Below are 1153433 nucleotides of genomic sequence, written 5' to 3' on the forward strand. Positions count from 1 at the left end.
TCTTGGCTAAACTCACAGAGAAAATTGTCTCTCGACAAATTTCAGACTTTGTTGAACAAACAAAAAACTAGATTGGATTCCGTCAACATCACTCCACCGAACTTTCACTTATCAGGTTGACCACTAAAATCCCGTGAAGTATTTTGTGCGACCCCGCTTGCCCCCTAAGGTGTTTACCATCTTGCCGGCTCCCTCCTCCATCTTGCTGCAGCGTTTGCTCAAAGCCGCAGGCAGCAGATCCTATGTGCTTCTTGCGGCTGACCTGGAAGTGTTCCCTCTGATATCGCAACATCAGAGGGAATGCTTCCAGATCAGCCGCAGGAGGCGAGTGGAAGCCCCTGCCCATGATGTTGAGCGAATGCTGCAGCGAGATGGAGGAGGGAGCAGGCAAGATGGTAAACACCCGTGGCACAGAAGGGAGGGAGGGAGAAGGGTGTGTTGGGACTTGAGGGAGGCACTGCCTGCGGCTTTCAACAAAAAAATGACTAGCAGTGAGGATGGAGCCGGCCTGAAGGTAAACACCAAGGGCACAGAAGGGAGGGAGGGAGAAGGGCATGAGACTTGAGAGAACTTGAGAGGGAGGGAGCACAAACTTAGAAAAAATGATGGAAGGAAGGATGGAGGGGCATGAACTTAGTACACAGAATGAAGGGAAAGATAGAGGGGAGCATGAGCCATAAGATGGAAGAATGGAGGGAGTGAGGGAAAAAGATGCAGCGGTGAGGGAGATAATAGAAAGGGAGAATTGGGTGTCTGAGAGAGGGAAAGAGATGGTGCAATTGGGGAGATAAAGAAAGAGGAGAACTGTTGGGCAGAGAGAGAAGGGATGGAGACAGAGAGAGAATTATTAGACATGGTGGTGGGAGAGGAGTGAGGCATGGGCACAGAGAGAAGGGGGAGAACATGCTGGGCCGAGGAAGCCTCCTGGACTTTTTTTTTGAGAGACGGAGGGTACTAAAAGAAGTGCCAGATTGGGCATGGGAGGGAGAGCTTATGGGACCAGAAACAGAGGACAGAGAGAGAGAGAGATAGTGGGTAATGGTCTGAAGGGAGAGAAGTTGTACCTGAGGTGGTGTGGAGGAAGAGGGAAAGAGATACTTGAAGGGAGAACTGTTGGGAAGAGAAAGAATGAAATGGTGGACTTGGGGAAGGGAGGCAAGCAGGCAGGGGGAGAGATGGGATGGGGGGCAATTCAGAAGAGAAAGGGAGAGAAGTTGGATCTGGGGATGGGAGAGAGGGAGAAATTTTAGGCCTGTGGATGGAAGGCAGAGAGATGCAGCATCTCTCTTTTTTTTCTCCATATCATTGTTCAGCATCAAGGGGGGGGGGAAGAAGAAAAACAGAAAAGAGAGGGAGCAAAATGTTGGACCATGGAGATAGAGAAGGAGAGATGGAACCATGGAAGGGCAGGAGGGAAGAGAGGATGCTAGGGGATGGAAAGAAAGGGGCAGGGAGTTATAGCCTGACCAGTGGAGAGAGGGAGGGGGATTCTGAAAGTGGTGAGCAATGTGAATGAGGTCAAAAGGGAGATGACAAGATGAGTGAGAGAGCAGTGAGTACAGTGGTAGAAATGGTAGATATATATATGAATATTTTAAAAATATACATGAGCATAAGTACATTAAGAATACATACAAACGATAAATCAACTGAAGAAAGATTAACTCAGCACACCTGTAAAATGGGATCCACAGAACAAAACAACTCCTTTACCAGTATATGAATCTATAATGTAGAAAATACAGACCATTTAAACTAGATGCATAAAAACCTAAAATCTAACACAATAACTTATGTTTGTAAATATGAATTTGAAAACCAAAAATGCAACTAGGCATATGGAATGATATATATTTTAAAAAATTAATAAACAAAATGATGAGTAGATAAGCAGCAAGTATTATTGTTAATAAAAGAGGTGCAATGTTAAGAACATGCCATATAAAAAACACAATCAATATGGAGAACGATTCAACAAACAAAACAAAAAATAAAGCCAAACCCAAGGGTCATGATAAACTATATCATATTACACAAAAACTGCAAATGTGGGGGGTAAAAAAAAGGGGATATAGATATATAAATAGAAAAGTGTGTGTGTGTGTATATATATATATATATATATATATATATATATATATATATGTGTGTGTGTGTGTATATATATATATATAAAACAGAATGCATAAAATATTGAAGTATAGCCTTATGATATACCAAGTAAATATAGCTATTAAAAAACTACTACTTACTATCTATAATAATAAAAAGCTAAGCGCGCATGCGCACTCGCGCTGCGTGTTCCCTGATCCCTTTTCTGTCGGGATGTGCCAGCATGAGTGCGCATGCGCACTTACTACCTACGTCACACATGGCAACTCAGCTGGGGCAGTCGGGGCCTCCCCCGCCGCACCCAACCCGCCCAGGCCCCGCTCCCTCTCGCGGCGCTGGCGGCGGCTGCCGGGAGGAGGGCTCCGAGTCGCTGAAGATTGTACCTGATCAGCTTACCTGTCACCGCAGCCTCCCTCCTCTTTACCGTTGTTTCCTCCGATTATCCAGCATCCAGCCCTCCCCCCACCACCACTTCCTGTTTCCGCCGAGGCGGGCCGCGTCAGAGGGGACGGGGTATCGAAGTGCGAGTGAGCTGCGGAAGTGGTGGTGGGCGGCCTCAGGTATGAGTTTGACATTAGGATGGTGGGGAGGCCTGAGAGCAAGCGTGTGCGCACAGGGAGGGGACGGGGAGAGACGCACTGGACTGAGAGGGAGTTGGGGAAGCGGAAGAGGAGAGACCGGTCTGTTGGACCTCTGTTTGATTTCTACGTTAGGTGTTTTATTCCCTGGCTCAGCTGGTGCTAGGGAAGCTGCAGAGAGTGCGCTCACAGCCCCACCGGGGAGGCAGTCAGTCATTGCATAATGATGACCCCCCAGTGATCAAACTTAGGGTGGCCAATTCAGTGATGAAACGGCCGTGCTAAATCTTCCTGAGAATGCTATTCTGGAGGGAATGGATTTCAATTTTCGATCTAAAAAACAAAATTTAGCTTCCAGAACTTCCCCTTCACCCTTTCCTCTGTTGTTGTTATTTTACATATACCAAGAGAGACACCTTTTCCACAACAATGTCCATTCTTGCCTAACTGATATAGTGTGAGAGAGAGTGCCTGTTTGGGTGAGTATGTTATTTTGTTATTTGGGGGAGGGGATGTGTGTCGGTGGTGGATTTGGTAGCCCTTTGTAGATATTCAGTGGTTTGGAGTTCCTCCTCCCTTTCTCCCCCTGCCGATGGACAGACATGCAGCTGACTGTGAATGAGTATGTGGAATGCTTGGTTGGGTGAAGTATGGATGGACTTTTTCATCTTGCGCCGGGGAGTGGTTTCATGGGGGGGACAGCGGGGGAGGGGAGCTGGGGGCCCTGCTCACATCATTAGTGACTCCGTCGCTCCGTTTCCCTAGGTGGGATGGGGCGGCAGTTGGTATTGGGGAGTAAGAGGGGGGTTGGGATGGCGATGGGTGGAGTGGGTTGGGTTTTGGGGAGCTGGTGGGTTTAGGGTAGGGGGTGGAGCTGTCATCCTTCAGTCATTTTGAGTGTTGTTTGCTGGGTTCTTCTACAGAGCAGACAGGCATAGCACAACAGGGGGTCAGGGAGAGAGGGAAAGGGGGCTGCTTTAGGAGGAGGGTTGTGCTAAAAAAAAGCGGCCAAGGAGAGAGAGAGAAAGAAAGACAGACATACACATCTATTCTAGCACCCGTTAATGTAACGGGCTTAAAGACTAGTTTAAAATAATTGTATTAGAAAAAATAGATAAGCCACACTAGGAAAAGTGATAGAGTGGACATTAATTGAGTTTAGGACCTTGGAATTAACTGGGTCAAAAGTGGAGGAGGAAAGATAAGCAAAATCCTAATATGAAGGATATTGGTAGTATAGAGAATGTTGAGGGTTGATCAATCATGAACTCACCATGATGTTTATTACCATTTCTTGGCAGAACCCTACAAAGGTTTGTCATTGCCTTCTGAAACTCATGTGATGCAGTTTTCCCTTGTCCTTTGAATGAAACAACAGAAGATTGTTTGCATTCAGACAAAGTGTTAAAACTTCTCTGTAGGAGGGAGTGTCGAGTGAAGATGTCTGCTGACAGAGTGGTGGCTCTTGCCTTAACATCCTGGTGATTTGTTTCCTTGTTTCATCAGCTTTCTCTTTGTTTTAAAGTGCAGTTGTTCTATCTGGCACTGAAAAGGACAATTAGTGACATCACTGGGGTCCTGACCATCATATTGAAAACGCCGACGCTCTTGAGCTGAAATTGGAGGGAGTGCCGACTGAAGGCATCTGGTGATGGAGAGTAGTGGCTCTTGCCTTAATATCCTAGCAATTTGTTTCCTTATGTCATTGGCATTCTCTTTGCTTTAAAGTGCCATTATTCTAATTGGCACTGAAAAGGACAATTAGTGACATCATCAGGGTCCTGACCATCATGTTGAGAATGCCAACATTCTTGTGGCTTATGGCCACAGGTGCATGGCCACAGGGTGTGGCCAAAGAGGCTCTCAAAGGGTACACCCCCTGGAGACACAAGGAGACTTGAGGAAATTTGAAGAGTGTTGAACAGAAATTATTCCCCTTGTTACTATATACTAAGGTATGTTATCTCTTTCAATATGGGGAAGCATAAAGTTAAGACTAGAGTGCCCACTCCAATTACATCAGATCCAATGGACCACCATTGAAACAGCATCCTCTCAAGTTATTAGACCAGAAATAGTTTCAGGAGCTTCACTTAGCTCTCCTAATCGTACTCCTCCTCTTCCTCTGGGTTTTTCCAGTGGACTAGGATCTGAAATTAACATTTTAAATATAAAGGGTGATCATCTGGCATCAAGTGATCACTGCATGATACGGTTTAATATTAAGATGGGTATAGAGAGGGTTCATTCAAAAGCAAAGATGCTAGACTTTTTAAAAACTAACTGTGTTTGGATGGGGGATTAAGTCATGGAATTGTTGTCTGGATGGGAACGTCTAGAATGAATGGAAATGCAGTAAGCAAAACTGAAGGGAGTAATTGTAAGAGAGACAAACCTTGAAAACCCTGGCCTACCTTTGCTAGAGTCGCAATCGGTGGCCGCTTTTAAGGCGGCTGCCAACAACAGCACCGTTTAGAGAATCCAGGCCTATTTAGGGCTCAGTTCTATACAGATTGCCAAAAAAATCAGTGTTGACTAGTGTGGTGCTAAACTGATTCTTTAAAACTTAGGCTCACTGAATAGAATCATGCTTAGCTCTGCCTAAGCAACGTTAGGCATTGCTAGGTGTCCTAACTTTAGGCTTTGAGCTAATTAATAGGAACTAATTAATTAAGCCTAACTTTAGGCTTACCATATTTATGCCAGGGTTTTATTTGCCTAAATGCCTACACCTAAGTTAGGCGCACATTGGTCCATATTCTATAATTTTGCACATAACTCAACACATAACTCCAGATCCACCCCTAACCATGCTCACTTTTAGATAGACCTTTTATAGAATTGTGCCTACCAGGTTGTGTGCTTAACATTCAATTAACTTTAATTAATGTCACTTATGAGGTGTTAGGTGCCAATTTAGCTTGTTAATTAAATTAGGCACCTAGGCACACCTAACTTTAGGTGCACTTTATAGAATTTGGGCATTAGAGCCTCCTACATATGAGCAGTAAGTGCTTCCATGTTATTTTTTTTCTACATAGTACATGCATTAACAAAATTAATTAGCATGGGACTTGCAAAAAAATAATGAAAATGTTTTAATATACTGCCAAGTACAAAATGGGGCTCATAATCGAAAGAGAAAAACGTCCAAAAACCAGCCTAAGTTGGCACTTGGACAAACATTGTCAAAATACATCCAAGTGCCAATAATAAAAATGGGTTTTGGACATATTTTTAAATGACCTAGGCCTTCATAGTGCCGCTGAATGACCAAAGCTAAATGGGGCATTTCAGGAGGAGTGTCGAGGGCGGGAGTTGGGCGGGACGTTGGCCGGCTTAGACTTAGTCGTACAGCATGTATAACCGAAAGTTATACAGCCCAGGATCGACGGAACCTGGACGTTGTGACTTAGACCAAGTAAAACATGTAAAACATGGTCTAGGTCACAAAAACCCACCTAAAGTGACCAGATAAGCACTGCACAGTGATCACCGACCCCCCCACCCCCATCCTCATAAAAATCGTAATCACAGCTTTAAAATTCAGCCTCCAGACCATCATCACTTGGCAGCCTGGCATAGGAAAACCTAGTCATCCAGCACAGAGGCGGCTTAAGCTGTCTTGGGGGTGGGTTAGGGACTCATGGAGAGGAGGACCCATGCCCATAAGTCCCTGTAATCACTGCATTGATACTTAAACATGTGCACTTCCCTAAACATCCCCAAAACCCTTTTTTACTGGCATATAAGTGGCTCCTGCAGCCATAAGGGCTATTAAGGTGGTAATAGGTGGATCTAGGGGATTCTGGAGGTCGTTTGGGGGGCTCACCATGACCTATAAGGGAGCTGTAGTACGGAGGAGACATGGCACCCTTTTTGTGAAGTTCACAACAGTGCCCTGTAAGGTACCCCACTATTTAGGTGCCATGTCTGGGTGTTCAGTCCATTATTTTGCAGACCCCTCCCAGGTCCAACAGGGCTTGTTCTAGGCATTTTTGACTTGGATGAAAAGTTGGACGAAAATGTGGTATAAAGATGGACGATTTAGCGACTTGGACGATCAGATCGGCAGGACATATAGTTAGACGATTTTTGAAACAAAAAAATTTTGGGATGTATTTTTCGAAAATGTGTCCTAGGCTGTTTTTTACTTTGGACGACTGGTGACTTAGACGAAAACGGACTTAGACGTTCCTTTCAATTATGCCCCTCTATGGGTTTAGCAAGCAGAAAAATCACACATTCGAACACGCTAAGCCCATATTGTAGTGCATTTTTGTAAAAGGCCTCTTAGATTGTGATCTTTTTAGGATTAGAAAAATACTGTACCTGAATGTACACTTTTTTGATAACTTTTAGGCTTACAGATGGTATGTATGAAAATAAAAGGTAACTACATGATAACAACACTGTAGCCCGCCGGAACTCTACTGAGTTTTAATTAATGCATCAGACACCAGATCAGAAACTAAATTCACACTAGAATTTATAACAGAGAGAGAGGGAAAGCTAACTAGTGAACCTAACTGCAGAAGAGAAACAAAGGTAGGCAGAGAGAGACAGAAAGTGAAAAAAAGCTTTCACAACTGGAAAAGAAACAGGAACCAGATTCTGCTTTTCATGCAAAAAACCCAAACACCTAAAGAGAGAGGGTTTGGTCTGGAAGGCTAATCAATGCAAAAAGAAGGTAGGGATAATAAAAACAGCCATGATAGCTAGTAGCAAAAGACAAAAGCAGTGAAAAATTATGGAGCTGTAGTAGATTTAAAGCTGCACAGAAAAATACTGTACATGAGCTGGTCGTGCATTGACTTGGGAGCAGCAAAATAGAGTTAGAAAGGATTTTTTACTGAAATTGACAGTAGCACAAAAGACAAAGGGCCTTTTTTTTACAAAAGTATACTAAGTAATTACCACATGAATTAGCACACAATAGCTCTCAGTGTATGGCCACAGTAATAGTTACTGGGTTGTCATGACGGTGCATGCTAATTCACGAACAAACTCTTTAGCCTGCTCTGGGGTGGGAAATGGCATGGACTATGCATTCCAGCTACCGCCTGGTCACCTACCATGTATTGTTACTGGTGCAGGTAGCATGAGCAGGGCAGGATTAATTCATCGAGGGCCCCTAGGCACACAAGTACACTGGGCCCCCTGCTCCGCCCCACCCCACCATGCGCCTAGGCAGAAACAGGAAGCTGTGTCAGAGGGAAGCTTTGGGCAAGCAGCACCGCTTGCACAATTACAGTTCCCGTTGCCTTTCTTACCCGCGTTGCATGCTTGTCTTACTGTCCGTCGATGGAGGGGGGCTGCGTTGCCGATCAGGGTGGAGCCCGCGTTACCAATCGATGCTGGAGGGGCCCATTACAGTTTGGAAAAAACAATGTTGATGCCCTCCCTCTTTCATCGGGCCCCCCTGACCATTTCGGGCCCTAGGCACGTGCCTACTTGGCCTATTGGTTAATCCTGCCCTGAGAATGAGTACCGTATTTTCGCGGATATAACGCGCGCGTTATACGCGTTTTTACCTACCGCGCATACCCCTCGCGCGTTATATGCCTGAGCGCGGTATACAAAAGTTTTTAAACATAGTTCCCACCCCGCCCGACGCCCGATTCACCCTCCAGCAGGACCGCTCGCACCCCCACCCCGAACGACCGCTCGCACGCGCTCCCACCCGCACCCGCATCCACGATCGGAGCAAGAGGGAGCCCAAGCCCTCTTGCCCGGCCGACTCCCCGACGTCCGATACATCCCCCCCCGGCAGGACCACTCGCACCCCCACCCCGAAGGACCGCCGACTTCCCGACAATATCGGGCCAGAAGGGAGCCCAAACCCTCCTGGCCACGGCGACCCCCTAACCCCACCCCGCACTACATTACGGGCAGGAGGGATCCCAGGCCCTCCTGCCCTCGACGCAAACCCCCCTCCCCCCCCAACGACCGCCCCCCCCAAGAACCTCCGACCGCCCCCCCAGCCGACCCGCGACCCCCCTGGCCGACCCCCACGACCCCCCCACCCCCCTTCCCCGTACCTTTGGTAGTTGGCCGGACAGACGGGAGCCAAACCCGCCTGTCCGGCAGGCAGCCAACGAAGGAATGAGGCCGGATTGGCCCATCCGTCCTAAAGCTCCGCCTACTGGTGGGGCCTAAGGCGCGTGGGCCAATCAGAATAGGCCCTGGAGCCTTAGGTCCCACCTGGGGGCGCGGCCTGAGACACATGGTCGGGTTGGGCCCATGTGCCTCAGGCCGCGCCCCCAGGTGGGACCTAAGGCTCCAGGGCCTATTCTGATTGGCCCACGCGCCTTAGGCCCCACCAGTAGGCGGAGCTTTAGGACGGATGGGCCAATCCGGCCTCATTCCTTCGTTGGCTGCCTGCCGGACAGGCGGGTTTGGCTCCCGTCTGTCCGGCCAACTACCAAAGGTACGGGGAAGGGGGGTGGGGGGGTCGGGGGGGTCGGCCAGGGGGGTCGCGGGTCGGCTGGGGGGGCGGTCGGAGGTTCTTGGGGGGGGCGGTCGTTGGGGGGGGGGGGGGTTTGCGTCGAGGGCAGGAGGGCCTGGGATCCCTCCTGCCCGTAATGTAGTGCGGGGTGGGGGTAGGGGGTCGCCGTGGCCAGGAGGGTTTGGGCTCCCTTCTGGCCCAACTACACAAAGGTACGGGGAAGGCGGGTGGGGGTGTCGTGGGGGTCGGCCAGGGGGGTCGCGGGTCGGCGGGGGGACGGGCGGAGGTTCTTGGGGGGGGGGCGGTCGTTGGGGGAGGGGGTTTGCGTCGAGGGCAGGAGGGCCTGGGATCCCTCCTGCCCGTAATGTAGTGCGGGGTGGGGTTAGGGGGTCGCCGTGGCCAGGAGGGTTTGGGCTCCCTCCTGGCCCGATATTGTTGGGGAGTCGGCGGTCCTTCGGGGTGAGGGTGCGAGTGGTCCTGCCGGGGGGGGGGATGTATCGGACGTCGGGGGGGGGGGGGCATCAGGCTTTCAGGATGGGGACAGACCTTCAAGGGGGGACAGGACTTCAAGGGGGGACAGTGCACGGAAAGTCAGGGGGGGTGAACGGAGAGTCGGGACAGCGCACGGAAAGTCAGGGCAGTGCACGGAAGTCAGGGGGGGTGAACGGAGAGTAGGGACAGCGCACGGAAAGTCAGGGCGGGCGAAAGGAGCGTCGGGCATCATGCGCGGTATACCCGTGAGCGCGGTATACAAAAGTTTTTGTACATATCATCGTGATTTCTGCGCGCTATACCCGTGTGCGCATTTTACACGGGTGCGCGTTATATCCGCGAAAATACGGTACATATACTGCCTGCTATAGTAAATAGTAGTACATTGATCACTCAGTAAAGAGTCTTCTGTGTGGTTACTGTATGGGAACATGTTGGGAATTCTCCCAACAGCATTTTCACTTAGGCCCGGATTTTGTAACAGCACTGTGGTCGGTGGCCGCCGATTGCATGTCAATCACATTGCGGAGCTGGGTACAGAATCACATCTCCAGCAAAGTTAGGTACTGGAAATGTAGGCCAGGGTTTCCCTATGATGTGAATCACACTTAAGGAGGCGCATTAGGCTGCCTAATGCCACTTCTGGCATTAGCCATGCCCACAGTGGCGTTCAGCAGACTAAGGCGCCTCTGTAGGTGCGATTCCAGCACTGATTTTTTTTTTAGGCGCCGTGTTTTTAACTGAGTTTGGGCACCAATTCAAGAACCCAGGCCTTAGGGATATGTTCTATACATGATGCCTAAAATATCGGCACTGAATAAAATGGTGCTTAGCATGATTCTATAAAACACATCTGTAGTTACAGTTCATAGAATCACAAATGAAGCCTGTCTGTATGACTAACATTTAGGTGTACCCATTTAAGCCAATAAAGACCAGGCTTAAATACCTGTACCTAGTTTGTGTGTGAATTGGGCATATTATATAACAGCATGCCTAACTTTTTAGGAATGCCTATGATCCTCCCCTGGCCATGATCCCTTTTGAGATCCACCTTAGAATTTACGTGCGCCAATTTATAGAATACTCGTAGAAAGTTCTGCGTCTAAATTCTAAATAATGACAATCGGTGCCAATTACTTGTTAGTTGCCAATTATTGGCATTGATTGGCTTTGTTAAACAATTATGTTGCGCATGCAAATCAGTACTACGCACAGATTTGCATAAGCAGCTTTAGTCACATTATACAGAATCAGGTCTTTACTGCATGGAAAGTGCAAACCTTTATTGCAATTTATTTTAAAAGCCCCAAAACTATCCTTGCAGACAGAAAAGGCATTGCTGAAGAGTGAACAGAACCAGGGAAGATGACCTGCATAACAACTAATAGAAACTAGTGCTGACCAATTCAGGGGAAACATTTTTGATTCAATTCGATATGGCCTATTGAAGGAGGACAAAGCTAATGCCAACAAACTGAACACATTTTTTGCGTCTGTATTTACCAAAAAGGATATATCCAATATACCGAAAGCCAACAGGCTATACACAGGAAATGAAGACGGGAAACTGACAGGTACAACGGTCAGTCTAGAAAAGGTATGCAGACAGATTGATAGGCTTAAAAACGATAAATCCCCATGACCGGACAGCATCCACCTGAGGGTAATCAAGGAACTGAAAGGGGTTATAGCTGAACTGCTCCAAATAATAGCCAATCTGTTGATCAAATCAGGAAAGATTCTGGTAGACTGGAAAATGGTAAATGTTACGCCAATCTTCAAGAAAGATTCGAAGAGAGATCCAGGAAACTACAGACCAGTGAGTCTGACTTTGGTACCGGGAAAGATGGTAGAGGCGCTGATTAAGAACCGCATCATTGATCACCTTGACAGACACAAACTGAGGACCATCCAGCACGGCTTCAGCAAAGAAAGATCTTGCTTGACAAACTTACTGCACTTCTTTGAAGGAGTAAATGGGCAGATAGACAAGGGTGATCCGGTCGACATCGTATATCTAGATTTTCAGAAGGCGTTCGACAAGGATCCGCATGAACGTCTACTTCAAAAAATTGCAAGCCATGGAATCGAGGGTGATATACTCATGTGGATTAAAAACTGGTTGGCAGATAGGAAACAGAAAGTGGGGTTGAATGGACAATATTCAGACAGGAAAAGTGTCACGAGTGGAGTGCCGCAGGGTTCGGTGCTCAGGCCTGTGCTCTTTAACATATTTATAAATGATGAGTGAGGTGATTAAATTTGCGGACGATACAAAGTTATTCAGAGTAGTAAGGCCACAGAAGGATTGCGAAGACCTACAAAGAAACATAAATACGCTTGAGGAATGGGCTGCGAAATGGCAAATGAGGTTCAACGTGGATAAGTGCAAGGTGATGCATGTCGGCAACAAAAATCACATGCACGAATACAAGATGTCCGGTGCTACACTCTGAGAGAGACCCCAGGAAAGATACTTGGGAGTACTTGTAGACAAGTCAATGAAACCATTCACGCAATGCGCAGCGGCAGCGAAAAGGGCAAACAGAATGCTAGGAATGATTAAGAAGGGGATCACAAACAGATTTCGCACAAGTTTAAACTTGTGCAAAAGTTTTTTGCCTATGATGCTTTGGTGGAAAAGTGTGGGTACACCTCTCCGTTTGTCTGAGGCTTTTCTTTCGCTTTAGTAATAAGCTAGCTTTCTTGGCTTGTGTGGTGCTTTTGTTTTGGAGTGATATTTTTGAATCTTTGTACTATACTTCCCTCCACTCCTCCCTGTTTTTTTGTGATAGTATAAAGCTTAACATAAGTCACCTGCATGTATTTGGAAACATAATTTGTTGACATAACTACATGTCTCAAACAAGTGCTCAGACCTGGAGAACAGAACCATAGATGATGTACTGATGGGATACAACAAAGTACAGTAATAATAATTTAAACATATTTTTATATATCATACCTCACCACTACTGATATTCAAAACATATGTGTTTACAGTGCTTAGAAACAACATAAAACAAATAACTCAATTACAAATCAACAAGAGAATTATGACAATCTTTAATCCCAGCATTGGGTTGTAGCCAGTTAAATCTTTGGCATCCAAATACCATGGTGGGGCCTAAGGCAAGAATACACTATGTCATGAAAATAGACTGGATAAATGGCAATAATTAGTGAACAACATTCTTCAGTAACAAATTATTAAAATATCAGCAATTCTCCCTGTCTTCCAGAGAGTGTCCCATTTTGGAATTAGTAAACAGGTGAAATATTAAGCAGAAGGGTTTGACCTCTTTTCTGTTTGACTTTAATGAGTGCATTGCCCTCAACTAGCAGCTATGTGGTTGCAGGAAGTCTTCCAAAACTAGACGTAATTTATTTAATTAATTACATCTCCTCTGAGTCAGCACCTCCTTTAATCTCATCTCAATTCTTTTTCATGGAAGCGATAAAGCAGAGCACCAGCCTGCTAAATTTCTCTGTTTGCCACAGAAGGGAATTGGAGAGAGATTTTGACCTTTTCCCCTTGGAGTTTTCTCTTAATGAATGTATCCAGGTTCTTTTTTTTTCCAAGGCCTTAGGTTGAGATTGTAAAGAGTCCTTAATTCTGATATACAAGCATTTTACAGTAAGTAAAATCAACTCTGCTGGATTGGCCAGAGAAAATAAGTAAGGAAAGAAGGGGGTTTTTTTCTCCACTAAATTCACCCATATCCAGTATTTATTTTTATTCCCCCACATATTAATGCTATGAACTCTGTTGCAAAAACTACTTAAGGGGCCTTTTTCTAAGCTGTGCTAGTAAATTACCTTAGTGTGTCCTAACATAGGACTGTCCCACAGACTAAGGCCATTTCTAGCATGACAGTAAAATTGGCATTTGTTATCATATAAAAAAAAAATTGCAGAGATGATGTACGTGATTCAGGAACTTTATTGAAGACACAAAACTATTCCTTTCCACGATGTGGCTCTCAATGTTAGAAATCGGGACCCGACACTGTATATGTTTCAATGAAACCTCTTCCTCAGGGTCCTAGATGTCATAAAACCACAATCGTGGAAAACCATAAGAAAACATACAGCTGAATTGTAACAGCATGGTTGCAGGACTAGAAAAGGTCCTGTAGCAATCCGTAACAGTACTTTCGTTTTCAGTACTTTAGACCAGTGTTCTTCAACCTTTTTACACCCATGGACCGGCAGAAATAAAAGAATTATTTTGTGGACCGGCAAACTAATAGGACTAAAATTTAAAAACCCCGTTTACGCTCCATCTCCGCAAGCTCGGTCCCTGCAAACCATCTGATCCCATCTGCACAAGCCGCAATTATGATTTTATATTGAACGTATTTTATTAAAGTATAAAAAGAAACAATATTCTGAACAATTGTGATTTTATAAATACAAATATACAGAGCACGGACCAACAAAACCCCTGTCTCCCCTCCCCTTCACATATATCCCTTCTACTATCAAGAAAACTGAACAAGCCAAGTTCATAGAAATATCATGCTAACAGAATACTGCAGTCCCCAGTTATGTCTCTAGCAGGATATATATTTCAAATCTGATATATTCTAATCACAAAATAGAAATAAAATTATTTGTTTCTACCTTTTGTTGTCTCTGGTTTCTGCTTTCATCTTCTTTTCACTCTCTTCCTTCCAGCGTTTGCCCTCTCTGTCTCTTCAATCCAGCATCTGCCCCTTCCATCTACTGTCTGACCTCTCCCCCTTCCATATGGTATTTGTCTTCTTTCTATGCCCCTCTCCCCTTTCCATCCAGCCTATGCCCCTCTCTCCTTTTTACACAATTCACTCCAGCTTCACTGCTCTCTTCATTTTTATCTCTCCTACACCAGATCTAGCATCTTTGTCCCTCTCAATTTCTCTGCTGACTCCCCTTCCCGTCTCATTCCTATCTCTCCCCTTCCCTTCCTCTAATCTCCCTGCAAGCTGTTTCCTTCCTTTTTTCTTCTCCCTTCCCTCCTCCCCCTGTCCAGCAGTAACTCTCTTCCTTTTCCTTACCCTCCTCCCCTCCCAGCAGCATCTCTCCTTCTCCCTCTCCAGGTCCAGTAGCAGCTGTCCCTTTTTCCCCCTTACCCAGCAGCTTCCCAGATTCCTTTCCCTCCTCCCCTCCCAGCAGCATCTCTCCTTCTCCCTCTCCAAGTCCAGTAGCAGCTGTCCCTTTTTCCCCCTTACCCAGCAGCTTCCCAGATTCCTTTCCCTCCTCCCCTCCCAGCAGCATCTCTCCTTCTCCCTCTGCAGGTCCAGTAGCAGCTGTCCCTTTTTCCCCCTTACCCAGCAGCTTCCCAGACTCCTTTCCCTCCTCCCCTCCCAGCAGCATCTCTCCTTCTCCCTCTCCATGTCCAGTAGCAGATGTCCCTTTTTCCCCCTTACCCAGCAGCTTCCCAGACTCCTTTCCCTCCCCCCTCCCAGCAGCATCTCTCCTTCTCTCTATCCAGGTCCAGTAGCAGCTGTCCCTTTTTCCCCTTGCCCAGCAGCTTCCCAGACTCCTTTCCCTCCTCCCCTCCCAGCAGCATCTCGCCTTCTCCCTCTCCATGTCCAGTAGCAGATGACCCTTTTTCCCTCTTACCCAGCAGCTTCCCAGACTCCTTTCCCTCCCCCCTCCCAGCAGCATCTCTCCTTCTCTCTATCCAGGTCCAGTAGCAGCTGTCCCTTTTTCCCCTTGCCCAGCAGCTTCCCAGACTCCTTTCCCTCCTCCCCTCCCAGCAGCATCTCTCCTTCTCCCTATCCAGGTCCAGTAGCAGCTGTCCCTTTTTCCCCTTGCCCAGCAGCTTCCCAGACTCCTTTCCCTCATCTCCTCCCAGCAGCATCTCTCCTTCTCCCTCTGCAGGTCCAGTAGCAGCTGTCCCTTTTTCCCCCTTACCCAGCAGCTTCCCAGACTCCTTTCCCTCCCCCCTCCCAGCAGCATCTCTCCTTCTCCCTCTCCATGTCCAGTAGCAGCTGTCCCTTTTTTTTTTTCACCATGCCCAGCAGCTTTCTCCCCTCCCAGCAACTCTCCTTACTTGCCAGCGCTGCGATTCAGTAAGGCAGCCTCGGGTCCTTTGTTGGGTCGCACCGCCTATGAGGAAAGCGGAAGTTGCATCATCAGAGGCGGCCCGACTCAGCAAAAGCTCCAAGGCTTCCTTCCTGAATCGCTGCGCTTGTAAGGAGAGCCGCTGGGAGGGAAGAAAGCACAGTCTGAGGCTCCCCATTATCTCTCCGGCCCTGTGCTCCTTGATCTTGCTGGTCCTGCGCAGGAAATTGAAGAAGTTGATCTCGCCGGTCCTGCGCGGACCGGCAGGAATTTTCTGCGGACCGGCGATTAAAGAACTGTGCTTTAGACGATGTATCAGACGGAAAGCTGCTTGAGTTTTCATGACTGCAACAAAAATTTGGTATTGCTAAATCTCAAAGTTATAGGTGGTTGCAGTTGAAGCAGGCCATTCAGAAGGGGTTCCCTGATTGGAAAAAATCTTAAATCAGTATAGTTTGCCGTTCCTGTGCTTCCAGGTGGATTTCCTGGGTCACCAGACCACTCAGTGGTATAAATTAATATCTGGATTTTTGAATAAGAAACCAAAAACTGGTCTTCGTGACATTTGGAGTATTGAGATAAAGCATCAGATTACTGTGTCTCAATAGCCACAAATCTGGACTTGAAGGATGAGATGTACGGTGTCTGCATCTATGAGACAAACTTGTTTTTTTTTGTTACATAGAGCAGTTTGGACCCCATTTCAATTACAGAAATTAGATAGTTCCAAGTCTAATAGGTGTTGTCACTGTCATCTTGAACCTGGGACATTAGATCATTTATTATTTTATTGTCTCTTTATACTTCAATTTTGGAGATCCATTTGGGATCAGAGAAACAAAGTAATGTAAAATCCACTGGCACTTACATATGACACTGCTATTTGGCACTTTGATGAGAGCTAAAAGCCAAATATCATCTCACAATAATAAACTTCTATTTATTATGACAGGGGTTGCCATTCAGCTTATTTTAAGGAATTGGAAAAACTGGGATACACTGATCTATACCTTTTGGTGGGAGTCTATATGTCATATTTTTAAGATGGAACGAAGTATGGCTATACATCAGGGACATTATAAGAAGTTTCTGAAGATTTGGGAGCCATTGACAAAATTTTGCAAAGAGTGATTAGTGAGTACGCCCTTTGGTCATACACGTCAAGGGAGGGTGGGTGGGAGGGCGGGTTGGAATATATTTTTAAATTTCTCAATTTGAGTTTAATTTTTGAATATAATTGGGGGGGGGGTGATATATCTATTTGTCATAAATTATAATTGTAAATGTATTTAAGTGCTTTTATAGAGTTATATGATTGTATTATATCCTGCACTTAATCATGGCTTTAAAATGAATAAAGAAAGAAAAAAAAAAAAAGGGTTCCAGGGAAGATCCGTGAAATTACAAACCAGTAAACTGACTTCAGTGTCGGGCAAAATAGTGGAAACTATTATAAAAAATAAAATTATGGAACACATAGACAAACATGCTTTAATAGGACAGAGTCAGCATGGGTTCAGCCAAAGAAAGTCTTGCCTCGCTAATTTGCTTGACTACTTTGAAGGTGTGAATAAAGATGTGGATAAAGGTGAGATAGTGTATCTAGATTTTTAGAAAGCTTCTGACAAAATTCCTCATGAGAGGCTCCTGAGAAAATTAAAGAGTCATGGGATAGGAGACAAAGTTCAATTGTGGATTAAGAATTGGTTATCAGCAGAAAACAGAGGATGTGATTAAATGGCCATTTTTCTCAATGGAGGAGGGTAAATAGTGGAATGCCGCAGGGATCTGTTCTGGGACCTGTGCTATTTAACTTATTGATAAATGATCTGGAAATTGGAACAGAGAGTGAGGTGATTAAATTTGTACCGTATTTCTTATGACTTGTACAAATTTGCTGATGATCAGCTTTCCCTTTGTTGTAAACCACCTAGAACCGCTAAGGTCTTTATAAGAATAAAGTTATTATTATTATTATTATTAAACTGTTCAAAGCTGTTAAAACTCATTCAGATTGTGAAAAATTGCAAGCAGGCCTTAGGAAATTGGAGGTCTGGGTGTCCAAATAGCAGAAGAAATTAAATGTGGACAAATGCAAAGTGATGCTCATTGGGAAGAATAACCCAAATCATAGTTACCAAATGCTAGGGTCCATCTTGGGGGTCAGCGTCCAAGAAAAAGATCTGGGTGTCATTGTAGACCAGTGTTTCTCAACTTCTTCAACCCAAGAACCCCCTAAGTCTAACAAATATCAACCGAGTACCCACACCCAAGCACCACCCCATACCCACCCAGGCTCTGCCTCAGACCCCCACTCCCATAATAATAGTACTAATTGTAATACAATTTTTTTCCATCAAGCCCAGCAGCCCGTTCTCACGGTGGCCAATCCAGCTCACTAGTACCTGGCCAAAACCCAAAGAGTAGCAATATTCCATGCTACCGATACAGGGCAAGCAGTGGCTTCCCCCATGTCATTCTCAATAACAGACTATGGACTTTTCTTCCAGGAACTTGTCCAAACCTTTCTTAAAACCAGCTACGCTATCCACTCTTACCATATCCTCTGGCAACGCGTTCCAGAGCTTAACTATTCTCTGAGTGGAAAAAAATTTCCTCCTATTAGTTTTAAAAGTATAACTGTAACTTCATCGAGTGTCCCCCTAGTCTTTGTAATTTTTGACAGAGTGAAAAATCAATCCACTTGTTCCTGTTCTACTCTACTCAGGATTTTGTAGACTTCATCATCCATCTCTTTTCCAAGCTGAAGAGCCCTAACCATTTTAGTCTTTCCTCATATGAGAGGAGTTCCATACCCTTTACCATCTTGGTCGCTCTTCTTTGAACCTTTTCAAGCACCACTATATCTTTCTTTAGAATCTTATTAATACATAACGGTAACCACAAAATTAAAAAAAAACCACAAAACACACGGTACACAGAGAAAATATTAATTATCATTTATATTCAGGGTTTTTTTCAAAGATGTCAAGGCAGGTGACTTTAAAATATGCAATGTCACCTCAGTAACAACTATAGAAAAATAGACAAATAGAGTGCAAAATATAGACAGCAGATATAAATTCTCAAAACGGACACATTTCGATCACTAAATTGAAAATAAAATCATTTTTCCTACCTTTGTTGTCTGGTGATTTCATGAGTCTCTGGTTGCACTTCATTCTGACTGTGCATCCAATATTTCTTTCTTTCTGCCTCTTTCATGCTTCCTCCCCAACCAACGTCTCTCTCTGTCCTCCATGAGTCCAACTTTTCTTCCTCTCTCCTCCATCCCTATTGGTAACATATCTTCCTCTCTCTCTCTCACTTTCCATCTGTCTTGAGAGATCCAGGCATCTCTCCCAACTCCTCTACTGCCACATCCAACATTTCTCTGTGTCTCATCTCCTGGAGCATGTGCAGCATTTTTTACCACTGCCCACCAGCCCCATGCCTACTTCTTCTATCACTCCTCTCCAGCACCATGCCACATCTCTCCCTCCATCACTATGCCCAATATTCCTCCACCTTGCAACCCCTTCAATTTGTCCCTCTGTTCCCTCTCCATCACCATACCCAACATTTCTCCCTCTCATCCTTCTCTCCACCATGCATCTCTCTCTCTCTCTCTCTCTCTCTCATCTCTCTATGCCCAATTTCCCTCTTTCTTCCTTTCCCCATGTATTTCCGTCTCACTCCACACCTATATCCAAAAATTATCTTTTCCTGTTTCCTCACTCACCGTCAGCATCTCTCTTTCTCTCCCTTCCTAACCCCCAGCCCGTGCAGCATCTGTCCTTCCTTTATTCCCAACTCCAGCCCCCACTCCTCTCAGCTGGATCCAACCTCTCCCCAGTTCCCGATTTCCCCACCTACCAGCTCCCCGCCACTGTATTTTAAAATCTTTGGGCAGACAGAGGTGCAACGAAGCCAGCCTCCCGCCATCTGTCCTCCTCCTCCCGCCGTCTGCCTGCCTGCTGCAGAAAGAACACTTCTGGGGCAGGCACATGGCAGGAGGCTGGCTTCATTGCACACTCTGGTGGTCACACACTCTTCCTATCACACCCTCCCTCACTGCACAATCTCTCACTCACTCACACTGTCTCTCCTGTCTGTCACCCTTACGGTCTCTCTCACTTTCTCTCACACTGCCACTCACACAATCTCTCAATGTCACACAGAAATCGTTTTATTCACTATCCTCCTACCACCTCCAAAACACCTCCAACTTCCACACTCCACTCTACTACACCCACAAAGATCGTCATGCCACGTGCAGGTTTATATATGGGCATGTAGGATGCTCTTGAGGACCGTGTGACAACGTTTTGACATCATTATGACATGTGCCAGGAGAACTAATGGATGACCAAGCATATACGACTAGGGGGTCGTATAATCAAACCAACTTCACAATTTTGCACATCGTTCAGGGTCGTGTTCAGATTTTTCGTTGCCTATGTATTCTGTCTATAATCGAATGAGTTAGACATCTTTTTGTTATCTTGCGTTCCTCGAGAACGTCTATCACCGGCGATGTACACATGCACATATAAGTTCTATTGATTATGCCCCTCCACACCTGAGAAAGGAACTATATAACAAATAAAATTAAAAGGAATAGCATAGTTTGAAAATTTGTAAGAAAAGCTGAGTCTGTTCAAGGATAGACATCAGAATTAGACCCTGTAGGAGGGCATTAAGTGCTCCTATGCTAATATGTTTGCAGGTTTTATAACTAATGGAGAAACTAGCATGGGGCCTACAATAAGAAAAAAAGGCCTTAGGGATGTGTTAAAAATAGGCATTAATGTACAGGAAAGTCCATGTTAAAATGTGTTAAGTCCATTTTTTTAGTACATCTTAGTAAAAGGGCCCCTAAACGCAATGTAGGAGGTGTTTCAAAATAGTTTTGGTTAAAATGTATTAAGTGTAATAAAATAACACTACAGAAATCAAAAATGCACTGGAAACATATTTCACAAAAAATGTTATAGGGGTATCACCTGGAGTTGTCATTGGACAGTACAGTTGCGGGACTTACAAATATTTATTTTTCTCATCTTACATTATACAAAGCATATCATTACAGAACTTCTCACTGGGATTTTTATATAAATTTCATCTAACATTAGGAGAAATAGTAAAGACACAAAATAACTGCAAATTCAAGGAAAATTACAATTATACTTGCATGTGATATTGGAACCAACAATGCACATGTAGTTAAACTTTACATCTTTTGGTAATTATCCTTGTGCACTCGTGACACTGTGCACACTTCCTTTGAGTGCAGCTTTCCCTTTCATGTCCATCCTCACTTCCTCCTAATCTCATTTCAGTGTGCACCCTCGATGAGACTGAACCACTGGCTGGACTTCTATATGGAAGGTTTCCCATAGAGACCACAGTACACTTGCACAACATTTTGTCAGAACTCATAGTATGTCCAGTTTTTTTCAGTTCCTACTTTTCTTTATAGTAACTGTGCATTGTGGCATGCTGCAACCAGGCCAAATGCAAAAAATGGATACCACCACTTCATTCTACGAAAGTTTACATGCAAAGAATGGACATTTTCATCAAACCCGTCAACCTCTCCCATGTATTTATTTAATTTGTTTTCTATCCTGTTTTCCAGAAAGAGCTCAGAATGGGTTACAGGTCTGTTGTACTTGATGATAAGGGAAGGGCAGTCCACCCGAATTTTGCTCTGTTTCCCTGCAATAACCCCAACTCGATCTACTTGATTTCCACATCAGATCTCACCATTCTTCCAAGAAGGTGATTGATATCATCACCATTTTCCTCATCCATGACCTGGAAATATACTAATATCATTTATAGGTACAGCATCATTACTTCTATCTTCCAAAATTTCAAGGACTTCATTGAGAGTCAAACTGAAAAATATTAAATAAAAGTACATAGAGTGGAGAAAGTAAAAATAGAAAAACTACTATTCAAACTGAAAGTATACAAAAAGGAAAACCTTTATGTGACCAGTGTAGGTGATACTGTATATTATCGTCGCAATAGCTTTTGCATCTCACTAAATATTATGCATGAGAAAATAACTTCATTATTGACCATTTTAGGAAAGATATACGTGTACAAAAAGAAAAAAAAAAAAGATTGCATTTTATTAGGCCTTTTCCATGCCATAATACCAAGCAGTCACAGTAGACACTTCTTCACTGTACTACTCCCTCTTGTTTCTATGTGAGTATTGATTAACCAATATAAGTTGCAAGCTCAACAATGGTCCAGTTCAAATTATTCGATCTATATTCAAGCATGTGCAAAGGAAAAATAAAATTAAACAATGTATTGGTCGTTATATGCCATTATTAATAGGTGTCATCTGTAGGTGACAATGGGCTTTGACAGGTTAGATTGCAGTGGAAGCATTTATAATGTCCTTCTCGACTATCATCAAAAGGTTAGATTAAGCAGACAACATATGTATGTTGCTGTTTCTGCTTGCTGCATCCTATGCTCTTATGCTCAGATGCTGATATTTTTACCTAGTGGCTTAGCAGGCAGTGAGGAACTCTCATTTGTTACTGACTGCACAGAAACCCATTTCCTGGGGCAGTGAATAAGAGTGTCATACACCACAGATTACAGGAACTATGTGGCTTCAGCATGTTGCAGTCAGCTGCCTCTGCTTCAGCTCTCAACAGTTCCTCTTCAGCTACTACTGCTGTTGGGCTTCTATCTGTCCTCGCAGACAGTGCTGTATATACTCATGGTAAACAGCGGTAGTTGCATAAAATATTCTTCTCCTACATTTCATTACCAGGTTTTGCATGTGCACAATCTAGCCTTTCAGTGTTTTTTGATTTCAATGTTTTATGCCCCACCATTGAACCCAGAAAATATCTGATTGCACTTCAATATAAAAAATGTTTGGTTTTTGACCAACTAATCAGTAATGACTAGGAGAGTCCCTGTCCAGAGGTCATTATGTTTTAATTATTTGTATCTACACTCTGCTTCATTTGAATAAATAGGCTGACAATACATTGCAATACCAGCAACTCTAACTTCATGAAGTGTTGTGACTTAGCTGTGCATATACAGCATTGAACAGTACAGTATTTGCTTACCAACTATAAGCCACATGAAGTGAAGACTTTTTACCATTTACTGCTAGCATATATGAACTTCCTCTGTTCTAGGGTTGTTTAAAGTTAGAGATTAATTGTGGCCTCAGTATTGCAAAGGAAAGGAAACTGTGCAGTTATCTGTAATCATATTTTATATTTCCGAGTCTGGAACATAAGATGTGCCATGATGGATCAGACCAAAGGTCCATTGAGCCCATAATCTTATGATAATGGCCACTGGCAAAGCCTGATCATAAGGACCTTGTAGGATGCCATAAAGTAGATCCATTCATTGTTGCTCATTCCCAGGAAAAGGCTTTTGGAATCCATTTATGCTAATTGCATTAAACTGAAAAACTCTGATAAACCAAAATACTGTATACTTTATGGAGTTCACTAAGATTTGAAAGAGTGGTATATCATGCAACCAGTTTTACTACTTGTTCAATGTGCAAGCAAAATTTGCATTGAGGGACCGAGTGTGGGGCCACGTTTGAAGGGCCTCTGAGCATGCGTGAATGCTCAGAGGTTTTCCAGACGCAGCCCTGAGCTTGGGGCCTTCCCAAACCCAGACAAACAGTTGGGTTTTGGAAATCTTCCCAGGCACCCGGACAGTCTTGTAAAAGAAGAACATGTCCAGGTTTTCCTGGACATCTCGTTATAAGTGGCCAGAATTCTTTAAGATCTGCAGCTTGGAGACACTGCCGCTAGCTGCAGAGCTTGGATATTTCTGACTGCCAAACAGGAGAAGGTGGCCTTCAACTGCAGAGCTGCAGGATCCCCACCAGCCACAGCAGGAGAGATGGCTAATTTTGGGGTGGCCTGGTACCAAAGCCCCAGTGTTTTCAGTACAAAAATAAGTGCATATCTATTTTTATTCTTCCAATGTTTTATTACTTGCTGAGATTAATTCCTTGGGGTTCCCAGTTCAATTTCTGGTCCCTTTTTCTGTATTTGGTAAAGGTCTGTCTGTGGTTTTATGTGTGAAGAAGACGTCATTTAAAGTAGTTTTATGTGTTGTAGTAATGGCTGGTGAAGAATCAAGGAAAATCGTTCCGGGGCCTGGATCAGGGGCCCCCTCCTTAATTTTTGCCCTGTGCCCCAGTATGTCTAAAATTGTCCCTGCAAAAAACCACTCACAGACACCCCAAAAAACCCACCCTATACGGTGATACGTAGGCCTTGCGTAGTCTGCCGCACTACAATTCCCAGAAAGCTCATGCAGCCACAGAATCCAGGGCCTGCGCAGAAGCGGAGCCTGGCGCGAGGCAGCCTGGTAGGCGTGAACGCGCGCCAGGAAGAGGAAGGGGGCGGGCCCTGGGTCGTGTCGGTTTTCGGCCTCTGTCGCCATTTAGCCAGGAGAAGCGAGAAAGAGCGCGCTGTGGACCGTCGGATACGGCTCTTCGCTGTTCAGCTCGGCGTTTTGCACGGCTCTGGATTATACTTCGGGTTCCTTCCGGACGAGCGTGGCAGCGGCGCCGCTGGGCGCGAAAGCGGCCCTCCTCGGCCGCATTCCCGAAGGCGAGCGCGAGGCCTGTAGCCGCCCCCCCCCCCCCTGGACCGGTGAAGCCCTCGTTCCGTGGAGTTGTTACAGTCGCGCGGAAGGCAGCGGCCACGGAGAGGTGTTGACCTCTTCCCCGGGATGTTTTGCTGGTTCCAGTTGGGTTGTTAACAAGTCTCCCTGCCTTGAACTGGGGCTCAAATAGATTCTGACAACACTTACAGCGGGCCCTCCCCTTCCCCCGGGTGACGGAAGGAGAGCGCGCGGGCTGCCCGCTCTTCTCCTCCTCTTTAGGCGGGCCTGGAGAGAGAGAGAGAGAGGGGCCTTTTCCAAACCACGGGAGCCCCATAGTGACACCGCCCGAACCTCCGGCGCCTGACAGCTACAGCGTTCCGACCTGGGAGACGGGACTCGCCCAGCCCACCGCGGGGAGGGGAAGCGTCCAGTCCCTGGCTTCTGCCACCCCGGCCTGGAGGCCTCGGCCCGGCCAGCGGATCCCTCCCCCCGACAGAACGCGGACCCTCGGCGCGGGTTCTTCCCTTCCTCGAAAGGCGCCTTCCATGACGGCGTTGTCGGCCAAGCATGGGCGGTGAGCGCAGGCCGTGTTTCGTGCCCACGCGGGGCGCCGACCCACTCTCGCCCCCTACGAACTCTTAAGCGGCGACCCGATCCTTCCGTCGCACTCGTCTTTCGCGCGAGATTCGAGGGCCGGGGCGCCTCCCGCTCCCGGCGCCATGTCGACCCCCTCCGGCCCTTTCCTGGCTCCTCCTAGACCCGTCAACGGCTCCAGTTCCGACACCTCGGTGGGGGAGAGGCTGGGGGCCGAGAGCCCGGGCCCGGCGGCTGGCAAGTCGGAGGATTTCCGGCGCAGACGGCACACGATGGACAAGGACAGCCGGACCGCCGAGCACCGTTTTTTCCGCCGCAGCGTTATCTGCGACTCCAACGCCACGGCGCTGGAGTTGCCCAGCAAGGAGTGCATCCTCGCCTCCCCTCCCGAATCGGAGACCGCTCTGGCTGTCCACCTTACCCCCGTCCCGTCCTCCCTTCTGCTTGGACAGGTTTCCGCGGAAGGGCAGCCGGGCGCCCTTAGCGAAGGGGAATCGCAGCGCGACGCCTCCCCGGTTGCCCTCCTAGAAGACAGCTTCGTTTATTCGGGACTGCTCGGCTCTTCCAGGGGTCAGGAGAGGACAGAACAGCCGGAGCAAAGTGGCCTGAAGCCGGACGCCGGGGGCGAGAGAGAAGAGTTGGTCTCCAAAACGGAAGAGCCCGAGGAGAGGAGCCAGCAGGAAAAGTTTTCGGACGATAACGAGGAACTGGAGACCAAGGCAGTGGGCTTCTCGCCTGAGGGCCGATTTCTTAAATTTGACATCGAGATCGGGAGAGGCTCTTTCAAAACGGTGTATAGAGGGCTGGATACCGAAACCACAGTAGAAGTGGCATGGTGTGAGCTACAGGTAAGCGGGGTTGTACATTTTGCTGCTGTCCTCAATCACTTCATATATATATATATGTGGCTTAGATTGTGGCATCAGTTTGGGGGAAATGCTGCATTCAAGAAGGTTTGTGGATTATTGGGTATTTTAGACTTGTTAATCCTATCATAATACTTCCAATATTTATTAACAGGGCTAGCTCAGTCTATGGACCAGGAAATAGGATTAGCTCAGGATGCCAGTGATAAAAGGTGCCAAAATTCTAGTCAAGTCTGTCTTCAGACTCCTAGAGGGATAGATGTCAGACTAGGATGTTGGCACTCTTTATCACCAGTATCTGAGCCAGTGCCTCACCTGGTCCAGTAGGAGAGTATGGATTTGAGAGAGAGGGATAGAGATAATTGGGAAGGTGGTAGAATGGAGGAAAAGATGCTAGATCATGGGTGAGGGCAGACGTCAACACAAAGTTGGTTCAACTTTGGAAGTATTGCTGTGAAAAATTGTCTGTATTGCAATGTGCACTTAACATTGCAGTACGCTTCTTTCTGCTGCATGATTTGGATGGAATAAATGAATACACTTTGAGCCCGAAGCCATGTTTTAAGAGGTGAGCATTGAAAACTTCTCTACAGCATTTTTTCATTATGTTTTGGTATTTACTTGACAGTATCAATTTAAATCATAGGTACAATTCATTTCATGTAAACCTGGCATTGGTAGTGTGGAAGTACCTGTGTTTCAACGCTCTCCTCTGGTCAACAACCTTTATCTTTCTGTGAATTACAGCACTTGTTCTGTACCTAGTATAATGATCTGATGTAGCATTAATTTTTTAAATCCTTGTGCTTTCAATTTTATAAAATTCTTTGTTTTACCTGTGAATGAACTCGGCAGTTTTTTATACCCCCATTCATCTGAGCACATGCTGGTTGGTATTGGGGGTTTCAACTGTTCTGATAGTTGCCCTTCAGGTGGAAAATAAGTAAAATTAGTTTTCATTTGGTTTAGTTTTGAACACTATTGAGTAGTAGCACTGGATTGGTTGTGCCCTCAACTTCGGGTACATATTAATTATTTTATGCTATTGAGCAGGATGTAGAACCTAAATTATTGTGCAGATTGGATGGACCATGTCAGTCCTATCTGCTGTCATTTACTATGTTACTATATTTAGCCATAGCAACCAAAATTGCTTTCCAATTGCTAGAAAGATATTATCTGAAACAAGTTTGAAGCATTTTGTGGTGGGAAGGGATATACAGATCAATTACTATATTGCTGCTCAATGAAGTACCTGTTTCTACTTGTACTGTAAGTAGCAAATTCATTTTTTGCAAAGTTGATAGGCAGATTTATTTATTTTTAATTGACTAACTTTTTGATTTATCACAAATATGATTGAGGAAGGATTCTGTTAATTCACAGTGATCTACATTCACTTAGGCAGCAAGAAGAAGTAGGACTACAAAAGCAAGGTTCAAGTAATGCTTAGAGACTGAATTATTTGAAAACAAGGCCCCTTTTATAAAGCTGTGTTAGGCACTAATGTGCACCTAACAGTGGATGTGTTAAAGTGTCACTAAAGTGTTCAATATTTATTTTTTGTATTCGGGTGGAGAATAGGAACAGAATGGGACGATTCATCACAGCCAGTTCATCCATTGTGGCTGTGCTGAAATGGCCTTGCTGAATCATCTGGGAGAGAACAGCTGTAATTTAGGGTGGTGTGTGTGTGGGGCATTGCCCTTCTCCCCCATGAGGTCCTGCAGCATTCCAGATGCAACTTCCTGTTTGGAAGGCAGGATGCCTGAGAGGGAGAGAAGCCATGACGCAAGGGATGGAATACTGGAGAAGGAAAGCTGCAGGAATTGTGATGGGCAACTTCAGGTAGAAGTTTGATGGGAAAAGAGGGTGAGACATGCTGGACCAGGGTGAGTGGAAGAGAAAGGCAGAGATGACAGGAACCACGGTGAGGGAGACTAGCCATCATAATTGTACTACGATTCATTGCGACTGATTCTGCACTGAAACAACCATGATGTATCTTCCTAGACCCAATGGGTATAGATGTGTTCATCAGCTAGTTCACTGATGTTAACCACTGCCGTGACTGGTCACCAATTTTGTTTAACATCTACGTGACCTCATTGAAAAACTTTTGTCTCTCATCTGCAGAGACTATATTTACTTATGCGAATGACATTTTAATTCTATTAGAAATCAATCCCAATAGTGATTTGGTTTTGGGCATAGACTGTTGCATCTCCAAATTACAGACGTAGGCAATGTCCATAAATAACATAACTTTATTCTTCTATACTGTGAAAATTGGACGACTTCTAGGCGGTTCACACCGAAGAGAGCTGGACAATCAGCGAATTACAATATGTAAATTATAAAAGCACAATATATTACTCAAGAATAGAAATAATAATAATAGAAATAATAATAATAAAAATTGTTAGATTTAGTGTAACGTCTGTTTAGGAAAGGGGTAGGCAATTCCGGTCCTCGAGAGCCGAAGCCAGGTCAGGTTTTCAGGATATCCACAATAAATATGCATGAGATAGATTTGCATCTCAACGAGGTAATGCATGTAAATCCATCTCATACATATTCATTGTGGATATCCTGAAAACTTGACCTGGCTCCGGCTCTCAAGGACTGGAATTGTCTACCCCTGGTTTAGGAGATAAATCTTTCAAACAATACAGTTTTAATTTCTTTCCTAAAGGCGCCGTAGGTCAGCCTAGCTCCATTAATGTAGTTACCTAACCAAGACTGCTGTTTACTTGCTTGATACATGGGAGTCCTATCCCAAAAGGATTTGTATTTACAGCCAGTAATGCTTGGGTATGCAAAAAGATTACAATTTCTGGTTATCTTTGTCACAAGGGGGCACCCGCTCAAACTCAGAGGAGGGAAATTTAATGGTGACACCAGGAAGTATTTTTTCACAGAAAGGGTGATAGATCACTGGAACAGACTTCCAGTGCAGGTGGTCGAGGCCACCAACGTGCTCGACTTTAAGAATAAATGGGACATCCACGTGGGATCCCTACGAGAGTTAAGGAACTAGGTCATCAGCATTCAGACTTAATGGGGTGGGTCAGTAGGGTGGGCAGACTTGATGGGCTGTGGCCCTTTTCTGCCGTCATCTTTCTATGTTTCTATGACTATATAACACAAAATGAGATAAAAGATAGGTAGGAGCTAGTTCCCAAACCAGCTTAAAACAAATACAAGAAAACTTAAACATTATTCGTGCCTCCATTGGTAACCAGTGCAGCAGTCTGTAGTAGGGACTAACAAGGTCGCTTTTTTTCAATCCAAATATCAAGCGGACAACCGTGTTCTGTATTCTTAATTTTCTCACTGTTTTTTTTAGGTATACCCAAATAAACGATATTGCAATAGTTTAATATGGATAAAACCAAAGACTGCACCAATAATCTAAATCAAGGGTGCCCAATACGTTGATCGCGATCGACTAGTAGATCGGGAAGGCAACGCGAGTCAATCCTTTTTGGTATAGCGGTATATAAGAATTAAATTATTATTATTACCAGGCTGATCAGCCTTCCTCTCCCCGATGTCCCCCATCACCCTCCCTGGAGAAGCGTCGGACCGACCAGCATTCCGCTCCCCGACGTCAATTCTGATGTTGGAGAGGAAGTTCTGGGCCAGCCAATCGCTGCCTGGCTGGCCTGGAACTCCTCTCCGATGTCAGAATTGATGTTGGGGAGCGGAATACTGGTCAGCGCAACGCTTCTACAGGGGTGGCGGTGGCTTGGGGGCCTGTTCCCCGATGGTGGCAGCAAACCAAGTGGCTTGAGGGCCTGTTCCCTGATGGCGGTGGCGGCGGCAAACCTAGTGGCTTGGGGGAGGACAGGGAGATAGAAAGAAGGGGGGCAAGGAGACAAAGAAAGAAGGGAAACAGAAAGAAAAGGGGAACAGGGAGTCAGAAAGGGGGCATGGAGAGAGAGAAAGAAAGAGAGGCAGGGAGAAAGAAAGAAAAAGTTGGGGGAGAGAATGAGATCTGGAGGAGAAGAAGCATACAGGAGGTTGAAAGAAGAGAAAAAATATTGGAAGCACAGTCAGAAGAAAGTGCAACCAGAGACTCATTAAATCACCAGACAACAAAGGTAGGAAAAATGATTTTATTTTCAATTTAGTGATCAAAATGTGTCCGTTTTGAGAATTTATTTCTGCTGTCTATATTTTGCACTATGGCTCCATTTTACTAAACCGCAATAGTGGTTTTTAGCGCATGAAGCCTATGAGCGTCGAGAGCAGCGCGGGGCATTCAGCGCAGCTCCCTGCGCTAAAACCTGCTATTGCGGTTTAGTAAAATGGGAGGGGGTATATTTGTCTATTTTTGTATGGTTGTTACTGAGATGACATTGCATAGAGTCATCTGCCTTGACCTCTTTGAAAACCCCCCGGGAATATAAATGATAATTAACATTTTCTCTGTGTGCTCTGTGTGTGTGTGTGTGGGGGGGGGGGGAGGTAAATTTTATTGTTGGTAGAGCATTTTGACTTGGTCATTTTAAAAGTCGCTCACAAGCCCAAAAAGTGAGGGCACCCTTGATCTAAATGATAACGGGTCAAAGTATTTTTTAATGCTCTTTAATTTCCATAGTGCAAAAAAACACTTCTTCACCACTATATTTGTGTGTTCAACCATAGTCAAATGTGTGTCTAGTGTGACTCCTAATATTTTTATAGTTTTAGAAATCGGATAATCATGATCTTTTAAATACAGCGATGTAATAGTAATTTTATCCTTTGGGCTTTCTAAGAAAACTTTTGTCTTTTTCTGTATTTAGTTTCAGTTTAAAGTTGATTGTCCAATGTTCTATTTCAGTCATAATATAAGAAATGTACAGTGGTGCCTCGCATAACGGACGCCTCGCACAGCGAACGCTGCGCACAACGAACTTTATGTCTTGATCCGTACAACGCTTAAATTGCCAACTTCCCTCCATCCCTTTTCAGTTAGCTTGGAGGTCACCCACATGTGAGAATTTCATGCCTGCTTGTCCTGGGATAAAGCACAGTTACTTACCGTAACAGGTGTTATCCAGGGACAGCAGGCATATATTCTCACAACCCGCCCACCTCCCCGAGGTTGGCTTCTTTGCTAGTTAAGTGAATTGGAGACCACGAGGGTATGCACCCCCTAGTGGAGCAGGAAGGCACGCATGCGTGGAGCAGCAGAGCAAACTTAAATCTTCAATCAAGTTTGCTTGAAAATGCTTCCGCATCGGGGCTCCGTAGATGACGTCACCCACATGTGAGAATATATGCCTGCTGTCCCTGGATAACACCTGTTACGGTAAGTAACTGTGCTTTATGGGCCTATAGTTGGTCTTCAGGGCTATTTGAGTTCTTCTGATCTTTAGGGATAGATATAATCAATATGTGTCCCATTTCCTCATTAAATATCCCTTTAGTAAGAGTAGTTGTTAACCAATTAAATAAATCCCTTTTGAAATCGAGCTTTCAAGATCTTGGAAGGACACTTGTCCAGCAAGCAGTTTGATTTAGTATATTTATTGAACAGAGTTAAAAATTGATGCCAGTCTGGAAGCTCAAAATGATCATAGAGCATGTCCACTGAATGCTTCAAAAACCAAACTGCTTTGGATTGGAGCTAGATTAGAAAATATCCTTGCTAATGTTATATTTCATTACATCTAGATTTTTCCTCCAGAATCTTGGGTATTATTCTGGACTCTTCACTTACATTTCACAATCAGGTAAATTCTCTGGCAAAGTGGTGTTTCTTTTAGCCTGCGTATGCTGAGGAAAGTTAGATCACTATTCCATCAAGCATATTATTTAGTACTGGTATTTAGCACTGTGCTTGCTCAGTTGGACTATTGCAATTCTGTTTACTTGGGCATTAAACAAGGTAGTCTAGATCGGCTGCAGTTGATAGAAAATCCATCAAGCATATTATTTAGTACTGGTATTTAGCACTGTGCTTGCTCAGTTGGACTATTGCAATTCTGTTTACTTGGGCATTAAACAAGGTAGTCTAGATCGGCTGCAGTTGATAGAAAATATGGCAGCTAAACTCATCTTTAGAAAGAGAAAGTACGATCATGTCTCCCCTTTATTGAGAAAGCTTCACTGGCTTCCAGTTTTAGGCATACAGTTTAAGTGCGTATATGTCATCTTTAAGTTCCTTTATGCAATATTTGACCCTTCATCCCTTTATGTTGGTATACTACTAGATCCTGTTATTCGATGATTATAACGACATACAAATCTGCTGAGAAGCTTAGCAAATCTATGGCGTTTAAACTGGTAGAAATTTGGAATAGACTTCCTGACTGTCAGATTGATAGGTCAGCTACAACAATTCCTGAAAGATCTAAAAACTTGGCTGTTCACACAATGTCTTAAAGGCTTACCTACTGAAGTGCCGTAGTAATAGTATATTTTATTCTTTTAGTTTTTATTCAGTGTTATACCTTAATCTTAACTATCAGTGTTTTTTCTTGAAATGATGCATTAATAACATTTTCTTTTTTTAGGCTTACATTTTATGTCACTCTGATCTTAATCATTTGTGAACAGAGTCGAGCTCCTTTGGGAGATGACCTGGTATATAAACTGAAGATTAGATTAGATTAGCATGTCTATAACATGGGAGCCTTGGTGCCTGCTAAATAGGAGGAGGTAAGTGCTCCCTTGTTTTTTTAAGTGGCCACACACTACAGGTAATGCTAAAATTAATGCATGGCTAGAAAAAGATATAATAGAAAAAGGCTGAATTTACAGCCAATCTAGAAATGGGCTTGAGCGTGTGGGAAAGACCTACACAAGGACTCACTAAGCCCGTTTCTTAGCGCAGCTTAGTAAAAGGGCTGCTAAGTATTGATTCATTGGATACATCTTTAAAGTTTCAGACAAGTAATAATAATAATAATAACAGCTTATATACCGCAATACTATGAAGTTCTAAGCGGTTTACAAAGATTAAGCAAAGGTACAAATTGATTGACTTTAAGAGGGGAGGAAGAAAGAGGGTTAATAGGACAGGAAATCCATTTTTGAGGAGAGAGTGATCAATAGAACAAGTTAATCGCTATAGAGGGGAGAGAGAAGAGAGGATCAGTTGTCTAGATACTTTAGGAACAGGTGTGTTTTCAGACGTTTCCTAAATTCCTCATAAGTAGTGGGCGAAAACAATTGTTCTAGGTCTTTACCCCATGATGCTGCTTGGTGCGAGAGAAGATGTTCATGGTGTTTTTTCAGTTTACAACCTCTCACTGGGGGGGAAACAAAGTTGGAATGTACAGTTGTGTTTGCATTTTAGAGGAGTTGGTAGATTACAGCAGTAGTTTTCAACTCAGTCCTGGAGTACCCCCTTGAAAGTCAGATTTCAAGATATCCACAATGAATATGCATGAAAGAAATTATGCATAGTCATTGTGGATATCCTGAAAACCTGACTGGCAGAGGGGTGCTTCAGGACTGAGTTGAGAAACACTGGATGCACTGACCCATTTAAGATACACAAGTATGAGAAGCAAATTAAAGCAGCTTAATACTAGTAATGATAAAGATTGAGGCCCCATTGTTCTAAACTTACCATGCCTTTAGTGATCGACGCTAAACTAGTTCTAACCGGTTTAGTGTTGAAGTATTTTAGCTTCTGATGCACATAATGGCATTGCATGGTCTTTTCCATGCTTTGTAGCATTCTCTGATAATACTATATAAATGTAGTAAGAACATAAGCAGTGCCTCCGCCGGGTCAGACCATAGGTCCATCCTGCCCGGCAGTCCGCTCCCGCGGCGGCCCAAACAGGTCACGACCTGCCTGAATCACCAGAAGGGGCTCCCTTGCCACCTTGGTTTCTCATTGAAGTCCTATCTTCCCATCAAAGTCCTAACCCTCCGGTCTTGCACATGCACGACCTGGTTGGGTTTCTATACTTATTACCTGGTTAGTTGTGTTACATCCCAGCTCCTCCCTCAGTATCCCACGATCCCTTTATCCCTCAGGAATCCGTCCAATCCCTGTTTGAATCCCTGTACCGTACTCTGCCTGATCACTTCCTCCAGTAGCGCATTCCAAGTGTCCACGACCCTTTGGGTGAAAAAAAACTTCCTTGCATTTGTTTTGAACCTATCTCCCTTCAGTTTCTCCGAATGCCCCCTCGTACTTGTTGTCCCCTTCAGTCTGAAGAATCTGTCCCTATCCACCCTCTCTATGCCCCTCATGATCTTGAAGGTCTCTATCATATCTCCCCTGAGCCTCCTTTTTTCCAGAGAGAAGAGCCCCAGCCTATCCAACCTCTCGGCGTATGGGCAGTGTTCCAGCCCTTTTACCAGTTTCGTTGCTCTCCTTTGGACTCTCTCAAGTACCGCCATGTCCTTCTTGAGGTGCGGCGACCAATACTGAACGCAGTATTCCAGATGTGGACGTACCATCGCTCGATACAATGGCATGATGACTTCCCGCGTCCTGGTTGTTATGCCCCTCTTTATGATGCCCAGCAGGTCCTCACACTCCTCCCTGGACCTAACTCTGCCGCACAGTTTGGTATCGTCTGCAAATTTTATAACCTCGCACTTTGCCTCCTTTTCCAGGTCATTGATAAATATGTTGAAGAGTAACGGCCCCAGCACCGATCCCTGTGGCACACCGCTTGTGACTCCCCACCAGTCAGAATATTGGCCCTTCACTCCGACCCTCTGCAGTCTACCCGACAACCAGTGCTTGATCCATTTGTGCACATTCCCTCCCACTCCCACCCCGTGGTTCCACAGCTTCCTAAGCAGCCTTTCATGTGGCACCTTGTCGAAAGCCTTTTGAAAATCGAGGTAAATGATGTCTATTGGTTCCCCATTGTCCACCCGACTGCTTATTCCCTCAAAGAAGTACAGAAGGTTCGTTAGGCACGACCTTCCCTTACAGAATCCGTGCTGGCTTGTTCTCAGTAGGCCATTCCTCTCGATGTGCTCGCAAATGCCGTCCTTGATCATAGCTTCCACCATCTTCCCTATAATTGAAGTCAGGCTCACCGGCCTGTAGTTCCCGGGGTCACCCCTCGATCCCTTCTTGAAGATAGGTGTGACATTCGCCAATTTCCAGTCCTCTGGTACCTCACCAGTTTTCAAGGATAGGTTGCAAACATGCTGGATTGTGCCCGCTATTTCTTGTCTTAGTTCCTTCAGAACCCTTGGGTGGATCCCGTCCGGGCCCGGTGATTTACCACATTTTAACCTGTCTATCTGTTTGAGGACATCCTCCTTACTTACCTCTATGTGCTCCAATTTTTCAGCCTGTTCCCCACTCATGAGCTCCTCTGAGTCCGGTATATTAGATGTGTCCTCGCTCGTGAAAACCGACGAGAAGAACGTGTTCAACCTCTCAGCTACCTCTTTATCCTCCTTATTCACTCCCTTCCTATCCCCATCGTCCAACGGCCCCACCTCCTCGCTCGCTGGTCGCTTCCCCTTTACGTAACTGAAGAATGCCTTGACGTTTTTCGTCTCCCTGGCCAGCCCCTCTTCGTATTCCCCTTTCGCTTTTCTAACCTCTCGGTGGCATTCCTTTTGGCATTTCCTGTGTGCCTGGTGATTTTCCTCCGTTGGGTCCTTTTTCCATCTCCGGAAGGATACTTTTTTGTCATTTATTGCCCTCTTTACTTCAGTTGAGGGCATTAATGAGGTCATTAATATTAAAATAAGCACAATGAGCGATACCCAGACATTGCCTGATGTACGAACTGAAGTGCTGATCTTTAACGCTCCAAAATTACCAGCAGGTCTGGAGGTGCTAGTAGTGTGTTAAAAGCTTGTCTCGGGTATGTGTGTTAAAGGTACATCTCATGTACATTTGTTAAAAGCATATGCTGACAGGTCTGGGGCTGCTAATTGCATAAGAGGTGGAAGTTCAAAAAAATATACGGAGGCAATATATATGTCCCTCAGAAGCACTGTAGAAAAAAAGCATTTGCATGGTTTGCTAGTAGTTCTCCGCCTCTCCCCTCTTCCCGTGGCATTGACGGACACATGTATATGACTTCATTAGCAGTTACTTGCTTTTATGGCAAGAAACCCCCAGAAAGCATGTGGGGATTGTTTTTGCACTGTAAAATGTTAAAAGCCTGTGAAAACACCTTTTCAAATTGCTTTTGCAACTAATGCAACACCAGCAAAAAGGGAAAATGCCGTTAAAGTGCTGAGCTTTTAAAATCGCTTTGGTGACACGAGCGCCTTATGGCTGTTGATGCATGTGATGTATGCTTATGACATGCCCCCATGATGTGCTGCAGTAAGGTACACTTGTGATTGATGCTTATGTTTGCCTACAATATAGCATTTCCTGGCATATGTGCATATTTATGCCTCTTTCTGTGGACTGTTCTGCACATGTGTCAAGTCGCTTTCTCCAGCATCTGATCTGATGGAATTTCCACGGACTTCCACAGAGCTCATTTGCATGCAAAGGTTTTGCAGCTTTGCTCGTCTTTTTGAAACTGGAAAACTTACTGGCACTACAATGACCTACAGGATTTTAATGGTAAGTTAGAACAGTGTTCTTCAACCATCGGTCCATGGACCAGTGCCGGTCCATAGAAATTTCCTGCCGGTCCACAGAGCCAGCACGTGCATGAGGCCCAAAACAGTGTTCTTCAACCGCCGGTCCACGGTGCGATCGATGCGGCGTTATCTTCGAGCCAGCTCCCTCTTCCTAATTGATTCAGTGCACAAAGCCACGGGCAGTGGCTCCTACGGGCATCCTGCGGCTGAACTGGAAGCCTTCCCTCTGACGTTGCAACGTCAGAGGGAAGGCTTCCAGATGAGGCACAGGACGTGCAAGGTGCAATTAGTACTATTCTGGGGGCGGGGTCTGGGGTGGAGATCGGGTAGAGATGGGCGGGGTCTGGCCTACGACTTAGCCCCGTGTTCTTCAACTGCCGGTCCACAGAATAATTCTTTTATTATCCCAGGACAAGCAGGCAGATATTCTCACATGTGGGTGACGTCATCTACGGAGCCCCAGCGCGGACAGCTTTTCAAGCAAACTTGATTGAAGTTTCAAGTTTGCTACACTGCACCACGCATGTGCATGCCTTCTTGCCCACTAGAGGGCGCATCCCACCTCGTGGTCCTCAGTTCAGTTTTTTCCGCGGAGCCAGAAGCCCTGTGGAAATTGAGCTCCTATTTTTCAGCCTTCTGACACCGCGTCTGGGTTGTTTAGCTCGGTCGCTGTGCTTTGTTTATTGTTTTTTCTTCATAGTTCGTCGTTTTTCGTCAAAAAAAAACAACAAAAAACCGAGGTTTGTTCCTCCGTTCGGCTCCGGGGGCTCCCGGGAGCCGCGGCCGCGGGACTTGGTTCGTTCCCGGCCCTTTTCTTTTTCATGTCCCGTCCCTCGACGGGCTTTAAGAAATGCACCCGGTGTGAGCGGTTACTTTCTATCACTGACCCACACCGGTGGTGCTTGTTCTGCCTGGGACCCGAGCATCCGACTAATTCCTGCGATTGGTGTTCCACTCTTCAGGCTAGAGCGCTCCGTCGACGCCGCGCCAGGATGGCGGAGCTTTTTACAGTTGACTCCGCGCCCGGGAAGGCCTCGACGTCGGCCCCGGCCTTGACCTCGGCCTCGGCGCCTTCGGCGTTGCCGCGTGCCTCGACCTCGACTTCAAAGCCGACGCCTGCGACCAAACCTGCCTCGGGTAAGTCCTCTTTTCTATCCCCGACTCCAGGGTCGTCGATGAAGCCATCCTCGAGTTACTCTGCGGCGGGTGGGTCGTCCTCGGCCCCGCCCAGGACTCCGGCCACTAATGCCCCGAGGGAATACTCGAGACCGAGGTCGCCCTCCAGGGAGCATCCCTCGGCCTCGGACCTGCCTACCATGGTTGGGATCCCGGCGTTCCAGGACCTGCTCCGAGCATTGATTTCCTCGGAGCTGTCTGGCGCCCTCGAACAACTGCAGCGAGCTGCGACCTCGACTGCTTTGGCCTCGGGGGCACCGACCTCGGCGACCTCGGCCTCGACTCCCTCGGTTTCGGCTACCGGGGCACCACCGACCTCGGCCTCGACCTTGCCCTCGACCTCGACCTCGGGGGCCCCGCCTGAGAGCAGCGTTCGGCCCCGGGACAAGGTGCGCAGAGTGAGACGGATTTCCTCCTCCTCGAGGTCCTCCCGGGGTTCCTCGCCCTCGGGCCGGCCTCGGGCGAGGCGTCGCCCGAGGAAGCCGAAGCGTTCGCGAGGCTCTCCTCGGCGACGTGGTCGCTCCTCGCCGCTCGGGGGCGAGGCCTTGCGGGTTTCGGAGCTTCGTCTCGACAACCCGAGGCTTCTCCGTTCCCCTGCGAGAGGGGGTTCTCGTGACTCCTTGCCGAGGAAAAGGGGGCGTACCTCGGTCCCTAGGACGCCTGGGACGTCTCCCAGGGGCTCTTCGGGGCGGAGACGTTCTCCGACCCCCCTCGAGACCATTAGATCTGGCCTCATGGGGCTCGGGTTCCGGTAGGGAGCCCCGTTATTCTCACGAGCCCTCCCCCTTTTGTTCGGCGGAGAGGTCGAGAACTCCCTCCCCGCCGGCCAGGCAGTCCTCCTTCTCTGGCTTCGTATAGGACATGGCGCGTGCCTTGGGCCTGGACCTCATGGCTGGGTCACAATATACTAAGGAGTTCCTCGAGGAGCAGGATCTTCCTGCTCCCCCAAGGGAATCCCCTCGGCTACCCCTGAACAAGGTCCTTCATCAGACCTTGCTTAAGAACTTGACTTCACCTCTTACAGTCGCAGCGGTGCCGTCTAAGATGGAGTCCAAGTACAGGACGATACCACCCAAGGGGTTTGAGAAGGCTCAACTTTCCCACCAGTCTCTACTGGTCGAGTCTGCGCTCAAAAAGACGCAACCCTCCCGGGTTTCTGTGGCGGTTCCGCCCGGCAGGGAGGGTCGGACCCTTGACAAGTTTGGTCGTCGCCTCTATGCCAATTCCTTTATGGCAACCAGGGCGTTAAATTATGCCTTTACCTTTTCCTCTTATCTACGTGGCATGGTAAAGGATCTGCCCCAATATCGTGAGGCCTTGCCGGACTCCCGCAAGGAAGGGTTCGACAGGTTTGTGTCCAACCTGTCTCAATTGCGGTTGTACCTTTTCTATGCGGTGTACGATACGTTTGAGCTGGTGTCGAGGGTGTCGGCCTTTGCGGTAGCTATGCGCCGGTTGGCGTGGTTACGCACCCTCGATATGGACCCAAACCTGCAGGAACGCCTTGCGGACTTGCCTTGCGTGGGGTCCGAATTATTCGATGAATCCCTGGAGGCGGCGACCAAACGGCTCTCGGAACAGGAGCGCTCGTTAGCCTCCTTGGTCCGTCCGAAACCTCGAGCCACGCCGCAGAAACCCTTCCGGCCTCCCCCGAGGAGGTACCCTCAAAAGTCGACCCCGGCTTTTTCAAGGCCGCCGCCTCGGCGCCCCCCTCGACAGGGCAGAGGGGGACAAACCAAAACTCCAGCACAGAGTCCTGCCAAGCCCGCGCCGTCCTTTTGACGGAATTGGCGGATGGGGTCGGCCCCCCTCCGCCATCGCGCCGGACCTCCTCCCCATAGGGGGTCGACTCCGGTCCTTTTACGCGGCCTGGACCGAGATAACATCCGACGCTTGGGTGCTCCGGACCGTCTCCGAGGGCTACTCTCTCAACTTTTGCTCTGCGCCGCCGGAACATTCCCCGGGGGCTTGCCCATACAACCGGACCCAGCTCCCCGTCCTCATGGCCGAGGCCAGGGCCTTGCTGAGGCTTCGAGCGGTGGAACCTGTTCCCTCCGACCAGCGGGGGCGGGGGTTCTACTTTTTGGTCCCAAAGAAGACCGGGGACTTACGCCCCATTCTAGACCTCAGGAAGCTCAACAAGTTCCTGGTCCGGGAGAAGTTCCGGATGTTGTCCCTTCCGGTTTTATATCCTCTCTTGGAGGGAGGGGACTGGATGTGCTCCCTAGACCTGAAGGAAGCATACACCCATGTTCCGGTGCATCCCGCTTTCCGCAAATTCTTACGGTTCCAGGTGGGCGAGCTGCACCTGCAGTACAGAGTCCTCCCCTTCGGCCTGGCCTCGTCCCCTCGAGTCTTCACGAAGTGTATGGTGGTAGTCGCTGCAGCCCTGAGGTCTCGGGGGTTTCAGGTCTTCCCTTACCTGGACGATTGGCTGATCAATGCCCCGACCAGGGAAGGTGTTATCTCAGCGACCCTACAGTCTATCGCCTTCCTTCAACGACTAGGGTTCGAAGTGAACTTTCCCAAGTCCCAATTATTCCCGACCCGATCACTTCAGTTTATAGGCGCAGTGCTGGACACTGTTCGCCTCCGTTCATTCCTTCCTCCTCCGCGGTTGGAGGCTTTGGTACGGTTGGGTCGGCTGATCCTTCAGCTGTCGCTGGTGTCGGCCCAGCGCATGATAATGCTTCTGGGCCACATGGCCTCCACGGTCCACGTCACGCCGTTCGCCAGGCTGCACATGAGAATTCCTCAGTGGACTCTGGCTTCTCAGTGGCGCCAGGAGTGCGATCCGGTCTCTTCTCGCATAACGGTGACTCCTTCTTTGAGACGCTCGCTCCGTTGGTGGACCGACTCTTCGAATCTTTCCGGGGGTTTGCTCTTTCTCGTCCCTCCACATCGCAAGGTTCTAACCACGGACTCCTCGGAGTACGCGTGGGGGGCCCACCTCGACGGTCTGCGGACCCAGGGCCTGTGGTCGGCGGAGGACCGCCGCTGTCACATCAATGTGTTGGAGCTTCGCGCCATCTTTCTGGCGGCTCGAGCATTTTGCCACCTGCTCCGCGATCAGGTAGTCCTCGTGCGAACGGACAACCAGGTGGCCATGTATTATGTGAACAAGCAAGGTGGGACGGGCTCTTGGCCTCTTTGCCGGGAAGCTCTGCGCCTTTGGGAATGGGCGATCTCCCAGAACGTCTTCCTGCGGGCGGTCTATATACAGGGGAACAGAACTGCTTGGCAGACAAACTCAGTCGGCTTCTTCAGCCGCACGAGTGGTCACTCAACTCCAGAGTCCTGCGCGAGGTCTTCGACCGCTGGGGGACTCCGCAAGTGGACCTGTTTGCCTCCCCGGACACTCGCAAACTACCCCTGTATTGTTCTCGGGTGTACTCCCCGGATCGTCTGGAAGCGGACACCTTCCTTCTCGACTGGGGAGGGAGGTTCCTTTATGCGTTTCCTCCTTTTCCCCTGATCTTGAGGACGTTGGTTCGTCTCAAATCATCCAGAGCCACTATGATTCTCATTGCGCCTCGGTGGCCTCGTCAACACTGGTTCTCCCTGCTTCTTCAACTCAGTATCAGGGAGCCTCTGCTTCTGCCTGTGTTTCCCTCTCTGCTATCTCAGAGTCGGGGTTCGCTGTTACATCCCAATCTTCAGTCGTTACACCTGACCGCTTGGTTCCTTTCCCCTTGACTTCGGTTCCGGTTTCTCAGTCGGTGCGGGAAGTTTTGGAAGCCTCGCGCAAGGTCTCGACCAGGCTTTGTTATTCCCAGAAATGGACCAGGTTTTCCTCCTGGTGTTCCTCGCGTCATCTGGATCCGGATTCGGTCCTGGTGTCTTCGGTACTGGACTATCTGTTACATCTGTCTAATTCCGGTCTGAAGACGACATCTGTCCGGATACATATCAGTGCCATTTCTGCTTTCCATCGGCACTTGGACGGACGTTCTCTTTCGCTTCATCCTCTGGTGACGCGTTTCATGAAGGGTCTAATCAATGTTTGTCCCCCTCTGAAGCCTCCTCCTGTCGTTTGGGATTTGAATGTTGTCTTAGCTCAACTGATGAAACCTCCCTTTGAGCCTATCGACAAGTCTCTCCTGAAATTTCTTACTTGGAAGGTGGTATTTCTCATTGCCCTCACATCGGCTCGGCGGATTAGTGAGTTGCAAGCTTTGGTTGCGGATCCGCCTTTCTCTGTGTTCCATCATGACAAGGTGGTTCTCCGCACCCATCCTAAATTTTTACCTAAGGTTGTGTCTGATTTCCACCTCAATCAGTCCATTGTCCTTCCTGTGTTCTTTCCTAAGCCCCACTCCCATCCTGGCGAGACGGCGCTCCACACGCTTGACTGTAAGAGGGCGTTGGCTTTTTATCTCCAACGTACCAGGTCTCATAGGAAGGTTCCTCAATTGTTTTTGTCCTTTGATCCTAATCGTTTAGGACATCCTGTTTCCAAGCGCACCTTGTCCAACTGGTTAGGTGCTTGTATTTCTTTTTGTTACACTCAGGCTGGTCTTACGCTCCCGGGTCGAGTCACGGGGCATAAGGTCCGGGCGATGGCAGCTTCGGTTGCTTTCCTCCGATCTACTCCTATGGAGGACATATGTAAAGCTGCCACTTGGTCTTCGGTTCATACGTTCACCTCCCACTATTGTCTGGACACTTTGTCCAGAAGCGACGGCCGGTTTGGCCAGTCGGTGTTACGTAATCTGTTTTCCTAAATGGCCATCCTCCCACCTGCCCTTTTTTGGTTGGCTTGGAGGTCACCCACATGTGAGAATATGCTGCCTGCTTGTCCTGGGATAAAGCACAGTTACTTACCGTAACAGGTGTTATCCAGGGACAGCAGGCAGATATTCTCACAACCCGCCCGCCTTCCCGGGGATGGCTTCTTTGCTAGTTATGGAACTGAGGACCACGAGGTGGGATGCGCCCTCTAGTGGGCAAGAAGGCATGCACATGCGTGGTGCAGTGTAGCAAACTTGAATCTTCAATCAAGTTTGCTTGAAAAGCTGTCCGCGCTGGGGCTCCGTAGATGACGTCACCCACATGTGAGAATATCTGCCTGCTGTCCCTGGATAACACCTGTTACGGTAAGTAACTGTGCTTTTCTGCCGGTCCATAGGTGTAAAAAGGTTGAAAACCACTGAGTTAGAACATCGGGGCCTAAATTATCATTCACTCTAGAAATGCTAATTTGAACTATAAATGATTTTCAAATGTACACATAAATTGGGTTTATCACTTTGTTTATAGTTTAATAAAATTTCTTGTATTAGATCCGCTGTATATTTGCACTTGAGACATAAGAACATAACATAAGAATTGCCGCTGCTGGTTCAGACCAGTGGTCCATCGTGCCCAGCAGTCCGCTCCGTTGCAAGGTTACAGTGAATTTGAGAAAACATGGAAAATGTACTGAGAATCCAAGGGATTAGAATAAGTAGTTGGTTTGTAAGGGCAGACCTGATTGGCCATATAGTTTGTAATATTCTCTGTGACTGAAAAATCCCAATAAATGAATTAATTAATTTGTATTCTTGGTGGACAAGCAGGATAAATTGGCCACATGCTGGTGATCCCATGTCACATGCTGGTCATCCCACGGTGCCATGAACAGATTAGTTCGATTATAGCTCAGAAAAGAGCATATGGAGGTTAATCCCCCCCCCATCTCCAATGCCCCACTTGTTCTATGCCCTTACCTTCAATTTCTTTCTTAATTCTTTATGGGTTACCCCCCTCCCCCCTTAAAAAATACTTCACATAAAGAAGTAGTTATAAAATATTGCATATTCAGCATGTATTTGCATGGGGACAAAAGAAACCATCCATTTACCTATCAAAGCCATGTTGAGAACCACATAAAGGCCAAATTTCCTTCTGTCTCATTTGTCAGATGTTGACCTCGGTGGGTTCCTAGGTTTTCTGCGTGTGGTTTATGGTTTTTATTTATATCCCGCTTTATACAAAGCGGGTTCCAAAAACATACACAGTAATAAAAAAAACAAACACAACCCCTCCCTCCCACTTTACAAAACACATACATGCAAGCACAGACTTGCCTTAACTGCCTTGTCCTACATAAAATACACAAAAACAATCCACCCCACCCTCGCATACAATACTCACCCACGTGCCACAAATACCCATCCCTGTCTCTTTGTATCATTTATACATTCAAGCTGTTAAATTATATTGTCTTCTCTCTATTCAAAGTGACCCCGCCTTCCATCCCCTCTTCACTCTCTCCCCAGATGATGGCAGAATTCTTTCACAACAAGATCCACCTTGAATTCTCAGTGTCGCCTCTCCAACCACCCCTTTCGACTGTCCACTCTGTCAGCCTCCCTTCGACACCCTTAAGTGCTGAGTCCCCCCCCCCCCCCTTTCTCAACCTCCCCAAGTTTATGTAGAGGTGCCTCAGCTGGCAGCCTGGCCACCGATACCGGTCAAGCCTCCAGCTTTGAGAGCCAGTGGAGTCTGTTCTGAAAAACAAACAAACAAAACAAATCCTAAGGCTGTGCCAGTCTAAAGGGCTCTTTCCCTTTTAAAATTTCTGTATTTTACTCGGAGTCGGAGGAAATTTCAGGTACCTGGAGTCGGAGTTGGAGTCAGAAGTACAAAAAACTGAGGAGTCGGAACATTTATCTACCGACTTCATTTTTGAACTTGGCATACCAATCACGAGCGATTCTTTCAGCTATAGCACCCACTATATACACAGCACAAATGTTGCGAGCAGCTTCTGCGGCCTTAGAACCTTGATTAAAAGCAAAAAGAAGGTGGTGTCGAAATTGCTCATTTCTCTCAACTTGACATTCCATTTTAACGATCTGAAAATTAACCAGTGCTGTGGAGTCGGAGAAGGAGGAAATTTCGGGTACCTGGAGTCGGAGTCTGAAGTACAAAAAAAACTGAGGAGTCGGAGTCGGAACATTTATCTACCGACTCCACAGCCCTGATTTTACTGCATTTTCATCTAACCGGCACTTACTTTTCAGCTAAGTCGCGTATTTCATAATGAGCACTTTGCAGGGGAAAAAGTGCTCATTGTGCTCCAGACGTGAGGCATTTGTGGCCAGTGTTGTGCAGGCTGGAGTGGTGGGGGATCCTCGTTGGCATTGGGTGCTGGCGGCCAGGGAACCCCACTGCAAGTACCTTGCAAGTCAGTAGCTGTTCGCGGGGAAGCCTGGGCTTCCCCCAGTGCCCACGTGGGAGGTTTCCCAGCCACCAACGGTAAGAGTAAAAAGAATTCCCTTACTGCTGCTGCTGGCTTGCCTGCTTTAGCAGCTGGGATGGTTCAGGCTTCCCAGATGCTACAGTCCTCTGGAGTAGAGAATGACACGGTGACAAAATTCATCACCGTCCCCGTGGATAACCGCAGGAAACCATCTTCATGTCATTATTTAAGGAGAGAGTGAAGAATCAGAGTATAATTGGGCACAACCACTGACCCACAAGCTTTGCTTTGAAGAATGCTGGTGTAGAAGGACTGAGGTTGAAATAGACACTAGAAAATGACATGGGATTATTTCCCGCGGTTATCCGCGGGGACAGGAACGATGATGAATTTTGTCACCGTGTCATTCTCTACTGTGGAGCGCCAATTTTGGCGTTTTTAGCTCTGTTTTGGGCAGGAAGAACCTCCCATTTTTTTCCTGTAGCCTTAGGTGACCTTGCCCCTGTGTTGGAGAGACAGGGGCAGGTTTCAGCTGGGTCCCCTGCTGTGGCAGGGAGTCCCTTGGGGCCGCTAGGGGTTTTTCCCCGGATTTTGTTTTAGCCCTATGTAAGGCTTATTTGCTTGTGGTCGGAGGTCCTGCTTCTGCCCCGGAGGTCTCAGGGGTGGGGTTGCCCTCAATGTTCTCTATGGTTCGACCCCACACAACACCCGTTTTGTCCCCCTCTACCCCCATCTTGTCCAAGTGGCCGTGGGGCTCTTGAGACTACGATTTTTATCAGGAGGACTTTTATTACGAGTTGGTTGATGAGAACTTGGACCTTTGGGGTGACCACCAGGATCCTCTTGGAGGAATGAATTCCATCAGCGGGTTTTCGCTCCTGTCTGCTGGCGAGGATGTGTCCGTGGTCCGCATTTTTCAGCGTGACAAGCTTCATGAGCTTATTCTTCAGGTCTCTGTGTTACGGTTTGAGGACACCATGTCGAAACCCCCGCTTGTGGTGGATGCCTTGCTTCAGGGGATCCGCTCTGTTTCCCACTCTTTCAATATGCATCAGGATATTCGGGATATTGTTCTCGCTTAGTGGTATATGCTGGAGGCTCCTATTCACTTTACGCATTCCATGGTCCCCCTATATCCCATCCCGAAGGGGGATTAGGACACCTTGAAGTCACTTGTGGAGGATGCGGTGGTCTCGGCTATCGTGAAGCGGCATACTCTGCCTGTGGAGGGTGGCTCTGCTTTGAGGGACCCTGAGGAGCATAAGCTGGAGTCCCTCCTTAAGCAGAGTTTTGATGTTTCTGCCCTAGTGGTCCAGGCGGTGATGTGTGGTGGGCTGGTTGCTCGGGCTTGTTTTCAGTGGGCTGAGCGTGTCCTTGACTGAGAGTCTGATAACTGGGACTTAGTGGAGCAAGAAGTAGCCAAAATTGAGATGGGTGCTTCTTATCTTTTGGATGCCATGTATGACCTGTTGCAGGTTTCGGCTATGGCCTTCGGGGTGGCTGCATGTTGTACCTTGTGGCTTCGGGCATGGTCGGTGGATGCGGCATCCAAGGCTAAGCTAACAAAATTCCACTTTAGGAGGTCTTTCTTGTTTGGAAAGAATTTGGACAAGTTGGTTCAGACCCTAATTGATTCTAAGGTGCCTCGCTTGCCTGAAGACAGAGGTAGACCACTGGCATGGGGTGGCATTGCTTGGGGGGGGGGTGCGGGCGTGATTTCCACCGGCTCCACCCTTGTCGATGGGCTACTTCCTGCCCAAGAAAAAGGGGACTTTTCAGCCCATCTTAGATTTGAAAGGGGTCAACAGGGTTCTCAGGGTTCCATCTTTTTGCATGGAGATGCTGCGGTCTGTTATTCTGACAGTTCAGCCAGGGTAGTATCTGACTTCTCTAGATCTGATGGAAGCCTACTTGCATATTCCAATCCGGGTCTCCCATCAGCGCTTCCTTCGCTTTGCGATCTTGGGTCAGCTCTATCAGTTTTGTGTTCTTCCATTTGGTCTGGCCACAGCCCCGAGGACGTTCACCAAGGTTATGGTGGTCGTGGTGGCTGCTTTGTGCAAGGAGAGCATTTTGGTTTATCCCTACTTGGATGACTAGTTGATTTGCGCAAAGGCTTTCCAGGACAGCACCCTGGTCATGGCTCAGGTGGTGGAGTTCCTGCAGTTGCTGGGCTGGGTTGTCAACCTTTCCAAGAGTCGGTTGGCCCCCTCCCAGTACCTGGAGTACCATGGGGTTCCGTTTGACACCTCCTTGGGGAAGTTCTTCCTCCAAGAGGCCCGGGTAAGCAAATTGCAGTCACAAATTCGACTTCTTTTGGTCCCGGTGTCCTCGGGCACAGGATTTCCTCCAAGTCTTGGGGTCAATGGCAGCTTCCCTAGACGTAGTGAGGTGGGCTTGAGCCCATATGTGTCCTCTTCAGTATGCTCTTCTTCGGAGGCGTTTCAAGTTTATTTAGGACTTGATATACCGCTTTTATAAGCAAAGTGGTTTCCAATTTATACAAAGTATTAAAAAGTGTTAAAAAATATATATATATAAAATAGTGGGGAACAAATTCACAGTTGCAGTACAGACATAATATGATACATAAGGGCAAATGGGGATACATTGCTTAAAATAAAAGAAAGGGGAGGCGAAATTCAAGAGGGTTAAAGGGAATCTTTAATGTAAGGCCTGATGTCTGAGATTTTTTTGAATAAGGAGAGCTAAGTATAGATTTCAAAAGCATCTCTGAAAAGAAATGTTTTGAGATTAGATTTAAAGTTGTTGAGATTCTTTTCTTGGCTCAGGTGACTGCCCCAGAGGCAGTCTGGACTACACTGTTCCTCTTCAGGGCTTGGCTCGCTTCAGTCTTCAGTGGTGGCTCCAGACCTCCCATCTAGTACAAGGGGTGAGCCTGGACCAGCCCCAGTGGATGGTGCTTCTCACGGACGCCAGTCTCCTCGGTTGGGGAGCTTAGTGTCTAGGTCGCTCAGCTCAGGGCTCTTGGTCTCCGGAGGAGGTGTCTTGGTCGATCAATGTTCTGGAGACCAGAGCCATCCATCTGGCGTTGTTAGCTTTCCAGTCCACTGCAGTGGCCTATGTCAATCATCAGTGGGGCACCAAGAATCCTCTGGTGGCGCAGGAGGTGGCTCTGCTCATGGTCTGGGCAGAGTCTCATCTTCTGGATATCTCGGCTCCCCACATAGCAGGAATAGACAATGTTCAGAGGGGTTGGATGCTCTGGTTCAGCCATGGCCAATGGAGGGTCTTCTGTACGTGTTTCCTTTGTGGCTGTTAATGGGCAGAATTCCTCTTCGCATTGTTCGGCATCCTTGCCTAGTGATCCTAGTGGCCCTGGACTGGCCCAGGTGTCCGTGGTTCGTAGATCCTCTCCCACTGCCTTTCTCGACCAACCTTCTGACTCAAGGCCCCATTCCAACAAGCCAGGACATACTCTGAGATCTGAAAGTCGAATGTTGTTAGATGTGGGAAGAGGCGAAGAAGTACATTATGCTAATACAGCAAAATCTTCCTTTTCAGTGACTGGACCAGTTAATTGGAATGATATGCCTGGAAATTTACGTTATGTGATAATGTTGTGAGGTCTAGGAAATTGTTTAAAACTTTATTTTTTTTGTCCAGACATTTAATTGAAAAGAACTACTACAAACTTGGTGAGCTTTCTGTATCATTATTACAGCTTATGGATGAGGTAAACAATGTGATATTTGTTTAATATTAATTTGTTCAATTGATTACAAATGTTTTATTGTAAACATCCTAGGTTTTAGGTGGAAAATAAATATTTTAAATAAAATTGACAGACTCTTGCGTACTATCGTACGTGTGAGGAGATTAATCTGCTCACTGAATCTGTCTTAAGTGCAGAGATTTAGCAGGCAGGCCTCTAATGTCATAGCAACAGTGAAGCTATCATGCACACTCTGTGGATTTCTCCCACTGCCACAAACAGAGAGCTACTATTGGCTCTTTTGAAAGATAATTTTTTCAGCTTGATAAACAATGTACAGAGAGCACAGAGGCAGTTGGAGTCAGAAGGGGAAGAGAGTAGGGAGAAACAGTTTGTCTCTCTCTGGTTAATAGTTTTGTGAGAGCTGGGAAATAATGTCTCTAAGCAGCTGGCTACTTCTGTGCATATAGCTGGATATACTGGTAAAGGGGGAATTTCTATTTGTACTATTTACTATCCTTTTACCTGATTGGTGTCTTTCTGGCCTGCCTCCTGTGCACATAACCAGACATAGCATTCCAATAGGAGGCCTGGGGCTGTCATCAGAGCGGGGCTTAGAAACATAGACATAGAAACATAGAAATAGACGGCAGATAAGGGCCACGGCCCATCTAGTCTGCCCACTCCAATGACCCTCCCCTACCTTGTTAGACTTTAGCTCCCAGCTCTAAGACTAGATCTGTGGTCTTGCACTCAAACCCTTTGCAGGGCCACATTTTGGATTTATAGGTACAGTGGTGCCTCACACAACGAACTTAATTCGTTCCAGGAGCAAGTTTGTTATGCGAAAAGTTCGTTATGTGAAACGCGTTTTCCCATAACAATACATGTTAAAAAAAATAATTCGTTCTGTAGCATAAAATATGCTAAGATGACATAAAAAAAGATAAATTTTTGGTTATTATTTTTATTTAGATACATCTAAAAACATAATTGTTTTTTAAAACAACACACATTTTTTAAATTTAAAGACAGACTAAGTAGAGTCTAATTTTACAGTGAGAGAGGGCAGAGTCCTCAGCGGCAAAAACTGGGACTTAACTGTTCATTTTTTTTTTTTTTTCTACCGTGTTTCCCCGATGATAAGGCAGGGCCATCAAATAAGACAGCCCCCCCTTTTTAGAAAAAAATGTAAAATAAGGCACCCCCTCGCAAATAAGCCACCCACCGATACCTGCGCTTACCCGAATCGGGTGGTACGGTGGGTGACTCCGTGTGGTCCCTGGCACCCCCGACACGATCGGGGCAAGAGGGAGCTCAAGCCCTCTTGCCCCCCCGACTCCCCGACACGATCGGGGCAAGAGGGAGCTCAAGCCCTCTTGCCCCCCCGACTCCCCGACACGATCGGGGCAAGAGGGAGCTCAAGCCCTCTTGCCCCCCCGACTCCCCGACACGATCGGGGCAAAAGGGAGCTCAAGCCCTCTTGCCCCCCCGACTCCCCGACACGATCGGGGCAAAAGGGAGCCCAAGCCCTCTTGCCCCGCCGATTCCCCAACTCCCCGACAATATCGGGCCAGGAGGGAGCCCAAGTCCTCCTGGCCACGGCGACCCCCTAACCCCACCCTGCACTACATTACGGGCAGGAGGGATCCCAGGCCCTCCTGCCCTCGACGCAAACCCCCCCTCCCCCCAACGACCGCCCCCCCCCAAGAACCTCCGACCGCCCCCCCAGCCGACCCGCGACCCCCCTGGCCGACCCCCACGACACCCCCAACCCCCTTCCCCGTACCTTTCTGTAGTTGGCCGGACAGACGGGAGCCAAACCCGCCTGTCCGGCAGGCAGCCATCGACGGAATGAGGCCGGATTGGCCCATCCGTCCCAAAGCTCCGCCTACTGGTGGGGCCTAAGGCGCCTGGGCCAATCAGAATAGGCCCGGGAGCCTTAGGTCCCTCCTGGGGGCAGGGCCTGAGGCACATGGTCGGGTTGGGCCCATGTGCCTCAGGCCCCGCCCCCAGGAGGGACCTAAGGCTCCCGGGCCTATTCTGATTGGCCCAGGCGCCTTAGGCCCCACCAGTAGGCGGAGCTTTGGGACGGATGGGCCAATCCGGCCTCATTCCGTCGTTGGCTGCCTGCCGGACAGGCGGGTTTGGCTCCCGTCTGTCCGGCCAACTACAGAAAGGTACGGGGAAGGGGGTTGGGGGTGTCGTGGGGGTCGGCCAGGGGGGTCGCGGGTCGGCTGGGGGGGCGGTCGGAGGTTCTTGGGGGGGGCGGTCGTTGGGGGGAGGGGGGTTTGCGTCGAGGGCAGGAGGGCCTGGGATCCCTCCTGCCCGTAATGTAGTGCAGGGTGGGGTTAGGGGGTCGCCGTGGCCAGGAGGACTTGGGCTCCCTCCTGGCCCGATATTTTGTGGGGAGTTGGGGAATCGGCGGGGCAAGAGGGCTTGGGCTCCTTTTTGCCCCGATCGTGTCGGGGAGTCGGGGGGGCAAGAGGGAGCCAGGCGGAGAGAGGGCAGTTAAGCGCAGTGCCTGCGCGGAAGGATGCAGCTCGGGCGACTTCGTTGTGTGAAACGAAGTTCGTTGTACGGATCAAGACATAAAGTTCGTTGTGCGCAGCGTTCGCTGTGCGAGGCGTCCGTTATGCGAGGCACCACTGTACTTGGAGGGCCTCAGAAAAAAAATAGTTAATGTCTTATTAAAGAAATGACAATGTTGCATGAAGTAAAACTCTATAGTTTATAAATCTTTCCTTTTGGCTACATCTTAATAATAATATTGTAATTTATAGCTAAAGAGACATATGATCAAGAAACTGTTTTATTTTACTTTTGTGAGTATGATAAACATACTGAGAGCCTCAAAATAGTACCTGGGGGGGCCGCAAGTTTGAGACCACTGGACTAGATGATTCACCGTCTTTTTATCAACTCTTCCTCCTGAAGAAGACAACAAAATGGGGCCTTGTCGAGTGGAGACATGGTGGTAACATGAATGCGAATCTATGAAATTGAAGATCCAGCAAAGTGCATTAATTGATTGATTGATGCAAGTTTGGAGTGTTTTTCATATTTTTGCTATTTACGCTTTATGAATTGAACGGAGATATAATGATGATATGAATTGAACTTTGAACCTTTTGAATCTATGAATTTATGAACTTTTGAAGCTACCATTTTATATATTTATGAAATTATTTCACTGACCTTTGATTTTTTTATATTGATTTTTGTGGGGTTTTTCAAATACTTCTTGCCCTCCTTTTATTTCCGTTTGGATGCACGTTTGCACTTTATATTTGGTGAATCCAGATATATACGGTGAATCCAGATTATTAATTAAACGTTCTAAATAAGGGTATTATGATGTACTGGGCAGGGTTTATTTAAATCTTCGGGTCTGGTGCTAGTCACCCATGAATTCCTGTCCGGGGCTTTTTGGTCATTCGCAGGGATAATTGAGCCTGTACTGAAACTCCTTTATTTAAACCTTGGAAATTGTTGTGCAGCTGTCATCCTTGGACTGGGTTTAAAGGGAGAGTTTTACCAATTTTTAATAGAAGTTCTTAGAGTATTGGCATTTATATTTTTCAGTTTTTTTGAAGCCTTTTTTTAAAGGAGCCACCCCCCCCCCCCCAAGTCTTCTGGAGCTAGATGCACTAAACAGGATCAGTAAGACTATGGGTCCGCTCCAGTCTGATTTTTGGTCAATTCTAAAAGAGCTATTAAAAAAAAAAAGGTTTGGCATATTATAATTATTTTTGTATTGGTGGGATAGGTAAAGCGATTGGTCTTGACCAGTGGCTTTTTTTTTGGATTGCTAAAAACGATCACTCTTTTTTGTGCATCAGGAAGCCAAGTTAGAGCATCAACCACTCTGTTAGTTTACATGGCATTTCAATATTAATGAGCTTATTTGCATGGACAGATCGGAGAATGAGCGATCCTACAGAAAATCATGCGATGAGCCATTTTTTTGCATCGGTTCGGCAAATCCGATCGTCGCTAAACCTGTCAAAACTGGTTTGTTTTGTGGCAGATGCCCAATATCTCTGTATCACTTGCATTTTGGAGGTATCCGGGACACTGGGACTGTGGCTTTTGGTAGCGGATGGGGGAAGGGTGGGCAATGAAAGGGGGGGTGGGGATTGCAGGTTATTGTTCTATAATTCCTGAACATTTCTTCTGTCTCTGGTTTTGTAATTTTATTCCACCTGTTCAATAAAAATTGTTTCACATAAAACTGGTTTAGTGGTGATCATATGAGGATCGCTGACTTTAATGCATCTAGGCCCTGGTAGGGTTGTTGACTTGAACTTACCAGTTATTCAGTGTCGTCACACTTGCTAGCAAGTCTATAACAGGATCTCTGCTTGTGGCAATTTAAATATCTCATCAGTGGAAAGAAGCTGATACTGCAGTTAAATTGTTAGTTTCCTCTGAGAAACTTTCAGCATCTTCCTTCTGTGGTTTCCCTGACTTGATGACATGCTATTTGCATGGTGCTAGTTTTAGTACTGAACTTCTGCAACCTGGCCTGGAAACTTCATATGTCCCAGACTGTTTGCACTTTATAGTCTTTTTAGAATTTCCTTGTGCATTATCTGTTGTGACAGACATCTGCAAAACTTGATTCAGGTACATTATAGTTCTTTAAATAACTGACCATGTGCATTATAAAGCATCTTTTTTTTCCACATTTAAAGGAGACGACTGGTTCTATAAGCTTTGTTTCTTTGGTTTTAATGGTGTGTTTGCTTATTTTAAATCCAATTTTATAGAATTTCCCTTTTATGACGGAGGTTCAGTCCTTCCGGAATCAATACAAAAGATGCTTCACCTCTACCTGTGAACTGGGGCTTGCAGAAGTCCACACATAATTTTCTCCATTGCTCCTCCCACTTAGCTGAGGAGTAGAGAGCCCCTTGTAGTTTTCATTTCTGTAAGTGAACTGTGCAGAAGTCTTTCTGATCTCTGCTTTTTTTTCTTCTTATTTTTCTTTGCTAAAAGCCGTCTTTTTCTGTGGCATCAGTGCCATGAGACTGGACTGCTGCTCTACAGGGCAAGCTTCAGAGCTTGGGTTCCATCCCCTGAGAGTGTGCTTACCTGCTGACCCAGTCAGAGGTTTAAGCGCAGGCTTTTTGCGCCCCGAGTAAGAGTCCTTGTGATATCAGGGCACAGGCTGTGTTTTCCCGCTCTCAGTCGAGTGAGGAGGTTTCGGTGGGGGTCTGTCTGACAGGCAGCTCGAAGATTCTGTCAGTTGGAGAAATTCTGAGAAATGTTTTTCTTTCATGTTAGCTACATAGAGCTGACAGGCAGGCACAGTGTAAGTTCAGCCCTATTACTTCTATGGGAGATTTTTTTGGGGGGTCTCTGAAAACAGACTTTCTAGCAGTTTATGGGGATAGGGATCAGTTCCCCCAACACCCAAAATCCCAGATTTATTTTTCCATCAGGTCTCCATGAGGCATTTCTAGGCGTGATGTTACTGGTGGTGGCCATCTTGGATTTTAGTTATCTTTTTTTCAACTTAAATTTCTGCCTCTCAACCCCTCGATTTTGTTAAAAATCATTAGGGATGGACTACTCTACCATTGTAGATGTGAATTCACGTGTGGATTGCTGGCGGAGGAGCATCTGTGTGCCACGGCACAGGAAGGGAAGGGGAGGGACCTTCAGGCTTTGCCTCCTTGGGGGTCCTCTAGGACAGTGTTTCTCAACTTCTTCAAGCCAAGTACCCTCTAAGTCTAACAAATATCAACCAAGTACCCCCACCCAAGCTCTGCCCCTGACCCAACCCCATAATAATAGTACTAATTGTAATGCAATTTCTTCCATTCATTTTTCATATTCATACAATATAATCTTATTAACAATACATAGTGGTAATCACAAAATTAAAAAAGAAAAAGCACACTACGCAGAGAATGTTAATTATCATTTATATTTGGTTTTCTTTTCAAAGAGTTCAAGGCAGATGACTTTAAAATATGCAATGTCACATCAGGAACAGCTACAAAAATAATAGACAAATATAGTGCAAAATACAGACAGCAGATATAAATTCTCAAAACTAACGCATTTCCATCACTAAAGTGAAAATAAAATCATTTTCCCTACCTTTCTTGTCTGTTGATTTTATTAGTTACACTTCCTTCTGGTTACACTTCCTTCTGACTGCATCCAACACTTCCTTCTTTCTGCCTCTTGCATGCTTCCTCTCCTCCGGACCTCATTCCCTTCCCCAACCAACATCTCTCTGTCCCTCCATAAGTCCAACTTTTCTTCTTCTCTCCTCTACCTCCATTAGCAACATGTCTCCCTCCCTCTCTCACTGTCCATCTGTCTTTCTCTCATTCCCTCCCTTGCTGCAAAGGGAGTGGGGAAAGACAGAGAGAGATTCATGGTGCATCTCCCCCCCTCTTCTTCTGCCACATCCAATATTTTTCCCTCTCTCATCTCCCCGGATCAGGTGCAGCATCTTTAACCACTGCCCATCAGCCTATGTCCAACATTTCTCCTCCATTCCTCCCCCTTGCATCCCTTTCAGTCTGTTTCATTGTTTCTTCTCCACGAGCATATCCAACAGTTCTACTTCTCATCCTTCTTTTCCCCAAGCATCTCTACCTCACTTTCTTTCTATGCCCCAAAATTTTCCTCTTTCTTTCCCCATGTGCACAATCTCTTTTCCTCTCGCTCACACACTAATGCCCAACAATTCTCCCTTTCCATTCCCTCCCTCCCTTCTGTGTCCCAAGTTCATGCCCCTCCCTTCCTCCATCTACATGCATCTTTTCCCTTCCAGCCATGTGCATCTCCTCTCTATTTCCTTCCATTCCACTTTATCCATGTGCACATTCTTCTCTCTTCTTTTTCTCTTCATCCATGGCCCCACAATCCGGGCAACACCAAGCTAACTCCAGTGATGAAGAGCCCGCCATCTTCTGCCACTCTCCCGCTGCCTGTCAGGGAGTCCGGAGTCTATACAAGACTCAGCAATGGCGCTAGCTTAACTGACGCAGAGCATTCAAGTCTAATTGCTCACAAGGCCCTGTTAGTACTGCCCCTGGAGGAAGGGGAGTGGGAGACCCATGCTGCATAAACCCCTCCCCCCCCAAACAAGCAGCTTACGTACACCTTGTGTTGAGAAACACTGCTCTAGGACTAGAGAGCCTGTTTGGGTCTGGGACATGGGCAGAATATCTCATCCAGTGCCATTTTCAGGTGGGGATGCGAAGCATAGGTATACAGAGTCCGGGGATCTTTCTCAGGCTCCCTGCAAGGCCAGAGAAGGACTATGTCAATTCTGACCTGTGACTTTTCCTCAGAATTTGTGCAGCTCATGTAGATTGTATTTTACAGACCCGACCCATGTGGCAAAGCCATTGGTTTCTGTGCAAGCCTTTCAAATGGGGCCTTTTTTTGCAGAAGTATCTGTTCAGTCCCCTGATACCCCTGTCTCCTTGGATCCAGACAGCTTTCCCTGGCGCACTGAGGCCATGGATACTGCATCCACCTTAGATGACCTGGATACTGTATACAGTATGATCAGCCAAGTGGTCTCCGAGAACCCTGATGTGGGTGGTGACTCCTCTGTCGTTCGGCTCTTTAAGTCAGCCTCCTGTTCACCATTTTATTGTGGAAACTATCAAGGAGCTGAAACTGGAAGCTCAGCCCTCCACATCTCATTGTACTGTCATGAGTCGTTCTAATACTCTGATTTATTTTTCTGTCGTATCCAGATTATAAAATGACACGGTGACAAAATTAATCGCCATCCCCGTTGATAACCGAGAAAAACCATCTCCCTGTCATTCTTTTAAGTAGAGCGGTATGAATCAGAGTATGAATGGACACAACCACAGATCCTCAAGCCTTGCATTGAAGAATGCTGGTGTAGAAGGGCTGAGGTTGAGATAGACACTAAAGAATGACATGGGATGGTTTTCCTGCAAACGACTTAATACTGCTAGCTCCTTCCCACTTCCCAATACCACTCCCTAATACCATCCCGATTCCCCAAAGCAACCTCATCTACTCTGTATCTCCCCTAGAAATTACCAGATATCTTCTTCATGTAATACCTTTTTTGTAATTCTTTTGTAATACACCTTGAACCTCAATGCAATGGCAGAATAGAAATCTCTAATGTAATGGTTTCCCATGGTTATCTGCAGGGATGGGAACGGTGACGAATTTTGTTACCATGTCATTCTCTAATTCAGATCTCGAGGCTCTGGTTATTGAGCAGTAGGGAAACTCCAAAGGATTCCTTTAGAGCAGTGGTCTCAAACTCGTGGCCAGGGGTACACATGCGGCCCGGCAGGTACTATTTTGAGGTCCTTGGTATTATAAAAAATGATTCTTTATGGAAAACTTGCTCCTTAAGTGTCCGGCGGTCACATCCGCAACTGCTTTCAGCTCTCACCTCCTCCAGCACCAGACACACTCACAAGCTGCATTGCCTCCAGTGGTTATCTTACATTCTGGAACGTTTCCCGCCTCACTGCTGTAACCTCACGCAAGCGCTTTACGTGATTGTGAGATGGAGTGGAGAGGACAATCGCGTACAGATGCAGGAATTTTTCACTTTCTGCATGTTGCACTGCTTTCAGCTGTGTACTATATAGCTGAAATTATCAGAAGCGATTAAGGAATGATTTATAAACTATAGTTTTATAAATATTTCCTTAATTGCTTCTGATAATTACAGATTTAAGATAATCCACATTTTGGATTTGTAGGTACTTAACTCATGCAAAGTTGTCATTTCTTTAGTAAGACAACTATTTTTTCTGTGACCCTCCAAGTACTTACAAATCCAAAATGTGGCCCTGCAAAGAGTTTGAGTTTGAGACCACTGCTTTAGAGTGACTAAGACCATAACTAAGCTTTATGCTATGACACTAGATTTCCAACAGCTATTTGAGCAGCTGAAGGTAGATTCGGCAGTGGTACAGGTGACCAAGCACACAACCTTCCCAAGTGAAGAAGGAGTGAGACTGAAGGATTTTCAAGACTGCAGGGTGGTCATGGTCTTTGAAGAAGCTTTTTGAAGTAGCTTCTTTGGGTATTAAGGCAGCAACAGCTGCCTCCTTTGCGGTGCGTGCTTGTCACACAAGGTTGTGCTGAGATCTTTCAACAGAATAACTTCAGCCCCCAGCTGGTACTTGAGGGGGTCAATTATGTGGCAGATGCCTTGTATGACCTTTTTTGGGTTCTGGGCAAGATTTTAGCTTATTCTGTTTCTACCCGCATAACACTTTGGATCCACCACTGGGCTGGGGATTCGTCCTCCAAGACAACTGTCTGCAGACTCCCCTTTAAGGGTTAAATGCTGTTTGGCATAGGATTGGATGATCTTATGGCTAGTGTGGTGGACCACCATCCTGAGGCCTTGCTGTACCCTGGGAGGAGGTCACAATAATCCCTCATGCAGGTTTCACCAAAATTCCTTTAGTCTTGTCTGGCCAGAGATATTCCCAGATGTCTAGACAATTCTATAACAATCCCAGATGCCAGCAGCCCTCCAGTTTTCGTAAAAGTACCGCTTCTTTTATTTCGAGATGCATTCTCTTCCACTTAATTTCTATTCTCTTAAATTCTTTGCAATTTAATTTTGCGCTTTCACAAACATTCAATATATCTTATCCCCATCCCACATGTTTTTTTCCCTAACCCCTCTTTCTTTTTTCCTACTTACAATGTAACTTTACCCATCCACTCCCTCTCTCCTCACTGTCAAGTCTGTCTTGTTATTGTTTTTAATGTTCACTATATATTATTTAAATTACTTAATACTTTTTGTTTTCAATTGCTTCTACTCTTAATTGTCAATTTTTTTAAATCCAATGTAAACCGTCCAGATATTTGCTTGATGGTCGGTATATTAAAATTTAATAAACTTGAAACTTGAAACTTCTAAGAAGACCCAATGACGCCAGGGACTCGGCTGCGCTTCCTTGCAATGGAGGCCGGTTGTCAGTGTTCCTGCAGGAATGGGAACAAATTTCTGACTAATGGGTGCTGGATATTATTCGGGAGGGTCACAAGATAGATTTCTTTCTCCTCACTCCAGAGTTATTTCTGGACTCTCCTGTGGGAAGACCAGAGAAAGCATGGAGGGTCAAGGAGATTATGTAGTGTCTCTTAAAACAGTGGTTCCCAACTCTGTCCTGGAGGACCACCAGGCCAATCGGGTTATCAGGCTAGCCCTAATGAATATGCATGGAGCAGATTTGCAAGCCTGTCACTTCCATTATATGCAAATCTTTCTCATGCATATTCATTAGGGCTAGCCTGAAAACCCGATTGGCCTGGTGGTCCTCCAGGATAGGGTTGGGAACCACTGTTTTAAAAATTCAAGCTGTAGAGCTCGTTCACATAAGCGAATTGGGCTCAGGCAGATACTCCTTGTACTTCATCATGTCAAAGAAAGGACCGAAGACTCATTCTAGACTTCAAGTCGGTCAGTGCCTTTCTGCGGGGTCTACATTTTCGCATGGCATTGGTGTGTACCGTTACCGCAACAGTAGGTATATATTGAAGGAACTAAGGCCAGTACTGGGCAGAGATGCACAGTCCCATATATGTACATTCAGTTAAGGACGGGCTGGGAATGGTTTAGATGGGCTGGAGTGAGCTTTGATGGAGACTTCAGTAGATAGAACCTAAGCACACTACTGGGCAGAGCTCTGGGTTTCTGGCTCAGAAATATCTAAGAAAAAGGACCATTTAAATTAAATGATTGACAGTGTTCTCACTAGGGCCGTTTAGCCGGGCGTTCCGCCTGGCTAATTTAGATGACCGCCCAGCTGTCATTCGATCCTGAATCCTGCTGCCGCTGCTCAACATTAAAAAACAAAACAACAACAAAAAAAAACCCCTCTCACCGGCTTGGAGATTTCCCACCTTAGCCCGTAGTAAACTCATGCTCCGGGGCTCTAAAGTGTGCGTGCCAGCTTCCCTTCTCTTCCCTCCGAAACCGGAAGTTATGTCACGTGGTGGGGGGAGAGGAGAGAAGGGAAGCCGGCATGCACACGTTAGAGCCCCGGAGCATGAGTTTGCTACAGGCTGAGGGAAGCTTACAACTTGCTGCTTTTACTTGCTTCAGGCCTTCCTCACTGCTGGGTCCTGCCTACTGTCTTATTTCCGCAAAGGCAGGACCCGGCAACGAGGAAGGCCCGAAGCAAGCAAGAGGGGGAGGGGGAAGGAAATATTGCTGTTGCTGCACCCAATTTTTTTTTGGGGGGGTGAAGGGGAAGAGAAAATCTGCACCCAATTGGGAGAGTGGGAATAGAAATGCTGCTGCACCCATTTGGGGAGGGGGAAGAGAAGTGCTGCTGCTGCTGCACCCAATTGGGGGGAGAGAGGAGAGAAGGAAGACCAGGGAAGGGAGAGGAGAGGAAAGAGATGCCAAAACCATGGGAGGGAGGGAAAGGAAAAGAGCTATCAGACCATGGAAGGGGAGGGAGAGATGTCAGGGCATATGGGGATTGGGGGGTGAAAGGAAGGAAGGAGAGAAAGGAAGGAGAAGAGATGCCAGATAATGGAATGGGAGGGGGAGATGGAAGGAGAGGAGAGAGATGCCAGGGCATGGGGGAAAGAAGGGAAACTAAAGGAGACAAAATGCCAGACCAGGAAAGAAAGGAGAGGAGGGGAGAGGGAGAGATAGGAGAGGAGAGATATGCCAGGGCATCGGGGGAGAGAAGGGAAGGAGATAGAGATGCCAGACCATAGGGTGGAATGGGAAGGAAGGAAGGAAAGGAGAAGAGAGAGATGCCAGAGCATAGGAGAGGGGGTGGAGACAAAAAAAATGGAGAGGGGTGAAACTGAAATTAATCATGTAAAAAGGAGAGAAAAGGAACAGGATATACAGTTTATTGAAGGGACAATGAAAGAGGGAAGATGCCATATGGAACAGAGAGAGGGTAGACAGTGGATGCAAGGGGCAGAGAGAGGGTGGACAGTAGATGGAAGGGGTAGAGAGAGAGAGGACAGATGTTGCATGAAAGGGAGCGAGGACAAATGCTGAGTAGAAAGAAGAGAGCGAAGAGAGGATGATTAAAGCTGTAACGACAAAAGGTAGAAAATTTTTTTTGTTGTTGCTTTATGTAGAATCAAATAGTATTGTAACTGTATTAAAGTTTATAAATAGGAAATGGAAATAGGGCATTTTGGGGGGGACTAAACCCCTTTCCTCAGGTTAGGACAGGATACTATAACAGCAGTATATGGTATCCTGTCCTGTCTTGAAGAAAGACAGGACAGGATATCATACAGTAGTATGGTGTCCTGTCCTATTTTGAAGAAAGATTTGGCCTCTAGTAGCTAATTGAAAAATGGATTAGTCCAATAAAATGGTAATTTCTTTTTCCTTAGCAACAGCAGCAGATGAATCCAGAGACCAATGGGATAGCCCACATCTACCAGCAGGCGGAGATAGAGAAACTGATTAACAGGTGGTCCTATTGGCTGGCACTCCTCCTGTATCCTCAGTATGCTCTATCTCCCAGCAGGGGAAAGTCGCTATTCAACTAGCTCCTGGATTCTGGCTGTGACTGGAAATTTATTTCCTCCTGTTGAGGTTTTCTCTTCAGTGAGACTGCCATTTTGTTTCTTCTGTTGAGATTTTCTCTTCAGTGAGCTGGCAGTGCTATTTTTCCTGTTGAGACAGGGGTGTCCGGCTGAACAGTGCCAGCTTTAGGGGTTACACCTGGGCCCCCCCAGGTCCCTGCCTCACCCTCCCTCCAGTGATAGAGGGTCTAACTGGGTCTCTAATTTTTTCTTCTTTCCCTTTCAAAAAAAAAAGTGAGACCGCATTTGCTATATATACTTGTGCCCTGTCTTTGAGCTCAGCCAGTGTCTACTGGCTCTACAAGCCCTGTCAACCAGGTTGTGAGTATTTCTTTTTATGTTACATCTCTGGGTTATATTTTCTGGTGGTGTTGCCGCTGTGTGTGTTAGTTTATGACATTGTCTTAGAGCTGCGGGTTTTGTTGTGGATCTTATGTTTGGTGATTCTGGGAAACTGCAGCGGTGTGGTAGCGTGCCTCAACTGTTGGATGATTTATTTCTCAAAGGCTAAGCTTTCTTAAATTTTGAAATAGGTGGACATGTTTGATGGAGGGCTCCAGATATGTCTTGAGCTCAGTTAAAAAACAAAACAAAAAAAACAGCCGGTGCCTTCCCGCGCGCGGGAGGCACAAACTTGTCATCTTGCATGGGCGGGAGAATCCTGGCTGTTACGGCCTGGTCGCTGAGGCTGCGTATCCTGCGGCTGTGTTTCATTTGCACTGCGGGTGACTGTTTGTGGAGCCAGTGCCTTTCGGTGGGCCGGACACTCGCGCTTGGGCTCAGACGCCGGCGGGAGCGCCGCGACATCTTTGGTGTCTGTTTCGGCATCTCTCCTCTCGCTGCGCTTTCTGCGATCTCCCGGTTGCTGGACATGGCTGCTTCTGCGGGTTGCAGGTCCCAGTAATGCGGCAGTGGACTCTCCCGAGGCTGTTGTTGGGCCTATCTGCTTTTTCTGGCATGGGAGCCGTCCTGACTGGCCTAAGGGCGATGGAGAGGGGGTGACATTGTGTGCCTGGCTCCTGGGTTGCAGCTTGTTCCTGCACTGTGGCGGCAGCGGTCAGTTTGTCACTGACGGGAGGTCAGCAACAGGGGGATGTCCGGATCTTGGTTCGGATCTATCCTCCTCTCTCCCGGGGTACCCGTATGGTGCTTATGCAGTTTGTCTATTTTCCTCTTCCTTGCGCCTTAGGGCCGTGCTGTGGGTGTCTGCTAGCGCTATAGAAATTATTTTTTGTCCTAGCGTGCTAGGTTTACTGGTGGGCGGCAGTCTAAGGATGGAGTGGGGTGGTGGTGCCTTGCCTTTTTCTACGGGCAGAGCTAGGTTTTCTTGTTTTCAGGAGTGATGCACGGTCCTGTGTTTTACAGGCTACTCTGCAGACTTATGAGGCTACCGTCTTCTCCTGCCGTATGGTGCTGTGCACGCTATTTTTCCCTGTTGTTCTAGGGTTCATTTCAGCTTTCAGCGACTCTCAGTAGGGGACACCAGGGCTATATGTCAGTTTGAATCTTCCCTGACGTTTTTCTTTTGGAATGGGTGTCTTATCTTTCAGACATCCGAGTCCGTATACTTTTCCTAGGGGCACTGTATTGTTTCTCCTTTTCCCTTACGGTGTCTCTACTTTCTGAGCCGTTAGTATTGGGAGGAGGCCTTTGTGGTGGTGTTTTTCCTCCTAGCCCTCCCGACTCTGTTTTTTGGAATTTTATTCTGTCTGGTCCAGGTTGCCTGTTATCTTATCCTTCTCTTCTGAATTGCACCGCAATACTGGAGTTTGCTCAGGACGATTCTTTTCTTTCCTGCAGTACTTGCGTATCTAGTCCAACCCATTCCCCGATCTCCCGTGTGTCATTTGCGTGGGGACTGTCAACACTTTGGGGTTCTTATGGGGGGAGAGACGAGAGAATGTATGATCAACTGTAAATACTCTTCTCCCTTTTCCTGATTCTTTCCGAGCCTCACTGTGTCTTGGGCTCATTGTATATTGAGCAGGCCTAAGGTGCTATGGGTGCAAGGTGACCTTCAAGGCTTCTAGGTACATGGGGTGGTAGTTCCTGTGCCGCTAGAACTAATGAGCAGGTGAATTTCTTCGGTTTTCTTCGTAGTGTTTTATTTCTGTTTGTTAATTTGTAAAGTGGTGATTGTTATGTAGCAGTTTTTTTCAAATTTACATCTACTGTCTTTATATTTTGCAAAGTATTAGGGGATGTGTCACTGTTTCTGTGGTGTTTCATTGTATGCAGAGTCTAGTTTCTTGACTCTGTTTAACTTTTGTCTACATGTTTCTATTTTTAGTTTGTGATTATTCCATATTGGGCGAGGGTGTATCTGTGTTCTCTGTGTATGAAAAGGACATGGCTTTCTGTTAGCATTGACTATACAGGATCTGGCTTATTTAGTTTTACAATGCGTGTGGTGGTGTTCTAGTGCTCACTGCAGTGTTTAAGATGCTGCCTTTTCCAAGGTGTACCCTTGTGCGACTCACGGATTATTACTAAAAATATCTTTTTTTTTATATAGAGGAGGGGGTTGTTAAAAAAAATGATCAGCATTGGCTGTCATAAATACTAGGTATGCTACTGGATTTAATGACCCTATTCTAACTTTACTGTTGACTTAGGTGGTGTTGTCCCCCCACACACATACACACTAAATAATTAAATTAAAGTTGTATTAACATCAAGCAGCTTTCAAATGACATAAGCAAATAAAAATAAAATATTTTTAATACATTGCTAATTATTGCCTGCATCTTAACCTAAACTGTTTTGCCCTAGCTCTCAATTTGATCTTTATCTGCTACTTTTTTATTTTGCTGTAGTACAATCAGACAAGTCTCCTTCAAGGCTCAGTAACACCTCTCCATAAATTATGTGGAAAAGGTCTGGAAGTGGGGATCACATCTATTTCATATCCTCAGTGAGACCTCAGGAAGGAACCTAGTGATCAAAACATTATTAGAGGTGCTGTAGAGCCATTTCTTGTATGACTGGATGAGCTATACTTATCTTTTTTATTTTTTATTTTTTTAAGTTGTTTAAATTCATGCAGAAATAAATGGCTAGATTGAACCTAATGACTTCATTAATGCATTTCCCTTTTTTAAACTTCTATACCATTTGAAAGAGGGCATATATCTAATTATTCACTTCTAGAATTACCGTATTTTCGCGGATATAACGCGCACCCGTGTAAAACGCGCACACGGGTATAGCGCGCAGAAACCACACTTGTATGTACGGAAACTTTTGTATACAGCGCTCATAGGTATACCGCGCATGCTGCCAGACTCTCCTCTGGCCACCCCAACTCTCCTTTCGCTCTCCCCGACTCTCCTCTGGCCACCCCGACTCTCCTTTCGCCCTCCCCGACTCTCCTCTGGTTGCCCCGACTCACCGTTCACCCGCCCTGACTTTCCGTGCACTGCCCCGCCTCTCCGTGCGCTGTCCCGACTCTCCGTTCACCTGCCATGACTTTCCGTGCACTGCCCCGCCTCTCCGTGCGCTGTCCCGACCCGGAGTTTTCTCAGCAGAATTTCCCAGACCACCTCTTCCTCTCAACACATTGACACGCTAGTGGGTTTATTTTATAGCTTTTTCACTCCCTTCGGTCTGCCTGTCCCCCTTGAAGTCCTGTCCCCCCTTGAAGGTCTGCCTGTCCCCCCTTGAAGGTCTGCCTGTCCCCCCTTGAAGGTCTGCCTGTCCCCCCTTGAAGGTCTGCCTGTCCCCCCTTGAAGGTCTGCCTGTCCCCCTTGAAGGTCTGCCTGTCCCCCTTGAAGTCCTGTCCCCCCTTGAAGGTCTGCCTGTCCCCCTTGAAGGTCTGCCTGTCCCCCCTTGAAGGTCTGTCCCCATCCTGAAAGCCTGATGCCCCCCCTCGACGTCCGATTCTTCTCCCCCCTCGGCAGGACCACTCGCACCCCCACCCCGAAGGACCGCCGACTCCCCGACAATATCGGGCCAGGAGGGAGCCCAAATCCTCCTGGCCACGGCGACCCCCTAACCCCACCCCGCACTACATTACGGGCAGGAGGGATCCCAGGCCCTCCTGCCCTCGACGCAAACCCCCCTCCCCCCCAACGACCGCCCCCCCCAAGAACCTCCGACCGCCCCCCCAGCCGACCCGCGATCCCCCTGGCGACCCCCACGACCCCCCCACCCCCCTTCCCCGTACCTTTGGTAGTTGGCCGGACAGACGGGAGCCAAACCCACCTGTCCGGCAGGCAGCCAACGAAGGAATGAGGCCGGATTGGCCCATCCATCCTAAAGCTCCGCCTACTGGTGGGGCCTAAGGCGCGTGGGCCAATCAGAATAGGCCCTGGAGCCTTAGGTCCCACCTGGGGGCGTGGCCTGAGGCACATGGTCGGGTTGGGCCCATGTGCCTCAGGCCGCGCCCCCAGGTGGGACCTAAGGCTCCAGGGCCTATTCTGATTGGCCCACGCGCCTTAGGCCCCACCAGTAGGCGGAGCTTTAGGATGGATGGGCCAATCCGGCCTCATTCCTTCGTTGGCTGCCTGCCGGACAGGCGGGTTTGGCTCCCGTCTGTCCGGCCAACTACCAAAGGTACGGGGAAGGGGGGTGGGGGGGTCGTGGGGGGCGCTAGGGGGATCGCGGGTCGGCTGGGGGGGCGGTCGGAGGTTCTTGGGGGGGGCGGTCGTTGGGGGGAGGGGGGTTTGCGTCGAGGGCAGGAGGGCCTAGGATCCCTCCTGCCCGTAATGTAGTGCGAGGTGGGGGTAGGGGGTCGCCGTGGCCAGGAGGGTTTGGGCTCCCTCCTGGCCCGATATTGTCGGGGAGTCGGCGGTCCTTCGGGGTGGGGGTGCGAGCGTCCTTCCGGATGATGAATCGGGCGTCGGGCGGGGTGTGAAATATGTAAAAAAAATTTTGTATACCGCGCTCAGGCATATAACGCGCGAAGGGTATGCGCGGTACGTAAAAACGCGTATAACGCGCACGTTATATCCGCGAAAATACGGTAGATACTTCTTAAATTTAGTAAAAATATTCTGGTACAAGTGTTGAACCTTAAAAAAGGAAGTCATATTGAGCATTGGAAAATAATTATTAACTAATAAAAATATTAATTAACATTTAATTTTCCCCACCACCAAATTTCCCTGTCCCGCCCCACCTGGCTACTTTTTATTCCACCTGGCTGGAAAAAATTTCTGGGGAGAACACTGGATTAATTTATAGAGCATGCATGGCTGGGCAGATTGGATGGATCCTTCGGGTCTTTATCTGCCGTCATTTTACTATATTACTATGGTATTTTCTAACAGCTTTATTGTTATGATTATTATTATACTTCGGAAAGAATAATAAAACTAATAGACTGGGAAGATTTAAATGAACTGATACCCACCTTCTTTCCTCCTTGTCAGACATTCATCCAGGGGTTCTATATGATCTCTCTCCTTATTTCAAAGAGCACAGAATTTGAAATGTACCATATTAAATTTTTTTTTTTAAGTGGTGTGGTTGGGCAGAAGACATTACAAGACCATATCATCATACCTTGTTTAATATGCTGTATGATCATCCTGTACACAGCGATAAAACACATCTAGTTAAGAGTCTTGACTTTAGCTGTTTGTCTAATCTGCAATAAACTAAAGCTGAATATTCAGTATGAAACAGATAAAATTGTACTTCATGTATAATATGATTTATTGTAAACAATTGTGGTTTGGGTTTTTTTTTCATATAATTTGTGGGGTGTTTTTTAAATAGTAACTCAAGCTGTAGCGCTTGGAAGTTGCCAACTAGATTGGTTGCTAATTATTTTTCATCATACGCAGTGGCTTATCTATCTCTTGTTTTTATTCCAATATTCATGTTGAACAATTGAAATTTCCTCCATATTTTAAATACCTTCCTGCATGTGTTTCCCTTCTACATAAGGTACTTTTTTGCTCTTAATTTTTTTAAGAATATTTCTGTGCTCTATTTTGCTTACATCTTAATCTTCTGATTATTTTGGGACATCTGAAGCCTTTTACCACAACTTGAAGATGGCAAACATCTACTGGAAATTAAAATATATTTTAGAATAATTTCATTAACACATTTTAAGAACATAAGAATAACCTTACTGGGTCAGACCAATGGTCCATCAAGCCCAGTAGCCCATTCTCATGGTGGCCAATCCAGGTCACTAGTATCTGGTTAAAACCCAAGGAGTAGCAATATTCCATACTACCGATATAGGGCAAGGAGTGGCTTCCCCCATGTCTTTCTCAATAACAGACTATGGACTTTTCCTCCCAGGAACCTGTCCAAACCTTTCATAAAACCAGCTACGCTGTCCGCTCTTAACACATCCTCTAGCAACGCATTCCACAGCTTAACTATTCTCTGAGTGAAAAAAAATTTCCTCCAATTGGTTTTTAAAGTATTTCCCCTAGTCTTTGTAATTTTTGACAGAGTGAAAAATCGATCCACTTGCACCCGTTCTACTTCATTCAGGATTTTGTAGACTTCAATCATATCTCCCCTCAATAGTCTCTTTTCAAGCTGAAGAGCCCTATTTTAGTCTTTCCTCATACGAGAGGAGTTGCATCCCCATTTACCATCTTGGTCACTCTTGGTCAACGCTTTCTGACAACACCTAACAGCCTCCATCCTAACAAATATAAAAAAAACAAACAAACAAAGTTTTGTAAATGGCAGGTAGAACTAGAAGCAGCAAGACTTCTATCAAGACAGGCAGTCTATTCACCGAAAGTACCCAGGGGATGGCTACGGTCTTCGTACAGATGGAAGGGAAGCCAGGACGGAGGGCAGAGGTCTCTGTACAGACCGAGGCCATCCCCTCAAAGATGTCTACAGTCTCCACACAGACGGAAGGAATGGATCAGCCAGATAAAAGCCTTTTGCTAGAGCTGAGGAGCCTGAGAGAGGAGGTTCAGCACTTAAGATGTATCCGAGACGAGAGCTTCATCGACGGAGTCATCCAGGAGCTGTCTCAGATCGCCGAACAGGAACCTGACAAGACCATCCTAGAGACACCCAAAGCATCCAAACCTGCAAACTTGAGACCAACCGTCGGAATACAGGAAGTGGCTGGGGACGCTGATTCCTGGAAGCTGGTGACTTCCTCTACAGGAAAACGCAGAAAACCTTATTCTGTCTCTTTCTCTCACATACAGGGCAGCTCTACATCGACACCACAAATCACCCTGAGGAACAGATACCAGCTGCTACAGGAAGGTCCTGACAACGAGGAACATAAGATGTTCAGCAGACGGTTCCAGTTCCGGAGTCAACAGATCGGCCCACCCCTAAGAAGCGCAGAGTGGTGGTCATCGGGGATTCGCTGCTGAGGGGCACCGAGGGTCCAATTTGTAGATCAGACCTGCAATCAAAAGAGGTCTGCTGTTTGCCAGGGGCCAGGATCCGGGATATAACCGCTTGCCCGGACAGACTCATCAAGCCTCGTGACCACTTCCCCATGATTCTCATCCACGTCAGATCCAACGACACCGCCAAGAGCACCCCGGAGAGCATACCTGAAGACTTCAGAGCCCTGGGTGAGAAGCTGAGGAGGATGGATACGCAGGTGATCTTCTCCTCGATCCTCCCAGTAAGGGGCAAGGGCAGTGCCAGGGAGGATCACATCCAGAGGGCAAACGACTGGCTGCAGGGATGGTGTAAGGAGATGAACTTTGGGTTCTTGCACCATGGAGAGGCATTGCAAGGACTACAGGGACCAGACGGGTTACACCTGACCAGAAGAGGGAAGAACGTCCTTGGACATCGTCTAGCCCACCTACTACACAGGGCTTTAAACTAGGTAAGTTGGGGGAGGGTATGGGCACAAACAACCTACCTGGCGAGCTAAGCTGCCAATACTTTTTTGAGACTAAGGTAAGTAAACACCGATCTGGGTCAGGGGAGAGTATACACACTTTTGAGTCTGGGGTTGGCTCACATTATAATTCTGGGTCACATTGTAATTCTGAGTCTAAGGGGAGTACACATTGTAATTCTGGGTCTAGGGGGAGTACACATTGTAATTCTGGGTCCAGCGAGAGAACACACATTGCAAATTGTACTAAAGGAGTTCAAGTAGCCCAAGCGGGAATACCCCACAGGGTACACACATTTCCGAATCTGGGATAGGAACACACTGTAGTTCTGGGTCTGGGGAGTCTGGGATAGGTGCACGTTGTAACTCTGGGTCTAGGGAAAGTACAAAACAAGCGAATAATGCTAAAGGTGTCCAAGTAGCTCAAGCGGGAACATCCCCACTGAGTCACAGTCTGGGAAACATGATCCTGGAATTAGAAACAGAAATGAGGAATGCTGACCTGGATGTGGTGGCGATATCTGAGACCTGGCTCACGGATTCCCACGGGTGGGACATGGTCATACCGGGTTACAACTTGCTTCGCCGGGACAGGGAGGTCAAAATGGGAGGAGGTGTAGCATTATATACTAAAGATGACATTAAGGTCACCAGAATCACAGATGTCCACTACACTGGGGAATCCCTTTGGGTAAATTTGGCCAGAGGGAAGGACAAATGCCTGTATCTTGGCGTAATATACAGACCCCCAAGACAACAGGATGACCTAGATATGGAATTAATCGGAGATATAGAGAATATCACCTTGCGTGGGGGCACAGTATTGTTAAGTGACATCAACATGCCTGATGTGGATTGGGACACGCTTTCCTCTGCTTCCGGCAGCAGCAGGAGGCTATTAAACTCTATGAAGGGAGCAAGACTCAGGCAACTGGTGTTGGAACCAACAAGGGATCAGGCAATACTGGACCTGATACTTACCAATGGAGAAAGTGTCACAGAGGTGTCTGTGGGCGACACATTGGCCTCCAGTGACCACAACATGGTATGGTTCAATCTCAGGAAAGGTTTCACTAAATCTACCACACTGACCAAGGTCCTCAAATTCAAGGACACAAACTTCAAAGAAATGGGAGATTTCGTTCACTAGGCGCTACAAAGCCAAACAGAAACCGATAACGTGGAAGAAATGTGGTCGACTTTGAAAGCCACCATACAAGAAGCAACAAACCGCTATGTTAAATCAGTAAGTAAACGGCGAAGGAACAATAAGCCACAGTGGTTCTCTGCAGATATTTCGGACCTCATCAAGGAGAAGAAAAAAGCATTCATCTCTTACAAACAATCAGGGAAACAGGACTCTAGGGAAGTCTATCTGGCCAAGTCAAAAGCTGTCAAAACAGCAGTTAGGGAGGCCAAATTCCGCATGGAGGAGTCTCAAGCGAAGAACATCCAGAAAGGAGATAAATCCTTCTTCAGGTATATCAGTGACAGAAATAAGAACTCAGGCGGGATAGTTCGTCTTAGGAAACCAGACGGAGACTATGTAGAAGCGGACTCGGAAAAAGCCCAACTGTTAAATGAATACTTCTGCTCAGTCTTCACCCGCGAGGCGCCAGGACTCGGCCCTCAGCTACAGACAAGGGTTGACGCAGATGACCAGTTTAGTAATTTCGAGTTTACACCCAACGGTGTCTACTTCGGGCTGTCAAAGCTTAAGGTTAACAAGGCAATGGGGCCTGACAACCTACACCCCAGGGTGCTCAGGGAGTTGTGTGATGTCTTGGTGGAACCGCTATCCACGCTCTTCAGTCTCTCCCTTAGTATGGGTAACGTTCCGTTGGACTGGAAGACGGCTAACGTCATTCTACTCCACAAGAAAGGCTCCAAGATGGAGACAGCAAACTACAGACCGGTGAGTCTCACATCAATAGTGTGCAAACTAATGGAAACTCTAATCAAACGCCAATTGGATACGATCCTGAACGAGGAGAATCTACGGGATCCCCTTCAACATGGATTTACTAAGGGGAGATCCTGCCAATCCAACCTGATCAGCTTCTTTGACTGGGTGACAAGGGAGCTGGATGTTGGGGAGTCCCTGGACATCGTATACCTGGACTTCAGTAAAGCATCCGATAGCGTACCACACGTTGCTGAGCAAGATGAGTTCTATAGGATTGGGCGACACATTGACGAAATGGGTTGGGAACTGGCTTGGAGGTAGGCTTCAGATGGTAGTGGTGAATGGCACCCCCTCCGAAATGACGGAGGTAATCAGTGGAGTGCCGCAGGGCTCGGTCCTGGGCCCGATCCTATTCAACATCTTTATAAGAGACTTGGCAGAAGGGCTGCGAGGTAAAATAACATTATTCGCCGATGACACCAAACTAAGCAATGTAATGGGCAAAAGCACAACAGACATAAATTCAATGTCCGACAACATGATGCATGACCTACTCCTACAGGAGCGCTGGTCTAGGTCCTGGCAACTCAGCTTCAATGCCAAAAAATGCAAAGTCATGCACCTGGGCAGCCATAATCCATGCAAGACTTACACCCTTAATGGCGAGATCCTAACAAGAACTGAAGCAGAACGAGACTTAGGGCTGATCGTCAGTGAGAACATGAAGACTGCCAATCAAGTGGAACAAGCTTCATCCAAGGCAAGGCAAATCATAGGTTGCATACGCAGGAGTTTTGTCAGCCGTAAGCCTGAAGTCATTATGCCATTGTATAGATCCATGGTGAGGCCCCACCTGGAATACTGTGTGCAATTCTGGAGGCCACATTACTGTAAGGATGTGCTGAGACTGGAGTCGGTCCAGAGAATGGCCACCCAGATGGTCTCGGGACTCGAGGATCTCCCGTACGAGGAACGGCTGGATAAATTGCAGCTGTACTCACTCGAGGAACGCAGAGAGAGGGGTGACATGATCGAGACATTCAAGTATCTCACGGGCTGCATCGAGATGGAAGAAGATATCTTCTTTTTCAAGGGTCCCGCGGCAACAAGGAGGCATCCGTGGAAAATCAGGGGCGAGAAACTGCACGGGGACACCAGGAAATTATTTTTCACTGAAAGGATGGTTGATCGCTGGATTCCACTTCAGATTATTGAAGGCAGTGTGCCTGATTTTAAGGCCAAAACTGATGCAATATCTTCAAAATTAAGGTTGGAAAAATTTGAACAGGAGTCAATATCATATAAAAATGTTCAGGAGACCCTAATTAAGGACAATTTAAACCTCAGGAGGAAAGTTGAAATATTAGAAAATCACTCTCACAATAATAATCTAAGACTGATTAATTTCCCCAGGGTTACTATGGTAACAGCTTGGGATATGATTAAAAGATATTTATTGGAAATATTAGAGGGCCCGGAAGAATCTTTGCCACCACTCTCGGAAGCTTGTTATTTGCCCGATAAAACTCAAGGTGAACAGCAATCTACTTCTCAAGAACATATAAATATTTCAGATTTATTGAAGACATCTGACAAAGAATTGGCGACACTGGCTACTTTAATAATAACATTGGCTCTTTCATTGGATAAAACTTGGATTCTCAGACTTTTCTTTAAAAATAGACAAAAAGAGTTCCTGGGTCATAAAATCCAAATGTACCCTAATTTATCGAGGGAAACCCAAAGGCACAGATGAGTTTCTTCTTCTAAAACCAGGAGTTGTTTCATTGGGAGCTACATTTTATTTAAGACATCTTTTAAATGCATTGTATACTATCGAACACTCAAATATGTTTTCTTTGAACTTTTCAGTTAACAACTTTCCTATTTTTGTCAAGGCTGGAGACAGAAAAAGCTTAAAGCTCTTTTAGTTTGATGCGGCACTCTTCCTCAGCCATCTAACCATTTTTAATTTATTATTTTCTTTATATTCTTGCTATAATTAATTCTTGGATCCTATATGAGGACTTGAGTTGAATTAAGCCTGTGTTTCTTTTTCTTTATTCTTTTTGAAAGTTTATAGCTTTTATTTAATTTTGGGTTTTTTTTTGTGACTTAATCCTTTCTGTACAAGTTTTATACTTGGTATGTATATATAAAATCAATCAAATAATAATAATATAAAAAGATTTTAAAAAACATAAAGCACACTGTACGCAGAGAAAATGTTAATTATAATTTTGTTTTTTTTTTCCAGAGGTCAAGGCAGATGATTTTAAAATATATAATGTCACCTCAGTAACAACTATACAAAAATAGACAAATATACCCCCTCCCCTTTTACTAAACCACGATAGCGATTTTTAGCGCAGGGAGCTGCGCTGAATGCCCCGCACTGCTCCCAATGCTCATAGGCTCCCTGCGCTAAAAAACGCTATTGCAGTTTAGTAAAATGGGGCCATAGTGCAAAATATAGACAGCAGATATAAATTCTCAAAACAGACACATTTTGATCACTAAATTGAAAATAAAATCATTTTTTCCTATCTTTTTTGTCTGGTGATTTCATGAGTCTGGTTGTTTCTTTGTATCTTTCTTTGGTTGTTGTTTCTTTGTTTTGATTGTTTGGTTCTTCCTTTGTTTCAAGTTTCAAGTTTATTAGCATTTGATGAATCTCTTATACAATATTTCTAAGTGATGTACAAGTTAAAAACCGCCAGGTGGTGGTCTCACATATATTATACAAATTAATCCTAAAACAAACAATTGACATTTAAACAATAGGGATAAAGACAAATATGAATACGTAGGAAAGGAGGGAAAAGTTACAATCTCTTTATCTGTTGAAATTAACATAAAAGGAAAAACACAATAGGGAATGAAGGGGATTGGAAAATGTGATAGTCTTTACTAAATGTAAAGGGATTGATATGAGACGTGCTATGTATCAAAGGTGTCTTGAAACAAAAAGGTTTTTAAAATTTTCTTAAAAGATAGGTCTTTTTCAATTCTGATATAGTTTGATATGGAGTTCCATAGTGTAGGGGCCATAAAGGAAAATATATCATTTCTTCTTGTGCCGATAATTTTCAATGAGGGAATTGATAAAAGGTTTGAAGAGGATGAACACAATGAAAGTGAGGTGTTGTATGGAATAATCATTTTTGATATGAATTGTGGTTCATTGAAAATTAATGTTTTATATACTAGAAATATAATTTTAAATATAATTCGATGGGAAATGGGAAGCCAGTGTGATTTAATCAGTAAAGGTGTGACATGGTCGTATTTTTTTGCTTTATGAATTAATTTTATTGCAGTATTTTGAATTATCTGAAGTCGTCTTTTTTCTTTCTGAGTTATATTGATTAAGAGTGAATTGCAGTACAATTTTGGAAATGATCAGAGAATGGACCAGAATATTAACTGACTTAGATTCTAAGAATGTGGAAATTGAACGGATAAGACGTAATCTGTAAAAGCATGATTTGACTATTTCACTGATATGATTGTGGAACGATAAGTCTACATCAACAATTACACCAAGGATTTTTAAATTAGATACTGATTCTAGAGGGGTATTGTCAAGGATGAATGGTGAAATTGGTGTTAGGTTTCATTTCCAGGTGAAAAACATGGTTTTTGATTTTTGAATGTTTAGTGCTAATTTATTAGTGTTTAACCAATTTTTTATTAATTCCAGTTTTTCATTGATAGCTTTTATTTCTTCAGCTTTTTCCTGGTTAAAGGGATGTAGAAGTTGAATATCGTCTGTTTTGGTTGTTTGGTTCTTTCTTTGTTTTCGTCGTTTGGTTTCTTTGTTTGGTTGTTTGGCTTCTTTGTTTCTTTGTTTCTTTTGCAAGGAGACCTGGGAGGGTGAAGGTTCAGTCCAACTGGCAGCCTGTGAATTGAGACAGAAAATCCCTCCATATCCAGCTACTCTCTCAAGGAGCTGATGCAGGCTGCAGTAGCTTTTCCCCTGCACATGGTCTGTGAATACCACATGCTATGGGAACTGTGGGCCTAGCCCCTACACAGGCATCTAGGACTGGAGAAAGTCAGATGGACCCGTCTGAGGGATTTAACCACCTTCCAGGGCCCTGGGACATTACCTCTATGCACCATTAGGGTGTAGAAACTTTGCAGCCCAAGAAAAGGCATTTTCTCCACCCTAAGGGACAGGGAGCCTTGCCCTCTCAAGCCTCTATCTCAGAGTTTATTCATCTCCTCTGGCAAGCTTATGCACAAGGCAGAAATCCACCTGTTCATTCCACAAGTGAGTGGACCAGCTTGCAGACCTCGCTGGAGCCTGAGTGCTTACTCCCTAAGAGCGGAGACAGTTCTAGACTGTGATGGTCCTTCAGTCAAATACTCAGAGGATAAGGGATCTGATCAGATTCCTTTACTGTCCCAAAGAGAGGCTTCCCTGAGAGATGACACAGCCTCCCTAAGAATTATTGGCTATAGATCAGGGAGAAGATCCCTTCGTCCACTTACTTTTTAGGTCTTCAGCCCTAATGGAGAGCATTACTGAGTTTCTCCGAGAACTGGATATAGACCCTCCACAAACCCCATCTTCACAGGGTTTTCTTCTCAGCTTTCTTCTGAGGTCTGGGCTCAGCCCACATCTTTCACGTGATATCTGGAGATGAAGGTCTTGATCACAAAGCCTTGGGAGACCCCTGAAGGCTGTGAGAGGCTACAACCATTGCTAAGTTGCATCCTCTGGATCTGGAATTCTAGCAAATGTTTGTTAATGCCAAAAGTGGATTCCCTAGTAGCCCAAGTGACCAAACACACTTCCCTACTCAGGGTTTTAAAAGATCCACAGGACTACAGAGTGGATATGGTCCTCAGGAGACACTTGAGGCTTTGATCTTAGGGTGTCAAGGTTGCAGCTATGGCCTCATTCGTGGCATGCACCTCAAACCAGAACCTGATGAACTCTGAGCCCCTGCTTGTGCTGGCAGGGATGGACTACACAGTGGATGCCCTCCTTTGATGTTATCAGAGTAATGGGGAAAGTCTCAGACGTTTCGATTGCCGCCCGTCATATGTTTTGGATCAGACTATGGGTGGGTGATACGACATCTAAAGTGACACAGAATACAGGACAAATACTGTTTGGCAAGGGCCTAGATGATATTGACCAGTATAAAAGATCGCCAGCTCAAATCTTTACCAGACAAGTACACTCTGAGTGCCTAGAGGCCAGAGCTCAGGGGTCCTTTCATGGCTTGTGGCAATCTCGTCAATATTCCTAAGAGCCTCCACTGAGAGCCTCTTCAGGATCCAGGCAGAGAATTTCTAGATTCAGGAAGAACCAAGTTTTGAGGTCCCACTCCACAGTGCCAACCAAAAGCCACAATGATGCCACCTCTCACGACACTCCACTGAAGATAGGAGATCTGCTCTCATATTTTCTGGAGGCTTGGGAATGCATAAAGTCCAACTGCTGAGCATTATCAAAAAGGATTACAAGATAGCAAGTTTTATTATTATTATTATTAAAAAGATTTTTTAGACCGCTTAATCAAATATCTAAGCGGTTTACAATGTAATGTTACATAAAAACATATATCATTATAAAGATAAATAAAAACAAGGGATACTGGAAGACAATCCAAGTGTTAGAAGCACAAGACGTACGGACCTACTGCAAACAATAGGAGAGTGGGGAAGAATTACAATTTTTATAGAAAAGGTGCAACATAAAAGGAAAGTATGATAGGCTAGGGTAAAAATTCACATACTCTCTTTCTGACTGGTTTGTGGGTTTGCTGGCAGGCTGGCCAGAAAACGCAAACAATCAGAGCAATGCTACACAGATTGCTAGATATCCAAGCCATATAACTGATTCCTCCAGATGATTTGGGCTTCGGCAGATACTCCATATACTTAGCTGTGCCCATTCTGGATCTTGAGCATGTCAATCAATGCAGCACTGAGAATTCCTTGGTTTCAGATGGAAACCATACATTCAGTCAATCCAATGGTGTAGCCAGGGGAATTTCTGGCCTCCTTAGATTTGAAGGACGGTTACCTTTCATATCTCCATCTTCTAGGAACACAGGAAATTGCTCAGATTCCATGTGCTGGAAAATCACTATCAATTCTCAGCACTTCCCTTCGCCCTTTCGGGCTAGCAACAACACCCTGAAAATTCACCAAGGTTATGGCGGTAGTGGCTGCTCATCTCCACAGAGCAGGTTGGCAGGGTGATTGGCTTATCAGAGTTCCTTCCTACCCCTGCCCCCCTCCCCCGGGGGAGAGAAGGTAGTTGCAGCAGTTGTCAAGATGCTGCACAGTTTGGGATGGCTAGTGAACTTCCGAAAGAGCCACCTGGTGCTGACACAGGCCCTAGAATATCTGGGGGTCTTATTCCACAAGGTGAAAGACCAAGTCTTTCTTCTAGAAGCACGCAAACAGAAGCTTCATGCTCAGATTACATCCTTAACCAAGCCAGAGTCTACTGCATGAAATTACTTACAAGTCCTGGGCTCCACAGCTGTTGCAATAGAGCTAGATTCTTGAACAAGGGCACATGTCTGACCTCTCCAGAATGTAGTGCTATCTCGCGTATTGCCTCAGACTCCCTTCCAATTCCACTCCCCTGGACAGCATCAGCACAGCTTGAGCAGGTGTCTTCGTCCACAGTCCATAGCAAAGGGGATCCCCTTTCAGATCTATTCCTTGGTCACCCTCATAACGGTTGTCAGCATGTTCGCTTGGGGGCTCATTGCAAAGGTCACCCAATCCAAGACCAATGGACCCCATCTCAATGGAAGTGGTCTATCAAAAGACTGGAACTCCAAGCAATTCGGATGGCACTCCAACTGAAATCCTACCTGGAGGGCAAGACAGAGTATTCTCCGACAGTGCCACAGCGGTGGCTTATGTCAGAAGACTGGTAGGCAACAGGACTCTGCTATAAGAGGAGATGCAAGCGTTGTTCTGTTGGGCAGAAACACACCAGCAGGCCATCTAGGTGGTGCACGTGTCCGGAGTGGACAATGTTCATGCAGATTACCTCAGCAAGCAGCCATTGGATCCAAGAGAGTGGACGTTGTTTCTGCAAGCCTTCCAGGCCATTATGAGCAGATAGGGTTGGCTGATGTTCGACCTCCACAGCAACTGTGAAAAACAAGAAGGAAGATCGGTTCTTCAGTTGAAGATACAAGCCCTGAAGTGAAGATCTAGATGTCCTGGTTCAATTATGGACAAACACCAAGCTGCTGTGCGTGTTTCCCCTTAGTCTTATGATAGTCCGGGTGATCCACTGCATCCATGGCACAGGACTAGTGGTTCTCGTAGCACCAGTTTGGCCTTGGAGCCCCTGGTATGCAGATCTTGTACGCTTACAATAGAAGCATAGTCTCAGAGTCCAGGTACATTCATAATTGCTCTGCAGGGGCCGATTGTCCTAGAAGATTCGGAACGTTTTGGTCTTATAGTATGGCTCGAGTGTGCAGCGCTAGTCCACAAAGGGTGCTTAGAAGTAGTCATTGCTACTCTATTTAAAGCCAAAAAGCCGACAATGTTTTAAGCTTATGATAAGGCATGGTAGATGTTTTAGCTCTGGTGCAGCAAACAGAAGCTAGAGCTCGGTGTTGCCCTCATCTTGGCATACCTGCAGGAAGGCCTTGACAAGGGATGGGTGGTGGCATCCCTTTGAGTTCAAGTAGTAGGACTCTTCTGCTTTCAGACCTGAGAGAAGAGAGCTTCACTAGCGGCTCTCCCAGACATAGATTCAAGAAAGTTGCACCAAGTTTCAAGTTTAATAGATTCTTTGATTTGTTCGCATAACCCAATTTCAATGCGATTTACATCAGTTAAAAATTGAGTAAAATAATAAAATCCACATACATGACATACACTACTAATTGACAATAGAACATTAGGGAGGAAGGTTGCTTAATTACAATAATAAAAAAATAAAACCAGAAATAAAATCGGGAATAGGTTTAGGACACATGGGTTAGGAAACAAATACCCACATTTTTCTAAGACCTCCTCATCCTGATCTAAAGTATAATAAGATTGGTCTATTAAAAAACGTCTTTAAATAGCCAACTCTTTAGGAGACTTTTAAATTTGTTCAATAGTTTTTTTTCTCTTAGGTTAAGTGGGAGTAAGTTCCAGATTTGGGGAGCTGAAACAGAAAAAATCATTTCTCTCCTAGAATATATAACTTTTAAAGAAGGGACTGTTAGTAGGACTTTGTCTTCTGATCTTAAAGATTTTAAGGGGGTGTATGGTATTAAATATCTTTCTAAGAATGCCGGGGCTTTATTTGTGAGTATTTTATGAGTAAGTAGAGCTATTTTATAGGTAATTCTATGGTTTACTGGTAGCTAGTGTTTTTCCTTTAAAGGTGGTGTTACGTCAGGAAATATATATACCCTTTCACCTAAAAAGGTGACTTGTTTCAACTTAAAGTATAATTTCAACAGCATTTCTTTATCTTGTAAGAATACAAGGGAAACTAGTAATGTTGCCCGACCCAGCAATTCAATTTCAGAGGATTGCAATATTGCTGATACATCTAATTGCTCAGTTCCACCTTCTAATACTTTTTCTTTTTGAGCATTCTTTAAATAATAAATTTTCTGTATAGGTGGAAGATTCAATTCTGATACTTTTAAAACTGTGGTCATAAAGTTCTCGAAATGGACACAATCCAGGAGGAAAGAATTTTTGCAATATCGTCCTAAAGTTATTTCATTGGGGGCAATTTTTCAGTTAAGATTTCCTTGTAAATGTTTTATTACCTATCAAGGGAATAAATATATATTTTTTGAGCCTGCCCAATTAGGTTTTTTCTTAGAGAGTAAAGGGACTCCATTGCAGCCAGAATGAATCAAGTGATTTAGAGCGGAATTTAGTTTAATAGTAGGTTAATATCTAAGTACTGCTATTTCCTTTATGTTTTTGGTATATCCCTTTTCCCCAGGGGGTTTTTCTTTGTCTTGCCTTCCTCCCCATTTGAGGACTATAATAATGAGTATATTGCCTGTATATTGTTTTTAGTCTGTATTGACTTAATATGTGTATTTCAGTATTTCTCTGTACCATTTTCATTGGTTGTACAAAAATCATAAATAAATAATAAAAAAAAAAAAAAAATAAAGGTGGTGTTACGTGATCAAATTTTTTCTTTTTCATAATTATTTTTATTGCGGTATTTTGAATGATCTGGATTCTGCGTATTTCTTTTAAAGAGGATCCTTTGTATAGAGCATTGCAATAGTCGATTTTTGATATTACCAGTGAGTATTAAAATATTTAAAGCTGATTCATCTAGAAAAGCTGATAAAGATCTGATCATTCTCAGCCTATAGAAACAGGCTCTTACTAATGCACTAATTTGTTCATGGTAGCTCAATTTTTGATCTAGTATAACTCCCAGAATTTTTACTTTTGTAACTGCTTTGAGACATCTGATTTGAGTACCATTTTCATCCTGAAATCTTAATGTGGTTTTACAGGGACTCAGCAGAGCCCCGTCTGAACCCCATATAGGAAGTTTCCCTCATGGATCTGACTGTTGAAGCAGTCTTCCTGGTGGCAGTTACTTCTGCTAGGAGAGTCTCAGAATGCCATACCCTATCGTGCAAAGGACCATTTTTCTGGATCATGGAAGCGGGAATGATTTTGAGGATGGATTCCTCCTTTCTGCTGAAGATCGTTTCGGCACATCATGTCACACAAGAAGTTAGACTGCAGACATTTCATCCCACAGAATTCAAGAAAAAGACGAGGCCTTTTAAGGTTTTGAATGTTAGAAGAGTGCTAGTGCATTACCTGGAGGTAACCAATGAGTTTGTGTCTCAGATAATCTTTGTGTTCACCACTCGGGCGACAAGAGGCAGGCCCGCTTCCAAGGCTACTATTTCTAGATAGATTTGTAGAGCTATATTCTCTTTGTACATCAGTTGCGGCAAACAACCGCCTGACTCCTTGAAGGCATACTTGACTATAGGAGTGACCTCCTGTTGGGCGATTCCACCTGATTTGTAGATCAGCAGCCAAGTCCTCCCTTCATACCTTCACCAAATTCTACAGGGTGGATGTAGCATCTTGAAAGGATGCTGCTTTTGGGTCTTCAGTATTACAAGCTGGCTTCTCTATCCCACCTGAGAGTTTGGGGAATGCTTAGGGACATCCTTAAGGTTCAGAACAAGAGATTACAGGGCATCCAAGCGAGATTTTGTGGAGGGCTTCCCACACGTCTTACATTTTACATGAGATAAGCAGAATATTTGATAAAAAATAGCACTAGCAATAATCACTATGAAAATAAGCAACTCATCAACAAGTTTGGTGAGCTCTGATCAATATAGCAATGCACAGTACTATGCAAACAAATGTTAATATTTTTGCCTTAATACTGAAGAAAGTGAGAAAGAATTAGAGAGATTAGGTTCTTACTTTGATATCTTTCCCAGTAGATTGGAATGGTATGCTGAACCGTAGGCTTGTCTATGACTGCTCAAGAGCATTCTGCAGAAGATGTCAAAATGACAGCTTTTCAGCTCCTCCTCCTTCTCTCTGGTCTCTGCTGTCCTCTTCAGTTCGTACCAAAGCCAGCGATAGCCCTATAGGAAGAGACAGGAGAAGATGGGGTACAGGGAACTCCCCAAAATCAAGTGTATGATCTACTCAGATAAATGTAAAACAATCAATGAATAAACAACAATGCAAATAAAAACATTAAGAAACCTCAGAGGAAACATGTTAAATAATAATATAACAGCCTGACCATTTAGTGATCGTTCTTCCCTTTGAAGTATATACAGAGATCCTTCTTAATACCATAGTCTGACCAACAGGAAAATCTTAACCGCTATTTTAAAGTCCTTAAGAGTTGAAGATATCCTACATACTCATAAAAACTGACTGACTGGGAGGTTGAATTTTAGATAAGGGTGGTAACTGGAGAAATTGTGGGCTACAGGTTTCCTGAATAACTGTGTGATTAGTTGAGACTCTTCCTTAATAATTTCCATATCTAAATTTCTATTTTCTTGATGTTATAAGTTGCAGTGAACTGCAAATGGGGATCCCTAGTATTGATCCACTGTAGGAACTTTGTTAGATATAAGAACATAAGAATTGCCGCTGCTGGATCAGACTAGCGGTCCATTGTGCCCAGCAGTCTGCTCATGCGGCGGCCCTTAGGTCAAAAACCAGTGCCCTATTTGAGTCTAGCCTTACCTGTGTATGTTCTGGTCCAGCAGGAAATTACCTGTAACGCAAGAAATTACCCTGTAAAGGGCTTGAGTTTGAGACCACTGATTTAGAAGCTGCACCTTTTTGAGCATTAATCAATTTAGATTGTAAAAGAATATCAGGTGTGGATTTCAGTTTAGTTGGATCTGGGTAGTTCACATGTATACTGTGTCGTAATTGAAGCCACATGTCACGTTGGTTATACAAGAGGCCATATGTATATTGTAGTTCCTCAAAAGTCAGCCACTATTGATTTTTAATCATTCACTCAGCATCCATATTCCACATTTTTGCCACTGTGCCCAATCTAAAGTAGCATCTTGTATTGTTATCTTTTTATTATGCCATATAGATACTCTAGAATAGGGGTGTCAGTCAGTCCTCGAGGGCCACAATCCATTCGGGTTTTCAGGATTTCCCCAATGAATATGCATGAGATCTATTTGCATGCACTGTTTTCATTGTATGCTAATAGATCTCATGCGTATTCATTGGGAAAATCCTGAAAACCCTACTGGATTGTGGCCCTCAAGGACCGACTTTGACACCTGTGCTCTAGAAGATCCAGATCATTTATTCTTCATCAAGTTATCAATGTTTGAGGGTATTTGCCGTGGATCTATGTATAGTGTCAGTATTTGGCTGTGCAGGGATTGATAGATTAAGGGCTAGGTTAGCAGAACCAAACTTACTTTCTTCTAGACTTAACTATGCCGAAAGGTCCTTTAATCTTGATTTAGCAACCAATGTGACCCTTGCCTCATTAAGAAAGCTTGATGATAATTAAAGAAATCCAGAAAATTAACTCCTCCTGATGATTTATCATTCTTCAGTTTTTTAATACAATTTGAGGTTGATGGTTATTCCAGAGAAATTTACTTAAAGCCTGTTCTATGATATGATAAGTTTTTTTTGTGTAGAAGAAAAGGAATCATACTTAGGATATAATTTATCTTTAGTAAAATCATCATTTTAATGGTTGCTAAACGATCCCACCTGGAGATCTTAAGAGGAGACTATCTGTGTGACAAATCCTTTATTTTAGATAAAATAAGTTTTGAGTTTAATTGTTTTGTTTCTTTTAAAGTCAGTCCAATGCAAATGCCCAAATACTTTAATTTACTGGAATTCCAGATGAAGCCATAGGCATCTGTCATGTTTATCACCAATACAATTTATGGGTAGAATTTCAGACTTAGTTGTATTTAATTTGTATCCTGATACTTTTGCATACCGGTTTATCACTTGCATAAGTTGTGATATAGAATTTGGAGTCTGTGCATTCACACTAAAGATGGCACTATTTAACTCTTGTTTCATTAATGGTTGGGAGTTATACAACACAAGTCTCCAATACTTCACCCAACCTCCACAGTATCCAACATTCCTCTCCACAAAATTACAAGTTGTTCCACATGCTCTCATATATTTCAGATCTGGTAAAATGTGGCCTGAGGTACACCTCCTCCACCCTTAGTAATGTTCAATAGCAGTAGGGATACCGGTGTTTTTATTCCTCATTGGCCCACATTCTTTTATTGAAGTTATTTAGATAAACTTTTTTTAAAACAACTTTTTATCCACCATAATCTTTTTAGAAGTTTTAGAAGTTTCCTTGAGATTATTCTATTTAAACATATTCAAATAAATTGTATACTTAGCTTAGTATGCTACTGGGTTACATGATCCGACATGTTTCGCAACAATTTGCTTTATCAAGGATCCCCCAGAGCCATTATGTCTACCATCTTACTCAGAGTTTTTTGCAAAACATACTAAGGGTGGAGGAGGTGTACCTTAGGCCACATTTTGCCAGATCTGAAATATATGAGAGCATGTGGAACAACTTGTAATTTTGTGGAGAGGGATGTTGGATACTGTGGAGGTTAGGTGAACTATTGGAGAATAGAATTTGGAGTGACATATAGTAGAATATCATCTGCTTATGCAGACAGCTTGATTTCTCCATCACCATATTTGAAACCTTGAATTTTAGGAGACTTTCTAAAAGACGCTAGTAATGGTTCTAGAGCTAGATTAAAAAGCAGTGGAGATAAAGGACATCCTTGTTGAGTGCCTCTGGTGGGTCTAAATAAATTCAAAAACTGACAATTGATGAAGGGTCTCTAGTTTGGGGATTAGAATATAGAACGGATATCATGCGTATAAATTGCTCAGGGATTGCAAATTTACGGAGAGTAGCAAATATGAAAGACATTCCACTCTATCAAATGCCTTTTCAGTATCGAGGCAAATTATGGCAATTTCTGAGATGACGCTTGAGTGGTCGCTATTATATTTAAAAACGTACGAGTATTGTTGTATGTCTGGTGCTAGCACTCCTTTAAATTTTTGACAAAATTCGCCATTATTCCATCAGGTCCCGGTGATTTATTTTTTGCCATATCTTGGATAACATCTATGATCTCATTAGATGTAATAGGATTAATCTGTTGATCATGATAACATAGGAAGAGATGGTAAATTTGTCCTAAGTAATAATAATAATAACTTTATTTTTGTATACCGCCATACCCAGTGAGTTCTAGGCGGTTCACATTAATTAAACATAGTTACATACAGTTAAGTATTAATTGAACAGAGTTGCAGGCAACGAAGTAGATGAAATTGGGGAGCAGGATAGAGTGGATCAGGGGGGTTGGGGGTGGGGCGTAATAAAGGGGGAGGGAGGAGGTTTAGGTTCTTCTTTGAGGAGGGGGCAATTAAGTGTCCTGTCCTTGGAAGAGGTGTGTTTTGAGTAATTTTCTAAAACTGAGGTAGGTGGGAGCCTCGAGGATTAATTGGGCTATCCATGGGTTTAAGTAGATATAAGTATCATTTTCATCACTGAGTTCGGAGGAGTACAGTTCTTTATAGTACGTATGAAACTCTCTCAAGATACCAGAAGTAAATGAGATCGTCAAGCCATCTGTGTTAATTAGAGTTTTGATGTTTTTCTTCTCACTCTTCTTCTTTAAATAAGAAGTAAGGTGGTGTCCTGGTTTATCAGAATAGTAATTGGCTTCAATAATAAAAACTGTGGGCAGCTTTTTTCCTCAATATTGTGTTATATTGGAATTGGAGCTTCTGAAGTTCCAATAATATCTGGACATTATTAATGTCAGATTGAGCAGCCTCCTTTGCTTTGATTTCTGTTTCTAATGCACTAATGTAATGTAATTTATTTCTTATATACCGCTACATCCGTTAGGTTCTAAGCGGTTTGAAGAAAATATACATTAAGATTATAAATGAGAAGTAAGAAGGTACTTAAAAAATTCCCTTACTGTCCCGAAGGCTCACAATCTAACTAAAGTACCTGGAAATTAATAAAGAAGAGAAAATAAAGATGGTTGAAAAAAGAAAAATTCTATGTGAATTTATAGGATGGAAATTAAACTGACAGTGAAGAACGGTATGAAAAATACATATGGAATTCAGTTAGAGAGGGTAGGTTACAATCTATTTATGGTATTTGTTTAATTGGAAGGTGTTAAGGTGGGTAATTTGGGAGAAGGTATGCAGTTTCTTTAGTTTGGCATTAAATGAAATGATCACTCCCCTTAGGTATGCCTTAAAAGCATCCCAAGTTGTATTCCAGGAGGTGTCTTCAGGTTTATTAAACTGAGAAAATTCAGTGATTGATGTGGTGATAAGGTCATCAAAGCCCTCTTCTTGTATAAGAGTGGAGTTAAATCTCTATTGTTTAGAGGGGAGTACTTGAGTTATATTGCTTAAAGATAATGTAATAGCTGCATGATCTGATATGGAGATTTCCTCAATGTTAGCTTCATTAATAAAAGGTGAGAGAGAGTTACTGATATACATATCTTTGAATAGGAAGAGTAAGGTGGCGAGTAGAAAGTGTACTTTTTACTATGTGGATGAATTATTTTCCATACATCTATTAAGTCCAAGTGTGTCATTATATCATTAAGTGTAATCCAGGCTTTCGGTTTCCTATGTGCTTTAGTTATTCTGTCAATCGTAGGATTTAATATCATATTGAAGTCCCCTGCAATAATATGATGGGTGACATTATTTGATAAAATTTGGTGGCTAATTCTGCTGCTTCTGCATTAGATTAGTTATGGCAACCATAGTATTACTGATGTTTAAAAAAACTTGCACCGAACGACCCTTGAAATAACATTTAGGTCTTGTCTTTTCCTAATTAGGATAATAACTCCATTCCTAATTCCCTCAGAGGGAAAGAAAAAGGGTTCCAGTGTCCAACTAAAGTGCATTTTAAGCGCCTCAGGTGTGGTGAGATTTGTCTCTTGTAGTGAAATTATATCAGGTTGTTTGGATTTTAAGTAGGACATTATTTTCTTTTGCTTTATATTGGTTTTTTAGCCCTTTACATTTAGAGAGAGAAATTTAACTGACATGTGTAAAGAAGAAAGTAAGAGACATAATTATCAATGTCATCAATCTTAAATACATGTGGCGCTCACTGGGATTAACATCTCTATACCAAAATACAGATAAAGAGATGTAAACATGGAAAAAAACGCTGGGAATGAATACATCCGGATAAGGATCCAGATGAAACCACATCATGGGTGATAGAGGAGAAGGGAATGGGTTAGCAATAAATAAGCATGCCCCCATATAGCTCTTATGGAAACTTTGTACCATTAAACACTATTTTGACTTCCTCTCTTTTCGACTGCTGGTTCAATCTCTTGCATCTTAGATTACTGCAATATTATATACTTGGGATCCTTTAAGAAAACCATCAAATGATTGAGAGTCATTCAGAATGCAGCCGTCCGTCTCATTTATGGTCTCAAAAAATCGGATCATGTAAGCCCGTATTACAAAAAATTACACTAGCTGCTGGTGGAAGCAAGGGCCATTTTCAAATTTGCCTACCTCTGCTTCAAACCATAACAGGTTCATCCTCAATCTACCTGTCGCACCATTTTGAATTTCCAGGCACCACTTGCATATGTAGTGCCTACCTGTTTGCTTTTCCATCCTTGAAGGGTTGTATCTACAAGAGATTCCTTGATAGATCATTAGTATTCCAAGCAGGCAAATGGAATAAATGTTTAACCAACTTAATTTCAAATGCACCCTCCTACCAGGCCTTCAGGAAATCAATTACTGTATTTTCACGCATATAACGCGCGCGTTACATACGATTTTACAAACTGTGCATAACCATGCGCGTTATAGGCGTCAGCGCGTTTTACAATTTTTTTTTTTTACATAGTTCCCCCCCCGACGTCCGATTCACCTCGCAGAACCGCTCGCACTCGCACCCCGAAGGACCGCTCGCACTCGCACCCCGAAGGACCGCTCGCACCCCCACAGCCTCCCCACCCCCCCATCATGGAGAAGCTCCTACCGTTGTCCTGTTTCCTCTGCTGGTGGTCCCGGCCCTTGCTTCCTCTTCCGGCGGTCCCGCCCTTTCTCTGACGGGTGGGACCGCCGGAAGAGGAAGCAGCGCAGGCGCAGGGCTCACAGAAGGGCCGGGACCGCCGGAAGAGGAAGCAGCAGACGCAGGGCTCACAGAAGGGCCGGGACCGCCGGCAGAGGAAGCAGCAGGACAACGGTAGGAGCTTCTCCATGATGGGGGGGGAGGCTGTGGGGGTGCGAGCGGTCCTGCGGGGAGGGTGAATCGGGGGGGGGGGTGGGACATCAGGCTTTCAGGGTGGGGAAAGGACTTCAAGGGGGAAAGGAGAGTCGGGGTGGCCAGAGGATAGTCGGGGCGGGCGAAAGGAGAGTCGGGCGGCGACGGGAGAGTCGGAGCGGCATGCGCGGTATACGGGTGTGTGCGGTATATAAAAATTTCTTTACATAAATTTGTGTTCCCCGCGCGCTATACCCATGTGCGCGTTTTACACGGGTGCGCGGTATATGAGTGAAAATACGGTAAAACCTTTATCTTTGATAAATTTCTCTGACTCCTTTCCTGTCTTGTTGTATCTTTGAAATGCTTCCGGATAAATCTTGACTACTCTTGGCATGCTAATGTAAACTGAAAGTCTTTTTTTGTAACATCGCTGTCTGTATACAGTCTCTTCCTCTGTAAACCGCTCTGAACTGCTTGTGGTATTGCGGTATACAAAAATAAAGTTGCTATTATTATTATTACTCTCCTGCAACAGCTGTCACCTATAAAAACAACCATTGCAACTTGTCCACTCCCGCAGATTACCTCCCCCTAGTTACCACAACCCCTCGCAAATTGCCCTCGCCCCCTCCCAACTGCTCAGCACCCTGAAAACTTTTTCTCAAAAGCTCAGTCGCTCCCTACAACTGCCCCATCCTCTTGTAGATTGTCCTATCCCCTAAAAGCTACCCCTTCCTGCATCTGCCATATTATCTTGGAAATTGCCCCATTCCCTTCCCACAACTGCCCCTGTAGAAATTGCCCCAAACCCCACAGGTGACTGCTGCAATTTTACTGCTATCCTGCATTCTCTCCCAGCTTTCCTTCATCCAAATAAAAATCCCATGTTAACACTTCCCACCTCCAAAAATTACCTTGCAGAAATGTCATAGCTCTGCAACTACTCCACAACTCTACTAACTGCCCCACTATCTCACAAACTGCTCCTCTTCCAAAAAAAAGCCATCACAACTTCTCTACTACTCTGCAAACTGCTCCAACTCCCAAAAATACCCTCTGCAATTTGTGCTACCACCCCCATCTTCCTCCACAGATACAACACATGCACTGCATGTACGCATGCAGAGAGGTTGGAAAGAATATTATGATCTATGCTCTGCATATTTTTCTGCTCGTTTCATATTTCTATGTGGTCTTTTGTTTTCTGTTCACCAGGATCGAAAGTTATCAAAGTCAGAACGCCAGAGGTTCAAAGAAGAGGCTGGAATGCTAAAAGGACTTCAGCACCCCAACATTGTTAGATTCTATGATTCATGGGAGTCCACATTGAAAGGAAAGAAATGTATTGTCCTGGTGACAGAGCTAATGACATCTGGAACACTGAAAACGTAAGTAAACTAGCATGTATAACACTACTATTGGGGTTGCTAAGTGAGCCTGCTATAGTGCTTTGTGCCCTGGTGGTAAACTCAGTGTTGAATACTGGTAGTGAATCTTTCTTATTGCATGAAAAGCACTTGAGGGAGGTTGGGGTAGATTCTATTAGGGCTATAAGCTATTTGTAAGCAAAGGAAGTCTCTTGGTTTTTCCTAGGTTTAAAGACAGAGAGTGCTTGATTTGGGAATCCAGTAAAGGCTTAGGATTCATTGTTCCTTATCAACAGCAGCAGATGAATCCAGAGACTAGTGGGGATAGCACACATCAACCAGCAGGTGGAGATAGAGAACTGATTAACAGGTGGTCATCTTGGATGGAACCTCTCCTTCAACTCCAGTACGCTCTATCTCCCAGCAGATCATGGTTGCTATCCTAATAGCTCCTGAATTCTGGCTGTTGATGGTTGTCTGATCTCCTGTTGAGAATCCTCTTCAGTGAGAAAGGGGTGTTCGGCTGAATGGTGCCGTCTTTAGAGGTTACATCTGGGCCCCTCCAGTTCCCTGCCTCACCCTCCCCTCAGAGCCAGTGAGGGGGATTCGCTCCCTGTATTTCTTCTTTCCCTTACAAAAAAAAAAAAAAAGGAGCTTTCAATTTATTGTGGCTATGTTTTACTTTGTATGCAGGCTACAACTACTCCTCTGCAAAACTTCCTGTGTGCAGCAGTTTTGTCAGGGTAAGCCTCTTGTTCCTTGGTGCTGTTCTTTGGTTTTTGGTGCTCGTTGGCTGGTGGTTCTGGTGTGTGGCGAATGAGCTGTTTTATTTTTCTTTTTGGTGGTGCATTATGGCAGCAGAAACTGTTAAACGGTGTTCCCACTGTGGGAAGCGGAGAACGCTGTCTGGTTTGTTTTCTATAGGGTGCGTGGACGCGGCGGGGGAGGAGATAAATATGGCACTGGTTCAGTCGGCACTTTCCCGCCTGAAAGACGCGAGTTTGTTTTCCCCGGCGCTGTCGGCGGATGCGGTCTCCTTGGCAGTTCTAAGGGGGCAGTTGCAGAGGGGGAACTTTCTCTTCCGTTGGCGGTTTCGCGCATCAGCGGGGGATCGGTTTTAGCGGCAGAGCAGGAGTCTGCTGTGACGGATGAGCAGCGGTCAGACACTTCTGCGGGGCGGAATCAGGCTCTCGCAGCTGGGCTCCAGCCGGCTGATGCGGCAAGGGCTTTTTCTGCTGTGAGTGCTTCGACTCAGCATTTGCCGTTTCCCCCGAATTTGTGATGCTTTTGCCTCAAGCCTTCCTGTTGCAGAGCGCCCAACCTGCACTTCAGGGGGCAGGTAATTTATCTGCTTTGCCTCAACTCCCATCGCAGCAGGGTTTGCTAGTTGCGAAACGTCGCAGAGTGGCCCCTATGGATGGAGGGGACGATTCTTTGGATTCCACTTTATCCCTGCCTCCTCCTGAATCTCTGGCTGATAGGGATACCGCATATTTTGAGGTTTGAGGAGGCACTAGGTAGGGAGGTGGATGATCCCACGGTGTTCCGTCTTTTCCATAAGGAGTAATTGTCACACTTTATTTCTAAGGCATTGCAAGGTTTGAATATATCTCCAGAGGATCCGCAGGCCTCTGGATCGGCTAACCCTCTTATGGTGGGCATGAAGAAACCGCATAAGGCGTTTCCGGTCCACGAAGCTATGACGGGACTTATTTCCGCCCAGTGGGACTCGCCTGAGACATTTCTCTGTGTGGCGAAGGCTATGCGACAGTTATATCCGGTCGCACAGGAGGAGCTGGAGAAATTTAAGCTCCCAAAGGTAGACGCGTTGGTGGCTGCAGTTACCAAGAAGACTACTTTGCCGGTTGAGGGAGGTGTTGCGCTCAAGGACTCCCAGGATAGGAAACTGGAGTCTACGCTGAAACTTTCCTTTGATGTAGCGACACTTACCTTGCAGGTTGCTGTGTAGTTCCTATGTGGTAAGGGCTTGTTTGCAATGGGCGCAGCGAATGGCGGATGCCATGTTGGAGTCCGGGCTGCATGTTCCCTCTGACTTTCCGGATATGGAATCCGGTTTAGCTTATTTAGCGGATGCGTTGTATGATATTATTCATGCTTCTGCGAAACAAATGTCTCTTTCGGTTGTTTCTCGCAGATCCTTGTGGCTACGTCATTGGCTGCGGATGCGGCCTCTAAACTTAGGCTCTTGAGGCTTCCTTTTAAGGGTCGCCTTTTGTTTGGTGAGGATTTAGAAAAGTTGGTCAAAGATTTCGGTAATTCCAAGACGCAGAGATTGCCAGAAGATAGGCCTAAGGGGCCTTTGAATCCTATGAATCCTAAGCCCCGCTTCAGGGATGTTAGAAGATACAGACCTGGGAAACCGTTCTTTCCGGCTTCTTATGGGCCCTCTTTTAATTCCAAGCTGAGGTTTCCACAAAAGAATTCCTTTTATCCTGCGAAACCCCCAACCGCTCAACCAGCCAGTACCCCAGCCTTGTATAATTCTCAATGACGGGAACTCGGCCCTCTCCCCTATTCCCATAGGGGGTTTGGCTGTCCTTTTTGGTGGAGTGGACGAAGGTCATGTCCGATCAATGGGTATTGGACATTATTCGAGACGGTTATAAATTAGAATTTTCTTCTCCCGTCACAGATTCTTTCTTGGTATCTCCGTGTTCGGGGCCGGCCAAGAGAGAGACTCGGTGCAAGTCACCCTTCAGATTCTTCTGGACCTAAGGGCGGTAATTCCAGCCCCTCCGGAGCAAAGGGGCCAGGGCAGATATTCCATTTACTTTGTAGTGCCCAAAAAGGGAGGTTCGGTCAGACAGTGCTCGATCTCAAGTGGGTCAATCGGTTTCTCAGTGTCAGACATTTCCGCATGGAAACCATAAGATCGGTTATTGCAGCAATTCAGCTGGAGAATTCCTTACAGCACTAGATCTCAAAGAGGCTTACACATTCCCATTTGGCCCCCGCATCGGCGATTTCTTCACTTTGCCGTTTTCGGCCAGCATTTCCAGTTTGGGGAAATGCCATTTGGCCTTGCCATGGCACCCAGGACATTTTCGAAGGTGATGGTAGTGGTGGCGGCGTTTCTTCGCAAGGAGGGCATTCGTGTTCTTCCTTACCTGGACGACTGGTTAATTCGGGCTTCTTCGCGGCAGAAGAGTCTGACAGTGACCCAAAGAGTGATTTCACTTCTTCAGTCTTTAGGATGGGTAGTCAACTTTCCGAAGAGCTCACTTGTCCCCTCCCAATCATTGGAACATTTGGGGGGTCTTGTTTGATATGAATGTGGGGAAAGTCTTTCTACCCAGAGTTCGGGGAGAGAAGTTGCGGTCTTGGGTGTGTCTCCTTCTGCAGTCACCCGCTCCGAGAGTATGGGATTATGTGCAAGTTCTTGGTTCGATGGTGGCAGCTCTGGAGGTAGTGCCTTGGGCTCGCTTTCACGAGACCACTACAACAATCGCTTCTCTCCCGGTGGTCCCCTGTGTCTCAGGATTACAGTCGTCGTCTTCGCTGGACTCCTCAAGCGTCTCTCAGCATGCATTGGTGGATCTGCGGGACCAATCTGTTCTAAGGTATGCCGCTGGATTCGCCAGACTGGGTCATAATTTCTACGGATGCCAGTCTGTGGGGTTGGAGGGCTCAGTGCCTTCAGTCCTCAGCGCAGGGGGTCTGGTCTCCGGACGAGGCTCTATGCTCCATCAACCTTCTGGAGTTGCGGGTGATCTGGCTGGCGCTGCTGGCGTTTCAGGCCTTGATTCAGAATCAGCCAACCAGGATCTTTTCAGAGAGTGTCACGGTAGTGGCATATATAAACAGACAGGGGGTACCCGCAGTCCTCAATTGGCAAGCGAGGCGCTAGTTCTACTTCATTGGGCAGAAGCTCATCTTCCTCTTCTCTCGGCATCTCACATTGCAGGACAGGAGAATGTTCAGGCGGACTTTCTCAGCAGAAATCTTCTAGATCGAGGAGAATGGGAACTCTCCATTCCACCTGCTGGTGCAGCGATGGGGCGTTCCGGAAATAGACTTCATGGCATCATCTCGAAATGCAAAGCTTCCTCGGTTCTTCAGCAGACACAGGGAGCGAGAGTTGGAGGGTGTGGACGCGTTGGCTCTGTCTTGGCCTCGCGGTCGTCTTCTTTATGTGTTTCCTCCTTGGCCCATGATAGGTCGTGTGCTCCATTGGGTGGCTCGCTTTCAGGGCTCGGTGATATTGGTAGCTCCAGATTGGCCGCGCCGACCGTGGGATGCGGATCTGATGAGCCTCTTAACGGGTGACCAGATATGGTTTCCGGTGACTCCAGATTTACTTCATCAGGGTCCGATCAACATGGAAAATCCGTCCCACTTTGGTCTTACGGCCTGGCTATTGAAAGGTTGTGCCTGAGACGTAAGGGATATTCTGAGCATGTTATTTCCACTCTTCTCCAAGCAAAAAAGAGATCTACTTCTGTGTCTTATGGTAGAGTCTGGAGAGTGTTTGAGTCTTGGTGCGATGCTCAGGGTATTTCTCCTTTCAATGCTTCTTTAGCTAACATTCTATCTTTTCTGCAAGATGGAGTTGCCAAGGGCTTGGCTTATAATTCTCTTAAAGTTCAAGTGGTGGCGATTGCTTGTTATAGAGGCCGCGTGTCTGGTTCTTCCCTTGTGGCTCAGCCTAATGTCGTTCGTTTTTTGAAAGAAGTGCAACATATTCGTCCGCCTGTTCATAAGCTCTGTCCGGAGTGGAGCCTTAGGGTAGTCCTCGGAGGTTTGCAGAAGACTCCGTTTGAGCCTATGTCCACTGCGACTCTAAAGGATATCACCTTTAGCAGTGACATCCTTTAGAAAGCAGTGTTTCTTGTAGCTATGGCTTCAGCCCGACGGGTTTCTGAGTTACAGGCGTTGTCATGCAGAGACCCTTTTTTTACGCATTTCGGATTCAAGGGTCTCGATTCGGACTGTTCCTTCGTTTCTTCCGAAGGTTGTCTCTTCCTTCCATGTCAACCAGTCTCTCTTCCTTCCTGCTTCTCTTTGCTTTGTTTCCTGGATGTACGTAGGGTACTTCTCCACTATTTGCAGATTACTAACGACTTTCGTCGTTCAGATCATCTCTTTGTGCTGTTTGCAGGACGCAGCAAGGGTATGGCGGCGTCTAAAGCTTCGATTGCTAGATGTATCAGGGAGACTATTGCTTCCACTTATTTGGTAGCGGGGAAGCGGTTACCGGAGGGCCTTCGTGCTCATTCCACTAGAGCGATGGCTATTTCCTGGGCTGAGTCTCGAGGGTTTTCTTTGGAGGAGATTTGTCGTGCAGCTACTTGGTCTTCTAAGAATACCTTTTCTAAACATTAAAGGTTGGATGTGGCAGCGCGTGCAGAGTCTGCTTTCAGTGCTTCAGTCCTCGCAGAGGCGGCTTTTGCTTCCCACCCGGTTTGAGGGTTGCTTTGCTACATCCCACTAGTCTCTGGATTCATATGCTGCCGTTGATAAGGAAGGATAAATTATGTCTTACCTGTTAATTTTCTTTCCTTTAGATGCAGCAGATGAATCCAGAGCCCCGCCCTTTCTGTGTATTTTCTGTTGGTTTTCTTTCGCATGTTTCGGAGGTTTTGTTGTGATTGGTAGTTGTGTTCTGCATTACTATCTCGGAAATTTGTTATGGGAAAGAAGTTTTTTATATTTTGAGACATTTTATGGTTCCGGATGCTTGGGCAGAGGCAATACTGGAGTTGAAGGAGAGGTTCCATCCAAGACGACCACCTGTTAATCAGTTCTCTATCTCCACCTGCTGGTTGATGTGTGCTATCCCCACTAGTCTCTGGATTTATCTGCTGCGTCTAAAGCAGTGGTCTCAAACTGCCCGCCAGGTTCTATTTTGAGGCCCTCGGTATGTTTATGATAATCACAAAAGTAAAATAAAATAGTTTCTTGATCACATGTCTCTTTAGCTATAAATTACAATATTATTATTAAGACTTAGCCAAAAGGAAAGATTTATAAAGTATAAAGAGTTTTACCTCATGCAAAATTGTAATTTCTTTAATAAGACATTAACTATTTTTTCTGTGGCCCTCCAAATTGAAAATGTGGCCCTAGACCCATTTTGAGTTCTGGAGAAGTGAGAATTCTGGAAAAGAATGGACGATCCATTGCACCTAGGCGCTGTGTTAATGCTGCACCTACACTATTCTCCCCAACAACAGGGTAAAGAAAAAATTTTGTGTGTGATCTGGATTGGCAAGGACAGGAGCTGAGGTTAAAATGTGCTTAAGCTTAGTGACAGCATCTGTATGCTCCTCTTCCCACACATAGTCTTTACTTTTCAGCAGGGAATAGGTTATAGGGACAGGATTAGAGGTAAATTATAAAATTAGTCAGAGACCACTGTTCAGGCAGTGGGCCTGATGGGCCGCCGCGGGAGCGGACCGCTGGGCGAGATGGACCTCTGGTCTGCCTCAGCGGAGGCAACTTCTTATGTTCTTATGAATAGAGTGGGGCTGCTACCTCAGCATAATTATGCATGAATTCACGGCAGAACCCTGTGAGCCCTAGAAATGACTGGAGTGATTTCTGATCTGTAGGAAGTGGCAAGTTCTGTATCAGTTCTACCCTCTGAGAATCCACAAACTTACCATCCTGGCCAATGGATACTCCCAGAAAGGAGACCTGTGATTTGCATAGCTGAGCCTTGGTAGGATTAACTTTAAGGCCAGCTTCTAAGAGAGCTGTTAGAATCTCCCTTACATGTGCCCAGTGTGCAGACTCCTTCTCAGACTGAATCAAAATGTCATCAACATATTGTATCACATTTTCTCGGCATGATATGCGTGCCAGGACATTGTACATATATTTATGAAAAATTGCTGGTGAATTTTTATATCCCTGGGGTAGAACTGTCCATGCATATTGTTTATTCAGCCATTGAAATGCTGTTTTGTACTGGCATTCAGTAGCCAAGGGCAGACTCCAAAAGCCATTAGAAATATCCAAGACAGAGAAAAATTTGCATTTGGGGTTCAATTTAGAAATAATTTCAGGGTAAGAGGCAACCACCGGTGCTACGGATTTGGAGACCTGATTTAGGGCCCGGAAGTCTATAGTAAGCCTGAATGAGCCTCCTAGTTTGACCACTGGCCATGTTGGAGAATTGCAGGTGGAAGAGATAGGTCTGATCAGACCCCTCTCCTCTAGTTCCTGTACAATCTGAGTTACTTGTTCTATGGCTTGATGAGGTACTGGATATTGCTTTTGTGGTGGGGGGTCCTCACCCTCTAACAGAATTTCAGTTTGCATTCTCCCACAATCTAGTTTGTCTTGTGCCCAAACTGGAATATCTGCCACCTCTGAGGGATTCCACTAAGGTCATGTAGCTGAGCTGCCTTAGTGCACTGAGTAGCTAATTGCATGGGAATGACCTCATGAACTAAAGTTTTAGAAGCATTTGGGCTTCCTGTACCTTGCCACAATGTAAGGTTAGCCATATCGACAACCAGGTCTAAATGGTTGAGGACATCAATTCCCAGTATTTCTTTGTCTGTACTCACTATAGTGGGGGCAGTAATATCTAAAATGTCCTGGCTCTGTTCATTTTGAACCGGGATGCCCCATTTCACAGGGATAGCAACACATTTTGAAGCTGTGTCATTTATACCCTGAATCTCATACATTTCTACATTTTTCTGATCTCCAGTAGGAGGCGCTCTGCTTATAAAACTGATTCCAGCCCCTGTATCAATCAAAGTTAATTTATCCTGATCCTCTATGGTAGTATTAACATTGGGGCGGCCGCAAGTGTCCAAAATCAAAGGTGAAAGTAAAAAACCCTAAATGGATAATAGCCATTATCCCAGGACAAGCAGGCAGATATTCTCACATGTGGGTGACGTCATCTACGGAGCCCCAGCGCGGACAGCTTTTCAAGCAAACTTGATTGAAGTTTCAAGTTTGCTACACTGCACCACGCATGTGCATGCCTTCTTGCCCACTAGAGGGCGCATCCCACCTCGTGGTCCTCAGTTCAGTTTTTTCCGCGGAGCCAGAAGCCCTGTGGAAATTGAGCTCTGCTCTTTTTTGCCTTCTGTCGCCGCGTCCGGTGAATTTTGATCGGTCGCTGTGCTGTACTTCGTTGGTTTTTGTTGTTTTGATTGTTCGTAAAAAAAAACAAAAAAAAAAACACGTTTATTTTCGTTCGGCTCCGGGGGCTCCCGTGAGCTGCGGCCGCGGCCGGCCTTGCTTTCGGCCGGGTCGGTTTTTCATGTCCCGTCCCTTGACGGGTTTCAAGAAGTGCACCCGGTGTGAGCGGTTACTTTCCATTACTGACCCACACCGGTGGTACTTGCTCTGCTTAGGACCCGAGCATCCGACTGACTCTTGCGATCGGTGCTCCACCTTTCAGGCCAGAGCGCTCCGCAGACGCCGTGCCAGGATGGCGGAGCTCTTCGCGGTCGACTCCTCGCCGGGGAAGGCCTCGACGTCGGCTTCGGCCCCGGCCTTGACCTCGGCCTCGGGATCGTCGGCTTCGCCACGTCCCTCGACATCGAAGCCTACGCCTCCGACGAAACCTGCCTCGGGTAAGTCCTCTCTTCCATCCCCGACTCCAGGGTCGACGAAGAAGCCATCTTCGGGCTCCTCGACGGCGGGTGGGTCGTCCTCGGCCCCGCCAAGAACTACGGCCACTAATGCCCCGAGGGAATACTCGAGACCGAGGTCGCCCTCCAGGGAGCATCCCCCGGCCTCGGACCTGCCTACCATGGTGGGGATCCCGGCGTTCCAAGACTTGCTCCGAGCATTGATTGCCTCGGAGCTGTCTGGGGCCCTCGAGCACTTGCAGCAGGCTTCGGCCTCGACAGCTTCGGCCTCGAGGGCCCCGACCTCGGCGGCCTCGGTCTCGACTCCCTCGGGTACCGGGGCGGCACCGACCTCGGCCCCGACCTTGCCCTCGACTTTGGCCTCGGGGGCCCCGCCTGAGAGTAGCGTTAGGCCCCGTGACAAGGTGCGCAGGGTGAGGCGGATCTCCTCCTCCTCTTCCTCGAGGTCCTCCCGGGACTCCTCGCCCTCGGGTCGGCCTCGGGCGAGGCGTTGTCCGAGGAAGCCTAAGCGTTCGCGAGGTTCTCCTCGACGACGTGGTCGCTCCTCGCCGCTCGGGGGCGAGGCATTGCGGGTCTCGGAGCTCCGCCTCAATAATCCGAGGCTGCTCCGTTCCCCAGCGAGAGGGGGTTCGTGTGACTCCTGGCCAAAGAGGAGGGGGCGTGCCTCGGTGCCTCGGACACCTGGGACCTCTCCCAGGGGTTCTTCGAGACGTAGACGTTCCCCGACCCCCCTCGAGGCCATTGGATCTGGCCTCTTGGGAATCCGGGTCCGGTAGAGAACCACGCTATTCCCACGAGGCTTCCCCCTTCTGTTCGGCGGGAAGTCGAGAACCCCCTCGCCGCCCGCCAGACCGTCCTCTTTTTCCACTTTTGTGCAGGACATGGCGCGTGCCTTGGGTCTAGACCTCATGGCTGGATCTCAATACACCAAGGAGTTCCTCGAGGAGCAGGACCTTCCCACTCCCCCGAGGGAAACTCCCCGACTCCCCTTGAATAAGGTCCTTCATCAGACCTTCCTTAAGAACCTGACTTCACCTCTTACGGTCACAGCGGTGCCATCTAAGATGGAGTCAAAGTACAGGACTATCCCACCCAAGGGATTCGATAAGGCTCAACTCTCCCACCAGTCTTTGCTGGTTGAGTCGGCGCTGAAAAAGTCACAACCCTCCAGAGTTTCTGCGGCGGTCCCGCCCGGCAGGGAGGGTCGGACCCTGGACAAGTTTGGTCGTCGCCTCTATTCGAATTCCCTTATGGCAACCAGGGTGCTCAATTATGCCTTTACATTCTCATCCTACTTACGTGGCATGGTGAAGGACCTCCCTCAGTATCACGACAATCTACCAGATTCCCGTTGGGAAGGATTCACCAGGTTTATGTCCAACCTGTCTCAATTGCGCCTGTACCTGTTTCACGCTGTGTACGACGCGTTTGAGCTGGTGTCGAGGGTGGCTGCATTTGCTGTAGCTATGCGCCGACTAGCGTGGCTACGCACCCTCGATATGGATCCAAACCTGCAGGAACGCCTAGCGGATTTACCTTGCGTGGGGTCCGAGTTATTTGATGAATCCCTAGAGGCGGCGACCAAACGGTTGTCGGAGCAGGAGCGCTCGTTGGCCTCGTTGGTCCGTCCGAAACCTCGGGCCACGCCGCAGAAACCCTTCCGGCCTCCTCCGAGGCGTTACCCTCAGAAGTCGACGCCGGCCTTTTCTAGGCCTCCGCCACGGCGTTCACCTCAACAGGGCAGAGGGGGACAAACGAAACCTCCGGCGCAGGGTCCCTCCAAACCTGCGCCGTCTTTTTGACGGGCGATGCGGATGGGGCCGGCCCTCCTCCGCGATCGCGCCGGACCCCCTTCCCATGGGGGGTCGACTCCGGTCCTTTTATGCGGCTTGGACCGAGATAACATCCGACGCTTGGGTGCTCTGGACTGTCTCCGAGGGCTACTCTCTCAACTTTTGGTCTGCGCCGCCAGAACAGTCACCGGGGGCTTGCCCATACAATCGGACCCAGCTCCCCATCCTCATGGCCGAGGCCAGGGCCTTGTTGAGGCTGCGGGCGGTGGAACCTGTACCCCCCGATCAGCGGGGGTGGGGGTTTTACTCCCGTTACTTTTTGGTCCCAAAAAAGACCGGGGACTTGCGCCCCATTCTAGACCTCAGGAAGCTCAACAAGTTCCTGGTCCGGGAGAAGTTCCGGATGTTGTCACTTCCGGTATTGTATCCTCTCTTGGAGGAAGGGGACTGGATGTGCTCCCTGGACCTGAAGGATGCGTATACCCATGTTCCGGTGCATCCCACCTTCCGCAAATTCTTACGGTTCCAGGTGGGCGAGTTACATCTACAGTACCGGGTCCTCCCCTTCGGCCTGGCTTCGTCCCCTCGAGTCTTCACGAAGTGTATGGTGGTAGTCGCTACAGCCCTGAGGTCTCGGGGGCTTCAGGTCTTCCCATACCTGGACGATTGGCTGATCAAAGCCCCAACCAGGGAGGGGGTTATCTCAGCGACCCTACAGTCTATCATCTTCCTTCAGCGACTGGGGTTCGAGGTAAACTTTCCCAAGTCACAGTTGTGCCCAACCCAATCACTTCAATTTATAGGCGCAGTACTGGACACTGTTCGCCTTCGTTCGTTCCTCCCTCCTCCTCGGTTGGAGGCTTTGGTTCGGTTGAGCCGTCTGATTTCTCGGCTACCTGTTGTGTCGGCTCAGCGCATGATGATGCTTCTGGACCACATGGCGTCTACGGTCCACGTCACTCCGTTCGCCAGATTGCACCTGAGAATTCCTCAGTGGACTCTGGCATCTCAGTGGCGCCAGGATTGCGATCCTGTCTCTTGTCTCATAGCGGTGACTCCTCCTTTGAGACGATCGCTCCGTTGGTGGACCGACTCTTCGAATCTTTCCGGGGGTTTGCTCTTTCTTGTCCCTCCACATCGCAAAGTTCTGACCACGGACTCCTCGGAGTACGCGTGGGGGGCCCACCTCGACGGTCTGCGGACCCAGGGTCTGTGGTCGGCGGAGGATCGACGCTGTCACATCAATGTGTTGGAGCTCCGTGCCATCTTTCTGGCGGCTCGCGCATTCTGCCACCTACTTCATGATCAGGTAGTCCTCGTGCGAACAGACAACCAGGTGGCCATGTATTATGTGAAGAAGCAAGGTGGGACAGGCTCTTGGTCCCTTTGCCGGGAAGCTCTGCGCCTTTGGGAATGGGCGATCTCCCAGAACATCTTCCTACAAGCGGTTTATATCCAGGGAGAACGGAACTGCTTGGCAGACAAACTCAGTCGGCTTCTCTAGCCGCACGAGTGGTCACTCAACTCCAGAGTCCTGCGCGAGGTCTTCGACCGCTGGGGGACTCCGCAGGTGGACCTGTTTGCCTCCCCGGAGACTCGCAAACTACCCCTGTATTGTTCTCGGATGTACTCCCTGGACCGTCTAGAAGCGGATGCCTTTCTTGTCGACTGGGGAGGGAGGTTCCTTTACGCGTTTCCTCCTTTTCCCCTGATCTTGAGGACGTTGGTTCGTCTCAAATCATCCAGAGCCACTATGATTCTCATTGCGCCTCGGTGGCCTCGTCAACACTGGTTCTCCCTGCTTCTTCAACTCAGTGTCAGGGAGCCTCTGCTTCTGCCTGTGTTTCCCTCTCTGCTATCTCAGAGTCGGGGTTCGCTGTTGCATCCCAATCTTCAGTCGTTACACTTGACCGCTTGGTTCCTTTCCCCTTGACTTCGGTCCCGGTTTCTCAGTCGGTGAGGGAAGTTTTGGAAGCCTCGCGCAAGGTCTCGACCAGGCTTTGTTATTCCCAGAAATGGACCAGGTTTTCCTCCTGGTGTTCCTCGCGTCATCTGGATCCGGATTCGGTCCCGGTGTCTTCGGTGCTGGACTACTTGTTGCATCTATCTAATTCAGGCCTGAAGACGACATCTGTTAGGGTGCATCTCAGTGCCATTTCCGCTTTCCATCGTCACTTGGAAGGATGTTCTCTTTCGCTTCATCCTCTGGTGAATCGTTTCATGAAGGGTCTAATCAATGTTTGTCCCCCTCTGAAGCCTCCTCCCGTCGTTTGGGATTTGAATGTTGTCTTAGCTCAACTGATGAAACCTCCCTTTGAGCCTATCGACAAGTCTCCCCTGAAATTTCTTACTTGGAAGGTGGTATTTCTGATTGCCCTCACATCTGCTCGACGGATTAGTGAGCTGCAAGCTTTGGTTGCGGACCCGCCTTTTACTGTGTTTCATCATGACAAGGTGGTTCTCCGCACCCATCCTAAATTTTTACCTAAAGTTGTGTCTGATTTCCACCTCAATCAGTCCATTGTCCTTCCTGTGTTCTTTCCTAAGCCCCACTCCCATCCTGGCGAGACGGCGCTCCGCACGCTTGACTGTAAGAGGGCGTTGGCATTTTATCTCCAACGTACCAGGTCTCATCGGAAGGTTCCTCAATTGTTTTTGTCCTTTGATCCTAATCGTTTAGGACACCCTGTTTCCAAGCACACCTTGTCCAACTGGTTGGCTGCTTGTATTTCTTTTTGCTACGCTCAGGCTGGTCTTACGCTCCCGGGTCGAGTCATGGGGCATAAGGTCCGGGCGATGGCAGCTTCGGTTGCTTTCCTCCGATCTACTCCTATGGAGGACATATCTAAAGCTGCCACTTGGTCTTCGGTTCATACGTTCACCTCCCACTATTGTCTGGCCACTTTGTCCAGAAACGACGGCCGGTTTCGCCAGTCGGTGTTACGTAATCTGTTTTCCTAAATTGCCATCCTCCCACCTGCCCTTTTTTGGTTGGCTTGGAGGTCACCCACATGTGAGAATATGCTGCCTGCTTGTCCTGGGATAAAGCACAGTTACTTACCGTAACAGGTGTTATCCAGAGACAGCAGGCAGATATTCTCACAACCCGCCCGCCTCCCCGGGGATGGCTTCTTTGCTAGTTATGGAACTGAGGACCACGAGGTGGGATGCGCCCTCTAGTGGGCAAGAAGGCATGCACATGCGTGGTGCAGTGTAGCAAACTTGAAACTTCAATCAAGTTTGCTTGAAAAGCTGTCCGCGCTGGGGCTCCGTAGATGACGTCACCCACATGTGAGAATATCTGCCTGCTGTCCCTGGATAACACCTGTTACGGTAAGTAACTGTGCTATAATATCCAAAAAGTAATAAGAATAATACAAAATTGACTAACACACCTGGTCCTTGGGGAGAAAAATTCTAAGGAGATGGGGTATATCAACAAATTAATAAATAATGGACATCAGTATGAGCCCTTCATAAATGAATGAACGTGGACCTCTGGCTCAGGCAATATCTCAAAAGGTGACCAGCACCAGACCGCAGTCTAAATGAGAATAGCCTCATACATCATATAGTCCATGTGTGCCTAAGAAAAATTCCACATTCTCCCAAAACCAAATAGACTTTTTTACACCAAGGAAAAGGGGTTAAATGGGCAACACATACATACTTTCCCTGAAAACACACCTTGTAGATAAGAAATTTTTTCAAAATACATACAACAATAAATATAATAGGTGTAATAAATACTATAAATATACATATAAAATATAACAGTGTCTGTGTGTAAAGTGCAGATGAGAGAAATAAATAAATAAATGCTTAATAAATAATCATAAAGAAAGTGCAAGGTGCTTCATAAAGTACCAAATGTGTGGCAAGAATAAGACATAAAGTGCAAATGCAGCCTATAGCACCATGAATGAATAAATACTTAATCAATAAATATGAAGAAAATACAAGGTGCAAAATGCTTCATGAAATACAAAATATATGGCAAGAATGAGACATAAAGTGCAAATGCAACCTGTAGCACCATGAAAAACACTATAAATATATAAATATAAGGTGCAAATGCAGGTCCCCCTTAAACATCCGTCATTAAGATCTTATCATTTAAAGTGCAAGTGCAATTTGTCACTAACCATAAGTTGTAAGCACCACAAACACACACATGTACGCACCCAGCAAAAATGATAAATAATAAATACATAGTTATCCCAGGACAAGCAGGCAGCATATTCTTAACGTATGGGTGACGTCACCGACGGAGCCCCGGTACGGACCTTTTTAACTAGAAAGTTCTAGTTGGCCGCACCGCGCATGCGCGGGTGCCTTCCCGCCCGACGGAGGAGTGCGTGGTCTCCAGTTTCTTCGTTTCCGCGGAGCGAAGAAGACGCATGTGCTTTCAACGGCTGTTGAAAACTCTATTTTTGCCTTCCCGCTCGCGATTTTTTGATTCCTTTTGATTTTATATTTTGTCTTTCGACTTTCTTTTCCTTTAAAAAAAAAAAAAAAAAAAAACCTCGTGTCTTTTCTTTTGTTTTTGCAGCCGGCCCCGGGTTTGATTTCGCGGAGGCCGTGTTTCCCTTCATGCCCCCCCAACCGGGCTTCAAGAAGTGCCAGCGGTGTGCACGCCCGATCTCTCTAACTGACCCACACAATTGGTGCCTTCAGTGTTTGGGTCCAGAGCATCGGGCTGACACCTGCACCCGCTGTGCAACTCTAAAGAAACGCACTCTTAAGAACCGGCAAATCCAACAGAATATCCTTTTCGGCACCGGTTCTGCCATGGATCAGGCCCCGACGTCGACGGCACCGCCTAAATCGGCACCGACCACATCGACACCGCCTGATCCTGCTTCGGGGTCGATAGCGCCAGGTAAGCCGTCTAAGAAGCCTTCCACTTCCCTAGAGTGCCCTCCAAGTACAGCGGCGACTCCGGTCCTTCCGGCGTCCCGCCGATCCCGCAAACGCTCCGCTCCGATCTCGGTGAGTGCCTCGTCATCGGCCTCCTCATCGCCGGAGCGTCGAGCAGCACCTATGGTACCGAAGAAAACTAAAACGGTACCGGTGCCCCCATTGGAAGACCGCATCTCGGCCATCCTCCAGGACAAATTACAGGAGCAGCTACAAAAGCAACTCCAACAGCTCCTTCCGACTATACTGGCACCGCTCCTTACGGTACCAGACCGGCCCGAGCCTCGCACCATTCCTTCGGTGTCCACCCCCTCGGTACCGATGAACACTTCCATGCCGGTCTTATCTGCACAACCTGAACTCCAGACTTGTTCTGCAGAGGACCCTTCCCGGGCCCAAGATCGACGCCGGTCGTCTCGGGACCGGGATCGGCACCATTCCTCCCGGGACAGGGATCGACGCCGGTCTTCATCCCCCGGCACCGTATCCATGCGATCTGGCAAGTCCCTTACAAAAACCCACCATACTGAACCGGCTATCAGGGACCCAGACTTATGGGAGCAATCCCCACTCGGTACCGAGGAAGATGCCTCTTCTACTGATGAGGAACCCTCCATGGCTGAAACCACTTCCAAGCCTGAGCAATCCTCCTTCACGAAATTCCTTCGGGAGATGTCTGCGGCTCTCTCAATACCACTTGAGTCCGACTCTAAGAAGTCCCAGGCCTTTTTAGATGCCTAGGACTTCGACCAACCTCCCAAGGAATTTCTCAAACTGCCCGTACATGATATCCTACGGGAAACGTTTTATAAAAATTTGGAAAATCCCCTTACTGTTCCGGGTGCCCCCAAAAAACTGGACAATTTATACCGGGTCATCCCTATTCCGGGATTTGATAAACCCCAATTGCCCCATGAGAGCCTCCTCGTAGAGTCCACTCTCAAAAAATCCCAGGGTTCCAGTGTCTACGCCTCCACCCCTCCTGGCAGAGAAGGGAAGACAATGGACAAATTTGGAAAGCGCCTGTACCAGAATGCCATGCTGGCTAACAGGGCGAACAATTACACCTTCCATTTTTCATTTTATATGAAACACCTAGTCCAACAACTTTCTGCTCTACAAAAATATGTTCCTGAGCGTAAGGTCCCACTCTTCCAACAACAGATTTCCAACCTCCTCCAGCTCAGGAAGTTCATGGTGCGCTCGATTTACGATTCCTTCGAGCTCACTTCTCGAGCTTCCGCACTGGCAGTGGCCATGCGACGCCTAGCCTGGCTGAGAGTGTCTGACCTTGATGTGAACCACCAAGACCGCCTCGCCAACGCACCCTGCCTTGGGGATGAACTTTTTGGGGAGTCTCTAGACTCCACAACACAAAAGCTTTCGGCTCATGAGACCAGATGGGACACTCTCATTAAGCCTAAAAAGAAGACTCCACCTGCGCGACCATACAGGCCTCAGTCCTCTTATCAACGTCGATTCTCTGCCAGACCGCTGAATCCTCCTCAGCAGCAATCTCGCCGTCTTCGCCAACAACAACACACTCAGGCTCGCTCTCAGTCTCACCAGGCGACCAAGCCTCTCCCTCAGACTAAACCTCCTCAGCCCTTTTGACTCCTTTCTCCAGGGCATAGCCAGTCTCCACCCTTCGTTGCCTCTTCCTCAACCTATCGGAGGCCGCCTCACCATCTTTCTCCAACGCTGGGAGGCCATCACATCAGACCTGTGGGTTCTCAACATCATCCGTCACGGATACTCACTAAGGTTCCAGACTCTTCCCATAGATCATCCTCCCGTAGAGTCTGCTTCTCACTCCTCCCAAACTCCACTCCTCCTCAGGGAGGTCCAATCCCTTCTCCTCAATGCCATCGAAGAAGTTCCACTGGACCAAAGAGGTCAGGGATTTTACTCCCGCTACTTCCTGGTACCCAAGAAAACGGGAGATCTTCGTCCTATCCTCGACCTCAGGAACCTCAACAAGTGTTTGGTCAAGGAGAAGTTCAGAATGCTCTCCCTTGCCACGCTTTATCCTCTTCTATCTCAGCACGACTGGCTATGTTCCCTGGACCTCAAAGAGGCCTACACTCACATTCCGATCCATCAGGCTTCACGTCGCTACCTCCGATTCCAGATACAGAATCACCACTATCAGTACAAGATGCTGCCCTTTGGTCTCGCATCATCACCCAGGGTTTTCACCAAGTGCCTGATTGTGGTGGCGGCCTTTCTCAGGTCCCACAACCTACAAGTGTTCCCCTACTTGGACGACTGGTTGGTGAAAGCAACTACGTCCCCACTTGTGCTGCAAGCCACTCATCACACCATCTCTTTCCTCCATCTCTTGGGGTTCGAGATCAATTATCCCAAGTCACATCTGCTTCCCACGCAGCGCCTTCAGTTCATCGGAGCAGTTCTTGATACCAATCAGATGAGGGCGTTCCTTCCTGCCGATCGGCACCGGACTCTGCTTCACCTCTGCCGGCAGGTGCTCCTCCATCCATCCATCCCTGCTCGTCAGATGATGGTCCTTCTGGGCCACATGGCCTCGACTGTCCATGTGATTCCTCTGGCACGACTCCACCTCAGGATACCTCAATGGACCCTTGCCAACCAATGGTCCCAGACCACGAATCTTCTTTCTCATCCCATCTCTGTGACATCGTCTCTTCAGCAATCTCTTCAATGGTGGTTGAACTCCTCAAATCTTTCCAAGGGCCTCCTCTTTCATCCGCCCCCTCATTCCATGATCATAACCACAGATGCCTCCCCCTATGCATGGGGGGCTCACATGGGGGATCTCCGCACCCAGGGACTCTGGACCCCTCAGGAGCGTCAACATCACATCAATTTCCTGGAGCTCAGAGCCATGTTTTATGCCCTGAAGGCCTTCCAGCACCTCCTCTACCCTCAGGTTCTTCTCCTGTGCACGGACAACCAAGTCACCATGTACTACATAAACAAACAAGGCGGCACCGGATCTCGTCTCCTTTGTCAGGAGGCCCTCCGTATCTGGACCTGGGCCACGGCCCGCAATCTTTACCTCAAGGCTGTCTATATCCAGGGTGAACAGAACTCCCTGGCCGACCAACTCAGCCGCATCCTTCAACCTCACGAGTGGATTCTGGACCCTCCCACACTCCACTCCATCTTTGCTCGCTGGGGCACTCCGCAGGTGGATCTTTTTGCAGCTCCTCACAACCATCAGCTACCCCAGTTCTGTTCCAGACTCTTCTCTCCGCATCGTCTGGCCCCGGATGCATTCCTGCTCGACTGGATGGATCGGTTCCTCTATGCCTTTCCTCCACTGCCTCTGATGTTGCGGACCTTATTCAAACTCCGCAAGTACAGGGCCACCATGATTCTCATCGCTCCCCGGTGGCCCCGACAACACTGGTTCTCCCTCCTGCTTCAGCTCAGCTCCAGGGAGCCCATTCCTCTTCCTGTGTTTCCTACTCTTCTTACACAGCAGCATCAGTCTCTACTACATCCCAATCTGTCTTCACTCCACCTGACAGCTTGGTTTCTCTCGGGCTGACCTCTCCAGGGAATCTGTCTCAGTCTGTCCGTCGCATTTTGGATGCCTCCAGGAAACCTGCCACTCTCCAATGTTACCATCAGAAGTGGACCCGGTTTTCCTCTTGGTGTCTCCTGCATCATCACAATCCCACCTCATTAGCGGTGGAGACCGTACTGGACTATTTGCTCTCTCTGTCCAATGCTGGCCTCAAATCTACCTCAATCAGAGTTCACCTCAGTGCCATCACTGCTTTTCATGAGCCTATCCTCGGAAAACCTCTCACGGCTCATCCTCTGGTTTCCCGGTTCATGAGAGGCCTCTTCAACATCAAACCACCTCTACAGCCTCTTCCTGTCGTCTGGGACCTAAATGTGGTTTTGTCAGCCCTCATGAAACCTCCCTTTGAGCCTCTAGCTACTACTTCGCTCAAATTTCTCACATGGAAGGTGCTTTTCCTCATTGCCATCACCTCTGCCAGGAGGGTCAGTGAACTGCATGCACTGGTCGCTGATCCACCGTTCACTGTTTTTCACCATGACAAGGTGGTTCTGCGTACCCATCCTAAATTCCTTCCCAAGGTGGTTTCGGCTTTTCACCTCAACCAATCTATTGTATTGCCTGTCTTCTTCCCGAAACCCCATTCTCATCCTGGAGAACAGGCGTTACACACCCTGGATTGTAAACGTGCCCTTGCTTACTACCTTGACCGTACCAGGGCTCACCGTTCCTCCCCTCAACTTTTTCTGACCTTCGATCCCAACCGTCTGGGTCGTCCTGTCTCTAAACGAACGCTGTCCAATTGGCTTGCTGCCTGTATTGCGTTCTGTTATGCTCGGGCCGGCCTGTCGCTGGAAGGAGCTGTCACGGCCCACAGGGTCAGAGCCATGGCTGATTCTGTGGCTTTCCTCCGTTCCACGCCTATTGAGGAAATCTGCAAGGCGGCCACTTGGTCTTCAGTTCACACGTTCACTACTCACTACTGCCTGGATACCTTTTCCAGACGGGATGGACACTTCGGCCAATCTGTGTTACAAAATTTATTTTCCTAATGGCCAACCATCCCCCCTCCCTCTCTGTTAGCTTGGAGGTCACCCATACGTTAAGAATATGCTGCCTGCTTGTCCTGGGATAAAGCACAGTTACTTACCGTAACAGGTGTTATCCAGGGACAGCAGGCAGATATTCTTACGACCCACCCACCTCCCCGGGTTGGCTTCTTAGCTGGCTTATCTTAACTGGAGACCACACACTCCTCCGTCGGGCGGGAAGGCACCCGCGCATGCGCGGTGCGGCCAACTAGAACTTTCTAGTTAAAAAGGTCCGTACCGGGGCTCCGTCGGTGACGTCACCCATACGTTAAGAATATCTGCCTGCTGTCCCTGGATAACACCTGTTACGGTAAGTAACTGTGCTTTGCCTAATGTTAAACTCTCACACAAATACACACACGCACGCAACGGCTCGGATAGAGCCCAATCAAAAGTATCCGAACATATCACAACTTAAAGAGTCACTAATGAATGTCACCACTCTACGAATCACCACTCGACAGAGCTCCGTTTCGCCACTTCGTCAGGAGCAGAGATTGATATGAAAGGTTATAAATAAGTTGGTGAAGAACCGACATAGACTGCTAAGTCTATCGGTAGGAAAAAATCCCCTGGTTCCCAAGCGTACTGCAATCAAAGACACTAGGACCGAAAAGTAAAACATGGCGGCTTCAAGCTTTAAAGACGCCCAGGAGACCCTGCATGGCCAACGCCCAAAGAAACCTGCCGACGTGAAAACGCCATGACGTGGCAACGACGAAAAAACAAAAAAGTGAAAGAATATAGGAATATAAAAAATGAAAACGAATGTTAAAAGAGATATATATAGGAAATAGTTACTGAAGCTTTCCAATCGGGTATCATCACTAAAGCAGAGAGTTGTTTTCTCCAGAACTCTCATCCTCGAACCCCAGTGTTTTATACAGTGCCTAAAATCCACAAATCCCTTATTAGTCCACCGGGGAGACCGATTGTCTCTTTGAAAAGTACGATATTGGAACCGTTATCTCAATTCCTGGACAATTTTCTCCAACCTTATGTATGTAAAGGTAGATCTTTTATTAAGGACACCACAGATTTTTTGTGTAAACTCCAATTTTTGGAACTTACGGCACCCCAGATTTATTTGGTTTCCCTGGACGTGGTAGCCCTTTACACTAGCATTCCTCAGGATCAGGCCTTGAATGTAGTTAAAAAGACTCTCGAGCAACGTCAAGTCCCCTGCAAAGTTTCCACATCTTTTCTCATGAGTATAGCCTCCCTGGTTCTCACCAGAAATAATTCAAGTTTGACAGTTCTTTTTATCAACAGATCCAGGGAGTCGCTATGGGCACTACGGCAGCCCCTAGCATCGCCAATCTTTTCATGAGTCAATTTGAAGAAGATTACCTTTATTCTAGTCCTCAATTCTCTAACATACAGGGGTGGATGCGTTTCATCGACGATATTTTTTTCGTCTGGACTAATTCTGATGATCAACTTCTGGGGTTTGTGGATTGGCTCAATTCCCTCACTCAATATTTGTGTTTTACATTGACTTATCATAAACAATCTATTAACTTTTTGGACACTGTGGTTTCTTTCGAAATGGCAGATTATGGACTAAGGTGCATCATAAACCAACTGAGAGAAACAACTTTTTGTCTTTTTCTAGCTGCCATCCTAAGCGTTTAAAGGCAGCCATTCCCATTGGGCAATTTCTACACATCAGACGCATCTGTACCACTGAGGAGGAATTTAGGAAAGAAGCGACTACCCTTAGAAAAAAGATTTTTAGCTAGGGGTTACCTCAATAATGTCATCCACAAAGCTTATTTAAGGGCCAAACATGCTAATCGGGATCTGATGCTGGAGGGAAGAAAGAAAGAAAGTTGTTCCAATCAAATCTGTATTCTATCTCATTCCACACAGTCAGCGGCTGTGGCTGCCAGCATCAGATCCCATTGGCATGTTTTGCAACTTCACAGGATTTTTCAAGAGAGCTCTTGCATAGCTTTTTCCAGGGGCAAAAATCTGGCTGAGCATCTCGTATCTTCAGATTTCCACCCTAGACCTCAATACAGCCGAGGTTTAGGGCATCATTCTCCCTGTGGTAAATGCTCTGTTTGTGATATGTCTATAAGTGGAAACCAGTGGGTGCACCCTCGGACTAACAAAGTTTATCATCTGATTTCATGCACTACCTGTGACTCCAAATTTGTGGTCTATGTGATCACTTGCCCCTGCGGTCTCACGTATGTGGGTTGCACTTCTCGTAGCATAAGGACCAGGCTCATTGAACACCGCAGTTGCTTAAAAACTGGTAAAATTTTGTTCAACTTCGTTGGTGTATTTTGGAAAAGATTTTTGGGAATTTTGATGGGGATAAACATTCTCATCTCTTGAAACGTGAAAACTTTTGGATTTTCCATCTCAAATCTTATCCTCCGATGGGACTAAATGAGAATGTGGACAGATGTTTCATGATGTGATGGTACTGGTGGCCAGAGCATACATGGTCGTTTTCATCCGTTTTCTCCCCTTTCATTTTTTTTTTTTATAGATACATTTTTTTGTATCATGATTTTCATTTTTTTGTATTTGTTATATATATATCTTTTTACATTCGTTTTCATTTTTTGTATTCCTATATTCTTTCACTTTTTTGTTTTTTCGTCGTTGCCACGTCATGGCGTTTTCACGTCATCATGTCGGCACGTTTCTTTGGGCGTTGGCCATGCAGGGTCTCCTGGGCGTCTTTAAAGCTTGAAGCCGCCATGTTTTACTTTTCGGTCCTAGTGTCTTTGATTGCAGTACGCTTGGGAACCAGGGGATTTTTTCCTACCGATAGACTTAGCAGTCTATGTCGGTTCTTCACCAACTTATTTATAACCTTTCATATCAATCTCTGCTCCTGACGAAGTGGCGAAACGGAGCTCTGTCGAGTGGTGATTCGTAGAGTGGTGACATTCATTAGTGACTCTTTAAGTTGTGATATGTTCGGATACTTTTGATTGGGCTCTATCCGAGCCGTTGCGTGCGTGTGTGTATTTGTGTGAGAGTTTAACATTAGGCAGCTACGTATTTATTATTTATCATTTTTGCTGGGTGCGTACATGTGTGTGTTTGTGGTGCTTACAACTTATGGTTAGTGACAAATTGCACTTGCACTTTAAATGATAAGACCTTAATGACGGATGTTTAAGCGGGATCTGCATTTGCACCTTATATTTATATATTTATAGTGTTTTTCATGGTGTTACAGGTTGCATTTGCACTTTATGTCTCATTCTTGCCATATATTTTGTATTTCATGAAGCATTTTGCACCTTGTATTTTCTTCATATTTATTGATTAAGTATTTATTTATTTATTTATTCATTCATGGTGCTATAGGCTGCATTTGCACTTTATGTCTTATTCTTGCCACACATTTGGTACTTTATGAAGCACCTTGCACTTTCTTTATGATTATTTATTAAGCATTTATTTATTTTATTTCTCTCATCTGCACTTTACACACAGACACTGTTATATTTTATATGTATATTTATAGTATTTATTACACCTATTATATTTATTGTTGTATGTATTTTGAAAAAAATTCTTATCTACAAGGTGTGTTTTCAGGGAAAGTATGTATGTGTTGCCCATTTAACCCCTTTTCCTTAGTGTAAAAAAGTCTATTTGATTTTGGGAGGATGTGGAATTTTTCTTAGGCACATATGGACTATATGATGTATGAGGCTATTCTCATTTAGACTGCGGTCTGGTGCTGGTCACCTTTTGAGATATTGCCTGAGCCAGAGGTCCACGTTCATTCATTTATGAAGAGCTCATACTGATGTCCATTATTTATTAATTTGTAGATTTGCCCCATCTCCTTAGACTTTTTCTCCCCAAGGAGATGTGTTAGTCAATTTTGTATTATTCTTTTTTTTTTTTTAATCTTTATTCCTTTTTATTTCTCTCAACAAGTGTACAATATTATTACAATTAATTCACATAACTCACTTGACATTCTTACACAATATTATTATACATGTTTTAATTCCCCCCCACCCACCTCCCATCCCTTCCCATATCAATAAAATAATCTATCCAAACATATACATACTTAGACATCCCTCTTCCATAATACAATTAATCATACTTTAACCTATCCCTCCCCCACCCTTTCTTCCTCAAACTCTTTTTTCATTTTATTATATACATCAATTTTGTATTATTCAAAATCAAAGGTACCATATACCTCAAGCCGAATTCTGAGTCTGACTTCTTTCCCTTATCCTGCATCTCCAAAAGTGAGTCCACAGGTAAGTGAATGGAGTTCGGCTGGGATGTGAAGGCTTGAGTCACCTTGGTATTTGGACACAGTCAGGACATCCCTATGCACTAACACTGTTTTTCCTGGCTGTCAAATCACTTTTTACTCTGTCCAATTCTATCTGCATTGTGTGACGATCCTGTTCCCATTTCATTTTCTCTTTTTCTAATTTTTCCTTTTGGTCTCTGAGTTCATGGAAGGGAATGTAAGTGGAGGAATTTCTGTAACTACCTCTGACATGACCTCTATTTCCTGTGTGTGGTGTTTTCTTGTATTGGGGTGCTCCCTCAGCACGCCACCTTCTAGCTTCTGATACTGAAATAATTTGAGCTGGCTGGGTCTTCCACACAGACCCAATCCTGAGCAGTAAAGTGTCAAAAGACGTAGTTTTAGGGTCCTCCGAGAACAACAGAAGGTGTTTAGTAATCTCGGGAGATAATAATTCTAATAGGAATTCTTTATGTTCTCTCTGACCATAATCTGAGGAAATGGGCCAATGTTCATGTTCGTTAAGTACTGCGTTGATTACCCACACTCTATTTGCTCTGGTGTATCGGTTGGCAGGGATGAAAGAGTTCTAAGTACTTGCAAAGAGGTGCAGCGAAATAGTTGTTCGATGCCCATCTTTACAAATTGGTATGGATGAACAAGAGATCCAGATTTATAATAATGTGGACCCAGGGCTAGGTGCATAAGCTTATCAAAATCTGCATTGTTCCTTTTGTATTTCCTAGACCCCAGTGAATCAGTATGTCAGTAGCCCATTTGCACCATTCATTTGTGTTAAAAGGCATAGGGCCCACTTTCTCCACTATTCTTTCAATGTCACTATCTTTCATATGTCCCTGCAGCATTACAGTTACTGGAGCTGTGTCACTTATAGGGGTACTATTGGTATTGCTCTGGCCTGGTAATGAATTTTCCTCACTTTCGTTTGTCGGTTCTTCTTCCTGTTCTACATCTGTAGCTAGTTTATCTTTTCGCTGGCCTGCTACAAAAACAGTGTTTTGTTTTTCAATAAACTGTCTACATGGATTGTAGGGTGAATTATAGGGTGAATGTTGCACTGATGCAGACGGCAGAATCTGTGAGGAGACAGCATTAACCTGTCAGTGTGAGGCACATTTTGACTTTAAATACTTTAATTCTGCCTTGGCCTCTTCTAATTGTTCATTTACAGTTAAAAAGGAATTTGTAGCTTGAACAATTTGGGTTCTTAGCATGGATATATTAATTTGTGCCTCATCTAAGTCTTTGGACAGCTGATGGCACTGAGTGTTCAAGTCAGTATTTTCTTGTCTTAGGCTAATAACTCCCCTTAATATTCCTTGAATGAAAAGGCATTTTCGTTTATTTGTTTTCTTTCTAAACTCCTGAGAATGAGAAACCATTTGTTTCTGAATATCGTGCCATGTGTGTTCTGGAAAATTACCCTCATATGGACCCCCTTTCTTGTCAAAATATTTGTGTACAATATCTGTGAGTTCTTGAAAATCAAAAGGGTTCATATTTGAGGCTGCAGAAGTCTGCCTTGGTTCGTGGGCCTTGCTCATATATTTATATGGCCTTCTAAATGTCCCTGTCTGTGTGTAGCCTTTGAGATTGAAATGCTCCCACTGATGAAGGAGGGAGACTTTAGTTAATAGGTAGAAAATCGAGGTAAAGCGTGTTAGGCAAGAGTCATTGGCATAAATAATACGCTTATGCCCACACTTGCCCACACTGGTTACTACCTGAAATTTACAGGCAGAAGTTTAGCAGGAAAAAATATAAGAAGTCTGTTAGAAGAGCAGAGGTGTCAGCTGCCAGTTCCAGTCCAGTGTGCACTGGGCCTTTCACCAGGGCAGAGACTGACAAGAAATAGAATTAAAAACACAAGGTAAAAAAGTAAAAGTTATTAGTACAGATGTGGCGTGTCTTAATTGAGTGACTGTTTTAATTTTGGACCATGCTTTTCTTCAGAGCAGCTGAAATATTCTTACATGCAACACACTCTAGCAAAGCATAAAATAGGAGGAAAAAAAAATATTGAATTCTACTTACCCAAATGAAATCATCAGGAAGCACCGAGGAGAGCCTCCAAAATGTAAGGATTGTTAGTGTGGCCCCCCACAATATATGGTTTGTGGGGTCACTTGAGAGGCGCCCTTACACATGCCAGGTCCCAGGTTCAGTTCCCTCACTGAAGATTCACCAGGAAGTAGAATCAAAGAGGCACAGCCAGAGGTGATTGCATAAAGAATATATTATAGAAATAGTCTTACAGAAAAGCAATATTCTGAAGAATTACAATGAAGCATTACAATTAAGTAGAGAGCAAAGCAGTTTCCCTGCCTTACAGAGTCCAGAAGGAAGCGTGAAGTTCCAGGGAAAGGCAGAGAGAGAGAGAAAAGGGGGATGGGGTGATAGTCTAAGCTTCGTGTTCCATAGATAAAGAGAAGGATAGACAGAGAGAGCTGCCGATGTGTTGCAGAAAGGATGCTTTTATAGCTTGGAATCTTATTCTGTGTATAGAAACTATTGTATGTCCCAGTATCTTTCTGTTTAGAATTTGTAAACTGTTTGAAACAATGGTTAATTTAATTGATAAGGAGGGTGTGATACTTGCAGGCATGGTAGATGGGATTAGTCTCTGGCTTCTTTGTCCCATTCAAGCAGCCTATCTTCTTGATAAACAATCCAGTCTGGCTGAATGATTAATGTATGTGAATTCTGTGCAGGAGCACAGAATTCTGCATCCAGAGTCGGATAATTTCCCATAGGCCTTTGCTGACATTAGTTATGCCAACTAAGAATGCTAGCAATAGCTATGCTGACAGAGACCATTGGTCTAAAGGAAAGAAAATTAACAGGTAAGACATTTTTCCTTCTTTGGAAGATAGTCTTTCCTAAGTGGTTTGTCAGTTCCCACCTAAAATCTGATCTTACAATGATAGACAGCTTACATAGCAACACTGAAAGTAATTGTACAACAGGTAGTCGCTCCCCTTGACTTCAGAATGTAACTTAGTAAATGGTGGTAGTTATAGACCAGCCTGGCTAATCCATTCTGTCCAGAAAAGTGTCTGGGATTGCACCTGCCACTCCATGCAGGTTGCATCCCTATGTTCTATCTCTGTGTTGCCTTTTTTCATTTGTGTGAGATTTATTTGTTTTACTTTGTGTGGAAATATTCTTAATTCCTTATCATCCCTTATAAGAGTCCTCTTTTTTATTTTATTTTTTTTAAGTGTCTCGTAGTACCATCTTTAACATGTTCTCTCTTCCAGCAGAGGGAGATAAAGAAGCTTATATTTTCTAATGTTGAATCTGCTAGTTCTCATAAGAAAGTTCAATATTTTTCTATTTCCAACAGAGGTTGTTCATACTGGTGCTCCTGGTCTCTGGCCAGCTCCTAGCAATGTAGGCCTTTGCCTCACAGTTTGGTTGAACAATGGCTAGCTGTCAGGTTTCCAGATCCACATATTGGACCTGGCTGAGTGTGGAGTTCCTCCCACCACCCCTAATTTTTTTTGCGGGCAACTACCTGATATGCTTACAATTCGGTCCGACTGTGGTTGACTAGAGGTGGTGCTGGTTCTGCAATTGGGTGGCAAATACAGCCTTTAAGAAGCTCTTAATCCAGTTGCCCTTTCAGGGACAGCAGTTCTCTGGGGAGTATTTTAAGAAGTTGGTTAAAGATGTGGGAGAGGTATGGCCTCTCCAGCTGCTTGATTTGCGCCAGAGCAGTCAGTGCCCAGTAACCCACAGCGACCAAGGGCTGCTCAAGGGGCAGAAGTCTCTTTGTTTTCTCTTTTTGTTTGTTTGATTTTGTCAGACACACATCTGGTGGCTTCAGCTTTAGGCCCTGTTTGAGCCTTCTTGCCTGGGTTGTTTTTGCAGTAAATTTCTCTCTCTCTTTTTTTTTTTTAATGTCGTTTTTATTAAGGAGTCAACAAAAGAATAGAGATAACACAATCAACAAATATTCAAACTTGAAAAGATACAAAGAACGTTAAACAAGCATTGTACCATGATAGTATGCCTGATCACAAGGACAGGAATCTCCGGTCTCCCAGCTTCCACATTTTGTACTTTTTGAGGGTTGTAGTAGACCTCAGCAACCCCTAGCCAAGGAAATCATCTGGTACACATACTAACCAATCAAACCACATACATAATCCTCATTCATTCCCCCTCCCTTCCCTCCGCTGTACGAGAGACCAGAGATAAACGGAGAAACACTTTCCATAGAGCCATATAGGCTAGTACTTCAGGGTTCAAAGAGTGTTCCTAATAACAAAGTTCAAAGCGTGCTACTAAAGTCATCAGATGTAGCCAGCTCTCTAAGGGAATAGCTTCGTCCTGTGTCCAATGCTGTAAAATTGTTTTCCGAACTGTTAACAAAGTCATATAAATAATTATCCCAGGACAAGCAGGCAGCATATTCTTGACTGATGGGTGACGGCACCGACGGAGCCCCGGTACGGACAATTTTAGAGTGATTGCACTCTAAGAACTTGGAAAGTTCTGGTAGGCTGCACCGCGCACGCGCGAGTGCCTTCCCGCCCGACAGAGGCGCGCGGTCCCCAGTTTCTTAGTTTCCGCGGAGCTAAGAAGACGCGTTTCTTTCAACGGCTGTTGAAAGTTATTTTTTCTACTTTATATCGTCTTCCCGCTCGCGTAAACCCTTTTGGAAATTTTATTTCCGTTATTTCTTTTCTTTTCTAAAAAAAAAAAAAAAAATTTTTTCTTCAGTTTTCGTTTAGCCCCGGCGGGGCCTATTGCCATCATCGAGGCCTCGGCCTTCGATTTGGCAGAAGCTGTATTTACTTTCATGCCCCCTCAACCCGGGTTTAAAAAGTGCCAGTGGTGCGCTCGACCAATTTCACTGACAGACCCACACAACTGGTGTCTGCAGTGTCTTGGTCCTGACCATCGAGCGTCTACTTGCTCCCGCTGTGTGACTTTAAAGAAGAGAACACTTAAAAACCGCCAGATACAGCAGCAGTTATTGTTCGGCACCGAGATGTCTGATTCCGCACCGCCGGCACCGACGTCGGCTCCATCTCAGTCGGCACCGACTTCGTCGACACCGCGCCGGCGTCGCACCCCGCAGGTAAGCCGGCTAAGAAGCCTTCCCCGTTGGAGCGTCCTCCGGTCTCAGTAGCAGCGAGTCCAATCCTGCCGACCACGAGGCGTCCACGGAAGCGCTCCGCCCCGATTGAGGTGAGCCCCTCGACATCGGGTTCCTCTTCGGAGTGTAGAGCGGCACCCAAGGTACCGCAGAAGAAAAAAGCGGTACCGGTGCCTTCATTGGACGAGCGCATTGCCGCAGTCCTGCAGGTCCAGCTAAAGGAACAACTCCAACAGCTACTCCCTGCTCTTTTGACTCCGAGCCTTCCAGTCCCGGTCCGGTCTGAGCCGCCGGTACCGACGGTGCAGCAGCCCCCTCTATCGGCATCCACTTTGTCGGTACCGGGGCACATCACTTCTTCGGTATCAATGCCAATCTTGGCACCGGAACCGAGACACCAGGCTGTTCAAACGTCGGCACCGGCACAACCCTTAACGTCTCCCGGTACCGGTTCACAGAGGTCTGGTAAGTCGACTCATAAAACTCGACACCTAGAACCCTCCACACCGGAGTCACGGGACCGCAGTTTTCAGGTGAGGGACCCTGATCTGTGGGGTGATTCAGAAGAGCCTTTCCTCTCTGAGGGAGAGTGTTCATTAGGGGATGAGGATCCTTCTGGTTTTGATCCATCTTCCAAACCTGATGCAACTTCTTTCACCTCTTTTCTTAAAGAGATGTGTGACTCTTTATCTATTCCCTTGGAGGCTGAATCCAAAAAATCCAAAGCATTTTTAGATGCTCTTGACTTTGACCAGCCTCCAAAGGAATTTCTCAAGCTGCCTCTCCATGACATTTTAAGAGAGACATTTTACAAAAATCTAGAGACACCATTGACCATTCCAGGAGCTCCCCGTAAACTGGACTCCTTATATAAGGTCATACCAATTCCAGGCTTTGACAAGCCTCAACTCCCCCATGAGTCTTTATTAGTAGAGTCTACTTTAAAGAAATCCACGGGGGCTAGTGTGTATGCCTCTGTTCCTCCTGGCAGGGAAGGTAAGGCCATGGATAAGTTTGGCAAAAGGATGTATCAAAATGCAATGCTAGCGAACAGGTCAGGAAACTATGCTTTCCATTTTTCCTTTTATCTTAAGCATCTTATTCAAAGTTTGTCATCTTTTGAGAAATATCTCCCTGACCGTAAGAAACCAGCCTTTCGCCAAGCTTCTTCATCGCTCTTGCAACTGCGCAAGTTCATGGTCAGATCAATTTATGACACTTTTGAGCTGACCTCTAGAGCCACGGCTATGTCAGTGGCTATGCGACGACTGGCCTGGCTCAGAGTGTCCGAACTCGATGTCAATCACCAAGATCGACTGGCCAATGCACCTTGCTTAGGAGATGAGCTGTTCGGAGAATCCATGGACTCTACTACTCGGAAACTCTCAGCTCATGAAACTCGATGGGATACTCTCCTTAAGACAAAGAAGACGACCCCACCTTCTAGGCCTTTTCGTCAACAATCGGCCTACCAACGAAGGTTTGTGGCTCGTCCCTTACCTCAAACACAGCAACAACCCAGGCGTCAGAGGCAGCAACAGAGGCAACCTGCTCGACCTGCCCAGCAGCAACAGCAAGTGAAACCTCCTCCTTCTCAAAAGTCAACTCAGCCCTTTTGACTTGGTTCTCCTGGACATAGCCAATCTTCCTCCTTCTACTCATCTTCCACAGCCCATAGGAGGACGCCTTATACATTTCATAAGCCGTTGGGAAATCATCACCTCGGACCTGTGGGTCCTCAACATCATCCGCCATGGCTACTCTCTCAACTTTCAGACACCTCCTGTCCAAAGTCTACCAAGAGAGTCTGCTTTCAACACTCCTCGGTCTTCCCTCCTTCAAGAAGTTCAATCCCTCCTCCTTCTGAACGCTATAGAGGAAGTTCCTCTAGATCAGAGAGGGCAGGGATTCTACTCCCGTTATTTCCTAGTCCCCAAAAAGACAGGAGATCTAAGACCCATTCTAGATCTTCGCGATCTAAACAAATGCTTGGTCAAAGAGAAATTCAAAATGCTTTCTCTGGCCACTCTTTACCCTCTTCTCAATCAAGGCGACTGGCTATGTTCCCTCGATCTCAAAGAAGCATACACTCATATACCGGTCAATCTGGCTTCCAGACAGTACCTATGCTTCATGATCAATCGTTGTCATTACCAATACAAGGTGCTGCCCTTCGGTCTTGCCTCCTCTCCAAGAGTGTTCACCAAATGTCTGATTGTGGTGGCTGCCTTTCTACGATCTCACCACCTTCAGGTCTTTCCTTACCTGGACGACTGGTTAATCAAGGCCAATTCATCTCAGACTGTTCTCCTGGCCACCAACCAAACCATCATGTTTCTTCAACTTCTGGGGTTCGAGATCAATCTACCCAAATCTCATCTCATCCCCACTCAGAGACTTCAATTCATCGGAGCTGTCTTGGACACAGTCCTCATGAGAGTGTTCCTGCCATCCAACCGTCTTCAAACGCTTCAATCTCTGTGTCAGCAGGTGCTTCTACAACTTTCCATCTCTGCCAAGCAAATGATGATACTCTTGGATCACATGGCTTCCAGAGTTCATGTCACACCCTTCGCACGTCTTCACCTGCGCACTCCTCAATGGACCCTAGCTACCCAGTGGTCCCAAGCGATGGATCCTTGCTCACGTCACATATCTGTCACATCATCTCTTCGTCAGTCTCTACAATGGTGGTTGATATCCTCAAATCTATTCAGAGGTCTTCTGCTCCATCCACCTCCTCATCAACTAGTCATCACCACCGACGCCTCCCCTTATGCCTGGGGAGCCGATTTGAACGAGTTCCAAACTCAAGGATTTTGGACAGCCCAGGAAAAGAAGCATCACATCAATTTCCTGGAACTCAGAGCGATGTTTTATGCCCTCAAGGCTTTTCCAACATTCTTCTCTTCCCTCAGTTCTCCTGCTGTGCACAGACAATCAAGTTGCGATGTACTACATCAACAAGCAGGGTGGAACGGGCTCTCGCCTCTTGTTGCCAGGAAGCCCAGAAGATCTGGACTTGGGCCATAAATCACCATCTATTCCTGAAAGTTATCTACATTCAGGGAGAAAAGAATTCCTTAGCGGACAAGCTCAGCAGAATTCTCCAGCCTCACGAGTGGACACTCGATCCTTTCACTCTACAGTCCATCTATCGCTCAATGGGGCACTCCTCAGATAGACCTCTTTTGCAGCTCCTCACAATCACCAGCTGCCCCCTATTCTGCTCCAGACTCTACTCTCCTCACCGTCTGGCAGCGGATGCATTTCTCCTCGACTGGTCCAATCTGTTCCTGTATGCTTTCCCTCCTCTGCCTCTCATGTTGAGAACCTTGTTCAAGCTCAAGAGGGAACGAGCCACCATGATTCTGATTGCTCCGAGGTGGCCCAGGCAACATTGGTTCTCCCTTCTACTTCAACTCAGTTCCAGGGAACCTTTTCTTCTTCCACTGTTTCCTTCTCTGCTTTACACAGCATCAGGAGACCCTTCTACATCCCAACCTCCAGTCTCTGCACCTGACAGCTTGTATCTCTCGGGCTGACTTCTCATGAATTACGCTTTTGTCTCAGCCTGTTCGTTCAATTCTGGATGCCTCCAGGAAACCGGCTACTCTGCAATGTTACCATCAGAAGTGGACACGTTTTTCTTCCTGGTGTCTTCTTCATCATCATGATCCCACTTCCCTTGCAGTGGAGACCTTGTTGGATTATCTTCTTTCTTTGTCAGACTCTGGCCTCAAGTCCACTTCAATTAGAATCCACCTCAGTGCTATTGCGGCTTTTCCATGAGCCAGTCCATGGAAAATCTCCTCTCAGCTCATCCCTTGGTGTCCAGGTTCATGCGGGGTCTTTTTAATGTGAAACCACCTCTTAAAGCCCCTCCTGTTATCTGGGATCTCAATGTAGTTCTTTCCGCTTTAATGAAGCCTCCATTTGAACCTTTGGCTACCGCTTCTTTCAAGTTCCTTACTTGGAAGGTACTTTTCCTTATTGCTCTTACCTCTGCCAGGAGGGTCAGTGAGCTACATGCACTAGTTGCGGATCCACCTTTTACAATCTTCCATCATGACAAGGTGGTTCTGCATACACATCCAAAGTTTCTCCCTAAGGTTGTCTCTGAATTCCATCTCAACCAATCCATTGTTCTGCCTGTCTTCTTTCCGAAACCTCACTCGCATTCTGGAGAACAGGCTCTGCATACTTTGGACTGTAAGCGGGCTCTGGCTTACTATTTAGACCGTACTAAGCCCCACAGATCATTCCCTCAACTCTTTCTGTCCTTTGATCCGAATAAATTGGGACGTCCTGTTTCTAAACGTATGTTGTCTAATTGGCTGGCAGCGTGCATTTCATTCTGTTATGCTCAGACCGGACTGACACTGGAAGGTTCTGTCACGGCCCATAGAGTCCGAGCTTTGGCAGCATCGGTAGCTTTCCTCCGTTCCACTCCTATTGAGGAAATCTGCAAGGCTGCTACTTGGTCCTCAGTTCATACTTTTTCATCTCATTATTGTCTGGATGCATTCTCCAGACGGGATGGACACTTCGGCCTAATCTGTTTTGCAAAATTTGTTTTCCTAAATGGCCAACCTTCCCTCCATCCCTCTTTTTGTTAGCTTGGAGGTCACCCATCAGTCAAGAATATGCTGCCTGCTTGTCCTGGGATAAAGCACAGTTACTTACCGTAACAGGTGTTATCCAGGGACAGCAGGCAGATATTCTTCGCTCCCTCCCACCGGACCTCCCGCGGTTGGCTTCTTAGCTGGCTTATCCTAACTGGGGACCGCGCGCCTCTGTCGGTGGCGGAAGGCACTCGCGGGCGTGCGCGGTGCGGCCTACCAGAACTTTCCAAGTTTCTTAGAGTGCAATTACTCTAAAATTGTCCGTACCGGGGCTCCGTCGGTGCCGTCACCCATCAGTCAAGAATATCTGCCTGCTGTCCCTGGATAACACCTGTTACGGTAAGTAACTGTGCTATCGCTGCTGTGGTAGTGTCAGGTCCTGGTCTACCAGCAAAGTTTGGTCTCCTAAGAGCAATGTTTTATAACCCCACTTGAAGCTGCGTAAATGAATAATTCCATAATGTTAATATGGGACATTCCAGGAAAGAAAGTAGGAATGTCTCTGGGGCCTGATTACACTTGCCACACTGTTTGTCTGCCTACAATCTCATTCAGGCTCTCCACACTTTGGTGATATACGCCCTGTGTAAAATTTTAAATTGAGTTTCCTGCCAAGCCACAGATTGTACAAAGTCATGCAGGGTTCGGAAAAGATTTGTAAAAGCCTCGGGGGTGTAATCAGCAGAGAGAGCTCTGTTCCATTTTTCCCTAAGCATAGTTAAAGTCCCGGTATGCCCTGCAGTGTGCACCACCCCATACCCAACATAAAGAGAGCTCACGGAGGCTGGTATCCTAAAAAGATAATCATCCAACAAACCACCCTGCCCTGTATTATTGTTGTATACTCAGGAAATAATGTCTTGCCTGCAAGTATGCATAGAATTGAGTGTTGGGGACCGCCTAATTTTCTTTGAATTGGGAAAATGTTAAGAAAGTGCCCTTGTCCACATCGAACATATCATAAAGAGTAACTGCCCCCTGAGATGCCCAATCCCCAAAAGGTCTGGAGCATAGACCTGGAAAAAAGTTGGGATTGCCCATCAGTTGTAGAAAAGGGGACACGGAGATTTCCCTTGTACTCTGCGCCACCACTGCCATGCCGTGCAAAGAGGTTTTAATAACCGTAGTTTAGATAAGGCACCTCCATCGCCCTGGGAGAATGCAAAAGGTTCAAAAAGGTGAAGGGAGTGCACCAAACCCCCCCCCCCAACCAAGCAATCGATCCACTCCCATGCCTCATGTGACCTAAAACACCAACTTTGCTTAAGCACTGCGGCAGAAGGAAACTACCTAGGAGTCTGAAATTGTGCAGTTTGGTACAACACCTTGGGGCAAGTTTCTGTGCCAAGTTTGAAGTCTTTTGCGAACGTGCTTCCATTTCTACAGATCACCAAAATAGGCAAAAAAATTCACGAACGAAAATTTTTGGCAAAGTTTGGCTCCATACTGCTGCTGGTAGGTAAGTCAGCTGAGGGTACAACTTTACCAGCAGACATGTACCATGAGGTACTTTCAAGATTTGCAATATGAGCCTTTACAGTGAAGTGAAGCTGAAGATATGACCATTCAAAAAATATGGCTGTATGCATTTATGCAAATTTTCACACTTTTTCAGATTCAAATATCTCTAATGCAGTGTTCTCCCCAGAAAATTTTTTCCAGCTGGTTGGGGCAGGATGGGGAAATTTGGTGGTGCAAATTTGGTGCTATGCAAATTTCCCTTCCCTGCTCACGGTGAAGGAATAGGGCAAGGGTGTCCAACCTTTTAGCTTCCCTGGGTCGTATTGGACGAAAAAAAAATTTTCTGGGGCCGCACACTAGCTGATGAGCAAAAAAAAAAAAAAAAAGGCCAAGCAGGTCCCAAATTTGCAATCACTAATATAGAAGATGTACGTATCTAATAATAAACCCTTTCAGAATCACTCAGCTCTGGAACAGTCTCCCTTCCCCTCTCCGCAATTTGAGCCCCCTTCTACCATTCCGTAAGCATCTGAAGACCTGGCTCTTCTCCAGAACGTAACCCCGTCCCGCTCCTGGCACTCTCACACCAACCTCTCTTCTCTCATACTTATATAATTCCACTGGAGTTCCGTTCCTTCCCTAACCATGTAAACCGTGTCGAGCTCCATCTGCGGAGATGATGCGGTATATAAACCCAAGATTTAGATTAGATTAGATTAGACACTGTGGAGAGGAACCCAAAAAAAGCAGTAATACTTTCCCTGACTGAGTGATCCCTCCACATACACTGCTAACAGTGGGAGCAGCCACAGGCTTCCGCATCCCCTCTCTGATGAGCAGTGATGCGCACTCCTGGTTTTCCCATTCACTTCTATTACAGCTACGGTGAGCCTCATCAGAACGGGGATGCTTCATCAGCTGTCATTTACGCACGTGGAGGATCGTTCAGTCAGGGTAAATATTACTGCTTTTTGGGCCTCCCACTTTGAGCTTAGGCTCCCTCAAAATGAACATCTCCCCTGCTGTAGCTAGTAGGGATCCTCAAACCTCACCAACTGAAGGCCACTTCCTCCCCCTCCAACTTCCCAAGTTCTGCAGCTGACAGCAATATTGCAGAGCTACTGCCTTCCCTCCTCCCTGTCCCCTCCACATTAGCTTTCATGCATGCTTGAAAGCAGTGACAGCTTGAGGATGTTGCCATGGCTGCAAAGCTTGGAGATTTTGGTTGGTCAGACTCGAGATGGCAGGACTTGGGATACCCCAATAGCTCTAGTATTTGTAAATTTGCACTCAGGCTGTGAGAAACTTTGGTGCCCATCCACTAATTTTTGGGCTCCAATTAAGCTGTACAGGTATATGACTACGCCACTGAATACAAAAATAATTGTGATGCACATATCCCAAAGCTAACATATTCCAGTTAAATTTCAAATAAAACAATTTTTTTCTACCTTGTTGTCTGGATATTTGTTTTTTCCATCATCTTGGTCCCAGTTTTACTCGTTCATGCTTTTTGTCTATCTTCAACTAATTCTCTTTCCAGTGTCTGCTGTCTTATTTTCTCCTCTTTCTCTGTTCCATTTCCTATGCCTGTCTCCGATGTATTGATTTTTCCCTTTCAGCTTTCTTAACTTTTTCTTTTCTGCCTCTGTCCACTCAAATCTTGCCTTCTTTCTCACCCTTCTTCATTTTAAATGTTCAGCTACCTCTCAATTCTCCATCTTCTCTCAGTCCCTAGCTCTCCCATTGCCCATCTCACTCCTTTCCCAGCCTCCTATTTCTTTCTATCTACTCCCCATTACCACATTTCTACCACTCACTGCTCTCTCTCATCTTGTCATCTCCGTTTTTGACCTCATCCACATGGCTCACCACTTTCAGAATCCCATCCCTTTCCCCACTGGTCAGGTTATAACTCCCTGTCCCTTTCTTATCCCAGATCTCATCCCTCCTGCCCTCCCATGGGTCCATCTCTCCTCCTCTATCCCCATGATCCAACATTTTGCTCCCTCTCTTTTCTGTTTTTCTTCTTCCCTCCCCCTTTGATGCTGAACAATGAGATGGAGGAGAAAAAAAGAGAGATGCTGCATCTCTCTGCCTTCCATCCACAGGCCTAAAATTTCTCCCTACCTCCCTTCCATCCCCAGATCCAACTTCTCTCCTTTCTCTTTCCAACTGCTCTCCACCCCATCTCTCCCCATGGGTGGCATGATAAAGTAGTCGGGTGGGGCGGGACAGGGAAATTTGGTGGTTAGAAATAGGGTCATTAAATCCAGTGGCGTATCTAGTATATATGACAGCCAGTGCTGATCATTTTAACAACCCCTCCTCTATATAAAAAAGTTATTTTAGTAATAATCCATGAGTCGCACAACAAGGGTGCACCTAGGAAAAGGCAGCATTTTAAACACTGCAGTGAGCACTAGAACACCAACACATGCATTGTAAAACTAAACAAGCCAGATCCTGCACAATCAATCCTGTACAGTCGATGCTAACAAAAAACCATGTCCTTTTCATACACACAGAACAGAGATGCACCCTTGCCCAATATGGAATAATCACAAACTAAAAATAGAAATATGTAGACAAATGTTAAACTAAACCGCCAAGAAACCAGACTCTGCAACACTACAGAAACAGTGACACATGTCCCCTTAATACTGTGCAAAATATAAAGATGTAAATTTTGAAAAAACTGATACATAACAATCACCACTTTACAAATGAACAAATAGAAGTAAAACAAATAACAAGAAATAAGAAAATACCATTTTATTGGACTAATCCATCTTTCAATTAGCTTTCAGAGGCCAAATCTTTCTTCAAGACAGTACAGTATACTGCTATTATGGTATCATGTCCTGACCTGAGGAAAGGGGGTTTAGTCCCCATTAAAATTGTCTTATTTCCATTTCCTATTTATAAACTTTAATCAATAGTAAAACAACAAAAAAAATTTCTACCTTTTGTCGTTTCTGCTTCATCTTCTCTTCACTCTTCTTTCTATACAGCATTTGTCCTTTATCACTTCCATGCAACATCTGCCCTCTCTCTTTGCCCCTTCCACCCAGCCTCTGCCCGCTCTCTACCCACCCCTTCCATCTATTGTCCACCCTCTCTCTCTTCCATACGACATGTTCCCTTTTTTATGTCCTTCAATAAACTATATTCTGTGCCCTTTCTCCTTTGTACATGATTCATTTCAGCTTCACCCCGTCTCCATTTTTCTGTCTCCACCCCCTCCCCTATGCTCTGGCATCTCTATCTCATTCCCTTCCCAACCCCCATGCCCTGGCATCTCTCTCTTTGCTCTGGCAGCTCCTTTCCTTCTTTTCCCTGTGGTCTGGCATTTGCCTCCTTAGTTTCCCTTCCCTCCCCCATGCCCTGACATCTCTCTCTCCTCTCCTTCCATCCTTTCCCCTGGTCTGGCATTTATCTCTTCCCCCCCCTTATATGCCCTGACATCTCTCCCTCCCCCCTCCATGGTCTGGTATCTGCTTTCCTATCCCTCCTATGGTCTTGGAATCTCTCTTTCCTCTCCTCTCCCTTCCCTGGTCTTCCTTCTCCATCCCTCTCTCCCCTCCAATTGGGTGCAGCAGCAACATTTCTCTTCCCTCCTCCACTTGGCCACACTGCAGCATTTCTTCCCCCTCCCCGCAGTGCCAACAGCAGCATTTCTTTCTTTCTCCTCCCTCCAATTGGCCACAGTGCACTAAGTGCAGCATTTCTCCCCCCCACCCCCTGCAGTGCAGCATAGCAGTCACAATTCGCTACAGGCTAAGGTGGGGAAGTGAGGAGGGAAGCTTACAATTAGCTGCTCTTGCTTGCTTCGGGCCTTCCTCGCTGCCGGGTCCTGCCTTCACGGAAACAGTAAGCAGGACCCGGCAGTGAGGAAGGCCAGAAGCAAGTAAAAGCAGCAAGTTGTAAGCTTCCCTCCTCACTTCACTATCTCCCACCATAGGTTCATGCCCTCGGGGCTCTGCACACTATGCTGGCTTAGCAGCGTGCTCATGCGATAATGGCGACCCACCAAGGCCAGAAACTCCAAGGCTCTATGTTCCTCATACCAGGTGGAGTTGTTCAGGATACTCAGACTGCCACGCGCCTTCCCCCCCCCCCAAAAGCTCCCCATTGGCGTGCACATGCTGCAAACTCTCACGCAGCCCGCGCACGTTCTGCACCAGTTGCCTCCCTCTGACGCAAAACATGTTAGAGGGATGGCTTCTGGGTCAGCTACCAGTAGAGTGGAGAGCGAAGGAATGCTGTTGTCGGCCTAAAAAGAGTGAGCGAGTGTGACTATGTAGGACCCAACACTGGAAGAAGGTACCATACCCATGGATCCCCAAACAAAGATGACCCTTCCGCATGGGATCCCTGCATGTGTGGAGGGGATTCCCGCAAGATTCCCATTGCCTCCGTTCATGTGCAGCTCTCTACTCCAGAGCCCCATTTGCAACAGGATTCACTGCAGTCGTTTTGGACACACATCTGGAAGCCCCCTGGTTTGTTTGGACGATGAGTTGCTCCATAGTAGCGTGCTGATCTGCCTGCACCAACCTGCGCAACTAACATTCACTTCTTGCATCGATAGGCTTGTGCTGGCCCACAGTTACCATGTTGAGTCATCGAAAAGGTTCCATTCATCCACTCATGGTACACTTTAATCACAGCAGCCCTTGAACAGTTCACAAACTCTTCCATTTCCAAAATGCTGCCACTCTTGGCCCAGTAGTTGATAATCATGCCTTTTACAGGGTCTGAGAAATCCAAGTTTATTTTACATTTTAAATCATGTGTTGTTTCCTGATGACAGCCATGGTTGCTATATTGGCATTTTGCTAACATCCCACCTTATATACCCACAAAGTCTATGCATGATATGTGCACTCATCCATTGGCTGTGGCCCTGATGTCAGAGGTAGGCAGTGGTCATAATAATGTAACTCGACCAAGTATGTTAAGCAAACACAATTATTTAGTTTGATCCAAAATGTAGAGGTATTGGATGTAAATTTAGTCTAATGAATGCTCATTGTCAATATTCTTACGATTTCCTTAAGGGTTAAGATTTGGTACACTTCTCCCTCCGTATTTGCGGTTTCAGCATTCGTGGTTTCGATTATTCACGGTTTTTAGCTTGGTGACTCCTCCTCCAAATTACAGCAGCTTGCATAGAGAAATCGCTGATTCCAAGCTTTTACAGAGAAAATTGCTGATTCCCAGCATTTTCTTCAGTGTTTTGCCTCTCCTTCAGGAACAGACCAGGTCTCCCACCATGTTATTCACGGTTTCACTATATTCACGATGTTTTTTAATAGAAAACAGCGAACAACATATGAAAAAGTCATTCATGGTTTTTCTATATTTGTGGTTCTGTTAATCCCCTATCACAGCAAATACGGAGGGAGAAGTGTATTTCTGATTTAAGGATTATATTCAGGAGCAGTATGAAAGCTAGAGGGATGATTCTGCTCATTAAAGTGGGAAAGAGGATGTTTCTGCTGTTTTTTGTTGGCATAAATTCACTACAGAGATGAAGAATTTGGCTCGCGATTCCAGGTTTTATTTGTATTTTTACATAGGGCTACTATGTATTTAATGTGTGAAAGGAAATGAACAACTTGGGTGCGCTCTAGTGGCTAATTCAAGGAAGGTCAGTTACATGGCTGAGTTAAATTCTTTTTTAGGACCTAAAGTTAAACTGGGAAGAAATGAGGTGTTAGGTTGGCATATTTTCCACAATAGAAATCTAAAGGCAATAAAGGTATGTTTTTAAATCAAAACATATGTGCAGGGACAAATACTTTGCTGTCTTACCTGCCCATTCAAAATCTTCGGCCATTTGTGTTCAAGAGCTTTAAAGTTTTTTACTTTGAAATTTGTATTGTCAGTACTGGGAGTTAGTTGTTTATGTTGAAATGCCCAAGAGAGTTCTCACTTGTATACATTAGCATCACTTTTAAGCGTTCTTTGTCAGAAAACTGGAAATAAACATTCAAGAAGTGGGTCCATACTGACTGTTATACTCTAGATCAGGGGTGTCCAACCCGGGGCCCTTGGGCTGCATGTGGCCCTGTGAAGTATTTTGTGCAGCCCAGCTCGCGCTCGAGAGCGATGAGGTGTTTTCCTCTGTCGCCCCCGGGTGTTTACCATCTTTCCTGCTCTCTCCTCCGTCTTGCTGAATCGTTCGCTCAAAGCCGCGAGCAGCGGATCCTATGTGCCTCTTGCAGCTGACGTCATGACATCAGAGGGAACGCTTCCAGATCAGCCGCAGGAGACGCGTTCAAGCCACTGCCCGCGGCTTTGAGCGAACGCTGCAACAAGATTGAGGAAGGAGCAGATAAGACGGTAAACACCCGCGGCACAGAAGGGCGGGAGGGAGGGAGAAGAGTGTTTTGGGACTTGAGAGGGAGGCGCTGCTCGTGGCTTTCAGCAAAAAATGACTAGCAATGAGGAGGGAGCAAGCCTGAAGGTAAACACCCATGGCACAGAAGGGAGGGAGAAGGGTGTGAGACTTGAGAGGACTTGAAAGGGAGGGAGCACAAACTTAGGAAAAATGATGGAGGGAAGGAGGGAAGGGCATGAACTTATACAGGAAACGCTGCATTTTTGACCTTCCCGGATCTTACCTGGTAGGCTAGCAGGCTTTCGGGGCAGGAGTGATCTTCCAACGCTCCTACCCCGTGCGGATCACTGAGACAAAATGGCTGCGGGGAGTTCCCATCGTAGTCTCGAGAGACTACGGGAACTCCCCGTAGCCATTTTGTCTCAGTGATCTGCACGGGCAGGAGCGTAGGAAGATTGCTCCTGCCCTGAAAGCCCGCTTGACCACCAGGTAAGGTCCGGGATGCTAGGGGGAAGGTGGGGAGAGAGCTAGGGGTGGGTCAGAGCCGGCCAAAAAGTTATTCGCGAATTTTCAACATTTGCGGACCGGCTCTGTCCCTAACCCCTGCAAATATTGAGGGTAAAATGTATAGGGAGAGACAAGAGATGAGAGAGATTGAGGAGCTGCGGAATGAATACACTTGTAGGTCTGTAAGAGGATCTTGAACTGTATTCGAAAACAAACAGGGAGCCAGTGAAGTGACATTTAATTTAAAAATAATAATAAACCTTTTAAACTGGTTGGTACATCTAATATAATAAAACCCTAAGCGCACATGCGCACTCTTACCTGCGTGTTCCGTTTTCCATGAGCTGTAGAGCCCCGCCGGCAAGAGTGCACATGCGCGCTTCTACTCACTCCCTGTAAGTTTGTCGCTGTCGTCACCCCCTCCCCCCTGTGCACCCTTTCCTGGCGCACACGAACCCCCATTGACCCTCCCACCGCGAGATGCACAAACCTCCCGGCTCCAGCAGCGGCCGCATCACACTAAAGACGCTGCTTCACAGTCTTCCCATGCTCTGATTTCCTCTGCCGCGTCTCTGATGACATCTGATGGTGGGAGGGTCAGTGGGGTCGGCTGCACGGCAGCGATAGTGGCGGGGGTGGGGGGGAAGGCACGCAGGTTGGCTTCGGAGGGTGCGGGAGGGACAAAGTATGGAAGGTAGTGAGGGGAGCAGGGAAGAGGTTCTGCTGGGCCAGGGGAGCAGGGAAGAGGTGCTGCTGGACGGGGGGAACAAGGAAAAGGAACAGGGGAGCAGGGAAGAGGTACTGCTGGACAGGGGGAGCAGGGAAGAGGGGCAGGGGGAGTACGGAAGAGGTGCTACTGGACAGGGGGAGCAGGGAAGAGGGTCCAGGGGAGCAGGGAAGAGATGCTGCTAAACCGGAGGAGTAGGGAAGAGGGGGCAGGGGGAGCACGGAAGAGGTGCTACTGCACAGAGAAGTGGGTTGGTGGAGGGAAATGCTGCTGCTGCTGCACAGGAAAATGGAGGGGGAGGGTATGCTTCTGCTGCTACTGCACAGGGAAGTGGAGTGGGAAGGGAAATGCTGCTGGTGAGAAAAGGGGGCTGGGGCTGAAAGGGAAAAGATGGGAGAATGGGTCTGGGGGGGGGGGGTAAAAATGGGTTTGGAGCTGGGGATGAAAATAGGGGACATGTAAGGGAAGGAGGCTTTACTAGTACCCATTAATGTAACGGGCTTAAACACTAGTACATATATAAATACCAAATATCTATACAGGTTGCTTTTTTTCATAATTTAAGCCTTAAGGGTCCATAATGCACTTTGCTTCTGAATGTCTGTCTGTCATCAGAAGGAAGTAGCGCTATTTGCTACTTTGTTTTAGGTCTTTTTTAAAACTCTCTTTTTTGTAGTAAATTTACCTTTTTCCACCTTTCCTGTAGATATCTGAAAAGGTTCAAAGTAATGAAGATCAAAGTGCTTCGTAGCTGGTGCCGCCAAATTTTAAAGGGACTACTTTTCCTGCACACGCGCCTGCCACCCATCATCCACAGGGACCTGAAATGCGACAACATTTTTATCACTGGCCCTACAGGATCTGTCAAAATTGGCGACTTGGGACTAGCTACTCTGAAGCGGGCCTCATTTGCTAAAAGTGTCATAGGTATGTTTCCAGTACTTTGTGGAGCTCGGTGCATCCTTACCCCATTATTGTTTTCTGGTTATTTACATTATAATAGTTACTTGTCTCTGAATTTGAAATCTGTAACTTGGAAAAAATGTGTACAGTTTTAGTTACAAGCTGCTTTTGTCTACTGTGAGATGTGGGTTCCATTTGCATTGCCATGAAATGGGGTATCCCTTTTTGAAATTCTGGCTGTGCTGTTGCCGTTACTGGTGCCTGAAAGAGATATTTAGCTTTTATTGAATTTTCGATGCCTTTAAAATTCAGCCAAGCAGTGCCGATAAAACCTTCCAGGACTAGATTTTTCTGTAGTACTAATTGTAATTCTAAATGAGTTGATGAGTATTTGGTGCAATAACAGCTGGTTAAATATTTAGTCCAGTTTTTGAGCCTTCATTGCAGCTTTAGAAGCTGAGAGCTAACTTTTACTAATATGCTGCTTTCTGTTGCGATAGGTGTTAAATCCAAACCCGTGAACCGAGTTTGCAGAAGTTGCACTCAAAGCTTTCTGCACCTCCTACATAGCAGTGTAGTATAGTGCCCGCTTCAGTTTTTTCTTTCTGCAGGCAAACCGTGCAGAGGTTTTTCTGATCTGCTCTGCTTTATTTTTCTTTTCTTTCGACGTAAGTTTGATTTAATTTTTTTTTTTTTGTGGCTTCGGTACCCTGAGACCCTCTAATTTAGGGGATCTCTGCCTGGGAAAGGAGGCAGATTCCATGGAACTGGACTGCAGCTTCACAGGACAAGCCTTTGAGTAGACCTGTGGGGCTAGCCTGCTGTATGCCACCCTGAAGCTCGGGGTCTATTTCCCTGGGAGCATGCTTGCCTTCTGATAATCTTAGAGGTTTAAGTGCAGGCTGTGGGCACCCTGAGTAAGAACCCTCGGTGTATCAGTGCCAGCTGTGTATTTTCTGCCCCATCACATGTCGAGGTTCTGAGGGGGGTGGAGGTCTCATTTGGAGTTTGTCCGACTCCCCAAAGATTGGATTGTTTGGAGAAGTTTCTGAGGCATAAAATCCTTTCCCTACACTTCAGCTGCAGAGAGTGAGAAAAAGAGCTGACAGACAGGCACTGTACAACACTATGAGTACAGCCCCATTATTTCCTATGGGAAAATCGGGGGAGGGGGGGGTTATAAGTAATAATAGCTTTATTGATATCCCGTCATACCTTTTGGTTCAAGATGGTTTACAACAAGAGAGACTGCATAGATGCAGCTAAGTTACATCATGAGTATGAAGTAGGAGAATACAGACAGGCATGTAACGTAGTTATATACAACAGGAGTATGCCGGAAGACATAGTGGAAAAACGATTAAGGAAGTTAAACAAATTTGTCAAATAAATGGGTCTTCAGTGATCTTCTGAATGATTGGTATGACAAATGGTTAAGGAGTAAGTTACTTAGAGCAGTGTTCTTCAACCTTTTGACACCTATGGACCGGCGGAAATAAAATAATTATTTTGTGGACCGACACCAGTCTGCGGACCGGCAGTTGAAGAACACTGGGCTAAATCGTGCCGCTCTCCACCCCAGACCCCGCCCCCGCCCCCATAATAGTACTAATTGTAATACCATTTTTCCATTCACACAGACACACACAGACACACACACAGCACGCTGTATGCTTTTTCAACATTCATTCCTACCAGAAAACAGATAACCCCATGCAAATGCAGGACCAAAAACTAAAACAAACCCTAAAATGCAAGACTCTGCAAGCAGTACAACCCCAGAGGAAAAGAAACAAATGCATTTCTTCCTGAAAAGACAGCAGATGTAAATCAATCACTAAATAAAAAAAATAAAAGCATTCCCCCTACCATTGTTGTCTCTCTCCCTCCATGCTGTGCCTTGCCTTCTGGCCTGCCCCCAGGTGTTATCTTCAGGCCAGTCCACAGTGCCATCAAAGCGGCATTTTCGGGCCGGCTCCCTGAGTGCTGCATTGCACAAAGCTTTGTGCAGCGGCTCCTCACGCGCATCCCGCACCTGATATGGAAGCCTTCCCTCTGACATTGCCTAGGCTGGATTGTCAACTTCAAGAAGAGCCATTCAGATTTTGGAATATCTGGGCATTCAATTTGACATGGCATGGGGAAATAGAAACTTCAAAAATCAGATCAGGGATCTCCTGGTACTTCTGTTCTCAACTGCCTGCCAACCTCCTACAGGAGTCTCTCCTGTTTGGGTGGTCCCCTCAGCGTCACTCCCTTCAGATACCACTCCCCTAGACAGGGCTTCAAGGAGGATCCCTGTTGAAGAACATGCCCTTTCGTATCACAGAGTGGGTGACTTTCATAACCGATGCCAGTCTTTTCAGCTAGGGAGCTCATTGCAAGGACCACCTCATCCAGGATCAGTGCCCCCCCACCTGTCTAAAGGTATGGTCCATAAATCACCTAGAGATTCAAGACTTATGGCTAATGTTAAGGGCTCTGGAAAATAACCTGGAAGGAAAAGTGGTAAGTCTTTTCTGAAAACGCCACCATAGTGGTACATGTGAACTGGGAGGGGGGAAGGGAGGGAGGGAGACCAGAAGTGTTCCATTGTGACTAGAAGCACAGAGATCATTCTGGTGGGCAGAAGTGCATCTTCAGGCTCTCTCCATGGCACTTGTAGCTAGAGTAACCTAGTAACATAGTAAATGAAAGCAGATAAAAGACCTGAACGGTCCATCTAGAGTATACATATTCAGGTCTTTCTATCTCCTTTAGTACATCTTTTGGCGCAAGCCCCATACCATTTTCGTTGCTTTTCTCTGGACCACTTCCTAGTCTTTTTACATCCTTAGCCAGATAGGCTTCCAAAACTGAACACAGTACTCCAGGTAGGGCCTCACAAATGACAAGTACAGGAGTATCAGCACCTCCTTTTTTTTCTGCTAGTTATGATTCTTTCTATGCAGCCCAGCATCCTTTTGGCTACAGCTACCACTTTGTCGCTCTGTTTTGTTGCTTTCAGATCCTCAGACACTATCACCCCAAGGTCCCTCTCTCCATCCGTGCATATTGGCCTCTGACCTCTCAGCACATCGACGGTTCCCTCGGAGAGGAAACTGTGATGGAATTCAAAAAAAGCTTGGGATGAACACAGAAGATTGCTAATTAGAATATAAATGAGCAAACTTTCACAGTCTGAATCCAGCAAAGGAGATGGTTTGGATAGGCATAGTGGAAAAACGATTAAGGAAATTAAACAAATTTGTCAAATAAATGGGTTTTCAGTGATCTTCTGAATGATTGGTATGACAAATGGTTAAGGAGTAAGTTACTTAGAGCAGTGTTCTTCAACCTTTTGACACCTATGGACCGGTGGAAATAAAATAATTATTTTGTGGACCGACACCGGTCTGCAGACCGGCAGTTGAAGAACACTGGGCTAAATCGTGCCCATCTCCACCCAATCTCCACCCCAGACCCCGCCCCCATAATAGTACTAATTGTAATACCATTTTTCCATTCATTTTTTATATATATATATATATATATATATATATATATATATTGATATTGGAGAGGATGACAACCTGTCCTTATCTACTGAGTCTATTCCCTTCATTATCTAATATGTTGCAGAGCAGAACAGAATTGTTATATTGATGGGGAAGTCCCCCGAGTCCCCTTCTTCTGTGTATGCTTTATTCCAGTGCTGATCAATTGCTTTGGGATTAACCTGAAGAGGGCGCTATACTCCATTGCTATGTGGAAGGTACAGAGAGATTTGAGTATAACTTCCGTAAGACATGGTTCGTGGATTCGGATTGAACACCTATCGTACAGAATCTGTAGTGGATTAACAAAAAATTACCAAAGGTAAGAACCTAATCTTCCATTATAAGAACTCTTAAGCTTCTGTTAACCATAGTAACTGGTTTTATCAGCCCTGTTTTTACTGATATTACATGAACTACTTGGCAAGTTTGTGTTGCAAATAAGAAGACAGCTCTTAATCCTTCTCTTTGTCAGAAAGGGGAAAGAACTACAAAAAGCACAGCTGGGATGGAATTTCAGTCTCCTGTATATGCTGTCTGTCATAAAAAGGGATATTCTCTTTCATAGCAGGCCAGAGGCTGCCAGTGTTCATACAGGGAGGAGAAAGCTATTATTTTTAAACAAAATAGAAACTCCCTGTTGTGTAGAAAGAAAGGTAGCTGCTTAAAATTAAATATAGTTAAACTCCCGATTGTTCATTTCAGGTATTGTTGTTTATGATCATGCAAGGTGAAAACTTTTTCTGGAGACATGGGAATTGATTTGGGCTATTTTCAGACCTTTTTTTTGTCTATCTAGCTCTAGCATCTTCTAGCCTCAGGTTTGCTGGCACTGCTAGGGAAATCACAAACTTTTTGTACACTTTTTTGTTTTTTTTTTGCTGTGAGGCATGCCATAATTGAAGCCTCTACAAGCTATATGCTGTTCTGATCTTTAAATGAATCGCGCTCTGTTCCTGTAACTCAATTCTCTGTATTTCTGAGTATTTTTGCCTGTAGGGTGTCGCTCACTCTATTTCCCGCAGCTGCAGTAGACCTTTAATATGTACTGCAGTTGAGATGGTAAGTATGAGACAAGAAGGGTTCTGGTGAGTGGCTCTTCCAGAAAATTATTTTTCCCTTTTTTTTTTGTACAATTTTTATTCTGGCTTAAGGTTTTTCATTGCAAGGCCTTTGAATTCAAAAACTATTCTAAGGTAAATGGAGTATTAGAAGTTGGAGACTAGCTGATGGCTTTTAATCATCACTTCTTTTTTTTTACAGTAGGTGGCGATCTGGTACACAGGTTTGTGAAACTTCAAACGCCTAAATCTTTTTTTTCTTGCAGGTGGAAAAGGTAGGTTTGGTTTTGGTTTGAGCCTCGCTAGTCTTTTTCTTTCTCTCTATTTGTCTTAGATTTAAATTTAATATCCTATAGTCTTGTAATTTTGGTTAGCACGTCATTGTGGTTCTTTTTTTTTCTATTTGTCCCTCCACAATAGCTATGATTTCTCCCTCCCCCTCTTTTACCTATGCACACCTGGACATATCCCTTATCAAAGGCTTTGCAATGAAATTCTCATAAGGTTTAATGATGCAACAGATTAACTAAGGAAACTTCCTCCTTTTTTGCCCCCACTTTCTCTCTTCTCTCACAGGTCATCCCATCAGCATCCTGCGGTGAGTAGCGCCACCAGCCTCTGCTCGCTTTGAGACATTTAGAGTCTGAATCGTTCTTTTAATTTAAGGTACCCCCGAGTTCATGGCCCCTGAGATGTATGAGGAGAAATACGATGAGTCGGTTGACGTGTATGCTTTTGGGATGTGCATGCTTGAGATGGCTACATCTGAATATCCTTACTCCGAGTGCCAAAATGCTGCGCAGATCTACCGTCGAGTGACCAGCGTAAGTCCTCCCCCCATTTCTTTTTTCACCTCTTTTTTTTTTTTTTTTCCCCCCTGCATAAATAGTATTTCTTCTCTTAACTTCAGACTTCCATGCTGCTTCACTGTGTATGCTGCTGTTTTCCAAATAGATACCAAGTCCAGGTATTCAATAATTCATATAAATAAATCCCTCAATGAATAGTATATAATGCATTCTGTTGGAAAATCACAACCAGAGTGTAAAGGTTCTCTTATGAATGAATGAATAAATAAATAAATAATGTGAGAAATCGAGAACCCTCAGTTCTCTGTGCTTTTTAAAAGAACATATACTCCACCAGCATATGCTTCCACTGTAGAACCTGGTCACTAGAAACATCAGTGGGCCTTTTGGCCCTGATTCTGCAAAATGCGTCCCAATTGTAGGCAGCTGTAGACGTCCTACAGCTGTTTAATCAACCAATCGGGAGGCACGTTTTCTAAAAAAAAATGCTCCCCAGGCAGGCCGCCTATATTGAAGGCGCCTCTGGAAGCCTAGGGAGGCCCGCAAGCCCGCCTAAGCTCGCCTAAGGGTAGACAGTAGCTTTAGGCGGCCCTACGCATCTCCATAGCAGAGCGGGAGACGCTTACAATGTAGGCTAGCAAAATGCTGGCCTACATGGTAAGTAGACGTGGCCGCTATACTTAATTGCGGCAAGGGATTTCCCTGCCGCGATTAGTATAGTGGCCGTGGCTACGGCCGCCAGTCTCCCCTCCCCAACCCCCCCCCCCGACGATTGCAGCAGGAGGGTGCCCAACCCCTCCTGCTGACAAAACCCGCGATCGCCAGCAGGAAGGTGTTTAACCCTTCCTGCCGGTAGGCCATCCCCACCCCCGATGATCGTAGCAGGAAGGTGCCCAACTCCTTCTGGCGCCAAAACCAGCGGTTTCCGGCAGGAGGGTGCCCAACCACTCCTGCTGACAAAACCCGTGATCGCCGGCAGAAAGGTGCTCAACCCTTCCTGCCGGTAGTCCCCCCCCACCCCACCCCTGACGATCGCGGCAGGAGGGTGCCCAACCCCTCCTGCCAACAAAACCCGTTATCACCGGCAGGAGGATGCACAACTCCTCCTGCCGGACCCCTCCCCCCAACGAAACCCCCCACTCCGGAACCCTCCTCGGGCTTACCTGCAAGTTGGTTGGACGGTTCCTCGCACTGTCCGGCCAGCAGGCCCACCTCCGTCCAAATGAGGCGGGCTTGCTCCTCCCTTGCCCAACCCACAGGATCCTACGGCCTAAGGGGGATCCTATAGCGGGAGGGGCCTTAGGCACCTGGGCCAATCAGGCCCTAGGATCCTGTAAGTTGGGCTGGGGAGGGCTGGGCCTGCCTTATTTGGACGGAGGCGGGCCTGCTGACTGGACGGTACGAGGAACCGTACAACCAACTTGCAGTTAAGTCTGCGTGGGGGGGGGGGAGTTTTGTTGGGGGGGTCCGGGAGGAAGGGTTGGGCACCCTCCTGCTGGCAATCTTCGATTGGGGGGGGCATTTTGTTTGGGGGGTCCAGCAGAAGGGGTTGGGTACCCTCCTGCCGCAATCGTCGGGGGGGGTGGGGTGGTTGGGGAGGGGAGACTGATGGCTATAGCCGTGGCCGCTATCCTAATCGTGGCAGGAAGATCCCTTGCCGCGATTAAGTATAGCAGCCGCGTCTAAACAAATCCAATTCTGTAACCAATGTCTGCAACATGGACGTCGGTTACAGAATCGGGTTTACTTTGGGCGGGCATCCTATACAGAATCTGGGTCTTTGTATGCACAAATGAAAATCATAAATGCCCTCAATTCTTAATATATGTACAAATAAACACACTTGGAGCAGTCACTGGCTTATCAAATTCTCAGTCCTGTGATCCTATATAATGTAGAGCACATGAATCATTTATTGTCCCAGATGTACAAACTCATAATAATCGCACACAAATGTATAATGTACAACTACAGAGACTGATTTTGTGTTCTTGTGAATGAGAGAGAACAGATAAAAGAAAGAATCCAAGAGAGACATTTAAGAGAAGCGTGAAGTTCCAGGTAGAGCAAGAAGGGAAGTTGATGTTGAGAGGGGGCTTTTATAACAAATAGAATCTATTGAACTTCAATAGAATCTATTGAAGTTAAGTATCCCCATCCTTAGTAAACTGTCTGAAACAATGGTTAGTTTCACTGATCAGGAAGGTGAGTGAGGTGTGCTAGACTGGAGAATAGACTGGAGTCAAATGTACTTTCCAGTATGCCTCTGACAATAGTTTCTGATTAATCTTAGTTATCTGTGCACCTGGACCCATTGAATATCCTAAGCTGTCCATCTTAAGCACCAGACATTAACACATCTTCTTAACATCTCTTAGCTGTCTTTAGCACCTTTTTACTGCCAGGTCCTCTAAGCACTGATTTAATTAATGCTGTTGCAATTACATTCCCTATGGTCAGACATGAATGATATGATCCCCCAAAGGCCTTTGCTGACATTGGTTAGGCTAACCGAAAATGCTGATTGCTAGCAATGCTAGGCTGACAATCCTCAGCTAAAGTATTTGGATAAGAAGTTGAAAAGTCAAAAGGAAAAGGTTAATTAACTTTCTAAAAGAGGATATGACTATTGTAAAAACTGAAATTCAGAAAAAGGATAAAGAGTTAACACTTAAAATCAAGATTTGCTTGTAGAGGACAACTTAGTTATATGGAGGAAATAGGAAGCTCTTGAGAACAATAACCGCATTAATAATTTGTGTTTAATATATTTTCTCAAGATCTATCTAATTCCTCCAAGGGATATGGTACAACGTTACTTTATGGAAAATTTAAAAATACCAGAAGATTCCCTACCTCCCTTGACAAGGGTTTATTATTTGCCTACTAAAGAAACACAAAAAGAAGAGAATGGAAACCTGCAGGAAGGTCCCTTAGACATCACTGCTATTTTGGAACAATCTGATAGAGGAAGTGGCTGTCCCAGCCACTCTCTTATTGACTGTAGCATTAGCTCTAGACAAGAATTGGATCCTTAAACTTTTCTTTAAAAATAGGCCTAAGGACTTCCTGGGGCTTCGTATTCAGATTTTTCCTGACGTCTCAAGAGAGACTCAGAAGAGAAGGCGGGAATTTCTAATGTTGAAGCCTGGGGTGACTCAACTAGGGGCTCTTTTTTTTCTTCTTTTTTTTTTTTTTTTTAAGTTCAATAATTTTTATTAAGTATTTTAAAGGATACAAGAATCATTTAAAGTACAGTGGTGCCTCGCACAGCGAACGCCTCGCACAGCGAACGCTGCGCACAACGAACTTTATGTCTTGATTCGTACAACGGACTTCGTTTCACACAACGAAGTCCGGGGTTCCTGCGGGGTTGGATCGCAGCGGGGTTGGTCGAGCCGCGAGGGTAGTCTCCTTCTCCTTACCTGCCCTGTCGCAGCACACAGCCGAACGGAAATCTTCCCGATGTCAGCGCTGACGTCGGAGGGAGGGCTTAAGCAAAGCCCTCCCTTCCTCCGACGTCAGCGCTGACATCAGGAAGACTTCCGTTCGGCTGTGTGCGGCTGCGGCAGGGCAGGTAGGAAGAAGGCAATGGCGAACGAAAGAGGGGGGAGGGGGCGGTCCGCCCCGAAGAATGTGCACAGCTGGTCAGGTCCCCCGATCGACCGACAACAGGCCCGGCCGACAAACCTCCCTGCCCTGTAGCCGCGAATCTAAATTACCTCTTACAGCAGCTTCAATAATCCAGCTGCTGTAAGAAGGTAATTTAGATTCGCGGCTACAGGACAGGGAGATTTGTCCGACCGGGCCTGTTCTGTTGTCGGTCGGGTGCAAAAGCGCCACAAAGGTGGAGGCAGGGAGGGAGGAAAGGTGGAGTGGAGAAGAAAAGACGCTTAAGGGGGGAGAAGGCCGCTGAAAGCACATGTTGGAGCAGGGGATGAGAGGGAGGGAGAGAAGGGGAAATATTGGACAAGGGCAGAAGGGATGCTAAATCATAGGGTGACAGGCAGAGAGAACAACAGGAAAAAGAGTGGAAGCAATCTTGAACCCTGAGGGTGAGGGCAGAGAGAGGTGGTGAGATGATTGATCATGGGGAGAGGGACAAAAGGGAATAGAGATGGGATAGGAAGATAGTGGAAGTAAAAGGACAGGGAGATGTATGTTTTTAGATGTATCTAAATAAAAATAATAACAAAAAATTTATCTTTTTTATGTCATCTTAGCATATTTTATGCTGCAGAACGAATTATTTTTTTTTACATGTATTCCTATGGGAAAACGCGTTTCACATAACGAACGTTTCACATAACAAACTTGCTCCTGGAACCAATTAAGTTCGTTGTGTGAGGCACCACTGTACATAGAAACAAAATAAAGCTTTCTGTATATAAAATATATAAATCTATTTTTTCTTCTAAGATTCCCCTGCAAGTGTGTTATTAGATACCGTTCCTTAAAATATGTGTTTGTAGACCCGTCTCATTTAACTAGTTTTATCTCCCTAAAGCACCTAGAGAATGAAGGAACATCTGTACCCCTGTTAAATAGTTAGCTCTCTGTCAGCAGCAGTTATACAATCTTTCTTTATAAGATTATGAAGTTAAATTACTCTTTCTAAAGTTTTGAATCCAAGTTTGTTTTTGACTTGAGTGAAATCAAGTTTAAAATAGCAATAATGCTTTTCTTTTGGTTTTTTTTTTAAATGTTTTATCTTTCAGAATTGAAAGTTAATTTAAATGAATATTATTTCTTGATGATACTTTCTGTACAAGATGTTATGCTTGGAAAATAATTTGAAATTGTATAAATAAATTTCAAAAAAACAAAACAAATGCAAATCCCTGTTAGAGATGTTGCCAAAAGTTTCCATATGACTTGAAAGTATCAGTGTTTCCAGTTTTCTATAAAAAGGGAGATTCCAGGGCTCTAAAGGGGAAATTTATCTTGAGTTTTCTAGATTCCCCTTTAAAAAAAAAAAAAAAAAATTTAGATAGAGCACATGGTGCTGGCCCATTCAGCAGGCCTTCAACCATAGTCTTGATGAATTTAGAAGGGTCTGGCATTACAGCAGTAAATATTGCAATTTTCCCTAAGACTACAATGGAACTTCCGGACATTGCAGTCCTTATCTTCCGTCTGTCTGGAAACCTGACTGTGTTTCTAGGTTTTTGATTGTCCTCAGACAAGATGATCTGTGATGCGATAATGTAAGATAAAGGGTGGGTCTGATGACTTGAGATTGAATGAAACATCAATGTCCTGCAGTACTGTAGCTGGCAGGAGAAGACTTTCTACCTAATTTGTTCAAAGATATTCTGGACAGATCACTGACTCTGAAATGAACAAAATCGGGAGGACCCAGTGTGGATTTGAGATTTTGGAATTTACACCTTGCTTTCCCCTCTTTCCTTAGCATAAAACAGCTAAACACTTTCTTAATAAAGAGGCCTTGATTTTCAGATGGGCTAAAGTCAAAGCTAGCTGAAGTCTGCCTTGTTGGATTGCCTCCCTGGTTCACTTTTAATAGCTTTACACTATCATGTGGATATAAACAATTATCCCAGGATAAGCAGGCAGCATATTCTCGCATGTGGGTGATGTTATCCATGGAGCTTTAAAAGTGCATCGCCACTTTAAGAACTTAAGAAAGTTTGCAAACTGCCTGCTCTGCACATGTGTGAGTGCATTCTCGCCCGACATAGGCTCTCGCGGTACCTCAGGTCTTAGTATTCCGTGGAGCCAAGAAGTCGTGTCTCTGAATGTTCAGTTTTTTGCCATTTGCCTTCCCACTCCCGCTTTGAGGAAATTTCTTTTCCTTTCTCTTCTCCTCGTGGGCTTCAGCTGGTGATGTCATTTAGTTTTCCTCAGCAATTGAGTTCAGTTTGACTGAGGTACTTTTTTCATTGATATCCTGGCTGTTATCTGGTTTTAAAAAGTGCTGTAGGTGCCAAAGGCCAATTTCCATCACTGACCTCCATAGTTGGTGTTTGCAGTGCCTTGGCCCAGAACACCATGTAGATTCTTGTGCTCGGTGTTCTACCCTGCAGAAACGTTCCATCAAGAGCCGGAGACTTCAGCAAGAAATATTGTTTGGTACCGGCATGGAAACTGAGAAGACATTGCTCCATCTGGTAAGCCAGCTGATAAGCTACCAGCTTCCCAACAGTTCTCGCAGGTCACTCTTGCGTTGAGTCCCTCGATGCTGACTAAGCAACGACGTCTTCTGCGTCTTGCCTCTCCTACATCGAGGTGTGTATCCTCTTCGAGGTCACCCTCTCCAAGGCAAGATGTGGCACTGATGGTACAGGCATAAAGGCCAATGACACTGGTGCTTTCATTCTGTGAAAAGCTCAATGTGCTTTTCCAAGTGAAGTGATATGGTTAAGCTCCTTACTCCGACATTGACTCCCTTGGTACTGGTCCAGTCTGAGCATAAGGCAACCAGGTCCTGCGGTACTGACACTGGCTCTCCAGAGCGGCATTGACATTCCACGCCTAAGCGTAGACCACATCATCGCAGGTCCAGTTCATCGAGGCATCGTCATTCTTCCTCCTCATCTCGATGCTCCAAATGAATAAGCATCGTTCCTCTTTAGGAGCTTCCAAAAGAAAACATCACTCTTCACGGTCTTCCAAACATAAGAGTGTCACATCAGACATCATCCTCATCATTGGATTGACACCGGGCAAGCATCGATCTGTTCTATGCACTCCTTCACCAAAGCCTTTTTATGACTCTGACTTAGTCTGATTCAGCTGAAGACTTACCTGAGTCTATAACGGAGGCTTATGATACTAACTCGGAAAAGTCTCCACCAAGGGCTAAATCTCCTACTGAGATACTTTTTTATATTTTTTTTTTTTACCAAATTTATTTGCCAGTTGGGCAGGGAGTTACCAGTCAAGCTGGAAGCTGTTTCTGTCTACAGTGCTGAATACTTGGAGGCCTTAAATTATTATGAGCCTCCTAAAGAACTTCTGAGACTACCTTTGCATGGTATAATCAAAGAGACTCTTCACAATAACTGGGAAACGCCCCTAACTATTACAGTGGCTCCCGGAAAATTGGACACTTTATATAAAATAATTGTTTTTTACCACAGCTTCAGCACCAGTCCTTAGTGGTAGAATCGACTTTGAAAAAATCTACTCCATTGAAAGTCTATGACCAGTGCCACCCAGGGCGTGAAGGATGCACTATGGACAAATTGGGTGTTGCTTGTACCAAAATTCCATGCTAGCAAATAGTTCTAAATTATAATTTCTATATTTCCAGCTATATAAAACACCTTGTTAAGAAATTGCCTTCTTTTAATAGATACATTCCTCTACAGCATTTGCAGGAATTTCATCATATCTCTCACACCCTTGCCCTAGCTAGAAGATACATGGCAAGATCTGCTTATGATATTTTTGAATTATCTTGAATTATCAGCTATGTCAGTAGCAATGAGATGTCTTGCATGGCTACAAGTCTCAAATATGGATATCAGTCTTCAGGACAGATTAGCGAACATTCCTTGTTTGGGAGATGAGCTGTTTGGTGGCTCTCTTAAAAATGTCACAAAAAAGCTTATTGATCATGAGAAACAGGTTGCTTTGGTTAAATCCAAGCCTAAACCTTCAGCTTCGAAATCTTTTAAGCCTTCTTCATATCAAAGGCGTTTTTCTTCAAAACCAGCTGCTTTTCCTAGACCGCAGCAGAAAAAGCAAAACCAGTGCCCTCAGAAATCTCAATTAGCAGCTCCTCAAAAGCCTGCTCAGTCTTTTTGACGGGCTTCTAGAGAGCATAGCCGCTGTTCCTATTTCTCAGACTCTTCCTCAACCAATTGGAGGTCGGCTCCAGCTCTATTATCCCCATTGGGAACTGATAACCACAGACCTCTGGATGCTAAAAGTCATTCAAGAGGGATACTCTCTTACTCCAGCAATATACCTACAGATCATCCACCAAGAGAGCCTTCTTTCAACCCTCAGCAGAACGTCCCTTTGAGAGATGAATCCCTCCTCTTCTCACTATGCTATAGAGGAGGTTCCATCTGCGCATAGAAATTGGGCGGTTTTGCTCCTGTATTTTTTCATCCCAAAGAAGACGGAGATCTGCATTCCAATCTTAGACCTCAGGGGCCTCAACAGGTTTCTAGTGAAGGAAAATTTTGGATTGTTATCCCTGGCAACTTTATATCTTAGATTGCAATGACTGGCTATGTTCTCTAGATCTTAAAGAGGCTTATTCTCACATTCCAGTGAATGCGACCTCCAGGAAATTCCTCAGATTTCAGGTGGCACAGCACCATTATCAATACAAGGTTCTGCCCTTTGGCCTTGCATCCTCTCCCAGAGTATTTACTAAGTGCCTGGTGGTAATGGCAGGGGCCTTGCAAACTCAGAGACTTCCTCTCTGACGTCAGAATTGATGTCAGGGGGTGGCTTGTGGGCCCGGCGCTTCTGCAGTGGCTGCATGCACCTGGCCTGTTGCTGCGTTAGCGTTGGGGAAAAATGGAGAACGCAAAGGCAATGCGAGTCTATCCGCGATCAACTCATGTTGCCTTTGCGATCTACTGGTAGATCATGATCGACCTTTTGGGCATCCCCTGCCCTATCTTTACGATTGACTGATCAGAGATCCAGCCTCTCAAAGGGTGTTTGCAGCGACTCGCTTAACAATTCTCTTCCTTCAGCAGTTGAGTTTCGAAATCAATTTTCCCAAATCCCAACTTCAGCCCTCTCAGAATTTGCAATTTATCGGAGCTCTGCTAGACACCATTCATCTCAAGTTCAAGTGTCAAGTTTATTTAAAATTTGTTTAATCACCCTATCATATTTTCAGGGCGATGTACAATTCTAAAAATATTTTATAACGGTACACAGGGGAACAAAAAGTTCATATAACAAATACATGACTTTCAAAACGGACGTTTCTCCCTCAGCAAAGATTAGAAAATTTGATTCAGCTTTGCACTTAGACTTCTCACCTGCCATCGCTCTCGGCCAGGAAAATGATGGTACTACTGGGTCACATGGCTTTCCACGGTGCATATTACTCCATTTGTGAAACTTCATCTCAAGACGCTTCAATGGACTCTCATGTCTCAGTGGTCACAAGCTCTGACCCACTGTCTCAACACATTACTGTCACTCCTTCACTTCAACAAATCTCTGCATTGGTTGATTGACACTCTTCCAATCTTTCCAGAGGGGGTTTGCTTCCACACACCCTCACATCAAAAGGTTCCTGACAACGGCTCATCCACTTATGCTTGGAGGGCTCATCTGGACGGTCTTTGTACTCAAGGTCACTGGTCTGCTCAGGACCCGCCCTTTGCCATATTAATCTGTTGGAATTCCGAACGATCCTACAATGTTCTCAAAGCTTTTCAGCACATTGTCACCAACTACGCTCCTTCTTATCCGCGTGGACAATCAGATTGTAGGCGGCACAGGCTCTCCTCCGTCTGTCAGGAGCCCAAATAGATTTTGGACCTGGACACTTGCTGAAAGCAATATACATTCAAGGTAGAAAATAATTTTCTTGCAGACAACTCAGCAGGTCTTCTTCAGAGTGGATGCTCAACTCTGCAATTCTGCATCACATCTTCTCTCACTGGGGGACTTGCTTGCATCCCCCCTCAACCACAAGCTGCCCCAGTTTTGCTCCAGGCAATACTCTCCCCAACGACTAGAAGCAGATGCTTTTCTACTGGATTGGACACACAGGTTTCTCTATGTGCTTCATCCAATCCCTCTCATCCTCAGGATGCTTGTCAAGCTCAAACAGGAGGAGGCCACCATGATTCTCATAGTTCCTTGGTGGCCCAGATAACCCTGGTTTTCCCTTCTATTTCAACTCAGTGAACTTCAGGACTGGTGGCGGATCTACCTTTCACAATATTTCATTATGACAAAGTGTTTGTTTATTTAAGATTTGATATACCGCTCTTGCATTTTACTGACCTAAGCATGGTGCTTTGCACTCATCCAAAGTTCCTTCCAAAGGTAGTCACTGAATTCCATCTCAGTCAATCCATTGTGCTTCCAGTGTTTTTTTCCTAAGCCTCATTCTCATCCTGGAGAAATGGCTCTTCATACTTTAGACTGTAAATGAGCTTTGGCCTACTACTTAAAGCATACTCGGTCACATAGAACATCTCCTCAACTCTTCGTCTCTGATCCTAATAATTTTGGACGTCCTGTACCCCAAAAAACTATTTCTACCTGGTTGGTGGCTTGTATCACCTTCTGTTATGCTCGTGCTGGGCTGCAACTGAGGAGTCATGTCATAGCCCACAAGGTCCAAGCTATGGCAGCTTCAGTTGCTTTTTTACATTCCACTCCTGTTGATGAAATCTGTAAAGCTGCTACTTGGTCCAGATGGGATGGTCACTTTGGCCAAGCAATATTACAAAATTGATTTTCTTAATGGCCAACACTTCCTCCATCCCATTGTAGTAAGTTAGGGAGTACCATGTGTGAGAATATGCTGCCTGCTTGTCCTGGGATAAAGCACAGTTACTTATTGTAACAGGTGTTATCCAGGGACAGCAGGTAGATATTCTCACAACCCACCAACCTCCCCTGGTTGGCTTCTTGGCTTGCTTACAGAACTGAGGTACCGTGAGCCTACGTCGGTACTCATGCATGTGTCCTGTGGGGGCAGTTCGCAAACTTTCTTGAGTTCTTAATGTGGTGATGCACTTTTAAAACTATCTGTACCGGGACTCCGTGGATGACGTCACCCACATGTGAGTATCTGCCTGCTGTCCCTGGATAACACCTGTTATGGTAAGTAACTGTGCTGTGTAGAGTGGTGGTGTGATATAGTGTGCCCTTAAGCTTGCATATTTTGTCACTTAAAAAAGATTCAAAATATGAAGAGATGCAGTTGGCATCCAGCACTGAAAATGTTTGTTTTAGACTCTAATTTTACAAACCTTACCCTCACCCCACTCTTAAATTAGATAAACAAGGCTTAGATAAAAACAAAAAATAAATCATCATATTTGTTCTTAGGTTAATACCAGTCAAATGTTGAAAAGTAGATACAAGTCTAGCCACTAAGGAAAAATATGTAATATTTGCTATGCTAACAAATTCCTTTGTATCCTGTATTACTTAGTAATAATATGCCCCAGCACTGCACATACATGTGGGAGGAATTGTAAGTATTGTGGCTTTGTGCTAGCTCAGCTCAGCCTTTGTGTGCTAGCTCAGCAAACAGCCTTCATTATTGTTACATCATCTTTTGTATGGAACCATTATAGATAATATTATTCACCAGAGACAAAGACTATTTTGTTCATCAGAACTGTTATTGTAGAAGAGCTACTAGCCAGCCTGTGCAATCTCTATCATTTTAACAATTGTGAATATGTAAGAATTCAGATTTGTGCACAAGAAATGGTTTATAAACTGCTACTGAAGATTCATTGTTAACACTATTCCTAAAGAGTATAAAAAGTTTTAAAAACAAAAGACTTTGTGCTTCTCGTCAGCCTGAGTCTCAACTCTAATGGACTGTTTTATTAGAATAATGATATGACACTCAAAATTCAAGATTTATGAAGTGAACCAAAAGGTAAAGTAGGTTATGTGAAAAGGCAGAAATTCTGAAAGTCCATGAAGCATTGTGCTTGAAGGCTATATTAGAGACAGTTATAATTTAGTATGCCACATTTTGATCCTAAGAGCTGCTTTGAGAACTCTGGATGTTTTAAGTATATTTTAGAGTATCCTTTAAGTCTTAAGTCATTTCTAGTAGTTAATGTTTATCCTAAGTGCAGGACACTTGAAACAACAGAGATTTGTTGTAGACTTGATATTTTACGGTGGTTAGTTTTATCAGGGCAGATTATTGCACATTATTAACATTGTTATCAAGGTTAGCAGTTTCCATTTGTGGAGGAAATGCTATGGAATTGGATTTTTAATGTCAACAAAGTAGACAAGCAGTTGTTTTTGTTTTTTTTCCTAGCAATTTTCTAATTACAATCAAGCAGAATACATACAGCTTGAATAGATCAATGTAACATAATAATAACTCATAAAATCAGGAAAAACAATTATTAGATATTTAGTCCACAATATTAGAGAAGATCAACAGGAAATAAACTCAAATAGGATAAAACAAAATACAGTGGTGCCTCACACAACGAACTTAATTCGTTCCAGGAGCAAGTTTGTTATGCGAAAAGTTCGTTATGTGAAACGCGTTTTCCCATAAGAATACATGTAAAAAAAAATAATTCGTTCTGCAGCATAAAATATGCTAAGATGACATAAAAAAGATAAATTTTTTGTTATTATTTTCATTTAGATACATCTAAAAACACACATTTTTTAAATTTAAAGACAGACTAAGTAGAGTCTCATAAAATCCCCATCAGTGCTCTCAAAGGCAGCGTTTTGATCAGCATCCCCACCTCATTTAAACGGGATTTCTATTGCCAAGTTTAGTTCAGTTACTTGGTGTATTTTTTTTTCCCCCTGTAAGAAATGGAACCGGAAACAATTCCTCCCTCCCCAGTCTAACATCCCTTGGCACACAGCGACGTCTGCATTGCTGGCCCCGCTCTTCAGTACGTCTAACCCTGATGGGCAGAAAGCACCCCCCTCATATCGTAGCCATTTCTGTACTCGCAGCGATCCCCCCCACCACTTACCTCGCCGCATGCACCCGACTACCGGGGATTAAGAGCCGTCTCTGCTGGAGCCGACGACTCCAGTGCTGTCCCTGCTACAAAAGCTTCAGCTTCCACAGGCGTTATTTCAGGAGATCAAGAGGGGGGAGGATGCTTCACCACATGAGGGGAACTGTTCTTTTTTTTTTTTTTTTAGCATCGGGGAAGTAAACAGACTGCTGCAGGAAACAGGCCTCTCTTTTCCCCGACCTGTGTCTCCCAGTGCTCTCCCCTCCACAGCACCGCATCAGCCTGTCAAGCACCAAACAGTAACCTGGCCCCGGAGATCTAGGCGGAAGCGCCTGCCTCTCCAACCCCATCAAGAACTGCACAAAAACGGCGAGGCCTAACGGCCTCGTACCCCCGAATGCGGTCATCACTTATTCTACCCACCCCCACCACTCCGGTCACTACTTACAGGAAAAGCCCGTATGCGCATCTTGGTGTCCCTCCTGCTGCCCGTGCTTTTGCTGAGGTTCGACATGTTCGTCGGCTTTTGGAAGGGGGGGTGGGGAACAGGGAGGAGGAGGAGGCCATGTACAACTCCGCGCGTCCTTTGTCGCGAGCAAAAGAGTAAACGTTGACTTAATTTACATAATAACTAAAAGAAAAAAAAAAGAAAAGGGGGGGAACCGAAACCTAGGGAAGAAGAGGCGACGAGCAGAGAACCGTCCTGGTTTGTTTTTTGTGGAGCAGAGAGGGGGGGAAGGAGGGCTTCGCGAGGCCCCGGCCCGACCTTCACTCTTCTGTCGCTTGGCCCTCCCCCCCTCTCGCACTCTGCCCGCCTCCTGGTGTTCCGTCTTCCCCCTCTCGCTCGCCTTTCTTCCGCCGGACAGCGCGTGCAGCACCCGGGCGCTGCGCGAAGCAAGCGCAGATCCGCCCCCCCCAACGCATCAGCAGTAGGCGCGGATGCAGCTCGGGCGACTTCGTTGTGTGAAACGAAGTTCGTTGTAGGGAGCAAGACATAAAGTTCGTTGTGTGAAGCGTTCGCTGTGCGAGGCGTTCGTTATGCGAGGCACCACTGTACTGAGAAAGCGGCATAACTGGTTACCTACAGCTGGTATAGCAAGCTAAACATTATCGGCTACAGGTGCTCCTCCTTCTCTCAATTCAATAAATTCTAACAGCTGTTTGGATTAAAAAAATAAGTAATTCTTCTTTTGATAGGTAATAAAACATTTTACTGGAAATTTTAACAAAAAAATTCCACCCAAAACCAGGATTCTTGGCCTTAATGCCAAGAACTCCTTCCTCTGCTTCTGGGATTTTTGAACCATATCAGGAAATATACGAATTTTGGCCCCCAAAAAACCGATCATTCAAATGACAAAAATACAAACACAAAATATAATCATGGTCATTTTCCAGTGCTAAAGTAAGTTCTTTCAGAGACTGTTGGAGAGCTGGAACGCTCTTCCGGAGTCTGTTGTAGGGGAAAACACCCTCCAGGGTTTTAAGACTAAGCTGGACAAGTTCCTGCTAAACTGGGATGTACACAGGTGAGGCTTGACTCATTTTAGAGCACTGGTCTTTGACCCAGGGGCCACCGCATGAGCGGACTGCTGGATACGATGGACCACTGGTCTGACCCAGCAGTGGCAATTCTTAGGTTCTTGTGTTACCACCTCCAGTAAACTCTCTAGGAAGGTTGTCAGATCTAAATCCCCCTTTTATCTCCTTGAATCTCTTTAGGAGTAGAAGCCTCCACAGAACCTTTTAACTGCAAGTAATTAACTAACTATCAGAGGTAAATTATCCGGTGGGATACACAATATTTCCCTAAAATATTTTTTAACCATCTCTATAGGAGAGATAACTGATTTAGGAAAATTCAAAAGTTTCAAATTATTCTTCCTCAACTGTTTTTCAAAACTCTCCATTTTTCTAGTCATATAAGTTCTTTATTTTAATAGTCCAAAGTTTGTTTGTTCCATTTCAGAGAGTTTTGTCTCCTATTTCCCTAAATTCTCTTTCATTTGAGCAATATCTACTCCTCCTTGCTCAACCTTGGAAAAGACTGTTCCATAAACAGTAGATAAAGTAGTAATAAATAGTTTAAGATTAGCATTTATAACCAATATAGCTTGCCATAGTGCCTCCAAGTCAATTTTTGGATCTCTCCAACACTCCAAACTGCAAGCTGACCCCGCCCAAAGCACCTCTCACCTCCGACCTGGTGTGAGGCAAATGATCTTCTCTATGCTCGCCCTCCTCCACCAGGGCCCGAGCTGGGCTCCCTCCCAAGCTGGAAAGTGAAGATTCCATCCTCAGGAACGATGCTTCCAACTCTCCCACCACTGGTGTACTCCCAGGTTGAAACAGCACCATCCGCTGCTCAGGGCTCAAGATGCCCCCTTCTGACTGCACTCGGTCGCCCGACCTTCTCCAGGCTCTTTCCGCAAATGTAGGAACCATAGACGCGCCTGAGTGGGATGAACGCCTCTGCTATAGTCGCCTGGACCATCCGCTGCTTGGTCGCCGGCACCACCGGAGGGGACTATGTGGATCGCTCCCTTTCTCTTCCCTTGTTCCAAAAGGTAGGGAAAGATTACTCGGCCAGACTCATCACGGCCTCACTAGCGGAGCCTCCTCTCGGGCCTCGGCTCCCGACGCCATCTTTAATTGATCTCCTCAGTTGCTTTTAATATTTCATTTAAAAGCACCCTTGACAGCAAATTTGGGAATATTAATTTGGAATATATAGAACAAACTTAGAAGATGATGACAAATGAAGGCCAGTTGGCAAAGCTATTCAGGTCTGCCTTGCTGGCTGTAGAAGTTTGCAGGTAGATTCACTCATTATTCAATCTATCTATTTAGAATTTTCTATACCATCTTTAGCTGCACAAGCAGAGCAAGATGCTGTACAGTATAAAAATTACATAAAAGAAAGGAAATACAATATTTTCAATAGAAGAGTCGGTCATGCTAGAGCCAATCATATCATTGACAGATAGACAGAGAGGAACAAGGGAAGGGAGAGATAAGAGTGGAAGTAACAGAGACCGGTTGAAACTGCAAGCCGAGCAGCTGTCTTCTCAACCTGAGAATGCTTAGCTAAAGAGCTATGTTTTAACTGCAGTTTTGAAGTTTTTGAGCAGAGATGCATAGTATTAGAAGTATAAAATAGTCTTACTGCTTAGTTCATTAATTGTTAGTTCGTTGTTAGGGAGTGAGTCCCTCTGTGGTTGGCATTTGTGTTTCCTCCTGGTTTACTGTATGTCTTTTATGTTGGTCTCCATATTGGAGCAGGCTGAATTGCTGTTGACTAGCTTAGCTAATACATGTGTGTTAGCACATACAAAGGGAAGGTAGGATCCTTGATAGAGCTGGCAAGTCTTGTTTAAATAAACCATTTAAATGGCTTTTATATTTATTATTTATTGAGATTTATTAACTGCCTCTTCATGAAGAGATTCGCCCAACAAGGGCAAACAGAATGCTAGGAATGATTAAGAAGGGGATCATGAACAGATCAGAGAAGGTTATCGTGCTGCTGTACTGGGCCATGGTACGCCCTCACCTGGAATACTGTGTCCAGCATTGGTCGCTGTACATGAAGAAGGACATGGTACTATTCGAAAGGGTCCAGAGAAGAGCGATTAAAATGGTTAAAGGCTGGAGGAGTTGCCGTACAGTGAGAGATTAGAGAAACTGGGCCTCTTCTCCCTTGAAAAGAGGAGACTGAGAGGGGACATGATCTAAACATTCAAGATACTGAAGGGAATAGACTTAGTAGATAAAGACGGGTTGTTCACTCTCTCCAAGGTAGAGAGAACGAGAGGGCACTCTCTAAAGTTAAAAGGGGATAGATTCTGTACAAATGTAAGGAAGTTCTTCTTCACCCAGAGAGAGGTGGAAAGCTGGAACGCTTTTCCTGAGGCTCTTATAGGATAAAACACCCTCCAAGGATTCAAGACAAAGTTAGACAAGTTCCTGCTAAACCAGAACATACGCAGGTAGGGCTAGTCTTAGGGCACTGGTCTTTGACCTAAGGGCTGCTGCGTGAGCGGACTGCAGGGCACGATGGACCACTGGTCTGACTCAGCAGCGGCAATTCTTATGTTCTTAGAATACATTAAATGGTAATTGGATACTCTTAAGTATTTTCTCTTTCTGTTCCGGCAAGCTCACAATCTAACTGTGGTACCTGGGGCAATGGAGGGTTAAGTGACTTGCCCAGAGTCACAGGGAGCAGGCTGGGATCGAGCTCTCACAACTTCAGGGTGCTGAAGCAGCAGCTCTAACCATTAGGCCACTCTTTTCCTCCATATTTTTAGTCATTTAGTCTTGCTGTCCTGGGTAGATGAGTACAAGGTTCCCAGGTTATCTCATTTTCCATATTTTAATCAGCAGGCTTTGTTAGTCTAAATCCTAGCAAATGAGGTTGTTGCTCAGTGAATTGGCAATGCTATCATTATTTCTTTTAATGCATCTTTGTGTTTGTAATTTTTAAATGCAGAATACATGGTCAAAAATGTTACATAGGGAATAGTGAACAAAATAACCTTGGATTAAAGCAAAAAAATAAAAGTTATCACATCTTTATTCATACTGTACATAGAAGGAGTAAAGATATACCAAAATTACTTTAAAGGGGATAAACATCAGTTAACTGTGTATAGAATCCAGGAAATCAAAATAGGCAATTTTAACAGTAATAATAATAATAATTTATTTCTTATATACCGCTATACCGTGAAGATCTTCAACCAAAGGAAACTCGACGCGGTTATAGGCCGGTTACATCAGTCCCTTTATTTGTAAAAATTATGGAGGATCTGGTCCAAATTCAGTTAACAAAATATCTCGAGCAATATTCTTTACTTCATGATTCTCAATTGGGTTTTAGAACCCATTTTAGTACAGAAACGGTGTTAGCTACAATGTTAGATTATCTAAACAAGTTACTGAGTAAGGGTAGCAGTGCGTTAGTTAATAATAATAATAATAATTTATTTCTTATATACCGCTATACCGTGAAGTTCGAAGCAGTTTACAATAAAGATACATTTGACAGTTCATGGGATAGAAACGGTTTACAATAAAGATACATTTGACAGTACATGGGATAGAAACGGTTTACAATAAAGATACGTTTAGTCAGTACATGGGATACAAGTGGGTTACAGTAAAGATATATGTCAGTACATGGGATGTGAGTGGGTTACAATACAGTGGTTTACTATCAAGGTTGCATTTTGTCAGTGTATGGGGTACAGGTGGGTTACAATAAGATACATTTAGTCAGTACATTGGGTTACAATAAAGATACGTTTTGTCAGTACATGGGGTGCAGGTGGGTTACAATAAAGATACATTATGTCAGTACTTGGGTTACAATAAGATACGTTTTGTCAGTACATGGGGTGCAGGTGGGTTACAATAAAGATACATTATGTCAGTACATGAGATTCAAGGTGGAAAGTATAATTAGTTTTGGGCCTTGGAATTAGGAGGCGAGGTGGAAGGGTCATGGCGAGGAAGAGTTGGGTATGGGAATTTAGAATTTGTTAAACAGTCGAGTTTTCAGGGATTTTCTAAAGTCTGCATATGTAGTGGCCTCAAGTATGGGCTTTCCAAGCCATGTGTTCAGCCTAGTTGCCTGGAATGATAACATTCTATCTAGAAACTTTTTGTATTGGTAAGATTTCAAGGAGGGGTAATTAAATAGGTTTGTTCTGCGAGTGCTCTTGTTGGACTCGTTGGGGAAGAACTAGGAGATTAGGTAAGCTGGAAGAATCCCAAAGACAGCTTTGTAGCAAAAACAAGCAAACTTGAAGAGGACTCTGGATTCTTCGGGTAACCAGTGGAGTTTCTGATAAGGGGAAATGTGTTCCCATTTTTTTAAACCGTGGATTAGTCAGATCGCGGTGTTCTGAATTAATCTCAGCTTGTTGAGGTTCTTTTTATAAGCTCCTAGGTATATGATGTTATCCCTGGACAAGGCAGGCAGCATTATTCTTGACCTGATGGGTGACGGCACTGACGGAGACCCGGTTACGGACAATTTTAGAGTGATTGCACTCTAAGAACTTGGAAAGTTCTCGTAGACCGCACCGCGCACGCGCGAGTGCCTTCACCGCCCCGACAGAGGCGCAGCGGTTCCCCAGTTTCTTAGTTTCCGCGGAGCTAAGATGATGCATTTTTCAACGGCCGTTGAAATTTTTTTCTCTATGCCTTCCCGCTCGCGTAAACCCTTTTGGTTCTATTGCCTTTTTTTCTTTTCTTTTCTTTTTGTTAATCTGACCTCCAGACAGTATCTCGCTTCATGATCAATCGCTGTCATTATCAATACAAGGTGCTTACCATTCGGTCTTGCCTCTCTCCAAGGGTGTTCACCAAATGTCTCATTGTGGTGGCTGCCTTTTCTACGCTCTCACCACCTTCAAGTCTTTCCTTATCTGGACGATGGTTAATCAAGGAAAATTCATCTCAAACAGTGCTCCTGGCCACCAACCAAACCATCCTGTTTCTACAGCTTCTGGGGTTCGAGATCAATCTACCCAAATCTCATCTCATCCCCACTCAGAGACTTCAATTCATTGGAGCGGTACTGGACACAGTCCTCATGAGAGCATTCCTGCTATCCAACCGTCTTCAAACTCTTCAATCTCTATGTCAGCAGGTGCTTCCACAACGTTCCATCTCTGCCAAGCAAATGATGATACTCTTGGGGTCACATGGCCTCCACAGTTCATGTCACACCCCTCGCACGTCTTCACCTGCGCACTCCTCAATTGGACCCTTGCTACCCAGTGGTCCCAAGCGACGGATCCTTGCTCACGACACATATCTGTGACATCATCTCTTCGTCAGTCTCTACAATGGTGGTTGATATCCTCAAATCTCTCTCAGAGGTCTTCTGTTTCATCTACCTCCTCATCAACTTGTCATTACCACCGACGCCTCCCCTTATGCCTGGGGAGCTCATTTGAACGAATTCCAAACTCAAAGGACTTTGGACATGCCCAGGAAATGAAACATCACATCAATTTCCTGGAACTCAGAGCGATGTTTTTATGCCCTCAAGCCTTCCAACATCTTCTCTTTCCTCAGGTCCCTCCTGCTGTGCACAGACAATCAAGTTGCGATGTACTACATCAACAAGCAGGGTGGGACAGGCTCTCGCCTCTTGTGCCAGGAAGCCCAGAAGATTTGGGCTTGGGCCACAGATCACCAACTATTCCTGAAAGCTATCTACATTCAGGGAGAACAGAATTCCTTAGCGGACAAGACTCAGCAGACTTCTCCAACCTCACGAGTGGACACTCGATCCTGTAACTCTCTACAGTCCCATCTTCGCTCAGTGGGGCACTCCTCAGATAGACCTCTTTGCAGCTCCTCACAATCACCAGCTGCCCCTATTCTGCTCCAGACTCTACTCTCCTCACCGTCTGGCAGCGGATGCTTTTCTTCTGGATTGGTCCAATCTGTTCCTGTATGCTTTTCCTCCTCTGCCGCTCATGTTATGAACCTTGTTCAAACTCAAAAGGGAACGAGCCACCATGATTCTGATTGCTCCACGGTGGCCCAGACAACATTGGTTCTCCCTTCTACTTCAAGTCAGTTCCAGAGAACCCTTTCTGCTTCCACTATGTCCTTCTCTGCTTACGCAGCATCAAGAGACCCTTCTGCATCCCAACCTCCAGTCTCTACACCTGACAGCTTGGTATCTCTCGGGCTGACTTCATATGATTCTCTTCTGTCTCAGCCCGTTCGTTCTATTCTGGATGCTTCCAGGAAACCAGCCACTCTGCAATGTTATCATCAGAAGTGGACACGGTTTTTCTTCTTGGTGTCTTCTTCATCATCATGATCCCACGTCCCTTGCAGTGGAGACATTGTTGGATTATCTACTTTCTCTGTCTGACTCTGGCCTCAAATCTACATCCATCAGAGTCCATCTCAGTGCTATTGCTGCTTTTCATGAGCCAGTCCATGGAAAACTCCTTTCAGCTCATCCCCTGGTCACCAGATTCATGCGAGGTCTTTTCAATGTAAAACCACCTCTTAAAGCACCTCCTGTGGTCTGGGATCTTAATGTGGTTCTCTCCGCTTTAATGAAGCCTCCATTTGAACCTTTGGCTACTGCCACTTTCAAGTTTCTCACTTGGAAGGTACTTTTCCTTATTGCTCTCACCTCTGCCAGGAGGGTCAGTTAGCTCCATGCACTAGTTTCTGACCCATCTTTCACAGTCTTTCATCATGATAAGGTAGTTCTACGTACACATCCAAAGTTTCTCCCTAAGGTTGTCTCTGAGTTCCATCTCAACCAATCTATTGTACTGCCTGTTTTCTTTCCGAAACCTCACTCTCATTCTGGAGAACAGGCTCTTCATACTTTGGACTGTAAGCGGGCTTTAGCTTACTATTTAGACCGTACTAAGCCCCACAGATCTTCACCCCAACTTTTTCTATCCTTTGATCCGAACAAATTAGGACGTCCTGTTTCTAAACGTACGTTGTCTAATTGGCTTGCAGCGTTCATTTCATTCTGTTATGCTCGGACCGGACTGACACTGGAAGGTTCCGTCACGGCCCATAGAGTTAGAGCTATGGCAGCATCTGTAGCTTTCCTCCGTTCCACTCCTATTGAGGAAATCTGCAAGGCTGCTACTTAGTCCTCAGTTCATACTTTTACATCTCATTATTGCCTAGATGCATTCTCCAGACGGGATGGACACTTCGGCCAATCTGTTTTGCAAAATTTGTTTTCTTAATGGCCAACCTTCCCTCCATCCCTCTTTTTGTGAGCTTGGAGGTCACCCATCAGTCAAGAATATGCTGCCTGCTTGTCCTAGGATAAAGCACAGTTACTTACCGTAACAGGTGTTATCCAGGGACAGCAGGCAGATATTCTTGCATCCCTCCCACCTCCCCGGGTTGGCTTCTTAGCTGGCTTATCCTAACTGGGGACCGCGCGCCTCTGTCGGGCGGGAAGGCACGTGCGCGGTGCGGTCTATGAGAACTTTCCAAGTTCTTAGAGTGCAATCACTCTAAAAATGCACGCTGCAAGCCAATTAGACAACGTACGTTTAGAAACAGGACGTCCCAATTTGTTCGGATCAAAGGATAGAAAAAGTTGGGGTGAAGATCTGTGGGGCTTAGTACGGTCTAAATAGTAAGCTAAAGCCCGCTTACAGTCCAAAGTATGAAGAGCCTGTTCTCCAGAATGAGAGTGAGGTTTCGGAAAGAAAACAGGCAGTACAATAGATTGGTTGAGATGGTGCTTAAGATGGATGATTGTACTAGTAAACGGAAGGACTTTTCATCAAATAATTTTTTAATAGTGCGAAGTTTCCAGAGGACCGAAATACATTTTTTAAACAGTAGGTTTGTGTGGTTTTCCAGGGTTAGGTGTTTGTCAAGTGTTAACCCCCAGAATCTTTATGGTTTGGTCAATTTTGTATTCTCGGCTCTGTAGGTGAATTAAATTTTTTTTAATCTTTTCGTTGGGTGATGCCAGGAAGAATTTGGTTTTTTCTATGTATTGCTTTCTGTATTCCATTGCTTGTCACTTGAAAACTCTTACAGTAACATCTGAGGTGTCTATTTTGACCTTATTCCTTGGAAACACATTCAGATGGGGTCAGAAATTTACAGATTCCCCTTAAATGTAATCAGAATTTTCAGGGAGGATTCAGGAAAATAATTGGTGCCAAAAGTTTAAAAAAGAAAGAAAAAAATCAGGCCATGAATAGTAATAAACCATCTTCTGTCAAGGAGCTTCTTCATTTTGTGATTATGAAAGAGATGGTCTTTATGGTAGGAAAAAAACCCATGAGTCAAGTGTTTGTTCATTTCAAGAAAATAAATTGTCAAAGTGGACCCACATCCTGAGATTGCTCTAAGATTCGGGTAAGGTCCAGACTATCCTCCATCTAGGAAGAGAGAGATGACATATTAGGCCTCTTTTAAGAGATTTAAAAACATTCTACAAATAATGCTTAGAAGAATTACTACCATGACTATATTCAATTTGAGGAAGATGATGTTTCAAAATTTTGATTGTCCTATGCAAAACAATTTCTCTTTTCAGGAAACATTCAGCTCTTGCAATGAGGATGCTTCTCCTTTGTCACAGATATACAGGGAACACAATTCTGAATATATTTTGTGGTCATTTGCCTCTGAATCAGTAGCTTTATGTTTAAATATCTATTGAAAGAACAATATCACAATTGGCTTAAAAAAAATCAGGGCTTTTCTATATGCCCTAAAATTCTAGACTGTATTAGAGACAACTGTACAGATTTCTGAGAGGAGGTTCTGGAGTACTTGGCATTTTTTTTTTTTTTTTTTGGGGGGGTTGGTTATTTTATCTAGTTAATAGATCACTTGTGCCAGCATCTGTTATTAAATCACATGTTGCTTCATGTTTCTAAAACAGACACATCAGCCATTTTTTTGGGGACAAGTTTCCACAGTCCCCAAGATTCTCTTCAGTGACATAGCTTCAGCGAGTGTAGAGCAGAGATTTCAAACTCAAGCCAGCAAGAAAATACCCTGTTCCTTTCCTCCCTCCATCTCATTGTCCACTATTTCTCTCCTGGCTTCCCATTCTCACCTTCAAAGCAGCCTGCAGAGGATTGCTGGTCAGCTGTAGTGATTCTAGCAGGTTGCAGTAGCCTCTGCAGGATGTTCCCTCTGGCGCAGTTGCATACATCAGAGGAGGGGATGGGACCGCGGCAGAGAGAATGTGCTATGGAGGCCGATAGCCTGCTAGGTCCGCTACAGCCGACTGGCGATCCTCTGCAGGCTGCTTTGAATGTGAGACCAGGAAGCTGGAGGACACTAGAAAGAAGGGGGAAAACATGCAGGCCTTCAGGGGAGCGGACCCTGGTGTAGAAGTACATGGAGGGAGGGGAGGGATACAAAGAGAGGTGCATATGCTGGACTGAGGGTAGGGGGAGGGGAAGAAATAATGGGTCTAAAAACAGAGGAGAGGGAGAGAGATGGTGGACAATGGGATGGAGGGAGGGAAGGAACAGAAAGAAGTTGGATACAAAGGAACAGAAGTTGGACACAAGGGATGGTGTTGAGGGGGGATATAGATACTGGATAGGAGGGTAGTTGGGAAGAGAAAGGGAGAGATGGTGGACCCTGGGGTGGTGGGGAAGGAGGGAGAGATGCTGGATGAAAGAGTAGTTTAAAAAGGAGAGATGGTGGATCTGGGGATGGTGGGGTCCATCGCTGCAGTTGTGGGGATGGAGACGAAAAAAAGGAAAGATGCCAGACCTTCGGGGGAGGGGAGGACAGAGATGGAAGATGGATGGTTAGCACGGAGAAAGAAGGAAATGACAAATGGGCAGGAGACCCTGGCAAGCGAGTTTTCAGAAGACAACCAGAGCCTGGGACCAACATGATTTGAATAATGACCAGACAACAAAAGGTAGAAAAAATAATTTTATTTTCTATTTTGTGATTACAATATGTCAGATTTGAAATGTATAATCCTGTCAGAGCTTTTGCTAGACAGTAAGCGTGAACTAGGACCTAAAAGAGAGAGGAAAAGTCTTTTTTAAAATTTATTTTGTTTGTATCACTGAGCTGGCGTGGGGTTGGAGAGGTTGTAACCCTATATTTCTACTAAAGACTTAAGGGGTCCTTTTATTAAGGTGCACATTTAGTGTGTGCTAATCTTTAGCGCGTGCTAAATTGGTTAACGTACCTTAATAAAAGAACCCCTAAGTATCTTAATAAAAATTTGGCCCGCGACGTAGCCTAAGTTTTAGATTTCGGCCCCTTATGTGATTGAGTTTGACACCCCTGGTGTAGAGTAAGACCATCACTGTTGTGGAGGATGCTGCTGTTCATGGCTGAGAAATGCTTCAAGGTTCAAGGATGAAATACTGCTCAGGAACACTCTGGATTCCGAGTATTGGGCCAGCAAAAACATGAATATATTGGCCAAGACACCAGCAAAGTGGATTCTAAAGGGTGAATCTTTATTTTGCCTTTCCTTTTCCTCTACTGATTATGAAATTGCTCATCTAGATATTAAAGGGGTACAACATTGTTAGAGCTCAGATTATTCTTTTGCTCGGAGCCCATGTGCTAGTTTTTCTAGCCAGGTACTCGCCAGATTTAAAAGTACCTAATCTCAGTGATCAAAAGAAGCATGCTCTGTTAAATTTAAAAAGCACAGTCCTCCCAGAAACACACATCCTTAACATAAATATTCCGTGATGCCAAATGTACTTTGGCATTAATGATCCATAAGAACATAAGCATAGCCTTACTGGGTCAGACCAATGGTCCATCAATTCCAGTAGCCCGTTCTCACCTTCTATCCTTAAGCAAGATTTGGTAGAAACTTTTTATATTCACATATTGGTCCTTGCTGCTCTGTTCTTTTGTATAATATATAAACAAAACATTTATCAACTTTTTTGATGGAAATAAGTTTGTAACAAACTTGTTTAATTTGGAAAGGAGTTAGAGGTAGGGAGTGAGGCTTAACTATTCTGTTTTGAATGGAATTCTGAAGTTGAATTCTTGGAAGGGGTTAGTTTGTACCAGCAAGGGTCTGGTTGAATCCAGATCTGTAGCAGCCTAAAGAGAAATAATGGAGACTTTTAATTACTTTATTTGTGTAATGTGACTTTGTTACTAATTCCATTAGCCTCTAGACCACAGGGTCATGCTCTTTTTTTTTTTTTTTGAAAGGGAAAGGATTAGGTAGCTGATGTAAAATTCCTGTTTGTATTACACAGCTGAGTTCACATCGCTTTCCCTGCTAGTTTTCAAAGTTTTTCTTTTTCTATTTGAAAAATAACTAGAATGAATGTTTGCTACTGGTATGTGCTCTCTTGTCCTCCATTTTTGCAAGAAAAATTTTGTTCACATTTTTTTGTTCAGAAGATGAGGACGGTTTGTAGTGTGCATCCTAAATAGCAATACAGCCATTTTTTAATTTGGTAATTATACAGAAATTAGTAAGTAAAAGCTTAATTTTAATTCAATTCTTGAGCAGCAGCAAACTAGTGAACTTGCTTAAAATTTCTTTATGTTATGGAGGAATAGATTATATTGGTTAGTGTAGTAAGCTAAGAACATAGAGAACTGGATTTGATTCCATTTAGAGCTCCTTTTCACTCTGCGCAAGTCCCTCCATTACCCCAGGTACAGCAACTAAGATTGTGAGTCCAATAGGCAGAGAAAGCACCTGCAATATAATTTTTAAAAAATGCCAGTCTGTCATCTGAAGGGGCTTCTCCTTGTGTAGGAATCTGTGTAGCGTACTCGGTGTTACTGTGAAATCCTTTTCTTGATTTTAAACCTGCAACCTCTGTTGCTTGTATGTGTCCTCTGTGTCTGCTGTGATTGCCTTCTGCTACTACTGTGTTTGTTTATTTACTGCTTATCTGTCCTGTTGCCCTTGTGGTACTTGCCTGTGTATGTGTCCTTCCTTAGTGTTTTTTCTTTGCTCGTCCCTTCTTAAGGCCCTTCACAAAGGCGCTGTTGCTAAGGCAAGCGCCTTTAACGCGCGCCGAACGATGGAGCACCGTTGGCCCTCCCGAGGAGCTCCGGTGGATGATGGGGGTGGGCGGAGCTACCTCTCGCCGATGCCCCTTGCTCTCTCCTGCCTTCTCTTGCTCCTTCTTCCCCTCTGCTTCTTCTCCTTTCCTGCCTCCTGTTTGCCTGCCCAAGCCTGTTTAATTGAGTGCCGTTGGCCCTCCCCTTTTAAGGAGGAGCTCCGATGGATGACGGGGGTGGGTGGAGCTACCTCGCGCCGATGCCCCTTGCTCTCTCCTGCCTTCTCTTGCTCCTTCTTCTCCTCTGCTTTTGTCTCCTTCTCCTTTCCTGCCTCCTGCTTGCCTGCCCAAGCCTTGAGCTATGACTGAAAAATGTGTGAGCCAAATATATTAAAAAAAAAAAAGTCTTTCTGATCCAAAAGAGATTAGAAAAGCTTGAGAAATTAATAAAACTAATTTGATTTGTATTTGCTTTTCCAGAACCTAAAAGCTGGGTACATCAAATGCATCCCTACCAGGCTGTGAACCAAGCCCCCTTCCCTGCCAGGTTCTGAATACTGTCCCTTCTCCCTGCCAGGCTCTGAATACTGTCCCCTCTCCCTGCCAGGCTCTGAACACTATCCCACCTGCCTTCCCTGTACCCTCTTCTCCTTCTTAACTGTGTTGCATATTAAGGATCCGTTAGATAACTATAAAGGTCGACTGTTCCTAATTATGACAGGTACTGCTGTACAGTTGATCATGCGTAATTGGAAAAATTGGGACCATCTTAACTTTACATTCTAGTGGGCAAATTTGTGCTTGATATACAAATATGAAAAAATGATTGCAGAATCGTTAGGAAATATAAAAATTTTCAAGTTAATATGGGGTCCATTGATGTCTTTTGATTTATTGTAGATTTGATTTTTATTGATATTATGTGCACATCCAGAGGGAGGGAGGGTGGATTTTCTAAGTAACTATTTTACTTATAATTTTAATGCACCCTATTGTCTATTTTTCTGTAAACCGCTTAGAATCCTAATGGAGTTTAGCGGTATATAAGAAATAAATTACATTACATTACATTACATTTATTTTTAAATGATTCTCTGAATTCTTGTAAAATTAATGTATGGGTTTCTTTATTAGTGCTTATTATCTCTTATGGATATGAAATGTATATCATAATGAGCTTTTTGAAGATTTGATTATTAAATTAAAAATTTATAATAGTTTTGGGATAGGGTGGGAGGAGGGATATAGATTGATTTGTTTCTTGAAAGAGTATTAAGTGATGTCTTAAATATAAAATGTATTTAATTTGTATTGCACTTATTGAAAATGTTGAAAATGAATAAAGAATTAAAAAAAAAAAGAGCCAACCTCATCAGTGATATCACAATGGCTTGATTGCCCCGTACTCCCCTCTGCCCTCTAACCCAGCCAGCAGATTACCGGTAACCATTCCCCTTAATTTAGACCACCTAGTGGTAGGCTGGGACAGGAGCGATCCCTCCTATCTCCTGCCCTGGCCGACACTAATAATTACCACCCTCCCTTCTTCCCTCCCTCGCGTACCTGTTCCCTGGTGGTCCAGCATGTATCCTGTGCTCAAATCCTTTGTAAAGGTAGTAGCAGCAGCACACCCGGGCCGGCACGCTTTTCGTGCTGCCGGCTGGCCCTGCACTACACGTCAGCCTATCAAGAGTGGTGCAGGGCCGGCTGGCAGCACGAAAAGCTCGCTCCTGCGTGCCGGCCCGGATGCGCTGCTGGCTATTACCTTCACAAAGGATTTCAGCACAGGATACATGCTGGACCACCAGGGAACAGGTATGTGAGGGAGGGTGGTAATTATTAGTGTCAGCCGGGGCAGAAGACAGGAGGGATCCCTCCTGTCTCGGTCTACCACTAGGTGGTTTAAATTAAGGGGAATGGTTACCGGTAATCTGCTGGGCTGAGTTAGAGGGCAGAGGGGAGTACGGGACAATCAAGCCATTGTGACATCACTGATGAGGTTGGCTCTTTTTAGGGAGAAGAGGATACAGGGAAGGAACGTGGGACAGTGTTCAGAGCCTGGCAGGAAGAGGGGACAGTATTCAGAGCCTGGCAGGGAAGGAGGCTTGGTTCACAGCCTGGTAGGGAATGGGACTAAGTGCAGGCCAGGGAGGGAAGGGAGCTGGGTGCAGAATTTGGCAGGGAGGGGGCCTGGATGCAAAACCTTGCAGGGGAGGGCGTGACGGAGGGGACACTGGGTACAGATCTTGGCAGGGCATGGCATTTGAATATTAAGCCCCCGACTTATATTCGAGTCAACCATTTTTCCGCCTTTTGGGGGATGAATGGGGGTCTCGACTTACATTTGGATCGACATATTCAAGTATATATGGTATCTCCCAGATTTTTTTTGCCAGGTCCAGGTTAGGAAAGACTTGAGGTTAGGTCTCTATGGCTTGAAGAAGATGGTAGGGGGAGAGAGGACTTTTAAAAGAATCCCTAGTGTAGTAGGCCTTGAAAATGTAAATCAATTGTTTACTCTTTGAAAAAAGTACAAGGACTAGGGAACATGCTATGAAGTTACATAGTGATACTTTCAAAACAAATGGAAACTATTTTTTTCACTCAATGAATAGTTAAGCTTAGGAACTCTTTGCTGTAGGTTGAGTTAAAAGTACCGTATTTTCACGCAGATAACGCACACCCGTGTAAAACGCGCACACGGGTATAGCGCGCAGAAACCACGATTTTATGTACAAAAACTTTTGTATACCGCGCTCACGGGTATACCGCGCATGCTGCCCGACTGTCCTTTCGCCCGCCCCGACTCTCCTCTGGCCACCCCGACTCTCCTTTCGCCCTCCCCGACTCTCCGTGCGCTGTCCCGACTATCCGTTCACCCTCCCTGACTTTCCGTGCACTGCCCCGCCTCTCCGTGCGCTGTCCCGACTCTCCGTTCACCCTCCCTGACTTTCCGTGCACTGCCCTGACCCTCCAACGACCGCCCCCCCCCCAAGAACCTCCGACCGCCCCCCCAGCCGACCCGCGACCCCCCTGGCCGACCCCCACGACACCCACACCCGCCTTCCCCATACCTTTGTGTAGTTGGGACAGACGGGAGCCAATCCCGCCTGTCCGGCAGGCAGCCAACGACGGAATGAGGCCGGATTGGCCCATCCGTCCCAAAGCTCCGCCTACTGGTGGGGCCTAAGGCGCGTGGGCCAATCAGAATAGGCCCTGGAGCCTTAGGTCCCACCTGGGGGCGCGGCCTGAGGCACATGGTCGGGTTGGGCCCATGTGCCTCAGGCCGCGCCCCCAGGTGGGACCTAAGGCTCCAGGGCCTATTCTGATTGGCCCACGCGCCTTAGGCCCCACCAGTAGGTGGAGCTTTGGGACGGATGGGCCAATCCGGCCTCATTCCGTCGTTGGCTGCCTGCCGGACAGGCGGGTTTGGCTCCCGTCTGTCCGGCCAACTACCAAAGGTACGGGGAAGGGGGGTGGGGGTGTCGTGGGGGTCGGCCAGGGGGGTCGCGGGTTGGCTGGGGGGGCGGTCGGAGGTTCTTGGGGGGGGGGGCGGTCATTGGAGGGAGGGGGGTTTGCGTCGAGGGCAGGAGGGCCTGGGATCCCTCCTGCCCGTAATGTAGTGCGGGGTGGGGGGTAGGGGGTCGCCGTGGCCAGGAGGGTTTGGGCTCCCTCCTGGCCCGATATTGTCGGGGAGTTGGGGAGTCGGCCGGGGCAAGAGGGCTTGGGCTCCCTCTTGCTCCGATCGTGGATGCGGGTGGGAGCGCGTTGCGAGCGGTCGTTCGGGGTGGGGGTGTGAGCGGTCCTGCTGGGGGGGGGTGAATCGGGCGTCGGGCGGGGTGGGAACTATGTAAAAAAAATTTTTGTATACCGCGCTCACGCGTATAACGCGCGAGGGGTATGCGCGGTAGGTAAAAACGCGTATAACGCGCGCGTTATATGCGTGAAAATACAGTAGTTAGTATAGCTGAGTTAAAAAAGGTTTGGAAAATTTCCTGAATGTAAAGGTAAACTGTAGACCCAGGGAAAATCACCAGTTATCCCTATAGGTTGGAAGCACAGAAATTTACTCATATCTGGAATTCTGCCATGTGCTTGTGACCTGGCTAGGCTACTGTTTGAAGCAGGATACTAGCCTAGATCAGGGGTAGGCAATTCCGGTCCTCGAGAACCGGAGCCAGATCAGGTTTTCAGGATATCCACAATGAATATGTATGAGATGGATTTGCATGCACTGCCTCCTTGAGATGCAAATCTATCTCATGCATATTTATTGTGGATATCCTGAAAACCTGACCTGGCTTCGGCTCTCGAGGACTGGAATTGCCTATCACTGGCCTAGATGGACCTTTGATCTGACTCAGTGTGGTAGTTCTTATAAGAATTGCCATACTGGGTTAGACCAAAGGTCCATCAGGCCTAACATTCAGTTTCCCAACAGTGTGAAATCCGGGTCACAGATGCCTAATGGTCACAAAAGGTAAATAATTCTATGCTGTTTACTTCAAATAAGCAGTGATGTCCCTAAAGCCTTCCCCAGGGACTGTGAAAGACTGCATGTGAAGAATTCCTGGCCAAACTACTACTATTTATCATTCCTGTAGCACTGAAAGGTGTATGCAGCACTGTACATTTAACAGTCCTTTATTAGAAGTGCTTTCAATCTAATTTGGACAGACAGGACATATAGGGGTTGGGGAGTTTCTAGCAGATTGTGACATCACTGATGAGATTGGCTCTTTTTAGGGGGAAGAGGGTACAGGGAAGGAAGGTGGGACAGTGTTCAGAGCCTAGCAGGAAGAGGGGCTTCGTTCACAGCCTGGTAGGGAATGGGACTGAGTGCAGGGAAGGGGGCTGGGTGCAGAACTTGGCAGGGAGGGGGGCTGAGTGCAGAACCTGGAATGGCAGGACACTTGAATATTAAGCTGCCCGACTTATATTCGAGTCAACCATTTTTTTTTTTATTATTTATTTATTTATTTTCATCCTTTTGGGGGGAAATTGGGGTCTCGACTTATATTCGAGTATAAACGGTAATAAATTCAAAATAAAACAGTTTTTTCTACCTTGTTGTCTGGATGTTTTGTTTTTCTATCATCTTTGTCCCAGTTTCTCTATCTTCAACTAATTCTCTTTCCAGTGTCTGCTGTCCATTTTTTTCTCCTCTTCTCTCATTCCATTTCCTTCTTATGCCTGTCTCCAACGTGTTGAATTTTCCCTTTCAGCTTTAACTTTTTCTTTTCTGCCTCTGTCCACTCAAATCTTGCCTTCTTTCTCACCCTTCTTCTTTTTAAATGATCAGCTACCTCTCAATTCTCCATCTTCTCTCAGTCCCTAGCTCTCCCATTCCCCCATCTCACTCCTTTCCCAGACTCCTATTCCCTTCTATCTACTCCCCATTATGACATTTCTACCAATGTACTCACTGTTCTCTCACTCATCTTGTCATCTCCATTTTGACCTCATCCACATTGCTTACCACTTTCAGAATCCCCCTCCCTCTCTCCACTGGTCAGGCTATATAACTCCCTGTCCCTTTCTTTCCATCCCCTAGCATCATCTTATCCCAGCTCTCTTCCCTCCTGCCCTTCCATGGTTCTATCTCTCCTCTATCTCCATGGTCCAACATTTTGCTTCCTCTCTTTTCTGTTTTTCTTCTTCCCTCCCCCCTTGATGCTGAACAAAGAAATGGAGAAAAAAAAGAGAGATGCTGCATCTCTCTGCCTTCCATCCACAGGCCTATCATTTCTCCCTCTCTCCCATCCCCAGATCCAACTTCTCTCCCTTTCTCTTCCCAACTGCCCCCATTCCATCTCTCCCCATGCCTGCCTGCCTCCCTTCCCCAGGTCCACCATTTCTTTCTTTCTCTTCCCAACAGTTCTCCCTTCAAGTATCTCTTTTCCTCTTCCTCCACACCACCTCAGGTCCAACTTCTCTTCCTTTAGACCATTTCCAACCATCTCTCTCGCTCTCTGTCCTCTGTTTCTGGTCCCATAAGCTCTCCCCCCACGCCCAATCTGGCACTTCTTTTAATACTCCCCCCCCCCCTAAAAAAAAAAAAAAAAAGTCCAGGAGGCTTCCTCGGCCCAGCATGTTCTCTCCCTTCTCTCTGCGCCCATACATCTCTATCTCACTCCTCTCCCACCACCATGTCCAATAATTCTCTCTGTCTCCGTCCCTGTTCTCTCTGCTCAACAGTTCTCCTCTTTCTTTATCTCTCCAATTGCACCATCTCTTTCCCTCTCTGACATCCAATTCTCCCTTTCTATTATCTCCCTCACCTCTGCATCTCTTTCCCTCACTCCCTCCATTCTTCCATCTTATTGCTCATGCTCCCCTCTATCTTTCCCTTCATTCTGTGTCCTAAGTTCATGCCCCTCCTTCCTTCCTTCCATCATTTTTCCTGTGCTCCCTCCCTCTCAAGTCTCACGCCCTTCTTCCTCCCGCCCTTTTTTGCCCTGGGTGTTTACCTTCAGGCTGGCTCCCTCCTCACTGCTAGTCATTTTTTTTTTTTTCTGAAAGCCGCAGACAGCGCCTCCCTCTCAAGTCCCAACATGCCCTTCTCCCTCCCTCCCTTCTGTGCCCCGGGTGTTTATCTTCAGGCCGGCTCCCTCTTCACTGCTAGTCATTTTTTGCTGAAAGCCGTGAGCAGCGTCTCCCTCTCAAGTACCAACACACCCATCTCCCTCCCTTCCTTCTGTGCCGCGGGTGTTTACAGTCTTGCCTTCTCCCTTCTCTATCTTGCTGCAGCGTTTGCTCAAAGCCACGGGCAGTGGCTTCCACGCATCTCCTGCGGCTGATCTGGAAGCGTTCCCTCTGACGTCGTGACGTCAGAGGGAACATTTCCGGGTCAGCTGCAAGAGGCACATAGGATTCGCTGCCTGTTGCTTTGAGCAAAAGCTGCAGCAAGACGGAGGAGGGAGCCAACAAGATGATAAACACCTGGCGGCGGCAGAGGAAAACACCACATCGCCCTTGAGCAGGGCTGCACAAAATACTTTAAGGGGCCGCATGCAGGCCGCGGGTTGGACACCCCTGCAATACACCCTCTTAAACCATAATCAATGCTCTTTCTTATTTCTGCCTATAATATATAATCAATCTACCTGCTTGTACATACCTATATAAAATATATTGCATTTATTCATATTATACTTTCTTATACACACATATACTACTCCTTTTTCAATTCATGCTTAGTGTTCTTCTTGGAAGTACTAACTTCTGGTTATTTTGTGCTATGATCATCTTATCCCTTGCCCCTATTGTGTTTATCCTATAGAGATGTTCCTAGTGGGGACTAGCCAACTATCTCCTTTTTGTTGCTTTATTGACTATAGTATTATGTGAAGAGTGATGGTCTTCATCATTTTCTTCAACTTTCCATTGTCCTTTTTCTAGTTTTAGCTCCTTAGGAAGGGCGTTGCACCACCTTTAAGCCATCACTAAGAACATTCTTTTCATGGTGCTTTTGTTTTTGATGTCTCTAAAGGAGGGTATTTCCAGCAGGAGGTTTTGGCTTGAGTGTAGTGCATGTGCTGGTGTGTAGTGGTGTAGTTTATCCACTAGATATTGAGAGATGAATGATTTTGTATGTTAGCAACAAGATCTTGAATTTCGCCCTGTTTTCAATAGGGAGCCAGTGTAGCACTTTTCAGCCTCGTTTTTCCCCAGCAGAAGTCTTGCTGCTGCGTTTTGTACCATTTGAATCTGCTTAATCATGTACTTTGTAATGCCTAGCAGGTTTACATTACAGTAGTCAAAGATTGAGAATACTAGGGTTGTTATTACATTGGACATTGCTTGATGGGTGAGGTAGGGTTTAAGTCCTCTGACCCAGTAGTTTATCATATGCATTTTTTTTATGATGCGCTGGATCTATATTGTCATGTCATATGCACGGACGGGGAGAGGGCCCTTGTGGTGATAGTGTCCAAAGATCTAAAGCCGAAAAAACAGTGTGACAAGGCAGTGGCTGCTGCAAGAAGGATGCTGGGCTGTATAAAGAGAGGCATAGTCAGTAGAAGGAAGAAGGTGTTGATGCTCCTGTACATGTCATTGGTAAGGCCCCACTTGGAGTATTGTATTCAGTTTTGAAGACCGTATCTGGCGAAAGACGTAAGAAGACTTGAGGCGGTCCAGAGGAGGGCGACGAAAATGATAGGAGGCTTGCGCCAGAAGACGTATGAGGAGAGACTGGAAGCCCTGAATATGTATACCCTAGAGGAAAGGAGAGACAGGGGAGATATGATTCAGACGTTCAAATACTTGAAGGGTATTAACGTAGAACAAAATCTTTTCCAGAGAAAGGAAGATGGTAAAACCAGAGGACATAATTTGAGGTTGAGGGGTGGTAGATTCAGGGCAATGTTAGGAAATTCTACTTTACAGAGAGGGTAGTGGATGCCTGGAAAGCGCTCCCGAGAGAGGTGGTGGAAAGTAAAACTGTGACATAGTTCAAAGAAGCGTGGGATGAACACAGAGGATTTAGAATCAGAAAATAATATTAAATATTGAACTAAGGCCAGTACTGGGCAGACTTGCACGGTCTGTGTCTGTATATGGCCGTTTGGTGGAGGATGGGCTGGGGAGGGCTTCAATGGCTGGGAGGGTGTAGATGGGCTGGAGTAAGTCTTAACAGAGATTTCGGCAGTTGGAACCCAAGCAGAGTACCGGGTAAAGCTTTGGATTCTTGCCCAGAAATAGCTAAGAAGAAAGAATTTAAAAATTTAAATTGAATCAGGTTGGGCAGACTGGATGGACCATTCGGGTCTTTATCTGCTGTCATCTACTATGTTACTATGTCTAGTTTTGGGTTTAATAAATATATGAAAAATATGTGTTTGTAAAATCCAGTTATTAGCAGGGAAACATACAGGCCATGTATACCAAAAACAAAGCTGACAGCACATAAACCAAAAATTGAAACGGAGAAAAAATAAACCTCAATTGAGGGAGGTTGGGACTTACCAAGTACCCAGCCCTCCACTCATCATCACGGGTTTATAAAAAAACTCCGTGAACATATATATGAGTCACTATTTCATTCGTTTTCATACGTACAAAATCATGTTTTGGTCACTTTTTTTCAAAATCTTTTTTATGTATAAGCGTCAGTATATAGCAATACAGGCCAGAATCCCAAACTTAACTCAATTAGTTAGCAAGGGCTACAGCTTGATTAAATTAGTGCAAGAGCTCTTGGAGATATGAAGCACACAGTCACAAACAATGTGAACAAAATACACTCATCTGGAAAAAGGAGATTTTCACCAAAGGCTTCCAACTCATAATCCCGACAGAAAAGACTTTCTGTTTCGCCCGGCAAGGGCTACTTCAGGGAAAAAGCCATCTTCTACTGTCTCCATATTTCTTGCAACTTGTTGGTAGTGAAGCCGACTCCTCTCAGGAAGGTACTGAGAGGAGTCGGCTTCACTACCAACAAGTTGCAAGAAATATGGAGACAGTAGAAGATGGCTTTTTCCCCTGAAGTAGCCCTTTCCGGGCGAAACAGAAAGTCTTTTCTGTCGGGATTATGAGTTGGAAGCCTTTGGTGAAAATCTCCTTTTTCCAGATGAGTGTATTTTGTTCACATTGTTTGTGACTGTGTGCTTCATATCTCCAAGAGCTCTTGCACTAATTTAATCAAGCTGTAGCCCTTGCTAACTAATTGAGTTAAGTTTGGGATTCTGGCCTGTATTGCTATATACTGACGCTTATACATAAAAAAGATTTTGAAAAAAAGTGACCAAAACATGATTTTGTACGTATGAAAACGAATGAAATAGTGACTCATATATATGTTCACGGAGTTTTTTTTATAAACCCGTGATGATGAGTGGAGGGCTGGGTACTTGTGTAGTCCCAACCTCCCTCAATTGAGGTTTATTTTTTCTCCGTTTCAATTTTTGGTTTATGTGCTGTCAGCTTTGTTTTTGGTATACATGGCCTGTATGTTTCCCTGCTAATAACTGGATTTTACAAACACGTATTTTTCATATATTTATTAATTATTTGGACGTTTTGACCTTAATAAATTGCTAGTTTTGGGTTTAGCCATACTCCTAGGTTTCTTACTCTTCCATGGAAGATTTTAAGGTGTTGCCATTCAAGGTTAGTTGGTATCTTGGGCTGTTTCCTCCTCATTTGTTAATTATCAGTAATTCTGTTTTCTCCTTGGCTATGAGTCCATTTGTTTGGAACTACATGAAGATTTTTTTCTAGGCCTTCTTCGATCCTCTTTTTAGTTTTCACATTTTGTTTCTTTAGTGGGATGATCAGTTGGACGTATGCGTAGATGTAACATTCCCATCCCAGTTTTCTGATGAAGTTCCCTAGCGGAGGAATATGTTGAAAAGCATGGATGACATAGCTGATTCCTGTGGGATTCCTTTGATACTCCTATGTCTGTTTCTTTCCAGTTGCTTGTATGTCCCTGCCATTCTCCCTCGTTAGCATAGATTGAATCCTTTTTTTACAAATAGACTATGACATTTCCTTTGAGGCTCAAGGTCATGCATCTGTTCCAGGCATATGGCACAACAAGATAGAAGGGGCAGAGTTAGCAGTCGAGGAGAAGGGTATAGATAGGAGGGACTTACCAGATGAATGGAGTTCTTGGAGCAGCCTAGGGAGAGATAAATGAGGAGAGATTGAATGATTGCAGAATGAATTGACTTATAGATCAGTAAGAGAAGTTTGAACTGTATATGGAAATGAATGAGGAACCAATGAAGTGACTTGAGGAGAGGGGTAATGCGAGTATGGCTCTTGCAGAATGAATCATGCAGCAGAAATTTGAACAAATTGAAGGAGAAGAGAGATGGTTGAGCGGAAGACCTGAAGGAAGCAAGTTGCTGTAATCTAAGCGAGAGATGATAAGAGTATGGATAAGGGTTTTGAATAATGTACTTGGAAAGGAGAGGTCGGATTTTGATAATGTTATAGAGGAAGATGTGACTGGCTTTAGTGGTTTGTTAGATCTGAGCAGAGGAGAGAGGGGAATTGAAGATGACCCCAAGGTTGGGAGCTGACAAGACAGGGAGGAGGAGAGTGTTCACAGAAATAGAGAAAGGTGGGAAAGGTGGATTTAGGCAGGAAGATAAGGAGCTCGGTTTTAGCCATATTCAGTTTTATTTGGCGGCGACACATCCAGGCAATGTCAGACAGGCAGGCTGAGACTCTGGCCTAGATTCGTGTAGAGATATCTGGTATAGAGAGGTAGATCTGGGAGTCGGCATAGAGGTGATACTGAAAACCATAGGAGGGATGGAAGCAGGTATAGATGGAGAAAAGGAGAGGTCCCAAGACAGAGCCTTAAGGTATACTGATTAATAGTGGGATAGCAGTAGAGGAGGGTCCACTATTGCATACACTGATAGTGCTATGGGAGGGATAGGAAGAAAATCAGGAGAGAACAGAGCCTTGGAATCCCAGTGAGGACAGTGTATCAAGGAGTAGATGGTGATCAATAGTGTCAAAAGCATCAGATAGATCAGAAGGATGTGGATAGAGTAGAGAGGCTGAATAGCCTTTTAACCTTAATGCTGTACTTTCTTCTGGCTCTACCCTGATAGCTCAAGACTTGGTTGACTACTTTCTCTAAAGTACCTTCCTTCTACATTCTTTTTCAACCTCACCACCACCGGTTTGCTCTCCTCAGAATAACCTTTCTCTAACGAGTGAGCTTCCTTGTAGCAGTTTCCTCCATCTGGTCAAAATTTATTTTACCTTCCCTAACTACTTTAGAAGAAACTCTTAGACTATGAAGAAATCTACTTGCCTTCTGGATCTAATACCATCATCTTGGATTCTTGAAAACAAACACGGTTTGTCTTAAGAACATAAGCAATGCCTTCTGGGTCAGACCTTAGGTCAGTCGTGCCCAGCAGTCCGCTCACACGGCGGCCCAACAGGTCCAGGACTTGTGCAGTAATCCTCTATCTATACCCCTCTATCCCCTTTTCCAGCAGGAAATTGTCCACTCCTTTCTTGAACCCCAGTACCGTACTCTGCTCTCTGGAAGCGCATTCCAGGTGTCTATCACACGTTGGGTAAAGAAGAACTTCCTAGCATTCGTTTTGAATCTGTCCCCTTTCAACTTTTCCGAATGCCCTCTTGTTCTTTTATTTTTCGAAAGTTTGAAGAATCTGTCCCTCTCTACTCTCTCTATGCCCTTCATGATCTTGTAAGTCTCTATCATATCCCCTCTAAGTCTCCTCTTCTCCAGGGAAAAGAGTCCCAGTTTTCCCAATCTCTCAGCGTATGAAAGGTTTTCCAAACCTTTTATCAGACGTGTCGCTCTCCTCTGAACCCTCTCGAGTATCGCCATATCCTTCTTAAGGTACGGCGACCAATATTGGATGCAGTACTCCAGATGCGGACGCACCATCGCCCGATACAACGGCAGGATAACTTCTTTCGTTCTTATTGTAATACCCTTCTTGATTATACCTAGCATTCTATTCGCTCTCTTAGCGGCTGCTGCGCACTGTGTCGTCGGCTTCATTATCGTGTCCACCATTACCCCCAAGTCCCTTTCTTGGGTACTCTTATTCAATAACATCCCTCCCATCGTATAGTTGTACCCCAGGTTTCTATTTCCCACATGTAATACTTTACATTTCTCAACGTTGAACTTCATCTGCCATCTCATCGCCCATTCCCTAGTTTGTTCAAGTCCCTTTGCAGTTCTTCGCAGTCCTCTATAGTCCGAGCTCCACTAAATAGTTTGGTGTCGTCCGCAAATTTTATTATCTCACACTTTGTCCCTGTTTCTAGATCATTTATGAATATATTAAATAGCAGCGGCCTGAGCTCCGAGCCCTGCGGGACTCCACTCGTGACCCTCCTCCAGTCTGAGTAGTGGCCCTTCACTCCTACCCTCTGTTTCCTACCCGCCAACCAGTTTCTGATCCATCTATGTACATCTCCTTCTACCCCATGGTTCTTCAGTTTCCAGAGTAGGCGTTCATGGGGCACCTTGTCAAAGGCTTTTTGGAAATCTAGATATATGATGTCTATGGGGTCTCCTTTGTCCATCCGTTTGTTAAGTCCTTCGAAGAAGTGCAATAGGTTCGTTAGGTACGATCTCCCCTTGCAGAAACCATGTTGGCTGGTTATCAGAAGTTCGTTTCTTTCAAAATGTTTATCAATGTTTTCTTTTATCAATGCTTCTACCATTTTCCCCGGAACCGAGGTCAGACTCACCGGTTTGTAGTTTCCCGGGTCTTCTTTAGCCATGAGCATGATTACTAATAGTCTGTCGTCTGGAGATATTCTTTAGACTGGAAAACTGCTATTGTTTATCCTATCGTTAAAAATCACTTCCTTGATTTGTCACAGACATCTAATTTCCATCCAGTCTCTAATCTTCTATTTATATCTAAAGTTTTGGAATGTTTAGTATTTCTACTGCTCTTTTTCCGTTCAGCCTTCCTACGTGCTTTATCCCTCACAATCTGGTTTTGGAAAGTTTCAATCCACTGAAATAATATTAGCTTTTCTACTAAATTATTGTTGCACAGCAGTGGATCAGGGAAAAGCTGTGTTGCTCGTATCTCTGGATTTTTCAGCTGCCTTTAATCTAGGAAATCACTTCCTTCTTATATCTCATCTCAAATCATTAGGAATTTCTGGTACTGCACTTAACTGGTTTGACTTTCCTGACAGGACATTTAAAGTATCATTTTTCTTCCACATCATCATCACTTTGTAAACTTGCCTTTGGAGCCCCTCAGGACTCGGGGCTAGTTTCTCAAAACTTCGTGTTAAAAACCGATGGGCAGCTGTTGCAGCCGTTATTGTAACGATTTTAAAAAAGCGAGACATTCTCCAAAAACACGCATGCAAATGAGGTTGGTGAAGAGTAGCAGTTCGTTAAATTTGTATGTACAAAAAAACCCAAAGATCAGCAGGAGAGATGCCCACTTCCTCCTGCCACCAAGCAACACCCTCCCCCTCCCTAGCAGCGGGAGTGATGCTCACTGCTCAGTGTCGTGGGAGGCGTTGCTTGGCGGCAGGAGGGAGTGGACATATTTCCTGCCGATCTTCCGTTTGGGGTTTTTATTTTTTTTTTTAATTTGAGGGGGGGAAGGTCTGAGCTGTCAAACCTTACTTTCCTGTCGGTGCCTGAGCCAATCAGCACTGATCAGAAAGTAAGGCAACAACAGCTCAGACCCGTTGGCACAATGAGGTTAGAGAATCACTCAGCGATTTATAGAGACTTGCTCGGAGTGATCATTTTAATATTAATGACCTCGTTGTACTACATTTGCATGGCAGTATTGGACACTGTTAGAAAACTTGGAAAAAATCCTCAGTAAGCCATTTTGATAATACACCACTAAAATACATGCACGCTAAACAGGCTGGAACCGGTTTAGCGAGCACATTAAAGGCAGATTTTAGTTTTGAGTCCTTTCTCCTCTGTTTAATATTTTTCTGAGCCCCCTTGCCTTAATGATTCAGGAACACTAAATTAAAAGTTATTTTTATTCTGACAATGTACTGTTAGTTTTTCTTCAAAGTCTAACCAGTCCTAATTTGGGCCCTTTGCAAATATGTTTAGATGTGGTTGATGAATGGGCCTTACAAAAAAACTACTAGAATGTGAGTTACTGGTACTTTTAACTCGCCATCTATTGCTCCTTTTCTGCGCTCCCAGCCCATTCAACTGTTGAATACTATGAAGTATCTTGGGGTTCAAATAGATTCAGTGCTGATATTTCATCCACAATTAGTCTCCGTGGTATAATCGTGTTTTTTTCTCATTACGTAAGATTTGTTCTGTTCATTTTCATATTGATATATCTTGTTATGAGTCTCTCTTTTATGCTCTGGTCACTTCTAAGATAGACTATTGTAGCATTGCTTATACTGGGCTTCCATTGGTAGTCCTAAAAAAATTACAAACTGTACAAAATACTGCTATCAGAATTCTTACTAAAGCTCATAGATATAACCATGTCTCTCCTCATTTTAAAGAGTTTCATTGACTTCCTGTGAAATTTTGTTTAATGTATAAGGCCCTAACCTTAGCGTTTAAGGCTTTACAGTGTTCCCCCATGAATTTGCGGTATGCTTCGACCGCCTCTTCCTGTACTACACCAATCAGGAACTGCATGTCAAACCAGTTCCTGATTGGTGTAGCCTGACCTTAGTAACGGAAAGAGGCAGTTGGAGCATACCGCAAATGATTTCTGCACCCGCCGGCGCCCCAACTGCCCTCTCCTGCCTTTTGACAGACGCAAAACCGCATTTGCAGTTTTTTAAAATTCGCAGGAGTTCCTGGAACGGAACCCCTGCGAATTTCGGGGGAGTACTGTACATTTGGGTCAACCTGATTACTTGGCAAAGCTTCCAGTACCATATAGACCAGTGGTCTCAAACTCAAACCCTTTGCAGGGCCACATTTTGGATTTGTAGGTGCTTGGAGGGCCTCAGAAAAAAAAATAGTTAATGTCTTATTAAAGAAATAACAATTTTGCATGAGGTCAAACTCATCAAATCTTTCCTTTTAGCTAAGTTTTAATAATAATATTGTAATTTATAGCTAGAGACATATGATCAAGAAACAGTTTTATTTTACTTTTGTGATTATGATAAACATACCAAGGGCCCCAAAATAGTACCTGGCGGGCCGCATGTGGCCCCCGGGCCGCGTGTTTGAGACCACTGATATAGACCAACTCGAAGCTTACACTTATCTACTGCCCATCAACTGACTTTACCTTCAGTTCACCTGGTTAAGTTAGCATCAACCTGCAATTCAACCTTATTTTGCTTCTGTCCCAGTGAACTACGGTATGAACTCTCTTTATCTTAGGTTTAGAACTCTGTTTGGCTTAGCATTCCCTTAGATATCCTAATACAGGGAGGATAATTTTGCAGCAATTATTAGATCTGTATCTCTTTTTTCCTGTTTTCTTTACCGTCTTTATGAGCAATTGGCATTCTTTTCCTAATTAACTTTTTGTAAACCACACTGATGTTAATGCGAAGAGCAATCTATAAATACTAATAAACATAAACAAACATAGAGGAGAGCATAGTGTTATAGAAGATAGCTACATTGACAGACTTGTGTGACATAGTAGTTGAGGGGAAGGATGAGACAGTGGTGGAGAAAATGCCAGGGGGGGGACTCTTAGATAATGGCTGTTTAGGTGTCTAAAACTCAGGCACCAGTACAATAGTGCCCAAAAGTCACAGGTGCAAAAACAGCAGCCTCAAACACCTGCATCTAAAGTCACGCTCCTATTTGTTATGAGGTACATAGTTGTTGATATGCGGCCATGCTGGCAGGTAACATCACCGGAAGTTAGGTAAACAGTAGTTGAATTAGTAGAAGCTTATGAGTAGAAATTCTACATCATAGCTTCAGCATTGGGACCAAGTGAGAGGTCTACATTATGTTTTGTTTTATATTTCTTTTGTTTCTTGTGTATTAATAGATATTTTGCTTTGTAACTCACTTTATTTTTGGTAGATGCATGAATAATAGGAATTAAGTAAATAAAAAAAGTAATTCAAAAAGTATGGAAATGGTAACACTAAATGATTACTGAAACTTTGTGAGCAGGGCTTTAATAATTTTAGTAGTCCTAATTGTTGAATGGGAGGGAGGGAGGGAGAAGGGGGACAGTACTGCAGCTGTCCAGCCTCTCCTGTAGGAAAAACTAGGGATCAAATGTTAGTGTAGCTAGAAATTTCAAACAAAATTCCATCCTTTGTTTCCTAGTAAAACTCCCTTGCTGTATATAAATATAAACTTTCAAGGCGTGTGGGAAGATTTTTGAGGGTGGTACATAGGCTAGCTCCCACTCTACATGCTGTCCCATGTGATGTCCAGTAGAGGAGTGGGTGTGGTAAAGTAGTATTACCTGAAACATAGTATTTAAGTTTACCAGGAGCTGCAGAGAAAAGCAGTGTTCTCTTTCTCTGTAAGACTTGAGAGCAAGAGCGAGTGTCCTCAAGAGTAAAGTATGCGCCCCTCTAATTTTGATATGAGTTTTTTCCATCTGCTGTTTGTTTACATGGCCCATATTTTAGAGCCAAACTTGGATTTCTGGTGAGATATTGCTACTCACTGCCATGTCGCTTCAGATGGATTATAGCATAAAGGACTCCTGCCCAGTGTTTGTTATTGTAAATTCTCATTGTTGCTGCTGTGCTCACAAGAAGAACTGCACTAAAGAGGTAGGTAACAAACAATAGGAAATTTGCTGTACTGTCAGACATGAGATGGATTTAAATTAATTAACTCTTCAGTAAAACAGGAAATTAATGAAAGGAAGATTTAGGGAGAAAGCAAGTAAAACTAATTTGTCTTTTAAAATGATTGTTTAATGTAGTAATTGTATAGTTAATAGTGTTTTTGATGCAGTTTTTCTGATTTACCATTTGTATTGCACTATCAAAGTGTGAAAATCAATAAAGACTTACAAAAAAAAAAATTACTTAGATATTCATAATAAGTTGAAAGATCATTTCTTGAAATGGCAACTCTTTTGTCAAGGACACAAAGCAGTAAGTTGTGACTTTTAATCAGGCAGTTTATACCGATTTCCTGTTGGGCAGAAGGCTCATAATTCAGAGTAACAATGTAGTGGAGTGGGAAATGTTTGTAATGAAAATCTAGTTTTACACAGCGTAACTTTTTAATTCTAATTAAACATGTTAAACTAGTATAATGACAGTACCCTTCATAGTGCCTCTTCTAGTGATAGGCTGCTTAATTTGTTACTATATATTTTCTGTTATGTACTGATTGTCAATTTTTTTACACACAGTGTACTTGGAAAATTGAACACTTGCTGTTTTTTTTCTGTAATAGATAAAATAGTCTAATGATATCTGCTAATATCTGACATCAGTTGCTTAAAGAAGAATCCTTGTTTATTATATATTTAATGTATAGTACTTAAATACAATTTTTAACATTTTATGTGAGTAAATTGTCAGAACAGAGGTGTAACTTTGGATTGGTAAAGTGATTTTTTTTTTTTTGGTCCAAGCAACTTCCTTCTCCTTTTGGGCTTACATTTCAGTCAGCACCTGCTTTATGGGAAACAGTGAATTGTCCTTCAAAACCTATATGGGTATCTTCCCCCTCCCTTCAACCTTTATTGCTTCTTTCATATCTTAGTTCAATCTTTACTACAAGCTATGCTTCCTAACCAGGGTTCATGCTCTAGGCTGCTCTCTGCAATCATGTACTCCAATCTGCCTACTAGATTTTGAAGTTGTGATGAATGGTGCCCCTCAGCCCACTACCCATTCAAGGTCTATGAGCTTTACCACAATACCTAACCCAAGGACTGAATCCAGTTCCTCTGTATTGCATGCTTACCTGTGTCAATTTGACACATTACCTTTTCCTTTCCTTTTTTGTTTTAAGCTCATTTTGCAAATTGTGGGTGTCCCAGATTGTAACACCTTTTTAAAGAACCAAATAAAAAGATGTAAATGAGCTTTGTGACCATATAGGTGCCCTTCAGATGCAAAGTTAAATGGGTAAACAGAAGGCACCACAAAACTTATTTTACTTATTTTGCACAGGTGGTGGTTTATATATGCTTATTAGTTATACTAAAATCAGAAGCTCTAATTATAATAAACTACTAGTTAATGCTTTATAAGATTATAGATTACATCGCTAAACATAATGGTAAAGTATTCCGACTCTCAAACTTCCACACACATGATGTTTTGCATAGTTATTATAGTTCCTTCCTCTTGTCTGAGCAGTAACTGTTTTTCTTTGGTAGTAGTTTTTGCCTCTTTCTGTTTGAAAACAGCTGGAGTAAAAAATAAAGTGTGGAACCTGTAGAATTTGTTGAAAAGTGAGACAGAATTGTGATAAAAATCAGAAAGACAAAGTAAAGTTGCTGTTTCTAAATTCTTAGACATAGCATGGCACTTTGAAAATGCGGTTAAGTTTTATATTGAAATCTCTTTTTTATAAACCAAATAGCAACAATACATAACAAACAAAAATCATTTACAGCATATAATCCTCCTCTCCCCTCCCCATGCCAAATGGTTTTTCACAGAATTCCAATTTAAGCGAGAAGTTTATTTTCTTATAACTTCCCATTGTCCTCTACCGAATCACCCCCCCAGTGCATAATTGAGAATTTTAGCTTCTTGTAGTTCTTGCAAAACATTATATAGCTCTGAAGCAAAAAAAAAAAAAAAAAAATAGGTTCTTAAATGTTTTAAATAACCAGTGGGGATAGATGATTTGCTTGCTTGTGACTTATTTTCTTTATTCTCTTTAGCTAATTTGCTCTTCCTGGTCATAACAAAACAGATTTTCTGATCATAATTCAGTTTTTCATAGCCTTCCTATAACTCTATGGTATCAAATGATAGTATTTGTTTTTCTTCTCCCCTTCCCTAGATGTATTAATATGTATAGGTCACCTGCCCAAAAAGCTCCAGGCAACTTACAAGTTCACATTTGTAATCACAACTTCATAATGAGCAAAACAGACCAAACTATAAAATGCATGTTGGACTAAACAGGTTTTACATGTTTTCCAGGAGGCCAAATGGTCACATCTTGAATAAAATACTCCTAAGCAGCCATATTCCAAGATTCTGTGGCATAATTAGAAAAAGCTCTCTTGATTGTCTCTGCATTTTTCAAGTCAGCCACCCCCGATTTTTGCAAAACAAAGTCTTGAGATGACTGGAGCATATATGTCAGTTAATCATTAGTTTCATCCACATTACTTATGGGTCATCCAGAAATAACACCTTAAAAACAATTGATAATACTTTAAATTGTATCTGGTAATTTACTGAAAGCCAGTGCAACATATGTAGTGCTGGCAGAACCAAGTGACAAATATAAGAACATAAGAATTGCCATACTGGGAGAGACCGAAGGTCCATCAAGCCCAACATCCTGTTTCCAACAGTGGCCAATCCGGTGTCGGGTCAAAAGCGCGCCGGGACAAAGGCGCGTGCTGACAATTGAGCGCAGCGCGGAGGTGCGCGCTGAAGAAAATTACTGTTTTTATGGCTCTGACGTGGGGGGGGGGGGCGCGTGGGGGGGGAATCCCCCCACTTTACTTAATAGAGATCGCGCCGCGTTGGGGGTTGTAACCCCCCACATTTTACTGAAAACTTCACTTTTTCCCTGTTTTTAGGGAAAAAGTTAAGTTTACAGTAAAATGTGGAGGGCTAAAACCCCCCACAACGCCGGCACGATCTCTATTAAGTAAACTGGTGGGGCTCCCCAATAAAAACCCCCGTTGGAGCCCCTAAAAACTGTAATTTTCTTTGGCGCACGCCTCCGTCTTGCGCTCAGTTGTCGGCGCGCGCCTTTGTCTTTCGCGGGGTTGTCTATGAACCGGCCAATCCAGTTCACAAGTACCTAGCTAGATCCCAAGTAGTAAAACAGATTTTATGCTGCTTATCCTAGGAATAACTAGTGGACTTCCCCAGGTCATCACAATAATGGCCTATGGACTTTTCTTTTAGGGAAATTATCTAAACCTTTTTTAAGCCTTTCTAAGCGAACTGATTTCACCACATTCTCTGGCAGCAAATTCCAGAGTTTAATTACACGTTGTGTGAAGAAATATTTTCTCCAGTCTGTAGCTTCATCGCATGCTCCCTAGTCCTAGTATTTTTGGAAAGAGTAAACAAGTGATTCACATCTACCCTTTCCATGCCACTCAGTATTACCCCTGAGCCATCTCTTCTCCAAGCTGAAGAGCCCTAGCCGTTTTAGCCTTTCCTCATAGGGAAGTCATCCCATCCCTTTTATCAATTTTGTCACCCTTCTCTGAACGTTTTCTAATTCCGCTACATCTTTTTTGAGATATGGTGACCAGAATTACCCACAGTATTCAAAGTGTGGATGTACCATATTGTGATACTAGGGCATTATAGTATTTTCATCTTTGTTTTCCATTACTTTCCTGATAATTCCTAACATTCTATTTGCTTTCTTAGCCATTGACGCACATTGAGATGAGGGTTTCAATGTTTCCTCAACGAAGACACTTAGATCTTTTTCCTGGTTAGTGATTCCTACCATGGAACCCTGCATCATGTAGCTATAGTTCAGGTTCTTCTTTTCCACATTCATCACTTTGCACTTGCTCACATTAAACATCTGCCATTTTGATGCCCAGTCTTCTAAGTTCACAAGGTCCTCTTGCAATTTAACAACTTTGAACAACTTTGTCATCAGCAAATGTAATTATCTCATTAGTTATTCCCATCCCTAGATCATTGATAAATATGTTAAAAAGCAGCAGTCCCAGCACCGATCCCTGGAGAACCCCACTATTTACCTTTCTCTATTGAGGATATTAACCATTTAAACCTAGTCTGTTTTTCAACCAGCTCTTAATCCATAATAGGATATTACCTATCCCATGATGCTCTTATTTTCTCAGAAGTCTTTCATGAGGTACTTTGTCAGTTTTTTGAAAATCCAAATACACATAAGAACATAAGAATAGCCTTACTGGGTCAGACCGATGGTCCATCAAGCCCAGTAGCCCGTTCTCATGGTGGCCAATCCAGGTCACAGTATCAACGGGCTCACCTTTATCCACATGTTCATTCACTCCTTCAAAGAAATGCAATGGATTAGTGAGACAAGATTTCCCTTGTTAACTTTTTCTCATTAATCCATGCTTATGTATATGTTCTATCATTTTGTTCTTTATAATAGTCTCTACCATTTTACCCGGCACAGGTGTCAGTCCAGTGTTCTCCCCAGAAATTTTTTCCAGCCGGGTGGCATGAGAAAGTAGCCAGGCGGGGCGGGATGGGGAAATTTGGTGGTGGAGAAAATGAAAAGGTCCTTTTACTAAGGCTTGCTAGCCATTTTAACATACGCTAAACGCTAACGTGTCCATTATAGTTTATGGATGCATTAGCGTTTAGTGTGCGCTAAAATAGCTAGCACGCCTTAGTAAAAAGATCACTAAATGTGCACTATTTTTATTAGTTAATTGTTAATTATTTTCCAATGCTCAATATGACTTTCTTTTTTAAAGTTTGACACTTAGGCAATATTCCAGTAGCATTTAAGCCACCCTTGAAAAAAAGTAATGCAGATCCTCTTATTCCGAATAACTAATGACCAGAATCAAACTTTCCATTTCTTTCAAAACTACCGTACTTCAAACTCAAGTTGAATCAGTTAATGCTTTGCATCCCCGGCAATCTGTGTTTTAAGACACAGCACAGAGACAGTAGTTCCTGCCTTAGGGCTCCTTCTACAAAGCTGCAACAGCAATTCTGCCACAGCAAATGCACTGAAGCCCATAGGAATTGAATGGACTTTGGTGCATTTGCCATGGGAGAATTGCTACTGTGGCTTTGTAAAAGGGACCCTTACTTAGTGAACTCCATACTAGTCACCTAGAGACTAATGTTTCTCAACTTCTTCAAGCCAAGTACCCCCCTAAGTCTAACAAATACTAACTGAGTATCTCAGTCCAAGCTCCATCCCTGACCTCACTCCCATTATAATAGTACTAATTGTAATGCAATTTCTTCCATTCATTTTTCATGTACACACAACCCTACTGTACAACCATTAAAATACTCCTCCCCAATGTCAAAATTATAAAAATCCTATTAATACAAAAATAATAATAATGCAAAATACATTTATAAGTCCAACTTTAAAAGCAAGGATAAGCCTCCCCCAAACAATAAGATGTATAATCTAGAAAAGTGTTTCTCTACAGCGCTGCAACTGCATCAATAACCCCAGGACTACCATACATTCTTCAAGCATCCAGTCCCTGCTCTATTAAATAACACCAGTTACGACCTCCACTACAGAATCATTTTTTTCGGGGGGGGGGGGGGGGGCAAGGTCGCAACGGTTCTTAGTCATTCACGCGCGGGACTTCAGTGCACCGACATTTCAGCGCAGACAAATCAACACGACTCCAGCAGGCCGCCTAAAAAGTTACTTTTAAAGAGCTCCGACGCGGGGTGTGAGTGGGGAACCCCCACCAGTTTACTTCATACTGTTCACGCTGCCATTGGGGGGAGTTGTGGGGTTGGAACCCTCCATTATAGAGCAAACTTAACTTTTTCCCAATATTTTAGGAAAAAGTTCAGTTTTCTCTATAATGACACCCCCCCAACGGCAGCGCAAAAATATGAAGTAAAGTGGGGAGGTTCCCCCCACACTCCCGTCAGAGCTCTTTAAAAGTAACTTTTTAGGCGGCGCGCTGGGGTCTTGCACCGATTTGTCTGTGCAGAAATGTAGGCGCGCCGAAGTCTCGCGCGCTTTTGTCCTATCACCGGTCGAAAGTAGCTTTCACTATGTTTTATGTTCCCAAATACCTGTAAACATAAATAAATAAATGTGCTTAGACTTCCAGACTTGTGTGTTTAAAGTCAAGGGTTGAATGGAAAGAGTTAATCCTAAATACCAGAAAGTCACAGGCAAATAATGAATTAGTTTAGTCACAGTGGCACTCGGTGTCTCACCCCCTGGGGCTCCGGCTGTAACGGCCTTGGAATAGTTGGGTCTGGTTAGCGGTTTGGGGCTTGTGGGCGCTGCCAGAGCCAAGCTGCAGTGGGCAACAGGAGCCAGGCAGCCAGAGCCATGGCTGCCATGGTTCCAGCCCTGGTGCCGGGCATCTTCCACCTTCTCTTCCCCCGGTAGCCACTTGACTTGACTTGCCCCAAACCGATGCTGAGCAGGAGCTGCTGAAAGCCTTGCACCATCAGCGAGCTGTTGTCGCCGTAGCGTGTGAAAAGCACATGCAACTGCCGCCGCTGAGCCAGCAACACCCGCTCCCGGTCCACGGCCAGCTCTAGCTCTACACTGTTTCCGCCACCGGCCGCGCAATGAGAACAAGGGTGGAGAGATGAGCCCCTTCCCTCCCAATTCACACATCTGTTGGCAAAGTCGCTAGGCAAATCATAAGCTTCCCTCCATAGCTCAGTGACGGAGGGAAACTTACAATTTGCTTCGGGCCTTCCTCGTTGCCGGGTCCTGACTTCGCGGAAACAGAAAGTAGGCAGGACCCGGCAGCGAGTTGTAAGCTTCCATCCGTCGTTGACCAGTCTCTTGCCTTAGCCCGTAGCGAACTCATGCTTCGGGGCTCTAAGGTGTGTGTGCCGGTTTCCCTTCTCTTCTCCCCCCCCCCCCGGACGTAACTTCCGGTTTCGGAGGGAAGTCGGCACACACACCTTAGAGCCCGAAAGCATGAGTTCGTGTCTCCAAGCCGGTGAGAGGTGGTTTTGGGGGGGGGATTTTTTTTTACATTGAGGGGTGGCAGCTGCAGGATTCCTGATAGATGACAGCTGGGCAGTCATCTAAATTAGGCGGGCGGAGCGCCCGGCTAAAAGGCCCTGGGGAGAACACTGCAGTCTATAATGTCCCAGATCTCCTCCCCCAAAGCTACTAATTCAGGTAAATCTTGTAATTTGTTTTTAACGTAAAATTTAATCAAGACCCAAAGCCAGAAACGCACAAGACAGGGATATCATACACATACATGCTCAAGAAGAAACATTGGCTTCTAACAAGCGTGTATGAAACATGCCTGTCTCTCCCAAAAACTCAAAAGAAGTGTGATTTTACTATCCTCCACTAAAAATATATAGATACACATTTTTTTCTCATTACTCACAGTCAAAACACTGGCACTAATGGCACCCCTGGCCCAGTCGCTGCTTTTTGTTGCCAAAAGCTGACGCTGCTCTTCGAAAATGCCTTGGCGATTTTTAAGAATCCTCCGGTGGACTCATATCGGTGTCAAAAAGCACATTTCCATGCCATTGTCGGAGACTGCTAGAAACCTCGCTAAAGACAGATAATCCATTTTGATAATCTGCCACTAAAATGCATGCAGGCTAAACCGCCGGAAAACAGTTTAGCTATGGCGTTAGTTTTGAGAATCTTGCCCTCTGTCCTTTCTACTTTGTTGCACCATAAACCTGGAACAAATTGCCTGATTTGGTACATCAAGCTCCGTCTCTGGCAGTATTCAAATCCATACTCAAAGTCCACTTCTTTGAAACTGCTTTCAATTCCAAACTCCAACCTACCTGCTAAGCACCAATATCTGTCTTACCATTCCCTCTGTAATTCCCCCATCTGAGCACTGTGTATAGATGCACCTTCTTGTCCAGTCTGTCTCTCTTGACTAGATTGTAAGGTCTTTTGAGCAGGGACTGTCTCTGTATGTTTTGATGTACAGAGTTGCATATGTCTAGTAGCATTATAGAAATAAGTAATAGTAATAAAGATCTCTCCTTTTTACCCACCCCCTCGTAAAATGCTTTCAATGTTAGGGTGAACCTGTTTAAATTCATTTGCAAATTGAAGATTCTGGCTTATTTCTTCACCAAACAGTACATAGTAATAAGTTACAGTCATACCACCACCATGCTCTGCCCTTATGCATGCTCATAGGAAGTTACATGCTAAACAAACTTGCACCCATGCTGCTTTTCTGTGCAATTTATGCGCAGTTATAAAATTTCCTTTCATGTATTTACTTTGAGTGATTTCCATTATCTCCATTTTGTGCTAAAAAAACAAACATTTTGTGCCAGAAACAAACATTTTTCTTTCCTTTCTTTAAAAGGAAATGATAGAGCCGATTACCATAGACAGTATTTTTAAAACTCCATCTAACATTTTCTTTTTTTAAAAAAAGACAATTATGAATCATGCATGCAATGTGGAGGACCCATATTTGACATTTGAGCTTGCATTCTGCTTTTCCAAGGTGGTTGAAGATGCTGCAGAGACGGTGAATGTAGTTTTGCATCTTGGTATTTATTGTTCAACAGCTGTTGGACTACAAGCACACACAAATTTTAGACTTAACAAGTTCTGGAGTTAGTCATGGTCTGTAGCTGACTGAAGACTGTCACAGCAATGACTGAGCTAAATATTGGAGGGGAGAGGGAGGGAAGTACCATGTTTCCCCAAAAATAAGACACTGTCTTATATTAATTTGGGGCCCAAAAAGCACACTAGGTTTTATTTTCAGGATAGTTCTTATTTTTTTCTTGTACATGATCATCTCTCCCTTCCTCTCCTCCACCCCAATTCTTCCTCTTGCCTTTCTCTCCCCCACAAGTGCAGCATCCTTCCTCCTCTCTCACCCATACCCTTGTGCCCTCCCTCTGCAGCATCTTTCTAACCTTCCCTCCCTCCCATTCCCCCCGTGCAGAAGAACCTTTGCACAGCATCTCTCCATCCCTCCCTCCCATCTCTTGTGCAGCTGAACCCTTCCACAGCTTCTATCCCTCCATCCCCATGTGCAGCATCTTTCTATCCCTCCCACACATCCCCCCCGAATCCCACGCAGCCGAATCCCCGTTGACCCTTCCATCTCTCCCTCCCTTCTGAACCCTGCCGACATACCTTCTTCCAAACGACAACGTCGGCAGCAATCTAAACAGCCTGCTTCGCGGCCTTCTCTCGCCGGGGCGTTCCATGTGGTGCGTTGCTGATGACATCATCAGTGATGTGACGGGAGAATGCCGCAAAGCAGCTTGTTTAGATTGCTGCCGACGTCGTTTGGAAGAAGGTATGTCGGTCTCACGGTCAGCGGGGTTCGGATGGGAGGGAGAGATGGAAGGATCAGTGGGGTTCAGCTGCACAGCGTGGGGGGGAGGGGAGAACGCTGCTTCCTGTGAATCCAGCGCTTCAATTAGGGCTTATTTTTGGGGTGGGGCTTATAGTAAGACCTACCCCAAAAATCATGCTAGTTGAGAATGAAAGCTTATGGTCCTTAACCCAATAGAAGCTGGTTCTAATTCAGCTACTATAATAGTCCTTAATTCATGAGAAAGCTGCTAAGTGTGAAAAAAAATTTGCATTGCATTTTTAGTAATGAAATTGGTGCATAGACTGGAGTGATAGTAAATATTTTTGCTGTGTATTGGTTAGAGCAGTGGTTCCCAACCCTGTCCTGGAGGACCACCAGGCCAATCGGGTTTTCAGGTTAGCTCTAATGAATATGCATGGAGCAGCTTTGCATGCCTATCACTCCCATTATATGCAAATCTCTATCATGCATATTCATTAGGGCTAGCCTGAAAACCCGATTGGCCTGGTGGTCCTCCAGGACAGGATTGAGAACTACTGGGTTAGAGCACAGAACTGCAAACCTGAGTGAAAGATTAGGTTTCTTACTTCTGCTAATATTCCTTCTTGTAAATCTCCTCTGGAGGCTGAACTCGTGGGTTCTTGTATGTCTGATAGCTTCTGTTGCAGGGTTACTAAAAGTTGTTCCTTCCCCTTTGAGCTACCTACCCGGGGGCTTCCTGTCATGCTCAGTTAGTAGAAAAGCCAGGTAGATCTATGACAACAGGAAAAGAAGAAAAAAAAGAGCACGGGAACTCCTGCCACCAGCCAATTCTGCTCAAGAAAACATCACATTAAAAACTAAGGCCAAAAAAGGCTAACTGTAATCAAAGACATAATGTAAACATTATAAAACTGCAAAACATAGGAAATTTATGGAACATAGACACAGCCTGAAGAGCAGAAGGGGACCCCACCAACCCCTAAGCCTTACCAAGAGGAATATGCTTGTAATTCTTAGTGAGGCTGGTCAAAGACAGAAATGTAGCTTACCAGTTACTGAAGAGGCGACCTGCGAATTGGACAAAACAGATGGGCGGGAGTTCAGCATCCAGAGGAGATTTATAAGAAGGAAGACTAGCAGAGGCAAGAAACCTAATCTTTCATTCTTGTATAATCCCTCTGGAGGCTGAACTCGTGAGACGTATCAAAGCAGTCCCAAATCTCAGGGGGGGGGGCCCGATGAGCCCGCCGCGAGAACAGAAGCACCAAAGGCCGTATCACCCTTAGCTGCCACATCAAGCCGGTAAAACCTGGAAAAGGTATGAAGGGAAGCCCATATGACCGCCCAACAAATCTCCTCAGGCAAGACCGCATGAGATTCAGCCCACGAGGAAGCCATTCCTCTGGTAGTGTGAGCCTTCACCCCAAGGGGAGTCTTCTTCCCCGCCGCCACATTGCCTGCAGAAATGGCTGCACTTATCCAATGCAAAATGGTAGCCTTGGAAGCAGGCTGACCCCGATGCGCGGGGCCCACCAGGACAAACAGATGGCCTGACAGACAGAAGGTGTTAGTGGCCTCCTGGTATCTCACAATGAGACACCGTACATACAGAGACCGCAAAACACGGTCCTGTGACATGGAATCCAAAGGAACAAAGGCTGGCAAATGAACTTCTTGGTTGATGTGGAAAGTGGAAGCCACTTTTGGAAGAGAAGAAGGTGCACAGTCCTCAAAATCACCGCAGACTCCGTGATGCGAAGAAAGGGACCTCTGCACAATAAAGCCTGAAGCTCTGACACTCGCCATGCCAATGTAACTGCCCACCAGGAAGATGGTCTTAATGGTAAGATTTTACAGAGAGATCCCATCCAGGGATTCATAGGGTGACAAGATAGGGAGCACAGGACCAAATTCAGGTTCCACGATGGGCAAGGCAGTCACAACGGAGGCCTCAGCCTCCCAGCTCCTCTCAAGATCTGGACAGCATCCGAGTGAGAAGCCAGAGAATCCCTGAATGAAGAGGAACCTAAACAGGAGAGTTCTGCAATCTGAACGCATAGAGAAGGCCAGCCTGCAGGAAGTCCACCACACACCAAGCCTGAAAACACCTCCAGGCTTTTGCGTAGGCCGATACAGTTCAGTGTTCTCCCCAGCGCTTTTCAGCCGGGCGCTCCGCCCAGCAAATTTAGATTACCGCCCGACTGTCATCTGCCGAATCCTGCTGCCGCCACTGCTTAACGCGCAGCCTGAAGAGCCGCCGAAAGACTCCCGCTGGACTTTAAAATAAACAAAACCCAGCAAGCGACTCGAACCCGGCTTCCCTCCGAAACCAGAAGTTACGTCGGGGGGGGGGGGGGGGGTAGAGAAGAGAAGCTGGCACGGACCATTAGAGCACCGGAGCGAAGGAAAGAAAGGAGAAGAGAGAGTTCCCAGAGCATAGGGGACGGGGTGTTGACAGAGAGAGAAAAATGGAGAGGTGGCAGAGCTGAAATCAATCATGTACAAAGGAGAAGAGAAGGGGCACAGGATAGACAGTTTATTGAAGGAGCATAAAAAGAGGGAAGATGCCATATGGAACGGGGAGAGGGTGGACAGTGGATGGAAGGGGCTGATGCTGCATGGAAGACAGAGCGGACAGATGCTGGCTAGAAAGAAGAGTGAAGACAAGATGATTAAAGCAGAAACGACAAAAGGTAGAAAAAATTTTTTTTGTTGCTTTACATAGAATCAAGTAGTATTGTATCTATTGATTAAAGTTTATAAATAGGAAATGGAAATAAGGCAGTTTTTTGGGGACTAAACCCCTGTCCTCAGGTCAGGACAGGATACCATACCATAACAGCAGGGGTGCCCAAATGGTCGAGCGCGATCGACCAGTAGATCACAAAGGCAATGTGAGTCAATTGCGTTGCCTTGGCAATCTTTTTCTTCCTGCGCCAGGCCAGGTGCGTACAAGCGCCGGACTCAGACTTCACCTCTGACGTCAATTCTGACGTCAGAGAGGAAGTTCTGGGCCAGCCAATTGCTGCCTGGCTCTTCCTCTCCGACGTAAGAATTGACATCAGAGGTGAAGTCTTGTGAGTCCAGCACTTGTACATTCCTGGTCTGGCTCGTGGAAGCAGGGAGAAATCGGCATGGTGGCTTAGGGGGTAGGGAAAGAATCGGGGAAGTGGAGAAATTGGCGCGATGGTTTTGGGGGGGCAGGGGGTGAGAGAAAGAAAGAGAGACAGAAAGAAAAAGGGGAGGGGCAGAAAGAAAAAATATTGGATTTATAGTCAGAAGAAGGAAGTTCAAACAGAGACTCATGAAATCACCAGACAAAAAGGTAGGAAAAATGATTTTATTTTCAGTTTAGTGATCAAAATATGTCTGTTTTAAGAATTTATATCTGCTGTCTATATTTTGCACTATGGCCCCCTTTTACTAAACCGCAATAGCGGTTTTTAGCGCAGGGAGCCTATGAGCATCGAGAGCAGCGCAGGGCATTCAGTGCATCTCCCTGCTCTAAAAACCAGTATTATAATTTAGTAAAAAGGGAGGGGGTATATTTGTCTATTTTTGTATAGTTGTTCCTGAGGTGACATTGCATAGAATCGTCTGCCTTGACCTCTTTGAAAACCCGCGGAATATAAATGATAATTAACATTTTCTCTGCGTACAGTGTGCTTTGTGGGTTTTTTAAAAATTTTATTTTTGGTAGATCATTTTGACTTGGTCATTTTAAAAGTAGCTCGCAAGCCCAAAAAGTGTGGCCACCCCTGCTGTACAGTCATTTCTTGTATGACTGGATGAGCTATATTTATCTTTTTTTTTTTAGTTGTTTAAATTCATGCAGAAATAAATGGCTAGATTGAACATAATGACTTCATTAATGCCTTTCCCTTTTTTAGACCTCTATACCATTTGAAAGAGGGCAAATACTTCTTAAATTTAGTAAAAATATTCTGGTAGAAGTGTCAAACCTTAAAAAAGGAAGTCATATTGAGCATTGGAAAATAATAATAATAATTATCTAATAAAAATAGTATACATTTAGGGCTCCTTTTACTAAGTTCCGATAGTGGTTTTAGTGTGCGCTTAGCGCGCGGAGGAATTGCCATGCGCGCTAGATGCTAACGCCAGCATTGAGTTGGCGCTGGTTTTCCCACGTAGTGCAGGGGTTTGCGCGCGCAAAAAATGCTAGCGCACCTTAGTAAAAGAGGGGGTTAATTTTCCCCACCACCAAATTTCCCCATCCCGCCCCACCCGGCTACTTTTTCATGCCACCCGGCTGGAAAAAATTTCTGGGGAGAACACTGCAGTTGATTTCTGCTTGCGCTGCAGTAGCGTGGCAATAACCACAGAGGAATACCACCAGGCTGCCCGCTCAAGAGCCAGGTCGTAAGACCAAAGCAGTCCGAATCTTGAAGTGCAATCAGCCCCTGCGTGAGCAACCTCCGATGGCAAGGAAGACGCAGACCTCTCTGTGAGGACAACCTCACAAGGTACCAGGTCCTGGGCCAGTCGAGCCACAAGGATCACTGGACCCCTGTGAGAGGATACCTGACGCAGCACTCACCCCATCATAGGCCACAGGGGAAAGACATACAGGAGTTCCTTTTCGGGCCAAGGTTGAACCAGAGTGTTGAGTCCTTCGCTGCCAACCTCCCGTCATAAGCTGAAAAATCTGCCTTCCTATTCTGAGAAGACACCATCAGATCGAAGGTAGGACGACCCCAGCGGCGCACTATAGTCTCGAACACTAACCCGGACAGGGACCATTCTCCCTGGTCCAGAGTCTGATGACTGAGAAAGTCTGCCTGAACGTTGTCTACACCGGCCACATAAGCCGTGGACAAGGCCAACAGATGTCGTTCCGCCGAAGCAAAGAGTAACCAATCCTCCAAGCCCAGCAGGGGATTCCTTGTACCCCCAGTTGACATAGGCAACAGCCGTCGCATTGTCCGAGAACATATAGACACCCTTGAAATCTCAGCAGAGACACCCTTGAAATCTCAGCAGAGCAAACTGGATCCCTCGCAGCTCCAGTCAATTGATGGACCATCTGCTCTCCCACGTTGTCCAATGGCAATGGACCGGGACCGACATGCAAACTGCACCCCAGCCAGGGAAGCTCATGTCTGTGGTCAGGATCACCCAGTAAAGACCTGCAGAGGAAGCCCTTTGTTCAGAGTGACCAAAGGCCAACCAAGGAAGCTTCACCCCCAGTGCATCTCTCTGGGGATTCCACTGTGTCAGAAGTGAAGACTGAAGAGGACATAGGCAAGCTCTTGCTCACGGAATCACATCTATGGTTGCCACCATGAGACCCAACACCTGTAGGTACTGCCGAGACCGCTAACATGTCCCAAATCGCACTCCTGAGTTTGAGTTTTCTGGATTCTGGAAGAAATACTCGATTTAGACCTGTGTGGAACCGGATTCCCAGGTACTCCAAGTCCTGGGTCGGCTTGAGGCGACTCTTCTTCAGATTGATCACCCATCCGAGATGTTCCAGCAAAGACACCACTTGGCGAACTACCAAGCGGCTCTGCTCCCACAAGGGAGCTTTGATCAGCCAGTCGTCGATATACAGATGCTCGAGCACAATCCAGAGATCGCGGATGGGCAACCACCACCATGATCTTGGCTGAACAGACTGCCGCACCGGAGTCTGAGAGGGAGACACAGGCTTTCATGAGAAATCGGGCTATGCCTGATACATCATATCCACAAATTCTGGCGGAAAATAGTCCCAGGCGGTCAGAGCCAATCTGTGGGACTCGGATTTGGAATGTTTTGAAGACTTATGAGACTTTTTCCTAGAACTGTGCTTGCGTTTCGCGAAAGCGCCTTCCTCGCCCAATTTTGGCACCTCTGATGCTGGAATCGCGTATCCAGCAGAATCGGATGAAAACAGTGCCTCTCCGGAGGAGGATAGTGCAGAATCCACAAACGGTTCACGCCCCTTGCGGGCTGCGGCGCATGGAATACACAGCTGCGAAACCGCAAGCCATCCGCTGCTTTTACAGTATGAATCCATGCCATCCTGGCCTGAGGTGGCCATCTGTGAAGTTTGGAGCAAAAACGAAGTTTCTAAGTCCAAAATATATAGTTTTAAAAACTTTAAAGAAAATCTAAGATGGCCACCGCGGGTGCTGATTTTGACTAAAAAAATGCAGGAAAATGTGAAAAACAGCGATTTTAGGATTTTACAGGTGGGGGTACCAGAGCATGCTGGGAAACCACCCAAAAACCGATTTGAGCACCCCGCAAAATCGGCAAACTCTGACTCACAGATACCACAGAGACATGTGCTGCAATGAAAGTCTATGGCAGCCTGCAATACACAGTACATGCAATGAGATCAGTACCTCAGGAGCTGATTAAACTGGAATTTTCAGGTCTTCTGACCACCTCACCTTCCCTGTCACCTCAGATACTGACCACCAGGACCCCTCAGGGAAATCAGGGAAGACACGCGGTGCAGTTCTGATCCTGGTGTACCTCCACGGAACCGCAGCAGCCTGCGCTCTACCCCTCTGTGAATGATCCCGGAGACCCGATCCAATCTGCAGGCTGTCCAGAGGGCTTACAGAGTACCCTCCAGAAGTAGACGAAATTTAAGATGTCTGCGATCTGCCGCCAAAGGATCACTCGCACAGAGTTGATCCGCAGCATGTGGGCAAACCTGCAAAATAAATTAAAAAAAGACTAGGAATTGAAAACAAATCATGAGCAGAATAGACTGATTTCAACCATGCAGAGAAGCTGCAGGATCAAAACTGAGCATGACAGGAAGCTCCCGGGCAGGTAACCCAAAGGGGAGGGAACAACTTTTAGTAACCCTGCAGCAGAAGCTATCAGACATACAAGAACCCACAAGTTCAGTCTCCAGAGAGATTGTACAAAAATTCCTATTCACTGCTTGCTCTATGTATAATATTGAAGAAAAAAAAATCACATAAGTACTGTATATTCCAAATTAGAATTTGATCTGTTTAGGACAGACATTTACAACTATGCAGTTTATTAAAAATAAATATATATAGAAAACACTTTCTGGTAAGCATATATTGGTTGTTTTTGGGTAAACTTATCAGTGCTATTTCCATTTCTTTTTTCTGTGTGATTTAGGGAGTTAAGCCAGCCAGCTTTGATAAAGTCGCTATTCCTGAGGTAAAAGAGATTATTGAAGGATGTATCCGACAAAACAAAGATGAAAGGTGAGTACTGTCTGGACTCAGTAACTTTTTACTCTCACCTAAAAAAAAAACAATCCAGTGTTCAAGGCAAGATGTATTTATTGGAAAGATTTATATCTCTCATTTCACAAATCTAAGTGGGTCACAGTATTAAATGATTCAAAAACCTATAATGAAGGTAAAAACAATGTAAATTTAGATTAAAATACCATGATAAAATAATACATAGAGAAAGTTCCATAAAAATGTTTGTCATAATATAAAATACAAGTAACCCTGCTTACAAACAAACTAGTGAATACAAAGGATAAAACCACTTTCCCCATCCCTACATTTCAGCAAAAGACATCTATTTAGTTAAGAACCTAAGAATTGCCGCCGCAGTTGACGGAAATGCCTTCTGTAACACAAGTTAAATTAGTTGTATGTTTTTTTTAGAAAAATAGTTTCCCAAGCTCCAATAGAAGCTTGTTCCAAAGAGCAGGAGCTTTGCATCATAAAAGTCATTTATCCCAGGACAAGCAGTCAGCATATTCTCACATGTGGGTGACATCACCGATGGAGCTCTGGTACGAACACTTTAAAATGCATCACCACTTTAAGGGCCTGTTTTACAAAGCTGCACAGCAACAGCCCTGAAGCCCTTTAATCTCTATGGGCTTTGGAGCTGTTGCCGCGTGGCTTTGTAAAACAAGCCCTAAGTCTTTCAGAAAGTTCACAATAGCCCGCACCGCGCATGTGCAAGTGTCTTCCTGCCCGACGTAGGCACACAGTCCCTCAGTTTCTTAGTTTCCACGGAGCAAAGAAGTCACGTTTCAACGGCCATTGATAGTTTTTTGCCTTCCCGCTCTCGCAGTTTTCTTTTACTCTTGTTATTTCTTCTTTCTTTATTTTATTTTTCGTTAATCAATAAAATTTTTTTTAAAAAGAAAAAGTTATTTGGTTTTTTTGCCGTCTGCGGGTTTTGGCCCAGCAGGACCTTGTTGACCACCTTAGCCATCGAGTTCAATTTGGCAGAGATGGTGTTCCCGTCCATGTCATGCCCGCTGACGGGGTTTAAAAAGTGCGGTTGGTGTGCACACAATATTTCGCTTATAGACCCTCACAGCTGGTGTCTCCAGTGTTTGGGTCCTGAACACCGCATTCAGATTTGTAAGCCCTACTCTTCTCTACAAAAGCGGATTAAAAACTGTATTTTACAGCAGGAGAAACTTTTCGGTGTCATCATGGAAGCAGAGATATTGCCGACACTGACTCCATCAAAGACATCGGCATCGAGGACTTCGACACCGCCAGCGCCGCCGCCATCGACACCTATGTCGCAGCACATCGTGCCCTCAGGTAAGCCGGCTAAGAAGCCATCCACTTCCCCATCAGGGACAGTGGTCACAAAGGCATGAAACCAATTCATTCTGACCAAGCGCAAGTCCCTGCAGCGACTGGTTCCGTTATCGAGAGTGCCTCAATATTGGCATCGTCCTCCCCTGACCGCGTCGCAGCACCTATAATACTGCCGATGAGGCCTCAAATACCGGTGCTTAGTCTGAGGCAAAAGCTTGATGCTTTGCTTTGGGAGGAGCTCTGGGACCAGTTTCATTTACTGCTCCTGACACTGACATCTCCAGTACAGGTCCAGTCTGAGTCTAACGTTGCCAGGATTCCCGGCACTGTCGATGCTCCACAGAATCGACTCAGCTCCAGCTCTACCGTTCTGGCACTGGAGTGCCACTCTTCCAAGCATCAATCTCCTCGACGTCATTTGTCTTCTTCCAGGCACTCTGACCGAAGTCCTGTTAAGTCAGGTAAAGTGTCTAGCAAGAGGAAGCATTCTGAGACCCCGACACCGGAACGCCACCGGTTGAAGCAAGACTCAGATTTGCTAGATGACTCCGACTCAGATCTCACTCCATCATCCACTAAGGCTGAAGAATCTCCTGCATCAAACTCTCCTAGACAATTTCCAGCTCGAGCTACTTCTCCTACCGAAAAATTGTCCTTCACCAAATTTATAAGACAGATGGGAAAGGACCTTTCGGTGCCATTGGAGGCTGTTTCTAAATACAGTAAAGAGTATCTCGAAACTCTGGATTATGACCAGACTCCATAAGAAATGCTGAAGCTCCCTTTACATGGCATTTTATGACTTACAAAAATCTTGAATCACCACTCTTGGTGCCGGTGGCTCCCAGAAAACTGGAATTACTCTACAAAGTAACTCTCTACCAGGATTTGTTAAGCCACAACTTCCCCATCAATCCCTGATGGTGGAATCTACTTTAAAGAAGTCAGCTTCAACGAATGTTTATGCGTCGGTTTCTCCAGGGAGGGAGGGCCGCACTATGGATAAGTTTGGCAGGAGACTTTATCAAAATTCCATGTTCGCCAACAGGGCTGTCAACTATAATCTCTACTTATGCATCTTCTCAAACAGTTTCCTGCTTATCAGAAGTATATTTGTGCCCACAAAGTAAAGGGATTTCAACAACTTGTCTCCACTGTACTTCAGCTGGTTGGCTTCTTAGCTGGCTTACTAAACTGAGGGACCGTGTGCCTACATCGGGTGGGAAGGCACTCGTGCATGCGCGGTGCGGGCTATCGCGTCCTTTCTGAAAGTCTTAAAGTGGCAATGCACTTTTAAAGTGGAATGTCTGACCATATGTTGGCTCAATCCAGGTTTTTCCTTTACCTAATGTTGATGCTGTTTTATTCCTGTTTGATTAGGAACACTGTCTTGGATAGTTTTTCTGCTGCTAAAATCAATCTAACTACAACAAAACCTCCCCAACCCCAAGGAAACAAACCGACAAGGGGGAGAGACAAGAGAACCCAAACCTCAACCTGAATTAACCAACAATATACATATAATGTGAAACAGGAGAACCCTCAGTAACACAGCCACCCGCTTGGGGAAGGCTGTCACCGGCTGACACTCAGAAAGAGTGTGAACTGTGAAACATCCCCGGGTTCTTCCTGTTCGTGAGAATAAATCAAGTGCACCCCCAAAAAGTGCTACGTGTGAAAAAAGATTTGAATAAATCAAAAAAACACACTAGAAACAGTTAAGGAAGCTCTTGTCTCTACTCCTTGTCAGGGGGGCCAAACAAGGAAGAAAAGTGTCCAAATCTGTCCGAATCTGAACCAAGCCAGTCAATGAGTGGAAGTACTTAGCTTCTCTGGACAATAGAACAGCCAGCCGATGTGTGACATCATCCGTCCAACGGGACTCCGTTTCGGGGGTGTACACCCCCTTCTTCAGGAACAACTGGACTGTGGTAAGACTGGTGATTCCTCCGACGTAGCTTGGAAAGTAGAAACATAGAAACATAGAAAGATGACGGCAGATAAGGGCCATAGCCCATCAAGTCTGCCCACACCATTTACCCACCCTCTTAAGTCTACTGACCCCTAAAGTACAATAATTGTACTGTCATTCTACTGACCCGCCAATTCAAGTCCTAGTGACCCTATCCCTTGGCATGACCTCGTAGGGATCCCACATAGGTATCCCATTTGTTCTTGAAGTCTGGGATGCTGCGTGCCTCGACCACCTGCACTGGAAGCTTGTTCCAATGCTCAATCACTCTCTCCGTGAAGAAGTACTTCCTGGCGTCTCCACGAAACTTCCCTCCCTTGAGTTTGAGCGGATGTCCTCTTGTGGTCGAGGGTCCCTTGAGAAGAAAGATATCCTCTTCCACCTCGACCCGTCCCGTGATGTACTTAAAAGTCTCAATCATGTCTCCCCTCTCCCTACGCTCTTCGAGAGTGTAGAGCTGCAATTTGCTCAATCTTTCTTCGTACGGGAGACCCTTTAGCCCCGAGACCAACCTGGTGGCCATCCGCTGAACCGATTCAATTCTGAGCACATCCTTACGGTAATGTGGCCTCCAGAATTGCACACAGTATTCCAGATGAGGTCTCACCATGGCTCTGTACAATGGCATCATGACTTCAGGTTTCCTGTTGACGAAGCTTCTCTTGATACAACCTATCATCTGCCGTGCTTTAGATGAAGCCTTCTCCACCTGAGTGGCTGCCTTCATGTCAGCACTGATGATCACTCCCAAGTCTCGTTCTTCTGTAGTCCTTGTTAAAGTTTCTCCATTCAGGGTGTAGGTTCTGCAAGGATTTCTGTTACCGAGATGCATGACCTTACATTTCTTGGCGTTGAAGCCAAGCTGCCAGATCAAGGACCATTTTTCTAAAGTACGCAGGTCTTGCTCCATAGCATCCTGTAGATTATAGCCGTTTACTATATTGCATAGTTTGGCGTCATCAGCGAATAAGGTTACCTTGCCTTGAAGCCCTTGAGTTAGATCCCCAATGAATATGTTGAAGAGGAGTGGGCCCAGGACTGAACCCTGTGGCACTCCGCTAGTCACCTCTGACATTTTAGAGAAGGTATCGTTAACCACCACCCTCTGAAGTCTGCCACTAAGCCAATCTTTAACCCATGCAGTTAGAGTCTCTCCTAATCCCATCGATTTCATCTTGTTCAGCAGCCTGTGGTGTGGGACGCTGTCAAACGCTTTGCTGAAGTCCAGGTACACGACGTCCAAGGACTCTCCTGAGTCCAGTCTTCTTGTTACCCAGTCAAAGAAGCTGATTAGATTGGACTGGCATGACCTACCCTTGGTGAATCCATGTTGGCTGGGATCCCGGAGATTTCCCTCGTTCAGGATAGTATCTAATTTATATTTAACTAGTGTTTCCATGAGTTTACACACTATTGAGGTGAGGCTTACCGGTCTATAGTTCGCAGCCTCAGCCTTGCAACCCTTTTTATGTAGAGGAACGACATTGGCTGTTTTCCAGTCCCAACGGAACTATCCCCGTACTTAGTGAGAGATTGAATAGCATTGTCAACGGTTCCGCCAGAACATCTCTCAATTCTCTGAGCACTCTTGGGTGTAAATTGTCCGGACCCATGGCCTTGTTTACCTTTAGCTTTGCCAGTTCGTTGTAGACGTCCCCAGGTGTGAATTCAAAATTCTGAAACGGGTCATCCATGTCTTGTTTTATCATCAACTGTGGTCCGTGTCCCGGTGCTTCGCGGGTGAAGACTGAGCAGAAATATTCATTTAGTAGTTCTGCTTTTTCTGAATCTGCCATCGCGTAGTTTCCGTCCGATTGTCTAAGGCGTACTATACCGTCTGTGTTCCTTTTCCTGTCACTGATATACCTAAAGAAGGATTTGTCCCCTTTTTTAATGTTTTTTGCCAGAGTTTCTTCCACTCGAAGTTTGGCCTCCCTAACTGCTCTTTTGACCGCCACAGATCTGGTCTTATATTCTACTTTAGTTTCTTTTCTCTGCGTACGTTTGTAGGAAAGAAATGCTTTTTTTTTCTCCTTAATGAGGTGCGAGATCTCTTCAGTGAACCATTGGGGTTTGTTGTTTCTTTGTCTTTTATCTACTGATTTTATGTAGCGATTAGTTGCTTCGTGTATAGATGATTTCAGGTACGACCACATAGTTTCCACATTGCCGGTCTCTGCTTGGTCCTGCAGCGTCTGATGAACGAAATCTCCCATGCGTGCGAAGTCGGTGTCCCGGAATTTGAGCACCTTTGTTTTTGTAATTGATTTAGGGGATCCTTTCCCAAGGTTGAACCATACCATGTTATGGTCGCTGGAGGCTAGCGTATCTCCTACCGCGACCTCTGAGACGCTTTCCCCGTTGGTGAGTACCAGGTCTAGGATCGCCTGGGCCCTAGTGGGCTCCGTTACCATTTGTCTGAGATGTACTCCTTTTATGGAGGTCAAAAGCCTCCTGCTGCTGCTGGTTGTTGCTGAAAATGTGTTCCAGTCTGCATCTGGCATGTTGAAGTCTCCTAGCAGTACAGTGTCGCCCCGTAGAGTTATATTCTCTATGTCTTCAATTAATTCTGCGTCCATGTCTTCCGGTTGTCTTGGAGGTCTGTATACGACACCAAGATACAGGCATTTTTTGCCACCTCTTGCCAGGTTTATCCAGAGGGACTCCCCGGTATACTTGACATCAGTGATCCTGGTGGTTTTGATGCCCTCTTTAATGTATAGTGCTACCCCTCCACCTAACCTGCCCTTCCTGTCCTGACGAAGTAGATTGTACCCCGGTATAGCCATATCCCACCCATGTGCGTCCATGAACCAAGTCTCGGATATTGCCACCACGTCCAGGTTGGCATCCCTAATTTCAGTTTCCAGTTCTAGAATTTTATTGCCTAAACTGTGTGCATTAACATACATGGCCCTCCACCCTTTGCGTTTGTTGAGTCCCTGTAAGGCTATTCCTGACTGAGTCTGTGTGGCTCCTAGAGAATTGTTTGCAAATTGTGTCCTTACCTCGGAAATAGAGTGTCGATTCGTCCCATCAGAATAGTTCCTTTCCACACCAGTATATGAGTGGGTCCCCTCCCCCAACTTACCTAGTTTAAAGCCCTGTGAAGCAGGCGGGCTAGTCGGTGTCCGACCTCTGCTGGTCAAATGAAGTCCGTCTGGTCCCTGTAGTCCCTGCAGTGCCTCTCTATGATCCAGGAATCCGAAGTTCATATCTCGACACCATCCTCGTAGCCATTCGTTCGTTCTCCGGATGCATTCATCTCTGGCTCTTCCCTTGCCTCTAACTGGTAGGATTGATGAGAAGACCACCTGCGCACTTGTCTGCTTCAGCCTCTCACCCAAGGCTCCGAAGTCTCTGGTGATGGTCTCCGGGGTGTTCCTGGCAGTGTCATTCGTACCTATATGGATAAGAAGCATAGGAAAATGGTCATGAGGTGTAAGTAGTTTACCCAGGCTGGAGGTGACATCCCGTATTTTGGCTCCAGGCAGACAGCAAACCTCTCTTGAGTGTGCATCCGGTCTGCAGATTGGTCCCTCGGTGCCCCTCAGCATGGAGTCCCCAATGACTATAACTCTGCGCTTCTTCCCGCTGTGGAGGGGGAAATCGGTCAGCAGATGGGGTTGCGTGTTGGGCCTGCTCCTGTTCTTCGAGTTCTTCGTGCTGGGCCTGCTCCTGTACCTTGTCGGCAGCTTCTTCCTGAAGAATCTGGAATCTATTCTTCAGGACGAGTTGAGGGGTTGATGTAGGGTTGGCCTGTTGGGAAGAAAAAGAAGAGGATGAAGAAAATGAAAGAGGGGGGGGGGGATCTTCTATGTTTACCTGTGGAAGAGGTTACCAACTGCCAGGTGTCATTGCCGCCAGCCATTTCCTGTATCCCAAATGTTGGTTTCAAAGCTGATGATTTGGGCGTCTCGAGAATGGACTTGTCGTGGGTCTGCTCTGTAATTTGGGACAACTCCTGAACGACTCCGTCGATGTAGGCTTCATCCTCTCGGATGCTTCTCAGGCGAACCACCTCCTCCCTGAGACTCCACAGTTCCTGCATGAGGGCTCCATCCAGCTGAGCAGCCTCCTCTGTCTGCGTGGAGACTGTAGTGTAGTGCCAGGGGGTGGATTCGGTCTGCACGGAGACCTCTGTCCACCGTCCTGAGTCCTCCTCCCTGGCACTTAACGGAGGAGAACGCCTCCAATTTAAACTGCAGCCGCTAATGTTCACGACAATACCTCAAACATCAATATATACCTAGAGGTCTACGGATACAGAAGGTTCCAGGAATGTTTACTGATAGGGAACCGTTTCTTTGCAAATGGGCATCTATTTTAAACAAATGTTCCGTAGATTTGATGATGCTCATAATAGATACGATCCAAGAAGTTACCCAGGAGGTCACCACTCAGGCAGACATAGTTCACGAAGAAATTCGTAAAGAACCAGATAAATTTCAGGCATTTCAAGATAGTTTACCTATTATTCATCAATCATTAGATCAGTTTAGGACAAAAACCCGTACATCCCAAATCAAAAAATTTCATCGAGACACCGATGATTATAAGAAAGGAAATATTTATTCATGGTTAACATTTAAAGACAAAGACACCGAGCACACTACTGCTCCGACCCATTCTTTTACTGATTTGGATTCGGGCTCCAGTAGTGGTACGGAAGACCTTAGACTTAGATCAAAGTCTCCGGTTTTTTTACCTCGGGGAGGAAGGGGCAGACAACGGAGGCAAAGGGGAAACCGCCTTACCAGCAGGGGACCCAACAGAGCACAACATTCCGACCTGAACCAGTCGTCTCGACCACAGACGAGGTCATTGGGTCCGGCCAATCAATGGCAGACATAGTTCACGAAGAAATTCGTAAAGAATCAGATACATTTCAGGCATTTCAAGATAGTTTACCTATTATTCATCAATCATTAGATCAGTTTAGGACAAAAACCCGTACATCCAAAATCAAAAAATTTCATCGAGACACCGATGATTATAAGAAAGGAAATATTTATTCATGGTTAACATTTAACAACATAGCACAACATTCTGACCTGAACCAGTCGTCTCGACCACAGACGAGGTCATTGGGTCCGGCCAATCAATAGTGTATAATTTGTCTGGGGTTTCCCTATCCCCTGACCAATTAGGGGTTTTAAATAAGGGACTTTCTTTTGTTCCATCATGTCGCTATGACCCCTTTACTACTCGCAGCAATATCGAACGTTTTATAAGATCTCTTCAGATTAGACTGTTTTTTTATAAACAGCCACACACCACGGATCAGTCTATCTTAAGAGCCCCTTCCAAGTGGGTCCCTCCAGGCCCATTAGACCCGGCCTTGCATACTTTTCGTGAATTAATTCTGAAAGACTTAGATAATCTGGAAAAATCTTTCAGCAACACACGCAGTTATTCTAATCTTACTAAACGTAAACGGGCTGCCCTCATGTCTCTTAGTCATGACGACCGGTGTGTGATCAAGTCTGCCGATAAAGGTGGTTCGATCGTCATTCTGAATGACCAACAATACGTCATAGAAGTTAACAAACATTTATCAGACACTCGATTTTATTCCATGCTTTCGGGTGACCCTACAGATTCTCTCATTTCTACTATCGCTCATATGGTAGATAAAGCATATGAAGAAGGCCAACTTACCAAGGCGGAAACTAAATTTCTTAAATCAACATCTCCCCGCCGCCCCACTTTTTATATCGTCCCTAAGGTCCATAAGAAGGTTTGTCCTCCACCAGGTAGACCCATCGTGTCCCTTCGGGGCACGGTTCTGGAGCCCCTATCCAAATTCATAGATTGGTTCCTTAAACCGTTAGTTGCTCGTGCACCATCTTATCTTAAAGATACTACACACTTTTTAACATGTATTTCTCATGTAACAGATATTTAAGATTCTCACATATTGGTTACCATGGATCTAGAGTCCCTTTATTCCAATATACCCCAGTCAGCTGCTCTAGAACTTATTTCTAGAATATTCATGCAGGACGTTCATCATGATAGGATTAGGGCAGATTTTCTCATTCAGCTAACACAATTAGTACTGAATCATAATTATTTTCAGTTTGACCAGCAATTTTTTCTTCAGACGCATGGGGTTGCAATGGGTACTGCAGCTGCCCCCAGTATTGCCAATTTATATGTTTCACGGTTTGAGGAACGGTACTTATATTCCTCAGCTTGGTATACATACATCAAAGTATGGTACAGGTTTATAGATGATGTTTTTTGTATCTGGACGGGACCTGCAGAATTATTACCTCACTTTGTAGACTGGTTGAATTCATTGGACTCCAATTTGAGATTCACTATGGAGTCCAATTTATCCCATATATCCTTTTTGGATGTACGGGTTTCAAAGTCAGAGCACATTTTAACCACTACAGTGTATAGAAAACCTGTTGAAGTTAACAACTATCTCAGCTACACTAGTTGTCATCCTACAAAATTAAAACAGTCTTTACCGGTTAGCCAGTTTCTCCGTGTCCGCAGGATATGTTCTGATATTAAAGAGTTCCGCTTCCAAGCGAGGAAACTTTACGCCAGGTTTAAGGAGAGAGGTTATCCTCATAATGTTCTTCAGAATGCTTATAATAGGGCCCTTTTTGCCAATAGGGAACTCCTTTTATCGGCGACTCCTACACAAGATGTGGATGGCACCACTTGTATTTTGACTTTCTCTAATCATGCTGCCTGTGTCGCTCAGAGCATCCGGAAACATTGGTCCATTCTACAGCTACACCCGGTTTTTCAGGACTTTCCCCGCATAGCGTATTCTCGGGCAAAAAATTTGGGAGACTACCTGGTCCATTCTAGATATAGTAAGAACAGGGGTCTTGTTATGCGGGAAGGCTGTCATTCCAGATGCAGCGACACTTGTGATATCTGTCATACTACTATTCAGGGTAATCAGTGGCAACATCCTAAAACTGGCAGATTATACACTTTGAAGTCAGATACCACTTGTAAATCCATGTGGGCTGTTTATGTCATCATATGCCCTTGCACCATGATCTATGTAGGTCGCACACAGAGAACTGTCAGAACCCGCTTAATAGAACATCGGTCACGGATCAACACCCAGTCATTGAGCTCTCCTATGGTTCCCCATTGTATTCATCATATTTATCAATGACCTGGAAAAGGAGGCAAAGTGCGAGGTTATAAAATTTGCAGACGATACCAAACTGTGCGGCAGAGTTAGCTCCAGGGAGGAGTGTGAGGACCTGCAAAGGGACCTAGACAAGCTGGAAGACTGGGCGAACAAATGGCAAATGCGCTTTAACGTGGAAAAATGCAAGGTCATGCATATAGGGAAAAAGAACCCGTTGTTCAACTACAAATTGGGGGGGCATTGTTGGGAGACAGCAGTCTTGAGAGAGACTTGGGTGTGATGGTGGATGCATCACTGAAGCCATCTGCACAGTGCGCAGCGGCCTCAAAAAAAGCCAACAGGATGCTGGGCATCATAAAAAGGGGCATAACAACCAGGACGAGGGAAGTCATCATGCCACTGTATCGAGCGATGGTGCGTCCGCATCTGGAATATTGCGTTCAATATTGGTCGCCGTACCTCAAGAAGGACATGGCGGTACTCGAGAGAGTCCAAAGGAGAGCAACGAAACTGGTAAGAGGGCTGGAACACTGCCCATATGCCGAGAGGTTGGATAGGCTGGGGCTCTTCTCTCTGGAAAAAAGGAGGCTCAGGGGTGATATGATAGAGACCTTCAAGATCATGAGGGGCATAGAGAGGGTGGATAGGGACAGATTCTTCAGGCTGAAGGGGACAACAGGTACGAGGGGGGCATTCGGAGAAACTGAAGGGAGATAGGTTCAAAACGAATGCAAGAAAGTTTTTTTTCACCCAGAGGGTCGTGGACACTTGGAATGCGCTACCGGAGGAAGTGATTAGGCAGAGTACGGTACAGGGATTCAAACAGAGACTGGACGGATTCCTGAAGGATAAAAGGATCGTGGGATACTGAGAAAGCTAACCAGAAAATAAATATAGAATCCCAACCAGGTCGTGCATGTGCAAGACCGGAGGGCTAGGACTTTGATGGGAAGATAGGACTCAATAGGAAACCAAGGTGGCATGGGGGCCCCTTCTGGTGATTTAGACAGGTCATGACCTGTTTGGGCCGCCGCGGGAGCGGGACTGCTGGGCAGGATGGACCTGTGGTCTGACCCAGCGGAGGCACTGCTTATGTTCTTATGTTCTTATTCAATACGGTCATACTTTTCGAGATCTACGCTGGTTCATCATTGAACACTTGTTTGCCGATTATCAGGGAAACAAAGTTAAGTGGTTACAAAGAAGAGAACAATATTGGATATTTGAACTTCAGACCCTAATCCCCAATGGACATAATGACTATATTGAATGGCAACTTACGTATTAGTTTTCCATTTTGTGAACTTAGCCTTGGATTAATTTTCTTTTTTGTAAATACAGTCCTAAATTGTATCTTTTTGGGGCTTGAATTTGCTGACATATCGCATCCATACTTTTTTATTTTACTTTTTTTTTTTTGTTTAGGGAATTACACTCATTCCCTTAAGAAGTTGGTCATCTGATTTTTCTATCCAATAACATTAGCGGCTGCAGTTTAAATCGGAGGCGTTCTCCTCCGTTAAGTGCCATTTTCTGCCTTACTTTCCAAGCTACGTCGGAGGAATCACCAGTCTTACCACAGTCCAGTTGTTCCTGAAGAAGGGGGTGTACACCCCCGAAACGGAGTCCCGTTGGACGGATGATGTCACACATCGGCTGGCTGTTCTATTGTCCAGAGAAGCTAAGTACTTCCACTCATTGACTGGCTTGGTTCAGATTCGGACAGATTTGGACACTTTTCTTCCTTGTTTGGCCCCCCTGACAAGGAGTAGAGACAAGAGCTTCCTTAACTGTTTCTAGTGTGTTTTTTTGATTTATTCAAATCTTTTTTCACACGTAGCACTTTTTGGGGGTGCACTTGATTTATTCTCACGAACAGAAAGAACCCGGGGATGTTTCACAGTTCACACTCTTTCTGAGTGTCAGCCGGTGACAGCCTTCCCCAAGCGGGTGGCTGTGTTACTGAGGGTTCTCCTGTTTCACATTATATGTATATTGTTGGTTAATTCAGGTTGAGGTTTGGGTTCTCTTGTCTCTCCCCCTTGTCGGTTTGTTTCCTTGGGGTTGGGGAGGTTTTGTTGTAGTTATATATTTTTCCTCCCTATATTTTTTGGGTTTCATTTTGCGTTCGCTAAAATCAATCTAACATAGGATATTTTGCTATTAGTAAAATCTTTAAAATATTAAAATCACCTAAAACAATACAGTTTAATTATAACAATTTTAAGATAAACTCAGCAATTTTACACCACAAATCAATAGTTATTGCTAGTTTGCAATATAATAAAAAATGCCAAGCCTTTGAAGATTGTGTCCTTAAATGATATACTGTCCAGCATAACACATCTCACCTGTACCAGCTCCAAATACTTGGCATGATAAAATCTACTCTCCCCCTCCTCCCCCATTTTTCCTTTTTGAGGTACAGACCAATATTGGTATCCTTTGGGGCACAAAAATGCATACCTCCCTCACCTAACCTGTTTCAGGTAATAACAGACCTTCAAGCTGCTTATCCTTTAATGCAAATGACCTTTTTTGTGCATTTACCATATCAGCAAGCCAGAATTATGTTCCTAGAAGGATTTAGAAGTCTTTGTTGTATTGTGCAGCTTGTTTGGAGTGGTTGTGTGATGCATTTGGCCTGCTATGTGCACTACTGAAAAAGTGTGCACTGGATGACACTGTGACATGTACTTAAGTATGCAGCTTAGGAGTGCTGCCCAACACTCTCCTGCCATAGTTGATGCACTCCCTAGCAAAAAGTATATGAGGTGCTGGTATGTGAAATAAAGTAACTGCAACCTTCTTGTAAAATCCCACTTTATTCTGAGACCAGTGGGTTATTTCCCTCTACTTGCTAGAAATTGATAGGAAGCCTTAGAATTTCAGAAACTTAAACCCCTCTCCCAACATACCTCATCACTGTGCCAGTATCCAGCTCCTCAGTCTTGCCTATCTTTTCTGCTTGTGTTTTATTTCGCTTTCTGGCTCGTCCGCCGTATGAGCCTCTGGAGCAGGCATCTCTGATAGATCTCTTGATCAAGGCGGTCTTCCTGGTGGCTATTACTTCAGCCTGCAGGGTCTCAGAACTCCAGGCCCTTTCCTGCAGGGATCTCTTTGTGCGTATTACAGTTTCTGTTGTGATGTTGCATACTGTCCCTTCTTTCCTCCCAAAAGTGGTTTCTGCTTTCCATGTGAATCAGGAAGTTTGGCTTCCTGCTTTTGCTTCCTTGGGTTGAGGGAGCAGGACCGGGTATTACAGTCCTTGGACGTGTGCACTTCTTTTGCGATATATGGAGGTCACCAACAAATTTTGCCTGACAACCTGTTTGTTCTGGCAAGTCCTGCCCGCAAATGTAGGCTGGCTTCAAAGTCTACCATTTCTAGGTGGATTCGCATGGCCGTTTTTGTGGCTTACATGGTGGCCGGAAAGAAGCCCCCCCCCCTTGCGGTGTGGGCTCACTCAACCAGAAGTGTTTCGTCTTCTTGGACAGAGTTGGCGGCTGTTTCTGTGGACGAGATTTGAAGGGTCACTACCTGGTCTTCTTTACATTCTTTCACCAAGTTCTACAGGATTGATGTGGCAGCCAAACAGGATGCTGCTTTTGGTGCCTTTTTTGGCAGTGGGCTCATCAGTCCCACCCTGAATTTTCAGGACTACTCAGTTACGTCCCACTGGCCCCTGAATAAAGTGGGATTGTACAAGAACGAAAGATTAGATTCTTAGTTCTTATCTTTGCTAATCTTCTTTTTTGTAAATTCATACTTTATTCTGGGAACTCGCCCCATTCTTTGGTGATTTACCGATTGTCTACTTTTACAAGTACTGGTAAGCTGGATTTCTGTTTTCTGACCAGCCTTTATAAGAGTGTCATCTGAATGGCTTTAGAACTTAGTTGGGGAGGGGGGTCCCTGGTTCAGGTGCCCCTTCTGATAATGCAGACTGTGTCTCCCTTTAGTACTGCTTTGTCATTCGGGTTTATACTGGAACGAGGATGCTGGCACACAACGTCCAGAACGGCATAGACATTGCTTTAAAATGAGGAGAAGGGGAAAGCCGATAGTCGATCTGACATCGACACATCGGACAAGAGTATAAAACAAGGATACTGAGTCGGGAACATGTAAAAGAGGGCTTGAGACTGAGTGGGAATTTTTGGAAAAGGACCCAAAGATGCAATACAAGGGCCCAAGGAACAAACGAAACTAAAAAGCAGGAAGAAGAGAGAACAGCAGGAGCCAGAGGGACATCCAAAAATGGGGAAGCAGGCTGAGGACGAGATAGACACGCCACAGGAGGAGGATGAGGACGAAACAGACATACCACAGGAGGAGGATGAACGAAACGAGGCTCGGGGACTGGCAGCCCATGAGGGGGTCGGCAGGAGCACCAAACCACGAGGAAAACCAACAGGGAAGGTAAACAACCGGGACTTAAATTGCCTATAGAAACATGGTGGTCCGAGGACAACAATTGGGATGTGGTCATACCAGGGTACAAGCTCTATAGGAGAGACAGGACATACAAGAAGGGTGGAGGAATAGTGCTATATATAAAGGACTCCATTCCTTCAACCAGGATGGAAACAACAGTAAGGGTGGACGGCTTGGAATCACTATGGGTTAAGCTACCAGGAGGAAATGGAGCAGACATAAAATTGGGACTGTACTATCGCCCGCCAGGACAATCAGAAGCAAATGACCAGGACCTGGAGGCTGAATTGAGGCAGGTATGCAAAAGCGGAAGTGTGGTGGTGATGGGGGATTTCAGCTACCCTGGAATAGACTGGAGTATTGGACACTCAAACTGCACGAGGGAAACAAAATTCCTGGAGGCTATGAGGGACTGTTTCATGGAACAACTGGTCATGGAACCAACACGAGGAGATACCACTCTCGACCTAATCCTCAACGGACTAGGGGGACCCGCAAAAGAGGTGGTAGTACTAGCGCCACTAGGAAACAGCGATCATAACATGATCCAGTGCAAGCTAGCAATAGGAACATCAAAGGTGAAAAGAACCACGACGACAGCACTCAATTTCAGAAAAGGGAATTACGAGGCCATGAAGAAAATGGTGGGAAAGAAACTCAGCAGCAGCTCAGAGAAGATGGAGACCGTAGAAAAAGCCTGGTCCCTACTCAAGGACACGGTACACAAAGCACAGAACCTGTACGTCCCCAGGTTTAGGAAAGGGTGCAAAAAGAATCGAACAAAAAACCCGGTGTGGATAACAAATGCAGTGAAAAAGGCGATAAGGGATAAGAAAACATTGTTCAGAAAATGGAAAAAGGATCAAACCAAGGACAACCAGAAGGAGCACAAAAGACACCAAAAGGAATGTCACCGAGTGATTAGGAAAGCAAAAAGAGAATATGAAGAGAGACTGGCGGGGGAAGCAAGAAACTTCAAACCATACTTCAGGTACGTGAAGGGGAAGCAATCGGCCAGGGAGGAAGTGGGACCATTGGAGTGGAGAAGGGAGTGGTAAAGGAGGAAAAAGAGATAGCTGACAGGTTAAACAAGTTCTTCTCGTCAGTCTTCACGAGAGAGGACACATCCAATATTCCAGAACCCGAGGAGATAATAAGTGGGGATCAGGATGAAAAGCTGGTCCAACTAGAGGTAAGCCAAGAGGATGGTCCTCCGACAGATAGACAGACTGAAGAGTGACAAATCACCAGGTCTGGACGGCATCCACCCAAGGATACTAAAAGAACTGAGAAACGAAATAGCGGATAAACTTCGCCAAATATGTAACCTATCCTTAAAAACTGGGGAGATCTCGGAGGACTGGAAAATAGCAAATGTCACGCCCATCTTTAAGAAGGGATCAAGGGGTAACCCGGGAAACTACAGGCCAGTGAGCTTGACCTCGGTTCCGGGAAAGATGATGGAAGCACTGGTTAAGGACAGCATCTGCGAACACATAGAAAACAATGGACAGCTGAAGGCGAGCCAGCACGGCTTCTGCAAGGGAAGGTCGTGCCTCACAAACTTACTGTACTTCTTTTGAGGGAATAAACAGCCAGATGGATAAAGGGGAATCCATAGACATCATTTACCTTGACTTCCAAAAAGCCTTCGACAAGGTACCCTTCGAATGGCTGCTTAAGAAGCTGTGGAACCATGGGGTGCAAGGGATGTCCACCGATGGATCAAATACTGGCTGGCAGGCAGGCAGGAAACAGAGGGTTGGAGTAAAGGGCCATTACTCAGACTGCAATGGATCATGAGCGGAGTTTCTACAGGGGTCGGTGCTGGGACCGCTCCTGTTCAATATATTTATTAACGACCTGGAGGCAGGAACTAAATGTGAGGTTATTAAATTAGCGGATGACACCAAACTCTGCAGCAGGTTAGAACCGCGGAAGACTGCGAAGAGACCTGCAAAGGGACCTAATGAAGCTGGAAGAGTGGGCAAAAAAGTGCAAATGAGCTTTAAACATAAGAGAAATGCAAGGTCATGCATGTAGGGAAAAAGAACATGATGTTCAGCTACAAAATGGGGGGGATCATTGCTAGGGGTAAGTAACCTTGACAGAGACCTGGGGGTGATGGTGGACACAATATTGAAAGCATCAGCATAGTGTGTGACAGCCTCAAAGAAAGCGAACAGAATGTTGGGTATCATTAAAAAGGGTATCACGACCAGGACGAAGGAAGACATCATGCTGCTGTATCATGCAATGGTGCGCCCACATCTAGAGTACTGTGTCCAGTACTGGTCGCCGTACCTCAAGAAGGACATGGCAGTACTTGAGGGAGTTCAGAGAAGAGCGACTAAACTGATAAAAGGTATGGAAAACTTTTCATACGCTGACAGGTTGGAAATACTGGGGCTATTCTCCCTGGAAAAGCGGAGACTTAGAGGAGACATGATAGAAACCTTCAAAATCCTGAAGGGCATAGAGAAGGTAGACAGGGACAGATTCTTCAGACTGTGGGGAACCACAAGTACAAGGGGGCACTCGGATAAATTGAAAGGGGACAGGTTTAGAACAAACGCTAGGAAGTTCTTTTTTACCCAGAGGGTGGTGGACACATGGAACGCGCTTCCAGAGGTTGTGATAGGCCAGAGCACGCTACAGGGGTTCAAGGAAGGTTTAGATAGGTTCCTAAAGGATAAGGGGATTGAGGGGTACAGATAGAAGTAGAGGTAGGTTATAGGAATAGTCAGGGACCACTTCCACAGGTCATAGGCCTGATGGGCCGCCGCGGGAGCGGACCGCTGGGCGCGATTCACCTCTGGTCTGACCCAGTGGAGGCAACTTCTTATGTTCTTATGTACTGTTTAATGACCTGTTTTTTTCCTTTTTCATTGTTGCTGTTTTACATTTGTTGATAATGAGCAGAATTGATTTACTTGTTGGGGAGTTCTCCCTGTTCTCCTCTTTTGTTGTTGTCCTCTACAGATGTTCCTAGCTGCTTTTATACTGATATACTGACTGAGGAGCTAGATACTGACACAGTGATGAGGTATGAGGGGGAGGAGTTTAAGTCTCTGAAATTCTGAGGCTTCCTACAAAGTCCTGGTAGGTAGAGAGAAATAACCCACTGGTTGCAGTGGAATGTCTGACCATATGTTGGCTCCATTCAGGTTTTTCCTATACCTTATGTTGATGCTTCTTTATTTTTGTTTAATTAAGAACACTGTCTTGAGTAGTTTATTTGCTTTTGTCTTGTAGACTCTTCAGACATAGTCCAACCACATTTACAGAAGGACACTATATATAACTACTAGTTCAATGTTGTTTCCTTCTTTATTGTTTCCTTCTTTATAGCAACCCTCTTTGTACCATAGAAAACCAGAGTTAACGTTTTGAAATCTTAAAAGAAGTTGCAACTAGTGTTTTTATTCACCCCCTCCTCCTAGGAGTTTCCCTTTGCATGTTGGAGCTTTCAATTTAGTTGGAAATATCTGTTGGCAGCAAAGTCAGGAGCCTTCATTTCAAGTTACCTGGGATTTTTGCCTTGTTTTTGATAGTTCAGCTAGATGGGGGTATTATAAATGATGGCCCTTAGCCAGGAGTGACAGTACGTACTAGGCACTTTATATATTCAGTCTAGAAGGTGGATATCACTTTGAAGATGACCGAGACTTTTTTCCTAGCAACTATGAATACTTGCTCCACAGTATCTTTATCTCTAGCCTGCCTAGGGAACAGAAGACCTAACCCAGAAGTTGAACACAGAACTACTATGGAACCACTGGTCTGGCTGTAGTTACTGGCATGTATATAGGATGTAGAGGGGCAGCCAAATTTGCACATTGGGAATTTTTACTTGCATTTTACAAGCTTGAGTGGTATCCCTCTGATTTGTCATTTTATTACCATTTGTTTATTTTATGCATGTAAAACACCTCAAGCTATTTTGATGTTTGTAGGAATGGGCCATATCCTCCAAGAAACATTTTCTGGTTTCATTTGTATGGTTTTAACTTTTGTTGTCTGTAACATTTGAACTTGTATATCTATGATTATTTCTTGCTTGTTTGCATTGGATAGGTATGCCATCAAGGATCTTTTGAATCATGCCTTTTTCCAGGAAGAGACAGGTGTGCGGGTGGAATTAGCAGAAGAAGATGATGGTGAGAAGATTGCCATCAAGCTTTGGTTACGCATTGAAGATATCAAGAAGCTAAAAGGCAAATATAAGGATAATGAAGCTATTGAGTTTTCCTTTGATCTGGAAAGGGATGTGCCAGAGGATGTAGCACAAGAAATGGTAGGTGATTTACTTTTCAATCTGGTTATAAATGAGTGGTTTTGCTGAAATGTTGGATTGTATTGGTCATTACTCGTAGATACAAGATAAATAGGCGAATAGAGGTGAGAACAAAGGAAGATAGTAGGAGGGAGGCAAGAATTTTCTGTGCAGTTATATGCTAGAAAAACTAATTTATGACTGTAGACTTGTTAAATGGAAACTTTTGAATTTTATTTATTTATTTTTGCTTGCATATTTATATACCTCATGATCCAAAGTTTTCTGTGGTTTCCAATAAAATATGCATAATAGAATAATCCCTAAAACAAAAATGTACATAACTCAGACAACATATCAACACGATTCATCTAAGCATGCTATTCTCCTCCACTTGTTATCAATGAACAGAATCCACCAGACGACATGGGAGTAGGACCTTGCGGAGGATCTGGACAGACAGAGGAGATAGTGACCCAACAGAACCCAGAGGAAAAATTAGCGAATCGCACCACTGACACGGACCTGAGACCAGAGAGACAGCTGAGGAAGGGGAAGTCTGCTATTGTAGTGGGAGACTCAATCCTGAGAGAAGTGGACAGTCACATAGCAGGAGGGAGAGAGGACCGACTAGTGACATGTCTCCCGGGGGCGAGAACGAAGGACATCATTGACAGAATAGAGAGAATCCTGGACGGAGCTGAGACAGAGGAGACAGCAGTGATAATCCACGTTGGAACCAACGACATCAGCAGGAGGAGCTACAACAGGACTACACTAACTGAGCAGTTCATGATCCTGGGGAGGAAGCTGAAGCTGAGGACAAGGAGGATAGCCTTCTCAGAGATCCTGCCAGTACCGAGGGCGGATACTAAGAGGCAGACAGAGCTGCAAGCAGTAAACGGTTGGCTGAGGAGATGGTGCGAAGAGGAGGGCTTCCACTTTGTACGGAACTGGACAACTTTTTGGGGGAAGAACAAGCTCTACAGGAGGGATGGACTGCACCTGAGCACAGCTGGGACGAGGTTGCTGGCACGCAACGTCCAGAGCGGCATAGACTTGGCTTTAAACTGAGGAGAAGGGGAAAGCCGACAGTCGATCTGACCTCGACACATCGGACCAAAGTATCGAACAAGGATACTGAACCAGAAATTTGTAAAAGAGGGCTTGGGACTGAGTGGGAACTTTTGGGAAAAGGACACAAGGACGCAATGCAGGGAGCCAATGCACAAACGAACCTAGCAAACAGGATTAAGAGAAAACAACAGGAGCCAGAGGGTCATCCAAACATGGGGAAGCAGGCTGAGGATGACACAGAAACACTGCAGGATGGGGACGAACACAAAAATGCTCGGGGGCGGGCAACCCATGAGGAGGTTGGCAGGGTCGCCAAACCACGAGGAGAACCAGCGGAAAAGGCAAACAACCGGGACTTAAATTGCCTATACACTAATGCTAGGAGCCTAAGAGCCAAAATGGGAGAACTAGAAGTCTTAGCCAGTACAAAGGACCTGGACATAATTGGAGTCACAGAAACATAGTGGACTGATGACAACAAATGGGATGTGGCCATACCAGGGTACAAACTCTACAGGAAGGACAGGACACACAAGAAGGGTGGAGGAATAGCACTTTATATAAAGGACTCCATACCTTCAACCAGGATGGAAACAACAGTAAGGGCGGACGACTTGGAATCACTATGGATTAAGCTACCTGGAGGAACTGGAGCAGACATAAAACTGGGTCTGTACTATCGCCCACCTGGACAACCGGAAGCACTCGACCAGGACCTGGAGGCTGAGCTGAGGCAGGTATGCAAAAGCGGAAGTGTGATGGTGATGGGGGATTTCAACTACTTTGGGATAGACTGGAGTATTGGACACTCAAACTGCATGAGGGAGACCAAATTCCTGGAAACTACGAGGGACTGTTTCATGGAACAGCTGGTCACAGAACCAACACGGGGGGATGCCACTCTTGACCTAATCCTCAACGGGCTAGGGGGACCTGCAAAGGAGGTGGCGGTGCTAGGACCCCTAAGGAAACAGCGATCACAACAATGATCCAGTTGCAAGCTGGAAATTGGATCATACAAAGGTGAAAAGAACCACAGCGACAGCACTCAACTCAAAAAAGGGAATTATGATGCATGAGGAAAATGGTGGGAAAGAAGACTCAACAGCAGCGCAAGGAAGATGTGAGACTGTAGAAAAAGAGCCTGGGTCCCTACTCAAGGGCACGGTGCAAGAGGCACAGAACCTGTACATCCCCAGATTCAGGAAGGGGTGCAAAAAAAAAAACCGAACAAAAAACCAACGTGGATAACAACTGCAGTGAAAAAAAGCGATAAGTGACAAGAAAGCATCGTTCAAAAATGGGAAAAAAGGACCAAACAAAGGACAACCAAAAGGAGCACAAAGAGACACCAAAGGGAGTGTCATCGTGTGGTTAGGAAAGCTAAAAAGAGAATATGAGGAGAGACTGGCAGGGGGAAGCAACAAACTCAAATCGTCTTCAGATATGTGAAGGGGAAGCAACCGGCAAGGGAAGAAGTGGGGCCATTGTGATGATTGGAGACAAAAAAAGGGAGTGTAAAGGAGGAAAAAGAGATAGCTGACAGGTTAAATAAGTTCTTCAAGTCAGTCTCACGAGGGAGGAGACACATCTAATATCCGGAACCGGAGGACATCGTAAATGGGGATCGGGATGAAAAGCTGGTCCAACTAGAGGTAAGCCAAGAGGATGTCCCCAGGCGATTAGACAGACTAAAGAGCGACAAATCGTCCAGGTCCAGACGGCATTCACCCAAGGGTACTCAAGGAACTAAGGAACGAAATAGCAGAGCCACTTCGCCAAATATGTAACCTATCCTTAAAAACTGAGAGATCCCGGAGGATTGGAAAATTGCAAATGTCACGCCCATCTTCAAAGAAAGGGTTCAAGGGGGGACCCGGGAAACTACAGGCCGGTGAGCTTGACCTCGGTCCCGGGAAAGGATGATGGAAGCACTGATTAAGGACAGTATCTGTGAACACATAGAAAGAACAATGGACAGCTAAAGTCGAGCCAGCACGGCTTCTGCAAGGGTAGGTCATGCCTCACAAACTTATTGTACTTCTTGAGGGGGTAAACAGCCAGGTGGAATAAAGGGGAATCCATTGACATCATTTACCTTGACTTTCAAAAAGCCTTCGACAAGGTACCGCACGAAAGACTGCTTAAAAAGCTGTGGAAACACGGGGTGCAAGGGGAGGGTCCACCGATGGATCAAAAACTAGGCTGGCAGACAGGAAACAGAGGGTTGGAGTAAAGGGCCATTACTCAGACTGGCATTGGTGTCACGAGCGGTAGTTCCGCAGGGGTCGGTGCTGGGACCCGGCTCCTGTATCAATATATTTATTAATGACCTGGAGGCGGGAACAAATTGCGAAGTTATTAAATTTGCGGATGACACCAAACTCTATTGCAGGATTGAAACCATGGAAGACTGTGAAGATCTGCAAAGGGACCTAACGACGCTAGAAGAATGGGCCAAGAAATGGCAAATGAACTTTAACGTAGGGAAATGCAAGGTCATGCATGTAGGGAAAAAGAACCCGATGTTCAGCTACAAAATGGGGGGATCACTGCTAGGGGTAAGTAACCTTGAAAGAGACCTGGGAGTGATGGTAGACACATATTTGAAGGCATTGGCACAGTGCGCCACAGCCTCAAGAAAAGCAAACAAAATGTTGGGTATCATTAAGAAGGGTATCACGACCAGGACAAAGGAGGTCATCCTGCCACTGTATCGGTGCAATGGTGCGACCGCATCTGGAGTACTGTGTCCAGTACTGGTCGCCGTACCGCAAGAAGGACATGGCGGTATTTGAGGGAGTCCAGAGAAGAGCAACTAAACTGATAAGGGGTATGGAAATCCTCTCATATACTGACAGACTGAAAAAGCTGGGGCTGTTCTCCCTAGAAAAGCGGAGACTTAGAGGAGACATGATAGAAACCTTCAAGATCCTGAAGGGTATAGAAAAGGTAGACAGGGACAGATTTTTCAGATTATGGGGAACCACAAGTACAAGGGGGGACACTCGGAGAAATTAAAAGGGGACAGATTTAGAACAAATGCCAGAAAGTTCTTTTTCACTTAGAGGGGTGGGTGGATACATGGAACGCGCTTCCGGAGCTGTGATAGGCCGGAGCACGTTACAAGGCTTCAAAGAAGGTTTGGATAGGTTCCTAGAGGATAAAGGAATTGAGGGGTACAGATAGGAGTAGCTGGTAGGTTATAGGGATAGTCTGAGACCATTGCTCAGGCAATGGGCCTGATGGGCCACCGCGGGAGCGGACTGCTGGCGAGATGGACCTCTGTCTGCCTCTAGCGGAGGCAACTTCTTATGTTCTTAACTACCTCATCCAACTGAGTTCAATACCATACACTCTCAAAAACAATGTATTTTAATTCCTAATTAAAATAAATGAAACGTTGTAATAGGCATAAGCATAAGGAGAAAGAACATTCCACAACCTAAAAACAGTTTTTCTATACCACTAATTTGATCTTATGAAAAGTGCTATAGGGATGGTATACTGAACCAAGGGTCTTCATCCACTCCCGTGTCCGTTGCCGGAGATATTGATCAGTTTTCAGACACCTCCTTCTTACTGCTCTCTGCTACCCCCAGTCATTTCTCTGCAAGCAAGCCTGTGAGAGCAACTTTGATCTGCTCAGTCTTCTTTGTTGCTTTTTGCGAGTTTGTGTTTTTTTGCATAGGACATCATGTTCCAGTAAAGCTCCAGTGACTGCCTAGCCTCCGTGAGAGGATCAGACTTCGATCTGTAGCTGACAGTGGATCCTGCAGGGACCTTTTCAGCCAGCCTGCTTATACTAGTGGAGCTCAGGGTTTCCCCCTACTGTTTGTTCTCTCCTTGACTCCTATCTTGATTTTAGAAAAAGTGTTGAAGACCCAATTATTTGATAAATTGTATCCTAATTGTATTCTGTCATCTTTTTAAAATTTTATGCATTTCTTATGTTTTATTATCTGATATATATTCTATTTTAAATTAGTATTCTTCGCTGTGTTGATCAGTTTTTATTGTTGTAAACCGCTTAGAGACCATTCCTGTTTAGCGTATATAAAAAATAAAATTATTATTATTATTTATCAGGAGCACTAGCACAGGCTGTATGGACACCAATTGCATTTCTTTGGAGTGCACATGGGTGTTCCATTGCACTTTCTTCCTCCCTCCTCACAATGTTTGGATTCTGGTCCTGGTGTTGAGGCTCAGTCCAGCAGTGGCCCATCTGGCTGCCGAAGATTCAGAAGAGGCAACTTTTCTGGTGGCAGAGGGTCCTCTCTTGTTTCCAACTACCCTTAGAGGAGCTGAGGCAGGCTGCAGCACTTCTTCCAGTGTCCGCTCTCATGAGTAGAGCTGTCACAGGCCACAGGGCAGTTTTTTTTTTTTGGAGGGGGTAGGTCTGAATTTGCTGGTTTTTGTGGCTATATTTTGATGTAGCTTTGTTCCCACCACCCCAAAAATCCTTAAAATCGCTGATTTTGCCTGTCCTTTGGTGGAATATACAGCCGTTTTTTCATTGGGAAATCTTGATGGTGGCCATCTTGGATTTTTCCCAATTTGAATTCAACGTTCTCAAACTTTCTTTAAAAGCCTCAATTTTGATTCTGGATGGAGTCTTCAAGCTTCAATATCATGAATTCATGTGAAGTTTACTCTGGTTGGGCATCAGAAGAGTGCCCTTGCACCGCATGTTCCACCACTCAAGATGGGGGAGGCAGGAACCTCGAGCTTAGCCTCTGACCATCTTATTAATCTGCCAAGAGATTGTTGGTACGGTTGGGGGACAATTTTAGCCTCCGAGTCCTGAAGTGCAGCACCAGTGCCTGATAAGGGCATTGATGGCACCAAATAGAAAAGAAAGCGTTCTTACCCTCCTCTTGAAAGGGGTTCTTGGTCCTCTTTGCCTGACTTTGTTCTGGCAAGCCTATGTCAGCAGCGCTAGAGCGTCTTCTGGGTCAACTGGAGAGCGACAGGTCGCGCAGCCTTCCTGCATCTGTTTCTCTAAGAAGACCTTTTCTCCCGGACTCTGACAATTGGTTGGATGGGGTCACTGAGGATGATTTGGACTCTTTTCCTCTTTCCTAGAGTGAAACTTCAGTCAAGGATGATGTGATTCTCTGTGAGGTAGATTAGGGTGTAAGTGCTGCTGCAGACCAGGGCGAGGACCCTTCTGTTCGCAGGCTGTTCAAGTCTGCTGCCCTGATGGACCACCTTATTGAGTCTCTGCAGGAGCTCAAAATTGATCCTCCTCAGCCTACTACCCAGTGTTCTCTTATTAGTGGGATCTGCTCTCAGCCTACCCGCCTTTCCGTGGTATCTGGATATGAAAGTTCTGATTTATGAGCACTGTGGTAATCCGGATGGCTCCCTTAAAGTGGCAGACGCAATGTCCAAGTTATATCCTATGAACCTGGAGTTCCAGCAGATGTTTGCTGTGCCTAAAGTAGGCTCCTTGATGTGGGTCAGGTGACAAAGCTCCTATCCCTGCCCAGCGAGGAAGGCATAGTGCTCAATGATTAACAGGATTGCATGTTGGACATGTTGCTCACAAGGCAGTTTGAGGCCTTGACTCTGGCAGTTAAGGCTGCTGCAGCAGCAGCCTCCTTTGTTGCTTGAGCACGCCATTCTAAGTTGCGTGATGGAGAAACGACACAGGGGGAGCAATGCCGAACACAGGGAGGGTAGTATACAGGGGGGAGATATTAGAAATGGGGAAAATAGGAACACAGAAGGGAGATGGTTTGTGTGGATGGGATCAGATGGTTTGTGGCTACGGGATGGGGACCGAGCTCACGGGACAGGACAGGGATGAGCTCATGGGGATAGGGCAGACACGGGGACAAATTTCCAAACTGCGGGTTGGGATTGGGATTGAACACTTAGGGGCAAATTCTGTAAAGGACGTCTAACTTTAGGCGTCCACAATGTGGATGTTCCATCGACTTAAGCGTCCACATAATGTGGATAATAAGTCCAATTAATGACTTTAACAAGCTTTAATTGGAACTTAGACGTCCAAATGCTGGACGTGATTCTCAAAATAGACGTCCACACTTTCGTGGATGCCCATCAGAAAAAGTCTCGCCTAACAGGATGGGCATGGCTTCGAAATAGACATCCATTTACAGAATTGTATGCTGGTCAACGTGCTAACACATCTACATAATGCCTAAAATGTAGTCGTTGCAAAACAGGTCTACTTTTGAGCGTGAGCTGGGCACTAAGTAGACATGAGTTAGGTGGGCGTGATTTAGGTATCAGGCATGCATATATAGGTGAACAGGGATTTATTTTTTATGCTAAAGAGGACTCCAGTTTGATATAAAGGTCAAAATATGTTTAATAATGCATTACTCAAGCAAAGCACATGAAAAAGAATATATATATTTCATACTAAACCTCATTTCCAAAAGGTTAAGAAAAGAAAAAGAGACACACTATTTACAATGGCTGTGCTTCAGAGCAAGTGGATGTGTCTGATACACTATCTTGAGCACCCCAACCTCACAGGCTGGCATCCATCATGAGAGTCATCCATTTAGATATCTGAAGAAGCCTGCCCTGACAGAGAAGGCCTCCCCCTGAAGCCAACAGCTTAGGCTGCTGCGAGCTGGCCTCCATCCATGAGAGTGGCATCTGAAGGGGATGTACTGCGGAGACCACCAGAGAGAAGGGACTCCAGTAATGAGGGCATGTACACTCTGGCCCAGGAAATCGCCTCCAAAGAGGCCGCGATGGACCCCAGAACCTGAAGATACAGCCAGGCCTTGGGAGCTGGGCAGTCCAGAAGAGCTCTGAACTGCTGTTGAAGTTTCTGTCTACGAGCCTCAGGAAAAAACACATGACCCTGCTTGATATCGAAGAAAAGTCCCAGATACTCCAAGGACTGGGAAGGTGTCAAAACCGAGCACTCAAGAGCCATGCTGTAAGACCAAAGCGCACAGGATCTTGAAGCGTGATCGGGCCTTCAGAGAAAAGTCCTTCAAGAGGCTGAAGCCCCAGAGGGAGACTGTCCTGGAGACATACCAGGATTTGCATACCACGGACAACGGGTATAGTCCAGAGCTACCAGGATGACATGTCCCAGGTGTCTGGCTACTCTTCTCAGGACTTTGCCTATCATGAGCCAGGGAGGAAATACGAACAGGAACTCAATCCAATAGCCAAGGCTGCACCAGGGCATTGATCCCTGCACTTCTGGACTCGTATCTGCGGCTGGAGAAGTGGAATGCTTTCTTGTTCTTGATGTTGCCATGAGGTTGAATGTTGGTCTGCTTCAGTGGTTGACAATGGACTGAAATGCTTGAGGAGAGAGAGAGACCACTCTACTGGGTCCAGAGTTTTGTCTGCTGAGGAAGTCCGCCTGTTAGTTTTGTACTCCGGCGTAGAGAATGACACAAGGACAAATTTTTCCCCGTCCTCGCAGGAAATCAATTTCAAGTTTCAAATTTATTAAGGCTTGATATACCGATTTTACAAACCAAAGCATTCTACATCTTTACAATGTTTTTAAAAATAATTAAAAATCAGGGGAATGACAAACAAAACTAAAAGTAACTATTGAGATAAAAATAAAACAAGGGGAGAAAAAGTTAACATAGAAACATGATGGCAGATAAAGGCTAAATGGCCCATCTAGTCTGCCCATCCACAGTAACCATTATCTCTTTCTCTCTCTGAGAGATCCCACATGCCTATCCCAAGCCCTCTTGAATTCAGACCGTCTCTGCTTCCACCACCTCTTCTGGGAGACTGGCGGGGAGTCACAAGCGGTGTGCCACAGGGATCGGTGCTGGGGCCGTTACTCTTCAACATATTTATCAATGACCTGGAAGCAAAGTGCGAGGTTATAAAATTTGCAGACGATACCAAACTGTGCGGCAGAGTTAGCTCCAGGGAGGAGTGTGAGGACCTGCAAAGGGACCTAGACAAGCTGGAAGACTGGGCAAACAAATGGCAAATGCGCTTTAACGTGGAAAAATGCAAGGTCATGCATATAGGGAAAAAGAACCCGTTATTCAACTACAAATTGGGAGGGGCATTGTTGGGAGAAAGCAATCTTGAGAGAGACTTGGGTGTGCTGGTGGATCCATCACTGAAGCCATCTGCACAGTGCGCAGCGGCCTCAAAAAAAGCCAACAGGATGCTGGGCATCATAAAGAGGGGCATAACAACTAGGACGCGGGAAGTCATCATGCCACTGTATCGAGCGATGGTGCGTCCGCATCTGGAATACTGCGTTCAATATTGGTCGCCGTACCTCAAGAAAGACATGGCGGTACTTGAGAGAGTCCAAAGGAGAGCAACGAAACTGGTAAGAGGGCTGGAACACTGCCGATATGCTGAGAGGTTGGATAGGCTGGGGCTCTTCTCTCTGGAAAAAAGGAGGCTCAGGGGTGATATGATAGAGACCTTCAAGATCATGAGGGGCATAGAGAGGGTGGATAGGGACAGATTCTTCAGGCTGAAGGGGACAACAGGTACGAGGGGGCATTCGGAGAAACTGAAGGGAGATAGGTTCAAAACGAATGCAAGAAAGTTTTTTTTCACCCAGAGGGTCGTGGACACTTGGAATGCGCTACCGGAGGAAGTGATTAGGCAGAGTACGGTACAGGGATTCAAACAGAGACTGGACGGATTCCTGAAGGATAAAAGGATCGTGGGATACTGAGAAAGCTAACCAGAAAATAAATATAGAATCCCAACCAGGTCGTGCATGTGCAAGACCGGAGGGCTAGGACTTTGATGGGAAGATAGGACTCAATAGGAAACCAAGGTGGCATGGGGGCCCCTTCTGGTGATTTAGACAGGTCATGACCTGTTTGGGCCGCCGCGGGAGCGGACTGCTGGGCAGGATGGACCTGTGGTCTGACCCAGCGGAGGCACTGCTTATGTTCTTATGTTCATTGTGACATCATCAATATGCACCTAGATGGCAGAATGCCATTAAAAAATAATAGGAATCCCTGCCTAAACAAAAGCTCTAGCTCAGTGGTTAAAGGTACTTCCATCGGTCATGGGTTCAAATCCCCACAACGCTCCCCCCTGTACCTTAACAGCTTTTTTTCTTCTTTTTTGTTTTATAAGAGCATATGGATTGTGGACTTTGTCATTTACATTTGCACTCTGCCCTTTCCAGGGTCCAGAGGGAAGCTTATTTTTACCCTGAGATAGTTATGATCTCCTAAGGTATCATCTCACATGGCAGGAACCCGTGCTTAAAAGAAAGCACCTGTGGCTCAGTGTTTAAAGGCAGTGCTTCCATCTTCCAAAGGTCATGGGTTCAAATCCCAAGTATGGTCTGATACCCCAGCACATATTCCTAAGTTTTAGTGACATTCTGCCATCTAGGTGCTTATTGATGATGTCACAATGATGTCAAGATTGTGCATCAGACACTTCCACTTGCTCTGAAGCACAGCCATTGTGTGTAGTGTATATCTTTTTCTTAACCTTTTGAAAATTAGGTTTAGTATGCAATACTACTGATTTTTTTTCATATGCTTTACTTGAGTAATGCATAATTAAATTATCTTTTTATATTAGTAACAAATAGGAGTCCTCTATAGCCCCCAAATTAGAAGGTTTAGTGTGCAATATTTATATTTTTTCATGTGCTTTGCTTAAGTAATGCATTATTAAACATTAAAAAATAGAAGCCCTGTTCACCTTTTTGCGGACGCCTCCAGTGCTCCTAAGTCACATCCACCTAAATCAAGCCTATCTAGCTTCCAACTCATGCTCAAAAGTAGACCTGCTTTATGTTATATATACCCCCCCATGTTCTTTGAGGAATAGAGAGGCCAAAAGAGGAATTGGACAAGTGTTGAAGATACATGTTTATTATTTATCCTAAAGAAATGACTGCTTGTAAATCAAGAAGATATTAGCTTGACTTTGGAATTGACATGTAGTTTACTATCTGTGAGTGTGTGTATGGTGCAATGGTTAGAGCTACAGCCTTAACACACTGACGTTTTCGGTTCAAATCCCCAACTGCTCCTTCTGACCCTGGGCAACCAGAACAGAAGAAAAATATGATAAAGGAGCCAAATGCAAATACCACATAGAATATAAGTAGTATATAAATAATTAAAAGATAAATAAATAAAATATAACAGTGGTGCCAGCATTTTACCGCATACAATTTTAATGTAAAAAAGCATAAAATCGCCATTCTAATGACATAACGCTAACACATAACCTTATAGACGTTTTTAGGACTTCTATGCAATGCCTAAAAGGTGATTCTATAAAGGACATCTAACAATATAGATGCGCTTAAATTCGCTCAGTGCCGCTGAGCGCAATTCTCTATAGTGTGTCCAAGCATTATAGAATCGTGCTCGACATTCTGCTACTGGACGTCTAAACAACGCCTAATTTTTAGATGTCCTTGACAGAATCTGGCCCTTAGCGTATGGAATCCTCCAGGGACTAACAGAAGATTATTGAAGGTATAAACCTAATCTTCCATTTAAAGACCGATCGATGGAAAAAATTGAGAGACTGGTAAGAACTAATAATGGATACCTGCAAACATAAATGCATTATAATTGTTTTAAAATCATTGTATATGGAAGAAAAAAAACTGCTTCTATTCAATTTTCAATGCTTATGCCACCAGAGGATTCTGAAAAGCAAATAAACATGGTTCACAGAAAAATAAAACAAAAAGCAACAAATGAAAAAGATTGTATACATTAACATAATATGACCAACAAAAAAATTATAAAAACTAGTTCTTCAGATTTTTGTACATTAAAGATGAGAAACCTAAAAAATATAAGGCAGGCAAAAGGAGTGGAAAACCCACAGATTTCTATAGTAAAGCTTGAATATAAGTCTTTAAACAAAAATTAAATCAATATATATGTATGTTTGATAGGATGTTTTGCAACAAAGCATAGTAAACACGTACTGATGATAGAAGAAAATAATGCATTTAAAGTGGTTACTGAATGAAATACGCTATAATTCAACTCTGTAGGATAAAGGGTTTTCAGATCATGGATAATGTGCTGTTTGATGTGTAAAAGTACAGCATCAATGTCGCCACTTCTTGGATTTAATTTAATCATCTTAAAGATGAAAAACTTCAGGTCATTTACTGCCTTACTGGCATCTAATCAATGTGATACTAGAGGAGCTGATGTGAGTCTTCACCAATCTAGTTTTCTCAACATAAAGTGCTCAGGCAAGTTAATTTATTATATAGATGACGCAGGTGGAATTGCAATCAGAAGAATGATGTAAGATTTAGTGAACTTCTGTTTTTGGATGTATAAATTGGTTGATCTCTAAGCAATGAGGGCATATAGGGCCTGATTCTGTACAGGGCACCAGTTTCAGTGGCTGCCTAAGAAATGGCGCTGATCGTATGTCAATCATGCAGTAGCGTCCTATTTAGAATCGGGCCAGCACTCCCAGTCAGATGCCTTAAATGTAAGCCAGCATTTAAGGCATCTTTTTCCCATCTATGGAGATGCTACTGACACTTAAGCCTGCCCAAGGCCACTTCTGGGCCCCACAGGCATGCTTAAGCATACCTGTGCATCTCCGTAGATGCACCACAGATGCGTTCCTCACAGGCGTCCTTCCTCCGCAGTATTTTTTCTAAAAACATGCGTCCTGATTGACTGCCGGCCAGCAGTAGAATGCCTACCGCCACCTAAAATCAGGATGCACGGTTCGAGAATCAGCCCCATAGTGCGTCTACCACAACTTTTGCAGTATTTTTGCTGAAAATGGCAAAGAAGTCGGTTGGTAGTTTTCAAGTGCAGGTGCATCTAACTCCACATTTTCAAGTGGCCATATAGCAGCTTTTTAAAAAAAAATATATATAGTAGGAGGGAGTGGATGTTTTTAAAACTTAGCTGCAATATAGTGGAAGTGTGTGCAAGATGGAGAAAGCATTAATTTGCAAATAGAACGGTTTAAAATTAGAATAACCATTTTTTGCTTTATGATGAGGAAGGGAGAGAATAGGATAAATTATACACAACTTCAAAAGCAGCAGGTAAGCAAAATTTAATTCAAAGGAGAAAAAGATTAGTAACACTAAAGATGGTGAACTTTGTCCTCATTTTTAGAAACTTCAAATATTAATCTATACTGTCCTTCTGTAGGTTGAGTCAGGCTATGTCTGTGAAGGGGACCATAAGACAATGGCCAAAGCTATACGGGATAGAGTGTCCTAATCAAACGGAAGAGAGAGGCAGCGACAGCAAGTGAGAGAAGAGCAAGAAAAGAGGAAACAGGAAGAGACCATCAAAAACAGCTTGAGCAACAACCCCAAGCCCCCCCCAAGCAGGAATGAACAAGCTCAGACTCTTCTGGCTACAGGCCCCTCCTCTGCATCCATGTGCACATCATCTACTACAATTTCTACACAGATGGAACCTGAAGAACCAGAAGCTGATCAACACCAACCAATTACAATATCATCAACCCTCTGTGTCTGTTATATGTAAGCCATCATTAATTTCACATCTTACATTATATTATTTGACCTTTCTCCTAAACTGAATTGGTTTGCTCTCTCCTTAGAATATCTTTTATTATTCGATTTGTATATTGCAGTGCATTGGACATGCTCAAAGTGATAGTTATGGTGAGGTTACCACTGGATTTTGTTTCGCTTTCACTTTCAAATGGACCAGTTTTCTATCACTGAATTCGCCCAAATTTTAGCTCTTAACAATCAACAGCTACTTTATAGAGTCTTGAATGTTTTCATTATTCCATTGGTTGATTTTCTTTCAGGGAGGGCACTATACCATCTACCTTTGTTTACTACATTTTCCTGTTCTGTGTAACCTGATAGTTTTTATATACCATATATACTCAGATATTTATTTATTTTAAAAACACTTCTATTCTGAATGGGATGTGGTGGGGGACGGTTTTTTTTAATATGCATTTGACCAATAATTATTGTGAATGTCAAGTGATTTGTACAAATTATCTGATTGAATTTTGTACACTTGTTGCAAGAGTTAAAACTGAATAAAGAATTAAAAAAAACAAAAAAACCCTTCTATTCCGCCTATCAACTAGGTGGATTTCAAAGTAAACTTACATAAAACATCAGACCTATAAAAAATACAAATTCAGATAAAAGCATACTAAAATACAAACTCAGTTAAAAATAAATTCAACAAGAGGAATGATCCTAGGAAAGAAGTACATCAAAGCAGTGATTCCTTATCAATAAGAAGACTTTTACAAATAAATGAGTTTAGTAGTTTTTTGAATGATCCAAAATTAGAACATAATCTTAATGGTCCATTCAGTGAATTCCACAATTTGGGGCCAGCTACAGAAATAGCTGACATCCATTTTTTATAGTGCACATCCCGGACGCATTCAAGTGGATATAAACCAGTGGTCTCAAACTCAACCCATTGCAGGGCCACATTTTGGATTTGTAGGTACTTGGAGGGCCTCATAAAAAATACTTAATGTCTTAATAAATAAATGACAATTTTGCATGAGGTAAAAACTCTTTATAGTTTATAAATCTTTCCTTTTGGCTAAGTCTTAATATTAATATTGTAATTTACAGCTAAAGAGACATATGATCAAGAAACTGTTTTATTTTACTTTTGTGATTATGATAAACATACTGAGGGTCTCAAAATTAGTACCTGGTGGGCCGCATGTGGGCCCTGGGCTGCGACCACTGATATAAACTGAGGTAAACCTTTTTCACCCCCAAAAGAAGGAGAAAAAAGTTGACTTGAATATTCTAATACAAATTAAGCAGGTGTGTGTGTGTTAATATTCAAGTGCAGTGCCTTGCCTTGCCTGCCAGGCTCTGAACCTTGTTCCCCCTCCCTAGCTACTTGCCAGGCTCTGCATCCAGCCCCTCACTCACTGCCTTCCCCTGTCCTGCAAGTCTCTATACCCAGCACCACTCCCTCCCTGGCCTAGTTCTGTACCCTGTTCCCCCTCCCTCCCTGATGGCTTGCAGACTTCCACTGGGCCTGCATGATACTTGGTGGTCAAAGCGGTGGCTGGAACAGGAGGGATCCCTCCTGTCCAAGCTGATTCTAAGAATTTTTGTCTCCCTTCTGCCTCCCGTGTGTACCTTTTAGTATCCCTGGTGGTCAAGAGGTGTACCGCAGCAGGAGTGACCTTCCTTTGCTCCTGCCGCACAGAGCCGCTAGCTGATTGGCTGCCATGAGTTCTCGCAGTAGCCAATCAGCTAGTGGCTCTGCGTGGGCAGGAGCGAAGGAAGGTCGCTCCTGCCTTGATTCACTGCTGGACTACCAGAGATAATAAAGGTATGTGGGGGAGGTGGGACTACAAGGTACGCTGGACCACTGCACTCCTCATTCCCTCCTCATATTGCAAAAAATAAAAGTTCTGCATGTTAAACCTTGAGGAAATGCAGTAGACGGTGGGCATGTAGAATGGAGCTGTGCAGCCAGCTGAGAGTATGCCTTCAATCACCTATAACCAGGGGTAGGCAATTCCGGTCCTCGAGAGCCAGAGCCAGGTCAGGTTTTCAAGATATCCACAATGAATATGTATGAGATGGATTTACGTGCACTGCCTCTTGAGATTGCAAATCTATCTCATGCATATTTATTGTGGATATCCTGAAAACCTGACCTGGCTCCGGCTCTCGAGGACCGGAATTTCCTACTACTTGACCTATAAGGACAGTGAGTATGTGGCTTTTGTTTTCCCCTACTGTTGGTTGCTTTTGGCTTCCTACACTGACTCCTGCACGGTGGGAGGGGGTTGTGGATTCCTCAGTCTACTATCCTCTTGGCTCAGTTTATTGGTTGAAAAGAAAAAAAAGGTGCAGCAGCAGTGCTTTGGGTCATTTTTGTGCTTTCCGGAGAACGGTGACTCTCGCGACTTCCGCTTGAGGCAACACAGCATGGTTTCGGCAGGAATGGACTCCAATATCTGGTTGTCAGGCTGTTGGACCCGCCTTCTGTGAGAGGCACATTGGTGTTGCCTGTTCTCAGCAACGGTGGAGGGGGAGAAGTCCCCTTGTTGAGTCTGCTTCCTATATTTGGGCTTGTGTTCGCGTCGTCTCTCCTGGCTGTACCCAGTTTACCTCAGGGACAGGGAGTGTGTGTGTGTGGGGTGTTTCTTCATCTTACTTAGGACTTGCTTCCTAGCAGTGATGCGTCTCACCACCACAATTGGGCAGTGATCCTGTCTCCTTTATGCAAAAATAAAAAAATGGTAATGTTGCCGTACTCCATTTTGATGGGCTGGCACAGAGCTGTTTTCCATTGAGAGAGACACTCGGGTTAGGCAGCCTCCGTGACTCTACTCTGATAGTTGGGGCCTGCTAGCTGATATGGCAGCCTCCTTTCCATTTGAAGCCACATTTCCAGCAATTGTGTAAGTGTAGGACATGTGGTCTCCGGTTCAAGGAGCCAGAGTGCAAATTTTTTCCAATTCAACTGTTTATTTCAGGAATCTGTTGCTCCCTACTCCAGTGAGCTACATACTCTTAGGCTGTGGTGTCTTTCAGGCTAACACTAGTGGCCTAGCCAGTGGAGTTCCAATTGGATACTGTTCTCTGGGATTTCTCCTGTCACCCCTGGTTTTTAATAACGGGTCATAGCCTGATCTCAATTATGGCTTAGGCATCCTTCAAGTAGGTCTGCCAGGTTTGGCAGTATACTGTATACCCACGGTCTCTGCATCATCTTTCTGGGTGTGGCATAGTCTCTTTGGAGGGCAACAGCAGTATATGTTGCCGGCACTCAGTCAAGTTCAGGAGGTAATTCGCCTTGTCTTGGCCAGTTCAGTTGGACTTCTGCCCCAGCTCTGCATTGGCTCTGGTTAGCAGCTTGGTTTGCTTGCCTAGGGCTTTAGCTCCGCCTACCTCTACCACGTGTCCCTATTTTAGGGTTAGGAGCCTTGCTTCCCACTGACTTCACCGCAGGTTATTCCAGGCACCATTCCTTTTCATCATACTACTGGGTTTCTCCTACCTCTCAGCAACCCTGTCCATGTAGGTAGTTCATCTTAGCCACTGGAAGGCAATGCCCCTGACTCTCCTTTTCTGTGACTTATCTTCAATCTTAGCTTTTTTGCTAATTGATTAATCCAAGACATGCCTTGTCTCCACAGATCATTGACTGACGGATTTTCACCCACCAGGCTTTACACATCCCTGCGATCAAGTCATTCCCTGCCAAAATACCCTCCTCCAGCTCAGTGGAGCAGTACCTTTAAAGGTTTCTGTAGCTCCATTCATTCACTTTCATTACAGTATAAGTTACCTCTAGGACAGGGGGTGCCCACACTTTTAGGGCTTGCGAGCTACTTTTAAAATGACCAAGTCAAAATGACTCTACCAACAATAAAATTTTTTTAAAAAACACAAGCACACTGTACGCAGGAGAAAATGTTAATTATTATATTTGGGGTTGTTTTTTTTTTTTTAAAGAGGTCAAGGCAGATGACTCTATGCACTGTTATCTCAGTAACAACCATACAAAAATAGACAAATATACCCCCCTCCTTTTTCTAAACCGCGATAGCAGTTTTTAGCGCAGGGAGCTGCGCTTAATGCCCCATGCTTTGCTCTCAACGCTCATAGGCTCCCTGCGCTAAAAACTGCTATTGCAGGTTTAGTAAAAGGGGGCCATAGTGCAAATATAGACAGCAGATATAAATTCTCAAAATGGACACATTTTTGATCACAAAAATTGAACATAAAACATTTTTCCTACCTGTTTTGTCTGGTGATTTCATAGAGTCATCTGGTTGCACTTCCTTCTTCTGTAAATCCAATATTTCTTTCTTTCTGCCCCCCTCCCTTTTTCTTTCTGTCTCCTCTTTCTCACCCCCCCTGCCCCCTCTTTATATTGTCTTTCTCTCTCCCCCTGCCTGCCTGTCTTTCTCTCTCTCTTGCACCCCCCCAAGCCATCGCGCCGATTTTCTCCACTTCCTCGATTCTTTCTCTTTCCCTGCCCCCCCCCCCCCACCAAGCCATCATGCCAATTTCTCCCTGCTTCACCAAGCCAGGCCTGGCGCGTACAAGTGCCAGGCTCACAAGCCTCCCCTCCTCATTCTGATGTTGGAGAGGAAGTTCCAGGCCAGCCAGGCAGCAGTTGTCTGGCCCAGATCTTCCTCTCCAACGTCAGAATTGATGTCGGAAGTGAAGGCTTTTGGGCCTGGCACTTCTGCGTGCCAGGCCTGGCTCGGGGAGGCAGGAAGAACAAGATTGCAAAGGCAATGCGATTGACTCGTGTTGCCTTTGCGATCTATTGGTCGATCGCGATCGATCATTTGGGCACCCTTGGTCTAGATACATTATGTCAACTGGCTATCCTTTATCCACACTTTTAAAGAAATGAAGCAAATTGGTGAGGCAAGACCTCCCTTGGCTGAACCCATGCTGACTCTGTCCCATTAAACCATGGTTATCTGTGTTCCATACATAGTGTTGTTTGTTTCTTAATAATAGTTTCTACTATTTTTCCTGGATCACCCCAGAACTCTTTTTAAAAATCAGTGTTACATTGGTCACCTTCCAATCTTCAGGTACTATGTGTAGGTAGGTAGCTTGTTTTATTCCAATTTATATTTTGTTAAATGTTTAATTAATGTGGTTTATGCATGGTCTTTTATTATGTTTATGCAGGTAATTATTACGTGGGGAGTTTCCCTTGTGTCACTCCTTTCTGAGTATTCTTTCTAGCATTTTAGATTGCTTTGGTACAAACTGAAAGGCTACAGCACAGCCCACTGGGGAAGGAGGTGAAACAAACAAACAAAAAAAATTGATATCTTCTACAAACAAACTCGCGGTTTGAGGGTGACTACCCATCAGTTCAGGACAAGCTGCTCCCAGGAAAGAAGATTACAGGTAAGAACCTAATCTTTCTTTAGGCAGGGAAATGTGTATTATATTTGTATACAACCTCCATTTTGGAAAACGGGGTAGAGGTAGAAGCGGAAATCCAATCTAAGATTCATATGCATAAAATCTAATTTCATGTGGAATAAATGTTTCCATGTAACATAATTTCTGTTGGTTAGCATCAAACTGGTTTTTATTTATTTATTTATTTTTTAAAAAATTTATTCCACTTAAAAACCTAAGGGGATTACTGCAATAATATACATATGCCAATACAACAATATAACATCATAACTGTCACATTCTACAGATCCAAATCAAAAAAGCATGCAAAATATATCAAGTCTACAAAATATGCCCTGACAAACAATTGAGTTTTTAAAAGTTCTTTAAAAGCTTTCAAATCTTGACAGTACCATCAAAGAACCATTTAGGTGAATTCCATAACCATGGACTAGCCACAGATTGCTGTCATCCATGGTTTTTTGTAGTGTACTCTCCCTGTACATCTTCAACTTCATTGTAACTCCAAATGCAGAGATCAAGATGGTAAATACTTCTCAGTATTTGTACTAAATATCATAGTGCATTCCCATAGTGTCAGAATTTTATATTTCTAGACGGAATATGACAGGCAATCAGTGCAGCAGTTTCTGGAGAAACTATGTTCAAAAACGAGAGACCCCCCACTAACATCTGACAGCTGTATCTGAATTATTTGTAAAGCATGTACTTTTAGTTTTAGTCATTCCCAGAAACAGTGCATTGCAAAAATCCAATTTAGAAATTATGAGGGACTGTACGGGCAACAAGAGGGCACCCGTTGAAAATCAGTGGGTGGGAGATTTCATAGCGACACCAGGAAGTATTTCTTCAACCGAAAGGGTGGTTTATCATTGGAATGATCTTCCACTGCAGATAATTGAGGTCAGCAGCGTGCTAGATTTTAAGAAAAAATGGGATAAGGCATGTGGAATCACTTCAAGGAAGAACTTAGGGGGGAAGGTCATTAGAGTGGGCAGACTTGATGAGCCGTGGCCCTTTTCTACCGTCATATTCTATGTTTCTATTATCTGAAAATCCATTACAGACAGCATCAGTTTTACTCTTGAAAGTATCCTCGTCTGCATAAAAGCTCCTCTAACTACATGCAAAATATGTTTTTGCATTATCAAACAATACTTCGATTTCTTTTCCTTTCGACTGCTGGTTCAGTCCCTGATCTTAAGTACCTTAGACTACTGCAACATTATATACTTAGGATCTCTCAAAAAAAAAAAAAAAAACCATCAAAGGACTGAGATTCCAAAATGCTGCAGTCTGTCTCATTTATGGCCTCAAGAAATCAGACCATAGAAACATAGAAAGATGACGGCAGAAAAGGGCCACAGCCCATCAAGTCTGCCCACTCTATTGACCCACCCCATTAAGTCTGAGTGCTAGTGACCTGGTTCCTTAACTCGACCCTTGAAGGGATCCCACGTGGGTGTCCCATTTATTCTTAAAGTCGAGTACGCTGGTGGCCTTGATCACCTGCACCGGAAGTTTGTTCTAGTGATCTATAGTTTGTTCCAGTGATCCATGTAAGCCCATATTACAGAAAACTACACTGGCTGCCTGTGGAAGCAAGGGTCTTTTTTAAGTTTGCTTGCCTTTGCTTCAAAACTATGACAGGCTCATCCTATCTGTCCCACCAATTTGAATTCCCAGGCACAACTAATACACGCAGTACCTACTTGTTCGCTTTTCCATCCCTTAAGAGCTGCACCTACAAGAGATACCTCGACAGAACATTATCTTTCCAAGCAGGCAAATGGAATAAATGTTTAACCAACTTCATCTCAAACGCACTCTCATACCAAACGTTCAGAAAGTCAATAAAAACCTCTCTGACAAATTTTTCTGACCGCACCTCAACCAGATGTACTCCCAGATAAACCTAACTAATCTTAACAGGCCAATGTAAATTCAAAAGTTCGCTGTAATGTCGCTGTCTGTATACAGTCTCTTCCCTTGTAAACTGCTTAGAACTGTTTGTGCTATGGCGGTATATAAAAATAAAATTATTATTATTATTATTATCATCATCATCATCATCCAGGTATACACCTAATGCTCTCATGCATTGGAGAACAGACAGTTGTACATCTTGCACTTTTATCTCCTTCAGCTGGAGTAATTCCTCATCATCACCAATAAATATCACTTCAGTTTTTTTCAGGTTCAACATCAACCTACTTTCATTCATCCAGTTTCCAATATTCTTCATACAATCTGCCAACTTTTGTATCCCATAATATCTCCCTGTTTCAGTTGAGAAGAAAAAACATGTCATCAATATATATTTGATAATGGGCATCCAGGTTTTCCAGTACTTGTCCTAAAGATGCAATATAAACATGAAATAACAACGCAGATAGTGCCGATCCCTGTGGCACTCCCCTTTTCTACATTTCAGAGGAGACTCCACCATCACTTTTGATTGCCGCTTGTGAGGAGTGGTCATACCACCTGGATTGCAATCCTTGGTTTAAAATGGCTCACTCCTTCTACAGCAGAACACGTGAACAAAATTGTATTGGATTTGAGGCAAAATCTGAGTGAGATTTATAATCTATGAAGCAAGCTATCTGATTTAGTTTTATGCTTACCCTTCTACATTTTCCTCTTCCTCAGCAGATGGAGCGGTTGATAGTGGTAAGGGATCATCTGCATATTTGGAATCTCGAAGGAACAGCCAGCAAGCACTGTCTGTGTCAAGTAGTTCTCAGCCAGAGCAAACCATTGTGACTGTTTCTGGCTATAACACACCAGGCAATCAGACACAGCAGCAACAACATGGAGGATGTCCACCACCCGAAGTGGTAAGTAAAGACCTTACATATTTTGAGATGCTCAGTATGATTCAAGACAACCTATCTTCATAGCAACTTGGTTCATTTTAGTTAGTGGCAGTTTTCTAACACATTGGCACACCATATTCCTTGAATACAAATATAGCTCCTTGGTTATTACAATAGGATTGAGAGTCTCAACCAATATGCAGAGCCCTACAGAGTATCTAAGTGCAAGTAAGAGACGAGATGTATTCCCTCCATCCCCCATTTTCTATTATCCTTTCTTATGAAGATAATTTTCAACCCTCAATTTTTTGTTAGCTAAGCCTTAAGAACAGACATACCCCTTATTTGAATCGGCATGGGTCACCCCCACTGCAACACTTTTCCTTCTTTCTAAGGCCTGAGCTCTGCTATGTGGTTGACAGTGCTGGGTAAGTTACTTTGTAAAAATAATATGTTAAAGTTTCTAGCTACCACAAGGAAAATATAATATATTAGTTACTAGTTACTTGTTTAATGAAAGTAACTGTGAAAGTAATGTTACTTTTAATTACTTTTAAATCTTGGATATAAACAGTTATTTTGACATTACAAAAAATTAATTCTTGAATTGGAAATCTATCCATTATCAAAGAAAACATCTAAACAGAAATGCTCAAATCCTCAATTAGAGAGATATTAAATCAAATAAGGGGAGGAGATGAAAATAGCTAGTATATGAGCAGTACAGAAACCAGTCAAACATTATCGATATTCAACAGTCCTCAGTGTGGCAGCACCAGGCAGAGCTGCCTTCTAGCGTTAGTGCCAGCAAAGAAACAAAAAACTTGCGCAATTGGAATTGTTGATCATAGGGTTCCAGGTTTGACTTGTCATTTAGAAATACAGTGTTCCCCCGGTCATTCGTGGTCGGTGGTTCGCAGTCCCGGTCATTCACGGTATTTTCTGACCGCAAACTGCTGACCAGGAGAGGACAGCTGGAGAGGCAGGAGAGAGCAGCCGGAGCTCCGGCTAGTGAAGGAAATCACTCGCTCTATGCTCTGACCGCCTCTTCCTGCACTAAAGTCGGGCCTTACCAATCGGGTGCAGTTTGTTCTGATGACAGCGGCTCTATCTTCATTGCTTCACAAAGAAGATCTTTATAGTTCATCTTCATTTTGTTGCCTTCAACCCTATGAAGACGAAACTGTAACAGCATAACTGCAGCCAGATTCAAATCTTTGCTGTCACGATAATGACCAAAAAACACTCATCAAGCCCACGTTTGAAGTGCACGAACTAAAGGTGAGGCTTATTTAAGGTCTGTTCCAACTTAAATCAGCTTCATTTTCATCATGACCAAAGTGGGCAGTGTGACTGGGAAAGGGATTGGGGCTTGTATACAGCTTTTTCGTAGTTTTAAAACCACACTCAAAGCGGTTTACATATAGGTACTTCAAGCATTTTCCCTATCTTTCCCGGTGGGCTCACAATCTATCTAATGTACCTGGGGCAGTGGAGGATTAAGTGACTTGCCCAGGGTCACAGGGAGCAGTGTGGGGTGTGAATCCACCACCTCAGGGTGTTGAGGTTGTAGCTCTAACCACTGTGCCACACTCTCCTCTCCTGGGATGCACTAGGGAGGGGCCTGAAGCTCTGATTGACCCAGGTTGTTTAAGGCTCCTCCTATGGGCAATTTGTGCCAAAAGCCCCTCCCCAAATGCACTGACGAGGAGCCTAAGGCTCTGATTGGCCCAGATACCTAAGGCCCCACTCATAGGAGGGGCCTTAAACAACCTGGGCCAATCAGAGTCTCAGGCCCTTCCTGATGCATCCCAGGATGCACCGGGGAGAGCCTGCTGGCTGGAGGGAGTAGGCATCCCTCTGGCCATCCATCTAAGTAAGGTAAGGGGGAGAAGACAGGGATCATCAGAGGCACGGGTAGGGGTGGGTTGCATGGCAGCAGGAGAGAGTGGGCATCTCTCCTGCTGCTGAGGGGATGTTGAGGGATTTGTTGCTTGGTGGTGGGAGAGCGTGGGCATCTCTCCTGCTGCCGGGAGGGTGGGTGTTTCTTGGTGGCGGGAGAGAGTGGACATCTCTCCCGCTGTCAGGTGGAGGGTTGCTTGACTTTGACGGCTTGATTCGTTGTGGTTTTTTTGTTTTTTGCATTTATTCTGCACATGTGCCCATTGCTGTCACCAGCAAATGGGCACATGCAAATTTAGTGACTCTTCGCTCCTCTCCACCAACTTAATTTGCATAAGCGCTTTTTAGAAAATAATTCGCGTTTTTTAAATCACTACTATAATGGCTGCAACAGCAGCCCGTTGATTTTTTTTTTTTTTTAATGCAAAGTTTTGAGAATCTAGGTCTGGGAGAGGAAAGCCTTGAGAAGTTTAGGGGTTTATTACAGCCTTTAAGACAGCGGCTGGGAAAAGAAAAATTTTGGGAAGCTATAAAAATTGTTGTGATCTGGAAAGAGAGCCTAAAAGAAGGTTTAGGCTGGTGAAGGAAGGCTGTGGTTTGTAGGGTTACCATATTTGCTAAGTCCAAAAAGAAGACACCTGACCCCGCCCCTGCCTCCCACTAGTCTTGCTCCTAAAACCTCCCCACCTCCCACCCGGGCCACTCCAAAATTAGGTGTGGCTTTTGTGAGTCTCCCCTGTACTCGGTACCTTCTCCAACGCTGCAGTTTAAAAGCTTTGGCAACCGGCAGCATTAACGATGTAATCCTTCTGTCATCGGCCTGCTCTGGAAGCATGCCACCTATATGGGAACAGGAAGTGCTGCAAAGTGAAGGCTTCCAGTGCAGGCCGATGGCAGAAGGATTATGTCGCTAATGCTGCCAGCTGCCTGAAGATTTTAAATTGCAGTTCTGTCAAAAGTACTGGGAACAGGGGAGACTCACAGAAGGCCATACCCGACTCTGGGGTGGAAGATGGACTGGAGAGAGTGAGTCCAAAACCCAGACAAACTCCTTCCAGTCTAGGAAACTGTCTAGACACCTGGACAGTCCTCTAAAAAGAGGTCATGTCTGGGTAAATCTGGACATCTGGTAACCCTAGTAGTTGGGGGACTAGAGATCCCTGTTGAGAGCATAGGAATGTAGTATGTGCAACTGAATTAGTTCACATGGTAAAAGATTACAGCCTTTCTAAGAATTAAGAGCACTTTATGCTGGATGAGGGTAGGGAGAAACCTCCTTGTGTAGTGCTTTGCAGCCTAAGGGAAGCAACACTATTAGGCTGAACCAAGGGTTTGAAAACATGGGTGCAACATGTGCTGTATACAGAGAAAGGGGGAAGGGCTAGATCTCCTTGTGCAGCACTGGCAGGCAGAGCCTGGAAGAGGGATGGAGTGCATGAGAGCAATTAGTGCTGTGGAACTAAAGAGGGGCATTATTAGAAGAAAATCTACATTGGTACAGTCGAACCTCGGTTTACGAGTGCACTAGTTGGTGAGTATTTGGCAAGACGAGCAAAACATTCGATTTACAAGGGCCCCCCGCGATACGGCATCCCCCCCTGCGATCTGCCATCCCCCACGCACCCACCCATCCAAACACATTATCTTACCCCCATCTGGCACCGTCACCAGCACCAACTCACAGGACATGCCGGTGCCCGAAGATCTGCTCTCTTTCTTGTGCTGGGCCTTGAGCATCTGTGCATGCTCAAGGCCTTCTAGTTCTCGCGGCGGGGGAAGGGGGGTGACACGGGGGGAGATGCCGGATTGCATGGGGGGTGGTGGTGGTGGTGGTAAGATGGAGCAGCGCCAGTGGCCTCGGGGGGGGGGGGGGAGGAGTAAGCTACAGCAGCGCACTGGCCACGGGGGGTGGGTTGAAACTTATCAAGCGAGTTTCCCTTGGTTCCTTTGGGGAAACTTGCTTTGATATACGAGTACTTTGGTTTACGAGCATGCTTCTGGAACGAATTAAGCTTGTAAACCAAGGTTCCACTGTGTATGTTTGTCCTACTGTTTGTAAAGAAAGGGAAAGTATTATTTTGTAACTTGGGTATTATGGAAGCTTATGAGCAGATGCCAAGAATAAAAGCTTGCATTTTCTGTTTGCTGTAACTACCATGTTTCCCCAAAAATTTGGGGTCCAAAAATAACACCAGGGCTTATTTTCGGGAGATTTCTTATTTTTTCCATGTACAATGATCCATCTCTCCTTTCCTCTCCTCCACCCCAATCCTCTTTCCTTTATCTCCCCCACATGTGCAGCATCTTTCGATCCCTCCCTCCCTCCCATACCCCCCCAGTGAAGCAAAACCCTTGAACAGCATCTTTCTATCTCTCCCATCCCCTTGTGCAGCATAACCCTTGCACAGCATCTTTCTATCCCTCCCTCCCATCCCTCTCATGCAGCAGAACCATGCCGACCCTCCAACCACAAAACAGACACCTCTCTCCAAACAGCAGCGTTGGCAACACTTTAAACAGGCTACTTCACGGTCTTCTCCTCTGGGGCCTTCCCTGTGCCGCATCGCTGATGACGTCATCAGTGATGTGGCAGAGGGTAGGACACGATGGGAGAAGACCGCGAAGCAGCCTGTTTAGAGTGCTGCCAACGCTGCTGTTTGGAGGGAGGTATGTCGGTCTCGTGGTGGGAGGGTTGGTTGGTTCGGATGGGAGGGAGAGAAGGAAAGATGCTGCGCAGGGGGATGGGAAGGAGTGCTGGGACATTCAGGAGGGGCTTTGGGGGTGATCTAACTGGGGCTTATTTTTGGGGTAGGGCTTATATTAAGACCTACCCCAAAAATCATACTAGGTCTTATTTTTGGGGTAGGTCTTATTTTCAGGGAAACATGGTATAATCAAAGATTGGCTTTTGGGGATGTACTGAGGATTGTGGTTTTTGTAGGAAACAGTTCCATGAGGTTAGGTTGGGCTTGTTCTGAGAGGTAGTAGGAATAGCAGGAAGATTACAGCTATCTCTCAGTACCAGCCATACCTTCTTCAAGGTCTGCTCGTTCAGCTTGACTCATTGCTGAGAATGGAACTTACACTCTAGGGCAGCAAAAAGCCCAAGCTATATGTAGCTTCCCTTTTAGGATGTCCAGAACAGCTGCTAGTGGACTCATGACATGGCACTACTCGCCCAGAAAAATGATTTCATGCTGTCTGGTTAAAATCAACAGTTGATTGAACAAGATTTGATTTCTTTGCTGGCACTGATGCCAGCTGCCACATCTCTCTCAAGTTTATAGCTTACCAGACACAACTTGCACCTAACATAAGTATTGTTATCTTTTTCACTTATTAAATCAAAATTTTGATATAAACAGAGCGCTTACATGTCCAGCCATTTTATCATTTTGTGCTGTATGCTAGACACAAGTTTCACTGAAAAGGAGGTTTTCCAGAAAGTGGAAGCAACCCATTAATGGGCCTAGTGACACTAACTGCCTCTTTTACAAAGCCACACAGCAACGGCCCCGAAACCCTTTAAATCTCTATGGGCTTCGGGGCCATTAGCGCAGCACAGCCGCTAGCGTGGCTTTATAAAAGAGGCCATAAGAAAACTGGTTGGGTGTCACTAAAAAGTTACAATATAAAGTAACTAGACAGTTATTAATTGCATTTGCATGAAAGTAATCTTGCTCATTACCTTTAAAAGTAAGTACTATATAATATAATACTATAAAATAGTAACATACTATGTTACTTAATAATACAGTATATTACTGTCCAGCACAGAAGTCTTGAATGCTTTTCTTCAGAAGTGCAGCATTGTGAGTTAGGAGTTACCTTGTGGTGTTTTCAATAGTAACATAGTAAATGACGGCAGATAAAGACCTAAACGGTCCATCTAGTCTGCCCAACCACATACATGCTCCATAAATTAATTATTTTAGTTTAAATGGTTCCTGCGCGAATATTGTGTTTAGGCTCCATCTACTGGAGTCTCCATCAAGACTCACTCCAGCCCATCTTAACCATTCCAGCCATTGTAACCCTTCCCAGCCCGTCCTCACTGAATGTTCATATACGGAACACAGGCTGTGCAAGCCTTGCCCAGTACTGGCCATGTGAGGGAATAGGTGAATGAAATATGTTTCTAGGGGGCTACTTCTGTGGTATTTGTATGTGTAATAATTCATGTGGACTTGACTGTGTATGTATTCTGTAACTTAACAGACTGAAAGTGTTCTTTATAGAATACTGCATGCATGAACTGCATATACTTTGCAGTTTTCTTCTTTCCTTTAAGTCAGGGGGTGTCAAGTTCAATCACATTAAGGGGCCGAAATCCAAACACAAGCTAAGTCGCTGGGCCAGACCCTGCCCAATCTCCGCCCCAGACCCCGCCCCCATAATAATACTAATTATAACACAATTTTTTCCATATATACACACATAATATAATCTTATTAACACACTAGTGTTTAAGACCGTTAAATTAACGGGTGCTAGAATAGATGTGTATCTGTCTTTCTTTCTCTCTTTCTCTCTCCTTGGCCACTGTCTGTCTTTCTGTCTCTTTCTCTCTGGCCGCTGTCTTTCTTTCTGTCTCGCTGTCTCTCTCTCCTTGACCACTGTCTGTGTGTCTATCTCTCTCCTTGGCTGCTGCCTGTCTTTCTGTCTCTCTCTCCTTGGCCGCTGTCTGTCTTTCTGTCTCTCTCTCTCCTTGGCCGCTGTCTGTCTTTCTGTCTCTCTCTCTCCTTGGCCGCTGTCTGTCTTTGTCTCTCTCTCTCTCTCTCTCTCCTTGGCCGCTGTCTGTCTTTCTGTCTCTCTCTCTGTCTCTCTCCTTGGCCACTGTCTGTCTTTCTGTCTCTCTCTCTCTCTCTCCTTGGCCACTGTCTGTCTCTCTCTCTCTCCCTGGCCACTGTCTGTCTTTCTGTCTCTCTCTCTCCCTGGCCGCTGTCTGTCTTTCTCTTTCTCTCTCCCCCCCCCTTGGCCGCTGTCTGTGTGTTTGTCTGCCTTTCTGTCTCTCTCTCTCTCGTTGGCTGCTGTCTGTCTTTCTGTCTGTCTCTCTCTCGGCCACTGTCTGTCTTCTGTCTCTCTCTCCTTGGACTCTGTGTGTGTCTTTCTGTCTCTTTCTCTCTCTCACATTGGCCGCTGTCTGTCTTTCTGTCTCTCTCTCCTTGGACTCTGTGTGTGTCTTTCTGTCTCTTTCTCTCTCTCTCCTTGGACTCTGTGTGTGTCTTTCTCTCTCTCTCTCTCTCTCTCCATGGCCGCTGTCTGTGTGTCTTTCTATCTCTTTCTCTCTCTCTCTCTCTGTCTCTCTCCTCTTAGCTGCTGTCTGTGTGTCTGTCTCTTTCTTCCTCTCTCCCTCCTTGGCCGCTGTCTGTGTGTCTGTCTTTCTGTCTCTTTCTTTCTCTCTCTCTCTCTCTCTCCTTGGCCGCTGTTTGTGTGTCTGTCTGTCTTTTTGTCTCTTTCCCTCCCTCTTGTTCCCCACCCCCTCTCTGCGGAAACGCCACCAGCCTCCAGCGCCATGGCAGCGAATAAACACTAGAAAAAGTGATTAGGTTCTCCATAGACAAACAGGGGAAATGCAGGCACATTTGCAGGTGAAGTCTGCAGACTGAGCCTATGTGCCGGAGCTCTCCCTTAACTAGTTAAACTTTAAAGAACTTTCTGGGCATGAGCAGGAACCCAGTACACTCACCGCCCCTCCCCTAGCCTGTCAGGTTTTTTTTTCTTACCGCTCCTGACAGGTCGTGAGCTCTCCCTTCTCTCCTCACAGAGATATTCTCTCTCAGGAAATTTTCTTTTTTCAAATTAAAAACAAAACAAAAAGAGTTAATATTTTTTTTTGAAGTTTTCATTTGTTCAGTTAGTTCACTAAAAATCCTACAAGAAAACCAACGAGTCTACAGGACCAACTACTAACAGCCGGTAGCGTCTTCTCCTGGCAGCCTTCTCTTTCTGGAGCACTGCTTTCTAATAAGGTAGGTGCTAAGATCGGGTGGGGGGAAGCCTTTTGTTTTGGCGCTGTCAAAACCGCGATGGATAGTGGTTCCTGCGTTGGCGCTCAGCCAACAGTGCTGAAAAAATTGCTGCCACTTGTTCCCTCCCCCAGGGCCCAGTTTCGGCACTGCAAGGGGAGGAAAGCCACCTGCCTCCGATGCCGCAAGTTCAGAAAAAAATGGCAGAATCGATAGGCCATCACAGGAAAGCCCCAGTGACTGAACAGTGCACTACTCCTTCGCCATTGTCTCTGACCACCATTCTAATGGGGCAAGAAGTGGATTTACATGCTAAACGGGCTTCAGAGATGGCTCCCGCAGGCTCAGTCTTGGCCTCGCAGTCCTCTCCTGGCCACAGACAGAAGACTTTTAAAAGTTCAGGTGTGTCTTCTGAACAGGAAAAATCTTCTTCAAAAGCCAAGCAGGGATCTTCTCCATCTTCCCCCCAGGACCCTATTCCTGCAAAGCCCCCATCTCCGCTAACTATTCAGATGGACCAAAACTCTAACTAGGTGCTTTCCAATGTTATCCTCCTGCTTCAGAGGCTGGTACAGGAAAGTTCATCTTTATTACAACAGGCTCTTCAGCCTTCTCCAATGTTGAAGACCCAGTGCTGTTCATCCTGCCCAGCTTATCTGTTCACAGACTCCAGATCTAGCCTGGGGGCCCTGTACCCCTCTCTGCTCATCTCCAGCTCAAGGGGCACCTTCGCTACCACACTGTCAGTTTCAGAAAACCTTCCTCTACTAGATCCGGGTCAGCCCATTCAGATGGACCAGTCTGTTTTTACAACTGAAGAACTCTCCTATCCTAAAATCCTGCAGAAGGTGTTTTCATTGCTCAGTCTCAATCAAGAAGTGATCCCTACAGGGAGTAAAGATTTTCAAGCCATTCATCAGTCCTGTAAAGCCCCAGTAAAAGGGCTGATTTCCTTGCCAATAACACCAAGTTTTACAAAATCTCCAGCTGTCTAACTGGCAAAAACCTTTAACGGTCTCTACAGCTTTCAAATGAATGAATTGAAGTATAAAGTCCAGAATGCACCTGGTCACGACCTTCATCATCACCTCATCACTCGATGAGTCGCCTCTTAAGAAGGCTGAGATGTCTAAATTACTGTTAAGTGCACCTCTGGGCAAAGATCTTCGCTTTCTGGACTCCATTTGGGCATAGGGTATACCAAGGGTCTATGCTTTCTTCTAGAATCATTGCACACCAACTCCAGATTCTCTATTTTCAACGTTCTATACTTCAACAGATTGAGTCTGCTTCCCCAGATACCATGCCTGCGTTGCTCTTCAAGAGTCTACTTACCATCTCATCAAGACTAACTATGATGCATATAATATGATGTCTCGCACAGCCGGAGTAGCAATAGCGACTAGGTACTCAGCTTGGCTCAGAGCATCAGATCTTAGGGAAGATTTACATGATAGGTTAGCTGATGCTCCCTGTTTGGGTGACAGCTTATTTAGAGAAAAGGTGCAAGTGACAGTCTTGCAACTTAAGGAGGACTCCTCAACCAGTAGAGAACTCTTAGCACATTCTTTGGAGCACTAATCAATGTTGACATCCTTCGGCTTCTTTTTTTTTTTTTTTTTTTTTAAGAGCTTACCATCAACAATTTTTTTCAGCAATATTATCCACGTTGCAGATTTACTTCTTATACTCGTCCTCCTGTACAGAGGTCACATCCCTCTCCTCCTGAGGCAGCGTACAAGAGACAAGAAGCAGTCAGCTACACCTCAGCTACCTGCGCTTTAACCTAGTCCCAGTTTTGACCATTTACCAGTGGGGTGAGGGGGAGGGGGGCTATCCCATTTCCTTCCTGCCCGACAGGCCATAACAACAGGCCAGTGGGTACTTCACATCATCACTCAGGGATACTTCCTCAATTTCCTTCCCGGTTCCATTCCTTTGCAACCTCCAATATACCCCATTCTCACATTCCGTAACTTGCAACAGAAGTCTCTCTTCTCAGCAACAATGCCATCTAGGAGGTGCCCCACATGGCTGCAACTCAAGGCTTCTACTCCAAGTTTTTCCTTATCCACAAGAAGACACATGGTCTCCATCCTATTCTAGATCTTTGTCCACTCAATGCCTGCCTCAAGAAGGAAAAATTCAGAATGATCTCGCTTCCTACAATTTTTACCTCTACTAAAGCAGCACAATTGGCTAGCCACCATAGACCTCAAGGATGCATATACTCACATTCCAATTCATCCTTCCCACTAGCATTTCCTACGTTTCATGTTGCTGAACCATCATTTGCAATACAAAGTACTACCCTTTGGCTTCTTGTCATCTCCAGGGGTTTTCACAAAGTGCCTAGCAGTGGTGGCTGCACACCTGAGAAAGCAACATCACATGGTACTTCCATATCTGGACAATTGGCTTCTTGTAGCTCACTCAAGAGACCAGCTACTTCTCACGATCAAGACTACGCTGCACCCTCTGGGTTTTCTCATCAATTACTAGAAGTCCAACCTTACTCCTACTCACTCCCTCACGTTCATCAGAGCGCTTCTGGATATGGTTGCAGCAAGAGCCTATCTTTTTCAAGAAAGACATCGGGCCATTATTGCTCTGGCAAATCACTTCAGGTAATCCTCAGCTCTGCCAGCCCGCACTGTTCTATGTCTCTTGGATCACATGGCAGCCTCCATCATTCTGGTGCCAAATGCGAGGCTTCACATGAAACCCTTGCAGTGGCACCTATGGTTACACTGGGATCAAAGGCATCAGTCTCTCAACAAGAAGATTCCTCTTCCAGCAAAGATTCAAGATTCCCTACTTTGGTGGATCTTCTCTCCATCCTTACAAGAGGGCTGCCTTTTTCCACCTCCACCACCTCTTCTCACCATCATGACAGATGCCTCCAATCAGGGATGGGGAGCACATCTCGACCAATTGCTGACTCAAGGATGATGGTTTATCACCGAACGCTCCCTCCACATCAACCATCTCGAGCTGCACACAGTATATTATGCGCTACAGCAGGCCTGCATAATTCCGGTTCTCGAGGGCCGAATCCAGTCGGGTTTTCGGGATTTCTTCAGTGAATTTGCATGAGATCTATTTGTCTGCACTGCTTCCATTGTATGCATATTGATCTCATGCATATTCATTTGGGAAATCCTGAAAACCTGGTCTGGTGATGGTCTCTCCATCCATCTGTCCTGAACCAAGTTTTTCAGCTTTGGGGAACTCCCACACTGGATCTTTTTGCTTCACAACACAATGCCAAATGCAGCAAGTTCTGTTCTCTTCGACCAGCTCCTCAGGCCAAGGCAAGAGATGCTTTCTCCATTCATTGGGGCCACAACCTACTCTATGCGTTTCATCTCCAAGGTACTGCAAAAGGTTTCCAGGGATGCAGCTCACATCATACTCATTGCTCCTTTCAGGCCCATGCAAATATGGTATACACTCCTGCTAGTCCTTCTAGACTCTCCCCTAATATCTCTGGGAGACCATCCAGCTCTTCTATTTCAACAGAATGGCTGGTTACTTCATTCCAGTCTCCACAGTCTCTTGACAGCCTGGAAATTGAAACCTCAAACTTAACAGGTTTACACTTACCTCAACCTGTGCAGACTGTCCTGCTTGCAGTTAGACGCCCGTCTACCAGAAAGTCCTATCAATCCAAGTGGAAACGTTTTTCTATCTAGTCACAGCACCACCAGCAGAATCCTTTTTCTTTCTCCTGTTGACTTTGTTTTATTTTATCTCCTAGATTTGTTGGACGCTGGACTCAAATCCAACTCAGTCCGTTTTCATCAGGTAGCAATCTCAGCTTTCCATGCTGTTATAGATGGTAAACCAAATTCACATCATCCACTGGTTTCTCGTTTTCTCAATAACCTTCGACCTCCTCTACGAGATCTTCTCCAGCATGGGATCTGAATTTAGTTCTGGATGTTTTGATGCATGACCCTTTTGAACCACTGGGATCTGCTTCACTTTCTTATCTTACTTGGAAAACTGCTTTTCTGACAGCTTTAACTTCAGCCTGGAGAGTTAGTGAACTTCAAGCACTGGTCACCTATTACCTGTATCTCCAGTTTTTTCCTACTAAAGTACATTTACGAACTTATCCAAAATTTCTTCCTAAGTCGTTATGGATTTTCATCTTAACCAAACTATTACTTTACCTTCGTTTTTTCCTCCTCCATACTCCTCTCCAGCGGAGCAGATGCTTCATACCTTGGACTGTAGAAGAGCATTATTTTTTTACCTTAAAGCAACTGCTCCTTCACGTCAGCCAAATCAGCTTTTTATTTCCTATAACCCAGCTACCCTAGGAAAACCAGCATCAGAAAGAGCACATTGGATCTTGGATAGCACATTGCATCAACTTTTGCTAGACAAAACAACAACTTCAATCGCCTGGTCAAATCTGAGTTCATAAAGTACGAGCTGCAGTGTCTTTAATTGCAACTCTGAAATCCATTCCTATTCAAGACATTTGCAAAGCTGCAACTTGGTCCTCTGTGCATACATTTACAACGCACAACTGCCTGGATCAGAGTTTTGCTTAAGATATGCGATTTGGACAATCAGTTTTATGGAATCTCTTTGCATTATAATTTCTTTTTCCACCACCCAGTTTTTTTTTTATATCAGCTTGGGACTCACCTACAAGTGTGCCTGCATTTCCCCTGTTTGTCTAAGGAGAACGCTAAGTTGCTAACCTGTAACATGTTCTCCGTAGACAGCAGGGGAAATGCAGCCACATTTGCCTGCCCGCCATCCCCTCTTCTTTTCTTTTCTTCCTTGCTTGTGACAAAACTGACAGGCTAGGGGAGGGGCGGTGAGGGTACTGGGCTCCTGCACATGCACAGAAAGTTCTTAAAAGCTTAACTAGCTAAGGGAGAGCTCTGGCACATAGGCTCAGTCTGCAGACTTCACCTGCAAGTGTGGCTGCATTCCCCTGCTGTCTACGGAGACCATCTGTTATAGGTAAGCAACTTTGCTTTCTTACCTTGCTAATATTTTTTCTAGTAGATAGGTGTGACATTCTTGACCCCAACCCTGTCATTTATTTCCTTTACCTGCTTACTATCTCACTCAGAATGTTCTTCTCCAAGCATGTAACTTCAATGCCAATCAGACCTTAAGGCTATTATTGGCATATGTTGGGGTACTAATTGAGCTCCTTTAATGCTTCTGTTAACATGTTTGTTTCCACGTTAAGTTGTTGGTTCATGCTCGTATATTTTATTTAGAGCTGAACGTATTTGTTATTATCCCAGGACAAGCAGGCATGATATTCTCACATGTGGGTGACGTCATCTACGGAGCCCCGATGTGGACAGCATTTCAAGCAAACTTGATTGAAGATCATCCAACAGAAACTTGCCCCCGGTGCGCAACCTTCCAACACCGGGCGCTCTGCTTCCGACGGGCCCGCATGGCGGACCTATTTGCTGCCGATCAACCTTTGGCCTCTAGATTGGCCCCGGCTTCGGCCCTGGCCTCGATCTCGGCCTCGAGATTGGCCCCGGCTTCGGCTCCGGCCTCGATCTCGGCCTCGGGTACCTCGGCCCCGCCTCGGGACTCGACCTCGAAGACCCCGAGCTCTTAGAAGTCTTCGGCTCCGGGTAAGTCCCCTCTTCCTTCCTCAGGTTCCATACTTCCAAAGAAGCCAACCTCGGGGACAATGGCCGGACAAGGGGGGAGTTCCTTGCCCACGGCCCCGGCTAAACCCCCGAAGACTTCGGGACGTGCCTCCACCACTCGGGAATGCTCTGAATCGAGATCGCCCCTGGTGGAGTGCACCACGGCCTCGGACATGCCGAAGATGCTGTCCGTGCCGGTATTCCAGGAGCTGCTCTGAGCAATGATCACAACGGAGCTCTCCGCTGCCATGGCTCACCTTCAACCTGCCTTGACCTCGACCTCGCGTGCGCCGAACCAGCCTGAGCAACGCGTCGAGACCCCTCGAGGCAAAGCACGCCGTTTTCGCCGCCTCTCTTCTTCCTCGGATTCCTCTCCGAGGCACTCGAGGCCCGCGTCCCCGGCGGAGCACCGCGGGGCGAAACGAAAATCAAAGGCCCGGAGTTCGCCTCTGGTTCGAGGCTGCTCCCCCTCGACCCGATCGGGGGGACCGCTACGGGTTACCGAGCTGTCTCTCACTAACCCACAGCTCCTACTGACTCCCCCTTGGACCGGGGCTCCGGTCCAAAGCTCCAGGCTTTCGCCGAGGGAGTCCGGGGAGGGGTCCCCGACCCAACATCGGTCGGTACCCCATACCCCGGCGGCGTCCCCGAGGGGCTCCTCAAGGCGACGCAGGTCCTGGACCCGGGAGCGTTTCCATAGCGCGTCCCCTGCGTCGGATCGAGGATCCGAGCGAGAACCTCGCTATTCGAGGGAGGCTTCTCCTTCCTTCTCGGCAAAACGGAGGTCTCGGTCACCATCCCTGCAAGGGGCCACGGGATCCCACCGACCTTCCTTCACGAGGTTTGTCCAGGACATGGGACGTGCCCTTGACTTGGACTTACAATCCGACTCGAGGTACTCCAAGGAGTACCTGGCGGAGCTGGATATGCCTTCCCCGCCCCGAGAGTCCCTCCGGCTACCGCTCAACCCGGTACTCCGGCAGACCCTCATAAGGAACCTCGAGACTCCCTACATGGTGACGGCGGTCCCATCTAAAATGGAGTCTAAGTACCGAACGGTGCCTTGCCCGGGGTTTGAGCAACCACAGTTGTCCCACCAATCCTTACTGGTGGAGTCTTCTCTGAAGAAAGCTCACCCCTCTAGAGTGTCCGTGGCGGTTCCTCCTGGACGCGAAGGCCGGACACTAGACAAATTCGGACGCCATTTGTATCAGAACTCTATGATGGCCTCTAGGGTCCTGAACTACACTTTCACCTTTTCCTCCTATCTGAAACACCTCATTGGGCTGCTGGCTTCCTTCTCGGGGGACCTACCTGCCCCTCGTCAGGCAGCGTTTGGCCTCCTCCTCGAGGATTTTTCCAACCTCTGACTGCACTTGTTCCATGCCGCTTACGATGGCTTTGAACTGTCTTCCAGGGTCGCAGCCTTCGCGGTGGCCATGCGCCGAATGGCGTGGCTAGGGCTCGTCGATATGGACCCTAACCTGCAAGATCGGTTAGCTAACCTCCCTTGCGTCGGGAAGGAACTGTTTGACGACACCATCGAGGCAGCTACGAAACGGTTGTCGGAACACGAACGTTCCTTCGCATCCCTTGTCCGGTAAAAACCTAAACCGCAAGCCTCTCGCCCCTTCCGGGGATTACCTCGCCGCTACTCCCAGAAGTCTACTCCGGCCTTTTCCAGACCGCCGCCGCGATGCCCCCAGGCTCACTCTAGGGCTCCATCAAAATCACAGCCCACTGCGCCTGCGAAGCCGTCTCCGTCCTTTTGACGGGATGAGCGGACGGGGGCGCCCCCTCCGCACCTCCACTTGGTCTCCTTCCCATCGGGGGCCGCCTACAAGCCTACTACCCTCGCTGGGAAGCCATAACGTCGGACTCATGGGTCCTTGGCGTGATCTCATCAGGGTACTCGTTCAACTTTCGGGAGGTTCCTCCCGACAGCCCACCGAGTGCATGTCCTCCCAATCGAGCGCAGCTGTCCCTCCTCCTCTCCGAGGCACAGGACCTCCTTCGCCTGCGGACGGTGGAACCGGTTCCCCAAAATCAAAGGGGCCAAGGGTTTTACTCCCGATACTTCCTGGTACCGAAGAAGATGGGAGACCTGCGCCCGATCCTGGACTTGAGGCGCCTGAACAAATTTGTGACGATGGAAAAGTTTCGGATGCTTTCCCTTCCGATTCTTTACCCCCTGATCGACGAGGGCGATTGGCTCTGCTCCCTCGATCTGAAGGAGGCCTACACCCATGTTCCGGTGCACCCCGCTTGTCGCAGATTCCTCCGCTTTCAGGTGTGGGACCTCCACCTACAATACCGGGTCCTCTCCTTCGGCCTGTCCTCGTCCCCCCGAGTCTTCACGAAGTGCCTCATAGTGGTCGCGGCTGCCTTGCGCTCCCATACCTGGACGATTGGCTGATCAAAGCCCCGACCAGGGAGGGGGTTATCTCAGTGACCCGACAGACTATTACTTCGCTTCAGTGTCTGGGGTTCGAGATAAACTTTCCAAAATCCCAGCTGTGCCCCTCTCAGTCCTTACAATTCATCGGGGCCGTGCTGGACACGGTCCGTCTTCGTTCCTTCCTCCTCCCTCAGCGGCGGGAGGCGTTGGTAAATCTGAGCCGACAAGTATCGAGATCGACCTCGGTCTCGGCACGACAGATGATGACGCTCCTCGGCCATATGGCCTCCACAGTCCACGTTACCCCGCTTGCTCGCCTTCACCTGCGGTTACCACAGTGGACTTTGGCATCACAATGGCGTCAGGATCGGGACCCGATCAACCGCCATGTGACAGTGACTCCTTCCTTGCAAAGATCGCTCCGTTGGTGGACCGACTCTTCGAATCTTTCCAAGGGTTTGCTCTTTCTCGCCCCTCCACACCACAAGGTCCTAACTACGGACTCGTCGGAGTACGCTTGGGGGGCTCATGTAGACGGTCTACACACTCAAGATCTGTGGACCACAGAGGACCGTCGCTGCCACATCAACGTGCTGGAGCTTCGGGCCATTTACCTCGCCGCGGTGGCCTTTCAGCATCTGCTTCACGACCGGGTGGTTCTCGTCCGCACAGACAACCAGGTGGCGATGTACTACGTAAACAAGCAAGGAGGGACGGGGTCTTGGCCCTTCTGCCAGGAGGCCTTACGGCTCTGGGAGTGGGCGGTCTCCCAAAACATCTCCCTTCGAGCGGTTTACATCCAAGGGGAACAAAACTGCCTGGCGGACAGGCTCAGCCGCCGTCTCCAGCCACACGAGTGGTCCCTGCATTCTCAGGTGCTGCGACAGGTGTTCGACACGTGGGGGACTCCCCAGATAGATCTGTTCGCCTCCCCCGACAATCAAAAACTGCCTCTCCTGTTCAAGGATATACTCCCCGGACCGTCTCGAGGCCGATGCCTTCCTCCTAGATTGGGAGGGAAAGTTCCTCTATGCGTTCCCGCCGTTTCCTCTGATTCTGAGGACGCTGGTCCATCTAAAATATCTGAGGGCCACTCTGATCTTGATCGCTCCTCGATGGCCCTGCCAGCCTTGGCTTTCCCTACTACTTCAACTCAGTGTCGGGGAACCTCTGCTTCTGCCTGTCTTTCCCTCTCTGCTATCTCAGAGTCGGGGTTCACTGTTACATCCCAATCTTCAGTCTCTTCATCTGACTGCTTGGTTTCTTTCCCCTTGACTTCCTTCCCTGTATCTCAGTCGGTCAGTCGGAAAGTCTCGACTAGACTCTGCTATTCTCAGAAGTGGACTAGATTCTCGTCCTGGTGCTCCTCTCACCGCCAGGACCCGGTGTCGGTCCCTGTGTCTTTGGTTCTGGAGTATTTGCTCCATTTATCTCACTCTGGCCTGAAGACCAATTCCATTCGAGTCCATCTCAGCACCATTGCTGCCTTCCATCAGCCCCAGGAAGGGAAGGCTCTTTCACTCCACCCCTTGGTTTCCCATTTCATGAAGGGGCTTTTGAATGTTCATCCTCCCCTCAAACCGCCCCCGTTGGTTTGGGATCTTAATGTGGTTCTAGCTCAACTGATGAAACCTCCATTTGAGCCTATGGATAAGTGTCATCTTAAGTTCCTCACTTGGAAAGTGATCTTCCTACTCGCTCTCACTTCTGCTCGGAAGGTTAGCGAGCTGCAGGCCTTGGTGGTGGACCCACCTTTCACGGTATTCCACCATGACAAGGTGGTCCTCCGCACTCACCCTAAGTTTTTGCCTAAGGTGATATCTGATTTTCATCTCAACCAGTCCATTGTTCTGCCTGTATTCTTTCCCAAGCCCCACTCTCATCCCGGAGAGGTGGCGCTCCACACTCTTGACTGCAAGAGGACGTTGGCTTTTTACCTTCAACGCACTCAGTCTCATCGGACAGTTTCACAATTGTTTTTGTCCTTTGACCCTAATAGGTTGGGACGCCCAGTTTCCAAGCGCACCTTGTCCAACTGGTTGGCTGCTTGCATTTCTTTCTGCTACGCTAAGGCTGGTCTCGCGCTGCATGGTCGAGTTACGGGGCATAAAGTCCAAGCGATGGCAGCTTCGGTAGCTTTCCTCAGGTCCATGCCTATTGAGGATATCTGCAAGGCTGCCACGTGGTCTTTGGTTCATACTTTCACCTCTCACTACTGCCTAGATACACTGTCCAGAAGCGATGGCCGGTTCGGCAAATCGGTATTACGTAATCTGTTTTCTTAAATTGCCAGCTTCCCTCCACCCCTTCGTTATTAGCTTGGAGGTCACCCACATGTGAGAATATCATGCCTGCTTGTCCTGGGATAAAGCACAGTTACTTACCGTAACAGGTGTTATCCAGGGACAGCAGGCATATATTCTCACAACCCGCCCACCTCCCCGGGGTTGGCTTCTTTGCTGGATATGTGAACTGGAGACCACGAGGAGGGGATGCGCCCTCTAGTGGAGCAGGAGGCACACATGCGTGGTGCAGCACAGCAAGCTTGAATCTTCAATCAAGTTTGCTTGAAATGCTGTCCGCATCAGGGCTCCGTAGATGACGTCACCCACATGTGAGAATATATGCCTGCTGTCCCTGGATAACACCTGTTACGGTAAGTAACTGTGCTTTTTGAGAAGTTTCTCCATACTCCTACTTTACCTATGTTTCAGAGGCACTTTTGCCTGCTTGGGAACTAACTGCAGGTAGCAGTAGAGCCCTCTGTGAAGTAGGAGGGACACAGAAAAAATTTGGAGTGGATTCCTTCTGCAAGGCTCATGACTGTGGGGAAATGACCCGTTTCTCCAGAATGTCAGACCTATCTACTAGAAAATATATTAGCAAGGTCCTAATCACTTTTTAAATATTAAGGACTGGATTCTCAAAACTTACTGTGTCCTTAACAATAGTTACTAAACCGGTTCCAGCATCTGAACAAGGGAGGGGCCTAAGGCTCTGATTGGCCCAGGCGCCTAAGACCTCTCCCATAGGGAGGAGCCTTAGGTCCCTTCCCGATGCATCCCAGGATACACTGAGGAAGGCCTGCCATTTTGAAGAGACAGGCCTGCCAGCTGGAGGGAGTTGACATACCTCCTGCCGGCCTTTGTCTTAAAGGTATGAGTGAGAGGAGGTTGCAGCAGGAGGGAGTGGGCATCTCTTCTGTCATCTTTCAATTTAAAGGTGTTAAGGGGTGTCGGAGGGCGGGGAATTCCAGTGGCAAGAGGGTGTGTGCAACGTTTCTGTTGATCTTGAACATGTTGGGGTGGGGGGAGAGGCAGGCAACAGCAGACATGGGAGGTGTTGGTGGGAGATGGGAATATTTCTCTCTGCTGGTCAATCAGCTGAGCTGGTAGGACTTGGGAAGACCTGTGGCTCAGTTGACTGGTGCAGGGAGAGCAGCCTTGACAGGAGGAAGGAGCTGTACCTAGCAATTACTCTTCCGAGTAAGTGCCAGGCACAGTTCGCCCCCTCCCTTTACCAGCGATTCTCCGCACAAATAGCGTTGCATATAATTTGCATGGTGTTATGCTGAAAATCATCCATAAAAGTCAAATTGTTTCCACTGAGGCCACTACATCGACTTGCTGGATTTTACTGGCGAATTTTGAGAATCTAACCCTAAATATCAACAGTTTGTGAAGACTGAATTCTAAGTACAATATTGTCTTCTGGGATAGAATTAAATTTGTATATTATGTTCCCTTTTCAATAAGCATCTGCTGTTTTGCTGAAGCAGAAAAAGCTGTGACTAATTTTTTAAAAAATGACCTGTACATGAATTGAGTAGGAAAGGGAAAGAAATACAAGGCTGAATCTGCATTAGAGCTTTTAATCCATATTTTAAGTGAAAAAATGTGCATCTAAGCTTATTACTTTAAAAAAAAAAAATGGATGGAACTCACTTTTGAATGAGAGAATTACACCCCACTTCATACCCAACTCACATTCATATAACCTACTCCACCTCACACACCACATCAATACCACATCTCACCTCACATGCATATAGACCACCACATGTCACACACAAACTGATCAAATAGTTTGCAATTGTTTTTCTATTTGTTTACCTGTGGACAAACATATTCTAGTTTGGGCTTCAGCCAAAGCTAGAACTAGTATGAAATGTTTAAATGTGAACAGACAAGGAAAACAGTGGGAATGGACAATGAGCAATCCGCAGGAGCCAGCAGGATAAAACAATGCTTGTTTATTTCAGTCCAGGTCTCCATTACTGTATATCCTGGACTGAAATAAGCATTATTTTATCCTGCTGGCTCCTGCGGATTGCTCATTGACCATTCCCACTGTTTTCCTTGTCTGCTTTGCTTTTGTGAGTTCGTGTCCTGTTGGACTTTTGGTATTGTTTTAAATGTGAACAGAGCCATAAAGAGATCGGATTTTCCCCAGCCTGAAAGTCTGAACTCTTTGTGCAGAATTCCCAATGACCAGTTAAATTTGCCGAGCCTTTGGAGTACAGTCATAAAACAGAATTTGATTGTATGTGAATCTGTCTGTTGTGTACTTCATGTATAAATAATACAGAGAAGTAGCAGTAAACAAACTCCTGTCGCAGTGTTTACTAATCCCATCTAAAACCAGCTTAATATTAGAAATGAACGAGAGCTGCCTCCCATACAATTTACACAGTAGGGGCCTGGTTTACCAAGACTTTTTTCCCCTTGTTATATCTTAGGGAGGAAAAATAGTTTAGTAAGAGGCCCTATGTCATTCACTGCTCTATCTCAGTTATTTGTAGCTGATAATATACATTCAGATCTGATTTTCCAAGGGTTCATACAATATGATTGTATTTTGAATTCATTACTTTTTTAATTTTATTTCTCTCCTCTAGCCTCGACGTGGTCGTAGCATGTCAGTTTGTGTATCCCATTTTTCTGCTGTTCCTTCTTTGCCCTACATTCCTCCCAGTTCTCCTTGCATCCCTTCACCAGCACAGTCAGCACCTCTTTCTCCTTCCCGCCTTTGGACTGCGCCTGAAGAAACCTTTACTGAAAAGCTTTCTAAGGCACTGGAAAGTGTTCTACCTATGCATTCAGTATCTCCTCGCAAGCACCGACGCTCCAGTCTTCCCGCTCTTTTTGCCAGCCCTGTATGTGTTGCTGTCGTGTGTCCTGTGGCATGTGCAGATAAGTTACCATTAAATAAATGCTAAAATGTGATGCTTTAAATGAAGAGCCAATGAGAGCATCATGAACTTTTTGGGGCATTGATTCCATTTTTGTGCATATTATAGTAAGTAAATATAATTGAAGATATGGAATAAAAACACCTGAAAAAGACATCTATTTTTCAATTTTTTTTATTTGCATCAAGTGATACCTATTCCCAAGAAGTAAAAATTTGCTACATTGATTAATCACAAACTGATTAATGTATTATATGTGGAGGAAATTAAGATTACCTGTAAACTCTTAAAATGTCTATAATATGGTTGCTAGATTTATGGCAAGTAAATTAGAGCTGAGGCGTACACTGCCTGTTGGTGTAGCAGCTGGAGAACCTGGGGTTCAATTCACTCTGCAGCTCCTTGTGAATCTGGGCAAGTCACTTAACTCTCCATTACCCAGGTCCAAAAGTACTTTGTAACTACAGAAAGGCAGTATATCAAATCCAAGTTTCCAAGTTTATTAGTTTTTAATATCCCGACCATCAAACAATTGTCTGGCCGGTTAACAATAAAATTAATAAAGAGTTTAAATGTAGTAGAATGTGCATAAAGATGTCTAAAATTAAACATAAATGACAAAGACTTGACGTACTGGAGTGTGAGGGCAATAGGGGAGGAGAGGGAAAAAGTTACATTGTATAGATGAAATGGAAAGGGTGGGGGGGGGATTGAACGAAGGGAAGGGGGAGCGTTAAAATGATGGATGCTTGCCTGATGAAAGAGAGAAAAAAAAAAATAAAAAAATTTAGGTTTGATTAAAAGCGTCCCGAAATAAGAAAGTCTTTAGATTGGTCTTGAATTTGGCTAATTGTTGTTCGTCGCAGAGGTATTGTGGAAGTGAGTTCCATAATGTAGGGGCGGTTATAGCGAAATTTGTTTCCATATGTAGTGGGATGGATTTGATAGAAATAGTTCCTAGTAATGATTCGGATTTTTTGATGGGAAGTAGGAGCCCACAGGATTTGTCAATGTTAAGTGAAAGTTTGTTTGTGTATAGCCAATCATTTATGTTATCCAATTTATTATTTATGTCTTTTATGTCAGAGATGTTAGTGGTGTTAATAGGGTGAAGAAGTTGAATATCGTCTGCATAGGCGAAAATTGTAAATCCTATGGATTGGGCTAATGTGAGGAGAGGAGAGAGGAATGCATTGAATAATAATGGAGATAGTATTGAACCTTGTGGGACTCCGAAAGTTTGAAATATAGTTGAGGAAGTTTTGTTTTTTACGCAGACTTTAGAGCTGCGTTCCTGAAAGTAAGATATGAACCAAGAGAGTGCAGAACCAGAAATGCGGCAGTCTTTTAATCTGGAGATAAGAAGAGAATGATCGATAGTGTCAAAAGCTGCGGAAAGGTCTAGAGAGATTAGAATAACAGATTTTTGGTGTTCATGGTAGTATTGTATGGTTGAAGTAAGGCCTAGTAGTGATAGTTCTGTAGAATGTGAAGAGCGAAAGCCTGTTTGACAAGGATGTAATGCGTGAGTTTTTTCAAGAAATTCTGTTAATTGGGAGTGAATGATTTTTTCCGTAATTTTGGAGAGTAAAGGAAGATTTGCAATGGGACGATAGTTTTTGGGGAGAGAAGGATCTGAGTTGTATTGTTTGAGTTTTGGGAAGACGAGTGCTGTTTTCCAAGTGTTGGGTACTAGGCTTTCTGAAAGAGATTTTGAAATCATTTCCCAGATGAATGGGCCAAAGAAAGAATAGAATTTTTTAAGTAAGAACGGGGGAATACTCTCTAAGAGATTATTAGGAGAGTTTAAAGATTGTATTATAAGAAAGAGGTGTGCTAGTGAAGGCATTTTGAAAGTAGTGCAAGAACTAAAAGAGAATTGGGTAGATGCATTGAAGGTTTGAGTGGGGGGGGGGGGTAGGTATAGATGGTCCGAGGTGGGATCTGATGTCTTTAATTTTTGTATCGAAAAACAGAGATAGTTCGTCTGCGGATGGTGAAGTTAAAATATGAGAGTTTTTTTTTTTTTTTTTTGGAATATTGTGAGAGAGTGAGCGATATTGAAGAGAGTAGAGGAATTACGAGTGGAGGAGATAAGTTTTGAATAGTATTCTTTTTTTGTTTGTTGAATAAATGTTTTGTAATGAATAGCTTTGTCTTTGAATAGAATAAGATGAATATTAAGGCGTGTTTTTCGCCATTTATTTTCAGATGAACGAAGTTGTCGGCGGAGAAGAATTAGTTTGTCATTATACCAAGGTTGTTGTCTCTTTGAGGATAGGGTAGAGGTAGGTTTTTTTATTTTTTGTTCTGATTTGGATGCCAGAGAATCTAATAATGATTTTGTGGATATTTCCCATAAGGATGTTTCTTCACCCTGAGTTAACCAGATTTCTGTGATACATATGATTTGGAGATTATGTTGAACGATGAGATCGTGAACTAAATGGTATTTGTTTTTTATGGAACGTACATTTAGTAGGCCTATGTTAAGTTTGAGAGGGGGGTTGGGTAGATTAAGAGAAGGGTTGAAAGGAGAATATATTGGTAAAGTGATGTAATATCTGGATTGTGTTGCATTTTGGGTAAAGATGGATGTGTGCTTGGGAGGTCGGCGACCCCAAATGGTGGGGATAGAAGACATTGTATTTGTACTGGTGAGTATGGGGGGAGAAAGACTAAGGATAAGAGTGGAAAGGATTAGAAGAGAGGAGATTAAGAAGCAATATATAAGAAGTAGGGGTCTGAGCGGAGAGAAAAAGTTGGAGAGTGTTATAGTGAAAGAAGTATTAGAAAGAAGAGAGGTAAAGAGGTGAAGTAGCTGCATGAAGGAGCGCATAAAGGAGCAGGACCTGCTCCTTAGGTGCGCTCCTTTGGTGCCCACCTTTCATTTACTTTCCTAGTTATGGGAACATGTATCCTTTTTTTCTTTAGAAACAGAATAAACAGCAGACCAACAAAAATATAACAAAAAGGTTTTAATTCAACAAAAACACATGCCTGATATGGCCACATCTTGCCTGAAGGCTATGTGAGAGGCAAGAACTAGAGGCCCTATAAAAAATGCTTCTCTCTAGGCCCTAGGGTAACAATGCAGTGGAGCAATTTCTGCAGCAAGTCTCCAAAAGTATCTCCAACAAATCAGATCATATGACTTCTGCATGTCTTTCACCTTTTCAACACCTTTTTTCACATTCTAATGTGATACAATTAAACATGAGCCCATGCATTTTAATATAGCAGGTGCCTTTGTGGAGAAAGATATTTGTAAAGTTCAATTTAAAATACATGTAATATATGTTCAAGGCGGAAAATTTGTTTTTACTGTAATTTCTTAGCAAAGGGGATCCCTTTGCAAGAGTTAATGTTTAAGGAAATGCAGGGATGTATGGAATCAGCCCCAAAACGTTACATAGTGCCACTTTGCTCATCAAAGGTGATAACTGCATTTATTTTTATTTTTTTGCTGAGATCTTTCTGTTGCTTTCAACTGAAAAATGTCTTCAGATGAGAAATCCCAAAGATATTGGGATAGGAGACTGTATTAAGAATTATTGTGTGTTGTTAGTAGTGATGAAGCTCCTTTCCATTATCCTGAATGTCTTGTTGCTTGGCTGATGAAAGGTGTAAGAGGGAAGCATTTACCTGAATAATACACACAGAACTTTCCCTCCTGATATAAGAAGGTTAGGTAATAGAATGTGACGGAAGCTGAACCTTTTCATGTTGTCATCCATAACAATAGGACTTTTTCATTTCTCTTTAAAACTGGCATGCAGTGTAAACCATCAAGAAGTTGTTCTAAAATTTGTGATACAGCATATACATTTTTCTAATATATTTCAACCCCAAAAATATTTTACACTAGTTGATCACCCGGCGTTGCCCGGATATAAATTCCCTTGAGGAACATTCACTCGAGGATTAACATCACACAAATTTTCAGTTTTCATTTTCTGTTAAGCTTCAACCACAACCACATCACACCACACCACAGCTGCACTTCCTTACTGTTGACTGTGACATCATTCCCCAACCTTCACACCATTGTTCTATCTATATGTTTAAATTCTGATGTATCTGTGTGGCGTGACCCCCCCCCCCCCCCCACAGTATTTTCCCCAGAACTTTCTAGATATGTATACCAAGATTGGTTGAAATCTGCCCATGCATTTCAGAGTTATGCAGGCAACACACACGCACACCACCTATTTTATACATATAGATAAATAAGTGCATAAAAAGTAATGTAGACTATTGCATAACAATGGCTAGGCAGCTTGGCATGAATTCCTTTACAAGGATAATGCTGTATCATCTATATTGGAGATAACGTGGGAATTCTGTTACATCCACTCAGGATTCCCTACGTATGGTGTTCAATCCGTTCCTATGAACTGGACTTGCAGAAGTTTGAGCACCTTCCACATAAGAGGCAGAGCGCAGTCTCCCCTCCCAGTTGTTGTCTCTGAAAGCGATCTGTGCAGAGGTGATCTGATCTGCTCTGCTTAGTTTATTTTTCTTTTTGGCCTTAACTTCGTTTTTCTGATGCTTTGGGGCCTGAGCCCCATTCTGGGGAATCCTCTAGCTGGGAAAAGACATAGGCTCCACTGAGCCAGACTGCAACTCTGCAAGACAAGTCTTTGGGTGAACCTGGGAAGCCAGCCTGCTGTGAGTCTTCAGTGCTTGGGGATCTGTTCCCCTGGGAGCCAGCTCACCTTCTGAGTTTCTCAGTGGCTTGTGCAGAGGCTGTGGGCACCCTGTGTAAGAACCCTCAGGGTACCAGTTGTGTAGTTTGCCCATCCCTGTCGTGCTTCGAGGTTCCATGGGGTGGAGGTCTCAGTTGGGGGTCAGTCCGACTGGCAGCCTGAAAATTTTTTAGTTTGGACTTGGATTTGGAATCATCTGAGGCAAAAAGTCCTGTCCTTCTCTCCAGCTGCACTGAAATAGCTGACAGCCAGGCACCTCCACAGAACTGTGAATACATCCCCATTATTTTCTGTGGGGAAAATCGGGATGAGGTTTGGGTTTAGGTCTCTGACCTCCAAAACCCTTTTTTCACTGATTTTAAATTTTCAGTTAAGTCTCCATGGATCATTTTTGACACGATTTTACTGGCGATGGCCATCTTGTATTTAAATTTATTTATTTTTTTCCCCCAAAAGCCTCTAGCTGCCTCAAAACCCCTCAATTTTGATTTTAATCAACTGGGATGGATTCCTGGGTGTGAAGACACCATTACTTGTAAAATTGTGCCAGTTGTTTAGCAGAGGAGTATCCATATATCATGTGCCACATAAGGATGGGAGCATCGAGCTTAGCCCCATCCATTCATTCCAGGGCTGGTGAACTGTTGTGGGTTTGAGAAATGGGTACGAAGTCCCATCCGGATCCCCTATCAATGATGCGAAGCAGAGGTCCGTGGAGTCTGCAGAACCCATGAGAGTACAGCCGGAGGTTCTGCAGGCTTCATTTGCTTCCCCTGCACAAGGCTTCTCCCTTGAATTTATGGGAATATGATGTGGAGAGCCTTTCTGATGAGACCAGGTCAGTTAGTGCAGCCTTCGTGCGCACAGCCGTCGACCTAAGGAGTGTCCTCTCCTATAGTGTCTGCTTCTCAGTGGAGCAGGCTGGGCCTTGGATCTAGTGACCTTTCGGAGCCAGACTGGCCAGATTGGAGATCAGACTCCATGCCGTTTTTGTGTCAGGACTCTGATTCAGTCCTGGATGACTCTGGCTCCCTGTTTGGGTCTAGCAGTCAAGAGAACTCCCTGGCTCCTTGCCAGGGGGATGACCCTTGGATCCACCACCTCTTCAAGTCAATGTCTGTTCACCACTTTATTGCCGATGCTATTAAAGACCTGAAGCTGGAGACTTCCCAGTGCACAGTCATGAGTGACTCTAATACACACTTTTTTTTCCTGCACATCCGGTTATTATTGTACTGGTTGCGAAACAGTAGGAGACCCCAGAGGGGTCCCTGAGGGTTGCTAAGGCCATGTCCAGGCTCTATCCCATGGCACCAGAGTTCCAGCAGCTAATTGACCAGCCAAAGGTGAATTTGGCAGTGTTTCAGGTCACCAAACCTATGACTCTCCCAAGTGAAGGTGATATGCCGGAAGATGATCAGGCCTGTAAGGTGGGCATGATTTTGAAAAAGCAGTTTGAAGCTCTTTCTCTGGGGATTAAGGCTCCTGCTGCTGCTTCATTTGCTGCTCAAGCCTGCCACACTAGATTGCGGTAGCAGCCCTCTGAACAAGAGGATGCCTGCCCCCAGCTTGTGCTGGAAAGGGTGGATTAAGTGGCATACTCCTTATATGACCTTATCAGAGTCATGAACAATGTGTTGGCTTACACTGTCTCAGCTCGCAGAATGCTCTGGATCAGGCAGTGGTCAGGCGACTTGGCGTCCAAGGCGACCTTAAACAGGCTGCCCTTTAAAGGTCAGATGCTTTTCAGTAAGGGCCTTGATGACTTTATGGCCAGTGTAGCAGATTGCTGCCCTAAGTCTCTGCCAGAAAGTAGACCATGCTGACCTCTGAGCAGGAGCAATTTTAAATCCCTCCCATCATTCTTGCATTTTAACCTAGGGCCTCTGTCCAGCGGTCCTTCCAAGGTTATAGACAGCGATTCAGCAGCAACAGGTGCCAGCAGTCCTCTGGGGCTCATGTCAACCCTCTCTCCAAGAAACCACAATGACGCCAGGTTGGTGGCCGCACCTCCGCATATTGGGGGGGTGGCTGTTGGTGTTTTGGGGAGAACGGGAAAAAATTTCCCAGACCTATAGGTGTTGGATATCATCCGAGTGGGTCACAAGATCGAGTTTAATTGCCCTCCTCTGGATTTGTATATCAACTCTCCAGCCGAGCGGCTAGATGAGGAGGCCAAGGTTAGGGCCACACTTCAAAGACTTCTGAACATTCAGTCCATAGAACCTGTACTTAATGTTGTCATGGGCTCAGGCAGATACTCCAGTTTTTTTCATTGTGTCCAAGAAAGGCATATCAAGATAGTGAATGCCCCCATTTCTACATGCAGCTATGGCTTCTAGAGAATTTCTGACCTCCCTGGACCTGCATATTACTATCTTTCTGGGGAGCTGATTGCAGGGACTGCTCGATTCAGGACCAGTGGATTCACCGTTAGAAGGGGTGGTTCATAAATCATCTAGAGCTCTGGGGCATCCAGCTGGCCTTGAAGGCACTGGAAAAAGTTGTCAAGGGAAAAGCTGTAATGGTGTTCAACAACAACAGACTGAGACATCAGAAGCACCCCGTTTTCCCTAGAGGCTATGATGCTTTTCTGGTGGGCGGAAGCATACCTTCAGGCTATTTCTGCGGCCCATGTGGCCTAGTGCAAAATGTTCAGGTCAACTTCCTAAGTTGACAATTCGTTGACCTGTGGGAATAGTTGCTCTCCCAAAAGGCGTTCGATCTCATGCACCGCTGGGACAGACCAGTGATGGAATTGATGACTTCTGCCAAAGCGAAAGTGAAGCGCTTTTTCAGTCGAAGATAGGAACCAGGAAGCTCGGGGTTGGATGTGTTGGTCCAGCCCTGGCCGCACAAAGGTCATCTTTGTCTTCCCTCCCCCCCCTTGGCCAATGGTGGGCCGGGTCATTGCAGGATCATGACTCATCTGGGTCTCATGATCCTAGTGGTCCTAGGCTGGCCTCGCCAACCATGGTGTTCGAACCTAGTAAGTCTTTAGTGAGACAGGAGCCTCAAGCTGTCTCTTCATTGCAAGCTTCTAAGTCAGGGGCCAGTCCCCATTGAGAATCCCACAGCACTTTGGTATTATAGCATGGATTTTGCGCTCCAGCCTCTAATCCGCCTCTAATTCTTGTTTCTGAGTTACAGAGTAGAACAGAATTGTGTAAAATATGCGGGAACATTCTCCATTCCCCTCCTTCTTTGTATTCTGTTCCAATGGGTTCAATTGCTTTGGGATGTAACTGGAAGGGAACACTGTGCTCCTCCTCTATGTGGAAGGTGCTCAAAACTGTAAGTCTTTACACTTCTGCAAGTCCAGCTCACGAGAATGGATTGATCACCATACGTAAGGACTGCTAAGAGGATAAACAGAAAGAAGGTTATAAAGATAAGAGCCCAATCTTTCATTAGAATATGACAGTGTAAATATGCTGATCTAATAGAGCTGTAGAAGAATGTGATCAGTTAGTTCCCAGTGTTCTTCCCTATCCTCTTAGTGAATGAGACTGTGTGAATGAGCAATGCAGAACTAAAGTAGATAACTTTAGAAAAGCAGCTTGTAGTGAAATGCAGACACCTTATCCATTCAAGCATTAATTTAATGGATATTTCAAAAATGTCTTTAATGTTGAACATTGTTCTTGTGTTCCTGACATTTCAACATCATTTTTAATCTAACTACATTTGGCCTGCTGACTTGGTTTTAGGAGCTATGCATGTTAATGTACTGTGTTTCTCTAAAAGTATTTGTCTCATTCATTAATGCAGCCTCAGTCCATGGTGCATCCATGTGGGGGAGCCCCAACATTCACAGACTCGCAGCTTTTATTATCAACCATTCATGAACGTCCTGTATCATTTTCACCACCACCTATCCACCCATCAAAAGTGGCCATTGCTCAGCGACGCAAGAGTACCTCTTTCCTGGAAGCCCAAACCTGCCATTTCCAACCCCTACTGAGGACTGTTGGTCAGAACCTACTGCAACCTGGTAGTGACCCTCCAAATTGGACTCCAGAGGCATTAGTCATGCTGGCCAGTGCCAAAAGCAGAGTCTCCAGTGATACTCTGCAAGTGTTTGAAGCAACTCCTGTTTTCAGTGAAAGCTTATCCAGCAGTACAGCTACAGAGGAATCTCATTCCAGAATGCCTCATGAAGCAGTCTGTGTAACTGGCATACGTTATCAACAGCATTTGCCAGAGCACTATGATACTCTGGCCTGCAAAAGTGGTCTTGTTGCTAAAGAGCAAATAAAACAGATGCCTGACACGAAGCACCTTATACAGCAATTTAGTTCAATTTATGATTATCAAACTGGGCGGACCTATTTAGCTCACCCTATTCAGTCCTTAGTGTTGGATCCTGGAATGAATCAGGCAATGCCTATGTCTAATGTTTCAGCACCAGTCAGTGCTGAGCCACACATGATTCACCAGTTTTTTGTCCCACATTCTGCACCACCTGTACTTGCTCAAGGTAGTGAGGGCTGCCCTAACTGTATGTTTGATTTCCATGTGCATACATCAAACTCTGCTCCACTAGAAGGAACTGGATTATTAGCTCAGCGTTCTTATCGAAACCATCGAAGCTCTATTGATTTTAACAAGGATGAATTTCAAAGTATTGGATTACACAATAGACTTCAGCCTGTGACTGAGGAGCAGTACAGCTTTTTAGGAATGGAATCTGTCAAAGCTGCAGGGCTTCACATAAGTCAAAGCCAACCAGAAGGCAGTCCTGAATTCTCAAGTGACTCACTGTTGACATCTTCGGATCTAGGAGATTTCCTGTCTCCACCTCTTGTAGGTTCTGCAGCTGCTCTTGGAACTGACTTTTTGTCTCATGCTCAGGTGTCTCAGGCAGTATTTCAGGATCCACAGCTCTTCTTCTGCTTCCCACAAGTTGTATCAGCTCCAGAAGTAATGCCCACATCCCTTTCCTCAGGAGCACCGTCAGCATCTTATCCTCAGGTTATAGAAGAAAATATTTCTGTATTTTCTTCCCTTTGTAGTTTGTATAGCTAAAACAAATCTCTAGGTACTGCTTTAAATGTTTTGGAATTCTCCTCATTCTCTGTATTGGAATTTACTAGTAGCGCACTTTTTTATTAGTTGACTACTTAATTAGTCTACAGATTCCCAGGATTTCCCCTATAATGGCATCTAAAATATAGGAAATAATCACTTTTGGAAGTGCTTCACTACTTTATTCTGTTCTGTTTTCCTCCCATTAGATTTTGTTTATGCCGATGTTCACATATATGATTACAAAAGATTTATTTAAGGATTTTTCTTTTTAACTTTAATAGTTTCAGAAAGGCAAAAGGATTTTTTAAAATACATGATCGCTATATACGTTCATATCAAAAGACATATAAGATATGGTTTTAAATATACTAATATGATATACCTAGGATAAGCTTGACTTTATGGGATGAATGCATTGAAGAGGTCTGAGTAATAGTACAGTGGCTTCTAACTTTTTGAATATCCCGTTATAGGCCATTAGAACATCCCACAAGCCATGCTGCTGTAAGACACAAAGATCTTGAATTTAATATTATGTTAAATCCCAGTTGGCTGAGGCAGGGTTTACAGCCACAAAAAGCACCCTTTTTGACCTGTGCTTTCATGCAAGTCAAACTAAACTAGTATCCATAATAAAGTAGGGGAGGACAAAGTCACTAGGAACTTGAAGTGTGACATTGACAGGTAGAGCAAACCTCCAAAGGCATAGGGAATTGACAGTTGTCCTCACCCTCTGCTTCTTACAGTGATCTTCCAAGTAATACTCTTCTCCCTGTAATGGAAGATTTGCATCAACTAAAAATAACAGAAGGATTGAAAAATGTCACAGCCATGGGATTGTTAGCAGGAGCACTACCTCCCAACAACTACTAAATCTAGACCACAAGACAATAATGTAGGTAGTAGATGGGGCTCCATATCCATAAGTTATCTATTCTATTCTAGGTTATACAATGAAACCTATGCTTATATCTATTGGTATGAAAGATTAGATGAGTCAAGATCACTATATATGGCGCTCTAAGATGATCCTAAACTGAATAAAACATTATTTAAATAAAATAAATAGTGAACAAAGAGCCAAAAACAATTACCAGCATAAATAAGCACTGAAGTAGTTGAGCTGTAAAAATTTACAAAATACAGGACACTAGTAGCAACCTCATAAACTGTCACTACTCACATATATACATGTATCTGTCATGCTGAAAACATAATGACAAAATACATGCACAAGCTAAAAGGACAGGCATCTCAGCAGTAGCTGTGCCTTGTATATGAAGCTGTGAACACTGTCAGGTATGCATACAAACAGTAAAATAATACCTTCATTCTTTCTTAATAGTCACATACAAGACAGTACCTGAAAGCAAGCATCAAGGCAGACAAACATTGCCACTCAAGCAAACAATATATATGCAAAGAAATCACTCCTGTGGCCATCCTGGATCAACCTATTCTCTCTCCTCCTGAACCTTAAGAACATAAGAATTGCCATACTGGGACAGACTAAAGGTCCATCAAGTCCAGTATCCTTTTTCTAACAGTGGCCAACCCAGGTCCCAAGTACCTAGCTAGATCCCAAGTAATAAAACAGATTTTACGCTGCTTATCCTAGGAATAAGCAGTGGATTTTCCCCAAGCCATCTCAATAATGGTCTATGGACTTCTCTTTTAGGAAATTAACCAAAACTTTATTAAACCTAAGCTAACTGATTTTATCACATTCTCATGCAACGAATTCAAGAGTTTAATTACCCGTTGTATGAAAAAATATTTTCTCCAGTTTGTTTTAAATCTACTACTTAGTAGCATCATCACATGTCCCCTAATCCTAATATATTTGGAAAGAGTAAACAAGTGATTCACATCTACCCTTTCCACTCAGTATTTTATAGATCTCTATCTTATCACCCCTGAGCTATCTCTTCTCCAGGATGAAGAACCATAGCCATTTCAGCCTTTCCTCATAGGGAAGTCGTCCCATCCCTTTTATCATTTTTGCCGCCCTTCTCTGTACCTTTTCTAATTTCTCTCTGTTTTCTGAGATATGTTAACCAGAATTACACACAGTATTTGAGGTGTGGATGTACCAAAGAGCAATACATTGTAACAATTTCATCTTTGCTTTCCATTCCTTTCCTGATAATTCCTAGCATTCTATTTGCTTTCTTAGCTGGTGTCGCCGCCGCGACACCAGTATCCTCAACAATGACACCTAGATCATTTTCTTGGGCAGTGACTCCTCTTTCGTACATGCATCACTTTGCACTTACATTAAATGTCATCTGGCATTTTGATGCCCAGTCTCACAAGGTCCTCATACAATTTTTCACAATCCTCTTGTAATTTAACAACTCTGAACAACTTTGTGTCATCAGCAAATTTAATTATCTTACTAGCTATTCCTATCTTTAGATCATTGATAAATAAGTTATAAAAAAAATAAAATAACTGATTCTAGCACAGATCCCTGGAGAACCCCTTCTCCATTGAGAAAATTGACCATTTAACCCTACTCTTTTTTTCTGTCTTTCAACCAGTTCTTAATCCATATAAGGACATTACCTCCTATCCCATGGCTTTCTAATTTCCTCAAGTTTTTTATGAGGTATTTTGTCAAATGCCTTTTGAAAATCTAAGGGCTCCTTTTACGAAGCCGCGTTAGCAGTTTTAACGCACGTACCGGATTAGCACGTGCTAGACGGAAATCTATCGCCTGCTCAAAAAGAAGAGGTAGCGGCTAGTGTGTGTGGCAATTTAGCGCGCGCTATTCCGCGCATTAAGGCCCTAGCGTGACTTTGTAAAAGGAGCCCTAAGTAAACAATATCAACCAACTCTCCTTTATCCGTATATTCATCCACCCCTTGAAAGAAATGCAGTAAATTTGTGAGGCAAGATTTCCCTTGACTAAATCCATGTTGGCTTTCTCTCTATCCAAGATTATGTATATGTTTGGTCGTTTTTTTCTTTATAATAGTCTCTGCCGTTTTGCCCGGCACCAACATCAGACTCACCAGTCTATAATTTCCCAGATCTCCTCTGAAACCCTTTCTAAAAATCAGTCTCATTGGCCACCCTCCAGGCTTCTGGTACTATGCTGGATTTTAAAGAAAAATTACAAATTACTAATAGCTCTGCAAGTTCATTTTTCAATTCTATCAGCACTCTGGGATGTGTACCATCTGGTCCAGGTGATTTGCTACTGTTCATTTTATCAAATTGACCTATTACATCTTCCAGTGTTAGAGATTTGTTTGTTTCTCTAATTCATCAGAATTAAATACCATTTCTGACACCAGTAACCCCCACATCTTCCTTGGTGAAGACCAAAGAATCCATTTAATCTCTGCCTTGTCTTCCCAGAGAGCCCCTTTTATCCCTTGGTTGTCTAGCGGTTCAAAATGTTTTGCTGTGGTTTTCCTTCCAGCTTAATCTACATTTCAGGGTCTCTCTTTGCCTTCCTTATTAGCACCTTGCATTTGACTTGCCATTCTTTGTGCTGTTTACATTTATTTTCATTTGGATCCTTCTTCCACTTTCTGAAGGATTCTCTAATAGCTTCCTTTACTTCACTCGTTAACTATGCAAGCTGCCTTTTTCTCTTCCTTCTTCCTCTTTTAATACATGGAATATATCTAGTCTGGACTTCTGGGTTAGTATTTTTGAATAATATCCATGTGTGATATAAATGTTTGACTTTTGCAGCTGCTCCTCTGTTTCTTTTTTACCATTTTCATCATTTTCATGTTATCATAGTCTACTTTTTTTAATTAAATGCTTTTGTATTGGATTTCCTGTGTGAATTTATTCCAGGGATTATATTAAATCTGCTCATGTTATGATCACAGTTATCAAGCAGCCCCAGCACCGTTAACTCCCATTCTAATTCCTGTGCTCCATTAAGAACTAGGTCTAGAATTGCTTCACCTCTTGTCAGTTCCTGAACCAGCTGCTCCATAAAGTAGTCCTTGATTTCATCAAGGAATTTTATCTCCCTAGAATGCCGTGATGTTACATTTACCCAGTCAATATCGGGGTAGTTGAAATCACCCATTATTATTATTGCGTTACCCAGCTTGTTAACCTCCCTACTTTCTGATAACATTTCAGCATCTGTCTTCTGTTAGTCCTCTATATTTGCATACTGTTTTCTCATTCTCTGAAAGCATCTTGCTTATTCCAAGATCTTATAGTGTACATGAGGACCAACAGAAACCCAGCTCATCATCTCAGCAATGTCTTCTCAGTCTTGCTGTTTCCACTTTTATAGATCAGTGAAAGTGGTGCTATAGATTCTTATATGTTTGCCAAGTGGCTTCATTTGCTATAACTAGGGTTTTTGATTTTGTGTTTAAGCACATAAACATTGATAAAACACCCCTGATCAATACTTCACAGAATTACAAACCCCCTCAGATAATTAACCATATGAATCTACTGAAGAAAGAATCCTCCGGTCTAATGGAATGCCCTAACAAAGAAATATGTTTTCAGTAATGCTTTGAAAGATTTCAGATTTTGACTTAACTTTAATGAGCTTGTTAAGGCATTCCATAGCTGAGGACCAGCCACTGAAATTGCTGCCACCCATGATTTCTTATAGTGTATCTCAGGTACTTGTTCAAGAGATAACCACATTGCTGATTGTGATCGCAAAGAGCGAGATGGTATTTCCTCAAGACTTGTGTCAGATTCCAAGGTGCCTTTCCATATACTACTTGATGTATAATTGCCAAGATTTAATGCTTGGTTTGAAATGTGACTGACAACCAGTGTACTTATTTTAACACTGGAGAAATATGCTGATATCGAGATACCCCAGTAATCATGCTCGCTGCTTAAATCTGCACTACTTGCAGAGCTCATATTTTAGATTTAGCAATACCTAAAAAACAAATTTTTGCAAAAATCTAATTGTGAATACATGCAGTCCATAACTGGTTTATAGAGGGACAATACTTTTATCAGGTTTTCATTTTTTTTAAATATGTTGCATATTACTACTATATATTTTATCAATATAGAATTCTGTTGTCTCCGTAGAATTAGGTGTGTGTTGGATAAACAGCACTTTTTCTAGCTTGCCCTGTATCCTCTACTCCATTTTGTGCCTTTCTATGCTGATGATTCCCACATGGCATGAATATACCTATTTGATTCTAATGAAAGATGTCCAGCAATAGTACCTGCAACATGAAAACATCATTAAACAGATTTCCTTATTCTGCTAGACCAGTGCAGAAAAGTGGTTTATGCTCCCCAACCAACAGATGGAGGCAGAAAACAGCTTTCAGTGATGTCACTAATCTAAGCAGTGGTGCAGTCCTGGAACTAGCCAATATTTCTCTGTCTCCAGCAGATGGATTGGTACAGCAGGATTTTTGAGGTAGATCTTATTCCTAGTAGAGGTCTGCATGGGAACGGGGATCGCGGGAATCCCCCCCTAACCCATGGGATTCCCACGGGGACCCCCCTCTGGCCCACAGGGACCCCCCTCTGGCCCACAGGGACCCCCCTCTAGCTAACGGGACTCCCATGGGGATGGAAGGCTTTGGAAGCAGGGTTCGTCTATATAATATAAGGACATGTCGGCCTTAGTAAAAGAGGGGGGTTTATAAGTTAATTACCTGAACAGAAAACAAAAAAAGGGTTCCACCAAAGAGATTCCACAAGGAAAACAGCAGCGCAAACAAAAAAACTGTGGAATTGATGATCCTATCAGAAGTAATTGCTGCTTTTTATGGGGACGGGTGGGGATGGAGGTAATTCCTTGCGGGGTTAGGTAGGGACGGAGAGGATCCTGGCGGGGACGGGTGGGATTTCTGTCCCCGTGCAACCCTCTAATTCCTAGGAGTGCAGTCTATGGCCTATATTCTGTGCCCAGTGTTGACTCCCAAGAATTGGTCTGGTGGAACCCAGAGGAGTATGAGCCCTCTGGAGCCATGAGCCTCAGCAATCATGCTCTGGTTTGGTGTGGCATGGTGGGGGAAGGTGATATCTTTCCCTTCCCTTTATCTTCCTTGTGGTTGGGAGGGGAGAGAACATCTCTGAGTGGGCTTGGGCTGTAACCATAGACTGTTGAACTAGTAGATGTTCATTCCAAGGTCCTCACAGAGTTCCTGCAGTGGAGAGGGGGTGTAATGTGGCTATCTTGTTATGTGTTCCTTTCCCTTGCATCCATGGTTGACTTGGGTCTTCTTCCCCTTGGCTCCTAAAAACAGTCAGCAGCTATCTAGCCATGCTGCTAGAACAGTCAGGAAGTACCTTATGGGGGCTGCCTTTGGGCCTGGAACGGAAGAGGAGAGGTTCCTTCAGCAGTAGAGCAGGAGGTATTGAAGCCAGTTGTAACAGCATGAGAACTAACAGGCTCTTTGGGCTGTGACTGGCTCACTGTTTTTCCCCTACCGCTCCATAGTTGATACCATTGCTCTCTGGCTGCAGGATGCATGCACATTTTCTTCCTTTCTAATGCCTGTTCTGAATTAACATGGGGTTCAAGTGTGTTGCATTTAGAGGGAGGGGACTGTTTGTTTCTGTCTGGAGAGCCACTAATGGATGAAGAAGTTGTAACAGTAGGGGATTTCCCATAACTGGGAAAGTCTGCCATCTTGGAACTATTCATGGAGCAGTGTACAGTAGGCTAGAGAAGCCTAGGTCAGATTCCAGCTGATCCTTGTGATCTTTATCAAGTCACTTAACCCTTTTACTATTCAAATGAAAAAATTAAAACATAAACCTCCTTTTTATGCTCCTCTTGAGCAGGCACGGAGTACATGCTAACCAGACAACAATGGTGTGGATTCCTTGCATTGTGTAGAGGTTAGTGGGGAGTGCATGGGTTACGGCCTGTTAAGCAATCCTGTCTTGGTAGGTTCAACAGCAGGCATTTTATTGCTGCCTGATGCCAAACTTCCAAAAGGCTGGTAGGCATATGGGGAGGCTAGTAACAGCTTGCTTTCAGACATGGAATGGCAGGCGTGGGCAATTCTACTTTTGTACTGCATTTGTTTTAGTAAGCAGCCTCCCCAGTATTTCATTCCCCCCTACTAAACTAAACTAAACCTTAGGCTTATATAACGCATCTTCTCTATAACGGTAGAGCTCGGCAGAGTTTTCAAGAAATTAGAAAAGAGAACAAATAATAATATGGATTTGGAATAGTATGGAGAGGAGCAGAATTTACAGCTTTGAAAATAGCCAAGTTTTCAGATGTTTTCGAAAAGGTTGGAAGGAGCCCAGATCACGCAGTTGAACAGGAAAATTATTCCACAACTCAGTAATTTTGAAAAGTAGAGACTTCCCTAATTTGCCAATGTAGATAACACCTTTTGACGCAGGAAAGGACAATTTAAATTTTTGAGTAGATCTGGTAGTGTCAGATCTTACAGAATTCTAAGACAGGGGAATTAAAGGAGGAAGGATGCCATGCAAGATCTTAAATGTTAAGCAAGCACATTTAAAATAAACCCTGGAAATTATTGGAAGCCAATGAAGTTTTTGCAGAAACGGAGAGATGTGATCAAATTTACTTTTTGCAAAGATCAGCCTAGCTGCAGTATTCTGGATCAGTTGAAGTCTTTGAAAGCTTTTCTTGGTCAAGCTTAAATAGTCCGAATTACAATAATCCAGCCTCGAAAGAATGATTGATTGAACAAGGACAGTAAAATGTTGTTGATCAAAACAGTATCTCACTTTCCTGGATGGAAACTAAAAAAACATTTTTTTTACCAGAGAATTAAAATGGTCGTTGAAAGAAAGTGTTGAATCTATAATGACACCCAAAACTTTACTTGAGAATTCAATCTGCAGTGAGGATCCTGAAGGCAACAGAATGGACGAAGGCAGATGCTCTTAATTTGGAGTCAAGCCAAAGTAATTTTGTTTTGGATTCGTTCAATTTCATTTGTACAGTGAGAGTCCAAGACTGAAGTTTCGTTATACATTCTATTATATTCCCAATATCCAATCTCTAATATCCCCTTTCTAGCTAAAATCACTGAAAAAATTGTTTTTCCCCCAACTTTCAGACTTGAAAGCACGAATGTCCTACACCCAAACCAAACCGGCTTCAGAAAATATCACTCCACAGAACTTTCATTAATAGGTCTCACTGCCAATATCTTATTCAACCTTGACCATTACAACTCTGTCATACTAATTTCCCTGGATTTATCATCAGCATTTGATACCATAGACCAGGGGTAGGGAACTTTGGTCCTTGAGAGCCGTATTCCAGTCGGGTTTTCAGGATTTCCCCCAATGACTATGCACTGAAAGCAGTGCATGAAAATAGATCTCCTGCATATTCATTGGGGAAATCCTGAAAACCCTTCTGGAATACGGCTCTCAAGGACCGGAGTTCCCTACCCCTGCCATAGACCATCAATTTCTTATTAATCGACTCCGAGAAATCGGCATATCAGATCAGGTCTTAGACTGGTTCATCCCTTACTTTAAAAATCGCACATCAAAAGTATCATTTAATAACCTCACTACAGACACATTTCTTAATAACTTTGGTAAACCTCAAGGCTCTATTCTGTCCCCTCTTCTTTCCAACATTTTCTTGACCCCTCTGATTACCTTTGGGCAGTCTGTTGGCTTCTCCGTCTTTGCGTATGCCAACAACATACAATTAACACACCCGATCGATCTCACTAACATTGAAGACTTTCTTACTATCAACAAAAAATTGGAAAAATAAGCGACTGGTTCTACTTTAATATGCTCTCTCTCAATGTAAACAACTTCAAATTCATGATCTTCCCAATTAGGCAAAGTCATCGCTACTCTCGCCCATGGAATTTAGGTCTATTCCAGTTCAGTCAGTAAAAACCATAAAGCTTTTGGGAATTATTCTAGACAAGAAACTCACATTTCATGATCACATCACTTCACAGTTGTAAGGGAATGCTTTCACTTTCTCTCTTGCAAAATTTCTAGATCAAGTTTCGCTTAACATTCTCACTCATTCTTTAGTAATCTCTTGCTTAGACTACGGCAACGCCCTATTTAAGGGAATTACTAAAAAGGAAATTCGACACCTTCAGATTATCCAGAACACTGCTGTCAAAATTATCTTTAATGCAAAAAAATTTCGACCATGTAACACCTCTGATGGTCAAAGCACACTGGTTGCCCATCCCCCATCATATCATAAGAACATAAGAATTGCCGTTGCTGAGTCAGACCAGTGGTCCATCGTGCCCAGCAGTCCGCTCTCGTGCGGCCCCCAGGTCAAAGATCAGTGCTCTAAATGAGTCCAGCCTCACCTGTGTACGTTCCAGTTTAGCAGGAACTTGTCCAACTTTGTCTTGAATCCCTGGATGGTGTTTTCTTCTCTAACAGACTCTGGAAGAGCGTTCCAGCTTTCTACCACTCTATGCTGTTAACCTTCAAAACTAGACAAACAGGGCAACCTAAATTCATTAATAGACTTCTAATTCCCCTCAGTTTGCAAAGTACTCTCTGGTCATCTAATCAAAATCTGCTAACAATTCCATCACTAAAAATTATCAATACTATGCGCAATAATATTTTCTCTGTTACTGCCCCCACGTTGTGGAATTCAACACCGGCTTACTTACAAGAGATTCACACGTTAGATAATTTCAAGACCAGCTTAAAAACAATTATTTTCAAAGACGCATTTGCTGTAAGACTGTCCTTTTAAGGACACCTTAATTGATCACTAGCCCAGGTTCCGTGGTAATTATAGCAGTTCAGATTAAGAATCTAGTACCCCGTACCTTTTGTTTTTTCCTTAATTGTTCTTTTCTCTCAACTTATTATAGTTCTACCCTTTATCTTTTGTGTTAGTTTCATTTGTGAGACTTTGTACTTGTCTTTACTGGATATTAATTAGCTATTAATTTTAATGTGTCTGTATTACCCTGTTTTTGCTTTTTGTCATTGTAAAGCCACTTTGTTATAAAGCCACTTTGTCATCCAGTTGCGCACAAAGTGGAATCCTTCTTCCTCACACCAGCACCGCATCCACACGTTGACTGCTTGCAGCTCCATCTGCCTCTTCTTATTAGCCCTGGGTACCGGCAGGATCTCAGAGAATGCTAATCTCTGCGTTCTTGTCTTCAGCTTCCTTCCCAGCATCCAGAACTGGTCCTTCAGTACTTCCCTGTTGTAGTTCCTGTTGCTCACGTTGTTCGTCCCCACATGGATCACCATTGCCATATCTTCTTCCACACTGTCGATGCAGCTCACTATGTCTTCTACCTTGGCTCCCTGTAGGCAGACCACCAGTCGATCCAATCTTCCTCCCGCTTTGTGGCTGTCGACTTGTCTGATGATGGAGTCCCCCACAGCGATTGCTGTCCTCTCTATCTTCTCTTGATTCTCCAGCCACAGTCCGTGTCGCTGGTGTATGTCCATCTCTCCTGCCGCAGGTCCGTATCCTTCGTTCTCGCTGCTGTCACCTATTTCTTTGTGGTGGTTGTCCGTCGGGTGGTTCACACTCTCTGTAGGTGTCTTTCAGCAGTTCCACTGTTGCTGGTGATTTTCCATGGCCTCCTCTATGAACTTCTCCAGCTCTCGGACTTCTTCCTCGATGGTGTCCTCTATCTTGTTCTTTGCTTCCTCTGTCTTAATGTTCTCTGCATCTCTGTCTCCCTCCTGCGCTGCTTGAAGTGCCTCCAGTTCCAGTACTCTACCCTTCAGGAGTCTGACTTGTCTCTTCAGGCTCTCCAGTTCTCTGCAACGAACGCATACGTAAGACTGCCTCCCAGAGGGGAGGTAGTCATACATATGGCAGATGGTGCAGAAAACTGGGTAACTCAACATCTTGCTTCCATCTGCTGTTTCCATTGCTGCCTGCTTGCCAGTCTGCTGTGGATGCTTTCTGTGTCTGCTGTGGTTGTCCTCTGCACCTGCTGTGTCCTCTGTGCCTGCCTGACTGTGGCTGTCAGCGCCTGCTGTTCTCTGTGTCTGCCTGGCTATGTGTCCTTTGCGCCTGCTGCGGTCTCCTCCTGCTCTCCTTTAGCGATGTGTGGTTGTGTGTCTGCTGTGTCTGCCTGGTTGTGTGCCCTCTGCGCCTGCTGTGGTCTCTTTCAGCTCTGCTTTAGCGATGGCTTATCCCTTCTCAAGGCCCTTCGCAAAGGCGCTCTCTCTAAGGCGAATGCCTTTAACGCTCAGCTGAGCGCCGTTGGCCCCTCCCCTTTTAAGGGGGAGCTTCGGTGGTTGACATCGGGGGTGGGCTGAGCTAACTCTCGCCAGTTCCTCTCTTGTTCTCCTGCCTCTGCTTCTCTTCTGCTCTTTTTCTGTTTTTTTCCCCCTTTGGCTTCTCTCTCCCTCTGCAACTGCTTTTCTCCTGTTCCGATCCTGGGCATTATAATATTCCTGGGCATTATAATATTCTCATCTCATCTTTGTTTTCCTTATCTTTCCTGATAATTCTTAATATTCTATTTACTTTCTTAGCTGCCACAACACAGTGAGTAGAGGATTTCATTGTATCCTCAACAATGACATCTAGATCCTTTTCCTGGGTTGTGACTCCTATCAAGGAACCCTGCATCACATAGCAATAGTTTGGATTTCTCTTTCCCACATGCATCACTTTGCACTTGCTCACATTAAACATCATCCACCATTCTGATAACCAATCTCTCGCAATCCTCTTGTGATCATTGATAAATATGTTGAAAAGCAGCAGTCCCAATACAGGCCCCTGGAGAAACCCACTATTTATCCTTCTCCACTGAAAATATTGACCATTTAACCCTGCTTTCTGTTTCTATCTTTAAACCAGTTCTGAATCCATAGAAGGACATTACTTCCTATCCCATGACTTTTAATTTCTTCAGTCTTTCATGAAGTACTCTGTCAAATGCCTTTAAAATCCAGATACACAATATTGACTGGCTTCCCTTTATCCACATGTTTAATCACCCCTTCAAAGAAATGTAGTAGATTGATGAAACAAGATTTCTCTTGGCTAAATCCATGTTGGCTTTGTCTCAATACATTCTTAAGTATATGCTCTGTCCTTTTGTTCTTTATAATAATCGCTACCATTTTCCTCAATATCAGACTCGCCGGTCTATAATTTACTAGATCACCTCTGGAACCCTTTTGGAAAATTGATGTTATATTGGCCATTCTCCAGTCTTCAGGTACCATGCTGAATTTTAAAGATAAATTGCAAATTGTACTAACAAGAGCTCTACAAGTTCATTTTTGAGTTCTGTGAATATTCTGGAATGTATACAATCTGGTCCAGGCAATTTACTGCTCTTCAGTTTGTCAAATTTCCCCTTTAGATCTTCCAGATCTGTTTCAGTTTCTCTGAGTCATCTGCATTGAATACCATTTCTGGCACCAGTATCTCCCCCACATCTTCCTCGGTGAAGACAGAAGCAAAGAGTTCATTTAATCTCTCCTCTTTGGCTTTATCATCCCTGAGCAATCCTTTTACCCCCTTGGTCATCTAGCGGTCCAACTGATTATTCCCCAGCTTCTTGCTTCTAATATACCTAAAAAGGGATTTTACTATGTGTTCTTACCTCCAACTGCAGTCTTCTTTTCATGGTCTCTCTTTGCTTGTCTTATCAGCGCCTTGCATATGACTTGCAATTCCTTATGCAGTTTCCTCCTTTTTTTCAATTGGATCCTTGCTCCTCTTTCTGAAGGATTTCCTTATAGTTGTAGTAGCTTTTTTTCACCTCACTTGTTAACCATACTGGCTGCTGTTTGGTCTTCCTTCCCTCTTTTTTAATACATGGAATATATATATGGTCTGGGCTTCCAGGATGATATTTTTTAATAACTTTCATGCATGATATACATTTTTGACCTCTGCAGCTGCTCCTCTAAGTTTGTTGTGTTTTTTTTTTTTTACCATTCTCTTTGTTGTCAGCGTCTCCTTTTTTAAAATTAAATGCTTTTGTATTGGATTTCCTGTGTGTACTTCTTCAGATACTATATAAAATCTGATCATGCTAAGGTCACTTTTATCAAGCGGCCCCAGCACCATCACCACCTGCACCAAATCATGCATTTCACTAAGAGCTAGGTCTAGAATTGCCTCGCCTCTTGTCAATTCCTGAACCAGTTGCTCCATAAAACAGTCCTTGGTTTCATCAAGGAATTTTATCTCCCTTACCTGTGCTGCTGGTTCTTGTATTTAGTCAATATCAGAATAATTGAAATCGCCCATTATTATTGTGTTACCCAATTTGTTAGCATCCCTAATTTCTGATAACATTTCAGCATCTGTCTGTTCATCCTGGTCAGGCAGATGGTAGTACACTCCTATCTCTATCTTTTCCCTTTTACACATGGATTTTCCACCCTTACGGATTCCAAGGTATGTTTTTGTCCCTGTAGAATTTATAGTCTTCACCCATTCAATCTACCCTATAACTGCGATATAATTTGTACCCTGGTATCACAGCCTCCCATTGGTTATCTTTCTTTCACCAGGTCTCACAGATGCCTATTATATCTATCTTTTCATTTAGTGCAATATATTCTAACTCTCCCATCTTATTTCTTAGGCTTCTGGCATTTGCATACAGACATTTCAATGTTTGTCATTCATATTTACAACTTGTTCAGCAATTGACATGGATAATTTGCAATCTTTAAAATCTCTATGCTCTGTATTTAAGGACACCTGGTGTAATATGGTCTCTATTGCAACCTTGCTAACGGGACACCCTTTCTTCCCTGTTTTAATTATATCTTTTAAGGATATTGTGTTCCAAACCATGCACTTTTGAGTGACTGTCTGCCTTTCCCTAGTTTATAGTTTAAAAGCTGTTCTATCTCCTTTTTTAAATGTTGATGCCAACAGCCTGGATCCATCCTGGATAAGATGGAGACAATCATAGAATAGGTTCACCTTTCTCCAGAATGTTGCCCAGTTCCTGACAGATCTAAAACCCTCTTCTCAGCACCATCCCTTCACCATGAATTAAGGTTCTGGAGCTCTGCCTGTCTCTTGGGTCCTTAGCTGGGACATTTGGAGTTATCCTGCATGAAGGACAGCAGCAGATTGAAGCAGTGCCAGTTGACCTAGATGGAAGTCATTAGGATGTGGCAAGATAGATTCTTTAGAGAGGTATAGTTTCTAGATTTCCCTTGATCACTGTGCATGAGACTGGGGCAGTATCTGCTATAGGTGTCACAATTCCCATGTTGGAGCATCACAATAAGATGGTCAGGGTGAGGGTGACATTGCCTAACACTGTCTGTGTAAGTGGGTCCTGGACTTCCTCTCCCTCTTTTCTTAAAACTTTGGTACATCCCACTTGTCTGGACTGGTCTAGCTGGATATAAGGAATGTGAAATTTGTTCTTGCCTACTAATTTAATTTGAGTTCTGCTAGACCAATCTAAGACCTACCTGGGAAGGCTAAGATTCAAGTTTTGTCTTTTCAGCTTCCTCCATCTATTGAGTTTTGCTAATCTAATCTAATCTAAATCTTGGGTTTATATACCGCATCATCTCCGCAGATGGAGCTCGACACGGTTTACATGGTTAGGGAAGGAACGGAACTCCAGTGGAATTATATAAGTATGCTCTCTGGGTTTCCTCAGGGAATGCCCAGGAACATTGTCTATCACTTAGATGGGTTTCAGTTTGGATTAATGACAGGTCAATATGTTCAAGTGTTATTCAGATCTGCTTTGGCAATAGTACTCGGGTGAGTTCCAGGGCTGCACCATTCCTTATACTAACAATGATCTTACTTGAAAGCTTGATGTTCACTGATGGTTGGGAAGCATAACCCATTTATCTGGACTGTGGTCTAGAAGGACTTAAGAAAAGGAAATTAGGGAGAGAAACACCAATTTTACCCTTGCTAGTCCCAAAGAATCCCTAATTGATAGAATATTTACAGCAACAAAGAATAGAAACCCTAACTATAACTGTAGTATTGACCTAGAAGGAAATCTCCAAATTTAAGCAAACAATAGTTTAGGGATTTCTTTGGGGGATGGAAGGCTGTTGGAATTTTTTACACATGAACTTTTCCCTCCCACTACTGTCTGATCATGTATTTACCCCAAAAAGTGAAAATCAAGGTTTAGCTTAAGTAAAGAAGCTAGAAAAAGAAACTGGAACCTCATGATTTAGTCTGTTGGCCAGTGTAGATGAATCTGTTGATCAAAGTCATGAAGAATACTAGAGGAAGTATCTATGGGTCCTATGGATTGACTAGAGTTTTTTGTTTGTTGCCTTTCATTTCACACTTTTGTATACTTATTTCCCCCAGACACAAATGCCAGGCCAGCCTGTCCCCACCAGCTTACCATTAGATGTTGTAACTCAGCCTACACAGCAGGTACAACAGGTAAGACCCCAACAGCAAGATACAAGCCATCTATAGGTGGAGAGAATACTGTTCTGCCATATGCTCTATTTTCTTAAATTCTTATGTACAATTCTAAAAACTATATTGATGCTGGAATAAACTGAAGTATTTTAGACTCTAATGAAAGTTAATGTGTTAACATGAATAACCGTGAATTGGAGTACAGATTGACATCTTGATCCTTCATTGATTGACCAGTGTTATATAATTATCATCCATTTTGTTTAGAGGCATTTCCTGAAATCTATATTTATTTTGTGTTTCATATAGGTGGAGATCTAGTTTGAACTTTTTCAATTTTATTTTCCTTCTTTTTTCACTCCTACAGAGTATTCCACAGCAGCAGCAAAATTCTCTTCAGCAAATAGGGCAATATCAGCATCAGCAACCATCTGTCCCGGTACAGCCTGCTACTCAAACTTCGCAGCCTTTGCCTACATCCCAGATAGTGACAGCATCTCAGGTAAACAAGCAGCATGCTGCAAGTTCAGCTGCGTATGCTTGTTCTGCAGTACATCAGGTTTTTGTAATAACATCAGACTAAGACAGATGCTTCTCTTAGTAGAACTTAATGATGATGGGTATGGCAGGGCTCCCCAATTCCGATGCTCGAGGTCTACTGGCAGGCCAGGTTTTCAGGATATCCACAATGAATATGCATATGAGAGATTTGCCTGCATTGCCTTCTTGGTATGCAAATCTCTGTCATGCATGTTCATTGTGGATATCCTGAAAATCTGGCCTGCCAGTAGATCTTGAGGACCGGAATTGGGCAACCCTGAAGTAAAGGATGAGGAAAAGCCAACAAGGGAGACTTCTTCCTATGGCTCTAGACACCTTATATTTGGGAAACAGGAAGTGAAATTTCACTTTTTCTGTCACTCAGGAAGGAATTTGATATTTATCTACTTATGCATAGATAGTTAATTATGATTTCTTTTCCTTCTCTGGAATTGTTGTTAAAGGTTGTCATTGTTGGAGGTACTGCTCGTTTTACTTATCTCTTCTGATTAGTTCTCTTTTTGAATGTGCCTTTTCTGTGAACAAAAGAGGCTTCTTGCTCCTCAACCCAGTTTTCTGCCATAAGATGTTTTTATTTTGCATATATTATGATGATATAGCAATGTTTTTGCACCCAAACAGTAGTGTTCAGTTCAAGCAGTGTGAATTTTTGAAGTGGCAGTTCATAATTCTACCTTTGATTACTACAGAGTAGCTTAGCAGTATTCCAACTCCCAGGAAATTACAGAAATTAGACTGGTAAGCCTGATGTGAGTACTGGACAAAATGATACAATAAAGAACAAATATGTAGATAAGCCTGGTTTAAGGGCTCATTTTCAAAGCACTTAGACACACAAACTACCATTCTTGCAAAGACAAGGGCCAGAAATATAGGCCTGGAAAACCTTGGCCTACATTTCTGGTACCTTTGTCTGGGTTCCCCTCCACCGCCTGCCATCAGCTGATTACAGCAGGGGAATCCCCCAATCAGCTGAGCTGGCAGGACTCCCCGAAACCACAGCTTTAGGGAGTTCCTTGGGCTCAGCTGATTAGGGCTTCCCCTCCTGCAATTGGCTGAACTAGCAGAGAGATCCCCCATTCTTGCACAATAAATTCTGGAAACTTCACCTCAGGGTTTGTGCATCTGTTCTAGCTTTGAGCTGCAGATACTCCAAAACAAACCTTAGACCCTCCCTAGGTGTACATATAGCAAAACTGCAGTAAGCCGCTCAGACAGCCTGCAGATCAGATCGGGTCTCCAGGATTGGGAGCCGTCTCGCCCTGGGTTCATCCATTGATGGGTAGAGTGCAGGCTGCTGCGGTTCTGTGGAAGTGCGCCGAGATTGGAACTGAACCGCGTGTCTTCCCTAAATTTCCTGTGAGGTCCTGAGAGTCGCTATCTGGGGTGACTGGGAAGGTGAGGTGGTCAGAAGATCTGAAATCAAATTTCATCAGCTGCTGAGGTAATGATCTCTCTGCTTGCTCTGTGTTAGCTGGCTGCCATTGATTTCTATTGCTACGATTTGGGGGGGGTCCTAAAAAGGAGATTTTGGGTGGTTTCCCTGCATGCCCTAGTCATCCCTCCCCCCATCTGTAAAATCTAAAAATTGCCATTTTTCTGGGTTCCCTGTGTTTTTTTTCTGGGCTGTTTTAGGGCAAAATAGGCACCCGCGACAGCCATCTTAGATTTTTATTAAAACTTTTAAGAGTATTTCTTTGGCCTTAAGCAGTGTCTCACTTCCGGTTCACCACACAATTGTTTCCCACGTACACACCTTTATAGGACCCCCAGGGACCCCTGAAGAAGACTTTTTGTCAAAACGCGGACCGTGTTGGGTCCTGTATCCCTAGCGGACTAGGTCCTTTAAGGCTCTTATGTGGATGATTTACTTTTATGTGGATGGAATTATTTTATGTGGATGATTTTAGTGTACCTTTGGAACTTTGATACTTTCAAATAAAGTCCATTTAGGAACATCGTCACTCCACAGAGTTTTTTTGGTTTTCTCTGGATTTTCTTCTTTGTGGATATTTTGGGGTCAATTCCTTTTGTTTTTTGTATGTTCCTTCGGAGACATCCGCTGATGCAGCCAAACTAGCGGATATTGATGACACCCAGGACAGTGGGTCCCAAGATCTTGGAGAGGATCCAACTGTCCGCAGGCTCTTTTAAGACTAACTGCTTGTCTGACCTGATTTCTGAGTCCCTTCGGACCTTGAATTTAAATGCAGACCATGCAGAACAGGCGGAATGTTCTGTAATGAATGATCAATGCCCGCTATCTGCTCTCTTTCCGGATAATCCGGATTTGGCTCGGACACTCTTAGAGGTTTGGGAGTCACCGGAGGTTCCCCTTAAGTGTGCCAGGGCCATGGTGCGATTGTATCCGATGGACCCGGGGTTCACCAAACGCCTGGCTCCGCCAAAAGTGGATTTGGCTGTGGTACAGGTTACTAAGTGTACTTTCTTGCCCTCAAATGGAAGGGTGGTCCTGAAAGATGTTCAGGACAGGCGGGTGGATTTTGTCCTCAAGCGCCTTTTTGATTCCGCAGCAGCGGGGGTGAGAGCAGCCACCTCCTTTGTTGCCCGTGCGTGTTACACTAAACTCCGCTAGGATCCAGAAAAAGGTGTCCTTATGGGTCGTGACTTCCTACTCTTGGGGGTGACTTATTTGGCAGATGCTCTCTATGACATGATAAAGGTTTTTGCTAAACTTTGAGCCTATTCAGTCTCAGCTCGGCGAATGCTGTGGATTCGCCAGTGGTCAGGTGATTCTTCTTGCAAAGCTACGCTGAGCCGGTTACCCTTCAAGGGTTTGCTCTTGTTTGGCCAAGGTTTGGATGACCTCATTGCCAGTGTGCATGACCTTAAGCCTAAAGTGCCTCCTGGGTTGAAACTTTGACCGGCGCCTGGATCGGGCTGGCAACAGCACCACAATCCTTCACGAAGATCATGTTGGTTGTGGATGCCCACCTGCGCTTACAGGGAGTGCTCCGCCCCTCTCCCAGACCAGCGGGGGACCCGAATTTAAAAAAATCTAAAGCGCCAACAGCGCACAGCCTTTACCGGACCCCCTCCAACCACCAGCAGGAGTTCTGGGGAGAGTTGCTCCGCCCCGAAGCCCAGAGACTCTCATCGCTCTCCTCAGAAGCAGCTCCCTGCCTTCGGGGCTGCTCCTCTCTTCGGCCCGGTGACTTCGGGTAGCGTGGGAGCCCTGCTCCGCCCCCGAATTCCCCTGCTGGACCAAGTTTTCTTTGAGAGTTGCACCTCTGCCATCGGGTGCTGCTCCTCACTCCAACCGCCACTTCGGGCCGCATGGGAGCCGTTGCTCCGCCCCCGAAGCCCAGAGACTCTCATCGCTCTCCTCAGAAGCAGCTCCCTGTCTTCGGGGCTGCTCCTCTCTTCGGCCCGGTGACTTCGGGCAGTGTGGGAGCCCTGCTCCGCCCCCGAATTCCCCTGCTCAACCGAGTTTTCTTCGAGAGCAGCACCTCTGCCATCGGGTGCTGCTCCTCACTCCAACCGCCACTTCGGGCCGCGTGGGAGCCGTTGCTCCGCCCCCGAAGTCCAGAGACTCTCATCGCTCTCCTCAGAAGCAGCTCCCTGCCTTCGGGGCTGCTCCTCTCTTCGGCCCGGTGACTTCGGGCAGCATGGGAGCCCTGCTCCGCCCCAAATTCCTTCACTCTGGCCTCTTATCCTCCTTCTCTGCTCCCTCAAACACTTCCCTCTCCCAAAAACTTCTTCCCAAACTCTCCCGATGCTACATTCCCCAACAACATCTGTCCTGGGCTCAGAATTCCCATGCTAGTATCCTCCAGACCCCATCATTTCAAAAAGCACCGAGGTGCAAACCTCTCCTCCCTAAAACCTGTTCCCCCAGCAAACCTGCCCATTCTTACCTCTGACTCTCTCACCCCAGTCCCTACTCTCTATTGTAATGCCAGGTCCGTCAGAAATAAGACCCAAATAGTAAAAGATTTACTTGAGGATTTTGATCCGGGTTTTTTGTGCATCACTGAATCATGGATCGAAAAAGATGACTTACTCACACAAAATGAACTCTGTCCCCCGGGCTACCACGGTCTTTTCTCTCCTAGATTAAATCAAAAAGGAGGAGGTCTAGCCCTTCTCTACAAATCATTCTTTAATGTTGAGCTCTTAGAAAAGGGTAGTCACCCCTCCCTGGAATTCATGCTAGCCTCAATAAACGACGAACTTCGCCCCCACCCATTAGGCATCCTGCTACTTTACCGCCCACCCAACCCCTGGAATAAATCCTCTGACTTTGTTCTTGAGACCATAACAAAGGCCTATCTAAAATTTCAAAGACTACTGATCATAGGTGACATAAACCTTCACCTAGACGACAACACCAACAATGACTCAACTGAGTTCAAAGACTTCCTCACCTCCTTAGGCTTCACTGCTTCCCCGCCCACCTCTACCCATGAAAAGGGGCACTCCATTGACATCATTAGCTTTCTTGACCTGACCGAGCATAAAACTTCCACAGATACGACCCATTGGGAACATGTCCCCTGGTCGGATCACCTCCTAGGCTCTTTCTGCTTCCCTGTCTTCATGTCAGCCCTTGATACCCCAACCCGTGCCACAAACTCCATCACCTACCGCAAAAAGATCTCAAATGAACTATTCTGGTCCCAGTTTCTCAACAAACTCCCTCCCCTTCCCACTCACACGAACCCTGACTCAATCTGGCACAACTGGGTGACTCTTTCCGAATCCACGTACCGTGCCCTTGCCCCTCTAACCACTAAACCCATCTCCTATTCTCACAAGGCTCCCTGGTACCTCCCTTACCACAGAGAATTAAAACAGAAATGTCGGGCCCTGGAACGGAGATGGAAAAAAACAAAATCCCCCCTAGATAAGCAATCCTGGAGAGAAAACATCAAATCCTACAACTCCGTACTAAAAAAAAGCTAGGAAGAATTACTATGGAGACAAAATCTCCAGGTCAAAAAACCAAATCAGTACACTGTTCCACATCTGGTGGAACCTAACTTCTAAAAATGACTCCGCCCCTCCCCCCCTCCCATCTCCAAATGACCTAGCCAAATTTTTCAACGAGAAGATCACTACCATAAAGAGCTCGTTTCCCTCAGCTATCTCCTACAACTCTCTCCCCCTGAAAGACTCCGACGCTATCCCTGCCGACAGATCATGGACTACATTCGAACTTGTATCCGAGACCCAGATCTCTAAACTTTGCCTCAAACTTAAATCCTGCAAGTGCATCCTAGATCCCTTCCCATCCTACCTTTACGAAAAAATCCCTACACAGGCCATCTCTTCCCTTACTAACCTCATAAACAAAGTCTTACTATCGGGCCTATTCTCCACCAAAATGGGACATATTGCCTTATCCCCTCTTCTGAAAAAACCCAATCTTGACCCTTCCTCACCATCGAACTATCGCCCCATAGCAAACATCGCTCTTTTAACAAAACTTCTAGAGACCATAGTCGCCACTCAGCTCTCCTCTTACCTAGAGAGATTCTCTATTCTCCAACACTACCAATACGGATTTAGGCCCAATTTCAGCACCGAGTCCCTCCTAGTTTCCCTAATCTCAAAGGTGCAACAATTACACGCCCGAAACAAATTTGCTGTTCTCCTACAGTTTGATCTCTCCGCGGCTTTCGACGTCGTGCATCACGACATACTAATCTACCAACTTTCCGAGATTGGGAAAGACTCTTCTGTCCTAAAGTGGTTCTCAAACTTCCTTCGCGATCGTTCCTACATTGTCAACGCAAACGGCTCCAAATCCGCTTCATGGACACCATCCTGTGGTGTTCCACAGGGCTCTCCCCTATCCCCTATTCTCTTCAACATATATATGACCTCCCTGAAGCTCCTTAAACTATCCCCCCTTGAAACAATTTACACATATGCAGACGATATCCTCATCCTCCTCGAAACAGATCCAAACCTTACAAACCTCCAAGAGAACATCACATCATGCATAATGAGACTTCACGCCTGGTCCCTCTCAGTACAGATGAAATTAAATGAATCAAAAACAAAATTACTCTGGCTCGGCCCAAAATTAGCTCACCTGCCCGCCCTCTTCACCCTACCCACAGGCCCTGCTCTACACCTTGAGTTCTCAAGCAAGGTCCTTGGCATCACTATCGACTCCTCCCTTTCCCTCAACGATCACCTGAATTCCCTGGCAAAATCTTGTTTTTTCAGCCTCCACATGCTGAGGAAAGTTAGATCCTATTTTCACCAAAAGCATTTCACCGTCCTTGTACAATCCATCATCTTATCCAAACTCGATTATTGTAACGCCATCTACTTAGGCCTAACGAAAAAAAGTCTTCACAGACTCCATCTTATCCAGAACACTGCGGCTAAGCTGATTTTTGCTAAACGCAAATATGACCACGTCTCCCCTCTAATTACCAATCTTCACTGGCTCCCAGTACTTTCCAGAATTCATTTCAAATGCTCCTGCCTGGCTTTCAAGATCATTCAGGGCATCCTTCCGCCCCTAATCCCTCTATCCTTCCTCGCCCCGACACCAACTACCACCAGATCTGCCCACAGACTTAAACTATCCTTCCCCTCTCTACACGGCATCCTCCACGCAGGTAAACTGGGTAGATCCCTCCTCTCCAAAATCACCGGCCTCTGGAACGACCTCACTGTCCCGCTGCGGAACCTGGACTCCCTCCAACTATTCCGAAAACAACTGAAAACCTGGCTTTTCTCTAGCATATAATAATCTCTTCTCCTGATTACATCCCCTCTTTTTATGCTTTGTAAACTCTTTCTCTTCTCTCTTCCCATATTTTTTAAACTCTGTAAACCGTGTCGAGCTCCACTTCAGTGGAGAAGATGCGGTATATAAACCTAAGGCTTAGTTTAGTTTAATTTAGTGCTAGTCCATCCATACCTAGATGACTGTCTGATCCAGGCCCCCTCCATGCGGAAAGGCCTTGTCTGCGGCCCACGTGGAAGGTGTAGACAACGTTCAAGCAGACTTTCTCAGTCAACAGATTCTGGACCCTGGAGAATGGTCCTTGGCCAGGATGGTGTTCGAGGCCATCGTTCGGCGGTGGGGCCACCCGGCTTTCAATCTGATGGCATCTGCCTGGAACCGGAAGGCGGACAGATTCTTCAGCCAACGCAGGGAGGTCGGCAGCGAGGCATTGGACACTGGTCCAACCTTGGCCTCAGGAAGAACTTCTGTATGTTTTTCCTCCGTGGCCCATGATAGGGCGCGTTCAGCACCGGAATCCGTGGTACATAGATCTGATGCGATTGAGCAGAGACGGGGCTGCGGCTGCCCTATCATCAGAGGTTGCTCACACAGGGCCCTATAGTGCTCCAAGATCTGGACCGCTTTGGTCTTACGGCTTGGCTCTTGAGCGTGCAGCATTGACAGCTAGGGGCTTCTTCTGCGGTCATTTCTACGCTACTTCAGAGTAAGCGGCAATCTACTGTGTCGGCCTATGCCAAGGCCTGGAGTGTTTCCAGGCTTGGTATGAGAGAGCTCGGGTGGATCCCTCAGCTCCCTCTGTGGCTAATGTCCTGGACTTCCTACAAGCTGGTCTCAGGAAAGATCTGGCATTGTCTTTGCTCCATGTCGAGATTGCGGGCCTTTCCTGTTTGGGTCCTGCTACTCTCAGGGGTTCTCTGGCATCTCAGCCAGACGTTGGCTAGTTTTTGCGGGGTGTGGGCAGGTTGAGGCCACCTTTGCGGCTGTCTTGCCCTACATGGAATTTGATCTTGGTTCTCCACTCACTGGTTAGTCCACTCTGTGATCCCCTGGATCAGATCTCTCTGAAGGATCTGACCATCAAGACTGTCTTCCTAGTAGCGGTCACTTCTGCAATCTCTTTCATGCAGAGACCCGTTTCTCTGTATCATGGATTCTGCGGTTTTCTTACAGATGGTGCTGCCTTTTCTCCCAAAAGGTACTAAAGAAAAACAGCATTCTAACACGGCAAAGTACTTAGAATCCAGTCCTTACACCTATAGCAGAAATGGCCCAAAAAAACCTTTTAGGAAGAGTCCTTAGGCCCATTCTTCATAACTATTATTATATGTAATAGCATGCTAATTCAGAATGAGTTGGGTACAAATTTGCTTTGCATTTAAATTTGCTTTGCATTTACAAATTTGCTTTGCAATTAAAATCCAGCTTTTCACAGTTTTGCTTCCTAAAATGGTCTTATTTTTTTTCTTTTTCCTTTTCTCTTATTTAACCTTCCCAGCCTCGTGCACCTCAAGCAGTACCTACCATCCAAGGTGATCTGCAAATTCCATTTTCAACAGTTGCTATCTCACAGCCTTCTGCTTCATCTATTCCTTCATTAGTTACCACACATTTCCTTCCTGTGAGACAACCTGTATCTTCCCCTCTGCCAATCTTTTATTCAGCTTCTCAGCTACATTCAGTAGTGCCACATACTTCAGTTCAGGTGGGTTTCTAGTATTTGCCCATTTCTATATTAGTCTATGTTAACCAGCCACTGCTTACTCTTTCTAATTCATGTGGTGCGGTTGCCTTTCCTCTAGGTCAGGCATTAGTGCTTCCTAGTTGTTTTTTAATTATTAGACATCTAGTGACTCGCTTGCCAAACCAGATTCTTGCAGTCTATTCTACCCATGAGATTACGAGTACATTATACTTGATAAAATACATCTTCACTTGGAAAGCTGATGCTTAGCAGTTTGTCTGACAATCCTAAATCAATTATTTGGGGTGGGGGGTGGAATTGGTATTTGTACTTCTGGATACAAAACAAACTTTGTAGCCGTCTGATTTATACAGTAAAACCTTGGTTTGTGAACATAATTCGTTCCAGAAGCATACCAAAGCACTCGTATATAAAAGTGAATTTCCTCATAGGAAATAATGGAAACTCAGACGATTCGTTCTACAACCCAAAAACTTTAATACAAAATACTATACGTACTTGTATTGCAAGACCTCGCTCATTTAAAACAGTCACTACCAATGTTCCCTCTAAGGATTGATGAGGTGTGTGCAAAAAAAGATATGCACGAGCGACAAGTTACATACTCCACAAATTTATGAGCAGGCACGGAGGATGCATTTTTAAACAAATGTAGTTTATCCTTGTACTCCTTATGTATTTTTAATCATCTATGGATATGTTTGTATGTTTATTGTTCAAATGGTTTTATTTATTTCCCCAAATTTATTTTTGTTATACGCATTGAAAATATTTGATATTGCGTTTAAATCTAAATCTCAATAAACTTGAAATTTGAAATGAGTGCCCGTGAGATTGTGGGAGGGTTAAATACTCAAAACTTAGAAGAATAACAATTTACTTAAAGTTTTTGCTTTGCCATCTTTCTGGTATCTTTATATACAGTGGCGTACCTAGCATATGTAACACCCAGGGCCCATCATTTTTTGGCACCCCCCACCATCTGTACGAAAAACATGATTTTTAGTAACAAGTCACACATGAGTACCTAGGAAAAGGCAGCATCTTACATATTGCAGTGAGCAGTACATCAATACACCCATTGTAAAACTAAACAAGCCAGACCAGCACAGATCAATCCTACACCGTCAATCCTAACAGAAAACCATGTCTTTCAAACACACAGAACACAGAAAACACCTTCGCCTAGTATGGAATATGTCATCACAAACTAACCCCTTCCCCTTTTACAAAACTGTAGTGTGGATTTTAGCCATGGTGGTAACAGCTCTGACGCTCATAGAATTCTGAGCATCAGAGCTGCTACCACCACGGCTGGCGCTAAAAAACGCTCCACAGTGTTGTAAAAGGGGGGATAAAATAGAAATACACGGCTTCAATGCTCTAGTTCAGGGGAGCCCAAACTTTTTGGGGTTGCGAGCTACTTTAAAATGACCAAGTCAAAATGATCTACCAACAATAAAATTAAAAAACACATAGCACACTATACGCTGAGAAAATGTTAATTATCATTCCTATTCTGGGTTTTTTTCAAAGAGGTCAAGGCAGATGACTCTATGCATTGTCACCTCAGTAACAACCATACAAAAATAGACAAATATACCCTTCTTCCTTTTTATTAAACCACAATAGCAGTTTTTAGCGCAGGGAACTGCGCTAAATGCCCTGCGCTGCTCTCGATGCTCATAGGCTCCCTGCGCTAAAAAACACTATTGCGGTTTAGTAAAAGGGGGCCATAGTGCAAAATATAGACAGCATATATAAATTCAGACACATTTTGATCACTAAATTTAAAATAAAATCATTTTTCCTACCTTGACTGGTGATTTCATGAGTCTCTGGTTGCACTTTCATCTTCTGACTGTGCATCCAGTCTTTCTTTCCTTCTTTCAGCCTGTATGCTTCCTCTCCTCCAGACCTCATTCCCTCCCCTAACTTTTTCTTCCTCTCTCCCTGCCCTTTCTTTCTTTTTTTCTCTTGATGCCCCCTTTCTTTTTTTCTGTTTCCCTTCTGTCTCCCTGCCTTCTTTCTGTCTCCCTGCCTTCTTTCTTTCTCTCTCTCTCTCTCTCTCTCTCTCTTTCTCTCTCTCTCTTTCTCTCTTTCTCTCTCTCTCTCTCTCTCTTTCTCTCTCTCTCTTTCTCTCTCTCTCTCTCTCTTTCTCTCTTTTTCTCTCTCTTTCTCTCTCTCTCTCTTTCTCTCTCCTCCACAAAGCCACTGCTGCCACCATCGTGGGAAACAGGCCCCAAAGCCACCGCCGCGGCTGCCCCAAGCTCTCTCTGCTTCCCCTGACGTCAATTCTGCCGTCGGAGAGGAAGTTCTGCCCAGCCAGACAGCGATTGGCTGGCCCGAACTTCCTCTCTGAGTGCAGCCTTAGGAGGGGTGCACAGCTGGGGTGGACCACCCCCCCCCTTGGTACACCACTGAAGACGTGGCAGCGGCTCCTTTCACGAATCCCCACCTGCGTCGCAAGTCCGATGCAGTCGGGGATTTTGAGAGGAGCCGCCGCTGCATCTTTCAACTTTAAAATACCCCTAAGGTCGCCGCCGCTTCCTCTCACCTCCGCCCGCCCTCGAGTGAGCGGCAGGAGACAACGTATGAGTGACGCCACTGAAAATAGTGAGCTCATGCGCTCAGCTTAGAGGGAACACTACACTCCTGCAGCGTCAGAGAAGAACCATCGGCTCAGTTGTGATGATGTGACGCAATAATACTGTATGTACTCGTATTGCAAGTCTTTGCTTGTATATCAAGTTAAAATTTAATAAAATGTTTTGCTTGTCTTGCAAAACACTTGCAAACCAAGTTACTTGCAATCCAAGGTTTTACACTATTTAAGTAAAGATTAGCAGTGTGTGTTTAAAGCAGGGGTGTCCAACCTTTTGTTTCCCTGGGCCGCATTGGCCGAAAATTTTTTTTCTGTGGCCACACAAGCACTAACACTAGCCGATGAACAAAAAAAAGGTTAAGCAGGTCCCAAATCTGCAATCACTAATATAGAAGATGTATATATCTAATAATAAACCTTCATTATCCCCATAATTAATGATATGTTTTCTTGATCGCACTTTTCTGTACAAGATTATATGCTTGTTAAATAACTTGAAAAAGTTATAAATAAATAAATAAAAAGAGAAAAAAAAATAAACCTTCATTATCTAATATCTAATAATAAACCTTCATTAAAGGGACACTGTGGAGAGGAACCCAAAAAAGCAGCAATACTTACCTTGACTGAGTGATCCTCCACGTACACCGCTGACAGTGGGAGCAGCCACAGGCTTCCGCATCCCCATTTTGATGAGCAAGAATGCGTGCTCCTGGTTCTCCCATTCACTTCTATTACAGCTACGGTGAGCCTCTTCAGAGGTGAGCCTCATCAGAGCGGGGATGCTGAATCAGCTGTCAGCAGCGCATGTGGAGGATCATTTAATCAGGGTAAATATTACTGCTTTTTTGGGTCTCCCACTTTGAGCTTAGGCTCCCTTAAAATGAGTATCTCCCCTGCTATAGCTAGTAAGGATCTCCAAGCGTCACCAACTGACGGCCACCTCCTCCCTCTCCAACTTCCCAAGTTCTGCAGCTGGTAACAATATTGCGGAGATGCTGCCTTCCCTCCTCCCTGCTCCCCCACTGACTTTCATGCATACATGAAAGGAAGGGCAGCTTAAGGATATTGCCATTGGCTGCAAAGCTTGGAGATTTTGAGTTGCCAGACTGGAGGAAGATGTCTTTGATTGGCAGGGCTTCGGAATCCCCCCTAACTCAAGTATTTATAAATTTTTTTTTTTTTTTTAATTTGAATTTAATACATTTACAATATCATAAAGATATCAAGAAAAAAAAGGGTTTCCATACAAATTTTTTAAATAACAAATCATACAACAAACAATCCTTTACAAGCCCACTAAAAGGGGAAAACGTGTTGCTCATTTATCAACTAAATTTGAAGGAAAAACAAAGAAATGGGTTGAATTCCAAAGAACCCAAATCATTCCCTACTATATTTAGGACATGGACATACCTACCCTATTTTCTCAGTAAAGAATGAATGAGAAAGAAAAAGAAAGAGAAATCTCACTTCTGTTCACGAACTAACAAAAATTGTTGCAATTGAATGGGATCCCCCCCCCAAAAAAAAAGTATTTATAAATTGCACTCAGGCAGGGAGAAACTTTGGTGCCCATCCACTAATTTTGGGATCCAGTCCCTCCCCCAAATCAGCTGTATATGACTACACCTAAATACAAAAATAATTGTGATGCACATATTCCAAAGCTAACATATTCTAGTTAATAAATTCAAAATAAAATAATTTTTTCTACCTTGTTGTCTGGATGTTTTGTTTTTCCATCATCTTGGTCCCAATTTCTCTTTCTGATTTTTGTCTATCTTCAACTAATTCTCTTTCCAGTGTCTGCTGTCTATTTTTTTCTCCTCTTCTCTCATTCCATTTCCTTCTTATGCCTGAGTTTTCTTTTTCAGCTTTCTTAACGTCCACTTAAATCTTGCCTTCTTTCTCACCCTTCTTCTTTTTCAATGTTCAGCTACCTCTTAATTCTCCATCTTCTCTCAGTCCCTAGCTCTCCCATTTCCCATCTCACTCGTTTCCCAGCCTCCTATTCCCTTATATCTACTCCCCATTACCACATTTCTACCACTGTACTAGCTGCTCTCTTAATTATCTTGTCATCTCCCTTTTGACCTCATCCACATGGCTCACCACTTTCAGAATCCCCCTCCCTCTCTCCACTGGTCAGGCTATATAACTCCCTGTCCCTTTCTTTCCATCCCCTAGCATCATCTTATCCCAGCTCTCTTCCCTCCTGCCCTTCCATGGTTCCATCTCTCCTCCTCTATCTCCATGGTCCAACATTTTGCTCCCTCTCTTTTCTGTTTTTCTTCTTCCCTCCTTGATGCTGAACAATGAAATGGAGAAAAAAAAAGAGAGATGCTGCATCTCTGCCTTCCATCCACAGGCCTAACATTTCTCCCTCTCTCCCATCCCCAGATCCAACTTCTCTCTCTTTCTCTTCCCAACTGTCCCCATCCCATCTCTCCCCCTGCCTACCTGCACCCCTTCCACAGGTCCACCATTTCTTTCTTTCTCTTCCCAACAGTTCTCCCTTCAAGTATCTCTTTCCCTCTTCCTCCACACCACCCCAAGTCCAACTTCAGACCATTGCCCACCATCTCTCTCTCTGTCCTCTGTTTCTGGTCCCATAAGCTCTCCCCCACGCCTAATCTGGCACTTCTTTTAATACCCTCCCCCGAAAAAAAAGTCCAGGAGGCTTCCTCGGCCCAGCATGTTCTCCCCCTTCTCTCTGTGCCCATGCATCTCTATCTCACTCCTCTCCCACCACCATGCCCAATAATTTTCTCTCTGTCTCCGTCCCTCCTCTCTCTGCTCCTCTTTCTGTATCTCCCCAATTGCACCATCTCTATCCCTTTCTCAGACGCTCAATTCTCCTTTTCTGTTATCTCACCTCTGCATCTCTTTCCTTCACTCCCTCCATTCTTCCATCTTTTGGCTCATGCTCCCCTCTATCTTTCCCTTCATTCTGTGTCCTAAGTTCATGCCCCTCCCTTCTTCCTTCCATCATTTTTCCTAAGTTTGTGCTCCCTCCCTCTCAAGTCTCATGCCCTTCTCCCTCTCTCCCTTCTATGCCCCAGAAGTTTTCGAAGGAGAAAAGGCCCAGTTTCTCTAATCTCTCGCTGTACGGCAACTCCTCCAGCCCCTTAACCATTTTAGTTGCTCTTCTCTGGACCCTTTCGAGTAGTACCGTGTCCTTCATGTACGACGACCAGTGCTGGACGCAGTACTCCAGGTGAGGGCGCACCATGGCCCTGTACAGCGGCATATAACCTTCTCCAATCTGTTCGTGATCCCCTTCTTTATCATTCCTAGCATTGTGTAGACGGCTTCATTGACTTGTCTATCAGAACTCTGAAGTCTCTTTCCTGGGAGGTGTCTCCAAGTACCGCTCCGGACATCCTGTATTTGTGCATTAGATTTTTGTTACCGACATGCATCACTTTACACTTATCCACGTTGAACCTCATCTGCCATGTCGATGCCCATTTCTAGAGCCTGATTATGTCACGCTGCAGATCTTCGCAGTCCCCCTGTGTCTTCACTACTCTGAATAACTTCATATCGTCCACAAATTTAATCACCTCACTCGTCATACCAATGTCTAGATCATTTATAAAGATGTTGAAGAGCACGGGTCCAAGCACCGAGCCCTGCGGCACCCCACTGGTGATGCTCTTCCAGTCCGAGTATTGTCCATTTTCTCCCACTGTGTTTCCTATGCTCCAGCCAGTTTTTAATCCACATGAGTATTTCACCCTCGATTCCATGGCTCGCAATTTTCTTAAGTAGTCGTTCATGTGGAACCTTGTCGAATGCCTTCTTAAAATCCAGATATACAATGTTGACTGGGTCGCCCTTGTCTATCTGCCTGTTTACTCCCTCAAAGAATTGCAGCAAGTTTGTCAAACAAGATCTGCCTTTGCTGAAACCATGCTGGCTGGTCCTCCTCAGCCCGTGTCTGTCAAGGTGATCAATGATGCGGTCCTTTATCAGCGCCTCTACCATCTTTCCCGGTACCGAGGTCAGACTCACCAGTTTGTAGTTTCCCGAGTCCCCCCTCGAACCTTTTTTGAAGATCGGCGTAGCATTCACCACCTTCCAGTCCTCCGGAATCTTTCCCGATTTGATCGACAGTCACGACATTGGAGAGAATACTTCCGGGTCAGCCGCAAGAGGCACATAGGATCCGCTGCCTGCGGCTTTGAGCAAACGCTGCAGCAAGACGGAGGAGGGAGCCGGCAAGATGGTAAACCCCCGTGGGTAGCAGAGAAAAACACTGCATCGCCCTCAATCCTCGAGCGGGGCCGCAAGTGGGCTGCGGGTTGGACACTCCTGTGGTAAAGTATCCATGGTATGGAGAGAGAGATGAGATGGAGTGGAGGAACAGGTACATCAGAAGGTAGGGGTTTGTGTAGAAGAGATGAGCTGGGGAAGAAATGAGTAAGGGTGCTTGTGGTGTGCAGTGAAGTAGAAATGAAGGAGGTAACAATGTGATACCCCTCACTACTTAGTCAAATTTCTAACCTCCCACTGTCCATCAGGAACTCTCAGATCCTTATTCAAAAATTCTCAGTTCATTCTGTGAAATAGTTCCAGAAATAATCTGTTCTACTTTTGCTGTTCAAGGACCAGAACTCTGGATTAATCTCCCAGCTCATCTTAGGCTCCAATCTTCTTTAACCACATTTAAGATAGACCTCAAAACTTTTCTTTTCCAAGATGCCTATGGCTGACTTTTCTTTCTTCTCCATGAAATGTAGTAGAGTGAACCCTCATGTTCTTGCCTCCCCCCTTTTCTTTTAAATATTGTAGTTTTAACCCTCCTCCCTCACTGTCCTGTCTCAATTTTACACACCCTTTCCCCATTTAGTTTTGCAAACCACTTAGACTTTTTTTGTTTTTGTTTTTGTTTAAAACATGTTTATTAAGAAGCAAACGAACAAACAAATCCAATACAGTCCCTAATAAACTTGGAAACTTGAAACATGGAAGATGATAAAATGTTGAAGGGGGATGGCTTGAGGTAGGAGTGTACTGGGGGAATAATCTGAAAGGGGACACAGAGTATTGAAGGAGAGGGAACAATGTGTATATATACATGGAGGGGGAGTTATGATCTGCAGCTTTATAATTAAGGGAGTTTTGGATCTCATGTATTTTCATTGCCTGGTCTGCTAGGCTCAAGACAAATTGCAGGAAGCACCAACTTTTTTCAGTTGTCTATATTTATACTAACAACTTTGAACACCGCCTGCATCTCCAGACTCCTCTTAGATTCAGTTGATTGTTGAATAAAAAATCATTGAAAGCCAGAAATTTTTTTTAAAAATTCTTTATTCATTTTCAATCAGTGCAATACAAATTAAATACAAACTAACTGTACTCCCAGGGAAAATCTGTACCCAAAATTTTTAAATGTTGCATTTTGAAATAAGATATTTTCAGTTTAGAAGTCTAATTACTGTTCAGAAACAGTAGTTATACAGTATTTAGATAATGTATAGAATTTTAAACTGCATGGAATTCAAATCTTTTCCGGAAGACTGGAAAATAGCAAATGTCACGCCCATCTTCAAGAAAGGCTCAAGGGGAGACCCAGGAAACTACAGGCCGGTGAGCTTGACTTCGGTCCCGGGAAAGATGATGGAAGCGCTGATTAAAGACAGCAACTGGGAACACATCGAAAACACTGGGCAGCTAAAGCCGAGCCAGCATGGCTTCTGCAAGAGCAGGTCATGCCTCACAAACTTATTATACTTCTTTGAGGGGGTAAACAGCCAGGTGGATAAAGGGGAATCTATAGACATCATTTACCTTGACTTCCAAAAAGCCTTCAACAAGGTACTACACGAAAGACTGCTAAGGAAGTTATGGAATCACGGGGTGCAAGGGGAGGTCCATCGATGGATCAAAAACTGGCTGGCGGACAGGAAACAGAGGGTTGGAGTAAAGGGCCATTACTCAGACTGGCAATGGGTCACGAGCGGAGTTCTGCAAGGGTCGGTGCTGGGACCGCTCCTTTTCAATATATTTATTAACGACCTGGAGGCAGGAACAAAATGTGAGGTTATCAAATTTGCGGACGACACCAAACTATACAGCAGGGTTGAAAACACGGAGGACTGCAAAGATCTCCAAAAAGATCTGACAGCGCTGGAAGAGTGGGCCAAAAAGTGGCAAATGAGCTTCAACATAGGGAAATGCAAGGTCATGCATGTAGGGAAAAAGAACCCGATGTTCACTTACAAAATGGGGGGATTACCGCTAGGGGTGAGTAACCTTGAAAGAGACCTGGGAGTGATGGCAGACATCATTGAAGGCGTCGGCGCAGTGCGCCACAGCCTCAAGGAAGGCAAACAAAATGTTGGGCATCATTAAGAAGGGTATCACGTCCAGGACGAAGGAAGTCATCCTGCAATGGTGCGCCCACACCTGGAGTACTGTGTCCAGTACTGGTCGCCGTACCTCAAGAAAGACATGGCGGTACTTGAGAGAGTCCAGAGAAGAGCAACTAAGCTAATAAAGGGTATGGAGGACCTCTCATACACTGACAGACTGAAAAAACTGGGGCTTTTCTCCCTGGAAAAGCAGAGACTTAGAGGGGACATGATAGAAACCTTCAAGATCATGAAGGGCATAGAAAGAGTAGACAGGGACAGATTTTTTAAATTATGGGGAACCACAAGTACAAGGGGGCACTCGGAGAAATTGAAAGGGGGAAGGTTTAGAACAAACGCCAGGAAGTTCTTTTTCACCCAGAGGGTGGTGGATACATGGAACACGCTACCGGAGGATGTGATAAGCAGGAGCACGCTACAGGGCTTCAAAGAAGGTTTGGATAGGTACCTGGAGGACAAAGGGATTGAGGGGTACAGATAGGAGTAGAGGTAGGTTATAGGGATAGGACTAGAGGATTAGAGGCAGTTACAAAATCAGTCAGGACACTGTTCAGGCAATTAGGCCTGATGGGCCACCGTGGGTGCGGACCGCTGGGCAAGATGGACCTCTGGTCTGCCTCAGCGGAGGCAACTTCTTATGTTCTTAATTCTTTCAGGAGTATTTAAAACCACTGACAAGATATTCAGTGTGTTGCAAATTGTATTCCGCATCTTCAGGATTTATACACTGTACAACATTTGCCAACTGTTTTCCTGCTGGCAATCATGACTTGTTTTGTTGACTTTATTTACTAGTATTGGGGATAATTTTAAGTCTAGCAGGATAGGTGTAAAATCCAGGGACAACACATGCATACTTAATTTTGGCAGTACAAATCATTTAGAAAGATATCTAAGGAAAAATATCTGTACAAATTTATACCAGCTAGTTATGCAGGTACTTTTTCAGAAGAAATTACATGCCTACCTTTGAAAATTAAATATTAATTTGAGTTTCAAGTTTATTGAAATTTTGATTTACACGCAATATCAAATATTTTCAATGCGTATAACAAAAATAAAATTGGGGAAATAAATGAATCATTTAGACAATAGACATAACAACAAAAGAACCAAAGGTCCAACTCCGTCTGCAGTGAAAAAACAGACCAGAGCAAACAAACCAAAACTGCAGACTTGTACACGGTGCAGGCAAATTTTATTTTGACAAATAAATCTTAACTAAAAACCTTTTACCAGACAGGGGACCCAACACGGTCCGTGTTTCGGACAACCTTCATCAGGGGTCCTAATAGGTACAAATACAATATTAAAACAACCATATAAAAATCCTATATAATAAAAGGCTAACTCGTGCATGCGCAGTCCTATTTGCGTGTTCCGTGCGCTGTAGGTCTGTGGCCGAAGGAGTGCGCATGCGCGCGAATACGTCACCACCCGATCGCCTCCACAAGCCGGACCGCAGCCAGACGACGTTCTCCGTTTCTCCTGTCGCCGCCGCCGATCTCCGTTTCGCCTTTGCCGCCCACCCCCTTCTCTTCCCGCGGGCCCGAATGGCGATTCCAGCAGCGTGTACATCAGTCTCCACACGCTGCTTCGGGCCCTTCTACTGCCCTGATTTGCTCTGCCGCGTCTCTGATGATGTCATCAGGGACGTGCCAGAGTAAATCAGGGCAGAAGGGCCCGAAGCAGCGTGTGGAGACTGATAAAAGCGCTGCTGGAATCACCACCTTTGTAGTCCGGCCCGCGGAAAGGGGAAGGGGAAGGGACAGGGGGGGGGGGGTAGAGGAAACGCTAATGCTGCTGCACAGGGAACTGGTGGGGGGGGGAGGGAAATGGAGGGGAAGGGAATGCTGCTTTGGACGGACAGACAGACAGAGAGAGGAAGGGAAACACAAAGAAAATAAGAAAGACACAGGGGCAGGTGCACAGGGAACTGGTGTGGGGGGAGGGGGATAGAATGCTGCTTTGGACAGACAGAGAGAGGAAGGGAAACACAAAGAAAATAAGAAAGACACAGGGGCAGGTGCACAGGGAACTGGTGTGGGGGGAGGGGGATGGAATGCTGCTTTGGACAGACAGACAGAGGGAGGAAGGGAGACAGAAAGGAAAGAAGAAAGACACAGGGTCAGGGAGATAAGGGGGCCAGGGACAGAGACAGACAGAAAGGACAGCGGGAGCCGCGTCAGGAGGGGTGCGGGATGCGGCAGTGGGAACTTTTCCAATGGGTGCAACTGGGCAGCTGTCGGGAACCTCTGATCAGGGGCAGAGCAAGGTAAGAGTATCATAGGGATAAGAAGGAGGAAGGAGGATAAAAAAGGAAGGGATGCCTACTGCTGGACAGGGGGAGAAGGAAAGAGATGCTGATGGACAGGGGAGGTGAAGAAAAAAGAACGGAGGACTAATGTTGGACAGGGGGAGAAGGAAAGAGGTGCTGCTGGACAGGGGGGAGGTAAAACAAAGGGAGAAGGGCTGCTGCTGCATAAGGAGAGCAGTGAAGGGGTGGTGGTGGACACAGTGGAGGTAAAAGGAAGGGAAAATGGACAGGGGGAACAGGCAAGGGGTGGTGATGGACAGCCAAGGAAAAAGAAAGGCAGAAAGAAAGAAAGCGGCTAAGGAGAGAGAGAGAAAAAAAGACAGACACACACACATATGTTCTAGCACCCGTTAATGTAACGGGCTTAAAGACTAGTTAAGATAATAAAAGTGCTATATATGAATATTGTATGTTTTGATGATCCTACTTATATTTAAGATAGGTGTTTGGGAAAAAGAATTATAGATGTGTGGAAAGAAAAAATGGGTAAAGAAAGAAAGGAAGAGAGAAAATTCATGCATAGTAAAAATGTATACATAAATATAAAAATATTTGAATTTAAAATGCATAAACATGTTGAATGTGAAAAGCAAATGAATATAGAGTGAGACCAAGATTAACCAAGTTTGAGAGAAAGGGTGAAATGTAGAACAATATAGGAGAAGGTAAATATCCTTGAAATGTGATAAAGATAGAGAACAAGAATTAGAAAAAGAGGAAAATAGAATTATATTATAAATAATCAATACATACCATGGTAATAAAGGTAAAAAGAAATATATCACAAAAAGAAGCCTGGAAAAATAGCTATCAAGGAACATAAAGAAGAGACATATAAACATGAAATAATCTTAAACATATATCATAAATAAGAGTAAATAAATGAATAAGAATAAACAAAACTAAACAAAATATAACATACAACTTGGTGATAAGCAAACAAACATCATGAATTTCTATATAAATTTTTCCAGTAATTTAGAAACCAACGATACATATCAAGTGATGTCTGTAATTTACAATAGAAAACAACACAGCCAATAGACAATTTGAAATGCCCACCATATTAAAAATGTAAATGGTGTAAGATATAAAAGGGCTCCCCAAAGGCTATTTGCAAAATAATACTTTAAATAATTGAATGCAGCAAAAAAGAAATACCAAACAAGGATGTAAATTTATAAATTTAGGGCTAGCTCCAAAGGATTCTTAACCCTGCAGTTGTAATCAAAGAAGGTTACCACATAAATCAAAAAACGCTAAGCATTATTACACCATTTACATTTTTAATATGGTGGGCATTTCAAATTGTCTATTGGCTGTGTTGTTTTCTATTGTAAATTACAGACATCACTTGATATGTATCGTTGGTTTCTAAATTACTGGAAAAATTTATATAGAAATTCATGATGTTTGTTTGCTTATCACCAAGTTGTATGTTATATTTTGTTTAGTTTTGTTTATTCTTATTCATTTATTTACTCTTATTTATGATATATGTTTAAGATTATTTCATGTTTATATGTCTCTTCTTTATGTTCCTTGATAGCTATTTTTCCAGGCTTCTTTTTGTGATATATTTCTTTTTACCTTTATTACCATGGTATGTATTGATTATTTATAATATAATTCTATTTTCCTCTTTTTCTAATTCTTGTTCTCTATCTTTATCACATTTCAAGGATATTTACCTTCTCCTATATTGTTCTACATTTCACCCTTTCTCTCAAACTTGGTTAATCTTGGTCTCACTCTATATTCATTTGCTTTTAACATTCAACATGTTTATGCATTTTAAATTCAAATATTTTTATATTTATGTATACATTTTTACTATGCATGAATTTTCTCTCTTCCTTTCTTTCTTTACCCATTTTTTCTTTCCACACATCTATAATTCTTTTTCCCAAACACCTATCTTAAATATAAGTAGGATCATCAAAACATACAATATTCATATATAGCACTTTTATTATCTTAATTTTTATATGGTTGTTTTAATATTGTATTTGTACCTATTAGGACCCCTGATGAAGGTTGTCCGAAACACGGACCGTGTTGGGTCCCCTGTCTGGTAAAAGGTTTTTAGTTAAGATTTATTTGTCAAAATAAAATTTGCCTGCACCGTGTACAAGTCTGCAGTTTTGGTTTGTTTGCTCTGGACAATAGACATAAAACATATCTATAGACGATAAAAAATACATTAGGAGTACCGTATTTTCGCGGATATAACGCGCGCGTTATACGCGTTTTTACGTACCGCGCATACCCCTCGCACGTTATATGCGTGAGCGCGGTATACAAAAGTTTTTAAACATAGTTCCCACCCCGCCCGACGCCCGATTCACCCCCCCAGCAGGACCGCTCGCACCCCCACCCCGAACGACCGCTCGCACGCGCTCCCACCCGCACCCGCATCCACGATCGGAGCAAGAGGGAGCCCAAGCCCTCTTGCCCGGCCCACTCCCCGACGTCCGATACATCCCCCCCCCCCCCCCCGGCAGGACCACTCGCACCCCCACCCCGAAGGACCGCCGACTTCCCGACAATATCGGGCCAGAAGGGAGCCCAAACCCTCCTGGCCACGGCGACCCCCTAACCCCACCCCGCACTACATTACGGGCAGGAGGGATCCCAGGCCCTCCTGCCCTCGACGCAAACCCCCCTCCCCCCCCAACGACCGTCCCCCCCAAGAACCTCCGACCGCCCCCCCAGCCGACCCGCGACCCCCCTGGCCGACCCCCACGACCCCCCCCGCCCCCCTTCCCCGTACCTTTGGTAGTTGGCCGGACAGACGGGAGCCAAACCCGCCTGTCCGGCAGGCAGCCAACGAAGGAATGAGGCCGGATTGGCCCATCCGTCCTAAAGCTCCGCCTACTGGTGGGGCCTAAGGCGCGTGGGCCAATCAGAATAGGCCTTGGAGCCTTAGGTCCCACCTGGGGGCGCGGCCTGAGGCACATGGGCCCAACCCGACCATGTGCCTCAGGCCGCGCCCCCAGGTGGGACCTAAGGCTCCAGGGCCTATTCTGATTGGCCCACGCGCCTTAGGCCCCACCAGTAGGCGGAGCTTTAGGACGGATGGGCCAATCCGGCCTCATTCCTTCGTTGGCTGCCTGCCGGACAGGCGGGTTTGGCTCCCGTCTGTCCGGCCAACTACCAAAGGTACGGGGAAGGGGGGTGGGGGGGTCAGGGGGGTCGCGGGTCGGCTGGGGGGGCGGTCGGAGGTTCTTGGGGGGGGCGGTCGTTGGGGGGGAGGGGGGTTTGCGTCGAGGGCAGGAGGGCCTGGGATCCCTCCTGCCCGTAATGTAGTGCGGGGTGGGGTTAGGGGGTCGCCGTGGCCAGGAGGGTTTGGGCTCCCTTCTGGCCCAACTACACAAAGGTACGGGGAAGGCGGGTGGGGGTGTCGTGGGGGTCGGCCAGGGGGGTCGCGGGTCGGCTGGGGGACGGGCGGAGGTTCTTGGGGGGGGGGGGGCGGTCGTTGGGGGGGGGGGGTTTGCGTCGAGGGCAGGAGGGCCTGGGATCCCTCCTCCCCGTAATGTAGTGCGGGGTGGGGTTAGGGGGTCGCCGTGGCCAGGAGGGTTTGGGCTCCCTCCTGGCCCGATATTGTTGGGGAGTCGGCGGTCCTTCGGGGTGGGGGTGCGAGTGGTCCTGCCGGGGGGGGGGGGATGTATCGGACGTCGGGGGGAGCATCAGGCTTTCAGGATGGGGACAGACCTTCAAGGGGGGACAGGACTTCAAGGGGGGACAGTGCACGGAAAGTCAGGGGGGGTGAACGGAGAGTCGGGACAGCGCACGGAAAGTCAGGGCAGTGCACGGAAGTCAGGGGGGGTGAACGGAGAGTCGGGACAGCGCACGGAAAGTCAGGGCAGTGCACGGAAGTCAGGGGGGGTGAACGGAGAGTCGGGACAGCGCACGGAAAGTCAGGGCAGTGCACGGAAGTCAGGGGGGGTGAACGGAGAGTCGGGACAGCGCACGGAAAGTCAGGGCGGGCGAAAGGAGCGTCGGGCATCATGCGCGGTATACCCGTGAGCGCGGTATACAAAAGTTTTTGTACATATCATTGTGATTTCTGCGCGCTATACCCGTGTGCGCGTTTTACACGGGTGCGCGTTATATCCGCGAAAATACGGTACAAGGATAAAATTACATTTGTTTAAAAAAAAAAAAGAAATAACATTTAGGGAGGAACAACATCAGGAAAGGTATAGGAAGGAAAAAAAAGAAATTATCTAATTTAAGGTTCAAATGCATCTTTATAAAAGATAGCTTTTAAAATTCCTTTTAAATTCTACTAGAGAGGTTTCGGCACGTAGGAAAATAGGAAGTTTGTTCCAGAGCTGAGGTCCAAAAATAGCATAAGGTTGTATTTCTTCTAGTGCCTATTACTTTCAGTGTTGGAATAGTTATTAAATATTGATCTGCTGATCTAAGAGATCTAGCAGGGGAATAAGGTATTAAGTACCGATATAAGAATATTGGAGTATTAGTTTTCTGAATTTTAAATATAAGTAACGCAATTTTGTATGTTATTCTATGTAAAATTGGTAGCCAATATGCATTTTGCAGAAGAGGTGTGACATGATCATATTTTTTAGAATGGGTAATAATTTTTATTGCAGTATTTTGTATAATTTGTAACCTTCGTATTTCTTTCTGTGTTATGCCTTGGTATAATGTATTGCAGTAGTCAAGCTTAGAAATTATTAGAGAGTGAATTAAGATATTTAGAGCTTTAGGTTCTAAAAGTTTAGCTAGAGATCTAATAAGACGAAGTTTGTAAAAACAGTTCTTAACTACAGAGCTAATCTGATCGTGGTAGGATAGCTTGTGGTCTATTAATATTCCCAATATTTTGGTTGTTGTTACTTTTTGTAATGGAAAACTGTCCAAAAGTATTTTTGCTTCAAATGTAATTTCTTTTTTCCATGGCAGGAACATTATTGAAGATTTAGATGGGTTGAGGGATAGCATATTGTCTTTTAACCATTGGGTGATTTGTGTTAACTTATTATTTATATTCATTATCTCATTGGAATCGCCGGTATTTAATGGATGAATAAGCTGGATGTTATCTGCATATGCGTAAGATGAAAAACCTATGGATTGATTTAACGTAAGAAGTGTAGCTAGGAAGATATTGAATAGGAGAGGAGACAAAATTGAACCTTGAGGGATACCATACGAGTTTATATAATTATTTGATGAAGTATCATTGAAAATAACTTTAGATGACCTGTCCTGAAAGTATGAGTTAAACCATTTAAGAACTTGTTCTGAGATACCAATGTCAGATAGTCTCTTAAGAAGTAGATGATGATCGATGGTATCAAAAGCTGCCGAGAGGTCAAGTGAAATTAGAAGCACTGATTTATGTTGATCTAAGTAGTATTGAATATTAGTTGTAAGACCTATCATTGAATATTCTGTGGAATAATTGGTTTTAAAGCCGGTCTGGTTGGGATGTAATATATGAGTTTTCTCAATGAAGTTGTTTACTTGATTGAAAACAACTTTTTCTATTAGCTTAGAGAGGAATGGCAAGTTAGCAATTGATCGATAATTTGATTCCGATGAGATTGGATCTTTATGATTTTTAATTATTGGCCGGATGATTGCCTCTTTCCATTCTTTTGGCATAATGCCGGTTGTTAAACTATTTTCAATCATGGACCTAATAAATGGTCCAAAGAAAGGAAAGAAACGTTTTTAAAAGGATGGAGAAACAGAATATGGATCCACGCCTTTGATGTTAATACTTTGTAATAGTTGTTTAAGGACCTCTAAAGATGGTATTTGAAAATTAGTGCATTTTGAAATGGGTAAAATGGAGATTTGTTCTATATCTATATTATGGTTACTTTTTGCTTTAATGCTATCTCTGATTTTATATATTTTGCTTACAAAGTAGTTTGCTAATGTTTGTGCTTTTGGTATATTTACTAATTCTGGGTTTTCTATACATTTTGGAACTAAGTTTTTTTAAAATGGCGAAGAGGGCAGAGGAGTTTTTAGCATTTTCAATTTTTTTAGAATAGAAGGATGTTTTTGCTAAATTTATTTTGGTTTTATAGTATGATAATTGTTCAAATTTTCTTGTGACTTATTTTTTCTCCATTTCCGTTCTAATGCCCTAAGTTGTTTTTTAATTAGATTAAGTTCTTCTGTATACCAAGGATTTCTTCTTTTCTTATGGTTAATAACTTTTGTACATAATGGGGCTAGTTTTCCCATTAAGTTTTCCGTGGCAGTACTTTAATTTGTTCGTCAATTGGTAAGAGACAAAAATCTTCTATTTTTAAGTTAAATGTTGTTATGGAGGAAAGTTCTATTTTGTTATAATCACGATAGGCGATTGATTTTGAGTAGTAGTTGTTCTTAACAAATTTAAAAAGAAGATTCAAGGTGATGGAGTGAGTGATTTGACCATGGGACAGGGGTAATTTTGAGATTAGAAATAGATTCGTTCAAGGTTGTGGAAGTTGGTGAGTGAGTGAGTTGGTGCATTAATCAGAGAAATAAGATTTAAGTTAGAAATTAATTCTTAGAATTCTTCTGTCAAAGGATTAGATATGTCATCTAAATGGATATTAAAGTCACCAAGTAGTATTGCATTATTTGATGATGAATTGAAATCAAATAATAGTGACTGTAAAGAGTCAAAGATATCCCGTCGCATTGGTGGTGGGATATATAAGAGCAAAAAATCAGTTGGTAGAAAAGTGTTGATTTTGAATTGTTGGAATTCAATAAATGTATCAGTTGAAGATTGGTCTTCAAACACTTCCTCCATGCTGCAAATGTAAGTATAAAGGACCTACACATTTACTTTTACCTCTTTAAAGAGAATAAAAGCCCGTTTCCCTGAGCATCTACAGAAATGGTTTAAATTGCCTTTATTATGTTGCATGTTGCAAATTTGTTAACGCTACTTTTTAATTTTTGTCTCAGGGCTTCTCTCCTCAAATCCCACCACAATATTTGGGAGATACTAATGTTGCTTCTTCTTTGGCATTGCCCCCCATCGGTGTCTCATCTACAGTCCTTTCACCTTCCATGTCCACAGACCTGGTGACTCAACAAGGCTACCAGTTAGAACCAAATATTTTGGTTCATGTGAGTTCTCTTGGGGGACAGGTTCAAGCTCCCCAGCCAACAGTTGGTGTTTCTGGGAGTGCTGTTGGAGGACAGGTTCAAGCTCCCCAGCCAGCAGTCTGTGTTCCTGGGAGTGCTGTTGGAGGACAAGTTCAAGCTCCCCAGCCAGCAGTCAGTGTTCCCGTGAATGCTGTTGGAGGACAGGTTCAAGCTCCCCAGCCAGCAGTCAGTGTTCCTGTGAATGCTGTTGGAGGACAGGTTCAAGCTTCCCAGCCAGCAGTTTGCGTTCCTATGAGTGCTGTTGGAGGACAGGTTCAAGTGCCCCAACCAGCAGTTGGTGTTCCTCTGAGTACTGTTGTAGGACAGGTTCTACATCACCAGCCAGTAGTTCAGCAGGTCTCATCTACATCTCATCCGCAGTCATCCATTGAAGTAAGTGTTGGAAGCATTTTGTGTATGCATTTACATTGCTAGAGAGAGAGGAAATCTTATGGACAAGTTATGAAGCTTGAAATGATTTTACTTTGAAAAGCATAAATAACCAATGTTATTAGAAGAAAGGTACTGTGGAATTCAATTTTGGAATAGATTTCCATTTTTTACCTGTGTTGTGGGTGGGATCATGGATTCTATTTACTACATTTTGGATTTCCTGACAGGATAATTGGTGAAATGAGGATGATAAATACTGTTTAAGAAACTTGGAGGGGAATACAAGACAGGGTGGTCTTAGTTTCTTATATTTTAAGAGTTATGGTGTGGATTTCAATTAATTGGGATGAAATCTAGTACAGAGATGATGCCTTCAGGCCCGGGATGGGAGAAAATAAGATCTATACTGATCCTGTGTTGGTCCCTGCCAGCAAAAGAAAAGTGCTGAGGGTGACATTTTAAGGAGGCATTTTCTTAGCCTCAAGCTGCAATGGTTCCCATAGTCCAGGATTTATTGTTTCTGGAATATTTAACTTAATTTAGCACATGTATATTCCACTCAACCTTAATTTCAGCAGGTCACAATAAATAAAAAGATTAAAAAGTTTACGCTAAAAACATGTTCTTTAGCACCTCTCCAGACTAATAGTTTCACTGATGGGTAATACCTCACCATGACCAGCAGGTGGAGACTGAGACAAAAACCTTTAGTTGCAATACAAATAGCTGTGCTTCCCCCTAATCTGACCAGTCTTCTCTGTCTCAGTAGGTGTGGTAAGCTGTTGCCAGGCTTCCCTTGGTTAGTGTAGGCCTGTTGGAATTTCTTGTCCCTGTGTGGTGCCGGACAGAGCTTGGGGGGCCCCTTTCGGGGGTCTGTCCGACCTCAGGGATGTCACACTTGGGTCACGAGTTGAGTCCATCCCCTTCCTTCCTCCATTTCCCCATATTTTTTTCCAGAGGTGCTTCAGCTATTAACTTTGCCACCAATACCGGCAAGGCATATGGCTTAGAGAGCCAGTGCAGTCTGTTCTGACAGAAAAAAAAAAATTCTGAGGCAGTGCCAGTCTGAAGCCTTCAGTGTATTGTATTGCTGTTTTATTTTCAACTGGCACTTTTTCCCTTAGCTAGATAGCATATTGAGCAATGAGCACTTTTAAAGGGAAAAAGTGCTCTTTGTGCTCCAGATGCGAGGTCGATTTGGGCGGTCAGTGCTTGCGGTGTGCTGGTCGCCGCGAAGGGGAATCCTCGTCAGCTTCAGATGCCGGCAACCAGGGATCCAGTTTGCGAGTGCCTCACATGCTGATAGCTGACGGTCAGGGAAATAAGGATTCCCTTAACACCGAAGCTGCTAGGGACTTCCTATTAGCCTTTGCCAGCTTGCCTGCTTTAGCGGCTGGGGTGGTTTGGGCCTCTCAGCTGCTGCAGGCCTTGGGTGTGTTTTTTTGGTGGGCTTTGCTCCGATTTTGGTTGGAAGCGCCTCCATTTTGTCTGCAGCCTCAGGTGACCTCCCCATCCCCCCAGTATTGGCAAAACAGTGGAAGGTTTCTTCTGTGACCTCTGCTTTGGCCGCTAGAGGGTTTTCCCCCCTGATTTTGTTTTAGCCTTGTGTAAGGTTTATCTTTAAGTGGCCGGGGGGGGGAGGGGCATCCCCTCTGCGTCCACTCCGGTTCGACCTCCCCCTTTACCACCAGTTTTGTCCCTGTCTCCCCCTCTCTCATCCAAGCGGCTGAGGGTCTCTTGGGATAATGAATTTTTTCTATGAGGAGCAGTTTTCTCTTGATGAGAACCTGGTCCTTTTGAGAGACCTCCAGGATCCTCTTGGGGGGACAGATGCTACTGCTGGAGGTTTTTTCGGTTCCGCCAGCTGGCGAGGATATGTTGGTGCTGCACATCTTTCAGCGGGAAGAGCTCCAGCAGCTTGTTCTTCAGGTCTCCTCTGTGTTGCGTTTCAAGGAAGACGAGAAGGAGCCCCCGCATGTGGTGGAGCATACCTATCTTTTCCTATGCATCAGGATATTCAGGATATTGTGCTTGCACAGTGGAAAGGGCCTGAGGTACCCGGTACCCTTTCGTTTTGTGCATTCTATGGCCCGCCTGTATTCCATCCTGGATACCTTGAAGTCACCGGTGGTGGACATGGCATACAAGTGCCTGTTGAGGATGGATCTGCTTTGAAGGACTATGAGGAGTGTAAGTCGTAGTCACTCCTTAACAGAATTTTGATGTCGCTGCCCTTGTGGCGGTCTGGTTGCTCAGGCTTGTTTTCGGCGGGCCAAGCATATCCTTGATCATGAGTCTGATTACAGGTCCTTGGTGGAGCAGGAAGTAGCCAAGATTGAGATGGCTGCTTCTTATCTCTCTGCCATGTATGATCTGTTGCGAGCGTCGGCCAAGTTTGTGGCCCTCAGGGTGACTGCTCGTCATACCCTGTGGCTCCGGGTTTGGTTGACGAATGCGGCTTCAAAGGCTAAGCTGACAAAATTTCCCTTTCGGGGGTCTTGTTTAGTGAGGATCTGGACAAGTTGGTTCAGACCTTAACGGACTCTAAGATGCCTCATCTTCCTGAGAACTGTGCCCGCCTGCCTGCGAGGTGGCGTTGCTCAGGGGCGTTTGCATGATTTCCACAGATACTGACATGGTCGAGGGGCCATTTCTTTCAACGCATTCAGTCCTTCCGTGGGGTCCATCGGGGGTGACATGATCCCTCCGCTGGTTCTCCCGCTGCACGTCCTGCCGAAAGACTCCTTGCCAGTGCCTCCCCTGGTTCCAGTGGGCGCTAGGTTGCGAGACTTATACCGGATGTGGGCAGCGATCACGACGGATCAGTGGTTCCTGGATGTGATTCTGGATGGTTATGCTCTGGAGTTTGTCCGCTCATTGCCAGATTATTTTCTTGCTTCTCCTTGGCATGGAAGAAGCTAGTTTTTCACCAGACACTTCAAAGATTTCTAGATCTCAAAGTTCCAGTGCCCCCTCAGGAGCGTTGCACTGGCTGGTATTCCATTTACTTTGTGGTGTTCAAAAAGGAGATGACTTTAGCCCATCTTGGATCTGAAGGGGGTCAAAAGGGATCTACGAGTTGGGTCCTTTCACATGGAGACCCTGAGATCTGTCATTCTGGCAATTCTGCCGGGGGAATTCCCAACCTCTCGATCTGACGGAGGCCTACTTGCATGTTCCAGTTCGCACCTCCCATCAGCGGTTCTTTTGCTTTGCGTTCTTGGGGCGGCACTATTAGTTTTGTGCACTTCTTTTAGGTCTGGCCATGACTCATGGACATTCACCAAGATTATGGTGGTCGTGGCGGCGGCCTTGCACAAGGAGGGCATTCTGGTTCACCCCTATCTGGATGACTGTTGATCTGAGCAAGGTCCTTTCAGGAAAGCTCCTGGGTTACGGCTTGGGTGGTGGAGTTCCTGCAGTTGCTGGGATGTGTAGTCAACCTTTCCAAGAGCCAGTTGTCTCTGTCTCGGGGCCTTGAGTACCTTGGGGTTTTCTTCGTTGCCTCCTTAGGGAAGGTATTCCTCCCAGAGGCCTGAGTGAACAAGTTGCAGATGCAGATTTGCCTTTTGAGGCTTCCCGGTGCCCTTGGGCGCAGGATTTTCTCCAGGTCTTGAGGTCAATGGTGGCTTCTTTGGATGTGGTGCGTTCGGCTCAGTCTCACATGTGTCCGCTTTAGCGGTGGTCACCCTTGGTGCACGCTTTGGACTTTCCTGTTCCTCTTCGGGGGTTAGTTCATAGAATTCTCCATTGGTCGCTACAGTCTTCCCATCTGGTGCAGAGAGTGAGTCTGGATCAGCCCCAGTGGACAGTGCTTCTCATGGATTCCAGTCTCCTCTGCTGGGGATCTCAGTGTCTCGGTTGCTCTGCTCAGGGCAGCTGGTCTCCAGAGGAGGCGTCTTGGTCAATCAATGTTCTGGAGAACGAGAACCGAGCCATTCGGCTGGCATTGCTAGCATTCCAGATGTTGTTGACGGGCAAGTCTGTTTGGGTTCTCTCGGACAGTGCCACGGCAGTGGCCTACGTCAATCGTTGGGAGAACCAGGAGCTGTCTGGTGGCGCAGGAAGCAGCTCTGCTCATGGTCTGGGCAGAGCCTTATCTTCTGGACATCTCAGCTTCCCACCTAGCAGGAGTGGAGAATGTCCAGGTGAACTTCCTCAGCCTTCCACAGCCTTCAAGTTTGTTGTATGGATTTGGGGTTGGCTGGTCATGGACCTGATGGCCACAAGTGTCAAAGTCAAAGTGCCCCGGTTCTTCAGTCGGCGCAGGCAGAGGGGCTGGATGCATTGGTATAGCCTTGGTTGATGGTTGGTCTCCATAATATGTAACCTCTGTGGACGATGGTGGGCAGAGTTCTTTGAATTGCTCGGCACCCTGACCATGCAATCCTGGTGGCCCCGGACTGGCCTAGGTGCCCATGATATGTGGATCTTGTTCGTCTTCTTGTAACAGATCCTCTTCCACTGCCCCTCTCACCCAACCTTCTGACTCAGGGTCCCATTCCAATGTTCTGTCCGGGTCACTTTTGTCTTACAGTTTGGCTCTTGAGCAGGAACACCTAGATGAGACAGGTTATTCAGATAAAGTGAGCTCCACTCTCTTGGGGTCCCGGAGACTTTCCACTTCTCGGGATTATGTGCATGTTTGGCGTATTTTTGAGGAGTGGTGTACTGCGCGTGTAGTGGTTTCCTTTTGCGCCTCTTTGCCTCACATCTTGGAGTTCTTGCAGGATGGCCTGAACAGGGGGCCTGGCCTGGTTTTCTCTTCGGGTTCAGCTTCGGCCTTGTCTGCTTTTCACGGGTTGCTGCAGAGTAGGCGCTTAACAGTTTTTTCCAGACATGGCTTGCTTTTTGAGGACGGCCAAATTGCTTCAGCCTCCGGCACGACCTTCTGTTCTGGTTTGGGAGCTCAGTCTGGTCCTGTCTGTGCTTGTGCGCCTCCTTTTGAGCCCCTGGGTTCCTGCTCGTTAAAGGACCTTACTCTTGAAACAGTCGGTTTGGTGGCTATTACTTCTGCAAGATGCATTTCTGAGCTGCAGGCTCTCTTGTAGGCCTCCCTTCTTGGAGTTTTCTAGGGTGTGTGTTGTGCTGCAGCCTGTTCTTCCGTTCTGCTGAAGGTGGTTTTGCCTTTTCATGTCAATCAGTCCGTGGTCCTCCTGGTCTTGGGTTTTCAGGAGGGCTCTTCGGAGCAGAGGCGGTTGCGCAAGGTGGATGTCTTTTGGGTCCTTTGCTCTTATGTTCAGCGGACCCAGAACTTCCGATAGTCGAATCATCTTTTTGTCCTCTTAGCAGGTCCTCATAAAGGGGGATAGTGCTTCCAAGTCACCATTGCGCAATGGATCAAAGAGACTATGGAAAAGTTTGCCTTTTTGTGGATGATGCCAAGGAGGGCGTGGAAAAAATGAAAAAGGATCTGCAAAAGTTAGAAGAATGGTCGAATATCTGGCAACTAAAATTCATTGCAAAGAAACGCAGAGTAATGTATTTGGGGATTACAAATCGGAAGGAGCCTTATGTCCTGGGAGGTGAGAGGCTGATATGCATAGATGGGGAAAGAGATCTTGGGGTGATAGTGTCCGAAGATCTAAAGGCGAAGAAACAGTGTGACAAGGCGATGGCTGTTGCCAGAAGGATGCTAGGCTGTATAGAGATGATTAACAGATATCCAAACATACATCCTATCAAAACCTTCGTTCACCACAACTTGCTGTAACTTGAGTTATTCATGCTCTAACAGGGAGCCAATGAAGATCGACAAGCTGAAGAGACACGTGATCAAATTTTGACTTCATTCTAGCAGCTATATTCTGGATCAACTGTAATCTATTAAGCTGTGTTTGAGTGATACCTACATATAGCTAATTACAGTAATCCAGTTGAGAGATGATCAGTAATTGCACCAGTCTCGTGACTGGGAATTGAATAGTTACATACTAACCACAACTCTTTCATTTTAATAAATGTTTGAGTGAGATGTTTAATCTAAGAGTTCATTGTTAGAATGGCATCTAACTTAACTTCTAGTACCCTGGAGGATCTTTAAATAGGAAATGGAGTTCCATCATAGCAAAAAAGCATAAGCTAGAAATTATCAGTATTTAAACTGAGCCAGAAAACCTGAGTCTTATCTGCGTAAATCTTCAGACAAAAAGATTTATACCAGGAACTAATTTTCATTATACAGCTCTTATTTTGTAGTGCTGCCATTCTCTTGGGCAAGGTCAGTTTCTAGAGAAAGGGGGGGGGGGGGGGTTATCCTTTAGGACAGGAAAATTAGAAGGATGGAAACTGGATTTTTATATGAGGTGATGTCGACAATCTATCTTTGTCTCCACCTTGTGCATTTGGACTGGTCTGACACTAAAAATTAGCTGGTAACAATAAATTTGTCCTTAGCCCCACCTATGTGCCAGATGATTAAAAATCAGAAAGAGAAAAAGTCAAAACCTTTAGGCTCCCAATGCAGTTTAGATTTGGATGTTTTGGCTTATGTTTGTGACTCATGAGAATGTAAAATTCTTGTAGAAATGAAATGTAGATGATTTAGTTGTGGCATCCTAAGTTGAAAATTCTGAAGAAATGTTGGACCAGGGCTTTCCAAACCTATGGACCTTATAAACAGTCAAGTTTTGAGAATACGAGTTATGTACAGTGAAAATGTATGATCTCCAGTGCATGCTTAGCGGTATGTGACAAGGCGAGCGGTCATTTTCCCATCACATTGCCAGGACCTGCAGTGCTCCAGTCCAGGTTTTCTAACAACCCTCTCTGTATTCATACACACATACACTTCTAGACACTCTTGAAAGTATAATGAACACGTTTATTGGTGTACAGGACTTGTTTGTTCCTTCACAAGCTCAGAGAAACCAAAACTCTATACTTTAAGTTCAGTCTCTTAGTCCAGTGTAACAATTTGTTCTATAGCTAGTATCAATTCCCATTCAGTGCTTAATCAGTTAATCAGCTCTTAGCAATTTCAAAACCTGCATGGCTTTACCTCAGCCACACCAGATATTAGCTGTTCCTTTCAAAGTATTGTTAGGCTGTTCAGCACATAGCCTCAACCAAATAATAATTGGCTTACCTTAGCCAGCACCTTTAGCAAGCTTCTCATCCAGCCAAGTACAATACCACTTACCATACAAGCTTTTCTAAGCAATTCTTTCCAATCTTCTCAGCTTCCCCCAGGGTTTTCCTTAACCCACAACTTCTGAGCCTTCTCTGCTCAGGAAAGATGTGGAGGCTCTTACCTTCCCACAGGTACCCTCTCCTAGGGACCTCTCAGAATGAACTCCAGACTGGGCATATGAAGCTCTTCCTGCCTGGGTTCTACCCCATGACTCAGCAGGGTAGCCTGTTCATGCAGTTCAGGCCTGTTGGATGAGGGTTGAGCTCTGAACTACAGAACTCAATGCATCCTGGACCCTGTAGTTTATCCACTAATTTTCCAGCACCCTCTACTGCCCACCGATATAACAACATCACTCGTGAGGGAGAGTCCCTGACTCCTTCACATGGTATATAAAGCTTTAAATAAGACATAAACATTATGGATATTGTGAAAAGCTGACAATGTGAGATCCTCAAGACCTGTTTGGGAAATCTTGTTGTTCATTTCAAAATTGATTATTACCTTCAGAAAATTGATCTTTGACCGAACCTTAAATTTTCTGTTTTTTTGTGATGACATGTCTGTCTATTCATTGCACATTGTAATACTTTTGGCTTCCAATTTGTGGTAGATGTTCTCAGTACTTGACACTAAGTTGACAATCTATATTAAGGCTTTATCTTACTGGTGTCTTGCTCTTCCAGCAGAATAACCTATTATTGTGGTGACCTTGTTGCCACTGGCTGTTCTGTTGGGAAGTGATTCTGCCTCACAGAGGCCACCCTTAGTAGCATTTCACTCTCAGCTAGTAGATATCCCTTATCCAACTTCACAAATTTGGTTACTACTAGAGAAACTAGAAGATCTAATGGCTTCTTTTATATAGGACAACTGATTTGGTAAAAACATATGCATATAAGTAGGATGATGGATTATTGGAATAACCATGCCCATATTAATAACCCCATAACATCACCACAGAGCTCTGTGTATTTCAATATAGAGCCCATGCATTGTAACATCTCCACAGAAGCTAATGTATCATAACACCTTTACAGAAGCTCATGTAGTGTAGCGCCTTTGCAGAGGTTCATGTAAACTGCTTTGAATTGACTCCCCAGTCATTAGTAGTGGTATGGAAGCTCTCAATAATCATAATAATTATGTTCGTGCCATTATTGAAAGATAGTTGCAGCATATGCTTCCCTGCATTATTGCACATTCTGCTAAGATGCTTTTGCTTGGCAAGCTACCGTAATAGTTCACAGTATCAGCTGGTGTGATGGCTGTATCGATAGCTGTTCTATTCAGGAGACTTGCTTTTGGAGACTATTCTTAATTTGTTTGTAAGTCTTGTCAGCTTGGAAGACTGAATGCGCGCATCCATGCTCATTGAAATGCTCAAGAGTGTCTCATTTTTGCAGAGTATTCAGCAGACAGTACCATTAGAGCCACAAGCAACAATACAAACAACCCAGGTGATCTCATCTGTGGACAGGTAAATTGTTATTGCTTTACATGCTGAACTTGGATTTTTTAAAAATAGAATGTCTCTTGTGTTCAGAGGAATAAATATGCATTAGAGAATGACACGGGGACAAATTTTTCCCTGTCCCATCCCCACGAGTTTTGTCCCTGCCCCATTCCTGTAATCTCTGCCTTAACTGCACAAGCCTCGGACTCTTATGATTTTGAAGTGTTTGAGGCTTGTGCAGATGAGGACAGAGCTTGCAGGAATAGGTCAGGGACAGGAAAAGAACTTGCCGGGACAGGAAAATGAGTTCCTGCAGGGACAGGGAAAAATTTGTCCCCGTGTCATTCTCTAATATGCATGTCTTTTACAGTTTGTTTTTTTTTTCTTTAGGTTAGATATGCCAACTAAGCACTCCTTGATATCTGCACTTACATGTATGTGTATAGTTTGTGCATATAAGGTTCATAAAATTCTATAATAGTGAAATCATTTGGTCTTCAAATAAGCTTATATACCAAATTTCTGTTTCTAGAACAAGCATCTACTTTTCAATAAAGGGAGCTGGTTGCCTTACTGACTGGACTTCACAGAATTAAAATGGGATGCACTGAATAGGTCCTACTTGTCTCTTCAGGGATACTTAAAAAAAAACTAAACTTCTCTCCACACCCTACTTTGGGTAATAGTTCTTCAGCTCTCCTCCCCTTGCTAGACAGTTTCTCTCAGGGTCCAAAAAACAGCATCCTTGCTTCTCTTTCTGAGAGTTCCTGAGCTCTTTCCTGACACCCCTGTACTGGAAACAATTTCAGCTCCAATTTGTGGAACCTTATGTAGTTCCCTCAAAATTCTGTAGAATACACCTGCTGTACAATGATAAATGTTTAGGCCTATTCTTCATTACATTATAGTACTTCAGAGAAGAAATTTGGAATAGACCCCCAGAGTCTTCCTCATAGGACATATACCAGTTCATGGACGTCTCTCTACATTTATAAAAAGGTACCTGTAAAAAAAAAAAAACAACAACAACAAAAAAAAAATCCCCAAATGTCTTTGCTTTTTAAGGCAACATAGATGCCTATATGCCTTTTAAAAATAGGCTGCTTATGCTGGGGCGGGATCCAAGATGGCGTCGGGCTGGACGTGCTGAGATGCCGCTCTGAGGATTTTCCTTCAACAATTTTCAAACAATTTGTAAGCGGTTCAATTACTTACCCGATGCCTAAACGGAGGGGCCGTAGCACCGCTGGTGCCTCGCGGCCCACGGCCACCCCCGCGGCTGGAGACATCGGGGAACTCATCAGGCGGATGCAGGGTATTTTTTCGGCGTCGGAGGGAGGCCCGCAGAGGAGTAGCGGCGTCAGTGAGGACGTGGAGATTCCTCCGGGATTGGAGACATCGTTGAGCCCCGACGTTAGGGCGCCGCCCCCGCAACCTCAGCTAAGCAGCTCTCCAAGGGGTAAGGTAACCCCGGAGGTCGGGGTCTTGTCTTCCCCTGAGGCAAGTAGTCCATCACAGAGCCTGCTGACAGGAGCTCGTATGGATATGAGCTCCTTTGAAGAAGCTGAGGGGGAATCATCTGAGAGGCGAGTTAACCTTCAGGGACAGCGTAAAGTTATTCAACTGGACGGTGAGCACTATGACATTTCTTTACCTGTATTTTCTTTGGAAAAAACCCTCAGAAGTAACTCTGGACTCACTATGGGATCTTATGGCCGGACTAGTGAAGACCATAAGTCCCAAACTTCAGTTAATTGAGGGGAAATTATCACAACATTCTACTGAACTTAAAGATTTGAAAAAGGATATGACTGCCTCTAATTTCTCGGTTCAAAAGCTTGAACAGGACATTAAATCATCCAAACAATTACAGGAATCTTTAATGAAAGATAATATCAATCTTAGAAGAAAAATGGAGAACTTAGAAAATAACTCTAGATACAATAACTTAAGAATCATTAATTTTCCTAAGCTTCCACTGACACCTCCTAGAGAAATGTTTAAAAGATATTTTCTTGAAGTTTTGGGGGCCTCAGAAGATTCATTACCTCCTTTATCACGAGTCTATTATTTACCTAATAAGACTAAATTACCAAAAAAGCCGTTGGATCAAGGACTATTGGATGTATCAGAGTTATTGGAAAAATCAGATAAAGAGGTTGTAGAACCGAGTACTTTGATTATAACAGTAGCTCTCTCTATTGATAAAGTATGGTTGTTAAAACTGTTCTTTAAAAATAGACAGAAAGAATTTATGGGTTGTAAAGTCCAGGTATTTCCTGATTTATCACGAGAGACGCAAAGGCGGCGTCGTGAATTTCTTTTGTTGAAGCCAGGTGTTATATCTTTGGGTGCTACTTTTTATTTGCGACACCCTTGTAAATGTATAGTCCATCACCGATCAGTTAAATATGTTTTCTTTGAGCCTAATCAGTTGACTTCTTTTTTAGCGCTCTCCCGATTGGAGGTAGAAAAATCATAAGCTCTATGACTATAGGTTAATCCCAGCAATCAGCCTTCCAGCTAACTTTATGAAAGAGTGTACATTAAGTTCAATTCTTTAATTTTGGCTTTATTTTATAAGAAATCTTGGATCCAATTTAGAGGACTTGAGCATTTTAGTTAATATATGATTTAATGTTATTGGAATGTTTCTTGCTTTATCTAGAATTGCTAATTTGCTTTCTGTACAAGGTATTCTTGATTATATGATTTGAAAATCAATAAATATATTTAAACATAAAAATAGGCTGCTTATAAAACAGATAAGGGTGGGTTATGGACATGACGAGTAAAGGTATGACCAGCTGTGACAGCTATGTGGGGTGTTCAATATTTTATCTACCTGAGTATGAAAGAAAATGGCACGTGTGTTCAAACAAGTCTGTGCATGTTGTGACACATCTCAGGGCTAATAAAAATACTCCACAAGATGGATAAAACCAATAAATAAAGTGCAAAAAGTGCCGTTGAAATGCAAATAAAGGCTAATAAATATTGTTAAAGTGCTCAGTCACCAACCGATATGTGCAAAAAGTACTAATAAAAGTACAAGCGCCAGTTGTAAATAGGGACCATCATAACACTAAGTCCCTTAACCTTCCATATACAAATTTTTATAATCAGTGAAATAGAGTTAAATAAATCACTTATCTTTTGATATGAAAAAGGCAGACAATAAAATGTGATGTCCTGCGCTTGTATGAAAACTCTCAAACTCCCTTAAAAGTATTTTTATTGATTATCGTCTAACACAAGTAGTATATTTAATATCTCCTTTATTCGTGAGTTTATATCTCAAGGTTACTCATGCACAGTTGCAGTCAATGCGAGACTAATATTCCAAGAGGCAGGATGTCAGAGTCCTCATTCAAATCAAGTAAGAAACTGCTAGATTTGGAGCACCGTCACTCAGTCCTCCATAGCCCCAGGTACGTTAGATATATTGTGAGCCCACCAGGACAGACAGGGAAAATGCTTGAGTACCTGATTGTAAAAAAACCCGCTTAGATAACCTTGATAGGCGGTATATAAAATCCTAATAAAACTTGAAACTTGAAACACAGAAGAAGGGAAAAAGCCAAAAGAGATCCATGAACGCATGACTGCAATTTATATTGAGTCTGCCCCATCATCCTACAAACTAAAATTTTGGAACAAGCAGTTTGTGGGGTAGAGAGTCCATTGAAGATGACCTCTCACACTGGACGGCCTATGGAAACAATTTTGTCAGACAGACGAATTAATGTTTCTCGAATAGCTGAAGAAATGGGCATCTCAACAGGTACAGTTTGGAAAATAATTCAAAAAAATGCTTGCACCATGTCAGAGAGCCACAGAGTCCAGTGCTCTCAGGAGAACTTGGAGATGCGCCGTGAAGACCAAGTGAATATTTTTGTTTAGTGACTGGAGATGAGACTTGGGTCTATCACAGAGATCCTGAGTCCAGAATAGAGTCAATGTAGTGGAAGCACAAGTTATCCCCCACCCCAAAAAAGTTCAAGACAAAAAAAAATATGCAAGTAAAGTCATGGCAACTGTCTTCTGGGATGATGAAGGACTTTTGCTTCTGGAGTTCATGCCACACAAGACAACCATAACCGGGGAGAGAGATGCCAACACAATAATTGCTTTGTGGGAGTCAATCAAGGAGAAAAGACGAGGAAAACTCACAGCAGGCATGCTTCTTCACAACAATGTGCCAGCGCACATGTCACGGCAATCACATGCTGCCATTCATGAATGTGGGTTTCAGCAGCTGAACCATCCACCCTACAGTTCTGACCTGACTCCCTCGGATTATTTTTTGTTCCAAGTTTTGAAGAAATCCCTCCATGGACAACGGTTTTCCAAGTGAAGAAGACATCAAGAAAGCTGTAACGTCCTGGTTTGAAGGGGTTAAAGTCATTGCAAGTAAAGTGGATGAAGTGTATGGAGCTATCAGGGGACTATATAAATTTTTTTTTTTCTCCTACTAAAGTAGATAAATTGTTGAACACCCCTCATAGAAAATAGGTCAATGCCACACACTAGCTGCCACAAGTACCAGTTAGCGTACTTACACTTAATGCCACCTCAGAAGATTAGCGCATCCATGTTGACAGCAGTCTAGTAGCATGACCAGTACACCAGTGACCTGAAGGCATAGCAACACACTTCCCCCCTCCCTAGCCTCAAACCCCTCCCAAAACACAGAGCCCAATCCAGCCCCCTCTCCCTCCCTGGGACTTATCTGGCAGTCTCCCTGGTAATCTAGTGGACCAGGGCAGGCATAGTCCCCCTCAGCTTCTGGTCCAGGACTGCCAGAGGTTTGAAATAGTACCATTGACTCTAAGTGATAGTCTTGCATTGCTATCACAGTGCATCCAGTAGCTGATAGCATGAGAGACCCTGCCTAAGTATGTAAGGTTGGGCTGGCCCAAAGGAAACATAACAAATGGCCTTGTCTCTCATGCTGATCTCACTCCCTCCCAATCCTCCATGCCCACCCATGGTAGTCTAATAAGCTCAGGGCAGGAGCTGTTCCCCTCTGCTCTCACCACAGACTGCAACAGGTTCAAAATGGCACCAGTGACCTCCAGCAGTGGTCTTTGGGTAAAGATTTACTGCCGAATTCTTTGTGCTCATTTGGCCTCTATACTCAGCTTTGTTTGCATTTTCTGTATTGAGACAAAGCTAGGTTATACATGTCAAAGAATCTGAGCCTTTTGTTACAGCTTATAAAATAAAATGATACCCGAGGTGTTTAATTCCTGTAATCTTAAATTTTTAGGCACACACAAGGTAGATGTTGGCTTATTTTTCACTATTCTATTTTCAAATACATCCTCCATTATATTATAGTCTAAGCAATTTTTGGGTATGTACCAGTATTGAATTTGTATACACTAACAGTTCAAAGTTTGGGAATTTAGGCCACTGAAAGTTTTATAAAGATTTTTTTTTTAATGTGTAATGTAGAAAATGTTTCAAAATAGGCCTGTTGTCCAAAATCCCATGTAAAAAGTCTTGTTGCATAAAACTTAACTTTGGTTATAGATTCTCTTACTCGCTCTTAATATAGTCTCACTCTTTCTGATCTTTTTTTCTTTTAATTAATTTTTTTATTAACATATACACTTTCTCAAACACCCTTTTTATTTTTTGCCATCAATATCCCAGGCCCAACCCCTATCTGTTTATGTTAGCTCTCTCCTCAGCCTGTCTTTCACTCTACTACTACAGTCTTTCTACATTCTGGTTTCAAAGCTTGATGCTATCCTTGTAGTATTCTTCCCTATGTGTGTCCCCCTTTATTTTGTCATTGAAGTAGCTGCTTCTTATAGTTAGATTATGAGGAAATACAGTAGTCTTAGTCCAATCCTTATTTCTATTGTGTGAAAAATGGTTTTCTGCTCCATAGTAGTTATAAACTGAAGTTGTGTATTTCAGTGCCCATTCTGATGTTGCTTCGGGCTTGAGTGATGGCAATGAATGTGTCCCAACTACAAGTGGTAGGCATGAAGGAAGGACTACAAAACGACATTATAGAAAATCTGTGCGAAGTCGCTCTCGACATGAGAAAACTACGCGTCCAAAACTTAGAATTCTTAATGTGAGCTGCTATGACTTTTTTATTCATGTGCATGTATGTTTCTGAATTTTAATGCAGTAAAGATTTTAGCTGTCCTTCATGATTTCTTTGTGAAAAAATGCATATCTCTGAGTTTGACTCCACACTGTTTCTGATCATTCAAGTAGCAGATTTTGGGCATACTTCATAGGTGGCATTCTTAGGACTCATTGTATAACATCAAATGTGAAAAAATGTGCTCATGTCAATACCACACCTCCAGTGTACATCTGTGGCTGTGGTCGGAAACATATCTTTTAATCATACCAGTGTTGCAAACCATTGGAAAACAATCTTGTACACATTTTCTTTTATCAGAACACAGATGGAGGCCTTGTATGCCTATCTAAAATCTGCTTTCTACTCTTCCATAGTCAACTGTTTTCACAGATCTGTCTCTCACAATGTCATAAACTTATCTTCTATTATGTCCCTTCTGGAATCAATACGAAAGGTGTTTTCACCTCAACCTGTGTACTGGAACTTGCATTCTTTTCTCCATTCTCTTCCCACTTAGCTGAGGAGTAGAGAGCCCCCTGTAGTTTTCATTTCTGAAAGCAAACCATGCAGATGTCTTTCTGTTCTACTCTGCTTCTTTTCTTGGTTTTTTTTAACCCTCGCTAAAGTCCATCTTTTTCTATGGCTTCAGTGCCTTGAGATTTCTTCGAAAGAGTGTTCTGCCTGGGAAAGGATGCAGTTCCGCAGAATCGGACTACTGCTTCACAGGACAAGTTTTGGGTGGGGTTGTGTTTTGCCTTCAGAGCTCGAGGTCTGTCCCTCTGGGAGCGAGCTTATTTGCTGACCCTGTCAGAGGTTTAAGTGCAGGCTGTTTGCGCCTTGAGTAAGAACCCTCTGGGTATCAGGGCACAGGTTGCATCCCCCCTTCCACCACCACCCCGCCCGGTCGAGTGAGCAGGTTCCGTGGGGGGCATGATCTCGGTCAGGGTTTATCTAACTGGCAGCCCAAAGTTCCTGAAGATTGTGTGAGTTGGTGAAATTCTGAGGCAGAAAATCCTTTCCCTTCACTTCAGCTACACAGACAGAGCTGACCGGCAGGCATGGTGGAGATTCTAAGTACAGCCCCATTACTTCCTATGGGAGGAGGGGTGGGGGGTGTCTAAAAGCAGGATTTTCAGCAATTTCTAGGGGTAGGGATCCTACATGGCGTCCTTCCTTCTGTTATCCCACTCTTTTGGAATTCCTCAAACCCACACTCCTCCAGATCCTCCCAAAAACTGAAACTATCATTCCCCTCTATAAAAGGTATATCCCGCACAGGAAAACTTGGAACATCCCTCCCCTTTAGAACCACAGAACTCTGGAACAACTGCTCATCCCCGCTCAGAAATTCAAGCTCCTTCCAATCCTTCCGCAAACACTTGAAAACTTGGCTCTTTTCAAAAATCTAATCACCTCCCCATTCTCTAATATCCTGTCCCTCTCTATCTTCTTAGTCCCTCTCCTATATTCTTTCATTGTAGTTCCTTTCCTCTTAACTCTGTAAACCGTGCCGAGCTCTGCGCTTGCGGAGATGGCGCGGTATACAAACCTAAGGTTTAGTTTAGTTTAGGGATCAGGTTCCCCACCCCCAAAACCCCAAAATTTATTTTTTTTGTGTTTTGGGTCTTCACAAGGCATTTTAGGTGTGAATTTACTGATGTTGGCCATCTTGGATTTTTAGTGATCTTTTTTAAACTTCGTTTTTCTGCCTCACAACCCTTAGATTTCATTCAAAATCGTTAGGGTTGAACTCCTCCACCTCTAAGGAGTTAATTTACCGCATGGATTGTGCTAGTTTACCAGCAGAGGAGCGTCCATGTACCATGACACATTGGGGGGGGGGGGGGGGAGCTAAACCTTCAGGCCTCACCTCCTCGAGGTCCTCTAGGGCTGGGGAAACTGTTTGAGTCCAGGAAATGGGCAGATAATCTCGCCTACTGCCAGCTTCAAGCGGGGACGCCAAGTTGCATAAGGAGTCCAGGGACAATTCACAGTCATTCTCCTGGACTTGCAGGGAGCTGATTTCGATCCCAAACTGTGGCTTTTCCCCAGAATTTGTGCAGCTCATGTGGAGAGCGTATGTTACGGACCTGACCCATGCGGCGCAGCTGTTGGGTGCTGCACCAGCTTTTCAGGACCTAACTTTGCATGCCCCTGTCCACTTGGACCCAGACAGCCTTTACTGGTGCACTAATACCATGGATACTGCATCCACCCTGGATGACCTGAATACTGTATACGATAGCCAGGTGGTCTCCAAGAGTCCTGATGTGGGTGATGACCCCTCTGTCCATCGGCTGTTTAAATTAGCCTTTGTTCACCATTTTATTGTGGATGCTATATAAAGGAGCTGAAACTGAAAGCTCAGTCTCCATATCTCAGGAGTTGCTGTACAGTGAGAGATTAGAGAAACTAGGCCTCTTCTCCCTTGAAAAGAGGAGACTGAGAGGGGACATGATTGAAATGTTCAAGATAATGAAGGAAATAGACTTAGTAGATAAAGACAGGTTGTTCACCCTTTCCAAGGTAGGGAGAACGAGAGGGCACTCTCTAAAGTTGAAAGGGGATAGATTCCGTACAAAAATAAGGAAGTTCTTCTTCACCCAGAGAGTGGTGGAAAACTGGAACGCTCTTCTGGAGGCTGTAATATCATGTTTATTGAGACACGAGGGAACCAAATATACAAAAGTGTGCTGATACATAAAGTGAAGAAATCGGTACTGGAACAGCAAAATAAACAGCATGAACATTGCCATAACTAACAACAACATACCCTCTCGGATGTTGCGGCCCCTAGCAGTGCAGCATGCAAACTGAGCAAGTAACAAGCGAAAGCACAAGGTTGGTCTCTCCGATCTATTTTATTGTGAAAACATGCCAGAGAATCCCCAAATGATTCAACATAGGCAGACACCCAGACAGTCCCCATATTTGTGCCATTCATTCCAGCACCCATCCGTCATACCACATACCCACACCAAGCACACAAAAGCAAAACGCAATACCCCCGGACACAATATTGTGGCAAAAAGGAATACAGCGAGGATCAAACCCCCAGCTACTCAGTACACAGTAGTTGGCCCCCAATGAGAAGACTGATGGGTCAGCTGTGTAAGAAAGCAGAAAGAATATGCAGAGTGGAACACAAACATAGTGAAATGCAAAGAATCAAAGCAACTGTCCTGAACACAACAGCAGCCCCTCAACCAGAGGAGTCATCCTTAGCACTCAAAAAAGTCTCCTGTAGAGCACAATAAGTCTTCCACAAAACTGTGGATCTGGAAGAGTAAGTGTCCAGTTCATAGCGGGCTTGAATCTTCATCTGTGCGAGCCACATAGCATAGGTAGGCACCTCCTCGATCGCCCAATGCTGCAGAATAAGTTTTTTCCCCAGAGAATGGCGTGCAGCAAAAACTTGATAGAAGCCTCATCCAAACTTTGTTGCATGAAGTCTTATACATCCCCCAGCAATAAAGCTGTACCATTCCAGCTTAAAACACATTGAAACAATCCAGGCAGACAGCGATGTATAGGAGCCCAGAAAATCAGAACAGGACAATCAAAGAATGAATGAAGAAAGGTGCCCCTCAGGGTTTTACATTTAACACATTTGCTATCCAGCCAGAGCCCCATAACATGACCCCTAGATCAAGTAAGATATGCCCTATGGAGAATTTTGAATTGAGTCTCCTGCAAAGAGATCGCTTTCACATAAGAATAAAGCGTGTGAAAGAACTGCTGGAGATCGTGTATGGAGACCCCCATTCCCAAGTCGTTGGTCCATTTCCGGGCAAATGAGGTCAAACACCCCTCCCCGGAAGAGTCACTGCCCGCTACATACCAGGTGACAATCTTAGAGGACATGGGTGTAGACAGAAAGATAAGTCCTGGCTCCCGTAAGTCCAGCTGTCCTCATACACCCTGACTAGGAAACGGTAGTAATGCTGAATTTGTAAATAAGTATAAGAATGAGCGGATGGCAAATTCCATAAGTCTTGCATCTGTGACAGAAAAGCAGGGCTGTGGAGTTGGTAGATAAATGTTCCGACTCCGACTCCTCAGTTTTTTGTACTTCAGACTTCGACTCCGACTCCAGGTACCCGAAATTTCCTCCGACTCCGACTCCACAGCACTGGTTAATTTTCAGATCGTTAAAATGGAATGTCAAGTTGAGAGAAATGAGCATTTTCGACACCACCTTCTTTTTGCTTTTAATCAAGGTTCTAAGGCCGCAGAAGCTGCTCGCAACATTTGTGCTGTGTATATAGTGGGTGCTATAGCTGAAAGAATCGCTCGTGATTGGTATGCCAAGTTCAAAAATGGAGTCGGTAGATAAATGTTCCGACTCAAGACTCCTCAGTTTTTTGTACTTCTGACTCCAACTCCAGGTACCCAAAATTTCCTCCGACTCCGACTCCTCGACTCCGACTCCACAGCCCTGCAGAAAAGGAAAGTGTCCCCCTCCCAATTGTAGTGCAGCCTCCAGATTCAGTTCCCTCTCCTCCCATCCCCTCAGCCCCGCCAAACCCCCCCCCCCCAACCGGGAACAAAAGTAGGATTCTTAAGAAGGAAGAGGTCACCGGGGATCTACCCTGCTGTAGCCTCCACAACCGCCATGCTTTGCGCAGAGGTTGGAGAAACAAGAATTTAGAAAGAGGGAATCCCATGGCGCCTCCCCCAGGACTATGGAGAAGATAAGAAAAGGCCCAGGGTGAGCAGAAAGCCCCAAATATACCCAGAGGAGAATAACGCCGGGAAGACACCAGGTGCTCATGAGTCCACCACAAAAGGGCAGTGACGTTATAAATGCGGATGTCAGGTAATCCAAGCCACCCCTATCCTTGCTTTGGTTCAGTTTGAGAATACTAATGCGGGCCGCTTTACCTCTCCAGATGAATGTCCGAATGATAGATTGGAAAAGACACTCGTCACTACGAGAAAGCCAGACTGGGAAGGTTTGAAGTGGATACAGTAACTTCGGGAACAGTACCATCTTTACAAGAGCTACTCTGCCCATCAGTGATAGAGGTAGTGAGCGCCATTTATGACAAGAGTTTTTATTTTTCCAATAGTGGTGGTGATATTATCTGCGTACAATATTTTTGGGTCGTGATGTAGCATGATACCCAGATATTTCAAGTTCCCTGGTGCAATACCGATACCTAACGTCCCACATCAGGGCTCTGAGGCAGGAGCCCCCAGCAATAAAGCCTCAGTTTTAGCAAAATTAATTTTAAGCCCAGAGAAACACCCATACAGATTGATAAGTCATAAGGTCCGGCATAGTCCTATTAGCATGTCTATCATGCAACAGCATATCATCAGCAAACATGCTAATGCGGAACTCATGGGTCCCCATTTTCACCCCCTTCAAATTAGGATTTTGACGGATATGGGCCGCTAAGGACTCCAAAGAGAGAAGAAAAAGAAGCGGCGGGAGAGGCAATGGAAAGGGATCAAACACTCCACCATTCACCTCTATTATCAGATGGATTTGCATGACATTTTCATCAATTTACATCACCTGAGGCAGGCAACCTCTGGTATCTCTCAAAGCTCATTTAACCAGAGGTGTCACCACCTCATGGGTGGAGTCTTGAGTGATTAATCCAGCTGAAATTTATAGAGTGGCCACTTAGTAATTTCTTCATACTTTTACCAGATTTTACAGAGTGGCTGTGATGGCTCAGTGTAATGCTGCATTTGGGGTCTCAGTGTTACAAATAGACTTTTATCCCAGGACAAGCAAGCAGCATATTTTCATATGTGGGTAATCCATGAAATCCCAGCATGGACAGCTGCTAAAGTGTTTGAGCACTTTAAGAACTTTAGAAAGTTTGTGACTGACCGCACTGCGCATGTGCGAGTGCCTTCCTGCCCAACGTAGGCACACAGCTCTTCAGTTCTTCACAGAGCTACGAAGTCATGTATGAAATGGTCTCAGTTTTCTTTTGCCTTCCCGCTCGCGTGTATTTGACTTTTATTCTTTTATTTTATTCATTTCCGAGCTGGTCTCATTTACTCGCTTTATCAGGCAAATGAGTAAAGGCATGACTGTTAAGTTGGAAACAGATTCCAAGTTCAAAGGAATTTATAGAGACTATGCACTATAAACATCCTCCTAAGGAACTTCTTAAACTTCCTTTACATGGCATCCTGAAGGAAACTCTCTGTAAGAATTGGGAGTCTCCTTTTTCTGTTCCAGCTACACCTAGGAAGCTTGATTCTCAATACAAAATGATACCCATTCCTGGTTTTGATAAACCTCAGGTTTCACATCAATCTCTCGTGGTTGAATCCACTCTCAAAAAATCTGCTCCTTCTAAAGTCTACGCCACAGTTCTTGCAAGGCGAGAAGGTCAAACGATGGACAGATTTGGTAAACGTCTCTACCAAAATTCCATGCTAGCCAACAGAGTCATCAACTATAATTTTTATTTTACCTGTTATCTTAAGTATTGGGTAAAACAAATGCCTAACTCCATCCCATCGGAAGTCAGAGTTTCAGCATATGTTTAGCACTCTCACTCAACTTGGACATCATATGGTACAATCTGCATACGATACTTTGAGCTGTCTTCTCGAGTTTCTGCAGTATCTGTGTCCATGAGAAGGCTACCATGGCTCAGGATAGCAGACATGTATGTTAATCTCCAAGATCGGTTAGCCAACATTCCCTGTCTGGGAGATGAGCTTTTTGGGGACACTATTGAGAACGCAACTCAAAAACTCTCAGCACATGAAAAGTCTTGGGATTCATTGCTTAAACCTAAGCCTAAGCCTTCTACGTCTAGACCTTTCAAGCCCTCTTTTTATCAGAGGCGTTATATAACGAAACCTCTTCCTCCTTCCAGGCCACAGCAGAAAAAACACCGACAGCAGCGTCCTCAAAAATATCAGATCTCTGCTACTCCCAAATCAAATCAGCCTTTTTGACCAATTACTCGAGAGCATAATTTCAATCAATGTAACTCTGCCTCTTTCTCTCCCCATTGGAGGTCGTCTACAACATTACCATCATTGTTGGCAGTTAATCACCTCCAACCTGTGTGTTCTCAATATCATTCAAGAAGGTTATTCTCTTCATTTTCTCAACATTCCTCCAGATCATCCTCCAAGAGAGTTTCCTTCCAACCCTCTACAGTCCTCTTTTCTTCTCCAGGAAGTTGAATCTCTGCTCATTCTCAATGCCATCAAGAAGGTTCCTTTGGACCAGCAGAACACGGGGTTTTATTCCCGATATTTCCTTGTTCCAAAGAAGATGGGGAGGTCTTCGACCAATATTGGACCTCAGAGCTCTCAATAAATTTCTTGTCACAGAAAAGTTTTGGATGCTGTCTCTAGCATCGCTGTATCCCCTGCTGGATAGCAACGTTTGGTTATGCTCTCAAGGAGGCTTACACTAAAATTCCCATTCACCCAGGAAGCACTCGCACATGCGCAGTACGGTCAGTCACAAACTTTCTAAAGTTCTTAAAGTGCACAAACACTTTAGCAGCTGTCCATGCTGGGGTTCCATGGATGACGTTACCCACATATGAAAATGTGCTGCATGCTTGTCCTGGGATAAAAGTCTGTTTTGTAATATCAAGGCCCCAAATGTGGCATCAGACTGAGCCACCACATCTACTCTGTAAAATCTGGTAAAAGTATGAAGAAACTACTAAGTGGCCACTTTATAAATTTTAGCCGAATTAATCACTCAAGACTCCACCCACTAGGTGGCGACACCTCTGGTCAAATGAGCTTTGAGAGATACCAGAGGTTGCTTGCCCCAGGTGATGTAAATCAATGAAAATGTCATGCAAATCCTTCTGATAATAGAGGCCTTAGATGCCACCTGGACTGACTAGTGAGGGCAAACAGATGGTCAGAAAGATGGAAGTCATTGGTCCTCTCCCTGTAGTGTAGCAAGACTGTGGACATCTAGTTTCCACAAGATTCCATCCTTGTCATCTGATCTAGTGGAATGAAATGCAGGCAGACGAACTTCCTGGTTGGCATGGAATTATGAAACCACTTTCTGAAGAAAAGAAATGATCTGGAGCAGGGGTGCCCAAAAGGTCAATCACAAAAGCAACATGAGTCAATCGCAGAGCCCATCCCGGGCTCTGTGATAGACTCGTTTTGCCTTCATGTTCTACCTGCTTCCTAACGCCGTAAAGCGGAAGCTGAAGCGCCGGGCCAACTAACCTTCCTCACCTGATGTTAATTCTGACGTCTGAGAGCAAGATCCTCAGATTTTAGGTGGCAAATCACCACTACCAATACAAGGTTCTGTCTTTCAATCTTGCATTATCTCCGAGTTTTCACCAAGTACCTGGTGGTGGTGACAGCTGCCTTGCGGACTCACGGTTTTTAAGTCTTTCCCTGTCTAAACGATTGGCTCATCAAGTATCCTTCATCTCAGGGTGTTCTCATAGGGACACAACAGACTATATTATTCCTGCAAAATTTGGGATTTGACATCAACTTCCCCAAATCTCAACTGCAGCCTTCTCAGACTCTTCAGTTCATCAGAGCCCTCTTAGATACTTTTCAACTCAGGGTGTTTCTTCCTCAATAGCATCAAGATGCTTTGATACACCTTTGCCATCAACTGACCCACCTTCACTCACTCTCAGCGAGGCACATGATGGTTCTTCTCAGTCACATGGCATCTACAGTTCACTTGACTCCTTTTGCCAGTCTTCACCTACGGATCCCTCAGTGGTTTGCTGGCTTCTCAGTCGTTGCAGGCTCTCAACCCGCTTTCCCAACATATTACAGTAACATCTTCTCTACAACAATCTCTTCAGTGGTGGATGCTCTCTTCCGGTCTTTCCAGAGGTTTGCTGTTTCAAACACCTCCTCATCAGAAGATTCTCACAACAGATTTGTCAACCTATGCATGGGGGGGGGGGGGGGGGCTCACCTAGATGGTCTCTGCACTCATGGTCTTTGGTCTGTCACAGATCGTCACCATCACATAAATCTATTGGAACTCAGAGTGATTTTCAATGCTCTCAAGGCTTTTCAGCATCGTCATCAAAATCAGATCCTTCTCATCCGTACAGACAATCAAGTAGCCATGTACAACGTGATCAAGCAGGGAGGAACAAGATCTCTTCTTTGCCAAGAAGCCCAAAAGACTTGGAATTGGGTAATTCTTCACAACATCTTCTTGAAAGCTGTCTACAAGGGGAGCTGAATTCATTAGCAGACAAATTAAGTCACATCCAGCTTGTTATTTCTCGGGCTGACTTCACCTGAACTTCAGTTTTCTCAATCTGTCAGAAACATATTGGATGTTTCCAGAAAATCAATCACAAGACAATGTTTTAATCAAAAATGGATTCTTCATCATTATCAAGAACCAAAATCCACCTCCTTATCTTCGGTTCTGGATTATCTTCTACATTTATCTCATTCTGGCCTCAAGTCCATTAGAGTCCATCTCAGTGCAATAGCTGCTTTTCTTCAACCATTGGATGGAAAACCTCTCTACTCACCCTGTGGTTTCTAAATTTATAAGGGACTCTAATGTCAAACCACCTCTCAAATGATCTCCAGTAGTTTGGGATCTTAATGCTGTACTTGCTAAACTGATGAACCCTCCATTTGAACCAATGTCTTTGGCTCATCTTAAATACCTCACTTGGAAAGTAGTTTTTCTTATTTCTCTAATGTCTGCTCGCAGAGTCAGTGAACTGCAAGCATTGGTAGCGGATCCACCATTTGAACTGCAAGCATTGGTAGTGGATCCACCATTTACAGTATTTCATCATGATAAAATGGTGCTCTGCACTCATCCAAAGTTCTTACCGAAAGTTGTCACTGAGTTTCATCTCAATCAATCCATTGTTCTTCCAGTATTTTTCCCAAGCCTCATTCTCATCCTGGAGAAACAGCTCTTCATACTCTTGACAACAACCATTGGCCTATTTGCAATGAACTAAATCGCATAGATCTTCTCCACAACTTTTTGTCTCCTTTGATACTAAAAAGTTGGGGCATACTGTTTCCAAAAGGACATTGTCCAACTGGTTGGCTGCTTGCATCTTGTTTTGTTCTGCTCAGGCTGGATTGCAACTGGAGGGTCATGTCACAGCCCACAAGGTTCGAGCTATGGCAGCTTCAGTAACTTTTCTCCGCTCTACTCTTATTGATGAAATCTGCAAAGTTGCCACTTGGTCCTCGGTTCATACTTTCACCTCTCATTACTGTCTGGAGTCTTCTTCCAGATGGGATGGCCATTTTGGCCAAGCAGTGTTACAAAATTAATTTTCTTAAAGACCAGCTCTCCCACCATCCCTTTTTGATTAGCTTGGAGGTCACCCACATGTGAGAATATGCTACCTGCTTGTCCTGGGATAACTCCAACTTAGATAGTATAATAGCGCTAGATAATATATCAATGCTTTATAAATTCTTTCTTAGTCCAGTTTCTTTATAGCAGTACATCTTAGGAATTCAGATATCCACCCTTATCAATAGATACAGGTGGTGGGGTTCTTCATGAAAGAACCCCACCACCTGTATCTATTGATAAGGGTGGTTATCTGAATTCCTAAGATGTACTGCTGTAAAGAAACTGGACTAAGAAATAATTTATGAAGTATTGATATATTGTCCTGGGATAAAGCACAGTTACTTACCGTAACAGGTGTTATCCAGGGACAGCGGGCAGCTATTCTCACAACCCACCCACCTCCCCTGATTGGCTTCTTAACTGACTATCTGAACTGAGGAGCCATGCACCTGTGTCGGGCGGGAAAGCACTCGAGCATTCACGATGCGGTCAGTCGCAAACTTTCTAAAGTTCTTAAAGTGCACAAACACTTTAGCAGCTGTCCGTACCGGGATGCCGTGGATGACGTCACCCATATCTGAGAATATCTACCTGCTGTCCCTGGATAACACTTGTTACGGTAAGTAACTGTGCTTTGTAGGGATGGAGATCTGATAAGTTCTGATCCAGGGCATCAGAACACAGGCAAGGTCAACACACAGGCGGTTCTGAACGCAGGCCAGGTCGGCACACCGACCTAGGCCCCGTGTGCGGATCTAGGCCTGTGTTTGGATCTGAGGCCCTGTTTCTCATTCCCTTTCCCTTCTTGCCATGCAGCCATTCTAAATAAAGGAAAAATACTAGCATCTTGTCACAAGACTTTTGTCAAATATTAACCTGACACACATTTACCCTTTTTCTCTTATCTTGTTTAAGCATCCCTTATATGGGCAACAATCAGACTTTGCCTACAGCTTAAGGTTAAGGAGCATGCATTATAACCTTTGGACTGCCACATGCTTATCTTATGTGAGCTGTCCTTATTTAGTAAGGACATTAGCTGACAGGCATTGCACAGGCATTGCATATGTGCATAGACTCAGGCCCTGTCCATGTGTTAATCAGGCCCTTGTCTAAGTGCTGAGTTGGAGGATGATCACGAGGTAAAAGCACAAGGTAATCACGAGGTAAAAAGCATGTACCTATCTTTGTATCCCCCAATGTAAAACCATGTACCTTTGTACCCACCAATCATGAGATGTGTAAACGAGGGAGTTACTACAATGTCAGCTTAGAAGCATAATAAATAGGGACTCGGAGCTAGTCCTTACTAGCGCCTCCTCCAGATTCTAAGATTGCATGTGTGTTTCTTTTGTGGAATTCCTACAGTGCTTTCTGTCCCGTCCTAGACGTTGCCATTGCTTTGATACGTCATCTTTCATATTTATTCAGTAGCGACACTCCGTTCATACGGTTTCCAAGTCTTCCCTTATTTGGATGACTATTTGATAAAAGTCTACACGCCACAGACAGCACAATATGTCCCATCCTTTGTCTATTCTGTCTTAGTATATTGCTTGCCTATTTCTGCCTTAGAAGTTTCTCCCTTTAGGCTTCAGTATCTTCCATCCAGCAAACAAGCCCTGTTGGGGATTCTTCTGTATGAACGAATATGTATCTCTCTCAAAGGCAGGTTTCTAGTTTGTGCTCGTGGCACACAACCGGTTGGTTCCATGTTTTGCCTGTTTATTACATTCTTTTATCTTGCAGAACAAAATGCTGTTGTATGGCAGTGTGCTTCCCCATGTCCCCCTTCTTTGTATGCTTTGTTCCGTGTTTTTCAGTGACTTTTGGACTTCACTACAAGGGGCTCTCTACTTAGCTAAGTGGAAGGAGCATGAAGAAAAAAAATGTGTGGATTTCTGTAAGTCCCGGTTTGCAGGTTGAGGTGAAACACTTTCCTTCAACTCCTCGTGCCCTGACTCCACCAGGACTGCCCATAAATTAAAACTATCCTTCCCCTCCCTACATGGTATTCTCCACGCAGGTAAACTGGGAAAATCACTCCTATTCAAAATCACAGGTCTCTGGAATGACCTTACTATCCTGCTGCGGAACATGAGCGCCCTCCATTTATTCCGCAAGCAACTAAAAACCTGGCTCTTCTCTAACATGTAATTTCTTTTTTACCTTACTTTTCCACTTGATTTATAAACTAATGTAAACCTTTTCATACCCTTTCTCATTTTTAAGTTATTGTAAACCGTGCCGAGCTCTACTTCCGTGGAGATGATGCGATATATAAACTTAAGGTTTAGCTTAGTTTAGTTTTTGTATTGATTCCGTAAGGGATTTACAGAAAGAAGATTAACAAAGGGTAAGATCCTAATTTTCCATTTTAAACTTTTTAATTGACAATTGTTTAAATTTCCCTAAAGCTAACCACAAATTTTCAAGATGTTTACTATTGTCCAGGTCATCCCTCAACCAGCCCTGGGGTGTCATATAGTGTTTAATCTGCAAATAAGGAAATAAATTATGTTATGGGTCTTAAATGTGTTTCTTTTTTAAATTTTGGGTTTTGGTTTGGTTTTTCCTTTCTCCTTTAGACTCTTCACAATGCTGGTAGCAACAATGACTCCTTCCATAGCAGTAGCAGCTCCTGTGGCCCATGTTCCACTGCAGTAGTAGTATCTGCTCTACCAACCTATGTCTGCCATAGCAGAGGCAGGTTCTCTTAGGCTATCGACAGAAGTGAACTTCCAGTTTTTAGGCTCCCAGTTAAGCAGACACCTGGGAATTTTCCTTTTTTCTCGAATCATCATCTCTTCCTCTCATTTGTCTGTTTTAATTAGATTGTAAGCTCTATTGAGCAGGGATTGTCTCTTACATGTTTAATGTATAAAGATGCTTATGTCTAGCAGTGCTATAGGAATGATAAGTAGTAATAGTATTTTGCACACTTAGAAAAGAGGATGGATATTAATTGAGAAGAATCGCTAGTTAAAGATACAGCACATGCCCATGGCCCCAGCCTCTGTCAGAACTAAAAGCATTAATGTGGGAAAACCAAACCCTTCAAAATTAATAATTTCCCTCATGTCCTACTATTCCAGACCATTGGGATAATTATGTCCATCAACCAGCATGTGGACATAGAAAACATCCAAAGAGTTGCATGATATAGGTCCTAACTGACCACCTAGCTCAGTATCCAAGCAGGTGGATGGTCATGCTGTCAGCTATAGGATCTGGATAGGCCACTCCTGATCCAGTTGGTCAACTGGTGCCCAATTGAGCTTGTTACGTTGTGGCCTATGGGAGTACACTCTTGGTGATACCAACCTCTGCCTCCTTGCTCATTCCCTCCTCTCTTCTAGGTCTCGGCAGCCTCTCCCCTCGGATTCTACCTTTGCAATGTATTTACATAGCCTGATTGGGGTGTGCATATGTCTGGTCTTTTAAAGAAAAAGAAAATAGCAGGAGTTTGAGGCATCGACTGAGACCAAGAGACAGGACTCCAACACAGTTGAGTTGTGTTAAGTAGGCCTGGAGATCCTGTGGTGCAGTAGAGTGCACTGAGATGCAACAAAAGATATTCCTGGTCAGGTTTGAGTAGTGGTTGCTTCAGGGAGGCAGCTGGACTTTGTGGTCTGATGATGTCAGTTCCCACAGAGTCTATAAAGAGGAGTCCTGCTTTGGGGCTTGCCGGGAGGCCTCGGTAGATGCAAGGCAGGAAAAGCTGGGGAAAACGCAGTTTCTGACCACATGCAGATGAAGCCAGCTGAGCGTCCCTCGAGTTTGAAGATGTTAGCCAAAGATGCAGAGTTGAGGGACGCTGGAATGGTGGCTGTTTTGGAGCCACATGGTGGTGTAGCTCCTCTGTTACCTCAGCTTCATGCATCCTTGGAGCCTGTGGAGATTCCAGACTCTGGGGCCTTTGGGGTTACTCGGTTGCAGGGACCCATGTTTTCCCCTGAATTCACCGAGGGACCAATTTGCAGACCGGATATGCAATCTAGGGAGGTCTGCTGTCTGCCTGGAGCCAGGATACGAGATGTCACCGCCAGTCTGGATAAACTACTCACGCCCCGAGACCACTTTCCTATGCTTCTTGTTTACATAGGAACCAACGACACTGCCAGGAACACACCGGAGACCATTACCAGAGACTTTGGAGAACTGGGTGAGAGGCTGAAGCGGACAGGAGCACAGGTGGTTTTCTCATCGATCCTCCCAGTTAGAGGCAAGGGAAGAGCCAGAGATGAATGTATCCTAAGGACAAACGAGTGGCTACAGGGATGGTGCCGGGATATGAACTTCGGATTCTTAAACCATGGGGAAGCGCTACAAGGACTTCAGGGACCAGACGGACTCCATCTGACCAGTAGGGGTAAGAACGTCTTCGGACACCGACTAGCCCGCCTGCTTCACAGGGCTTTAAACTAGGTAAGTCGGGGGAGGGTACCCATTCACATATTAGTGCAGAAAGGAATTATCCTGATGAGGTGAGTCGAAACTCCGCTTCCATGTCCAAGGCAAGTACCCACATTGCAAACATTTCTTTAGGAGTCACACCGACTCGGGTAGGATACGCCTCACAGGGACTTAGCAAGCACAAGATATGGAGGGCCATGTATGTCAATGCACACAGTTTAGGTAACAAAATTCTAGAATTGGAGGCTGAAATAAGGAATGCCAACCTAGATGTAGTGGCAATATCTGAAACTTGGTTCACGGACTCACATGTATGGGATATGGTTATACCGGGCTACAATCTACTTCGTCAGGACAGAGGGCAGGTTAGGAGGGGGGGTAGCTCTATACATTAAAGAGGACATCAAAACCACCAGGATCACAGATGTCAAGTACACCGGGGAGTCCCTCTGGGTAAACCTGGCAAAGGGCAGAGAAAAATGCCTGTATCTAGGTGTGATATACAGACCCCCAAGACAACTGGAAGACATGGACGCAGAATTAATTAAAGACATAGAGAATATCACTCTACGAGGAGAAGCTGTACTGCTAGGGGACTTCAATATGCCTGATGTAGACTGGAACTCATTTTCAGCGACAACCAGCAGTAGCAGGAGGCTCTTAACCTCCATAAAGGGAGCACGTCTCAAACAAATGGTAACGGAGCCCACTAGGGCCCAGGCGATCCTCGACCTGGTACTCACCAACGGGGAAAGCGTCTCGGAGGTCTCAGTAGGAGATATGCTAGCCTCCAGCGACCACAACATATGGTTCAACCTTAGGAAAGGCTTCCCTAGATCAAACACGAAAACAAAGGTACTCAATTTCCGGGGCACAGACTTCACACGCATGGGAGATTTCGTCCATCGGACGCTGCAGGACCAAGCGGAGACCGATGATGTAGAAGCTAAGTGGTTAACTCTGAAATCAACCATACATGAATCAACTAGCCGCTTCATAAAATCAGTAAATAAACGACAAAGAAACAATAAACCCCAATGGTTCACCGCGGAGATCTCGCACCTCATTAAGGAGAAGAAAAAAACGTTTCTCTCCTACAAGCGCACGGAGAAAAGAGAGGCAAAGGTAGAATATAGGACCAGGTCTACAGCGGTCAAAATGGCAGTTAGGGAGGCAAAACTTCGAGTGGAAGAAATTCTGGCAAAAAACATTAAAAAGGGGGACAAATCCTTCTTCAGGTATATTAGTGACAGAAAAAGGAACACAGGCGGGATAGTACACCTTAGAAGACCGGACGGAAGTTACGTGGAAGCAGATTCCGATAAAGCCGAACTACTGAATGAATACTTCTGCTCAGTCTTCACCTGTGAGGCACCGGGACACGGTCTGCAGTTGAAGGCAACACAAAGCACAGAAGACCCGTTTCAGAATTTTGAGTTCACACCAGGTGAAGTTTACAGTGAACTGGCAAGACTCAAGGTGAACAAAGCCATGGGACCAGAAAATTTGCACCCAAGAGTGCTCAGAGAATTGAGCGATGTCCTGGCGAAACCGTTGGCTGAGCTATTCAATCTTTCTCTAAGTAAGGGGAAAGTTCCCCTGGACTGAAAATTAGCTAATGTCGTTACTCTGCATAAAAAGGGTTGCAGGGCAGAGGCTGCGAATTATAGACCAGTGAGTCTCACATCAATAGTGTGCAAACTCATGGAAACACTAATTAAAAGCAAATTGGACACGATCTTGAATGAAGGGAATCTTCGAGATCCCAGTCAGCATGGATTCACCAAGGGTAGGTCCTGCCAATCCAATCTCATCAGCTTCTTTGACTGGGTAACAAGAAAGTTGGACTTGGGAGAGTCTTTGGACGTCGTGTACCTGGACTTCAGTAAAGCTTTTGACAGTGTCCCATACCGCAGGCTGCTAAGCAAGATGGAATCGATGGGGTTAGGAGAGACACTGACTGCATGGATCAATGATTGGTTGAGTGGCAGACTTCAGAGGGTGGTAGTTAATGGTACCCTCTCTAAAACATCGGAGGTGACCAGTGGAGTGCCGCAGGGCTCGGTCCTGGGTCCACTCCTTTTCAACATATTCATAGGGGATCTGACTCAAGGGCTTCAAGGTAAAATAACACTATTTGCCGATGACGCCAAACTATGTAATATAGTAAGTGAATGCAGTTTACAGAATTATATGGCGCAGGACCTGCTTACATTGGAAAGTTGGTCCTCAACCTGGCAGCTAGGCTTCAATGCTAAGAAATGTAAGGTCATGCACCTCGGAAGCGGAAATCCATGCAGGACGTACTTTTTGAACGGAGAAACTTTAACTAGGACTTCAGCAGAACGAGATTTAGGAGTAATCATCAGTGCAGACATGAAAACTGCCAATCAAGTGGAGAAGGCTTCATCTAAGGCAAGGGAGATATTGGGTTGTATCAATAGAAGTTTCGTCAGCCGAAAGCCTGAAGTCATAATACCGTTGTACAGGGCCATGGTGAGACCTCATCTGGAGTACTGTGTGCAATTCTGGAGGCCACATTACAGTAAAGATGTGCGCAGAATTGAATCGGTTCAGCGGACGGCCACCAGGATGATTTCGGGGCTCAAGGGTCTCTCGTATGAAGAGAGACTAAACAAATTGCAGCTCTACACTCTTGAGGAACGTAGGGAGAGGGGAGACATGATCGAAACATTTAAGTACCTCACGGGACGTGTCGAAGTGGAAGATGATATTTTCTTTCTCAAGGGACCCTCGGCCACAAGATGGCACCCGCTCAAACTCAGGGGTGGAAAATTTCATGGCGACACCAGAAAGTATTTTTTCACAGAGAGAGTGGTTGATCATTGGAACAAGCTTCCAGTGCAGGTGATCGAGGCAGACAGCGTGCCAGACTTTAAGAATAAATGGGATACCCATGTGGGATCCCTACGAAGGTTAAGATAAGAAAATTGGGTCATTAGGGCATAGACAGGGGGTGGGTAAGCAGAGTGGGCGGACTTGATGGGCTGTGGCCCTTTTCTGCCGTCATCTTTTATGTTTCTATGTTTAATAATAATAATAACAGTTTATATACCGTGAAGTTCTATGCGGTTTACAAAAGATTAAGAGAAGGTACAAAATGATTGAACATAGGAGAGAAGAGGGAGAGAGGGTAAAAGGTCTAGAAAACCGATACTGAGGAGAGGGAGAAGTACGGGGTCAGTTGTTTAGATACAACAGGAACAGATATGTCTTTAGGCGCTTCCTGAATTCCATGTAAGTGGTGGGGGAGAGCAATTGTTCTAGGTCTTTACCCCATAATGCTGCTTGGTGTGAGGAGATGTTCATGGTGTTTTTTTCAGTTTACAACCTCTAACTGGGGGGGAAACGAAGTTCGAATGTGAGCTTTTCTTGTGTCAGTTGGTGGAGAAGGAAAAAAGGTCCATTAAGTATTTGGGGGCTAGTCCATACAGTACTTTAAAGCAGAGGCAGGCGAACTTAAACTTTACGCGTGCTTCCGTCGGTAGCCAGTGCAACTGCCGGTAATAAGGTGTCATATGATCGAATTTCTTCAGCCCAAAGATAAGTCTGACCACTGCATTTTGCATTAGTTATAAGCGTTGCATATTCTTTTGGGGATAGCTAAGTAGGCGATGTTGCAGTAGTCAAGTTGACTTAGTATGAGGGATTGCACCAGGATTCTGAATGCTGACGTATCAAAATATGATTTAACGGATCTGAGTTTCCAGAGAGTGAAAAAACCTTTTCTGATTAAGGAGTCCACCTGTTTAGGCATTGATCCAGAGTTATACCCAATATCTTCATGGTGGACTGAATAGGGTAACTAAGTTCATTGATGCATAGTGGGGTTTTGGTGTCAAGTGGGTGAGGAGAGGCAACGAAGAATTTCGTTTTTTCTGGATTAAGTTTGAGCTTGAATTCTGTCATCCATTGCGCCATCACATTTATTGCTTCTGATGCCTTGGGAATGGTTTGTGAGATAGAGTTAGCAAATGGGATGATGATCGTATTGCACCAAGCCTATCTTCTTTGGCAGGCTCAGTCTGGGGGGATTCGGAGAAAATTTGTTTCCAGTCTTCAGGAACTGCTCTCCCCCCCCCCCCCCCCCCCAAAACCAGTTGGTCTGATAGCTCCTCTGAAGCGCTCGCAGTTGGTCATCCTAGATAATGGTCATCCCATAAGATGTCACCTCAGTTTTCCCAGAAGCAGCCTCAGTTTGGGAGCCTTTGTAGGATGGGAAGACCCCTCCAGAGGAGGGTGACGAACATAAGGTTTTCAGGCTTTTCCATAGGGAGGAATTGAGTTCCCTCGTTAGGGATACACTTGCAGCTGTCTCAATTGAGGGCCTTTTGGCATCAGCTACAAACTCTCAAAAGTGATGCGGGGCCACTGGGGCCCTTCTTTTTCCAAGCACCCAAATATTCAAGATTTTGATTTTAGTAGAGTGGCAGACTCCAGATATGAAATTCTAAGTGGGTCAAGCTATGGTTAAGTTTTACTGTTGGTTGAAAAAGAGAAGTTTCCAGGTACCTAAGGTGAATTATCTGGTGTCAGTAACAAACTACTCTTCCTGTGGAGAGAAGTATTGCCCTCAAGGACCTGCAGGATGGAAGGCATGAGCATGCTTTGAAGCAGACCTTTGAGGTGACAGCTCTGAGTCTTCAAGCCACAATTTGTTCTTTCTTTATGGTGAGGGCATACCTGGAGTGGCACCATTAGTCGTCCGGTCAGGATGATCTTCAGTCAAACCAGATGAAGGTCAGACGGGATCTATGACATGCTCCATACCTTTTCAGTGGGGATTTCCCCTGTGTTGGTGATCCACCAACAGTTCTGGTTGAGGAACTGGGCAACAGATGTGGCTTCTAAATCATAGCTTGTATAGCTCTTTTTACGGGGTTGTTCCCTTTTCAGCGAGGATCTCTCTACCTTGGTGAAGTTGCTGGGGAAGATAAAGCTGCAGTGTTTGCCAGAAGACAAGCCCAAGGGTTCCTTCCGGGTGATCTCCGGTTCTTCTCGTCTTTGCTCTTGGGACAGCAGTTGTTACCAGCCTGGTCATCAACAGTTGGGCCAGCAGAATCCTTGGTCCAACAAGCAGTTCTCCTTTTGGATGGACAGAAAGTCTGTACAATGAGATGAGGCCAGCCCACTCCTTGTTTCTCCTACATAGTAACATAGTAGATGACGGCAGATAAAGACCCGAATGGTCCATCCAGTCTGCCCAACCTGATTCAATTTAAATTTTTTTTTTTTTTCTTCTTAGCTATTTCTGGGCGAGAACCCAAAGCTTTACCCGGTACTGTGCTTGGGTTCCAACTGCCGAAATCTCTGTTAAGACTTACTCCAGCCCATCTACACCCTCCCAGCCATTGAAGCCCTCCCCTGCCCATCCTCCTCCAAATGGCCATACACAGACACAGACCGTACAAGTCTGCCCAGTAACTGGCCTAGTTCAATCTTTAATATTATTTTCTGATTCTAAATCTTCTGTGTTCATCCCACGCTTCTTTGAACTCAGTCACAGTTTTACTCTCCACCACCTCTCTTGGGAGCGCATTCCAGGCATCCACCACCCTCTCCGTAAAGTAGAATTTCCTAACATTGCCCCTGAATCTACCACCCCTCAACCTCAAATTATGTCCTCTGGTTTTACCATTTTCCTTTCTCTGGAAAAGATTTTGTTCTACGTTAATACCCTTTAAGCATTTGAACGTCTGAATCATATCTCCCCTGTCTCTCCTTTCCTCTAGGGTATACATATTCAGGGCTTCCAGTCTCTCCTCATACGTCTTCTGGCGCAAGCCTCCTATCATTTTCGTCGCCCTCCTCTGGACCGCCTCAAGTCTTCTTACATCTTTCGCCAGATACGGTCTCCAAAACTGAACACAATACTCCAAGTGGGGCCTCACCAATGACCTGTACAGGGGCATCAACACCTTCTTCTTTCTACTGACTACGCCTCTCTTTATACAGCCCAGAATCCTTCTGGCAGCAGCCACTGCCTTGTCACACTGTTTTTTCGCCTTTAGATCTTCGGACACTATCACCCCAAGGTCCCTCTCCCCGTCCGTGCATATCAGCTTCTCTCCTCCCAGCATATACGGTTCCTTCCTATTATTAATCCCCAAATGCATTACTCTGCATTTCTTTGCATTGAATTTTAGTTGCCAGGCATTAGACCATTCCTCTAACTTTTGCAGATCCTTTTTCATATTTTCCACTCCCTCTTCGGTGTCTACTCTGTTACAAATCTTGGTATCATCTGCAAAAAGGCACACTTTTCCTTCTAACCTTTCAGCAATGTCACTTACATACATATTGAACAGGATTGGCCCCAGCACCGAACCCTGAGGGACTCCACTAGTCACCTTTCCTTCCTTCGAGCGACTTCCATTAACCACCACTCTCTGGCGTCTGTCCGACAGCCAGTTTCTGACCCAGTTCACCACTTTGGGTCCTAACTTCAGCCCTTCAAGTTTGTTCAACAGCCTTCTATGAGGAACTGTATCAAAGGCTTTGCTGAAATCCAAGTAAATTACATCTAGCATATGTCCTCGATCCAGCTCTCTGGTCACCCAATCAAAAAATTCAATCAGGTTCGTTTGGCACGATTTACCTTTTGTAAAGCCATGTTGCCTCGGATCCTGTAACCCATTAGATTCAAGGAAATACACTATCCTTTCTTTCAGCAACACTTCCATTATTTTTCCAACAACTGAAGTGAGGCTCACCGGCCTGTAGTTTCCTGCTTCATCCCTGTGACCACTTTTATGAATAGGGACCACATCCGCTCTCCTCCAATCCCCAGGAATCACTCCCGTCTCCAGAGATTTGTTGAACAAGTCTTTAATAGGACTCGCCAGAACCTCTCTGAGCTCCCTTAGTATCCTGGGATGGATCCCGTCTGGTCCCATCGCTTTGTCCACCTTCAGTTTTTCAAGTTGCTCATAAACACCCTCCTCCGTGAACGGCGCAGAATCTACTCCATTTTCTCGTGTAACTTTGCCAGACAATCTCGGTCCTTCTCCAGGATTTTTTTCTGTGAACACAGAACAGAAGTATTTGTTTAGCACATTTGCTTTCTCCTCATCACTCTCCACATATTTGTTCCCAGCATCTTTTAGCCTAGCAATTCCATTTTTTATCTTCCTCCTTTCACTAATATATCTGAAAAAATTTTTATCTCCCTTTTTTACATTTTTAGCCATTTGTTCTTCCACCTGTGCCTTCGCCAAACGTATCTCTCTCTTGGCTTCTTTCAGTTTCACCCTGTAGTCCTCTCTGCTCTCCTCTTCTTGGGTTTTTTTATATTTCATGAACGCCAACTCTTTCGCCTTTATTTTCTCAGCCACTAGGTTGGAGAACCATATCGGCTTCCTTTTTCTCCTGGTTGGAGATTGTTTTTAGTTTGTAGGGAGTGGTCTTATGTCAGACCAATGGGTCTTAGAAATCATCTGGAACTGGTACAGGTTAGAGTTCTCACGTCTGGTTGCTGCTCTCTTGGAGTCTCCAGATCAGCAAAAGGTTAAGATCGCCATTATTGAAGAGACTGATTAGTCCCTCCTAGCTCTACAGGCTATCTCCCCAGTTCCTCAGGAGAAGCGGGGGCTGGGGCACTACTCAGTTTACTTTACGGTATAAAAGAGATAGTGAAAGATGTGTATCAACAATCTAATAACAAGTACCACCCCAAGTTGGTACTAAAAGATTAAAGCCTAAATGGAGGAAAAGATCTGTGATATTGGATATTTTTGAATTATACTGAATGTTTGAGTTTACCAATAAGGATTGTTGAATCGATGAACTTGAACATTGGCTGTTTTTACTTGGAAGTTTTTGGTTGGATTTTTTCATTTTTGTTTGGGAGCACTAAGCACTTTGGAATTTGCAGCTGAGCCCAGGATAATATGACTACTATAGAAGACAAGAACTTCAGAAGATAAGTACTCCTTCATTCTGATGAATTGATTGACTTTTAGTGTTATAAGTATGGAGTATTATTGGTGATCTTCTGGTATCCTGTGTCTATAAACTTTTATGGTACACTAATTGTTATGGTTTTAAAAAAAATGAATTAAAATTAAATAATTGGTTTGAAGATTAATAGTTCTTTTTCTTTGGAGAATGTTTAGCACACTTGGATACCAGATTTGATGCATGTGTTTTGTGGGCTGCAGCTCCAGAATCCCTCCCTCACTAGAGTCTGCTTTTGGACATCTCGCTGGTCTGGAATAGTGGGAAGGACGTGATGGAAAGAAAAATTAGTTCTTACCTGATAATTTTCTTTCCATTACTTCTTCAAACTATTCCAGGGTCATAGAAACATAGAAAATGACGGCAGAAAAGGGCTATAGCCCACCAAGTCTGCCCGTTCCAATTAGCCTCCCCCCAGAGTTCACTCCCATAGAGATCCCACATAAGTATCCCATTTCTTCTTAAAATCCATCACGCTGCTGGCCTCAATCACCTGCAGTGGGAGTCCATTCCAATGATCCACCACTCTCTCGGTCCTGCTCTATTCTGGGGATGTCATTTGGAGCTGTGAGATATATTCGCTGTTCGTGCCTCTTTCTCTAGACTGGTCCTCGGTATAAAAATAAAAGAAAGAGTAGATGATGCCTAGTTTGATCTTGATCCATTGCCAAAGTGTGCTGTTATGGGGAGAGGTTACTTGACTATTTTTCCAGTTCCTTTCTGCTTTTCTGCATTAATACTGATTTGCTGAGTGGTTCTGTATGATCTTTATCATGCAGCTCTTCAGGTGTTTTCTATCTCTACCTGCTAGTTGATGGACCAATGGAAAGAAAATTATCAGTTAACTAATTTTTCCTTTAAATTGATGATAGGATCATAATTTGTCCACAGATTACAGTTGTCGTTTAGTGGTATTTGGAGATAAACAACTAACTAATATGTATTAATATTTCTAGGTTTCAAATAAAGGAGACCGTGTGGTGGAATGTCAGTTGGAGACACACAATCGCAAAATGGTTACATTCAAATTTGACCTTGATGGAGATAATCCTGAGGAGATTGCATCTATAATGGTGAATTCCCATATTTATCTCTTAACATGTAAATTCTTACTTGGAGTTAACAGTTGATTTCTTATGGCATTCATTTCTGAATTTGTCCTAGCTATAAATAGGCAGTAAGATACCAGTTGAAGTCTTAAGTACATGAAGTTGCATACCTTTAATAGGTGTTCTCTGTGAATAACAGGATCGTACAGTACACAGTAAATGATGGCAGAAAAAGATCCTCAGTCTATACAGTCTACCCAACAAGATGACCAGAGCCTTGCCCACTACTCTATGTAGATCCATGTTTAAATGCTGGTTGTGAAATCACCACTATTCAAGCCATGATGGGGATGATATGTGGTATATTGTTGACAGTATTTAACTTACCAACCAAGATGCCTTCCCCTTCCTCCAAAGCTGCACATTTCCCCCACTCTCAGTATGTGACAATAAAATGATCAACATGCTGGAGTTGTCGAACTTACTTGTCTCTCACCATGTGCAGGACAAAGACCATACAAGTCTGTCCGGCATTAACTCCATTCCCCTAAGCTGGATTTTCTCTGTGTCTCGCCACAAGTGGGACTCAGACCGTGCAAGTCTGTCAATGCTGGACAGACTTGCATAGTCTGAGTCCCGCATGTGGTGAACTCAGCTCCCACTATTCTTGCTCAAGGTAATGCCTCAACAGCCTTGTTCATCTTTGTTCTAGTAAAGCATCCCCTGTGTCTATCCCACACATTTTTAAATTCTACCACCTCTCTCAGAAGGGCATTCCAAGCATCCACCATCCTCTCTATGAAAAAGTATTTCCTGACATTACTCCTGAGTCTTCCTCCATGCAACCTCCATTCATGTCCTGTAGTCAAGTCTGTGGAGATTTTGACATTATTGGAGATGGAGCAAAGTTGGTTTCTAGAACCCATCACTGGAAAAGTTTTCTGAGGCTGCCTGAGTATTTCCACACTTCTACCTGTAACAGTTGCCGTTGGTTTATTTCTGTAGCACACTTCATCTCAGGGCTAGGTTAAGAATGTCTGGCTGTCCATGGAGAACACCTTTGACAAGTATGTACCTTTGTTTTCTCCATGGACAACAGGGATCTTTACAGCCAACCTGATGGTGACACCACAGTTGAGGATTGAAGAGATCATCTGATGCTAGTTTCCTTCCTCTGAAACTCAGTCTCTTTACAATGATATGCTGTCCTCACTTGGATTCCGCGAATCTGTCCTCTCCTGGTTTGCCTCCCACCTCTCCCATTACACATTTAGTGTATGTGTTGGTGGGTCCTCTTCTCCTGCTACCTGCTATAGGTTGGTGTATCCCAGGGTTCTGTCTTAGGACACCTTCTTTTCTCTCTCTACATCTCTTCTCTCAGTGCCCTGATCTCCTCCTATGGCTTCCAGTATCACCTATATGCTGATGACTCTAAGATCTACCTCCCTACATCTGAAATTTCACCTAACACCCAAGAAAATGTCTCTGCCTGTTTGGCTGACATTGCTGCCTGGATGTCCTACCGTCATCTGAAATTAAACATGTCTAAGACCGAGCTGTTCCTCTTTCCTCCTCAACCCTCTGCTCCATTCTCCATCTCTGTAACAGACTGTCGTGTGTCTTTATCTCTTCATGTTTGGAAAGATTTCCCCTGGGATTTTACTCATCTCCAGAGTGAGGCTTGGCCTTCCATTGTGCCCGTCTTTCTTCAATGCAGCTGAAGTGATCTGCATAATGGGCTCTTTCATGATGGAGAGTTCTGTAGATATAAGATACTGCACCAGCCACACTGACACCAACTATCAAATAATAAATCATGTTCTCTTTGGAGGAGCCCGGTACACTGCTGGAGGACATTGGCCAAAGGGGGAGCATTTCTGAGCAGCGGAGCAGAGGCAGTCCTCGTCAGCGGCATGAGCTTCCGGCATGCGGCACTGCAAAGGTGCATGGCTTGGGGACATGATGGTGGGCCTTAAAATACTTTCTTACAATGTTCAGGGTCTTCACCCCTTAAGCGGAGGGCCTTCTTCAGGGAACTAGTATGGCTACAGGGATGAAGTTGGGTAAATCGCCTGCACTAGATGGGTACTCGGTAAAACTGTACAAGCAATATTAGGAGCTCCTTCTCTCCCTCTTGTTGGACTGCTTTAATTCGCTTGATTCACATAGTCGCCTGCCGCATTTTATGAGGTTGGTGGGTATTACAGTACTGCCAAAGGAGGGGAAGGACCCCCAGCTCTGCGCTTCATATCGACCCATATTTCTGCTAGTAGTGGATCCGAAGATTTTTGCCTGGTTACTGGTTGACAGGTTTATGTCTTGGGTTCCCCTCCTGGTGCATCCGGATGAATCAGGCTTTGTGGCGGGTTGCCAGGTGGGAGATAATATTAGGCGGGTATTGAACTTGAGGGATATTTCTCTTGATTGATGCTGAAAAGGCATTTGATCGGGTCTCCTGGTCCTTTATGTTTCAGGTATTTGAGCACTATGGGTTTGGGCCCTGATTGTTGGGATGGATTCGGGTACTCTATAACGAGCCAATGGGTTGTATCAAAGTCAGTGGTCTATACTCAGAATCTTTTTCATTATTGAGGGGAACTAGGCAAGGCTGCCCTCTTTCCCCAGTGCTTTTTGCATTAGTTATTGAACCGTTGGCTCAGCATTTTCGAACCAATGAGGGTATTTGAGGTATTAAGGTGGGGAGACTGGAGTTACAAATTGAGCTTGTTTACAGATGATTTATTGTTTACGCTGACTTCGCCACGTTCCTCTCTGCCACAGGTTCTGAGGGCAGACTTTGTCAAATGAATCAAAAAGGGGACTTCAAACTCAATATTCTGAGATGAGTGATTAAAGTAGGTATGGCAAATTTATTACAAAATCACTCTTTCTTCAAGTCAAGATTATTTATGTTAAATTATATCAACTTATATTGAAGCTTATGCTCAGAGACATGAAGGCAAAAAACCCAGGGCGAACCCCAAGACTATCGCCTCACCACCCAATCATTGCATGTTCAAAATAAATTTGTTGATATCAAAATACTTAATATACTGTGCTCACACAGTTTAGCACATTCTTATGCTCTTAAATGTTTGAAAAATACAAAATAACAAGTTGATTGGGTAGTGAAGCGATAGTCTTGGGGTTCGCCCCGGGTTTTTTGCCCTCATGTCTCTGAGCATAAGCTTCAATATAAGTTGATATAATTTTACATAAATAATCTTGACTTGAAGAAAGAGTGATTTTGTAATACATTTGATAGGGTCTGAGGGAGCTTGCAGCATATGGCGCTGTTTCCGGTTTTCGTGTTAATATAGTCTGAGCTGCTACCCTTAATGTTACTGGAAGACAGTGAACGGGAATTGCAACTAGCATTCCCCTTTAGGTGGGTTAGGGGTCTACATGGGGTGCACCATTTCGGACTTGTTCAGCTTGAATTGAGGTCAGGCTTACTGGTCTATAATTCCCCAGATCTCCCTTGGAACCCTTTTTTAAAATCAGCATAAATATTAGCCACCTTCCTTTCTTCAGGTACTACAGATGATTTTACAGATCAGCAATTTCATATTTGATTCTTTCAGTATCCAGGGATGTATACCATCCGGTCCAGGTGATTTATCACTCTTTAACATGTCAATTTGGCTTAGTATGTCTTCCAGGTTCACCGAAATCTCTTTCAGTTCCTCCGCTTCATCACCCTTGAAAACCATCCAATCTTCTATTTATGCATCACACATACCTATGCAGGCTCAAGGCAACTTACAGAGAGAAAAAAGGTAGAATATAAGTGCAGAGCAGAGTTAGGGAACCATTTCCAGTTCTGAAAGATTTCTTACATCTTCTTCCATAAAGATCGAAGCAAAGAATTAATTCAGTCTCTCAGTGGTTGGTTACAGCGGCATTAAGCTTTAGAAAGGAATATGGTGCCTTGATAAACCCCTTTGGGTGAAACATGTTGGCGGTATAAATCCCTGAAAGCATGATCACAAGTTTTAAGCTAAGTATTTAAACTATTTATACACTAAGGTGGAAAAAAGTATTTATAAATTTAATAGCAAAGTATGGAAGATCCAGTGAGGAAGTAGTACATAAAGCCTGACACAATGAATTTGTATGTGTGCTATGTGGTACTTCTGAGGATCTATAAACGTTGTACTATTTACTGTGAAGAGAGTTAGGAGGGGTAAGAGAATATACACCCTTCCAATCTGAAGTTTGGGCTATACTCTTACAGAAAATTTAACTTGAACTATTGTGCTGTTTGGTCACACAACCTTGGACTTTAAGTTACCTCCTCTGTCTACCTTGCACCACCACTCTTATAGTACTTGTTTATCTCTTTCTGTTTTATGCCATCTCTCAATAATATATCTTCTGTAGCATCCTTACACTGTACTAAATTATATCTCCTTAAATTGTATTGTAAGTTGCCTTGAACCTTCTTAAGCATAGTGTGACTCATAAATTCCAGATTAGATTAGAATTAACAGTTTGAGATTATCCTATCCAGCAGATGCATTACTTATGTTTGTCAGTTACTGACATTTTCTGTCACAACTTGAACAGTGTTGAATACCAGTTTTGTCTCCAGCTTTATGATCTTTTCTAGAAAATTAAACTCGCTTTTCCTAAAGTTTCTATTTCTCAATAAGAGACTGATGGGCAAAAGCTAATTCCCAATTTACCCTGACTTTCGATTAAAAAAAAAAAAAATACTGAGCGCAATTGTCAAAAGCAAAAATGTGAGAAGACCTGCACAAAACTTTTCCAGAGTTTTCTGAGCTTTGGGAGAGTAATCCTGACTCGACTCACTATCAGTGTGACTATAGAGATCCTTGCTGACAATGGAGAATCTTAGCTTGTTTTATTGTAAGTCTGTTAACTGTTTCTGATTACATTATAAAACTGCGTATTTTCTTCAGTTCATTATTCCATCTAAAAGAAATCTAGTCACCTTGTAGTCATTAATAAAATAAATGTCTCCCCTTATTTAATGCAGTTAGTCTCTTGACTTGTGCAGTATTTGAATGTCTTGCTTTTTTTTTTTTTTTTTTCACAATCTGTTGAGCATCAGAGATAGCTTGTTTTGGTGATTGTAATGGATTGGGCTAAAGTTGTGACAAAAGTCCCAAATTGACAGGGTGGTCCTTCTACATAAGGATTCCGTTAAGAATTTTGGTGTATCAATGGATGGCAATAGTACTCTGTATTCCAAATAATGAAAATTACACAATCTGCCTTTTGTATGTTGATGATGAAACTACTAAAACCTTACTGACTGAAGTACAGTATCATTTAAGTTACTCAGACTCATCAGTAGTGTGGTGTATTATTATAAGTTTTTTCTTGCACTACCAATTAAAACATTGCTGAGGATAGAGATCCATCAAAGTGTGGTGGTCAGACCTTTAGCAAGTATCTTTCAAAGAGAGTGCTTATGCAACCTTAAATAAACTTCATTGGTTACCAGTAAGAGAGTGCGTCCAATTTAAATTGATGGATTTTAAGGTGCTACATAACTAGCATCCCAAGTTTGTGGTGGATAGACTGGAATGGTATGTACCAGCTGGACATCTGCATTCAGCTGAAGATGAGTTGCTGTTTATAATTCTGTTAAAGGCATATAAAAAATTGCACTCGGAGGTAGACTTTTCAATAGTAATTCCAGAATAATGGTACTCGTTCCTTTGGAGATATGAATGGAAGATGGGTTACTTCAGTTTCAAAAGAAAGTTAAAACTCATTTATTTAGCAAAATAGGTTGTAATAAATATGGTGACTGGCTAGGACTGTTTGTTAGTGCTGGGGGAGGATATCAGCATCCATCAGCAATGAACATTTTGTGTGTTCTATTGTTTGTTTTTGTAACTCTATTGTTTGTTTTTGTAATTTTATTATAAATTGTGAGCAGCTTTGTATGATGGATCAGAAAGGCAATATGTAAGTGTTTTATAAATAGATTTCATTTGCATTCCTAGTCAAAGGTCTTTTCTGTTTGAGCTAGAAACCCAAAACTTGTTGAAAAAAAGAAAAAGAAATCTTGATGATAAGCTTTTTAAGATTCTTTATTCATTTTAAAACTTTCATCAAGTGTACAAAATTATAACAAATAAAATAAATTTAAGCACTTGTACATCTTATCATTATATCTTATAGTTATAAATATAACCCTCCCCCTCCCACCCTGAGATCCCTCTAGTTATTTTTACTTTCATATAATAGAACCCCCCACCCCACCCTAAATCTTACATAGTTAATAGAAAAATATTAGAAAAATGGCATCAATCATGACAAATTTTGTTGCTTGCATATTTTTCCAGGTACAAAATGAATTTATTTTGGCAACAGAAAGAGATTCCTTTGTAGAACAAGTCAGAGATATTATTGAGAAAGCAGATGAAATGTTGAGTGAGGATGTCAGCGTAGAGCCAGAAGGAGAACAAGGATTGGAAAGTATGCAATCCAAGGATGATGCTTTCTACATGGAGTCCCAGGTACTGTATGAGAAAAGTATATTACTAGCTTTACTCGCTTCTTTTCTCTGTTACTGCATAGAAGTGCATTTGTTGGCATTTTAGTCCTCACACTAATATTTAATTTACAGTGGTACCTTGGATTACGAGGATAATCCGTTCCGGGAGCATGCTCGTAATCCAAAATGCTCGTTTATCAAAGCGAGTTTCTCCATAGGAAATAATGGAAACTCGCTTTGATACGTTCCCCCCCCCCCCCGCTCGCAAAGGCCCCCTCGCTCCAACCGGCACCCCCCCACCGCGTGAACGCCCCCCCCCCCCCCAGTTCAACTTAAATTTACCCACCTCCCCGTCTGGCACCGGCACGCAGGCACAGCTCGTGTGCCTAGAAGATCTTTCGGCTTCGGTTCATAGACAAAGAGCGCCTTTGTCCCGGTGCGCTTTTGACCTGACACCTCCGGCTTCTGCCTGCCTGCCTTGAGCATGCATCTGCGCATGCTCAAGGACTTCTATTCTCCCTCTCGCCAAGAATCTCGGCGAGAGGGAGAATTAGAAGTCCTTGAGCATGCGCAGATGCATGCTCAAGGCAGGCAGGCAGAAGCCAGAGGTGTCAGGTCAAAAGCGCGCCGGGACAAAGGCACGCTTTGTCTATGAACCGAAGCCGGAAGATTTTCTAGGCACACGAGCTGTGCCTGCGTGCCGGTTCTGGTGCTAGACGGGGAGGTGGGTAAATTTAAGTTGTACTGGCGGGGGGACCGGTTCACGCGATGGGGGGGATGCCGGTTGGAGCGAGGGGGCCTTTGCGAGCGGCGGGAAGCGATGCCGGTTATCGGGGGGGGGGGGGGTGTGCTCGCAAATCGAGTCAACACTCGGTTTGCGAGTCAAAAGTTTGTTGAGTGTTTTGCTCGTCTTGCAAAACACTCGCAAACAGGGTTACTCTCAAACCGAGGTTTGACTGTATTTGTAAACAAAGTTACATTTTTGTAGTATATAGTATATAGTAACTTTTGTATTGTTTGTCAGAGGCTTTATTATCCTTAACACAACACATTATCTTATGACTTTACAGCAGATAGTCAATTGATTCAGTGAAATGCATTCTCTTTTAACTTTACAGTGAACACTGACTTTTTGCTCATTAGACTAAATTTCAATTGGGTCAGCACTATATATATAGTAACCTTTATGTAAGAAAAGATGCACCAAAATGTATCCATTTTCTGCAATGGAGGCTTAAAGCTTAGTTACTGGCAGAATGAATTTGACTGAGAGTGACCTGAACACAAACATATTAATGTATTCTGTCCACTATGACATTGATTAAACATTCTGTTTCTGATTTTTTTTTCCAGAAACTGGATGGTGAGTTCAGACATCCAGATCCTGTCTACTTGCATCAGCATATAGGTAAGCTTCTAATTACTTCTGCCTTGCATGTTTTGTCTCACTGCTATTAAGTCTAGTTTCTTATAATTGAGTAGAATGCTATCTTGCCTGAGATACAACTAAGGACAAGCAGGATCACTATTTCACATAAATGGATCATGTGATATCACTATGTGCCAAGTAGATGGATTCTTCTGGAGTTTTCTGGGAGGAACCTAAAAGCCTCATAGTTCCTTGTAACTCAAGACTATTGAATGTGAATTTTTCCCACCAGTGGTTCCTGCTTAACACTAAGTTTTTTCCATAAGGTTTTCACTTTGCGGCCTTGTCATGTTGAGGCGACACTTGCATACTTTGGCATTTCTGAGGATAGCACTGGGAGTTGAGACATCTCTCTCTCAGCTTGAACTAAGGCAAAAGTTATGAATGCTGAAGCATGGAGTTTGGAGGAGCCAGAGTTTAGAAGCTTTGACATATTGATGCATCATCTCACATTTCTTTGAAGGCAATGAGGTGAAAGTGGTTACACATCTATGTCTTGAGATTAGCTCTGCCTTTCAGGCAGAGATGCTACTGCCTGAAAGGCAGCTTCCCTCCAGACTATCCTAGACAGTTGGGCTATGTAGTGGTGACATCAGCTAGAAACTGAGAACTGCATACTTGTGATGGAGCCTATAAGGTAGCTTTGCAGTCCTTCCTAAGTCAGGGTGAGCTGATGTAGAGAACAGTGCTGGAAAACTCAAGTTGGAACAGCAAATCTAAATCAGTGACTTATGCTTAACAATAACAGCGTGCAGATTATATGCACACTGTTAGTGATGAGCATAGCACACTGTTAGTGATGAGTGATAGGCACAGCTCTTGTGAATGTGCCCAGTAAAGGGTATGTCTGTGTTCTCTAGAACTCCCAGATGGTTTAATGTGACATTGAAGATGTAAATAGGAAGAAGGTGCTTTGGAAATTGTCTATAGGGTTCAAAAACTCGGAAGTTGCTTTTATGTTATGGAAATTTTTATTGAGCATTGTAAAAGATAAAAAACCCAAATAGTAAACACACTTCAATATAGAAACATAATGGAAGATTAAAGCCAAATGGCCTATCCAGTCTGCCCATCTGCAGCATCCACTATCTTTCTCTCTCCCTAAGAGATCCCACATGTCTGTCCCATACTTTCTTGAATTCATACAGTCTTTGTCTCCACTACTTCTACTGGGAGAGTGTTCCACACATCTACTATCCTTTCTGTAAAAAAGTATTTCCTTAGATTACCCCTAATCCTATCACCTCTTAACTTCATCCTATACCCTCTCATTCCAGAGCTTCCTTTCAAATGAAAGAGACTCGCCTCATGACATGGCTTCATATCCATGCAGAGCACTGAGTCATTACTACTAGAATTGACCTCAGTAGCCAAAACATACCTGTGCAAGGGCACACAGTCGATTCTCCTGCAATTCAACATCTTGGTGGCTTTTGATGCTGTAGAGTCTAGACCAGGGGTCTCAAAATCCATCCTTGAGGGCCGCAATCCAGTCGGGTTTTCAGGATTTCCCCAATGAATGTGCATGAGATCTATGTGCATGCACTGCTTTCAATGCATATTCATTGGGGAAATCCTGAAAACCCGACTGGATTTGGCCCTCAAGGAGGGACTTTGAGATCCCTGGTCTAGACCATTCACTAGACATACGAAGTACAGTATTAAAATGGTTCATGAATTACCAGAATTTATGAAGTGAGAAAATTCAATGACGTATCTCGGTCCTGGAAGGCCTCCTGTGGAGTACCACAAGACTCATCTGTCCCCCCCCCCTGTTCAATGTATATATCAGTGCTCTAGGTAAGAAATTCTCAAACCCACAAGTTCACGTATTCTCCTTCGCAGATAACATCTTTCTGCTAAGTCCAGCTAAGGATGTCTTTAATGACACCACAGCACATATAAGCAGACTGATCCATGACCTCAGTGTATGGGCAACAACGAACTTGTTTAAACTCAATAAGCTAAGGACTAAGATTTTATGGTTCGGAAACTACAATACTCTACCTTATGTGGACCTGATGCTGTCAATCGGTGAAAAACTCTAAATATAGGGGTCTTTGAAGGTACTAGAGGTTATCCTAAATTTGGAACTCACCTGCACGGATCAAATTAACACTCTAATAAGGAAATTCTTCTTCTGACTCAGGCAATTGAAAGTGATAAGGTCAGTGCTAAGCCAGTTTAACTTCAGGACAATCACGCAAGCGGTTCTCCTCCTCTATCTGGATTACTGCAACTCCCTGTACAGTGGTATTGCTGAAAAAGATTGCAATTGCTTCAAAACACAGCTGCCCGACTAATTTTCTGACTGAGCAAATTTGAGAGCGTCTCCCCACACCTGAAAGACTTACATTGGCGCCCCATAAAAAAGAGGATTAATGATACAACATATCTTGCATGGTCCACAAGGCCATCTATGGCGGTAACTCTGCAAGACTAAACACAGACATCACCATTACACGCTCCTTTCTCACCACCAGACCTCATCAGCGGTTCAAACTAGCCTCCCCCCACCCTCTTTTGGGTATTCTTTGGAAGAAGCTGCATGAATCCACTTTTCCATTCCAGAGACCAAAGATATGGAACAAACCTCCCTCTTCACCTGCGACAAAAACACACACACTCTTTTTTTCAGAAAAAGGTTAAAGACTCACCTTTTCTCCTTGAGCCCATAACATAAACTCAGAATTATACCCACCTAGTGTTCATTCAGTGTTCATGTCCTCTGATCAATAATCTTATTGTAGACGCATTGAATCCTAGTGTGTGGTATGCATTTATACAACGAAGAAGTCGTGAGGACAAGATGTCAAGAGATCAGCCAAAGGTTGTATGGTTCAAAAAACTTTATTGATGGATATGCCACAATAACTCAAAGTATTTTGAACCATGCAACCCTTGACTGATCTCTTGACATCTTATCCTCATGACTTCGTTGCACATTTTCGTCCCATCAATGAGACCTGTCCCTGGCTTCCGATTCAGTGAAAAGCATTTATGCCATGTAGGTATTTAAACGTTTCTTATCATATATCCCCTCTCCCACCTTTCCTCCAAAGTATATATATTGAGATCTTTAAGTCTGTCCCCATACATCTTATGATGAAGACCACGCACCATTTTAGTAGCCGTCCTCTGAACCAACTCCATTCTGTTTATATCTTTTTGAAGGTGCGGTCTCCAGAATTGTACACAATATTCTAAATGAAGTCTTATCAGAATTTTATATGAAGGCATCAATGCCTACTTTTTCTTATTGGCCATACCTCTCCCTAAGCACCCTAGCATCCTTCTAGCTCCTTTTCAACCTGTTTGGCCACCTTAAGATTATCGCATACCCAAGTCTCGTTCCTTTTTTGTGCACAAAAGTTCTTCACCATCTAAACTGTACCGTTCCCTTGGGTTTTTGCAACCCAAATGCATGACCTTGCATTTCTTAGCATTAAATCTTAGCTGTCAAATTTCAGACTGTTGTTCAAGCTTCACTAGGTTCTTCCTCATGTTGTTCACACCATCAGGAGCATCTGTTGCAGGTTTTGGTAACATCCGCAAAGAGGCAAATCTAACCTGACAGCCCTACAGCAATATCACGAACAGGCCCGGAGAAGCGGTTTCTTGAATGCTTGATAATTTAAAATTGGGAGCCTCAACCCTGATGAAAGTAATCTGAAACATGGGCATGTTGGTGGAGGCGCTCCCTTAAAGCTATTTAAGCTAAGTACTCTTTTTAAATGAAATGCTAAAAATACATATGACTTTATTAGAAAAACCAAAAAAGAATTAATGAAGTAATGAAAAAAGAATTAATGAAGATTTGATCCAATGAAGATCGGGTTCAGTGATTTGTTTCATGAGAACCATAGGGGTAGTTTAACCCTCTGAGGATCTTTACCATTACCTTATTGACTTAAGGTTTGGTAAAAAAATTTTGTTATAAACAACGTTGGAAGTTTATGATTGTTGAAAATATACAACATTGCAATGACAGCATCAACACTGGTACACTCCACCTCCTATTCATTGGAGAAGCCTCATAAGAAAGCTAAGAAACATAAACATATCTCCCCCTCAAGACAGGTGTCAGCATCACCATCAATGCATTCCATGCCTCGATGCACCAATGCTAGATCACCATCTTTACAGTTAGTGTCTCCTCTGAGGTGTGCCTTGACATCGAGATCTCCAATGCCTCAACAACCAATGCCCAGTGTACCCATGTCAACATCCGTACTGGCACCGTCTCTGCAGGAGCAGCTTCACATACTGTTGTAGAAAGAGCTAGCAGGGCTGTTGCAGACGCACTCTGTGTCAATTCCTGCTTCTACACTCCCAACCAAAATTCAGTCTGAGCAATGCCCAAGAACTCCATCGAAGCATCGAGCTCAGATGCCGCGACATTGAGTGTCTACATCAAGTGAAATGAAGATCATCAAAGTTGACTATTCAGCTATATCTCTCTGCTATGGTCAAGTTGCACATTTGCATTCAGTTCCAGTACAGGGAATGGTAGAGGCACAATTTGGTCATCCATTCACAACTTAATCTTCCAAGACATGTTTGCCCAAATGAAGAGGTTATTTTTCCCAAGCAGTTCTAAAGGCTTATTTAAATGAAGTTACCCCTCTCATAGCTCTGGGCCTTGTAGGAGCCAGCACAAGCTGTATGAAGTTGCTTACCCTATTATGAGGGTTCTCTCCATAAACAGTCAGATAAATCCTACTCACCTTCTAGAGAGTTGACTTGATTTCTGTAATAGACTGAGGGACAGTAAGTGGTGGTTATGCAGGAACTCCTCAGCCTGCTTAGAAAACCCACCCTAGTTTTACTGAGTTCTGAGAATTGACTGTGCTTCCATCAGCTGACATTACTCCCTTGGGTAACCTTTTTTTCCTGCTTTATAAGGAGAGTCCCCATTAAAAGGAAATACCTTTACACACTTGACTTCGTGACTCAGCTTATGTTAAGGAGGCTGCTGCTGAAACAGGTATTCTGTGAAGACAACAATTCAAAGGGAAGGTGGAGTGGGTTTGTGACTTAGTTTTGATCTAAGAGAAAATTCATTTCATAGAACTGAGGAACTGTAACAGTCATGACAGAACAAAAGTAGTAATCATTGGTGATACTGTCTTGTTGTGTGCAGTAGTGTGTCCCCTTGTATGACTGAACTGCTGTCTTCAGAGAATTCCTGTTACAGGTAAGCAATTTTACTTTACTATTAAACAATAAGGGCAAGAGGATTAATATTCTTTCTCTTTTACTTAAGGTATTCCTACTCATTCCACTACTCAAGTAGTGCATTCTGCTGGAAGACGTTTTATTGTAAGTCCTGTTCCAGAGAGTAGATTGCGGGAACCAAAGTTTTTTTCTCACTCAGGCCCAGTGTCCAAGGAAATTCCAGTGATAGGTAAGTTACAGGATAAGACTCTTACCATTCCACAATGTCCATTTTCATGATATATTTACAAAGAAAGAGAGATATATTGTTAATTAAGGTAGAAAAAATAGGTACTTTTACCCTTGTCAAGATATTCCAAAACCCTTTTTCATTACACATTTATTTTTATCTATTAAAGACCTTGTAAATGTCCAGCTTAACTTTTTTTTTGTTTTCTACAGCTCCAGTCTCCCATGGCCTGGGAATAAACTTGTCTCATTCTGCATCTTCAGTAAGCCTGCAACAAGCTTTTAATGAGCTCAGACATGCCCAGATAACAGAAGGACCTAACACAGCTCCTCCAGTTTTTAACCAAACTATGCCACCTTTTCCACCTGTCATGCCTTTAGTGATGAGCACGCCTGGAATTCTGCCAGCTACTATAAGTGCTATACCTTCAACATCTTCACCTCTCTCAACTGGTATAGGAGTATCTCAACCCATAATGCAATCTGTTCTTACGCAGCCTACTGAAAAGGTTATCACTGGAGTTACTCCAAGTACTACTGCATCAAGTTTCATCTCTCCCTCACCAGTATCCATATGTAGCCAACCTTTAACTAGCAATGTCTCTTCTAGTATTAGTGACCCTGCAGTTAGTTCTTTACCTATTACATCAATGCCTACCCTTCCACTGATTGGAGGGGTTAGTCCTATTGATAGTACTATGACATCACCACCAACTCATCAGGTTGCTGGAGAAGTTGATCCTGTTGTTAGTGTAGCAGGGGCTACATCCCAGCTATCGACATCTCCATCTTCACAAACGATTACAGAAAGTGTAGCTGGGATAGTTCCTCAAACATCTGTCTCACCACCTCTTCTTCCTAGTGTCCAGCTCAGCAGCAGTATTTCTGCCCCCAGTCTAACAGAAACCGTTGCTGTAAGTACACTACTTCCCCAACTTGAAGGTGGACAAAGGTCACTGGATACTGTACAGATGAGCAGCACAGCAGGGCTGTCCCTGCCTATCTCTACACCACTGTCCTATGCAGCAGTGGCAGCAACAGGCATGTCAGTATCAGTAACTCAACCAGCTGTGGTACACTCCTTGCTCATACCTCCACCAGCAACAATAACTCCTGTTCAACCTCAAGCTGTATCCATCTCTACGCCTATATTACCACAGGCTCCTTTACCTGGTCCCCTGCCATTAGCTCATCCAGTTTCCAACCTGCCTGCTGTGCAGCAAACCTTGGTACACAGCCAACCCCAGCCAGCTTTGCTTACTAATCAACCTCACACCCACTGTCCGGAATTAGATGTGGACACTCAACTCAAAGCTCAAGGTATTGATGATATAAAAACCTTGGAAGAAAAATTGCGATCTCTCTTCAGTGAACATGGATCTGTTGGAGCTCCACATGTACCCTCCACTCTAGATGCATTGTTGCCATTGGATACAACAGTCCCGTCAAGTGTCCCATCCACAACTGCTGCAATAGCTAAACCAGTGGCATCCAGTACTAGCACATGTATACCACCAACCAATCTGCCGCTGGGATCCACAGGGGTGCCAGTAGTAACACCAATAGTAACTCCTGGGCAAGTTGTTACTCCAGTCAGTAATGCTTCAGCACCAAATATTGCAACAACTTGGAAAGCAGGAGCACCTTCAAAACCTCCACTCAGCCAAACACCGGTAAGAACAATAGAGTATTTCTAAACCATAAAAATGACTTTTTTGTGATTAGAGTTGGTGTGTGTAGAACTTTATAAGAATATCCCTCAGCCTTGACTTACCTTTAGATTTTTTAAATCTTTGCCATAAGCTTTCTGCATTCTCACAGCATTGGAATGAAAATTATGGAATGATGCATGTTCTCAGCAAAACTGAAGCTTTTCTAACATTTTATTTCTTGTGATAATTATGAGCATTTGGCAGGATAAGACAACCTAGTTGAGTGACTCAGTTGCTTTACTGATAAATGAGGATTCAGAAGTAGATTAGTATTGTTGCTTGTTGGATAGTATAGTGTCTGCTGAAACAATGCAGCCACTTAGATTATACTGAAAAACATTGAGCATTATTCTTGTTCTCCAGTGAGGAAGAAAAATGCATATTTTTGCAGTAAAACTCGTTAGCTAGGAGACATGTTATGAGGTTCCATTGAAGAAGCAGACTGAACCAATCTGGCTGTAAAAATAAAACTATTGAAGAAAAAACCAACTTCTTTTTGGGTGTATGATGCAGTTGTCCTACCATTTAGTTGTTATGATTGATGTTCATTAAGTTTCAGCAGTAAATACATGTGGCGGGGGCACAATCAAACATTGTTATTAGGACACATAGGCACATCTTAAAAGAGCCTTGCTATATAGTTCTAGCTCCTTTATAACAAAAAATAAAAATGTAATGTAAATGCAGTTATTTAAAATATACTCTTTAATATCTTTTGGAGAGAATATTTGCTTTAGAAGTGATATTGAAATGCTACATTTTTCTTGACCTGTTATGTTGAAAGAAAGCTATGTTCTAATAACTTCTACTTAATCCTTTGCCTTTGATAGCCTTGCCTTTACCATTCACTGTCTGTAGGTACTCCCAGTCAGTACAGAGCTTCCAACCAGTACCCCATCCGGAGAGCAACTTCCACCCTTTCCAGGACCTTCACTAACTCAGGTGCCGCATGAATTTCCTTTGCTTCTCCTTCTCTATTCATGTAGCATGATCAAAATAATAACTTCAATTGCATGTTCTTGGCTTTTTAACTTTCTGTACTGAATAACCCCATTGTATGAAAGAGATGCTCAGTTTATTTTAGGTTTAAAATATGCAGACTAAAGATATTTAGTATTCTTCCTGGACTGGTTTGGAGAGTGATCAAAATTTGCAAATCAACCAAATAGACACAAAATTGCATATAGGTAAATTTATCAGGATTATTTAAGCAAATATATCAGTCCCACACTCCAGGGATTGAGGGGAGTGTGAAAAGGTTGTTAAAAAAGCTGAGAACTAACTAAATTGTCAGTGGTAGAAGTGAAAGGTGGGAGAGAGAATGGGTACTTTAGTTCATATAATCAGTCTTAGGGCCTCTTTTATCATGCCATAGTAGCAAGTGCCACTGTTCATCATGCTTAGGGGGCTCAGCGGTGTTCCACAGCATACAGGCTGCGTTTTCTTGTCTCCGCTCGTCTCCGTGCGCAGTTGCTGGTCCACAGGGATGGAGGCATAGTCAGACAGTAGTCTGTCCGGCAGCCCAAACATCAGCTTCAAGACAGCTTTTCCAGCAGTGTGGCAGTGAATTTTCACTCTGGCTCTTAATCGGGGCTAGAAAGCAGCTGCAGTTTCTGTGACCAGCGTTTGTGAGTAAGAGGAGTTGACAGGCTCCAACAACAATTTCTAAAACTTAATTTTGAGGGGTTTTGAGTGTTTTCTAGTAATCCTCTGTGCTCTCCCACCTGAAAAAATATATTTTAGTAATTTTTTAATTTCTGGAAGTGCCGTTTTTAGTGCTCTTTTGTTGTGAATTTGGGTCCAGCAGCCATCTTGGATTTTCAGGGTTGGTTTTATTTTTTTTTTTTAATTTTTTTTTTTCTCTTCAACTTCTCCCTGCTTCTTTAAAATTCGGATTTTTGCCAGGAAAACTGGTATGGAGTCCTGAGGGTCTCCTAGTTTGAATTCATGCAAAATTTGAGCAAATTTGCCGCATTTTGAACATTTTTGCACCACGTGGCACAGTCTGGGAGGGTGGTAACTACTGGTTCATCCTTCCCTTCACAGAAGCAGGTGATTTCACACTCAGCTTGCCCATTGGGGTAGACGTTTATGATTTTGGGGCTTGATTCTGTGGCGGCGGTGGCCAACCGCGAGACAGACCCTCCACAGCCTTAAATGCACAAGTTTCAGGGCTCCTTTTACAAAGGCATGCTAGCGGTTTAACGTGCTTAATACCGCATGCTAAACCGCCGGCCGCGCTAGCCGCTACTGCCTCCTCTTGAGCAGGCGGTAGTTTTTAGGCCAGCGCGGGGGTTAGCACGTGATGAAAAGTTGTGCGCGTTAACCCCGCTAGCGCGGCTTAATAAAAGGAGCCCTTAGTCATCTAAGGGTGACTATGCCCCAGGGTCTAAATACCTTCTCAGGATGCGTGAGATTTTTGTGCTGCTGGTTTTCTGTTCCCTCTGCACAGTCTCTGCCTGTTTCCTCCTCAGGGAGTTCAGCGTTTGCGCCAACTCCATCTGTTCCTTCTTCGCAGCCAGTTCAGAGGATGCCAGTGGTGAATTCGGTCCTCGAGGAACATTCAAAAGCTTCAAATGTCTACCCAATGTTCTGATCAAATTGACTTTAATCATTGATTATAACAAGTACAAGAAAATAACTTTGAACCAAGTTAAAACCTTTTAGATGTTCTCTGAATTGTAATGTGTTTTTCTCTATTGGCAACCAGCATGGTCCCATGTTTGGTAAATACCTAAACTAAACTAAACTAAACCTTAAGTTTATATACCGCATCATCTTCACAGATGTGGAGCTCGGCACGGTTTACAAGAACTTAAAATATAGGAAGAGAAGGAAAAAAAGGTTTACATGAACTTATATATAGAAGAGAAGAGTAAGGGGAATAGAATTACATTTTAGTGAAAAGCCAGGTTTTCAGTTGCTTGCGGAATAATTGGAGGGAGCCCAGGTTCCGCAGCGGGTAGTAAGGTCGTTCCAAAGACCTGTGATTCTGAAGAGAAGGGATTTTCCCAGTTTGCCTGCATAGCGAATACCGGGTAGAGAGGGGAAGGATAATTTATACCTTTGGGTGGGTCTGGTAGAGTCAGGACTCGAGGAGTTATAAGATAGTGGGATTAAGGGAGGAAGGATGCCGTGAATGATCTTAAAAACCAGACAGGAGCATTTGAAATGGATTCTGGAAATCACTGGGAGCAGTGAAGTTTGGCTAGGAGTGGGGAGATATGGTCAGACTTGCATTTTGCAAAGATCAACCTGTATATGCAATTAGGTGGCAGGATTAAAACTACATGTAAACTAATTTGATAGCAAGTAAAATTGCTCCCTACAAGACCACAATCTTAATTTTTCCTTGGTCAGAAAAGTCCATATCTGAGGGGAAATTTCATCTGCTTATGATTTTTTACACTGATTTAATTTAGCTTGACAGTGTAATAGGTGGGAACACTCTGATAGCTCCCAGCTGACAAACTTAGAATAGTGAAGTAGGGCTGAGAAATTACATAATCCTGGTATCTGATTAACAGCTGTTTGTGAGTTTCAGAAATTAAATGTGGTTTTGCCTTTTCATAAAATCTTAATTGGCTAAGTTTAAGAAAACAAGAACTGCCATACTGGGTCAACCCAGTGGTCTATCTATCCCAGTCTCCTGTTTCCAACAGTAGCCAGTCCAGGTCACAGTAACTTGCAGAAACCCCAAATAGTAGCAGCATGCAATGCTAGCGATCCAGGGCAAGCAGTAGCTTCCATTATGTCTACCTCAATAGCAGACTAGACTTTTCCTCCAGGAACCTGTCTAAACCTTTCTTAAATCTAGCTGCACTAACCACTATAACCATCTCCTCTGGCATCGAGTTCCAGAGCTTAACTATTCTTTGAGTAAAAAAAATATTTCTCCATGTAATTTCATTGAGTGTCCCCTGATTTTTGTACTTTTGGAAAGGGTGAAATTTGCCTATTCAGGTGAATAAAATAAATCAGCTCTAATATGAGTTATAACACATAGATATTTAAGAACATTAAGGGCTCCTTTTACAAAGGTTCGCTAGCGTTTTTAACGCATGCACTGGATTAGTGCGCGCTAGCTGAAAATCTACTGCCTGCTCAAAAGGAGGCGGTAGCGCGCAGCAATTTAGCACGCGCTATTCCATGTGTTAAGGCCCTAAGTAAGAATTCAGAGATTTCATTGGAAGAAAATTCTCAAAATTATTTTGACTTGCTCTGTGGGAATATTATTAATATTAGAATCAGGTTATAAATAGTCAAGTTATTTTTTCCCAGATGTGATAGTTACTGGGACAGGTTATTAGGATCTTTCTTGAGATTATGAAGGAAACATAGATGTAAAGACAAATATTTTGGTTCTGAAAGCTAAAGTGGCTGTTATGGAGGCTGCTTATTCTTCTTAAATAAGCTTGTTAATTCAAAGTACTCTACCAGCAGAAAAGCTATTTCCTTAGCAAAGCAGCAGATGAATCCAGAGACAAGTGGGAATAGCTCACATCGACCAGCAGGTGGAGATAGAGAAACTGATTAACCGTTGGCCTTATAGCCTGGTATTCTCTCTGTCCATTCAGTTTGCTCTATCTCCCAGCAGGGATGTGAGCTAGCTCTCTAGCTCCTGGATTTTTGCTGTGCCGGGTGCATTTCTGTGCAACTTTAGTCTGCTGTTGAGACTAGCTCTCTTCAGATAGACAGGGGTGCCTGGCTGAGCGGTGCCGGCTTTAGGAGTAACACCTGGGCCCTCCCAGGTCCCTTCTCCACCCTACCCTCCGGTGGATTGAGGGATTCATTGGGCTCTGCAGTTCTGCAGTTCTTCTTTCCAGTATAAAAAAAAAAAAAATGGAGCCTGATATTGATGTGCTGTTCTTGTTTGGTCAGCTATAGTTACAACTGCGAGCCATAACTTAGCGTTGTAGGGATATCGCGAATTGGTGGTGAGTACATTTCTACTATTTGTTCCCCCCTCCGCGTTCCGGCCGTCCGATCCGTCGACCGAGAGCGGGTCTATTCTTTTTGGTAGAAATTCAGAGTCGCGAGTTTGGTGGGCTGGTTTCAAACGAGCAATACAGCAGAGAAAAAATAATGGCGGCAGAGGCTGCAAAGCGGTGTTCGTGCTGTGGAAAGCGCAGGACACTGCTAGGTCTGTGCTCAGCCGGGTGTTCAGATACACCGGCAGAGGCTTCTCAGGCAACAGAAGTGGCTATTTCCCGCGTTGGGGAGGCGCGATTGATTTCCCCTTCCCTCGCGGTTGAGTCGGCCGGACAACAAACTACTGTGGCGGAGGAGGGGAAGCCAGCGGAGGTAGTACCGTCGGGGACGCTGGGAGGAGCCGCGGTTCCGCTCCTCTGCTCCGATCAGACAGGGTTGGCTGGATTCGGGCTAACTTCGTTTTCGCCAGAGTTTGTTATGTTAATGCACCGGGCTTTTATGTTGCAGGGCTCTCAGCCTGCTCAGCCGGTGCCTTTGAGTTTTTCGGGGCTTCCGGTTCCATCTACTTCCACTACTGGTTTTGCTAGCAAACCTCCGGGTGCGGCTGCGGTTCTTGCGGTTTCTCCCGGGAACTCACAGGTAGCGAAGAAACGCAGACTCACAGCCGCGGACGAGGGAGATTCTATTCCAGTCTCCCCGTTATCTCTTCCTGACTCCCTTGAAGAGGGTGAGGTGTTAGACTTGGAAGATCCCCCGGGTAGGGAAGTAGATGATCCTTCCGCTCTACGTCTTTTTCATAGGGAAGAACTTTCTTCTTTAATTTCTAAGGCGTTGCAAGGGTTAAACATCTCGCAGGATGATGCTACTATTTCTGGGTCCGCCAATCCCCTTATGACAGGGACGCGAAAGCCACCTAGGTCCTTTCCAGTGCATGAGGCTATGCAGGAACTTATCACGGCGCAGTGGGACACGCCGGAGGCAAGTCTGAGGGTAGCAAAAGCCATGCGGCTCTTGTACCCTGTTGCTCAGAATGAACTTGAGAAATTTCAATTACCCAGGGTTGACGCGCTGGTGGCCGCAGTTACCAAAAAGACTACCTTACCGGTTGAAGGGGGAGTTGCTCTAAAGGATGCTCAGGACAGAAAGATTGAATCTTCTCTGAAGATGTCCTTTGAAGTGGCTGCGGTCACTTTACAGGCCGCGATTTGTAGTTCATATGCGGCACGGGCGTGTCTGCAGTGGTCTCAGTTAATGACTGATAATTTAATGGAGTCTGGAGGTTCGGTTCCAGTAGAACTGGCTGATTTGGAGTCAGGTCTGGCATATTTAGCAGATGCTTTATATGATATTATTCGGGCTTCCTCAAAACAGATGTCTCTTTCGGTGGTTTCTCGTAGGTCCTTATGGCTCCGTAATTGGGCGGCAGATGCAGCGTCCAAACTCCGGCTCATAAAACTCCCTTTTAAAGGCCGTTTGCTTTTTGGGGAAGATTTAGATAGATTGGTTAAGGATTTTGGGGATACCAAAATCCAACGGTTGCCGGAAGATAGGCCTAGACCCCCGTTGAAGTCCTCCACCTCGAGACAGCAATTCCGGGATGTTAGAAGATATCGGACAGGTAAACCGGGTTTTCGGTCCACGTATGGTTCCTTCCCTTCTTCAAGGCCTAGGTTTCCGCAGAAAAGTTCCTTTCGTGCAGCGAAACCTCCTTCAGCTCAGTCAGCCCGTGCCCCAGCAAATCGATCTACACAATGACGGGGTCTTGGCTCCCTCCGCTATTCCCTTAGGGGGAAGGCTGTCGGCTTTTGTAGCGGAGTGGGCCAAAATCACGTCGGATCAGTGGGTGTTAGAAATTATTCAAGACGGTTACAAGTTAGAGTTCTCCTTTCCCGTCGCCGATTCTTTCTTGGTGTCCCCATGCAATGGGGCAACCAAGAGAGACTCGGTTGGGATGACTCTTCGGGTGCTTCTGGATCTGGGGGCGGTGGTGCCGGTGCCACAGGAAGAAGTGGGCCTCGGCAGGTATTCCATTTACTTCATTGTGCCAAAGAAAGGGGGGTCGTTCAGACCGGTGCTGGATCTCAAAAGAGTCAACGAATTTCTCAGTGTCCGTCATTTTCGTATGGAGACAGTTCGGTCGGTTATTGCGGCAGTAAGGCCGGGGGAGTTCCTCACTTCCCTCGATCTCAAGGAGGCGTACCTCCACATTCCGATATGGCCCCCGCATCAGAGGTTTCTGCGGTTTGCGATCCTAGGCCAGCATTACCAATTTCGGGCGATGCCCTTTGGTCTGGCAACAGCTCCTCGCACTTTTTCAAAGGTGATGGTGGTAGTGGCAGCATGTCTCCGCAAGGAGGGGATTCGAGTACACCCTTACTTAGACGACTGGTTGATCCGCGCCTCTTCAAGGCAGGAAAGTTTGTTGGTAACTCAGAGAGTGATATCTCTCCTTCAGTCTTTGGGGTGGATCATCAACTTTCCCAAGAGTTCGCTGTCCCCGTCCCAGTCATTGGTGCATTTAGGGGTGATGTTCGATACTTGTCGGGGGAAGGTGTTTCTACCCCGAGAACGGGGAGAGAAGTTACAGTCTCAGGTTCGTCTACTTCTCGAGTCACCAAGACCTCGGGTTTGGGATTATGTACAGGTTCTAGGCTCGATGGTGGCGGCTCTAGAGGTGGTACCCTGGGCTCGGTTCTACATGAGGCCATTGCAGATGTCTCTTCTTTCACGGTGGTCCCCGGCGTCCCAGGATTACGATCGGTGTCTACAGTGGACTCCTCGAGCGGCTTCCAGCATGCAGTGGTGGCTCAACGAGTTCAATCTTTTCCGGGGCATGCCGTTACCGACGCCGGATTGGGTCGTGATTACGACAGATGCCAGTCTTCGGGGCTGGGGGGCTCAGTGCCTCCAAGCATCGGTACAGGGGGTTTGGTCCTCGGTAGAGGCCCAGTGGTCGATCAATATGCTGGAGTTGAGGGCTATCAGGCTTGCGCTTCTGGCATTTCAGTCCAGGATTCAGGACCGGCCAACCAGGATCTTTTCGGACAGCGTCACGGCGGTGGCGTATATCAATCGTCAGGGAGGTACCCGGAGTCCTCAGTTAGCCGAAGAGGCAATAGTGCTGTTTCAATGGGCAGAGATGCATGTTCCTCTCCTCTCGGCGGCATACATTGCGGGTCACGAAAATATTCAGGCAGACTTCCTCAGCAGAAATCGTCTCGATCCAGGAGAGTGGGAGCTGTCCGCTCAGGCGTTCGATATGCTAGTCCTAAAGTGGGGGCTCCCGGAAATAGATCTCATGGCCTCGTCTCACAATGCAAAGCTACCTCGGTTCTTCAGCAGACGCAAGGAACCGAACTCGGAGGGGGTAGACGCGTTAACTCTCCCTTGGCCTCCAAATTCCCTTCTATACATATTTCCTCCTTGGCCAATGATAAGTCGAGTGTTACAACGCATCGCTCTCTTTCAGGGACGGGTGATCCTGGTAGCTCCAGATTGGCCACGTCGACCGTGGTACACGGATCTGATGCAACTATATGCGGGCGATCGGTTGAAATTTCAAGTGACTCGGGACTTACTAACTCAGGGTCCAATCTCCATAGAAAATCCGTCCCACTTTGGTCTTATGGCCTGGCTATTGAACGGTCGCGGCTAAGGAATAGGGGTTATTCGGAGCAGGTTATTGCCACTCTTCTTCAAGCAAAGAAGATTTCCACGTCTACCTCCTATGCTAGAGTCTGGAAAGTTTTTGACTCGTGGTGTGGGAGGCACGGTATTTCGCCCTTCTGGGCGTCTTTATCGGCTATTCTTTCTTTTCTGCAAGAGGGCGTAGCTAAAGGGTTGGCCTATAATTCTCTGAAGGTTCAGGTGGCGGCCATTGCTTGTTACAGGGGCCGGATTTCTCATTTGGCGCTCGCATCACAGCCCGACGTAGTCCAATTTTTAAAAGGGGTTCACCATATCCGACCTCCTGTGAAGAGACCTTGTCCCTCGTGGAGTCTTAAGCTTGTCCTTGGGAGGTTGCGGGCGGTGCCTTTTGAGCCTTTATCTATGGCTACGCTGAAAGATGTCACTTTGAAAACAGTGTTTTTGATGGCTATGGCTTCTGCAAGACGGGTGTCCGAATTGCAGGCGCTATCTTGCAGGGATCCATTTTTGCGGATTTCGGATGCTGGGGTATCGGTTCGAACGGTACCGTCCTTCCTGCCGAAGGTGGTTTCTTCCTTTCATATGAACCAGTGTTTATTCCTCCCGGCCTTTCGGAAGGAAGATTGGGGGGAGCAGTACTCGTTGTTGCGTCTCCTGGATGTGCGCCGGATGATTCTACATTATTTGGAGGTGACTAACGACTTTCGTCGGTCGGATCACCTCTTTGTGTTGTTCGCGGGAAAAAACAAAGGAATGGCCGCGTCTAAAGCTTCCATTGCTCGTTGGGTCAAAGAGACGATTGCTTCGGCTTATTTGTTAACGGGGAAGCAAGTGCCAGAGCAACTTCGTGCTCATTCGACTCGAGCATTGGCTACGTCGTGGGTGGAGTCCGGAGGTCTTTCCTTGGAGGAAATTTGCAGGGCGGCTACTTGGTCGTCTGGAAATACCTTTTCAAAGCATTACCGGTTAGATGTGGCGGCCCGTGAGGAGGTTAGTTTTGGCGCTTCAGTGATTGCGGAGGCGGCATTAGCTTCCCACCCGATTTGAGTTTTGCTTTGCTACATCCCACTTGTCTCTGGATTCATCTGCTGCTTTGCTAAGGAAGGTAAAATTATGTTCTTACCTGTTAATTTTCTTTCCTTTAGAAGCAGCAGATGAATCCAGAGCCCCACCCTTTAAGTTAAATATCTGTATAGGTGTTCGGGGGCAATCTTTTTTTTATTTTTCAGTTAGGTTATTGTTGGTAGTTGTATTCAGTAATGTTTCATTGTTGCATTTGATACTGGAAAGAAGTTTTTTAGGATGCTCATTCTCCTATCTCGGGATGCTTGGGCAAGGAGCATAACTGAATGGACAGAGAGAATACCAGGCTATAAGGCCAACGGTTAATCAGTTTCTCTATCTCCACCTGCTGGTCGATGTGAGCTATTCCCACTTGTCTCTGGATTCATCTGCTGCTTCTAAAGGAAAGAAAATTAACAGGTAAGAACATAATTTTACCATATTTTTTCAATCGGAGCTACTTAAGATTTTTTGGTGAGTCCTTAACAGGATCTTCTTGTATGTGTCTCTCTCTCTTTTATTTTAAGATTGTTAACCAACTTTTTAAAGCGATTCACCCAAGGCAGTGTAGACATTATAGCTTTGCATTACATTATATTACAACATTTTGTGAGCCAACTAGAGACAGAGAAAGTACCTGCTTATATATAATAAATGTAAACCACTTTGGTTGTACCACAGAAAGGCAGGATATCAAATCTATGACCCTTTGCCCTTTATATCCTACGCTTGCCTCTTGAGTTCAGTATGGTTATTAACAACATAAGGAACTGGATATTCCCAGGATTATTACAAATTTAACTAAAATAAAGCAAAACAGAATTATGTATAATCTGTATGGTTTTCCCTTAGTTTGAAGATCAAGTTTCAAGTTTATTAGGCTTTTATATACCGCCTATCAAGGTTATCTAAGTGGTTTTACAATTAGGTACTCAAGCATTTTCCCTCTCTGTCCCGGTGGGCTCACAGTCTATCTAACGTACCTGGGGCTATGGAGGACTGAGTGACTTGCCCAGGGTCACAAGGAGCAGAACGGGGTTTGAACCCACAGCCCCAGGGTGCTGAGGCTGTAGCTCCAACCACTGCGCCACACACTGTATTTTAAACTATTGTACCACTTTTTTGAATTAATATTGTACTTTGGCCTAGAATTTTGATAGGCGCATAATCAAATTTTAAATAAACTATGAAACTATTTAATAGTAGCATACTTCCTAAATAAATAGGTCTTCAACTGTTTTACAAGTTTTACTATAATTTGTCAGATACCGTTCGTGGTAACTCATTCCTTGGTTTCGCCAAAAATATTATAAGCAATTTTCCTGCAGTTTGACTAGCACAAGGTTAAAACATTATGTTAAAAAAATCTATGGGCTCCTTTTACAAATCGACAGTAGAGGTTTCTACAGCAGGCCAGTGAGATAAATGCTCTGATGCTCATAGGAATTCTATGAACGTCAGAGCATTTACCTCACTGGCCCACAGTAGAAACCTCTATCACAGCTTTGTAAAAGCCAGCATGTATTTGGATAGATGTCTTTATATTATATTTTTCTGGTTCAGACTGCTCTGTTTTACTAATTTTTTTTGCAATTAATTTTAATGTAATCTGCTTTGTGATTCATTATTGAAGATGTAATATTAAATCTAAGAAAATATTTTTGCTATATTAGCCCCCTCCTTTGCTAACGCATAGCCCAAGGTTTTGTTTTTTGTTTTTTTTAAGTCAATGTTTATTTATTGAAATTTTTACAATACAAACATGTATTGAAAAACCGTAAGTTAACAAAAACAAAAACTGTGGATCAGATGTTCTGGAGATAATTTATTAAACACTGACATATAAAACCATGAAAATTCAATTAAAAAAGTACAATGATAAAAAAATACAGTGATAAAAATCCAACCGGACCCTACACGGTCCGTGTTTCGGCAAACACGCCTTCCTCAGGGGTCCAGTGGTTTGCAAACTCACACATAAAGAATTGGACTGAAAGCAGTCTATTGTCTTTAAACATATGAGCAAAGAACACCGCAGACAAGCTGAAGTAGCAAAAAATTGTTTACCTCACTGGCCCACGGTAGAAACCTCTACCACAGCTTTGTAAAAGCCAGCATATATTTGGATAGATGTCTTTATATTATATTTTTCTGGTTCAGACTGCTTTGTTTTACTAATTTTTTTTTTCCAATTAATTTTAATGTAATCTGCTTTGTGGTTCATTATTGAAGATGTAATATTAAATCTAAGAAAATATTTTTGCTATATAAGCCCCCTCCTTTGCTAATGCGTAGCCCAGGGTTTAAATTTTTATAATACAAACATGTATTGAAAAACCGTAAGTTATACATATAAAGTATATATCAAAACAATCATCAAGAAAATAGATAACATTCTTAACAGTCAACTGAAAATAGTAGTATAACTCACAATCAATGTAAATAGCCAAAAAAACTAATAAACAGTAGAAATCAGTGTAGTAAGAGGACAATGAAAGAAACCGAAGGGAAAAAAGAATTGGAGCTTTGTAAATATAACTTAAGGGAGTTCCATTTAGTTTGGAATTGGTGGGATCTATTAGTTAACTTAGCTAGATAAGCCTCAAATCTGTATGTTAGGCAAAGTAGATTCCACCATTGTAAGTGTGAAGTAAGGGATAAGTCCTTCCAAGAGCTGAGGAGAATCTTTAATGCCAAAACAATTAAGATGTCAAACAGTGATGCATCAGCCAGAGATAGATCACACGGAAGTGCAGAAGATTTCAATAATAGCATTTGGTATGATAACATTATATTGACATGAAATAACAAACAAATAGTATCCCATATGGATCTCCAATAAAACTGGATGGAAGGACAGTAAAAGAGTAATTGTTTTAAGGAGCCAGTTTCTGTGTGACAAGTCCAGCAAGTTTTAGGAAATGAGGGGTTAATTCTATGGGATTTAATAGGAGTCCATTGCACCCTGTGGAGAAGGAAGAACATACTTTGCATAAGAGAGGCTGATCTAGAAGTATGGTAAGTGGATTTTATAAGGTAAGTCCATGCAGAGTCAGAGATGGCGACACCAAGATCATCTTCCCATAGTCCTTTTAAGGAGTAGGGAGTACACAAGTGAACCTGTTTGAGCAATTTGTAGAACAAATGACCCAGAGCAAGTTATTGGTTGGATAGGATAAAAAGTGTGGGAGTATGAGTGGAGTCTGAAAGTGTAAAGGTAGACTTACTAATGGAGGATCGTAGTTGTAACCATTGATAAAATTGTGATTCTGGGAGGGATTCTATCAGCGTCAGAGCAGCTACTGCTGCTGCCGCTGCTAAAACCCGCGCTGCGCATTAGTAAAGGAGGGGGTAGGCTTTTTTGTTTAATGTTTCTTTTGTTTTTTTAGTTTACAGTTTTTGTTTTGATATACCATCAATTAGAATTTCTCTGTTTATTGAAATGCTCAATAATAATAAACAATCTCTCTTTAGTTACTGTATATTACACTGTTTAATATAAGGCTTTCTTCCTAAGAGTATATACTATATTTTGGTGCAGTGCTGAGTGCACATGCACACCTATCTGTTCCTTGCCAGCTACAGGAAACAAGTAAGACATAAGAACTGCCGCTACTGGGTCAGACCAGCGGTCCATCATACCCAGCAGTCCGCTCATGCTGCGGCCCTCTGGGCAAAGACCAGCGCCCTGACTAAGACTATCCCTATCAGCATACGTCCTTGTTCAGCAGGAACTTGTCTAACTTTGTCTTGAATCCCTGGAGAGTGTTTTCCCCTATGACAGACTCCGGAAGAGCGTTCCAGTTTTCCATCACTCTCTGGGTGAAGAAAAACTTCCTTACGTTTGTACGGAATCTATCCCCTTCCAACTTTAGAGAGTGCCCTCTCGTTCTCCCCACCTTGGAGAGGGTGAAAAACCTATCTTTATCTACTAAGTCTATCCCCTTCAGTACCTTGAATGTTTCAATCATGTCCCCTCTCAATCTCCTCTGTTGGAGGGAGAAGAGGCCCAGTTTCTCTAATCTTTCGCTGTATGGCAGCTTAACCATCTTAGTTGCTCTTCTCTGAACCCTTTCGAATAGTACCACGTCCTTTTTCATGTACGGCGACCAGTGCTGGATGCAGTACTCCACGTGAGGGTGCACCATTGCCCGGTACAGTGGGCAATAACCCTCTCTGTTCTGTCCGTGATCCTCTTTTTTATCATTCCTAGCATTCTGTTCGCCCTTTTCGCCGCCGCCACACATTGCGTGGACGGCTTCATCAATTTGTCGATCAGAACTCCTAAGTCCCTTTCTTGGGAGGTCCCTCCAAGTATCGCCCCGAACATCCTGTATTCGTGCATGAGATTTTTGTTACCGACATGCATCACTTTACACTTGTCCACATTGAACCTCATCTGCCATGTCGAAGCCCATTCCTCGAGCCTGATTATGTCACGTTGCAGATCTTCGCAATCCGCCTGTGTCTTCACTACTCTGAATAACTTCGTATCGTCTGCAAATTTAATCACCTCGCTCGTTGTACCTGTGTCCAGATCATTTATAAAGATGTTGAAGCACCGAGCCCTGTGGCACCCCACTGGTGACGCTTTTCCAGTCCGAGTAATGTCCATTTACCCCCCACTCTCTGTTTGCTATGCTCCAGCCAGTTTGTAATCCACATGAATATTTCACTCTCGATTCCATGGCTCGCAATTTTCCAAAGTAGTCGTTCATGCGGAACCTTGTCAAACGCCTTCTGAAAGTCCAGATATACAATGTCGACCGGGTCGCCCTTGTCTATCTGCTTTGTTCACTCCCTCGAAAAAGTACAGCAAGTTTGTCAAACAAGATCTGCTTTTGCTGAAACTATGCTGGCTGGTGCTCATCAGACTGTGTCCGTCAAGGTGATCAATGATGCGGTCCTTTTTCAGCGCTTCTACTATCTTTCCCAGTACCGAAGTCAGACTTACTGGTCTATAGTTTCCCGGGTCTCTCCTCGAACCTTTTTTGAAGATCGCCATAAGATTTGCCACCTTCCAGTCTTCCGGAATCTTTCCCGTTTTGATCGACAGATTGGCTATTAGTTGAAGCAGTCCAGCTATGGTCCCTTTCAATTCCTTGATAACCCTCGGATGGATGCCATCCGGTCCCGGGGATTTATCGCTCTTGAGCCTATCAATCTGCCTGCATACCTCTTCTAATCTGACCGTCAACCCTGTCAGTTTCCCATTTTCACTTCCAGCATATAGCCTGATGGATTCCGGTACGCTGTGTTTATCCTCTTCAGTAAATACAGATGAAAAAAAACGTGTTCAGTCTGTTGGCAATAGCCTTGTCCTTCCTTATTGCTCCTTTTATTCCTTGGTCATCCAATGGTCCCACTGTCTCCTTCGCGGGTCGTTTTCCTTTAATATATCGAAAGAACGGCTTGAAGTTTTTCACCGTGGCTATTTTTTCCTCATAGTCTCTTTTAGCCCCTTTCACTGCCTTATGGCACCTGCGTTGATGTTGTTTGTGCTTATTCCAGTTTTCGTCTGTTTTTGATCTTTTCCATTCCTTAAACGAGGTTTTTTTTGTCTCTGATCGCTTCCTTAACCTCTATAGTGAGCCACGCCGATTCTTTATTATTTTTCCTCTTTGATCCCTTGTTGATATGCGGTATATATAGATTTTGTGCCTTGGTGACTGTATCTTTAAAAAGAGACCAAGCTTGCTCTAGCGTCTTCACAGTGTTTATCTTCTTCTTAATCTTCTTCCCCACCATGCGCTTCATCCCTTCATAATTCCCTTTTCGGAAGTTTAGTGCCGTGGCTGTCGTCCTGGACCGATGTTTTGTCCCTGTTTCTAGGTTGAAGCGGATCATATTGTGATCGCTGTTTCCCAGCGTCCCTTCTACTTCTACATCCTGTGCCGGTCCTCATAGCCCATTTAGTATTAAGTCCAGAATTGCATTTCCTCTCGTGTTTTCCTTGACAAGTTGTTCCAGGAAGCAATCGCCTACAGTTTCCAGGAACTTGGTCTCTCTAGCACAGCTGGAGATGCGGAGGTTCCAGTCTATTCCTGGATAGTTGAAGTCGCCCATGATAACTGCGTTGCCTCCTTTGCAGTTGCGTTTAATCTCATCTGTCATTTCTTCATCAATTTCTTACGACTGCCCTGGGGGTTGGTAGTAGATGCCCGCCTGCTTACAGGGCTTTAAACTAGGTAAGTCAGGGGAGGGTACCATTAGTGCAGAAAGTAATTATCCTGATGAGGTGAGTCAACTCCGCTTCCATGTCCAAGGTAAGTACCCACATTGCAAACAGTTCTTTAGAGCCACATCAACTTGGGTAGGATACACCTCACAAGGACTTAGCAAACACAAGATATGGAGGGCCATGTATGTCAATGCACACAGTTTAGGTAACAAAATTCTAGAATTGGAGGCTGAAATAATGAATGCCGACCTAGATGTGGTAGCAATATCTGAAACTTGATTCACGGACTCACATGGGTGGGATATGGCTATACCGGGCTACAATCTATTTCGTCAGGACAGAGAGGGCAGGTTAGGAAGGGGGGTAGCTCTATACATTAAAGAGGACATCAAAACCACCAGGATCACAGATGTCAAGTACACCGGGGAGTCCCTCTGGGTAAACCTGGCAAGAGGCAGAGAAAAATGCCTGTATCTAGGTGTGGTATACAGACCCCCAAGACAACTGGAAGACATGGACGCAGAATTAATAGAAGACATAGAGAATATCACTCTACGAGGAGAAGCTGTACTGCTAGGGGACTTCAATATGCCTGATGCAGACTGGAACTCATTTTCAGCGACAACCAGCGGTAGCAGGAGGCTCTTAACCTCCATAAAGGGAGCACGTCTCAAACAAATGGTAACGGAGCCCACTAGGGCCCAGGCGATCCTCGACCTGGTACTCACCAACGGGGAAAGCGTCTCAGGGGTCTCAGTAGGAGATACGCTAGCCTCCAGCGACCACAACATAGTATGGTTCAACCTTAGGAAAGGCTTCCCTAGATCAAACACGAAAACAAAGGTACTCAATTTCCGGGGCACAGACTTCGCACTCATGGGAGATTTCGTCCATCGGACGCTGCAGGACCAAGCGGAGACCGATGATGTAGAAGCTAAGTGGTTAACACTGAAATCAACCATACATGAATCAACTAGCCGCTTCATAAAATCAGTAAATAAACGACAAAGAAACAATAAACCCCAATGGTTCACCGTGGAGATCTCGCACCTCATTAAGGAGAAGAAAAAAGTGTTTCTCTCCTACAAGCACACGGAGAAAAGAGAGGCAAAGGTAGAATATAGGACCAAGGCTACAGCGGTCAAAATGGCAGTTAGGGAGGCAAAACTTCGAGTGGAAGAAATTCTGGCAAAAAACATTAAAAAGGGGGACAAATCCTTCTTCAGGTATATTAGTGACAGAAAAAGGAACACAGGCGGGATAGTACACCTTAGAAGACCGGACGGAAGTTACGTGGAAGCAGATTCCGATAAAAGCCTAACTACTGAATGAATACTTCTGCTCAGTCTTCACCTGTGAGGCACTGGGACACGGTCCGCAGTTGAAGGCAACACAAAGCACAGAAGACCCATTTCAGAATTTTGAGTTCATACCAGGTGAAGTTTACAGTGAACTGGCAAGACTCAAGGTGAACAAAGCCATGGGACCAGACAATTTGCACCCAAGAGTGCTCAGAGAATTGAGCGATGTCCTGGCGAAACCGTTGGCTGAGCTATTCAATCTCTCCCTAAGTAAGGGGAAATTTCCCCTGGACTGGAAATTAGCTAATGTCGTTCCTCTGCATAAAAAGGGTTGCAGGGCAGAGGCTGCGAATTATAGACCAGTGAGTCTCACATCAATAGTGTGCAAACTCATGGAAACACTAATTAAAAGCAAATTGGACACGATCTTGAATGAAGGGAATCTTCGGGATCCCAGTCAGCATGGATTCACCAAGGGTAGGTCCTGCCAATCCAATCTCATCCAGTCAAATATGGGAAAGGGGACCAGTTACAAACAATGTAACAGGAGTGATAAAATGCAAGTGTTGAACTGAAAGAAAATCACTCCATGGACCTGTTCAAAGTTTAACAGCTTTGAAAGCTTTCAAAGCTGTTAAACTGCATGTTGTGCGCTTCTCTACGTGAGACAACAGTCCTCTGTTGGAATCTCCCATCACATGAGTGTTTCTCTTAAGATTTTTCCTGTGTGTTCCCTGAGGCAGGACCGAAACATGCATGTCAGAACTTGCAAGCTGCAAGCTAAGTTTGCCTAAGTTCTTTGACTATAAGCTATAATAAACTGTAGTTTTTTCACAACGTAAAAACATATATGAATTGATATAACCTCTGGTTTACTTGTCCATGCGATGATTGGGCTGTGAGGTGGTTTTTCCTCTGGGGTTCGCCCCAGTTTTCCCCTCCATGATTCTGAGCAAGCCTGTGAACTCTGTTATATCATCCATATATTACTTTGAACAGGTCCATGGAGTGATTTTCTTTCAGTTCAATCCAATCTCATCAGCTTCTTTGACTGGGTAACAAGAAAGTTGGACTTGGGAGAGTCTTTGGACGTTGTGTACCTGGACTTCAGTAAAGCTTTTGACAGTGTCCCACACCGCAGGCTGCTAAGCAAGATGGAATCGATGGGGTTAGAAGAGACACTAATTGCATGGGTCAATGATTGGCTGAGTGGCAGACTTCAGAGGGTGGTGGTTAATGGTACCCTCTCTAAAACATCGGAGGTGACCAGTGGAGTGCTGCAGGGCTCGGTCCTGGGTCCACTCCTTTTCAACATATTCAAAGGGGATCTGACTCAAGGGCTTCAAGGTAAAATAACACTATTCGTCGATGACGCCAAACTATGTAATAAAGTAAGTGAATGCAGTTTACAGAATTATATGGCGCAGGACCTGCTTACATTGGAAAGTTGGTCCTCAACCTGGCAGCTAGGCTTCAATGCTAAGAAATGTAAGGTCATGCACCTCAGAAGCGGAAATCCATGCAGGACGTACTTCTTGAACGGAGAAACTTTAACTAGTACTTCAGCAGAACGAGATTTAGGAGTAATCATCAGTGCAGACATGAAAACTGCCAATCAAGTGGAGAAGGCTTCATCTAAGGCAAGGCAGATATTGGGATGTATCAATAGAAGTTTCGTCAGCCGAAAGCCTGAAGTCATAATGCCGTTGTACAGGGCATTGGTGAGACCTCATCTGGAGTACTGTGTGCAATTCTGGAGGCCACATTACAGTAAAGATGTGCGCAGAATTGAATCGGTTCAGCGGATGGCCACCAGGATGATTTCGGGGCTCAAGGGTCTCTCGTATGAAGAGAGACTAAACAAATTGCAGCTCTACACTCTCGAGGAACGTAGGGAGAGGGGAGACATGATCGAAACATTTAAGTACCTCACGGACGTGTTGAAGTGGAAGATGATATTTTCTTTCTCAAGGGACCCTCGGCCACAAGAGGGCACCTGCTCAAACTCAGGGGTGGAAAATTTCATGGCAACACCAAAAAGTATTTCTTTACAGAGAGAGTGGTTGATCATTGGAACAAGCTTCCAGTGCAGGTGATCGAGGCAGACAGCGTGCCAGACTTTAAGAATAAATGGGATACCCATGTGGGATCCCTATGAGGGTCAAGATAAGAAAATTGGGTCATTAGGGCATAGATAGGAGGTGGGTAAGCAGAGTGGGCAGACTTGATGGGCTGTAGCCCTTTTCTGCCGTCATCTTCTATGTTTCTATATTTCTATCCTTGTTTCCGGTCCATTTGTTCCTGGAATTTTGACCCATAGAGACTCTAACCTATCCGTCTATTGTGGCATGTTCTCTCCAGTAGATTCAATTCCCTCTTTGACATATATGGCAATGCCTCCTCCTTTTTGGGTCACTCTGTTTCTGCGGTATAGTTTGTATCCCGGTAGCACCGTGTCCCAGACGTTTTCATCAGTCCACCATGTTTCTGTGATGCCGATGATGTCAATGTTATCCTTTTGTGCCACAGCTTCTAATTCATCCATCTTATTTCTAAGGCTCCTTGCATTCGTGTACATACACTTGAGTTTGCAGCCTGTTCCCTTCTTTCGTGCCCTTCCCTCTTGTGTCCCTTTTGGTCTGTCTGTGATCTGGCGAGTCTTCCCCTCCTTGTTCCTGCAAGGTATTCTCCAGGTATACCAGTTCCCGAATCATCGACTGTCGGCTTTCCCCTTCTTCGTAGTTTAAAAGCTTCTCAACTTCTCTCTTGATATTGCTTGCAAGTAGCCTCGTTCCATCTCTGCTGAGGTGGAGTCCATCCTTCCTGTACAGCTTGCTCTTCCCCCAGAACGTCATCCAAAATGGAAGCAGAGGTGAACAAGAAAATCAAACTGTCAGGAGTGTTAATGCACACAATATTTATTAAAATCCAACGTGTACATTAAATTTCAAAAGAAGACAGGATAAGACACTTGCCATGTTTCAGTGTATCTTTCTGTATCAGGGATTCGACATCAATCTCTTTTAATAACTTGCTCTGGTTTTTGAACTGATAACTATAGTCTTTTCTGTCGGGGAATAGATGGCTGCATTACCACTTCACCGGAATCCTTCTAAAGGAAATAACCATGGACGTGCATTATATATTCAAAAAACAGATACTTTTATTGTTAGTATAAAAAATTCTAGCAGCATACCAGAAGAAAACTTGTCTGGAAATACAATGGAAAGATTATGCAGACAGAGGCCAGCACATTTCTGAATGTGTTAAGCTCTCTGGCCCCACCCTAAAAAGCATGAAATTATTTACTGGGTTATTTTCTTTGTCTTATAAAAAATACCTCCAGCTCTGTTTGTGTACCGTCCCGACAGGTGCAAATATGCTGCCTGTCTATCCCACCCCCAGTCCACACCTCTATCCTCCACGGCGGTGCCCATAACACAAGTATTTCTCAAACTTCCTTCACATGAGTATGCCAGTCCCCCTGCTGAGGCAGATCGGCTCCTGGATTCTTGTTCACATATATGAAGTTCTCTGCTGAGTTGCACTTTCATAGCACGTAGGTGTCCTTGGAAATCTGTTTTTGCAGCAAAGAATCAAAACTTAAGCTCTCACAGGGGCTCTTTGTTAGCATCCTAAAGCGCCTTTGCGAAGCGAAGGAGAAGCAACACTCGGAACACTCCCAAGCTTGATCACAACAACTCCTATATTTGGATGCTATTAATATTGCTACTTTCAACTTACTGATTCTAACCGAGAGTGTTCTCTCCACTCATCTCTTATCCCACCCCCACTCTATTTACTCTTATCCCAGGCAACTGACCCCACTCCAAACTAATCATGAAAGCAATAAATATCCACCTTTTTACCTACACAACCCTCTACCTAACCTGCTATCAATGATCAATGCCCTCCCCTCAACCACTCCATCTACTCAGGGCCAGGACCTTTTCCTATCCAAATGCTCCACAAGCCCCACCGTTCATCAGAATTCACCTCAAATAGACAACGTCAGCTACAGTCCATAACCCTCACTGAACCCACTCAGACCCCAAAATCCTACACCCTCTCCAGCGCCTACCTGAATATAGGTTCCATTAGGAACAAAGCCCAACTAATGAAAGACTGGCTATCAGATCTCCAGCCCGACCTAGTCTTCCTAACTGAAACCTGGCTCATCTCGGATAGTAACATAATTATAAACGACATCCTATCAAAGGGTTACAAAATCATCCCCCTCTCCAGAAATTTGAAAAGACCACCTTAGCTTCCTGATTATTGGTTCAAAATCTAATGAAGACATAGAAATTCTCACCTGCAACCTCTCCAAACATGATCTTACTAACCATCTGAGTGCCACTCTGTTGTACATAGCACCTAACAAATGGATCGCGACTAGCCAAGACTTCTACGAATTTCTCCTATTAAATACTTCCAAGATCAAATACAACCTTCTGCTGGGCAACATAAACCTCCACCTAGAATGTCAGGACTCCCCTCAGGTGAAGGAAATTCTCCCCTTCCTAAATTCCCTGGGGTTCAACTCCCCCCCCCCAACAACTGCCACCCACCATAAAGGCCATCACTTAAATCTAATCTTCTTCTCTTCCAAAGACCCATCACCCTCACAAATGAAACTTGGACAGACACCATTTGGTCGGATCACCTACTCGCTAGCTTCCAAATACTATGGAGCAACCCACACCCTACTGGCCCAACCATTCACAGAAAGGACAACCCGATCACAACCCAATCACTACCTTCAGACATTCCCTGAGCCCCACAGAATTCCTGTCCCACTTCAAATTACTGCCCAACCTCGACGCCAAATTGAACTTCAATACATTCTGAAACAATGTCAGCAATCGAATCCTAGATAAAATTGCACCACTAATAAAAGGCAAAAAGAAACGACATACAATAGACGGATGGTACGACCTGGAACTAACATCTCTAAAACAAAAAGCACGTCAACTAGAAAGAATCTGGCACAAAACAAAGAAAGAAAAGGACAAAGCAATCAGGATAAAAGAATGTATAAAAGAATATCAAAAGAAAAACCGCGCACCTTCTACTCAAACAAAATAAGCTCCCCAACTACCAACAGTAAAGAACTCTTCAGACTAGTCAACACTCTCTTTGATATTAATCACCACAAAAGATCCCCCTCCACACAGCTACCAACTGCACAGGATTTTGCGTCTCTCTTCAAAACAAAAATCATCACTCTTAGATCATCCTTCCAGAACTCCCCACCCAACAACCCCCTCTATACCCCACCCCCCCTACACCGACTCATCCCCCTTCCCTCCCTACCCTGCAAGGTTCTGCACTCAGCCTCCTTCCCTCCCTGCCCCACCATGCTCTGAACTCAGCACCCTTACCTGCTGGGCTCTAAACCCAGTCCCCACTCACTCCTTGCCAGGCTCTGCACTCTGTCCCACCTTCCTTCCCTGTACACTGGTCCTCGATTGGAGTGGTCTGCTTCTTGTCCCTGAGAGAAGATGGTGATCTCCTAGAGAAAACTTCCCCCTCTAATTGTGTGGTAGGTTGGGACAGGAGGGATCCCTCCCGTCCCAGCCCATACTAACTTTTTTACCCCTCCCCTCCCCCGCATATCTTTTCCCTGGTGGTCCAGTGGTGTATCCCATGCTGAGCCCCTCCTGCTGATGTCAGCGGTCAGAAGCAAGTGGCGCACCGGGCCGGCACACGCAGGAGTGAGTTTTTGGAGCTCCCACCCCGCCCTGCTCCGCTCACTGAAACGCCGCCAGTTCTTTCGGGACTTGTGGCACCCATTGAGAGCCACGCAGGGCTGGGTGGGAGCTCCAAAAGCCTCACTCCTGCATGTACCGGCCTGGGTGCACTGCTGGCTTCTGACCACTGACATCGGCAGGAGGGGCTCAGTGCGGGAAACACCACTGGACTACCAGGAAAAAGGTATGCGGGGGAGGGGAGGGGTAAAAAAGTTAGTTTGGGCCGTGACGAGAGGGATCCCTGCTGTCCCAGCCTACCACACAATTAGAGGCAAGAGTACTGTTTAAGTTCGGTTGTATTTGTTTTAAGGCCTTGTTTGGTCTGGCTCCTATTTACCTGTCCTCATGTTTTGAATGACATAAACTTAATAGGTTTACTTGAGGACACTATTTGTTTATCCAACCATAAAATCTCGCCGATATAAGAGATTCTTTGACGAACTATTCGCATTCTAGGCAGGCAAAATGAATTCATGGTTATGTACCATTATTTCTCAGGCTTATCCTTATGTCTTTTAGGAAGCTGTTGAAAACTGATCTGTTTGATAAATTTGTAAATTGATGTTTCAATCTTGATTGGTAAATCGTAAACTGAAATTTAAAATTGTTTATTTTAGTTTGATTTTCATGTATTTTAAGTCAGTTGTATTTTACTTACTGATTGTATAAAAACAAAATTATTATTATTATTATTATTTTTCTACTCCTGTAAAATCTTATACTCTGTCCTATTGTGGAGTAGACCAAAGCTTTTCTGAGCTCTTCTTTCACATGTCACTTAGCAACAGTTACACCACCTTAGCAACCAGTGACATGTACAGTGTGGCATTGCTCCTGAGCAGACTTTTAACCTAGAGACCATCTGAAAGGTAATTTCTTTTTTTCCTTGTCCTGTATTAGTGTGCATCATCTGTTCATTTTAAAATCAAGTTAAATACTAGACAGGATTTCATTCAGAAACTGGTGCCAGTGTTGTATTTAAAAATTTATATGGGATCTTTTCCCCATTACTTACTCTTTCTTTTAATTCTCAACAATCCCTTTCTAGAGGAATACACAAATTTAAATTAGTATTCCCTTCTACTAGGGGTATTCAAACCTTAGGTAGGCTTTCTCATTCTATGGCATTTGCCTTGGTAAAAATCTGGAATGATCTTCCTTCGGAAATCAGACTCCTTTCTTCTTTGACACTTTTTAGAAAAACATTGAAGACGTATCTTTTTAAGAAATTCTTAACTGATAAATAAGGGACTGTTATAGATGAATTCTCTGTCCTACCATTGTTCTCTTTGCCTCTTTGGTTAGTTTTGTGAACCGGATCGAGTCCCTTTTTGGGAATGACCCAGTATATAAGACCAAGGATTGGATTGGAATGGTTCAACCCCGATTTGGCATGTAAGAATCTATGAAATAAATGTAGATTAAAAAGTTGGAATGTTCTATTGTGACACTTTTGTTTACAAAATAGCGCAAACCCCTGCTCATAGGTAGTTCATATGTAAAGAGTCTGCTCACTGACTTTATCAGTGGTTTTCAATAAGCTAACACTGGTAAATTGATGACCTGAAATCAAAATCTGTAGTAAGTTTATGAAAAACAAACCTTTCATCACTTTTGCTTCAGTGAAAATGTATATAAGCTTGGCTTTATAGAGAATCAGCTAAGTCAAAATGCAAACACAAGTATGTGCTTGTCACATAGTTAGACTTTTACCCATGTAGTTGAGATCTTCGTTTTGTCTAGTGTAGTTCCAAACAGTTATCTCATGCTTACTCCCCCCCCCCCCCTTTTTTTTAAATCTCTTCTTCCTTGTCCAAAAGCTGAAGTTGAGGGATCTTCGAATGGGTATTAGTAATTTAGTTTACATTAGAATGTTGTGTGTGTTGGGGGGGGGGGGGGGTCGTCCTGGCAAGGAAAGGCTAGAGAAGACCAGTACTCAGTCTGAAGGTATTATTTTTATACCCAGCTATGCCGTTATACCTTAAGCACTGAACTGGAACAGATACCAAATGGAAATAGTTGTACTGCTGTAAGACACATATATCTCTTTTTTACAATGAAGATATAGGCAGAGGACATGAGTTTTGTTTGATGCTTCACTTAATTCGGTAAACTGGGCAAGATCCTTAAGTCTACAGTTGGTGAATATGGTGCACTCAAAAAGATAGTCCCCTATTATGCTTTGAAAAATTAGAATTATATTTTCTCAGCAACAGGAGATGGTTATGCTGACATTTTGAGAGTTCATAAATCTAAAATCTCATAGGGGAAACCACAGGGAAATCCTTAGGGACTTGAAGTATAATTTCTACAGAGCTGTATTCAAAGAAGCAGATGGTTGCATCCTCAGATTTTAATATGTTAATAATTACATTGGAATAAGACTTGATGAGTGTGTGCCTTTGAATTTTGTTTAATTTTGTCTCAGAACAAATTGGGGCATGAACTGATGAATATAATTTTAAACAAAAGTTCTTATAGGTCAGGGGTGCCCACACTTTTTGGGCTTGCGAGCTACTTTTAAAATGGCCAAGTCAAAATGATCTACCAACAATAAAATTTAAAAAAAACCCACAAAGCACACTGAAAGGCAGAGAAAATGTTAATTATCATTCATATTCAGGTTTTTTTTCAAAGAGGTCAAGGCAGATGACTCTATGCAATGTCACCTCAGTAACAAGTATACAAAAACAGACAAATATACCCCCCTCCCTTTTTAATAAACCGCAATAGCAGTTTTTAGCGCAGGGAGCTGTGCTGAATGCCCCGTGCTGCTCTCGATGCTCATAGGCTCCCTGCGCTAAAAAACACTATTATGGTTTAGTAAAAGGGAGCCATAGTGCAAAATATAAACAGCAGATATAAATTCTCAAAACGGACACATATTGATCACTAAATTGAAAATAAAATCATTTTTCTTACCTTTGTTGTCTGGTGATTTCATGAGTCTCTGGTTGCACTTTCTTCTTCTGACTGTGCATCCAATATTTCTTCCCTTCTTTCAGCCTCCTGTATGCTTCCTTTCTTCCAGACCTCATTCTCTCCCCCAACTTTTTCTTTCTCCCTGCCCCCTTTTTTCTTTCTGTCTCCATGCCCCCTTTCTTTCTGTTTCCCTTTTTTCTTTACATGCCCCCTTTCTTTCTGTTTCCCTTTTTTCTTTGTCTCCATGCCTGCCTCCTTTCTTTCTTTCTTTCTCCCTGCCCTTCCCCAAGCCACTAGGTTTGCCGCCACCGCCATCGGGGAATAGGTCCCCAAGCCACCGCCGCCCTAAGCTCTCCCTGCAGAAGAGTCGTGCTGACCAGCATTCTGCTCCCTGACGTCAATTCCGACGTCAAAGAGGAAGTTCTGGGCCAGCCAGGCAGCAATTGGCTGGCCTAGAACTTCCTCTCTGTCGTCGGGGAGAGGAATGCTGGTTGGTCCGATGCTTCTGCAGGGAGAGCTTGAGGCAGCAGTGGGGGACGTCGGGGAGAGGAAGGCTGATAAATAAATAAATATATAATTTAGTCCCAGCAGTCACTTGAAGACTTGGACGCTCAGCTTAGAACAACACTTAGTCCAGAGACTGTCCCAGTGTACTCCGCTCCTGTCTGTGTAAGTGTGCACAATTAAGCTATTAACTTTGTGGGACCTCTTGCTATCCACTTTATATACAGTATATTCTGCCTACATATAGATGGGGGAGCATTACTATCTTTTCTAGTGCAATAGGCACATCATTCTGGAACACTTGGGTTGTGTATCTCTGGTTGTTGCAGAAGTATTTCTTTTTTGAATTGTTCCCCCAATAAACTGGATATAGAAACTTAGCCTCATTTACATTTTTCTGTTTCGCCCCCCATCCCTTTGGGCTGTCCTATAATACCTCAGTTTTACTCTCTACACTTAAGATGGTAGGAGCCTGTCTGTTCTGCTTGTGTGTATTTTAAATTGAATTGTGTTTTTTTTTTTGGGGGGGGTGTTATTCGGTCATGAGGCACCACTGCAGAGGATCCCAATTTAGAGACATCTCTGACTACAGAGAACACAAGACTCTGAGGGCAGTAGTTTGTAGCCAAGGGGTAGCCTGCTTGGCCAATCTGGGAGTTCAGGGGCTGTTCCCTTGGGAGCATGGCTCACTCCAGGTTTTGTCCACAGAGCGCTTGTGCAGGCTGTGTGGGCCTGTGGCGGTTTTACACCAGGATTGGGTGCTGACTGCATTTCCTCCCTCTGGCTTTGCGTGCGAGTTCCAGTGGGGATTTGAGTTCTCAGTCTGGCTGGTTGGACTGAGGGCAGTCTGAAAAAGCAAGCTATCCGGATGTCCTAACTGGCTGTAGTTTTAGCCCTTTTGCAGCTCCCAGCACCAGCTTGGCACAGTAAATAAGGCTGTGACAGCCTATGAGAGAAATCGGGAGGAGGAAGGGATCTTTAAAAGTCATTTTTAAAGGTTTCTGGAGCGAGGGACGTGTCATCTACCTCTAAAATCCTGTTCCCTGAATTTTTTGATCCCTTATTTAGCTCCCATGGACTGTTTTTAGTGCTAAAATTGCTAACACAGTGACCATTTTAGATTTCCTGATTTTAAAATAAAAGCAGTTATCTGCCTCAAAACACCTTGATTTGGACCACAATCAGTCTAGATGGACTCCTCAGGCCAAGGATACTAAGGATTCATGCCAAATTTGTGATGGATGGCCGACCAAGGAGTGTCCTGTTCCACAAATCGCTCAACATATGAGGGGATAGTGGGAGCCACTGGCTTAGCCTTCTCTAGTCCCTCTGGAGGTATGGGTTCCCTCTTGAATAGAGATTCAGTCAGAAATCCCAGCTTGAGTTGAGAATTGGCAAATGGGTGTCCCAGGCAAAGTGCAGCTGCATGTCTACTATGAATCTCCAGCGTGGATTGCAGGAGCCCATGCCAGAGCCTTCTGGGCATCCTGGTCCAGCTTTTGCTCCAGAATTTACAAGCACGATGTACAAAGATTATCTGAATTATTGTGGTTGCAGTGACCCTTCAGGGTCGCAACAGTGGTAGCATTAGGGCCAGTCTCGACGTTTCACAAAGCTTAAAGTGCCAGTACACTTTAGCACTTCCATACTGGGCTTCATGGATGACGTCGCCCACATGTGAGAATATCTGCCTGCTGTCCCCGGATAACACCTGTTACAGTAAGTAACTGTGCTTATCCTGACAAAATGTGATTATCAGTCCTTAACCATTTGCACATTTTTTGACCTGCATCATAAAATTGCATTCATGGGACCCTCCTCTACCCCTCCATCAGACAGAACATCTCTGCAATCCGCCTCGTACCAACCCCATCTCAATCATCCCAAATCAGCTGTGCACAGCCAAACCATCTGTCAACCCTTCCCCTCACCCTCACCCCACTTCTTCCTGACTCCAGTGTCACAGCTGCCAGACTTTCCCACAGTCAGATCCCCAACCACAATTTCCTGCCTGAGAGCTGAACACTCTAAAATCACAGTTTAAAATCATGTGGGTCGCATATTTTTCTTTTTTATTGAGTAGAACATTTATTTTTTATTTTTTCATTTGTAGTAGCGTTTTCCGCTCAAATAAGGTTGTTTTAAACTCATAATTGTTCATATACTCAATTATTTTTTTCTTATATATTTTCTCACTTTACACGTTGGTTTTTGTTTTAATACCCTAATGACATCCCCATAGAGGTGTAGCAAGAGGCTGATCACTTTCAGTCATCACTTTATTTATAGCATTTAATTTTACAGCTTTGCTTTCTGGTTCCCCAACTTATGTATTTTACACTGTTATTCACTATGGATCCTGGTTTTTATTTGATTGATTTTTCGATATGCACTCACATTTTATTTTAATCATCATATTACATCCACTTATTTTGTGATAATGTTTAGATTCACACTCAGGTCAGGTCACAGATTGGTTACCCCTTTTTATTTACAGTAGCGGTTTTTTGACAGGACGATGCCCATCCCCTAACCTGTCCGCAGCCAATCAACTTTTGACAAGTTCTTTGGCACCTTTTTTACGGGTTTAAACATCACAGCTTTACTGACGCTCGGTTCAATTCACTCCGGCTCTCAAGTATATCTCAACAGCGCAGAGATCCTTAGGTAAGTCCACCAGTCCTAGTTCTTAACGCTACTTTTAGTTGTTAGGCTTACTTTACAAGGTTTTTAAGAAATCTTAACAGTATTTTGGTTTCGGCTATGGCATTATATAACTGTTGTAATTCTTATCTGCTTGGTCCGGCTGCTTGAAGTATGCTTTTGCCAATTAACGGCTTACGCATTAAAAGCCCACATAGTGTAAATTCAGCTGATACTTACGTGTCCATTCACTTTTATTTTTCTTTTATCTTAGTTTTTATCCTTTTTTATCATGGCTAGCTTGTGTTGGTTTTTCCTAAGTTTAAACTCTTCCACTGTTTTTTTTAGCTCATAGTCCATCATAACCAACAGGATCTATATTTTTTGACATATTTTTATTAGATTTGTATTTTAGTTTATAATAAAGCAAATTTTCATTTAGTTTATCCTTTTTAACTTCTTATACTTTGCTTTTGTTAATCCACAAGCTTGCCCATAGGACCTACAGGGTATGTATCCCCCCCATACACTCCTTGTGAATTCCTTTATGCAACTCGGTTCATATTTTTGTGCTAAGACGTTTTAACAGATAGGTTTCTATGTACACTTGTTGCTTGCTTTACGCTTAATGGTCCCCCTTTTTTAGATATATTCTGCATGTCTACTATTAAATCTCTGTCCACTTCTTCCATCTGTGAAGGAGGCCTGTATAATCACACCAATGTAAATATATTTACCATTCTTTCTTTCCAAATTGATCCACAGTGCCTCTTCCTTGCCCTGCAGATCCTGCAATTGTATGGCTTTAATATGATCTTTAACATATAATGCTATTACCCTCCTTTTCTTCCCACCCTGTCTTTCCTGAACAGATTATAGTCCGGTATAACTACATCCCAGTTATGCTTTTCTGTTATTGCCACTATATCCAACTTAACTTCTCTGGGAGGCCAACCAAATTAATATTTTATTTGGTTCTGGGTCATTCCATGTCAAGTGATAAGATTCTTGGAAAGTGCCCTGCATGACCATCACGGATTTTGATGAAACTTCATATGCAGAGTCCACCATGTCTCAAACGAACTTTGGTAAAGTTTTAGTTTCGCCTGTGGAATATTTGTGGAGATATAGCCATTTGTTTGACCCCATACCACAATGAAATACAGTACGACAATGACATTCTGACAACTTTGAGACACAATATCTCCCGAGCTGTGTTTCCAAAAAAACTGAAATTTAGCTACCCTGCACAACTTTTTGATCTCTGTTCATTGCTACCAATAACAATTTTTGCTGAGCACTGATTGAATGGCTGAATTACAGTAAACTTGGCCGAAAAAATTAGTGCTCCAAAAAAAGTCAAAGTTTGACATTACTTAGCTCCCACAAATTGAGTAATAAATGCAAAATTTGGCGCATAATGTCTCAGTACAACGTTGTTTTCAAAAGTACAATTTCAACCTCCAAGCTTTTTCCATTAGTTTACAAATTAAGTGTAAAGTTGCTAATTTGTGTAAAAAGGCCAAAAATAGGGTATTTTCAGCCTGCTTTTACAGAAAAATACCTTTTAGAAATTCTTTCAAATCAGTCTCATTAGAAAGAGCATACAGTGGTGCCTCACACAACGAACTTAATTCGTTCCAGGAGCAAGTTTGTTATGCGAAAAGTTCATTATGTGAAACGCGTTTTCCCATAACAATACATGTTAAAAAAAATTATTTGTTCTGTAGCATAAAATATGCTAAGATGACATAAAAAAAGATAAATTTTTTGTTATTATTTTTATTTAGATACATCTAAAAACATAATTTTTTTAAAAAAAAACACACATTTTTTAAATTTTAAGACAGACTAAGTAGAGTCTACCGAATCTTGCACATCTTCATCCATTTTCTGCTTTTTGGCCGATGGTTTCATGAAAAACCTGTCAAAGTCGTTTGTTTTTCTCTTTTCTCCAACATCTGCCGGAAATAACGGACAAGAGTATCGGAGTAAAGATCGTTGATCCTGTTTGCTTCAGCTGAATCCGGATAGTGGGCATTGGTAAACTCCTGAACTGCTTTCCATTTGACCAGGATGTTCTTGATGTCAGCAGTTGGGATTGGTTGATTGTTTGATTGTTGCTCCTCATTATCAGCAGTAGGCGCCGGGCCCCTCCATAAAAGGAGGCGAGCCGACGGTCCGCCACTGCACAGGGAGCCAGGCGAAGGGCTGTGAGAGAGGGCAGTTAAGCGCAGTGACTAACGACTGCCTGCAGTGCCTGCGCGGAAGGATGCAATACATCGGCAGCTCGGGCGACTTCGTTGTGTGAAACGAAGTTCGTTGTATGAATCAAGACATGAAGTTCGTTGTGTGCAGCGTTCGCTGTGCGAGGCGTTCGTTGTGTGAGGCACCACTGTATTTCAAACCCCCTAGAAAAGTGGACTTCATTTTTCAACGCAGGTTAACAATGGCTGAAAAAGGGGGACAAAGTTGGGAGACGTTGCCACGGCAACAAACTCTATTTCAACATAGTTCTGTCATTTTTAAAGTTACAGTTTTGTATTGACGTAGTATTACTACTACTCTATTGCGTTGGTCCATGGTGACATTGTCACTACCAGTTCAAGAGTTTGAACTGGCAAGGTTCCCCATTGCCATAGGGGTCACGCCCGATAGCTGTGCAATACCAGCCACGGGTGGGCCACTTCGTCCAGGTTCCCAAGCCTCGCATTTGGTTTCTTTGTCAAGGTTCCAAAGCCTTTTGTTGGTATCTTTCTGGTTCCAAAGCCAATGATTAGGGTGTCTTATCCTAGGTTCCCAAGCCTAAATTGGGTATCTTATATGGTTCCCAAGCCGAAGTGAAGTCCACTTTGATTTTAACTGCAAGCAATCTTTATAACATTATGTTAAATTTTTGAGCCACTTTCTTCAATGCAGTTTCTGGAAATTGATATTGGCGGCCGGATGATGTAACTGAAGGGGCACAAAGCATGCAGATGAGGTGTTGCTCTGGAACCCAACAAACGTCTTGCCTTTCTGGCCAATAAAACGAATGAGCTAGACCGTGAGGATGCATAAATTTTATCAATGCATCATTTTGTTCAATTGAGACTTAAACAACATTGCCTATCCACCATTGATTATCGTAAGTACAGGCAACGTAGCAACCAGGAAAGATTTCGGACACTTTCAAATTTGGAATGGCAGTATCAGAAATTTTGGCAACAAAATTTATTGTGTCATTTGAAACTTTGCTGACACGAACCGAGTTTGAGTCGACTGGTACAAATTGGTGGTGCTCTCTGGTACCGGCTACTGTGCTGCTTTCATGCCATCTTTCTTCTTGAAACTTTTTGCTTTCTTCAATTTCTTCTTTTGGAACATAAATGTATTTAACTCCATGTATATTTTGGTCACAAAAGTTAAATAGATCCTTTGGCGTCAATATTTGATCCGTTGATGGTCTTTGGAGGCTAGCCCGGGCAGCCAGTCGTTTAGTTGTTCCACCAACTCCATCGCAGGGTGATTTTCCGTGGCTAGTTCCAAAAAAATTCCATTCAGCCTCAATGTTGAAATCATTTCTGTGATTGCACAAATTCACAAAGTTCTTGTAGTTTTTATATTGTGCAGCTGAGCCGTCACTGAAGTAGTATATTTTGGTAATGTTTGTTTGAGTTACCAAAAATTCGATCAACTTTTGAATAAACACGTGTACAGATATCGTATCATGTTGCATATGATCAGAAATAATGCAACAGCTTACAACTTGCAATGTGCCCACTTCATTGAGGTAATATGCAACAAAAGGATGTACCGTAGCTTGTGAATTTTCCCAGTGAAAGCCTTGGGCGGCATCCTGTACAACAAATGAATAATTTTCAGCGAAATCCATCAAAACGATCATTTCCGTTTCTTTTAAGCCTGTCTTCAACATCTTCAAATATTCACTTTGATGTTTTGAAATGAAATGGTGGCTTGTCAACTTCCAAATCTTGCTTGCAAGTCTTTCAATAAAGTTGTCCATGGTTAGTACGCTTGTTTCTAATGTTTCATGGTCAGCGTGAACCCATTGCTTAAATTCTATTGATTCTTCTGGATCTAAATCCTTGAATATTTCTTCCAGGTATGCTGTTAGTGCTTCTTCACCAGGGCAGTTTTGACATCGTTGTAGCATACAGTCCTTGACATTTAGGTCGCACACAGTTTTTTCCATAAGAACTTTGTAGTTCTCTTTGACATTGGCGCCTTGTAGCATGAGCTTTACATTTTGATGTATCATGCAGACACACACGGAGTGTGCACCTGATGCACCAACGGTTACACACCACTTTGGCCTGAGCTCACAGAATTTGGAAAAACCAATTTCAGTTCCGTATTTGTTACAGTACGCCACGTACAGCTCTTTTAACTTACACAAAAGCAGCCGCTTTTGCTTTTGTACTTTTAAACCATTGAGGCGGACTGAAATGCAATCTTTTTTGCCAGGACATATTCTGCTGAATTAATCGTCTTCGTAAAAATCTTGAACTCTATTTGCAATTTCTTTTGGAAGGGACTTGCCAATTTTTGCATCAGGTATAGAACAAATGCCTTTCTCTTTCTTTACTTTTTGGGCTGTTCTGACCATGCGCTCTGAAACGCCAAACTTCATTGCTGTTTCCTTTATTGACCAACTTCTTGGGGCCATCGTCAATAATTGAACTTTCATTGACCTGTTGGATATTGCAATTTTCGTTTTCATCTCTTCAATGAGGTCAGTGTAATCTTCACATAACTTGCATTCTACAGACTGACGAGACGGCCCAACTTCTTCAGCTGAAACTCCAGCAGCAGATGTAATCTTCTTGGCTATCACATTCTGCACACATTCAATTTTTCGTATCACATAGCCGGCTTTATCTCTACTAGCTAACCTTCGAATTTTCAATGGAGAGGTTCCTAAAGCAGTCAAGCTTTGATCAACTGCATCGGAGATGCTGATATCAAAATCGTCTGAAGATGAAGATGCTGCAGTAGCTTCACTCATTGAAACGTATTGGGCTTTACACCTACTGCAAAGTTTCTGACCTGGCTTGATATTTATTTTTGCCACTTTTCTAAAATCATTAGACATGGCAAGATCGACTTTTAACAATCCACTTTGAACAATGTGATTTTTCTTTTCAAATGGATTACAACACGATGTTTGCTTTAATTCGTATTTGTCGAGATACTTTGCTTTGTGGTGGAGGCAGATTTGGTCTTTATCCATCAGTTCAACTTCAGAGCGCCGAGTGATAAGCAATTTTTCATCGGTTGACAAATTATGTAAAAAAATGAGCCCACATTTTTTAGAATAAAATGTGCCGTCATGACACTTTGACAACAATTTTTGCCCAATGGCACAGTCTGGCAGAAAAGGATTATTATTAGTCGATTCGTTGGCATCCATTTTAAACTGAATTAATAATAATGTGGATCTGAAAAAGAAAACAAGTTGTAATTTGTGATCTGCATGCAACAAAATTATCACCTCAATTTCTAGTTAGGAATAATCATTAATTAAGAACACTATAATTGTACCCAAAGCTTGAGTAAAAATAAACAGGGAAAAACAGTGTGAAAAGTGACATAATTGTAAGTTGAAACGTAGGCCGTTGCCATGGTGACATCTCCCAACTTTGTCCCCCTTTTTCGGGCATTGTTAACCTGCGTTGAAAAATGAAGCCCACTTTTCTAGGGGGTTTGAAATATGCTCTTTCTAATGAGACTGATTTGAAAGAGTTTCTGAAAGGTATTTTTCTGTAAAAGCAGGCTGAAAATACCCTATTTTTGGCCTTTTTACACAAATTAGCAACTTTACACTTAATTTGTAAACTAATGGAAAGAGCTTGGAGGTTGAAATTGTACTTTTGAAAACAACGTTGTAATGAGACATGCGCCAAATTTCGCATTTATTACTCAATTATTGTGGGAGCTAAGTAATGTCAAACTTTGACTTTTTTTGGAGCACTAATTTTTTCGGCCAAGTTTACTGTAATTCAGCCATTCACTCAGTGCTCGACAAAAATTATTATTGGTAGCACTGAATAGAGCTCCAAAAGTTGTGCAAGGTAGCTAAGTTTCAGTTTTTTTGGAAACATAGCTCGTGAGATATTGTGTCTCAAAGTTGTCAGAATGTCACTGTCGTACTGTATGTCATTGCAGTATGGGGTCAAACAAATGGCTATATCTCCACGAATATTCCACAGGCGAAACTAAAACTTTACCAAAGTTCGTTTGATACATGTGGGACTTTGTGCATAAAGTTTTATCAAAATCCGTGATGGTCATGCAGGGAGCCCTTGATCACTTGACATGGAATAACCCTTCTATTTTCTTGGTCCTTGAGACAATTTAGTAAATTAGCATTATCAGCCCAAAATTTGCTCCTACTCTTTCCTCCACTCATGCTGAAGTATCCACCTGCATGAAGGTACTGCCATCTCCTCCAATCTTGGAGGCTAATAAATCAAACAGTTCTTGGATCTCCACCACTGAATGTAGTTGGCCTTCAAAAGCTACAAATATAGTGTTTGATACCTCCTGTGTGAGCTCTCCTGTCACTGTCTTCTGCTTGGCTACCATCATGTTCTTTCCTCAACACGTGGATACATACCCTAGGGAGTATGCTGGCTGGCCACCGCCCGGGATCTCTCCCTGCCTGCCCCCTCCCCCATTGAAGCCATTATCGCAGATTCCTCGCTACCTTCCGGCCCGCTGCACCCCCACCCCCAAAGCAGACCCTGTCATAAGACACACTCCATCCCATCCACTGCTGCTGCCGCCGCAGCAACTCCGAGCAAGGATGGGCCAGACACTTGTAGCAACTGCATGCGGCTGGCCCACAAGCCTTCTCTCCAATGTCAGTCTGGGCCAGCCAATTGCTGCCTGGCTGGCCCAGAACCTTCTCTTCAGTGTCAGAATTGATGTTGGGGGGGGGGGAAAGCTTATAGCCGGCCGCATGCAGTCATTTCTCACACCTGGCCCGTCCCTGCCCAGAGTTGCAGCGGGGGGAATGGAGCAAGTTGGGTGGCAGGGTCGGCTTCGGGGGGTGCAGCGGGTGGGGAAGCAGGAAGGAATCTGCAACGGTGGCTTCAGCTGGAAGGGGTGGGGGCAGGTAGGCTTTTGCACGGGTCGGCTTTGGGGGAGGAAGAAAGGGTGTGTGTGGGCTGTGCAACTTAATTTTGGGACAAAGGCTGAAAGTCGGGACTTAGAAGGATGGAGGTGGCATGACCTTGGGGACACAGAAAGTAGAGAGGAAGGGGGCACTAACTTGGGACATAGGAGGGAGGGAATAGAAAGGGAGAATTTTTAGGCATGAGTGAGTGAGAAGGAAAGAGACGGTGGTACATGGGGAAGGAAGAAAGAAGAAAATTAGGCATAAAAAAAGAGAGAAGAAAATTGGGCATAGAGAGAGATGAGAGAAGTAGAGAGATGCATGGGAATGAGAAGGAGAAATGTTGGATAATGGTGGTGGAGAGGGAACAGAGGGACAGAATGAAGGGGATGCAAGGGGGAGGAATATAGGACATAGTGATGGAGGGAGAGATGCGACTTGGTGCTGGAGAGGGGCGATAGAAGAAGAAATGGGCATGGGGCTGATGGGCAGGGGTGAAAAATGCTGCACATGATCCGGGGATGAGAGAGGGAGAAATGTTGGATGTGGCAGTAGAGGGTGTGGAGAGATGCCTGAATCTCTCATGACAGATGGACAATGAGAGGGAGGGAGACATGTTTCCAATAGGGATGGAGGAGAGAGAAAGAAAAGTTGGAGTCATGGAGAGACAGAGAGAGATGTTGGTTGGGGAATTGAATGAGGTCTGGAGGAGAGGAAGCATGCAGGAGGCAGAAAGAAAGAAAGAAAACATTGGACACACAGTCAGAAGGAAATGCAACCAGAGACTCATGAAATCACCAGACAACAAAGGTAGGAAAAATGATTTTATTTTCAAGTTAATGATCAAAATATGTCAGTTTTGAGAATTTATATCTGCTGTCTATATTTTATACTAAATTTGTCTATTTTGCTATAATTGTTATTGATTATATATTTTAAAGTCATCTGCCTTGACCTCTTTGGAAAAACCCCGGATATAAATTATAATTAACATTTTCTCTGCATACATTGTGCTTTGTGTTTTTTAATTTTGTGGTTACCATTATGCATTAATAAGATTATGTAATGTAATGTAATGTAATTTATTTCTTATATACCGCTACATCCGTTAGGTTCTAAGCGGTTTACAGAAAATATACATTAAGATTAGAAATAAGAAAGGTACTTGAAAAATTCCCTTACTGTCCCGAAGGCTCACAATCTAACTAAAGTACCTGGAGGGTAATAAAGAAGTGAAAAGTAGAGTTAGAGGAAAAATAAAAATAAAATAAACATTTTAACAAGACAGCATTGATCTAAATACTTTGGAATGTAGAAGAGAGGAGAGAAAGGAATAGAAGCAGAAGGGGGAGCCGTTGAACAGTAGAATTCTGGAGAAATTTAAATGATAGAAATAGAACAAAACAAAGACAAAAGGCAAAACAATAGATAAGATTAAAGATAAATCATAAGCTGGAAAGAAAAATAAAATAAAACTTTGTCTTCAATCCACGGTTTCAGCGTCAGTGATGAAGTGGAGCAAGTAAGTTTAGGAGGAGCGATTGACGTTTCCAGAAAGGGTTGTGTGTATATGAAAAATGGATGGAAGAAATTGCATTACAATTAGCACTATTATGATGTTGTGTAGTCAGGGGCAGAGCTTTGGCTGGATACTCTTAAGAACATAAAAACTGCCATCTCCAGATCAGACCTTAGGTCTATCAAGTCCGGCAATCCGCACACGCGGAGGCCCAGCCAGGTGTACCCTGGCGTAACCTTAGTCACTCGTTTTCTCGTATCCCTCTATGCGCCTTGCAAGGAGATGTGCATCTAGCTTGCCTTTAAATCCTAGAACGGTGGATTCCGCAATAACCTCATCTGGGAGAGCATTCCAGGTGTCCACCACTTGCTGCGTGAAGAACTTCCTGATATTTGTCCTGGACTTGTCCCCCCTCAGCTTCAGTCCATGACCTCTTGTCCGAGTCACATTGGACATCATAAATAACTTTTTTTCCTGCTCTATTTTGTTGATTCCTTTCAGTATTTTGAAAGTCTCGATCATATCCCCTCGGTTGGTATTTGTTGGGCTTAGGGGCTACTTGGCTTGAAGAAGTTGAGAAGCACTGGAATGCCCTCACCTAGAATACTGCGCCCAGCACTGGTCGCCATACATGAAGAAGGACACAGTACTACTCAAAAGGGTCCAGAGAAGAGCGACTAAAATGGTTAAAGGGCTGGAGGAGTTGCCGTACAGCAAGAGATTAGAGAAACTGGGCCTCTTCTCCCTCGAAAATAGGAGACTGCGAGGGGACATGATAGAAACATTCAAGATACTGAAGGGAATAGACTTAGTAGATAAAGACAGGTTGTTTACCCTCTCCAAGGTAGGAAGAACGAGAGGGCACTCTCTAAAGTTAAAAGGGGATAGATTCTGTACAAACATAAGGAAGTTCTTCTTCACCCAGAGAGTGGTGGAAAACTGGAACGCTCTTCTTGAGGTTGTTATAGGGGAAAACACACTCCAGGTATTCAAAACAAGGTTGGACAAGTTCCTGCTGAACCAGAACGTACGCAGGTAGTGTTGATCTCGGTTAGGGCTCTGGTCTTTGACCTGGGGGCTGCCACGGGAGCAGACTGCTGGTCTGACTCAGCAGCGACAATTCTTATGTTCATAATGAAAGTCTCCTTTTTTAGTTCTGTTTCCTTTTCTGTTATGATTTGTTGTCCTTTACTATCATAAATTTCTTTTTCAATGTTTCACTGTTTACTTTCTTGGTTTCTGTAAGAATCATGGAGCAACTAATCTTATCCTCTTACTCTTTGCAGCCTGTGACAATGGTAGCTCCTCCAAGTGTAACTGGACAAGTATTTACTGCAGCACAGCCCCAGAAGGATGGTAAGTTCTTACATTTCTCTTTTTTATTTTTTTGGGAATCACAGAATTGACATAAGGATAGTAAACACAAGCATTTAGGAACTTCAGATTTATGCACTCTTGTATTGGAGATTGAAATGATTATAAAATGCATTATTGCCATGCAGTAGTGATTTGAATTATTGAGCTGTGTATTCTGCTTTTAACTGTATCACAGCAGATTATATGCATGCTACACACTATAAAACCGGACAGTAAAATTAAGCAATTCCCTTAAACCTCATAAATTTGGAAAAAGTACCATGCTTTACGGTGTCCAGCACTGGTCGCCATACATGAAGAAGGACACAGTACTACTCGAAAAGGTCCAGAGAAGAGTGACTAAAATAGTTAAGGGGCTGGAGGAGTTGTCGTACAGTGAGAGATTAGAGAAACTGGGCCTCTTCTCCCTTGAAAAGAGGAAACTGAGAGGGGACATGATCGAAACATTCAAGATAATGAAGGGAATAGACTTAACCGTATTTTCGCGGATATAACGCGCACCCGTGTAAAACGCGCACACGGGTATAGCGCGCAGAAACCACACTTGTATGTACGGAAACTTTTGTATACAGCGCTCATGGGTATACCGCGCATGCTGCCCGACTCTCCTCTGGCCACCCCGACTCTCCTTTCGCTCTCCCCGACTCTCCTCTGGCCACCCCGACTCTCCTTTCGCCCTCCCCGACTCTCCTCTGGTTGCCCCGACTCTCCGTTCACCTGCCATGACTTTCCGTGCACTGCCCCGCCTCTCCGTGCGCTGTCCCGACCCGGAGTTTTCTCAGCAGAATTTCCCAGACCACCTCTTCCTCTCAACACATTGACACGCTAGTGGGTTTATTTTATAGCTTTTTCACTCCCTTCGGTCTGCCTGTCCCCCTTGAAGTCCTGTCCCCCCTTGAAGTCCTGTCCCCCCCTTGAAGGTCTGCCTATCCCCCTTGAAGGTCTGCCTATCCCCCTTGAAGGTCTGCCTGTCCCCCTTGAAGTCCTGTCCCCCCTTGAAGGTCTGCCTGTCCCCCCTTGAAGTCCTGTCCCCCCTTGAAGGTCTGTCCCCATCCTGAAAGCCTGATGCCACCCCTCGACGTCCGATTCTTCTCCCCCCTCGGCAGGACCACTCGCACCCCCACCCCGAAGGACCGCCCACTCCCCGACAATATCGGGCCAGGAGGGAGCCCAAATCCTCCTGGCCACGGCGACCCCCTAACCCCACCCCGCACTACATTACGGGCAGGAGGGATCCCAGGCCCTCCTGCCCTCGACGCAAACCCCCCCTCCCCCCCAACGACCGGGTGGGACCTAAGGCTCCAGGGCCTATTCTGATTGGCCCACGCGCCTTAGGCCCCACCAGTAGGCGGAGCTTTAGGATGGATGGGCCAATCCGGCCTCATTCCTTCGTTGGCTGCCTGCCGGACAGGCGGGTTTGGCTCCCGTCTGTCCGGCCAACTACCAAAGGTACGGGGAAGGGGGGTGGGGGGGTCATGGGGGTCGCTAGGGGGATTGCGGGTCGGCTGGGGGGGCGGTCGGAGGTTCTTAGGGGGGGCGGTCGTTGGGGGGAGGGGGGTTTGCGTCGAGGGCAGGAGGGCCTAGGATCCCTCCTGCCCGTAATGTAGTGCGAGGTGGGGGTAGGGGGTCGCCGTGGCCAGGAGGGTTTGGGCTCCCTCCTGGCCCGATATTGTCGGGGAGTCGGCGGTCCTTCGGGGTGGGGGTGCGAGCGTCCTTCCGGATGATGAATCGGGCGTCGGGCGGGGTGTGAAATATGTAAAAAAAAATTTTGTATACCGCGCTCAGGCATATAACGCGCGAAGGGTATGCGCGGTACGTAAAAACGCGTATAACGCGCGCGTTATATCCGCGAAAATACGGTAGTAGATAAAGACAGGTTGTTCACCCTCTCCAAGGTAGAAAGAACGAGAGGGCACTCTCTAATGTTAAAAGGGAAAGATTCCTTACAAACGTAAGGAAATTCTTCTGCACGCAGAGAGTGGTACAAAACTGGAACACTCTGCCGGAGTCTGTTATAGGGGAAAACACCCTCCAGGGATTCAAGACAAAGTTAAACAAGTTCCTGCTGAACCAGAACGTACGCAGGTAAGGCTAGTCTCATTTAGAGCACTGGTCTTTGACCTAAGGGCCGCCGTGTGAAGTACTATATTGGACCTTATTGTGCTGTAGCAGTGGCAAACTGGAGATTTCTAGAAGGCACTAGCCTATGTTCTGGTGATGTCACTAGATAAAACAGTTGTCCTAATATTCAAAGTTATTTAAAGCTGGCAGCAGAGGCTCCTGCCCACTTAAATCACTCCTGACCGCCCAACTACCAATATTCAGCAGCACTGCCTAGTTAATATTAGCTCTGATTGGCCATAAAAAAAATGGGCAGGTCAGGGGCAGTACAGGGCTTAGCATTGGGGAGTCATCTGGTCCTCAATGTATTTATTTAGTCATTTATTTTGCCCGTCCTCCCAAAAGGAGTCCAGAACGGGTTACATAGTAACATAATAAATGACGGCAGATAAAGACCTGTACGATCCATCCAGTCTGCCCAACCATACATGCTCCATAAATTAATTATTTAGTTTAAATGGTCCTTTTTCTTAGATATTTCTGGGCCAGAAACCAAGAATACATTCATAGTATGGTTAGGACAAACTTTAGTGAGAAATACAGCATTTACAGTATAGACAAAGGGGATTTAGATTACAATATAGACATAACATGCAGATTTAAAATACAGACTTAGTGGACATAGGGTGGATTAAATTACAGCATATTCAGTGTAGATGTTACAATGAGGTAAAATAGCTTTCTTAGCAAGTGGGTGCATATTTGTTGTTGGAGAATGTAGTAATAATTCAGGTTATATTTGCGGTGGCATGCAAGTATTAGTAAGATTCTTTATCCCAGGACAAGCAGGCAGCATATTCTTAACGCATGGGTGACGTCACCGACGGAGCCCCGGTACGGACACTTTTAACTAGAAAGTTCTAGTTGGCCGCACCGCGCATGCGCGAGTGCCTTCCCGCCCGACGGAGGAGTGCGTGGTCCCCAGTTTCTTCGTTTCCGCGGAGCGAAGAAGACGCATGTGTTTTCAACGGCCGTTGAAAAATCTGTTTTTGCCTTCCCGCTCGCGTATTTTTCGTTTTTATTTTCTCTTTTTCCCTTCGGGTTCCTTCTCTTTTTATTTCAAAAAAAAAAAAAAAAAAAACTCGTCGGTTTTTCTTTATTTTTTCAGGCCGGCCCCAGCGGGGCCTGTTGCCACCATACAGGCCTCCGTCTTCGATTTTGCGGAGGCCGTGTTTCCCTTCATGCCCCCTCAGCCGGGCTTTAAGAAGTGCCAGCGGTGTGCACGCCCAATCTCTCTCACTGACCCGCACAATTGGTGCCTGCAGTGCTTGGGTCCGGATCATCGGGCTGACACCTGCACCCGCTGTGCTACTTTTAAAAAACGCACATTGAAAAATAGGCAGATCCAGCAAAATATTCTCTTCGGTACCGGATCTGCCATGGAACCTGCCGCGACGTCGACAGCACCTCAAAAGTCGGCACCCACTACTTCGACGCCACCGGATCCTTTTTCGGGGTCGCTGGCCCCAGGTAAGCCGGCTAAGAAGCCTTCCACTTCCCTTGAGCGCCCTCCTGCCACGGCTGCGACTCCGGTCCTCACGGCACTGCGCCGACCCCACAAACGCTCCGCTCCGATATCGGTGAGTGTCTCGTCATCGGCCTCCTCATCGCCGGAGCATGGAGTGGCACCTATGGTACCGAAAAAGAAAAAAGCGGTACTGGTGCCTCCCCTGCAAGACCGCATCGCGGCCATACTCCAAGCCCAATTGCAACAGCAGCTGCAGCAGCAACTCCAGCACCTGTTGCCGGCGATGTTGGCCCCACACCTTCCGGTACCGGACCGGTCCGAGCCTCACACGATCCCATTGGTGTCGACCCCCTTGGTACCGCTTAACACTTCCATGCCAGTGCTCTCGGCTGAACCACACCGTTCCCATTCTACGGTGCAGGCCCGCTCTGATACCGACCCTTCCCGGCACCCGGAACGACGCCGGTCTTCCTCTCCCGGTACCGCCTCGGTACGCTCCGGCAAATCTCTCTCCAAGACCCGCCATGCCGAGCACGTCCCTGACATCAGGGTCCCGGACTTATGGGAAGAATCCCCGCCCAGTACCGAGGAAGACGCTTCATCGACAGACGAGGAACCTCGGTGGCTGATCCCGGTTCAAAACCCGAACAGTCCTCTTTCACCAAATTCCTCAGGGAGATGTCGGCTGCTCTTTCCATTCCCTTAGAGTCCGACTCTAAAAAGTCCCAGGCTTTTCTCGATGCCCTAGACTTTGAGCAACCTCCCAAGGAATTCCTTAAGTTACCCGTCCATGACATTCTACGGGAAACTTTTTACAAAATTGGGAGAACCCCCTCACTGTCCCCGGGGCCCCTCGCAAACTGGATAGCTTGTACCGGGTCATTCCGATCCCAGGGTTTGACAAGCCTCAATTGCCCCATGAATCTCTCCTGGTGGAGTCCACCTTAAAGAAAACTCAGGGCTCCAGTGTCTATGCCTCCACCCCTCCTGGCAGAGAGGGGAAAACTATGGATAAGTTTGGCAAGCGCCTTTTCCAGAATGCGATGCTGGCCAACAGGGCAAATAATTACACCTTTCACTTCTCCTTCTACATGAAGCATCTGGTGCAACAACTCTCCTCCTTACAAAAATACATCCCTGAACAATCCTAAGTTCCAACAGCAAATTTCCAGTTTGCTCCAACTCTGGAAATTCATGGTACGCTCCATTTATGACTCGTTTGAGCTGACCTCTCGAGCTTCTGCCACATGTTGCCATGCGGCGTCTGGCCTGGCTGAGAGTTTCTGACCTCGACATCAACCATCAAGACCGCCTGGCTAACGCACCTTGTCTTGGTGATGAACTCTTCGGGGAGTCCCTGGACTCAACAACCCAGAAACTCTCGGCACACGAGACCAGGTGGGATACTCTGGTGAAACCTAAAAAGAAGACTCCGCCTGCTCGCCCCTACAAACAGCAGTCCTCCTACCAGCGCAGGTTCTCGGCCAGACCTCTCAACCCGCCACAACAGCAGCCTCGCCGACCTCGTCACCAGCATCAAACTCAGGCTCGCTCCCAGTCTCACCAACCTGCCAAGCCTCTCCCTCCGTCAAAACCATCTCAACCCTTTTGACTCTTTTCTCCAGGGAATAGCCAGTCTCCCACCATCCTTGCCTCTTCCTCAGCCGATCGGAGGACGCCTCCAACTTTTCCTCAGCCGTTGGGAGGTCATCACATCAGACCAGTGGGTCCTCAACATCATTCGCCACGGCTACTCTCTCAACTTTCGGACTCTTCCACCAGACAGTCCTCCCATAGAGTCTGCTTTCCACTCCTCCCAATCCTCCCTCCTCCTGAGGGAGGTCCACTCCCTCCTTCTTCTCAACGCCATCGAAGAGGTACCCTCAGACCAAAGGGGTCATGGATTCTACTCCCGCTACTTCCTGGTCTCCAAGAAGACAGGAGACCTCCGTCCCATCCGGGACCTCAACAAGTGTCTGGTCAAGGAAAAGTTCAGAATGCTCTCCCTTGCCACGCTTTACCCTCTTCTCTCTCAACACGACTGGCTATGTTCCCTAGACCTCAAAGAGGCCTACACTCACATTCCAATCCATCTGACTTCACGTCGCTACCTCCGATTTCAGATACAGCACCGCCACTATCAGTACAAAGTGCTACCCTTTGGCCTCGCATCATCGCCCAGGGTGTTCACCATCGCATCATCGCCCAGGGTGTTCACCTCGCATCATCGCCCAGGGTGTCTTATTGTGGTGGCGGCCTTTCTCAGGTCTCACAACCTCCAGGTGTTCCCCTACTTGGACGATTGGTTGGTGAAAGCACCTACGTCTCCACTTGTGCTACAAGCCACTCAGCACACCATCTCCTTCCTCCATCTCCTGGGGTTCGAGATCAACTACCCCAAGTCGCATCTGCTTCCCACACAGCGACTTCAGTTCATTGGAGCCGTTCTCGACACCACTCTGATGAGGGCGTTTCTCCCCTCCGACCGCCAACGGACACTGTTCCACCTCTGCCGTCAGGTGCTCCTTCGTCACTCCATTCCAGCTCGGCAGATGATGGTCCTCCTGGGCCACATGGCCTCGACGGTCCATGTGCTTCCTCTGGCGCGACTCCACCTCAGGACACCTCAGTGGACTCTAGCCAACCAATGGTCACAGACCACGGATCCTCTTTCTCATCCCATCTCTGTGACATCTGAAGTTCCAAAGGCTGTTTAGTGATCTAATGGATGGGGGGAAGATGTGCCACGTTCTGGGTATGTAGTGAGAATATGAGCATCTTCGGGTTGTCTCAGACATGAGTGAGCAGCCAGGTGGCAGGACCAGCCATTTTTCTGTTTGGGATCTCAGTGATCGTTTGGGGACATAAATTTGTAGTTTTGATGCTATGTAGTTTGGTGTCATTGTGGAAAGTCTTGAAGGCTAACACCAAGGTTTTAAAGGCGCATTGTTTTTGGATAAGCAGCCAGTGCATGGATGATAGTGCAGGGGTGACATGGTCGCGGAAGCCTAAGTTTTTTAGGAGTCAGATAGCGGCGCTTTGCACACCTTGGAGATGGGACAGTGTTTTTGCGGGATAGTACAAACGCGTATAGTAGCTGGGTGAAATTGCTTTCTGAGAAATAAGCACGTATGCACTTTAGTTGGGGGAGGTAATAGGAGGATGAAGACACTATTTTTGATACATGATCTGAAAGTGACAGGTTTGAGTCGAGAATCACTCCTAGGTTGCAAACATTGTCTTTGGCTTTAAGGGTGTCATTACCCCAGGAGAGAGATGGGCGGAGGTATGCGCAGGTATCCAGAGAAGTTCAGTTTTTGATGTGTTGAGCTGTAGTTTATTTGCAGTCAACTAGTTTTTTATTTCTATTAGGCAACAGTGAAGTTTTTTTATTTGTGCATCTCGAAGTTGACCTAGGGGAAGGTAGACTGTATGTCATCTGTGTACGAATGTATTTTGATTTGGTATTTTTCTGCGATGTTGCATTTGGTTTGACATAAAGGTTGAAGAGGAGTGGGGATAATAATGCACCCTGGGGCACTCCGTAGTCGAGAGGTTTTGGTTCCAATAAGGAGGGTTCCAGTAGTACTTTTTGAGACCTTTCGTTTAAGAAGGAGGAGAACCATGCCAGTGCGACATCATGGATTCCGATAGAGTGTAGTCTAGATAGGAGGATTGAGTGATTGATAGTATGGAAGGCAGCGCTCAGGTCTAATAGGATCAGCAGTGCGTATTTCCCTTCATCAAGGATTTTCCAGCAGACATCTACGATGTCTAGAAGCACCGTTTCTGTGCTGTGGTGCTTCCTGAATCCTGATTGGAAGTTGGAGAGAGTGGTGTTTGTTTCCATGAAGTTTCGTAATTGTGTGAGTACTATCTTTTCTAGTATTTTTGAGATAAATGGGAGATTTGAGACTGGTCTATAGATGCTTGGATTGTCTGGGTCCAAGGTGGGTTTTTTAAGGAGTGGTCTTTACTACAGCAGATTTCCAGCTCTGTAGTATTATGTCTGATTGTAGGGACTCATTAATTAGAGGTAAGATGGAGTTCAGAAAAGATTCGCTGGTAGCTAAAAGTGTGGTGGATAGGCATGGGTCCAGGATTGATGCTGTGGGGTGTAAGGAGACTACTGTACTTTTTAGGTCAACAATGGAAACTGGTTTATAGTTGTTTACAATTTCTATCTTGTGTAAGTTGTTTTGTATAGTTTTTGGGATGCTTGACTGGCTTCTAGGTCTAAGGATTCTCGTATCTTTGATATCTTGTCATGGAAGAAATTTGAGAGGGATTTACTGTGTAAGTTTGATTTTTGGATGCGATGTGATCCTTGGGAGGAAGTGAAAAGGTTTTTTGACAGTGAGAAGATGGCCTTTTATCTGTTTGGGATTTTGGATATTAGGTTTGTGAAATATGCCTCTTGTTTCAGGTGTCGCTAATTTGTATTCTTTCAAGAGGCTTTTCCAGGTGGATTTTTCCTTGGCGTTTTGTCACATCTCACTATTGTTTGGAAAATCATTCCAGATGGGATTAATCGATTTGGCTAAGCAGTTCTACAAAACTTATTCTCCATTTAGATGCCAACTTCCCTCCAACCCTTTTTGTTTCTTCAGTCTCATGGTAGTTGTCTATAACCCTTTTCTTAGAAGCATGATCCTGGCAACTAAGGAGTCCCACATGAGAATATACTGCTTGCGTGTCCTCAGATCAGATAAACCATAGTTACTCACCTGTAGCAGATGTTATCCAAAGGCAGATATTCTCACAACCCTCCTAGTTGGCTTCTTTGCATTTTTATTGAACTGATGGTCCCATGAGCCAACATTGAGTGGAAAGGCACCAGCATCAATGTTCCCTCTAAGGACTGATGAGGTGTGTGCAATAAAAAATATGCATGAGCGACAAGTTACATACTCCACAAATTTATGAGCAGGCGCGGAGGACGAGTGCCCGTGAGATTGTGGGAGGGTTAAATACTCAAAACTTAGAAGAATAACAATTTACTTAAAGTTTTTGCTTCGCCAGCTTTCTGGTATCTTTACATACAGTGGCGTACTTAGCATATGTAACACCCAGGGCCCATCATTTTTTGGCACCCCCCCCATCTGTACGAAAAACATGATTTTTAGTAACAAGCCACACATCACACATCAGTACCTAGGAAAAGGCAGCATCTTACATATTGCAGTGAGCAGTACATCAATACACCCATTGTAAAACTAAACAAGCTAGACTAGCACAGATCAATCCTACACCGTCAATCCTAACAGAAAACCATGTCTTTTGAACACACAGAACACAGAAAACACCTTCGCCTAGTATGGAATATGTCATCACAAACTAACCCCTCCCCCTTTTACAAAACTGTAGTGTGGATTTTAGCCACGGTGGTAACAGCTCTGACGTTCATAGAATTCTGAGCATCAGAGCTGCTACCACCATGGCTGGCGCTAAAAAACGCTCCACAGTTTTGTAAAAGGGGGATAAAATAGAAATACACAGCTTCAATGCTCTAGCTCAGGGGTGCCCAAACTTTTTGGGCTTGCGAGCTACTTTAAAATGACCAAGTCAAAATGATCTACCAACAATAAAATTAAAAAACACAAAGCACACTATACGCTGAGAAAATGTTAATTATCATTCCTATTTTGGGTTTTTTTCAAAGAGGTCAAGGCAGATGACTCTATGCATTGTCACCTCAGAAACAACCATACAAAAATAGACAAATATACCCCCCTTCTTTTTTATTAAACCACAATAGCAGTTTTTAGCGCAGGGAACTGCGCTAAATGCCCAGCGCTGCTCTCGACGCTCATAGGCTCCCTGCACTAAAAAACACTATTGCGGTTCAGGAAAAGGGGGTCATAGTGCAAAATATAGACAGCATATATAAATTCAGACACATTTTGATCACTAAATTTAAAATAAAATCATTTTTCCTACCTTGTCTGGTGATTTCATGAGTTTCCGGTTGCACTTTCATCTTCTGACTGTGCATCCAATCTTTCTTCCCTTCTTTCAGCCTGTATGCTTCCCAGACCTTATTCCCTCCCCTAACTTTTTCTTCCTCTCTCCCTGCCCTTTCTTTCTTTTTTCTCTCTTGATGCCCCCTTTCTTTTTTTCAGTTTCCCTTCTGTCTCTCTGCCTGCCCACTTTCTTTCTTTCTCCCTACCCTCCACAAAGCCACTGCTGCCACCATTGGGGGAAACAGGCCCCAAAGCCACTGCCGCGGCTGCCCCAAACTCTCTCTGCTTCCCACCGTCGGGCCGACCAGCATTCCCCCGACGTCAATTCTGCCGTCAGAGAGGAAGTTCCGCCCAGCCAGGCAGCGATTGGCTGGCCCAAACTTCCTCTCCGATGGCAGCTTTAGTGGGGGTACACAGCCGGCCAGATCTGGACCTGGCCGGTTGTGCACTCCCCCCAAGGCTGCACCCGGGGCAGACCGCCCCTCCCCTTGGTACGCCACTGAAGATGTGGCAGCGGCTCCTCACGAATCCCCACCTGCGTCGGAAGTCCGATGCAGTCGGGGATCTTGAGAGGAGCCACCGCTGAATCTTTCAACTTAAAATACACTAAGGCGAGCAGGGCAGACCGCCGCCGCTGCCGCCGCTTCCTCTCACCTCCGCCCGCCCTCGATTGAGTGACACGAGAAAACGTATGAGCGACGCCACTGAAAATAGTGAGCGATCGCTCATGCACTCAGCTTAGAGGGAACATTGACCAGCATGCATGCAATCTTAAAGATTTAAAGTGACAGTACACTTTTTGACTGTCCGTGTTAGGGTTTCATGGATGTCGTCACCCTCATGTGAGAATATCTGCCTGCTGTTCCCAGATAACACCTGCTACAGGTTTGTAACTCTGCTAAATGAAAGTTACACATTATGAGTTACTTCTGTGAAAAAAAGTGCAAAGGAATTTCAAATAATAAAATATCATGTAAATATACTTGTTTAATCCAGTGTCGTAGTAAGGGGGCTGGGGACGGTCTACCCATCCTCTCCTCTCCCACCTCCCCATTACTGCACATGCCCCTTCTCTTCCTCCATACCTCTTTAATGTTCGGGCAAGAGCAGCAATGGCTCTTCCTCTTATGTCACTTCCTGAACTTGCACCTAGGAAGAGCAGATACTGGCACGAGCAGCAAGTTGGGGTTGCTACTCATGCCCCAAATGTTAGAGGTACAAGAAAAGGGAAGGGGTGCGCATAAAGCAGGTGGGGCGGGAAAGAACTGGATGGGGGTGGGGGGAAGAGAAGAGGGCGGGCACCACTGCCCCAGACACCTCTCACCCTCGCTACGCCACTGGTTGAATCTAACAGGCATGATAATTAAACGGAAAGAGCAAGGAAGAGAAAGGGGAGAATGATTTGTTAAAGAGCAAAGCAAATCACTCTGTTTCACACTATGTTAAGGGCTCCTTTTACTAAGGTGTGCTAGCATTTTTAGGGCGCGCTGTATTGCCACGCACGCTAACCCCACACTATGCGCCAAGAACTAACACCAGTGGCAATGCAGCGTGCGCTAAAACCGCTAGCGCAGCTTAGTAAAAGGAGCCCTAAGAATTCCAGTTTCCAAAAAAAGTGAATATATGAAGATTTTAATCATTTTAATCATTAGGTTCTCAAGATGTTGATGGTGCTACTGGAACATCAAACTCAGGAACTGGAGTTCTTAAGATGGGTCGGTTTCAGGTAGGACACAGTTGCCATCTGGTTTTCTTAGACATTAACACAAGTGTAATGATAAGAGTTCACGGAAAAATCAATTTAACAGTTATAACCACTGCATAATATATGAACATACCAAACCGTAGCAGTGAAAGTAAAATCCCAAGTTATAGTAAACAAAATTAAATAAATGAGGGAATAAACTAACTAGGGATGTTGTATTTTTTTTTCTTGGTCTGTTTGGATTTTTCTGCAGCTTTTGACTTATTAAATTATGATATTCTGTTAAAACCATCTTGTAGGGCTTTGGTATTTTAGGAGTGGTGTGAGAATGGTGAGATATCATTTTTGAGTAGTAGGAGACAGGAAATAAGATTGGGGGATCTTTATTTAAAATCTCTAGAAGGGCTTGTTTGGGTTTTTTTTAACATGATTTATTCTGATGATAATAGAAGAGAATAGGCTGATATTGAATGTTGCAGAAGCCACAGATGGTGGTGGTTTCTTGATCTTATGAGGGAGACTAGATATAATCCCTAGTAAAATTGAATTAAGTGGGCAGGAGGTTTTATCATACAGCAGATGTGTAATTTATGAGTTATACTTGATGCTAACTTTCCATTTATGTATTTAAAATTATTTGTAACCCGCCTATATACAAATCTAGGCGAGGAACAATACAAATATACAAAATCAGCAAATGACAAACAATAAAATACAATAACAGGAAAAACAACAAAAATGCAGTAAAAACATGATAAAAGCACCTAAGCATCTATACACAATCACAAAAAGAATTGTGTAAATATGTTCAAAACACATACAGGGGTACTTCCTGAGCTCCTTTGATGCTGTGGTTGGCTGTTGGGTTGTTTATTGTTCTAATTTTCCTATTGGTTCTTGGGAATGTCCCCATGGGTGACCCTATTTCATGTTCTGTGTTATAGCTCTTGGTGCCAGGGTATTAACTGCAGGTGGTTCTAGAGCTCCAAGTGAAGTAGATGAGAGTCGCAAAAAAAAAAAAAAATCAGGAGTGGATTCTTTCTGCATATAGCAAATGATCATTGGGATATAACTCACATGTCTAGAATGTCTCACTTATCTACTAGAAAGGATATTATCAAGGTAAGGACATAATCTGTTTATGTATTAAAAAAAACTACAGTTAGTTTCAAGCCATTTAAATTGCTAAATGACCTGATAATATCTGTAGAATTTTGGGGCTGGAAGAGGGCAGACTAAATATTATCCACACTCCATCCTGGACTGCTTTAAATGGTGCCAGTACCTGTCTGTGAGGACGTATGCTATTATCGTTGTAGAACACATGCTACTAGTAAGTAACTTAACAACTTAACTAGATGGACAGGGGCAAACCAGGCTGACAGCAGGTGAGGTTTAATAAGGTAAATGGAAACCACTAATCAAAGAAATCTTGAATTAGAAGTAAAAGACAAAAAAAAACAAACCACTCTGCGACATAGACCAGTGTTTCAACTTCTTCAAGCCAAGTACCCCCTAAGCCAGGGATCTCAAAGTCCCTCCTTGAGGGCCGCAATTCAGTCGGGTTTTCAAGATTTCCCCAATGAATGTGCATGCACATAGATCTCATGCATATTCATTGGGGAAATCCTGAAAACCCAACTGGATTGCGGCCCTCAAGGAGGGACTTTGAGATCCCTGCCCTAAGCCTCACAAATACCAACCGAGTACCCCCACCCAAGCTCCGCCCCTGACCACACCCCATAGTAATAGTACTAACTGTAACACAATTTCTTCCATCCATTTTTCATATACACATAATGGTAACCAGAAAATTTAAAAAACACAAAGCACACTATGCACAGAAAATGTTAATTATCATTTATAGTCGAAGTGGGGTTCAAAGAGGTCAAGGCAGTTGACTTTAAAATATGCAATCAGTAACAACTATAGAAAAATAGACAAATATAGAGCAAAATATAGACAGCAGATATAAATTCACAAAACTGACACATTTTGATCACTAAATTGAAAATTGTTTTTCCTACCTTTGTTGTCTAGTAATTTTATGAGTGTCTGGTTGCATTTCAATATTTATTTATTTATTTATTTATGCCTTCTCTGGACCCCATTCCCTTCTCCAACCAATATCTCTCTCCGTGAGCCCAACTTTTCTTCCTCTCTCCTCCACCCCTGTTGGCAATATGTCTTCCTCTCTTGTCCATCTGTCTTAAGAGATCCAGGCATCTCTCCCACCCCTTCTACTGCCACATCCAAAATTTCTCTCTTTCTCATTCCCCAGATTATATGCAGCATTTTTCACCACTGCACACCAGTCCCTTGCCCATTTCTCCTTCTATCATCCATCTCCAGCACAATGCCACATTTCTCCCTCCATCACTATGTCCAATATTCCTCCCCCTTGTATCCCCTTCAATCTGCCCTCTTCATCATCATATCCAATATTTCTCCCTCTCATCCTTCTATTCCCCATACATCTCTACCTATTTCTCCCTCTCATCCTTCTATTCCCCATGCATCTCTACGTGCAGGCACATACAGCGACTCGCACGCTGCATGCGGCCGGCTCACAAGTCTACCCCCTGACGTCAAGTCTGACTTCGGAGAGAAGGTTCTGGGCCAGCCAGGCAGCGATTGGCTGGCTCGGAACCTTCTCTCAGACATCAGAATTGACGTCGGGGGGAAGACTTGTGGGCTGACCGCATGCAACTTGTGAGTCACAGGTGCCGTGGCCCTTACCTGCGCGGAGTTGCTGGGGGAGGATGGAGTGTGTCGGCTCAGGTGAGGTAGCAGGATCAGCTTCGGATGTGGAGGCGGGCTGGGAGGCAGGGAGGGATCCCCGCCAGCGGCGGCTTCAATGGGGGGGCAGGCAGGGATCCTTGGCAGTGGCCAGGCTGCGTACCCCCAACAGGCAGCCCATATACTTCCAAGGGTACATATACCGTGTGTTGAGAAACACTGACATAGACCACAGACATACTGATATAGACAACAAAGTGGCCAGAAATAATTGTTTCACTTTGATGGTTGTCGCTTCTAGTTTTTAGACATTATTTTTAACTGACTTTTGGAAACGTAAGAAAGCTAGCTATATTAGACCTTTCTCCCAGAGAGTCATGCATCTTCTGTACATAGTGGAACACCTGACCTGGCCTGCCAGATTTTAGCTATATAATTTAAGTACATTTTCAGTTTTTTAATGTCTAAATTAGCCACTCAGCAGTAGCATGTTTTCTAAGATTAAGATAAACTAACCACTTCAATGTTATACTATCAGAAGGCCTTAAATAGCCCTCAAATGGGAAAAATCCTATACTACACGGGGACCCTGGTCAGTGGCATAGTAAAGCGCCATCTTGGTAAGGGCGCATGCACCCGTCGTGTGCTCCACCCTCCCACCCGCTCCTTCCCTGCCCCCCACCCACCGACTCCTTCTCCGTCTCCTCCTGCTGTGTACACGCCACTTCCCTTCCCTTTACCTTTGTAACATTCCTGGATCCGCAGCTTGGGGGTTGCTGCTCGTATCAGGAACGTTACAGAGGTATGGGGGAAGGGATGTGGTGTGCGTCTGGCAGGATGGGGCGGGGAAGGAACATGTGGAGGTAGGGGGGATGGAGAAGAGGTCGGGGGAGGAGCGCCACCATCCCAGGTGCCTATCACCCTCGCTATGCCACTGACCCTAGTGATTTGTTATGGGTGCTGAATTCCTATCAGGATTCTACTGAATTAATAGTCAAGCGTTCTTACCATTAGATCTATCCATTTGCAAAATATATTAATGTATATCTCTTATATTCAAAGGTATCTGTTGCAATTGATGATGCACTGAAATACAATGGAGACAAGACAACGTCTTCTGAAACCTCTTCTACAGCATCCTCATCGTTGTCTGGAAGCAGCCCAGAGAGTACACTGGTAAAACTTGAATCCACCAAAACAGCATCTGCTGCTTCAGATGTAGTGGATGGAATTCCTGCAACAAAATCACTAGTGGATGCTAGTCAGCTAACAAAAGTTGGACGTTTCCAGGTGACGACTACAATGACAACAGACAAAGTGGGCCGTTTTTCTGTGTCTCGGACTCAGGATGAAGAACCCTGTGTTAAAGAGGCTCCATGCCTGGACTCTGAACAGGTTTCTTCCATAGTTGCAATACCAGAATCAGAGATGTCTGAACTAGAGAAGCCTAGGCGACCAGTGCATCTGAATGGGCCAACATCTGAGCTAGAGGCTTCTATCCTGAGTGAATTGGCAAAGAAACAAGAAGCAGCAAACTTAGGCAGTCCAGACTCTCCCCAGCCCTTGGGTTCAAAGATTAGCATGGCTGTCCTTAGCCTTAGCAATTCATTCAACTCTTCATACATGAGCAGTGACAATGAGTCTGATATTGAAGATGAAGACTTGAAGGAGGAGCTGCGACGATTGAGAGACAAGTATGGCTGTTTTCTGCTTCCTTTAACATATTTAAGCTATGTTATAGATGGATAACAATTGTTTAGATTATAAAGCACTTAGGGATAAAGCACCTAAGGTTCTAGATTTTTTTATTCATCCCCTATGTGCTTGTAGCAGTTCATAAATTTAAAATCACCTTATATTTTGATAGATTATAGTGCTCAACTGCAATGAAATATTATTTAGTAATCCTCTCGGTTTAATAACACCTCTTATGAGAGCTTTTAAATCCGCTGAGATTCTGAAATAGTACCAGACCATGTGATATTCCTGTGTAACTATGTTTACTTTTTAGTAAGTTTATTCATATTTGTCACTCCATAACTTATTTTACATTTTTTAGTCTGTTAATACAAAGCGTAATGCTTAGTAAGTAAGGGAGCCAAAATTTTATTTTTCTTAACACTATTCCAATCTGTTTCAGGGCAAATTAACTGGAATCATGTTTTTGGATATAAAAGGGCTCTTTTACTAAGCTGCACTAGTAAATGGACTATCCCATCCACTAAGCCCATTTGTGTTACATTCCTTCCGGACTCCTTATGCTAGGTGTTCAATCCCTTCCTGCAATCCGGGAAATGCAGAAATCCAAACACTTTTCTGAGCACATGCTCCTCCCCCTTAGAGTGAGAGCTAGAGCCATCTACAGTTTCAATTTTTGCAAGCAATCCATGTCTTTTGGCTTGCTCTGCTGCTTTTTCTTCTTTTTCGATTAAAGTTCATCTTTTTTGGTGGCTTCGCCTTGAGACCCCTTTCCAGGGGTCCCTTATCAGAGGAAAGGATGCGATCCCGCGGAGCCAGACTTCTGCTTCCCAGAGAAACTTTGGTGGATCTGTGGAGCCAGCCTGTGGACTCAGGGTCCATTCTCCTGGGAGTTCGCTTGCCTGCTGATCTTTAACCCAGGCTGTATGCATCCTGAGTGAAACTTCCCCAGGTTTCAGGGCTCAGGCTGTGTTTCCCGCCCCCAGTTGCATGAAGAGGATCTGTGGGTGCAGAGGTTACTGTCAGTGTATGGCTGACTGGCAGTCTGAAGATCTTCAAGTCTGGTCATTTTGGAGCTATTCTGAGGTAGAAAATCATTTTCCTCCATTCAGCTGCTGTGTGAAAAATGCTTACGGTCTGGCAGTGCAGAGCTGTAAGTATATCTCCTTTATTTCCTGTAGGAACTTCGGAGGTGGTTTGTAAAATGTGTTAAAACTCGTTTTTCACAGTTTCTGAGGGTAGGATTCATGTCCCCCACCTCCCCAGAACTCAAATCACTATTTTTTTTATTTTCAGATTTTGTTTATTTTTGCTGTTTTTGGTGCAAATTCGCTGGCAGCGGCCAGCTTGGATTTTTATTGATCTTTTTTTCAAAAATTTATTTCTGCCTCAAAACCCCTCAATTTGATTTAAAAAAAAAAATCATTTGGAGTGGACTCCCCAGCCCCTAATCTGTTGAATGTGTGCATTGATTGCGCTAGATTGGTGCCAGTCAGCAACTGTGTACCATGTTGCACTGGGGGTGGGGGTAGGTGGGAGCTTCAGACTTTGCCTCCGGGTACTCTAGGGCTGGGGAGCCGGCCTGGGTCTGTGACTTCAAGAAAAAAATCTCACCCAGAGGCCGTTCTGTAGTCTGGCGCCAAACGCCTGCATTCCGAATGGATACAAGGTGTGACTTTTCAACTGACTTTATTCGGTTCCTATGGAAAGCGTATTATTTGGACCCAGCTTGTTTGACGCAGCCAGCAGGCACGTTGGGTCTTTCACAGCTGGTTGCGCAGGTGGCAGAGATTCCTGTTCGGAAGCCCTTTCGTCCTGCTGTGGAAGACCTCAATTGCTTTAGTCACTATACAGATATTATCCCAGGACAAGCAGGCAGGTATTCTCACTAGGGGGTGATGTCATCCGACAGAGCCCCGATACGGACGTCTCACAAGCATGTCTTGCTTGAAGAAACTCAGAAGTTTCGAGATGCCCGCACCACGCATGCGCCAGTGCCTTCCCCCCCGATGGTCCGGGCATGTCTCCTCAGTTCTTTTTCTTCCGCGGAGCTGAGAAGTTTACTTCAATTCTGCGCCCATTGAATCTGTTTTTTTGCCTTCTGCATTGCCGCGGGTTGAGTTCTTTTTACTCTTTCCGTGCGTTTATTCTTTTTTTCTTTGATTTCTTTAAAAAAAAAAAAAAATTTCTTCCGACACCCGGTCGGCCGCGTGGCTTGGGCCCCGCGCCTTCGACCTTGCGGCGGAGCTTTTCCGGCCTATGTCCCGGCCGATCACCGGTTTTAAAAAGTGTAGCAAGTGCCAGCGCGCGATTTCGCTCACGGACCCGCATCGACGCTGCCTTCAGTGTCTGGGTCCAGATCACTTTCCGAAATCATGCCAGCCTTGCTCCACTCTGACAGCGCGAGCGTTTAAGCGCCGCTGTCTTCTCTGGGAGTCCATGTTCAAGATGGAAGCTGCGTTAAATCCTTCAGCTTCGATGTCGACTGGTGCTTCGACTCCGTCTGCGAAGCCCTCTGCCTCCCAGCTGCTTCGGGCCTTCTGAAACCGGCATCGTTCACGCCGGTTTCGGCCTCGATCTCGGCGCCGGTGCCTTCCTCAGTGTCCTCGGAACAGGTACCGACCCCTTTAGTTCCTCCGGTGGTGCTCAAAGTGCCGAAGGCTGGAAAGCAAAAGCACTCAGCACCGAAGGAGTGCGGAGACCGTGCGGAAGGGCCCCCTTTTGGTGTGGATCCCTCCATATCGGCTTCGTTGCGGTCCCTCCTGGAGGCTCAGTTTGTGGAACTCATGAACACCATGGGGCCCCGGCTGATTGCCTCGATCCAGGGTGACCTCCCAGTTCCGATTCCAAGGGGCGGGCCGCCCCCTCCTCCTCCGCCGCGCCGCACGACCTCGTTGCTCGGCAAGGAGGAGCGGCGGTCGGCGTCCGGTTCCTCGAGGAAGGCCTCTGGTAGTGCCATGCCCCCCTTGGAGCCTATTTCCTCGAGGAAGGCCTCCCTTAGTGACATGCCTCCCTTGGAGCCTATTCCCTCGAGGAAGGCTTCCCTTAGTGACTTGCCTCCCTTGGAGCCTATTACCCCTCCCCATGACACAGTGTGGCGTCCACCTTCGAGGCCTCCCAGTCCTGGGCATAGCAGGAAGCAGGACGAGTTCTTCCGGACCCCCTATCAAGCCTGGGCGGCGTCTGGGGAGGCGCCAAATCTTCCGCCTCTACGTTCTACGGCCTCGAGTCCTATCTGCTCTTTGGAGGCTTCTGGGGATCAGTATTCTCACAGGTGGGCTCGATCCCCATCCAGACATCGAGAGGGGCATCGATCCAGACACTCTTCGAGGCATTCCTCTCGGCACTCGACCGTCTCTCCTCAGAAGAAATTGCCTCGTATGGGGTACTCTGCTTCGGCTGGGTCTCCTCCTCCGAGACTGGAGTTCGAGGACCCCGAAGTCTTTTACTCGCCCTGTTGTTCGCAGGCCTCGGTAGAGCCCGAGGCCTCGACTTCTTCCAGTCCTTCTCGAAGACCAGTGCTGGCGGACCAACTGTCTTTTTCCTCGTTTCTGAGACAGATGGCGGATGACCTGGACATTACTTTCGATTCTGGTTCTCGATACTCCAAGGAGTACCTCGATACCATGCACTTGCCTCGTCCCCCAGCTGAGTCCTTACGCCTGCCGCTGCACAAGCTCCTCGACCAGACCTTTATGAGGTGTTTTGAGTCTCCTTACTCTATTCCGGCGGTCCCTGGAAAATTGGATGCCCGGTACCGCACGGTGCATCATAAGGGCTTCGAGGGACCTCAGCTTTCACATCAGTCCCTCCTGGTCGAATCCTCGCTCACGCGGTCTCATCCGGCACAGGTGTATGCTTCGGTGCCTCCGGGCTGCAAGGGTAGAACCATGGATAAGTTTGGACGACGCATCTATCAGAATTCTATGATGGCGTCCCGAGTTCTAAATTATAATTTCCACTTTGCCACCTATTTGGAATTTTTTCTTCCTGTGCTTCGGAAGTTCACGCCCTACATCGAGTCCCAGGCTCGTTTTGAGTTTGAGGAGGTGGTTGCTTCGCTGTCCCAGCTTCGTCTTCAGTTGATGCAATCTTCCTATGATGCCTTCGAGCTCTCGGCCCGGGCGGCAGCCTGCTCGGTGGCGATGCGCTGTTTGGCCTGGTTGCGGACCATTGACATGGATCCGAATCTTCAGGACCGCCTGGCGAACGTCCCGTGTGCTGGGGCGGATCTATTTGACGAATCCATCGAGACAGTCACGAAGAAATTGTCTGATCATGAAAAATCCTTCCAGTCCATTCTTCGGCCGAAGCCTAAGCCTCAGCAGTCTCGACCCTCTCGACCACCATTAATCTATCAGCGGCGTTATCAGCCGAGGCAAGCTCCGCCTGCGAGGCAACCTGCGAAGCGGCAGCCTCCTCAGAAAGCTCAGCAAAAGCCTCAGCCGTCTACTGTCCCCAAGGCTCCTCAGCCTTTTTGACTATCTCTTCGAGGGCATAACCAGCCTCGTTCTGCCTCCCCCTGTTTTTCCTATCGGGGGGCGCCTCCATCTTTTTTATCATCGCTGGGTGGTGATAACCACCGACCTTTGGGTCCTTACTCTCATCAGGGAGGGGTACTCTCTTCAATTCCATCGGGTTCCTCCGGACCACCCTCCAAGAGAGTATCCTTCCAACTTGACTCAGACCGCCCTTCTTCTTCGGGAAGCTCATGCGTTGCTCCGGCTTCGGGCCGTCGAGCCGGTCCCGGGGGACCAACTAAACCGAGGGTTTTACTCCCGGTACTTCCTTGTTCCGAAAAAGACGGGCGACCTGCGACCCATTCTGGATCTCAGGGTCCTCAACAAATTCCTTGTCAAAGAGAAATTTCGCATGCTGACCCTTGCTTCTCTCTACCCCCTTATCGAGCAGAACGACTGGTTATGCTCTCTGGATCTCAAGGAGGCCTACACTCACATTCCCATTCATCCGGCCTCTCGCAAATTCCTCAGATTTCGGGTGGGACATCTGCATCTGCAGTATCGAGTGCTTCCATTCGGCCTGTCCTCGTCTCCCAGAGTCTTCACAAAGTATCTGGTAGTGGTGGCTGCTGCACTCCGGAACCAGGGTCTTCAGATATTTCCATACCTCGACGACTGGCTCATCAAGGCCCCCTCGGCCTCTGGGTCATCTCAGCAACCCTGTCCACGATTCTGTTCCTGCAAAGTTTGGGCTTCGAGATCAACTTTCCCAAATCTCATCTACAGCCTACCTAGTCGCTCCCCTTCATCGGGGCGGTCCTGGATACCATTCGTCTCAGAGCATTCCTTCCTCCTCAGCGCCTGGATGCTCTTCTTCATCTCTGCCAGTCTGTGTCTACTCGCCAGTCCATCTCAGCGAGACACATGATGGTCCTCCTGGGCCACATGGCCTCTACAGTTCATGTGACGCCGTTTGCCAGACTCCATCTCAGAATTCCTCAGTGGACCCTGGCGTCTCAATGGACTCAGGTGTCGGATCCGTTGACTCGACACATCATCGTCACTCCTGCTCTTCGGCAGTCTCTACTTTGGTGGATGACCTCTTCGAATCTATCCAGAGGTTTGCTGTTTCACACTCCTCCCCACCAGAAGGTTCTCACAACCGATTCCTCGACCTATGCCTGGGGAGCGCATCTGGATGGGCTTCGCACTCAGGGATTCTGGACCAGTGCGGACCGACTCCATCAAATCAATCTTCTGGAGCTCAGAGCCATCTTCAATGCTCTTCAAGCTTTTCAACATCTGCTTCGCGACATGGTGGTCCTCATTCGCACAGACAATCAGGTCGCCATGTATTATGTCAAGCAGGGGGGCACGGGCTCGGCCTCCCTCTGCCAGGAAGCTCTCAGAGTCTGGGATTGGGCGGTTCGCCACAACGCCTTCCTCAAAGCTGTCTACATTCAGGGGAAGGACAATGTCCTGGCGGACAACTTGAGTCGTCTACTCCAGCCTCACGAATGGACACTCCATTCCACACCCCTTCATCGGGTCTTTGCTCAGTGGGGAACGCCTCAGATAGACCTCTTTGCGGATCCCCACAACTTCAAGCTGCCTCAATTTTGCTCCAGGATCTACTCTCCTCATCGTCTCGAGGCCGGTGCTTTTCTGCTGGATTGGGGGAATCGCTTTTTGTATGCGTTTCCTCCATTTCCTCTCATTCAAAGGACTCTGGTCAAGCTGAGGTCCGACCATGCCACCATGATTCTGATAGTTCCTCGGTGGCCCCGACAGCCTTGGTTCTCCCTTAAGAACATAAGAACATAAGCAGTGCCTCCGCCGGGTCAGACCATAGGTCCATCCTGCCCAGCAGTCCGCTCCCGCGGCGGCCCAAACAGGTCACGACCTGTCTGAATCACCAGAAGGGGCTCCCTTGCCACCTTGGTTTCTCATTGAAGTCCTATCTTCCCATCGGAGTCCTAACCCTCCGGTCTTGCACATGCACGACCTGATTTGGTTTCTATACTTATTTCCTGGTTAGCTTTCTATACTTGTGTTACATCCCAGCACCTCTCTCAGTATCCCACGATCCCTTTATCCCTCAGAAATCCGTCCAATCCCTGTTTGAATCCCTGTACCGTACTCTGCCTGATCACTTCCTCCGGTAGCGCATTCCAAGTGTCCACGACCCTTTGTGTGAAAAAAAACTTCCTTGCATTTGTTTTGAACCTATCTCCCTTCAGTTTCTCCGAATGCCCCCTCGTACCTGTTGTCCCCTTCAGCCTGAAGAATCTGTCCCTATCCACCCTCTCTATGCCCCTCATGATCTTGAAGGTCTCTATCATATCTCCCCTGAGCCTCCTTTTTTCCAGAGAGAAGAGTCCCAGCCTATCCAACCTCTCAGCGTATGGGCAGTGTTCCAGTCCTCTTACCAGTTTCGTTGCTCTCCTTTGGACTCTCTCAAGTACTGCCATGTCCTTCTTGAGGTACGGCGACCAATATTGAACGCAGTATTCCAGATGTGGACGCACCATCGCTCGATACAATGGCATGATGACTTCCCACGTCCTGGTTGTTATGCCCCTCTTTATGATGCCCAGCATCCTGTTGGCTTTTTTCGAGGCTGCTGCGCACTGTGCAGATGGTTTCAGTGATGCATCCACCAGCACACCCAAGTCTCTCTCAAGACTGCTGTCTCCCAACAATGCCCCCCCCAATTTGTAGTTGAACAACGGGTTCTTTTTCCCTATATGCATGACCTTGCATTTTTCCACGTTAAAGCGCATTTGCCATTTGTTTGCCCAGTCTTCCAGTTTGTCCAGGTCCCTTTGTAGGTCCTCACACTCCTCCCTGGACCTAACTCTGCCGCACAGTTTGGTATCGTCTGCAAATTTTATAACCTCGCACTTTGCCTCCTTTTCCAGGTCATTGATAAATATGTTGAAGAGTAACGGCCCCAGCACCGATCCCTGTGGCACACCGCTCGTGACTCCCCGCCAGTCAGAGTATTGTCCCTTTACTCCGACCCTCTGCAGTCTACCCGACAACCAGTGCTCGATCCATCTGTGCACATCCCCTCCCACCCCGTGGTTCCACAGCTTCCTAAGCAGCCTTTCATGTGGCACCTTGTCGAAAGCCTTTTGAAAATCGAGGTAAATGATGTCTATGGGTTCCCCATTGTCCACCCGACTGCTTATTCCCTCAAAGAAGTACAAAAGGTTCGTTAAGCATGACTTTCCCTTACAGAATCCGTGCTGGCTTGTTCTCAGTAGGCCATTTCCCTCGATGTGCTCGCAAATACTGTCCTTGATCATAGCTTCCACCATCTTCCCTATAATTGAAGTCAGGCTCACCGGCCTGTAGTTCCCGGGGTCACCCCTCGATCCCTTCTTGAAGATGGGTGTGACATTCGCCAATTTCCAGTCCTCTGGTACCTCTCCAGTTTTCAAGGATAGGTTGCAAACATGCTGGATTGTGCCCGCTATTTCTTGTCTTAGTTCCTTTAGAACCCTTGGGTGGATCCCGTCCGGGCCCGGCGATTTGCCGCATTTTAACCTGTCTATCTGTTTGAGGACATCCTCCTTACTTACCTCTATGTGTTCCAATTTTTCAGCCTGTTCCCCACTCATGAGCTCCTCTGAGTCCGGTATATTAGATGTGTCTTCTCTCGTGAAAACCGACGAGAAGAACGTGTTCAACCTCTCAGCTACCTCTTTATCCTCCTTAATCACTCCCTTCCTGTCCCCATCGTCCAACGGCCCCACCTCCTCTCTCGCTGGTCGCTTCCCCTTTACGTAACTGAAGAATGCCTTGAAGTTTTTCGCCTCCCTGGCCAGCCCCTCTTCGTATTTCCCTTTTGCTTTTCTAACTTCTCGGTGGCATTCCTTTTGGCATTTCCTGTGCGCCTGGTGATTTTCCTCCGTTGGGTCCTTTTTCCATCTCCGGAAGGATACTTTTTTGTCATTTATTGCCCTCTTTACTTCTGCTGAGATCCAAATCGGGTCCTTTGACCACTTGTTCTTGCCGCCTTTCCTGAAACTGGGGACGTACATTCTTTGTGCTTCCTGCAGGGTGTCCCTGAATAGGGTCCAGGCGCTTCCTACAGTCTCCATCCTAAGGATGTTTCTGAGCTTCCTCCCCACCATTTCCCTCATAGCAACATAGTTCCCTTTCCTGAAGTTGAGCGCAGTTGTTGCGGTCCTCCTTACCGTGGGTGTCCCCCTTTCCAATGTGAATCTGATCGCGTTGTGGTCACTGTTGCCTAGTGGTCCTCCCACTTCTACCCCTCTTGCAGGCCTCCCTAATCCGTTTAGGATGAGGTCAAGAGTAGCACTCCCTCGCGTCGGTTCCCTGACTAGTTGCTCCATGAAGCAGTCCCTCACAGCTTCTACAAATCCTGTTTCCCTAGTGCAGTTGGAGTGACCCATACTCCAGTCAATCCCCGGGTAGTTGAAGTCCCCCATCACTGTTACACATCCAGTCCTGCATTCTTGTCTCAGTTCAGCTTCCAAGTCGTGTCCGACTCCTTCCGGCGTACCAGGTGGGCGATAGTACAGCCCCAGTTTTATGCCTGCACCCTTGTTTCCCGGCAATTTGACCCATAGCGATTCCAGCCCCTCTGCCTTCTTTGCCATATCCATCCTGACCGAGTAGATAGAGTCCTTTATATAAAGTGCTATGCCTCCCCCCTTCTTTTGGGTCCTGTCCCTCCTGTAGAGCTTGTACCCCGGCAGCGCCACATCCCATTGATTCTCCTCTGTCCACCATGTTTCTGTAATTCCAATTATATCCAGGTCTTCCCCCTTGGCCACGACCTCTAGTTCATCCATCTTGGCCATGAGGCTTCTTGCATTTGCGTACAAGCACCGCAGGTCCCGTCGTTTTTCCTCCACCTCTGTATTTACCTGGGCCGCCTCCCCTTGAACTTCGGGCAGTTCTCCTGTTCCCTGTGCTTCTGCTTTGCCCTCAGCCTTTACCCTCGTAGCTTTCGGTTTCCCCACATTTCCGCCACCCCACTTCCCCGCTTTTCCTCTGGGTTTTCTAGCCCTACCGGCCCCCTCCTGGGCTATCATCCCTTGAACCTCCGTTTAATCCCCCTCGCCTTGTGGCACCCCTATATTGCCCTCAGCTTTCGCCCTCGTGCCACCCAGTCCCCTTGTGTCTCCATGCCCCTTAGTCTCCTCCCAGCAATCTCCCTTTACCTGATGTTTCCCTCGCTGTCTGATCATAAGATCCACCGGTCTCTCTACTTCCTCCTTGCAGTCAGCCCGTTCAGCATCTGTTCTGGATGCTGTTGTCCGAAGCGTCAACATCAGATCAGCTGTCGGCTTTCCCCCTCTCCTCAGTTTAAAGCCCTCTCAATCTCCTTCCTCACATTGGCTGCCAGTAGTCTAGTTCCCGCTGTGCTCAGGTGCAGGCCGTCCCGCCGGTAGAGCTTACTCTTTCCCCAGAAGGACGTCTAGTTCCTCACAAAGTGGAAGCCCTCCTCCTGGCACCATCTCCTCAACCATGCATTCACAGCCTGGAGGTCTGCCTGCCTCTTTGCATCTGCTCTCGGTACAGGCAGGATCTCTGAGAATGCTATCCTCCGGGTACTCCGCTTCAGCTTTCGTCCCAGGACCCTGAACTGGTCAGTCAGTGTGGCCATGCTGAAGTTCCTCCGGCTCACATCATTTGTTCCGACGTGGATTATCACCGCAGTCTCCTCTGTCTCTGCTCCGTCCAGGATCCTCTCGATCCTATCAATGACGTCTCGTGTCTTGGCCCCTGGGAGACAAGTCACCAGCCGGTCCTCCCTTCCTCCAGCTACGTGACTATCAACCTCTCTCAAGATCGAGTCTCCCACCACAATAGCAGACTTCCCTTTCCTCAGCGACCTCCTCTGTCTCAGGTCCGTGTCCTCGGTGTAGTGCAGTGTCTCTCCCTCGGGGTCCCGGTGAGTCACGGTCTCCTCCTCTTGCGTGGTTCCTCCGCTAGGTCCTTTCCCGGTGTCGCCTTGTGGATCCTTGGTCTCGTCTGCCGACATCCGTCTGTGCAGCTGCTGGTCCTGTTCCTCCACCTTCCTCCTATAGGCCTCCTCGATGAATCTCTCGAGGTCCCTCACCTGGTCCACAATGGGGCCTGCTCCGTCTGTGTCCTTGGTTGACCAGCTCATCTCCTCTGCTTTGCGCAGTCCCTCCAGTTCCTGGACCCTGACCCTCAATCTGCCGACCTCCATCCTCAGGCTTTCCAGTTCCTGACACCGACTGCATATGTACTCCTGCCTTCCCAAGGGGAGGTAGTCGTACATATTACACTCTGTGCAGTATACCGGAAAGTACCTCTGGGATCCTGGGTCCTCCATCACTCTCGTGAAGTGCTGGTATGCTCCTGCTGTGGGTAAGAGAGAGAGAAAAGAGAAAAGAAAGTGTATTACTTGGTGTTTCTGGTTCCCTCGCAAGGCTCCTTCGCAAAGGCGCTCTCGCTAAGGCGAGCGCCTTTGCCGCTCGCCTTCGCCGCGCGCCGAACGGCTGGGCGCCGTTGGCTCCCTTCTTCTTTAAGGGGAGCCTGGGCGCCGATGCGACCTATGACGCGGTGAGGGGGCGGAGCTAACTCTCGCTGGTCCTCCTGCCTGCTCTGGCTTCCTTCCTCTCGCCTCTCCTGCCCTCTCCGGCCCTGCAACGGACAAAGAAAAAAAGCAAAAAAAAAAACAAAGGCAGAAACCGCCGAGGTCTGCCTCGTGCCCTGGCTTCCCTTCTTCTTAAAAGGGAGCCTGGGCGCCGATGCGACCTATGACGCGGTGAGGGGGCGGAGCTAACTCTCGCCGGTCCTCCTGCCTGCTCTGGCTTCCTTCCTCTCGCCTCTCCTGCCCTCTCCGGCCCTGCAACGGACAAAGAAAAAAACAAAAAAAAAACAAAGGCAGAAACCGCCGAGGTCTGCCTCGTGCCCTGGCTTCCCTTCTTCTTAAAGGGGAGCCTGGGTGCCGATGCGACCTATGACGCGGTGAGGGGGCGGAGCTAACTCTCGCCGGTCCTCCTGCCTGCTCTGGCTTCCTTCCTCTCGCCTCTCCTGCCCTCTCCGGCCCTGCAACGGACAAAGAAAAAAAGCAAAAAAAACAAAGGCAGAAACCGCCGAGGTCTGCCCTTCTACTTCAACTCAGCAGCAGGGAGCCGTTCCTTCTTCCAGTATTTCCTTCACTGCTTACTCAGCATCAGGGGTCTCTACTTCATCCCAACCTGCAGTCTCTCCACCTGACAGCTTGGTTCCTCTCAACGTAGCGCCTCACCAGTTTTCCCAGGCGGTGAGGGATGTCTTTTAGGCTTCCAGGAAACCTGCTACTCGTCAATGCTACTCCCAAAAATGGACTAGATTTTCTTCATGGTGTATTTCCAATTCTAAGGAGCCTCAGCGAGCCTCCCTATCGTCTGTGTTGGACTATCTTCTACACCTGTCTCAGTCTGGTCTCAAGTCGACATCTATACGAGTCCACCTGAGTGCTATTGCGGCTTTCCATCAGCCTCTCCAAGGAAAACCTCTCTCTGCTCATCCTGTGGTTTCCAGATTTATGAAGGGACTTTTTCATGTCAATCCTCCTCTCAAACCGCCTCCGGTGGTTTGGGATCTCAATGTTGTTCTTTCTCAGTTTATGAAACCTCCTTTTGAACCTCTGAGAAAGGCTCCTCTAAAGTTTCTCACTTGGAAAGTGGTTTTTCTGGTGGCCCTCACATCTGCTCGCAGGGTCAGTGAGCTTCAGGCCTTGGTGGCGGACCCACCTTTCACAGTATTCCATCATGATAAGGTGGTCCTCTGCACTCATCCAAAATTCCTACCTAAAGTGGTCTCTGAATTTCATCTCAACCAATCCATTGTGCTTCCAGTGTTTTTTCCAAAACCTCATTCTCATCCTGGAGAATCAGCTCTTCACACGCTGGACTGTAAACGTGCTTTGGCTTTCTACTTGGATCGTACCAAACCACACAGAACTGCTACTCAACTATTCGTCTCCTTTGATCCGAACAAGTTGGGACGACCTGTATCAAAGCGCACCATCTCCAACTGAATGGCAGCTTGTATCTCTTTCTGCTATGCCCAGGCTGGATTACCCCTTCCCTGTAGGGTCACAGCCCATAGGGTCAGAGCAATGGCAGCCTCTGTAGCCTTCCTCAGATCGACACCGATTGAGGAGATTTGTAAGGCTGCCACTTGGTCCTCGGTTCATACATTCACCTCTCATTATTGTCTGGATACTTTCTCCAGAAGGGATGGACAGTTTGGCCAAACCGTGTTACAAAATTTATTCTCCTAAGTTGCCAACTCTCCCACCATCCCATTGAGGTTAGCTTGGAGGTCACCCACTAGTGAGAATACCTGCCTGCTTGTCCTGGGATAAAGCAGTGTTACTTACCTTAACAGTTGTTATCTAGGGACAGCAGGCAGCTATTCTCACGTCCCACCCACCTCCCCTGGGTTGGCTTCTCTGCTAGCTACCTGAACTGAGGAGACACGCCCGGACCATTGGGCGGGAAGGCACTGGCGCATGCGCGGTGCGGGCATCTCGAAACTTCTGAGTTTCTTCAAGCAAGACATGCTTGTGAGACGTCCGTATCGGGGCTCTGTCGGATGACATCACCCCCTAGTGAGAACAGCTGCCTGCTGTCCCTGGATAACAACTGTTACGGTAAGTAACATTGCTTTATGTCTCTTCAGTCTCCTGACACTGCTACTTTATTTGATCCAACTGATACCCTTGTTGGGACTAGTCACCTCAGGTCCTGAGGGTCCAGATTTGGGTGATGACCCTACAGTCTGCAGACTCTTTAAGCATGGCTGTGTCCATCATTGTATTGCTGATGTTCTGAAAGAATTCAAATTGGCTTCTCCACCTTCCTCATCTCAGAGTTTGATCATGGACCATTCTAATGTGCTATCTTCATTTTTTTCCATCCCATCCACAGCTTCTTGGTCTGGTTACAGAACAATGGGATACCCAGAAAGTTCTTTCCGGCTCTCTAAAGCTATGACTAAGCTTTATCCACGGTGGCACCGATTTTCAGCAGTTTTTTTGTGCAACCTAAGGTGGATTCCGCCATGGTGTAGGTTATCCGGCACACAGCCCTCCCTAGTGAAGGAGTGATGCTTAAGGATTTTCAGGATCGCATAGTGGACATTATGTTGAAAAAGCATTTTAAAGTGGCTTCTTAAGGTATCAAAGCAGCAGCGGCCGCCTCTTTTGCGGCATATGCCTGTCACATGAGATTGTGCAGTGTGTCCTCTATGGATATACATCCCACTGGTGATGGATGGTCCTGGACTCTTTGGATCTGCCATTGGGCTGTGGGCGCTGCCTCCAAGGTCATTTTAAGCAGACTTCCTTTCAAGGGCCAGCTTTTTTTTTTCCCCGAAAAGGTCTGGATGACTTCATGACCAGTGTTGCCGAGCGCCATCCTAAGTATCTCCTGACTTTGGGAGGGGAGCGTAGTAATTTTTATCCCAGCTTTGTCAGGGATCCATGGGCTTTTCCTCCCAGAGAAATTCCCCTCATTACAACAATTCCAATTCCAGGTATCCTCAGATCCCTAGCAGCTACTGCTCCTAAAAAGCCCCAATAATGCCAGAGGTCAGGCGGAACTTCCTCATATTAGAGGCTGAGTTTCTCAGTTTTACCAGGAGTTGCCTCGCATTTCCTCAGATTAATGGGGGCTGGATATCATTTAGGAAGGGCACAAGATAGACTTCTTTTGCCTGCCACCGGATTTGTTTCTGGACTCTCTAGCAGGTCAGCCAGAGAAGGAGTCCAGAGCGATAGAACCAGTTCCAGAACATGAATCTGGCTTTGGCAGATACTCCTTATACTTCATCATACCAAAGAAAGGCTCAGAGGCCTGGAGACCCATTCTGAATCTCAAGTCGGTCAATTGCTTCTTGTGGATTTCTCATTTCCGCATGGAAACAGTGCACACAATCATAGCTGCTGTCTCTCCAGGAGAGTTTCTGGTGTCCTTGGATCTCACGGAGGCTTACCTCCCGTATTCCAAACTACCCGGACCATTGAAGGTTTCTGCATTTCCATGTTCTTCAACAGCATTTCCAGTTCACAGCTCTGCCCTTTGAGCTCACGACAGCAGTCCTGCACTTTCACCAAGGTGATGGTAGCTGTGATGGCTTTTCTCTGCTGATAGGGTGTCCAGGTCCATCTTTACTTGTCACTTTAGACTCCCATTTAACTTTGATAGAACACACAAATTTGGTGGTGAAAAAGTGCTTTCTTACATTATGGAAATTAAAGACCATCAAAAATTATTTTGATTTTTTTATCCTTTAGACTGTTGGTGCAGGCATTGGTATTATCCATATTGGACTACTGTAATATTGTCTACTTGGGCGCACTAAAGAAAGTTGTGAGAAGATTAAGAATAGTGCAGAATACGGCTGTTCGCCTGATATTTTGACTGAAGAAAAGCGATCATATCAGTCCTTACTTACCGATCATTGCACTGGTTACCAGTGGAGGCAAGAGTAATGTTTAAATTTTCATGCCTCTGTTTAAAGTCAGTTTGGGGATTGGCACCTACATACCTGCTATCTCATTTCGTGCTATATAACCCCGTGAGGATAACCAGGAATTGTAATCTATTTGCTTACCCGAAGATTTTAGGCTGCAAACTTAGGATGCTTGCTTTTAGAAAAGAAATTAAGACAGTATTATTTGACAAATTTATCTCTTAATCTGTGCTTTTATCTTTAACATAATTAATTTTACTCCATTAATTTTAAATTTGTAACATCTTTTTAATATAACAGGCTGTATTCCTTTTCTTATTATTTTGTATTTCACTGATTGTCCAGTTTTTCTCTTGTGGAAACCGCCTAGAATTTTTTTGATTAAGGTGGTATAGAAAAATAAAGTAATGTTATGTTATGATTAATCCGTGCTTCGTCTCATCAGGAGTGTAAAAGTGCGTTGGAGACAGTGGTATCTCCGCTACAGGTTTCGGTTGGCTTGTCAACTTCAGGAAAAGCCAGTTGACACCGTCCCAGTCCTTGGAATATCTGGGCATCCAGACAGAAACTTCAACAGCAGATCAGAGATCTCCTGGACTGTCCAACTTCCAATGCCTGGCATTATCTACAGGTGCTGGGGTCCATGGCAGCCTCCTTGATCCTCTTTTCATACCTTTACCTGGTGCTACCAAGTGGATGTAGCAGCTCACTTTAATGCTTCTTTTGGGGCCTCGGTGTTGAGGGTAGGTTCTCTTGTCCCTCCCTAGCTGCTACCATTACTTTGGTACTTCACCTAGCGTATGGAATCCAGAAGGGATGTAACAGAATGGAAGATTAGGTTTTACCTTTGATAATCTTCTTTGTGTTAGTCCCTGTAAGATTCCATACGACCCGCTCTCTCTGTGTACACTCGGTTGTTTGGAATAGCCTGCTTCTTTCTGCCTTGGTTATTCTCCTTACAGGCTTGAAGATTTTCCAGCCAGTTGATGGATCCTGTGGGGAGTTTTTTGTGAGTATGCGCATTGCCAAAGGCTGTTTCTTGGGGTGCTTGTTGCACACAGCAGGTTCTGCATTGTTTCTTAATGTTTTTCTTGGTTGCCTTTGTGCCTGTTTATTACTTGTTCATGTTTTGCAGAGCAGACTAGTTCAAACCTAGTTTATGTTTCTGGGGATCTTCCCCCTTACCCTCCTTGTCATGAATTTGTTCAGGTATGTTGCTTGGCTTTGGTAATCAACTGTAGATGGCTCTAGCTTTCACTAAGGGGGAAGGAGCATGTTCTCAGGAAAGTGTTTGGATTTCTGCAACTACCGGATTGCGGGAAGGGATTAAACACCTAGCGTATGGAATCCTACAGGGACTAACAGAAAGATTATTGACGGTAAAAACCTAATCTACCATTCTGGTGCAAAGGGTACAGGAGTCTTGACAAGTGGGTTATGTATCCCCACCCACAAGTTTGTGTAGAAGGAGTTAAATTGTCTTTGGCTCCACCTCCTGTTCTGGGCTGCACTCCTGCTCCTCAGTTGTTCCTTCTACACACAAAATGGAAGGTAGTTTTCCGAACCTCCCTTAGATCATTTTTATTATTTTTGAGTTTTTTTATCTGGATTGTGAGGCTGTCAGTGCTGCAAAGATTCCCAGTGCTGCTGGGACAGCTTTGACTGCAAGAAGATAGACTTTCTGGATTGAATCTGTAGCTAGCAGGGCAACCCTTGGGGAAACCTGCCTAGCCAGCCTAAACTAACAATTTGGGGGCTTTGGGAACCATTCCCTTATAATGGAGCTCTCTCATGGTTAGCCAGAGCTTGAGCGCAGGCTGTGTGGTCCTATGCCAGTCCTAAAGGCTTTATCGGTTGTCTGCTGCATTTCTCTCCCCCTATCAACGTTCGTGGAGCCTAGAGGGTTTGAGGTCTCAGTCACATTTATTGATTTGACTGGCAACCTGAAGATACAAGCTTTTGGAGCCATTCACACACTTGTCTGAGGAAGAAGTCTTCTTTGTACTTCAGCTGGAGTCCCAGCTAAATCAGTTCCAGCACCTATTGTGAGTACAGGCTATTGTAGCCTATGGGAGACATTGGAGGTGGTTTTAATTTGCATTTTTGAGAGTTGCTGGTGCTTCCTTTAGGGTCCCCTTCATCTAAAAACCTCTTCCCTGAATTTTTTGAACTATAATTTTGCTCTCCCAGGCTGTTTGTGATTCTAGATTAGAGAGCTGCACAGGAACAGGGAACCCACAGGGGTTCCCCCCTGGGTCTGTGGGGATGGAGGCACCTCAAGGGGTTCCCACGTGTTAACCTCAGAAATGCCTCCTTCCTGCCCTCCAGCCGCACTCGCCCCTCCACAAAGCCACCTGCAGCGCTCCAAGCACACCACTGAAGCCAACCTGGAAGCCTTCCTGCTGATGTCAGAGGGAAGACTTCAGGGTCAGCCACTTGCAGCATGCAAGAGCTTCTGTTCGCAGCCCTGTAAAGAAGCAAGTGTGCTGAAGGTAAGAAGAAAGAGGCCCACTTGGACAACCCTGATACAAACCTTCAGGAAGGGAGCATGAACTTGGCCACAGAAGGGAGAGTTGGGACATAAGGAAGAAAGGAGACATGAACATGGGGCAAAGGAAGAAAGAAGGGAGGGGGAAGGAGCACGTTGGGACATGGGAGGGGCACAAACTTGGGACAAAGACTGGCAGGAAGGAAGGACAGCGGGAGGAGGCATGAACTCAGGACACAGAAGGGAGAGAATGGAACGTGTTTGGACACAGAAAGAAGGGAGGGAGTATGAACTTGGGACATAGGGAGGGAAAGAGATGCTGAGGTGGGGGAAGGAATAGATAGAATTGTTGGGCATGAGTGTGAGTGAGAGGTAAAGAGAGTGCATATGGGAAAGGAAAAAAGAATTGTTGGGTATAAGGAGAGAGAGGAGTGAGGTAGAGATGCATGAGGAAGAGAGAGATGAAAGGGAGCATTGTTGGATATGGTGGTGGAGAGGGAACAGTGGGAAAGATTGAAGGGATGCAAGAGGAACATAGTGGTGGAGAAAATGGAGAGAGAGAGATGGCATGGTTCTGGAGATGAGTGATAGAAAGAAAAATGTTGGGCATGGGTCTGGTGGGCAGGGGCGGAAGATGCTGCACATGGTCCAGAGGATGAGAGAGGGAGAAATGTTAGATGTGGCAGTAGGAGGGGGGAGGGAGAGATGCACCCTGGATCCCTCCCCCTTCCTCCCCCAAACACAAACATACACACTTCCTCTGCAACAAGGGAGGGAATGAGAGAAAGAGATGATGGCAAAGAGAGAGAGAGACATGTTGCTCATGGGGGTGGATGAGAAAGGAAGAAATGCTGTGCAGGAGTGGAGAGGGGAAAAAGCGGGAGAATGATCCAAGATAGAAGGGAGGAAGGGAGGAGATAAATGCTAGACCATGGTAGGAGGAACCAATGGACAGCAACCGGAGGAACCATTGGATAGCAACCGCTTAAAGAAGAATTTGCAGAAGACAGGAAAGGAGAAAATAAAGGAGAAACTGGAACCAACTTGATGGAAAAATAAATCTCCAAACAACAATAGTAAAAAAAGGAATTTGACTGAAATATGTTGCTTTGGGAAATGCATATAGCAGATGTCTTTGTATTGTGTTCAATAGAAAAGGAAATACATTTCTGGTTTTATTTCTCCAGTTTTGAAGTACTTGCTGATCCTTACTGTGCCTGGTGGGGATCCCCAAGCACTTGCCAGCTGAGGACCTCCTTCAAAGGTGGCCAGAACTTCCCTCCACCAAGCATAGCAGCCTCTGAGGTGCCAGCATCTGTGACTAAGTGATGCTGCTACTGCCTGCCAGGCTTGGCAAAAGGAACCCCTAGCAAGTCCTCAGCTGACATAGCTTGAGGCTTCTCATCAGCTGGAGTATTTGTATTTTATATTTATATTAGAGGCTCTGGCAAAGGCCCATTTATAAAGTATGTATTCTTCCCAATTAATATTTCCAAATTAATAAAGTGTCTTTGCTTATCTATAATAATAAAATGCTAAGCACGCATGCGCACTCTGACCACATGTTCCCTGAGATCTGATCTGTCGGGATGAGGCCGGTAGGAGTGCACATGCATGCCAGACAAGCCTCCCTGCTCTCCATCTTGCGCCGCTGCAAGGATTCCGAGGAAGGCGGCAATGGTGAAAGGAGCCGCCGTGGCACATTCAAAATTAAAAATAAACTTCGCACCACACTCGCGGCTCGGCTTGGAAGAGGCGCTCGCGCCAAGTAGAAGAGGTGATCGTGCCGGCGCTCGCAGGCGGCTGAGGCCCGCAGCCAGTCTGGGAGAAGGAGAACATGTGAGCTTGCCCGCTGTGAGCCCTTATCGAATTTAGATAAAGTTCATTTTTTAGCTCAAAACTGCCGCCGCGGCTCCTCTCTCGAACCGCACCAGGCGGGGATTGAGAGAGGAGCCGCGGCGTCTGCTTTGAACTAAAAAATGAACTTTTATTGTATAGATCAGAACAGTCCCTGGAGATCACAAAGTGCCCCATCCGATGGTTAAATATGAAGGAGCCCTTATCCAGTTCCATAGATCAAGAGCTAAAGCTAGAACTCCTGCAGACCCCGGAAGCTCTATGTTCTGTGTTGAGCAGTTAAGAACATAAGAAGGTGCCTCCGCTGGGACAGACCAGAGGTCCATCCTGCCCAGCGGTCCGCTCACGCGGCGGCCCATCAGGCCTATCGCCTGAACAGTGGTCCCAGACTAATTTTGTAACTTACCTCTAATCCTATCCTTATAACCTACCTCTACTCCTATCTGTATCCCTCAATCCCTTTGTCCTCTAGGTACCTATCCAAACCATCTTTGAAGCCCTGTAGCGTGCTCCTGCTTATCACTTCTTCTGGTAGCGCGTTCCATGTATCCACCACCCTCTGTGTGAAAAAGAACTTCCTGGCATTTGTTCTAAACCTATCCCCTTTCAATTTCTCCGAGTGCCCCCTTGTACTTGTAGTTCCCCATAATTTGAAAAATCTGTCCCTATCTACTTTTTCTACACCCTTCATGATTTTGAAGGTTTCTATCATGTCCCCTCTAAGTCTCCGCTTTTCCAGGGAGAAAAGCCCCAGCCTTTTCAGTCTGTTAGTATATGAGAGGTCCTCCATACCATTTATTAGCTTAGTTGCTCTTCTCTGGACTCTCTCAAGTACCGCCATGTCCTTCTTGAGGTACGGCGATCAGTACTGGACACAGTACTCCAGGTGCGGGTGCACCATTGCACGATACAGTGGCAGGATGACTTCCTTCGTCCTGGTCGTAATACTTTTCTTAATGATACTCAACATTTTGTTTGCTTTCTTTGAGGCTGCCGCACACTGTGCCGACGCCTTCAAGGTTGTGTCAACCATCACTCCCAGGTCTCTTTCAAGATTGCTCACCCCTAGTGGTGAGCTTTCCATTTTGTAAGTGAACATCGGGTTTTTTTCCCCTACATGCATGACCTTGCATTTCCCTATGTTGAAGCTCATTTGCCACATTTTGGCCCACTCTTCCAGCGTTGTCAGATCTTTTTGGAGATCTTCGCAGTCCTCCATGTTATTTACCCTGCTGTATAGTTTGGTGTCATCCGCAAACTTAATAACCTCACATTTTGTTCCTGCCTCCAGGTCGTTAATAAATATATTGAACAGGAGCGGTCCCAGCACCGACCCTTGCGGAACTCCGCTCGTGACCCATTGCCAGTCTGAGTAATGGCCCTTTACTCCAACCCTCTGTTTCCTGTCCGCCAGCCAGTTTTTAATCCATCGGTGGACCTCCCCTTGCACCCCATGGTTCCATAGCTTCCTTAGCAGCCACATTCTTTTCCTTGAATCCTTATATTACCACAATACTGACAGAGAATTGGGAGGCCTTGGAAGGGCCCTTGCGGGTTGCCAAGACCATGGCAAAAATCTATCCATTGCCTCCTGACTTTCAGCAGATATTTGTCCAGCCTAAACTGGATTTCTTGATAGCACAGGTTACCATGAGTACTTCATTCCCCAGTGAAGGGGGGAGTGATATTAAAGGATGTGCAGGATCGCACGGTGGATTTAGTCTTCAAAAGGCAGTTTTAGACCTTAGTTTTGGGTCTGAAGGTGGCAGCAGCGTCTTCCTATGCTATATGTGCCTGCCATACCAGATTACATTGGATGGCAAACGTTTACCCTCGTTTTTTAATTGCCAGGGTGGATTATGTGGTATTTTTAGAGTCATGGGCATGGTTTCTGCTTACTTCAATCTCTGTCTACAGAATGCTCTGGATTAGGCAGTGGGTGGGAGATTCGACTTCCAAGTCCACTTTGAGTAGGCTACCTTTTAAGGGCCAAATGCTTTTCGGCAAAGGATTGGATGATCTCATGTCTAGTGTGTCAGATAGTCAGCCTAAGTCTTTGCCAGACAGTAGACCTTGAGAGGGTCAGGTCAAGGTAATTTTCAAAGTTTGGGGAGATTTCTTCAGCCTTCAGGAGGTTCCTTTGCTCAGATATTGTATTAGGGCTCACAGCAGAGATACAACAGTTCCAAGCTGGCTCATCCCACCAGTTCCCACCAAGCAGCAACCTCCAAAAAGACCCAATTATGCCAGGACTTTAGCTGCACCTCCACTGATAGGTGGGAGGTTGATGGCTTTCTGGGAGGCTTGGGCGCAGATATACTCTGACCGCTGAGTATTAGTCATCATTTGAGAAGAATACAAACTCAAATTTTTTCATCCCCTGAGGGACTTATTTGTGGGCTGCCCAATCAGTTGGCCAGAGAAAGTGGTTAAAGTGCAAGCAACAGTGGGAAAGCTAATAGATATCCAGGCTGTAGAGCCCATACCAACAGAAGAATCGGGCTTGGACAGATACTCTATATACTTTGTCATGCCCAAAAGAGACTTAGACGATTGGACCTGAAGTCAGTAAATGCAGCACTAAAAGTGCCCCGATTGTGCATGGAGATCATTCAGTCATTACGGTGGTGACACAGGGGAATTGCTAGCCTCTCAGGATTTGACAGAGGCCTGCTTACATATTCCCATCTTTCCAGATCACTAGAGATTTCATGGGCTAGGAAAAGATTCTCAGTTTGTAGCACTGCCCTTCGGTCTAGTGACAGCACCTTGCACCTTTACCAAGGTGTAATGATCATGGTAGCAGCATACCTACAGAAAAGGGAATTCAGTTGCTTCCATACTTGGATGATTCGGTGATCAGAGTGCTATCTAAGGGCACGAGAGCAGTGACACAAGTGGTCCTGCTCCTACAAGATCTAGGCTGGATCATCAATTTCTTGAAAAGTAATCTGGAACGACTCAATCCCTAGAGTACTCGGAAGTTCAGTTCAACATGGCAGCGAGTTGTGTGTTTCTCCCAGAGCTACACAAACCTGCTAGATTTTGAATATTCTGGTGATGCACTATATGAAGATGCTGGCACTTTCTGCAGATGCTGGGTTCGATGGTAGCATCCATAAAGATCATTCTTTGGGCGAAGACTCATCTATGCCCACTACGGGACACGTCCTGCTGGTCTCCGCAGAAGGATTCTCTCCAAATGCTTTTCTGTATGGAGGATGTGGTGTGGCTTGTGTTGGTGGCTACAGCCAGAGTCACTGGCCAAAGGCTTACCTTTCCCTTATCCTCCTGGGTGATTCTGATAACAGATGCCAGCCTGTATGACTGGGGATGCCATTGTAAGGGTCACCTAGTTCAGGGACATTTGGTCACCTTCCTAGAGGAAATGATCTATAAACAGACTGGATCTGAGGGCCATCCATTTGGCACTGTGGACAGTGCAGAGCATCCTGAAAGACAAAGTGGTCAAGGTATTTTCAGCGAATGGCATATGTCAACAGACAAGTAGTCACCAAGAGGGCTCCATTGAAACTAGAGGCCCAATTGCTGTTTCATTGGGTGGAAGTCCACCTGCAGGCATTGTTACATATAGTGAGATTGGACAGTGTGCAGGCAGACTATCTCAGCTAACTGACTCTGGACCCCAGGGAGTAGTCACTCCCAGAAGGCCTTCGACAGCATTGTGCATCAATGGGGACACCCGACATCTGATCTGATGGCATCGACCAGCAACAAGAAAGTCTTGTGTTTCTTCAGCTGAAGATGCGAGCACTGAAGCACCAGAATGGATTCTCTAGTACAACCATGGCTGAAAAAGGGTCTATTATATATATTTCCCCTATGGTCCATGTTAGTCCGGGTCATTCACAGAATTGCAAGCCATCTGGGATTAGTAAGCCTGGTTGCCCCAAATTGTCCGTGTCGGCCCTGGATCGCAGATCTAATTTGATTACAAAGAGACGTGTCTCAGACTGCTGCTTCATCAGTATCTTCTCTCTTTGGGTCAATTGCCATAGAGGACCCGGAACACTTGCAGCATGGCTTTTGAGAGTGAGGCCTTGAAGAAGAAAGGCTATTCAGAGGTGTTCATAGAAACTTTCCTATTCTTTAAGAAGCCAGCAACAGTGGTGGTCTATGCCAACATCTGGAAAATGTTCCAGTGCTGGTGTGCACAGGTGGAACTAATGAAAGCCCCAATGTCAGTAGTCCTAGCATACCTGCAAGTAGGTCTCGAGAGGGATCTGGTAATTGGTTCCCTCAAAGTGCAAGAGCAGGGTTATCCTGCTTTAGAGATCGAGTGGATAGTTTGTTTAGCTTCTCATCCAGATTTAGCCAGATTCTTGAAGGGGACGGTACGGCAACCTTTTCTAGCTTGGAACCTTAACATGGTTTTGCATAGTCTCACTAAGACCCCATCTGAGCCTATAGAGGAGGCTTCTCTGATGGATCTGCCCATAAAAACAGTTTTCCTAGTAGCCATCACATCAGCGCACAGAGACCGGGATTACACTCCGCACAGTTCCCTCGTTTTTGCCAAAGGTGGTGTAGGCCTTCCATGTTAATCAAGAAGTATAGCTTCCTTTATTCCAGGCCACAGGTTTGAAGAAAAGAAAGATGTTGAAGTTGCTGGATGTTAGGAGAATTCTTCTCCATTACCTAGAAGTGATGAATGAATTTAATCTTTCGGATCATCTTTTTATTTTAACAAACACTGGCAAGCGGGAAAAGACAGCCTCTAAGGCGACTTATCTCCAGATGGATTTGCATGGCGATTGCCTCTGCATGCATTGGCTGTGGTAAATAGCCACTGATGTCTTTGAAAGCTCACTCCACTAAAAGTGTGGTGGCTTTATGTGCAGAAGCCTGGTGTTAACACCCAAAGAGATTTGTACGTCGGCTAGATAGTCCACCCTCTATACTTCTATGAAATTTACAGAGTGGACGCGAGAGCACAAATGGACACTGCTTTCAGATATGTGGTGCTGACAGCAGGCTCATCTATCATGCCCTAGACCAGTGGTTCTCAACCCTGTCCTGGAGAGCCACCAGCCAGTCAGGTTTTCGAGATGCCCTAGACCAGTGGTTCTCAACCCTGTCCTGGAGGGATAGCCCTAATGAATATGCATAGGGCAGATTTGCATGTCTGTCACCTTCATTATATGCAAATCTATCTCATGCATATTTATTAGGGCTATCCCAAAAACCCAACTGGCTGGTGGTCCTCCAGGACAGAGTTGAGAACCACTGCTCTAGACTCCAAGGACTGCTATAGTACATCCCACTTGCCAAGGCTCCTATACGCTTTGCACCAGAAGAAAAGATTAGGTTCTTACCTCGATAATCTTTCTGGTAGAAGAGTACAAGAGTCCTGATGGCCTGCCCTGTCATATTTCCATTTAGCCTACTTTTTGTCTCAGACAGGTATATGTATTCAGAAGTTTGGATTCCTGCCTGTCAGAAGTTTTGAAGAATGTTACAACTTCTCGATTGTATAGTCATAGCTGTACCTTTGGGATTTTCATCAGTGTAAGTGCTGGTTGTGCTCAGGTATGTGATTTGTTTGTTCCACCTTAGTTTTCTGGGTTTTTTTCTTTTGTCTCGCATGTTTTGTACACTGTTTTGTATTGAAGTTGATTTGATTCTCAACACTATTTAAAGAGCAGAACAGAATTGGCTATTTCAAGGAGAATCCCCATACCCCTCCTATTTATTTCTTCTCTTAACAGTTCTTTGGTACGAACTGAGGAGCTGGAGTGCAGCCTAGAGTAGGAGGTAGAGCTGAAGAAAATTTAACTCCTTCTGCACAAACCCATGGGTGGGGATACATAACCCACGTGTCAAGACTCTTATACCTTTCTACCAGAAAGAAGATTATCGAGGTTATCTTATCTTCTCTTCTAAAACAGCCTGTAAAGTAGGCATTTGAAGAAATCTTAGCCATGTGCTAATGCATTAGTACAAGAAAGCACTACAATAGACCCTGACTTATAAATTGGTATACACTCCTAAAATCTGAATAAGTCAATGTGCAAATTCCACCACAAAATAATTATAAAGGAAGAAAAAGAGCTCAAGCACTCAAATGATCGGGTTGCCTGATAGGTCACCCCTGCATCCCATGCAATAAGCTCTCATAAGTCAGAAAAATCCTCTTTAGTGATTTTGTTCCATAGAAGTGGCGTTGAAGCAAGTTCAAGATGCATGTGTCAGTCAGCTCATCAGCTGACCGCATTATGCAGCAAGGTGTTAGAACATAAGAATTTCCACTGCTGGGTCAGACCAGTGGTCCATCGTGCCCAGCAGTCCGCTCCCGCGGCAGCCCTTAGGTCAAAGAACAGTGCACTAACTGAGTCTAGCCTTACCTATGTACGTTCTGGTTCAGCAGGAACTTGTCTAACTTTGTCTTGAATCCTTGAAGAGCTTGAGGTTTTCTTTGAAGAAGGATGGGCAAAAATTAAATCATCCCCCTGTACAAAGTTGGTAGACCTTATCTTAAAACAACTCATGGTGGTGGTTGTTACAGAAGGGACTTCCACCAAGTATTGAGTCAGAGAGTGACAGCTTAGCAGTCAGGCTTTTTAATTTTATGTTCTTAATTATTCTTCATTTCTGGTGCACATGGCATATGAATCCTGATGATTGGGTTAACTTCCCCTACCCAAGAGCTATGCAGAAGGAATCATACATTTTACTTCAGCTCTGCCTCCTTACTCAATGGGCTGTACTGCTTCTCTTCAGTTGGAAGGTGTCTTTCTGATACTCTCTGAGAAGTTTTGTTATGTGCAAATATATTTTATTGAGCTAAACAAAAACACCAAACAGGGTAACAATACAGAGTACAGAAAAGCTCAACATTTTGAAAATGACAAAAACCCAAACCCCACAGATCACTTCCCCCCAAGGAACTCTACCCCACCCCAAACAAACCCTCCCAACCCCCCTCCCGGGTCCTCCTTCCAGATACAACAGTACCAAGGGAAAACACAAAAGAAAACAGGCCAAATGCAACCTGATGAGACGGAAAACAAAGATTCAACAGTTAAGCAAACGACTGCGAGCCAGAGGAAGGGTTGTCCAAAATGGTTCCCAAGAGTGTTGAAAGATGCGGCCTGAGAGAGAAGAAAGGTCCGTCACATCCCTCCTTTACCACATCAGGAGAGTAATCATCCGACAGTGCCAAAAGGAGTAGTCCGGAGCATCATCCTCAAGCCATTTCAACAAAATACATTTCAGGGCAATGAGTACAGTCCACTTAAGGAAAGCTGCAGCCCCCCTTGTACGAGGGAAATAGTGGGGGACAGCTCCAAATAAGAACAAAGGGGAGCGATGAATGGTAATTGTCCAAATGCGCTCTACAAATGCAAAAATAGCATTCCAAAAAGCTTGTACATTAGGGCAAGTCCAAAACATGTGTCCCAAGCTTGCTTCTGGGGCCTGGCAATGAAGACAGGCAGCGGTCTCACGCAGTCTTGATAAGTAAGCCCTCTTAGGAGAAATGTATAAACGGAAGACCAACTTATAGTGTTGCTCCCAAAAGGTGGTGTATTTTCGAAAGGTAGGCAGCCTACGGACAGCCTGCAAAAGCACATCATCAGGCAATTCAACTGCAAGGTCATAAGCCCAAGCATCTCTCAATTTAGAAGAATTAAACAAGGGGGACTCATCCTTCAAATGGCGATGATGGAACTTAAGGGGAACAGGAAGTTGGGAACCAGTGGTAAAAGCCATAGATAGCATCTCGTGACAAGAGGCTTGCAAAGAATGAGAAGGCAAAGAAGAGATGTAATGGTGTATTTGTATGTAAGCAAAATAATCAGTGGGTGGGAGAGCAAATTCGTCCCGCAGCTGTGTAAAAGACTTCAGTTTGCCATCATCATCAACCAATTGAAACACATAATGAATGCCCCTTGTTTCCCACCGAGCAAAACTCAATCCATCTATCCCAGGCAGGAAGGAACTATTAAAGCGGGTAGGCAGAAAAGGAGTTACAGAAGTAGATAGTGTGGTATTTACAAACCCAGCACCAAACCTTCCGCAAGGGACGGTGAAGCACCTTCATAGAAAGAGATTCAGGCAAAAGAGAAGGAAGAGAATGAAGATAGGCACTACAGTGAGTAGAGCGGAAACAAGAGAGTTTCAAAGAGGTGTTAGTAAATGCTGAAGTACCCCTAAAAAGATCGTTAATGTGGTGCATGCCACATCCGATAGATAGCGAAGGTTCAACAAACCCAATCCGCCCTTATACCACGGAGCCGCCGCCCAGATAGCGAAGGTTTAACAAACCTAATCCGCCCTTATACCACGGAGCCGCCGCCCATTTGTAAGGCAGGCGAGGCCGCTTCCCAGCCCAAAGAAAGCTTTGAACCAAGCGTGTTAGACGGCGTTCATCTCGAGAGGTTAAATAGAGAGGAAGGACCTGAAAGACATAGAGCCAACAGGGGGCAATGAGCATGTTATAAAGATGCACCCTACCTAAAAGCGAAAAGGGGAGAGATCCCCATAACTGTAGTTTATTCTGAAAGGCCTGGAACAACGGTTCCACGTTCAAGCGATACAGGCGAGATAAGTCCTGAGGAATAAAGACCCCCAAATATTTCAAAGTGGAGTCAGCCCAACGAAGAGGAAAGACACCCCACCAGGTGTCAAGCAACTCAGGGGGAAAAGGCAAGGCAAAAGACTTATCCAGATTAAGAGACAAACCAGAATAAAAGCCAAATTCAGAAATGAGGTCCAATGCCATCGGTAAAGAATCTTCGGGCCTAGCTAGAATCAAAAACATGTCAACGGCAAATGCCAAGGTCTTTAGCTCCACTCCCTCAACACGGAGGCCCTGCACCTCCGCAAACCCCCGAAGAGTACAAAGCAAGGATTCCAAAGAAAGGAGAAACAGCAAGGGGAGAAGTTTTGTTATTTTTTTTTGGGGGGGGAGGGATTTTATCCAAATGTTGAGGCTTTCGGTGCTCAAGAGGTCCCCAATAGCCCTGGTGCAGTTCTGCCTAGGAGAAGACGCAGACCCTCTGAATAGCAGTCTACACCTAACAGGGTAAAACTTTCAAGGATCCTATCTAGCCAGCCTGCACTAACACTTAAGGAGCTTGGGGGACTGTTTTTCTAGAAGCAAAGCTCACCCCTGATATTTATAAGGCGCTTGAGTGCAGGCTGATTGGCCCACAGATGTCTAAGAGGACTTTGGGTAACGGCTGCATTTTCCTCCCCTCATTGTCATGCGCAGGTCTGTGGAGGTCTGAGGTCTTGGTCTGGCTTCAGCCCGACTGGCAGCCTAATGATAGCATCATCCTGGACTGAGAATATGCTTGTTAGAAGCCGTAGTCTTCTCCACAATCCAGCTGCAGTGTGAGCTGAAGCAGGCTATAGCAGCAGTGCAGCAAATCACAGTGAATAAAGGCCATTATAACCTATTGAAAAATAGAGGGGGTCTCAGGTTGGCTGTTTTGGTGGTTTCTGGGGCTAGATATAGGGTCCCCATCCCCAAAAACCCCTTCCCTGAATTTTATGGATTTTGCTGTAGCTTTCCCAGACCTTTTTTTTGTGTGTGCCAGAACGCGCCAGAACACTACTTCGGTGACTATCTTGGATTTCCCGATTTTTATTTTTAAAAGCCTTTATCTGCCTTAACCCTTTCAGGACCAAGGGACATATTTGTCCCATAACTTTAAAATCCTATAAATTTTGATTGGGATAGTCTACAGTTCTAAATTTGATATGTACGGATTCCATATGATACTGCCTTTATGTAAACAAACTGGTTCCGACATTCATTCATTAGCGTCGTTGCCAGATTGACGAGAAGATTCACTTGCCACACTGTCCATAAGCCAGAAGTGTGATTTTTTTAAAAAACAAAATAATATTTCACAAAACAAATCAATTTTTTGGCATCTGCAAGCCCTTTTTACCATAAAAATGTCGTCAAAACCACAAAAATTGGCCTACGATCCTTATGGTCCTGAAAGGGTTAAAACCCTTTAATTTTGCTTAAAATCAATTATAGACTCCTCAGACCTTTCTACCTCTATATCATACCATATGTGCACTGGATGGGTAGGCGAGGGCCTTGGGCTTAGCCCCCTGTACCTCAAGAGCTGGGGAATCACAAGGGTCTCATTTGTAAGGGTCCTTGGAGAACGATTTGGCAAAATGCAGATGTGTGGATGCCACAGAACCCAAGAAACAACAAAGTGAGTCCCTGAAGTGATCCTCTGGGCTTCCTGCTCAAGGCTCTACCCCTAATTTTGTGAGTCATGTGGAAATATAGGTAAATTGTCAGGGTCCACCTGCGCCTTTTGAAGGTACTCCTGTGGTATGATAGCAGGTCTGCCCTCCCTAAGCGTACTTCCCCCAGAGAGCTTTTCCAGTCATGAAGCAGAGGTCCAGTCAGAAAAGGACTGCAGAGATTGGGAGTCAGAGTCCATGCCTTTACTGCCCCAGAGAGAATCTTTACTCTTAGGAGAATCCCTGGGTCTCAAGCAAAGACTGTTAGTCAAGAGATGGTGGTGGCCCTTGATCAAGGAGAGGATTTGACTGTATGTCGCCTTTTCAAGCTTGACAACATTGCTGGAGATTATTACAGATTCACTCTGGGAGCTAAATCTAGAATCCCTGCAAACCTTGGCTACACAGTGCTCTATTATGAGCGGCTCTTACACTCAAACTGCTTTTTCCCCCCGCACATCCTGACATTACCATGCTGATCACAGAGCATTGTGAGACTCCAAAGGGTTCCTTATAGGTGGCTAAGATGATGTCAAAGCTGTATCCTATGGCTTCTGAATTTCAGAAGCTAGCTATTCATCCTAAAGTGGATTCGTTGGTAGCACAGTTTACCAAACGTACTTCCCTGCCTAGTGAAGGAGGTGTCATTTTAAAGGATGTGCAGGACCGCAGGGTAGGTGTCCTCAAAAGGCAATTTGAGGCCTTGGGAATTATAGCAGCAGCAGCTGCCTCGTTCGTGGCACATGTTTGCCATACCAAATTGCAATGGAGAACAACGTTTACCCCCATCTGGTAATGGCTTGGGTTGACTATGTAGCTGATGCTCTAAATCAGGGATAGGGAACTCCGGTCTTCGAGAGCCGTATTCCAGTCGGGTTTTCAGGATTTCCCCAATGAATATGCATGAGATCTATTTGCATGCACTGCTTTCAATGTATATTCATTGGGGAAATCCTGAAAACCCGACTAGAATACGGCTCTTGAGGACCGGAGTTCCCTACCCCTTCTCTAAATGATATAAACAGGGTCATGAGCAAAGTTTCTGCCTATGGTATCTCCACTCATAGAATGCTCTGGACCAGACAGCGGGTGGAAGATTCGGCTTCTAAAGCAACACTAAGGCTTCCTTTTAAGGGACAAATGCTATTTGGTAAGAGATTGGATGATCTTATGGCTAGTGTGGCAGATTGTTGCCCCAAAACTTTGCTAGACAGCAGACCTCAAGCTCCTAGAGAGTCGGGTCAAACTTATTTTTGAGGCTTTCAACAATATCATCAGAATTCTGGAAGAGCCTCTATCTAGCAATCATTTCAAGGATCTAGACAGAACTACAGAAGCACTAGGTGACCTCAGTCCTTCTGATTCTTGCACCACCTAACTCATACAATCACAAAGAAGGGTAAAATACAATTAAATTTAATAAACATAATCCTCGTGTTATATGTAACCAATTCATTGTGTGGTTGAAGCTACAGCCTCAGTACCCTGGGGTTGTGGGTTCAAATCCCACGCTGCTCCTTGTGACCCTGGGCAAGTCACTTAATCTTCCAGAGCCCCAGGTACGTTAGATAGATTGTGAGCCCACCGGGACAGATAGGGAAAATGCTTGAGTACCTGATTGTAAATACCGCTTAGATAACCTTGATAGGCGGTATATAAAATCCTAATAAAACTTAATAATAAAACATATAGCTCTCCATGACTGGAAGGTATTAAATTTTAGGTGGAATATTGAAGTCCAACTGGAAAAAAATGGGTCTTTAATAAGGATTTTAATTTTGGAAAAGATGATTCATTACGGATCAATTGTGGCAAAACTGTTCCATAGAAATGGTGACAGAAAGAAGAAAGCTGCCCTACGAGTTGATTCATAATGTGCTGCTATTGGCTCATATGCGCCCACTCCAGGACACCCTATTGTCTTGCTGGTTTCCATGGACAGAACCCCCTTCAGATACTGCTGGCCTGGATGGAGGAAGCATGGTACAGCCTATATTGGTGGCTCTGGCCAGAGTATCTGTTGAGGGGCATGCCCCTCTGAATATCCTCATGGGTGATAATGACCACAGATGCAGTCTTTACAGCTGCGGGACTCATTGCAATGGCCGTATAGTTCAAGGCTGATGGATACCCTCTCAGAGGAGATGTTCGATAAGCAGACTGGAGCGTAGAGCCATACAGCTGGCATTACAAACGCTGGTGAAATCCCTGGAAGGGTGGTCATTGTCCCAGAAAGCCTTTCAATGCATCGTTAAAGACAACATACGATCGACCTGATGGCTTCAGCAGATAAGAAAATAGACTGTTTTTTCAACTGAAGATTCAAGTCTGGAAGCGTGCCATACTGGATTCCTTAGTACAACCATGCCGGAGAAAGAGCTGTTGTGCATGTTTCCCCCATGGACTATGGTAGGCCGAGTTATCCGCAGAATAGCACTCCACCTGGGATTGGTAATCCTGGTAGCCCTGGTACACAGATCTGCAGAGAGACAGGGGTCTCAAATTTCCGGTACATCTGGATCTTCTGTTACAGGGTCTGGTGCCCATGGAGAATCTGGAGCATTTTGGGCTTACAGCATGGGTTTTCAGCACACAGCTTTATTGTAAAAAAGGTATTCAGAGGGTGGTTATCACTACTCTCTTTAGAGCTAAGAAGCTGACGATGGTCACGATCTATGCTAAGGTCTGGAAGATGTCTCAGCTTTGGTGTGCTAAAGACAGTGTGGAGCCCTGCAAGGCTCCGATTTCAGTAGTCCTAGCATTTCTGCACCCAGACTTGAGAAGGGTCTAGCAGTTGGATCCTTCAAGGTGCAAGTAGTGGACCTTTTGTGTTTTAGAGCCCGAGTGGAAAAGTGTTTACTGGCTTCTCATCCAGATATAGTCAGATTCTTCAAGAGGGGCATCTCAGTTGCATCCTCCAGTAAGACATCCTTTTCTGTCATAGAACCTTAACATTGTTTTACAGGGTCTTAGTAAGGCTCTATATGAGCCTTTATATGATGTGTCCCTGCGGGATCTTATGGTTAAGACAGTTTCTAGTGGCTGCTTGCCTTCGCAAGACGAGTCTCAGAGTTGCAGACACTTTCATGCAGACAGCCATTCCTCAAGGTTACAGAAGCTGGGGTCTCTCTGCATACAGTTCCTTTCTTTTTGCTGAAGGTAATTCAGCTTTTCACATAAATGAAGAGGCCCGACTGCCCATATTTCAGCCCACAGGATTGAAGAAACAGACCAAAATGTTAAAGTTACTGGATGTGAGAAGAGTTCTCCATTATATCAAAGTGACTAATGACTTTTGGTTCTCCAACCATGTTTTTGTTCTAACCAGTACAGTCGGGCCAGGTAAGCCAGCATCTAAGGCATCTGTTTCCAGATGGATTTGCATGGCGATTTCATCAGCATACACTGGTTGTGGTAAACATCCGCCAGTATTTTTGAGAGCACATTTCATGAGAAGTGTAGCTTCTTCATGGGCAGAGGTCCAGGCGATCCTGCCTGAGAAGATTTGTAGAGTAGCTACATGGTCCACAATTCAAAGCTTTACAAAGTTTTATAGAGTGGACGTAGTGCAAAAGGATGCTGCATTTGGGTCCTCAGTGTTAATGGCAGGCTCATTAGCCCCATCCTAAATTTAAGGGACTACTTTGATACATCCCAGTCATCAGGACTCGTATGCCGTGTGTGTCAGAAGGGAAGATTAGGTTCTTTTTTTTAATTATTATTTATTTATTTATAAATTTCAAAATTTTTAACAAAAGAATCCTCTTGTTACAGTAAATCAGAGAAAATATGTACAAGAAAATTATCCATTTGCTACACAACATAATCCAGAAATTCTTAATAACATAAGTAACAAAAGTAAAAAATAATTCAATGTTGTGAATAAATTATCCTTTCTTAGACCACAATAACCTCCTAACAAAGCAAGATTTTACAGAGAAAAGGAGTTCTCAACCAATGTAACTAATTAAAAGGAAAAAGGCTTAACATGTTTCAAACCAGTCTAATAAAATGAAATTACAGCCATCACACTTAGGTAAACTTTTTAGTGTCCAAGAAGTTACGGAGCTGCTCCGGCATAAAGTAAACATATTTAGTCCCAGCATATCTAATCAAGCACTTACAGGGATAACTTAACAAGAAAGTAGCTCCCAATTTTATTGTTTCTTCTCTCATATTTAAAAATAACTTCCTGCGTTCCTGAGTAGATTTTGTAACATCAGGAAAAATTCATATTTTTTCTCCCAAAAAAAGATTTTGGGAGAAACGAAAAAAAGTTTTCATAATCATATTTAAGTCTTGTTCAAAGACCAATGAGACTAGGAGAGTACCAAGGAACTGAATCTCTTCCTGTGAAGTTTCTAAAATCCCAGTGATATCTTTTAAATCCAATTCCTGTGGTTTATCCAACTGTTTGTCAGTATTATTTTCTGGTCTTCTAGGAAGATAATATATCTTATTTATAGGTGGAATCAATTCTTGAGGAATTTTAAGATTTTCTGTAAGGTATCTTTTGAAAACTTCAATTGGTGAAGAAACAGAAAGTTTAGGAAAATTTAATACCCTTAAATTTAATCTTCTATTGAAGTTTTCCAATTGCTCTATTTTGTTCTGAATAACAGTTCTGTCCTTAACCATGTTAGCAGATATAGCTTGTAATGAAGATATTTCTTTATTTACTTGGTCAAATTTCCTTGTTGTTTCTTGCTGGTTATTTTGAACTAGATTAGATAAGTCATCAAGTTTACTCACAACTTTAGAAGTATCGTTTGCTGATTTAGTAGCTGCAGCTTCGAGCCTCTGAAGCACTTTCCAAATGTTGTTCAGAGTCACTTCTGAGGAGTCGGTTCCCTCCGCTCCTAAGATCGATGTTGACTCGGCGTCCTGGGCTGCGTGGTCACCCCCACTGCTAGAAAGCATCGAGCTACTCAGGTTCTCAGCAATCTCGCGTTCCTCGCAGACCTGCGCCGGGTTCGGTGGTAGTCTGGCTGCTTGGGGGGAGAGTGATGTTTCAAATCCCATGGCTCCGGCGTCTCCATCCGTCGGTGCTGCAGCGGGTAAGTTCCCCCCACCAAAAACGACCAGTGAGCTCGTGAGAAACCGGTCCATCTGCAATTGCCCAAGCTTGGCGGAGTCAGCTCGGAGAATGCCCTCGCGCTTACTATGAGGCATATTAAAGAATAAATTTTAAAGGAAATGTGCTAGTAGGAAATATGCGAGTAAGAAGCAAGGCAAGACGGAGCTCCAGCTCTCACAGCGTCATGCCGCCGCCGCCATCTTGCTTCGCTCTCTCCATGCTCAGACGAAGATTAGGTTTTTAACTCCATAATCTTCTTTCTGGTAACATGGTCTATAAGTCCTGACACCCCACCCTGTCAGTGTAATTATTTGCCTGTGTAATATCTAGGATGAGTATATCTGTCCAAAATCTGAGATCTTCTCATGCCAGTCAGGAATAGGAGTATAATGCCATATTATCATTACAAATATAATTGAGAGTATACAAACTCTATAAATACAAAGGAGTGCTGAAAAGTTCTTAGCCCAATCAAGAAGAGAATGATGTGGATATGATTCAGTCAATGATCTGAAACAATGTCAAAACAGAGAATCTTGTTTCTGCAAATTGGAAGTTATCGAAATAAGATAACACACTTTTCAGCTACAGTGGCAAAATAATGCTCAGAATTGAGGAAGTTGGTGGGTGTAGCTGAGAACTTTTCAGCACCCTCTCGTATTAGTGTGGGTTGCACTCAGGTGGCTTGGTTATTCCACTTTTTATGATATGTTTTGATTAACATTGTTAATTATACTTGTTACAGAGCAGAACAGACGTATCTTGTCAGGGAAGTTCCCTGTAGCCCTCCTTATGTTTCCTATTGTAGTGGCTATCAATTGCTTTGGTGCAAACTGAACAAAGGCAGAGCTGAAGAAAATGTGTGATTCCTTCTGCACAACTCACGGTTAGGGGAAGTTAATCCTATGCCATGTTACCAGAAAGATTATCAAGGTAAGAACCTAATCTTTGCATATTATAATTATTCTTGCAAGTGTACAGTATTGTCCAAATAATTAAAATTTTAGACTCATCTGTCCATAGAATACTATTCCAGAAGTCCTGGTGTTTGTCTGTGTTATCTCTGGCAAACTTCAGTCTGGCCTTGATGTTTTTCTTAGAGAGCAAAGGTTTCCTCCTTGCACACCTCCCAAGCAAGTTAAATTTGTGCAGTCTCTTTCTATTTGTAGAGGCATGCACTTTCACATCAACAGTAGCAAGAGCCTGCTGTAGGTCCTGTGATGACGTTTTAGGGTTTTTGGAGACTTCTTTTAGCATCTTGTGGTCTGCTCTGGGGGTCAACTTGCTTGGACGGCCTGCCCTGGGCATTTTGGCAGTTGTTTGGAAAGTCCTCCACTTCTACACTATTTTCCGGACACTGGGACGGCTAATGTCAAATTCTTCGAGATCTTTTTAAATCCCTTAACAGACTTATAGTCTGCGTCAGTCTTCTTTCTGAAGGCCTCAGCCAGCTCTTTTGTTCTCCCTATGATGTTCACTCACCGCAGACATCTTGAGCACACCAAACTAAATGGTAGAGGCGCTGATAAAGGACCGCATCATTGATCACCTTGACGGACACGATCTAATGAGGACCAACCAGCACGGTTCAGCAAAGAAAGATTTTGCTTGACGAATTTGCTGCACTTCTTCGAGGGAATAAACAGGCAGATAGATAAGGACGACCCAGTCGACATTGTATATCTGGATTTTCAGAAGGCGTTTGATAAGGTTCCACATGAACAACTACTTCGGAAAATTACGAGCCATGGAATCGAGGGTGAAATACTTACGTGGATTAAAAACTGGCTGGAGCATAGGAAACAGAGAATGGGGATAAATGGACAATACTTGGACTGGAAGAGCGTCATCAATGGGGTGCTACAGGGCTCGGTGCTTGGACCCTTACTCTTCAACATCTTTATAAACGATCTGGACATTGGTATGACGAGTGAGGTGATTAAATTTGCGGACGATACAAAGTTATTCAGAGTAGTGAAGACACACGGGGATTGCGAAGATCTGCAACATGACATAATCAAGCTCGAGAAATGGGCATTGACATGGCAAATCTGGTTCAACGTGGATAAGTGTAAAGTGATGCATGCATGTCGGTAACAAAAATATCATGCACCATTTGTAACACTGCCGATACCTGGTCTTCAGGACACCCGTACAATGCTCACTACAACGCCATTCTCTCTGCGACGTGCTTCCTCCAAGTAGGAAGTCCTGCTGGATCTCACTGGAACAAATATGGAACAACTTGGCACAATAGTCAGTTCAGGGTTCAAACACAAAACACTTTATTGTGTCCTGAAAAGGGGAGTCTGCCTCCGGGCAGTCCTGACTCCCAAAATACAACTCTTAGTCCATAAATCAAAATTATAGCAGAGTCTGAACAGCAGAGCACAGCTGCCACCTTACTTCAGGTAAGCAGGAAAAACAAAAGAAAAGAATCGCAGTCCAAAAACACTGTTGACTAATAGTCCATAAAATATGAGTCCAATATGCTGCTGTTTTCACCTTGACTAGTCACACAGCAGTCTGACTAGCCGTCCTAGCAGCGTTCTACTCAAGCCCTGCAATGTTCCAGGCTTGTGCCTCAACCAGTTTAACTTATCTGATTGGGGGGAGGGGAACAGGAACAAGCGAATCCACTTATTGAATGTTCTGAAAGACAGAACGCCACGAATGGCCCCACTAACCCACCTATATGGAATGTGGATTCTCCCCTCTTACTTCCTGCCCTCAGTAAAGTTATAACAGCTGCACAACCCAATAAACTTCAGGGAGACAGTTGTCTGCAGCTTATAACAAAAACGTTTTTTTTCACACACACAGCACACAGCAGCCCTGACCTCATTCAGTCTCCTAAGCAGCTTGCTTTGCATACAATACAAGGAACTTACTACTATTGCTTTCAAACTAACCAGCACTGCCACTTAGCTAAGATCCATACAGACTTCTTCAGGCAATCCCTTAGTCTGCACCCATTCCATGGGCTCTGGTGCTGTCGGCTGGCTGGCTTCACAGTCATTGTCACATTCTCTCATTTCAATATCCTGAGATCCAAGAGCCCCATCAGGTGAGTACTCTCCTCTAGCTGACCCAGGCCAGACTGCCCCCCTTCTCCTGAGAGCAGCCTCTAAATGGCTCAAACGAGCCTGCCCTGTTCTGAGAGAGGGAGGAGCTACCTGCCTTCCCTCCTTAGCTTTTCCTGGAGTTTTAATTATCCTTTTCAGCTGGGGACTAGCAGAGGGAGAAGTATGCCTTAGAAGCTGTTCTAGGCTGTTCCCCTGTTCCTCCTGTACTCCCTTCCCATGGTTTATTTCAGCATTAAAGGGGAAGTCCTCAATTTCTTTTCTCCTGTATATCCTAGGGCTAGCTTTAGCACTAGGATTGCTAGGCACGAGTCCACCTTTAGGTCTAGGATCGTGACAAAATATAGGATGTCCGGAGCGGTACTTGGAAAGACCTCCCAGGAAAGAGACTTGGGAGTTCTGATCGACAAGTTGATGAAGCCATCCGCACAATCCGTGGCGGCAGCGAAAAGGGTGAACAGAATGCTAGGAATGATTAAGAAGGGGATCACAAACAGATCGGGGAAGGTTATCATGCAGCTGTGCCAGGCCATGGTGCGCCCTCACCTGGAGTATTGCATCCAGCACTGGTCGCCATACATGAAGAAGGACACGGTAGTACTCGAAAGGGTCCAGAGAAGAGCGACTAAAATGGTTAAGGGGCTGGAGGAGTTGCCGTACAGCGAGAGATTGGAGAAACTGGGCCTCTTCTCCCTTGAAAAGAGGAGACTGAGAGGGGACATGATCGAAACATTCAAAATACTGAAGGGAATAGACTTAGCAGATAAAGACAGATTGTTAACCCTCTCCAAGGTAGGGGGAACGAGAGGGCACTGTCTAAAGTTGAAAGGGGATGGATTCCGTACAAACGCAAGGAAGTTTTTCTTCACCCAGAGAGTGGTAGAAAACTGGAACACTCTTCTGGAGTCTGTTATAGGGGAAAACACCCTCCAGGGATTCAAGACAGTTGGACAAGTTCCTGCTAAACTGGAACGTACGCAGGTGAGGCTGGACTCATTTAGAGCACTGGTCTTTGACCTGGGGGCTGCCGCATAAGCGGACTGCTGAGCACGATGGAGCACTGGTCTGAGGTCCTTCAAAATGCTGAGTAACAGTGTTCTAATTATGTGTGCCTAAAGTGATACACCTGTGTGTGATTTGAGCCACTTTAAGTGGGAGGATATGTGGGGGTGTCCTAATTTATTCCTCAATTAGAATGCAGATTTTTGTGGATATCTTATGTTTCATGAGTAAATAAAGAAAAAATTTATTGTTTACCTGCAATTACATCACTTTCTTTTCCAGAAATTAAAAAAAAAAAAAAGATTTGACATCGATATGTGAACATTTCTTAACAAAGAACTGAATATTTCATGGGGTGTTCTAATTTTTCCACATGACTGTAGATCAATGAAGCAAACTCCTACTTGAATGAATTTTAAGTGTTTTAAATTTATTTTTAAAGCAGAATGTGAAAAATGTCGAAGTGTATGAAGACTTCTAAAAGGCACTGTTTCTGTAGAGAGAACACTTCCATGCCATTAGTTGGAGCATGATTTGGAAGCAGTGCTTTGGAGAACAGAATTCCTTTTGTTCAGTGCACAAATTGCCCAATAGTATTGTGGATATTTCTCTTCCTTGCAGGCACTTAAAGGAAATTCAGGAGCTGCAGGTGCGGCAGAAACAGGAGATAGAGCTGCTTTACACCAAACTAGGGAAGGTACCCCCTGCAGTTATTATTCCCCCTGCTGCTCCCTTGTCAGGCAGACGGCGCAGACCTACAAAGAGCAAAGGCAGCAAGTCTAGTCGCAGTAGTTCACAAGGCAACAAGAGTCCTCAGCTGTCAGGTAAGGAGTTGCAGAGTGTAGGAATGCCATCATTGTGCCAAGGAATGTGTTTCCTGTGGTTTTGCATTATTCCTCTTTTTATCTCTCACTTTCTAGGTTGGCTTTTTTCCTAATTTACAAAACTTTTGCCATTTGTCTGAGCAGCTAAAATAATAAGCAAATACTACTGGTTCCCATAATTTTATATTTGTTTCTGTTGGAACAATGCTTCCAGAACTTTGTTTCTGAATGGTACTGATTGCAATATTTATTGCTTTTCTTTTTGAGGTACATAGATGATGCTAGCTAGATATCTATAGATGCCATTTTCTGGTGTCTTCAAACCTTTCCAGGCATTTTTTTTTTTGCAACTGACATTTTTGTCTCCTCTTTGGTGCCTTTAATGAAAACCATTTTTAAAAAATGAAGAAATGTTCCAGTTTCTACTCCTGCTTCATGTGAAATTTCTAGGTTTAGTTTAATTTTTTTTAGATTTTATACAATGCCTTTAATAAATATATATCAAAGCGGTTTACAGTATTAAAAGAAAATTATGAAAGCACATAGGAACTGTTTTTTTATTTTTATTTTTTCTAATATGTTTATTAAACTCAAATTCAGACAGCAGTGAAACAAAGCATTCAAAATATATATAACAATTTTTCAGATCATGCCTGTTAACAGTAATGGCTATTCTTGTACAATCCCTCTTGAGGCTGAACTCGAGGGATCTTGCATCCTTTGTAGCCTCGGCTGCAGGGCTAATAAAACTTGTTCCCTCCCCCTCAGGCTACCTGCTCAGGAGCTTCCTATCTTGATCAGTTTGTTCCTGCAGCCTCGCTGCATGGTTGAAATCAGTCTCTTCTGCTTGTGATTTATTTTCAATTCTTAGTCTTTATTTGATTTGTTTTGCGGGATTGCCCTCATGCTGCGGATCAGCTCTGTGGGAGTGATCCTTCAGCGGGAGATTGCAGACATTTTAAATTTTGTCTGCTTCTGGAGGGTGCTCTGTAACCTTAAACTGCAATAAGCCCTCTAGACATCCTGCAGATTGGATCGGGTCTCCGGGTTTGGGAGCCTTCTTTCCCCTGGTTCGTCTGCTAAGGGGTAGAGCACAGGATGCTGCGGTTCCTTGGAGGTACGCAGGGATTGGAACCGGATTCGTTTCTTCCCTGATTTCCCTGAGGGGTTCTGGTGGTTGTGATCTGAGGTGGCAGGGAAGGTGAGATGGTCAGAAGACCTGAAAAATCCATTTAATCAGCTCCTGATTAATCCATAGATTTTCATTGCAGCACATGTCTCTGTGGTGTCTGTGAGTCACAGAGTTTGCCAATTTTGGGGGGTGCTGAAATCAGGGTTTTGGGAGGTTTCCCTGCATGCCCTAGTTCCCCTCACCTATAAAATCATAAAATCGCCATTTTATACAATTCCCTGCATTTTTCCTGGGCAGTTTTAAGGCAAAATCGGTACCTGTTGTGGCCATAAATTAAGGAAATTCTTCTTCACCCAGAGAGTGATGGAAAACTGGAACGCTCTTCCGGAGGCTGTTTTAGGGGAAAATACCCTCCAGAGATTCAAGACAAAGTTAGACAACTTCCTGCTGAACCAGAACGTACACAGATAAGGCTAGACTCAGTTAGGGCACTGGCCTTTGACCTAAGGGCCGCCGCAGGAACGGACTGCTGGGCACGATGGACCACTGGTCTGGCAATTCTTATGTTGAAAAGTGAAGACTGAGTGGGGACATGATCGAAACGTTCAAGATAATGAAGGGAATAGATTTAGTAGATAAAGACAAGTTGTTCACCCTCTCCAAGGTAGGGAGAACAAGAGGGCACTCTCTAAAGTTAAATGGGGATAGATTCCGTACAAACGTAAGGAAGTTCTTCTTCACCTAGAGAGTGGTGGAAAACTGGAACGCTCTTCCGGAGGTTGTTATAGGGGAAAACAAGTTCCTGCTGAACCAGAACATACGCAGGTAAGGCTAGACTCAGTGAGGGCACTGGTCTTTGACCTAAGGGCCACCATAGGAGCGGACTCCTGGGCACGATGGACCAATGGTCTGACCTGGCAGCGGCAATTCTTATGTTCTTATTTATATCCTGTCATACCTTTCAGTTCAAGACGGTTTACAACAAGTTACATCATGAGCATGAAGTAGGAGGAAACAGACAGGCTTGTAACGTAGTTATACACAACAGGAGCATGCCAGAAGACGTGGAGGAAAAACGATTAAGGAAGTTAAACAAATTTATCAAATAAATGAGTTTTCAGTGATCTTCTGTAATGAGGTATATTAGCATTTTTTTGCAACCAAGTGCTTTTGCTTAAGCCTTGAAGCAGGAAGTTCTTTTTCTTTTGAAAGATTTAGATCACAAATAAGATCATTGACAATCAGGATCAGATAATGGATTGTGACCATCTGCTGCTACATCATCATATTCCTCCTCATGTTCCACAGAAGCAATTCCATCTTGTGGAGTTACAGGGACAGGCAGTGAGTTATCATGAAGAACAGGCCTAATAGCAGAATCCAGAGTAGGATATATAATTTTGTGCTTATTTTTAGCTGAGAATCTACTTGTGTTCACAAGGCAAAAAGTAGCAATCTTTAATATGGTCTCGCGGTTGCCTCCATATCATTGGGATTGCAAATGACATCGCTGTCTTTCGTCGATTGAGCCAGTCGCAAAGTCTGTTGGAACAACTAGTATAGATGATATGTAGAGCCCAAGACTTATCCTGGTCACCCAGTGGACAGCCAAAGTGCAATTTGTATACCTTCTTCAGATCTAAGGTAATTGGGCAAAATCGTGCTTTCGTCATGAATGAACCACAGACTAAACAGAAACTATCTGGATGATTAGAAAGTAATGGGTGCCTCCTTTGTAGCAGGTCTGATACTGCACAGTGAGATACTATTCTATATGGGCACCTGGGTGCCCAGATGTCATTATAATATACAGTAAAACCTTGGATTGCAAGTTACTTGGTTTGCAAGTGATTTGCAAGACAAGCAAAACATTTTATTAAATTTTAATTTGATATACAAGCAATGTCTTACAATACAAGTACATACAGTATACACACATCACAACTGAGCCGATGGTTCGTCTCTCTCTGATGCTGCAAGAATGTAGTGACTGTTCTAAACGAGCAAAGTCTTGCAATATGAGTACATACAGTATGTCTTGGCATGATGAAGACTGATATTAATCACCATCTGTAGCCCACACTTTTTTGGCTTGCGATCTACTTATAAAATGACCACGTCAAAATGATCTACCAACAATAAAATTTTAAAAAATACAAAGCACACTGTACACAGAGAAAATGTTAATTATAATTTATATTCGGGTTTTTTTTTCAAAGAGGTCAAGGCAGGGGCTTTTTAAAGTAGCTTTTGCAGTATGACTGTCCTTTTAAGGATACCTTAAATGATCACTAGCCTAGCTGCTGTAGCAATTATAGCAATTCAGATTAAATTTTTCGTACCCCTTACCTTCTGTTTTTTCCTTAATTGTTATTTTCTCTCATCTTATTGTAGTTCTACCCTTTTTCCTCTTGTGTCAGTTTGATTTGTGAAACTTTATAGATGTCTTTACTGGATATAAATTATCTATTAATTTTAATGTCTGTACTACCCTGTTTTTGTTTTTTATTGTTGTAAAGCCGCTTTGTAATTTTAAAAAGGCGGGATAACAAATTTTTAATAAACTTGAAACTTGACTAAAATATGCAATGTCACCTCAGTAACAAGTATACAAAAAAAAAATACACCCGCCCCTTTTATTAAATCGTGATAGCGGTTTTTAGCGCAGGGAGCTTTGCTGAATGCCCCGATCTGCTCCTGACGCTCATAGGATTCTTGCGCTAAAAACAACTATTGTGGTTTAGTAAAAAGGGTCATAGTGCAAAATATAGACAGTACCGTATTTTCGCGGATATAACGCGCACCATTGTAAAACGCGCACAGGGGTATAGCGCGCAGAAATCACGATGATATGTACAAAAACTTTTCTATACCGCGCTCAGGCATATAACGCGCATGCTGCCCGACTCTCCTCTGGCCACCCCGACTCTCCTTTCGCTCTCCCCGACTCTCCTCTGGCCACCCCGACTCTCCTTTCGCCCTCCCCGACTCTCATCTGGTTGCCCCGACTCACCCTGACTTTCGGTGCACTACCCCGACTCTCCTCTGGTTGCCCCGACTCACCGTTCACCCGCCCTGACTTTCGGTGCACTGCCCCGCCTCTCCGTGCCTGTCCCCCTTGAAGTCCTGTCCCCCCTTGAAGGTCTGCCTGTCCCCCTTGAAGATCTGCCTGTCCCCCCTTGAAGTCCTGTCCCCATCCTGAAAGCCTGATGCCCCCCCCTCGACGTCCGATTCTTCTCCCCCCTCGGCAGGACCACTCGCACCCCCACCCCGAAGGACCGCCGACTCCCCGACAATATTGGGCCAGGAGGGAGCCCAAATCCTCCTGGCCACGGCGACCCCCTAACCCCACCCCGCACTACATTACGGGCAGGAGGGATCCCAGGCCCTCCTGCCCTCGACGCAAACCCCCCTCCCTCCAACGACCGCCCCCCCCCAAGAACCTCCGACCGACCCGCGACCCCCCTGGCCGACCCCCCCACCCCCCTTCCCCGTACCTTTGGAAGTTGGCCGGACAGACGGGAGCCAAACCCGCCTGTCCGGCAGGCAGCCAACGAAGGAATGAGGCCGGATTGGCCCATCCGTCCTAAAGCTCCGCCTACTGGTGGGGCCTAAGGCGCGTGGGCCAATCAGAATAGGCCCTGGAGCCTTAGGTCCCACCTGGGGGCGCGGCCTGAGACACATGGTCGGGTTTGGCCCATGTGCCTCAGGCCGCGCCCCCAGGTGGGACCTAAGGCTCCAGGGCCTATTCTGATTGGCCCACGCGCCTTAGGCCCCACCAGTAGGCGGAGCTTTAGGACGGATGGGCCAATCCGGCCTCATTCCTTCGTTGGCTGCCTGCCGGACAGGCGGGTTTGGCTCCCGTCTGTCCGGCCAACTTCCAAAGGTACGGGGAAGGGGGGTGGGGGGGTCGGCCAGGGGGGTCGCGGGTCGGTCGGAGGTTCTTGGGGGGGGGCGGTCGTTGGAGGGAGGGGGGTTTGCGTCGAGGGCAGGAGGGCCTGGGATCCCTCCTGCCCGTAATGTAGTGCGGGGTGGGGTTAGGGGGTCGCCGTGGCCAGGAGGGTTTGGGCTCCCTTCTGGCCCAACTACACAAAGTACGGGGAAGGCGGGTGGGGGGGTCGGCCAGGGGGGTCGCGGGTCGGCTGGGGGACGGGCGGAGGTTCTTGGGGGGGGGTGCGGTCGTTGGGGGGAGGGGGTTTGCGTCGAGGGCAGGAGGGCCTGGGATCCCTCCTGCCCGTAATGTAGTGCGGGGTGGGGTTAGGGGGTCGCCGTGGCCAGGAGGGTTTGGGCTCCCTCCTGGCCCGATATTGTTGGGGAGTCGGCGGTCCTTCGGAGTGAGGGTGCGAGTGGTCCTGCCGGGGGGGGGATGTATCGGACGTCGGGGAGTCGGCCGGGCAAGAGGGCTTGGGCTCCCTCTTGCTCCGATCGTGGATGCGGGTGCGGGTGGGAGCGCGTGCGAGCGGTCGTTCGGGGTGGGGGTGCGAGCGGTCCTGCTGGGGGGGTGAATCGGGCGTCGGGCGGGGTGGGAACTATGTTTAAAAACTTTTGTATACCGCGCTCAGGCATATAACGCGCGAGGGGTATGCGCGGTACGTAAAATCACGTATAACGCGCGCGTTATATCCGCGAAAATACGGTAGATATAAATTCTCAAAACGGACACATTTTGATCACTAAATTGAAAATAAAATCATTTTTCCTACCTTTGTTGTCTGGTGATTTCATGAGTCTTTGGTTGCACTTCCTTCTGACTGTGCATCCAATATTTCTTCCCTTCTTTCTGCCTCCTGCATGCTGCTTATCCTCCAGACCTCATTCCATTCCCCAACCAACATCTCTCTCTGTCCCTCCATGAGTCTGTTTTCTTCCTATCTCCCTGCCTGCCCCCCGATACACTCCATTCCCTCCCCCATCTTTTTCTTAAGAACAAAAGAATAGCCTTACTGGTCAGACCAATGGTCCATAAAGCCCAGTGGCCAATCCAGGTCACTAGTATCTGGCCAAAACCCAAGATGTAGCAATATTCCATGCTACCAATAAAGGGCAATGTTGACAAAACCCAAATATCCTAGAACATCCACATCAACTAAAGAAAAAAAGTCCTAATAGTGTCACTGAAAGACGGAATGTGAGGAGCAGCAACGGGGAAATGATGAGTGAACAATAAATTATTAATTTGTGTATGAAGACCTCAGTGTGGATTGTGAATTCAGATGAATGAATATTCATTCAATCCGTGTGAGGGCTCCAGCCCAACACACCACACCATCATAGAATCGTCATATGTGTGATATTAAATAATGAAAAAAGTGTAATAACACCAGTGTTTTAACAAAGGTAATAATGTATTAGTATATATTCACCAGAGTTGCTCCAGCAGTCAGTCAAACAGGAGTACTGCACAAACATATAAAAAAATTACTTATCTCAATCGGGGCTCTATGAGAAACATCAGGACTCCCAGAACATAGCGGGGCAAGGAAAACCCGAGGAGAGGCTGCACATAAAAGGAGGCTGCTCCAAAGTAAAGGGTTCAACTGAGTTTCAGTTTCGGAAAAACATCCTTCTTCAGGAACCTTTAGATTTTGTGAGCTCAAAACAATGCAACATCAGAACGCAGGGAAGAATACCTGGCAGAGGCAGTTGAGAGGCCAAACTGAGTGTGTAGCTTATGAACAAGACGCTGGAAAAACATCACAAGGTCATAGGTCAAAATTTAAATAATGGCGTTCCATTCGATGTTTTCATTAAGACCTACAGGAAAAATAGAATTATGTTCAAAAATCCAATATTGTTCCCTATATTGGATATACCGTTTTTTATTACCAGAGCAGTTAGATGCAAGGGTTTCAGTAATGAACCATCTGAGTTGTTCAAACGTGTGATTGAATTGTAAACAGTGGGGAACCATGGGAGCTGTAGTAGTGGCAGTATGAAGCAGTGGCTTCCCCCATGTCTTTCTCAATAACAGACTATGGACTTTTCCTCCAGGAACTTGTCCAAACTTTTCTTAAAACCAGCTACGCTATCCGCTTATTACCACATCCTCTGACAATGCGTTCCAGAGCTTAACTATTCTCTGAGTGAAAAAAAAATTTCCTCCAATTGGTTTTAAAAGTATTTCCATGCAACTTCATCAAGTGTCCCTTAGTCTTTCTAATTTTTGACGGAGTGAAAAATCGATTCACTTGTACCCGTTCTACTCCACTCAGGATTTTGTATACTTCAATCATATCTCCCCTCAGCCGTCTCTTTTCCAAGCTGAAGAGCCCTAACCGTTTTAGTCTTTCCTCATACGAGAGGAGTTCCTTCCCGTTTACCATCTTGGTCGCTCTTCTTTGAACTCTCTCTCTCTCTCTGTCTCTCTCTCTCTCTCTCTCTCTCTGTCTCTGTCTCTCTCTGTCTGTCTTTCTCTCTCTCTCTCTCTCTCTCTCTCTCCTTTCTGTCTGTCTGTCTTTCTCTCTCTCTCTCCTTTTTGTCTGTCTGTCTGTCTTTCTCTCTCCCTGCCTCCCAGCCACCTCCACCATTGCCAAATACCCCCAGAAAACACTTCCTCCTGTCTGCTCCTTTCTCTTATTTCCCAAATTATGTATTTACTCACAGCCTATTTCTTCTCTACTGTCATAGCTCCACTCCAAGTTTCTGTCTCTATCAGTCTGTCACTCTTCCTTTTAGAACTTTCAGACACTTCTGGCTCTTCATAGCAACATTCTCTGTCCCAGCTATTAACCCTTTCAATTCACTTCATCCCTTCATAGTCCCCTCTCTTCCTTCCCATGATTTCTCTCTCAACCATGCGCCAGGCCCACAAGCCTTCCCCCCTACCCTGACGTCAATTCTGATGTCGGAGAGGAAATTCTGGCCCAGAACTTCCTCTCCAACGTCAGAATTAATGTCGGGGTGGGGGTGGGGATAAGGCTTGTGAGCCCAATGCTTGTGCAGTGGATGCACTCACCTGGCTTTTGCGGCATTGGGGAAGCAGGGAGAACACAAAGACAACGCGAGACTATTGCGGAGCCTGAGATCAGCTCCGTTGCTCTTGTGATCTATTGGTCAATCGCAATCGACCTTTTGGGCACCCCTGCTATAAATGCATGATATATCGCCCAATTAACATTTATAATTATATATAATGAGCCTCATTACAAAAATGTGACATGCTAGTGAAAAACTAAGCACAGATTTGAATTCAGCAAGAAAAATACTACAAAACCCACCCAACATTAACTCTGATGAAAATGTTATGTTGACCTGTGTTATCTAACACTTTTAAATTAGAATCCACATTTTCCAACTTCTGAACTACCTCTTGAGAAAATGTTACATTTTGGTTAATCACTGGTTTCAACAACTCCTCAACTCTAGAATTAATTAACCAAAGATCTTTTAAGGAAATATCTCGTGGAGTTTCCAGAGCCCCTTGTTCAACTGATCTGTCTTCTTCTGAGGAAATAATTTTAGGCATCTCCTTAAAAACTATTAAAGAAGGTGTTTGTGAATCCAAAGGTTCCTCTGGAAAAATGTTAGGTCCTTGTTCAGAACCCAAACCACTAGATATAATTTGGAGGGGGAGGAGGAGTTCCATCCAAGGGGTTGAGAGATGCCCCTGATAAAGAGTCAGCACTTCCAAGTTGTGTAAAAGTCACATTAGGCAGCATCAGTTGCCAGTCCTTTGGGTCGGCTAAAACGGGAGTCGAGCTTTTAGATTTTAACTTCTTTTCCCCATAATAATTTATGGGGAACAATAGAATAAACACTCTCTCACCCAGCTCCTCGTGGCTCCATGGGACTCCCAAAAGGCTTAGCTTGCCCCTTAGGGCTCCCCCTGCAGCCTTGCGCCGCAGCTGCGGCATATTTTTCAATCAAATAAGATGGACCCCGGTGACATCACCTAGTTGTCTCCATGGGTGTGTGCTGGTAAAATGGCACCTCGAACTGCCATGCTTCAAGATGAAAACAGGATCTGCTGAGCCTCGCAAAAGCAGGAAACAGTCCCTTCAATTCCACCAACCAGAGCAAGTAACACCTCTTGGGACCATTCCCTCTTTTCTCCCTAAAGTCGTCTCTTCTTTTCATCTGAATGAAGTTCTTACTCTTTCTTCCTTTCATAGAGAAGAATTGCTATGTTCACTAGATGCACATTGTATTCTTAGGTATTTATAACATAAGTATGTTTTAGGCATGACCTCTTAATCTAGAGCTGGTTAAAGGCATGTGCCTAGATTGCTAAAAAAAGTGCATAAATTACAAAATGCTGTAGTTTACACACAAAGTTCTGTCAAACTTTGCCCCAAATCCGCCCATGTGTACACTCACCTTCAAACTATTCACCATCACACTCAGGTGCCATTTAATAGAATAGCATATAACTGGGAATGTAGGTATATACTTGCATATATGCCAGTATTCTGGTCAGTTATGCATCCTTGGTGCCCTTGAACCACTCCCAATATGCCCAGCATCTTTGTGGTCATTACTATGTTTTTCCATTTCTCTTTACAGGCTTTGACAGGTTAGACAACACAGCATGGTCAAATATATTATCCCTGACTAAGGACCTATCTGTGTGACTTCTGAAACTTTTATCTCTGCATTGGCCACAAATGAACAATAGTCAAATTATCTATAAATTTGAGTAGTTCTGAGCTTGGGAGTCACCCACTTGATTTCTTCACTGAATCCTGCTTGCTAGTGGAAAAAGAAATGTTTCTTATCTGTAATGAATTCCATAAGCAGCAGGATTGATCAGTCACACAATCTGTAACCACTTTCCAGAGAGTTGCGTTACTTTATTTTATGAACCATGTTTTCAGTCCTGCTATCTATTTAAAATTGTTTCATGTAAGAAACATTGCTTTACAAATACAGACATCCCAGATGAGATGGGTTGACCTTGATTGATCTGTTGAATATTTATGTAATTTTGAAAGCCTCCACATATCCTGAGAACTGAAGAACTTTGAAAGAAATGAATGGGGATCTTTTGTAGCCATTTGTTTTAGTAACAGTAAGAAACAACTCTCAAAATCTGACTTACTAGTGCTTAAGCCCGTTAACATTAACGGGCTAGAATATATGTCTGTCTGTCTTTCTTTCTTTCTGTGTCTCTCCCTGCCCCTGTCTCTCTTCCTTTCTTTCTCCCTCCCGCTGTCTGTCCTTCTTTCTTTCTGGTTCTCTCTCTGGCACCCTGTCTGTCTGTCTTTCTTTCTTTCTTTTTGTCTCTCTCTCTGCCCACTGTCTTTCTGTGTGTCTGTCTTTCGTTCTAATGCGGTGCTTGCCTGCCTGTCTTTCTGTCTCTCTATGGCCCCCTTCTGTCTCCCCTCACCCAAAGTAAACCAAGATTGCTCCCAGGCCCCCTTTCCCTCTCTGTCCCTTCCACTTCCCTGTGCAGCAGCAGCATTTCCCACCCTGACCCTGTGCAGCAGCAGCATTTCCACCCCCCATACACACACTTCCCAGTGTAGCAGCAGCATTTCCCAGCCTTCCTGTGCAGAAGCAGCATTCCCCCCCCCACACACTGCTCTGTGCAGCAGCAGCATTTCCCGGCCTTCCCTGTATAGAAGCAGCATTCCCACCCCCCACACACACACTTCCCTATGCTGCAGTAGCATTTCTCAGTCTTCCCTGTACAGAAGCAGCATTCCCCCACCCCTCACGCAGCAGTATTTCCCAGCCTTTCCTGTGCAGCAGCAGCATTTCCCGGCTTTCCCTGTGCAGCAGCAGCATTTCCCGCGCTCCCTTCCCAGCCACCGCGTTTAAATTCAGATAAAAGCGCTGCACCGCGCTACCGCTGACTTCAGCATCTTCTATCCACTGCGGCCAACCCTAGCGGAAACAGGAAGTAGTCAGAGAGGGCGGGCCGCAGTGGACAGAAGACGGTGAGGCCAGCAGTAGCGCGGTGCAGCGCTTTTCTCTGAATTTTAAATGCAGGTGAGCCAGGAGAAGGAGGAGGCTTTAAAGTACAGTAGCTGGTTTTGGCGGTGAGTGAGGGCGGGAGGGGGGAGTCGCTGGCTGTGCTGTGTCTCTCTGTGTTCGAATTCGGCAGGACGGAGACAGCACTTGTCAGTGGCCACTGAGGTCGGCAATCAAGGGGGGGGGCGAAGACGCAGCTCAGGAGACTGGGAAGGTGTTGGCGGGCGGCGGCGGCAGCTGGGGCCTCCTCCTGCAGGCGCTCGTATCTCAGGGGTCCGGCAGGAAGAGAGCTTGCCTGCGCTTCCTCCCAGCAGCAGTTGGTGAGTGAGGGCGGGAGGAGGGGAGTGGCCAGAATGTTCCCTGCCGCCGGATTGGCTGCCACGGATCAGAAATCACGGCGGCAGAGAACACGCTGTTTTAACAGCGCATGCGCCGGTAACCTTTTACTATATAGGATTTAGCTTTTATATTCTCCTGGTTTGTTTGGTTTTGGGTTTTTTAAATTTATGGTGATATCAAGCTATTTCTCTTAAAATTATAATTTTCAACATCAAACCTTTATAGCTTGTTCAGTTTATCTACTCTGGATTCCAGAGTACTTACTGTCTGAGATGTAAATTTCAGTTTAAAGTACTCACCAATTCCTTTTCCCCCCCTCCTCCCCAGTAGGTTGTCATAGGAATTTCACTTCAGACTTCAAAAATGTGTTTTTCTTTAAACAGGAAATATGTCTGCTCAGATTGCCCATTCAGTCTTGGCCGCACAGCAAGACCATCTTCTTCCTCCTGGTAGTGTCCCAGATACAGGACAGAGCCATCTATTACAACCCCTCAAGCCTTCTCCCTCTAGTGAGAATCTGTGTTCTTCGTTTACCAGTGATGCTGCCCTTTCTGCTCCTAGCCTCTCTGCACCAGGACAAGGTGAGAACACTAATAGTTGCTGATTACCGTAGAATAGGCATAGAAATCTTACCTGCCTGTTTTCTCTTCACTTTACCCATTGAATATAGTGATCTTTTGTATTGCTAATAAGAGCTGCTATCTGAAAAGAGACACTGGCACCAGAAGCTGTCAAGAATCAAATATCACAAAATTTAGCTTTCAGTCAAGTGTGGTTTGTTTTCTTTCCTTAAAATGTGATGTTTTCACTGCACTCAAATCGTTAGGCTTGAGGTCACATATACAACTGGCTTTGGTGTTTTAACTATTAAGCTGTGTTTCTATAAAATGGGCAAACTCTGTTGTTCTTGCATAAATCTCATTGGAAGCATTTAGAAAAACACTTGGGGTAGAAAGTTTGTCAGTCTTACTATGATGCAAGCATTTTCGAGATGTCAAAAAACTTCTGGAAATAAAAAGAAGACTTTGGAGGAATTTTTCATGCCATGACACAAGGAAGGGACAATATGGCCTTAACTGTCTTTTATCCCAAGACAACCAGGCAGGTATTCTCACAAGTGGGTGACGTGATCCAACGGAGCCCCGATGCGGACACTTCATAAGCAGACTTGCTTGAAGAAACTCGAAGTTTCGAGTTGCCCGTACCGCCCATGCGCGAGTGCCTTCCCACCCAGCACAGGGCACGTCTCCTCAGTTCTTACTTTTCCGCGGAGCTGAGAAGTCCGTCTTCGACTCTCTGCGTGAAGTGTTTTCACTTGTGCCTTCTTTTGTCCGCGGTTTTGGGTTATTTTTTCTCAGAATCGCTGGGTTTCATCGTTATTTTCTTGTTTTTCCCCCAAAAAATTTCTTCCGTTCGTTCGACTGGGCAGGCCACGTGGCCGCAGCCCCGCGGCTTCAATCTTGCGGCAGAGCTTTTTCGGCCTATGTCCCGGCCTGCTACCTGTTTTAAAAAGTGTTCCAAGTGCCAGTGTGCAATTTCCCTGACGGACCCTCATCGACGCTGTCTTCGGTGTCTCGGGCCTCAACATCTCCCGAAATCGTGCCGGCCTTGCTCAACACTTACGTCTCATGCTTTCAAGCGTCGTTGCATCCTGTGGGAGCAGCTTTTCAGCATGGAGTCTTCGATGGAGCTTTCGTCCTCGAAGGGCACTTCGCCCTCAACAGGCTTCCACTGCTTCTGCTCCGAGCCTCATCAAACCTGCCTCGTTTGTACCGGCTATGTCTTTGACGCATGCTGCGGTGCCTTCCTCTGTCTCTTCAGGTCAGCTAGCACAGCAGCCCATTCCCCCGGTGGTGCTTAAAGTGCCCAAGGTTTCTAAGTCCAAGCACTCTCACACTGCCTCGAGGGAGAACGAAGCCCGTGCAGGTGGTCCCATTGGAGACGCGGATTCATCCTTGCCGGTTTCGTTCCAGACCTTATTGGAGAAGCAATTCATTCAGCTCTTTACTATCATGGGGCCGAAGCTTCTCTCACAAATCCAGCCTGGGCATGCGGAGGTCTCCCGTGAGGTCGAGCTGCCTCCTGTGCCTCAGTTGTACACACACTCTCTACAGGAAACAGAGTCTCTGCGAGTGTCTGGTCTGGCATCGCAGCATGCATCGCAAGGAGCAGAGTCTTTGCCCATGCCTCCATTGGAACCCGTACACTCGATGCAAGGAGCAGAGTCTTTGCAAGTGCCTCGAGGTTCTTCCACTCAGCTTCTTCTGCTTCGTTCCACAGCCTCCAGCCCTATCCATTCTCTGGGGGCTTCGGCGGGGACTCACTCTCCTCGATTGTCGAGGCCTGCTTCGAGGCACAGCTCGCATCATTGATCGAGGCATTCTTCGAAGCATTCATCCAGGCATGCCTCGCCTCATCGGAAGCAGCTTTTTCTTCAATATTCCCCACCGCCTGCTTCAACCCTTCCGCTTCCGAATCTCGAAGACCTGGTAGGTTCTTTTTCTCCATCCAGGTCTCCTTCTTCATTGGAGTGAGCCGCCTCGACATCCTCGAGTCCCTCTCGAGGCCAGGCTTCGGCAGATCAGCTGTCTTTTTCATCTTTTCTGCATCAGATGGCAGCTGACTTGGATATTCAACTTGACACTGGATCTAAGTTTTTCAAGGAGTATCTCGAGACAATGCATCTTCCTCAACCTCCTGCTGAATCCTCAAGCTTCCTCTCCACAAGCTTTTGGATCAAACCTTTGTCCGCTGTCTGGAAACTCCTTATTCCATTCCAGCTGTTCCAGGTAAATTGGATTCCAGATACAGGACTGTTCATCACAAGGGGTTTGACAATGCTCAATTGTCTCATCAATCCCTTCTGGTTGAGTCTCCTTTAAAAAGATCTCACCCTTTCCAGGTGTATGCCACTGTTCCTCTGGGCAGGGAAGGCAAAACGATGGACAGATTTGGTTGTTGCATCTACCAAAACTCCATGATGACCTCCAGAATCCTCAACTATAATTTTCATTTCATCACCTATTTTGAGTTTTTTCTCTCCATCCTTCAAAAGTTCATGCCTTATCTGGAGTCTCGTGCGCATTTTGAATATCAGGAAGTCCTTGCATCCTTGTCCCAACTTCAGCAGCAGCTTCTTCAGTCCTCCTCTGATGCTTTTGAGCTGTCTGCTCGAGCTACTGCTTGCTCAGTGGCCATGCGGCGTCTGGCGTGGCTTCCGTACCATCGACATGGAGCCTAACCTGCAGGACTGGCTGGCTAATGTTCCTTGCGCTGGCAATGACCTCTTTGAGTCTATAGAGGCTGCCACCAAGAAGCTTTCAGACCACGAGAAGTCTTGCCTTCATTCTCCGCCCGAAGCCAAAGACGGCTCCTCTTCGCCCTACACGCCCTCCTCTGATTTACCAACGGCGTTTCCCACCGAAGCAGACTCCTTCCATTTGTCAGCCTGTCAAGAGACAACATCCTCAGAAGCAGCAGAAGCCTCAGCCACCTGCTGTACCCAAGGCTCCTCAGCCTTTTTGACTTTCTAGAAGAAAGCATAACTTCAGTCGTTCTGCCTTTTCCCGTTTTTCCCCCTATCGGAGTTCGTCTCCATCATTTTTACCACCGATAGACGACTGTTACCACTGATCTCTGGGTCCTTTCCATCGTCAGGGAGGGCTACTCTCTTCAGTTCTATCAAGTTCCTCTGGAACATCCTCCAAGAGAGTATTCTACCAATTCTGCCCAGACCGCCCTTCTTTTTCAGGAAGCTCAGGCTTTGCTTCAGCTCCAAGCTATCCAGCCTGTTCCTTTGGCTCAGCAGAACAAGGGATTTTACTCCCGGTACTTCCTTGTTTTGAAGAAGACGGGCGATCTGCGTCCTATTTTGGATCTCAGGGTGCTCAACAAATTTCTGGTCAGAGAAAAATTTCGCATGTTGACCCTAGCATCTCTGTATCCCCTTCTCGAGCAGAACGATTGGTTATGCTCTCTAGATCTCAAGGAGGCCTAACGCACATTCCCATTCATCCGGCCTCCCATCAATACATCAGATTTCGGGTGGGAAATCTTCATTATGAATACAAGAGTGCTCCTTTTCGGCCTGGACTCGTCACCCAGAGGCTTCACCAAATGCCTGGTAGTGGTGGCCCATGCGCTCAGGAACCATGGTCTTCCGGTGTTTTCCTACCTGGACGACTGGCTCATCAAGGATTCCACGTCTCAAGGAGTCGTCCTAGCGACCCAGTGAACTATCTGGTTACTGCAGAGTCTGGGATTCGAAATCAACTTTCCGAAATCCCATCTCCAACCTTCTCAGACTCTTCCATTCATCGGAGCTGTTCTGGATACTGTCCAACTCAGAGCGTTCCTTCCTCTACAACGTCTGGAGGCTCTTCTCCATCTTTGTCATTCGGTCTCCTCTCGCCCGACCATCTCGGCGAGACACATGATGGTTCTTCTGGGTCCCATGGATTCCACAGTACATGTGACTCCTTTTGCCAGACTTCACCTCAGAATTCCTCAGTGGACCCTGGCATCTCAATGGATGCAGGTTTTCGACCATCTAACTCGACACATCCAGGTCACTCCTGCTCTGACACAGTCGCTTCATTGGTGGATGCTCTCTTCCAATCTATCCAGAGGCTTACTTTTTCATACGCCCCCCCCCCCCCAATCAGAAGGTTCTCACGACCGATTCTTCAACTTACGCTTGGGGGGCTCATCTAGATGGTCTTCGTACTCAAGGCTATTGGACCAGTACGGATCGTCAGTGTTGCATCAATCTCCTGGATCTCAGGGCAATTTTCAATGCTCTCAATGCTTTTCAGCATCTGCTGCACGACCGTGTAGTCCTCATTCGCACAGACAATCAATTCGCAATGTATTATGTCAACAAACAAGGAGACAGAGCTTCCTCTGTCAGGAAGCTCTGAAAGTTTGGGATTGGGCAATTCGCCACAACGCCTTTCTCAAAGCTGTCTACATTAAGGGGGCGGACAATGCCTTATCAGACAACTTAAGTCATCTTCTACAGCCCCTTCATCATGTCTTCTCTCAGTGGGGAACGCTTCAGATAGATCTCTTTGCAGCCCCCCACAACTTCAAGCTGCCTCAGTTCTGCTCCAGGATCTACACTCCTCATCGCCTCGAGGCAGATGCTTTTCTTCTGGACTGGAGGAATCTCTTTCTATAAGCGTTTCCTCCGTTTCCTCTCATTCAAAAGACGCTGGTCAATCTGAAGTCCGACCGTGCCACCATGATTCTGGTTGCTCCTCGGTGGCCCAGAGAACCCTGGTACTCCCTTCTACTTCAACTCAGCAGCAGGGAGCCATACCTTCTACCAGTTTTTCCCTCTCTGCTTACGCAGCATCAGGGATCTCTACTTCATCCCAACCTGCAGTCTCTTCACCTGACAGCTTGGTTCCTCTCAACATAGCTCCTCTACAGTTTTCCCAAACTGTGCGGGATGTCTTGGAAGCTTCACGGAAGCCTGCTACTAGACAATGCTATCTCCAAAAATGGACTAGATTTTCTACTTGGTGTTTTTCTCATCATAAGGAGCCTCAACTTTCCTCCTTATCTTCAGTTTTGGACTATCTGTTGCACCTTTCTCAGTCTGATCTCAAGTCTACCTCGATCCGAGTCCATCTTAGTGCGATTGCTGCTTTCCATCAGCCTATTGAAGGGAAACCTCTCTCTGCTCATCCTGTGGTTTCCAGATTCATGAAAGGTCTTTTCAATGTCAAACCTCCTCTCAAACCGCCTCCAGTGGTTTGGGACCTCAATATTGTTCTTGCTCAACTGATGAAACCTCCATTGGACAAGGCTCATCTGAAGTATCTCTCTTGGAAAGTGGTGTTTTTCATTGGCCTCACTTCTGCTTGACGGGTCAGTGAGCTTCAAGCGCTGGTTGTGGACCCACCTTTTACAGTGTTCCATCATGACAAGGTGGTTCTTCGCACTCATCCGAAATTCCTTCCTAAATTAGTCTCGGAGTTTCATCTCAATCAATCCATTGTACTTCCAGTGTTTTTTCCAAAGCCTCATTCTTATCCTGGAGAATCAGCTCTTCATACTCTGGACTGTAAGAGTGCTTTGGCTTTCTATTTGGAACGCACCAAACCGCACAGAACTGCTCCTCAACTTTTTGTCTCCTTTGATCTGAACAAGTTGGGACGTCCTATCTCTAAGCATACCATCTCCAATTGGATGTCGGCTTGTATCTCATTCTGCTATTCCCAGGCTGGATTTCCTCTTCACAGTAAAGTCACAGCCCATAAGGTCAGAGCAATGGCAGCTTCTGTGGCTTTCCTCAGATCTACACCTATTGAGGAAATTTGTAAGGCTGCCACTTGGTCCTCGGTTCATACCTTCACTTCTCATTATTGTCTGGATACTTTCTCCAGACGGGATGGACAGTTTGGCCAAACAGTATTGCAAAATTTATTCTCCTAAGTTGCCAACTCTCCCACCATCCCACTTTGGTTAGCTTGGAGGTCACCCACTTGTGAGAATACCTGCCTGCTTGTCCTGGGATAAAGCAATGTTACTTATCGTAACAGTTGTTATCCAAGGACAGCAGGCAGCTATTCTCACGTCCCACCCACCTCCCCGGGTTGGCTTCTCTGCTAGCTATCTGAATTGAGGAGACGTGCCCTGTGCTGGGCGGGAAGGCATTCGCGCATGCGTGGTGCGGGCGACTTGAAATTTCGAGTTTCTTCAAGCAAGTCTGCTTGTGAGGCGTCCGTATCGGGGCTCCGTTGGATCACGTCACCCACTTGTGAGAATAGCTGCCTGTTGTCCCTGGATAACACCAGTTACGGTAAGTAATTGTGCTTTCTGTTACGTCCCTTCTGGATTCTATGCGCTAGGTGTTCAATCCCAACACACAATCCGGGAGTTGCAGAAATCCACAAACTTTTCTGAGCACATGCTCTATCCCCCTTATCCTGAAAGCTAGCAAACATATCAAGTTACAATTTCTGCAAGCAATCCGTGCATTTGCTCTGCTTCTTTTTCGCTTAAAGTTAGATTACTTGGTGGCTTTAGTGCCTTAAGACCCCTTTCCGGTGGTCCCCTTTCGGAGGGAAGGGCGCAGTCTCACTGTGCCGGACGGACTGCTGCTTTACAGAGAAACTGGTGGATCTGGGAAACCAGTCTGCTGTATGTCACCATTTCTAGACTAGGGGTCCCTTCCCCTGGGAGTCTGCTTACCGGTGACCTTGTTATGGGCTTCAAGCGCAGGCTGTATGCATCTGAGTGAAAACCACCTGGGTTTCAAGATGCAGGCTGCCTTTCCCGCCCCCGACCACATGGACAAGGATTTGTGGGGGGCAAAGGTCATAGTCAGTGTCTGGCCGGCTAGCAGTTTGAAGATTTCAAGTCTGGTCCATTTGGAGCTGTTTCTGAGGCAGAAAATCATTTTCCTCCATTCTAATGCTGTTTAAAGCTGCTGACAGTGTGGCACTACATAACTGTGAGTAAACATATGGGAACTTCAGGGGTGGCTTGCAAAATGATTTTAAAATCATTTTTCACAGTTTCTGAGGGTAGGGTTCAGGTCTCCCACCTCCCCAGACCCCAAATCACTATTATTTTTGGCGCAAATTCATGACAGCGGACATCTTGAATTTTAAAATCCTCTGTGTAATCGGGCTAGGTAGGCAGTCTGGGTCTGTGCCTTCTGAAGAAAATTTTACCTAGAAGTCATCCTGGAATCTACAATCCGATTCTGGGGACACTCTTGGTGCAGTGCATATACCTGAACAGAGCTCTGCCATGATTGCAGAGTGGGTCTTTTTACCGGATTTTATGTGGCTCCTTTGAAAGTCATATTCCTCAGAACCCACTTGTTTGACGCAGCCGGTAGGCATGTCGAGGCTTTTTTGGTCTGTTGCGCCTATGACAAAGCTTCCTGTATGGGAGCTCTCTCATCTGGCTTTGCCAGACCTCGATTGCAGTTTTGGATCCACCGGATGTCTATGCTGAGTGTTTGGATTTGGGCGCTGACCCTTCTTCACAGATTTTTTAAGTAGGCTTCTGTCCGCCTCTTTACAGCTGATGTTTTGAAAGAGCTCCATCTGGATTCTCCACCTTTTACTTCTCCGGCTTCAGTGTTGGACCGTTCTCCCCTGCCCTTTTTTTACATTCAGTCCACAGCTTCTTGGTCTGGTTTCAGAACAATGTGATACCCTGGAAAGCTCTTTCCGACCTTCTAAAGCTATGTCTACGTTTTATCAACTGGATCCTGATTTTTGGCAGGTTTGAACAGCCTGAGGTTGATTCTACCGTGGTGCAGGTTATCCAGCACTCGGAAAAGTTTGTGGATTTCTGCAACTCCCAGATTGCTGGTTGGGATTGAACACCTAGTGTATGGAATCCTACAGGGACTAACAGAAAGAAGATTATTGAATGTATAAATCTAATCTTCCATTCATTTATAGAGACCTGAACAAAAATGTTTTAGTACTTACAGCTACAAAGCTGCTCCACTTCACCTAAGATGACAGATATTTGTGAATCACTTCATAGGGCAGTGGTTCTTAAACCTATCCTGGGAAAACCACCAGACAGTTGGGTTTATTCTTAATGAATATGCATGAGACATATTTGTATACCTGTCATCTCCATTATATGCAAATCTCTCTTCCTTGTCATCAACAGCAGATGAATCGAGAGACGAATGTGTTGTGACCATCCACCAGGAGACAGAGATAGAGAACATCAAACTGAGCTCTATCATCTATATCAGGGGTGTCGAACTCAATCAGAGAAGGGGCCAAAATCTAAAATCCAGCCTAAATCGCGGGCCGAATGGTTTACTGAACAGTCATAAACTGACAATGTTAACCAGAAATGTGAATTTAAAATGAGTGGAACAATCTTTTCCTTAACAGTGCTGTTAACCAACTCACATGCTATCAAGCAAAACAGTAATATTGGTATCAAGCAAAACAGTAATATTGGAATGTACCTAAAATGCTCATTGTTTTGTTTTCTGGCTAGATGTCTGACACCGTTTTCCCCGTATCAATGAGTCAATGTTCGGTTTTATTTCTTGGGCTGTAGCAACCCGCAAAACAGCATGGAGGTTGTCATCGGTAATGCGTGATCTGTGCTTGTTTTTGTTCAGATTCATTATTGAAAACATCTGTTCACAAAGATAGGTGCTCCCGAACATGGATAGAATACGGGCAGCATGAAGTCGGAGCTCTGGCATTGAGTCAGGGGGCAGTAGAGGGTAGAAGTCCTCAATTTCAACATCCTGAAACCTTGATTTCAGGCCACTGTCAGACTGAAGCTCGATTATCTCCATCTGAAGGTGATGGGGCACATTGTTGACATCAACTGTAAAAGGATTGGCAAAGATGTCAAAGCCTGAGTGCTGTGTTCTAAAGTCAGAGAAGCGCCGCTCAAATTCACTTAGTAAACGGCTAACTTTGGTAGCCAGCCGACTGCAAGGAAAAGTACCAGAAATAGTGGTTGAGATACTCAAACAAACGGGAAAGTGGGCAAGATTGTCCTGTTCCAGTTGGGACTTCCATAGTTGAAGTTTACGCTGGAATGCTGTGATCATGTCAGACATCTTCGTGATGACTTGTTTGCGTCTCTGCAGCTTCAGATTCAGTTGGGCGAGATGCTCGCATATGTCACACATCATAGCAAAATCACATAGCCAGGCGGGATCCGACAGTTCAGGCAAGGGCTTTCCTTTACTTTCCATGAAAAGAGCAATTTGTTCTCTGAGCTCAAAAAATCTTTTGAGGACTGCGCTCTTGCTTAGCCATCTTACTTCTGTGTGGTATGGCACGTCTCCATGCTCTGCACCCACCTCCTGTAAAAACTGCTGGAACTGGCGATGATTCAGGCCACATGCCCTTATAAAGTTAATAGTTTTAATGACTGTGGTCATTATGTCATTCATGTCCAGAACTTTTCCACACATAGCCTCTTGGTGGATAATGCAATGATAAGTAATCAAGGGTGTGTGGCAGTGACTTTTTTGCATTCTTTCCTTCATTAGTCCAACCAAGCCTTTCTTTTCTCCGCACATTGAAGGTGCGCCATCGGTAGTTAGCCCCACCAACTTTTCCCAGGGTAATTTAAAATTATTTATAGATTTCTCCACAGCCTCAAATATATCTCTACCAGTCGTCGTCCCATGCATGGCAGCTACATTCAAAAGTTCCTCAGTGACAGAGAGGTCGGTCTTCGTAGCACGTATAAAGATGGACAGCTGCGTTGTATCAGTGTTGTCTGTGCTTTCATCGATAGCAAGTGAAAAAGCGAGATAACTGCATGCCTGTTCGGCCAGCTGTGATGATAGATTTCCTGAGAGTTCTTGAACTCTGTCTGCAATGGTGTTTCTTGACAAACTGACAGTTTGAAAACTCTGTATCTGGTTTTTTTTACATAGTTCCCCCCCCCCCCCCGACGTCCGATTCACCCCAAGCAGGACCGCTCGCACGCACCTGCACCCCCACCCCGAAGGACTGCCGACTCCCCGACTCCAAACACGATCGGGGCAAGAGGGAGCTCAAGCCCTCTTGCCCCCTCGACTCCCCGACACGATCGGGGCAAAAAGGAGCCCAAGCCCTCTTGCCCCGCCGATTCCCCAACTCCCCGACAATATCGGGCCAGGAGGGAGCCCAAGTCCTCCTGGCCCTGGCGACCCCCCCCCCCCCCCCCCCGGCTAGTTGTTCGGGCCAGGAGGGAGCCCAAACCCTCCTGACCACGGCGACCCCCACCCCGCACTACATTATGGGCAGGAGGGATCCCAGGCCCTCCTGCCCTCGACGCAAACCCCCCTCCCCCCATCGACCGCCCCCCCCAAGAACCTCCGACCCCCCTGGCCGACACCCCCACCCCCCTTCCCCATACCTTTCTGTAGTTGGCCGGACAGACCGGAGCCAAACCCGCCTGTCCAGCAGGCAGCCAACGACAGAATGAGGCCGGATTGGCCCATCCGTCTCAAAGCTCCGCCTACTGGTGGGATCTAAGGCTCCCGGGTCTATTCTGATTGGCCCAGGCGCCTTAGGCCCCACCAGTAGGCGGAGCTTTGAGACGGATGGGCCAATCCGGCCTCATTCCGTCGTTGGCTGCCTGCCGGACAGGCGGGTTTGGCTCCCGTCTGTCCGGCCAACTACAGAAAGGTACGGGGAAGGGGGGTGGGGGTGTCGTTGGGGTCGGCCGGGGGGGTTGCGGGTCGGCTGGGGGGGCGGTCGGAGGTTCTTGGGGGGGGCGGTCGATGGGGGGAGATAGATAGCAAGTACGGCCGGCGAGATCACAAGCCTCCTATGTTACCGCGTGTCATTGTGATGGAACGCAGCGGCGTGCAGTGATGACAGCGCGGTGCGGGCCACATTGCAAGGCCTGGCGGGCCGGATTTGGCCCGCGGGCCTTGTGTTTGACACATGTGATCTATATATAGGATGACCAGCCTCCTGAAAAGCCTGTATTCGCTATCTCCAGCAGGCAGATGGCTGGCATTACCCATGCTCCTTGGTTATTCTGTTGATTGGCTCCTGTCTGAATTTTTAATTCAGTGAGCATGGGGTGGGGGGGGGCTTAGGTTTTGGGGTACCTAATTGGGGTACACCTGGTGGTGCCAGGTCCATACCGGCCCACCTACCCCCAAGTCCCTTCTTAGTGGTTGTCTCCCTTCTTCCCTTCCTTCCTCATATTTTTTTTTTAAAAAGGAGGACATTTTAAAGGATTGTAGAGCAATGCAAAACCCCAGCAGTTTTACCTGATCTGCGAGAGAGCTTTCCTTCAGGACGACTGAGGATCTGGTTCATTTATAAGAGGGGTGAGTCTTTGCTTTCCCTCTTGTTTTCTTGCTTGCGCTTTCCCAATGTGGCCTCTGTCTTCCTGCAGTGTGTTTCTTTTAGGCATTTTGGTTTTCACCACAATTTTTTGTGCTCGGGAACCGATAAAAAAGAAATTAAATTAAAAATACGCTAGCCACTTGGTTCTTAGTGCCACTATGTTTTTGATGAGAACTTAGGAGAATGGTGCTGGATCCGTATTTCTCTGCCACCATTGCAGGAAGCATCAACTTTGGTTCTCAGAGGTTATTCTACCTTCTTCGAACTCCAGCAGTGAGTTAGTGAGCTCAGCCCTTAGGAGCTGCCTTTCTCTTAGGGTTGCAGCTTTATCCTGTGCCAACCTCGACCTTCCTGCCAGAACACCAACTGCTGAAAGCCATTTTTTTCTTTGTCAGGGACTGTCAGCAGGGGTTAGACTTGGCATAGCTTTTCTCCGCTTACAGGAAAACACTAGAGGAAATGCAATTCTGGACTTAATTCTAAATGGCCTACGAGAACCGCCACAAGATGTAGAAGTAGAAGGGATGCTGGGAAACAGCGATCACAATATGATCCGCTTTGATCTGGACGCAGGGGAGAAACATCAGTCCAAAATGACAGCCACAGCACTGAACTTCCGAAAATGGAAATACGAAGGGATGAGACTCATGGTAGGGAAGAAGATTAAGAAGAGGATAAGCACTGTAAAAATGCTAGAGCAAGCTTGGTCCCTTTTTAAGGACACAGTTACCAAGGCACAAAATCTATATATACTGCGTATCAACAAGGGATCAAAGAGGAAAAAGAACAGGCGTGGCTCACTGAAGAGAAATGATAAGAGACAAGAAAACTTTGTTTAAAAAATGGAAAAGGTAAAAAATGGATGAAAACTGGAACAAGCACAAACAACATCAACGCAGGTGCCATAAGGCAGTAAAAGAGGCCAAAAGAGACTATGAGGAAAAATAGCCAAAAAGGCGAAAAGCTTCAAGCCATTCTTTTGATATATTAAGGGGAAACGACCCGTGAAGGAAGCAGTGGGGATCGTTGGATGACCATATAATAAAGGGAGCACTAAAGGAGGACAAAGCAATCGCCGACAAACAACACATTTTTTGCGTCTGTATTTACCGAAGAAGATGTACACAGCATACCGGAACCCATCAGGCTATATGCTGGAAATGAAGACGAAAAGATGACAGGATTGACGGTCAGTCTAGAGGAGGTGTGTAGGCAGATTGATAGGCTTGAGTGATAAATACCCAGGACCGGATGGCATCCATCTGAGGGTTATCAAGGAACTGAAAGGTACCATAGCTGAACTGCTTCAACTAATAGCCAATCTGTCGATCAAATTGGGAAAGATTCCGGAAGACTGGAAGGTGGCAAATGTTATGCCGATCTTCAAGAAAGGTTCGAGGGGAGATCCGGGAAACTACAGACCGGTGAGTCAGACCTTGGTACCGGGAAAGATGGTAGAGTCGCTGATAAAGGACCGCATCATTGATCACCTTGACGGACACGGGCTGATGAGGATCAGTCAGCACGGTTTTAGCAAAGCCAGATCGTGTTTGATGAACTTGCTGCACTTCGAGGGAGTAAACAGACAGATAGACAAGGGCAACCCAGTCGACATTGTATATCTAGATTTTCAGAAGGCGTTTGACAAGGTTCTGCATGAACGATTACTTCGGAAAATTGCGAGCCATGAAATCAAGGGTGACATACTCATGTGGATTAAAATCTGGCTGGATCATAGGAAACAGAGAGTGGGGGTAAATGGACAATACTTTGACTGGAAGAGCGTCACCAGTGGGGTGCCGCAGGGCTCGGTGCTTGGACCCGTGCTCTTCAACATCTTTATAAATGATCTAGACATTGGTACGACGAGTGAAGTGATTAAATTTGCGGACGATACAAAGTTATTCAGAGTAGTGAAGACACAGGGGGATTGCAAAGATCTGCAATGTGATATAATCAGGCCCGAGGAATGGGCATCAACATGGCAGATGAGGTTCAACGTGGATAAGTGTAAAGTAATGCATGTAGGTAGTAAAAATCTCATGCACGAATACAGGATGTCTGGGGCAGTACTTGGAGAGACCTCCCAGGAAAGAGACTTGGGAGTTATGATTGACAAGTCGATGAAGCCGTCCATGCAAATGTGTGGCAGCGGCGAAAAGGGCAAACAGAATGCTAGGAATGATAAAGAAGGGGATCACGAACAGATCGGAGAAGGTTATCATGCCGCTTTTCCGAGCCATGGTGCGCCCTCACCTGGAGTACTGCGTCCAGCACTGGTCGCCGTACATGAAGAAGGACACGGTACTACTCGAAAGGGTCCAGAGAAGAGCAACTAAAATGGTTAAGGGGCTGGAGGATTTGCCATACAGTGAGAGATTAGAGAAACTGGGCCTTTTCTCCCTTGAACAGAGGAGATTGAGAGGGGACATGATCGAAACACTCAAGGTACTGAAGGGAATAGACTTAGTAGATAAGGACAGGTTGTTCACCCTCTCCAAGGTAGGGAGAACGAGAGGGCACTGTCTAAAGTTGAAAGGGGATAGATTCCGTACAAACGTAAGGAAGTTTTTCTTCACTCAGAGAGTGGTAGAAAACTGGAACGCTCTTCCAGAGCCTGTCGTAGGGGCAAACACCCTCCAGGGATTCAAGACAAAGTTAGACAAGTTCCTGCTGAACCAGAACATACACAGCTAGGGCTAGTCTCAGTTAGGGCACTGATCTTTGACCAAGGGCCGCCGCGTGAGCCGACTGTTGGGCATGATGGACCACTGGTCTGACCCAACAGCGTCAATTCTTATGTTCTTAGGTGCCAGTGTTTTTTTCTTGGAAGTCTGACTTTGGTTTCCTGTATTTCATGTTTAGAAAAATAAAAAAATAACCCACAGGGAGCTTGTCTTTATCCAGGGCTCATGGGGGACTCAGGGTTGCTATCCTCTCAGTCTTTTTGGGAGGCAGATGCACTAATGATGCCCTCACTCCCAGGATTTTGGCTATTCCTTCTTCTCCGCATCCCCCTGTTGGGGACATGTTCGTCCAATTCATGGCTCAGTGAAGTTTTCTGAGAGCATCTTAGTGCCAGTTCCATAAGCAACATGGAGCCCAGTCTGGAGATCCTTAGATATGGATGCCCAGTTTGATGGCTGAGCCCTTGTCTTTCCCTGTAAGGTTGTTGGCTCATTCCTTCCCTATATTGGAGGTCGGGCACGGCTCCAGGATATTTCATCCTTGGACGGGGGTCACAACTCCAGTCCTGGAGATGGGGTCCATTCTTAATCTGGGCGTTGGGCTCCTCAGTGCAGCTTCTCAGAGACGTGTTTCTCCTCGGGGAGTGCAGTTGCCTTGTACATTGGGTTTGGCATTATCTTTGTGATGGGACTTTGGTCCTGGTTCAGGTGCTTAGTTTCCTCTGGTGGTTGGGACTCTGCTCTAGCTTTAAATATGATGCATATCACTGTCTCTGGATACTTACCGCCTTGGTCAGTGGGAATGGAGTGTTTCTCCGCCTCTGGGGTTGGTGCACTGCTTTGTAGGCTATCTTCGCTAAGCAAGGGTCCTTTGCACTCGATGGCTTCAGAGAGCTTGGCTATAGCACACTCTGTTGCATGCCTTAGAACAGGGTGGGCAGTGCCTCAGCGTATCGTGCTCCATTCCCAGCTGTCTCCCTTGGCCCCTCATTAGCCATTGAGTATAATAGCTTCCCTGTAGGGCAAGCCAGAGACCAGCTCCTACTCTAGTTGTAGAGCACAGTGCACTTCTAGTCAGTGCCCAGCTTCTCTGGATGTGATCTGCATTGCTATTTCTGTTTCCAGAACCAACTTCTTCTCTGGTTGGGTCTAGAAGAATATATCTGCTGCATTTCTGGACATAGAGAGATGCACCATTGCTGGTTTCAGGGACCAGCTCCATCTCCGAAAGTTGACAGATATGCTGTCCCTGATTGTAGAGACCAGCTCCAGCTCCGGATGTAGAGCGATGCACCATCTATCTCTGGTTACAGAGACTGGCTCCATCTCCAGATGTCAAATGATGCACCATCACAGAGACTGGCTCCATCTCCAGATGTCAAGTGATGCACCATCACAGAGACTGGCTCCATCTCCAGATGTCAAGTAATGCACCATCACAGAGACTGGCTCCATCTCCAGATGTCAAGTGATGCACCATCACAGAGACCTGCTCCATCTCCGGATGTCAAGCGATGCACCATCACAGAGACCTGCTCCATCTCCGGATGTCAAGCGATGCACTATCTCTGGTACAGAACCCAGCTTCATCTCTGGATGTTGAACAATGCACTATCTCTGGATGTCAAATGAGGCACCATCTCTGGTTTCAGGGACCAGCTCCATCTTCAGATGTCAGTCACCACACTTTCTCTGGTTTCCAAGCTTGTTCATATTTTACTACCTTGCTCAAAGGATAAAAACCTTCTGGGTGGCTTACAATCTAAAATCAAATAGATTAAAAATATAACAAAAAATCACGTTCAACATACATATAAGGTTAAAAAAGAGAACTACAATTAATTAAAAAAAAAAAAACAGAGGAGAAATTAAATAACAGGTTAACAAATTCTTGTGTCTGGCAGAAAGTTCTGTAGTGCAAAAAAGCCACTATTTGTTATGATAAGCATCTGAAAAAAGAAATGTTTTTAAATCAACTTTAAACTTCTCAATTGTTCTAATAATTATTAGAACAATTGAGAAGTTCAAAGAGCTAAAGGTATAGAATTCCAGAGTTCTGGACCATTCACAGGAAAGTAGCAGTCCTAATATGTTCATGAACAATTTCTCGATGTGATGGAACTATAAGATGCTTTTGATTTTTTTTTTTATCTTAAGAGTTCTTTTTTTTTTTATTTATTTATTTATAATTTTCAAATTAACAAATCAAGATACATCTTGTACAGAAAGTGATTACAACAAAAAGAACAAATAGAAACATAATGAATTATATAGAAATCAAATATTTGTATAATCTCTCAAGTCCACCATTTGAATCCATGATGTGAATTAAACGGAATTTTAACAAAGAACCATATTATAAAAGATAAGTGGTACGTGGTTAACTGAAATTCCAGGCGCCTTATATCTCAAACCCTCATTCTTTCCCCTTTTCCAGGCTAGACATGGAGAGAAGGGCCGTTAACTGGTTTGGTTCAAAGAAAACATATTTTTGAGAGTTATATTGAACTATACACTTGCATGGATGTCGAAGATAGAAAGTTCCCCCAAGAGCCAAAACACCAGGTTTTAATAATAAAAACTCTTTTCTACGTCTTTGTGTATCTCTTGCCAAATCTGGGAACATCTGAATCTTTAAATCAAGAAACTTTTTCTCTTTATTTTTAAAGAATAATCTCAAAAGCCAATTCTTATCTAGCGTAATAGCCAGGGTAACAATCAATGTAGCAGGTATTGCTATTTCTTTATCAGATAGTTCAAGTAAAGCAGATACATCAATTGGTCCCTGCATTTTTTCTTGAAGATCCTTATTTTTACTAGGCAAATAATAGACCTGGGTGAAAGGAGGCAATGAATCTTCCGATACTTCCAATATCTCCAGCAAATACCTTTTTAACATTTCTCTTGGAGTCACTGTTGAAATTCGTGGAAAATTAATCAATCTTAAGTTATTATTCCTGGAGAAATTTTCAAATGTCTCAATCTTCCTTCTTAAATTTATATTATCCTTAATTAAGGTGTCCTGAAGAAGCTTGGAAGATTTAAGTTGATCTTTAATGCACTGGATATCTAGTTTTGATTCTCCCAAGTCTTGTTTTATCTGAAGAACTTCTTTCTCTTGAGTTTTTATTTTCCCCTCTATTTGAAGATGGTTACTATTTACTGTTCTAGTCAGATTGGCAATCAAATCCCACAAAGCTCCCATTGTTACTTCTTGGGGCTTTACAAGGTCAACAGTTTGCAAGTTTAATAGTTGTATATTAGGCTCACCAGCTACAGGAACCTCTCCTCTCCGTCCCTCCTGTATTGGAGTTAATCCCAGCGTTGTTGTATCCTCAAATATACTCAGGCTCTGCTGCAATCCTTGTGAGCCTGAGTCGATGTTCATCTCACCGTTCCCTGCAGCCTCTGGGGGAGAGCTCATGCCGACTTCCGGCTGACTCCCCGCTCCCGGGGAACTGGTGGCTCGAGGATTGGGAGGAGGGATTCTCGTGTCGGGGCTCAAAGAGATCTCATGAGCCCGAAGAGACGCCTCGAGTCCGTTACCAAGGAGCGTCCCAGCCGGGGGCACCACCGACGTTCCCATGACGCCCTGCATTCGTCTCAGCAAGTCTTCAATATTGCCAGAGGAGGCTGAACCGGGACGCCGCGGGGCCGAAGAGGCTCCCTTTCCCCTCCTTTTCGGCATGGTAAGAATTCTGCGGTGTTAACCGCCTAAAGAAAAGTTTCCTTTAATGAAGATTTGCGGGCGGTTGCTCAGCGCTCCACAACCACGGCCATCTTGGATCCCGGTTTTCTATCTTAAGAGTTCTTGATGGTATATAGAAAGATGATGGCAGATAAAGGACAAATGGCCCATCTAATCTGCCCTTCTGCATTAACTATTATCCCTTGCAATCTCCAAGAGATCCCACTTGCCTATCCCAGGTTTTCTTGAAATCAGACACAGTCTCTGTCTCCACCACCTCTATCGGGAGACTGTTCCACACATCTACCATCCTTTCTGTAAAAAAGTATTTCCTTAGATTACTCCTGAGCCTATCACCTCTTAACTTCATCCTGTACCCTCTCATTCCAGAGCTTCCTTTCAAACGAGAGACTCAACTCATGCACATTTACATCATGTAGATATTTAAACGTCTCTTATCATATCTCCCTTCTCCTGCCTTTCCTCCAAAGTATACAGATTGAGATCTTTAAGTCTGTCCCCATATGCCTTATGACAAAGACCATGCACCATTTTAGTAGCCTTCCTCTGGACCAACTTCATCCTTTTTATATCTTTTTGAAGGTGCGATCTCCAGAATTATATACAATATAATAAATGAAGTCTAGCCAAAGTCTTATACATAGGCATCAGTATCTCCTTTTTCCTACTGGCCATACCTCTCCCTATGCACCCTAGCATCCTTCTAGCTTTCACCATCACCTTTTCAACCTGTTTGCCACCTTAAGATCATCACATACAATCGCACCCAAATCCCTCACTTCTGTCGTGCACATAAGTTCTTTATCCCCTAAACTGTACCGTTCCCTTGGGTTTTTGCAACCCAAATGCATGACCTTCCATTTCTTAGCATTAAATTTCAGCTGCCAAATTTCAGACCATCTTGGGTGTCTACTCTATTGCAGATTTTGGTATCATCCGCAAAGAGGCAAATCTTACCCAACAGCCCTGCAGCAATATCATTTATAAAAAATGTTAAAAAGAAAAGGTCCAAGAACAGAACTTTGAGGTACACCACTGGTAATATCCCTTTCCTCAGAGCAATCTCCATTGATCACTACCCTCTATCGCCTTCCACTCAACCAGTCCTTGACCCAGCCCGCCACTTTGGGACCCATCCCGAGGGCACTCAGTTTATTTATTAGACATCTATTACATTACATTACATTAGAGATTTCTATTCCGCCATTACCTTGTGGTTCAAGGCGGATTACAAAAGAAATAAAAAAACGGAAGGTTACAATGGAAGAGCATCTCTCCTTTCTGGAAAGGTAAAGAGTAGGTTACGTAGTTTCTGTGTGGTGGGAAGAGGGAGGGGGGGGGGGAAGGACGGTAAGTTTGACGTTAGGGCTGTTTCAGGAATTTCTTGAAGAATGTAGTTTTTATTTCTTTTCTGAAGTTATGGCTGTTTTAGGAATTTTTTGAAGAGTATAGTTTTTATTTCTTTTCTGAATGTCTTGTAGTCTGGTATCGTTATCAGTAGATTGGAGATTTGGTTATCTAGTTTAGCTGCTTGAGTGGCTAGGAGGCCATCGTATAGTTTTTTCCGTTTTACTTCTTTGATCGAGGGATGTGTGAATGGGGTGTGTGTTTTTCTATGTCTGATTGAGGTGGTTTGGATGAGGCGGCGGTTCAGGTAGGTTGGGCTGTCTCCGTTTAAGGCTTTAAATAACATACAGTAGAATTTAAATAGTATTCTTTCTTGGATTGGTAGCCAATGTGAGTTGATGTATGCTTCTGTAATATGGTTGTGTTTTCTCAATGAGTAGATGAGTCTCGGAGCTGTATTTTGGATTGTTTGTAGTTGTTTAGTCATTGTAGCAGGGCAGGGGAGGTAGAGGATGTTGCAGTAATCTAGTAGACTTAGGATTAGGGATTGTACTATAAGCTGGAATTGTGTTTTTTCGAAGAATTTCCTGACTTGTCTTAGGTTTCTCATCACTGCGAAGGATTTCTGTATTGTTTTATTTATTTGCGGTTGCATGGTGCAGCATCAGTCTATAGTCATTCCTAGTAGTTTTATGTTAGTTTGAATGGGATAGTTGATTGTGTTAATTTCTATATTGGTTATGGTTGGGACTTTGTCATTTTCGAGGAGGATGAATTTAGTTTTGTCTGTGTTGAGTTTCAGTTTGTGATCTTTAATCCAGGTTGCTACTGTTTCTAGTGTTCGGTGTAGTGTGTTTGTTATGGCGGTCTTTGGTTGATCAAAAGGTATGAGAATGGTAATGTCATCTGCATAACTGTAGGTGGTGATGCCTAGATTATCTAGGTATGTTCCGAGAGATGCAGTGTATAGGTTGAAGAGAGTAGGGGATAGCGGGGATCCTTGTGGTACACTGCAAAGGTTGAACCAAGGTTCAGATTTTTCTTTATCTGATTTTACTCTGTATGATCTGGATTTTAGGAAGCCTTCAAACCAAGAGTATACTTTATCTGAGATGCCTATTGCATCCAAAATTTGCAGTAGGATGTTATGGTCTACCAGGTTAAATGCTGTGGTAAGGTCTAGTTGTATGAGAAGCATTTTTTTTCCTGTGCTGAGGTGTTGTCTGGCTGTGTCAATGAGGGAGCCTAGTAATGTCTCTGTCAAAGGCTTTGCTAAAATCTAAATACACCACATCTAGCACACTCCCTCTATCTAATTCTCTGGTCACCCAGTCAAAGAAATTGATCAGATTTGTCTGACAAGACCTACCTCTAGTGAATCCATGTTGCCTCTGGTCCTGTAATCCACCATATTCTAGAAACTTCACTATTCTCTGCTTTTAAAATGTTTCCATTAAATTGCTTACCACAGAAGAAAGACTTAGCTGCCAGTAATTCCCTACTTTTTCCTTACTTCCACTTTTGTGGAGAGGGACCACATCCGCCCTTCTCCAGTCCTCCGGTACCACTCCCAACTCTAGAGACTTATTGAAAAGGTCAGTCAGCGGAGCCAAGAGAACTTCCCTAAGCTACTTCAGCACCCTCAGATGTACATCATCTAGCCTCATCGCTTTGCCTACCTTTATCTAGCTCCTCTGAAAATCAATCAGGGTCTACCCACTCTTCCATTTCTATTCATTTGTCTTCTGTGGTCCTGCTCCTGGCGCTTCAGCCGTGAACACAGAAGTATTTGTTAAACAATTAAGCCTTTTCTTTATCAACTTCTATATATTTCTCCTCTTCACCTTTCAGTCTCACAATGCCACTCTTTGCACTTCTTCCTATCACTAATATATCTAAAAAAAAAAAATGTCTTGTCTCCCCATTTTAGCATGTCAGCTATTTTTTTATTTCATTTGCATCTTTGCTTTCCTGACTACATGACCAGCCTCTAACTTTCCCAGATATTTTTACCTGTCTTCCTCTTTTTGTGATCTTTTGTAGTTTATGAAAGTTAACCTCTTATTCCTTACCTCCTCATCTACTACTTTTGAGAGCCAAAGTGGCTTTCTTTTCCTCTTTCTTTTACTTACTTCCTCACTAAAAGGTTTGTCGCTCTTACAATTACTCAGAAAACATGCAAGATTTGGAGACTCACCCATCATTATAACTTTAAATGTCAATAAGAGTATTTTATAACAATATGTTGATTAATAGGCAGACAATGGGCTACTTTCAAAAATGGAGCAATATGGTCAACTTATGAATATTATGTATTAACCGGATAGCTGTATTTTGTATATTTTGAAGTTTTTGAATGTCCTTTTGGCATACCCCAATATATAGATCATTACAATAGTCCAATTGCTTGATCACTAATGAGTGAACCAATATATTTAGAACTTCTGGAAAAAGCAAGGAACGAATAGATCTAATCAACTGTAATTTAAAAAATGATTTTTTTTTAACCACTTCTGAAATTTGTACTTGATAGGATAGTTTAGAATCCAATATTATCCCGAGAATCTTAGTAGATGAGACCAAAGGAATTGGTGTATATCATTGAATTTGTATTGGCAAGGCAATAAGATCATAAGGAGTGAAAATTATGGATGTTGATTTGTTTGGATTAAATTTAAGTCTATGATTGGTTAACCAATTTGAAAAGAAGCATGGTTCTCATTAATTTCAGATGAAGAGTAGGATTCAAAAGTATATAAAATGTGAATGTCATCAGCATAGACAAACATTGTAAACCCTATTGATTGAGCTAAAGTCAAAAGTGGAGCAAGGTAAATATTTAATAAAAGAGGTGATAAAACTGATCCAAGAGAGAGACCTGACTCAGACGAAAGAAGCAGACTTTGATTCCTGGACGATCGCTGAATATGAACGATTGGATAAATAAGAAGTAAACCACATCAGTACGGTTTCCGTAATAGCTGTTTCTTGAAGATTTTCCAATAGTATCTATAAAATTAAATGCAGATGATAAATTGAGAGAAATCAGAACATTCTTAAAGCCATCAAATGTTTTATGGATATATGATGTAACACCTAGCAAGGCTGTTTCCATCTCCGGATATCAAACAACGCGCCATTCTGATTATAGGGACCAGCTCCATTTCTAGATTGTCAAGTGAGGAACCATCTCTTTTTTTAGGGACCAACTTCATCTCTGGATGTCAGTTGCTGCACTTCTCTGGTATCTATCTTTGGTTGTTGAACAATGTACTATCTCTGGTTGCAAGGCCCCACTCCATCTTGGATGAGCATTGAAGTGCTTTCTCTGGTGGCAGGGAGCAACTCCTTAGATGGTGAGCACAGCACTCTAGTGTTGCAGGCAATGGCTCCTTCAGTTCCATCTCTTGACTGTTGAGCGCAGCCAGCAGGTGCAGCCATAGATCCATTTCCTCATCTCTGGTCCAAGAATCCATGCCCTTCTCTGGAAGTAGAGAGCTGCGCCATTTCTAGGGGAAGACACCAGTTCTATCTCTGGAAATAGGGTGCAGCACCTCTCCTGGTTGCAACCAATAACCGCATCTCTCCTGGGGGCAATCTGCGACTCCATCTCTGGATGTTGACCACAGCTCCATCTCTGGTGCTCAGCGCAGCGCCACCAGCTCCTTTAGTTGCTCAGCGCCACCTCTAGGGACAGGCAACAGCTTCATCTCTGGAGATTGAGCATGGTGCCACCTCTAGCGACAGACAAAAGCTTCATCTCTGAATGCTAAGCGCAGCACCATACCTGGTTGCATAGTCTAGCTCCTTCAGAAGCTGTGAGCAAGTGGCCTCTTGTCTTGCAGTATTAAGCCTGGCTGGGCACAGTATGGAGCTACCATCTCTGGCTTTCAGGCATGGCTCCTTTCCTAGCAGCGAAGCAGGACCACTGTACAGCCCGAGTCTACCCTTGGGTGTAGTATGCATATTCTGGAGGTGCAGCTCCAATTCATTGCGACATGTAGAAAATGATTGTTTGGCTGTTCAATTTTCCTTCTTTACATGGGGTGTGGCTTCACTTGTCCATGTTGCAGGCCTACAACTTTGGATTTGGGGCTCTCCTTCTTCTAGAGGTGCTGCGAGGGTCCCCCATACAGACCAGGCACATGGCCTCCTCTGGTTGTTTAGCAGGACTCCATCCTGATTCTGTTTGGCTTGTTTCTGTCTCTGTCTGTGGAGGATGGCTGCACTCGGCACTTCAGCCCCATTCCATCTCTGTCATTTCAGTTTAGCTTTGCCCCTCAATGGAGAGCTTAGCGTTAACTAACAGTACCGTGGGGCTCTGGATGTAGAGCCCAAATTCTCCTGGTGGCTTGGTACAGCACGACGCAGCTTAGCTATTCCTCATGGATTCCTTTCTTGCTAGAGGGAGTGAATCCTTATTGTTCTGCAAGGAACCTTCTCTAGGTGTGGAACACATAGTAACATAGTAACATAGTAGATGACGGCAGATAAAGACCCGAATGGTCCATCCAGTCTGCCCAACCTGATTCAATTTAAATTTTTTTTTTTTTTTTTTTTTTTCTTCTTAGCTATTTCTGGGCAAGAATCCAAAGCTTTACCCGGAACTATGCTTGGGTTCCACCTGCCGAAATCTCTGTTAAGACTTACTCCAGCCCATCTACACCCTCCCAGCCATTGAAGCCCTCCCCTGCCCATCCTCCACCAAACGGCCATACACAGACACAGACCGTGCAAGTCTGCCCAGTAACTGGCCTTAGTTCAATATTTAATATTATTTTCTGATTCTAAATCTTCTGTGTTCATCCCACGCTTCTTTGAACTCAGTCACAGTTTTACTCTCCACCACCTCTCTCGGGAGCGCATTCCAGGCATCCACTACCCTCTCCGTAAAGTAGAATTTCCTAACATTGCCCCTGAATCTACCACCCCTCAACCTCAAATTATGTCCTCTGGTTTTACCATTTTCCTTTCTCTGGAAAAGATTTTGTTCTACGTTAATACCCTTTAAGTATTTGAACGTCTGAATCATATCTCCCCTGTCTCTCCTTTCCTCTAGGGTATACATATTCAGGGCTTCCAGTCTCTCCTCATACGTCTTCTGGCGCAAGCCTCCTATCATTTCCGTCGCCCTCCTCTGGACGACCTCAAGTCTTCTTACGTCTTTCGCCAGATACGGTCTCCAAAACTGAACACAATACTCCAAGTGGGGCCTCACCAATGACCTGTACAGGGGCATCAACACCTTCTTCCTTCTACTGACTACGCCTCTCTTTATACAGCCCAGAATCCTTCTGGCAGCAGCCACTGCCTTGTCACACTGTTTTTTCGCCTTTAGATCTTCGGACACTATCACCCCAAGGACCCTCTCCCCGTCCGTGCATATCAGCTTCTCTCCTCCCAGCATATACGGTTCCTTCCTATTATTAATCCCCAAATGCATTACTCTGCATTTCTTTGCATTGAATTTTAGTTGCCAGGCATTAGACCATTCCTCTAACTTTTGCAGATCCTTTTTCATATTCTCCACTCCCTCTTCGGTGTCTACTCTGTTACAAATCTTGGTATCATCTGCAAAGAGGCACACTTTTCCTTCTAACCCTTCAGCAATGTCACTTACATACATATTGAACAGGATTGGCCCCAGCACCGAACCCTGAGGGACTCCACTAGTCACCTTTCCTTCCTTTGAGCGACTTCCATTAACCACCACTCTCCGACAGCCAGTTTCTGACCCAGTTCACCACTTTGGGTCCTAACTTCAGCCCTTCAAGTTTGTTCAACAGCCTCCTATGAGGAACTGTATCAAAGGCTTTGCTGAAATCCAAGTAAATTACATCTAGCATATGTCCTCGATCCAGCTCTCTGGTTACCCAATCAAAAAATTAAATCAGGTTCGTTTGGCACGATTTACCTTTTGTAAAGCCATGTTGCCTCGGATCCTGTAACCCCTTAGATTCAAGGAAATACACTATCCTTTCTTTCAGCAACACTTCCATTATTTTTCCAACAACTGAAGTGAGGCTCACCGGCCTGTAGTTTCCTGCTTCATCCCTGTGACCACTTTTATGAATAGGGACCACCTCCGCTCTCCTCCAATCCCCAGGAATCACTCCCGTCTCCAGAGATTTGTTGAACAAGTCTTTAATAGGACTCGCCAGAACCTCTCTGAGCTCCCTTAGTATCCTGGGATGGATCCCGTCTGGTCCCATCGCTTTGTCCACCTTCAGTTTTTCAAGTTGCTCATAAACACCCTCCTCTGTGAACGGCGCAGAATCTACTCCATTTTCTCGTGTAACTTTGCTAGACAATCTCGGTCCTTCTCCAGGATTTTCTTCTGTGAACACAGAACAGAAGTATTTGTTTAGCACATTTGCTTTCTCCTCATCACTCTCCACATATTTGTTCCCAGCATCTTTTAGCCTAGCAATTCCATTTTTTATCTTCCTCCTTTCACTAATATATCTGAAAAAATTTTTATCTCCCTTTTTTACATTTTTAGCCATTTGTTCTTCCGCCTGTGCCTTCGCCAAACGTATCTCTCTCTTGGCTTCTTTCAGTTTCACCCTGTAGTCCTTTCTGCTCTCCTCTTCTTGGGTTTTTTTATATTTCATGAACGCCAACTCTTTCGCCTTTATTTTCTCAGCCACTAGGTTGGAGAACCATATCGGCTTCTTTTTCTCTTGTTTTTATTGATTTTCTTCACATAAAGGTCCGTAGCCATTTTTATCGCTCCTTTCAGCTTAGACCACTGTCTTTCCACTTCTCTTATGTCCTCCCATCCTAGCAGCTCTTTCTTCAGGTACTTTCCCATTGCATTAAAGTCTGTACGTTTGAAATCTAGGACTTTAAGTATCGTGCGGCCGCTCTCCACTTTAGCCGTTATATCAAACCAAACCGTTTGATGATCGCTACTACCCAGGTGAGCACCCACTCGAACATTAGAGATACTCTCTCCATTTGTGAGGACCAGATCCAATATCGCTTTTTCCCTTGTGGGTTCCGTCACCATTTGTCTGAGCAGAGCCTCTTGAAAGGCATCCACAATCTCCCTACTTCTTTCCGATTCCGCAGACGGAACATTCCAGTCCGCATCCGGCAGGTTGAAATCTCCCAACAGCAGAACCTCCTCTTTCCTTCCAAACTTTTGGATATCCACAATCAGATCCTTATCAATTTGCTGCGATTGAGTCGGAGGTCTGTAGACTACACCCACGTAGATAGAAGTTCCATCTTCTCTTTTCAGAGCAATCCATATCGCTTCTTCCTCTCCCCAGGTCCCTTGCATTTCGGTCGCTTGGATATTGATCTTTACATAGAGAGCTACTCCTCCACCTTTATGACCATCTCTGTCCTTCCTAAAAAGATTATATCCCAGTATGTTTGCATCCCATCCATGTGATTCACTGAACCATGTCTCTGTGATAGCAACAATATCTAGATCTGCCTCTAATATCAGGGCTTGCAGATCATGAACTTTGTTGCTTAGACTGCGAGCATTTGTGGTCATCGCTTTCCAGCTATTTTTCAGCGATAATCTCCTTTTTTGTATGGATTTTTGTGTCGTTTCACTTTCCGTTGCAATACTAAGAAATGAGTTGCTGATATTGCTTATGTTGCAGCCTTTACTACTATCACATCTTTTCTTTTGCCGGGGGTGGTCTCTATAATTGTCCTTCGTACATACACCACCCCCACCTTCTAGTTTAAATGCCTAGAAAAATATTGTCTAAATTTCTCTGCAAGGTTTCTTTTTCCTGCTGTAGTAATATGTAGCCCATCACTGCAATATAGCTTCTTGTCCTTCCATGTATTTCCCCATCCTCCTATGTACCTGAAGCCTTCTTGATGACACCAGGCTCTGAGCCATTTATTAAAGTCCTCTGTGTTTTTCACTCTTTGCTCTCCTTTTCCATATGCAGGCAGTATCTCAGAAAAAGCTAAAGTCTTTACAAAAGGTTTCACGCCCTCACCAAGCTCCCGAAAAGCTTTCTGTGCTGCAAGTGTGGAGTTGTTGGCCAGGTCATTTGTTCCCAGATGGATAACAACATCAGTGTTAAAATCCTTAGTTTCTTCCTTAATTATAGTCAGTATTTGCCTAGAACTCCTGGTAGCTGAGGATCCTGGAAGACATTTCACTATTTTGGTCTCCTCGCCCTGTGTTCCAAGGTTAATGCCTCTGATGATGGAATCCCCCAACAGTAATAGTTTTCTGTTTTTGGCTTTTTTATTTGTACTTAGGGTGCGCTTGTTCTCTTGAGTTACCTTCATTGGTTCCAGTCCCACCTCCCTTCTGTTTTCCTGAGTATCGCAGTGCACTAGTGGAGCGAAGGAATTCTGTAGAGGTAATATTAGTGAAGGTGGATGTTTCTGTGTTACATGTCGCAGTCTTCCTGAGCCTACTGTGACCCATTTATTCCTGGGCTGTTTTATTCTTTGAGGTAGAGGTGGTAAGTTGGTATGATTTTGTGGAGTGATGGAAGCTGCTTTTTAAGTTTGCAGAGCTCCTCCTTAATACTGGCAAGTTGAAGACAGATGGGGCAAGCCTTAAGCCTCCAAATAGTATGTCTTGGAATTAAAGCACCACAGTGATTGCATAGAATAAAGGTCATCTTGATTGGTTGTGAAGTCCTGATTATATGGATCTCTATATATGAATAGTGGTCCCTGGGGTTGGTGGGACTATAAGTAAGACTACTAGTAAGGCAGAAATATAGGCTCTATACTACCTAAAACACAGTATTTTAAACAAAACTGCAGGTTCTATCAGTGCTACCCTAAAACACAGGATTTATAACAGGATTTTCCCTACTTTAGTCACCCTGAGCCACAGGCACCAGAAATATAGGCTCTATACCACCTAAAACACAGTATTTTAAACAAAAATGCAGGAAGAGGAAATAAGTTTTAACAGAGGAAAGAGAAGGATTTTTTTGTGCTTTTTTATATTTTTTTTAGTAAGAAACAGGGAGGAGAAGAGAAATTAAGCAGATATAATGCTGAAAACCAGTCAAAAGAGCAGAATATGAAATGCTGAGTAACTTAGCTTTTAGATGTTTACAGGGCAGCCTTGTTCACAGCAATGTCCCAAAGATAATGCAATTAACCTTAGAAGTAAAACAGAGCCCCTCCCTTCCCCACCTAATCAGACACAATGGCTAAAAACTAGTGAGTCAGAAATATAGGCTCTATACCACCTAAAACACAGTATTTTAAACAAAAATGCAGGTTCTATCAGTGCTACCCTAAAACACAGGATTTATAACAGGATTTCCCCTACTTTAGTCACCCTGAGCCAAAGGCACCAGAAATATAGGCTCTATACCACCTAAAACACAGTATTTTAAACAAAACTGCAGGTTCTATCAGTGCTACCCTAAAACACAGGATTTATAACAGGATTTTCCCTACTTTAGTCACCCTGAGCCACAGGCACCAGAAATATAGGCTCTATACCACCTAAAACACAGTATTTTAAACAAAACTGCAGGTTCTATCAGTGCTACCCTAAAACACAGGATTTATAACAGGATTTTCCCTACTTTAGTCACCCTGAGCCACAGGCACCAGAAATATAGGCTCTATACCACCTAAAACACAGTATTTTAAACAAAACTGCAGGTTCTTTCTATCAGTGCTACCCTAAAACACAGGATTTATAACAGGATTTTCCCTACTTTAGTCACCCTGAGCCACAGGCACCAGAAATATAGGCTCTATACCACCTAAAACACAGTATTTTAAACAAAAATGCAGGAAGAGGAAATAAGATTTAACAGAGAAGGATTCTTTTGTGCTTTTTTATATTTTTTTTAGTAAGAAACAGGGAGGAGAAGAGAAATTAAGCAGATATAATGCTGAAAACCAGTCAAAAGAGCAGAATATGAAATGCTGAGTAACTTAGCTTTTAGATGTTTACAGGGCAGCCTTGTTCTCAGCAATGCTTGGCAATTTAATATGGATTCCCTTCTGCAAGATTTTATTTCCACTTTTTCTGTAGAAGGCAACCTGTAGGGGCTACAGAGTCCTTTATGTGAGGACTCCCTTATCCTGCTTCTTCTCAAACAAGAAAACAGATTGATTCTTGGTACAGTTTTAGCAGGCAGGAGAGTTTCTTGGCCGCTTAAACACTGATTGAGCCATCTGCTGATATTTAGCTGCATTTAACAGATAGTGCCACTAGAATTCGGGGCAGAATCAGATGTGCAGGCATTGGTATTATTCAATGCCAGTGCCCATATACCTAACCAGGTAGGACCGCATTAACCTCCCCTTTTACTAAACCATAGTGCGGTTTTAGTGCCGGCCACAACAGTAACAGCATTGCTCATAGGAATTCCTTGAGCATGGCTGGTGCTAAAAACTACACTACAGTTTAGTAAAAATGGAGGGGGGGAGGTTAAAGCAGTTCTAGCTTTGCCCAGTTAGGTATGATGTATAGGCACTGAATATTGGTCAGCACCCATATAAATTCCAGATATGATGGAGGAAACTTTCCATGCAAACTCTGTTGGATGATGTCATCTATATGTGAGGGCTCTTACCTTGCTGTTCTCAGAGAATACCTACCTCAGGTAAGTAATTGTGTTTTTCAGTCTGTTGAATCGTGGCAGTGATACAGCTGCTATAAAGCTCCTGTGCAGTCCGTGAGGCTTTTTGGTAACGGCTTCTCATTGAAAACTGGTTGCTGTAGCAATGTCCTACCTTTACAGAAAAAGTATTTGGAACTTGGCTCCAAGGTCCTTCATTCTTTAAGTACAAAATGTCTTTATGCTGATGTTTTACAGTTCTTGATTGTGCATAATTAGTGCACTTGACATTATCACTCCTTGAATTATTACTGATGGTTAGTTAAACTTAGGTTGCCTGAAGAAAATATCAACCCATGTTTTGGGGTTTCTCATAAACTTTATTGTAAATTTTATTTTTACTTATTTATTTGAACTATAGCATCACAGCTGCAGAGCTTCTACATATTTATGAAAAAGAGAATGAAGAACATATTGGTATCAGGTAATAGGAATAGGCAGTTTTTTTTAGAAAAGTGGCTGATCATGAAGCTAAGGAAACTGGACTGTTCTTGACACACTCACTGTATATAGGCTTTTCCAGACTTGTGAACTTTGTCCATCCAACACATTTTCTGTAAACAATGAAAAGAAGGTGGCTCCACAGTACATATTTAATGTGCTATTGAGAAAAATCTAAATGAATTATCTGGTCTGTCTCATATGAATATATTGGTCCCTGTTAGATAAAGACTTTTGGTTTTTGTGGTGGTTGAACCAGTGCCAGCTAAAAATCTGAGCATGCTAAGCATTAGTATTTAATTTGGTTAAGAGCCAACATTGTGGAAACCAGATTCTCTGAAGGCAAATTAGGTCACTGAATCACAAAATTAGCGCCAAATATGAATCTTCCAGAGCATTCTGCAGTACTACAGTGACATTTAAAAAAAATATTTTCTAACCCGTGCTAGCTATTACTAGTTCAGTGCAGCTTACATATCAAGAAAAACAGGACATCATCCTGTGAATTACCGTATTTTTCGCTCCATAAGATGCACCTGACCATAAGATGCACCCTAGATTTAAAGGAGAAAACCAAGAAAAAAACATTCTGATCCTAATTCTCCCTGGCAGGCTCTGTACCCAACCCCACACTCCTTGCCAGGCTCTGCACCCTGTCCCCCCACTCCCTGACAGGCTCTGTACTCTGTTCTCCCCTTTGGTGGTCTAGTGGCTGGCAGGCAGGTATGGACAAGGCACAGAGCAGGCAGGCCTAGTGCCTAGCAAGCATCAGATCTTAAGAAGCCGGTCGGGTTGTCCTCGTACTGTATCATTGCCATTTGGCCCAAGTTTGCATAGATCCAACCTCTGATACCTAGTGTCTTTGAGATGGTTGATTACATTAGACAGAAGTCTAACACACCCCAGAAATCCAGCACCCTGTTTCTTATTAATTTTTTGTGATTCCATACACTGATCGCTATTGAATCCAACTTTCCAATATATAAGTCATAATGTTGGTTCCACTTTGGGTCGTGTATTCTTCACAGTGTCTGTAGAATGGCACTGCCCTAATCCATCAACTACCACCTTGGCGAATGGATTAGGAAGCCGGAAAAAATATTTTTTCATCAAGTTTTTTGCACATAGTACTTACTGTCAGGCGCAGCTTGATGGGCCGTTCTTCCTGGAACTCTGGTTAAACATGTCCCGCCTGCCGCCGGGGCTGAGGCAAACGCGAAGAGAGTCAGAGGAGCGGCGGCTGAGGCCCAGATGTGCTGACCAGCGCTGCCATGGGGGATGGTAGGGAGGGAGGAGAGCGGGAAGCTGGAACTCACCGTCACTGCTGCTGTTGCTGTAGCTGCTTGATCTCTTGTCAGGGCCGTGCAACTATGCCGGGACCCTCAGTGGCTTCCGGTTCCGATGGCTGCTGCTTGCGGCCAACCCGCAGGGAAGCTAATGCTCGTGTGGGAAGCAGGACTAGTTGTCTCCAGCAGCAGAGCGTCACACAAAGCCACCTGCCTGGTCCCGTGCCGCATCTGTTCGCATGGGAAGAGGCATGGGACCAGGCAGGCAGCCCCATGCGATGCTCCGCCGCCAAACAAGGGAAGAAGAGGCAGCTGCATCAGCTGACCAGGCAGGCAGCCTTTGGCACCGCCGCTAGAGAAGCAGCCGCGGCCAGCGAGGGAGGGCACCAGAATTAAATTAAGGTAAAGGGGGTTGGGTATTAGCTCCATAAGATGCACCCTTATTCCCACCAATTTTTTGGGGGGAAAAAAGTGTGTCTTATGGAGCGAAAAATACGGTAGTTTATTTTTGCCTTTCTACTGTTCGATTATTAAACATTCTTTACTATAAACTTCTAAAATATATGTCTTTAACAGTTTATGGAATTTAATATACCCAGACACATATCTAATTTCCTGTAGTAAATGATTCCTCCAAAACATGGCTTGATGGAAGAAGATGAGTTGGATATAGTGGCAATCATGGAAAACCATGGCTGGGATGTAGTTATACCAGGCTATAATCTGTTCAGAAAAGACAGGGTGGGAAGAAAAGGAGGGGAGTAGCATTATATGTTAAATATATTAAAACCACACAATTGAAGGATCTGCAGGGCAAGGAAAGAGACACTGTGGATCAATTTGGAAATGGAATGGTGAATATATTTACATTTGGTGTGATATAGAGGCCTCCTTCACAGACGGAAGAAGTAGACAGAGATCTAATAGTAGACATTCAGAATATATCTAAAAAAGGGGAAGTTTTGGTGATTGTAACATGCTGGATGTTGATTGGGGTATCCCTATTGTGGGGTCTTCTAGAAGTAGGGAGATCCTGGATTCTCTACAAGAAGAACTGTTCCAGCAGTTGGTAATGGAACCCACATGGGATGGGGTCATACTGGACTTAGTGCTTACAAACGGGGAAAATGTTTCTGATGTTACAGTAGGTGATCATCTGGCATCCAATGATCATTGCATGGTACAGTTTAAAATAGAGAGGCTCATTCAAAAGACAGTTTCTAGACTTTTTAAAAAACTAACTTTGTTCGGATAGGGGATTATGTCAAGGAATTGTTGTCTGGAAGGAGTGGAAATACAGTGGGCAAAACTGAAAGAAGAGCGACAAACCCTTTTGTGAGGCAAGTAAGAGGAAAAGAAGGCCGCTTTGGTTCTCAAAAGTAGCTGAGAAGGTAAGGAATAAGAGGTTAGCTTTCATAAACTAAAAAGATCGCAGAAAGGAAGACAGGCAAAAATATCTGGACAAGTTAAGAGGCTGGTCGTGTAGTCAGGAAAGCAAAGATGCAAATGGAAGAAAAAGTAGCTGACACGTTAAAACGGGGAAGCAAGATATTTTTAAAATATATTTGTGATAGGAAGAAGTACAAAAGTGGCATTGTGAAACTCTGTTCTGTATTCACAGCTGAAGTGCCAGGAGTGGGACCGCAGAAGACAAACGTGAATAGAGATGGAGGAGTGGTACACCCTGATTGATTTTCAGAGGGTTGTGTTCGTGAGAAGCTAGATAAAGGTAGACAAAATGATAGGCCTGGATGGTGTACATCAAAGGGTGCTGAAGGAACTTAGGGAAGTTCTGGTGGCTCCGCTGACTGACCTTTTCAATGAGTCTCTAGAGTCGGGAGTGGTACCGGAGGACTGGAGAAGGGCGGATGTGGTTCTGCTCCACAAAAGTGGAAGCAAAGAAGAAGTAGGGAATTACAGGCCAGTATGTCTGACTTCTGTGGTAAGCAAATTAATATAAACACTTTTAAAACAGAGAATGGTGAAGTTTCTGGATTACAGGACTGGAGGCAACATGGATTCACTTAGAGATAGATCTTGTCAGACAAATCTGATCAATTTCTTTGACTGGGTAACCAGAGAATTGGATAGAGGGAGTGCACTAGATGTGGTGTATTTAGATTTTAGCAAAGTCTTTGACAGTGTTCCACATAGACGTCTAATAAATAAACTGAGTGCCGACAGGCTGGATCAAGAACTGGTTGAGTGGAGGGCAACAGAGGGTAGTGATCAATGGAGATCGCTCTGAGGAAAGGGATGTTACCAGTGGTGTGGCTCAAGTTTCTGTTCTTGGACCTGTTCTTTTTAACATTTTTATAAACGATATTTCTGAAGAGTTGTCGGGTAAGAATTGCCTCTTTGCGGATGATACCAAAATCTGCAATAGAGTAGATGGTGTGAACAACATAAAGAAAGGCCTAATCTGAAATTTGGCAGCTAAAATTTAATGCTAAGAAGTGCAAGATCATGCATTTGGCTGCAAAAACCCGATGGAATGGTACAGTTAGGGGGTGAAGAACTTATGTGCACGACAGAAATGCTGGACTTGAGTGTGATTGTATGTGATGATCTTAAGGTGGCTAAACAGTTGAAAAGGTGATGGTGAAAGCTAGAAAGATGCTAGTGTGCATAGGGAGCCAAGAGATGTAGAAGATTCTGTGCCATCTAAAGTGTCTGCCTGGAACTGAACTCCAGTCAGGTAGTGTCTGTATGCTCATTTTGTCTTTTGGTTTACCCTTCCATTTCCCCTCACCAAATTGTCCTAACCACAAATGTGTCTTGTCTACACAGGAAGAGATTGCACACTAACCTAGTTATGAATGCCTTAAGACTTTCATAAATCAAATGGGCAACAAAATTGTCCTAATTTAGATACAGTTGGAGGGTTAGGTTCTACCTGAACAAGTAAAGTGTGGAATAACCATCTCTAACAGCACAACTGTAAGTCTTGCATATCTTTCAGGAAGAGACAATATGCTGTTGGACTTGATACCACGCAAATGATCTTTGGAGTAGGAAGTAGCAGGGCTCTATCTTAAGTGGGAAGTGTTCAAAGTAGACCAGTTAGAAACAGCTCTGGAAAGGAAGGTACCGGTCTACTCCAGGAAGCAGACTAGAGGTAGATGTCTTCTTCCTTCACTGAGGGACATGTTGGCTAGATAAAATTTGCTCCCATTTGCTTTATGCCTTCTGATTCTCCTAGTTTCTCCCAAAAAATACATCAGAAGTTCTTAGTTTGTAACCTGGTGTGAAGCAAAACCACTGATCATTTGTCTTACCCAAAAATTGTTTCAATACATTCTGCCTTAAATATCAACTTTAATAATAATAACTTTATTTTTCTATACCGCCATAATCTTACGACTTCTAGGCAGTTCACAGTAAAGAGAGCTGTACAGTCAGCGAATGACAATCTTAAAGATCAATGAATTACAATCTTAACAATCAGCGAACTACAATATAGTATTAACATGTTACAGTGAAGGGGCTGGATGGCCAGCGAATTACAGAATACAAATGGAGAGGAAGACACTGAACAGACAGAGTACAAAATACAATTAGTGAGGGATCGTAGTATCAGCATGAAGAGTAATAGTTTTAGAAGGAGGGAGTATTTTGACTAGGAAATAAATCTATTGAATCTATAGGAAGAGCAGTCTTAATTTCTTTCCGAAAGGCGCCATAAGTCAATCTGGCTCTATCAATGAAGTTGCCTAGCCAGGTTTGCTGTCTGCTAGCTTGAAACTTAAATGTTCTTTCCAGAAAGGTTCTATATTTGCAATCTGTGATCTTCGGGTAGGCAAAGAGATTGCGATTTCTGGTTGTCCTTGTGGGAGTGTATAGTTTGAAATGAGGTGAGAGGTAATTAGGGGCCATTCCCCACACCAGTTTATAACAAAAACAAGAGAATTTGAATAAAATTAGTGCTTCAATTGGCAACCAGTGTAGAAGTTTGTAGTAGGGACTAATGTGATCACTTTTCTTTAGTCCGAATATTAAGCAGACAGCCGTGTTTTGCACTATTCTTAATTTTCTCACGGTTTTTTGAGGTATACCCATGTAAATGATATTGCAGTAGTCTAGGGTGGATAGTATCAATGACTGTACCAGTAATCTGAAGGATAAGGGGTCGAAATACTTTTTGATGGTTTTTAATTTCCAAAGTGTGGAGAAGCATTTGGCATTTGTGATCAGTATAGGGAAGAAACTCCATTTTTGTACAACAAGTAGTCAGATTTATGCAGGGCTTGCCTCTTACTAAGCCTTTTAGTGTGGTATAAGAAGATGTGCTCCTTTTAAACCTCTAGATTCTTACAAGCTCATGTGATTGACCTGAAAGGTCACTGATTCAGTGGTGGTCAGTTCAACCTGCAATCAGTGAGTTTCAGACCTTAGTGATTAATGCACCTTATACTAGATTTCATCACAATAGGGTTGTGCTTTGCAATCATCTTTATTTCCTTCATTGGTTTGTGACAGATTTTAACCTTGATCAGTCAATTGTCCTTACAACATTTTCCCCTTTTTCCTAAGGGATTAAGGTATGAAGGTAAAATATAGCTCTTCATTCTGTGAATTGTCTGAGCTTTTGCATTTTTTCTGAAATGAACTGGAAATCATAGTAGTACACCTTTTTTTGTTTGAACCTCAGTAGAACTGAAGTGTAGTAATAGAAGTTGTAACATGTAGTTCAGTTCATACAGTCGCAACCTATTATTGTCTGGACAAGACCTCCTGGCATAAAATGCTTGAACTGTCTGTTTTTCACAGCAGACTAACTCCTGTCTCCCACCAAACATATGCAGCAAAAGGTTTTTAATCTTATAGAAAGCTCTGAAAGATCCATGACTTGCATGAAGCATAATCATGTGGTTGGTGAATTGCTGTCTTTAGAGAATACCTGTTACAAGCAAGTAACTGTTTTTCTGAAAAGGTTTGCAGAGGGCTTCTTCCTTCTCTGTCTGTGCATCTTGGGGCTGTTCATGTGTGCTATCATAGTGCATCTCATGTCCTTCAGCCTTCAGTTTCTAACATTCTGTAGTTGTGTTCTGTCTGTGTTTCTTTTCCCTCTTTCTGTTCCTTTTTATGACAGGCTGGGTGAAGTATAACTCTGCATCTGAGCAAGTGACGTTCAAACCAGGCAGAAGGACCCGATTTCTGAGTACGCCCTGCTTGGCTCTTTGTGTGTAACACTTTACTCCTTCCTTGTCTGTTTCTTCTTTCGCTACTTCTGATATGTCTCTTGATTGATGCCTATTTTGATTTGCCTTTCAACCTTCCTGAATCATTTTTGCATGTCAGAAGTTTGGGTGAGAGTTTGAGTTTAGTGCTTGGGAAAGAGGTCTAGCCCTTCTAACCCCTGTAGCTACTGGCCTTTGTGTGTCAATCAAATAGGGATGAAGGGTATTGCAAGCTCTAAGTGAAAACTTTTTTTTTTCAGATGCAATACCTAGCAGGTATGGACAGTTATATACATAAATATTGTCAATAAAGTTGAGAGAAGGAAAGAATACTATTCCTTAAGATAACAAATGCATTTTGCCCATTAAAATAGTGCTATTGCCTTTGGGAGTAGCAGGCCAATTGATTCCTGTCACTCATTTTATACTGTACCAGCTGTAACCTGACTTTCACGTTGGAGACACTTATTTAATTTGGTTAATTTTTATTATTATTATTATAGTTTAATAGAATCTCCTCCTTGAATTATGGAGAAAGCTAGCACAGGACAAAGTATTTGGAAGAGCCTAATCTTTAGTGTTTGTACCTAAAACTTCTGACTGCTGAAGTGTATTTTTATTTGCATGTGTACCAAAGTCATCTTGTGAATTTAGTTAAACCACTGCATGTATCATAAGGAGATGGTCCACATAGCATTGACTGCCTGTTCATCAGAGCACTTAAAAAGGTTGTCATGTGGATATTTACTCACTGGAGCTCTTTATGGAAGTCCACTGGTATTATCAACATAGCACTTTGTGCTAACAATTGGTAAAGGATCAAATATACCACACTGTCCAAGTGTAACTCTAAAATTGTTATTTTGCAGCCCTATACAGCTTTAGCTTGCTTCAAGCATAAGGCCAAAAACTAAATCTGTTAGCTGGGCAAGAAAGTAGGGTTTTTCCAGGCATAATTAGACGTTTCAAAGATGTCTCTGTACCACATTTCTTATCAGTCTATTCAAAGACAAAATCAGAGATAATATCTAGCCATCAATGACATTTTTAACCCTAATATCTTCATAGTCAGGTCATGCAGATATATAGCATCTCCTGAATTATTACTGTTCTTCAGTGATGGCATTATTATCCACTTGTTATAACCAAAATCAAGGCAGATAAAATTCTTTAGCTTGAATAATCACAATACAGCTGTATACAGTATATCATCACTCAGTGAATACCAGATTTCAAGCCAATCATTGGATTTTCTTGGAGCTTCAGAACACCACTCCGGGCTCACACAGTTCACAGCCCTAAGCTTTATGTGTATGTTCCTTACAGGTTCCGGATATATTTTATAAAGATGAACTTCAATTTTTAAATATTAAATATTTTAAAAGTGCAAACAGTGCCTAATTTCATTTTAAGGCAGTTTTAAAGTAGTACTTAGCTTAATGTGTGGTCTCAAAGTATCGAGATCATTTCAGGCCGCCATGTTTCGCTGGAGCTTTTTTAAGGCGAGATCCCCATTTAACTTCCCACCAGCTTCATATCTTTGATAGAACTGAAGTGATCTGTGGTCATTATCTTGCATCCTCAACTAGAATATTTGTGAAATGTCTTGCTGTAGTCGCAGTGTCATGCAGACTGCGAGTTCAGGTGTTTTCCTATCTGGGCAATTGGCTGATCAAAAGCACAACAAAGGAAAGTGTTCAAGAATCAGTGCAGAGAACAATTCAGTTGTTGGAAATGCTAGGTTTATCATCAACTACCCAAAGTCCCATTTACAACCAGTACAGCAATTGGAGTACATAGGAGTCCTGCTAAACACAGTTCAAACTGAAACCATCTGCAGGAAAGGGCAGTTGCGCTCATTGCATTAGCCTCTCTGGTTTGCAGTAGCCAGCAGATCACAGCTTAGCACATGTTGAGGTTACTAGGCCATATGGCCTCCACAGTGCATGACACTCCCATAACATGTCTCCCAGTGGGATCAAGCTTCAAAGAACCTTGTAGATGCCATCTTGGTCATCCCAGAACTGAAGATGTTTCTACTTTGGTTAATAATTCAGTCTGATTTGATGCTGGGACTATCATTCTAAATTCCTTCCCCACAGAAATATTGACCACATTGTAGGGTGGGGAGCACATGTAGATGACTTTCACACCCAGGGGAGTTGGTCTTTTAAGGAAGTCAGGTTTCAGATCAACCTTTTGGAGCTACAGGCAATTTGGAACACTGACTTTCAGAGATTGGTCACTGAACCAAATTGTGCTCATTCAGACAGGCAATCGAGTTGCCATGTATTATGTCACTTCAGCTTGCAAAGTCAATGAACTTCAGGCTGTAGTAGCTGATTTACCTTTATACAAGATTTCATCATAACAGAGTAGTTCTCTACACGCTTTCCTAAGGTGTCGGAGTTATTTTAATCAGTCAATTGTCCTAGCAACATTCTTCCCAAATCCTCATGTCCATCCTGGTGAAAGTGCACTGAACATCTTGGACTGCAGGCGAGCTTTGGCCTTCTATGTGGAGCGGACTAAAATCCATAGACAGTCCACCCATCTTTTAATTTCTTTTGACCTGAACAGGATGAGGGCAGCCATCAGTAAGCACACTTTATCCAGCTGGCTAACAGACTGTACCTTCTTCACTTAAGCTCAGGCTGGGATGACTCTAGAGCAGGGGTGTCCATCCTGTGGCCAGAGGGCCACAAGTGGCCCCGTGAAGTATTTTGTGCGGCCCCGGTCAATATTTTGTGAGGCCCCGGTCGAGGACGATGCAGTGTGTTCCTCTGCTGCCCCTGGGTGTTTACCATCTTGCCGGCTCTCTCCTCTGTCTTGCTGCAGCGTTTGCGCGGACCCAGAAACATTTTTTTGGGCCAATGCAGCCCAGGGAAGCCAAAAAGTTGGACACCCCTGCTCTAGAGTGTTATGTCATGGCTCATGATGTCAGAGCAATGACTGTTGGTAGCCTATTTGAGATCAGCCTCCATTGAAGAGATTTGCAAAGCTGCATGTAGTTTTCAGCCGACACATTTACATTTCTTTATTGCCTTTAACAGAACCCGTCATGACAGTTGGTTTGGTCAGACAATCCTGCAAAATTTATTTAGTGTCTAGAATCCAACTCCACCTCCCCCCGGGCCAGGCCCATTTTTCTTCTGTTCCAGGCTGCATTTTCATAACAGACTCTGTAAGTTAAGGTTGATTGGGGGTTTATTTGACCGACCTTGCCTTTGCAATTCCCTATTGCCCTGTTGGTGGTGTTTTCTGTGAGCCTGGTAGCCAAGGATTCTGACGGGTAAGGAATGATGTAATTCTTGTCTTCAGAGAAAACAAAGTTACTCACCTGTAGCAGGTGTTTTCCAAGGACAGCAGTACATGTTTTCTCATATACCTTCCCTCCTTCCATTGGAGTTGTATTCTTTTAGCTATATTATAGTATTGATGGTCCTGCGCTTGTATGTCAGGTAGGAAGGCACCTGTGCATACATAGTAGATCGTTGCCAAAAGCCTCATAAAGAGCTATTATGCTGGGCAACATCCATACTGGGGCTTCATTGGGTGAGAATACATGTTCTGCTGTGGAGAAAAGGGTACTCTAGTTGTATTTTTAGAGCACTACATTTTGACTTCTTTCAAACAGTGGATAATAATGTGCTGAGCTGGAAGCTTAATGCTTTCTGTATCCCTAGACTATTTCTGCTTCTCAGAAACTTGTCTAAAAAAAGTTTGTTAAAATCCGTAGTAAAATGGTGGGAAAAGTAGAAGGATGGAAATAAAACTTTCTCAGCTAATGAGAGCACAAGGTAGCAGTCCTAAGCTTGCAAGGATTTCTCAAAGAATATATCAATTTAGGTCTCTGTAAACTAAGTCATCATGGAACAAGCAGAGGCTGAATCTGAAGACAGCTATTTAAATAGTAAACGTGAGGGTAAATAGTGAGATTTTATTTTCTCAGTGTTGGAACTATAAGATTTGGAGATTTTTAGGGCTCCTTTTACAAAGGTGCGCTAGCGTTTTTAGCATATGCTACAATGCCCCGCACGCTAACCCCGCGCTACACAGAAAATACTAACGCCAGCTTTATGGAGGCGTTAGCATGTAGCGCGCACGGCAATGTAGCACGCACTAAGCGTGTGCTAAAACCACTAGCGCACCTTCATAAAAGGAGCCCTTAATCTTTCAGACTGGACCTCAAATCATGAGTTTGATCAATTAAAAAATCCAAGATTCCAAAACAATACTGTTTCTGAAAATAAAACTTTGGCATGTTACGTCTGAGTAATTTTGACTTCCCAAAGCAATTGGTTGCTTCTGCACGTAATATACAAATATAAAGTATGTCCTTGCTGTGAGTTGCCTAATATACTGCTGCTTGTGCTCCCTCTAGCTACATCTCTTCTGTACTGTATTGTCTCACTGCTACTCAGTTTTTCATATTGCTGTTTTTATAACAAATTCCTCTCTCTTTGTGCTTCAGGGAAGATGGTGAAAAAAGTCTGCCCTTGCAACCAGCTGTGTAGTAATTATCTTTTTATTATCTCTTTCATATGTGTATTTTTGTGTAGCACTTAAATTTCCTCTGACTATAAAGTTTTTCTTACGTGCTCTTTAGGTTCTGCAAATCAATTCTCATTGAATATAACATGCTTCTTTTTTCCTCTGGTGATATATACTGTATACTTTACTCTTTGATTTTGGGAGGGTGAAAATAATCTCATATCCCCAGTGTTACCCACTCATCTGTTGGTTTTGCCATTGAATCAAAATCTATTGCAATTTTTGATAAAATCTTCACTAGCAAGAGCAATAAATTTCAATTGCAAATAAAAAACTATTAAGATCCTTCTTAAAATTTTATTTTATTTCTAAACAGCTATTACAGTGCAAGTGTGAAGGTCTTGAAATCTCTTTTTGCCTCCATGCTGCTATTATTAGAAATCTAATTAAATCCAGGTTTAAAATCCTGATCCTCTTTTGACCTACATGCAGATTTCTCAGGAATGCTTGGAAGAAGGGTAAAGAGCTCAAGGCATCATTGATTTGATATACTATACTGCCTTTCTGTGGTATAACAAAAGTAGTCTACATAATAAAAAGCATAAGCAACTGAAAATTTGGCTTGCAGAAATGCCTATAAAATGTATATAGGTGAAATCCTTGGGACCATATATATATATATAGTGCAAACTTAGCAATAATAAATATAGAATATTGGGCAAACTCATCGATGATCAATATTTGTTCTCCCAAATATTGTTTATATATATATATAAAGAGCTTATCTTAAAGTACACTATGGTAATGCCTCCACCGACATGCCATGTTTCAAAGTTTTCATCAAGGTCGAGGCTCCCAGCATGAGATTCTAAGAGCACAAAAAATATATATTTTCAGATCCCGTTTGCATAAAAAAAAAAACCTACAGCACAATACTTGAACTAATAATGTGAACTCTTACAAACAATTAAACAACTACATAGGAAAAAGATTTGTAGAAAAAATATAATTATTTAAAAGAAGTTTTACCACCAGCCAGGAAGAATAAAGCATTTGCAGCAGGAAACTCTCATGTCGCACTCCGTTGAATTCCATTCAGAGTAGCGAAGTCTGACATCGCATCTGGTAATCTGAACTAAACAAACAGCTATCACACCAACCAAAAGGCAGAAGTAAGGGACCAATAGCACCAAAGATGTTAAAAAATACTTCATCAAAACATCACAAACGCTAGGCTCCTCATAAAAACTGTGAACAAAGTATTAAAAAGTATGAAAAAAGATATAGAACCTATATCAGGAACATCCAGTCAGTCTCCTCATTACGTCCCTCCAGTGCTAGGGCATTTAAGGCAAAAATCCATTTTTGTTCTTTTACATTTAAAGCTTTCAAATAATTGCCACCCTCCCTCCCAACAGAAAGTTTCAAGTTTCTTTATTTTTGATATACCGTTTATCATACAGTTATCTAAACCAGTGTTTTTCAACCTTTTTACACCTATGGACCGGCAGAAATAAAAAAATTATTCTGTGGACCGGCATTGGTCCGTGGACCGGTGGTTGAAGAACACTGGGCTAGGTCATGGGCCAGACCCCGCCCATCTCTACCCAATGTCCACCCCAGACCCCGCCCCCATAATAGTACTAATTGCACCTTGCACGTCCCTTGCCTCATCTGGAAGCCTTCCCTCTGATGTTGTAATGTCAGAGAGAAGGCTTCCGGTTCAGGCGCAGGATGCCCGTAGGAGCCACTGCCCATGGCTTTGTGCACTGAATCAGTTAGGAAGAGGGAGCTGGCTCAAAGATAATGCCACATCGATCGCACCGTGGACCGGCGGTTGAAGAACACTGTTTTGGGACTGATGCTGTGGACCGGCAGGAAATTTCTGTGGACCGGCACTGGTCCATGGACCGGTGGTTGAAGAACACTGATCTAAACGGTTTACAATAATATGTAGTAAAAATTAAAAGAAGAATAAAAACTTATCTAAACTAAAAAAAAAAAAAAGGGGGGGAGCCATTTACACATGAACATACATGATAGATTAGGAGAGGATGGGAAGGAAAGATTAATAAATACTTCAAAATAAAAATAAAAGAGGGAAATGGGAGAGGGAGGCTGAGGAGGTCGCTTCTAAAAAAACATTTTGGTTGCCTTACGATATCTGTAAAGGATAATCGAATTTCAAATGAAATAGCATTTACAAGGTAAAGGCATATTTAAAGAGGAATGTTTTAAGTTTGGATTTGAATTTATCTAAAGAATTTTCTAGACGAAGATCAGTGAGAAGAGCATTCCACAGTGTGGGAGCTGTGACAGAGAAGATGGATTTGCGTGTAGTGTCATAAAAGAGTTCTCTTATTGGAAGAATAGTGAGCAGGTTTTGATTACTAGATTGGAGAGTTCTGTAAGATGCATATGGAATTAAAAGTTTATCAATGAAGGCTGGTTGATGCGTGTTTTTTGTTTTGAAAGCAAGAAGTAATATTTTATAGATAGAACGGTGAGAGATGGGCAGCCAATGAGCTTTGCAGAGAAGAGGAGTAACATGATTGTATTTTTTGGCATGGTAGAGAAGTTTAACAGCAGTGTTTTGTATTAGTTGGAGGCGACGAGTTCTTTCTTCTGAGTCCTTCTGAGTTATTCCTTGGTAGAGAGCATTACAGTAGTCTAGGGTCGAGTTGACGAGTGAATGAATCAGTATATTGATTGAAGGGGGGTCGAGAAGAGGAGATAGAATGGATTAGTCGTAAGTTATGAAAGCATTTTTGTGTACAGCACTGATTTGTTGGTGGAATGTAAGATCTTTATCCAAGATAATGCCAAGAAGTTTAACTTTACTGTCCACTTGATATCAGATATTGTATGCCCCATCCTTTTCCAATGTTCCATGATCAGGGCAGTATCAGTATTTACCCTAGACTTGTACTCAGTGAGACATACTTTAAGAGACCTGCTAGTATGTCCCACATAGATTTTATTGCACGGGCATTGAATGATATATATACCACATTCATAGTAGTACAGATGGAATTAATAGTGGTATAAATCTGTTTGCTAGTCTGGGAATGAACCCACATTTCTCATGTCATAGCTTGAGAACACAACTGATAGTAGCCACATAACACTAAGGTAGCCATGTTGTATTTGATTGTAAGGTGTCCGTAGAAGTTTACCAATATTGAGATTTTTTTGATAAGAAAAATAGGAGGCTCCTGAAATCCATCAAGTAGTTACATGATATGTCAGTGATTGAGGACAATCTGCTTGATCCTAGTCGAGAGGGGGGAGAATTTTTGAACATAAGTAAGCCCTTGTTCTGGAGTTGAAGTATTGGATCTTAACAAGAGGTCCCGCTGACATATTTAGCCCTTAGATAGCCAGATTTGATAATAGCTTTGGGATAAGCCCTTTCTTTAAATCTTTGCCACAGTAGTCTGGATTGATGTTTGAACTCCATGAATGAAGAGCACAGTCTCCAGATAAGTAAAAATTGGCTAATGAGTAGGCTGGCATGAAGGCGATAACGGATGGAAGCTATGAAAACATAAAAAGCTCGCCGTATCCGTAGGCTTACGATAAAGGGAAGTCTCAATCCCTTCCATGGATTTAGAAATATGAATATCTAAAAAATCAATAGCCCTTCGGTCCTAGGTGGCAGTAAACTGTATACAGGCATCAATATTATTGAGACTTTCAATACACCAGAAAAGTTCTTCTTCAGTAGATGAACAGATGAATATAACAGTGTCCAGGAAGCGTCTCCAAAACGTCACATGCTGAAACTGTACATTAGGATAGATGGCCTGTTCTTCCATCTGGTGATGGTGATGTCCATAGTCACTAACCAATCATCCTCAGATATATTATCCAAAGTATCCAGGAGATTCAAAACATGAGTAGAATCTTTGATAAATGAGGTCACCTTATTTATTTATTTATTCGATTTTTTAGCCCGTCCTCCCAAAGGATCCCAGAACGGGTTACAAAGTACATCCATAATAATCCAGACAGAGCAGAGATGACAGTTTACATAAATTACAATATAGCTGCTTTCTGCAAAAAAATATCCAAAAATTTGGAAAGGGGTTCAAGGATCGAATTTTGCATTGCCACAATCGGATGACCAGGAGAACATGTGAGATATTTATGGATTTTGGGCAGAAAATAAATCTGCGGAGTTAATGGATATTGTTCCTGAAGAAAATCTGCCTCCTTAACTATGATCATTTTTTTGTTTAAGGGCATTCTTCACAATAGCTCCAATTGTTTGTTTTAATTCCTCAGTCGGATCAGATGGTGGACGCTGATAATATTCTGTCCTATTAAGTTGCTTATAGGCTTCCTGAAGATAGGTGGTCCTGTGTTGTACAACCGTGGCACCCCCCTTGTCTGCTCTAGTGATAGTTAAATCAGGGTTCTTATGCATATCTGTAGCACCTTCCATTGTTGAGCAGATATATTAAATTTAAAGGGAGGGGGAGATTTTTCCAAGGATTCAAGATCCTTCAATACTAAATCACAAAAAATTTCTACATTGTGATTTAAGGGACCCGGGGAGACCAGGTGGATCTTCTAGTCACCAGAGAACCATCAGAAGCATATTGACGATCCTGAAAAATATTTTCAACTGAAGTTTTTTCTGGATTTGACAGACATGTTCCTGTACTCATTTCCATCAATTTCTCTCATTCTCAAGACCTTGGTCAAACCCAAGTGCAAATCAGCCACCATGATCCTGATAATTCTTCAGTGGCCCAGACAACCTTGGTACTCACTTCTACTTCAACTGAGTGCCGGGGATCCAGTTCCATTGAAAATCTTTCCATCTCTGCTCACTCAGAGTCAAGGGTCTCTTTTACATCCCAATCTGCAATCGCTGTACTTCACAGCTTGGTACCTCTCAGCCTGACTTCAGCAGATCATGATCTTTCTGGCACAGTGCAAGCCATTATAACTGCTTCCAAAAGTGGACACACTTTCCACCGCCAAGATGCTACATCTTCAATATTGGATTATCTTCTCCATCTCTCCAATTCTAGACTAAAAACCACTTCAGTCAGAGTTCTTCTCAGTACTATTATTACTTTCCATGTTCCTATCAACAATAAATCTCTGGCTTTTATCACAGCGGCTGGCGATTTAAAAGAAATAAATAAAAAACCTAACACAGCTGGCAATTTAAAAAAACCCTAATGTGGCTTGATAAAAGGGGACCTTAATTTTTAATAAATTACTGTGTTAGCCTTGTTAGTCCACTTTTAAAGAAAATAAGATAAAATTATATTTTGACTAGCTTTCAAAAGCAATATTGTTTGCCTTTTGGTCATTCTGACCTGATGAAGAAAAGGTATTGTCTTTGGAAGCTAGTCAAAAATATACTAAGTTTATTGGTTTGTTTTCAAATTTGATCAGGTAGGAGGGGAGACCCTGTCGAATTTAAACATAGAAGCAGCAGGATACACACCTGGTTTGTTACAGCTGCAACCTCTGTTCCAGATGGATAGAGAAAAATCTGATATTGTTGAACATGTTGTGTTAGAAATGTTATGAGATGAGGTTGAAAGAACAGTGGGCCCTAAAATGCTCTTCACTTTGTATCATATGTCCTCCATTCAGAGATGGGAAGAGAAAAAATGTTTTGTAAGTTCATTAGATAATTTGTGTGGATCATCTGTTGTTCTATTGTCAGCTGAGTGCCAGGGATCCAGTTTCATTGAAAATCTTTCCATCAGTCAGGGAGAAATTCAGGATGTTGTCAATCAGAACGACTGGCTATGCTCCCTAGACCTCAAAGAAGCCTATCCACAGATCCCGAGTCATCGGCTTCCAGGAAGTACCTCTGGTTTCAGATCAGTCGTTGTCATTGCCAATACAAGGTACTTCCTTTCTACCTAGCATCTTCTCCCAGAGTATTCAAGAAGTGCCTGATTGTAGTGGCTGCATCTCTCCGATCATATGGCCTTCAAGTCTTTCCTTACTCAGACGACTGGTTGATCAAGGCTGTTTCATCTCAGGAAGTGGTCCAAGCAACATCTCAGACCATTTCTTTTCTTCAGATTCTGGGATTTGAAGTCAACTTCCCCAAATCACATCTCATTCCAACTCAGCGTCTTCAGTTCATTAGGGCAATCCTAGATGCCACTCTCATGAGAGCGTTTCTTCCACCAGATCAACTTCAGACTCTCATCCGTTTCTGTCAGCAATTGCTTCCTCTGCAAACCATCTCTACCAGACACATGATGGTTCTTCTAGGCCACATGGTTTCAACTGTCCATGTCACACCATTGGCAAGACTTCATCTGCGCACTCCTCAGTGTACTCTGGCTTCTCAGTGGTCTCAAGCGATGGACCATCTTTCACAGCACTTATCTGTGACATCGTCTCTTCTGCAGTCGCTTCGCTGGTGGATGACCTCATCCAATCTTTCCAGAAGTCTCCTTTTTCACTTGCCCCCTCATCACAAGATCATCACAACAGACGCCTGGGGGGCACATATGGACTATCTGAAGACTCAGGGTCTTTGGACCACCATAGAGCGGAAATTTCACATCAATTTCCTAGAACTCAGCGATGTTTTATGCCCTCAAGGCTTTTCAACATCTCCTCTGCCCTCAAGTCCTCCTCCTTTGCACAGACAATCAAGTAGCAATGTACTACATCAAAAAGCAAGGAGGCACGGGTTCTCCCCTTTTGTGTCAGGAGGTCCAGAAAATCTGGTCTTGGACGACAGCTCGCACTCTATTCTTAAAGGCTGTCTACATTCAAGGAGAGAAGAATTCCCTAGCAGACAACCTCAGCAGGATTCTTCAGCCTCACAAATGGACTCTTGACTCTACAAGTCTCCAGTCCGTATTTGCTCAATGGGGCACTCCACAGGTGGACTTATTCTCAGCTCCTCACAGTCACCAGTTGCCCCAGGTTTGCACCAGACTTTACTCTCCTCTCAGTCTGGCAGCAGATGCTTTCCCGTCTGGATTGGACGGGTTGGTTTCTATATGTCTTCCCTTCCTCTCCTGTTGAGAACTCTGTTCAAGCTCGAGGGAAGCAGCCACCATGGTTCTTATTGCTCCATGGTGGCCCAGGCAACATTGGTTCTCCCTTCTTCAGCTCAGTTCCAGGGAGCCCATACTTTTTCCAGTATTTCCTACTCTGCTTACTCAGAATCAGTAATCACTTCTACATCCCAACGCCTCCAGGAAACCAGCCATATAGCAATGTTACCAACAAAAGTGGACTCGGTTTTCTTCCTGGTGTTTTCTTCATCATCATGATCCCACTTCCTTGGCAGTGGAATTGGTGTTGGATTATCTCCTTTCTCTGTCTGACTCTGGACTTAAATCTACATCCATTGGAATCCATCTCAGTGCTATTACTGCTTATCATGAACCAGTACAGGGAAAACCTCTTACTGCTCATCCTTTGGTATCCAGATTTATGAAGGAGCTTTTCAATGTGAAACCATCTCTCAAGCCTCCACCTGTCGTCTGGGACCTTAATGTTCTTTCCAGTTTGATGAAGCCACCATTTGAACCAATGGTCACAGCTCATCTCAAGTTTCTTACCTGGAAAGTGGTCTTCCTTATTGCTCTCACCTGTGCCAGGAGGGTCAGTGAGTTACAAGCACTAGTAGTAGATCCACTCTTCACAGTTTTCCATCATGATAAGGTGGTTCTGCGTACACATCCAAAGTTTCTTCCAAAAGTTGTCTCTAACTTTCATCTCAATCAGTCGATTGTTCTACCAGTATTTTTTCCTAGGCCCCATTCTCTTCCTGGAGAAGCAGCTTTGCATACTTTGGACTATAAACGAGCTTTGGCTTACTACCTTGATCGCACAAAGCCTCACAGAACTGCTCCCCAACTCTTCATCTAATTTGATCCAAACAAGTTGGGGCATCCTTTTTCTAAGAGAATGATTTCCAACTGGCTGGCTGCCTGCATCTCGTTCTGCTACGCTCAGACCGGACTGGCACTGGAGAGCCGTGTCACAGCCCATAAAGTTAGAGCTATGGCAGCTTCTGTTGCTTTCCTTAGATCCACTCCCATTGAGGAAATCTGTAAAGCTGCCACCTGGTCCTTAGGTCATACCTTCACTTCTCACTAAAGTCAGGAGTCATTCTCCAGAAGGGATGGGCACAAAGGCCAACTCTCTCACCATCCTATTCTGTTAGCTTGGAGGTCACACATCAGTACTGCCTGCTTGTCCTGGGATAAAGCAGTTACTTACCGTAACAGGTGTTATCCAGGGACAGTAGGCAGATATTCTCACATCCCCCCACCTCCCCGGGTTGGCTTCTTAGCTGGCTTATCTTAACTGAGTGACTGCGCGCCTACGTCAGGCAGGAAGGCACTCGCGCATGAGCGGTGCGGACTCTCGAGAACTTTCCAAGTTCTTAAAGTGGCAATGCACTTTTAAAAGTGTCCGTACCATCGGTGACATCACCCATCAGTGAGAATATCTGCCTGCTGTCCCTGGATAACACCTGTTATGGTAAATAACTGTGCTTTATGGTATCCTGTCCTGACCAAAAAATTGCCTTAGTTCCATTTCCTATTTATAGGCTTTTATCAATACAGTTACAATGCTACTTGATTCTACGTAAAGCAACAAAAAAATTTCTTTCTGCCTTTTGTCGTTTCTGCTTCAATCATCTTCTCTTCGCTCTATTCTTTCTATTCAGCGTTTGTCCTCCCTTCCACCCAGCTTCTGCCCTCTCTCTTTGCCCCTTCCACCCAGCCTCAGCCCTCTCTCTCTATCTTTCCATCCACTGTCCACCCTCTCTTTGCCCCTGCCATCCAGTGTCCGCCCTCTCTCTCTTCCATATGACATCTTTCCTCTTTCTGTCCCTTCAATAAACTGTATATCCTGTGCCATTTCTCTCCTTTGTACATGATTCATTTCAGCTTCACCCCCTCTCCATTTTTTGTCTCCACCCTCTCCCCTATGCTCTGGCATCTCTCTCCTCCTTTCCTTCCTTCCTTCCCACTCCATAGTCTGACATCTCTATCTCCTTCACTTCCCTCCCCCATGCCCTGGCATCTCTCTTATCTCTCCCTCTCCCTCCTTGCTCCTCGCCTTCCTTTTCCTCTGATCTGGCATTTGTCTCCTTAGTTATTCCTTTCCCTCCCCCCATGCCCTGGCATCTCTCTCCTCTCATCTCCCCAACCCCCTCCATTATTTGGCATCAACACTCCTTCCTTTCTCTTCCTCCCTCCTTCCTTCCTTTCCATTGGTTTGGCATTTTGTCTCCTTCCCCCCCCCCATATGCCCTGACATCTCTCCCTCCCCCTCCTTGGTCTGGTATCTTCTTTCCCTCCCTCCTATGGTCTTGGCATCTCTCCTTCCTCTCCTCTCCTTTCCCTGGTCTTCCTTCCCCCCCCAATTGGGTGCAGCAGCAGCATTTCTCTCCCTCCCCCCCCCCCATCGACAGATTCGATATAGGCTAAGGCGGGAGATAGGTCAGCGAAGGAGGGAAGCTTACAACTTGGTGTTCTTGCTTGCTTTAGGCCTTCCTCGCTGCCGTGTCCTGCCTTCGCGGAAACAGAAAGTAGGCAGGACCTGGCAGCGAGGAAGGCCTGAAGCAAACAAGAACACCAAGTTGTAAGCTTCCTTCCCTGCCCTATCTCCCTCCTTATCCTGTAGCGAATCTATTTCTTGGACCTACTTTATTTCTCTTGGGCATCTTCTCCCTCCTTTTCCGTGTGCCAGCAGCAGTTACTTAAGCATGCAGCTGTTAGCTTCCGCCTCTCCTCTTTCTCATTGGTTCTTCTACACAAAGCGAAACCAATGTCCTGCAGAAACAAATCAGCCTGTCTTGCGGGATCAGCAGCAGAACAAAAGCAAACACGACATCTCCCTGTTTCGTGCACTCGGTCGTAATGAGCCTGCCTCCAACTGCGACCGTAAAAACTGACCAGCAGTAGGAAAATTTTTTTTAAAAATAAAGCTGAAAACCCGCTTGCTGTCGCTTTAAAAAAAAAAAAAGTCAGGCTAAAGTGAATATGCAACCGAGATGACAGCCGGGTGCTTCTACCCGGCTAAAAGATGCTAGGGAGAACACTGCAAGGTGAGCTAAAACCTTTGCCTGGTATCTTACACAACAAAATACACCGGGAGGAACACCTTTAAGGTATTTATTTTTGTATGTGTAGACTTTTATAAAGGCATTTCGGATTTGTTTTTCCACTAATATCACTACACAATCCAACTGCTACTTTACTGCATGTTAGATGTGTCTTGTCAGTTGAATTCTTGGGCTGGTTGAATACACTTGATTTATAGCACTCCATAGACTGTCAGTAGCAGAGTACTACTGCCTGTCACTATAGTGTATTGGTTTGTTACTAGCTCAGAGTCCAATTTTGAGCCACCTTTTAATTATTTCTCCTAACCATATGTTACATATGAAGCATGTATCGTAGTAGATATGACATAGTGAAATAGACTAAATTCTAGAAGTATAACAACTTAAAATAGCTTTTGGCTTAATTTTATGCTGTACAAACATGTTTCATATGGAGAGGACTTGGAGTCTTTCTGTATTATATGGTTCATAGTAAGTCGCGCGCAAGACACCAGCGTGCCGACAATGGAGGGCAGACAATTCAGCGCAAGATACCAGCACGCGGCGGGAAAACTTAGTTTTAAAGAGCTCCGAAGCGGGGTGTGAATGGGAAAACCACCCCCCCACACTTTACTTCATAGTGTTTGCACTGCTGGGGGGGGGGGGGTTGGAGCCCTCCATTATAGAGAAAACTGAACTTTTTCTGATTTTTTCAGGAAAAGTTCAGTTTTCTCTATATTGTGGGGGTTTGCACCCCCCAACGGCAGCGCAAACAGTTTGCAGTAAAGTGTGTGCACCCCCGTCGAAGCTTTTTAAAACTAAGTTTTCTCGCAGCACGCTTGTGTCTTGTGCCGAATTGTCAGCGCGCTGGTGTCTGGTGCGCAATTGTTCCGTCACCGTATTATATGGTGCTCTCATTAACACCCAGTTCATAACCATGTAAGTTTTGTGATCCAGCAGTTTCTTCTTCCTTTTAGATTTTCTGCTCAGATGGACCCAGTTTCTAGTGCAGTAGTATTCACTTCCAGTCCTTGACAGTTGCAAACAACCCCTAATAAATATGCAAATGAGAGAGAAATTATTTTGTGTATGTTCATTAAGAATATCCAGAAAATCCAATCTATTTGCACAGTGGCGTAGCAAGGATGAGAGGCACCTGGGGAGGTAGCACACCCCCTCCCCCTCGCTACACGAGTGCTATCCTTCCTTCGTACCTTTCTAACTTTTCCGGCACAAGCAGCATCACCACAAGTTTACTGTTGGTGTCTGCTTTCCCTCTGACGTCACTTCCTAGGCGTGGGACCCAGAAGTGACATCAGAGGAAGAGTTGACACTGGAGCAAGAAGCAGGTTGGAGTTACTGCTCACGCCAGCAAAGAGCTAGAGGTATGGAGGAGGAGGAGTGAGGAGGATGGGTACCGGCACCCCCACCCTCTGTCCCTCCCCTTAACTACACCACTGTATTTGTAGTCTTTTGACTAAAAATAAATATCATTGCTCTAATGTACAACCAATTCAGACCACCCATTGTAACAATAATCTTTGTTCAGAGGCTGCAAATAGCACTTCCTTCTGGAACCCAGCTAAAATGAACTGTAAATCACTGCTGTGTGATGGTGAAACATACTACTTCCATAGCATTCATAGTTGACTTTATGGGCAGGAGCTGTGTTTAGCAATTAAAACCAGGCTGTCTAAATGCCACAGTGCTGGCCCTGTAAGTACATTTTTTAGCGTGTTGCAGAATTAAATAGTGTAGCATGTCCATGCCTGTTGTTTTGTAGGATTTTGCATTCTTTTGAAGTAGTGTTGTAGACTTAAAAGAGTAATCTCAGCTTTCTCAATTTGTTGATTTTGATTGAGATAATTTAATTTTTCACCTTTGTTTGTTAATTATAGGGACCAGCAGCACAAACACCATTGGAGGTGCAGTGAACACCCAGGCTTCCCAAACTCTGGCACCTGCAGTAACATCAAGTCGCAAGGGCACCTTTACAGATGACTTGCACAAGTTGGTAGATAACTGGGCCCGTGATGCCATGAATTTAACTGGCAAGAAAAACAAGAATCCAAGCCATCCCAGCTATGAGGTAATGAATTTCCTGTACTGATTGCATTTCTAGAGAAAGTAAGCAAGAAAATGTGAGAAGTATATCATCAGTTTCTATCTGAGCAGAACTGATTAAAGTCTACTAATGGGTGGTGGTGTCCAAAGGTACCAGGATAAACAGTTCTCTCAGAACTAAGCAGTAAAGATCTGATAAAATATAAATAGTAGTAATGATAGTAGTAAAACAGCAAAGCAGACTATTTGCAATATCCAACATGGGAAATAAAGAACAGACCAATCCAATGTATGTGATGATAGACTTTATTCACTACACATAACTCCTGAGTATTTACATATGCATGCCCAACATGACCATATTTTGGCCAAGGGCTTTAGGGGTGTGGTATTGAAATCAAGCCTCACCAAACTAGTATACACAGCATCTCTGATCTGAACTTCAGAGCATGTTTTTTGATTCACTACTTTGAAACTTGGGTCATTTTATCACAGGCACATTCCTGAAGATGCTGCATAAGGGCAGCTGGAATTTAAAGACTGAGTTTCTGAGGACATTAGCATAAGAACATAAGAATAGCCTTACTGGGTCAGTCCAATGATCCATCTAGCTCAGTATCCTGTCTTCACAGAGGCCAATCCAAGTCACAAGTACCTGGCAAAAACCCAAATAATAGCAACACTCCATGCCACCAACTCAGGGCAAGGAGTGGCTTCCCCATGTCTGTCTCAACAGCTTCTATGGACTTTTCTTCCAGCAACTTGTCCAAATCTTTTTTAAAACCAGCTACATTTACCGCTCTTAACACCTCTGGCAACTCATTCCAGAGCTTGAGTGAAAAAATATTTCCTCCTATTGGTTTTAAAAGTATTACTTTGTAACTTCATCAAGTGCATCTTGATGCAGTAAAAAAAAAATAAAAAATCGATTCACATATACCCATTCTACACCACTCAGGATTTTTTACATAAGAACATAAGAATTGTCGCTGCTGGGTCCATCACACCAGTAGTCCATCGTGACCAGCAGTCTGCTCCCGCGGCGGCCCTTAGGTCAAAGACCAATGCCCTAACATAGTCTAGCCTTACCTTTGTACATTCCGGTTTAGCAGGAACTTGTCTAACTCTGTCTTGAATCCCTGGAGGGTGTTTTCCCCTATAACAGCTTCCAGAAGAAAGTTCCAAATTTCTATCACTCTCTGGGTGAAGAAGAACTTCCTTATGTTTGTATGGAATCTATCCCCTTTTAACTTCAGAGAATGCCCTCGTTCTCCCTACCTTGGAGAGGGTGAACAACCTGTCTTATCTTCAGCTCTAGTAAAGGGCCGGTGAACACCGTTCCAGTTCTTTAGCAGACAGAGGAAGGAAGAAGAAGTCTTCCATTTTGTCCTTCCTTCCTCAGCCCGACATTGCTCCACAGCGATGCCCCAGATCACCCGGCTCCTCTTCAGCCCTAGTAAAGGGCTGGCGAACACCGTTCCAGCTCTTCAGCAGGCAGAGTAAGGAGGAAGAAATCTTCCATTTTTTCCATCCTTTCTCAGCCCGACTTTGCACAGCGACACAGATTGGGCTTGACCTAGACCACTGCAGATCACCCAGATCCTCCTTGGCTCCAATCACTCTAAAATCCAATCATCTGCCCCTAACAATCACCAAGAGAGAGAGCAACATCCTAACCCCCAGAAAGTCATCTGCAACCTCATATCTACCAACCACTTGCCTCCTATCTTTCACAATGAAAACAATACCACAAAAACAAATACAAACTATCTTACTGATCACCTTGCTCCTAATAAGCTGGAAGGCAGTAGCAAACAACATCTCCCCAATACCTGTTATTTTAACCGCAAACAGAGTTCACCACACAGCCAGGAGAATCATTGTAGAGAGAAACATAACAAACTGCCAGACCTGTATGAAACACATCATTACACCAACATGGGGGAGAAGACCAACAAACCCGCCCAGGACCAAGCCACACCAACAGCCAAGACTCATCTATGACAAAAAACGCTCAAACAGAATACACCACACTATCATGTGCCTACATAAACATCAGAGCTCTAGGCCCAAAGATAGAAAGCATAAGAGACTGGATAGAAACTGAGAATCTAGACTGCCTCTTCCTCACCGAAACCTGGCTAACCTGAGACTCTGACTCCAGGATAACAGAAGGTTGCGCACAGGGATACAAGATAAAGGTGGTCTGCAGAGAAAAAAAAGAGGAGGAGGTCTGGCCATCTAAGTCAGAAACTCCCTAAACTTAAACATACTAGACAAAATATCCACCCCATACATGGACCTACTAGCCTGCCAACTATCATGCACCATACTGAAAGGATCCATAACCTGCATGCTGTGCTATATAACACCAGGGAATTGGAACACAGCAAGACCAGAATTTGAAGATTTTATATACTGAAACTCACGGCAATATACAACCTAATCCTAGGAGATCTAAACCTCCACCTCGAAGACCAATTCTCTAAACAAGTAGAAAACGTACTATCTTACCTTGAAGCCTTATCTTACCTTGAAGCCTTAACCTACAAGATTTTAGGACACCAACTTGACATTGCAGCCTTCATGACCCAACAGCCCATTCTACCAGAGATTCACACCTCAAATGGAAATTGGTCCCGATCCCTCTGGTCAGACCACTACACATATACCTCCAAGGACACTGACCTGCAACCACAGCGGAGACTGAAAAAAGGGAAATCTGCAATCCTGGTGGGAGACTCGATCCTAAGACAGGTGGATAGTCACATCGCAGGAGGGAGAGAGGATCGGCTGGAGACCTGCCTCCCAGGAGCAAGAACCACGGACATCATCGACAGAATTGAAAGGATCCTGGAGGGAGCGGAGACGGTGTGTTAGTCCATGTCGGGACAAATGATGTCGCCAGGAGAGACTACAGCAGGAAGGCACTCACCGAACAGTTCGAGTCTTTGGGAAGAAAGCTGAAGATGAGGACCCAGAGGATAGCATTCTCAGAGATCCTGCCGGTACCAAGGGCAGATGTGAAGAGGCAGACAGAACTACAATCAATAAATGCGTGGATGAGGAGATGGTGTGAAGAAGAGGGATTTCACTTCGTGAGGAACTGGACAACATTCTGGGGACAGAGCAAGCTCTTCCGGAGAGATGGATTACACCTGAGCACGGCGGGCACTAGACTACTAGCAAACAACGTCAAGAGAGGAATAGAGCAAGCTTTAAACTAAGAAGTAGGGGAAAGCCGACAGTCGACCAGGTGTTGATTCGGAAGACAGTGTCCCGAAAGGATTCTGAGAGGGGAGAGCACTGGGAAGACATCAAAAACACCAAAGGAACAACAAAAAACACCAAACAGGTGATGAATAGCCAACGGAGACAGACGAAAAATGAGGGGGACAGGAGGAGACAACTACAAAGGGAAGGTAAATGGGAGCAGGAGGAAGATGATAAACGCAAAAAGGAAGGGAAAAAACACAATAAGGATACATACCACACACCGCTAGGGAAAGACAAGAGAGACAATAAACAAGAGTCGGCAGAAGGGGACGAAAAGAAAAATGAATCACATGGGAAAATAACAAGAGGACAAAAATATGGAGACTTACATTGTATGTACACTAATGCAAGGAGCCTGAAGAACAAAATGGGGGAACTAGAAATCATGGCCAAAGATGAAAACAGACATCATAGCAATCACGGAGACATGGTGGAGCGAAGAAAACAAATTGGACACAGTACTGCCAGTGTCCGGAGAGACAGGACACATCAGTGAGGAGGTGGATTAGCACTGTACGCAAGGGATACCATTCCATCAACCGAAATGGACAAAACAACAACAAATGACCAACTGAAATCAATATGGATCAAAATACCAGGAAGAAAGGGAACAGAGGTGAAGATGGGCCTGTACTACCGCCCACCTGGGCAAACGGAAGCAAAGGATGAAGAACTGAGAGCCGCATTGAGGCGAGAATGTAAAAATACAAACACCATAGTTATGGGAGATTTCAACTATCCTGGGATAGACTGGAGCCATGGAGTTTCAAAATGCTCGAAGGAATCAGAATTCCTGGAGGCTGTACGGGACTGCTTCTTGGAACAACTTGTCAAGGATCCAACGAGAGGGACAGCTACTCTGGATTTAATCCTCAACGGTCTGGGAGGACCTGCCCATGGAGTGGAAGTAATGGGAACATTAGGAAACAGTGATCACAACATGATCCAATTCAAAATAGAAATAGGTAGGCCAAAGGGGAGGAGAACCATTGCAACAACGTTCAACTTCAGGAAAGGGAACTATGATCCTCCTTCACTAGGGGGCGTCACACCCCAGGAGTTGGCTCAGCAGGTCTACTTCCTCTTTCTCAAAAGCTCCTGCTCCGGGGTAAATACGAGGCTGCCCCATCGCATCGGGTGCACTGTGAAACCTCGTTGCTGCTTTTGCAACCGTGCTTTCTTGCTTGGTGCCTCGTGGGTTCTTTTCATAGCTGCAGGAGGGCTCGCTCGGCATTGTGTATTCACTCCTGCTTTAGGGGGCGAGGGTTGGTAACCGAAAGTCGATTTTTTTATTTTTTTTTTAACGAATCGATTCGAATCAGTGAATCAATTTGAATCAGAAATCGGGCAGCAGTAGCCTGCATATAGGGAATGTTGTCATTGAAAACTACATGAATACAGCTGGGAGGTCATTCTCCCTACAGTCTAGACATGAGTCCAACAGACTTCGACCTTTTTCCAAAGTTGAAACAACCTATGTGTGGACATCATTTTGCATCTTTGGAAGAGCTTTCTTCTGCTGTTACCCAAGCCATTTGGCAACTGAACAAAAACGGTGTCTTGGATGGAATAATGAAACTTCCTGGATGTTGGGACTCGGTCATTGCAAAGCAGGGAGATTATATACTGAAGGATTGTAAAGAAATACCTGGAAGGAAAGAAAAAAAACCCATGTAAATTTTAAAAAATAGTTTGCATTATTTATTAAATGACTCTCATATATATATGTGTATGTGCGCCCTGTGGTTGGGATCATTCATGGTTATGGCTTTTCCTTTTATATATATGATGTCCAGTCATTGCTATCATTAGGTGGATACGGTACTTTGCAATAGGGTTTGGTCTCCACTTATATGGAGAAGGTAAGAAAATATCTAGTATGCAGTAGATTAATGTTGAATGTAAAGAAAATAAATGCTTTATGTTTGAGAGATGCACTATGGACAGGACTGAAGGTATTAGAAATGTATCACCAAAAAACCAATGAACTGGTGCAAAACAGAACACTCCAACAACTATATCGTTACACCAAATGAATGACTTTGTATAAATGTATCATTGGAGAGAAAAAGAGACTTCAGCGATCACTATGAAAGCAAAGAATATTTTGTTCAAATAAAGGATAAAGTATCAATCTTTCGTCTCACACAAAAAAAGTCTTGCATCTATAAGCTGGAACTTATGCAAATACACATCAATTTTCATAAAAACTAATGTGCAAATATCCTCATGATCAAATAATTACAGAGCTTTCATATGCAAAAGGGCACTTAATTTTCTGTTCCCAAAGGGGACTGCCTCCGTTTCACTCAATCTGTTGGCTTCCTCAGGGATACATATTCAATTTGCCCATAAATATATCATTTACTCTGATCTATAAATAAAACATTATGTAATTAAACTTTGCCAAACAAATATGAAACAAAGCCAAATAATTAGTTCAAAACAGCACTTATTTTCAGATTGCCATTCATAGAGAATAAAAGATGGCCACTGCAACATCAGACACCAGTGTTTAAATAATGAATGATGTCTTTCACAGTTGTGAAAAAATTAGGGCACCCCATGAAATATTCAGTTCTTTCTTAAGAAATGTTAACATATCTCTCAAATCTTTTTTTTTTTTTCCATTTATCTCTGGAAAAAGTGATGTAATTGCAGTTAAACAACAAAAATTTTCCTCGATTTACTCATGAAACAAAAGATATCCACAAAAATGTGTATTCTAACTGAAGAATAAATTAGAATACCCTACAACCTAATAGCTAGTGGCTGAAATAACTGCAGTGAGACGCTTCTTGTAGCCATCTACCAGACTCTGACATCAGACTGAGGAAAGTTTGGCCCACTCCTCAATGCAGAATTCTTTTAGTTGTGAGATGTTTGAGGGGTTTCTTGAATGTACAGCCCGTTTCAAATCACCCCTCAGCATCTCAATGGGATTAAGATCAGGGCTTTGACTTGGCCACTCCTGGCTACATTTCTTAACTTTCAGCCAGTCCTTGGTGGATTTACTGGTATGTTTTGGGTCATTGTAATGTTGCAGGGTCCAGTTCCGCTTCAGCTTTAATTTTCTTACACATAGGCTCAAATGTTCCTCAAACACCCTCTGATACACGATAGAATTCATGGTGGATTCTATAATGGTGAGCTGGCCAGGTCCTGCTGCAGCAAATCATCCCCAAGCCATGACATTTCCACCTCCATGCTGCACAGTTGGTATGAGGATCTTCTCTTGGAATTCTGTATTTGGTATATGCCAAACATGTCTTCTTTTTTGGTGTCCAAATAATTCAATTTTAGACTCATCTGTCCATAGAACACTATTCCAGAAGTCCTGGTGTTTGTCTACATTCTCTCTGGCAAACTTCATTCTGGCCTGATGTTTCTCTTAGAGAGCAAAGGTTTCTTCCTTGCATACCTCCCATGCAAGTTAAATTTGTGCAGTCTCTTTTTGATTATAGAAGCATGCACTTTCACATCAACAGTAGTAAGAGTCTGCTGTAGGTCTCATGATGACATTTTAGGGTTTTTGTAGACTTGTTTTAGCATCTTGCGTTCTGCTCTGGTGGTTAACTTGCTTGGACTGCCAGAGCTGGACATGTTGGCAGTTGCTTGGAAAGTCCTCCACTTGCACACTATTTTCCGGATTGTGGAATGGCTAATGATAAATTATTTTGAGATCTTTTTAAATCCTTTATCAGACTTATAAGCTGCTACAATCTTCATTTTGAAGGCCTCTGACAGCTTTTTTGATCTTCTCCATGGTGTTCACTCTCACCGCAGCAGTCATGATCACACCAAACAAAATGTCTTGAGGTTTAAGTAGAGCAAACTAGAAAATGACACGGTGACAAAATTCATCACCGTTCTGTCCCCGCAGATAACCGCGGGAAATAATCCCATGTCATTTTCTAGTGTTTATTTCAATCTCAATCTTTCTACACCAGCATTCTTCAAAGCAAAGCTTGCGGGTCAGTGGTTGTGGCCATTCATACTCTGATTCTTCCCTCTCTCCTTAAAGAATGACATGAAGATGGTTTCCCGTGGTTATCAGCGGGGACGGGAACGGTGATGAATTTTGTCACCGTGCCATTCTCTAGAGCAAACCTCCTTCAAAATGCTGAGTAACGATGTTCTAATCATGTACATTTGATGTGATACAGAACAAAAAACAAAAGAAAAACTACAGACAAGCGTACAAGATGCAAGCTATGTTTATTATTTTAGTTATTTCATACGGTTAATGTTACCACCTTTTTACAAACCAAGGGACCCAACACAGTCCGTGTTTCGGTTAACACGCCTTCATCAGGGGTCCAAGGTTGACAAGGTATCAAATTAAACAGCAAGAAGAATAAACATGAACCAGTATAAATCGGATAAAATCGTTGACCAAAACTCTCTATATAAACTTTTCACTACTTCAGGTCCCTTGGTTTGTAAAAAGATGGTAACATTAACCGCATGAAATAACTAAAATAATAAACAGCCTGCATCTTGTACGCTTGTCTTCAGTTTTTCTTTTGTAATGTCTGCTGTACCCTCTTCACTGCCTGTGTGTGATTTGAGCCACTTTAAGTGGGAGGATATATGGGAGTGTCCTAATTTATTCCTCAGTTAGAATACACATATTTGTGGATATCTTTTGTTTCATGAGTAAATCAAGGAACAGTTTTGTTGTTTACCTGCAATTACATTACTTTTTTTCCAGCGGTAAATAAAAAAAAAAAAGATTTGGCATAGATATATGAACATTTTATAAGAAAGAACTTAATATTTCATTGGGAGTCCTAAATTTTTCACATGACTGTATGTGTGTAGTCAAACCTCGGTTTACGGGTTTGTGAGTGTTTTGCAAGACGAGCAAAACACTTGGCAAACTTTTGACTCGCAAACCGAGCATTGACTCGATTTGCGAGCCCCGACCTGACCGCGGGAACCAACAGTATTGCTCCCCCCGAGGCCACCGGCGCTGCTCCCTCCCTTCACGAACATCTCCTTCCCATCTACCGACCGGCCCTGTCCTTACCCGTGTGTCACCGGAGTTAGAAAGGGCCTGCCGCCAGTCTGCTGCTGAGCCTTGAGCATCTGCGCATGCTCAAGACCTTCTGGATCTCATCCTCACCGAGATTCTCATGAGACTCGAGATCTCATGAGAATCTCGGAGAGGGTGAGATCCAGAAGGCCTGAGCATGCGCAGATGCTCAAGGCTCAGCAGCAGACCGGCAGCAGGCACTTTCTATCACCGGCGGTGCAGGGGTAAAGACAGGGCCAGTCGGGGAGGAGGGGGGAAGAGGCGATAGCAGCACCGGTGGCCTAGGGTGGAGCATGGGAGTCGGGGTGCATCCGGCAGGAGTGAGCCAGTACCTGAGAATCCCAGCTGAGAGGGGTAGTGTCATCCGGAGAGGGGGGGGGGGCAGCATCCGGGAGCGGCAGAGCCAACAGTGTCCAGTCGGGTTCTGTGGCGGTGGCTTGCTTACAGCTAGCACCACCCGCAGTGAGAGGCAGAGAACAGCAGCAGAGGAGGAGAACTGGAGGAGCGACATGGATAGGTCTGTGGCAGAGGCAGCGGTGGAAGAGTCCCTAATGGTAATTAAGTTTTTGGGGATGTGGAACGAATTGTTCAAGTTTACACTAACTCTTATGGGAAAAGTTGCTTTGATATACGAGTGTTTTGGTTTAAGAGCATGCTTCTGGAACGAATTATGTTCGTAAACCAAGGTACCACTGTGTGTGTGTGTGTATATGTGTGTGTGTATATATATATATATATATATATATATATATATATATATATATATATATATATATATATATATATATATTTACATGTGTGTATCTGTGTGTATCTATAATAATAATCCTCTAAGCGCGCATGCGCACTTAGGAGGATGTGGAGACCTGACATGTGCTGTGTCTGTCCGTGGCCGGCGGCTTCAGCGCATGCGCCGGCTTGGCGCATCAGGAGGATGAAGGCGGTGCGGAGCAGCGCTGCTGGCGGCGGCAGTGTGTCGGGTAGGGAATAAGTCGATGACTCCCCCCTCCCGCACCAACCGCTGCCGTTCCTGTTTGAAGCGGCCTGCTGAGGTTCAGAGGGATTGCGTCAGAGAGAACATGCTACCATATGGAGAGCGGCCTGCGAGGTTCGCTACAGCTGGCCGCGAATCTAAGCAGGCCGCTTTGAACAGGAACAGGAGCGGCAGCGGCAGCAGGAACCATGGAAGGATGAAGGGAGGGTAAAAACGGGAAGGGAAGCCAAAAAAGAAGGGCTATGGAGCAGGCAGGAAAGGGGGCTGTTTTGGTGGGAGGGTTGTGCTGAGTGCAGACAGCAATCATGGGGGTGGGGGAAACAGAAGGGGGCCACGGAGCAGGCATGCATGGCACAACAGGGGGCCAGAGGGAGAGCGAAAGGGGGCTGCTTTGGGGGGAGGAGTGTGCTGGGTGCAGACAGCAATTGAGGGGGAGGAACAGTAGGGGGCCACGAAGCAGGCAGGCATTGCACAACGGGAGAGGGAAAGGGGGCTGCTTTGGGGGGATGGTTGTGTTGTGGGCTGACACCAATCGTGGGGAGGTGGAATAGAAGGGGGCCACAGAGCAGGCAGTCATTGCACAACAGGGGGAGAGGGAAAGGTTGTGCTGGAGGCAGACAGCAATCGTCGGGGGGAACAGAAAGGGGCCACGGAGCAAGCAGGCAGGCATGGCTCAACAGGGGGCCAGCGGGAGAGTGAAAGGGGGCTGCTTTGGGGGGAGAGATGTACTGGGTGCAGACAGCAATCGGAGGGGGGAGGAACAGAAGGGGGTCCACGAAGCAGGCAGGCATTGCACAACAAGGGGAGAGGGAAAGGGGCTGCTTTGGGAGAGAGTTGTGCTGGGGGCAGACAGCAATCATGGGGGGGGAACAGAAGGGGGCCACGGAGCAGGCAGGCATGGCACAACCGGGGGCCAGAGGGAGAGGAAAAGGGGGCTGCTTTGGGGGGAGGGGTGTGCTGGGGGCATACAGAAATCGGGGGGGGGGGGGAGGAACAGAAGGGAGCCATGAAGCAGGCAGGCATTGCACAACAGGGGGAGAGGGAAAGGGGGCTGCTTTGGGGGGATGGTTGTGCTGTGGGCTGACACCAATCGTGGGGAGGAGGAATAGAAGGGGGCCACAGAGCAGGCAGTCATTGCACAACAGGGGGAGAGGGAAAGGTTGTGCTGGAGGCAGACAGCAATCGTCGGGGGGAACAGAAAGGGGCCACGGAGCAAGCAGGCAGGCATGGCTCAACAGGGGGCCATCGGGAGAGTGAAAGGGGGCTGCTTTGGGGGGAGAGATGTACTGGGTGCAATCGGGGGGGGAGGGGGGAGGAACAGAAGGGGGTCCACGAAGCAGGCAGGCATTGCACAACAGGGGGAGAGGGAAAGGGGCTGCTTTGGGAGAGAGTTGTGCTGGGGGCAGACAGCAATCATGGGGGGGGGAACAGAAGGGGGCCACGGAGCAGGCAGGCATGGCACAACCGGGGGCCAGAGGGAGAGGAAAAGGGGGCTGCTTTGGGGGGAGGGGTGTGCTGGGGGCATACAGCAATCGGGGGGGGAGGAACAGAAGGGAGCCATGAAGCAGGCAGGCATTGCACAACAGGGGGAGAGGGAAAGGGGGCTGCTTTGGCAAGCAGGGGGGCTAGGGAGACAGACAGAAAGAAAGACGCACAGACGGGACCAGGGAGAGACACAGACACAAAGAATGACAGACAGACAGTGTCCAGGGAGAGAGAGAGACAAATAAAAAAAAACCAAAACAAAAAACAGACATCTACTCTAATACCAGGTATTGTAACAGGCTTAAACACTAGTGTGTGTATATGTATATGTGTGTGTGTATATATATATATATATATATATATATATATATATACACATACACATACACATCCTATATAATAAAACGCTAGCCACGCATGCGCACTCCTACTTTCGTGTTCTTTGTTCCCTGTTCCATGTTCTGTAGGTCCGTGGCCAAGCAGGAGTGCGCATGCGAGAGTCCCCAGCTCCTACCTACACTCGCAGCACTGGTCGCCATTGCTGGACTCCCTGCTCTTCGGTAACTCAGTTCTCCCGACGTCTTGCCGCACCTCCCCCTTCCCGTGGTCCCGACTCCAAACCTGCCTACTCCAGCAGCCTGCAGTACTCTGCACACGCTGCTTCGGGCCCTTCTACTGCCCTGATTTACTCTGCCATGTCTCTGATGACATCATCAGAGATGCGGCAGAGTAAATCAGGGCAGTAGAAGGCCCCGAAGCAGTGTGCAGAGTGTTGCAGGCTGAAGTCGGCAGGTTTGTCGGGACCGCGGGAAGGAAAGGGAAGGGGGGGCGGCAATGGACTAAAGAAGCTGGCTAGACCGTGAGAAGGGAAAGGGGGGGGGAAGGGAAAATGCTGCTGCTGCACAGGGAAGTGGTGTGGAGGGAGGGAATGCTGCTGTGGCTGCACAGGGAAGTGGGGGGGGGAGGGGGAGAGAAATGCTGCTGCATAGGAGGCAGGGAGAGAGACAGAGAGATAGAAAGAAAGACAGACAGCGGAAGGAAGGGAGACAGAAAGAAAAGAAGAAAGACATAGGGGCAGGGAGAGACAGAAAGACAGACAGACAAAGGGGGCCAGGGAGAGAGACAGACAGAAAGAAAGATAGCGGGAGGGAGAGAGAGACAGAAATAAAGAAAGACAGACAGACATATATTCTAGCACCCGTTAATGTAACGGGCTTAATGACTAGTGTATATATATATATATTATTTATATATATATATATATATATATATATATATATATATATATATATATATATACACACACATACACACATATATACATACATACTAGTGTTTAAGCCCATTAGATTAACGGGTGCTAGAATATATGTGCAGACTTAAGAGTTAAATCAATTTATTGAGAACTTTAATATCATTGTATGGTTGATTTATTATAAGTTTTTCTATTTTTCCTATTTGTTGTTGCATGTAATGGGTTAAGAAATTTTTTGATTTCCCATTTGTCCAGGAGATCTGTTTGCCTCTGGGGTATATAGGTGCAATTTAAAAACCCAAAGTGACTGGAAAAATATATTATTTTTGTGAGATTATTCTGAAACATTGTAAATGACAGTATTGTATTGTAAAATGTCCTCCCCTTCCTAACTATGCATACAAACAATCTGAATTTGAATTAAACCGGCAGAGTATGGAGTATAAAATCGGCAAAGTAGTAAATAGGCACAGAGTGACTTGTGGAAGATAAACCGCCACTGGACACTCGATTAAAAGTGAAGTTACGCGCACCAAACGTGCACACAACGGAAAATTGTTATGGAAACCGTAGAACGTGAATGCTCTAACCCCGACGGAAAGTGTAGGAGTAAACTTGCTGGCATTAAAGGATCAGGGAGCAAGGCAGAACTTAAAACAGTAAAACATTGGCATAATTATTATTAAGTTTAAAGTTGCCGCGGCGGCTCCTCTCACGATCCCATCGTGAGAGGAGCCGCTGCTGCGTCCGAAAAGACATAAAGGGAGCAGTGGTGCGCTATTGTTAAAACATGAAGGAACGGCGGCGGAGGTGGCAAACTTACAGGAAGGGAAGGAGGGAGCAGGTGCGCGAGTGTGTAAACATGAAGGAAGGGCAGCGGAGGCGGCGGCAAACTTACAGGAAGGGACGGAGGGAAATGGAATCTGAAAGCAAAGACATTAAGGGAGCAGTGGTGTGCGAGTGTGAAAACATGAAGGAACGGCGGTGGCAAACTTACATGAAGGGACGGAGGGAGCAGGTGCGCGAGTGTGAAAACATGAAGGAACGGCGGCGGCAAACTTACAGGAAGGGACGGAGGGAGCATTTTTTGCTTCTTGGCTTTATCCTTCAGACGGCAAGACCCGCCGCGGCCGACAGCCTCCGCACGCATGCGCATTCCTACCTGTGGGGCCCTATAGCGCACGGAAAACGGAACACGCAGATGGGAGTGCGCATGCGCGGCTAGCGTTTTATTATATTAGATGTGTGTGTGTAGATGTGTGTGTATGTTTAAGAATCTCTTCTGATGTGTTTCCATTTAAATTATTTTTGTGCTTTTCATTTTAGATGAGTTAGTTTTGGCAGAAGAGTGATCTCATAATATGAAAGTGAAGAAATTATATGATAGATGGAGTGGTATCCCTTTAAGCACAAACACCCTTTTGTAATATATACACACACACACATATATATATATGTATGTGTGTGTGTATGTATATGTGTGTGTGTACATATATATATATATATATATGTGTGTGTGTGTGTGTATATATTACAAATGGGTGTTTTTGCTTAAAGGGATACCACTCCATCTATCATATAATTTCTTCACTTTCATATTATGAGATCACTCTTCTGCCAAAACTAACTCATCTAAAATGAAAAGCACAAAAATAATTTAAATGGAAACACATCAGAAGAGATTCTTAAACGTCAAAAAACAAGATGATAAATATGTATAACAGCACACAATGTCTTCAAACGCAAGTCTTCAATGTCTCAAAAAGTGTTACATTTAAAGAAATACTCCAGTCCAAGTAAGACGTTAAACCACATGGTTCTAGGTAAAGCTTTCCACCATGAGGGATGGCTGAAGGTTGGGGGGATTGGGCCTGCCTGATATTCTGCTGTTTATTTATTTTTTAAATTTCTATACCATTTTATTCCAAAACAGTAAAGCTATTCTTGCCTTTTACAACATCTCGGTGATTGGCTTTTGTCTACATCTAGATACACGCCAGTATCGCTGGAGAGAGCATATTATGTAGTTTAAATATCCATTAGGCTTCACCTTGTTCTAGCTTCCTTATCCGATCCCCTCTTCGTTCATTTACAGGCTCTTTATCGACAATATAGCATCAAAGATCTTCAAAAGAGAGATTCATATTAATACAATGTTGAATTAGAGGTTCCTTGATGATGGCATGCTTAATATTAGATTAATGCTCCAGCATTCGGATTTTAACAGTCTAGACGTCGTTCCTATATAAACCAACTTGCAAGGAGAAATACTATTGATGAGGTTAATAATCTCCTGACCTCTGATTTCCTAACTTTCACCACAGATCTGTCTCTTTCCCCTCTTCTCTCAGGTCCGACACACACAGTCGGACATACCCTTGACATGGTCTTCTTTGCAAATGCCCTGAAACAAGAAATACTATTATCTGAGATCCTCCAGCTTCCTTAGACAGATCATTCTCTCATTGTATTCAACTTAACCAGTCTTATCCCTTCTTGCAAATCCTCAAGTACCCAAACTAGTTTCAGGGGCTTTAGTAAATTAAATCATGGATCCATAATAGATTATCTTGACCTCAACATTACGAAGTTTCAAACGCTATTAATAGACACACAGATAGATTCATGGGTAAAGGCAATTCAAAAGCTCTTAGATGATTTAGCCCCATTCATCAAAATTTGTCCAGTAATATAATGAAAAAAGAGCCTTGGTTCACACCGGTACTAGTTCTGGATGCCAGGTTTGTGCTCTCAATAGACCCTGGCATCATCATCGTACATCTACTTTATTCCACCACTATACAGACAAAGCCACATTCTTTAAAAAGCAAATTCAGGAAAACAAAAAAATATACTATAACAAAAAAATCACTGCAGCCAAACACTCTTCAGCCTTGTATGCCATAGTAAAATCACTTACTACAAAAGGAAATAATAACTCATCCATATCCGTTACTAATCTTTCAGCACAGGATTTGGCTAACTACTTCTCAAATAAAATCACCACCATATGTAATACTCTAATTCCTACTAATTCTGTGCCCCCTACTACTCTTATCAGATAATTCTCATTATCCCAGGACAGGCATGATATTCTCACATGTGGGTGACGTCATCTACGGAGCCCCGATGCGGAAGCATTTTCAAGCAAACTTGATTGAAGATTTAAGTTTGCTCTGCTACTCCACGCATGCGTGCCTTCCTGCTCCACTAGGGGGTGCATCCCCTCATGTTCTCCAGTTCAAAATTTTCCGCTGAGCCTAGAAGTCGTGTTTTTTCAGGCTCTGCCCCAACTGCCTTCTAGCACCGCGATTTTTCTTGTTTTTTCTCGATTAAGTCGCTGTGCGCGAATTTTTCTTTCTCAACTTGATTCCTGCTTCGTTTTTGACGACCCGGAGGCTTCCGGGGCCGCGTGGCTACTTGAGCCGCGGCCACTTTCGATTCTATATCCTGGCCTTTGACCGGCTTTAAAAAGTGCACCCGGTGCGAGCGGCTTCTTTCCATCACAGACCCACATTGCCGGTGCATCCTTTGCCTGGGGGCCGCTCATCCAACCGACTCCTGCCCCCAGTGCGCTACTTTCCAGAACCGGGCCCTCCGTCGAAGGAAAGCCCGCATGGCGGATCTTTTCGCCCCAGACCAACCCTCTACCTCGGCCTCGAGGTCGGCCCCGGCCTTGACCTCGACCCCGAATACCTCGGCATCGCCTCGAGACTCGACTCCGAAGTCCTCGGGACAACAGAAAACCTCGGCTCCGGGTAAGTCCCCTCTTCCCTCTTCAGGTTCTTTACCAGCAAAGAAACCAACCTCGGGGACACCGGCGACGCATGGCGGAAGCCCCATGCTTACAGCCGTGGCGAAGCCCTCCAAGCCTTCGGGCCGTGTCTCCACCACACGGGAATACTCTGATACGAGGTTGCCCCCGGTGGAGTGCACCGAGGCAGTGGACATGCCTTCAATGCTGTCCGTGCCTGTCTTCCAGGACCTACTCCGAGCAATGATCTCGTCGGAGCTGTCCGCTGCAATGGCCCATCTACAACCGGCCTCGACCCCGCATGTGCCAGACCAGCCTGAGCCTCGCGTTGAGCCACCTCGGGGAAAAGTGCGCAAGCTTCGCCGCATCTCATCCTCCTCTGACTCCTCGCCGAGGCGCTCTCCCTCCACAGACCGCCACAGGGCAAAACGTTGTGCTAAACCGACAGAAACCTCGAACCGCCGTACCTCCAAGAAGGCCCGGAGTTCCCCCACTCTACGAGGCCGTTCCCCTACACCTCGTACGGGACCGCTCAGGGTGGCGGAGTTATCACTCTCCAACCCGCGCATCCTCCGAACTCCCCCTCGGACCGGGGCTCCGATCCGAGGTGTCAGGCTTTCACCGAGGGAGTCCGGGTCGAGGTCACCGATTTGACATCGATCGGTACCCCGAACCCCGGCATCGTCTCCGAGGGGCTCCTCGAGACGTCGGAGAACCACGACCCCGGAACACTTTCACAGTGCTTCCCCGGTCTCGGAACGTGGATCGGAGCGGGAACCTCGATACTCGAGGGAAGCCTCCCCGTCCTTCTCCACCCGACGGATGTCTCGTTCACCGACCCCACACGGGGCCTCGGGAACATCCCGCCCATCCTTCACTCGCTTTGTCCAGGACATGGGCCACGCTTTGGACTTAGACCTCCAGTCCGACTCCAGATACTCAAAGGAGTACCTAGCGGAGCTGGACATGCCATCACTGCCCAGAGAGTCCCTTCGCTTACCGCCTAATCCGGTACTCCAACAGGCTTTCTTCAGGAACCTGGAGATCCCCTATAAGGTCACAGCCGTCCCCTCCAAAATGGAGGCCAAGTACCGAACGGTACCCTACCCGGGGTTTGAACAACCACAGCTCTCCCACCAGTCGCTGTTGGTAGAATCGTCCCTGAAAAAGGCGCACCCCTCCCGGGTCTCAGCCACGGTCCCCCCAGGTCGGGAAGGCCGAACCCTGGACAAGTTCGGCAGGAGACTTTATCAAAATGCGATGATGGCCTCTAGGGTGCAAAGCTACACTTTCACCTTCACATCCTACCTCAAACACCTCATCGGACTACTGAGAGCCTTTGAGACTGACCTACCAGCCTCTCGCCAAGGAGCGTTTAGCCTGCTTGTAGAGTCCCTCTCCAACCTACGCCTCCATCTATTCCACGCGGCCTACGATGGCTTCGAACTCTCCTCCAGAGAGGCAGCCTTTGCTATCGCCATGCGCCAACTAGCTTGGCTGCGCCTGGTCGACATGGACCCCAACTTACAGGACCGGTTGGCTAACCTCCCCTGCGTGGGAAAAGAGTTGTTTGACGACACTATCGAGGCGGCTACAAAACGCCACTCTGAACATGAACGCTCATTTGCCTCCCTTGTCCGGCAAAAGCCAAAACCGCCCGCGTCCAGGCCATTCAGGGCCCCTCCGCGCCGCTACCCGCAAAAATCCACTCCTGCTTTCTCCCGGCCTCCGCCCAGGCGTCCGCAAACCCACCACCGGGCCCCACCCAAATCCCAACCGCCTGCAATTACCAAACCATCCCCGTCCTTTTGACAGGATACGCGGAAGGGGGTTGACCCCCTCCGCCAGAGTTCCAGGCTCCCTGCCTATCGGGGGCCGCCTCAGAGCTTTTTACCCTCACTGGGAACAACTCACGTCGGATGCATGGGACCTTGGCGTGATCTCATCAGTATACTCTCTCAACTTTCGAGCCATTCTCCCAGACAGCCCCCCAGGGAAGTGCCCTCCCAACCGAACGCTGCTACCGCTACTCCTCTCAGAAGCTCGAGATCTGCTTCGCCTGCGAGCAGTGGAGGAGGTTCCCCCCGACCAACGGGGGAAGGGCTTCTACTCCCGTTACTTCCTGGTACTGAAGAAGACGGGAGACTTACGCCCAATACTAGACTTGAAACGACTCAACAAATTTCTGGTACGGGAAAAATTTCGGATGCTTTCCCTACCGACTCTCTACCCCCTGATCGAAAAAGGCAATTGGCTCTGCTCCCTCGATCTGAAGGAGGCGTACACACATGTTCCAGTGCACCCCGCTCACCGCAAGTTCTTGCGTTTCCAAGTAGAGGACCTGCACCTACAATACCGAGTCCTCCCCTTCGGCCTAGCATTGTCACCCCGGGTCTTCACCAAGTGCCTCGTGGTGGTCGCAGCTGCCTTACGCTCCCAGGGCCTCCAGGTATTCCCCTACCTGGACGACTGGCTGATCAAAGCCCCGTCCAGGGAAGGGGTTATCTCAGCGACCCAACAGACTATTATCTACCTACAGAGTCTGGGGTTCGAGGTAAACTTCCCAAAATCCCAACTGAGCCCCTCGCAGTCCTTGCAGTTCATCGGGGCCACGCTGGACACGGTTCGCCTCCGTTCCTTCCTCCCCCTTCCACGTCTAGAGGCGTTAGTAAATCTGAGTCGAAGGATCTCAATGCTACCCTCGATATCAGCTCGGCAGATGATGACTCTTCTGGGCCACATGGCCTCCACCGTCCACGTCACACCATTCGCCCATCTCCACCTGAGAATCCCTCAATGGAATCTAGCCTCTCAATGGCGTCAAGACCTGGACTCGATCGATCGCCCCGTGACAGTGATGCCTTCCTTGCAACGATCGCTCCGCTGGTGGGCCGACTCTTCAAATCTTTCCAAAGGTTTGCTCTTCCTCGCCCCCCCACACAACAAGGTGCTCACCACGGACTCATCGGAGTACGCTTGGGGAGCCCATCTGGATGGCCTACGCACTCAAGGGATGTGGTCAGCAGAGGACCGTCGCTGCCACATCAACGTGCTAGAACTTCGGGCCATCTATCTCGCAGCTGTAGCTTTTCAACATCTGCTCCACGACCGGGTGGTTCTCATCCGAACCGACAACCAGGTAGCAATGTACTACGTAAACAAACAAGGGGGAACAGGTTCTTGGCCCCTCTGTCGGGAAGCTCTGCGCCTCTGGAAATGGGCAATCTCCAACAACACCTTCCTTCGAGCGGTGTACATACAAGGAGAACAAAACTGTCTGGCGGACAGACTCAGCCGCCTCCTCCAGCCACACGAGTGGTCACTGCACTCTCAAACCTTACGACAGATGTTCGAACAGTGGGGGACGCCTCAAATAGATCTGTTCGCATCCCCCCACAATCACAAACTGCCTCTCTTCTGCTCCCGGATGTACTCCCCGGACCGGCTCGAGGCCGACGCCTTCCTCCTTGACTGGGAGGGAAGGTTCCTGTACGCGTTCCCACCATTTCCTCTGATCCTGCGGACGCTTGTCCACCTGAAAACAGTACAAGCCACCCTGATCCTGATTGCTCCTCGCTGGCCACGCCAGCCTTGGTTTTCCCTCCTACTTCAACTCAGTGTCAGAGATCCACTGCCTCTGCCTCGGTTTCCCTCTCTACAATCACAGGGTCAGGGTTCGCTGTTACATCCCAATCTTCAATCTCTTCATCTGAATGCTTGGTTTCTTTCCCCCTGACTTCTCTCCCCGTGTCTCAATCAGTCAAGGAGATATTGGAGGCCTCTAGAAAGACCTCGACGAGAACCTGCTACTCCCAAAAGTGGACCAGATTCTCAACCTGGTGCTCCTCCCACAGCCAGGACCCGGTGTCGGTCCCCGTCCCCCTGGTCCTTGACTATTTACTTCAATTATCTCACTCCGGCCTAAAGACCAACTCCATTCGAGTACACCTCAGTGCGATTGCGGCCTTTCACCAGCCCCTGGAAGGGAAAGCCCTCTCGCTCCATCCCTTAGTCTCTCGCTTCATGAAGGGTCTCCTGAATGTCCACCCTCCTCTCAAACCTCCTCCGGTAGTTTGGGACCTCAACGTGGTTCTGGCTCAACTAATGAAACCTCCATTTGAGCTCCTAGACAAATGCCATCCAAAATTCCTCACTTGGAAGGTAATTTTCCTGCTTGCGCTCACTTCCGCTCGGCGGGTTAGTGAGTTACAGGCTCTGGTAGCGGACCCACCCTTCATGGTATTCCATCACGACAAGGTGGTACTCCGCACTCATCCAAAGTTCTTGCCTAAAGTAGTGTCTGATTTTCACCTCAATCAGTCCATTGTCTTGCCTGTGTTTTTTCCCAAGCCCCACTCTCATCCCGGAGAGGTGGCGCTCCACACTCTTGACTGTAAGAGAGCGTTGGCCTTCTACCTCCAACGCACTCAACCACACCGGAAAGTCCCACAATTGTTTTTGTCCTTCGACCCAAACCGGTTAGGTCACCCAGTTTCCAAGCGCACCTTGTCCAACTGGTTGGCCGATTGCATCTCCTTCTGCTACGCTCAGGCTGGTCTAGCGCTGCATGGTCGAGTAACGGGACACAAGGTCCGAGCGATGGCAGCCTCCTTAGCGTTCCTCAGGTCCACACCTATCGAGGAAATCTGCAAGGCTGCCACGTGGTCTTCGGTTCATACTTTCACCTCCCACTACTGTCTGGTCTCACTGTCCAGGAGCGATGGCCGGTTCGGCCAATCAGTTTTGCGAAATCTATTTGCTTAAATTGCCAACTTCCCTTCATCCCTTTTCAGTTAGCTTGGAGGTCACCCACATGTGAGAATGTTATCCAGGGACAGCAGGCATATATTCTCACAACCCGCCCACCTCCCCGAGGTTGGCTTCTTTGCTAGTTAAGTGAACTGGAGACCACGAGGGGATGCACCCCCTAGTGGAGCAGGAAGGCACGCATGCGTGGAGCAGCAGAGCAAACTTAAATCTTCAATCAAGTTTGCTTGAAAATGCTTCCGCATCGGGGCTCCGTAGATGACGTCACCCACATGTGAGAATATATGCCTGCTGTCCCTGGATAACACCTGTTGCGGTAAGTAACTGTGCTTTCCATCTCTTTCAGCATATTCTCTAACTTTAGTACACTCTCTCTCCTCAAAATAAAAAAAACAATGCACTCCATCAATAACTCAGGAATCCCAGGACATTCTTTACCACTCTTCCTGATAAAAAACTACTTCTCCATTTTTGGCCCTTTCATTCAAACTATGATTGGAAATAGCCTCTCTATTGGTGTTATGCCAAACCATTGGAAATTAGTAAGAATCAGACCCATCCCCAAAACTCACTTCTGGAAACTGTGATGACTGCCCTATTGCTAATATCCCTTATCTTGCTAAGTTAACAGAAAAGATTGTTTTTAATCAGTTGACACCTTTTCTCGAGCAAACAAATGCCATACACCCCAACCAGGTTTTAGACCACATTACTCAACAGAGCTTTCCTTCTTGGGCTTAGTCACAACGATCAGAAATTATTTGGATCAGAGAAAATTGGTTCTCTTGATTTCACTAGATTTAAAGGCAGCCTTCGATACAATAGATCATATAATTCTCTTAAATCGTCTTGAGGTGTTAGAAATTTCAGGAGTTGTTCTTAAATAGTTCATCTAATACTTCTCTGACAGACAATATCAAGTTCATTTTCAAAACTTCCTCAAAGCCATATTTCCAAGACTTAGGGGTTCCGCAAGGATCCATTCTTTCACCCATGTTGTTTAATTTGTTTCTTGCACCTTTGTTAACCATTTCTCAATCTGTTGGATTCACAGTTTATGCCTATGCGGACGATATCCAACTAGTCCATCCAGTCCAGGACCATAATCAAGCTGAAATCATGGAAATTAATCAAAATTACATCTTGTGTTGTTAAAACTAAACTCAGGAGTTTTGAGTAAATCATCTGCTTGTTCAGCAGAAAAAATGAAAGTGGTGTCATCTGAACTCATAACCATCATTCACAAAACATACATAAGTTTATCACCCAAAAACCGATGAACCAAAACTGGAGAGTTTTTCTTTAAATTTAACATGGGTTTTTTGCAATACTGAAGACTTGCGTTTGAAGATAGTGTGTGCTGTTATACCTATTTATCATCTTGTTTTTTGATATTTAAGACAGAAGAATGATCTCATAATATGAGCGTGAAGAATTATATGATAGATGGAGTGGTATCCCTTTAAGCACAAACACACACCCCTGCTGTATATTTTCATATCTGATGTCATTTAGTATTTAACAAGCAAAACAGAAACATTCTAGAATGTTGCCTGACACTGGGCTTCAGTGTCTCTCTCTTATATTTTTAAGTTTTTAGTTATATTTAGTTTTATTTTGTTGGTTTCTACTTTATTTTGTTCCTCTCATCTACCTTATTCATAGTTTTACAGGTTTCTGTACTTTTTTCTTTTAATTTTCACTCGGGCGAGTCAGAAAACATCTTGGATAGAAGGAGTTTGACAGTTATAGAATTACAGCATAACTGTCTACTAACCTAAATGTCTGGAATGGTTAATTTTCAGCAGAGGCCCTTCCTACCTGCGTGTAGTGAATGGAGATCGTTGCGGGGAGATCATTGCTGGACCAGAGGAGGCATGGTTGATCACTGCTGGTTATTGCCTAGGATGGGGCGGCATCTGCTCTTTCATTGAGGAGTAGCTGGTGGTGTCTCTGGATCCGTGGAGTGGGGCCTTGCTATGGACTCTTCCCGGTTGCCAACCGATAGAGGCAAAGTGCTGTATTCTTCGGGAGCTACCCATGAGCATCCACCGCCCACCAAGAGCAATGCAGCTTGGCGCTGGATTGTTCTATCTCTGTGCATCTTCTGCCTTGAAGCGATGAGTTGGGGCTGCAGCAGCTGGAAAGCCTGAGCTGATATCTGTCTCATCTGGACTTTTGCCATTGGGATTACTTAAAATATGCTGAGGCAACAGAGCTGCTTCAGGAAATTGGACTTCTGTCAGACTTATTTGATTTTTTTTTCCAGTTTATGAATTATTTTAAATTTTATTCCATTGTTTTTACCCCTATTCTTTTTATTTTATTAATTGAATTTCCCTGAATTCTATATAACAGCTTACATAACGAAACTCCAATCCTGGGCTCTCACTGTACAAATGAAGCTGAATGAGTCCAAAACAAAGCTACTCTGGCTTGGCCCAAAATTAGATCAATTACCCACGCTCATTCCACTACCTTCTGGTCCCACATTTCAGATCGAATTCTCAAGCAAAGTTTTGGGCATCATTATTGACACTACACTTTCCTTTAATGATCATCTCAACTCTGGTAAAAAAAAATGTTTTTTTTAGTCTTCACATGTTGAGGAAAGTGAGATCCTGCTTCAGCCAACAACATTTTGCTGTCCTTATACAATCAATCATTCTTTCCAGACTGGGCTATTGTAACTCCATCTATCTAGTCTAACAAAGAAAAATCTTCAAAGACTTCAGCAGATCCAGAACACTGCGGCTAGGCTGATCTTCGCAAAAAGCAAATTCGATCATATTCCCCTGCTTCTGTCAAAACTTCACTGGCTTCCGATGATTTCTAGGATTCACTTTAAATGTACCTGCCTAATATTCAAAATCCTACATGGCATTCTTCCTCCCCTAATTCCAGTATCCTGGAATTCTTCGAGACCCGACACTACCAGATCCGCCCACAAACTCAAACTATCTTTCCCCTCGCTAAAAAGTGTCATGTATGCAGGTAAATTAGGGAAATCCCTTTTCTTCAAATTCACCGAGCTTTGGAATAACCTCCCTGCCCCGCTGTTTAACCTAGGCTCATTCCAATTATTCTGAAAGCATCTGAAAACCTGGCTTTTCTCCAAATTGTAAAGCTATCTATTTAAAATGTAAAGCTAGCTATCCTCTTCATAACCTCTAATTTCTTATTGTGTCCTTCTCACTTTTATTGAATTTACCTGTAAACCATGCCGAGCTCTATCTTAATGGAGATGATGCGGTATACAAACTTAAGGTTTAGTTTAGTGTTTAACGGTTCCTCCCTTCTATTCCTTTTTGCATATTAATTTAATTCATTTAGATATAATTTACATAGATGGTGCTCCTCTCTAAAGTTAGGAATTTATATGAAATATTCTACATGCTTCTCTCCTCTCCACTCCTTTCTGCTTTCCATAGTCCTCTCTACTCTCTTATCACCCCTTCCTCTGTATTGTCGCCTAGAAATTGTATAGGTCTGTGCGACGCACAAATGGAAGAAATAAATAAAAGAGAAGAGCACTTGCCTCAAACTAGCAAACAAGCAAAAAAGGCAAGTAAGATGTTGAAATCAACCAACAGTGATATTTATTAATATAAAAGTCTCAATACAGTTAAAAAGCTGAGGTCCCAACTAGGATCCCAGTTTCGGCAATCTGGAATGCCTTCATTTAGTATTTAGCGTCTGACATTACAATGGCCATTTTGCATTCTCTTATGAATGGCGATCTGAAAGTAAGTGCCATTTTGAATTAATGATTTGGCTTTGTTTCACATTTGTTTGGCAAAGTTTAATTGCATCATTTTTGATTTATAGATCAGAGCAAATTATATTTTTATGGGCAAGTTGAATATGTACCCCAGAGGAAGCCAACAGAGGTTGAGTGAAATTGAGGCAATCCCCGATGGGAACAGAAAGCTAAGTGCCCTTTTGCATATGAAAGTTCTGTAATTATTTGATCATGAGGATATTTGCACATTATTAGTTTTTATGAAAATAGTTGTGAAATTGCACAAGTTCCAGCTTATGGATGGATTAGGTGTTTTATTAGGTGTTGTTTTTTTATATATCGCCTATCAAGGTTATCTAACGGTTTTATAATCAGGTACTCAAGTATTTTCCCTATGTGTCCCGATGGGCTCACAATCTATCTTAACATACCAGGAGAGTTTTTTTTTTGTGAGACTAATGATTTAACACTTGACCCTTTATTTGAATGACATGTTTTTTGTCTTTTATAATGGTTGCTGAAGTCTCTTTTTCTCTCCAGTGATACATTTATACAAAATAATTTATTTGGTGCACTGGTAATAGTTGTTAGGTAGTGGAATAGTGGGAATAGATAATAGATGTGGTGTATTTAGATTTTAGCAAAGCCTTTGACAGTGTTCTACACAGACGTCTAATAAATAAACTGAGTACCCTCAGGATGGGCCCCAAAGTGATGGGCTGGGTCAAGAACTGGTTGAGTGGAAGGCGACAGAGGGTAGTGGTCATTGGAGATTGCTCTGAGGAAAAGGATGTTACCATTGGTGTGCCTCAAGGTTCTGTTCTTGGGCCTGTTCTTTTTAATTTTTTTTTTTATAAACGATATTGCTGAAGCGTTGTCGGGTAAGATTTGCCTCTTTGCAGATGATGCCAAAATCTGCAAAAGAGTAGACATGCCGGATGGTGTGAATAACATGAAGATAGACCTGGCGAAGCTTGAACAATGGTCTGAAATTTGGCAGCAAAAATTTAATGCTAAGAAATGCAAGGTTATGCATTTGGGCTGCAAAAACCCGAGGGAAATGTACAGTTTAGAGGGTGAAGAACTTATGTGCACAACAGAAGAGCAGGACTTGGGTGTGATTGTATGTGATGATCTTAAGGTAGCCAAACAGATTGAAAAGGTGACAGCAAAAGCTAGAAGGATGCTAGGTTGCATAGGGAGAGGAATGGCCAGTAGGAAAAAGGAGGCATTCATGCTCCTGTATAAGATTTTTGGTGAGACCTCATTTAGAATATTGTGTACAATTCTGGAGGTCGCACCTTCAAAAAGATATAAAAAGGATGGAGTCGGTCCAGCGAAAGGCTACTAAACTGATATAAGGTCTTCATCATAAGGTGTATGGGGACAGACTTAAAGATCTCAATTTGTATACTTTGGAGGAAAGGCAGGAGAGGGGAGATATGTTAGAGACGTTTAAATACCTATGTAATGTAAATGTGCATGAGTCGAGTCTTCCTTTGAAAGGAAACTGCAATGAGAGGGCATAGGATGAAGTTAAGAGGTGATAGGCTCCGGAGTAATCTAAGAAATACTTTTTTACAGAAAGGGTGATAGATGCATGGAAAAGTCTCCCAGAAGAGGTGTTGGAGACAGAGACTGTGTTTGAATTCAAAAGGTCCTGGGATAGGCAAGTGGGATCTCTCGGAGAAAGAAAGAGATAATGGTTACTGTGGATGGGCAGACTAGGTGGGCCATTTGGCCTTTATCTGCCATCATGTTTCTGTGATTCTAATAGTTGTTAGGTAGTGGAAATGTTCCATGGGTAGATACTGTGAAGTCTTTAGACATTATCTTGAAGACGATGGAGTGGAGAGAAACAAATTGTGGTGATCCTACAGCAGGTACAGTGCTCCCCCGCAAGTTCACGGTCCCGGTCTTTTGCGGTATTTTCCGACCGCGAATAACCGGGCAGGAGAGGGCAGCCGGAGCGCCGGCAAGTGAAGGAAATCATTCACGGTATGCTCAGACCACCTCTTCCTGTACTAAAGTCATGCCTTACCAATCAGGAGCTGTGTGTCAAAGTAGCTTCTGATTGATAAGGCCCGACTTTAGTACAGGAATAGGCGATCGGAGCATATAGCGAGTGATTTCCTTCGCTCACCAGCACTATGGCTGCCCTTTCCAGCTGCTCTCTCCTGTATCCCCTGCCTAAAAACCATATTTGCAGTTTTTCAAAATTTGTGGTGGTTTCTGGAACGTAACCCCCGTGAATTTCGGGGAGTACTGTATACTTAAAGCTGAGAAATATTAGTAGACTGAGACCTTACCTGGAACAAGTAGCATTGCACATTGCGATCCAGTTCTTATTAGACAGCTCATTTTATTATTGTAATGCCTTAGATGTGGGCCCACCAAATAAATATATCTGAAAACTGCAGATTGTGCAAAATATGGCTGCTAGGTAGTGATTGGAAATAGGAGAAGGGAAAGTGCTAGGCGTCTTAAGGAGGTTTACTTGGCTTCCAGTGAGAGCGTTGTCTCTTAAATTACTGGTCATGTCTTTTAAGGTGTTAAGGAATAACACTCTGAAACAATTGTGAACATCTGAAGGTTTGTATTCTACGACGGGTGTTGTGGTCACTGCAGACATATCTTTTACTTGTACTAGATAGGGAAATGTTGAGTAAGTAGAAGTGGAGAAGGCAGGCATAAAGGTGGTGGTGGCAGAATGATGTAACAGATTACTTGACAAAGCTCATGCAGATGTAACATATAACAATTTCGTAAATGCTTAACTATTTATATCCATCTTGGTCATCTGCTTTGTTGTGGAGTTGTTCCAAGAAGAAGCTATATAAATTTATTCAAATAATATTATCTGTATAAATAAATAGTAATTTAGTTTTGAGCCCTGAGAGCTGTTCTGTCAGAACACCATAGAATGTCATGCATATGTATATCCAGTTAATCCTGCTGTCTGTTACAGGTGAGTAAATTTTGCTAAATATTATCATGGCCAGACAAAATAGCCATGTTACCCTTTACTTTAAAGAAAGCTTTTTAAAACAGTCAGAAGGGAGTTTTGTTCTGGCCTGGATCTGGCTGAGTCATATTGAGGACTAAGCACTAATAATGTAATTCTGCATTAATCAATACTTTTGAGCAAGATCTTTCTGTGTGTGAGATGTCTTTCAATATAGCACAATAGCAGCCTAAAATTGTGATGACAAAAATGAATGCAAACTCAGTTGCCCTTTCTTCTTTACATAGTGAATAGGTTAGGCTGCAAGAACCTACTCAACAGAGAATGACAACCAAAGACTCACACAAGTTTATTGAAATTTCTCTTTTTAACAATTTAAATGATATTAAGCCAATTACAAGTTGTATGCAGCTAATATATTTTGTATATAGTTGTGCCAGAGAGATGTTTCTAAATCTCAGAGCTAACTCAATTCTATTGCTGCGCTGACTTTTTTTATAATTTTCTCTAACCTATCTATGACGTGTCTTGTTTATACAATGCTTAATCTTTAACTTTTACATTGTTTCTTGCATTTCTATGAAAGCAACTTCTCATAACTTACTGTACTCTGCAGGTGTTTTGCAAGTGTTATCAATCTGGTCATCTCTGTGCTTCCGATTCCCTTATGCACTGTTGACTTTGTCTTTCTGCTTTTGATAGTGACTAATTATGTTTGTTAAATTTTTATTGTACTCCTGTCACTGCTTTCAGGACTTCATTCTCTCATCACAAATCTCAGGAGCTCACTGTGACCTCATCCTGCTCTATTGACTTGTTTTCTTACAGCATGATCACTTGCTAGTCTTTCTTTCTTACAGCTTGACCTCTTGCTAGCCCCTTCATACATTACATTGGTGTTTTCTATCCCGCCAATACCTTTTAGTTCAAGGTGGTTTACAAAAAGAGTTGGCCTGGGCATTCCCAGGGAGCTTACAGAGTTGATAGATAAAGCGAGCTTACACGAATTGAAGACTAGCATGAGCAATGGGTTTTGGGGGAGGGTTTATAAGGTTTTTGATTAGCTCATTTGACAAATTTTTTGAAAAGTTTAGTTTTCAGTTCTTTCCTGAATGTTTTGTAGTTGGTCGTCTTGGTCAGAAGCTTGGAGAGGTGGCCATCTATTTTCGCTGCTCTGATGGATAGTAGTTCGTCATATAGTTTTTTGTTTTGTATGCCTTTTGCTGGGGGATGGGTGAAGAGAGCCTGAGTTCTCCTTGGTCTTGTTGTGTTTTTTTCTGATCAGGTATTTGTTTAGTTAGCTGAGACCAGTTCCATTTAAGGCTCTGAAGAGGGTGCAAAATAATTTATATTGTATGCGTGCTTATATTGGGAGCCAGTGTGAGTCTTGGTAAGCAGTGGTAATGTGATTGTATTTTTTCAATGAATATATCAATCTAAGAGCTGTATTTTGCACCGTTTATAATTGTTTTAAGGTATAGGCGGGGCATGACAGGTATAGGCTGTTACAGTAGTTCAGGAGGCCCTGGATTAGCGCTTGGACCATGAGACTGAATTGTTCTTTGTTGAAGTAGTTTCTGATTTTTCTTAGGTTGTACATGGTTGCAAATGCCTTCTGGACCGTTTTGCTGATTTGAAGTTGCATGGTGCAGCCCTTGTCTATTATTATATCAATACATCTCTTTCTGTATATATAAAAGAAACAGGGCACCTGAGAATGTATTCATTTTTGGTATCAGAAATTCAGGCTGCCATTGTGCTATACTATAAGGCAATCCACCTCCTAGAAGTGATAACTAGAGCCAGAGGCAAGAACTGAGTGAATTCACTGCTTTAGGATTCAACTGAGATCAAGTAGGAACAGTTGTCTTGGGATAAAGCTTACAGTGATGTCAGAAAGTTAGCTGGTTTAAATATTTTTAAGCACTCCAGTTGGAATAGTTGGAAACCCATATACTATTTATTGCATCCTCTGACAGATCATCTTTTTTAAATGGACTGTATTGTATGAGTCTCCTGCAGTGGCGTACCTAGGGGGGGGCGGGGGGGGCGGGCCGCCCCGGGTACCAGTCCTAAGGGGGTGTTCCCGGCCTTGCCGTTCAGTCCCCCGCCACCCCCGAAGGATCGCTCGCCCCCCTGGCCTCCCCGCACCACCTATGAACAGCCGCAGCAGGATCGCGAAGTCAGCGTCAGCATCCCTGCGCTGCTTCCTACGACGCGATCCCGCCCCTCCTCTGACGTCAGAGGAGGGGCGGGACCGTGGCGCAGGAAGCAGCAGGGATCGCTGACGCTGACTTCGCGATCCTGCTGCGGCTGTTCATAGGTGGTGCGGGGAGGCCAGGGGGGCGAGCGGTCCTTCGGGGGTGGCGGGGGACTGAACGGCAAGGCCGGGAACACCCCCTTAGGGCTGGTACCCGACGCTGACTTCGCGATCCTGCTGCGGCTGTTCATAGGTGGTGCGGGGAGGCCAGGGGGGCGAGCGGTCCTTCGGGGTGGGTCGGGGCATCAGGCCTTCAGGGTGGGGCGGGCGGGCAGGCAAGCAGGCTTTCAAGGGGGAGGGGGTGACAGGCAGGCAGGCAGGCCTTCAAGGGGGGACAGGCCTTCGGGGGGGGGTGCAGACATTCAAGGGGTGCAGGCCTTCAAGGGGGGCAGGCAGGCCTTCAGGGGGGTGCAGACCTTCGGGGGGGGTGTAGGCCTTTGGGGGGGTGCAGACCTTCGGGGGGGGGTGTAGGCCTTTGGGGGGGTGCAGACCTTCAAGGGGGTGCAGGCCTTCAAGGGGGGAAAGGCAGGCAGGCCTTCAAGGGGGGGACAGGCCTACAAGGGGGGGGGGACAGGCCTACAAGGGGGGGGACAGGCCTACAAGGGGGGGGACAGGCCTTCAAGGGGGGGGTGCAGGCCTTCAAGGGGGGGTGCAGGCCTTCAAGGGGGGTGCAGGCCTTCAAGGGGGGAAAGGCAGGCAGGCCTTCAAGGGGGGGACAGGCCTACAAGGGGGGGGGGACAGGCCTACAAGGGGGGGGACAGGCCTACAAGGGGGGGACAGGCCTTCAAGGGGGGGTGCAGGCCTTCAGGGGGGGTGCAGGCCTTCAAGGGGGAGACAGGCCTTCAAGGGGGGGAAAGGCAGGCAGGCAGGCCTTAAAGGGGGGACAGGCCTACAAGGGGGTGGGACAGGCCTTCAAGGGGGGGACAGGCCTTCGGGGGGGGTGCAGACCTTCAAGGGAGTGCAGGCCTTCAGGGGGGGGGTGCAGTCCTTCAGGGGTGGGGTTTAGGCCTTCAGAGGGGGACAGACCTTCGGGTGGGAGGTAAAGTCCTTCGGGGGGTGCAGGTCTTCAGGGGTGGGGTGTAGCCCTTCGGAGGGGGGACAGACCTTCGGGGGAGGGGGGTCCTGGTGTAAAAGTACACAGAGGGAGAGAGGGAAGGGGGGGTTCAAAGATACATGCATATGCCAGACTTTGGGGGTTAGAAATAATGGGTCTAAAAACAGAGGAGCGGGAGAGAGATGGTGCATAATGGGATTTAGGGAGGGAAGGAACAGAAAGGGAGAGAACTTGGAAACAGGGGATGGTGTGGAGGGGGGATAGAGATACTGGATAGGAGGATAGTTGGGAACAGAAAGGGAGAGATGGTGGATCCTGGGGTGGTGGGGAGTTGAGAAAAGGTGAATCTGTGGATGGAGACAAAAAAAAGGAAAGATGCCAGATCTCCGGGAGAGGGAAGGGAAACGGAAGGGGAGAACAGAGATGGCAGACGGATGGTTAGCACGGAGAAAGGAGACCCTGGCAAGCAAGACAACAAGAGCCTGGGACCAACAAGATTTGAATATTGATCAGAGAACAAAAGGTAGAAAAAATAATTTTATTTTCTGTTTTGTGATTACAATATGTTAGATTTGAAAAGTGTACATGAGACAGCTTGAAATGGGAACTTTTCTATTTTTGTGAATGGCAAGGCTGAGTTCAGTTAAAATATATGCTTTATAAGAAAATATAATAATGTGTTTTATAAAGTTTATAAGCATTGCTGGCATACTCGGTGAGGTGTTCCTAGTGTTGGTGGTGGTGGTAGCATGTCAGTGTGTTGAGAGGAAGAGGTAGTCTGGGAAATTCTGCTGAGCAAACTCTGGGCCCATTTCCACCCCCAGTTAGTCCACTCCACTCAACTGGTTCACACACTGAGTGGGTCTTTGGGTGTTATTTCTGGGTAGTTGTTTTAGAATCTCTTCCAGTGGTTTGTCAGTATCTCCTTCTGGTCCAAGGAAGGAAACTTTGTCAACCTTAGCATTGACCTTCAGAATATGTTTGTAACAGCGCTGCTTGTGTGGCATTAGGCTATGTAGTGATCGAAAGAAAAAAACAGACCTTTGCACATTTTTGCACTATATGGTGGGTGTATGAGGAGATTCATTTCCTGCACAGTTAAGTCCATTTTTTCTACTGAATAATAGTATAGGTACAATGAAAGTAAATAGCAAAAATGTTTGAGTAGATAATTAAGGAAATCTTTTTCATATTGCTTGCTTATGGACTGGGAAAAAAGACTGTTCAAGCAAATGTCTCCAGAACTGCTTTAATGGAAAAATGTGATTTTTTTTTTTTTAAGTACTTTGTGAAATTTATTGTTGTTGTGAAATTTATTGTTATACTTTGTTTAAACTTAAAAAGCGGTGTCATTAACAGTGAATCTAATCGAAAAATCGATTCAACAGGGTGAATCGGATCGAATGAAATATTTTTCTCTGAATCGGGCAGCACTATTGGCTACCATGAGAATGGGCTACTGGGCATGATGGACCATTGGTGTGACCCAGTTAGGCTATTCTTATGTTATGTTCTCATCTGTAGGGGCCTTTGTTTTCACTTCTTATTTTAATGTATTTTTTTCCTGGGAACTTATCAGTGTTTTTTTATAATGGGAACAAAAATGGAAGAGAATTAATGTGTGTGGAATGGGGGGGGGTAACTAATTTCTTCAGCTAAATAATTCAATCCACTTCAAACAGACATAGGAGAACTCACGCACCATTCACACACCCTCCAACCAAAAACGTCAAAAGAAAAAAACTGTTCGACAACCTCCTAGCCATTCGAGCTGCAACACTTGACCCCCAACTCTACAACCTTTTGACCTCGACCACAAACTACAAAACCTTAAAAAAAGAAATAAAAACCCTTCTATTAAAAAAACACATAAAACCAAACTAACATAATCAGAACTGTCCCAAGCATCACCTGCAACTACTCCATATGTACTTCTGATGTCATGACAATTCAGACATAATTTATGTTATGTTATGTTTGGAATAATGGTTACATAAATGAGGTTCAATAAAAGAAAATTTTCTGTGGGAGCATTTGTTGGAACTTCTGTTATCCTGATTTCTTCTATCTGTGGGCTTTCTTTAGCTAACCTACTTATCTGGGGCTTTCCACTTCTGCAGCTGCCCTTTTCACGGTCCACTTTGCGCTTGCACTCTCTGGGGAGGGGGGGTTGGGTCTGGGCTTGGTGGGGTAGGTGTGTCTGGTAGTTTTGTCTGGGTGGTGGCTGGGTGTTTCTTGGGTGCTTGTTGTGCGGATTGGTGTGTCTGGTGAGCGGTCTGGGTGTTGTTGCTTGTGGGGGGTTTTTTCATTATAAAATATGGCTGAGGGTCTAGTCCGGCTTATTATTCTTGTGGGTTCTGGGGTGGGATTTGTTTGCTTGCCCCAAGTTTTGGCCTTTTGTTGTGTATTGCTATGCCTCTCATTGGCAATTTTCTCTTGGGAGAGGCTTGTTCATGCTTGTTGTTGCTGTTACTCTCATTCTGTGTTCTTTTTGATAATGTATAAGTTTCTGTACAGACCATGGTTGCTTGTCTGGACCTTTTGCCATTCTCAATAAAAATACTTTGGAAAAAAAAAAAAAAAAAATAAGAAAATTTTCACTGCCTGTTTCTATTCTGACCATTTATTCCATTTCATGGTTATTGCAAAAAAAAAAAAAAATTTTACATGAGGGGGGGGGGGGGGGGGGGGGTGTCAAAAAATGATGGGCCCCGGGTGCCACATACCCTAGGTACGCCACTGGTCTCCTGTAATCCATTTGTAATGACAGCAGCCACTGCACCTAGTACATGTCTCTCTTATATTCTTCTGATTTTCTTTTCTCTTGTACAGGGCCCAGGCATGGCAAGAAAGTTCTCTCTTCCAGGCCAGTTGTGTATATCAGTGCCTCCAAATCTGGGAGGCTCCACCTCTATACCTGCAGCATCGGCTACCTCTTTAGGCCATTACACAATGGGCATTTGCCCACCACAGCAGTATGGCTACCCTGGAGCACCATTCACAGCACAGTGGAGTGGAACCAGTGGCCCACCACAACAGACTCTTGGCCAATTCCCACCTGTTGTCGCCTCATCCTTGCAAAATTTCAACATCAGCAATTTGCAGAAGTCTATAAGTAATCCCCCAGGCTCTAATCTGCGGACCACCTAAAGAGAAAGCCCAGTGGCAGCACTGGGTAGGACATGGAACAGGACATTAGGAGGGAGAACGGAAACCTTGTACTATTAGTGCTGCATTAAACTGGTTATATCTGCCTGAGGTCGAGGAATCTTATCCCTTTTTTTAACCATTTGTCAGCCCTCGGGAGCAAGTTTCACTCCCTCCCCATCATATAACTCATGGGGAACAGAAGAAAGGGGAGACGATGAGAATGGTGGAGCTATTGGTTACTTTTGCTGGGGACAAATATGAGCAAATGAAGCATTTTCCCATCCATGTTGATAGTGGGTGGCTCAGGCATGAGGCTGTATTTTCATTACAGCACACTCTTCCCATCATCCTAACCTTTCTCTGAACTAACTATAGCAGGTCAGGAAGAGCTGTCCATTGTTCTGTTTTTCAGATGGTTAAAAGCATTGTTTCTGCAGCCTAAGTGGTGAGGATACACAGGCAGTGTGATGGCCCAGTGCTTGACGTTATAGGTCATTAATGCTTTAAGAAAGGAATATTAACAGCTTTGACTGCAGCATTAAAGCAATTAAAATTGTTTTTAAAAGAATTAAAAATACGTTCCCTGAGAACATGTACTTGCCATCAGTTTTGATGTGGAAACACTGTGATATAGAAATGTTGTTGGACAACAGTAGTAAAGAATAAAAAAGTGGAAAATAGAGGGTTACAAAAAGTTTTTAAAAAGCTAGCTATATCAACTTATTGGAGACACTTTAACTATTTTTCCTTTGTATTTTCATTGTATTAGATAAATAAATGTGAATGTAAAATTGTATAAAGTAATGTACTTGAATATTTGTCTGTTCTCCCAGTATGCTTGCTGGATATTTTAGTGCCTTGGAATTTATTGCTTCTGCGATTAGCATCACCTTCCTAGCAGACTGAAGAGGAGCAGATGGAAAGTTTAATGAATGTTTGAAGTATTCTAACGTGGTTGCTGGGGTAGTTGAAGGTTGTAAATTCTTTGGGTATTCCGTACATTGTCTATTGGTAACTAGACTGAGGAAAGGAAGCGGATGTGCCGGTAAGTGCCGAATTGCATTGTGAAAGAAAGTTGCAGTCTAAAAGAGCAGAGATTTGGGTTCCAGGATATCCAATTGCACTGACCTGAAGTGATTGTGGTAGGAAGATATTTTATCCCTCTAATGGCATGGATGTGCTAATCACCAAGAAAGGATCTTGGGGGTGGGGGAGCGATTTGTTCCGAAAGAGTAGAGTCTTTGGTTTAGAACAACAAAAGGACAAACTCCCTTGCCTAGATCTTTGAGGGTAGAAAAATAAGCAGTTAGAGAAACTAAATATTGTCAGTGGAATGGGAGGCATTCTGTGAACAGGGTTAATTTTTAGGGCTTTTTTTAAAAGCTGTGAAGTTGCACAGAAGTGAGGAAGTAGTAAGTGGGGGAAAGATTGATTATTTGGATATCTGCTTGGGTCAGTTTCCCCCTTTTTTTTTCTTGTTTGCATTGCAAGGGCTTTTTGTATGACTCGGTTCCACATCTAAGGGATTTCAAAGTCATACTAGGACCTTTATTGTGCTGCCTTTATTGTCTTTGCTTTGCCTTTTATTATTTTTCCTTTTGCAATTGAAAGCATACATATTCCCTGTAAAATAATTTTTTAAAAAATCCTGTAACCAGTATTACTCTGGAGTGCTGCATTAAGCTGCAAATTCTAGCTTCCAGATGTCCATTTGAGGAGATGAGCTTGAGGAGTCATAGGAAGGGTGAAACCCAAGAGAACAGTTAGAACTGTGCCAGCCTGTTAAGTGATATGTGGTAACGTCTTGAGGGTTGGACAAGGTAGTCACTGAACTGCCATTCTTGTCCTCGGATATGTCAACCTTGCCAGTGGCTTTAGTAGAACCTCACCCCGGTTTTCAGGTTTACAGCAGTGCCCTGTTTAGCACTGCACAAGCTGTTTTATTTGGGTGGTGCCGTTTGAGTGTGTAGGCTCCATCATTACAGATAGCAGATGCAGAAACTAAGCAGTTGATTTCTCCAGTGCAATTTCCTTTGTTTCCTTTACTTTTTTTTATTACTTGATAACTCTGAAATTGGCTCTGAAGCAGTTACAGGAGTCTAGCATATATATTTGCTAAGACTGGAGGTAAGCAAGGGGATTCCTGTTGACAGTGTCACAGATGGTATTGGAAGAGGGAATTAGTTACAGAGTGCTCAAAACTTATAGTATGCTACTTCTAGAGCAATGGAATGCAAAGTATTGCTTGATACATATTTTATTTTTAAATTCTTTACATTTTGGTCAGGTAAATAGCTCTGTTTTATGGAGATATTAAAACCTAAAGGACATCAAGTTTTTAAGGCAGAGCAAATGGTCAACTAAATGCAGCCGAAGGTTATTTATTTAATTTTTTTTCATTTAGTAAGTTTGACTATTTTCATTAAAAAAAAAAAAAAATCAAATGTGCACGAACTTGTTTTTTTTTTTTAGTTATGTCCCTCCTGTGGAAAAATAAAATGAAACAAAATAAGCCGAGGAAAAAATAATAAATGCTACTGAACTGTTAAATTATTTTGTTATTACTTTGCATATCTTTTTCACACGATCTGTTTCTGAATTACAAAATGTTTTCTTTACATTTATTTAACATTGTACACTGTAAAAAACAAACTATAATAAAATAATTAAAAACCTGGGGGTTCTCTGCAGCCGTGAGTTCCATGTTTGCACTAAATCTTGGTGTCAAGCTTCCTGTAAGATTGTGCTTTTTGCTGCATTTTGTTACTTTGTAGATGATGAAATGAAGTCAGTAAAATAAACCAAAAGTGATTTCATTGGACTTGTGACTTTCAGTTTTGTCTGTTGATAATCTATTAATATGTTTTCCATAGCAAAATTAAGCCACTGACCTCCAGACATTTTTTAATTCATATTATTTTGTATTAAGTTTTACAAATATTATACAAACATGGGTTAACTAACAGCACCTGGAAACCAGTGAGAGTACATGCAAGAATTAACAATGCATAATAGTCCCGTCCCCCCCCAAGAGCAGTTCAGGGGACATAGCTTTAAATACACTAAAAGCAATAGACATAATAGCAATATTATATGCATTGTAGGCATATAGTTTAACCAATTAGAACTAAGAGACAGAGCAATACACTATATTATAAAAAGAGGAGCACTACCTATACTTGTATAAGAATTGATAATTTAGTGACCTCCAGTTTGATATGTCAAAGCCCCTCCTCGAGGGCCGCAATTCAGTTGGGTTTTCAGGATTTCATCAATGAATATGCATGAGATATATTTGCATGCACTGCTTTCATTGTATGCTAATAGATCTCATGCATATTCATTGGGGAAATCCTGAAAACCCAACTGGATTGCGGCCCTCGAAGAGGGACTTTGACACCCCTGCTTTAGACTAAACTTTCAAAGGAGGCTACTCTATTATGTTTAATAGCAGTAAAATGATTATGTAAACATCCCAGAATCCTTAGTATGTCAAAACCTGGAATTTGAGGAGTCTTCCAATAGTAGACCAACTCAGCTTGTGCTACTGTAAACAAAAGACTAATAATTTTCAGGAGACCTTCGGATAATTCTCAAGGCTGCTTACTTTACCTCACTGGGGATCCGTCATTGAAGGAAAAAAAAACAAAACTAAAACCGTCATGAAGGAAAAAACCCAAAACTAAAACCCACAAGATTACATTGAGCAAATAACTTTTTATTCTAGAAATAAGTATTATAGCAGCATTTGGCAAATCAGAAATAAATCAGTTTGGACATATATGATGGAGAGAAAAAAACCCCTCATACAAACAGTGCCAGCATATTTCTGTAAGTATGGCGCAGCTTCTCTAAAGAAACTCTGCCAAAGCATGGGAGGTTTATAAAGAAAGTGTCTTTGTCTTAGACCATTTCCCAGGGCAAATGCACAGTATATAACAGGCATATAACTCAGAACTTTGATTCATCGTACACAGCATGAAAATTGGGATGGCACAGTCTCAGCAGCATTCCATAGCATCTTAAAAAAAAAAAAGGAAAAGTGAATAAAGTAAAAAAATCACAAGTACAGCATTCAATGCAACCCATGATCTGTGGCTCGCGACTGGCTCTGGTGTTCCAAGTTTACACTAACAGCTAAGCCATGCAGATCCGGGGCAGCGCTCAAGAGGAGGCTCGTGTGGATCAGAGGCAGTGCTTCAGTTTCTTGGTATATTAAATCGTTGGACTTTTCAATTTCGGATGCGTGGACCTACTGACATCAACAGGTGGTGTCTAATGTCCAAGAAGATAAGCTATAAAATCCTGGTGTCGAGACTTCTTAAAGAGACTTTATTTATTGTTAATTGCTGAAGTTATTATATATATATTTTTTAAATAAAAAAAATTGGTAGCAAAAAGGGTTAATTATTATACCATCAGAAATTAAATAATTGGTATTCTGCTGTTTATTATATTTGGGACTAATTATTTCATTAGTATTACTAATCCTAATCTCTACTGACTTCATTTTTGCTAGCACTGATAGTTTTCTTATTTTAAGATGGTTTATGAATTTGACTAACACATGAATTGTCTTAACAGTTTATTTAATTAGTTATGATATCATCTGATGTTTTTAATTTCATTATTTACACTTGATAGGATCTATACAGATTATCTGGGGTTGGGATAACAGGTTCAGGGAATATTTTTTCTATGGTGGTATCTTATTATTTTAAACATTTAATTAACTAATTAGAGTACTGATTTTACATAGCATGCGTTGTTGTTTTTTTTTTATAATCTTTATTCTTTTTTATTACTTACATCAAGTGAAATATATGTAATACATACAGTTTTAACAAACACTTGAAATTACAATCAAATATACTTATATTGTAAGTTAAAGAAAACCCTTTTATCAGAATTTTATATCAGAATATTCTTACAAAAGTTTATCCTCCCTAGCCCCCCTATATACTCTATCCATGTGTTAAGATATCTGATCCGTAGAGAAATTAGTCAACGGTCCCCAAATTTTATTGAACTTATGGATATATCCCTGTTGTAATGCCATCACTTTTTCCATTTTATAAATATGACAAATTGAGTTCCACCAAAAAGTGTAATTTAACTTAGTGTAATCCTTCCAGTTTTGAGTAATTTGCTGAATGGCGACCCCTGTCAATATTAACAAAAGTTTATTGTTGTTTGCAGATATCGGACTTTGAGTTCTCATTGCTGTTCCAAATAATATTGTATCATATGATAGTCCAACATGATTTTCTAATAAATTATTAATTTGGGGCCAAATTATTTTCCAAAAAGCATTAATACAAGGACAAAAGAAAATTAAATGATCTAATGTCCCCACTTCTATCTTACAATGCCAGCATCTATTGGATCTATTACTATCTACTTTTTGTAAACGCGTAGGGGTCCATAAAACTCTGTGTAACAAAAACATCCATGTTTGACTCATAGATGCTGACCTTGTAGTATGTATCCTCCAGGACCAAAATTTTTGCCATTGAGATGCAGAAATTGTCTGTCCTATCTCAATACTCCAAATGTCCCTAAGCCCTGTTCTTTTTTTTTTTGTTTAAAAATCTATATAAAATCTTATACCATTTAGCGGCTTGGTGTCCTAAAAAATCCGCCTGAAAGCAAAGGATCTGCAAACTATACTGAGTGTTAAGATTCTTTCATTCAGGGAACCCTTCCTGAATAGCCTGCTTCAATTGCATCCATTTAAAATATTGTGTCTTATTCAATCCAAATTTTTGTTGCAATTGTGAAAAACTAAGCATTGATCCATTTACTATAACATCATTTAAAGATCGTATACCTGCAATTATCCATTGCTTCCATACTATTTTGAATCCACCAATTTTGATCCTGGAATTTACCCAAATGGATTGATTTAATGATTTAGCCAATGGATCTGGTGATATATTGCTAATATATCTTAGTGTTTTCCATGTATCTAGTAGAATTCTGTTATCTTTATCAAGTTTCAAGTTTATTAAAATTTGATGGTTCGCCTATTAAATCTAAGCGAATTACATAATAAAAGAATTATAGCATAGAACAATAAAACAAGTTATTTTACATTAACAATTTTCAAAGGGCTACGACAAATTGACAATACAGACGAACTAAGAAACATTAGGAGAGAACATTAGGGAATAAAAGTTACAAGTTGTTGTTTCCTCGAGGGAAGAAAGGGGTATGATATGGGTAGGACCAAACGATTAGGTTGGGGAAGATGTGTGAGGAAATATTATTTGTTTAACTGTACGCAAAAAAATTGTTCTAAAGGTTAAATGAAGCTTTGAAGAGATATGTTTTTAGATTAGTCTTAAATAAGTTAAGATCTTTGATGTTTCTGATATATAGGGGGAGGGTATTCCAGATAAGAGGAGCCATAACTGAGAAGATGTCATGGCGTCTAGTTCCTATTATTTTCAATGAGGGGACCATTAATAGACCTTGAGTATTGGACCGAAGTGAACGTTTTGAAGTATGAGGAATTAGGAGCCGATCTATAAACTGTGGCTCATTAGTATATAGTGTTTTAAATACTAGTAATGCTATTTTATATGTTGTACGTTGATTGATGGGTAACCAATGAGATTCTATGAGATAGGGAGTTACATGATCGTATTTCTTCCCATGGTGGATTATTTTGATGGCGATATTTTGTATAATTTGTAATCGTCTTTGATCCTTTTGGGTGATGTTCATGAAAAGTGAATTACAGTAATCGAGTCTGGATATTATAAGGGAGTGTATTAAGATATTTAGGGATTTTGGTTCCAGATATTTCGACATTGAGCGTATTAAACGTAAACGATAAAAACAACTTTTAACTGTATTGTTGATGTGCTCTTGATAAGAGAATTTGTCGTCGATTATTACACCTAATATCTTGAGGGATGTGACGAGTTCAATTGTTGTGTTATCAATTGAAAAAGGCATAGAGAGATTTAAGCCCTGTTTAAACGGAAAGAACAACGCCTTTGTTTTTAATATGTTTAACGCAAGCTTATTCTGAGTAAGCCAATTTTTGATTTTTTCTAATTTTTGATTGATTTGTATTATTTCATTGGAATTTTCCGGATTGACAGAGTGAATCAATTGAATATCGTCAGCATAGGCGTACGTCGTGAAGCCTATAGATTGACTAAGGCTGAGTAGTGGAGATAAGAAGATATTAAACAGCAATGGAGACAAGATTGAACCCTAAGGGATTCCATAATTGTGTGAGAATGGTGTAGAGGATGAATTATTAAAGCGTACCGTCGAGGTCCGGTCAGATAGAAAAGAAGAGAACCAGTGTAGCGCTGAGTCACTGACACCTATTGATTGCAGCCTATCTAAGAGGAGGGAGTGATCTATGGTGTCGAATGCCGCTGAGAGGTCAAGGGAGAAAAGGATAACTGAGTTATGGTGATCTAGATTGTAGATGATATTTGTTGTAAGTCCGATTAAAGAATATTCGGTACTGTGGTGTTTCCTAAAACCCGTTTGGTTGGGGTGAAGTATGTTAGTGGATTGGACAAAATCTGCTAACTGGTTGAATACCACCTTCTCAGTGATTTTTGCTAAGAACGGTATGTTGGCGATAGGACGGTAATTGGTTGGGTCATCAGAGCTGATTTTATGATCCTTTAATATGGGAGAAATTATAGATGTTTTCCAGGTCTTAGGTATAGTCCCGGTAGAGAGACTTGTTTTGCTAAGTGTTTGTATGAGAGGTCCAAAGCAGGAAAAATATTTCTTTAAGATTACTGGAGGAATAATCTCTGAAGGGGAGCTCTTTTGATTTGTTTTTAGAATGATTGATTTGATTTCTGTTAAAGTTGGGATTTTAAAATTGGAACATTTGGAGCAGGGAAGGATATAGTTATTGTGTGTTTCAGTAGGGGCAATGGTTGAAGTAGTTGCAAATTTGGTACGTATTTTGGTGATTTTATTGCAGAAAGTATCTGCAAGAAGTTGAGCTGAAAGGATTGAATTTTTGTTTTCTTGTTTTGAGGTTGGATTAAAGGATTTTATAATAGAAAATAGAATGCATGAGTTTTTAGCTGTCTTAATTTTATTGGTATAATAGTTGCATTTAGCTTCATTTGTTTTAGTTTTGTAATATTGAGATAATTCTTTGAAAGTTTTCATATTGTTAACGGTTTTATTTTTACGCCATTTTCTTTCTAGGGATCTAAGTTGCCTTTTAATAAATGTAAGTTCCGGTGTATGCCAAGGATTTTGGACTTTTTTATTAGATAATGTTTTAGTGATGAGGGGGACTTCTTTGTCAAGAAGAGTATGAATTGTATCATTCCATGAGTTAAGTTGATCTTCAAGAGGATCTGTCTCAAGGATTGAAGGTCTTGAGAGAAGGAAAGAAGCAACTGACGATAGTTCTAAATTTGTATAATCGCGATATGTTATTTGTTTGGGTAAGGAGATCGGAGATATTCTCTTTTTTAACAGTAGATTAAATGAGATAAGATGATGGTCAGACCAGGGGACTGAAGTATTAAGAATATTAGAGTAAGAAAGAAATTCCGTTTTTGCAATAAAAATCATATCCAAGATATGTCCTGCCAAGTGTGAAGCCTCATGAATAAGAGGTAAGAAGTTAAGAGCGTCAGTGTAGGTTAGGAGTTCCTTGGTGAAAGGATTAGTGAGTTCATCAAAATGAAAGTTGAAATCTCCCAGAATTAAGGGATTTTCAGAGGAGGAACTGAAATCAAAGATCAGATTTTGTAATAGATATAAGTTATTTTGCACGATTGGTGGAGGGATGTATAGTAAAAGTATGTCTATTTTTGGATTAGTGTTAAGTTGAACCTGAAGAAATTCTATTTCTGCATTTCCAGCGGAATGGTCTATAGTTTTTATGATATCCTTTTGATAAATGATAGCGAGTCCACCCCCTTTTCTTTTCTGGCGATGATTAAATATGAATGAATAGTTTAATGGGCAACAATAGGACAAGTAAGCTTCTTCACCGTCAGTTAGCCAGGTTTCTACTATGCAGAGTAGATGGAAACCTTCTGCAAGGATTTTTTCTTTGACTAGATGATATTTTCCTTTGATAGCTCTGGTATTTATAAGTCCTATTTTTAATTTCGTTTGACTTGGTATGTTAGATTTTGGAAAGGCTAGTGTAAGAAAATTGGGAATAGGGATGTTATTTTTGTTAATTGTAATCTGCTTCAAAGCAGTTGGTGTGACTAATGGATGACGTGATTCAAGTGTGTTATTAATTTTTTTCTTGGGGGGACGGAAGCCCCAGTGTGTTGGTATGTTAGTGGGTAGATTTAAGTCATGGTTGTTTGTGTTGGAAGTTTGCGTTAACATGGTTAGCAAAGCAGTAATGGCAAATAAAAAAAAAATTGGGAGAAGATTTCTATGAGGGAATAGTTTCCTATAACTTCTATGATTAAAATAAGTGGCAGTACCCTCAGGTTGCGCACGAAGGAGCGCACTAAGGAGCAGTACCTGCTCCTTAGGTGCGCTCCTTCGGCGTGCGCCGCAAGAGGCTTGATTTTAAAGGCCATATACCGGGGTGATTGGGGGCGGAGTCCTCAGCGTGCTGCCGCTATGCGGCGGCAAAAGATTAGATGAGAGGCTGTAGAGGAAAGTAAAACCAAGGTAAAAAACAATTGAAACTCAATGATTAAACAATAAAATATTAAAATACTAATACATCAATGGTGAGACAAAGTGCCGCGTGCATAAAACATATAGATGTTCTAAATGCAAAGGGAACATGAGTCGCCATTCTAAATATAACCAGTCAGGTACATTTTCCATGAGATCTGGGAGGATCCAATACATACCCTGTCTTAAAATATAGGATTGATGGTACCTATAAAAATTTGGGAAATTTACCCCTCCCTCCTTGATTGTTTTTTGTAGTGATGCTAAAGCAATTCTGGGTCTTTTCCCAAACCAAACAAATTTTGTAAGAACGCTATTTAACTTTTTATAAAATGACCCCTGAAAAAAAATTGGGATCATACTCATTTGATAACAAACCACAGGCAAAATCATCATTTTAATTGTTTGGACTCTTCCCCACCAAGAAAGATGTAATGGATTCCATTGCTCGCACATTTCTGTTATTTTCTTTAATAAAAGTTTTTCATTCTCTTTTACTGTGTCATCAATTGTATTTTTTATAAGAATACCTAAATATTTTAGTCCTTCCTCTTTCCATTTAAATGAATATGAGTCAAATAATCCTTTGGTACAATGGACATTAATTGGAAGAACTTCAGATTTTTCCCAATTGATTTTATATCCAGAAAATTTTCCAAACTTTTCTAATAAATTAAGTAAACATGGAATGGTGTCCCCTGGTTCTCTTAAATATTGTAAAATATCATCTGCATATGCAGATAGTTTAAATTCCCAATTAGAAAATGTGATTCCCTTTATTTCCTTAGTTTGATTGATTGCAATTAATAAGGGTTCAAGAACGATATCAAAAAGTAAGGGAGATAAAGGACATCATTGTCTAACTCCCCTTAGCAAGTTAAATCTATCTGATAAGTTATTATTTATATTCAATCTTGCTCCAGGAGAGCTATACAATGTTTGAATCATTTTAATAAAACCAGGTCCTATACCAAACCATTCTAGAGCTTGATACATAAAATTCCATTCCACTCTATCAAATGCTTTTTCTGCATCTAACGATATTAGAAAAGCTGGATCATTCATATTTTTGCTATATTTAAAGAATGAAATGCCAATCTAGTGTTATGTGAAGAGTGTCTTTTAGCAACAAATCCTGTTTGGTGTACATCAATAATAAAAGGAAGAGCTTTTGCTAATCTTAATGCTAGCACTTTAGCAATCAATTTAGCATCTACGTTCAACAAAGATATAGGCCTGTAATTTGATACCATTGTCAGATCCCTGTTTGGTTTTGGCAAGACAATAATGACAGAATCAGCCATAGTACCTGATATATTTCCATTATTTATCTGATACTGATATAAATTTAATAGATATGGTAATAAAATATTTTGAAATGTTTTATAAAATTCAACAGTATATCCATCTCCACCTGGAGCGGATTCAACTCTAAGAGCTTTCAATGCTGATTCTACTTCTTTTAAAGATATATGTTCTTCTAAACTTCTTTTTATATGATCTGGTATATTTGGTCCAACAAATGATTTTAAAAACTCTAATCCATCCTGTTCTTTATTTTCATAAGTATCAGAAGAATATAAATCCTTATAAAAATCAAGAAATTGTTTTATAATATCCTTAATGTTAGTGTGTGTATTGCCCCGTTTATCTTTAATTGCAATAATCTTGGATTTTCTTTTTTTTGCTTTAAGAAAATTTGCTAATAATCTTCCAGCCTTATTTGAATTTCCATAATACTGCACCTGCCGACAGAACATATCTTTCCTTACAAATTGAGAAGAAATCTCATTATATTTAACTTTTGTTTTTAATAATTTCTGCAATATATCATGTTCCCATTTAACAATTAATTTTTGTTCTAATAGTTTAATTTCTTGTTCCAATTCTGTATATTGTTTTTTAAGTTGTTTTTTCATATATGCAGAGTATGATATAATATTTCCTCTCATTGTTACTTTATAAGCATCCCATAAAATTTCAATATTTATATTATCTGAATTATTAATTTGAAAAAATTCATTCATTTTTACTTTAAAATCTTCTATAAAGTTCATATCTGCAAGCAAAGTATTATCAAATCTCCAAATTGGTTTAGAGTATATTGGTATATCATTCTGTAGGTCAATCCACACACCAGCATGATCTGAAATAATAATAGGATCAATAATTGCTTTCATCACTCTTTGTGCTATATTATTAGAAACAAATATATAGTCAATTCTTGAAAAGGATTTATGGACCTGAGAACAAAAAGAATATTCCTGATCATTAAAATGAAGAATACGCCATATATCAACTAAATCACAAGATTGTATCAAATTGTCTAAGCCTAACGATTTCATAATTTTACTTGGTTTTTTATCCAAAATAGGATCCATTACAGCATTGAAATCTCCAGCTACTACTAAATTAGAAGCAGCCAGTGGTAGTAATATCTGTTGGATTTGTTTGAAAAACTCCATTTGATTTGAGTTAGGAACATATAAATTAAATAAATCCAGGGTTGTATTTCTCAGAACCATTTTAATATGTACCCATCTTCCTAAAGAATCAAATTTTATTAACTTGAAATCCGCAGTACACTTCTTATTTATAAGAATAGCTACTCCCGCTTTTTTACCAATAGCAGGTGCAAAAAAACATTTGGATACCCAATAGAGAATGACACGGTGGCGGTTTACCCGCGGCCACCGCATTTTAGCCGCGGGTCACCCGCCGAAAACGGGGAATAAAACTAGCAGTCGCTGCGGCGACGGGGACAAGGCCATTCACCGCCCGCGGGGCGGAGAATGGTCTTGTCTCCGCAGTGAGGTATCAAGGATCGCGCGGTCCCCGCAGCCACCGCCCGCCCGCCCGTAGCATTTAGCCAGCTCCCTCCCTCCACCTCACCTTAAATTTCGAGTTTTCCGTCTTCCTTTTTTCCGAGCCGCACGTGTTCAAAAATCCGTGCACGCGCGGCTGCGCGAGTCAATCAATCTTCTCCTCTGACGCAACCGGAAACAGGAAGTTGCAGGAGGAGAAGTTTGATTGACTCGCGCAGCCGCGCGTGCACGGATTTTTGAACACGTGCAGCTCGGAAAAAAGGAAGCCGGAAAACTCGAAATTTAAGGTGAGGTGGAGGGAGGGAGCTGGCTAAATGCACGGCTTTTTGAACGCGTGCGGCTAGGGAAAAAGGAAGCCGGCAAACTCGGAACGAATATAAGGTGAGGTGGAGGGAGGGTGGGGGCTGCTGGACCATTCTTCATTACTTTGCCATACTAATTCCATTCTATGTTAGGTGCCACGGACTCAGATTCGAGTCCTAGCGATGATGAGTTAAAGATCCCAAAAGAAGCCAACTTCTAAATCCAGTGGTTAGAGCTACACTACACTCCTTGTGACCCTGGGCAAGTCACTTAATCCCTATTGCTTCTGACACAATGGGCAGTTCCAAAGACCAAGACTGGCCAGTGTCAAAGACAGGATGCTGAGCTTGATAGACCCTTAGTCTCCACTGTTTTTAGTGATCAACAAAGTTCTATGTTTCTATAATCACCCTAATTCTGTTATCATTGGACTAGATATTCAAAATGATTTACATGGCCAGGACAGGCTCCTGGCTGTTCAAATCATCTGTCCAGGGCTAACCAGGCATTTTCAATCTTCATGTTCAGCCCAAATTGTGTCACACAATTCAGCAAAAATACCCAATGTTGTTCCTCATAATTTAAATATTGCTCATAGAAGGAACAACATTGGGTATTTTTGCAAATGGAAGTTGGAGGGTTAATTCCCTTGAAACAGCCAATTGAGTGAAACATGAATTCATGCTGGGACACAAGATAGGTTGAATTTGTTTTGAATTTAAAAAGAAAAATGATCAATGAAGAATACTATAATGGCAAGAAAATATAATGATAAAACAGCAACTAATTTTGCCTATTTTTATATATTAAAAAAGTACTACATAAGGTGAATGTCCATATTGCTGTCTGTTGTTCTGCTGAGCACTGGCATTGAAACAGCAAAATGCATTTATTGCATACTTGTCCTCTGTCGCAAACATTATGGTGGTATATTAGTTGTGTTAATAAAAATTTATAAACAAAGCCCTGCCAGCTGAACATCTCTTTCTCTAGTTCAGCAGCAGGAACTTTGATTTATAAGAATGGAATACGCTAAATATTAGAGTACTAAGGCTTATATGGATGCTGCGGGGACGGTGACGGGGCGGTGAATGGGATGGCAGTGGCGGTGACGGGGCGGTGAAAGGGATGGCAGTGACGGTGACGGGGCGGTGAATGGAATGGCGGTGACGGGGCGGTGCAGAGGATGGTGGGCCGGGGACGGGGCGGTGACGGGGACAGATTTTTTCCCCGTGTCATTCTCTAATACCCAACCCCCTATTAGCTTATTAGATTCAATTCCTGACAGATGTGTCTCTTGCATGAAATAAATGTCAGCGTTCTGCTTATGAAGAAAATCCAATATTTTCTTTCTTTTGATTGGGTGGTTTAGACCATTGACATTAAGAGAATAAATTTTAAGCGCCATCTAATTTAACAATTAATATTTGACATGAATCTCTATAATAATAATTTTGATCAGACACCCACACATGTTTAATACTTATTCCTTTTCCTATTATTAAACCCTTACTTATAGAATTTTCGTTACCCATTTCCCTCCCCCTTCTCCCTTCCCTCTCCCCACCCTCCCCATTAAGCAAAAGTTGTGTAAACTTGGCCTCACGCATATCAAGATCGGCAATAGCACACTCCAAGAAGACCTTTTCACATTCAAAATTCAAATTAAGTCACTTAATATTTAAAATGATATTCAGGTATAAATAATATACTATATTTTTGATGAATTAAATCAACCTCATATACATTCCTAAAGATATCTTGAAATTCTGTATCCAGTATCGTTAATTCATTAATATATTTTCATTCCACCTATATACCAATTTAAATCCTGGAATGAATATAAAATATAGAAAAGAATACTATTAATTTTTTTTTTCTCCTTCCTTCTCTCCTTTCTGTTATATGTTATATTAAATATATATATATATATATTTTTAATAAATAAAGTATTCATCTTTAATAGCACCTTAAATCATTAAAGCGCTCTCTTATTTTTTTTTCCCCCTCTCTATATATTATTAATAATATTAGTATTGGAACATAATGATATATAAACAATGAATCCACGAGCAAAGATTCCCTCCCTACAGAAGAGATCACTGCCAAACTACACACCAGCCATACTTATTATTTTTTTTCTTGTTTGCATTTCCTTTCTCCTTCTTCCCTTTTTATCTTTTCTCTCTTTTCTTTTTCTTCATCTTTTCTTTTCTTCTCTCTTCTTCTTCCTTTCAAAGAGAGAACGGATTATAGAATTCATTACGATCTTCCAATGTTCTTGTAAACCATTTCTGGTTTCCATTTCCTCTTCTTTCTTCTTGTATTCTCTGTAGTACGTTCACATTATGTTTCCGGTAGATGTAAAAAAAAAAAAAAAAATCCATTCTCGTATATCCTCCCGCACAGGCTTTCGGGAATGTAAGTCTCCTGAGTTTAGAAAGATTTTTGAACCATTTCCGTTCTCTCTTTTAGACTTTTGGGAGAGGGAAAAAAAATTCCAACAATCTTACAAACATGGCTAGTATATAATTCCGCAGCAATCCCCAAACAGGAAAAGAAAACCTCTACCCGAAAAAACATCGTTCCAATCATTAAATTAAATTAATATTTCTTATATACCCATTATAACTATACTGCAAATTTTCAAAATTTTAGAACAGGTTGTGGAATATAATTGACGGTCCAACAAAAACATACATCCAAATAGCTATCATCTTCCTTTTTTTCCCCGTTTATATATTATATTCCATTTTCTATTAAAGTCTTCAATATATAAATTGTATTAAACCATTTAACACTTTACATTTGCATTTTAGAATGTCTATTCCATTCTAATTCTAATGTAAGAAGATCGTTGAATTAGAATATATTTGAAGATAAGTCAAAAACATTCTAAATCGTTGCCTTTTGAAATACAGTAAATTCCCCACATTAAAACAAAATAAAACCACATTTTCTTTTCTATATGAATAGTATATGAATAATATAGTATAATATAATATTCCAACATTTCTAAGTAAGAAATTTGAAGATACATCAAATAAATATTAGGAGGACATAGGCATTTCTTGATTTTGAATAAATCTCTCCAGTTTCTCTGCATCATCAAATGTTAAAGTTTTATTTCCGATAGTAACCTTCATATTTGCGGGGTACACTAAACCAAACTTTGCACCCAGCTCTCTCAATTTTGGCCTTAGTTCCAGTAACTTTTTCCTTTTTATCCCTGTGCTTTTTGCAAAATCTGGAACAAAGTGAATATAAGCATCCTGATACTTCAGCCCTTTATTTTGCTTTGCTAATTGAAATACTTCCATGACCTGCTGGTGGCGCAATAGTTTGAATATGAATGGTCTTGGTCCATGCTGATTTTCTCCTCTTTTTATCGGCACTCTATGTGCTCTTTCTACCTCTATGGGATATTTTGTTTTTATCGGAAGCAGTTTGGGTAGTAAATTTTCAATAAAGACAACCGGATTTCCCTTTTCTGCTCCTTCCGGTAATCCAATCAAACGGACATTACTTCTTCTTTCACGATTAGAGTAATCTTCCAGCTCCTTAGTAAGTAGTTCTATTTTTTTCCTATCCGTTTGACTATAACATACTTCCCTCTTCTACAATCATCATTCTTTCTTCTAAATTATTTGATTTTAATTCCAGTAGGTCCATTTTTTTGTTTAATGTTGAAACTTCCTCCGAAATATCCGTAACTTTTTTAGTTAAAACTGATAGCATTTCTTTAATTTCCTTCAATTCTTTTATAACTTCTATATCTGCCATCTTTAATCCTTGTCTCCTGTTCCGGTTTCGCTCTCTTACTGCTGCCAGACATCGCAAAGTCATTTTTATTTTGTTTTCCTGATGCCATCCTCTTTTCTTATCTTCTTTATTTACCATAAAACTTTTCCCTTATTAAGACTTTTTTTTTTTTAAACTTTCAAGGTCTTTTCTCCGGAGCTCTCTTATTAGCCGACCTTCCTCATGCGTGTCCAAGCCACGCCCCATAGCATGCATTGTTAGTGAATTACTTTATTTTGCACGGATAGAAGGGCTAATTGAGTTATATGGTAAAATGTTCAGTTGATTATTTGAATAGGGGTGGAAATCATAAATTATTTAGTGCTATTGAATGGCGAGGATTCTTTTTGGGGAAGATTTGAGATGCCTAGGGGAGGATGCTAATTGCTAGTCTGTATGCGCGCACCCATTATTGAGATATTTAAAGGGATGGGTTGGGGGAGGGAGTTGGGGGGCTTTTAGTTTAGGATTCTGGATGTGTGTGGAAAGTTCAGTTATAATTTCAGCAAAACAAATAAGGAAATTAAAGGTTCTTTCATTACATATAATATCCAATTAAAATGCCTTTAAAGTTCTATTAACAAGAGAAAAAAAAAAATCCAACAGGAACTACAGCAAAACCAAGCGAAAAGCAAAAACCAAAAAACAACTGCAGACTATGTACAAGATGCAGGCACTGTTTATTTCAAACTCTAATGGTATATACAACCTTATTACCAACCGAGGGACCCGACACGGTCCGTGTTTCGGACAACAAACCTTCCTCAGGGGTCCTAATAAACATAAACATTGAGTGTAAATAAAACTTAGAAAATATCTTAATGAGTGAGACAGGTGATGGTGTGCATAATGCAATGTGAAATATATAAAATAATAAATAAATGATAGTGAATGGTTTGTTGTCCGAAACACGGACCGTGTCGGGTCCCTCGGTTGGTAATAAGGTTGTATATACCATTAGAGTCTGAAATAAATAGTGCCTGCATCTTGTACATAGTCTGCAGTTGTTTTTTGGTTTTTGCTTTTCACTTGGTTTTGCTGTAGTTCCTGTTGGATTTTTTTTTTCTCTTGTTAATAGAACTTTAAAGGCATTTTAATCTATCAGCTATTGAAGCGGCCAAGTTGGAAGGAAAGTGGGTAAAACATTGTCTTTTTGCACCAGCAATAGATAAGAAGGCAGGTGTAGCACTCCTGGTCAATAAGAGGATTTCTACATTTGATAGCTTTCGGGCTGATCCCATGGGTAGATGGCTCCATGTTAATATGACTTCAGGAAAAGATGCCCTGATGCTTTTTAATGTTTATGCTCCTAATTCCAATCAGGCAGATTTCTTTAAGAAACTTCAACAAATAATTCTGTCACTGGCTAAGACTTTAATGCTGTCATGGATTCACTAATGGATAAACAACCCAGTAAACAATTAAAATCATTAGGTCTAGATCAGTGGTCTCAAACTCAAACCCTTTGTGGGGCCACATTTTGGATTTGTAGGTACTTGGAGGGCCGCAGAAAAAAATAGTTAATGTCTTATTAAAGAAATGACTATTTTGCATGAGGTAAAACTCTTTATAGTTTATAAAACTTTCCTTTAACAGTTAAAAGGAAAGATATATAAACTATAAAGTTTTACCTTATGCAAAATTGTAATTTCTATAATAAGACATTAACTATTTTTTCTGCGGCCCTCCAAGTACTCTATTTTTTCTGTAGCCCTCACATTTAAAGTTTAATATCTTTTCTTTCTCAAAACTGACACATTTCAATCACTATATTGAAAATAAAATCATTTTCCCTACCTTTGTTGTCTGGTGACTTTATTTTTCTGTACTTTCAACTATGTTTCCAGGGCCTTCTTGTCCTTTGACTGTTTTTCTCTCCGTCTTCATGTTCTGCCTTGCATCCATCTTTATAGTAAAACAAACTGGCTTCAATAGAAAAAAAAGGAGTGATTGAGAAGTAACCCAATTAGGCTTGAAAAACTGCTCAGAAATATGAAACTCTGAAGGGAAGGCTGTTAAACCTCCCTTGGAGAAGAGTTCACCTTCCAGTCATACATACCGATATGAGTCACATTCCTTTTTTGGATATCAACATTATATTGGATCAGGGTCAGTTTACAACAACTTTATACCGCAAAGACACAAATAGAAACAACTTACTGCAATATGGCGGCTTCCACCCTAGACATTTACGGGACAATATTCCAGTTGGTCAGTTTTTGAGGCTTCGTAGATTATGCTCTACAGTTCAAGAGTACATCGATAAAGCTCAAAATATGCAGTACAGATTTCAAGAGAGAGGCTATCCTAGGTCTGTTATCCGCAAAGCATGCAAAAGAGCGCTGTATGCCAATTGAGATTTACTCCTCAATCCTGCTCCTAAACACGATGAACAAGCCCTGGTGTGTGTCCTCCCCTACTCTACCTTAGCTTTTCAGATCAAACGAGTTATTAAGCAGCATTGGGGCATCATGCAGTATCATCAAGAGTTTCAGGATTTTCCTAGATTTGCTTTCTCCAAACAACAAAATTTAAAACAGCATTTGGTGTGGTCACAATTTTTTAGACAAGATCCCAATGCCATAACTCCAGGAGAACATAATCGTTGTGGGCACTGCACCATGTGTGTGTCCCTTTGAAAGATCTGCACTTCACCAATTCACAAGTGAAGCAACACAAGTGTCCAGCTACTACTTGCAATACTTCTAATGTAGTGTATGTTATCCAATGTCCTTGTGATCTTTCATATATAGGATGTACCACTGGTCCTATCAAAGCCTGGATTGGTGAACACATTAGCAGAATTAGACTGAGTGTCAAAGAAGCCCCTCTGGTTCTCCATTGGTCAGAGAAACAGCACAAGTTGGAAGATTTAAAATATTCAATTTTAGATACTGTCAACATAAATAGAGGGGGTAATTTGGCTCACATACTGTGGAAAAAGGAACATAAGTGGATATTTCATCTTGATACATTACCAAGGGTTTGAACAATGAAATTGAATGGATAGCGTTTCTTTAATTTTACATTGTTTCTTACAGGTCACAAATGTGACATGTCAATCTCCTGCTCTCCTTGTGTAAGATATAACAGGATTTGTGTAGTATCCATTTCTAGAATCCACAGCGCATACAAATCTACATGCATTTCCTTTTAAATTGGACAACATGGTGAACCTTAATAGAGCCAAGGTTACAGTTGACAGCAAGTCATGTGATCACATTTTTTTTCTTCCTCCTCCCCCTCAGCTGATCTATTTAAACAGCAGTTAGCCCACAGCGTCTTGCTGGCAATTTGAGTTTGTTACATGTCAGTCTCCAGAGCCTTGGTATGTATAATTTATGAGCTTCTCTCCTCTGCTTTTGCCTAAAGATTGCATAACCTTTGTAGTCTAGTGTGAATTAGAGATTATACTCACACAGACTTGTTTTTAAATCTTATTTTTAGATACAACTAAACACCACGACCAGTAAAAGTATTTAGCTAATGAAGAACTGTAGATTTACACATGTCCACATCTGTTACTCTCTGATTTTCATTAACATCGAGTCTCCTGAAGCAGGATTCGAAATGGGGCCACGTTGGGACCCCCAAAGACATAAACAGAGCTAAGTAACTTAGTGGTGGCAGTTTTAACTTTTACCAAATGAAGACATTTATTGTATAAAACAGAAAGACTTTGAAACTTTGTTTTTTCAAACATCATAGTACATAGTAGATGACGGCAGATAAAGACCCGAATGGTCCATCCAGTCTGCCCAACCTGATTCAATTTAAATTTTTTTTTTTTTTTTTTCCTTCTTAGCTATTTCTGGGCGAGAATCCAAAGCTCTACCCGGTACTGTGCCTGAGTTCCAACTGCCAAAATCTCCGTCAAGACCCACTCCAGCCCATCTACACCCTCCCAGCCATTGAAGCCCTCCCCAGCCCATCCTCCACCAAACGGCCATACACCGACACAGACCGTGCAAGTCTGCCCAGTAACTGGCCTAGTTCAATATTTAATATTATTTTCTGATTCTAAATCCTCTGTGTTCATCCCACGCTTCTTTGAACTCAGTCACAGTTTTACTCTCCACCACCTCTCTCGGGAGCGCATTCCAGGCATCCACCACCCTCTCCGTAAAGTAGAATTTCCTAACATTGCCCCTGAATCTACCACCCCTCAACCTCAAATTATGTCCTCTGGTTTTACCATTTTCCTTTCTCTGGAAAAGATTTTGTTCTACGTTAATACCCTTTAAGTATTTGAACGTCTGAATCATATCTCCCCTGTCTCTCCTTTCCTCTAGGGTATACATATTCAGGTCTTCCAGTCTCTCCTCATACGTCTTCTGGCGCAAGCCTCCTATCATTTTCGTCGCCCTCCTCTGGACCGCCTCAAGTCTTCTTATGTCTTTCGCCAGATACGGTCTCCAAAACTGAACACAATACTCCAAGTGGGGCCTCACCAATGACCTGTACAGGGGCATCAACACCTTCTTCCTTCTACTGACTACGCCTCTCTTTATACAGCCCAGAATCCTTCTGGCAGCAGCCACTGCCTTATCACACTGTTTTTTCGCCTTTAGATCTTCGGACACTATCACCCCAAGGTCCCTCTCTCCGTCCGTGCATATCAGCTTCTCTCCTCCCAGCATATACGGTTCCTCCCTATTATTAATCCCCAAATGCATTACTCTGCATTTCTTTGCATTGAATTTTAGTTGCCAGGCATTAGACCATTCCTCTAACTTTTGCAGATCCTTTTTCATATTTTCCACTCCCTCTTCGGTGTCTACTCTGTTACAAATCTTGGTATCATCTGCAAAAAGGCACACTTTTCCTTCTAGCCCTTCAGCAATGTCACTTACATACATATTGAACAGGATTGGCCCCAGCACCGAACCCTGAGGGACTCCACTAGTCACCTTTCCTTCCTTCGAGCGACTTCCATTAACCACCACCCTCTGGCGTCTGTCCGATAGCCAGTTTCTGACCCAGTTCACCACTTTGGGTCCTAACTTCAGCCCTTCAAGTTTGTTCAACAGCCTCCTATGAGGAACTGTATCAAAGGCTTTGCTGAAATCCAAGTAAATTACATCTAGCATATGTCCTTGATCCAGCTCTCTGGTCACCCAATCAAAAAATTCAATCAGGTTCGTTTGGCACGATTTACCTTTTGTAAAGCCATGTTGCCTCGGATCCTGTAACCCATTAGATTCAAGGAAATACACTATCCTTTATTTCAGCAACACTTCCATTATTTTTCCAACAACTGAAGTGAGGCTCACCGGCCTGTAGTTTCCTGCTTCATCCCTGTGACCACTTTTATGAATAGGGACCACATCCGCTCTCCTCCAATCCCCAGGAATCACTCCCGTCTCCAGAGATTTGTTGAACAAGTCTTTAATAGGACTCGCCAGAACCTCTCTGAGTTCCCTTAGTATCCTGGGATGGATCCCGTCTGGTCCCATCGCTTTGTCCACCTTCAGTTTTTCAAGTTGCTCATAAACACCCTCCTCCGTGAACGGCGCAGAATCTACTCCATTTTCTCGTGTAACTTTGCCGGACAATCTCGGTCCTTCTCCAGGATTTTCTTCTGTGAACACAGAACAGAAGTATTTGTTTAGCACAATTGCTTTCTCCTCATCACTCTCCACATATTTGTTCCCAGCATCTTTTAGCCTAGCAATTCCATTTTTTATCTTCCTCCTTTCACTAATATATCTGAAAAAATTTTTATCTCCCTTTTTTACATTTTTAGCCATTTGTTCTTCCGCCTGTGCCTTCGCTAAACGTATCTCTCTCTTGGCTTCTTTCAGTTTCACCCTGTAGTCCTTTCTGCTCTCCTCTTCTTGGGTTTTTTTATATTTCATGAACGCCAACTCTTTCGCCTTTATTTTCTCAGCCACTAGGTTGGAGAACCATATCGGCTTCCTTTTTCTCTTGTTTTTATTGATTTTCTTCACATAAAGGTCCGTAGCCATTTTTATCGCTCCTTTCAGCTTAGACCACTGTCTTTCCACTTCTCTTATGTCCTCCCATCCTAACAGCTCTTTCTTCAGGTACTTTCCCATTGCATTAAAGTCCGTACGTTTGAAATCTAGGACTTTAAGTATCGTGCGGCCGCTCTCCACTTTAGCCGTTATATCAAACCAAACCGTTTGATGATCGCTACTACCCAGGTGAGCACCCACTCGAACATTAGATATACTCTCTCCATTTGTGAGGACCAGATCCAATATCGCTTTTTCCCTTGTGGGTTCCGTCACCATTTGTCTGAGCAGAGCCTCTTGAAAGGCATCCACAATCTCCCTACTTCTTTCCGATTCCGCAGTCGGAACATTCCAGTCCGCATCCGGCAGGTTGAAATCTCCCAACAGCAGAACCTCCTCTTTCCTTCCAAACTTTTGGATATCCACAATCAGATCCTTATCAATTTGCTGCGATTGAGTCGGAGGTCTGTAGACTACACCCACGTAGATAGAAGTTCCATCTTCTCTTTTCAGAGCAATCCATATCGCTTCTTCCTCTCCCCAGGTCCCTTGCATTTCGGTCGCTTGGATATTGATCTTTACATAGAGAGCTACTCCTCCACCTTTATGACCATCTCTGTCCTTCCTAAAAAGATTATATCCCGGTATGTTTGCATCCCATCCATGTGATTCACTGAACCATGTCTCTGTGATAGCAACAATATCTAGATCTGCCTCTAATATCAGGGCTTGCAGATCATGAACTTTGTTGCTTAGACTGCGAGCATTTGTGGTCATCGCTTTCCAGCTATTTTTCAGCGATAATCTCCTTTTTCGTATGGATTTTTGTGTCGTTTCACTTTCCGCTGCAATACTAAGAAATGAGTTGCTGATATTGCTTTTGTTGCAGCCTTTACTACTATCACATCTTTTCTTTTGCCGGGGGTGGTCTCTACATACACCACCCCCACCTTCTAGTTTAAATGCCTAGAAAAATATTGTCTAAATTTCTCTGCAAGGTTTCTTTTTCCTGCTGTAGTAATATGTAGCCCATCAGTGCAATATAGCTTCTTGTCCTTCCATGTATTTCCCCATCCTCCTATGTACCTGAAGCCTTCTTGATGACACCAGGCTCTGAGCCATCTATTAAAGTCCTCTGTGTTTTTCATTCTTTGCTCTCCTTTTCCATATGCAGGCAGTATTTCAGAAAAAGCTAAAGTCTTTACAAAAGGTTTCACGCCCTCACCAAGCTCCCGAAAAGCTTTCTGTGCTGCAAGTGTGGAGTTGTTGGCCAGGTCATTTGTTCCCAGATGGATAACAACATCAGTGTTAAAATCCTTAGTTTCTTCCTTAATTATAGTCAGTATTTGCCTGGAACTCCTGGTAGCTGAGGATCCTGGAAGACATTTCACTATTTTGGACTCCTCGCCCTGTGTTCCAAGGTTAATGCCTCTGATGATGGAATCTCCCAACAGTAATAGTTTTCTGTTTTTGGCTTTTTTATTTGTACTTAGGGTGCTCTTGTTCTCTTGAGTTTCTTTCATTGGTTCCAGTCCCACCTCCCTTCTGTTTTCCTGAGTATCGCAGTGCACTAGTGGAGCGAAGGAATTCTGTAGAGGTAATATTAGTGAAGGTGGATGTTTCTGTGTTACATGTCGCAGTCTTCCTGAGCCTACTGTGACCCATTTGTTCCTGGGTTGTTTTATTCTTTGAGGTAGAGGTGGTAAGTTGGTATGATTTTGTGGAGTGATGGAAGCTGCTTTAATTGTATTCAATTCCTGTTTAAGTTTACAGAGCTCCTCCTTAATACTGGCAAGTTGAAGACAGATGGGGCAAGCCTTAAGCCTCCAAATAGTATGTCTTGGAATTAAAGCACCACAGTGATTGCATAGAATAAAGGTCATCTTGATTGGTTGTGAAGTGACTTGATTTGAGTAGTCCTGATTATATGGGTCTCTATATATGAATAGTGGTCCCTGGGGTTGGTGGGACTATAAGTAAGACTACTAGTAAGGCAGAAATATAGGCTCTATACCACCTAAAACACAGTATTTTAAACAAAACTGCAGGTTCTATCAGTGCTACCCTAAAACACAGGATTTATAACAGGATTTTCCCTACTTTAGTCACCCTGAGCCACAGGCACCAGAAATATAGGCTCTATACCACCTAAAACACAGTATTTTAAACAAAACTGCAGGAAGAGGAAATAAGATTTATCAGAGGAAAGAGAAGGATTTTTTTGTGCTTTTTTATATTTTTTTTTTAGTAAGAAACAGGGAGGAGAAGAGAAATTAAGCAGATATAATGCTGAAAACCAGTGAAAAGCTGAAATATGAAATGCTGAAATATGAAAATCTGAGTAACTTAGCTTTTAGAAGTTCACAGGGCAGCCTTGTTTCAGCAATGTCCCAAAGATAATGCAATTAACCTTAGAAGTAAAACAGAGCCCCTCCCTTCTCCACCTAATCAGCAGAAAACAATGGCTGAATACTGGTAAGACAGAAATATAGGCTCTATACCACCTAAAACACAGTATTTTAAACAAAACTGCAGGTTCTATCAGTGCTACCCTAAAACACAGGATTTATAACAGGATTTTCCCTACTTTAGTCACCCTGAGCCACAGGCACCAGAAATATAGGCTCTATACCACCTAAAACACAGTATTTTAAACAAAACTGCAGGTTCTATCAGTGCTACCCTAAAACACAGGATTTATAACAGGATTTTCCCTACTTTAGTCACCCTGAGCCACATCTTTGGAGTTTTTGAGTGTGCCCATAAACTTGTTAAGTTTGCAGTGACTGGAAGGTGAACTCTTCTCCAAGGGAGGTTTAACAGCCTTCCCTTCAGAGTTTCATATTTCTGAGCAGTTTTTCAAGCCTAATTCAAGCCTTCTCAATCACTCCTTTTTTTCTATTGAAGCCAGTTTGTTTTACTATATCCAATCCTCTTTCTGGTTTCCATTTTGTTTGTTACACTTCACCCTGTACCTCGCATCTTTGCATCCATCTTTGGCATTAACTTAATGTTCAATTTTTCTGCTTTCTTTGCAAAATCTACGTTTCCATGTCTTACCTTCCCTTCCTATCTCTCTCTTCTTCTGTCCTATTTCCATGGACTGGCATCTCTTTCCTTCCTTTCTCTCCCTCCCTCCTTCCTTCCCTTCCCCCATGCCCTGGCATTTCTCCCTCCCCCTCCATGGTCTGATATCTCATTTCCTTCCCTCTCTCCCATGAAGTTGGCTTCTCTTGTTCCTCTCCTCTCCCTTCTCCTTCCTTCCCTCTCTTTCCCCAATTGGGTGCAGCAGCAACAGAAGCAGCATATCCCTTCCCCCTTTCCTGTGCAGCAGAAGCATTTCTCTTCCCCTTTCCCTCCCCTTTCCCTGTGCAGCAGTAGCATTTCCCTTCCCCCTTTCGTGTGCAGGAGAGGCATTTCTCTTCCCTTTTACCTCCCTATCCCTTTCCCTGTACAGCAGCAGCATTTCCCTAGGGTCCCCCTTTTCTTTGCAGTAGAAGCATTTCTCTTTCCCCTCCCCTTCCGTTCCCTTCCTTGTGAAGCAGCAGCATGTCTGGCCTGCTCAGTTGATCTTTCTGTTCAAAGCCGCGGGTGGTGGCTCCTCACGAGATCTGTGCCTGCGTCTGAAGCCTCTCTGATGTTGTGATGTCAGAGAGGCTTCCGATGCAGGAGTGGATAGCGCGAGGAGCCGCCAACCCGCGGCTTTGAAAGGAACGATGGACTGAGCCGGCCAGACACGCTGCTGCTCCAAAAGGAAGGGAAGGGGGAAGAGAAATGCTGTCTTGATCGCTTCCAGACCGCAGGCCGCATAATAGACCTGGAGAGCCGCATGCGGCCTGTGGGCCGCGTGTTTGAGACCGCTGGTCTAGATAATCGTATAAATTCATGCAGATTGAAAGATATTTGGTGGATTTTCCATTTTAATGCTTGTGAATTTTCCTTTTGCTCCCAAGTTCATAAATCATTTTCAAGAATAGATTATTTTTTTGTTTCAGATCAGTTAATTCAACAGGTGAAAAGGCCAGCATAGACCCGATCCTTTTGTTGGATCATGCTGGAATTTGGATAGAATATCAGTTTACTGAAGAAGATTCTAATAGACCTGTTTGGAGGTTTAATAATACATTGCTTGCAGATTCAAACTTTCTTGAAATTTAGGTTAAAATGAATGAATATTTTCAGTTCAACACCTCTGAGGAAATCTGTTTGAAAACTATTTGGGATGCTTTTAAAGCTACAATAAGAGGGCAAATAATTTCATATTCTGCACATAGGAAATTGCTAAAATCAGAATTTTCCAATTTGGAACAAATTATTTTGACTTTAGAGTCACAATTGGCCTCGAAATGGGAACAAGTTACATTGAATGCCCTGTTGAAAGCTAAATATAAATATAATGAGATTTCCTCACAATTGGCTAGGAAAGATTTGTTTTCGCAGCAGGCTCTGTATTATGGAAACTCAAATAAAGCGGGAAGATTATTGGCTAATTACCTGAAAGGTAAAGATTGTGGTTATTAAAAATGAGAGAGGCAAAATTCATAGTTACATTGGAGAGGTTTTAAAACAATTTTAGGATTATTATAAAGCTTTATATTCTGAGCTTTATTCAGATAAAGAACATGACGGTAGAGAATTTTTTAAATTTAAGTAATGGGCTGAGCATATATAGGAAAAACTTGAAGTATCTATATCATGTACAGAACTCCGGGCAGCGTGACGCGTCTCAGGGTTGGATCCGCCCCGGGTAGTGATGGATTCACAGTGGAGTTTTTCAGATCTTTCCAACATTTACTATTGCCTCATCTTTTAAATTTATATCAATCACAACTGATTAAGGGTTCTATATCAGGTACTATGGCGTAATTGTTAACCATTGTTTTGACGAAGCCAAATCGAGATCCCATGTTGGTTTCAAACTACAGGCCTATTTCTTTAATTAATGTGGATGGGAAAATCCTAGCTAAGTTATTGGCTCTAAGAGTAGCCAAGGCTCTCCCTTATATGATTGGTATGCACCAAACGGGTTTCGTTGCTCAGAGACATTCTTCAAATAATACGAGATTGGCATTTCATATGCTAAATTTAGCAAAACAATGGATGATCTGCCTTTGATTGTGTAGAATAGACTTTCATGTATCAAGCAATGGATTGGTTTGGGATAGGATCCAAGATAGATTCAAACCTTGTATAGTTCCCCCTTCTGCCAGATTATATATTAATAATACATTTTCAGAGCATTTTTGTCTGAAGAGGGAAGTTAGTCAAGGATGTCCCTTATCTCCTTTGCTTTTTTATATTGTTTTGGAACCCTTGTTGTTGCCTATACAGCAGGTAAAGGAGATACAGGGAATTCCATATGCAGGTCATGAATATAAGGTCTCTGCTTATGCACTATTTTGATCATTTTAGTGTGTCTAATTATTGGCTTTTAACTTTTTTAGTTCTATTAAATTTCTTTTATTGTTGGGTTTTGTTTTTTTTTAAAAAAACTATTGTAAACCACATAGAACTTTATGGCCTTGCCATATATAAACTGATGATTATTATTATTATTTTAAAGTCTATCTGCACGGACATGCCCAAGATTAGATCTGTTTAATATAATCTCCCATAGGCCTTTACTGACATTGGTTAAACCAATAGAAAATGCTGATAGCTAGCCTTGAAAGGCTGACAGGAAGGACTTAGACACCTTGTGAATCCCCTGAATAAGAGGATCCACCATCTGTGGAACCGCCTTAGGCTCTTCCTCAAAACATAGTACAGAAGCTACCTGGTTGTTGAGTTCCTAACGATGAAAAATGCAAAGCATGGAGGAATCCTCCCTGAAGGAGGATCTGCAATCTCACCATTGGGCATCCCACACATTCCCCCCCCCCCCCCCAAGGCCTAAGGGGAGGCCAGCGGAGAAATCCAGGTCCTCCACTATCACATTCTCCTTCTCCCAGGACAAACACTGCCTCTTGAGAGGAGGAAAAGGGGACTGGGCCATCCGAGAGATTGAATGGTCCGCCATAACACTGTCTATTCCAGAAAAAAACCCAGATATCTGCATGCAAAAAGCTTTGCATAGGGGCAAAAAGAAACCTGGGGCAAAAAGAAACCCCACCGGATACCCAAACATTGCCAGAAAAGAGAACCGATCTGTCCCTGTGACTGGTTCCAAATGGACACACCCTACCAGCAACAGGCCCCAAAATGGTGCACTTCAACAAGGCGGAAGACTCAGAAGCAGCCACCATGTTTGCTGCTGCTGCCAAAGAATCTCTGTCAATTCCAACTCTCTTGGCAGAAAGGGAATCTCCCCGGAAAGGTCCCATGTTGGCTGAAGAGAAAGCTGCACACTTTTGAACCATGTCAGTGGAAAGGGAATCCCCGTGAACTCTAGCGGCCATGAACTGAGGGGAATCCCCACAAAGAGCAGCAACTCCCGTCAAAGCTAATGCAGCATTGGAGAAGCCGGCTGGCTTGGACGTTGAACAATATTTGCAGATACCAGAGGCCTCAACTCCCTGATGGGAGCAGGACAAACACCACTGAAGGCACTGCGAGCTCATCGCAGGAACCCCAAAGGCAAAATGTATCACTAAAAAAAGCTTTCTTTTTTTAAACATTTTTTTAACAGATGCATTGTAGACAGACAGGAAAAAAGAAGCCAGGAACCAGGCAGACTCCACAGGCTCTTGAAGCAGTAGTCACCCCTAGGGCCAAGAGCAAGCTGAGGCACCTCTAAGAATTGGGGAGGTGGGGGAATGGGGGGAGGGACTCGGCCACTCGAGTGTAACATTCTCAATGCTATAGGAGACCTCTGTGGGTCCCCACCCCTGTCCAGCCACAAACAAATTAGAACCAATTCAACTCAGTATTTTCCCTTTGGTTTGTTTATTATTATTATTATTTTTTTTTTTCAAACGAGGCTAACACCAACTAGAACTGCACAGACTTATCACCTACACCTGCTGGAGACTGGCTTCATGGGGACTGCAGAGCCCACTTTTCCTTAATGGTGAAGTCATTTAATAATAACAGTTTATATACCGCAGGACAGTGAAGTTCTATGTAGTTTACAAAGATTAAAAGATGATACAAATAGATTGAGCTTAACAGGGTGGAAGCTAGTGATTAACAGCTCAAGGGATCAGTTATTGAGGAGAGAGAGTTGTACGGGTCATCTGCCTAGATATTTCAGGAACAGATATGTTTTTAGGTGTTTCCTGAATTCCCCATAAGTAGTAAGCGTAAGTAATTGTTCTAGATCGTTGTGAGAAAAGGTGTTGATGGTGTCACTTGTTCTAAGTCTCTACCTACTGGTAAACCTATTCATCTATGGGAGACACTATAGAATGGGCCAATGTGTGGAATTACAGGAAAAAATCAGCAGGGCTGGGGAGGTATAAAGGAACAAAATGATTGGGGGGAGAGAGAGGATTTGTGGGCTGACATTCCAAGATTATTTTGGATGTTGCAATGCTTTTGTTTTATTCTCTAGAGCAGGGGTGCCCAAAAGCAATGTTACTTACTGTAACAGTTGTTATCCAGGGACAGCAGGCAGCTATTCTCACTAGTGGGTGATGTCATCAGACAGAGCCCCGGTACGGACGTCTCACAAGCACGTGTTGCTTGTAGAAACTTAAAGTTTCTAGATGCCCGCACCGCGCATGCGCCGGTGCCTTCCTACCCGGAGATCCGGGCGTGTCTCCTCAGTTCAGGTAGCTAGCCTGAGAAGCCAACCCAGGGGAGGTGGGTGGGACGTGAGAATAGCTGCCTGCTGTCCCTGGATAACAACTGTTACGGTAAGTAACATTGCTTTATCCCAGGACAAGCAGGCAGGTATTCTCACTAGTGGGTGACCTCCAAGCTAACCTCAGTGGGATGGAGGGGGAGTTGGCGACTTAAGAGAATAAATTTTTCAATACTGTTTGGCCAAACTGTCCATCCCGTCTGGAGAGGGTATCCAGACAATAATGTGAGGTGAATGTGTGAACCGAGGACCAGGTGGCAGCCTTACAAATTTCCTCGATTGGTGTTGATCTGAGGAATGCTACTGAGGCTGCCATTGCTCTGACCTTATGGGCTGTGACCTTACAAGGAAGTGATAATCCAGCCTGGGCATAGCAGAAAGAGATACAAGCCGCCATCCAATTAGAGATGGTGCGCTTTGATACGGGTCTTCCCAACTTGTTAGGATCGAAGGAGACAAAAAGTTGAGGAGTGGTTCTGTGTGGCTTGGTGCGATCCAGGTAGAAAGCCAAGGCACGTTTACAGTCTAGAGTGTGAAGGGCCGATTCTCCGTGATGAGAGTGAGGCTTAGGGAAGAATACTGGAAGTACAATGGATTGGTTGAGATGAAATTCGGAGACCACCTTAGGCAGGAATTTCGGGTGAGTGCGGAGGACCACCTTGTCATGATGGAATACTGTGAATGGTGGATCCGCCATCAATGCCTGGAGTTCGCTGACTCTGCGAGCGGACGTAAGGGCTACAAGGAAAAGCACTTTCCAGGTGAGATACTTAAGAGGGGCCCTGTTGAGTGGTTCAAACGGGGGCTTCATGAGATGGGAAAGGACTACATTGAGGTCCCAAACTACTGGGGGTGGTTTGAGAGGAGGGTTAACATGGAAGAGTCCTTTCATAAATCTGGCGACCACCGGATGGGCCGAGAGGGGTTTCCCTTGTAGGGGCTGGTGGAACGCCGCAATAGCGCTCAGGTGGACTCGTATGGATGTGGACTTGAGCCCAGATTGAGATAGGTGTAGGAGATAGTCCAGCACGGAGGATAAGGAAGCTCGCTGAGGTTCCTTTGACTTAGAAACACACCATGAGGAGAATCTGGTCCATTTCTGGGAGTAGCATTGTCGAGTGGCGGGCTTCCTGGAAGCTTCCAAGACCTCCCTCACTTCTTGTGAGAATTGGTGAGGGGTTACGTTGAGAGGAACCAAGCTGTCAGGTGGAGAGACTGCAGGTTGGGATGAAGTAGTGATCCTTGATGTTGAGTAAGTAGTGAAGGAAACACTGGAAGTGGTACTGGTTCCCTGCTGCTGAGTTGAAGTAGGAGGGAGAACCAAGGTTGTCTGGGCCACCGAGGAGCTATTAGAATCATGGTGGCTCGTTCGAGTTTCAGCTTGACCAGAGTCTTCTGGATCAGCGGGAATGGTGGGAACGCATATAGAAATCGTTTCCCCCAGTTCAGTAGAAAAGCATCTGCCTCGAGGCGATGAGGAGTGTAGATCCTGGAGCAAAACTGAGGCAGTTTGTAGTTGTGGGGAGCCGCAAAGAGGTCTATCTGAGGCGTCCCCCATTGCGTGAAGATTTGGTGAAGGGGGCTGGAATGGAGAGTCCATTCGTGCGGTTGTAGCAGACGGCTTAGTTTGTCTGCTAAGACGTTGTTCTCCCCCTGGATGTATACTGCTCTGAGTAGGGCGTTGTGGCGCACCGCCCAGTCCCAGACTCGTAGAGCTTCCTGGCAAAGGAGGGCCGAGCCCGTGCCTCCTTGCTTGTTGATATAATACATGGCGGCCTGATTGTCTGTGCGAATGAGGATTACCATGTCGTGAAGTAGGTGTTGGAAAGCTTGGAGCGCATTGAAGATGGCTCTGAGTTCCAGTAGATTGATTTGGTGTAGTCTTTCCGCACTGGTCCAGAATCCTTGGGTGCGGAGACCCTCCAGGTGGGCCCCCCATGCATAATTCGACGAATCGGTTGTGAGAACTTTCTGATGGGGGGGAGAGTGCATCAGCAAACCTCTGGATAGATTCGAAGAGGTCATCCACCAAAGTAGAGACTGCCGAAGAGCAGGTGTGACTAAGATGTGTTTGGATAGTGGATCGGACGTCTGATTCCACTGTGATGCCAGGGTCCACTGGGGGATCCTGAGGTGGAGTCTGGCAAAGGGTGTCACATGTACCGTGGAGGCCATATGGCCCAGGAGCACCATCAGTTGTCTCGCCGGTAGGGTTTGGCGAGTAGACACCGACTGGCAGAGATGAAGAAGAGACTCCATGCGTTGCAGAGGCAGGAATGCTCGGAGTCGGGTGGTGTCCAGGACCGCTCCGATGAAGGGGAGGGACTGGGTGGGTTGTAGATGAGACTTGGAGAAGTTGATCTCGAAGCCCAAATTCTGGAGGAAGTAGGTTGTAGCCAAGGTCGCCGAAGTGACCTCTGGGGCTGACGGGGCCTTGATGAGCCAGTCGTCGAGGTATGGGAACACCTGTAGACCCCTGTCCCGGAGTGCTGCGGCCACTACCACCAGGCACTTTGTGAAGACTCTGGGGGAAGAAGATAGGCCGAATGGTAGCACTCGATACTGTAGGTGCAGATTTCCCACCCGAAATCTGAGGAACTTTCGGGAGGCCGGGTGAATGGGGATGTGAGTGTAGGCCTCCTTGAGATCCAGGGAGCATAACCAGTCGTTCTGCTTGAGGAGGGGGTATAGAGAAGCCAAAGTCAACATGCGAAACTTCTCTTTGACCAGGAACTTGTTGAGGGCTCGAAGGTCTAAAATGGGTCGCAGGTCGCCCGTTTTCTTCGGGACGAGGAAGTACCGGGAGTAAAACCCTCGGTTCAATTGGTCTGACGGGACCGGCTCGACAGCCCGAAGCTGAAGTAAGGTTTGGACTTCCTGAAGAAGAAGGGTGGTCTGCGTCGAGCTTGAAGGATACTCTCTTGGAGGATGGTCCGGGGGGACCCGGTGGAATTGAAGAGAGTATCCTTCTCTTATGATGGTGAGGACCCATAGGTCCGTGGTTATGGCCTCCCATCGATGATAAAAAAGATGGAGGCGGCCCCCTATGGGAGAGGCCGAAGTTATGCTCCCGGGAGGGGCGTCAAAAGGGCTGGGGAGCCTTAGGTACAGCCGGTGGCTGAGGTTTTTGCTGAGACTTCTGGGGAGGTTGTCTCTTCGCAGGCTGTCTCGCAGCAGGCGATTGTCTGGGCATGTAACGCCGCTGGTAAATCAGGGGTGGCCTGGAAGGTCGAGACTGTTGAGGTTTGGGTTTGGGCCGCAGGATGAATTGAAAAGATTTTTCATGATCCGACAGCTTCTTGGTAACAGCTTCGATAGACTCATCGAACAGGTCAGCTCCAGCACATGGTACGTTGGCGAGTCTGTCCTGTAGGTTGGGATCCATATCGATTGTACGGAGCCATGCCAGGCGACGCATAGCTACCGCGCTTGCGGCGGCGCGTGCCGAGAGTTCGAATGCATCGAAGGAGGATTGCATCAGCTGGAGGCGTAATTGGGAGAGGGAGGCTACCACTTCCTCGAACTCGAATCGAGCTTGGTTGTCTATGAACGGAGTGAACTTGCGGAGTACCGGCAAGAAGAACTCCAGATAGGAAGAGAAAAAGAAATTGTAGTTTAGCACCCGTGACGCCATCATGGAGTTTTGGTAGAATTTTCTACCAAATTTGTCCATCGTTCTCCCCTCTCGGCCCGGCGGTACAGAGGCGTAGACCTGGGAGGGATGAGAGCGTTTAAGGGAGTACTCGACCAGTAGGGATTGGTGGGAGAGTTGAGGGCCCTCGAACCCTTTATGGTGCACGATGCGGTATCGAGCATCGAGTTTGCTGGGGATCGCCGGTATGGAATACGGTGTTTCGAAGCACTGCATGAAGGTCTGGTCCAGTAATTTATGCAAGGGGAGCCGAAGCGACTCCGTTGGAGGGTTAGGTAAATGCATGGTGTCCAGATACTCTTTGGAGTATCGGGAGCCCGTGTCAAGGGTCACATCCAGATCATCCGCCATTTGTCGGAGGAATGATGAGAAGGACAATTGCTCCGCCAGCGTCGGTCTGTGGGACGGGCTGGAGGAGGAGGAGGCCTCCAGGTCCATGGACATCGGGGAGTGGCAAGGAGAATCGGGCACCGATGTCTCCTCGTACTCCGGGCCCCTCGGAGGGGACACCTCTGATGAGGGGTATCCCCTACGTTGCAATTTTTTCTGCGGTGACACCTCCGAATGGCGTGAGGAGTGCCAGGATGAGTGTCTCGATCGGTGCCCGTCTCGGTGGCGGGACGGGGATCGAGATCGTCTGTGCATCGCATGGTCTCCCGAGGCCCCCAAGTGGATAGGGCTGGAAGCGGTGGATCGCAACTGGGTTTGCGATGCGGGTTCTTGCGATGCTACCCAAGTCTGGTAAGGAGTACGGAAGAACTCTTCCTGACTATGCCCAGGGCTTCGAGTATCGATCGGAGGTCTGGTCCCATGTTGGCGCGGAGGCGTAATGGGTTCTAATGGCGGCATGTCGGTAAGCGAGGCTTGCCGCGTGGGCATCGCCGCCCTCCCCCGTTCGTCCTCGTCGGTTGTCGAGGTCGAACGGTGTGGGGGAGGGGGAGGGGGCGGACCGCCCCTTTGGACCGGTACCGGGAGGTCACCCTGTATGGCAGCGATGAGCCCGGGTCCGATGGTCTGCATGAGCTCAACGAATTGAGCTTCCAGCACGGACCGTAGCGAAGCCGATAAGGAGGGATCCGCACCGAAAGGGGGTCCTCCTGCACGGACATCGCGCTCCTTCGAGGCCGAGTGCTTCTGCTTAGTAGCTTTCGGCACTTTGATGACCATTGGTGGCACTGTGGAAGGAAGAGGTACCTGAACCGAGGAGACCGGGGCAGGCACCGACGTCGAGCTCGTGGATGGTGTCGGGGCGAGCGATGCCGGTTTCACCACACTCGATGCAGGAGGGGTCGATGCCGGTTTCGCCCGAACCGGGGAGGTATCAGATGAAGTGGAGGCTGAGGGATCCTTAGCTGCGTCCATCTTGAACATCGATTCCCACAATAGGCAACGCCGCTTGAATGAGCGTGCCGTAAGGGTAGAGCAAGGCCTGCACGATTTCGGGATGTGGTCAGGGCCCAAACACTGCAAACAGCGCCAGTGAGGGTCCGTGAGTGAGATCGCGCGTTGGCACTTGCTGCACTTTTTAAACCCGGTGATTGGCCGGGACATAGGCCGGAAAATCTCCGCCGCGAGGTCGAAGCCAGTGGGCCTGAGCCACGTGGCCGGCCCGTTCGACCCGCCGGAGGAAATAATCTTCTTTTTTTTTTTTTTTTTTACTGAAAAAGAAAAGTACTGTTAACTGTAATTAAAAGAAAGCGAAAAACGCGGACAAGGAAGGCAAATTTAACTGAATTCAGCTAGCGCATGATGAAGTTGAACTTCTCAGCTCCGCGGAAAAGAAAGAACTGAGGAGACACGCCCGGATCTCCGGGTAGTAAGGCACCGGCGCATGCGCGGTGCGGGCATCTAGAAACTTTAAGTTTCTACAAGCAACACGTGCTTGTGAGACGTCCGTACCGGGGCTCTGTCTGATGACATCACCCACTAGTGAGAATAGCTGCCTGCTTGTCCTGGGATAATGGTCAATCACGATCGACCAGTAGATCGGCAAAGGCAACGCGAGTCGATCGCGTTGCCTTTGAGATCTTTTTCACCCTGCTGCTTCCCCAAGCCAGGCCTGGTGCATACAAGCGCCGGACTCACAAGACTTCACCTCCGATGTCAATTCTGACGTCGGAGAGGAAGTTCTGGGCCATCCAATCGCTGCCTGGCTGGCCTGGAATTTCCTCCACGACATTAGAATTGACATTGGAGGTGAAGGCTTGTGGGCCCGGCTCAGGGAAGCAACAGGGAGAAATCAGTGTGGTGGCTTGGGGGTAGGGGTAGGGAAAGAATCAGGGAAGTGGAGGAATTGGCACGATGGCTTGGGGGGCAGGGGGAGAGAGAAAAAAAAGGCAGAAATAAAGAGGGGGGCAGAGGAGAGGGAAAGAAAGGCAGAAAGAAAGAAATATTGGCTTTAGAGAAGAAGGAAGTGCAACCAGAGACTCATGAAATCACCAGACAAAAAGGTAGGAAAAATAAATTTAGTGATCAAAATGTCTGTTTTGAGAATTTATATCTGCTGTCTATATTTTGCATTATGGCCCCCTTTTACTAAACCGCAATAGCGGTTTTTAGCGCAGCGAGTCTATGAGCATCGAGAGCAGTGCAGGGCATTCAGCGCAGCTCTCTGCACTGAAAAACACTATCGCGGTTTAGTAAAAGGGGAGGGGGTGGGAGTATATTTGTCTATTTTTGTATAGTTGTTATTGAGGTAACATTGCTTATCCCAGGACAAGCAGGCAGGTATTCTCACTAATGGGTGACGTGATCCAACGGAGTCCCGATGCGGACGCCTCACAAGCAGTCTTGCTTGAAGAAACTCAAAGTTTCAAGTCGCCTGCACCGCGCATGCGTGAGTGCCTTCCTGCCCCGTGCAGGGCGCGTCTCCTCAGTTCTTACTTTTCCGCGGAGCTGCGAAGTCCATCTTCAACTCTCTGCATGAAGTTTTTTCACTTTTGCCTTCTAAAGTCCGCGGTTTTGGGTTCTTTTTCTCTTAATCGTTGATATTCGTCGTTCTTTATTGTTTTTTTTAAAAAAAAATTTCTTCCATCCGTTTGACTGGGCAGGCTACGTGGCCGCAGCCCCGTGGCTTCGATCTTGCCTATCACTGGTTTTAAAAAGTGTGCCAACTGCCAGCGTGCAATTTCGCTAACAGACCCTCATTGACCCTGTCTTTGGTGTCTCAGGCCTCAACACCTTCCGAAATCGTGCCGGCCTTGCTCCACACTCATCGCACGTGCTTTCAAGCATCGTTGCGTCCTGTGGGAGTCACTGTTCATGGAGTCCTCGGCGGAGCCATCCTCATCGAAGGGACCCTCGCCTTCGACATCATCCACACACCAGTCTCCCACCTCTGCGGCCTCGAGTCTCCTCAAGCCTGCTTCGTTTGTGCCGGCTCAGACTCCAGCGCCCACTGCGATGCCTTCCTCAGTCTCTTCAGGTCAGGTAGCCCATTCCACCGGTAGTGCTAAAAGTGCCCAAGGCTTCCAAGCCCAAGCACTCACACACTACCGCCAAGGAGCGCGAGGCCCGTGCAGGTGGTCCCATTGCTGATGCGGATACATCCTTGCCGGCCTCGTTCCAGACCTTACTAGAGAAGCAATTCATCAAGCTCTTCACCACCATGGGGCCTAAGCTTCTCTCCCAAATCCAGCCTGGGCACGCGGAGGCCTCACGCAAGTTCAAGCTGCCTCCGGTGCCTCAGTGATACACACACTCTCAACAGGGTGCAGAGTCTCTGCGAGCGTCTGGTCTGGCTTCGATGCATGCATCGCAAGGAGCAGAGTCTTTGCCCATGCCTCCATTGGAGCCGAATCACCCGATACCAGGGCTCGAGTCCCTCGGGGCGAGCCCAGCCAACCACCTCTGCTTCGATTAACCGCTTCCAGCCCCATACACTATCTGGGGGCCTCAGCGAAGACCCACTAGCCTCGCCTCATCGGAAGCAGCCTTTTCTCGAGTATTCACCACCAGCTACTTCACCCCCTCCGATGCCGGGGCTCAAGGACACCCTAGGGTCTTTATCACCACCACGATCCCCTTCCTCATTGGATCCAGAGGCCTCGACATCCGAGTCCTTTTCGGGGCCCTGCACTGGCTGACCAGCTGTCCTTCTCCTCGTTCCTCCGGCAGATGGCAACTGATTTAGACATACACCTGGACACAGGGTCTAAATTTTCAAAGGAATACCTGGAGACTATGCACCTTCCTCAACCTCCGGCTGAATCCCTCAAGCTTCTCTTACACAAGCTGCTGGACCAGACCTTTGTGCAGTGCCTTGAAACACCTTATTCCATCCCCGCCATGCCGGGAAAATTGGATGCCAGGTATCGCACGGTTCATCACAAAGGGTTTGATGGCTCCCAACTCTCCCATCAATCCCTTATTGTGGAGTCCTCACTGAAGCGGTCTCACCCTCCCAGGTCTACGCCACCGTTTCACCTGGTCGGGAGGGCAAGACCATGGACCGATTTGGCAGGAGAATTTATCAGAACTCCATGATGACTTCCAGAGTTCTGAATTATAACTTCCATTTTATCACATATTTTGAATTCTTCCTGTCTGTACTCCAGAAGTTCATGCCCTATCTGGACCCCAGAGCACAGTTTGAGTACCAGGAGGTTCTGGCTTCGTTGACCCAACTCCGGCTTCAATTGATGCAGTCCTCTCGGCTCGGGCTACAGCATGCTCGGTGGCTCAGGACCATTGACATGGACACCCAATCTCCAGGACAGGCTTGCCAATGTGCCATGCGCTGGTACCGACCTCTTCGATGAGTCCATTGAGGCGGCAACCAAGAAGCTCTCGGACCATGAAAAATCTTTTCAGTCCATCCTACGTCCGAAGCCCAAGCCTGCTCCTCCTTGCCCATCCGACAGCCTGTGAAAAGGCAGCATTCCCAAAAGCAGCATCAGAAGCCTCAACCATCAACGGTCCCTAAGGCTCCTCAGCCCTTTTGACTGTCTCATAGAGGGCATAACATCTGTCGTTCTGCCATTCTCAGTTGCTCCACCGATAGGAGGTCGTCTCCATCACTTTTACCACCGATGGACAACTATCACCACCGACCTATGGGTCCTCTCCATCGTCAAGGAGGGATACTCTTCAGTTTCATCAAGTTCCTCCGGAGCACCCTCCCAGAGAGTATCCTTCCAACTTGACCCAGACCGCCCTTCTTCTTCAGGAAGCCCAGGCCTTGTTGCAGCTCGGGGCTATCGAGCCGGTTCCTTTGTCACAACAGAACAAGGGTTTCTACTCCCGGTACTTCCTTGTTCCGAAGAAGACGGGCGATCTGCGCCCCATTTTGGATCTCAGGGTGCTCAACAAATTCCTGGTCAAAGAAAGATTTCGCATATTGACCCTCTCTCATCATCATGAGCCACAACACTCCTCCTTGTCTTCGGTTTTGGGCTATCTTTTGCACCTTTCTCATTCTGGCCTCAAATCTACATCGATACGAGTCCATCTTAGTGCAATTGCTGCTTTCCATCAGCCGCTTCAAGGGAAATCTCTCTCTGCTCATCTGTGGTTTCCAAATTCATGAAAGGACTTTTCCATGTCAATCCTCCTCTCAAACCGCCTCCAGTGGTTTGGGACCTCAATGTTGTTCTTTCTCAACTTATGAAACCTCCCTTTGAACCTCTTCACAAGGCTCATCTGAAGTATCTCACCTGGAAAGTTGTCTTCCTCATCGGTCTCACTTCTGCTAGACGAGTCAGTGAACTCCAAGCCGTGGTAGCTGATCCATCTTTTACAGTGTTCCATCATGACAAGGTGGTGCTTCGCACTCATCCCAAATTCCTTCCTAAAGTTGTCTCGGAATTTCATCTCAACCAATTCATTGTTCTTCCAGTGTTTTTTCCAAAGCCTCATTCTCACCCTGGAGAATCAGCTCTTCATACTCTGGCCTATAAGCGTACTTTGGCTTTCTACCTGGAACGCACCAAACCGCACAGAACTGCTCAACTTTTCATCTCCTTTGATCCGAACAAGTTGGGACGTCCTATCTCTAAGCGCACCATCTCCAACTGGATGGCGGCTTGTATCTCTTTCTGCTACGCCCAGGCTGGATTACTCCTTCACAGTAAAGTCACAGCCCATAAAGTCAGAGCAATGGCAGCTTCTGTGGCTTTCCTCAGATCTACACCTATTGAGGAAATTTGTAAGGCTGCCACTTGGTCCTCAGTTCATACCTTCACTTCTCATTATTGTCTGGATACGTTCTCCAGATGGGATGGACAGTTTGGCCAGTGTTGCAAAATTTATTCTCCGAAGTTGCCAACTCTCCCACCATCCCATTATGGTTGGCTAGGAGGTCACCAATTAGTGAGAATACCTGCCTGCTTGTCCTGGGATAAAGCAATGTTACTTACCGTAACAGTTGTTATCCAAGGACAGCAGGCAGTTATTCTCACGTCCCACCCACCTCCCCTGGGTTGGCTTCTCTGCTACCTATCTGAACTGAGGAGACGTGCCCTGCACAGGGCAGGAAGACACTCGCGCATGCGCAGTGTGGGCGACTCTAAACTTCGAGTTTCTTCAAGCAAGACTGCTTGTGAGGCGTCCACATCGGGGCTCCGTTGGATCACGTCACCCATTAGTGAGAATAGCTGCCTGCTGTCCCTGGATAACAACTGTTACGGTAAGTAACATTGCTATATTTTAAATAATCAGTCCTATTTAATCCTGTAACTCACTAATACCACTGGCATTAGCCTTAATTGCATATTTTAAAGTCATCTGTCTTGACCTCTGAAAAAAACCCCGAATTCAAATGATAATTAAAATTTTCTCTGCATAAAGTGTGCTTTGTGTTTAACATTTTATTGTTGGTAGATCATTTTGACTTGGTCATTTTAAAAGTAGCTCGCAAGCCAAAAAAGTGTGGGCACCCTTGCTCTACAGTGTATGTTAAGGGTCCTTTTACTAATCTGTGGCAAAAAGTAGCCCTACACACTAAGGCATTTTTTGCCACAGCTCTAAAATGGCCAATTTTCCCTTATTAATGGCCATGTGCTAAAGTTACAATAGCCCCCCCAAATAAAAACCAACAATGCATAAGCAGTATGCCATTTTAAGCTGTGTTAGGCGTGCATTACTGCTTAACACAACTTAATAACACTGCCCTAAAGAATAAAAAAATAAAAACTATCAATCTAATTAAAATGTTTTTATTTAGTTTTCCATCAATCTTAGAAAACACATGTATTTATAAAAAGCCTTTATTTCCTTTTAAATAAAAGAATGGAGATATAGTTGGAATATATGCAGAATAAGCTCACCGACTTCTGTGTGCTGGGTAAGTACTGTAAAACAGAATTTGAACCTAATGGTAAATTTAAAAAAATCACTTTCACTGCAGGAACCATAAAATACAAAGAAGAATAATTACTGGAACACGAGAAACAAAACACATTTCAGCAAAAAGATACCCAGGGCAAAGCTCCAATTACTGTGCACTCAAGATTGCAAATGCATGATATCAGGAAAACAGAAAATGCTGGTCAGTCTACAACTGGTTGATTATTTTCCATTAGTTATTAGTGTATAATCTGAACATTCTAGAGACTTTCATGTTATATCTTCAAAACAAAAGACCTAGAGAAAAAGTTGAAACAGTGATTTCATGTTGTAGCTACCTTCTTTTTCTTATTAAGCAGGTTCCAAGCAGAAAAAAAGGCTAAGAAAAGTATTGTGGTAAGAGCTTCCTAAGATAGAATGATTCTTACTTCAAGAGCCCTTGATTTTCACGTTAGCATATTTACTTCAAGAAAAACAGAAAAATATATTTTAGATTTTCTTTGTTGCAGAAACCTGAAGTAATACCCCTCCCCTGAACATGCAATTCCTTCTGCCTCGATACAAATAGCTTTTCAGAGTTTGTAAAGGAGAGGACAATATCTTGAAGATAATAAACTGATTTAAATGATGTACATGCATTATACTATTAGAAAAATATATGGTGATTACCACAGGAGTTTCTTTAACAGGCGAAAGAACTTTGGAAGTGGGAAGAAGGGGACAAGGAGTACTCCAGGACAAGGACTCAATGCAATATATCCTATATTCCCTAAATTAGTATGAGATTTAGTAAAAGGTAGACAGGCATTTGGCAATAATAAAAATAGTTGAATACTAGTTAGGAACTTGTGACTACAGTGGTAACAACACTGAAAATGCTTCAATTCCTGTTACTGTTCCAACTGGCTAATTATAGAAATAAGTGGATTGAATGACATCAAGAACAGAGGTCCTGGTAGTGATTTTACTGCTTAGATATCAACCTTGTTCCATTTCAGCTATATTCTGAACAAGTTTCAGGGAAACGATCCAAGATCTATTCTGTAATGGAAATAATGCTTGCGAAAAGCAGCAATTTTGGTGAAGTTTTTGCTCCTTAGGAAGGTTCCAATCTTCTTCTCTTCAAGACTATGTCTGCATGCTGTCTGTATGGACTTTTTTCTACTGGAAGACAAAGAAAACCAGTTAGTACTCACAGGAAACAGAGATCAAAAAAGATTTGTCCAAGTAACTTCTGGAGTTACTTGGACAAACCTAGTATTTTCAATTTCCTGCCCCTCAAACCAGGTAACTTTTGTCTGAACAAAAAGTTAAATAAGAGAACGGAGAGGCATGTGTCAAAGGCACAGATTAATTTTAATGGGATAATATTGATTTCCAGTGATCCAGTCAGAAAATTCCCAATGTAGTCTTTGTAGCTAGGTGTTTTTAGCAATGGGGGACTGAGGATAAATTTTTGAACATCCAGTTTACGTAGACTAGATATGCTGAGGCTGAATACTGTTCCCAAAATATAATTTTAGTACCCATTAGTAAGTGTGCATGGAGAGAGATCAATTTTTAAACCAATTTTCAAAGGTAAAATATCCACAAGTACTTTTTCTCATAGAACATGCACTTCATAACATAGCAAATGTACTTTTTAGTACATTACATGTACTTTTCTTTTGCGTAAGATACATGTGTTCTAAATACCATAAAGTTATTTTAGCGCTTATGTAAATTCCCCGTTTTTTGTTACGCCTGGATCCACAGCTGTTTTGTACCTATTTAGGCCCTCCCCTTCTCACTCATTACTTTTTTTGCGCCGTGCCTCTGTGTTGCTCTTTCATTTTAGATCTACTTGATGTTTTACCTTTTTAGGACTGCTCAATATATTTTTTATTTATCATTTTTGTTTTTGGCTTTTTGAGGTATTAAATCTATTCAGGTCCTGTTCATTTTATTATACACTTCTGTATGTTTTTGTGTTGCCTTTACATTTTAGATTTTATCTAATGGTTTTTGTTCTAGGACCGACAAATATGTCTTCATTTTCTTTTTTGAGTTATTAATTAAGCTTCAATTTTAGTTTTTCGTCTGCGGTTTTATCCGATACTTGATCCACCTGGGTAGGTTGGCATTATACATATCTTCAGCTTATATAACTCTTTCATTCTGGCTTGCATATATTTGTATATTTGCATGTTTTTCTTTCAGCACTTTGCTCACAGTCTTCCATCACGTTTATGGTTACCACAGAATTTTCTGCATGACATTCATCATTTAACACCTTTTGTATCACTTAGGTTGGACTCTGATTTAATGACTTGTGATAGTTGCTGCATAATTTCACATACATATATTTTCTATACATTTTATTCCTTATGTACAATTTGAGTTGTTTTATTTTGGTTCAATAGGATCCCTGATGAAGGCGTGTTTACCGGAACACGGATCGTGTCAGATCCTCTGGTTTGGTTCAAGGTGGTAACATTAACCGCATTCATGTTTCTGTTTTAATAAATTTAGCCTGCTTCTTTGTACATAAATAGGGAATTCCATTATGAGGAATAGAAGTCTGCTGTCCTGGAGAAAACCTGTCCAGTGAAGGATCTAATACTTGATTCAAAATAAGAGGGTAAGCTTCAAATCTCAAAATAGTTTGAGCTAAAGAATGAAAAAAGTATGTTCATAAACCGTGGGAACATAAACCACTAATAGATTAAAGGAGAGGGAACTCAGACTCACCTTCAACAAAAGAAAGCGGCCATAAGAATCTTTAGTCAGCAGTTTGGTATCGCATTGTAAGCGTTTACTAATTAAAACAGCTACACCTCCCTTTTTACAGTTAGTCGAAGAACAATATATTTCTCTCACCCAACCGGTTTTTAGCTTCATATGTTCTATTTCAGACAACTTTGTTTCTTGTAAACAAGCTATGTCTATTTCCTGACGTCAGATATGAGAGCAATTTAGCACGCTTAACAGCTAGGTTTACCCCTGAAACATTCCAAGATGCAATATGCAACGATGAAGGTGATTTAACCGCTATCATCACAAACAGAAGAAAAAATAATTTGAAATAAGATAAAATAAAAACATCTAGGAGCCCAGCCCTTCTCCCAGATGTAAATTTGCAACATAGTCGTGTGAGCAAAAATTAAGGATATGATAAACTAAAAGCCAATATACAAAAAGAGGGGATAAATTATTGTATTTTTTTGCTCCATAAGATGTGCTTTTTCCACACCTCCGCCCCCCCCCCCGGCGTCCTGCTGCTGCTCATCACCCCCCTGCCCCCACTACTACTGCTGGTGCTGCTCGCCGCCCTCTTACCCGCTCGCTGCCACTTACCTGCTTGCTACCTACCGCCCAACAATTGTCTCTTTCTATTCCCTCCCTCCTTCCTTCCTATGTCCCAAGTTCTTGCCCCCTCCTTTGTCCTTCCTCTCTCCCTGCCGCACCAGTTCCTCCTCCCTGGTCCGCCGCTCGCCCACTGCTGCTGGAACTCCACAAAAGGAACGGCCGGTGGCGGGCAATCGGGCCTACAAGCCTTCCCCCGTCAATTCTGATGTCAGAGAGAAGGTCCAGGCCAGTGATTGGCTAGTCCGGACCTTTTCTCCATCAGAATTGAAATAAAAGAAATAAAATAATTAAATTAAAAGAAAAGAAATAAAATAATTAAATCAAGAAGCAAAATATCACATAGGAATCAGTAAACAAAACAAACATCTTAGATATAAACAAAGGGTTAATTCAAAAAACATATGAGTGACAGAGAATGAATTACACTTTTATCCAACACATGCAAGCAATAAAAGAAGCTACATATGTTCTTTATACTTATTCATTATTTGCTTAAATAGTCATTTTGTATTCTAGTTATTATATGTTTGTGTATAAATAAATAGATAAAGGGGCTATATAAATAAATTAATTAAATACAATTAATTATGTAAATAAAGATATATATGCAAAATATATAAATACACAAATAAGCATGTAAAAGTGTAAATGACTAAGGGGTCCTTTTACAAAGGCGTGATAGCGGTTTAACGCTCAGTTTTGGTCTAACCCTGGTCTTTTAAATGGATTATTAGTTGTTCCTTGTTGTTACTTTGTTACCTTGTTTAGTCTTTAGTATTGTCAGCTGGTCCCTGTTTTGTTCAGGCTATTTAAACATTTTCTTAGCTCTCTGTCGTCATGACGTTTGCGTGGCGACGGCGAGTCATGTATCTGATGAGCCGTGCTTTGACTTCCTGCCCGGTAGGTTTGCCGTTTATCTGTTTGTTTTTCTGCTTTTCTATTTTGCTTTCCGGTCTTTTCTGGTATGTGGTTTAGTTTACATATCCATTTTTTGGTTTTAGTGGTATTTCTTCCTTTTGAGAAAGCAAGCTTGAAACACGGCCTGTGTCAAAGGAAGGAGGAAGAAGGAATTAAGAAGATCGATTACGATAAGGAACTGCCTCCAACAGCTCGTGGGCTTCATGATTGTGATCATTTAATGTCTCTGTGGTGCTTTGTGCTTCGCTTTAAGGACTTTTGCTTGCACTTTGTTTGTGCTTGCTTCCATTTCAAGTTTGTTTGGACTTTTAGTATCCTTATTTGATCTCCAATTGAACTTCTGATGCTTTTTGATGCCCTTTTGATAATGACTGTTTTTGTGTTCTCTTGAGTTGCCTCTTTATTTTTCACATTGACTTTATATGTTTGGTGCTGTTTTTACTTACTTCACCATTTTTGAGTATCTGCCTTTATTCACTTCACTATTTTTGAATATTCTTTTTGAATTGTTTTCAGGATTGGTAGAGTATTGGTGTGCTTATCTCTGATTCAGCTTTTGCTGTTTTATGCTTTTTGGGGGAGGATTTTTTCTCTTAGGATCCCTTTTTTGCTTTCATGATCATGAAGCTTACGTCCATTGTTTGTGGGGCTTGCTTTTTACATATTTATATATTGATTTTATATTTAGCCTAATTAGATAGTGATATTTTTGATATTGTGATTATTTTCATATTGTGATTCTTTTGAAATGAATAAAGTTTTGAGTATTGTCTATAAGTGTATTTAGATAATTATACTTTTTTGCTTTTCAACATCTATTATATTTATATTATTGCTGCTATTGAATGTGAAGGATACTATGAATTATGCCAAACTAACGGCTCCTTTTACGAAGCCACGTTAGCGGTTTAATGCACGTAATAGCGCGTGCTAATTTGCCGGCCACGCTAGCCGCTACCGCTTCCTCTTGAGCAGGCGGTAGTTTTTTGGCTAGCACGGGGGTTAGCGCGTGATAAAAAGTTGCGTGCGATAAAGCCGCTAACGCGGCTTTATAATAGAAGCCCTAAACTAAACCTTAAATTTGTATACTGCATCATCTCCATAAAGACAGAGCTCGCACGGTTTACAGGTAATTCAATAATTTTTAATATTTTAATTATTAGATGTACACCACCTTGAAGCTTGATTTTGCGGTATAACAAATTTTTAATAAACTTGAACCTGAAACTTTTACAAGAACATTTTTTAATGTTATGATTTGGAATCAAATTCACTAACATCATGTACCAGAATATATCTTGAATATATTGTTTAAAAAAAAAAAGTTTCCAAAGGTGATCCGGGAAATTATAGACCAGTTAGCTCGATATCGGTGGCAGGCAAAATGGTAGAGACTATTATAAATAACAAAATTACAGACCATATATGTAAGCATAGATTTAGTCAAGGAAAATCTTGCCTCACCAATCTATTACATTTCTTTGAAGGGGTGAGTAAATATGTGGATAAAGGTGAGCCAGTCGATATTGTGTATCTGGATTTTCAAAAGGCATTTGACAAAATACTCTGAGGAAATTAGAAAGTTACGGGATAGGAGTTAAGAACTGGTTAAAAGAAAACAGAAAGTAAGGTTAAATGGCTAGTAGTCTGAATGGAGAAGGGTAGATAGTGGGATTCTCCAAGAGTCTGTGCTAGATCCACTGCTTTTTAACATATTTATAAATGATACAGAGATAAAATAACTAGTGAGGTAATTAAATTTGCCAATAACAGAAAGTTGTTAAATCGCAAGAGGATTGTGAAAAATTGCAAGAGAACCTTGCAAGACTGGGAATCAAAATGGCAGGTTACGTTTAATGTGAGCAAGTACAAAGTGATGCAAGTGGGAATGAAGAACTCAAATATTGGATGCAAGGTTCCCAGTAAAAGGATCTAGGTGTCATCACTGATGATACATTGAAACCCTCTGCTCAGTCTATAGAGGCAGCTAAGAAAGCAAATAGACTGTTAGGAATTATCAGGAAAGGAATGAAAAACAAAAAATGAGAATGTTATAATGCCTTTGTATCATTCCATGGTGTGACTTGTGACAGTGACCCTGGGCAGCGCAGTGGGGATCTTTTATTCAGTGCCCTGGAGGTCCCTGTTACTGCCTTTAAGCAGAGATTATGCCTGGAAGTGCCCCAGAGCAGAAAACTACAACTGCTAAAAAATTCCCTAGATTTATTCCTGTCCCTTTAAGAGGCAGTCTTTAGAACCCATGGTAATTAGCAGAGGGGCTGGCCAGGTAGAAAGGGAGGACGGAGGAAGCAGGGGAAGCAGGAAGAGCAGAGGAGCCTGAGAGAGCAGAAGGAGAATCAGAATTGAGAGAAAAGCAGAGTGCCTGGATAATGATTTTTTTTTTTTAATTATCTTTATTAACAATTGCAAATATAATCTAATCTAATCTAAACCTTAAGTTTATATACCGCATCATCTCCATGAGAATGGAGCTCGACACGGTTTACAAGAACTTAAAATAGAGAAGAAGAAAAAGGATTACATGAACTTATGTGTAGAAGGGGGGAGAGAAAGGGGGGAAGGATAGAGCTACAATTTGCTGAAAAGCCAGGTTTTTAGTTGTTTGTGGAATAACTGAAGGGAGCTCAGGTTCTGCAGCGGGGTGGTGAGGTTGTTCCAAAGACCTGTGATTTTGAAGAGAAGGGATTTTCCCAGTTTGCCTGAATAGAACAGATCATCCAGCAAACAGCACTGGATACTACACAACAAAGTATACGCAGTACAAAAAACCTCATGGGTGGGTGCCCATCACAATTGACATTTTAAAAATATCAACCCCACCAAACAATCCCACACAAGCCCACACCCTCAGCACCAACCACAACAAGCACTCCACACACAGGCCTCTAAACAACCAACCAACCAATTGCACACACCCCCACACACACATACCCACACACAATCACACAGGTGCAACTACCCGAGAGAGAACAAACCCAAAAGCAACAAAAACAGAAAGGCAAAAGGAAAAGAGCCTCCGCTCCCTCGAGGAAGCAAATCAAGGAGAGGAATTCGGACCCCCGGTCTCCAGACCGGAACAGAGTGTCAACGCTCGCTGCCACAAATCTCGATAGTAGCGGTGGGTCAGAGTCCCAGCCCCAGGGACACGCTGAAGCTCAAACCGCCCCACCGCCGCCAAACGAGCCAGCCAGTGGGAAAAAGAGGCCACAGATTCGCCCACCCAATGCTGCAACAAGAGCTTTTTGACTACCAAGACAGCCATGTAGAGAATCCTGCGCTGGGGTGGGGCCTGGATAATGATATTTTAGAGCTGTAGCCATAGCCCCAGCAGGTCAGAGTATTATTGAATGTAAAATTAAATGCAGCAACTGTACTGTGAAGGTGCTGAGACAAGAAGGAAAGTTGCATTTTTTTCTTTTTCTTGTTTTTCATGGAATGTGTGACCAGGAAAGAAAGGAAGAATAGTGACCTCTATGCAAAGACAGAAAGCCTTGAATAATGAAACTACTGAATGCCTAAGGAAAAGTGTGAAGTTTTTGTGTACTGGGTTTTTTTTCCCCTCTGCACAGAGTGAATGGGAGGAAACCCATCCTCCACCTATCTGGGGCTGTGCTTGTCCCGTTCAAACTGCTAAGATTTCTTAGCTAATGACCAAGTGGAAATTCTGCTACAATGTACAATTGTAAAGTTCAGCATTGTAAGAAATAATGTCCTGGGGGGTTTTTTCCCCATATTTTATTTTGCCTTGTTTTCTCTATGGAAGTTTAAGCAAGCCATGCTGAGGGCTTGTACCTTGGGACTGAATTGCTAAGGAAGCATAATGGAATAAATGAGACCATGTTTATTTTTTCTGAAAGTAGAAAAGTTATGAATTAAAACGCTTAGGCTAATTTTGGAGATTTCAAAGCATTTTTTGTGTTTCTATCATGCAAGGACTGTGTTTTTGCTAAAACCTGGAAAGAGTGAACTGTATGAAAGTATTACTGAGAAGAAACTTTTTTTTTCCTTTCTTGAATAAAGTATATTTTTGCCATCTGACACGAACTGTGCTTGAAACTGAAAAGCTTAATTAAAGACTGTCTTGTTTTTGTGAACCATGTTTGTTTTGTGGATCTTTGTTGGAACACAATTGGGTGCAATAGTACCAGAGCACACCAGTGGACGTGGAAGCCACTGGAATCTCCGGATCACAAACCTTTACTCCTTGTGGCAGGGGCTCCGGGTGGGTCACTCTGGCTCAGCCCAAGCGTCACTGCCACAAACTGCACCTCAAATAATGTATGCAATTCTAGTCATCGCATCTCAAAAAGATATAGCGGAATTAGAAAAAGTGAGAGAAGGGCAATGGAAATGGTAAAGGGCATAGGAAGGCTTCCCTATGAGGAAAGTAGCTAGGGCTCTTCAGCTTGGAGAAGAGAGAGCTCAGGGGAGATATGATAGAGGTCTCTAAAATAATGAGTGGAGTGAAATGGGTAGACTTAAGTTGCTTGTTTACTCTCCAAAAATACTAGGAGTAAGGGGCATGCAATGAAGCTACAAAGTAGTAAATTTAAAATAAACTGAAGAAAATATTTCTTCACTCAAAATGTAATTAAACTCTGGCATTTATTACCAGATAATGTGGTGAAAGCAGTTAGCTTAGCAGAATTTAAAAATGGTTTGGATAATTTCCTAAAAGTCCATAAGCTATTATTAAGATGGACTTGAGAAAATCCACTGCTTATTCCTAAGATAAGTGGACAGCCCTTATATTTTCTGTGATATTTTGTTTAAAAAGAGTCCAATTAAGCCTTAATTGTAGGAGCTGTGGTTTGATAGTATTTATCAGAGCGCCTTCCAATGTGGGAGCAGCTCAAGACATCAATCACATCCAATTGTCCAGAAATAGTTAACGCATTATTTATTTCCAAAATGTTCTAAAACCAAAGAATAGAATTATATAATGGGTTCTGGAAATCTGGCTGATGTTGTCTCAAAAATATTTAAATAATAGTTATGTTATTACTTGATCAGAAAACAAAACGTTTTCTTATTCCTAGGGAGCTCTCTATCCCCAGAGTCTGAAATACATATTAATTTTTTAATACATGCCCTTCAAGTTTGTTGCTATTCATCTACCTGGTCTGTGTGTGTCAGGTCCACAGCTGTCGGATTGTTGATGCCATTGTGCAGGTCTCATGGGTGGTCTCTGGGGGGTCTTGCTTCGTGTCATCATGTGATGTTGTCCACCTGGAGTGTTAGGGGCTTGGAATGACAGGAATTTACTGGTAGAAGCATCATTAGACTCTAATTGAATGTCCCAAAGTTCAGGGTCATCTGAAATAATAAAAAAAAACCTCATAGGTAGAGCCCCCAGTTTCCATCTCTACTTATAACAATGTACAATTTCTTCATTCTCTTTTCTCATGAAATTTCAACTTGTTGATTTCTCTATTCCTATGCAAAGTCTTTTGATCATTTAAATCAAATTTTTCATTTCTTTTGCTGTCAAAGTCTCTCTTCTGCAGCTCCTCTTATCCTGTGTGCCCTTCTCATTTTTTTCTGTTTATATTTCATATTTACCCTGCTCTTCAACTCATGAATCTTTCTTTCTTCTGCCAGTGCAGTCCCCAAGACCCTGCTGGGCCTAATCTCATCCAGGTCCCCATTTGTTCTTCTTCAGGAAGAAACTGGATGAGAAACTATAACATTTTCCCAGAAATCATTTCTCTGTTTTGCTTTACCTGGAAGAAACTTCTCTTCGACCGTCAATTCCTGGCAGAGGACTGCTGTGTGAGAAACTCCCGTTCCTGTGTCAAGATACAAGTAAAAGTTAAGAGAATCCAAAAGCAGTAGTGACTGAAAAAGCACTACTTTATGTAAGACAAAGATACTGGAAGCATCTGTCTTATATATTTTTATTTTTTTTTAAATAATTTTTATTGAGGTAGCAGCCAGCACCATAACAAGGAAACATAGGCTACAACATAACTGTATTAAATAACAAAACAGGCAGGCCCGAGAGGACGACAGTAACGCTCAACCATGAAAAGACAGATACAATAACCCCAGCGAGTATATGCTGTGTACAAATAATACAAACATACATTAACAATGCCGGTAGTGGCTTTCGGCAGCCTTGCTTTGTTCCCCGAGGAGGCCTTCTAACCGCCTTAGTTCTGTACCCATGTGGTGGACACCAACTTAAAGCCACTGTCTTATATTTCTAAATCAGAAAAATAAAGCTGGTAATATAGTTCAGTTTTTTTATTCAAACATACTCACTCTTTTAGACTGCCAGCTGTTGTTGGAAGATTAAGCTCTTACCTTTGGTAATCTTCTTTCTGTTAATCCATGACAGATTCTGTATGAATGGTGTTCAATCTTAACCCGCAAACCAAGTCTTGCAGAAGTGACACTTAGCACCTCCCACTTTGCAGTGTAGTGTAGTGCCCCCTTCAGTTGTATCACAAAGTAATTGAACATCACTGGAACAAATCACAAATAAGAAAGGGTATGGGGGAACTTCCCCGCCAACATCAAACAGGTCTGTTCTGTACTGCAACTCATAAAAGAACAAGTATTAGCAATAAACATGAAAAACATGCAATAAACCTATATGCAACCAGCACTAACATTAAAGGAGTCAGATGCCGACTTACATATTCAGGACAATCTTATACATGGCCATGTGGCTGGCAGAAGAATCTGAAGCCTGGAAATAAGAGATATCTGAGGCAGAAAGAAGATTACCAAAAGTAAGAACCTAATCTTCCGTTCTTTTATACCCACTCTGGATTCTGTACGAATGATGACATACCAGAGCAATGGCATTGTTTAGGATGGGACAACAGAGCCTGCCAACAGCGCCGAGGTGCCTAAAGCGGAGTCCTCCCGTGCTGTTAAATCCACTCTATAAAATTGGGTAAAGGTATAAAGAGAAGATCATATCGCCGTCCTACAAATTTCAGCTGGAGGGACCGCCCAAGACTCAACCTATGAAGCTGTGATATTTCTGGTTGTGTGCCTTGAGAGAGACCGGTGGCTATTTTCCAGAGGCGATGTATGATGATGAAATGTGAATCCATCTGGCAACAGAAGCCTTGGACGCTGGCTTACCATGCCTGGACTGACTAGTCAGGACAAACAGATGATCAGAAAGATGAAAATCATTGGTTATTTCCAAGTAGTGAAGTAAGACTCTTCGCACATCTAAACATCCACAATTTCCTATCCTGTGTACTTGACTCTGAGGTCGGCGGACAGCACCAAAGATTTCCTAATTTGCATGTGCCCAACACTGATGGGCATATGCGCAAGAAAAAATACTTTCAACGCCGCAGTAAAAAAAAAAGAAACAAAAACACAACAGCGAGAGAGATGCCCGCACTCTCCCGCTGCACTGCTGTGACCTGACCTTTCCCCACACACAGCGGGAAAGATGCCCACACTCTCCCGCTGCACTAAAAACCTTGCCACGACTAACCTGATACCCCCTGCAGCGGGAGAGATGCCCACTCTCCCCCGCTGGTAAGTAAATATCCCCACCGCCCCCTGTGCCCTCCCTTATCTCAAAGTTGAAGAGCGGGAAAGACATGGACCCACTCCTGCCAGCTGCCTGCTTTGTCTAAATGGGAATTCCCCTCCCTGGTCCATCTTGGGATGCACCGGGGAGGGGCCTGAGATATGATTGGCCCAAGTTGTTTAAGGCCCCTCCCATGGGAGGGCCTTATACAACCTTGGCCAATCAGAGCCTTGGCCAAGATGCAACAGGGAGGGGAATTCCCATTTAGACAGGTCAGGCAGCCCTGGACTGACCGGCAGCCCCAGACCAGTCACTTTTTTTAGCCGCTAAAAGCCGACACCGCTTTTAAAAATGGCTCGCAATTTTTAAAAATCCACCAGAGGGCTCATTTCAATGTTGAAGAGCCCATTTGTATGTCAGTGTTGGAGACAGCTAGAATCCTCACTAAAGAGGGAGATAATCCCTTTTGATAATCCATCGCTAAACTGCCTACTGGCTAAACTGCCATTAAACAGTTTAGTGATGGTGTTAAAGTTTTGAGAATCTGGGCCTTACTGATTTGACAAATATTTTAAAATGAGATTATAATTCACTGTGAATGTACAGTTTTTTAAATTTTTTGTTAACCGCACTGAACTGAGTGGTATTTGCGGTATATAAATGAACTTTTATGTTATGTTATTTACTAGGATAGTTAGTAAGGCAGATGAGTCTGTTAATCTGTATATGCATTCATACCATCTTTACAAATTTCTCAAGATCTTCCCCTGGCTCTGTGAAGTCTGCTCAGAATAAAACCTGTCACCTGCTCATTAACTCCCAGCCCCCCTTGGAGCCCTGATTCTCTTTAAAAAGATTCTCTAAGCTCTTCCCCTGGTTCTATGAAATCTCTGTGAAGTCTGCTCAGGACAAAATCTGTCATCTGTGAGAAATTCCCAACCCCTTTGTCATGTTTGTGTGTCTAAATTAGATTGTAAGCTCTTCTGAGAAGGGACTGTCTGTTATATGTTAAATGCACATGTACAAGAGTGTGCCTTTCAGCACTATAGAAATGATAAATAGTAGTAGTAGTTGAAAGTGTACACTGCTCTATTTGAAATACGCACTGGATGGAGGTTATAAGGGGCCACATTTCTTAGTAAAAATTCATCCTCCCCTCTACAGGTAGGCCTTCTGGAATAAGAACATAACTTACAGTATTCTTTAAGTTGTGCACATAAGTGGCTTGAGCTACGTCACTTACACACCTTTATAAAATATAGCACTTAACATTAATAAATAAAAGCAAAGTGATTCAGTGTACACTTGCCCATGAAAGTCCCAGTATTCTTTACATTTATGCATGTAAAAGGCACATAAATATGGGAGCTTAGTTATAAAATTGCCTTTTTAACTTCTAACCTTTCAATTTTACTTAAGAAAAAATAATTGTTGATCAAATCAAATGCAGTGGGAAAATCCAACTACATGACATGACCTGTTATCCAAGTAGAGCTGGAGCTCTTCCATTAACTCAACTAAGAAGTGTCTGAAAGACTGAACAATTACAAGTACTGTTGAAAGGAAACAACAATTTCCAGGAGTTTTGCTAAAAATGGCAAAAAGCTTTGAGTCTATAATTACATAGCCTTGCATCTAAAGAGCAGCCTTTCAAAAGAGGATTGTGCACAATTGCCTTCAAAGAGGGATAACATCCATTCTGAAAAAGAATATTAATGAATCCCTCCAGCCAGTGAATCATTTCATCCAACTTTCTTGTGAGGAAATTCTTACTGATAAGTGTACAAATGACAAAACCCGTAACTAATCTTTATCAAACACTAAGACAGAATGATTCTTTTTTTGTTAGTAATATCTGCATAATTCATGGCACTTTGTATTAGCTTTGAAAATTAATAAAGATTTTTAATAAAAGAATAAAAAGTCTAGAACCACTTGTGAATTTGCCATTCTTTCAACTTTCTGACCTTTTAATTTTTTTTTTGTTGACTCAATAGATGTGCCTGTGTACCACATTATAAAAGGGATACATTTGGCTATTAGAATCAACTTTTTATTCCAGCTTGACCTTAAATTTCTGAGTTTGTTAAAGTTGCCACATTAATTGTTTTTCTGTGTAAATCGAGTAATATACTTAAAAAGTAATACGAGCGTCATCTATCCTTCATATTCCTGAAGGGGTCCTGAAAAAGGCCATTTTATATATGGCTCAATATTACATTACATTTCATTACTGACTTCTATTCCGCCTGTACCTTGCAGTTCTAAGCGGATTACATCAGAAGATGACTGGACATTTCCAGGAACAAAAGTTACAATTAAGAGAACTGGACATTTATTTGGTGGCAAAACACCCTTATCATAAAAATGATGAATAGAGGAATGGTTTCCTTTCAATAAATTAGTCAACTACCACTTAAATCTTCTTATATTTTGAATATTCTTATAATGATTAAAACTTACTGCTTAGCACCAATGATGACATATTCAACTGAAAACACTTGTGATTGAAGTTGCAATTAAACTAGGGATAACGAAACCTCAAGTGCTCGTGGCAGTTTGATTTTAAGAACTGGTCTTAGTCAAATCTACCTATTGCGAGCTATCACTGGTTTCAACGGTCCCCCTATGGACTAATACTACTTATAATTCACTTATTTAAATAAATATTAAACTGTACTTAGCTTGTATAAGCTTCATATTCCATTGTTCCAGTTAAAAGAGCTGGACTTATACTATCCCAAATTGTATGCTAGTCATAGGCTCAAAAATTTTTGAGCGCACACGCGCGCCTGCCTGCCGGGTTGCTGCCGGTGGCGTCCTAGGCAGTAAAACTTAGCTTGCAAGTAACTTGGTATGCAAGTGTTTTGCAAGACAAGCAAAACATTTTATTAAATTTTAACTTGATATACAAGCAAGGTCTTTGCAATACAAGTACATAAAGTATACACACTTCACATCATCACAACTGAGCCAATGATTCTTCTCTCTGTCTCTGACACTGTAGTGACTGTTCTAAACAAGCAAGGTCTTGCAATACGAGTACATACAGTATTTTGTATTAAAGTTTTTGGGTTGTGGAGTTTCCATTATTTCTTATGGGGAAATTCGCTTTGATATACGAATGTTTTGGATTACAAGCATGTTTTCAGAATGAATTATGTTCGCAAACCAAGCTTTTACTGTAATGTGATACACAGACAAATCTATTGGGTCAACAAAGAAATTAAAATAAAAGGTCAGAAAGTTGAAAGAATGCAAAACTCACAAGTGGTTCCAGACTTTTGCATACCACTGTACTTCAAATGTCAGATTATTTAGATGTACCGTATTTTCACGCATATAACGCGCGCGTTATACGTGTTTTTACAAACTGTGCATAACCTTGCACGGTATACGCGTGAGCGTGCTATATAAATTTTTTTTTACATAGTCCCCCCCCCCATCGTCCGATTCACCCCCCCCTCCGCAGGACCGCTCGCACCCCCACCACGAAGGACCGCTCGCACGCACCCGCACCCCCACCCCGAAGGACCGCTCGCACGCACTCCCACCCGCACCCGCACCCCCACCCTTAAGGACCGCTCGCACCCCCACAGCCTCCCGGACCCGCCCCATCATGTAGAAGCTCCTACCGGTGTCCTGCTGCTTCCTCTTGGCGGTCCCGGCCCTTCTGTGAGCCCTGCGCCTGCTGCTTCCTCTTCCGGCGGTTCGCCCTTTCTCTAACGTCAAGCCCTCTTGCCCCGCCGACTCCCCGACACAATCGGGGCAAGAGGGAGCTCAAGCGCTCTTGCCCCAGCCAACCGCGGCACCCCCGATACGATCGGGGCAAGAGGGAGCTCAAGCCCTCTTGCCCCAGCCAACCGCTGGGATCATGTCGGGGAGTCGGCGGGGCAAGAGGGATTGACATTAGAGAAAGGGCGAACCGCTGGAAGAGGAGCAGCGCAGGCGCAGGGCTCACGGAAGGGCCGGGACCGCCAAGAGAAAGCAGCAGGACACCGTAGGAGCTTCTACATGATGGGGGGGGTCGGGAGGCTGTGGGGGTGCGAGCGGTCCTTCAGGGTGGGGGTGCGGGTGGGAGTGCGTGCGAGCGGTCCTTCGGGGTGGGGGTGCGAGCGGTACTGCGGGGGGGTGTATCGGACGTCGGGGGTGGGGCATCAGGCTTTCAGGGTGGGGACAAGACTTCAAGGGGGAGAGGAGAGTTGGGGCGGGCGAAAGGAGAGTCGGGGTGGCCAGAGGAGAGTCGGGGCGGGCGAAAGGAGAGTCGGGCGGCAACGGGAGAGTCGGACAGCATGCGCGGTATACGGGTGTGCGCGGTATATAAAAATTTCTGTACATAAATTTATGTTTTCCGCGTGCTATACCCGTGTGCGCGTTTTACACGGGTGCGCGTTATCTACGTGAAAATACGGTAATTCCTGGATTTCAGACAAGGCCAATGTAGAAAATTTCCAGCGCAGTTAACACAGCCCAACACATTTTTACAGTGGGCTTGCAATGCAGAAAGGGTTTCAGCACAAGCATTAAATCATGTGAAAACCCTGATCGCACAGTGCATTAAAATGAAGGCAAATACTGTGATTAGCCAACTCATGGCATGAAAAACAAAAATAAGGTTTGCATGTGCGGCTAACACAGGAAAAGTTCAAGGTCCAGGACAGCATGGAAATTTGGTTGAGAGAAGTGGGTACCTACCATAATTCACTGCCTCTACCAACCATATTGCCCTGGAAACCAGGCATCTGCCTCTCTCCCCGATGACCAAACCTCACATACCTACAATTCAAATATTTCCCTGGTAATATAGTGGCCTCCTTCCCAGACCACCCCCCATCCATACTTTTTCTTTGATATTTTAATGGCTCCTCAGCCCAGGAATGGGACAGTTTCAGTGCAGCGGTTTCAGCATGGGATGTTTAATTGCAACTGTTTTATTGTGGCCCTTTAAGAGTGGGCTGTTTCATCGTGCTGAGTCAGCTCATCTGAATGGGCAGCTTGCGAGGAGTCTGACAGATGCTGTCCCAAGTCGGCCCCATCAGCTCACCTGAACAGTTGAGTCATCTGACAGATGATGTCCCCATGCTGTCTCAGATAACCAGTGGGGGGTGAGGGGGCATTGCCCCTCCTTTCAAACTATGAAGTAATTGGGCCTGAAGCATCTGAAGAGCTGAGGAGTCAAACAGATGCTGTCCCCATGCTGTCTTAGATTATCTGGGGGTGAGAAAGCAGGGACAATGCCCCCTACTTCTTTCAACAGTCCAAATGGAACTTAAGCACCAGTGGGGAGAAGCCTTTTTGATATGCCCCCTCTTTCACCATGATATTTGTCCAATGGAATGGCAGCTTCAGCAAGGTAAGCACTCGCCAGTGAAAACAGCCATGCAGAACGGGGCGTGATGAAAGGGCCACACTGAACTGTCCTAGACCACCTCCCCATCAACCCAATCCCCCTTTTCCCTGAGAAAAAAGAATGGAAATTTCTGTTTACTAGTGGCACCCACCTAAGATTGTGGCGGTATAGAAAAATAAAGTTATTATTATTATTATTACTCCTGGCCCCTCCCTCAGACCCGACTATCTAAACACGGGAGGCAAGAATGATGCCTACTTGATCCTGCCTCCAGTGCCACCATGGACCGTTCATGTTTTTATCTGCCATCATTTACTATGTTACTATGTCTTTGTCCCCATTTAAATCCAAATCACAAAAATTGGTAAACAGATATTAATCTCCTCAACTGGACATCCTACAATGGAAAGATCATTGCACCGTCAGCTGTGTTCCAATAAACGAACCAAAAATAGGAAATAAAGAAAGGCAATCAGTACAGGCTAAGTTCTCCCTTTGTGATGACCAATAGCCTCAGGCAGATATTTATGAAGTGACTATGCATTCCACCAAAAAAACCACACAAGTCCACTTTGAAATAAGTCAACTCCTCATTCAAAATAACATTTTGAAAAAAATAAATGTTTAAAATATGAGATGCTCAGAGGTGCGCCACCACTGCGCCCTGCTCCAGTCACCCTCGCTACGCCACTGTCTCCCAATTAAATTTTAATTTTCTCAGTTATGAGTTTGTTAAAGTTCATTATTGAAGCCACTTCACCAAGCTGCATAAGGGTTTTTTATTGCTGGCCACTGCGGTAAAAACTCCGATGCTCATAGGATTCCAATGAGCGTCGGAGCTTTTACCACAGCGGCCAATGATAAAAAAACATAACGCAGCTTAAGAACATAAGAAATGCCTCCACTGGGTCAGACCCGAGGTCCATCGCGCCCAGCAGTCCGCTCACGCGGCGGCCCAACAGGTTCAGGACCTGTGCAGTAAATTTCTATCTATACCCCTCTATCCCCTTTTCCAGCAGGAATTTGTCCAAACCTTTCTTAAACCCCAGTACTGTACTCTGCCCTATAACTTCCTCTGGAATTGTATTCCAGGTGTCCACCACCCGTTGTGTAAAGAAGAACTTCCTAGCATTAGTTTTGAATTTGCCTCCTTTCAACTTTTCCGAATGCCCTCTTGTTTTTTTATTCTCTGAAAGTTTGAAGAATCTGTCCCTCTCTACTCTCTCTATGCCCTTCATGATCTTGTAAGTCTCTATCATATCCCCTCTTAATCTTCTCTTTTCTAGGGAAAAGAGTCCCAGTTTTTCCAATCTCTCAGCATATGAAAGGCTTTCATAAAAGGGGGCCTAAGTTAGGCGCTTAACTTTAGCTAACCTGGTATTTAGGTGCCTAATTTTAGGCTCGCTTTTACAAAAGGCGCGCTAAGCGTTTTAGTGCAGATTTAGCGCATGCTAAATCAACACGTGCACTAACCCTAACGCGTCCATAGGATAACATGCATGCATTAGCATTTAGCGCACCTTTGTAAAAGAGGGGGTTAGGTGCCTTTTATAGTACATCCCCAAAATGTCTGAAGTCGACATACCCCTCAGGTTTGATTGTTGCTCAAAATATACGAGCTATATATTTTTGGTTTTTTAAAGCCGTTTTGTCCCCATTTACTCATGACCTAAACATATTTCTCTGCATAAGCTAGCAATAGTCCAATCATGCTCCCTTATCCCATTTCCTACCTAGACTTTGTTTGTCACTAGCTGGGATCACATTCATTTCCAGACTTTGTCGCTTTTTCTCCATCTGCTCCCTGAACTGCTGTTGCAGCTGTTTCTGTCGCAATTTCCGCTGATAGGTCACATCCAGCTCTAGCTGATTGCTTGGGCCTTCTGACTGCTCCTTTTTTCTAAAATTAAGAGACAAACACAAAAGTGTGTGGAAGCTGGCAAGGGAGGAAAGAGTAAAGAAAGCTAACATGAACAATTCCATCAAGACAGGACTCCAAGTGGTTCCAAGCAATTCACATCTTAAAAGTAAAAAACAAGCAGAACTGAAATGTCATTAAAAATGGTCTCTAGTACAACTGGTGGGGAGGCCAATTTTTTAATTGTTTACATAGATAAACAGAAGTTTCTCTAAATTAAATAGCTTGGCTGAAGACTTCCCTCCTCAGTCCAGCCGAAAGTACTCTGCTCTTACACTGTATACTCACTCTTAGCTGGATTGTGAAGAGGTTAATTCAATGAAGGAAAACAACATGTCAATTTAGTATTTTCAGAAGCATGTATGCTATTTTGTGTGTCAATGATTTTTATTGATGACATTATATCAATAGAGCTCATGGAGGATGTACCGGATTGGCTATATTTAGAATGGCGACTCCTGTTTCCTTTGCATTTGTCTCATCTTATCAGTATAAAACTACCTAGGAAATATAAAGATAATAGAATATTGCTTGATACATGGAGAACTTTAAAATATGTTAGTAATTTATCACCAGATCCAATTTCAAAATCATTAAATCAATCCATTTGGCTTAACTCCAAGATTAAAATTGGCGGTTTTCAAATCGTCTGGAAACATTGGATTATTGCAGGTATACGGACATTAAATGATGTTGTTTCAAATGGTTCATTGCTTAGTTTTTCAGAGCTGCAACATAAATTTGGATTAAGTAAATCACAAAATTTTAAGTGGATGCAGTTGAAGCAAGCTATTCAGGAGGGGTTCCCTGAATGGAAAGATCTTAATACTCAGTATAGTTTGGAATTCTTATGCTTTCAGGCAGATTTTTTGGGACACCAAGCCGCACAGTGGTGTAAATTGTTGTATGGATATTTGAATAAAAAACATATCTTAGGGATATTTGGAGCATTGAGATCAAGCACCAAATTTCTGCTTCTCAATGACCACGACTTTGGTCTTGGAGATTAAAAATTACAAGGTCAGCATCGATGAGACAAACTTGGTTCTTTTTGTTACATAGAGCTTTTTGGACCCCAGTTCGCTTACAAAAGTTGGACAGCTCTAGGTCTAATAGATGCTGGCATTGTAATTTAGATGCTGGAACTCTAGATCATTTACTTTTTTTCTGTCCCTTTCTCAATGCCTTTTGGAAATTAATTTGGCCCCAAATTAATTCAATGTTAGAAAATCATGTTGCCCTTTCATATGATGCTATTTTATTTGGTACATCTATGAGATTCAAGAGTCAAATTTCAACAAATAACAATAATCTTTTGCTCTCCCAGAGGAGGTTGTGGCAGAGACTACTATTCTGGGTTTCAAGCGCAAGATGGATTCACACCTTCTTGCAAATCACATCGGGGGATACGGGAAATCCGGGTCTCCAATAAGGAGCGCCTAACTGGGCCTCCGCATGTGCGGATCGCCGGACTAGATGGACCTAGATCTGATCCGGCGAAGGCGTTTCTTATGTTCTTATGCTTATACTGACAGGGGTTGCCATTCAACATATTACTGGAAATTGGAAGGATTATACTAAACGTAATTATACCTTTTGGTGGAATTCAGTTTGTCATATTTATAAAATGGAGAGAATGCTTGCTATACAGCAAGGTAATTACAATAGTTTTAAAAAGATTTGGGGGCCATTGATTACATATTCTAATGATTAGACACCTTGGACACCTTTTTTATTACATAGGAATATTTTTAGTGTGGGATGGGGGAGGTATGTCTTGTATTTTAATGGGTTTGTTCCTGATGAATGGGCTGGGTGTGGGTGGGGTCTCTTTTATATGCAATTAATAATAATTGTTAAGAATGTCAAGTGATTTTGTACGAATTAATTGATTGAATATTGTACACTTGTTGCAAGATTTGAAAATGAATAAAGAATTTTTAAAAAAATATGACAATAAATACAATATAATAGTAAACCTTTAGTCATCTAGTTTTATAGTTTTAACTTTCCCTCCTCTTTCTTCCTGACCATGAAACCATGTTTGTTGGTAACTGTACCAAATAACATAACAATAAAGTATGAGCAGACAAAGCACAGTTCCTTACCGTAACAAGTGTTATCCAGGGTCAGCAGGCAGCTATTCTCAACATGTGGGTGACATCATCCACGGAGCAGACTTGCTTAAAGAACTTTAGAAAATTCGTGACTGCCGCACCGCGCATGCGCGAGTGCCATCCCGCCCGATGCAGGGAGCATGTCTCCTCACTTCAGATAGCTAGCAGAGAAGCCAACCAGGGGAGGTGGGTGGGTTGTGAGAATAGCTGCTTGCTGTCCCTGGATAACACCTGTTACGGTAAATAACTGTGCTTTATCCCAGGACAAGAAGGCAGCCTATTCTCAACATGTGGGTGACCTCCAAGTTAACCAGAATGAGATGGTGGGAGTGTTGGCAATTCAGGAGAATAAATTTTGTAACACTGCCTGTCCAAAATGGCCATCCCATCTGGAAAAAGCATCCAGACAATAATGAGAGGTGAAGGTATGAACCGAGGACCAAGTGGCAGCTTTACAGATTTCCTCTATAGGAGTAGATCTAAGGAAAGCTATTGATGCCGCCATGGCTCTGACTTTATGGGCTGTGACTCGACTTTGTAGATGCAGTCCAGCCTGAGCATAGCAGAAAGAGATGCAAGTAGCTAACCAGTTGGAGATGGTGCGCTTGGAAATCAGATGTCCCAACTTGTTTGGATCAAAGGAGACAAAAAGTTGAGGTGCAGATCTGTGTGGCTTAGTTCTTTGCAAGTAGAAAGCCAAAGCACGCTTACAGTCCAAAGTATGAAGAGCTGTTTCTCCAGGATGAAAATGAGGCTTTGGAAAAACACTGGAAGTACAATGGATTGATTGAGATGAAATTCTGAAACCACTTTAGGTAAGAATTTAGGATGAGTACGGAGGATCAACTTGTCATGATGGAATACTGTCAAAGGTGGGTCTGCAACTAAAACTTGTAGGTCACTGACCCTGCAAGCAGATGTGAGAGCAATGAGAAAAACCCACTTCCCAAGTGAGGTATGTAAGATGAGCCAAATCCATTGGTTCAAAGGGAGGCTTCATCAATTGAGCAAGAACAACAATGAGATCCCAAAGCACTGGAGGAGGTTTGAGAGGTGGTTTGACATTGAAAAGACCTTTCATAAATCTGGAAACCACAGGATGAGCAGAAAGGGGTTTCCCTTCGATAGGCTGATGAAAAACAGCAATTACACTGAGATGGACTCGAATAGAAGTGGATTTGAGGCCTGATTGAGTCAAATGGAACAGGTAATCCAAAACTGAAGACAAGGAGGTAGATTGAGGCTCCTTGTGATGCAGAAAAATCTAGTCCATTTCTGATTATAGCATTGTCTAGTGGTAGGCTTCCTAGAAGCCTCTAAAATGTCCTGTACAGATTGAGAAAACTATAGAGCGGAAGTTGAGAGGTACCAAGCTGTCAGGTGTAGAGACTGCATGTTGGGATGAAGTAGAGACCCGACTCTGTGTAAGCAGAGAGGGAAAAACTGGTAGAAGTAGCATCTCCCTGCTGCTGAGTTGAAGTAGAAGGGAGAACCAAGGTTGCCTGGGCCACCGAGGAGCTATCAGAATCAGGGTGGCATGTTCCTGTTTGAGTCTGACAAGTGTCTTGAGAATGAGAGAGAATGGAGGGAATGCATAGAGAAACCGATTCATCCATTCCAGGAGAAAAGCATCTGCCTCCAATTTGTGAGGGGAGTATATCCTGGAGCAGAACTGAGGCAGTTTGTTGTTGTGGGGAGACACAAAGAGATCTATCTGAGGAGTACCCCACTGAGAAAAAATGTGATGAAGAGGCGAGGAATTGAGTGTCCATTCGTGAGGTTGTAGAAGACGACTCAATTTGTCCGCCAGGCAGTTTTTCTCTTCTTGAATGTAGACAGCTTTCAGGAAGGTGTTGTGAAGGATTGCGCAATTCCAAACCTTCAGAACTTCCTGTCAAAGACAGGAAGGGACAAGAAGGAGAGATCCTGTTCCTCCCTGCTTGTTGACATAGTACATGGCAACTTGATTGTCTGTCCAAATGAGGACTTACCAGGTCATGAAGAAAATGCTGAAAAGCTTTGAGAGCATTGATGATCGCTCTGTGTTCCAACAGATTGATGTGACACTGACGATCCATGTTGGATTAATGGCCTTGAGTACAGAGACCATCAAGAAAAGCCCCCCCAAGCGTAGGTTGAGGAATCTGTCATGAGGACCTTCCGATAAGGGGGTGTTTGAAACAGTAAACCTCTGGAGAGATTGGAAGAGAGCATCCACCAGTAGAGAGACTGTCTCAAACGAAGGAGTCACTCTAATGTGTTGAGAGAGTGGGTCGAAAGTCTGAGCCCACTGAGATGCCAGGTTCCACTGAGGTGAAGTCTGGCAAAAGAGTCATGTGAACGGTAGAAGCCATGTAACCTAGAAGAACCATCATGTGTCTTGCTGAAATCGAAGACAAGGAAGACACTTTGTGAAAGAGCTGAAGAAGAGCATCCTGACGTTGACGAGAAAGGAATGCTCTGAGTTGTACAATGTCCAAGACAGCTCCGATGAACTGTAGAGTTTGAGAGGGCTTTAGCTGGGATTTGGGAAAATTGATTTTGAACCCCAAACTTTGGAGGAACCAAATAGTCTGTTGGGTCGCTACAATAACCCCTTGAGATGTTGAATCTTTGATGAGGCAACAAATAAATTCAGCTAGTAGTATGGAGAGAGGAAGACACCTCTCACCATAGACCCGGGACAGAGGGAGAGAAGGAAGAAAAGAAAAATGAAAATAAATTTTGTTGCAATTGTTTCACTCAGTATTAATAAATAAGGAAGAGACTTCAGTATCAGAGAACTATGAAGCAGTTGTAACTGTAGACAACTCTAGTGAGGACTAATTAAAGCCTGAGTGAATTCACCCGATACATCACAACATCTCTACCTTTAAATAATAATAAATACATCATAACAAAATAATAATACATCATAACAAAATAATAATACATCATAAAATCTCTACCTTTAAATAAATTTGTCAAATTTGCCTGTCTACCTCTTTCACGAGTAAGTCTTCAAAATTCAGTAAGATACATCTAATAAAGACATCCAAGCACAATGTGAAAGTGTAAAAAGTCCATATATATAAAAATTCAACATGAGAAAAATTCAAACATTGTCTGTGTTTGAAGGAAAGTCTGTGATATACCCAACAGAGAGCTCTGTTTCGCTGTCTTCATTAGGAGCTGAACCCCCTCTGTTTAAAGTCTTTCAAAACATTGTACGCTCTCAACAATGAAAAGGTCTATTCAATGAAAAAAATATAACAAAGTGGAAGGTAAGTACTCGAAGAGATTTTACTTCCTCTACCGCCTAAACAGTTCATAACGCTATTGGCGACTGAACAATCAGACGCAATTAAAAAGCCACGCGAAAAGGCTACGTACTCTCTGAAACGTGATGACGTCATTAGCACAATTTTATTGAAACACAAAATGAATAACAAAAATGCTCTGTTTAACCCTGAGAGGGAAAAACAAACAGAAAATTGTTATTATGAAATGAAATGGTCATGTGATCACATATCACATAAGTTGATGAACATGATGTATTAGATCTTAATTTATAAATCTTGCTCATAAAAGGGTGAGTCCATTGATTTCCCTCATGCGATGTGTCACATACTAAACAGTGACCACAGGGGCCATGGTGGCCCATATGAATAGAATGGGTAGCCATATTTTCTAAATATTGAGTCCATGTCCTATAGTCTGAAGTTAATAAATAATCTGACAAATTTTTACCCCGCGAATATGCTTTGCAGGGCTTTTCCCTAAATGACCGATGTAGTTGCAGAACATGCCAGTGTTTGTGGATGCTATTAGCAATCTGTGATGACTGAATGGAATGAGTTAACACACAAACCTGACCGCTCTGCTCCTCCCATGACTGATCCAATAACAACAAGTCTCGGTTGGAATAAAGGGCTCTGTGATAGGCTCAAAGTACCACCTTCTTGGGGTAACCTCTCCAATAGAATTTGTCCTGAAGTCATTTAGCTTCTTTCTTAAACTCCGATGTTGTAGAGCATATTCTCCTGGCCCTAAGGAACTGGCCAATGGGAATAGCTTGTTTAAGTCGCTTGGGATGACAACTGGGAGTAAGCCAAGTAACTATTTTTTTCTGTTGATTTATGATGAACTGTAGTTTGTAACGATCCATCCTCCAAAATGACTGTGGTGTCCAAAAACGCAATCTTGTTGTTATCCCAAATAGCTGTAATTTTTAGATTTGTGGTTAAGGTATTAATCCATCTAACAAATTATTCCAAAAGATTCTCAGGAGCTGTCCAAATTAAAAAGATGTTGTCTATAAAATGAAACCAACACTGTATGAATTGAAAATATGAGGCAGGATATGTGAATTTCCTCAAATTCGGACATAAAAAGATTGGCAATGCTAGGGGCAGTTGTGGTGCCCATAGCTACCTCTTGGCATTGTTGAAGAAATGGTCATCAAATCTAAAATAATTTTTGTTTAACACCAATTCTGCTAGGCTCATTAGAAACAAAGTTGAGACTGTGTTCTGTAGTCCTTGAATCCAAAGTGTGTTTTACAACATTAAGGGTCTCTTGTTGGGGGATACTCGTGTATAGCGCTACTACATCTAAGGTATGTTGCAGCTTTCTGAGGAAATTTGTGGTATCTTTGATGCAAGATCTTGCTTTGGTGACAAATGGTTGCAAGAAAACATTCAAAAATTTAGACAGGGGTTCTAAGACCATGCCTCTAAGGGAGACTATCGGTCAGCCAGGAGGGGAAATCTAAGATTTGTGGATTTTGGGTACGATATAAAAAAGCGGAGTCCTCGGATTAGGGGCTTTAAGGAAGCGGCTTTCCGTTCTGGTAATAATCCCTGATGTCAAAGCCTCCCGGACAATCCCGCTGATGGTGACCTGAATTTCCTTCCAAACGTTGGTAATTCTGAGTTACATAACCAAACTTATTTGCAACCTACAGACAGAAACCTAGGACAAGACATTCTCACCTAGAGGCATCTTCTTGCTCAGGCTTTCTTGGTGACACCCCTTGTGGCTGAGATCTAGAAGCTGATGAATCAGGTTTTGACTGCTGCTGGAATTTAGATTCCAAAGCAAGTTGAACCTTGGTGTTTTGGTCCTGAATGAAGCTGCAGTACCTCGCATTCTCCACTGATGGCTCAAAGTCCTGTCTTTTCACCAGTGTCAGATCAAGCTCTAGAGGCAACTAAAATAAATAAAAGCACAATACCTAAGACAAAATAATCATGGGTACCTGAAACAAACAACTGACACCAAATTAGCCAGGAGGGACAGGTGCAAACTGAAAGCTGGCCATCATTGGGAAGGACCCCTGCATTTGGCCAAAGGGTGCTTATATCGTCATGTCTACTGCAAGGTATTTCTCAATGTGTCAACTAAGAGAGCAATTTTCAAATGGAAACAATCTCTTTGAAAACTATTCTATTGGTAGAGAAAAGCAAGCTTTGCATTGTGAAATTTCCAAGTATTCTTTACCTCATATACGGTGCAAAGCATGCAGAGTTAAGAATTCTAGTTGCATTGGCCTTGGGATTTCAAAGAGAAACTCTACACTGACAAAGTACCCATAGACCTGCAAACCCTACCCCCCCCCCCAACAGCATAAGAAAACACACTTCCCCCAATACTAAAGCATGCATTGATTGTGCATTTTCAGGTCAATATTTAAACTCTCCGACTGGCAATTTTTGTAAACCCCTGGGTAAATGTTGATTTTTTTTGTTTTTGGGCCTTTTCTTTTTAATATTTTTGTAAGTTATATTGTTGAAATGCTGTCTGGTAAGATTTGCCTCTTTGTGGATGATACCAAAATCTGCAATAGAACAGACACACCTGATGCTGTGGATAATATGAGGAAGGACCTAGCGAAGCTTGAGGAATGGTCTGAAATGTGGCAGCTAAGATTTAATGCTAAGATTATGCATTTGGGCTATAGAAACCTGAGGGAACAGTGCAGTTTAGGGAGTGTAGAACTTTGTGCACAAAAGAGGAGGGACTTGAGTGTGATAGTATGTGATGATCTTAAGGTGGTCAAAGAAGTTGAAAAGGTGATGGCGAAAGCTAGAAGGATGCTTGGGTGCAAAAGGAGAGGAATGGCCAGTTCAAAAAAGGAGGTATTGGCAGGAAGTTCTGAAATAAGGGGTATAGGATGAAGGTGAAAGGAGATAGATTCAAAAGTACTTTTTCACAGAAAAGGTGATGAAGGCTTGGAACAGCCTCCTGGTGGAGACGATGAGTGTACAACTACCTGAATTCAAGAAAGCTTGAGACAAGTATGTTGGATCTCTAAGAGAGAAGAAGGGCATGGTTGGTGAGTAGTCTAATTTGGATGTTTCCTGCTAAACTTCCAAAATTGGAAGCACAGAAATGTCCATTTTCAAAAGCTGAACCGCCAGACGTCCAAAAATATTTTCTAAACATCTACTTTCATGTCTAGGCTGACAGGATGTCCAACCCTTAGGACACTTAACTTTATATCCCATTTTTGACCATAGAAACATCCCAAGTTGAAAATGTCCAAATCCAGACCATTTGGACATGGAAGGGGCCAGCATTGTGATGAACTAGCCAAACAAACATGCCAACAAAGTAGTGGGACACCTTAGAGCTGTGAACATCACATAAAAAGTACCAAAAGTACATCTCACCATATACCCTTTATAATTTAAGCTGAATCCTCCAAAACTCTCCGAAAACCTACTAGACCCATCTGTCTACCGCCCTAACTGTCCTCACGGCTACAGGTGGCACCCATATGGCAGTAGAGTAGGGTTTTGATGGGTTTTAGAAGGCTCACACGTTCCACCATAAATGTAGTGGTTAGATTGACTTCTGAGCCTAAGTCCTCCCTTCTATGGTTCACTAGCCCATCCATCTGGTTACTTAAGTCACTTATGTGAAAATCTACTAGGCTTTCCCATACCAAGTGCTGCTATTCAGATTTTTTGGGGTGGGTGGTAAGGGGGCTAGTGAGCAGAGGGCGGGTCATCCCTTAATATATCCAGTGGTCATCTGGTCAGTTTGGGTACCTTTGTGGCACTTAAGACACTTCTAAAACAGGTCTAGCTCCAGACGTCTTGGAAAAGGTTTGATTATCGCCGCAAGACCTCCAAGTTAAGCACGCCCAAAACCCAACACATCTTCCAGCTTGCTCCCAGGAAAAGGGTTTTGATTAATCGGCAGTTGGACATCCCGACAATTAGGATGTCCAAGTGCCAACTTAGCTGGGGTGGTTTTTTTTTATTATGAGCCCCATAATGATGACGCCAAACTGAGTAATGTAGTGGGCAAATGCACAACAGACGAAGATTCAGTGCCCGACAACATGATGCACGACCTACTCCTACTGGAGCGATGGTCTAGGACATGGCAACTCAACTTCAATGCCAAAAAATGCAAAGTTATGCACCTGGGCAGCCAGAATCCATGCAAGTCTTATACCCTTAATGGCGAGATCCTAGCAAAAACGGTAGCAGAACGAGACTTGGGGGTAATCGTCAGTGAGGACATGAAGTCTGCCAATCAAGTGGAGCAGGCTTCGTCCAAGGCAAGACAAATCATGGGCTGCATACGAAGGGGTTTCGTCAGTCGTAAGGCGGAAGTCATTATGCCATTGTATAGATCCATGGTGAGGCCCCACCTGGAATACTGTGTGCAATTCTGGAGGCCGCATTATCGCAAGGATGTGCTGAGACTGGAGTCGGTGCAAAGAATGGCCACCCGGATGGTCTCGGGACTCAAGGATCTACCATACGAAAAACGGCTTGACAAATTACAGCTATACTCGCTCGAGGAGCGCAGAGAGAGGGGGGACATGATCGAGACGTTCAAGTATCTTACGGGCCGCATCGAGGCGGAGGAAGATATCTTCTTTTTCAAGGGTCCCACGACAACAAGAGGGCATCCGTTGAAAATCAGGGGCGGGAAACTACGAGGTGACACCAGGAAATTCTTTTTCACTGAAAGAGTGGATCGCTGGAATAGTCTTCCACTACAGGTGATTGAGGCCAGCAGCGTGCCTGATTTTAAGGCCAAATGGGATCGGCACATGGGATCTATTCACAGGGCAAAGGTAGGGGAGGGACATTAAGGAGGGCAGACTAGATGGGCCGTGGGCCCTTATCTGCCGTCTATTTCTATGTTTCTATGTATAATTCTTTTACTCAAAAAGAAAATTATTGAAACAAACAAAAAAAGGTTTAAATGACAAACAGTAGTGTCATTTGGAATAGTGAATGGCTTTCTTTCGATTTTAGGTTGAAACCATTGAATAACAGGCCACAGTGGCAGACAGCATTTTGCTTACAATTGTAAACTGTCAGATATGAAGCCTAGAATATCCTTTCCAATAATATTTTTATAAAAGCCATTGACCCCACTTAAAAGCAATTTTATAGATTCCAAAGGCTAAGGAGTTGTGGTAAACTGTTTTATTGCTTTAAAGAAACATGACCACCAGAAAATCCAGTATAGCCAAAATATACATACAACAATAGATAGAAAATAAATCCCCCCACTACACTGCCCTCCAAGAAAACAACAGCTAACTTAGTAGGTGACCAGCAGTTTTATGCACCCCCAGGGCTAGATTAAAGGATAGGCCCAGTAGGCAAGGGCCTAGGGCTCAAAATGGTCAGGGGCACCCGCCAGTGCGGTGACATCATCAGTGAGGCGGCAGAGGGAATCGCCGGCAGGAGAAAGCCGTGAAGCAGCCTGTAGTCCAATAAAATGGTATATTCTTATTTTCAATTTTTGTTTTATTTTTATTTGTTAATTTGTAAAGTAGCGATTGCCAGTATTTTCAAATTTACATTTACTATATTTATATCTTGCAGCATATTAGGGCAGTGTTTTTCAACCTTTTTACACCTATGGACCGGCATCAGTCCGTGGACCTGCGGTTGAAGGACACTAGGCTAAGTCGTGGGCCAGACCCCGCCCATCTCTACCCAATCTCCATCCCAGACCCCACCCCCATAATAGTACTAATTGCATCTTGCACGTCCCGTGCCTCATCTGGAAGCCTTCCCTCTGACGTTGCAACATCAGAGAGAAGGCTTCTGGTTCAGGCGCAGGATGCCCGAAGGAGCCACTGCCCGTGGCTTTGTGCACTAGTGCTGCCCAATTCACAATTCGAATCGGTTCGTTTTTGTAAAAAAATCGGACTCATCAATTCAGCCCCGATAAAAAGTTCATTCTTTTTTCACCACCGGCCGCCAGACTCGTTCCCATCTAATGTAACTTCCGGTTTTCCAAAACCGGAAGTTACATCAGAAGAAACAAAGGACGTGGGAGCGTCGAGGGGGGAGCGAGCAGAACTTGTGAAGCAGAAGCAAAGGGTATTTTTTTGCCTCTATCTATCTCCGCATTTCTCCTCTCTTCCCCGTGATTCCACATCCAGTTGAGTAAGTAACTGAACCGGCATGGGGGCTGAGAATTGGCAGTGGGGGCTGGGGATGGAAGCTGAAATCGGCAGGGGGGCTGGGGATAGAAGCTGAGAATCAGCAGGGAGGCTGGTGAGTCCTGAGGGCTGGGGATGGAAGCTGAAATCTGCAGGGGGACTGGTGAGTCTTGGAGGCTGGGGATGGAAGCTGAAATCAGCAGGGGGGCTGGGGATGGAAGATGAGAATCAGCAGGGGGGCTAGTGAGTCTTGGGGGCTGGGGATGGAAGCTGAGAATCAGCAGAGGGGGCTGGTGAGTCTTGGGGCCTGGGGATGGAAGCTGAAATCAGCAGGGGGGCTGGTGAGTATTGGGGGCTGGGGATGGAAGCTGAGAATCGGCAGGGGGCTGGTGGGGCTGGTGAGTCTGGGAGGCTGGGGATGGAAGCTGGGAATTTTTGATATGATATTGCCTTGATTAAATAAAATGTTTAAACTTAAAAAGCTGTGTCATTAACAGTGAATCGAATCGAAAAATTGATTTAACAGGGTGAATCGAATCGAAATATTTTTTCTCTGAATCAGGCAGCACTATTGTGCACTACTGAATCAGTTAGGAAGAGGGAGCTGGCTCGAAGATAATGTCGCATCGATCGTACCGTGGACCGGTGGTTGAAGAACACTGTTTTGGGCCTGATGTACGTGTTGGCCCTATGGACCGGCAGGAAATTTCTGTGGACCGGCAGTGGTCCATGGACCGGTGGTTGAAGAACACTGTATTAGGGGGTTATGCGTCATTGTTTCTGTGGTGTTTCACTGTATGCAGTTTGGCATCTTGGCGGAGCAGTTTAAGCTTTATCTACATATTTCTATTTTTAGTTTGTGATTACTTATGCCATACTGGGTGAGGTGCAACTGTGTGTATGAAAGACATGTTTTTTTGTTAGCGTTGACTAGCCTTGTTTGGAGAAATGCATCTGGTATGGTTCTTGGGAGCACCTTTAATAAACCTGATTTGAATCTCCTTATTTTCTGTCAATCTTCTTTTGTTTCATGTTGGATTCTCTGGTGGACTGCTTGTCTTGTTGTTTCGTTACAAGTTAACATACATGGAGTGGAACGTACTAGAGGCGTTACAGATTTGGTTGTTTATACATAAATATGGGTTACAGTTGGTCAACATAGAGTGAGGCAGTTGAGAGGCATTGTAAACTTGGTTATTAATATACTTATATTTTGGATAGTATTACTGCTTTACAATATATTTGAACACTTTTATATACAGTATGTATGGAAAGGGTTCAGAGTTAAAGTCCTGGGTAAGTAGGTGGGAAGGGATGGAAGGGGGATTTGTTCAGAAATGTTTGGGGTTTGCATAGAATAAATCCAGTGGAATTTTGGTCCCACTATGAGATAGTTTCAAAACAAAATGAAGAAATCGAACAATTTATGGATTCTTGGATTAATAACAGTACCCACATTTTAAATGAGATGGCCCCCCATTAAAATTCGTAGAGACTTAGAAATCTAGAGGGATCAAGTTTATCAAGTTTATTAAAATATTTGATTTGATCACAAAATCCAAATCCAATGCGATTTACATTTAGTTAAGAATTAAGTTTAAAAAACAAACGTAACAGGACAATTGGAACTATTTTGACAAAACAAAACATGTGAAGAAGGGAGTAAAAAAAAATTAAGGATTAAATACAATTCATAAACTAATAAAAAAGGGGTAGGTAATAAAACAAGAGGTAGAGGAGGGTTACCCACTTAATTTTCGCTTACCAGCGCTGCTAATTGACTGTACAGTATCACAATATAATAGAATTTAAATGATTCAATTAAAAGCGTCCTTAAAAAGCCAGCTTTTTAGAAGACTTTAAAACTTAAGTAATTTTTCTTCTCTTATATTGATCGGGAGTGAATTCCAAATCTGAGGGGCTGTAACAGAAAAAATCGTATCTCTTCTTGAGTAAACAAATTTTAGCGAAGGGACTACTAATAAAGATTTTTCTTCAGATCTTAAAGATTTTGTGGGAATATAAGGAATTAGAAATCTTCCTAAGATTGCAGGAGCTTTGTTAATTAGTATTTTATGTGTACGTAATGCTATTTTATATGTAATTCTGTGGTTTACAGGTAACCAGTGCTTTTCTTTCAAAAGAGGAGTTACGTGATCAAATTTTCTCTTTTTAGTAATTATTTTTATTGCTGTATTTTGGAGAATTTGCAGAGTTATTAATGGTAAAGAGGGATTTAAGAAAACTGGAAAGACAATGGTTAAAATTAGGAACCCAAGAGCATAGAGATGTCTGCAGACAAAAATTGAAATATTATAAAAATTTGTCTAAGGAGAAACGAAAAAATTTCTATGCCCCAAAAATTGGTAATGTATCAATCAATAATAGCAGCCTTTTTAAATTAGTTAATGATCTATATGACAGTGTTCTCCCTAGGGCCTTTTAGCCGGGCGGTCCGCCCGGGTAATTTAGATGACCGCTCAGCTATCAACCGCTCGTGAATTCTGCTGTTGCTGCCGCTGCAAAATATTACAAAAAACAAAAAACGGCTTGGAGATTTCACGCCTTAGCCCGTAGCGAAATTATGCTCCTGGGCTCTAACGTGTGCATGCCGACTTCCCTTCTCTTCCCTCCGAGACTGGAAGTTATGCGCAGGGGGGGGGAAGAGAAGGGAAGCCGGCACGCACACGTTATAGCGCCAAAGCATGCATTCGCTACAGGCTAAGGCAGGAGACAGGTCAGTGAAGCTTACAATTTGCTGTTCTTGCTGCTGGGTCCTGCCTACTTTCTGTTTCCGCGAAGGCAGGACCCAGTAGCATTTCTCCCAATAGGTCGATCGCGATCTTGAGCCGATCAGCCTTCCTCTCCCCGACGTCAATTCTGCCGTCGAAGAGGAAGTTCTGGCCAGCCAATCGCTGCCTGGCTGGGCCGGAACTTCCTCTCCGACGGCAGAATTGATGTCGGGGAGAGGAATGCTGGTCGGCCCGAAGCAGGGACAGCTTGGGGCTGTGGCAGCGGCTTTGGGGCCTGTTATCCGATGGCGGCGACGGCTTGCGGGCCTGTTCCACGATGGCAGTGGCTTGGGGGAGGGCAGGGAGAAAGAAAGAAAGAGGGAAGGCAGGGAGATAGAAGGAAAGAAGAGAAACAGAAAAAAAGAAAGGGGGCATGAAGAGAGAAAGAAAGAAAGGGCAGGAAGAGAGTAAGAAAAAGTTGGGGGAGAGAATGAGGTCTGGAGGAGAGGAAGCATACAGGCTGAAAGAAGGAAACAAAGATTGGATGCACAGTCAGAAGAAGAAAGTGCAACCAGAGACTAATGAAATCACCAGACAAGGTAGGAAAAATTATTTTATTTTAAATTTAGTGATTAAAATGTGTCTGAATTTATATCTGCTGTTTATATTTTACACTATGGTCCCATTTTACTAAACCGCAATAGAAGTTTTTAGTGCAGGGAGCTTATGAGCGTCGAGAGCAGCGCTAGGCATTCAGCGCAGATCCCTGTGCTAAAAACTGCTATCGTGGTTTAGTAAAAAGGGAGGGGGTATATTTGTCTATTTTTGTATGGTTGTTGCATAGAGTCATCTGCTTTGACCTCTTTGAAAAAAACCCAGAATAGGAATGATAATTAACATTTTCTATACATACAGTGTGCTTTGTGTTTTTTTAAAATTTTATTGTTGGCAGATCATTTTGACTTGGTCATTTTAAAAGTAGCTCGCAAGCCCAAAAAGTGTGGGCACCCCTGCTCTAGAACATCGCTCCTTAGTTTTATCAAGTGGTGCAGTGAGGGGCCAGCACTTTACATCTTATCACCTCATTCTTTCTTTTTTCTCCTCATGTACAGCACGGTTCTTTATTCTAAACAGCTCTGGCACTAACAGTACTATGGGTGCCTAATGCTACTTTCACTACCACTTGCAGTCAGGTTCGGCATTTTATCATGGTTTTGGTTTTTTATTTAGTTTTTCACCAGTATTTTCATTTATTTATTAAAGCAGCCTTTTTTAACAGCCCAATGCCCCTCCCCTATTAGTGTGCATTCAATCCACTGCCGACACTTTTTTGGCCTCTTTCAATGGATCAAATATCAGCCCCATTGTCGCGTGTTCACATTTATTCTGCATACGAGTTTATCTCAACTGTGCAGAGACCTTTTCGGTAAGTCCATTTTACTCTCCCTTTTTTACTTTCCAAAGTGCTGTGGTTTTATTCTTTGGTTTTAATAGAAGCTCATTTGAACAATAATTTAGATTTTTCCCAAGTTTCACTTTTCATCTACCCGATCGACTTGTCTTTGAGCTACTATCTGCTTATGTTTTCAAGATACACTCTGTATTATCAGCTGTTCATTTCCCATACGTTTACTTTTGCCCTGTTTAGGTCTATATAGTCTAGGCATACTGTTTGTAACCAGCCATCATTTTAAGTATGTATATGCCCTATTTTAAGGGGGGGTTAAGTTCTTTTAACATGTTATTTCATTAATTCTGAGTTCGGCGTTACAATATGTTGTTCTTGGTTTTTAGTTTACACATTATTTATTCTTTTATATGACATGTTCGCATCGCAATTTTACTCAAAAGTATAAATAGGTATCCATATTTCCATTCAAGTTTCATCACGGTGCTCTGGTTTTGGCTCCAGTATTTGTCACTTCCGTCCACCAGGTCTGGCTATCCGTTACCGTCTCATATTTTAAAACTCACTCGTTATAATTAGCGGTGATCCACACGTCTCTTCATAATGGACATGTCCAATTTTAGCATTTGGATCTTAGTACTATGGGTTTGGTCTTTTCTGGTTTCCTTTCTATAGTCTGCTTTTCATCTGGAGTCTTTTGAGTTTAGAATTACATTTTATGACATATTTTTGTGGTTATAATTGTATGACATGTCTAAATCGGTCAAGTTATCCAATCTTTTTATTATTTTTTGTCCCCTCATAAAGTAGCAGACCGCCCCGGGTGCCAGCCCTAGGGGAGTACACAGCCAGCTGGATCCAGAACCTTCCGAGCTGCTATAAATGGCACCTGCACCTCAGCGCGGCTGCCGTACTTATTCTGAAGCAGAGTCGGCAGCCGCACTGAAGTGCAGGAAGGTCCCGCGATGACTGCATTTGCCGCCTCTGCTTCCGGAAGACGTAAGTGACGTCGGAAAGGGTAGACCGGCAGACGTAAGTGACGTCAGAAAGGGTAGACCGGCAGCTGCAGTCATTGCGGAACCTTGCCACAACTCCCTGCGTCTGCCGGCCCACCACCTCCAACATCCCTTACATCTTCCAGAGGCAGAGGCAACAGAAGCAGTCATCATGGGACCTTGCTGGTATGGAGGGAGAGAGGAGCATAGAAGGGTGGGGGAGGGAGAAAAAGGGGGTCAGGGTGGTATGAAAGGATGGAGGGAGAGAAAGGGGGCTGATGGAATTGGTGTGCAGGGAAAGGAGAGAGAGAGACATAAGGGGGAAAGATACTGGATGGAATTGGGTTGGAGGGAAAGAAAGGGGGCAGATGCTGATGGAAGTGGGGGGAAGGGAGAGGTTAGAGTGAAATGCCAGACCATGGGGGTGTGAGAGAGGGAAGGGAAGAAGAGGAGAGAGATGCCAGTCCATTGGAGGAGGGAAGGGAAGAAGATGGATGCCAGAATAATAGGGGTGAAGGGAGAGATGGAAGGGGAATACAAGGAGAGAAGATGCCATATAGAAGGGGCAGAGAGAGGGTAGACAGTGGATGAAAGGAAGAGAGTGACAAGACTATGAGGAAAGCAGAAACCAGAGAAGACAATGTAGAAAAAAATTATATTTATTTATTTTTTTGCTTTAGGGGAGATAAATCGCTGTTTCTGTGGTGTTGCATTGTATGCAGAGTCCAGCTTCTTGGTGGTTCAATTTAACCTTTGTCTACATTTTTCTATTTTATCCACCCTTTTACAAAACTGTAGAGTTTTTTTTTAGCACCGGCCATGGTGGTAATTGCTCAGAATTCTGAGAGTCTGAGCTGTTACCACCATGGCTAAAAACCACATTAGTATTGTAAAAGGGAGAGGGGTTAGTTTGTGATTTCATGTTCCATATTACGCAAAGATGTTTTCTGTGTGTTCGAAAAACATGGTTTTCAGTTAGGATTGACTGTGTAGGATTGATCTGTATTAGTCTGGCTTGTTTAGTTTTACAATGGGTGTATTGATGTACTGCTCACTGCAGTATGTAAGATGCTGCCTTTTCCTAGCTACACTCTTGTGTGATGTGTGGATTGTTACTAAAAATCATGTTTTTCATACAGATGGGGGGGTGTCAAAAAATGATGGACCTCGGGTGTCTCCAACCTATTGACAACAACCCCAGACTACAAGATGTTCAGAAAGGAAATAAAAACTATACTCTTCAAGAAATCCCTTAATAAAGCTTAATACCATGATAAAGCTTAACCCCCCTCTTACCATCCCCTCCCTAACCCCAGATCCTACTTTTCCCTCTCTTGGAAACCTTCTCTGATCTAACGTTGTAACCCTTCTTCCATAACTCTTTTTGTAATCCGTTTTGAACCGAAAGGTAATGGCGGAATAGAAATCTGTAATGTAATGTAATGTAATGCTAGGTACACCACTGCCTTCATAGTTTATATCTATGCCTGCTTTTAGGACCTACAGGGTATGTATACCTCTGATTCATGACAATTTCACTTCTCATGTTATCTTATCCATTCTTTTTATTAAACAACTGCCCAGATAAGCATCATTCTTTAACGTGATTGGACCTTGAAAACTAACGGCAACAGTGTTCTCCCCAGAAAATTTTTCCAGCCTTGAAAAACATTTGCTCCATTTAGTGTGCCGGAGTTAAAAAAGTTTGAGAGACGCTGCTCTATACCATTTGAAAGAGGGCAAATATCTAATTATTCACTTCTAGAAGTGGATACTTCTTAAATTTAATAAAAAATTATGGAACAAATGTCAAACCTTAAGAAAGGCAGTCATATTGAGCATTGGAAAATAACTAATATTAATTAACTAATACAAATAGTACACATTTAGGGCTCCTTTTACTAAGCTGCAATAGCGGTTTTACCACGCGCTTAGCTTGCACAGAATTGCCGCACGTGCTAGACGCTAATGCCAGCATTGAGCTGGCGTTAGTTCTAGCCGTGTAACGTGGCAATTCTGCACGCACTAAAAATGCTATTGCAGCTTAGTAAAAGGAGCCCTTAATTTTCCCAACCACCAAATTTCCCCGTCCCGCCCCACCCAACTACTTTTTCATGCCACCCGGCTGGAAAAAATTTCTGGGGAGAACACTATATGAGAGAGACATTCACTGACACTTCTGAAGAATCTACTCTATCCGCAAACAGTTTGGCCGACTTTTTCAATTCCAAAATACAAAAATTAAGATCTTCTTTAACCGTCCCTGCTAAGCCTCACTGGTGCTACCCTATCCTACAGGATTTTGATGTTCCCAGAGCCGATCTGAGTTGGAACAAGTTCACAGCTACTGACTGGCAAACATTTAGTAAATTATACAATAAGTATGCTAAATCTTACTGTAGACTGGACACCTGTTCTCCAAATGTTATGAAAACCGCCCCAGTTAATTTTAAGGCTAAATTGCTGACTTGGGTTGATTCTTTACTATCCTTAGGAAAATTTCCAGTGGAACAAGGTCATATTATGATTACACCAATTTAAAAAAATGCTAAAGAACCATCTAATATTGCATCTAATTTCAGACCTATTGCTAGCATCCCCTTGACCACCAAATTATTGGAGGGGGTGGTAAATGTTGAACTAACTACATCCTTGGAAAAATATAACATTCTACATGACAACCAGTCAGGTTTTCGATCAGGTTACAGTACCGAAACAGTCATAGCTTCGTTATTTGATTATCTGAACTCACTTTTCAGCAAAGGATTAAGTGCTATGATTTTGCAACTTGATCTGAGTGGGCATTTGACTTGGTCAATCATATTATTCTCCTAGATTCCTTGGAATCCATTGGAATCTCAGGTAATGTCCTGAATTGGTTCCGTGGGTTTCTGAGAAAAAGATCCTATCAGGCGTTTAAGGATGATACTCTCTCCTACAATTGGAACAATTCTTGTGGTGTTCCCCAGGGCTTCCCTTTATCCCCCACCTTGTTCAACATCTATCTCGTTTCTTTGGGACATTTTCTGCAGAGCTTAAAGCTCAAATTTTACATTTATGCGGATGACATTACAATAGTCATTCCGCTAATTTGTTTTTCATCTGAGTTCATAAATTCTCTATCATTCATTTTAAATCAGATCGAATTTTGGATTACTGCTTTCAAATTAAAATTAAATACAGAAAAAATAAATTTTTCCTAGCAGCCCCTAATGATAAAATCAAGGAAACTATGATATATGTGAATGGGATGGATTATAATATTGAACAATCCTTAAAAATATTGGGAGTAACTCTGGACAAACATCTTTCACTGGAAAAAACATTCTGATTTAGTATTTAAGAAAAGTATCTCGGTGCTTTGGAAACTCTGCACTATTAAGAAGCATTTCGATGAAGCATCTTTTCGTCTGTTAGTTCAATCTTCTATCCTGAGTATTCTTGATTATTGTAACATCATATATTTGGGCGCTTTTAAAAAAATTCTCAGGAAATTGAGGGTGGTTCAGAACACGGCTGTCCGCCTTATTTTCGGCTTAAAGAAATGGGAACATGTTACCCCCTTTTATCAAAAGCTCCATTGGCTGCCACTGGAATCCAGAGTTTTGTTTACGTTTTCATGCATTTGCTATAAAACAGTATTTGGCATGTTACCGGGTTATCTTACTCCTCATTTTACTTTGAGTTATACTAACAAGAGTTCTCGAAGAATACAACTGTTTGCATATCCCTCAATAAAATTATGTCATTATAAAAGGTTCCTTGAGGGAACCTTTTCTTTTCAGGCGGCCAAACTAAATTTATGGCTGGCCAAAACTGTGTTAGAAGCTTCTTCTTATTTCGATTTTAGAAAACAGTTAAAAGGAGAAATTAGGTTCTTACCTGCTAATTTACTTTCTTTTAGCTTCTCCAGACCAGTAGAGGTTAATCTTTACGAATGGGTATATATCCAATCATGACCTGCAGGTGGAGACTGAAAACAAAACTGTGGGACAGTATATAATATACTCCCTTCTCTATTTACCTCAGTCTGCCGAATAGCCAAGCAGAACTAAGAACTGGAAAACAGAAAGAAAACAATACTCCGAACAGGAGTAACAAATAACATACCCAAATGCTGTTGGAAAATGCAGAGGAGAAATACCCGAAGGAAAATGTCCCCACAGCTCGCCAGCTAAGCCAGCCGAGCCACAGCCGCTGTTCTTTAATTCTCCCCGTCCCTAGAAAAATACTAGAACCCGCAGCAAAAAACAAAAACTGCCCGCGAAACAGCCCCAAGCACAACAACAATAGACAGGGTGGGGACCTCTACTGGTCTGGAGAAGCTAAAAGAAAGTAAATTAGCAGGTAAGAACCTAATTTCTCCTTCTTTAGCACTCTCCAGACCAGTAGAGGTTAATCTTTACGAATGGGACGTACCAAAGCAGTCCCTCACACGGGCGGGACCCCCGAAGGGCCGACACCAGAACACACACACCGAACACCGCGTCCTGACGCGCCAGAACATCTACCCGAAAGAGTCTGACAAAGGAATACAAGGAAGACCAAACCGCAGCCGTACAAATGTCCACTGGAGGCACAAGCGACGACTCAGCCCAAGAAGCCGCCTGACCCCGAGTAGAATGAGCTTTGAGAAACTCCGGAACGGGCTGCTGCCCCAGAAGAGAAGCGGAAGCAAAAGTCTCCTTGATCTAGCATGCAATAGTAGCCCTAGAAGCGCCAGCCCCCCAAGGAGGACCAGTCAGAAGGACAAAGAGATGATTTTATTTCCTGATCTCCTGGGTCCGGTGCACATAAGAGCGAAGGACCCGACCAACATCCAACATGCTCAGCTGACTTTGCTCAGAAGAGCCCTCCCAACTACCCAAGACCGGGAGGACCACAGATTGATTGACATGAAAAGGAAAAACTACTATTGGCAGAAAAGGAAGGAACAGGCCTCAAGACAACCTGCTCCCTAGAAAACTCCAAGAAGGGAGCCCTACAAGAGAAAGCATGTAGCTCAGAAACACGCCTAGCGGAAGAAATGTCAACCAAAAGACCGTCTTCAGAGGAAGGTCCTTCAAAGAGCAGCCGCCCAACGGTTCGAAGGGCGGGTGCATCAGAATAGAGAGAACCAAACTGAGATTCCAAGAGGGAATAGAGGACCGCACGGGAGGCCTGAGCACCTTGGCCGCCCGCAAAAAGCGAATCACATCAGGAATGGCTGTCAAACGCTGACCCGTCACAAACCCCCGAAAGGCTGACAAGGCCACAAGCTGAACCCGGAGAGAAGCCGAAGCCAGGCCTCTATCCATGCCATCTTGCAAGAACTCTAAGAAGTTAGGCACAGAAACGCGAAGAGAGACCACTCCCCGCATCTGGCACCACCCCTCAAAGAAGTGCCAAATCCACACAGAAGCCTGAGAGGTAGAAAGCCTCCAGGACCCCAAGAGTGTAGAAATCACCCTATCTGAATACCCCTTCTTACCAAGGCGACCCCTTTCAAAGGCCAAGCCGTAAGACAGAAGGGAGCCGGGTCGAACATGGGAATGGGACCCTGCGTCAGAAGGTCGTCCAAGGGAGGCAAAGGAAAAGGATCCGCCACCAGAGTGTCACCAGATCTGCGTATCACGGATGTCGAGGCCAATCTGGAGCCACCAGAACCCCCAGACCCGGATGGCGAACAATGCGGAGAAGAACTCTGCCCACTAATGGCCACGGAGGGAACCTGCACAACAGCCCCTCTGTTGGCCATGGTTGAACCAGAGCATCCAGACCCTCGGCCAGTCCATCCCTGCGACGACTGAAGAAGCGGAACACCTTGGCCTTGCCACTCGAGGCCGACAGGTCCATCAGGGACTGACCCCAAGCCGGCATTATCAACTGAAGAGCCACAGGGCTGAGACACCACTCTCTGTGATCTAAGATGTGACTGAGGAAGTTCGCCTGAACAACCTCTACCCCGGCCATGCGAGAAGCCGAGAGGTCCAGAAGGCGTGACTCCGCCCCAAAGCATGAGCCGAGCCGCCTCCTCCGCCACTTGAGCGCTCTTGGTGCCTCAACGATTGACATAAGCCACCGCTGTGGCATTGTCAGACCGGACTCTGACCGACTTGCCCCTCAAGCGGGAGCGGAAGGCTAATAGCTCTGGTCTCCAACATGTTGAATGACCAGGATGCCTCCTCCATGGACCAGGTGCCCCTAGACACTGAGCCCCCCCAACCGAGGAGATTGGCATCCGAGAGAAGCACCGTCCACTGCGATAGGCCCAGACTCATCCTCTGGACCAGATGAGAGGTCTGGAGCCACCAAAGAAGACTGCAGCGCGTCAAGCCACACAGAGGGACAGGGACCTCCAAACTGAGCCACTGAGGTGACCATCTATGGAGCCGAGCATACTGAAGAGACATGTGGGCCCACCACACAACATCCAGGAACGCTGCCATCGACCCCAAGACTTGGAGGAAATCCTGCGCCCGAGGACACCGGGACGCCAAAAGAAGGCGAATCTGAGATTGCAATTTGCTTACCCGGGCCCTGGAAGGAAGACCTTCCCCAAGGAGGTGTTGAACAGAACTCCAAGGTACTCCAGATACTGAGTGGGGACCAACCGACTCTTGGAAAGGTTGACCACCCAGCCCAGCGACCGGAGAAACTCAACCACCCAAGCCGTAACTCGGGCACTCTCCTGCAACGACTTCGCCCGAAACAACCAGTCATCCCAGAAGGGGTGCACCAGAATGCCCTCTGACTGCAATGCCACCGTGACGACCACCATCAACTTGGCGAATGTCCGGGGAGTCGTGGCCAGGCCCAAGGGAAGCACCCAGAACTGATAGTGCAGACCCAATATCGCCAAGCAAAGAAAGAGCTGAGGAGCGGCCCGAATGGAAACAGGCAAGTAGGCCTCCGCCAGAGCGAGAGAAGTCAGGAACTCCCCCGGCTGAACCGCCAGAAGGACAGACTGCAGTGTGTCCATGCGAATAAAAGGGAATTCTGAGAGTCCTGTTGACCTCAGGTTAAACCAAGGATGGGCCGAAAGGTCCCCTCACTTTAGGGCCCCATAAAGGAAATGGCGTACCAGCCAATACCGCACTCCTGAGGGGACACTGGACAACTGCTTAGAGATCTAGCAAGCGCTGAAGGGTCTGGCGAAAGGCTAGCGTCTCCCATGCCACCTGACATGGAAAGGCTAGATATGATCCGGCAGAGAGCGGATAAAATTCAAGTACATAACCGTCCCGCACCACCACCAGGACCCACTGATCGGACGTGATCTTGGTCCACTTTGGAAACAAGTTGCGAAGCCGGGCACCCCCGGGAACCAAAGGGGGCGCCGGCAAAGAGACATCGCGCAGGACGGGCAGCAGGGGAACCGGGGGGGAAACTCCCAGCCCCCCGACGGGCCCCCTGAAAAAGACTGCATGCGCTAAGCCAACCGACCCCGGGGAAAAACCGGAAGCCTGGAAAGCAGTCCCATGCCCCAGGCGAAACTTGCGAAATTCCCGCAGACGCCCCCGGGCAATGCCAACCCGAGAAGCTGGGCGGGCACGGTCCTCAGGCAGACGGGGCACCTCCGGGTCCGTCAGAGTCTGAATCACCAGATCTAAGTCCTCTCTAAACCAAAAAACAACCCCCGAAAGGGAAATTTTGGGAAGTTCAGATTTGGACACGGCAACCGCCGACCAAGCGCGAAGCCACAAGGTACAGCGTGCGGCCACCAAAAGACCCAGACTTAGCAGCACCAAGTCACAAAGAACAACCGAGAGGAACGAGGCAGTCATCTCAAACTTCACCACCTCCAGATCCACTAAGGACCAGTCATCAGACTCACGATCCAGGACATGCTCAGACCACCGAAACACGGTGCGAGCCACCAGCCCCACACAAATAGCTGCCGGGACCCCCAAGGCAGAGACATCAAAATTATACTTAAGAAGTGTCTCAAACGTACGCTCCTCAGAGACCCTAAACGCAGATCCGTCCATAACAGGCACGGTATGCCGCTTAGGAAGTGCCGAGACCATCGCGTCCCCCATTGGCGTAATTAAGGTAGCCCTATCCCCCTCCGGGATGGGATACCCATGAGCCAAGGCGCACACCAAACGAAACGGCGCCCATAGGCCACTGCGCCAACACAAAATCCCGAAAATCCTGATGCACAGGAAAAGAGCGGGAAACAGGACAGACCCCCTGAAGCAGAGGGGCCCCCATACGCGGGGTCTCCGGTGGCGCAACTTCGAAAATGCAGCACCAAGGAGACCTGCTACATCAGGTCTAAAAGCTCATCCCTCTGAATAAAAAGCGCACCACGGACGCATCTGCACTGGAAGACGGGAAAACCGCCGCCCCGCTGCCAGCGGGCGTCCCCTCTAGAGGATCGTGGAAGCCCGCCAAAGCAGCCAGGTCCTCAACCATGCCAACACGCTCCTCCAACCACCAATTCGCAATCCAAGCACCCCCGCGGGCGCTTGGATGAGGGAGGAGGAAGAAGGGACGCCAAACGAAAAGAGGGAGGCAAGCCATAGGGGGCGCGGAGGGAAAACCACCCCCGAAACCCCCCAGGTGCACGTGGGACCCCCAAATGTCTGCACAAAGAAAGAAATTAAATTGGGGACAAAAAACCCCTGGGGGTCCCCAGGGACTCCCTGCCCCAGCAGGGGTCCCTGCTGAAACCTGCCCCTGTGTTCGTAATACAGGGGGAAGGTCACCTGAGGTTGCAGACAAAATGGAGGGGCCAGACAGAGAAAATGGCGAAGTTCCGCCAAAAATGCTCCCTCCATGGCCTGTAGCGGCTGAGAAGGCTGAACAGTCCCAGCCGCTAAAACAGGCAAGTCGGCATCAGCTGTCAAAAAATCAGCTGAGAGGGAATCCTTCGGCGAATCCCTCCGTGGGCGGTTGGGGAAGACCAGGCTTCCCCACTGCTCCCAGCCAACTCGCGAGGCACCATCGGCGGGGAGCTCTGGGCGCCTGCAGCCGCTGCCGACGGAGCTCCACCACCTCACCGACCCAAACCGCCGAGTTCAGGCCGGCCGCGAGTGCCTCGCGGCTGGACCTAATTGTGTCCCCCTCCCCCGGAGAAGGGCACAATTGCTCCATACGCGACCTAGCTAGAAAAAAGTGCCGGTTAGATGAAAAAATACAGTAAAATACAGTTTTCTTAAAGGGAAACAACCCTTCAGACCGGCACTACCTCAGGATTTTTTTTTTTTTTACAGAACAGACTCCACAGGCTCTCGAAGCAATATGCCTTGCTTGATTTAGGGGGCAAGGCTTACTGCTGAGGCTCCTCTAAAAAAATGTGGGGAGGTGGAGGAAGTGGGGGGAGGGACCCCGCTCGAGACCCGCCGGGTTTGACACCCCCGAGGTCGGACGGACCCCCAAACAGGGCCCGCCCAAGCTCTGTCCGGCCAAAAACAGGGACTAGAAACCCCCTAAACAAATTCCAACAGCCCTACCAAGGGAGATGGGTACAGATCACTCAACACCTGCTGGAGACTGAAAGAAGACTGAGGTAAATAGAGAAGGGAGTATATTATATACTGTCCCACAGTTTTGTTTTCAGTCTCCACCTGCTGGTCATGATTGGATATATACCCATTCGTAAAGATTAACCTCTACTGGTCTGGAGAGTGCTAAAGAAACTCAATTATTTAACAGGCTGGGTTTTTAATGTATCTTATTCTTTTAACTTTTTACTTTATTTTAACATTGTTGTATTTTTCTTATATTGTATGTATTTCTTTTTATATTGTATGCACTTAGGGCTCCTTTTACAAAGCCGCGTTAGCAGTTTAACGCGCCTAATAACGTGCGCTAAACCTCCAGCCGCACTAGCCACTACCGCCTCCTCTTGAGCAGGCGGTAGTTTTTCGGCTAGAGCGTGATAAAACTTCACAGTGTGATAAAGCCGCAAACACAGCTTCGTAAAAGGAGCCCATAATTTGTCGAATCTTAAACAATTTGCATTGTTTGTACTATGCTTAACTTTTGCGAACCGCCTAGAACTCACGGGTATGGCGGTATATAAAAATAAATTATTATTATTAGAAGAAAATCTGTGCAATGGTATGCTAATCTTTGTTTATTTTGAATTCAAAAAAAAATAATAGAAATAGAAGTGAATAAGAAAATAGATAAATTTGGGTGGGGTGTGGGCAGTATACTTGTGTGCCCAGTATACTTGTGTGCCTAAGGGCCCTTGAAGAATTAATCCTGCCCTGTGCATACCACCACCCCCTAGTATGTATGTATTATCTTTTTATATATGTATCATTTGTTACCTGCTTAAGATAAGCGGGATAGAAATTTTTAAGTTAAATAAAATAGTAAGAAACTGTACTCAAGCCCCACCTAAGTCCTCCTACCGTCCCCCCACCCCTAGGAGTGACGGCCAGGTAGTTATCAAAAGCAGTTACTTATGTAAGTCATTCAGAATCAAACTGTGTGCCCTTTATGATAAGGTCTGAAAATAAGGATCCCAAATAGTGAAACCCTCTTTTCTTACTTTCACAGCAGCAAGGAGTTCTTTTAACTTCCAACAGGAACAGCATGCACTGTCTGAAGTATTAAAATATGTTTTGAACTTATTTTAAAAGTCTAACTTATCATCATATGAGCCCTGTCTACCCACCTGACGAGGGAGTTTATTCACTGATCGAAGGTAGTCTTTATCAAGGATGCAGTTCCCAAGTGCATTTCCAAAGCATCTAAAAAAGGTCAAACCACCACACACAAATATATTATGAAAATGCCTGACTGCCTTTAGAATTCACTATTTGGAGTTAAAAAATGAGTTCTGTGAAGATGCTCACTTCATTGCCCTCTTCAGTCCATCTGTGACAGCTTCCTTCCGAGCCTTCTCTAAAGACAATGCCTTTGACTTCAGGCCTTCACTCACACCGTATCCCACATCTTCATGGTATGCACCATCCTGTGAGGTAATGAAAGAGAGAATAATGGTAGTAGCAGTCACATAGCTGGCAGGGCCACAGTCTGGCTCCTCTTCATTGCTAGTCAGATTTCAACCCAGGTATAAAAATCTGTTGAACTTCCTACTCCTGTCCCACAGGAATTCTCTTTTGCACCTGAAACCGCTAATTTCAAAGTATCGACTTGCCTATTTCTTTGCTTTCTTCTTTTGTACATTTTCATTTTTTACCCCACTATGCTCCATTTGTTTTAGCTTTGCCAATGTATTTTTAGTAACAGTGTGCACATTTAATTTTAGCCTCAACACTTGTTTTGAACCTCTCCTTCTCAGAGTTCTCTCATCAGCTGTTTGCACATTAGCACAGTAGCGTCCCATTTAAATAGATGCTTAATGGTGGGAGTATTTAAACAACTTTCAAATACTCTGATTAAATAAATCAGAAATGATGGAGACTTGCATTTATACTCTAAGCCCTTTTTTCCTTGGAACATATGCTTTTTATCAGTGGGATCAACTGGGCACAATATAGAACTATTAAACACAATAGTCTGGAATGTAAACTCGCATCCCTACATCCTTAAGCCATCCCCATATCCTTAAGCCATAACTGTGGGAAAGCTAGAGAGTCCTGGGGAGGGCCCACTGTACATATGCCTTATTTACATAGTAACATAGTAGATGACGGCAGATAAAGACCCACATGCTACTACACTTTCCGTTTAAAGAAACTGGATGTTTAGCTTGAACCACCTTTGGTCTGATCCAGTTTTTCAAGCATAGCAAAACAAAAGGTGTAGATGTCCCAATGTACCTTTCCTGAGATTTAGAAAGTAGTGTCACTGATATAGCTTGAGTCTGACCTTAGCCCCTCTTTTTCGGCAAAAAGGTTTTTTTGCTTTAGAGTTAGGTTTACCTTCAACTGAACTTTTACAAATGCACAGACTCCCACGTAGAACTTTCCATTGTTAAGGTCCACAAAATCTACAGAGAAAAAAGATACTGCAATGAATGCAAGAACCAGGCATGAACTTTACCATCTCATAAAGGTATTGATTCCCTGTACTGTCTTCCATGCCCACAAGTATCTGGACTTGCACACCCTATATAGCTTCCTTTTTAATCAACATTACAGTAATGCCTCTTATTTAACATCACCCCAAGACTTGATTTATAGAGGTGAGGAGTGGCCTAGTGGTAGAGCTGCTGCTTCTGCACCCAGAGGTTGTGGGATCAAATTCCAGGGCTGCCCCCTGTGACCCTGGGCAAGTCACTTAATCCCCCATTGCCCCAGGTACAAAATAAGTACCTATATACTGTATATGTTAACCACTTTGAATGTGTAACCACACACACAAAAAAGCAGTATACAAGTCCCATTTTCCTACTACCAAGATGCACAAGTTAGTGTAGCTTATGACATCCATTGCTATACTGGCTAGTCAAAATATTCTACCATTCAGTCAACATATTCTGTTATCCAATTAGCAAAACTTACTAAATAAAATCAATAAAACAGTATTGATAAAGGCTCTCTACTCCTCTTGCTCCAACATAGGTAGCAATCCCACCAGCCGAACCCAGACTGATATTTGGACTTTTTATGCACTTTACGCTGCCGAGTTTGTATTTTGTCTAGTTGTGACCTTTCTCACTTTTCAATAAACATATATTTAAAAAAAATAAAAAAAAGAATTGTTTGCTTTTTCAAAGGAGAGAGTTTTGTAGTTTCCTACTCAAATTACTCAAAATAGATGATTCAATATTTCAAATATTCCAGTAACACGCTCCCTATACAGTATTTTTTATTTTCCCTCAGTTACCTCCCCCGGCCCTATACTTACCAACAGTCTGCTGAGTGACAGAGTGAGACCATCCATTGTATCCAAACATTTCATTGGCCAAACTGACAACCCGGTGACCTTCAATGTAGCAAACCTAAAATCGGGAAAATTATTAAAAACAGTTTATGCAATGACATAACACCATCTATCTAGTCTAAGGAAAGATGTTTGAAAAGAACATCTGCAAATGAAGCATGTACGTAGAGTGCTATTGCTTTCTAAAGGAAGGAGCTAGAGAGAGAACAAACCGATCCTGTAGTCGATCATTATTTTCACTGTTTGGCTTCTCTCCTTACAGCACATGCTACCCCAATGATAGATTGTCATATATATATAGGCATAAATTCTGTCATGTTGTCAAAAATTAGATGCTAGGATGCTGCATTCTAAGTGCACATTCTATTTCAGCAATTATACACATAATTGCAATTACAGAATATTAGCAGTCAGCATTTCTGAGCAGCCGCTTACACCATGTCAACTGTCTACACTTAAGTGTCTACAGCTACATTTTTGACAGTTGGCATTCTATAACTTTAGTGTAAAGTGCTGGGCATGCCCCTGATTGGCCCATGTCTACACCCCTTTTGCAGTTGTGCACTATAGTGTTTGTATGCTAAGGCTATAGAATACTGACTATGGGCTAGTTTCGCTAACCTGCCCGATCATGTCCGATCCGTGGCAGGCCAATCAATTCACGACGGGTCCATATTCAAATGGAGGCAATTGGAGGAATGCCCCCCACTGACGACACGGATCGCTGAAGAGTGATCCTGACGCATGTGCAGACCATCTTCTTTGCTTGTAGATGGTCTGTGCATGCTCTCCGCTGGAACTTTCTTACTTCCCTTTCATAATGTCCGAAACTCTTTCCCACACTGCATCTGCCTGGAAAATAGGCCTCAAGTATTCCACAACCCACGACTCTTAAACATTCCTGCTCCAAAGGGAAACCCGGGGGAAAAAAGCATCTATCCATACAGAGAATGAATTCTGCTTAAAAACAAATATCCTATTTAAAGGAACCCCCCTTTGACAAAACATCAAATTAGCTACTGAGAAAGGCAGTTTCCTGACACATTGGAGCCGGAGCCGAGCAGACGCTTCACAAAGGGGCCATGGCGGCGTTCCTACCTGGTCTCGCCCGCGCTTCCAGGCGAAGGGGAAGAGAGAGGGATGGCAGAAGGTCTCCTCCCTCCTGCCGGTGTGTGAGTGCTGACAACTCCACATGTTGCAGGGGATGGAGGAGAACCGAGGGGGGTTGCAGAGGAGAAGTTTGCAGCTTGTGCCCAGTGCGTCATCAGGCTATTAGAAGACTTAAATGAAGCCCGTGCCGCCCCGACTCTCTTGCTCTCTGCAGCCCTTCCCCGCAATGCAGCCCCGCTTTAAACACGCAGGTTAAAATCACGGGATCGCAGTGTGGGAAACGGTGGCAGAGAGCAGGAGAGTTGGGGTGGCAAGAGAAGGGCTCTTGAAGGGCTGGAAGTGTGCCAATGTATCCCTGTTCGACACCATTTAGGGCAGAGAGCAGGGGGCTTTTTTGATGGTTTAATGGGCTGCAGGGCTGGGATTTCAGGGCGAGGACAGTCGGCAATGACGTGAGTGACTGATCCTTGACAGTCGTTTTTTTTGTGATTGGTCAGCCCAGTCGGTGTTCCTTAATTTTTTTGGTGAATCGTTGTCTTCCTACTTTTGGATGCCCTTTCCCTCATTTGCATGCGCGGATAAGAATCGGATCGGGAGGAAGGTTAGTGAATAGAGTCGGGGTCACAAAGCGGTTGGGACATGATCGGTGGGCTTAGTGAATCTAGCCCTATGTATAGTTATGCATAAAACTTTAAATTAGCACCAATTACCTCCTCTTCTCACCAATTAATAGCTTAGTGGCAATTAGGGCTAATTTGTCAATTAACATATATGTATGTATAACTGTAGGTTTTCTATAATTTGCATGTATAATTTGGTGTAAAGTTGTGCACACGATTACAAAATTAGGGGGAACAAAGGAAAGTGTGCCTATATTTAGTCACTTTCCCTGTATTCTATATAGGGCACCCACAACTGTGTGCAGAAATTTGGACGCAAGCCCAATTTCTGTGCACAATATAACTGTATAATGAACCAATTAGTGCTGATAGTTGGGCATTAGTGATCAGTTACTGACGCTAATTGGCAACAATGAAAGATTAGGTTCTTACCTGGATAACCTTCTTTCTGTTAATCTTCTCAGGAGTCCGTATGTATAGTGATTAATCCGTTCCTGCAAACTGAACTTGCAGAAGTGTGAATACTTACAGTTTTGAGCACCTCCCGCATAGAGGAGCACAGTGCTCCCTCCAGTTACGTCCCAAAGCAACTGAGCTCCAATGCAATGCAACAGAATACAAAGAAGAAGGGGAACATTACACAATTCTGTTCTACTCTGTAACTTAGAAAAATAATTACAACAATTAACAACAGGAATTTGTAACATAGCAGCAAAAGAGAACCAACCTGCTGTGTGAACTGGCACTAACAATGAGAGAGGCAGAGACTGAGGAATACACTTGCATATACATGATTTCTTCACACTCAGACATCTGACTAACAGGAGAAGAACTCCAGGCCTGGAACCTAGAAATAGCTGAGGTAGAATAGCAGGCAAAACTGTATATACTGAGGATGAGCCGTATGGACTTAAGAAAATTAACAGAAAGAAGATTATTTAGGTAAGAATCTAATTTTTCTTTGTTACATCTAATTAGGAGTTCGTATGTATGGTGACGTACCAAAGCAATGCCGATGTCTAGGGAAGTAGAGCCTGCCCACAAAATCGAGGATCCAAAAGCAGCCATTGCTTTGGTACGTCACCATAGATACGAACTCCTAATTAGATGTAACAGAAAGAAAAATTAGATTCTTACCTAAATAATCTTCTTTCTGTTAATTTTCTTAAGTCCATACGGCTTGAAGAGGTGACACCCCTGCTGGAATGCGCCTTCAGAGAAACAGGCAAAGTATGTTGAAAAGATGGCCATGAGATTCCATCTAGCTATAGAGGCCTTGCATGCTGGACTGCCACGCCTGGACAGGCTGTTTAGCACAAACAGATGGTCTGAAAGGTGAAAGTCATTGGTCCTTTCCTAATACTGGAGCAAACCTCTCCACACGTCAAGCTCTCTCAAAATTCTATCCTGCTTGCCTAAGACTGTAACACAGTAACATAGTAAATGATGGCAGATAAATACCTGAACAGTCCATCCAGTCTGCTCAACCATGAGGAATTATCTGGTCATGAAGAAGATGCTGAAAAGCTTTGAGAGCATTGAAGATTGCTCTGAGTTCTAACAGACTGATGTGACGCTGACGATCCGTGCTGGACCAATGGCCTTGAGTATGGAGACCATCGAGATGAGCCCCTGATAAGGGGGTGTTTGAAACTGTAAACCTCTGGAGAGATTAGAAGAGAGTATCCACCAGTGGAGAGACTGTGTCAACGAAGAAGTCACTCTGATGTGTTGAGAGTGAGTTGAAAGCCTGAGCCCACTGAGATGCCAGGGTCCAGTGAGGGATTCTGAGGTGAAGTCTGACAAAAGGAGTCACGTGAACGGTAGAAGCCATGTGACCTAGAAGAACCATCATGTGTCTTGCTGAAATCGAAGAGAGGGAAGACACTTTGTGACAGAGCTGAAGAAGAGCATCCTGACATTGACGAGGAAGGAATGCTCTGAGTTGTACACTGTCCAAGACAGCTCTGATGAACTGTAGAGTTTGAGAGGGCTGTAGCTGGGATTTGGGAAAGTTGATTTCAAACCCCAAACTTTGGAGGGATAAAATAGTCCATTGGGTTGCTACAGTAACTCCTTGAGATGCTGGCCTTTGAATCTTTGATGAGCCAATCGTCCAGGTACAGGAACACCTATAGACCATGGTTCCGCAGAGCTGCTGCTACTACAATTAGGCACTTGGTGAAGATGCCAGGCCGAAGGGTACCACTCTATATTGGAAATGCAGATTTCTCACCCGAAATCTGAGGAACTGTCGAGAGGCTGGTTGAATGGGAATGTGAGTGTAAGCCACTTTGAGATATAGAGAACATAACCAATTGTTCTGATCTAGAAGGGGATATAAGGATGCCAGAGACAACATTCAGAATTTTTCTTTGACTAAAAATTTGTTGAGCGCTCTGAGATCCAAGATAGGGCGCAGATCGCCCATCTTCTTCGGAACTAGGAAGTAACAGGAGTAAAACCTCCTGCTCTGCTGGTCCAAGGAACTTCCACGATGGCACAGAGACGAGGCAGAGCTTGAGCTTCCTGAAGAAGGGTGGTCTGCGATGAATTGGAAGGATATAAGGAGCTGCTCTCTGTGGAAAACGCCTCTGGTAAGATGGAAAAGGCCTGAAGCCTTTAGACGTGGAAGGCTTAGGTTTAGGTCGAATGATAGAAGCAAACTATTTCTCATATTCAGACAATCATTTAGTAGCTGCCTCGATGGAGTCAAACAATTCATTGCTCTGTCAAAGGATGTTGGCCAGACGATCGTGAAGATTTGGGGTCCATGTCTACAGTGCGTAGCCAGGTAAGCCACTGAGAAGGAAGTGACCCTCGAGGAAAAGTTCAAATGCATCAAAGGAAGATTGAAGGAGATGCATGTGGAGTTGAGCCAGAGTGGTAGTCACATGCTGAAACTCTGGAAGACAATGTTGAGGAATATATTTGCAAAATTCAGGCAGGATGTCAACCAAATGCTTGAAATAAGAAGTGAAAATAAAACTGTAATTCAAAACTCTAGTTGTCATAAGAGAATTTTGATACAAACGACGACCAAACTTGTCCATGGTCCTGCCCTCTCTTCCAGGAGGGACAGTGGCATAAACTTTGGCAGGATTGGTCCTTTTCAGAGAAGACTCCACGAGAAGGGACTGATGGGATAACTGAGATTTCTTGAAGCCCTTGCAATGGAACATCCTGTAATGAAATTCCAGCTTTCCTGGTACAGCAGAAATGGAATAATGTGTTTCAAGATTCCACTTGAAAGTTTGAGAAAGAAATCTATTGATGGGCAATTTAAGAGATTCCGCAGGAGGACGAGACATACCCATTTCCTCTAAATACTCCGTAGAGTATTTGGAATCAAAGTTCAAAGTAATATTGAGGTCCTTACTCATTTGACGTAGGAAAGAAGAAAAATATATCTGCTCCAAGGAACATTAACCTCAAGGGGAAGAAGGTGACCTCGCGGTGCCTCACAAGGCAGAGAATGAAGGTGAAGCTTCTCTGGAGTACTGATACCTGAGGTCTGAATATGCAGATGACTTACTGATGACTTACTGATGACTTACTGATGACTTACTGAGAGAATAGATAGAATCCCTCGCAGGAGAAGACGCATAGGTGTAAAGCTCTGGAGGTGGTGTCCTCAACTTCCGAGTTGGAGGCCTCAAAGAGTGTCGAGGCCTGGAGAAACTAGGCCTGTCTCGAGAACAGGACCTGTGCCTCGATGGATGCCTCGACTGATGTGGAGAAATGTGCCTCGAACCAGGCAAGTCCTGCTGAGAGGAACGTTGAGGAGTCTTCGCCCTATGTCTCTGAAACGGCGACGCCTTAAGCGAGGAAGGAGGGCTGTATGCTGGAGATCGAGACACCAAAAAGGACTGAGTTCCTTGTGTCGAAATATCGAGGCACTGACAAGGACTCAGCTCCTTGAGTAGTGTACTTATACTCCAGATGACACACTCACAAAGACTCAACTCCTTGCATAGTGTGTAGAATCCTCTTGAGGCACTCCCAAGGACTCAACTCCTTGTATAGAGTGGGTGGATTCAGCTCGAGGCACTGCCAAGGACTCGACTCCTTGTGATACTGCTAAGTGCTCAGACTGGACTGCAGGAAGCAGAGTCGAGGTAGGAGTATGTTTGGCAAGCATATTCCCAAACTGCCGATCCATAATAGTCAGGATCATAGCCTCCAATTGTGACACCGAGACTTGAGGATATGGTACATTTGGTGTGGCTATAGTCTCCGAGGAAGAAGAGGAATAACGACTCTTCAACTTTGAGACATGTTCTTGGGCAGTTTGATAACCACTGGTACCTGACCTGAGGGAGGCAGCGAGGAAAGCGGCTCCTCAGGAGAAGACTAAGCAGATTTGCCCGAGAACAAAGACCCGCCAAACGTGGAGGGTTTGATTAAGGTCGAGATAGAAGGCGGAACCCCTGTGAGAAGCTTGACTGGAATCGAGGTCAAGACCTGAGGAAGTGGATCCATACCGCCAAAGAGTTTTTCTACCTGAACTCTACAATGTTTGATGGCTCGAGGTTGAAGGGTAGCACAGCGGGCACACAACTCCAGACGATGGTCAGGTCCCAAACACTGAACACATTACCTATGTGGGTCAGTGAAGGAGATCACGCGCTGGCAATGGCTACACTTCTTGAAGCCTGTGACCGGCCAGGACATAAACGGAAAAATAGCTTCAGCGAGATCAAAGCCCGCAGGCTGAGGCAGGCCCCGCCATGACACAAAGGAAAAATAAAATTAAGTTAAAAAAAATAAAGAAAATGCGCAAAGAAACACAGCAACACTGTAAAAAATAAAACACGAGCTATGGTGAGAAAAGGCACGAAATAGAACTGAGTCTAACGCAGAGAGTTGAAATAGGACTTCTTGGCTCCGTGAAAAACTGAGGAGACGCACGCCCTGCGTCAGGTGAGAAGGCACTTGTGCATGTGCAGTAGTCACAAACTTTCTAAAGTTCTTCAAGCAAGTCTGCTTGCAAAGCTGTCCGCATCCGGGCTCCGTGGATGATGTCACCCACATGTTGAGAATAGGCTGCCTGCTTGTCCTGGGATAAAACTAGAAACAAGAGGCATCTTTAGATGGACCAGATCTGCATACCATGGACAAGAGCCACCAACCCTGGGTGCAACATTATTCTCCATGGAACTCTTGCCTATCATGGGCCAAGGAGGAACATATATAGATGCCAGTGGTCACGGCTGCACCAGGGCATCCAAGCCGGTGCTTCCTGGCTCATATTTTCGATTAAAAAATGAGCTATTTTCTTGTTGGCTTCTAACACCATCAGATTGAACACTGGGCGCCCTCAAAGACTCACAATGCTGTCACACGCCTCCTGATATAGAACCTATTCTCTGGGATCTAGAGTCTGCTGGCTGAGAAAATCTGCTTGCATATTATCTACTCCTGCTACATATGCTGCTGAAAGCGCCAACAGGTGGATCTCTGCCCATTGAAACATTTGGGCCTCCAAACATAGTGAAGCACTCATGGTGCCTTCCTGCCAATTGACATAGGTTACAGCTGTTGCATTGTTTGCTTTGACCTGCAGTGCTTTGTCTGCTTGTGCAGTGCATTGTCTGCTTTGACCTGCAGTGAGCTTCCGAACACCTACAGCGCCGGGCGGATGGCTCTCAGCTCCAATTGGTTGGTTGACCACTTCCTCTGTGGAGAAGAACCAAAGTTCCTGCACCAGACTCTCCTTCCTGCACCAGATCCCCAACCGAATAGGCTGAAATCCATAGTCAGAATCACCCATTTGGAGATGTAAAAGCGGCACTCCCTGGAATAGACTGTGGTCTCCAGCCACCAGTTCACACTGTGATGGGCTTCTACTATCCAAGGTCTGTAATGCATCTGTTTGCAGTGATCGAGATAAGAGCACATCCTGGAGAGGGTATAAATGTGTCCTTGCCCAAAGGTTCACATCTATGGTTGCTGCCATTTACTACAGCATCTGCAAGTAATGCCAAGCTGTCAGTGCTGGCTTGCCCCGAAACTCCCTGATCTAACACATGAGTTTCGCTTTGCAGGCATCTGGAAGAAAAACTTTGATTTCTTTCAAGTTGAAATGGATGTCCAGATAATTCCAGAAACTGCGTCAGCTCCAGGTGTTTTGTTTTTTTTCCGGAAGTTTGTAATCCAACCCAGGCTCTGCAGAAGCTGATCACATGATTCGCTGCTGTCCTTCCTACTGATTTGGACAGAGCTTGTATCAGCTAATCATCCAGGTATGGATGTACTTGTATCCCCTCCTTGTGGAGATGTGCTGCTACTATGACCACCACCTTGGTCAGCCCAAACAAAAAGGCCAAGAACTGAAGTGCTGCTCCAAAATATGGAACTTCAAGATCTTCATGTGATCTGAAAAAAATGGGGATATGCAGATAGGCCTCTGTCAAATCCAGAGAGGTGAGAAATTCCCCCGGCACCACCAAGGCAATGACCGACCTTACCGTTGAGGTAGATATAATAGGCATCTCAGAGACCTGGTGAAAGGAGAACAATCCATGGGACACTGTATTATCAAATTATCGTATATACTTGAATATAAACCGGGATTTGGGGGACCAAAAATTGGACCAAAAATGGGGGTCCCGATTTATATTTGGGCCAATGCCCCCTCCCAGAATTTTTTAAGGCCGCTGTAGGGGTGTTTCCTTATTTGCACTTGAAGGTTAGGCCTCTCTGATATCATCAAGCCTGAACCATTGTCTGCAAGAAATCTTTCCAGCATGAACCTAGCAAGAAGAGAAAGAAGAATACATCTTTGCTGTTTCTGCCTGATGCATTCTGGGTATGTACCAGAATGGTATTCTAGTCAAGGACATCCATCTATGCCTTCATGCTTAGACTGTGTGATTCCTGGGGGAGTTATACTCCTATGCTGTGCTTATCTTTCGAACGGTGCCTGTGTCTCCCAGCCTGTATGAGACTTTACACAGAAAGGCTATTCATCTAAGATCTGTTTCTGGATTGGTCCGAGGAAGTCATCTGACGAGGTCCAAGTGAAAAGTTGCTAATTATAATTAGTCTGGGTCGGGATGCGAGTGAACTCACATCTTACCACAGGTATTCTCCACGCATCTATTCTTAATAATTAAGACCTGGACAGTTACCTCGTGTGACTCTCTGCCTGAGAGAGAGTGAATCGGACTCTAAACAGATCTGAATTCCATCACTTCAAGGAAACTTGTGCTGCCTATAAATTACAGCTTTACCGATGGCTGACGAACACTTGTTCCTGTAACCGAAGGATTTTCTACGTCTGCTAAGCTGAGGAGAAACGTTTTCCATTTCACCTAATTTTGTGCTGAGGCCTAATTAGATGGTGAGCATAAGGAACTTATTATCTTATCAGCTGGGGTTAGATAAGTGCATCCGATTGTGATATAAGATAAGGGTTGGAAAGCTACCTTTGGTGATAAATGTAAACAATTGCTGTTAATCAGGGATTATTATTATTATAAGGAATTGTTTAGTGTGTGTAAGAAGTAATATTACTTAGTTATCTAGAAGCGTATTGTGATAATTATGTACTGAGTTTCATTTATGTAATCAGATATTTTGTGAATAATATTTAGATATTGCAGCTGTCTTGTGAATTATATTTTTCTATTTTCATAATAAAAGTATTTCTCATTAGCCTGGGTCTTGTGTTGTATAAATAGACAAAGAAATTTGGACCTGGCAGAGTTTATGGTTTTCCCTAGACAAAACTATCAGAGACGTAATTTGTTTATGCAACTGCTTAGTGTATCATAAATCCTGCTACACCGCCGCTGCCTCAAGACTCAGCCCCCCTTCCTCCGCTCTGCCCTATCTTCATACCTCTGCCGATCCCTGGTGGAGGTGCAGCGGGTCCTCTGCCGATCTCTGGTGGAGGTACAGCGGGCAGGAGCAAGCTTTCTGAACTCCTGCCCCACTGCTAACCAGCTGCGCGGATCCAATTTGTTCATCTCAGCGGCACGAGCAGCAGCGCGATTTGGCGCTGCTTCTCGGCGCTGAACGGCTTCTTACTGGCTCCCGCAAATTCTCGGCAGAGGACCCACTGCACTTCCACCAGGGATCAGCAGAGGTATGCAAATAGGGCAGGGAGGGGAGGGGGACAGAGGGCAGCGCCTGGGAGGGAGAATGCAGTCTGACAGGGGAAGGAAGGAAGGGTGCTGGGTGCAGAGCCTGACAGGGGAAGGAAGAGTGCTGGGTGCAGAGCTTGGCAGGGAAGAGTGCTAGGTGCAGAGCCTGACAGGGGAGGGACGGAAGGAAGGGTGCTGGGTGCAGAGTTTGGCAGGGAGGGTGCTGGGTGCAGTGCCTGACAGGGGAGGGATGGAGGGAAGGGTGCTGGGTGCAGAGCTTGGCAGGGAGAGTGCTGGGTGCAGTGCCTGACAAGGGAGGGATGGAGGGAAAGGTGCTGGGTGCAGAGCCTGACAAGGGAAGGGAGGAAGAAAGGGTGCTGGGTGCAGTGCCGACAGGGGAGGAATGGAGGGAAGGGGGCTGGATGCAGAGCTTGGCAGGGAAGGTGCTGGGTGCAGAGCCTGACAGGGCAGGACACTTGAATATTAAGCCGCCCAACATATTCGAGTCAACCATTTTTTCTTCTTTTTGGAGGGGAAAGGGGGTCTCGACTTATAATCGGATCGACTTATGTTCTAGTATATACGGTATATCACAAGGATAAAGTAGATCAAATTGGAGGGAATTTAATAAAATAAACATTCTTCACAACACAGATAGCAGTGTGGCATCCATATGGATAAAAATTCAATGTGTGAAGGGAAGGAATATAAAAGTAGGGTTATACTACTGTCTCTCAGGACAGAATGAGCAGACAGATGAAGAAATGTTTTCAGAGATTAGGAAAGTTGGCAAATTGGGCAACAATATAATAATGGTGATTTTGATTACACACATACTCAGGAATAGGACATATATAATCACTACCAAACACACTTATGTCCTATATGGAAACCAGGGGGTCCCTGAGACACTGCAAGGCTCAACACCCCACCCACCCACAGGCTCCCCGTCACAATCCACTCATACAAAAAAAGAAAAAAAAAAAACCAAGTGGAGAAAAAGCCTCAGTTCAGATTCATCAGGCAAAAAAATTCCACTTTATAAAAAAAAAAAAACGAGGGTTGATAAACACTTGCACACAGGTGGTGAAAAATCAAAGGGCACTGTAGCAGCCCTCAGGGAAACCACCCATATAACAAGGCACGCCAAAAACACAAAACAGTTTCTGTGAAAAATTCTGCACCTAAGCACAAAGTCACCAACAACTTCCACAAACCATCAAAAGCAGAAAAACAACAACAACAACCAAAAAAAACTTAGCTGCAGACAAGGTCCAAGCTGTTCCCAATCAATACCCGGACACCGCAGTCAGTTGGGTTTTTGCCAGGTACTAGTGACCTGGATTGGCCACTGTGAGGATGGGCTACTGGGCTAGATAGACCATTGGTCTGACCCAGTAAGGCTATTATTATGTTCTTATGTACCGTTTCCATGCAGAAGCACGGTATCTTGAGAGCAAGATTGACCAACTTAAAATCCAGAATCGGCCTACTCGTCTTCTGAGTCTCTTTTGAGCATGATAAAGTATAAGGAATATCTTCCTAAGCTTGATTCTTCATCCAGGACGGCTTCTAGATCTAGTAGTCTCTTTACTGTCACTCAGACTTTTGAGTGCTTTCTCTGGTTTTCCCACTGGAGAATCCACAAAGAAGTCCAGAAGGGGATGAAAGAACTCATGCTTGTATCTCTCCTGAATAATTTCCGGTATCCAGCGGTCTGAGGTGATCTTCAGCCACACACCTCAATAAGTCGACAAACCTCCCTCCTATTCTTGAAGGTACTGCTCCTGACCTGGCATCATAACTACTTCTTTGAAGTAGAAAGAGCACATAGGATTCCAGGATGGACATAATGGTCCCAGGCCTATTATCTGCAAGCTGCTTCGATTCAGACAGGCAATGGATAGCCTGACTAAAGCTAAACAACTTACCTCCTTAAAATGGCAAGAAAACAAGATTCACATCCTACCTGACTTTTCCCCAGAAAGCAGTTTTTAAATCTCCGTCCTCAATTAAGACAACTGGGTATGGTTTGTTCTACCCAGCGACTATGAAAATCACCTTTAATAACAGAACTTCTCATTATGATGACCCGGTGAAATTGGAGGAGTTCCTTAATATGGATCGTATGTTTTAAGGAGGAGTTAAAAATGACTGAAGTTACGGTTTTAATGCTTCAAAAAAATTTTTTTTTTTTTTTGTTAAAGGACTTCATCATAAATAACTCCAAGTAAAGATTAATGGGCTTACTTTCATTATATATTTTCTAGTTTGAATTTTATATTGCATATGTGAACTGTGAGGGTTTTCTTATAAGCCAGTACAGATGAGAGGTTTATTTTTAGAAGAGGAGGGACTTCTGAGTTTCTCATGTCAATGACAAAGTGCTGGTAGTCGGTGAAACAAGGTTAGTGATTTGTTATAGGTACAAGAATATTGACTTCATTTAATTAATAATAATAAGAAGAAATAAACAGCCAAATTGGGGCTGAAAGAGTTAAGCGCTAATTTGAATTGTTCGTCTCTCTGTTGGAACTATTTTTGTTAAACAGCAGCGAGGCCTTGAAATAGCGAGTATGGAAGCGAGCGCAAAAGACAGTTTGGATAATGAGGCTCGGGGTCTAGAAAATGGCCATGAACCTTCTGATTCTGAAGTCTCATGACAACTTTGATGCTTTCACTGGCCTTGCAACTCGCCACTCTTGCCAGTTTCCCCAAGTCCTTTTGCATCGGATGGGAAGTGTTTGAAGCACCACTGCAGGTTAATTCAACTGCAGCGATTAAATCTACGCCCTTGGCTGACCTGGGGAGAGCCTTTAATATGGCCACAGGAAGCAGTTAGGTGACAACTGACTTCAGTAATACCTCTAGTAAAGATCCAGGCACTTACCCTAATGGCGTATCGGACTTTGGCAATAACTTGGCCACCACAGAGAGCCCTGGAACAGGCATTGGATGTTTTATGACTTAAACAGCTCCGGGTTTTGGTTTTATTTTTTGACAAGAATAGTAATCACTAATCTCTTCTTATAGTCTCTGATTGTACCGTGACTACAGCTCAAAATGTGCCCACAGCCATGTTTTCCTAGCACATCTCTGCAAACTTGGCCTGGGGGAAAAAGGAAAACAAACAAAAAAAAAATCCACAGATCCACTAAACTTGATTGGAAGAAATTGGATGTCAATTCACTGCAGCACCATCATTGGATCAGGAGAGGTGGCAGTAGGACCAGTCTACAACGCAAGACCTCATTTCCTGGATCATATGGCAATTTCTGCAGTAATTGGAGTCGATGACTGACTGATATCGAGGGAAATTGGTAACAAGAATGTGAATTGGAGTTGACTCCGGTGGATGGGAGTGCCATGTCAGTAGGATAAGGAATGTTCCGAAAGAGAACGTTGGCGGTAGGCTTAATAGGAAGGGTTGGGGGTTTTTTTTCATTGAATTAGATTTATAATTTTCATTAATAACATATGTTTATATAGGGGATGAACTAGAAAATCTTTTTTAGGATTTAATTAATTATAGGGGTTGCTTTTAATATAATTATTAATGATATAATTCCCAGACTAATGGTTTTTTTCTGATAAATTTAAAATGATGGGGTATAGTTTGGAGGGACCGTATAGTTATGAAAGGGTTTAAATTGAATTTGGGATGGTAGTATAAAAGAATAGATGATTATATATATATATAAGAATACACTGTGGAATTGATTGTACTAATTCTATTTAATTGAATTCATTTATGGGACATGAACTTAAATTATTTATGGGACATGAATTTAAATCAATCTGAACTAGTTTTTGCCATATTAATTGCAATTTAGGCTTATTTGAAGGCTTTTCATTGATTATATTAGTAGGGGATTGCCTTCATTTTAAATTATATATGGGGATTTTTCTGAGATTCTAAAGAATTCATTAAATATTAGGTAATATTTTATGGGGCATGAATTTAAATTATTCATATAGTAATATTTAAAATCAATTAAATATATATTAGGGAAGGATTTGGGAGATATTAATGTTGGTCTTTTCCATTTCGGTAGGCTATAAACTATTTTTTATTCTAATGGGAATAAGAAATGGATTTGTTCTTTATTCTATTAAATATGATAGACTACTCTGACTTAATTAATTAATTATAAATTAATTATAATTTAAACTTATTTGAAGGCTTTTTATTGCAAATATTGATGGATTATTGTGTTTAGCAGTGATTTATCTTAATTTCTTACTGCTTTTCATTGAATATGAAGATAGAGGGATGATTTTATGTTACATTTTGTATGGGATTTTCTGTAATTTAATTTTATTATTCCTTACAGTGGGTATGTGATGGGTTAATTTAGGGATGCAGAGGGGGTGCTTGGGGAAGGTTAGCAGTCGCTGGCCTTCATGCTTGCTTGCAAGTTTTTGGGTGATATGTGGGGGTGGGTTTGGGATATGGATGTGCATGATTTTCTTTTCTGTAAATATGTTTTAATTAAATAAAATGCCTTTACAATTTTATTCTCTGAATGTCAATTGTCTCAATCATCCCATTAAAAGGAAAAAGGTATTTAATTTTTTAAAGCAGCAACAGGATGACATTTATTATATTCAAGAAACACATTTATCATCAATTGAGTCACCTAATTGGAAGGGGGGTGGGTTAAGTACTGTTTTTGTGCTTCTGCGGTGGCGAAAAAGGCTGATGTGACTATCCTGGTCAATATCCTGTTCTGCTGCATTTGGTAATGTTCAAGCTGATCCTTTGGGCAGATGGCTTCATGTGGACATGACTTTAGGAAAAGATGCCCTATCACTATTTAATATTTACGCTCCTAATGCAAATCAGGCCGAATTCTTTAAATAAAACTCCAACAAAAAATTATGTCACTGGCTATATCTAATTTAATTGTAGCCAGAGATTTCAATGCTGTCATGGATCCATTGTTGGCTAAACAACCTAGTAAGTCGATAAAATCACTAGAGGTTCCTTTTACAAAGGTGCGCTAGCGTTTTTAATGCATGCACAGGATTAGCGCGCGCTACCTGAAAAACTACCACCTGCTCAAGAGGAGGCGGTAGCAGCTAGCGCATGTGGAATTTTAGCGTGTGCTATTCCGCGTGTTAAGGCCCTAATGCACCTTTGTAAAAGGAGCCCTAGGTCTAGACAATCTTGTACAAGCCTGTGGATTGCAGGATATATGGCGGATTCATTTTCTTTCTGCTCACATGTTCATAAATCATTTTCAAGAATTGATTACATTTTTGTGTCAGATCATTTAATTCAACAGGTTATAAAAGCCAGAATAGACCCGATCTTTTTGACGGATCATGCTGGAATTTGGATTGAATTTCAGTTTACTGAAAAAGATTATACTAGACCTGTTTGGAGATTTAATAATACATTGCTTGCAGATTCAAACTTTGAGGAAATTCAAATAAAAATGAATGAGTATTTTCAACTCAATACCTCAGAGGAGATCTCTTTGGAAATTATATGGGATGCTTTTAAAGCTACAATAAGAAGGCAAATTATTTCATATTCGGCGTATATTAGGAAACAACTATAATTGGAATTTTCAAATTTGGAATAAACTATTTTGACTTTAGAGTCACAATTGGCCTCAAAATGGGAACAAAATACTTTGCAGGTCCTGTTGAAAGCTAAATATAAATATAATGAGATCTCCTCACAATTGGCTAGGAAAGATTTGTTTTCTCAGCAAGCTCTGTATTATGGAAACGCGAATAAAGCGGGAAGATTATTGGCTAATTATCTCAAAGCCAAAAAAAGAAAAATAAAGATTGCTGCTATAAAAGATGAGAAAAGTAAAATTCATTCTCAAATTGGAAATATTTTGAAACAATTTTTGAAGTATTATAAAGCTTTATATTCTTCCGAACTTTATTCAAATAAAGAAAGTGAGGGTTTAGAATTTTTGAACTCAATTCATGGGCCAAAAATTCCTGAGCATATAAAAGGAAATCTAGAAGCACCTATATCACTTAAGGAACTCCAGGCAGCGTCGAAATCCCTCAGAGTTGGATCCACTCCGGGTAGTGATGGATTCACTGTGGAGTTTTTCAAATCATTTCAAATTATACTTTTATCTCATCTTCTAAGTTTCCAAGTTTATTAGTTTTTAATATCCCGACCATCAAACAAATGTCTGGCCAGTTAACAATAAAATTTAAAAGGTAGATTAAAAATAGTAGTAGGTGTATAAAAATAAATAAGGTGAACATAAATAACAAAGACTAGACAAACTAGAAGGTGAGGGTGAGAGGGAAGGAGGGGGAAAAGTTACATAATTTAGATGAAAAGGAGAGAGTGGGGTGGGGATAGAACGTAGGGGTGAGGGCGCGTTGTAAAAGCAAATACTTGCTTAAAGAAAGAAGGAGGAAATAAAAGAAAAAGAGAGAAAGAAAAGAGAAAAGAGAAAAGAAAAAAAAAGAGAAGGAAGAAAAATGAAGATCTAGGTATAGTCGAATGCGTCCCGAAATAAGAAAGTCTTTAGGCTAGTCTTGAATTTGATTAATTGTTGTTCGTCGCGGAGGTATTGTGGCAGAGAGTTCCATAATGTAGGGGCAGTTACTTGAAAGTTTGTTTTACGGGTATAATAGAAGTCTTTTAGAGAAGGGATAAAGAGAAGTTTTTGGTCAGTTGATCTTAGAGTGCGAGGGGAACATTGTGGTATAAGGAGTTTGTCAAGAAATGAAGGTTGGTGAGAGAGTTTGATTTTAAAAGAGAGTAAGATGATTTTATAGGTGATGCGGTGGGTGATAGGGAGCCAATGAGCCTCTTTTAGAAGAGGAGTGACATGCTCGAATTTACCTTTTTTGTAAATAAGTTTTATTGCAGTATTTTGTATTAATTGTAGACGTCGTAGTTCTTTTTGGGGGAGGCCGTTGAGAAGAGAGTTACAATAGTCTAAGTGGGAAATTACTAAGGAATGAATCAGAATGTTAATTGAGTCGATATCCAGGATAGAAATTAGTGATCGAATGATGCGAAGTTTAAAGAAGCAGACTTGTACGACTGAACTAATATGGTCATGAAAGGCAAGATCTCTATCTAAGATGACACCTAGTAGTTTTATTTTAGTTTCCATTTGTAGTGGAATAGATTTAATAGAAATTGTTCCCAATAAAGATTCAGATGTTTTGATTGGAATTAGGAGCCCACGGGATTTATCAATATTGAGTGAGAGTTTGTTTAAGTAGAGCCAGTCATTTATATTGTCCAATTTATTGTTTATGTCTTTTACGTCTGAGATGTTCGTAGTATTGATTGGGTGAAGAAGTTGTATATCGTCTGCATAGGCAAAGATTGTAAATCCTATAGATTGTGCTAATGTAAGAAGAGGAGATAGAAAAATATTAAATAGTAATGGAGATAGAATTGAACCTTGTGGGACTCCGAAGATTTGTGATATGGTTGAAGAAGTTTCATTTTTTACATGGACTTTAGAGCTACGTTCGTGAAAGTAGCTTATAAACCAAGAAAGTGCAGAACCTGTAATACCGCAGTCTTTTAGTCTGGTAATAAGAAGAGAGTGGTCAATAGTGTCAAAGGCTGCGGACAGGTCAAGAGAAATTAGAATAACGGATTTTTGGTGGTCATGGTAGTATTGTATAGTTGAGATAAGGCCTAGTAGTGATAATTCTGTGGAATGTGAAGAGCGAAAGCCAGTTTGGCATGGATGTAAAGCATGGGTTTTATCAAAAAATTCTGTTAGTTGGGAATGAATGATTTTTTCCGTAAGTTTGGAGATTAAAGGTAGATTGGCAATAGGGCGGTAGTTTTTGGGTAAAGAAGAATCTGAGTTGTATTGTTTGAGTTTTGGAAAAACGAGAGCTGTTTTCCAGGCAGTAGGTACTAGGCTGTCGGAAAGAGACTTGGAGATCATTTCCCAGATGTATGGGCCGAAGAAAGAATAAAATTTTTTAAGAAGCAAAGGGGGAATGCTCTCTAATAGGTTATTGGGGGAGTTTAAAGATTGTAAGATGAGAAATAGTTGTGCTAGTGTAGGCATTTTAAAGTTAGAAAAAGAGCTGAAAGGTAGTTGAGTTGAATCATTGAGAGTTTGAACAGAAAAGATGGGTAATGAAGGTCCGAGGTGTGATCTGATGTCTTTGATTTTTCTATCAAAGAACAGAGATAGTTTGTCTGCAGATGGTAAAGTTGAGATAGGTAAGTTTTGGGGTTTTTTTTGGAATATTTAGAGAGTGACTGAGCAAGACTGAAGAGAGTAGAGGAATTACGGGTGGAAGAGATAAGCTTAGAGTAGTATTCTTTTTTAGTTTGTTGAATGTTTTTTTTATAATGAGTGGCTTTTTCTTTGAACAGAATAAGGTAGCTGTTAAGGCGAGTTTTACGCCATTTGTTTTCTGCCGACCGAAGTTGTCGGCGGAGAAGAACCAGTTTTTCGTTATACCAGGGTTGTTGTTTTTTTGAGGACTGATTAGAGGTGGGTTTTTTTTTCTGATTTGGGTGCCAGAGAATCTAATAAGGATTTTGTGGATGTTTCCCAGAGAGAAAATTGTTCAGTGATAGAAAGGGAGGAGAAATCTTTAAGGTTTAGGTCAAAGGAGGTCTGGATAGCTGAAAGGGTTATATTATTAAGGTTGCGGGTGATAAGGGTATTTTTTTGTTGGACATGGCTAGAATGTACTGGAGAGTCTAGTTGCCAGGTGATTAGAGTATGGTCTGACCATGGTATTGAATGAAATTGGAAATTTTGGAAGAGATGGTTAATAGAGGTTGGACAGAAAATCATGTCGAGAGTATTACCAGCGGAATGTGTAGGCATAGAGATGAGGGGAGATAGTGATAGGTCAGTGATCAAGGTTAGGAGTTCTGAGGTGTTGTAATGATTGGGAGAATTAAAATGAATATTGAAATCTCCGAGGATTATGGAATCAGGATAGGCGATATTAAAGTCAGATATAGTGGAGATAAGAGTAGAAAGTGAAATTTTAGATACTGGTGGGGGGAGGTAGAAAAGAAGGAAGTTAAGAGGAGAGGAATATTTTATAGAAAAGTGGAGAGTTTCAATTGGAGCATTAGAGAATAAATTGGAGGTATTAGACTGGAGAGGGATTGAGGAATGATAGATAACAGCTATGCCGCCTCCTTATATATTTAAGCGGGGTTGAAAAATTGCTTTATAGTTGAAAGGACAGGCTTGGGTAAGGAGAAATTAGGTTCTTACCTGCTAATTTACTTTCTTTTAGCTTCTCCAGTCCAGTAGAGGTTAATCTTTACAAATGTGTATATATCCAATCATGACCAGCAGGTGGAGACTGAAAACAAAACTGTGGGACAGTATATACTATACTCCCTTCTCTATTTACCTCAGCCTGCCGAATAGCCAAGCAGAACCAAGAACTGGAAAACAGAAAGAAAACAATACTCCGAACAGGAGTAACAATTAACATACCCAAGTGCTGTTGGAAAATGCAGAGGAGAAATACCCGAAGGAAAATGTCCCCACAGCTCGCCAGCTAAGCCAGCCGAGCCACAGCCGCTGTTCTTCAATTCTCCCTGGCCCTAGAAAAATACTAGAACCCGCAGCAAAAAACAAAAACTGCCCGCGAAACATCCCCAACAACACAACAATAATAACAACAGACAGGGTGGGGACCTCTACTGGTCTGGAGAAGCTAAAAGAAAGTAAATTAGCAGGTAAGAACCTAATTTCTCCTTCTTTAGCACTCTCCAGACCAGTAGAGGTTAATCTTTACAAATGGGACGCACCAAAGCAGTCCCTCTCACGGGCGGGACCCCCGCAGGGCCGATACCAGAACACGGTCACCGAACACCGCGTCCCGACGCGCCTGAATATCTACCCGATAATGTCTAACAAAGGAATGCAAGGAGGACCAAACTGCAGCCTTACAAATGTCCACTGGAGGCACGAGCGACGACTCAGCCCAAGAAGCTGCCTGACCCCGAGTGGAATGAGCCTTGAGAAACTCCGGAACAGGCTTCTGTCTCAGAAGATAAGCGGAAGCAATCGTCTCCTTGATCCAGCGCGCAATAGTAGCCTTAGAAGTGCCAGCCCCCCGACGAGGACCAGCCAGAAGGACAAAGAGATGATCGGATTTCCGGAACTCCCGGGTCCGCTGCACATAAGAGCGGAGGACCCGACTGACATCCAACTTGCGCAGCTGCTGTTGCTCAGAAGAGCCCTCCCGACCACCCAAGACCGGGAGGACCACCGATTGATTGACATGAAAAGGAGAAACTACTTTCGGCAGAAAAGAAGGAACAGGCCGCAAGACAACCCGCTCCCTAGAAAACTCCAAGAAGGGAGCCCTACAAGAGAAAGCCTGTAGCTCAGAAACACGCCTAGCGGAAGTAGTGGCCACCAAAAAGACTGCCTTCAGAGTAAGGTCCTTCAAAGAACAGCCATCCAACGGCTTGAAAGGCGGGCGCACCAAAACAGAGAGAACCAGATTGAGATCCCAAGAGGGAACCGAGGGCCGTAGGGGAGGCCTGAGCAACTTGACCGCCCGCAAAAAGCGAATCACATCAGGAATGGCCGACAAACGCTGACCTGTCACCAACCCTCGAAAAGCCGACAGGGCCGCAAGTTGAACCCGGAGAGAAGACCAAGCCAGGCCTCTATCCAGGCTATCCTGCAAGAACTCTAGAATGTTAGGCAGGGAAACGCGAAAAGAGACCACTCCCCGCGCCCGGCACCATCCCTCAAAGAGACGCCAAACCCGCACATAAGCCCGAGAGGTAGAAAGCCTCCGGGACCCCAAGAGTGTAGAGATCACCTTATCTGAATATCCCTTCTTACTAAGGCGACCCCTTTCAAGAGCCAAGCCGTAAGACAAAAGGGAGACGGGTCGAACATGGGAATGGGACCCTGCGTCAGAAGATCGTCCAAGAGAGGTAGAGGAAGAGGATCCGCCACCAGATGCCTCACCAGATCCGCATACCACGGACGTCGAGGCCAATCCGGAGCCACCAGAACCACCAGCCCCGGATGGTGAACAATGCGAAGAAGTACTCTGCCCACTAATGGCCAAGGAGGGAACACATATAACAGCCCCTCCGTTGGCCACGGTTGGACCAGAGCATCCAGACCCTCGGCCAGACCGTCCCTGCGACGACTGAAGAAGCGGGGCACTTTGGCGTGGCCATCAGGTCCATCAGGGGCTGCCCCCAAGCCTGCACTATCAACTGAAACGCCACGGCGCCGAGACACCACTCTCCTGGATCCAGGAAGTGACGACTGAGGAAGTCCGCCTGAACATTTTCTACCCCGGCTATGTGAGAGGCCGAGAGGTCCAGCAGATGGGACTCCGCCCAACCATGAGCCGAGCCGCCTCCTGCGCCACCTGAGTGCTCTTGGTGCCCCTCTGACGATTGACATAAGCCACCGCCGTGGCATTGTCCGACAGGACTCTGACCGACTTGCCCAACAAAAGGGAGTGGAAAGCTAACAGCGCCAGCCGGACCGCTCTGGTCTCCAACACGTTGATCGACCAGGAGGCCTCCTCCGTGGACCAGGTGCCCTGAGCTGAGTGACCCAAACACTGAGCCCCCCAACCGAGGAGACTCGCATCCGTAAGGAGCACCGTCCACTGTGGGAGATCCAGACCCACCCCCTGAACCAGGTGAGGGGTCCAGAGCCACCAGCGCAAACTGCAGCGCGCCATGCCTCGCAGGGGAACAGGAACATCCAAACCGTGCCTCTGGGGAGACCACCTCCGGAGCAGAGCATACTGAAGAGGACGCATGTGGGCCCGCGCCCACCTCACCACGTCCAGGGACGCCACCATCGACCCCAAGACTTGGAGGAAATCTCGCGCCCGAGGACACCGGGACGCCAAAAGCAGGCGAATATGAGATTGCAATTTGCTCACCCGGGCCTCTGGAAGGAAGACCTTCCCCAAGGAGGTGTCGAACAGAACCCCAAGGTACTCCAGACGCTGAGCCGGGACCAACCGACTCTTGGAAAGGTTGACCACCCAGCCCAGCGACCGGAGAAACTCCACCACCCGAGCCGTAACCCAGGAGCTCTCCTGCAATGACTTTGCCCGAATCAACCAGTTGTCCAGGTAGGGGTGTACCAGGATGCCCTCCAACCGCAAGGCTGCCGCGACGACCACCATTACCTTGGTGAACGTCCGGGGAGCCGTGGCCAGACCAAAGGGAAGCGTACAGAACTGAGAGTGCCAACCCAAGATCGCAAAGCGAAGGAAGCGCTGATGAGAGGCCCGAATGGGAACATGCAAGTAGGCCTCTGTCAGATCGAGAGAAGTGAGAAACTCCCCCGGCTGAACCGCCAGAATGACCGACCGCAGAGTTTCCATGCGGAAAGATGGAATCTTGAGAGCCCTGTTGACCCCTTTCAAATCCAGGATGGGCCGAAAGGTCCCCTCCTTCTTGGGCACCACAAAGTAAATGGAGTACCTGCCTGTGCCCCACTCCGGAGGGGGCACTGGAACAACTGCCTTGAGATCTAGCAAGCACTGAAGGGTCTGGCGAAAAGCCTGCGTCTTCCAAGGAGTCTGACATGGAGAGGCGAGGAAAAGGTCCGGCAGAGAGCGGGCGAACTCCAGGGCATAACCGTCCCGCACCACCTCCAGGACCCACTGATCGGACGTGATCTCGGCCCATTTGGGGAAAAATTCGCGCAGCGGGGCCCCCACCGGAACCAAAGGGGGCGCCGGCAAGGAGTCATTGTGCAGGACGGGAAGCGGGGGAATCAGCGGAGGGATTCCCTGCCCCCCGACGGGCCCCCCGAAAGGGCTGCATGCGCTGGAAGAACCGACCCCGGGAAAACCCTGGAGCCGGGAAAGAAGCAGCCCCACGCCCAGGGCGATACTTGCGAAACTCCCGCAAACGCCCCCGGGCAGCGCCACCCCGAGACGCCGGGCAGGCACGGTCTTCAGGCAGACGGGGCACCTTTGAGTCCGTCAGAGTCTGAATCAACTTATCCAATTCCTCCCCAAACAAAAAGGACCCCCGAAAGGGAAATTTAGTAAGCTTAGCTTTGGACGCAGCATCCGCCGCCCAAGCGCGTAGCCACAAAATACGCCGCGCGGCCACACCAAAGCCCATAGACTTAGCCGAGATCCGCACCAAGTCATATAGAGCATCTGAGAGGAACGAGGCAGCCATCTCAATCTTCGCCACCTCCTGATCCACCAGAGACCAGTCATCAGACTCCCGATCCAGGACACGCTCAGCCCACCGAAACACGGCGCGAGCGACCAGCCCCCCACAAATAGCCGCCTGGACCCCAAAGGCAGAGACCTGAAAATTTTGCTTAAGGATGTTCTCCAACTTGCGTTCCTCAGAGTCCCGCAAGGCAGAACCGTCCTCAACAGGCACGGTATGCCGCTTAGAAATCGCCGAGACCACCGCGTCTACGACTGGCGATGCTAAAGTAGCCCGATCCCCCTCTGGGATGGGATACAAACGAGCCATGCTGCGCGCCAAACGAAACGGCGCCTCCGGCGTTTTCCACTGTTCCAGTATAATATCCCGAATATCCTGATGCATAGGAAAAGAGCGGGAAACGGAACGGATCCCCCGTAGCAGAGGGTCCCCCACACGCGGAGTCTCCGGCGGCGCATCCTCAAAACGCAACACCGAAGAAACCTGTTGAATCAGGTCCGGCAGCTCATCTCTCTGAAAAAGGTGCACCACTGATGCCTCTTTGCCGGAGGACGGGAAACCCGACAACCCGCCACCAGCGGCCGTCCCCTCGAGAGGGTCCTGGAAATCCTCAGAAAGGTCCAGGTCCTCATCCAGACGGACACGCTCCTCCGACCATAAATCCTCATCCCACGACACCCGCGGATGCTTGGACAAGGGAGGAGGAGGAGGGGACGCCACAACAGACGAGAGAGGCAAAGCCGCAGGGAGCGCGGAGGAAACCCCACTCCCCGAAATCCCCTGAGTGCAACCGGGACCCCCAGCCACCTGAAAATAGGCTCTGCACAAGGAAAAAAAGAAATCAGGAGAAAAACCCCCCGAGGGTCCCAAGGGACTCCCTGCCACAGCAGGGGACCCAGCAGAAACCTGCCCCTGTTTTTCCAATACAGGGGGAAGGTCACCTGAGGTGGAAGACAAAATGGAGAGGCCAGACTGAGAAGATGGCGACTTTCCCGCCAAAAAAGCTCCCTCCATAGCCTGTAGCGGCTGAGAAACCTGAACAGTCCCAGCCGCTAAAACAGGCAAGTCGGCATCAGCTGTCAAAACATCAGCTGAGAGGGAATCCCCAACAACCCGACCGTCGGCGGCTCGGGGAATCCCTCCGTGGGCGGTTGGGGAAGACCGGGCTTCCCCACTGCTCCCAGCCGACTCGCGAGGCACCATCGGCGGGGAGCTCTGGGCACCTGCAGCCGCTGCCGATGGAGCTCCTCCACCGCACCGGCCTGAACACCGCTTGCACAGGCCGGCCGCGAGTGCCTTGCGCCTGGAGCACAATGAGCACTTTTTCCCTTTAGAAGTGCTCATTGCTCTATACGCGACCTAGCTATAAAAAAGTGCCGGTTAGATGAAAAAATACAGTAAAATACAGTTTTCTTAAAGGGAAACAACCCTCCAGACCAGCACTACCTCAGGATTTTTTTATTTTTTTTTACAGAACAGACTCCACAGGCTCTCGAAGCAATATGCCTTGCTTGATTTAGGGGGCAAGGCTTACTGCTGAGGCTCCTCTAAAAAAATGTGGGGAAGTGGAGGAAGTGGGGGAAGGGACCCCGCTCGAGACCCGCCGGGTTTGACACCCCCGAGGTAGGACGAACCCTCAAACAGGGTCCGCCCAAGCTCCGTCCGGCCAAAAACAGGGACTATAAACCCCCTAAACAAATTCCAACAGCCCTACCAAGGGAGATGGGTACAGATCACATCAACACCTGCTGGAGACTGAAAGAAGACTGAGGGAAATAGAGAAGGGAGTATAGTATATACTGTCCCACAGTTTTGTTTTCAGTCTCCACCTGCTGGTCATGATTGGATATATACCCATTTGTAAAGATTAACCTCTACTGGTCTGGAGAGTGCTAAAGAATGTAGGCTTCTTCTCCCTGAGTTAACCAGATTTCAGTAATGCATAAAATTTGGAGATTATGTTGGGTAATAATGTCATGGATTAGATGGTATTTGTTTTTTATGGAACGTACATTTACCAGGCCTGTATTAAGTTTGAAAGAGTCATGTTGATTGCGATGGGGGTTAGATAGGGAATATGTTGGTATGGAGATATAATGTCTAGGCTGAATTTCAGTTTGGGTGAGATGGGGTGTGTACTTAGGAGGTCGGCGACCCCAAATGGTGGGGATAGAAGACATTGTTCTTGGACCGGAAAGTAGGGGAACGGAAGGTTTGAAGTGAAGAAGGTAAAATTATGTTCTTACCTGTTAATTTTCTTTCCTTTAGAAGCAGCAGATGAATCCAGAGACCAATGGGATAGCTCACATCTATCAGCAGGTGGAGATAGAGAAACTGATTAACAGGTGTACTTATTTGCTGGCACTCCTCCTGTCTCATCAGTATAGCTCCTTGCCCAAGCACATTTAACCATCAATAGATATAGCATGTAAAAAAACAAACTTCTTTCCCAGAACACATCGCAAACAGCAACGATACAGCATACAATCATTAAGAACACCCAATCACTAAAAGTCACATACGAAAAACCCGACAACCAAATACCAGAAAGGGTGGGGCTCTGGATTCATCTGCTGCTTCTAAAGGAAAGAAAATTAACAGGTAAGAACATAATTTTACCTTCCTTAGCAAAGCAGCAGATGAATCCAGAGACCAATGGGATGTAGCAAAGCAATCCTTAATCTGGGTGGGAAGCAAACGCCGCCTTCGCAACGACCGAAGCATCAAAAAACCCCTATCGCATGTGCCCGCACATCCATGCAGAGACGCGGCGAGAAGGTACTCTCGGAAGACCAGTTAGCCGTGAGACAATCTCCTCCAAGGCAAAAAACCTCTGGGCCGAGCCCAAGAAGCAGCCATCGTTCCAGCGGAATGGTCATGAAGTTCAATCGCCACCCGCTCCCCCGCCAGTAGGCAAGCATAAAGAATGTCCTCCTGGACCTAATGAACGAAGTAGGCATCGGACACCGCCATACGCCTGAGGCGTCCCTTGAAGAATATCAAAAGGAGATATAAACAACTAACAGTTGATAGAACCGAGTTCGTGGAGAACTCGACATACGTATCAAAAATTGTAGTGAATAAAAGCACTGCTCCCAATATCCCCTCCCAGGAAGAAGGAAGGAAAAAGCGAGCCTGACGGAAAAGAAAAGATGACACCCTCCTAGAAAGAAATAGTGGTACCAGCCGAACTGATACCCCATATTTTGGAAATCCGACATAGGAATACCCGTTGAACAAGGCTTGCCACATAGAAGATTGTAGAGCTGAAGCCATGGCCCCAAGAACACCCTGCTCAACGGCACAGCCCTTTGGAATCCCCAAAAGACAAAGAGGAAATAAAGCCTTCGGTAAACTGCGAAGACATACGTGAGGAATGTACTCCAAATCTTGCTCTCCATGAGGTGTCTGAACATACCGCACTCTATTTAGGGACTGAACTACATAAAGCTGAGAAGGAAACGAAGAGCAACCTACCCAGTCCTTGTAACAAGCCAAGAAAGGCTCCAGAAGCGGAAGGGAATTGAACGCTAAGCCCTTGGCAATACACTTGTGTCAAAAAAGGAACTCTGGAGCGGTTCAAACGTGAAGAAGCGCCCAAGAAAGGAAAAAACCCTCCAACAGGAAGCAGAAGCCACAGGAGATGTCCGTAGCACCTGGATAAGAGAAGAAATAACCATTTTCGCATAACCCATACACGTCAGCCAAGCTTAACCAAAAAACTAGGTTGTAATACTAAAGTAGTACAATATCCATGTGGATCGGACCCTAGGCGGGCAAAGCCGGAGACGCCAGGAAACTTCCTAGTCCAGCTGTCGAAAGACTCATCAAATCCGCATAGTAACGATGGCGCCGCCAATCCAGAGATTCTACCAATACTGTGCCCAGAAAGCGAGCTCGAAATGGCAAAACCAAGCCATCATCAGCCAGCGGAAAACACTGAAAAAGAGGAGGCAGAGGCGAGAAAGGAGCCATGCAGCCACCCCCTCTAACTCCCACTCCCTGGGCCTGCTGAAGAAGCTAGGAAGCTTAGAATTGAGAGACGAGGCCATGAGGTCTAGGTCAAGGCGATCTCACGTCCAGAAAAAGAGCTAGAACGCCTGAGCCACAAAACTCAACATCCAGGATGCAGAAGATTACACTATTACCAACATGCACACTTTCCAGAGCGTACACAGCGCTGTACACTGGAACCTACAAGAAAATGGGCCATGCTCAGATTCCGCGGAGAGAAAGTCTATCCAAACCCTGCCAACAGAAGATGAAGATGAAAGTCCACCCATTGAAGCAGACCAACTTCACCTGCCAACTGAGGACAACACCTACTACCTAAGCTGTAGAGAAATACCCCCATCCTAATACTGACCAAATGATCGGCGGTCATGAGCTAGTCCAGCAAAGCCCGAGGCATGCCTTGAAAAGAGAAATCGCTCTGAGCCACCAAACATATAGAGCGATGCAGGGGGAGCCTACCAAAAATTTGGAGTCCTGAGATACCGGGAACTATTGGAACAACAGCGACTGCTGTAGCGTAAGAAGGGGAAAGCAAGCCGAAGTTCCCAGTGGAGTCAGGAATATGGATCCCAGAAACTGTATAGAATCCCATACTCTTAGTCATGGTAAGCGAAGAAGAAGACCAATCTGAGACCGAGACCCCACGCCCAAGTCTCCGGAAAGAAACACATGTCACTCCTATATGAATAAAAACATCACCCCGTTATACCTATAAATAGTACAGGAGAAAAAAAAAAAAGCGCTGTGCAAATTCGAAGATGCACGAGTAAAGAAATGAGGGAAAGATACCACCCTTTTCATGTCAGTCAAATGGCCCGACTGGAAGTCGTCTGAATCAAGTAGGCGGTCAAGAAAAAATTAGATGAATCGCCTGGCATCGCCAAAACGGAACCACCGCCCACATCACCTAAAACGTTCGTGAAGCCTTGGGTAGGCGAAATGGCATGTGCCAAAACCGAAAGCGCCTCTCCAAGAGAGGCAGGCATACCAAGTGCCCATTTGGAGGCCATAGAGAAAATGTAAATATATTCCCAGGTTGTATGCAGAAATGTGTAACCCCGAGAAACTAATACAGCAGAACCGGATTTAGCCTGCCCAATGCCCCCATCTCGGGCCCCATGCAGGAAGTGGAAAAATGTCCCTTAGTTCCCGAAGAACTACAAGAACTGCCCTGAGGACCAGGAACACTGAAAAGAGAAACACAAACATAGAGACTCCAAGAACGAACTGGAAACCTGAGGCGGATGCAAAGATACAAGCATCATGAAAAATCTACACCCCCCCCTGACTTGACAGCACAGCGTCTTCTCCCTCATGAGAAAGCCTGAAGAGACATTGGAAGAAGTCAAGATCTCCTCAGAATGAAGTGCAGAAAGTCAGGGAATGTCAGGATGAGACTGTCGGATCTGCAAGAAGAGTCTCCTATGAAAAATCAAGTGTCACCATGTAAAGAGGAATATACTGGAACCCATGAAAACAGTCCTAACACCATGCAACCTGAGCTAAATACGTATGTCCGTTAAAGTGAAAAACGCACTAGACTCAATCAAGAGGCTGCATCTACCGCCCCGTGGAAAACAACAGCATCCTTATAGGTAACAGACAAAGCTCACATCGCTTAATGAGAGCTTCAGGAATGAGGCTAACAGCCACATAGTGCGCGTCCTCCGCGGGTTTGATAGAATAGTTAACCGGCTCCTGGTTAAAAGGAGCTGTACAGTCCGTCTTGTCTGGTCGGGGGGCCTATCTAGTATGTGCCATGAGAAAATGGTGACAGAAGAAACCAGCATGATAAGCATGGAAATCCAAAGTCCAGGCCCCCTCAGAAACAAAGAAAGAGTGCCCTTAGGAAAAGTAGACAGACCCGGATGTCTGAAAGATCAGACACCCATTCCAAAAGAAAAAACGTTAGGGAATATTCAAACTGTCATATAGCCCTGGTGTCCCCTACTGAGAGTCACTGCAAGGTGAAATGAACCCTCAAACAACCTGGAAAAACAGGGTGTACAGCCCCCTATGGCAGGAGAAGATGGTAGCCTCATAAGACTGCATAGAAGCCAGTAAAACACAGGACCTTGCATCACTCCTGAAATAAGAAAACCTAGCCCTGCCCGTAGGAAAAGGCAAGGCACCACCCGGCTACCACACTCCAGCCTTAGGTAGCATCTCACCAGGAAAACCTAATACGGTAGGATAAAAAGTAATTTCCATAGCGCTAGCAGACCCCTGCTGCGCAGCCCGAAGGTGCAAGGAAGAGGAAAGCAGACAAACTGCCTAAGCACCAGACAGGTACCCCGGGAGAGAGGAGGAGGGATCCGAACCCAGATCCGGATATCCCCCCGTTGCTGACCTCCGTCAGTGACAATCTGACTGCTGCCGGTCCCGTGCAGGAACAAGTTGCAACCCAGGAGCCAAGCACACCTTGTCACCCCCTCTCCATCGTCCTCTAGCCAGTCAGGACGGCTCCCATGCCCGAAAAAAAAAAAACCAGATAGGCCCAAACAACAGCCTCGGGAGAGAGTCTATGGTCGCATTACTGGCAACTGCAACTCGCAGAAGCGGCCATGTCCCGCAATCGGGAGCTCGCAGAAAGCGCAGTGAGAGGAGAGATGTCAAAACAGACAACAAAGACGCCACGGTGCTCCCGCCAGCGTCGGAGCACAAGCGCGGGCGTCCGGGCCTCTGAAAGGCACCGGCTCCATAAACAGTCACCCGCAGTGCAATTAAACACAGCTGCCGGATACTCCGTGCAAACAGTAGTCTCAGTGACCAGGCCATAACAATCAGGATACTTCCCTGCCCACGCAAGAAGATAAGCTCGCACCTCCCGCACGCGGGAAGTCACCGGCCCTATTTTTTTTTTTTTTTTTCTGAGCCCAAAAATTTTCAAAATTAACTAGATTGCATATACAAACGTACATTCCCTAGCAACAGCAGGGAGCCCTCCATCGAACAAGTCCGGTTACATCGAAATTTAACAAAGCGGAGCCTCTGAGAAATAAATCATCCCATGGTTGAGCCACGCGACCACACTACTGCAGTTTTTACAAATCACCAAACATAAGATCACCAACAAAACCCGCAGCTCTAAGACAACGTCCAAAAAACTAACACACCCAGCTCCAACATCACCAGAAATTATAACCCACCGATGTAACATAAAAAGAAATACTCACAACCTGATGGACAGGGCTTGCAGAGCCGGTAGACCCTGGCTGAACCCAAAGCCAGGGCAGAATCATACATAGCAAATGCGGTCTCTTTTTTTTTTTTTTTTTTTAAAGGGAAAGAAGAAAAAAATTAGAGACCAAGTTAAACCCTCTATCATTGGAGGGAGGGTGAGGCAGGGACAAGGGGGGGCCCAAGTGTAACCTCTAAAGCCGGCACCGTTTAGCCGGACACCCCTGTCTCACTGAAGAGAAAAATCTCAACAGGAGAAACAGAATGGCAGTCTCGCTGAAGAGAAACCTCAACAGGAGGTAATAAAGTTCCAGTCACAGCCAGAATCCAGGAGCTAGTTGAATAGCGACTTCAACCTGCTGGGAGATAGAGATTACTGATGAGACAGGAGGAGTGCCAGCAAATAAGTACACCTGTTAATCAGTTTCTCTATCTCCACCTGCTGATAGATGTGAGCTATCCCATTGGTCTCTGGATTCATCTGCTGCTTTGCTAAGGAAAGGATTGAATTAGAAGGAAGGAAATTAGGAAGTAATATATAAGAAGTTGGATTCCATGTGAAGAAAGAAAGTTGGGTAATGTTTTAGTGGAGAAAATATTATGAAGGAGAGAGATTAAGTTATGAAGAAGCTGCATGAAGGAGCGCATAAAGGAGCAGGACCTGCTCCTTAGGTGCGCTCCTTTGGCGTGCGCCGCAAAGCAGGGAAATATGTAAGTAACGCTACCGGTATTGAAAAGTGGGCGGAGTCGTCGGCACCGCGAAGATTATGTTGGGTAATAATGTCATGGATTAGATGGTATTTGTTTTTTATGGAACGTACATTTACCAGGCCTGTATTAAGTTTGAAAAAGGAGTCATGTTGATTGGGATGGGGGTTAGATAGGGGATATGTTGGTATGGAGATATAATGTCTGGGCTGAATTTCAGTTTGGGTGAGATGGGGTGTGTACTTAGGAGGTCAGCGACCCCAAATGGTGGGGATAGAAGACATTGTTCTTGGACCGGAAAGTAGGGGAACGGAAGGTTTGAAGTGAAGAAAGGAATGAATTAGAAGGAAGGAAATTAGGAAGTAATATATAAGAAGTAGGATTCCATGTGAAGAAAGAAAGTTGGGTAATGTTTTAGTGGAGAAAATATTATGAAGGAGAGAGATTAAGTTATGAAGAAGCTGCATGAAGGAGCGCATAAAGGAGCAGGACCTGCTCCTTAGGTGCGCTCCTTTGGCGTGCGCCGCAAAGCAGGGAAATATGTAGGTAACGCTACCGGTATTGAAAAGTGGGCGGAGTCGTCGGCGCCAGTCCCTTATGGAAGCAAGTGGGCTGGTAAAACAGGTAAAATTTAAACTTGAAATGATTAAAACAATATAAGTGAGCTCTAGTAAAAGAAAGATAGCAACGAAAGAAAAACCAAGTGAACAGTCTGTAGTGGTAGTTCAGGAGGGTGAGGTGAGCCAGCAAGCATAGGCGAACAGAGCAATATATATCAATCACAACTAACTAAAGGTTGTATTTCAGGTACTAGTGCAGAATCTTTAACTATGTTGGTTTCAAACTACAGGCCTATTTCTTTAATTAATGTGGATGGAAAACTCCTGGCTAAGCTATTGGCTCTAAGATTAGCCAAGGCTCTTCCTTATATGATCGGTATGCATCAAACTGGTTTCGTTGCTCAAAGACATTCTTCAAATAATACTAGATTGGCATTTCATATACTACGTATATGAAACTCTGTACAAGGGTTCAAGGAAGGTTTGGATAGGTTCCTGGAGGATAAGGGGATAGAGGGGTACAGATAGAACTGAGGTAGGTTATAGAAGTGGTCAGTAACCACTTCACAGGTCGCGGACCTGATGGGCCGCCGCAGGAGCGGACTGCTGGGCAGGATGGACCTCTGGTCTGACCCAGTGGAGGCAACTTCTTATGTTCTTATGTACGTTTATCAAAAACAATGAATGATCTGGCTTTCTCTGTCTCTTTGGATGCAGAGAAGGCCTTTGATCGTGTGGAATGGACTTTCATGTATCAAGCATGGTACAGGATCCAGATTTATTCAAATGATTCAAGCCTTGTATAGTTCCCCTTCAGCCAGGCTATATATTAATGATACATTTTCTGAACGTTTTTGTCTGGGGAGAGGAGTTAGACAAGGATGTCCCTTATCTCCATTGCTTTTTTATATTGTTCTGGAACCCTTGTTGTTGGCTATTCAGCAGGCAAAGGAGATACAGAGTATTCCTTATGCAGGTCGGGAATATAAGGTCTCTGCTTATGCAGATGACATCTTGCTTCATTTGAAGAATTCTGGATCTACCATCCCATCTTTACTGGAACTGATAGATTTGGTAAATTCTCAGGATACAAAATAAATTGGAGCAAATAGGAGGTTCTTCCGTGAAACATGCATTGTGCAAAAGGACTATTTGATTAATTCCCAATCCTCTGGAAGGAAGAGGGTATAAAATATTTAGGTATCATGATTCAAAAAAAACTCTGGAAGACCCAATGACAGCAAATGAAAAATCTTTATTGCTGAAAGTCAAAGAAATGTGAGAGCATTGGAATCCATTACATCTCTCTTGGTGGGGGAGAGTCCAAACAGTCAAGATGATGATTTTGCCTGTAGTTTTCTACCAAATGAGTATGTTGCCAGTTTATTTTCAGGGGTCCTTTTATAAGAAATTAAATGGAATTCTCACTAAATTTATTTGGTTGGGTAAAACTGTTAGAATTGCTTTAGTATCTTTGCAAAAACCAATTGCGGCGGGTGGGGTAAATTTTCCAAATTTCTATAGATACCATCAAGCTTTTATTATGCAACAGGGTATGTATTGGATCATTGCTGAAGTCTTGGAGCATCTTCCAGACTGGCTTTACCTAGAATGGCAACTTATGTCCCCATTGAGATTGTAAGATATAATTACCCGAAGTGGTTCAAAACTCACTATACTAAACTAATCATTAATACCACTTCCAGACAGGATGTATCCAATATCTAATATAATAAAATGGTAGGCCGCGCATGCGCACTAAAAAAAACGTGTTCCCTGATCCGTCGCGAAAACACGATTGCGCATGCGCGGGTTTTACGTCACCACTTGCTCGCGGCGACTTTCAAATAAAAATAAAAAATTAAACAGCTGCGACGGCCTTCCTCACCCCACTGTGAATGGTACCGGCTCCTCTCTCGAACTGCACCAGGATCGAGAGAGGAGCTGCAGCGCCGGCTTTCAACTTAAAACTAAAAAACTAAAAAAAACCCAACTGGAGATCGCCGCTCTCACCCGGCTCCCACTGTGCAAACCCCCCCCCCCCCAACTGGAGATCGCCGCTCTCACCCGTTCCCACTGTGCAAACCCCCCCCAACTGGAGATCGCCTCTCTCACCCCCCCTCCCTCCCAACTGGAGAGCGCCACTCTCACCCCCATCCCCTCCCCCAACTGGAGATCGCCGCTCTCACCGTGCAAACCCCCCCCAACTGGAGATCGCCGCCCTCACCCCCTCCCCCCAACTGGAGATCGCCGCTCCCACTGTGCAAACCCCCCCCATGGGAGGATGCGCCGCAGCAAAGTGCTGCACAGGTACTCGAGGGGGAGAGACATATCGCTTCTGCACCGGTACAAACATCCCTCCAGCGTTGGCAGTCGCTGTACGTTAAACAGGCTGCTTCTGGCTTTCTCTTGCAGTTGAGTCCCTTTGCCGCGTCACTGATTACATCATCAATGACGCAACAGAGAGACTCAACGGCAGAAGAAAGCAGAAGCAGCCTGTTTAACGTGCAGCGACTGCCAACGCTGGAGGGAGGTTTGATATTAAAGTCATCTTGCTAGGAGGGTCGCAGAGTCAGCGGGGGTTGGGCTGGGAGGGGAGAGAAGCGTCTGCCTCGGGTGCTTCAGGCAGCAGCAGCGTTTACAAATTGCTGCTGTTGCTGGCTTCAGGCCTTCCTCTCTGGCCGGTCCTGCCTACTTCCTCTTTTCATGAAGACAGGACCGGCCAGAGAGAAAGACCTGAAGCCAGCAACAGCAATGAATTGTGAATGCTGCTGCTGACCAATAAGAACATAAGAACATAAGCAGTGCCTCCGCCGGGTCAGACCACAGGTCCATCCCGCCCAGCAGTCCGCTCCCGCGGCGGCCCAAAACAGGTCAAGACCTGTCTGAATCATCAGAAGGGGCTCCCTTGCCACCTTGGCTTCCCATTTAAGTCCTGCCTTCCTATCGAAGTCCTAGCCCTCCGGTCTTGCACATGCACGACCAGGTTAGTTTATACTCATTACCTGATTTACTTCCTATACTTGTGTTACCTCCCAGCTCCTCCCTCAGTATCCCACGATCCCTTTATCCCTCAGGAATCCATCCAATCCCTGTTTGAATCCTTGTACCGTATTCTGCCTGATCACTTCCTCCGGTAGCGCATTCCAAGTGTCCACGACCCTTTGGGTGAAAAAAAACTTCCTTGCATTTGTTTTGAACCTATCTCCCTTCAGTTTCTCAGAATGTCCCCTCGTATTTGCTGTCCCCTTCAGTCTAAAGAATCTGTCCCTATCCACCTTCTCTATGCCCCTCATGATCTTGAAAGTCTCTATCATGTCTCCCCTGAGCCTCCTTTTCTCCAGAGAGAAGAGCCCCAGCCTATCCAGCCTCTCGGCGTATGAGCAGTGTTCCAGCCCTCTTACCAATTTCGTTGCTCTCCTTTGGACTCTCTCAAGTACCGCCATGTCCCTCTTGAGGTGCGGCGACCAATACTGAACGCAGTACTCCAGATGTGGACGTACCATCGCTCGATACAAAGGCATGATGACTTCCCGTGTTCTGGTTGCTATTCCCTTCTTTATGATGCCCAGCATCCTGTTGGCTTTTTTCGAGGCTGCTGCGCACTGTGCAGATGGCTTCAGTGATGCATCCACCAACACACCCAAGTCTCTCTCTAGTCTGCTGTCTCCCAACAATACCCCCCCTAATTTGTAGCTGAACAACGGGTTCTTTTTCCCTATATGCATGACCTTGCATTTGTCCACGTTGAAGCGCATTTGCCATTTGTTTGCCCAGTCTTCCAGCTTGTCCAGGTCCCTTTGCAGGTCCTCAATGAAGTAGTTAAATGAGGAAAGGGAGCAGAGGGGGAGAGAATGGCTTGGATTGAAGGAGGAAGGTATGCCAGACCAAGGCAAAAGGAAGGAAGAGATGGAGAGAGGCCATATGGGACAGAGAGAGGGGGGGGGGGGGGCGGACACTGGATGAGAAGAGAGGGCAGTGAATGGAAGGGGCAACATAGAGGGTGAACAGTATTCTAGCACCCGTTAATGTAACGGGCTTAAAGACTAGTATATTAATATTCATTCAGGAAAAAGGCCTCAGAATAGGAGCATACGTACAATCCTATCACAGACTGAAACTTCAACGTAGCAGCTCCTTGCTCTAATCATTGGCCAAAAAACCTGAAAATTTCTTTAATTCACTTAAATTATTTTTAAATAAATATGTGTACTTTTTTTTATTTTAAATATTTTCTTCAAACTTTTCTAAACTCCCGGGACGTTGCCTAGTCAGCACGCTGAGGCACAAGTATAAAGAGCACTGCCGGTGCCATATTTCCTCTGTTTGTGAGCCTTTGACAACGATTAACGGAGAAGTAAGTTTGACTACTTTTGATTAGAAGGAAAGTATGAATGATAATACTCTTATGGTATGATTTGAATGTATATTCTAGATGCCTTAATGCTTCTGCCTCTGGCCCTGAAGCAGTGGACCGAATGTTATGTCCACGAAACGCTGGCCACGTCAGCAACATATTGGCAGTGAACAGGCTATATATGAACCAGCAATGACAACGCTGAGATAAGTATCTAATATCCAGTTGTCTAATATTCTCTCCCAAACCATCAGAGAGGTGTATCCATAAGATTTAGAAAAGTTTGAAGAAAATATTTAAAATAAAAAAAGTACACATATTTATTTAAAAATAATTTAAGTGAATTAAAGAAATTTTCAGGTTTTTTGGCCAATGATTAGAGCAAGGAGCTGCTACGTTGAAGTTTCAGTCTGTGATAGGTCTGTACGTATGCTCCTATTCTGATGCCCATTGAGATTGTGTCATGTTTTGAGTATCAAATTACCACGTATTTATAAGGACAATAGTATTTTGCTAGCTACATGGAAAACCTTAAAATTCATAAACAACTTAACATCTATACCGGTACAACAGTCCACGTGTCAATCCTTATGGTTGAACTCCAAGATGGCAAGTCTAAGATCCTCTGGAAGCATTGGATGGGGAAATGCTTGATTTTTCACGACTGCAACAATCATTTGGCATTACAAAATCTCAAGCATATAAGTGGTTGCAGTTGAAGCAGGCCATTCAGAAAGGGTTCCCCGATTGGTGAAATTTAAAGGATCAGTATAGCTTGCCGGGCCTATGCCAAAAATAGCCCATAGGAGCTAAATAAAGGGTTGGGAAATAGGATTATAGAGGTGGGGGACCTTGTCCCTAGCCTTAGAAACCTCCAAAAAACACTTTTAGAGATCCCTGATTTTTCTCATAGGGCCTAGGCTATTACAGACTGCACTCATTGTGCCATACTGGTGCTGGAAGCTGCCAAGGCTGGAATTGCAATCAGAGAAATGGGAGGACTTCTGCTTCAGACAAGCCTGGAAAACCGGACAGCTTGCTTCTTTAGACTGCCCTACAGTCCTACCAGCTGGACTGAAACCTCAAACCATCACTGGAACTTGCACGCTAAGTCAAAAGGAGGAAACACACAGTCAACACCCAATCCTGGTGAAAAACTGCCATGAGGTTACTCAGCCTGCGCTCACGCTTTCTATGGACAAACCTGAAGCGAGCCTTGCTCTCAAGGGAACGGTCTCTGAGCTCCTGGACTGTTAGTGCAGACTGGCCAAGCAGGTGCCCTGCAAAGCAGGCTGCCTCTTTAACCAGAGATGTCCCGTATCCGGGATCTTCTGCAGCATCAAAAAGCTCTACAACTGTTTAAAAACCCAAAATTAAAGGAAAAATAAAGACGAGCAGAATAGATAGGTTCCTACCATCTCATGTGTAGAGAGAAAAACTGAGGAATTACAGGACAGCCCAGAGTGAGGGAAGGCACAGCAGAAAAATGTAAATGAGGCTCTCTACACTGGATCTCACAATCAGAGGATTACAACCCACAGGTTCAAGACTGATGTTCCTATTGCATTAGAAATAAAATTATGAGAAAAAGCTTCTGAACAACCTATAATCTAACATTTACTCATAGTACAAGCTGAATATTCATATTTCACATATTACTGCTGTCTTTTAGAAGTGGATTAAAAAACAGAACTCCCACAATGCCAGACTACACTGTATTTCCAGATGGAGAAATAATCTGCCAGCTCTAGCAGACTCTGGCTTATTCCTTTTTTTCACACAAAGCCGTCTTATTCTCTTCATATTAAAGGTGCTCTTACCTTTTGCCCTCCTCCAGCTTGCCTGCTGCTAATGTACTCTGGGCCCAGCCTCTGTCTTAAAGCATTCTGGACAGCTTGGTATTCCTCTGCTGTGTATCGGTGCTTTTGAAGAGCAAAATAAAAGTTATTTGTTCCATCTGACAAAAAAAAGAGGTTATTTTTTTTAATCACAGCCCCCTTTTCTTTTAAAGAACGGCATTATGAGATACTCTCAAGTGAACCTCTCTCGTTGTAGAGCTACCTTCTAATTCTGCACAATTGCAGCATAACCAGAGAGATAAACAAAAATAAAAAAAATCATGTTCTGCTTTATGTAACAATTGAATTCGGGTAACAAGGAAAAAAAACAACACTCTTGCTTGTTTAATGGCAATGGCATCAGTGCAATAATATAGCATGTCTCAGTACAGCTTAAACTGAAGTTCTGGTAGTCCTATTGGTCTTGGAGAATTCTGAAATCTTTGTAGGTTGTGATGCTTTTTAAAATATGAACCTGTAAACTCTTGTGGTCGGGACAGGATCTTTTGGTGGGCCCTAGGCAAATAAGTGTGTTAGGTCCCCAACTGTAACAAATGGGAATGGAGGGGAGATGGGACATGTATGCCACTTTTCTGGCTACACATTCAAAGTGATTTACAAATATACTGTACAGGTACTTATTTTATATCTGGGGGCAATAGAGGAGTAAGTGACTTGCCCAACGTAATTTCAAAATTTAATTTAATAGCAAAAGAACGTCGCTTAGCTTCATAGTGAACCGTCCTTCATTCACCGCTCCCGACATGCATGTTTCATAATGAAACCTTTCTTCAGGGTCGAGGGAAACTAGAAAAAATAAAATAAACAATTCTCTGTGCCTTATTTTCTCGTATATAATTAGACATATCTAACAACAGACTGTGCCTCTAATATGCATTAAAATTCAGTAAAATTGAAAAAGGAACCAGACGCTTACCATTTGAGGGAGCCTACTCGAACTTATAACATGGCCGCGGTTTGAAATTAAGGCCATTAAATACAGCTGGCCGGACGCACATCGCAAAACTTATGACGTCATAATCATAGCAGTGCGAGGCTCAGCCCATGCAGGAAAGGATCTCCTATAAAGAGTCTCTTATAGGATAGATAGCCATTCGATTTCCTCGTTTAATCCTACTGGAGCTAGGGATTTAAGTTTGAATATCCATTTTTGTTCTTTAATAGCTAAAGCTTTCTGAATATGAAAATGGTAAGCGTCTGGTTCCTTTTTCAATTTTACTGAATTTTAATGCATATTAGAGGCGCAGTCTGTTGTTAGATATGTCTAACTATATACGAGAAAATAAGGCACAGAGAATTGTTTATTTTTTCTAGTTTCCCTCGACCCTAAAGAAAGGTTTCATTATGAAACATGCATGTCGGGAGAGGTGAATGAAGGGCGTTTCACTATACACTTCCCCCCTCCCTGGTTTCGGTAATCGCAATTTCACATATTCACGATTTTTTGGGGAGGGGAAAAAAAAGAAAAAAAAAACCACAGTTCAGCCTTCCCTCCGGCGTCCCGGCCTTACCTGGTGGTCTAGTGGGCTTTCGGGGCAGGAGCGATCTTCCTACACTCCTGCCCCGTGTAGATCGCCAATAGGAAATGGCTGTGGGGAGTTCCCATTATAGTCTCTGTGTCAGTTCTCATGGGATTTGCGAGAACTGACTGCAGCCATTCTGAAAGCGAGGCAGGCCCAGGCAGCAGCGCAGACAGCACACTCCTGCCGTCCCATACACCGTTGGACCAACAGGCTTAAAGGGCGCTTAAAAAGGTACTGCAAGGAAGCCCTCTCCCGTGACTGCCGCTCCTGCCGGTCAAGAACCAGGAAGTGCGAGACAAGGAGGTGGAGGAGCAGCACGTTACTGCCCCTGCCAGCACAGCCCAGGATGGACCACTACTTCCTCAGACTGGCAACATTCCCTTTAGACTTGTCACCGATCTGGCCTCAGCGAGATTTTAAGTCTCAGCCTAAAGCAATTTCCCAAAAGGGGCGATGGAGGAAACATTGCAAAAGTCGTACCTAGAGCTTAAGTTTCTTAGGCTTCTAAGAAGTTGAAAACAAAAATAGTAGCAACCAAGTTTTAAAAGATAGCTTTCCCTTAAAACTTGGTTGTAATGCTGCAAGTCCCCTGCTCTAGCATCTTTTCCGAAGAGCTGACTGGGAGGTTAATAATACAGTATTTTGGTCGGCAGTAGAAATGGAAGGATCAAGGAGGGGGACGTGAGGTATGCGGGGAAGCCGGAGACTAGGGCTTATTTTCGGGAGTAGGGCTTATATTAAGACCTACCCCGAAAATCATGCTAGGGCTTATTTTCGGGGTAGGGCTTATTTTCGGGGAAACATGGTATTGAGAAATGTCCTTCAAGCATGTAGCTCCTCCTCCTATCCACTTCCCCCTTTTCTGAACTAAGCTTGGAGAAGCAGAAAGTAGGGGAAAAATCGCTGAGATAGTGCATCCACTTCAGTGTGCTTAATGCAAAATTACTGCATGAGTCAACAAAATGGGAGGCAGTAAGTTCTCACTTGGTAATGTTTTTTAATGGCAACATTAGCAAATGGCTTTTACAAAACATGGAAAAAATGCCATTTTGTAAAAGCAGTAAAAATGGCATTAGTTTGTGGGAAAAACCCACACAAAAAATGAGGTCATTGTTTTACTGCAACTTAGGGCCTGTTTTACAAAGCCAAGCTAGCAGCAGCTGCGCGGTAACAGCCCCGAAGCCCATAGATTTAAAGGGCATCGGGGCTATTGCTACACAGCTTTGTAAAACAGGCAGTTAGTAAAAGGGCCCCTTAATTACTAGACAGATGATATTTAAAATGATTTAACTAGACAGAAACAGCTACTGACTCGTAAAAATGACATTAGTTTGTGGGAAAAACCCACACAAAAAGTGAGGTCATTCTTTACTGCAACTTAGTAAAAGGGCCCCTTAAATACCAGATAGATGATATTCAAAATGATTTAACCAGACAGAAACAGCTACTGACTGGTTAAATTGTTTGTTTGGGTTATCCACAAATTTTCAATTAGTGGTCAGTGCCAGCTATTTTGGGGATATTCTGGAGACAAAGTTCACACTTAGCCAGTTAAGTGCCAATATTCAGCATTTAATCAGCCAGGGGACCTGCACAAAACACAGTCTTATCTGTCCCCTCTTTTATAAAACCGTGAAAGTGTTTTTTAGCACAGGCTCCCGACACTCATAGTGCAGGCTAGCGCTAAAAACTGATTTTGTAAAAAGGGAATTATGACGCCATGAGGAAAATGGTGAGAAAGAAACTCAACGACAGCACAAGGAAGATGGACTCCGTAGAAAATGCCTGGGCCCTACTCAAGGGCACAGTGCACGAAGCACAGAACCTGTGCATCCCCAAGTACAGGAAAGGGTGCAAAAAAAATCGAACAAAAAACCCAGTGTGGATAACAAATGCAGTAAAAAAGGCGACAAGAAAGCATCATTCAAAAAATGGAAAAAGGACAAAACAGAGCAGAACCAAGAGGAGCATAAAAACCACCAAAAGGAGTGTCACCGAGTGGTTAGGAAAGCAAAAAGAGAATATGAAGAGAGACTGGCAGGGGAAGCAACAAACTTCAAATCATTCTTCAGGTACGTTAAGGGGAAGCAACCAGCAAGGGAGGAAGTGGGACCCTTGGATGATGGGGACAGAAAGGGAGTGGTAAAAGAAGAAAAGGAGATAGCTGACAGGCTATATAAGTTCTTCACGTCAGTCTTCACGAGGGAGGACACAACCAACATTCCGGAACCTGAGGAGATCGTAAAGGGGGAGCAGGATGAAAATCTGGTTCAACTAGAGGTAAGCAAGGTGGATGTCCTCCGGCAGATAGACAGGCTAAAGAGCGACAAATCGCCAGGTCCAGATGGCATTCACCCAAGGGTACTCAAGGAAATAAGGAACGAAATAGCTGAACCACTTCGACAAATATGCAACCTATCCTTAAAAACTGGAGAGATTCCGGAAGACTGGAAAATAGCAAATGTCACGCCCATCTTCAAGAAAGGTTCAAGGGGAGACCCAGGAAACTACAGGCCGGTGAGCTTGACCTCGGTCCCGGGAAAGATGATGGAAGCACTGATTAAAGACAGCATCTGGGAACATATCGACAACTATGGGCAGCTAAAGTCGAGCCAGCATGGCTTCTGCAAGGGCAGGTCATGCCTCACGAACTTATTATACTTCTTTGAAGGGGTAACCAGCCAGGTGGATAAAGGGGAATCCATAGATATCATTTACCTTGACTTCCAAAAAGCCTTCGACATGGTGCCACATGAAAGACTACTAAGGAAGCTATGGAACCACGGGGTGCAAGGGGAGGTCCACCGATGGATCAAACACTGGTTGGCGGACAGGAAACAGAGGGTTGGAGTAAAGGGCCATTACTCAGACTGGCAATGGGTCATGAGCGGAGTTCCACAGGGGTCGGTGCTGGGACCGCTACTTTTCAACATATTCATTAACGACCTGGAGGCAAGAACAAAATGTGAGGTTATTAAATTTGCGGATGACACCAAACTATATTGCAAGGTAAATAACATGGAGGACTGCGAAGATCTCCAAAAAGATCTGACAACACTGGAAGAATGGGCCAAAAAATGGCAAATGAGTTTCAACATAGGGAAGTGCAAAGTCGTACATATAGGGAAAAACAACCCGATGTTCACTTACAAAATGGGGGGATCAGCACTAGGGGTGAGCGACCTTGAAAGAGACCTGGGAGTGATGGTAGACACAACATTGAAGGCGTCGGCGCAGTGTGCAACAGCCTCAAGGAAAGCAAACAAAATGTTGGGTATCATTAAGAAGGGTATCACGACCAGAAAGAAGGAAGTCATCCTGCCACTGTATCGTGCTATGGTGCGCCCGCACCTGGAGTACTGTGTTCAATTCTGGTCGCCGTACCTCAAGAAGGACATGGAGGTACTTGAAAGAGTTCAAAGAAGAGCAACTAAGCTAATAAAGGGTATGGAGGACCTCTCATATACTGACAGACTGAAAAGGCTAGGGCTTTTCTCCCTGGAAAAGCGGAGACTTAGAGGAGACATGATAGAAACCTTCAAGATCATGAAGGGCATAGAAAAAATAGACAGGGACAGATTTTTCAAATTAAGGGGATCAACAAGTACAAGGGGGCACTCAGAGAAATTGAAAGGGGAGAGGTTTAGAACAAACGCCAGGAAGTTCTTTTTCACACAGAGGGTGGTGGATACATGGAACGCGCTACCGGAGGATGTGATAAACAGGAGCACGCTACAGGGGTTCAAAGAAGTTTTGGATAGGTACTTGGAAGACAAAGGGATTGAGGGGTACAGATAAGAGTAGAGGTAGATTATAGGGATGGGATTAGAGGTAAGTTATAAAAATAATCAGGGATCACTGTTCAGGCACTAGGCCTGATGGGCCGCCGTGGGAGCGGACCGCTGAGCAAGATGGACCTCTAGTCTGACTCAGCGGGGGCAACTTCTTATGTTCTTATGAGGGTTTATGTGGCAAGTCAAGGCTAGTTAAATTCAGAATATCGACTTAACCAGCCTTAACTGGTGCCACATAAACCTGATATTTTATGCCAAAGACTAGACACAATCTGGCACTGAATGAATAACACCAGCAGTAGTCAACAAAATACTCACCAATGCATGCTGAATATTTATCCCCAAATGATTTCTTTCATTTTGTTTATGGGAAACTGTTTAATAAACAGTGCCCTAATTTTATGAAGTACGAGTATCCCACAGACTTTGAATTTAGCACCTCTACCAGCAGGGCAAGCTCAAAATGTTATAGTGCTCTGGGCTCACTAATGTTTTGGCACCCCTCGGGCTCTGCCCCCCCTCCTCCAAGGCCAGTTCCCTCCTCTGATGTTACTACCCAGCCCAACAAGATACGACTTCATAGGCCAGCTGCCATGAGGAAGCCAGTTGCAGTGTCAGTACCAAGCAGTAGCATTAGGAGGAAAAAGGGACCTCCCTTCTGCAACACTGATGTTGACGCTAGTTCTGACCCTCTCTTCTCATGGCAGCTGGCCTATGAAGCTGCATCCTGTTGGAGTCAGAGGAGGAGGTCAAGCCGCATCTCAGCTTAATTTATGGGCCGGTGATGTCACAGCCCTAGGTGTTTGGTGCCCTAGGCCAGAGTCTCACCTGGTCCATTGGTTAAGCTGGCCCTGCTTACCAGATGTCAAAGCTACTTATAGGTTACTTACAGTAAAAGTAACAAATTTTACTTAAGATAAAGTTCCTTGCAGGAATTCTACAAATCCATTCTTACTAATAAAAATGATGTCCCTGTAAGGATTTTTTTTGTTTCACCAGAGAACATTTCCATAATGATGAGAATGAACAAGTCAAACCTCAAATCATATATCCTGGTCATTTAATTCAATTTCTCTCATGTACAAATAAAAAATGTCTTAAACAGACCTGCCCAAAATAAACAGCTGGACTACTATTGCTGGTGGTGTTATCATTGCTGCTGGCATGGTTTCCATCACCTGCTTGATTTCTAGACATACTGGCTCTCTCTTCCCTCTAAGGACAGAAACAAAAGTTGATCTGGTTGCATACTGAACATTATTTTTTGTAACCTGCCCGAGCCTTTCTTCTTAACCCAACCCAAACTATCATAGGCAGAATCAGGTCAGTCTCAAACTAATTTTGCTGCGGCTACCAAACTGTCCCAAATAAACCTTGAGATGGTGAAGAACAAGAGCCTAAATATTTAACCCATATTAATTTAGATCAGTGGTCTCAAACTTGCTGCCCGCCAGGTACTATTTTGAGGCCCTGGGTATGTTTATCATAATCACAAAAGTAAAATAAGAGTTTATTGATCATATGTCTCTTTAGCTATCAATGACAATATTATTATTAAGACTTAGCCAAAAGGAAAGATTTATAAACTATAAAGAGATTTTACCTCATGCAAAATTGTCATTTCTTTAATAAGACATTAACTATTTTTTTCTGAGGCCCTCCAAGTACCTAGAAATCCAAAATGTGGCCCTGCAGAGGGTTTGAGTTTGAAACCACTGATTTAGATCCACACACCATCAAACCACACTCACAACGCACCAACTCACACCAAAAGGAAGCGCAGCAACCCGCAATCAGAATTCCACTCTTGGTGAATGCATTACACCTTTTCTGCTCCAACCTACTGAGACGTGAAAAGGTTCCAATGCATTTCAGCAGGGGCTTAAAGCGACCCCCAATACGTCCTCGAACAGATAACCGAACCACAACCGGAAAACGACGCCCCCTCCCAAATCTCCCATCCCGGCTGCGTTCGGGTTTGCGCGCCTCAGGCCGCAAAGGACTCCGGGAGCAGCGATCGCAGAGGTTTGGCGCCGGCGCACTAGGGGCCGAGGCGGCTATTCCTGATGCAGCACGCAGAGCGCGAGCGCACAGGCTGGGGGCGGGGTTCTTGGTGCTGGCGCGCGCGCCGGTGACGTCGATCGAGTGGCGTTCGGATTGGGGGTTTGGGGCGTGGAGGGTCAGTCGCACGGACCCCGGGGGAGCGCGCACGTCACTGGCTCTTTCGTAGAGCTCGGCTCCTGGTGCGCTGTGGAGAGGCGGAGAGATAGAATTCAGTGCTTCCGCTACGGGACTTTGGCAGAGCCGGTAAGAGAGGTTCCCTTCAACCCCTCTCCCCCGAGACTCGGGTAAAACGGGGACAAGATTGCCGTGCGCTGGCTGTCAGGGCCCAGGAGCAGCTGGAGAGGATGCTGAACCCTCGGGGAAAGCCAGTATTTCTCTCTGCGGGTGGGGATCGGCAGGGAATAGCCCGCCTGGCTCCCTTGCTCTCTCTCCGTTCCCTAGAGCGGTGGTTCCCAACCCTGTCCTGGAGGGCCACCAGGCCAGTCGGGTTTTCAGGATAGCCCTAATGAATATGCATGATGCAGATGTGCATGCCTGGCATCTCTATTATATGCATATCTCTCTCATGCATATTCATTAGGGCTATCCTGAAAACCTGTCTGGCCTGATGGTCCGCCAGGACAGGGTTGGGAACCACTGCCCTGGAGCCTACAGGGCCAGTGACAGAATTGCATGCTTTCGTAGGATGTGAGCTGGTGGCCAGGGCTCGTAATAGTCGTCCCCCCCCCCCCCCTTTTTCCATTGGAGACAACCTGGTTCTGGGTGTCAGTGGGTTGCATTGACCCGGTCGTCCACATCTGTATACCTAAAGCAGGGCTGCCCAAGTCCGGTTCTCAAGATCTACAATGAACATGCATGAGAGAGATTTGCATACCAAGAAGGCAGTGCAGGCAAATCTCTCTTATGCATATTCATTGTGGATATCCTGAAAACCTGGCCTACCAGTAGATCTCGAGGACCGGACTTGGGCAGCCCTGACCTAGACCTAAAGCTTAGTATCAATTCAGGACGTCTGGTAGTGCCTAGGCTGCTAGCTGGCACTGCTCTTCCCGTTGACAGAAGGAGTTTGGAGCAATGTATGTGCATGAATAGTTAAACCTATAATAAGAAACACTAATCAATTTTGCTAAAAGATATAATGCAATGATGTTAAAAAGGGTACCCCCATGTCTTGTGAAAAGGCCCCTAGCCTTACTGTGAGATTGGAGGCCTGTAGTGGGTGAGGGATGATGCTAAATAGTTAAATGAATGGTCAAAGGCGTAACTGGCTGTTATCCTAGAATTTTTAGATCCTTGTCCTTAGGACAATTCGGGCTAGGTTTTTGTATTTGGTGGATTTTCTTTTCTTGTTGGAGCTTCTGTTCAGGAATTGTTTCTGCAGAGGTACCGATAAATTAAAAGAATGACCACTTATCTCAGGGAATTACTCTAGAGTTAAAATGTCATAGATTTGGAATTGGATACAAGTTGCTGAGTGATAGGTTTTGTTTTCCTCTGGTGTAATAAGGTGTGGATTTTTTTGTGAATGTAAACTCTGGAAGGCTGTGGCCATATCTCGGTGGAGAATCGAGTCCCTTCAGTACAGCTAAGCTTTTATCATAAACATTGTTCTATGCAGTAGAATAAGAAAATCTATCTGTATAGGGTTGTTATATACAGTGGGTGATTTTTATTTTTTTTTTTAATAATTTACTTTATGATTTTTCATGCAGAAGTTAGTTTACTTAGTAGTATGTGGTGTTTGAGATGGATAGAACCTAACTTAACCAGTTTGGAAGAATCCAAGCAGTGAGTTAGTGAAATGATATACAGTACTTGTGAAATCAAACTAAGACAGTCTCTAACCTGTTAATTACAGATGGCTGTATAAAAAGGATGAGTGTTTTTAAAATTTTAACTGATTATTGTTAATCATTACAAACTAGCACAATTCAACCCAGTAAAGGACAAACTAATACAATTCAAATCTGTAAGGGACATTGTGTGATTAATGTCCTGATTTGATATAGATAGAAAGAGATAACTTATATAAACATTTTCATTTTAGTGCAACAATTTTTTGTAGGACTTCAGAAATAACACTTGTTAGACCAAAATAGCTGGAATGCCTTAGTTTGATTCCAGCTATTTTGGTCCAACAAGTGCTTAATCTGAAGTCCTACAAAAAATTATTGCACTAATGTGAAAATGTTTACTTAAGTTATCTCTTTCTATTTTTAATATATTTTGCTTATTTAGAATTTCACCTTAAATTTAAGTGCCTTTAGTCCTATACTGATTTGATAAAGAACATGCAGGGACCATTTTTTGCGGGTTTAATGTACAGCACAGCATGCATCTGATAGCACTATATAAGTAATAAATAATAGTAGCTTATTCAACTTGAGAATTAACTGCTTTATCAAACCAAGCACTGCATTTTGTGAGTGAGGCTAAGAGATGGGTAGAGAATCTAGCCCTTAAAAATTGTATGCTAGCATTTATGTTCTTCTACAAAACACTGCAATAAAAATAATTGCCAAAAGGAAAAAATTTGATCATGTGACTCCCCTATTAAAAGAACATTGGAACTCGCTTCCAATTTATATAATGAAAGAAAAATCACTCAGTAAATTTAAAGGTCTTCTGAAAAGCTTGCTTTTTAAGGATGTTTTTTAGTTTGCTACTCAAATTCTTTATAACTCAAACATCCTATAGCGGACTAAAACTCCTTTAAAGGAAAATTAAGTGGGTAACTCTTTCCCAACCTATAGTTAATTTTTGGTTTTGAATTGTATTTAACCCTACCCTCCTCTTGTGTCCTGTAATGTCTTAGGGCAGGATTCACTAAACCTCCAAACCGCGCACGATCCGTTTCCTATTGCATGCCGGCCGACTGATTCAGTAAAGGCCTGCATGCAAATGGAGACGATCGTTAGCACACCCCCTACCCACGGCCAGAGCGATCCCCCTCATGCGCACATCCTGACAGTAGTGACAGGAGAAGCAGCTTCCTGTCACTGTTGTCAGGGCTCAGCCCAGCACAGATCTCTCTTTCCTGCTCCCAGACTCTCCTGCTCTCTGCTGCCATTCCCTGCAGTGCAAGCCCATGGTTTTAAAGCGGGCCTGCACTGCGGGGAACAGTGGCAGAGAGCAGGAGAGTCCGGGAGCAGGCAAGAGAGATCTGCGCCAGGGTGGGGCCTAAGGCCCTATTGGGGCGGTGGCTGGCCGGAGAACAGGAGGAGGAGGACCTTTCTCCTCCTCCTCCCAAAGATTTTCAGCAGCGTAGGAGCAGGAGGAGGGTCTGGGCACCCCTCCTGCTCCCGAAGATGGGAGCCTGCCTCAAGGAGCAGGAGGGTCCGGGCACCCCTCCTACTCCCGAAGATGGGAGCCTGCCTCAAGGAGCAGGAGGGACCGGGCACCCCTCCTGCTCCCAACAATTGAAAAGGTACCAGGGTGGGTGGGCCGGGTTCAACTGCCTGGGCCAACCAGGGTTGGGCCGGGGGGTAGGAGGCCTAGGAGCAGGAGGGACTGAGCATCCCTCCTGCTCCCATCTTTGGGGGTCTGGTCGGGCGTGTCGGGGAGGAGGAGGGTTAGTCAGCCTATGGAGCAGGCTGTTGCTCCCAACATTTTTAAAGGTACGGGAGGGGTGGGTCTGGCTGGCCCGAACATGGGTGGACTGGTCAGGTGCAGTGGCTCTCCTGCTCCCCCCTTGCAGGCAATCTTGCCGCACAGACTCTCCTGTTCTCTGCCGCCTTCCATGCAGTGCGAGCCCGTGGGTTTAAAGCGGGGTTGCACTGCGGCGTGCAGCACCGCCTTAAACCCGCGGGCTCACACTGCAGGGAAGGCGGCAGAGAGTAGGAGCTCAGGGCTGGAAGATCGGGGTGAGCAGGCAGGAGACATGGGGCAGAACAGGGCTTCTAAGGAGCTGGAGAGTCGACTGGTCTCCAGCAGTCGCTTCTTGGGTTGAAAGGGCTAGATTTTGCTAAAGTGCATTATCACAATACAGTACCTTTATATTATTAGTAAATAGCTCCTATGTTGTGCAATGAGACCTATGGTAAATAGTGTTTCCTTGTCATCAACAGCAGATGAATCCAGAGACTAGTGGGATTAAGTCCACCAACCAGCAAGGGGGATAGAGAGCACTGAATTGAACTTGGGTATATTTTGGATGCACATCCTTCTGGCCAATCAGTATACTCTATCTCCAGCAGGTTGAGGATAGGTTTCTTACAGCTCCTAGATTCTGCAGTAGATTTCAGCTAGGCTTGGCTGCAGCTACCAGAACCAGTTTCCTAGATCTGATCTGGTTCCTGGTTTCGGTTCCTGAGGATGGAAGGCTATTTGCTCCTGTTGGCCATATAGAGCCAACTTTAGGGGCAACAACTGGGCCCACCCAGGTCCCTTCCCCACCCTCCCAGCTGGTGGAGAAGAAGAAGCTGATGTGGTCGGAGAGTCCTTTCCCATGAGAAAAGCCCGACCACGGGTGCCGGCACAGTTCCCTGTGCGCTGCAGCACTAACACCTCTCCCTTTGCCTTCCGGTAGTGCAGGAGCATGTGAGTACTTGACTTAGGCCTCAGTAAAGAAACATGTTCCTGTGTCGTAGGCCTCAGTAGAGAGACATGTTCCTGTGACGTAGGCCTCGGTAGAGAGACATGTTCCTGTAAAATGTTCCTGGGGCTTTAGGCCTCAGTTTAAAAAAAAAATAAAAAGATTCTGGTGGCTTAAGCCTAGGATGAACACAGGATGAGCGTAGGCCTCAGTGGAGGTCGATTTTTGGGACTGGCCTCAGTTGAGAGCCCTTCCTGTGGTCTCAGAGATTAAGATCTTCCTGCGGCTTTAGGCCTCAGAGGTTAAGATTTTCCTGCGGCTTTAGGCCTCAGAGGTTAAGATCTTCCTGCGGCTTTAGGCCTCAGGGGTTAAGATCTTCATATGGCTTTAGGCCTCAGATGAGATGTGTTCCTTTGGCTTGGGCCTCGGTAGAGGAAGATTCCTGTGGCTCAGTTGAGGCCTCAGTTGAAAATTGTTCCTGTGGCCTAGGCCTCAGATGTGAGATCTTCCTGTGGCTTAGACTGCAGATGAGTGAATTCTTCCTGTGGTTTAGGCCTCAGAGGTGAGATCTTCCTCTGGCTTAGATTGCAGTTGAGTGAGTTTCATGTGGCTCAGGCCTCTGAAGAAAATTTCCTGGGGTTTAGGCCTAAGATAGGAATTGCTCCTATGACTTGGTCCTCTGTTCAGCAATTTTCCTGGGGTTTAGGCCTAAGATGGGAATTGCTCCTGTGATTTGGTCCTCAGTGGAAGGAGCATTCCTGGGGGCTCAGGCCTCAGATGAGAGAGGTTCCTGAGGCATGGACCTCAGTTGAGAAATTCTCCTGTGGCTCAGGCCGCAGTGGAAGGCGGATTCCTGTGGCTCAGGCCGATTCCTTTTCTCTTCGAAGGACTAGGCTGGATTATACTTGAAAGTGGACTAGCTTTTCTTCTTGGTGTGCTATGCATCACAAGGAGCTGCAATCTGCCTCCTTGTCGTCTGTGCTGGATTATCTACTGCACTTGTCTGGGGCTGGTCTCAGATCAATAACTATTCGAGTCCACCTCAGTGCCATTGCTGCTTTTCATCAGCCAATTGCCGGAAATCCTTTCTCTGTTTATCCTGTGGTTTCCTGGTTCATGAAGGGTCTTTTCAAGATCCATCCTCCGCTCAAACCTCCTTTGGTGATTTGGGATCTCAATGTGGTCCTTGTTCAGTTGATGGAACCCCCATTTGAGCCTATTGATAGGGCTCATTTGAAGTATCTCACTTGGAAAGTAGTGTTCCTTATTGCTCTCACGTCTGCTCACAGGGTCAGTAAGTTGCAAGCTTTGGTTGCGGATCCACCTTTTACTGTTTTTCATGATGATAAGGTGGTCCTCTGTACACATCTTGAGTTCTTGGCTAAAGTGGTTTCGAATTTCCATCTCAACCAATCCATTGTTCTTTCTGTGTTTTTTTCCAAAACCTCGTTCTCATCCTGGAGAAGTTGCGCTTCATACTCTGGACTGTAAGCGTGTGTTGGCTTTCTACTTGCAACGCACTCAGGCTCATCGGACTGCTCCTCAACTTTTCATATCTTTTGATCCAAATAGGTTGGGGTGTCCTGTTTCTAAGCGAACCATCTCCAACTGGTTGGCTGCTTGTATATCTTTCTGCTATGCTCAGGCTGGTCTCCCTCTGCAGGGTCGAGTCACGGGACATAAGGTCAGAGCAATGGCGGCGGTGGTGGTAGCTTTCCTCAGGTCAACTCCTATTGAGGAAATCTGCACGGCTGCCACTTGGGGCCTCGGTTCATACATTCACCTCTCACTACTGTCTGGATACTGTTTTCAGACATGACGGCCATTTTGGCCAGTTTGTTTTACAAAATCTGTTCTCCTACATTGCCAACTCTCCCACCATCCCTTTCTGGTTAGCTTGGAGGTCACCCACATGTAGAGAATATGCTGCCTGCTTGTCCTGGGATAAAGCACAGTTATTTACCGTAACGGGTGTTTTCCAGGGACAGCAGGCAAATATTCTCGCAACCCACCTACCATCCCTGTTTGGCTTCTTTGTTAGCTATCTGAACTGAGGCCACGTTGAGGAGACGAGCCCTGACTTGGGCGGGAGGGCACTCACGCATACGCTGTGCAGCACTAGCAAACTTTGAAGATCTTCAATCAAGTTTGCTTGAAAGGCTGTCCGCGACAGGGCTCCGTGGTTGACATCACCCACATGTAGAGAATATATGCCTGCTGTCCCTGGATAACACCTGTTACAGTAAGTAACTGCTTTTCGGTATGCTACCTGGCTACCTTGCCCCCCACTTTTCTTTGAGTCACTCCAACAAGAATACACGTAGGATGGATTTGTTCAACTACCCCTCTATAAAATCTTGCCATTATAAGAAGTTCTTAGAGAGAACTTTCTCATTTCAGGCTGCCAAATTGAACAAGTGGCTCAGTAAAACTATGCAAGAGGCATCTGTTTGATAGGTTGATATCTTAATGTTTTCTGTTTTAACTATCTCGCCTTAATAATATCTGCCTGTTTTACCTATTGTTATCTATTTGCACTGTATGTACCTACTTTTCCTGTTGTGAACCTTTTTGGTATGGCGGTATATTAAAAAAATAAATTAAGTGTTATATTTATTGTTAATTTGTTTGGATATATTGTTACACATATTGTAAATTTGAAAATGAATAAAGAATTTTAAAAAAATTTATTAAAGTATTATTATTATTGTTCTTTTATGTCTGTCAAGTTTTGTCTAGTCGGTACTTATCTGTTCAATGTCTCTGCTTTTTATATTGTAAAATGCATAGAATTTATGATTAGCATTTTATCAAATTTTAATAAACTTGAAACTTGAAAAATAGAATATCATATTACAGTATATTCACTAGCTACAGTTGGAAATGTTGAGCCTAAGTTGTATCCATTAGTGTGTATTGTGCAAAGCTCTGAGTTTTGAAAACATCAAGTACTCGCAAAGTACAGGGATCTCATATAATCCAAGTTGTAAAAAGGATTATACGTCTAGAATTTGTTGGGCGTCAATATTTGTTTCATTATTATCTTGGGAGGAATGAGTAACAAGATAAAAGGTCTCAAAACATTTTAATTTTATATTTAAAACTACATTTTACAAAAATAACTGTTAAAATGTCTGTCTGTTAGCAATGATCTGACCAGTCTTGGAAGGATTGTTCAAAATGAGATCTGGGGAGCAGAATATGTATACATTTTATTTGAGTTTTATGAATTTTATTTTAGCAACTAATCCAATGTAATGTTTTTTCCCCTATTTTTCATTCATACAGATGAGATCAGAAGAAAGAATTCCATTTTAAATATGAAGGATACCATACCTGATATGACTAACAAATAACCTCAATTTAATCTGTGACCCTAGAGAAACGTCCTAGGAACAGTTGTAATTCTTTTTGATCTGTCCCATCTCTTCAACTGCCATTTCAGTCATGTATGGAAGTGCTCGTTCAGTTGGAAAGGTAGAATCAAGTGGCCAGAGTCCTGGACGATCACCAAGGTTGCCAAGGTCACCGCGCTTGGGCCACCGTCGGACCAACAGTACAGGTGGGAGCTCTGGAAGTAGTACAGGTGCTGGCAGTGGTAAAACTCTTTCTATGGAAAATATTCAGTCACTGAATGCTGCATATGCTACTTCTGGTCCAATGTATTTAAGTGATCATGAAAATGTTGGTGCAGACACACCCAAAAGCACGATGACCCTTGGGCGTTCTGGAGGTCGGTTGCCTTATGGGGTTAGGATGACTGCCATGGGGAGCAGCCCCAATATTGCCAGCAGTGGGGTTGCAAGTGACACTATTGCGTTTGGAGAGCATCATCTTCCTGCTGTAAGCATGGCATCCACTGTACCACACTCTCTTCGCCAGGCAAGAGATAACACCATCATGGATTTGCAAGCACAGTTGAAGGAGGTACTTCGAGAGAATGACTTCCTGCGCAAGGATGTAGAAGTGAAAGAAAGTAAACTGAGTTCATCTATGAATAGCATCAAAACCTTTTGGAGCCCTGAACTGAAAAAAGAGCGAGCCCTGCGGAAAGATGAGGCTTCTAAAATTAGTATTTGGAAGGAACAATATCGAGTTGTTCAAGAGGAGAGCCAGGTAAGCTCTCGCAGCTTCTAGAAGTAAATTGGTGTAGTAAGTTAAAATAGAGGGTTTGTTTAAGGTTTATTAATTTTTTTTATAAATAGTGCTACTTTGTAGAATAGTGAGGTTGTAAATTTTTAAAATTTAACTGCTTTCCTGAAGATTAAGAAACTGGTAGACAATCTTTCTAATCAACAGGAAATTTACTCAATAATTTCTGTTTTTTTCATCATAACCCATGTAATTATAGGGCATAATAGAGTATCCTTGCATAAAGATTATTTTTGTATACCTATTCCCCTTGTCTATCTGAAGGAATATTGTTAACTGCCTATTCCATTTCCATTGAAACTCAATATTTCTACCTTGCAAGTCCTGAAATGATGAATGCTGTAGTATGTCTGGTGATTTTTTGGTTCCATTTTTGACTTTAAGTTGCTTTTTGACATTGGCTATTTCCTTAGCAACAGCAGCAGATGAATCCAGAGACTAGTGGGGATACCGCACATATACCAGCAGGTGGAGATAGAGAACTGAATTGCAGGTGCCTCTTGGATGGAACTCCTTCTTGCCATTTAGTATACTCTATCTCCAGCAGGATGATGGATGCAGTCTTTGGGCTCCTAGCTTTACTGACTGAAAATCAGTCAGATTCTCTGAAAAACTGGATTTCACTACTGTTGCTATGGCTTCAGTTAGTGCAGGGGTGTCTGGCTGAGCCTCCCCAGGTCCCTACCCCACCCTTCCTCTGGTATTTGAGGGCCCTATGGTCTCTGTATTTTTTCTTCTTTCATAGTTGGTAAAAAAAAAAAAAAAGAGACTGTTTAGAAGGAGTAGTGTAGTGTTTTGCACTATCTTTCTCTTTCACACTGCAACTACTGTCCAGCAGTACCCCTTCTCCCTTCCCTCCCTCCATGTACTTCTAGACCAGGGCCCCCTCCCCTGAAGGCCTGGACCGCCCCACCCCCAAAGGCCTGCATGTTCCCCCTTCTTTGCAGGTTCTCCGGCTTCCTCCCGGGCCTCCCACTCTTACCGCAGTCTGCAGAGAGGATCGCTGGTGCTCTACGCGATTCTTGCAGGCTGCCACCATCCTCAGAAGCATTTTCCCTCTGACACGATCCTGCCCCTGATGTCAGAGGAGGGGCGGGATCGCGTCAGAGGGAACGTGCTTTTGAGGATGGTGGTAGCCTGCAAGGATCGCGTAGAGCACCGGTGATCCTCTCTGTAGGTTACAGTAAGAGCGGGAGGCTGGGGGGAAGCTGGAACCCATGAAGCCCCCCCTGAATGTCCACAGCAGGAGGAGTGCCCAGTTCCTCCTGCTGCCATTGCCCAAAGATCACTGGCAAGAGGTATGCCCAGGCCCTTCTGCCGGAGTTTCCCCACCCCCCCCCTCCATAAAGATCAATGGCAGGAGGAGTGGCCTAAGGGATCAGGCCAATCAGAGTCTTAGGCTACTCCCAGTGCATCCCAGAATGCACTGGGAGGGAGGCCCCAGATTCCGGTTGGCCCAGGTGCCTAAGGTCCCTCCTATGGGCTGGGCCTTAGGCGTCTGGGCCAATCAGGGCCTTAGGCCCCACCTTGATGCATCCCAGGATGGAAGGGGAAGGCCCACAATTTTGTGGAGGTGGTCCTGCCGGTCGAAGGGAGTAAGTATCCCTCTGGCTGGCCTACAAGAAAAATGTATAGGGGTATCTGGGTGGGCTTGGAGGTGTCGGGATGGGTCATGTTTTCAGGGGGGGTTCCGGCAGGAGGGAGTGGGCATCCCTCCTGCCTATGATCTTCGGTGGATGGTGGCAGGAGGAATTTGGGACTCCTCCTGCCGCAGACATTCGGCGGAGGGCTTCGGGGCTTCCGTCAGGAGGGACTGGGCATCTTTCCTGCTGGCTGACTTCGCGGATGGGGGGTTTCGGGCCGTAGCCGCTGAGCTGATCTCGGCAGGGAGATTCCCTTGCTGCGATCAGCTCAGTGGCAACGCGATTCTCTAACCGACATCTCTGCAATTCTACATATCGCCCGTGTGCGATTCTCAAAAGCTGAGACTGAGCATCCTATACAGAATCCAGCCCTTGGCGTGCAGTGGTTCCATCTTGCTATTAAAAACTTGAATTTCTGCTTTTTAGACTTATACCTGTGAGTTCTTATATCCATGTTGTGTATTTTGATGTCTGTCTGAATGTGGAGCTAATCATTTGTGGTATAGGATAAATTCTAAATAAAGATACAGCCATGTTTATTTTTAACTGATTTTTCTTTGACACTGTCATCTCAGATGGTTTGATGTTGGTTTCTAATTAGCTTTAGATATCAGGCGGTAGCAAATTATAAATAAAATTCTGTGGTAGGATGCACCAGTTTACATCAATGTGAGCTCTCCATTCTAGGCCTCAGTCTTGTAGAGCCTTTCTTTAGGGCCACCCAGAATGTGAATTTTGAGAAAACTTTGCATTTTTGCTCTTAAGTGACAGAGAAGAAGCTGGTGCTTGGTTGCTGTGCTGAAATACATGGATTTAAGTTTTATTTTGTTTGTTTTGCTGTCTTTTTCTGAATTTTGGGAAAGCATGCAACAGTAGTTCAGTACTGGTAACTTTTAAGAGTCTGTCCTTGCCGGGGGTGGTGGGGGGGGTGTTTGTGGGGGTGTAAAAATTTGTTTTACAACAAGGCTGAAAGGAAAAAAAAATATTGCCATCTTCTTATTCTGTGGATTGTGGCAGCTTGGGAGGTTTTTTCCCTGCTGCTGAGGTAAAAAGCCGCCATCTTGTGTTTAGTAGTTGTCTGAGGTGAGAGCCCATCTTCTATATGGAATAGGAGAGCTCACAACCAGGGAAGCCCACTGCTACTCCTTGTGAACTTGAGCAAATCCCTTAATCTTCCATTGCCTCAGGTAGAAGCTTAAATTTTAGTGGTACAGGGAAATATCTAGTGTACCTAAATGTATTTCACCTTGAGCTACTTCTGAAAACGATGTAGCCTATTAAAAATAAATGGCCATTCTATTTAGTAACTCATAGTATCGCTTGAGTCTTTCCACCTTCATAGATGTTGGGATTTTTTTGTTTTTTTTGATGTTCAATCTCTCCCGCTATCAACCAACAATCCCTCCCCCCCCCAGTAACAGGAGAGATGACCATTCTCTCCCGCCTTAAACAGCGCCCCCCCCCTACAGTGGGAGAAATCCACTCTTCACTCCTGCCTCCAACGCCCTGCCCCCTTATCTCCATGTCTGACTGGAGGGACACGGATTCCCTCCACCCAGCTGACCCACCGCTTCAAAATGGGCCTTCCCCTCCCCAGTGCATCATAGGAAGCACCGAGAAGGGACCTGAGGCACTGATTGGCTACCCCTCCCATAAAAGGGGCCTTATACAACCTGAGCCAATCAGAGCCTCAGGTCCCTCCCAGGATGCACCGGGAAGGGACCTAAGGCTCTGGCCTGGACGCCACAGGAGGAGCCTTAAACAACTTGAACCAATCAGCTCATCAGGTCCCTTCCTGGTGCATCCCATGATGCACCGGGGAGAGGAAGGCCCATTTTGAAGCGGCAGGCTAGCTGGATGGAGGGAACCCAAGTCCCGCCGGTCAGACATCTACATGGAGGTTAGGGGGGTGACATTGGAAGCAGAGGGAGAGAATGGGTATCTTTTCTGCTGTGGGGGAGGGGGTATTTGCAGTGGGAGAGGATCAGCATTTCTCCTGCTGCAAGAGGGGTTGCCGCCGCTGTAGGTTAGCCGCCACTGCAAGGGGGTATTTGCGGTGGGAGAGAATCGGCATCTCTCCTGCTGCAGGGGGGGTGTCGCCGCTACTGTTGCAGGGGAGGGGTGTTTGTCATGCAGCAGGAGATAATGGGCATCTCTCCCACCTCATCACAACACGGCTTTCTAGCAGTCTGACACTGCCATGCCTGTACCGGCACCCCTGGACCAGTCGCTTATTTTAATCGCCAAAAGCCGACGCCACTTTTAGAAAATGGCTCGGCATTTTTTAAGAATCCACCGGAGGGCTCATTTCATTGTTGAAGAGTCCATTTGCATGTCATTGTCGGAGACTGCTAGAAAGCAGTCTCCGTTTTGATAATCCGTTTTGATAATCTGCCGCTAAAATGTGTGCAGGCTAAACCGTTGATAAACCAGTTTAGCAACGGCGTTAAAGTTTTGAGAATTTGGGCCTAAAAGAAGTTGCCATATTCAACTCTTTCCATATTTTCTCTGGGAATTTAGTCCTTGAATACATTGAGTACTGTTGGCGTTCATTTGCCACCAATTAGGATTCTGGTGCAGTCCAGGTGGAAGGGACCACTGGAGACTCTCTAGGTAGTTTTTGGGAGAGGTGCTGGGATTTCATGAGGGGGGATTCAGACTGGGGAAGGCCTTAGGAGGTAAATCAGAGGTGCAGATGTATGTTGGGGTGTATTGGAGGTGTAAGAGGAGGGTGCAGTGCCACAGCACTACCAGACTTCTGATAATGCAGATACATCTACTTAAGGTGAGAGTAGGTGCCACAGCACTATTGGCAATTGTTAGCTAGTATGTGGTACAGGGCCACACATTGGTAGTCAGACAGATACTTTGCTTCACTCCTGCCATGTCCACTCTTTGCCCCTACCCACATTAAACAGCTAGCACAGGACTTTTACCATGCTGTATTAAAATGTGTTAAATGTTAGTGCAAAGACCAAGAAAAATACTGCAGACAGATGCACAAGATGTAGGCCAAGTTTGTTGCGTACAAATGAACCACTTTATGTAAAAAATGAAACCCAACAAACGCTCTTCCTCAGGGGTCCTGGTGGAAAAAATTATATCATAAAAATATTGCAATATCGGTTCAAAAACAAGTGGTGACAAAGTGAAGTTGAAAGGATAAGTGGCGGTAATGTGGTAGTGCAACAATGGAATGTGTTGAAGTGCATGTAAAGTTGAAAAGAATAAATAAATAAAGGTGGACAAAGTATTCATGGTGAAGCAAAAGGATATGAACTAAATACAAAACCAGATTATTGAATTGCAATGGAAAACCATAAAAACACCTGAAAAGAGGGATGCGGTTGGATTTTTGCCACTGTATTTATCATTGTACTTTTTTCATTGAATTTTCATGTTTTTATGTCAGTGTATAATAAATTATCTCCAGAACATCTGTATCCACAGTTTTTTGTTTTTGTTTTCATTGGTGGATTGTTTTCACTGTGGATCATTGGGTCTCCCCATTTTTCTTTGAAGTTGTAAGACTGGCCAGTGGGTTTGCATTATTTGAATCAAATGTTCAGCCGCTCTAGAGAACAGTAGTACACATGTCAGTTGTTCAAAACCTTGATCTGAACTGCATGTTCAACATCAGTTCCCATTGTGCAAAACAGGCCCTTAAAAATGCCTTTCTCACCGCACTTATAGGGTACCCCCTCTCTAAGAATCTTTTCTCCAGAGAAATAATAATAATAATTTAATAATTATTTATTTTCTTATATACCACCCTAGCAACAGTTCTAGGCGGTTCTCAACAGAAGAAAAACTGAAACATTTCAGCAAAAAAATACAATTTCATAAAACAATACTTCATACAGCAGTCAGATACAGCATTAGTTAAAATACAGTTCCCAATTACTAAAAAAATAGATTGTATCCTAAACTCCTCTTCCATTGAACAAATATGACGGAGACGTAAAAATTGTTCAGTTGGGAGATTATATCTCAATTTGTAAGGGTGGAAACTTCCATAATGTAGCAGAGTATTTTGTGTAACTTCTTTCCTAAACAATGTGGTGGAGAAACCAGCGGGCGTTTTCTGTATCCAAATATCCAAAAATTCAATATGCTGTTGATGATATTCATGGTAAACTGCAAATGAGGGTGAAGTCCATTCATCCACTCCAGCAACAAATCTATCTCCTCCCTTGTACCTCTCCACAAAAAGAAAATATCCAAAAATCTAGCCCATAACTCTATATTTTTTAATTGGATAGCAGGGTAAATAAGTTGTTCTTCAAACTTACCGTATTCATATAAAGCGTGGCAGTTGTGGGAGCCAGCATAGCCCCCATTGCTACCCCTTGAATTTGTTGATACCATACAACCCCTTGATATTCAAAATAATTTTCCTGAATCACCCATTGTCCTAGCTTAATCAAAAATTCTGTAGGAACCCTTTGTGGGTCAGGTCTTTTTTGTAGTGGTAGAGGGGATGGAATTCCTCTCGTATGAGGAAAGAATAAAACGGTTAGGGCTCTTCAGCTTGGAAAAGAGACGGCTGAGGGGAGATATGATTGAAGTCTACAAAATCCTGAGTGGAGTAGAATGGGTACAGGTGGATTGATTTTTCACTCTGTCAAAAATGACAAAGACTAGGGGACACTCGATGAAGTTACAGGGAAATACTTTTAAAACCATTAGGAGGAAATTTTTTTCACTCGGAGAATAGTTAAGCTCTGGAACGTGTTGCCAGAGAATGTGGTAAGAGCGATAGCGTAGCTGGTTTTAAGAAAGGTTTGGACAAGTTCCTGGAGGGAAAAGTACATAGTCTGTTATTGAGAAAGACAAGGGGAAGCCACTACTTGTCCTGTATTGGTAGCATGGAATTTTGCTACACCTTGGGTTTTGGCCAGGTACTAGTGACCTGGATTGGCCACTGTGAGAATGGCCTACTGGGCTTTATGGACCATTGGTCTGACCCAGTAAGGCTATTCTTATGTTCTAGTCCAGGGGTGCCCACACTTTTTGGGCTTGCGAGATACTTTTAAAATGACCAAGAAAAAATAAAATTAAAAAAAATCACAAAGCACATTATATGCAGAGAAAATGTGAATTATCATTTATATTCCGGGGTTTTTTCAAAGAGGTCAAGGCAGATGACTCTATGCAATGTCACCTCGGTAACAACTATACAAAATAGACAAATATACCCCCTCCCTTTTTACTAAACCACAATAGCGGCTTTTAGGTCAGGGAGCTGCGCTGAATGCCCCGCGCTGCTCTAGACGCTTATAGGCTCCCTAGGCTAAAATCCGCTATTGCGGTTTAGTAGAAGGTGGCCATAGTACAAAATATAGACAGCAGATATAAATTCTCAAAATGGACCCCATCGGGCAACAGGTCCCCAAACCACCGCGCCCCAAGCTCTCCCTGCTTCCCGACGCAGAAGCACCAGGCCGACCAGCCTTCACCCCAGACTTCAGTTCTGAAGTTGGAGAGGAAGTTCCGGGCCAGTCAGGCAGCGATTGGCTGGTACGGAACTTCCTCTCTGATGTTAGAATTGACGTCGGGTGGGGAAGGCTGGTCGACTCGGCGCTTCTGTGTCGGGAAGTAGATAGAACGCGAAGGCAACGCGATTGACTTGCGTTGCCTTCGTGATCTACTGGTCAATCGCGATCGACCTTTTGGGCATCCCCATTCTAGTCTAACAGCATACCAATACTTGCTTAGCTCTCTTCCCTGCCTCCCTACCACTCACTCTCTCACTCCTCACATGCTCTGTGGTTAAGTCTAACCGTGCAAGCCTCCCCACTTCTGCTTTAGCCTCTGCTGTTTACTGATAGTTCTTTTGAACCCCTGTATCTGTGGAGCACTGGATGGTTCCAACAGCTGTGGGAAAGAAGAGAGGTTGACAGCAGAAGAATGCTGTTTTTTCCTTGACAGTTTCTCCTCTTCCTCTTTTCTTGGTTTGGTGCTCGGGGTGGTTGCCTGACTAACCTGCTCAGTGTAACATGCTTCAATGCCTGGTTATCCAATTTTATACCTGTTTTCTTCTGTGGTTACCAGTTTCTCATGTTTTCTTTCTTTTCCTTGTGCTTTGAGTATTTAGATTTGCTGTACATTCTCTGTGTCTCACGTCTGTCTCTTTGGGTACATTGTTTGTTAGGTGCCATCAACTCGTGTTTGAGTCCTAGCAACTAGATGAATTACAAACCTAAAAATAAATCAGTTTTATGCTAGTCCGGTAAGGTCCTCCAGCATCATCCCTATGATTATTTTCAGTGTGTCCATCCATCTGATTGCAGGTCGCCCTCTTCACCTGGTTCTTTCGATCTTCCTAAATATGACATCCTTCTCCAGTGATCTCTCTCTTAACCAAAATAAAAGTTGTAACTGCATAATTTGGACTTTGAGCGATATAGCCGGTTTGACCTTCCAGAATCGATTTGCTAGTTCTTCTGTTCGTCCACAGCACGTATAAAATTCTTCTCCATCACTAAAGCTCAAATGACAATCTTTTTTTTGTCTTGTTTCCTTAGTGTCCAGCTTTTGCATCCATTTTGACCACTGAGAAAATGAGTGCGTGGACAAGTCCAATCTTTGTTTGAAGTGTTATTTCCTTTCTTTTGAATACTTTGTTGAGAAGCCTCCATTGAAGTACTATTCTGCAGATTATTTCTTCCCTGCTAGTTGCTTCTTACATAAGAACATAAGAATTGCCGCTGTTGGGTCAGACCAGTGTTCCATCGTGCCCAGCAGTCCGTTCACGCGGCGGCCCTGAGTCTAGCCTTACATGTGTACATTCTGGTTCAGCAGGAACTTGTCTAACTTTGTCTTGAATCCCTGGAGGGTGTTTTCCCCTATAACAGCCTCCGGAAGAGCATTCCAGTTTTCTACCACTCTCTGGGTAAAGAAGAACTTCCTTACATTTGTACGGAATCTATCCCCTTTTAACTTTAGAGAATGTCCTCTCGTTCTCTCTACCTTGGAGAGGGTAAACAACCTGTCTTTACTAAGTCTATTCCCTTCATTATCTTGAATGTTTCGATCATGTCCCCTCTGTCTCCTCTTTTCAAGGGAGAAGAGGCCCAGTTTCTCTAATCTCACTGTACGGCAACTCTTTGTTTATGAGAGCCTAGGAGATTGAATATACATAATTTAAAAAGATGTTCACTGATGAATTTTTAAAAGTTTGATTTCTTACAAAACCATCAATGATTTGGGATTCACAGCCTATTTATTCTGCCTTGTTGTGTATACAGATAGCTAAGCCTTTTGATTTCCCTTCATTTGAAGCAGGTTCATTTCTTAAATAACAAAATACTTGTTGAAAACTGGAATAAAGCAGAGACACATTTTGCAGCAAAATAGTCATGAGTCGAGTCATGAGCTTAGTGAACTATTAAAAATGTAAAGAATGCTTCTTGGATGCTTTAGCTGAATTCAGTGTAAAATGCAATGCTTTGAAGTTTATTTGGATTTAATATATTGCCCAAGAGAGACCTGGCAAAGCAGTTTACAATAAACTATGATGTCAGATATGGAAAAGAGCCTCCAACGATGAGTAGGAGGCAGATGTGACTAGTGCTGCAGGTTTATTTGAGATACTTACATTAGATGGAGAACCTCATAGAGTGAAGCAATTCTTTAATAATACATAGCACAGATAAATCACAGTTACTTACCGTAACAGGTGTTATCCAGGGACAGCAGGCAGATATTCTCAACATATGGGCGACGTCAACTATGGAGCCCCGATGCGGACAGCTTCACAAACAGACTTGCTTGAAGAACTTTCAGAATGTTTGCGACTGCCGCACCGCACATGCGCGAGTGCCTTCCTGCCTGACGCAGGGTGCGCGTCTCCTCAGTTCAAATAGCCCAGAAAGAGGTGGGTGGGTTGTGAGAATATCTGCCTGCTGTCCCTGGATAAACACCTGTTACGGTAAGTAAGTGTGCTTTATCCCAGGACAAGAAGGCATCATATTCTCAAAATATGGGTGACCTCCAAGCTAACCAGAATGGGATGATGTGAGTGTTGGCAATTCAGGAGAATAAATTTTGTAATATTGCCTGGCCAAAATGGCCATCCTATCTGGAAAAGGAATCCAGACAATAATGAGGTGAATGTATGAACCGAGGACCAAGTGGCAGCTTTGCAGATTTCCTCAATAGGAGTAGATCTAAGGAAAGCTACAAATGCCGCCATGGCTCTGACTTTATGGGCTGTGACTCAACCTTCTAGATGCAGTCCAGCCTGAGCATAGCAGAAAGAGATGCAAGCAGCAAACCAGTTGGAGATGGTTCACTTGGAAACTGGATATCGCAACTTGTTTGGATCGAAGGAGACAAAAAGTTGAGGAGAAAATCGTTGTGGCTTAGGCCTTTGTAATTAAAAAGCCAAAGCACGTTTGCAGTCCAGAGTATGAAGAGCTGTTTTTCCAGGGTGAGAATGAGGCTTTGGAAAAAACACTGGAAGTACAATGGGTTGACTGAGATAAAATGCTGAAACAACTTTTGGTAAGAATTTAGGATGAGTACGGAGGACCACCTTGTCGTGATGGAATACTGTGAAAGGTGGGTCTTCTACTAAAGCTTGTAGCTCACTGACTCTGCGAGCAAACTTGAGAGCAATGAGAGAGACCACTTTCCAAGTGAGATATTTCAGATGAGCCAATGACATTGGTTCAAATGACGACTTCATCAGCTTAGCAAGAATAACATTGAGATATCAAACTACTGGAGGTGGTTTGACATTGAAAAGACCTTTCATAAATCTGGAAACCATAGGATGAACAGAGAGGGGTTTTCCCTCTAGTGGCTGATGGAAAGCAGCAATGGCACTGAGATGTACTTGAATGGATGTTGATTTGAGGCCTGATTGAAATAAATGAAACAGATAATCCAGAACTGAAGACAAGGAAGTAGACTGAGGCTCCTTGTGATGAAGATCACACCAAGTAGAAAACCTAGACATTTCTGGTTGTAACATTGCCTAGTGGTAGGCTTCCTGGAAGCCTGTAAAATGTCTTTGACAGATTGAAAGATCTGTAGGTTAGCAGTTACGTTGAAAGGTACCAAGCTGTCAGGTGTAAAGACTGCAAGTTGGGATGTAGTAGAGACCCCTGACTCTGTTTAAGCAGAGAAGGAAAAACTGGTAGAAGTAGTGGCTCCCTGCTCCTGAGTTGAAGTAGAAGGGAGAACCAAGGTTGTCTGGGCCACCAAAGAGCTATGAGAATCATGGTGGCATGTTCGTGTTTGAGTTTAATGAGTGTCATGAGAATTAGAAGGAATGGAGGAAACGCATACAGGAATTTGCTTGTCCGTTCCAGAAGAAAAGCAACTTCCTCCAGGCAGTGAGGAGAGTAGATCCTGGAGCAAAACTGAGGCAGCTTGTTGTTGTGGGGAGATGCAAAGAGATTTATTTGAGGAGTTCTCCATCATATTTGAGGAAAAAATGTGATGGAGAGACGATGAATTGAGCGTCCATTCATGAGGTTGTAGAAGACAACTCAATATGTCCACCAAAAAGTTTTTCTCTCCTTGAATGTAGACTGCTTTCAGAAAGACATTGTGAAGAATTGCCCAATCCAAACCGTCTGAGCTTCCCAGCAAAGAGGGAGGAATCCTGTTCCTCCCTGCTTGTTGACATAGTACATGGCTATTTGGTTGTCTGTATGGATGAGGACTACTTGATCATGAAGAAGATGTTGAAAAGCTTTGAGAGCATTGAAAATCGCTCTGAGTTCCAACAGATTTATGTGGCTCCGATAATCTGTGCTGGACCAGTGCCCTTGAGTACGGAGACCATCGAGATGAGCCCCCAAGCGTAGGTTGAGGAATATGTCACAAGGACCTTCTGATGAGGGGGCGTTTGAAACAATAAACCTCTGGAGAGATTGCAAGAGAGCATCCAGCAGTGGAGAGAATGTCTCAACGAAGGAGTCACTGTAATGTGCTGAGAGTGGATCAGAAGCTTGCGCCTACTGAGATGCCAGGGTCCACTGAGGAATTATGAGGTGAAGTCTGGCAAAAGGAGACATGTGAACTGTAGAGGCCATATGACCTAGGAGAACCATCATGTGTCTCGCTGAGAGTGAAGTGAGGGATGACACTTTGAGGCATAAGAACATAAGAAACGCCCTCACCGGATCAGACCGAGGTCCATCTAGTCCGGCGATCCGCACACGCGGCGGCCCATTTAGGTACTCCTTTTTGGAGACCCGGATTTACCATATCCCTCCATATGATATGCAAGAAGGTGTGTATCCAACTTGCGCTTGAATCCCAGTACAGTAGTCTCCTCCACAACCTCTTCCGGGAGTGCATTCCAAGCACCCACCACGCGCTGTATGAAACAGAATTTCCTGACATTTGTCCTAAAACTGCTACCACTCAGTTTCAGTCTATGTCCTCTTGTCCTCATCACATCAGAATATTTCAGTAATGCTTCTTTTTGGTCTATTTTATCAAATCCTTTTAATATTTTAAAAGTCTCTATCAAATCTCCTCTTAGTCTTCTCTTCTCGAGGGTAAACAACCCCAGCTTCCTGAGTCGATCTTTGTAAATTTTCCATTCCTTTAATAAGTTTCGTGGCTCGCCTCTGCACTTTTTCCAGCAGAGTAATATATTTTTTAAGGTATGGAGACCAGTGTTGGACACAGTATTCTAAATGCAGTCGGACCATTGTTCTATAAAGTGGCATTATGACCTCTTCCGTTCTACTCGTAATCCCCCTCTTAATTATGCCCAACATCCTGTTCGCCTTCTTCGCCGCTGCCACACATTGTGCCGATGGTTTTAGGGTACTGTCAATCAGTACCCCCAAATCCCTTTCCTGCTCGCAAAGGTGAATGAGAGTATCCTGACGTTGTTGAGGAAGGGAATGCTCAGAGTTGCACAGTGTCCAGTACAGCTCCAATGAACTGTAGGTTTTTAGAGGGCTGTAACTGAGATTTTGGAAAGTTTATTTCGAACCTCAAATGTTGGAGGAACCAAATAGTTTGTTGGGTCGCTACAATAACCCCCTGAAATGTTGAATCTTTGAGCCAGACATCCAAGTACGGGAAAATCTGGAGACCATGACTGCGCAGAGCTGCTGCCACCACTACTAGGCACTTGGTGAAAACTCTGGGAGATGATGCCAGACCAAAAGGCAGCACTCTGTATTGAAAATGATGATTTCCCACCTGAAATCTGAGGAACTTGCAAGAGGCTGGATGAATGGGAATGTGAGTGTTAGCCTCTTTGAGATCCAGAGAGCATAACCAATCGTTACGATCCAGAAGGGGATACAAAGATGCTAGAGACAGCATCTGTAATTTTTCTCTGACAAGAAATTTGTTAAGATTTCTGAGATCCAAGATAGGTCGCTGATCACCTGTCTTCTTCGGGACAAGGAAGTAATGAGAGTAAAACCCCATGCTCTGCTGTTCCAGGGTGACGGGACTAAATTGCGCGAGACAACAGCGCGCCGACAACTGAGCGCAAGGTTGACGGCACGCCGAAGAAAAGCACTATTTTAAAGGGCTCTGACAGGGTGTGTGGGGGGGAACCCCCCCACTTTACTTAACAGACATTGCGCTGGCGTTGGGGGAGGGTTTGAGGGGTTGTAACCCCCCACATTATACTTAAAACTGAACTTTTTCCCTAAAAAACAGGCAAAAAGTTCTGTTTCAAGTATAATGAGGGGGGTTACAACCCCCCAAACCCCCCACAATGCCAGCGCGATGTCTGTTAAGTAAAATAGGGGGGTTCCCCACCAACACCCCCCGTTGGAACCCTTTAAAATAGTGCTTTTCTTTGGCGCGCTGTCAATCTTGCACTCAGTTGTCTGCGCTCAGTTATTGGCGCGCCGTTGTCTCGCGCGATTTTGTCTATGAACCCTGTTCCAGAGGAACTTTCTTGATGGCACGGAGACAAAGCAGAGCTTGAGCTTTCTGAAGAAGAAGGGTAATGGATTTGAAGGATACTCTCTTGGGGGAAGATCAGGTGGAACCTGAAGGAAATGAAGAAAGTAACCTTCCATGATGATTGTGAGAACCCTGAGGTCAAATGTAATTAGTTCCCATCGATAATAAATATGATGGAGAAGACCTCCTGTGGAAGGGGAGAGGACAGAGGCAGAACCCCGATTGAGGTTATGCTCTATTTTAGATGGTTAAAAAGGCCGAGTAGACTTGGACGCAGCAGAAGTCTGAAGTTTACGCTGCCTTTGTTGTTGTTGCTGCTGTTGTTTCTTAGGAGGCAGCCTTGAATAAGGTGCTGTCTTCTGAGGATAACACCTCTGATAAGATGGAGGAGGTCTGTAATTCTTAGCAGTGGAAGGCTTTGGCCGAACTATGGAGGCAAACAATTTCTCATGCTCAGACAAGCGTTTTGTAGCTGCCTTAATCGAGTCATCAAACAGCTCATTCTGTTGACATGGGATGTTGGCCAGTCGATCCTTCAGATTTGGATCCATATCTATGATGCAGAGCCAGGCTAGACAGCGCATCACCACCGAGAACGCAATGACCCTGGAGGACATCTCAAAAGCATCATATTCAGCCTGAACCATATGCATGCAAAGTTGACCTAGCGTGGAATACATATGCTGGAAATCTGGTAGGTGATGTTCTGGCAGATATTGAAAAAAGTAGGCAAAGCATTGACCCAATGCTTGAGATATGATGTAAAGACAAAATTTTAGTTTAAAATCCGATTTGTCATCATCAAGTTTTGATACAACCAACAGCCAAACTTGTCCTTGGTCCTGCCCTCTTGGCCAGGTTGGACTGTGGCAAAGACCTTGGCCGGATTGGTTCTTTTTAAAGAAGACTCAACGAGAAGAAATTGATGGGATAGTTGAGACTTCTCAAATCCTTTACAGTGAACCATCTTATATCGAGATTCCAGTTTTGCTGGCTAAGCAGGAATGGAATATGGTGTATCAAGATTCCTTTTAAACGTTTGAGAGAGAATGCCATTCATGGATAATTTTAATGAATCCCTCGGAGGACTAGGCATACCCAGTTCTTCCAAATACTCCTTAGAGTATTTTGAATTAGACTCCAAAGTGATGTTGAGATCTTTACTCATTTGACAGAGGAACTTTGTAAAGAACACCGGATCAGAAGAGGGGTGGCCCTGTTGAAGTGAAGGTGAACGAGAGCTCATCAAAGTACCTCTCAGGCAGAGAAAGAAGGTGAATCCTCTCTGGGATATTGATACCGCAGATCTGAATCCATAGGCAAAGAAGCAGTTGAAAGACCACTTTTGGAATGAGCCGGAGAAGCAGAACGCTTTCGTTTATAAGAACCAGCTGGTGAAGAAATCCTCGCAGAAGAAGAATTCGACTGGTGAGAGTGCTGTGGTTCCACAGTATATTTCCTCAACAAGAAAGCTGGTTTTCTCGAGAATTCTTGATGCCTCGATGAACGAGGTTTGTCTCGAGAAGAGGATCTGGACCTCGACAGATGGTATGGAGATGAACTGCGCCTCAGAGAACGAGGTAATGATCTCAAATCCAGCCTCAATTAAGAATGTCGAGTCCTTGCCCTGTGCCTTGAAGAAGGCAATGCCTTATGCATAGAGGTAGGGCTGGAAGTTGGAGATTGAAGTCGAGACATTGATAAGGACTCAGCTCCTTGTGTAGATGGTTCTTGAGGCACTCTTATGGACTCGACTCCTTGTATAGAGCATGTAGATTTATCTCGAGGTACTCTTAAGGACTCAACTCCTTATATGGAGTGTGTAGGTTTCTCTTAAGGCACTCTCAAGGACTCGACTCCTTGTAGTACTGCTGAGTGCTCAGGCTGGACTGCAGGAAGCAGGGTCAAGGCAAGAGTTAATTTGGCAAGCATGTTACCAAACTCCTGATGCATAATAACTTCCAGCATATTCTGCAAAGCCGGTACCGAGGCCAATTTGGTATTTTTATGGACTCCGAGGAAGACGACCTCGAGGAAGAGTGGTGCCTCGATTTTGAGACATGCTTCCTGGGAAGTCTCAAAGCAACCGGGTTTGCTGTTGAAATGGCCTGTGATTCCTGAGGGGTTGGCTTGGGTAGCTAACCTGATGGAGACACTGAAGATAACAGCCCCTTTGGAGAGGATTTAGCTGACTTCCCCAAGGATGAGGATTTCCCCATAGAGGAAGGTTTTAGCGAGGTCGAGGTGGAAGCTTTGGGCCCCACAGAAGACTTCAACGTAGTCGAGGTTGAGGCCACAATCGGAGTCAAATCTTTAGTTGAAGAAAGATCCATTCCCCTGAAGATTTTTTCATTCTGAACTTGACGACGTTTAAGAGCTCGATTTTGAAGTGTAGAACAGCGAGTGTCAGGTCCTAAACACTGTACGCACCACTTGTGTGGGTCAGTGAGGGAGATCGCACGTTGACACCGGCTACACTTCTTAAATCCTGTGACTGGCCGGGACATCGAATGAAACACGGACGCGGCGAAATCAAAGCTCACAGGCTTAGGCCGCAGACCAGGCCCCGCCGTGATACAGCTGAAAAATTTAACTTGATTTTTGTTTTTTCTCACGTGCAACACAGCGACCCTGTAAAGAAAAGAAGTGCATGAGCCGCTGTGAAGAGAACTAACTCTCCCGTAGAGTGTCGAAACGAGGGCATCTCAGCTCTGCGGAAAACTTAGAACTAAGGAGACGTGCGTCCTACGTCAGGCGGGAAGGCACTTGCGCATGCGCGGTGTGGCAGTCTTGAACTTTCTGAAAGTTCTTCAAGCAAGTCTGCTTGTGAAGCTGTCCGCATCGGGGTTCCGTGGTTGACGTCACCCATATGTTGAGAATATGCTGCCTGCTTGTCCTTGGATAATACTTTTCTATGTTAAAAACAAGCACACAATAAATGTTAGTACATGTTCCTCTTCACACACTGGGTGGCAGCAGGATAATGCATAAAACCTAAACATGCAGAATGCTGAAAACAGAACAGTAATATAGCATGAAATGAATGTGAAGACCGAGGGCAAGATTCTCAAAACTTTAACGCTGTCTCTAAACTGTTTTCCTGCGGTTTAGTCTGTACGCATTTTAGCGGTGGATTATAAAAACGGATTATCTCTGTCTTTAGCGAGGTTTATAGCAGTCTCCGACAATGACTTGCAAATGTGCTCTTTAACATTGAAATGAGCCCTCCAGTGGAATCTTAAAAATTGCCAAGGCATTTTTGAAGCATGGTGTCGATTTTGGTGACAAAAAAGTGACTGGTCTGGGGGTGCCATTTCAGTGCCAGCACTTGTGTTTTGACTGTGGCTAGTGAAAATAAAATGTGTATCTATATTTTTAGTGGAGGGTAGTAAAATCACGCTTTTTCTGAGTTTTTGAGAGAGACAGGCATGTTTCATGCGCTCTTGTTAAAAGCCAACGTTTCTTCTTTAGCGTGTATATGATACCCTTGTCTTGTGCGTTTCTGGCTGTGGGTCTTGATTAAATTTTACATTAAAAACAAATTACAAGATTTACCTGAATTATAGTAGTTTTGGGGAGAGAAAGGCATGTTTTATGTGCAATTGAAAAAAAGTCGACGTTGAGAGTGGAATGGCATCGGGACAGGGGTGGGGGGGAGAGGGTTGTGGTTGTGGCACGTGGATCTTCTTAGCAGCTCTGACTGACTGACACTCGCTTTCTCATTTTTCTGTGAACATTTGCTGAGAAAGACAGATAATTGTGATGGTTTCATCGGTTACCTGGCACCCCCTTACTAACATCTAATCAGTAATACAAAACAAAGGATGTTGCAGACAATTAGCGATTGGTTTTGGTGGGACAGGCTCTGGTTGCCCAACAATTTCACCTGGTCTGACCTGGCTGATGATGATGACTTTGTCGCGGCTAAACCCTCCCAACTCTACATCACAGTCCTATATGCTTTCCTCTATGTAATCATCAAACATGTATTTGAAAGATTTGTTTCAACCTCCATAACCATGGGCATAAAGAACAAGGTATGAATGAAAGCACCGCCTAACCCACTCCTAGAGAGGTTTTTCAACTCAGCATGTAAACATCCATCCCAGTTGGAGATCTATGGCTTAGCTAAGAAATGTAACCTGACCGCAATCCAGGTGGAAAGGTGGTTTAGGAAACGGAGAAACCAAGAGAGACTGATTTTACTAAAGAAATTCCAGGAATCCTGTTGGCGGTTCACCTTCTACCTCTCGACGCTTATCAATGGAGTGGCAGTCCTCTATGATAAACCCTGGTCTTAAAAGATCAGACAGGTGTGGGACGGTTACCCGAAACAGTCTTTGCTGACGTCGCAGTACTAGTATTATGTGTTGGAGCTCAGCTTCTGTTGGTCCCTGTTGTTCAGTGTCGCCTCTGATGTCAGGAGAAAGGATTTTAAGATCCAGCTTGTCCACCATTTTTCCACCATCTTCCTGGTCAGCTTCTCCTGGTGTGTAAATTATGTCCGTGTGGGGACCCTCACGCTCCTTGTTCACGATGTCTCTGACTTTTTGCTAGAGGCAGCTAAAATGTGTAACTATGCCTGCTGGAAGCTAAAGAAGAACATAAGCAGTGCCTCTGCTGGATCAGACCAGAGGTCCATCATGCCCAGCAGTCCGCTCACACGGTGGCCCATCAGCAGCTCAGATTATTTTATTGTATTATATTACACTGTTTTTTTGTTATTCATTTTGTATTTTTCCTTTTTTGTTTTACTTTCCTATAATGATTTGTATTTCATCTCCCTCCTTTCCTTGTGTTTTTAAGTTTGTAACCGTAATTTTTTTAATATTGTAAGTTAATATGTATTGTTCTGTTTTGTATTTCCCAGAAATTGTAATTTTAATTTGTTCATCGCTTTGAAATACGATTAAGCGATTAATCAAAACAATTATTAAACTTGAAACTTGATCTATATCCTTCTATCCCCTTTTCCTTCAGGAAATTATCTAATCCCTTCTTGAACCCCAAAACCGTACTCTGTCCTATCACACCCTCTGGAAGCGCATTCCAGGAGTCCACCACCCTTTCGGTGAAGAAGAACTTCCTAGCATTGGTTCTGAATCTGTCCCCTCTTAATTTTTCCAAATGCCCTCTTGTTCTTGTAGTTTTTGAACATTTGAAGAATCTGTCCCTCTCCACTTTCTCCATGCCCTTCATGATCTTGTAAGTCTCTATCATGTCCCCTCTAAGTCTCCGCTTTTCTAGGGAAAAGAGCCCCAGTTTCTCTAATCTTTCAGCATATGAGAGGTTTTCCATACCTTTTATCAATCGTGTCGCTCTTTTCTGAACCCTCTTGAGTATCGCCATATCCATCGCCCGATACAACGGCAGGATAACTTCTTGCATTCTGATTGTAATACCCTTCTTGATAGTACCCAGCATCCTATTCGCCTTCTTAGGGTAGTTGTAATTGGAGTGTTGACATTCCAAGCTTCTTGAGCAGGATTTCCTCTTGCCAGGATGGCTCGTGATACGTTTAGCAAGATGTACCACACAAGGCCTCTGTGTGTGTGGCTCTGCCGTACCTGCTGGGCTCAGAAACAAGCTTAAGTACCGTATTTTTGCGGATATAACGCGCGCGTTATACGTGATTTTACGTACCGCGCATACCCCTCGCGCGTTATATGCCTGAGCGCGGTATAGAAAAGTTTTTAAACATAGTTCCCACCCCGCCCGACGCCCGATTCACCCCCCCAGCAGGACCGCTCGCACCCCCACCCCAAACGACCGCTCGCACGCGCTCCCACCCGCACCCGCATCCACGATCGGAGCAAGAGGGAGCCCAAGCCCTCTTGCCCGGCCGACTCCCCGACGTCCGATACATCCCCCCCCGGCAGGACCACTCGCACCCCCACCCCGAAGGACCGCCGACTTCCCGACAATATCGGGCCAGGAGGGAGCCCAAACCCTCCTGGCCACGGCGACCCCCTACCCCCACCCCGCACTACATTACGGGCAGGAGGGATCCCAGGTTCCTGCCCTCGACGCAAACCCCCCTCCCTCCAACGACCGCCCCCCCCAAGAACCTCCGCCCGTCCCCCAGCCGACCCGCGACCCCCCTGGCCGACCCCCACGACACCCCCACCCGCCTTCCCCGTACCTTTGTGTAGTTGGGCCAGAAGGGAGCCCCAACCCCCCTGGCCACGGCGACCCCCCAACCCCACCCCGCACTACATTACGGGCAGGAGGGATCCCAGGCCCTCCTGCCCTCGACGCAAACCCCCCTCCCTCCAACGACCGCCCCCCCCCAAGAACCTCCGACCGCCCCCCCAGCCGACCCGCGACCCCCCTGGCCGACCCCCCCACCCCCCTTCCCCGTACCTTTGGAAGTTGGCCGGACAGACGGGAGCCAAACCCGCCTGTCCGGCAGGCAGCCAACGAAGAAATGAGGCCGGATTGGCCCATCCGTCCTAAAGCTCCGCCTACTGGTGGGGCCTAAGGCGCGTGGGCCAATCAGAATAGGCCCTGGAGCCTTAGGTCCCACCTGGGGGCGCGGCCTGAGACACATGGTCGGGTTTGGCCCATGTGCCTCAGGCCGCGCCCCCAGGTGGGACCTAAGGCTCCAGGGCCTATTCTGATTGGCCCACGCGCCTTAGGCCCCACCAGTAGGCGGAGCTTTAGGACGGATGGGCCAATCCGGCCTCATTCCTTCGTTGGCTGCCTGCCGGACAGGCGGGTTTGTCTCCCGTCTGTCCGGCCAACTTCCAAAGGTACGGGGAAGGGGGGTGGGGGGGTCGTGGGGGTCGGCCAGGGGGGGCGCGGGGCGGCTGGGGGACGGGCGGAGGTTCTTGGGGGGGGGCGGTCGTTGGGGGGAGGGGGTTTGCGTCGAGGGCAGGAGGGTCTGGGATCCCTCCTGCCCGTAATGTAGTGCGGGGTGGGGTTAGGGGGTCGCCGTGGCCAGGAGGGTTTGGGCTCCCTTCTGGCCCAACTACACAAAGGTACGGGGAAGGCGGGTGGGGGTGTCGTGGGGGTCGGCCAGGGGGGTCGCGGGTCGGCTGGGGGACGGGCGGAGGTTCTTGGGGGGGGGCGGTCGTTGGGGGGAGGGGGTTTGCGTCGAGGGCAGGAGGGCCTGGGATCCCTCCTGCCCGTAATGTAGTGCGGGGTGGGGTTAGGGGGTCGCCGTGGCCAGGAGGGTTTGGGCTCCCTCCTGGCCCGATATTGTTGGGGAGTCGGCGGTCCTTCGGGGTGAGGGTGCGAGTGGTCCTGCCGGGGGGGGGGGGATGTATCGGACGTCGGGGGGGGGGGGGCATCAGGCTTTCAGGATGGGGACAGACCTTCAAGGGGGGACAGGACTTCAAGGGGGGACAGTGCACGGAAAGTCAGGGGGGGTGAACGGAGAGTCGGGACAGCGCACGGAAAGTCAGGGCAGTGCACGGAAGTCAGGGGGGGTGAACGGAGAGTCGGGACAGCGCACGGAAAGTCAGGGCGGGCGAAAGGAGCGTCGGGCATCATGCGCGTTATATGCCTGAGCGCGGTATAGAAAAGTTTTGGTACATATCATCGTGATTTCTGCGCGCTATACCCCTGTGCGCGTTTTACACAGGTGCGCGTTATATCCGCGAAAATACGGTAGTCCTGGTATGTGCCAAAAAATAGGATGTTTATATGAAAAACTGATCACAGCCTAACTTGAAAAAGATTTTTGTGGAAAGAATTCCAGTCTCGTCTGCACATCCCAGTTGCAGCTAGTCACTAGTTAGCACTTTTACTGGTTCAGCCATATCCAGGACAGTGCCCTATGAGTGTTTCGATGTGGATCACACTTGGGATCTTCACTGCTTACTGTGCTTAGAATAGTTCTACCACTTGTGGTCACCACCTCCTAATCTACTCAAGTCTGGTTATTTCCATTGCTTACTCTGATGTTTGAAGTGTCCGTTACCTGGGATTAATGCTTCTGACCACATGTGCTGATGATGTGGCCTTTGCCAATATAGCTCACTTCTCCTCAGTATTGTCTGCCACTTATCCCTGTATTCCCCTCAAACTCTGTGTTGGGATCAGTGGGGCCTGCAGCCAGGGCACAATCCCCTGAGAATGGTTTTAATATGATCCTTCTATGAAGTAAATCTCGTGGTTGGGGAAAAATGAGAGGACAAAAATATGTAGCAGACATGAATACTTAAAAAAAGACGCTGCCATTAGTGGATAACTGTTTTATGAATCCTTTCCTCGACCCACACATGGAGTGCCATTCTGTTAACTTCTAAACTTGTGCCAGCCTCATCACAAAGTTCACACAAGTTTGAACTTAAGTGCTGCTTCTTTAACCTGACCAGCCCTTTTTCTACTGAAAACAATTCCTTAAAACCACCTAAAAAGGTGGCAGAGTTCATCTTGTTTGCTAAAGTAATTTTTTATTGTTTTGTACATTTTTGAGACACAAAGCTGTGGTTTGTTTTTGTGTGAGAATAACCTTTGTTGTGCCTTCTTGTAACCTATAGATGCCAAAGGCTTAAGTCAAAGGTATTTATGCCATCACATACCATAGGTAACAATTTTCTTTGTAGATGCTAGGAAAGCTTATTCATTTTCAAGTATTCTTCCAGTTATATTGTATGTAAAAGACATTACCTGCAAAATGCAACTGTATGATTTCACTTTTTTTTTTTTTTATACTAATAAAACAAGGTCTTTGCTTTGGGAACTACACTACTGGATATAAACTTGAGAATAAAATGCCATAATATGATTTTATTGTTAACTACTTGAGATCTGCGCATAATAAAACTAAGAGAAATTAAAAAAAAAGAAAAAAGTCGACATTGCTTCTCCCCCTCCTCTCCCTTCCATTTGTCCAAGAGTGCAAAAGGAGAGTTTGGGTTTTGTTTTGTTTATTTAATGGCATTTTTCTGCGCATGTGCCCATCAGCAATGGGCACATGCAAATGTAGGAAATCTTCGCTGCAGTCCGCCGATCTTATTTGCCATGTGCAATTTTTTTTTTTAACCTTTTCCTATCGTGTGTCCCGGATGACGGGACATTCCCAAAAAATGTCGTTGCCATCGTACACCTTCTACCTATCATTTGTCCCATCTATTGGGCCATTGTGTTTACAATAGCCGTAAATGATAACTGTGAATAATACTTGCTAAAATAATTACGATTGGAACCAGCGTAACGTAAAATTTATTACGATAGGAAAAGGTTAAAGAATGTCTCAGGTTTTTAGATCGGTATCAAAACAGCTGTGGTAGCAGACCGTCGCTTTTTAACAGGGGTTTTTTTAAATCCTGGCCTGAGAGATATCTGTAATGGTAATAAGTAACTGACTCAAAAGCTGCTTTATTTGTTTCTTTGATTTCTTATCTGATGGAACATGTTTAGGGAGAGATCTTACTTTTGTTTTGCTAGTACTAGTTAATTGTCGTGTTTGGTTCATTGTGCAGCTAGTAGTTAACTATTCTTCTGAGTTATGTGCTTTCAAAGCTCTCTGAGGTTTATTGCTTGTATTTTATTTTTCTTGAATGCCTCTATTCCTCAAAATCTGTCAGCATAGTCTGTTTTAGCTGGGTGGGAGAAAGCAACGGCAAATTTTTCAAGTACCTTTCTTATTTCTAATCTTAATGTATATTTTCTGTAAACCGCTTAGAACCTAACGGATGTAGCGGTATATAAGAAATAAATTACATTACATTACATTACAAAGTCCTACACTGAGTACTTGATTTGACAGCCAGGAATTCCTAGAGGCTACTGGAAAATATTTGGTGTCATCTATAGCTTCTTTTTCCTCATGTCCTTATCACAAATGACATGCAGAAGAATTCAAAGATTTGTGCATGCCTGACAGGGTTTAGAGGGGGTGGGGTACCTGAAGAAATACAATGCTGCAAGAGGAGGAAATTATTTTGAAACATATGTTCGGTTATTTTATTTAGAAACTCATTTGCATCCTGCAAAACTGATTAAAAACCAACATCTGCAATAAACAATACAATATAAAAACCAACAAAGGACATTAACACAATAACATAGCAATTGATGGCAAAGACTAGCATGGTCCATCCAGTCTGCCCAGAAAACACTCCCACCTCCGTGTACACTTTTTCTTTTTTTTTCCCCTCCTTTTCTTTGTGCGAGTTATTGATGTGTTACTTTGAGTAGGAATATTCATTCGTCCTCAAGCCCACTCATGGTCAAAAGCCACCTACCACATAGGCAGTGGAACACTTTTTTGTTTCGGGGTCCGAAAGCTCTGCCCTAGAACCCACCCAATCTTTGCCCCATACACTGCCTAAGCTTGGCCCCAGATCCTGCTCCCATAATATTACTAATTGTAATACAATTTTTTCCTTTCATTTTTCATATTCAGTGGTACCTTGGTTTACGAGCATAATTCGTTCCAGAAGCATGCTCATAATTCAAAGTACTCGTATATCAAAGCACATGTCCCCATAGGCCACAATGTAAGCTGAAACAATTCGTTCCACAACCAAGGTTTATTATGGTGGCCCAGGGTGGGTACCTGCCTGTGGGTGCTGCAGCCCTTGTAGCGTGGTGGCTTCCTTTCCCTGGGTCCCCGTACGGCTCTCCTCCCTCTTCGGCTGATGCCTTTTCCATTCACCAGCGCTTCCCGGCTTCTGATTCAAGCTGGCCGCCATCCTTCTGACGCATGTGCAGGACCTCTGAACTCCCCCGTCAAGCCAGCGCCGCTCCAACAACACGCGCACCACATACAAGCACGCAGGACGTTCTGCGAGCTTGTACGTGGTGCGCATGTTGTTGGAGTGGCGCCGGCTTGAAGGGGGAGTTCAGAGGTCCTGCGCATGCGTCTGGAGGATGGCCGGCTTGAAATCGGAAGCCGGGAGGCGCTGGTGAATGGAAAAGGCATCGGCCGAAGAGGGAGGAAAGCCGCACGGGGACATTCATTTTGCAAAACGAAATGCTGAGTGTTTTGCTCGTCTTGCAAAACACTCGCAAACCGGGTTACTGTATATATATTTTTTCATTCATTTTATATATACAGAGTACACACACACATCTAAATAATAGTAAATATTGAAGGACTGAGGCCAGTACAGGGCAGACTTGCACGGTCTGTGTCTGTATATGGCCTTTTGGTTGAGGATGGGCTGGGGAGGGCTTCAATGGCTGGGAGGGTGTAGATGAGCTGGAGTGAGCTTTGACGGAGACTTCAATAGATGGAACACAAGCACAGTACCGGGTAGAGCTTTGGATTCTTGCCTAGAAATAGCTAAGAAGAAAAAATAAATAAAAAGTTAAATTGAATCAGATTGGGCAGACTGGATGGACCATTCGGGTCTTTATCCGCCGTCATCTATGTTACTATGTAGTCTTATTAACAACACATAATGGTTAACCATAGAATTAAACTACACAAAGCACACTGTATGCTTCTCAACATTCATTCCTACCAGAACACCTGGTCTTGGTCACACATGCAGAACACAGATAACCCCCATGCAAATACAGAATCACAAACTAAAAGTACTAATATATACAAATGAAACCCTAAGAAGCAAGACTGCATGCACTACAACCCCAGAGAAATAGAAACAAATACATTTTTTCCTGAGCAATGCAAATTATAGACAGCAGCTGTAAATTCTCAAAACTGACACATTTCAATTACTAAACTGAAAATAAAATCATTTCCTCTACCTTTGTTGTCTGGTGATTTTATTTTTCTAACTATCTTTTCCCAGTCTGTGGCTGCAGTTCCTTCTGTCTATGCTCTTAACTGTGTATCCAGGGCCGCCTTATCCATTTGCTGTTTTTCTGTCCTCCTTTACTTTCTACCCTACATCCATCTTTAGCATTAACTTTTAACATTCAGCTTTACAGTGCAATAGGCGAGACATTCTAGACAGGGTTATTTCTCTTTAGCTGCATGGTTGCAGAATGAATCCACTCTGGATCTTTCACTCTGCTTCTATAGTACTTCACAGGGTTGTTTAGTTTACTCTACAGTTTTTTCTTTCTGCATGCATGGATGCAGTTGTGTATGTTCTGCTCTCCCCATTTTATTGTTTTAATTCGATGTAATTTCATCCCCTTTTTGAGTAAATTAGTGCTTGGAGCAATTTTTAAAGCTCTGCCTGCTTGAGAATTCACAGACTTCAGGCTGCAGCTGACGGGCCGATCCCTCTGGGTACCTGTTGGACAGCCTGCATAGTTTTCTCTGAAGCTCAGGGCTGTTAATCAAGGGTCAAGCGCACGCTGTTAGGCGCCCTTAGGAGGCTCAGCGGTGTCTCGCAGGGTGCCGGCTGAGTCATTGCAACTCCGTCTGTTGTGGTGCACATATATGATGGTCTGCAAGGGTTCCCTGCTTCTTCAAAACTGCAAATTTGGCCTGGAAACTTGCTGGAATGGAGTCCTTGTGGATTGTTGCCAGGATTGTGCAATTTTAACACTTTTAGAGCGTTTTTGCACCATGTGCCGTGTGACACATCCGGGGGGACCGCAGTGTCCAGCTTGGCCTCTCCCCTGCAGAAACGGGGATCAAATGTTCAGCTAGCCTGGCAGGGCGACCTTCATGGTCCTTTAGTGCTCAGTACGGCTGATAATTCCATCCCTGTGCAGCCTCAGAAAAGCTCAGTTTCGCCACCTTAAAATGACCTATGCTCCAGGAGCTGGACACCTTTTCAATATTTTTGAAATTTTTGTACTCTGGATTTTGGACCACTGTTTTTTCTTCCTGCACAGTCCCAATCCACCTACACAGTGTTTCTCAGTGGCTTTACTCCTTTGGACACATCCTAGATTCACCTTGCCACTATGCTTACATTGCCTGACCCTGATCCTGATCTGACTTAGTCATCTCGCAGGGATAATCGAAGGTTTGACGATGGAAAGACAGGTATAAGTACCCAAAAGGTATCCAAAGTGACCAGATAATCACTACACAGGGACAAGACCCCTCTCCCCCCTGTGTTCAACGACCCCATTGCACCCCCACAAAGTTCAGAATAAAAATATGCATACCTGCCTCCGGAACATCAGCACCTAATACAGGAAAACCTAGTAGAGCTGCACAGAGGTCTCTTAAATATTCTGGGGGATGGGCTAGTGAACCATAGAGAGGAGGACCCAGGCCCATAAGCCACTCTAACCACTACATTCATGGGTGAAAATGTGAGTATGTTAATTAAATGCTTCTCTAAGATAAAAATATAAGCTGAGGATGAACCCCCCCCTTCTTTTTCATTGACCCTGTGAACTTGATTAAATGGGTTAATATTTTTCCATAAACTCAGCAGCAGATGAATCCAGATGAATGGGTTAATTCCATCCACCAGAGATAGAGATACAAAGTACTGGATTGTGACTGTGTACATTTAGGATCTGTGGCGTAGTAAGGGGTGGGGCTGCCTGCACCTGTCCTCTCCGGCCCCTGCTCCTTCCCCACCCCCCTTCTCTTCCCCCTGTACCTCTTTAAGGTTTCTGGCGCAAGCAGCAACCTCAACCTGCTGCTCACGCCAGCAGTGGCTCTTCCTCTGACGTTACTCCCTGGACCTGCACCTTGGAAGTGGCATCAGAGGAAGAGCCAGTGTTGGTACAAGCAGCAGACTGGGGTTGCTGCTTGTGCTGGGAATGTTAGAGGTATGGGGGAAGGGAGGGGGTGCAAAAGGAGCAAATGGGGGTGGGGGGCAGAGATGAGGGCAGGGGAGGGGTGTCACTGCTCTGGGCGCCCTCACCTTCCCTACGCCACTGCTTAGGATGGCATGCTCCTTAGTTCTTCAGTATATGTCTCCTGCAAGCGAGTGGATGGCTCCTCTCATGCTCCTGAATTCTTCTGTCTGTTAAGCTCCCATTGTAGCTTTCTTAACCTTGGTTGAGCCAAGAGGTTAGGCAACTGGATTCCTAGTACAGTATACCTGGTGGTGCCAGGTTGCTACCCCACCTTTGCTCCTGTATTCCCTGTTTCTTTTGGTCCTCACCAGCCCCATCCTCAACCCCCCCCTTCAAAAAAAAAAAGCCTTGGATAACTGGAGAGGTGAACCCACACTCTACCACCCATACATCGCAGGCAGAAAAAACTTTTGCTAATGTAAACACAGCGAGGTGAAAAAATAACCAATCGAACAAAAAAATTAACGCTCTTGTCCTGGATAGTCACTCGAAACCATGAAATCAACAGACCGACGATCGTTTCGTGGCAAAAGCCACTGCTTCAAAGAAGAACAAAGTAACTGTTCAATGGAGAGGCTATCCTAAAAAAATAGAAAATACTCACTTGAATTGCGTGCACACAAATAACCCAGCGATAGTAAAGTTAAATAACTCCTATTCGCTGTTCGACGTTTTCCTCCTCTGCATATGAGCACAAAGGTGCTGTGCCGAGTTGTGACGTTAAAAACTGTAGGGGGACCAATCAAAACCAACCGGCCTCAGACAGGTCTGCCCGGCCGTACACTAGCCAATCAAAGCATGGAAAAAAGTTAAAGGGTTTTATGAATGGGTCCTTGTCAGGCTGCAAGCAATGGAGAATTGCAAAACATGTAACAATCCCTAATAAAAATAAAACCAATCAATATGGGAATTAAGTTACTTGGGATGAAGTGTATTTAATTCCAAGCGGGCAAATGGAACAAATGCCTCACAGCACTCATCTCCAATTCCCCCCCTACCAAATGTTCAGGAAGACAATCAAAACCTACCTTTTTGATAAATTCCTCTAACTTCTCCCCCCCTCTTCCTTGCCTCCTCCTCGGACCTTGACTTACCTCAGTCTCTCGACTCTTCCAATTCTGTCTGCCACCAAACGGCTTAACAAAATGGATCACCCTATCCAACTAATCACCCCTTCTTCTTTACCCCCCTTACTTAATGCCTCTGCTCGGCTTTATCGAACGCCGCAGTATATATCACCGCTGTATGTAACACTACTGTATGAACTCCGCTATATATATGCAACTTACAACAAATGTAACTTCTCTGCAATAGTAACCGACCTGAAAAATAACTTCACCGCAAATGTAGCGTCGCCAAAAATGTAAATGTAGTTATGCCAAAAAAAAATGTGTATCTTCGCTGTAATGTACAGTCTCTTCATCTGTTAACCGCATAGAACTTCCATGGTAATGCGGTATACAAAAAATAAAGTTATTATTATTATTATTAATATAAAAAAATCCAGTATTGCTCTCTTTGCTGCAGTCTTAGCCGTCTGTCATACTCGTACATTGCCTGTTGGATAGTTCGTCCACGCACAGTGCAGTGCTTGGCTTTTAGTTGTGTGGCAGCCATGAGATCAGAATCATGGATGTTCCATTGCAAGATTGCAGCATTGAAGAACGACGTGCAGTAGTGCCCTTTGGGCAGAGGGAGTGAAACCTGGTGAAAATTCACCATCCGATATTGCTTACAAATGGGGAAAGTGTTTCTGATATCACAGTGGGTGATCTGGCATCCAGTGATCATTGCAAGGTGTGTCTGCGAAATGCTGCTCTTAAATTATTATTCATCCTCATTCTTCCCTAGAGACTCTCATCACTCATAGAAAGTTTAGTGCACATGACCTGACTTGCAAGATTGCTCTGTATGTTCAGATTTCACCTAAAGTTTAACAGTATTCCATCTCACCAGAACTTATTTAAAAGTATTTTATTCAGGAACATCATTTTTTTTTCTCTCTCTCATTCACATTGCACGTAAAGACACATTCAGTGTGGGGTTTTGCACTTGATTTCGAGAAGATGGGGAAAATTTAAATGCCACTGCAAACTTCAGCAAAGAAAGCCTGTGGATGTACTGGAAATGTTCCCTATTGCTATGGAAAAGTGGTTGCTTAAGACTTTATAGCTGAGGAAACACCTGCTTCGTTGGCATAACGATGACAGAATAGCCACCCAAGAGAACCTAGTCTCAGGCCTTCTGTTCTGTTTTTCCTAATTATGGCACAGTACAGACTGCTAAGAAGCTGCAGATAAATATGAGAACCTGTGGGTAGTCCGTAGGCAGCTGAGAACAGTCTGTAGTTGGCTCCATGTGACTGCAGAATGGCTTTGAGATTTTGCAGCTTAGATAACTACATAGTAACATGCATAGTAGATGACGGCAGATAAAGACCCGAATAGTCCATCCAGTCTACCCAACCTGATTCAATTTAAATTTTTTTTTAATTTTTTCTTCTTAGCTATTTCTGGGCAAGAATCCAAAGCTCTACCCAGTACTGTGCTTGGGTTCCAACTGCCGAAATCTCCGTTAAAACCTACTCCAGTCCATCTACACCCTCCCATCCATTGAAGCCCTCCGCAGCCCATCCTTCACCAAACGGCCATATACAGACACAGACTGAGCAAGTTTGCCCAGAACTGGCCTTAGTTCAATTTTTAATATTATTTTCTGATTCTGGAAGAAACAACAGGTATTGAAAGAGTTGAGGTGTGGCCACAAGCAACTTTGAGTACAAGTAGAGCAGAGACCTCAAGATGTTTGATGGCACATGTGACTGTGTATTGGGGAAGGGTACTTTTAACATTTTCTGATAGCAGCATATGCAGACTGAAGAAGAAACAAAGTAATAAAAAAATAAAGAGCACTCTGACTTTATTTCTAGCATAAAGCTGGCTCTAATATTACGAGTAGGTTAAGTAGAATGCCAGAATTTGAGGATAGGTTTTATGAGAAAAACATTGCACCGATGCAGCCAATGTACAGGAGAAACCCTTGAGCAGGATGGCTGGTGGAGGTCTTTGAAGTCTGCCACTGACTAGAAGTCTGCTGTCATTGCTCACTGCATTGCCTATTCAGTGCCAATCCTGCGAGCATGGTGACTGGCACTTCCAGTTGCTGATACTCGTACACAGGAAATGCAGGCCTGCAATTGAACTTTCTTGTGGTGCTACTGCAGACCACTGACGGAAATGACTGTAGAATTCCCTCCACACCGTTGAACTAAGATGAGGAGAGGTGCTGGTGGCAGACAGTCGCATAGTAAAGGGGGGGAGGGGGTGGACCGCCCAGGCACCGTCTTCACAGGGGCACCAGCACCTCTCCTCCTCTCCACCCCCCTTGTACCTCCTCTGCTGCTCACACTGGCCTTGGTTCCCTTCTGACTTCACTTCCTGGCGTAATGGTTGTTTTCTTTATATACAGCAGTGGTCTCAAACTCGCGGCCCGGGGGCCACATGCCGCCCGCCAGGTACTATTTTGAGGCCCTTGGTATGTTACCATTGTTCTGGAACATTGCCCGCCTCACTGCTGTAACCTCATGCAAGCGCTTTCCTGCATCTGTACGCGATTGTGAGGTAGAGTGGATAATTTCAGCTATACTGTACACAGCTGAAAGCAGTGCAACATGCAAAAAGTGAAAAACTATCTAAACTTCACTTTCTGCATGTTGCACTGCTTTCAACTGTGTATAGCTGAAATTATCAGAAGCAATTAAGGAAAGATTTATTAACTATAACGAGTTTTATCTCATGCAAAGTTGTCATTTCTTTAATAAGACATTAACTATTATTTCTGCGGCCCTACACGTACCTACAAATCCAAAATGTGGCCCTGCAAAGGGTTTGAGTTTGAGACCGCTGATATACAGTATACACTTCTCCCTCATCATTCGCGGGGGATACGGGCAGAGCCGGACCGCGAATGCTGAAAAACCGCGATTATCCGGCTCTGACCCACCCTCACCTCCCTGTCGCCTTCCCGGCCTTACCTGGTGGTATAGAGGGCTTTCAGGGCAGGAGCAATCTTCCTACGCTCCTGCCCCGTGCAGATCGCCATCAGGAAATGGCTGTAGGGAGTTCCCGACGTAGTCTCGAGAGACTATGGGAACTCCCAGCAGCCATTTCCTCATGGCGATCTGCACGGGGCAGGAGCGTAGGAAGATCGCTCCTGCCCCGAAAGCCCTCTAGACCACCAGGTAAGGCCGGGAAGGCGGCAGGGAGGAAAAAAGATGGATTTTTTAACATTAAGACTGTTTTTTTTATTTTCCCCCTCCCCAGAAAAAATCACGATTATATGAAACCACGAGTGCAGGAACCACAAATGGGGAGGGGGAAGTGTACTGATATTTGTAAACATTTGCTTATTTCTGATCTGAAGAAAAAGGGTCACCTTCAAAAGCTCATCATAAAATGCATTGAGTTAGTCCAATAAAAAAGGGTATTACCGAAAACCCACCTTTTTAATATAGCCTTCCATCCTTAATCCTACTCCTCTGCCCTCCAACTAACATGGTCACCACACCATTTCACTCGGGATTAAATCTGAAAAGAATTTACCAAATGTAGCACCATCCATCAAGGAGGAATGAGCGCACCACCCTCCATACCCTCAATGTGGTGGCCACCAACTGGCCAACTCAGGCTCCTATGCAGTCATGGAACTGCCAGTGCACTACTTTAATCACTAGCACTGCCAGCAGGCTATGAAAGATTAGGTAGATGGAGGGGGTAGGAAATATAGTGAACCGTGGCAGCGGTAGGTGTCTGTATCCTTATACACGTCTCCCTCCGAGTTCACGGTTTCAGCATTCGCGGTTTCGATTATTCATGGTTTTTATCTTGCTGGTTCTCCCCCCCCCCTCCCCAATTACGTCAGCTTGCATAGAGAAATCACTGATTCCAAGCGTTTATAGAAAACTAGCTGATTCCCAGCTCTTTCTTCACCGTTTTTTGCCTCTCCTTCAAGAACAGGCCAGGTCTCCCACCATGTTGTTCGCGGTTTCACCATATTCACGATGGTTTTTAATAGAAAACAGCAAATAACATATGAAAAAGTTATTCGCAGTTTTTCTGTATTCGCAGGTCTGTTAATCCCCTATCACAACAAATATGGAAGGAGAAGTGTACACTGCAATGGCTGATGTAACTTCCTTTATCGGTATAGCAGGGATTGAAGAGACCGTAAGAGACTGGAGCTGGCAAGTCTGCTGGCAGTGCTCTGCTTGAATCGCTAGCACTGCTGGCAGGCTATAAAAGGTTAGCTAGAGGGAGGGAGGGGATTATAGTCGACTGTGGCAGGTGGTGGGGCAAAGCCAAGGAAACAAGGGGCGTTAATGTACATTAAATTTTTGATGTGCGTTATTTTTTTAACACGTTAATCTCATTATTACTGCATTAAATGTGCAGCCCTAGTATGGTTTGGTTTTTCTTCTACTAATATTTGCCGCTGTTTTGGTTCCCGTATCCTTCCTACGTTTGGGCTGGAGGGTGCACTTCGCTGGCTGCTAAGTGCGGGGGAGGGGGGCTATGTTGGCTCCGAGTTAGGCTTGCTTCAGTTACAGACTGGCTGTTTCAAACTGCCTCCCTCGCCCTGTCCCCTTCAAAGAACTCTGTCAGGCGGCTGCACTTGAATTTCAATTTCTACGTTGGTGGATGTTGTCTGCTCTCAGGGGTGAGTGAGTGCTCCGTGGAGGGATGCTTTATAGAGATTCCCCGGTACCAGTCTGGAACCGTGTCTCAGTTCCCATATACAGAACTCTGAAGCTCGGTTCTGTCCAAATCTAGAAACTCCTGACAGGTGTACATTGCAGGGAAGGCTCGTTTTCAGCGGGTGGCTGCTGCACTGGTTTTTCCTGTGCTGCTGGTTCAAGACTTCTCACATTTCAGTGAGTACTCATTTCTTTGTTTTGTCCTACAACCTCAGCTTGGCAGTTGATCTCTCCAATAGGGATGCATTCTTTGGCCACTGCTTTCGGTTTTTGGGCGGCATGTGGGTCTCCTTGGAGTGGTCAGGCCACCCAGCTGTGAGGACACTACACAGCACTTCCTGTTTCTGACTTTGGTTGTTGGCATGTACATTTCCAGCTTCGGTTTCTGATCAGCATGCTCCTCTTCTGCTTCAGTGCGTTGCACCTTATGCCTGTTCGTCTTGGTTCCATCTCTGAATAAACGCAATTAATGGACCAGCTTCCCTTCTGGAGGGAGAGCATGGAGCCTCCTAATTGTTTGGGCTTGGCTCCTTCTATTGTTCAGCCCTCTTTTAGGATGTAGAGCGAGGCACCTCTAGCCTATCTGGCTCATCTAGGGTCCAGTTACGTCTGTACAGGTCTGTATATGGCACCTCCTGCATAATTGAGGCAACTTTATTTAGGGGTCTGCATGGGGAGCCTCCTGCCCTTTCAGCACAGCTCCATCTATGGCTCAGCTCTGTTTCTGTATATAGAGCAGGGTTCTTTCAGCCAGTTTGTCTTGGTTCCTTTCATGGTTCTCCACAATCTCTGCAGTTAAAGAGTAGGACTCTACATCTCTCCATCCCTTGTGCATATCAGCCTGGTTTTAATCCAAATTTCGATGATTTTATATTGGTACAGCACAGGATATAGGGACTCCTGACATAGGTATAGAATGCCGAAACACGATCTGTGTTGGGTTCCTAGTACATCTACTCTTCTGGATTTTGCTTTTATCATGCAGGCCCACACTAATAGTACCTACATTAAAATGGCAGCTAGGGTGGTAAAAATTCCATGTTAGGTGACTGATGTGGGAGTATGCAGGATCTGGGTGTGACTTGGGCAAGCGAAACAGTGGCTGGCTGCAACAGATAGTGCACGAGTCTTTACTGCATGCTAGCTAAATAGACTGTCAATAGCACAGCTGTAGTTGCCACCATCTCAAAATGGCCACCCTAACCCTTAGCAGTAGTTTTCTAGTACTACTGCTAGAGGTCATTCTTATTTCTTCTTATTATGGAAGTGTGCCTCTAGAGGGCATTTTGTATTTCAGCTGAGGGGAAAAGGTAATCCCCTCCCTTCCAGTGTCACTGACTACCAATGCTGACCTCAAGTAGGACTTTTGAGGAGGAGCGGTTGCACCCATGGGAGTGTGGTTAAACCCAGGGTTAGTTGAAGCATAAGAAAGGATGGGTTATCATGGTTGTTAAAACTTTACTTTAAAAATAGACAGAAAAGTTTCCTTGGTCACAAAATACAAATGTTTCCAGACTTGGCACGGGAGACGCAAAGGCGCCGCCGTGAATTTCTTCTTTTGAAACCTGGGGTTTTATCCTTGGGGGCGACTTTTTATTTGAGACATCCGTGTAAATGTATTGTGTGTTACCGTACTCTCAAATATGTGTTTTTTGAACCATCCCAATTGACAAACTTTGTGGCAATGTCTCGTCTGAATGTAACAACCTTTGAACCCTAATTTGATTATTGATGACCTCATTTCAGTGCTATAGCTTTCAGTTTTTTATGTATTATTATTAATTTCTTCTATTTTTCGCCAATTTTCTCTGACTCTTGGATCCTAAGTTGAGGACTTGAGCATAAATAGTAAAATTTGTTAATTTGTGAATTATATTTACTGTATAATTGATATCTATTCTATTATTGCTTTCTGTACAAGTGTAATACTTGAAATTTAAATTGAAAATTCAATAAAAGATTTAAGCATAGAAAGGATGGGTTATATGTATTTTGGGGAAGAGGAGAGAATCTAAGGCTGCAACTCTGTTGAGGATGGGCATGTGTGTGGTTGGCTGTACTTTCAGAACAGCTGTCTTTGTTTTCTTATGCGGTGGGACCACACTGCTCCTCTTATCAAGCCGCGCTAGCGGTTTAACGCACGCTAAACCGCCGGCCGCGCTAGCCGCTACCGCCTCGTCTTGAGCAGGCGGTAGTTTTTGGCCAGCGCAGGGGTTAACGCGTGATGAAAAGTCGCGCGCGTTAGCCCCGCTAACGCGGCTTGATAAAAGGAGCCCACAGTGTCTGATTGCACAAGTTCTTCCATGCTATTTGGCACTGAATATAATGTGGCGGTTGTGCACTGTCTTACCGAGTGGTAAATGCAGGGCCGATTTAGGTCCTCCTCACCCACCCGTATTTACCATGCAGGCTTTGCACTTTACCACATTAAATTTTTGCTTTAAATATTCAAGAAGTGCAAAACCTATTTAGTAAAATAACTCTTCCTTTAAGAGCCTATTAGTGAGCTCTAGGTAAGAGAGTGAACTACAGTTTTTTGGGGTTGTTTTTTTTTTTTTAAACAATGAGTAACTCAGATTAGATGATAAAATGCACCCTTCAGCTATTTCTTTTTTTAATTTAAGAAAATTTATAAACCGCAGTCTTTCAATTCTAGGCAGTAAACAGTATCAAAACATATAAAATGAAACACACACAAAATAAAACACAGATTGACAACATATACAATACTTCTAAAGTGCTATAATACTTGTTTCAGAAATCAATAAGCTTTCTACAATTTTCTGATCTGCAATTGAAATGTCACATTCCTCATTCCAAAAACAGGCTCCTTCAACCTGATCCAAGTCAACTCTGTCTGTATCCACTAGGTACTTTCTCATTGGAATTCTGCTGGTACTTATCTTTATTATGCTTACCTTCTTTTAGATGTATTCATATTGGACTAAGAACATTCTAACCTTGATTGAAAACCATTGTATAATAACTTAACCTGTTACTTTTGTGAATTAATGGTTGGTTGTACATCTTAAATGCAAATATTGTACAGTGAAAACTAACTTTTATTATAATCCATGATGATGACTTTTCAGCTCTGGTTCCTCAAGAGCTGCTAATATGTGTTGCCTGGATATTATGTGGATATCCCTAACAAATTGTCAGATGCATTTGCATGCTATTACTAGAGCTAGGTTAACTTTCAAATTTAGTTATTTTGCAAAGAGCTTTCACAAAGTATCAATGACATATTTCATAATGTTCAGCCATGGCTGAATTTGATCCGAGTAGTCAAAGCTGGTCGTAATAGTGTCACCATCAAATATCCAGGTAGCCAACTTTTAAAAATAACTTTCACTAAAACCACCATATAGTTAATCTCCTTTTTATAATGTGAATGCTTGAAAAGAGGAGACAGAGAGGGGACATGATCGAAACATTCAAAATACTGAAGGGGATAGACTTAGTAGATAAGGACAGGTTGTTCACCCTCTCCAAGGTAGAGAGAACGAGAGGGAAGTCTCTAAAATTGAAAGGGGATAGATTCCATACAAATGTAAGGAAGTTCTTCTTCACCCAGAGAGTGATAGAAAACTGGAATGCTCTTCTGGAGTCTGACATAGGGGAAAACACCCTCCAGGGATTCAAGACTGGAACGTACGCAGGTGAGGCTTGACTCATTTAGGGCATTGGTCTTTGACCTGGGGGCCGCTGCATGAGCGGACTGTTGGACACGATGGACCACTGGTCTGACCCAGTAGCGGCAATTCTTATGTTCTTAATATAGGGTAAAAAAAGCCTCAAACTCATGATAACATTTTATGCTTTCAGCTATCAGTTCACGGACTATTAAAAATAATTTTGTTAGATTTTTATTTGGTATTTATCTATCTATACATATCGGTGCTTAGGGCTAGATTCACTAACCTGCCCGAATTGGAACAATCAGTTTCTGATTTGGGCAGGTCCGACGGATTCAAAAATCAGTCATATTTAAATGGGGACGATCGGAGGAACGCCCCCATTTGCGAGCAGGGATCCAAATGTGCGATCCCCGCTCATGCGCAGACCCTGACAGTAGTGACAGGAGAAGCAGTCTCCTGTCACTGCTGTCAGGGCTCTGCCCCGATCTCTCCTGCCTGCTCGCCCTGATTCTGGCACCCCGACTCTCCTGCTTTCTGGTCCCCTTCCCCACAATGCGAGCCCGTAGTTTGAAAGCAGGGCTGCACTGCGGGGAACGGCAGCAGAGAGTAGGAGGTTCCATATGAAAGACTTCTCCCTCAGGAAACTACAAAGCCATGGCATAGAGGGGGATATACAAAGGTGGATAGGCAAATGGCTGGAAAACCGAAAGCAGAGAGTGGGCATAAATGGGAAGTTCTCCGACTGGGAGAAAGTGACTAGTGGTGTACCACAGGGCTCGGTACTTGGGCCGATCCTTTTTAATATTTATATCAATGACCTGGAGGAAGGAACAACCAGTGAGATCATCAAGTTTGCAGATGATACAAAACTATGCCGGGCAATCAGATCGCAGGAGGATAGAGAGGAACTCCAGAGCGACTTGTGTCGGTTAGAAACATGGGCGGAGAAATGGCAGATGAAGTTCAATGTGGAGAAATGCAAGGTAATGCATTTAGGCAATAAGAATGCGGAATACGAGTATACAATGTCAGGTGCAACTCTGGGGAAGAGTGAACAAGAAAAGGACCTGGGTGTACTGATAGATAGGACCCTGAAGCCGTCGGCACAATGCGCGGCAGCGGCGAAGAAGGCAAATAGAATGTTGGGCATGATAAAGAAAGGAATCTCGAGTAGATCGGAGAAAGTTATAATGCCGCTTTATAGGGCAATGGTCAGACCACACTTGGAATACTGCGTCCAACATTGGTCTCCCTACCTAAAGAAGGATATAAAACTGCTGGAGAGGGTGCAGAGACGAGCGACAAAACTGGTGAAGGGTATGGAGAAACTGGAATACGAGGATAGACTTATAACACTAGGATTGTTCTCCCTAGAGAAAAGGAGACTGCGTGGGGATATGATCGAGACCTTCAAAATACTGAAAGGAATCGACAAAATAGAGCAGAGAAGATTATTTACATTGTCCAATTTGACACAGACTAGAGGACATGAAATGAAGCTAAGGGGGGACAGGTTCAGGACTAATGTCAGGAAGTTCTGCTTCACTCAGAGAGTGGTTGACGCCTGGAATGCCCTCCCAGAGGAGATTATTGCGGAATCGACCGTCCTAGGCTTCAAGAGCAAACTAGATGCATATCTCCTTAAGAGAGGCATATAAAGATATGATGGACTATAAATTACGCCAGGGTACACCTGGCAGGGCCTCCGCGTGCGCGGATCGCCGGACTTGATGGACCAAAGGTCTGATCCGGAGATGGCAGTTCTTATGTTCTTATGTTCTTATGGGGGAGCCAGAGAGAATAGCCCACCCATCTTATGCACTGGGGCATGACCTAAGGCCACTATTGCACAGCGGACGGCAGGGATGCAGGAGGACTTTGCGCTTCCTTCTGCTCCCGAAGATTAAGGCCTAGGAGCAGGAGGGACCGGGCACCCCTCTTGCTCCCGAAGAGGAGCCTTGCCATAAGGAGCAGGAGGGACCGGGTACCCCTCTTGCTCCTGAAGAGGAGCCTTGCCATAAGGAGCAGGAAGGACCGGGTACCCCTCTTGCTCCTGAAGAGGAGCCTTGCCATAAGGAGCTGGAGGGACCGGGCACCGCTCCTGCTCCCAACTATTTTAAAGGTATGGGGAGGGGAGGTGGGTACAGGCCCGACCAGGGGTGGGCCGGTCAGGGATGGGAGGCCTACGGAGCAGGAGGGACTGAACACTCCTCCTGCTCCTAACTTTTTGGTGCCGGGGGTGGGTGGGCCGTGTCACGAGGGGGGGGAGAAGTGCCATGCTGCAGCATCAGCAATGTGTGTGTGTGTGGGGGGGGGGTTGTTTGTTTTTTGAAGCACTTATGGCAGGAGGGATTTGGCATCCCTCCTGCTTGGGGGCATTGTGTGGAGGCACATTTTTTTTTCAAAGGCCTGCCTGTCTTTTATTAATTTTTCTTTTATGGGGCAGATATTTTGCGTGTGTAACACACGCAAAATATCCGTGCCATGGGAAAAAAAATGAATAAAAAAGACAGGCAGGCCTGTCAAAAAACCTGCAGACCTGTAGTTAACTCAGCTACCGACAGGTCTGCAACAGTCGGGTTTGCCAATAGTAAAACTCGATTCGACATAGCCAAGCATTTGTTAGTGAATCAGTCGCTTGGCTATTTTGCATGGGGTTTTGCTAATTTGCATGGGAGGATTGGGGTCGGATCATGACAGGCGTTAGTGCAGGGGTGCCCAATAGGTCGATCGTGATCGACCGGTAGCTCGCCAAGGCAAAGTGAGTCGATCATCCAGGACTCCCTTTGCCTTGGCGATCTATCGGGCCGATCAATCTTCCTCTCCCCGACGTCAATTCTGCGGAACTTCCTCTCCGACGGCAGAATTGACGTCGGGGAGAGGAAGATTGATCGGCCCGAAGCAGAGAGAGCATGGGGCGGCATTGGCGTCGGCTTTGGGGCCTGTTATCCATTGGTGGCATTTGGGTCCTGTTCCCCGATGTCAGCGGCAGTGGCAGTGGCTTGGGGAAGGACAAGGAGAAAGAAAGAAAGGGGCGCAGGCAGGGAGACAGAAGGAAAGAAGAGAAACAGGAAAAAAAGAAAGGGGGCATGAAGAGAGAAAGAAAGAAAGGGCAGGGAGAGAGAAAGAAAGAAAGGGCAGGGAGAGAGGAAGAAAAAGTTGGGGGAGGGAATGAGGTTTGGAGGAGAGGAAGCATACAGGCTGAAAGAAAGATTGGATGCACAGTCAGAAGAAGAAAGTGCAACCAGAGACTCATGAAATCACCAGATAAGGTAGGAAAAATTATTTTATTTTAAATTTAGTGATCAAAATGTGTCTGAATTTATATCTGCTGTCTATATTTTACAATATGGTCCCCTTTTACTAAACCGCAATAGTGGTTTTTAACGCAGGGAGCCTATGAGCGTCAAGAGCAGCGCTGGCATTCAGTGCAGCTCCCTGCGTTAAAAAATGCTATTGTGGTTTAATAAAAATGGAGGGGGTGGGTATTTGTCTATTTTTGTATGGTTGTTACTGAGGTGACAGTGCATAGAGTCATCTGCTTTGACCTCTTTGAAAAAACCCTGGAATAGGAATGATAATTAACAATTCTATGCGTACAGTGTGCGTTGTGTTTTTTTTAAATTTTATTGTTGGTAGATCATTTTGACTTGGTCATTTTAAAAGTAGCTCGCGAGTCAAAAAAGTGTGGGCACCCCTGCGTTAGTGAATGGGGTTGGAGGGAAATTTGGTCGCAAAGGGCTTGCAAACCGATTGGTACATGATTGGTTTGCTTAGTGAATCTAGCCCTTAATAATTGCATGGGATCAGTGCTGGGCTGCAGGCAGTTTCTTCCAAATGAAACTGATCCGGTCAACATTTTGTGGGTCCTTTGCCACTGTGTCAGAGAACTGATGACTGAAATCAAAATGCTATCATGAGTCTTAGGCTTTTCCTACCTCATTTTCAGAGAGAGCAGTTATAAGAAGGGGTTAAACTAAATGGTGGACTTTTTTGAAAATTATACTAACTGGATAATGCCATGGCATCCACAGTGCTGCTAAAAATCTGTCAGGAGAGGCTCTTATCCAGTTAAATTATTCCGAATATCAACGTTAAGTGGCCTTTACAAAGTCATGGTGGCGATTCTCCTGTGGCAAATGCACCGAAGCCCATAGGAATTAAATGGGCTTCGGTACATTTGTCATGGGGGAATTGCTACCGTGACTTTGTAAAAGGGGTCCATAGTTACCCAGTGATTCCTGGTAAATTCTAGAATAAGTTGGAGAGTTGGTGGTCTAGTTTTGCTGCCTTTAAAGTTCTTTAAGCTACATATGGGTAATTGTAACAATGGTGAAAGTAAAGTAGGTACAATAGAATTGCTAATCAATGTGAATGATGGTTGTGCTTGTTTTTGAGTACAAATTAACTCAAAATGTGGCTCGTTATTCGACAAGCAAACATGCATTTCATCATCTACCATCTGCAGTCGTTCTCTTTTTTTAAAATTTAATTTATGTCAGAGCTGAAAATTCAAGCTCACAAAGATAAGAAGATCCAAACAGCAACAAAGCTTGATTGCTTTGTTGCTCAAGTTAGGATAATTTCTGCATTAAAAATAAAATTACTTGCCATTAGTTTCCAAGTATCAATGATGTCAAAGAATAATGCTTGTCTGGCCAGTTGTATCCTTACGCACACAGATGCTCATAACATTGACAGACTCTTGTGTATGCGACATGTCATCTGTTCTAGTGTATACTTATGAAGGGAATTTTTTTAATTAAAGTAAAATTCTGGAATCTCTCATGGCACACCCGGTATTTCTTTAGGGTACACCACTTTGCCTTGGCACGCAGTTTGAGAGACACTGCTTTACAGTGTCAGGGAGTCATTCATGGTAAATGTGTTCTTATTGAAATGGATTTGGTAGGTAGTAGGATTTAAACAGATATTACAATAAATATTTTCAGGACTATATAGGAGGATCCATTTTTATTTACTGTAGGAATTTAGATATAAGCAGGGTTTTTGTATATCATGTTGTGAAGCAACTTATTTCTCCAAAGAAGCTGTTAATATATTTTTCCCCTTTTTTCCTTGGTTACAGCATTTGCAAATGACAATCCAGGCCCTACAAGATGAACTGCGGATCCAGCGTGATCTGAACCAACTCTTCCAACAGGACAGCAGCAGCCGGACCAGCGAGCCTTTAGTGGTTGAGCTTACAGAAGAGAACTTCCGTCGACTCCACATGGAGCATGAGCGTCAGGCTAAGGAACTCTTCCTGCTGCGTAAGACTCTGGAAGAAATGGAGCTTCGTATTGACACACAAAAGCAGACCCTGAATGCACGAGATGAATCCATAAAGAAGCTGCTGGAAATGTTACAGAGTAAAGGACTGCCATCCAAAGCTACAGAGGAGGACCATGAGAGGACAAGGAGATTGGCTGAAGCTGAGATGCATGTCCATCACCTTGAGACCCTGCTTGAACAGAAAGAGAGAGAAAACAATATGCTGAGGGAGGTAAGTGTCCTCAGGAATTTGCATGATATATATTCAGTTCAGTCCATTGTCCCTATTCTTTGTCATATCTAATGACTTGCTATTTTACTTCACCTATTATATCATCCTTTGTCACCTCCATGCTTTATTCCTCTTGAGCCCATAGAAATGCACAATCAACAAATCGCGACCTTAGAATTACATGGTTCTAACTGTACCGAAAATCATTCTCGCATACATAGAACCATATAATTTCTGTACATAGAACCATATAATTTCTTATGAAATGAAGGAACGGTTAAGTTGCAATAAATCCTCGTGAGTGTTGTAACATCTACATGTCAGATAGAACTCGGAAGTCATCGAAGATAAAAATACTGAAAATTGTCACTTAGAACCCTGTAATTCTAAGGTCGCGAAATCTTGTTTTGCTTTATAACAGATGCCGAGGATAAAGCATAATATATTACTGTTTCGCAAACCTGTCTTGAGGATGTTGCAGGGTTTCCAAGATATCCTTAGTGAATTTACATGAGACGTTAGAGGTCCAGCATATGTAATCTTTTCTCATACTTATTTATTACAGAATGGCTTTGGGGAGGGCGTGTCACCAGGTCTCGGGGTTTACTATAAATATAGCTAAGTCTGAATTTTTGGGGGTCTGTATAGAGGATGCAGAAGAGCAGAGATTGTTGGACATCTTTCCTTTTCGGAGAGCACGGGACTGTATTAGGTATTTGGGAATACAACTTCCGAGGAATTTGTCTCAGTCATATGAGCATAATTATGCTTGGATTGTGCGGCTTGTTAGAGCAGACTTACAGCAATGGCAGGGATTATGGCTCTCATGGTTGGGACGCATTGCTGTGATTAAAATGAATATCTTACTGCGGTTGTTATTTTTATTTCAAGCTCTTCCCATTGCGGTTCCCAGGGGGATGTTGAAGGATTTACATAGGGAGTGTCGGTTGTTTATTTAGTAGGGTAATCTCTCACGGATTGGGCAACCAGTGTTGTTGGCAGCCCGGGAGGAGGGTGGTAGAGCTGTCCCTAATCTACATTGATATTACCTTGCTGTACAGCTTCGTTTGGTGTTAGATTGGGTTATAGCGGAGTTCAAGCCGGGGGTCCAAATTGAACAAAGCTATATACCAGATTGTTTGTTGAAGCATTGGATGTGGGCCTCCTATTCGGATGTAGAAAGGTTAAAGGGGGTGTCTAATCCTTTTTTTGGACATTTAGTGCAGACTTGGGGGAAAATGTGTCATAGTGACCGGGGATGTCTACTTTAGCACCTATTTGGGGAGAGCCACAGTTCTCAGTCGGGCAGGAATGGGGAGTTTTTCGTAAGTGGGAGGAGCGAGGACTTGTTACTTTTCAGGATGTGCTTAGAGGTGGGACAATCCATACTTTTGATGAGCTGGTGACTAGAGATGAGTTTTAAGGAAGATTTTTTGCGTACATGGATTTACGCCATTTTATGATTTCGGTAGGGTGGGGGAGGGGGCAATTTCAGGAAGTGGAGCATTTGGAATATCTATGGGGTTTTCTAAGTAGGGTGCCTTGACCTTTTTCGGTCCTCTATCAGAAAGTAGTACAATTTACCTATAGACAACACTAGGAATTGGATTTACAGGTGAGGTTTACGACTACTGAGTGGCTCCGGATTTGTGCGGAGGTATAGAACGTATCACATTGCATCTTAGTCCAAGAAAACGCATATAAAATATTGGTATTTGACACCGGAGCGGGTGCATCTCATGTATCTTCAGGTTCTTAATGTGTGCTGGAGGTGTGGGGGGAATCCAGACTCGTTTTATCATATACGGTAGGATTGCCTGATCATTAAGGTTTTTTGGCTTGCTGTGCCGACGGTTCTGACTCCGTGGGTCCAGGACCCAGTTTTGATCTTGCCTCAAGCCTATTTGTTAGGTACACATAATCATAGGCATTGGCCCTGGCAGCCTAAACTAGTGCGGATAGGACTTGCGGGTGCTAAATGTCTCATTGCACAATATTGGAAGCGCTCCGTTGCTCCGACTAAGGAGGAATGGCTACTTAAGTGCAGCCATTTGTCATAAAATATTTCAATGCCTTTGAACATTCCATGGGTGGGAGGGGGAGAGGAAGGGCTGTCTGATGGGCTCTCTGCAGGAACCACAGAGGGTCCATCTTAAGGGGTCTATGTGAGGGGTGGGTAGGATTTTGGGTGGCAGACATGTGGAAATGGGTAAGGGGGTTAGCGGTTTTCTGGGAGGTTTTTTCATGGTTTCTAAAGGGTTGTAAGGGTTTGTATTTACATTGCGTTCTACATGTTTCTATACTCTCTGAGGAGCTTGTGGGGGGGTAACTGCACCTGTTTTTCACATAATGGGGTGATCTATTTGTATTGTATTCATGCTTGTTATTATCAAAAAGAAAATCTCTAATAAACATTTATTGAGGGGAAAAAAAAAAAAAAAGAATGGCTGTGGGGTCCCAGGGGCAGGTTTGGGAGCCTTTATGTAATGTGCTATAACATAAATTGTGTTTTGATAATCTCTGTTTGGACTTTGCAAATTAATTACAGGGAAGTTGAGTGACTTAAACACGCTCAAGAAATGGGCCGCAACATGGCAAATGAGGTTTAACGTGGATAAGTGTAAAGTGATGCATGTCGGTATTGGACTAACCAAATGGACTAACCAAAAATAATCTCAAACGCCTCCAATGTGTCCAAAATGCAGCTATCCGCCTCCTACACAACATCAACTACCATGATCCCGTCTCCCCAACACTCCGCGCTGAACACTGGCTCCCAATTAGCCAGCGCTGTGCTTTCAAGGCCCTAGCAATAGCCCTTAAGAGAATTTATGCCACCACCCCCTCCTACATAAAATCCAAGCTTCCCATCTACACCCCCACTCGCACCCTCCGCTCAAAATCGGAAATACGCCTATGCATTCCCCCTGGAAGGTCCCTCCTCTCAGAAACTGCCCGCAAATGATCCTACAGCCACTTCATTCCACATCTCTGGAATCAACTCCCCCCCTCAACTCAGGCAACAGAACTCTTTATTGACATTCCGTAAAATGGTAAAGACCCTCCTCTTCAACTAAAGGTCTCCCTCAGTCTATACCCCCCTTAAACCCCACCTCTCTCTTCTCTCCCCTGTTTAACTTCTCCCTAAATTTCAGTATAGTCCTCTCTTAGTCTGTACTCTGATAAATTGTCTGTACTCTGAGAAATTGTTTGTACTCTGATAAATTAGTCTGTACTCTCTCTTCTCTCCCCTGTCTAACTTCTCCCTAAATTTCAGTATAGTCCTCTCTTAGTCTGTACTCTGATAAGTTGTATCTAAACTCAAATAACTTGTACTAAACTAATCTACTTATACTAAACTAAACGACTTATCTAAACTAAACTGCTTATACTTAAACTCTACTCCTAATTTGCCATATACCCCCTGTATTTAAATACTACACAGTCTTGTATGTCCAAACATTTAAACCTATTGTACATCTTATTTGTCTAATTACTTCCATTGTGTATGTTTACTTGTAGACCATTCTGAGCTACTGGGAGGACGGGATATAAATCTAAATAAATAAAGAACAAAAATCTTATACACGAATACAGGATGTCTGGTGCAGTACTTGGAGAGACCCCCCAGGAAAGAGACTTGGGAGTACTGGTTGACAAGTCAATGAAGCCGTCCGTGCAATGCGCGGCGGCGAAAAGGGCAAACAAAATGTTAGGAATGATTAAGAAGGGGATCACAAATAGATCGGAGAAGGTTATCATGTGAGTATAGCTGCAATTTACTCAGTCTTTCCTCATACGGGAGATCCTTGAGTCCTGAGACCATCCTGGTGGCCATTCGCTGATCCGATTCAGTTCTCAGCACATTTTTTTGGTAATGTGGCCTCCAGAATTGAATATTGTGTACAATTCTGGAGGCCACATTACCAAAAAGATGTGCTGAGAGCTGAATCGGTTCAGCGAATGGCCTCCAGGATGGTCTCAGGACTCAAGGATCTCCCGTATGAGGAAAGGCTGAGTAAATTGCAGCTATACTCACTCGAGGAACGTAGAGAGAGGGGAGACATGATTGAGATGTTCAAATACATCACGGGCCGTATCGAGGTGGAAGATGATATCTTTTTTCTTAAAGGACCCACGGCCACAAGAGGGCATCCGCTGAAAATCAGGGGCAGGAAATTTCATGGCAACACCAGGAAGTATTTCTTCACCGAAAGGGTGGTTGATCATTGGAATGATCTTCCACTGCAGGTAATTGAGGCCAGCAGCGTGCCAGATTTTAAGAGAAAGTGGGATAGGCATGTGGGATCTCTTGGGGGAAGAAGTTAGGGGGGTGGGTATTAGAGTGGGAAGACTTGATGGGCCGTGGTCCTTTTTTGCCGTCATTTTCTATGTTTCTACTTTTTAAAATTGAAAACAATTAAGAGAAAACTTATTGGTTTTAGAAATTATGAGAGTATCTATATGAATAAAGTAAAGTTAATATCTGGTGAAGTTTTGAGAATAGATAAATGCATCTAGAATCTTAGGTGTAATCCTGGATTCTGATTTTAAATGAAATCATTTGAGAATGCTCTCAAAAAACTTTTTCCATCTTTGACAACTTAGGGCTCCTTTTATCAAGGCACGCTACGGGGGTTAGCGCGTCGGACATTTCATCGCGCGCTAAAATCCTAACGCTTCGATAATGGAGGCATTAAGTACTAGCACGGCAGGCGGTTGAACGCGCGGTATTCCGCGCGTTAAACCGCTACCGCGCCTTTGTAAAAGGACCCCTTAGAGTTATAAGATCCATCTTGTTACAATCTAGTTTTCCAGTACTTTCTCAATTGATATTATTGCCGTATTTGTAGAGCATCTGAAAGGTTCTTACTAGATTACAGTTGTTTCAAGATACAGCTGCTAGATTAATCTTTTTGGTTAGAAAATTTAAAAGGGCTTCACCTCTTTTACACAATTTGCACTGGCCTCCAATTAGATACAGGATTAAGTTTAAGGTATCATGTCTCATAGATAAGGCTTTATATGGTTATGTTCCAAAACAATGACCATCTCTTTTATGTATGCCATCTTAATTTTATTACTACACAGAGTAAATGTAGCTTTAAACTTCAGTTTCTAACTTTTTTTTAGAGTAATCAGAAAGAGTCAACTGGTACGATCATTTTCTTATCAGGCAGTTCAGATGTGGAACAGTCTTCCTTTAGAAATAAGAAGCCTGAATTTGTATATTTTTCATAAAGTTTCAAAGACCTACTTTTTTGAAAAACATCAATCTTGATATTTTATCTCTGTTCAATTTTTAAGTATATGTGCACAATGAAGAGTTTTTCTTGTTATAATACGTTCTGAATTGAAAAATAACGGGATAAAAGACTACTGATTAGATTAGATTAGATTCTATATTTTACCTTAAAATGTGGACTAGAATGGCTACCACACCATTTCATAAGAACATAAGAATTGCCGCTGCTGGGTCAGACCAATGGTCCATCGGGCCCAGCAGTCCACTCCCACGACTGACCTTAGGTCAAAGACCAGTGCCCTAACTGAGTCTAGCCTTATTCAACAGGATTCCTGATTCAACAGGAACTTGTCTAACTTTGTCTTGAATCCCTGGAGGGTGTTTTCCCCTACAACAGACTCTGGAATAGCGTTCCAGTTTTCTACCACTCTCTGAGTGAAAAAGATATTCCTTACGTTTGTACGGAATCTATCCCCTTTGAACTTTAGAGAGTGCTCTCTCATTCTCCCTACCATGGAGAGGGTGAACAACCTATCTTTGTCTACTAAGTCTATTCCCTTCATTATCTTGAATGTTTTGATCATGTCCCCTCTGTCTCCTCTTTTCAAGGGAGAAGAGGCCCAGTTTCTCTAATCTCTCACTGTATGGCAATCCTCCAGCCCCTTAACCATTTTAGTCGCTCTTCTCTGTGTCCTTCTTCATGTACGGCGACCAGTGCTGGTTGCAGTATTCCAGGTGGGGGTGCTGAAATCCTCCCAAAGATTGTAAATGTAGTAGTCAGCGGTGCACCCGGGCCGGCACGCAGGAGTGAGTTTTTCTTGCTGCCGACCGGCCCTGCACCGCTCCTTGATAGGCTGCCGCAAGTTCTCGCGGGATTCGCGGTTCTCACGGCAGCCTATCAAGGAGCAGTGCAGGGCTGGCCAGCAGTACGAAAAGCTCACTCCTGCGTGTTGGCCCGGGTGTGCCACTGGCTACTACCTTTACAAAGGAGGATTTCAGTGCAGGATACACGCTGGACCACCAGGGAACAGGTACACGAGGGAGGGAAAGAGAGAGGGTGGTAATTATTAGTGTCGGCCAAGGCAGGAGACGGGAGGGATACCTCCTGTCCCACCCTACCATTAGGTGGTTTAAATTAAGGGGAAGGGTTAATCTGCTGGCTGGCTTAGAGGGCAGAGGGGAGTACGGGACAATCAATCCATTGTGATATCACTGATGAGGTTGGCTCTTTTTAGGGGAAGAGGGTACAGGGAAGGAAGGTGGGACAGTGTTCAGAGCCTGGCAGGAAGGGGGGCTTCGTTCACAGCCTGGTAGGGAAGGGGACTGGGTGCAGAACCTGGCAGGGAAGGACACTTGAATATTAAGCTGCCTGACTTATGTTCAAGTCAACCATTTTTCCTCCTTTTTGGGGGGAAAATGGGGGTCTCGACTTATATTCAGATCGACTTATATTCAAGTATTTATGGTACTGTCCTTTATATGATGGTCCCAGTATACAGAAAAAAATTATTTATATGAATTAACATCATTGAGTCTATTTTGAATAGTACAAGGTTTTTTACCCCTGTTATTATATTTCCTAAGTGAGTTAAGTTTTCAAATTCTATAAGTTTTCAAATTCTGTAAGTAACATTTCTTTTTATGGAATGTTATATAATAATATAGCGGATTTCCATGAACAGTAAAGAATCACCATGCAAGGTGTATATCACCATGAACTGTGGTATTATACTGTTTGTCCTGCCTGTTTGCTTTGTGTACTCTAGTTGTTGTGAGCAGCTGGGGATCCAGTAGATTTCTTGTAACCATGATTATCCCAGGACAAGCAGGCATGATATTCTCACATGTGGGGTGACGTCATCTACGGAGCCCCGGCGCGGACAGCTTTTCAAGCAAACTTGATTGAAGTTTCAAGTTTGCACACTGCACCACGCATGTGCATGCCTTCTCGCCCACTAGAGGGCGCATCCCACCTCGTGGTCCTCAGTTCAAATTTTTCCGCGGAGCAAGAAAGCCCTGTGGATCTGAGCTCCAGTGTTTTTGCCTTCTAGCTGCCGCGTTTAGTTTGTTTTCCCTTCGAATTAGTTCGCGGTGCTGTTTTTCTTTTCGGTTCCTTTCAAAAAAAAAAAAAAAAAAAGTCTTTCGTTTTTCCTCGGGCTCCGGGGGCTCCCGGAATCCGTGGCCGCGGGACGTCGGTACGTTCCCGGCCTTCTTCTTTTTCTTCGTGGATGTCCCGTCCTGTTACGGGATTCAAAAAGTGCAGCCGGTGTGAAAGGTTGCTTTCCATCACTGACCCTCACCGGTGGTGCATTGTCTGTCTTGGGCCCGAACATCCGACAGACTCGTGTGATCGCTGTGCTACCTTCCAAAACAGGGCCCTCCGTCGCCGTAAGGCAAGAATGGCCGAATTGTTCGCCGTCGACGCGCCGCCTAAGGCCTCGACGTCGGCCTCGGCTTCGGCCCCGGCCTTGACCTCGGCCTCGGCGTCCTCGGGGGCCTCGGCCTCGCCTCGGCCCTCTTCCTCGAAGGCGTCGTCAGTGAAGCAAGCTTCGGGTAAGTCCTCTGTTCCATCCCCTTCAGCAAAGAAGCCATCCTCGAGTCAGGCCAAGGCGGGTGGGTCGACCCCGGCCCCGCATCGGACCTCGACTCCGCACACCCCGAGGGAATACTTGAGACCGAGGTCGCCCTCCAGGGAGTGTGCCCCGGACTCGGAACTCCCCACCTTCGTGGGGATTCCGGCCTTCCAGGATCTCCTCCGAGCTCTGATCTCATCGGAGCTGTCGGGAGCCCTGGAAGTGTTGCAGCGTGCTGCGGTTCCGGCGGCCTCGACCTCGGCCGGGGCGCCTTCGGTCTCGGAGGCCCCGGCCTCGGCTCCCTCGGGAGCCCCGGCCTCGGCGACCTCGGTCTCGGGTACGGTGGCCCCGTTCACCTCGGTCTCGGCCCCGCCCCGGACCTCGACCTCGGGGGAACCCCCTGAGCGGAGTGTAAGGCCCAAAGAAAAGTTGCGCAGAGTGCGCCGTCTTTCCTCCTCTTCCTCCGGGTCTTCCAGACACGCCTCGCCCTCGACGCGACCTCGGACGGGGCGTCGATCGAGGAAGTCTAAGCGGCCCCGAGGCTCGCCTCGGCGCGACCGTTCCTCGTCGTCGGGGGCGAGGCGCTGCAGGTGTCGGAGTTGCGCCTCGACAACCCGAGGCTCCTCCGCTCACCTCATGGGAAGTCTTCCCGGGCCGCCTCGCCGAGGAAACGGGAGAGTGTCCCACGAACCCCTGGGTCCTCACCCAAGGGTTCTGCGAGGAGGATAACTTCCCCTTCCCCCTCGAGGGCCCTCGAGAGGGGATCCTGGGATTCGGGATCGGTTAGGGATCCTCATTATTCCCATGAGGCCTCCCCCCTCTCCTCGGTGGGGCGGTCGAGAACCCCGTCTCCCCAGGCTAGGCCGTCCTCATTTTCATCCTTCGTTCAGGACATGGCCCAAGCCCTGGGGATTGACCTGATGGTAGGCTCTCGGTATTCCAAAGAATTTTTGGAGGAACAGGACCTCCCCACTCTTCCTAGGGAGGTGCCTAGACTCCCTCTCAACAGTGTCCTTCTGCAAACCTGGCTGAATAACTTGTCAAACCCTCTTACAGTCACGTCTGTGCCTTCAAAAATGGAATCGAAGTATAGGACGATTCCCCCTAAAGGGTTCGATAAGGCGCAGCTCTCACACCAGTCTCTTCTGGTGGAGTCTGCTCTTAAAAAATCACAGCCCTCACGGGTTTCTGCGGCGGTTCCACCAGGCAGGGAGGGGCGGACCCTGGACAAGTTTGGCCGTCGCCTCTATTCAAATTCCCTGATGGCCACCAGGGTTCTAAATTACGCCTTCACCTTTTCCTCCTATTTGCGTGGTATGGTGAAGGACCTTCCTCAATATCGAAACTCGTTACCGGACTCCCAAAGAGCAGGATTCGATAAGTTTATGTCCAACCTGTCTCAATTGCGGTTGTACCTATTCCATGCAGTGTACGACGCCTTTGAGCTGGTTTCGAGGGTGTCGGCCCTCGCGGTAGCCATGCGCCGCTTGGCCTGGCTTCGCACCCTCGACATGGACCCAAACCTGCAGGAACGCCTGGCAGACTTGCCTTGTGTGGGGTCCGAGTTATTCGACGAGTCATTGGATGCGGCGACCAAGCGCTTGTCGGAACAGGAGCGCTCTCTAGCATCCCTGGTCCGCCCCAAACCTAGGCCCCCGCCGCAGAAACCCTTTCGGCCTCCGCCGCGCCGATACCCTCAGAAGTCGACCCCGGCTTTCTCGAGACCGCCTCCGAGACGTCCGTCTCAGCGAGGCAGAGGGGGACAAACCCAAGCCCCGGCGCAGGGCCCTTCTAAGCCCGCGCCTTCCTTTTGACGGGCTGAGCGGACGGGGCGGGTTCCCCTCCGCACTTTCACAGGAACCCCTTCCTATCGGGGGCCGTCTTCGGTCCTTCCGGGAGGCATGGACCGGGATTACCTCAGACGCTTGGGTGCTCCGGATCGTCTCCGAGGGCTACTCGCTCAACTTTGTGTCCTCGCCGCCGGACAGTCCCCCAAGTTTAGTCCCCTGCAACCGTTCGCAGCTACCGACCCTTATAACCGAAGCCAAAGCCCTCTTGAAGCTTCGGGCGGTCGAGCCGGTCCCCAAGGACCAGTGGGGTACGGGGTTTTACTCCCGCTACTTTTTGGTCCCAAAAAAGACCGGGGACCTGCGCCCCATACTGGACCTCAGGAAGCTCAACAAATTCCTGGCCCGGGAGAAGTTTCGAATGCTATCTCTCCCGGTTTTGTATCCCCTCTTGGAGGAAGGGGACTGGATGTGCTCCCTCGACCTGAAGGAAGCATACACCCATGTTCCGGTGCACCCCGCCTGTCGAAGATTCTTACGATTCCAGGTGGGGGACCTCCACCTCCAGTACAGGGTACTGCCCTTCGGCCTGGCCGCGTCCCCACGAGTATTCACGAAGTGCATGGTGGTGGTTGCAGCAGCCCTCAGGTCACGTGGACTCCATGTGTTCCCTTACCTGGACGATTGGCTCATCAAAGCCCCGACCAGGGAGGGGGTTATCTCAGCGACCCGACAGTCTATTGCCTTCCTGCAAACTCTCGGGTTCGAGATAAACTTTCCAAAGTCTCAGTTGAGGCCATCGCAGTCTCTTCAATTCATAGGTGCGGTGCTGGACACGGTGCGCCTACGCTCCTACCTGCCGACCCAGCGGTTGGAAGCCTTGGTACGGATGAGCCGCCAGGTCTCTCAACTATCGAGGGTGTCGGCCAAGCGCATGATGATGCTGCTGGGCCATATGGCCTCGACGGTACATGTCACGGCGTTTGCGAGGCTACATCTGAGGATCCCTCAGTGGACCCTCGCGTCCCAGTGGCGTCAGGAGTGCGACCCGGTGTCTCGCCTCATTTCGGTGACTCCGCCCTTGCGGAAATCACTGCGTTGGTGGACAGACTCTTCAAATCTGTCCATGGGGCTATTGTTCCGCACTCCGCCTTTTCGCAAGGTCCTGACCACGGACTCCTCGGAGTACGCGTGGGGAGCCCATCTCGACGGTCTTCGCACGCAGGGCCTGTGGTCGGCAGAAGACCGTCAGTGTCATATCAACGTGCTAGAGCTGCGGGCCATCTTCCTAGCACTTCGAGCCTTCGTTCACATATTGCAGGACCAGGTGGTCCTCGTCCGCACGGACAATCAGGTGGCAATGTATTATGTGAACAAGCAGGGAGGAACGGGGTCATGGCCCCTCTGCTCCGAAGCTCTTCGCCTCTGGGAGTGGGCGGCCTCCCGGAACATCTTCCTCCGGGCGGTCTACATCCAAGGAGAACGGAATTGCCTGGCGGACAAACTCAGTCGACTTCTGCAACCGCACGAGTGGACTCTACACTCAGCAGTTCTACGCGAGGTTTTCGCTCGCTGGGGAACGCCACAGGTGGATCTGTTTGCCTCTCCGGAGACACACAAACTACCACTATATTGTTCTCGGATGTACTCGCAGGACCGTCTGGAAGCGGATGCCTTCCTACTCGACTGGGAAGGGAGGTTCCTGTATGCATTCCCTCCGTTCCCTCTGATCATGCGAACGTTGGTGCACCTAAAATCGTCCACGGCCACGATGATTCTCATAGCACCTCGGTGGCCGCGTCAGCACTGGTTCTCCCTGCTGCTCCAGCTCAGTGCCAGGGAGCCCCTTCCCCTGCCTGTCTCTCCTTCTCTGCTGTCTCAGAGTCAAGGATCCATGTTACATCCCAATCTGCAGTCATTGCACCTGACAGCCTGGTTTCTTGTTCCCTGACTCCTCCGGACCTGTCTCAATCGGTGAAGGAGGTGTTGGAAGCCTCCCGCAAGATCTCGACGAGGCTTTGCTATGCGCAGAAATGGACCAGGTTTTCCACCTGGTGCTCGTCTTTTCACCTGGATCCGGTATCAGTTCCGGTATCCTCGGTTTTAGAATATTTATTTCATTTGTCGCGCTCCGGCTTGAAAACCACTTCGGTGCGGGTTCATCTCAGTACGATTTCTGCTTTCCACCAACCTCTGGAGGGACGCCCTCTGTCACTCCATCCCTTGGTGACACGCTTCATGAAAGGGTTACTCAGGGTTTGCCCCCCTCTTAAGCCTCCGTCTGTCGTGTGGAATTTGAATGTAGTTCTGGCTCAACTGATGAAACCCCCTTTTGAGCCACTCAACAAGTCCCTCTTGAAATTTCTGACTTGGAAGGCGGTGTTTCTGATTGCCCTCACCTCCGCCAGGCGGATTGGGGAGTTGCAAGCCTTGGTTGCGGACCCTCCTTTCACGGTCTTTCATCACGACAAGGTGGTTCTCCGCACCCATCCTAAGTTTTTACCTAAAGTTGTTTCTGACTTCCACCTCAATCAGTCCATTGTCCTTCCTGTGTTCTTCCCGAAGCCCCACTCCCATCCTGGCGAGACGGCGCTTCACACGCTTGACTGTAAGAGGGCGTTGGCATATTATCTTCAACGCACCAGGTCTCATCGGAAGGTCCCTCAATTGTTTTTGTCCTTCGATCCCAATCGATTAGGGCATCCAGTTTCCAAGCGCACTCTGTCTAACTGGTTGGCCGCTTGCATTTCCTTTTGCTACGCTCAGGCTGGCCTTCCTCCCCCGGGTCGGGTCACGGGTCACAAGGTCCGAGCAATGGCAGCTTCGATAGCTTTTCTCCGATCCACTCCGATGGAGGACATATGTAAGGCTGCCACTTGGTCTTCGGTTCATACATTCACCTCTCATTACTGTCTGGACACTCTATCCAGGAGTGACGGCCGGTTTGGCCAGTCAGTATTGCAAAATCTGTTTTCCTAAATTGCCATCCTCCCACCTGCCCTGTTTTGGTTAGCTTGGAGGTCACCCACATGTGAGAATATCATGCCTGCTTGTCCTGGGATAAAGCACAGTTACTTACCGTAACAGGTGTTATCCAGGGACAGCAGGCATATATTCTCACAACCCGCCCGCCTCCCCGGGGATGGCTTCCTTGCTAGTTATGGAACTGAGGACCACGAGGTGGGATGCGCCCTCTAGTGGGCGAGAAGGCATGCACATGCGTGGTGCAGTGTGCAAACTTGAAACTTCAATCAAGTTTGCTTGAAAAGCTGTCCGCGCCGGGGCTCCGTAGATGACGTCACCCCACATGTGAGAATATATGCCTGCTGTCCCTGGATAACACCTGTTACGGTAAGTAACTGTGCTATATATTCCCGTTGGGCAGATGTGTTTTCATTGTAGGTATCTAGGAGGTTGCTACTGTGGGGGTGGAAACTGAGGAACTGATATTGCAGCAGGTGCCATAAAACGCGTTAAACACTGGATGTTCGCAGTTGTGTTTTATCCTTTGGTCTAACTTTTTGTTCAGTTTTCATATGTTGATGCCTGATGAAACTCTCTTAAGCCTGTGAATTATCAAAACTTCTTGTCAACAGAAAAAATATCAGAATCTTCAGTTCTAGGATCCTAAAGCCGGATGAAGAATTAGAATTGTATACGAAGTTAATCTATTTTATTAGCTTTGAATAGGTTGAATATTTATACATTTATTTGAAATGAGAAGAAACCATTACATCAGAAGCAATACACTCAAAATCACCAAAGATGACATGGAAAAGGATGTGATTTTCTGTATATAGTCTATCATACTGGTTAACTTTGAGCATTAGGAGAACTCTTTACTCTTGGTTTGTTTGGGGTTTTTTTTTCTTCACCTGCAGTTCATATCTCATTTCTCAGCATGTTTTACCTCTGATCACCCACCTTATTTTTCTTGATATAGGAGATGCATCGCAGGTTTGAAAATGCTCCGGACTCGGCTAAGACTAAAGCTCTTCAAACTATGATTGAGATGAAGGTAAGAGGTTTGATATTCATCTACATATCTGATTACTGGGCCAGTACCACAGTTCCCTCTAAGCTGAGCGGGAGTCGTCTAACCGCACTGCTGCCAGTGGGGGTAGTGGTTCAGTGTTGTCTTCAATTGCTTGTGGTTACTTTTGTCTGCCTTACTATTCAGTGGGGGGGGGGGTGTTCCGCCCTGGGCACACTCTTGATGGGGGCGCCAGCTCCTGTCCTCCTCTCTATCCCCCCCCCCCACTACCGCACACCACTTCCCTTCCCCCATACTTTTTTAACATTCATAGTGTGAGCAGCAACCCCAAACTGCTGCTCGCGCCAGCGTAGTCTCTTCTTCTTACGTCACTTCCTGGGCCCATGCCTAGGAAGTGACAATAGAGGAAGAGCTGACACTGACGCAAGGAGCAGGTTGGGGTTACTGCTCATGCTGCGAACGTTAAAAAGGTTTGGGGGAAGGGGTGGCACTCAACGGCAGGAGAGGGTGGGGAAAGAGGAGGCGGGGGAGGTGGCGGAGAGGTGCCACCGCCCCGGGCTCCTCTCACCCTTGCTGCGCCACTGTTACTATCTACCCTGATTCGCCAAGATCTTCTCCTGACTCTGTGAAGTCTGCTCAGCACAAAACCTGTGACCTCCCATTAACTCCCAGCTACTCCCCCGGGATCCCTGATTCTCATTTAAAAAAGGTGCTTAAAAGTCTATAGTTTACTTCCTCTCCTGTTTTTCTTGTTGGGACGTGATGAACAGATTCATTTTTTACCCTTTCTTAAACTCTGCCTTCTTACCCTCAATGTTTATATAACTATGCCTCTTGTGCAAGTACTCTCCCTGGTACTTTTCTCCCTGACCCAATGCACTAGTTCCCAGGCAATTTTGATCACACTACCATTGTCGCTCAACCCTGACTAGTCTCACTTATCTATGCTTAAGAAAATCTCCCATATGCAGAATAAATCTTATTGTCCATGAAGGAGGTGCCTGGTGCCTTCATTTCCCCCCAGCATGATTCCTGTACACTGCTTCCTCCTCCTAATATTGAATTTTCCCAATCTCTCTCTTCACCCAAACCCATGTAACCCCCCCCCCCCACTACCACATCACTTTTTGAATTCACCACCTCACCCTCCTTTCTGTCTTCTACTTTCTTCCCAAGCCTAAAGCTTCGACACTTTCTGTCTCTCATCTAGCCATCCCCACTCTTCCTATTTGCATTTTGACTGTGGCATGACACCCTCTCCCCCCAAATGCTTCTTCTGCATTCATCTGTATTCTCTTACTCCTCTTGCTCGGGGGACTCCTCAATAGCGCAAGTGACCAAGCGCAACTCCCTTCCTAGTGAAGGTGGAGTGATGATGAAGGATTCACAGGACCGTAGTGTGGATGCGATCCTGAAAAGACAGCCCAATCCTGGTCCTCCCAGTCAACCCTCACCCTACTCATGGGGGTCACACTGCAATGTAACCAATCTTATTTCTGTTCCCTTCCTCCCCACTTCCTATCTGCCTCTCTCATGTGCCCTGTGAAATGCTTGCTTGGTCCCCAACAAGCTTACTTTCATCCATGACTTATTTATCTCTCGATCTTTCCACCTGCTGGCACTAATCAAGATCTGGGTCTGCCCTGAAGACCCTGTTTCAGTTGTCACCCTGTGTCATGGTGGCTATTTTTACACACGTATACCTTGCCCAGTTGGTCGTGGAGGTGGCATTGGGCTGTTACTCTCACCATCTTGTAGGTATCAACCCCTTCTCCCACCTCAATCTCACTGTTTTCCTTCCTCTGAAGTCCACTCCATCTGTCTATTTGCTGGTCTTTCTCTCCGGGTAGTAGTCATTTACTGACCTCCTGATAAGTCCCCCTCTCCTTTATTCACTTACTTTGACTCCTGGCTCTCTTTCTTTCTTGAACCCTCATCTCCTTCCCTCATCCTTGGTGACTTTTTTAACATCCATGCTGATGATCCCTCTTGATTCATACACTTCCAGGTTTCTCGCTCTAACATCCTCATACAATCTCCAGCTGTGCTCCGCCACACCTACACATCTGATTGTCTTCTGCCTTTACCTTGTTTTCTCCTTCAATTCTCTACCACCAATTTTTGCACCTCAACTCTTCCCCTCTTTGACCATCATCTGTTAATGTTCACAATTCATTATCTACCCCCCCAGACAAAGCCAATCACTACCAATATGTTTAGTAACCTTCAGACTATTGACTCTGGCAATCACTCCACTACTGTATCATTCCTCCCTTCAGCTTCTCTGCCATTCAGTCTGTTGATGAAGCTATCTTTTACTTTAACACCATTCTCTCCTCTGCTCTAGATTCCTTCGCTTCTCCCATCTCAGGTTCTGTAAGGTGTGTCAAACCCCAGCCCTGGTTGACCTCCAACATCTGCTACCTGCACCTGACCTACTGAACATCTTTTTTGCTTAAATCCCGCAAACATGCTGACTTTCATATACTTCAAATTCCTGTCGACATCCTTCCAGTCTGCACTCACTTTCCAAACAAGAATACTATGCACATTTAGCTAAATCTCATAGCTCTAACCCTCGCCTCTCTTTGCTACACTAAACTCTCTACTTAGAGTGCCTGTACCTCCAATCACACCTTCATTTTCCCCTCCAACTGTGGCTGAGTTCTTCTACAACAAGGTTCAGAAAATTCACCTTGAGTTCTCAACCAGGTCATCACCCACCTCCTTCTATCTATCCCCTCGGACAACCTTCCTTCAACCCCTACCACCTTTTTCCTCCTTTTCTGAAATCAATGAAGAGAAAACTGTACTTCTTCTTGCCTCCTCCAAACCCACTACCTGGTCCTCTGATGCAATTCCCACCAACCTACTCAATGCTATTACTCTAACTGCCATCCCTCCTATCTTTGGCATCTTTAACCTATCACTCTCCACTGCAATTGTTCCCAGTGTCTTCAGACATTCCGTAGTTACTCCTCTCATCAAAAAAAATCCTCACTAGATTCCACATGCCCCTCCAAATGCCCTATATCCTTTCTCCTCTTCTTATCCAAACTACTTGAACGTGCTTGGACTTGAAAATGCTTGGACTTGAAAATGCTTGGACTTCTTTTCATCTCAAGCTATTCTTGACCCACTTCAATCGGGCTTATGCTCACTACATTCCCCAGAAACTGTCTTTGCTAAAGTCTCCAATGACCTGTTCCTGATCAGATCCAAAGGCCTGTACTCTCTTCTCATCCTTCTCTATCTATCTTCTGCTTTTGACATTGTTGATCACCACCTACTCCTTGATATGCTGTCCTCATCGAGATTCCAGGGTTCTGTTCTCTCCTGGTTTTCTTCCTATCTTCCCATCAGTGTATGATGGTGAATCCTCTTCACTGCTATCCCACTATCAATTTGTGTACCCCAAGGCTCTGTCCTGGGACCTCTCCTTTTCTCCCTCTATATCCACTACCTTGGAGTATTGATCTCCTCCCATGATGTTTAGTATCGCCTCTATGCCAATGACTCCCAAATCTACTTCTCCACACCAGATATCTCTACAGGAATCCAGGCTTCTGTCTCATCCTGCCTGTCAGACATTGCTACCTGGATGTCTCACTGCCACCTAAAATTCAATATGGCTAAGACCGAGCTGCTTATCTTTCCACCTAAATACACTTTGCCCCCTTCACCTCCTCCCCCAGTTCTCTATTTCTGTGGACAACACTCTCATCCAGTGTTCCCTCTAAGCTGCGCTGGCGTGCGCTGGCGCACAAAATATTGCATCGCAGCGCACAAGTTTACGTCACAGCGCACGGCGTACGGAGATGGCAGGGCGGCGAGAGGAGAATCGGGCGAGTTGGCGCTGGCGCCCGATATTTGTAGCGCACAGCGAAAAAAATTTTGCCCACAACACCCGCCCGCTTAGAGGGAGCACTGCTCTCATCCTCCCTGTCTTATCTGCTCGCAGCCTTGAGGTCATCTCTCTCTTCTCTGCTCAGATCCAGCAAATCACTTCTTCTATAATAATGCCAAAATCTAACCTCTCCTCTCTGAGCACACTACCAAAATCCTTATCCACACTCTCGTCACCTCTTGCTTAGATTACTGCATCTTGCTTCTCTCGGGTATCTCTTTCTTCTTCAATCTGTTCAGAATTCTGCTGCATGAGTTATATTCCACAAGAACCACCAGGCTCACATTACCCCTCTCTTAAAGTCACTTCATTGACTCCCCATCCAAACTCCTTTTACTGACCTTTTACAAGTAGAGAATGGCACGGGGACAAATTTGTCTCTGTCTCCGCAGGAACTCAATTTCCCCATCCCGTCTCTGTGAGTTTTGTCGCTGTCTCTGCCCCATTCCTGTAAGCTGTGCCTTAACTGCATAAACCTTTGATTTTAAAGTGTTTGACGCTTGTGCAGATGATGATGGAGCTTGCAGGAATGGGGCAGGGACAGGAAAAGAATTTGCAGGGACGGGACGGGAAAATGAGTTCCCGCGGAGATGGGGAAAATTTATTCTCGTGTCATTCTCTACCTACAAGTGCATTCACTCGGCAACCCCTCAATAGCTCCTCTCACTTATCTCCCCCTAAGCGTCCTCCTGCAAACTCCATTCAGTGGGTAAGTCCCTCCTATCTATACCCTTCTCCTTCACTGCCAACTCTGCCCCTTCTATCTTGGTGCTTCGTATGCCTGGAACAGACTGCCTGAGTCATTACACCAGGCTCCATCTCTAGCAGTATTCAAATCCAAGCTAAAAGCTCACTTTTTTGAGGCTGCTTTTAATTCCAAACTCCCACTCACCCTAAGATTCCTATGTCTATCTTATCATTCTCTCTGTGAAAAACTTCCTAATCCCTAAATGTCCTATTTGTCTAAACTAGATTGTAATCTCTTCAAAGCAGGAACTGTCTATTACATATTAAATGGAAATGTACAGCGCTATAGTACACCTTTCAGCGCTATAGAAATGATAAATAGTAGTAGCAGTAGTAATAGAGGCAGGTTCCCTGGAATCCTGAAGTTTGTGCCTTTTCTTCATTAGTGAAATGTAATAGTGAAACAGTACCCCCACTGGCATGACTGAAGGTGGAAGACTCGCGCTCATCTTAGAAGGAAGAGTAGCCTGTTCCGCCTATAAACCAGAATAAAATAATATTCCTCAGGTAGATGATGTGAAAATTGTTCCAGACTTTAGAACATATTAAAAATGAGCTGTCAGCGATATTAAATCTGTCAAGTTATAAGATTTGTACAGATAGCAACTAATAGGGTTATTGGACATATGGGTACATGTCTAATAATTTCAGTTTAGCCAGCATTTGAATGAGAACAGTGTGGAAAGATTTGAAATTAATTGGTTTTCGTTCTGCTTTAACATTTGGTATAAGTACAGCATCTTGTGTTCATAAATATCACATGAGCTTCTGAGTTTGCATTAATTAGACCAGTGTTTTTCAACCTTTTTACACCTATGGACCGGCAGAAATAAAAGAATTATTCTGTGGACCGGCATCGGTCCGTGGACCGGCGGTTGAAGAACACTGGGCTAAGTCGTGGGCCAGACCCCGCCCATCTCTACCCAATCTCCACCCCAGACCCCGCCCCCATAATAATATTAATTGCACCTTGCACGTCCCGTGCCTCATCTAGAAGCTTTCCCTCTGACGTTGCAACGTCAGAGAGAAGGTTTCCGGTTCAGGTGCAGGATGCCCGTAGGAGCCACTGCCCGTGGTTTTGTGCATTGAATCAGTTAGGAAGAGGGAGCTGGTTCGAAGATAACGCTGCATCGATCGCACCGTGGACTGGCGGTTGAAGAACACTGTTTTGGGCCTGATGCATGTGCTGGCCCTGTGGACCGGCAGGAAATTTCTGTGGACCAGCACTGGTCCATGGACCGGTGGTTGAAGAACACTGAATTAGACAAGGGCATGTGACAGGCAGTGAGTTTCAGAAGCATTGTGAAACTACTTATGTGCAGTGTGAGAATGTGTGTGTGTGTGAAATGTGGTGTCAGGTCAAAAGCGCGCCGGGACAAAGGCGCGCGTAGACAATTGAGCGCAGCGCGGAGGCGCACGCCGCAAAAAATTACTGTTTTTAGGGCTCCGACGGGGGGTGTGTGGGGGGGAACCCCCCACTTTACTTAATAGAGATTGCGCCGCGTTGGGGGGGCGTTGGGGGGTTTGGGGGGTTGTAACCCCCCACATTTTACTGAAAACTTCACTTTTTCCCTGTTTTTAGGGAAAAAGTGAAGTTTACAGTAAAATGTGGAGGGTTACAACCCCCCAAACCCCCCACAACGCCGGCGCGATCTCTATTAAGTAAACTGGGAGGCTCCCCAACAAAAACCCCCGTCGGAACCCCTAAAAATTGTAATTTTCTTCGGCGTGTGCCTCCGTCTTGCGCTCAGTTGTCGGCGCGTGCCTTTGTCTTTCGCGGGGATGTCTATGAACCGTGAAATGTCTACCAACCCATGTTCCCAAAAACTATCCGAGACATCTTGCTAATACAGAATACCAAGGGTTGATTTTTAAAGGAATACTCATTTACTACTACCCTTCTGGCATTTGATTCTACCTTGACATTGAGCTTTCTAAATGGCTGTAAATTATGTTCGTTCTAAAGCTATTGCATAGTTCGTATAAGTTGGAAGGGCAATATATCAATAGAAGGCAAATGCTATTATTGATGGTATTGGGCTTGTCTTCAAGTTTGCAAGTTATTACTTAAGGTAAAAGTGGGTAGTGGAGTTGATCAGAATAATATTGAAGGAGCTTCTATAAATAACGGCTATACCACCTCCTCACTTGTCCAGTTCATAGACAACAACGCGGAAGACAAAGGCGCGCGCCGACAACTGAGCGTAAGACGGAGGTGCGCGCCAAAGAAAATTACTGTTTTTAGGGGCTCCAACGAGGGGTTTTGTTGGGGAGCACCCCCAGTTTACTTAATACAAATCGCGCCGGCGTTGTGGGGGGTTTGGGAAGTTGTAACCCCCCACATTTTACTGTAAACTTAACTTTTTCCCTAAAAATGGAAAAAGTGAAGTTTTCAGTAAAATTTGGGGGGTTACAACCCCCCAAACTCCCCACAACGCTCCCACAATACGACGTGATCTGTATTAAGTAAAGTGGGGGGGTTCCCCCCCCACGCCCCCCCCCCTGTCGGAGCCCTAAAAACAGTAATTTTCTTCAGCGAGTGCCTCCGCGCTGCGCTCAATTGTCTGCTCGCGCCTTTGTCCCGGCGCGCTTTTGACCTGACACCCACTTGTCCTGCCTGGAAATGTGGATAATGCTATAACCTGATGGGGAGAGGTGTGGTAGTTCTGGACTATTGGGTTCTTTTAACTAGGTTTCAGAGATGAAGATGAGTCCCAAGTTGTTGTTGGTTAGGACTAGCTCTTTAAGTAAAAACAATTTGTTGACTACAGACCTAGTATTGAAGTATATACAAAAGATTTGGTTTGAGGTTACTCCTTGTTTTGATTACTGAGTGTTTGGTATTTATCTTAAGTTAGCATGGTTTCTGAAAGGAGTTTGTCTTAACTGTTTTTGTTGGTATCATGTTTAAAATTGAGAATGGAGATGGGATATTGGTGATGAGGTCAGCCATCCCATGGTGTGGTAGTGGAACTTTGGGGTTTGTGTCCTTGTTTGGTATTGCACCTTAGGGGGGATATGAGTCTGTTGGTGGTAGATATGGATTGGACTTCTATTAGGCTTACCAGGTAAAGGAGAGGCAGGATTTTGTGATTGAGAGATTCATCGTAGTTCTTTGAGTTTGTGTATCTGGGATTACCTAGTGAAACTCTTTTTAATGGTAGAGAAATTGTATAGCAGGTGGTGGGTCTGTGCAAAAGAACCAGGATTTAGGAAGTGTGGAGACGTATTTCTAGACTGTGTAAGGGGACAGCAGGTTAGTAAGGATACCTTGTTTTTGATCAGGCTTCTGTTGGTCTTCAGTTTTCTGGGAACTGCGTCAGGAACTGTGCATAAAAGTACACATTTGGCTTGATTCTTAGGTGACGTGTGCCGCCTTAAATGATGGCACATCAGGAGGACATCAGGAAGGCTTTGTGGAGTTGCAGCAGCAGTGGGCAAGTGGCGGACCAGGGAGGAGGATTCGGCGTGGCAAGGAGGAAGGCATGCAGGCTTTGGTGTGGGAGGGAGGCAGGCTGTCAGGCTTCGGTGCAGGAGGGAGGAAGGAAGGAAGAAGGACAAAGGCTGGAAGGCAGTGAGGTGGAGGGGGCAAGAACTCAGGAAGGTAGGAGGAAGGGAGGGAGGGGATAGAAAGAGACAATTGTTGGGCCTGAGGAAGTAAGAAAGGAAAGAAAGAACTATCTAGTGCAACCAAAAATCACCAGACAACAAAGGTAGGATTTCAATGTAGTGATCAAAATCTGTCTGCTGCAGTATATTTGTCTATTTTTCTAGGGGGCTGGGTTCTGAGGCACAATTTGGTTAAGAATATTTTTTCTTGGGTTTTCCTCTTCTAAATCTAGAGTGCGTCTTATGGTCAGGTGCGTCTTATGGAGCGAAAAATACGGTACTAGATTTTGCGATGGGTCCTCAACAGGATCTTCTAGTATTTGTCTTTCTCATTTATTTTATTAGGATTTGTTAACCAACTTTATAAAGAGATTCACCCAAGTTAGTACACAAGTATAGCTTTATGTTATATTACATTATTATGTTTTGTGAGCCCATTAGGGACAGGGAAATTCCTGCATATAATAAATGTAAATTGCTTTGATTGTACCACAGAAAGGCTGTATATCAATTCCATGACTCTTTACTCTTTAGTCCTTTTTCTAAATGGCAGCCCCATTTTCCCTGAAACTCTTTACAAAGTTGCACTTCCTGTTAAACTCCACTGTCATCAAATCCCTGGTACCTACACGGTCTCTGACTTCTCTGTTGTCAATTGCACCATTTTGAACATCACTAGCAAAAGAATGCTCTCATATTACTGGATGTCAATTACTTAAGCTAAGTAAGATTTCTCCACTCTTCTAGGAATCCTTGCCCTTTTTGTCTTTTCAAGATTCTTCGACACAAAACAGTAAAAACATCACAGAGAAGCCAAGATGCAAAAAAACCAGTGGGCGCAATGCAGCATAGGGTCATCCAGTATTGTTCATATATGCCTTTATTTAAAAAAATACCTTTAACATACAATACTCGATCTTATACACTATGCCATTTTTTTCCACTCCCTCAAAGAAATTGGAATAGAGTGGTAAATCACCTGAACTGGATGGTATATATCCCAGGGTACTGAAAGAACATAGTTGGTACAAATATAAAACGGATGAAATTTTGAAACTCTGTAAGCAAATTTGACATTATGTAGCTCAAAGTCACATATCAAAAAAGATGTGGAGGGGCATTTTTGATAGAATGTCTTAAGTCTGATTTTGGGCATTCCCACAAGATGTCCAAAAGTCAAGGTGGGGAAACATCCATTTTTGAAACCACTGAACATCCAAAAATATTTTTTTAAAAGACCTAGGTCTCAGCATAGATGTGTGCAGTTTGAGCTGAGAAAAAACTTCTATCTTTAAGGTCAGTACTGGCAGGAGACTTGGAGGTTGCAGTAAATGTTTGTAGGAGTTGGAAGGTGAAAAATGAATGTGGGGGTTAGTACATCGGAGAAAGAAGTTTGATTTCTTCATTTGGATCCTTTTTCCATTCCGTGCTTAAAATAACACTAGTCTAATAATTATTTTTCCTTTATATGAAGATTAAGCACTTAGGATCAAGAGTAAGAACTCTAAAATAGAGAGTTGCGCGGGGACAGAATCCCACCCTTCCCCACCAAAATCCCACCCGTCCCTGTGAGGAATCCCTCCGTCCCACCCATCCCCGTGAGGAATCCCTCCATCCCCACCCCCGCGAGGAATCCCTCTGTTCCCGTGAGGAATCCCCTCCATCCCCACCCGTGCCTATAAACTTCAGAAACAGTTATTTCATTTAATTATGCTATTAATTAAAGGCTCTGGTAGAGACCCATTTACAAATAAGCAAAGACACTTTATTAATTTGGAAATATTAATTGGGAAGAATACATACTTTGTAAACGGGTTTCTACCAGACCCTCTAATGTAAATATAAAATAGAAATACTCAGCTGATGAGGCCCCCCCAAGCTTTCAGTTGAGGACTTCCTCTGCAGTTGGCCAGGGGTCCCTTTTGCCAAGCTTGGCAGACAGCAGTAGCGTCCCTGAGTCATAGATGCTGGACCTCAGTGGCTCATGGATGCTGCCAGCGACTGCTGCGCTTTGTGGAGGGGAGTTCTGGCCATCTCTAGAGGAGGTCCTCTGCTGGCGGTGCTTGGGGATCCCTACCAGCCACAGCAAGGGTCAGCAAGTACTTCAACACTGTAGAAATAAAACCAGAAATGCATTTCCTTTTCTTTTGAACACAATACAAAGACATCTGCTATATACATTTCCCAAAGCTAACATATTTTAGTCAATAAATTCAGTTTTTTACCTTTGTTGTCTAGAAACTTATTTTTCCATCAAGAGATATGGATAAGGGTAAATTAGATGCACATCTCCCTTGAGAAGCATACAGTGAAATGGGGACTAAAACTATGCCAGGGTACACCTGGCGGGGCCTCCGCGTGTGCAGATCACTGGACTTGATGGACCCAGGGTCTGATCTGGAGATGGCAATTCTTATATTCTTATGGTCCCAGTTTCTTTTTTCCGCTTTCCCATCTTCTGTAAATTCTTCTGTTGCTTTCCATTGGTTCCTCCTACCATGGTCCAGCATTTATCCCTTTCTCATCTTTCGTGCCTGCCCACCAGCCCCATGCTCAACATTTCTCCTTCTGTTCTATCACCGCTCTCCAGCACCATGCCACATCTCTCCCTCCATTCCCTTCACCACTAAGTCCAACATTCCTCCCTCTTGCATCCCTTTCAGTCTGTCCCACTGTTACCTTTTCAACACATTTCTCACTCTCATCTTTCTCTTCCCTATCATCTGTACCTCCCTAACTTTCTATGACCAAAAATTATCTACAACCATGCCCAATTCTCCCTTTCTATTCTCTCCCCCATCTTAGCATCTCTTTCCCTCCCTTCCTCTCTCCCCAGTTCATGCCTTCTGTGTCCAAAAACGCATTCCCTCCCCCCACTTCAGCATCTCTTTCCCTCCCTTCCTCCATCCTCTCTTCCAAGTTCATGCCTTCTGTGTCCAAAAATGCACTCCCTCCCACCTCTTCATACGAGTCCAGATAGCAGCAGGGATTGGAGGCAGCCTGCAGCACGCCATATGTAGCCGACCCAGAAGTCTTCCCCCAAAGTCAGAGCTGACGTTGGAGGAAAGGCTTCGCATTTGTCTGGCAGCGGCCGAGGAGTCAGGTGGGAGGAGGTAGATACTGGATGTAGGAGGTGAGAGGAGACAGACTGTAGATAGAAAGGGGGAGGGATCAGACACACTGGATGAAAGGGGAAAGATAACAGACAAGCTGGAATGCCTGGGGAGAGAGAAAAAGACAGATGATGGATGTAAAGAAAAGGCAAGGGGAGGAAGACATTGAATGGAAGGGAAGAGAGGGGAGGATGCGGATGGAAGGGAGGAAAGAGAAAGATGGGGCAGACACTGAATAGAAGGGGGAGAAAGAGAAATGAAGCAGATGCTGGGCTGAAAGGGGGGGAGAGAAAATAGGCAGATGCTGGATGGAAGGGGGAAAGAAAAGGGTGGATGATGGATAGGGTGACAGAGGGAGCAGAAAGGAGGAACAGAGGAGACGGATCAGATGCTGGGCAGAAGCATGAGAGAGAGGAGCAGATGCTGGATGGAAAGAGGGGGATGGGCAGATGCTGGATGGAAAGGAGAAAGAGAGCGAGGGCAGATGCTAGAGAGAAAAGAGAGAGAAAGGATAAATGCTGGATAGAAGGGGGGCAGAGAGAGAGAGGGGGAAATGCTGAATGATGGGAGAGAAAGATGATAGAATTAGTGACAGACTAGGAAATAAGAAGAAGTGGAATAAGAGAGCCAGAGTGAAGGAAAGAAATGGCAAGTTTTGGCAGTCAGAGCAGACCATCCAAGCTCACGGGGCTTCAGAAAGCTGGATCATTCTGGTAGCGGCAGAGCAGTTTTCATCCTTGCTTGCTGCAGTCAAGATCCCGGGTCGCAGCTCCTCGCTGGGTTTTTGAACTTCAACTCAGCAGCTCTCGGTGTCCACCGATCCCCGCTCAGCTTTGAGCCACAGCTTACGGCTCGTGTAGCAGAACCGGGCCCGGCGAAGTTAGCGCATTTTGGGTTTGTTCCAGGGGGAGGGGGAAGGAGGATGACTCTGTCCGCCCGCTCTAGCCTGCACGTGACACATCCCCACGAATCAGCAACAGTCTCTGTCACGTAGGCATGGAGCTCAGCACATAGGTACACACAGTCTGTGTGCCTACGTGCTGAGATCACTGCCTACGTGACAGGGACTGTTGCTGCTGATTCATCGGGACTCGGAAGCTCAGCTCGGCGCTGGAGCCGGACCAGAAATTAGGTAGGCCTCGGGATAGGAACTTCAGGTCCATCCCTGTGGAAGTCCCATCAGCCTTGGAGGGATCCCCGTGGAAGTCCCGTGGGCTTTGGAGGGGTCCCCGTGGGAGTCCTGTCAACCTAGGGGGATCCCCGTGGGATTCCCACAATCCCCGTTCCCATGTAGACTTCTACTCTAAAACCGTTCTGAGTGGTATATAAGTATTTTAAATGAAACAAACACATTCAGTTCGCCATCTCTGATGTTGTATGCCCTTGGGCAAGTCACTTGATTTTTCCTTCACCTTAATTTAGGCCCCCTTTAATCAAGCTGTGTTAGGGTTTTTTATTGTGTTTCGCTGTGGTAAAAGCTCCGACGCTCATAGGAATTCTAAGCATCTGGGCTGCGATAAAAACCCTAATGCAGTTTGATAAAATGGGGCCTTAAGCACTTATAAATTGGGTGAATATGGTACTGATGTGTTTATTTTTTCCTCCCTGAATATTTTCATGTTTAAGTTCTTGGCCTTCAGATTAAAATTAGATGGCTATGGATCCTAATATAGCTACATTTAGAGATTTAGTTTTGAAAGATCTATGTGATCTTGAGTCTCTTTCTTTTAATAAATCTTATGTTAATATGACTTCGTTAGAATTCCAAGCTTTAAATTCATTTAAACAAAACCAACAAGCCAACGGACAAGGGTGGTTCTATTGTTATTCAAAACAGGGACCAATATCGAGCAGAAGCCCTCCGTCAGTTAGGTGACATTCATAACTATAGTCCCCTTCCGCAAGATCCTATTAAAGGGCTTCAGGAGACCATTAATAAAATTGTTTATCAAGCTTGGGATCAGGGTATGATCACTAAAGCAGAAAAACGTTTTTTACTGCCCGCTCATCCCAGGACGCTGGTTTTTTATACCTTTCCTAAGATCCATAAATCTCTTTCCTCCCCCCCCCCGGGTAGACCTATTGTTTCCCTCAAGAACACTATTCTGGAACGGTTATCTCAATTTTTGGATTTTTTTCTTCAACCTTTTGTGGGACAATCCAGATCTTATATTAATGACACCTCTGATTTTCTTCATAAATTGGAAAACATAAACCAGCTTCTTTTAGAGTCTTATTTAGCAACCCTTGACGTAGTATCACTTTATACTAGCTTACCTCAGATTGAGGCTTTACAGATTGTAGAGTCTACTTTAAACAAAAGTGTTTCCACCAGTAGAATTTCCACTACATTTTTGATGGATTTAGCTACTTTAGTACTTACAAAAAATTATTTTAAATTTGACCAAAGCTTTTTTCAACAGAACCAAGGGGTCGCCATGGGTACTACGGCTGCCCCCAGTGTAGCTAATTTGTTTATATCACATTTTGAAAAACAATTTTTGTATCTGCATGCCTTTTTCAAACACATCATCTGTTGGCTGTGCTTTTTTTCATTTGGACTTCTACTGAAAAACAGCTTACATTGTTCATTACCTGGATTAATTCCTTGACTGCAGGTCTGAGGTTCACTTATACCAGTCATAAACAACATATTGTCTTTTTAGATACCATGGTCATGGTCCAGGGGGGTAATCTTTCAAACAAGGTTCATCATAAAATCACAGAACGAAACAATTTTTTGTCATACTCGAGTTGTCATCCACACGCTTAAAAACGGCCATTCCAGTTGGCCAATTTTTGCGGGCTAGAAGAATTTGTACCACCTATGCTGATTTTAGAGCAGAAGCTAACATCCTTTGGGATAAATTTATTAAAAGGGGTTACCCTACTTCAGTGATATGCAATGCCTATTTACGAGCCAGGCATGCTAATCAGGATCTCCTTCTCACCCAGACCAATAAAGAAATATCCTCTAATCAAATCTGTGTGATTTCTCATTCCACCCAATCCGCAGCAGTGGCCCGGAATATACGAAATCATTGGCACATTCTCCAATTACATTCAGTGTTTAAAGATAACCCCTGTATTGCATTTACAAGGGGGAAGAATTTGTCTGAACATTTGGTTTCCTCTGATTTATGAAATCCCATTCTCTCGATAGGAGAGGCTTTCATTCCCCCTGCAGCCATTGTACCATGTGTGATACTTCTCATCAAGGAGACTCATGGACTCACCCCAGTTCCAAGCAGACGTATGTTCTCAAGTCTATTACATCTTGTGACTCTACTTGCGGTCTTATTTATGTGGGCTGTACCACTAGGGCAGTGAGAGTTAGACTTATTGAGCATCGGAGCTGCCTCAATACGGGGAAACTAACAGCTCCAATGGTGTCTCACAACTTGGAATATCATCATTCTTTCGCCCACTTGAAGTGGTGTGTTCTTGAACAACTTCCCAGTAATTTCAGTGGAGACAGTAATACTTACCTTTTACAAAGAGAAAACTTTTGGATTTTCCACTTAAAAGCATTTTCCCCTCAGGGTTTAAATGAAAGTGTGGATAAGTGTTTTACATAATACTATCACTTATGGGACATTCCACACTATGTTTTCATATGTGTATGGGAGACATCATTTCATCTGTTAGAGTCGTCATCACGTTTCTGCGTTGCCATGGGCGAGGCCTTCTGGTTGTTTTAAAAGAACCCTCCCAATACATTTGCAAGTTTCAGCGTGATTGAGCCGCTGCACTCAGTGAGAGGTTTACCATATGATGATAATTGCGTTTCCAGCTCTTGGACCAGAGAATTTATTGCAGTTCTGAATTCTCCCTCCTGACGAAGAATATCGAAACAGGACCTGTCGAGTGGAGATACAGTCTTGCCTATGAATGAGCTAAGTCGAGCGGAGATACAGTTTGCTTATGAATGAGCTAAGTCATCCATTCATTTGAATTGTGTGAATGGAGATATTATTTATTTATTTATTAGCTATTTATTGAATGGAGACACGATTTATTCATTTATTCACTATATTGAATACTACACTGCATATGTATTGGAGATGGATTTAATATGAACTACTGATACCATTTTCTTATGACTTTCAGGACTTTTTGCTTTTATGTGGTTTCACACGTGGAGATGTTTGTTATAATTTTTTTGATTTTGAGGGTTTTTTTCTTTTGATTATTGAGCTTTGGGGTTCTTTTGATACATCTTTTGTATTTTTTCTTGGTTCCCACGTTTGCACTTCATATTTATTTAAGGTTACATGATGTACGGGGCAGGATTTATTTAGACGTTGTTCTAAGTGCTAGTTCACTCATGAATACCTGCCCAGGGCTTTTGGTTACTCGGAGGGAAAATTTAACCCGTACTGAAACCTTTTAGTTAATTCTATTTCTCTTATTTTTCGGAGTGTCTCTTTGATTCTCCTTGAAGTGCTACGTACCTCTAATGGTGATTTATCCAAGATAACAACATTTTTACCAACTATTTTTTATACTATACCTGTAGGTTTGTCAGATATGCTGAGATTAGGTTTAGAAGAAAAGAGCTACCTGTAAATGTAAAATAATGTAGCTGTGTATTTCTTCCCTCATATTTCTTTTGCAGGACTCAAAGATCACGACCATGGAACGTAATCTTCGAGACATGGAAGAGGAGATCCAGATGCTAAAGTCCAATGGGGCACTGAGTACAGAGGAGAGGGAAGAGGAAATGAAGCAGATGGAGGTGTACCGTAGTCATTCCAAATTCATGAAAAACAAGGTATTCAGAATGTGGAGCAAGTTTCTCAGAGCAGAGTTGTTTGTTTTCATGAGGTCACACTTTCTCATATTTAGTGAGTCCTGTCAGTAATGAATTTAAGGTTTTGTGACTTTTTTTTTTTTTTTTGTAAGCAGCAGCATTCATAGATGTGGTGAAGGTTTGAGAAATGTGGTCTTTTCTACAGTTTTCACTATTTTATCAAAGGGATTATGCATTAACAATGGGGAAAAAATATATGTAGATGTCACTTTTTTTTTTTTTTTTAAATTTAGTGATATTCTACTGTGTTTCCCCCAAAATAAGAGTATCTTTTATTAATTTTGGACCCAAAATATGCACTAGGGCTTATTTTCGGGGTAGGCCTTATTTTTTTCATGTACATAATCATCTCTTCCTTTCTCTCTTTCACCCCAACTCTTCCTCTTTCCTTTCTCTCCCCCACATGTGCGGCATCTTTCCTCCCCTCTCACCCATCCCTTTTTGTCCCTTCCCTCTGCAGCATCTTTCTATCCCTCCCTCGCAGAACCCTTGCACTGTGCACAGCATCTTTCTATCCCTCCCTCATGCAGCAGAACCCTTGCACAGCTTCTATCCCTCCCTTCCGTACAGCCTCTTTCTATCCCTCCCTCCCTCCCATCCCACGTGCAGCAGAACACTTGCACAGTTTCTGTCCCTGCCTTCTGTGCAGCAGAACCCTTGAGTAGCCCCCTGCCGCGCAGCCGACCCTCCGCTGACGCTTCCATCCGAACCTCAATTACTGTGATACCTACATACCTCCCTCTAAAGAACAGCGTCGGCAGCAGGGAATGCCCTGGCAAGAGAAGGCCGTGAAGCAGCCTGTTTAGAGTGTTGCCGACGCTGCTCTTTGTAGGTCTCGTGGTCAGAGGGTCGGCAGGGTTTGGATAGGAGGGAGAGATGGAAAGATGGAAGGGTCAGTAGGGGTGGCAGGGGAAGGGCTGCTGCTTAGAGAATGACACGGTGGTTGTTACCCGCGGCTAGCTGCGAGTAGCCACGGGTAACCCGCCAAAACAGGGAAGAAAAAATAGTGGCCTCTACGGGGACAAGGCCATTCACCGCCCCGTGGAGCGGTGAAAGGACTTGTCTCCACAGTGAGGCAATCAAGGATCGCGCGGTCCCCACCCGCCCGATCGCAGCGTTCCGCCATCTCCCTCCCTCCACCTCAACTTAGATGTAGAGCACTATTCTTCAACCGCCGGTCGCAGGAAATTTCTGCTGGTCTGCAAAGGGCTGGCAAGATTAAGGGACAGGCGCAAAAAAAAAAAAAAGCCTCCCTCCTTTTCCCCTGCTCTTACCTCCCTGCTGCAGTTGCTAAAGCTGACAGGAAGTCTTTCCAACGTCAATTATGACGTCGGAGAGGACGTTCTGGGCTAGCCAATCGCTGCCTTCTCTGACTTCAGAATCTCTGACTTCAGAATTGATGTCGGAAAGACTTCCTGTTGGCTTTAGCAGCTGCAGCATGGCGGTAAGTGCAGGGGAAAGGAAGGAGGGAAGCTTTTTTATTTTTTTGAGCGGCAGGGAGTCAGCAGGCTGGCTATGGCTAGGGAGGGAGGGAGAGAGGTAGACAGGCAGGCAGGCAGGCTTCGGAGGTGGGGGTGGGACAAAGTGTGAAAGGCAGTGAGAGGGACATAGGAAGGAGGCACAGGGCACTAAAGACATGGGAAGGATGCACTGGGGGCACTAAAGACAGGAAGGGGCACTAAGGACACGGGAAGAGGAGGCACTGGGGGCACTAAAAACATGGGAAGGAGGCACTGGGGGCACTAAAGACAGGAAGGGGCACTAAGGATATGGGAAGGAGGCACTGGGGGCACTAAAGACATGGGAAGGAGGCACTGGGGGCACTAAAGACAGGAAGGGGCACTAAGGACAATGGAAGGAGGCACTGGGGTCACTAAAGACATGGGAAGGATGCACTGGGGGCACTAAAGACAGGAAGGGGCACTAAGGATATGGGAAGGAGGCACTGGAGGCACTAAAGACAGGAAGGGGCACTAAGGACATGGGAAGGAGGCACTGAGGCACTAAAGACAGGAAGGGGCACTAAGGACATGGGAAGGAGGCACTGGGGGCACTAAAGACATGGGAAGGAGTGGGCACCGGTGGCACTAAGGACATAGGAAGGAAAGAGGGAGGGAATAGAAAGGGACAATTCTTGGGCCTGAGTGCAGAAAGAAATGAAAGAAAGGATACACAGACAGAAGGAAACGCAACCAGAGACTCATGAAATCAATCACCAGACAGCAAAGGTAGGAAAAATGATTTTATTTTCAATTTAGTGATCAAAACATGTCAGTTTTGAGAATTTATATCTGCTGTCTATATTTTGCACTATATTTGTCTATTTTTCTATAGTTACTGAGGTGACCGAGCTCGCGGAGATGGGGCGGAAACGGGATTTTTAAATTTTAGTCCTAGTACCGTAGTTTGCCGGTCCACAAAATAATTCTTTTATTTCTGCCGGTCCATGGGTGTAAAAAGGTTGAAAAACACTGATGTAGAGTATGACGGCTTTCTTTTTCGCCCAGCCTCACACGTTCAAAAAGCCGCGCATGTGCAGCTGCTCGAGTTGATCAATCTTCTCCTCTCCTGCAACTTCCTGTTTCCGGTTGCGTCAGAGGAGAATATTGAACAAATGAGCAGCCGCGCGTGCGGCTGGGCGAAAAAGAAAGCCAGCATACTCTACATCTAAGGTGAGGTGGAGGGAAGGAGATGGCGGAACGCTGCAATCGGTCAGGTGTCTGCTGTTTTTATATCACTGCCTGCCTGCGCTCACGTTCCAGATCCTCCTGTTGCTCATTGTACTGCAGCATCTGCATGATTATGTGCTCAGGTGGGCATTTTTAGTGTGCACAATTGACCTGATTCGAGCTATAGGTGAACATGGGGGACACGTCATTGCAAGGGAGGACAAGTCAATTGATTTATTTTATGTTCTGTTTTTACTACAGGGCAGAGGCACTGAAACAGATTCTCAGTGCAGTAGTAGTAGTGGCAGGACTCTCTTCTGTCTTCATGGTGTTTTGGAGTACTGAGGCTTATATGGATGCTGCGGGGACGGTGACAGGGCGGTGAATGGGATGGCAGTGACGGTGACAGGGCGGTGAAGGGGACGGTGAGCCGGGGACGGGGCGGTGATGGGGACAGATTTTTTCCCCATGTCATTCTCTACTGCTGCTGGCGAATCCAAGGACATTTGGGTTAGGCTTCCAGGGACTAGGGCTTACTTTTGGGGTAGGGCTTATATTAAGACCTACTCTGAAAATCATGCTAGGACTTATTTTCAGGGTAGGGCTTATTTTGGAGAAACACGTAGTATACAAGAACACATACACAAAAATATCAGAACAAAAAGAATTTTGTAATAAAAATTTGCAAAGGAAGGATGAGTTTCAGAACTCATCTAAGAAGAAGAGATTAGAAAATACTTTTTTGTGCAAGAATCTTTCATTGGTGATCCATAGTGAACCATCAGTAGCAGCATGTCAAACAGACTGTGATAACAGTGAGTGAGAGAGTCTTTGATCCTGGCAGATTAAATCATTTTCAGGTTTTTTTCTTTGCTGTTTTAGTTAAACCTGTTCATCTTCCTCTATTTTAATTGCTTCTATTTAATTGCTTCTTAATTGTACTTTATTTATATTGTAAACCAATGTTTGGTATCAAAGGGCAATATATAAAGTTTAAACTAAGTTAAACCTTTTATAGATAATTGCAGATTATTGAAACATTTTCTCTTATTGTGTAATGAATAAGGGAGGCAGCCCACTTTCAGCATTTCAAAGGCTGAAAATCCTGGGCAATAATAGTTTGTAAAGCAGGCCTTATGTGTATGTCCAGATATTTTTATTGCTGCTTGTTGATTGTCCAGTAGATGTCACCAAAATGCTACTACAGTATTTCTCTCTTAGCTGAATGCCCGCTCCTCTCCTTCAAGAAAGTGCTGTTTCAGGTTGCTTCAGAAATATGAGCCATGCAGCATAGACTCTGCTGTAGAATTCAGATATTTCTGGTTGCAAATAAACTGCTCAGACTGACTACTACAGAAAAATTCAGATTTCTCGACCCAGCATATGAATTTTTGTGCAGTGTACTGTTGGCCTCGGGCTGCAGCTTTCTGTCTTTGAACGAGTGATAAGCAAACTGGTTCAAAGATTTTAATTTTTTTAATTCTTTATTGCTATTTAAAACTTACAATAAGTGTAACAGCCTATTAACATCATTTTATACTTAAATATACCTCTTAACAGCCTATCAAAATCTACTTCAGATTCCATATCCCTCCTTCCCCTATATTCAATTTGCACTCATAAGAAAACCAAAATACCCCCCCCACCCCTCTCCCTTGGACATGCATTTTTAAGGGGGAAAAAACGGTATTCATTCCTTGCAGTATTTTGTTAATGGCTCCCAATTATCCTGGAATTTCTTAAAATTCCATGGTTCAAAGATTGACATTAAATAACTAAAAGAAAAACATACAGTGGCCAGATTTTTTATCTTGTTTAATGGACAAATTAGTAAAGCAACTTTCCAGAAGAGCTGCAGGGGAATAGAAATATACTGGTAGATATTGTCAACCCAACAAATTCTTCTGGCAAATGATGGATTTAATGAACAAACTGTAAATGTGTTCTTGCATGTTAACTTGTTTACTACCTCTCCCCCATCAGCAAGTAGAAATGTTATACCAAGTTAACTTTAGCGACATAGCTTATAGAGAAGCTGTTCACAAAAATGTGAATCAAGACTAACATTCATACTTTTCTGAAAAGTCACCTTCTCAATGTGAGAGAAGCATTTCATGACTTCAAAGCAAAATGGGAACTGCAGAAGAAAATGTTTGTATTGTTGACAGTTCTATATTTGCAGTGATCATATTTTGGTAATGTTGAAATAATTTTGGACCTGTTATACTAAGGCGCTTCCCCAGTTTTTTATCCATGGGGAAATTTGTTTAGTACATTAAGCTATATGCATCATATATTTTAGTGGGTTTTTTTTTCTTTTTTGTTTGCATGTATCTGAAATGAGTGCTTCTGAAATCCCTCAATCACCCCAGTGGTGAGGACAGAGACTAAGTGGGTTTGCGGAAGTACTACTTGACAGATATAGCTTAAAAGATCATCATAAAAAGAAAGACATGAAAATAATAAACTAACAATGTCGTAACAGGTAGAACAACTCAAGGAGGAGCTAAGCACGAAAGAGGCTCAAGCGGAGGACCTGAAAAGGAAAGCATCTGCTCTCCAGACCGAGGTCTCTGCCGTAAGACTCTCCTCTCTGTGTGCATTGCAAACTCAAATTGGGGATCTGCAGCTACTGGTGTCTTTGGGGTGAAACACTTTTCCATCTCACTTTGCTGCTTTAGCCAACATTTGAGCAAACTAACTTCACATCTGCAACAACTTGCTGCTTCTGTTATCATTCCTCTCAGAAACTATAAGCCCTGATTTGCTTTTGTATGAGCATACCTTGTCGATCAGGCTGCTGCTGAAATGTTTGCCTGGGAGTAGATCAGTTAGTAAAACAAAGCTCCTAAGCAGAGAATGACATGGTGACAGAATTCATCACCGTTCCCGTCCCCGCGGATAACCACGGTAAACAATCTTCATGTCTTTCTTTAAGGAGAGAGGGAAGAATCAGAGTATGAATGGCCACAACCACTGACCCGCAAGCTTTGCTTTGAAGAATGCTGGTGTAGAAGGACTGAGGTTGAAGCAGACACTACAGAATGACAGTCTCTGGTATCCAGAGCAGATATTGTGATGTCATAATGCCTCATTCCACCAGTGCCTAAGAGCCAGTAACATCAGTGATGTCACAATGGCTTCATTATCCTTGGCTCACATAAGAATCAGAATATGAATGGCCACAACCATTGACCCGCAAGCTTTGCTTTGAAGAATGCTGGTGTAGAAGGACTGAGGTTGAAACAGACACTACAGAATGACAGTCTCTGGTATCCAGAGCAGATATTGTGATGTCATAATGCCTCATTCCACCAGTGCCTAAGAGCCAATGGCTTCATTATCCTTGGCTCACATAAGAATCAGAGTATAAATGGCCACAACCATTGACCCGCAAGCTTTGCTTTGAAGAATGCTGGTGTAGAAGGACTGAGGTTGAGATAGACACTAGAAAATGACATGGGATTATTTTCCGCGGTTATCCGCGGGAACGGGAACAGTGATGAATTTTGTCACCGTGTCATTCTCTACTCCTAAGTAGGATAGGTGCCCCAGGTTGTTTGAGTACCATGAAGTCTAAAATAGTTCAACTAGTATTTTGTGCAACTGTGATGTGTTAACTATCTTGTACATAATACCATAAGTAGCCTAGAATTTTTTCTTGCTAGTAACCTTCTACATAGAAACACAAGTACAAGGAAAAAATTCTGCTTGTGCAAATATATGGTACTCTTCAGAATATATTGCAATCAATTTAGTAATGTATAGTAGAATTTTGAGTCTTTTAAGTTTTGCTTTATCGTCCCATTTGGCCAGAATATTCTATGAGGGAAATTTTGATTTAATGAACCATAAATTGATTACAGTTGGTAGTTTTCTTTCAATAATTACTGGATAATAATGGGATGTTAATCCCATGCTGTTTAGGTTGGTTTTTTTGGGGGGGTGGGGGGAGGTTTGGTACAAACGCTCTAAAGTTTACAAAGTGCAATATGTTACAAATTTCAGACAGAATTTGTTTAATACACTTATGTATTTTTTTAAGTAAAATAACAAAATAAAACTACTGTAGTGCATGCAGTAAATATCTTATGAACATCAATCTGTGCCATCTTTATATAGAAGGTTTTAATTATCTCAAGAGAGAAATTTTTTTATGTTGTGTTGATTTATGGAACAATCTAAAGCAGGGATCTCAAAGTCCCTCCTTGAGGGCCGCAATCCAGTCGGGTTTTCAGGATTTCCCCAATGAATATGCATGAGATCTATGTGCATGCACTGCTTTCAATGCATATTAATTGGGGAAATCCTGAAAACCCGACTGAATTGCGGCCCTCAAGGAGGGACTTTGAGATCCCTGATCTAAAGGGATGTTATTATATAAGAGCTTTTGAGACCAGTATAGCAGTGGTCTTTGTAACCATGTCTTTAGCTTCAGCACATCTTTGCAAAAGCATGTCCTGATTGCAGTTCTGATGGTTTTTCGAGGGCTTGAGGCTGTGATATGTGGTGTTGGGTTGTTGGCTTTGTCTTTGTGCTGCTAAGATCAAATCATAAAGATCATGGGCATTCACTGAAGGAGACCCTACTGGAGATTAAGGGAAACCCACACATGAGTTAATGCAAAAAAATCCTTCTCTCTATTGTACACTGCCAATTTTCTAGAAGAGTATGCAATTCTATTAGCTACTCTGAATATTGCAACTCACAATTTTGAGGAGCTTCTCAAGCACAGAACTCAAAAGCTTGTAAAACTCTGCCTTTTAACATCCTTTAATAAACCTGTAAAAATTGGATGTAGCAAGCTGTTTGCACCAACTGTTAGTTTATTTTGGTTAGCCACTATATGAAAATCTGCCAGTATTGGCTGTGGTTTGATGGGCACTTTTTCCAGTTCAGATACATCAACTTGTTTGCTAGCTTCTTTGCATAGTATTTTGATAGTCCAGAGTAGGAAGCCCAAGTTGATTGCATTAACATGAGCCACTAAAAACAACCATTTGGGGGGAAAAGAAACCCTACACACATTGAAAATGCTTAAAAAAAATATTCCTTTGATAGTGTGCCTACAAACTCCCAATGCAGTCTATATGTTGGCAAACAAGGCCATCGCAAGAGAAGAAAAATTTTGGCCAGACTATTCTGCACTGAACACCATGTAAAATGTAAAAATGTTTAATTATAATAATAATAATAACAATTTATATACTGCAGGACCGTGAAGTTCTATGTGGTTTACAATGATTAGAAATGTTACAGATTGAATGGAATAAACAAAGTACAGACTTAGTGATTGATAGTTCTAGAGATTGTTTGTTGAGGACTAAGATTGTACAGGTTGGTTTCCTAAGTATTTCAGGAACAGATGTGTTTTTAGGCGTTTCCTGAATTCCCCATAGGTAGTAGGCACGAGCAATTGTTCAAGGTCTTTACCCCATGATGCTGCTTGATGTGCGAAAAGATGTTGATGATGACTTTTAAATTTACAATCTCTAACCGGTGGGGAAACAAAGTTCGGGTGAGAGCTTCGCTTGTGTCTGTTGGCTGTGAAAGAGAAAAGGTCTGTTATATATTTAGGGGCTAAGCCATAAAGTACCTTGAAGCAAAAACAACCAAACTTGAATTTCACACGTGCCTCCATCGGCAGCCAATGTAGAAGTCGGTAGGAAGGTGTTACGTGATCAAACTTCTTCAGTCCACAAAGAAGTCTAACCGCTGCATTTTGTACTAGTTGCAATCACCGCATATTCTTCTGGGGGAGTGCCAAGTAGGCGATGTTACAATAATCGAGTTGACTCAGTATGAGGGATTGTACCAGAATTCTAAATGATGAGACATCGAAGTAAGCTCTGATGGACCGAAGCTTCCAGAGGGTGAGAAAGACTTTTCTAATCAAGGAGTCTACCTGGTCTTTCATGGTTAGACTCTGGTCCAGTGTTACTCCCAATATCTTCATAGTGGGTTGAATGGGATAATTAAGGTTATTGATGCACATTGGTGCTTTAGTGTCAAGTGGGCATGGCGATGTGTGGTTGCCCACTAGTTTTTGTTACATTCCATGTAATCAAATATATGTACAGCTTTAAGGTAAGCCTTACTAAAGATATTCCGTGTTTTCACCATATTGGGTAAGTGCTTGTCTTGTCATCAGCTAAGTTCTTTTGACAATGCTAATGCCCATCCCTTGATTCTTTTTACCTCTTTTTCCCTCATTTTAAGCTCACCGGTCATAGGGATATGAGACTCTTGTAAAATGCTTTCCTTTTCTAAGGAAAATAATTTACCCCCTGCAGTTCTCTGTAGCATTTGTTTGGATTTATACACTTTGCCTGCTTACTTGCACATTAGGTCATTTTAAGTCTAAATTTTTAATAGAATTCAATTGAGAAATAAGAGTTGGAGTGGTTACCAGGTGCAGTTGCAATTTCTAGGACTGGAGCCCTGAAAAGAACTATGTGGGCAGCCCATGACAGATTGGTTGATGAATCAGCGTGATTCTTGATGCTGCTGCGTTCTGGGAAAAACAGACTATATTTAAACAAAGGCAGTTCTAGCAGTCTTACTTGGCAGACTAGATGGGACACACTTGTCTTTATTTGCCATCATTTACTATGTTGATATGTTACTGTTTCTCATTTCTTATGGCATTTAGGGAGTGGGATTAATGTACTAAGAGGTTACACTGATCAGCAACATTAATGAATTCTTGATTTATGTCTTTTGGTCCTGTAATTCACAGAACATTAATCTGAGCCAGTATAGCAATTCTTAAGGTCCAGCAAGCCCAGTATAACATTGGGTAACCCAGGTTACAGGTACATGGCAACAACCCCAAAAGTAGCAAGATGCCATACAGCTTAACACCAGGGATAAGCAGTAATTTTCATCTAATAATAATAATAATAACAGTTTATATACCGCAATACCGTTAAGTTCTATGCGGTTTACAAAAGATTAGTAGAGTACAAGTTGAGTTGACGTACAAGTTGAATTAACTTAAGGGATGTGGGGAACAATAGGGAGAAAGGGCAAGGGAGGGGAAAGAGGGAAGTGGGTCAACTGTCTAGGTATTTCAGGAATAGGTGGGTTTTGAGGCGTTTCCTGAATACCTCATAAGTGGTGGGCAATAGGAGTTGTTCTAGGTCTTTACCCCATAGAGCAGCCTGATGTGAGAGAAGATGCTCATGGTGTTTTTTTAGTTTGCATCCTCTAACCGGGGGAGAAACGAAGTGCGAGTGGGAACTTCTCTTGTGTTTGTTGGCTGAGAAGGAGAATAGGTCAGTGATGTATTTAGGGGTTAGACCGTAGAAAACTTTAAAACAGAGGCAGGCGAATTTAAACTTTACACGAGCTTCCATCGGCAACCAGTGTAGCTGTTTGAAATATGGCGTCACGTGATCGAACTTCTTTAGACCGAAGATTAGTCTGACCGCAGTGTTTTGCATTAGTTGTAATCGTCGCATATTATTTTGGGGGATTGCTAAGTAGACGATGTTACAGTAGTCGAGTTGACTTAATACGAGGGATTGTACCAACCTTAATAATGGTTTATGGACTTTTCATCCAGGAACTTATCCATATATCTCTTTTTTTTTTAACATATTCTGTATTCCAGAGTTTGTATTGCGTGAAAGTATTTTCTCTTTTTTGTTTTAAATGTACTAAGTATTTAGAGTAAAACATTTGTTTACCCGTTCCATTCCGTATTGGTTTCCTCTGCCATTTCTTCCTTTAGCTATGTACAGGCTGAAGAACCCTACCCTCTTTAGCCATTTCTCATAGGGGCATTACTTTTACTCTCTCTACCATTTCTAATTCTGTTTTTTTTTTTTATTGTGGCCAGAATTCTACACACTACTCAAGGTGCAGTTGCACTATGGAATGATAGGGGCATTATGATATATTTTTTTAAATTCTCTGTTACTGTCCTAATAATTCCTAAAATTTGGGTTGTTGGTTTGGTTTTTTTTTCTGCAGCTGCCCACAGAGTAGATAATTCCATTGTATTGTCCATGATAACTTCTAGATCAGGGGTAGGGAACTCCGGTCCTCGAGAGCCGTATTCCAGTCGGGTTTTCAGGATTTCCCCAATGAATATGCATGAAATCTATTTGCATGCACTGCTTTCAACGCATATTCATTGGGGAAATCCTGAAAACCCAACTGGAATACGGCTCTCGAAGATCGGAGTTCCCTACCCCTGTTCTAGATCATATACCTGAGTGGTGACTCCTAATGTGGAATCTAGCATCATATAGCTGTAGCTTGGATTGTTTTTCCTAATGTGCATCACTTTCCACCTATTTGCATTAAATTTCATCTGCCATTTGGATGTCTAGTCTCTGTCTTGCAAGACCCTCCTGCAGTTTTTCACAGCCCCTATGCAATTTAATAATTTTTTGTCATCTGCAGATTTGATCCTCTTATTCCTCCCATGTTCAGATCATTTATAAATGTTAAAAGCATTGGTTGTAGTACGAATCCTTGGGGTGCTCACCATTTTCCATTGAGAATATTGACTATTTAACCCTACTTCGTTTCCTCTCTTTAAATCAGTTTCTGACCCAGAATAGGTGTTACCTCCTATCACATGATTTTTTAAATTTCCTCATGTGTCTGGTGCAGTGGGTGGAGCTACAACCTCAGCACCCTGGGGTTGTGGGTTCAAACCCCGCACTGCTCCTTGTGACCCTGGGCAAGTCACTCACTCCACCATAGCCCCAGGTACATTAGATAGATTGTGAGCCCACTGGGACAGATAGGGAAAATGCTTGAGTATCTGACTGTAAAAACCACTTAGATAATCTTGATAGGCGGTATATTAAAAAACCTAATAAAGTCCAAATACACTATATTAACTGGCTCACCTCTCATATCCATGTGTTTGTTCATACCTTGAAAAAATGTAGCATAGCAAGGCAAATCTATGTTGACGTTATCACATCAAACCATGACTGTGTTAAGTAGTTTTGTTCTTGGAATTGTTTTTACCCTTTTCTCTAGGACAGATGTCACTCATCTGTCTAGAGTTTCCCAGATCTGTTTTGGAATGCGATTTATAAATTGCAATTATGTTGGTCATCCCCCAATCTTATAGTGCTGTAGATCAGTGTTTCTCAGCTTCTTTAAGCCAAGTACCCCCACCCAAGTTCCGCTCCCAGACCCCACCCCTACAATAATAGTACTAATTGTAATGTAATTTCTTCCATTCATTTTTCATATACACATAATATAATCTTATTAATACATAATGGTAACCACAAAATTAAAAAAAAACCCACAAAGCACACTAAGCACAGAAAATGTTAGTTATTTATATTCGTGGGGGGTTCAAAGTGGTCAAGGCAGATAACTTTAAAATATGCAATGTCACCTGACTTTGGGGGCGACACCTGGGCCCTCCCAGGTCCCTTCCCCATCCTCACCGCCCGTGGAGAAAGTTTCCTGGTCCAGAGGGCTTCTTTCCCAGAAGAACATAAGAAATGCCGCTGTTGGATCAAACCAGTGGTCCATCGTGCCCAGCAGTCCGCTCACGGGGCGGCCCTTGGTCAAAAACCAGCGCCCTAACTGAGACTAGCCCTACCTGCGTACATTCTAGTTCAGCAGGAACTAGTCTAACTTCTTCTTGAATCCCTGGAGGGTGTTTTCCCCTATAACAGCCTCCGGAAGAGCGTTCCAGTTTTCTACCAGTCTCTGGGTGAAGAAGAACTTCCTTACGTTCGTACGGAATCTATCCCCTTTCAACTTTAGAGCATGCCCTCTCGTTCTCCCTACCTTGGAGAGGGTGAACAACCTGTCTTTATCTACTAAGTCTATTCCCTTCAGTACCTTGAATGTTTCGATCATGTCCCCTCTCAATATCCTCTAATCTTAGTCGCTCTTCTCTGGTCCCTTTCGAGTAGTACCGTGTCCTTCTTCATGTATGGCGACCAGTGCTGTACGCAGTACTCCAGGTAAGGGTGCACCATGGCCTGGTACAGAGGCATGATAACCTTCTCCGATCTGTTTGTGACCCCCTTCTTTATCATTCCTAGCATTCTGCTCGCCCTTTTTGCCGCCGCCGAAAAAAAACCCTGCCGTTTGGCTTGGACCAGGTTTACCAGCACAGCGTTGTGGGTTTAGTGCTGGAGTGGGTCGTTCAGGACAGGAGCACATGAATGCTGCTGTGTATTTTTTACCGGAGGGATACATGGCAACGGAGGCAGTGAAATGCTGCTCGCGGAGCAGGAAGCGCTGATCTATTTTGGGGCTTTGTTCAACTGGCTGCACAGGAGACACGGGTGCAGTGGTTATTTTGGCACCAGAGGATGCGCCTCCTCCCCATGCTAAAGACGTGCTTGGGGAGAAGAAGGCAGAACCAACTATGGCCACGGCTTTGGAGGTGCGGCCGTGCATCTCAGCTGCGGCAGCAGGATAAGTGCTAGCACAAGGAGCAGTGGCCCCGGAAGGGCTTGCAGTCTTAGGTAGCCTCTCGCCGGAGTTGGTGCTTCTGCTGCATAAAGTTTTTTTTCAGCAGAGGGCGAGCCCTAAGGGTGGGGGGTTCTCTGAGAGAAGCCTAGCCCAGGGAGCAATGTTACAGCCACAGTTTGGGCATAAAGGGGCCAAGAGGCGTAGGGTACCCGAGGCTGAGGACTTTGCTTACCCAGAGATCCTTCTACCTCTGTTCGGTTCCTGGGAAGAGGCCGGGGTGCAGGACATGAATGTAGAGGAGGCTGAAGAGGATGATCCTTCGGCGTTGCGCCTGTTCCATAGGGAGGAACTAGCGGCCTTTATTTCAAAAGCTATGGACTGTCTGCACATTTCCCTGCCGGATAAAGCCTAAGAGCTTTCCTGTGCATGAGGCCATTCAGGGGAGTTGATTTCTGAGCAATGGTCTACGCCAGAGTCAGGCCTTAAGGTGGCAAGGGCTAAGCGTTTGTTGTATCCTGTGACTCTTTCTCTTTCCCTCTCACTCACACATTCATGCTCAACTCACATACTCATGCTCAACAATTCTCCCTTTCTATTCCCTCACTCCCTCCTATGTCACAGGTTAGTGTCCCCTTCCTCCCTCCCTTGTGTCCCAAGTTCATGCCCCCTCCATGCCTTCTGTGTCCTGAGTTAGTTCCCCTCCCTTCCTTCCAACCTTTGTCCCAAAATTGTGGCCCTCCCATGTACCACCGTGCTCCCCCCCCCTTTCTTCCAGATCATGTCCCCTCTCTCCCTACTTGCTTGCTCCAGGGCTGCACTCACTTCCTTCAGGGCCATCCAGCTAGGCTGCTCCTTCCTACCTTCAATGCCACTTGTTGCAGGGAAGCAGGCAGCTGCATGTGGCTGATCCACAAGCCTTCTCTCCGACATCAGCTCTATAGTCGGAGAGAAGGCTTCCGGGTCAGCCACATGCAGCAGCTGCCTTCGTCTGTGCATTAAGTGCCGCTGAAGGCAGGAAGGAGCAGCAGCCCACCTGGAAGGAGGTATCTGGGATCCCCCACTGACCTGGATGGCTGCCCTCTGACGTCAGTTCTGACATCGTAGGGAAGCCTTCCGTGTTGGCTTCGATGGAGGCCTGTGGGCAGGAAAGAGGGCATGGGATCTCCGGCGGCCATTAAGCAGGAAGGAGGGTGGGAGATCTGTGCAGCGGCTTGCTTACCCCTAAGGGTACGCATACCACATGTTGAGAACCTCTGCTGTAGATGATCGTAAAGATAGGTTACAGATGAGTAATATGTGTGCAATTACATTTTTGAGCTCTTTCAGTACTCGGGTGTTGACCATCTGGTCCAGATAGTTTGCTACTCTTCAGTTGGTCAGTTTGCTTTTAAACATCTCCCAGGTTTGCCAAGTGGCCCCACCATTGTTATTGCTTGCTACCAATCATGTGACCACTAGAGACTGGGTCTGAAATAGTCCCCCTTTAGTCAGTTCCTGAATTAGCTGCTTCGTGAAGCACATTTATTTAATCTAAAAACTTTCTCCCTAGCATGCCCCAAAGTGTCATCCTGTCAAAAATTATGTTGCCAAATTTGTTAGTTTTCTTAATTTCTGTTAACATTTCATTATCTGTATATTTGTTCTGGCTAAGCACTAATTTCTTACCCTTCACACGTGGAATTTCTATTTATATAGACTGCATGGTGCATTTTGTTTCCTGCAAAAATTTTATTCTGCTTGACTTGGCACCCTCTTCAACATATAGAGCCACTCCTCCACCAATTTGAACCATCCTATCATTGAACTATAATTTGTGCCCTGATATTAGTGACCCATTGGTTATCCTCCTTCCACCAGGTCTCTGAGATTATATCTACCTCTTCATGCAGTGCTATATATTTCTATTATTTATTTTTTGGGGTGTCTAGTATTTGTGCACAGGTATTTCAAAGTGGTCATTCTGTTTAAATTTACAACCTGCATAGCAGTTGACAGGGATAGTCTGGAGTCTTTCAACTCTGCCTACTGTTTACTTGAAAACACTTGTGCTACTTTTGCTTTTATTGCAGCCTCTCTATCAGGATGCCCCAACTTTCCAGTTGTAACATATGCTTTACGTTACCCTTAGTTATGCTTTCTGGGTAACTGTTGGGTTTTACATAGGTTCTACTTTAAAAGCTGCTTATCTCTTTCTAAATGTTAGTGCCAGCAGCCTGGTTCTATCTCAGTTTAAGAAGAACCATTTTTTAATAGACCCCTTTCCCCAGGTTGTTCCCAGTTCATAACAAATCTAAATCCCTTCTTCCTGCATCATTGTCTCATCTATTCATTGAGACTCCTGAGCTTAACATGCTTCTTGTCTCCTGTGCATGGAATGGGAAGCATTTCTGAGAATGCTATCCTGGAAGGTCTATAATTTCAGCTTTCAACCTAAAAGCCTAAGAATATAAGAATAGCCTTACTGGGTCAGACCAGTAGCCCGTTCTCACTGTGGCCAATCCAGGTCATGAGTACCTGGCCAAAACTCAAGGTGTAGCAATATTCCATGCTATCGATACAGGGCAATCAGCGGCTTCCCCCATGTCTTTCTCAATAACAGACTATGGACTTTTCCTCCGGGAACTTGTCCAAACCTTTCTTTAAACCAGCTATGCTATCCGTTCTTACCACATCCACTGGCAACGCGTTCCAGAGCTTAACTATTCTCCGAGTGAAAAAAAAATTCCTCCTATTGGTTTTAAAAGTATTTCCATGTAACTTCATCGAGTGTCCCCCTAGTCTTTGTAATTTTTGACAGAGCGATAAATCGATCCACTTGTACCCGTTCTACTCAACTTAGGATTTTATAGACTTCAATCATATCTCCCCTCAGCCATCTCTTTTCCAAGCTGAAGAGCCCTAACCATTTTAGCCTTTCCTCATACAATGGTAAAATTCCTTGATGTCATAATGACTGTTTCTTGGAACCTACAAGAGGGGGTGCTATTTTAGATTTGGTCATAAGAACATAAGAAGTTGCCACCACTGGGTCAGACCATTGGTCCATCGTGCCCAGCGGTCCGCTCTCGCGGCGGCCCGTCAGGTATATGACCTGTAATGTGGTTCCTGCCCATTTCTGTAACCTACCTCTTCTTTTTATCTGTAACCCTCAATCCCCTTTTCTTTTAGGAACTTGTCTAAACCTTCCTTGAAACCCTGCAATGTGCTCTGGGCTATCACAACCTCCGGAAGCGCGTTCCATGTGTCCACCACCCTCTGGGTAAAAAAGAACCTCCTAGCATTTGTTCTAAACCTGTCCCCTCTCAATTTCTCCGAGTGACCCCTTGTGTTAGTGGTTCCCTACAGTCTGAAAAATTTGTCCCTGTCCACTTTCTCTATGCCCCTCAGGATTTTGAAGGTTTCTATCATGTCTCCTCTAAGTCTCCGCTTTTCCAGGGAGAAAAGCCCCAGCATCTTCAACCTGTCAGCATACGAAAAGTTTTCCATACCTTTTATCATTTTAGTTGCTCTCCTCTGGACCCCCTTGAGTACTGCCATGTCCTTCTTGAGGTACGGCGACCAGTACTGGACACAGTACTCCAGATGTGGGCGCACCATTGCACGATACAGCGGCATGATGACTTCCTTCGTCCTGGTCGTGATACCCTTTTTAATGATACCCAACATTCTGTTCGCTTTCTTTGAGGCCGTTGCGCACTGAGTTGATGCTTTCAATGTTGTGTCCACCATCACCCCCAGGTCTCTTTCAAGGTTGCTTACCCCTAGCAGTGATCCCCCCATTTTGTAGCTGAACATCGGGTTCTTTTTCCCTACATGCATGACCTTACACTTCTCTATATTAAAACTCATTTGCCATTTTTTTGCCCACTCTTCCAGTCTTGTTAGGTCTCTTTGCAGGACCTCACAGTCTTCCGCGTTTCTAACCCTGCTGCAAAGCTTGGTGTCATCAGCAAATTTGATAACCTCACATGTCGTCCCCGTCTCCAGGTCGTTGATGAATATATTGAACAGGATTGGTCCCAGCACCGACCCCTGCGGAACTCCACTCGTAACCCATTGCCAGTCTGAGTAATGGCCCTTTACTCCAACCCTCTGCTTCCTGCCTGCCAGCCAGTGTTTGATCCATCGGTGGATATCCCCCTGCACCCCGTGGCTCCACAGCTTCTTAAGTAGTCTTTCGTGAGGTACCTTATCGAAGGCTTTTTGGAAGTCAAGGTAAATGATGTCTATGGATTCCCCTTTATCCACCTGGTTGTTTATTCCTTCAAAGAAATACAGTAAGTTCGTGAGGTACGACCTTCCCTTGCAGAAGCTGTGCTGGCTCGCCTTCAGTTGTCCATTGCCTTCTATGTATTCGCAGATTGTGTCTTTGACTTGTGCTAAGAACATAAGAACATAAGAAGTTGCCTCCGCTGGGGCAGACCATAGGTCCATCCTGCCCAGGGGTCCGCTCCCGCGGCGGCCCATCAGGCCCATTGCCTGAGCAATGGTCTATACCTATTTATACCCCTCAATCCCTTTTTCTTCTAGGAATCTATCCAAACCTTCTTTGAAACCATTTAATGTTTTCTTGTCTACAACAGCCTCTGGAAGCGCGTTCCATGTATCCACCACCCTCTGAGTGAAAAAGAACTTCCTAGCATTTGTTCTAAACCCGTCCCCTTCCAATTTCTCCGAGTGCCCCCTTGTGCTTGTGGTGCTTCCATCATCTTTCCCGGAACCGAGGTCAAGCTCACCGGCCTGTAGTTTCCCGGGTCACCTCTTGATCCCTTCTTAAAGATGGGCGTGACATTGGCTATTTTCCAGTCTTCTGGGATCTCCCCAGTTTTTAAAGATAGGTTGCATATTTGGCTTAGTGTATCCGCTATTTCGTTTCTCAGTTCTTTTAATACCCTTGGGTGGATGCCGTCCGGACCTGGTGATTTGTCGCTCTTCAGTCTGTCTATCTTTCTAAGAACATCCTCTTTGTTTACCTCTAGTTGGACTAGCTTCTCATCAGGGTCTCCGTTTATGTGCTCCTCGGGTTCTGGGATATTGGATGTGTCCTCTCTCGTGAAGACTGACGAGAAGAACTTGTTTAACCTGTCAGCTATCTCTTTTTCCTCCTTTACCACTCCCTTCCTGTCTCCATCGTCTAACGGTCCCACTTCCTCCCTGGCTGGTTGTTTCCCCTTCACATACCTGAAGAATGGTTTGAAGTTTCTTGCTTCCCCCGCCAGCCTCTCCTCATATTCTCTTTTTGCTTTCCTAACCTCTCGGTGACAGTCCTTTTGGTGCCTGTTGTGGTCCTTAGTGGAATGCAAGACATAGTACAGGAGTTAACTGTGTTGGGTCCGCTGGGAAACAGTGATCATAACATGATCAAATTTGAGCTGATATTGGGAGTAACATCGCAAAAGAAATCTATTGTTGGGGCATTTAATTTTCAAAAGGGCAACTATGATAAAATGAGGAAAATGGTTAAAAAGAAGCTAAAAGGATCAGTTGCAAAGGTTATGACTGTAAACCAGGTGTGGATGTTATTTAAAAATACCATTGTGGAAGCCCAGACCAAATGTATTCCACGTATTAGCAAAGGTGGAAAGAAGAGGAAACAAGAGCCGGCATGGTTAAAAGGTGAAGTGAAAGAGGCTGTTAGAGCTAAAAAAAACATCCTTTAAAAAATGGGAAAAGAATCCAAATTAAGTCTAAGAAAGAAAGAATATGAAGAGAAACTTGCAAAAGAGACAAAAACTCATAACAATTTTTTTAGGTACATGAGAAGGAGAAAACCTGTGAGGAAATCTGTGGGACTGTTGGATGATCAAGGACCAAAAGGGGCATTAAGGGAGGATAAGGCCATAGCGGAAAGACTGAATGAATTCTTTGAATCGGTCTTTACGGAAGAAGATGCAAGAGATGTACCTGAACTGGTAATGGTTTTCAAGGGTGATGATGTGGAGGAACTGAAAGAAATCTCGGTGAATCTGGAAGATGTACTAAGCCAAATTGACAAGTTAAAAAGTGATAAATCGCCTGGACCAGATAGCATACATCCTAGGGTACTAAAAGAACTCAAACATGAAATTGCTGACCTGCTTTTAGTGATCTGTAATCTGTCGCTAAAATCGTCTGTACTACCTAAAGATTGGAGGGTGGCCAATGTTATGCCAGTTTTTAAAAAGGGCTCCAGGGGAGATCCAGGCAATTACAGACCATTAAGCCTTTCTTCAGTGCCGGGCAAAATAGTAGAAACAATTATAAAAAATAAAATATAATGATTTAATGAGACTGAGTCAGCATGGGTTCAGCCAAGAGAGATCTAGCTTCATAAATTTGCTTGACTTCTTTGAAGGTGTGAATAAACATGTGGATAAAGGTGAGCCGGTTGATATAGTGCATTAAAATTTTCAGAAAGCTTTTGGTAAAGTTCATCACGAAAGGCTCCTGAGAAAATTAAAGTGTCATGGGATAGGTTAAAGTGTCATAGGCAAAGTTCAGTTGTGGATTAGGAATTGGTTATCGGATAGAAAATAGAGGGTAGAGTTAAGTGGTTATTTTTCTCAATGGAAGAGAGTAAACACTGGAGTGCCGCAGGAATCTGTACTAGGACCGGTGCTATTTAACTTATTTATAAAGGATCTGGAAATTGGAATGACAAGTGAGGCGGTCTCAAACACGCGGCCCGTGGGCCGCATGTGGCTCTCCAAGTTTTATTTGCGGCCTGCGGTCTGGACTGGATCATTCTCTTCCTTTTGGAGCAGCAGCGTGTCTGGCCGGTTCGTTCCATTCAAAGCCGCGGGTTGGTGGCTCCTTGCGCTATCCACTCCTGCATCGGAAGCCTCTCTGACATCACAACATCAGAGAGGCTTCAGACGCAGGCGTGGATCTCGCAAGGAGCCGCCACCCGCGGCTTTGAACGGAACGAGCCGGCCAGGCACGCTGCTGCTCCAGTGGCATACCAAGGGGGGGGGGCGGTCCGCACAGCTGGCCACCCTCCACTGTTCTCCCTAGAGTGCGGCTTGTCTAGAGCAGTGGTGCCCAACCTGCTTCCCTTCCCTTCTCACCGCTGCCATTAGGGAACAGGCCGGCACTGTGTTCTTTGATCTCCCTGCTTCTCTCGCCGCCCGACGTCAATTCTGACGTCGAGAGGACATTCTGGCTAGCCAATCGCTGTCTGGCTGCCCGGAACGTCCTTTCCGACGTTAGAATTGACGTCGGGCGGTGAGAGTTGGTCGCCCCCGTGGAGAAGAGAAGCGTGGAGATCTCGGCCTGTTCCCGATGGCAGCAGCAGCAGCCTATTCCCCGGCGGCAGTGGCATGGGGGAGGGCAGGAAGGAAGAAAGAAAGAAGGGGAGAGGTGACAGGGAGCCAGAAACAAAGCAAAAAATGGGACATGGAATCAGAGAAAGACAGACATAGAGAAAGAAAGAAAAAGTTGGGGGAGGGAATGAGGTCTAAATGAGAGGAAGCAGACAGGAGGCTGAAAGAAGGGAAGAAATATTGGATGCACAGTCAGAAGAATAAAGTGCAACCAGAGACTGATGAAATTACCAAACAAAGGTAGGAAAATGATTTTATTTTCAATTTAGTGATTGAAATGTGCCAGTTTTGAGAGAGAAAAGATATTAAACTTTAAATCTGAGTGCTGCAGAAAAAATAGAGTATTTGGAGGGCCGCAGAAAAAATAGTTAATGTCTTATTAAAGAAATGACAATTTTGCATAAGGTAAAATTCTTTATAGTTTATATATCTTTCCTTTTAACTGTTAAAGGAAAGTTTTATAAACTATAAAGAGTTTAACCTCATGCAAAATTGTCATTTCTTTAATAAGACATTAACTATTTTTTTCTGCGGCCCTCCAAGTACCTACAAATCCAAAATGTGGCCCCGCAAAGGGTTTGAGTTTGAGACCACTGCTCTAAACTGTTCAAAGTTGTTAAAATGCATGCGGATTGTGAAAAATTGCAGGCGGACCTTAGGAAATTGTAAGACTAGGCGTCCAAATGGCAGATGAAATTTAATATGGACAAATGCAAAGTGATGCACATTGGGAAGAATATCCTGAATCACAGTTACCGGATGCTAGGGTCCACCTTGGGGATTAGCGCCCATGAAAAGGATCTGGGTATCATTGTAGACAATATAATTAAACATTCTGCCCAATGTATGTTGGCGGCCAAAAAAGCAAGCGGGATGCTAGGAATTATTTTAAAAAATGGGATGGTTAACAAGACTAGAGGCTAGATTCACCAACCTGCCCAATCGTGACTGATCCGTGTCCAATCCAGGCAGGGCCGATCGATTCAGGAGCCAAGAACATTCAAATGAGGGTGATCAGAGGTGCACCCCCATCCGCAGACCTGGATTTCTAGGCCAACACATGCGCAGACCATCTACTTTATCTGTAGATGGTCTGCGCATGTGTTTCCTTTCTGGGAGGGGAGGGGGGGTTGTGTACTTTTTTTACTGGCCCCGACTCTCCTGTTCTCTGCTGCCTTTCCCCGCAGTTCGAGCCTGTGGTTTTATTCTGCGGGTTTAAAGCGGGTTAAAACCATGGGCTCGTGCTGCAGGAAAGTCGGGGGAGGCAGAGAGAGTTGGAACAGGAAGAGAGCAGGTCGCGGCAGAAAGCTGGGGAGCAAGTCGAGACAGGCAGTAATCCGAGTGGAGCCTCACCAAAGACAGACAGAAAAAAAATAGCACCTTTCTATGCAAGAGCAGGGCAGAGAGCAGAGAAGCCTGATCAGGGCAGAGAGTAAGGCAGCCAGAGCAGGAGAATCGGGGCAGAGAGCAATTTTTTACACAAGTGACTGGTCCTCACTAGTCGCTTGTTCTTGATCGGCCAGCCAGTCGGTGTGTCAGGAAAAAAGTGTAGTGAATCGTATCCTTCCTGCTTTGCATGCTGATTCCCCTCATTTGCATGCACGCATCGGGATCGGATTGCTACACAGGTTAGTGAATCGAGTCGGAGGGAAATCGGGTCACAAAGGGCTCGCAAACTGATTAGTACACGATCGGTTTGCTTAGTGATTCTAGCCCTAAGAATGTTATAATGCCCCTGTATCGCTCAATGCAACCTCATCTGGAGTATTGGGTTCAATTCTGGTCTCCTTGTCTCAAGAAAGATATAGTGGTGCTAGAAAAGGTTCAAAGAAGAGCGACCGAGATGATAAAGGGAATGGAACTCCTCTCATATAAAGAAAGGCTAAAATGGTTAGGGCTCTTCAGCTTGGAAAAAAGACAGCTGAGGGAAGATATGATTGAAGTCTACAAAATCCTGAGTGGAGTAGAACGGGTACAAGTGGATCGAGTTTTCACTCTGTCAGAAATTACAAAGACTAGGGGACACTTGATAAAGTTGCACAGAAATATTTTTAAAACCAATAGGAGGAAATTTTTTTTCACTCAGAGAATAGTTAAGCTCCGGAACGCATTGCCTGAGATTGTGGTAAGAGCAGATAGCGTAGCAGGTTTTAAGAAAGGTTTGGGCAAGTTCCTGGAGGAAAAGTCCATAGTTTGCTTGCCCTGGGATTGGTAGTATGGAACTTTGCTACATTTTGGGATTCTGCCAGGTACTAGTGACCTGGATTGGCTACTTTTTGAAGCAGGATACTGGGTTTGATGGGCCCTTGATCTGAGCATATATGGCTATGATGTTATGTTCTTATAACATTCCAAATAGAGAATGACACGGTGACGGTTTACCCGCGGCCACCGCATTTAAGCCGCGGGTCACCGCCGAAAACGGGGAAGAAAACTAGCAGTCGCTGCGGTGACGGGGACAAGGCCATTCACCGACCGCGGAAACGGTGAACAGGTTTGTCCCCGCGGGCCAATGTACCCCCTTCTAGGAACCGCTATTTACCGCCCGACGCCCGATTCACCCCCCCAGCAGGACCACTCGCACCCCCACCCCGAACGACCGCTCGCACGCGCTCCCACCCGCACCCGCGATCGGAGCAAGAGGGAGCCCAAGCCCTCTTGCCCGGCCGACTCCCCGACGTCCGATACATCCCCCCCCCCGGCAGGACCACTCGCACCCCCACCCCGAAGGACCGCCGACTTCCCAAACCCTCCTGGCCACGGCGACCCCCTAACCCCACCCCGCACTACATTACGGGCAGGAGGGATCCCAAATATAGAAACGAACTCAACAAAAATGCTCTGTTAGGCTTCATGTGTGCTACTCTCTTCTGGAGCTGATAAGGTCAGTCTTCTTTAAATAACAACCACTGCAGCTAAATACCACAAACCACAGCTGTAGGAAAGGAATTAAAGCCCCTATATATATATATATTTTTTTTTTTTTTTTAATAACTTTGGAAGAAAACACATTGTGAGTCTGTTTCCTTCCTTGGTTTCTTTCATAAGTCCAACAGTGGCCAACTATAGTGTGTCTTAATAAAGAACACAGAGATTTTTAAAAAAGAAAAGGAGAACCCGTCCAAACCTGTTGCTTTTTTGTTATGATATAAAGCAGTGGCTCCTAAAGCTGGTCCCAGAGGCAAATCAGCTAGTCAGGTTTTTAGGATATCCACAATGAATATTCATGAGAGAGATGTGCATGCACTGCGTGCATATCTCTCTCATGAATATTTGTTGTCTATCTTGAAAACCTGTCTGAATGGGGTGTCTCCAGGACCAGGTTTTAGAGCCACTTATATGAAGGTATATGGAATTATTTTGACTCTTTTTTTTATTATTGTCTCATGTACATCATATCTATTTTTATATATGAGTTATGAGTTGGACACACAAAAACATATTGAACACTCCCTGGATCTCATTCAGTGAAGAAAGATTCTGATATTTAGAAAGGACTTTTCTCATTCATTAAGTCTTTGTCTCCTGTGCTGGGCTACTGCTTTGTAATTTTTCTAATGGGATCCTAACACCTTAATGTTTCTAAATTCTTTCATAATTTGTTTTAAACAGCTTTTATTAATAGAGTAGTTTTGTGCCATAATGGAAATGAAATAACCATCAACCTGGTACTTGAAATGGCCATCTAGGTATGAAAATGCAAAATATTTTGATGATAAAATTATTAAAATGGAGAAAGAGTTCTTGCTTTGACTGATTTTCTCTTTATTTTTTGTATGATATGGTGGTCTTTTTCCAGATTGGTCAGGTGAAACAGGAACTGTCCCGGAAGGACACAGAATTGCTGGCTTTACAGACAAAACTTGAGACGCTCACCAATCAGTTTTCAGACAGCAAGCAACACATTGAAGTGCTAAAGGAATCCCTCACAGCCAAAGAACAGAGAGCTGCCATATTACAAACTGAGGTACAAACATGACTTCAATTTTAATACATTTCATTTCACTTTTAAAATATAGAGGTGAAATATAAAAAACATAAATCCTCAGATTCTATATATGGCACTCGAAGATATGCGTGGTAATTTATGTGCAATCCTGAGAGGCATGTTCATTTCAATTGCAGTTGCTTAATGAGTCAATGTCAGTAACTGAATACTAAAAATTAAGTGTTGATGTTAATTAGCCTTGAGAGTTGCACGTGCATTTTGATTTGCTCTATAAATCAAGTGCACTAAAGTCATAGAGTGCATTTCAAAAGGGGAGGGGTTTTGGGCAGGTCAGGGATGTTCACCCTAGGGTTATCAGACATCCGGATTTACCTGAACATGCCCTCTTTTTAGAAGACTGTCTGGTGTCAGAGTCTCTTTCTAAATTTGAAGAGATTGTCAGGGTTTTCCTCTCCCCTGTCCCCCACCTACCTCCTCTGCTGAATATTTAATGTTTGGGCCGGCTGGCAGCAACAGTGAGGTGAGCCTGCTACCATTGACCTGCCCTGGAAGCCTTCATTCTGCTGCGACTTCCTGTTCTCATGTAGGCGGGCAGCTGCAGAATGAAGGCTTCTAGGACAGGCTGACAGCACTAGGCTCACCTCGCTGCTGCTGATTTAACTGAAGATTAAATATTTAGCAGTAGAGGTAGGTGAGGGACAGAAGAGATGCACTCTATTCTGGGCTGGGCTGGGGCTGGAGAGAGCCTGCGCCACCGGATCCTGCTGGGGGAGAGGAGTTGGAGGGTGGAAGAGAGAGAGAGAGAAGCACTTGCAGGGGGTGGAAGGTGGAGGTGGATGGAGGAAAGGAGAGAGAAGCACCTGTGGGGGAGAGGGATTGCAGGGAAAGAAAGAAGCATCCATGGGGTGGGGAGGGGGGTTGGAGCTCTGAAGCTTGTGTGCTGCATTGCAGACTCTGACTTTGTAGGAATCGACTGTGATGGGGGGAAAAATAGCCTGAAAACGTAATAGGATTAGGTGTACCCTGAGGACTGGGCTGGGAATGGCTGACTTTGAGGCAAGCTAGTCATCATAGCTATTTAAATAACAAAAAAACGAAGAGGTAAAGAGATAAGGGAGGTAAAATCAACAAAAAAATTACCACAGAAAGTACAACTGCTAAAGTATAAGGTGCACAAATTTTCATAACAAAGATTATTGATAGAAATGAATAAAAGTTAAGACATGGAAACCAAGTAGTGAGTGATGAACTTAATTTGCCTAACCTGACACTTGCCAGTGTCTCTCTCCTTGGAACACCAGCCATTTCTGCCCCATTACACTCCTAGGTGCATGGATTAGAAAGAGACACCAGAGGGTACTATTGGATCATACATGCTTAACATCTCTGTGCTTTCCTACCTTCTCTGGTATTTGTTACTGTTGAACTTCATAGAAATTTGTATGTTGACTATAAAAGAGCAGAAAGATTTTGTTTGATTTTTATGATTTAAAAATAAAAATTAATTTGTAGACTGCTCTTCCAGTGGGGGTGTCTGTGCAAGTAATAAAACAGATGACAATAATTCAACATAAGACATACAAGCAATCACAGTTTGTAAAGGTACTATTCTGAAGAACCAAAAATATTAAAATAAAGTAAAACTGCCGGTCACGTGGTGCCATGCAAAAGAGCAGCTGCCGAATTGCGGAGCTCCGATCCTTTTCTGTGAAATCGGCTGATTTATCTGCTCATTGACTTCCCCCACGGCAAGGCTCTCTCCTTCTTGTTTTCATTTCTCTTTGGGACCTATGCGGTTGAAGTTTGGATGAACTCCTTCCACAGATGACGGTGAAACCGCTATGCAAAGATTGCGAACAATTGAAGGGTGCTGATAGTAAGATGGCAGAAGTTTCCAAGTTTATTAAGTATTTGATTAATCGCTAATTCCAAATTCTAAGTGATGATTCCAAATTCTAAGCTGTGTGCGGCGTGGACGGCAGAAATTACTGTGGAAGTCATGGTGGCAGTGGAGGCAGTGGAGGGTAACATAGACAGTATGTAAGTGATTTATGGTGCTAGGGTCTTTTTTATAGATGTGATTCTACCCCACCATGACAAAAATAGTGGGGACCATTTGGTGATAGTTTGTTTAACCAGGAGTTTGATCTTAGATATATTTAGATCCATGATGTGTGAGGGATCTTTATGGGTCATAATACCTAAGTATTTGATAGCTGCTTCAGACCAATGAAATGGAAAATGAGATAGTTCAGAAAGGGTGATGGAATCATTTAACAGAAATATTTCAGATTTTTCCCAATTGACCAGGTATCCAGATAGTAAGGAGTACTCATTAACAATTTTGATAAGGGCTAGGAGAGAATGTAAGGGATTATGGATGAATAAAAGAACGTCATCGGCATAAGCAGCCAATTTTATTTGTCTAGTTTTGGATGGAATGCCTTCAATGAGAGAGGATTGACAGATGGCAGATAGTAGGGGTTCTAGGGCTAGATTGAATAATAAAGGTGAGAGAGGGCATCCCTGTCTGGAGCCTCTATGAAGGGAGAATTATTGATAAGGAGAGATTGATAAGGATCCTCGAAGTTGGGTGCCAATATAGTGTTTTGATCCAGTTGATGAAATAATCCCCGAAATTGTACCATTGTAGTACCCGCAATAGGAAAGGCCATTCGATACGATCAAACACTTTTTCAGCATCAATGGCTAATCCTATTATGGGTTCTGAGGTAAATTTGACATGAGCATTGATGTGATGGAAGAGTCATAAATTGTCTCCTATATATCGATGTTTGTGAAACTGACTTGGTCGGTGTGAATCAAAGTGGTTATAATTTTATTTAGCTTGGTTGAGAGAATTTTAGCCATAATCTTGTAATCTAAGTTCAGGAGGGAAATGGGTCTATAATTTTTTCAAGGGTGGGGTCCCTTTCTGGCTTTGGAAAAACTATAATGGCAGCTTCTGCGAAGTTAAATTGTTTGCTGGAGCGTAGTGTAGGAAGTTATAATAGTTTAAAAGATTGGGAGCTAAAAGAGTATTGAATTTTTTGTAAAATTTGTTAGTAATCCCGTAGGGTCCTGAGGTTTTATTTTTAGCAAGAGAAGATATTGTGAGGTTGATTTCTGATACAGAAATAGTTGCTTCCAAATCTGATTTTGTTGAGTCATCTAATTGGGGGTGTTCTATTTTGTCTAAACATAAACTAAAATCAGGTTCATGTGCTATGAGTTCGGATTTATATAAATTAGAACAAAAGAGTTCAAATTGAGATGAAATTGAATCATTTGTGGTAACTATTTGACCTGAGGAAGTTTGAATTGATGAAATAGTACATTTTTTTATTTTGTTTTGAGATAATTAGCAAGGGGCTTTCCCATGATATTATCACCCCTATAATGACCCGAAGCAAGCATAAAAAATCTTGTCTAGCTTTATGGGAAATCAGAGAGTTATATTCGTATTTAAGTTTCAAAAGTCGATGGTAAGATGAGGGGTCGTGTATATGATCTGCCATGTGCTGAATCTCCAATTGTTTGATAGAATGTTCTAAATCTTTTACCTTTTGCATTGAGAGTTTTTTTTCTCCAAGTGGAGAATTTGATGAATTCACCTCTCAGAGCGGCTTTATAGGCCTCCCAAATTATAGAAAGGCATATCTCAGGATCTTTTGTGTTAAGTGTAAAAAATTCAATCAATTCAATTCAGTCAATTCAATCAATTCAAATTCAGTTTTATTTTTTTCCATGATGTCTTCATCTAGTAAAAGATGATTATTTAATCTCCATGAGGGGTTGTTTGAAGGCAAGGACAAATTGAGTAGATGCAGGGAGATTGAATCGTGGTCTGTAAGACTAATCGGATGAATAGTTGTATTGGACAAAAGACGGGCAAGATGGGATGAAATGCGGAAATAATCAATTCTCGTGTAAGTGGTGGTGAATAGTGTAAGTATTCCTTACCTTTGGGATTAAGTAATCTCCATGGATCAGTTAAGGAGTAGTTATCAATGAGATTATGCAATTCCTGGTAGGTTTTTGATTTGGATGGTTTGCAAGAGGATGATCTGTCCAAAATTAAATCTTATATTTGATTGAAATCCCCTCCAATGATTAGAAATTTGGAGATGAATTCAAGGAGCGTAGATTGGAGTCTTCTAAAAAATTCTGGATGGTCAAAGACTGGAGCATATATGTTCAGGAGCACATATTCCACTGAGTGCAGGCACCATTTTCCCTCTACATCTGTTTTATGTGATAAAATGGGGACAGGCATATTATTTTTGAGGAGAATGAAAACACCATTTTTCTTTTTATGAGTGGCAGGAGAAAAGAGATGGGATGAGTATCCTTTAATAGCTAATGTGAGAGCAGCAGCAGAGGGAAGAAGTGTTTGCTCGAGGAAGACAACATATGGATGTTTGGTAGTAATATAATTAGTAATTTTCTTTCTTTTAATTGGGTGATTTAGCTCATTGACATTATAAGACAAAATATGGAGATCAGCCATTGTCAATAATAAAGGATACCAAAGTTAAAAAGTCACCTGTATATACCACCATGAACACTGGGTAGGAAAAGCACAGAACGCAGATTAGCGGACCATTCCAACTATGAAAGTGGTGAAGAAAAGGGAAATGAAAAGGAAAAGAAGAAGAGAAAAAGATCAGCATAACAAACACACAGCATGACTGTATGAGAGAGCATGCACATGTGTATGAGAAATAAAGCAGTACGCAGGTAAACCTGTAAGAACAAGTGAGAAACTCAAGGAGCATTGAGCAGCTCCACACCATATTTATAAAAGGATCGGTGTTATTCCATTAATATGGAAACAGGTAGAGAAACTTGGTTATCTAGCAGAGACAATTAAGTCATGGCATTCTGGATGGATTATAAGAAGGATTTTAAGTCCACTGGATCCAAGTATGAAGTAATACGGTTATTATAGGTTACCTTCATTTTGGCTGGATATATGAGGCCATATTTTGTTCCGAAATTTTCAGCTGCTAGCAGTAAGATAGAAACTCTACGCTTGAGTGTAGTGGACTTCGCAAGATCAGGGACTATAAAAACTTTTCTGCCCTGATAGAGAAGTTGGGGGTGAGCTTTTGCTGCATTTATGATTTGAAGTGCATGTTGAAATCATAGAATTTTCACCACGATAGGCCTCGCCGTGGCGTGTGCAGAAGGGTGTGAGGGGACACGATGCGCCCAAAGATTTAGGCAGAAACTCCGACAGAAAGGCGATGGTATCAGAGCCCTCTGATGGCTCTGGTAGGCCTATGATCCTTATGTTGTTCCATCTGTCGCAGTTTGAGAGATCCTCCAAGTCACGTGGAGAAAGCTGATAGCTTGTCATGTTTTTCTAGCATGGAGCTTTGCAGCGCAGCGGTTTGCTCTTCGAGGGCATCAATATGATGCCTGACATCAACAAATTGAGCATTTAAAGCTTCAGTTTCGGTTCGCACCAGTTTAGTTTCATCCAGCTGCTCCTGCATGATGCGTTTAAAAGAACGCATTTCTTTGATTAGTATTTCAATTTGCGAGTCCTCATGCTTCGTCACCATTTTGTCTGGCGAACTTAACTCAGTTTGAGGCCTCTTACTGTTGGGCTGACTAGTCAGAGTGGAGTCTCCTTTTGCGGTTTTCAGTGGTGACATGAAGGGATGATGCCCAATCAGTGCCAGTTATAGAGGAGCACAATACAGCTGGATGACCAGAGAATTAGATAGGAGCCAGTGTTCCTCCAGGCATCTAAAACTTGAGTGCCCTTGGATAGGCCCCAGAGTGAAAGACTGGGTCAGGAACTGGTTTAGTGGAAGGTGGCAGAAAGTAATGGTCAATGGAGATCTCTCTGAGAAAAGAGATGTTACCAGTGGCGTGCCTCAAAGTACAATTCTTGGGCCTGCTTGTTTTTACATTTTTGTAAGGGATATTGCTGAAAGGCTGTCGGGTAAGATTTGCTTCTTTGTGGATGATGCCAAAATCTGCAATAGAGTAGACGCCCCTGATGGTGTGAATAACATGAAGAAGGACCTAGTAAAGCTTGAAGAATGGTCTGAAATTTGGCAGCTAAGATTTAATGTTAAGAAATGCAAGGTCATGTATTTGGGCTGCAAAAATCTGAGGGAACGGCACAGTTTATAAGGTGAAGAAGTTTTGTGAACAAAGAAGAAAGGGATTTGGGTTAGATAGTATGTGATGATCTAAAGATAGCCAAACGGGTTGAAAAAGTGATGGCGAAAGCTAGAAGGATGCTTGAGTCCTTTTAACCCCGAAAATCCCAACGAAATATCTATAATTAATCAAAAATTAGAAAAAAATAAAAAATTGGCTCACGCAAAACAGACTAGCCTTAAACATAACAAAAACTAAGGCATTATTTTTCCCAATGAAACAGGGACTAGAACTATCGGCCCCATTTTTAATAGATAATACAATTATAACTTTAGTATCATCACTAAAGATACTAGGGGTCATCATCGATGACAAATTTTCCTATCAAGAACACATTAGTAATACAGTTAAATGTTGCTTCTACCGTTTGCGTTTGATTCGCTCCATGTCCAAATTCCTAGAACCCAAATCTTTAAATATTTTGATACATTCTCTCGTCATCGCTAAGCTTGACTATTGCAATTCCCTACTGTTAAACATTACGCAAAAGGAAAAAAAACGCTTACAAATAATCCAGAACACTGCAATTAAAATTATTCACAATGGAAAAAAATATGACCATGTAACTCCTTTTCTTATAGATTCGCACTGGCTTCCCATTAATCAACGCATAACATATAAAATATTGCTTCTAGTATTTAAAACATTATCCACCAACGACCTCAATTTATCATCCGACTACTAATTCCATATAACACGACTCGTTCTCTTCGTTCCACAACTCGAGGGTTGCTTTGGTTACTTCTTTAAAAGTTATTGGAACCAGACGTCATGATATATCCTCAGCAATGGCTCCTCTTACCTGGAATTCCCTACCTTTATATATAAGAGAAACAAAAGACCTCAAAATATTTAAAACCCATTTAAAAACTTTTCTTTTTAAAGCTTCTTTTAATCTTTAAACAAAATTTTTCCTAATAATTTTACCCCAACCTCATGTTTTTCCCTTACTTGGCTTTTCCTTTCTTCTCATCTGAAGAACAACAATTTTGTAACTTTTACCCTTCTTTTTTCCTTTCCACATGTGCCTGAGTATGTTTGTTTTGTCAGTTTGGTTTTTTTCCCCTTTTTTTAAAAAACTGTACAATTTATATTTTATTGTTAATCGCTTAGTATGTAATAAGCGATTCATCAAATTTGATTAAACTTGAAACTTGAGTGTATAGGGACAATTATAGCCAGTAGAAAAAGGAGGTATTGATGCCCCTGTATAATACTCTGGTGAGACTTCATTTAGAATATTGTGTACAATTCTGGAGACTGTTAAAAAGGTCAGTGGTCTTCATCATAAGATGTATGGGGACAGACTTAAAGATTTTACCTACCCAGATGCGGCGAGACTTCGACAACTGCTACAGTCATATGATAGAGACGTTTAAATAACTACGTGACATAAATGCGCATGAGGCCAATATCTTTTATTTGAAAGGAAGCTCTGGAATGAGAGTACAGGATAAAGTTAAGAGGTGATAGGCTCAAGAGTAATCTAAGGAAATACTTTTTTTTTTTTCAGAAAGGGTGGTAGATGCGTGGAATAGTCTCCTGGTAGAGGTGGTGGATGCAAAGATTTTGTCTGAATTCAAGAACATATGGGACAGGCACGTGCGATCTCTGAAGGAGAGGAGGAGATAGTGGATGCTAGGGATAAGCACACTGGATGGACCATTTGGCCTTTATCTACCTTCATGTTTCTATGTTTGTATTGGTCCTAATGAGGTCTTATCAAGAAGATCAAGAGGAGAACTGGGCAACTACAGACCTGTGAGTCTTACGTCTGTCCCTGAAAAGATGGTTGAAGCACTGATTAAAGATAGCTTAGTCCAGCACTTGGATATACATGACCTGAAAAGAGCCAGTCAACATGGCTTCAGGAAAGGGAAATCATGTTTGATGAATTTACTTCAATTTTTTTGAGATCGTGAACAAACTAATTGATTGTGGAGAACCGGTGGACATAATATACTTGGATTTCCAGAAAGCGTTCGACAAGGTTCCATATGAAAGACTTCTCCCTCAGGAAACTACAAAGACATGGAATAGAGGGAGATATACTAAGATGGATAAGCAAATGGCTGAAGAACAGAAAGCAGAGAGTGGGCATAAATGGGAAGTTCTCAGACTGGGAGAAAGTGACTAGCGATGTGCCCCAGGGCTCAGTACTTGGGCCCATCTTATTTAATATTTTCATCAATGACCTAGAAGAAGGAACATCCAGTGAGATCATCAAGTTTGCAGACGACACAAAGCTATGCCAGGCAATCAGATCGCAGAAGGATAGCGAGAAACTCCAGAGTGACTTGTGTCAGTTAGAGAAATGGCAGATGAAGTTTAATGTGGAAAAGTGCAAAGTAATGCATTTAGGTAGAAAGAACAAAGAACAAGAGTATAGAATGTCAGGTGCAACTCTGGACAAGAGCAAACAAGAAAAGAACCTAGGTGTACTGATAGATAGGACCCTGAAGCCGTCGGCACAATGTGCAGCAGCGGCAAAGAAAACAAATAGAATGTTAGGCATGATAAAGAAAGGAATCAAGAGCAGATTGGAGAAAGTTATAATGCCGCTTTATAGGGCAATGGTCAGACCACACTTGGAATACTGTGTCCAGCATTGGTCTCCCAACCTAAAGAAGGATATAAAACTGCTGAAGAGGGTGCAGAGACAAGCAACGAAGCTAATAAAAGGTATGGAGAACTTGGAATACGAGGAACGACTTAAGAAACTGGGATTGTTCTCCCTTGAAAAAAGGAGACGGCGAGGGGATATGATCGAGACTTTCAAAATGCTGAAAGGAATCGACAAAATAGAGCAGGAAAAAAAATTATTTGCAAAGTCCAGTGTGACACGGACAAGAGGACATGGACTGAAGCTAAGGGGGAACAAGTCCAGGACAAATATCAGGAAGTTCTGCTTCATGCAACGAGTGGTGGACACCTGGAATGCCCTCCCAGAAGAGGTTATTGTGGAATCCACCGTTCTAGAATTTAAAAGCAAACTAGATGCACATCTCCTTACGAGAGGCATAGAGAGATATGGGTGACTAAAATTATACCAGGTGTACACCTGGCTGGGCCTCCGTGTGTGTGGATCACCGAACTTGATGAACTGAAGGTCTGATCCGGAGATGGCAGTACTTATGTTCTTATGTTCTGATGTGACCTACACAGAAGCATCACCAGTGCATTCTACTTGATATATCTTTTCATATGTACATTCTGCTCACTCTAGCCAGCAACTTGTCACACGTTTCCTGTCTTAAGGCATTTTACCTTTGTTTCCTCCTAATTGTGCCCCCATCAATGCCTCCAGGGGCTGATTTTCCTAGCAGAAGCATTTCCTGCTTCTCTATAATTTTATGACCATCTTAGGTTCTCTTTTACAAATACAAGTGTATGTGTTTGCCATTCTTCCTTGTTTGGTTATCATTGTGAAATAGTACACTAATTAAGAAGTCCCTTGTTCATTTCAATCTAAAATTGCACTGCCTTTTCTAAAAATGCTAAAATGGCATCTTCTAATTCTATATACCACTTTGTAGTATTAAAATATATATTTTAGACAACAAGTAAAAGCCCTTTATAAATTTACATATTATTTAACACAGATTTTACTTAAACTAATATGCATTAGAAAATTCTGCACAAAGTCCTTGACACATTTTTGTGCAGTTCTTAATAGTGGGATTTTAAAATTCCTATAGACACAATTTTGCATAAGCCAAATCTCGGAGAACTGTGTGGTCTTTCCCAGAGCTTAAATCTGATTCATTGGAGAAGAGGACCAGACAAGAGTTTGTTACTGGATTGTCTTGGGATGTTTTGTCAAGTTGTTACCCATCAGTACTTTTGTATGGATCTAGCAGCATGAGCTATTCAAAGGAGACAAGAGATTTAATAAATATATTTTTATTCACTAAGACCGATGCCCTGTAACATATTCAGCATTGAGAGAAAAATCTGAAGCAATGCTGGATGGCTGAATACAATTCAGATAAGGGTCAGTGGGTTTTCTTTGGTCCCTGGAACAGATTGGCAATGTTGGATTTCATATTCCATAAAGCTCTTGATGCTTGTCCTTTTGTTTAGAGGATTTTTGCCGCTTAACACAATTTGTATTCAAAGAACTTCTGATTTCCATCATCTGCTATTGCTTTCTCTTTTTGTCGAGGGGAGGGGGGGATTGGAGGTGGCGGTAAAGTGTCGGTTGGTGGAGATAGGCAATGCAAGGAAAATTTAAAAAGGAGCTTTCTGGTATGGAAATCGAGCAAATCAGTTGCTTTATCAACTACATTATCTTTGTAAACTTGCATGCTAGTTTTATCTGCTTTGTGCTTGTAAAATATACTACTGCACGCATTTATTGGAGCCTCTCTTAGAGTAGATGTACAAAAAGCTTACTATGCAAGTAAGACTGGTTGCAAAAGTTCAAGAAAGCATGGGGTAGACACGTGGGATCTCTTAGTGGATGCTGCAGATGGGCAGATTGGATGGTCAGTGGCCTTTATCTGCCATCATGTATCTATAAATATAAGTTCTCGGTGGCTTTTACTGATCGCAGTAGTGACCACTGAGAATCCTATGCGAATGCATTACATGGAGCCCATTAATATTAAAATGAGCACTCTGTATAATGCACAGCAAGGAACATCCACCTATCATTGGTCAAAATTTTCTGGCAGGTCTGGAACTGTCAGTAGCTTTGGGAGGAGTATTTTTGCTTGAATTTAGGAGTAGTTTCAGTGTATATGTCCTATACTTAATAGCAAAAACAAGGATAAAACTGCAGAGCGGAATGTACAAAGTACAGGAATCTTTATTGACAATCTATACAAAATTGTAATCCATAAAAATGGCTCTCATATACATGGAGTACGGACTCAACACGGTCCGTGTTTCGGAGAAACACTCCATCAGGGGTCTGGGATGTCCAATGTATCACATATAGAGAGTTATGCTGCTTATTTGGCAGTACAAAAGGGTTTGGGGGTTTTTAGGGGTGGTGCATATGTTTCACCATGCATGCAGTGATTAGAGTGGCTTATGGACCTGGGTCCTCCTCTCCATGGTTCACTAACCCATCCCCAAGACCACTTAAGCCACCTCTGTATAGCTGTACTAGGCTTTCCTATTCCAGGCTGCCAGGTGCTGATGTTCTGGAGGCAGATATGTAAAGTTTATGATACGATTTTTATGGGGCAGGGGTCAGTGATCACTGGAGCAGTGTGTGGGGTTTTGTACTTTGTGTCTGCAGTGGTTATCTGGTCACTTTGGATACCTTCTGTGGACTTAGACCTGGTTTTAGATGGCCTAAGTCACAACGTCCAAGTTCTGTCTAGGCAGTTTTGTAAAACTTTCAGATATACATGCAGTATGACTGTCTAGGACGGCCCACATCCCGCCCTCACCACTCCTCTTAAAACGCCCCTTTTAGCTCTGGTCGTTCAGCAGCACTGTGAAGGCCTAAGTCGTTTTTAAATATGTCTAAAACCCGGTTTGATTATCTGCACTTGGACGACTTTTGTTACTGATAGTTCAAGTGCCGATTTAGGCTGGTTTTTAGATGTTTTTCTGTTTCAATTATGAGCCCCATGATCTTCTGTTAACATTGAGCAGGATCAATCTGTATTAAACTGGCTTGTTTAGTTTTACAAAGGGTGTATTGATGTTCTAGTGGTCACTGTAGTGTTTAAGATACTGCCTATTCCTAGGGTACACCCTTGTTTGTGTGAATCGTGGATTATTGCTAAAAATATTTTTTTCATCTAGCGGAGGGGATGCAAAAAAATGATTGGCACTGGGTGTCAAATATACTAGGTATGCCACTGTGGTCACCTGATCTACTGGTGTGTGTGTGTGGCTCAGTTAGAGGAGGCTGGGGGTGGGGCATGTACCTTTATTTTTTTTTGCCTTCACAAATATGGTAACCCTACCAAATAGTGGCCTGAATGTATTATAATTATTATTATTGATATACTGCAACATATCCACTATTTGGCATCTGTGATTTATAATTAGGTAATTTATTAGATACTCTTAAGTGTTTTTCACGATCTGTCCTGGCAGGCTCACAATCTAGCTATGGCTGAAGAGTGATTTAAATTCAAATAATTGTGCTAAAAATCCTGCTGAAATAAAACACTTAATCTTTGATTTCATGTTGTTTCTTATGTTAAAGCTCAGTGTCCATTGTTTGTATTCAGTGTTCATATTCAGCTGAATAGTAAAATACACTTCCCCTCCCCATTCGCGGTTTCTGCACTCGCGATTTCACATAATCGCAATTTTTTTCTGGGGAGGGGAAAATAAAAAAACCCATATTTTTTACCTCCCTGCCGCCTTCCCGGCCTTACCTGGTGGTCTAGCGGGCTTTCAGGGCAGGAGCGATCTTCCTTCGCTCCTGCCCCGTGCAGATCGCCATGAGAAAATGGCTGTAGGGAGTTCCCGTCGTAGTCTCGAGAGACTACGGGAACTCACAGCAGCCATTTCCTCATGGCGATATGCACGGGGCAGGAGCGTAGGAAGATCGCTCCTGCCCCGAAAGCCCTCTAGACCACCAGGTAAGACTGGGAAGGCGGCAGGGAGGTGGGGGTGGGTCAGAGCCGGATAATCGCGGTTTTTCGCCATTCGCGGTCTGGCTCTGCCTTTATCCCCCGCGAATAACGAGGGCTAAGTGTATGCTATTTATTGTTTAGTTTGTTAGATGACTGTATAAAGGTGTGAAGACTTTTTTGACAAACCACTATATCCAGAAACTTTTAGACATTTGGGTTTGATAGGGGTGACCTGCTTATATACTTGGGTGGTTCATGAGCATGTTTTATGGTTCCTTCTTAGGTATGTTTGTGTGCAAATATAGAGGAATATGTGCCTCATTTCTTAGTTAGAATTGACTAGCCTTATTCCCTTAAAGGCCTTACATTTTATTTGTGTACATGCAGGTGGATGCTTTGCGGTTGCGTCTAGAAGAGAAAGAGACCATGTTGAATAAAAAAACAAAGCAGATACAGGAGGTGGCTGAGGAGAAAGGCACACTTTCTGGAGAGATCCATGACCTCAAAGACATGCTAGATGTAAAAGAGCGGAAGGTGAATGTTCTCCAGAAGAAGGTAAGTTGTAAATGGCTATCTTAATCTCTGTTTTGAGGTACCACAGTTTACTTTTTTTGAATTCTTAATTATACTCCACTCTTTTTTTTTTTTTTTTTAATCTTTATTCATTTTTAAACTTATAAGTGTGATAACATATTCATACAAATAACCATAAATATATCACTTAATAATCAACAATGATACATATAATATTCTCTTATCTCCCCCCTCCCCACCCTTATCTATCATATAATCAATACTTATACAACATGTAACAATAAAAATACCCTCCCTCCCACCCCATAATTGAACTTGTAAATTTAAGGGAAACACTCCGCTTTTTTAATATAGACCATATCTTTATCTTTTAGACTGGTCTATAACTATTAGTATTTTGTACACACTAGCTACTTTTTTACTCAAATGACATACTTGCTAAGAAAGAATAAAGAACCAACCAGGTACAGTACTGTAGTGATTTAGGACTTCAGAATGCAACGGAGGGGAAAAAATAACTGTGCAAAAATATTGTACAATTGAGATGTGGTGCTACATAATGCATTACGTGGAAAGTTTAGTTTCTTGATCTTCATATCAAACTGCTGGTTTTCCTCCAAGAGCTTAGGATTTAAGGCATTAAGGGGTCCTTTTTACTAAGGTGCGCTAGCCGTTTTAACGAGCGTTAAATGCTAACGCGTCCATAGACTATAATGAGCCTAATGAAAATTCCTGTATGTTAGATACAAAGCAATAAATACATAGTTTAGGAAACAAGAAATCAAGCAGTGCTTTTGGTTTGTACCAAAAGCATTGCTTGATTTAGTTATACATTGATGTTCTACAATGATGTTTCTGATCCATTTCACTCAATAGGACATGGTGTTAGAACAGATATGATTTGGGAACATTTTGCTATCCCAGAGTGGGATTTATTCTATAAATTATATTCGAAGTATGCCAAAAAATATTGTTGTTTAGATACTTGTGCAAGAAATGTATTGAGGAATGCATCGTTTACTTTCAAAACTAACCTTTTAAAATGGATTACTCTTCAGTTGCAAAAGGGACAATTTCAGCGAAATTTAGGAAGAATTATAATTACACCGATTGTGAAAAAATCTCAAGGAATCACTTAAGTGTGAAAGTAATTATAGACCGATAGCCAGTATTCCATTGTTTGAAAAGGTAATAGAGTAGTTAGTTAATATTGGAATTGGTAAGATATTTGGATAAATTTAATATTTTGCATGATGATAATAATTTTATTCTTATATACCGCCAAAGCCGTAGTATTTCGAGGCGGTTTACAATAAAGAAGAGCTGGACAATCGGCGAATATAGGTACAATGTAAAGTCATCAACATATGGGTGGGCAGGATGCAGATAAGGCATAAGAGAAATTGGGAAACAATTTGGTTAGTGTGGAAGAGGTAAGGCTTAAGAGTTCTTAGGTTACAAATCGATTAAACAAGTTTGTTTTTACTAATTTTCTGAAACTTAGGTAGGATGAGGAGTGCGTGATAATATTACCCAGCCAATCGTTCAGTTGACCTGCTTGGAAAGTAAGTGTTCTGTTCAGGTATCTTTTGTAACGGCAGGTCTTTAGAGTTGGATGGGTAAACAGATGGACTCTGCGAATCTAAGTTAAAATGGGGAACCAAGTACAAGGGGCCGAACCAAGAATGGATTTGAAACAGAGACAGGCAAATTTGAACAGCACTCTTGATTCAAGGGGCAGCCAGTGGAGTTTTTGGTAGTAGGGAGTTCATTTTTTTAACCCAAAAATCAATCGGATTGCCGAGTTTTGGATGATTCGGAGCCTTTGAATGGTTTTTTGAAAGACCCCAAATAAATGATGATGCAGTAGTCGAGTAAGCTCAGAATGGAGGATTGGACCAGTAAGCAGAATGAGATAGCATCGAAGTACTTTCTGATGGTTCTTAGTTTCCATAATGTTGAGAAGCCTTTTCTGACCAGTGAGTCAGTGTGAGCTTCAAGGGTAAGGTAGCGGTCCAGAGTCGCTCCCAGAATTTTTATGGAATCTGTAATAGAAAAGACTTGACCATTCAAGGAAACTGATGAATCTTTAATTTTGTCGTTCGGACTGATCAGGATAGTACAGAAATTGTAGTAACATCACTACTGAATCAGATTACTATTCTGTTTAGTACTGGTACTAGTACCCTGATCCTACAGTTGGACCTGAGTAGCGCTTTCGATTTAGTGGATCATAATCTACTGTTAAGCTTCATGGATTCAATTGGGATCAGGGGCAACGTAAAAAATTGGTTCAGTGGGTTTTTTAAATATAGGCTAATGCTAGATTTATAGGCTAATGCATAACCTATGTAATGATAAGCATATCGGTGCCCTTAGAGGCAATTGCAATTGAAAATCAAGAAAGAATAACAGCAAAAGCTTTCATATAAAATAAAATTAAAAATAAGATTAAAAATTAAGAAAAAAGAGACAATTGGACCGATGGTAGCCCGCATGTAGGTTATTAGCCAAGACTTGTTCTAACGGCAAAATAGCCGCGGGCACTTGAGATCCATAGTCTCTATTTCAAATATTATTTGCACAGACCTTCTTAATCTAGCATTAGCCTATTCTTAGGTGTGATTAGTGTGTTACACTTGAAAAAATGAAGGTGCAATTTTTGAAATATAAATCATATGAAGTGTTTACCGAAGATAAATACTCTTTTGCATGGAAGAACTCATGTGGAGTTCCGCAGGGTTCTCCCTTATCCCTGATGTTGTTTAACATGTACTTAGTGTCACTGGCTTATTTGCTACAAAGTTTGAACGTAATGTTTTACATATATGCAGATGATATTACTATTCTGCTGATACTATCTGGGAGAAGGGGGGCTACTGGGGTAAAGGGGGGGTTCATGTACTTTTGAAGATGATACCGATTTTCGGTGTTCACAGCCTTGTCCAATTTCTTTGTTTACTTGTTGCCTGTTATTTCTGGTTTCATCACTAAAAAGATTTACACTAAAAAGATCATCACATGCTATTACTCCCAAGTTCTGCCCCTCGTTCGTGCAAATGTTCTATTAGGAGCAGTTCTGGAAGACTATCTATGCCTGCATAAAATAGGTGTTTTCATTAATTTCATTTTGAGTGCCCTGTTGTTTAATTATCCTTCACATGATTTTTTTTTTTTTCTTCCTCCTTTACTCTTTGGGATTTTCCAGGTACTTGTGACCTGGATTGGCCACTTTTGGAACAGAATGCTGGGCTTAATGGACCTTCGGTCTCTCCCAGTATGGCAATGCTTATGTTTTCTATGATTAGATTAAGTAGCCAGAAATTCAGTCAGTACCCTTATTTTTGTTGCAACTATCTTAAATATTGTTTCTTTTAATCTTTCATTTTAAGATTGAAAACCTCCAGGAGCAGCTAAGAGATAAAGAGAAGCAGCTGACCAGTTTGAAAGACCGTGTAAAATCCCTGCAGGCTGACACCACAAACACAGACACTGCTCTGACTACTCTGGAAGAAGCCCTTGCTGAAAAGGTATGTGGTTTATACAAAATCTTTACTAGACATTTCCCTTTTTTAATTCCTGAATTTTTTATGTCAGTTCCAGGATGCAAATTGATAGCATTTAAAAAGGAAGTTCTCTGTTTACTAATCTTGTGCATTAAGTGGTAGCAGTGGGGGTTTTGCAAATTGCCTTGACAGTGTTTGTCATTTCTTTCCCGATGGAGCAGTTTTTGAGATCTGAGTTAAAAAAAAATAGGCTGACCATAAGGATGGTGAGGGAGCAGATAAGAAAGTGTTTGGGCAATGTATTAATCTCCCCAGTTTGGTTTAGAACCAAAAGGGAATTTTTCACAAAATGAAAGCATATCCAAAGGAAGAAATTAGGGAGGATCATAGCCACTGGCAAATTAGATGAAAAAGGTAATAAGGTAGACAAGGAGAGATTTAGAAAAGAAAATTGATGTGGAGGTAAGAACTAAATTTTGAGTATCATATACAGTATACTCGAATATAAACCAACCTGAATATAAACCGTGGTAACCTTCCCCTCCCTCCCTAAAAGGAGGAAAAAAGGTTGACTCGAATGTAAATGGGTGTGTGTGTGTGTGTGTGTGTGAGTGTGAATATTCAAGTAAGTGTCTTGCCTCTTGCCCTGTCCTGCCAGGCTTTGCACCCTGTTCCCCCTCTCTCCCTGTACTGCCAGTCTCTGTTTCTAGCTCCCTCCCTCCTCTGCCAGACTCTGCACCCAGCCCACTGCCCTGCCAGGTTCTGTATCCTGTCCCCCCTCCCGATGCCTTGCAGGCCTCCACCGTGTCTTCCGTAGGTCCTGGTGGTCCAGTGGTGGGCTGGGACAGAGGGGATCCCTCCCACCCCTATCCCAGCCGATTCTAAGAATTTTTACCTCCCGCCTCCCTTGCGTACATGGTCCAGCGGTGAACTGCGGCAAGGAGCAGCCTTCCTTCACTTCTACCCGTGCAGATCCACTAGCTGATTGGCTGCCGCTCCTGTTGCAGTTCACCGCTGGACTACCGGGGATTCTAAAGGTATGTGGGAGAGGCGGGAGGGAGGTAAAAATTCTTAGCATCGGCTGGGACAGGGGCGGGAGGGATTCCGGCTGTCCTGGCCCACTGCTCGAAAAGCAGGGATTTAAAAGGTACACCGGGGGGGGGGGGGGGGGAAGGTAGGTAAAAGTTAGTTAAGTCGGCCGGGACAGGAGACTGAAGGGATCCTTCCTGTCCCGGCCCACCACTGGACAACCAGGTCTCATGGCAGGCCCAGCAGAGGCGTGCTACAGGGTCAGGAGGAGGGCGGGTCAGTGCTGACTGAATATAAACGGAAAACCCCCCTCCCCCCATTTGTGGGCCATTTCTTGGTTTATATACATAGCAACATAGTAACATAGTAGATGACGGCAGATAAAGACCCGAATGGTCCATCCAGTCTGCCCAACCTGATTCAATTTAAATTTTTTAATTTTTTCTTCTTAGCTTTACCCAGTACTGTGCTTGGGTTCCAACTGCCGAAATCTCTGTTAAGACTTACTCCAGCCCATCTACACCCTCCCAGCCATTGAAGCCCTCCCCAGCCCATCCTCCACCAAACGGCCATATACAGACACAGACCGTGCAAGTCTGCCCAGTACTGGCCTTAGTTCAATATTTAATCTTATTTTCTGATTCTAGATCCTTTGTGTTCATCCCACGCTTTTTTGAACTCAGTCACAGTTTTACTCTCCACCACCTCTCTCGGGAGCGCATTCCAGGCATCCACCACCCTCTCCGTAAAGTAGAATTTCCTAACATTGCCTTTGAATCTACCACCCCTCAATCTCAAATTATGTCCTCTGGTTTTACCATTTTCCTTTCTCTGAAAAAGATTTTGTTCTACGTTAATACCCTTCAAGTATTTGAACGTCTGAATCATATCTCCCCTGTCTCTCCTTTCCTCTAGGGTATACATATTCAGGGCTTCCAGTTTCTCCTCATACGTCTTCTGGCACAAGCCTCCTATCATTTTCGTCACTCTCCTCTGGACCGCCTCAAGTCTTCTTACGTCCTTCGCCAGATACGGTCTCCAAAATTGAACACAATACTCCAAGTGGGGCCTTACCAATGACCTGTACAGGGTCATCAACACCTTCTTCTCTCTACTGGCTACACCTCTCTTTATACAACCCAGCATCCTTCTGGCAGCAGCCACTGCCTTGTCACACTGTTTTTTCACCTTTAGATCTTCGGACACTATCACCCCAAGGTCCCTCTCCCCGTCCGTGCATATCAGCTTCTCTCCTCCCAGCATATACGGTCCCTTCCTATTATTAATCCCCAAATACATTACTCTGCATTTCTTTGCATTGAATTTTAGTTGCCAGGCATTAAACCATTCCTCTAACTTTTGCAGATCCTTTTTCATATTTTCCACTTCCTCTTCGGTGTCTACTCTGTTACAAATCTTGGTATCATCTTCAAAAAGGCACATTTTTCCTTCTAACCCTTCAGCAATGTCACTCACAAACATATTGAACAGGATTGGCCCCAGCACTGATCCCTGAGGGACTCCACTACTCACCTTTCCTTCCTTCGAGCAACTTCCATTAACCACCACCCTCTGGCATCTGTCAGACAGCCAGTTCCTGACCCAGTTCACCACTATGGGTCCTAACTTCAGCCCTTCAAGTTTGTTCAACAGCCTCCTATGAGGAACTGTATCAAAGGCTTTGCTGAAATCCAAGTAAATTACATCTAGCATATGTCCTCGATCTAGCTCTCTGGTCACCCAATCAAAAAATTCAATCAGGTTCGTTTGGCACGATTTACCTTTTGTAAAGCCATGTTGCCTCGGATCCTGTAACCCATTAGATTCAAGGTATATCTCAAGCAAAAAGCTCGTGAAGGAATCAGTTGACCTGCCAGCTACCCTATAGAAAGGATAGAAAGAGTGCTCAGGGAAGATGAAAAAAACTGAATTAATTTCTTTGCCTTGGCTAAACTCATACTGGAAACTTTTAATGTTGTAATTCAGCGCAAATAAAGCACATTACTAAGAGTCTAGAAGATGTAATAGATAAAACTGGCAAATTCTAGAACAATGGTTCTCAACTCGGTCCTCAGGGCATACCCAGCCAATTAAGTTTTCAGGATATCCACAATGAACATTCATGAGAAACACTTGTATACACTACTTCTTTGGTATGTAAAACTAGTTCATTCATATTCATTGTGGATATCCTGAAAACTTGATTGGATAGCTATGCCCCTAGGCTATGCCCAGGCAGGGACTCTTGAAAAAGATGGCGCATCGGATTAGGTGGGTCCAGGTCCGGGGGTGTCTTTGTCGTTACTGCCATGCAGATCGAAGTCTCCTGCTCTTTCTCAACTGATGATCAAGTGAGCGGACGTTGGGGGGGAGAGGGAGCAGGAAGGGTGGCAACCTGGGTGAGGTGGCGTGGCAGCAATTGCATTCCGAGGTGGTTCCCACAGCTGAGTTAAGTGGCAATATCATCAGAATTCCCCTGACTGATCAGGTAGGACAGGCCGGTGGTGGCCTTGCTGTGGCAGGGCCTGTTGCCAGTTCTAACCCCAACATGGATGCGGGTTGGGCCTCCTCCAAGGCAGATTTTACTGTGGATCCTGGTGGATCTGTTGTGGGAGGCCCTCGAGCTGGTGAGGAACAAGTGCAGTCCTCGGATCCCTCTGGCTTTTCCCCTCTTGGTTTCCAGGGCAGTAGGGGGCCTACCTGGGAGCCCTCTCCCTGGCCTTCATTTGTCCTCCCATACCTCTATGCTGGACCCTCTCCTTGGGGCTGGACTGGGACTGGGGTCTGTCTTCCAGGCCAGGGAGGAGCAGACTCCTTTGGGCTGGGGCAACCACAGGGAGTGATTACAGAGAGTACTGTACTGGTTGCTGCTCCTTTCTTGCTTGTTTCTTCAGGTTATTTGTTTTAGAACATAAGAACACAAGAATTGCCGCTGCTGGGTCAGACCCAGTGGTCCATCGTGCCCAGCAGTCTGCTCCCGCGGCGGCCCTTTGGTCAAAGACTAGTGTCCTAACTGAGTGTAGCCTTACCTGCGTACATTCTGGTTCAACAGGAAGTTATCTAACTTTGTCTTGAATCCCTGGAGGGAAAATTTGCTTTGATATACAAACTGAACTGAAGAAAAGAGGCGGAGCTGAAAATTGACATCCTTCTGCAGAAAGTATATGATTGCTTTGGATTACATGCAAGCTTCTGGAACAAATTATGCTCGCAAAACAAGGTTTGACTGTATGTGATTTATCTCTGGGAAAAGGCGATTAAAAGTAGCAGACTCAAAATGTTGAGTGTGATCAATTTTTCATGTTGTGAACAATTTGCAAAAGTTATATGTTTGAACTTCTATAACGTTTTTTAAAAAATTCCCACATAATAGATAGGGTTCGGACTGTTGTATTGCAAATTATTTGCTCTAATAGAATTCATTAAAATCTAATTTTTTTTTTATTGTAACTTTAATAACCTTTTCCCAGAGATGGTCACATATAGGCCCAAAACTTTGGAATGATATCCCTGTTGATTTGAAACAAATCCATTATTACTTCTTGTTTGAAAGCATGGAATTTTCAGGGAAGCTTTGGTGTCACAGAAGATTGTGGATTTAGGGGGGGAGGGGGTAAGAAGGATGGAATTATTTTAGGTTATGATTGATTGTATTTTATTCTATATTCTATTTTGATATTTTAGATTGTTGTAAATTTTGCTACCATAATTTTTGTTTGTGTATTTTGTTTTTTTGCCCCAAATGTTTGCACCCCTTTTACTAAACCACGATAGCGCAGGGCTCCCCGCTGCTCTCTACGTTCATAGAGTTCCTAAGAGCATCAGGAGCAGCATGGAGCATTTAGCATGACTCCCTTCGCTAATGTGAAGTGAGAGATGAAATAAAATAAAAAGTAAAATAAGTGTAACTGGATATTAATTTTTCAGTCTGAGCTGGAGTTTAAAATGAATTGTACACAGTTGTTCCTTAAGTGCAGTTTCTAACCCAGTTAAGATTTAGAAAAGCTAAATTTAGCTGTTATAAAATGTTTAGAAAAAGGTTTCTTTGAGATGTGTGAACCACTACTGTAGCTGAGGTCAAATAGAAATTGGCCTCAGGTTTGAAATCTAGGGGAAAAGTATCTACTGCTGGGTCGTTTTCACATGTTTAATAGTAGGAGAGATAATTCTGAAGAGGGCTTTAAACTAGAAGTGATGGGGCAGGGTGATCAAAGCTCCCGGGTGAGTATAAGCCCTTGGGTAAGTAAATCACTGAATACCTCTACACAGATGGGAAAAGGGAGCAATGTCTGGAAAGCAGTATATACTAATGCTCAAAGTATGGGAAACAAGATTCTGGATCTAGAAGCTGTGATGGAAGAAGAGGAGTTGGATATAGTGGCAGTCACGGAGACGTGGTTCATGAAGAACCATGACTGGGATGTAGTTATACCGGGCTATAATCTGCTCGGGAAAGACAGGGTAGGACGAAAAGGAGGGGGAGTAGTGTTATATGTTAAAGATCATATTAAAGCCACACAAATTGCAGGATCTGCAGGGCAAGGAAGAGGCACTGTGGATCAATTTAGAAAGAGGGAATGGTGAATATATTTATATTGGTGTGATATACAGGCCTCCTTAACAGACAGAAGAAGTAGATAGAGATTTAATAGTAGACATTCAAAATATCTCTAAAAAAAATGGGAAGTCTTGCTAATAGATGATTTTAACATGCTGAATGTTAATTGGGGTATCCCTATTGCAGGGTCTTCTAGAAGTAGGGAGATCTGGATTCTCTACAAGGAGAACTGTTCCAGCAGTTGGCAATGGAAACCAAGTGGGATGGGGTCATACTGGACTTAGTTCTTACAAACAGGGAAAGTGCTTCTGATGTTACAGTGGGTGGTCATCTGGTATCCAGTGATCACTGCATGGTACGGTTTAATATTAAGATGGATATAGAGAGGGCTCATTCAAAAGCAAAGGTTCTAGACTTTAAAAAAACTAACTTTGTTCAGATAGGGGTTTACGTCAAGGAATTGTTGTGTGGGTGGGAATGTCTGGAAGGAGTAGAAATGCGGTGGGCAAAACTGAAAGGAGTGATTGTAAGGGCGACGAACCTTTTTATGAGGCAAGTAAGTAAAAGTAAGAGGAAAAGAAGGCCGCTTTGGTTCTCAAAAGTAGTAGTTGAGAAGGTAATATAACCTGTGATGACAAATAAATATATATTTTATAGCTGTCTTGGGATAGAAAAGACCCGACAGTTTTTAAAAAGACTTAACTTTCCAGTATCCAGCAAACGTAATGTTGTAAATGTGCATGCATTTCCATAGAATGTCTGTGCATGATGCTGATTGGCTGGAACAAACCAGGAAGCTGGCTGAGTAGTGACAGGGTTAAGAAAAAAAACAACTGAAGATCTTGAAGAGAGGAGAATTTGTGATTGAGTGTTCTGTGAGAGAAAGACATTTAGGGGTCCTTTTATCAAGCCGTGCTAGCGGGGTTAGTGCGTCGGACATTTCATCACGTGCTAACCCCCGCGGCCGGCTAAAAAACTAACGCCTGCTCAATGCAGGCGTGTGTTGCAGGCAGTTTAAGGTACGTTAAACCCCTATCGCAGCTTGATAAAAGGACCCTTTAGTTAGAGAAAGAATAGTGAAAATAAAGTTGTATAGGAGAGAATGAGGTTTAGGTTCTTTAGACAGAGAAATATTTATTTTAATTTATGTAGATGGGCATATAGTATTAGGTTCCTGTGCACAAACTAATAGGAGATAGTTTCTCTCCTTTTTCTTTATTTTAGCATAAGTTTAGAAAGAACAAGTGAAAATATACAAGAAAGATCCTGAAATATGCTACCTCTTGTAACTATCACCTTTTTTATGTTATGTCTTTGTAAATTGATTTTTTTTTTTTTTTTTTTTTAAGTTCTGGCTTATCTCACTAATTGTCTGATGATCCAAACACACAGACTTGTGTAATACTTTATCTCTAATCAAAAACTCACTTCTGCGGTTAACTATGCTCTCAGATGCCTGCACTATATAATCATAAAAGATTTTCTTTACAGCGCCGGTTTTAACTATTTAATTAGTTATTTATTTTGCACAGAGAGCACTTTTACATTCGTTAAAGCACTAAGTATCAGCATTTTGTTAGCTCACAGGTACGAAGCTCGATGAAAGATATAGCTTTGTCCTGCAGAAACTGTAAAGAAAATCGTTTAGGATTATACAGTGCAGGCATCTGAGAGCATAGTTAACCTTAGAAGTGAGTTTTTGATCAGAGATAAAGTATTATACAAGTTTGTGTGTTTGGATCATCGGACGATTTAGTTGACTTGTTTCCATTGTGAAGTATTTTAGTGTTATCTCACTAATTGTACCATATTAAAGTACATTTGGGGAAAAGCATGTGTTGAATATCTTTCCCATGTGAGTAACTGGAAGGCCCTGTGATATATGCTGGCAGTTGCAGTGCGGTTTATTAAGCAAGAGTATGAGAAAGTAGTGGGCAGCTTCTTTCTGGGAGAGGAAAAGTCATAACAAGCACTAGGACCAGAGTGACAGAGAATGAGAAATGAGTGATTGACAGGGTGCTTTTGAGGGAGAGATGATTGAATTAGAGAGTGTAGAAACAAGTGAGAATGTATAGATTTCTCTAGAAATGTAAACAGTCAAGCTTACATTTTCAGAAATATACTGTTACTAGTTCTGACATTGATTATCACTGGCAGCTAATGTAAATGTGTGCTTCTTTCTTTGGCACTTAGCTATGCTGCCGAAGGCTTCTGTGATCATTAAAATATGGCCATACAGTACTGGAGACAGGCAGAAGAGAACCACAGATGCAAATAAGAAAGGATTGAGTGTTATGACTGTGTAGTCTGTATATGGTAATAGATTCTGTCCTTCATGCTCTGTATATTTGATAAATTATTAGCCTTCAATGCAACTGTAAAAATCTCTTGTTTGACTGGGGTGGGAATGGTTGACTGAACTGCACTTGATAATTCTTGAGGTGATATAATAATAAGCTTGATTGCAAGTCTCTCTCGACACTTGGCAAATAAATAGATCTCTGAGGAGGTGTTCTTTATCTTCACTTTATCAGGAGCGGATCATTGAGCGACTGAAGGATCAGAGGGACAGGGATGAGCGAGAGAAGCTGGAAGAGACTGAAACCTACAAGAAGGAACTGAAGGATCTAAAGGAGAAAGTCAGTATTCTACAGGGAGATTTATCAGAAAAAGAAGTAAGTTGGAGTTTTCTTCACCACTATCTTTTCCATTTAGTTTGCCCATTACAGAGAAGAGAAGAAATCTGATATGAAATGTCCTACTTCTATTATCATTATCCAACAGTATGCTACTGAGGTGGACATTTAAAAAAAAACAACAACTTTCTTCTGACAGCAAAGAATTCTTATGATAGTTGCTGACTTGATTTTAGGCCTAAAAACTTTTGTTACATGTAAGACTGTTTTTCAGGATAAAGGATATTGACAATTGTTAATTGATATGCTTTGACTTATGGACTGCAACAGATTTTCCTTGGATGTCAAAAATTTAAGTTCATGTATTGTGAAAGGGTCTCTTAATTTAAACAACCCTGCTGTTTCTAAATACTGTATGTTTTTGTACTGGTTGAATTGAGTGAGTGGTTAACATATTAGAATCTTCATAGTTTTTTTTTTCATTGATGTGTATAATTGTTTTTGAAATAGTACAAACCTGGCTTAACACAAACAAACTAGCGTTAAACATAAATAAAACAAAAACTTTGTTATTTGCTTGGAAAAACGGTTTGATTCTGTCAAACCCTTTTATTCTTAATAATACCCCTCTCAACTTAGTTTCCTCAGTTAAAATTCTCGGAGTAACAATTGATGACAAAATGATTTACCATGAACATATTTCCCTTATAGTAAAAAGCTGCTTCTATAAATTACGACTTATCCGTTCAATTGCAAAGTTTCTTAGCCAAACTTCAATTAAGATTCTCATACATTCTTTAGTAATTTCTAAACTCAATTACTGTAACGCTCTTCTCCTCAATATCACCCAAAAAGAAAAAAGGAGATTACAATTAATACAAAATACGGCCTTCAAACTAATATATAACGCAAAAAAGTATGACCACGTTACACCCTTACTAATAGATGCACACTGGCTACCAATCAGTCATAGGATCTCTTTCAAAATAATACTACTCATTTTTAAAACATTAGCAGCAAGCGAACCTTCTTTTATACTCAGATACTTAACCCCACATAACACCCAACGTCTACTCCGTTGTTCTGGACAAAATCTTCTTTCAGTACCCTCTCTAAAAATTATTGGAACACAAAGATCAGATATGTTCACAGTCATGGGGCCTCAATGGTGGAATGCCTTACCACAATACATTAGAACAGAAAAAGACATTATAACATTTAAAAAACTATTGAAGTCATACTTATTTATCGATGCGTTTAATACTTGAAACTTTTATATCACTGAGAAATTTATGTACTTATACTTGAAATTTTTTATTTTTTTGGAGATGCTCTTAAAAATGTTATGGTTTATATAACCCTTTTCCTTTTGTTTTTACCTTTGTTTTTCTACCAACAACTTAAAATGTAACTTTATTCTTTTTCCTCCCGAGTCATGTTTGTAAATATGTAATAATTTTGTTAAATGTTAGCTTTCTTTTATCAATTGTATTAGTTTATGTACATCGCTTAGTAATTTTAATAGGCGATCAATCAAATGCACTAATAAACTTGTAAACTTGTATGTCGCATGAAACTCTATAGTCAGTAGAGTGTTTACTTGTTTTAGTTCTATTCTCTATGCTTCCTGCATAAAACAGACTGGTCAGAGGATATCCATGGACCAGATGGAGGACAGATGCCATAAAGTGTTGCAATTCTTTCTTCAACAGCACTATTTATTTTATGATGAAATGTAGCCATAATCTTAGCTGAGATAAAACATCTATGATGATCACATTTGTACTGGTATATTTTTATGTAAGAGAGAGGCGGAGAAGCTGGAAAGTTTGTTTTTGAAATTAAGAAAATAATCACTTGGCTAGAAGAGTGATCTCATTCTTGTCTGTACGGTAAGAAACAGGAAGGCCAGTTCTGACAAGGAATCCTGTTATTTTCAAGTTATTTGTACATTGCCTAGAGCACAGGTGTTAAACTCGAGGCTCGCAGGCCAAATCTGGCCCGCCTGGCTGTTTTATGCGGCCCGCAGTGCAATCGATGCAGCGTTTTCTTTGCCATCCCCGGTGTTATCTTCTGGACGGCTCCCGCCTCAGTGCCGCAGTGCACAAAGCCGCGGGCGGGCGGCTCCTACACGCGTCCTGTGCCTGTACTGGAAGCCTTCTCTCTGACGTCAGAGGGAAGGCTTCTGGATGAGGCATGGGACACGTGAGGAGCCGCCACCCGCGGCTTTGTGCACTGCGGCACTGAGGCGGGAGCCGTCCAGAAGATAACACCGGGGGTGGCAAAGAAAACGCTGCACTCTTTTTTCAACCATCTTTATTTTCTCTTCTTTATTAATTTCCAGGTACTTTAGTTAGATTGTGAGCCTTCGGGACAGTAAGGGAATTTTTTTAAGTACCTTCTTACTTCTCATTTATAATCTTAATGTATATTTTCTTCAAACCGCTTAGAACCTAACGGATGTAGCGGTATATAAGAAATAAATTACATTACATTACATTACTGCGGCAGTGAGGAAAAGGGAGCCAGCCAGAAGATAACACCGGGGGCGGCAATGAAAACGCGCATCACACCGCTCAGAAAGAAATGCATATGTTTCTTTTTCTCTGAGATTGTACAGCATACAAAGTCTTGAATCTTAGGGTTTGTTTTGTATCTTAGGGTTTATTTGTATATATTAATACTTTTAGGTTTTGCTCCGTATTTGCATAGGGCTTATCTGTGTTCTGGTAGGAATGAATGTTGAGAAGCGTACAGTAATATCACCAATAGCTATGGGGTCCTTTTATCAAGCCGCGCTAGCGGGGTTAGCGCGTCGGACATTTCATCACGTGCTAACCCCCGCGGCCAGCTAGAAAACTAACGCCTGCTCAATGCAGGCGTTAGCAGCTAGTGCGGCAGGCAGTTTAACGCGCGGTATTGCGCGCGTTAAACCCCTACCGCTGCTTGATAAAATGACCCCTATATCTTGAATCATCGTTCCTAACAGCTGAGAGTGAATATCACCAGCAACTCGCTATGGATGAAAGCTATGTATGTAGCGAGAGGAACAAATACATTTACTGCTATTAATTTCTAAACCAAGAACTTTATTAAAAAGAAATTACCAAATAATAAGGTTACTTTTTATCAAAAAGGATATATAATTAAAATAAAATAAGTTAATAGTAATGAGAATATAGGGGGCTTACATGAGACCTGTGATAGCTCATGATATGGTTGTATTGACAAGACTTGTTCTAAAGTCAAACAACTGTGAGCACTTGAGGTTATTGTTCCCCAAAGAAGAAGAAAAAAAAGCATCAGCAACAAAAAACTAGATTAACAGAGATTTCGGCAGTTGGAACCCAAGCACAGTACAGATAAAGCTTTGGATTCTTGCCCAGAAATAGCTAAGAAGAAAAAATAAAAAATTTAAATTGAATCAGATTGGGCAGACTGGATGGACCATTCGGGTCTTTATCTGCCGTCATCTACTATGTTACTAAGAATAAAAAACAATTTAAAAAAAAGGAAAGAGTTTACTTCCTATTAGTACCACACAGGAAGGGTGCTGTGTATAATTTTGTAGTTAACCATTATGTGTTGTTAATAAGATTATATTGTGTGTACAGTACTCCCCCGATATTCGCGGGGGTTCCTTTCTAGGAACCCCGCGAATCTTGAAAAACCGCGAATATGGTTTTTCATGGGAGAGACTGGAGAGGGCAGCAGAAGAGAGCAGCCAGAACGCCGGCGATTGCAGGAAATCACTCGCGGGTGCGGGTCGCTGGACTGGATGGACCTAGAGTCTGATCCGGCAAAGCCATTTCTTATGTTCTTATGTATGATCCAACCGCCTCTTCCTGCACTAATTCGGGCCTTACCAATCAGGAGCTACATGTCAAAGCAGCTCCTGATTGGATAAGGCCCGATTTAATGCAGGAAGAGGTGGTCGGAGCATATAGCGATTGATTTCCTGCACTCGCCGGCGCTCTGGCTACTCTTTCCTGCCTCTCCAGCTGTCCTCTCCTTGTTAGCGGTTCGCGGTTGGAAAATACCGTGAATGACCGGGACCGCAAACCGCCGACCGCGAACAATCGGGGGAACTTTGTATATATGAAAAATGAATGGAAAAAATAATGTTACAATTAGTACTATTATGGGGGCGGGGTCTAGGGCTTGACAACCCTGGCCTACAGCAATGCTTCTCTTTTTTTTTTTTTTTTTTTTTCAAATATTTTTTATTGAAAATTTCCACAAACAGTACAAGCAACAATTTCACAAAGGCAAAAGATACAGAATCAAACATCAAAAATTGTCACTGTAAGAACAAGAATCAAAAGCAAAAAAATTGGCCACCCTCTCCCTCCCAGAAAAAGCCTCCCCCAAAACAAAAAAGAAATGAATAAACAAAAAAAAAAAAAAGAAAATAGAAATCAAGTAAAGAAAGACATTTAATAAACAATCACAAACTACAGATGAGATTCCTTCCATGTGATATAGGGATCCCAGATCTTATAAAAGGGAGTCGGGCGGTTTGATTGCAGGGAAATTAATTTAGTCATCAAAAATATATAATCCAATTTGTGACATCCCCCAAAGCTGGGATGGACTGTGTCCTCCACTCCCGGGCAAGGACCAGCCATGCTGCAACAAAAACAGAAGAAACCAATTTATATATTCTGGGCCGGATCCCTGTGGAGCATAAATTAAGCAAACAGTATTCGGCTCGCTCTGGATACTTTACCCCAGTGATTTGAAAAGCTAATGCAAAAACTGAACTCCAATAAGAGCCCAAGTTGGGATAGGTCCACCAAATATGATACATAGCCCCCCCCCCCCCCCCGACCATTACAACCACACCAACATTCCCATTCTCCCAGGTGATACCATGATTAGAGTCGGACAGGGGTGCAGTACCAATGAAACAGCATTTTGTATCAATTTTCAGTCAGCTGGCTAGCAATAGAAACCTTAAGTAGATAAGAAAGAACACCAAGCCACTGCTTATTAGTAAAAGTAAATTGAAGATCTTATTCCCAGCGCTCCCTATAAGGAGCAACCAGATCAGAGAAAATCAATAAAGCCAAATACAATCTTGAAACCGCTCCCCTGCCACTACCAAGACTCAAACGCACCTTCCAGATTAGTTTCCACAAGATCTAACTCATCTTGTGCATGACGAGTGAGGAAGGTACGTACCTGAGTATAACGAAAAGAGTCAACAGTTGACAAGCCATACTCCTCTTGCAAATACTGAAAAGAGACCACCCTCCCCTCCTCCAATAACAGACGGACAGTATAGAGACCCTTTTTACCTTATCCCAAAAACATCCGGTCAGTATAGGATGGCAAATAACCCAAAGTAGTTTGCAAAAAATATTTTCTATCCGTAAAGAATCAGACCCGGACTGCTATCCAAATCTGGAGGAGACCTTGCAACTTCTGGGGAACCTGAGAACTAAGCAATCTAAGGGAGGAAAGAGGCAGCCAAGGCACCGCCCACAAGGGTGTCGAAGGAATCCAGCTCTGCTCCAGTTTTACCCACAATTTAGGAGAAAGCGACAGCCAATCAGTGAGAGTATGCAAGTGTGCCGCCTTATAATAGGCAAAAAAATCAGGAACTGCCATGCTTCCTGCCTTACGAGGATGCTGCATAGCAGCAGCTCGCACCCTTGGGGGCCGCTTATTCCAAATATATAGCTATAGACTTTTCTCTTCAATTGTTGAAAAAACAGCTTGGGAAAAGGCATTGGTAAGGCCATAAAAAGAAACAACAACTTTGGCAGTAGAAGCATTTTAACAGCAGAAATTTTACCAGAACATGGCACAGGACGGTTTTCTCAGCGATCAAGCATTTGAAACAACTTCAACTTAGCAAGCAAGTTAGCTGAATACAACTCATCCACTGTACGCGTAATATTGACCCCCAAATACTTTATACTATGAGAGGCCCATTGGAAGGGATAGACCACTCTGTGTTCCCTCAGTAATTGAGTCGATAGAAACATTCAAAATTTCTGATTTAGAAAAGTTAACTTTGAAACCAGACAAAGACGCCAAAGTATCCAATAAGGACATTAGGAGAGGTAGCGTCAATTCCGGGTGCGTGACGGTCAACAATACATCATCAGCAAACAGGGTAACTTTAAAATCAAACTCTTCCCACTTCACTCCATGGATGCTCTTTCAGCCAGATAGATTGAGCTAAGGGTTCCGTAACCACTGCAAACAAAAGAGGCGAAAGAGGACACCCTGCCTAGTCCCCCTTTGAAGAGAGAAAGTATTCAAATGTGATCGGTTAACTTTCAGGTAAGCAATGGGGTCTGTTAGAGAAGGTGAAGCCAAGCCAAATACTGACCTCCAATACTCATCCGTCAGAGAACTGCAAAAAGAAAGAGCCAGTAGACCCGATCAAATGCCTTTTCAGCATCAAGGGATAGCAAAAGGAGCGGCTTAGCAAAATCATGGGAAAACTGAATAGTATGGATAACCCTCCTGATATTATCAAATGTTTGTTTACCCTGGATAAACCCTGCCTGATCTGCATGAACAAGATTAGGTAAGTACCGTTGTAACTGTTTAGCCAGAATTTTAGTAAAAAGTTTATAATCGGCCTATAAGAAGCACAGCTATGAGGATCTTTCCCTGGTTTCAAAAGTAGGGTTATTGCTGCCAATATCCATGTATAGGGCAAAGAGCTAACCTGAGTCAAGGAATTAAACACCCGAAGGAGGAGTGGTCCTAAGATCCTACTAAAAGTCTTATAATATTTATTAGAAAATCCATCGGGTGCGGGAGACTTATATCTCATGGGCCATATTGAGGTGGAAGAGGATATCTTCTTTTTCAAGGGCCCCACGGCAACAAGAGGAAAATCACGGGACGGAAAACTACACGGTGACATCAGGAAATACTTCTTCACCGAAAGGATGGTTGATCGCTGGAATAATCCGCTACAGGTAATTGAGGCCAGCAGCGTGCCTGATTTTAAGACAAAATGGGATCGTCACGTGAGATCTCTTCACAGGGAAAGGTAGGGGAGAGTTATTGCGGTGGGCAGACTTGATGGGCCGTGGCCCTTATCTGCCGTCTGTTTCTATGTTTCTACTAGTGGCGCCAAGTCCTTAGCCACCATATCTCACACGTTTTCCCCCCTTTATTCCTCAGGACCCCTGAGGTAGAAGTATTTCTCCGAAATATGAACCGTGTTGGGTCTGTACTCCATGTATATGAGAGCCATTTTTATGGATTACAATTATGTATAGACTTTTAATAAAGATTCTTGCACCTTGTACATTCCATTCTGCAGTCCTTTCTTTGTTTTAGATAAGCTTGAGTGAAATGAGCATTGGTGGTGTTGACGATGTGAGCGCCTGGAAATGCTCCATGAACATCAATGATATCGATCTGATGTTGACTGGGAAGAAGACCTCTGATGTCTAGTGGTCTTGGTTCTCAATTGGTGCTGATGGGGAGTGAATGACCTGGTCCTTGAGGCCCCTGAGGATCGATGCTTAGGTTGGGTTGTGCTGGTTGTGGCACAGTGGTGGCTGATTGGGTTTGCAACATAGTAGTTCAGTCCCTCTGTTGAAGTTTCATGATCTGGTCTTGGATGGACGATGCAGCTACCATGGTGTTCATCTGTACAGTAGGTGCCAAGGGGTTTTGAGACATTGGTGACCTTGAAGATGAGGCACACCTCGGAGGTGACGCCACCTGCAGGGAAAGAGAACAGGTCTCTGTACGTCGACACTTAGCATGTGTCGATGGCATGGAAGCACTTGATGACTCCAATGCTTGTTGTATAGGGAAAGCGTGCTTTCGCTTCTTAGCTTTTTTGGAAGGCCTCGATGTCGATACCCCACTACGGACTTCCAAATCAGATACGGCAGACACCTTTGATGATCCATTTGAGGGAAAAGGATTGAGAATTGTATACCACTTTTTTGTAATTATACAACCACTCTCAAAGCAGTTTACATACAGGTACTTCCAGCATTTTCCCTATCTGTCCCAGTGGGCTCACAATCTATATAATGTACCTGGGGCAGTGGAGGATTAAGTGACTTGACCAGTGTCACAGGGAACAGTGCAGGGTTTGAACCTACCTTAGGATGAGGACATGAAAAGTTTCTCGTACTGGAGCTGTCTAGTCTTCAAAGATCTTTTTTGTAGTTGGGAGCAGTGTTTATATAGGACTCAACCTATTGGTCAGGCACTAATTGTGCAGATCAGTGCCTGAGATAGTTCTGCTGCACTGGGTTCACTGCTTGGACCCACTAGAAGGCCTAGACATCGAAGGAAAAACCGCCAATGCCAAGTCGAAGGACACAATGGCCCTGGAGAGGTCTAATAGTAGGTGAAAACCCAAAAATGGGTCAACTTTCCTGGCCTGAAAACAGGCTGCTTGGGGTTAGAAGGGCCAAAAAAATCAGAAGTCAAAAAAATTGAATAAAATTCAATAAAGAAAGAAAAAAATGAAAAAAGAACAATATACTGAGGAAAATAAAAACAGGAAGGCACAAAAGAGGAAAATTGTGTGCTTTGGATAAGACTGAAAAAACATAACTTCTCAGCTCTGTAGAAAATGAAGAACTGATGGTCCCGTGAGCCAACAGACGGGATAGGCACAGGTGGTCTTGAGACTTTTAAGAACATAATAACATAAGCAATGTCTCCGCTGGGTCAGACCTGGGGTCTATCGTGCCCAGCAGCCCGCTCACGCGGCGGCCCAACAGGTCCAAGACCTGTGCAGTAATCCTCTATCCTCTGCACAGGTCTTGGACCTGTTGGGCCGCCGCATGAGCGGGCTGCTGGGCACGATGGACCCCAGGTCTGACCCAGCGGAGGCATTGCTTATGTTCTTTTTTCATTTTTTTCTTTCTTTATTGAATTTTATTCAATTTTTTTGTAGAATTTTTTGAAGAAGTTTAAAGTGACAGTACACTTTTTCACTGTACCAAGCTCCATGTAAGTTGTCACTCATCTATGAGAATATGCTGCCTACTTGTTCTGTGATAAATCCCAATATTACAAGGACCTATTTCATTGTTATCCTCCATAAAATAGAATAAATGGTCACCTAAAGATAATAAAAGAAATGTGAAGCGAATCAAGGAAAACTTATAAGAATACAGCAGAAAAAAAGAAGTGACATCTGTTAAAAAATAGAAAAAAAACAAACCCTGCTATTTTGTAGAAAGGAGCAGGGAAATAGGACGCCTAAGTCATGGTTTCATCAAGATAAATAAGACATCAGGATAGACCAGGACCTGTCCATCTAGGCAGCCATTGTGCAATAAATGGTACAATGGTGTCATAGGCAAGGGCATGTTTCCAAAATTTCTGCCTCAGCACATTTCAATATGACATCACAGTTTCTTGCATATAGTAAATAACACAGCACAACATAACATCTATTGTGAGGGTCATTTATAAAATTACATGGCAAAGCAAGATGTGTCATAAGCTAAAAGCATGATAAGCACAAGCTTAACTGCATTGTAAAATGTCATATCTCTAGCTCATTTGCATGTTACACAATAGGGTGCCAAAGATGGCTCTCTATAACTTCGGGACCTTAGTTCTCACCAAAGCAAGGCTGGGTCTAATATGGAAAAAGGTGACTTTTATAACCAAAAAGATGCCCTTTCAAATGACACAATAAAGAAAAAAAATTATAAACGACACAATAGAGAAATTTGTACCAAAAATGGTAAAAATTTGTATAAAAAAGTGACATCATATCTTTGTCGTCATATCTTTGTCTCCAGTTGGCTCCAAAGCCTCTTAATGCAAATCCTAGACATACGTCATGGGCCATGATGACTACTGGTCCAATTACAGCCTGAATAAAAGTATAGGTCAGGAGCAATGAGGAGTTAAAATATGCCTTAAATTTTTTGTTGTAACATTTTTCACATATGCTGGGTTTTACTAAACTATCCAGAGAGTCAATGTCCCACTCTTATTTGAATAGTTTATCATAATTTTTAGGGCTTCAGACATGCCATTTGGTCACCCATGTTTAAGAACAAGAAAAGGCAATGTTACACCCACCCACTACTTGCAATTGCAATTCAAATATACTTAAGGGAAACCATCCAATGCATATAGTATTAAATGCTTACCCTTTATCCACTTATCCGAACCATCCCGATCTATATATTTTCTGTTAAGATAAGATGGCCGCGGCGTCTTTTTGACTCATATAAGTACCTCCCCCTGTCTGGCGTCGTCTTTTGTTCAGCAAAATGGAACCCTACACTAGAGAACCCCATTCAATTTCTTGATTTAAACTCCCCGGTTCCACCGTATCCAACCGATAAATCCATTTTTGCTCCATCCAATTTAGTTTTTGTTTATAATCACCACCCTCCCACCCTTCTTTGATGTGTGCTATAATCCGCCATTTTATATCACCGATCACATGACCCTGAACCTCCCAATGTTGAACTAAAGGGGCCTCCGCTACTTTATTTACAATTCAAGACTTGTAAATAACTAAATTGGATGGAGCAAAAATGGATTTATCGGTTGGATACGGTGGAACCGGGGGGTTTAAATCAAGAAATTGAATGGGGGTTCTCTAGTGTAGGGTTCCGATTCGCTGAACTAAAAAATGACACCAGACAGGGGGAGGTACTTATATGAGTCAAAAAGACACCGCGGTCATCTTATCTTAACAGAAAATATACAGATCGGGATGGTTCGGATAAGTGGATAAAGGGTAAGCATTTAATACTATATCCATTGGATGGTTTCCCTTAAGTATATTTGAATTGCAATTGCAAGTAGTGGGTGGGTGTAACATTGCCTTTTCTTGTTCTTATAGGGGACTTTTTCTTGAAGCAGCCTAACGGCAAAACATGTCGATGTGACAGGTCCCTTTCCCGACTTGATAAGAGAGAAAGAAATGAGTAGAACAAAACTTTTAAGATAAGTTCATATTTATTAATTATTGGTATTTATATAAGCACTAAGCACTTTAAAATATAAGAAAATATATGATAACACAAGATAATATAAGAAAACTAAAGAAAAATTTTATCACATATAGAGGGGGCAAATGAAGAAGTCATAGCCATTAAGATAGTTGGTTACCGGAAAAACATGGGTGACCAAATGGCATGTCTGAAGCCCTAAAAATTATGATAAACTATTCAAATAAAAGTGGGACATTGACTCTTTGGATAGTTTGATGAATGATTGGTCAATGCCATATGAATGACTGAGGCATTTACTTGTGGAGTGGGTTTTACTAAACGGCACTAGAGTTTTTTAGTGCGGGCAGGCGAGGTAAATGCTTTGACGCTCATAGGAATTCTATGAGCGTCGGAGCATTTACCTTACCAGCTCGTGCTAGAAACCTCTAGCACCATTTAGTAAAAGGAGCCCATAGTTTGATGGCCCATAAAAAGAGAGGCAAGCTCATGTTAGGTTCAAATCTTTGCACAGCAACTTAGCACCAGGGGTTGTTCTAATCCAAAAATTTTCAATCCTCTCACAGATTTTGTTGGGCTACAGCACCTAGACAAAATGCCTATTTTGTATTATGTGGAGCATGACCTCCTTCATTCAGCTGCCTGTAAGTCTTGAACCAATAGAGATCCAACCAAAAAAATTTGCATGGCTTTGTTTGAGACCCTAGGGAACATCAGCATACCATTTTGTTCAGTTTGGAGGAGGCAGGAGTCCACGATATAGCATGACCCTCGAGCTACTACTTGCCTCATATGTTCTCTTGTCATAGCTGTAGCCCCAGCAGGCATTTATTTGCTTGCCTTCCTGTCTGCATGCTGTTCACTTAGGTTCATTTTTCCTGAGGGGACTTCTCTGAAGTGTTCAAAAGACATGCATAAGGTCTTCAGGGCATAACATCCTTTGTTTCAAACAATCCATGCAACTGGAATACAAAAAAATTTGAGATAATGATTAATAAAGAAAACTGGAAATAATCTTTAAAACATTTGCTGTCCCAGCAAGAGCAAAATGATAAAAAGCACAATTATGGCATATTCTGGATAAACCAACAATGAGATACTTAAGTTTTGCAAAACAAAATGTTTATGGCAATAGCATTTCAAAATGTAGCAATATACTTTTTGAAATAGAAAAGCTGAGGTAATTTGAGTGGGAATAGCAGCCATTTGTGCCTGAATCATGTGTTGGACATATGATCTGAGCTGGGTAGGCCTTCCCCCATCAGGAGGGTTGACTGGTGTGCCTTACTTCTCTGTGGTAGTTGAGGTCAGTGGGAGCCCTGCAAGCTTGTTGGCTGATTTCAGTCCTTCTGAGTGCCTTAAGCAAGTACTCTTAGGACTTCATAAGCATGGCCATTGGGGCGCTGTCCCAGAGGTTGTATCTTGGGTGTTTTCAAGAATCTCTAGTCATCAGACAAAGCTGCCATAGTATCCTGAGGAGGCCAGGGCAGCTGGTCCAATCATTGTTCTCCTTGCTGGAGAATGTCTGGGATGGATGAGATTTCCTAGGAGGGTTTCTCTCTGGAGTTCTTCCTCGGAGCCCAAAAAGGTCTATCCTGATAAGGACTCAGTGTACCCAGTAATGCACTTGTTTCATTGTGAGGAATTTTCTCTTTCAGATCAGGTGTTGGCAATCCTTGTGATTTCCTTGGCAGTGGCAGAATTTGCCTTGATAATTGATTCTATTTTGGAGGGCCTGAACAGTCTTCCAAAGGCTTTTTCTCTTTACAGAGCTCTGTCATAATTAGTCATGGTAGAATGGGAGGGCCCTTCCTCCCTTGGAATTGTTTCAGAAATTTTTAACTTGATTCTTATTGATTTTGGCTTTGTGTTTATGACTCTTGTCATTTTGATTTGACAATTGTAAATGTTTTAGATCTGATTTGGGGGATAATAATGGTGTATATATAGATATCTATATAGATATAGATATAGATATAAATTATTAGATTAGACTTGGCGAGTTTGTTCAGGATCCCTTAGGTTGACACTCTTAGTGACAGCAGTGAGCAAGAAGGCTACCATTCTAGTGGAGGATGGTGTAGAGCTCTTAAGGAGGCTCAAAGGACTCCAGACTTTGATCTGCGGTGGTAATGTGGCCTGGGGATTCTGTGTTGAGTCTAATAATGTTACCTGTCACTTAAAATGGTGTTTCTGGAGTTAGGGGCTCATTCATGGAGGACATTTTGCATGATCCCATTTGCATCTGTTAGCAATAGCTGGCCTCATATTTGTTAGCTTATATATGATTTTGGCTTAGAAATTAATCAACTCATGCCTTCTCTAAGGCAGGCTTTAGCAAACTTCCCATTTGGAGGCTTCTGCTTTTTGGTGATGATCTGGAGAAGATTAAGGACCTTGGGGAAGCCAAGCAACAGCAACTCCTGAAGGACAGAGCATGATCATCTAGAGTGTCCACTGGGAGTTTTTGGCCAAGAAAGTGAGGTGATTGTTCTAGTAAGAAATCTTCTTTTTGTGCCTTGGCAGGTTGACAGAAAGGCTAGCTCTCTTGGGGAGCAAGAAAGTCAGGATCCTTCTCTACCAGCAACCCTGCTGGAGTGTCCAAAAGGTGTCTCCTCCATGGTGGAACTGAATGGAGACAGGTATTGCCTGTTTTAATGAGAGATAAATTTCAGTATCTGCATAGTGGGCCAGGTAGCTGGACTGGGCTATATACTTAATTTAGCAGAACCCATTTCAGACATCTTCAAGGTGTCCTTCTGCAGGGCAGGATCCAAACAGCTTTCAGTAAAGAAGACCCTGAGACATCTACTTGCTCTGGGAGTTGTTGAGCCAACTTGGGACTCTGTTTGGTGATGCTCATGGTACTTCCCTGGGTGTTTGACCTCTCTTGAATCCTCGGAGGCATACTTCCACATTGTCATCTAGGACACTTATAAGCACTTTCTGCAGTTTTGTATCCTCAAAAAGCACTTAAGCTCGGAATGTATTTTCAGTTCAGTGTGTTCCTGTTTGGCCTGGTCAGATCCCCTCAGGCCTTTATGCTGTGAGTTTATCTTATTGGACAGACTGAATGGACTGTACAGGTTTTTATCTGCTTGCCCTGTATCGGTAGCATGGAATTTTGCTACACTTTGGGTTTTGGCCAGGTACTAGTGACCTGGATTGGCCACTGTGAGAACGGGCTACTGGGCTTGATGGACCATTGGTGTGACCCAGTAAGGCTATCCTTATGCTACTATATATATTTTTTTATCACAAAAGACTAGATTTACTATTTTAAACACACTTAACAAAGAACCAATGTTTAAACTGAAATCTTAGTTTCAGAAGTGGTACTCATAATAACTTTGTATCCTGTATGCTTCTTCATAAGCCCAGATTTACATTTATAAATTTTGCTGCTGCTTCTCTTTTTATTATCGTTTCACTTTATAGCAACATCTGTTAAAGATCACTTATCTTTTTCTGAGGTTTCACCCATAACTTTCTGTTTGAAGTTGATCCATAGCCAACATGCATGTTTTGTAAAATCTGCATCAGGGCTCGGTGATAATCACTCTCATTTTTAATTCTCTCACATCCTATTCAAAGCAAAATTGCATTGACCAGTAGGCCAGATCCGCGTGGAGGGAGGGAGGTGGACCAGAAGTGTGAGGGTGCAGGGGAGGGGAGATGGATAGATGCTGCACCCATAGGTGGGAGGAGAAGGGGGAGAGATTGATGGTGGGAAAGAGTAAGTGGCATAGAAAGAAAGGGAGAACAGATGCTGGGGGGTGGGGGGATGATAGTGAGGTGGGAAGGGAGACAAAACTATTTGTACAATAACTCTCAAGCAACCAGAAACTACAGTTATCCGGCATCCACCAATTCCCATAGGTGCTGTTTAACTGAGAATTTACTGTATATGTGTAAATGTGCACATACAAATTACATTAAAACATGTAAAATATGTTAATCTTTTGTGCTTCTTGTTGCCTAATGCTGCCTCTTATCTTTATCCTTTAGGCATCACTGTTAGACCTGAAGGAGCATGCCTCATCGCTGGCATCTTCAGGATTAAAAAAAGATTCCAGGCTCAAAACTCTAGAAATTGCTCTGGAGCAGAGAAAGGAGGAATGCCTGAAACTGGAAACCCAGGTGAAAAAGGTAAACAAAAATCTCTTATCTCTCCTGCTCTCTAGTTAATAAACCTTTGATACCTAAACACATCTATATAATCTTATGAAAACAGGATTTTGTTTTATTTACCTATTTGCTGTCCCTAATCAGATGACATGAGACTGAAGATAATGCAGAAAAATATCACAAGTTCTGTGCAACTGAAAAATCAGCCTGTTCTATAATGGGATGCAGCCTGAATTAAGCATTACTGCAGTGGTTCCCAGTCGTGTCCTGGAAGACCCCAGGCCAGTCGGGTTTTTAGGATAGCCCTAATGAATATGCATGGAGCAGATTTGCATGCTAGGCACCTCCATTATATGCAGATCTCTCTCATGCATATTCATTAGGGCTATCCTGAAAAGCTGACTGGCCTGGGGATCCTCCAGGACAGGGTTGGGAACCACTGCATTAGTGCAACAGAATTTAGAGAAAAAAAACTAAAGTTAATTTATTTATTTTTCGGTAGATGCTTCATTGATCTTAATATTCAGTTTGCACATTTTTTTAGATATCTGGTGATACTTAAAAAGAGAATTTGACTGAATTTAAATTTTCACATGTCTGTTCTTCCTCATGTGCCACTAATATGAGCTAAACCCAGATTTATTCTGCCAAATTTGGAGGCTGCATACCTGCTATTGCGTTTTTAAAAATTTTAATAATATGATTATTTTCTCAGTATAACTCACGCCACTTGTATTCAATTGAATCTAATGAGAATACCTAGTGGTTTGGTTTGGTTTATTTATTTATATCCCGCCCTTATCCAGGGCAGGTTACAAACTACATACAAAAATGAAAAGTTACCTCTAAAATATAAAACAAACAAAATACCAGACAATAAAACACTGGTGACCAGCACCTTACTGTTAGCAATCTCTATTCTTCCTTGTTCATTGAATCTCATGCCCTGTATTTCATTAGGCAAAAGAGTTGCCATTTAAGCAGTCTCTTAAAATGTTGTATATTTTGTTGTTGATGAATATACCCAGGGAGGTTATTCCATTCCCTAGGCCCACCTGATGTTGTAGGCTCAATCCCACACCACTCCTTGTGACCCTGGACAAGTCACCTAACACTCTATTGCCCCAGGTACCATATTTAGATTGTGAGCCTGCTGGTTCAGATAGAGTGAAAGTACTTAGAGTACCTGAATGTAAGTAAATAAATACTGTTGAGTCTCAAATCAGATTGATGGTGATAAATGTGTTAATATGCACTCTGCTATATAGGGGTACAATGTACTTTCTAAGGCAAGGAAGAAATAGGCATAAGGGGACAGATTCTATAAACGGGTGTCCCGATTGTAAGGATTAATAAGACTTATGTTTAGTGTTTCTGCAAAATCGTTGTTATTGTCAACTGTGATTTCATGTAACAATTTAAGGACAAGGTGTGAAGGATGAGAGGGAGTGGTTCTAGGGTACGTAGGTGGTCTGCTCCCCCAATGTACTGGAATATGTACCGTGTGCGGATCCATAAATGGATAGTGGCAAGATAGAATGAGACTAGTTAAAACGAGTCAAAAGACACTCGCAATGTTTAGAGAGAGAGAGAGAAAGGGGAGGGGGCATGGAGAGAGGAATAAAAAGTTGGACTCATGGAGGGACAGAGAGAGATGTTGGTTGGGGAATGGAATGAGGTCTGGAGGAGAGGAAACATGCAGAAGGCAGAAAGAAAGAAATATTGGATTTACAGTCGGAAGAAGGAAATGCAACCAGAGACCCATGAAATCACCAGACAGCAAAGGTAGGAAAAATGATTTTATTTTAAATTTATTGATCAAAATGGGTCCGTTTTGAGAATTTATATCTGCTGTCTATATTTTGCACTATGGCCCCCTTTTACTAAACTGCGATAGCGTTTTTTAGCGCAGGGAGCCTATGAGCGTCAGGAGCATCACAGGGCATTCAGCGCAGCTCCCCGTGCTAAAAACTGCTATTGCGGTATAGTAAAAAGGGAGAGGATATATTTGTCTATTTTTGTATAGTTTTTACTAAGGTGACATTGCATATTTTAAAGACATCTGCCTTGACCTTTTTGAACCCCTCCCCCCCAAATATAAATGATAATTAACATTTTCTCAGTATACAGTGTGCTTTGTGTTTGTTTGCTTTTTAAATTTTATTGTTGGTAGATCATTTTAACTTGGTTATTTTAAAAGTAGCTCGCAAGCCAAAAAAGTGTGGGCACCCCTGCTCTATATTGTTCCATGGTGTGACCTAAACCTTGATAATTGCATGCAATTCTGGTCTCTTTATATTAAAAAAGATATAGAGGAATTAGAAAAGGTTCAAAGAAGAGTGATCAAAATGATAAAAGGGATGGAACTACTCTCATTTGAGGAAAGGCTAAAGTGGTTAGGGCTCTTAAGCTTAGAAAAGTCTGTTGAGGGGGATATGATAGAGGTCTACAAAATCCTGAGTTGTATAGGATGGATAAAAGTGAATCAGTTTTTTTACTCTTCCAAAAAAGTACAAAGCTTACTTGGTGAAGTTACATGGTAACAGTAATAAAAATAGGAGACAATATTTTTTCACTCAACAAATAGTTAAGTTCTGAAACTCGTTGCTTGAGGATGTGGTTAAAAAAGGTTTGGCTGAGTTCATGGAGGTAAAGTCCTTAGCCTGCTAAGAAGGCAAACAGAATGCTAGGCATAATCAAGAAGGGTATTACAACCAGAACGAAAGAAGTTATCCTGCATTGTATCGGGCGATGGTGCATCTGCATCTGGAGTACTGCATCCAATATTGGTCGCTGTACCTTAAGAAAGACATGGCGTTACTCGAGAGGGTTCAGAGGAGAGCGATGCATCTGATAAAGGGGATGGAAAACCTTTCATACGCTGAGAGATTGGAGAAACTGGGTCTCTTTTCCCTGGAGACGAGGAGACTTAGAGGGGATATGATAGAGACTTACAAGATCATGAAGGGCATAGAGAGAGTGGAAAGGGACAGATTCTTCAAACTTTCGAATAATAAAAGAACAAGAGGGCATTCAGAAAAGTTGAAAGGGGACAGATTTAAAACGAATGCTAGGAAGTTCTTCTTTACCCAAACAGAGATTTCGGCAGTTGGAACCCAAGCACAGTACCGGGTAAAGCTTTGGATTCTCGCCCAGAAATAGCTAAGAAGAAGAAAAAAAAAAAAAAAAAAAAACGTGTGGTGGACACCTGGAATGTGCTTCCAGAGGGCGTAATAGGGCAGAGTACGGTACTGGGGTTCAAGAAAGGATTGGACAATTTCCTGCTGAAAAAGGGGATAGAGGGGTATAGATAGAGGATTACTGCACAGGTCCTGGACCTGTTGGGCTGCCGCGTGAACGGACTGCTGGGTACGATGGACCTCAGGTCTGACCCAGCAGAGGCATTGCTTATGTTCTTATGAGTCAGAAATGGGGGAAGCTACTTCTTGCCCTGGGATCAGTAGCATAGAATGTTGCTACTGTTTGAGATTCTATCAGGTACTTGTGACCTGGATTAACCATCGTTGGAAGCAGGCTAGATGGTTCATCAATCTGACCCAGTATAGCTGCTATTATGTTCCTAGGTTCAGTATGTTCCTCTTTGTAACTTACTTTTCAGCCTCTCAGGTAGTTTGTCTGGTGAAAGTCTGAATCCATTAAATAGGTACAGAAAGGACGATTCTAAATACAAGTGTAGAATTTATTTTTTTCCATTGTGCTAGGATTCTTGTCAAATAAAAGCTTGTTGATTTATTACTTTGTAGAATTCATCTTATGTAGAAATGTAATTGTGTGTGTTTTTGTAAATACTGTCGATGTTTTATTATAACCTGCTTTGATAGGTGAGCTACCAATATTTTACATATTCACCTACATCTCAACAACTTTCATGTGCCATAAAGTAAGACTGGAGACTGTTCAGTTGGAAAAAAAATTGTAAGAAAATGTAGAAAGAAAATTAGTGTAACGAATCATTAAAGGATCAAATGATTTGTAAGTGAATTAATTAATTACAATAGAGGAAAGATCAGGGATTTTTGGTAGGGACCGATTTTGGTTTTAATAACTTGTTTCTTCCAAATTGAAATTCAAGATCAAAGAAGCATGTTCTTTCAATATTTTAATTCTGGATGAAAACAATTTTTTTTAATGGTATAAATAAGCCATCTATTAAATTTTATATAGTATTTCGTTATTTGGCCTGGTAGATTCCTCTTCCCGCTCAGACTTGGCCTACATTAAGACTGCAGTGCCATGATCTTTCATTGTTGACTGGATGGATGGATTCCCCTTCTCTATATGATTAATCCCCATATTCTTTCTACTTTTGTACTGACAATCCTTTGGCTAAAGTCCACAAACCATGGCTCACTTCAGAACCTGGCTACCAAGTACATTTTTATGACTTGAACATTAGTTGTCATTTTTGTGCAACAGCTAGAACTTTATTTATCCCTGTGAAATCTGTCTCTGAAGCAGGACTGTCCTGAGTCAGAACTTTGCTCCATGCAATGTTGCCCTGTTGCGGTCAAGCAGGGAAGGCAATGGACAGGACACAATTTTGGAGCCTCTGCCTCCCTTGCGCCCAGTGTGGTCACACTGCCTATACATAGCTTGCTGTGGCCCTGCACTGAGACATTCCCAGTCAATCTAAAGAACAGAAGATAAAGCTATGAATTAGAGAATGACACGGGGACAAATTTGTCCCATGCCCGCAGGAACTTAATTGGCCCGTCACTGTCCCTGCCCCATTCTTGTAAGCTCAGCCTTAACTGCACAAGCCTCGAACACTTATGATTTTAATGTGTTTGTGTTGAGGCTTGTGCAAATGAGAACAGAGCTTGCAGGAATGGGGCAGCGACAGGAAAAGAACTCACTTGGATGGGAGGATGGGGAAAAATGTGTCCCCCTGTCATTCTTTTCTATGAATTAAATCCTAAGTTGACCCATAGCGAGCAACACCATTGACTACTAAACCAGCCCTTCTATGGCATGTTTTGTTGATAGAACATACTGTAATGTCTTAGATAATGACCTTAATAGTATAATCTAAGAATGTGTAATTGGGTGAATGCAAAATTTCCAAAATAATAACAAATGTGATACTTAATATATTTTAAGTTAAGTTTGTAAACTTTTAATTTAAGTTTGTAAATAGAAAAGCTTATAAATAGAGTCTTCCCTCATATTCATATTATCATGCTTTTTATTATTATTTCTTTCCTTCTCACTGACTTATATTGTTCCTTATCTCAAGTCTTTCTCTTATCTCCCTTCTTTCTGTAGCACTCTGAAGTGGGCCATCCATCTAAGCCAGTAAGTGTCCAGGCAAACTGAAAGGCTTTTCTAGCCTCAGTTTTGTTTTGTGCATTATGTATTTACATGAATTTACACTAGCAGCTTTTCATTCCTTGACACCCAAATCCTTACTTTGGCCTGAAGTACAAAGAGGTGCAGTTAGAGGAGTGAATATGACTTGATAGACTGGCAGATGGTTACAGTCTTTTGTTCACTGACCTGTTCATCACCATTTATGCCTTTATAAAATGAATTGATGGTCATGAGCTCATTTCCAGTAGACAAGTGTCTAAAAAAAACTACAATCCTTGTTGGCAGTCTTAACAAAGAGGCCAAGGATTTGAATAGGAATTGGGTAGGAGGACTGAACTATCTTTTCACTCTTTGAGGTGGTCTCTCTTGAGCATGTATCAATGCACTGGATGCTTCCCTTGCCTTGCCTTTACTTATGTATGTATTTGTCCTGTGTATAAATGGAAGAGTTGCATTTCTAGCACTATCAATCAGTCATCTTTCATAAGCACTAGTAAGTCAATTAGTGCAAAAATGACCTATGGAGTTAAGTATTTGGGGACAGTTGAGCGCTTGACTTAACTGCTCAGAGTTTGGCAGTTGAAATATATTTTTAACCAAACCTAGACTGCTAGATTTGGGTACTTAATTTACCTTCTCTCACCTGGCCCCCCTGTTGAGTTGTCAACTTTCTGGGTGGCTAAAATTTTAACCAGTCTTATCTAAGAACCTAACTTTGTAATTAGGCAGCAAAATCTTTTAAAAAATTGACCTTTTAGTTAAATTAGCATCACTACTGGATCTGATGCTACTTGTTTGTTAAATTGTATTTTTAATCTTCTGAAAAATTTGTTTTTAAACAATGTAAGGCACAAATCCTGTTGAGGTACCAAAATACTGTTAAGCTAAAACATGACATATTGTTCATACATATAGCACAGTTACTTACCTTAACAGGTGTTATCTGGAGACAGCAGGCAGATATTCTCACATATTGGTGATGTTATCCAAGGAGCTCGATATGGACAGTATGAAAAGTGAATTGTCATTTTAAGTTTTAAGAAACTTTGTGACTGCCCACACCGCGCATGCCTTCCCACCCGACGCCCGCTCCTGGTACCTCAGTTCTGTAAGCAAGCTAAGAAGCCAACCAGGGGCTTAGTGGACACTCTGGAAGACAGTGGAAAAGCATCAGAGAGTGATCTTGGAAGATACGTCGCAGTCTGTGACAGAATATGAATAGTCCGCTGAAATTCCAGAAGATGCTCTGAAGGAATGTAGTACTCAAAATCGGTCAACTATCATACATGTTGTTGAAGATACAAAGACATGTAGAAAGTGTAATTAAGAATTCTGTTTAACAGCAAAGAGTTTTAATAAAGGCGATGTCCAAACTTGTCTATATAATGGCCTTCGCGTCCTGGAGGCAATGAGGCATGAACTCTGGTAGGAAAATATTTTTTGAGGGTCGATTCCACCAATAATGAATGATGTGGAAGTTGTGGACTATCAAATCCTGGAGTAGAGAAAATTCTATAAAGCAAATTCATCTTCCCTGGAGCAGCCTTGACAGATAAAGGCATCTCCCAATTTTTGAAAAGGATCTGTTCAAACATTTCATCAATGGCAATTTGAAGAGTTCTTTGGAAGACCCATGAAAGTTCAGTAAATTTTGAAATTCAATATTTAATGAAGCATTAGCATCCACTGAAACAGACAAATCTTTGTACAACTGGTTAATGTAAGCAGCAAAGGAGACTTCTTCAGGAGAGGATCTTCTGCGGGGATGTGCTACAGAAAAGAAAAACCACACTCCGGGTCAGACTTCAAACCAGAGAAAACTTCTGGGAGAAAATGAGTAGAACAAGTCCTGTGACGTTTTTGGTACCGATTCGATGAAGAACCAGAAGAGAATCGATTAATTTTCTGATGCCTCTTTAAAAGAGGAGGTCAACAGAAGGAGGAACTCCGATGTCTTGGTCTGGAACACCTTACAGAAGAAGAGGTCTTACAATGAGAAGAAGTAGAACTTCAATGCAAAGAACCATGCTTGGAGGTAGAACTATGACGCCTCATAGAAAATCCCTGAGCAATATTTTGATGCTCCAATGGATTGGTGATATCAATACCTTGATGCCTCGTGGTGGTATGTTCAGGTTGGGTTGGTACCAAGGGAGTTGAATGTAGGAGACGCATACAGTGCACACAGTAGCAATCTCCCTTTGAAAGAACTCATCGAATTTCTCCCAGAAAGAGTGCACCAGTACCGATGGCTCAACAGCCGGTACCGTTGGTGCAGCAAGTTGTGTTGGTATGGGTGCCTTGGCAGAGGACACACCCCGTATCGGATAAACAACCTGTAGCAGAACGATGATGATGTCTTCTGGTCCGCATCAAGAGACTCGATGCCTTCGAGGCCTGTGACTCCTGCTGAGCAGCATGCACCAGTACTGAATGCTCACCAGCCAGTATTATCTGCTGCTCATACAGTTGTACCTGACGGCGGCATTTGACCTGGTAGACCATAACATCCTACTGTAAATCTTGGACTCAATAGGCATCTCAGATAAAGTATACTCATGGTTTGAAGGTTTCTTAAAATCCAGAACATACAAAGTAAAATCAGACAAAGAAAAATCCAAACCTTGGTCCAACCCCTGCGGCGTTCCACAATGGTCCCCACTGTCCCCTACTCTCTTCAACCTATATACGGCCTCTCTTGGCGTTTACCTGAACAAACAAGGCCTATCCTCTTATAGCTATGCTGAAGACATCACCATCCTCATTCCTTTCGACCAACCAATGCTCTTAATGTCAGACACACTACACAGAACTCTAGCTACAGTTACGACTTGGATGGAAGACCACAAAATGAAACTCAACCCAGACAAAACTAAATTCATACTCCTAGAAAATAACAAAATCCCAACCATAACTAACTTAGAAATCAACTCTATCAACTACCCTTTGCAAACCACCCTAAAACTTCTAGGTATGACTATTGACAGAGGCTGCACCATGCAACCACAAATTAACAAAACAATACAGAAATCTTTCGCAGTTATGAGAAACCTTAGACAAGTCCGAAAATTCTTCGAAAAAACACAATTTCAGCTCCTAGTACAATCTCTAATCCTAAGTATCCTAGACTATTGCAACATCCTCTACCTCCCCTGGCCTGCAATAATGATTAAACAACTACAGACAATTCAGAATACAGCTCTGAGACTCGTCTATTCATTGAAAAAACATGATCACATTACTGAGGCCTTCATCAATTCTCATTGGCTTCCAATCCAGGAAAGAATACAATTTAAATTCTACTGTATACTATTTAAAACTATAAATGGAGACAGCCCAACCTACCTAAATGACCGCCTCATCCAAACCACATCTACCAGGCATAGAAAAACACACACCCCATTCACTTACCCCCCCAATCAAAGAAGTAAAAAGGAAAAAACTATACAACGGACTACTGGCCACTCAGGCAGCGAAGATAGACAACCAAGTCTCCAACCTATTGACAACAACCCCAGACTACAAGATGTTCAGAAAGGAAATAAAAACTATACTCTTCAAGAAATCCCTTAATAAAGCTTAATACCATGATAAAGCTTAACCCCCCTCTTACCATCCCCTCCCTAACCCCAGATCCTACTTTTCCATCTCTTGGAAACCTTCTCTGATCTAACGTTGTAACCCTTCTTCCATAACTCTTTTTGTAATCCGCTTTGAACCGAAAGGTAATGGCGGAATAGAAATCTGTAATGTAATGTAATGTAATTATCGGTGCAACAGGGTGATCTGGATGAGGATGGACCTAGGAGGAGAGACAACCTGCAAATCCTTATATTCATGGCATCGATGTGTGGTCTGCATCAAGAGACTTGATGCTGTAGAGACCTGCAATGCTTGCTGGGAAGAGGATGTCTCAGTAACCTGCTTCCCTGATGCTAGAAGATTTCCCGATGTCGATGTAGGAGTTTTCAATGGTGACGGCTCTAAAGTTTTTCTGATGCCCATAGTGGAACTGAACAGCTTCTCCTGTTGAATACAACAAGCTTTAATGGAGCGCTTTTTCAAACTGGAACACTTACCACAAGATTCAATTCGGTGATCAAGGCTCAAACACTGAAAATGCCAATTATGGAGGTCAGTTATCGAAATACATCAGAGTGGGCACCTACAGCACTTTTTAAACCCTGTCGTAGATTTCAAAATCGGAAAAATCTCATCGGCGAGATTAAACTCAATGGTGAACGAAAACCCCACCAAGGGAAAGAACCTCAAGGCCAAAGCCCGAGGTTCTAGAAAAAGAAAAAATATTTTTACTATCGCTCTCCTTTCTGTGTCCTGTGTCCCTCCTTCCTTTCATCATTTGTCCTAAGTTTCTGCTCCCTCCCCCTCAAGTCCCAACAGGCCCTTCTCTTTCCCTCCCTCCCTTCTTTGCCTCCCTCCAATGTTTACCTTCAGGTAGGCTCCCTCCTCACTGCTACAGTCATTTTTCTGCTCAGAGCCATGCACCTCTAGCAGCTGATCTAGATGCCTTCTCTCTGACATCGCAACATCACAGGGAACGCTTCCGGGTCAGCCACAGGAGGTGCGTAGGAGCCACTGCCTAAAGCTTTGAACAGAAAAACACTGCAGCAAGGCGGAGGAGGGAGCCTGCCAGAAAGTAAACACCCGGGGTGGCAGAGGATAATGCCGCATCGCCCTTGAGCGGGGCCGCACAAAATACCTGGTAGGGTTGGACACCCCTGATTTAAAGCATCACATTTAATATTCAAATAGAACTCATTGGTTTTAGAATACAACTTGAAGAGGCCTAAACACCAGCATAATAGCAGAAAGGGTTGTATCTTCCATTTTGTAGTATGTTGTGTGTGTTATTTTCTTAACCTGGTAGTTACTTCTGCTTTTGATTTCTAGTTCATTCAGAATTAAGGTTGGAATATGGCACAATGGGCCTTCATTTGTACTGTGTATTATCTCACTATACTGATAGGCCTGAGCTGGAGCCATATACCAGGACCTTTCCAGAACCCTGTAGTAATGGGTTCTAAATTTAGCTACTAAAGAGTTATACAAAGTGTTCTCTGGGTAAAATGTTTTACATATAGAAATAGCTGCTTACATAAATTAGGTTTTTAGGCAATTTTATAAAGTTATTGTGCTGCTAATGCAGGCAGGTCCTTTTTTTTTAGAGAAGATGAACATAATTGTTCTTGAGGATACAGGTTGGACAGAGCTGGAGTTGTGAAATATACTTGCATGTTCCAAAGTACAGTAGGATGCCGATTATCTGGACTAACCTTGACAGAGCAGTCCAGATAATGGAAAATCCAGATGATTGGACATTTATTATTATTATTATTTTTTATTTTTTTTTAATAATGTGAAAAAATACCATCACCCAGCCCTCCCTAACAAGAAAAGGTAGCTTTCCCACTCCCTACTAGGACACCACCAACCTCCCTCCCAAACCCAGAGGAAGGATCTCAGGCCTACCTTGTTTCCATGGTAGTTTAGCGGTGTATTAGGGTAGGAGTAATGTCCACACACTCCTGCCCATGTTCTTTCAGCAATAAAAATGGCTGCTGCTGCTGGAAGCCTGCTAGACAATCAGGGAAACAAAATAGGCCTGGAGTCCTTCCTCTGGGTCCAGGAGGGGTTGGTGGTGTCTGTTCGAGGAGGGAGGATGAATGCTGTCTTTTCTTGTATGGGGTGTGCTGACATCGGGGGACAGTCTCCTGGTTCGGGGGGTGGAGGGGTGAAGCCTCGATGGCAGGGGGGTGGAGCAACAGAGAAGTAACACTAGTAGGAGGAAGGGTGATAGGAATGGGACTTCAGGAGGGAACTCGAATAGAAACTGAGGCCCCCGAAGCAATCTGCATAATTGGACATCTGGATAATCAGCATCCTTCTGTATGTGTGTATCCACACACACCTAGACAGATGTCTTTGCATGTTTTAGAACAATAAATATATGTTCTACTTTCTTGGTGCAATTGTTTAAAGGAGGACTAATATTATGTGCCAGATATAAAATTAGTTTCCAAGTGTTGCTGCCACATGATGATTATTTCTGTTCCTGCATGTCTCTTCCCCCCACCCCATGCAAATTGTTAATTCTGCTTTTATTGCACACACTGCCCTTGCTGCCTGAAGAAGTGGAAGAGCAAAGCTAGTCAGGTTGCTTAAAAAATGTATCCATATAGAAAATAAGAGGCAAGTCACTGAGCCTTGCATATGTCTGGTATTTTGCAAGAAGTTCATGGTGATGGCACTGCTTCAGATCACAAAAAGTAAAGCTTCTCTCTTGAAAAGAGGAGACTGAGAGGGGATATGATCGAAACATTCAAGATACTGAAGGGAATAGACTTAGTAGATAAGGACAGGTTGTTCACCCTCTCCAAGTTAGGGAGAACGAGAGGGCACTCTCTAAAATTGAAAGGGGATAGATTCCGTACGAACGTAAGGAAGTTCTTCTTCACCCAGAGAGTGGTGGAGAGCTGGAACGCTCTTCCGGAGTCTGTTATAGGGGAAAACACCCTCCAGGGATTCAAGACAAAATTGGACAAGTTCCTGCTAAACTGGAATGTACGCAGGTGAGGCTGAATTAATTTAGAGCACTGGTCTTTGACCTGGGGTCCGCCGCGTGAGCAGACTGCTGGGCGGGACGGACCACTGGGCTGACCCAGCAGCGGCAATTCTTATGTTCTTATGAATGCATCATCAGTAGCCTTGCACATTAAATCGCACACTAATGCATGAATGAAAGTGTCTCCTTTTATAATATTGAATATTTGTCAATTATAAGTGTATTTAGATAGTAATCCAACTTTACAGACATGTTACGGTTACACTTTCATCCATCATATTTTTAATAGGCAAAGGGTAACAGTAATGGGATTTGATATATCGCCTTTCTGTGGTATAATCAGAGCCGGTTTACAATTATTATATTCAGGTACTTTTTCTGTCCTAAGTGGGATCACAGTCTAAGTATTGTACTTGGGACAATGGAGGGTTAAAGTGACTTGCCCAGAGTCACACGGAGCTGCAGTAGCCACTAGGTTACTCCTCCATTTATTATAGCAATTCTTATCTGTCTATTTGTGCTTTGACTTTTCTGTTTAGTCTTTTTTTCAAGCTAAGTCTGTGGTATAGAATTCCCTCAGGTGTGGCATCCATACCTAGGAGAAGAAGTGTGTCCCTGTTACTAGTCCTTCAGCCCAAATATAAAACACACTTAATTATTTTGCAAGCACTTAATCATGCCTCGGTGCCTTTGCTGAAACTCAGTGCAGCTGCACTTTTGCTATAAGGGATATATAGCCATTGCTCTGGGCATGTTATCTAATGCCTTCTTGACAGCAAGGTGCAACCAGATCACTTAACGCATTGTTCTTGGCATGCTACTCCTAAGTTAGTCCCATGGCTTGTGGTGCCACTAGGAAATATTATTGCTGCTCTCTTGTTTTGCATGTAATGGTCCTCTGTTTATTGCATAACCTTTAGGCCAGGGGTGTCCAACCTATGGCCCAAGGGCCGCATGCAGCCCCATGAAGTATTTTGTGAGGCCCCGGTCAAGGGCGATGCAGTGTTTTCCTCTGCTGCCCCTGGGTGTTTACCATTTTGCCGGCTCCCTCCTCTGTCTTGCTGCAGCATTTGTGCGGCCCCAGGGAAGCCAAAAGGTTAAACACCCCTGCTTTAGGCGTTCCTTACCTTTACAGCTTCTACCAACTATTCTGGGAGGACATTCTAGAGATAGATCTTTTTACTATGAAAAAATATTCAATGAGCATGCAAATTACTGTCATGTTAAAATCCCTGTAGTAATCTGTAGTTCTTTGAAAAATGCCATTTTACCTGTCAGTACATGAGTAGTGATTGGTTCACATACTGATCACATACTGATCACAGACTATGTAATTTTGAAATTGACTGGCAACTAAAGACAACAAAACCGATACAAAAATGCCAAAAAATAAGAAATAAAATATTTCACGCCAGTAGAGGCAGGATAAATCCTGTGGAATTTTGGTCTCATTATGAGATAATCTCAAAGCAAAATGAAGAAACTGAACAATTCATGGACACTTGGATTAATAACAGCAACCATATTTTGAATGAGATGGCCCCTATTAAAACTCGCAGAAAGAGATTTAGAAATTTAGAGGGTTGGTACCATTCAGAGTTATTAAAGCTAAATAGTGATTTAAGGAAAATGGAAAGACTATGGTTAAAATCAGGTACCCAAGAAATTAGAGATGCTTGGAGACTGAAACTGAAGAGCTATAAAAGTATTGCTAAGGAAAAACGAAAAAACTTCTATGCCCAAAAAATTGGTAATGTTTCTATTAATAGTAGCAGTCTTGATCCAAGATGGCGATCGTATAGGCAGGCTGTGTGATTGCTCCCGATAGCCTCCTTCAAGTGGTTATTATTTCTGAATTCTAACGTTGTTTCCTACCTTGAAGACGGAGAGGGAGAAGCGTCGCTGGGGCCTCGCGACACTCCGGGACTCCCGCGACCGGCAATATTGAAGAGCTTATCCGGCGCATACAGGACACGTCGACAGGAGCAGGGCTACCCCCGCTGGAGACGCTCCAGGGGAACGGCATGCAGCAGTCCTCCTTGGGGCTTGAAACTACCTTTATCCCTGATTTGTGAGCACCGCCCCCGCATCCTCGAACGGCCAGTTCCCCGAGGAAGGGGGAGCCTCTGGGAGTTGGAGTGCTTCCCCTCCCGGAGGCAGTAGAAATCAGTTCGGGGGACGGAGATTTGGGTTCCCCGTTTTCTTCAGGGAGCCTGAATATGGAGTTGGAGGCTTCAACAGCTGCGGGAGATGGATTGGCCCAGCCTGAACAGTTTGTGGAAGACTATACATTTACAATTTCCTTAGTTAAATAAACCCCAGGAAGTAACGTTGGACGCCCTGTGGGACTTGGTTGCTACTATTCCCAAGACCATAACTTCTCAATTTAACCAAGTTGAAGAACGGTTTAAAGAGTATGATAAGGATATTTCAGGATTACAGAAAATTACCACTGATATAAAATTACAGATGGAAAACCAACAACAGAATATAAACTCTTCTAAAGTAATACAGGAGGCATTAATTAAAGATAACATAAATCTAAGAAGAAAACTTGAATCACTTGAAAATTTTTCAAGAAGTAACAATCTTAGATTAATTAATTTTCCTAAGATTACAACAATAACTCCTAGAGAAATGGTTAATTGTTATTTAAAAGAAATATTGGAAATTCCTGAATCATCTATTCCACCTTTTACCCGGGTTTATTATCTTCCTTTCAAAGAAACTAAAGATCAAAAGAATTTACAAGAAGTAATTCAAGAACCTCAAGAACCTTTGGATATGACTGCCTTATTAGAATCCTCAGATAGGGAAGTAGCCACTCCGGCAACTTTGCTTCTTTCAGTTGCTCATACAATGAATAAAACATGGATATTGAAATTACACTTTAAAAATAAACATAAATAATTTTTGGGACTGAAAGTTCAAATGTTTCCTGATTTGGCCAGGGACACACAGAGGCGGAGAAAATAATTTTTGTTATTAAGACCAGCAATTACTGCCCTGGGTGCCACCTTTTTTCTTAGGTATCCTTGCAAATGTATAGTCCATTATAAGTCGCATAAATTTGTTTTCTTTGAACCTTCACAACTGACAACATTCCTGTCACTGTCAAGGCTGGAGATAGCTCATGATGGATAGATGATGGCCTACCACAGTTTTACCTATATTTTCTTCATTAATTGAAAGCTTAAATTCCGTTTAAATTTAATCTTGGATCTTATATGAGGACTTGAGTGAGATATAAGATGGAATTTATTTCTTGATTTTTTGTATATATGTTTGAATGTATTTCTTATCTTTCTTTAATCATGCTTTCTGTACAAGTTTATACTTGATTATTATATTAGAAAAATTTATAAATAAATAAAAAAATAGTAGCAGTCTTTTTAAATTGTTAAATGAATTATGATATAGAGACCTTTACTAACACCCATGAAGAATTTACTTTAACTGCAAACAGTTTGGCAGATTTTTTCAATTTCAAAATGCAAAAACTAAGATCTTCATTAACTGCCTGCCAAGCCGCATTGGTGTTACTCTATTCTGCAGGACTTTGATGTTCCTAGAACTGATTTGTGTTGGAACAAGTTTACAGCTATTGACTATTAATTGTTCAATAAATGTTAAATTTTATTGCAGAATAGATACTTGTCCGCCAAATGTCATGAAAATTGCCCCAGTCACTTTTAAGGTTAAGTTGTTAACTTGGATTAATTCTTTGTTATTCTTAGGTAAATTCCCAGTGGAACAAGGTCATATCATGATTACACCAATTATAAAAAATGCTAAAGAACCCTCTAATATAGCATCTAATTTTAGACCTATTGCCAGTGTCCCTTTGGCCACTAAAATATTGGAAGGGTTAGTAAACACTGAACTTACTACTTACTTGGAGAAATATAATATTCTTCATGAGAACCAATCTGGTGTTCGGTCAGGTTACAGTACGGAAACAGTCATAGCTTCACCGATTGATCATTTGCACTTACTTTTTAGCCAAGATTTAAGTGCTATGATTCTGCAACTTGACTTGAGTAGTGCATTTGATTTGGGTGATCATTCTATTCTTTTGGACTGTTTAGAATCCATCGGAATCTCAGGCAATGTCCTGAATTGGTTCCGCGGGTTCCTGGAAAAAAGATCTTACAAGGTGCTGAAAGATGATAATCTCTCTTACTACTGGGACAATTCCTGCAGTGTTCCTCAAGGCTCCTCTTTGTCCCCCACCTTGTTCAACATTTATTTTTATTTTTTTTTATTTATACAAATTTAATAATTATAATATCAGATGATACCAGGAAAAAAAGGTTTCTTACAAATAGTTGACAACATTTATACATACTTGTTCAACATTTATCATATTTCATTGGGAAAACTGCAGAATCTAAGCTTAAATTCTTTATTTGTGTAGATGACATTACTATTGTCATCCCGCTAATTTGTCTTGCATCCGAGCTTATTAATTCCCTATCAATCATTCTAAATCAGGTTGAACTTTGGATGTCTGGCTTTCAGATTAAAATTAAATACAGAAAAGACTAAATTCTTTTTAGCAGCCCCTAACGATAAAATTAAGGAAACTATGATACATGTGAATGGGATGGATTATAATATTGAACAATCTCTAAAAATACTGGGAGTAACTTTGGATAAACATCTTACATTAGAAAAACATTCTGAATTAGTGTTTAAGAAAAATATTTCAGTGCTCTGGAAACTGCGTACTATTAAAAAGTACTTTGACGAAGTCTCCTTTTGTCTGTTAGTGCAATCCTCTATCTTGAGTATTCTCAAGTATGTTACCGAGTTACCTTAACCCTCACTTTAACCTGAGCTATACTAATAAGAGTATCCCTCAGTAAAATTTTGCCAGTACAAAAGGTTCTGTGAAAGAACCTTTTCCTTTCAGGCGGCTAAATTAAATATTTGGCTTGCCAAGTTTGTGTTAGAAGCCTCTTCTTATCTTGATTTTAGAAAACAGATAAAAACTCAATTATTCAATAGGCTAGGCTCTTAAATACATTTTTATAATTTTATCTTTCATTCTTTGTAAAATTCTCCGCACTCTTTTACATTGCATGTATTTTACATTGTATGCATTTCTTTCCATTGTATGCCTTCTAATTTGTTGAATTTTTTTCTAAATAACTTGTACTGTTTGTATCATGTTCAATTGTTGTGAACCGCCTAGAACAGGGGTCTCAAAGTCCCTCCTTGAGGGCCACAATCCAGTCAGGTTTTCAGGATTTCCCCAATGAATATGCATGAGATCTTTGTGCATGCACTGCTTTCAATGCATATTCATTGAGGAAATTCTGAAAATCCGACTGGATTGCGGCCCTAAGGAGGGACTTTGAGATCCCTAGCCTAGAACTTTCGGGTATGGCGGTATATAAAAATAAATTTATTATTATAAATTTATTATTTAAAAAAATGAAAGGAAGGAAATGACCAGCAAAGTGAGCTGACCTGATTAAACCTTCCCCTCTAAAAATAAAGCTTCCCCTCCTTGAATTAAATAGAAATTGCACCTGCTGTCTAGTGGGTACCCCCCTCCCCCCCGACTCCCATATCAAAAGAGGCAGGGGCCAATGGCAACTTGCTTCTTCCTCTGGTGCTGTCATCTCAAATTTGGTGGTGCCCTGCCTTGTACAGTTGTGATGCACTAGGGGGGGCCAGTTTGCCATATAAAGGGATAACTGCACGTTAAGGGCACTGTAGCATATAATAGCTTTCTGCATCCCCCCTGACTGTCCATAAAAAGTGCTTATAAGCACCCATACCTTGTAAAGCTACAGAGCCACAGGATAGGCTGCAAGGCAGAAGACATCACAGCTTGATAGATGTGTGTGAGAGAGTGATCTATTGCAAATATTTTCTGTTGAATATTTAAATGGATTAATGAGTTTACAAGATTAATAATATCCTTATAATCATGAATTGGGCAAAGGGTGCATAAGTAACTTGTTTAAGTCCTTACTGAATAGAATCTTTTAAGTTCTCAGGTTGGCGTTCTGACTTTATTATTGTTAGTTTAAACCAGTGTCCTGCAAACTTTCTCGAACTACAGCACACTAAAGGTAGTGGCCGCAGCTTGAGGCATCCGCAAGTGCACATCCGTCGCCATGATGACATCAGCGTTCGCACATGCACGAAGGCCCTTCAGATGGGCTCTGAGATGCCAGTGGGTGGTACCAGCAGGGAAGAGGGCCGGAGAGAAGGAGAGACACTGGCGCCAGTTGATTACCTACAGCACTGTTCTTCAACCGCCGGTCCGCAGGAAATTTCTGCCGGTCCGCGCAGAGCCGGCAAGATTAAGGTGACCATAGGTCCCGTTTTCAGACCCTGTCCCTACCTGTCGCGCGCAAAAAAAAAAGCCTCCCTCCTTCCTTTCCCCTTCTCTTACCTTCCTGCTGTTGCTGCTAAAGCTGACAGGAAGTCCTCTTTCCGACGTCAATTCTGACGTTGGAGAAGACGTTCTGGGCCAACCAATCGCTGCCTGGCTGGCTCAGAACGTCCTCTCCGACATCAGAATTGACTTCGGAAAGAAGACTTCCTGTCGGCTTTAGCAGCAGCAGGGCAGTAAGATAGCAGCTGACCCGGGGAAAGGAAGGAGGGAGGCTTTTTTTTTTTTTTTTGCGTGACAGGGAGGGAAGAAGGTAGGCAGGCAAGCAGGCTGGCTTTGGCCAGGGAGGGAGGGAGAGACGTAGACAGGCAGGCAGGTTGGCTGTGGGGGTGGGACAAAGTGTGGAAGGCAGTGAGAGGGACATAGGAAAGAGGCACTGGGGGGCACTAAAGACATAGGAAGGAGATACTGGGGCACTAAAGACATGGGAAGGAGGCACTGGGGGCACTAAGGAAAGAGGGAGGGAATAGAAAGGGACAATTTCTGGGCCTGAGTGCAGAAAGAAAGGATACACAGACAGAAGGAAATGCAATCAGACACTCATGAAATCACCAGACAGCAAAGGTAGGAAAAATGATTTTATTTTCAATTTAGTGATCAAAACGTGTCAGTTTTTGAGAATTTATATCTGCTGTCTATATTTTGCACTATATTTGTCTATTTTTCTATAGTTACTGAGGTGACCGAGCTCGCGGAGATGGGGCGGAATTTTAGTCCTAGTAGTTTTCCGGTCCACAAAATAATTCTTTTATTTCTGCCGGTCCACGGGTATAAAAAGGTTGAAAAACACTGGCCTACAGGACATGCCTCTTGCTGCAAGAGGCACATCCTGTAGGCAGTCAGCCAGCGATGCTCCTCCTCCCCAGTGTGCTGTGGCACACCTGAAATCTCATGCGGCACACAGTTTGTGATACACTGGTTTAAACAAATAAGAAAAGCCATGCTGGGTCAGACCAATGGTCCATCTAATCTAATATTCTGTTTCCACAATGGCCTATCAAGGTCACAAATACCCAAATAGCAGCAAAACCTTTTGATACCATTCTCAAGCAGTAGCTTCCCCATGTCTATTTCAATGGCAGACTATGGACCTTTCCTCCAGGAACTTGATCAAATCTTTTTTTAAACCCAGCAATGTTATCTGCTGTTACCACATCTTCCATCTAATATGTTCAAAGGATTTTGTGGCACAGATCCAAATCTAACCCCTGTAATGGATTCCAAGGAATTGCAAGGAAGTAGCTTAAAGATGTTTAATAAGGTCATGCAATTTAAAATGATACCCTGTAAATATCATTACTTTCCCGATTCCCTCTGGAAATACTGCTCAGTGCTAAGATTGTTTTATTTTGTTTGTTGTGAATTAAAGAAAAATATTAATAAAAATGGTGAACATATAGATTTAAAAGCTCATCCATCTTCCATCAAAAAAAATGAAAAAGAAAAATGATTGGAGAAACCTGGAAGCCTCTGTTTGATTGTCATGTAGATAATGGAACAGAATAATGGCTTAGTGTTCAGTGTTCCATATCATTGCTGTGTGTAAGACATGAATTCATTTCCAAGCTTGAGTTTCTGGTTTTCAGGTTGACTGGGCATGAGAGCATTGCTGGTCTTTGTCCTTGACAGGAGGATTAAGCAGGGTAACTACTTTTATCCAGACACCCCTGGTCAAAGTGATATTGAAAAGCTTAAGAAAGACTCCAAAGCAGCATTTGGAGGGAAGAGAATAAAGTATATAGTCATGGGGGTTGAAGAAACCTTTGTAAGAGTTGGGGGTAAGGAGATAGTATGAGTTGGGGACACATAATTTGGTAATTAGGGATGTGCATTCAGTTGTATACATTTGGCTCATTGTTTCATACTATATTGTTTAAACCTTTGTTAACCTACAAATTAAAGGGTCCTTTTACAAAGCAGCACTAAAAAGTGGCTTTGGCATGCCCTTACATGGGTCTTTCCTGCACACTAAGACCATTTTTAACACAGCAGTAAAATGCCAACTTTTGAATTTTTGTATTAATAGCTATGCCCTAACTGATTACCACAGAAATGCTCACTCTGCCTCCAGACATGTACTCTCCATGGTAAAAAAATAAAAAAAATTTTAGTGCATGGTGTGCACATGCTAACCTGGGACTTACCACAGTATGCCTTAGCATACCTCTCTTAGCTGTGGTAAGCATGCACTAGTGTTTACTGCAGCTTGGTAAAGGACCCCTAAGTCAATTAAACTAGATCTAAACATTTTAATTAAAATGAATATGTGAAGGAACTGGGATGTCAAATCAGAACATCAGGAAAAAGGCCCAAACATACTGAAAATATTTTATTTGCACACATCCTTATTGTACAGAGGAATCTATGGGAGCATGAGTGGGGAGATTAGATAATGGAAATAAGAACCCTTGAAGAGTGATAAGCAAACTTATAGAATGAACACAGTGAGGTAGATGATATCTGATTGATATAATGAGGAAAAAAGACCTCAAATACCCCTGGGTCAAAAACAAAGTTTTCAGAGACATTCAAAGGGGCAAATGGTATTATCATTGGTCAAAAACCTCATTTTTAATACAGATATATGTGTAAAAATAAATTCAAAATATTGTGACAAACCTACAGCAATTCCAAGTTTTATCACAGGGAAATATAGGAAATCATTCAAATCCTGGTGCAGAAGGGCAGACCAGGTCAGAGCCCATGACAGTAATTTAGCTGACTACCCTATGAGCAGTGAAGATGAGACTGAGACAGAACAGGAAAGGTTTACCTTACCTAAGGCAGTGTCAAAACAAAGCAGGAAATCTCTGCCCTACTATTACCCAGTTCCAGTAAGGCAGAAAACAGAAAGACAGTTTTTCTTCAGAGAAATGTCCTGGGCTGAAGAAGGAAAGCCCTTCCTCCTACTGAAGCCAAGCTTAAAGCGGGGCTCAGCAGAGAGCAAGAAGAGGATGGGAGGAAAGGCAGGAAGCTCAGAATGGAACTGAGCTGACCCCAGACCAGGCAGTGCAGCTTTCCAGCCCTAACTGGGAAATGAGGGAAGAGCATGCTGAAGAAAACCTGTCTTCAGAGCCAGGTGAGGCTATGATAGTGGAAGACAACAGTGCTGCAGCTAAGAGTTGGCCAGAACAAATGGAAGTGGCTTGAAACAAATGTGAGTCTATTGGATGTTTTCCATGGCTGTTTTTCTTTTTTTCTTTGGGGCGTGTGTGGCACAGTGGTTAAAGCTATAGCCTCAGCACCCTGGGGTCGGGGGTTCAAACCCACGCTGCTCCTTGTGACCCTGGGCAAGTCACTTAATCCCCCCATTGCCCCAGGTACATTAGCTAGATTGTGAGCCCACCGGGACAGAAAGGGAAAAATGCTTCAGTACCTGAATAAATTAATGTAAACCGTTCTGAGCTCCCTTGGGAGAACGGTATAGAAAATAAAATAAATAAATAAAAAATAAGCAGACTGTGTGGGCTACCAGAGAGGGTAATTTTGGACTGTAAAATTTTCTACATTTTTTCTCTGTGCTTTAAGCAAAGGGGCAGTAATCCTTCACTGTAGAAAACAGTGACTAAATTGAGCCAAACGCTGAGCAGGAAATTCAGCCTGTTGGTTACTCTGACTCACTGTTCACAGAACTCCATGTGAGAACACCAGCTGGTAGCTGTTACTATAGCAGCCTGTTAATTGCATTTAGCCTGCATGCTTCTCTGAAACGGATTGAAAATCTCTGAGTGTAAAACTGCAATGTTTTCTCTGTTAAAAGCCATCTCTAGTTTTGAATTGAGTTCATCTTTGAGAACCAGTATTTGCTGTCTCCTGCCTAAGGGCTACAAAGCTGTCTGTGTGCCTTGCTAAAGAACTTGGAATAGGGAGCTGCTTATTTCAGCAGCTATAAAACAGTGAAGCATTTAAACTATAGGATTGTATTCTTTTCCTCTATAAAGTATGCCTAGCCTTAGACTCTGGTGAAGAGGACTGTATATAATTTGCCTACTAAAGTCCAGAGCTGGCAATAGAGTTAAAGTTTGTTTGAGGAACCTTTTCTTTTGGTTATATTTTCATACTCACATTGAAACCTGTGATGGACTATGATTTTGAGGCCCGTGGCCAAATAAAGGTTATATTTTTCATTGAGGCCATTCTGACTGAATAGTATTCTTTGAAAGACCATTGAAGAAGCAATTCTAGGCTGTTGTCTAAGGGTAAAAATCCTGAAAGGCTCCCCTAGTTTCAGGGGGACTATGCCAGAAGAAAGCATCGTGTCACTACCTGGCCGCCCATGGCGCTCTTGGAGGCACAGGTGTGATAATATGTGCTCTAATTCTTAATAATTTTTTTTTTGTATATAACAATGCACCATAATTTTTTATTTTTTTGTTTCCTTTTTACTGCATAAAGTTCTCGTTGGTTTTGTAGCTATTCGGTTAATCACCGTAATGCTAAGAGGCAAGTTGGTGGAAAATGCTTCACTGGCAAGCAAGCTGTTGAAAGTTAATCAAACAGCCGTAATCTGTTGTCAGAAATGTCCACACAGCAAAGCTTAAATAAAACTGAAATGCATTTATCTTTTCCCAAAGGTGGCCTAACCGTTTTGCACTAGGCTTCCTCAGGGGAAAGCACTGCTGTGCCGCTCGCCATGCGAAGTTACTACTATCGGGTCTTTGCCAACTGCACTTAATTGCTGCCAATTTTCACCACTGAAACATTGCTTGCAAAAAAGAGGCAAAAGAAAAGATATCAGTTCCATTTCACTATTGGCTCAGGCACAAGGTATAAAAAAAATGCAGGACACCTACATTCTAACTGGTTTTCTCTGTCAGCATTCATACACTCAACGAATGAAAAAGTACTGATGTTACCACTTGAAATGCCAGCATGTTGCGTAATGACACTTGACCCACTGTTATGGGTTCATTTCAATCTTCCTTTAAAATTTATGAAGGACGTTTTATAGAAATTTTCAAAAAAAATTTGAATGAAATGTATTGACCCTGAAAGCAACAAAAAATAAAAATGTACATTATACATGATTTGTGAAATGAACCCAAAACAGTGGGTCAAGCGTCATTACGCAACATGCTAAATCTTCTGTTTCAATTTATATTCTACCTCTGGTAAAACACATCACTTTTAAAACTATTGGAAAGGGTTGTATACTTTTATTATTAACTAGTTCTAAAATGTGCTTTTATTTTTTTTTTTTTTAATGGAGACTAAACCAGACCCTCCGAAGTGGAGGAATAGCTTAATGATTTGTACAGTGGCCCAAGAACAAGGGAAACTAGATTTAATTCTCACTGCAGCTCTTTATAACTAAGTACCTATATATAATAAGTAAACCACTTTGATTGTAACCATAGAAAAGTGGTAAGAGTAGATAAAGTCTGATCCCATCCTATCTTATATCTGTTGGGGTTTTTTTTTTTTCTTCCACCCTTAATTTAAGTAACTTTTTGAACAGATTGGTAAAGTCAGTAGAGGTCGTTCTTGGACATTTCTCCTATGCCGGTAGTCATGGGTAAAATGAACCAGCAATGTCATTATATAAATATACAATAGCTCTTATAACATTTCAGCTTCTTATCTGTTGATTGTAATACCAAAAAATAAAAAAAGAGACTTTGAAAAGCAGTGGTCTTTTGAGTTACTTGGTGTCAGCTTAAATCTAGCTGCATAAATATTAAAATCACTGGCCTGGCCAAAACATTGTATGTGACCATCTTTATTTTTGATAGGAAAACTACTCTAATTTTCAGTGTAGAATAATCCTTTGTACAGCACATTGTCTAATACTGGCTTCTGAAAATTACAGTTTGCTCATAATGTGCAAAACTTATTAGCAATTTATTTTAGATTATTTTGTCTCATTCAGAGTGGTTTATCTTTTAAAGGCTGAAGAGGCCACATTGGAAGCAAAGTCTTGCCCGGAACTAAGTGACCGAATCCAGCAGCTTGAGAAGGAAGTGGCCAGGTATCGAGAAGAATCTGATAAAGCTCAGACTGAGGTGGATCGTCTCTTGGAAATTCTGAAAGAAATGGAAAATGAGAAGAATGACAAGGATAAGAAGATTGCTGAGCTGGAAAGGTAAGATAGGAATGCATGGAGAAGAGACCAATGATTGACTTGGCATGGTAATGTCATTTATCTAAAACAGTGTTCTTCACTGCAAGGCCGGGGGGCCAATGTGGCCCTTGGAGACTTCTGGGGCAGCCCTCATCATAATTCTGGCTTTTTTTCTGTTACTCTGCCTCTCTAACCAAGCTCATGGCAGAAAGAGGGCAGTGGATGGCAGAAAGATCCACATGCTTGAAAGACAAGTCATTTATCAGTAGGTGAAGAGAATGCATTTAGAAATGCCTACCTTCTTGAGGATACGTTGATTAAACAGTTTGAAGGTGGGTTGGATATCACTGGCACACACTGGTCAGCAATGTTGTGACCTTACGCGGGAAGATATTTGGTGATTTTCCTTCAGCTCATTGGATCTATAGTGGCCCCATCTTAAAAATTAGTGAAGGTCACTGATCTAAAGATTTAGTGCCTGTTTGATAATACATGTATAAAATTAGGCTTTGCCCCTAACTGATGTGCTGCCTCATTATTAGAGCTAATGAAGGATGTTTAGTGGAATTGCAGTATTATGAGAGAGCTAATCGGACACTATTTAATGGGTCCTCTCGGTGGGAAAAAAATGAATGCAGTAGACCAGTGGTTCCCAACCCTGTCCTGGAGGAACACCAGGCCAATTGGGTTTTCAGGCTAGCCCTAATGAATATGCATGAAGCAAATTTGCATGCCTATCACTTCCATCATATGCAAATCTCTCTCATGCATATTCATTAGGGCTAGCCTGAAAACCCGATTGGCCTGGTGTTCCTCCAGGACAGGGTTGGGAACCACTGCAGTAGACTGTAAGAATAATTTCTTTCAGGAGCTCTCATCAGACAATAGAAAGCCAATGCAAAAAAGAATCATCTTAATATCCAATACATTTTTATTAAGGTTCACATCAGTGAGGAAAGAACAATGAAATATATCCAGCCCAACTAACAAGCCGAGGAGGGTGGGCAGAACAAGAGTCAATCACAAAAGAACAAATACCATAGGGCAGGGGTCTCAAAGTCCCTCCTTGAGGACCGCAATCCAGTCGGGTTTTCAGGATTTCCCCAATGAATATGCATGAGATCTATCATGCACTTCTTTCAAAGCATATTCATTGAGGAAATCCTGAAAACCCGACTGGATTGCGACCCTCAAGGAGGGACTTTGAGATTCCTGCCATAGGGTAAATCCCCCCCCCCATACACAATACAATAATAATACAAAGCTCTGGGCCAACCCTCATGATCCTCCCTGATAGAGAAACCCATTTTTTCCCTATAATGTGGCACACCTCCCCTCCTCTCCCCTGATGTTCCTGCCGCAGGTCAAGACCTCTAACTGAGGGCATTCACATGGGGTCAGCACTCACTAATGGGTGAGAGAGAAACTCATGCCACAGGGCCCAGTAAGACTTTCTCCGGGCTCTTTAATCTCTGCGCTCCCCTCTCAATTCCTAGACCGCCATCTCTGGTAGTTTTCGAATCCATGCTAAAAGCCCACTTTTTTTGAAGCTGCTTTTACATCCTAACTACAACCCACTTGTAAATCACCCATATCTGCCTTATCTCATTCCCTCTTTAATTCTCTACTTGAGCAGCCTATATAGATCCACCCTTTTTGTCCTGTCTGTCATAGTTAGATTGTAAGCTCTCTTGAGCAGGAATTGTCTCTTGCATGTTAATGTCAGCACTGCATGCATCTGGTAGGCCTATAGAAATAAATAGTAGTAACTACAGGGGGTATACCAAAATCCTTTAAATTATAGCTGATATTTGTGTGACCCTCTTGCCCACTGTTACCAGGTTATATGTATATGTTCCATGTTTGAGTGGTACTACTTTCAAAATACCTCATATCAGATCATTTCAGCTGTATTACTATTTTCTAATTCTATCTAATGAAGTGGCGCAGGATTTTTTTTTTCCTAAAAAAAAGTACCTATATGGTAAGTGGCAAGGTTAAGTGCTTTGGATATTGATCCAAATGTGTCTGATTTGCCAAACCATACAGTATGCTGGTATGCTAAATGTATGTTTTCAGGGTCTGCAATAATTAATGGGTAGTCACATCCATTTCTGGTCTCCTCTGCACAGTAGGTAGTTCCTCTTGTCTGCTTCTTACCTATAATTTAATTTGATGCTTCTGTGTGTGATATATGGTATATAGTTGTCATTCTACACCACTGTCAGATTGATAACGCTGGCTGTTAAAATATTTAGGAAGGGTGATTTTGAAAAATTAGCCCTTACTCTTTTACTGTGTTGGCTGCATCCTGTTCTTTACCTCCCAGAGTGTTTGTTGTCGGAGCTTAATTACATTACATTACATTAGGGATTTCTATTCCGCTATTACCTTGCAGTTCAAGACGGATTACAAAAGAATTATCAAGGATGGATTGCAAAAGAATTATCAAGGATGTATTACAACAAGAATTTACGAAAAAAAAAAAAGTTTGGTCATTTTCAAAGAGAGTAAGAAATGAGTATGGTTATTTGTTTGGGGTAGTTGGCTTTAGTGAGAGGTGGTGATTGAAACTTGCGGTGTTATTTCTTTTTTCAGGGCTTTCTTGAAGAGTATGGTCTTTATTTCTTTTCTAAAAGTCTTGTAGTCGAGGGATGCCGTCAGTAGATTGGCGATTTGGTTGTCTAGTTTGGCCACTTTAGTAGCCAGGAGGCCATCATATAGTTTTTTCCGTTTGACCTTAATTGGGGGGTATGAGAAAGGGGTGTGAGTTTTCCAATGTCTGTTTGAGGTGTTGTAGATGAGGCGGTTATTCAGGTAGATTGGACTGTCTCCGTATAAAATCTTAAATAGTAGACAGTAGAATTTAAATTGTATTCTTGCTGGTATTGGAAGCCAATGTGATTTGAGATATGCTTCTGTAGTTTGGTTATGTTTCTTCAATGAGTAGATGAGTCTTAGTGCTGTGTTTTGGATAGTTTGTAGTTGTTTTGTTATAGTTGCAGGGCAAGGGAGATAGAGGATGTTACAGTAGTCAAGTAGGCCTAGTGGAATGTATTAACTTTTCTTACTAGATTTGGCATGGAAATTGAACTGCATGACGGTAGTCATTTTTCCACTACAGAGTCACCTGGTTAATGGAATTGCCACCTGTAGGAGCTTAAATATTGAGGTTCTTTAAACTTTCATCCAAAATTGTGCTATGTACGCATGTAGTTTTTTGTTTGTTTGTTTTTAATTCTTGACATACCTCAGGGCATAAAGTAATTATAAGTTTATTTATTTAAAATATTTATTATCTGCCTAAAACCGTAGGCAGCTTACAATGAAACATTCATAATCAGTTGAACAAACGAACATTAAACAAATATCACATCACTTACCTCACTCATAAATTGTAATAATGATATAGAAAGCTCACCAAGTTAATAGTTCTTTTCAATTAAATGCCTGGTCAAAGAAAGTACCGTATATACTTGAATATAAACCGACCTGAATATAAACCGAGGTAGCATTTCCCCCCTCCCAAAAAAGAGGAAAAGTTGACTTGAAATGTAAACCATGGGGTTTAATATTCAAGTGCCTTGCCTTGCCCTGCCCGATTCTGCACCCTGTTCCCCCTCCCTTGCTGCTCTGCATCCAGCCCCCTCACTCACTTTTTCCCCTGCCAGTCTTTGCACCCAGCCCCCCTCCCTCCCTGCTAGTGTCTGCATCCTTTCCCCCTCCCTCCCGATGCCTTGCAGGCCTCTGCTGAGCCTGCTGTGAGACCTGGTGGTCCAGCGATGGCTGGGGCAGGAGGGATCCCTCCCACCCCCTGCCAACAAAAATACAACATTTTATCTACATATCTATAAAGTCCATAAACATGAACAACATTTGCTATCTGTGCACATATGACGGTCACATGCCCTGAGCAGCATGGATATTATTCCTACATTTTACATATAAGCATCAACGAACAGTTGTGTCTTTAGTAGTTTCTTAAAGTTGACACAATATGTGCACAACCTCAGATGTCCCAAGCAGATTGTTCCACATTTGAACTCACATCTCGAACTCCTATTTCCTTAATTGTTAGTTTTATCGCCCCTCCCCCTCTCCCCCCCCCCCCCCCCCCGATCTTAGTGTCCTTCCTGGTTTATAGATCTCCCACAATATGTAGAGATTGTTGATCATAAGTTGAGATTGCAATGATGCAACCTTAAGAAATATTTTTTTTAAAGTGCTGGTTTAAGACTAGATTTTAGTATCACAGTTCTAGGTAACACATTTTTATCGCATCACTACAAGTTATTTTTTGTTAGAAATCAGCATTAAAAACTTAGATCTTAGAGCCTTTCCAAATGGTGGTCTTGTTGTGTTTTTAATTTTCACACCAACAATCCAACAAACTCCAACTGACCTGTTCATCTCATTTCTGAAAAAGAAGTCATTTGTCATTCTCAGAGCAAAAGTGTTTTGGCTATTTGTTCTGAAAATGTATGGGTTGTAATTAAGATAACTCATCCTTAGCTCTTATTCACATTCATTTTTTAGAAGTAGAAAGAGAGAGCTATCGTAGAATATAATTGATGAAACATTTAATTTTTTCTTAATTTATAGATTTTCTTTGCCACTAGATTTACTTTATAAATGCCAATTAAAACCTTTTGTCACATGTAGATGTCCAAGGAGAGGGAAGATAAACACTATTTATTATATTATTTAATCATTTATGTCCCAAATCTGGGAACTTTACAGTTATTAGGGCTGAACAATTAACATGTTAATAACGAAATTCGCCAACTCCAAATTCTCCAAAATACCACAGTCAAACTCATCTATAAATATGACCATGTCACCCCCCTTCTCCATGATGCTCAGTGGTTACCCATTACACCGAATAGCATATAAAACTCTCTTGCTTACTTTCAAAACTAAATAAACAAATACCCCTGCCTTCATTGACAAATATCTAATCCCCTACACTCCTCCACACACACTCAGAACAACTAATCAAAATCTAACTATTTCATCCATCCATTCTATGACTCAACTCGTAAAGCCATCTTTTCAGTCACTCCCCCTCTCTGTGGAATGCTCTACCATTAGAAATTAAATTTGAATCATCATTAGATACATTTAAATTGAAAATTAAATCATTCCTTTTCAAAGACGCGTACTGCCTCTGAGACAACATCCACGATGCTGGATACACTTCCATCATAGCAAGGAAAACAAACACTTTTGAATTAATAACCTCCCCTCTTGTATTATCCCTCCTCCTCCCTGCTTCCCTTTATATATTTCTTTTTATCTCAATGTAATTTTTTTCATTCTCCCTCTCCCCTTTCTTCCTCCCAGATCCAGTGCATCTTTGTCTATTTGTCCTCCCCTATTATTTTTTTTATCATTTTTAATTTAATTGTAAATTATTATGTTTTATAGATTATTCTTTTGTAAACTGTTTAGATATCCTCTGATAGACGGTATATCAAGAGACAAATAAACTTGGAAATTCCCTATTCTGTTTCCTCTCCAAAGCTGATCATCTGCTTTGGTATGAACTGAGGAATTGGAAAGCAGCCTAGAGGGATGGGAGGCAGAGCAAAAGAATGCTAATGAGGCTCTTTATAAGAATTCTCACAAGAATGGGCTGACTACCCGAAGGTTCAGAAATAGTGTCTGTCTACTAGAAAGAAGATTACTAAAGTAAGAACTTAATTTTTCCTTAATCTGGAAACAGTGGAAACCCCCCCCCCCAAAAAAAAAAAAAAAAAAAAAATTGTGAGGAGTGTTCTTATATAAGAACATAAGAAGCGCCATCTCCGGATCAGACCTTCGGTCCATCAAGTCCGGTGATCTGCACACGCGGAGGCAATTTTAGTCACCCATATCCCTCTATGCCTCTCATAAGGAAATGTGCACCTAGTTTGCTTTTGAATCCTAGGACGGTCGATTCCGCAATAACCTCCTCTGGGAGAGCATTCCAGGTGTCAACCATTCTGCGTGAAGCAGAATTTCCTGATATTTGTCCTGAACTTGTCCCCCCCTTAGCTTCATTCCGTGTCCTCTTGTCCGTGTCAAATTGGACAATGTAAATAATTTTTTTCTGCTCTATTTTGTCGATTCCTTTCAGTATTTTGAAGGTCTCGATCATATCCCCTCGTAGTCTCCTTTTCTCAAGGGAGAACAATCCCAGTCTCTTCAGTCGATCCTCGTATTCTAGTTTCTCCATACCCTTTACTAGCTTCGTTGCTCGTCTCTGCACCCTCTCCAGCAGTTTTATATTCTTCTTTAGGTTGGGAGTCCAATGTTGGACGCAGTATTCCAAGTGGGGTCTGACCATTGCTCTATAAAGCAGCATTATGACCCTCTCCGATCTACTTGTGATTCCCTTCTTTATCATGCCCAACATTCTATTTGCTTTCTTTGCCGCCGCCGCCACACATTGTACTGATGGTTTCAGGGTCCTATCTGTCAGTACACCCAGGTCCTTTTGTTGTTCGCTCTTACCCAGAGTTGCACCTGACATTGTGTATTCGTGTTCCTTATTCTTACTGCCTAAATGCATTACTTTGCATTTCTTCACATTGAACTTCTTCTGCCATTTCTCCGCCCATTTCTCTAACTGACACAAGTCGCTCTGGAGTTCCTCGCTATCCTCCTGCAATCTGATAGCATAGCTTTGTGTCGTCTGCAAACTTGATGATCTCACTGGATGTTCCTTCTTCCAGGTCATTGATATAAATATTAAATCGGATCGGCCCGAGTACCGAGCCCTGGGGTACACCACTAGTCACTTTCTCCCAGTTGGAGAACTTCCCATTTATGCCCACTCTCTGCTTTCTGTTCTCCAGCCATTTGCCTATCCATCTTAGTACATAATATAAACTACAGTAAGTTTTTTATGTTAAGAAAGTTGAGACTTTTTTAAAAAAATGATTTTGGGCTCCTTTTACCAAGCTGTGATAGCAATTTTAGCGTGCGCAGAATTGCCGTGCACGCTAAACCCGCGCTACGCGGCTAGAACTAATGCCAGCTCAATGCTGGTGTTAGCGTCTAGTGCGCGTGGCAATTTAACGCGCGCTAAGTGCACGCTAAAACCGCTATCGCAGCTTAGTAAAAGGAGCCCTTTATGTTTGATGAGGCATTAGCCAGTTTTGAAAGAAAATTAAGAAAGTGTTTTTTTTTATTTTTTTTAACCAATGATTGACAAGGTCTCAATTGACAAGGTCTAAATTATTTTTTTATGGTGGTAGAGGCTACTGAGGTCTTTTTCCTCCTTGATTCAAAAGTTTGTTTTAATTAGTGAAATATTGTTTGATTTATTTTTACTTTTGTTGAGAACTACATTTTTAAGTAAATTACTGTTTCATCTTTCCTGCATTGATTTTTGGTGTTTTTTTTAAAACTAGATTCTGAAGGTGACAGCTTTAATTGTTCATTTTCCTTTCTCTTGTTAGATAAGAGAACAAGATATTCTTATATATTATAAAAGATTGTATTTTAATATATAGAGTTGAAAGTTAAACAGTTATAGTTTGAAATCATCCCAGCAACATTAAATCAGCTCAGGATGGTAGGGATATCTTAAACAAGGAAAGAAATGCTTCCAGATCATGAATTTCTTATAGATAAAAATATGAAAACCAAAATCTAAAGTATACCTAGTCTCAAATTTAGGATAAAAATGTTAATGATACCATCTGGCTGCTTGTTATGATCTACACCTCAGTTCAGTAAAAGATATGATTTCTCTTCCAGTGCCAAATATTGAAACTTGTCAACTTAGTGTATTCCCTTTCTCATGAAATAAAACATTTTTAAAAACTCACTTTTTCATTAGAGTAATCTAAGTGCTATAGCTCTTACTAAGGAAAAAGTTGCCGTATAGGTGATACTCCAGAATTTTTCTTTAATTCTGTGCTTCTTGCTTAGTACTATTTTCTTGTGCATTATTCTCTCTGGACACTGTATTCATTAACCCTCTTTTCTAACTTTCTCTTTCACATCTTCTTCTTCCTTGGATTTGCTGCTTTCTTCAGTCTCACCTCAAGGTCAGTATTTGTAACAAGAATGTTTCTTCATAGTGTTAGAATTTTGAAAGGATTAGTTGTTCTGGAGGAATAAATGTAGTACTGAATGCACTATTTGGATGAGCCTTCCTTTATTGACTATCTGTTGGCATTCCATTCTGTATAAGTTTTATTTCCCATTATCACTGTTTTCTTTTCCATCATATACCATGAACTGTCTTCTCTTTAAAAAAGTTTGACTTCTTGGTCAGTTTGACTATAGGGAAATGAAATTGGAAATAGCATTTATGAAAGAAAAATATATAACATAACAACTTTTTATTTATATATCACAAAAGCCTTTTGGGTCTATGCAGTTTACAAAAGAGGCGGATTGACCATTGTCAGTGAGCTGCAACATAACTTAGGCATAATCAGTTAACAGTATGAGTACATCTGCATGTATCTTAGGAAGGATTACAAGAGTTAGGTGAAAAAAAAAGATATGTTTTTAGAAGCTCCATAGGTTATACATTTTAAAACTCTTGTATATTGTGCAAACCTATGCCATCAAGCACAAACAATATTTCCAGTGCAATAGGTGAGATATTCTAGACAGGTTGTGTCCCCATGGCTGGGTGCCATCTACAGAAGGAATCCACTCTAGATTTTTTCTCTGTACCTCTGGTTTACTTCACTAGGCTCCTTAGCTCCACATACAGTTAGTACCTACGCACGAGAGCCACTATATAAATGTGAAGTAGAGACACCCATAGCAATCAAGTTCAGCAACAACTGTTCTGCTCAAAAAATTGCATAGAATATCAACTGCAAACAGCCAGCAGAGGCATCAAAGGAGCTCAGAAACTACTCCTGCAGAGAAAGTAACATTTCTTTCACACACATTTTTCAAGCCAGTTTTAGCATTTGAAACATGTATTCATGTACAATCCCAATCTATTCCAGGACCATTGGGTTATTTTCCTGTACCCACCAGAACTTCTAGGAAGCCTCATATTTCAGAGAAAGGATTCACAGGATCACAAAGTAGACTTGCTCCTCAAGAGGCAATTTGAAACTTTAGCCTTAGGGATTTAGGAGACAGCTGTGACTTCCTGTGGGGCATGTGTTTGCCACACATGACTGTCTTGAGCATCCATCCCCAAATGCCCCTAGCTGAGAGGAATTATATAGTGGATGTTCTGTATGATCTCATCAGAGTTATGAGCAGTGTACTGACCTAAGCGATCTCCTAGGCTGTCACAATTCAATTTTGACCAAGGAGAATTGTAGAAAAATGCAAAGGCTTTAGGCCATTTAAATCCACAAAACTTTTGAAGGGACCCCTGAAGAAGACACTTTGGTTGAAACACAGACCATGTTGGGTCCTTTTTGTTGCTCAGATTTGTGACTTATATTGAAACCATAAAGTCTACACCAGGAACATCTGCCTCCACAGCATTTTTTGCTTTTGGACTTTCTTCTCTCTGTGGATACATCGGGTCACCTTTTTTGGCTGATGCTGGACTTTTGTGCCATAGAGCTGGTCCTGGATGCTGAATTGGGCTCGGGCATATACTTCATCGTGCTAAAGAAAGGCTCAAAATATTGGAGAATAGACCTCAAGGCTGTCAATGTGGCTCTGAAGGTGTCACATTTCCACATGGAAATGATTCATTCATTCAGTCATGGCACCGGGGGAATTATTCGCTTCCCTCAACTTGAGGGAAGCCTATCTCCATGTTTCCATTTTCCAGGACCACAGGAAGTACTTGTGGTTCCATTTACTGTACCAGCATTTCCAGTTCTCTGTGCTTCCCTTCGATCTAGGAACGACAACTCACACATTTGCCAAGGTGATGGTGGTGGCGGTAGCATACCTTCACATCTGTACTTGGACAATTGGCTCATCAGAACTTCATCCAAGGAGGAAGACAAACAAGTAGTTTCAAGAGTGTTACAGCTCCTCCAAGACTTGGATGGATCATCAACTTCAAGAAGAGCCAGCTGGAGCCAGCTCAGCATCTGGTGTATCTGGGAGTCTTTGAGCTTTGGGTCAGGTCTTTCTTCTAGAGCCACGAGGACTGAAGCTCTAGAAGCAGATTTCAGATTTGCACCAGAGGCTTTTCCCACTGCATGGCACTACTTGCAAGTCTTGAGATCGATGGCAGCAACCATGGAGGTGGTCCCACCAGTTTCGCTTTAGCAACTGCTTCCATGGTTGCTGATAGCGAAGAGTAGCATGTGGTGGTGGTTGCAGATGGCTATCCTCTCCAGGGGCATGCCTCTTCACTTTTCTTCCTGGCAGATTTTAACAACCAATGCCAGTCTTTATGACTGGGGAGGGGGGTTCATTGCAACGGTCACTCAGTACAGGGTTGTTGGACACTGGCTCAACAGAAGTGGTTCATAAATCGCCTGGAACTCAGAGCCATTCAACTAGTGCTTCAGGAGCTGGAGAAGTCTCTGGAAGGCAAGGCATTTAGAGTCTTTTTGGACAATGCAATAGTGGTGGCCCATGTCAATATGCAAAGAGTTATAAGGAGTGCCCTATTGCCCCTAGAAGCTCAGTTCCTCGTCTGGTGAGCTGAAGCTCATTTGCAGGCTCTCTCAGTCGTGCACAAAGTGGAAGTAGAAAACATGCAGACCGACTTTCTTAGTCAGTAGTCGCTCAACCTGAGGTAATGGTCTCTTTCCCCCCCTGGTGTTCAAAGCCATAGTTCAGTGGTGGGGGCCTCCACAGATAGATCTGATGGCCTCAGCAGTAAATACAAAGACAATTTTACAGCTGGAGACACAAGCCCAGAAGCAAGGGGTTGGACATGTTGGTCTAACTGTGGCTGGAGAAAGAGCTCTTTATATGTATTTCCTCCATGGCTCATGCTTGGGCGAGTCATTCGCGGGATTGTGAGTCATAAGAACATAAAAACATAAGAATTGCCATCTCCGGTTGGTAGTTTTAGTGGCATCCGATTGGCCTTTAGGCTGTAGTTTGTGGATCTAGTTTGTCTCCAGAGGGCCAAAGGCCTCAGGCTACCAGTGCAAGTGTACTTTCTCACTTGGGGTCCAGTTTCTGTCAAGAATCTGGAACATGTTGGGTTTACAGCATGGTTCTTGAGCGGATGGCCCTGATGAACAAGAGATATTCAGATGTGGTAGTCACCACTTTGTTTTGAGCTAAGAGGTCGTTCATGGTAGCAGCCTATGCTAAGGCCTGGAAGTCCTTTCAATGCTGGTGCGCTGTGGAAGAGGTAGAGCCTATCCGAGCTCCAGTTTCGGTAATCTTGGACTTTTTGCAGGAGGGACTTCAGAAAGACCTGTTGGTCAATTCACTGAAAGTACAGATAGGAAGCCTTTCCTGTTTCCAAGTGTGTGTGGGGGAGGCTACCTGGTTCACTAAGGGGCTCTTCAGTTATGCCCTCCGATTAACTCTTCTTTCCATTCTTGGAATCTTAACATTGTGTTGCAGGGTCTCAACATTTCTTATGAGCCCTAGAGGAATACTTCCCTTCTGGAACTTACCATTAAGACTGTATATTTGGTGGTGATTACATTAGCAAGATGGGTCTCCGATTCTTTCCTGCATGGAGCTTTTCCACAAGATCACGGAATCAGGGATCTCCTTATGTACGGTTGTCCATCTGCCCACTTTCTCTCCTACGGAGTTGAGATGTCAAGCATGCTCTCCTCTGGTACCTCAAATTTACCAATGAGTTTTGTGTAATGGATCATCTCTTTATCCTGACCAGTTGTGTGAAGGAAAGGAAACAGACGTCTAAAGTCTCGATTTCTAGATGGCTCAAAATGACCATTTTCTTCACATATGTGGGCTGTGGTAAGCATCCACTGATCGCATTGAAAGCTCACTCCACCAGACAGAGGAATTGTTGCTACCTCTTGGGCAGAGACTAGGGCTATCTTGCCCAATGAGATCTATAGAGCAGCTACGTGGTCTACCTTCCATACCAGGTTCTACAGGGTGGACGTAGAAGCCAGGAAGGATGCTGCCTTTGGGTCCTCCGTCCTAAAGGTAGGCTCAGTAGGCCCACCTTAGATTCTGGAGACTACTTTGGTACATCCCTACGGTTCAGGACCACTAGACACATTACATTAGAAAGAAAAATTAGGTTCTCACCTCGATAATCTTCTTTCTTGTAGGTGTGTCTTATGGTCCTAAGCCCATTCTGTATTTGGGCTTCACTTGCCTTCTGCCTTGGAATCAGTCTGGTGCTGGAGAAATCTCTGTTTTTCAGGAGAGCAAAGGAACAACAAAAAAAAAGAAAGAGAACACTTCAAACAGAATATAGTCTGCTTCATGTCTCTGCTATAGATAGTGGAACATGCGAGTAGCTACGAGCTCTATATAAACATAGTGCTGGTTACACGAGTTTTTGTAGCTAGTTTTTTTAACAACTGTTTGACTATTATAATGTTTACTGGTAATGTTTCTTACAGAGCAGAACAGAATTGTACTGTCAGGGATTTTTCTCCGTTTCTCTCCTTCCAGTTATGTCTTTCATTACAGTGCTACGTTATTGCTTTTGTATGAACTGAGGGGTCAGGAGCAGGTCACTGGGAAGGAGGTGGAGTTGAAAGCATGACTGACAGTTTTCTGCATGCAGCATGCGGGTTCAGATACAAGACCCTAAGGTTCAGGACCATTAGACACATTTACTAGAAAGAAAATTATTGAGGTAAGAATCTAATCTTTCTTTTCTGAATCTGCCCCACCCCCCAAAAAAATCAAGGGTAAATTGTCCGTGCTATTGGCAGACTGTTTTATCAATAAAGAGATCTGTTAGCTTACCCAGATGTGGTCATCCCTCTCTTCTCTTACCCAGCGAGCTTCAGAGTATTTTAAAACATTCCTGTCCCTCACGTGTTCCTTAAAGTTCTCCTGCTATATTTTTAATCTTTCCACAATTCCCGCTCAAGGCATCCGGGGTGTCTCTTCAGCCCTGAAACTTCTGCAGTTCATAATCAATTTGTTTTCTCCACCTGTCCAAACAAACTCTTTTCCCTCCATATTCGAGGGTTCAGAATTTGTGACTTCAATTATTCACTAGTGTTCCACCCTCCCAAATAGATGCAGTTCCCTGAACTGCTTTTAGGTCCTCCTCACCTGCTCAATTGCAGTCCTGCTTCACACACTGTTTTTAACATTAAAACTGCTGCACTTATTGTTTTTAAGTTTTTTGGATGCTTATTAAACTACAAACTGATACATCCTTTGTGGAACCTTTTGGTGCTATTTGGATTTTGTTGTTTTGGCACACTGTTTTTTTAAACATTAAAACTGCTGCTCTTACTCTCACTGTCTGCTCTCTCCAAACTGCTGCTGACATCATTGTGGTAGCTGGCTTTCAAATCCTGTGCCCAGTCAGACAGCCGGACTGCTGCTGATATCACTGTGGAGGTTGGTTCTGTGAATATGGGGGAAGAAAGTTATTCACAAGAGGGCTGTGTACCCCACGAATAAGAAGGGAGATCTATACTCTTTATTGTGCTCTCTACCTTTATCTTTTAATGAGAAAAGCAGTAGGTATGGTCTGACCAAATTAGCTTTAAGGAACTCCACATCCCCTAGAATTTTTCATCACCTTTGAAATTACCAGGACATCCAGCATATGACCCCACTGTTCATTAAAACTAAATCTAAAGCTTCCAAAATCTTCCTTACATCCTGGACAAGAAGACTCTACAGAAGATATAAGTGCACATTGTATTCACCTAATGAGAAAAACTGATGTCTTCCAAAAGTCTGCCAGAAAATCAGAAGGGACACTTATCTCTTGTACCAAACAATTTCCTAGTGTAATATATCAATATGAACATCAGTAACCCATTTCCCTTACTACCATTGTTTATGCGTTCACATTCAGGCACTGGTTTTGATGAACGTATATTTAACTCAGATTCTGCATTAAAAATAACTACCACTTCCCCCAACCTAGGCTGATGTAAGATCTTAAACGCTGAGGGATATTTAACAAGTGTAGAGCTGCCTTGCTCTGTCTTCATCAGATTTCTGTTATAAAAAGAAAACATAACATATGAATAAAGAAGTTCATTGATCAAAAGACTCTTGTATGTTACTGATTGAACATTAGTATAGGCACATTTGACCTCCTGTTGCAACCTTCCCTTCCAAATAATTTCCACTAGAGATAAGTTATTTCCCTTACACCCTTTTTCAATATATACCTTATCTCTGCTCTTTATTATGGGTGCATAGGCTAGTGAATCATAGAGAGGAGAGCCCAGGCCCATAAGGCACTCTAACCACAACATCTATGGTACTAAGTATGAGCTCATCAAAACTCACCAAACACTTCTATATTGTCATATAGGTGCCACCTGCAGCCATAAGGGCTTTTGAGGTGGTACACAGGTGGGTATAGTAGGTTTGGGGGGAATCTTGGGGAACTCACCATTAATTATAAGGGGGTTATAGTGAGATATACAGGTTATTCTGAATTTGGGGGTGGGTGGGGGGGGATCCTATCTAAACTGTAGTGATTTGGTCCCTCCTTAGTAATGAACTAGGTAGAAGTGGTCATAAGGCATGGCCATCCCTATGCATCTCCAAAAATAAACTGGAACAGTGGTAGACAGCACACAATATATAAATAAATTTTAAAATCCCACTGTATTTCTCAATATTATTCCCACCTTACCAAGCAAAATCACAATAATTACTTGGTGCATACAATGTTCTTAATCTTCCAGTCACTGGCATACAAAACCTGCCCCAATAATTTTTTCAAAATCTTTTTTTGTTTCACAGTATACATAATTATTATTAAAGCTTTGACTCTAATCAGCTCATTCTCCTGCTTAATATATTTAAATTCTTTTCAACAATAGCAATCCGTAGTAAGTCCGATGCTGCATCATTTCGCGATTTTTTTTTTTCTCTTCCACCATTGCATCAGGGAAAACTTTGTATGTTGCTTATTCTTGGTGTTTCACTATGTTAGACTTATTAGGGATTGCTATTGTTGAAAAGGATTTATATAGTGTTACCTCAAGCTGGAGAATGAACTATGTAGATGTTTTTTTCTGGCATGAATTGGGATAAAAGAGCTTGAGGACTCCATTCTTGCCATTTTGGAAGCAAAATAAGATTTGAAGAATCTGGAGAACTTTGAAAAAATGGGAAATCCAAGATGGCTTCCACGGCAGTATTTTTGCATCAAAAAGGCTCAAAAACAACTTAACAAAAGGTAAAAATCTCAGAAAACAGTATTTCAGAAGGGGCCAACAGGATGTGGCAGAAATCTTTAAAAATTGATTTTTCAGACATCCTCCTCCCTGATTTTGCCCACAGGCCTTACTCACTGTGATATGTGCTCTGAAGGTGCTGCAGCCTGACTCAGCTCCAAGAAGTAGCTGGATCTGGGAGAAGAATCCCTTCTCTCTACCCCCCCCTCCCACTGGGGAGTCCTGTTGCACCAGTAGCCACAAAATCTATGAGAAAAGCTGAAAATAATAAAGAAATATACAAAGCAGATCAGAAAGACATCGTCTGGCTCATGTTCAGAAAGAAAAACTGAAGGCAGCAGAGCCCTTTGGAGAATTCCTTCTGCATGGCCCACAAGCATGGGGAGAATACCCTACTGTCCAGAATGACACTATTGCATTAGAATATAATTTACATTCTTTTGTGCCTTCAGCACATAAACAGATACAAAGCCAAAAATGATATTTAGAAAACTAATGATTATATTTTTGCCATGTACTGAAGAATCTGGGTACATCATTTGTATAGTATTTACCCTATGGTTGTTTGTATGCGTTCTTTGATTTCTGTGAATTTTGGAGTATGTGTTGTTTGTATTGTTTTTTGCAGATTTTCAATTAAAAAAAAAAAAAAATATATATATATATATATATAAATGATGACTATGCCTCAAGTGAATTTCTTCCCCTGCTATACAACTAGTTAGTTGTACTTGGCCCTAAAGGTGCTTAAAGAAACTCCCTAGTGTGCTGTTTCTTCTCCTTCAAAATCTGGCATGCAAGCAAATTGCTTTATGAAGGGATAATGGTACTGCAGTACTTCTACACTCAAGGGAGCTATAAACAAATCAGGCCTATGCTATGGGGCATCTCTTCTAAAATGCAATTAAATCTTTATTATGAATTAAATTGGAGGAGGTTTGGAAAGTATTTTTGTGATGTCATACACATTTACAGTTCACTCAATTCCCAATGGTCTAGAAAAAAAAATCATGTTAAATTCAGTTTTGTTTACTTTACCTTAAAGAAAATATCCAGTCATATCAGAAATATTCTAAGTCACAACCAAGTTCAAGTCTTGATAGTACTTTTTATTGTAAAAGAATTAAATGTTATTTTGAAAATATGCTGTTTTAAATAAGATAGGTATGTTAAATGATGCATGCTAGATTGATCACAAAGAGGTGCCTTCACTGTTGCCTGCAAGTTTTATGATGAGCAGAGAGTGAGTGGCCAGCACTTACAGTGGCTGGTTTTATGTTCTGCTGGCTTCTCCCTGTGAAAACCAGGCCAGCCCAAGGCAAATCTGGACTTGCCCAGGCCCACCCATGGCTACGCCCCTGACATAGCCAAAATAATTTCTTTATATCCTAGCTCCTTTTGAATTCTAGCCCTCTCTTGACTAAATCCTGTGAAGCCTTATACAGCACAGAGGAAACCCTGATTCAGCCAGAAAGAGAGAGGAGCAGAGGAAATCCCTTCTCTCCTAAATTCTGGTTTTCTTTTCAACTTGATCCTGTTCTGATAATCTAGGCTCTATTTCCTGAACACCAGGGTTGTCCAACATCAGTCCTCAAAGTCTGCAATCCAGTTGGGTTTTCAGGATTTTCCCAATGAATTTGCATGAGATCTATTTGCATACAATGCTTCCATTATACGCAAATAGATCTCTTGCATATTCATTTGGGAAATCCTGAAAACCCAAACTGGCGAGGGCCGAGGTTGGACCCCCCTGCTATACACCAGTCCATTATTCCATTCATCACTAAAACTCACATAGCTTCCCTAAGGCCACTTTATTTGTCCTCTGTACTCGGGCACTCGGAGAAATTGAAAGGGGACAGGTTTAGAACAAACGCTAGGAAGTTCTTTTTCACCCAGAGGGTGGAGAATACATGGAATGCACTTCCAGAGGCTGTGGTAGGCAGGAGCACGTTACAGGGCTTCAAAGAAGGTTTGGATAGGTTCCTAGAAGACAAAGGGATTGAGGGGTATAGATAGGTGTAGAGGTAGGTTATAGGGATAGGTGTTGAGGTAGGTTATAGGGATAGGAGTAAAGGTAACTATAGGGATAGGAGTAGAGATAGGTTATAGAGCTAGTCAGGGACCACTGCTCAGGCAATGGGCCTGATGGGCCGCCACAGGAGTGGACCGCTGGGCGAGATGGACCTCTGGTCTGCCTCAGCGGAGGCAACTTCTTATGTTCTTATGTTCTGTAGGTTTCAGGGTGAGGCATTGCCTTATCACTAAAAATGCCTCAGTTTCCCTTGCACAATGTGTGTCTTTCTTTAAACATACTCTGATCTTTTTCCTTTAATTGCTATAAACATTTTACAGTACATGTATAAATATTGATCCCTTTTCTCACAGTAAGTTCACTACTTTTCATATGGCTGCTCCCTTCCCTCTAACAACATTCTGAGGAATTAAGAGTGCAATGTAATTTTTTCTATCTGGTCTTAGCCAGCCTAAATTACCAGCCTGCTCTTTCCAATGCACAAACCATATTAAAACTTTTATTTAAAGGGTTTCACTCATTAATGAGAAAGATGGCAAATGAAGCAGACCAGACCTCTGCAATCAGGAGCATCTCCATATAAGATCTTAAATATTAAAGCAGTATAACTTAAATTTAACTTGCTTTTCTACTGGGAGCTAGTGTTGGTGTAACTCTCCTCAGTTATGTTGTCTTCTGTGGCATGACCTCCAGAAGTAAAGTTGATCATCCCAGAAGACAGTTGCCATGACTTTTGCCTGAAGATTTTTCTGTTTTGAACTTGGGATGTATAAGAGGTGACACAACTTTTCCAAGTCCATATTCAATAGGGATATTGGTTAATAGATTTGTATAAATTGAGAGTCCTGATTTAGGCATGGGCAGAATATTGATATGTTCTTAATGAAATGTACCTAGCTTGGAAGAGTGAGATATCAGATCTGTGTAGTATAAAAGTAGTTTTGGTGACAAAAGAGTTGGAAAAGATTTTAAAAACTTCAGCAGGAAGGCCGTCAGGATCAGGAGCTGTGGATGAAGCCAGTTTTTTTATGGGCTGTATGATTTCTTCTTCAGAGATAGGTTGAGCAAGAAGTTCACTAGAGTAAGTAGAAAATTTTGGAAGGTTGAGGGATGCAGATATGGTCTTATCTGTTGCTTTGGATTCTGAGTTATGACAATTAGTATAAACATTTTAAATGCAGAAAGCATATCCAAAGAAGAGGTAAGTAAGGAGCCAGCTGGTAACTTAAATCACAGCAATTCTTTGTTTGATGTGTCTGCCTTTGAGATAGGAAGCTAAAAGCTTTCCTGCTTTGTTTGCTGAAAAATAAAAGGTTGAGTATTGTTTAAAGTGCATTGTAAGGTATGTTGACTCAGGATAATATATTTGAATTTAAGTTGTTGAATCTGCTCTATATTCAAAATAAACCATCAATTCTTTGTACAGATGGTAAGAATATGAATTTCATTCTCCAGTTTTGATAATTCTTATTTCTGGGTTTTTTTCTTTTGATGCATTGTAGCTGATAACTTCACCTTTCAGCCATGATTTGTAGGATTTTCAGATAGTTGAATAGGATATCAATGAATTAGTATTAGTGAAAAATTCTTCAGCTAAGAGATGGCTATGTTGTATAAATTCTTTATCAGATAGGAGAGATGCATTTAATCTCCAGGAGTTATGTTTCAGACAAGCAGTATTAAAGTTTAATGTACATGAGGATAGCAGCAAGTTCAGACACTAATATGTATTTTAGCAGATTGTACTTGAGGAATAATATCTTTAGAGCCAATAATATAGTCTAATCTAGAATGTATTTGATGTGATGATAAATAAAAAGAATATTCTCTGTTAGATGGAAGAGTCGCCATGCATTTATCCAACCTTGGTTCTTCATAAAGGATTAGAAGGTAAAGCATGGCGACAATTAGAGGAGCAGTCAAGAAAAGGGTCTATAGGAGAATCAGACGAGGGACCCTGCATGGATAGCCAGTGAAGTAAAGAAAGTTATAGGAGACAAGAAAAAATCATTTCGGAAGTGGAAAAAAGATAAAACTGAAGGAAACTGGAGAGAGCACTGGAAGCATCAAAAAGAATGTCACCGAGTAGTCAGGAAAGCCAAGAAAGAGTATGAGGAGAGACTGGCCAAGGAAGCAAGAAATTTCAAACCATTTTTCCGATATGTGAAAGGGAAACAGCCAGCGAGGGAGGAGGTGGGGCCCCTGGATGAGGGTAACTGGAAGGGAGTGGTGAAAGAGGAAAAAGAAGTGGCTGGTAGGCTAAACAAGTTCTTCTCGTCGGTCTTTACAATAGAGGACACAACCAGTGTGCCAGAACCGGAAAAAATCTTCAGGGGAGATCAAGAGGGGAAATTATCATGCATGGAGGTAAGCCTCGAAGACGTTCTCAGGCAGATAGATAGATTAAGAACGGACAAAGCTCCGGGCCCAGATGGGATCCACCCGAGAATACTGAAAGAGCTCAGAGATGAAACAGCAGAGCTACTGCAGCATATTTGCAACCTGTCCTTGAGAACAGGGGTAATCCCGGAGGACTGGAAAATAGCGAATGTTACACCGATCTTCAAAAAAGGATCAAGAGGCGACCCGGGAAACTACAGACCAGTGAGCTTAACCTCTGTTCCGGGGAAGATGGCCGAATCACTGATCAGGGAAGGTATCAATGAGCATATAGAAAAAAATAATCTGATGAGATCGAGCCAGCATGGTTTCTGTAAAGGCCGATCATGCCAGACAAATCTACTGCAGTTCTTTGAGGGGATAAGTAAGCAATTGGACCAAGGTGACCCAGTAGACATTATATATCTAGATTTCCAAAAAGCCTTCGACAAGGTGCCCCATGAACGCTTACTGAAGAAACTGTGGAGTCACGGGGTGGAAGGGGACATGCACAGATGGATCAAAAATTGGCTGGTGGACAGGAAACAGAGGGTAGGAGTAAAGGGGCACTACTCTGACTGGATAGGGGTCACAAGTGGTGTTCCGCAGGAGTCAGTGCTGGGACCACTGCTGTTCAATATATTTATTAATGATCTAGAAACGGGGACAAAGTGCGAAGTTATCAAGTTCGCGGATGACACAAAACTCCAGCAGGGTCAGAACTGTTAAGGAATGCAAAGAACTGCAGAGCGACCTGAACAAACTGAGTGAATGGGCAAAAAAATGGCAGATGAGCTTCAATGTGGAGAAATGTAAGGTCTTGCACATAGGGAAGGGGAACTCCATGTACAGCTACGCGATGGGAGGGAGGGTACTCGGGGAAGGCAGCCAAGAAAAAGATCTGGGGGTATTGGTGGATAACACAATGAAGCCGGTGGCGCAATGTGCAGCGGCCTCAAAAAAAGCGAACAGAATGTTGGGCATTATCAAAAAAGGTATCACTACCAGAACGAAGGAAATTATCCTGCCACTGTATCGAGCAATGGTGCGCCCACATCTGGAATACTGCGTCCAATACTGGTCGCCATACCTCAAGAAGGACATGGCAATACTCGAGAGGGTCCAGAGGAGGGCAACGAGGATGATAAAAGGGATGGAGAACCTTTCATATGCCGAACGGTTAGACAGGCTGGGGCTCTTTACCCTGGAGAAGCGGAGACTGAGAGGGGACATGATAGAGACTTATAAAATCATGAAAGGCATAGAGAAGGTGGAGAGGGACAGATTCTTTAGACTAGCAGGGACAACTAAAACAAGAGGTCATTCAGAAAAACTGAGAGGAGACAGATTCATAACGAATGCAAGGAAGTTCTTCTTCACTCAGAGGGTGGTGGACACATGGAACGCGCTTCCTGGAGAGGTGATAAGACAGAGTACAATTCTGGGGTTCAAAAAGGGACTGGATGACTTCCTGGAAGCAAAGGGGATTACAGGGTACAGATAGAGGTTTACCTTACAGGACATTGAACGAATAGGGTATGGATATTTTAGGTTAGGTAGGGAACACTTTCAGGTCATGGACCTGGGGGGCCGCCGCGGGAGCGGACTGCCGGGCACGATGGACCCCTGGTCTGACCCAGCAGAGGCAATGCTTATGTTCTTATGTTCTTAATTAAGGTCTCTGTCTAAGATTGTATGTGAAGAACAGGAAATGTTGTCTAAGGATATACTTGAAAAAATATAGATCCATCCTTATTTGATGCATAGACTACTCCTGTTGGAACTCTGTGTAAAATTTTTCCAAATTCTGTGTACAAAATTAGTAAATTCTGCAATATGGCCATACACGTAATGTGCAGCATGGCAATATAACATGGATGTACAGTGCTTTGTAATTTAAATGAACATACTATAAAATGTGAGTCAGTGATAAGGAATTCTTATCCTGCCGGGTCAGACCAGGGGTCCATCGTGCCCAGCAGCCCGCTCCCGCGGCGGCCCTCGAGGTCCTTGACCTGTAAGTTCCCACCACCTAAATTGTTTATGCCCTAATCCTGATGTACCTTGTATAGAACCCTTCTATCTATACCCTGTAATCCCTTTCTCCTTCAGGAAGTCATCCAGGCCCTTTTTGAAACCCATTATTGTACTCTGTCCTATCACCTCTCCTGGAAGTGCATTCCAGGTGTCTACCACCCTCTGAGTGAAGAAGTACTTCCTAGCATTCGTCTTGAATCTATCTCCTTTCAGTTTATCTGAATGCCCTCTTGTTTTTGATGTCCCGGCTAGCCTGACTAATCTGTCCATCTCCACCTTCTCTATACCTTTCATGATTTTATAGGTCTCTATCATGTCCCCTCTAAGTCTCCGCTTTTCCAGGGTAAAGAGCCCCAGCTTCTCCAGCCTTTCAGTATATGCAGGGTTTTCCATGCCCTTAATCATTTTTGTTGCTCTTCTCTGGACCCTCTCGAGCATCTCCATATCCTTTTTAAGGTGCGGCGACCAGTATTGGAAGCAGTACTCCAGATGCGGGCGCACCATTGCTCTATACAGCAAAGAAATTAAACAAATTTACAGTTCAGATGATCTTAAGGATTTCTTCTCTCACAGAATCCACACTTCAACTAGCACCTCCTGTGATTAGGGCAAGCTGGGAGTGTTTAGCACAGATTCTCTCTCTGCTGGGTAATACTGCACTCCAACTTATTCAACTAAGCTGCAATTATACTAGCAGATACAAAAGGAAAACAAGATGGGACAATAATTTTCTATTTCTGCTGTTATCTATTCAGTTCAAGGTCGAATTACATTACAAGAGGTTGGGTCAGTTAGGAAATTACAATGGATAGTTTGCCATGGACATTCAATACAGTTGCTAGTACAGGTAGATCAGTACAATTATTAATATAGTTAGTTCATAGTTACAAATACATAGCTACAAGTTCAAGTAGGCTGTCTAAGCCATGTGCCAACTAAAGCAGAGACTGCTTTTCTCTATACACACAAGAAGAAGCAGGAGAAGGGTGTTGCAGCAATGCACACCGAGAGCAGGGGGCTCCAGCCCACTGGCAACAGCAATATACACTGGAGCATGGGGGCTTCAGCTTACACACCCCAAGCAATCTTTGTAAAAGGTACAAATAAAAAAAAGCTGTGCTTAAATATGACTGGGAAGGCTATCATAAATAACTGTTATAAGAAGGATAATATTTAATTTATAGCCAGAATGACTGACATGAAGGGCGATGGCTAAAAGTCATAATGCATAGCTAAGATGACTATATAGTACAGTGGTACCTTGGTTTACGAGCATAATTCATTCCAGAAGCAAGCTCGTAAACCAAAATACTCGTATATCAAAGCGAGTTTCCCCATAGAAACTAAGGGAAACTCGCTTGATACATTCTCACCCACCCCCACTCCCCGAGGCCAGCGGCGCTACTCTACCTCCTCCCCCCCTCCCCCCGAGAACCAGCATTGTTCCCCCCAAAGGTCCCCCCTCCATGTGATCTTGCACCCTCCCCCCTCCGCGATCTGAAATCCCCCAGACCCACCCGAACACGCTTCTTACTTCCATCTGATCACCGGCAGCGGCATGTCCTGTGCGTTGGTTCCGATGCCCGAAGATCTGCCTCCTCTTCTTTGCGGAGAGAGCGTGAACTCGCAGGCCTTGAACATGCGCAGATGCTCAGGGCCCAGCAAAGAAGAGGAGGCAGATCTTCGGGCACCGGCACCAACGCACAGGACGTGCCGGTGGCCAAATGGAAGTAAGAAGCGTGTTCGGGTGGGTCTGGGGGATTTCAGATCGCGGCGGGGGGTGCCGGATCGCAGGGGGCGCTGCTCGCAAATCGAGGCAAGCTCGGTTTCCGAGGCACCGATTTTGCAAAACACTCGTCTTGCAAAACACTCACAAACCGGTGCACTCGTAAACCGAGGTACCACTGTATTTAAATAGAATGCCTTAAAAAAGCAGTGGTTAAAAATGACAGTGTATAATTAGGAAAGCTCTCACCAAGATATATACCAAGCTCAGTATATATCTCAAACTCCTCCCCTCCAGTATATAATCCCCAGCTCCTCAGTTTGAGAGATATACTGAGCTTGGTATATATCTTGGTGAGAGTTTGGTGATCCTCACAAGAACATTTAGATATAAAAATTGAGTGCTGTTTGGATAAATTAATTAGGAAAGCTCACATAAAAGAACAAATAACGAATAAGATGGCTGACCTCAAGAGCATAATGAATAATTAAATTGACTGTCATAAATAACCTAGAAAAAGCAAATCATGATTTAATTATTCAAAAATAATTTAGATATAAAAAGGCACTTAACAAATTAAAATTCTTATAATTTGTTATTTAATTCACTAAATTCAGGGTGGATGGGTATTATGAGCTCCTTTTTTGAAGGCGCGTCAGCGGTTTGCTAAACTGCCAGCCGCGCTAGCCGCTACCGCCTCCTCTTGAGCAGGCGGTAGTTTTCCAGCTATCGCGGGGGTTAGCGTGTGATTAAAAGTCGCACGCGATAAAGCCGCTAACGTGGCTTTGTAAAAGGAACCCTATATTTTGATGTTTTCATTGATCAATAAGTTTAATATGATTTTCACTATGGGCTCCTTTTACTAAGGTGCGCTAGCGGTTTTATCGCGTGCTACAATACCGCACGCGCTAAACGCTAATGCCTCCATAGAGCTTGCGTTAGTGTTTTTCATTTAGCATGTGATTAACGCATCTTAGTAAAAGGAGCCCTATATGTCTGAAATAATGCATTTGGTTTTTGTTCTTATATTGGGGTGAGGGTGAGGGGGAAAAGTTTTTGAAGTATTTCTATGACTGATGTAAATGCCGTGCTAGGGCCTTAACACGCGGAATAGCGCACGCTAAATTGCCGCAAGCGCTAGCTGCTACCACCTCCTTTTGAGCAGGCAGTAGATTTCTGGCTAGCATGCGCTAATCCAGTGCGTGCGATAAAACGGCTAGTGCGGCTTTGTAAAAGGAGCCCTAAAAGTTAAAAAAATTCACTAAATTTTTAACTGTATTCTGTTAGTACATGGCGACATGAAAATCAACGAATGATTACAGTATATGTCACCACAAAATAGGTGGTAGTAAGGGCTCATACAGTAATATATTAAATAGCGCACAAGCGTGACCATTATTTGTAGAAATAGGAAAATCAGCCTTTTTCTGGCTGTAACACAAGTGACCTTTGTGCATGAGAAAGACTTAATGGTAAGGGTTTACTAAGGCTATTTTTTTTTATTATTTATTCATTCAGTTTTCTATTCCATTTTCCCCAGGGAGCTCAGAACGATTTACATGAATTTATTCAGGTACACAAGCAGTTCTTCTCCCTGAAGGCTCACAGTTTATCTAATGTACCCGGGGCAATGGGGGGGATTAAGTTACTTGCCCAGGGCTACAAAGAGCAGCATAGGCATGACCCAAAACCTCAGGGTGCTGAGGCTGTAGCATTAACCACTGCACCACACATTCCACAGCTTTAGTAAAAGAGCCCCTGTGTTTTTGGATCCAACTATGGGTCCAGCGCAGTTTAGGAAAGCACTTGTGCATGTGTGGTGTAGGCCTACCAAAGGCTTCTTAAAGAGCTGGAAATGTTAGGTAGTGTCTGCACCAGGTTTCCATCAGGAGATAGTACTTGTGAGAATTCTTGGTCTGCAGCAGTCAGTGAACACCTGCTACAGATGGGTAGCCTCTTTTTGATTGGAATTCATAATCACAAGAGCTTCAAAGTGCCATGCTGGAATTTTAAGAATTTGCCTTATTTTTCACTCTATAAGACGCACCTGACCATAAGACGCATCCTAGATTTAGGGGAGAAAAAAAAATTTCTGAACCAAATGGTGTACCCTGTACCCCTTCTGATGGTCTAGTGGTAGGCCGAGACAGGGTACAGGGCAGATCTAGTGGTAGGTAGGCAGCCATTCCCTCCCCCCCCCCCCATGCAGGTCTAGTGGTGTACTTGTACCTTGGTCATGTTATTTACAGTTAACTGCACTGACTACTAGGCAAGAACTTGATCGGCAGCTAGCTGCGGTCCCGGCTTGTGGAGGCGATCGGCGGCTGGTGACGTATAAGCACGCAAGTGCACTCCTGCGACCACAGACCTACTGATCACTGAAGCACGCAAATAGGAGTGCGCATGCACGGCTAGCCTTTTATTATATAGGATATTATGTGTATTAAATGTAAGACTCAGAGAGGTACTTTTCTCCATTCTTGTTTCAAGTGCCCCCTGCTGACTTTTTGGACCCCAATACAGTGATGCCTCGAAAGGACACTATCCTTTTCCCTGCTTTGTTGTTGGGGGATGTGCAGGACTTTGCTCAACAGAGTTTGGATGAGGCTTCTGGGAAAGAAACTTATACTACGCCATTGGGCTTCGGAGGAGGTCTCAACCTACCATATGTGACTCCCCTTGATGAGAACTCAGGCCTGATATGAATTGGACACCTATTCTGCTTGTGTTCAAGATTTATGGAAATCCTATTGAACCCTATTGGAGCAGTTTTTGTCTATTAATGTTTGAGGGCTGGAGAGTGTTTGTGGGTGGCCAGTTCTTGTCTTTGCTTCTCTGTGCTCTTGTTTTCCATGTGGCAGGCCTGCTCTGCCTCTCCCTCAAAGATGCTATGGGCATGCTGGCGGGCGTATGCCCTGGACCCTTGGTACCTATCTTCTCTCTTTTCTCTTTTTTCCTTTCCAGAGAATGTGATTTTGTTTGTTTCTGCTTCTAACCTGTTTTCTTTTTCCTGAGCATCTACTCTGGCGAGTATGTATGCTTTTGTCTGCGATTGAATGTGTGATGGTATGTGTGAGTTTGTCTGGTGCGTGATCTTGGTGTGTGCGTGTGTATGTTTAGAATCGTTTGGGGATTCTGATTGCTCTTTTCTATTTAAAAGCGGTAGTGCCAGTCGGCTGTACACCCCCTGCTTCATGCTGGGGCTTGCCTCCCTGATCTCCTCTTGGTCGTCTTATTACCCAATTTTTCTGTTTTGTGGGGTACTATGCTTGACATTGATAGGTACATTTCTTATGTTACCCTGCCCATTTATCATTGTTATGTATGACCTTGCTTTGTGCCTTTGACCTTGTAATGTGTTTCCGACTGTCCTCTGCCTCAATAAATATGATATTACAAAAAAAAAGAAATGGCAAACTACAATTTTGCAATTTTTACCCAATGTAGACAAATCAAAGACCAGAGTAAGAAGGTAGCAAATCTAAAGCACAAGGAGCAAGTGGAGAAAAAGAAGAATGCTCAGTTGCTAGAAGAGGCCAGGCGTAGAGAGGACAACCTCAGTGACAGTTCACAACAACTTCAGGTAGGAGACATGTTTAAACAGTGGGTTCAATACAGGAGTTTGCTTGCTATTGTCATTAATCCTGTTTTGCACTAATTGAAGCTACTGCATATTTAACTTTCATTTCAGTTATACAAGTGCTTTTCAGTCCTCTCCTGGTGGTATAATCACTTAGTCCAGTTTTCAGGGTTATCATAATGAATATGCATGAGAGAGATTTGCATATACTGTAATAGATCAGCAGTCTGCAGATTTATCTCATGCATATTCATTGTGATAGCCCCTGAAACCCAAGTAGCAGAGTGAGTGGCTTAGTGAGGGTGGGAGGCGCCCCCCCCTTGCCCTCTTCTCTATCCCCCTGCTGTGTGCATTCCCCTTCCCTTCCGTACCTGTTTAGCTCCCCGGCGTGAGCAGCATTTCTAATTTGCTGCCCACGTCAGCAATGGCTCTCCTTCTGACATAACTTCCTAGTCGCGGGTCCCGGAAGTAATGTCAGAGGAGTAATTTTTTGCGGGCATGGAAACTAATAAATTTTGAGGTCCTGCAAAGCACGCCTGGAGTACGGGCAGGAGATTTTCTGGCTTTTCTTCAAATGCAACATTATGAAAGCTCGGGGGTGGGATATGACATCTCCCATTGAGACTTAACACTTAGAACAATTATGGGGGACTTTACAGAAGGTGCCCAGGCCCTTTTCACTTCCGTATAAGTATTTAAGGGGGCGGGTAGTACCGCAATTTGTCTTTCAATGACATTGGGAGCAGGACTTGTATTGCACATTTGCATCTAAAGAGTGGGACATTATTTGTGCTGTGGTGGGTAGAGCTTTGATACAGGAGAACGCCTATAAAGGGTTGAGCCGTTGGTATTATACCCCAGAGAGACTTCATAAGATGTGCCCACAGTCCTCGGACAGTTGCTGGCGCTGACACAGGGCGATGGGCACCTTTCTTCATATATGATGGGACTGTCAGTATTGGTTCCTTGCTGGACAGCAGTGATGCAGACTCTGTCTCAACTGTTGGGGATAATTGTCCCTGTTACTTCTCAAAGCTGTTTATTGAGGATGTCTAATATTTGTGAGACCTCTTGGCAAACCCAATTAATTCGAATGGGGTTGACATAGAAACATAGAAATAGACGGCAGATAAGGGCCACGGCCCATCCAGTCTGCCCACCCCAATGACCCTCCCCTACCTTTCTCTGTGAATAGATCCCACGTGTCTATCCCATTTGGCCTTAAAATCAGGCACACTGCTGGCCTCAATAACCTGAAGTGGAAGACTATTCCAGCGATCAACCACCCTTTCAGTGAAAAAGAATTTCCTGGTGTCCCCCGTGCAGTTTCCCGCCCCTGATTTTCCACGGATGCCCCCTTGTTGCCGCGAGACCCTTGAAAAAGAAGATATCTTCTTCCACCTCTATGCGACTTGTGAGATACTTGAATGTCTTGATCATGTCACCCCTCTCTCTGCGTTCCTCGAGTGAGTACAGCTGCAACTTATCCAGCCGTTCCTCGTACGGGAGATCCTTGAATCCCAAGACCATCCGGGTGGCCATTCTCTGGACCGACTCCAGTCTCAGCACATCCTTACGGTAATGCGGCCTCCAGAATTGCACATAGTATTCCAGGTGGGGCCTCACCATGGATCTATACAATGCATAAAGACTTCAGGCTTACGGTTGATGAAACTCCTGCGTATGCAACCTATGATTTGCCTTGCCTTGGATGAAGCTTGCTCCACTTGATTGGCAGTCTTCATGTTTTCACTGACGATCACCCCTAAGTCTCGTTCTGCTTCAGTTCTTGTTAGGATTTCGCCATTAAGTGTGTAAGTCTTGCATGTATTTTGGCTGCCCAGGTGCATGACTTTGCATTTTTTGGCATTGAATCTGAGTTGCCAGGACCTAGACCGGCGCTCCAGTAGGAGTAGGTCGTGCATCATGTTGTTGGACATTGAATTTATGTCTGTTGGCAGCGATTAAATGTCTCATAGCTGTCTATTGGAAACAGACCTGAGTGCCTGATTTGAGTGAATGGAGAGTGAAATTATCTCTGATGGGGAAAATGGAACTGTATGTGGCAAAACATAGAGGTTATTATATGCAATCGATACATACCTGGTCTGTTCTATCCCAGAAATTGGCTGTTTAGGTGGGAGGTGGGGGGGGACGTTGATCCTAATGTGGAATTTATGTTCTGGGAGTTGAGGGGGAGGGTACTATGCTGCTGTTTACTGGTGTTCTTGGATTTTGTTTTTCACTGGACATTGGTTTTGGGTTTTGCTTTACTGTGTTCCATATTGTTGTGTTTTGTGATGTTTATTTGATTGAAAATACAATAAAAATTTTAATTTTTTTTTTTTTTTTTAAAGGGATGGTTAACAAGACTAAGAATGTTATAATGCCCCTGTATTGCTCCATGGTGCAACCTCATCTGGAGTATTGCGTTCATTTCTGGTCTCCTTATCTCAAGAAAGATATAGTGGCGCTAGAAAAGGTTCAAAGAAGAGCGACCAAGATGGTAAAGGGGATGGAACTCCTCTCGTATGAGGAAAGACTAAAATGGTTAAGGCTCGCTCTTCAGCTTGGAAAAGAGACAGTTGAGGGGAGATATGATTGAAGTCTTCAAAATCCTGAGTGGAGTAGAACGGGTACAAGTGGATTGATTTTTCTCTCCGTCAGAAATTACAAAGACTCGATGAAGTTATAGGGAAATACTTTTAAAACCAATTGGAGGAAATTTTTTTTCACTCATAGTTAAGCTCTGGAATGCATTGCCAGATGATGTGGTAAGAGCAGATTGCATAGCTGGTTTTAAGAAAGGTTTGGACAAATTCCTGGATGAAAAGTCCATAGTCTGTTTTTGAGAAAGACACGGGGGAAGCCACTGCTTGCTCTCTATCGGTAGCATAGAACAGTGGTTCCCAACCCTGTCCTGGAGGACCACCAGGCCATCGGGTTTTCAGGCTAGCCCTAATGAATATGCATGAGAGAGATTTGCATATAATGGAAGTGACAGATATGCAAATCTGCTCCATGCATATTCATTAGGGCAGGGGTGTCCAATGTCGGTCCTCGAGGGCTGCAGTCCAGTCGGATTTTCAGGATTTCCCCAATGAATATACATGAGGTCTATTTGCATGCACTGCTTTTCATTTCATTGTGGTCGGGTTGGGCCCATGTGCCTCAGGCCCCGCCCCCAGGTGGGACCTAAGGCTCCCGGGCCTATTCTGATTGGCCCAGGCGCCTTAGGCCCCACCAATAGGCGAAGCTTTGGGACGGATGGGCCAATCCGGCCTCATTCCATCGTTGGCTGCCTGCCGGACAGGCGAGTTTGACTCCCGTCTGTCCGGCCAATTACACAAAGGTACGGGGAAGGGGGGTGGGGGTGTCGTGGGGGTCGGCCAGGGGGGTCGCGGGTCGGCTGGGGGGGCGGTCGGAGGTTCTTGGGGGGGGCGGTCGTTGGAGGGAGGGGGGTTTGCGTCGAGGGCAGGAGGGCCTGGGATCCCTCCTGCCCTTAATGTAGTGGGGGTAGGGGGTCGCCGTGGCCAAGAGGGTTTGGGCTCCCTCCTGGCCCGAACAACTAGCGGGGGGAGGGGGTCGCCAGGGCCAGGAGGACTTGGGCTCCCTCCTGGCCCGATATTGTCGGGGAGTTGGGTAGTCGGCGGGGCAAGAGGGCTTGGGCTCCCTTTTGCCCCGATCGTGTCGAGGAGTCGGGGAGGCAAGAGGGCTTGAGCTCCCTCTTGCCCCGATCATGTCGGGGGTGCCGCGGTTGGCTGGGGCAAGAGGGCTTGAGCTCCCTCTTGCCCCGATCGTGTCGGGTGTCGGGACCGCCAAGAGGAAGCAGCAGGACACCGGTAGGAGCTTCTACATGATGGGGGGGTCGGGAGGCTGTGGGGGTGCGAGCGGTCCTTCAGGGTGGGGGTGCTGGTGGGAGTGCGTGCGAGCGGTCCTTCGGGGTGGGGGTGCGGGTGTGTGCGAGCGGTCCTTCGAGGTGGGGGTGCGAGCGGTCCTGCGGGGGGGGGTGAATCGGACGTCGGGGTGGGGGAACTATGTATAAAAAATTTTGTACAACGCGCTCACGCATATAACGTGCAAGGGTATCCACGGTACGTAAAAACCACGTATAACGCGTGCGTTATATGCGAGAAAATACGGTACTTAGCTATGGAAGGTACTGTATATGTGTTTAATTCCAATTGCAAAGGTATCCAGCACTGGCACCAAGAAATACTGAAAACTCTTTCCTTAAAAAAAGCAAAACAACATGCTTTCAAAGAACTCCTCATTAGGTAGTTGGAAAATAAACATCTAAATATACAGTTTATAAACACAAGACTAAAAGCTTTAAATATATTTTATGAGTGGATTTGCTTTTAACTTCTAACCCACATGTGCTTGTAAAGCTCAAATATCTGACCTCCTACTTGTCCTGTGGTGACAGGACAATCGCGCGCCAGACACCAGCGCGCCGACAATCGAGCGCAGACAATTTGGCGCAAAACACAAGCGCGCCACGGGAAAACTTAGTTTTAAAGAGCTCCGACAGGGGGTGTGGGGGGAACCCCCTCCCACACACACACTTTACTGCATACTGTTCGTGCTGCCATTGGGGTGGTGTGGGGGGGGTGCAAACCCCACATAATAGAGAAAACGGAACTTTTCCTCCCAAAAATCAAAAAGTTCTGTTTTCTCTATAATGGAGGGTTCCAACCCCCCAACAGCAGCGCGAACACTATGCAGTAATGTGGGGGGAGGGGTTCCCCACTTACACCCCGCTTTAGAGCTCTTTAAAACTAAGTTTTCCCGGGGCGCTCTTGTGTCAGCGCTTGATTGTCGGTGCGCTGGTGTCTCGCGCGCGACTGACTATTAACCAGTCCTGTTTGTCTGATTAGATTGTAAGTTCTACTAAGCAGGTCAGTCCCTTGAATGTTTTAATGTACAGAGGTGCGTATGTCTAACAGCGTTATGGAAATAAGTAATAGCAGTAGTTTTCCTATATAAGGACAGTATGAGGTTCAGAATATTATTTTTAAATAATATTCATGCCTTGTGGCAAACCCTCCTTTTATTTTTTTCCCTATTTTATTATTGGGGTTTTTTTTTTTACAATTAACCCCTATGTAATGGCAGACTTTCTATTCTCCTTTTAGTAGGTTAGTACAAAGCTATTGATCATAACAGAAAAATGAATATAGACTTTCTTTAAAAAATATTTTAGCAAATAAGGAGGCATTAACTGCAGAAAAATCTTATTTAAACCTCAGCTTTTTCAACAAGCTTTTGGGATTTACTTGTCAGGTTGAATGGTGGTATTTTATTGGTATACAGTCACCAATGAGAATTAACGAAACCAACTACCCCCCTATTCAGATAAGTACATCAAGTTGATCTGTATTAGTTCGTGGTCACGTAGGGAGGGCAGGGGACAGGTGAAGGCGATGATGGTCCCCTTGTTAACCTCATTGTAGTGACTTCACTATATTTTGGGTTACTTGGTCTGAGCACTTCACAATAATATTTAAAATAAATTAAAGAAAGCAATATTATTAACAAGAGATTATAGCTGTGATTACAATATTATATAGTTATTTCTGCCACAGAAGATTAAGTTTTATCTCCCTATTAAGTAAAAAAAGGTTGAATGGTGGGCCAGCTGATAAAAATTTCGGCAGAGGTTTTGACTGCTCTTGAATGCTTGTGAACTTCTCTATTTTTTCATATTGGGCTATAAATTGTCAACCATTTCAGCTACTAGTTATTTCTTGCAGAAGTTGTTTATAAGATTAGGATCTTAATTCAACACCCTCTACTAAAAACTGTCACAAAGATCTAATGTAGCTGTTGACAACGTATAATTCAGGAAGACTTTGTGGAAGATGTAGAACACTTATAGAGCCCCTTTTACAAAGCTGCAGTAGTGAATCTCAGTATGGTAAATGCAACACAGCCCATCGGAATTGAATGAGCTGCGTCACATTTGCCACATGGCTTTGTAAAAGAGACCCATGGTGAAGGGGAAAAATCTTTTTATGATATTTTTTTATTTTATTTCAAAAGCTGTATAAACACCATGTTCTGATATTTTGTGAGACTAGTTATTTTTTGTTCTAATTACCCATAAAACATCTCACCAGTTAATAACAGATTTTCTTTTCAATATTCTGAATAATTTTGTATAGCATTTCACAGTTTGTCTCATTTATTTATTTATTTTATATACCACTTATATCCTAAGTGGTTTTACATTCAGGTACTTTATCATATTTCCCTATCTATCCCGACGGGCTCAAACTCTATCTAGTGTACCCTGGGGCAATGAGGGGATTAAGTGACTTGCCCAGGGTCACAAGGAGCAGCGAGGGAGTTGACCCCACAACTTCAGGGTCCTGAGGCTCGAGCTTTAACCACTGCGCCACACACTCCCACTTATGTAAAAGCCTTACAGGAATCACTTGGGGGAAAAAATATATATATATATATTTTTTTTTACTTCTTGAAATCTAAGTGGTGTATTTATTATGTGTTAACTATATAACATTTCCTACGCTAATAAAATTTCAGTATATTTTTATAAGCCACAGTTCTGAGTAACTGATTGTGATTATTGTAGAACATGAATCATATAGTAACAATTCATTTAAAAAATAACATAGTCAATGTTAAATCCAAGCTATAGATACATATAGATGAGTGGCTTATGTATAAATAAGCATATAAATATATATAACCAATAGAAAAGTGTGGCCATTCAAAATAAAGAACCCTACAAGTACCAGGGTAAAATAAACAAGCATAGGACCATTGATCCAAAAGTTCTCAGTAACAGATCATAAGAAACACATAGATGGTTATTTTAAAACCTCTGTTCTTTTTTTGGATGTCTAAAAATGGGTATTTGAATGTGCATATTGTATAGACATTCAAATCTCAATTTTACAAAGGCAGGATATGGGCATCTAATGCTTCAGTGTGTCCATATGTGAATTGGGCATGTTCTGTGTGTATTTGGAGCAGGATTAAGGAGGACCGAAAGTATGGATGTACAGCTCCAATCACAGAAAAGGAAGTCTAGAAAGGTTGGACATCCATATTTAGGCCTAGTACTTTGCCATTTCCAAGTTACAGAAAGGTGATTTGACTGAGCAGTTCTCCACTAAATGGAGATAAAGAAAATCACAGTATGTGTTTTCCTGTCCCTGGAGTGTCCGCAATTACAAAAAAATAATAACGATAAAATGTGAAAAGTAAGCTCTGGCTCTCTGCTGGCTGCTTTAACTATCGTGTTTCCCCAAAAATAATACAGGGTCTTATATTAATTTTTGCTCCAAAAGCTGCATTAGGGCTTATTTTCAGGGGATGTTTTAAGCAAGGCTCTGTGTCATCTACATCATTGTTAACTAAAGCAGAAAAAATAAACCATCCCAAAAGAAGCCATCAGTACTTTTTATTCCTCCATTTTAGGCAAATTTCTATGAGGCACATGCCTTTCTAATTGTGCAAGCCTATTGTTTTTCACTCCCGTGTCTCTTAAAATGAATTGGTTTGGAATAATGCTCAGCTGGAGAGTTGCAACATGGAGAGTTATTTTTAGAAATGTGGGGAGAACTTTGGATTTGGGAGGTTGCAGAAATGGTAGTAAGGGGTATGGAATTTATTTTAATTTAACTCGCATATCGGTAGCGGAGTCAACGTCCGGGATAGAGGCGCAGGTTGGAGGGATGTTCAGCAGCTGCAGGGAGGCTTCCAGCCAGGGTATGAGACACTACTGTCAGTATGGTAAGCAGTGGCCGAGTCACGCTGCTGCATAACTAGGGCTTATTTTTGGAGTAGGGCTTATATTGTGAGCAGCCAGAAAAATCACGTTAGGGCATATTTTCAGAGTAGGTCTTATTTTCAGGGAAACATGGTAACAGCCATTTTATAATGTGGATGTTCCTCTGCTGCCACAAAGATGTCCGTGTCCCTTGTTTTGCCCCATTTATAATTTGGATGTTTCTGTTGGTAAAATGGATGCTCATGCCGCACATTTGTAGCACATGGACGTCCATCACATATATATTTTAGAAAAGGTTCTATCTGTTCTAAAATCTATGCGAGATGGATATCCATTTATGGGATGCCCACATTCTACGTTGGACATCCTTCCTAAAATGCTCCCATGGGCTCCTATGATGTATGACTGGTTGTTAACATAAGATCTTTTAAAAAATAAATCTGCTTCACCATTGTTAATAGATTAAGAATCATCAACATCTCAGGATAATACCTCCTTTCTTGTACAATTCCTCTGGAGTCTGCAAGGTAGGGTTGTCAATCCCTTCCAGCCCTGATCAGTAGGGAACTCAAAACCAATGTTTGACTCCTCCTCCTGTGCTCATCTCCTGTGACACTCCCCTGGAATCTCAGTTAGTACACAAGCCAGTTTTGTTTCCTACAACCCTTGCTGTAGGGTCTCATCTTTTCTGCTCGTGTTTTATTTTCCTAAATTCTAGTATTTTCTTTTGATATTTGGTGTGGGTCTTGCCCTAGTGCTGCGGATTCACCCTACAGGGATATCCTTAGGCCGGAAATCGCAAACCTTTCTATCTAGAATTGTCTGCATCCAGGGGGGTTTCCTGTCACTATCCACATTCAAGGGGAGAAGAATTCCTTAGCAGACAACCTCTGCAGAATTCTTCAACCTCACAAATGGACTCTCAACTCTGCAGCTCTCCAGTCCATCTTTGCTCAATGGGGTACTCCACAAGTGGACCTGTTTGCGGCTCCCCATATTCATCAGTTGCCCCACTTCTGCTCCAGATTGTACTCTTCTCACCGCCTGGAAGCTGATTTCTTTCTCCTGGATTGGACGGGCCTGTTTCAATATGCATTCCCTACAATTCCTCTCATGTTGAGGACTCTGTTCAAACTCAAACGAGAGGCGGCCACCATGATTCTCATTGCTCCTCAGTGGCCCAGGCAACATTGGTTCTCCCTTCTACTTCAACTCAGCTCCAGGGAGCCCATACCTCTTCCAGTTTTTCCTACTCTGCTTACTCAGCATCAGGAATTGCTTCTATATCCCAATCTACAATCATTGCACCTGACAGCTTGATTTTTCTCAGACTGAATCCAACTGATTTACATCTCTCTCAACTAGTTTGACATATTCTTGATGCCTCCAGGAAACCAGCCACCCAGTAATGTTATCAACAAAAGTGGACTAGGTTTTCTTCCTGGTGTTTTCTTCATCATTACGATCCAACTTCCTTATCAGTGGATTTGCTGTTGGATTATCTTGTTCATTATCTTGTCTGACTCTGGACTCAAATCTACATCTGTCAAAGTCCATCTCAGCACTATTACAGCTTTTCATATACCAATGAGGGAAAACCTCTCACTGCTCATCCGCTGATCTCCAGATTCATGAAAGGACATTTTAGTGCTAAACCACTTCTCAAGCCTCTGCCTGTCGTCTGGGACCTTAATGTGGTTCTTTCCAATTTGATGAAGCCACCATTTGAACCAATGGCCACAACTCATCTCAAGTTTCTTACCTGGAAAGTTGCTTTCTTTATTGCTCTCAACTCTGCTAGGAGGGTCAGTGAGTTACAAGCATTGGTAGCAGATCCACCCTTCACTGTTTTTCACCATGATAAAGTGGTTCTACGCACACATCCTAAGTTTCTACTGAATGTTGTCACGGAGTTTAATCTCAATCAGTCGATTGTTCTATCAGTGTTTTTTCATAAGCCTCATTCTCATGCTGGAGAAACCGCTTTGCGCACACTGGACTGTAAATGTGCATTGGCCTATTACATCGACAGAACAAAGCCTCATCGTACTTCTCTCCAACTCTTCGTCTCATTTGATCCTAAGAAGTTGGGGCATCCTGTTTCCGAGCGAACAATTTCCAACTGGCTGGCTGCCTATATCTCATTCTATTATGCTCAGACTGAACTGGCACTGGAGAGTCATGTCACATCCCACAGAATCAGAGCTATGTCAACTTCTGTTGCTTTCCTTAGATCTATTCCCATTGAGGAAATCTGTAAAGCTGCCACCTGGTCCTCAGTTCATACATTCACATTCACATCCCAGTTCATAGATTCACATTCACATCCCAGTCGGAATGGGCACTTCAGTTAATCTGTATTACAAAATTAATTTTAATAAAGGTCATCACTCCCACAATCCCTATCTTGTTAGCTTGGAGGTCACCTCTATCAGTGAGAATATGCTGCCTGCTTGTCCTGGGATGAAGCACAGTTACTTACCATAACAGGTGTTATCCAGGGACAGCAGGCAGATGTTCTCACATATCACCCACCTCCCTGGGTTGGCTTCTTAGCCGGCTTATCTTAACTGAGGGACCGCGCACCTACGTTGGGAAGAAGGCACTCGAACATGCGAGGTGCGGGCTATCGCGAACATTCTAAAGACTTAAAATGGTGATGCATTTTAAAGTGGTCCATACCATGGCTCCGTTGGTGATGTCACCCATCAGTGAGAATATCTGCCTGTTGTCCCTAGATAACACCTGTTACAGTAAGTCATTATGCTATCCGATGCCCAACAAGTGCACAAACCCTCCCAAGATTTACCAGGAGAAAGGAGATACAAAACCTCATGGAGGATAGTAAAGGCCAGTCCCTCCTCCACAAATCTATCAAAAAAAGCTTTAATCTTACTCCCCAAACTGATCCTTAAGCCTTCCACATCCAAAGAGGCCACATAATGTCTCAACTGAAAGTAAGCAAAATAGTCTATAGATGCAATTCCCGATCTATACTGAAGATATCCCTAAGGGACCAAGAACCCATCGTTCTGAAGAACATGGGATAACAAAGATATGCCTAAACGTTCCCATCTCCAAAAGGTGACATTGTCACAGCCTAGTAAGAATTGAAGATTCCCTCGCAATGGTAAGAAGTCTGAAACTCCCGCATCCCCCCAAGGTCACAAAAACTTTCCAAGTATCTCTCAAAGATCCAAGCAATAAACTGGGACACAGATTGGGGGGAGGAGAGAATAGATCCGGGGGCCTGAAGCTGTGAACTTGAATGCCAGGTATCTTGCTAATTCATAGGTGAAGCAGGAATACATCTCCTGGTCTAATATCCAATCCACTGAATTGGAAGCCAAGGACAGGCATCAACAATGGGACTAAAGCACACAATGAGAGAGTCGTGAGGGCAGGATGTGAATAGATCAACCAAGGGTGTACTGTTCAAAATAACCACTTCATTGATGAATATGCCGCAATGGCTCAATAGACTCGACACTGGCAGTGTTTCAGCATCTGTGCCTTTATCAAGAGTCTGGCTTGAAGATGGCATTGTGCATAGGTACACTCAGGTAGATGCGCTGTGAGGGTGTCGATTGAAATGAAATGAAAATTAGTGTCCAAAGCGTAGCTAAAGATCACCTGTGGACTCTAGCTTATGGAACGCCCTTCTACATTACCTTAGGAAAGAAGATAACCTAAGCAACTTTAAATCCACCTGTGATCTTTAGTAGTGGAGTTTTTTGCCAAGACTGGCTAAAAAACTCATTGGATTGCCGTCCGTATATTGTTGATGGTTGAGGCTTTTTCTCCACTGATTATAAATTGTTTTTCATATGGTATTTCCACCATTTGGCTAATAACATTTTTGTTAACACACTACACTAAAGTTCCCTAATGGGAAATAATTAGACAAAATAATATGAATCAAACAATTCCCACATATGAACTGAGTTCCACGAAACGCTGGCCACGTTGGTACTTTCTTGATACATAAGCACTGTCTGAAGTTAAGTAATCTTTCAGTAACAACCTTTCAGTAACAGCCTAATGAAACAGAAATTTTTAAGAATGTTTTTCGCTGATTGGTAATGAAATTATCTGACTATTAGAAACTTTTCAGTTATGTCTCAATCATATGAAATAGTGCAGATAAACCTAAATAATTTGTAGAGCAGGTTATTAATATACATAAATATATACAAATAAGTAAAATGTATAGTAAGCCAAAAAAATGATAGCATGAGCTTTTAGAAAATTTATTATTTAATAAAATAGGCTAAAATAAGTTGTTTAAATCAAAGAGTTAAAGGAACATAGCCGATGATTGGAACAAAGGAGCAGAGCAACTACGCTGATAAGCCCAGTCTGTGAATACGACTGCGTAGGCTCCAGTACTGAGGCCTCTTCCTGTATAGAAAATATACACTTTGAATTAGTAATATAGTGCACTCTTTCATATATGTGGCAATTGTTTGATTCATATTATTTTAATAACATTTTTGATCATATATTGAAGTTATTTTGTTATTACAATTAGTAATCTTGAGAGACATTTAAATACCTATGTAATGTAAATGCGCATGAGTCGAGTCTCTTTAATTTGAAAGGAAACTCTGCAATGAGAGGGCATAGGATGAAGTTAAGAGGTGATAGGCTCCGGAGTAATCTAAGGAAATACTTTTTTACAGAAAGGGTGGTAGATGAATGGAACAGTCTCCCAGAAGAGGTGGTGGAGACAGAGACTGTGTCTGAATTCAAAAGGGTCTGGGATAAGCACTTGGGATCTCTCGGAGAGAGAAAGAAATAATGGTTACTGCGGATGGGCAGACTAGATGTGCCATTTGGTCTTTATCTGCCATCATGTTTCTATGTAATAACACTCAATATATGAAAGACCCCAAACACACCTATGCACACACTCACGAGTATCCTTCAACACATGCACCCCTTATCACATTGGCAACAGACATTCATCTCCCAAAATTACCCTTCCCAAAGAACAACGCTATACCCGTGTTTCATCAGAGCACAGAAACAATCAGGAAGAGAAACTCCAATACGCCTAACAAGAGGAACCAAAAGGAGTTAGCAGGTCAAACAGTGAATGGGTTTATTAATAGCCATCCCACACGATATAGGAATGTCAACATCCTGCCTTGTGGGGATGTGAGAACTTGACTCCTGTTAACGATCTCAATCACTGCCCAAGTTTTACACACATGTGCAGCGCAATGCCATATGGCAGGGCAGCCCCATTATGGGGACCAAGGCAGACTGCAAGCAGAAACAGAAGCTTACCCCAATACGCCGCCCCACAGTCATCCAAAGTAAGTCCCCCCCAGGGACCGCAACACTGTGCGAATCCATGCAGCTAAAAGACATCCAACCATTCACACCTCATGCAGTGTAATACCAGACCATCCCACAGTCACACTGATCCTATAGCCCACCCCCGCTGCCACCCAAGATCATCCCCACTGGTAATTCTAAAATCAACTCCAAATCCCATGAGTTCCAGATCACATGAAAATACTTTTAAACACAAATAGGAGGAAATATTTTTTTACTCAAAGAATAGTTAAGCTCTGGAACTCAATTGCCAGAGGATGTGGTAACAGCAGTTAGCATATCTAGGTTTAAAAAAGATTTGGAAAAGTCCACAGTCTGCTATTGAAATAAACATGAGGGAAGCCACTGCTGGCCTTGGGATCGGTAGTATGATTTAGTAGATAATTGTTTTTGAGTGAATTAGTGATATATGAAGGTGTTGTTCATTGATGTAGAAACATGATGGCAGATAAAGGCCAAATTCCAATCCACAGTAACAATTATCTCTTCCTCACTCTAAGAGATCCTATGTACCTATCCCAGGCTTTCTTTAATTCAGATAGTCTGTCTCCACCACCTATTCCGGGAGACTATTCCAAGCATCTACCACCCTTTCTGTAAAAAAGTATTTCCTTAGATTACTCCTGAGACTATAATCTCTTAACTTCATCCTATGCCCTTTCATTCCAGAGCTTCCTTTCAAATGAAAGAGACATGACTCATGCGCATTTACATTACATAGGTATTTAAATGTCTCTCAAGATTACTAATTGTAATAACAAAATAACTTTCTGGCAATACAGTGAGGTAGTTTCAAGAAATTTCAAGATGTTTGGGAGCCATTAACAAAGTATTGTACTGATTAGATGAAATTTTCTTTTCCCTTAAATTTACAAGTTCAATTGTGAGGGAAGGGGGGGGGAATTTTATAGTTATGTATTGTATAAGTATTGATTATTTGATAGGTAAGGGGGGGAAGGGTGGGAGTTAAGTATCACTGATGATTATTAAGTGATATAGATATTGTTAATTTGTTTGGACATTTTATCACACTTATTGTAAGTTTGAAAATGAATAAAGAATTTAAAAAGAAAAAAAAGAAATGACTTATGCACATTTATATCACGTAGGTATTTAAACGTCTCTATCATATCTCCCCTCTCCCTCCTTTCTTCCAAAGTATACAGATTGAGATATTTAAGTCTGTACCCTTATGATGAAGACCACGCACCATTTTAGTAGCCTTCCTCTGGATCGACTCCATCCTTTTTATATCTTTTTGAAGGTGCGGCATCCAGAATTGTACACAATACATCAGTACCTCTTTTTTTTCTACTGGCATAACTCTCCCTAATCACCGTAGCATCTTTCTAGCTTTCGCTGTCACTTTTTCAACCTGTTTGGCCACCTTAAGATTATCACATACAATCGCACCCAAGTTCTGTCGTTCTGTCGTGCACATAAGTTCTTCAACCCCTAAACTGTACCGTTCCCTTATTTTTTTGCAGCCCAAATGCATGACCTTACATTTCTTAGCATTAAATTTTAACTGCCAAATTGCAGACCATTCTTCAAGCTTCACCAGGTGTTTCTTCATATTATTCACCATATATCCGGGGAGTCTATTCTATTGCAGATTTTGGTATCATCCGCAAAGAGGCAAATCTTACCTGGCAGCCCTTCAGCAATATCGTTTATAAAAATGCTAAAAAGTACTGGCCCAAGAACAGAACCTTGAGGCACACTACTGGTAACATCCTTTTCCTCAGAGTGATCTTCATTGCCCTCTGTTCCACTCAACCAGTTCTTGACCCAGCCTGTCAGTTTGAGACCCATCCCTAGGGCACTCAGCTTATTTATTAAACATCTATGTGGAACTTTCAAAGGCTTTGCTAAAATCTAAATACACCACATCTAATGTACTCCCTCTATCCAATTCTCTGGTCACCCAGTCAAAGACAGTTATAGAATATGACCTTAAGTGTTTGTGTGTGTTTATATTTGGGTACAGAATTAATTATTTTAGTAAATAATTTGTGTGGTTCTTTTCTTCTCCCCATAATATGGGCTAAGCCACCTATGTCCTTGAATATAACTTTTTCGTTTGTTATATTACAGTTGTTAAGGTGTATTTTCTTGAATTCTATGTTTGTAGAATTATTATATAAAATTCTAAATTAAATAAAACCTATTTAACTGTTACAGCCTCGAGGGCCACAACTCAGTTGGGTTTTCAAGATGTCCACAGTGAATATGCATGAGATTGATTTCCATGTGCTGCTTCCATTGTATGTAAACAGATCTTATACATTTTCATTGTGGACATCTTGAAAACCCAATTGTTACGGCCTATCTCTGGTCTAGAGCATTGGCAACTTCCTCCGCTTGTCCCAGCAGTGTGAGCCTCTGCAAAGATTGCAAAAACCCCTGTTCTTCCCGGTTTGAATACAGAGCAGAAAGTGCCTGACATGTTTCAATACAGAGTATCTGCCTCAGGCAAATTGAAAAAACATTCTGTCAGGACTCATGGGTGGGGCCTTAGGTGCCAATCAGGACCTTAGGACCCTCCCAGTGCATCCCAGGATGCACTGGGAAGGGGAAGGCCCAACATTTTGAAGAGGCAGACCTGTCAGCAGGAGGGAGTGGGCATCCTTCCTGCTGGTCTTCATTGTTTTTAATGGACACAGATGCTGTGTGTGTGTTATACTCACATCTGTGCCCATTAAAGAAAAGCTGCTCTTTCTGCTCTGAACAGGTGAGCAGCAGGGGAAGCTCCGAAGCCACCGGCGACTTTGGAGAGTCCTGCAGCTTAGTTGATTGTGGCAGGGAGAGCAGCTTGACAGGAGGGAGGAACTGTGCCTAGTCAACCTTTTATCGATGATTCTCTGTACAAATAGCATGTATATAGTTTGCATGCTATTGTGCTGAGCGACACAAGTAAAAGAAAAATCATGGTGTTGGAGCTTTTTGCATCCGGGCCTATGATCCCACCTAGGAAATCATAAGAATTGCCACTGCTGGGTCAGACCAGTGGTCCATCATGCCCAGCAGCCCACTCACACGGTGGCCCTTTGGTCAAAGACCAGCGCCCTAACTGAGACTAGCCCTACCGGTTCAGCAGGAACTTGTCTAACTTTGTCTTGAATCCCTGGAGGGTGTTTTCCCCTATGACAGACTCCGGAAGAGCGTTCCAGTTTTCTACCACTCTCTGGGTGAAGAAGAACTTCCTAATGTTTGTACGGAATCTATCCTCTTTCAGTTTTAGAGAGTGCCCTCTCATTCTCCCTACCTTGGAGAACAGCCTGTTTCTATCTACTAAATCTATCCCCTTCAGTACCTTGAATGTTTCGATTATGTCCCCTCTCAATCTCGGTTTGAGGGAGAAAAGGCCCAGTTTCTCTAATCTTTCACTGTATGGCAACTCCTCCAGCCCCTTAACCATCTTAGTCACTCTTCTCTGGACCCTTTCGAGTAATACAGTGTCCTCCTTCATGTATGGCGACCAGTGCTGGACGCAGTACTCCAGGTGAGGGCACACCATGGCCCAGTACAGCAGCATGATATCCTTCTCAGATCTGTTCGTTATCCCCTTCTTTATCATTCCTTTCAGAATGTGTAGGATTTTTTCAACCGATGAGCACAAAAGACAAGCCGCCATACTTACAGAAAGATTGTTTAAACAGGGTTACTCCTCTTTGGTCCTACACCAGTTTCTTTCTTTTTTTTTTTAAGGGCACTGTATACTAATCTGGAATTGATGTTAAACTCATAGCAGAATTCCAAACAAGATAAGAGAGTATGTATTTTAACCTACTCGGACAAATGACTGGTATAGCTGCAAGCATCCGACATCACTGGCACATCCTTCAATTAAATGAAGCTTTCAGACAGAACCATGCATCGAATATTCTTGTCCACATAATTAAGCAGATCATATTGTTCACTAAATTTTTCTTTGAAGAACAAACTAAGGTCACTGAGGGCATCATGGTTCAAGTTTTTCTTGTGATGTGTTGTTTAACTATTATGGATTCAACATAGACAAATCCTATCAATGGGAAAATGTGTTAAACATATTACAAACTGCTTATCAGATTGGGTAGTTTATGTTATCATCTGACCATGTCGGAAAATTTACATGGGTCTAACTATCAGACAAGTTAGAAGGCATCTCATAGAACATCAGACATATAAATAAAGGACGTATAAAAATACTTTCTAGAAAGCTTTAATTAATAGTATGGACAATGGTGTGGTACAGACCTCCAATAAACAGTCACAAAATCAAGCTTCCTTCCCTTTACAAAAATTCATTTTATCATTGAATCGATAGACAATTGACATCCTTCATTTGGAACAATAAAACCCCCAGAATCTTCATACATGATGTGTTTCAGTCCAGCAATGATCTCTAAATGTCCACCAGACTTGGCCAGATAAGTAAATGTATATAGCATCTTACATTGGATTGTTTTAAGTCCACTGAAAGAAAGAAAAAAAATGAATAAAAGTAAATAAGGGGAGATTTTTAGCCAATGATTGAGAGTATTGATAACCAATTAAAAAATGTTTTTGTAGTGTTATCATGATGATGTCTTTCCTACTCCATATGTTGCTATAATATCTACAGTATATCAGAAGAGATTTGGTGGATATAATGAGAATGTTGGGGTCTATTAAGTAAATAGAATAAATTTATGAAGTGTTTTGTTCAGTGAGTTTATTTTTAGACATAGATGAGTTCTACACTAGAGAATGACACGAGGGTAGTTGGGAAAAGAAAGGGAGAGATGGTGGACCCTGGGGTGGTAGGGAAGGAGGGAGAGTTGCTGGATGAAAGGGTAGTTAAGAAAAGGTGGATCTGTGGAGGAAGATGAAAAAAAGGAAAGATGCCAGACATCCTGGGGAGGAAAAGGAAACGGAAGGGGAGGACAGAGATGGCAGATGGATGTTTAGCCCGGAGAAAGAAGAAAGGAGACTCTGGCAAGCAAGTTATCAGAAGACAATCAGAGCCTGGGACAAACAAGGTTTGAATAATGACCAGACAACAAAAGGTAGAAAAATTAATTTTATTTTCTGTTTTGTGATTACAATATGTCAGATTTGAAACATGTATTCTGCCAGAGCTGGTGTTAGACCGCAAAATTGAGCTAAGATTTAACAGAGAGAGGAAAAGTCTTTTTTGTTTGTTTATTTTGTTTATACCACAGCGCCAGTGTGGTTAGGAGAAGGCAAAGGGGATGAAAAAGCTATAAAATAAACCCACCAGGATATTTGGGGGGGAAAAAAAACAACACCACCCAATTGGGCAGGAAAATCGAATTGAAAAATCAATTCAATAGGCTGAATCAAATTAAAATTTTTTTTCCTGAATCAGGCAGCACTAGTGCCAGCCAATAGGACCACCTGTTAATCAGTTTCTCTATCTCCACCTACTGGTAGATGTGTGCTTTCCCACTAGTCTCTGGATTCATCTGCTGCATCTAAAGGAAAGAAAATTAACAGGTAAGTACATAATTTTTCTTTGGGTTACACACAATGACTTTCTTGTGTTATATGCATCCTATTATTATATTTTAAGTATAATAAAAATGTCTTAAGGGTACAGGGTCCTATGTCAGGTTCAGATGAACCTGTATGCTGTTATTACAAAATCTATATATTTCAACATTTTTGTAATTTGAGCCAAGTCAAATTTTCAGATTAGCACCAAGCAAAAATGGAGGATGTCAAAAGTGTCAAAGCAGCTCATGATTGGTGTAGCCTGATGACTTTAGTACCAGGAAGAGGCGGTCGGAAAATAGTGAAAATGATTTTTAGCACCTGACAGTGCCCCAGTTGCCCTCTCCTGTCTTCGATCAGCTCCTAAACCACATTTGAGATTTTTCAAAATTTGCAGGTGTTCCTGGAACAGAACCCCCACGAATTTTGGGGGAGTACTGTATCTCATTAGAGGTTTCCATGGTAATCCACAACAGCTCTTTAGAACTAGTAGTTTTAAAAGACTAGGGCTCTGTAGAGGGTCTAATGGTCAACTGACCAATTGAATTGCTAGTCTGCTTGGAAATATTCTGGCCTGTTTTCTAAATACATATATTTCATTGACTAAAAAGTTCAATTTTATACTAAAAACGTATGAATAATTTTAGTTACAGACATTAGCAGCTGACATGAAATAGTACTCATGAATAAAATGGACATCAAGGAGTAATAGAGAAAGCTTAACGTAAAGCATTTCCTTTCAATAAAAAATGGAAATTGTAACCAAATCCTGTCTGTGCATTTGAACTGCTTTCTCCCTCTTTGAAATTGATTTCATCAGTGCATCTGGCTTCAATTTTAACTCTTCCACCAACGGTCTGATTTTCCAGTAATTGGATTCTGACAAGGAAAAGGAGTTTAATGAAATTTTGTTTGACTCTGAAGTGAAGGAAGGTAAAAAAAAAAAAAATGGCCCTGTCTTTTTAAATTAAAGGAAATTAATAGCGGTTGGTATTAGTATTTGTCTTATGGTAAGCAGTGCTATCTTCTACAAGGAGCAATATTTCCCTGTTACATTAGAGCTAGTGGAAATCTTTTGCTTGTGACTACATGCCCTCCTTGCTAAAAAAAAAAAGAAAAGTAAGGAGAACATCAGTCAGTCAGTCATGATTTTGCCAGGTGTTAATAATGTAAAGGTACTCAGATGAACCAAAATGCAGTGCAAATAGATTCTGACCAATCTTTTCCACGTTTTTCATCATGTAGTTTTGGAGCTACAGAAGGAAAAGGTCTTCCATGTCACTGTTCATTGTTTCAAAATATTTTAATCTAGGGTTCAGTGTAATATGAGCTGGTTTTTTTTTTTTAGTAGAATTAACATGACAGAGCGCTAACATTAGGAAATAGAGTTCAGAAAGGGTATGAAATATCAGACAAACAAGAGGCAGATGAGATGTCCGAAAACAACCAAACAGTTACTTTATTAAAGCCAATAATCAAATCTTGTAAAAGTCTGTGGTTTGATGTCTATCACATATGCCAAGTCTTTCTATGAAAGTCACAAATCTGTAAGTATGAACTTACCTTTATAAAGACAGGTGTTCTGAGTTGTTCCAACTAGGTTTCCAGTTTCGGCACCCAAGGGTGCCTTCTTCAGGGATTTGTGAGAACACTGACAAAAGAAGGATATAGTTCTTAAAATAAAATTTTTGTAAACATAACAATATATTAAAATAGACTGACCAGCAAAGACATGCACATACGAAGAACATGTATAATGTGAAGTACAATCAGTCTAGTAATGCACAAATTTATGTATACTTTTCAAGGGAAGTATAACCATAACAATGAAAGTAGAGACAGCTTTAACTGTTTAGCTATCCTCCAAACAACCCTTGTAGCAGTTTTCCAGATCCTCAGCAGCACCAGTTAAGGCTCAATACATCTCATTGCCCTAAGCTTTATGTGTCTATTCGTCACTGGATCTGTAGTTTAAACTCATGCATGGTTTGTAAAATCGTGTATAATGCGTGCGTTATATGCGTGAAAATACGGTACTTATAACAAAAAATAAAGAAAATTAATGAAAACGGAAAATAGTCGTAAAATTATGCTCTTGAAATGAGTTTAAACTACAGATGCAGTGACGAATAGACATACGTTATACGTGTGAGCGCGTTTTACAATTTTTTTTTTACATTCTGATCCGGCATTCCCCCTGCGAACCGGCATCCTCCCCCCTACTTGCGTCACCCCCCCTCCCCCACGATCCTACATGCCCCCCAGCACCGCAAATACAACTCTTACCCGATTGGGCACCAGCACCAATGCACAGCATGTGCCAGTGCCAGTGCCCGAAGATCCTCCCTCGTTGGTTTGGGCTGGGCTGGGCTGGGCTGGGCCGGGCGGTACGAGAGAGATCCTCCTTCTTCCTCTGCCGGACTGGACTAGGCTTTGAGTATTTGCGCATGCTTAAAGCCTTCTAGTCTCGCTCTCCAGAAGGCTTTGAGCATGCGCAAATGCTCAAAGCCTAGTCCAGCCCGGCAGAGGAAGAAGGAGGATCTCTCTCGCACCACCCGGCCCAGCCCAGCCCAGCCCAAACCAACGAGGGAGGATCTTCGGGCACTGGCACATACTGTGCATTGGTGCTGGTGCCGGTGCCCAATTGGGTAAGAGTTGTATTTGCGGTGCTGGGGGGATGTAGGATTGCGGGGGGGGGGCGACGCGAGCGGGGGGGGGGGAATGCCGGATCAGATTATCTCGGATCAGAGGGGGAGGAGGGGTGACGCGAGCGGGGTGGAGGATGCCGGTTCGCAGGGGGAATGCCGGATCAGATTATCTCGGATCAGAGGGGGGGGGGGGTGACGCGAGCGGGGGGGAGGGTGCCGGTTCGGAGTAGGCGGGAGGAGGTTTTAGCATGTGCGGTATACGCGTGTGTGCGCTATATTAACATTTTATTACATAAATTTGTGTTCCCCGCGTGGTATACCCGTGTGCGCGTTTTACACGGGTGCGCAGTATATGAGTGAAAATACGGTAAGTGCTTAACAAATACTTAGCTTAGAGTTTAGTGGTCTCTGGCTAGGGATTCTGGTGCTGACATGTTTCGCATGAACAGCTTTTTCAAGGCTTGACCCCCTAGAAAAATAAAACCTATTTGTATCGATATGCTGTGAATTTAATGAACAGAGTTGTCATTTTAACTTTATTCAAATCACAACTCTCCTTTTTAACCCTACCTAACAAGTGAACCACCTGTATCTGTGACCACTCAATCCTCAGAAACGGCGGTGGCGTTTTTACTTTGATTTTAAATAAGGCAGGTTGCCCGATCAACTGAGACAAACGTCATCACGTTGCTCAGAGTTTCTTGGACCCACCCACCAACAATATGATTGGATTAGACCAATAGCATTCAAAAATCCCTTCCCCAGGTACCGTGCTAGAGCACAGATGCCCACTCAAGCTCTGCATTTAATCCATAAGGTGACACTGTATTCAGCAAGTATCTGTAGCCCTGCGAAACGCAGGCTGCATCAGATTGAATAAATGAAGTAGTTGTGGTGGTAAAGCTCTGGCAGCATCTAAAATGCAGAAGGCTACAAGATAAATGAAATACCAATATAGCCAAAAGCAGTAAATGATAGTATTTGGAGAAAAGTTTTGTTTGGAAAGTGACTCTGATTCTGTGCAAGGCAACTTGTGGAAATAATTGTGTGTTAATTACACCACCTGAGATAATTCTGTTTTTTTATTTAAAAAAAACAAAACATTTTTGCAGAAAAAGATTAGATTTAAATGAAATGAATAATATAATATTAAATAAATTGAAGTATTTTTATAACTAAGTAGGTGGTAGGGTGGAACTCGGGCCGATGAGGTGAACATGAGCTTTTGAACTTCGGTTCAAAAAAAGACAAGTAGTGGTTAAAATTAACTCAATAAGTCTGAGGCCCCTACTCCGGTAAAGATCTTAATTGTATACATTTTTTTTTCCACTAAGCTGTTTTGTATTGCATGTGGTATTTTTGGATTTTGGTATATAATACTTAGAACCACAAATTTTTATTTGATTTTTATATAAAAATACATCCATAATTTGAAATACTAACATAAATAATAAGAAATCTATATATATTGTATGTTTGAATATATATATATATATTTTTTTATTAGAAGTTTAATAATTAACAATATCAAATGATACCAAAGAAAAAAGATACTCTCACAAAGTTACAAATTTATACAAAAACATAAATAATCTTTTTCAAGCCCACAATTTGGGGAGTCATACAATTTAACAACCACATTTAATAAAGGAAAATAAAGAAATTGGTTCGATTCATATTAAATGAATCCCAACCTTTCCTTATTTCATAGGGGACTCTAACATCCTATCATTTTCTCAGTATTGAATCTGAAAAATAAAAAAAAAGAAGAAGAAAATAAAAAAAAAAAGAAAATAAGACTCACTTCTGTTCTCGAACTACCAAAAATTGTTGCAGTTGAATGGGATCCCAAAATATGTATTCAGTGTCTTGCACCTTGACAAGACACTTACATGGAAATTTTAAATAAAAAGATGCTTCAAGAGCTAAAACTCTTGTTTTTAATTTCAAGAATTCTTTCCTCCTGAGTTGTGTAACTCTTGAGACATCAGGGAAAATTCTAACTAGATCTCCACAAAATTTTGTCAATCTATTTTTAAAATAAAGTTTAATTACCAACATTTTATCTATCTCACTCATGCAGGTTATTACCATGGTGGACCGACTCTGGATAACATCCTGAGTATCTTCCAAAAACTCCGTCAAATTAATATCATCTGTTACCAGGTAGAGAGTTGCGCGGGGACAGAAATCCCACCCGTCCCCACCAAAGTCCCACCCGTCCCCGTGAGGGTGTTTAAGCTCTCCCTCCCCTCCGACATCAGTGCTGACGTCGGGAAGACTTCAGTTCAGCTCTGTGCTGCAAGCAGAGCAGGTAGGGAGAAGAAGAGCTGCGCGACTGAGTACATCCAGCCCCGCAGGAACTCCGCGACCCTCGGAGGCGTCCCCACAGGATCCCCGTGACCCTAGGGGACGTCCCCACGGGATTCCCGCTACCCTAGGGGGCGTCCCCACGGGATCCCCGTGACCCAAAGGGGGAACCCAAGGGATGCCCGCGGGTCCTGCGGGATTCCCGTCATCCCCGTTCCCGTGCAGATCTCTATTACCAGGTGGTCCACATCATGGTTGGATTGTATTTTCTTCTGTGGAATATAATAACAATTACTTATTGGGAATTTTTCCGCATTAGGTAATCCCAGTATTTCTTTAAAATATTTCCTTAACAATATTTCCGAAGATAATAGATGAGTCACTGGGAAATTAACCAAGCGGAGATTCCTCATTCTAAACATGTTTTCTAACATTTCCATTTTAGAATGTAATACAGTCGAATCCTTAACCGCAGGTACTGAGACAGCCTGCAACGTATTACTTTGATTTTCGACCATACCTAATCTTTTATCCAGACAACTTAAATTAGAATCCACATTCTCAAACTTTTGTGTCACCAAGTGTGAATAGTCCTTTTTGAAATTGCTTCCATAGCTTTTCAGTGATTTTGGTTACTCTGGCATGTTAGTTGGACCGAGCTTTGGTTTTATCTCAGACCTGTCATTTGTGAACATATACGCCACAGGATTGGTTCCTTTTTTAGTGACCCCTGATGCAGGTGTTCCTCAGATGCCGAAACACAGTGCTGTGTTGGGTCCAAAGCTTCTACTTGTGTCCTTTTATGAAATAAACAAGTTGGTTTTACATCAGTGTTCTTCAGTAGAGTGCTCATTGTCCTTTCCCACTTCCTTTTGTGCTGTTTTATACCCGTGGGTTCTCTGTCCTGTTGGACTTTTTGGTGTTTACCTAACTAGTATAACCAGGTATTTTTTATAAACAAGAACAACCACAGCAGGAGAGTTTAAAGATGACCAATTTAAACTAAACTAAATATTAAGCTTATATACAGCATCTTCTCCATGAAGAAAGAGTTTGGCACAGTTTACAAAAATTTTAAAAAAAGGAAAATATAATAAATCAAATCATACTGTGTATAAACTAACAATAGAATAACAAGAAACAAGCCTGGTCCATATTCAGTTCAAAATGGCTGCCTGGTATGTAAAGTCGACTCCGTTTAAGTGCACGGCCTTCGGACCGGGTCGCCACGTGCGCTTAAACAGAGTATGAGGGGGGGGGAAGCTGTAGTTAAGCCGGCTCAGTTTAAATATGACGTGGGCTGCTGGAGTCTAAAGTACAGGAAAGCTATGCCCTACAGCTTGAGTGGAAGCAGAGCACTCAATTTCCCAGCTGTCCTAATGCTGTGCGAAGCCTAGCCATTGTGGCCAATCTGTTCTGCCAACTGGCTTTCCTCCCAGTCAGAACGTGATTGCATTTAACCGAAGTGAAGGTAACGTGAAAGAATAGAGGTGGGACCTATGACATCAGTGCGCATAAGCGGATTGTGTGCTTATCCAAATTGCAAACATCCAGAGTTTATGTCCATTGACTTTAAGGTAAAAAAAAAAACAGGACCCTGGTGATAGGGTGTGGATTACCAAAGCGTGCACTTAACCAACGTGCACTTAGGTAGAGTTGACTGTATTGTGATAAAAATCTTATTTGCACCAGTTCATTTTTGGCATTTAAATGTGACCACAGTTTGATTGTCATGTTAGCACAATCAGAGTTGCCTTTTGTCAGCACTTCAATCTCCCTTGCCTAGTGAAGGATATTCAGCATATGATAAAAAGTTTTTTTCAGTGAAGGATATTGAGCATATGATAAATGTTGTGCTTCTGCTGATGCTCTACTGAGCATGTGATCTAATCTAATCTTCGGTTTGTATAGCAGGTCATCTCCCACTGGAGCTCGACTCAGTTCACATATAATTAAGACTAGAGTACATTGAGAAAGAAGCAAGAGGGAAGGAGAATTATAGTATTATCATTTCGTTGAGACTGCGATTAAACCATCTAAGGATTGCGAGAGCAACAAAGTTTTCAGGGTCTTGCGAAATAGTTGCAGCTGGCCTATAATCCTAATGTGATGGATATGTTCAGTGGCTGGTATTAGTCATCATTTGAAATATACCACATTCACATGTCTTCGTATGTGGGATGTACTAAAAATCTAATGAGACATGTATGAGAGCACTGTACTCCTATGGTACATCATTGTCTTTTCACGGTAACATCAGTTTAACAATTTACATTGAACTATTTTACAGACGTTTCTTTTTAGGTGCATTTGGCCCAGCAAGTATGAATGCCTCTGTCATAAGTGAGCTTTATCCTTTGAGTGCTTTATGTACCAAAATCTCGGATTTGTCCATTTATCGATAGCCATTTTGAATTGCTAGGATTTGGGCAAGCCATTCAATTTGTTTTCCAAAATTATTTGTAGTGTTTGGGATTCATTTCAAAGTTGTATTTTAAGGAAAAAATATTTTATGCTCTGATAAGCTCCTTCTTCCTCTCACCCAGGTAAGGGCTACATATTGCTTGTTTCTTCTTTGTCTTTATGCCACTGCTTTCTTTCATATGCTGCTGTTGTCGACTCGCTGCTTGTTAAATTACGATAACCTCAACTGCTGTCATTGGAACACTGGTAAAAAAAAGATGTTTCTGTAGAAAATAGGATGTGACCATGCAGTAGCTAAGTTGCAAATATGTTATTCTACATATAGGTTTGGAATGTTATAATTTCCTATGCTTATGGCACTGATTGAATGAACTGTAAGGATTATTGTAGTCATGATTAGAGATCCATTAGCAAAACATTTCCCTGGTCATTTTGAAGCATTTCGGAAAACTGACTTATGTACAATGAAAGCTTTTACTAATCATGGCAAAGCCTTCCAGCCATGTTGCACATCTAATGTCCTAATCTCTCTCATGTTCATTACATTCTTCTGGCAAAGACTAATGTTCACATGTGATGCTGTGACTCTCTAATCAACTGTAACTCTTGATCATGCTTCCTCTTGGCTTTCAATGCTCATCTGCATGTCCTATGGCACAAATCGCTGTTTGCTTTTGGAAGAACAGTCTTACACTTGCATGGCTTTGCATCTTACTGCTGTGAAGAAGCCAAATGTGAAAGACAAAACATCAGGAAAAGGAAGGCTTTTTGGACAACTGAATTCTAAAATTCTGGTTCAAGGAAGATTAAAAAAAAAAAATACAATGTTTGGAAAATGAAGACTGCAATTCAGAATTTAAAATTAAAATTGAAGACTGTTTACCAAGCTTTGCTCTTCCGGTATAAAACTTTAATTAGATTTTTCAATGTTAACAGCAAAGGAAAGATTATTTCTCTTCCTACGTTTGAGAAATTATTGGCAAGGAAATACCACTTTGAATCTCTTTCTCTCTCTTTGAAATATTTGGAATGGACTTAGAGAATTAAAATTAAAACAAATTTTCTGGGCTTTGAGAACGGAGTTGATTTCCTGGTGTTTTTAAACAATGTGCCCATTCTTCTTTCCTTGTCTCCTCACTCATCTGTATGTGCTCAATTTGAAGCACATTTCTCTACTTTCCTTATACCTCCTGCCATTCCGTCCTCTCTTCCTTTTTACGAAGATCTTAACCTGGAGTAGCAGCCTCCAAAAGGAGAGAATGTGTTCAATTGCCTTTTGTCTCCATCGGCCTACTTTATGAAGTCTTCCATCCTTTTCTAGGACGTTATGCGCCAGCGGGATGACCGAATTGAAGAACTTGAAGAAGCACTGAGAGAGAGTGTGCAGATTACAGCTGAGCGGGAAATGGTGCTTGCACACGAGGAATCTGCCAGATCCAATGCTGAGAAACAGGTCTGCCATTTTATAAAGTTATTGATGAAGCTGCAGCCTGGCCATCTAAGCAATGGTGCTCAAGAAATCTGTATAGTTTTAATTAGTGGTTTGTTGGGGCTGTTTTTATCGACAGATTTAGATTTCTTTGCAATTTCCAGATAAAATTTGAATGTGTTATGACTCGCTTGGATTTCTTATGAGGTTGAAATGAATCATAACCACTTTTAGATAAGATACTACTTTATGTACATGTTATAAATTTGTCATAGTACCAGAGTCAAAACTTGTGTATCTGACAATATCCTAATGCAAATATGAAATCCCAATTTGGCCATAAAAGAAAAATATTGGCCCCTCTAGAGGAAATTACAGTATTTCTATTTGCTTTTTATTTGCAGCAGTATTAGCTACACTTCTATCTTAACAGTACAGTACTCCCCCGATATTCGCGGGGGTTCCGTTCCAGGAAAAACCACGAATACCTTTTTTCATGGGGGAGACTGGACAGGGCGGCGGGAGAGGCAGGAGAGAGCAGCCGGAGCGCCGGCGAGTGCAGGAAACCACTCGCTGTATGCTCCGACCGCCTCTACCTGCACTAAGTTGGGCCTTACCAATCAGGAGCTGCGTGTCAAAGCAGCTCCTGATTGGATAAGGCCCGACTTAGTGCAGGAAGAGGCGGTCAGAGCATACAGCGAGTGATTTCCTGCATTCGCCAGCGCTCCGGCTGCTCTTTCCTGCCTCTCCAGCTGTCCTCTCCTTGTCAGCGGTTTGCTGTCGGAAAATATCACGAACCGCCGACTGCTAACGACCGGGGGAACACTTTGTCTTTTTTAAACCTTACTGATTTGCTATGTCTGCATATGTAATTATGAATGTGAATGTATGTATATATACACATACATTGCATATTTTAGAGAGCAGGCATTTATGACCAAAGTAAATTTGATTATTGCTAATCATGAGCTATAATATATCAATAGTAACAATCACAGATGGTCATGTGACAGTCATCGAGGTATACAAACCTTCAAATAATGCCTGGACAAATAATCCAGATATATGTGGGTGCCTTCAGCAGCCACTACATGCATAATATGGCTACTTAAAAAATGACAGACAAGGATAATTTCTCATGATGATCATTGATACAAAAAAAATCCCTTTTAAATATCCTAAACAACCAGGCACGTATTTCTTAGAACAGTAGAAAAGGAAATAGAACCCAGACTTGTGTTTCCTCTTAAAGTAAAGAAACAGAGAGCTGCTAAACTCACTTTCTGAAGATATTGGCAATTTTCTGGAGAGCCAATACATGCCTGCAATAATACATATTTGATTATATATCATAACTTCAAAATTAGTCGCATGGGAAATTTTGGAAACCTAGTTGACTCAAAGGCTGAAAGGTTTGATGAATTCAAAAATATTTTGAAATCTTCTTAGAAAACAATATATCCTGAAGAGCAACCTATATACCATGTTGTCTGCCAGAAACAGAACTCTTTCCAGAGTTTATCAGAATAGGTATCAGTTTAGGAGACTGCTAGAGCCTCCAAATTATGTTTAACTAACATCTCCTCCAGAGCTTAAGAGCTTTGAAACCAATAAAGCACAGGCCACAAGCTACCACAAATTTTGTAGCTTTTCATCTGTTTGCTTTGTCACCAGTGAAAAAGAAAAAAAAGTATCCTGAGGTAAGTATTGTAAGCTGCAGTATTGCCGAATTAGATTCAACCCTTGGAGCCACAAAATCCAAAAATACACCAGATTATGATGGCCATTTCTTTAGGTTTCTAAATATTCTGTGGCTATATGCATGCTAATGGCTTGCAGACTTCTTTGCTATCGTATATACAAGACAGATACAGTCTCAAAAGCAGGATGTAAGCTAAAGTTGTCATGATTCAGAAGCTCAAAAAATGCAGTACTTGCCCTGCAACTACAGGTTCATATCCCTCTTTTCCCTCCAGAAGTAGGGAATTACAGGCCAGTAAGTCTGACTTCTGTGGTAAGCAAATTAATGGAAATACTTTTAAACAGAGAATGGTGAAGTTTCTAGAATCCGGTGGATTACAGGAGATTCAAGACGAAGTTAGACAAGTTCCTGCTGAACCTGAACATACGCAGGTAGGGCTAGTTAGGGCGCTAGTCTTTGACCAGAGGGCCGCCACGTGAGCGGACTTCTGGGCACGATGGACCACTGATCTGACCTAGTAGTGGCAATTCTTATGTAGAGGCAATATGGATTCACTAGAGGTAGGTATTGTCAGACAAATCTGATCAATTTCTTTGACTGGGTGATCAAAGACTTGGGTAGAGGGAGTGTGCTAGATGGGTGTATTTAGATTTTAGCAAAGCCTTTGGCAGTGATCCACACAGACATCTAATAAATAAAAAGTGCTCTTGAGATGGGCCCCAAAGTGATGGGTTGGGTCAGGAACTGGTTAAGTGGAAGACAACAGTGGGTGGTAGTCAATGGAGATCGTTCTAAGGGATGTTACCAGTGGTGTGACTAACGGTTCTGTTCTTGGGCCTGTTCTTTTTAACATTTTATAAGCGATATTGCTAAAGGGCTGTCAGGTAAGATTTGCCTCTTAGCAGATGATACCAAAATCTGCAATAGAGTAGACACCCCAAATGGTGTGAATAACATGAAGAAAGACCTAGCGAAGCTTGAAGAATGGTCTGAAATTTAGAAGCTAAAACTTAATGATAAGAAATGCAAGGTTATGTACTTGGGCTGCAAAACCCCAAAGGAACAGTTTACGGGGTGAACATAGTAACATACTATATGACAGCAAATAAAGATCCAAATGGTCCATTCAGCCTGCCCAAACATATATTCTCTATAATTTAATGATTTAATTTAAATTGTTCTTTTTCTTAGATATTTCTGGGCCAGAAACCCAGAGCTCAGCACGATACTGTGCATCTACTAGAGTCTCCGTCAAAGCTCACTCCAGCTCATCTAAACTATTTACTACCACATTTCGAACTTTACTCCCCCACAAGGATAACCAAAAATCACAACCTCTTTGCCTACCCGAAGATTACAGGCTGCAGATTACAGGCTTTCTAGATAGAACATTCAAGTTTCAAGCTGGTAGGTAGCAAACTTGGCTAGGCTACTTCATAGACGGCGCCAGCTTGACATACGGCGCTTTTTGGAAAGAATTAAAGACCACTCTGTTCAAAAAATTTATTTCATAGCTAGACTTCTTTCCCCCCTCTCAAAGCTACCGCTCACCATACTGAATCCACTTTTTCCCCATTAACGGTACTTTGTATTCTGTATTCTCTGACTCTTCAGAGTCTTCTTCACCATTTGTATTCTGTTATTCGCTGGCTTTCCAACCATTTCAATGTAATATGTTAAAATTATATTATAATCTATGTATATCATTCTTGCCAATATGCACCATTGTAATCTCTGATCGCTCTGTGACCTCTTCTCTATCTGTATGTTGTAATTCGTTGACTGTACAGCTATTCTTCTCTGTGAACCGCCTAGAAGTCGCAAGATTAAGGCGGTATAGAAAAATAAAGTTATTATTATTAAACCATTCCATACCATCCTCAACTGAATGAATATGTATGGGACACAGACCGTGCAAGTCTGCCCAGTACTGGCCTAAGTTCTTCAATATATACCATTTATTTTCTGGTTCTAGATCCTCTGTGTTCATCCCATGCTTTTTTTGAACTCTGTCACCGTTTTCTTCTTCACCACCTCCCTCGGGAGCACATCCAGGCATCAACCACTCTCTCCATAAAGAAGAATTTCCTAACATTACTCTTGAGTCTACCACCCCTCAACCTCAGATTATGCTCTCTGGTTTTACCATTTTGCTTTCTCTGGAAAAGATTTTGTTCTATGTTAATACTTTTCAAGTATTTGAATATCTGAATCATATCTCCCCTGTCTCTCCTTTCCTCTAGGGCAGACATGTCAAACTCTGGTCTGCGGTGTAATAAAATTTGGCCCGCCAGACAATTCCAAATTTGCACTTAAGCTGGCCCGCCTGTACAAGCGCTGCATCAGCTGTAGATTCACGCAACTTCCTGGTCTCACAATAAAGCAGCATGCAGAGGATCGCTGGTTGGCTGTAGCGATCCTAGCAGGCTGCCTAGCCTCAGCAGCATGTTCCCTCTGCAGCGGTCCCATATATCAGGAGGGGCAGGACTGCGGCAGAGGGAACGTGCTGCGGAGGCCGACGGCAGCCTGCTAGGATCGTTACAGCTGACCGGCAATCCTCTGCAGGCTGCTTTAATGTGAGAGTAGGAATCCGGGAGGGAGGGAAGGAAAAGAGGGCCAAATTTGGAGCCAAAAGGAAAGATGCCAGACCTCCGAGGGAGGGAAGGGTTGGAGAGGTTGTAACCCTATTCTTCTACTATGACTAAATCAATTAGCGTACCTTAATAAAAGGACCCCTAAGTATCTTAATAAAAAATTTGACCTGCAACTTAGCCTATGTTTTAGATTTTGGTCCCTTATGGGATTAAGTTTGACACCTCTGTTCTAGGGTATACATATTCAGGGCTTCTAGTCTCTCCTCATATATCTTTTGGTGCAAACCTCCTACCATTTTTGTCACCTTTCTCTAGACCTCTTCAAGTCTTCTTATGTCCTTTGCCAGATATGGTCTCCAAAACTGAACACAATACTCCAAGTGGGGCTTCACCAATAATCTGTACAGGGGCATCAGCACCTTCTTTCTTCTACTGGTTACACCTCTTTCTATACAGTCTAGCATCCTTCTGGCAACAGCCACCGACTTGTCACGCTGTTTCTTTGCCTTTAGATCTTCGGACACTATTATCCCAAGGTCCCTCTCCTCATCCTTGCATATCAGCCTCTCGCCTCCCAGCACATACGGCTCCTTCTGGTTTCTAATCCCCAAATGCATTACTCTGCACCTCTTTGCATTGAATTTTAGTCGCCAGATATTAGACCATTCCTCTAACTTTTGCAGAAAACTTATGTGCATGACAGAAGAAGGGGACTTGGGTGTGATTGTATTTGATGATGTTAAAGTGGCCAAACAGGTTGAAAAGGTGATAGTGATAGATAGAAGGATGCTAGGGTGCATAGGAAGAAGTATGACCAGTAGGAAAACGGAAGTTGCCCCTGTAGAAGACTCTGGTGAGACCTCATAAAATATTGTGTAGAATTCTGGAGACCGCACCTTCAAAAAGATAAGATAAGGATGGAGTCGGTCCAAAGGAAGGCTACTAAAATGGTGTGTGGTCTTCGTCATAAGGTATATGGGGATAGACTTAAAGATCTCAATATGTATACTTTAGACTAGAGCAGGGGTGTCCAATGTCGGTCCTCGAGGGCCGCAATCCAGTCGGGTTTTCAGGATTTCCCCAATGAATATGCATGAGATCTATTAGCATACAATGAAAGCAGTGCATGCAAATAGACCTCATGTATATTCATTGGGGAAATCCTGAAAATCCGACTGGACTGCGGCCCTCAAGGACCGACATTGGACACCCCTGGACTAGAGGAAAGGGGAGATATGATAGAAACTTTTAAATACCTACGTGGCATAAATGCGCATGAGTCGGGTCTCTTTCATTTGAAAGAAAGCTCTGTAATGAGAGGGCATAGGGTAAAGTTAAGAGGTGATAGGCTCAGGAGTAATCTAACATAATACTTTTTTAAAGCAAGTGTGGTAGATGCATGAAACAGTCTCCTAGAAGAAGTGGTGAAGACAGAGTGAGTCTGATTTGAAGAAAGTTTGGGATAGGCATGTGGGATCTCTTAGAGAGAGGAAGAGATAATGGTTACTGCGGATGAGCCATTTGGCTTTTATCTGCCATCATGTTTCTAAGATGATGATATGAGATCTATTTGCCCAATATTCACCATTATTGACTTTCAGTTTTCACCAAGTTAGATTTCATACTGGTCATAGTTGCTGCTAAAAAAAATTATTCCTTCTATCATCTTGGAAGCTGGTTTTCAGCTCCAACAGAAAACTAGTACAGTACTGATTGACCTTTCTTCCACTGCTTAAGATGTTATGGAAGGACAGACAAAACCATCAGGTGTCATATTACTGTCAAACTAACTGACAAAGTGTTAGCAACCTTCGGTGTGCTCTAGTTGATAAATACAGCTGGTGGAAAACAATGAATAGCCTTCCTTAAGCCACAGAACTTGTGCTATATTCAGCGATATATGTGACTTAATCTGAAAGATGATGTGCATGGTAACGTATGCAAATGAAATGTGGTCCTTAAGAACACTGATAGATTTCTAGTAAATTATCTAATTTTGTAGGAAACATATTTCTATCACTGGAGCCTAAATTCCTCTAAAACCATTCCAAGTGCTTTCTACCTGTGAAATCGGGTAGCAACAGCACACTTGATGAGGTGATATGCTCAGGAGTAATCAAAATTTCATTTCAGCCCTATATGTCCCTATTCTGCTGACCATCCTGCAATCCAGCATTAACAGGAGCATGAACTGTAAATGATTTTTCATGTTTGCTTACAAATGACAATTTACCTGTCGGTCAAGATCAAAAAAATGTACCGCACTGATGACTTAAGTCAGTTATATTCTGGAAAAAATTCTAGAATCTTCGTAGAATGCCACCCAAATCAAGAAGAAAGCTGATAAAAGTAATGAAACACTGTGAATATCCCAAATAAACAAGTCATACTAAACCCAAACATCCCATTTTCTGGCTTTGTCATTATTTAGGGGGCCATCCTGACAAGCAAATATGGTGTTAGCATACCTGGAGAGGGAAGGGCCAACAAGTTGCAGTGTGGACCCAAATATGAGTTAGGCACCAGGAAATTACTGGGTAACATCAGGGGTGGAACAGGATCCTAGGAAGCTAACTGGATAAAACTAAAAAGCTGGAACAAAGACAGATGAATAATGTGTCTGTGAGAAGTGTCTATAGGACACTATGACTTCCCCTGCTGAACACTCTCTCACAATGCCAGAGCCACCTTAATAAAGGTAGTTTCACCTTAGGGGGAAATGATACAGGAAGGAGGAGTCAGGGAGACAGGAACCAAGAAGTATAAGAGGCCAGGCCAGAACTAGTTAAGAGGAGGCCCGGGCGAAAGAAGGTAGATGATTCCTATATGCATCTTAACTACAAACCTTAGATACTCTGCTTAACTCAGATAAGCCAATTATTCTTTTTGTTGCTGAACACCTGTGAGTTGCTTTGAGATCTGGCTGGGGTCAGACCGTTATTTGACTGAGAAATAATAATAATAATTTTATTTTTATATACCGCCTTACCACATAGTTCTAGGCGGTTCGCATACATTAAAAATTATACAATCAATGAATAAAATACCATTTGCTAAAATACATTAGGATCAATAAAATGTGCTGGCTATAAAATCAATGTACATTTACCTATCAATTCTGAAACATCAGTTTGTAAATTTGTCAAATAAATCAGTTTTTAGTAGTTTCCTAAAAAACATATATGAGTGTGCCTGAAAAATAATGGTACTTAACCATATATTCATTTTACCTACTTGAAAACCGAGCAATCTATAGAAAAATCTCTTGTAACGACTGTTGAAGGACTGTGTTTGAAGTGTGGCAGTCACAAACCACGATCTATGCCCTGAGTCCTGTTAGCCACAGGCCCACTTCAGGACTTTTGAACCAAAAGACTGTTCATGGCTGACCCTGTAAAGTAACAGGATGCCAGAATTTTCCTTTGAGTTAATAAAGAATTTCCTTTACTTTTTATGCTTGTGTCTGGCTGTTTGTGTATCAGGCCAAACCCCACCCCGTTCACCCCTGTTACATGTGGTGTCAGGAGTAGTATCCTGCTCAAACCCACCACTAGAAGCAGACCCCACAAATTCTAGGATCTGGGCCTGAGTTTGAAATCCCTTCATATTGGGAGGCTAAGAAGATTAACTCCACCTCAAGGGAAGAATCTGAATCGGTAAAGTCAGTGCCAGAGAGGAAGGATTTTTTTTTTTTTTTGGTACCTATAGTGTTCTAGTGCTACCAGCAAAACATGGACAAATTAATCCACCTTATAATGGAGGGACAAGAGCAGCAGCAGTAGATGCAAACCCAATAGCAGCAACAATTTATGCAGTCTCAGTAACACAGCAGTTTATGCAGGCACATTTGGAGCAGTAGCAGCTGATACTATGGAAACTTCTGGAACTGCAACACGGTTCTCAGGACCATTCAACCCCAAGATTACAGGGACATAGGACTCTCACAACAGAACCTGTGCCCATATTACCTAAGATGACACTGGAGGATGATCTGGACCATTTCTTGGTGAATTTTGAGAGGATGGCCCGTTTAGCCGTCTGTCCAGATGCAACGTGGACTACATATCTGGCAAACTTGTTAACTGGGGGTAGCCAAATTGCCTTCCAAAGCGCTAATCTTGACAGCTGAGCTACCTATAAAGATATTAAGGCAGCAATCTTGGAACAGGCTGGCCATACCCCAGAATATTAAAGGCAAAGGTTTCAGAAAAGTACCCTCCAAATAAGAGACCCCTTGCAGATTTTTCTATAAACTGAGAGAGATTGCATGGAGATGGTTACAACTGGAAGAGAAGTCTGGAGTGGAAGTAGCAAATATGATTCTACTGTAGCAGTTCCTGGATAGATTACCAATACCTATGAAACAGAAAGTGAGGCATCATCCCAAGCTAACACTAGAGACTGCCTTGAAAGTGACAGAAGTGTTCCACCAAGCTCAATCAGCCTCTGACCCTGGGAACGAGAAGAAACCAGGAGGGAATCGTGGAGAAAGGATGAACCAACAAGGGTAGAGCACCCCAGGGAAAGGAAACAACCTTGAAGCCCAGGGATATCAAAGGGGAGGCCTTAGCAATGGAGATCAGCTTCATCCAGAGTTTACCCACCTGGGTGGGGCTGGAAACAGGATTAAAACACACTTATCTGCTTTGTGTGGAGCCAAGGAGCATTTGACAAGAGACTGCCTCGGGATAAGCAAAGACATTATGGATGTGAATGTGGTGGAATCACATGACTGCAATATGGTAGAAATCTCTCAACTGGGAGGCAGGAACTGTCTGATGGAAGTAGAACTGAATGAGAACCCTTATCAGGTACTGATAGATTCCAGTAGCATCAGGACTCTCATACGAAGAGAAACTGTTACCCAACTTCAAGTAAATTATGAGTAGACTGTGGTGCTATCTTGTGTGCATGGAGATCACAGACAGTATCGTATAGCCCAGGTGATCCTCAAGACTCCAGTTGGATAAGCCCAGGTGGTAGCAGTGGTTTTGCCATGGCTTCCCTACCCAGTTATTTTGGGCCGAGTCTTTCTGAAGTTTGGCGTTATTTGGGCTCAGCTAACTGCTGACCCACAGAGAAGCAAGGAAGAGGCTCTTCCGGAGATCTTTCCTTTGGAAGATTCTGACCTCTATATAAAGGATTCCAGAAGTGCCTAAAACCCACCTGCAAAGGTGGTGGAAAAAATTGCGCTGCTTCTTGAACTTAGGAACCACGGTTGACAAGGATCCAGTATTAGGAGAAGAGGAACAGGATACCTCAGACCCATTGGATAGCCTACCCAATTGGAGTGGGTAAGAGAGCCGAGTCAACTCAGATTGCATATTATATTCCCAATCTGACATGTATTTGTATGTTCTAAATTCCTGCTTGCTAAAGAATCTATATAAAGTAGATTTGTAGCCTTTTAGCTTCCCCATTACCATACACAGATTTTTCTAAATGTTCACTGTCATCCAGGTCCTCTCTAAGCCAACCCTGACTAATAATAAAATGCTTTGGGCTCCTTTTACTAAACCATGGAAGAGCTGCTTACTGTGGGCCAGCAAGATAAATGTTCTGAAGCTCATTCTATTCCTATGAGCTTTGGAGCATTTACCTCACCAGCCCATGTGAATCTCTTCTGTGGTTTGGTAAAACCCAGCATTTACTTTTAATTAAGGAAGCAAATCCCCTGGAAGTAGGTGGTACAATTCCTGCAACTCCTCAAAAGGAATCATCTCTCCCACATCTAAAAATTGCCCAAACCTCACCAATCCCAATTTTGCCACCTTAAGAAGATTTTCCCTTCTCTATTCACGTGAAAGGCAGGTTCAAATCTAATAGAAACATAGAAAAAGACGGCAGATAAGGGCCGCGGCCCATCTAGCCCACCCTAATGACCCTCCCCTATTTAACTCTGTGTAGAGATCCCACGTGACGATCCCATTTCTTCTTAAAATCAGGCACGCTGCTTGCTTCGATCACCTGAAGTGGAAGTTTATTCCAGCGATCAACCACTCTTTCGGTGAAAAAGTATTTCCGGTTGTTGCCATGCAATTTACCGCCCCTGATTTTCCATGGATGTCCTCTTGTCGCTGTCGGACCTTTGGAAAAGAAGATATCCTCTTCTACCTCGATACGGCCCGTGAGGTATTTGAACGTCTCGGTCTCCCCTCTCTCTGCGTTCCTCGAGTGAGTATAGGCGTAATTTATCCAGCCGTTCCTCGTATGGGGGAGATCCTTGAGTCCCGAGACCATCAGGGTGGCCATTCGCTGGACTGACTCAATCCTCAGTACATCCTTGCGGTAATGAGGCCTCCAGAATTGTACGCAGTACTCCAGATGGGGCCTCACCATGGATCTATACAACGGCATAATGACTTCAGGCTTACGGCTGAGGAAACTCCTACGTATACATCCTATGATCTTCCTAGCCTTAGATGAAGCCCGCTCCACTTGATTGGCAGTCTTCATGTCTTCACTGATGATTACCCCTAAATCCCGTTCCGCAACAGTCCTTGCTAGGATCTCGCCATTTAGGGTGTAAGTCTTGCATGGATTTTGACTGCCAAGGTGCATGACTTTGCATTTTTTGGCATTGAAATTCAGTTGCCAGGTCCTAGACCATTGCTCCAATAGGAGTAGGTCGTGTATCATATTGTCCGTTGTGCTCTTACCTATTATATTACATAGTTTGGCATCATCGGCGAATAACGTTATTTTACCCCGAAGTCCCTCGGCCAAGTCCCTTATAAAGATATTGAAAAGGATCAGGCCCAAGACCAAGCCCTGCGGCACTCCGCTGATCACTGCCGTCATTACGGAGGGGGTGCCGTTCACCACCACCCTCTGAAGACTACCACCAAGCCAGTCTCCAACACATTTTGTCAAAGTGTCACCTAGATGACATTGATGACACGTTGGAAATCCCTTCATAAATCTGTTTCACTTTTGCCCACTCTTCCAATAGATAGGTTGCAAAAGGATTGGCTAAAGTGTCTGTATACTGTTGAGAGAGGTGTGGCAGCATATTCTCACTTGTGGATGACATCATCCACAGACCCTGGTACAGACAGTATGAAAAGTGAACTGTCACTTTAAGTTTTAAGAAACTTTATTACTGCCTGCACCAAGCATGCGCAAGTGCCTTACTGCCCAATGCCAGCTCGTGGTACCTCAGTTCTTCCTTTTCCATGGAGTGAAGAATTCTCTTTTGACTGGATTCCGTTCAGTCGGCATTGCCTTCCCGCTTCGCATTTCTTTTAAAATTGTTTTTTCTAGTTTTGATGTATACCTTATCTATTCTAAGTTTTTTCTTAAAAAAAAAAATAATAATAATACAAATATATGTATTCTTTTTGTAAAACCTTGGGCTTTGGCCTTGAGGTTTTTTCCCTTGGTGGGGCTTCCGTTCACAATTGAGTTTAATCTCACCAACAAGATTTTTCCCATGTCAAAACCTACAACGGGTTTAAAAAGTGATGTAAGTGCCAGAGGCCTATTTCGATAATCGATCCCCATAATTAATGTTTTCAGTATTTGGGCCCTGATCACCGAATTGAATCTTGTATCAAGTGTTCCATCTTGCAAAAGCACTCCATCAAAGCCTGTCATATTCAACAGGAGAAGCTGTTCAGCTCCGCTATGGACATCAGAAAAGCTTCGGAACCATCATCATTGATATCGGGAAATCTTCTAACATCGGGGAAGATGGTTACCAAGACATCCTCTTCCCAGCAAGCGTCACAGGTCTCTATAGCATCAAGTTTCTTGATGCAGATCACACATCAATGCCATCTAACTAAGGATCTTCAGGCTGTCTCTCCTCATTCGTGTGCATACTTGTCAAGGTCACCCTTTCCGAGACAACCTGCTGCACTGATAGTACCAGCTGATGAGCCTTCAGTACTGTTGCATGCTGCTCGGCAAGAGTCACAGGCCTTGACGGCATCAAGTCTTTTGTTGCAGGCTAAAAGACATTGTCATCGTTCTGATCTGCAGGTTGTTTCTCCGATACAGGGTGTGTCCTCTGCCAAGTCACCCATACTGAGGCAACCTGCTACATTGATAGTAACAGCTGTGCACTTTTTCCAGGAAAAACTCAATGAGTTCTTTCAGAGGGAGATTGCAACTGTTTTTAAGTCGCACTGCATGTGTCTCCTATAATCAACTCCCTTGGTACCGCCAAATAAAGACTCCATTTGATAACATATTCCTGGTTGGGGACTTCTTTTCCTCACGATTTTTGTGTTTGGAGCTCTGGTTAGAAGGCATAAATTTATGAAAAATATTGGGATTTGATTTATGTGCACTTAGAAATAACTGTAAAGGAGATATGGTCTGTATCAAATGCATAATTTATACTGTTGATTTAAAATAAAGCAAACCCAAAATACATTATAGGTCAACAAACTGTAATGGTAGGTTATTAGGTCATTGCTGAGAAAAGAGTTAGGAAATGTTATAAAATGCCTCAAGTATTTCTAGGGTCCCAAGTCAGAAGTAAAGTGAAATTTCTTCCATTGTGGGGACCTAAAACACAAAGAATTAAATAAAAATATATAACAAGGACATGATTGTTTTTCTTACAGAATAGTTAATTTACTGTGCATTAAACTTTGGCAAGAATTTCAAGAGGTGGCAATCAGCCATTCCATAGTGAGAAGCAAATTTATTTTCTTTGTTTTGACTTTCTTACATTCTTTCCTTTACTTTCAGAATGCCTTTTGTTTTCTGTTCAGTAGTTCTCCATCTGTGACAAGGGCTTGGTAAGGGAGGATTTTTAAAAAATGTATAAGTTTCCATAGTAAAGTTTTATTCATTTGCCTGTTTCTTGGTTTAATAATGATTAGTAAATAATGACAAATTTCGGAATACCACATGTGTCTTGAATAAATATTTTCCTGGCTTTATTAGGTTGTGGATATAAAGCTGTGATCTCATTTTTTAAATGTATTCACTATTGATTATAATTTGCTTTTAATTGCATGCTTTTTTCCTTTTCTTTCTTCTCTCCCTTTTTCTCTCTAACTTTTTACTTTTCTGCTACTCACTGCCTGTCTGAAGCTGTATTATGAAACAGTGCATGAGACCAACCATTTTGGCTTAAAATGGTCCAAGGTATGAGGAAACTGTTTTTGTCCCTTTGCTTCTCCTCCACCTGCCATTTTTGCCATTACTGTTCTGTAAGCAGTGTACTTCTCCTAACTTCGCTATCATGTCACTTATCATGACTTTCTTACCTTGTCTGATAGTGCTCTGTGTTGTTTTGTTAAATCCTTTTTATCTAAATGTTAACTCTAGTGGTAGGAGAATTGTGGCTCCCCCCCTCCCCTTGAACATTAGGACATCTGGGAAACCAACCGACATTCTGACATCTAGAAATAATCTCTTTGCAATAAATGCAGATGGGAAATGTGAGCAAAATGAATTGACAGTCTCATGACCATTATGATGACACTTCAAGTTTCACGTTTATTAAAATTTTTGATTATTCGCCTATCACGATTTCTAGACATGTAATCAGTAATAAAAACATAAAAATAACTGACATGGACAATAACAAGACGCAACTCAAAACCAAGTGGGAGGAGGTAGAACTACAATAATTCAAGAAAAGCAGACATAAAAGGTAAAAACAATAGGAAGGGGGGGAAGATGTTTGAGCTGTTAACCAGAGAATAGATAAGAGGTAGAAAACTGGAGAAGCAGAAAAAGCCTTAAGACTGAAAGACATCTTTAAAAAGGAAACTTTTCAGTGCCCCTTTGAATTTGTCAAGGTTTTTTTCCACCCTTAGGTGGAAGAGTAAAGAATTCCATATAAGAATTAAGAAAGCACTGGTACCTGACACATTCCATTGTAGTGTCTTTAAAAGTAATTCCGGTAACTTATGGTCACTGATGTTAAAGAGCTGCTTTGATTATAGCTTTCCTCTAATTCTGCATCTATAAGGAAATTGTGAATCTGGATATAAGAGACAGTTCTGTGTAGTTTAATAAATGTTTGGCTATTTCTCAATGACTGGTGCAAAATGAAAAATTGGGAGGAGATGCTCAGACATTTTTAATTAAAGAATAATTTTTCACCATAACTGTGTGTTAAGCCCATGTCTGGCCAGGGCATGGCAAGTAGTCACTTTGGCTATTAGGTGTGAATCTTCATGTCTGCTTGCTTTTTAGCTGACCCTTCTTGCTTTACAGCTGTGAAGCAAGTTTTGCTTTACATCTGTGCCGGACAACAATTTACTCCCATAAGTTGTTATCAACTTGTGTTATATATCTTATACTGTCTTGCCGAGGAAGGGCTCTCAGGCTGCAGGGATAAGGGAGGGTTTGAGCAGCGGTTAACATTCCATCTGTGAAAGTTAGGAGATAAGGGAGACACCTGTTGTTACTGCAGAAACAACAGTGTCTGTGTGTGTGTAAGAAATTCAGCACTTTCTGTGCTATAAAAGACTGAGAGTCACAGACTGGACTTTGAATCTTGCTGCAGCCTCGGGAGCCGTGGGTTGGGTCTCTTCCCTTGATCGAACAGATTCCCGATCAGTATTGGAAGGGGCGTGCAAAACATGGTGATGTATTTTGTTTGATATCTATTTCTTGTACATTATCTGATATCTATCTGCATTGCTTGGTATTATCCGATGTATTATTTGATGCGTATACAATAAAGTATCTTATTACTGGTGGAGGTGACTTCTATATACCCTTGATATAGAAATACGTGGCAGAACACTGTGTGAAATGGTTTCCAAATGAAATTGAACTACTGTAGTAAGTTTGTTTTGGTTTGGTTTTTTAGCCCAACTTTTCAGTTATCTTTATTACTTTTAACAACAAATAAAACAAATACTAAAAAAACCAGTTGTGATTTAATAACAAATGACGCACCCATACATTCCAGGCATATAATTAGCCATTATTCCTTCCAGGCATATCCTTCCAGACAGCAGCTTGATCAAATGAACATGTGCTCTTTGGTTGCCTAAATCTGCAGACCTTTCAATCCTCTGATTGGGACATTATAAGGATGTTAATTCCAATTTCAGAGCCTTTTACTTATACAGTATAATCCCCTTATAAGGGACTTCAAGGGACCTGGAGAAACAGTCCGTTATATCCAGAGTTACATTTTTTAAAAACTTTATTTAGGGCAACTTGAAACAACGTAAATCGATGAACAACAGTCACTGCACAAGCATATCAGCAACATCAATAACAAAACTCAGCAAAATATTGGTATAGCACGAAATGATTGCAAACCGGAACACTGTACTGGAAAGAAAAATACTCTGTTATTTATTTTCTGGGCTGCATTTTGATACTATATCACCAGCATGCCACGTGCCTTGTAGGCGGAGCCTGCATGTCCATTATAGCTGAATAAAACTACAGCTAAAAGCAGCTCTGGGGACCAAAATAGTTGTCCAGTATATCCGAAAGTCCATTATATGCAAGTCTGCTATATCCAATGATTTTCTGTATGTTTATAATGGCGCTCGGCTGGGACCGGCGGACCTCGTCCGCTATATGCGACCGTTATAAGCGAGTCTGGTATAACAGGATTATACTGTAGTTAATTGGAAATTCATAGGCCTTGAAAATTCTTTACTGAAATGAGTGACTCAGCTCTTCTATTTCTTTATAGATGTAGCACTCAAGTTGACTATTATTAATTTGAGCAATTAGCTGGACTGAATGATGAGTTTTTAAATGTTGTAGAAGGTGAAGTGGATGGATGGGTTAGATGTGAGGAGGTTACTGAGGAAGAAGTAAAAATTGTGGTGTGTTGATTAACTCCAACTAGATCAGTGTTAAAACCGTGCTTATTAGCACTTGTAAAACTTATGATGAGTGAGGGGGTATCAGCTTTAACAAAAATTGTTAATCACTTCAAACTGTAATTGTACCAGTGTTGCAAAATTGCAACGGTGTAGCCATTGTTAAAGAGATGACTCTAGACTCAACAAGTCTGGGAAGCTACAGTCTAATTTCTGCAATGCCAACTGTTATTAAAATTATTGAGCATGTGGTGTTGGGACGTTTGGAAGAGTTTGTGGAAAAGAGGGTTTGCGTGGATAAACATCAGAATGGATTTAGAAGAGGCCATGGGGTTGAGATGTTAATGATATCAATAGATGGTCTTCGACAGGTATGGGGAAGACATTTTGCTGACAACACAGTGGATATTAGGGTACTGTTACATAGATTGCAGATAGGTGGTGTGGGAGGTGTGGTGTTGAGATGGTTTCGTTCGTTGTTGGTGGATTACAAATTTGTGGTGAGGAGTGGAAGTGGGGTGTCCTCAGTAATGACAGTAAGAAAAGAATGCCACAGGGGTCAACGTTATCAACCCTGTTATTTAATATATATATGTAATATCATTAAGGCAGGTGTTAGAGGATTTAGGGGTACACTACCACATTTTATGTGGACGATAAGCAGGGTTTTTGTTTTTTTCCAATGCAGACAAGGATTGATTGTGTGAATGAGAAATTGACAGCTTTTATGGCAAAGATTGGGAGCTGGATGCCCGTCAATAAATTTGTTTTAAATTTGGAAAAGACTGAAGTTGTGTTTATTGTAAAGGCTCAATTGTTGCAAGTAAAAGAGGTCTAGTTGGGTGACATGAAATTTCTAATATTGCTGCATTTGAGGTTGTTAGGGGTTTATTTACAGTAGATACTCAACTTACTATGCAGTATCATATATTACAGGTTATTAAGGGAGAATTTTTTCAACTGAGGGTGCTTTCTAGAGTGAAGTTGATGCTTTCAATATCTGATTTTAGGACAATGGTGCAGAGCTTGGCAATCTCTAAACTAGATTTTTGTAATGTATTACTGTGAGGTATTGCTAAATCCAAAGTACGTGTTTTGCAGGTAATACAAAATAGAGTAGCTAACATGATTCACATTTTGATCACATCATACTTTTGCTGAAGCAGTTGCCTTGGTTACTAGTCTTCTTTTGAATTGAATTTAAGATCGCCAAGTGGTCTATAGTGAAGCTCCTTAGAAGGGCATAATCAAAAATGTGCCTAAGTCTGAGAATGGACATTTTATGCAAAATGTCCACAAACCCAGCAGGACAAATTTCTATTTTCAAAGCTGCCAAATGTCTTATCTTTTATTTTTGAAAATGAGCAAGGTATAAGTTTTGGTCTTTTTTTGCCAATTTTCAGAAATAAAAACTTCCACGCAAAAAACGTACAAAAGCAAGTTTTGTACACGTACCCATCAACTACCTTGTCTGATCGTGGCAGAAGGAATCCCCATCAGCTGAGCTAGTTTTAGGGGATTCCTGGTGGCTCAGCTGATGGGTATTCACACTGCCAGGATCAGCTGAGCTATGGAGCCCTACACCCCCTGACATCCCCCTCAGATCCAGACATCCCCCTTCGCATCCGGACATCCCCCTTTACATCCCAACATCCCCCGATATCTCCACCCTTGCACATTCCCGGGCTACCTTCCCACATCCCCAGAAACCCCCATACCTTTGGAAGAGCAAACGGCAGGAAGGAAGCTCACTCCCTCCTGCCTACAGGGCCATGTGCTGCAGTGACCAGAGCTTTCCCCTCCCACTGCAAATGGTAATTTTGAGCCAATCAGGGCCTTTGGCCCCTCCCACTGCATCAGAAAATGCATTGGGAAGGATTGAAGGCTCTGGCAGCGGGGGAAGCCCTGGTCATTGCAGCACACAGACCTTTACCTCCTGCCATTTGATCTTCCAAAGGTATGGTAGGGGTTTCCGGGGATGTGGGCCCATGAATGTGTGTGTGTGAGGGGGAGAGATGGGGGAAGTACGGGATATCAGGAAGAATCTACCGCGATCAGCTGATGGGAAGCCTACAGGGTTTTTTTTGTTCTTTGGGTGGTGGGAGGGGGTTGAGACCACTGGGGGGCAAGGTGGGGTTATACCTTAAATTCTCCAGTGGTCTTCTTGCAAGTTTGGGCACCTTTGTGAAACTTAGACGCAACTCAAACAGGTCTAACTGCCGGCGTCTTAAGTTCCCTCTAGGAAAGTTTTGATTATGGATGGGGTACATCCAAATTGAAGTCTGCCCAATTTCCACCCATAACACACCTTTCAACAAGCCCCTTTGCTGTATGGATGCACAGCAATTTAGAAGTGCTGCTGCTGCACATCCAGGAAGTTGTTTTTGATTATCAGCAGTTGGACTTCCCTGCTATTAGGCTGGTTTTTAGACGTTTTAAACTTTTGATTATTAGCCCCTTAGTATTTGGCTTAACCTCTGAAGCTACAAACAAAAAGGCAGTAACAGTCAATAGGTTCTGAGAGTGGTTTTCTAGAGATTATAATAAGTAGTGAAACCAACAAACAATAAAAAGACTATTTTATATATACGTTAGTTAAAAATGTTTTGAAACGGGATATCCTCAGTGTGAGAGGTCAGCGAAGGGAGGAGAACTTCCAGCGCTTAAAACAGCAAGGCAAAGGCTAAGCAAACCTCTGCCAGCACACCATCATCGGATATCTCATGTGTTCCCAACACATTTTTATATGAGATTTATTGGTAGTAAGGAAGTATATTGTGCCTTTTTTTCTTATATTATTTCCCTAACCTGGTCATATGGTTCAAAACTTTCAAGAAAAGATACCTACTTTAGCTATCTTCTATTCTCAGTCCAGTCACACATTATAATGGAGGCATATATGAAAAGGCAGTTTCTTTCTTTCACTGCCCGTCTTTAGAAACCTTCCTGAGAAACCCCTGGATCAATGGTCTTCAATGCAAGACCCTCAGGGACCACTTTGGTGACTCATGCCATCACTCTGGATTTTATTTTTCTAATCATTTTTTCCCAGTCTCTGGTTGCACTTCCCTCTGTGCTCTTAACTGTGTTTCTAGGGCCTTCTTATCCATTGACTGTTTTTCTTTCCTCCTTCAATTTCTGCCCTGCATACTTCTTTGTCAAAACATGTGCAGGGAAAAGGTATAAATATACCACTAATATCAAATTAGGGAGTGAAAAATATTTGCTTGCAATCAAAGAACACTACCCTGGTTATGCATTAATAATTATGCAGCAATGCTATATATATGTGAAGATTAGCTCAGAGACATGGAGGGGTACCACGAAAGGAAAAAACCCCTAAACTACCTCACCACCCAATCATTGCTAGATCTTCCATACTTTTAAGCATAAATAGGTACCAAATTAATACCGAATTGGTGCAATGGCATTAACTTTTAACATTCAACTTTTTTCAGTTTTTCTGCTTTCTTCTCAAAATCTACTTCCCTTTCCTTTCTATCTCTCATGATTTGGCATTTTTCTCCTTCCCTCCCTCCTCCCCCCCACCCCCCATGATCCGACATCTCTCTCCTTCCCTCCCTCCTCCCAGTGGTCAGACATCTCTCTCCTTCCTTTCCCTCCTTCTCACACTTTGGCATCTATCTCTCTCCTCCTTCCCATCCATTCCCTGGTGTGGCATCTCTCCCTTCTTTGAATCATCTCTCCTCCCCCGGTGTAACTTTTCTCTCTCCCTTCCTCCTTTCTGTCCCCTGCACTCCAACATCTCCCCTCCTTTCTGGCCCTCCTCTTAGTCCAACATTTCTCCCTCCTTTTCCTTCACCAGTTCAACATTTCTTTCTGGTCCTCATTCCCTCCCTCAACCAACATCTGTTTCTCTCCCTCAACTTTTTCACTCTCTGCCCTCACCCCTTTCCTTGAATACATTTCTCCTTCCCTCCTTTCTACCCTCCCCATCCAACATCTCTCTCCATAAGTCCAACACACTATCTCCCCACTTCTGTCCAGTGATTACTCCCCTCTTTCTCCTCCCCACTTCCATCCAACATCTGCTCCCCCTCTCTCTCCACTTCAATTCAGCATCTGTTCCCCTCTCTCTCTCTCTCTCTCCTCTTCCATGCAACATCTGCTCCCCTCTCTCTCTACTTTCCTTCAGCATCCTCTTTCCTCTTCACTTTTATCAGCATCTGCTTCTCTCCCCCCCCCTCTTTCTCCACACAATAAACCTGAAGCACCACTCAACCTCTTCCCCTTGGGCCATCTCCCTTCCTTCCCCTCACCTTCATGGTGCTTTTAAAAAAACAAAATTTTTCTCTGAGGGTCCAAGATGTTGGCAACTGTTCTCACAAGTTGCATGTGGCTGCCCTGAAGCTTCTCCTCTGATGCGATCTGACTCAGCGGAAAAAGGAAATTGCATCAGAGGAAAATCTTTGGGGTAGCCATGTGCAACTCATGAGAACAGCTGCCACGTCATGGCCCCACAAATAGAAAACTGATTTTGAAAATTACCCGTGAAGGTGAGAGGAAGGGAGATGGCCTGACAAGGTGAGATGCCTAGACCGTGGGGCCCCCTGAAGCTGTGGGGCCCAGGGCAGCTCTCTCCTAATGCCAGTCCTGGGTGGGAGACCTACAGCACCGGCGCCATTTACCCCTCTGACAATTGTACGTGTACTCCTCTGGCCTAAAGTACATAAAACTGGAAATAAGATTTAAGAGAGCCCCAGATTGGAAGTGCTCTGATCTTGATTGAATGCTAAACTTTTGGCTCAAATATCTTAACATCTCTCCTTTAAGATCTGTTAAACTGCAAAAATTGTTCAGGCAAAATCAATTCAGGAAATTTCATTACAGAGGTCACCATTTATGAACACTTTGCTTATTAAGCATTAGTAAAGATGAGCCTAAAGGAAACATTCAGAAAATATTATGCCATGTTACATCACTGATAACTGTTTGTGGTCCTTTTCCTAAGATATGCTAAGAAATTATTTAGTGTGCCATATGTAAGCCTTTCACATGCAGTAAGCCCATTTTTAGTGTAGCCATCAAAAAGTACTGCTGTCAAAGATGAAACTGAATGAATCAAAAACAAAATTACTCTGGCTCAGCCCAAAGTTAGAACACCTGCCCACCCTTTTCGCACTACCCTCAGGCGCTGCTTTACACCTTGAGTTCTCAAGCAAGGTCCTAGGCATCATTATTGATTCTTCTCTCTCCCTCAACGACCACCTCAACTCCTTGACAAAATCATGCTTTTTCAGCCTCCACATGCTAAGGAAAGCAAGACCCTGCTTTCGCCAAAAACATTTTGCCGTCCTCGTCCAATCCATCATCCTCTCCAAACTTGACTACTGCAATGCCATTTACCTATGCCTAACAAAAAAAAGCCTTCAAAGACTCCAGCTTATCCAGAATACTGCAGCCAAGCTGATCTTTGCAAAACGCAAATCGGACCACGTCTCCCCACTCCTGGCCAATCTTCACTGGCTCCCAGTGATTTCCAGAATCCAATTCAAATGCTATTGCCTGGCTTTTAAGATTATTCACGGCATCCTTCCTTCCCTTATCCCACTTTCCTTTAACTCCTCGTGCCCTGACTCCACCAGGCCGCCCAAAGATATAAACTATCCTTCCCCTCCCTACATGGTATTCTCCACGCAGGTAAACTGAGAAAATCACTTCTATTCAAAATCACAGGTCTCTGGAACAACCTTACTATCCCGCTGCGGAACCTGAGCTCCCTCCATTTATTCCACAAGCAACTAAAAACCTGGCTCTTCTCTAACATGTAATCCTATTTTTCCCTTACTTTTCCACTCTACTTATAAGCTTATGTAAACTTTTTCCTATCCTTTCTCATATTTTAAGTTCTTGTAAACTGTGCCGAGCTCTACTTCCGTGGAGATGATGCGGTATATAAACTTAAGGTTTAGTTTACTTTAGTATATGATCAGTTGAAAAGAAACTCCAGTGTGGGGCATGGGATTAAGTTAAGAGGTGATAGGCTCAGGAGTAATCTAAGCAAATACGTTTTTACAGAAAGAGTGGTAGATGCATGGAATAGACTCCCGGAAGAGGGGGGTGGAGACAGAGTGTGTCTGAATTCAAGAAAAGTATGGGGCAAGCACATGGGATCACTTAAGTAGGAGAAGTTAGTGGATCCTGCAGATGGCAGACCGTTTGGGCCATTTAGCCTTTATCTGCTGTCATGTTTCTATGAAGCCTATCATAGCAAGGGCAATCACTGCTTACAACAAAGTTGTGTAGTAAAACTCATGTTCAGTAGTGTTTACTAAACAGAAGGTATAATTAGGATATAGGGTGGAAAAGGAAGACCTATCAGAGATCTGTGGCAGAGGCTAAAAGTAGCGACAAAAATCTAATACATTAGGAAAAGTCTTGAGCATAAGTGAGCTTTTTTTCAGGAGTGATTTCAAATTGTATTGTACTGGACAAAAGTGGTTATATGCTGTACTCTACATATCTGAGGAATCTGGGTGTCATTGTAGACAATATGATGAAACCTTCCGCCCAATGTGTGGTGGCGGCCAAAAAAGTAAACAAGATGCTAAGAATTATTTTAAAAGGGATGGTTAACAAGACTAAAGATATTATAATGTCTTTGTATCGCTCCATGGTGCAACCTCACCTGGAATATTGCTTTCAATTGTGGTCTCCTTATCTCAAGAAAGATATAGTGGCACTAGAAAGGTTCAAAGAAGACCAACCAAGATGATAAAGGGAATGGAACTCCTCTCATATGAGGAAAAACTAAAAAGGTTAGGGCTCTTCAGCTTGGAAAAGAGAAGGCTGAGGGGAGATATGATTGAAGTCTACAAAATTCTGAGTGAAGTAGAACAGGTATAAGTGAATCGATTTTTCACTTCATCAAAAATTACAAATACTAGGGGACACTCAATGAAACTGCAGGGAAATACTTTTAAAACCAATAGGAGGAAATATTTTTTCATTCAGAGAATAGTTAAGCTCTGGAACGCATGTATTGCCAGAGGTTGTAGTAAAAGTGGATAGCTTAGCTGGTTTTAAGAAAGTTTTGGACAAATTCCTGGAGGAAAAGTTCATAATCTGTTACTAAGCCTTGGGGGAAACCTCTGCTTCTCTTTGGGTTTTGGCCAGGTACTAGTGACCTGGATTGATCACCATGAGAACGGGCTACTGGGCTTGATGGACCATTGGTCTGACCCAGTAAGGCTATTCTTATGTTCTTAACATTACTTATAGTTTGAAAGTTGTGAAAACTGAGTTCTGTGAAGTGTTATCTTTGACAGGAAGAAAGTCAGTAATGAAAACATGTTTAATGGGGCTAATCCATATGCAATTTTGAATGGCAGCCAACCTAACCTCTGAAAAATTATTGTTACGTGATCCAATCCATGAGCATAGCAAAGAAATCTAGCTGCCATAATTTGTAAAGTTTGCAGACTTTATTTTCAGTTTTTCAGACCCATCAGCATACAGCAAACTAATCAATCTGTGAAAGGATAAATGTTTGAATAATACTAAAATGATCATTAAAAAGTATTTCTTAATACAGTACTCCACAGCTAGTGAAGTCAGTAATAGAATCAGAAACGGTGAGTGAATTCAAAAATGCTTGGGATAGACACAGGGGGACCCCTAAATAGAAAGAGGTTGGAAACACATCCCTGCTGTTGAGGTGTTATGTTGGGCAAGCATATTGGGAACTTCTACAGTCTGTGTCCTGCAAATGGTAAAAGACAGGTGAAGCTTCAGCAACTCCAGTGTTGTATGTGGATCACTCTGTCATATACTGGGAGTGAGGATGCTATACAGCTGAGAGGAGATGGGGAAGACATCTTCACTGATATGTTGAGTACTGTCAGAAATACTTGGGGATGGCTGTGACTTCTTAACAATTGCTCCAAATTCATAATAAAACACTTTGATGAATGCTGTCTCTCATTTCCCTTGCCCCCCCCCCCCCCCAACTCGAGTTTCAGGAATTGGAACTTCATCAGGAGGGGACATTGTAACAACCATCAAATTATAATTACCCCCTTATCCATTACTTAAAACCGTATAGGCGTGAACTTCTACAATAAAGTATGTATATATAGCTTGCAACATTTCATACTTCAATACCACTGCAATACGATATTTTCAATATTTTAACAGCTTACCCAAGTACGGTACACCCAAACCCCAACTAACTGACAGCATGAAGACTAAAACATCCTCAGGAGCAGAGCAGCGTTACATACACCAGATTACGTGGAGCAAGATGACGTTTTAGATAGTACCTCCCCCAACTGAGACTAGATCCTAAGGGGAGGAGTCCCCAACAAAACCGAACCCAATAACCAATCCACGGCAGGAACACAAGCCTCAATTTACTGCTTATTGTCTGATGTTTTAATCTATACCCCATTTCTAAAATTGATAGGCAGTCTACAAATTTAAAATTTAGACATTTGAACCATGGATAATGGGGTCATAGTTCCCCTAAACTTCATAACCCCAAGCATTAACTGGGAAAATGTTTGAGCTGTAAAGCAAAAGATGAGGCAAAATTATAGTTCCCAAATTAAATATAAATAAGTAAAATATTTCTGTCTTTAAAGAAATGAATAGTGATCAATAACTGTTTCTACCTATTGTAGAGAGCCTTGATCAAGTACTGCATATTAGAGCAACTAACCCTGTTAATAATCTGGCTTCCAGGAATTGATTAGTTGCTAACCTTGCAAACTGAGAGTAAGGTTGAAAATATGGAATGCTAATTTTTTAAAGCTCTTGTTCACTAATTATGAAAAGGTTTGTTTCTACAAAATTGCTTCTTGGCAAGCCAGCAGCTAACATAAGGTCTGACTTGTGTTTGTCACAGTTAGCAAAAGGTTTGTTTGATTGTGGTTACAGACTGTATTACTAAAAATGTTTTGCTGTAGAAACATCCATCTTCCCCCCTCTCCCCCATTTCTCTAATTTAAAAAAAAAATGTTTACCCAAATAATTGTGATTGTACAGATTGGAATTTAATAAGTTGTTAAGAAAAAAATATGCTAATGGACACACTGCATGCATGCATGCAAACATACATGTGAATCTTTTCACCTTCATTAGTGGTTTTTTTCTTTCTTTATGTGCACTTTGTCTTCTTTTTGTCTTTCTGTGCCCCCCTCAGTTTTATCTTCTACTACTTTTGTTAATGTATTTCTTATCATTTTATTGAATTTAGGATGCTAATTAGGGCTGTACAGTATATTTGATCATCCCAAATAGTGCCTCAAATACATTATTTATATTCAACTGATTAATGATTTGCATTCAGATATGAAGAATGATCTGGATCTCTACTGTGCTAAATCGTATTGAAATAAACACTTTATCTCTGATTTCACATTGCTTCTTTTATTATTTGTTATGTTAAAGCTCAATGCATGTGATTCATATTTGGTTTTTCAGTGACATAGTAACATAGTAGATGACAGCAAATAAAGCCCCCAAATGGTCCATCCAGTTTGCCCAACCTGATTCAATTTAAATTTTATTTCTTCTTCTTAGGTATTTCTGGGCAAGAATTCAAAGCTCTGCCCAGTACTCTGCTTAGGTTCCAACTACTGAAGTCTCCGTCAAAGCTCACTCCAGTCCATCTACACCATCCCAGCCATCGAAGCCCTCCCCAGCCCATCCTCAAATAAACAGCCATATACAGACACAGATTGTGCAAGTCTGATCAGTACTGGCCTTAGTTCTTCAATATTTACTATTATTTTCTGATTCTAGATCCTATGTGTTCATCCCACACTTTTTTAAACTCTGTCACCATTTTCTTCTCCACCACCTCTCTCGGGAGCGTATTCCAGGTATCCACCACCCTCTCCGTATTATGCCCTCTGGTTTTACCATTTTCCTTTCTCTGGAAAATATTTTGTTCTACATTAATACCTTTCAAGCACCTGAACGTCTGAATCATATCTCCTCTGTCCCTCCTTTCCTCTAGGGTATACATATTTAGGGCTTCCAGTCTCTCTTCATACGTCTTTTGGCGCAAACCTCCTATCATTTTCGGCACCTTCCTCTGGACCACTTCAAGTCTTCTTATGTCCTTTGCCAGATACGGTCTCCAAAACTGAACACAATACTCCAAGTGGGGCCTCACCAACGACCTGTACAGGGGCATCAACATCTTTCTTCTACTGGTTATGCCTCTCTTTATACAGCCCAGTATCCTTCTGGCAGCAGCCACCGCATTGTCACACAGTTTTTTCACCTTTAGATGTTCAGACACTATCACCCCAAGGTTCCTCTCCCCATCCATGCATATCAGCCTCTCACCTCCCAGCATATACGGTTCCTTCCAATTATTAATCCCCAAATGCATTACTCTGTATTTCTTTGCGTTGAATTTGAGTTAACACTTCTCTTATCACCTTTTATAATATGATTAATTAATAATCTCCATTATAAAATGTGTTGTATGAAAAGCTCAGACCCTACAACCCACCTCTAGTGATACATACGGAGGCAGTTGTAAATAAGACCATCACAGCTCATCACTGTCTCATTCCACCGCATGAAGTTAGATCTTACACTCTATAACCACAGCTGAATACTTATCTTTTGCAGTGATTCGGCTGTGACTTCTCAACAACTGCTCCGAATTCATAATAAAACACTTTGATGAATGCTGTCTCTCATTTCCTTCGACCCCCCCCCCCAACTCGAGTTTCACAAATTGGAACTTTATTAGGAGGGGACATTGTAACAACCTTCAAACTATAATTACCCCCTTATCCATTACTTAAAACCGTATAGGCGTGAAATTCTACAATAATGTATGTATATATAACTTGCAACATTTCATACTTCAATACCACTGCAATACAATATTTTCAATATTTTAACAGCTTACGGTACGGTACACCCAAACCCCAACTAACTGACAGCATGAAGACTAAAACATCCTCAGGAGCAGAGCAACGTTACATACACCAGATTACGTAGAGCATGATGACGTTTTAGATAGTACCTCCCACCCTCGTAATACTACTCCTCTATCTTCAACTGAGACTAGATTCTAAGGGGAGGAGTCCCCAACAAAACCGAACCCAATAACCAATCCACGGCGGAAACACAAGCCTCAATTTACCCAACCGGGGCCTAATCAGCCAGAACCACTCCCTCACAGCTGAAACCATTCAATCTCGCTGTTCAGGCCCTCTGGGTCCAACGTTTGCCACCAGTAAATAAATCTTTGTTCAACCTTCAATAATATCTGACTAACATCCCCTTCCAAACTGTACGCTTGCCATAAAACTGTATACCTCAATTCATCGACGCTGTGGCCATATGGCACCCAATGATTAACCAAAGGGGCTTGTAGAGTATGAGCTTTTCACACAACACATATTTTATATTGGAGATTATTATTTAATCCTATTATAAAAAGTGATGAGAAGTGTTATTTATGAGAAGATCACCTGAGTTTATTGAAGTAATTTTCAATTGGAATAGAATAGAATTTTAGTTGCCAGATATTAGACCATTCCTCTATCTTTTGCAGATCCTTTTTCATGTTTTCTACTCTCTTCTCGGTGTCTACTCTGTTACAAATCTTGGTATCATCCGCAAAATGGCAAACCTTTCCTTCTATCCATTCAGCAATGTCACTCACAAACATATTGAACAGGATCAGCCACAGCACCGAACCCTGAGGGATTCCACTATTCACCTTTCCTTCCTCCGAGCAACTTCCATTAACCACCACCCTCGGCATTTGTCTGACAACCAGTTTCTAATCCAGTTTTGAATGCTTTAAAGTTTGAATGGGACAGAATTAACCTGAACTGAATTTAAACTGTAAGAACTTTGCGAAGCACATGACTCTTTGTAGAGTTTTGATAATTGTCGTCTTCCTGGTTTGAGAAGAACACTAGCTTCAGCATTATACAATCTGTCTGGGTTTATTGAGGGGTTCCTATGCGAAGAGATTTTGCTGAGATTTTGCACTAAGATTATTGATTCCAAGTGTTTGTGGGAATTGACTGTTAAGTTTGATGAAGTGTGGAGTTTTTTCTGACCAACAATTAGTGTGTGCCGTCTCGACTGAATTGGTTGTTGCCTTTTGAGGATTGTGTTGTCTGCACTGAGGTAATTTTTCTCCACATTATTGAGATTGTATTACAGTATCATTCCTGCATCTCGAGTAGTGTGTGTTGGATTTATTGTATTTATATTTGGCCAATAAATATAATTCATTATTCATATGTGGACGAATAGTAAAATATGCTATTTGGTACTGCTCTACTAATTGGTATAGTGTATATAGTTTACTGCTGATAAATTGCAAATAAGAAAAAAAGCTAGTCTTCAGCCATAAACATTTTCACTTCTATTATTTTGTGTTAATTTTGTGCTTATTTTTATTTTGTATGTTTTCTGTAATACATGCCTCTAGAGAATCATTTCCTGTAATAGGTTCCTGACATTTTAAAAATTCTGTTTCTTTAAAGTTTGACAGTAAACATCTCTACCTCCCAAACTCAGTTCAATTTTACTCTAGACAGTATAGGAGTGCACAGCTTTTTAGGTGCAATTTCTTTAGAAGTTCAGTCTTCATCAATATTTTCTATATGAGAGAGAACTAGGAAGGCTGGAAGCCTAAGGTGGTGAATTCTTTCAAAGATCCAGTAATTCTAGCTCTGCTTTATAGCACTGGGAAAAATATCCTTTCTAGACAGAACACTTCATCAACAAGAAAGAATTACATTTTGCTCTTAAAAGTACCTTCAGTTTTATGGAGAGCAAAATAGAGGGGGACTAAGGGACAAGACAAATGGAAATTGGATGACTTGTAAGGGTTATCTCATGGAAAACACCAGTCATCTAATTTATTTTTCACTTTTGATTCAAAGGTTTATTTATATGTTCTTCACTTCTGCCTAGTCTTCATTGCCTCAGCTTTTATGGAGCCTGATCTTACTCAATGGGTTCTGTTGCCCTAAATTTTGCATGGGATAGAAATAGCCAAACAAGGAGGCAGGTGTTATCTATTAAAATGGAAGCAACAGATAGCACCAGGAAATAGTCATCCAAAAAGGAATCGCAAAGTTCATTAAGTTTAGAGTGGAGGAATTGCTTAATGGTTAATGCAGCAGCCTGAGAACCAGGGGAACTAGGTTTGATTCCCATTGTAGCTTCTTGGGACTGGGCAAGTCACTTAATCTTCCAGTGCCCTGATACCAAATAAGTTACTGTATATAATACCACTTTGATTTCAACCACAGAGAGTATGCTGGCAGCAAACTATGCACTTTCTCAGTTTCCACGGCGTGCCTTACATTTTTGGTTCTAGTTCAAGCAAGTGAGGGTTCCTGAAGAAAGGGAAAGTTGCCTCAAAATCAAACTCGGAGATTAGTATTCAGTAGCTGCATTGGACAGTACTATAATATCACATTGATTTCAACCACAGAGAGGCAGTAGTCTAATTCCATTACATTTAATAAAAATATGCCCACATGGATAGTGTCCTACCAGTGTATTGCATGTAATTGACTCAGGTAGTGTTTATGAAACTAGTTTGTTCTTAAGATTAGGTCCTTGGATATAGGCTATTATCGGATGTGTGCTCTGGAAGCAGTCAAAATGTTTATCAAATGCCAGTGGTGACAAATAATTTTATTAATACATGAGGACAAAGTAGGATGATTTGTATATTAAATTTTTCTATTCTAGAGTCTAGTAGAACCTTGAAGTAGTATACTTCTGTCTAACCTCTGAGCTCTTTTGTAACCTTTGTGTACACTTGTATGCTATTTCCTGTCAAGAAAATAGTTCAAGAACTTAGACTGTGTTTCAAAATTCATTAGCTGTAGAGCATAGTCAACTAAATCAAAGAAATTGACTGGTAATTTCTCATTGTGTGAGCTGTGAAAATGAAGATACTTAAAAAAAATTTCTAATTTGTCCTCACATTAATAAAACTATTCATCACCCCTGGCATTTGATATAACATCTTGACTCTTCCAGAGCACACAACTGAGAATAGCATCTATCCAAGGACCTAATTTCAAGGACAAACTAATTTCATCAACTCTACCTGAGACAATTATATCCTTTACACTGGTAGGACACTACCCATGTGGGCTTATTTTATTAATAAACTTTGGAACTCCTTTTTGAACTAATTTGTTTCTTGGTGCTATCTGTTGCTTCCATGTAATAGAATAGTCCAGTAAGACGTAAAGAACTGACTAGGCATGGTAGAGAAGCACTACATTATTCTGTGTTTCCTGTTCTTTTACAGAAACTGGTTACTGACTGCAGGTTAATGGTTACTTAAAGGATTGCACATAGTAGTATCAACAGCAAACTTACTATCATACCTAAAAAAGCAGGGGTTTGTTGTCTTACAGATGTGAATACCACATAGGGTTGAAAAGTGCACACCACCTAGGGTTGAAAAGAGATAAGTATAGAAGGAGCCTCACAGGAATAGACTGGAAGGAAAAATAGATATTTATATTGTTGCCCTTATAGGTTGTTTTAAAGATATCAGCAAACCATTGCCTTCATAACATTGCCCAATACAGGATCTCATGGGCAAGTTGAACATCACAGAATATGAGACACTAACCATGTATGAGGTGCTATGATCTGTGCACAAGATGGGAGCAAAATGTGGAGCTGGTCATTTCGGATTATCCTAAGGTGACTAAACAGGTAGATTAAATGTCAGTAAAAGCCAAAGGAATATTTGGGTGCAAAGGAAGGGAAATAGCTGGTGAACAAGAAGATGTGATATTTCTTGTTTAGATCTCTGATAGGACATTATTCGGGTTGCATCAGTTCTGGAGGATGCATCTTTAGTGAGATATGGACTGGATAAAGTCAGTCCAAAAAGCAGCTGCTAGGGTGGTTGACTTAATCATAAATGGAGATTAGGTTCTGTGCCTGGGGGAGGAGACAGAAAAGGAGAGATATGACAGCAATCTTCAAAGTTTACATGTTTTATTAGAAAGTGTGTCTGTCTGCTTTCATTGCATCCATCTACAATGTCACTGATCCTCCACTCTGGAATCACTAACTCAAATTTACAATTAGAATCTTGTTGTTCACTATTTAAGAGTCACTATTGCACCAGGAAACAAAGTAGTCCAAAAGGAGTTACTTGTTTCAGATGGCTTTCCAACCTACTGTAAATCCTAACGACAAAGTGTTGATGGATGGAAGAAACACAAAGCCCTAGCCTGAATTGAACAGTTAGGATCTATACTTTACCTCTGCTGTAAATAAATTGTAACCTCTCATTTTGGTCCTGTCTCTTTTTTATTCTGTAAATTGCTGTGTTAGACATACCTAATAGCGATATTTCAAATTGAAAATAAACTATAAACTGTAAATCATAATAAAATAGATAAAAGACACTTCTTTACCTTTTTTGGAATGCCAGTTAAGTTCTCTGCTGATTAAAAATGTCTGCATTATTTGTAGTGTCTAAGAAAATTTTGTTCTCTAATCAAGGTGGAAGAGTTGATGATGGCCATGGAGAAAGTGAAACAGGAGCTGGAGTCCATGAAAGCAAAACTGTCCTCTACCCAGCAGTCTTTGGCTGAAAAAGAGGCCCATTTGACCAACTTGCGAGCAGAGAGGAGGAAACACCTAGAGGAGGTGCTGGAGATGAAGTAAGAATCTGGAATGTTATTTTGAATATGGGCTTTGTGGCTCTTCTTAATGACTTTGCATATGAAGGCAATTCTGGGCACATTGTTACAAGATGGAATTCCAGCTGCTAGACAAACTTACTTTGTTCATGCAGTGTCAAGGAAGTGCAGTAAAACAAAGTAAAATCATGTGTACACACATGATGTCTGTCAAAGCTCAGCTTGTTGATCTGGCTTTTGAATCAGTCGCATATTTGTTTGACTGGGGGGAGGGGAGGGTCTTTATTCTATTTCCCCAGCCCTTCTTTATAACCCCATTTCATTGTCATAGAAAATTGAGCACCTATACTGAAAGAATAGAATGTGCTCCCTCCCCCATCCTAAGAGGCACTCATTAACTGCATACCATATCTCTTCATCACACCAACAGACATATCCAAGCAATGATTAGACACCATTGAATCTTTAGCAGCCTCGAAGGCAGAGGTAAAATCTAATTATCCCAGGACAAGCAGGCAGCATATTCTCTACATGTGGGTGACGTCAACGACGGAGCCCACTAGCGGATGTTTTCGCAAGCAGACTTGCTCAAAGACCTTCAGGCTTGCGATTGGCCTGCGCAACCTACTTGGCTATAACATTTGACGTTATCATACAGGCAGGTGTGTACTGTTTCATTCACATCTTTGGGGGTGGGAAGGGGTAAACCGGGGGAGTGTGATGAGGTCGTATTTACACCCCTCCAGTGGTCTTTTAGTCAGTTATGGCATCTTTTGGCACTTATTCGTTATGAAAACAGATCTAGCCCCGATTATGACGTGGACGTATTCTTCAATGTTTGATTATGGCTGAAAAATGACCAAGTCATAAACCCACCCTAGTTCTGCCCACACTACACCTCAAACATGCCCCCTTGAAATTTAGTTGAACAGCAAAGATATTTGTTTAGAAAATCGGTTTCAAAAATAGCGAATTGGAAGGGTTTGGCGAGGAAAAGGTCCATCTGTCCCTTTATGCCATTTTTGGGATGTGTTTTTTTTTCTTTTGAAAATGAGCCCCATAGTCTACTGAGTAACTTGTGTAAATATTACACAAAAGGGTTTTCTTTAATCTCTGTAATCATCTTGATAATTTCTTAAGTTTTGTTAAGAAGTCACATGTATCACCAACATAGAGAGGATGGGTCTGTATAAAAATGGTAATATATTTCACCCATTGCAAAGAGAAGGTCCAATGCCTAGAAATGGACAGCAGAAACTTTGATAATTTTCACAAGCATACCCATTTTTCCAGCCATGAGTCCAAATTGTAGGAGTTCATGCTTCCATATTTGTGTTCTAGACATGACTGTACATCAGGGATCTCCAACCTTTTGGCTTCACTGGGCCGCATTGGCCAAAAAAAATGTTTCTGGGGCTGCACAAATGCTGCAGCAAGACAGAGGAGGGAGCCGGCAAGACGGGGGCAGCAGAGGAAAACATTGTATCGCCCTTGACCGGGGCCGCACAAAATACTTCACGGGGCCGCATTCGTGCCACAGGTTGGACACCCCTGCTGTACATAATAACAAAATTGTACTTTGTTTATGTGAATGAGTTATAGTGATATTTTTTAAATCAATTTTGAATCAATTATTACATGAATTTGTACTTTAGGCTTTTAAATGCCAAAGAATAGAAGTCTTCCTCGTTTCGGGCAAATCTGAATTATTGATCTCTCAATTAACACATATTAATCCATTAGCTTTCATAGTCATCTCTTTAGATTTGACTACCATTTGATGTGTTTTCTTACTCCTGTAGTTACATAGGAGATATATGTATGTTATATAAAAATATATAGTTATTGGCATGCCTAATCCCAGAAAAATCAATCTGCTGAGATGTTTTTCTCACTAATATATACAACAGGGGTGTCCAACCTGCGGCCCCGTGAAGTATTTTGTGTGGCCCCGGTCGAGGGTGATGCAGTGTTTTCCTCTGCTACCCCTGTGTGTTTACTGTCTTGCCGGCTCCCTCCTCTGTCTTGCTGCAGCATTTGCGCGTTTGTTCGGCCCCAGAAATTTTTTTTTCAGACAATGCAGCCCAAGGAAACCAAAAGGTTGGACACCCCTGATATACAGTATATATATATATATATATAGTCACAGGGAAGACCCTGCGACTCACAGCCAACATGCTGTAGAATTGGCTGATGAGGAAGCAGATGCTGTGCAAACACATGTCCCTGATAATAATAAACCTGTGCCCAAGCCCCAGACACCTACTAAAGGAATTTAAACATCCAAATGCCCATTTATATTTTCCTAGTCAAGTAGCTAATGTGCCTGAGCCAGTGCAGGGAGATCGTGGTAGGTTAGTAAGAGGCAAACACACCAAATCCCAAGCAGCAAACCAGTGTTGAACAGGTTTATAGCTCAGTTGAACATCAGAGCAAAAGACTAGAGTTTGCTGCTGATATTGTTTTGAACTGGGACAAAGTCAGTATTTTGAGAGCTAATAAAAACACTGTTATTTGAACTAAAGAAGTGTTTTGAATTTTAACTCAGCGCTGTACATTTTAACATACCCTGCTCAGAAGAGATTACAATCTAATTTAGACAGGACATTTCAGGGTTGGGGAGGTTATAGTGGGTTTAGGTATCTGACAGCAGTGAGGGAGAGTTAAGAGTTGAAAGCAGTTTCAAAAAAGTGGATCTTTAGTTTGGATTTGAACACTGCAAGGGATGGAGCACAACGTATTGATTCAGGCAGCCTGTTCCAGGCATAAGGTGCTGCAAGAAAGAAGGGATGGAGTCAAGTTGGCAGTGGAAGAAGAACATAAGAACATAAGCATTGCCTCTGCTGGGTCAGACCAGAGGTCCATCATGCCCAGCAGTCCGCCCCTCCTCTGTCGAGCAGAGATCACGGGGGGAGCATAGGGGGAGATGAGTGAGGAGAGATATTAGAGAGCTTCAGAGTGAATGCACTTGTAGGTCAGCAAGAGGAGTTTAAACTGTATTCAGAAATGGACGGGGAGCCAATGAAGCGACTTGAGGAGAGGGGTAATGTGAGAATAGTGGCTCTCACAGAATATGAGTCGTGCAGCAGCATTCTGAATGGATTGAAGAGGCGAGAGACAGGCACATGGGAGGCCCGAGAGAAGTACGTTGCAGTAGTCTAAGCGCGAGGTGACGAGAGCATGGACAAGGGTTTTGGTAATGTGTTCAGAGAGAAGAGGACAGATTTTGATAATGTTATAGAGAAGGAAGCGACAGGATTTGGCGGTCTGTTGGATCTGAGCAGAGAAGGAGAGAGAGGAGTCAAAGATCACCCCAAGGTTGCAAGCCGACGAGACAGGGAAGAGGAAAGCGTTATCCACAGAGATAGAGAATGGCGAGAGGGAGGAGGTGGGTTTTGGGGGAAAGATAAGGAGTTCAGTTTTAGCCATATTCAGTTTGAGATGGCGGTGAGACATCCAAGTGGCAATGTCGCACAGGCAGGCTGAAATTTGGGCCTGAACTCCCGCAGAGATATCCAACGTGGAGAGGTAGATCTGGGAGTGATGCATGTCGGTAACAAAAATCTCATGCACGAATACAGGATGTCCAGGGCAGTACTTGGAGAGACCTCCCAGGAAAGAGTCTTGGGAGTTCTGATCGACAAGTTGATGAAGCCGTCCGCGCAATGTGCGGTGGCGGCGAAGAAAGCAAACAGAATGCTAGGAATGATTAAGAAGGGGATCACGAACAGATCGGAGAAGGTTATCATGCCGCTGTACCGGGCCATGGTGCGCCCTCACCTGGAGTACTGCGTCCAGCACTGTCGCCGTACATGAAGAAGGACATGATGCTACTTGAAAGAGACCCACCGATGAAAACAAAAAACTGTGGATATAGATGTTCTGGAGATAATTTATTATACACTGACATAAAAACATGAAAATTCAATTAAAAAAGTACAAAGATAAAAAATCCAACTGGACCCTACACGGTCTGTGTTTCGGTGAACACGCCTTCCTCAGGGGTCCTAAAAGGAAGAGGTAATGATGAATAACGATAAAGAGAAAGATAAAAAGATGGAAAGATAAGAAGTGACTGTGATGCCAATCTGGAGCATGCATATTAGTGTCTATACTCGATTGCAGGATAAAACAAGTGAGCCAAGTGTGATCATGCTATATAGAGAGGCTTGAAACATCGACAAGAGACATAAGAGGAAAAAATGTGCCAAAAAAGGCCGAAAAGAAAAAGTGCCATGGTGTGTATTACAGTATAAGATTAAGCACAGAAATCTATAAAGTGCCTAAGAGAAGCCAAAAGAATGAAAAGTTAATAGGATTTTGAAAACATGAAGAGATATATGACACAATGTAATAATGAGAAGACATTATACATACCAATGGTCTGCAAACTCACATATAAAGAATTGTACTGAAAACAGTCTATTATCTTTAAACTATAAAAAAGACATCGCATTCAAACATGAAGATACCATAATAAGACATAAACACATAGAATAATGCAAAATGACTTATTTCTAAGACAGCAGGACAATCGGAGCTATCAAATGACTAGACAAATCATTTTTTGTTGTAATTTTGAAGTTAAATAGTATGAAATATGTAAAGCATGGTCATGATGAAATATAATGCACCCATAAAATGAATGAAACAAAGATGTGAATGGATTATATATATAAACCAATAATTAAAGAGCAAGCTGAATGTTCATACTCATGGACACTAAAAGCAATGAAAGTAAGACATGATAAATTGAGATCCATATATAAACAACCATGTGAGGTAAAAATAATAATGACAATGGCATTGGTTCTGAATCTGTCCCCTTTTAATTTTTCCAAATGCCCTCTCGTTCTTGTAGTTTTCAAAAGCTTGAAGAATCTATCCCTCTCTACTTTCTCCACTTTCATGATCTTGTAAGTCTCTATCATGTCCCCTCTAAGTCTCACAAAATAGAAAATAAGATTTTTTTTCTACCTTCCACTACCATATCCAATATGTGTTTCTTTCTCACTTTCTACCATCTCTCTCGCTCTCCTGCCTTGTGCCCTGGGTCAAATCTCTTTATTCCTCTACTACTACTACTACTACTACTATAGTGCTGAAAAGTGTATGCAGCGTTGCACATTTTGACATTTATAGACGGACCCTGCCCGGAAGAGCTTACAATCTAACTTGGACAGACAAACATGACATATATAGGGTTGGGGATGCAGAACCCAAGGTGAAAGGAGTTAGGAGCCAAAAACACTCTCAAAGAGGGGGGTTTTAACTGGGCTTTGAACAGTACCTGAGACGGAACCTGCCGTAGGGATTCGGGCAGCTTGTTTCAAGCATGCAGCATCTCTCCTTTCCTCCCCTCCATTATCATGTGCAATAATTCTTTCTCTCTGCCTATGCAACATCTCTGCCTGCCTTCCACCTTATGTCCAACATTTCTCCCTCCCCTCCACCTTAAGCAGGATTTTTCTCTCTCACCCCTTTCTACCTCTTTATTTCATCTCTCCTTTTCCTCCTCTCCAATTCTACCTCTCTTTCCCCATGTGCAGCATCTTTCCTACCCTTCCACCCATCCTCCTATGCAGCAGCTTTCCATCCCTCCCATCCCCTTGTGCAGCAGCACCCCACTGATCCTCCCACCATGAGACCTTACATACCTCTGAAGTCTCCCAAAGCATCAGCAGTGGCAGCGTTCTGGGCTGCTTCGTGGCCTGCCTTGTTAGAGCTTCCCTCTGCCGCCTCACTAATGACATCATCAGTGATGCAGCAGAGGGAAGGCCCCAGTGGGGCAGGCCGCAAAGCAGCCCATTCAGAGTGCCGCCATTGCTGCTGCTTTAGGGGGCCTCAGAAGTATGTCAGGTCTCACCAGGGTGGTGTGGATGGGGGATGTTGGTCGCTGTATTGATGTCCGATTTTCATCAAAGTGAATCTGTGAATCGATTCAAATCGGGCAGCAGTAGTCTAGTCACCTGTAGGATCGTGACTCATCCAGGCCTGGTGATTCTAGTAGCCCTGGATTGCTGTTATATTACTGTTCTACAGTGCTGATTAATCTATATACATACAAATACACATTTTTTTCAAGTGCTGTATTATGTCATTGCTAATTACTACAATTTAATTTGCCTCTGTTTACACTGCTTTAGGCTGAAGTTTGGTCATTTTAGTATTGTCTTGCCATTAATACAATATAAATTGTTTATATCAAGCTAGATCTGTTGTACACTACCTTGGCTGAATCTCTTTACAAAAATGGTTAATACAGCCCAATAAATAAAGGACGGATCATAAATTAACTGCCAAGTCAAAAAATGTATCAAACTGAAATCATCACACCTATTCAAATGGGTTTTTCGTTAGACCCAGGAGGATTCATGACTTTTTTTTTCACCTTTACCCTCCTCCCATTCCTGTTTTTCTCTTAGGTGTACTTTGTAAATAGTGGCCTATATAAATCAAGAAAAAAAGCACTGCTTGTTTCAATACATAACCAAGCTATGAGCCAACAGGAGTTCCGAATGTAAATATTATGATACCTGATTGCACCACATTGTACATTTAATGTAGTGTGAACAATAGTAGCTTTGAGCCATTGTAAGTCCCATCCCAGCATCAGCAACATAGTTCAAAATGCCAGGAGAGAAATCCCAGATGTCATAAAATATAATCTATGAAATCCCACATTAGCTGTGGAATTTCTATGTAAAGTTTATTTCAATATTTTTAAAATTGCTGTGTACTCCCTTTGGGGTTTGGATACAATATAATTTTTAAAGTACAGCTGAAATATTTCATTGCAAAACACTTTGGCCATTTTGCTGCCTGAAGAGTGGAAATAACATCCAAGTCCAGTGGTTTTGTTTAGGTTCCTGGGGAGGTAGAGGAAAAGGGGAAGACAAGGCAACCTGACAGCTGAGAGGGAAGTCGAGATTTGACAGGAAGGAGGGAAAATGTATGTACTCTGAGGACAAACAGGTGATGTCATCTATAGAACCTAGTATGGATACTACCAAGTGCAGTGTCACTTTAAATCTTTATATAAGTAAATATTTAAGTCACCTCCTTCACATCAGTCTAATTCCATATAACTGTCTATCTAAACTGACCAATGCATAAAACATTTCTTTTAGGGCTTCAGATATACCAGTCGTTGTTCGCTATTATTTTTGCGATACAACCAAACATTTTTTAATATTTGGCTATGGCTGTGGCTTCTTCATTTGCCCATATATTCTATAAATAATTTTTGTGTTATTTTAAATATTTTTTAACCTTTTTTTGAAAGTGTTTCTCAATAAATATATATTTGTAAAAAAGTTCACTTAGCTTTTCCTTAATAGGATCGAATCGGGGTTTTGTCACATCGACATGTTTCGCCTGAACGGCTTTTTCAAGATATCCACAATTGAAGGAAGTGAATGGCAGCCTCCTTATAGAGAAATAAATATCATAGCTAATGCAACAACTACGTGTAGAACACATAATGTAGTTTATGTCATACTGTGCCCCTGTAAGTTGATGTACGTGGGTAGAACGAGTCGCCAGATGAATGTTAGACTCAATGAACACAAATCCAGGATCATCAACAAAGTAATGGAAGCCCCTTTAGTGGAACATTGGGAGACCCTGGGGCATGAGAGCACGGATATAAAATGGCGTATTATATCTCATATAAAGGGAGGGTGGAAATTACAAACGCAGACTGAATTGGTTGGAACAGAAATGGATTTTCAAATTAAATACAGTGACGCCGGGGGGTTTAAACCAAGAAATTGAGTGGAATACTTTAATCTAATGGGATGTTCCTGATTCGTCAGTTAGGAAATGAGGTCATTAAATGAGGGTGGTACTTAAAGGGAGAAAAAAGACGCCGCGGCCATCTTGGAAAGATCAAAAGAGCATTGAATATCGGGATGGTCTGGTAGTAAAATTAAGGGTGAGCATTTAGCTGTGAAGATTATGCTGTGTGGTCCCCTTAAGGGATATTAATCATTTAAAATGGAAAGATGTGGTAATATCTGCTTTTAATAGGGGTTGATATCTTGAAAAAGCCGTTCAGGCGAAACATGTCGATGTGACAAAACCCCGATTCGATCCTATTAAGGAAAAGCTAAGTGAACTTTTTTACAAATATATATTTATTGAGAAACACTTTCAAAAAAAGGTTAAAAAATATTTAAAATAACACAAAAATTATTTATAGAATATATGGGCAAATGAAGAAGCCACAGCCATAGCCAAATATTAAAAAATGTTTGGTTGTATCGCAAAAATAATAGCGAACAACGACTGGTATATCTGAAGCCCTAAAAGAAATGTTTTATGCATTGGTCAGTTTAGATAGACAGTTACTTTAAATCTTTAGGCAGTGCCAATATCATGTGTGTGCTAGTGCCTTCCCACCCAACATCGGCTCGTGGGACCATCACTTCTCAGTTTTCTGCGGAGCCGAGAAACTGTCTCTTTGGTTTTTCCTTACTGCATCAAACTTAGAAATCGTTTTGTGTCTTCCCAGTTTTATTTTGTAGTAATTTTCTTCATAATTCTTCATTTTTCTAATTTTTTAGTCATTCCCTCAAATTTGATTAAATTTTCTCATTTTTTAATTTTTTGATCTTTGGGCCACTTCGATCCTTGGGCCACTTTTTCACCACAGGTACTTGGGACCTGGGTTGGCCACTCTTAGAAACAATACTGGGCTTGATGGACCTTCGGTCTGTCTCAGTATGACAATTCTTATGTTCTTAAGTTGACGGTTTTCAGTATACTTTCCACTCGAGATCCCTGGGCTATCGAGCCTTTTGACTTTGTGTCAGCCATTTTTCCCTTCTTGTCAAAGAGAGTGCTGAGCAGCTTCAAGAAATGTAATTAGACCATTTCAGTTTCTGACCCCTGCAATTAGTGTGTTCAATGTCTAAGTCCTGACCATCACGACATTCACTGTGACCTCTACCTGCATATGCAAAAGAGGACACTTTCAAAACTCTACAACTTAACTGTGAAAGACTTTTTTGTTTGGCGTCAACATTGACTGTGGAGGGAGATTTGGGACTTGATGCACAGCCTGCATTGACACCACGTGCATCACCACCACATAGAGCAGTGGTCTCAAACTCGTGGCCCAGGGGCCACATGCGACCTGCCAGGCACTATTTTGAGGCCCTCGATATGTTTATCATAATCACAAAAGTAAAATAAAACAGTTTCTTGATCATATGTGTCTTTAGCTATAAATTTCAATATTATTATTACGACTTAGCCAAAAGGAAAGATTTATAAACTATAAAGAGTTTTACCTAATGCAAAATTGTCATTTCTTTAATAAGACAACTTATTTTTTCTGAGGCCCTCCAAGTACCTACAAATCCAAAATGTGGCCCTGCAAAGGGTTTGAGTTTGAGACCACTGATATAGAGTGTCGAGCAATAAGCTTTCTCCAAAGGCAAGATTCAAAATCATCTTCATCCATGCCTCACCCATCAGGGGAAGTAGCAAGTAAGAAAGCTAAGAATCATAAACATTCTTCCCCTTCTAGGTATGGCATGGCTTCATCCAAGGTATCCACTTTCTCAATGCAAAGTAAGTGTCGACGCACTTTACATCACTCTCTATCTCTCCATCGCTGCAGATCATATCTCCTCCTAGGTGTGCCTCTATATCGAGGTCTCCCATGCCCAGACAACATGCACTGCAGACTGTTTCCACACCAATGTCTCTTCCGGTGCAGACGCCAACTCTTCAGGAGGAGATCCGGGCTAAGCTCAAACATCTTTTGGGGCTATTGCAGATGCAGTCTATACAGGCTTTAAAGACGTCCATGCCTGCCTCAGCTCTGCCCAGCCCAAAATGAGGATACATCAAGGCACTGATTAAGAATGAGGTCACACACCCCTGTTCAACGTCAAGCTTCGGGGTCAGCACAGAGCCATTCACCACATGCATTGTCATCAGCAGAGGAGTTATCTCCTGGGTCAGAGCATAGATCCCTTCCTTGACACACAGTCAACCCTCCTCTCGAAGCACACTCCCAGATTCACCTAGGAGATAATATTTTGAGGAGTCTGATTCAAATATCTCAAACCACTCTGAGCATCTGCCAAATTTATCAGCAGAAGAATCCTATGGCATACATTCTGATCCTTCTTCTCCACCTCAAAGGTGTAAGTTTCTACCAGAGAGCATTATAAGGCAAATGGGTCAAGCTCCTCCCATTAAAATGGAAACAGAGGAAGAACTTCGTTCAGAGCTTTTTGAGCTTCTTGACTATGAATCACCACCAACTGACTGGGATCATAAAGTCATGAAAGATACCCTATTTAAGAACTGGGAGACCCCTCATAAGTTCAAGTAGCTCCTAAAAAAATTGACACAATGTACGGAATACAAAATTGTTCAGGGTTTGAGAGAACACAACTTCAACATCACTTTCTAGATGGGAATATGCTCTAAAATGCTCACACATTTGAAGGCCTCATGCTTCTGCTCCTCCAGGAAGGGAAGCTAGAACACTAGACTATCTTGGTAAATGCATTTTTCAGACATCCATGCTCATCAATAGAAATATGGACTACCAGTTCTATTCTTCCATTTATTTAAAATCCTTGCTTAAATAACATTCAGAGTATGAAGAATCCCTCCCTCAGGACAAACTTAAAAAATTCCACAGTTATTCAATAAGTTGTTTACTACAAGAAAGTTTCTAGCTAGAGGCATATTCGATGTTTCTTCTAGAACATAATCAGTGGCAATTGATATGCACTGTTTATTTTGACTCAGAGCCTCTGATCTGGAAACTTCAGTCCAGTAGCACCTTTCAGATGTTCCTTGCAAGGGTGGTAATCTGTTTGGAGACAAGATTGAAGTGGCTGATAAAATTAAAAAACACAGGCACCATGTCAAGTTTGTCTAATCCTCAAATCTTCTTCTAGAAGATACTCTGCTCCATCTAGACGTTCATACTACTACAACAAGAAACATTGTTATAGTCAGCCATTTTCATTATTCTCTAGGTCATCATTCCCATCCAAAACAACAAAAGCCTCAACCTCCTTCTCAGTCCAAACTGCAATCATCCTTTTGACTCTTTTCTAGAGAGCATTGCCAGTGCTCTCTTCATTCTACCTCCTACTTTCCTTATCAGAGGCAGATTTCTCTATTTTCACTAATGTTGGATTCATATCACAACAGATCAGTCTGTGTTTTGAGTTGTTACTCATGGCTATGCCCTATGTCTGATCATAAAGTCTCCAAACCACCCACCAAAATAGTCTCTTTTCTACTCCCTCCAGAAGACCTTCCTTCACCAGGAACTCTTGGCCCTTCTCTACAATAGAACCTGTTCCTTTGCAGGAGAGGGATCAGAGATTCTACTCCAGTATTTCCCCGATACCAAGCAAATTTTTTCTGAAGTTTTGCATGATCATTCCAGGAATCCTTCAACCCCTGGTAGAAAAAGGGATTGGCTTTGCTTTCTAGATCTCAAAGAAGCCTATGCTCACATATCCATCCTGCCTACCCACAGGAAGTATCTCTGCTTCCGCATAGGTTCCCAACACCTCCAGTACAACAGATTGCCTTTCAGACTAGCCTCTGCCTCTCATGTCTTCATGAAATACTTAGTAGTTGCAACAACCCTTTTTTCATGGGGGGTTTCACATATTTCCCTACTTAGACAACTGGTTGATCAAGGCTTCATCATCACAAGCAGCTCAGCATGCCACAATTTCAACAATTCATCTCAAGCTTCTAGGGTTTGCCGTCAACTACCAAAAGTTATATGTACAGCCATCTCAAACCTTGGAGTTCATAGGAGCACTCTTAAGTACCATTCAAGGTTAGACTTTTCGACCTGATCAGAGGGTCGACAATCTCATTCACTTGTGTCAAACAATCTCCACCCTCAAGCACATTTCTGCATACCAGATTTTATGCCTCTTGGTCACATGGCATTGACAGTTCATGTGACTCCATTTGAATACCTTCACTTCAGAATTCCACAGTGGACCTTATCAACACAATGATCCCAAGCCACAGGATCCCTCTCTGCTCAAGTTCAAGTCATCCCAGATATATAGCACTCTCTCCAATGGTGGATGGCAGCACAAAATCTTGCCTGGGATCTTCCTTTCCAGCCCCCTCCTCATCAAAAATATCTAACCACAGATGCTTCGATGTTGAGCTGCAGAGCTCATCTCCACACTTAGGGAGTGTAATCTCACCACGAGCAGACTCTCTATATCATTGTTTCTCAACTTCTTCAAGCCAAGTACCCCCTAAATCTAATAAATATCAACTGAGTACCCGCACCCAAGCTCCGCCCCAGACCCGCCCAAGCTCTGCCCCTGACCCCACCCCATAATAATAGTACTAATTATAATGCAATTTCTTCCATCCATTTTTCATATACACACAATATAATCTTAATACATAATGGCAACCACAAAATTTAAAAAAAAACAAAACCACAAAGCACACTGTATGCAGAGAAAATATTAATTATCATTTATATTTGGGGGGGTTTACAAAGAGATCAAGGCAGATGAATTTAAAATATGCAATGTCACCTCAGTAACAACCATAGAAAAATAGACAAATATTGACAGCAGATATAAATTCTCAAAACTGACATTTTGATCACTAAATTGAAAATAAAATCATTTTTCCTACTTTTGCTGTCTGGTGATTTCATGAGTCTCTAGTTGCACTTCCTTCCAATATTTCTTTCTTTCTTCCTCCTGCATGCTTCCTCTCCTCCAGATCTCATTCCATTCTCCAACCAACATCTCTCTCTGTCCCTCCATGAGTCCAACTTTTCTTCCTATCTCCTCCACTCCCATTGGCAACATGCCTCCCTATCTCATCCCCTCCTCTGCTGGCATATCTCCCACTCTCTCTACTTCCACATCCAACATTTCTCCCTCCTTTCCACCAGTCCAACATCTCTTTCTTTCTTCCTCCTACACACTTCCTCTCCTCCAGTCCTCATTCACTTCCCCAACTAACATCTCACTCTCTCTCATTCCATGAGTTCAACTTTTTCCATCTCTCTCTCTCTCTCTCCATGAGTCCAACACTTTCTGCCTCCTGCATCATTCCTCTCCTCCGGACCTTATTCCTTTCCCCAACCAACATTTCTTTCTGTCCCTCCATGAGTCCAACTTTTCTTCCTTACTCCTCCACCCCTATTGGCAACAAGTCTCCCTCTCTCTCTCCCTCACTGTCCATATGTCTTGAGAGATCCTGGCATCTCTCCCACCCCCTCCACTATCACATCCAACATTTCTCCCTCTTTCATCCTCTGGATCACGTGCAGCATCTTTCACCACTGCCCACCAGCCCCATGCCTATTTCTCCTTCTATCACCCCTCTCCAGCACAATGCCACATCCCTCTCTCCATCACTATGTCTAACATTCCTCCCCCTTGCAATCCCCTTCAATCTGTCCCTCTCCAACACCATAGATGGCGCTGGATTAGGTTGCAGTTATAGTACCTCCTGCCGTTTTTCTTTGTTTATGTTTATTTGGTTTTTTTCTGTTCTTTTATTATTTAAATTTGGTTTTATTATCTACTTTTTCCCTCATGTAATATTTTTTACTTTTTTCTCATTTACATTGACCTTTTTGTTTTAAATTTGGAGCCTACTATCTTTTCTTGGCGGTTTGGCCCGCATGCAGCAGTGTTGGTGACCTTCTCCAGTAGTCAGGATCGGGGGTTGGCATTGGGGTGCTCGCAGTGAATCCAGCGAGGACAACCCGTGAGGTCCGGAATATACGGCACGGCAGGCCGAGTTTGGCAGTGGAAAGGGGAGAAGACTTGTCAGTGCCGGCGATCCCAGCGGTGCAGACTCCACCAAAGGGAAAGCAACGCCCAACCATCATTGCCCTGCGAGTACTGCAATGGTCAGCACGGCATTTTATGGTATTTTTGTCAAGCACTGTTAGGGCAAGTCACATCGGCGAAATTGGCCAAGTTGGAGCTGAGGGATATGGGCTAGGAGAAGCCCCTGGCGCAGACACACACCCAGCTCCTCAACCCCATCATCACCATCACCCCGTCAACGGAGAGAAGCCGGCCGCTGAGCCGACGCTCGCCCCGCCGCTGGCAGCACCTGGCCCAAACTCCAGCCGACCCTGCTGAGCAACGTTAACCCGGCGAAGGCACTGCAACCGCTGGCTTCGGCCATGGAGAGGAGCGTCCCCCACAGCCACCGCCGCCACCACGAAGGGGAGGCCATGGTTAGCCTGGATGGCATGGTCGCCGAGGAGCCGCGCACGGTCAAAATGGCACAATACCTGTCCAAAAAGAGGCAAGTTCATCAGGTTTGGCATGCAGGAGGAGGATGTGAACTTCTCGGTCGAGTTCGAAAAGCAGAGACACTGGATCTGGGGCTTCCGGTGTGTTGGCAAGGATCGGTTGATACCTGGTGAAATTTGGCGGCCTGGCAGTGAAGTCATCTCAATCTGGACTTTAATCCGACTGTTCTGATTTTTATTTTCACTTTTTTTCCAGTTTATGTTTTATTGTTAATTTCATTCATTGATTTGCCCCTTGTTTTGTTTTATTTTTAACATTTAAATTTCTCCAAAATTCTATTGCTCAACGGTTCCCCCCTTTCTGCAGCTATTCCTATCTCTCTTCTTTTCTACCTTTCAAAGTCCTTAGATCAAAGGAGTCTTGTTAGAATGTTTATTTTCTTATTTTTTCTTCCATTTCTATTTCTTACTTTCTATTTTACTACTCAACTAATTGTTATTTTTTCCAGGTACTTCAGTTAGATTGTGAGCCTTCGGGACAGTAAGGGAATTTCTAAGTACCTATTCTTTATTTATTTATCTTATTTTTATTGTATCCTTTAATGTATATTTCTCTGTAAATCTATATTACTTATAATTTTAATGTACACTATTATCTATTTTCTGTAAACCGCTTAGAATCCTAAAGGAGTTTAGCGGTATATAAGAAATAAATTACATTACATTACATATACAACATCTCTCTCTTATCGTTCTCTCCCCTATACATCTCCTTCTCTCTCTACGACCAATTTTCCTTTCTTTCTTTCTCCGTGTGCCACCATCTTTCCCTCTCACTCATACCCAACAATTTTCCCTTTCCACTACCTCCATCCTATGTCCCAAGTTAGTGCCACTTCCTCCCTTTCTTCTGTATCCCATGTTCATGCCCCTTCCCTTCCATTTGTCCTGAGTTCATGCCCTCTCTCCTTCATGTAAGTAGTTGACCATCTGTAGAAGCCGCTGTTGCCTCTGGGGATCCCACCCCCTGCAGCTGCTGAGGATACCTCCCTCCTTGCCCACCCATCTCCCCTCGAAGCTGACCCAGTTCTTATTAAAGCCACACTCCTTCTGTCTTAAGCAAGGATGGTGTAAACAGCGATTCACATGCTGCACGTGGCTGACCTACAAGCCTAACAACAAAAGAAGAAAACTAACACAGTCTGCAGTAAATGAGACACAAACCAAAAACAAAGAAAAATGCAGACAGCTGTACAAAGAAGCAGGCTAAATTTATTAAACCAAAATCATGAATGCGGTTAATGTTACCACCTTGAACCAAACCAAAGGACCCGACACAGTCCGTGTTTCGGTAAAAACGCCTTCATCAGGGGTCCCAGGTGGATGAGGTATCAAATAAAACCGCAGACAAAAAACTCAACCGGTTTCTTTATTGCTGTTCTTGCACACAGGCTGAGTTTTTTTGTTTGCGGTTTTATTTGATACCTCATCCACCTGGGACCCCTGATGAAGGCATGTTTACCGAAATACGGACCATGTCGGGTCTTTTGGTTTGGTTCAAGGTGGTAACATTAACCGCATTAATGATTTGGTTTAATAAATTTAGCCTGCTTCTTTGTACAGCTGTCTGCAGTTTTCTTTGTTTTTGGTTTGTGACCCACAAGCCTGACAACTCTGACATCGGAGAGAAGGTTTCTAGGTCAGCTACTAATGTGCAGTGTGTGAATCGCTGCGTGTGCCATCCATGCTAGGAGTACTGCTGAAGACCGAAGGAGTGAGTGCGGCTTGAAGAAGGTGGCAACTGTGTCGGCTTCGGGGGTGGGTGGGGCAGGCGAGCAGGTAGAGATCGCCAGAAGCGGCTTCAGTGGGGGGGGGGTTAGGCTGTGTACCCCAACAAGCGGCACACGTACCCTGTACTTTGTGTTGAGAAACACTGCTTTATATCAACCTTTTGAAGCTTTGAGCAATTAGAAATGCTCTCAAAACATTCTAGGACTGCCTCCTTCTACGGGTAGTACTTGATCATACAGACAACCATGTTGCCATGTTCTATTTGAATAAACAAGGAGGTACAGGAGTTTATCCCCTTTGTATAGACGTTATCAAGATTTAGAATCGGGCCACTGCTTGTGGGATACTTAGGGTGAGTTATTTAGTGGTGAAACAGAATGTGTTGGCAGACAAATTGAGCAGGGGTCTTCAGCCTCACGAATGGTCTTGCATTCAATTTTCTCTTGATAGCCGGAGATAGATATCTTTTCTTCCCCTTATAACATTAAACTTCCTCGATTCTGGTCCAAACTCTTTGTCACCAATCGCATAGCGTTTGGATGCCTCTCTACTTCATTGGGGTGTGGAAGTTCTCTACGCATTTCCTCCAATCTCTCTCATATGGAAAACTCTGCCAAGATCGGGGCACCATGATCCTCATAGCACCCCTTTGTACAGATTTAATTTCCACTTCTTCTAGAGCTTTTAATAAGGAAACCATGGAAACTGCAACTGTTTTCAACATTGCTAACTCAGAATGAAGGGTCTGTAGTTCATCTCAATCCCCACTCATTAGCATAAACAGAGTGGTTTTTCAACATTGCTAACTCAGAATGAAGGGTTTCTTTTTCATCTCAATCCCCACTCATTAGCACAAACAGCGTGGTTTTTCACTTAATAGATAAATGCATTCTGCCTCTCGATTGCAGTATCTGCTGTCATTGAAACATCTAGGAAACCTTCTACTCCATGGTGTTATCACTTCAGGTGAACATTCTTTTCTTCCTGGTGTGCATTGTATTCTCTGGAGCCTGTCACATATCTACTTCTGGACATCCTTGACCATCTCCAGGTCTTCAATTCTGGTCTAAAAACCTGTTCAAATAGAGTTCATCTTGGTGCTATCGGTGCATTTCACTCGCACCTCGACAGAAAACCTTTTTCTGTACATTCATTAGTAGCCCATTTCATGAAAGGCCTCTTCTACATAAAACTACCTACCAAACCTCCTCTAGTTGCTTGAGATCGTAATCTCATTTTCTCTGCTGTTATGAAATCTCCCTTTGAGCTGCTTACATCTTGCTTTTTCAAACTTTTCATTTGGAAAGTCGTTTTCTTATAGCCCTCATAAAAGGATGCCATTTAAGTGAACTTCAAGCCCGTGTATCAGATCTTCCCTATGCAAGATTCTATCATAACAAGGTGGTCCTTTGAACACATCCAAAATTCCTCCATAATGTGGTCTCAGAATGTCACCTCAACCAATCCATAGTTTTGCCTGTAAAAACTAAAAACCACATTCCCATCCTGGTAAAGGAGCCCTTCACACCATGGACTGCAGGCATCCTCTGGTTTACTACTTGGACCACAGAAAATTGAATCAGAACATGTAAATGGAAAAACCAGATTAGTGCATCGGGAGACTAAGAGATTGCAGCAGAAATTCCAACCTCGACTGGAGATGCTTGAAGTCGCCAATGGAATGATATTAACATAGTAACATAGTAGATGACAGCAAATAAAGACCCGAATGGTCCATCTAGTCTGCCCAACCTGATTCAATCTAAAAAATTGTTAGTTTTTTTTTCTTCTTCTCCTTAGCTTTTTCTGGGCAAGAATCTAAAGCTCTGCCCGGTACTGTTCTTAGGTTCCAACTACTGAAGTCTCCGTCAAAGCTCACTCCAGTCCATCTACACCTTCCCAGCCCATCCTCCCCCAAACAGCCATATACAGACTCAAACCGTGCAAGTCTGCCCAGTACTGGCCTTAGTTCTTCAATATTTACTATTATTTTCTGATTCTAGATCCTCTGTGTTCATGCCACACTTTTTTAAACTCCGTCACCATTTTCCTCTCCACCACCTCTCTCAGGAGCGCATTCCAGTCATCCATTACCCTCTCTGTAAAGAAGAATTTCCTTACATTGCTCGTGAGTCTCCCACCCCTCAACCTCAAATTATATCCTCTGGTTTTACCGTTTTCCTGGAAAATAATTTTCTACGTTAATACCTTTCAAGTATTTGAACGTGTGAATCATATCTCCCCTGTACCTCCTTTCCTCTAGGGCAGGGGTGTCAAAGTCCCTCCTGGAGGGCCGCAATCCATTGGGTTTTCAGGATTTCCCCAATGAATATGCATGATATCTATTAGCATACAATGAAAGCAGTGCATACAAATAGATCACATGCATATTCATTGGGGAAATCCTGAAAACCCGACTGGATTGCGACCCTCCAGAAGGGACTTTGACACCCATGCTCTAGGGTATACATATTCAGGGCTTCCAATCTCTCCTTATACATCTTTTGTCGCAAACCTCCTATCATTTTCGTCACCCTCCTCTGGACCGCTTCAAACCTTTATGTGTCCTTCGCCAGATACGGTCTCCAAAAGTGAACACAATATTCCAAGTGGGGCCTCACCAACAACCTGTACAGGGGCATCAATACCTTTGTTCTTCTACTGGTTACACCTTTCTTTATACAGCCCAGCATCCTTCTGGCAGCAGCCACCACCTTGTTGCACTGTTTTTTCTCCTTTAGATCTTCAGACACTATTAATCCAAGGTTCCTCTCCCCATCTGTGCATATCAGTCTCTCCCCTCACAGCATATATGGCTCCTTCCGATTATTAATCCCCAAATGCATTACTCTGCATTGAATTTTAGTTCCCAGATTTTAGACCATTCCTTTAACTTTTGTAGATCCTTTTTCATGTTTTCCATTCCCTCCTTGGTGTCTACTCTGTTACAAATCTTGGTATCATCCACAAAAAGGCAAACTTTTCCTTCTAACCCTTCAGCAATGTCACACACAAACATATTGAACAATTTGGCCCCAGCACCGAGATGGAAAGAATATACGTAAAATCTATACAAAAAAAGGCAATGAGGACAACATTGGAGAAATTGAACAGGAAACTGATGATGAAGAAGTACCAGATATTTTAAAAGAAGTTATAGCAGCAATTAAAGCTTTATCCAAAAACAAATCACCTGGTATGGATGGCATTCCAATTAAATTAATCAAAGGCTCAGAAGGTGCTATCATAGTCTTCTCTTGACTGTGTCTACAGATTTGGAAGAAAAAAACCATGGCTAACCGTTTGAAGATCACTGTTCATACCTATACAGAAGAAAGATGATGTCAAGAAATGTAACAACTACAGAATGATTGCATTAATTCCACATGCCAGCAAAATATTGTTGAAAATAATACAACAAAGGCTACAATCATTTGGTGAGCAAGAACAACCTGAAGTTCAGTCTGGTTTCAGAAAAAATCGAGGAACAAGAGACATTATTGCCAATGTTAGATGGATATTGGAGAAGAATGGAGAAGAACAAAGAATACCAAAAGATCCTATACTTTTGCTTTATCGACCACAGCAAAGCTTTTGACTTTGTGGATCATGATAAACTATGGAGAACTCTAGCACAAATGGGAGTACCTAAACACGTAACTCAGCTGATAAAGAGCTTCTACGAAAATCAAGAAGCTGCAGTGAGAACAGAATATGGCAGCAGTGATTAGTTTCCAATAAAATGTGCTGTCAGACAAGGATACATCTTCTCACCTTACCTGTTCAACCTTCATGGTGAAAGCCATCTTAATAAAAGCAAAATTGGAAGAAGAGATCATTGGTTTCAAAATTGGTGGCCGAAATATAAACAACCTGTGCTATGCAGATGATACAGTGCTCATCACCAGCAGCAAAGAAAGCATGTTGTATCTACTGAAAAAAGTGAAAGCCGAAAGTCATGGCATGGGATTAGAACTGAACATAAACAAGACGAAGGAAAACGATGAAGATTTTGAGCTTGAAGGTGATAGAATAGAAGTTGTAAAGGATTTCAATCTCCTGGGCTCTTTTGTAAACAAAGAAGCAACTAGCAGGGAAGAAATACTCTGCAGAGTAGCACGTAGTTGCTGTTCAATGAAGGTTTTTGACAAAGTATTCAAAGGCAAAGAAATAACACTCTAAACAACGATCAGATTTATCCCACACACTCATTTTCGCAGTGGTCAATTATAGATGCAAAAGCTGGATATTATGGAAACAAGATGGAAAAAAGATTGATTCTTTTGAGCTTTGGTGCTGAAAAAGGATTTTATGCATGCTGTGGACCGCTAGAAGAACTAGCAAATTGATTCTGGAAGCGATCAAACTGGCTATGTTGCTCAAAGCACAAATGATGAAGTTATAACTGACTTATTTTGGTCACACTGTCAGAAGAGAAAGATCGTTGGAGGAAGGACATTATGTTTGGGAAGATCATAGGAACCAGGCAAAGAGGATGACCATGGAGGACCTTACCAGACTAGCACAAAAGCAATCCCTTTTTAGATCTGTAATTTCATCAAGTTGCTAGGATTCTAACACGAGTCGATGGCACCCAACTAACTAACTTGTCCAGTGGTTCCCAACCCTGTCCTAGGGGACCACCAAGCCAGTTGGGCTTTCATAAGAACATAAGCAATGCCTCCGCTGGGTCAGTCCTGAGGTCCATCGCGCCCAGCAGTCCGCTCACGCGGCGGCCCAACAGGTCCAGGACCTGTGCATTAATCCTTTATCTATACCCCTCTATCCCCTTTTCCAGCAGGAAATTGTCCAATCCTTTCTTAAACCCCAGTACCGTACGCTGCCCTATAAGGTCCTCTGGAAGAGCATTCCAGGTGTCCACCACACGTTAGAGGAATGGTCTAATGCCTGGCAACTAAAATTCAATGCAAAGAAATGCAGAGTAATGCATTTGGGGATTAATAATAGGAAGGAACCGTATATGCTGGGAGGAGAGAAGCTGATATGCACGGACGGGGAGAGGGACCTTGGGGTGATAGTGTCCGAAGATCTAAAGGCGAAAAAACAGTGTGAGAAGGCAGTGGCTGCTGCCAGAATGATTCTGGGCTGTATAAAGAGAGGCGTAGTCAGTAGAAGGAAGAAGGTGTTGATGCCCCTGTACAGGTCATTGGTGAGACCCCACTTGGAGTATTGTGTTCAGTTTTGGAGACCGTATCTGGCGAAAGACGTAAGAAGACTTGAGGCAGTCCAGAGGAGGGCGACGAAAATGATAGGAGGCTTGCGCCAGAAGACGTATGAGGAGAGACTGGAAGCCCTGAATATGTATACCCTAGAGGAAAGGAGAGACAGGGGAGATATGATTCAGACGTTCAAATACTTAAAGGGTATTAACGTAGAACAAAATCTTTTCCAGAGAAAGGAAAATGGTAAAACCAGAGGACATAATTTGAGGTTGAGGGGTGGTAGATTCAGGGGCAATGTTAGGAAATTCTACTTTACGGAGAGGGTGGTGGATGCCTGGAATGCGCTCCCAAGAGAGGTGGTGGAGAGTAAAACTGTGACTGAGTTCAAAGAAGCGTGGGATGAACACAGAAGATTTAGAATCAATATTAAAGATTGAACTAGGCCAGTTACTGGGCAGACTTGTACGGTCTGTGTCTGTGTATGGCCGTTTGGAGGAGGATGGGCAGGGGAGGGCTTCAATGGCTGGGAGGGTGTAGATGGGCTGGAGTAAGTCTTAACAGAGATTTCGGCAGTTGGAACCCAAGCACATTACCGGGTAAAGCTTTGGATTCTCGCCCAGAAATAGCTAAGAAGAAAAAAAAAAAAAATTTAAATTGAATCAGGTTGGGCAGACTGGATGGACCATTCGGGTCTTTATCTGCCGTCATCTACTATGTTACTATGTTACTAGCATTCGTTTTGAATCTGTCCCCTTTCAACTTTTACGAATGCCCTCTTGTTTTTTTATTTTCTGAAAGTTTGAAAAATCTGTCCCTCTCTACTCTCTCTATGCCCTTCATGATCTTGTAAGTCTCTATCATATCCCCTCTAAGTTTCCTCTTCTCCAGGGAAAAGAGACCCAGTTTCTCCAATCTCTCAGCATATGAAAGGTTTTCCATCCCCTTTATCAGACGCGTCGCTCTCCTCTGAACCCTTCGAGTAACGCCATGTCCTTCTTAAGGTATGGCGACCAATATTGGACGCAGTACTCCAGATGTGGACGCACCATCGCCCGATACAATGGCAGAATAACTTCTTTCGTTCTGGTTGTAATACCCTTCTTGATTATGCCTAGCATTCTGTTTGCCTTCTTAGTGGCCGCTGCGCAATGTGCAGTCGGCTTCATTGTCATGTCCACCATTACCACCAAGTCCCTTTCTTGGATACTCTCATTCAATAACATCCCTCCCATCGTATAATTGTACCTCGGGTTTCTGCTTCCCACATGCAATACTTTACACTTCTCAACATTAAACTTCATCTGCCATCTCTCTGCCCATTCCCCTAGTTTGTCCAAGTCCCTTTGCAATTCTTCACAGTCCTCCTTTGTCCGAGCTCCACTAAATAGTTTGGTATCGTCCGCAAATTTTATTATCTCACACTTCGTTCCAGGCCAGTCGGGTTTTCAGGATAGTCCTGGTACGAGGGGGCATTCGGAGAAACTGAAGGGAGATAGGTTCAAAACAAATGCAAGGAAGTTTTTTTTCACCCAAAGGGTCGTGGACACTTGGAATGCGCTACCGGAGGAAGTGATCAGGCAGAGTACGGTACAGGGATTCAAACAGGGATTGGACGGATTCCTGAGGGATAAAGGGATTGTGGGATACTGAGAGAGGTGCTGGGATGTAATACATGTATAGAAAGCTAACCAGGTAATAAGTATGGAAACCCAACCAAGTCGTGAATGTGCAAGACCGGAGAGTTAGGACTTCGATGGGAAGATAGGACTTAAATGGGAAACCAAGGTGGCAAGGGGGCCCCTTCTGGTTATTCAGACAGGTCGTGACCTGTTTGGGCCGCCGCGGGAGCGGACTGCTGGGCGGGATGGACCTGTGGTCTGACCCGGCGGAGGCACTGCTTATGTTCTTATGTCCTAATGAATATGCATATAATGGAGGTGCCAGGCATGCAAATCTGCTCCATGCATATTCATTAGGGCTATCCTGAAAACCCGACTGGCCTGGTGGTCCCCCAGGACAGGGTTGGGAACCACTGAACTAGTCTATTTGAGTTATCTGAGCTGAAAGCTATATAGATGTTAAAATTAAAATGTGTAGGTTATTCGAATAAAGTATGGGAAACTATTTCTAAAATCTTAAACATGTCAGAACCTCTAAGTTTGCGCATTATTGTACTAGGTCATCATGGCCTCTTACATGCGCTACCTGATCACAATGCGCGACTGCTCAACATATTGATATTTCTAGCCCTTAAAAACATATTACATTGCTGGAAAGACATGTCTAAGGTGAATTACAACACATGGTGGAACACGCTATGCCTTACAGTAAAATATGAAAGTGTTATTGCGGAAAAACATAAGGCCATGAGTTCCTATACTAAAATATGGAGTCTGGTTAACTCCTATTGCAACACAGGCTGACGACATTCAGTTCATGTGCTGAAACTTGGATATCATCATATAAACCTGGCTCTTGCTTTGTGGCTCACTCCCAGTGTTCCTATAGGTGTATGGCTCTGGTGTCTCTCTGTGCTCTGTGTTTTGGATTTTACATGTGCTTTTGGCTGCATGTTGTGCTGCTACTTTCCTCCTTATAGATAGGCATAGGTCTGCCTGCTGTATTACATTATGTAGATAATATTTTGTGAATCTTTGCATTGGTACGGCATTCATGTTTCTTGCCTTGTTAACATTTATTGTACTTCATCTACTAAACTCAATAAAAAAAATTTTTGAACTAAAAAAAAAAAAAAAATTAAAATGTGAGGAGGAGATCGGCGTGATTGCTAAAGTGGATGTCTGGTGTGAGAGTCTGACTGATGGCTTAGATAAAATTGCCCTTTACATACAGTAACTGTATGTAATAAAGCTGAAAATAGACCTTGGTATGCTGCTGGTCAATTAAGGGAGGAATTACTTAAATTGGAACTTGTATGGAGGAAATCTTTTAGTATAAAATTGTCAGAGTTCATTGCTATGATGAGAGATTATTATTCAAATAAAATTCAAGACTCCTTAAATAAATCGTTTCTAACACACCCTCCTACCAAGCCTTCAGGAAATCAATCAAAACCTATCTCTTTGACAAATTTCTCTGATTCCTCCCTGCCTTGTTGTATCTCTGACATACTTATTGCATTTCTGACTACTCTACCAATGTAATTGACAATATTCTCTGTAACATCGCTGTCTGTGCACAGTCTCTTCCTATGTAAACTGCTCTGAACTGTTTCTGGTATTGCGGTATACAAAATAAAGTTATTATTATTATTATTATTTGATACAATTAAGTTTCTGTGTGATGAAAAGAAAGGGTGGAGATCAAATATAAGGATTGATGTGGAAAAGTATGCACAGTGTTTTGTGAATAAACTTACATTGCTACAGACACAGTTAGGAACAGCTGTGAAAGATGGATTGGTTAATGATTTAGTGCCTGACGAGACCTTTTCAAGCTTTACTGAGGTATATCTATTGCGAAGATATTGAGACCTAAAAAATCAATAAGTGATCCCTGTTCATATATAGTGATTAGAGGTATAGCTGAGTTTGTCAGCCCATCCTTAACATAAATTTTAAGTTCTTTATTGATTGAAGGTGGTTTTCCTGAGAAATTAAAAATGGCAACAGTGAAACTGCTGTTGAAGGCTAGAAAGTTAGATACTTTATACCAATTTCTATATTGCCAATTTCTATATTGCCTATTTAGGGCAAAGTAATAGAAAAAGTTGTATTGTAGCTATTAAATAAATTTATTGAATTGACAAATGGATTGTATTCCTTCCAATATGATTTTATAGAAGGAAAGGATATAGATTGAAAACATTAGTATCTACTATTGATGAAATCAGAAGAGGAATTAATGGAGATAGCATTTATTATTATCTTCTTCATTCGATACTATTAATATAGATTTATTATTACAAAAACTAGCTACACTAGGTGTCACAGAGATTGCTTATGAATGGTTTAAATCGTTCTTATGTGATACATCATTTCAAGTGAAGGTTAATGATAGGGTGTCAGCGCAATCCTGTTTATTAATTGGTGATCCTCAAGGGTCTGCCCTTTCTGCCTTAATTTTTATACATCACCTTTGTGTGATGCTTTTGAAGTTTTACAGGTTAAATATCATATATATGCTGATGACTACGTTTTATTTTTTTCCTGTTGATCAGGGAGAAGACTTTAGTAATTGTATGTTGAGAACAAATTGCTTTTGAACTTGAAAAAGTTAACATTTTGATAAGTAGGAATGGGGAGTTAACAATTACAGATCCTGATTGATGACATTGAAAGCTTGGGAGTTCTGTTGGACATGAGATTGTCTTTTCAAGATCATATAAGATGCAGTCCTGTTTTTATTATGTGAGATTAAATGCCAAACTGAAGCCTAAGATGAAAATTAACAATTTTAGAATCATTGTACAATGTTTAGCATTGTCTAGATTAGACTGCTGTAATGCACTTTATTTAGGGTTAACACAAACTAAATTACATGCATTACAGGTTATACAAAATGCAGTGACCCGTATGATTGGAGATCTAAATAGATTTCAGCATGTGTCACTTTTTATAGCAACTATGTACTTTGGCTGCCAGTGACATACCAAATATAGTATTATGCTTAGTGTTTCATAGTATCTATGGTACTCCACCTCAGTATTTTAAGAAAATAGTGCAGTTTTATAAGTCAAATAAAGATCATTGAGAGTGATAACAGGAATGTGTTGAATGTTGATTTTAAACAAGCTGCTTGAGAAGAATAAGTAATTATTTATAATTTTATTGATGACACTATGATATGATTTTATATTAGTACGTACTTGTATTGTGTATTATGAATACTTTTATGTATGTTATTTTTTTGTAAATCCTGATTGATCCCAATATTTATATTTGTTTCTCAGCAATATGAGGCAATATGCCTCTTTTGTAAATGAGTTAAAGCAGTTTAAGATGAGCTATTTGTGAATGATATTCCAGTTTAAAGGCAATAATTGGCATCAACTTGATATTCAAAGGCTGCTGGGTAGCCAACATATACCATATTTTTCGCTTCATAAGACGCACCTGACCATAAGACGCACCCTGGATTTAGAGAAGGAAAACAAGAAAAAAAACATTCTAAACCAAATTCTCCCTGCCAGGCTCTGCACCCAGCCCCACACTCCTTGCAAAGCTCTGCACCCTGTCCCTCTTCCCTGCCAGGCTCTGTACCCTACCCCCCTCTGGTGGTCTAGTGGTAGGCCAGGCCAGGGCACAGGGTAGGCAGGCAAAACAAATGAACAAAAAATTTGTCTGATTTCAATACTAATTCCATCTGTCCCCATCCCATTTATAGTTTAGAGCAAGTTAACAGTATAGTCCTGAAAAATATTCCAATTCTTGCAACTAAAACAATAAGCATGTTACAAAGCTAAGGCAAAGAAAACTAACATTTAATCACTCATTCTTGCTCCAACACAGAGTAATGACTGTTGAAGGCCTACATGAATAATGCATGGGCACATTCTACTCTTTTGGTTTTGGGGATAGAGGGAAAAAGAGTAGAATGAGCCCATGCATTATTCATGTTGGCACGTACCTGGTTTTAATCGCAGCAGGGCACCCCCCCTCCCAACCTGGTTTTAATCGTGATTGGATGGTCAAGGCAGAGAGAGGTGAACAAGGCAAACTTTTTGCGTGCCTTTCTGGTCCTGCGCCACTGCCTGAATGGCACAGCAGGCCCAGGACTCCTGGTAGTGTGAGAGGAATCTGCACCGAAATAACCAACGTCTCAGGGCCCAACAGTCAGTTGCCTCTAACAAGGCTGATCCACCGCACTGGCTGTTGGCCTCCATTACACCGGTCTCTGGCTCCATCAGCCGCAAGCGCCAGCTTTTCTTCTTCGCTGGTCTCCGCTGCAACCCTGAGCAGAGGGAGAGACTGGTGGCGGCAACACAAAGACTGCACCCTCGCTGGTATACGGCTGGTGGTGGCAACACAAAGACTGTGCCCTCACTGGTATACTGGGCATCCCCATAAGCCACCTCCTCCATTGACCCACACTTTCTGAGCTCTTCACAATGCACTGCTTTCACCCTGGCAAGCAGAACATCGCTGACCTCCATCACCTCGGCACACCTCCCTACTCCCTGCTGCCTTGTTTGCTGTTATACCACTCGCTGTCACAGCTGTCCAGTGAGGGAAGCACCGCGATTAAAAACAGGTACGGGGGGTTGTGGTACGAGGAAAGGCTGAAAAATTTGCAGCTGTATTCACTCGAGGAACGTAGGGAGAGAGGAGACATAATCGAGACGTTTAAGTATATTACCGGCCGTATCGAGATGGAAGAAGAGATTCTCTTTCTCAAAGGACCCTCAGCCACAAGAGGGCATCCACTCAAACTCAGGGGCAGGAAATTTCATGGCGACACCAGGAAATATTTCTTCACCGAGAGAGTGGTTGATCCTTGGAACGAGCTCCCGGTGCAGGTGATCGAGGCAAACAGCGTGCAAGAATTTAAGAGCAAATGGGATGCCCATGTGGGATCCCTTAGAGGGTTAAGCTAAGGGAGCCTGTCACCAGGAGTGGGATCCCTAGGATAGTAGACTTGGGGGTGGGTCAGTAGAGTGGGCAGACCTGATGGGCTGTGGCCCTTATCTGCCGTCATCTTCTATGTTTCTATGTTTTATTCGCTCCATAAGATGCACCCTTATTTCCACCCACTTTTTGGGGAAAAAAGTGCGTCTTATGGAGCAAAAAATATGGTAACTTCCTTATCTACAGATTTTTTAAAAATTGTACAAATGCTGTTGGGCCATTCAAACCCCGTGCTGCTCCTTGTGATCCTGGGCAAGTCACTTAATCCTCCATAGCCCCAGGTACATTAGATAGATTGTGAGCCCTCCGAGACAGATAGGGAAAATGCTTGAGTACCTGATTGTAAAACCGCTTAGATAACCTTGATAGGCGGTATATAAAATCCTAATAAAACTTGAAAACTTACATAATCTGTCCAAAGCTATCTCTATAATTGCAGGCTGAGTTAGTGGACGAACAAAGGCAGTGCCACAAATTATCCATTTAGTGGCAAACACCAGCATTTTACTTAGTCCAGTAACAAGATTGGTTGAAAATCCAATCCTATATGTCTAGATGTTAAAAATCAGAAGTATTTGTATAATTCTAATATTTATTGAATGTGGAGCAGAAAGTAAGTGGGAAAAGTTTCTTTGCAGCTGCACATAGTGAATCAAAGACTTCCACTAATGGGTGTAATAATTTATACATGAGGAGACTAAAGATGACTAGAGTTGTTTAATTTGCCTACAGACCTAGGAGAAAAATAGGCCTTTATACCATAGCAAAATATTAAGACATCAAGTTCACCTACAGTGTGTATTTTAATATGTTTTATTGAGGATTATCCAATAAAAGCACACTTACAAAGTCAACTTTTTATTTATTGAAATTCCTTACCCTAAGTGTTAGCAAGAAGGTATAAACAGTGTGATTTCTGCTCTTCTAGTGCAAGTTTATTAAATTGACCTCTGGCTTGAGCCAACAAAGTTGGTTAAGGAAAACAGGCAGCCTTGCTGGGGAAAGTTCAGTATTGATTCTATGACCCTTTAAACTATAGAGACACATTAACAGTTTGATTATATACTCTCTGCATAGAGATACACCTTGCAGAAATTATTTCTAGCTGTCATTTACCAAACCATAAACTGTATTTCATTATTGGAATGGAAATGGAACTATGATTTTTGTCTTTATTGGTGCAGGGCTACCTCTTCAAAGTAAGTTTGCATGTACTTACCGGTTTCCAAAATAAATATTCAGTTATCTAAGAACAGCCAACACAAGAAACAGGAAGTATTGCCATGGTTTCAAATGAATGGAGCAAAATCTGAGGTTTTGAAGGCAGAATCTTTCTTTTGAATGTGATTGTGTGTCACCCAAAGAAAAGATCAGAAATGTGGGATGGAGTTTGGTGACTAGTTAAAAGATAGAAAACAAAGAGAAGGATGAAATGCTCAATAAGTGAGGATGTCATATGAACCTGTAATTAGGATCAGTGTCTTACTCATTAACCATTTTAGGAGGTGCAGAATAATGAGTGAGGTAATCAAATTTGCAGATGGCAAACATAAGGAATCTGTGTGAAATTACATAAGGCCTTGTAAGACAGAGAAATTGAATATCTAAATGGCAGATGAAATTTAATGTACACAAGTGCAAAGTGGTGCAGATGTGAAAAAATAATCCTAATTTATGTAAACACTAGTGTTTAAGCCCGTTACATTAACGGGTGCTAGAATATATGGCTGTCTGTCTTTCTTTCTTTATGTCTCTCTCCCTACTCCTGTTTCTTTCTTCCTTTCTTTCTGTCTTTCTCCCTCCTGCAATTTTTTTCTCTCTCTCCTTGGCACCCTTTGCCTGTCTGTCTTTATTTCTGTGTCTCTCTGGTCCCCTGTCTGTCTTTATTTCTGTCTGTCTCTCTCCCTAGCCTCCTTTGTCTGTCTGTATTTCTTTCTGTGTCTCCCCCCCCCCCCCACTTTCCTTTGCAGAAGCAGCAGTGCTATTTCCCTTCCCCTCCAGATCCCTGTGAAGTAGTAGCAGCATTTCCCCCCACCCACCCCCCATTCCCTTCTCTCCCCCCCCCCCACTTTCCTTTGCAGAAGCAGCAGCGGTATTTCTCTTCCCCTCCAGGTCCTTGCTGAAGCAGTAGCAGCATTTCCCCCCACCCACCCCCCCATTACCTTCTCTCCCCCCCCACTTTTCTTTGCAGAAGCAGCAGCGGTATTTCTCTTTCCCTCCAGGTCCTTGCTGAAGCAGTAGCAGCATTTTCCCCCACCCCCCATTCCCTTCTCTCCCCCCCCACACTTTATTTTGCAGAAGCAGCTGTGATATTTCCCTTCCCCTCCAGATCCCTGTGAAGTAGTAGCAGCATTTTCCCCCACCCACCCCCCATTCCCTTCTCTCCCCTACCACCACTTTCCTTTGCAGAAGCAGCAGCGGTTTTCCCTTCCCCTCCAGGTCCCTGCTGAGTAGTAGAAACATTTTCCCCCACCCCCCATTCCCTTCTTACCTTGAGCTGCCCTGCTCCGTTCGGCCCCTCCCCCTTCCCTTCCCGTGTGCTGGCCTGCTGAGGCTGAAGGTTTTTTTCGGCGACTCCTCCTGTTAAAACTCCCCCCCCTCCTCCTCCCGCAACCGCTCCTGTTCAAAGCGGCCTGCTGAGGTTCGCGGCCGCTGTAACGAACCTCGCAGGCCGCTCTCCAACTCGGTAGCATGTTCCCTCTGACGCGATTGCGTCAGAGGGAACGTGCTACCATGTGGAGAGCGGCCTGCGAGGTTCGTTACAGCGGCCGCGAACCTCAGCAGGCCGCTTTGAACAGGAGCGGTAGCGCTGTTGCAGGAGGATTGGGGGGGGGGGGGAATTCGTGTGCGGCGGCAGGACCATGAGGCGGGATTGAGTTTTTCGGCTTCCCCTATCTGGGGAAACCGCCGTGCCGAACTGAGCTGCGCGTGGGGCCGTAGTAAGCGCGGGGCATGCTGCAGTCTTGGCGGCCACGGACATACGGATCATGGAAGCACGCTGATAAGACTGCGCATGCGCCGCCTACGGTTTTATTATATAGATGCTAGGTTCCCTGGATGATATGTCGACACCTTCAGATAATGTAGACTCTAGCACTCAAATAATCCAATTTTCAAATGAAGATATGAACAATTATCTAATTTAGCTGAAAGAGGTTATCAAACAGCCTTAGTCAACTTCATTTAATAAACTTTTGATATATGTTCACTGGTCCTCAGCGGGCCACCACACACTCAAATACATTCATAGTGAATGGCTTTACGCTCCCACTCGTCATAGGAACCAGCCCGATTTTATATTAAATTTGACTTGCATTAATAACGGTAATATATAAATACTAAAAGTACTTAGCTTCTAGTAGTTAGCTGTGCAGGGAGAATATATTCTAAGTATCAACATGTTTCGCCCGTTAAACTCATTGGGCTTCATCAAGATGTATGCTCCCTAGAAATAGAAAACAAGAAACCTTAGTACCCATACTGACATATAAATAGTGCCCCCTTATTATAGCTAAGTCATATCTATATAAATAGAATCATAGCTCACACTCTCACCTTTAAATGAACTTGTAGCCACCATTGCATAAATGTGAAATGGCGGCCCGACCAAATGTCACATGTTTTATACGTACCCGCCCCCGACGTCAGCTCCCTTACCATTACGGGAGGATGACGTCAGACGCTAAGCACAATGCTACAATTTTCATAGTTTAAGGATAAAGGTAACCCTGAAGAATGACTGGAGGAACACCCCCATGCACCCACTCAACCCTTACAGCAGTGATGTCCATTCCAACTCTGTGTTTAACCCATTAGGGGTAACGGTGTTTAAACGATAAATCCACCGTTGCTCTAACATATTCAATCTCCTTTCCCAATCCCCCTCCTGTTGGGTGACATCCATGCTATCCTGAAGAATGACTGGAGGAACACCCCCATGCACCCACTCAACCCTTACAGCAGTGATGTCCATTCCAACTCTGTGTTTAACCCATTAGGGGTAACGGTGTTTAAACGATAAATAAGGGCCATGGGGTCCAACAATTGCGTTGGAGGGTTATTGATAGCATGGATGTCACCCAACAGGAGGGGGATTGGGAAAGGAGATTGAATATGTTAGAGCAACGGTGGATTTATCGTTTAAACACCGTTACCCCTAATGGGTTAAACACAGAGTTGGAATGGACATCACTGCTGTAAGGGTTGAGTGGGTGCATGGGGGTGTTCCTCCAGTCATTCTTCAGGGTTACCTTTATCCTTAAACTATGAAAATTGTAGCACTGTGCTTAGCGTCTGACGTCATCCTCCCGTAATGGTAAGGGAGCTGACGTCGGGGGCGGGTACGTATAAAACATGTGACATTTGGTCGGGCCGCCATTTCACATTTATGCAATGGTGGCTACAAGTTCATTTAAAAGTGAGAGTGTGAGCTATGATTCTATTTATATAGATATGACTTAGCTATAATAAGGGGGCACTATTTATATGTCAGTATGGGTACTAAGGTTTCTTGTTTTCTATTTCTAGGGAGCATACATCTTGATGAAGCCCAATGAGTTTAACGGGCGAAACATGTTGATACTTAGAATATATTCTCCCTGCACAGCTAACTACTAGAAGCTAAGTACTTTTAGTATTTATATATTACCGTTATTAATGCAAGTCAAATTTAATATAAAATCGGGCTGGTTCCTATGACGAGTGGGAGCGTAAAGCCATTCACTATGAATGTATTTGAGTGTGTGGTGGCCCGCTGAGGACCAGTGAACATATATCAAAAGTTTATTAAATGAAGTTGACTAAGGCTGTTTGATAACCTCTTTCAGCTAAATTAGACACCTTCAGATAAGACATGTTATGAGTTATTTGGAGAGAAATAGAGAATGAAACAGATATCATAATGCCTTTGTATAAATATATGGTGGATTACATCTTGAATGTTGCACAAATTTCAGGTCACCATATTCATAAAGTACAAAGAAAGGCAACAAAATTAATAAAGAAAATAAATTGTTTTCTTATAATGAAAACCTTAACAGATTGTGGCTCATTAGCATGGAGAGGAGGCAACTGAGAGGTGGTATGATAGAGATTTATAAAATCATGTGTGATTTGGAACAAATTTATAAGAAACTATTTGCCGTTTCAGATGGTTCATAGTCTAAAGTGCGCGAGGACAAAGGCGCGCCGACAACCGAGCGCGGACAACTGAGCGCAGGACTTCATCACACCGAAGAAAAACCGTATTTTAAAGGGCTCCGACGGGGGGTGTTGGTGGGGAACCCCCCCATTTTACTTAATAGAGATCGCGCTGGCGTTGGGGGGGAGGTTTGGGGGGTTGTAACTCCTGAGAGGGAAAAGAGGATGAGATGAAGAAGAAGAAGACCTGGTGTGATACAGGTGAAGCAAAACAAGTCCTTTGGATAAAGGTGAAGTAACCAGACCTCATAAGAGAAAAACCCCCTCCCCTCCCTCTTGCTCTAATAAATCAGTATATGAACTGTAAAAGATATTTCATAACCCACTTGCCAGCTGGCCTATAGTGATTGAGAAATGTTCTGTTTCTGAGTTAGCTATGGTAAGCAAAAACTTGTAAGAAACAAGACTTGAATTCCGATGCATGGCACCTGGCCGGATATTATGCAAAGAGGAACACAGCTCATGGTCAGGAAAACAGAGTACTCAAGAACATTATTTAGCAAGATATATCATGTGTTACCACAGCAGAGAAGGAATTTTGGACTCGGAATTGCATATATGGTAAGGGGAAAAGGACATTTGCAGGAAAAGGTTAGGCCTTACGGCAAACTGAACAGACGTATAAGATGACACAAATAGATAAGCCAATAAATGAATCTACTTATGTATTGACGTATAAGAAAAACAACCAATAAAGATGTATCATGTGATTTAGGCTAACGTGGTATTGACCACCAAAAAATGTATAAAATCAGGCCTATAAGCAGAAGTAAGCTGAACAGACATCAGAGGACCCTCAGGCCTGAGGATCACATCTGTTCCATTATATGCTGAATGATTTGAAATTGTAAGCTGTTACTGATTTGTTAATAAATGTATACCTATTGAAACCAGTATATAGTGTGTGGAGTCTCCATTACGAGGTAGGCCTAGACAGCGGCCTACTTCACTCCCCTCATTATACTGGAAACTTAACTTTTTCCCTGTTTTTTAGGGAAAAAGTTAAGTTTTCAGTATAATGTGGGGTTACACCTCCCACACCCCCAGCCCAACATGGCAGCGTGAGGCAGCGCAATCCCTATTAAGTAGAGTGGGGGGGTTCCCCCCACACACCCCGTCAGAGCCCTTTAAAATATGGGTTTTCTTCAGCGCGATTAAGCCCTGCGTTCAGTTGTCCACGCTCGATTGTCGACGCGCCTTTGTCCTCGCGCGCTTTTGACCCATCACCGTTTCAGATAGTCCTAAGTCTTGGAGACATTCCATGAGTTTAACTTATAGCAAATTTAAATAAACTGAAAAGTATGTTTTTGATCAACCTATAATGTAGTTTTAGAATTTGTTGTCAAATGATTTAGCCAAGATTAATACTTTATCTGGATTTTAACATGTTTTAGGCAGATTTCTGGAGGACATGTTTATCAGCAATTAGGATTAAGAGAGGACGTGTTGCAGTGGTTTACTTCATATTTACTGAGATGTTCTTTATGGGTAAAAAATGGAATGGTTGTCTAAAAAGAAATTTTGGTAGGGAGAGGAGTCCTGCACTGTCAGTGTTATTTAACATTTATACAATTGATATAGGAGGAGTGTTTGTATTACAGGTTACGCACAGATGACATATTGGGTTTTTTTTCCTTTAGTAGATGGATATCAGTGATTAGAATCAAGATTGGATAGTTACATGGGAAATATTTTGTCTTGGATGAAATGACTTAGATTGCAACTTAGTAAAACGGGGAAGAGAAGTAGATGTCAGGTTGCTCAATTATTTGAATGTGATGGATGCACGGTTGAATATTAAGCAATAAATGTTTGTGCTGTTGATTCTGTGTATGAAATGTCAGGTATCATGTACTATTCAAAATGGTTTTGCACCTTCTGTATAAATTAAAACCAATGATATCTTTTGATTTATATACTGTTGGTACAGGGAATAATTTTATCCCACTTAAATTATTGTAACGCCCTGAATCTAGGTATATCTTCGGTGAGGTATAGGGCTTTACAGGTACTGTTGAATGGTCACTGCTGCTGCTAGTTCAGCCCATATTACCACAATTTTGAAAAGGTTAAACTGGTTACCAGTGGTACAGAAATAGGTGCCAGCTCTGTGGGTGCTAGAGCACCCCCCAATATTTTTTTTGCAACACTGCCCAGACATCAGAGCTGGAACCTTCCTGATAAAGCTGCAGAGGAAAGCAGTAAATAAGGCTGTCTCTTCTCAGTTACTGCTTTTGCCTTCCCCTGCAGCCCACTGCTCAGACATTCCTAGCCAGCCAATAAGCTGCAAAGGAGGTAGGACCGGTAGCTTAGGAGACACCATTGGTCAGACAGTCCTTTGCCAGCCAGCAGGGGAAATCAGGACAGAAGGTTGATGTCTCCTAAGCTATTGGTCATGCCTCCCCTGCAACCATTGGATGGCTAAGTAATGGCTGAGCAAATGGCTTATAGCAGTGAGCAACGAAACTGGTAAGGGGGCTGAAACACTGCCCATACGCCGAGAGGTTGGATAGGCTGGGGCTCTTCTCTCTGGAAAAAAGGAGGCTCAGGGGAGATATGATAGAGACCTTCAAGATCATGAGGGGCATAGAGAGGGTGGATAGGGACAGATTCTTCAGACTGAAGGGGTCAACAGGCACGAGGGGGCATTCGGAGAAACTGAAGGGAGATAGGTTCAGAACAAATGCAAGGAAGTTTTTCTTCACCCAGAGGGTCGTGGACACTTGGAATGCGCTACCGGAGGAAGTGATCAGGCAGAGTACGGTACAGGGATTCAAACAGGGATTGGACGGATTCCTGAGGGATAGGGGGATCGTGGGATACTGAGAGAGGTGCTGGGATGTAACACAGGTATAGAAAGCAAACCAAGTAATAAGTATAGAAATCCAACCAGGTCGTGCATGTGCAAGACCGGAGGGTTAGGACTTCGATGGGAAGAAAAGACTCAATGGGAAACCAAGGTGGCAAGGGGGCCCCTTCTGGTGACTCAGACAGGCCGTGACCTGTTCGGGCCGCCGCGGAAGCGGACTGCTGGGCAAGATGGACCTGTGGTCTGACCCAGCGGAGGCACTGCTTATGTTCTTAAGAGAGCAGCAGTAGGTCAGGCCTTTAATCTACCATAGAGAGGGGGGAGAAGTGCTAACGGGAGGTACTTGATAGAGTAAGTTAGTGCTGCTTTGATATGGGAAGGTCCTGCATTTGTGTATTGGCCTTGCTGAGGTGATGTCAAAACTGTATTAATATAGTTTGTTTGTTATATCATCAGGCAGGGCTTTAGACATTTTGCAGTAACTGATGTGTTGAGGTGCAAGAAGAGTCTGTTGATTATATAACTCCCAGTCGCATGAGACTGCAAAATCAACAAGCTCTCTGAGAGAGAAAAGGACAGAGTGGCTGAGTATTTGTGGAGTGTGCTTGTATGTGTCTGAGAGGGAGAAGGGCAGAGTGGCTGAGGGCAGGTGGGATGTGTTTGAGAAGGGCAGAGGGCACATCGGTATGTCTGAGAGAGAGAAGGGCAGAGAGCACATTAGTGTGTCAGAGAGAGGGGCAGAGTGGCTGAGGGCACATGGAGGGTGTATCTGAGAGAGAAGGGCAGAGTAGCTAAGGGCACATGGGGAGTGTATCTGAGAGAGATGAGGCCAGAGTGGCTGAGGGCACGTGGGGTGTGTGTGTTTGTCTGAGAGACGGGCAGAATGGCTGAGGACAGGTGGTATGTATCAGAAAGAGGAGAAGTGTCGCTGAGGACAGGTAGAATGTGTCTGAGAGAAGGGCAGAAGGCGCATTGGGGGAGGGGAGGGGGCTGTGTTCGAGAGAGAGAAGGGCTGAGTGCAGTTGGGATGTGTGTGTGAGACCAATCAGATTTCATATTTAATTTTCCCAGAGAAAAGATGAAACTGTATTGGTCACTAATGGCAACTTTTGTTGAGATTTTCCTTTTCTCCTGATCTTATAAATAGACCCTGACTACTGTAAGTGTCATTGTTCATTGTCGCCCAGTTTATAAGAATGACACTTCACCTGGCCCCTTGCCAGTTTATATGAGACTAAAATATAACAGATTATGTCAAGTATATACGCCTTGGTCTATATGCCAGTTCTGTGACCTGTATGTGTTATGTATGTTGCTTAGTTAATTACTATTCAACAATAAAATGTTCATTTTAAAATCTCTGCTACTCGGAACTTGGAGGTATTCGGTTGAACATTTTTTGATCTTGGGGGCAATGATTCCTCTAAGGACCAAGTTCATGTGAGCAAAAATTTATTATCATGAGCAAAGGACTGAGTTGATGGGAGCTAAAATGTTCCATTACATTACCCTGATGGTATTATATATACTGTACATTACAAATTAAGAATTACAAATATAAATTTAAAAAATGGAAAATAAGATTTATTTATTTAAAAATTTATATACTGTATACAGCTATGCAGTTTCCATACCACATATATAAAATCTTGTGTCTGTCTGATTATCACAAATAACATAGACATGTCTAAACAACATCATTACGGTAATCGTCCCTGTTATAATAGGGATAGAGCACAAATTCAATCAATTCAGAAATACAAGCAAGCTTTAAATAATATATTGATGTCAGAAAAATTCTAAAAGACGATAATCAACTGAAATATACCTTAGCATAATAATTGAGTTTTCAGCATTTTCTTAAAATTCATCCTCCCCATACAAAACCGCAGGATACCAGGCAAGGCATTCCATAGTTCTACACCAGCCACAGATATCATTGATGCTCCGACCCTAGCATGCATAGTCGACATGTTACCCTCCAAACTTAATTTCATCCCATTTACATCTCTAAGCTCTCTTCTCGGTTTATAGATCTGGAAGAATTCTTGTAAGATTTTTGGGGAAGCAGGATAAAATGTCTGATGTATAAGCGCAATAATCTTGAACTGCACTCTTTGTTGCATAGGTAACCAGTGTAGTTTCTTCAACACAGGAGTTATATAGGTACTCCTAGGAGCTCCTGTGATTAATCTTGCAGTGGAGTTGATAAGCATTTGCAAAGCCCTCAACTTCCCTTTCACAACTCCTAAGTATAGTGAATTACTATAATCCACCCTACTCAAGATTAATATCTGAACCACAGTACGAAAACCGTGTGCTGGTAATATTGGCTTCAGTCTATAAAGCATTTGAAGTTGCATGTATCCCACCCTGATTATTTTTAATACAGTGGTACCTCAGTTTGCGAGTAACCCGGTTTGCGAGTGTTTTGCAAGATGAGCAAAATACTCAGCAAACTTTTGACTCGCAAACCGAGCACTGCCCCGATCAACGAGCACTTACAGGGGATTCCTCTTCCGTCTTCCAGCCAGCCTTCTACATCGGGTGCTTTCCGCAGGTTGCAGGACCTTTGTCTGGGCCTGTGCGGCCGGGTGCTGTCCCGCCTGCACTTTGCGTGTGACGCGCACAGCATCAATGATCGGCAGCGTGCGGGTGGTGCGGTGCTCGGCTGCGTGGGCTCGGGTGGGGGCTCTTCAACATGTGAGGGGCATCCGACATGGAGGGCTGGCCGGTGGCTGGCATCCCCCCCCCCCCCGAAGCGGCACTATGAGGTTCTCCAGCGGCTGGCATCCCCCCCCCAGAAGCGGCACTGTGGGGTTCTTCGTCAGATGATTCACGGAGGAGGCAGATGGAGGAGATGGCGCTGCAGCACCCGGCACCCGACAGGTATAGACCCCAGGTTCTAGAACGAATCATCTGAGTTTCCATTATCCCCAGTGGGGAACTTTGTTTTGGTGAACGAGCATTTTGGATTACGAGCATGCTCCTGGAACAAATTATGCTCGTAATCCAAGGTGCCACTGTATTTGGTTTTCCATTGTTAAACAGCTATCTAAGCCCACTCCCAGGACAGTCATCTCCTTTTTTACCGGGAGTTTTTCCCCCATAACAACCATATTTCCCAAATCAAAATGATCTCGGCCTTTCACCACCATTACCTCCGTTTTGTTAACATTTACCCCCTCTTTTACAAAGCCGTGCTAGCAGCTCCCATGCAGTAACGGCCCCGAAGTCCACAGAAATTTAAAGGGCTTCGGGGCTGTTGCCGCAAGGCAGCCACTAGTGTGGCTTTGTAAAAGAGGGGGTTAGTTTCAAATTATGTTCACTCATCCAGCTTCCGATCATTTCCATATACTTTTGCAAGCAAAGATCTATATTAGGAAAGTCTTTTATCGGGAAAAAGAACAGAATATCATCGGCATATTTTCTGTTTTGCATACCCATCTCTTTAAATGTCATCCCCAATGAGGACATATAGATGTTAAACAGCATTGCCGATAAGGCTGACCCTTGTAGGACTCCTTTTTTAACTTCCACTATTCTTGACACCACACCCATACTTCTCACTCTTAAATTTCTTTCATTTAGATAAGATGTGAACCATTTTGACATATCTCCTGCTAAACCTAGTTGTTTCAATTTCACTAATAAAATTTCCAAATTTACAGTGTCAAATGCACCAGAGACATCTAAGGATACCATGAGATATTTATTACGTTTATCGATCCCTTCCCTCAAGGTTTCCAATACTGAGATCATTAACAATTTGACACTATGTGCATGTCAGAATCCAAATTGGAACTCATCAAGGCAATTTTTTTGTAGCATATAATCATTTAACTGATTCAATACTACTTTCTCGATTACTTTTCCTAAGAATGGAACTACAGAGATAGGATGAAAGTTTTTTTAAATCCTCAACATCCAAACCCTTTTTCTTTAACACAGGAGTTACAGTTGATTCCTTACATGCCTAGGTAGTTCTCCTTCAGTTAAAGATTTATTAACAAAAGCAGTAACAAAAATGCTTGATGATGATTTTTTATTGAAAGGACTTAAAACATTTTTTCAGTTAGCTCATCTAAATTTGTACAATTGTATAAGCAATTTGTTAATTCATTATACATCATTCTTCCATGATAAATACTATAATTTTTAAATTATCTATAATGTCTAATATTTCTCAATCCTCCCATCCTACCCTCCCTTCTTCCCCCCAACCCCTGTGGAAGGATGTGTGCAGGGGATATGTATAGGGTAAGCACAGATTTATAAATCACAATTTTGAGAAGTAATCCAATTTTCATATGGCCTCCAAATGGTATTATAATTCTGTAGCTGGTTTCTCCGAAGAGCTGTTAATTTCAACATCTGCTGTATATATTGTACTTTAGCCAATAATAATCTCGGCCCTGGTAGTTCTGGTTGTTTCCAAGCAGATGTCAGAACAAGTCTCCCTGCTGTCATTATCAATTGTATCCATTTCTGATACTTCAAAGGCAGGGCCTCTGGTCCTTTATTCAACAAACAGCATTCCATGCTCTTAGGGATTGGAAAACCTAATACTTCCTCAATGAAGGAATTTACTTTATCCCAATAAATCTGTGCTGTAATAAAGTACCACTAAATATGCTCAAAAGAACCTCCTTCTGTACATCCTCTCCAACATTTATCCGATCCATTCTATTATATAGCTTGCAATCGTGCTGCTGTATAATACCAACAAAAAAACCATCTTGTATCCATTTTCTATCATATTGCTGTCTATAGTGCCATATAAAAGAGAATGCAATATTTTAAACCATTCCTTATCAGAATAATTTTTACCAATAATCTCTTCCCAGCGACGTCTTTATTTCAAAGGAGGATGAAGATGCCCCAGTTGTACACTATATAATCTAGCAATGCTTCCTCTCCCACTCTCTCTTATCATTGCCTTCTCTAGATCTGACTGTTGTGCAGCAACTGAGTCTTTTAAAACCACTTTTCTAATAAAACTTTCAATTTGTCTATAATAAAATAGATCACTTGGTACGAGGCCATATTCTTCTCTCAGTAATTCAAAAGGGACAAGTTTCCCATCTTCCAACAATTGGCCTAGTACTTTTAGACCTTTCCTTCCCCAATGATGGAAGGCCACATTAACTTCTTCTGGAGTAAAATTAGGCATATATATAATAGCTACTCCCATAAAATAATTTTTATCTCATAACATCTCCTGCGTACCTGAATCCACAGATCAAGAGTGTATCGTATTACAGGATTAGAGTTCTTGGCTATTATAGAGAGTTGTGAAAATTTAAGCCAAGGTATTGTCCACAACGGAAGTCCTCCAAATAACTCCTGTTCCATACATACCCAGGATTTTTCACTATCCCATTTCCAATTTACTAAGTATCGTAATTGGGCTGCTTGAAATTGTGGTACTGCCATTCCTCCCAATTTTCTAGGTTGATACATCATTGCTTGTGAAACTCTTGGAGTTTTATGGTGCCAAATAAAAGCGAATATCTTCTGCTCTAATTGTATAAAAAATATTTTGGTAAAGGGATTGGTAGGGCTGAAAAAAGATATAATAACCTCGGTAACACCACCATCTTTATTGTTTGTACTCTACACAGCCAAGAAATATTTAGATGTTTCCATCTTTCAAAATCCTGGCAGATCGCTTTCAAAAGTGGGGGATAGTTAACAGCATATAACAGTTCCCTTTCCAACCAGCATCTCCCCTTCCATCCTCTTTATATCTCTCCTCTTCCATACGTCTGCCCCCAATGTCCACCTCACCTTCCATTCAGCATCTCCCTTTCACTTCCCTATTCCATCACCTCCCTCCTCACTGTATCCCACTTCCTCCAATATCTGCCCCCTTTCTCCCCCCTGTTTTATCAAGAACACGATGGATGAGTGATTGGAGGGGTGCTAGTTCTGACTCTACCGGCTGCACGGTAGGACTGAACGGCTGCATGGTCTCTGACTAAAAGTTGCATAGCTTAGAGAGAACATTGCTAGGGAGTACTTGGCCTGAAGAAGTTGGTTTAGAGCATAAATTGTCCCTTTCATTCAAACTGAATGGGAACAAGTAAAAGATGGTTAAAGATCAGAAAGAAAAAAAAGCAATACCTACATTCAACCCTTGTCTGATATTCAATGCAAATTAACTGGCCAGAAATGGCTCCTGGTAGATTAAGTTGCCTGTTTAGGACTAACTGCTCATTTTTAGCAGCTCTTAACTGGTTAGCCGTGCTGAAAATAACCAGTTAATGCTGAACTCTACACAAGCTAGTTTGGGGTATTCCAGGGTGGAGTCAGCATTTGGCCAGTTAGGTGCTGATATTCAGTATTTAACTGGCCAGGTTATCTACATAAATAGGACTGCTTAAATGTCAGTTCTATTTTTATTCAGTAACCCATAACCGATTAAGTAATGAATAACTCTCTTTGTTAGCCAGATCCATAAACCTGAAAATTCAGTGCCAGTGCCTGGACATGAACTGGCATTGAATTTCTGGCTTTGTATCAGGCCCTTAGTATTTCAGTTCATAAGTTTGTTTGTAATTTATTATACAAGCTTTCATTTTACAGAGCCATCTCAGAGGTGTCTCCATTTATCTGAATAAATAGGTTTTAAGGGTGACTTTAAACTTAGCATATGATGATTTGAGTTGTAAGTGAATCAACAACACATTCTATAGTAAGTTACTGAGAGAGAAAAATTCACCATCCCTAGTAGGTTCAAGACTTTCTGAACTAGAAGGGGGAAAAAAACAAAAACCACAAGAGGAATGTACAAAATGAGAAGAGATGAATGGGGTCACTAAAAACTTAATTAAGGAGGAGATGCAGAGTATACTGCTTTATGTACCAGTGTAAGTATTTTAAATTGGGCCTAATATGAGACCCTAAGCCAGTGGTATGGAATAAAGAGAGGTGCAAAGATCAAGTTTAGAAGCCCAGCACAGGAGGCCAGATAGTGGTGTTTTGAACAGGTGGTAAATGTTTAAGAACATAATTGGGAATACCTGCATAGACTGTGAAGGTGTAATCGAGATTTAAAGTAACAGTTACATACAGAAGGGTAAATTGTGAAGGGGTGTCAAGAAGACTGTCTATCGATGTGAATTGATCAATGCCGAGAAGTATAGTCAAACTGCGTGAACTACATGAGATTCTAAAGTCATAGATTGATCCAGGATAATCCCAAAGTAATGAAAGATGTCAGTAATCAATATTCTGTTACATCCCTTCCAGATTCAGTATGATAGGTGTTCAATCCCTTTCCGCAATCCAGGAGTTGCAGAAATCCAAACACTTTTCTGAGCACATGCTCCTCCCACCTAAGAGAGAGAGTTAGAGCACTCTGCAGTTGTAGTTTCTGAAAGTAATCCTTGCAGAAGTCTTTTGGATTTGATTTTCTTATTATTTTGCTTAAAGTTCATCTTTTTGGGTTGCTTGAGTGCCTTAAGACCCCTTTGTGGTGGTCCTTTGTCAGAGGAAAGGATACAATCTCAAGGAAACTGGACTGCTGTTTCATTGAGAAACTTCAGTGGATCTATGGAGCCTGCTGTGTGCCACCCTTCCTGGACTTGGGGTCCATTTCCTTGGAAGCTCGCTTGCTCTCTGACCTCAGGTGTTTAAGTGCAGTTTGTATGCATCCTGAGTAAAACATCCTCCGGGTTTCAGGACACAGGCTGTTTCCCTCCCCCAGTCACGTAGAGAGGGTCCATGGGTACAGAGGATACAGTCAGAATTCATCCGACTGGCAGTCAGAAGATCTTCAAGTCTCATCAGTTTGGAGTTGTTCTGAGGCAGAAAATCCTTTAACTCCAGAGACTGAGTACACCTCCATTATTTCCTATGGAAACTTTGAGAGTGGTCTGTGAAACTCCTGTGGGAAAAAACATAGTAACATAGTAGATGATGGCAGATAAAGATCCGAATGGTCCATCCAGTCTGCCCAACCTGATTCAATTTAAATTTCTTCTTCTTAGCTATTTCTGGGCAAGAATCCAAAGCTCTATCTGGTACTGTGCTTGGGTTCCAACTGCCGAAATCTGTTAAAACCTACTCCATCCCATCTAAACCATCCTAGCCATTGAAGCTCTCTCCAGCCCATCCTCCCCCAAACGGCCATATACAGACACAGACCATGCAAGTCTGCCCAGTACTGGCCTTAGTTCAATATTTAATATTATTTTCTGATTCTAGATCCTCTGTGTTCATCCCACGCTTCTTTGAACTCAGTCACCGTTTTCCTCTCCACCACCTCTCTCGGGAGCACATTCCAGGCATCCATTACCCTCTCTGTAAAGAAGAATTTCCTTACATTGCTCGTGAGTCTCCCACCCCTCAGCCTCAAATTATATCCTCTGGTTTTACCGTTTTCCTGGAAAATAATTTTCTACGTTAATACCTTTCAAGTATTTGAACGTGTGAATCATATCTCCCCTGTACCTCCTTTCCTCTAGGGCAGGGGTGTCAAAGTCCCTCCTGGAGGGCCGCAATCCATTGGGTTTTCAGGATTTCCCCAATGAATATGCATGAGATCTATTAGCATACAATGAAAACAGTGCATACAAATAGATCACATGCATATTCATTGGATTGGAGAAACTGGGCCTCTTCTCCCTTGAAAAGAGGAGACTGAGAGGGGACATGATCGAAACATTCAAAATACTGAAGGGAATAGACTTAGCAGATAAAGACAGATTGTTCACCTTCTCCAAGGTAAGGAGAATGAGAGGGTACTCTCTAAAGTTGAAAGGGGATAAATTCCGTACAAACGTTAGGCAGTACTTCTTCACCCAGAGAGTGATAGAAAACTGGAACGCTCTTCCGGAGTCTGTTATAAGGGAAAACATCCTTCAGGAATTCAAGACAAAGTTGGACAAGTTCCTGCTAAACTGGAACGTACGGAGGTGATGCTGGACTCATTTAGAGCACTGGTCTTTGACCTGGGGGCCACCTCGTGAGCGGACTGCTGGGCACGATGGATCACTGGTCTGACCCAGCAGCGGCAATTCTTATGTTCTTAGAAAATACTTTTTCACAGAGAGAGTAGTAGATCTAATCTAATTCTTAGTCTTATATACCAAATCATCTCCTAAAAATAGCTTGATTCGGTTTACATAATTAGATCACAAAGAAAGATCCATTAACATTCATGATGAAACATAGTTGTTTTTAAGGTTTGCAAAAGATCTGATGAGATAAACATGATCTAATTTGAGGAAATAGTCCATTCCATATTGCAGTTAGTATGGAAAGGAGTGTGAAATTTTACTAATGAACAAAAAGTGAATATAAAACATACAGATAAGGCTTTATCCAAATCCGAGACTGCAGTCCAAATGGTTTCTAGGGTGTAAACAGAAGGCCTCTGAATCAGTATAGGAATTACTGTTTTACCAGTTAGTGTAGAAGTACTAATAACCAGAAAGGAAGGATTCTATAGCGCATCATTTCTACTGATGTGAAGATAGTCCGTTAGTGTGCTAAAATGTGGAAGAAAGGGGTCAAGGCTTAAACACAATTATAGTTCTAAATTTGAGTATAGCTATTGACATAGTGAACAGTGCCATTTTTCTGTTTCATCTTAATGAAATCAGCCTTTCTGGTCTACTGATGAAATATTTGATTACCGTACTCTATTATCATCGGGCTGGGTCAGGAACTGGTTGAATGGAAGGTGACAGAGGGTAGTGATCAATGACGATCGCTCTGAGGAAAGGGATATTACCAGTGGTGTGCCTCAAGGTTCTGTTCTTGGGCCTGTTCTTTTTTTTATATGTATAATTTTATCTTTATTAAATTTCAGTTTTTATGATAACACAATCATAATGAAATAAAACAGTATCCATCATACATCAATTATATATGAAAATAACAAAAAGGAAAATTATATCATTCTATCAACTTAGTCCATAATCATTGAGGGAGGAGTGTCAAAGATCGAAGACTATTTTACTCCTTAATTTTCTCAGGAAATAATCAGGCTGCCTGAAGTGGTCCCAAATACTTAACTAGGAGCGTTATCTTGGCTACTGTTAGGTGTACTTGCAGTTATCATCTCCTTGTCCAAGATTAATCTAGATAACTATGCAGAATCAAAAAAGATATATCTTGCTCCTTTAAAAATAACCAAACATTTACATGGAAATTTTAATATAAATGTAGCTTCCAGTTTTAAAACCTGTGGTCTCAAGAGCAAAAACTGTTTCCTCTTTTTTTGGTGTACTCCTAGAAACATCTGTATACATTCTTATGTTTTGATTCAGAAACAAAACCTCTTTATATTTAAAAAATAACTTTAAGACCCAATCTCTATCTGAATCTAAAGCTAATTGAAGAAAAAGTGTGGCAGACGTTAACTGCTCTGATTCTGACTTCTCTAATAAATTAGTCAAGTCCAAAACATCTATTGCAGGTTCCTGATAATCCTCTGGAGATTTCTTCTTTCCCAAGGAAATATAGTAAATTTTTGAAATCGATGGAAAATAATTTTGTGGGACTTTCAGAACCTCCGAAAGATAGCATTTAAACATATCCAATGCTGTAGTGGTGGTTGATTTAGGAAAATTAATCAGTCTCAAATTTTGTCTACATGCTAGGTTCTCCAAAATTTCCATTTTATAGTTAATATTATCATTATCTTTTATAAAGGAGTTGAGCTTGTGCTCAAAACTTCCAATTTTTTTCTTGTTCAGATGATTTTTTTCTCAAGTATGTAAAGTTACAGTCTCAGGGAGTATCCCAGAACAATGAGTAGATAACGTTTGCAATTGAGATCCCAGGGAAATCTGTAGAGTTGAAATTGCTTCCCAAATAGAATTCAAATCAATCACTGAGGGGTTTTCCAAAGGAGCTAGTAAGCTGATAAATTTTAAATCTTTAAGTTGCACAGTACCTGCTTTTAAATTTGGCAATAATGTTGGTTACTCTTGCTGTTCCTCTGCCTGTTCCAAGACTTCCCGCGGGAGCAGTTATGTTGTAAGGGATGTAGAAACCCTCCGGACTGCTAGTTCTTCTTCCTCCTTCTCAAAGCTCTCGAAGGCAGCTGCCATACTTTCCTCACTCCCCCCACCCCCTCTCCCGCAGCTCCAGGCGGGGGAGTGGCTGTGCCAGCATACAATGTTCCTCCGGAGAGAGACTGGTTGCCTCAAAAGAGGTGCCAGGGCTCTCCGACATGCCCCCACCTCGCGCTGAGGACTTTCCCTCCAGTTCTCTTTGGCGCCCGTGTTCAACAAATGCATCAGGTCAGGTAATTGCTGCAGCCCGGGTTCCACAGGGAAAACCCAGGTCTTAGATTTCTGCTTTACCATAGTTGCAGGCATGGTGGGGTTCAGCCTAATGCCTTCAGGCCGCCATCTTAGGTAGGCTCCTCCTTGGCCTGTCCTTTTTAACATTTTTATAAATGATATTGTTGAAGGGTTGTCGGGTAAGATTGCCTCTTTGCGGATGATACCAAAATCTGCAATAGAGTAGACACGCCGGATGGTGTAAATAACATGAAGAAAGATCTGGTGAAGCTTGAAAAATGGTCTGAAATTTGGCAGCTAAAATTTAAGGCTAAGAAATACAAGGTCATGCATTTGGACTGCAAAAACCCGAGGGAACAGTACAGTTTAGGGGGTGAAGAACTTATATGTATGACGGAAGAGCGGGATTTGGGTGTGATTGTATGTGATGATCTTAAGGTGGCCAAACAGGTTGAAAAGGTGATGACGAAAGCTAGGAGGATGCTAGGTTGAATAGGGAGAGGTATGGCCAGTAGAAAAAAGGAGGTATTGATGCCCCTGTATAAGACGTTGGTGATACCTCATTTAGAATATTGTGTACAATTCTGGAGGCTGCACCTTCAAAAAGATATAAAAAAGATGGAGTCAGTCCAGAGGAAGGCTACTAAATTGGTGTGTGGTCTTCATGATAAGGTATATGGGGACAGACTTAAAGATCTCATTCTGTATACTTTGGAGGAAAGGCTGGAGAGGGGAGATATGATAGAGACGTTTAAATATCTACGTAATATAAATGTGCATGAGTCGAGTCTCTTTCATTTGAAAGGAAACTCTTCAATGAGAGGGCATAGGATGAAGTTAAGAGGCAATAGGCTCCGGAGTAATCTGAGGAAATTCTTATACGGAAAGAGTGGTAGATACGTGGAGCAGTCTCCTGGAAGAGGTGGTGAAAACAGAGACTGTGTCTGAATTCAAGAGGGCCTGGGATAAGGACGCCCATCATTAAAAAGGGATCAAGAGGTGACCCAGGAAACTACAGACCTCTGTTCTGGGGAAAATGGCGGAAGCCCTGATAAAAGACAACATTGATGAACATTTTGAAAGAAACAAACTTCTGATAACCAGCCAGCATGGTTTCTGCAAGGGGAGATCGTGCCTAACAAACTTATTGCACTTCTTCGAAGGAATTAACAAACGGATGGACAGAAGAGACCCCATAGACATCATATATCTAGATTTCCAAAAAGCCTTTGACAAGGTACCCCATGAACGCCTACTTCGGAAACTGAAGAACCATGGGGTGGAAGGAGACGTACATAGATGGATCAGAAACTGGTTGGCGGGTAGGAAACAGAGGGTAAGAGTGAAGGGCCACTACTCGGACTAGAGGAGGGTCACGAGTGGTGTCCTGCAGGGCTCGGTGCTTGGGCCGCTGCTATTTAATATATTTATAAATGATCTAGAAACAGGGACGAAGTGTGAGATAATAAAATTCGTGGATGACACCAAACTATTTAGTGGAGCTCGGACTAAAGAGGACTGCGAAGAATTGCAAAGGGACTTGAACAAACTAGGGGAATGGGCGACGAGATGGCAGGTGAAGTTCAATGTTGAGAAATGTAAAGTACTACATGTGGGAAGCATAAACCCGAGCTACAGCTATACGATGAGAGGGATGTTATTGAAGGAGAGTATCCAAGAAAGGGACTTGGGGGTAATGATGGACATGACAATGAAGCCGACAGCACAGTTTTTACACCTCTATCCGTATTTGTTCCCTATGCAGCTGTACTGCTTACAGAGCCCCTGCATTATGGCTCCACATCCATTCTGCCCAAACTCCTCTTCCCAGCGTGCATAAACGCAGGTCATATAGTAGGCATCAACAATCTCTGCTTCTATTTATTATGCATTTAACCTCTGTGAGAATTTTATAAGTCTTTTTCTGCTGGTAAAATATTTTTCCTGTGGGGTAGCTGTAGATAGCAATGGGTGGGAACTCACTGGCTCATTCAGACAGAAAGGAAACTGTAGGAGCCTGTGCTGTGTCCTCACTCACTGAGATGTTTGAAAGAGACCCCATGACTCTGACTCAAGACAGGAGTGACCCCAGCCCTGGGATAGTATCTCCAGCCGACACGGGGTCCAGCAGTGACCTTGGCCAGCACAGTGGCAATGGTAGGCAACCAGAGTCTGGGTGCAGTATGACTGAACTCCACCACAAGCTGCAAGACATCATGGAGCTGAAAGAATGGGAGAACTGGAGGACTGTGCTCTATAGCTTCACTATCATGTATATGTCAGCTCTCAGACAATACCTCTTCCCTTCTGCCCCAGTTTAGATTTTAAGACACCTAGAAGGTCAGTCCAGTGGGCGGTATAGTAAATCCGAACTTGAAAGTTATTTTTGTTGCTCTCATGTCTGCATGCCATGTGAGTGAGCTTCAAGCTCTTGTGTCTGATTCTCCTACCACCTGATTTTGCCACAACAGAGTGATGTTTCAAACTCACCCAAAATTCCTACTTAAAGGTGTCTCAGAATTCCACTTTAACCGGTCCATAGTTCTGCCAGTTTCCTTTCTAAAACCACATACGCATCCTAGAGAGGCAGTTATTTACACCTTGGATTGCAGATGTGCTCTGGCATACTCCTGTACCGGGCTATAACTCAGAGGATTCTCCCAGCTTTTTGTAACAGACTTGGAGTTCCTGTTTCCAAGAGATCCCTCTCCATTTGGATCTACTTGGACCCCTTCACGTATACTAAGACTGGGCTGATGCTTCAGGACCATGTGACAGTTCATAATGTCAGAGCTATGAGTACTTTGGTGGCTTATTACCTCTGTGCATCTATTGAAGACATCTGCAAAGTGGCTTTTTGGTCTTCCATCTTTACTTCAACCTCTACTTCTCATTACCGTTTGGAACAAAACTCCAAAAGAGACAGTTGGCCTGGACAAGCAGTTCTGCAAAATCTTTTCTCTGCGCACCAACTTTCCTTCCAACTCTCTTGAATTTTACCAGGCTCATGTTTATATATCCATCTTCTCCAAAGTCATAATCCTAGCAGTTTTGAAGTCACACTTGTGACAATATTATGCCTACTTGTCCTCGGAGAAAAGATACCTCCCTGTAGCAGATGGTTCTCCAAGGACCTCAAGCATATATTCTCATAACCCTCTCAGCTCCCCTAGTTGGCTTCTTAGCTTTGTTACTGAACTGAGGGTCCCACGAGCCAATGTTGGATGGGAAGGCACTGGTATGTACATGGTATGGACATACCTAAAAATTTAAAGTGATAGTGCTCTTGGTAGTATCTGTACTGGGTTCTGTGGATGAAATCACCCACATATGTGAATTTCTGCAGTCCTCGGAGACTTTGAAGAATAATAGCTTAGTGTGGATCATCCCAGTACCTAACATTGGGTGCCATGTACTGAATTCCCCTCTCTATATAAAAGCATAGAACAACCAGTAGCCCCTCCAGAAGAGAGGTTGGAAGGAAATGCAAAACAAATATCTAGAAAGCCTCAATAAGTTACCAGGAGTTAATATGTTTCTTTAGAATGAAAAGCTTAAGGAGGAGAGAGGCTCAGAAAAAATGGGAGCCAAATTGGTGACAGTTTTCAAATATGCTTGTGACTGATAGTAAAGGGCCATTGTGGACTTGGAAGAGACGAGATTGAGTACGTTGTCTGGCTTACAGTGGACAAATACAAATTTACAAACTAGGCAAATAGTGTGGTCCTTATTTGCATATTTTATGGGGATCATTTTTCAGTGGAAGTTATATGTTAGTGGTTAAAAAAAAAAAGAAAGAAGTAAATCAATTGAAGAATCCTTTCAACAAATGTTTATTATGGAACTATACTTAGAATCAAAAGTAGCCTGATTTTAAGTATAGTTCCTTAATAAATATCTTTTTAAAGGATTCTTCCAACTGATTTGCTTTTCTTGTTTTACCACATTGGATCTTGCGGATTGACTGCCCTGCTGTTTTTTTGGGATATGTTTATTAGTGTCACATTTAACTTCTTTTATGTAGCTTATCAGCACAGTAGGCCAAATTCTCCAAATGGCATCCCAAAGTTAAGCAGCAGTAGGAGTCCTACCGCCGTCTAACAAACCAATTGAGATGCACCTTTTTTTTTTTTTTTAAATGCAGGTGCCATTCTTAGGCACCTGTCTCGTGCCTAAGAGGCACATAGGGATGCTTAAGGCCGGCGTGGGCATTGTTTGCACCAGAAGTGACCTTAGGCATTCATAGATGTGCCTTAAATGTAGGCCTTTAAAATGCTGGCCTACATTTAAGGCACCTATGTTTTTAAAAAAAAGACACGATTCTGGACGTGGTGCCTGCCTGTGATTGACACGTAACAGGTATCCATTTTGCAGGCAGGCACCACATCCAGAATCAGGCCCTGTATGAATAATAGAGGGCTGAAAATCTGTCTTACTGGCCCACTACTTTCTATTTAGAGGGTAGAGCAAGGGCAGCAGCAGTAAATTATCTGTATAGTGGCTTAAACTAAACAGTGGCTGCTGCAGCTGTGATAACATTATACGAGGGTAAATAAAAAAAGTAAAGGCAAAATACATTTAACAGCTTTAATAGAAGTAATTGTGAGTAATTGAACATATCACTTTTCCACAGAGTCCCCATGCAAGACGATGTATTTGTTGTATCGTTCAACTAGCTTCTGCATTCCTGCAGAGAGGTTTTTTGGCTGCTCCCGAAGCCAGGTGAGCACCGCTTCCTTTACTTCATCATGCTTTGTCTTTTGCTCTCTGGGTTGCAGTGATGCACCTGTATCTTGTCGCCGGTGACAATGCTCTCCAGAATACTCAGATCTTCTTCATATTGTCTCAGGAACTGGGTTACAACCTCCACTTGCTGTTGCTTGTGCAGATCAGTTAGCTTTTTGGGAACCCATCGTGCGCAGACTTTCCTGAATCCCATGTCGTCATGCATTATGGCAAATGCAGATCCATAGCTTATATTCAAATTTGCAGCAATTGAGACACCGTTATCTGTCGGTCTTCTTTAATCAAGGCATCCACCCTGTCAATGTACTCTTGTGTGCTCGATGTTGATGGGCGATCAGAACGACCTATCTCAAATAAATTAAAGAAAGTTCACCTTTAAAAAAATAAAAAAAAATTCAGTTAACCCAAATGCATCTAGGGTTGCCTTAGCCGGACATTCAATGTTTAACTAGATAACAGATTACATTTCCTATTGTTTTTAGGCAGGTTTGACCTTACATGAGCAACATCCTTGTTGCTTTACATTGGTTGCTTGTTGAGAAATATTGTCTTTTTAAGTTGTTAGTCCTTCCCTTTAAGATTTTTCTTGGGATTGCTCCAGGATATTTTTTTGAATAAGATCTTGATTTATGTGCCTAGTTGTTCCTGCGTTCTCAAGGAGAAAGGCTTTCTTATCTGAACTCTGAGGACTCTTTTAGAGATCAGACTCCATAGCTGACCCTTGAGGTTAATTCCCTTTCACCCACCCCAAGGTGGAGCTTTTTTGGCTCTTCAGCCAACCAGAAGCAGGGCATTGCTTTGGTAAGATTTTTCTGCTCTTTCATTTTTTCTTCCAGGTGTAAGTACTTCTGCAACCACAGTATGACTGGAAAATATTGTGTCACCAAATCTGCTGTTCAGGTTATAGCTTCGTTTTCTGTGCAGACAGAAAATGTTACCAAGGCGGAGGGAGTGGTTCCATGTGCCATCTGTTTTCAGCTTGAATCCCTCATGAAGGAAGTAAAGGAACTGAGAGAGGAGATGGCAAGACTAAGAAGCATCCATGAGAATGAGAGGTACATCAATTAAATGGTTAATGAGGCATCAAAGATTTCCAGCAGTGGGGAAGAAAAGGCTGTGCTGAGAGAAGACAGCTGGACTCAGATTACGAAACTACTGGAACTCCACCTGCCCTTGAACTGAAGAACCTGTATGTTACCCTGGAAGTAGAGGAGATGAGAGCATTCCAGAGAGATGAAGGACCAAATCTTGAAATCCCCAAAATTGCTGGATCCATGACCACTAGGAGTCATAAGGTAGTGGTGGTTGGTGATTCCCCTTCTGAGGAGTACAGAAACATCCATCTGCAGACCAGATATGCTGTCCCATTGTATCAGCCATAGTCGGGATAGAAGCCCAGACCTTGGCCTTCCATTTCCCCATATTATCAAAAAGAGTCTAAACAGTACCTCAAAGAAATAATTTCCAGCTTTGAGCAGACTTGAAGACTTCTCAAGGCTCTTCAGTACTCCAACAGATTTGGAACAAGCCAAGCATACCCCTTTGGGCACACTTGTGGTCATACCCAGTGGCCATGCGCCACTAAAGCCATGGCTTCTATGGTCTCAAAAGGGCCCCCAAGGTCTGCTCTTGCCTGAGAATTGAAACTCACTACAGCTGCAAAATGCAGCAATAATTACCCTCCTTTCTCCATCCTCCAATTTTCCATTTCAGCTGAACACTTTTCATATACAAAGGAAAACAGCAGCCTTGTATCTAACTAAGATTAAGTTAAAAATATCAAATGGCTTTTAAAGTTTTTACTTTATTATTTTTCTATTTCCCAGTGCAGCCTCCATTTTTATAATCTTTGGAATTGTTGCTAGTGTATGTCATGGATAACATTTAGTACAATTAACACAGATTTGATTTTAACAGCTTCCTAAAATAATTGTTGAGAACATCAAAATGATTTTTAAAAATCTCTGTAATTTAGAAAATTTCTGTACAAGATTTGGTCTTGTGTGTAAAATTTCATAAAGATGAAAAAATAATGATTAAAAATTCTCAAGCATTACTAGGTTTGTTTGGTGTTTTTCTATGTGTTTTGGCTTTTTATGATTTGAAATTTACAAATGTAGATTTTTATGATTCTATGATTCACAAAACAGATACATTCAAAGCCGAAAAAATGTGATTTGTGAATATGGATTGTGACAGTAGATGAAAGTTACTCATTAGTTGCCCTCTGAAGTGCTAACCGTAAAGTTTTTTAGAAGTGATTCAATAAAAATAATGTTCATTGTCTATTCTATAAGTGTTCAGTCATCTTTAGTTACCCCTTCACCTCTCCTACTAATCAATCATGTCTTTGGGTTTCAAAATGTTTGCACTGAAAACAAGACTATTTAACAGATAGCAATTAGGGCACTTGGATCTCAGTCTGACTTGACTGTTTTGTTGGTGAATATTTTTAAACCACACTACAATCTCCATCCTTGCTATATGCAAATATAAACTGGAACCAAATTGTGCTACCTTACTTAGAAAAAGTTTTATTTCTGACTTGAGCCTTTCATTCCGTGATGTGCTCCTTAGAATTAATTTGATGTTCTTATTAATGGAATTCTTTGAAGTTTTATTACAAGCTCTTTCAGCTCTTCCACATCCAGTCTGGTTAAAAGATTGCAGATGTATGTCAAATAAGTCTTATCTTAACTCGACCAAACTACAAGATCCTTATCTTGGGCTTATACTAATTGCCATTCATTGCAATCCATCTTTGTAGGCTGAGTGACTGGACAAGAGCCCTATGAATTCTTCTGCTGTGCCATGCTCACATTCATATATAGGTCTGATTACAACCGTTGCAGCAACAGAGATAGACAAAAGTGTTATATATATCTTTTTTTGTTTGCAATTTGTATGGTATTTACCAAGATACATAAAACACAGGAATATGACAGCTCTGGTTCTCAGATTATTCAAATTATCCTAAGCTCTTTTCTCAAGCTCTTTAAAAAAAATATAGTGCAAGAATATTCTCTCTGAAACTACAAATTTGTTCATGATGCTCCTCTAAACAGAAAAGGCTGCAACACCAGTAACCAAGTCACTGGTTTTAATTCCCATTTAATAGGCTGGGGTTTCCACAAAACGTGCAAATTAAGGGGGTCCTTTACAAAGTCATAGAAACAGATGGCAGATAAGGGCTACGGCCCATCTAGTCTGTCCACCCTAATGACCCTCCCCTACCTTTGCCTTTTGAATAGATCTCATGTGCCGATCCCATTTGGCCTTAAAATCAGGCACGCTGCTGGCCTCAATCACCTGCAGTGGAAGACTATTCCAGCGATCAACCACCCTTTCAGTGAAAAAAATTTCCTGGTGTCACCTCGTAGTTTCCCGCCCCTGATTTTCCACGGATGCCCTCTTGTTGCCGTGGGTCCCTTGAAAAAGAAGATATCTTGCTCCGCTTCGATGCGGCCCGTGAGATACTTGAACATCTCGATCATGTCCCCCCTCTCTCTGCGCTCCTCGAGCGAGTATAGCTGTAGTTTGTCTAATCGTTCTTCGTACGGGAGACCATCCGGGTGGCCATTCTCTGAACCGACTCCAGTCTCAGCACATCCTTGCGATAATGCGACCTCCAGAATTGCACACAGGACCATAGGAATTAAATGGGCTTTGGTGTATTTACTGCTGCAGCATCGGTACCGTGGCTTTGTAAAAAGGGCCCTAAACCAGATGTGGTATGGATTGGTGTGATATATTAAGTGAAATTTGTGTGTAGTAGGTTGTCATATTAAGGAGTAAATGTATTTATGTAGTAATTGTGGTTATTGCTTTAACTGAGTAATACTTGTTTAGATAACCTGCAAATTTACAGTATTAGCATCATTTAAAATAAATGTAAAGCTTTATAGGCCTATTTAATTTTGCTGTATGTGTCAGTAGGAAAGAATATGAAATGTATTTAGAATCTTTCCGGAAGGTAGGTTAAATGTTTTCTTTGCTAGCTCAAGGTTCTGGTGCAGTAGTTAGTTCCCTGTCCCCGAAAACTTACAAGTAAGCTATAAACCTTGTAAAATCTTGGGGGGGGGGGGTTTCATTTAAAATTACTGTGGCAATTAAAGCCAGTTTTGACAATGGAAAATCTTACTAAATTGATCCATGCTTTCATCATTAGTCACTTGGGGCTCCTTTTATCAAGGTGCGCTAGCGGGGTTAGTGCAACGGACATTTCATCCCGCGCTATCCCGCGCGGCAAGCCCAAAAACTAACGCCTCGTCAGTGGAGGCGTTAGCGACTAGCGCGGCAGGCGGTTTAATGCGTGTTAAACCCCTACCGCACCTTGATAAAAGGAGCCCTAAGACTATTGTAATACTTTCATTTTGGGATCAAGGCTAACTTGCACCGTCTGCAGCTGATTCAAAATACAGCTGCTAGGCTTTTAACTGGTGCTCAAAGAAATGATCATATTACACTAGTCTTGTTTAAATTGCACTGGTTGCCAGTTACTAAATGTATTAAGGGCTCCTTTTACAAAGGCGGTAGTTTCTGGCCAGCGCAGGGGTTAGCGTGTGATGAAAAGTCACGCGCGTTAACCCCATTAGCACGGTTTGTAAAAGGAGCCCTAAGTTTAATCTGCTTTATTTGGCTTTTAAAGTATGGCATTTTTTTTATCTCCTGAGTAAAAAATTATCCAAATACTCATCTGGAAGTTCTTTGTGATTATCACAAAGAAATCAATTTAGAGTGCCTGGTCCAGTTAACCAGAAAGAGGACATGCCGGTGCCGGTGTCCAGATGACTGTAAGAAGCGGCGGGGGGGTGCCGGATCGCGGGGGGGGGGGGAGGATGCCGGATCGCAGGGGGGGGCCTTCGGGGAGAGCAATGCTGGTTCTCGTGGGGGGGGGAACGTATCAAAGCGAGTTTCCATTATTTCCTATGGGGAAATTCGCTTTGATAAACGAGCATTTTGGATTATGAGCATGCTCCTGGAACGGATTATGCTCGTAATCCAAGGTACCACTATACTTTTAAAACATTACATTACATTAAGGATTTCTATTCCGCCATTACCTTGCAGTTCAAGACGGATTACAAAAGAATTATCCAAGATGTATTACAACAAGAACTTACAAAAAAAAAATAAAATTGGTCATTTTCAAAAAGAGTAAGAAATGGGTAAGGTTATTTGTTTGGGGTAGTTGGATTTAGTGAGAGGTGGAGTTTGAGACTTGCGGTATTATTTCTTTTTTCAGAGTTTTCTTGAAGAGTATGGTCTTTATTTCTTTTCTAAAAGTCTTGTAGTCGAGGGATGCCTTCAGTAGATTGGCGATTACATTAAAGAAAAGTGTCACTAGCCCTTTAAAACCAGCTTTCGCAAAGGAAACTTTAGGAAATAGTAATAAAGAGTTAAAGATGAGTTTGGGATAGATCTTTTCCCCATTTTAATAAGTGGGGAAAGGCTTTCACAATACAAAAACAGAATGACAAAAATAGAAATACCCTGTTAATAACTATTCTCAGTCCAGAGCTATTGCTGCTTGAGTCTGTCCATTTCTGTTTTCATTTGGAGTTGAGAGGTACATTAGATGAATGAAAAGGCGTACATACTGTATGTGTTTGAGTAAATCACTGCTTTTGGGCAGAGTATTTGTATATTTGATGTATATCCCAGTTGATCAAAATAAAATAAAAACTTGGGTTAAAAAAATATTGTGAATGAATCAGAACCCCAGAGTGGGTCATCCTTCACCATTCCTTTCATTTATTTCAACATATCTACTGTTAACAGCTGCTGGAAGAGGTTAAGTAGAGGGACTGAGTTGAGTAACTGATATTCATGAAGCTGTAAGCTTCCCTCAGGACTAGTTTTCCTATACCGTTTCCTTCTGAGTAACTACTTGTGAGAGCTTAATAATGATATCTTTGAGCTTCCCTCTGTCCAGTTTTCCTCAAGTATTCGTTACGACTCATGCTGGTCTTCTCCTTTTGAAATGATCACTCATACAATGCTTAGTTATATTTGGAGGCCTCTATTTCAGTTTTACATTTTACATTTTTGCTTCAGCAGCAGATTTTCTATTTTTAAATTAACTGCCTGAAGGGTCTTTCCTTAGTGCAATTAACCAAGTAGAAGCAGCGAGTGACTGAAGGGTCTGTGAAGGTGTCTATTCAACCGATTTTATTACTTCTCTCCCCTCAGCGTGACTTCAATACTTAGCATGCACTGGCCTCAGCATGACTTTAATACCTAGCATGTACTGGCCTCAGGCAGTATCTCAGAGGGAAAGAAAGTCCTTCAGACATCTTGGAACATAATCTCCTTGCAGAAAGATTAAAAGGCATTGATTTGTCCAAGGAGTGGTATAAAAGATATGAAACCATATAATAGTCTGCAGTGTTAATTCCCTGCTGTGGTTTTCTTTTCTTTTTTTTTTTTTTTTTTTTTACAAACTTGAGTAACCATATTACACAAAGGCTAAAGATTTCTTAGGCCATGCTAGTTTTATTAGAAATTAAGGTTTTTTTCTTTCAGACAAACAGGATAGCAAGCCCTCATGTATATATGACCTTATCCAGTGGAACCTGGATGGAGAGAGGTATTGTACTGGAAAGCTCTCTAATTTTCAGGACTTTACCAAAGTGGTGCACTGTGCATATACAGTACATTGGTATTTGTGCTGGTGCATGGAACCCCCCATCAGAAATTTAAAATGTCCCACAAGGTTATAGCATTGAAATCAGGAGACTCCTTAACAATTGAATTTTCATCTAGAATCCTTGGTTTTATTTTAGATTCTTCTTTATCTTTAAATAATCAAATTAACAATTTATCTAAAAAGTGCTGTTTTAGTTTATGGAGAGGAGTTCTATCCCCTTTACCATCTTGGCCGCTCTTCTTTGAACCTTTTCTAGTGCCACCATATCTTTCTTGAGATGAGGAGACCACAATTGAACGCAATACTCCAGATGAGGTCACACCATGGAGCGATACAGGGGCATTATAACATTCTTAGTCTTGTTAACCATCCCTTTTTTAAATAATTCCTAGCATCCTATTTGCTTTTTTAGCTGCCGCCGCACATTGGGCAGAAGATTGTCTACGATAATATCCAGATCCTTTTCTTGGGCGCTAACCCCCAAGGTGGACCCTATCATCCGGTAACTGTGATTCAGGTTCTTCTTCCCAATGTGCATCACTTTGCATTTGTCCACATTAAATTTCATCTGCCATTTGGACGCCCAGTCTTCCAATTTTCTAAGGTCCTCCTGCAATTTTTCACAGTCCACATGCGTTTTAACAACTTTGAACAGTTTAGTATCATCTGCAAATTTAATCACCTCACTCGTCGTTCCAGTTTCCAGATCATTTATAAATAAGTTAAATAGCACCGGTCCCAGTACAGACCCCTGTGGCACTCCACTGTTTACTCTTCTCCATTGAGAAAAATGACCATTTGACCCTACCCTCTGTTTTCTAGCCAATGACCAATTCCTAATCTACAATTGAACTTTGCCACCTATCCCATGACACTTTAATTTTCTCAGGAGCCTCTCGTGAGGAACTTTATCAAAAGCTTTCTGAAAATCTAGATACACTATATCAACCGGCTCACCTTTATCCACATTTATTCACACCTTCAAAGAAGTCAAGCAAATTTGTGAGGCAAGGTCTCCCTCGGCTGAACCCATGCTGTATATTTCTCATTAAATCATGTTTGTCTACGTGTTCCACAATTTTATTTTTTATAATCGTTTATACCATTTTGCCTGGCACTGAAATGCTCTATCTCCTTTATAAACGTTAGCGCCAGCAGCCTAGTTCCATCTCGGTTATGGTGGAGTCCGTCTTTTCGGAACAAGCTCCCCCTTTCCCAGAAGGTTGCCCAGTTCCTAACAAATCTAAATCCCTCATTCTTGCACCATCGTCTCAACCACACATTGAGACTTTGGAGCTCTACCTGCCCCTTCGGTCCTGCGCATGGAACTGGGGGCATTTCTGAAAATGCAACCCTGGAGGATCTGGATTTCAGCTTTCTACCCAAGAGCCTAAATTTGGCTTCCAGAACCTCCCTCATTTTCCTATGTCATTGATACCTACATGTACCAGGACAGCTGTCTCCTCCCCAGCACTATCTAAAATCCTATCTATGTGATGCGTGAGGTCTGCCACCTTCGCACCAGGCAGGCAAGTGACCAGGTGATCTTCATGCCCTCCAGCCACCCAGCTATTTACATACCTAATAATCAAATCACCAACTACAGCCGCTGTCCTAACTTTTCCCTCCTGGAGCAGAAGCCCATGGAGACACATCCTCAGTGTGAGAGGATATTGCATCCCCTGGTGGGTTCTACCTACATGATTATTTCCTACTTCACCAGGGTGATGCTCTCCTTCTAGGAGACCTCTCTCCTCCAAGGCAGCACAGGGGCTACCAGACTGGAGGTGAGACTTCTCTACAACAGTGGTTCCCAATCATGTCCTGGAGGACCCCAGGCCAGTCGGGTTTTTGGGATAGCCCTAATGAATATGCATGGGGCAGATTTGCATGCCTGTCACCTCCATTATATGCAAATCTGTCTCATGCATATTCATTAGGGCTATACCAAAAACCCAATTGGCCTGGTGGTCCTCCAGGACAGGGTTGGGGACCACCGCTCTACAACATCCCTGTAGGTCTCCTCTATGTACTTCTCTGTCTCCCTCAGCTCCTCCAAGTCTGCTACTCTAGCCTCAAGGGAATGCACTCGTTCTTTGAGAGCTAGGAGCTCTTTGCAGCGAGCACACACATATAACTTCTCGCCAACCGGGAGAAAGTAATACACATTGGTGACTTGTTGGGGGCAGGGAGAGAGAGAAAGAAAGACAAAGAAAGGGGGGCAAAGAGAGAGAAAAAGACAGAAAGAAAGGGAGCAGGGAAAGAGAAAGAGAGAAAGAAAGAGGAGGGGACAGTGAGAGAGGAAGAAAAAGTTGGACTCATGGAGGGACAGAGAGAGATGTTGGTTGGTGAATAGAATGAGGTCTGGAGGAGAGGAAGCATGCAGGAGGCAGAAAGAAGGGAAGAAATATTGGATGCACAGGCAGAAGGAAGTGCAACCAGAGACTCATGAAATCACCAGACAGCAAAGGTAGGAAAATTGATTTTATTTTCAATTTAGTGATAAAAATGTGTTAGTTCATAGAATTTATATCTGCTGTCTATATTTTGCACTATGGCCCCTTTTACTAAACCGCGATAGCGTTTTTTAACGCAGGGAGCCTGTGAGCGTCAGGAACAGTGTGGAGCATTCAGCATAGCTCCCTGCACTAAAAACTGCTATCGAGGTTTAGTAAAAGGGGAGGGGTATATTTGTCTATTTTTGTATAGTGGCTACTGAGGTGACATTGCATATTTTAAAGTCTTCTGCCTTGACCTCTTTGGAAAAAAAACCCCAAATATAAATGATGATTAACATTTTCTCTGCGTACAGTGTGTTTTGTGTTTTTAAAAAATTTATTGTTGATAGATCATTTTGACTGTTTGAAGGGTTATGCTGGGGCATAATAAGATATTCAAACTAGTTTGGGGTCCATTGGCGTCTTTTGTAGATTTGCTATAGTTGTCCTTTATCTTTATTTTCCATTGTTTTTTACCCATACATCCGGGGGGAGGGGGAGCGGGAGGGGGGTATAGCTTTTGTTTTGGTATTATTCCTGATGGTAATGATGGATGAGGGAGGGAATTTTTATCTTTTGTATAGATACTGATTGATTATAAGTGCTTGGTTGATTATTATTATTTGTATATAAATTGTATTGCACTTTTTGTTGGCATTAAAAACTAAATAAGTTAAAAAAAGAAGGGTTAGTTAACTTTGAACTAGTAGAATATCTGGAAAAATTTACTGTTCTTTACAATGTTCAATCAGGATTTCGCTCTGGCTATAGCACAGACAGTACTAGCCTCATTGCTTAATCATATTTATGGATTGTTTAGTGATGGCACTAGTGCGCTGATCCTTCAGTTGGATCTTAGTAATGCATTTGATTTGGTTGACCATGACATCTTGTTGAACTGTTTAGATTCGTTAGGCATCTCAAGAAATGTTTGGAAATAGTTCCATCCAAGGTTTTTTGAAAAACAGATCCTATCAAGTATACAGTTCTGATAAATGTTCTTTTTTATGGAGTAACCCTTGTGGTGTCCCACAGGGTTCTCCATTATGGCCAACATTGCTTAATATCTACCTTGCCCCCTTGGGTCATCTATTGCATAATCTCAAAGTTAAATTTTACATCTATGCAGATTATATTACCAAAGTTATCCCTTTAACATCTGTACGGTAGATATTTAAAAAATCAGATCTAATTCATCTTGAAACAAATAGAACAATGGACTCTCCAGTTTAAACTTCAACTTAATCTGGAAAAGACTAATTTCATTCTGGCAAGCCCTAATGATAAAATCAAAGAAAGTGTTCTTCATCTCCAAGATCAAAACTTTTCTATCTGACATTGGAAGATCACAAAGGCCTAATGATTAAAAATGTTTTTCGGCCCTCTGGAAACTTCGTACAATGAAAAAATATTGATTTAATCTCCTTTAGATTACTGGTGCAGTCTTTAATATTATCAATTCTGAACAATTGTAACATCATTTATTTAGGGTCGTATGAAAAAATTATTAATAGACTAAGGGCTCCTTTTACTAAACTGCGGTAGCATTTATAATGCGCGCTGCAGATTAGCGCGTGCTATCCCCCGCGCTACGTGGAAAAACTAACGCCAGTTCAATGGAGGCATTACCGTCTAGCACGCGCGGCATTGTAGTGTGCACTAAAACCGCTAGCGCAGCTTAGTAAAAGGAGCCCTAAGTTTAATACATAACACAGCAGTCCGTCTGATTTTGGGGCTGAAAAAGTCTGATCATAGCAGTCCATTTTATAAACAACTCCTTTGGCTACCGTTTGAAGCCAGGGTGCTGTTTAAGTTCAGTTGTACCTGTTTTAAAATACTATTTGGTTTAGCACTATCTACCTTATTTCCCACTTTGAAATATTCAAGTCCAACAAAAACACTCGAAAAAACTACTGGTTTGCTTTCCCGACACCAAAGGCCTGCCGCTATAAGAGATTTTTGGAAAAAACATTAACCTATCAAGCAGGAAAAACGAATATATGGTGGAATACTCCATTACCACAAACCCAGTCGTACTATTCTTTTAGAAGGTTAGTGAAAACTCATTTATTTGATAAATTTGTCACTGGACAGCAACTGTGAAATGTTAATTGACCAAAATGATTTGTAATTTGAATATTACTACTATACTATATGACATGTAATGATCACTGTTTTGTAACAGTCCTCTTGATGTAAACTGCACAGAATTAATATGGTGTGGCGGTATACAAAAATAAAGTTATTATTATTATTAAAAGTAGCTCGCAAGCCAAAAAAAGTGTGGGCACCCCTAGAGTAGAGTGTGAAGAATTTATTGTAAATGGAGTACACATCCATATCATGTTAGTAATTCACAAGAAGAAAGGGTATTCATATTGTTGGTGAAATTCCTATAAAATGTTCATTATCTTAGTCCTAGGGCAAGTGTTGCCCAGCAGCAGGGAATAGTGGGACTGAGAGCTAGTGTGTTTTTAAGTTGTTCCAGAGCTGTTCAGGTGTCCTGATTTAGAAGCTGTTCCTTGAGACAGGAAATTGTATCTTGTTCTGAGGTTTTGCTATAATAAAGCTCACAGTCCTAAGGGACTGGGCTGCTGAGCCCATAAATCATTTTATGAGCTGGCTGTTCTGACCTCAGGCCTTGTGATTTATTCATGCATACTACCATAGGAATGGAAAAAATGTGACCAGCAATGTAGTCTTTCAAGAAGGTGAACTTTTCAGACTGAGAGAAACTCATTAGGCCAAGCTTGGGCGGCCCCAGCTGACGAATAGCTCTCTTTTTCCTGAAAGGGTCTATGGATTGAGAATGTTTGAAAACTCCTGAATGTGATGTGGACAGACTCAATAGGCTGTATAGTCTTTTATTTACCATCTGTTTGTCTGTATTTATAAGTGTAAAGATTGTCCAGATTTGATCAGCTTGATTAATGATATTGATCTGAGCTATGAATCTGTTGAAGAGAGGTGGTAAAACCTGTGGGCTAGTGGAAGCTTGTGCTTCCCCCCCCCCCAAAAAAAAAAAAAAAAGCATTGGGGAAGAAAAGTGAGGTAAAGGAGTCTCTCTTGAGGTCTTAAGTGAGAAGAGGTGGTTTCTTCCAGGGATATAAACAATCTGGTTATTACAATTACAGCCCAGCTATACACTTTCTGCTGTTGCCACCACTGTCTGAATTGCAACTTGAACCACAAGTCTGATTACAATTTGCCTTGTTCGTAGTTTGCCTACTTTGCAACAAAGCATAATATATCCCTTAAACTTTTAAAGGATATACAATACTATTTTCTTTTGTTTTGAAACATCATTATGCCCTTACAGTAACTTCCTCCTCATTGACCCCATGTTGAGACTATGATATATCTACTTTTCAGACATTAGAAACATAGAAACTTGACCACATGGCCCATCCAGTCTGCCCATCCGCAGTAACCATTATCTCTTCCTTTCTCTAAGAGATCCCACATGCCTATTCCAGGCTTTCTTGAATTCAGACCCAGTCTCTGTCGCCACCACCTCTTCCAAGAGACTGTTTCATGTGCCTACCACCCTTTCTGTAAAAAAGTATTTCCTTTGATTACTCATGAGCCTATCACTTCTTAACTTCATCCTATGCCCTCTCGTTCCAGAGCTTCCTTTCAAATGAAAGAGACTCGACTCATGTGCATTTACATCACATTTATTTAAACATCTCTATTTATTTACATCACATTTATTTAAACATCTCTATTATCCCGCCTTTCCTCCAAAGTATACAGATTGATATATTTAAGTCTGTCCTTGTGATGCAGACCACACACCATTTTAGTAGCCTTCCTCTGGACCGACTTCATTCTTTTTAGATCTTTTTGAAGGTGCGGCCTCTAGAATTATGCACAATATTCTAAATGAGGTCGCACCAAAGTCTTATACAGGGACATCAATACCTCCTTTTTCCTACTGGTCATACCTCTCCCTATGCACCCTAGCATCCTTCTAGCTTTCGTTGTCACCTTTTCAACCCGTTTGGCCACTTTAAGATCATCATATACATTCACACCCAAGTCCCAATCTTCTGTAATGCACATAAATTCTTCACCCCCTTAAATTGTACTGTTCCCTCGGGTTTTTGCAGCCCAAATGCATGACCTTGCATTTCTTAGCATTAAATTTTAGCTGCCAATTTTAGACCATCCTTTAAGCTTTGCCAGGGTTGTCTTCATGTTATTCACACCATCCTGGATGTCTACTCTGTTGCAGATTTTGGTATCATCCGCAAAGAGGCAAATCTTACCCAACAGCCCTTCAGCAATATCATTTATAAAAAAAGGTTTAGGCCTAAGAACAGAACCTTGTAGCACACCACTGGTAACATTCCTTTCCTCAGAGCGATCTCCATTGATCACTACTCTCTGTCACCTTCCACTCAATCAGTTCTTGACCCATCCCGTCACTTTAGGACCCATCCCAAGAGCACTCAGTTTATTTATTAGACGTCTGTGTGGAACACTGTCAAAGGCTTTTCTAAAATCTAAATACACTACATCTAGCGCAGACTCTCTATCCAATTCTCTAGTCACCTAGTCATAGAAATTAATCAGATTTGTCTGACAAGAACTACCTCTAATGAATCCATATTGCCTCCAGTACTGTAATCCACATGATTCCAGAAACTTCACCATTCTCTGTTTTAAAAAGTGTTTCCATTAATTTGCTTACCACAGAATTCAGACTTACCAGTCTGTAATTCCCTACTTCTTCCTTACTTCCACTTTTGTGGAGAAGGACCACATCCGCCCTGCTCCAGTCCTCCGGTACCACTCCCGATTCTAGAGACGCATTGAAAAGTTCAGTTGAGACACCAGAACTTCCCTAAGTTTCTTCAGCACCCTGAGATGTACACCATCCAGCCCCATCGCTTTGTCTACCTTTATTTTAGCTAGCTCCTCACAAGCACAACCCTCTGAAAATCAATCAGGGTCTATCACTCCTCCATCCCTAATCATGTTTGTCTTCGCAGTCCCTCCCCCATCGCTTCAGCCGTGAACATAGAACAGAAATATTTGCTAAGCATTTCAGCCTTTTCTTTCAGCTTCTACATATTTCTCCCCTTCACCTTTGAGTTTCACAGTGCCACTTTTGCACTTCTTCCTATCAGTAATATATCTTTAAAAAGTCTCTTGTCCCATGTTTAACCATGTTGGCTACTTTTTCTTCCATTTGCATCTTTGCTTTCCTGACTACACAACCAGCCTCTCTTAACTTTTCCAAATATTTTAGCCTGTCTTCCTCTTTCTACTGATACTACTTTTGAGATCCAAAATGGCCTTTTCTTCACTTGCCTCACAAAATGGTTTGTCGCTCCTACAATTATTCCTTTCAGTTTTGCCCACGGCATTTCCAGACATTCCCATCCAGACAACAATCCCTTGATATAATCCCCCATCCGAACAAAGTTAGTTTTTTAAAAGTTTAGAACCTTTGCTTTTGAATAAGCCCTCTCTATACCCATCTTAATATTAAACTGTATCATGCAGTGGTCACTGGATGCCAGATGATCACCCACTGTACCATCAGAAGCACCTTCCCTGTTTGTAAGAACTAAGTTCAGTACGACCCCATCCTGCTTGGTTTCCATTACCAACTGCTGGAAAAGTTCTCCTTGCAGAGAATCCAGGATCTCCCTACTTCTAGAAGACTCCACAATAGGGATACCCCAATCAGCATACAGCATGTTAAAATCACCTAGTAGTAAAAGTTCCCATTTTTTAGATATATTCTGAATGTCTACTATTAAATCTCTGTCCACTTCTTCCGTGTTTGAAGGAGACCTGTATATCACACCAATGTAAATATATTCACCATTCTCTCTTTCTCAGATTGATCCATTGTGCCTCTCCCTTGCCCTGCAGATCCTGCAATTGTGTGGTTTTAATATGATCTTTAACATTTAACACCACTCTCCCTCCTTTTCTTCCTATCCTGACTTTCTTGAACAGATTATAATCTGGTATGATTGTATCCCAGTCATGGTTCTCTGTGATCATCACTAAATCCAATTCCATCACAGCTTCTAGATCCAGAACCTTGTTTGCCATTCTCTAAGCATTAGTATATACTGCTTTCCGGTCATTGCCCCCTTTTCCCATTTGTATAGAGATATTTAGTGATTTGCTTACGTGAGAGCTTATACTCACCTGGGGTCTTTTGATGACCCTGCCCCAAAGATTCCAGGTTCTGCTCCAACATTTGTAATGATTGTCAAGAAATTATTGATAATGCTAAGATGACAGGGATGTTAACTAATAAAGAAGCTTTTTTTTATTATTCTACTCACTGAACTACCTCTAGGATATTCATTTTACCAAAGATCCATAAGAATCTTCAATTGCCACCTGGTAGGTCTATTCTGAACATGAAAAAATCTGTTTTGGAACCTTCAGGGCAATTTTATTGATTTCTTTTTACAACCTTCCAGGAAAGTGGTGTCTTATTTGTAGGACAATGCTCATCTTTTGTGAATATTATCTGAGATACAGATTTCTGCTACAGATATTTTGTTGGCATTGGATTAGAGAATGACATGGGTGCAAATTTGTCCTCGTCCATGGGAGTTCTGGCCTTGCCCCCATCTCTGCAAGCTCTGTCCTCATCTGCACAAACCTCAAACACTTATGATTTTAAAGTGTTTGAGGCTTGTGCAGATGAGGACAGAGCTTAGGCGTTGGTGGAATGAAGCATTATGACATCACAATCTGAGCTCTAGAATGTTGCTTCTTATGATTTTAAAGTGTTAGAGGCTTGTGCAGATGAGGACGGAGCTTAGGCATTGGTGGAATGAGGCATTATGACATCACAATCTGAGCTCTAGAATGTTGCTTCTTATGATTTTAAAATGTTTGAGGCTTGTGCAGATGAGGATATCACATTTTTATATATGATGATACCACACGTAGCTGCTTTGGATATTACTTGAAAGATATTTAAGCCCTTTTTTACTATGCCACAGTAGAGGTTGCTGCTACGGCCTAGGCTGCTAAATGCTCCTCCACTGCTCATAGGAATTCTATCTGTGTCTGAGCATTTGGCACTCTGGGCCTCGATAGAAACCTCTACCGCAGCTTAGTAAAAGGGGGAGAGGGGTGTTAATAAGAGAGAGGAGCAACATTGTATATCTAGTTAGCATATTTGGTGATTACTAGAAATTATTTCTTCTTTCAAGAAAAATTTTATTTACAGACTCATGGAATAGCTATGGGTGCATCATTTACATAGTAACATAATAAATGATGGCAGCTACAGACCAGAATTGTCCGTCCAGTCTGCCCAAACATAACAACATCGTGTTTATAGACTGCGTAACCAGAAGTTCAACACGGTTAACAAAAAATTAATAATAAAATAACATAAAAAATGCCTAGAACTATTTGGCCAAATACTTTGAGAAAAGATAGGTTTTCAACAGGGTTCTAAAGTGTTTGTAAGAACAAGCTCTATGTAACAGCAGTCCAAATTTTTTGTCTTAGAAAGCTGCCTGAAATGTTAATGTATGATCCAAGTATTTCTTATTTTTACAACCTTGAAACGATGCCAAAATAAACAAGGCATGAGATCTTCTACTGCAGGGGTGCCCAACACGTCGATCGCGATCGACCAGTAGCTCAGGAAGGCAATGTGAGTCGATCGCGGAGCCCATCCCGGGCTCCGTGATAGACTCGTGTCGCCGTCCTGATCTACCGGGCCGATCAGCCTTCCTCTCCAGTGTTCTCTCTAGGGCCTTTTAGCTGGGCGGTCCGCCCAGCTGTCATCTTCTGCTGCTGCCGCCGCTGCTGAACATTAAAAAAAAAACCGGCTTGGAGATTTCAGCCTAGCGAACTTATGCTCCGTGGCTCTAACGTGTGCATGCCGGCTTCCCTTCTCTTCCCTCCGAAACTGGAAGTTATGTCGGGGGGGGGGGGAAGAAAAGAAGCCGGCACGCACATGTTGAGAGCCCTGAAGCAAGCATTCGCTATGGGCTAAGGCGGGAGACAGGTTAATGAAGCATTTCCTCTTCTTGCTGCAGGGTCCTGCCTACTTTCTGTTTCCGCGAAGGCAGGACCGGCAGCATTTCCCCCAATAGGTCGATCGCGATCTTGGGCCAATCAGCCTTCCTCTCCCCGACGGCAGAATTGACGTCGGGGAGAGGAATGCTGGTCGGCCTAAGCAGGGAGAGCTTGGGGTGGCGTTGGCTTTCGGGCCTGTTATTGGTGGCAGTTTGGGTCCTGGTCCCCGATGGCAGTGGCTTGGGGAGGGCAGGGAGAAAGAAAGAAAAAGGGCAGGCAGGGAGACAGAAGGAAAGAAGAGAAACAGAAAAAAAAAGAAAGAGGCAGAGAGAAAGAAAGGGCAGGGAGAGAGGAAGGAAAAGTTGGGGGAGGGAACGAGGTCTGGAGGAGAGGAAGCATACAAGCTAAAAGAAGGGAAGAAAGATTGGATGCACAGTCAGAAGAAGAAAGTGCAACCAGAGACTCATGAAATCACCAGACAAGGTAGGAAAAATTATTTTATTTTAAATTTAGTGATCAAAATGTGTCTGAATTTATATCTGCTGTCTATATTTTACACTAAGGTCCCCTTTTACTAAACCGCAAGAGTTTTTTAGCGCAGGGAGCCTATGAGCGTCGAGAGCAGCGCTGGGCATTCAGCGCAGCTCCCTGCGCTCTAAAAACTGCTATCGTGGTTTAGTAAAAAGGGAGGGGGGTATATTTGTCTATTTTTGTATGGTTGTTACTGAGGTGATAGTGCATAGAGTCATCTGCTTTGACCTCTTTAAAAAACCCTGGAATAGGAATGATAATTAACATTTTCTATGCGTACAGTGTGCGTTGTGTTTTTTTAAAATTTTATTGTTGGTAGATCATTTTGACTTGGTCATTTTAAAAGTAGCTCGCAAGCCCAAAAAGTATGGGCACCCCTGTTCTACTGTATTTGTAAGATGTTATAAGAAATCTATAGGTCATATAGATAGGAGCAGTGCTATTCACAACCTTATAGCCAAGATAACCCATCTTAAACAGTACACGAGCCTCCATTGGAAGCCAGTTTAACTCGTGATAGAATGGTGTCACATGATCATACTTCGTCAAACTATCGATCAATCTTACTGCCGTATTCTGAATTCATCTAAGTCTAGCCATCTCTTTCTTAGTACATGTAAATAAACTATATTACAGTAATCAAGAAGACTCAATAGCAATGATTGAACTAGAAGTTTGAAAGCAGAAAACTCAAAATATGGTTTTATGGTCTGGAGCCTCCATAAAGTATAATAACCCTTTTGAACCACGGAATCCACCTGTTTTTTCATAGTCAAATGTTGGTCAATAACGTCGGGTGGATTATATATAATGCTGAGTCTTTAGTAATGATGGTTCATGGAATTTTTTGTGCGGTGATGCCACAAAAAATTTGGTATTTTTATGATTTAATTTAAGCTTGAATTCCTGCATCCATGTATCTATCAGTTTCATTACAGACTCAACCTTATGAGTGATGTGGGACAAAACTGAGTTACAAGGGATAATAATCGTGATGTCGTCAGCGTAACTGAACAATTTTATACCCATATTACTCAAATGGTGACCCAAAAAAGAAAGATACACATTAAATAATGTGGGTGAAAGTAGGGAGCCCTGAGGGACTCCACACGGGTTTTTCCATACCACAGAAAGCTTGTTGGACTTAACTTGGTAAGTCTGGATTCAAGAAACCCTTTAAACCACGAGAGTATATTACCTTGTAATCTCAAGGCGTCTAAGCAGGCCAATAATTTGGAGTGATCCACCAAATCAAAGGCACTACTTAGGTCAAACTGTAGAACTAACGCACTGCTACCCTTACTCAGTAACTTGTTTAGATAATCTAACATTGTAGCTAACACCGTTTCTGTACTAAAATGGGTTCTAAAACCAATTGAGAATCATGAAGTAAAGAATGTTGCTCGAGATATTTTGTTAACTGAGTTTGGACCAGATCCTCCATAATTTTTACAAATAAAGGGATTGATGCAACTGGCCTATAACCGCGTCGAGTTTCCTTTGGTTGAAGATCCATTATATAAGGTTAAGGTTTAGTTTAAATTAAAAATCATTGCGTGACCTCTAAATGTTTACCAAAAGGCTTATAATTTGGCACAATTAATAGTGGCCAAATATAGAACACAAATAGACTTATGGAGGTCATGACCCATGAACTTGATTTTTTTGGACTTCCCTGGTGTTGATGTTCTTATACCTTTTACAGGTGCATCTTGTCACCTGCCGGGGCTGCAAGGAGACTGCGGGGGACCGCCGACAGGTGGTAGCATGGACCCTACAAAACCAATACAGAGTTCTCTGGTTTAGAAAAAAACAAAAATGCTTCAGACCATTGCAATTCCCTTTTAATCCACAGTTCAGGCAAAAACAAACATCAACAGGCTTTCTGCACTAACTGCTATTCAGTTTCAATAATTCCTCAGAAAAAAAAAACTAAAAACTATTTCACTGACTTTTACTCCAATAATCAACAGTTCACAGTAGCCAGTTTGTATTTTATGTTTAAATGATTTTATTGAGCCAATCCTTCTGATAAACAGAGCTCAAACAATTTTCAAATATACAAACATCCCGACCCCCCACCCCTGCCAGTTTGTATTTTAAAAAAAAAAAAACCACAAAAAGCACCTCAAGCACTTCTCCCAGGTAAGTAACACAGAATTCAGGATAATATCCTGGGGCAGCTTTATACAATCCCACAAACAAGGATAGGAAAAAACCCCAATTCCACTCCGCTTTATAGAGACCTGGGCTTAGGTTAACTCAGTCCTTCTCTTCACCAGGCTCCTGCAGTTCTCAAAAAAAAAAAACTCATAGAACCACAGTATTCTTTCTCTCATTATATAGTTCAATACTATTGCCTCTCTAGGCCATAGCAACTTTCCAGTTCCTGGGAACTGGGACAGAATTGCTGGGTTCACTCTAAAAAAAGCTTATAACAAGCACCTACAATATCCCTACCCAAGCTATTTGGTGAACCCTGGCCCACAATTCTGGAACTCACTTTGTTGCCATAATCAGTGGCGTACCAAGGAGGGGGGTGGTCCGCCCCAGATGCACACTCCAAGGGGGTGCACAGCTGGCTGGGTCTGGAACCTCCCGCGCTGCTCTAAACAGCACCTCAGCGTGGCTGACGTACTTATTCCGGAGCACAGTTGGCAGCCGCACTGAAGTGCAGGAAGGTCCCACGATGACTGCATCTACCGCCTCTGCTCCAGAAGAGGTAAGTGGCGTCAGAGGGGGGTAGACCAGCAGCCGCAGTTATCATGGGACCTTTCCGCAATTCCCTGTGTCTGTCGGCCCAGCCCCCTCCGACGTCACCTTTTCCGAGCAGAGACAGCAGAAGCAGTCATTGCGGAACCTTGCTGATTTGGATGGAGAGAGAAATGAGCATAGCAGGGTGGTGGAAGGAGAGAAAGGGGGTCAGGGTGGTATGGAAGCGTGGTGAAGGGTGAGAAAGGGGATCAGGGTGATGAAGGTTGAGAAAGGAGGTCAGGGTGATATGAAAGGGTGGTAAAGAGTAAAAAAGGGGATCAGGGTGGTATGGAAGGGTATGGAGGGTGAGAAAGGGGGTCAGGATGGTATGGAAGGGTGGTGGAGGGAGAGAAAGTGGACAGATGCTGATGGAATTGGTGTGCGGGGAAAGAGACATAAGGGGGAAGGATACTGCATGGAATTGGGTTGGAGGAAAAGAAAGGGGGCAGATGCTGATGGAAGTGGGGGGAAGGGAGAGGAGAAAGTGAAATGTTAGACCATGGGGGTGTGGAAGAGGAAAGATGAGAGGAGAGAGATATCAGACCATTGGAGGAGGAAAGGGAAGAAGATTACATTACATTACATTAGTGACTTCTGTTCCGCCTTTACCTTGCAGTTCAAGGCGGATTACATAAGAATTGTTATGATCTTAAGACATACATTGCATTACCTTAGTGACTTCTATTCCACCTTTACCTTGCATTTCAAGGCAGATTACATAAGAATTGTTATGATCTTAATACATAAGATTATAAAAGAGCATTTTCTAATTAGCTAAGGAGAGGATTGGTAAAGCTGGTGGAGATTGGGACTTTATTGGTAAGTTTTATTGGTTTTATGTGTTTTTTGAAGAGTAAGGTTTTTGCTTCTTTTTTGAAAGTTTTGTAGTCTGTGATTGAAGTCAGCAGATTGGTGAGTTATCAGTCCAGTTTTGCTGCTCTGGTGGCCAGAATGTTGTCATATATTTTTTTTCGTTTGGCATTTTTGGTTGGCGGGTGTATAAATATTCTGTGGGTTCTCCTGTGTCTGATTGAGTTAGAGTGAGTTAGTCGATTGTTCCAATAGGAAGGGCTGTTTCCGTTTATAGCTATGAATAGTAGGCAAAGGAATTTGAAGTGTATTCTGGCTTGTATTGGGAGCCAGTGTGAGTCGTGGTAGGCCTCCGTGATGTGGTCGTATTTTTTCAAAGAGTAGATAAGTCTTAGGGCTGTGTTTTGTATTGTTTGGAATTGTTTCATCTTTGTTGTTGGGCAGAGGAGATATAGTATGTTGCAGTAGTCTATTAGGCCTAGGATTAGTGATTGAACCACAAGTTGGAATTGTTTTCTTTCGAAGAATTTTCGGACTTGTCTAAGGTTTCTCATAGTGGCGAATGAAGTTTTTAGGTTTCTCATAGTGGCGAATGAAGTTTTTATTATTTTGTTGATTTGTGGTTGCATTGTACTGCCTCTGTCTATCAGCACTCCGAGGAGTTTTAGCGTGGGTTGAATGGGGTATGAGATCGAGTTAATTTCTATTTTTGTCAAGGTTGGGGTTTTGCAGTTTTCAAAAAGGATGAAGTTTGTTTTGTCCGGGTTAAGTTTTAGTTTGTGTTCTTTCATCCATGTTGCTACTATTTCAAGTGTTTCGTGTATTGTGCCTATCATGGATGGTTCAAGTTGGTCAAAGGGGAGGAGTATGGTGATGTCATCTGCGTAGCTGTAAGAGGTAATGCCTAGTTCATCTAGATCGGAGCTTAGGGAGGCAATAAGCACATAAGCATTGCCTCTGCCGAGTCAGACCATAGGTCCATCATGCCCAGCAGTCTGCTCCCGCGGCGGCCCCCCAGGTCAATGACCTGTAGTGATCTATTACTCAAGAGCATTTTGTCTTGTATAGTAACCCTCTAATTGTACCCCTGGATTCCCTTACCCTTCAGGAATTCTTCCAATCCCTTTTTGAAACCCAAAACCGTACTCTGCTCAACCACCCCCTCTGGAAGCGCATTCCAGGTGTCCACCACTCTCTGGGTGAAGAAGAACTTCCTAGCATTTGTTCTGATCCTGTCTCCCTTCAATTTTTTTGAGTGCCCTCTAGTTTTTGTTGCCCCCGCCAGTCTGAAGAATCTGTCTCTCTCTCTGCCTTCACTATACCCTTCATGATCTTATAAGTTTCTATCATATCCCCTCTAAGTTTCCGCTTTTCCAGGGAAAAGAGCCCCAGCTTCTCCAGCCTCTCAGCATATGAGAGGTTTTCCATGCCCTTTATCATTTTTGTTGCTCTTCTCTGGACCCTCTCGAGTATCGCCATAACTTTCTTTAGGTACGGAGACCAGTACTGGACGCAGTACTCCAGATGCGGTCGCACCATTGCCCTGTACAGCGGGAGGATAACTTCCTTGGTTCTGGTAGTGATACCTTTTTTGATAATGCCCAATATTCTGTTCGCCATTTTTGAGGCCGCTGTGCATTGTGCTGCCGGTTTCATTGTTTTATCCACCAAAACCCCCAAGTCCTTTTCTAGGTTGCCCTTTCCCAATGTCATCCCCCCCATCGTGTAGTTGTACATCAGGTTCCCTTTCCCTATGTGCATAACTTTACATTTCTCCACATTAAAGCTCATCTGCCATTTATCTGCCCACTCACTCAGTTTGTCCAGGTCCCTTTGGAGTTCTTTATATTCCTCTACAGATCTAACCTTACCGGAAAGTTTTGTGTCATCCGCAAATTTTATAACTTCACACTTTGTCCCTGTTTCCAAGTCATTAATAAATATATTGAATAGCAGTGGTCCCAGCACTGACCCCTGTGGGACGCCACTTGTGACCCCTTTCCAGTCAGAATAGTGTCCCTTTACTCCTACCCTCTGTTTCCTGTTTGCCAGACAGTTTCTGATCCATCTGTGTATAGGTTGAAAAGTGTGGGAGATAGGGGAGATTCTTGTGGTACTCCACATGAGTTTGACCAAGGCTCCGATTTTTCTTTGTTTGTTTTGACTCTATAAGTTCTGGATTGTAGGAATCCTTTAAACCACCAGACCAATCGGGTTTTCAGGCTAGCCCTAATGAATATGCATGGAGCAGATTTGCAAGCCTGTCACTTCCACTATATGCAAATTCTCTCATGCATATTCATTAGGGCTAGCCTGAAAACCCTATAGGCCTGGTAGTCCTCCAGGACAGGGTTGGTAACCACTGTTTTAAACCATGTTAGAACTTTTCCTGTAATTCCTATTGCATCTAGAGTTTGTATGAGTATGTCGTGGTCTACTAGATCCATACCAATGGGGGTGAAGGGAGAGATGGAAGGGGGAGGCATAAAGTTTCTGGAAGGGGAATAGAAGGAGAGAAGTTGCCATATAGAAGGGGTAGAGAGAGAGGGTAGACAGTGGATGAAAGGAAAAGAGTGACAAGAAGATGAGGAAAGCATAAATGACAAGGTAGAAAAAAATTCTATTTATTTATTTTTTTTGCTTTAGGGGGGATGCATCGCTGTTTCTGTGGTGTTGCATTGTATGGAGAGTCCAGCTTCTTGGTGCTTCAGTTTAACCTTTGTCTATGTATTTCTATTTTATCTCCCCTTTTACAAAACTGTAGAGCGTTTTTTAGTGTTGGCTGTGGTTGTACCAGCTCTGATGCTCAGAATTCTATGAGCATCTGAGCTGTTACCACCATGGCTAAAAACTACACTACAGTTTTGTAAAAGGGGGAGGGGTTAGTTTGTGATTACATACTAGGCGAAGGTGTTTCTGTGTTCTGTGTGTTCGAAAAGACATGGTTTTCTGTTAGGATTGACTGTGTAGGATTGATCTGTACTAGTGCTGCCCGATTCACGATTCACCGATTCGAATCAGGTGAATTGATTCAATTTTTTTAAAAATCGGCCTCCCGATTCAATGGCCGACCCTTCCCCCGTGCCTTTCTAAAGCAGGAGCTGCAGCGCTGCCTCTTGCTGGCCATCCGCTGCTGCTCCTGCTTGAGGGGGGAGGGTTAGTCAGAAAGGCCTCCCCCAGCTTCCCCGTTCTTACCTCCTTTATGCTAATAGGGCAGCTTGCAGGCTCGCTGGTGTTATAGCGATCCCTGCAGCTGCCCATGGTCCTCAGCGGCACGTTCTTTCTGCTATGTCCTGCCCCTGCTCTGATGTCAGGGGCAGGATCACGGCAGAGAGAATGTGCCGCTGAGGACCACGGGCAGCTGCAGGGATCGCTATAACACCAGTGAGTCTGCAAGCTGCCCTATTAGCATAAAGGAGGTAAGAGCGGAAAAGGTGCAGGCTGCGGGGGGAGCAGACATTTGTTTGTGACGGGGGGGGAGGAGAAAATGTGCCTTCGCAGCGGGGGAGAGCAGGCGTTCATTTGCGGGGGGAGCAGGCTTCGCGGTGGGGAGGAAGAGAGAAAGTGCCGTCCTGGGAGGAGCAGGTCTTCGGGAGGGGGGGGAGACAGGTCTTTATGGTGGGGAGAAGGCCTTCAGGGCAGGGAGGCAGGCCTGTGCAGAGGGAGGAGGAGGAAGGAGTAAAAGAGGGGAGGGGAGATGCCAGACCTGGGTGAAGTGAAGGGAAGAGAGAGACCAAAAAGAGGGGGAGGAAAGCAGAGGAGAGGTGCTGGACTAATGGAGAGAGGGAGAGGGAGAGAGAAATGCAAGACCACAAGGGGGAAGAGTATAAGAGGGACAGATACTGCTCCAAAGTAGGTGGGTAAGGTGTAGGATGGCAGGAGCGATAGTAGGAGAAAGCCTGTACCTGGGGAAGGGGATACAGGAGGTAAGGAAGAGAGAAAGAAGAAGCTGGATATGGGGAGAGATAAGATGGAGGGAGCATAGGAACAGGGACACAGAAGAGAGATGCTGGATGAAAGGGTAAACGAGAAAAAGAGAGATTGTGGATGGTGGGGTCCATCGCTGCAGCTGCAGGGTAATGGAAATGAAAAAAAGGAAAGATGCCAAACCTCCGGGGGAGGAAAAGGAAACAGAAGGGTAGGACAGAGATGGAAGATGGATGGTTAGCACGGAGAAAGAAGAAAGAAGGAGAGCCTGATCAGAAGACAACCAGACCAAAATGGGACCAACAAGATTTGAAAAATGATCAGACAACAAAAGGTAGGAAAAATAATTTTATTTTCTGTTTTGTGATTACAATATGTCAGATTTGAAATGTGTATCCTTCCAGAGCTGGTGTTAGACCACAAACTTGAGCTAGGATTTAACAGAGAGAGGAAAAGTCTTTTTTGTTTGTTTACACCACAGGACCAGTGTGAGTAGAAGAGTGCAAAGGGGGGTGAAGAGGCTATAAAATACACCCACCAGGATGTTTGGAAAAAACCACCCAATTGGGCAGGAAAATCAAATCGAATAATCGATTCAATAGGCTGAATCGAATCGAAATTTTTTTTCCTGAATCGGGTAGCACTAGTCTAGCTTGTTTAGTTTTACAGTGAGTGTATTGATGTACTGCTCACTGCAGTATGTAAGATGCTTCCTTTTCCACTGGCCATAATCCACCTCAGTTACAAGGTAATAGGAAAAAAAAAACCCACCAGCTTTCTTCTCTCACTGCTCAGTCTCAGCTGGTGCACAGCAAATCAGTTAGGGCTGTGTACAATTCTAGCCCTGCTCCAGCTCAGCCCCCACTCTGTGCAACAAAAAAGAAACTTCTTCAATACAGTTCTTGGGAGCTACTTCATTTAGCAAACTGTCCCAACAAAAATAGCCAAATTCACATCCATTTGTTCTGGGTCAGCTCCAGGCATTTCAAACACTGCTATTTCTATGCTTTCTTTTGGGGCTTCTAGCTCTGGAGTACTCTGAGATTCAGGGCCTTCCCACTCCATTGGCTCCTGCATGGTGCCTTTCCCTTGCCTGGCCAGGAGAGTCCTATCTGCCAAGTCTTCCTGAGCTGCCTCCTTCACACTCTTTGAGAGCTTTTTTAAACTGTTAAAGCTACTCCCTAGCTTCTGTGGCTGGGGCACAGGTTTGTATGCTCTCTGGCTCCCTCTCAGTTCATTGGGCATATTACCATTTGGGAACTGACTGCACTTTTTATGGGAACTTACTCTCCTGACAGGTTCTGGGTCAGGATCAAGCTCATTTCCTTCATGGCAGGCAGCCCTGACTTCTACAGCCTCTGAGACTCCATATTCAGCTGGTTTTCTGCCTCTGGGAACTGGTTTAGTAATGGACTTAACTATGACAGGTTCACAATCTTTTATACAAGTTCTTATTAAAAGTGCTTTCAATGCATGATGCCATCATGACAGGCATTGTTCTGTGCCCTGTTGTAGCTATGGCAAACCACAAATATGTCTTTGACATCATCTTGGACATTCCTCCAATTCTGGGGTTCCAGGCAATCTGGGGCTGAATAAGCAATTGTCCTTGCCCAAGGTAACTTCATGCCTCCAGCCTGAGCTGGTCTGTCACTGGATTGACAGTGCCAGGGTCACAGCCAAGAGTCTTTCATAGATGCAATAGAAGCATTTTGGCATAGAGCACAGTGCAGTCAGGTAATGCTAAAAGCCAACACAGCAGGTTGAAAGAAATTAAAATCTGGGATACATTGGTTATATGTGATTATCTTTGGGAAAAGGTGATTTGTCAACAGAACCCCCCCCCCCAAAAAAAAAAAAAAAAAAAACCAGGCTAAAACGAATTATGTTAGAGCAAACAAATTTATAATACATCCTTTTATGTGAAAAATAATAGATACATAAGTTTAAATGTAACTTTTTCAGACTGCTTATAGATAGATAACATGAAAAATCAGCCATTCTCAACATGTTGGATTTGCTATGTTAGTCACCTTTTACCAGAGATGGCCACATTATGGCATGGGAGGTTTAATTCTTAAACCTTCTCTGGCACTCTTATCACATGTACTCAATATCCCTACATTGTGACTTTATGTAACCAAAGACTTCACTGTTATTCTTTGTCGTTGATTGTCCAGCTCTTCTTGTTGTAAACCGCCTCGAACTACTATGGCTTTGGCGGTATATAAAAATAAAATTATTATTATTATTACAAGAGGGGGAGACCCAAGTTTAGCATGGAGGGCCACCAGGCATACTGGTTTAGCGGTCTTTTGCTCGTCCCCCTGCTACCAGTCTCCCAAAACGTATGCCACTATTCGCAGCAGCCATAGCCCTCCAAAATAGCTCCCTCCTCCTGGCCTCAGCTGCATTAGCAATCAGAGAATGGCAGTGACCCAGTGCATAACCCACATAATATCTATAACTATGCCCCATTGAAACCTTATAAGTAGGAAGTCCTAATCATGATCTTGAGAGAATAGTTTTCTGCAATCAGAGATCATGGATAGGACTTGATGCCTGCTAGTGTTTAGCATAGCATAATTACAGACTACAGAGCTGTGCATTAGGCCACCTCCAATTCCATGGCTGAAGAGGAAGTTGCTCTAGCAAAAGGTGCCTTCAGCTGGCAGGTGCAATTCCCACCAGCACTAAGATTCTCTTTGGGAGTGATGTAGATTATTGTGCCTGCCGAATCATTTTCATAATTTTTTTTTTTTTTTAATTATCAGCTTTCCTATTACATTTTCAACTAATTGATAACTTGAACATAAGCTGTGCTTCTGCTGGGTCAGACCAGGGGTCCATCATAAGAACATAACATAAGAACATAAGAAACGCCTTCGCCGGATCAGACCCTAGGTCCATCTATTCCGGCGACCCGCACACGTGGAGGCCAAGCCAGGTGCTCCCAGATGGAGACCCTGGTCACCCGTATCCATCAATGTGTTTTGCAAGGAGGTATACATCCAACTTACACTTGAAACCCAGAATGGTAGTCTCCATCTCCGGGAGAGCATTCCAAGCGTCCACCACCCGCTGTGTGAAACAGAACTTCCTGACATTTGTCCTGAGCCTTCTGCCCCTCAGCTTTAGTCCATGACCTCTTGTCCGTTTCACATTTGATAATGTGATCAACGATGATTCTTGCTCTATTTTGTCGAATCCTTTCAGTATTTTAAAAGTCTCAATCATATCCCCTCGCAGTCTCCTCTTCTCGAGGGTGAACAGTCCCAGTCTTCCTAGTCGTTCTTTGTAGCTCAAATTTTCCATACCTTTTACTAGTTTCGTGGTTCGCCTCTGCACCCTTTCCAGCAGGGCTATATCCTTTTTTAGGTAAGGAGACCAGTGTTGGACACAGTATTCCAAGTGTGGTCTGACCATTGCTCTGTAAAGCGGCATTATAACGTCCGCCGATCTACTCGTGATCCCCTTCTTTATCATGCCCAACATTCTGTTTGCTTTCTTCGCCGCTGCTGCGCATTGAGTCGACGGCTTCTGCCCAGGACGCTCCAGGACCTGTATAGTGATCTCTATCTATACCCTTCTATCCCTTCAGGAAATCATCTAATCCCTTCTTGAACCCCGATACCATACACTGTCCTATCACACCCTCTGGAAGCGCATTCCAGGCGTCCACCACCCTTTGGGTGAAGAAGAACTTCCTAGCATTGGTTCTGAATCTGTCCCCTCTTAATTTTTCCGTATGCCCTCTCGTTCTTGTAGTTTCTGAAAGTTTGAAGAATCTGTCCCTCTCCACTTTCTCTATGCCCTTCATGATCTTGTAAGTCTCTATCATGTCCCCTCTAAGTCTCCGCTTTTCCAGGGAAAAGAGCCCCAGTTTCTCTAATCTTTCAGCATATGAAAGGTTTTCCATACCTCTTATCAATCACGTCGCTTTGTTTTATTTCTCTGTTAAAATCCTCTTTGTATATGAGGTTAAAATCCCTCATATAAAGGTATTAAAAGCAATTGCTCAAGAATAATCAGTTTGTTACTATTGTCCTAGGAGTATTTTGGTACTATTGTGCTGTTTGCACAATAGTACCAAGTTTTCATTCTCATCTGTAAAAATTGAGCCTGTTTTTAACACCCATTCCTCTAGCTGATGACACAGTAGAAAAGTTTGGAATGTAGTAGAGAATGAAAGATAAGGTTTCCAAGCCTGTTGACGTGAGGGTAGACAGCGGGTGTAGACCTGAATTGTTTCCTGCTTTTTGATTATGAAAGGGTAGCAGAATGTAGGAATTAAGGCCCCGATTCACTAAAGTCAGCAATCGTTGCTAAACCTGTTTTTACAGGTTTAGCAACAATCGCTGCCAACTTACCCGATTCATAAAATGACCCACCGCATGTTTTTCCCCTCGATCGCCCATTTTCCGATCCGGTCATGCAAATTTGTAAAACCCCATGCAAAATAGCCAAGCGATTGATTCACTAACATTTGCTTGGCTATTTTGCATCGGGTTTTATGATCCTAAAACCTGACTGCTGTAGTAGACCTGTCGGTAATACGCACAAAATATCTGTGCCTTTAAAAAAAAAAATGGCAGAAGCCCTGTCAGCAGTGACAGGAGGCTGCTTCTCCTGTCACTACTGTCAGGGCTCTGCACCAACTCAATCGGGAGTCGTGATAGTGAATCAATCGCTGTTTGAAAATCAACCAACCAACAGCGATTGAGTCGCTATCTTTAGTGAATCTGGGCCTAAATAGGTTTCCTTTATGCTATCTTTTATGAGCAGGAGGACATGGACTAGTTTGAGAGGAGTCTTTGAAACCTTGGATTTGTGCAGCAAACACGTGTAATAAATGAAAATTACTGTAATAGACACAGTTGCCCAGCTTACAACAAGAACTAGTAGTTTATTCATCTCAGCTTGACTGTTCTTAAACTTTCAAAGTATAGTATTGGATACAGTATTTGTTTTAATAGTTTTGAGTTCACTGGAACATCTTTAAATTACACAAGGAAAACATCAAAATGCAAGAATCTGTCATAAGTTGAGGTTGTTTTATTTCATATTATGTATTTTTCAGTGATGGCAGGGAAATATGCTAGCAGCTTCACAAAATATACATGTGCAATCATATGTCATCCATCACAGCCTTCCATAATTACTATATGCATCACGTAAGATTTGAGCACAATGCACTGGGTTGTGCTATCTACTTTGAGGTGCCAAAGAGGATAGCTTGGTCATGTCTTTGGTTTGGCATCAGTCAAATCTTTCTGCAACATTATAGGTAGAACCAACATATTATCTTCCTACGATGCATTGACACTGAGGGAGCATCCAGTACTGGTTTAAGGCATTGAGATGGAGACACTTCTCACCTGTTCCACATAATACATTCAGAGTTACTGGGTACATCAGAAATAAACAGATTATTATTCTTGGAAAAGATAAGTCTTTGAATTCCAAAAAAACGTGTGTTTTTTTGTTGACACACAAATCATTCCATTTACAACAGGGAAGTTACTTAAATTATTTAACTATTCCGTATTCTCTGTTACATATGTTAAGATCACTACACAATATTAGGTTGGTCATAAGGACTAAGTGGAAATTTCCCCATTCCGTAGCTTTTTTCTATCTAGCGCCTAGTTAATGGAATCGGCTTCCAAGTCAGATTCACTTGGAATTAAATTTAAAGGCCTTTAAAACACGTTTGAAAATGTATTTTCCTTTTACGAAGACGCGATAGCGGTTTAACGTGCGTAATAGCGCGCGCTAAACCACCGGACGCGCTAGCTGCTACTGCCTCCTCTTGAGCAGGCGGTAGTTTTTCGGCTAGCGCATGATTAAAAGTCGCGCACGTTAAAGCCGCTACCTTCGTAAAAGGAGCCCTTAGTCTGGCATTTGGGCATGACATTCCTCAATTATCATATTTATTGATCTTTTTTTTTTTTATGACTCTTGGGAATTAACCTGCAAATACAGTAAGACAGAATTATATTTCTTGCTTCAGTTAGGTCTGTTCTATATCTAATGGAGTTCTTTTTTGAATGTTATTTTATTTGATGTATTTTATTGTAAACCACTGTGAAAAGTTTTATGCTAGAGCAGTATATCAAATTTTAATAAGCATATTGAGCTGTGCTAGAAATCCTGCTATTTTCTGACCTTTGCTTTGCAGGCCACCATTGAGTTGCTTTCCTATAGCAGCCACTTCACTTTCCCAGTCTTTCTGAGTAATCTGCATTTCCATTCAGATTCAGATCTGGCTGTGTCTCTTGCACTTGCTAACTGTGATGGTTAAGAATGGAAAAATTGCCATGCTAGGTTAGACCAAAAGTCTAGTAATCTATTTCCAACAGTAGCCAATCCAGGTCCCCAAAATCTTGGCAAGATCCCAAAATATAGATAAATTTCTATTCTGCTTACTTCCAGGGATGAGTAGTGGATTTCCTCAGATCTATATGAGTAAAGATTTATGGTACAATCTTTTTTTTGAAAAGAAAAAGGATAATACATTAATCGTGAAGCTCTAAATATGCAGTGAGGAACTCCCCCCACCCACCCATTACAATGCACTGAACAAGATGGGAATGAAGGGAACCACTTACAGTAAAGCTATATGTTCAAAAGACAGCTGTGCACCCTTGGGATTAAAGAGTCCCAAAACGCACGCCAAGTCCTCTTAAACTGATGTCCCATTGAAGAGTCCAAGTCCAGGATCAGGACTCGCTCCTGTTTAAGTAAAGTCAGCATCTGCATCCTCCACTGTGAAAGAGAGGGAGGGCTCTGAACAAGCCAATTAAGCAAAATTGCTTTTTTCCCCATCAAGATCATAGAAACATAGAAAGATGACGGCAGAAAAGAGCTATTGCCCATCAAGTCTGCCCACTCTACTGACCCACCCCATTAAGTCTGAGTGCAAATCACCCAGTTCCTTAACTCGACTTTCGTAGGGATCCCACGTAGATGTTCCATTTATTCTTAAAGTCGAGCACGCTGGCGGCCTTGACCACCTGCTCTGGAAGCTTGTTCCAATGGTCCACCACTCTTTCCGTGAAGAAATACTTCCTGATGTCCCCATTAAATTTCCCTCCTCTGAGTTTGAGCAGATGCCCTCTTGTGGCCGAGGGTCCTCTGAGAAAGAAGATGTCATCATCCACCTCGACACGTCCCGTAATGTATTTAAATGCCTCAATCATATCCCCCCTCTCCCTGCGCTCTTCTAGAGTGTAGAGCCGTAGTTTGTTCAGCCTCTCTTCGTACGAGAGACCCCTGAGCCCCGAGATCGTCCTAGTGGCCATCCGCTGAACCAACTCGTCCTAAGCACGTCTTTGCGGTAATGTGGCCTCCAGAATTGCACACAGTATTCCAGATGAGGTCTCACCATGGCTCTGTACAGTGGCATTATGACTTCAGGTTTCTGGCTGATGAAACTTCTATTGATGCATCCCATCATTTGCCTTGCCTTGGATGAGGCCTTCTCCACTTGTTTGGCAGCCTTCATGTCCGCACTGATGATTACTCCCAAATCTCGTTCTACTGAAGTCCTAGCTAATGTTTCTCCATTTAAGGTGTAAGTTCTGCATGGATTTCTGCTACCGAGGTGCATGACCTTACATTTCTTAGCGTTGAAGCCCAGCTGCCATGTCAAGGACCAGCTTTCCAACATAAGCAGGTCCTGCGTCATACTATCCTGCAAATTGCATTCACTTACTATATTACATAGTTTGGCGTCATCGGCGAATAATGTTACTTTACCCTGAAGCCCTCGGGTCAAGTCCCTTATGAATATGTTAAAAAGGAGAGGACCTAGGAAAGAGCCCTGTGGCACTCCGCTGGTCACCTCCGACGTCTCAGAGAGGGTGCCGTTGACCATCACCCTCTGAAGTCTCCCACTCAGCCAATCCTTGACCCATGCAGTTAGTGTCTCACCTAACCCCATTGATTTCATCTTACTTAATAGTCTGCGGTGTGGGACGCTGTCGAAAGCCTTACTGAAATCCAAGTACACTATGTCCAGAGACTCTCCCAAGTCTAGCTTTCCTGTTACCCAATCAAAGAAGCTGATGAGATTGGACTGGCATGACCTACCCTTAGTGAATCCATGTTGACTGGGATCCCTTAGATTCCCCTCATCCAAGATCGTGTCTAATTTACGTTTAAGTAGTGTTTCCATGAGTTTGCACACTATCGATGTGAGACTCACTGGTCTGTAATTTGCAGCCTCTGCTCTGCAACCCTTTTTGTGCAGAGGAACGACGTTAGCTGTTTTCCAGTCCAGGGGACTCTCCCCGTGCATAGGGAGAGATTGAAGAGCAGGGCCAATGGCTCCGCCAGGACATCGCACAGCTCTCTGAGCACTCTTGGATGCAATTTGTCTGGTCCCATGGCTTTGTTCACCATGAGTCTTGTCAGTTCGCTGTAAACATCAGCTGGTGTGAACTCTAAATTCTGAAATGGGTCTTCCGCGCTTGGCTTCGCTTCCAGCTGTGGCCCGTGCCCTGGTGCCTTGCAGGTAAAGACTGAGCAGAAGTATTCATTCAGTAGTTTGGCTTTATCGGAATCCGTTTCCACATAATTCCCGTCCGGTGTTCTAAGGTGTACTGTCCCGTTTGTGTTTTTTTTCCTGTCACTAATATACCTGAAGAAGGATTTGTCCCCTTTCTTAATGCTCTTTGCTAGAGTTTCTTCCACTCAAATTTTGGCCTCCCTTTCTGCTGTTTTGACCGCTGCGGACCTGGTCCTGTATTCAATGTTAGCTTCTCCTTTCCCGTACGTTTGTATGAAAGAAATGCCTCTTTTTTTCTCCTTGACGAGGTACGAGACCTCGTCAGTGAACCACTGGGGTTTCTTGTTTCTTTGTTGTTTATTTACCGATTTTATGTAGCGGATAGTTGCCTCGTGTAGGGTTAGTTTCAGGGTTGACCACATTGCTTCCACATTATCAGATACTTCTTGATCCTGTAGCATCTGATGGACGAAATCTCCCATGCGTGCGAAGTCAGTGCCCCGGAAATTGAGAACCCTCGTTTTTGTATGATATCTAGGGAAGCCCCTCCTAAGGTTGAACCATACCATGTTATGGTCACTGGTGGCTAGCGTTTCTCCCACCGAGACCTCTGAGACGCTTTCCCCGTTCGTAAGTACCAGGTCTAGGATAGCCTGGGCCCTAGTGGGCTCTAGCACCATTTGTTTGAGCCGTACTCCCTTCATGGACGTTAATATCCTCCTGCTACCACAAGTTGTCGCTGAGAGTGTGCTCCAGTCTACATCAGGCATGTTGAAGTCCCCTAGCAGAATGACATCCCCCCGTAAAGTGATATTCTCAATGTCTTCAATTAGTTCTGTGTCCTTGTTCTCCGATTGTCTTGGAGGTCTGTATACCACACCAAGGTACAGGCATTTTTCTCCGCCTCTGGCTAGGTTTATCCAGATGGATTCCTCGGTGTACTTGACATCTGTGATTCTTGTTATTTTGATGTACTCTTTGATGTAAAGTGCTACCCCTCCTCCTAACTTACCCTCTCTGTCTTGGCGAAGCAGGTTATATCCTGGTATAGCTATATCCCACCCATGAGAATCTGTGAACCATGTTTCAGATATAGCCACCACGTCCAGGTCAGCATTCACTATTTCTGTTTCCAATTCTAGAAATTTATTCCCTAAACTGAGTGCGTTAACATACATAGCTCTCCACTCTTTGTGTTTGCTAAACCCCTGTAGAGAGTTTCCCATTTGAGTCAAAGTGTCTCCTAACGAATCTTTTGCAGTAAGGGTACTTACCTCGGACTTGGACGCGGAGTTTTGGCTCACTACATCAGGATTGTTACTTACTGCTCTGGTATATAAGTGGGTACCCTCCCCCAACTTACCAACTTAGCCTTTCGAAGCAGGCGGGCTAGTCGGTGTCCAAAGACGTTCTTACCTCTGCTGGTCAGGTGGAGTCCGTCTGGTCCCTGAAGTCCCTGCAGCGCCTCTCCATGATTCAGGAATCCGAAGTTCATTTCCCGGCACCATCTTTGTAGCCACTCATTTGTCCTCAGGATACGTTCATCCCTGTCCCTTCCTTTGCCCCTAACAGGAAGAATTGAAGAGAATACTACCTGTGCTCCTGTCCGCTTCAGCCTCTCTCCCAGAGCTCCGAAGTCTCTAACAATGTCCTCTGGGGTGTTCTTGGCGGTGTCATTCGTTCCGACGTGGATAAGTAGCATGGGGAAGTGGTCCTGGGGCCTGAGAAGTCTATCAAGGCAGGCAGTCACATCTCATATTCTGGCTCCAGGTAGACAGCAGATCTCCCTCGACTGCATATCTGGTCTGCATATTGGTCCCTCGGTGCCCCTCAGCATGGAATCCCCAATGGCTATTACTCTGCGCTTCTTTTGAGGGGGTCGATCCATTTTCCCCGGAGATGGAAACGTGTGACGAACCTGGTCCTGCTTCACGTCGGTAGCCTCTTCCTGCAAGACCTGGAATCTGTTCCTCAGATTGAGTTGTGGAGTCGATGTGGAGCTACCCTGGTAAGAGAAAGAGTGAGAAGGTGAAGAGATTGTAAATGGGGGAGGGGGTCTCCTACGTTTACCTGTGGGGGAGGTCACTAACTGCCAGGATCGGCAGTGTCGGAGTCTGCAAGGAATACAGGTCAAACAACAGGAAAAGATCCATCTTTAGTTCACTAGGCAAGCAAAGGCTGCCAAAAAGTCTGTATATATAATTGGGCAAATCCAAAACATATGCCCTAGAGTAGCAGATGTGTGGGCACACTTGGGGCAAGCACCAGTATGTGAGAGTCCCAGGTACATGGCTCTTTGAGGGGATATATAGAGGCACAGTGCAAACTTGAAATGTTGTTCCCAATGTAATACATTATCTGAAACTTTAGTATAGTCAAATACATGCTTTTTATAATCCATAAGAGACAATTATATAGTGAGATCTGCATTCTATGCTGATACGTATTTAGGATAATAAAGCAGTTGAATTTTGCAAATATCGATGGTGGAACCACAGAGGAACCTATAATACACACGCTCAAGAAGCGTGCTTTTGTTCTCCCCCCCCCCCCTCAAAAAAAAAAACCTACTATAATTTATGTAAATCAGGTTATATTTTTAATGTCAAATTTTATCATGAGCCATAGCCAGAAACACATGCCTGAGATGCGATTTTCATAGTACCGGCACCTCTGGAGCAGGCAGTGATTTCCGGTCAGAAAAATCCAGCATCATTTTTGGGGAATGATAATTGCCCGGAGTGCTCCTTTGAATATTGATGAGCAGCCCATTTTACTACATTTGCATGGCAGAATCGGAGGTGCTAGAAAGCTCAGAAAAGACCGTGGTGAGCCATCTTGTTAAAATCGGCCGCTAAAAAAAATACATGCTAAAAAACTACAGGTTTAGTGACCATCTTAAGGGCACAGTAAGTTCTGAGAATCTGTGTCTTGAGTATGAACAATGTAATTTATGCAGGAAATCACTTATTGCCTGTTGTTTCTTTCTAGTGCTAGGATGCAGATGCTCCTCTTTCACACACTTTGGTAAAACAAAATAGTGTTGTCTTTTCTTACTGTTTCATGCTTGAATTGCTCAAAGAAAATGTGCATCTTGTTGATTTCTGTTGACAAGAGAAATCTCTTTAGTGTTAGACTGGTACTGCATGTGAAATAGAGCAAATAAACATTTCAGAGATTGTACATAACATATTTCAGGGGTTGAGGCACAAAATATCAGGAAACCTATTTATTTAATCTTTTCAGTGCTTTTGCATGTACAGTGGTACCTTGGTTTACGAGCATAATTCGTTCCAGAAGCATGCTCGTAAACCAAAATACTCGTATATCAAAGCGAGTTTCCCCATAGGAACTAAGGGAAACTCGCTTGATACGTTCCCGGCCCCCCCCTCGTGTGATCCGCCACCCCCCAAGCGATCTGGCATCTCCCAGCACCCACCCGAAAACACTGCTTACCCCCATCTGGCACCGGCACCAATGCACAGGACATGCCGGTGCCCAAAGATCTGCGTCTTCTTGTTTGCTGGGCCTTGAGCACCTGCGCATGCTCAAGGCCTTCGAGTTCACGCTCTCTTAAAAAAAACACTCGCAAACCAGTGCACTCGTAAACCGAGGTACCACTGTGTTTCATTTTCACTTTTGACTGAGGTTAAGGGCTCCTTTTATCAAGCCACGCTAGCGGTTTAACGCGCGTTAAACCGCCGGCCGCTACCGCCTCCTCTTGAGCAGGCAGTGGTTTTTGGCCAGCGCGGGGGTTAGCGCGTGATGAAAAGTCACGCGCGCTAACCCCCGCTAGCGCGGCTTGATAAAAGGAGCCCTAAGGTGCGTTAGCGGTTTTAGTGCGCGCCATAGTGCCGCACACGCTAAATGCGAAGGCCTACATAGAGCTTGCATTAGTATTTGTCATTTAGCGCGTGGTTAGCGTGCGCTAAAAACGCTAGCACACCTTAGTAAAAGGAGCCCTAAGTATGAGCTCATTGTTCTCACTCACTGCTGAGCCAACTTTTACCCAGTACAGTGGAACCTTGGTTTACGAGCATAATTCGTTCCAGAAGCATGCTCGTAAACCAAAATACTCATATATCTAAGCAAGTTTCCCTATAGGAAATAATGGAAACTCGCTTGATACATTCCCACCCCCCCCACCCCCGAGGCTAGCAGCGCTGCTCCCCCCACTGCTCGCAAAAGCCCCCCTCCCCCCCGCCCGAACAACTTGAAACTTACACCCCCCCACACACACACACACCCCCGTCTGGCACTGGCACGCAGCCCATAGGATGTGCCGGTGCCGCTTGAAGATGCATGCTCAAGGCCTTCTAGTTCTCCCTCTCGCCGAGATTCTTGGAGATCTCCGAGAATCTCGGCGAGAGGGAGAATTAGAAGGCCTTGAGCATGCACAGATGCTCAAGGCCCAGAAAAGGCAGGAACTTCTTCGAGCGGCACCAGCATGTCATGTGGGCTACATGCCGGTGCCGGACGGGGGGGTAAGTTTCAAGTTGTTCAGGCGGGGGGGGGGGGGGGTGCCGGTTCACACAGGGGGGCCTTTGTGAGCGGGGGGGAGCGATGCCGGTTCTTGGGGAGGGGTGCTCACAAATCGAGTCAACACTCGGTTTGCGAGATAAGTTTTGCGAGAATGTTTTGCTTGTCTTGCAAAACACTCGCAAACCGAGATTTGACTGTATTTCATTTCACTTTTTAATGGGGTTGTGGGAGATGATGCATTGTATTATTTTGTATTTATCAAGTTCTCACATTCAGTGTCTCCTCACCACTTCCAGTGCTGTCTGTTTCCATATGTGCTCTCTTTTTTTTGTTTGTTTTATTTTTATTTTATTTTGGGATGGCTACAAATAGAGGGCAATCTTCAAATGGTTCTGTTTCATGAACACAATAAAAATCATAATATACCTGATAAGTTTTGAAGAATATGAGCCCTGCGTGCCAAATATAGTGGTGAAGATTCGGAAGGAGAAATTGGAGAAATTGAAATTGGGAAATGTAGCAATGGAAAAATGATATATGGTGACTTTTTTGAAAAGCTTGTATTGTGATGAGGGCAAACATGGAAGTACACTGGATTCATGGCTGTATCCATTATAAAAAAAAACCCCACAAATAAAAGAATGAAAATCCTAGCACAGGTTTCTGTGAAATGACTATTTCAGATGTTTGTGATCAAGACTGAAACTGGATTTTTCATTGCTCTGATTAGATTAGCACATGTTGTTATATAAACTTTCTGGTCATTCAGATATTTTAAAGGTCTCATAGTCACTCTTCAGTGTTTAAAACACTTGCAAAAGCCATAAAATATTTCTAAATAACTCTGGGAACAGAAAGAAAATAAATCTTGAACAAACTATCTTTCCATTGATCACTGGCCACAAACATCAGCCTTACAAAGGGTCCATCATGAGTTAAAGACCATCATCCCTGTTATTATCTCAGGGTTAACGTGCCCTCAGGATCCTCCTCACAGGGGTAAGGTTTAAATACTACCAAAAGGGTGAAAGGTTGAAGGTATCTGCTTTTTTTTTTATCAAAGGACTTCCTTTTTTTTGACCCAGAAAGATTTATTTATGAGGTCCTCCCAGTTTCCTGAAACCCAAACATCACTTTGCAACCTAGTCACTTTAAAACATCTTGATCCTATTAAGGGTTTGCAGGTCAAAGAGCAAGCTTGGCTGTTTTAGGATTTTAAAGCATCAGGGGCTTGGTGAAATATATTTTAATGATGGCCAAAATAAGACTTCAGAAACTATGAATTCATTTTCCTGTAACAAAGCTAGGTCGTCGTGCAACATAGTAATAACCAGGCTCACAAATTACTGCAGCCTCTTAAATATACATGTATGCTTATACTATTAGTACAATAAGGATATACAAATTGTGAGGAATAGACCGCATTTCAGCTCTCTTCAGATATTCAAGTCCATCTGAAATGCATACTGGATCAGATAACTGAAGTTTGTGTTTCTCTGTTTTTTGAGAGATATTTCAACTTTGAGGAACTAATAGCACTGTTACAATATTTATGTCAGTCTGCTGCATGCTGGACCTTGTTGGCCAGCAATATATAGATACTCCTTCCTTCTAAGCACATTTATATATAAAGTATATACAGTATATGTGTGTGTGGTTAATGCTCTGTCTTGAGTATTGTTGAAAAGATGGTTATAGTACATAAGAATTGCCATCTCCGGATCAGACCTTGGGTCCATCAAGTCCGGTGATCCGCACACGCGGAGGCCCCGCCAGGTGTACCCTGGCATAGTTTTAGTCCCCATATCACTGTATGCTTCTCAAGGGAGATGTGCATCTAATTTACCCTTACACTCTTCAATTTAAGAAATTACAGTCAGGACAGACATTGCCATAGCATTGAACGAGAGTAGGCAGCAAATGCTCTAGAAGTTTTAATTTTTTTTCTTCTTTCACGCCATGAATGGTCCTGCCTTTGCATCTCAAAAATTTTGATATAAAAAGCATTCTTGGTCAGACGACTTAGCATAATGGAATACCACCTCACACAACCCCAAGGCAATTCTGTACCAAAGTATCTGGTGGGTGCCTCTTTGGCCAGGTTTTCAGGATATCCACAATGAACATGCATGAGAGAGATTTGCATACCAAGAAGGCAGTGCAAGCAAATCGCTCTCTTGCATATTCATTGTGGATATCCTGAAAACCTGGCCTGCCAGTAGATCTTCAAGACCAGAATTGGGCAGCCCTGCTGTAATAATAATAATAATAACTTTATTTTTCTATACCGCCATAATCTGGAATGCCGATTTACAGAATTTACAGAATACAGAAGGCTTCTCCTTGGCTACACCCTTGGTGAGGGAAGAGGATAGCAGAGATGTTGGACCCATGGGAGGGACAAAGGCAGGCAGGCCTTGGGAGGAGAAGATGCTGGATGGAAGGGCAGTTGAGAAGAACAAGAAATGTTTTGGGGCAGTGGATGAGAAGGAGAAATGTTGGATGATGGGGGGGGGGGTGTATGAGTGATGCTGCATCATAGGGAAAGAGGAGGGAAGAACATCAGGAAAAAGAGCAGCAACAAAGTTGGACCATGAGGGGAAGAAGAGGGGATGTGAGATGATGGACTGTTTTGGGGGAGGAGGGAGGGACAGGAGGGAAGAAGATGAAATAGGAAGATGGTGGAAGAAAAAGGACAAGATGATGTCAGACCATGAGGGGAAGAGGGACAGGAGATGCTGGGTTACAAGAATGGAGGGAGGGGATATACTGGAAATTGTGGAATCATTGGAGAGACTGAGGGGTGGCAAGGAGATGGGTGAAAGGAGGATAAGAAAATATTAGGCTTGTGAAGGAATGAGATAGGAAATGGGAGAGCTAGAGCATGAGAAAGGGAGTTGAAAAGTTGGTAAGTAGCTGAAAAGTAAAAAAAAAAATACAAGGGTGAAATTTGAGTGGACAGAGAGGCAGAAAAGTAAAGAGCAGGAAGAGCTAAAAAGGAAAAATCAGTATGTCAAAGACAGGAATAGTGAGGAAATGAAACGAGACAGGAGAAAGGAGAAAAGACATATAGACAACAACCACTAAAAAGGGAATTCTTGGAAAACTCAGGAAAGCAGAAAAGCAAAATGGGACCAACGTTTTACAAAAATAAAATGTCAAATATTAATAATAATAACAACAAAGGTAGAAAAAAGTGTTTATTTTAAATGTATTACCTGGAATATGTTAGCTTTAGGATGTGCACCATCAATCCACAACGGCATATAATAAACTTCAAAGTGCCTAATTTCTAAGTGATCTTTTTTTCAGATAATACCGTTCTAAGTACCTCTATGGTCTTCAGTTCCAGCCAACCACCAGCCAAATTATTTGAAGGCTTGTTTCTCTTTCTGGCTTTTAATCATCATCAGACCTTAGTTTTTTTAAAAGTGCTTGTGCTCTATATTCTATGTTTTGTGCAAATCGATAAACTTTTCTTATACAACTTTTATACTTAGCCTTAGCTATTTCTTCATTCTTTTTTTAAATCTCGGGAAGGACCTTAAGGTTCAACCAGTTTCGCCCAAAGGCTTTTTCAAGAATGGGTCCCCCCTTTTGTTTTGCTCTACAGCATCCCGACGTGTGTCCTTCTATGTAAAGGCACTTTGAAGTTTATTATATGCCATTGTGGATTGATGGTGTATATTACATAGACAACGTCATAAACAGCATTGGGCTATTTTAATACATCAGCTTTAGGATATGTGCATCACAGATGCACAGTATTTTATTGTGTTCAGTGACTTACCAGACAGCTGATGATAGGGGGGGGCAGTGACTGAGCCCAAAGTGGGTGCTAAATTTTCTTCCTGCCCAAATGCAAAATAGAAATACTTGGGGCTCCTTTTACTAAGCTGCCATAGCGTTTTTAGCACACGCAGGATTTTATCGTGCACTAAACCCGCGCCACACGGCTAGAACTAACGCCAGCTCAATGCTGGCGTTAAGGCTAGCACGTGTGGCAATTGAGCGTGCGCTAAAACCCCTATCGCAGCTTAGTAAAAGGAGCCCTGGTCTTTCCAAAGCCCTGCCAGCCGTATGGTGGACAGAATTCTTCAAGCTCGGCAGCTCAGGGACACTGATGCTAGCTGCAGAGCTTGGAGACTTCTGACTGCCAGACCGGAGGAGATGGTCTTCAACTGACAGTGGTTTGTGATCCACAGCAAGAGAGGTATCTAATTTTTGGTAGACCTAGACCTGGAACCCCTGTGTGTTCAATACAGAAAACTACAGACCTGTGTTTTATCTCTCTAGTGTTATAATACTTGCTGAGTTTAATTTCTTGGGGTTCCCAGTTCAATTTCTATTTGTGATCCCTTGTTCTGTATTTGGTAAAGGTCCGTCTGTGTTTTGTGTGTAAAGAAGTCATTTAAAGTTGTTTTAGGTGTGCTAGTAATAGAAAGTGAGGATATCGGGAGGGGGGAGGAGTGTACAGAAAGGAGGGGTATCATGGGCCCCTACTACTACTACTTATGACTTATATAGTGCTGAAAAGAGTACACAGCACTGTACATTGTGACACTTATAGGCGGTCTCTGCTCAGAAGAGCTTACAATCTAACTTGGACAGACAGACATGACATATAGGGTTGGGGATGCAGAACCCAAGGTGAGAGGAGTTAGGTATCGAAAGCACTCTCAAAGAGGTTGGCTTTTAACTGAGCCTTGAACACTGCCAGAGATGGAGCCCGCCGTAGAGATTCAAGTAGCTTGTTCCAAGCATACAGCGCAGCAAGGCAGAAGGGATGGAATCTGGAGTTGACAGCCGAAGAGAAGGGCACAGAAAGGAGGGACTTACCAGCTGAGCGTAGCTCATGGGGGGGGGTTCATAGGGGGAGATAAGTGAAGAGAGACAGTGAGGGGCAGCTCAGTGAGTGCATTTGTAGGTAAGTAAGAGGAGTTTGAATTGTATTTGGAAATGGATGAGAAGCCAATGAAGTGACTTTAGGAGAGGGGTAGCGTGAGTAAAGCGGTTCTCCCGGAATATGAGTCATGCAGCCAAATTCTGGATGGATTAGAGGGAAGCGAGATGGCTAAGCAGAAGGCCTGAAAATAGCGAATTGCAGTAGTCTAAGCGTGAGGTGATGAGGGCATGGATAAGTGTTTTGGTAGTGTGCTCAGAGAGGAAGGGTCGAATTTTGGTAATATAGAGGAAGAAGCGGTAGGTTTTAGCAATATGTTGTATCTAGGCGGAGAAGGAGAGAGAGGAGTCAAGGATGACCCCCAAGATTATGAGCAGACCAAACAGGAAGGATGAGAGTGTTGTCCACCAAGATGGAGAATGAGGGAAGCAGAGTGGTGAGTTTAGGTAGGAAGATTAGCAGTTCTGTTTTAGCCATATTCAATTTTAGATGGTGGTGAGATATCCAGGTGGCAATGTTGGACAGGCAGGCTAAGACTCTGGTCTGGGATTCAGTAGAGATATTTGGCGCAGAGAGGTAGATCTGGGAGTCGTCAGCATAGAGATAATACTGGAAGCCGTGGGAGGAGATCAGCATTCCAAGTGAGCAAGTATAGATTGAGAAAAGGAGTGGTCCCAGGACAGAGCCTTGAGGTACCCCCATTGATAGCGGGCCCCCTCCTTAATTTCTGCCCTGGGATCCAGCATATCTAAAACTGGCCCTGGGTTTAAGAGACTTAAACTTAGTTAATCCAAGAAAATCGGGTTGTATTTGGTCTACCGTATTTTCACGCATATAACGCGCGCGTTATACGCGTTTTTACCTACCGCGCATACCCCTCGCGCGTTATATGCGTGAGCGCGGTATACGAAAGTTTTAAAACATAGTTCCCACCCCGCCCGACGCCCGATTCACCCCCCCAGCAGGACCACTCGCACCCCCACCCCGAACGACCACTCGCACGCGCTCCCACCCGCACCCGCATCCACGATCGGAGCAAGAGGGAGCCCAAGCCCTCTTGCCCGGCCGACTCCCCGACGTCCGATACATCCCCCCCCCCCGGCAGGACCACTCGCACCCCCACCCCGAAGGACTGCCGACTTCCCGACAATATCGGGCCAGAAGGGAGCCCAAACCCTCCTGGCCACGGCGACCCCCTAACCCCACCCCGCACTACATTACGGGCAGGAGGGATCCCAGGCCCTCCTGCCCTCGACGCAAACCCCCCTCCCCCCCAACGACCGTCCCCCCCCCAAGAACCTCCGACCGCCCCCCCAGCCGACCCGCGACCCCCCTGGCCGACCCCCACGACCCCCCCACCCCCCTTCCCCGTACCTTTGGAAGTTGGCCGGACAGACGGGAGCCAAACCCGCCTGTCCGGCAGGCAGCCAACGAAGGAATGAGGCCGGATTGGCCCATCCGTCCTAAAGCTCCGCCTACTGGTGGGGCCTAAGGCGCGTGGGCCAATCAGAATAGGCCCTGGAGCCTTAGGTCCCACCTGGGGGCGCGGCCTGAGGCACATGGTCGGGTTGGGCCCATGTGCCTCAGGCCGCGCCCCCAGGTGGGACCTAAGGCTCCAGGGCCTATTCTGATTGGCCCACGCGCCTTAGGCCCCACCAGTAGGCGGAGCTTTAGGACGGATGGGCCAATCCGGCCTCATTCCTTCGTTGGCTGCCTGCCGGACAGGCGGGTTTGGCTCCCGTCTGTCCGGCCAACTACCAAAGGTACGGGGAAGGGGGGTGGGGGGGTCGTGGGGGTCGCCAGGGGGGTCGCGGGTCGGCTGGGGGGCGGTCGGAGGTTCTTGGGGGGGGCGGTCGTTGTGGGGGAGGGGGGTTTGCGTCGAGGGCAGGAGGGCCTGGGATCCCTCCTGCCCGTAATGTAGTGCGGGGTGGGGTTAGGGGGTCGCCGTGGCCAGGAGGGTTTGGGCTCCCTTCTGGCCCAACTACCAAAGGTACGGGGAAGGGGGGTGGGGGCGTCGTGGGGGTCGCCAGGGGGGTCGCGGGTCGGCTGGGGGGGCGGTCGGAGGTTCTTGGGGGGGGGGCGGTCGTTGGGGGGGGGGGGGGTTTGCGTCGAGGGCAGGAGGGCCTGGGATCCCTCCTGCCCGTAATGTAGTGCGGGGTGGGGGTAGGGGGTGGCCGTGGCCAGGAGGGTTTGGGCTCCCTCCTGGCCCGATATTGTCGGGGAGTCGGCGGTCCTTCGGGGTGGGGGTGCGAATGGTCCTGCCGGGGGGGGGGATGAATCGGACGTCGGGGGGGGGGTGAACGGAGAGTCGGGACAGCGCACGGAGAGGCGGGGCAGTGCACGGAAGTCAGGGGGGTGAACGGAGAGTCGGGACAGCGCACGGAAAGTCAGGGCAGTGCATGGAAGTCAGGGGGGGGTGAACGGAGAGTCGGGACAGCGCACGGAGAGGCGGGGCAGTGCACGGAAGTCAGGGGGGGGTGAACGGAGAGTCGGGACAGCGCACGGAGAGGCGGGGCAGTGCACGGAAGTCAGGGGGGGTGAACGGAGAGTCGGGACAGCGCACGGAAAGTCAGGGCAGTGCACGGAAGTCAGGGGGGGGTGAACGGAGAGTCGGGACAGCGCACGGAGAGGCGGGGCAGTGCACGGAAGTCAGGGGGGGTGAACGGAGAGTCGGGACAGCGCACGGAGAGGCGGGGCAGTGCACGGAAGTCAGGGGGGGTGAACGGAGAGTCGGGACAGCGCACGGAGAGGCGGGGCAGTGCACGGAAGTCAGGGGGGTGAACGGAGAGTCGGGCAGCATGCGCGGTATAATCGTGAGCGCGTTATACCAAAGTTTTTGTGCTTATCATCGTGATTTCTGCGCGCTATACACGTGTGCGCGTTTTATACGGGTGCGTGTTATTTGCGTGAAAATACGGTAGTAGGCATTCGGAGGAGTTTAGCCCTTTTATGACCAAGATGATGCAGCCTCTGTGATTGATGCACTCGTTACATCTCATCTAGATTATTACAATAGTTTGTATACAGGGCTCTTAAAGAAGCAACTCAAGTACCTTCAATTTATTTATTAGGATTTATTTACCACCCTTTGAAGAAATTCACTCAAGGAGGTGTACAGGAAGAATAAGTCAAATATAGGCAATAGACAATAACAATAGTAATAATAATAATAACTTTATTTTGTATACCGCAATACCAGAAGCAGTTCAGAGCGGTTTACAGAGGAAGAGACTGTACACAGACAGCGAATATTGTACACAGACAGAGACTATTGTCAATTACATTGGTAGAGTAGTTAGATATGCAATAAGTATATCAGAGAATAACAAGGCAGGGAGGAGTCAGAGAAATTTGTTAAAGAGGTAGGTTTTGATTGATTTCCTGAAGGCTTGGTAGGAGGGTGTGTTAGAAATGAGAGTGTTAGACATTTGTTCCATTTGCCATCTTGGAATGACAGTGTTCTATCAAGGAATCTCTTGTAGATACAACCCTTCTTGTAGATACAGTATTCAAATCATAGGTGCCAGCCCTGTGGGTGCTAAAGCACCCCCAACATTTTTTGCAGCACTGCTTTGACATCAGAGCTGAAATCTTCTCATTGTAGAGCTGCAGGAAGAAAAGCTGCCTTCTCAGCTACTGCTTCCACCTTCCCCTGCAGCATATTGGTCAGACATTCCTAAGACTGCCAATAAGCTGCAAAGGAGGCAGTACCAGTGGTTTAGGACAGTGTTTCTCAACACGCAGTATGCCTACCCTTGGGGGTACATGGGCTGCTTGTTGAGGGTATGTGGCATGGCCACTGCGGAGAATATTCCCTGCCCACCTATCCGGCGAAGCCGTGCTGCCTGGCGGGGATGCCTCCTTGCTACCCGCTCCACCCGCTGAAGCTGCTGCCTGAGATCCCTGCCTGCCCCCCTCCCCCGTTCTTCTCCCTCCCGAAGCTGACCCCTCCGATGACGGGCTTCCCTCCGATGACAGAGCTGATGTCAGAGGAAAGCCTTATGGGTCAGCGGGGGGAGGTTCCTCCTTGCCACACTCGCTCCTTCTGCCTTCAGTTCTGCTCCATGATATACTCTCCTCATCGCCTCAAGGCAGATGCTTTCCTTCTGGAATGGACAAATCTCTTCCTGTATGCATTATCTCCATTCCATCTCATTCTCAATACTTTTGTTAAGCTCAAGACCGATCATGCCACCATGATTCTAATAGCTCCTCAGTAGCCCAGGCAACCCTGGTTCTCCCTTCTTCTTCAACTTAGCAGCAGGGAGCCATAGCTTCTACCAGTTTTTCCAGCTCTGCTTACACAGAGTCAAGGATCTCTACTTCATCCCTACCTGCAGTCTCTACACTTGACAGCTTGGTACCTCTCAACATAACTCCTCTTCAGTTTTCTCAACCTGTTTGGGGCATTTTAGAGGCTTCCAGAAAACCTGCCACTAGACAATGCTACCACCAAAAATGGACTAGATTTTCTACGTGGTACATTTCTCACAACAAGGAGCCTCGAGATACCTCCTTAGATTATCTTCTGCACTGATCTACCTCTGGCCTAAAGTCTACATCCATTTGAGTCCATCTTAGTGCAATTACTGCTTTCAAGAAGGATCGGATAATGTGGAGGTTATGTGGTCAACCTTGAAATCGACCCTTCATGAGGCAACTATCCGCTACATAAAATCAGTAACTAAACAACAAAGAAGAAAGAAACCCCAATGGTTCACTGATAAGGTCTCGCGCCTCGTCAAGGAGAAGAAAAGAGCATTTCTCTTGTACAAACGCACCGGGGAAAAAGAAGCAAACATTGAATACAGGACAAAGTCTGCAGCGGTCAAAACGACAGTTAGGGAGGCCAAACTTCGAATGGAAGAAACTCTAGCGAAGAACATCAAGAAAGGGGACAAATCATTCTTCAGCCTATCGTAGGGAAACCCCTTTCTGCTCACCCTGTGGTTTCCAGATTTATGAAAGGAATTTTCAATGTCAAACCTCCTCCGGTGGTTTGGGATCTCAATGTTGTTCTTGCTCAGTTGATGAAGCCTCCATTTGAACCAATGTCTACGGCTCATCTGAAATATCTCACTTGGAAAGTGGTGTTTCTCATTGCTCTTACATCTGCTCGAAGAGTCAGTGAGCTGTAAGCTTTAGTTGCTGATCCACCTTACACAGTTTTCCATCATGACAAGGTGGTCTTCCGTACTCATCCTAAATTCTTACCTAAAGTGGTTTCAGAATTTCATCTCAATCAATCCTTTGTACTTCCAGTGTTTTTTCCATGGCCTCATTCTCATCCTGGAGAATCAGCTCTTCATACTCTGGACTGTAAGCGTGCTTTGGCCTTCTACTTAGAACGCACCAAACCACACAGATCTGCTCCACAACTTTTTGTCTCCTTCGATCTGAACAAGTTGGGACATCCGATTTCTAAGCGAACCATCTCCAACTGGATGGCTGTTTGTATTTCTTTCTGCTATGCTCAGGCTGGACTGCATCTACAGAGTCGAGTCACAGCCCACAAAGTCAGAGCCATGGCGGCTTCAGTAGCTTTCCTCAGATCCACTCCTATTGAGGAAATTTGCAAAGCTGGGTCATACTTTCACCTCTCATTATTATCTGGATGTTTTCTCCAGACGGGATGGCCATTTTGGCCAGGCAGTGTTACAAAATGTATTCTCCTGAATTGCCAACACTCCCACCATCCCATTCTGGTTAGCTTGGAGGTCACCCACATGTGAGAATAGGCTGCCTGCTTGTTCTGGGATAAAGCACAGTTATTTACCGTAATATGTATTATCCAGGGACAGCAGGCAGCTATTCTCACAACCCACCCACCTCCCCTGGTTGGCTTCTCTGCTAGCTATCTGAACTGAGGAGATGTGCCCTGTGCAGCAGACTTGAAACTTCTGAGTTTCTTCAAGCAAGTCTGCTTGCGAGACTGTCCGCATCCGGGCTCCGTGGGTGATTTCATCCACATGTGAGATTAGCTGCCTGCTGTCCCTGGATAACACCTTTTACGGTAAGTAACTGTGATTTTTTTGGTCCCGTATTTGCATGGGGTTATCTGTGTTCTGGTAGGAATGAATATTGAGAAGCATACAATGTGCTTTGTGTAGTTTAATTTTGTGGTTAACCATTATGTGTTTTTAATACGATTATATTGTGTGTGTGTGTGTATGAAAAATGAATGGAAAAAATGGTGTTGTAATTAGTACTATTATGGGGGCGGGGTCTGGAGCAAAGATTGGGTGGAGATGGGCAGGGTCAGGCCCACGACTTAGCCTAGTGTTCTTCAACTGCCAGTCTGCGGACCGGTGCCAATCCACAAAATAATTAAATTTTATTTCCGCCAGTCCATAGGTGTCAAAAGGTTGAAGAACACTGCTTTAGGCCACCGAGTGTAGAGTGCATTACATCAACTGATAAAAAACACTGTTGCTAGATTTCTCAAAGGCAATACATTTTTTAATAATTTCTCCTATGTTGAGATCAGTTTATTGGTTAATAGTGGAGAAACATGAGTTTTAAAGTGGAATGCCTGGTTATTCAGCCAATACAAACCAATAAGTCATTTTATTTGACAGATCTTTTACATGTTTATGCCCTCTCTAGGCTGCTTCTGAGTTTTTATTTTGTACTGCTTGCTGTTCCTGCTAAGATCCATTTGCAGAGCATTCATCCAAAGCTGTGGAATTTGTTACCCTTTGTCATTCACAAGAACAGAATTATTTGAGTTTTGTAAACAAGTTAAAAAAAAAAAAAAAGTGGTTAAAACTAGATTGTTTAGGTTACTGTAAATAGGAGGCAGCTAGGGTAGGTATGGGTCAAAAGTTTTTAGATTGTTTTATTTGAGGATTTATTATTTTTTTATATTGATAATATTGATAAATGGTTTATTTAATATTTTATTTTGTTGTACAATGTCTTATAAATTTTTGCTTAAAGTCTGTGATGAAATCGAATAAAATAGATCAGGGGTCGTTATCAGTAGTGTAATGAGGGAAGGAGGTATCCAGGGCAGTGCCACCTGGCATCACCATGCTATGCTGCACCATGTGCCTTCTCTCCCACACTCATCCATAGTGTGCCCTGTCCACAGCAATCTTCCCTTTCACACCCACCATGCATGCCCCCCTTCAAATCTTTGCCAGAAGCAAGCAGAATCTCCTACCTGGTGCTTGAACTGGCCTCAGCTCTCCCTCTGATGTCACTACCTGGTCCCATGACCAGGAAGTGATATCAGAAGGAGAGCTGAGGCCAGTGCAAGTGGAGGTAGGAGTTTCTGCTCACTGTCGGTGAAGATTTGAAGAAGTGGATGAGTTGGTGGAGAAATGCAAGCGCCCCCCACCAAGACAACTCCTGGGGTGGCCCCTTTGCCACGCCACTGGTTGTTATCCTTTTTTAGTTCCTGTAACCCTTTTAACTAATGAGTGAAACACCTTTCCTAAAGTGTAAGTTCATTAGTGACTACTGAAAGCTATATGTTTCACTATTAACCTGCTAATGTCACTAAAATTACAGTAGTATATAGTTATACTACTATTATCTGTTATAGAAACCAGAGACTCGGGCCAACATGATTTGAAAATGACCAGAAACAAAAAGTAGATAAAGTAATTTGATTTTCTATTTTGTTATTAGAATATGTCAGATTTGAAATGTACATCTGGCTAGAGTTGGTGTTACATATTGGGCAGAAACTTAGGAGGGGATACTAAAGCCCACTACCAGGCTGTGTCGTCTTTAACCATCGGCAGGCTTGGGTTTCTCTGTGACCATGGAGCCAAGGGCAATTTCTGTAGTTGCACCACCACTTACAGCATTCCTGGTATGTGCTATCTTTACATTTTGCACGGTAGATGAGGAAAAGCATCTGTATCTATTTTTATTCCAGGACAAGCAGTTAGGTATTCTCACTAATGGGTGACGTGATCCAACGGAGCCCCGATGCGGACGCCTCACAAGCATTTTTGCTTGAAGAAGCTCAAAGTTTCGAGTTGCCCGCACCGCGCATGCGCGACTGCCTTCCCGCCCAGACCAGGGTGCGTCTCCTCAGTTCTTACTTTTCCGCAGAGCCGAGAAGTCCGTCTTCGACTCTCTACGTGAAGATTTTTCACTTGTGCCTTCTAAAGTCCGCGGTTTTGGGTTATTTTTCTTTTAATCGCTGATTTTCGTCGTTCTTTATTGTTTAAAAAAAAAAATTCTTCCATCCGTTCGACCGGGCAGGCCACGTGGCCGCAGCCCCACGACTTCGATCTTGCGGCGGAGCTTTTCTGGTCTATGTCCCGGCCTATCACCGGTTTTAAAAAGTGTGCCAAGTGCCAGCACGCGATTTCGCTAACGGACCCTCATCGACGCTGTGTTCGGTGTCTCGGGCCTGAACATCTTCCAAAATCGTGCCGGCCTTGCTCCACACTTACCGCACATGCTTTCAAGCGCCGTTGCGTCTTGTGGGAGTCGCTGTTCTGCATGGAGTCCTCGACGAAGCAGTCTTCATCGAAAGGCCCCTCACCTTCGACTTCATCCGCTGCACCTCAGCCTTCCACTTCTGCGGCGCCAAGTCTCATCAAGCCTGCATCGTTCATGCCGGCCCCGACTCCAGCGCCTGCTGTAATGCCTTCCTCTTCAGATCGGGTAGCACAGCAGGCTATTCCACCGGTAGTGCTAAAAGTTCCCAAGGCTTCTAAGCCCAAGCACTCACACACTACCCCCAAAGAACGCGAGGCCCGTGCAGGCGGTCCCATTGCAGATGCGGATCTGACCTTGCTGGCCTCATTCCAGATCTTGTTAGAGAAGCAATTCATCGAGCTCTTTACCACCATAGGGCCCAAGCTTCTCTCCCGAATCCAGCCTGGGCACGCGGAGGCCTCCCGCGAGGTCGAGCCGCCTCCGGTGCCTCAGCGATACACACACTCTCAACAGGGAGCAGAGTCTCTGCGAATGTCTGGTCTGGCATCGATGCATGCATCGCAAGGAGCAGAGTCTTTGCCCATGCCTCTGTTGGAACCGATTCACTCGATGCAAGGAGTAGAGTCTTTGTGAGTGCCTCCACTGGAACCGATCCACTTGATGTAAGGAGTAGAGTCTTTGCGAGTGCCTCCACTGGAACTGATCCACTCGATGCAAGGAGCAGAGTCTTTGTGAGTGCCTCCATTGCAGAGTCTTTGTGAGTGCCTCCATTGGAGCCGATCCACCCGATACCGGGACTCGAGCCTCTACGAGTCTCTCGGGGCGAGCACAGCCAACAACCACTGCTTCGATCAACCACTTCCAGCCCCATCCACTATCTGGGGGCCTCAGCGAAGATCCACTCGCCTCATCCATAGAGGCCGACTTCCAGGCAAAGCTCGCACCATCGTTCGAGGCATTCATCGAGGCACTCTTCCAGGCATGCCTCGCCTCATCGGAAGCAGCCTTTCCTCGAATATTCACCACCGGCTACTTCACCTCCTCTGATGCCGGAGCTCGAGGACACCTTGGGATCGTTATCACCTCCACGGTCTCCGTCCTCATTGGATCCTTCTCGAGGCCCCGCACTGGCTGATCAGTTGTCCTTCTCCTCGTTCCTCTGGCAGATGGCAACTGATTTGGACATACACCTGGACAAGGGGTCTAAATTTTCGAAGGAATACCTAGAGACTATGCATCATCCTCAACTTCCGGCTTCAAGCTTCCCTTACACAAGCTGCAGGACCAGACCTTTGTGCGGTGCCTCGAAACACCTTACTCCATCCTCGCTGTGCCGGGAAAATTGGATGCCAGGTACCGCACAGTGCACCACAAAGGGTTCGATGGCTCCCAACTCTCTCATCAATCCCTGCTGGTGGAGTCTTCTCTGAAGCGGTCACACCCCTCCCAGGTCTACGCCACCGTTCCACCTGGTAGGGAGGGTAAGACCATGGACCAATTTGGCAGGAGAATTTATCAGAACTCCATGATGACTTCCAGAGTTCTGAATTACAACTTCCATTTCATCACATACTTTGAATTCTTCCTGTCTGTACTCCAGAAGTTCATGCCCTATCTGGACCCCAGAGCACAGTTTGAGTACCAGGAGGTTCTGGCCTCGTTGTCCCAACTCCGGCTTCAATTGATGCAGTCCTCCTACAATGCCTTCGAGCTCTCGGCTCGGGCCACAGCATGCGCGGTGGCTATGCGCCGGTTGGCGTGGCTTAGGACCATCGACATGGACCCCAACCTCCAGGACAGGCTTGCCAATGTGCCATGCGCTGGTACCAACCTCTTCGACAAATCCATCAAGGCAGCTACCAAGAAGCTCTCTGACCACGAAAAGTCTTTCCAGTCCATCCTGCGTCCGAAGCCCAAGCCTGCTCCTCCTCGTCCATCACGCCCACTGTTAATCTACCAGCGGCGTTACCCACTTAAACAGGCCCCGCCCATCCGTCAGCCTGTTAAGAGACTGCATCCTAAAAAGCAACAGCAGAAGCCACATTTGACTGCTGTCCCTAAGGCTCCTCAGCCCTTTTGACTGTCTCAAAGAGGGCATAACCTCTGTCGCTGTGCCGTTTTCAAGTTTACCACCGATTGGAGGTCGTCTCCATCACTTTCATCATCGATGGACGACGATTACCTCCGACCTCTGGGTCTTCTCCATCGTCAGGGAGGGATACTCCCTGCAATTCCATCAAGTTCCCCCGGAACATCCTCTAAGAGAGTATCCTTCCAACTTGACCCAGACCACCCTTCTTCTTCAGGAAGCTCAGGCCCTACTACAGCTGGGGGCTGTCGAGCCAGTCCCTTTGGCCCAACAGAACAGGGGTTTTTACTCCCGGTACTTCCTTGTGCCGAAGAAGACGGCAATCTGCGCCCCATTTTGGATCTCAGGGCCCTCAACAAGTTTCTGGTCAAAGAAAAGTTTTGCATGTTAACCCTGGCATCCCTGTATCCCCTCCTCAAGCAGAACGACTGGTTATGCTATCTGGATCTCAAGGAGGCCTACACTCACATTCCCATTCATCCGGCCTCACGTCAATACCTCAGATTCAGGGTGGGACATCTTCATCTTCAATACCGAGTGCTCCCCTTCGGCCTAGCCTCGTCACCCAGAGTCTTCACCAAGTGCCTAGTAGTGGTGGCCGCAGCGCTCAGGAACCACGGCCTCCAGGTGTTCCCCTACCTGGACGATTGGCTCATCAAGGATTCCACGTCTCAGGGAGTCGTCCTCGCGACCCAGAAGACGATTTGGCTACTACAACATCTGGGGTTCGAGATAAATTTCCCAAAATCCCATCTACAACCTTCCCAGACTCTTTTCTTCATCGGAGTTGTTCTGGATACTACCCAACTCAGAGCGTTCCTCCCTCCCGAACGTCTCGAAGCTCTCCTCCATCTTTGCCACTTGGTGTCCTCTCGCTCATCCATCTCGGCGAGACACATGATGGTCCTCCTGGGCCACATGGCCTCTACAGTTCATGTGACTCCCTTTGCCAGACATCACCTCAGGATTCCCCAGTGGACCCTGGCATCTCAGTGGACGCAGATATCCGACCCTCTATCCCGACTCATCCGGGTCACTCCTGCTCTGCAACAGTCTCTTCGCTGGTGGATGCTATCCTCCAATCTATCCAGAGGTTTGTTGTTCCAAACGCCCCCCACCAGAAAGTCCTCATGACCGACTCGTCCACTTATGCCTGGGGGGCTCATCTGGACGGTCTCTGCACTCAGGGTTATTGGACTAGCACGGACCGCCAGCACCACATCAATCTCCCGGAACTCAGAGCAATTTTCAATGCCCTCAACGCTTTCCAGTACCTGCTTCAGGACAAGGTGGTCCTCATTCGCACGGACAACCAAGTCGCCATGTATTATGTCAATAAGCAGGGGGGAACGGGATCGGCCTCCCTCTGCCAGGAAACTCTGAAAGTTTGGGATTGGGCGATTCGCCACAACACCTTCCTCAAAGCTGTCTACATTCAGGGGGCGGACAATGCCTTGGCGGACAACTTGAGTCGTCTGCTGCAACCTCACGAGTGGACCCTCCACTCAGTGCCCCTCCATCACATCTTTTCTCAGTGGGGAACACCTCAGATCGACGTCTTTGCAGCCCCCCACAACTTCAAACTGCCTCAGTTCTGCTCCAGGATCTACACTCCTCATGCCTTGAGACAGATGCCTTTCTTCTGGATTGGACGAATCTCTTTCTATATGCTTTTCCTCCATTTCCTCTCATCCAGAAGACTCTAGTCAAACTCGTCAGACCATGCCACCATGATTCTGATCGCTCCACGGTGGCCCAGACAGCCTTGGTACTCCCTCCTACTTCAACTCAGCAGCAGGGAGCCCTTCCCTATACCAGTGTTTCCATTGCTGCTTACACAGCATCAGGGATCGCTACTTCATTCCAACCTGCAGTCTCTACACCTGACAGCTTGGTTCCTCTCAACGTAACCCCTCTCCAATTTTCTCAACCCGTGAGAGATGTCCTGGAAGCTTCAAGGAAGCCCGCTACTAGACAATGCTACCACCAAAAGTGGACTAGATTTTCTGCTTGGTGTTTTTCTCATCATCATGAGCCACAACACTCCTCCTTGTCTTCAGTTTTGGATTATCTTTTGCACCTTTCTCATTCTGGTCTCAAGTCTACATCGATACGAGTCCATCTTAGTGCAATTGCTGCTTTCCATCAGCCTCTCTCTGCTCATCCGGTGGTTTCCAGATTCATGAAGGGACTTTTCCATATCAATCCTCCCCTCAAACCGCCTCCAGTGGTTTGGGACCTCAATGTGGTTCTTTCTCAGCTTATGAAACCTCCATTTGAACCTCTTCACAAGGCTCATCTGAAGTATCTCACTTGGAAAGTGGTGTTTCTCATTGGCCTCACTTCGGCCCGTCGAGTCAGTGAGCTTCAAGCATTGGTTGCGGATCCACCTTTCACAGTGTTCCACCATGACAAGGTGGTCCTTCGCACTCATCCAAAATTCCTCCCCAAAGTGGTCTCGGAATTTCATCTAAATCATTGTTCATTGTTCTTCCGGTGTTTTTTCCAAAGTCTCATTCTCATCCTGGAGAATCAGCTCTTCATACTCTGGACTGTAAACGTGCCTTGGCTTTCTACCTGGAACGCACCAAGCCACATAGAACTGCTCCTCAACTTTTCATCTCCTTTGATCCGAACAAGTTGGGACATCCCATCTCTAAGCACACCATCTCCAACTGGATGGCGGCTTGTATCTCCTTCTGCTATGCCCAGGCTGGATTACCCCTTCCCAGTAAAGTCACAGCCCATAAGGTTAGAGCAATGGCAGCCTCTGTAGCCTTCCTCAGATCGACCCCGATTGAGGAGATTTGTAAGGCTGCCACTTGGTCCTCAGTTCACACCTTCACTTCTCATTATTGTCTGAATACCTTCTCCAGACGGGATGGACAGTTTGGCCAAACAGTATTACAAAATTTATTCTCCTAAGTTGCCAACTCTCCCACCATCCCATTGTGGGAGGTCACCCACTAGTGAGAATACCTGCCTGCTTGTCCTGGGATAAAGCAATGTTACTTACCGTAACAGTTGTTATCCAGGGACAGCAGGCAGCTATTCTCATGTCCCACCCACCTCCCCTGGGTTGGCTTCTCTGCTAGCTACCTGAACTGAGGAGACGCGCCCTGGTCTGGGCGGGAAGGCACTCGTGCATGCGCGGTGCGGGCAACTCGAAACTTCGAGTTTCTTCAAGCAAAAATGCTTGTGAGGCGTCCGCATCGGGGCTCCGTTGGATCACGTCACCCATTAGTGAGAATAGCTGCCTGCTGTCCCTGGATAACAACTGTTACGGTAAGTAACATTGCTTTCTGGTGTTGTGCTTTTGGGGGGTTTCTAGATTGTGGTAATTTATTCTCTATTTGACATTTGTGTTCTGTATGTGTGACCGAGATACTCTTGTCATTGTGAAGTTTTTATGCAGCATTTTTTTAGTAATCTGTCTTATTCTGTTTTTCTGGTAGATATATTGATTATTTAGGGCACTTCCTTTTCATAGATAGAGATTAGGCCAGCACTTAAAACTTCCAAAACAAGGATCCTAAGTGGCTTTTTGATTTATAGATTTTTGCATTAATTTACAATATTCCTGTTACTGAGATTATGCTAGAAACAAAAATTTTATGGGGAAATGTCATAGCTCTGCTTTGCATCATTGTTGGGAGAGGGCCAGGAGTTTCTGTGGAAAAAGAATGTATTTGGCATCCATACCATATGAGGGAAACATATGTGTGTTGGGGGATCATAGCTCAATGGAGGCTGAAGAAGGTAGTTTCTTGTATTTCTTCTAGCCCTCAATGTGGCATGAAGCCAGCACTGCTAGCCTTGTTGAAGTTATTGAGAGTGATGTAGGCAAAAAAGGAAGAGGAACCGGGGAAGGGGGTAGGTGGGCCAAGGGTAGCAGTAACAGGAAAAGGGAATTAGGGAGTAAAGGAATTGTTCGCTGCTCCATTCTGCACCCCACCCCACCCCACCCCTAGCTCCCTGAAAGCTTCCTGAAAGGTAGGTACTGGAACAAACGCTCCTGCTTCTCTGGAATCTGAAAAGAATGATGGAACTGCATTCCAGGTTGTTCCCCCAGAAATGAAGTCCTGGGTGTAGGAACATAACATGGTGCATCAAATATCAAAAGGTTGGCAATCCAAGTTCCCAACCATCCAACTAGATGGCCCCACCCAAAATTTTCCTTCTGGTAGCTAGTACTCTGTGTAGCTTTCAGCACTTTCCTCATCCATTCCCCACCCTAACCCAAACATAAAAGCAGTAACAGAAGTAAATACAGGATCTGTGCATTGTCAGATACCAGTGCCAATCTAGTGGGAAACCCACACAGGAGGATGGACAAGATATTTGAGTACTCACTGATTTATAAGCCAGTGCTGGAATAAATCACAGAGGAAAGAGAATCAACCCTATTTCTGTAATAACTATCCTTTAAAGATTTAACCCCATTTGGGGGTCCCAATGTGTAGATCCATTGGTATAAGCATTTCTTTAGAAGATGGGTGATGTACATGTATATGTTACAGAATACACATACAAAATGCTTAAATTTATACTCCTTGGTGCAGGTATAAATTTGTACACCATTAGAGGTCATTGTATGAGCTTATTTTGTAAAGGCATATAGGTGCTGTTATGAAATTACTCTCATAAAGCCTCCCGATGAATGGGACACCCCCCCCCCCACGAGATTCAAATTATAGTAAATAGTTAGGGAGAAATTATACAAACAGCGTCCTACCAGCACCTAATTTCATTAAGAAATGCCATTTTAAATGGCAAAGAACATTAGAGCTAAAGCGCCTAAAAAATTGACATTGGAATCGCGCCTCCTTAGACACTTTAGGCTACCTAATGCCACTGTGGGCGTGGCTAAGGCCAGAAGTGGTATTAGGCGGCCTAAAGCGCCTACGGAGTCGCAATTCACAGCAAAGATAGATGCAGGAAAACCATGGCCTACATTTCCGATGCCTATCTTTCCCGGAGATGCAATTCTGTATACAGCATCATTGCATGTTTGAAACATGATCGGCAGCAGCTGATATCAGCGCCATATAGAGAATTTGAGCCTTAATGCATTTGCCTGTGTTCAGTTTAGCATAATCTGATCTTAGCACCCAGGCTAAAATGTGTCATCTAAAAAATAATACAGATATTGCGCACTAAATATTTGGCATTTCATAATATAATAAATCAAACAAATAGCTTTATCCCAATTTGATCTACCCACATTCTGATGCAGAAATTATAATTGTAGAGCACTTAACTCCTACAATTTCATCTACACTTTATAAGAGGAAAATATCTCAAAGTTAGCGAGTGAGCCAGGCTTTGATCAGTGTAGAAGTATGTAATCAGTTTTTTCTTTTCAGGCCAGTATTTCCTGTGGCTAGTGTCCTACTTCAGTGTTTCATCTTTGTTGCTATTCACATAGAAATGTCAGTGTTGGCATGCCTCAAAGCTCAAGTTCACTTTCTTTTCTCCATAAGAATGTCCATTGCTTCGTGTATCTAGTTGACCTTTAGCTGACAAAATGCCCTCATCAACCTGTTTGTTGACAAGGGAGTAATGAGACAGCAAGCACTTCTTTAGACTAAAGGGCGCCCTCATGTCGGTTCCCAGTTAACCCCATTGCCCTCTGTCATATGCCTCTTCAGTCCCTGTCTGATAACGGAGTGATGTAGCCTGTTGTACTATCTATATGCACTTCCAAGAATTCTGCACATCATAAGAAAGTCAAGCCCTCTTCAACTTAGAGTGGCAGGCAGAAAATCACATAGGAATTCTAGAAGGTTATAGGATACAAATGGCTTTTCATCAACCAAGCAGACTAAAAACTCAAATAATTAATGACTGATCTTTCTTGACTTTCTCTCAGCCTGATTATTAGGTCATCTACCTGCTCCAGCATTGTTTTCTTGTCTTAGTGTTTCTGAGAGGGGTTATTACACAGAAATATTTATAAGACACAAGAGTGGTGGTGACAGTGAGAATAATGTACTTGCCTATTACTTTAATATATTACTTTATTTTATTCATACACAGTATAGTATAATTGAAGCAGACTAGATATTGGTAGTTAATGTCCTCTCATAGTGTGAGTTTTAGTAGCTACTGTATAAAGACCTTTCTAGATAGAACAGCTTTCTAGAACAACCTGAAGAAATGCAGCAGAATTAATCAGGCTTTTGAAAAGCACAAATCAAAGTCATTCTGCCCCAAAACAGAAGCATAAGGCCACCACTGGTAGCCTAAAGCTGTACTTTGCTATGGGTGGTATTCATCTCCTGCTTGTAGACTGTATAACACTACACAGGATATATTGTGCTTGTACATTCATCTCTCAAGATAAGAATTTGCATACCTATTCTGTTGAGCACATTGGTAGTTAGGGTTTCAGGGTATCTGCCATTAATATGTGCAAGATAAAGTTGTGTATACTGAGGTCAGTATTCGAAAGATTGGTCAGGCTGACTACAAGCGTTAGAACTTGTTTTCAGGAGCAAAAATATTAAAATATTTTATTGCCCTTAGCTCTATATACTGAATCATTCATATTAAGTCCACTGAGCTAAGAAACTAAAGCTAAAAGGATTGTAAAAAAAAACAATTCTCCTTGATGCACAGCTAATAGGTAACCCAGACCTCAAAAAAGATTTGGCTAATTTCCTAAAAGAGAAGTCCATAAGCCATTTTAGATATATTAGTGATATTCTTCCCCTTCACCTTTGAGTCTCACAAGACTCAAAGGTGAAGGGGAGGAATATGTAGAAGCTGATAAAGGCCAAATTGCTTAACAAATATTTCTGTTCTGTGTTAATGGCTGAAGCTCCAGGAGCAGGACCGCAGAAGACAAACATGAATAGGGATAGACCCTGATTAATTTTCAGAGGGTTGTGTTCGTGAGGAGCTAGCTAAAATAAAGGTAGACAAAGCGATGGGACCGGATGGTGTACATCCGAGGATGCTGAAGGAACTTAGGGAAGTTCTGGTAGCTCCGCTGACTGACCTTTTCAATGAGTCTCTAGAGTCGGGAGTGGTACCAGATGACTGGAGAAGGGCGGATTTGGTCCCTTTCCACAAAACTGGAAGTAAGAAAGAAGTAGGGAATTACAGGCCGGTAAGTCTGACTTCTATGGTAAGCAAATTAATGGAAACACTTTTAAAACAGAATGGTGAAGTTTCTGGAATCCTGTGGATTACAGCACTGGAGGCAACATGTATTCACTAGAGGTAGGTCTTGTTAGACAAATCTGATCAATTTCTTTGACTGGGTGATTAGAGGCAGAGTGGCTCAAAAAGGTAGGAGCATTGGCCTATGGGCCAAAATTCCGGGAATAAATGGAACGAAAACGAAGATCGGCATCTACTACTGACCCCCAGGGCAGTCCGAAGAAATTGATGGAGAAATGATGGACGAGATTAAATGCAACTGCAAAGGAGGCAACTCAGTTATCATGGGCGACTTCAATTATCTGTGGATAGACTGGAATCTAGGTACCTCCGGCTGCGGTAGGGAGACCAAGTTCCTGGATGCTATGGGCGATTGCTTCCTGGAACAACTTGTCAAGGAAAATATGAGAGGGAACACAGTTCTGGACTTAATTCTATATGGACTACGAGGACCGGCGCAAGGTGTAGAAATAGAGGGGACGCTGAGAACCAGTGATCATAATATGATCCACTTCGACCTGGACGAAACATCGATCCAGAACGACGGCCACGGCATTGAACTTCCAAAAAGGGAATTACGAAGAGATGAGACTCATGGTGGGGAAGAAGATTAAGAAGAGGATAAGCACTGTAAAGATGCTAGAGCAAGCAACGTCCCTTTTTAAGGACACAGTCACCGAGGCAGGAAACTACAGACCGGTGAATCTGACCTCGGTACCGGGAAAGATGGTAGAGGCGCTGATAAAGGACTGCATCATTGAGCATCTTGATGGACACGATCTGATGAGAACCAGCCAGCATGGCTTCAGCAGAGGAAGATCTTGCTTGACGAACGTGCTGCACTTATTCGAGGGAGTAAACAGATGGATAGACAAGGGTGACCCAGTCGACATTGTATATCTGGATTTTCAGAAGGTTTTCAACAAGGTTCCGCATGAATGACTACTTTGAGAAATTGCGAGCCATGGAATCAAGGATGAAATACTCAAGTGGATTAAAAATTGGCTGGCGGATGGGAAACAGAGAGTGGGAGTAAATGGACAATACTTGGACTGGATAAGCGTCACCAGTGGAGTGCCGCAGGGTTCAGTGCTTGGACCTGTGTTCTTCAACATATTTATAAATGATCTGGAAATTGGTACGACGAGTGAGGTGATTAAATTTGCGGACGATACGAAGTTATTCAGAATAGTGAAGATGCAGGAGAATTGCGAACATCTGCAACATGACATAAACATGCTCGAGAAATGGGCCGCGACATGGCAGATGAGGTTCAACGTGGATAAGTGTAAGGTGATGCATGTCGGTAACAAAAATCTTATTTATGAATACAGGATGTCGGGGCGGAACTTGGAGAGACCCCGCAGGAAGGAGACTTGGGAGTACTGGTTGACAAGTTGATGAAGCCGTCCGCACAATGAGCGACGGCGGCTAAAAAGGCGAACAGAATGCTGGGAATGATTAAGAAGGTGATCACGAACAGATCTGAGAAGGTTATCATGCTGCTGTATCGGGCCATGGTGCATCCTCACCTGGAGTACTGCGTCCAGCACTGGTCGCCATACATGAAGAAGTACATGGTACTACTCAAAAGGGTCCAGAGAAGAGCGACTAAAATTATAAAGGGGCTGGAAGAGTTGCCATACAGTGAGAGATTAGAGAAACTGGGCCTCTTCTCCCTTGAAAAGAGGAGACTGAGAGAGGACATGATAGAAACATTCAAGATACTGAAGGTAGGGAGAACGGAGAGGGCACTCTCTAAAGTTAAAAGGGGATAGATTCGGAAGGAAGTTTTTCTTCACCCAGAGAGTGGTGGAAAACTGGAACGCTCTTCTGGAGGCTGTTATAGGGGAAAACACCCTCCAGGGATTTAAGACAAAGTTGGATAGATTCCTGTTGAACCGGAACATATGCAGGTAGGGCTGGTCTCAGGGCACAGGTCTTTGACCTGGGGGCCACCGTGGGAGCGGGCTGCTAGGCATAATGGACCACTGGTCTGACACAGCAGCTGCAAGTTCTTATGGAATAGACTGAAGGTTCATCAAGCCCAATATCATAGTAATATAGTAAATGACAGCAGATAAAGACCCAAATGGTCCATCCAGTCTGCCCAGCCATACATGCTCCCTAAATTAATCATTTAATTTAAATGGTCCTTTATCTTAGATATTTCTGGGCCAGAAACCCAGAGCCCTGCCCAGTAATATGCTTAGGTTCTATCTACAGTGAACAATAAATGTCACAAGTACCTAGTAAGATGCCAGAAGAGTAAAACAGATTTTATTCTGCTTATCCCTCAAAAAGCAATGAATTTTTCCATCTTAATAATGGCTTAAAGATCAGTGGTGCCATTTTGAATCTGAAATTGGCAAGGGCAGAAGTGACTGGGGGATTGCTCCTGCCCTAGAGCCCCTAGTCACCAGGGATTTAAGTAGGTAGACTGGGGGGAGTACTGGAAGGAGTGGGGGGGGCTCCTTGGAAGGAAGATTTGGGATGGTGAGGGTCCTTAGTAGGTGGCATCTTTAAGATGTGACCCAATAGCATTGTGCGATAGGTTAGCAGCCCATGCTCCTAAGCGGGAAAAATTATTGCCAGCTTTTAGCTAGCATTATTTTTCCAGTCATAGCATAGTATACTGTGTTCATCACACACTGTGTTATTCAATTTACATAGTAGTAAGGTATCTTAACTATATTTGCATATCTTATATTTCATTGTTATGTATCTCATAGTTATTTATATTAAAGTGCATTAGAGCAGTGTTCTTCAACCACCAGTCCATGGACCAGTGCCGGTCCACAGGGCCAGCACGTGTATCAGGCCCAAAACAGTGTTCTTCAACCGCCGGTCCACAGTGCGATCGATGCGGCGTTATCTTCGAGCTAGCTCCCTCTTCCTCACTGATTCAGTGCACAAAGCCATGGGCAGCGGCTCCTATGGGCGTCCTGCACCTGAACCGGAAGCCTTCTCTCTGACGTTGCAACGTCAGAGGGAAGGCTTCCAGATGAGGCACGGGACGTGCAAGGTGCAATTCATACTATTATGGGGGCGGGGTCTGGGGTGGAAATTGGGTAGAGATGGGCGGTGTCTGGCCCACAACTTAGCCCAGTGTTCTTCAACCGCAGGTCCACGGACTGATGCCGGTCCACAGAATAATTCTTTTATTTCTGCCGGTCCATAGGTGTAAAAAGGTTGAAAAACACTGCATTAGAGTAATAATACGAGGTTAAAGGGCAAATACTGTGTGTTAGGAGGGTGGTTATTAAGGTATGTTATGGCACTAAGTCCTGCTGCATACCCAGTAAAAATTATCTAGATAGCTTAAATGCTGACTGACCTACTGTATATTTACACCATGGGGTATCCACTATTTGCAGTTTTCATTTCAAGCATTTTCATTTTTGATAGCCTGAAAACTTGATTGATTTTGGTGCTAATAGGTCAGGTTGGGAAAGCTTAGGCTAACAACTTGCTTGGTTTTTTTTCCCCCAGGCAGGAAGCTCTTCTTGCTGCCATTAGTGAAAAAGATGCCAATATTGCTCTGCTAGAGCTTTCATCCTCCAAGAAAAAGAAAACTCAGGAGGAAGTGGCTTCCTTGAAACGGGAGAAAGATCGTCTAATGCAACAGCTTAAACAGCAGGTAAGCAGTAGTGAAAAGAGAGGAGCAATTGTGAAAGAGGGACTGCAGTGTAATCCTTCAAACTCCTTTTCAACTAATAATGCACTATTGATATTAACTAATATTTTGTGGACAAATGCAGTACTTGTGATTTTCAGATGTTTGAGTTTCATTCTCAGTGTACAGGGTCCTTAGCTTAACATGTTGTGACATACTGTGATCCAAAGTTAACTTAATGTTGTTAGTCAACTTTGTTTATTTTGATTTACAAAGTACAGACATGTCCTGGTAGGTAAGATCATAAGAAGTTGCCTCCGCTGAGGCAGACCATAGGTCCATCCTGCTCAGCGGTCCGCTCCCGCGGCGGCCCTTCAGGCCCATTGCCTGAGCAATGGTCTATACCTATCTATACCCCCCAATCCCTTTTTCTTCTAGGAATCTATCCAAACCTTCTTTGAAACCATTTAGTGTTTTCTTGTCTACAACAGCCTCTGGAAGCGCGTTCCATGTATCTACCACCCTCTGAGTGAAAAAGTACTTCCTAGCGTTTGTTCTAAACCTGTCCCCTTTCAATTTCCCCCAATGCCCCCTTGTGCTTGTGGTGCCCCTTAATTTGAAAAATCTGTCCCTGTCTACTTTTTCTATGCCCTTCAGGATCTTGAAGGTTTCTATCATGTCTCCTCTAAGTCTTCGCTTCTCCAGGGAGAAAAGTCCCAACTGCTTCAATCTGTCGGTATATGGGAGATTTTCCATTCCCTTTATCAGTTTGGTTGCTCTTCTTTGTACTCCCTCAAGTACCGCCATGTCTTTCTTGAGGTACGGCGATCAGTACTGGACACAGTACTCCAGATGCGGCCGTACCATTGCACGATACAGCGGCATGATAACTTCCTTCGTCCTGGTTGTAATACCCTTCTTAAATACCCTTCTTAATGATACCCAGCATTCTGTTTGCTTTCCTAGAGGCTGTGGCGCATTGCGCCGATGCCTTCAGTGTTGCGTCTACCATCACTCCCAGGTCTCTCTCCAGGTTACTAACCCCTAGTGGTGTTCCCCCCATTTTGTATGTGAACATCGGGTTCTTTTTCCCCACGTGCATGACCTTGCATTTCCCCACGTTGAAGCTCATCTGCCATTTTTCGGCCCACTTTTCCAGCTGCGTTAGATCCTTTTGGAGATCCTCGCAGTCTTCCTTGGTTTGAGCCCTGCTGTATAGTTTGGTGTCATCTGCAAATTTAATGACTTCACACTTAGTTCCCGCCTCTAGGTCATTTATGTAGATATTGAACAAGAGCAGTCCCAGCACCGACCCCTGCGGAACTCCGCTCGTGACCCCTTTCCAGTCTGAGTAGTGGCCCTTTACGCCAACCCTCTGCTTCCTGTTTGCCAGCCAGTTTTTGATCCATCGGTGGACCTCCCCTTGTACCCCGTGGTTCCATATCTTTTTAAGCAGTCTCTCGTGTGGCACCTTGTCGAAGGCTTTTTGGAAGTCAAGGTAAATGATGTCTATAGATTCCCCTTTATCCACCTGGCTGTTCACTCCCTCAAAGAAGTACAATAAGTTTGTGAGGCATGACCTACCCTTACAGAAGCCATGTTGACTCGGTTTTAGCTGCCCATTTTTTTCGATGTGCTCACAGATGCTGTCTTTAATCAATGCCTCCATCATCTTTCCCGGGACTGAGGTCAGGCTCACCGGCCTGTAGTTTCCCGGGTCCCCCCTTGCGCCCTTCTTGAAGATGGGCGTGACATTTGCTATTTTCCAATCCTCCGGGATCTCTCCGGTTTTTAAGGATAGGTTGCATATCTGTCGAAGTGGCTCCGCTATTACGTCTTTTAGTTCCTTGAGTACCCTTGGGTGAATGCCATCCGGACCCGGCGATTTGTCGCTCTTTAGTCTGTCAATCTGCTTGAGTACATCCTCTTGGCTTACCTCTAAATCGACCAGCTTATCGTCTTGGTCTCCTATTACGATCTCCTCGGGTTCCGGAATGTTGGTTATATTCTCCATCGTGAAGACTGACGTGAAGAACTCATTTAACCTGTCAGCTATCTCTTTCTCTTCTTTTACAACTCCCTTTCGGTCTCCATCGTCCAATGGTCCCACTTCTTCACTCGCCGGTTGCTTCCCCTTGACGTATCTGAAGAACGACTTGAAGTTTGTTGCTTCCTTTGCCAGTCTCTCTTCGTATTCTCTTTTTGCTTTTCTAACCACTCGGTGACACTCTTTCTGGTGTTCTTTGTGCCCTTTTTGGTTCTCCTCTGTTTGGTCTTTTTTCCATTTTCTGAACGATGCTTTCTTGTCGCTTATCGCCTTCTTCACTGCACTTGTTATCCACACTGGGTTTTTTGTTCTATTTTTTTTGCACCCTTTTCTGAACTTGGGGATGCATATGCTTTGTGCTTCGTGCACAGTCTCCTTGAGTAAGGTCCAGGCTTTTTCTACGGATTCCGTCTTCCCTATGTTGCCTTTGAGCTTCTTTCCCACCATTTTTCTCATGGCATCATAATTTCCTTTTTTGAAGTTGAGTGCCGTCGTTGTGGTTCTTTTCCCCTTTGATGATCCAATTTCAAGCCTGCACTGGATCATGTTGTGATCGCTGTTACCTAGTGGGGGTAATACCGCCACCTCCTTTGCTGGCCCCCCTAGTCCATTGAAGATTAGGTCAAGAGTGGCATCGCCCCGTGTTGGTTCCGTGACCAGCTGCTCCATGAAACAGTCCCTCGTGACTTCTATGAATTTTGTCTCTCTTGCACAGTTTGAGTGCCCAATACTCCAGTCTATCCCAGGATGGTTGAAGTCCCCCATCACCACCACATTTCCGCTTCTGCATACCTGTTTCAGTTCAGCCTCCATCTCCTGGTCGATTTCTTCCGGTTGTCCAGGTGGGCGGTAGTACAGACCCAGTTTAATGTCTGCTCCTGCTCCTCCCTGTAGCTTAACCCATAGTGATTCCAGGCCATCCGCCCATACTGTTGTTTCCGTCCTGGCTGATGGTATGGAGTCTTTTATGTACAGCGCTATTCCTCCACCCTTTTTATGTGTCCTGTCTCTCCTGTATAGTTTGTACCCTGGTATGGCCACATCCCATTGATTGTCCTCGGTCCACCACGTTTCTGTGACTCCAATTATGTCTAGGTCCTTATTGCTGGCTGTGATTTCCAGTTCTCCCATTTTGGCCCTCAGGCTCCTAGCATTTGTGTATGGGCAGTTTAAGACCCAGTTTTTTGTCCTCTCTCTTTGTTTCCCTTGTGCTTTGGTATTCCTGCAGTTTCCCTCATGGTTTGCCAGCCCCTGAGCTTCGTCCTCCTCCTGTTGTGTGTGTGTGACGTCCTCTGCCTGTTTCCCCTGCGCCTCCTGCTCTCCTAATTCCCACTCAGTCCTAGGCTCTTTTTCACAATGACTTTGCTCCTCTGTTTCCTGTTGTTCTGTGTTGGTGCCGCTTACCTGGTCCATTTGTGCCCTCGATCCCTGCAATGCGTCTTTAGGTCCTTTTTCAACCCATACACCCTCAGACCCGAGTCCTCTTTTACAATGTCCCAGTTCAGTATCTTTGTCAGGTACTGATGTCCGATGTGTCGAGGTCAGGTCGACTATCGGCTTTCCCCTTCTTCTCAGTTTAAAGCCAAGTCTATGACGTTCTGGACGTTGCGTGCCAGCATCCTCGTCCCAGCTGTGCTAAGGTGCAGTCCATCTCTTCTGTAGAGCTTGTTCTTCCCCAAGAAGGTAGTCCAGTTCCTAACAAAGTGGAAGCCCTCCTCCTCGCACCATCTCCTCAGCCAAAAGTTAATTGATTGTAGTTCGCTCTGTCTCTTTGTGTAGATATTGTTGTACTGATGACCAAGAAGCAGAGCATAGTGATGTCAACAGGAGGAATACCATGGCTTTTCTCTTCTTGGAGCAATATCCTGTGGACATATCTTGGCACTTTTCTTCTTTAGAACAAGCAAAGAAATAGGACGTGGAGAAGATCAGGATTCTTTGCTCAGTTTTTATTCACAATAAAACATGGGACACCTTCTTTGTTTTGCTGTAAATAAAGATTGAGCCACGAATCCTGATCTCTCTGCATCCTATTTCTTTGCTCCTTCTGCTTGAGTATCCATGGGATGCTGTTCTCTCCCCCAGTAGTACTTTTCTTCTTTAGACTTAAAGTTTAATGGTTTAAAGCAGGGGTGTCCAACCTTTTGGCTTCCCTGGGCCGCATTGGCCGAAAAAAATGTTTCTGGGGCTGAGCAAACGCTGCAGCAAGACAGAGGAGGGTGCCGGCAAGACGGTAAACACCCAGGGACAGCAGAGGAAAACACTGCATCACCCTCAACCGGGGCCACACAAAATACTTCACGGGGCCGCATGCGTGGTTTGACACCCCTGGTTTAAAGTATGCTTTTGTTTTTTATAGGGATATACTATCAGCTGCCTGGCCAGGATGAACAGATGATTAAATTCTAACAACAATTAGAGAAGCTAACAAATTTAACTGCACAGTAGTAATACAGGAAGATTTAATATGGATGTGTTCTTTTTTGAATTTTTGATGAGATTAGAAGACACTGGAAATACTGATTAGTGGTATCTTTGGAATGACTCTATGACCTGTGTGGACAAGTAGCTTCCCTGGTTTTGTATTTATATTTGCTACTTTTTGGAAAAGTTAATTTTGGTCGTCTTGAATGGAGTTTTTGACCAATGATTATAGCTTTGAAGCCCAGACATATGATTTGTTAAGGGCTTATATGAAAGTGCTGGCTGAGTTCTTTCGCCACTATTGGATGGGATAGCCACTTGCAGCACAAGTCATTTACAGCAGATTTGAACATTTTGCTTTGCATTGTTGACTGTTTTCTATTTTATTATTCTTGAGTGTCAGAGTTTTTTATTTTAATTCCCGAGTATTGACTGGATAGATGTCACATCAGGCCTAATAGGGAGGTTAAGCTTCTAGATGAGATAAGTGACGCTGTGGAGCTGTGGAGCCAGGCCCACTTGAGGGGAACCAGGGACTGGGAACATGCATCTTAACCTATAACGCTCAAAACCTGCCAGGACTGAAGCAAAGGGGTCCCAAGGAGGGGGAGTGGACACCAAATGTTGAATGGAAGAGGCAGGAGGAATACTGGCAAAGGACAGATCCAAGATAAAATGGAGTTCAGGAACAGGCAGAGATGAAGACAGGCAATGTAGCAATACTGGCCAAAATCAAACACATGAGATCAACAAGAGTACAAGCCACTTAGAGATCCACAAGATACCTATCTTTATTTTTTATTTATTCAATTTCTATACCGTTCTCCCAAGGGAGCTCAGAGTGGTTTTACATGAACTTATTCAAGTACTCAAGCATTTTTCCCTGTCTGTCCCGGTGGGCTCACAATCTATCTAATGTACCTGGGGCAATGGGGAGATTAAGTGACTTGCCCAGGGTCACAAGGAGCAGCATGGGTTTGAACCCACAACTCCAGGGTACTTGAGGCTGTAGTTTTAACACACTCCTCCCTCTGAGGACAGAGAAAACTTGAGGAATCCTGGGTGTATATATATGTGGGGAACCAATTGCTAGAAGCCTTCTACAAGGATAATCAGCCCAACTAATCTTGGAAATAATGAATCAGATGGTGCCACCACGTAGACTGGAGACAGACAGTATTATAAAAACAGGAAGAGGTCAAGCTCATTCCCTATTTTAGAGCCTGAGTCCTGCAAGGTAAGCGTAATTATGGTTACTTTTATTTGATATATTGTATAAGTACAGATATTAAAGATATTTCTCTATGGTATAACTCTAATTTTAACTGTAAATCGCCATGTAAATTCAGAAAAGATTGGTGTAATTTAAACATATGATATTTTTATCAACTGTATGATGTCAAGAAAAACTGCCTATTTCCATTTTGAGTTATAGGGGAAAATATGAATTACATCCTTCACAAATATCAACATGGTCTCTGATAGCTCAAGTTTGGACAAATCGATAAAGCCATCCACACAATCTGTGATGGCGGCGAAAAGGGTGAACAGAATGCTAGGAATGATAAAGAAGGGGATCACGAACAGATCAGAGAAGGTTATCATGCCGCTGTACCGGGCCATGGTGCGCCCTCACCTGGAGTACTGCATACAGCACTGGTCGCCATACATGAAGAAGGACATGGTACTACTCGAAAGGGTCCAGAAAAGAGTGACTAAGATGATTAAGGAGTTGGAGGAGCTGCTGTACAGCGAAAGATTAGAGAAACTGGACCTCTTCTCCCTCAAACTGAGGAGATTTAGAGGGGACATGATTGAAACATTCGAGGGTACTGAAGGAAATAGACTTAGTAGATAAGGACAGGTTGTTCACCCTTTCCAAGGTAGGGAGAACAAAAGGGCACTCTCTAAAGTTGAAAGGGGATAGATTCCGTACAAACATAAGAAAGTTCTTCACCCAGAGAGTGGTAGAAAACTGGAACGCTCTTCCGGAGGCTATTATAGGGGAAAACACCCTCCAGGGATTCAAAACAAAGTTAGACAAGTTCCTGCTGAACCAGAACGTACACAGGTAAGGCTAGTCTCAGGGCACTGGTCTTTGACCTATGGGCCGCTGCGTGAGCGGACTGCTAGGCACAATGGACCACTGGTCTGACCCAGCAGTGTCAATTCTTATGTTCTTAAAAAAAAAAATCCCCACAGTGAATATAGATAAGTCTTCTTTTGGATATAACTTTATTAAGCTCTGACTGTTTTTTTGTTTGTTTGTTTTTTGGGGTCTTTTACATGCAGTGACTATATTATGAACTTTGAGAGTGAAAAATTAATCGGTATTTTGACTGAGTACTTTTTCCCCCTGGTGGGAGTTTTTTCTTCTCAACCTTTTTAAACCTGTTAAAGAGGCCAATGATAATATTGGAGACCATTTTATTAGGCTTGTTGAGTTTTTAGAATCCTGATTGTGCTGAACTTTGAGGTCCGGTTTGTTTAAATTGGATTAATATGTTCTAAGTTCTCAAGCAAGGTCCTTGGCATCATTATCGATTCTTCTCTCTCCCTCAATGACCACCTCAACTCCTTGGCTAAATCATGCTTTTTCAGCCTCCACATGCTGAGGAAAGTAAGATCCTATTTTTGCCAACAACATTTTGCCGTCCTTGTCCAATCCATCATCCTCTCCAAACTAGACTACTGCAATGCCATCTACTTAAGCCTATCAAAAAAAAAAGTCTTCAAAAACTCCAGCTAATCCAGAATACTGCAGCCAAGTTGATCTTTGCAAAACGCAAGTCTGACCATGTCTCCCCACTCCTAGCCAAACTTCACTGGCTCCCAGTGATTTCCAGAATCCATTTCAAATGCTCCTGCCTGGCTTTTAAGATCATTCACGGCATTCTTCCTCCCTTAATCCCACTATCTTATAACTCCTCGAGTCCTGACTCTACCAGACATGCCCAAAGGTATAAACTATCCTTCCCCTCTCTACACGGTATTCGCTATGCAGGCAAACTGGGAAAATCCCTTCTCTTCAGAATCACAGGTCTTTGGAACGACCTTACTACCCCGCTGCGGAACCTGGGCTCTCTCCAATTATTCCGCAAGCAACTGAAAACCCGGCTTTTCACTAAAATGTAATTCTTTCCTCCCTTACTCTTCTCTTCTATATATAAGTTCATGTAAACCATTTTTTTCCTTCTCTTCCTATATTTTAAGTTCTTGTAAACCGTGCCAAGCTCCACATCCGTGGAGATGATGCGGTATATAAACTTAAGGTTTAGTTTAGTTTAGTTTAGTAAGTTGTTACTATTACAAAAGTATAAGCAGACACATTGGGACTAAATTTACTGGAAAGGTTTAGCATCTGCTCCTCTTTTGTTGTTGAGACACACTAATTTCCACATTAGCACACGAGCACTTGCCAACACCTATTTTCTAGAAAGAAAGGAGTCATAGGCTAATTATGCGTAATTGGTTAGCACAGGGCAATGTAGCCTATTCTCTGCCCCAGCACTAAAAAATAAATTATATTTTATAACACGTGTGAAGTTCGTGCCAATCCTCAAATTACCACGGGAAGCTTGATTGCACCTTATGGTAGTGCTTTATAGCTTATGGTAAGCATGCATTAGTGCTTACTGCATTCTTGTAAAAGAGCCCCATTTATAAGGATTTATTTAAACACATTTGTGAAGATTCACCTAAAGCAGTGGACAATAAATAAAGCTTTGTATTAACAGTATAACAACAGCAAAATAACCAAATGTAAGCATAAAACACAGAACAAGGAGGTAAACTTGGAGATAGGCCAATTAAATAATAATAATAGGAATTATATGAAACAGTGTCAAAAATATACACATTAAAACAGCACAGAAGAATATGATATAAGTCAGCAGACTGCAAATGATGCATTCATATTACATAGATATACTTATCACAATATCATGTAATATCTTAATAGTCAAACAAGATGGTTAAGATAAAAGGATTAGGATAAATAAGTGAAGGCAAATTGTATGTACAGTTGAATAAGGTATATGGAACTGGTCTTATTGTGTGTGGCAAGCTACTCTGGATACAGTATATGTGGTTTAAAAAAAGGTTTGGAAAAGTTCCTGGAGGAAAAGTCCATAATTTACTATTGAGACAGACATGAGGAATGAAAACAGCAAAATCACTTCTAGTAAATTACTGGAAGAGGATATCTAACCACAATGATGCCAAGCCTCAGAGACCGATAATTCAAGCCAGTCTTGCTGAAAAATAATTCAGTCAAGATCTCAATCATAGGCTAATGGCATATAGAAGTCATAGGCTTTTTGACTTTTTTTATATAAAACTTTTTTAGATTTTTTTGTCTTTAAGCTTGTAATTTAAAGCCTTAAAGTATTTTTATAATAAAGCATCCAATAATGCAAAGATAGTGCATAACCATGAAAAGGCACTTAGCTTAATAATGAAACGGCACTGCATTCAACCCAACGGGGCCATCGTTTCACCTGCGAGGCTTCGTCAGGGGAAAACCCAATCGCAGTGCCTGAAAATAAAATGTAATGAAATATACTTCAAAACAAGTTCTTTAAGCACAACATGGATGCATACATTAAACAAGTTCAAATACAGTAATTTTTAATGGAGACAGCAAACTTACGGAACGCTTGTAACCTGGACATTTGCTTAAAAAATGGCATCAGATTGAAAGAGACGCCGAGAAGTTTAAATACCCTGGTCAAAAGGAGGCGGCGAAAACAGCCGCGTCTGTGTCACGTCATCACGCTTTCATTCTTTTGATGTCACATGCAACAGTTTTTGTGGTTCTTTCAGTGAGGCTTCCTGTTTGCTAGCTGTACTATCTTTGCTGGGCAAGGGTCAAGGAAGCAGGATGTGGGCAATAGGCCTTTCAAGATTTTTTTTTTTCAAGAGTCCCTTCTCTGTCACTTGGTTGAATGAGTCCCAGATGACTTTGCATGGGAGGGGGAGGAGTGGTGATCTTGTTAATTGACAGGGGGCTAAGTGGAATTGCTTTTGGGTTTGAAAGAGACTTTTAATTTTGCTGGCAAAATAAGTGACAAAATAAATTGCTGGTCAGTTATGACTGGGATGGCTGGTTTTGCTAGTGGTGGGGATGGATTAAGATGTAATTTATTATATTCAGATTGTGTTAATGATTTGAAGTGATGTTTTTAATATATTTGTTATTTGTCATGTTCATATTTGAACGGTAAAGCTTTGTGGTTATAACCCACTATACATTTGCATTGAAATGGCAAGTTATAATTTCAGTCCAAATTGAGCTAAATACATAGCAATCATAATCTTACCATTAAGCCTAAGTAATTCTATAGTGTATTTCATTAAGTTCTTGAATTGCTGTGGCAATTTGTCAGTAATTCAGGTAAAAGAAAATCACCCTGCATTTCAGTAGACTATATAGGCAGTGACTGGATCATGTAGAAGGATTAAATCTCTCTTGAAGTAATCTCATCTTTCAAGTCTATGATCTCTGGCCTATACACAGACTGCATGGTGAAAATAAGGAACTTATCTAACAAGGTTTTAAGCAGCATTTTTTTTTTTTTTTTTTTTGCTAAATTTTGAATGAGGAGGCACTTTTGAAATCAGTCATTGCAGCAATATTGTTTTAATTTAAAATCTCAGGAATGTGCCCTCATCCAGCTCTTGTTTCCAGGCTCTGCTAACCAGGATTTCCCGTAACCCTATGCAGGGAAGTGAAATGCCAACTTCAGGTGGGCTGTCTGCTTCAATGTGGAACTCTGTATCATTACGGGGGAAAAAGGGGAACTTAGAGGGCAAGGGTCATCTTTCAATGTGGTTCTGATTTACTTGCCTCTACGGGTAGTTTGTCTCTGACTCATTTATAATAAAGAAATGGATTTGTTGAGAGAGAGGCCTAGGTACAATGTTAAAAGGAAAAAAAGCAAAAGCAAAGATTGGCTAACAAAGTCCAGATGTGCTTTGCTAAGTGCCAGCCAGTTTGTTTGGCGTGTACATCCTGTGTATGCAGAGCCAGTACCTGTATTGAGTTAAATGGAAACACAGAGATGGTCTGGGACTACTTCCAACTACCAGCATCAAGACAGAGTAGACGGTTTCTTACATTATTCATTTCCTTTTAATGATAGGAAAACAGTCATTATGAACACAAACAGTTATGAGTTCTAAATGGATTTCTGGAAGGTTCTTTGCTGTTTTAGAATCTCTGAGAATTGGTGTAAAAACTTACACGATTAAGGTTGTAGAGTTTGCTCTTGGGTTTGATGTTTAGTCTCGCATCATTGCCGTTTAAAGGAGGTGTCCATGTGGGAGAGACATGGATTTGGTTTACATCAGGGGTGTCCAACCTTTTGGCTTCCCTGGGCCGCATTGGCCAAAAAAAATGTTTCTGGGGCCGTGCAAACGCTGCAGCAAGACAGAGGAGGGAGCCTGCAAGACGGTAAACACCCGGGGCAGCAGAGGAAAACAATGCATCGCCCTCGACCAGGGCCGCACAAAATACTTCATGGGGCCGCATGCGGCCCTGGGACCACAGGTTGGACACCCCTGGTTTACATAGTAAATATTAATTTTCTTAACTGATCTGTTAAAGTGATGTTACAGACCTTACAAAAACCTATACAATAGCAGAGTGCTGGACTGATTTTATGATCATTTTATGATGCAATTTTGCATTGTACATTCCAATCAAGTGATATTTAAGTTAAGAATATGCCAGTTTAAGCAAAGATGTTTCTTGCTTGCAATTTCTAGTTTGTAGTAACATCTTCATATAATCTCAATTATGAGACTGCTCATTCTTTGTTCTCTAACCTGTTAGTAATGAAAGAATCTCTTATAATAATAATTTTAATAATTTTATTTCTTATATACCGCTATACCCTAAGTTCAAGGCGGTTTACAATGAGAATCGTGCTGAGAGAGCAAGCAGTGTTTACAATAGGAGACATATGTTTACAACAAGATACATATGTTTGGAGCAGAATATAAGATACAAGCTTTTGGAATCAGAAATCTAGGATACATAAGCTTTGGGATAAGATATCTAAGATGCATAGGTTTGGGACCAGAAGTCTTGGATACAATATCTTTGGAATAAGATATCTCAGATACATAGGCTTGGAACAGGGTGCATCTGGATGTGAACAGGGTACATCTGGATGTAAACAGGGTACATCTGGATGTGACCAAGATATTTACAATGTGAGTAAGATTTTTACAAGATATTTACAATGTGAATAAGATACAGGGTATTACCATGTGAAAGATACAGGAAGATTTTACAAGATAAAGGGCTAATACGATTTGAAAGATAAAAGAGGTCAACGTTGTTTACAGGAAGAAATTTGCCATGTGAATAAGAGAGGATAACTGCAATATACTACGAAAGGGGAAGGGCAAGGGCAGCGGAGGGCTTTCGGGGGATTACAATTGGGAGAGGGGAAAGACTTAGGTAGCATTGAAGAGACGTGTCTTCAGGGATTTTCTGAAGTCAGTGTATGAAGTGGCCTCGAGTATTGGTTTTGCTAGCCATGTGTTCAGTTTAGCTGCCTGGAATGATAGCATTCTGTCTAGGTACTTCTTGTAGCGACATGATTTCAGTGAAGGGTAAATAAAGAGGTTTGTTCTGCAAGAGGTCTTATTCTGGCAGTTGGTGAAGAGTTGGGAAGCTAAGTAAGTTGGTAGCATTCCGAAGATCGCTTTGAAGCTGATGCAGGCAAACTTGAAAAGTATTCTGGATTCTACTGGCAGCCAGTGGAGTATTTGGAGATATGGGGAGATATGATCCCATTTTTTTAGTCTGAAGATGAGTCGGGCTGCGGTGTTTTGAATTAATCTTAGCTTGTTAAGTGACTTTTTGTAGGCTCTCAAAAATATGATGTTGCAGTAGTCCAGCGTACTCAAGATGGAGGCTTGTACTAGTAGTCGGAAGGATGATTCATCGAAGAATTTTTTGATGGTGCGGAGTTTCCATAGAGTAGAGATGCATTTTTTGAATATTAGATCTGTATGTTTTTCTAGTGTTAGGTGTCTGTCAAGGGTAACCCCTAGTATTTTTATAGATTGAGCAATTTCGTAATCTCTGCCGTTCACGTGAATCTTGTTGTCTTTTATCTGCTCGTTGGGAGAGGCCAGGAAAAATTTTGTTTATTCTGTGTTCAGTTTGAGTTTGAAGGCCTTCATCCAAAGTTCTATTTGGTTTAGGATATTGGATAGGAGATTAATGAAATTAGGCGACATATCAGATAGTGGTAGCACGATGGTGATATCATCAGCGTAAATGTGGAAGGTGAGATTTAAGCTCTGTAGTAGGTGTCCCAATGAGATGAGGTAGATGTTAAAAAGGGTCGGTGACAGCGGGGAACCCTGAGTCCGCAGTTGTTATTCCAGCTGAAAGAGAGATTGTCTTCTTTAAGTACTTGATAGGATCTGAGTTCAAGAAATCCCTGGAACCAAGTGTGAGTGTTTCCTGAGATGCCTATTGATTCCAGACAGTTCAGCAAGATGGAATGGTCAACTAGGTCAAAGGCGCTGCTTAGATCCAGTTGTAGAATCAAAGCATTGGAGCCTTGACTGAGAAGGGAATGTAGAAAGTTTAGAAGAGAGGCCATTGTAGTTTCGGTGCTGAAGCCAGGTCTGAAACCAGATTGGTTAGGGTGCAGTAGGTTGAATTTGTCTAGATAGCTGTTTAGATCAGCATTTACCAGGTCTTCCATTAATTTTGCAACCAGAAGGATGTTTGCGACAGGTCTGTAGTTGGAGATGATGTTGGATGCTTCTTTTTTGTAGGAGTTATAACAATTTGGCCCAGGTCTTCAGGGAACTTTCCAGTGGATAATTGTAGGTTGATCCAGTTTAGAAGTTTGGTTTTGAAGATAATGGGGACAGATTTCATCACGATTGGGGGGCAGGGGTCTAGTCTGCAATATGATTTGGCGTATTTGTTGTAGTATTTGGTGAATGTTTGCCAGTCAGTTTCCTTGAAGTATGACCAGCTCATGTCGGCTTTTGAAGAGGAGTCAGGGTCCTGGGGAATGGCGTAGTTCCAGTGCTAGGAAGGGCATGTCTTGAATTAGATATTTTTGAGTTGAAAAAATTGGCCAGGTCGTCTGCTGAGATCGTGGAATCTTCTACTGGGTTTGTGTAAGGGTGGGTATCGAACAAGTCGTTGACTAGTTTGAATAGTTTGTTGCCTCCAGCTATCAAAAATAGCATCTTGTGTAGTCAACCTGTTTGACATTTAAGAAGGGGGTTAAAAAAGTATTTATCCATTCCTTACAAGCTTATGTACGGCCACCCCTTTCAGTACTATCAGTAATATTAACAACATAAGAACATAAGCAATGCCTCCACTGAGTCAGACCCGAGGTCCATCGTGCCCAGCAATCCGCTCACGCGGCGGCCCAACAAGACAGTAGCCCTCTATCTATACCCTTATATCTATACCCTCTATCTATACCCTTATATCTATACAGTAGCCTGTGCAGTAGCCCTCTATCTATACCCCTCTATCCCTTTTTCCAGCAGGAAATTGTCCAATCCTTTCTTGAACTCCAGTACCATACTCTGTCCTATTACGTCCTCTGGAAGCGCATTCCAGGTGTCCACCACACGCTGGGTAAAGAAAAACTTCCTAGCATTCGTTCTGAATCTGTCTCCTTCCAACTTTTCTGAATGCCCTCTTGTTCTATTATGTTTTGAAAGTTTGAAGAATCTGTCCCTCTCTACTTTCTCTATGCCCTTCATGATCTTGTAGGTCTCTATCATGTCTCCTCTGAGTCTCCGCTTTTCCAGGGAGAAGAGCCCCAGTCTCTCCAATCTTTCAGTGTATGAAAGGTTTTCCATGCCCTTAATCATTCATGTCGCTCTCCTCTGGACTCTCTCAAGTATTTCCATATCCTTCTTAAGGTACGGTGACCAATACTGAACACAGTACTCCAGGTGCAGGCGCACCATTGCCCAATACAACGGCAGTATGACTTCTCTCGTTCTGGTCGTAATACCCTTCTTAATAATACCCAACATTCTGTTTGCCTTCTTCGCAGCTGCTGCGCATTGTGCTGTTGACTTTGTTGTTGTGTCCACCAACATGACAAGTTATTAGTGCAAATGGTAAAAGAGCAAAAAGTCAGATTTCTACAAATAATAACAAATTATTACTTATAATGACTGGGGTTGCCATTCAACAAATTACGTATAATTGGAAAAATTGGAGTAGATTAAATTATAATTTTTGGTGGAGTTCCTTATGTCATGTTTATAAAATGGAGAGATTTATTGCAATACAGCGGGGATGTTTCAGGAAATTTCAAGATGTGTGGGAACCATTGACAAAGTATTGTACTGATTAGATTACAATTTTTCCCTTAAATTTACAAGTTAAATTGTGAGAGGGGGGTGGTAATTTTATTGTTACTTATTGTATAAGGTATTGATTATATGATAGGAAAGGGTGGGAGGGTGGGAGATAAGAGCATATCATTTGTACCACTGATGATTATTAAGTGATATATTTATTGTTAATTTGTTTGGACATATTGTCACATTTATTGTAAGTTTGAAAATGAATAAAGAATTTAAAAAAAAAAAAAAAAAGGCAAAACAGTGAAATATGCTTGGCACAGACACAATTGAACTTCAAGTTGCAGAGGAGTAACATAGATTACATCGTTCATTTCCGATATATACTGTATATACACACAACAAACAGGACTCTGAATAGACCGTTTTATATGATAAAATTAAAACAGGACATTGTTCAAGCAGACTGAGGAACTTTCATTTACTTTTGTTTTGGTTTCAGGGTCTTAGGAGCTTTTTTAGCCAATATGACAGGTCTCTTGCCTTTGGGTGCCTTTGTGCTTGGGTGTTCATTGCTGGTGAAGGTCCACTTGTCCTCATTTCTGGCTTTAGCTGAAAGATTATTTGACCAACGTGCGTTTATTTATGCCTTTATTTGAATCTGGGACTTCCAAACTATGGCCCCCTTTTACTAAACCAAGATAGCATTTTTTAGTTCAGGGAGCTACACTGAATGCCTCGCGCTGACACTTGTAGAGTTCCTATGAGCTTCGGGAGCAGCGCAAGGCATTCAGCGTGGCTCCCTGCACTAAAAACCGCTATCTCGGTTTAATAAAAGAGGGTCTATATGTTTAAGGCCTTCAAATTGCCCAGAATGTTGCGGCTTGTATATTGCATGGACTGCCAAAACGATCACATTTCTCCTATCTTGAAAGAACTTCACTGGCTTCCAATTATGTGGCAAGTCAAATTTAAAGCTCTTACATGAATCCATAAGGCTTTGAACAGTAAAGCTCCCATTTGTTTGGTGTCCTGTTTAAGGATATGTCACTCACCACATGTGTTACCATCATTTGATAAATTATTGTTAGAGGTTCCATATTGTGGAACTGTAAGATTGTCTACTTACCACTATTCAATTTTTTATATAAGTGGCATAATTTTATGAAATTAACTCTATTTTCCAGTTTTGGAAACATTTGAAAACATATTTTTTGTGGAGGCTTTTTGACACCCTGGAGTCCAGATTTTTCAGAATCCAGTCAAGATCACGCTTGCTGTGTATTTAATTTAGTTATCATTTCTATAGTGCTGAAAGGTGTACATTCAGAAGTGCTTACAATCTCATTTGGACAGACAGAACATCTCAGGGTTGGGGAATTTCTAGCAGAAGGAATGATACGATGGGTATAGGTATCTGACAGTGAGTGAGAGTTAAGAGTTGAAAGCACGTTTTAAAAAGTGGGCTTTTAGCTTGGATTTCAAGTTTCAAGTTTATTTAAATAATTGTGATGCACATATCCCAAAGCTAACATATTCTAGTTAATAAATTCAAAATAAAATAATTTTTTCTACCTTGTTGTCTGGATGTTTTGTTTTTCCATCATCTTGGTTTCTCTTTCTGCTTTTTGTCTATCTTCAACTAATTCTCTTTCCATTGTCTGCTGTCCATTTTTCTCTCCTCTTCTCTCGTTCCATTTCCTTCTTATCCTGTCTCCAACATATTGATTTTTCCCTTTCAGCTTTCTTAACTTTTTATTTTCTGCCTCTGTCAACTCAAATCTTGCCTTCTTTCTCACTCTTCTTCTTTTTACATGTTCAGCTACCTCTCAATTCTCCATCTTCTCTCAGTCCCTAGCTCTCCCATTTCCCATCTCACTCCTTTCCCACTCAAATCTTGTCTTCCTTTCCCACCCTACTTCTTCTATTTAAATGTTCAGCTACCTCTCAATTCTCCATCTTCTCTCAGTTCCTAGCTCTCCCATTTCTCATCTCACTCCTTTCCCAGTCTCCTATTGCCTTCTATCTACTCCCTATTACCACTGTACTCACTGCTCTCTCACTTATCTTGTCATCTCCCTTTCGACTTCATCCACATGGCTCACCACTTTCAGAATCCCCCTCTCTCTCTCCACTGGTCAGGTTATAACTCCCTGTCCCTTTCTTTCCATCCCCTAGCATCTTCTTATCCCAGCTTTCTTCCCTCTTGGCCTTCCATTTTTCCATATCTCCTCCTCGATTTCCATGGTCCAACATTTTGCTCCCTCTATTTTCTGTTTTTCTTCTTCCCTCCCCCATTGATGCTGAACAATGAAATGGAGAAAAAAAGAGAGATGTTGCATCTCTCTGCCTTCAATCCACAGGCCTAACATTTCTCCCTCCCATCCCCAGATCCAACTTCTCTCCCTTTCTCTTCCCAACTGCCCCCATCCCATCTCTCCCCTGCCTGCCTGCCTGCCTCCCTTTCCCAGGTCCACCATTTCTTTCTTTCTCTTCCCAACAGTTCTCCCATTACGTATCTCTTTCCCTCTTCCTCCACACCACCCCAGGTCCATCTTCTCTCCCTTCAGACCATTGCCCACCATCATTTTCTCTGTCCTCTGTTTCTGGTCCCATAAGCTCTCCCCCCATGCCCAATCTAGCACTTCTTTTAATACCCCCCCCCCCCCCCAAAAGAAAAAAAAAAAAAAGGAAGTCCAGCAGGCTTCCTTGGCCCAGCATGTTCTCCTACTTCCCTCTGTGCCCATGCATCTCTACCTCATTCCACTCCCACCACCATGTCCAATAATTCTCTCTCTGTCACCATCCCTCCTCTCTCTGCCCAACAGTTCTCCTCTTTCTTTATCTCCCCAATTGCACCATCTTTTTCCCTCTCTCAGAACCCAATTCTCCCTTTCTGTTATCTACCTCACTTCTGCATCTCTTTCCCTCACTCCCTCCATTCTTCCATCTTATGGCTCATGCTTCCCTCTATCTTTCCCTTCATTCTGTGTCCTAAGTTTATGCCCCCTATCTTCCTCCCTCCCTCTTAAGTCCTCTCAAGTCTCATACCCTTCTCCCTCCCTCCCTCCCTTCCTTCTATGCTGTGGGTGTTTACCGTCTTGCCTGCTCCCTTCTCCATTTTGCAGCAGCGTTCGCTCAAAGCCACGGGCAGTGGCATCCATGCGCCTCCTGCAGCTGATCTGGAAGCATTCCCTCTGACATTGCGACTTCAGAGGGAACACTTCCGGGTCAGCTGCAAGAGGCATATAGGATCCGCTGCTCGCGGCTTTAGCAATTCAGAGGAGGAAGCCGGCAAGACGGTAAACACTCGGGTGCAGCAGAGGCAAACACCGCATCGCCCTTGAGCGCAAACAGGGCCGCACAAAATACTTCACAAGGCCTCACGTGGCCCATGGGCCACAGGTTGGACACCCCTGATCTAGGATATAGTGGGACAAACCCAGGAATGAGTCATCCTGTCATTGATGACTTGGACCGATGTGATAATCTTACTCATCATGCCTTTACTGGCACTGAGGTTGTCGGAAGAGATGAGGATTTTTTCAAGACACTAAATAACTGTTTATGGGTCACATTGTCTTAATATAAATACTTGGAACAGTAATACAGTATTTGAAATCAGCAGGATGGAAAGTCCCTTAAGGCAGCACTAAAACAATTGGCTACTGTAGCAATTGTAGCAATGACTGATGAACTATTAACATTAAAGGTTTCTAGCACAGAGCTGCAGTGCAAATTACTTGCCAACAGCTATATAGAAAGCATATCATTTCACAGAGTTTGCCAGGTACAGTGATGCCTTGGAATCCGAACTTAATCCGTTCCAGAACTCTGTTCGAGTTCCAAAGCATTCGAGTTCCAAGACAATTTTTCCCATTGAAAATAATAGAAACTGGATTAATCTGTTCCTGGGTCCCACAAACTCAAATTTTAACAGTAAATACACTGGATTTTAAGGGAAAATATTAACAAATATTCCAAAGCAGCATTCAGATTCTGGGGCAGAAATACACACATACAATGTGCAGGGCGTTCAGATTCCAAAGCTCAGATTCTGGGGCAAAATTTACTACAAAAAAGGTTCGTATTCCAAAACGTTCGAGTTCTGGAGCGTTCGGATTCCGAGGTACCACTGTATTTGAATCTGCACAGCTAAGCCTAACCTCTACACAGATGCAGTTGGCAAAAGAGTCAGACTAAAGCAGTAGCACCCTAGGGAGAAACATTCAGCTTTGCAAATAAAACAGAGGACATCCAGGCTGTCCAAAATTCAGCGTGCAGATCACAGCACACACAAGCAGGACAGATGTTTGCCTTTGATGTTCCATATGTCATGAGGACAGGGAGGTCAAAATCTGTCAGTCTGAAAATTACATGTGCTCAGGATATAATGCTGGGATGCTTATTGTGAACTTGCCAAAAGTTATGAACTGCAAGTAGATTCGTTATGAACTGCAAGTAGATTCAATGAACCTTTAGACCAGGGATGTCAAAGTCCCTCCTTGAGGGCCACAATCCAGTCGGGTTTTCAGGATTTCCCCAATGAATATGCATGAGATCTGTTAGCATGCAATGAAAGCAGTGCATGCAAATAGATCTCATGCATATTCATTGGGGAAATCCTGAAAACCCGATTGGATTGCGGCCCTTGAGGAGGGACTTTGACATCCCTGCTTTAGACAGTCTACATTGCACCTCTACAGTATATTGTACCTGAATGGAAATAACTATAGTGGAGGATTGTGAAGTCTTCAAAGAACAACTGCATAGAGATTTTTCTTTTTCTTAATTTTTTTGCTTGTTTAATGTTTGCAAAAGGTGTGTATGGACAGCCAGGGGTATTGCTAGGCATGGATGCATGGAATTTGTGCCCTCATTAAGTGGAATTGTTCTAATCTTTTCCCTTTGCTACATTTGGAGGGGAAATTCTGTAAATGGTATTCAAATTGCTGTGAAAAATAAATCATCATCTAATGGCATTCTGTAACAGGTATTCTGGAATTGGCACTCTTTATAGAATAGTATATATGAGTGTTGAGATCCACAGACAACTTTGGGTGTGAGGAGTTACACTAACTATTTTATAATGTACTTTACCTTAATCCTATTGTTCCAGTAGGTCCTGTATGTTTTAATATATGTTACCCTATTTTGCTATTTTTATTATGTATAAACCACTTAGAAGACCGATAGGTGGTATATGAAATTTTTATTAAACTTGAAACTGAAACCAGGTGTAAATCCCAGTGTGCAGGTTGTAGGTGAATCCCACAAATTCTATAACACTACAGGAATTTTAAGGGAATGTGGGTATTAATTGCTTTTTGAATATGTCTGTAATTGATCATTCATACTGAAAGTGTAGCGCATGTTAAGCTCACCCCCCCCCCCCCCCGGAGTACTGCTTTGCTGCTTCCACCCACCCCTGGAGAGCTGCCATTTTCTGCTGTTGCCCACCCCCAGAAAGATGCCTTGCTGCCGTTGCCTGCCATGATCCACTATAGCCTCCTCCTTTACCTCTCACTAACTTTTTATAGCCTGCCAGCAGTGCTTGTGATTAAAGCAGAGCACTGCTGGTAAGCTTGCCAGCTCCAACCTCTATCAGTTTTTTCAGTCCCTGGTGCCCTGGAACAGGAAGTCACATTAGCTGTTCCATTGTAAGCAGGGACTCAAGAGACAGCAAGAGGCTGTGGAGCTGGTGAGTTTGCCAGCAGTGCTTTGCTTTAATCGCTAGCACTGCTGGCAGGCCATAATAGGTTAGAGGGAGAGAAAGAGAACAATCAACCCCTCCCTGGGGGTGGGGGGGGAAGGAAAGCGAGAGAGAAAGACATGACCATGAGGGGGAGGAGAGAAACATACCCAAACCCAGAGAGGGAGAGAGAGACAGACAGACATAACCAACCACAGAAGGAGGAAGGAAGAGAGGGAAAGAGAGAAAAACTCAACCATGGAGGGAGGGAGGAGAGAGAGACCCAACCATGGAGAGAGAAAGCAAGAGGGAGACCCAACCATGGAGGGAGGGAGAAGAGAGAGAGAAACCCAACCATGGGAGAAGGAGAGAGGGAGACCAAACCATGGAAGGAGGAAAGTTAGAGAGGGAGATCCAACCATGGAGGGAGGGAGAGGAGAGAGTGGGAGACCCAATCATGGAGGGAGGGAGAAAGGAGAGAGAGAGACCCAACCATGGATGAAGGGAGGAAAGACAGACCCAATCACGGAAGGAGGGAGGGAAGAGAGAGAGAGGGGTAACATCACAAGAAGATATGCTAGGAGAGAGAGGTACAGATGGGAGATATAGGGTGATGTTTGAAAGGGCTAGATTCAGGAAATAGGAATGGAAAAAATGAGAGAAATGGTGAGCGCAGAGTGGTGGGCAGAGGGAAGGGAGGAAAGAGAGAAGAAAAGAGAAGGTACCAACTGAAGGGAAAGGGAGTGGAGGAAGATGATTGTGCCCATGAATGTCCCCTCCCACTGCCAAACAACCCCCCGACACCCTGTCAACAGCGAGAAGGATGCCCACTCACTCTCGCCACCAAGCAACCCCCCCCCCCAGCAGCAGGAGGGATGCCCATTGTACTCCCGATGACTCCCTGCCCCCCTTCCCTTGTTTACAAAGGCCGGCCGAAGGGATGCCTCCTACCTTCGGCAAGTAGGCCTGCCTCTTCAAAATGGCAGGCCTTCCCCTCCCCAGTGCATCCTAGTGCAACCATTTTGATTGTAACCACAGAAAGGCAGTATATCAAGTCCCATCCCCTTTACCTGTTATTCTTTACTCTACATTGATCCATAATAAATCCCATTTAGAACTTTATTTCCTTCTTGCCTAAAGTATCTGTTTTCTGATTACATACCATTAATGAACATGGATTTCATGGGACTTCTAATTTCGATGTATTCCAGTCTAGGTCATGTAAAAACCAATTTTGCATAGGATTTTAAGGATGGAATTTGGAGTTGTGTAGTCATATGAAACTCAATTTTGCAAAGGACTTATGCAACTATACATAAAATAGGAAGCATACATTTTTTGACTCACCTACTATAAATCACATACCCCTTCCCCCTCCCCCCCACACACACTTTGCACATTCTATCTCCGTATGCAAATAGTGATGTTCTGAAGTTGTCATTAACATGTATATTCAGTTTACATGTGTTAAAGCCACTATTACATATGCATGTGTCATATAAGGCTTCTAACATATACAGTAAGTTAGGTTTACCAAAGTTTTATCATTCAGATCAAAATTAATTTTATCAAGTTTAAATCAAAGTATAGCTGCTTTATAAAAAAATAAAAAGCCTATGCCCAGGTTGTATATTCTGAAATGATTGCAAAGTGCCATGATTTGTGATAGTTGCTGACATTATTTTTGTTTTTTATTTTATTAGTATTAAAGGTAAATTAATAATCCGTGAAAAACACCACACATACGTATTATTTCACCCATGAAGACCCTCAAGTAAGAAGCAATAAGCAATGTATTTTAAGGGTTGTTTGTTGGTTTTCTTTTGTTCCTCTTATCCTTCCTCTCAGCCTTTTGGTAATTCACAATGAAATGGATTGGGTTATAACAGTACAAGTCTAGAGATTGGGAGATGTGAAGAGGGCTGGATTCTGCTCAGTAATCTTTTTGTTCATCTGTTCTGTCTTTATCCTCATCACTTCCAGATGTTACTTGAAATACTGTATTCTATATTTTGATATAACTCATCCTTTCCTTCCTTCTAGCTCTCCCCAGGCATCAAACTCAACCTATCCTCACCATTGTCGGACTGCTACCTTTTACAGGACCGTGGGGAGTTCATAAATCTTTAGACTGCCCTCATTTCTGTCCTGTTCTCAGACTACTTATAAATTAGGTTTCCTGCCCCTGTCCTTGTATTCTTCCATTGTTGCCCCTCAGTGGCTCGAAAAGAGAAAAATGTAGTAAATTTATTAAGGAAAGGAGGAGGAGAAAATACAGGACTTTTCCATAATCTCTGAACTTGAAGTGAAGATCATAATTGTTGAACAGCATAAATAAAACTGAAAAATAGCTGCCATTAATTGTAGTCCTACCCAATAATGTGACTTCAGAAAATATTTGGAAGGTGTTATTTCTGCCGAAGGAAGTATTAAAAAGTACTGACTGGAAGGGTAGCCAAAATTTTGTACCTGTCATATTCACTGCTTTCTTATTTTGAATCTTAATCTGCCTAGGATATAGGTAGATTAAGAGAAAGAAGTGACAGGTCTGCCATATCCTCAACCTATCACTCTCCACTGCAAATGTGCCCGACACCTTCGAACTTGCAATAGTTAAACCACGCCTCAAAAAACCCTCACTGGACCCTCCCTGCCCTTTCAATTATCGTTCTGTCTCCCTCCTCCCCTTCTTATCCAAGCTACTAGAATGTGCTGTTCACCACCATTGTCTTGACTTTCATCTCAAGCTATCCTTGACCCGCTTCAATCAGGCTTTCACCCTCTTCATTCTACAGAAATTACCCTTACTCAAGTCTCCAATGACCTGTGCTGACCAAATCCAAAGGCCTCTACTCTGTCCTCATCCTTCTTGATCTATTTGTAGCTTTTGACACGGTAAGTCACCACCTACTCATCAATATGCTTTTCTTGCTTGGATTTCAGGGCTCTGTTATCGTATGGTTTTCTTCCTACCTATTCCATCACACCTTTAACATATCCTTCTCGATCACCATCCCGTTGTTGGTGTACATCTGAGCTCTGTCCTGAGACCATTTCTATTTTCCATCTACTCTTCTTCCCTTGTTGCTCTAATCTTCTAATCTCCTTCCATGACTTTCAATATCACCTCTATGCTGACGACTCACAGATCTATCTCTCTACACTTGAAATCTCAACAGACATTCAGTCCCTTGTTTCAACCTGCTTGTCTGACATCGCTACCTGGATGTCTCGCCACCATCTAAAATTAAACATAGTCAAGACTGAGCCTCCTTATCTTTCCATCTAAACTCATCTCTCCTCTTCCTCCATTCTCTATTTCTGTGAATAACATCCTCATCCTCCCTGTTTCGTCGGCTCGCAAACTTGGGGTAATCTTTTACTCATCTTTCTCTCCTTCTCTTCACATAGCCAAAAACTGCCAAAACCTGTCATTTCTTTCTCTACAGTGTTGATAAAATAAGACCCTTCCTTTCTGAGCGCACTGCTGAGACCCTCATCCATACCCCCATCACCTTTCACCTAGATTATTGCAACCTGTTTCTCATTGGCCTTCCACTAAACCATTTCTCTCCCCTTCAGTCTGTTCAGAACTCTGGTACATGTCTCATATTCTGCCAAAGTCGCTATGCCCACATACTCCTCTCCTCAAATCACTTCATTGGCTCCCTATCTGTTTCTGCATATTCAAACTCCTCTTACTGACCTACAAGTGTATTCACTCTGCAGTTCCTCAGTATCTTTTCTCTCTCATCCTTCCCTGCACTCCCCCCAGGCACTCCACTCATTGGATAAGTCTCTCTTACCCGTACCCTTCTCTTCTACGGCCAACTCCAGACTCTGTTCCTTCTACTTTGTTCCAGGCATACAATGCTGCAAACTGCCCTACTCGGTACATTATGCTCCATCTTGGGCAGTATTCAAATTCAGACTCAAAGCCCACTTTAAAGATGCTTTCAGTTCCAAACTCCAAACCACCTTCTAGCACCAATATTTGTCTTATTCCCTCTGTAATCCCCCCCCCCCCACCTGAGCAATGTGTATCGATGCACCTTCTTGTCCATTTTGTCTGTCTTGACTAGATTGTAAGCTCTTTTGAGCAGAGACTGTCTCTTCTATGTTTTGATGTACAGTGCTGCATATGTCTTTTTGAGGACATGTCCAGGGGTCCAGACGGCTTTTCAAAACCCGGCACTTTGTCCAGGTTTTGAAAAGCTTTCTGTAAACATCATGTCTGGAGGGAGCATCTGCGCATGCGCGGACGCAACATGGTGATTGCGTCTACGGATGCTGTTTGGAAGTGGGGCTGGAGGATGGAATGGGGTGTGACGCAGGCGGAATGGGGCAGACCTGTGGGCTTGGGTCCGGATTTTCCTTCAGGAAGATCTGGTAACCCTAAGTAAGTAGTAGGTTCTTCATGGCAGGAGGGATTGGGCATCCTTCCTACCATTTGTGGGTAGGTTCTTCATGGCCCCATTTGTTGGGGGGGGGGCACACGTTTGTCAGGGGTCGTTGGGGCTGAATTGACATCGTGGAGAAGTCTCATGGGCTGGCTGCTGCACACCTCCATGGCCAGTCCCTGATATGGAGTTTCTGCTTTGGGAGCATGTCGGCTTCGGGTTGGCTTTGCAGCAGTTATGCCGACAGCAGCAGAGAGGAATCCTGACGGCAGTGGCTTCAGTGTGGGGGGGACACAGACAGGGTTTCTCTGCAAGAGGCAGGGAGAGATCCCTGGCAGAGGCCAGGCCACGTTCCCCCAACAGACGGCGCGCGTACTCCATGGGGTATATGTTCCGCAGGTTGAGAAACACTGGTGTAGGTCTTTGCTGCTAGTGTAGCCTTTAGAGCAGGGGTGTCCAACCCGTGGCCCATGAGCCGCATGCGGCCCCGCACGCGCTCAAGAGCAATGGGATGTTTTCATCTGCCGCCCCCAGGTGTTTACCATCTTGCCGGCTCTCTTCTCCATCATGCTGCAGCCTTTGCTCAAAGCCGCAGGCAGTGGATCCTATGTGCCTCTTGCGGTTGTCCTGGAAGTGTTCCCTCTGACGTCGCAACGTCAGAGGGAATGCTTCCAGATCAGCTGCAGGAGGCGGGGACAAGGAAGCCTGTGGCTGCTCCCACTGTCAGCGGTGTACATGGAGGATCACTCAGTCAGGGTAAGTATTACTGCTTTTTTGGGTTCCTCTCCACAGTGTCCCTTTAATGAAAGTTTATTATTAAATACGTACATCTTCTATATTAGTGATTGCAAATTTGGGACCTGCTCATCCTTTTTTTGACTCATCAGCTAGTGTTAATGTTTGTGCAGTCATAGAAAAAATAATTTTGGACAATGCGGCCCAGGGAAGCCAAAAGGTTGGACACCCCTGCTTTAGAGTCTCTGTAGGGTTTTTATTTAAAATTTACTCTAGATAATTATTTTAGGTTGCATTTCAGAGCATAAGATCAGATTTGGGCACAGGTAGCAGTTGAGAAAAGTCAGCTCCTACCCATCTCTAGCCTGATCTCTGATTTATAGGCCCTTGAACCAATTAAAAGGCTAAAAAAGTAATTAGCTAATCTCTATTAACTAGTAATTAGCTCTTAAGAAATAGTCTAAGACATCCTGGGAGGGTAACCTATCAATTACATTACAAAATAATAATAAAAATTAAACATTACTAAAATAAGCAATCTTAGTGGACTTTAATGTACATTTTCCAACTCCCCTAGCAGCTTAACAAAGAAATCACTAATATTAAGATACAGACTGCAGTCCAGCAGAAAGATGGGGGCTATCCAGTGTTTTGAACAGAGTGTCACATGTTCAATTATATCCCAGTTGATCAGAGGTCTTATATGTATGCTTGAAGCATAGAGTTCCTAGCATTCAGGGATCAGGACCAATCTATTGAAACTAGAGTAGCAGACATGGAGGAGCTGAGAGAGACAGAGAGGTACATAGAGGAGACCTACAGGAACGTTGTAGAAAAGTCCCACCTCCAGTCTGGCAGCTTCTGTGCTGCCTCAGAATAGGGAGATTTTCTTAAAGGAGAGCATCACCCTGGTGAAGTAGGAGGCAATCCTGTAGTCAGGACCTGCCCACCAGGGGATGCAGTATCCTCTTACACAGAGGATGTGTCTCTAGGGGCTTTTGCCCAGGAGGGAAGGGTTAGGATGGCCATTATAGAGATTCGATCATTAGACATGTAGATAGCTAGATGGCTGGTAGACGTGATAATCGCATTACTTGCCTGCCTGGTGCGAAGATAGCAGACCTCATGTGTCACCTAGATAAGATTTTAGACAGTGCTGGGGAAGGACTCTGCTGTCTTAGTATAAATGGGAACCAATGACATAGGGAAATATTGTAGGGAGGTTCTGCATGTGTCTTCTTTCTATACCCTATCCATCGTCTGCCCCCTCTACTGCTCACCTCCATCCAGTGTTTTTCCCTCTTTTTCTTTTCCCCAATTCAATCCAGCATCTGCCCCTTTCTCTTCTCTTTAGTGGTAAGGGGGGCAAGGAGTATGGACCAGCAGATCTCCTCTTCTCTTCCTTCCTGCTCCTCCCCGCTTCCATCCACCATTGTCGAGAGCAGCGCTGGGCATTCAATGCAGCTCCCTGCGCTAAAAACTGCTATCGTGGTTTAGTATAAAGGGAGGGGGATATATTTGTCTATTTTTGTATGGTTGTTACTGAGGTTATAGTGCATAGAGTCATCTGCTTTGACCTCTTTGAAAAACCCTGGAATAGGAATGATGATTAACATTTTCTATGCGTACAGTGTGCTTTGTGTTTTTTTTTAATTTTATTGTTGGTAGATCATTTTGACTTGGTCATTTAAAAAGTAGCTCGCAAGCCCAAAAAGTGTGGGCACCCCTGTTTTAGAAGTTTGTCTAGGCTGGTGGTGATATCCCGGATCCTGGCTCCAGGGAGACAGCAGACCTCTCTTGTCTGCAAATTGGGCCTGCAGATTGGTCCCTCGGTGCCCCTTAGCATGGAGTCTTCGATGACTACCATTCTTCGTTCCTTCCGTGGGGGCCGGTCTGCTGGCCCTGTGTTCGAAGTTGTGGGCTGGGCATCCTCCTGAGCCCTTTCTGCTATTTCCTCGGAGGTTCCTTCTTGTAGGATCTGGAATCTATTTCTGAGAGTGAGTTGTGGTATTGTTGTAGAAGTATCCTGTTGGCGAGAAAGAGAAAAAGAAGAAGGTGAGAATGAGGTGTGTTTTCTTTGCTTGCCCGTAGAGGAGGTTACCAGTTGCCAAGGGCCGGCATCACTGATCATCTCCTGTACTCCAGTCGTTGTATTTAGGGCTGTAGTTGTGGGTGTGTCGAGGATCGACCTGTCGTGGGTTCTCTCTGCGTTGTGTGACAGTTCCAGGATGGCATCATCGATGAAGGCCTCGTCATCCCTGATGCTCCTCAGGCGCTTTACCTCCTCCCTGAGGTTAAGCAGTTCTTGTAAGATATCCGCGTCTAGGTTTCCTTTTCCCAGCTCCTCTGTCTGCGTGAAGACTGTAGTGTACCTTGGGAGGGGGATGGTCTCGGTCTGCACAGAGACTTCAATCCTCTGATCCGTGTCACCTTCCTCTGTCTGCATACAGACCTTGGCCATCCCATGGGTCCCTCCGGATGCTGGAGCGTTGATCTTGTTAGTAGCTTTGGTATTCCGTGTCCTCCCTGCCATTTCCAAGTTGATAGATATATTTCTGTAAGGAGAAAGAGAAAGGTTGAGATGTCAGAGGGGAGTAACTATCTGGTTGAGTGTAGGAAGGGTGTATGTGTGTGAGAAGAAAAGAAAAGTGGAGGAGTGGTAGAACGAAGAGTTTAGATTAGGCCCTGTGTTAGGCCCTTCTCAAGGCCCTTCGCAAAGGCGCTCGGCTGTGCGCCGTTGGCCCGCCTCCTTTTATGGAGGGGCCCGGCACCTACTGCTGATGCGGTGGGGGTGGGCGGAGCTACTCACGCTGCTACCCCGAAGCTGTTTTTAGCTTTTGTCGCTCGCCCTCGCTTTGCCTGGTGCTTTCGCTGCCCTCTCCTGCCTCGTGCGCCGCTTGTGAGCTGTCCTCTGCCTCTTACAGCAGTAGCCTTACCGTCGGCTCGCCTCCTTTTATGGAGGGGCCCGGCGCCTACTGCTGATGCGGTGGGGGTGGGCGGAGCTACTCACGCCACTACCCCGAAGCTGTTTTTAGCTTTTGCCGCTCGCCCTCGCTTTGCCTGGTGCTTTCGCTGCCCTCTCCTGCCTCGTGCGCCGCTTGTGAGCTGTCCTCTACCATATCCTTCTTAAGGTACGGTGACCAATATTGGACGCAGTACTCAAGATGCGGACACACCATTGCCCGGTACAGCGGCAGGATAACTTCTTTTGTTCTGGTTGTAATACCCTTCTTGATTATACCTAGCATTCTATTCGCTCTCTTAGCGGCCGCTGCGCATTGTGCCATCGGCTTCATTGTCATGTCCACCATTACCCCCAAGTCCATTTCTTGGGTACTCTCATTCAATAGCATCCTTCCCTTCGTATAATTTACCTCAGGTTTCTGCTTCCCACAAGCAATACTTTACACTTCTCAACATTGAACTTCATCTGCCATCTCTCTGCCCATTCCCCTAGTTTGCAATTCTTCGCAGTCCTCCTTTGTCCGAGCTCCACTAAATAGTTTGGTGTCGTCCTCAAATTTTATTATCTCACACTTCGTTCCTGTTTCTAGATCATTTATGAATATATTAAAAAGCAGCGGCCCAAGCACCGAGTCCTGCGGAACACCACTCGTGACCTTCCTCCAGTCTGAGTAGTGGCCCTTCACCCCTACCCTCTGTTTCCTACCCTCTAACCAGTTTCTGATCCATCTATGTACATCTCCGTCCATCCCGTGGTTCTTCAGTTTCTGGAGTAGACGTTCATGAGGCACCTTGTCAAAGGCTTTCTGGAAATCTAGGTATATGATTTCTATGGGGTCTCCTCTGTCCATCTGTTTGTTAATTCCCTCGAAGAAGTGCAATAAGTTAGTCAGGCACGATCTCCCCCTGCAGAAACCATGTTGGCTGGTTATCAGAAGTTCGGTTTTTTAAAAATGTTCATCGATGTTTTCTTTTATCAGTGCTTCCGCCATTTTCCCTGGAACCGAGGTCAGACTCACCGGTCTGTAGTTTCCCGGGTCACCTCTTGATCCCTTTTTAAAGATGGGCATAACGTTGGCTATCTTTCAATCCTCCGGGATCACACCTGTTTTCAGAGATAGGTTGCAAATTTGCTGTAGTAGTTCTGCTATTTCATCCTTTAGTTCCTTCAGAACCCTTGGATGGATTCCATCCGGACCCCGGGGATTTGTCAGTTTTTAGTTTTTCTATCTGCCTGCGCACATCATCAAGGCTCACTTCCATGGATGTTAACTTTTGTGCTTGATTTCCCTTAAAGATTCGTTCAGGTTCCGGTATGTTGGTTGTGTCTTCGCTTGTAAATACAGACAAAAAGAACATGTTAAGTCTTTCTGCGACCTCTTTCTCTTCCTTCACCGCTCCCTTCCTGTCTCCGTCGTCCAGTGGTCCCACCTCCTCCCTAGCCTGCTGTTTCCCTTTAACATATCTAAAGAATGGTTTGAAATTTCGTGCTTCCCTGGCTAGTTTCTCTTCATACTCTCTTTTGGCTTTCCGAACCACACGATGACATTCTTTTTGATACTTCCTGTGCTGTTTCCAGTTTCCCTCAGATTTTTCTTTTTTCCATTTTCTGAATGAATTTTTCTTATTGCCTATCGCTTCCTTCACTATTTTTGTTATCCACGCCGGGTCTTTTGTTTGACTCTTTTTGCACCCTTTTCTGAATCTGGAGGTATACAGATTTTGCGCCTCACTCACCGTGTCCTTGAAAAAGGACCAGGCATGTTCTACCGTCTGCCATTTTTTGAAAGTGTTCCTAAGTTTCTTCTTTACCGTTCTCTTCATTGCTTCGTAGTTTCCATCTCCTATCTTCTGCTTGCTGCTTTTCCAAAGCAGCAAGCAGTGGCAAACTAAAATAGAGCGGCTGCAGGACCTTCCTATACATAAAACCAAATAATTGGATCCAGATGTATGTCAAAAAACTATTAATCAAATTATTATCTTTGTTGTAAGAGTTGTTGAGCTCTCATACATACACACAAAAGACTGAAAACAAAAGAAATAATAAAGGGAAATGTGGAGAAAAACAGACCTCAATAAACAGCTCCAGCATTCACTAGAGCTTAATAATAATAATAACTTTATTCTTATATACTGTCCTACCATAACAGCTCTAGGTGGTTCACAATAAGAGAAACTGGACAGTGAATATACATTTAAATATTAGAAATACAGAATTAAAAGTAAAAGAAACAACTGAATCTCAAGTTACAAATCTAACAAGCAGATGAGTCTTTACCAGTTTTCTAAAGGAATAATAGGATGAGGCATATGGAATAATTTTGCCGAACCAATCATTCATTTTGCTTGCCTGAAAAGCGAGTGTTATATCAAAAAAATCTCTTGAATCTCCACTTACATCAAAAACAAAATCATTCATCTGTAACTTCAGTCCATGTTTAGTAGTGAAAGTCCACAAGCATCCAACTTGTAAAAAAGTAGTGGCAACCGTTATGTATTCCAATCTCAATGGGTGAAAATTGCAAAGCTGTAGTATAGTCTTTCAGCAGTGTTATATCAAACTAACAAAAGCAGCATACAAGCAAAAAAATGGCAAAAAAACCAAATACATATCCTATACCTATCCATGGTTGTCAGCTCTGCCCTGGAAGAAGTGACGTTGGAGAGGGTGATCCCAACCCCCACCGGCTGTTCAACCTCCTGCTAAAAGGTGTGCAGCTTAGGGGGAGCATTAACCCAAAGAATAGTGAAGCTCTGGAACGCATTACCAGAGGATATGGTAACAGTGGTTAACATAGGTGGGTTTGGACAAGTTCCTATAGGAAACATCCATAGTCTGCTATTAAGACAGACATGGGGGAAGTTACTGCTTGCACTAAGATCAGTAACATGGAATGTTGCTACTATTTGGGTTTCTTCCAGGTACTTGTGGATAATACCGCCCATTTTTTCCAGTGCTTTCCACAAAAATGTCACTGGAACTTTTTAAATCTTATGTAAGAGATACATTTGTGATTCCAAATAGGCAAAAGTCTCCCTTTAGTAACATTTACTATTTACTTGTTACATTCAAACTGTTTATTAAAGTTACAATAAACATACAAAAGCAGCAGAAACATATACAGGTCAGATAAAACAGGGAGAGCTGGAACAAATGTCAAGAAATTGTCCATAATCGCCTAAATAAATACAGATATTCATCTAGAAATCTGCATAAACAGAACAGAGAAACACAATAAAGGCACAGGTGGTGCAGCGAGTAGACAGCAACTCTCCAAACTCTCCCCTTCACACCCAACTCCCTCCCCATCCACCCCCTCTACCCAACCCAACACCCCTCAAAGAGAAAAAAAAAGGAAAGGGAAAAGGGGGGGGGAAGGAGCAAGCAAGAATGTGTAAGGCTGATAACAGAGAAACTGCAAGCCCTCACCTTTGGAAAGGCCTAGACAATATATACCAAGATACCATACAAACAGAGCCCTGTACTGTGATGAGCCCTGAGAAGAAATGCAAGGCCTCTCCCCTCCCCATCCCCTAACTAAAAAAAGAAAAAAAAAAGAAAATAGGAGGTCTTCATCCAGGAAGGGGCACCCCAGAGCCCCAACGCCCACCGCTCCGGGCAGGTCAAAGCCTCAGAATATTAAGAATCGAACTCCGAATTCTAGGAGACAGAGAATAGATATAGGGCCTCCAGACCCGCAGAAAAATCTTGGACTGCCGAAAGGAAGCACGCACCTGACCCCTCTCTAACAACATCAAGGCATGCAGCCGATTGCGCCATGCCCATACTATTTACTTGTTAAATGAACTTTTATTTGGAACTCCTGAGAGTGCAAGTGCTACTGGAGCTCCAGCTGAGAGTCTGAAACTGACTGCTAGATTAGAGACTTCTGTAGTCTGTAGAGTCTGTGTCTCAAAGATCTTCTTTATTAGTTACATTTGGTTTTCCTTATGATCGAGATAATGTTCTGCATCTATATTTTTGGAAAAGATTTTCTTTGTTCTTGGGCCACAAGATTTGGCTCTTTCCAGATGTGTCTTTGGCTACTCAAAAACGATGGAAGAAATTTTTGGCTCTTGGACAGGAATTTTTGGCATTGGGTGCTACATTTGCTTTGAGATATCCTTCTACATATTTGACACTCTCTCCTCCTTTTAAAAGTTTTTGGTTTTTTAAAACTTTTTAGCCATCTCATCTTTGTTTCTTTATAGATTCGAAGAGCCAAGACCAGGCATCCATGTAATGCTAGGTTTAGTAGTTGGGGTTTTATATGATGGATGGATTGAACTCTGGCCAGATTTTTTTCCTTTTCTGCTTTTTCTGTTGAATATCCCCTGCTTCAGGTTAGTAAGAGTCCTCTCTCCTCTTGTGGGTTAATTAAGTGATTGGTTTTTCTTGGACATTACCGTATTTTAACGCATATAATGCGCGCGTTATACACGATTTTACAAATCGTGCATAACCTTGTGTGTTATACGCGTGAGCGCGTTGTACAAATTTTTTTTTACATAGTTCCCCCCCCCCCGACGTCCGATTCACCCCCCCCGCAGGACCGCTCGCACCCCCACCCCGAAGGACCACTCGCACGCACTCCCACCCCCACCCCCACCCTGAAGGACCGCTCGCACCCCCACAGCCTCCCGACCCCCCCCCCCCATCATGTAGAAGCTCCTACCGGTGTCCTGCTGCTTCCTCTTGGCGGTCCCGGCCCTTCTATGAGCCCTGCGCTGCTTCCTTTTCCGGCAGTCTCGCCCTTTCTCTGATGTCAGAGAAAGGGCGGGACCGCTGGAAGAGGATGCAGCGCAGGCGCAGGGCTCACAGAAGGGCCAGGACCGCCAAGAGGAAGCAGCAGGACACCGGTAGGAGCTTCTACATGATGGGGGGGGGTCGGGAGGCTGTGGGGGTGCTGGTGTGGGTGGGAGTGCGTGGTAACGGTCCTTCGGGGTGGGGGTGCGGGTGCATGCGAGCGGTCCTTCGGGATGGGGGTGCGAGCGGTCCTGTGGGGGGGGTGAATCGGACATCGGGGGGGGGGCATCAGGCTTTCAGGGTGGGGACAGGACTTCAAGGGGGAGAGGAGAGTCGGGATGGGCGAAAGGAGAATCGGGGTAGCCAGAGGAGAGTCGGGGCGGGCGAAAGGAGAGTCGGGGCAGCATGCGCGGTATACAAAATTTTTTTTACATATATTTTGGTTTCCCGCGCGCTATACCCGTGTGCGCGTATTACACTGGTGCGCGTTATCTACGTGAAAATACGGTATTTTACTTGATTTCTTCATTTTATTTTATCATGTGTTTTCTGTAGTACAATATTGTTATTTGATATTTGAAAAAAAGGAAAGGAAGACTTTTTTTCTCTCTATTTACTGTAACATTAGAAGAACAAAATACATGTCATTAAATGAAATTATATCCAAGTGGCAACTAGCAAAATGATGTGATTTGGAAAAGCAATGAGCATAATTAAAATGTTGATTTATAGTAGTTATGTCTGTGCATTATACAGAGGACTGATGCCAGGCTTATCTACTGCATGACAAAAATTCCCCAAATTAATTTATAACAGTAAAGATGACAAAAGATTCTTCTGTTTCCAAAGAGAATTGTTTTCTTTTCTCTCTACACCGTATCAGTTTCCTTCAGCCAGAAAAATTATCATGAAGACAGTTGTTCAAATTGAAGGATATACCGTACATAGCAACTCAAAATTAAAAAAAATAAAAAAGAGAGAGAGCAAAATGGTATTTTATATTAATAAATTCAGCTGTTTGGAAAACAAAATTACAAGTGCAAATAGTAGTCTCTTTGGTTTGCCTATTGTCAACACTGTTATGATGTGCACACAGAAATACATGAAAGTTGCTGCTTCTTAGCAGCATAGGCGCATGTTCTGTGGATGGGTTTGCACAGTATACATGATTATTGAATATATGCGAGGTTGATGGGGTTGACAGTCAGTGGGAACAAGTATAAGATCACAACTTATAGGGCTTTCATGCCACTGAGAAACATTATTTAAATTATTCGAAATTTTAGCCTGGAGTGACTAAACCTTTTTGCTGGAATGAAAGAGTATCCTAATAATAATAATAATAATTTTATTCCTACATACCGCCAAAGCCATGGAAGTTCAAGGCAGTTTACAACAAGAAGCGCTGGATAATTCAGTGCAGTGGACTGATATCCTGGAGAATTTGATTCAATTCCCACTGCAGCTCCTAGTAAACCTGGGCATTGTCTCGGGTACAGAGAAATAAAACAAAAACACTTAGATTGCAGACCCACTAGGGACAGAGAAAGCACCTGCATATAATGTGTACGTCTAGTATCACTGTAGAAATGATTAGTGGTAGTAGTAGTGATTGCTAGTGGTTGGTTGAGTTAAATAATTCTCGACAGTATTAATATATTGTTATAGGTAGATTTCCTTGTACAGAATAGAATTTTTTCCGAGAAGCAGAATAAGCTCACAAAAAATTGGCATATTAGTGCTGTATAATACAAGTTAAGATATATTGTAATATTGATAGCAATTAATAAGGAACCATTTGATCTACCCAGTCTGTCCAGTTTCCTTGCCAAAGCATATACCAGAACGTTGCTGCTGAACACATTAGTATACTATTGGGCATAGCCACAGAGGGGCATAATCAAAAGAAACAACTAAGTCCGTTTTGGCCTAACTCACAAATTGTCCAAAGTCAGACACGGGAAAAGGTCCATTTTCAAAAAATAAGTCCAGCATATTAAAAAAAAAAAAAAATCATCCAACTGTACGTCCAGCCGTTTGATCATCCAGACTGCTAAGCTGCCCATCTTTATACCCCATTTTCGAACAAAAATTCATCCAACTCAAAAACGCTTAGAAAAAGACCTTTTGGGCGTGGGAGGGGCCAGAAAAGTAAGGGACTGGACACCTAGACATGGCAACAGAGTAGTGGGGCACCTTACAGGGCATGCTGTAAACTTCACAAAAAGGGTGCCACATAAACATCTCACAACAGCTCCCTTATAGGTCATGGTGAGCCCCCAAAACACCCTCAGAATCTACTAGACTCATATATCTACCACCCCAATAGCCCTTATGGCTGCAGGAGCCACTTATATGGAGAAAACCAAAAAAACTCTGTGGAGTGACAATGTTCCTAAATGGACTTTATTTGAAAGTGTCAAAGTTCCAAAGGTACACTGAAATCATCCACATAAAATAATTTCATCCACATAAAAGCCTTAAAGGACCTAGTCCGCTAGGGATACAGGACCCAACACGGTCCGCGTTTCGACAAAAAGTCTTTTTTAGGGGTCCCTGGGGGTCCTATAAAGGTGAATACGTGGGAAACAATTAGGTGGTGAGCCGGAAGTGAGACACTGCTTGCATTTGTGGATATTTTGGGGTCAATTCCTTTTGTTTTTTGCTTGGAGCCACTTATATGGCAGTACAAAAGGGTTTTGGGGTTTTTTGGGGGGTGCATATATTACTCCATGAATGCAGTGATTAAAGTGGCTTATGGGCCTGGGTCTTCCTCTCCATGGTTTACTAACTCACCCTCAAGACCACTTAAGCCACCTCTGTGCAGCTCTCTTAGGCTTTCCAATGCCAGGCGCTGATGTTCTGGAGGCAGATATGTAAAGTTGTTATGTTTTTTAAGGAGGGGGTCAGTGATCACTGGGGCTGTGTATGGGGTTTGTACTTTGTGTCTGCAGTGCTTATCAGGTCACTTTGGATACCTTTTATGGACTTAGACCTGGTTTTGATGGTTTAAGTCACATCGTCCAAATTCTGTCTAAGCAGTGTTGTAAAACTTAAGAACTGCCATCTCCGGATCAGACCTTCGGTCCATCAAGTCTGCTGATCTGCACACGCGGAGGCCCAGCCAGGTGTACACCTGGCGTAATTTTAGTCACCCATATCCCTCTATGCCTCTCATAAGGAGATGTGATTGTGCATCTAGTTTGCTTTTAAATCCTAGAACGGTGGATTCCGCAATAACCTCCTCTGGAAAAGCATTCCAGGTGTCCACCACTCGTTGTGTGAAGCAGAACTTCCTGATATTTGTCCTGGACTTGTCCCCCGTTATCTTCAGTCCATGTCCTCTTGTCCGTGTCACATTGGACATTGTAAATAATTTTTTTTCCTGCTCTATTTTGTCGATTTCTTTCAGTATTTTAAAAGTCTTGATCATATCCCCTCGCAGTCTCTTAAGTCGTTCGGTTATACATGCAGTACGACTAAATCTAGGATGGCCCACGTCCTGTCCAAATCCCACCGTCACCACTCCTCCTAAAACGCCCCTTTTAGCTCTGGTCGTTCAGTAGGCCTAAGTCGTTTTTAAATATGTCTAACACCCTGTTCGATTATTGCCACTTGAACGACTTTTGTTACTGATCGTCCAAGTGCCGATTTAGGCCAATTTTTAGACGTTTTTCTGTTTCAATTATGAACCCCACAGTCTCCAGTTCCCTACCTCAGCTCATTGTAAATTCTGTACAAAGCATAAGAAAATTCAATGGTGTGGATGTTTTAATTAAGTAGAACATTCTGAAATTTGTTTGTTTACATTGTTTAATATGTAAACCCATATTGTGTTCTAAAAAGATTTTCTAACCTTTCTGGTGTATCTGGATATACTTTTCTCTTGGTGGATGTGGGGGAGCAGAGGCAATAGGTTCTGCTCTTTGCCTTTCTTCTTATACAGCTTCACCATTCAGCCTCTTGTCTCTTTCACCTTTCCCTTTATTAAACCCATTCTCACCCTGTTAGCATCTCAGTCATCCTACTACTTCCCTTCTCCAAACTAATTCTTGGCCTCCTGTCCCATACCATTTACTTTCCTCATATCACTAGTCCTCTCCTGTCCTCTCACCCTAACCCCTACTCTCCCCCCACCCACACAGAAACAAAATTATATTTTTGCCCACAAGTCCGGCTTGAATGGCTGATGTCACAAAGCCCTGTTTTCCTCCTCTCTCTAGCAGGGAAGAAACTGTGGTGGACGGGAGGGGGAAGAAAGGTTCTATGTCCCATTTACCAACTTTCAAATTCTATAACTTGACTTGTTCCTTTTCAGTAAACCAGTCAGGCCTCAATGCTCAAAAGCTTTCCATGGCAGTAAGACTTCTTAAAGCAGTCTTACTGGCATGGAAAACTATCCCGAATGAGGCACAGAAGGGTTCTCTGTGGCTCCTAACGAGCCACCAAGACTCCTATACTAATGTACAAGGCGTTCTGTTGTGGAACGCATTGCCTTTCGATGTAAACGAGTGCTTCATCCTTGTTGAATTTTAGGAAGTTGGTTAAAATAGTGTTGTTTGAGAGAGATTTCTCATGTAAACAAAATACTAATGAAAATATCCAATGCACCATGTCTCTGCAACAATCTGAAACTCGCAATTAATTTAAAGAAAGCGAGCATGTGACCCATTTTTCTCAGAATACAAGTACGTAGTATTGAACCTGACAAAAAATGTTGGAGCTTTCACATTAAAGTCAGTGTTTGCAATATCGGTCTTGCATCATAGCAGTGTGTTTAAATCGCACCGAGGTTTGGACATTTCATTAGTATTTTGTTTTTTTTTGCATTAGTTGAGCTCAGACACAATTGAGTAATGATGTGTTTGTACCGTAAAAGCTTTAGTTCTTTGAGAAGCCATCTAAGGTTGCTTTTTCATGTTGTTTATCTTATTTAATGACACGAATAAACTCCAGGAGAAAACTGCCAGAGGAACTTACAAAAGACGCAACAAAGAGGCAGTAACAGTCAATAGGTTCTGAGAGTGGTTTTCTGAAGATTATAAAGTGGTGAGAACAACAGACAATGAGTAGAATATTTCATATATATATATTAAAATTTTTTGAAACGGGATATCCTCAGTGTGAGAGGTCAGAGAAAGGAGGAGAACCTCCAGCGCTTAGAACAGCAAGGCAAAGGCTAAGCAAACCCCTGCCAGCACACTATCATCGGATATCTCACGTGTGCCCAACAAAAAATCATGATAAATAGTGTAATAAATAATTATAATATTCACACCTGTGAAATCAAACCAGAAAACCACTCTGAGAACCCCCCAGCCAACTCCCAAAATGAACTCAAACTTAGCTTAGATCAGTGGTCTCAAACTCAAACCCTTTGCCGGGCCACATTTTGGATTTGTAGATATTTGGAGGGCCTCAGAAAAAAAATAGTTAATGTCTTATTAAAGAAATGACAATTTTGCATGAGGTAAAACTCTTTATTTTATTTAATTCAATTTCTATCCCATCTTCCCAGTAGCTCAGAATGGGTTACAAGGTTTATAGTTTATAAATCTTTCCTTTTGGCTAAGTCCTAATAATAATATTGTAATTTATAGCTAGAGACATAGGATCAAGAAACTGTTTTATTTTGCTTTTGTGATTATGATAAACATACCGAGGGCCTCAAAATAGTACCTGGCGGGCCGCATGTGGCCCCCAGGCCACGAGTTTGAGACCACTGGCTTAGATGGAAACGGTGTCCTTGAATTTAGCAGGAAAGTCCAGGGAATCACTGCATTACAAGATCTCCATAAGGTAGGGTTCAACCAAGCCCGATTTCAGTAACTCAGTGTCGCTTCATCAGGAACCCATCAAAGCTGAATCGCTGAAGAAATCAATAGCCACATAGGAAAAACTGGGAGGAAGGTGGCATACACAGGATGGAACGGAGAGTGTGATACCCAGGGTCCCGGGATGTCTCCAAAAATATTAGTTCAGCATGTCCCCTGTAACTTGGGGAACTCTCAGGTCTATTTTTACAAGTTTCAGCATGGCTTAGCAGTTGACACAGGTAAGTAAACTTCCTTCCTTGATAATAAAGCAAATACCTCAGAACAGCTTCAGTTTCAAGGCTTTTATTGTTAGCTACAGCTATACTCTGCAGCTGACACAGCAAGGAACAGAACCCAAGCTTTCTCTGTACATCAGTGAATGAAAACCAATCAAAACAAAAACGTGATATAGCTTAAAGGAGTAAAAGAACTTCAACGCTTCAGAATGGCCACTCTCAAAAATCGCCTTGTTCAGCAGATTACTTAAACTACTTTAGGTTTGGTTTAGTTTAGACAGTTTGTCTGTTGGTTACAGCTCTTTAATATATTGGTAACAAAATCAGCTCTTCTACTGCTTAGTAAGATAACTAGGTTCAAACCAAAACTCAGAAGTAATGAGGAACAAAAGATTAGCATTCCCCTTCAGTTTCAGCATTCCCTGTGGTTCTTCCGTTTGCAGAGCAACTAATGTGCACAGCTGTTATCAAGTTCCCTGCACGGGCTTTGGCCTGCAAACGTTCCCCAACAGAAAAAGGCAACTGAAAACATAAACTTTGCAAAAACTCATACAGTCCTTTCTTGAAGAGTCTCACAAGAAATGTCCATAACTTCCTCCAGGTTAAATGTACCTTATAAAAGGGAGGTGAAAAGAAAAAATCCTTTCCTGGCTTAAAGACATACAAGTCCTTCAGTTGTTAGCTCGGTCCCAGTCATAGCAGTTATTGAAAGAAAACTCTCAGACTCACTTTTACACCAGTTTATCTCCATTGGCTTCTTCACCCCCAATGGGGTTAAATCCTGCTTCCTGAAAGTCTATACCCTCAACCTTTTCAGGCTGAGCTTTTGAGTCTACTTCCATTTCCCATTCGTTTTGCCTTGTCTCCTGCAGCTCTGGAGAGAGACACCTTCTCTCTCTGACCTCTCTCTCCCTCCCTCTCAGCAGCAGGCTGGCTTTTACCAAGCCCTAAACTCCACCCCCTCAGCTGAGTTTGGGGGAAGGACGACAGGTCTCTGGCAGCTTGTCTAAGTTTAGCAATAGGGAGCTTTCTCTGTCCCTTTCCTAATGGGACAGGGAGGTGTTCAGGCTTTAAGCTCCTGTCAGAATTAGATCCCCTTCTACAGGGAGACACACTAAGCTGTCTTTCCTCTTCAGCATTATGCTTTCTACTCCAATAGTAGTCATCAAACTCAGGCTCTATGCTACTGACCTGGTCAGTTCTACAGCACCGGGGCTGTCTGTAGTTCCCAACCCCCACTGGAACAAAGCCTCTGAGAATAGTGGGTTTGTTACAAGAGAGAGATCAGACAGTGGATAGAAAGGAGAGAAAGAGGGCAGATGGTGGATGCAAATAAGAGAGTGAAGAGAAGATGAGGAAGGAGAAACCAGAGATGACAAAAGGTAGAAAAATGATTTTTCTTGTTGCTTTAGAATAAAGTAGTATTGTACCTGTATTGATAACTGTTTATAAATAGAAATACATTTTTTACTAGATTTCAGAGACCAAAGCCCCCTTCCTCAGGTCAGGACAGGATACCTTAACAGCAAAAAGTTGCAAATGAGCTTCAACATAGGGAAATGCAAGGTCATACATATAGGGAAAAAAAACCCGATGTTCACTTACAAAATGGGGGGATCACTGCTAGGGGTAAGTAACCTTGAAAGAGACCTGGGAGTGATGGTAGACACAACACTGAAGGCGTCGGCATAGTGCGCCACAGCCTCAAGAAAAGCAAACAAATTGTTGGGTATCATTAAGAAGGGTATCACGATCAGGACGAAGGAAGTCATCCTGCCACTGTATCGTGCAATGGTACGCCCGCATCTTGAGTACTGTGTCCAGTACTGGTCGCCGTACCTGAAGAAGGACATGGCAGTGCTTGAGGGAGTCCAGAAAAGAGCAACTAAGCTGATAAAGGGTATGGAGAACCTCCCATATACTGACAGACTGAAAAAGCTGGGGCTGTTCTCCCTGGAGAAGCGGAGACTTAGAGGAGACATGATAGAAACCTTCAAGATCCTGAAGGGCATAGAAAAAGTAGACAGGGACAGATTTTTCAAATTATGGGGAAACACAAGTACAAGGGGGCACTCGGAGAAATTGAAAGGGGACAGGTTTAGGACAAACGCTAGGAAGTTCTTTTTCACCCAGAGGGTGGTGGATACATGGAATGCGCTTCCGGAGGCTGTGATAGGCAGGAGCACGTTACAGGGCTTCAAAGAAAGTTTGGATAGGTTCCTAGAGGACAAAGGGATTGAGGGGTACAGATAGAAGTAGAGGTAGGTTATAGGGATAGGAGTAGAGGTAGGTTAAAGAAATAGTCAGGGACCACTGCTCAGGCAATAGGCCTGATGGGCCGCTGCGGGAGTAGGCCGCTGGGCGAGATGGACCTCTGGTCTGACTCAGCGGTGGCAACTTCTTATGTTCTTATGTTCAGTATACTGTACTGACCTGAGGAATGAGGTTTTGGCCTCTGAAAACTTATTGAAAAATGTTAGTATGTGTAAAATGGTATTGTTTTATTTCTATTTGTTAATTTGTAAAGTGGTGTTTGTCAGTTTTTTCAAATTTACATTTGCTGTCTTTATATTTTGCACAGTATTAGGTGACGTGTCACTTTGTGGTGTTGCAGAGTCAGTAGATCAGTTTAACTTTTTTCTACATATTTCTGTTTTTAGTTTGTAAATATTTATCCCATGCTTGGTGAGGGGTCTGTCTGTGTGAAAGAGGTCAGTTATTCTGATATCATTGAATGTCTATGCCAGGGGTGCCCACACTTTTTTGGCTTGCGAGCTACTTTTAAAATGACCGGGTCAAAATGATCTACCAACAATAAAATTTTTAAAAAAGCACACTGTACTTAGAGAAAATGTTAATTATCATTTATATTCGGGTTTTTTTTTTTTTTTTTCAAAGATGTAAAGGCAGATGACTTTAAAATATGCAGTGTCACCTTGCTTGGGGGGTGGGGGCAGGGAGAGAGAAAGAAAGAAAGAAGGGGCAGGGAGAGAGAAAGAAAGAACTATACAAAATAGACAAATATACCCCCTCCCCTTTTACTAAACCGCAATAGTGGTTTTTAGCACAGGGAGCTGCGCTGAATGCCCCGCGCTGCTCCCAATGCTCATAGGCTCCCTGCACTAAAAAATGCTATTGCAGTATAGTAACCAGCAGGCAGATTCTGGGTCATATTGGAATAAGGGTACTGTATTACCTAACAAAGGGAGGAACCAGCTGGCAAAGGCTAGTCGCAAACCTATTAAGTTGGCCTAATGTCACCTACATGAGACTGAGATACATGAAAGCCTCTCAGGACCCACTGCCTTAAAATGTCTTGCTTAGGGTAAGGTGCTCTTTTCTTGTATCCAGAAAAAGGGATATATACTTTTCAAGGAAGTAGTTCAGCCGGAAAGGAAACTCAGGAGCCAACTTTTCTAACTTATGGGGGGTGCTAAATCCAATGCAAATGGCTTGTCATGGGACATAATCAAGGAACTGGTTCAATTTTGGCTCCTCTGGATGTAAATGACCTCGACTTCTGCTACGGCAGGAGAAAAAGGGCGGTGATGCAGCATCATGGAATTGGGGCCGGGGTGGGATTTGAACCTGAACTGCAACCGCTGCTACTTACCAGGCATTTGGGGTTCCTCTACTTCCGGCCCCTCCTGCTCCTCTCCTTCTCTGGGTACCACCAGCCGCTTCAGCCTCTCGAACCTGGCGGGGTCCGGGGTCGGCGGGCTTCACTGCTTGTGCAGGACCAGAGCTCCTCGCGCTGCATGAAGCTCTCATATTCGAGGGGAGTAAAGGGCCAGGAGGGGGTCGAAGAGCTCTGAGCCGACATCCAGGCGCTCGTCAACTAGCACGGGACCGGGTCAATCCCCCGCTGTAGGCAGCTGCTGCCTCTCCTCCTCCTCCATGTTTGAAAGACCCGCAGCTTGTGGGCCCGTAGATTGTGCAATCGCTGCATGCGCCTGGCCTGGAGTCGAGGAAGCAGGGGAAACAGAACAAGGCAACACAAGTCTATCGCAGAGCTGGGGATGGGCTCCGCGATTGACTCGCGTTGCCTTTGCAATCTACTGGTAGATCGCAATTGACCTTTTGGGCACCCCTGGTCTATGCACTGTAGAATCAATCTGTACTAGTCTAGTTTGTTAGCAGATTGGAAACAAGAGTATTTCTAAAACTTAATTCTAATCTTGAACAGTTATAGGGGTGTCCAACCTGTGGTCCAAGGGCCGCATGCGACCCCCGTGAAGTATTTTGTGCGGCCCCGGTCGAGGGCGAAGCAGTGTTTTCCTCTGCTACCCCCGGGTGTTTACCGTCTTGCCGGTTCCCTCCTCTGTCTTGCTGCAGCATTTGTGCGGCCCCAGAAACATTTTTTTCAGCCAATGCGGCCCAGGAAAGCCAAAAGGTTGTACACCCCTGCTCTAAATCCTTTTTGCCAGGTTTACATTCCTAATTGGTAAATGGTTGAAGACGTTTTGTGCAGCAAACAGATGATTTTATGCTTTTGGTTTCAAAACTCTTAGGGCTCCTTTTACGAAGGTGCGCCAGCATTTTTAGCGCACACGCTGGATTAGAGCGCACTAGCCGAAAAACTACCGCCTGCTCAAGAGGAGGCAGTAGTGGCTAGCGTGCCCGGCATTTTAGCGGGCGCTATTCTGCGCGTGAAGGCCCTAACACGCCTTCGTAAAAGGAGCCCTTAATCTTTCTTAAAATGTTTTCAAGCTCAAATTACTATCGAATTCCTGTTAAAAACTGTTTGAATGCTATCTTTTTTTATATGGATGTTATTAATTTCAGTAAAGGACTTGCGTCATAATGTAAATTTGTGCTCACTCCATTGCATTTAAATCTCAGGAGATGGTGCAGTTGAGGGAAGGATTAAAAAAGCTGACTTTTGCATCAGTGAGACTGTTTTGTGGGAGAAATGAGTCAGTACTAAGATGTTGATGCTCTCCACATTTCACGTTTTCTTATACTTCAGGAAAGTGTCATGAGCCTTATTGGAAGTATGTAAAGTGAGAGAGAGCAATCTAAGGCAACAGGAAGCCTTGGGATTTATTGAGCATGTGTTTTGATACATGTCCTGGTAGCCCACACAGTAAGAATCTAGATTGAGAACAGTGCAGTAGACTTTTTTCAGACTCCATCCCTTATTTGCAGATCAACATCTGCCCATCCCTCTGTTTTCAGGCTTTAGATGTGTGATGAAGTGACTCCTGAGATTCAGAATCCCCCGTTACCTCCTCAGCAGTTTTGACTGGTTCGTTGTAGTCAGTGCTGCAGTTTCTAAGAGAACAGATAGTGCTGATGAAAAAAGAATAACCGTTATTAAAATTAAATCTGATATTGCATTGTTTAGTACTCTTATTAAAGGAAACAGATATAAAGGTGGGAGCAATCAGAATAACCAGAGGTACCATTTCAGAGAATTCTGGGGAGGGTGGTGCCTAGGGTAACAAATACTTTGGTCTATACATAAGAACATAAGAATTTGCCTCCGCTGGGTCAGACTAGAGGTCCATCCCGCCCAGCGGTCCGCTCCGGCAGCGGCCCTCCAGGCCCATCACCTATGCAATGGGCCTTGACTATTCCTATATCCTACCTCAACTCCTATCTGTACCCCTCAATCCCTTTATCCTCTAGGAACCTATCCAAACCCTCTTTGAAGCCCTGTAATGTGCTCTGGCCTATCACGGCCTCCGGAAGTGCGTTCCATGTGTCCACCACCCTCTGGGTGAAAAAGAACTTCCTAGCGTTTGTTCTAAACTTGCCCCCTTTTAATTTCTCCGAGTGTCCCCTTGTACTTGTGGTTCCCCACAGTGTGAAGAATCTGTCCCTGTCTACCTTTTCTATGCCCTTCAGGATTTTGAAGGTTTCTATCATGTCTCCTCTAAGTCTCCGCTTTTCCAGGGAGAATAGCCCCAGCTTTTTCAGCCTGTCAGCATATGAGAAGTTTTCCATACCCTTTATCAGTTTAGTCGCTCTTCTCTGGACTCCCTCAAGTACCGCCATGTCCTTCTTGAGGTACGGCGACCAGTACTGGACACAGTACTCCAGATGCGGGCGCACCAAGACTTCTTTTTCCTTTGGTAACACAAGTTCACAGACTGATCTGATAAAATATTTCCATAGGCCTTTTGGACAGAAACCATAAGAAGGGGAAGCAAATTCAAATTGCAGTATCCATCTTCTGTAGCAGTATCCATCTTCTGTAGCAATAGGTCAAAAAGTTTGGGGATGCTGGAGGCACCCTTCACCCTCAGTATTATATTTTCAACTTAAATAATATTCAGATGTAAAACTATTAATAGCAGCCTGTCAGTATAAGTCTTTATAACATGCAAATTTTCCAAGATGTTAGAAAAAGAACATAATCCATTTCTGTAGGGTGTTGCTTTTTGAATTTTTACTGTGTTGTGCTGAACTGTGTTCGGTATGGTTGAATTTCAAAAGCAACAAAAGAGAAGAGCTTTGATATTGGTTCCTTAATAAAGTGGGACTCAACTTTTTTGTGATCAAGATTTAATTGCTATAAGTGCAATCATTAAACAAACAATTACTTAAGCTGTAAAATTTTGAAATACTGAACCCGAAAATGCAAAACTGAGATGCTATATGAAAAAGGAAACTTAGTTGGTAAAGAGCAGCCCTAAGAGGAAAGAGGACAGATTCAGCAAGTTTGCCATTTCAGCTGAAATCCATTGGGATCTTTCTTTGGAGATTACCAGAAAACATTAATACCAATATACAACATACAATATAGATGCTGTTTGTTGTTCATCTTAATATTTTAGCAATGTACAGTACAAATAAGTTACTCTCAAAAATTGGAATAATTAATTTAGTACCATGAATTTCTACTATACAATATAATAGTTTCAAGTAAAATAGACAGTAAGTAGTACCTCTAAATGGGGAAAACTCAGAATAATGGTGAATCTTCTCTTTGGCTGGCCTGCCAAAATTACTCCAAGGGCATAGTGATAATGCATCTAGGAAGTAAAAAAAAAAATTCCTGGAAGAACATCCAAAGAACCAGCTGTAGGACTCTAGCCTCAGCCAAAGTCAGTGTTCATGATGCCCTAATAAGAAAGAGACAGGTCAAAAATGGGATTCATGGGAGAATAGCAAGGCAAAAACTACTGCTATCTAAGAGTAATAAAAATGCTCATCTCACATTTGCAAAAACATTACATTACATTACTGATTTCTATTCCGCCTCAACCTTGCAGTTCTGGGCGGATTACAAAAGAGACATCTGGACATTTCCAGGATGATTACAAAGAGACTTCTGGACATTTCCAGAAGAGTTATAAGAAGAAGAACATTTCCAGAAGAGTTACAAGAAGAATGGTGTAGTATAGTTTAGGGAATGGGATATGGCAAAGAAGATAGGGCTATTCCAGTGGATATACAATTCGGGATGCTGGATGATCCCCCAGTCTTTTGGGATAACCCATGCTCAATAAATCCAATGTTTTCCGAAAACATTTGAAAACTTGGCTATTCTCAAAAATGTAATATGTCTTCCTTTTTGTTATACTAAGTCCCTCTAAACTTTCTCTGTACTGTCCTGTAACCCTCATTGGAGTTCCTGCTCTATACCATTTCCTGTAAACCGTGCCGAGCTCTACGAGTGTGGAGATGATGCAGTATACAAACTTAAGGTTTAGTTTAGTTTAACCTAGGGACAGATGAGTCAGACATGAAACTCTTTGAACAAAATAGGTCCCATTCCCACTAATTCTAAAACTGTGTGTACCCAAATCTTGCTTGTATCACATATACAATAAGGTCAATTGCACACGTAATTTAATGAATTATTTAGATCCAATTGGTGCTAAGTGGTAATTACATATCTAACTGCCCTTATTCAATATTCTATAAGTTGTATGCTCAAATTCCAGAACATGCAACTTCAAGGGGTGGTATGGGCTTGGGAGGCGTATAGGCAGAGGTGTGTCAAGCAGTTATAAGCATGTGCTGTAGAACAGTGTTTTTCAACCGCTGTTCCGCGGCACACTAGTGTGCCGCGAGATGTTGCCTGGTGTGTCGTACGGTCAGGGCCGCCATCAGGGCAGTACCACCAGTCTAGGGAGAGGGGCGGTCCGCCCCACGTGGACAGGAGAGAGCTGGACGGGGGACCAGCGGAGTTCAATACATCTCGAGCCGCGAGGCTTGTCTTCTGCTTCCTGCCTGCCCTGCAGCTAACATATAGCCGATCGCAAGCGTTCCCTGATGTCAGCGCTGACGTCGGAGGGAGGGCTTAAGCAAAGCCTGCCCTCCGACGTCAGCGCTGACGTCGGAGAATACTTCCGTTCGGCTATTTGTGTGTGGCAGGGCAGGCAGGAAGCAGAAGACAAGCCTCGCGGCTTGAGCTTCGTTTTGCTGAGAAAGTTGCAAAGATGGGCTGGGAGGCAAACACAGAACACAAAAGGGGGGAGGGAGTGCGTTTTGGACACAAGGCATGAACTTGGGAGAGAGGAAGGGAGAGAAAGAGATGCTGAGGTGGGGGAGGGAATGGGTTTTTGGACACAGAAGGCATGGACTTGGGAGAGAGGAAGGGAGGGAAAGAGATGCTGAGGTGGGGGAGGGAATGCGTTTTTGGACACAGAAGAAATGGACTTGGGAGAGAGGAAGGGAGGGAAAGAGATGCTGAGGTGGGGGAGGGAATGCGTTTTTGGACACAGAAGAAATGGACTTGGGAGAGAGGAAGGGAGGGAAAGAGATGCTGAAGTGGGGGAGGGAATGCGTTTTTGGACACAGAAGAAATGGACTTGGGAGAGAGGAAGGGAGGGAAAGAGATGCTGAGGTGGGGGAGGGAATGAGTGTTTGGACACAGAAGGCATGGACTTTGGAGAGAGGAAGGGAGGGAAAGAGATGGTTGTGTACACGGGGAATAGAAGAAAGGAGAATTTTTGGTCATAGGGAGGGAGTGAGGTACAGATAGTGGCATACCAGGGTGGGGGGGGGGGGCGGACTGCCCCACCCCGGGTTTATGTCCCAAGGGGGTGCACAGCTGGCCACCCTCCAGTGTTGTCCCTAGGCTGGCAAACTGCGGCTCTTTAGCCACTTGAGTGCCACCGCCGCCAACGGTGTTGTTGGCGGTGGCAGCATTATAAAATACTTTCTTTGTGTTTATTTGATTCCTATTCAAGAGAATTACTTTATATATAGTCAATATAGGCACAGAGTTAAATTTTTTAACATTTTCTAATGGTGGTGTGCCTCGTGATTTTTTTCATGAAACAAGTGTGCCTTTGCCCAAAAAAGGTTGAAAAACACTGCTGTAGAATACTTTCATTTGCACTATAATTACAGTTAAATGTGAGCACTTATGCCAGCCATTGAACAACCATAAGTGCTCACACATAGGGCTTCTTTTATGAAGCTGCTTTAGCGGTTTAACGCGCGTAATAGCTTGCACTAATTTGCTAGCCACTACCGCCTCCTCTTGAGAAGGCGGTAGTTTTTCGGTTAGCGCAGGGGTTAGCGCGTGCTAAAAATGTGTGTGTGATAAAGCCGCTGACACGGCTTCGTAACCCCCCCCACTCCGGCAGCAACTACACTTCTAAGTAAAGTGGGGGGTTCCCCCCCACACCGCCCCTCAGATTCTTTAAAGTTAAGTTTTAATCCGGCACACTGATGTCTTGCAGGCATTTGTCCAAGCAGCTTTGTTGGCGTGCGATTATCCCACGCGCTTTTGACTCGTCACCATAATTGTAGATGGTGCAGGATAGAAAATTTTTAAATAAATAAATGCTTCATATAGGTAATAGCAAGAATGCACATAAATTATTGTGTTTTATACTTTGCACACATACTGTACATGTAGGCTTCACATTAGCTCTGCCTAAAATCTGCCCTGTGTTTGCCTAAAATCTGCCCTGTGTTTACCCACAATAAAAGTGTTTGTGGAAGTCCCACTTAAATGCATAATTGATTAATATGTTGGCTTCTATGCATGTTCTTCCTACCTAAAACTAGGCAATATCTTATAAAGATTATATTATTGCTATCGTCAAAGGGAATAGATTGTTTTTATCATATTGTGGTATAGGTAGAATTGAGTATTTATTCTCTGATAAGAACCTATGTTCTGTGGACTAACAACTTATATCAGACTAAACTTTCTGCTTTTGTAAGCATATATAATTATAATGAACTACTTTATGCTAAAGATAGAGAACCATCACTAATATTTTCCTTTATTTTTAGAGCTGGAGGCTTATTTTTTTACATGGAAATTCCTTCTGTATGGGGTCATATAGTCCTTGAAAATCACTGGCGAAACATGTAATTTGCTAATATTAGGCTTTACAAAAGTGAACTCTTGAGAAGACATAAACAAATTCAAATATAAAATAGGACTTATCCAAACTTTCAGCCATGTTGGCTCTACGTGTGGTTTCTCTTATGCATATGTGTGCAGCTTCCTTATCCTTTGAGCTTCCAGCTCATTTGCAACTTGGTCTATGATGCCATGATCCTTAAGTTTAGCTTCCCCAGGGATCAAGGATTTCCCATTTTTATTCCTGTACCTCTCCCTTCCACTAGTACTGTTCATTGCAATTCATCCATTGTAGTTGCAGTTCTATGAATGAAACAGAGGCCAATGTAATGCTGTACAATTGCACATTTAAGATAGGTTCATAGATGTCACTCTTGAACAGTGAACAGATATGAATTAATGTGCACACAAGTGATTATAACACACTTTCTAACACTTCTCAGTGCTCAGAGAACTGTTTTTAGCTTATGAGACCGCTGGGTAAGCAAAATTTTTTAGCCCACTACTGCTACGGCTCAGTTCTCAATCATTGCACTACAGTGTTAGAAAGTGTGTGTTATAATCACCTGTGTGCACATTAGTTCATATCTGTTTGCAGATTAGTGCACTTGGGGCAATTAATTATTCCTGAATATATATTTGGGACTCTTGAACAGTGACCAGAACTCACCATCACTGATTGGCCCACGCGCCTTAGGCCCCACCAGTAGGCGGAGCTTTAGGACGGATGGGCCAATCCGGCCTCATTCCTTCGTTGGCTGCCTGCCGGACAGGCGGGTTTGGCTCCCGTCTGTCCGGCCAACTTCCAAAGGTACGGGGAAGGGGGGTGGGGGGGTCGTGGGGGTCGGCCAGGGGGGTCGCGGGTCGGCTGGGGGACGGGCGGAGGTTCTTGGGGGGGGGGCGGGCGTTGGGGGGGGAGGGGGGTTTGCGTCGAGGGCAGGAGGGCCTGGGATCCCTCCTGCCCGTAATGTAGTGCGGGGTGGGGTTAGGGGGTCGCCATGGCCAGGAGGGTTTGGGCTCCCTCCTGGCCCGATATTGTTGGGGAGTCGGCGGTCCTTCGGGGTGAGGGTGCGAGTGGTGCTGCCGGGGGGGGGATGTATCGGACGTCGGGGGGGGGGCATCAGGCTTTCAGGATGGGGACAGACCTTCAAGGGGGGACAGGACTTCAAGGGGGGACAGTGCACGGAAGTCAGGGGGGTGAACGGAGAGTCGGGACAGCGCACGGAAAGTCAGGGCGGGCGAAAGGAGCGTCGGGCATCATGCGCGTTATATGCCTGAGCGCGGTATAGAAAAGTTTTGGTACATATCATCGTGATTTCTGCGCGCTATACCCCTGTGCGCGTTTTACACAGGTGCGCGTTATATCCGCGAAAATACGGTATTTGTAGACACTCCCTGGGATTTAATTTGGGCAGAGCAGAGATAGAAGCACAATATATGTACATATTTTTTTTTTTTTAAATAAGCAGGTAGACACACACAGAGAGTACATGCACCTATTTACACCAGCTCTTGAGCAGGTTTAAATTTTGTGCCAGTATTTGTGTGCTATTGCAGTTGGCTCTGGGAACTGTTTTTTTTTTTTTTTTTTTGAAGTGTCAGCCTCTTGCTCAGAGTAGTCAAATGATCTGATGTCCTCTGACAAAACGCAGTTCCAGTGATAAGGCTCCTAGCTGTCTGAAGAATAGGAAACAAGTGTTACAGTATATTGTGCCAACTCTAATCTTGTACTGCTTGGCATAGCCAGCAGTCAGGTATAGTCCAGAATGCTTCATCATTAGATACAAATTTTTACCATAAATACATCTTTGTCCACAAAATCAAGTTTGTAAAGAAGAATATTTTTAGACTTGCAAGAATGATTCAGGAAATAAGGAAGTACAAAAACTGTCCTTTCAGGTAGGGCCCCAAGTCCTTGCGATTTAATTTTTATTTTATCCCCACATATATTCTGCTATTTAAGACTAGAGAATTTTTCTCGTCCCCTTAGGAATTCAATTTCCCCGTCCCCCCAAGTTTTGTCACTGTCTTTGCCCCATTCCTGCAAGTTCTGCCTTAACTGCACTAACCTCGAACACTTATGATTTTAAAGTGTTTGAGGCTTGTGCAGATGAAGACAGAGCTTGCAGGAATGGGGCAGCGACAGGAAAAGAACTCGCCAGGATGAGACTGGAAAATGAATTCCTGCAGGGACGGGGAAAAATTTATTCTCATGCATTCTCTTTTTAAGACCTTTTATTGATCTGGTTTAGAAATCTGTCATGTATTTGGGATTTTCCCGTCTTTCATGTGTACTGTGATCCCCCTTTGAAACAGAAAGCAGGATAGTTCTCTTCAGTGCTACTTCTTTAGGTATTGACATAAGAGCACTAATTAGTCCATTCTGCCAGAAACTAGAGTGTCATCTTTAGCTGTACTTGCATTTTGAAGATACAGAAGCCTGAGCTAATAATTATGTACAGTGAGCCCTCCGAATCCGTGGGGTTGTTTGGTTTTTTATTTTAAATAAAGCTGCATTCCGGACCTTCCCCACCTTCCTCCCACTTTCCCCCCAGCATCCCACACCTTACCTGGTGGTCTAGTGGGCTTTCGGGGCAGGAGAGATCTTCCTATGCTCCATCCCCGTGCAGATCACTCATAGCAAATGGCTGCAGGGAGTTCCCGTCGTAGTCTCGAGAGACTACAGGAACTCACGGCAGCCATTTGCTATGAGTGATCTGCACGGGGCAGGAGCGTAGGAAGATCGCTCCTGCTCCGAAAGCCTGCTAGACCACCAGGTAAGGTCTGGGATGCCGGGAGGGAGGTGGGGGCGGTTCAGAGCTGTCACAAAAGTTATTCGTGAATATTTAAGTTCAAACAATTTTTATTGATGCAAACAACAATAAATACAACATTAAAACTTGTATAACAATGATGATGCATCAAATATAATAATATGATGAACATATTGATGTGGTCAATATTACATACAACACCAAGGTGCTTAGTATAATAATGAGGCATCGAGTAAAATACATCCCATATAAACCTAGAAAATACCTTCATCCCCCATCAAACCCCACTCAATCTACGTATGACTACATGTTTTAAATCATTTAATACCCTCTACCTTCCCTCCCCAAACCCTCCCTTAATATTCGCGGGCCGGCTCTGCCCCTAACCCTTGCGAATACAGAGGGGGAAGTGTTCATGTTTTTTGCTTGGTATTACAGAACAACTGGTCATTGAATCTTTTTTTTATCAGGAGATGTTTTTACTAGGACTTTGCAGTCTTCTGTGATGGAGAGATTTAAAATCTAGATTCCAGTATGCTACTCATAGCTTTTAGAGACATGAATGACCTAGACCTACTCCAACTCCCTGCCCTCCCTCCTTTTTTTTTTTTTTGAAAATTGTTAAATAGCTTTCCAGTGCAATAGGGATGATATGCTGAACCATAGTGTTGTCCATGCATGCTTGCAAGCCTACTGAAGAATATATCAATCACAGCTTTTCAGCTCCTCCTCCTTTTCCCCAGTCTCTGCTGCTCCCTTCAGTTCTTTTTTTGCAGGTGAGCAGAAGATATCATTCTGATCTGCTCCCTTTATTTCTTTATTATTTTACAGTGTTCAGTTTTTTGGGTTGTGTGTGGTTTTTATGTGGCTTCAGGACCTGCTGTGCCTTCTTGGAGAGGAGAAGACTTTATCTGCAGCTGGCAGGTGAATCCTTCAGGGATCTGTGCAGCTAGCCTGCTGAATATTTATGGAGCTTAGGGTTCTGGACCCTCAATATTTGCGTACTTCCTTGACTTGGTCAGGAGCTTGAGTGCATCAGTAGCATCCTTCGGGGCGCTTACAGTGCTGGCTCCAGTTTCACTTTCCCCTCCTCCTCTCAGTGTTCATTGTAGCCTGGGGGTGTGTGTGGAGGCTCAGCTGACTACAGTCCTAATGACAGCCCGAAGATCTCAGTGTGACAGCTGACTGGTAGATTCAAGCAGAGAATCCCTCCATATCCAGCTACTCTTTCAAGGAGCTGAAGTAGGCTACAGCACTCTTTCCCCTGCAAATGGACTGTGAGTACAGGCTGTGAGAATCTATGGGGAAAATCGGGGGAAGGGATATCTGAAAAACTGTTATTTAACAGTTTCTCCAGCTAAGGCTTTGTCCCCCCCTCCCCCCCAAAAAAGGTCTAAAATTTGGTAAACACACAAAGTGTACATGTGAAATGTAGATTCATACAGCTATATCGTCTGATACATCAGTTGCAGTAAACATTTGCCTATTTCCTTGAAGAAACATTCGACAAGAGGAGTGGCCTCCTCTTGAACGGAAGCAAAGGCAAGTTCTCCTGAAGAGATTTGTAGGTTGGTCACCTGATCCTTCCTTCATACTTTTGCCAAATTTTATAGGGTGGACGTAGCACAAGAGGATGCCACTTTCAAATCCTCAGTATTAAGTGCAGGCTCATCTAACCCACCCTACACTTTGGGGACTGCTTTGGTACATCCCTACATTTCAGCATACCATCCCTTTTGCAGTGGAAAAAAAATTAGGTTCTTACTTTGATGATATCTTTTCCAGTAGATAGGGATGGTATGCTGAAACCCCCGCCCAGCAATTATCTGATATGCCTGCTTTCTGATTCAGGCTTAATGGTCAGCTACCCAGCTAAGATTTTTCCTTTCAGTCAACCTATGGACTATGAAGAGTCTGTGAATGTAATTAAAAGGGAGGAATGGTTGAGCTACATAAATGTTATGTTCTTGTTTAACTTGTATTTTCCTTGCATTCTTTGTTCCTCTCAGAGGCTTGTTAATGTTTTAACTACATTACTGTTCATTCAGTGATTGTTTTAAATTCATCTGAGCAGATCAGACACTTGGTTTCGGGGAGTTCCCCATACTCCTCCTTCTTCTGTCTTACATAGGGCTGTTACTGGCTTTGGTATGAACTGAAGGGGGCAGCAGAGACCGGGGTTGTTCGCAAGCATGCATGGACAACCCTATGGCTCAGCATATCATCCCTATCTACTTGAAAAGATATTATTGAGGTAAGAACCTAATCTCTTTATCAAAACTCCTAAAATATATTTTGCAGGACATTCTAAAAGATGTCAATGTGCAGCCTGAATTGATTGATATCAGAACATAAGAACATAAGAAGTTGCCTCCACTGGGTCAGACCGAGGTCCATCTCGCCCAGCGGTCCGCTCCCGCGGCGGCCCATCAGGTCTGCGACCTGTGAAGTGGTTTCTGACCATTTTTATAACCTACCTCAAGTTCTATCTGTACCCCTCTATCCCTTTATCCTCCAGGAACCTATCCAAACCCTTCTTGAACCCCTGTACAGAGTTCTGGCCTATCACTTCCTCCGGAAGCGCGTTCCATGTGTCCACCACCCTCTGCGTAAAAAAGAACTTTCTAGCATTTGTTCTAAACCTGTCCCCTTTCAATTTCTCTGAGTGACCCCTAGTGCTTGTGGCTCCCCTCAGTTTGAAGAATCTGTCCTTATTTACTCTCTCTATGCCCTTAAGGATTTTGAAGGTTTCTATCATGTCCCCTCTAAGTTTCCTCTTCTCCAGGGAGAACAGCCCCAGCATTTTTAACCTGTCTGCGTATGGAAAATTTTCCATACCTTTTATCAGCTTAGTCGCCCTCCTCTGCACTCCCTCGAGTACCGCCATGTCCTTCTTGAGGTACGGCGACCAGTATTGAACACAGTACTCCAGGTGCGGGCGCACCATTGCGCGATACAGCGGCATGATGACTTCCTTCGTCCGGGTTGTGATACCCTTTTTGATGATGCCCAGCATTCTGTTTGCTTTCTTTGAGGCTGTCGCACATTGCGCCGATAGTTTCAGTGATGAGTCGACCATCACCCCCAAGTCCCTTTCCAGGTTACTTACCCCTAGCAGTGTTCCCCCCATTTTGTAGTTTAACATCGGGTTCTTTTTCCCTACATGCATGACCTTGCATTTCTCCACGTTAAAACTCATTTGCCACTTTTTTGCCCAGTCTTCCAGTCTCGTTAGGTCCTTTTGTAGGTCTTCACAGTCTTCCGTGTTTCTAACCCTGCTGCAGAGTTTGGTGTCATCAGCAAATTTGATAACCTCACATTTTGTCCCCGTTTCCAGATCGTTAATAAATATATTGAATAGTAGAGGTCCCAGCACCGACCCCTGCGGAACTCCGCTCGTGACCCATTGCCAATCTGAGTATTGGCCCTTGACTACAAACCTTTTGTCTCTTTTATACAAATAGATCCTTCTGAAAGGGTATGTTTATATTCTTTTAAAATGTTTACAGCAGGGGTCACCAAAGTCCCTCCTTGAGGGCCGAATCCAGTCGGGTTTTCAGGATTTCCCCAATGAATATGCATGAGATCTATGTGCATGCACTGCTTTCAATGCATATTCATTGGGGAAATCCTGAAAACCCGACTGGATTCAGCCCTCAAGGAGGGACTTTGGGGACCCCTGGTTTACAGTAAGGGGAAAAAAAAACAAAGTCATTACTTGCTTTGTCTTGAAATAAAAGTTGGTTCATAATACTGAATAGAACTTTCTAGAAATGTGTAATTTATACAGCTGTTGAAAGATTTGTTTTAATATGTCATAGCTTTTTTCACTACATTACTAACATGTCTTCCCTTTTTTCTCTGTGAAATATCTGATTTAAATGACTTAACAGTTGAAGCAGCAGTTCTGGTGAAATAATTATAATTTGGACTTTACTGTTATCCAGTACTTACTTCTCTGCAATTGCAGGGTGGGCTGTTTTCACTTACCGTATTTTCACGTAGATAACGCGCACCCGTGTAAAACACGCACACGGGTATAGCACACGAAAAACACAAATTTATGTACAGAAATTTTTATATACCGCGCACACCCGTATACCGCGCATGCTGCCCGACTCTCCTTTCGCCGCCCCGACTCTCCTCTCCCCCTTGAAGTCCTGTCCCCACCCTGAAAGCCTGATGCCCCCCCGACGTCCGATTTACCCCCTCCCCCCGCAGTACCGCTCGCACCCCCACCCCGAAGGACCGCTCACACGCACCCGCACCCCCACCCCGAAGGACCGCTCGCACGCACTCCCACCCGCACCCCACCCTGAAGGACCGCTCGCACCCCCACAGCCTCCCGACCCCCCCATCATGTAGTAGCTCCTACCAGTGTCCTGCTACTTCCTCTTGGCGGTCCCGACTCCCCGACACGATCGGGGAAAGAGGGAGCTCAAGCCCTCTTGCCCCAGCCAACCGCGGCACCCCTGACACGATCGGGGCAAGAGGGAGCTCAAGCCCTCTTGCCCCAGCCAACCGCGGCACCCCCGACACGATCGGGGCAAGAGGGAGCTCAAGCCCTCTTGCCCCCCCGACTCCCTGACACGATCGGGGCAAAAGGGAGCCCAAGCCCTCTTGCCCCTCCGACTCCCCAACTCCCTGACAATATCGGGCCAGGAGGGAGCCCAAGTCCTCCTGGCCCTGGTGACCCCCCCCTTGCTAGTTGTTCGGGCCAGGAGGGAGCCCAAACCCTCCTGGCCACGGCGATCCCCTACCCCCACCCCGCACTACATTACAGGCAGGAGGGATCCCAGGCCCTCCTGCCCTCGACGCAAACCCCCCTCCCCCCAATGACCGCCCCCTCCCAAGAACCTCCGACCGCCCCCCCAGCCGACCCGCGACCCCCCTGGCCGACCCCCACGACACCCCCACCCCCCTTCCCCGTACCTTTGTGTAGTTTGCCGGACAGACGGGAGCCAAACCCGCCTGTCCGGCAGGCAGCCAACGACGGAATGAGGCCGGATTGGCCTATCCATCCCAAAGCTCCCTCCTGGCCCGAACAACTAGCGGGGGGGGGTGTCCCAGGGCCAGGAGGACTTGGGCTCCCTCCTGGCCCGATATTGTCGGGGAGTTGGGGAGTCGGCGGGGCAAGAGGGCTTGGGCTCCCTTTTGCCCCGATCGAGTCGGGGGGGCAAGAGGGCTTGAGCTCCCTCTTGCCCCAATTGTGTCGGGGGTGCCGCGGTTGGCTGGGGCAAGAGGGCTTGAGCTCCCTCTTGCCCTGATCGTGTCGGGGTGCCGCGGTTGGCTGGGGCAAGAGGACTTGAGCTCCCTCTTGCCCCGATCGTGTCGGGTGTCGGGACCGCCAAGAGGAAGCAGCAGGATACCGGTAGGAGCGTCTACATGATGGGGGGGGTCGGGAGGCTGTGGGGGTGCGAGCGGTCCCTCGGGGTGGGGGTGCTAGCGGTCCTGCGGCGGGGGGGGCGTGAATTTGTCGTCGGGGGGGGGAATTATGTAAAAAAAATTTTGTACAACGCGCTCACGCGTATAACGTGCAAGGGTATGCACGGTATATGCAAGAAAATACGGTAAATAGTGTTAAATGGCTTTTGATAATTAGACACAAGGAGGACAGTTTTAATATGAGTAAGTTCGATTATCAAACTCGCTGGGTAGAGTTTGATGAAATGGAGAGTTGTGGTCCTGAAAGTTAATTTGGTTTGAGGGAGGGACTTCTGATTCCCTTGCTTTCAGCCCTTTTTAGCTTCTGAACAGATTCAAGTGTCCGTTCAGGGACTAAGCAGGGCTGTCTTTGAGCAGCTCCCTGGTTTACGGAGCACAAATAATGTCTTGTAAGGAAAAGGGGGGAGCACAAGTTTGGAGGCTAGTAAACTGAATTGTTAAAGGCATCTTAAAACCTATAAATGGTCTACTGATTTTGCCAAAAATATTAATTTCCCATTGTAGAGTAAGGAAGCAGCTAATTGATATCATAAATTATTTACAGTAGCAAAACAACTCTGCTGTCTCATATAATGTATACTGTCAAATGACAGAGTCACTCTGGACTACAAACATTTTGCACTTTTCTCCTAACAAAACTTGATAGATTTTTTTTTTTAAGTCTCTGTGCTACCTTTTAAACCACTAAATTGTCTCTATGGGTTCATTTTAAGTACCTAACTTCTAATGATGTCAAATGTCTCTTATCTAAAGTTATGTTTACAGACCCTTGTCTTTTCTTATTAAAATATCCTGGCAGTGGATCGTTTACTAACAGGTGTTATTAACTCATTTTTTATTTGGGGGGGGGGGTCCTGTCTCCCTTAAACATGCAGTCATCTATTCAGTTCTAAAAAATGTCCTCTTTGAATCCAAATGTAGGGGAAACCACTTAATCAACCTATATTGCAGTGATTAAATGATGTTTTGTCCCCTTGATTTACAGATTTACAGATTCAATTATGAGGGGGGAGGGGGGATAATTTTATTATTTTATTATTGTATGTTGTACAATGTATTTGATTATATAACAGGAAGAGATGGGGAGGGTGGAGGTTAAAAGCATTTTATGTGTACTCTTGATGATTATTAAGTGATATATTTATGATTTATTTGTTTTATTATATTGATGCACTTATTGTACGTTTGAAAACGAATAAAGAATTTAAAAAAAAAACCAACAAAAAAACCTTATGTAATCATTGAAGGAATTTTGGGGTGTTTTAATCAATTCATAGTTATTCCCTAAGAATGGTGCATTAGATGTCTGTACAAAGTAAAACTTGCATTGGTGGTTGGTAGGAGCAACCTCAAGTTGGACCTAGAAAAGGGAAGGTCATCTGTGCTCCTTCTGAGGGACCTGACTGCTGCCTTTGACACTGTGGATGGATTGGTGAAACTGGACGCACTACAGAGGAAAGGCTGAAAGAGCATAATAATAATAATAATTTATTTGTATGCTGCCCTAACGGAAAGGTTGTAAGCGGCTCACAACACAGGAAACAATACATATGATTCCATCAAAGTATCCTGGTGAAATGCAACAAGGAGCTATACATACATTTCAGTAATACGTCAGAATAAAAAGCATGCCATATAGATAGAAGTGCAAGTGATAAAAAGTGATACCACAAGCTATGCAACACAGAAAAATCAGCTGTAGCCCTCCATGGCAGGTTAACTGGTCATATAAATAGATTTGAAAACAAAAAAGTCCTGGAGAAAGAATATCGCTGGTGGCTGAGAAGAGTCAAAGCAGTAATAAAGACAGCAAGACACCCCAGTAACTTCAGTGGAGATAAAGGGTTCTCCATAAACAAAGCATTGCAACCGTTTATCCAAAAGAATTCAGCGCAAAAAGGACTGGGGCTGAGGATAAACACCTTCTCCCTCCATCTAAAAGTTTCCACCCCACTTTTTACTGACAAAATTTTTTTTTTAAATGTGACCACAGACTTCCCCACAAGAATTTTAAATTGTGTCCAACAAACATTCCCGCCAAAATTCTAATTTGTGTTACCATTGAATTTAATCTGAGATCAACAAGCTTTCCTGCCACATTTCAAATTTGTGACCAGTGCCCAATGACCTTTCCGCCAAATTTCAAATTCATGACCAACGGTCCTCCCTGTTCTCAGTCAGGTCAGTGGACCCACTATTTATAAGGACGATCTGTAGACCTCACAGCATATCCTGAAGAAAGCTACAGCATGATAGCTGAAATGTCAGTTCTAGCTACCCAGACGTGGCGAAACCCGGACAACAGCAACAATCAACTTTGGTGTTACATTGAACTCCGCTCTTAACCTAGAAGCATATATTTCTTTTGCAGCAAAAAGAACATAAGAATAGCCTTACCGGGTCAGACCAATGGTTCATCAAGCCCAGAAGCCCGTTCTCACGGTGGCCAATCCAGGTCACTAATACCTGACCAAAACCCAAAGAGTAGTAATATTCCATACTACCGATTCAGGGCAAGCAGTGGCTTCCCCCATGTCTTTCTCAATAACAGACTATGGACTTTTACTCCAGGAACTTGTCCAAACCTTTCTTAAAACCAGCTATGCTATCCGCTCTTAACCACATCCTCTGTTAATGCGTTCCAGAGCTTAACTATTCTCTTGAGTGAAAAAATTTTTTTTCCTCTTATTGGTTTTAAAAGTATTTCCCTGTAACTTCATCGAGCATCCCCTAGTTTTTGTAATTTTTGATGGAGTGAAAAATCGATCCACTTGTACCCCTTCTAACTCCACTCAGGCATCAGCAAGAGGTAGCTCCGCCCACACCCTGACATCATCCACCGGAGCTCATCCTTAAAAGGGGAGGGGCCAATGGAGCTCAGTTAAACAGGCTTGGGCAGGCAAGCAGGAGGCAGGAAAAAAGAAGGAGAGAAAAGCAGAGCAGAGAACAGGAGAGGGGGGAAGAAGGAGCAACAGAAGGCAGGAGAGAGCAAGGGGCATCGGTGAGAGGTAGCTCCACCCACACCCTGACATCATCCACTGGAGCTCCTCCTTAAAAGGGGAGGGGCCAACGGAGACAGGTATAGAGAGGGCTCATTGAAAAGTAAAGGTCCTAGACCAGTGTATCTCAAACTGTGTGCCTCCTGAGATTCCAAGTGTGCCGCGGCACACTGAGGAGGAATAGAGGCACCTGCCAGCTGACTTCCCTACACGGTACTTTGCCAGCACTGCCCGATTCGCCAAAGGCCTGCATGTTTCCCCCTTCTCTTTAGTGTCCTCCGGTTTCCCCCCTGACCTCCCGGTCTCACCTTTAAAGCTAATTACAGCAGTCTGCAGAGGATCACCGGTAGGTAAAATGATTTTATTTTCAATATAGTGATTGAAATGTGTCAGTTTTGAGAATTTATATCTACTGTATATATTGTGTGTATATGAAAAATGAATGGAAAAAATTGCATTACAATTAGTAAAGGAGATGGGATCTGGGTCAGAGGTTGGGTGGGCCTAGGGAGGTCTGTAGTTGGCGTACTCAGTTGATATTTGTTAGACTTAGGGGGTACTTAGTTTGAAGTAGTTGAGAAACACTGCTGTAGGCAATCAGCTGGCGCCAGTGCCTCTCCTTCTCTCCAGCCCTCTTCCCTGCTGGCACTCCCTACTGGCATCTCAGGGCCCATCTGGAGGGCCTCTACACATGCATGGACATCGACATGATGATGTCATGCATATGTGTGATATCATCACGGCGACCTCCGCACACTTCTGGGTGGGAGGATTATGCCAAGGAATTGTCTGGATGGGAACATCTGGAATGAGTGGAAATGCAGTGGATATTAGCAGGTGGTCATAATAATGTGATTCAATCATAATATTCCATTGATGGTTCTTGATACTCTGCATTGGTTTAAAATCTTCTTTATAACATTGCTGGATCATAGCAAAATATTTGACATGTATCATGTCCGAAAGATAAGCACTTAACCTGTTAAACCCCTTGAAATCATGCACTAATTAATATAAAGGAAAGTTTGGAACCATCTTAAGTAAAGTGAAAATTATGAAAAGAGGCTCTTTTAGATAAATAAGTTCCACATTTATTTCTTTTATAGACTCAGAACCGAATGAAGCTGATGGCAGATAACTATGAAGATGATCATCTTAAATCTTCGTCTCATTTTGACCAAACCAACCATAAACCCTCCCCAGACCAGGTAGGTCCTTTTTCTTTTCTTCTAAGGGTTCTGTAATCTATGTGATCTCTTTATTTCTGTGCAGTTTCTGTGTGCTTTATCACTGATTAAGGAATAAGTTATGGAATCAGAAGAGCATTGGATTCTTTGTATATTATGATGCCTTTTATTGAATGAAAGCAAGAATAATACCAAAAATGAGGATGATATGCATGAACTTTAGCAGCCACACAAAATATTTTTTATCTGATGATTGGACCTAAGTGGGTTACTGGTCTCTAACTCTCATGTGCTGCAACAATTTTTAGATTACTCTTATCTGAGACTAAAAGGGATCCTTTTTATCTTGGACCAATGTGGCTAGAATAGAATCAGTGTTAGATGAAATAGCCCCAAAAAGAAAATACCAAACAGAAGAGGGAACCCCCCTGATTTAGACTGTCTGCTATCTCTGAAAGAGGAATGCTGGATCCTGGAAAGAAAATGTTATAAAAATCAAAAAGAGGAAGATAGAATAGCATGGAGAGGAAAGATAAACATATATAAAGCTCAAACAAAATCAGTCATTAAAAAAAGTATTATGCCAAACAAATAGGAAAAGAAAAACCAGACCTGAAAAACTATTTTGTTTATTAAAAACTTTATATACCGCATATATAGCCAATGAGAATCCAACGGTTTACAATACAGTTGGATTCTCATTGGCTATATATGCGGTATATAAAGTTTTTAATAAATACAGTACAGTAAATACGGTTTACAATACAGTACTTCCCCGATATTTGAGGGGGTTCCATTCCAGGAACCCCCGCGAATCTTGAAAACCCGTGAATACGGTTTTTCATGGGGGAGACTGGAGAGGGCAGCGGGAGAGGCAGGAGAGAGCAGCCGGAACACCAGCGAGTGCAGGAAATCACTCGCTGTATGCTCCGACCGCCTCTTCCTGCACTAAGACGGGCCTTACCAATCAGGAGCTGCTCTCTCCTGCCTCTCCCGCTGCCCTCTCCTTGTTGGCAGTTCGCGGTCGGAAAATACCACAAATGACTGCGAACCGCCGACCGCGAACGACCGGGGGAACACTGTATATATTTCAAAACAAGTTTGAAAAGAACTCCATTCAAAAATAGAAAAGGGTTGGTTTGTTTTTAAATAACACAGTTCTTAGCAACACCATCACAATTAACAACTAAATCTATAAATGTTCCAACAGCAATCAAATTAGCAGCCTTTTTTTAAAAAAATCAAAAGTGATAACATCAGAACCGACACCAATAAGAGATACACCACCAAAAGCACAGACGTACTAAACCCAGCGCTGCTCCTTGTGATCCTGTGCAAATCATTTAACATTCTATTATTGCCCCAGGTACATTGCATTAGTGACTTCTATTCCGCCTGTACTTTGCGGATTACAAAAGAGCTAGCTGGACATTTCCAGGAAAGTTACAATTTTGGCTTACAAATGAGATGAGATAGCTGGATATTTCCAGGAGATATTGCAAATTAGATAACAAGTAAGACAACTGGACATTTCTAGGCAATATTACAAATAAAATAACAGATAAGATAGCAAATAAGATAGCTGGACATTTCCAGTCAGATTGTGAGCCCACCAGAACAAATAGGGAGAAATACTTGAGTACTTGAATGTAAACTGCTTAGGCTATAAGCAGTGTATAAATACAAAAAAGTCACTTTACAGACCTTAAAGAGACAGAGGACATTTCACAAATAAACTGGCACAGCATAGTCCCAATCACAGAATGTGAACTTAATTTTAAACAAACACACCAAATCCCAATGCTCATCTAATGCTTCTCCAATATTTGCTAAAAATATCCATCCAAAAATTACTATAACCATTTGCTAGGTTGGTTGATTGGCTCACTAGAAAAAGGAAAATTTCCTAGACAACTAGAAAAAATTATCCTTACCCGTATCCCAAAAGACCAAAAAGGAGACATGAGCCTTATTAAGAACTTCAAAGCGGAAAGTATGGTAGCCAATCAATTCACAGAATACCAGGAACACTACAGTCAACTACATGCCACACAATCTGGCTTCAGAAAACACTACAGCACTGCAACCCTGGTAAGAACAATGACCGCTGAGAAAAGGAAATATATGAGCATCAGTCAACAAGTTCTTATTTTATAATTTGACCTAGCCAGTGCATTCGATATGGCAGACCTTCAGCTCCTACTACTAATTCTAAAAATCCTAGGGATTTGCGGTAAGGTGTACCCCTGGTTAGAAGGAGGGGTTGGGCATCACTCTTGTCAGGGATGTTTGGGGGGATGTTCCAGCAGGAGGGAGTGGGCATCCTTTCTGCCGTGGGCAATGGGAGGGGGTTCAGGGGTGGCGGTGGGAGAGAATAGGCATTCCTCTTGGTGGCTGGCTTGCAGTGGGGTTCAGGGGTTCCCTGCTACGGCCACTCAGCTGATTTCCTTGCCGCAATCAGTTTAGCAGCTGTCTCTATTTGAAATGTAGCCATCTATTGTGATTCTCCTAACAGATAAGTATTAGATCATTTTATCTTCTTATTGAGTGACTTCGGTTTCATGCATTGCATAAGGCTCCTGGTATTTAATTCAGTTGAGTAGGTGCTTCCATTGGGATTGATGATGTGGAACACAGCTCTGAATTACTAATATTAGATGGGGTGATCTGATAGGCAAAGGCTCAAATTCTCACAGATTTCATCTATAGGATGCAGATTAAGAAAGTAATTCAATACAACTCTCTTTTTGAAAAATGGGTCACTTTAAATGGTGTATTGTGTCTTCTCTTTAGAAGCTGAGGACTGAAAAAGAACCATATGGGTGGTAGTGTTTCTTGATTTTGATGTAGTTTTTTGGCTACTAAGATTATGGTTTTCTTATACTTCATAAGACGTTTGGTTGTTAATTAATGTTAAACTTGAATAAATAAAAAAAAATTATAAATGGGCACTTTAAAAGGTCAAACATTCATAGCTAATCCTTTAGAATGCAGTAAAGTGGCAAAGATAGAAGGTGGAGTTCTATGCCACTTCCAACATTTACCTCTTGGTGTCTATACTTCTGTCTATATTTATGATACTAACCGGTACTTTATTTCATTTCTATGCTGCACTGGGATTTCCTCCTCTTATCTATCAACCAATAGGATGATGAGGAGGGTATTTGGGCATAGCCAAACAGATGCTCTTAGTTCAGCCATTTTGTTCAGAACGGTGAGAACCAGTTTTCATTAACTGTAAAAATGTTTTTCAACATCCTCTTGCATGTCTTGCTCCTGGTGTTTTTCATTTTTCTTTGTACAATGCATGTAGGGGGTGGTTGTTTTTACCTAATCATCATAAAATTCTTTGTATTTAGAATCACTTTTATTTTTTTGTTATAATTGATGGGAGTACTTTCAAGGCATGTAATTAAGTTAGTGCACAAAAAATCCTAAAGATGAAGAAATTTATATTGCCAGCCTGCAAGTGAAAATTTTATTGTCTTTTATAAAACACAATTCAACATTTTTAACTGTCAGCCGCATCTGATCTGACATTGATCTGTTCATAAATTCCATATTTTAGGTGTTTTCAAAACAACTCTTCTATGTCGTGTGGTCATTAAATATGCCCTAAAATATTTACTGATACTATATTTTTGTCTGAAATGCTTAAGTTATTGGAACTAAAACAAAGATTGGATTGAGGGAAACAAACCTGCCAAAGCTTTTGACTAGCCCTCCAAATTTCCAGAGTCCTAAGAATACAGTGAAGTTTATATAATATAGTCCTTTCAGGTTAACTCATATGTAATAATAATAATTTTTTTTTTATATACCGCCTAACCAAAAAATAAATACACTTCTCCCTCGTCATTCGCGGGGATACGGGCAGAGCCAGACCGCGAATGCCAAAAAAACGTGATTATCCGGGTCTGACCCACCCCCACCTCCCTGCCGCCTTCCCGGCCTTACCTGGTGGTCTAGATCTTACTACGCTCCTGCCCCATGCAGATCGCCATGAGGAAATGACTGTAGGGACTACGGGAACTCCCAGCAGCCATTTCCTCATGGCGATCTGCACGGGGCAGGAGCGTAGGAAGATCGCTCCTGCCCCGAAAGTCCTCTAGACCACCAGGTAAGGCCGGGAAGGCGGCAGGGAGGAAAAAAAGATGGATTTTTTTTACATTGACTGTTTTTTTTATTTTCTCCCTCCCCAGAAAAAATTGCGATTATATGAAACCGCGAGTGCAGGAACCGCGAATGGGGAGGGGGAAGTGTAAGCACAAATAACAACAAATAAGCATAAGTCATACAGTGGAGAGTAATTTTAAAAGGAAAAAACAATTCAAAACAAAATACAATAAATAAGAATTGGTCCTACAGTAGAAAGTATGATTAAAAGAAAAATGCAATTTAAAAAAATGGTTCTAAGTGGATTACAACAAATAAGAACCGACCATACAGTAAAAATACAATTTAAAAAAGATACATTGCATGATGGAAGCATCGAATTATTAAACGAAACAACCAGTTAGGATACAAATTTTTCAAACAGTTGGGTCTTCAATAGTTTTCTAAAATCAAGATAAGAAGAGGATCCTCAACGGGGAAAGCACTAGGCAAGAATTTTTCAGTGCTAGAAAACTACATAAGGCTATGCTTGCTTGTTTCTTTATTTCCTGCAATGTTCTCCAGTTACCAGTGCGGAAACAACTGGTTAGAAATTTGTTAAATAAATGAATCTAGTAGCCTGAACACCTTCCCTCTATTTCCAAGTTTATCTTCTGAAAGAAGGAACCCATCAAGGGCAGAACTTGAATTTCATGCCTTGGGTGATCAGATTCCCTCATGTTGATAATGGTGTCACTTTTCTCTTGATTCGTTATGTCTCCCTAAGATAATTTGTTAGTATAAAATGTGAAATTGTTCAAGTTGAGTTTAATTTTTGTAAAACACTTGGTAATACCCAAACAGTAAAATGAATCCTGTTACTGATAGATTTATTTCTCATCCCTTGTGGCTTCTAAATAACTGAGACAATGTAGGATTTCTGGTAAATAATTGTTAATGGTGGATAAATGTTGTTTTAGTAGGTTTCCATGGTCTTTTCAAGGATTTACATAATTATGGATTTCAGAATGTAAAGCTTGCTAGTCACAGAACAGAAAAATCCTAACTTGGGCTGCCTTCTTGTCCCATCAAGGACTTCTTTAATTCATCGAAAATGGAGCAGAGTAGTAGCCTAATGGTTAGAGTAGTTGACTGAGAACTGAAAAAGCCAGGCTTTAAATTCTGTTGATGTGTCTTTAGGATTTTGGGCAAAGTCACTTCACACTTCATGGTGTATAGAAAGTAAAAGTGCAGCGATGTTTTGCGTGCAAAAGCTCATTAACATCAGTTTTCAATAGCATCAAGTGCAAAACCTCAACAGTGAAGTTTCGGAGAAAAGTCAGCATTTTGGGGGACTCAGCCGTGATGTTAAAACATAGGACAAACTGCTAATATGTGTTAACACCATAACAGATAACACAGATGCATTTAATTGCATCTTTGAAAGTATAGCTCCTTGTGACCTTGGGTAAGTCACTTAACCCACCATTGTCCCAATTACAAAAAAAACCTTTGATTGTGAATCCATTAGGGACAGAAAAAGTGCCTGCATATAATGTAAGTAGTAATATAAGTAACTGTTCCATGTTTTTTTGCTGTATAATGCAGATTAATTACAGTGAACACTCCTTTCCCCTTTCCCATGCCCTACATGTGATTTAGTGTGTATTGCCCATGCTGTTTTTCAAATATACCGTATTTGCCGGCGTATAAGACGACTTTTTAGTACCTTAAAATCCTCCCCAAAGTCGGGGGTCGTCTTATACGCCGGGTACAGTTTACATGCCCTTACTTGCGGGGCTGGATGTACTCAGTCGCGCGGCTCTTCTTCTCCCTACCTTCTCTGCTTGCAACACAGAGCCGAACGGAAGTCTTCCCGACGTCAGCTCTGATGTCGGAGGGGAGGGAGGGCTTAAACAAAGCCCTCCCTCCCTCCGACGTCAGCGCTGACGTCGGGAAGACTTCCGTTCGGCTCTGTGCTGCAGGCATGGCAGGTAAGGAGAAGGAGAGTAGCCTCGCGGTACCAAGAGAGAGGGGCGGCCGCCCCGCCCCGGTTGCAGCACAGCCGGCCAGGTCCCCTTACTTTTGTGGCACTTCCCCGACCGACCGATAACAGCCCGGGTCCGACAATCCTCCCTGCCCTGTAGCCGCGAATCTAAATTACCTTCTTACAGCAGCTGTAAGAAGGTAATTTAGATTCGCGGTTAAGGGCAGGGAAGTTTGTCGGACCCGGGCTGTTGTCGGTCGGTCGGTCGGGGAAGTGCCACAAAAGTAAGGGGACCTGGCTGGCTGTGCTGCACCCGGGGCGGTAGAGAAGGAGGGGGGGGAGAAGGACGCTGAAATGCCATGGTGAAGACAGGAGGGGGGGGGGAAGGACTCTGAAAGCACTTGAAGACAGAGGAGGGAGAAGAACGCTGAAAGCACATGGGGGAATACAAAGGGGTGGAGAAGGAAGAAGGGGTCGTCTTATACGGCGAGTATAACACAAAACTCTATTTTTTAACTAAAAGTTGGGGGGTCGTCTTATACGCCCAGTCGTCCTATACGCCGGCAAATACGGTACATGTTCTGTTATAAGTTGTTTACATTTATGTACCAACTGCATTCATACAAAGCACTGATATTTAGGCATTTACACTTGCTCACGAAAATGTCATTTGGGTGCCTAAATGGTAGCTTATAAATAGGTGAGAAGATGGAACCTGTATCTACATGGGAGTTGTCAACAGAGCTACGATACAATCAGAGCAACCAGATGCAGATATCCAAAAGTTGTAACTGAAAGGGGAGGTGCTGATGCTGGGAGATTTCAACCTGCCAGATGTGAAATTGGAAGAAATTGAAAGATCATGGATGCCTTTCAAAGTGCTTTAATGTTCATTTTGCTGATTTAAGGAACATTCGTACTTCTTTTTTTACCGAATTCCTTAGGGATTCAGCTTTCAGAATTGACACAATGGGTCACTCATCCAACACATAGTGCTGGTCACATTCTTGATCTTATTTTTTCAAGTTTTTCTAATCAAATACTTTTATCTATTACATATTCAGACCTATTCTGGACAGATCATCGGTTAATTTTGTTTAGGTTGATCTCTACTTTACCAGTGACCCCTTCATCGTCATCCCCATGTTTAGTTCAAACTCTAAGGAAAATTGATCGAAATATTATTCCTCCTCTCTTTTCTTCATTTCCTGAGAATTTACCTCTTTGCTATTAGAACAATAGGCTCGAATCTTGATTGTTACCCTACATACATATAGACTATAAACTTGAAACTTGAAATAACACTTGCAGGTTCCTGCCCCAATTATGTTGGGTACATTTTTTAACAACTTGAAAACTCCAAAAGATTCTGCCAGAGGAACTTACAAAGATACAAACAAAAAGGCAGTGCAGTCAATAGGTTCTTAGTGAGGTGTCTGGCCAACCCTGGAGGCAGAATAAAAACACCCTATAAACCAAATAGAGATATAATTAGTGATAAGGGGATATCCTCAGTGTGAAGGATTAGCGAGGGGAGGAGAACCTCCAGCGCTTAATACAACAAAGTAGCGGCGGGAAGCCACCACCTGCACACCATCACTGGATATCACCCGTGTGCTTAACCAAATTAAATAATCAAAATTATACGATCAAAATTATACAGTGGATCAAAAGTGAAACACACAATACAGGGAGGCCAAAACACCACTCTAAGAACCCCCCAGCCAACTCCACAAGAAGTAAAACTTAGCTTGAATTGGAGAAAAGATATGTCCTTCCGATGTCAGCAGGTCCAGGAAAAATTGGATTAAAGACCTTGTTCTCTGGGCTGGGTTCTACCAAGCCTGGTTTCAGAAGTAAAAAGTCCCTTCAGGAACCCATTCAATGTGAAAAGCTGAAGACCTTAGAGTCATGAAGGAGAATCAATCCAAGCTGGCTGGAAGAGAGGCGGAGAACATTTTTTAAACATAAGATTTGTACTTTGCACGAAATCTTTCAAACAGGGGGTTTGGTAACTCAAGAGACTAGAGAAGATTTAATAAGCCCACTCAGGTCTAGACTAGATTTTTTTTTTGCATTGAGTTCTTTAGCTCAATTATTAAAAATACTCGTAGTATCCAAAACTAAAAATCTATGTACTTTTCATGATCCAATTCCATTAGCTTGGATCAAAATTGGACGGGCATTGTCTTTTACCATTTTTATTGAAAATGATTAATCTGAGTCTGGAACAAGGACTTTTTCTTGTGTCTTGGAAATATTCTTAGGGTTACCAGACATCTGGGAAAACCTGGACATATCCTCTTTTTAGAGGATTGTCCGGGTGCCCGGAGGGATTTCCAAAACCCAGCAGTTTGTCCGGGTTTTGGAAATCCCCACACTCAGGGCCACATGCATGCGACATCATCACATCAACATGTGCAGAGGCCCTCCAGAAGCATCCCTGAGCTCGGGGAGGTTTCTGTGGAGTGGGGCTGGGTACGGAACAGGACTGAGCTGGAAGCGGAACATGGCTGGACATGGTACAGCTCTTGGATTTTGTTGAAAAACAAATGTATTACATCCCCGACAGTCCGGGTTTTGTATAGACCACAGCATAGAGACGATCATGTGCTCTTTTCTAAGTGAAACTTTGGAATTCTTAGAAGCGGGTTGTTTAGTACTTGCGGTGTCTATAGATATGGCATCAGCCTTTGATCATGTGGGCCATCAATTGCTAATTAATAGATTAAGATCTATAAGTGTAACTTTGATTATGTTACAATATTTTAAGACTTATTTAACAGACAGAACTTTATCTGTGAATTTCTCAAATTCCCACAAAATCTTTCATCTTGAGTATGGAGCTCCCCAAGGATCTTGTTTTATATCTTCATTGTTTCTTTATTAACTATTATTAAGGAGTTCGGACTAAGAGTGTATTGTTATGCAAATGATATTTTAATCGCAGCAAAAATTGATCCAATTAAATTTAGGAGTAATTAATGATGGTTTGACTGCGGTAGCAAAATGGCTTACCCAACAAACTTGTGCTATACATTGAGAAATGTATCTGCAATAAAGTGAAGGGACTCAATTGGGCAGACTGGATGGACCATTCGGGTCTTTATCTGCCGTCATCTACTATGTATATTTCTATGTATATCTTGTTGGATTTCAGGCCATTATCCTTAACCTTCTCAAAATTTAACTAATGGTGTGAAAACAATACCTGCTGTGCAGAAGTTTAGATACTTAGGCATTAGAGTTGACTTTCAATTAACTTTTGATGATCAAGTTTCTGCTTTGGTTAGATCTTATTTTCATGCCCTGAGAACCTTACATGTTCTCAGAGGTTTATTTGAAGAAAAGAATATACATACCTTGATCCATGTGTTTCTAATTTCAAAACATGATTATTGTAATGTTGTATGCATGGGCATTTCAAAAAATAATATTAGATGATTGCAAACGGTTCAAAATACCACACTTAAGGTCTTAGGATTTTATTTTTTTTAAGTACGACAGGGTCACTCCACTTTTTCTCCAATTTCACTGGCTTCCAATTTAAAATTCTTATGCTAAACACACAGAACTTTGTTCATACAGTGTCTGGATAACCTTCATACTGTTACCACTTTATATACACCTATGAGAACACCTAGATCTCTTCAAGGCAATAAGTTAAAACTTCCCTCAGTAAAATGGGCAAGCTGGGAATCAACCAGAAATAAGGCTTTTTATTTTATTGCACCTAAGTTTTGGAATCAGCTTCCGCGAGTCCTCCGGCTTGAGGTCAACTTTAAATCATTTAAGAGCTTATTAAAGATGTTTTTTCAAAGAATTGGAATTGATGCCAGTATGCTGGGTCCCTTTTTTCTTGTGTGTGTGTGTGTGTGTGCATTTTGCGTGGTTTTTATTGTTAGATTGTTGGTATTTATATCTTAATGGTAGGTCTTTCCTATTTTTATATGGAGTTCCTTTTGTTTTTGTAATTGTAAACTGCATGGACCAGTCATATGATCAAGTGGAGAGATACGTCTGGCGAAAGCGCAAGTGGAGGAGCAAATGGCTATAAATATAAGAAAGGGAGACAAAAATTTTTTCAGGTATATTAGTGAAAGGAGGAAAACAAAAAATGGAATTACGAGACTGAAAGAAGGTACGAACCGCTATGTGGAGAGTGATGAGGAAAAAGCAAACGTGCTAAACAAATACTTCTGTTCGGTGTTCACAGAAGAAAAACATGAAGGACTGCAATTGGTCAGCAAAGTTACACCTGAGAATGGAATGGATACTGCACCGTTCACAGAAGAAAGCGTATATGATAACTTGAAAAATTGAAGATAAACAAAGCTGTGGGACCAGACGGGATCCATCCCAGGACATTGAGGGAGTTCCGAGAGGTTCTGGCGGGTCCTCTTAAAGATTTGTTCAATAGATCTATAGAGATGGGAGAGGTTCCATGGGACTGGAGAAGAGTGGATGTGGTCCCTCGTCACAAAAGTGGTTGCAGAGATGAAGTGGGAAATTACAGACCGGTAAGCCTCACTTCAGTTATTGGTAAAATAATGGAAATGTTGCTGAAGGAAAGGATAGTGAAAATCTTAGAATCTAATAATAATAATAATAATAACTTTATTCTTATATACCGCCAACAATCTTGCGACTTCTAGGCGGTTTACAATAAAGAGAAACTGTACAGACAGCGAATTACAGAGTATAGCAGTGTACATCTGATTATAACTACATTAATCGTGATAACAACAGTTCGTATGCTGCAGGGCCATGCGGCTTACAAAGAATTAGAAAAATTCCGTAAATTGAATGGAGTATTCATAGTTAGTGATTAGGGGTTAACAGTTTACAAGTTCGGTTTTGGGATGGTATTACGAAGGGGGGCTATTGTCCTGGTTCGTTCCCTAGGTATTTCGAGAACAGGTAAGTTTTTAGGTGTTTCCTAAATTCTCCATATTTGTTTGTGTGTGTAATTAGTTTTTCTAAGTCTTTGCCCCATAAGGCTGCTTGATACGATAGAAGTTGTTGATGGTATCTCTTATATTTGCATCCTCTAGCCGGTGGGGAGACGAATTTCAGGTGTGTTCTTCTCTCATGTCTGTTGGTTGGGAATGAGAAGAGGTCTGTTATGTATTTAGGGGCTAGACCATGTAATACCTTGAAGCAGAGACATCCCAGCTTGAACTTCGTTCATGCCTCCATTGGCAGCCAGTGCAGGAGTCGGTAGGAAGGGGTTATGTGATCGGACTTTTTCAGCCCAAAAATCAGCCTGACTGCTGCGTTTTGTATTAGTTGTAGTCTCTGCATTTGCTTCTGGGAGATTGCCAGATGGGTAATGTTGCAATAATCAAGGTGGTTTAGTATTAGGGATTGTACTAGAATTCTGAAAGCTGAAGCGTTGAAGTATGCTCTAATGGACCTAAGTTTCCAGAGAGTGAAAAACCCTTTTTTGATTAGGGAGTCCACATGGTCTTTCATAGTTAGACCTTGGTCTAGTATTACCCCCAGAACCTTCATCGTTGGTTGAATGGGGTAGTTAAGATTGTTAATGCGTAATGATTTTGTCGTATTATGTGCGTGTGGTGAGGCTATAAAGAATTTAGTTTTGTCTGAATTGAGCTTCAGTTTGAATTCTGTGGTCCATTGTTCCATCAGGTTTAGCGCTTCTGTTGTTATGGGGTAATTTCGGAGGGAGACTCATTAAACGGGATAATAATTGTGAAGTCATCTGCGTAACTGAATACTTTTATACCTCGCTGGGCCAGCTGCATGCCTAGTGAAGATATATAGACGTTGAAGAGTAGTGGGGATAGTGGGGACCCCTGTGGAACGCCTGATGGGTTTCTCCATATTTTAGAGAGGTTGCAGTTGAAGCGTACTTGATAGGTGCGGGTCGTAAGGAATCCTCGGAACCAGTCAAGTACCTCACCTCCGATGCCGATTGCGTCTAGACATTGTAGCAATTTTTCGTGATCCACCAAGCCAAAGGCCAAGCTCATGTCGAATTGCATGATTAAGGCGTTATGGCCTTTGCTGAATAAGTTGCGTAAGTATTCTAGGGTCGCTGCAATCACCGTCTCAGTACTGAATAGAGGTCTGAAGCCAGACTGGGTTTCATGTAGTAGTGAGAATTGATCAAGGTAGTCCATCAGTGGGTGTGTACTAAACCTTCCATTATTTTTACGAAAAATGGAATGGATGCTACCGGTCTATAGTTGGTTGCTGATGTTAGGTGTTGTTTATGATTTTTTGGAATTGGGGTGATTATAATGTGACCGTTTTTCGTTAGGAATTTTCCGTTTTTGAGATTATTGGACATATGACTCCACAGTGTTAGTTTAAAGTCTAATGGGGCTGCTTTCATAATGTTGGGGGGACAGGGATCTAGAATGCAGTTTGATTTAGTATATTTGTTGTAAAGTTTTGTGAAGTTATTCCATTCTAGATCCTGAAAGGAGTTCCAAAACATGTCCACTGGTATTTCATTTTCATGTATGTTGGCTGTTTGATGTTCATCTGTATTGTTTGTTGGGCAGTTGTTCCTTAGGTTCACAATTTTTGAGTCGAAGTGTTGTGCTAGATCGTCTGCTGATGGAAGTTTTATTTCGTGTATGGATTGACTGTGACGTGTGGTGTCGAATAAGTTTTTGACCAGGTTGAACGATTCATGAGTGTTGATTCCTTTAGAACTCGTGTTGGATGTATGTATTTTGGATGAGTAGAATGTTTTTCTTTTTTCTTTTATCAGTTGTTTGTAGTCCTTTATGTTTGATCTCCAATTGTTCCTGTCTGTTATTTCTCCTGTTTTGTTCCAGATCCTTTCTAGTCGTCTTATTGATTGTTTCATTTTTAATAGTTCGGAGTCGAACCAGTTATTATATTTATTTGAGCGGTTTGTTCTGTTTTGTTTAGGGGCTATTTTGTCTAAGATGGATGTGCTTGTTTTCATCCACTGTTCCCAGAACTCATCCTCTTCGTTTATCTCCTCTCGCGATTCGTAATGAGCCCAGTATTCCTCTGGGTTGATGTGGCCCCTTGTGAAATGTTCTTTTTTTATCTTTGGGTGAGTTTTTTCTTTTGGTTGGTTCCAGATTAAGTTAAAGTAATAGGTGAAATGATCGGACCAGATGTCGTGGTTCCAGATGCCGTCGGATATAGAAATAGTGGGATTTAGGATTTCTTTTGAGGACATAGCTACCAAGTCTAACTGGTGGCCTTTTTCATGGGTTTGTGTGGATGAAGGGAGAATGAAGTTGAGTGAGGATAGGAAGTTTTTTAAATCTTTTGTGTCGAGATTGTCCTCGTTCTCTAAATGTAGGTTTACGTCTCCTGCTATAATATTGTAAGACGGTGTGATTGAATTATGTAGAATGAATTCATAGAAGTCCTCTCTGGCCTTTGACCAGCATTTTGGCGGAACATAAAATAGAATACAAGAGAGGTACACTTCTAGGTCTTTGTTCCTAATTTTGCATGCTAGTGTTTCTAATTGGTTGGTTATCTAGGAATCTACTAATTCAAGTTTAAGTTCTTCCTTGAGGATGACTGCCAGTCCTCCCCCTCTTCTGTCTTCACGGTTTAACATGTGAATTTTGTAGTTATCTGGTATTAGGTCGTTTAGTATTGGATCCTCTTCGGACAGTAGCCATGTTTCCGTTAGAAAGAGGCAGGCTAACTTCTTGCTGATGATCCAATCTTTGATTAAGAAAGCTTTGTTCCTTACTGATCTAGTATTGAGGTAAGCGCAGGGAACAGAGGTAGTTGTGATGGGTATGGTGGGTGTAGTGATTTTGATGGGTTTTATTTCCCTTGTCCTTTTTTTGAGGGTGCGGTGAGGTCTACTGTTACTTGTGATTATTTTAATATGATTTACTCTTTCTTCCTGTTGGTTAGTTAGGAGCCTAATGGGTGTGTCAGGATCGTGAACGGAGTGAAGTTTTGGATAGAGTGATATAACGTCTCTAACGTTATTGCTTAATAAATAAATCAATAGGATCAATAAGAACTTCATGTTTGTTGGTTTTTTGTAATTCCTTCCAGTATTGATTGTTATGTTGGTTTTCTGTCGTTACCAATAATACATTTGCACAGGTGCTCCCCGCAGGTGCTCCACGAGGCGCTCGCTAAGGCGCAGGCACCTATGTTGTGCGCCTTCGTTGGCGCTGGGCCTTTTTAAATGTTGTGTCCTCCGGCTGGATCGGGGGGGGCGGAGCAGGGCTCCCACGCCGGTCCCGATCTGGCTGGTCTGTGCTGGTGCGGGCGCTGGGCCTTTTTTTTTTTTTTTTTAAATGTTGTGTCCTCCGGCTGGATTACAAGATCCGAGGCAACATGGATTTACTAAAGGTAAATTGTGCCAAACAAATCTGATTGAATTCTTTGACTGGGTGACCAGAAAATTGGATCAAGGATGTACGCTAGATGTAATTTACTTAGATTTCAGTTAAGCCTTTGACACGGTTCCTCATAGGAGGCTCTTAAACAAACTCCATGGGTTGAAGTTAGGGCCCAAAATCGTGAACTGGATTAGAAGCTGGTTGACGGACAGACGCCAGAGGGTGGTGGTTAATGGAATTCGCTCGAAGGAGGGAAAGGTGACTAGTGGAGTGCCTCAGGGATCAGTGCTGGGACTGATTCTGTTTAATATGTTTGTGAGCGACATCGCTGAAGGGTTAGAAGGTAAGGTTAGCCTTTTTACGGATGATACCAAGATTTATAAGAACATAAGAAATGCCGCTGCTGGGTCAGACCAGCGGTCCATCATGCCCAATAGTCCACTCACGCGGCGGCCCTTTTGGTCAAAGACCAGCGCCCTAACTGAGACTAGCCCTACCAGCGTATGTCCTTGTTCAGTAGGAACTTGTCGAATTTTGTCTTGAATCCCTGGAGGGTGTTTTCCCTTATGACAGCCTCCGGGAGAGCATTTCAGTTTTCCACCAGTTTTCCCTGGAGGGAATGGAAAACATGAAAAAGGATCTGCAAAAATTAGAAGAATGGTCTAATGTCTGGCAACTAAAATTTAATGCGAAGAAGTGCAGAGTGATGCATTTGGGGGATAGAAATCCGAGGGAACCGTATATGCTGGGAGGTGATAGGCTGATAAGCCCTGACGAAGAGAGGGACCTTGGGGTGATTGTGTCTGAGGATCTAAAGGCATCTAAACAGTGTGATAAGGTGGTGGCTATAGCCAGAAGGATGCTAGGCTGTATAGAAAGAGGAATAACCAGGAGAAGGAAGGTATTGATGCCCCTGTACAGGTAGTTAGTGAGGCCGTACTTGGAGTACTGTGTTCAGTTTTGGAGGCCGAATCTGGTGAAGGATATAAAAAGATTTGAAGCGGTCCAGAGAAAGGCGATGAAAATGATAAGGGGTTTGAACCAAAAGAAGAATGAGAAGAGATTGGAAGACCTAAAATATGTATACACTGGAGGAGAGGAGGAACAGGGAAGAAATGATACAGATATTTAAATACTTGAAAGGTATTAATATAAAACCAAATCTTTTCCAAAGAAGAGAAAATGGTAAAACTAGAGGGCATAATTTGAGGTTGCGGGGAGGAAGACTCAGGAGCAATGTTAGGAAATTATTTTTTTAAGGCGAGGGTAATAGATGCCTGAAATGCCCTCCCGAAGGAAGTGGTGGAGAGGAAAACGGTGATGGAATTCAAAAAAGCGTAGGATAAACATAGAGGATCTTTAATTAGAAAACAAAGAATGTAAATTAAAGAGCTAAAGCAAGTACTGGACAGACTTGCACAGTCTATGTCCCTTATGTGATGATTTGGTGTAGGATTGTGCATCAATGGGAACTCCACTAATTTGGAACATGAGGATGTTACTGGCTAGACTTTATGGTAGATATTTTTCAAACAGGATGCTCAACCGAAGCAGGTATGAGGTACCCAAAAACACACCTGATGAATCAAAAATGAATCATTTTGTGTGCTTTCTTTTCCCTGATCTAACTCTGTCCACTTCTGTTTGCTGTCAGGGGTAGAAGGGACCGTATCCAAACTGCATGTTTATATTACTCATTTAGAAACTATTGACACTTTTCCTCATTCATAATATAAGCCTCCTCTGACCTACACCTAATGACCCCATGATCTTCCAGCACATATTCTTTATAAAAATTCATTTTCATCAGGATAGTGCCTTCACAATACATTATGTAAAGAAATCATGTATTCCAGTAATTGCTGTGCCATTGATTACCCTACTAAGGCTGTGTGCTGGTGTTTTGTGGATCCTTCATTATTTAGCATTTTAAGGAGCTCTACATTTTATTGTGAATTCAGTTTTAAGGCATGACCTTCAGGGTGTAGATCATAATAATTAGAGTTAGAAAAGGTCTTCCATTTTCAGATTGGATATTGTTGATATCCCACATTCCCCTGACCTTCACATACATAAGCAATTCCCATTTTTATATTTGCTAGATTTCTTCCCTTTCAGTTCAGAGAACCTATTCTTAAATTTGGTTTGTTCATTCATGATCTATATTTAAAATTGTCATCTCCTCATTTGTACATTGATTCTGCTCTTCTCAGTTTGTAATTGCTATCTTTGGAAATATTTCCTGTTGTACATAAGCCTAGTTACCTCAGACTTAAGTCTGCCTAAAATTAAATGAGTGATCTTTATATCAACGTGATTCCTCTCCTCTTCCTCTGATCCTTAAATAAGAGACTGCATTTTCCAACCAGATCTCCAGTGGCATGTGGAGTTTACAATTCTGTTCTGAATTAAATGAATGCACTTGATTGAGGTATAGCTGGATTTTATCACTGTCTTCCTAGTACCCTAGGAGATCAAAGAAAAGCATAGCTATAAAGGCCTTAAAAAAAACCAAAAACATTCAAAACAGATGACTGGTTTCTTTCTGTGGCTCTTCAGACTTGGTGACAAAGTACTTGTAAACAGGACTTTTTCTTCCATTGAAAACAGAACCCATGTGAACATACTAATCCTAAGTTTTGAAACAAGGGACACAGTTTGTTTTTTCCGGGGGAAGGGGATACTGGGCAGAATAGCCCATTTTCAGTAATAAATTAGTTACAGTCCCAGCTCTTTCCTGTTCATTTACAATATGATTGATCTAGTTGTATATCTGATGCATATATACAGTGATACAAAACCCCTCTTATCTAGTTAGTCAGAGTAACAGGGCAAAAAATGATTGTTAATGTCTTGAATTACCTTTTGTTTCTTTTACTATTCAAGGATTAAACCAATTGGACTAACTCAGAATCATCTGTTGAGCTCACTGATGTTCCCTAGTTACTAGTTCTAGGAGCTGTAGTACATTAAATCTGATTGGTGTAAGATTATTTTGAATTTAATAGCATTAGATATTAGAATCATTTTCTCATTGTGTCTGAAGATCTGTTAATTTTATCTATATTGGTCCCAGAAACACATGAAGTTTGAGGTTCAGTTCAGCACAAAGACTGAGTTCCTAAAGTCAACATACTCATAAATTTATTATATAATAATTGCTATGCTATGTTATGTAACCTCATTTTCAGGAGCAGGTTTCAATCGTGGTTGCTAAAGGTTTTGGGGCACTAAAATAGCTTAGAGCCATTCGAAATTGCTTGGATGAGAAATCACTGCACACATTAATTCATGCCTTTGTATTATCAAAGTTAAATTGTGGTAATTTAGTATATGCAGGTATTGGGTTAGGACAGGTAAAGCGCTTACAAACAGTGCAAAATACCGCAATTAGATTAATAGGCCGGGCATATATTTGTGATCACGTGACACCTTTGTATTTAAAATTCCATTGGTTACCAATGGAATTTAGGATCAAATTTAAAATTCTAATGTTGACACATAGAGCATTATTTCAGCTACAGCCTTCATATCTTTATAATTTGGTGCTATTTTGCGCCCCAAGGCGTCTATTATGATCTCTGAATGATAATAGAGTAGTCGTTTTTTTATAAACATAAATATTCTATTGGAATAACAAATGCTCTTTCTCCTCTCACAGAGTGAGATTTTTAACTAATTTGTGTTATGTCTTTTTTATTTGACTAGGCTATTTTTACAGTCACAGTAATCACGGGAGATCACAATTTTTCAATCCTGAATCCTTAAATCCACATATTTTCAGAAAGATATAGTGGCGCTAGAAAAAGTTCAAAGAAGAGCGACCAAGATGATAAAGGGGATAGAATTCCTCTCATATGAGGAAAGACTAAAATGGTTAGGGCTCTTCAGCTTGGAAAAGAGACGGCTTAGAGGAGATATGATTGAAGCCTACCAAATCTTGAGTGGAGTAGAACAGGTACAAGTAGATCGATTTTTCACTCCGTCAAAAATTACAAAGACTAGGGGACACTCAAAGTTAAAGGGAAATACTTTTAAAACCAATAGGAGGAAATTTTTTTTCACTCAGAGAATAGTTAAGCTCTGGAATAGAGAATGACACGGGGAAAAAATCTGTCCCCGTCACCGGCCCACCATCCTCTGCACCGCCCCGTCACCGCCGTTCCCTTCACCGCCCCGTCACCGCCATCCCTTTCACCGCACCGTCACCGCCACTGCCATCCCATTCACCGCCCCGTCACCGTCCCCGCTGCATCCATATAAGCCTTAGTACTGTAATATTTAGCTTATTCCTTTCTTATAAATCAAAGTTCCTGCTGCTGAACTAGAGAAAGAGATGTTTAGCTGGCAGGGCTTTGTTTATAAATTTTTATCAACACAACTAATATACTATTTTATCCTAAAGCAAAAAATAAATAAATAAATATAATTTTTTTTTCTACCTTTGTTGTCTGGTTTCTGCTTTCCACATCTTCTCATTGAATTCCTTCCATCCACTGTGTGTCTTCTCTCTGCGTCTTCCATTTGCTGTTACTGTGCCTCTCCCTTAACCCCCCCCCCCCAATTGGTCTAGCACCCATCTTCTTCCCTCCGCTCCCGCATAGTCTGGCATCTGTCTTCTTCCCACTCTGTCTTCCACATTTCCCTTGGGGGTCTGTTCCTCTCCACCCTCCTTCAATGTCTGTTCTATTCCTTTCCACCACCACCCTTCCCTCCCTCCTTTACCATCTGTTCCTTTCTACTACCCTTCAGCTCCTCTCACGTGGCTTATCTATCTACCTTCCTCCCTCTTATTTTCATGGCACGTTACAATGTAATTTGTGCAAGCCACTGGAGCCTGCGAGCTCGGTCCCTGTCCCATCCCCACAAACCATCTCGCTTCTGTGCTCCTATTTTCTCCATTTCTAATATCTCCCCTATGTATCTGTCATTGCCCCCCCTGTGTCCATATACCATCCCCATGGCATGTCCCCTTTATGTCTCTGTCCCTATGCCCCATGCACATAATTTCCCCTCTTTCTGTTACCTTCCTGTGTCCAGATTTCCCCTATCTTCCTCTTCCATACCAGTGTGTCTCTTCTTTTCAACCCCATCTAGCTTTTTTCCCTCTTTCTTCCCCCCCCCCCCTGCTTCTAGCATCTGGCTCACCTGCCTGTCCTTCCCTTTCTTTCCTGCTGTGGGTTTTTCTTTCCGACTTCATCCCCTTGGCCCAGAATCCTTTCCCCTTTCACTCCCTCCTTCCAATTTGAGCCGGGAACACTAGCGATCGCACGGTCCCCGCAGCTCACACCCGCCTGCCCAATCGATTCTAGTGTTTAGCCAGCTCTCTCCCTTCTCCTCACCTTAGTTTGTAGATTTTCTTTTTCGGCGACCCGCACGCTATCAGAGAGCCGCGCACGTGCAGCTGCTCAGTGTTCAATCTTCTGCTCTGCTGCAACTTCCTGTTTCCGGTTGCGTCAGAGCAGAAGATTGAACACTGAGCAGCCGCGCGTGCGCGGCTCTCTGATAGCGTGCGGGTCGCCGAAAAAGAAAATCTACAAACTAAGGTGAGGAGAAGGGAGAGAGCTGGCTAAACACTAGAATCGATTGGGCAGGCGGGTGTGAGCTGCGGGGACCGCGCGATCCTTCATGCCTCACTGCGGGGACAAGACCATTCACCGCCCCGCGGGCGGTGAATGGCCTTGTCCCCGTCGCCGCAGCGACTGCTAGTTTTCTTCCCCGTTTTCGGCGGGTGACCCGCGGCTAAAATGCGGTGGCCGCGGGTAAACCGCCACCGTGTCATTCTCTACTCTGGAACACATTGCCAAAGGTTGTGATAAGAGCAGATAGTATAGCTGGTTTTAAGAAAGGGTTGGACAATTTCCTGGAGAAAAAGTCTATAGTCTGTTATTGAGAGACATGGGGGAAGCCACTGCTTGCCCTGGATCGGTAACATGGAATATTGTTACTCCTTGGGTTTTGGCCAAGTAGTAGTGACCTGGATTGGCCACCGTGAGAACGGGCTACTGGGCTTGATGGACCATTGGTCTGATGCAATAAGGCTATTCTTATGTTCACTATAGCAGCCTGTGCCATCTTCCCAATGATTTGTGAAAAGGCACTTCTTCTGATCATTGCACTTGTTTGCAGAGTCTAAATTCCTTTCAAAAGCAAATATTCAACAACATATAACACTTCATCATTCTTGCAAATAACTCACATATTCTTCAACAGTGATCTTGAGGGGTAGTATTAGAATATCCAATAGCCATTCAAAAGTCTTTAATACAATTCAATAAGTCATCTGTTCCTGAAAGGGATCCCAGTTTTGCCTAAGTCAGCTTCATCAGGGGTTATGTCTGCAAAAATAAAATGTATACTATGAATATTCAATTCTTTCCTATTGTAAAAACAAATAGTCTTCATGAAACATTTATATGACTACCCAGTGGGACTTCATTTCCCCATTCCACTGTAACTGCCAAAATATGCCAACAGAAACCAAGCTACTTATTGATTCTTCCAAATGGCTCAATCACGTTTATCATTGGATATTATTTCACCTCTCAGTTCCTCATTGGGTTTATTCAGTTGTTCCGTTCCCATTAAATATGATCAAGATTATAGTTTCATCCATTCCTCTTTGTTTAAACCCAAAGTTTCAATAGTGTTCCATTGATAAATAAAATGCTGTTCTCGTTGGAATAAATGAATTGCAATATCTCCGCCCCTGTTATTATTAAATGGTACTAGCGCTGTAAACCTTAACTCACTCAAATTGTGTTGAGCGTGCATCCAATGCTCAACAAGTGGGACTTCATGTTTCTGGATGTGGATATTACTTAAACGCTCTCCCAAGTGGATCTTCAAGCTCCTTTTAGTAAACCCTATGTAGTACAAATGACAAGGGCATTTAATACAAAAGATTACTTCAGCAGAGGTGCAGTCAGTTCTTTGACACAAATAACACATCCTTTCAGTCCTGGGATCTGAATTTGTTGCGTTTCCCAACAATACACACAGTAGGAAAAATGTTGACATTTAAAGTGTCCTCCCTCTAATGCACAAGGTCCTTATGGCTTGATTGTTATCTTAACATTTGCTAATGCTTCAATATTGCAGAACATATCTACGTTGTCCTTAAAGAAAATAGAAGCACATAAAGCCTGAAGTTTGTTGTAATTCTTCACGAGATGATGAAAACCATTTCCTGTGTACATTATATGCTCTCTTATATGCTCTCTGTATAATGTCTAGGATACCCTCTTTCAGAGAATCATTTACTCATCTGACTAGCCTAAATCTTAAATTCTTCCTTGGTGATGCAAAGTCTCCTCAGCCATAAGAATCATCCTATTGGTATATTGGATCTTAAAGAATATAGATGACAACCTTTGAAGTGGAGTAATGTATTTCTGTCTCTGTTTTCTGAAAATAGTGAACACTCCCTTCTCATACAAAATTTGTATACCCAAAAATTGAATAGTGTGAGTATTCCAGTTAGCTGTAAACTGTATATGCTGATCCCATGTGTTTATCCACTGTACAAATTCTTTCAACTGTTTCTTATTACCCAATCAAATAAAAAAGATGTCATCTATAAACCCAATGGTAGAAAGACCTGCTCTTGAAAAGCTGTGGGTACTAAGGGCCCTTTAGTACAATGTTCAAGATACTAAAATACTGATTTTTAAAGTAGAGGGTGTTCGATCAGTTCATGGGAATTTTTTTTTTTTAAAGCATTTTTCAAAAGTTCAACATGGTTTATTACTGCATTTAGCACCCTAGAATGCATTGCAGGAATGACCCACAAACATCATATTGTACACCCTTAACTGATAAAATTTATATTTTTAAATTAGTGTTTAAAACATGCAGAGTTACCCAAAGTACCCAGTGCCAAAATAATCCAATTCAAGAAATCAAAAACACTAAATAGTGTGAAGTCACTTAGTAATAGTCCTTGTTGTACCAAAAAAATGTCAATCATCAATAGCATTCAAATACGGCTGCTACAACAAGAACTTATCTCAATCAAAACCACCAACATCCATCAGTAGGAAAGTCTGTTTACAGGGAGTGCCTTACAGGAAGTGCCTTAGCCAAACAGGTTGAAAAGGTGATAGCAAAAGCTTGAAGGATGCTAGGGTGCATAGGAAGAGGTTTAGCCAGTAGGAAAAAGGAAGTATTGCTGCCCCTGTATAAGACTCTGGTGAGACCTCATCTAGAATATGGGGACAGACTTAAAGATTTCAATATGTATATTTTGGAGGAAAGGCAGAAAAGGGGAGATATGATAGAGATGTTTAATACCTAATTCAAAAATATGTCACTCACTAGCAGTGGGCTCTATCTCTAAGATCCCTCATTAAAGTAAAAAAACAAGTGGAGAAAAAGCCTCAAGGAATAACTTATCACATAGCATTCATTGTTGATTTTCAGCTAGCGTTGCTCTTGTCATTGGCAAAAAGCTCACACCCAAAATCAATGTAGGGATCTATAGAGGCACAAACCCCACTACTGTGCACAGTAAAAAAAAAAATTATATATATTTTTAAATATTTTAAATGCTTTTAAATAGTTGTGGGTTGTTTTTTTTTTTTCTTTTCAAAAAGCCTTCTTCTCAAAACTATAAAGGCAATATATAGATGGAAAAACACAAAGAAAAATGACCTAGCTCTGGCACCAGAAAAATTGCAACTACTAAACCACTTTCACCAGCGTCATGCAGACTTCTTTCTCTTCAGTGGCGTTCAGGGCTTAAGGCTTCCAAATCGGCAGCCGATTGAAATCTCCAACGAGATCTTTGTTTCACCACAAACAGATGGTTTCATTAGGGATTCAAAAATCAAACTTCCATCTTAAGCGTTACTGGTTCCACAAATCGCAGTTCAAACGTGCACAACAGCACAGAAAAAAACAGACCAAGGAAATAGTAGGGACTGGTTCCATTTCCAGAATGATGTCATCGATGAAATAAAGAAAATTAGAACAAATTAGAAAAAATAAGAGAGAACAGTAAAAAAAAAAAAGCTAGAAAAAAGCACACCACTCAATCTTCTGGTTGATACCTAATGATCAGATCGTGTTTTGAAAATAGATCCACCGTTGTTCACACTGGTGTAATTTACGTCTAATATTCCCCCTTCTTTCAGTAAAAGAAATGTGTTCAAGAACCACACATTTGGACTGAGAAAAAAGATGGCTTTCTTTAACACAATGTTTTGTAAGTAGATCCACTTCTTTTTTATTTGAAATGTTAGAGCGGTGTTCAGATATTCTAGTCTTATAACTTCTTGAAGTCAGCCCAATATATGTGAGACCACAGGGGCAGATAAGCCCGTAAATTACCCCTTTTATTTCACAGGTTGTCAAAGTGCTCAAGGAAACAGGGAGACATACAGTTGAGCCTTCCGCCATATTGTCATAAGCAGCACATTTCCCAACCCTAGTAATCAACCATATATCGCTTTTACATAATTTATCTTGAAGGATGCGATTTTTGGAGAATGCCACAGTACACTCAGTATCTTGAAAATATTTCTTCTCTTGGAGCATAGGCTAGATATTTTTAATTTTCCTTCCTAATCTTTGTGCTACAGAAGAAAATTTTAGTATACATGGGAAGGAACCCTCCTGTGTAGGCTTCTCACGATATTCAAGAAATTGTTCTCTGGAGCTATATTTTGCTCTATGATAAGCTTTTTGGATTACATGGTGCGGTTAACCTCACTCCTGATACCGGTTTTTGAGTGCATCTGCTTGATGGTTAAAATTCCCCAAAGAAGAACAAATCCATCTATAATGAAAAAATTGGTGTAGAGAGATTTGACGTCTAAGGTGACTAAAAAAGTTACTTCCTGAATCTGATCAAATGCCTCAAATTCTTGCAAAAATTGAATGGTATCTTGAATATATGAAGGGATTACAGATACTAGCTTTTTTTTACTGTTCTCTCATATTTTCTCTTATTTTTTCTAATTTGTTCTAATTTTCTTTATTTCATTGATGACATCATTCTGGAAGTACCAGTCCTGGAAGTAAATCTGGTCCCTGCTATTTCTGTGGTCTCTTTTTTCTTGTGTTATTGTGCACGTTAGAACTGCGATTTGTCGATTACGGAACTTGAGGGCAAATGAAATGGTTGGGTGAATTTGAAGCTCCTCATATTCAGACAGATATTTGGCTAATTTATCAACTTTGAAGTTTATTTTTCTTCAAAACGCTGGTATACTGTAATAGAAGATGATGGCTTGTACTAAGCAGACTAAATTGGAGGCAGCTTTTACATCTGGTGAAAAGGGAAAGCGTTTGAAACCTGATCCAGTGACTCCCTCTAAGATTCCATTGCCTGCTGCTGATACTGAAACACTGGACTTATTAGAAGAACTAAAGGCAATTAAACTAATTTTAAAAAGTAATGCGGATCAGCTGGCAGCAATAAGAGAAGAAGTTTCCAGCTTATCAAGGCAAATGGAAGTGGCTAACAACAGAATGGAGCAGATAGAAACCAGAGTTGTTAAAATAGAGGAGAATCAGGCACAGTGCAAAAAAAAGCATAAGAGATTGCAAGAAATGGAAAATCAGCTGGAAAATTATGAGAACCGGTCACGTAGAAATAATGTACATGTCCTTGGTCTTCCAGAGGGAATGAAAGGTAAAGATGTTATATCATTTTTACAGGATTTAATTCACAAATTGCTCCCAACCTCTTTTAAAGCCCCTTTTGAGATTGAAAGAGCGCACAGAATTACATTAAAAAGATCTAATAATAATTCTGGACCCAGACCTTTGATTTTCAGTGTGTTAAGGATTCAGCAAGCTTTAGAAATTTTGCGTTTGGCAAAGGAAAATAGAAATCTAAAGTATAAAGAATCAGAACTACAATTTGTGGAACTAGTACCGCTTAAGATGGAAGTTTGATTTTTGAATCACTGATGAAACCATCTGTTTGTTGGTCAAACAAGATATTGTTGGAGGTGATTTCGCTCATCTGCTGATTTGGAAGCCTTTAGCCCTGAACGCTGCTGAAGAGAAAGAAGTCTGCTTGACGCCGGTGGAAGTGGTTTAGTAGCTGCAATTTTTCTGGGTGTGAGTTTTTTGCCAATGACAAGAGCAACGCTGGCTGAAAATCATCAATTATTGCTACGTGGTAAGTTATTCTTTGAGGCTTTTTCTCCATCCATTTTTGAATTTAATGAGGGATCTTAGAGATAGAGCCCACTGCTGGTGAGTGACCTATTTTTGGATTAGTTGTTTTTATGTCACTACGATTTCTTACTTCAGAGATGTTTAAATACCTACATGATGTAAATGCGCATGAGTTGAGTCTCTTTCATTTGAAAGGAAGCTCTGGAATGAGAGGG

General features: G+C 43.8%; 3 protein-coding genes and 1 pseudogene across 16 annotated transcripts in view; 3 read left to right on the plus strand and 1 right to left on the minus strand.

Annotated features, from left to right (window-relative positions):
• The first annotated feature begins 23898 nt into the window (after nt 1-23898).
• On the plus strand, nt 23899-562080 carry WNK1 (WNK lysine deficient protein kinase 1). The gene is given in 33 exon segments (XM_033953429.1): nt 23899-25754; nt 88646-88818; nt 132453-132673; nt 137913-138070; nt 197882-197970; nt 216909-217128; nt 230316-230618; nt 230620-230656; nt 238709-238896; nt 259687-259719; nt 259721-259768; nt 259770-259826; nt 259828-259944; nt 268461-269663; nt 284959-285036; nt 285386-285520; nt 293808-294014; nt 312271-312846; nt 321385-321458; nt 327366-327528; nt 351187-351303; nt 357603-357776; nt 359108-359162; nt 364450-364590; nt 364803-366262; nt 367160-367243; nt 405173-405242; nt 416468-416541; nt 420322-420953; nt 460258-460460; nt 472227-472424; nt 525354-525544; nt 558942-562080. Coding segments are annotated over 33 exon segments (8520 nt in total). The 5' UTR covers nt 23899-25031; the 3' UTR covers nt 559260-562080.
• A 38274-nt stretch (nt 562081-600354) lies between these two features.
• On the minus strand, nt 600355-694089 carry RAD52 (RAD52 homolog, DNA repair protein). Of its 4 annotated transcripts, none has more exons than XM_033952323.1 (12): nt 693724-694089; nt 693073-693180; nt 686610-686711; nt 648974-649067; nt 648046-648113; nt 647014-647132; nt 646833-646908; nt 626650-626867; nt 619375-619541; nt 610511-610576; nt 609906-610103; nt 600355-601661 (listed from the first exon to the last, which is right to left on the minus strand). In XM_033952323.1, exons 2-12 carry the CDS (start codon nt 693160-693162, stop codon nt 601597-601599), a joined length of 1263 nt encoding a protein of 420 aa, XP_033808214.1. In that variant the 5' UTR covers nt 693163-693180; nt 693724-694089; the 3' UTR covers nt 600355-601596. The 4 variants fall into 4 exon arrangements, with proteins under 4 accessions (XP_033808214.1, XP_033808217.1, XP_033808213.1 ...); XM_033952326.1 differs by having other exon boundaries at nt 600355-601664; nt 693810-694077; XM_033952322.1 differs by having other exon boundaries at nt 600355-601664; nt 693724-694076.
• A 42-nt stretch (nt 694090-694131) lies between these two features.
• The window catches only part of ERC1 (ELKS/RAB6-interacting/CAST family member 1), a 509833-nt gene continuing 50531 nt past the window's right edge, over nt 694132-1153433 (plus strand). The window contains exons 1-20 of one of the 11 annotated variants that reach the window (XM_033952319.1): nt 694132-694272; nt 701852-702679; nt 744380-744796; nt 758345-758419; nt 774390-774545; nt 779739-779822; nt 798764-798931; nt 812029-812196; nt 815568-815705; nt 823803-823943; nt 838841-838981; nt 844247-844276; nt 863175-863368; nt 871375-871386; nt 890193-890328; nt 917615-917746; nt 949285-949445; nt 1065491-1065638; nt 1127596-1127697; nt 1130824-1130890. In XM_033952319.1, the coding sequence (XP_033808210.1) occupies nt 702011-702679; nt 744380-744796; nt 758345-758419; nt 774390-774545; nt 779739-779822; nt 798764-798931; nt 812029-812196; nt 815568-815705; nt 823803-823943; nt 838841-838981; nt 844247-844276; nt 863175-863368; nt 871375-871386; nt 890193-890328; nt 917615-917746; nt 949285-949445; nt 1065491-1065638; nt 1127596-1127697; nt 1130824-1130850 (3099 nt within the window). In that variant the 5' untranslated portion in view covers nt 694132-694272; nt 701852-702010 and the 3' untranslated portion in view covers nt 1130851-1130890. Of the gene's footprint in view, nt 694273-701851; nt 702680-744379; nt 744797-758344; nt 758420-774389; nt 774546-779738; nt 779823-798763; nt 798932-812028; nt 812197-815567; nt 815706-823802; nt 823944-838840; nt 838982-844246; nt 844277-863174; nt 863369-871374; nt 871387-890192; nt 890329-917614; nt 917747-949284; nt 949446-1065490; nt 1065639-1127595; nt 1127698-1130823; nt 1130891-1153433 lie in introns of those variants that run through there. The other 10 variants (XM_033952310.1, XM_033952317.1, XM_033952311.1 and 7 more) reach the window with 10 other exon arrangements.
• LOC117363377 lies at nt 720084-724336 on the plus strand (annotated as a pseudogene).

Source organism: Geotrypetes seraphini, chromosome 7 (genome assembly GCF_902459505.1).
Source record: "Geotrypetes seraphini chromosome 7, aGeoSer1.1, whole genome shotgun sequence".
Classification (NCBI taxonomy): Eukaryota; Metazoa; Chordata; class Amphibia; order Gymnophiona; family Dermophiidae; genus Geotrypetes; species Geotrypetes seraphini.

Bases quoted from the DNA above. Each gene is read 5' to 3' on its own strand.
- RAD52 (XM_033952326.1), bottom strand. From the start codon at position 693,162: ATGTCTAGAAATCAAGCAGGTGATGGAAACCATGCCAGCAGCAATGAT. The intron at 648,114-648,973 runs GTAAGTATAGGG...TTTTCTCTGTAG, and splicing joins TGTCACTCAGCAGACTGTTG to ATTTTGTGGACCTTAACAAT. The intron at 610,577-619,374 runs GTAGGAAATGGG...ATCTTGACACAG, and splicing joins TAGTGACAAACAAAGTCTAG to GAACGGGAGTTTCTCACACA.